This window comes from Geotrypetes seraphini, chromosome 2 (assembly GCF_902459505.1).
Source record: "Geotrypetes seraphini chromosome 2, aGeoSer1.1, whole genome shotgun sequence".
Taxonomy (NCBI): Eukaryota; Metazoa; Chordata; class Amphibia; order Gymnophiona; family Dermophiidae; genus Geotrypetes; species Geotrypetes seraphini.
Window position 1 is genome coordinate 182,618,568 of NC_047085.1, and position 1,032,848 is coordinate 183,651,415.

Sequence of the window (1,032,848 nt, forward strand, 5' to 3'; positions counted from 1 at the left end):
TGCTCCTCCACTGCCAGCTCCAGATTTTGTCCCTTCTATCTTGCTGTACAGTATGCTTGGAACAGACTGCCTGAGTCAGTACGTCAAGTGCCATCCCTAACAGTATTCAAATCCAAGCTAAAAGCCTACTTTTTGAAAACTGCTTTCAACTCCTAACTCCCAATCACCGTAAGATACCTATGTCCATCTTATTTTCTCTGCAAGAAACGCCCCAGCCTCTATCTATCCTAATTAGATTGTAAGCTCTTCTGAGCAGGGACTATTACATGTTGAATGTATAGCACTGCGTATCCTTTTCAGCACTATAAAAGTGATAAATATTAGTGCTGAACCCCCCGCTACATCTCTAATAATCATCATAGGGGGAAGCAACTGACAATATGCATATTTTATTTTTTCATAGAAACATAGAAAAACTGAATATTATTAAAATAACTTTCCGTTACATCCTACAGATCAATCTAGAGACTTCTGGGTTATGTCCGGCTACCAGCAAGTGGAGGTAGAAACACCAGAGCCCTGCCATGTAGAACCCTATGCAGCAGCTTCTTTTTTCAGTATTTTCTCTATCTAGCAGGTGGACTGACACATTCTTTCCAGCTCTGTATTGGTACGGGCACCTGGTCTAGTTTTTGGGTACTGTTGAGCATAGGGGTTGAGAGGATTTCTATGGGCTTTGTCTCATACCTGGTGGCGCAAGGTCTCTTTCCCTTCTCACATCTCCCTTTTGCTGGGCTCATCACCTTAGAGAAATCTCCTGCCTCAGAAAAAAGAAACACAGCTTTTAACAAATGCTGAACTGTCAAAGAGCCAGCAGGACTATTGAGGGAGAGACAAGCTGCAGCACCTGATTCTTGCGTATTCTCTATTTGGCTGACAAACTGTGAGTACCACTTTAATTTTAATGGTGGCCCCAGTTGAACTGGTTAAACATTGCTCTCAGTGAGGGAGCTGGCAAGCAGCATCGGACATCTATAGTACCTGTGATTGTATGTCTCAGCACCCCTCTCTATGTCCAAGCACTTCAGTGACTGCAGAAGGTGAGGTTTTGGTGGACTCTGAGGGGGTTTCCATGCTGTGTGGCTGTGCAGCTGCCATTTTTGATCAACTAGCATGTGGTGACCAGCTGGGGATTTTGGCACTGCAAGCCTCAGTAGCCACCATCTTTGTTTTCCATTCCTTTCCTGATAATCCCTAACATTCTATTTGCTTTCTTAGCCACTTGAGCTGAGGGTTTTAATCTATCCTCAATATAGTAACATAGTAGATGACAGCAGATAAAGACCCAAATGGTCCATCTAGTCTGCCCAACCTAATTTAATCTAAAAATTTGTTGGTTCTTCTTCTCCTTAGCTATTTCTGGGCAAGAATCTAAAGCTCTGCCCGGTACTGTTCTTAGGTTCCAACTATTGATGTCTCCATCAAAGCTCACTCCAGTCCATCTACACCAGAGATCTCAAAGTACCTCCTTGAGGGCTGCAATCTAGTCAGGTTTTCAGGATTTCCCCAGTGAATATACATTGAAAGCAGTGCATGCACATAGATCTCATGCATATTCATTGGGGGAATCCTGAAAATCTGACTGGATTGTGGCCCTCAAGGAGGGACTTTGAGACCCCTGATCTACACCCTTGAAGCCCATTCTCCCCCAAACGGCCATATACAGACACAGATCATGCAAGTCAGCCCAGTACTGGCCTTAGTTCTTCAATATTTACTATTATTTTCTGATTCTAGATCCTCTGTGTTCAGCCCATGCTTTTTTTTTAACCCTGTCACCGTTTTCCTCTCCACCATCTGCGGAATTGGAAAGAAGTAAGGAGATTGTAGATGTCTTTCAAGAGGCTCTTCTCAGACAAATGATGACAGAACCCACGAGGGAAAAAGCGATATTGGATCTGGTCCTCACAAAAGGAGAAAGTATTAATATTCGAGTGGGTGCTCACCTGGAAAGTAGCGATCAAACAGTTTGGTTTGATATAACGGCTAAAGTGGAGAGCAACCGCACAATACTTAAAGTCCTAGATTTCAAACATACGGACTTTAATGAAATGGGGGAATACCTAAAGAAAGAGCTGTTAGGATTGGAGGACATAAGAGAAGTGGAAAGACAGTGGTCTATGCTGAAAGGAGCAATAAAAATGGCTATGGACCTTTATGTGAAAAAAATAAATAAAAACAAGAGAAAAAGGAATCCGATATGGTTCTCCAAACTAGTGGCAGAGAAAATAAAGGTAAAAGAGTTGGCGTTCGTGAAATATAAAAACCCCCAAGAAGAGGCGTGCAGAAAGGACTACAGGGTGAAACTGAAAGAAGCCAAGAGAGAGATATGTCTGGTGAAAGCGCAGGTGGAAGAACAAATGGCAAAAATTTTTTTCAGATATATTAGTGAAAGGAGAAAGATGAAAAATGGAATTGCTAACTTAAAAGAAGCTGGGAACCTATATGTGGAGAGTGATGAGGAAAAAGCAAACGTGCTAAACAAATACTTTGTTCTGTGTTCACAGAAGAAAATCCTGGAGAAGGAACGAGATTGTCTGGCAAAGTAACATGAGAAAATGGAGTAGATTCTGCGCCGTTCATGGAGGAAAGTGTTTATGAGCAACTTGAAAAACTGAAGGTGGACAAAGCGATGGGACCGGACGGGATCCATCCAAGGATACTGAGGGAGCTCAGAGAGGTTATGACGAGTCCTATTAAAGACTTGTTCAATAAATCTCTGGAGACGGGAGTGGTTCCTGGGGATTGGAGGAGAGCAAATGTGGTCCCTATTCACAAAAGTGGTCACAGGGATGAAGCAGGAAACTACAAGCCGGTGAGCCTCACTTTGGTTGTTGGAAAAATAATGGAAGTGTTGCTGAAAGAAAGGATAGTGTACTTCCTTGAATCTAATGGGTTACAGGATCCAAGGCAACATGGCTTTACAAAAGGTAAATCGTGCCAAATGAACGTGATTGAATTTTTTGATTGGGTGACCAGAGAGCTGGATCAAGGACATATGCTAGATGTAATTTACTTAGATTTCAGCAAAGCCTCTGATACGGTTCCTCATAGGAGGCTCTTGAACATATTTGAAGGGCTGAAGTTAGGATCCAAAGTGGTGAACTGGGTTAGAAACTGGCTGTTGGACAGACGCCAGAGGGTGGTGGTTAATGGAAGTCGCTCGGAGAAAGGAAAGGTGAGTAGTGGAGTCCCTCAGGGTTCAGTGCTGGGGCCGATCCTGTTCAATATGTTGTGAGTGACATTGCTGAAGGGTTAGAAGGAAAAGTTTACCTTTTTGCGGATGATACCAAGATTTATAACAAAGTAGACACCGAAAAGGGAGTGGAAAATATGAAAAAGGATCTGCAAAAGTTTGAGGAATGGTCTAATGCCTGGCAACTAAAATTCAATGCAAAAAAACGCAGAGTAATGCATTTGGGGATTAATAATCAGAAGGACCCGTATATGCTGGGAGGTGAAAGCTGATATGCATGGACGGGGAGAGGGACCTTGGGGTGATAGTGTCCGAAGATCTAAAGGCGAAAAAACAGTGTGACAAGGCGGTGGCTGCTGCCGTAAGGATGCTGGGCTGTATAAAAAGAGGCGTAGCCACTAGAAGGAAGAAGGTGTTGATGCCCCCTGTACAGGTCATTGGTGAGGCCCCACTTGGAGTATTGTGTTCAGTTTTGGAGACCGTATCTGGCGAAGAACGTAAGACTTGAAGCGGTCCAGAGGAGGGTGACAAAAATGATAGGAGGCTTGCACCAGAAGACGTATGAGGAGAGACTGGAAGCCCTGAATATGTATACCCTAGAGTAGGGGTGCCCAATAGGTCGATCGCCAAGGCAAAGTGAGTCGATCGCGAAGCCCATCCCGGGCTCCATGATAGACTCACTTTGCCTTGGTGATCTACCGGGCCGATCAGCCTTTCTCTCCCCGACATCAATTCTGCCATCGGAGAGGAAGTTCGGGCCAATCGCTGCCTGGTTGGGCCGAAACTTCCTCTCCGATGGCAGAAATGACATTGGGGAGAGGAATGCTGGTTGGCCTAATGCAGCGAAGCAGGGAGAGCTTGGGGCGGCGGCAGCTTTGGGGGCCTGTTGCCCGATGGTGGCAGCAGTGGCTTGGTGGAGGGCAGGGAGAAAGAAAGGGGTTCAGGCAGGGAGAAAGAAGGGAAACAGAAAAAAAAGAAAGGGAGGCAGGGAGAAAGAAAGGGCATGGATAGAGGAAGAAAAAGTTGGGGGAGGGAATGAAGTCTGGAGGAGAGGAAGCATACAGGCTGAAAGAAGGGAAGAAAGATTGGATGCACAGTCAGAAGAAGAAAGTGCAACCAGAGACTCATGAAATCACCAGACAACAAAGGTATGAAAAATGATTTTATTTTCAATTTAGTGATCAAAATGTGTCTGAATTTATATCTCCTGTCTATATTTTGCACTATGGCCCCCCTTTTACTAAACCACAATAGCGTTTTTTAGCGCAGGGAGACTATGAGCATCAAGAGCAGCGCTGGGCATTCAGCGCAGCTCCCTGTACTAAAAACTGCTATTGTGGTTTAGTAAAAAGGGAGATGGTATATTTGTCTATTTTTGTATGGTTGTTACTGAGGTGACAGTGCATAGAGTCATCTGCCTTGACCTCTTTGAAAAAACCCCGGAATAGGAATGATAATTAACATTTTCTCAGCATACAGTGTGCTTTGTTTTTTTTTTAAATTTTATTGTTGGTAGATCATTTTGACTTGGTCATTTTAAAAGTAGCTCGCAAGCCCAAAATGTGTGGGCACCCCTGCCCTAAAGGAAAGGGGGGACAGAGGAGATATGATTCAAACGTTCAAATACTTGAAGAGTATTAACGTAGAACAAAATTTTTTCCAGAGAAAGAAAAATGGTAAAACCAGAGGACATAATTTGAGGTTGAGGGGTGGTAGATTCAAGAGCAATGTTAGGAAATTCTACTTTATGGAGAGGGTGGACCTTATCGGTAAGTCAATTTCACTCCCCCTTTTTTACTTTCCTGAGTGCTGTGGTTTGGTTTTAATAGAGGCTTATTTGAACAGTAATTTAGATTTTTCTCAGGTTTCACTTTTCATCTTGTCTTTGAGCTAATATCGGCTTATTTTTTCAAGAAACACTCTGTATTATCAGCTGTTCATTTCCCATATGTTTACTTTTGACCTGTTTAGGTCTAGTCTAGACATACTGTTTGTAACCAGCCATTATTTTAAGTATGTATATGCTCTATTTTAGGTTTTTTTTTTTAGCTCTTTTAGCATTTTATTTAATTAATTCTGAGTTCGGTGTTACAATCTGTTGTTCTTGGTTTTAAGTTTACACATTATTTATTCTTTTCTATGACATGTTTGCATCACAATTTTACTCAAAAGTAGAAATAGGTATCCATATTTCTATTCAAGTTCATGGTGCTCTGGTTTTGGCTCCAGTATTTATCACTTCCGTCCACCAGGTCTGGCTATCCGTTACCATGTCATATTTTAAAGACTCACTCGTTATAATTAGCAGTGATCCACGTTGCTTCATAATGGACATGTTTGATTTTAGCGTTTGAATCTTAGTACTATAGGTTTGGTCTTTTCTGGTTCCTTTCTGTAATCTGCTTTTCGTCTGGAGTCTTCTGAGTTTAGAATTACATTTTATGACATATTTTTGTGGTTATAATTGTATGACATGTCTAAATCGGTCAAGTTATCCATTCTTTTTATTATTTTTTTGTCCCCTCATACAGTGCCATACCAGGGGTGGCGGGTGCACAGCCGGTTGGATCTGGAACCTTCCGAGCTGCTCTAAATGATACTGCACCTCAGTGTGGCTGCCATACTTATTCTGAAGCAGAGTTGGCAGCCGCACTGAAGTGCAGGAAGGTCCTGCGATGACTGCGTCTGCCGCTTCCGGAAGACGTGACGTCGTAAGGGGTGGACCGGCAGCTGCAGTCATCATGGAACCTTGCCACAACTCCCTGCGTCTGTTGGCCTACCCCTTCAGATGTTACTTACGTCTTCTGGAGGCAGAGGCAGCAGAAGCAGTCATTGTGGGACCTTGCTGGGTTGGAGGGAGAGAGAATAGGTTGATGGAGGAAGAAAAAGGGGGTCAGGGTGGTATGGAAGGGTGGTGGAGGGAGAGAAAGGAGGCAGATGCTGATGGAACTGGTTTTTAGGGAAAGGAGAGAGAGACATAAGGTGGAAGGATATTGGATGGAATTGGGTTGGAGGGAAAGGGGCAGATGCTCATGGAATTAGTGTGCAGTGAAAGGATACTGGATGGAATTGGGTTGGAGGGAAAGAAAGGTGGCATATGCTGATGGAAGTAAGGGGAAGGGAGAGGAGAGAGTGAAATGCTAGACCATGGGGGTGTGGGAGAGGGAAGGGAAGAGAGAGATGCCAGACCATTGGAGGAGGGAAGGGAAGAAGATGGATGCCAGACCAATGGGGGTGAAGGGTGAGATGGAAGGTAGAGGCATAAAGTTTCTGGAGGGGGACTAGAGAGAAGATGCCACATAGAAGGGGCAGAGAGAGGGTAGACAGTGGATGAAAGGAAGAGAGTGATAAGACTATGAGGAAAGCAGAAACCCGAGAAGACAAGGTAGAAAAAAAATTCTATTTATTAATTTTTTTTGCTTTAGGGGAGATGCATTGCTGTTTCTGTGGTGTTGCATTGTATACAGAGTCCAGCTTCTTGGTGGTTCAATTTAACCTTCGTCTACATTTTTCTATTTCATCCCCCCTTTTACAAAACTGTAGAGCATTTTTTAGCACCGGCCATGGTGGTAACTGCTCAGAATTCAATGAGAGTCTGAGTTGTTACCACCATGGCTAAAAACCACATTACAGTTTTGTAAAAGGGGGAGGAATTAGTTTGTGATTACATATTCCATACTAGGCGAAGGCATGTTTCCTGTGTTGTGTTTGAAAGACATGGTTTTCTGTTAGGATTGATCTGTACTAGTCTGGCTTGTTTAGTTTTACAATGGGTATATTGATGTGCTGCTCACTGCAGTATGTAAGATACTGCCTTTTCCTAGGTACACTCTTGTGTGACATGTGAATTGTTACTAAAAATCATGTTTTTCATACAGATGGAGGGGGTGTGTGTGTCAAAAAATGATGGGCCCTGGGTGTCACATATACTAGATACACCACTGCCCTCATAGTTTATGTTTATATCTAATCCACAAGCCTGCTTTTAGGACCTACAGGGTATGTATACCCCTGATTCATGACAATTTCACTTCTCATGTTATCTTATCCATTCTTTTTATTATACAATTGCCCAGATAAGCATCATTCTTTGACGTGATTGGTCCTTGAAAACTAACGGCAACAGTGTTCTCCCCAGAAATTTTTTCCAGCCATGAAAAACATTTGCTCCGTTTAGTGTGCCAGAGTTAAAAAAGTTTAAGAGACGCTGCTCTATACCATTTGAAAGAGGGCAAATATCTAATTATTCACTTCTAGAATTGGATATTTCTTAAATTTAATAAAAATATTCTGGCACAAGTGTCAAACCTTAAAAAAGGAAGTCATATTGAGCATTGGAAAATAACTAATAATAATTAACTAATAAAAATAATATACATTTAATTTTCCCCACCAACAAATTTCCCCGTCCTGCCCCACCCGGCTACTTTTTCATGCCAACCGGCTGGAAAAAATTTCTGGGGAGAACACTGGATTCATTTGGCACGATTTACCTTTAGTAAAGCCATGTTGCCTTGGATTCTTTCTTTCAGCAACACTTCCATTATTTTTCCAACAACCAAAGTGAGGCTTACCGGCCTGTATTCAGTTGTTGGAAAAATAATGGAAGTGTTGCTGAAAGAAAGAATCCAGGCAACATGGCTTTACTAAAGGTAAATCGTGCCAAACAAACCTGATTTAATTTTTTGATTGGAGAACTGGATCGAGGACATATGCTAGATGTAATTTACTTAGATTTCAGTAAAGCCTTTGACACAGTTCCTCATAGGAGACTCTTGAACAAACTTGAAGGGCTGAAGTTAGGACCCAAAATGGAGAACTGGATTAGAAACAAATCTTTTTCTTGGGCTGTGACTCCTAACATAGAACCCAGCATCATGTAGCTATAGTTCGGGTCTTCTTTCCCACATGCATCACTTTGCACTTACTCACATTAAACATCATGTGCTATTTTGATGCCCAGTCTTCCAGTCTCACAAGGTCCTCTTGCAATTTTTCACAATCCTCTTGCGATTTAATAACTTTGAATAACTTTGTGTCATCAGCAAATTTAATTATTACATTACATTGATGTCTTCTATTCCGCCAATACCTTTCAATTCTAGGCGGTTTACAACAAGAAATTAGCCTGGGCATTCCCAGCAAGATTACAAGGTTGATAGCTTTAGTATGCGTCGGGATCTGTGAATGGTCAATACGGTTTGGTTAGATCATTTGACAAATTTCTTGAATAGTATGGTTTTCAGTTCTTTCCGGAATGTTTTGTAGTTGGGTGTCGTGGTCAGCAGATTTGAGAGGTGGTGGTCTATTTTTGCATGTTGCTCTGATGGCTAGTAAACCGTCATATATTTTTTTGCTTTGCATGCCTTTGATTGGGGGATGGGTAAAGTGTGCTTGGTCTGAATGTGTTTTTCCTGAGTAGGCGTTGTTCAGATAGCTTGGTCCATTTAGGGCTTTGAATAGGGTGCAGTAGAATTTGTGTTGTATGTGTGCTTGTACTAGAAGCCAGTGTGAGTCTTGGAAAGCTGAGGTAATGTGGTCGTATTTTTTCAGCGAGTATATTAGTGTTAGGGCTGTATTTTGGACAGTTTGTAATTGTTTTAGCATGTTGGCGGGGCATGACAGGTAAAGTATGTTACAGTAGTCCAGGAGTTCTATAATTAGTGCTTGTACTACGAGTTTGAATTGTTTGTTGTTGAAGTATTTTCAGACTTGTCTTAAGTTGCGCATGGTTGTGAATGCCTTCTGAACTGTTTTGCTGATTTGAAGTTGCATGATGCAGCCTTTGTCTATCATTATTCCCAGCAGTTTTAGTTTGGGTTGTAAGGGATATGTGATGGGAGTTTATTTCTAGGTTTGTTATGGTTGAGGATTTGTTTCTTTCTAAAATTAAGAATTTGGTTTTGTCTTGGTTCAGTTTTAATTTGTGGTCTCTCATCCATTTTGCCACTGTTTCTAGTGCAATGTGTAGTTTGTTCATTGTGTTGGGGGTGGTTTGGCCAAAAGGCAGGAGGATGGTGATATCGTCTGCGTAGCTGTATGACATTATGTCTTGTTTGTCTAAGCATGTGCCAAGTGTGGCTATGCAAATGTTGAAGAGACACTGACAGAATAGGAAGATGAGATTCCGCCCATTGAAGTGGAACCCTTAACTCTGCTTGCTAACTGAGAACTTCCGGTACCTCTCTGGCTGTTGAGAAATATTACCACCCCGATTCTTATCGTCAGGCTGGCAGCACGGTCTGAAACTGCTGAAGTGCTAGTCTGATCATTCACAGTTCTAGACAAATGAACGAGCACTTAGTCTTCTCTTGAGACCTGACTCTTTCCGCTGAGGATTGAAGGCACTGAGCCCCCCCAACCCCAATAGCCTGGCATAGTTGGTGACTGTGAGCCATTCCAGGGAAGACTGTGGTATGTCATCGAACATATTGATATCGCCGAGCCACCAAATTATACAGCGATGCGTGAGGATTCTACTGGATACTACTATTGAAGCCTTGAAATACCGAAAACCTGCGGAACACAAGCAACTGCTGCAGCGTTCTCACATGAAGGTGAGCCAAAGGTCCCAGTGGAGTCACCACCATGGATCTTAGAACCTGTACTGAATCCCATACTCTTGTTCTTTGTGACTGAAAAAGAAGGTGAACCCGAGACTGTAACCTTTTGCTCCAGTCTCTGGAAAGAAACACATTCCTCACTCTCATGACGAGGAACAATGCCAGAGATTCAAAGAAATGGCACAGGACAAGAGAGCTCTTTGTAAGTTTGAAAATTCACATTCAAAGAAAAGAAATCACCCATTTGTGGTTGACAAATTGATTGGCTGGAAGACATCCGAATCAATTAGTCAACCAAGAAAGAATGTACTTGAATCCCCACTTTGGAAGAAAATATTGCCACCACTATGTTTATATTTTAAAATTCTCGTGGATCCATGGCTAGGCCAAATGGTATCTATCAAAACTAATATTGCTGGTTGAGGCCAGCAGAGCGAAGATACTGCTGATGCAGTGACGTTAAGAAGATGTAAATAAACTCATAGTTATTGCTTGGAAAAATCTAAATCTGAGAAACTCATTGACCTACAAGAGATCAAGCTTGAATCTGACCAACTCCCTGTTGTTGGTCACGATGAAGTAACCATAACCACTTCCCTTAGTTCCAAAAGATCTAAAACTACTATCCTGAGTTCCAGCAACACATAAAGAGGGTTTCGCGCCAACGCAACCTTTTGTAAGCTAAATACATGGTGACCCCAAAAAAGAATCTGAAATGGGAGAAAAGGATTTGAAGTTGCAATCACCACGAATAATGTGCAAAGACCCCATACCTGACACTATCGTGTCCCCATCTCTGAGAGAGAGCGTGAAACACAGAATGTCGGGGAATGGACTGGAGGATAATTGTAATTTCTGGAAGAAGAAAGTAACTCTCATGTGAAAAATCCATTCTTGTGATACAAGGAACATGTGAGAATTCTGAAAAGAAAACCATGACGGTGAGAACCTAAAAACTCCTAGGATTAAGGTACAGTAACCTCTGTTATCCGGAAACTCTAAAATCCAGTATTAAATTCATGCAAGCTTCTCCAAAAACCTATTGCCCTTAAAGAGAAGGCGCACAGGGGGAAGTTAGAAGTTAAATTCACTGCTGTATGGAAAACGAGCTACACACTGAAGGCTAGAGGACAAGGCTTGCACTCCTAAATAGAGCTTCAGGGATGATTTCAACAGCCACATATGGTTTGCTATCCTATGAGTTTGGAATAATAGGAAAGTTGCCTCTGTTTAGAAGCAGCTGCACAACCCTTCGAACCAAGATAGGGGTTTATCTAGCATATGCCATTAGAAGATGGCTACCTGAGAATCCGGCGTGATAAGCTATGAAACCTGTAGGTTCTGGCACCCTAGACTTATAAAAAGACAGTGTTGCCCTCAGGAAAATGAGAAGAATCATTATGCCCCTAGAGACTGCTGCTTTCGTGCATTATTTCTTTAGCACTACCAGACTGATGCAGCGCCGCACAGAGCAGAAGGAAAATATGCAAACATACATAACTTTACCTTTGATATAGCTCGAGAGATGAGAAGCTACCCGTAGGAAGTACAGGGTACTCTCTTGCTACTCAGCTCACTGCAGCAATTTGACTTCTGCCTACCTATGCTGGATATAAACTGTGACAGGGTGGCCTAGCACAGGGCAGAATTTCTCTCCAAAGTGACTTAAGGCCTAACAGAACAGGCCTTAATGTAGCTGGTGCACTTGACGTGCACACTGTGATCAACACACCTACTAAAGTAGATCCCCGGAATCGTGCCTAAAGATGTTAAAACACCTCCCACGAGGCTGACAAAAATCAGCTGGAAAAACTCCCTGAATGCTGCAGTGTTCCCGCCAGCGCCGGAGACCCAAATGCTCGCCTTTTCACGCTGAAATGTTGCATCTCTATCAACATAACTAAAATAAAAAACATAGCCGGAGCCAACTGCTGCCACATTGTTACATGGCCGCGTCACTGATTTAATAAAATTCAGGCTCAGGGAAGAGCTAGAAGAATGCTGCAGTGCTCCCAACAGCGGCGCAAACCATCTCGCGTCTCTTGCACGCTGTAATAAACCGGCTCCTCAATATTGAATGAAAAAACAGCCCTGAAGCTGTCTGAAAAGTCAGCCTCACACTACCACGGCAAACGCCGCCCAAGTCACCCTCAGGAAAAAGGTTCATTAACACTGCCGCACTTTAGCCAGAGTAGGAGAACAAGCATGTGCAATCAACGGGCGGGAAGGTACCAGCTCGCTCAACTGACTTCAAGCCTTCCCCACCAAAGCCCTACACCGAAGTAACTTCACACAACTAAAAAGTTCACATAGAACCATGCGACCTAACCTGCAGCTCTAATACTCCAAACTGAACCTAAAGTTCATACACTAGCAATATTAAACACATACTCACAGGCTTGTTAGTGCCGGTAAATGCATGTTGTTCAGCACTAGGAGGGCAGAATGTAATTGAGTAACTGTGGTCTCCGTTTTGTTTTTTACAATGAAGGGAAAGAAGAAAAATAGAGACCCAGTCAGACTCTCTATCACTGGAGAGAGGGTGAGGCTGGGACCTGTGGGGTACAGGTGTAACCCCTAAAGCTGGCACCGTTCAGCCAGACACCCCTGTCTCACTGAAGAGCAACTTCAACAGGAGAAAATAAATGCCCTGTCACAGCCAGAATCCAGGAGCTAGTTGAATAGCGACCTTCTGCCTGCTGGAGATAGAGCATGCTGAGAATACAGGGGGCGTGCCAGCCAATAGGACTACCTGTTAATCAGTTTCTCTATCTCCACCTGCTGGTAGATGTGTGCTATCCCTAAAGCCTCTGGATTCATCTGCTGCTGTTGCTAAGGAAACATTTATCTGGCATCTACCAATCTTCATGGGTGCTGGATAACTAAGAGTTTACTATGTATATCAGGTGGGAGTGAGGGGAGGAAACTACTGTAACATGGAAGCTGAAGTAGTACAAGGAATATGAACTACAGTCAAGTATTGCATTTGTTTTATAGGAGAGCCAAGCAATGTAAATTACATTGCTTAAAGTACATGTATTACTGGCATTAATTATGGATATGAATGAGGATTTTAAAATTCCTCCAGGTCTTATTCAGCAGGGGTGCCATGTATTCCTTCCAAATGATAAGAAGCAAAGTAGCACTCTCTCCCCCATCCCACAGCCATTTGTCTTCTCTCCTACCCCCTCTCCCACAGCCTTCCTAATCTTGAGCAGGTGAGCTATGCAGCCAAATTCTATCATCCTATCTGGTTATTTCCCACATTCTGGCTCTACACTTAACTGCCCCCTTCCCTGGCTTTTTTATGTTATCAAATGCACGATACAAGGCATGTAATGATAATAAAGGAATACAATATTATTTAGGGGGGTTAAAGAAGTGAAATCAAAAGCAACCAATGATATGAGTATACAGTTTTGTAAATTAAGCCATGTTTTCCATATGAAAAAAGATCACACTAGAAACATATATCTTTGTTGTATTTTCTTTATTAGCATTTGTTGTATTAAAAATAAAAATGTATAGGTAAAAACAGTTCATGATCCTGCTCTGAACTCTCTCTCCCAACTACACCCACTGAACTCCATAAAACCTAAATATCCAAAAACCAATACAACAACAAACTGGCTTTTTCATCAACATACATGAAAGCTAATACACAACACTAGAAAGGATTAAAATAAAAAAGAAAACAATGAATGGAAAGCCAACTAGTAAAATATTGTGAACAGTACAGTTTTCTGTTTCTAATACTCTATGATCAAGTTACAAACTTTAAAAATGAGAGCAGCTTAAATTTGTAGCACTTTGCAAAAGAGAAAGAAAGAAATTGAGGGAAAACCAAATACTTTTCTTCCAGTGGTTTGTTCAGTTATCAGATCTGCCAGATTATTACTTGCTCAGACTACATCTGGTGAGAGATTAGTGACATAAAACAGACTTCAGAATACCTCTCATGGGCCCAGTTCACAGGATTGATGAGACAGATGCTGCAACTTAAGACTCCATTCCAAATTTCTCTTAATGCATTATTTTTTTAAAAAACAACAAATCAAACACACTTTAATTTTGTGATTTACAGCAAATTCTTTACATATGTTCCAAAGTCAGTCCCCACCCACCCCAAAATAAAATTTTATAGTAAATGTAGTTTTCCCAAACCCATGCTAGAAGAAATCATTGAAAAAAGTAACAAAATGACAGTGGTTACCACAGCTGATAATTTTGCTGCCTAATATTTAAAATTTATTGAAGCTGGATGCTTTTCACGTATTGCTAACCAGATTTAATTCATAACAAATTACACATATAGCACAAAGAAAAAGAAAACCTCATGGACAGTACTGCTTCTGATCACTAAGTGGTTCATAATGCAAAGAAACATGGACAGAATATACACTTTCTTACCGTTTTTCCTTTGGAAATGAACAAAAAAATAGCAATAACCCCCCCCCAAACATTTGGCCAAAGTTTCTCCTAGCAACAAAATCACCAGATGGTATCTTCCCCTCAAAGAATGAAATTATATTTATGTTCATGCAAGTGTGGTAAAGCAATATTTTGCTTTGGTTGAAATGTTGTCCTATGGATTAATCATATAGTGTGTGCTACAAATCTTTCTACAGCTATTGGACTTGATTTTTCTCATAAATTTCAGGTCTTGGATTCTAATAATTCTGTTCTCTCTTTATAAATTCTCCCCTTCCATTTTGTCAGCCTATCGAGAAGCGTGTGCTCATTGACAGATACCCGCATGGTAGTGGTGATGGGTGGGGGAGAGATATTCTGAGTATTAAATTCCAATTTGTAGTCTCAAACATTAAAGGAACAGAAACCATTAAAAAAAAAAAATTCATTGGCTCCTTTAAAGTGTAGTGTGCTATAAAAAGGTCACATCCAGAAGGTTCCCATTTCAGTCCAGCAGTCTGCCAGTTTTACTGATAAATGCTGCTCTAAAAATCAATCAAGACACCTAAGGTAGGTAGAGAGATAATGTGCACATGTAAATTTGTCATCTTCTCCACCTCAGGAATGTAACTTTACAATGGGTAGTAAACATGAAAAAAACACACCAAAACACACCCCAGCATCTCCCTGGGATTTTAACCAGTTTGTGTTTCTCAGTGTAAATATGATATTATAATTTAAATATCTGCATTGTCAGTTGTTCACCAAATCACCTCCCTTATCTGCAAGTAATCTGTAAATCCATCATACAAGTGCTGCACACAGTTCAGACAGTTCTAGAGGGCACATCATTTACTGTTTCCCCTCTAAAATAGCTTTGATTAAAATGCACCTTTTGGAGTAGTCTTCCTTCCCTTTCCTCCCAACCCCCCCCCCCCAAACTGAGCAGAGATATGCTTCTAAAAGCACTGTTTGCTCATTAACAGGTCATCAGTGCTGTAGGCCTAACCCCATTGGCTGCTTTTCTAACAAATTAAAACATCTTTTCTTTCAACAATGATGGGTCTTAAGGATTTATACTTATTTGAGAATGTGGAAGGTGTTCCATTTGTTTCTGTGTGTAACAAGTCAGATACATTTCAACTGGCATTTAAGACAAATAATATGATGAACCATTAGAGTGTAATAACTGTTCCATCTTCCTCGATGCCTCCCCTGGGGATAACCAAGCTGTGTCGGGGATCAGTTTTCAATGTGCTCAGCAGTTTGTGGAGACTGCCATTGCTTTCCCGCCCAGAGTGGTTAAGTACCAGGTCTCTTTGCAATCTATGGCTAAGGCTACTCCCATTGATTCTGGACAGACTAGTAGAGGGTAGACTGTGAGATTTTGGAATGTGTAAAGGCTCCAGGCTGCCCTCTATGACAATGTCAGGTTCTTCGTCACTCTCCATGTCATCGGGGAGGAAGTTCTGTAGCAAGTGGGAAGAAGGCAAGCTATGGTGGCTGGCTGTACTGTCCGTAGACTGCCCAGAGCTGCCGGACATCCTGCTGCTCCGGATAATATTGTTCCTTTGATTTGCTGGCTTGACTGTGATGATAAGATTGTGGCTATTAGCAATCATCATGTCTGTCACTTGGTCAAGAGTTTTCCCAGCTACCTCTATGCCATTGACTTCTAGAACCTCATCATTGACAGCCAGGAGCCCAGTGCTCTCTGCTAGGCCTCCAGGAACCATGCGTGAGATGAAAATGCCAGGCACTTTTTCAAGCCCATGAGGTGTCACTCTCACGCTGGTCCCATCACGGATATAGAATCCCAGTGGTTTCTCACAGCCGTGTCGGTACAGCCTCACTCTCCTGTGGGTCTCAGGAAGAATGTCTACGTCGATGATGGAGGACACGGGTCTGAAGTCATGTGGCATGCTGATGTCAATGTGTGGCCGTTTACGTACATTGTCATTGCGGAGTGTCACCAATGCCTTTTTCCTACGGGTCAGTGTATTGGTTCCAAAGTTGCTGTAATCCACTTCCTCTGCAAACAGACAAGAAAATAATCAGTCACATCTGTGTAATCACATAACAGCATTATAAAAGAGGAAGAGGGAATCAGTTTTAGAAGTATATTACCAATGACACAGTTAAAAACAAAATGACATGAATTACCAGAAGGGAAGGAACTCTCAGCAATGGTTACAGAGCAATAAAACATAGCATGTGACTGAACATAGATACTTAAAAGATAGCATACAGGTCACACTGATCATTTAATATTCTGTAAATCCAAACATAGCACACAAAAAGGTACTCTCAAAAGTGCTAACCCCCCCCCCAAAAAAAACAACAAAAACCCAAACACTAGAATATGATGCAACTCTGACATGCTAAACTCATGACAATGAATCTGAAACTTATGAGTGCTTGAAGTTGCATTTTGTGCAAAATCTACCAGGATCCAAGAGGTGCAATTCCCTATGAAAAAAATAAAGGAAGTTTCACTTTTTGCTGCACCCATCAGACTGGCAATTCCAATTGGCATTACTCCTCTAACATCCTCTTCAACACATACAAACTAGAAACCCCCCCCTCCAAAACGTATATCAGTCTGTATAGTAATGTTGATTCATGCACCTTCATAACAGCCCATCTGAATGTCTGTAGCTTTGTTTTCTGGGCCGATAGGAGGCCTATAGGAATGGATACCTTATGAACTGATGCATGCATAAGACAACAAAAACTAAACTGATAACTTAAGCCTACTTCCCCTCCCCACAAGGACACACCAACTGAACTTTAAAAATTACTCTATTCCCTTCTAAACTTATTTTCACAAATTACAGAAGGGGGTATCAATAATAACTCCTGTTAAAGACTTCATATGCTTGCATTCTCTTTAACAAACCATAGAAAAGAAGAGGGATTCAAAGTACAAACCACAAAGGAACACAAGAAAAGCACAAAGTGCCTTCAGGTTCCAGGTAATCCTACTTTAATGAAGGATTATTCAGAATTTGAAGGCCCTTTGTGCTTTTCTTGTGTATTTTTTTTTAGACAGCAGAATGAAAAATATACAATTCAAAATGCTATTAAAGTAGGAGTTTGTTTCACTAATCTATATAGACTTCCCCCTCGGTATTTGTGGTTTCGTTAAACGCAGTTTCAATTATTTCCAGTTTTTATTCTCTGGCTCCGCCCCCAAATTTACATCACAGGAAATTGCTGCTCCTGATGTTTTAACAGAGAAAATCGCCGCTCCTGGAACAAATCAGGTTAGGTTATTCGCGTTTTTTAATCTTTTTTAGGGGTTTGTTACCGAAAAACCACAAATAACATACGAGAAGTTATTTGCGGTTTTTCGGTATTCACTGCTTTGCTTTTCCCCTATCACTGTGAATGGGGAGAGGGAAATATACTAAAATAACCTGATTACCCAACCTAAAAAACCTCCTCCAAATGTCTCTTCAGAATCTACAACTCATAAAAGACAGAACAGAAGAACCAGGATCACAACAACCGGATGCAGATGTCCTAGCACACCACTTTCAAGAAAAAAATCAGAAAAGTGAGAGCATCATTTACCAAGAGCCTGGAATCAACTACCTCCCAACATCAAATCTCTTTAGAAGAGCAATAAAAACCCACCTCTTCACCTGACTCCTGAGGACCAGCTAGCATTCAGACTGTTACTCCCAAACCACTTTATTCTTAATAGATGTTCAACCCACTCTCTCACTGTACACACACTGATTCTCTCCCTGTGCATGCTTCAGGCTCCAAGTGTCTGCTAATCCAGAACAATTGAACTAGACGCATCTCACGGTACCCTATTGCCTTAGTCTTCTGTTCCTTGTTAATTGTTATATGTCTTATTTCTAACTGTTATGTATGTTACCATGTAACCCGTTCTGGGTTCCTTCAGAAGACGGGCTATAAATCGAATTAAATAAATAAATAAAACAAACCACCAAACAGCAATTGCAAGCCTAACAGGCAACTGGATACAAGTGCGCCTAGGAGTGGAAGACCCAGCACCAGACCTACCAAGGGGCAGGAGGTGTAGAGGTGGTGTGATATGGCACAAGCTGTACCCCATATGCTCCCTGAAACCAGTACTCTACAGGGGAGAAGCAAAGTCCCTCTCTCAGTGGCAAAGCCATCACCCACAGAGAGATGACCACCCAGAAAGAGACCAGAGCTGGCCAAGAAACAAGGTGGTGGTGCTGGTGGCACAACAAAGCACTGCGAGAGGATTCCCAAATGGAAAAACATCTCAGAACTGACAGCAAGGCTGTCACAGTAGCCACCAGAGTCGCCAGCATGTAAGGCGGCCAGGGAAAAGAAGCACCTCCCTCCCCAGGTTCTCCACCCAATGGCCACCAAAAAAGGTCTAGACCAGTGTCTCAAAACTTATTTAGCTCCGGCACACAAAACACAGAAAATGTTTTTGTGCCAAGTTATAACTGAAATTATAAAATTGCAAAACCAACAAAAAATTAACTCCCGGCTGGCGTGCTGAATGCTCTGACAGTCATAGAGTTCCTATGAGCATTGGAACAGCACAGAGCATTCAGTGCAGTGGCCAATGCTAAAAAACCCTTGCAAAGTTTGGTAAAAGGGGGGTAAATTTGAGAGTTATTTATTTAAAGTTCTTTAAGCTATGTATAGGTAATTGTAACAATGGTAAAACTAAAATAGATAGAATAGCTAATCAATGCTATTGATGTGCTTGTTTTTGAGTGCAAATTAACTTAAAATGCGGATCAATAGCAGACAAGCAAATACGTATATCATCATCCACCATCTGCAGTCGTTCTCTTTTTTTCAATTTAATTTCTGTCAGAGATGAATATCTAAGTTTGCAAAGATAAGAAGATAAGAAGATCCAAATGGTAACAAAATCTTGATTGCTTTGTTGTTCAAATTAGGATAACTACTGCATAAAAAAATAAAACTAGAATTACTTGCTGTTTTCAAGGACCAATCAAGTCAAAGAAGGATGACTGACTGGGCGGTTGTATCCTTATGTACGCAGACACTCATAACATTAACAGGGAATTTTAAAAAATAAAGTCAAATTCTGAAATCTCTTCGGGGCACATCACATTGCCACCTAGATGTCTCATCATCATCTAAAATTGAATATGGATAAAAGCAGAGCTGCTCATCGTCCCACCTAAACCTACCTCTCCGCTTCCCTCGCTCTCTGTCTCTGTGGACAACACTCTCATTCTTTCTGTTTTGTCTGCTCGTAATCTCGGGGTCATCTTTGACTCCTCTCTCTCTTTCACCGCACAGATAGAACACATTGTTAAAACCTGCCACTTCTTCCTCTATAATATTACCAAAATCCGACCATTCCTCTCTGAGCACACTACCAAAACACTTATCCATGCCCTCATCACCTCGCATTTAGACTACTGCAACTTGCTACTCTTAGGCCTTCTGCTTAGTCATCTTGCTCCCCTCCAATCCGTCCAGAATTCAGCTGTATGACTCATTCTTGGAAAGCCATTTTACTCACATTACCCCTCTCCTAAAGTCACTTCATTAGTTTCCCATCCATTTCTAAATACAATTCAAACTCCTCTTACTGACCTACAAATGCATTCAACTCAGCTATCCTTCACTATCTTTCTTCACTTATCTCCCCCTGTGAGCTCCGCTCCATTCTGTACCCTTCTCTCTGGCTGTCAACACCAGACTCTGTCCCTTCTGCCTTGCTGTGCTATATGCTTGGAACAAGCTGCCTGAAATCCTACAGCGGGCTCAGTCTCTGGCAATGTTCAAGGCCCAACAGTCCACCTCTTTGAAAGTGATTTCGACTCCTAACTCCTCACCTTGGGTTCTGCATCCCCAACCCCATATGTCATCCTGCCTGTCCAAGTTAGATTGTAATCTTCTGAGAAGGGACCATCTATAAATGTCAAAATGTACAGTGCTGCGTACGCCTTTCAGTGCTATTTAAGTGATAATTAGTAGTAGTAGGGCTGGCACTGTCAGACTACACAGAACGCCAACAACCAGTACACACAAAAATAGTGGCCGAAACCACCGCAGACTGGTGAACCTAAGACCCTTGGCAAGGACTCGCCTCTACAATCAGCTCACATGATTTAATGAGACAGCGTCAGCATGGGTTCAGCTGAGGGAGATCTTGCCTCACCAATTTGCTTGACTTCTTTGAAGGTATGAATAAACGTGCATAAAGGTGAGCTGGTTGATGTAGTGCAGGGGTGCCCACACTTTATGGGCTTGCGAGCTACTTTTATAATGACTAAGTCAAAATGATCTACCAACAATAAAATTTTAAAAAAACACAAAGCACACTGAAAGGCAGAGAAAATGTTAATTATTCATATTCCGGGTTTTTTCAAAGAGGTCACGGCAGATGACTCTATGCAATGTCACCTCAGTAACAAAATACAAAAATAAACAAATACACCCCCTCCCTTTTTACTAAACCACAATAGTAGGTTTTAGCACAGGGAGTTACGCTGAATGCCTCGTGCTGCTCTCAATGCTCATAGGCTCCCTGCGCTAAAAAACGCTATTGCGGTTTAGTAAAAGGGAGCCATAGTGCAAAATATAGACAGCAGATATAAATTCTCAAAACCGACACATTTTGATCACTAAATTGAAAATAAAATCATTTTCCTACCTTTGCTGTTTGGTGATTTCATGAGTCTCTGGTTGCACTTTCTTCTTCTGACTGTGCATCCAATCTTTCTTCCTTTCTTTCAGCCTCCTGTATGTTTCCTCTCCTCCAGACCTCATTCTCTCCCCCAACTTTTTCTTTCTGTCTCCCTGTTCCCCCTTCTTTCTGTCTCCCTGTCTGCCCCCTTTCTTTCTTTCTCCGTGCCCTCCCCCAAGCCACTCGGTTTGCTGCCACCGCCATCGAGGAACAGCCCCCAAGCCACCGCCGTCCCAAGCTTTCCCTACAGAAGCGTCGCGCTGACCAGCATTCCGCTCCCTGACGTCAATTCTGACGTAGGAGAGGAAGTTCCGGGCCAACAAGGCATTTCTCCTCATTCCATCCAGCCTGAGCCCTATCTCTCCTTGATCCAGCATTTCCCTTCTGTGTCTGTCAGAATTACCATTCCACCTATTTTCCAGCATCACCCTTCTTTGTGTCCATCTCACCTATATCCCTATCTCACCACTTTTTCAGAATCTTCATTTGTCTCTGTCCTTGTCTTTACCCCATGTTCACCATTTGCCCTTTCAATGTCTTTATCTCCCACCCCCCACACACTATTTCAGCATTACTTCTATGTCTCTATTTCACCTCCTCTTCATGTCCCCTCTGTATCTCTATCCTTATTCAGTAGGTCCTGCTTACTCTTTCTCTTCTTTGTGTCACTATCTCCATTTTCAGCTTTCCCCCCTTTTCCTTTGTTAATGCACCCTGTAGCCAGAATCTTTCCACCCTCCCTCCACTCCGGCCCAGCCCAGTATGAAATATTTCCTTTTGTTTCCCTCCCCTCTCTCTCTCTCTTCTGCTCCCTCACCCACGAGTCCTGCATCTGGCCCTCTCCCTTCTACCTGCACCTAGCAAAAAACTCCTGCTCCGCGGCTCTCTTAAGCAACTCTTCAGCAGCGGTGATCAAGACAAGCTGCCGACATCGAGGCCTTCCCTCTACGAGTCCCGCCTTTGTGGAAAAAGGAAGTTGAAACAAGCGGGACTCGCAGAGGGTAGGCCCCGACGTCAGAAGCTTGTGTCAATCGCTGCTGCTGAGTTGCCGAAGAGAGCCGCGGAGCAGGGGGTGTGGCCGGAAGCAGGTAGAAAGGAGAGGGCTGCTGGAAGAGGTAGAAGTTCCGGAGTATGACACCAACCCGGGCCAGGATGATTTCTTTTTCAGGCTGTTGCTGCTGCCGCCACCACGCCCCCCCCCCCCCGAAATGACAAAAACAGCCTAATGCCCGGCGTCGGCATCTTTGACGTCGGGGAGAGGAAGGCTGATAGGCCCGGTAGTTCGGGACGGCAACACGAGTCTATCACAGAGCCCGGGATGGGCTCTGCGATCGACTCATGTTGCCTTCCTGAGCTACCGGTCGATCGCGATCGACGCGTTGGGCACCCCTGATGTAGTGTATCTAGATGAGAGACTCCTGAGAAAATTAAAGAGTCATGGGATAGATGGATTAGGAATTGGTTATTGGATAGAAAACAGACGGTAGGGTTAAATGGTCATTTTTCTCAATGGAGGAAAGTAAACAGTGGAGTGACGTAGGGATCTGTACTGGGACCGATGCTATTTAACTTATTTATAAATGATCTGGAAACTGGAATGACGAGAAAGTGTTATCTGCAAATTAATCACCTAACTATTCAAAGTTGTTAAAACTCATGTGGATTGTGAAAAATTGCAGGCAGACCTTTGAAAATTGAAAGACTGGGCATCCAAGAGGCAGATGAAATTTAATGTGGACACATGCAAAGTGATGTACATTTTGAAGAATAACCTGAATCACAGTTACCAGATGCTAGGGTCCACCTTGAGAATTAGTGCCCGCTGTAGGATTTCAGGCAGCTTGTTCCATGCATACAGCACAGCAAGGCAGAAGGGACAGAGTCTGGTGTTGACAGCCAGAGAGAAGGGTCACCGTATGCATTACAATGAAACCTTCTACCCAATGAGTGGCGGTGGCCAAAAAAGCAAACAGGATGCTAGGAATTATTAAAAAAAGAATGGTTAACAAAACTAAGAATGTTATAATGCCCCTGTATTGCTCCTTGGTGCGACCTCATCTGGCGTATTGCATTCAATTCTGGTCTCCTTATCTCAAGAAATATATAGTGGCATTGGAAAAGAAGAGCAACAAAGATGAAGAGATGAAACTCCTCTCGTATGAGGAAAGACTAAAAAGGATAGGGCTCGAGCTTGGAAAAGAGAAGGCTGAGGGAAGCTAAGATTGAAGTCTATAAAATCCTGTATGGAGTAGAACGGGAACAAGTGGATTAATTTTTCACTCCATCAAAAATTATAAAGACCTGAAAACACTCGAAGTTACAGGGAAATACTTTTAAAATCAATAGGAGAACATTTTTTTCACTAAGAGAATAGTTAAGCTCTGGAACGCATTGCCAGAGGTTGTGGAAAGACCAGATAGTGTAGCTGGTTTTAAGAAAAGTTTGGACAATTTCCTGGAGGAAAAATCCATAGTCTGTTATTGAGAAAGACATGGGGGAAGTCACTGCTTGCCCTGGATCGGTAGCATGGAATGTTTTGGCCAGGTACTAGGATCTGGATTGGCCACTGTGAGAACGGGCTACTGGGCTTGATGGACCATTGGTCTGACTCATTAAGGCTATTCTTATTCTCACAAGAACCAGGTAATAAGCAAATAAACTTGGGGTAAGAAACAAACCAACCTGGGAAGGGGGAATGCAAATGGCTGCTGCCAGAGGGAATGTTTGCCAAATTGCAGCAGCTCAACGGGGCCGTTAAGGACTCCTGCCCTGAAGGTAAGGGGAATCCCAATCATGAGTGGAAATGAGACTCACCCGATTTGGACCTCTAGCTATAGATCTGTCCCTGCAAAACGTGGAAAACATGAAACACACACCATATTACCCTTAACAAGTTGAGCAGAACTGGCCTTGTCTAGACTGAAAGAAGCACTGCCAACGTGCATTAAACTTCCCCATAGCAGTAAAACTACTTCATTCCAGATGGCCATAGCACAGGACATACTTTTCATTCTTTTTTTTGTGTTGTGAGGACACAAAGCAGCAGCAGGAGGAGACAGGAGGAGGGAGAGACCTGACACCACCAGATGTACCCCAAGAGGCACACCCCTAGGTTCTATTGAACTGGGAAACCCAGAACAGGAACAATCCAGAAGATGAAACTAAGAGTCTGTAAGAGACCATCCATCCACCTGCTGGAGATAGAGAATACTGGCTAACCAGGAAGCTTAACTTCCTATGTGACAGAACTCAGTTTATCTCTGTCTGCTGATGGATGGCCATCACCCACATATCTCTGGATTCATCTGCTGCTGATGACAAGGAATTAATTTTTTTTTCACTTGATACATAGCTTTTCAGAAGTTACAACAGTTTGACATTCAAGAAGATCTTACAGCAGTGCATTGAAATATAAATCTATCTAATTTCGTGCAAAAATTGCACATACAGCACTTTTGCCTTCAGGTGACAAATTGTTCCTTAATATTCAAAGTGTAAGACAAGTTGTCTGGATCAGTGAAACTACTTCAATGCACTTTGAATTAGACAGAAGAGGATGAAAAATCTGCAAGAGTATAAATGCTTTTGAAAGCACTGTTCAAAGAATTTTGTTTTTTCTCAGAATAACCACTTCAAAATATTTATCTTTTGGGGAATAGATGCAACTTGGAAACAAAAAATGCCTTTTTAATTTTGTCATTTCATTGGCTAGAAAAAGTGTTCAGTGTTGGTGTGAAAGTTGACCTAGCTTGGCACATATTTTATTCATATGAAATGAGAAATTAGAGATTTCCTGAAACAGCACAAGGAACCCTCCCTCCCACTGCTTAGATAGCTGCTTTACATGGGGACTTGTCTGCCAGATGAAAATACCAGTACATAGCCAGATAAGATTATATAAACAAGCCCAAATTCCACAGAGGAGCAGACCGCCAGACTTCTGTACTACTATTACTGTTGGATGCAGCATTTCAGAGTGTGTGTGTGTTTAATGTATTCTCTGTTATTATTTCCTCTAGGAGCTCTGGAAAGTAATTCAAAAGACAGAATTACTTCCACCAAGGAGAGCAGCACTTCAGGAAGCATGAGACTGGAGCCAGCACCTCATTAGCAGAGTCAGGGGTGCCCCTCAGTGCTCGCTTTCAGATTCTAAAATCACTATCTGACTCAGAAGACATGTCTCTTTTCTTTAATTCTTTTAATGGAAGCAGACTACCATAAATATCTGGGCTACAATTTAAGATCTTTCTTTTTTTTAATAATAAACAGTAGTTATTGTCTAACTACTTTCTCCATTTTTCTGTATAATTTCACAAATTGTTATAAGGGCAGTCGCATGGTCATAATGGGCAGTCACATTCTTTCCTATAGATTAGTAGATTAAAATATAGTTAGAAAAGCAGAGTTTCAGCTTTTGGATTTCTGGGTTGTAAAATGGAAAGGAAGAACATGCGCTAACAATTTTTTAATTGTAAAAATGCCTCGGGGGAGGGGTGGAGAGAGGGGGGGGACCCACAACCATTTCCCTTGTCCTGTAAAGCAGTACTTTTCAACTAGTGTGCCTCCGAGAGCTTCCCAGTGTGTCACACAAGAATCTGCCTTCCCCCCAAACATTTATTCAGTAACAGGCAGTTTTACAGCATAAAGCACACGTAAAGCAGTCTGTTACCAAAATTCACTCGCCTTTGGAAAGCTACTTTTGACCAATGCTGACAGAAAGGCTTCTGCCACCCTACTGCCGACAGCTCATATAGCCTCCTGTCCTGCATTAGCAGCTGACCTCTCCTCCACTGCCCCACAAGAGTTCCTGTGAAGCAAATGAAGAAAGCCTTTTTAAAAATGAAGGAAGCCTTTTAAAAAAATTGCTTGTGAGGGGAGAGCGGATAATAACCACAGCTAGTGGAGGAAGAGAAAAAAAAAAGTTAGGTTGGAGGAGGTAGAATGCTGCCTCTGGGGAAGTGGTGGTGGTGGTAGTGGGGAGGGAAAGGCTAGTTGTTAAAGAAAAAGTGCTGCCTGTATGGAGTTCTAGGGAAGAAGACAAAGGCCCCGATTCACTAAAGTCAGCAATCGTCGCTAAACCTGTTTTCACAGGTTTAGAAATGATCGCTGCTACGCACCTGATTCACTAAATGTCCCAACTGCGTGTTTTTCCCCATTGTCCGATCCAATCCAACCCATTCAAATTAGTAAAATCCCATACAAAATAGCCAAGCTATTCACTAACATTTGCTTGGCTATTTTGAATCGGGTTTTACTATCCTAAAACCCAACTGCTATAGACCTGTCGTAACAGTTACCAACAGGTCTGCCTGTTTTTTTTTTCTCTTTTGCAATGGCACAGACAGTTTGCATGTATTACACACGCAAAATATCTGACCAAAAAAAAAAAAAAAGAAAAAGAAAAAGCCTCCTCCTGACAAAGCATTCCCTCCCTTCCCCGAACCCCCCAAAATGGCAGGAGGGATGCCAACTCCCTCCTGCCACTGGCCCCACCCGCCCGCTGGCCGAACACCCTCCCATGTGGTCTACCTCCCCCGAATACCCACATTTAAAATATGGCAGCAGAGATGCCAACTTCCTCCTGCTGTTGGGACCCCCCCTCCGCCATTGGCCCGGTCTCCCCCCCATACCTGTAAGTTGCTCAGTCCCTCCTGCTCCTCTGGCCTCCAGTGATGCAATGCCGGCCTTAGGCCCCACCCCAGTGCATCATGTGATGCACCGGGAGGGGCCTAAGGCCCTGATTGGCTCAGGTGCCTCGGGCTCCTCCCTAAGCCTCAGCATCCTTGGGTTGTGGGTTCAAACTCGCGCTGCTCTTTGTGACCCTGAGCAAGTCACTTAATCCCCATTATTCCAGGTACATTAGATAGATTGTGAGCACACTGGGACAGACATGGAAAAATGCCTACCTGAATAAATTCATGTAAACCGTTCTGAGCTCCTTAGGGAGAACGGTATAGAAAATTGAATAAATTAATTAATAATGCAGAAATCTGAGAAATCTGTAACCTTTCTGAATAATGCTGATTGTCTCTTCTAATACATTTCTCCTTTCTCTGGGGTTTAAGTACTAAGAATGTACTAAGATGTGTGTGCCAAACATGTTAAAAATAGCTTCTTACCTCCCAATGGCTCAGCTTCCACTGACCATCTAGTGTCAACTAGCAATGTTTTGAACTTTTTCTCTTGCAGCAGTGAGCGGCTTGCTTTGGGGAAGAATATAGCCTCCCCCTATTTGAAACATGCTAGCTAATTTGGACAATGCCGAAAGTATGCATTAAAATTTAGTTTCTGCTGCTGTGCCTTAACATGCTGGTAAAATATTCTGCATATATAGCTACATTAAAGTTAATGGGCTGGGGGCGGAGCTTACCTAAGATGGCGATCTGAATGTTTGCGGAGACGCCGTTGTTCTCGTGGTGGAATTTTCCTGTGAGCTATGGTGAAAAGGAAATCTAAGGTTCGGGTCTTTCCCGTTGAAGTAACGACACCATTGGGTCCGATGGATTCCTTCGTGGAACATGGCTCGCGAACGCCACAACCGGAGGTATCCTCGGCTGGAGAGACTGCACAAGCTGAGGTGCGGGATCTCTCCTTTGAGGCAGTCATTCTTTCTCCGGATGAGCGTAGACCGCCTTCCTGCCCCGCAGCAACGGAGGAGTCGTTTGCCGACGTGCCGGCTCGGGATGCCCTCTTGCTGTCCTCTCGGAGTGGGAGGACTAACCCTGTACGGGGGAAGGAGGAGCCCTTAGGATCTCAGGAAGCGGCTGAGAGAACTCAGCAGGCTCATGTACTCTCTTCAACTACTCAGGAGGCTACAGGTACTTTGGGAGCCCATGAACTTTTTCAGATTTCTGAAGTGGTTACTGATACTTTGGTCACAACAGGATATATTGGAACTGAGATTGTCCCCTTGCAAAGGCCTAAGGTAATTACAATGGAATCCATATGGGAGGCCATATCAAACATGCAAACTTCTTTGGGGAGTCAAATTCAACAGTTATCTTCACGCTGTACTACTGTTCTCTCAGAAAATTTGGAACTTAAAAATAAGGTATCAAGTCTGGAGAACAAAATGAGTGACATTGAGACTAAAGTAAAGACTTTGGAAGTACAAGCCCTGACTTGGGTTAAGGACAGTGCTAGCTTGCACTTTAAACAAGAAATGCTGGAAAATTCTATTAGGAGGAATAATCTTCGGATTATTAATTTTCCAAAAGTACAATCTACAACTGCCCTTATTATGTTTAAAAGATATCTGTCAGAAATTTTGAAAGTACCAGAAACCTCGTATCCACCTCTCTCAAAAATATATTACCTTTCAAAGAGAATTAAACCTCAAAATCCAAACTTAGATCAGCAGAATTTATCTGCTGATAGTTTGGATTTGACTCAGATTTTAGAGAGATCGGATACTGAGATTCAGGTCCCAGCCACATTAATAGTACAGTTTGCAATTGATTCGGACAGGGACTGGATGCTTAGGATGTTTTTTAAATATAAAGATGTTCCGTTTATGACAAACATAATTAGGATGTATCCTGATGTATCTCGTCCAACCCAGAGAAGAAGAAAACAGTTTTTGGTATTAAGACCTCAGGCTGTACAACTAGGGGCAACCTTTGTTCTAAGATACCCCTGTAAGTGTGTTATGATATTTGGAGGAAATAGATATGTATTTTATGAACCACAACAGTTATCTAAGTTTATCTCAGATAGAGAGTCATCATGAGCTTCTTTGTTTTCAAGTTAGCTCAATGCAGAATGTTCAAGAGCAGTCAGATCGCCTCTTTATTATTGTCTTTTATTAATTTCCTAATTGTTTCATCTCAGTTTTTTCCTTAACTTCGTCTCCAAAAAAATATATTGTGGACTAACAATGCTTTGTATAGTTGATTTTCTTTAAGAATTTTGGAATGTGATCTATTTCAAACTACAGTGTATGTTTGCTTATTGACTTGTAATTATTGTCAATTATTAAAAATCAATAAATATTAAATTATAAAAAATAAAAAATAAAAAAAGTTAATGGGCTGGGGTTGGTGCATCATTGACAAGCTTCCAACACCAGGCCACAGACAATGGGAGAAGCAACGCTCACTCCCTTGGGGAGAGAGAATTCCAGTTATCATGCAATAGTGACGCCTAGTGCCCAGATTCAGGACCCGTGACTGCAAAGCATCAGAAGAAACCATAGTAAGTGGCACCCAGCTGAGGACTAATGAGGCTATAATTGGACTAGATGGAGTTGAGAGTGTAGATATAGCACAGTTACTTACCGTAACAGGTGTTATCCAGGGACAGCAGGCAGATATTCTCTACATGTGGGTGACATCACCGACGGAGCCCCCTAGCGGACATTTTCGCAAGCAGACTTGCTTGAAGACCTTCAAGCTTGCGATTGGCTCGCGCATGCGCGCATGCTCCTCCCACCCAGTCTAGGGCATGCGTCTCCTCAGCATGGCCTCAGTTCAGATAGCAAGCAAAGAAGCCAACCACAGGGAGGTGTGTGGGTTGTGAGAATATCTGCTTGCTATCCCTGGATAACACCTGTTATGGTAAGTAACTGTGCTTTATCCCAGGCCAAGCAGGCAGCAGCATATTCTGCACATGTGGGAGACCTCCAAGCTAACCAGAATGGGATGGATGGAGAGTTGGCAAATTAGGAGAACAGATTTTGCAAAACTGACTGGCCAAAATGGCCATCACGCCTGGAAAAAGCATTCAGACAGTAGTGCAAGGTAAACATATGAACCGAGGATCAAGTGGCAGCCTTATAGAATACCTCAATCGGCGTCGAACGGAGGAAAACAACAGACGCCGCCATCGCTCTGACCTTGTGGCCCATGACTCGACCCGGCAGGGATAGACAAGCCTGAGTGTAGAAAGAGAAATAAGCGGCCAACCAGTTAGAAATGGTCCGCTTAGTAACAGAGCAACCCAAGCGATTTGGATCGAAAGACAGGAACAGCTGGGAAGCAGAATGATGAGGAGCGGTGCGCTTCAAGTAGAAGGCCAGCGCATGCTTACATTCAAGAGAATGCAGAGCCACTTCTCCAGGGTGAGAATGGGGCTTCGGAAAAAAACACAGGAAGAACGATGTATTGGTTGATATGAAACTCAGAAACAACCTTAGGCAAGAACTTAGGATGGGTACGGAGAACCACCTTATCATGATGGAAGACAGTGAAAGGTGGATCCGCAACCAAGGCTTGAGCCTCACTGACCCGACAGGCAGAAGTGAGAGCATAAGAAACATAGCATTCCAAGTAAGAAACTTCAAGTGAGCCCGCGCAAGTGGTTCGAATGGGGGTTTCATCAAATGAGCAAGGAGATCCCAAACCACAGGAGGAGGTTTAAGGGGCGGATGAACGTGGAAAAGACCTTTCATGAAGTGGGAAACCACAGGATGAACAGAGATAAGCTTCCCGTCAAGTGGCTGATGAAAAGCAGCAATGGCACTGAGGTGGACTCGAACCGAAGAGGACTTGAGTCCAGCGCCAGACAAGTATAAAAGATAATCCAGGACAGCAGATAAGGGGGCAGACAGCGGCTCCTGCTGTCGAATAACACACCAGGAAGCAAAGCGAGTCCACTTCTGATGGTAACATTAGCGAGTGGACTCCTTTCGAGACGCCTCCAGGACGTCCAGCACAGGTTGTGAGAACTGGAATGAGGACATTAAATCTCGAGGAACCAAGCCGTCAAGTGCAGAGATGGGAGGTTGGGATGAAGAAGAGAACCTTGACTCTGTGTAAGCAGAGAAGGAAAAACAGGCAGAAGAAGAGGCTCCCTGAAACTGAGTTGCAAAAGAAGGGAGAACCATGGCTGCCGGGGCTACTGAGGAGCTATCAGAATCATGTGGCATGCGAGAACTTGAGTCTGACGAGAGTTTTCAGAATCAGAGGGAATGGAGGGAACGCATACAGAAATAGGTTTGTCCAATCCAGCAGGAAAGCATCCGCCTCGAGTCTGAGAGGGGCAACTGGTGATTGAGGGGGGACGCGAACAGATTGACGTCCGGAGTCCCCCAACGAGCAAACACCTGACGTAGGGTCAAGGAATGGATGGACCACTCATGAGGCTGCAGAAGACGACTCAACTTGTCTTCCAGACAATTGTGCTGCCCCCAAATTTAGACCGCTCGAAGGAATATGTTGCGGCGGATGGCCCAATCCCAGAGCCTCAGCGCCTCCCGACACAAGGACCAGGACCCCGTTCCCCCCTGTTTGTTGATATAATACATGGTGACTTGGCTGTCCGTGAGGACTAGCACCACTCGGTCACGAAGCAGGCGACAAAAAGCTTTCAGGGCGAGGAAAATCGCTCGAAGCTCCAGTAGATTGATGTGACAAAGGCGGTTCGCACTAGATCAAAGACCCTGAGTGCGAAGACCATCCAGATGAGCCCCCCAAGCATAGGTCGACAAATTCATCGTGAGGACCTTCTGCGGAGGAGGAGCATGAAACAGAAAACCTCTGGAAAGATTGGAAGAGAGCATCCACCAACGGAGAGACTGCTTCAACAAAGCAGTCACAACAATGAGTCGAGAGACAGGATCCCGTTCCTGGTTCCATTGGGACGCTAGAGTCCATTGAGGAATACAGAGGTGAAGTCTGGCAAAAGGAGTCACGTGAACCGTGGAGGCCATGTGACCTAGGAGGACCATCATGAGCCGAGTCGGTGTTAAGGACAGATGGGCAACCCTCCGGCATAAGCGAACAAGGGCTTCCTGCCGAGGCCGAGGCAAGAAGGAGCGGAGACGAGGCGTATCCAGGACCGCTCCAATAAATTCCAGAGACTGGGACGGGCAGAGCTGAGACTTGGGAAAGTTCACCTCGAAGCCGAGGCTCTGAAGGAGCAAGATTTTTAAATTCGTCGCTCGCAGCACTTCATGGCGAGAGGACGCCTTGATCAACCAGTTGTCGAGGTAGGGAAACACCTGCAGGCCGCGGAGACGCAGGGCCGCAGCACTACATCTAGACATTTTGTGAAGACCCTTGGTGAGGCCGCCAGGCCGAAGAGAAGAACACGATACTGGAGATGGAGATTCCCCACCCGGAATCTCAGATACCTGCGAGAGGCCAGGTGTATCAGAATGTGCGTGTACGCTTCCTTGAGGTCCAGCGAGCACAGCCAATCCCCCTTGTCCAAGAGGGGGTACAACGTAGGAAGGGTGAGCATTCTGAACCGTTCCCTGACCAGAAACTTGTTCAGAGCATGGAGGTCCAGGATCGGACGCAGAGCCCCCGTCTTCTTGGGTACCAGAAAGTACCGGGAATAAAATCCGGTGTTCCACTGGTCTGGGGGAACCTCTCGACCGCACAAAGGCGAAGAAGGGCCTGAGCTTCCTGCAGAAGGAGAGGTAGCTGAAGCTGAGCAGAAGGAAACTCTCTTGGAGGCAGGTCTTGGGGTACGTGACTGAAGTGAAAGGAGTACCCTTCCTGGATGATAGAAAGCACCCAAATGTCGGTGGTAAGACTTTCCCACTGGGCATAGAAATGAAGGAGATGACCCCTGATGGGAAGGGGGGAAGGCTTCAGGAGGAAGGGAGCCCGAAGGCTTGGACCGGAATTGTCAAAAAGACGGCCCAGTCTTCACCGGAGCCAGCGGCTGGGCCTTAGTTTGACGCTGCTGCTGTTGCTGCGGCCGCTTCGAAGGAGGCCGAGAGAAGGCAGGAGTAGATTTCTGTGGGTACCTCCGGAGAGGAATTTTGTAAGAACATAAGAAGTTGCCTCCGCTGGGGCAGACCAGAGGTCCATCTCGCGGCGGCCCATCAGGCCCACTGCCTGAACAGTGGTCTCTGACTAATTTTACAAATTACCTCTAATCCTATCCCTATAACCTTACCTCTACTCTTATCTGTACCCCTCAATCCCTTTGTCCTCCAGGTACCTGTCCAGACCTTCTTTGAAGCCCTGTAGCGTGCTTCTGCTTATCACATCCTCCGGTAGCGCGTTCCATGTATCCACCACCCTCTGGGTGAAAAAGAACTTCCTGGCATTTGTTCTAAACCTTTCCCCTCTCAATTTCTCCGAGTGCCCCCTTGTACTTGTGGTTCCCCATAGTTTGAAAAATCTGTCCCTGTCCACTTTTTCTATGCCCTTCATGATCTTGAAGGTTTCTATCATGTCTCCTCTAAGTCGTCGCTTTTCCAGCAAGAAAAGCCCCAGCTTTTTCAGTCTGTCAGTATATGAGAGGTCCCCCATACCCTTTATTAGCTTAGTTGCTCTTCTCTGGACTCTCTCAAGTACCACCATACTGCTGAGCCGGAGGGGCTTTCGGTGTAAGTTTCACCAGGGAGGCGAAGGACCGTTCATGGTCCGAGAGATGCTTGGTGGCCACTTCGATGGAATCATCGAAGAGCTCATGAACCACACACGGGAGATTGGCAAGACGATCCTGTAAATTCGGATCCATATCCACAATCCGGAGCCAAGCGAGGCGACGCAAAGATGATCCTCGATGACAACTCGAAGGCGTTGTAGGTTGCCTGAAACATATAAAGGCGGAGCTGGGAGAGGATCTCCTCGAGGAGACTAAACTCCTGACGCTGAGAATCCGGCACAGCTTCCCGGAACGAGCGGAGGGCATCAATACAGAACCGAAGGTAGGACGTGAAGATATAATTATAGTTGAGGACACGATTCGCCATCAATGAGTTTTGATAAAGACGGCGACCAAATTTGTCCATCGTACGGCCCTCCCTGCCTGGAGGGAAGGCAGTGTAAACCTTCGAGGGGTTAGACTTCTTCAAGGAAGACTCAACCACCAAGGATTGGTGAGAAAGCTGAGAACTTTCAAACCCCTTAATCGGGATCGTCCGGTAATGGGACTCCAACTTGGAGGGAATGGCTGTGACCGCATATGGGGTCTCCAGGTTCCGGAGAAAAGTCTGCCGGAGAACCTGGTACAATGGCAATCATAGCGCCTCACGGGGCGGATGATCAACATCCATTTCCGCCAGGTATTCCTGGGTATAACGGGACTCAGACTGGAGTTCCATGTTCAAGGCCCTACCCATGTCAGAGATGAAACGAGTAAAGGGAGAGTTTTGAGAAGAAGACCTGAGGAGACCCCGAGCGAGATCTGGGGGCAGCTGAGAAAGAGGGAGAAATTTCCTTCGATTAGTAAGCCGGTGCCTCGGAGTCCCGCGAATGGGAGACCGAAGAGGCTCGACTAAAGTGTTTTGGGGGCGTCGAGGAACGACCCCGTGCAAGATGGACCGGGGAAGACCCTGGGGTCTGAGGACACAGCTGGCAAAGCCTTGAGGCAAAGGAAAATTCCTCCATCGGTTTTGAAGAAGAACCCTTAGAAGCTGGCAGCTGCCTCGATGGGGAACACACACTAGAGTCCAACTCGAGGACAAGCATGTGCCTGGAAGGTTTCGTGGTTGGAGACCTGCCCCACAGGGGCAGAGAAGACTGGGGCTTTTTAGAAGGGGCAAGCCGCGACATAGCAGTGGGGGAAAAACGGGCCCCTGGCCTGGACCCCTGAAAAGTCACAGGTGACTCGGGAGATGAAGAATCACTCGAGGGAACCCGGCGAGTGTTGCGGGCATGGCCTTGAGATACAAGGGGCCGCTCAGGCTGGTCAGACCGAGACTGGGTCGAGACCAAGGTCAGAGGCGTTGAAGTCGGGACTAGTTGGCTCACCACTGAGGAAAGCTGCGTGGTAAGTATAGCCTTAAGCATGTCCTCAAACATAGGCACCGAGACCAAAGGTGGTTGGGTCTTAGATGCAGCAGTGCGTTCCTTCGGGAACGACCTTGAGGAAGAGTATTCCCTATGTGAGGAGTAATGGCTCGAAGACGCCGACAAGGGGGCACTGACATGAGACTGCGAGGTAGGCTTCTTTGTCGGCACACCTGAGGAGGAAAGAGGAGACTTACCTGAGGCTGGAGTAGCAGGAGGAGCCAAGGCCGGAGCCTTTGAGGCCGAAGACTTCGAGGCCGAGGAACCCAACGAGGGTGCTGAGGCCGAGCTCGAGGCCTGTCCCGCAGGATCCATGGGGCCAAAGAGTTGGAGAATCTTGGCCACCATCCTACGAAGAGCCCGCGGTTGCAAAGTTGCACAACGGGGACACGACTTAGCGCGGTGCTCTGCACCTAGGCACTCCACACACCAACGATGAGAGTCGGTGATGGAGATAACCTGGTTGCACTTAGTACAGTTTTTAAATCCGGAACGAGGCCGGGACATAAGAAGAAAATACGGCCGCGGCCCCGCAAGGCCAGGTGGCCAGAGTAAGACCGGGAACCCGGTCAAAAATATATGAACTGAAAAAAAAATGAAAAAGAAAGGAAAACAAAAACGCGGGCACAGCGATTCAACTGAAACTAACCAAACAAGCCGCGGTGCAAGAGGGACAATGATATTGCGCGAAGCAAAGGAGCAGTGCTTCTGGCTCCGCAGAAAACAGAGAACTGAGGCCACGCTGAGGAGACGCATGCCCTAGACCGGGCAGGAGGGGCACGCGCGGGCCAATCGCAAGCTTGACGGTCTTCAAGCAAGTCTGCTTGCAAAAACGTCCGCTAGGGGGCTCCGTCGGTGATGTCACTCACTTGTAGAGAATATGCTGCCTGCTTGTCCTGGGATAAAAGATGAAAACTTAAAATATAATGTGACCAGGTATCTGCTGAAGACTGCAAGTTTTACCTTATGTTGAGTTTAGTATGTAGTGTGTTAATGTACTTTCAGTACACAGGCCCCTTAGTGTAAAGTTTATATCAGCCTTTGAATGCTCATGATACCCCCCCACCAAGCATCTAATAGGACCTGTATTGGAAAATGCAATTCCCAGGAGTCTGAGAGCAAGGGAAGGAAGCTTAATGACTAATGCAGTAGGCTAAGAACCCGGGGAAGTGTGATTCTCACTGAAGCAGCTTATAACTCTGGGCAAGTTACTTAACCTTCCACTGCTCTAGGTCATACATGTCAAACACAAGGCCTGGGTACCAAATCCGGCCCACCTGGTCGGTTTAAGTGGCCCGCAGTGACTGTACCACATCTAAGTACCCAGTTCTAGTGGTGCTCCAAGCTCATCCCCATGCTGCCTCTGTATCCATTTGCAGAAGGACCCATTCCCAGTGTAAAAGCTAGGATGGATCAGGGCGCTCCACACAAGTGCCTGACCGTGCCACAGGTGTCTGAGGGTGAGGAATGCTCTATACTTCTACTAAAACTAAGTATCTTAATAAAAAATTTGGCCCGCAACTTAACCTGTGTTTTAGATTTCAGCCCTTTATGTGATTGAGTTTGGCACCCATGCTCTAGGTAAGAACACAGATTGTGAATGACAAAGAAAGTACCCTCTATATTGTAATATGTAAAAACCACTTTGGTTGTACTATAGAAAGATGGTATATCCAATCTAAAATGCATCCATAGTTTTCAGGGAAGGAGAAAGGAGAAAAACACAAGTAAGACTAGTTTGCACATCTTCCCTGAGTGCTCTGAAGATGTGCATTGGTTCAGCGCTGCTTTAAAATTACCTAAAATGTTGGAGTAAACTCCCTTAGGCTGCTTTAATTAAAGTGCTCCTTGCACCACAGAAAGAAAGATGCACAGTAAGACAATAATTATATGAGTCATCAGTTTTCAGGGCATTGATCCAGTGGCAGGCATACACAGGGTGAACACTGTACTCTTCCCCTGCAAGACTGGTGGGAGAACATCTCTCCACTGTGGCATGAGCCAAGTTCCATTTTGCAAAGTCAGCAGGAATCCGCACACAAAGAGAGCTTTCATACTGTATTTCCTCACACTGAAAATGTTGTAACAAAAGTAAAAGGAATTTAAACAAAATATGCAGGGGAGTCCTGACAAGTTGCAGTTTGTTCATATTTAGCTGCCACCTGGTTACTTGCTTCAAAAGAAAATGAAAACAAAAACACAAACACTGCCTGCAGGGGAGTAGAGTAGCTATCACGCTTGGTACAACCAATACTAGAATTCCTTGCCACTAATACTAAACCAAAAAAATGTGTCACAATCTAAGAAAAAGTACCAAGTCTTGGTGCACATGTACTTGAGAAACGAGACAACAATGTCAGTTGGGTTCTATTTATTTAATGAATTATATTGTTACTTGAAATGGTATATCTCTGGCAAATGTAATGAGAGAAAGATGTGATTTGTTGCATTTGAATCAGTATCTTCTTGATTACTTAGCCAGCTGAATAGTCCCTTTACTTGGATTATGACATAAATGGGTTTATACTGCAGCTTCCCCTAACAAATATTCAATGAGGCCCAAATTCTATAAATGTCACCTAAAAAATTTAGTACCACCTAGCACAGGCGCTAAGCACTATTATTCTATAAAAGTTAGATGCACTGTATAGAATCACGCTTAGTGCGTTAAGCGTCCTAACTTATAGGCACACTGTATTTATGCCAGGGTTTGTTTTCTTGCACTAAATGCTTGCCCCTAAGTTGTGCACACAACGTGCCTAGCTCAAAAACAAAAGACTAACTCAAAAAAAATGCCCATAATCCACCCCCTAACCACAACCACTTTTAACTCCATACGTTGCACCAGGCGCCTTTCAATCAAGTCTAATTAAAGGCGCAAATTTAAATTTGGATGGAAGTGTGTGTGTGTGGGGGGTTACAAGAGATTTGATTGCTGAATATAAAAGACCCATTTGTATGTATTTTTGGATTTGTATTACTTATTACTCAATTAAGTTAGGCACCTACATTATCTAGGTGTGCCGAATTGGCTGCCTAACTTTAGGCGGACCGCTGAGCAAGATGGACCACTGGTCTGACTCAGCAGGGGCAACTTCTTATGTTCTTATGTTTCTAGAATTTGGTTGTTAGAATACTGCAGACTTAATTATAATTAGGGCTTCCAGTTCTAAAGGCCTATAAATTGTATATTTAGACATTTATTTTTAAGCTAATTAGATGCTTTGAGAAGGCACTACAATTCTGTGTAAATTGGTATTTTCACATTACAAAATTAACATCTAAGTGCATTTTTAGGTGGAATTCTCTCTACTCAGCAGTCCCCCTGCTCCCTCAATCCACTCTAGTTCTCCAGTCTCACCCTCTAACCCCAGCAAACCAACTGTCATTCCCCAGAGGCTACCCTTAATTTCCGCAAAGCTCTCCACTTCATTTTTGCTGCTGTCATAACTTCCCCCCCAACCCCCCCCAAAAAATACCAGAGTTAGGGTTATCACACATCTAGGAAAACCCAGACATGTCCTCTTTTTAGAGAACTGTTCAGGTGTCAAGGCTTTTTTTTTTTTTGTAATGGGGGAATATGTCTGGGCTTAGCCGGCTCTCAACTCTCCCATCTACCTCCTCCCCAGCTGCTACAATTGAATCTTTGGGCAGCCAGCAGTGGCAACAAGGTGAGCCTGCTGCCATTGCCCCAGAGTCGCCGCTCTGCAGGTTTTACCCATGCAGTAACAGCAAGATGCTGTAGAGAAGTGGCTTCTGAGTGAGGCCGACAGCAGCTACACCTCTTAAAGCCTTTAGCAGGCCGGGACATAGGCCAAAAAATAGCTGCCGCAAAGTCGAAGCTCGCAGGCTGTGGCCGAGCGGCCCGTCCCGGAGAACGATGGAAGACGAAATATTTTTTTTTTTTAACTAAAAGAAATAAAACAGCGATTCGTGAAGAAAATACACCAACCTCAAGGGTTCTGCTGCATGAAGGATGGGAGATAGGGATAGAAGCTGGGTAAGGGTTCTGCAGCACGAGAGATGGGAGGGAGGGAGGGATAGAAAGATGCTGCAGAGGGAGGCACAAGAGGATGGGTGAGAGGAGAGGAAAGATGCTGCACAAGTAGAGGAGAGAAAAGAAAGAGGAAGAATTGGGGTGAAGGAGAGGAAGGGAGAGATGATCATGTACATGAAAAAAATAAGACCTACCCCGAAAATAAGACCTAGTGCGTTTTTTGGGCCCAAAATTAATATAAGACACTGTTTCATTTGGGGGGAAACACGGTATAGCACAGTTACTTACCGTAACAGGTGTTATCCAGGGACAGCAGGCATATATTCTCACATGTGGGTGACGTCATCTACGGAGCCCCAGCGCGGACAGCTTTTCAAGCAAACTTGCTAGAAGTTTCAAGTTTGCACACTGCACCACGCATGTGCATGCCTTCTTGCCCACTAGAGGGCGCATCCCACCTCGTGGTCCTCAGTTCCATAACTAGCATAGAAGCCATCCCCGGGGAGGCGGGCGGGTTGTGAGAATATATGCCTGCTGTCCCTGGATAACACCTGTTACGGTAAGTAACTGTGCTTTATCCCAGGACAAGCAGGCAAGATATTCTCACATGTGGGTGACCTCCAAGCCAACCAAAAAAGGGCAGGTGGGAGGATGGCAATTTAGGAAAACAGATTTCGCAAAACTGACTGGCCAAACCGGCCGTCACTCCTGGATAAAGTGTCCAGACAGTAATGAGAGGTGAACGTATGAACCGAAGACCAAGTGGCAGCTTTACATATGTCCTCCATAGGAGTGGATCGGAGGAAAGCCACCGAAGCTGCCATCGCTCGGACCTTATGCCCCGTGACTCGACCCGGGGGCGGAAGTCCAGCCTGAGCATAGCAAAAAGAAATGCAAGCAGCCAACCAGTTAGACAGAGTGCGCTTGGAAACCGGATGCCCTAATCGATTAGGATCGAAGGACAAAAACAATTGAGGAACCTTCCGATGAGACCTGGTGCGTTGAAGGTAATAAGCCAACGCCCTCTTACAGTCAAGCGTGTGAAGCGCCGTCTCGCCAGGATGGGAGTGGGGCTTAGGGAAGAATACCGGAAGGACAATGGACTGATTGAGGTGGAAATCAGAAACAACTTTAGGTAAAAACTTAGGATGGGTACGGAGAACCACCTTGTCATGATGAAAGACAGTGAAAGGAGGGTCCGCAACCAAGGCTTGCAACTCCCCAATCCGCCTAGCGGAGGTGAGGGCAATCAGAAACACCACCTTCCAAGTCAGAAATTTCAAGAGAGACTTGTTGAGTGGCTCAAAAGGGGGTTTCATCAGTTGAGCTAAAACCACATTCAAATTCCACACGACAGAAGGAGGCTTAAGAGGGGGACAAACCCTGAGTAACCCTTTCATGAAGCGTGTCACCAAAGGATGGAGCGACAGAGGGCGTCCATCCAGATGTTGGTGGAAGGCAGAAATAGCACTAAGATGAACACGCACCGAAGTGGTTTTCAGGCCAGAGTGCGACAGATGGAATAAATAGTCCAAAACCGAGGATACCGGAACCGATACCGGATCCAGGTGAAAAGACGAACACCAGGTGGAAAACCTGGTCCATTTCTGCGAATAACAAAGCCTCGTCGAAATCTTGCGTGAGGCTTCCAACACCTCCCTCACCGATTGAGACAGATCAGGCGGAGTTAGGGAGCAAGAAACCAAGCTGTCAGGTGCAATGACTGCAGATTGGGATGTAACATGGATCCTTGACTCTGAGACAGCAGAGAAGGAAACACAGGCAGAAGAAGAGGCTCCCTGGCACTGAGCTGAAGCAGCAGGGAGAACCAGTGCTGACGCGGCCACCGAGGTGCAATGAGAATCATCGTGGCCGTGGACGATTTGAGATGTACTAACGTTCGCATGATCAGAGGAAAAGGAGGGAACGCATACAGGAACCTCCCCTCCCAATCGAGAAGAAAGGCATCGGCCTCCAGACGGTCCCGCGAGTACATCCGAGAACAATACAGGGGCAGTTTGTGGGTCTCCGGAGAGGCAAACAGATCCACCTGTGGCGTTCCCCAGCGAGCGAAAACCTTGCGCAGAACTGCGGAGTGTAGAGTCCACTCGTGCGGTTGTAGAAGTCGACTGAGTTTGTCTGCCAGACAATTCAGTTCTCCTTGGATGTAGACCGCCCGAAGGAAGATGTTGCGGGAGACCGCCCACTCCCAAAGGCGAAGAGCCTCCGAGCAGAGGGGCCAAGAACCCGTTCCACCCTGCTTGTTCACATAGTACATTGCCACTTGATTGTCCGTGCGGACGAGGACAACTTGATTCTGCAATATGTGAACGAATGCTCGAAGTGCTAGAAAGATGGCCCGAAGCTCTAGCACGTTGATGTGACACCGACGGTCCTCGGCAGACCACAGGCCCTGCGTGCGAAGACCGTCGAGGTGGGCTCCCCACGCGTACTCCGAGGAGTCTGTGGTCAGAACCTTGCGAAAAGGAGGGGTGAGAAACAGTAAACCCTTGGACAGATTTGAAGAGTCTGTCCACCAACGCAGCGATTTCCGCAAAAGCGGAGTCACCGCAATGAGGCGAGACACCGGATCGTACTCCTGACGCCACTGGGAAGCGAGGGTCAGATGCAGCCTTACAAACGGAGTGACGTGGACCGTCGACGCCATATGACCGAGCAGCATCATCATGCGCTGGGCCGACACCACCGACAGTTGAGAGACCTGACGGCCCATCCGCACCAAGGCTTCCAACCGCTGGGGCGGGAGATAGGAGCGCAGGCGCACCGTGTCCAGCACCGCACCTATAAATTGAAGAGACTGAGCCGGGCACAACTGTGATTTTGGAAAGTTTATCTCGAACCCGAGGCTCTGCAGGAAGGCAATAGACTGTCGGGTCGCTGAGATAACCCCCTCCCTGGTCGGGGCTTTGATGAGCCAATCGTCCAGGTAAGGGAACACATGAAGCCCACGAGACCTCAGGGCTGCCGCAACCACCACCATGCACTCCGTGAAGACTCGTGGGGACGCGGCCAGGCCGAAGGGTAGGACCCTGTACTGGAGGTGCAGGTCCCCCACCTGGAATCGTAAAAATCTTCGGAAGGCGGGATGCACCGGAACATGGGTGTATGCTTCCTTCAAGTCGAGGGAGCACATCCAGTCCCCTTCCTCCAAGAGAGGATATAAAACCGGGAGAGACAGCATTCGAAACTTCTCCCGGACCAGGAATTTGTTGAGCTTCCTGAGGTCCAGTATGGGGCGCAGGTCCCCGGTCTTTTTTGGGACCAAAAAGTAACGGGAGTAAAACCCCGTACCCCGCTGGTCCTTGGGGACCGGTTCGACCGCCCGAAGCACCAATAGGGCCCTGGCCTCGGCCAGAAGGGTCGGCAGCAGCGATCGGTTGCACGAGGCTAGATTTGGGGGATGGTCCGGTGGCGAGGACACAAAGTTGAGCGAGTAGCCCTCAGAGACGGTCCGGAGCACCCAAGCGTCTGAGGTTATCTCGGTCCATGCCATCCGGAAGAACCGAAGACGCCCCCCGATAGGAAGGGGTTCCCGTGATTTCGCGGAGGGGAACCCGCCCCGTCCGCTCAGCCCGTCAAAAGGAAGGCGTGGGCTTAGAAGGACCCTGCGCCGGGGCTTGGGTCTGTCCCCCTCTGCCTCGCTGAGACGGACGCCTCGGAGGTGGCCTTGAGAAAGCCGGGGTCGACTTCTGAGGATATCGGCGCGGCGGAGGACGGAAAGGTTTCTGCAGCGGGGGCCTAGGCTTGGGGCGGACCAGGGATGCTAACGAGCGCTCCTGCTCCGACAACCGCTTGGTCGCCGCATCTAAGGACTCGTCAAATAACTCGGACCCCACACAAGGCAAGTCTGCAAGACGTTCCTGCAGGTTTGGGTCCATATCGAGGGTGCGAAGCCAGGCCAGGCGGCGCATGGCCACTGCGAAGGCCGACACCCTCGAAACCAGCTCAAATGCGTCGTACACCGCATGAAATAGGTACAACCGCAATTGAGACAGGTTGGACATAAACTTATCGAATCCTGCCCTTTGGGAGTCCGGTAAGGAGTCTCGATATTGAGGAAGGTCCTTCACCATGCCACGCAAATAGGAGGAAAAGGTGAAGGCATAATTTAGAACCCTGGTGGCCATCAGGGAATTTGAATAGAGGCGACGGCCAAACTTGTCCAGGGTCCGCCCCTCCCTGCCGGGTGGAACCGCCGCAGAAACCCGTGAGGGCTGTGATTTCTTAAGGGCAGACTCCACCAGAAGAGACTGGTGGGAGAGCTGCGCCTTTTCGAACCCTTTAGGGGGCACCGTCCTATACTTCGCTTCCATTTTAGAAGGCACAGACGTGACTGTAAGAGGGTTCGACAAATTCTTCAACCAGGTCTGCAGAAGGACTCTGTTGAGGGGGAGCCTAGGCACCTCTCTAGGAGGAGTGGGGAGGTCCTGCTCCTCCAAAAATTCTTTGGAATATTGAGACCCGACCATCAGGTCTAACCCCAGGGCTCGGGCCATGTCCTGAACAAAAGATGAAAATGAGGACGGCCTGGCCGGGGGAGACGGGGTTCTCGACCTCCCCACCGAGGAGAGGGGAGAGGCCTCATGGGAATAATGAGGATCCCTTACTGACCCCGAGTCCCAGGATCCCCTCTCCAAGGCCCTCGAGGGGGAAAGAGAAATTCTCCTCCTCGCAGAACCCTTGGGGGAGGACCCCGGGGTCCGGGGGACACTCTCCCACTTCCTCGGCGAGGCGGCACGGGAAGACTTCCCATGAGGTGATCGGAGGAGCCTCGGGTTGTCGAGGCGCAATTCCGACACCTGCAGCGCCTCGCCCCCGAGCGGCGAGGAACGATCGTGCCTCCGAGGCGAGCCCCGCGGCCGCTTTGGCTTCCTCGATCGGTGCCCCGTCCGAGGTCGCGTCGAGGGCGAGGCGTCCCGGGAAGACCCCGAGGAAGAGGAGGAAATACGGCGCACTCTGCGCAACTTTTCCTTGGGCCTCACACTCCGCTCAGGCGGCCCCCCCGAGGTCGAGGTCGAGGGCAGGGCCGGGGCCGAGGTTAAGGGGGCCACAGTACCCGAGACCGAGGTCACCGAGGCCGGGGCTCCCGAGGTCGAGGGAGCCGAGGCCGGAGCCTCCGAGGGCGAGGGTGCCCCGGCCGAGGTCGAGGCCGCCGGAACCGCAGCCCGCTGCAACACTTCCAGGGCCCCCGACAGCTCCGATGAAATAAGGGCTCGAAGGAGTTCCTGGAAGGCCGGGATCCCCACGAAGGTGGGGAGTTCCGAGTCCGGAGCACACTCCCTGGAGGGCGACCTCGGTCTCGAGTATTCCCTCGGGGTGTGCGAAGTCGAGGTCCGAGGCGGGGCCGGGGTCGACCCACCCGCCTTAGCCGGAGTAGAGGATGGCTTCTTTGCTGAAGGGGATGGAACAGAGGACTTACCCGAAGCCGGTTTTCCTGAAGACGCCTTCGAAGTCGAGGGCCGAGGCGAAGCCGAGGCCCCCGAGGACGCCGAGGCCGAGGTCAAGGCCGGGGCCGAGGCCGACGTCGAGGCCTTAGGCGGCGCGTCCACGGCGAACAATTCCGCCATTCTGGCCTTACGGCGACGGAGGGCTCTGTTTTGAAAAGTAGCACAGCGATCGCACGAAGCTGTCGGATGATCCGGCCCAAGACAAACAATGCACCACCGGTGAGGGTCAGTGATGGAAAGTAACCTCTCACACCGGCTGCACTTTTTAAATCCCGTAACAGGACGGGACATCAACGAAAAAGGAAGCCGGGAACGACCGACGTCCCGCGGCCACGGCTGCCGGGAGCCCCCGGAGCCTAACGAAAAATAAAATATGTTTTTTTTTTTTACGAAAGAAAAAAGAAAGCAGCACCGCGAAACGATCAAATTAAAAAGAAACAACGAAACGCGGCAGCTAGAAAGGCAATACAACTGGAGCTCAGATCCACAGGGCTTTCTGGCTCCGCGGAAAAAATTGAACTGAGGACCACGAGGTGGGATGCGCCCTCTAGTGGGCAAGAAGGCATGCACATGCGTGGTGCAGTGTGCAAACTTGAAACTTCTAGCAAGTTTGCTTGAAAAGCTGTCCGCGCTGGGGCTCCGTAGATGACGTCACCCACATGTGAGAATATCATGCCTGCTTGTCCTGGGATAATAAACGTTTATAAATGATCTGAAAATTGAAAGAGGCGAGGCGATTAAATTTGAAAATAACACAAAAACTATACAAAGTTGTTAAAATACATGCAGAGTTTGAAAAATTGCAGGAAGAACTTAGGAAACTCGGAGATTGCACATTCAAATTGCAGATGAAATTTAATGTGGACAAATGCAAAGTGATGCACATTGGGAAGAACAATCCAAATCATAGTTACCTAGTGCTAGGATCCACCTTAGTAGTCAGGACCCAAGAAAAAGATCTAGGTGTTGCAGACAGTATGCTGAAATCTTCTGTCCTGTGTATGGCAGCAGCCAAAAAGGCAAGCATGATGCTAGGAGTTATTAGGAAAGAGATGGTAAATAAGACCAAGAATATTAATAATGCCTCTATATCGCTCCATGGTGTGACCTCACCTTGGAGTACTGTGTTCAGTTCTGTTGTCGTATCTCAAAACAAATATAGCAGAATTAGAAAATGTTCAAAGAAGAGTGACCAAGATGATAAAGGGGTTGGAACTCCTCTCATATAAGGAAAGATTAAAGATGTTAGGTCTCTTAAACATGGAAAAGACTAGGGGACACAATTAAATTACATGGAAATGCTTTTATTTATTTAGATTTATTAACCTCCTTTTCATGAAGAGATTCATCCAAAGCAGTTTACTCTTAAGTATTTCTCTATCTTTCCTGGCAGCCTCACAATCTAAGTGTAGTACCTGAGGCAATGGAGTGTCCAGTCACAAGGAGTAGGCTGGGATCAAACTTGCAACCTCAGGGTGCTGAGACAGCAGCTCTAACCACTAGGTCACACTTATAGGAGGATTTTTTTCCCACTCAAATAGTTAAGCTCTGGAACTCACTTCCAGAGGATGTGGTACCAGTGGTTAGTGTAGCTGGGTTAAAAAAAAAAAAAAGGGTTGGACAAGTTTTTAGAGGAAAAGTCTATAGTCTGCTTTTGAGACAGATATGGGAGAAGCCACTGCTGTCCCTGGGAATGTTGCTAATATTGGGGTTTCTGCCACGTACTTGTTACATAGATTGGTCACTCTTGGGAGTAGGATACTGGGCTAGATGGATCATTGGTCTGACCAGTATGGCTATTCTTATGTTCTTATGATATTACAAACTTGAAATGTAGCCTCTGAAGACAAGCCCAGGTCACCTCTTGCCTTTAGGGAGCTTTCTCTGCTTCCCATTCAGTCACATGAAAGAGTGTCAGGATGGCAGATGGTGACACATGGAAGGAATGGCAGCAGTACAGAGTATAGGTCTGCACCTCAGCCACTGAACCTATAGTAGTGGTACTATAGCATGTCTCTGCTTCTCCAGTTTTGGACTAATGCTGGTTGTGGCACTGTGGTACTGCTGCCCAACTTGGCACCCATCTTGCCTGTTTACTTATGAGAATATTGGGGTCTTAAAATCACAGCAGCAAGAAACTGTAGTGGAGTCAGATGTTGACAAGGTTAAAGGGAGGAAAAGAGGGTAGTAACTTAATGAAATGAGCAGCTGGAAGTCTGTGGCAAGTCACCCTTTTTGCAAACATGACTACAGCTTGTTCCGAGTCTTAAAGGGCTGAGGACACTGCAGCTGAATGCTGTTTCCATACAGAAGGTAAAGGTGACAGAAGCTGGACAGCAGAAAGAATGAAAAGCAAATCAATCAATCAATTTTATTTGGTTAGTTTTATATCCTATCCTCCCCAATGAGCTCAGAATGGGTAACAAGGTCGACATAAATAAATAATTTATTTGTCTATGCATTATGTATTTAACTTTTCTATTTCACTTATAACCTAAGCGGATTACAATTACGTAAATTATATTGTATTAAGGCACTTTGGAAACTTCCCTCTCTGTCCCAAATGGGGTCATATTCTAAGCTAAAGTGCCCAGGAAAATAGAGAAATGTTTACATGTGTACAGTAACGTTAGATTTTAGGAGCACCTAAATGGAAATATAATTTTTTTTTCCTTTCAATACAAAAGTAATTTTTTTTTCTTTTACAAACAGACAAAAGTAGGTAACATCTGGGTATGTGGCATCCTTCTCTGGCAGTTATATGTTTTAACCTTCAATCTCATTTTTTCTATTTAATGGACTATGTCATCTTAATAAATTAATCAGACTATCTCATGTTGAATTAGGTGGAAAAAAAACCTAAGAGCACTGGTGAGCAAATTACAGCCTGCAGGCTTCAATCTCGCATGCAGTGGTGTGTTGGGCCCTGGCTCATGGCAGCAACACTTATGTTGCAGTCACTTCTCTTTAGAAGGTACCGTGTTTCTCCGAAAATAAGCCCTGGCAGCAGCAGCGCTTCCCCTGTCCGCCGCCGCGTACCCCCCCCCCCAGACCCATCTCTCCCTCCCATCCAAACCACGAGACAGGAATACCTTATAATTCTCCTTCTCAGCCAACAAACACAAGAGAAGTTCCCACTCGCACTTCGTTTCTCCCCCGGTTAGAGGATGCAAACTAAAAAAACACCATGAGCATCTTCTCTCACATCAGGCTTCTCTATGGGGTAAAGACCTAGAACAACTCCTATTGCCCACCACTTATGAGGTATTCAGGAAACGCCTCAAAACCCACCTATTCCTGAAATACCTAGACAGTTGACCCACTTCCCTCTTTCCCCTTTCTCCCCATTGTTCCCCACATCCCTTAAGTTAATTCAACTTGTACGTCAACTCAACTTGTACTCCACTAATCTTTTGTAAACCGCATAGAACTTAACGGTATTGCGGTATATAAACTGTTATTATTATTATTATTATAACAGCGTCGGCAGCAATCTACACAGGCTGCTTTGCAGCCTTCTATCTCCTGGGCGTTCCTCTACCGCATCACTGATGATGTCATCAGCAACATGGCCGAGGAACACTCGGGAGATAGAAGGCTGTGAAGCAGCTTGTGTAGATTGCTGCTGACACTGTTATAAGGTATTCCTATCTCGCGGTTCGGATGGGAGGGAGAGATGGGTCGGATGGGGGGTGCACAGCGGCGGGGGGATAGAAAGATGCGAACGTGGAGATGATGCGGTATACAAACCTAAGGATTAGATTAGATTAGGGATAAAAGCTGCATGGGTTCTGCTGCACAGTGGGATGGGCGGGAAGGAGAAAGGGAGGGAGATTCTGCACAAGGGGATGGGTGAGATGGGGAGAGAAAGGAAATAGGAAGAATTGGGGTGGAGGAGAGGAAGGGAGAGATGATCATTAGAGAATGACACGGTGACAAAATTCATCACCGTTCCCGTCCCCGCGGATAACCGCGGGAAATAAACCCATGTCATTTTCTAGTGTCTATTTCATCCTCTGTCCTTCTACTCCAGCATTATTCAAAGTAAAGCTTGCGGGTCAGTGGTTGTGGTCATTCATACTCTGATTCTTCCCTCTTTCCTTAAAGAATGACATGAAGATGGTTTCCCGCGGGGACGGGAACGGTGATTAATTTTGTCACCGTGTCATTCTCTAATGATCATTACATGAAAAAAATAAGACATCCCTGAAAATAGGCCTAAAAAGGTACTATGTCTTATTTTCAGGGAAACACGGTAGTATAAAGAAATAAAACAAAAAACAAAGGAAATAAAGTGATACCTTTTTTATTAGGATAACTCAATGCATTTTAAAAGGGTAATTTGCAGTTTATTTCCCCACTGTGTACCCTCTTTGACCTGGGTTCCTCCTCTCCTCTTCCCCACATTTGGGCTACCTTAGACACGCTTGCCCTCCCATCTGGATCAGGTCCCTCCTGCAGACTTTAAGTGCAAAGGTTTTCCCACCCTATCCTACATTTTGCCTTTTAATTCACAGTTAGAGTACCATAAGAAACTTTATCAGAGGGGACAAGACAGCTCACTGCATGATGTTGGAAGACCTCAGAGATACACACATGGAAAGTACTGATAGGTCAAGAAATAAAAAAAAACACCCCAAAAACCCACCCTCCTAGAGCAATCCAAGGGTAAACTGATATCCGTGAGTAGCTTCTCTCATGCATTTTGTTGTTTGAGAGCCATGACCAATTGACTGAGCTGAATGGCTAAATATGAAACACTGTGTGTCATTCTCTGTTTTTCTTTGCAATGCTCTAATAGTAAGCTAGACAAAAGATGTCTTGCTCCTCCTGCCACGTGGAAAAGAAATGACTCCATAGTCAAAAGGACAAGTAGTCTTATTCTAAGATTATGATAAGCAGTAATTGCTATGATAACTGGGAATTATGTTTCCCATAAAAGTCAGAGAATAAGGCTATGAGTCTTGCACTGCAGCAATTCAAAATGTAAGATTTCAACATGTGAAGAGACCTGGGGAATAAATAAGATAAAATCAGTGGAATCTCAAGTACTGTAGATATACAGAATTAAGCATTATCTACTGTGTATCAAAGAAGGTAAAGCGTACTACCGGGCTGATCAGACTTTGAGGAATCCAGTGCTCCTAGTCACTTTCCTTGAAAGATCTGACAGCCTGCTGTACACTGCCTTGGTGAAATCTCTTCATAAACAGTTACTAAGGGTCCCTTTAACTAAGCTGCACCAGGAACTGGGCTTGAAATACCTTTATGTGGGTCTTTCTCCCGTGCTAAGCCTATTTCTAGGGCAGCTCTCAAAAAGGGCTTTTTCCTATTTGTTTCATTTATGGCTGTCACTAGGTCATTAAAAATAAATTACCGTAGGAGCACTTACCACGTCCTATTCATGAAGTACTAAGGGCTCCATTGTTACAAACATGATAACCAGCTAGCATTAAAATTCTGAATCAATTATTCCTAGCCCCCCCCCCCCAAACAGAACAGAAGAAGTTATAGTTCTCTGTTACAAATAAAAGCATACAGAAGCATGACTTTGGAGTGCAGTTTTAAAGAAAGAGAGTAGCACTACCAGTGGTGTGCCATAGGGAACAGTCCTCGGGCTAGTTCTTTTTGAGATTTCTATAAGCAATGTTATAGATGATACCAATATCTATATCAAAGACAACCTCCAGGTAGACAAGGCAATAGCAAAAGTTAGAAGGATATTTGGATGCACAGTGAGGTAGGCATGACCAGTAGGAAAAGGAGACAGTGCTTATGTATAAGTCTTTCAGAAGACCTCATTTGGAGTACTGCACCTTTAAAAGGTTGTAAATTGAATGGAGTCAGTTCAGAGATCAGCTATTAAAATGGTCAATGGTCTTAAAACTTATAGAGATAGACTAATATCTAAATATGTATATTTTGGAAGAAAGGCAAGATACATAGATATGAAATAGAGAATGACATGGCAAACAACACGGCTGCAAGCCACGGTTTGCCCGTGGCTATGGAGACACCAAAGACTGAGTCGCCGCACACATGGGAACAAAAACTTTTCACTGCCCACAAGAATGGTGAAAAGCTTTGTCCCTGCAGTTGGAAGCACCCCTTCGTTCCTTACTGCCATTAACCATGGCGTTGTGGCTCCTCCAAGTTCCGGTGGCCATGTCATCATTGTCATTGTCCTGCTCTTGACTCCCCCTCCCTAGAGTGCAACGCTGAGCCGGCATAACTCCCAATTGGATTTTCACTCTTCTCCTCCCCACAAGCTGTGATGTAAACCAGTGTTTCTGAACACACAGTATGCGTACCCCTAGAGGTACGCGAGACACTTGTGGGGAGGGGGGGGGGGGTAGGCAGAACTGCGTGGGTCTCCCGCTCCCTTCCTCACCAAAGTGGAGCCACTGTCATTTGCCGTCACTGCTGGGGATCCCATTTATAAGAGGCCTCCAGATGTCTGCCCCCCTCCGCCGAAGCTGATCCAGAAGGCTTCCCTCCGATGTCAGAGCCTGCCCACACCCCGAAAAAGAACCAGCAGGAGGGATGCCCACTTCCCCCTGCCCCCCCAAAGAAAAAGGCACCAGAGGCCCCCCACCCACTTCTCCTGCCCCATACCTCTGATGTTAGGAGCAGGAGGTACCTAAAACACCTCCTGCTCCGGCTCCTCCCAGACACTGGGCCTTAGACCCGCCCCAGTGCATCATATGATGCATAGGGAGGGATCTAAGGCCCTGATCGGCTCAGGGACCTCAGGCCTAAGGAAGTCCCTGATTGGCTCCCATGGGAGGAGCCCGAGGCACCTGAGCCAATCAGGGCCTTAGGCCCCTCCCCGTGCATCACACGATGCACCAGGGCAGGGCCTAAGGCCCACTGTCGTTGGGGAGAAGCCGGAGCAGGAGGTGTTTTCGGTACCTCCTGCTCCCAACGTCAGAGGTACGGGAGCAAGGGCGTGGTGCCTCCAGTGCCTTTTTCTTTGGGGGTGAGGTATTTATTTATTTATTAAAAAAATGTATGTACCACAAACAACTATGTGGTTTCCATTATCACATACATAAAAATCTTGTTTCCCTCCAATTATCACTTATAACACAGACATGTTTAAACAACATCGTTAATCGTCCCTGTTATAATAGGGATAGAGCACAAATTCAATCAATTCAAAATACAAGCAAGCTTTAAAATCATACATTGATGTCAGAAAAATTCTAAAAGGTGATTATCAACTGCAGGCAGGAGGGAGTGGTCATCGCACCTGCCATCTTTTTGGGGTTTGGGTGGGTTGTCTCAATTGTTGGGGGAGCGGGCGCATGACTGTTGGCGGGTCATTGGAGAGGGCCGGCAGTGGCAGATTTTTTTTTTATGGGACAGATATTTTGCATGTTTAATACACACAAGATATCAATGCCATTTAAAAAAATGAAAAAACCCCTCCCAGCAGAACTGTCTATAACAGTGGTTCCCAACCCTGTCCTGGAGAACCACCAGGCCAATCGGGTTTTCAAGCTAGCCCTAATAAATATGCATGAGAGAGATTTGCATATTCATTAGGGCTATCCTGAAAACCCGATTGGCCTGTGGGCTATCCTGAAAACCCGATTGGCCTGGTGGTCCACCAGGACAGGACAGGACAGGTCTATAACACAGTTACCGTCATAAAAAAAGGGGTTTTCTTTGGATAATGAAAAATTCCTTAAAAAAGATTTTTATACACACTAGTATCACAGTTTATAAATGATTTGGTATAATGTATAGCTGATAAGTTACTCAAGCTGTTCACACAGCACCACAACTTATACATTATACACAGCCATTTATAAACTGTGACACTAGCAAGTCCGGCTGCTGGAGGGAACTGTGATGGAACTGGAAGAACTCCTTGCCATGAAAGAAGAAAACCGCAAGCAGGAGAAGTTGCTAGTGGAATCCAGTACCGGCGAAATGATCGAGGAATTAGAGAGATTCATCGAGGAAGCCCACCAGCAACATGTGGAGGTCCCAGGGCTGGAGATCAGTACACGAACAACAACCAAGGAAGAGAGCACAGGAGATATGGAAGGAGGCACCACTACAATAGAGATCGACGACGACAACACACTCAGAGGAAACAAGAGCCCATCTGGGGATGCACCGCAGAAGATGGAAGTCAGGTCCTACACCATGGATACAGACTTGCGACCCCCCAAGAACCCCCGAATAAAGAAGATAGGGATCATCGTTGGAGATTCCATCATACGCAATGTGGACAGCCACATCGCAGGGGGAAGAGAGGATAGACTGGTCACCTGCCTGCCTGGTGCAAGAGTGAAGGATGTGGCCAACAGTTTCACCAGGATCATAGACAGCGCAGGAGGAGAGGACACTGCTGTGCTTATCCACGTGGGAACCAACGATGTGAGCGGAAGGAAGTACGACAGGGAAGCGGTGAAAGGACAACTCTGCTCACTCGGAAGAAAACTGAAGGTCAGGGAGGTGAAAGTGGCCTTCACCGAGATCCTCCCGGTACCGAGGGCGGATGGAAAGAGACAAGATGAGCTGCGAGCAATCAACGCCTGGATGAGACGATGGTGCAAGGAGGAGGGATTCGACTTCATGCACAACTGGACGGCATTCTGGGGAAGAAGCAGATACTATAGAAAGGACGGCCTACACCTCACCAAGCAAGGAACGAGAGTCTTGGCTGAGAACATGAAGAAGACCATTGAGAAGGCTTTAACTAAGGATCAGGGGAGAGCCGATAATCGACAACCAGTCGATGGCCCAGGCATCAGAAAACCCCAACGAAGAAACGACAAGCACCTGCTCGGATAAAGAAGAAGAGCATGCTGTAATCGAATGTGACAGAGAAAGAGGACAAATAAATACAAAAAGGGAGGAGCAGACAAAAAAGTCTAAGAAGGTAGCACAAAGGGAGTTAAAATGTATGTACACGAATGCCAGAAGCTTGAAAAACAAAATGGGGATATTGGAAGCACTAGTAAGATGAGAAGAACTAGATATCATTGGAATAACAGAAACATGGTGGAACGAGGAAAATGAATGGGACACAGTGCTACAGGGATACAAATTATACAGAAGAGATAGAATAGGGCAAAAAGGGGGGAGGTATTGCCCTATACGTCCAAGAAGGAGTAGAGTCTATCAGAGAAGGGAAGAAGGAAGAAATGGAAAAACTGGAGTCCCTCTGGATAAAGATTCCTAGACAAAATGAAGCGGACACAAAAATTGGCCTCTATTATCGACCCCCAGGACAGCTGGAGGAAACAGACGCAGAAATGATAGAGGAAATCAACCATGGATGTAGAACAGGTAACGTAACGATCATGGGAGACTTCAACTTTCCGGGGATAAACTGGAACCTTGGAACCTGAAACTGCGGCAGGGAAACAAAGTTCCTGGATGTAATAGGGGACTACTTCCTAGAGCAAATGGTGGGAGAACTGACAAGAGGAACTGCAACCTTAGACTTGATCCTAAATGGCATAACTGGAAGGACATCAGATCTAGAAGTCACATTCCCGCTGGGGACGAGCGATCACAGCATGATAAATTTTAAAATTGGCATCAGGAAGGGGAAACCAAGACCCGAACCACAACCTTTAACTTCAAAAAAGGGAAATATGACAGTATGAGAGCCATGGTAAAAAAAAGTCTCAAGAAAAGGACAGCCAAAGTCAAAACGGTCGAACAGGCATGGTCACTACTAAAACATACCATCACCAAAGCACAGAATCTCTACATTCCGCAGATATCCAAAGGAAGGAAAAATAAGAACAAAACAGAACCAGCTTGGCTAACTAAAGAAGTGAAGGATGCGGTTAGGGAAAAGAGGAACTCGTTTAAAAAATGGAAATGTGTACAAACGACGGAAGCCTGGAACAGCCACAAGGTCGACCAGAAGTTTTACAAGGTGGTAAGAGACGCCAAGAAGGTCTATGAGGAAAAGATAACTCGGGAAGCCAAAAACTTCAAGCCCTTTTATAAATACATAAAAGGGAAAAAACCAGCAAAGGAGGCAGTGGGCCATCTCGACGACCAAGAAAGAAAGGGGTATATCAAGGAGGACAAACAGATTGTAGATAGGCTAAATTCTTTCTTTGCGTCTGTCTTTACCAAGGAGGACACTGCAACAATGCCTGAAGCAGGGAGAGTTTTCAAGGGAGAAATAGAGAAAAGCCTCACCACAGTAAATCTGGACATTATATACTATCAGATCGACAAACTAAAAAGTGACAAATCCCCTGGACCAGATGGAATTCATCTGAGAGTGCTAAAGGAGCTTAAGGTAGAAAGCGGAGAATTGTTACAATCCCTAGCCAACTGGGCAAATACCAGACGACTGGAAGATGGCGAATGTTATCCCAATCTTTAAAAAAGGATCGAGAGGAGAACCGGGCAACTATAGACCTGTGAGTCTTACGTCTGTTCCTGGGAAGATGGATGAAGCACTAATTAAGGATAGCATAGAGCAACACCTGGAAACCTAATGAGAACTAGTCAACACGGCTTCAGAAAGGGGAAGTCATGTTTGACAAATTTATTTCAATTTTTTGAAAAGGTGAGCAAAGAGGTTGATAGCGGAGAACCGGTGGATATAGTATACTTGGACTTCCAGAAAGCGTTCGACAAATTTATTTCAATTTTTTGAAAAGGTGAGCAAAGAGGTTGATAGCGGAGAACCGGTGGATATAGTATACTTGGACTTCCAGAAAGCGTTCGACAAGGTCCCACACGCAAGACTTCTGAGGAAACTACAAAGCCATGGAATAGAAGGGGATACGCTAAGATGGATAGGCAAATGGCTGGAAAACAGACAGCAAAGGGTAAGCATAAATGGAAAGTTCTCGGACTGGGAGAAAGTGACAAGCGGTGTTCCCCAGGGCTCGGTTCTTGGGCCCATCTTATTCAAAATCTTCATAAATGACCTGGAAGAGGAAACTACAAGTAATATAATCAAGTTTGCGGATGATACAAAATTATGCCGGGCAGTTGGGTCTCAAAAAGACAGTGAGGAACTCCAGAGAGACTTGAACATGCTAGAGAAATGGGCGGAAAAATGGCAGATGAACTTTAATATAGATAAATGCAAAGTGATGCACCATGGCAGGAAAAACAAAGAATATGCATATAAAATGTTAGGTGTAACATTGGGCAAGAGCGAACAAAGAGAGGGACCTTGGGATACTGATAGATAGGACCCTTAAGCCGTCGGCTCAATGTGCAGCAGCGGCAAAGAAAGCGAACAGGATGTTGGGCTTCATAAAGAAGGGAATCACGAGTAGATCGGTGGACGTCATAATGCCGCTTTACAGAGCAATGGTCAGACCACACTTGGAATACTGTATCCAACACTGATCTCCCTACCTAAGGAAGGATATCACCCTGCTGGAGAGGGTGCAGAGGCGAGCCACAAGGCTAGTAAAGGGTATGGAGAATTTGAGTTACAAAGAATGCCTCGGAAAACTGGGATTGTTCACCCTCGAGAAGAGAAGGCTGTGAGGGGATATGATAGAGACTTTTAAAATACTGAAAGGTTTCGACAAAATTGAGCAAGATACATCGGTATTCACATTGTCAAATGTGATTCGGACACGAGGTCATGGACTGAAACTGAGGGGCAAAAGGTCCAGGACAAATATCAGGAAGTTCTTTTTCGCACAGCGAGTGGTGGACACTTGGAATGCTCTCCCGGAGGAGGTTGTGACGGAAACCACCATTCTGGGATTCAAGGGCAAATTGGATGCTCACCTTCTTGCAAATCACATTGCGGGATATGGGTCTTCAACAGGCAACACCTAGCTTAGCCGCCACATGTGCGGGTCACCGGACTAGATGGACCCAAGGTCTGAGGATCGTAAACCCGATGCAAAATAGCCAAGCAATGTAAGTGAATCAATCGCTTGGCCATTTGCATGGGGTTTTACTAATTTGCATGGCCAGATCGGAAAATGGGCAATCGAGGGGGAAAACACACGGTGGGCTTTTTGTAAATCGGATCCATTAGCAGTGATCCTGTTAAGACAGGTTTAGCGACGATCGCTGACTTTAGTGAATCGGGTCTTAATTTTATTAGGGAAATAAATGCACATCTCTATCAGGACTAGGCAACCTCTAAGTCCACCTGGGCAAGACAAGAAAATGGCTATGCTCAAAAATTGGGGGGTGAACTGCAGACATGTTTCTTAAGTGCATTTTTGGCAGAATTTCCTGCTGTATGCTGTTGTCTCACAGCTTGTGATTTTAGTATAGAATCAGTCCATGCAACTTTAGGATGAACACAGAGTCTCAGTTTGATCAAAAGAAAATTGTAAAAATATAGCAAACCCCCCCCAGTGAGAAAAGATTAAAAAAGCAAGTAATAATAAAGTGCAAGGAAGTAGGAAAGCCAGCAGGATAGTATTAATCCCTCATTTTTCCAGAAGCTTCTGTCTGAGATCTTATCTGAGAACATGCTCAAAACTTAAGTTTCCATAACTGCTAGGAAAAGAAATGCAAGTTGTGTTTCTACAAAACAGCCTTAAAATATATTGATGTTTTACCCCTCTGACCACTTCTTTTTAACATTATACATAATTATAGTGGTCTCTTTCGCCAAGAAATTCTCTTTGGTACAGATAAAAATATCTCTATAAGAACATTCTTGCAACAAGAGTTCTCAGAAGTGAAAATATATACCTTTCTTTGCCAAGCCTCCCTCCTGACATGTGCAACCAGTTATTTCTTCAACCAAATACAGCATTTCCAAACCAAAATCATCTTGCTTCTGCCAGAGGCATGCTTTGGAAGAATGCAACAACTGCAGCCATGGCTAGACAGAGTTCTAGGGGATGCATAATGAAGCCAACACATAAAAGAAGCAAGTGTTTAAAAAAAAAAAAATAGTGTTTAGACTCTGGAGACCCAACAGAAGAGCTGAAAATTACAGTGATCACCATCCATCTCAGCCTCTGAAGGTCAAGCAACATTCTTCTTCTCATCCTAATCAAGTGCATGTATTTCAGAATTGGTACTGCAACATACACTAGAAAATACAGGGTATTAACTGCTACCCCCAGTCCTCCAAAATATGCAAACCATCACCACAAACTCATTGGACTAAGAAAGAAAGCAAAAGGGCAATACCCAAGAAAACACGTATCCACTTTTTACAGGTCAACAAAATTTAGCTTTGCTCCCCGCCACTGCATAATTCTTCCCTATTCCTTGATATATGTAAAAGCTAGTTGAAAGGCTGCCTGTTTTTACCTATTTAGATCTAATGTTGCAGTGTTCTTAGACTAACGGTTGCAGCTCCTTTCAAAGAATCCTGTAATGCGACTTTTGGACTGAGCACTAGGTATACCTGAAATCTGCTGCCATTCATGTCACATTCATGACTAAATGTACACTTCAGCCTGTTTCCAAGTCTAGTCTAACAGCAAGGAGATTTTTTTTTTTTTAAGTTTATATATCCTCTTCTAGGGAAAGCTAATCAAGATGGTTATATAATCTTACAAAACAAAATAAAGCCACTGAATAAAAATTACATGTCCATAAAAATACAGAAAAAATATCAAGTCCTAATAAATAGTAGGAAATCTACATATAGTTTGAAATTTTTTCTAAATATTAATAGAAATATATCATTTTTTTAACTTCTCATGAAGTTTATTCTAACAGTCTTGCATCAAAACTCTTTCCCAACACATCTTTACAAAGATACATAAACCTGTTCTGTTAAATAGACCTCAAGTCTCTGGATCTGCCACGAGAACTAGTAGGAAATAATCAGGTCTCTACTAGCCAACTTGCATGCCAACATATGGAGAAAGGTGTTTTGGTCCATTACTTCATGTATCATTCTGATTGATCTTTTCTTTATGACATTTTCTCCTATGGAAACACCCAATCTACAAAGTCAGCTTGTCTTTCTCACTGGTTCCAGCATGGAGAGAACCAAGCAATGCCAAATATGCTGATAGTAAGCAAGAAAAGCTGAAAGAAAAATATGAAAATCCGCACTTCAGCTTTCAAATGATATGTTTTCTCATATACTACCCAGCCAAACTTGGTCAGCAATCCACAATAAGAAAGGAAAAAGTATTTTTAATGTGGTGCCTGGTTAGTTCATGTGCTACTTACGAACTGGAACATTATCCATGTGTGTGACGGAGAAGGGCAAAGATTTATGGATTAATGAATACAGATGTTCCCATTTTACTAAGTTTGAAGCAATCAAGAAGAGAGACGTTCACTATAGGCCTCACTTATTTACTATGCAAACTGTTAAGCAAATGAAATTACAAGTCCTAGTTTGAAAGATAAAAAGTTCTGTAAAACTTGCTAATAGTAAATCCAGACTGTAAAATCAGTGGGTGGAATGCATTAGAAGCAGTGCAATCCAGGAGACCCTTCATTTAGGTGAGATTAAAAACTGTCCTGAAGCCAGAGGTAGTGGACAGTACATATATCCATATTACTAAATTATTAGCCTTTTAGCCTCTGCACATGCTTCTTGCTTATGATAATTCAATCCCTTTGTATGTCTGCTACCATAAAGGATGTTTTTCTGCAGATCTAGCCTGCTAAGTACGGATTTGGCCTGCTATATTATATATATATATATTTCTTCCTTAGGGGAGAAGTGAAATTTTCTTGAGAATGAGTTTACACTGGAATTTGAATTAGAGGGACTTGTACTTGGAGTAATGTGCAAAGTCTATATTACATTACACAGAGTTTGAGATTTGCGGCCTTATGTGACCATAAAGGCTATACAGATGGTGATCCAAACACTTAGTTTATTAGCATTTAACTATTATAATGCCTTGTTGATGAAAGCAGCCAGTAAACTTGTTAAAAAGCTCTACATAGTATAGAACATGGCAACAAGGGTGAGCTTGGACAAGAAGAGAGAGAGAGCTACCCCTATGTTGCATACCTTACACTAACTTCCTTTGGAGTTCATCAGTGCAATGTTCAAAATGTGTGTGTGTCTGTGTGTGTGTGTCTGAGTGTGTGTGTCTGAGTGTGTGTGTCTGAGTGTGTGTGTCTGAGTGTGTGTGTCTGTGTCTGAGTGTGTCTGTGTCTGAGTGTGTCTGTGTGTGTCTCTGTGTGTGTGTGTGGAGGGGGGGGGGAGGGGAACCACTGTCCTGAGATCGGTAGCATAGAATGCTGCTACTACTTGGGTTTCTGCCAGGTACTTGCGACCTGGATTGGCCACTGTTGGAAGCAGGATACTAGGCTAGATGGACCACTGGTCTGACCCTGTATAGCTATTATGTTCTACTCAGTAATCAATCAGGGGCAGCGGTAGACATCACACTTCACAAAAAAAAAAATCCACTATGAATTCAGCCATAATTCCATTCAGAAAAAAATTTAGCAATAACATTTTTGCTGCTCTCTATATAAAATATTAATAGGGGTAGCAAAAAGTCTCAGTCTCAAATTTCTTTTAAATCACTTGCGGTCTGAAAGAACTTTGAAGCTTTTTCCTACCCCTGTTAATATAATATTTTTATATATATGAAGCAGCAAAAATAAGTTATTGCTAAATTTTTTTCTGAATGGAATTATGGCTGAATTCACAGTGGGGTTTGTTTTGTGAAGTATTCTTATGTTCTGACATATACATTCTTGGAGAAAAGGAGCCAAAGAATACGTAATAGCAGGAAAAGTTCAAGGAACTTTAATATTTTAATTCAACATAATCCCAACAACATACCTAGGAAAGCATGTTGGCACAGAAGCAACCCATGTTTTGTAAGTTAATCCAAACTCGGCTCTTCCTTGTGTTGCAAGGTAGGGGAAATTGTGAGCAGCTAAGTTGGGAGGTTTTTTTTGTATGTTTGGGAAGTTGGTTAAAAAAAGGGAGGTTTGTGGTTTGTGATTTTATTAAATTTAAATGTTTGAAAACCACATTAAATACACTGATTTTCATATATATGGCAGATAAATATTTATGTTGTATATGGATATACACAGAAAGATAGCCAGATATATAGGGAGGGGGCAGAGGAAAAGCTTTGTTGGCTGGTATCGATTTTCAGCACAAGCCAGCTAGTTTTTGTTGGTTAAGTCATGCCATCCAAATGGCAAGCCTAAGGGCTCCTTTTATCAAGGTGTGCTACGGGGTTTAGCACGTCGGACATTTCATCAAGCGCTAACCCCTGCGGCACACCAAAAAACTAACGCCTCATCAATGGAGGCGTTAGAGACTAGCGCGGCAGGCGGTTGAACGTGCGGTATTCCACGCGTTAACTGCCTACCGCAGCTTGTTAAAAGGAGCCCTAAATATAGCTGATTTAGGGTCCTTTTTACAAAGCCGCAGTAGTGATGCTGCTGCTGTAAATGCACCAAAGCCTATAGAAATTGAATTAGCTTCGGTGCATTTACTGCCGCATTGCTACAGCAGCTTTGTAAAAGGGGCTTTTAGATCACAATGAGCAAAAAGAAACCAGAGGATTAAGTAAAACGCAGATTTACACATGCATGAATACACCACTAATGTAATGATTAGTCTAAAATAAATATCAAGTGCGCTGAAAAAGGTGTACAGCACAACATTCGCATACTTTTGTCTTGTGCTAGATTAAGATGCCAAATACACATGCAAATTGTCTCTCCTTATGGCTCACTGTTAAGCATGGAAAATAAAAATGATAAAATTCCTGCCATCCCAATTACTTTGAAGTTTACTAAGAATAAAAAAAAGGCAGTTCTCTTGATCTGTACTTAGGGCCAAATTCTATATATGGCGCCAAAACTTCAGTGCTGATAAAATTGAGCAGTCAACACTATTCTATAAATTATTTATTTGGCATATGATTGTTTCTTTTAATTATGTATGGTTATTTGGAAGCGGCGTAGGCTTTGGGTGGTGTATACGTTTTTAAAATAAATACAGTAAATGACAGACGCATGTATCAGGATCATATCAAGCAGCAGCATGGGCAAAGATTTAGATCAACTGCTCCTTTTTATTGAAATCTATGGGGAATTTAGAAAACATTTAAAAACATTTATTTTTGAAGTACTTAGGTAGTTAAATCTGTAAAATTTTATATTATGTAATTATTCATTTTTTTAGGATTTTAGCCATTGGTTCTTTACTCTCTAATCTTTTCTGCTTTTATTGTATTTTAAATGTATTTTAAATTATGTAAACCACATAGAACTTCACGGTTTTGCGGTATATAAATAAACTATTATTATTATTGAGTGCCAAATTCAGCACACAGCTTTGGGCATGAGGACTTATGGTAGCAGAAACCTAGGTCTAGATTCTTAAAACTTCATGGTAAAATCCGATGGGCCGCTATTGCAGCTGTTATTGTAGCGATTTCAAAAAGGTGAGTCATTCTCCAAAAACCTTGCATGCAAATGAGTAGCGAAGATTCGCTAAATTTGCATGTGCCTATCACTAGTGACAGCCATGGGCAGATGTGCAGAATAAATGCAAAAATTTTTGTTAAAACCCCCAAAATCAAAGATTGACAGGAGGGATGCCCACTCCCTCCTGCCGCCAGTCAAGCAACCCCCCCCCCCCATGGCAGCAGGAGAGATGCCCACTCCGTCCTGCTGCCATACAAATCCCCCCGAACAATGACCTCCCCCCCTCCCCCTTACCTTATTTACGATGACTGGCCAGAGGGATGCCTCTTCAAAATGGAAGGCCTTCTCCTCCTCGATGCATCCTGGAATGCAGTGGGGAGGGGCCTGAGGCTCTGATTGGCCCAGGTTACTTAAGGCCCCTCCTATGAGCTGAAACCGGTTTCGCAAGCACGTTAAAGGCAGATTCTGATTTTGAGAATCTGGCCCCTAATGCACAACCTACAAGAATCTTTGTGAACACCTCTGACCCACCATTCCTTTCTACTACTACTAATCATTTCTAAAGCGCTACTAGACATACGTACACATTATATCCAGGTACAGTACTCTCTCTGTCCCTAGTAGAGACAGAATGTAAGGTGTTTTTTTATACTTGGGACAATGGATGGTTAGGTGTCTTGCCCAGGGTCACAAGGAGCTGCAATGGAAATCGAATCTGGTTCCCCAGGATCTCAGTCCCATAACCACACCCTCTTTTGAGTGGCATGCAATCCATTAGGCACTCACTGAGAAAATACTGATTAATCCAAAGAGGCCAAGTTGCCATTTCCAGAAGAGAGACTATTTTTACCAGTCCTAAATGAGTATGGGACTACTATTCCCCAATTCTACCCACTGAGATCAGCACTGCACGTTCCATAATGCCGCAGGATAAGACTATCTGAAATCTAGTACTGACCTAAAAGTTCCCTCTCAGAACTGGCTTGGCAGCTCTGTTAATCGAATAGATCAGACTATAATAAAAACTAAAGGGGCCAAACCAGCATGATGTTTTGGCAGAATCATATTAATTAGCACAGTAAATGGTGGTGTTGTATGTCAATATTATCTGGAGTGCTCCAACAACAAATGTAACCATTTCTGGGAAAAGTTGACTAAAGTAGTGGATCTAAAATATAATAAAATCACAAACGTAAATATAAAGAAAACAAACTTATAAGATTTAACTTAGGGCTCCTTTTACTAAGGTGCATTAACGTTTTTAGTGCATGCACAAGATTAGTGCGTGCTAGCCAAAAAATTACCGCCTGCTTAAAAGGAGGCGGTAGCAGCTAGTGCGCGGGGCATTTTAGCGCGTGCTATTCCGTGCGTTAAGGCCCTAATGCACCTTTGTAAAAGGAGCCCTTAAACTTTTTTCACAAGACCTCATACACCCAACGCACTACTTAAATTTCTTTCGTGCCCTTACTGGGGTTGGGCATTCATCATTGGTCTTTTAGACATTTGCATATCTGGTATTAATTTTCAATTTTAGGATGCAATATAAATGACTGTGTGTAATAAAGTGTACAAGAAGAGCATGGAATCTGGGGTAAAGGCCTGAGAGGGCAACTCTCCTGGCCCCTTAGAGTGGAACAAATGCCTTTTCTTGTGAAGTCTCTATGCTGAGCAGGGCTGCTGACCTGGGGCTCCAGAAGATGTTTCATCCCCCCCAACCATTTGTCTTTCTCCAGCCCTGTGGCCTGTAGAGGAGCTAAGCCTGAAGCTCCTGCTCCATCCCATGTGGAACGTGGCACAAGAGTGCTCTTCAGCTGCCCATCCAGCGTAAATAAGACATAATACAGGGTTATTAAGGTCAGAGGACTCCATCACTATCAGTTTTGAGGCAAAACGAGGCATTTTAAAGAAGTTTGAGAACTTAGGAAAAAAAAAAAAAAAATCAGGAAATCAAAGATGGCCAACATGGCAGCATTTTGGCAAAAAAACTAAAACCAAAACAACCCATAGCTTAAAAACACTTCAGGGCTGACCAAAAACTTAAAAAAAATAGGATTTTAGAGGGAGGGACTAAAGACCTAACTGCAGAAACAACCAAAACACAGTTTTGAAGACAACCCCACCCCTCGATTTTCTCCATAGGCTGTCACAGCCTATACTCACAGATCAATGCTGCTGTAGCCTGCTTCAGCTCATTTAAAGTGTAGCTGGATCTGGAGGGGTTCTTTGTCTTAATCAGCTGGTCAGTTACCATGCTGAAATCTTCGGGCTGCTAGTTGGACCGTAGTCAGATTAATCCTCTAACTCCTCCTCCAACCCGGTCCATGATGGACACAGAAAAGGGGGGAGGCGAAACTGCAGCTGGCATCATGAGCACCCTGAAGCCTGCACTCAAGCTCCTGACTAAGTCAAGGAAACAAGCAAATGCTGAAGGCCCAGAACCCTGAGCTCCAAAAATCTTCATCAGGCTGGCTGCACAGTTCCCCAAAGGGTGCACCTGCCAGCTGCAGACTAAAGTGTGCTCCTCTCCAAGCAGGCACAGCAGTCCCATGAACCCTGTAAAAACTGCAAAATAAATAAAGGGAGCAGATCAGAACAATATCTTCATGCTTGCCTGCAGAAGGAAGAATTGAAGGGGGCAGCAGAGACTGTGAAGGAGGAGGCGGCGTTGAAAAGCTGCAATTCACATCTTCTCGCTCTATGCTCACGAGCAAGCTCTTCCCACATCTATGCTCGCGAGCAAGGATGGACAACCCTACATTTCAGCATATTATTCCCTATTGCACTAGAAATAATAATTAGTGAATAAAACATACCACTAGGCCTAACCATGAGCTGTGCCAACCCACACAGACCAGCTTTAACTCCACATCTTGTTTGCTCTGGTTTTATTATTATTATTTCTTTTAGAAGAAGCAGCAGAATTTCAAGAAGGGAGGAGCCCCTGGCAAGTGAGGAGTGGGACAGGAGGCAGAGGTTGGCATCACCAAACATGCATTCCACAGACCTAATTCCAAGAGGGAAAGGGATTGGGACTTGTATACTGCCTTTTTGTAGTTATACAATTAGATTCAAAGCAGTTTACGTATAGGTACTTCAAGTATTTTCCCTATCTGTCCTGGTGGGCTCACAATCTATCTAATGTACCTGGGGCAGTGGAGGATTAAGTCAAGTTTTAAGTTTATTAAAATTTGATATATCACTTATAAATTGTCTAAGCGGTATACATAATTTAAAAAGACAAAGACAGCAGACATGTTCGTGGGAGGGGAGGTGGGAAGACTTGCCCAGGGTCACCAGGAGCTGCATAGGGTTTGAACCCACAATTGCAGGGTGGTGAGGCTATAACTCAACCGGATGCCAGGTCATTAACCAGACCAAGAGCGGCTTATCCAAAACACAGACAGGAAGCTGTGTTCTTCCACCAGCTTGGAGATAGAAAATACTGAGGAGTTAAGGATTGACCAGGTTCTACATCTCTCAGCTTGCTCTTCATGTGTGTCCTATTTCATCCTGCTGGTTGATGGGCATAACTTTCTTTTTTTTAAAATTTGACATGTTTATTTTTTTTTTTTAAATAACAGCTTTTATTGAAATACACCTCAAGCATAACATAAACATATAGCATACAGCAGCAAGAAAATAAAGTGCAATCAATCACACTCCAAAAAAAAAAAAGAAAAACACCCGAAGTGTAGCCAAGAACAAATACAAATATCATCCCCCCCATTCAACAATAACAAACTACAAAACCCACCAAAATACAGTCAAAATCCCCCCTCCCCCCCCACCCCCCAGGGACAAAACACAGTTCCCACAACACCCAATTAGGTCGAGAAGCATCTAATATCAGAGAGAAAAAAAAAAGGAACAAAGAAAGGAATAGGGATATAAATAAAGGTTCCCCCCAATCTCCGCTATCCCAGTTCAGCCGCATAGTCGACTCAGCGCCCCAGTCCACCTCTGCCACTAATCCCCACAGATGCCCGAAATCTGCGCCAAATATGAGCATAGCCATGAAGTTTGCCATGACGTAAAGCTGTTAAATGGTAAAGAAGTTGCCAAGTAAGCAAACGATGCTCCACCATGGCCCACGTGGGAGGGAGCACCTGATTCCAAAGGGAGGCAATAGCTAATCTAGCAGCAGTGAAGGCCAGCTTACAGAACATAGAATCACCCCAAGCTAAATCCAATTGATGCCAGAACAATAAGGCATATCGCCAATCCACCGGAATGGGGATATCCAGGATCTGGGACACCCGAGAAAAAATCTCAATCCAGAACCCAGACACCCGCCCACACTGCCACCACATATGAAAATAGGTACCCACCTCCCCACAGCCCCTCCAACAAAGAGCACTCGCACCTCCCTGCCAACGAGCCACCACCTGAGGGGTATAGTACCAACGAAAGAGAACCTTGTATCCATTTTCGATCAACAAGGCCGCTATACCCGCCGAAGAAATCTCTGACCAGATATCCCCCCAGGTGTCCCAGGATATAGCAGAGCCCCAATCACCCTCCCAAGCCCTCATGTAGGAATGTGGGGTCCCCTGATAATTGAGACATCTATATATAGCAGAGAGAGCTCCCTTCCTGAGCACCGGTCCTAACAACAGCTCAAAGGGAGTCTTACCCCCCCTCAGATCCCTCAAAAGACCCGAGGCCCTGATATAATGAACCACTTGCATGTAGGGAAATAAATCTCTCACCCCAAATCCAAACCTACCCCGGAGCTCCGTAAAGGGTCGAATACGGCCCAGAACCGGATCCCATAATTGACCCACACACACTAAGCCCCTAGTTTCCCAATCAGCAAACACTCCAACACCCCTTCCCGGTAGAAAATCTGGATTGTATCTTAATGGGGTAAACCAGGAGTGGCGCCTACCCAGCAATAGACTACCCCGGGTCTGATTCCAAACCCTCAATGAAGTTCCCACTGAGGACAGGCTACCCTCCAGCCGCACCCTGCCCGGTAACCAAGGCCGATGTAACAAAGGCACCCCACCACTTAAACTTTGCTCTATCTCCACCCACAGTTTCGGTGTCTGCGTCTGCCACTCTAAAAGGGTGCGCAGCTGAGTCGCCTGATAATATTTTACCACATTAGGAACCCCCAGCCCGCCTTCACCCCTACCCATACATAAGACCGTCCTACTCACCCGAGGTCTCCTTCCAGCCCAAATAAATTGGGAGATATGCCGTTGAACTCCCTCCAACATGTTCCTACTCACCCAGAGCGGCAGTACTTGAAACAAAAACAAAAGGCGCGGCAAAATCATCATTTTCACAACTGCCACCCTACCCAACCAAGAGAAATACTGATCTTTCCAACTAAGCAAATCCTGACGAATACGGCGAAATAGCGGGGGAAAATTAAGATCATAGAGATCCACTCCCGGAGGTCCAAAGTAAACCCCGAGGTACCGGAGAGAATGCTGAACCCACCGGAACGAAAACCGATCTCGGAGGTAAGCCACTCGGTCACCCGCCAAGTTGATGTTAAGGAGCTCAGACTTCCCAACATTGACACGAAATCCCGAGACCCTACCATACGCATCCAGCTCCCGTAAGATAGCATGCAGGGAACCCTCAGGATCCTCCACCGTAAACAAGAGATCATCCGCAAACAATGCTAACTTATAATCCCCACCCGGTACCGTAACCCCCTTGATATCCCGATTCAGCCACACCCTCTGCGCCAGGGGTTCTATCGTTAAGGCAAAGAGAAGAGGTGAAAGAGAACACCCCTGACGCATTCCCCGTGCTAGCGAAAAAGTCTCCGAGTAGCCCCCATTGACCTTAATACATCCAATGGGGCAAGTATAAAGGATCTGGATCCAATCCCGCATACGCGGACCCAAACCAACAGATTCCAAAACCCTGAACAAGAAAGGCCAGGAGACCCTGTCAAACGCCTTCTCAGCGTCGACCGACAGAAACACCGTTTCCCTCACTCCCCCCCTTGCCCTTTCAAACAAATTGTAAACCCGACGAGTGTTGTCACCCACCTGTCTTCCCGTTACAAAACCCGACTGATCCGGATGGATCAGCCGAGGGATCCAACTCATCAATCTGTTAGCCAAGATCCGCGTAAAAAGCTTAGTGTCGACCCCCAATAACGAGATCGGCCTATAAGAAGCACATTGCAGGGGATCCTTCCCCTCCTTGGCCAACACCGTCACACCCGCTAATCTCATAAAGTAGGGGAGGGCACTATTCTCTTGCAAGGAGTTAAGAAAACGCAACAAAGGAGGCAGCAAAAGATCCTGAAAGCGTTTATAATATCGAACAGTAAAACCATCCAATCCAGGCGATTTACCAAGGGGCATAGAACGCAACGCTCCACGAGCTTCAACCAACGTGAGAGGACGGTCCAACCGTGCCACATCATCCTGCGCAATCCGGGGCAACTCCGCTGAGGCCAAATAAGCGTCCATGTCTGGTAAGGACCCCGAAGTGTCCGATGCGTAAAGATGGGAGTAATACTCCACAAAACGTGTCCAAATAGCATCCTCCTTCCGCAACAACTCACCAGAGGCTGCACGGAGCGTGAGAATCTGATTGCGCATCTGCCTCACTTTCAGACGATGGGCAACCAGTCGACTAGCTTTATTAGAAAACTCAAAATAACGCTGCTTGAGAAGCTGTAAGTTGTGGTGTAAACGCTCCAGGTCTAAAGCCTGAAGATCCCGGCGTGCCTGAAACAAACGTTTCCGTAATGCAACATCCCAAGGGCTACGCTTATGCAAGCCCTCCAACCGACCAATCAAAATCAGCAAAGCCGCCGCCTCTTCCCGTCGTTTACGTTGCCGGGCAGAGGCCAGGGCTATCAATCTGCCCCTGAGGGTAGCCTTTAACCCCTCCCAAACCGCTTCTAACGAAGCGCCACACTCCACATTCATATCCAAATAGTCCTGTATCCACTCTTCAATCTGTGCTCCCACCTCAGGATCATCCAGGAGACTATCATTAAAACGCCAGAATTTGCGTCCCGAGCCACTACCCTCTCCCCGTACCGCAATCAAACTGGGGCATGATCCGACCATGTTAGGGACTCGATCCCTGCTGATTCCACCCTCCGGAGCAGTTCCCGCTCCACAAAAATAAGATCAATTCTTGAATAAGAGGAGTGAACACCCGAAAAATGAGTATAATCTCTAACCGATGGATGGAGCCACCGCCAGCAATCCACCACATTCAGAGTAGCTAAGGCCTCCCTTAACAGTTTACGATCCCACCTCCCATACTGATCCGCCCTCCCTGAATTATCCAAATGAGGGGTCACGGTAAGATTAAAATCCCCCCCAGAACCAGGGCACCCCCCTTAAACCGGAGAATTCTAGGCACCAACTCACGAAGGAAGACCCCTTGCCCCTCATTGGGAGCATAGACATTAACCAGGGAGTACAAGACCCCCTCTATCAAAGCCTCCAACATTATATATCTACCCTGTGGGTCCCTCACCACCCTCCGCACTTCACATCGAATCCCCTTACGAACAAGAATGCCCACCCCACCCCTTTTAGAAGTGCCCACCCTGGAAGCCCAATAGGCCTGAGGAAATCTAGAATCCCTAACTAGGGATTCATGGGTTTGGAGTAGGTGCGTTTCCTGGACAAAACAAACATCAGCCCGCAATCGCTGCAGTTCCCTATAAAAAGCTTGTCTCTTATTGGGGGAATTGAGACCCCTGATGTTATAAGAGACTAACCGGAATCCCTCCATAATCCAGTATAAAGAGTAGCAATGTAAACCCAACCCCCGCCAACTTGTCCCCACAGTCTCCCGCCACCTCCCCCCCTCCCTCATAGTGAGAGTCCACAGATCTCCCACCAGCAGTCAAGGAAGTGATCCATCCCCAAGGCCCCTTACACAAACCCCACAACACACCACTAACTGTCAATATACAATTCCCACAATCCCCAACATCCAACCCGCCTACCCCCACAGTCCCCCACATCACTCTCCCCTTCAGTTCCCACCCCCTCCCCCACAAGACAACATTCCCCCCATGCACCAATATAACCCGTCAACTTGTCCCCTCCCATCCCCCCCATAGCCAGTCCACGGATAACCCCCTCGCTGAACCATTCCGATACTCAGGTCCAGGCACTCAGCTCCAAGGAGGGGTCCATACACACAAACACAGTCAGGTAGCCCTCAGGGGGGGGGGCACTGGATGTAGAAGCAGCGACCGGAAGGGGAGGTCCACTTCCTCGGCCGCCTCTCCCGCTTCGGGATCCTCTCTCCACACGTTGCCATCGGGAGGGGGTGGAAGGCGCCACTCTATGAGATACCACTCCCCCAGCAGGAACAGCCACCTCCGGAATTTCAATACCCGCCTGTTGCAACAAGCCGCAAGCCTCACGCACTGTAGTGACTTTTGTATGAACTCCGTTGATAGTAATCACCACCCCAAAGGGGTAAGTCCATTGGTAGCGCACATTACTATGCTGCATTGCTTTAGTCACTTCTCTGAACGCCCGACGTTTCTGGAGCATGCCCGCTGCCAGGTCTTGATAAAACTCCAGCCGGTGTCCTTCCCAGGTAACTGTGCCCATCTCCCGGGCTCTGCGGAAGATCCGTTCTTTAAGAGTGAAGCTCAGGAGGCAGAGGACAATATCCTTAGGTTGATCAGAGGTCCGAGGACCCAGAGCTCGATGCGCCCGCTCAAGACCCAGTTCCAAGGCATCATCCTGTAACAGCCACCTAAGCAGCTTGATAGTAGTGGCCCACACATCTTTATACTCTGGTAAGTCCGGTAGGCCCCGCACCCTCAAATTATTGCGCCGGGTGCGGTTCTCCAGATCCTCAACCTTATCCAGGAGAATTTGATAATCAGCAGAGGCAGTCTCTAAGGATCTTTGCACCCCGGTCACATTCTCCTCGCAGCTATCCAATCTCATCTCTACAACCTCCACCCTGGTGCCCACCTCCACCAAATCAGTGCGTAGCTCTTGCACCGCTTCCCGGACCTGCACCGCCACAGCCGAAATTTCCGATTTTACTTCAGTAATCCAACGCTGCATGTCCGCTTTAGTAAGCGGTTCCGGCGGGGCATCCACCTGCACAGGCTCAACCAGCATATCGGCAACCGCCGTGATAGCGCCACTCAAGCGCGCCGCTTCCCCGCTGCTGGTCTCCGGGCCCACTCCGCCACGTGCTACCCGGCCCAGCGCCTGCTCCATCGTGCGCTGGCCAGGTTTGTCTCCGGGAGTCTTTTTGCGCGTTGCCATGGGGTTCTCCCAGCCTTCACCCACCACACCACCACTCGGGAAGCAGAAAAAGGCGCCGTTTACACAACTTTGAAGAGTTAGATCGCCGGGCCCGAACGGAGCTTTCAGATTAAGCTCCCATCCGCGGCGATGACGTCACTTCCTCCTCCTGGGTGGGCATAACTTTCTCATTGGTCTGAAATACTGGGAATGACGCTATGGAAGTTCTATTTGCTTGGTTTTCATGACCCTTAGGTGCTGGATGAGGAACTATTTAACTGCTATAAGGTTCATCATATTCTTTCTTTAACTGGTGGAAGTTGATTTTGGATTATATTTTGGAAGTAGCTCATTGCTCCACTTCTGGACTTACAAACTCCATCAATTCTAAACGAAAACCATTTGGGGTCTCTAAGCACAGGGGCTAATGTAAGCTAAGGAAAGGGAAATAATCATATATAACTTGTGGGGCAAAGTTAAGTAATTTCAAAAATAAGACTAAAAGTAATTAATCAACATTTTTTATTTTATTTTTTTGGAACTGACTTCCCAAACTATGAGAACACTTCAAAATCTACACATCTGCTTTGATAAAATGCATGCTAAAGTATAAATCCCAAGGGAAAGCTCAATCTCACAAACAGCAAAAACAAAACAAAACCCCAAAACTCAAGATTCAATCACCACGATGTGGGAAGAAAGACATAGCTCTGACTGAAATGGGAAATACAGAGTTCAACAGCAAGGAGGGGGGGGGGGGGGGGAACAACAAAACCCACAAGTTTTATGAGAAGAGACAGAAACTGACCAAATATGCCCCCAGTCTCACACACACAACAGATGGCATAAGTATTCCCTCTGACTGGTATGTAACTACAAAGCTAGCATGGATGGGATTTGGAGTTTCTTCAACTGTGTGTTGTGGGATTTTGTTTTACCATATTTAAACATTTTTTAGCATGCAAGTGCATCGACTTGAAGGGATGCATAAAGCTTTGAAAAGCTAGCCATAAATCTAGTTAATCCAATAAAAAAATCATCACCTACAGCAGGAGTGCCCACCCTTTTTTGTCTTCTGAGCTACTTTTAAAATGACCAAGTTAAAATGATCTACCAACAATAAAATTTTAAAAAACACAAAGCACACTGTACACAGAGAAAATGTTAATTATCATTTGTATTCGAGTTTTTTTTTTTCAGAGGTCAAGGCAGATGACTTTAAAATATGCAATGCCACCTCAGTAACAACTACACAAAAATAGACAAATATACCCTCCCCTTTAACTAGCAGTTTTTAACGCAGCTCCTGACACTCATAGGCTCCCAGCACTAAAAACCACTATCGTGGTTTTGTAAAAGGGGGCCATAGTTCAAAATATGCACAGCAGATATAAATTCTCAAAATGGACACATTTTGATCATTGAACTGAAAATAAAATCATTTTTCCTACCTTTTTGTCTGGTGATTTCATTCATGAGTCTCTTGTTGCACTTCTTTCTTCTGTAAATCCAATATTTCTTTCTTTCTGCCCCTCCCCTTTTCTTTCTGTCTTTCTTTCTCTCTCTCCCTGCCCCCCTGCCTGTCTTTCTCTATTCCCCTGTCTCCCCCAAGCCACCATGCCATTGATTTATCCCTGCTTCCCCGAGCCAGGCCTGGTGCATATAAGCACCGGGCCCACAAGCATTCCCTCCTGTCAATTCTGACATCGGAGAAGAAGTTCCAGGCCAGCCAAGCAGCAATTGGCTGGCCCAGAACTTCCTCTCAGACTCAGAATTGACGTTGGAGGTGAGAACATAAAAAAAGAAATGGTGGATCTGGGGGTGCTGGAGAGGGAAAAAAGATATGCTGGATGAGAGGGCAGTCTGGAAGAAAGAGAAAGATGTATGGACCTGGGAATGAGAGAAAGGGGAAAAATGTTGAGTTTGTGGATGGAAGGGAGGGATAGATGCTGAACAACTGGATGGAGGGCAGAAACCAGGGTTGATAAACAATGATTTAAGAAAAAATAAAAAAAATCCAATTTTTTTTTTATTTTATTTAAATTGGATTATTTTGATTTAAATTAGAGTTTTCCTTAAAAAAAAGCATTATGAAAAATCCATCTACAGATAGTTTTCTATTTAGGATACATTATAGTCCAAAAGTTATTCATTATGAAATAAGGATTAGTCTTTAAGTATGTAGCATGAGGCTGTATGTGCATGCAAATGTTTAAATTATTTTAGTAAATGAATTCCATTAATCCATTCAGAATGTCATGGGCATAATTTAAATCAAGTCTTTCTGACTAGTGATTTACAGTATATACTCAAATATAAGTTGATCCGAATATAAGTCGAGACCCTCCATTTCCCCCCGAGGAAAAAAAAATGGTTGACTCGACTATAAATCGGGGGCTTAATATTCAAGTGCCATGCCCTGCCAGGATCTGCACCCAGAGTCCCCTCCATCATGCTCAGCAGCGAGCTTTTTGTGCTGCCGGCCGGCCCTGCACCGCTTCTTGATAGGCTGCTGCGAGAACTGCGAACCCCGGGAGAACTTACGGCAGCCTATCAAGGAGTGGTGCAGGGCCGACCGGAGCACGAAAAGCTCACTCCTGCATGCTGGCTACTTACCTTTACAATCTTCTTGAGGATTTCAGCAGTGGATACACGCTGGACCACCAGGGAACAAACAGGTATGCAAGGGAGGGAAGGAGGGAGGGTGGCAATTGTTAGTGTTAGCCAGGGCAGGAGGCGGGAGGGATCCCTCCTGTCCCGGTCTATGGCAGGCATGTGGAAAGTCCGGGAGGGTTTCGGGTGGTCACTGGGGGATGACCCAAATATAAACCATGACCCCCATTTTTGGGCCAATTTTTTGGCCCAAAAATCCCAGTTTATATCTGAATATATACGGTAAATTGATTTGATTTAAATCAAATCCACCCTGGCAAAAACAGATGCTGCATCAAGGATTTACAGCTCTACTCACTCGAGGAACGTAGAGAGAGGGGAGATATGATCGAGACATTCAAGTATCTCACGGGCCGCATCGAGGTGGAAGAAGATATCTTCTTTTTCAAGGGTCCCGCGGCAACAAGGGGGCATCCGTGGAAGGGGCGGGAAACTGCACGGTGACACTAAGAAGTTCTTCTTCACTGAAAGGGTGGTTGATCGCTGGAATAGGATAGTCTTCCACTTCAGGTTATTGAGGCCAGCACTGTGCCAGATTTTAAGGCCAAATGGGATAGACATGTGGGATCTATCCGCAAAGATAGATAGGGAGGGTAATTGGGGTGGGCAGACTTGATGGGCCGTGGCCCTTATCTGCCGTCTATTTCTATATTTCTAAGGAGGAGAGGGAAGAAGAAGAACAGCAAAGAGAGGGAATAATGTTGACCTTGGAGAAGGAGGGAAGGGACAGGAAGATACTGAGAGATGTCAGGCAATGAGACTGGGTTGGCTACAAGAGAGGACAGCTGAATTCTGGAAACAGGGAGAGGTCAAAAAGGGGTAGCAAGATGAGTGAAAGGAGAATAGCGACTACAGAGGTAGACTTGAATTATACTGCTTCATTAAGGCAATTGCCTTTTCAGTAGAGGAGTTGATGATGTTGTTTCAAATACTGGTAGTTTGGATCATCTCTCCAGTTTGCAGGATCTTTAACCAGAAATTGTTTAGCTTTTTATTGTCCATTTGTGTCAAGAACACCAAAGAAGACATACTGTAAGTTCTCTTTGTTATACATGATGCCAGGTCGATGAGACCAAGCGACTGAGGAGGGCAGTCGAGATGTTTCACCGAACTTGATTGTGGAAGCTGAAGGTTTGCCGCTACCTTGGACTTTACTTCATTGCTTAGTCTGTCATTAAAAAGGGCCAGACCAGCCAAAATTTCTGAAAGTACCACAGATGTCTGGTGAATGTTGTTGATGCAGCCTTGGCTGGATATTTCTGGAGTTCTGAAAGCAGAAACAAGTCGTTGAGAGGTGCTTTTACAGGAAGAGGTGCTTCATGCCAGTAGTGGATGTAGATTAGGCTAACAAAGAGAACCAGTTCTTTGATGCCATGCCTTCTTTTGGCAATAAGAAAGAACTACTGCTGCAAAAGAAATATCTTAATACTGTAGATGGCCTTTGCCATTCACCTTGCATGATGGAAGGCCTGGATGCTCAAAATGATGGCTTCACTTTATCTACATCCGGGCAGCCATCAAGAAAAATTAAACAGAGCTCAAAAAAAGTTCCTTGTAGTCTTCCCTTGAATGTGATGCATTCAAAGTTGTGTCCGCAGCAACCTCATATGAATCCTGGTCTATGTATGGCCAATTTTGCTGAAATCTTTTAACACCATAACATCTGGTCTTCCACTAACTCCAAACAGTTGGGTGACAACGCTGACAGGTGAGTCATGCTAACTCTTGTCCTACTGATGATTCAATGAAGGTGCATGTACCATTCTTCAGGCCTGTATTACTCACAGGGATATCAAACACCAGTTCCAGGACTCATCTCCAAAAGACTCCACTCATCCGGTATTGTGAGAGACAAGCTTCAGTTTGCTGACTGCCAGTTCCATGGCCAATTTTTTTGGGACTCCGAGTAACCTCTCTTCTCCATTGCCAGTGACAAGTACTGCACCATTTCTTTACTTCCAGCAATGTCCAGGAGAAGTTTTCCATCCCAGTGCAGCAATAATAGAGTCTGTTGTTTTGTCAAGGAATTCATCCTTCAGTGTGGCTGCCTCCTCAGAAATCTTGCACTGGTCATGAACATCAGAGTGAGCATCTTGACTATGTCATTTCATTTACATCATGGCCAAATGCTTTGGCAACAGCACCAATGAGCTGGGCGTGTCTCTCAGTCCTGTGGCCATTTTGGGGCGTGCCAGTCCTGTTTGCTTGCTACGTGAAAGCGTTTGGACACATTAATGTAGAGTGAAAGGATATAGTTTTTCCCCCCTAATGTAGCCTTGTTAAGGTGAAACAGAAGTGCTTTCTGTCAGGAAGAAGCTGCTTGGAAGATTAGATGAAGAGACAACTGATTCTTTGAGAGAAGTGACTTCAAGATAAGTCTGTTACGCTCTTTCACACAATTTAATAAGAACTGAAACTGTTTTGCTCCAGGCTGTAGTCATTGCAATTTGGTTTTGGCAGATTTAACCTTTTCTTTTCCATTCATTGATAATGACAGAAATTGAATTTTGAAAAATAAACTTAATGAGTGAAATGAAGACTGACACAATATAGATGTACGGAGTTTTTTCAGACCAGTGATGATACGGGTGGCTTAGGGTACTGTGTAGTCCCGGCTGCCCGTGTATGAGGTCTGTTTTCTTCGCTTTTTTTGTATTCACTATTATTTTTCTGTCTTTTTCTATATATTTTTGTTGGTATGGCATGAATGTGGTTTCTCTGCTAAAATTAAAGTGTCATGCGCTGCCATATTGAGGACCGGGCTTTGATTCCTAGTTCTGACTATTGCTAGGCTGAACTGAACTAGGAAAGAGACAGAAAGCAAAGAACGAGCCAGAAGGTCAAAGAAAAGAATAGCTCCACCAAAATAAAACATATGGAAAAGTATTCTTCTGCATGCTGACACATCTCAAGAGCTGAAAACTGCAACTTAGCCAAGAGCTGTACTGCAGTCTTATGCTCAACCAATTCCTATGCATCTTATTTAGGGTGAAAATTCTACAATAAGAAAGCTGGAAAGGAAACACATCCTACCTACTAATTAGGTGTCTCAGTGTCCTACCACAAAGTAGCCCAAACTTGGAACTGTGTCCTTCCTGCCAGCAAATGCAAACAGAAAAGAATCAGAGAGCCCTTTTTTCTCTAAGATAAAGAGTGCATGCACACATAGGCTCATTCACACATCAAAAGGAGGATAGAAAGAGACACGAACTGTCCCCAGCATCCTGAACACCTGAAGGAGGATACACAGCAAATACACCACATTTTCACCAAGCTACAGCACATAGAGGAAACAATATGCAGGATTAAATGACTGGCTTGATTGCAGTGCTGTGCACTATCAATCAGAAGGCGGGAGAGGGGAGATATGATAGAAATGTTTAAATACCTACGTAATGTAAATGCACATGAGTTGAGTCTCTTTCATTTGAAAGGAAACTGCAATGAGAGGGCATAGGATGAAGTTAAGAGGTGATAGGCTCCAGAGTAATTTAAAACATAGTAACATAGTAGATGACGGCAGATAAAGACCCGAATGGTCCATCCAGTCTGCCCAACCTGATTCAATTTAAAAATTTTTTTTTTTTTTTTTTTTTTCTTCTTAGCTATTTCTGGGCGAGAATCCAAAGCTTTACCCGGTACTGTGCCTGGGTTCCAACTGCCGAAATCTCCGTCAAGACCCACTCCAGCCCATCTACACCCTCCCAGCCATCGAAGCCCTCCCCTGCCCATCCTCCTCCAAACGGCCATACACAGACACAGACCGTACAAGTCTGCCCAGTAACTGGCCTAGTTCAATCTTTAATATTATTTTCTGATTCTAAATCCTCTGTGTTCATCCCACGCTTCTTTGAACTCAGTCACAGTTTTACTCTCCACCACCTCTCTCGGGAGCGCATTCCAGGCATCCACCACCCTCTCCGTAAAGTAGAATTTCCTAACATTGCCCCTGAATCTACCACCCCTCAACCTCAAATTATGTCCTCTGGTTTTACCATTTTCCTTTCTCTGGAAAAGATTTTGTTCTACGTTAATACCCTTTAAGTATTTGAACGTAGAACAAAATCTTTTCCAGAGAAAGGAAAATGGTAAAACCAGAGGACATAATTTGAGGTTGAGGGGTGGTAGATTCAGGGGCAATTTAAAGAAATACTTTACAGAAAGGGTGGTAGATGCATGGAACAGTCTCCCAGAAGAGGTGGTGGAGACAGAGACTGTGTCTGAATTCAAAAGGGCCTGGGAAAGGCACGTGGGATCTCTCGGAAAAATAGAGATAATGGTTACTGTGGATGGGCAGACTAGATGGGCCATTTGGCCTTTATCTGCCATCATGTTTCTACATGCTCAGCTTCTGTTCCTTGGGTCCACAAAGGCAGGAGGTGCTGTGAAGCAATGTTCACAGTTCTTGGGGGAATAGGAGCACAGTTCATCTACTGCACAGGGACAATGCCTAGTGGACACAACTCTGGAGGAAACTCCAGTCTGTGCGCCCTGGTCATTGACTCACATTATAATAGATGAATTGAGCACTTTAGGGAGAGGGTTAGAAATAGCTAAAGAGAAAATATGTAAGTAGCTTAAATAAAAAGGTTCATGGTGCCAGAAAATGGAAGACTAATAGACAGAAAAAGGGAAATCGGGTCAAGGGTCAATCTCCCATCATAAAACAAAAATCCCTCCAAAATGCTAAAGCAGTACTGCATCCACACATCACTTCTAACAGAAAATGCTAATTTTGTTACAGCTTTCCAGGTGCAGCAGGCATTGTCCCCAAATTAGCTAGAGTGAATGCTGCAGTGTAAACAATCAGTTCAGCGTTCTTGTGGTGTGCAGTGTGCACCAATAATGTCACAGAACACAATCGGAAAGTTCAAAGGCATACACAATGCACAGATACCCCTACAGAGACCTCCCTTATACCCTAGATAAACTTAGTACTACTTCTTTTAAAATAATTTTATCCTCACACTTAACAAGGGGCCTCTTTTATGAAGCCGCATTAGCGAGTGCTGCACAGCAAATGCACCAAAGCCCTTTAAATCCCTATGGGCTTTGGTGCATTTACTGCGCCAATCCGCACTATTGGGGCTTGATAGAAGAGGCTCTATATGAGTATGAAAAGGAAAAACGTAGCTCCTTCTCTTCTCCCCGAAGCCCTGACTGTAAAACTTAGGAATTTGGGGGAAAAGAACTCTGGGAATTTTGTACTCAGGTACACAAGTCATTTCTCTGTCCAAAAGCATTTACAACCTAAGCTGTAGCTGAGGCAATGGAAGATGAAGCGATTTACCCACAGAGCATCAGTGGGAGATGCAGTCTTTGAAACCTGGCTTCCCTGAAGTATCAAAATAGAGAATGACATGGGGAAAACATCTGTCCCCATCACTAGACCACCTTCCCCTTCACTGCCCCGTCCCTGCAGCATCCACCCTTCCCTCTCGCCACCTCATTGCCTTTTGGCACCCCTCGTGCGGTACGTGCATCTTCCTCCCTCCCCCTTACCTTTGCGGTGCATTTTAAGATTTTATTAGCTTGTTGAAAGCCGCCGGAGTGTTCGTGCAGTCGCTTGCGTGTGGGCAGAAGCTTCTCCTCTGATGCAACTGGAAGTTGCGTCAGAGGAGAAGCTTCTGCCCATACACGCATGTGACTGCACATACGCTCCGGCGTCTTTCAACAAGTCTCCAACCTTAAAATGCGCCGTGAAGGTAAGGAGGAGAATGGGAAATAGATTTGGGTGGGTAGGAAGGAGGGAGGGGGCTGCTTGCGATTGGTGATCGCGCACGTTCCCTCCCTTAACTGTGGGGACAATGCCAATCACTGCTCCACGGGGTGGTCGATGGCCTTGTCCCTGTACCTGTGGTGAGCACCTTTCCCCCCCTCCACCGTTTTGGCAGGTTACCCACAGCTACTTGCGGCTAGCTGCGGGTAACATTCACCGTGTCATTCTCTATATCAAAATTCAACAAAGGCAGCACACAAGTTTCATCAGCGATTCCAAGTGCTCTTCTTGATTTTTCTTCCCTGGCACTTATGATCAAACTGACTATTGTAATTCTCTTCATCAAGATTTATCCCTCTATTCAGTTACAAGGACTACAAATTATACACAATTCTGCAGTTAAGTGTTTTTTTCTGGCAAGGAAGGCTCGATTATCTTTCCTAACAGAATTCCTTTTAAAATCGTATTTCATCCCAGGTTACTGCTGCTGGCCTTTTGCTACTCCTGTTTATCATCCTCTTCCACATATTCCAATGTACACACACTGTTTTTCCAAACATTAGTTGATCTTCTCTTCAATTCATTCGATCAGACTTTACCGTCTACCCATACTTTAGCATAATTGTGCTATGTCTTTGGAATAGTTTACCATTGCACATCCGAAAGTCTTCTTCCTTCAAAAATTTAAAAAACTTTCCAAAAACCTACTTCTATCAGGTATTTCCCCACCAAGATTTTTAAATGCTAACTCTGCTAGAATTAATAATGCTCCTCCCCTTTCCCTGCCTCTTCCCTTGACAATCTACTGTAATCAGATATCCTTTTTTAAAAAAAAAGAATACTCTTAATAAACTGTTGTCTTTCTTTTGTACCTTTGCTCTCTCATCCTTTTTACTCCGTGTTTGTCTTCCCCACATTTTTTCTTTCTTGTAAATCATTTTGATATCATTAATGCATATGTTGTATATCAAATAAAATCAACATGAATGCAGATTTCATGCAAAACATTTAGGCACATGGGAGATTTAAACAGAAAGCAAAATAATGAAGCACAGGGCCTGGCCATATACTTGTACACACATTTAATTCCAATGAGAAAAACTAGGAAAAACTAAACTATGGTCATAAAAACTACATACCTAGGACAAGAGACCATAATAGAAAGCGGGAGCTATTAAGGAAGCCGCTCAACACTGAACAGCAGCGCCAAATCTTGCTCGTACTTCTGAGGAAGGCTGAAGACACTCATGGAAGGCTGTTAACAGCGGGGCAGGAACTTGGAAAGTTCGCTCCTGCCTGCTGCACCTCCACCGGGGATCAGCGGTAGAGGTATGAGGCTAGAGCAGGGAGGGGGGCAGGGTGCAGAACCTGGGAGGGAGGATGTAGAATCTGATGGAGGAGGAAGGAAGGAATGGTGCTGGGTGCAATGCCTGACAGGAAGGGTGCAATGCCTGGGTGCAGTGCCTGGCAGAAAGGGAGCTGGGTGCAGAGCACTTGACTATTAAGCCGCCCGACTTATATTCGAGTCAACCATTTTTCCTCCTTTTGGGGGGGAAAGGGGGTCTCATAGTCAGATCGACTTATATTCAAGTATATAAGGTAATCTGGCTAGAAGTACTTGACACTTGCTGAAAAGTAGAGTATGAATCACTTTCAGGCCCTTTTGCTGGATTGCATGCATTTGCCTGTATATAAGAAATTAAAGGAAAACTAACCCTGAGGAAACCAGGAGACAAATGTTATCATAAATACAGTTTTGTTTGTTTTTTTAAACTCCAAACACTAATCTGAAGGGTTAATTCTCCAGCAGAACCAGTTACTGACAGATTGGCAAGATACTGTATGTGACTAGGACAATGTTTACATGCATGAAGCTGTGCTAAATCCTCTGGGCACTGGGATATGCCCTCCTCCCACATACACATTCCACAGCAGGCATCAGCTATTCTAGTATATACCATATCACAACTAAACAGGTAACTGTAGCTCACCTGAGCTGCTACAAAAAGTGCACAGAGGAAGCAGAAATCTATTCAAACCAAGAGGACGCCAATCACATGGCGTTCCACATCCTTCAGTGGAAAAAAAAAAAAAAAAAAATCATAAAAGTTCTCCAGAATCAAGCTCCTAGCAGTTTTATATCTTGTCCCTCCAGTTCTACAGCTTCCTTTCCTTTGAAAAGAGTTCATCTGTGGGTTAATATATTTCAAGTATTTAAACATCTGCATCACATTTACTGTCCATCCTTGCCCCTAAGACATACATTAGATCCTAAAGTCTTCTCATACATCTTCTGGTGCAGATCCTGCTATCATTCTGGATGTTTTCCTCTGGAGTACCTCTTGCCTATTTAATTCCTTACTAAAATATGGCATCTAAAACTAAACAGTGTACAAGAGCATTATCATGTGCTTTGTTACTGCTAGTTATGATTTTCTACAAAGCCCTAACATTTTCTGTCTTTAGCTACTACCTTATCACATTGTTTTGCTACTTTGAAAGCAGATTTTACTTTGAAACAATTTTTATTGATGAAACAAAAGGGCAAGAATATACAAAATAGTAGAAAAATAGTACGTAACACAAAATAAGAGAACATCACAAGAACCATAGAATACAACTACAAAGCTGTATCATCAAAAGTTTTCAATATGTCATAGCAACCAATACCAACCCCTTACAAACCAACCCACCGCCTCAGGAGTCAGCAATAACATCGCAGTACAACTCATTTGAAATCAGATTTTAAATCACCCCGAGATCTCTTGCCTGATAGAGCTTGATATGCATTGTAAACATATCATTCTAATCTAATCTAATTAGGTATTTCTGCCTAAACAGGTTCAAGGCGACTTACAATATTTCGAATTACAGAATGAATATACTACATTATAGTAGTCTGAGGAGGACAGAATTATGAGTATGGTAATAGAGATGAGAGAATGGAGGTTCTTTGTACTGTTCTAAAAACATGTCTGTATGAAAGCTTATTGGCCAAGTTTTCAACTAGGTTACAAGGTTTTGTAAAATTGTTTCTCATATTGTTTACTCCAAGGGTGCCCAAATGGTCGATCGCGATTGACCAGTAGATCGCAAAGGCAATGCAAGTCGATTGTATTACCTTTGCGATCTTGCTCTTCCTGCCTCCCTGAGCTAGGCCAGGCGTGTACAAAGTGCTGGACCCACAAGCCTTCACCTCAGACGTCAATTCTGACGTAGGAGAGGAAGTTCTGGGCCAGCCAATCGCTGCCTTAGAACTTCCTCTCCCGATGTCAGAATTGACATCGGGGGATGGGAAGGCTTGTGGGCCTGGTGCTTGTACGCGCCAGGCTTAGCTCGGAGAAGCAGGGAGAAATCGGCGTGATGGTTTGGGGGGGCAGGAAGAGAGAAAGAATCGGGGAAGTGGAGAAATCGGCACAATGGCATGGGGGGGGCAGGGGGAGAGAGAAAGAAAGACAGGCAGGGGGAGAGAGAGAAAGAAAGACAGAGATAAAGAGGGGGAGAAAAAGAAAGGCAGGGGGAGAAAGAAAGCCATAATAAAGAGAGGAGCAGGGGGAGAGATAAAGAAAGAAAAGGGGGGGCCAGAAAGAAAGAAATATTGGATGCACAGTCAGAAGGAAGTGCAACCAGAGATTCATGAAATCACCAGGCAAAAAGGTAGGAAAATGATTTTATTTTCAATTTAGTGATCAAAATGTGTCCGTTTTGAGAATTTATATCTGCTGTCTATATTTTGCACTATGGGTCCCCTTTACTAAATCGCGATAGTGGTTTTTAGCGCAGGGAGCCTATGAGCGTCGGGAGCTGCGAGGGGCATTTAGCGCAGCTCCCTGTGCTAAAAACCGCTATCGAGGTTTAGTAAAAGGGGAGGGGGTATATTTGTTTATTTTTGTATAGTTGTTACTGAGGTGACATTGCATATTTTAAAGTCATCTGCCTTGACCTCTGATTAAAAAAAACAAACCAAATACAAATGATTAACATTTTCTCTGCATACAGTGTGCTTTGTGTTTTAAAAATTTTTTTATTGTTGGTAGATCATTTTGAATTGGTCATTTTAAAAGTAGCTCGCAAGCCAAAAAAGTGTGGGCACCCCTGGTTTACTCCCTATGGCAATGTTCTTCAGTGCAAGGCCCAGGGGTCAGTGGCAGTCCCTGGAGACCTCTGAGGCAGCCCTCATCATCATTCTGGCTTTTTTTTATGTTACTCTCTGCCTCTTTACCCAAGCTCAAAACAGAAAGGGAGAAGTAGATGGGAGAAAGAGCCACAGGCTTGAAGGATAAGACATTTCTAAGAGAATATATTTGGAAATGTCCACCTCATTGAAGATACACACACAATAAAAAATTGAAGACTGGTGAGTTGGATGTCAATGACATACACTGATCAGCAGTGTTAAACCTTGCATGGAAAGATATCTGGTAGCTCTTTCAGCTCATTTGGATCCAAAGTTGCACCAAATTAAAAATTAGCGAAGATCACTGTGCTATGGTGATGGTCATCTTTGTATCATTTGCAAAAAGAAAGAGATGGAGCAGTGCCAGACAGGAAGTCAAACCCGCTCCGTACATCCAGAAAAACTGTACATCCCATAAAACTGGGAGCTGATGTCAACCCAGTAAATGAGGCCATGGTCTATATTGCGAGATGGAGTCTGGACCAACATCTAGAGATAGAGCCTGGGCCCATTTGCAGTCAAAGCTGTGTTCCACATCTAGCAATGGGAGCTGTGGCACAAATGCAGCTGGCGCTGCGCCCTACATCCAGCGATGGAATTGCGACACATGTGCATCTTGGCTTCATTTAGCACTTGTTTAAACTGTTGGATAGAGTCCTTCCAATCATGCTAAGTCTGAATGCTTCTGACTTTCTCCAAGCCCAACCCAGCCTGCTATGAGCAGGCGTTTGACTAATATACACAATGTACTCTCAACATGAAAACAGCAAATTATGAAATATTCAAAAATAATAATAAAATAAGAATGCAAAAAGTTCTCGATTGTGTAAGTCTTCGCCCTCTATCAAAGCTTAAGGAATGCTCCGACTACACAGGTAGGGGCAAGACTGATACTACTATATTCTGGAATCCAGATTATCCTTTCTTTTAGGCAAACTAATTTAAATCCTATTTCAATGTTTGATTAGAATATAATGCAATTTTTATTTGTATACCGCCAATACCTCATTCAAAGTTCATAGCGGTTCACAAAAAATGACAAACTAATATAAGACTATTTTTATGTTCTTAAATAAAAAAACAAGAAAACTAAATATAAAAAAACATCCCTAGCTGTCCAATAGGCTCACAATCTAACTAAAGCACCTGAATAAACAATTGTTTAAGAAACCCAAATAAATTCAGTAATTAAAAAGATTACTAATGAAGAAAATCAATTGCAGGTGGACCTTAGGAAATTGGAAGACTGGGCGCCCAAATGGCAGATGAAAATAAGAATTGCCGCTGCTGGGTCAGTCCAGTGGTCCATCGTGCCCAGCAGTCCGCTCACATGGCGGCCCTTAGGTTAAAGACCAGTGCCCTAACTGAGACTAACTTTACTTGTGTATGTTCTGGTTCAGCAGGAACTTGTCTGACTTTGTCTTGAATCCCTGGAAGGTGTTTTCCCATATAACAGTCTCTGGAAGAGCGTTCCGGTTTTCTACCACTCTCTGGGTGAAGAACTTCCTTATGTTTGTACAGAATCTATCCCCTTTTAACTTTAGAGAGTGCCCTCTCGTTCTCTCTACCTTCGAGAGGTGAACAACCTGTCTTTATCTACTAACTCTATTCCCTTCATTATCTTGAATGTTTCGATAATGTCCCTTCTCAAGTTTCCTCTTTTCAAGGGGGAAGAGCCCCAGTTTCTCTAATCTCTCACTGTATGGCAACTCCTCCAGCCTCTTAACCATATTAGTCGCTCTTCTCTGGACCCTTTGAGTAGTACTGTGTCCTTATTCATGTATGGTGACCAGTGCTGGATGCAGTATTCCAGGTGAGGGCGTACCATGGCCCAGTACAGCGGCATGATTAACCTTCTTCGATCTGTTCGTGATCCCCTTCTAAATCATTCCTAGCATTCTATTCGCCCTTTTCGCCACCGCCACTGCGCATTGCGTGAACGGCTTCATTGACTTGTCGACTACTACTCCCAAGTCTCTTTACTGGGGGGTCTCTCCAAGTACTGCACTGGACATCCTGTATTTGTGTATAAGATTTTTGTTAACAACATACATCACCTTACACTTATCCACGTTAAACCTCATTTGCCATGTCACGGCCTATTTCTTGAGCGTGTTTGTCACATTGCAGGTCTTCACAATCCTCCTGCGTCTTCACTACTCTGAATAACTTCGTATCGTCTGCAAATTTAATCACCTCACTCGTCGTACCAATTTCCAGGATGTTTATAAGATTCCATGGCTCGCAATTTTTCGTAGTAGTCATTCATACCTTGTTGAACGCCTTCTGAAAATCCAGATATACAATGTCACCCTTGTCTATCTGCCTGTTTACTCCCTCGAGAAGTGCAGCAAGTTCGTCTTGCAAAATCTTCCTTTCCTGAAGCCATGCTGGCTGGTCCTCATCAGATTGTGTCCTTCAAGGTGATCAATGATGCGGTCCTTTATCAGCGCCTCTACTAGTGCTGCCCGATTCACGATTCGAATCAGTTCACCGATTCGAATCAGGTGAATCAGTTCGTTTCTGTAAAAAAACAGACTCACCAATTCAGCTCCGATTGAAGTTCATTCTTTTTTTCATTGCCGGCTGCCAGACTCGTTCCCAGCTAATTTAATTTCCAGTTTTGTGAAACCGGAAGTTACATCAGAAGAAACAAAAGGACGTGGGAGCGTTGAGGGGGGAGTGAGCAGACCTCATACAGTGGACCTCAGAAGCTAACGATATTTTTTGCTGGCTCTCTCTCTGCATTTCTCCTCTCTTCCCCACGATTCCACATCCAGTCGAGTAAGTAAATGAACTGGCAGGGGGGGCTGAGAATCGGCAGGGGGGCTGGTGAGTCTTGGCTGGGGAAGGAAGCTGGGAAACGGCAGGGGGGCTGGTGAGTATTGGGGGCTGGGAATCGGCAGGGGGGCTGGTGAGTCTGGGGATGGAAGCTGGGAATTTTTGATATGATATTGCCTTGGCTAAATAAAATGTTTAAACTTAAAAAGCTGTGTTATTAACAGTGACTCGAAACGAATAAAAAAAAATCGATTCAACAGGGTGAATCGAATCAAAATATTTTTCTCTGAATCGGGCAGAACTAGCCTTTACCATCTTTCCCGGTACCGAGGTCAGACTCATCTCTAGTATGTGGAGAAATGCAAAGTGATGCATATTGGGAAGAATAACCTGAATCACAGTTACCAGATGCTAGGGCCCATCTTGGGTATTAGCATCCAAGAAAAGGATCTGGGTGTCATCATAGACAATACGATGAAACCTTCTGCCTAATGTGTGGCGGCGGCCAAAAAAGCAAACAGGATGGTAGAAAATATTAAACAAGGGATGGCTAACAAGACGAGGAATATTATAATGCCCCTGTATCACTCCATGGTGCAACCTCATCTGGAGTATTGCATTCAATTCTGGTCTCCTTGTCTCAAGAAAGATATAGTGGCGCTAGAAAAGGTTCAAAGATGAGCGACCAAGATGGTAAAGAGGACGGAACTTCTCACGTATGAGGAAAGACTAAAGCGGTAAGGGCTCTTCAGTTTGAAAAAGAGACGGCTGAGGGGAGATATGATTGAAGTCTACAAAATCTCGAATGCAACAAAAATTACAAAGATTAGGGGACACTTGACGGAGTTACAGGGAAATACTTTTAAAACCAATAGGAGGAAATAGTTTTTCACTCAGAGAATAGTTAAGCTCTGGAACGCATTGCCAGAGGATGTGGTAAGAGCGGACAGCATAGCTGGTTTTAAGAAAGGTTTGGACAAGTTCCTGGAGAAAAAGTCCATAGTCTGTTATTGAGAAAGACATGGGGGAAGCCACTGTATCGGTAGCATGGAATATTGCTACTCCTTGGGCCAGGAATTAGCGACCTGGATTGGCCACCATGAGAACGGGCTACTGGGCTTGATGGACCATTGGTCTGACCCAGTAAGACTATTTTTATGTTCTTAAATAAAAAAAACAAGAATACTAAATAAAACTAAATAATCGCCTCCTATTCTCAGTAAAAAATCATATGTATTGTAAGAAAACTGAATCATTAGGGCTAGTTAACTTTTTTTCCCCCCCAAACGAGTTCCTTTACAACAAGAACAGAAAAAAAAATAAAAATAAAATATATATATAAAAAACAGGCTATGGGAATCATTTAATACCAAACACTTTGAACAATCTAGCTCTACTACCTAGGAGGGTATTGGATACCCTCCCTTCTTTCAAGTATACACAGTAATTACGAGAAAAATATCCCAGTGTTTCCTGAATTATCCTTTGTACACAGCCGAATGTGAAAATTGTATAAGACTTTTGAAAGGCAATGTAAACACAAAATTCCTTACAGTATAAATAGACACAAGGGGAAGAAACATTAACATTTTCTTCCCAGCCCTCTACATTGAACATTATCTTTAAAGTTCTAAAGGATCACAGTGTTGCAAGATAAACAGCACAATAAGCTTTCTACTATAGTTAATTAGAGAAAAAAAAAAGTAGCTGTGATATTTCCTGAAGTCAACAGGATGTTGTATCCATGACATTAGTGTTGGAATAGTGCTGAACTCTAAGCTAATTTTGCCAGTAACACATCTTTAGTGAAAATAGTTTAAATATATCATCTCTAGTATACAAATACTGTACAACGATTCTGTTGAAAGTAAACGGAGACCAAACTCTCAGTAAAGAGGGTCACAACAGATCACTACACTCCTTGTAAAACAGAGCATGAACCATAACCTTATTTTATAAGGAACGTCTCCGACATCAACTCCCTCTCAAATAAAACATTTAGCCAACTCCATTATGTAAATAAATGAAAAAAAGTACAACAAAGGTTTAAGAACTGTAATACTGTAAGTGGACAATTTTGCTACAGAAATATCTAGTCTTCATGTAAAAAACAAAAACCCTGAATATGATCCATGGAAGTTCAGTCTGTTTCACTTAATAACCAATTCTGCTCTGTACATCACACATAGTTCATGGTGTAGTCTCACTGTATGTAAGACTACACTGCTGGAGAGCTGTAAAGCTTACCGTATTTTTGCTCCATTAGATGCACTTTTTTCCCCCCAAAAGTGGGTGGAAATTATGGAGCATCTTATGAAGCGAATACCCAAAGCGTTCCCTTTCCCCGTTACCTATTTTTAATGTGGCACCCTTGGCTGCCTGGCTGGCAGGTGACAGGCAGGCCCTGGCCCTCTTTTTCCTCCCCACCGCCCTCCGCGTTTCCTTTTTTTTTTTTTTAACTTCTATTTGCGGCCAAGGCTTGCTGGTTCCCGCCGCTTCCTCCCAGAACTGCCGGCTGATGCGGCTGCCTCCTCTTCCGTTCTCTCATGGCATAGCGGCGCACCAAGTTGCCTGCCTGGTCCCGTGCCACTTCCTGCGAGAATTGAGGCAACCTGGTGCGCTGCTATGCCGCAAGAGAACGGAAGAGGTGGCAGCCAGCAAGCCTTGGCTGCGAACAGAAAAAAAAAAAAAAAAAAAGGTATGCGGGGGGGGGGGGGGGGCGGCGGGGAAGAGAAAGAGTGCCAAGGCTAGCCTGGGGGGTGAGGAGGAAGAGGCCGGGTCCTGCCTGCTGCCTGCCTGGGGGGTAGGGAGGGAGAAGGGAGAGGCCGGGGCCTGCCTGTTTGCTCTGCCCAATTAAAAATAGGGAGGGAGGAGGGAGAGGCCGACCAGGCTGCCCACCCTGCCAAATTAAAAATAGGGAGGAGAGAGAGGCCGGGGCTTTCCTGCTGCCTGCCTGGGGGTGGGGAGGCCTGCCTGCAACAGGGGGAGGTCGGCCTGCCTGCCCGCCCTGGTCCGTCACTACCTGCCTGTTTGCCCTGTCCCTACCTGCCTGCCAGCCATTAGGCCTACATGCCCTGTCTCGGCCTACCACTAAACCACCAGAGGGGGGACAGGATATACAGCCTGGCAGGGAAGGGGGACAGGGTACAGAGCTTGGCAAGGAGAAACTGGCAGGGAGAATTTGGTTCAGAATGGTTTTTTTCTTGTTTTCCTCCTCTAAATCTAGAGTGCATCTTATGGTCAGGTGCGTCTAATGGAGCAAAAAATACAGTAATTGATTTCATTTTGTTGAATGTAATAGGAAAAAAAATTATTCAGTCAATATACAGTCTGGTTTCATGAACAGACAACTTTTGTGTAGTCATGTCCATAGATGGACCAAAAAGTTCATCTCCCAGACACGGAGCATTCGCTAGTCTACCCTGGTGGTTCACATCAAGTTCTGAAACACAAACTAGGCGTCTCATGGCCACAGACACAGCTGCAGCCCGAGAGGTAAGTTCGAAATGTGTCATAGGTAGAACAAACCATATATTTTTTTAATTGGAAAAGATCAGAAATATGTTGCTAGTAAGCAGGAAGCTTGCATTCTGGAATTTATTTCTGAAAGTGGGAAATCTATTTGACAAGATGCTTGAGGAAAAATGAAAAATGAAAATTATAGTTCCCAGAGCGGTTGGCCAACATGGCATTCTGATAAAGCAATTTACCAAATTTGTCCATGGCTTTGCCTTCTATGCTAGGAGGTACTGATGCTTAGACACTAGTCCCTGAAGGCTTTTTTAAAGTGGACTCCACTACTAGAGACTCGTGGAGTAACTGAGGTTTGTCAACATCAGTACTAGGCACCGATCTGTATAAAGATTCTAATTTTCGAGGAGCCATAGGGATAGATAGTGGTGTCTCTAGATTTTTGTAAAAAGTTTCTCGCAAAATGTCATGAAGAGAGACTATGACCAGCCCCCCTAGGGAACTACTCAAGCTTCCTCTTCATGACATTGTTGGTAGATCATTTTGACTTGGTCATTTTAAAAGTAGCTTGCAAGCCAAAAAAGTGTGGGCACCCCTGCCTTAGACTATGACCAGCCCCCCTAGGGAACTACTCAAGCTTCAAGGCAGGGGTGCCCACACTTTTTTGGCTTGCGAGCTACTTTTAAAATGACCAAGTCAAAATGATCTACCAACAATAAAATTTAAAAAAAAACCCCACAAAGCACACTGTACGTAGAGAAAATGTTAATTATCATTTATATTCCGGGGGATTTTCAAAGAGGTCAAGCCAGATAACTTTATGCAATGTCCTCAGTAACAACTATACAAAAATAGACAAATATACCCCCTCCTATTTTACTAAACTACGATAGTGGTTTTTAGCACAGGGAGCTGTTCTGAATGCCCCGTATAAGGGGCCATAGTGCAAAATATAGACAGCAGATATAAATTCTCAAAACGAACACATTTTGATCACTAAATTGAAAATAAAATCATTTTTCCTACCTTTGTTGTCTGGTGATTTCATGAGTCTCTGGTTGCCCTTTCTTCTTCTGACGGTGCATCCAATATTTCTTCCCTAATTTCAGCCTCCTGTATGCTTCCTCTCCTCCAGACCTCATTCCTTCCCCAAACTTTTTCTTTCTCCCTGCCCCCTTGCTTTCTGTCTCCCTGCCTGCCCCCTTTCTTTCTTTCTTTCTGTTTCACTTCTTTCTTTCTGTCTCCCCGCCTGCCCCCTTTCTTTCTCCCTGCCCCACCCTCCAAGCCACCGCCGCCATCGGTGAACAGGCCCCCAAGCCACCGGCGCCAACTTCTGAGCTCTCCCTGCTTCCCGACGCTGTAAACAGGACAGCTGAAGTGTCAGGCCCACCAGCCTTCCCCCGACGTCAGAATTGACGTCGGGGGGAGGGGGGGTGGGGGGTGGGGAGGGGAAGGCTGGTGGGCCCGGCGTTTCTGCTCTCCTGTTTACGGTGTTGGGAAGCAGGGTGAACGCGAAGGCAACGCGAGTCGATCACCGAGACTAGGATGGACTCTGCAATCAACTCACGTTGCCTTCGCTATCTACTGGTCAATCGCGATCGACCTTTTGGGCACCCCTGGTCTAAGGCCTCCAGGAACTGCTTGTTATGTTTAGAGTCCGCTTCCAGTGGAATAGAGAGGGCTTCAGACATCTTGTGAAGAAATCTTGAAAAGGTGGACTTTTCAGACAACACAGGAGGGTCTTGAGAAGAACGTTGAGGTGAATCAGCATCAGAAGAATCCTCATCATCAGATAAGAGTGGTTCCTGCTCCGAGTCTCCGAACAAGTCTGAATCCTGGATGGAATATGGACAGTGTTGAAGGCTTGGTGTTGAAGGCTCGAGATGTTTCAACTTCTGTAGTGCCTTCCGGGACTGCACTGGAGTCACCTCTGGAGATGTTTGTGTCAAGGACTGGTGTCGAGGAGTTGGAGGTATCGACTCCCGTGTCGAAGACCTCCACACCGGTAGAGCATCAGAAGAAGGTGCAGTCGGTGTCATGGGCTCAGACCGGACTGGCACCAAGCGAGTCGGTGTTGACATAGGCATAAGTTGGGTTGGCACCAGCATTTGGAAATGCTCACCCAGTTCCTCCCTAAGCAAGTTATCAATTTTCTGTTTGAGGGAGAGCACCGGTACCATTGGCTTTTTTCCGTTACCTTCGGTGTGGCTCTACACTCCGGTGATGATGAGGCCGATGATGAGGCACTCACCGATATCAAAGCGGAGAGCTTTTTGGGCTTTTTCGATGTCGGCAGGACTTGGCTCACTGCTACTTTGACCTGAGGTCCAGATGGGGTAAGGGAAGGCTTCTTATGTGAAGTTTGTGACACCAGAAGTTTGCGACACCAGAGTTGTTTCTGCCGGTGTCAAATGATGCGGTGTCAGCTTGTATGGTGCCTAAGTCGGTAGCGGTGTCATGTCTCTTTCCATCGCGACACCAAAGAGAAGTTTCTGTTGGATAAGGCGGTTCTTCAATGTCCTTTTCTGAAGAGAAGAACAAGTCTCTGAACAATGCTCAAGCCCCAAGCACTGAAGACACCAGCGATGGGGGTCAGTTACTGATATGATCCGAGCACAGCGACCACACTTTTTAAAACATCGACGGAAAAACGGCTTTGGCAAGATAAAAATCAGAGGCCAAAGTGGTTGAACTGGCGCCACCGGGCCAAACCCGCTAGAGGGAAAAAACCAAAAATCGTTACTTTAAAAAAAAAAACCAATTTCATGAAAACAAAGAAAAAAGAAAGTGACTAAAAAGTCAAAAATCCGCGAGAGCAGGAAGGCAGTGAAAGAGAAAAATTTCAACGGCCGTTGAAAACATGTCTTCTTAGCTCTGCGGAAACTAAGAAACTGAAGGGCGGGAAGGCACTCATGCATGAGCGGGCTATCGTGAACGTTCTAAACACTTAAAGTGGCAATGCACTTTTGAAGTGGTCTGTACCGGGCCTCTTTTGGTGACATCACCTATCGGTGAGAATATGCTGCCTGCTTGTCCCAGGATTAACACTGTACTCACATAACACACCTGTCATCACCCATTTTAAATATTCCTTTCTTTGCTCAGGAAAATTCCATCTCAGAGCCGACTGGGCTGCAATGCATCATGGGATGACAAAGCACAGTTACTTACCGTAACAGGTGTTATCCAGGGACAGCAGGCATATATTCTCACATGTGGGTGACGTCATCTACGGAGCCCCGATGCGGAAGCATTTTCAAGCAAACTTGATTGAAGATTTAAGTTTGCTCTGCTGCTCCACGCATGCGTGCCTTCCTGCTCCACTAGGGGGTGCATCCCCTCGTGGTCTCCAGTTCACTTAACTAGCCAAGAAGCCAACCTCGGGGAGGTGGGTGGGTTGTGAGAATATATGCCTGCTGTCCCTGGATAACACCTGTTACGGTAAGTAACTGTGCTTTATCCCAGGACAAGCAGGCATGATATTCTCACATGTGGGTGACCTCCAAGCTTACTGAAGAGGGATGGAGGGAAGTTGGCAATTTAAGCAAATAGATTTCGCAATACCGATTGGCCGAACCGGCCATCGCTTCTGGACAGGGAGTCCAGACAGTAGTGGGAGGTGAAGGTATGAACCGAAGACCACGTGGCAGCCTTGCAGATTTCCTCGATAGGTGTGGACCTGAGGAAGGCTACGGAGGCTGCCATCGCTCGGACTTTGTGTCCCATTACTCGACCATGCAGCGCGAGACCAGTCTGAGCATAGCAAAAGGAGATGCAATCGGCCAACCAGTTGGATAAGGTGCGTTTGGAAACTGGGTGGCCTAACCGGTTTGGGTCGAAGGACAGAAACAGTTGTGGGACTTTCCGGTGTGGCTGAGTGCGTTGGAGGTAAAAGGCCAACGCTCTTTTGCAGTCAAGAGTGTGGAGCGCCACTTCTCCTGGGTGAGAGTGGGGCTTGGGAAAAAACACGGGTAAGACGATGGACTGATTTAGATGGAAATCAGACACTACTTTAGGTAGGAACTTTGGATGGGTGCGGAGTACCACCTTGTCGTGATGGAATACCGTGAAGGGTGGGTCCGCTACCAGTGCTTGTAGCTCACTAACCCGCCGTGCGGACGTGAGCGCGAGTAAGAAAATTACCTTCCAAGTGAGGAATTTTGGATGGCATTTGTCTAATGGCTCAAATGGAGGTTTCATTAGTTGAGCCAGAACCACGTTAAGGTCCCAAACCACCGGGGGAGGTTTGAGAGGGGGGTGGACGTTAAGCAGACCCTTCATGAAGCGAGTGACTAAGGGATGGAGCGAGAGGGCTTTCCCTTCCAGGGGCTGATGAAAGGCCGCAATCGCACTGAGGTGTACTCGAATGGAGTTGGTCTTTAGGCCGGAATGGGATAGTTGAAGTAGATAGTCAAGGACCAGGGGGACGGGGACCGACACTGGGTCCTGGCTGTGGGAGGAGCACCAGGTTGAGAATCTGGTCCACTTTTGTGAGTAGCAGGTTCTCGTTGAGGTTTTTCTGGAGGCCTCCAATATCTCCTTGACTGATTGAGATATGGGGAGAGCAGTCAGGGGGAGAGAAACCAAGCATTCAGATGAAGAGACTGAAGATTGGGATGTAACAGTGAACCCTGACCCTGTGACAGTAGCGAGGGAAACAGAGGCAGAGGCAGTGGATCTCTGACACTGAGTTGAAGTAGCAGGGAAAACCACGGCTGGCGTGGCCAGCGAGGGGCAATCAGGATCAGGGTGGCTTGTACTGTTTTCAGGTGGACAAGCGTCCGCAGTATCAGAGGAAACGGCGGGAACGCGTACAAGAACCTTCCCTCCCAGTTGAGGAGGAAGGCGTCGGCCTCGAGCCGGTCCGGGGAGTATATCCGGGAGCAGAAGAGAGGTAGCTTGTGATTGTGAGGGGACGCGAACAGGTCTATTTGAGGCGTCCCCCACCGTTCGAACACTCCTCGTAGTGCCTGAGAGTGTAGTGACCACTCGTGTGGCTGGAGGAGGCGGCTGAGTCTGTCCGCCAGGCAGTTTTGTTCTCCTTGTATGTACACCGCCCGAAGGAAGGTGTTGTTGGAGATTGCCCATTTCCAGAGGCGCAGGGCTTCCCGACAAAGGGGCCAAGACCCTGTACCCCCTTGTTTGTTTATGTAGTACATCGCTACCTGGTTGTCGGTTCGGATGAGAACCACTCGGTCGCGGAGCAGATGTTGAAAGGCTACAGTTGCGAGGTAGATGGCCCGAAGTTCTAGCACGTTGATGTGGCAGCGACGGTCTTGTGCTGACCACATTCCTTGGGTGCGTAGGCCGTCCAGATGGGCTCCCCAAGCGTACTCCGACGAGTCCGTGGTGAGTACCTTGCTGTGGGGTGGGGTGAGGAAGAGCAAACCTTTGGAAAGATTTGAAGAGTCGGCCCACCAGCGGAGCGATCGTTGCAATGAAGGAGTCACTGTCACGGAGCGGTCGATCGGGTCCCGGTCTTGACGCTATTGAGACGCCAGGGTCCATTGGGGGATTCTCAGATGGAGGCAGGCGAAGGGTGTGACATGGACGGTGGAGGCCATGTGGCCCAGGAGGGTCATCATCTGTCGGGCTGATACTGAGGTCAGCCGAGAGATCCTTCGGCTCAGACTTACTAACGCCTCCAAGCGCGGAGGGGGGAGGAAGGAACGGAGGCGAACCGTGTCCAGCGTGGCCCCGATGAACTGTAGGGACTGCGAGGGGCGTAGTTGAGATTTTGGGAAGTTTATTTCGAACCCCAGACTTTGTAGGTAGGTAATAGTCTGTTGGGTCGCTGAGATAACCCCTTCCTTGGACGGGGCTTTGATTAGCCAGTCGTCCAGGTAGGGGAATACCTGGAGGCCCTGGGAACGTAAGGTTGCTGCTACCACCACGAGGCACTTGGTGAAGACCCGAGGTGATGATGCTAGTCCGAAGGGGAGGACTCGGTATTGTAGTTGCCAGTCCCCTACCTGGAAACGCAAGAACTTGCGGTGAGCGGGGTGCACTGGGACATGTGTGTACGCCTCCTTGAGATCGAGGGAGCAGAGCCAGTCGCCCTCGTCGATCAGGGGGTAGAGTGTTGGTAGTGAGAGCATCCGAAACTTTTCCCGTACCAGGAATTTGTTGAGGCGTCTCAAGTCTAGTATTGGGCGTAGGTCTCCCGTTTTTTTCGGTACCAGGAAGTAGCGGGAGTAGAAGCCCTTCCCCCGTTGGTCGGGGGGGGACCTTCTCCACTGCTCTCAGGCGGAGCAGGTCTCGAGCCTCGGAGAGGAGTAGAGGTAGCTGAGTCCGGTTGGGAGGGCAATTCCTTGGTGGATTGTCTGGGGGAATGGCCCGAAAGTTGAGAGAGTACCCTGATGAGATCACGCCAAGGACCCATGCGTCCGACGTGATTTGTTCCCAGCGAGGGTAAAAGGCTTTGAGTCGACCCCCGATGGGAAGGAGGTCTGGGACTATGGCGGAGGGGGCCCGCCCCCTTCCGCGTGTCCCGTCAAAAGGACGGGGATGGTTTGGTGTTCGCGGGCGGTTGAGACTTGGGCATGGCCCTGTGGTGGGCTTGCGGACGTCTGGGTGGGGGCCGCGAGAAAGCAGGGGTGGACTTTTGTGGGTAGCGGCGCGGAGGGGCCCTGTATGACCTGGGCGCTGGCGGTTTGGGCTTTTGCCGGACAAGGGAGGCAAACGAGCGTTCATGTTCGGAGAGGCGTTTTGTCGCCGCCTCGATAGTGTCATCGAACAATTCCTTTCCAACGCAGGGGAGGTTAGCCAACCGGTCCTGTAGGTTGGGGTCCATGTCGACCAGGCGCAGCCAAGCTAGTCGGCGCATGGCGATAGCGAAGGCTGCTTCTCTGGAGGAGAGTTCGAAGCCATCGTAGGCCGCGTGGAATAGATGAAGGCGCAGGTTGGAGAGGGATTCTAAGAGCAGGCCGAACGTTCCCTGCCGGGAGGCCGGTAGGTCGATCTCAAAGGCTCTCAATAGTCCAATGAGGTGTTTGAGGTATGATGTGAAGGTGAAAGTGTAGCTTTGCACCCTAGAGGCCATCATTGCGTTTTGGTATAGCCTCCTGCCGAACTTGTCCAGGGTTCGGCCTTCTCGGCCTGGGGGGACCGCTGCTGAGACCCGGGACGGGTGAGCCTTTTTCAAGGAGGATTCTACTAGCAGCGATTGGTGGGAGAGCTGTGGTTGCTCGAATCCCGGGTAAGGTACTGTGCGGTACTTGGCCTCCATTTTGGAGGGTACGGCCGTGACCATGTAGGGGGTCTCCAGGTTCCTGAAGAAGGCCTGTTGGAGTACCGGGTTAGGTGGTAAGCGAAGGGACTCTCTGGGCAGTGATGGCATATCCAGCTCCGCCAGGTATTCCTTAGAGTATCTGGAGTCGGACTGGAGGTCTAAGTCCAATGCGTGGCCCATGTCTTGGACAAAGCGAGTGAAGGATGGGCGAGATGTCCCCGGGGCCCCGTGCGGGGTCGGGGAACGAGACCTTCGTCGGGTGGAGAAGGATGGGGAGGCTTCCCTCGAGTATCGAGGTTCATGCTCTGATCCATGCTCCGAGACTGGGGAAGCACTGTGAGAGTGTTCCGGGGTTGTCGATCTTCGGCGTCTCGAGGAGCCCCTCGGAGACGATGCCGGGGTTAGGGGTACCGATCGATGTCGGATTGGTGACCTTGATCCGGACTCCCTCGGAGAATGCGTCCGAGGGGGAGTTCGGAGGATGCGCGGGTTGGAGAGTGATAACTCAGCCACCCTTAGTGGTCCCGTACGAGGTGTGGGAGAACGGCCTCGTAGAGTTGGTGAACCTCGTGCCCTCTTGGAGGTACGGCGGTTCGAGGTTTCTGTAGTTCTGACCCGACGTTTTGCCCCTCTGCGGTCTGCGGAGGGGGAACGTCTCGGGCGTCTCGGCGAGGAGTCCGAGGAGGATGGGATGCGGCGAGGGTTGCGCACCTTTCCTCGAGGTTGTTCGGTGTGAGGCTCAGGCTGGTCTGGCACATTCGAGGTCGAGGCCGATTGAAACTGGGCCATTGCAGCGGACAGCTCCGACGTGATCATCGCTCGGAGTAGGTCCTGGAAGACGGGCACGGACAGCATCGAAGGCATGTCCACTGCCTCGGTGCGCTCCACCGGGGGCGACCTCGTATTAGAGTATTCCCGTGTGGTGGAGGCACGGCCCGAAGGCTTGGAGGGCTTAGACGGGGCTGTAAGCATGGGGCTTCCGCCATGCGTCGCCGTTGTCCCCGAGGTTGGCTTCTTCGCTGTTACAGAACCTGAAGAGGGAAGAGGGGACTTACCCGGGGCCGAGGCTTTTTGTTGTCCCGAGGACTTCGGGGTCGAGTCTTGAGGCGATGCTGAGGTTTCCGGGGCCGAGGTCAAGGCCGGGGTCGAGGCCGGGGCCGACCTCGAGGCCGAGGTGGAGGGTTGGTCCGGGGTGAAGAGATCCGCCATGCGGGCTTTTCTTCGGCGGAGGGCCCGGTTTTGGAAAATAGCGCACTGGGGGCAGGAGTCGGTTGGATGAGCCGCCCCCAGACAGAGGATGCACCGGCGATGCGGGTCTGTGAGAGAAAGAAGCCGCTCGCACCGGGTGCACTTTTTAAATCCGGTCAGAGGCCGGGACATTAAATCGAAAGTAGCCGCGGCTCGATTAGCCACGCGGCCACGGGGACCCGGAAGCCTCCGGGTCGTCGAAAACGAAGCAGGAATCAAGTAAAGGAGTAAAGAATTCGCGCACAGCGACTTAATCGTGAAAAAACAAGAAAAAATCGCGGTGCTAGAAGGCAGTTGGGGCAGAGCCTGAAAAACACGTCTTCTAGGCTCGCGGAAAATTTTTGAACTGGAGACCACCAGGGGATGCACCCCCTAGTGGAGCAGGAAGGCACGCATGCGTGGAGCAGCAGAGCAAACTTAAATCTTCAATCAAGTTTGCTTGAAAATGCTTCCGCATCGGGGCTCCGTAGATGACGTCACCCACATGTGAGAATATCATGCCTGCTTGTCCTGGGATAATGCTCTTACAACTCAGACCACCACCATCACCTTGTACACAATTCTTCACTCTTGTAATCATAACATTTGTTGAACAAGTAGCCAAAAATGTTTTAAGAATATCCAAGTACAACACACAAAGAAAGGGAATTCCAAGTAAACAAACCAAATATCACCCAATAAAGAGTGGGCCATATATTTTTTTATTCCAGAAGAAAGAGACCCAACACTGTCAGTGTTTCTAACCTAGAGGACGAAGAGTTTGGTTTTCACGTAGTGCAGCTGGCAAGACTTTTTTCAGTTATCCTAGTTCTGCAAGTTGATGAAGTTACAGGGAAATACTCTTAAAACAAATTGGAGGAAATATTTTTTCACTCAGAGAATAGTTGAGCTCTGGAATACATTGCCAGAGGTTGTGCCAAGAGCAGATAGCATAGCTGGTTTTTAGAAAGGTTTAGACAAGTTCCTGGAGGAAATGTCCATAGTCTGTTATTGAGAAAGACATGGGATAAACCACTGCTTGCCCTGAATCTGTAGCATGGAATATTGCTACTCCTTGGGTTTTGGCCAGGAATTAGTGACCTGGATTGGCCACCGTGAGAACAGGCTACTGGGCTTGATGGACCATTGGTCTGACCCAGTAAGGCTATGTACCTGTTAAGTTATCAGTGGTTATAATGGCCATCACCAAAATCTTCACAAGTCTCAGCTTTAAAGGGAAATGCCTCCTTTCTTTTTATGAAAATACATCTTCCAATCTTCCAGCTAATTTAGCTTTATCCACTTTGGAAAAAAAACACACACAAATCATTTTGCATTCTTAATGAAGCCACTGGATATCTCATCTCTTCCAAATGTTCAGAAGATTCATCCATTTATTCAGCTGTCAAAATGTTTTAGTATTTCATTGATTTTCCTTCCTCTCTAGATAAGCACTATTGCCAGTCATACATGAGAAGGGAATAAAATGACCTATCCTCCTCTATTAAACAAATAATCTTAAGCAGAGCTTACTCTGCTGGCTCCTGCTTCAGTTCTTTAGAAAAACTGCTCCTGATGGGTATGGCATTTCTAATAGAAATGCAAAATGCACTTTTGGCAAAGTTCACGTTTAAGCCTGAAAATCAATTACATGTCTGCTATAAATCGTTTTCTGAAGACGGACTCTAGTAGCTCCACCTCAGAAAATGTCTGATCCTAATGGAACTCAAGATACTATAAAGAAATAATCTCAAAACATGTTCCCTTGGTGAGCCACACTGCCAGTATGCTCATTTTCAAAAGAAGCATTCATATGGCCCAGTCTTCATCACTTTAAAAGAAGGATACACCCTCTGTTGGGGTTCCCACTAAGCACCTTTGAGCTGCATGGGTGACCTCCGTCAACATTCCTGCTAAAAAGGTACAATGATCTAAAAGCTCACTGTCAGATACCTATACCCATCGTATCATTCTTTCAGCTACAAAACCCCTAACCCTGAGATGTCCTATCTGTCTGTCCAAATTAGATAATAAGCTCTTCTGAGCAGGGACTGTCTATTGAATGTTAAATGTACAGTGCTATGTACACCTTTCAGTGCTATAGAAATAAGTAGTAGTAGTAGTAGTAGTAGTACTACACTGTCAATTGCAAGAAATAGGCAGATCACAGGGGATCTGCCTGCTCCTCTTGACAAATGCACCTCCCTTCACTGGCAGAATGCCAGCAGAAGACTCCCCTGCAAATCAGAGCTGCCCTCCAACCAATGTATAGCATTTTAACAGTATGCCGAATACCCCCCACCTCCAGTAATAATTCTAAAGGCAAAACAAAACTATATTCCTCTCCATATAAGGGAGGGGGATCCACAGGAAAGGCACACCATGACATTAGCTCACTGAAAACAAAAATTTGTTAAAAGAAAACTAAAGCAATACTGATGTGATTTTTTTTAGAAATAGTTTCACATTACATTAGTGTTTTCTATCCCGTCAATACCTTTCAGTTCTAGACGGTTTACAAAAAGAGTTGGCCTGGGCATTCCCAGGGAGCTTACAGAGTTGATAGAGTGAGCTTACACGAATTGAAGATTAGCATGAGCGATGGGATCTGGGGGAGGGTTTATAAGGTTTGTTAGCTCATTTGACATATTTTTTGAAAAGTATAATTTTCAGTTCTTTCCTGAATGTTTTGTAGTTGGTCGTCTTGGTCAGTAGCTTGGAGAGGTGGAAGTCTATTTTCGCTGCTCTGGTGACTAGTAGTTCATCATATAGTTTTTTGCTTTGTATACCTTTTGCTGGGTGATGGGTGAAGAGCGTCTGTGTTCTCCTTGGTCATTCTCTTCCTTACATCCACTGTTTGCCTTCTCTCTGCCTCTTCCATATGGTATCCGCTCTGTTACTGTGCCTCTCCCTTCCATTTCTCCCTCCACCCCCCTCCCCATTGGTCTGGCACCCAACTTCTTCCCTCCGCCCCCCATATAGTCTGGCATCTCTATCTTCTTCCCTTCTATCTTTCCTTCCCTTCCCCAGGTGGTTTTTAGCATCTCTCTCCTCCTTTCATATCTGGTATCTGTCTCCCCAATCCAGCATGTGCCCTTTTTTCTTTATCCTCTCAGCTCCCCTACCCACTTTCCTTCAGCGTCTTCTCTCCTCTCTCCCCTACCCACTAACATGCAGCATCTTCTCCATTCTTTCTCCTACCCACTAACATGTGTCTGCTCTTCCCTTCCCTCCCCTGTGTTCCCTTCTCTTTCTACCCCTTTCCATGCAACATCTGCTCCTCACTCTCTCCAAACCATTTCCCTTCAGCATCTGCTCCTCTCTCCCCCTCCACTTCCCTTTTAGGTTTATCATGCTTTCAAGACTGTAGCTTTCATGTCAAAGATCCTTTCATTGGATGCAGAAGGATAGTACAGGCGGTTCCTGGGTCAAGAACAAGTTACGTTTTTAAAGCTGTCCTTAAGTCAGATTTGTATGCAACTCAGAACGTGTAGATTTTAAGGTTCTTGCTGCTTACCTCTGCTCACAGCTGACAAAGGGACCAATTGTCCCTAGTGTTCCCTCTAAGGTACAGAGCATGCACAGCCACACACTGTTCTTAATGTGGCCATGCATCATTTCTGAATCTGCTATAGGAGAAGTGTAGGAATCTAAGCCACTGGAAATACTGCTCAGTTAAATCAAATGAAGCTGCAACCGCATTCTTAAGTATAAGTTATACTTAAGTCGGGTGTCTGTAACTCAGGGACTACCTGTAGTACAGTAGTTTCAAAAGCCTGCCCCTTCAAAATATATTAAATTAGGAATCAAGAAAAGTTATCATCATCTCTGGCTAGTTACTTGATGTTATTTTTCCGACTTCAAAAATCCTAAATCATCATAATTTTGGAAGTTTTTAGTTGTTCCCACCCCCCCTAAATTTCCCAAACCTGCTAATTTCCTACAGCTGGTCTGCACCATGCACAGGATGGTGCTGTTTGCTGATTCAGCAATCAAATGACAGTCTCTCTTCACTTTGATACTTTAATAACCCTCCTCCCTCTCTCCCAATACTTTCCAATAATACTGAATGTATATATAAAGAAAAGGAGAAAAATAAAAATCGAGATATTATGATACTGGAATGGAGGAGTGGCCTCGTGGTTAGAACTATTGCCTCAGCAACCTATGATTATGAGTTTGATCCCAGTCTGCTACTTGTGACTCTGGGCAAGTCACTTAATCCTTCCATTGCCCCAAGTATCACAATTAGATTACGAGCCTGCCAGAACAGATAGGGAAAAATACTTAAGAAGATCTATTTACTATTCAGTATATTGTAAACTACTTTGGGTGAATCTCTTCAGGAAAAGCACAGTTACTTACCGTAACAGGTGTTATCCAGGGACAGCAGGCATATATTCTCACATGTGGGTGACGTCATCTACGGAGCCCCGATGCGGAAGCATTTTCAAGCAAACTTGATTGAAGATTTAAGTTTGCTCTGCTGCTCCACGCATGCGTGCCTTCCTGCTCCACTAGGGGGTGCATCCCCTCGTGGTCTCCAGTTCACTTAACTAGCCAAGAAGCCAACCTCGGGGAGGTGGGCGGGTTGTGAGAATATATGCCTGCTGTCCCTGGATAACACCTGTTACGGTAAGTAACTGTGCTTTATCCCAGGACAAGCAGGCATGATATTCTCACATGTGGGTGACCTCCAAGCTTACTGAAGAGGGATGGAGGGAAGTTGGCAATTTAAGCAAATAGATTTCGCAATACCGATTGGCCGAACCGGCCATCGCTTCTGGACAGGGAGTCCAGACAGTAGTGGGAGGTGGAGGTATGAACCGAAGACCACGTGGCAGCATTGCAGATTTCCTCAATAGGTGTGGACCTGAGGAACGCTACGGAGGCTGCCATCGCTCGGACTTTGTGTCCCGTTACTCGACCATGCAGCGCGAGACCAGCCTGAGCGTAGCAAAAGGAGATGCAATCGGCCAACCAGTTGGACAAGGTGCGTTTGGAAACTGGGTGGCCTAACCGGTTTGGGTCGAAGGACAGAAACAGTTGTGGGACTTTCCGGTGTGGCTGAGTGCGTTGGAGGTAGAAGGCTCTTTTGCAGTCAAGAGTGTGGAGCGCCACTTCTCCGGGGTGAGAGTGGGGCTTTGGAAAAAACACGGGTAAGACGATGGACTGATTGAGATGGAAATCAGACACTACTTTAGGTAGGAACTTTGGATGGGTGCGGAGTACCACCTTGTCGTGATGGAAGGGTGGGTCCGCTACCAGAGCTTGTAGCTCACTAACCCGCCGTGCGGACGTGAGCGCGAGTAGGAAAATTACCTTCCAAGTGAGGAATTTTGGATGGCATTTGTCTAGTGGCTCAAATGGAGGTTTCATCAGTTGAGCCAGAACCACGTTAAGGTCCCAAACCACCGGGGGAGGTTTGAGAGGGGGGTGGACGTTCAGCAGACCCTTCATGAAGCGAGTGACTAAGGGATGGAGCGAGAGGGCTTTCCCTTCCAGGGGCTGATGAAAGGCCGCAATTGCACTGAGGTGTACTCGAATGGAGTTGGTCTTTAGGCCGGAATGAGATAGTTGGAGTAGATAGTCAAGGACCAGGGGGACGGGGACCGATACCGGGTCCTGGCTGTGGGAGGAGCACCAGGTTGAGAATCTGGTCCACTTTTGGGAGTAGCAGGTTCTCGTCGAGGTTTTTCTAGAGGCCTCCAATATCTCCTTGACTGATTGAGACACGGGGAGAGCAGTCAGGGGGAGAGAAACCAAGCATTCAGATGAAGAGATTGAAGATTGGGATGTAACAGTGAACCCTGACCCTGTGACAGTAGAGAGGGAAACAGAGGCAGAGGCAGTGGATCTCTGACACTGAGTTGAAGTAGAAGGGAAAACCACGGCTGGCGTGGCCAGCGAGGGGCAATCAGGATCAGGGTGGCTTGTACTGTTTTCAGCTGGACAAGCGTCCTCAGTATCAGAGGAAACGGCGGGAACGCGTACAGGAACCTTCCCTCCCAGTCGAGGAGGAAGGCGTCGGCCTCGAGTCTGTCCGGGGAGTATATCCGGGAGCAGAAGAGAGGCAGCTTGTGGTTGTGAGGGGACGCGAACAGGTCTATTTGAGGTGTCCCCCACTGTTCGAACACCCCTCGTAGGGTCTGAGAGTGTAGTGACCACTCGTGTGGCTGGAGGAGGCGGCTGAGTCTGTCCACCAGGCAGTTTTGTTCTCCTTGTATGTACACCGCTCGAAGGAAGGTGTTGTTGGAGATTGCCCATTTCCAGAGGCGCAGGGCTTCCCGACAAAGGGGCCAAGACCCTGTCCCCCCTTGTTTGTTTACGTAGTACATCGCTACCTGGTTGTCGGTTCGGATGAGAACCACTCGGTCGTGGAGCAGATGTTGGAAGGCTACAGCTGCGAGATAGATGGCCCGAAGTTCTAGCACGTTGATGTGGCAGCGACGGTCTTGTGCTGACCACATTCCTTGGGTGCGTAGGCCGTCCAGATGGGCTCCCCAAGCGTACTCCGACGAGTCCGTGGTGAGTACCTTGCTGTGGGGTGGGGTGAGGAAGAGCAAACCTTTGGAAAGATTTGAAGAGTCGGCCCACCAGCGGAGCGATCGTTGCAATGAAGGAGTCACTGTCTTGACGCCATTGAGACGCCAGGGTCCACTGAGGGATTCTCAGATGGAGGCGGGCGAAGGGTGTGACATGGACGGTGGAGGCCATGTGGCCCAGGAGGGTCATCATCTGTCGAGCTGGTACCGAGGTCAGCAGGGAGATCCTTCGGCTCAGACTTACTAACACCTCCAGGCGCGGAGGGGGGAGGAAGGAACGGAGGTGAACCGTGTCCAGCGTGGCCCCGATGAACTGCAAGGACTGCGAGGGGCGTAGTTGAGATTTTGGGAAGTTTATTTCGAACCCCAGACTTTGTAGGTAGGTAATAGTCTGTTGGGTCGCTGAGATAACCCCTTCCCTGGACGGGGCTTTGATTAGCCAGTCGTCCAGGTAGGGGAATACCTGGAGGCCCTGGGAACGTAAGGTTGCTGCTACCACCACGAGGCACTTGGTGAAGACCCGAGGTGATGATGCTAGTCCGAAGGGGAGGACTCGGTATTGTAGGTGCCAGTCCCCTACCTGGAAACGCAAGAACTTGCGGTGAGCGGGGTGCACTGGGACATGTGTGTACGCCTCCTTGAGGTCAAGGGAGCAGAGCCAGTCGCCCTCGTCGATCAGGGGGTAAAGTGTCGGTAGTGAGAGCATCTGAAATTTTTCCCGTACCAGGAATTTGTTGAGGCGTCTCAAGTCTAGTATTGGGCGTAGGTCTCCCGTTTTTTTCGGTACCAGGAAGTAACGGGAGTAGAAGCCCTTTCCCCGTTGGTCGGGGGGAACCTTCTCCACTGCTCTCAGGCGAAGCAGGTCTCGAGCTTCGGAGAGGAGTAGGGATAGCTGAGTCCGGTTGGGAGGGCAATTCCTTGGGGGGTTGTCCGGGGGAATGGCCCGAAAGTTGAGAGAGTACCCTGATGAGATCACGCCAAGGACCCATGCGTCCGACGTGATTTGTTCCCAGCGAGGGTAAAAGGCTTTGAGTCGACCCCCGATGGGAAGGAGGCCTGGGACTATGGCGGAGGGGGCCCGCCCCCTTCCGCGTGTCCCGTCAAAAAGACGGGGATGGTTTGGTGGTCGCAGGTGGTTGGGACTTGGGCATGGCCCTGTGGTGGGCTTGCGGACGCCTGGGTGGTGGCCGCGAGAAGGCAGGGGTGGACTTTTGTGGGTAGCGGCGCGGAGGGGCCCTATACGGCCTGGACGCTGGCGGTTTGGGGTTTTGCCGGACAAGGGAGGCAAACGAGCGTTCATGTTCGGAGAGGCGTTTTGTAGCCGCCTCGATAGTGTCATCGAACAATTCCTTTCCCACGCAGGGGAGGTTAGCCAAACGGTCCTGTAAGTTGGGGTCCATGTCGACCAGGCGCAGTCAAGCTAGTCGGCACATGGCGATAGCGAAGGCTGCTTCTCTGGAGGAGAGTTCGAAGCCATCGTAGGCCGCGTGGAATAGATGAAGGCGCAGGTTGGAGAGGGACTCTAAAAGCAGGCCGAACGTTCCTTGCCGGGAGGCCGGTAGGTCAGTCTCAAAGGCTCTCAATAGTCCAATGAGGTGTTTGAGGTAGGATGTGAAGGTGAAAGTGTAGCTTTGCACCCTAGAGGCCATCATTGCGTTTTGGTATAGTCTCCTGCCGAACTTGTCCAGGGTTCGGCCTTCTCGGCCTGGGGGGACCGCTGCTGAGACCCGGTACGGGTGAGCCTTTTTCAAGGAGGATTCTACTAGCAGCGATTGGTGGGAGAGCTGTGGTTGCTCGAATCCTGGGTAAGGTACTGTGCGGTACTTGGCCTCCATTTTGGAGGGTACGGCCCTGACCATGTAGGGGTTCTCCAGGTTCCTGAAGAAGGCCTGTTGGAGTACCGGGTTAGGTGGTAAGCGAAGGGACTCTCTGGGCATTGATGGCATATCTAGCTCCGCCAGGTACTCCTTAGAGTATCTGGAGTCGGACTGGAGGTCTAAGTCCAATGCGTGGCCCATGTCTTGGACGAAGCGAGTGAAGGATGGGCGAGATGTCCCCGGGGCCCCGTGCGGGGTCGGGGAACGAGACCTTCGTCGGGTGGAGAAGGATGGGGAGGCTTCCCTCGAGTATCGAGGTTCATGCTCTGATCCATGCTCCGAGGCTGGGGAAGCACTGTGAGAGTGTTCCGGGGTTGTCGATCTTCGGCGTCTCGAGGAGCCCCTCGGAGACGATGCCGGGGTTAGGGGTACCGATCGATGTCGGATTGGTGACCTCGATCCGGACTCCCTCGGAGAATACGTCCGAGGGGGAGTTCGGAGGATGCGCGGGTTGGAGAGTAATAACTCAGCCACCCTTAGTGGTCCCGTACGAGGTGTGGGAGAACGGCCTCGTAGGGTTGGTGAACCTCGGGCCTTCTTGGAGGCACGGCGGTTCGAGGTTTTTGTTGTTTTAGCCCGACGTTTTGCCCCTTGGCGGTCTGCGGAGGGGGAACGTCTCGGGTGCCTCGGCGAGGAGTCCAAGGAGGATGGGATGCGGCGAGGATTGCGCACCTTTCCTCGAGGTTGTTCGGTGCGAGGCTCAGGCTGGTCTGGCACATTCGAGGCCGATTGAAACTGGGCCATTGCAGCGGACAGCTCCGACGTGATCATCGCTCGGAGTAGGTCCTGGAAGACGGGCACGGACAGCATCGAAGGCATGTCCACTGCCTCGGTGCACTCCACAAGGGGCGACCTCGTATCAGAGTATTCCCGTGTGGTGGAGGCACGGCCCGAAGGCTTGGAGGGCTTAGTCGGGGCTGTAAGCATGGGGCTTCCGCCATGCATTGACGTTGTCCCCGAGGCTGGCTTCTTCGCTGTTACAGAACCTGAAGAGGGAAGAGGGGACTTACCCGGGGCTGAGGCTTTCTGTTGTCCCGAGGACTTCGGGGACGAGTCTCGAGGCGATGCCGAGGTATCCGGGGCCGAGGTCAAGGCCGGGGCCGACCTCGAGGCCGAGGTGGAGGGTTGGTCCGGGGTGAAGAGGTCCGCCATGCGGGCTTTTCTTCGGCGGAGGGCCCGGTTTTGGAAATTAGCGCACTGGGGGCAGGAGTCGGTTGGATGAGCCGCCCCCAGACAGAGGATGCACCGGCGAAGCGGATCTGTGAGAGAAAGAAGCCGCTCGCACCGGGTGCACTTTTTAAAGCCGGTCAAAGGCCGGGACATTAAATCGAAAGTAGCCGCGGCTCGATTAGCCACGCGGCCACGGGGACCCGGAAGCCTCCGGGTCGTCGAAAACGAAGCAGGAATCAAATAAAAAGGTAACGAATTCGCGCACAGCGACTTAATCGTGAAAAAACAAGAAAAAATTGCGGTGCTAGAAGGCAGTTGGGGCAGAGCCTGAAAAACACGGCTTCTAGGCTCGCGGAAAATTTTGAACTGGAGACCACGAGGGGATGCACCCCCTAGTGGAGCAGGAAGGCACGTATGCGTGGAGCAGCAGAGCAAACTTAAATCTTCAATCAAATTTGCTTGAAAATGCTTCCGCATCGGGGCTCCGTAGATGACGTCACCCACATGTGAGAATATCATGCCTGCTTGTCCTGGGATAAAAGGCTATTAATAAATCCCAATAAATTAATAGGATCAAAAGCCATATTATACACTTTTATCTTTACTGAGACAAGTTTGGCCCAGATTGGCAAAAGATTAACAGGTAAAAAATTTTTCCTCTGCTCTACCTCTACCCCTCTGCACCATGTAATGATGAACTGAATTTAATGATCATCCCAGGGAGAAGGTGAGAATATGCTGCCTGCTTGTCCTGGGATAAATCAAATGCCAACAATCAAATTTCTTTTAGATTTACTGTACACAGAATTGGGGTTGAACATTAGAAAAAGAGGAGTTGGATTTGTAGACTTGGTGTATCAACTCCATAGCTCTGTTCTCTATTGTACAACATTTTTTTGAAACAAGGCATAATTTTGTTTGAAAAGTTTGATAAACACTGACAGAGAAGAGCTGATGCAAAATCCAGCACTCTGCAAATCATGAGCAAAGGCAGAAATCATATCCCCTCCCACATCAAGGAAAACAAAGCCTGAAACAGTTATGAGAAATTACACAGACGAGCAAGGTGAGCCTTCCCATCTGCCCTTCTATTAGCACAGAAAGCCACATCTCGGGCAGTCTAACTGAGACAGCATGGAGAGCAGCTTCATCTTAAAGGTCTCTGACTCAATTCCAGAAACCCACTGCATGCTGGCAACTCTAGGGACAAAATGTCAATCAACCAAAATTAACAGTAGTCAGATTAAGCCATCCTAAGATTTGACACATGCATCCAAGGAAACAACAGCAATCCATTTGTATTTACTTACTAAGTTATTCATTGACCTTTATTTCTGCATATCTTAGTGGGCAAAGCAAGACCATCATTGTTTTTCCCCCCTGAGACTCTCAACTTCCTCCTGCTCTTTTGGGTTTCTCTCTCAAATGGAATCAGCATTGAGATTTGGCAGTGTAAACTATCTTTTGACAGTATTTGAAACTACCTGTGGATTTCTTCCCCTCCCAGTCCTCTGTCGAGCCATGCATCAGGACTCCTTCAAGACTCCTGCATTCATGACCCCCAACTGGCCAATAGGTCTTGCCACTTCATAGTGACTATGACCTCCAAAGTAGAGAGTTACACAGGAACAGAAATCCCACCCGTCCCTGCCAGACCCCCCCTCTGTCCCTGCCCATCCCCATAAAAAGCAGCAATTACTTCTGACAGGCAGGGCAGGATTAATTTGTCGAGGGCCCCTAGGAACACAAGTACACTGGGCCCCCTGCCCCGCCCCACCCCACCATGCGCCCAGGTGGAAACAGGAAGCTGTGTCAGAGGGAAGCTTTGGGCAAGCAGCACCGCTTGCACAATTACAGTTCCCGTTGCCTTTCTTACCCGCGTTGCTTGCTTGTCTTACCTAAATAACGAAAACTAGAAACTGGAATAACAGGAAGATCGAAAAGCATCAATGGGAATGATGATTGAGTCAGGAGACCCTGTGATCCAACAAGTCGTCGTCTTATCTGGGTTTAGCTTTAATTTATGGGCTGCAAGTCACTCTGCTATTGCCCATAAACATATTTGCAGTAGGCTTTATAAAATCTTATGTTAAAAGGTTAACGCAAACTTGCTAAAGGACTGATGAATGTAGATTCTGAGAACTCCAAGGACAGGAAAATACCTGAGAAAATAAAGGCTTTTAAGGAGGGTGGATGTTTAAAAAACAGATTTTTTTAATTTAAAAATTTGATTTTTTTTTTTTTAAATAAAATGCTTTTTTAAGGAAAAATCTATCTATTTAAGATACATCAGTGGTTCTTAAACGTGTCCTGGGGGACCTCCAACCAGTTGGGTTTTCAAGATATCCCTAATGAATATGCATGAGCAGATTTGCAGGCCAGTCACCTCTATTATTTGACAAAACAGAAAAAGTACTTGCCTTATAGACTGGGTGGGTACAGACAAGAGACAAAAAAGGCAAGAGAGATGTCCTAAAATAACCAGTATTCAAGCTTTATTTTTTAAAAATGTTCCAACAAGGATCCAAGTTTCGGCATCCAGAGATGCCTTCATCAGGGGAAACTAAGAACATAAGGACGATATAAAACAATGTAAAAGTAATAAAAGTACATATATGCAAAACATTAAAAATAATATAATTAAGAGAAGAACAAATACAAATGTTTGCATAGAAGGTAAAAAAAAGGAGAACTGAAAACATAATAAAAAAGTCAAATAACGGACCAAAAAACTTATATATAAATCTGCCTCAAGCATATTCATTAGGGATATCTTGAAAACCTGACTGGCTGGAGGTCCCTCAGGACAGGTTTAAGAATCATTGAGATGCATTATAATACAAAAGTTATTCATCATGAAATAAAGATTTGTTTTAATTATGTAGCAAGAGGCTGTATATTCATGGAATGTTTAATTTTTTTTGGCCAATGTATTCCATTAATCTAGTCATTAAATGAGCATGATTTAAATCAAGTCTTTCTGACTAGCGAGTTAAATCAATTTGATTTAAATCAAATCTACCCTGCTTTTAAGTGACTTGTCCAAGATCACAAGAAGTGACAGCAGCTTTTGTTTCTCACCCTGCTGCTCTAACCACTAAGTAACTCCTCCACTCTCCAAAAATTTCCAGTCCAATCATCTCTTAAAAGAACATTTTTTATGTAAGCAAATGTTCTAATTTTGTCCAAAAAGCAGTCCACTAATTTTCTGTGTAGGGTAGAGAACCCCACCCTAAGCCACCAGATCTCTCCCATCACTTCTAGAGCTCTGTTTAACATTCCACTCCCCATTGAATCAGTCAGTTTTCAGTCTGCAGAACAACCAAGCACAGACAGAACACACCTCAATGGGTGGGGGAACAGAACCTCATATTGCAAACATTTTCTCTTACAATTAAAATAACAGGTAAACCTCCCTCTTATGGCACTTGCTGCTACAAGGGAGTAGATCAGTATCTAATACAGTGTCTTATATTAATACTGGGTCCAAAAAATGAATTAGGACTTATTTTGGGGGATGTCTTATTTTTTTCATGTACAACAATCATCTCTCTCTGCCTCTTTCCTTTCTCTTCCCCCTACCATGTGCAGCATCTTTCCTTCCTTCTCACCCATCTCCTTATGCAGCATTTTTCTATCCTTCCTTGCCATCCCCCTGTGCAGCAGAACCACACCGACCCTCTCACTGTGAGACTGGCATACCTCTGCTCTGAGGCCTCTAAAACCAGCAGCGGCAGCAGCGCTCAGTGATGTGGCAGAGGGAAGGCTTCAGCGGGGAAAGCCGTGAAGCAGCCCGTTCAGAGCTTACCAGGGTGGGAGTTGCTGAATCAACAAATCCAATTTTTTGGACGAAGTGGGCAGGGATGGAGTCAGGGAGTGTAGGGGACATTCGGGAAGGGAGGGGGGCTTCAGGGGTCGATCTTAACTAGGGCTTATTTTTGGAGTAGGGCTTTTATTAGGAGCATCTTTAAAAATCATGCTAGGGCTTATTTTCGGGATAGGTCTTATTTTCTGGGAAACAGGGTATCTCAAACTCCTGAGGCGGAAGAGAGGCACCTGCCAGCTGACTTTCTTATGCGGTACAGCGCCAGTGCTGCCCAATTTGCCAAAGGCCTGCATGTTTCCCCCTTCTCTCTAGCATTCTCTGACTTACCCCCTGGCCTCCCGGTCTCACCTTTAAAGCTAATTACAGCAGCCTGCAGGTAAAATGATTTTATTTTCAATATAGTGATTTGAAATGTGTCAGTTTTGAGAATTTATATCTGCTGTGTGTATACGAAAAATGAATGGAAAAAATTGCATTACAATTAGTAAAGGGAATGGGATCTGGGGCAGAGCTTGGGTGGGTCTAGGGAGGTCTGTGTTTGGGGTACTCAGCTGATATTTGTTAAGACTTAGGGGATACTTAGCTTGAAGTAGTTGAGAAACACTGCTGTAGGCAATCAGCTGGCGCCAGTGCCTCTCCTTCTCTCTAGCCCTCTTCCCTGCTGGCACCCCCTACTGGTGTCTCAGTGCCTACCTGGAGGGCCTCTGCATATGCACAGACATCGACGTCCGCATACTTCTAGGTGCTTCAAGCCTTGGCCACTACTTTTAGTGTGCCCTGGCTCGAAAAAGTTTGAGAGATACTGATCTAATGGAAGCCCTAACCCAAAGTCCCACAGCACTAGTCAGGCTTCATGATATCCACAACAAATATATGAAAGGTAGCGCTGCGGATATTAAAGGCCCAGCATATTCGCTGTGGATATAATCTAGGGGCTCTCAATCAAGTTCTTAAAAGCACATCTAGTAAACAGGTTTTCAGGATATCCATGATGAAACTGCAGGCAAGTTTCTCTTGTGCGTAATTTCTATTCCCCCCCTATTGCAACCACATCCATTTTGTATATCCTGACTAGTGCTGCCTGATTCAGGAAAAAAAAATTTGATTTGAGTCAATTCAGCCTACTGAATCGATTTTCTAATTCGATTTTCCTGCTCAATTGGGCGCTTTTTTTTCTCCAAACATCCTGGTGGGTTTATTTTATAGCCTCTTCACCCCCTTTGCCTTCTCCTACTCACACTGGTGCTGTGATGGAAATAAAATAAACAAACAAATAAACCCTCTCTCTATTAAATCCTAGCTCACGTTTGCAGTCTAACACCAGCTCTGACAGGATACACATTTCAAATCTAACATATTGTAATCACAAAACAGAAAATAAAATTATTTTTTTCTACCTTTTGTTGTCTAGTCATTATTCAATTCATGTTGGTCCTAGGCTCTGGTTGTCTTCTTATAACTTGCTTGCAAGGGTCTCCTGCCCATTTGTTATTTTCTTCTTTCTCGGTGCTAACCATCCATCTTCCATCTCTGTCCTCCCCTTCCCTCCATCGGAGGTCTGGCATCTTTCCTTTTTTTGTCTCTATCCCCGCAGCTGCAGCGATGGACCCCACCATCCCCAGATCCACCATCTCTCCTTTTCTTAACTACCCTTTTATCCAGCATCTTTCCCAACTTCCCCACCACCCCAGGGTCCACCATCTCTCCCTTTCTCTTCCCAACTATCCTCCTATCCAGTATGTTCTTATGTTCTCTATCCTTCCCCACTCTACACCACTCCTTGTGTCCAACTTCTCTCCCTTTCTGTTCCTTCCCTCCCTAAATCCCATGTCCACCCTCTCTCCTGTTTTTAGACCCATTATTTCTTCCACACACCCCCCCAGTCCGGCATATGCACGTCTCTTTGAACCCCTCCTTCCCTCCCTCTGTGTACTTCTACACCAGGGCCCCCCTCCCCTGAAGGCCTGTCTCCCACCCCGAAAGCCTGCACATTCCACCCTGGCCTCCCAGTCTTACCTTTACTTAATTACAGCAGCAACAGCCTGCAGAGAGGATTGTCGGTGCTTTAGCGATCCTTGCAGGCTGCCGTTGTCTTCAGGAGCACATTCACTCTGCCGCAGTCCCGCCCCTCCTCTGACATCATGGGCAAGATCACGGAAGATTGAACATGCTCCTGAGGACACCGGCAGTCTGCAAGGATCGCTAAAGCACCAGCAATCCTCTCTGCAGACTGCTCCGCTGCTGTAATTCAGTAAAGGTAAGAGCGGGAGGCTAGGGGGAAGCTGGAGGATACCAGCACTTCCGACTTACTCTCCCCACTAAAGCAGGAGTGGCAGCGGCAGTGGACGGCCAGCAAGAGGCAGCACTGCCGCTCCTGCTTTAGGAGACTGAAGGCGAGACTGATTTTTTGTAAATACAAATCGATTCACCTGATTTGAATCAGAAATCGGACAGCATTAAACCTGAAAACCCAACTAGCTAAGGGCAGCCCATAATCTGACTGACTGGGATCATATTTGGGAAGCATTCTAGAACAGTGGTTGCTAATCCCATCCAGAACATACACACACAATATAAATATGAGATTAACATATCATGTCAATATTCTACATATCTTATTTTATTCTATTATGTTAATGCATATGACAAAGTGGTCTTTGAAAGAATATTGCTCAAGAAATTGGTTAGTCTATAAAGTTACTACCTGCCTCATTGAATTTTGTTACACCAGAGCCAGGAGTGGGAACAAGGGTTTCAATCCAGTCAGATTTTCAGTATTTCCCAAATGAATATGCATGAGATCTATTTGTATGCACAGCCTCCATTGTATGAAAATAGATCTCATGTACATTCATTGGGGAAATCCTGAAAACCCAACTGGATTGCGTCCCTCGTTCCCCACCCCTGCATCAGATTAACATAGCCATCCCTTTTATAAAGTAATTTATGTGTTTATATTATCAGTCTGCATGCACTGCCTTCATTGAACACAAATTTATCTCATGCATATTCACTATGGATATCTTGAAAACCTGCCTGGCTAGGGGTTATCCAGGACAGGTTGGAACTACCGTACTGTACTTTCTTTTATTATTTATCTCTGTCCTATCATACTATTGGTGTTCCTTTCACTCTTTGAATACCGGTAGTTTTACACCATTTTGACATGCTTATTCATGAGAGATGGTATAACTCAGCAATGAGAAGGCCAAATGCAACCTGCTGTGTACGATATTTGTAACTCACTATACCAGACGTTTCTATTAGTGCAGTAATCTGCCTTCCATTATATCTGTATGTATAATCCTATGTAGTTTTTTCCCCAGACCATCTCACAACTAGTACATTCAAACAAAATTAATAATTTTACATCTATTGGCACTTAAAGAGTAACACAAAAAGAAGCACAACTAATGTACACAATCCCTCTGCTCCATATGATTCAATAGCAACTGCAGGAAATAAAACCTGCAGCTGTCTTTCTGCCAACTGGGTATCAGCAAAAGTAAAAGCAGTATCCCCCCCACCCCATCTGAATTTCTCCTCCCTCAGCTCTGGGATTGGTCATTTCCCTGCTGGTGGGAATTTGACTGCATGAGAAATACCAATCACCCAGCAGCACAGTATCGCTGCCAGCATCATAGGAAGAGAGCAGCTCTTTTCACAGCACAGTATCAGCGGGCAATTTAATTGATTAAACCCTAAGAAGGCAGCTAATGTGTGCGCTCTGCAGCCAACTTGTTTATTTTGCAATGGCATGCTAATTATGTGACCTCAAGACTGGGAGGGGGCACTTTCTGCTAGTTTGTGCAAAGACATGTTTGAGATGCCAGGAGTCTTTAATTGACCCTAGGCCTACTGTGCCACAAAAGGATGTATGTACCCAGCCCCATTGATCTCTTATTATCAACATGGAACTACCCAAAAATAAGGAGGCTGGAGGCATCCCAAACTGAATGAATTATTGAGGCATGAGCTTTGATGACCGCCAACTCCTGTAGAAGTTTTCACAGGCCAGAAATAGAACACCCAGTTAGGAAGCTGTTTCTTTTGGAAAATACTCAGAAATTAAGCTGTGTCCTTGTTTAGGGAGACCTGCAGGGAACAGGGTAAAAGTTCTGTAATGGAGAGAGAAAGGATAAAGTTTGGCTGATTGTGATACACATTAGAGAATGACACGGTGAAAAAATTGGTCCCCGTCACCGCCCCGTCCCCGTCTCACCATCCTCTGCACCGCCCCGTCACCGCCATTCCCTTCACCGCCCCGTCACCGCCACTGCCACCCCATTCACCGCCCCGTCACCGCCACTGCAACCCCATTCACCGCCCCGTCACCGTCACCGCTGCATACATAAAAGCCTCAAACGGGTACGATTTTATATACTTTTCTTTATTTACGTATAAAGGAAACATTCTTTAAAACTTTAAAACTTAGTTAAATATTAGTTAATAACTATACAAAACCAAAACACGCAGAGAAAAAATTAATTAATATAAATTCTCAAAACTGACACATTTTGATCACTAAATTTAAAATAGTTATTTTTCATACAGTTTTTCAATCACTAATCTTCCACCACCCCTGGGGCTAGCAATGCAAAAACAAACACGACATGTACTTTAAATGCTTACAATGTTAGCCTACATGGTAAGTAGACGCGGCCGCTGTACCTAATCGCGGCAAAGATCTCCCTGCCGTGATTAGCATAGTGACCGCGGCTACGGCTGCAAGTCTCCCCTCCCCCCAGCGATCACGGCAGGAGGGCACCCAACCCCTCCTGTAGACCCCCCCCAACGGCCCTCCCGACAATCGCAGCAGAAGGGTACCCAACCCCTCCTGCCAGTCCTCCCAATGGCCTCCCCTAAGATCGCCGGCAGGAGGGTACCCAACCCCTCCTGCTGGACCCCCCCCCCCCAACGAACCCTCCCACCCCGGAACCCCCTTAGTCTTACTTTCCAAGTTGGACCGGACGGCTCCTCACACGTATGGCCAGCAGGCTTGCCTCCGTCCAAATGAGGCGGGCCCGCCCCTACCCTGCCCAACCCACAGGATCCTAGGGCCTGATTGGTCTAGGCACCTAAACCCACTCCCGCTATAGGAGGGGCCTTAGGTGCTTGGGCCAATCAGGCCCTAGGATCCTGTGGGTTAGGCAGGGGAGGGGAGGGGCGGGCCCGCCTCATTTGGACGGAGGCAGGCCTGCTGGCCAGACGAGCGAGGAGCTGTCCGGTCCAACTTGGAAAGTAAGACTAAGGGTGGTGTTTCGGGATGGCGGGGTTTGTTGGGGGAGGGTCCGGCAGGAGGGGTTGGGCACCCTCCTATTGGCGATATAGGGGGCCGTTGGGGGTGCCGGCAGGAGGGGTTGGGCACCCTCCTACCAGTGATCATAGGGGGGCTGTTGGGGAGCTGGCAGGAGGGCTTGGATATCCTCCTTCTGCGATCGTCGGGGGGGCTGTTGGGGTAGGCAGGAGGGGATGGGTACCCTCCTGCCGCGATCGTTGGGGAGGGCTGGTTCTGTCGGCATGAAGGGCTGAGGGCGATCGTCGGGGGGGGGGGGGGGGGGCGGGTTCTATTGGCAGGAAGGGTTGATCTGACAAATGAGGAGCACGGTGAAACACAGGTAAATAGCGGTTCCTAGAAGGGGGGACATTGGCCTGCGGGGACAAATCTATTCACCGTTTTTGCGGGCGGTGAAAGGATTTGTCCCCGCGTCTGCGGCGATTTGCTAATGAGGTCACCATAACCCGCAGCCAAACCGCAGCCACGCAGCGGTTCGCTGCGGGGATCGCTCCCCGTGTCATTCTCTAATACACATTACTATCAAGTAAGAGTTATGTATTTACTTCAAATCATTTATTAACCGCCCAAAGAAATGCATCTGTCAAGGCACAGCACAACATTCAAAATTTCAGGAACATGAAAAGAATTTTATCAATAGGACAGCAAAGAAAACAAAAAGACATGATTTATTTTTCTGGACAACAGCAACAACCTGGCCATGCCAGAGCTTAAAAAACAAACAAACAAACAAACCCCAATCCACTACAATCTATTACAATTCAACAGAAAACGCCTCTGGAAAAAAAATGCACTTTAAAAGGTAGTACTTGAATGCAGCAAGAGAGGACTCCAGACACAAGGTCCAATGATCTGGTCCTACTACATAAAATATTGTTCATCTAAATGTAGTCAATGGGACCTAGCAAATTGATGGTACTTGCAATACATTTTGTTGTGAGGGAACGTAATGCTCAAGGTAGCATGTATTGTGATAAATAACAAGATTAAAATGTTGGGGTCCCATTTTGAAAGGCCTTATACATCAAGTACTTTATAGAGAATATTGCAATGAACTGGGTGCCAATGTTCATCTAGCAACAGAGGAGTGTAATCCAATCATATTTCAGCTTCTCCAGTAACAACTTAACATTTTGAATCATTTGAAGAACTGCTGAAGATCTCTGATAAGCACCTTGAAATAACTAATTGCAATAGTCAACATAGGAAAGCACCAATACATGTACAAGAATTCTACATAGAATAGATAAAACATTAAAACATGCTACTCTTCAAGACATAACCTGAACAATGTCTAAAATTTCTGTTTCAATTCATAAAAATGCCTGGGAAAACAGATGTGCTTTTCAAAGTTTTCTAATTCCCTTGGAAGGGAGTTCTATAACTGTTAATTTCAACTGCCAAACATTTCATGGTCAGATGGTAAAGCCATAAATAGTGTTTAGATGTTTAATTATTTGAGTTGGTATACAAATGGAAGAGGTGCAAGGACATGCAAATGCCAATGTTATAGTTTTCCAAGCACAGTGATTGGCATCAACATAGCCAAATGCACTAAGTGATGCTTAAATTTGAATGCAAGCAACCACCAAAATATGTCCATCATTAAATTAAGACGTGGTCCAAAGAACAGAAGAATTGAGTGAGAATTCATGGGCACATTTAGAAAAAGAGGCAACAGAATTAGCAAAACCAAAATAAAATCTTTTTTAAAAAGTTGGACCATCAAGTTACATACAGTGGGAAATATAAAGAGTTAATCCAATAACTAAACAATGACACGGTGACCTGTTCCCAAAGTAAAACCATGTGAACATGAAAAGATTTGAGTCATTTACCATGGATACGGGAGCAAAGCTTTTCACCACTCCGCAGGAGCAGTAAAAAGCTTACTACTCCCTGAGCTCCTTTCCTCTCTCTCCTGCCGGCACATGCCTTCTGGAGCCAACCGATTTCACACATGTCTGTTCATGGCCTTCCCTTTGTCATGTCCCTTCCTTATGATGCAACTTCCTGTTTATGCGAAGACAGGAAGTAGCATTATATGGAGGGACCCAGCAGAGGAAAGACCACGAGCAGGCCTGTGTGGGATCTGCTGGCTCCGGTAAGTATGTACTAGTCCATAAGCTTTAAGAGACTAATAGGAAGGTATGGGGATGAGATGAATTGATACATGTGGCCAGGTAGATGGTTTGTCTAGGGTTATGCCACTAGGCTGGTCACAAACCTGTTTAGGGATGAGAAGGGTGGGGTGAAGATTTACTGCAGTTTCTGCAGTAAGCTATGGATGGATATATTTTGTGTTAAGTTCTTTGTATGAATGAACTAGGTCTTTCTTATTTTAATAAAATTTTAATAAAGAAACATCTCCCCTTGCCTTGTGCAGAATTTGTCCCCTATGCCCTCCATTCTTCATCATCTTGCAGTATGTTTGTTGCCTAATGTTTATCAGCTTCTCTATGCAAATTATAAAGTCCAGGTACAGGTAGTCCTCGGGTTAAGAACAAGTTACTTTTTAAAGCTATTCTTAAGTCAGATTTGTATGTAACTCAAAATTTGTAGATTTTAAGGTTCTTGCTGCTTACCTCTGCTGCCAACTGACAAAAGGGCCAACTATCCCTAGTGTTCCCTCTAAGGTACAGCATGCATAACCACACACTGTTCTTAATGTGGACATGCATCATTCAAGAATCTGTTGCAGGAGAAGTGTCGGAGTCTATGCCACTGGAAATACTGCTCAGTGAAATCAAATGAAGCCACAACCGCATTCTTAAGTATGAGATGTACTTAAGTCGGGCATCTGTAACTCGGGAAAGCACAGTTACTTACCGTAACAGGTGTTATCCAGGGACAGCAGGCAGATATTCTTAGCGTATGGGTGACGTCACCGACGGAGCCCCGGTACGGACACTTTTAACTAGAAAGTTCTAGTTGGCCGCACCGCGCATGCGCGGGTGCCTTCCCGCTCGACGGAGGAGAGCGTGGTCCCCAGTTAAGATAAGCCAGCTAAGAAGCCAACCCGGGGAGGTGGGTGGGTCGTAAGAATATCTGCCTGCTGTCCCTGGATAACACCTGTTACGGTAAGTAACTGTGCTTTATCCCAGGACAAGCAGGCAGCATATTCTTAACGTATGGGTGACCTCCAAGCTAACAGAGAGGGAGGAGGGATGGTTGGCGATTAGGAAAATAAATTTTGTAACACAGATTGGCCGAAGTGCCCATCCCGTCTGGAGAAGGCATCCAGACAGTAGTGAGTAGTGAACGTGTGAACTGAGGACCAAGTAGCAGCTTTGCAGATCTCCTCGATGGGCGTGGAGCGGAGGAAAGCCACAGAAGCAGCCATAGCTCTGACCCTGTGGGCCGTGACAGCACCTTCCAGTGAGAGACCGGCCCGAGTATAACAGAATGCAATGCAGGCAGCAAGCCAGTTGGAAAGCGTTCGTTTAGAGACAGGGCGACCTAAACGGTTAGGGTTGAAGGACAGAAAGAGCTGAGGTGACGTGCGGTGAGCTCTGGTACGGTCAAGGTAGTATGCCAGGGCACGCTTACAGTCCAGCGTGTGTAACGCCTGTTCCCCAGGATGAGAGTGGGGTTTAGGGAAAAAGACAGGCAATACAATGGACTGGTTGAGGTGGAAGTCCGAAACCACCTTGGGAAGAAATTTAGGATGGGTACGCAGAACCACCTTGTCATGGTGAAAAACCGTGAAAGGTGGGTCAGCAACCAGTGCATGCAGCTCACTAACCCTCCTGGCAGAGGTGATGGCAATGAGGAAAAGCACCTTCCATGTCAGAAATTTGAGTGAAGTTGTGGCAAGAGGCTCAAATGGAGGTTTCATGAGGGCTGAGAGAACCACATTCAGGTCCCAGACGACTGGAGGAGGCTTCAGAGGTGATTTGACATTGAAGAGGCCTCTCATGAACCGGGAAACCAGGGGATGAGCCGTGAGAGGTTTTCCGAGGATAGGCTCATGAAACGCAGTGATGGCACTGAGGTGGACTCTGATTGAGGTAGACTTGAGGCCAGCGTCAGAGAGAGAAAGCAAATAGTCCAGTACAGTTTCCACCGCCAATGAGGTGGGATCGTGATGATGAAGTAGACACCAAGAGGAGAACCGGGTCCACTTCTGATGGTAACATTGGAGGGTGGCCGGTTTCCTGGAGGCATCCAAAATACGACGGACAGGCTGAGACAGATTCTCTGGAGAGGTCAGCCCGAGAGAAACCAAGCTGTCAGGTAGAGCGAGGACAGATTGGGATGTAGTAGCGACTGATGCTGCTGTGTAAGTAGAGTAGGAAATACAGGAAGAGGAATGGGCTCCCTGGAGCTGAGCTGGAGCAGGAGGGAGAACCAGTGTTGGCGAGGCCACCGAGGAGCGATGAGAATCATGGTGGCTCTGTCCCTGCGGAGTTTGGATAATGTCCGCAACATCAGAGGTAGTGGAGGAAAGGCATAGAGGAACCGATCCGTCCAGTCGAGCAGGAATGCATCCGGGGCCAGACGATGAGGAGAGAAGAGTCTGGAACAGAACTGGGGCAGCTGATGGTTGTGAGGAGCTGCAAAGAGGTCCACCTGAGGAGTGCCCCAGCGAGCAAAGATGGAGCGGAGTGTGGGAGGATCCAGAGTCCACTTGTGAGGTTGAAGGATGCGGCTGAGATTGTCGGCCAGGGAGTTCTGTTCGCCCTGGATATAGACAGCCTTGAGGAAGAGACTGTGGGCCGTGGCCCAGGTCCAGATGTGGATGGCCTCCTGACAGAGGAGGGGAGATCCGGTGCCGCCTTGCTTGTTTATGTAGTACATGGCGACCTGGTTGTCTGTGCACAGAAGGACCTGAGGGTAGAGAAGGTGCTGGAAGGCTTTGAGAGCATAGAACATGGCTCTGAGTTCCAGGAAATTGATGTGATGTTGACGCTCCTGAGGGGTCCAGAGTCCCTGGGTGCGAAGATCTCCTAGGTGAGCTCCCCACGCATAAGGGGAGGCATCTGTGTTTATGATCATGGAGTGAGGGGGTAGATGAAAGAGTAGACACCTGGAAAGATTGGAGGAGTTCAACCACCAGTGAAGAGATTGCTGAAGAGATGATGTCACAGAGATGGGATGAGAAAGAGGATCCGTGGTCTGTGACCATTGGTTGGCCAGCGTCCATTGAGGTGTCCTGAGGTGGAGTCGCGCCAGAGGAAGCACATGGACCGTCGAGGCCATGTGGCCCAGGAGGACCATCATTTGCCGAGCTGGGATGGAGTGATGAAGGAGCACCTGATGGCAGAGGTGGAGCAGGGTCCGTTGTCGGTCGGAGGGGAGAAACGCCCTCATCAGAGTGGTGTTGAGAACTGCGCCAATGAACTGAAGTCGCTGTGTGGGAAGTAGGTGCGACTTGGGGTAGTTGATGTCGAACCCCAGTAGATGGAGGAGCGAGATGGTGTGATGAGTGGCTTGTAGCACAAGCGGAGATGTAGGCGCTTTCACCAACCAATCGTCCAAGTAGGGGAACACCTGGAGGTCGTGAGACCTGAGGAAGGCCGCCACCACAATAAGGCACTTGGTGAACACCCTGGGTGATGATGCAAGGCCAAAGGGTAGCACTTTGTACTGATAGTGACGGTGCTGTATCTGAAATCGGAGGTAGCGACGTGAAGTCGGATTGATTGGGATGTGAGTGTAGGCCTCTTTGAGGTCCAGGGAACATAGCCAGTCGTGTTGAGAGAGAAGAGGGTAAAGTGTGGCAAGGGAGAGCATTCTGAACTTCTCCTTGACCAGACACTTGTTGAGGTCCCTGAGATCGAGGATGGGACGAAGGTCTCCTGTTTTTTTGGGAACCAGGAAGTAGCGGGAGTAGAATCCCTGACCCCTTTGGTCCGGAGGTACCTCTTCGATGGCATTGAGGAGAAGGAGGGATTGGACCTCCCTCAGGAGGAGGGGGGTTTGGGAGGAGTGAGAAGAAGACTCTACGGGAGGATGGTCTGGTGGAAGAGTCTGGAAGTTGAGAGAGTAGCCGTGGCGAATGATGTTGAGGACCCATTGGTCTGATGTGATGACCTCCCAACGGCTGAGGAAGATTTGGAGGCGACCTCCGATCGGCTGAGGAAGAGGCAATGAAGGTGGGAGACTGACTATGCTCTGGAGAAAGGAGTCAAAAGGGTTGAGACGGTTTTGATGAAGGAAGAGGCTTGGCAGGTTGAGTCTGTGAGCGAGCCTGAGGCTGATACTGGTGGCGAGGACGGCGAGACTGTTGTGAAGGCGGGTTGAGAGGTCTGGCCGAGAACCTGCGTTGGTACGAAGACTGTTGCCTGTAGGGGCGAGCAGGTGGAGTCTTCTTTTTAGGTTTGATCATAGTGTCCCACCTGGTCTCGTGTGCTAAGAGCTTCTGGGTGGTCGAGTCCAGGGATTCTCCAAAGAGTTCATCACCAAGACAAGGTGTATTAGCCAGGCGGTCTTGGTGGTTAATGTCGAGGTCAGAAACTCTCAGCCAGGCCAGACGCCGCATGGCAACAGCCATGGCAGACGCTTGAGAGGTCAGCTCAAATGAGTCATAAATGGAGCTTACCATGAATTTCCGAAGTTGGAGCAGACTGGAAATTTGTTGTTGAAAAAGAGGTACCTTACGTTCAGGGATGTATTTTTGTAAGGCTTAGAGTTGTTGCACCAGATGCTTCATGTAGAAGGAGAAGTGAAAGGTGTAATTACTTGCCCTGTTGGCCAGCATTGCATTCTGGAAAAGGCGCTTGCCAAACTTATCCATAGTTTTTCCCTCTCTGCCAGGAGGGGTGGAGGCATAGACACTGGAGCCCTGAGTTTTCTTTAAGGTGGACTCCACCAGGAGAGATTCATGGGGCAATTGAGGCTTGTCAAACCCTGGGATGGGAATGACCCGATACAAGCTATCCAATTTGCGAGGGGCCCCAGGGACAGTGAGGGGGTTCTCCCAGTTCTTATAAAAAGTTTCCCGTAGGATGTCATGTACGGGTAACTTGAGGAATTCCTTGGGAGGTTGCTCAAAGTCTAGGGCATCGAGAAAGGCCTGTGACTTTTTAGAGTCGGACTCCAAGGGAATGGAAAGAGCAGCAGACATCTCCCTGAGGAATTTGGTGAACGAGGACTGTTCAGGTTTTGAAACGGTATCAGTCACTGAAGGTTCCTCGTCCGTGGAGGAAGCGTCTTCCTCGGTACCGTGTGGGGATTCTTCCCATAAGTCTGGGTCCCTGATGTCGGGGTGCGCACGGCAGGACATCGGTGTGGAGGGCTCGGCATGGCGGATTCTGGAGAGAGACTTGCCAGAGTGGACCGAGGCGGTACCGGGTGAGGAAGACCAGTGCCGTACCTGGTACCGAGAAGGATCGGCATCAGAGCGGGTCTGTACTGTAGGTTGGGAAAGATGTGGCTCAGCCGAGAGGACCGGCATGGAAGTGTTGAGCGGTACCGAGGGGGTCGACACCGATGGAACGGTGCGAGGCTCGGACCGGTCCTGTACCGGAAGGTGCGGTGCCAGTAACGCCAGCAACAGTTGTTGGAGTTGTTGCTGCAGCTGCTCCTGTAACTGGGTTTGGAGTATGGCCACAAAGCGGTCGTCCGGGGGGGCACCGGTACCGCTTTTTTATTTTTCGGTACCATAGGTGCCGCTCTACGCTCCGGCGATGAGGAGGCCGATGACGAGGCACTCACCGATATCGGAGCGGAGCGTTTGCGGGGTCGATGCAGTGCCGGGGTTGCCGGTGTCGCAACCGTGGCAGGAGGGCGCTCAAGGGAAGTGGAAGGCTTCTTAGCCGGCTTACCTGGGGCCAGCGACCCTGATGAAGGATCCGGTGGAGTCGAAGTAGTCGGTGTCGACTTTTGCGGTGCCGTCGCGGCAGATTCCATGGCAGATCTGGTACAGAATAGAATATTTTGCTGGATCTGCCTATTTTTTAATGTGCGCTTTTTAAGCGTAGCACAGCGGGTGCAGGTGTCCGCCCGATGCTCTGGACCCAAGCACTGCAGGCACCAATTGTGCGGGTCGGTAAGAGAGATCGGGCGTGCACACCGCTGGCACTTCTTAAAGCCCGGTTGAGGGGGCATGAAGGGAAACACGGCCTCTGCAAAATCAAAGCCGGAGGCCTGTATGGTGGCAACAGGCCCCGCTGGGGCCGGCCCGAAAAAATAAAGAAAACTCGATGAGTTTTTTTTTTAAAGAAAATTAACGGGATCCGAAAGGAGAAAAACTGAAAAAATGAAAAAAAAAGTACGCGAGCGGGAAGGCAGAACTAAGTTTTCAACAGCCGTTGAAACACATGCGACTTCTTCGCTCCGCGGAAACGAAGAAACTGGGGACCACGCTCTCCTCCGTCGGGCGGGAAGGCACTCGCGCATGCGCGGTGCGGCCAACTAGAACTTTCTAGTTAAAAGTGTCCGTACCGGGGCTCCGTCGGTGACGTCACCCATGCGTTAAGAATATGCTGCCTGCTTGTCCTGGGATAAAACAGATTACGCAAAACCGACTGGCCAAACCAGCTGTCGCTCCTGGACAAAGAATCCAGGCAGTAGTGGGAGGTGAAAATGTGAACCGAAGACCAAGTGGCAGCTTTGCAAATCTCCTCAATAGGCGTTGACCTGAGGAAAGCGACAGAAGCCGCCATCGCTCGGACTTTATGTCCTGTGACCCTACCATGCAGCGCGAGACCAGCCTGAGCGTAGCAAAAGGAAATACAGGCCGCCAACCAGTTGGACAAGGTACGCTTGGAAACAGGACGCCCCAACCGATTAGGATCGAAGGACAAAAACAATTGAGGAACCGTCCGATGAGACTGAGTGCGCTGAAGATAAAAAGCCAACGCCCTCTTACAGTCAAGAGTGTGAAGCGCCACCTCGCCAGGATGAGAGTGGGGCTTCGGAAAAAACACCGGAAGAACAATGGACTGATTGAGATGGAAATCAGACACCACCTTAGGCAAAAACTTAGGGTGAGTGCGGAGAACCACCTTGTCATGATGAAAGACAGTAAAAGGCGGATCCGCTACCAATGCCTGCAGCTCACTAATTCTTCGAGCAGAAGTGAGCGCAAGCAGGAAGATCACCTTCCAAGTGAGGAACTTGAGATGAGACTTATCCATAGGCTCAAATGGAGGTTTCATAAGTTGAGCCAAAACTACATTGAGATCCCAAACCACTGGGGGAGGCTTGAGAGGATGGACATTCAAGAGACCCCTCATGAAACGAGAAACCAAAGGATTAAGAGAAAGGGACTTCCCATCAGCTGCCGATGAAAAGCAGCAATCGCACTAAGATTCACTCGAATAGAATTTGTCTTAAGACCGGACTGAGACAAATGAAGCAAATACTCCAGAACCGAGGACACCGGAACTGACAAAGGATCCAGATGATGAGATGAACACCAGGAAGAGAATCTAGTCCACCTCTGAGAATAGCAGAGTCTAGTAGAGACCTTACGAGAAGCCTCCAAAATCTCCCTGACCGACTGCGACAAGGGAAGAGAATTCAGGTGGAAAGGAACCAAGCTGTCAGATGTAGAGACCGCAGATTGGGATGTAACAGCGAACCCCGACTCTGAGACAGCAGAGATGGAAAAACAGGCAGAAGCAGAGGCTCCCTGACACTGAGTTGAAGAAGCAGGGAGAACCACGGCTGGCGAGGCCACTGAGGAGCAACCAGGATCAGAGAGACATGCGTAGACTTGAGATGCACCAGCGTCCGCAAAATTAGGGGAAAAGGCGGAAACGCGTAAAGGAATTTCCCCTCCCAAGTGAGGAGTAAGGTATCGGCCTCGAGACGATCCGGGGAGTACATCCGGGAACAGAAGAGAGGCAGCTTGTGATTGAGGGGGGAGGCAAACAGATCTATCTGAGGGGTCCCCCACCGCTCGAACACCTGGCGTAAGACCTGAGAGTGAAGAGACCACTCGTGCGGCTGTAGGAGGCGGCTCAGCTTGTCCGCTAGACAGTTCCACTCCCCTTGAATGTAGACCACACGAAGAAAGATGTTGGAAATCGCCCACTCCCAGAGACGAAGAGCTTCCCGACACAGGGACCAGGATCCCGTTCCCCCTTGCTTGTTTACATAATACATCGCCACCTGATTGTCCGTATGGACTAGAACCACACGATCGTGAAGCAGGTGGCGGAAGGCCACAGCGGCCAGATAAATGGCCCGAAGCTCCAAGACGTTGATGTGGCAGCAATGGTCCTCCGCTGACCACAGTCCCTGAGTGCGCAGCCCTTCCAGATGAGCCCCCCAAGCATACTCCGAAGAGTCCGTGGTGAGGACCTTGTGGTGCGGAAGGGCGAAAAAGAGCAAACCCCTGGAAATATTGGAAGAGTTGGTCTACCAACGGAGCGAGCGTCTCAAAGAAGGAGTCACCGCCACGGGACTGGAGATCGGGTCCCGGTCCTGACGCCACTGAGAGGCCAACGTCCACTGAGGGATCCGCAGGTGCAATCGGTGTGACATGGACGGTGGAAGCCATATGACCCAGAAGAATCATCATGTGTTTTGCCGAGACTGAGGGTAGCAGAGAGACTTGCTGGCTCAGACGGATGAGCGCCTCCAGCCGAGGAGGAGGAAGAAACGAACGCAGGCGAACCGTGTCCAGCACGGCCCTGATGAACTGTAGGGATTGAGAGGGGCACAGCTGAGATTTGGGAAAGTTCACCTCGAACCCTAAACCCTGAAGAAATATAATAGTCTGTCGGGTCGCTGAGATAACCCCCTCCCTCGACGGCGCTTTGATCAACCAGTCGTCCAGGTAAGGAAACACCTGGAGACCCTGGGACCGCAACGCTCCCACGACCACCACGAGACACTTCGTGAAGACTTGAGGGGACGAGGCCAGACCAAAGGGGAGGACCCGATATTGGAGGTGCAACTCTCCCACCTGAAAGCGCAGAAAATGGCGAAAAGCGGGATGCACCGGAACATGGGTGTAGGCTTCCTTCAGATCGAGGGAGAACATCCAGTCCCCTTCGTCCAGGAGTGGATACAAAACCGGGAGGGAAAGCATCCGGAATTTTTCCCGCACCAGAAACTTGTTGAGACGTCTAAAATCCAGAATCGGGTGCAGATCCCCCGTCTTCTTTGGAACTAAGAAGTAACGGGAGTAAAACCCCCGCCCCTGTTGACAAGGGGGGACCACTTCCACCGCCCTTAAGCGGAGGAGAGCCCGAGCTTCCGAGAGAAGAAGGGGCAGCTGCGCCCGATTGGAACGACACTCGCTTGGTGGGCTGTCGGGAGGAACCTCCCGGAAGTTCAGAGTGTACCCGGTGGCAATCACGCCTAAGACCCAAGCGTCCGAGGTAACGGTGGTCCAGCGATGGTAGAACTTGCTCAAATGGCCCCCAATCGGAGTGGGATCTGACTGCAAAGCAGAGAGGGCCTGCCCCCATCCGCTCATCCCGTCAAAAAGACGGAGAAGGCTTACCAATGGCAGGTGGCTGGGACTTGGGTAAGGCCCTAGGATGCGCCTGCTGACGTCTGGGCGGTGGTCGGGAGAACGCCGGGATAGATTTGTGTGGATAACGCCGCGGGGGGGCCCGAAAGGGCCGCGACGTGGATGGCTTCGGCTTCACGAGCGAAGCAAACGACTTCTCATGCTCCGAGAGGCGCTTCGTAGCCGCCTCAATAGTGTCATCAAACAACTCCTTGCCCACGCAGGGGAGGTTGGCCAACCTATCCTAAGATTCTGATCCATGTCGACCAGGCGTAGCCAAGCCAGCCGGCGCATGGCCACCGCAAAAGCCGAGACCCTGGACGAAAGCTCAAACCCATCATAGGCCGCATGGAACAGATGAAGCCTTAAGTTGGAGAAATCCTCGAGAAGCAGGCCAAACGCCCCCTGGCGTGAGGCTGGTAAGTCTGCCTGGAAGGCCGTCAATGAGCCAATCAGGTGTTTTAGATAGGACGTGAAGGTGAAGGAATAATTCAGCACCCTAGAGGCCATCATAGAATTTTGGTAGAGCCTGCAGCCAAATTTATCAAGGGTCCTGCCCTCCCAACCCGGCGGGACCGCCGCCGAGACACGGGACGGGTGAGATTTCTTAAGGGACTCCACCAGTAACGACTGGTGAGACAATTGCGGACGCTCGAACCCCGGGCAGGGGACCGTACGGTATTTGGACTCCATCTTCGAGGGGACCGCCGTCACCATATAAGGAATCTCAAGGTTCCTAATGAAAGTTTGCTGGAGCACAGGGTTCAACAGCAGCCGGAGAGACTCCCTAGGCGGAGACGGCATGTCCAACTCCTTAGATACTCCTTAGAATACCTGGAATCACACTGGAGGTCCAGGTTAAGCGCCCGACCCATGTCCTGCATGAACCTCGTGAAGGACGGGTGGGACGCTCCCTTGGCCTCGGGGGGTGACGCCAAACGAGACCGCCCTGGTGTCGAAAAGGAAGGGGAAGCCTCCCTAGAGTAGCGAGGTTCCCACTCCGTGGCGCGCTCCGAACCCCAGGAAGCACTCAAGAAGCGCACTAGGGTCGAGGACCTGCGGCATCTCGAGGCGCCCCTCGGAGACGACCCCGGGGTACGGGGCACTGACCGATGATGGGTCGGGGACCTGACCCCGGACTCCCTTGGCGAAAGCCTCGAGCCTCGGTCCAGAGCCCCGGACCGAGGGGGAGTGAGCAACAACCGAGGGTTATCCAGAGACAACTCCGAAACCCTCAGCGGTCCTACAGCACGGGTAGTCGGTGAGCGACCTCGCCTCAGAGGGAAACCTCTGGCCCTCTTAGAAACCCTCCGGACCGAGGCCTCAGCGTGCTTCGAGCGACGCTTCACCCTACAGAGCCCCGCGGGGGAAGACCGCCTCGAGGCCCAGGGCGAGGAGTCCGAGGATGAAGAAAGACGTTGGGATCGGTACACCTTGGTCTCCGGCGCCCCGATGCGCGACTCAGGCTGGTCCGGCGCACGCGAGGTCGAGGGCGGTTGGAGATGGGCCAGCGTGGCGGACAGCTCCGATGAAATCATCGCCCGGAGCATGTCCTGAAAAACCGGCACGGGCATCATCGAAGGCATGTCCGGTGCTGTAGTGCACTCCACCGAGGGCGACCTCGATGCAGAGTATTCCCTGGTAGTGGAGGCACGACCCGAGGGCTTGGAGGACTTTGCCGAAGCAACGGGCAGGGAACTCCCACCATGCCCTGCTGGCGTCCGCAAGGAAGGCTTCTTCGCCGGTGTAGAACCTGCGGGAGGAAGAGGGGACTTACCCGGAGCCGAAGTGTTGGACGACACCGAGGTCTTCGGGGTCGAGTCCCGAGGCGGGGTCGAGGCACCCGAGGCCGAGGTCAAGACCGGGGCCGAAGCCGAGGCCAACCTGGAGGCCGAGGTCAAGGGCTGGTCGACCGCAAAAAGATCCGCCATATGGGCCTTACGTCGACGAAGGGCCCGATGCTGAAACGTGGCACACCAGGGGCAGGACTCGGTAGGATGATCGGCCCCCAAGCAGAGAATGCACCAGCAATGCAGGTCTGTGATGGACAGAAGATGATTGCACCTAGTGCACTTTTTAAACCCGGTCAAGGGCCTAAAGAAGAGAGGGCCTGAAGAAGAGAGGCTGCGGCCGACGAGGCCATGCAGCTGCGACAACCCGGGAGCCCCTGGGCTGTAAAAAAGACCGCGAACAACAACAAACTCACAGAAAAAAGAGCAACTACACGCGCACAGCAACTCTCCCAGAAAAAATAAGAAAAGCCGCGGTGCTAGAAGGCACTTTCGGGCAGAGACCAAAAAGCACAGTTACTTACCATAACAGGTATTATCCAGGGACAGCAGGCAGATATTCTTGACTGATGGGTGATGGCACCGACGGAGCCCCGGTACGGACAATTTTAGAGTGATTGCACTCTAAGAACTTGGAAAGTTCTGGTAGGCCGCACCGCGCACGCGCGAGTGCCTTCCCGCCTGACAGAGGCGCGCGGTCCCCAGTTATGATAAGCCAGCTAAGAAGCCAACCCGGGGAGGTGGGAGGGACGCAAGAATATCTGCCTGCTGTCCCTGGATAACACCTGTTACGGTAAGTAACTGTGCTTTATCCCAGGACAAGCAGGCAGCATATTCTTGACTGATGGGTGACCTCCAAGCTAACAAAAAGAGGGATGGAGGGAAGGTTGGCCATTAGGAAAATAAATTTTGCAAAACAGATTGGCCGAAGTGTCCATCCCGTCTGGAGAATGCATCCAGACAATAATGAGATGTAAAAGTATGAACTGAGGACCAAGTAGCAGCCTTGCAGATTTCCTCAATAGGAGTGGAACGGAGGAAAGCTACAGATGCTGCCATTGCTCGGACTCTATGGGCCGTGACAGAACCTTCCTGTGTCAGTCCGGTCTGAGCATAACAGAATGAAATGCACGCTGCAAGCCAATTAGACAACGTACGTTTAGAAACAGGACGTCCCAATTTTTTCGGATCAAAGGACAGAAAGAGTTGGGGAACTGATCTGTGGGGTTTCGTACGCTCTAGATAGTAAGCTAGAGCCCTCTTACAATCCAAAGTATGTAGAGCCTGTTCCCCAGAGTGAGAATGAGGTTTCGGAAAGAAGACAGGCAGAACAATGGATTGGTTGAGATGGAATTCAGAGACAACCTTAGGGAGAAACTTTGGATGTGTACGCAGAACCACCTTGTCATGATGAAAGACCGTAAAAGGTGGATCTGCAACTAGTGCATGTAGCTCACTGACCCTCCTGGCAGAGGTAAGAGCAATAAGGAAAAGTACCTTCCAAGTGAGAAACTTGAAAGGGGTGGTAGCCAAAGGTTCAAATGGAGGCTTCATTAAGGCGGAAAGAACCACATTGAGATCCCAGATAACAGGAGGGGTTTTAAGAGGTGGTTTCACATTGAAAAGACCCCGCATGAACCTGGACACCAGGGGATGAGCTGAGAGAAGTTTTCCATGGACCGGCTCATGAAAAGCAGCAATGGCACTGAGGTGGACTCTGATGGAAGAAGACTTATGGCCAGAGTCAGACAAAGAAAGCAAATAATCCAACAATGTCTCCACTGCCAGGGAAGTGGGATCAAGATGATGAAGAAGACACCAGGAAGAAAATCGTGTCCACTTCTGATGGTAACATTGCAGAGTGGCTGGTTTCCTGGAGGCATCTAGAATGGAACGAACAGGCTGAGACAAAAGAGTATCATGAGAGGTCAGCCCGAGAGATACCAAGCTGTCAGTTGCAGAGACTGGAGGTTGGGATGTAGAAGGGTCTCCTGATGCTGTGTAAGCAGAGAAGGAAACAGTGGAAGAAGAAAAGGTTCCCTGGAACTGAGTTGAAGTAGAAGGGAGAACCAATGTTGCCTGGGCCACCTCGGAGCAATCAGAATCATGGTGGCACGTTCCCTCTTGAGCTTGAACAAGGTTCTCAACATGAGAGGCAGAGGAGGGAAAGCGTACAGGAACAGATTGGACCAGTCGAGGAGAAATGCATCCGCTGCCAGACGGTGAGGAGAGTAGAGTCTGGAGCAGAATAGGGGCAGCTGGTGATTGTGAGGAGCTGCAAAGAGGTCTATCTGAGGAGTGCCCCATTGAGCGAAGATAGACTGTAGAGTGAAAGGATCGAGTGTCCACTCGTGAGGCTGGAGAATTCTGCTGAGCTTGTCCGCTAAGGAATTCTTTTCTCCCTGAATGTAGATAGCTTTCAGGAATAGATGGTGATTTATGGCCCAAGTCCAGATCATCTGGGCTTCCTGGCACAAGAGGCGAGAGCCCGTCCCACCCTGCTTGTTGATGTAGTACATCGCAACTTGATTGTCTGTGCACAGCAGGAGAACTTGAGGAAAGAGAAGATGTTGGAAGGCCTTGAGGGCATAAAACATCGCTCTGAGTTCCAGGAAATTGATGTGATGCTTCTTTTCCTGGGCTGTCCAAAGGCCTTGAGTTTGGAACTCGTTCAAATGAGCTCCCCAGGCATAAGGGGAGGCGTCGGTGGTGATGACTAGTTGATGAGGAGGTAGATGGAGTAGAAGACCTCTGGAGAGATTTGAGGATATCAACCACCATTGTAGAGACTGACAAAGAGATGATGTGACAGATATGTGACGTGAGCAAGGATCCATCGCTTGGGACCACTGAGTAGCTAGGGTCCATTGAGGAGTGCGCAGGTGAAGACGGGCGAAGGGTGTGACATGAACTGTGGAGGCCATGTGACCCAAGAGTATCATCATTTGCTTGGCAGAGATGGAAAGTTGTAGAAGCACCTGCTGACACAGATATTGAAGCGTTTGAAGACGGTTGGATGGCAGGAACGCTCTCATGAGGACTGTGTCCAAGACAGCTCCGATGAATTGAAGTCTCTGAGTGGGGATGAGATGAGATTTGGGTAGATTGATCTCGAACCCCAGAAGTTGAAGAAACCTGATGGTTTGGTTGGTGGCCAGGAGAACAGTCTGAGATGAATTGGCCATGATTAACCAGTCGTCCAGGTAAGGAAAGACCTGAAGGTGGTGAGATCGTAGAAAGGCAGCCACCACAATCAGACATTTGGTGAACACTCTTGGAGAGGAGGCAAGACCGAAGGGAAGCACCTTGTATTGGTAATGACAACGATTGATCATGAAGCGTAGGTACTGTCTGGAGGCCAGATTGACCGGTATATGAGTGTAAGCTTCTTTGAGATCGAGGGAACATAGCCAGTCGCCTTGATTGAGAAGAGGGTAAAGAGTGGCCAGAGAAAGCATTTTGAATTTCTCTTTTACCAAGCATTTGTTGAGATCGCGAAGATCTAGAATGGGTCTTAGATCTCCTGTCTTTTTGGGGACTAGAAAATAATGGGAGTAGAATCCCTGCCCTCTCTGATCTAGAGGAACTTCCTCTATAGCGTTCAGAAGGAGGAGGGATTGAACCTCTTGAAGAAGGAGGGAAGACCGAGGAGTGTTGAAAGCAGACTCTCTTGGCAGACTTTGGGCAGGAGGTGTCTGAAAGTTGAGAGAGTAGCCGTGGCAGATGATGTTGAGGACCCACAGGTCCGAGGTGATGATTTCCCAACGGCTTATGAAATGTATAAGGCGTCCTCCTATGGGCTGTGGAAGATGAGTAGAAGGAGGAAGATTGGCTATGTCCAGGAGAACCAAGTCAAAAGGGTTGAGTAGGTTTTTGTGAAGGGGGAGGTTTCACCTGCTGCTGTTGCTGAGCCTGTCTAGCAGCTGGTCTTTGTTGTCTCTGACGTCTAGGCTGTTGTGTAGTCTGTGGCAGAGGACGAGCCACAAATCTTCGTTGGTAGGCCGAGTGCTGACGAAAAGGCCTGGTAGGTGGAGTTGCTTTCTTAGTTTTAAGAAGAGTGTCCCACCGAGTTTCATGAGCCGAGAGCTTTTGAGTAGTGGAATCCATGGAATCTCCAAACAGCTCATCCCCCAAACAAGGTGCGTTGGCTAGCCGGTCCTGATGATTGACATCGAGTTCGGAAACTCGAAGCCAGGCTAGCCGTCGCATGGCTACTGACATAGCTGTGGCTCTGGAGGTCAGTTCAAAAGTGTCATAGATTGATCTGACCATGAACTTACGAAGCTGCAAAAGAGAGGAACAAGTTTGGTGAAAAACAGATTTCTTCCGGTCAGGGAGATATTTCTCGAAAAGAGCCAGATTTTGTATAAGCTGCTTTAGATAGAATGAGAAATGGAATGCGTAATTTCCTGACCGGTTGGCCAACATCGCATTCTGATACAGCCTTTTTCCAAATTTGTCCATGGATTTACCCTCTCTGCCAGGAGGGACTGAAGCGTACACACTAGCCCCCTTAGACTTTTTGAGTGTGGACTCAACTAAAAGGGACTCATGAGGTAGTTGGGGCTTGTCAAACCCAGGAATGGGAATGACTTTATACAAAGAGTCCAACTTGCGGGGAGCTCCAGGTACAGTTAAAGGGGATTCTAAATTTTTATAAAAGGTCTCTCTCAAGATGTTATGGAGAGGTAACTTGAGATATTCCTTTGGAGGCTGGTCAAAATCCAGTGCATCTAGAAAAGCTTTGGATTTCTTTGACTCAGCCTCCAAGGGGATGGAGAGAGAATCACACATTTCCTTCAAAAAGGAAGAAAAAGAGGACACATCTGGTCTAGAGGAAGGTCCCAAAGCAGAAGGGTCCTCGTCACCAGAGGAGCATTCCCCTTCAGAAAGAAGAGGATCCTCTGAATCACCCCACAAATCAGGATCTCGAACTTGAAAACTCCGGTCCCGAGATTCTGGTGTGGAGGGTTCTAGGTGACGAGATTTGCGAAGCGATTTCCCTGACCTGATCGACTCGGTACCGGGAGATGTCACTGGATGCACCGGAGCCGAAGTCTGTACAGCCTGATGATGAGCTCTCGGCTCCGGTGCAAGAACCGGCATGGAGACCGAGGAAGCAGATTGTACCGGTACCGACAAAGTGGAAGCGGATAAAATAGGGCATTCCACTGTCGGTACCGGTGGCTCAGACCGGACCGGGACCGGAAGGCTCGGTGCCAAGAGTGAAGGAAGAAGGTGTTGCAACTGTTCTTTAAGCTGCACTTGCAGAACAGCAGCTATACGCTCTTCGAGTGAGGGCACCGGTACCGCCTTTTTCTTCTGCGGTACCTGCGGTGCTGCTCTACGCCCTGAGGATGAGGAACCCGATGTCGAGGGGCTCACCTCTATTGGGGCGGAGCGCTTCCGTGGGCGCCTCGAGGTTGGCAGGATTGGGCTCGCTGCCACCGAGACCGGAGGACGCTCCAACGGGGAAGGCTTCTTAGCCGGCTTACCTGAAGGAGTCGACGCCGACGCGGTATCGCGTGGTGTCGATGAGGTGGGTGCCGACTGCGCCGGAGCTGATGTCGGTGCCAGTGTCGTAGAGTCAGACATTTCGGCACCAAAAAGCAATCTCTGTTGGATTTGACGATTTTTCTGAGTTCGCTTTTTTAAAGTCGCACAGCGGGTGCAGGTAGACGCTCGATGGTCGGGACCAAGACACTGTAGACACCAATTATGTGGGTCAGTGAGTGAAATTGGTCGTGCACACCGCTGGCACTTCTTGAACCCGGGTTGAGGGGGCATGAATGTAAAAACGGCTTCAGCCAAATCGAAGGCCGAGGCCTCGATGGTGGCAAAAGGCCCCGCCGGGGCGAATTCGAAAAAAGAAGAAAAAAACAAATGTTTTTTTTAAAGAAAAGAAAATAAAGAGAAAAGGAAGGAAACAATATTTCCTTCACGAGTTTACGCGAGCGGGAAGAATCAAAAAGATTTTCTCACAACGGCCGTTGAGAGAAACGCGTCTTAGCTCCGCGGAAACTAAGAAACTGGGGACCGCGCGCCTCTGTCGGGCGGGAAGGCACTCGCGCGTGCGCGGTGCGGCCTACCAGAACTTTCCAAGTTCTTAGAGTGCAATCACTCTAAAATTGTCCATACCGGGGCTCCGTCGGTGCCGTCACCCATCAGTCAAGAATATGCTGCCTGCTTGTCCTAGGATAAACAGGACTTCTTGGCTCCGCGGAAACGAAAGAACTGGAGACAAGGAGGGGATGCGCCCTCTAGTGGAGCAGGAAGGCACGCATGCGTGGTGCAGCACAGCAAACTTGAATCTTCAATCAAGTTTGCTTGAAAAGCTGTCCGCGTCGGGGCTCCGTAGATGACGTTACCCACATGTGAGAATATGCTGCCTGCTTGTCTTGGGATTAAAAAAAATGCTGAATTCTGTAGCACCAGAAAGCACTCAGCCCACATCTCAGCAAGAAATACTGATGGATGCAGAAAAGGCACAATAGAGTGTCACAGCTTATCCATTAGAAATTGTAAACACTAAGCTCTCACATCGATATGCCAGACCAAAAAGATTTAGTATCTATGTTTAGAATATTCAGACTTACTTCTCTGCCTTTTGTAAACGACAAAGATCTGTAATAAATACAGTATAACAATGAAATTAAAATACATATAATTTAAAAAAAAAGAATGAGGAAGGGAGGTGAAAAAAAGCAGGAAAATAGCACGACAGCGAGAGGAACAGAAAAGGTAAAGGAAGAAGCTCCAAAAGGAGAAGAACATAAGTAAACCAAAAGAGAAAAAGCATGAAGGCTGTTTATAAAAAAACAAACCCTGGGTCCCTAGTTCATACAAGCACAAGATCCCTTAATTTTATAGTGTATTACTGCATCTTGCTTTATCAGTAGCTTCCAGGGAAAACGTTGAAATGTCTGCATCATTTATAGAACCCATCAGCAGAACTGATACTGGGGAAATAAATTATAATCATGTCACACCTTTGCTGAGAAAGATGAACATGCTGCCAGTATTGCAATGGATCAGTTCAAGATCCTTGCTTTAGTTTGCAAAATCTGCAAATTGTGCACTGCAACAGTAGGAGAGTTGCACAGTAGATAAATGTCATCCATCAGAATCTAATCCATACCAACCCGTACCTGCTGAGATCCATTCCAACCCACCCATCCTTAAAATTATCCTCCTGATCCCAAGAGGTTCTTGGGATCCATCTATAAAATACAGTGAAAAGTTGCTTTCTTGACCCCTAGATCTCAAAAGCAAACCACACTATTGTTTTCATGCAATCAGATTCTCTCCGAAATTAGGAAAGATACAATCTTCAATTTACTCAATCTACTAGATGTGGGCAAAAAATACAAGAAACATTTTTTTGCTCTAACATCTGTCACAGCAGGAACCAACATGCCTAATGTGGTATAATTCTCACACACACATAGGGAGCCTTAATTGTGTCACCAGCAGGTTACCTATGGGAAATCCCATGACAATTAGTTTTCAGAAAACACAATCCTAAAACAAACCCAAGAGATTTTCATCCAAATGCAAAAGAATCAGCAAGGTGAACTAAACTACTTTCACAATGGCTGATTTACCGGTACTACTTCCAACTAACTCTTCCTTTGTGAAAATTTCATTAGCATGATTAGTGCAGGGCTCTTCTGGTCCAATTAAAAAAAAAAAAATAAAAAAGTGTCACAATATGTATAAGATGTGGATTACAGCAAATGACACTACATTCAATTAGAATCGAACCATAAAATGAATTCACTGCTTGATCACTGGTGCAGCAAATTATACTCTTAAGTAGAATTTGTTTGGTCTACAGTAGCTGATTTTTTTTTTCTTTTTGAAAAACTAAAAAGGGACTACAAAAGTTTACAAGAGAAGCAAAATTGGAAAAAGCCAAAAGGAAAACAAGTGTTCTCTATGTTTTAAATTGCTTCCAGTGGTATGCAACCAGTTTCTTATTGAGGGAGTTCTCCTCTGCTCCAGGAGGGGAGTAACAGGAGGCTCCCAGCTTGCTTGCTTGATCATCTCTAGAAAGGGCAGTGGAACACCTTTGTGGCTGGAAGGACCAAACAAAACAAACACTCCAAACTCAATAGTTGCTGATGCTATCTTGGGTAAAACACTGTTAGTGCCATAGCCCTAGAGGCCCGGCCCAGCCCATTCCAGTGTCTACGCTCCAGAACAGGGATACCCACTAATTTGTATGTCACATGAGGAAGCAGTCGCCACAGCAGCCATTCCAAAAGGCACACAGAAACAGCCAAAAAGCTTAGGACATAGAGGCATTTGGTTCAGGGCTATAACTAAATTGCATTATCCCTTTCTCATGTCCTCCTTCATCTACTTACACTAATATATGGGAAGGAATACCATGAAGAGGTGATCATGAAGTGTTAAGACTAAGTCACAAGTACACTGGGGTGGTATACATACACCAATGTATCCCAGGGGTATTCTTTCTACAACTGCCTTCAGCCTCAACAACAAATCATTTCAATTTCAGCAGTTGCTGCATTTTTCGCTCCATAAAATGCACTCTTTCCCCCTCAAAAAAGTGGAAATAAGGGTGCGTCTTATTAAGCAAATACCCCCTCCCCCCCTGGTATTACCTTATTTAGCTCATCTGGCAATGCAGTCCTGCCCTTCCCTCTGGCTGACTCCCGAACTAGCTCCCATCCCCCTCCGACACAACCTCTGTCCCTTGGATGAGTCCTGTTTTGCCAGAAAGAGGAAATTGCGTCAGAAGGTAGAATGCTGGAGAATAGAAAAAAAAAAGTTGCATCAAAGGAGGACGGGACATCAGAGAACGAAAGACGCTGGGTTTGTGGCGCGCGATCTCAAAGACACATTGCAGACAAGAGAGCCACACGAGAACGGGCTCTGTGGGATTCACTTGGGAGAGCAGGAGCCTCTCCACGATCAGATCAACTACGTATCCAGGGTCCGCCAAAACGTCCAAGTACCACCTTCTTTCATAAATTCAAAGCAGCTGCTCTTACTTTCAGCACCAGCGAATGCAGCTATGTTTTCACATCTACTGGTGTACGGGCCACCAGCATCGGAGGTCACCTGATCTATTAGCACATACGTATGGCGACCTTCACTTGCAACTCATTGGTGCACGTGGAGGTCGCCACATGCTCGTGCCAGTAGGTGAAGCCAGGGAATGACCTCTATTGTCTGATTGAAGCCAGGACTCCGAGGATTTGTTGCATAGTGCTAGTTAACCATGGTTTATCACCAACAATGCACCGGGAGTTAAAAGATCAGCACCGATGCTGATGCATGTCTTTTTCTTTTCTCATTTACACTGGTTCTACAAATAATTTTTTGCTTGCATAGGCTTGGAGGCCAAGTTAAGGGTAGACTAGGGCCAAACAAGCTGCAGCAGCGTTAGAGCGGTCCAAAAGTCATGAGAACTGACAGCAGCCATTCATGCAGCAACACGGGACAAGGCAGGCACGCGAAAAGCTCACACCTGCCTTTTGTGCCGCTCTGACGCTGCTGCAGCTTGTTTGGGAGTCAGCCGGAGGGTTAGGGCAGGACTGCCAGAGGAACTAAAATAAGGTATGGGGGTACCTGCCTGTCACTAAGCCTGCCTGCCCTGTCCCAGCCTACCACTAGACCACCAGAGGGGGGGGACAGGGTGCAGAGCCTGGCAAGGAGTGTAGGGTTGGGTGCAGAGCCTGGCAGGGAGAATTTGGTTCAGAATGGGTTTTTTTCTCGTTTTCCTCCTCTAAATCTAGGGTGCGTCTTATGGTCAGATGTGTCTTATGGAGCGAAAAATACGGTATTTATGTATTACCAACCAAGACACATGAGCTACTGCAAGAGTGTAGTCATAGAAAACCAGAATAAAAAAAGAAAGAAAAACAGAAGACAGACATTATCAATGGTCACAATTTTAGGTCCCAGGATGAAAAACCAAAAAGGGAACTAGATAACATCTAGAAGAGGTCCTGAGTGAGGATCTGCTAAGGGGAAGAAAAACTCCATTGGAATATCCTACTTAATGGCATTCAGACTTGAGAAAAGGTGCGAGCACTTCTGCAACCATAGTTTGGCTGGGAAACATTGTGTCGCCAAACCTGTTGCCCAAGCAGAGGAAGTGGTTGCATGTGCAAGATGTCTTCAGCTTGAATCCCTCATGAAAGAAGTGAAGAAACAGAGAGCGGATGTGGCAAGGTTGAGAAGCATCCATGGGAATGAGAGATACATTGATGAAACGCTTCATGAGGCACCAAAGATTTCCAGCAGTGGGGAAGAGGCCATGCTGATGGAGAACAGCTGGACTCATACTGTAACTCCACCTACTCTTGAACTGAAGAACCAGTATGCAGCCCTGGAAGTGGAGGAGATAAGATCATCCCAGGGAAAGAAAGGACCAAAGCTTGAAATCCCCAAAGTTGCTGGATCCGTGAACACTAGGAGGGAAAAAGTAGTGGTGGTTGGCGATTGCTTTCTGAGGGGTAGAGAGGTATCCATCTTCAGACCAGATGATATCCCGGGAGGTATGCTGTCTGCCTGGTGCCAAAATTAAAGATGTTATGGACAGCTTGCAGAGACTCATCAAGCCTGACTACTATCCAATACTACTCATCCATATTGGCACTAATGATACTGTGAGTTACCCCTCCAAAAGTATCAAAAGTGACTTCATGGCTCAGGGAGAGAAGGTGAAGCAGTCAGGTGTACAGAAGAGTAGTGGCATTGGAATTGGTTTTCTATTCTCTTCTTTTTCTTTTTGATTGAATGAACCACACTGGCTACCCTTTTCCACTGAGAATACTGACAATTTAACCCTATTTTCTGTTTTCTCTCTTTTAACCAGTTCTTAATCCATAATAGGACATTACCTCCTATCCTATGGCTTCCAAATTTCCTCAGAAGTCTTTCATGAGGTACTCTGTCAAATGCCTTTTGAAAATCTAAATACACAATATCAACCAGTTCATCTTTATCCACATGTTCATTCACCCCTTCAAAGAAATGCAGAAGATTGGTGAGGCAAGATTTTCTTTGACTAAATCCATGCTTACGTACAGTATATGCTTTGTCATTTTGTTCTTTATAATTAGTCTCTACCATTTTGTCTGGCACTGACGTCAGAAGAATCACCAGTCTATAATTTCCCGGATCGCCTCTGGAACCCTTTTTTAAACTTGGCATCACGTTGGCCACCCTCTAGTCTTCTGGTAATATGCTGAATTTTAAAGAAAAATTATTAACAATAGTTCTGCAAGTTCATTTCTCAATTCTATCAGCACTCTGGGATGTATACCATCTGGTCCAGGCAATTTGCTACTGTTCAATTTGTCAAATTGAACCATTACATCATCTAGTATTACAGAGATTTGTATGAGTTTGCCATTTCTGGCACCAGCATGCAGAAACACTGAGCCTAAAAATTAAGATGCAGATGCAAAACAACTTCCTGTGCAATGGATTTGTTATTCAAAGACATTTGAAAAAAAAAAAATGCACACAACTACTGAGGGAAAATATTTACCAGGTCTGGGGCAGTATAGAAGGGCATGGCTGAGAGGAGTGGATGTCTACTAGCATCCCATTCCCCTCTTTTTCCCTAATGTCTTACCCACACTTCAAACATTTTCCCTGGTAATCTAGTGGGCCCTCTCCCTTGCCAACCTAAGCCCCCTTTTCACCAACTTAAAATAAAATTAAGTCCTTGGTGTCTAATGATACCATCCTACCTCAATTCCTTCCCCCAGGACTGCCTGGGCCCACTCACCTTAACACAAGAGACAGGAGCCAAGACCACCTGCTTACATCTGGTGAAGACATCTTGAAAAAAATGGTGGCACCCTGCCCTGCACAATGCATCATGGAGCAGATGGGGCCAGTCTGCCATATAGCAATGTTACTTACTGTAACAGTTGTTATCCAGGGACAGCAGGCAGCTATTCTCACTAGTGGGTGACATCATCCAACGGAGCCCCGATGCGGACATCTCACAAGCATACTTGCTTGTAGAAACTTTTAGAAGTTTCGAGTTGCCCACACCGCGCATGCGCGAGTGCCTTCCCGCCCGATGCACCGGGCGTGTCTCCTCAGTTCAAATAGCTAGCAGAGAAGCCAACCCAGGGGAGGTGGGTGGGACGTGAGAATAGCTGCCTGCTGTCCCTGGATAACAACTGTTACGGTAAGTAACATTGCTTTATCCCAGGACAAACAGGCAGGTATTCTCACTAGTGGGTGACCTCCAAGCTAACCACAATAGGATGGAGAGAGAGTTGGCAACTTAGGAGAATAAATTTTGTAACACTGTTTGGCCAAACTGTCCATCCCGTCTGGAGAAGGTATCCAGACAATAGTGTGAGGTGAAGGTATGAACCGAAGACCAAGTGGCAGCTTTACAAATCTCCTCAATCGGTGTCGATCTGAGGAAAGCTACAGAGGCTGCCATTGCTCTGACCTTATGGGCTGTGACTTTACTGTGAAGGGGTAATCCAGCCTGGGCATAGCAGAAAAAGATACAAGCCGCCATCCAGTTGGAGATGGTGCGCTTAGAGATAGGGCGTCCCAACTTGTTCGGATCAAAGGAAATGAAAAGTTGAGGAGCAGTTCTGTGAGGCTTGGTGCGTTCCAGGTAGAAAGCCAAAGCACGTTTACAATCCAGAGTGTGAAGAGCTGATTCTCCAGGATGAGAATGAGGCTTTGGAAAAAACACAGGAAGAACAAAGGATTGATTCAGATGAAATTCCGAGACCACTTTGGGGAGGAATTTGGGATGAGTGCGGAGGACCACCTTGTCATGATGAAACACTGTAAAGGGCGGATCCGCAACCAACGGTTGAAGTTCACTCACTCGACGGGCAGAAGTGAGGCCAATGAGAAGCACCACTTTCCAAGTGAAAAATTTCAGAGGAGCCTTGCTAAGAGGTTCAAATGAAGACTTCATGAGTTGAGAAAGAACAACATTGAGGTCCCAAACTACCGGAGGCGGTTTGAGGGGAGGACTGACATGGAAAAGTCCTTTCATGAATCTGGAAACCACAGGATGTGCAGACAGAGGTTTCCCTTGAAGAGGCTGGTGAAAAGCAGCAATTGCACTAATATGAACTCTGATTGATGTAGACTTGAGACCAGAACGAGACAGGTGCAAAAGGTAGTCCAAAACAGAGAACAAGGAGGCGTGTTGAGGTTCCTTGTGATGAGAAAAACACCAAGAAGAGAATTTAGTCCATTTCTGAGAATAGCATTGTCTAGTAGCAGGCTTCCTTGAAGCTTCCAAAACATCCCGCACAGCTGGTGAAAACTGAAGGGAAGTTACGCTGAGAAGAACCAAGCTGTCAGGTGTAGCGACTGCAGGTTGGAATGAAGCAGAGATCCCTGATGCTGCGTAAGCAGAGATGGAAACACTGGTAGAAGGAAGGGCTCCCTGCTGCTGAGTTGCAGAAGAAGGGAGTACCAAGGCTGCCTGGGCCACCGAGGAGCAATCAGAATCATGGTGGCCCGGTCGGACTTGAGCTTGACCAGAGTCTTCTGAATGAGAGGAAATGGAGGAAACGCATACAGAAAGAGATTCCCCCAGTCCAGAAGAAAAGCATCCGCCTCAAGACGATGAGGAGTGTAGATCCTGGAGCAGAACCGAGGCAGTTTGAAGTTGTGGGGAGCTGCAAAGAGGTCTATCTGAGGCGTTCCCCACAGGGAGAAGATTTGATGGAAGGGGCATGGAATGGAGGGTCCACTCGTGAGGCTGTAGAAGGCAACTCAAGTTGTCTGCCAAGGCATTGTCCGCCCCCTGAATGTAGACAGCTTTGAGGAAGGTGTTGTGGCGAATCGTCCAATCCCAAACTTTCAGAGCTTCCTGACAGAGGGAGGCCGATCCCGTGCCGCCCTGTTTGTTGACATAGTACATGGCGACATGATTGTCCGTACGAATGAGGACCACCATGTCGTGCAGTAGATGCTGAAAAGCGGTGAGAGCATTGAAAATCGCCCTGAGTTCCAGGAGATTGATATGACACAAGACGATCCGCACTCGTCCAATAGCCCTGGTTGCGGAGCCCATCCAGATGAGCCCCCCAAGCATAGGTCGAGGAGTCGGTTGTGAGGACCTTCTGATGGGTAGGCATGTGAAACAGCAAACCTCTGGAAAGATTGGAAGAGAGCATCCACCAGCGAAGCGACTGCAGCAGAGCAGGAATAACCTGAATGTGACGAGTCAGAGGGTCGGAGATCTGCGACCATTGAGAAGCCAGAGTCCACTGAGGAATCCGCAGGTGAAGTCTGGCAAAAGGCGTCACGTGAACCGTAGAAGCCATGTGGCCTAAGAGCACCACCATGTGTCTCGCCGAGATGGATGGACGAGAAGAGACCGAGTGACAAAGCTGAAGAAGAGCCACCAGGCGCTGCTGCAGAAGGAACGCTCTGAGTTGAATCATATCCAGAACAGCTCCGATGAAGGGGAGAGTCTGTGAAGGTTGAAGATGGGATTTGGGAAAGTTGATCTCGAATCCCAGACTCTGTAGAAACCAGATAGTCCTCTGAGTGGCCCGGACGACCCCCTGAGACGTGGAATCCTTGATGAGCCAGTCGTCGAGGTAGGGAAACACCTGCAGGCCATGGTTCCTGAGTGCTGCGGCCACCACCACCAGGCACTTAGTGAAGACTCCGGGAGACGAAGCGAGGCCGAAAGGAAGCACTCTGTACGGAAGATGAAGATTTCCCACCCGAAATCTGAGGTATTGACAGGAGGCCGGATGGATGGGAATATGAGTGTAGGCCTCCTTGAGATCCAGGGAGCATAACCAGTCGTTCTGCTCGAGGAGGGGATAGAGAGAAGCCAGGGTCAACATGCGAAACTTCTCCCTGACCAGGAACTTATTGAGCACCCTGAGGTCCAAAATAGGATGCAGGTTGTCCGTCTTCTTCAGAACAAGGAAGTACCGGGAGTAAAAACCCCTGTTCTGCTGGTCCACAGGGACCGGCTCGACAGCGCGAAGCCGGAGCAAAGCCTGAGCTTCCTGAAGAAGAAGGGCGGTCTGGGTTAAGTTGGAAGGATACTCTCTTGGAGGATGTTCCGGGGAAACATGATGGAACTGAAGAGAGTATCCCTCTCTTACGATGGAAAGGACCCAGAGGTCGGTGGTAATAGCCGTCCATCGATGGTAAAAATGATGGAGACGATCTCCGATGGGAAAAAGGGGGGAGGGCAGAATGATGGAAGTTATGTTCCCTACGAGACAGTCAAAAAGGCTGGGGAGCCTTGGGGACAGAAGGTTGAGGCTTTTGTTGGGGCTTCTGCAGATGCTGCCTCTTCACTGGCGGCCGAATGGTGGGAGCCTGCTTCGGCGGGTAGCGCTGCTGATAAATCATAGGAGGACGAGAAGGACGAGAGATGGCAGGCTTGGGATTCTGACGGAGGATAGACTGAAAAGATTTTTCATGCTTGGATAACTTCTCCGTAGCTGCCTCGATGGACTCGTCGAACAGGTCCGCCCCCGCATATGGAACGTTCGCCAGCCTGTCCTGGAGATTCGGGTCCATATCGATGGTGCGAAGCCATGCCAAGCACCTCATGGCCACCGAACAGGCTGCCGCTCTGGCCGAGAGCTTGAAAGCGTCGTAAGACGATTGCATCATCTGCAGGCGGAGCTGGGACAACGATGCCAGTACCTCCGAGTACTCGAAGCGAGCCTGAGAGTCTAGATAGGGTAAAAACTTTTGAAGGATGGAGAGGAAAAACTCGAAGTAGGTTGCAAAATGAAAGCTGTAATTAAAGACTCGAGAAGCCATCATCGAGTTCTGATAGATGCGCCTGCCAAATCTGTCCATGGTTTTGCCCTCCTGGCCAGGAGGTGTAGAAGCATAGACCTGGGAGGGGTGAGACCGCTTCAGAGAGGATTCAACCAAAAGAGACTGGTGCGAGAGCTGTGTCCCGTCAAAGCCCTTATGGTGCACCGTGCGGTAGCGAGCATCCAACTTCCCCGGAACCGCCAGGATGGAGTACGGGGTCTCGAAGCACCTCATGAAAGTGTGGTCCAGAAGCTTGTGCAGAGGCAGGCGCAGAGATTCGGCAGGAGGTTGAGGAAGATACTTCGTCTCCAGATACTCCTTCGAGAACTTGGAACCTGAATCCAGGGTGATATCCAGATCCACCGCCATCTGCCTCAGGAAGGACGAGAATGACAACTGGTCCGCCAGAGCCGGGCCTTGAGGCGGGCTCGAAGACGATGAGGTGGCCTGGTCCGCCGATGCCGAGGACCGGCATGGAGAGAACGAACCCCCGCAGTCTTCAAGTTCCGGCATGGGAGGAGGGGGCGAGTATTCTGGAGAAAACTCCCGGAAAGGTTGCTTCCGACGAGGCGATGTGTGTTTCGATGAATGCCTCGAGGAGTGCCTCGATCGACGACCGGAGCTGTGTCGAGAAGCAGGCCTCGAGCGACGAGGCGAGCGACGCCCAGACGAGGCAGCCACCGAGTAGATGGGACTGGAGGCCGTGGATCGAAGCATCAGAGACTGAGACGAGGCCCCCCGAGGCGCTCCCCAAGGTTCGAGGCCCGGCATCGCCGAGGAAGGGTCCGGACCAGGGAAGCCATGGATCGAGGGTATCGGCTCCAAAGGTGGCATGGCCAAAGACTCTGCTCCGAAGCCAGACCAGACACTCGCCGAGACTCTGCTCCCAGCAACGAGAGTGTGTGCTGAGGAGGCACCGGAGGCGGCTCGACCTCGCGGGAGGCTTCCGCATGCCCAGGCTGGATCTGGGAGAGAAGCGTCGGCCCAATTTTGGTAAAGAGCTCGACAAATCGCTTCTCCATCAAGGCATGAAACAACGCTGGCAAAGAGGGATCCACATCAGAAATGGGACCTCCTGCACGGACGTCGGTCAGTCGGCCGCCAGGGGGCTTGGATTTGGAGGCCTTGGGCACCTTAAGCACCACTGGAGGGATAGGAGGCTGTGCTATCTGACCTGAAGAGACATCGGAAGGCCCCGCAGCCTGCGTCAAGGTCGAAGCCGGCACGAACGAGGCAGGCTTGAGCAGACTCGAAGTCGAAGATGTAGGATTGGAAATCAAAGGCGTGGCACTCTGGGAAGAGGGCAGTACCGGGGACGCCTCCATGCCAAACAGCGACTCCCACAAAATACAGCAACGCTTAAACGCACATGCTGTGAGCGTGGAGCAAGGCCGGCACGATTTCGGAAAGTGTTGAGGCCTGAGACACTGAAGACAGCGTCGATGACAGCGTCGATGACCAGAAGACAGGGTCTGTCAACGAAATTGCGCGCTGGCACTTGACACACTTTTTAAAACTGGTAACAGGCCGGGACATAGGCCGAAAAAGCTCCGCCGCAAGGTCGAAGCCGTGGGACCGCGGCCACGCGACCTGCCTGGTCGAACGATTGAACAAAATTTTTTTTTTTTTTCAAAACAACAAAACGTAACGTGAGCCAACAGGAATGAGCACAAAAAAAACCCAAACCCGCGGGCACAGAAGGCACAAAAAGTAACTTCGCGCAGAGAGTTTCAAAGGCGGAAGAGAAAGAACTGAGGAGACAGCCCGGTGCATCGGGCGGGAAGGCACTCGCGCATGCGCGGTGTGGGCAACTCAAAACTTCTAAAAGTTTCTACAAGCAAATATGCTTGTGAGATGTCCGCATCGGGGCTCCGTTGGATGACGTCGCCCACTAGTGAGAATACCTGCCTGCTTGTCCTGGGATAAAAGGGATTTTCTCCCTTTTATGGTACACTGGCTCTACCTCTGTGCAACCAGGAAGAATCACATGGAGCAATGTACCACCATTTTTCTATCACCACTAAGGCACTAACAAAAAGGGTGCTATGTCACAATGAGCTGTGGATTACTGACACAATTTTAAACATAGCAGTAATTTGCATGCTCATTGCTTATAACATGCCACCTTAGTTTTTGAGCAAAAATGTTTCGTGGTAGAGCCAAATGCCGAGCCAACTCTATTTTTTTTTTTTTTTATAGCCCTGTTCTGCCATGTTAACCGGGACTATCCCTTCCAAAGGAGATAAAGAAATTCTTAAGCTCAATTGTAGAACATTTTACAACAACATTTTACAGAAAGTGTGAAGAAACAGAAGATAGCACTTTACATTAGAACTATTTCTGTGCATTTTTTTTTTGGGGGGGGGATTGTTTGTTTTTAACAAAGGCACTACAGTAATTACTTTCATAGCATGTCAGGCATATCAGGTTTCTGAAAGATGTGCCATGCCATGGTTTGCTCCCAGTGCAGGGCTGTTGCTGCTTTCCACCACAAGCAAATTATTGTTAGGTAAGGCTGACCTGGTTCTGCCCCCGAAGAGTGGGATTGTCTCCAAAGACAGGTCTTGAAGGACAGGTCATTATAATGGGATTTAATAATCCAAACCCAATACGAAGACATAATATTGACATATAATCCAGTAAACTTAACCAGAAACAAAATATGATATAGAAATTACTTGATGTAAAAACAATACTGTATTAAATCTGATTTTTGTACTGATACTGTATCCTATGTGCATGCCAGATTACAGTTAAGTTTCAGCACACAGGAAAAAACAGTCAGACCTAGACTTCCAATTGGATAGAATTACCCCCAATGCTGCTGCTAGCAGTTAATCTATTCATTTTCTTTAAAATCTTGAAAGCTGCTGAGAAAGCACAGTTACTTACCGTAACAGGTGTTATCCAGGGACAGCAGGCAGATATTCTTTACGCATGGGTGATGTCACCGACGGAGCCCCGGTACGGACCTTTTTAACTAGAAAGTTCTAGTTGGCCGCACCGCGCGTGCGCGAGTGCCTTCCCGCCCGACGGAGGAGTGCGTGGTCCCCAGTTAAGATAAGCCAGCTAAGAAGCCAACCCGGGGAGGTGGGTGGGACGTAAGAATATCTGCCTGCTGTCCCTGGATAACACCTGTTACGGTAAGTAACTGTGCTTTATCCCAGGACAAGCAGGCAGCATATTCTTTACGCATGGGTGACCTCCAAGCTAACAGAGAGGGAGGAGGGATGGTTGGCCATTAGGAAAATAAATTTTGTAACACAGATTGGCCGAAGTGTCCATCCCGTCTGGAGAAGGCATCCAGACAGTAGTGAGTAGTGAACGTGTGAACTGAGGACCAAGTGGCAGCCTTGCAGATTTCCTCGATGGGCGTGGAACGGAGGAAAGCCACAGAAGCAGCCATAGCTCTGACCCTGTGGGCCGTGACAGCACCTTCCAGTGAGAGACCGGCCCGAGCATAACAGAACGCAATACAGGCAGCCAGCCAGTTGGAAAGCGTCCGTTTAGAGACAGGACGACCCAGACGGTTAGGATCGAAGGTCAGAAAGAGCTGAGGGGACGAGCGGTGAGCCCTGGTACGGTCAAGGTAGTATGCAAGGGCACGCTTACAGTCCAGCGTGTGCAATGCCTGTTCCCCAGGATGAGAATGGGGCTTAGGGAAAAAGACAGGCAACACAATGGACTGGTTGAGGTGAAAAGCCGAGACCACCTTGGGAAGGAATTTAGGATGGGTACGCAGAACCACCTTGTCATGGTGAAAAACAGTGAACGGTGGATCGGCGACCAGTGCATGCAGCTCACTAACCCTCCTGGCAGAGGTGATGGCAATGAGGAAAAGCACCTTCCATGTTAGAAGTTTGAGCGAAGTTGTGGCAAGAGGCTCAAAAGGAGGTTTCATGAGGGCTGATAAAACCACATTCAGGTCCCAGACGACAGGAGGAGGCTTCAGAGGTGGTTTGACATTGAAGAGGCCTCTCATGAACCGGGAAACCAGTGGATGAGCCGTAAGAGGTTTTCCGAGGATAGGCGCATGAAACGCCGTGATGGCACTGAGGTGGACTCTGATTGAGGTAGACTTGAGGCCAGCGTCGGATAGAGAGAGCAAATAGTCCAGTACAGTTTCCACCGCCAATGAGGTGGGATCGAGATGATGCAGTCGACACCAAGAGGAGAACCGGGTCCACTTCTGATGGTAACATTGGAGGGTGGTCGGTTTCCTGGAGGCGTCTAAAATGCGACGGACAGGCTGAGATAGATTCTCTGGAGAGGTCAGCCCGAGAGAAACCAAGCTGTCAGGTGGAGCGAAGACAGATTGGGATGCAGTAGAGACTGACGTTGCTGCGTAAGTAGAGTAGGAAACACAGGAAGAGGAATGGGCTCCCTGGAGCTGAGCTGAAGTAGGAGGGAGAACCAGTGTTGGCGAGGCCACCGAGGAGCGATGAGAATCATGGTGGCCCTGTCCCTGCGGAGTTTGGATAACGTCCGCAACATCAGAGGTAGTGGAGGAAAGGCATAGAGGAACCGATCCGTCCAGTCGAGCAGGAATGCGTCTGGGGTCAGACGATGAGGAGAGAAGAGTCTGGAACAGAACTGGGGCAGCTGATGGTTGTGAGGGGCTGCAAAGAGGTCCACCTGCGGAGTGCCCCAGCGAGCAAAGATGGAGTGGAGTGTTGAAGGGTCCAGAGTCCACTCGTGAGGTTGAAGGATGCGGCTGAGATTGTCGACCAGGGAGTTCTGTTCGCCCTGGATATAGACAGCCTTGAGGAAAAGATTGCGGGCTGTGGCCCAGGTCCAGATGCGGAGAGCCTCCTGACAAAGGAGGCGAGATCCGGTGCCGCCTTGCTTGTTTATGTAGTACATGGCGACTTGATTGTCTGTGCACAGGAGAAGCACCTGAGGGCAGAGAAGGTGCTGGAAGGCCTTGAGAGCATAGAACATGGCTCTGAGTTCCAGGAAATTGATGTGATGTTGACGCTCCTGAGGGGTCCAGAGTCCCTGGGTGCGTAGATCTCCTAGGTGAGCTCCCCACGCATAGGGGGAGGCATCCGTGGTGATGATCATGGAGTGAGGGGGCAGATGAAAGAGAAGACCCCTGGAAAGATTTGAGGAGTTCAACCACCATTGAAGAGATCGCTGAAGAGACGATGTCACAGAGATGGGATGAGAAAGAAGATCCGTGGTCTGTGACCATTGGTTGGCAAGAGTCCATTGAGGTGTCCGGAGGTGGAGTCGTGCCAGAGGAAGCACATGGACCGTCGAGGCCATGTGGCCCAGGAGGACCATCATCTGTCGGGCTGGAATGGAGTGATGAAGGAGCACCTGACGACAGAGGTAGAGCAGGGTCCGTTGACGGTCGGAGGGGAGAAACGCCCTCATCAGTGTGGTGTCGAGAACTGCTCCAATGAACTGAAGTCGCTGCGTAGGAAGTAGATGCGACTTGGGGTAGTTGATCTCGAACCCCAGGAGATGGAGGAGAGAAATGGTGTGATGAGTGGCTTGAAGCACAAGTGGTGATGTAGGTGCTTTCACCAACCAATCGTCCAAGTAGGGGAACACCTGGAGGTTGTGAGACCTGAGGAAGGCCGCCACCACAATAAGGCACTTGGTGAACACCCTGGGCGATGAAGCGAGGCCAAAAGGTAGCACTTTGTACTGATAATGACGGTGCTGTATCTGAAAACGGAGGTAGCGACGTGAAGTCGGATTGATTGGAATGTGAGTGTAGGCCTCTTTGAGGTCCAGGGAACATAGCCAGTCGTGTTGAGAGAGAAGAGGGATCAAGGGAAGAGAGAGCATTCTGAACTTCTCCTTGACCAGACACTTGTTGAGGTCCCTGAGATCGAGGATGGGACGAAGGTCTCCTGTCTTCTTGGGAACCAGGAAGTAGCGGGAGTAGAAACCCTGACCCCTTTGGGCCGGAGGCACTTCTTCGATGGCATTGAGGAGAAGGAGGGATTGGACCTCCCTCAGGAGGAGGGGGGTTTGGGAGGAGTGAGAAGCAGACTCTACGGGAGGATTGTCCGGTAGAAGAGTCTGGAAGTTGAGAGAGTAGCCGTGGCGAATGATGGTGAGGACCCACTGGTCCGATGTGATGACCTCCCAACGGCTGAGGAAGATGTGGAGACGGCCTCCGATTGGTTGAGGAAGAGGCAATGAAGGCGGGAGACTGGCTATGCCCTGGAGAGAAGAGTCAAAAGGGCTGAGAGGGCTTGGAAGGTGGAAGAGGCTTGGCAGGTTGGTTGGACTGAGACCGAGCCTGGGTGTGGTGTTGTTGCTGACGGGGCCGCCTAGGCTGTTGTGAAGGCGGATTGAGCGGCCTGGCTGAGAACCTGCGTTGATATGAGGACTGTGGCCTGTAAGGTCGAGCAGGTGGAGCCTTTTTCTTGGGTTTAACCAGGGTGTCCCATCTGGTCTCATGGGCCGAGAGTTTCTGGGTGGTTGAATCCAGGGACTCCCCAAAAAGTTCATCCCCAAGACAGGGAGCGTTGGCTAGACGGTCTTGGTGGTTGATGTCCAAATCAGATACTCTCAGCCAAGCCAGGCGGCGCATGGCTACAGCAATGGCAAAGGCACGAGAGGTCAGCTCAAAAGAATCGTAGATAGAGCGTACCATAAATTTCCTCAGTTGAAGGAGACTGGAAATTTGTTGCTGGAAAAGTGGAATCTTTCTCTCTGGAATATATTTTTGAAGGGCGGACAGCTGTTGGACCAGGTGTTTCATGTAAAATGAAAAGTGGAAGGTGTAATTGTTCGCCCTGTTGGCCAGCATGGCATTCTGGTAGAGCCTTTTGCCAAACTTGTCCATAGTTTTGCCCTCTCTGCCAGGAGGGGTGGAGGCATAAACACTGGCGCCCTGAGTCTTCTTCAAGGTGGACTCAACAAGGAGAGACTCATGGGGCAATTGAGGTTTGTCAAACCCCGGGATAGGGATAACCCGGTAAAGGCTATCTAACTTACGGGGGGCCCCGGGGACTGTGAGAGGGTTCTCCCAGTTTTTATAAAAGGTTTCCCGTAGTATGTCATGCACGGGTAACTTGAGGAATTCCTTAGGCGGTTGTTCAAAATCCAGGGCCTCCAGAAAGGCTTGGGATTTTTTGGAGTCTGACTCTAGAGGGAGAGACAAAGCCGCTGACATCTCCCTGAGGAACTTGGAGAACGAGGATTGCTCAGGTTTGGAAGTGGTATCGGGCGCTGAGGGTTCCTCGTCCGATGAGGACACATCCTCCTCGGTACCGGGAGGGGATTCTTCCCATAAGTCCGGGTTCCGGACCTCCGGTTGCACATGCCGAGAAACCGGGGTGGAAGGCTCGGTATGGTGGGTCTTAGATAGAGACTTGCCCGAGCGCACCGAAACGGTACCGGGAGAGGACGATCGGTGTCGGTCCCGGTCTCGGGAAGAACGGTGCCCCGCCCGGTCCCGAGGTGGATCTGTAGTGGTATGTGAGTGAACTACAGGATGGGCACGGAGCTGTTCAGCCGAGAGAATCGGCATGGATGTATTAAGTGGCACCGATGGGGTGGATACCGGTTGTTCGGTGCGGGGCTCGGGCCGGTCTGGTACCGAAAGGAGCGGTGCCAGGATAGTGGGTAACAGGTGCTGGAGTTGATGCTGCAGCTGTTCCTGTAATTGCTTTTGGAGGATGGCCGCGATGCGGTCATCCAGGGGTGGCACCGGAACCGCTTTCTTTTGTTTCGGTTCCATAGGTGCCGCTCCACGCCCCGGCGATGAGGAGGCCGATGACGAGGCACTCACCGAGACCGGGGCGGAGCGTTTCCGGGGTCGGTGTGAAGCCGGTAAGGTCGGTGCCGCCACTGTGGCTGGTGGGCGCTCGAGGGAAGAGGAAGGCTTCTTAGCCGGCTTACCTGGCGCCAGCGGCGCCGATGTTGGATCGGGCGTCGTCGAAGTGATGGGAGTCGATTTTGGCGGTACCGCCGCCGACGCAGTGGATTCCATCGCAGACCCGGTGCCGAATAGGATGTTCTGCTGGATCTGGCGATTCTTAAGTGTTCGTTTTTTAAGAGTGGCACAGCGGGTGCAGGAGTCCGCCCGATGCTCAGGACCCAAACACTGCAAGCACCAATTGTGTGGGTCAGTGAGGGAGATCGGGCGTGCACACCGCTGGAACTTAAAACCTGGCTGCGGGGGCATGAATGGAAATACAGCCTCCGCAAAATCAAACCCGGAGGCCTGTATAGTGGCAACAGGCCCCGCCGGGGCTGGTTTGAAAAAGAAGAAAAAAGAAAGTAATTTTTTTTTTTTTTTTTTGCAAATGAAAAGAAAAAAGGAACCCGAAGGTAAGAAAGTAAAATAACAGGAAAAATTCACGAGCGGGAAGGCAAAAAGGATAGTTTCAACGGCCGTTGAAAAAACACACGTCTTCTTCGCTCCGCGGAAACGAAGAAACTGGGGACCACGCACTCCTCCGTTGGGCGGGAAGGCACTCGCGCACGCGCGGTGCGGCCAACTAGAACTTTCTAGTTAAAAAGGTCCGTACCGGGGCTCCGTCGGTGACATCACCCATGCGTAAAGAATATGCTGCCTGCTTGTCCTGGGATAATACACATTTGATTTCTAAGTAACAATCACTAAATATCTACTGAAGATAAATGACACTTATACTGGACCACACATCACTGAAGATAAAAAATACGTGAACCTTCAGAGGACAAGCAGAATTAACCCCAATCCTCATTAGTTTTCTTATCTCTGGCCCTTAGTTTGCTGGTGACAAATTCATTTATTATCCCCAAAACCTAAACAGACTCCTGCATCTTCCTTCCTTTGGCAAGTTACTTATCCCTCCATTGCCTCAACTATGGAAAAATGATGTTCTTACCTGTTAATTTTCTTTCCCTTAGACGCAGCAGATGAATCCAGAGACCAATGGGATAGCTCACATCTACCAGCAGGTGGAGATAGAGAAACTGATTAACAGGTGGTCCTATTGGCTGGCACTCCTCCTGTCTCATCAGTATAGCTCCTTGCCCAAGCACACGTAACCAGCAATAGGCATAGCATGTAAAAAACTTCTTTCCCATAACACATCTCAAAATGCAATAATACAGAAAACAACCTGCCATAATAACAAACTGCGAAAGTTGCAAAAGAAAAAACCGAGAGACAATATCCAGAAAGGGTGGGGCTCTGGATTCATCTGCTGCGTCTAAGGGAAAGAAAATTAACAGGTAAGAACATAATTTTTCCTTCCCTAGCAACAGCAGCAGATGAATCCAGAGACCAATGGGATGTAGCAAAGCAATCCTCAATCTGGGTGGGAAGCAAACGCCGCCTCCGCAACAACCGAAGCACAAAACGCCCCTACCGCATGCGCCCCCACATCCAAGCAGAAATGCGGAGAGAAAGCACTCTCGGAAGACCAATTAGCCGCCAGACAAATCTCCTCCCAAGGAAAAAACCTCTGGGCCGAGCCCAAGAAGTAGCCATCGCTCCAGCGGAATGGTCATGAAATTCTTTCGCCAACCGCTTCCCTGCCAGCAAGCAAGCATAAAGAATGTCCTCCTGGACCCATTGAGCGATGGAGGCTTCGGACGCCGCCAAACGTTTGAGGCGTCCCTTGAAGAATACAAAAAGGAGATATAAACAACTAAAAGTCGTTAGAAACCGAGCTCACAGAGAACGCTACGTACATATCAAAAAATGTAGTGAATAAAAGCACTGCTCCCAATTTCTCCTCCCAGGAAGAAGGAAGGAAAAGCGAGCATGACATAAAAGAAAGGATGACACCCCCCCTAGAAAGAAATAATGGTACCATCCGAACTGATACCCCATATTTCGGAAATCAGAAATAGGAATCCCCGTTGAACAAGGCAAGCAACATAGAAAACTGCAGAGCTGAAGCCTGGCCACAAGAAACCCCATGTTCAACGGTACAGCCCTTTAGAGTCCCAAAAGACAAGGATGAAATGAAGCCTTCGGTAAACTGAGAAGAAGTACGTGAAGATTGTACTCCAAACCGGGCTTTCTAAGAGGCGCATGAATATACCGCACTCTGTTTAGGACCTGAACTACATGAAGCTGAGAAGTAAGCTTAGAGCAATATACCTAGCCCTTGTAACAAGCCAAGAATAGCACTAGAAGCTGAAGGGAATTGAACGCTAAGCCCTCGGCAATACACCTGTGCCAAAAAGGAACTCTGGAGTGGTTCAAACGTTAAGAAGCACCCAGGAAAGGAAAAACCTCCAAAAGGAAGCAGAAGCCACAGGAGAAGACGTCCGTAGCACCTGGATAAGAGAAGAAACAATCTGCTTCACATAACCCTTACACGTCAGCCAAGATTTTTCAAAAAAACTAGGTCGTAATACTAAAGTAGTACAAATATCCATGTTGAACCTAGGCGAGCAAAGCCGGAGATACCAGGAAACTTCTTAGTCCGGCTGTCGAAAGACTCATCAAATCCGCAAAGGATGGTGCCGCCAATCCAGAGATTCTACAAATACTGTGCCCGGAAAGCGAGCTCGAGGTGGCAAATCCAAGCCATCATCAGCCTGCGGAAAACACTGAAAAAGAGAAGGCAGAAGCGAGAAAGGAGCCATGCAGCTACCCCCTCTAACTCCCACTCCCTGGGCCCGCCGAAGAAGCTAGGAAGCTTAGAATTGAGAGACGAGGCCATGAGGTCTAGGTCAAGCAGATCTCACGTCCATAAAAAGAGCTAGAACGCTTGAGCCACAAATCTCAATATCCAGGATGCAGAAGATTACACTATTACTAACATGCACACTTTCCAGAGCATACACAGCGCTGTACACTGTCACATACCAGAAATGGGCCATGCTCAGATTCCGCGGAGAGAAAGTCTATCCAAACTCTTATCCTGATCCATAAAAGGATCTGCCAACAGAAGACGAAGATGAGAGTCCACCCATTGAAGCAGAACAACTTCACCTGCCAATGAGTACAACACCTGCTGCCCAAGCAGTAGAGAAATACCCCCATCCTAATACTGACCAAAAGGACCCTTAGCGGCAATCCGGAAGAATGATCTGAAGCTCCAGAAAGGTAGCCTGACCTTGCTCAAGAGCAGAAGAATGACCAAGTACTGAGTCGCCTCTGAAGACCAGACTCCAGGAGCTGAGGATGGAAGCCACGGAGCCCCCCAACCCGACAGCCCGGGATGGTCGGTGGTCATGAGATAGTCCAGCAAAGACCGAGGCAAACCTTGAAAAGAGAAATCGCGCTGAGCCACCAAATCATATAGAGTGATGCAGGAGGAGCATACCAAATAATTGGTGCCCTGAGATACCGGGAACCACCGGAACAAAAGCGACTGCTGTAGCGTAAGAAGGGGAAAGCAAGCCGAAGTCCCCAGTGGAGTCAGCAATATGGATCCCAGAAACTGTACAGAATCCCATACTCTTGGTCATGGTAAGCGAAGAATACCAATCTGAGACCGAGACCCCCACGCCCAAGTCTCCGGAAAGAAACACGTGTCTCTCCTATAAGAATAAAAACATCACCCAGATATACCTATAAATAGTACAGGAGAAAAGAGCGCTGTGCAAATTCAAAGATGCACGTGTAAAGAACTGAGGAAAAGATATCACCCTTTTCGTGTCAGTCAAATGGCCCGACTGGAAGTCGTCCGAATCAAGCAGGCAGTCAAGAAGAAATTAGATGAATCGCCTGGTAGCACCAAAACGGTACCACCGCCCACATCACCTAAAACGTTCGTGAAGCCTTGAGTAGGCGAAATGGCATGTGCCAAAACCGAAAGCGCCGCTCCAAGAGAGGCAGGCAAACCAAGTGCCGATTCGGAGTCCATAGAGAAAATGTAAATATACTCCCAGGTTGTCTGCAGAAATGTGTAACCCCGAGAAACTAATTCAGCAGAATGGGATCCAGCCTGCCCAATGGCCCCGTCTCGGGCACCTAGCAGTAAGTGGAACAACGTCCCTTAGTTCCTGAAGAACTACAAGAACTGTCCTGAGGACCAGTAACACTGAAAAGGGAAATACAAAACACAGAGACTCCAAGAACGAACTGGAAACCTGAGGAGGATGCAAAGATGCAAGCATCCTGAAAAATCTTCACAGCCCCCTGACCTGACATTATAGCATCTTCTCCCTCATGAGAAAGGCTGAAGAGTCATTGGAAGAAGTCAAGATCCCCTCAGAATGAAGTGCAGAAGGTCAGGGAATGGCAGGATGAGACTGTAGGATCTGCAAGAAGAGTCTCCTAGGAAAAATCAAGTTTCACAATGTAAAGAGGAATATACTGGAACCATGAAAACAGTACTAACCCCATGCAACATGAGCGAAATACGTATGTCCTTTAAAGTGAATATGTACTAGACTCAATCAAGGTGTTGCATCTACCGCCCTGTGGAAAACAACAGCATCCTTACAGGTAGCAGACAAAGCTCATATCGCTAATGAGAGCTTCAGGGATGAGGCTAACAGCCACATAGCGCGTGATCCTCCGTGGGTTTGATAGAATAGGTGACTGGCTCCTGGTTAAAAGGAGCTGTACAGCCCTTCCTGTCTGTTCGGGGGAGCCCGTCTAGCATGTGCCATGAGAAAATGGTGACAGGAGAAACCAGCGTGATAAGCATGGAAATCTGAAGTTCAGTCCCCCTCAGAAATAGAGAAAGAGAGTCCTGGCCACAGGAAGATGCACACTGTCATTATGCCCACAGAGACAGCCCAAACTTGGAAACTGTTTGTACTACCTTTAGACATATATATCCTGTGCCACTACTAGACACATGCAGCTCAGCACAGAGGACCAAATAAGGACAGTTACCAACAGACAAAGGCTCAATCTGCAGGGACCCCCAAGAGAGACAATGAGATACCTGTGTGAAATACAGGGCACTATCTTACTGCTGATCTCACCGTGCCGTGAGTTGCCGTATGTCGCCCCAGTCCGGAGACAAACCGAGACTGGGTGACCTAGCACAGGTCAGAGTCTCTCTGGTAAACCCCTTGAGTGCTAACCCCAGAGTCCGATTAAACAAGCAGCTTCCTTCAAGGGAGTACAGCAGGAACACAGACATAGACATATAAAGCTGCCCAAGCTTGTCCCAAAGCTGGTGAAACACATACAACTTGTCTGAACCGGAAAGGAGAGAAGCCTCGGCATACCCTGAGCAAAGTCAGCTAGAAATAAACTACCAGAACACCGCAGCTCTCCCACCATCGCCGGAGACCCAAGCACACGCCTGATTCTGATACGTGGCCGCTGCATCAACGCTCCTAGAAACATAGTCGGATTCAAGCCTCGCAAAATTTACCCTGCCGCGGCTTGCATAGAAATAAAATCAGACTCAGGGAATAACCAGAAGAACGGCCCACAGCGCCGGAAAAAACATGTCCCATCTCATGCTGCTATAAACTGGCACCTGCACAATCAGCTGCACATGGCCGTGACAAACACCGATGAAAGAGAGCCTCAGAATAAACAGGACTACTGCTGCACTGAAACCCCAACAATGAGAATAAGTGCGAGCAAGAAATCGCACCGCTACTGCCGCGCTGTAACCAACAAGGAAACCAAGCGGTGCATGCAAAGGGCAGGAAGTCCCAGCTCCCTCCAAGGATTTCTAGTCATAAAACTTAGCCACAATAAAATATCCATGCCTTAAATGTATGATGACCGAACCCATAGTACTAAGACTCCCAAACAGAACCTGAAGTTCAAACAACTGTAAAAGCCAGACATACTCACAGCTTGTTGTTAGGGCCGGTTGAAGCCAGTTTGCAGCAAAAGCATAGCATAATGTAGCAACTGTGGTCTCTTTTTTTTTTTTTTTTTTAACAGAGAAGGGAAAGAAGAAAAAAATTGAGACCCAGTCAGACCCTCTAGCAATGGAGGGAGGGTGAGGCAGGGACAAGGGGGGGCCCAAGTGTAACCTCTAAAGCCGGCACCGTTCAGCCGGACACCCCTGTCTCACTGAAGAGAAAAATCTCAACAGGAGAAATAGCACTGCCAGCTCACTGAAGAGAAACCTCAACAGGAGAAAATAAAGTTCCAGCCACAGCCAGAATTCAGGAGCTAGTTGAATAGCGACCTTTTCCTGCTGGGAGATAGAGATTACTGATGAGACAGGAGGAGTGCCAGCCAATAGGACCACCTGTTAATCAGTTTCTCTATCTCCACCTGCTGGTAGATGTGAGCTATCCCATTGGTCTCTGGATTAATCTGCTGCTGTTGCTAGGGAAAAACAGATTAAATTATCTGGGGACAGGAAATACTATACTGTACCTGAAGGTATCTCACTACTGAAAGAGGTATGAGCTAAATACAATAAAAGTCTCTTGAAATCCTATCAATTCATTTGGAGAACTAGAACTGAAATACTTCCAGAAAACTGGTTGTTAAATAGCTGTTCCAGACTATTGAAAAAAATTCTATACTAACATACTGCTGCTTGCTATATTAATCCTATTATTCACAATCTGATTCCTAAACTACAACCATTTGCATCTTTGGGCTAATAGATAACATAACATAACAGCAAATTTCTAGACCGCATAACCCTTAGTTCAATGCGGTTAACAAAAGATTATGCTCTGGGAACACACAGGAATAATGTGATATACAGAGATTTAGTTACAAAAGAATTTGGAAAAAAGAAAAAAAAAAAAAAAAAAAAAAAAAAGGCTTCAAAAGTTTTCTGTAATGTTCATAAGATGTAGATCTAATCAATAATGGATGAAAATCTTTGTTGTAATAAGCTGCTTGATAGGAAAGACAATGCCCATGATGTTTCTTACTTTTACAACCCTTAGCTGAAGGGAATGTAAATAGGGCATGAGATTTTCTACTCTTCTCAAGTGCCATGATAATGAATGTATCAACAACATATAATGGGACAACACCAAAAGCAACTTTATTATATAAGCATCCCAACTTAAAGATCACCCAGGCCTCCACCAGGAGCCAATGCAGCTCACAATAATGGGTCACATGGTCGTACTTCCTCAGACCATAGATCATTCTTACTGCTGTATTCTGAACCAAGGTCAGTCAAGCCAAATTTTTCTTAGTACTTGTCAAATATACAATGTTACAGTAATCTAAAATACTCAGAAGTAATGTCTGAACTAAGATTGTAAAAGTAGGATCTGATGGTACGTAATTTCCATAAGGTATAGTAACCCTTTTGAACTACTGCATCTATCTGATTTTTCATGGTCAAGCACTAATCAAAAACAACTTCCAAGATTTTAATTGTAGGGCTTATTGTAAATGATACTAAATTGATCTTAATTATTGGTTCAAGAATAATCTTTTGTGATGACACAAAAAAGAATTTTGTTTTTTCCTGATTTAATTTCAACTTGAATTCCTGCATCCAGGATTCCATTGTATTTAGCACAGACTCAATAAATTGAATACTGTTGGATAATGTATTACAACATGGGATGACTATAGCAATATTGTCAGCATAGCTGAACAACCTCAAGCTCAATTTGCTCATCCAATACCCAACGAAAGAAGGTACACATTAAAAAGTGTAAGAGAAAGTGGGGAGCCCTGTGGGATTCCAAACGGATTTTTCCATTGTTAAGAACATGTCCATAATCTATAACTGATCTGTCTTGATTGACAAATGACAGGAATTCTCTTGCTATAACCTGAGGCTTTCTTGCAAGTGTAAATCCACCAGCTACCTTCCTGCTCTCCTTAACTACTGTGCAGGTGGAGAGGTCATATGGCACCAGAAGGTGCAGTAGCTCTTTCCATGAAGAAAATACTACATTTTTTGCTTACTGGCATTTTTATTTTTCTTCTCCCCAAACACAATTTCCATACGATTAACTTTATGAGCGGGATAAGTTGAAATACCCACCTTTAAATGTCAAAGTTCAGAAGATGTACAAAAGGTAGAAGTTTTGAAAATACCATACAGAGGTCTCTTTTTTTCTATCACACAACTGAATGAAAGCAGATAGTGAAGCAGGAAGTGCAGTTGCAAACCTAGAGCGGGTGAGTGTGCTAAGTGAAGGCTTCAAGGCATGTCAAGTCCATCCATGCAGAAGAAAGTGACCAGCACAAAACTTAGGACTAACCAGTTGCCAGCCAGGGTGAAGTTACACATTCCAATCTAGCACAGGGGATTTACCATATTTTTCGCTCTATAAGATGCACCCAACCATAAGACGCACCCACCTATAGAGGAGGAAAACCCAAGAAAAAAATTTCCCACCACCCTGCCTTGTACCCCCTCTGGTGGTCTAGTGATAGGTCCTATAGGCCGAAAAATCTGTAGGCAGCGTAGGCACCCCCCCCCCCGTAGGAAGCCCCCAGTACCTTTTTTTAAAGTCCCCTTTCCGCGCTCCTGCCTGTCTCCCTTGATGGATGGCTCTTCTTCACAAGTGCAAGAACTGACTGCAGCCAATCGGGGAGCGGCGCCAAGCCAGGCAGGAACACACACAGCATGCGCCTACCTTCTGCGCTGCTCTGCCTGAACTGAAGAAGAGCCGTCCGGCGAGGGAGACAGGCAGGAGTGCAGAAAGGGGACTTTAAAAAGTGGTACTGGGGGGTTCATAAGATGCATCCTTATTTCCATCCCCTTTTTGGGGGTGGAAAAAGTGTATCCTATGGAGCAAAAAATACGGTATGTTTGCAATACACCAAACCAGCAGCTAGCAAGATTAAAAAACTGACAGCCAGAGTCTGAACCGGATCCAAATCACTTCTGGTGCTGCTGTCTGGATGACTGCAAGCACATCACTCAGCTGTCTATAGTGCAGATTAAGTGGCAAGTGATGTTTCATCAGAGTCTTCAAAAGATGCCATGCTGCAGGTACTGAATGTTCACTACATTCTGCACAGAAACTAAATATAACCAAACAAATTCATACAAACACCTAGGAGTGAGTGAAGCAGCTCATTCATTCTCCCCCTTTGTCTAATGCCTAACAAACAATGATATCAAAACAGAAATAACTGGGAAAATAATTCTATGTTGATCTCAGGGACATGTATATGCTCACAGGAACAGGAGCGCAGCTGTCAGACAGGTCCTCATACCACTGGCTTCCTCCATCCCCAGCTCTTGGCTGGGACACACAAAATCTTACTGGAAGCACTGTCCAGGAAGCCAGAACAAACTGCAAAGGAAAGCTTCTAATCTGTCACCTGGCAAGTGATGCAGATCTCTCCTGTAGTGGCTGCATGTGTTATTTGTAGGTTTTGTTGTAATTTTGGGCCTGGATGCTATCAAGGAAGTTGGATTTCTCCAGCCAGTAATAAGGTTAAGACATGAATGGTGTCCTTCCATGAAGCTGGGATGCCAACATTTCATCAAGCAAAGCTACTAACACAGCTAAAGCAGAACTCTGAATCAGGCCCCAAAGGGTTTCCATATTACACAATGGCTAAAGATCCATGTGTGTGCTTATGCAGTTCAGTCACCTCCATAAACCTGAATGAGTGCTACAGAAAAAGCACACACATTTTGTGACCACAAACATCTTGTGGCTGGACCACAAAGCTACATAAGCATTTTCAACAATTAGTTAAAAGTAAAATTAAAAAAAACAGCCACTGGAGCTATGCCTAAGGCAAGAGCTCTGCATGAATAATATTTACAATCTTTGTCTTTATTTGTACAACCAAAAGTTGTGAGAATTCAGTTTATGAATATTAAAAATACTGGAGGGGGGAGGGTTCCTAAGTGAAATCTTAATGCCACTGCATTAAGGAATCATGGAGAAATGGGTAATAAAAAAAAAAGATTTCAGTAGCAAAACAAATATAAAAACTTGAAGCAAAGACGTAGCATCAAGGTTAAATAGTAGAGACTGAGGGAATATACAGCGGGGACTGTACCTTGTCTTTGAATAAATACGCGCAGCAAGGGGTTGGCACTTGACACAGCTTTGAAGAAATTGTCATCGTTGTTAATAGGGAGCAGGTCACCATGCACATCAGCATAGCCAAGCATGACCTCCGCGCTGGTTATCTGATGGACTTGAACCACGAGCTTGAGGAATTCCTCAAATGTGCCTGGAGCATAACGGTTCAAAGAGAATCTCCGGAACTCTGCCCCGAACTGTAAAGAAAGGAAAGAACATGTAAGCAAGTGAGCCACAGTGAAACACACACAACCCCTCCCCCCCTAACAAAGGCAGCATTCAGCAACATGGTAAGGAGGTGAGCCAGCTGGGAAATCTGCTGTGCGGCCTCCATTAAAAGTCTACAAGTTTAGAGCATATTAAATGTAAGAAAAAAAAACAAAAAACAACAGATCCCAAACTATCTCCCTCCCTTTTTACAAAACTGAGCTAGCATTTTTAGCGCTAGCCGCACTAAAAACACTAGCACGGTTTTATAAAAAAGGGGGGGAGGGGTATATCAGGAATGGGAACCCAATTACAAAACGTACGTGGAAGCAATATAACCAAAAAACCCATTATTAAACAAATGTAAAACCATAAGCACTTAAAATCCAACATGCTTGTGTTTCAGCATTTACCTACGTCAGAGGTAGTGTAAAGTATCGAAAGGCATGATAGAAGGATTCTTCACACCTGTACAAAGGTTCCACAAATAAATAACCTCACACTACTCTCAGATTTTGGATGCAACGCTGAACTCAGTTTACTGCTGAATTCCTGACTGTTCAGATTGATTTTTACCCCTGGTGGATTATAAGTGTCATTTTTGGATTTTCTTTGAAATATGAGGTTATTTGTGAAATCTTTTACAAGTAGAAGGATCCTTAATATCATCCTAGAGATACTATAAACTAGTCCTGATGTAGGAAGTTGCTGAAATACAGCCAAGTCAGGTTTTATGTACTTATGTTTACATTTTTATAATAAATAATGATTTTTGGCCATACTACTTGCACTTCCTTTCTTGCAGTCTGGTTTTGTAGTCACCCTTGTTGGCTTGGGTTACAAAAGAAATTACCAAGCAATACCACCATCGCACTCATTGTTTCTTCAAACCTCTCAGTCATTCATTCAAATCTATCCATTCTGGTCAAACCCAATTCAGGTACATTTGCTTCTACCTTCAGGCTCAAATAGATGAGGTACTCTCGGTTTACCTAAATAGTCCTTTTTTTGAGGATCCTGTGCACAGTTATTTGCTATTGCACTCCTTTGTGCAGTGAATTGCCTACCTCACATTATACTATCACAAGTGAGAGTATAAAGAGAGGGTTAGGGATGTGAAAGTTGCCCTGGGTAAAAACAGACAGCCTGATGACTCAGAAGCATGAGAAAAACACATAGTTAAGGTTCCAAATAAGAGGAAAGATACAAAAAGCAATTTTTTTTTTGCCAGGGAGGGGAAGATTCCAGACTTTCCCAGTGAATTTAATGCTTACGAAAGGTGTGCTTATTCATAGACTCCTCAATATCTTTCCTCGCTTCTCTCTCCTTATACACCTCCCAGAGAACTCCGTTCCTCTGGTAAGCCACTTCTGGCTTTTCCCCTCTCCTCCACTGCCAATTTTAGACTTAGTTCCTTTCATCTATCTGCCCACTATGCCTGGAATAAATTACCCGAGTTTGTCCGTCAAGCCCCTTCCCTTGCTTAAACGAAGATTGACAACCCACCTTTTTGATATAGCCTTCAATCCTTAACCCTATTCCAACCCAGCCAGCTGATTAACCGTTCCCCTTAATTGTATCCATGATATCCTATTTGTCTTGGCTGTTTTGACTGTAAGCACTTTCGAGCAAGGACTGTTTTCTTCTTCTTTGTGGCTCTGTGCAATGCTGCGTACATCTGGTAGTGCTATAGATATAATTAATAGTAGTAGCAGTAGTAGATCAGGCACAGCAGAGATAGTGGCAGTGCAGGTCCTCCTGCACTGTTTGGGCCATGTGCCTCGAGGCCCTTTGGAAACACCGCAAGGGCAACCAAGGCTGACTCTCCCTAGAGGTGACCCTCATACAGCCAGGACACAACAATGAGCAGAGAAGTAGCTTAATATTTAGAGCAGCAAGCTAGAAACCAGAAAGACCAGGGTTCAAACCTCACTGACACTCATTGAGGCCTCAGGCACTAAGGATTAAAGAAAACTTGATGTTTCTTTATTACAATACACACCAGGTAGAAATGTCTGAATAAGCTAACAGTGGCTAACCCAGGTCCCAAGTATCTAGCTAGATCCCAAGTAATAAAACAGATTTTATGCTGCTTATCCTGAGACTAAGCAGTGGATTTCCCTAAGCCATCTCAATAGTGGCCTATGGACTTCTCTTTTAGGAATTTATCCAAACCTTTTATAAACCCCACTAAGCTAGCTGATTTCACCACATTCTCCGGCAACAAATTCCAGCTTTTAATTACATGCTGTGTGAAGAAATATTTTCTACGGTTTATTTTAAATCTACAACTTAGTAGATTCATTGCAAACCCCCTAGGAAAGAATAAACAAGTGATTCATATCTACCCTTTCTACTCCACTCAGTATTTTATAGACCTCTACCATATCACCCCTGAGCCGTCTCTTTTCCAAGATGAAGTGCCCTAGCCACTTTAGCATTTCCTCACAGGGAAGTCACCTGATTCTTTTTATCATTTTCATCACCCATCTCTGTATCTTTTCTACTTCTGCAATATATATGATCATGCCTCTCCATTGTTGAGGTTACTTCACTGGCTTCCTGTTTACTGGCAAATTCAATTTAAGTGTACCAATGTAATTTTTAAAATTTTACATGGAATTTTTCACCTTTATTACCTCTCTATCATTTAACTCTCTTCAGTTTCACACTACCAGGAATACACATACATTTAAATTGCTCTTCCCTTCTGTTAAAGGGATTAAAGCCCTAGGTAAATTCTCACATTCCTTATCCTATTCCTTGGTAAAAGTTTGAAACGATATTCCCTCGATTATCAGAAAGTCATTATCTCTATCACTTTTTAGGAAAAATCTGAAAATTTATCTCTTTCAGAGATTCTTAACTGAGGACTGATCTAATTCATTGAAAATTTTTCTATTACCTTCATTATTGTTTTATATTATATTATTTTAAATCTTTGTTAACCAGCTCGAGTCCTTGCTGGAATGATCCGATATATAAGATGGAAATGAGATTAGATTTTGAGATAAGGCAACCAGAACTGTACAAGTATTCAAGTTGCGGCCCTACCATAGAGTGATACAAGGGCATTATAACATTTTCATCTTTGTTTTCGATTCCTTTCCTGATAATTCCAAACATTATACAGTATTTGCATTCTTAGCCGCCGCTGCACATCGAGTTGAGGGTTTCAACATATCCTCAACAATGACACCTAGATCCTTTTCCTGGGCAGCTACTCCTAACATAGAACCCAGCAACACATAGCTATAGTTTGGGATTCTCTTTCCCACATGCATCACTTTGCACTTCCTCACATTAAACATCATCTGCCATTTTGACGCCCAGTCTCACAAGGTCCTCTTACAATTTTACACTATCCTCTTGTGATTTGAACAGCTTTGTGTCATCAGCAACTTTAATTATCTCACTAGTTATTCGCATCTCTAGATCATTGATAAATATATTAAAAACCAACGGTCCCAGCACAGACCTCTGGGGAACCCCACTATTACCGTTCTCCATTCAGAATATTGACCATTTAAACCTACTCTCTGTTTTCTGTCTTTCAAACAGTTCTTAATCCATAATAGGACATTACCTCCTATGCCATGACTTTCTAATTTCCTCAGAAGTCTTTCATGAGGTACTTTATCAAATGCCTTTTGAAAATCCAAATACACAATATCAACCAGCTCACCTTTATCCACATGTTCATTCACCTTTTCAAAGAAATGCAGTAAATTGTTGAGGCAAGATTTCCCTTGATTAAGGCTCTCATTAATCCATGCTTATGTATATGTTCTGACATTTTGGTCTTTATAATAGTCTCTACCATTTTGCCCAGCACTGACGTCAGTCAGACTCACCAGCCTATAATTTCCCAGGTCACCTTTCCTCAAGCTAACAAACGGGGAAAGTTGAGGGGAAGGGTAGAAAGAAGGCAGGCCTTCAGAGTGCAAAGAATCAAATGAGTGAATTGGCAGCTTTTGTTGCCAGAGTGTACTGCCAGTGCCAACCCCAGTTAAGTTTAATCAAACGCCTCTGCCTATAGAGACAGACACAATGTGTGTGCACATGGGTGGGTGAAATTTGGGCACTGGATTCAAGAATGGTAACTGCCTGACTGGCTGTGTCACTAAACTCTGCCCAAACAGCTAAATCTCCTCTAAACATTACAGGCAAACAAAGCAACTCTCATTAAGCACCATATCACCCTTTGGAATACAAAAGAATGCTACCAGGAAAAAAAAAATCTATTATTCATTAAATATTCCTAAACATTCAATGACTAACCATTAAATATGTCTGGAAGTATCGAGCAGAAATAAATTCTACCAGATACTTCCTCCTTACAGGGGAGAAGAGAAGGTTCTGGATAATGGAAATAAAAACTATACTCTTCAAGAAATCCTTTAATAAAGCTTAATACCCATGATAAAGCTTAACCCCCCTCTTACCATCCCCTCCCTAACCCCAGATCCTACTTTTCCCTCTCTTGGAAACCTTCTCTGATCTAACGTTGTAACCCTTCCTCCATAACTCTTTTTGTAATCCGCTTTGAACCGAAAGGTAATGGCGGAATAGAAATCTGTAATGTAATGTAATAATGAGCATATAGTGGATGGTTAGATCTACCTGGACTAGTGCTGCCTGATTCGCAATTTGAATCGATTCACTTTGGGTGAATTGATTTGTTTTTGTGAAAAAGTCAAACTCACCGATTCATTGGCCCCCTTGCTAGAGACCTGGAAGTTACATCAGAAGCAAGGACTCTGGTGGCAGAGGGAAAGTCGAGTGGTCCTCTGTGTACAGAACGGCGGCAACAAAGTGATTTTTAATTGGTTGGCTGGCAGCAGATGCCCGTGCCTCATCTTCCTGCATGCACGCTCATGCTTCCTTTGGAGCCTGGCAAACACCCCCGATCCGCCACTTGCATGCACTGCTCTTGCTGCTGCTGCTGCTCAGTGGCATGCATCGGCTCTCCTGAGTCCTGCCAGCGGCTGGCCTTTCATCAGCCACATGACAGCCAGAGCCCCGTGCACCTCCGAGTGCCGGGTGACGTGGTGGTGCACGGGGGCTCCTGAGGAGCAGTGCAAGCACATTGAAAGTGCTGTGGAGACGCTTCTCACTCAGCTTTTACAAGGTTTTCTGCAGCTCATGGGAAAAGTGTTTGACCGCTGTGCAAAGCGCCCGGAGCTCTTGGTAGGTGCCACAATGCACGAGTGTTGCCCTCTGCCAGCCAAATACTGGGCTTCTTTGTTGGGAGTCAGAGCTGGGGGGGAGAGGGGAGATGGACTTGGAGTTGGTGGACTGGAGAAGGAGAGATGGGAAGAAGATGGAGGGGGGAAGATGGATGGTGGAGGGGGGAGAGGGGAAATGGGGGGAGGGATAGAAGAAATAATGGATCTAAAAACAGGAGAGGGACAGAGATGGAGAACAATGGGATTTAGGGAGGGAAGGAACAGAAAGGGAGATAAGTTGTACACAAGGGATGGTGCGGGGTGGGGGGGGGAGGTAGAGATACTGGATAGGAGGGTAGTTAGGAAGAGAAAGGGAGAGCTGGTGGAACCTGGGGTGGTAGGGAAGGAGGGAGAGATGCTGGATGAAAGGGTAGTTGAGAAAGGGTGGATCTGGGGATGGAGACAGAAAAAGGAAAGATGCCAGACATCCGGGGGAGGAAAGAGCTAGAAGATGGATGGTTAGCACGAAGAAGGAGATCCTGGCAAGTGAGTTATCAGAAGACAACCAGAGCCTGGGACCAACAAGATCTGAATAAGACAAAAGGTAGAAAAAATAATTTTATTTTCTATTTTGTGATTACAATATGTCAGATTTGAAATGTGTATCCTGCCAGAGCTTTTGTTAGACTGCAAACATGAGCTAGGATTTAACAGAGAGATGAAAAGTCTTTTTTGTTTATTTTGTTTACACCATAGCGCCAGTGTGGGTAGGAGAGGGCAAAGGGGGTGAAGAGGCTATAAAATAAACCCACCAGGATGTTTTTTTTTTGGGGGGGGGAAACCAACAACAAAAAAAAAAACCACCACCCATTTGGGCAAGAAAATCAAATTGAAAAATCAATTCAATAAGCTGAATATATTTTCCTGAATCAGGCAGCACTAACCTGGACTCCTCCCTCAAGAACTGCCCATCTTGAAAGCCACTCTTCTTGTGAGCCTGAGCGAGAGTGGGTGTTGCAGTCTTATTACATAATAAGGTCTTATAATAATGTTACAGTTTACCCAGGAGCAATGTATAACCTTTCTGAATATTCAACCATGATTGCTCTCTATGGAGCCTGATTTTTTTCTCCTCCCAAGTTTTCTGCCCAATGTATTGTACTACAGAGGGGTGATCACTTTAAAATCTTGTCCCCACCTTTACAAAGCCGCGATAGCGTTTTTAGAACCGGACGCAGCAGTAACAGTTCGAACACTCATAGAAATTCTATGAGTGTGGGAGCTTTTACCGCGGCAGCCAGCGCTAAAAATGCTAGCGCAGCTTGGTAAAGGAAGGGGTTGATTAGCTAAGGAAATTTGCTGAAGAAGGAATTGCAGAATCAGCTGCTTTTAGTTCATTGATGAGTTGCCTACATAGACAAGGAGAAAAGGTTACTGTATTTTACACTGGCTTGGTTAATTATAATTAGCTTATTAATTTTTTGAATTTCGGCCTCGTATCATTTGCTTTTTGGCATGCTTCAATGGCTGTGGCATTCCCAGTACTATCTCCCTTTATACTAAATTTTGTTTGCAAATTTATCTAATAACTTGGTTGTATTTCCTTCAACAAATCCTATTCGTATGTTTGAATTTAATTTTGTAAAAACTGAATACAAAATTTGAAAATGAAATATGGCTGAAAACGCATCTGCAGCAGTTCTGTTATGGTGGAAGAGGTGCAAGACCTGCTATGGTAGGAAAAGCACATTGTACCATTTTAATATGACATTCAGGACAGCAGCCAAACTCTGCAGGAGCCTCCTCATATTTCTGCCCTCCACTGCCCCACCTCCCAATTCTAGCACACTAAAATAGGGCCTAGTGATGAGGAAGCAGGGACAGCTCTGGACAAAAAGGTATCTTGGACAGGGCCTTACTCCAAAAGGCAGAGGGTTTTTTTTTCTCCAGCCCTGCTTTAATTGACACAAATTACTCGCTGCAGGACCAACCCCCACTCTTCTTGCCATAGTAACTGAAAGAATTTCCACGGGCAGGGAGAGCTTCTTGTATAAAAGGAATTTAAAAAAAAAAAATTCAAAAAATCTACAAGGACATATTGAAAGAATTCAAATGAAAGAAGAGCATTTTGTTTTCTCACGCCAGCTCCTACAGCAGACAGACACACACACACATTCTAAAACTGGTGAAGTCTCATTTGTTTAGATTAAGCCTTCCAAGAAGTCTCAGTCAATAAAATGAGACAGAACCTTTTAGGGCCTGGTTTACAGAACAGCTGACTCCCCCACAAGCAGCCCATTGGCTTTATGAGCATGGGGAAGAACAAAAACCATCGAGTCATTTACCACACAGGGAGCCAGAAGGACCACAGCCTAGGAATCTAAAATAAATAAATTTTTATGGGGATGTTGAAGACAAATAAATTTTTATAGGGATGTTGAAGACAAATGCTGCATCCAATTCAAAACTCAGCTACTTTTAAAAATAGAAGCCTAAAACATGCTTGCTGTTATTTTAGGTAGGTAGAACAACATCCTATATAAAAAATAAAACTTTTAAAATTAGAACTGAAATTCCAACAATTCTGAAAAATCTCATTATGGCTTCAATAAGACACATGCCATGCAAAATCTTACTATTTTTCATATTCCGCTGTCTAAAAAATTAAATTTAATAGCGGATTAAAGAGTTTGTTTCACTGATCTATACAACATTCTACATTTTCAACATGGAAAAACCATGAAAATAATCAAACAGCAATTAAAAACAAGAAACCAAAGTCTTGATGTCTTCACACTCCCTGACTCAGTACTTGGTGGAAACACAGAAACATGATGGCAGATAAAAGCCAAATGGTCCATCCAGTCTGTTCTTCCACACCATCCATTATCTCCTCTTCTAAGAGATCCCACATGCAAGTCCTGTGCTATCTTGAATTCAGATACAGTTTTTCTCTCCATCATCTCCACCGGGAGACTATTCGATGCATCTATCACCCTTTCTGTAAAGAAGTACTTTCTTACATTACTCCTGAGCCTATCAACTCTTAACATCATCCTATGCCCTCTCCTTCCAGAGTTTGCCTTCATTTGAAAAAGACTCAACTCCTTTACATTAATGCCCACGGAGATACTTAAACATCTCTATATTATTCCCTCTCTCCCGTCTTTCTTCCAGAGTATACATATTAAGTTCTCTAAGTCTGTCCCCATACGATTTATGGCATAGGCTACTAGCCAATTTTGTAGTAGCCCTCTGAACTGACTCCATCCCATTTATATCTTTTTGAAGGTGCGGTCTCCAAAATTGCACATAGTATTCCAAATGGTGCAACGGCACGATCACTTCCCTTTCCCTACTGGCCATTCCTCTATTTATGCACCCAAGCATCTTTCTGGCTTTGACCGTCGCCTTTTCTACCTGTTTTGCCACTCTGAGATCATCAGACATAACCACCCCATTTGCAGTAGTAATAGCCATGAGTTGGATTAGAACATAAGAATAACCAAACTAGGTCAGACCAATGGTTCATTTAGCCCAGTCTCCTGTTTCCAACAGTGGCCAATTCAGGTCAAAGTACCTGCCAGAAACCCAAATAGTAGCAACATTCCATACCACCAACCCAGAACAAGCAGAGGCTTTTCCCAGTTTTTGCCCATTCTTCTTGGCAGAATTTCTCAAGCTCGGTACCAAGCTACTGTTTGGTACCACTCAGTGGCTGAAGCCAGAATTCGTGTCAGCGACTGACCGGGTTAGCAGCAGGGCAGGAGCATGGAAAACTCGCTTCTGCCCACTACACCTCTGGACCACCAGGGATTCCAGCGGCAGAGGAGGTACGATGGACAAGGCAGGGAGTGAGGAAAGCAGAGGCCTGCAATAAGTCTGGGAGGGGATTGGATGGACGCTGGCCCGAATATAAACTAGGACTCCTGGTTTATATTCGATTATATACAGTAATTTAAATGGAGTAAGCTGGCATCTGCCCAGAGAGAATAAGGTCAAGGGTGTGCCCACCCTTGTGTGCTGGACCAGAGACATGTTGTGTCAATGATAAATGTGACATGTGTAGTAAAATCTTTAGATGATACGACGTATGTAGGGTCATCAACATGAATGCTGAAATCTCCAAGTATTACTGGTTGGTTGGAGTGGAGACAGAAATCTGTAATAGTTGTGTTTATTAGTTGAAAAGAATTTGAAGAAGGTGGACGAGGATGATACAGAATCAAAAAGTCAGAAGGTGGGGAAGTGCTAACTTGAAACTTAAGTGTCTAACAGTGGAGAAGAGTTAATTGGAAATTATCTGATGCCAAGTTTGGATGAAAAAGGGATGGTCATTCTACCACCTCTATGGGAGGGACAGTTTGCATATGTGGTAGCAGTAGCCAGAGGGCAAGGCCTGATTTAGATATATTGCTTCTTGAGTCTTAGAACAGCAATTTATTAAGGCTGCAGAGACTGATGGAGAAGCTGCAGGTGGCAAATTTAGAGGAGCAGAATGTAAAGGAATATAAGTTAGGAAGCAGATCAGAAGTAGCAAAATGACGTGAGAATACATGGTGTAGAGCTGAATTTAGTAAAAAAAACAAACAAAAACAAACATAACAAACCAACCAAAAAACCAAACCAAACCCCAATGACTTAAAGATACAGTTCTTAAGGCATACTGGCGTAAGAATTTCTGTTTTCTCCAACTTATCCCATACTATTCAAATCAGCTAAAAAAGCATTTTTTGCTTTCAAAGCTAAAGTACTAGGGGAGGGGAAAATTCTTCTTGAAATTAGTACTATATAAAATTTACCAGGGCAGAAAACCAAAAGACCTGTATGGTCTTTGATTTGCTGCATTCAGACAAATTTTATTATTGAACATGTTGAAAGAGACATGTTTAGTATGATGGAGGGGAGAATATAATGGATTTTTGATGCGATACTATATCTTTTTTATTATATGACTTTCTAGATGGCTCCCTAAAGCTAGGCTTAAGATATGAGTATATTGATTTATTGTTTTGTTTCTCTGTGCTTTTCCTACTTTTTTGGAATATGTTTATTAAAAAAAACATTTCTTACAATAGAAACAACTTCATTCTTCATCTAGGAGTACTTGAAATCAGTTCAACTTCTGTGATTGGACACGGAAAGGTGCTACTTCAATTATTACGGACCTCGTTAAGGCAATTTCAGTTTACTATGACAAAGGGCAGAAAGACTTATGAAATCATATTTTAGTTTCTTTTTTTATTTATTATTATTTTATTTCTATTATTCAACAAAGTTTTACAAGAATACATCTTGTTACCATAAATACAGGAAAGAAAAACAATTCAGAAGTATTACAGATTCATACTTATAAAAGTAAATTTTTCCCTTTCTTAGACCACCATAATAGGGAGGTGGTCAATCAAAACTTTTTGAGAGAAATTTAAAGAGGAATTTAATTAAACGATTAGGCTTTATGTTCTAAACACCAGCTATTAATTTCTATTTTCCCTCAGTCCTTGATGATTTTCTTTACATCCAAGAATTCCTTCAGATGATTAGGAGAGAAAAATATGTATATTTAACTCCCAAATACCTAACTAAGCATTTACAGGGGTATGCTAACAAGAAAGTTGATCCCAATTTTATAATATCTTGACGCATAGAAAGAAATTCTTTCCTCCGTTCTTGTGTAGTCTTTGCGACATCAGGATATATCCAGACTTTTTGCTCCCCAAATAATTTCTGTGAATTTTTAAAGAATAATTTCATAATCATGTTCACATCTTGCTCGAAAACAAATGATACTAAGAGCGTAGCTCTAACAGTATCAGTAGTAATTGTTTGTTCAAGAAGAGCAGTCACATTAGCAAATTCTATTTTATTATTTTTCCTCCATCTCTTTTTCTCCTTCTTCTCCTCTGGGTATCTTCTTATTTGGTAAATAATAGATTTTATTTATAGGGGGAATACAATTTGACGAAATCTTTAAATTTTCAATCAGGTATCTTTTCAGTAAGTCAAAAGGCAATATATCCGGAATTTGAGGAAAATTTAAAATACGGAGGTTCAAACGCCTATTAAAATTTTCAAATTGCTCCAATTTCTTATTTATAAGGAAACTATCTTTAATTGAAGCCACCTTGAATTGTTGTAAATGCAATATATCCTCCTGCAGCTGCTTAGTTTGAGCACTAGAATCCCTTTTCATTGTTTCCACTGTTTTAGTCAATGAGTCCAAGTTTTCCAATATTTTTGTTACCTCTTCAGATGATTTTTCCATTTTTGTCTCCATCCGCTGAAGTAAAGACCAGAAGCTTTGAAGGGAAATCTCCGTCGGAGAGGACAAATCCCCCTCTCTCCTGTTGGCTTCCATCAGCATACTGTCTCCAGACGGTGTGCCCTCGTCAGGAGACCCCTCGCCTCTACTCTCGCCACATCGTTCCGGCAGTTGCTGGACACGGAGGAGTGTGGGAAACCGGAGAGGACAATGATGTTTCTATGCCAGAAAGGGCAAGCGACTCCCTCTCTTCGCCGCCCAATGCCGGGCTCTCTACTCCGGATATTGCTGGTGCCGGAAGAGACGAAAAGCAATGTTACTTACCGTAACAGTTGTTATCCAGGGACAGCAGGCAGCTATTCTCACTAGTGGGTGATGTCATCCGACAGAGCCCCGATACGGACATCTTGCAAGCATGTCTTGCTTGAAGAAACTCAGAAGTTTCGAGATGCCCGCACCACGCATGCGCCAGTGCCTTCCCGCCAGATGCACCGGGCGTGTCTCCTCAGTTCAGGTAGCTAGCAGAGAAGCCAACCCAGGGGAGGTGGGTGGGACGTGAGAATAGCTGCCTGCTGTCCCTGGATAACAACTGTTACGGTAAGTAACATTGCTTTATCCCAGGACAAGCAGGCAGGTATTCTCACTAGTGGGTGACCTCCAAGCTAATCTCAATGGGATGGAGGGAGAGTTGGTAATTTAGGAGAACAAATTTTGTAACACAGTTTGGCCAAACTGCCCATCCCGTCTGGAGAAAGTATCCAGACAATAATGAGAGGTGAACGTATGAACCGAGGACCAAGTGGCAGCCCTACAAATTTCCTCAATCGGTGTCGATCTGAGGAAGGCTACAGAGGCTGCCATTGCTCTAACCCTATGTGCTGTGACCTTACAGGGAAGGGGTAATCCAGCCTGGGCATAGCAGAAAGAGATACAAGCCGCCATCCAGTTGGAGATGGTGCGCTTCGATACAGGTCGTCCCAACTTGTTTGGATCAAAGGAGACGAAAAGTTGAGGAGCAGTTCTGTGTGGTTTGGTGCGATCCAAGTAGAAAGCCAAAGCACGTTTACAGTCCAGAGTGTGAAGAGCTGATTCTCCAGGATGAGAATGAGGCTTTGGAAAGAACACTGGAAGCACAATGGATTGGTTGAGGTGAAATTCAGAGACCACTTTAGGCAGGAATTTCGGGTGAGTGCGGAGGACCACCTTGTCATGATGGAATACTGTGAAAGGTGGGTACGCCACAAAGGCCTGAAGCTCACTGACCCTGCGAGCAGATGTGAGGGCCACCAGAAAAACCACTTTCCAAGTGAGAAACTTTAGTGGAGCCTTGCTCAGAGGCTCAAAAGGAGGTTTCATAAGCTGAGAAAGGACAACATTTAGATCCCAAACCACTGGAGGCGGTTTGAGAGGAGGATTGACATGAAAAAGTCCTTTCATAAATCTGGAAACCACAGGATGAGAAGAGAGAGGTTTCCCTTGTAGAGGCTGATGGAAAGCCGCAATAGCACTCAGGTGGACTCGTATAGATGTCGACTTGAGGCCAGACTGAGACAGATGTAAAAGATAGTCCAAAACAGAGGATAGGGAGGCTCGCTGAGGCTCCTTAGAATTGGAAATACACCATGAAGAAAATCTAGTCCATTTTTGGGAGTAGCATTGACGAGTAGCAGGCTTCCTGGAAGCCTCCAAGACATCCCTCACCGCCTGGGAAAACTGGTGTGGAGTTACGTTGAGCGGAACCAAGCTGTCAGGTGGAGAGACTGCAGGTTGGAATGAAGCAGAGACCCCTGATGCTGAGTAAGCAGTGAAGGAAACACTGGAAGTAGGTACGGTTCCCTGCTGCTGAGTTGAAGTAGAAGGGAGAACCAAGGTTGCCTGGGCCACCGAGGAGCTATCAGAATCATGGTGGCATGGTCGGACTTCAGCTTGACCAGAGTCTTTTGAATGAGAGGGAACGGCGGAAATGCATACAGAAAGCGATTCCCCCAATCCAGCAGAAAAGCATCTGCCTCGAGGCGATAAGGAGCGTAGATCCTGGAGCAAAACTGAGGCAGCTTGAAATTGTGGGGAGCCGCAAAGAGGTCTATGAGGCGTTCCCCACTGAGCAAAGATCTGATGAAGGGGCTTGGAATGAAGTGTCCATTCGTGAGGCTGGAGAAGACGACTCAGTTTGTTCGCCAAGACATTGTCCTTCCCCTGAATGTAGACAGCTTTGAGGAAGGTGTTGTGGCGAACCGCCCAATCCCAGACTCTGAGAGCTTCCTGGCAGAGGGAGGCCGAGCCCGTGCCCCCCTGCTTGTTGACATAATACATGGCGACCTGATTGTCGGTGCGAATGAGGACCACCATGTCGTGAAGCAGACGTTGAAAAGCTTGAAGAGCATTGAAGATGGCTCTGAGCTCCAGAAGATTGATTTGATGGAGTCGGTCCGCACAGGTCCAGAATCCCTGAGTGCGAAGCCCATCCAGATGTGCTCCCTAGGCATAGGTCGAGGAATCGGTTGTGAGAACCTTCTGGTGGGGAGGAGAATGAAACAGCAAACCTCTGGATAGATTCGAAGAAGTCATCCACCAGAGCAGAGACTGCCGAAGAGCAGGAGTGACTGTGATGTGTAGAGTCAACGGATCTGACACCTGAGTCCACTGAGATGCCAGGGTCCACTGAGGAATTCTGAGGTGGAATCTGGCAAACGGCGTCACATGAACTGTAGAGGCCATGTGGCCCAGGAGGACCATCGTGTCTCGCTGAGATGGTCTGGCGAGAAGACACAGACTGGCAGAGATGAAGGAGAGCATCCATGCGCTGAGGAGGAAGGAATGCTCTGAGACGTACGGTATCCAGGACAGCCCCGATGAAGGGAAGAGACTGGGTCGGCTGTAGATGAGACTTGGGAAAGTTGATCTCGAATCCCAAACTCTGCAGGAACAGAATCGTTGACAGGGTTGTTGAGGTGACCCCTGAGGCCGAGGGAGCCTTGATCAGCCAGTCGTCGAGGTAGGGGAATACCTGAAGACCTTGGTTCCGGAGGGCCGCAGCCACTACCACCAGACATTTGGTGAAGACTCTGGGGGACGAAGACAGGCCGAATGGAAGCACTCGATACTGCAGATGGAGATGTCCCACCCGAAATCTGAGGAACTTGTGAGAGGCCGAATGAATGGGAATATGAGTGTAGGCCTCCTTGAGATCCAGAGAGCATAACCAGTCATTCTGCTCGAGGAGGGGGTAGAGAGAAGCAAGAGTCAGCATGCGAAACCTCTCTTTGACTAGGAATTTGTTGAGGACCCTGAGGTCCAAAATGGGTCGCAGGTCGCCCGTCTTCTTCGGAACAAGGAAGTAACGGGAGTAAAACCCCTGGTTCAGTTGGTCCGTTAGGACCGGCTCCACGGCACGAAGCCGGAGCAAGGCCTGAGCTTCCTGAAGAAGAAGGGCGGTCTGAGTCAAGTTGGAAGGATACTCTCTTGGAGGGTGGTCCGGAGGGACCCGATGGAAATGAAGAGAGTATCCTTCCTTGATGATAGTAAGGACCCAGAGGTCGGTTGTTATGGCCTCCCAGCGATGATAAAAATGATGGAGGCGCCCTCTGATGGGAAAAACAGGGGGAGGCAGAACGAGGTTGGTTATGCCCTCGACGAGACAGTCAAAAAGGCTGAGTGGTCTTAGGGACAGCAGGCGACTGAGACTTAGGCTGACCCTTCTGGGGAGGCTGACGCTTCGCCAGTTGCCTCGCAGGTGGAGTTTGCCTCGGCTGATAACGCCTCTGATAAATCAACGGCGGACGAGAAGGTCGAGACTGCTGAGGCTTAGGTTTCGGCCGAAGGATAGATTGGAAGGACTTTTCGTGGTCAGACAACTTCTTCGTGACAGTCTCGATGGATTCGTCAAAAAGATCCGCCCCAGCACACGGGACGTTCGCCAGGCTGTCCTGAAGATTCGGGTCCATATCAATGGTCCGCAACCAGGCCAACCGGCGCATCGCCACCGAGCAGGCCGCCGCTCGGGTGGAGAGCTCGAATGCATCATAGGCAGATTGCATTAACTGAAGCCGAAGTTGATAGATGCGTCGACCAAACTTATCCATTGTTCTGCCCTCGCGGCCCGGAGGCACTGAAGCATAGACCTGGCCAGGATGAGACCGCTTGAGCGAGGATTCGATCAGGAGGGACTGGTGAGAAAGCTGAGGACCCTCGAAGCCCTTATGATGTACCGTGCGGTACCGCGCATCCAATTTGCCAGGGACCGCAGGGATAGAGTAATGAGGCCTCCCCCGACGCCGCCCAGGTTTGATAGGGGGTTCGGAAGAATTCGTCCTGCTTCCTGCTATGCCCAGGACTGGGTGGCCCCGAAGGTGGACGCCATACTGAGTCATGGGGCGGAGTAATCGGTTCCAAGGGAGGCAGGTCACTAAACGAGGCTTTCCTCGAGGGGATGGGCTCCAAGGGAGGCATATCACTAAGGGAGGCCCTCCTCGAGGGAATCGGTTCCAAAGGAGGTACAGCGCTAACGGAGGACCTCCTCGAGGACCCGGACACCGCTCGCCGCTCCTCCTCGCCGAGCAACGAGGTCATGCGGCGAGGAGGAGGAGGAGGGGGCGGTCCGCCCCTCGAAGCCGAAGCTGGAAGGTCACCCTGGATGGTGGCAATCAGCCGAGGCCCCATGGTCTGCATGAGCTCCACGAACTGAGCCTCCAGTATGGACCGCAACGAAGCCGATATGGAGGGATCCGCACCAAAAGGGGGCCCTTCCGCACGGTCTCCGCGCTCCTTGGGTGCTGCGTGCTTCTGCTTGCCAGTCTTCGGCACCTTGAGCACCACTGGTGGAACTGTCGGGGTCGATACCTGCTCCGAGGAGACGGATGAAGGCACCGGCGCCGAAGTTGGGGCCGAAACCGGTGTGAACGATGCCGGTTTCAGGAGGCCCGAAGCAGCCGGGGAGGCAGAGGGCTTCGCCAAAGGAGTTGAAGCACCCGTCGATGTCGATGTCGAAGCTGCAGGATCCGATGAAGCTTCCATCTTGAACATGGACTCCCACAGCAGACAGCGACGCTTAAACGCTCTCGCCGTCAGAGTGGAGCAAGGCCGGCACGATTTCGGGAAGTGATCCGGTCCCAGACACTGTAAGCAGCGTCGATGAGGGTCCGTGAGCGAAATCGCGCGCTGGCACTTGCTACACTTTTTAAAACCGGTAATCGGCCGGGACATAGGCCGGAAAAGCTCCGCCGCAAGGTCGAAGGCACGGGGCCCCAGCCACGCGGCCGACCCGGTATCGGAAGGAAAAAATTTTTTTTTTTTTTTTTTTTTGAAGAAAGAAATCAAAGAAAGAAATAAATGCACAGGAGAGCCAAAAGAACTCAACCCGCGGCAAAAAAGAAGGCAAAAAAGATATTCAATGGGCGCAAATTGAAGATAGACTTCTCAGCTCCGCGGAAGAAAAAGAACTGAGGAGACACGCCCGGTGCATCGGGCGGGAAGGCACTGGCGCATGCACAGTGCGGGCATCTCGAAACTTCTGAGTTTCTTCAAGCAAGACATGCTTACAAGATGTCCGTATCGGGGCTCTGTCGGATGACATCACCCACTAGTGAGAATACCTGCCTGCTTGTCCTGGGATAAAGAAGCTTTCCATCGTTTGCTGCCGAGGGGTAGACGCCAGGGCCGGCGAGGAAGGTCCCCTGACCACCCCTTTTCTCTTCGGATGAGGCATAAGACAAGGTAAAAAAGTTTCAGGCAAAGCTAAACACGGAGAGATCTTAACGCGTCTCTCACAGCTTCTCACATCGCCGCCATCTTGACCCGCCCCCCTCCAATTGAGAGATTCCTGGAGGTGAACTGTTTCAAAACACAAAACCTCAAATCCGATCTTAATTTCTTAATTACTTTTTGACTATTTCAACACAAAAAAATCCCACAATTACAGAAAGGGGTAAATGCACAAATCAGTGAAAAACTCCAACTTTAATGCACTTTGAAATGCAAGACAGCAGAATATGAAAAGCATACAAGGGCGTGAAGATTTTTTACAGGGAACCTGGTTTATTCGACATGCACTTATCTAGATTTATATAAATGGCTCTGCTCATAAAAATAAAAGCAGCTCAGTTCATGAATTATACAAATATGAGTAACATGACCAAGTTTATCATTACATTGCCAATAATGGCCTGCAGACCTTAGCAAATCTGCTAGATTATGCTGCCCACACTTAACAAGTCCAGACAGCCTCCATTCCAGCCTGGAAATCTTAGTTTAAGCATTACTTGCTTTCAGGTAATTTAGAGGGAGCCAGCAGTTATGTTTGTTTTTTTTCTCATACAAAGCCACGTTGGCAGCATGGGTTCTGTTAAATTTGGCTTACATATCGAGGAGGAAAAAAAAAAAAAAAGAGAAAGAAGATATCGAATGACTATCTGCTTCTCTTTAATAGGCTTTTGGGAACAAGAACTTCTAATCAGAGGCTGACTAAAACCCAAGCACAATAGAAACTTTACATGGCTTTTCTCCAGGTCACTTTACATCATTCAATGAAAACAATGACATGAGAAGATAAATTGATAGGAAAGCTAACGAGCTGATAAGATTTGTAGAAACCTAGAAAATTTGGGAAGGGGAGAAGCAGGACACAGAGGTAAAAATGATATCAGTTGGGAAGCAAACAGAAAGGCTACGATAGCCCTCAAATGAACTACACTACATGCCAGGGTGAGACAAAATGTGTGTTTAAGGGTAAACCAAAAAGAAGAAAAAAAAGACATTAAGATTCACTAAGGACACCGATCGTGTCCCGACCACTTTGCCACCTGATTGTTCCCCGATCAGATTTACTAACCTTGATGCCGATCAACCTCCGATCCGATCTGCGCATGCAAATGTAGGAAGGCAGCAATTCACTAACAATTTAAGGAACACTGATTGGGCTGGCCAATCCAAAAACAAGCAACTGGTGAGGACCAGTCGCTTGAGCAAAAACCCTGCTCTCTGCCCCGACTCTTGCTGGCTTGATGCCATTCCCTGCAGCATGAGCCTGTGGTTTTAGCCCACAGATTAAAACCATGGGCTCGCGAGTAAAAAAGTAAAAAAAACAAACCATGGACAGTAAACGCATGGGCAGACCATCTACAGGCAAAGTAGATGGTCTGCGCATGCATCGGGATTGCTCTCAGGCGATCCGTACGGTCGGTTGTGTGATCGCCCTCATTTGATTGGATCGGATTCCTCATGGATCAGATCAGATCTATGGCTTTAGTGAATCTAGCCTCAAGAGAGAAAAAAACACAAGTGTGTTTGGGGAAGGGGGGATTACAGCCTAGATTACAGGATTGGTCAGCTATCCTGAAGGCAATGAACAAGTGTAAAGAGCAGGTCTGAGTGTGACGTGATCCTCACTACTAGCACAGTAAGTACAGTTTAAAATTGAAAATTATTTTCTAAAACCAGACTGCCAAGAGTCTAGCAGCTTAGATTTCCTGAAGTAAGGCTGGCACCTCCAAAAAATAAATATTTTCCTAGTAATTTAGGTACACAAGAGAAATGAAATAGGAAATGAAGGCAGGCAGGGTAATTTATTAAGCAGGGTATAGTTACAAGATTTATTTTTAAACTATGCAAATCTAGTAACAGCCCTAAAGGCTATAGTAATGAGAGAGAAATGATATATGTCATTATTGATGCACTCGTTTCAGTAAGCCTGCCTGCTCTTAAGGAGGTCATGGAAGAGAACAAATAAGTGAATGTATTCCTCTTGCAAATACCAAAGCAGAACTTAGTGGAGATCCAGCTTATGAAGTCGTTTGGCCCTCAGGAGTTGGTGACCCAGCAATCCCTCCAGAGGCAGGTGAAGGTGGATACTGGGACTTATATACTGCCTTTTTGCAGTTTTGTAACCACACTCAAAGCAGTTTACATACAGGTACTTCCAGCATTTTCCCTATCTGTCCTGTGTGTGCTCACAATCTGTCTAATGTACCTGGGGCAGTGAAGGATTAAGTGACTTACCCAGGGTCACTAGGAGCAGCACGGGGTGCTGAGGTTGTAGCTCTAACCACCATGCCCTGATCCAGAAAGGAGGGAAATCGGACCTCCTGGTTCACATAAAATGGAGAAATCATAATTGGAAGGAAAAGCAATGTTACTTACCGTAACAGTTGTTATCCAGGGACAGCAGGCAGCTATTCTCACTAGTGGGGTGATGTCACCCGACAGAGCCCCGATACGGACATCTTGCAAGCATGTCTTGCTTGAAGAAACTCAGAAGTTTCGAGATGCCCGCACCGCGCATGCGCCAGTGCCTTCCCGCCCTGATGCTCCGGGCGTGTCTCCTCAGTTCAGGTAGCTAGCAGAGAAGCCAACCTAGGGGAGGTGGGTGGGACGTGAGAATAGCTGCCTGCTGTCCCTGGATAACAACTGTTACGGTAAGTAACATTGCTTTATCCCAGGACAAGCAGGCAGGTATTCTCACTAGTGGGTGACCTCCAAGCTAACCTCAATGGGATGGAGGGAGAGTTGGCAACTTAGGAGAACAAATTTTGTAACACAGTTTGGCCAAACTGCCCATCCCGTCTGGAGAAAGTATCCAGACAATAATGAGAGGTGAACGTATGAACCGAGGACCAAGTGGCAGCCCTACAAATCTCCTCAATCGGCGTCAATCTGAGGAAGGCTACAGAGGCTGCCATTGCTCTGACCCTATGTGCTGTGACCTTACAGGGAAGGGGTAATCTAGCCTGGGCATAGCAGAAAGAGATACAAGCCGCATTCCAGTTGGAGATGGTGCGCTTCGATACAGGTCGTCCCAACTTGTTTGGATCAAAGGAGACGAAAAGTTGAGGAGCAGTTCTGTGTGGTTTGGTGCGATCCAAGTAGAAAGCCAAAGCACGTTTACAGTCCAGAGTGTGAAGAGCTGATTCTCCAGGATGAGAATGAGGCTTTGGAAAGAACAATGGAAGCACAATGGATTGGTTGAGGTGAAATTCAGAGACCACTTTAGGCAGGAATTTCGGGTGAGTGCGGAGGACCACCTTGTCATGATGGAACACTGTGAAAGGTGGGTACGCCACCAAGGCATGAAGCTCACTGACCCTGCGAGCAGATGTGAGGGCCACCAGAAAAACCACTTTCCAAGTGAGAAACTTTAGTGGAGCCTTGCTCAGAGGCTCAAAAGGAGGTTTCATAAGCTGAGAAAGGAAAACATTTAGATCCCAAACCACTGGAGGCGGTTTGAGAGGAGGATTGACATGAAAAAGTCCTTTCATAAATCTGGAAACCACAGGATGAGGAGAGGTTTCCCTTGTAGAGGCTGATGGAAAGCCGCAATAGCACTCAGGTGGACTCGTATAGATGTCGACTTGAGGCCAGACTGAGACAGATGTAAAAGATAGTCCAAAACAGAGGATAGGGAGGCTCGCTGAGGCTCCTTAGAATTGGAAATACACCATGAAGAAAATCTAGTCCATTTTTGGGAGTAGCATTGACGAGTAGCAGGCTTCCTGGAAGCCTCTAAGACATCCCTCACCGCCTGGGAAAACTGGTGTGGAGTTACGTTGAGCGGAACCAAGCTGTCAGGTGGAGAGACTGCAGGTTGGGATGAAGCAGATACCCCTGATGCTGAGTAAGCAGTGAAGGAAACACTGGAAGTAGGTACGGTTCCCTGCTGCTGAGTTGAAGAAGAAGGGAGAACCAAGGTTGCCTGGGCCACCGAGGAGCTATCAGAATCATGGTGGCATGTTCGGACTTCAGTTTGACTAGAGTCTTTTGAATGAGAGGGAATGGCGGAAACGCATACAGAAAGCGATTCCCCCAATCCAGCAGAAAAGCATCTGCCTCGAGGCGATGAGGAGCGTAGATCCTGGAGCAAAACTGAGGCAGCTTGAAATTGTGGGGAGCCGCAAAGAGGTCTATGAGGCGTTCCCCACTGAGCAAAGATCTGATGAAGGGGCTTGGAGTGGAGTGTCCATTCGTGAATCTGGAGAAGACGACTCAGTTTGTCCGCCAAGACATTGTCCCTCCCCTGAATGTAGACAGCTTTGAGGAAGGTGTTGTGGAGAACCGCCCAATCCCAGACTCTGAGAGCTTCCTGGCAGAGGGAGGCCGAGCCTGTGCCCCCTTGCTTGTTGACATAATACATGGCGACCTGATTGTCGGTGCGAATGAGGACCACCATGTCGTGAAGCAGATGTTGAAAAGCTTGAAGAGCATTGAAGATGGCTCTGAGCTCCAGAAGATTGATTTGATGGAGTCGGTCCGCACAGGTCCAGAATCCCTGAGTGCGAAGCCCATCCAGATGCGCTCCCCAGGCATAGGTCGAGGAATCGGTTGTGAGAACCTTCTGGTGGGGAGGAGAATGAAACAGCAAACCTCTGGATAGATTCGAAGAGGTCATCCACCAGAGCATAGACTGCCGAAGAGCAGGAGTGACTGTGATGTGTCGAGTCAACGGATCCGACACCTGAGTCCACTGAGATGCCAGGGTCCACTGAGGAATTCTGAGGTGGAGTCTGGCAAATGGCGTCACATGAACTGTAGAGGCCATGTGGCCCAGGAGGACCATCATGTGTCTCGCTGAGATGGTCTGGCGAGAAGACACAGACTGGCAAAGATGAAGAAGAGCATCCATGCGCTGAGAAGGAAGGAATGCTCTGAGACGTACGATATCCAGGACAGCCCCGATGAAGGGAAGAGACTGGGTCGGCTGTAGATGAGACTTGGGAAAGTTGATCTCGAATCCCAAACTCTGCAGGAACAGAATCGTTGACAGGGTCGCAGAGAGGACCCCCGAGGCCGAGGGAGCCTTGATCAGCCAGTCGTCGAGGTAGGGGAATACCTGAAGACCTTGGTTCCGGAGGGCCGCGGCCACTACCACCAGACATTTGGTGAAGACTCTGGGGGACGAAGACAGGCCGAATGGAAGCACTCTATACCGCAGATGGAGATGTCCCACCCGAAATCTGAGGAACTTGCGAGAGGCCGGATGAATGGGAATATGAGTGTAGGCCTCCTTGAGATCCAGAGAGCATAACCAGTCGTTCTGCTCGAGGAGGGGGTAGAGAGAAGCAAGTGTCAGCATGCGAAATCTCTCTTTGACTAGGAATTTGTTGAGGACCCTCAGGTCCAAAATGGGTCGCAGGTCGCCCGTCTTCTTTGGAACAAGGAAGTACCGGGAGTAAAACCCCTGGTTCAGTTGGTCCATCGGGACCGGCTCCACGGCACGAAGCCGGAGCAAAGCCTGAGCTTCCTGAAGAAGAAGGGCGGTCTGAGTCAAGTTGGAAGGATACTCTCTTGGAGGGTGGTCCGGAGGGACCCGATGGAAATGAAGAGAGTATCCTTCTTTGATGATAGTAAGGACCCAGAGGTCGGTTGTAATGGCCTCCCAGCGATGATAAAAATGATGGAGGCGCCCTCCGATGGGAAAAACAGGGGGAGGCAGAACGAGGTTGGTTATGCCCTCGACTAGACAATCAAAAAGGCTGAGTGGTCTTAGGGACAGCAGGCGACTGAGACTTAGGCTGACCCTTCTGGGGAGGCTGACGCTTCGCCGGTTGCCTCACAGGTGGAGTTTGCCTCGGCTGATAACGCCTGTGATAAATCAACGGCGGACGAGAAGGTCGAGACTGCTGAGGCTTAGGCTTCGGCCGAAGGATGGATTGGAAGGACTTTTCGTGGTCAGACAACTTCTTCGTGACAGTCTCGATGGATTCGTCAAAAAGATCCGCCCCAGCACAAGGGACGTTCGCCAGGCGGTCCTGAAGATTCGGGTCCATATCAATGGTCCGCAACCAGGCCAACCGGCGCATCGCCATCGAGCAGGCCGCCGCTCGGGCGGAGAGCTCGAACGCATCATAGGCAGATTGCATTAACTGAAGCCGAAGTTGGGACAGCGAAGCAACCAATTCTTCAAACTCAAACCTAGCCTGGGATTCGATGTATGGTGTGAACTTCCGAAGCACAGATAGAAAAAATTCCAAGTAGGCTGCAAAGTGGCAATTGTAATTCAGGACTCGAGTCGCCATCATCAAATTCTGATAGATGCGTCGACCAAACTTATCCATTGTTCTGCCCTCGCGGCCCGGAGGCACTGAAGCATAGACCTGGCCAGGATGAGACCGCTTGAGCGAGGATTCGACCAGGAGGGACTGGTGAGAAAGCTGAGGAACCTCGAAGCCTTTATGATGCACCGTGCGGTACCGCGCATCCAATTTGCCAGGGACCGCAGGGATAGAGTAAGGAGACTCGAAGCATCGCATGAAGGTCTGGTCGAGGAGCTTGTGCAGGGGAAGCCGCAAGGTCTCTGCTGGAGGACGAGGCAAGTGCATGGTATCGAGGTACTCCTTGGAATATCGAAACCCAGCATCGAGAGTAATGTCCATGTCATCCGCCATCTGCCTGAGGAACGATGAAAAGGACAGTTGGTCCGCCGTCGCCGGTCTGCGAGACAGACTAAAAGAAGAAGAGGCTTCAGGCTCCAGAGAGGCCTGCGAGCAACAGGACGAGTAGAAAACCTCGGTGTCCTCGAACTCTGGGCCCGGAGGAGGAGACCCAGTCGAAGCCGCATACCCCAACCGAGGCAATTTCTTCTGAGGCGAAACGGTCGAGTGTCGAGAGGAATGCTTCGAAGAATGTCTGGATCGATGCCCCTCCCGATGCCTGGAAGGGGATCGAGCCCGTCTGTGAGAAACTGGGTCAGACGCCTCCAAGGAGCAGATTGGACTCGATGCCGTCGATCGCAGAGGCAGCAGAGTCGGCGCCTCCCCCGACGACGCCCAGGTTTGATAGGGGGTTCGGAAGAACTCGTCCTGCTTCCTGCTATGCCCAGGACTGGGTGGCCCCGAAGGTGGACGCCATACTGAGTCATGGGGCGGAGTAATCGGTTCCAAGGGAGGCAGGTCACTAAACGAGGCTTTCCTCGAGGGGATGGGCTCCAAGGGAGGCATATCACTAAGGGAGGCCCTCCTCGAGGGAATCGGTTCCAAAGGAGGTACAGCGCTAACGGAGGACCTCCTCGAGGACCCGGACACCGCTCGCCGCTCCTCCTCGCCGAGCAACGAGGTCGTGCGGCGAGGAGGAGGAGGAGGGGGCGGTCCACCCCTCGAAGCCGAAGCTGGAAGGTCACCCTGGATGGTGGCAATCAGCCGAGGTCCCATGGTCTGCATGAGCTCCACGAACTGAGCCTCCAGGATGGACCGCAACGAAGCCGATATGGAGGGATCCGCACCAAAAGGGGGCCCTTCCGCACGGTCTCCGCGCTCCTTGGGTGCTGCGTGCTTCTGCTTGCCAGTTTTCGGCACCTTTAGCACCACTGGTGGAACAGTCGGGGTCGATACCTGCTCCGAGGAGACGGATGAAGGCACCGGCGCCGAAGTCGGGGCCGAAACCGGTGTGAACGATGCCGGCTTCAGGAGGCCCGAAGCAGCCGGGGAGGCAGAGGGCTTCGCCGAAGGAGTCGAAGCACCCGTTGATGTCGATGTCGAAGCTGCAGGATCCGATGAAGCTTCCATCTTGAACATGGACTCCCACAGCAGACAGCAACGCTTAAACGCTCTCGCCGTCAGAGTGGAGCAAGGCCGGCACGATTTCGGGAAGTGATCCGGTCCCAGACACTGTAAGCAGCGTCGATGAGGGTCCGTGAGCGAAATCGCGAGCTGGCACTTGCTACACTTTTTTAAAACCGGTAATCGGCCGGGACATAGGCCGGAAAAGCTCCGCCGCAAGGTCGAAGGCGCGGGGCCCCAGCCACGCGGCCGACCCGGTAATGGAAGGAAAAATTTTTATTTTTTTTTAAAAAAGAAATCAAAGAAAGAAATAAATGCACAGGAGAGATAAAAGAACTCAACCCGCGGCAAAAAAGAAATTCAATGGGCGCAAATTGAAGATAGACTTCTCAGCTCTGCGGAAGAAAAAGAACTGAGGAGACACGCTCGGAGCATCGGGCGGGAAGGCACTGGCGCATGCGCGGTGCGGGCATCTCGAAACTTCTGAGTTTCTTCAAGCAAGACATGCTTGCAAGATGTCCGTATCGGGGCTCTGTCGGATGACATCACCCCACTAGTGAGAATACCTGCCTGCTTGTCCTGGGATAAAAACAGTACTGAGAAGTGGAATATGAAAGTCAGCTTCTATTTAGACCAAATAAAACTGAAACTGCCATTAAAGAGAGGATAAGATCTGAAACTTCTGTATCAAAACATAAATGGGCCAATAAAAAAAGCTCATGCAAGGTTTTCTACTGCACAAAAAAGGATTTAAAAAAATTAAATACTGGAGATAATATAAAACAAATACCGTAGTTATCCAAAAATGAGGATGAACTTATGAGGTCCAGGAGATAGAAAAAAAGCATACCTCATCATTTGTGTTATTGGTCTTTTAAATATTATCATGTGCATGATTCATGACTACACTAACAGATTCGGATCATTTCTTGCCAGCATGAATAAAACAGAGCAGATCCTGGGTTAGTCCACCTGACCAAATAAAAATACAGGTCAACAGACAAGTTGGCAATGTCTTTGTACTGAATTAAATACTCTTATGACTAGTTTTGAGAGCTGTGCTTCTTTCTGCAGGCCAAATGAAAACTAGCTCACTTGCACTAGGTTTAAATAAGAGAGAGAGGAGAAGTGGGGTCCATGAAAAGAACAGCAATAGTGATGAGTGAGTGTGAGAGTGACTGTGAGTGTGTGTATAAACTGTAGCTACTGATTTTTAAAGAAGACAGGTAAAGAAGAGCTTTCCAAAAGGACATTTTTATTCATTAAGTCATAAAATAGATGATGAGTCCACATTGCCGTGCTTCGGCTATGTAGCCTGCATTAGGAGTCAATCTGTCTTCTAGACAATAGTGTTCAATATTGCTTTCAACACTGATGAAACCATTAAACTATATATATATATATATATATATATATCATACTTGATTACTGCTAAATTATTGAAAAGACATAAGTATATGTTTTTTTATCTCCTTTGTTTGTTGTTGTTGTTTTTTTGTTCAAAAACACCATCCTGAAATTCCAGACCAGATATCTTCCAAGTTGTGTTCCAGGTACCCTCACATATATAACAAAGGAGATAAAAAAACATATACTTATGTCTTTTCAATAATTTAGCAGTAATCAAGTATGATATATATATATATATATATAGTTTAATGGTTTCATCAGTGTTGAAAGCAATATTGAACACTATTGTCTAGAAGACAGATTGACTCCTAATGCAGGCTACATAGCCGAAGCACGGCAATGTGGACTCATCATCTATTTTATGACTTAATGAATAAAAATGTCCTTTTGGAAAGCTCTTCTTTACCTGTCTTCTTTAAAAATCAGTAGCTACAGTTTATACACACACTCACAGTCACTCTCACACTCACTCATCACTATTGCTGTTCTTTTCATGGACCCCACTTCTCCTCTCTCTCTTATTTAAACCTAGTGCAAGTGAGCTAGTTTTCATTTGGCCTGCAGAAAGAAGCACAGCTCTCAAAACTAGTCATAAGAGTATTTAATTCAGTACAAAGACATTGCCAACTTGTCTGTTGACCTGTATTTTTATTTGGTCAGGTGGACTAACCCAGGATCTGCTCTGTTTTATTCATGCTGGCAAGAAATTGATTACTGCTAAATTATTGAAAAGACATAAGTATATGTTTTTTTATCTCCTTTGTTTGTTGTTGTTTTTTTTTTGTTCAAAAACACCATCCTGAAATTCCAGACCAGATATCTTCCAAGTTGTGTTCCAGGTACCCTCACATATATATATATGTGAGGGTACCTGGAACACAACTTGGAAGATATCTGGTCTGGAATTTCAGGATGGTGTTTTTGAACAAAAAAAAAACAACAACAAACAAAGGAGATAAAAAAACATATACTTATGTCTTTTCAATAATTTAGCAGTAATCAAGTATGATATTGCCAACAAGCTCCAAAAAGGGAAAAGAATAATCAACAGGGGAAAAAGACCTCAAACACCCCTCAAACTAGTGTTCAAATAATCAAAACACCATAAAACAGGGTTAGTCTAATCATTATTATTGTTAGGTGCCATCAACTCATGCTCGAGTCCTAGCGACTTGATAAATTGTGGATCTAAAAATAAATCTGTTCTGTGCTAGTCCAGAAAGGTCCTCCAGCGTCACTCCCATGGTTGGTTTCAAAGTGTCCAGTCATCTGATTGCAAGTCGCCCTCTTTGCCTGGTTTCTTTGATCTTCCCAAACATGATGTCCTTCTCCAGTGATCTCTCTCTTCTGATGGTGTGACCAAAATAAGACAGTCTTAACTTCATCATTTGGGCTTCGGGTGACATAGCCGGTTTGATCTTTTCCAGAACTGACTTGTTAGCTCTTCTGACGGTCCACGGCATGCCTAAAATCCTTCTCCAGCACCAAAGCTCAAATGAGTCACCCACCTTCTTTCTGTCTTGTTTCCGTAGAAAATGAATGCGTGAACAAGTCTTATCTTCGTTTGGTGTTACCTCCTTGCCTTTGAATACTTTGTCGAGTGCTTTCATTGAAGAGCGAACAAATGCTATTCTGCGAATTATTTCCTCCCTGCTAGTTGCTTTTTTACAAAAGAACCCAAGCGACTGAAATCCTTTACAACTTCTATTCTATCGCCTCAGGCTCAAAATCTTTATCTTCCATGTTCATGATCTTTGCCTTGTTTATGTTCAATTCTAATCCCATGTTACGACTTTCATTTTTGACTTTTCTCAGTAGATACAGCTTGTCTTCTTTGCTGCTGGTAATGAGCATTGTATCATCTGCATAGCACAAGTTGTTTATATTTCAGCCACCAACTTTGAAACAACGCTCTCTTCTTCCAAATTTACGTTTCTGAAGATGGTTTCACCATACAGGTTGAACAGATAAGGTGACAAGATGCATCCTTGCCTGATGCCATGTTTTACTGGAAACCAATCAATGTTGCCGTATTCAGTTCTCACTGCAGTTTCTTGATTTTCATATACTCTCTATCAGCTGAGTTATGTGTTTGGGTATTTCCATTTGCACTAGAGTTCTTCATAGTTTATTGTGATCCACAGTCAAAAACTTTGCTGTACTCAATTGGAATACCGTCGATACCAGGTGACTTGTTTTTTTTATAAAGCTTTAATACCTGCTATGTAATCAGAGGTCATAAAACCCCCTTAAGATTAATCACACAATGATCTAAACTGGTAAGGATAGTGTGCTAATATTTATTTGCTTGGTACAATGTTAGAAATGTTTCATTTTTGATCTGCTTCACCTTTTGCACTTCTTTCTTTCACTAATATACCTAAAAAATGTCTTGTCCTAGGTTGGCTATTTTTTCTTCCATTTGTATCTTTGCTTTCCTGATTACTTGACCAGCTTCTCTTAATTTTTCCAGATACCTTAGCCTGTCTTCCTCTTTCTGCAATCTTTTGTAGTTTATGAAAGCTAATCTCTTTTTTCTTACCTTTTCAGCTACTACTTTTGAGAACCAAATCAGACTTCTTTTCCTCTTACTTTCTTTCCTTATAAAATGGTTTGTTGCCCTTACAATAGCTCCTTTCAGTTTTGTCCACTGCTTTCCTACTTCTTCCATACTTCAAAATGTTCCCACCCAGACAAAAATTCCTTGATGTAATCCCCCCATCTGAACAGTTAATTTTTTTTTTTTTTTTAGTCTAGAACCTTTACTTTTGAATGAGCACTCTATACACCTGTCTTAATATTAAACCACACCATGCGGTAATCACTGGATGCCAGATGATCACCCACTAATGTTGCCCGATTCAGGAAAAAATATTTTGATTCGATTTTCTTGCCCAAATGGGTATTTTTTTTTTTTCCCCCCCCAAACATCCTGGTGGGTTTATTTCATAGCCTCTTCACCCCCTTTACCCTCTCCTACCCACACTGGCGCTGTGGTGTAAACAAAATAAACAAAAAAGACTTTTCCTCTCTCTGTTAAATCCTAACTCACGTTCGCGGTCTAACACCATCTCTGGCAGGTTACACATTTCAAATCTGACATATTGTAATCACAAAATAAAAAATAAAATGATTTCTTCTACCTTTTGTTGTCTGGTCTGGTCATTATTCAGATCTTGTTGGTCCCTGGCTCTGGTTGTCTTCTGGTTGTCCACCAACTCCAAGTCCATCTCCCCTCTCCCCCCAGCTCTGACTCCCAACACAGAAGCTTTTGACCATTAACACCTCGAGCTGGGAAGGAGCCCACTAGGGGGCTTAAGGTCCTTTATATTTTGTGCCCTGTGCTGGGGCAAGGGGTGGGGAGGAAAAGCCCTTGTGGCCTCCAAATCTGACTATGAGGGCCCTCTAAGCCTTGCCACGATCCCCCACAAAAAGACGACACCTGTTTTTTAACACATTGCAATAGCCAGGAGTGTGTCAAGTTCTCTGCCGTGGCAACAAACAAACAATTTCTTAAAGATTTTATCTATGAAGAAAATGGGTTCATTTGCAGACCATGCTTAATTCTCGCAGAGGGAAAAAATATATATAATGGGTCCTAAGCCCTGCAAACATTTGCACAGGAGGCCCGAAGAGAGAAAAATTACGGGCTAAACAACAGCAGGGCACTGAGGGAATAGAAGTAACAAAGGGAAATTAAACAATCTGTCTGTAATTATTCACTCTCCCCTTTTCGCCGAGCACTCGCATCTACACTTCAGTTGGAGGGGAGCAGGAAACAAACAGAGCCAGATTATTAGCATATCAAAGCCCCCACACGCCCACAGCCAGCACTGGCCACCGCGATTGCCCATGACCGTCTTCCCTTCTCTGGCCAAGAATACAGTCGCCTACCTCACATGCGAGGAGCAAAGCCAAGATGCAGAAAAAGAAGAATCGTGAGAGCCCGCTGGGAACCAATAGGCGCTTGGAAATGATCTCCAGTTTCACTCCCTCCAGCAGCTCATTGTAGTGCAGGCGAGGGGCAGGGGGTGCCCGTGCGAGGTAGAAGGCGGAGCCTTGAGACAGCCTAAAGCAGGAGCGGCAGTGAATGGCCAGCAAGAGGCAGCTTCTGCTCCTGCTTTAGGAGATCTGAAGGCACAGGGAGGAGGGTTGGTCACCCCGAATTGGTCACCCCGATTTTTCTTTTAAACGAACCGATTTGAATCGTTTCATCCGAAGTGAATCGGTGAATCGATTCGAATCGTGAATCGGGCAGCACTATCACCCACTGTAATTCATAAACACTTTTCCCATTTGTAAGCACCAAGTCCAGTAGGGCCCCATCCCGCATGGGTCCATTACCAACCGTTTGAACACTTCTCCTTGTAGAGAATCCAGGATCTCCCTACTTCTAAAAGGCTCTACTATAGGGATACTCCAATTAACATCTGGCACGTTAAAATCACCTATTAGTAATACTTCCCCTTTTTATGTTCTGAATGTCTACTATCAAATCTCTGTCCATTTCTTCTGTCTGTGAAGGAGGCCTATATATCACATGGGGCTCCTTTACAGAGAGAAGTGAGGATCTGCTAAGGGGAAGAAAAACTCCATTTGAATATCTTACCTGCTGGAATTCAAACTTGGGAAAAGGTGCAAGTACTTCTGCAACCATAGTATGGCTGGGAAGCATCACGTGGCCAAAGCTGTTGCTCAGGTTACAGCTTCTATCTCTGTGCAGACAAAAAATGTTACCAAGCAGAGGGAGTGGTTCCATGTGCAAGCTGCCTTTAGCTTGAATCCCTCCTGAAAGAAGTAAATGATCGCGATCGACCTATTGGGCACCCCTGTTCTACACAATAGGGAAAAGAGAGCAATGTCTGGAAAGCCGTATATACTGTGCTTGAAGTATGGGAAACAAGGTTCTGAATCTAGAGGCTGCGATGGAAGAGGCTGAATTGGATTTAGTGGCTATAGAGAGACATGGTTCACAGAGAACCATGACTGGGATCTAGTTATACTGGGCTATATCTGTTGAGGAAAGAAAGGGTAAGAAGAAAAGGAGGGGGAGTGCTGTTATATGTTAAAGATCATATTAAAGCCACACAAATTGCAGGATTTGCAGGGTAAGAAAGAGGCATTATGGGTCAATGTGGAAAGAGAAAATGGAAAATGTATTTACAATGGTGTGCTATACAGGCCTCACAGTACCAATCCAGGTAGCCTGTTAATCCAAGTCCTGTGGAAGAAAGAAGAAACAAAAGGCCCTCTTTTACTAAGGTGCGCTAACCAATTAGCGCGCGCTACACGCTAGCACGTGCATGTTAGTCTATGGATGCGTTAGCATTTAGTGTGCGTTAATCAGTTAGCGCACCTTAGTAAAAGAGGGGGCAAATTTCCTTCCCCCAAAAAATAAGAAAGCAAACTAAAGGTGTGTAACAGCTTTCCTTTCCTAATGCTCCTGCCCTGTAACAGCTTTCCTTTCCTAATGCTCCTGCCCTGTGTAGATCACCAATAGGAAATGGCTGCTGTGAGCTCCTGTCGTAGTCTTGAGAGACTACGGGAACTCACGGCAGTCATTTCCTATTGGCGATCTGCACGGGGCAGGAGCGTAGGAACTTCGCTCCTGCCTCGAAAGCCCTCTAGACCACCAGGTAAGGCCAAGATGCTGGGAGGAAGGCGGGGGTGGGTCAAAGCCAGACGAGAAGTTATTCGCGGTTTTTCACACTTCGTGGTCCGGCTCTGCCCCTATCCCCCGCGAATACCGAGGGAGAAGTGTATCATACTATTATAGGGTTGGGGGTACACCAGCAAAAGCATACATACTGTATATATCTTGCTATTAAAGGCATGCCTGAGGCGCATTCATTAAAACCGTATACCGGCAGGACTGTGGCTACCAACTGCATGAAATTAAAAAAACAACACATCCATACATTTGCACGATTTGCTTGTAGTTCTCCCTCCCCCCCAATAATGTTTATGATGTGCATCTATGATGCACCACAATAAGGCACACTTATGATTTGCTTTCTACAATGTAGCTTTTCATGGCGCTTGCACATATTTATGTCTCTTTCCGTGAACTATTCGCGCTTGTCAATCACTTTCTCCAATGACTGATCATATAGTATTTCTGCGGACCTCATTTGCATGCAAAGTTTTTGGTGCATTGCTTGTCATTTAGAAATTGGAAAATTTACCAGCACTACAACAGCTCACAGGATTTTTAACAGCAACTTTAGAGCCTTGGGGCCTTAAACTGGAATTTATTTAAAACTTCTAACAAGGCGTTTTAGTTTGGATTAAATCAAAATAGTAGAGTCCCAAGATTCAGAAGTCCATTATGTAAGTAAATATATAAAATCACTTAGAAGTATAAACATAGCTGGGAGATGAAAAACTTTTGAAAATAATCTTGAGTCTGAGAATGTCTATCTTGAAACTCATAAGACAATGATAACCGATTCTGAAGGGCTTGAAGTACACTGACTATAATACAGTAGTGATAAGGGAGTGGAATGAGCAGAGCTCTCACTCTGAAAAAAATATGTCCACCTAATTAGAGTATCTGCCTACCCCAGAGGGCTAACTGGTTTAGTCATCAAGTTACAGTTAGGCATAATTTATAGGAACAGAAATTCAACAAAATGTTTTGCCTATTAAAAATGTGAAACCTGCTGAGCAAAAAGGTATCAAATTGGGTGGGGTATGTGACTTATTTATACAAAATCAAGGGACATCAACTGCACAATCCTGCAAAGTTTCAGCCTCTTTAAAAAAAAAAAAAAGAAACATTTATCAAGAAACGGTTTAGGGGTAATAAAGGTCTTGTAGGTCGACTGTCGAGATCTTCTAGCCCACTGGGTTTTTTTCCTGTTTTCCTGTGAGGTATACCAAATGTTTGCATTATACTGTTCATTGGGTGTGCATGTGTTGGGGGGGAGGGGCAACTAGGATCAAACATGGGGTCTTTTTGGTTTGTTCATCAGAAAGGAGTACTTGTACTATTTTGACAACTGTTTACTGCTATTTTTCAATGCCAAGATTTGCCATAAATATAAAAGGGGGGATGGAAAGGGTCAGGAAGAGGAAGTAAGAGCTAGATAATGTTTAGATTAAAAAGCCACTGGGTCAGTATGTTTCCTTGACTGTTTATTGCCTTTTCAATAATAAAAAAAAAAAGATTTTACATAAACCACATTTGAAAATGAGAAAACTTTGCAGAACATGATCATCATCAAAGTGATGATAAAACTTGCAGAGTCTCATTCTGTTGACCCTATAATATACGAAACTTTCAAAAATGAAAGTTCTCTAATGTATCCCCTTCAAACTTGCTTTATCTCTTTATTAGTGACCCCATTTTTGGTCCTGTTTTGCTCAGCGGGTCACACACATTGTAAACACAAGCCATTGTCTTAAACTATTTTGATGAAAAAAGTATTTTCAAGAAGAGTTATATTTGCTCTAGAATAGAGTGAAGGTATAGCCCAATGGTTAGAGCAACTTGGTTCAATCTTGGGCAAATCACTTAACCCTCCATTGTCCCAGATACAAACTTAAGACATCAAGCCCTTCAGGGACAGGAAAATACCTACTGTACCTGAACGTACTGTAACTTTCCTTGAGCTACTACTGAATAAGCTGCGACAGCTCCATCAAAATGCCTTGATGCTAGTGAGACTAATGATGGTCAGGGGTGCATTAGATTAATTATGTTTAAGCTTTAATTTATTAGAATTATGAAATGAGGAGATACCCAACAGGTTACACTGTTAGTCTCATTAGCTATAGAAGATAAGGTTGATATTCTGAAAGCACAGATTTTGGCAAGAAAGATTCTATTCTGTGGTCAAAAATAATCCGTTACTTCGCCAATATAAGTAGAGTCACTGAGGCAGTTGAAGCCTCAGGTTCCAGGGCTTAGGGTAATCCTTTCCTCTGTTTTCTACGTAAATGTCTAGTAATAAATGACTGTTAAGACAATTTTCAGTGATCTGTCACATCTGGACATTTTTTTTGTTAAATAAGGAATATGTTAGAAAATTGTAACCTCTGATCTCCTTTTCTTCTTGAGTTTTTTTTTTTTTTTTTTAAATAATCCTCAGTGAATGATCATAATACCTTCCTCTTTCTTGTGAAATAGGCTAAATATATTTTTCTTGCATATTGATTGTTTCCCGTCATTTTTTTTGTACTACCGTTTCCTGTATTTACTTTATGTAAATTAAGAAAATATTGAGGAAAAATGTATTGTAAATATAGGCCATAAGGTTTAGTTAAATTTCAAGTATAATTAAGGCACAATTAAGTGAATAACAGAGTCACAATTTTATAAGATGCTGCACAATGAAACAATTAAGCTCTATCACAGCCAAAAAGCTAATATCAGATGTTCTTCTAGTGTATAGACGTCTATAGGGATGTAAAAAAAAAAAAATTTGCACCAAATCAAAAGAACTGACAACTTGAGCCTCCCTGGGAAATAACAAGATATTACCAGCCAGCCTGCAACAAAGACTGTGTGTGCCACTGTGTCCCTAGTCGAGCTGAAAACAGCGCCTGCCAGAACCTGAGAGATTTCCTCCTAGGGGAATGCTGCTCAAAAATTAAAAATTCATTAAAAAATAATACTGTAAACCCACCATCTCTGAAATGAAAATTTCTTAGTCAAAGATACTAAACTATAAAGTTTTTGGTGCAGATGTTCCCCAGCAATACAGTACCAGTGCACCATAATCAGGCTTTCTGGCTTTTAACAATTTTTCCCAGCAACCCACAGAGTCCAAGCGGAGCTCTAAGCTGCGAGAAGTGCCAGCTTCTTCCACCTGCCAATATTTGTGACAACACAGTTGTTTTCACAATACCGTCGTAGTTGCTGCACTTGTCAGCTATTGAAATAAAATCACTGCTACCCACAATGCATCTTGGGCTCCAAAATTTGCCAATGAAAGTCCAGAAGCCCTAACCATAGGGCCATAGATCACTTCTTCCTTACAGCAACATTGCCTCCCTCCTTCATCAGTCTGATCCCTTCAACATTCTCTCTCAGCATAGATGACAGCAGATGTATGGTCCATCCAGTCTGCCTAACAACATAAACTCATATGCATATTTGATCTTCATTTGTCCTTGCCATTTCATGGAACTAATCATATAAGTCTGCCCAGCACTGGCCTTGTTCTCTAGCTACTGAAGTAATCATCGAAGCCCAACTATGGCCCATCCAATCTGTCCAGCCATGATCTATTGTCTATGGTCTGAAGTCACTGTTTTTCCCTTTGTGTTTACCTATTTTTGAATTCTGTTATTGTTACTGTACAGCTCTCTTCACTGTGAACCGCCTAAAAGTCGTAAGATTATGGCGGTATAGAAGAAATATTATTATTATTATTTTCATCTTCACCACCTCCCGAAAAAGGGCATTTCAGATATCCACCACTCTCTCTGTGAAAAAGTACTTTCTAATGTTATTCCTGAGTTGGCAAACACCCCCCTCCCCCCAAAAAGCACAGTTACTTACCGTAACAGGTGTTATCCAGGGACAGCAGGCAGATATTCTTGACTGATGGGTGACGGCACCGACGGAGCCCCGGTACGGACATTTTTAGAGTGATTGCACTCTAAGAACTTGGAAAGTTCTAGAGGCCGCACTGCGCGTGCGCGAGTGCCTTCCCGCCCGACACAGGCGCGCGGTCCCCAGTTATGATAAGCCAGCTAAGAAGCCAACCCGGGGAGGTGGGTGGGACGCAAGAATATCTGCCTGCTGTCCCTGGATAACATCTGTTACGGTAAGTAACTGTGCTTTATCCCAGGACAAGCAGGCAGCATATTCTTGACTGATGGGTGACCTCCAAGCTAACAAAAAGAGGGATGGTGGGAAGGTTGGCCATTAAGAAAACAAATTTTGTAAAACAGATTGGCCGAAGTGTCCATCCCGTCTGGAGAATGCATCCAGACAATAGTGAGATGTAAAAGTATGAACTGAGGACCAAGTGGCAGCCTTGCAGATTTCCTCAATAGGAGTGGAACGGAGGAAAGCTACAGATGCTGCCATAGCTCGGACTCTATGGGCCGTGACAGAACCTTCCAGTGTCAGTCCGGTCTGAGCATAACAGAATGAAATGCACGCTGCAAGCCAATTTGACAACGTACGTTTAGAAACAGGATGTCCTAATTTATTCGGATCAAAGGACAGAAAGAGTTGGGGAGATGATCTGTGGGGCTTAGTACGGTCTAAATAGTAAGCCAGAGTCCGCTTACAGTCCAAAGTATGTAGAGCCTGTTCTCCAGAATGAGAGTGAGGCCTCGGAAAGAAGACAGGCAGAACAATGGATTGATTGAGATGGAATTCAGAGACAACCTTAGGGAGAAACTTTGGATGTGTACGCAGAACCACCTTATCATGATGAAAGACTGTGAAAGGTGGATCAGAAACTAGTGCATGGAGCTCACTGACCCTCCTGGCAGAGGTGAGAGCAATAAGGAAAAGAACCTTCCAAGTAAGGAATTTGAAAGAGGCATTCGCCAAAGGTTCAAATGGAGGCTTCATTAAAGCGGATAGAACCACATTAAGATCCCAGATCACAGGAGATGCTTTAATAGGAGGTTTTAAATTAAAAAGACCTCGCATGAATCTGGTGACCAGGGGATGAGCTGAAAGGAGTTTTCCATGGACTGGCTCATGAAAAGCCGCAATAGCACTGAGATGAACTCTGACGGAGGTAGATTTGAGGCCAGAGTCAGACAGAAAAAGTAGGTAATCCAACAAGGTCTCCACTGCAAGAGACGTGGGATTATGATGATGAAAAGACACCAAGAAGAAAATCTTGTCCACTTCTGATGGTAATACTGAAGAGTGGTCGGTTTCCTGGAAGCATCCAGGACAGAACGGACGGGCTGAGACAGTAGAAAATCATGTGAAGTCAGCCCGAGAGATACCAAGCTGTCAGGTGTAGAGACTGGAGGTTGGGATGAAGAAGGGTCTCCTGATGCTGCGTAAGCAGAGAAGGAAATATTGGAAGCAGAAAAGGATCCTTGGAACTGAGTTGAAGTAGAAGGGAGAACCAATTCTGCCTGGGCCATCTTGGAGCGATTAGGATCATGGTGGCTCTGTCCCTCTTGAGCTTGAACAAGGTGCGTAACATGAGTGGAAGTGAAGGGAAAGCATACAGGAACAGATTGGACCAATCCAGGAGGAACGCATCCGCTGCCAGACGGTGAGGAGTGTAGAGCCTGGAGCAGAAGCGGGGCAGTTGGTGATTGTGAGGAGCTGCAAAGAGGTCCACTTGAGGAGTGCCCCACTGGTCGAAGATGGACTGCAAGGTCGATGGATCGAGAGTCCATTCGTGTGGTTGTAAAACTCTGCTGAGTTTGTCCGCTAACGAGTTCTGCTCCCCCTGGATGTAGATCGCTTTCAGGAACAAGTGGTGATCTGTGGCCCAAGTACAGATTCTCTGGGCTTCCTGGCATAATAGGCGAGAGCCTGTCCCACCTTGTTTGTTGATGTAATACATTGCCACTTGATTGTCTGTGCACAGTAGAAGGACCTGAGGAAAGAGAAGATGCTGAAATGCTTTGAGGGCATAAAACATTGTCCTGATGTGGTGCTTCATTTCCTGAGGTGTCCAAAACCCTTGAGTTTGAAACTCGTCCAAATGTGCTCCCCAGGCATAAGGGGATGCATCGGTGGTGATGACAAGCTGATGCTGAGGCAGATGAAATAGAAGACCTCTGGATAGATTTGAGGATATCAACCACCATTGCAGAGATCGACAAAGTGATGATGTCACAGATATGTGTCGGGAGCAAGGATCTGTCGCTTGGGACCACTGGTTGGCCAAGGTCCATTGGGGAGTGCGCAGGTGGAGACGCGCAAGGGGAGTGACGTGAACCGTGGAGGCCATGTGACCCAAAAGAATCATCATTTGTTTGGCAGAGATGGAACATTGAGACAGTATCTGCTGACAGAGAAATTGGAGAATTTGAAGACGATTGGATGGAAGGAATGATCTCATGAGGATTGTGTCCAGTATTGCTCCAATGAACTGGAGTCTTTGAGTGGGGATGAGGTGAGATTTTGGAAGATTGATCTCGAATCCCAGGATTTGAAGAAAAAAGATGGTTTGATTCGTGGCCAGAAGAACTGACTGAGATGAGACGGCTTTGATCAACCAGTCGTCTAGGTAAGGAAAGACCTGGAGGTGGTGAGAGCGAAGAAAAGCTGCAACCACAATGAGGCACTTGGTGAACACCCTTGGAGAGGAGGCAAGACCGAAGGGTAGTACCTTGTATTGGTAATGACGATGATTGATCATGAAACGAAGATATTGCCTGGAGGTCAGATTGACCGGAATGTGAGTGTAAGCTTCTTTGAGATCGAGGGAGCATAGCCAGTCGTTTTGATTGAGAAGAGGGTAAAGAGTGGCTAAAGAAAGCATTTTGAATTTTTCTTTGACCAAACATTTGTTGAGATCTCGAAGATCTAGAATGGGTCTTAGATCTCCTGTTTTTTTGGGGACTAGAAAATAACGGGAGTAGAACCCCTGCCCCTGCTGATCTGGAGGAACTTCCTCTATGGCATTTAAAAGAAGAAGAGATTGAACTTCTTGAACAAGAAGAACAGATTGAGGAGAGTTCAAAGTAGACTCTTTTGGTGGACTTAGAACTGGGGACCGCGCGCGCCTGTGTCGGGCGGGAAGGCACTCGCGCACGCGCGGTGCGGCCTCTAGAACTTTCCAAGTTCTTAGAGTGCAATCACTCTAAAAGTGTCCGTACCGGGGCTCCGTCGGTGCCGTCACCCATCAGTCAAGAATATGCTGCCTGCTTGTCCTGGGATAATACACACACACCTCAATTCACATCCTCTAGTTCTACCACCTTCCCTCCTCTGGAAAAGGTTTATTTGTGTATTAATACCTTTCAAATATTTGAATGTCTATAGCATATTACCCCTGTCTCTCTTTTCCTCCAGGGTGTACATCTTTAGGTCATCAAGATATCTTATAGCACAAACCCCATACCATTTTTATAATTTGTCTCTGAACCAATTCCAAGTCTTTTAATCCTTAGCAAGATACAGCCTCCAAAACTGAACACAATACTCTAAGTAAAGCCTCAACACCTCCTTTCTTCTGCTGGTTATACAGTGTTCCCCCGGCCATTCGTGGTATTTTCTGACAGCGAACCGCCGACAAGGAGAGGACAGCGGGAGAGACAGGAGAGTGCAGCCGGAGCACCACGAGTGCAGGAAATCACTCGCGGTATGCTCCGACCGCCTCTTCCTGCACTAAGTCAGGCCTTATCCAATCAGGAGCTGCTTTGACACGCAGCTCCTGATTGGATAAGGCCCGACTTAGTGTAGGAAGAGGCGGTCGGAGCATACAGCGAGTGATTTCCTGCACTTGTGGCGCTCCGGCTGCTCTCCTGCTACCCTCTCCAGTCTCCCCCATGAAAAAACATATTTGTGGTTTTTCAAGATTCGCAGTTTCCTGGAACAGAACCCCTGCGAATATCAGAGGAGTACTGTACTCATTTCTGTGCAGCTTAGCATCCTTCTGGCTGTGGCCTTGCCACATTGTTTCATCACCTTGAGCCCTTCAGACACAATCACCCCAAGGTCTCTGAGATGTGCTTATCAATCTCTTGCATCCTATCTCAAATATCTCCTTTGAATTTGTATACCTGAAGTGTATACTTTGCAATTCTTTGTATTAAATTTTAATTGTCAAACCTTTGACTATTCTAATTTTTGAAGATCTCATGGTTTCTACTCATTCTGGAGATAGCCACTCGGTGGATATCTCCAGACAGACTTTTCCTTCTAACCTTTCAGCAATGCTCTCCAGTCCAAGGGTCACTAGTCTGAAACTAGCTTATGTTTGGCAAACTATTAACACCAGTGAAATCTGGAGTGGGATAGCCACCTAATTGTTAAAGCAGTGGGCTAAGAACCAGGAGAGCCCACAAGAAAAGGTGATTTCAAAATATTTGGGAGCCAATTTGGAGGGTTATGTATGTTACATCAGTCAAACAGCTGTTCTGTAAAAATATTAAGGAACTAGTGAAAGAGTCAGATGGGGTAACTGATTTGGGGGTATGGGGGGAAGAGAACACCCCTAAATACAGCTGTAGGATAGCCCTGAGTGACTGTTGTTAAGAGTTCCGTCAATACTCCAGAGAAAAGCACAAACCAAACAAACTGGGAAGTAATCCTCATGGGAATAGACAACACAACCATGAAAGAGGGGACAAGTCCAAAGAAAGTCAACCCAACTTCAAGGAAGTCTTTAATGACTTAAAATAAAGAATCCGACACAGGGGCCTGCCTCAGGGGTAACAGCAAGGAATAAAAACATGAACATTAACTTCACTGCTGCTGAACAGAAACAATTATGTTGATCGCTGGCTGTGTTCAACCATATGGTAAGCTCGGTGAGTATCGGGTACACAAACCTAAGGGAAACCCTGTTCAGCAGCAGAGGAGTTAATGTTTACAATTTTTTCTTGCTGTTACCCCTGAGGCAGGCCCCTGTGTAGGCTGAAATATGGACCTCGTTGGGTTCTTTATATTAAACCATTAAAGACTTCCTTGAAGACTCCATTTACAGTGTCTAATTTGCACATCCTGAGTTGACTTTTTTAGGACTTGTCCCCACTTTCTTGGTTTTGCAGCCCTCCAGGGAAAGCAGGTTGACAAAGGAAGAGAGAGGAGATTTGTATAATAAAAAGATATTCTAAAGAAAAATTTCTGTTGATGGTTGTGAACTGTAAGTTTATTCATACTTGTAATAATACATATGGGGAATGTGTGGCGCAGTGGTTAAAGCTATAGCCTCAGCACCCTGAGGTTGTGGGTTCAAACCCACGCTGCTCCTTGTGACCCTGGGCAAGTCACTTAATCCCCCCATTGCCCCAGGCACATTAGATAGATTGTGAGCCTGCCGGGACAGATAGGGAAAAATGCTTGAGTACCTGAATAAATTCATGTAAAACGTTCTGAGCTCACTTGGGAGAACGGTATAGACAATTGAATAAATAAATAGTAGTATTAGTAGTATTCTAAGAATGAGTCAATAACAAACAGAATCTAAAAAAATAAATAAAAATTACAAAGCATAAAATATGTTATTTCTAAAGGTAATTTGAGAAAAGAACTCTTCTAACCACAAGAACAAGGCTCTGTTTAGTTATGGACATATTTTAATACGGTAATTGTATTAACCAAAAAGTAAAAGTGGAAAAGAAAACTGAAAGCCTTCATTAAAATCAACTTGGTGCTTCACATCAAAACAAACAAACCAATCACAACTTTGTTCAGTATTTTAGAATCCTCTATGGAAAAATTATGTTCTTACCTGTTAATTTTCTTTCCTATAGACGCAGCAGATGAATCCAGAGACCAATGGAATAGCACACATCTACCAGCAAGCGGAGATAGAGAAACTGATTAACAGGTGGTCCTATTGGCTTGCACTCCTCCTGTATTTCCAGTATAGCTCCTTGTCCAAGCATCCGTAACCATCAATAGGCATAACATGTAAAAAACTTCTTTCCCATAACAAATCTCAAAAGGCAATAATACAGAATACAACCCTCAATAATAACAAACTTCGAAAGTTGCAAAAGAAAAAACCGACAGACAATATCCAGAAAGGGTGGGGCTCTGGATTCATCTGCTGCGTCTAAGGGAAAGAAAATTAACAGGTAAGAACATAATTTTTCCATCCTTAGCAACAGCAGCAGATGAATCCAGAGACCAATGGGATGTAGCAAAGCAATCCTCAATTTGGGTAGGAACCAAACGCCACCTCCGTAATAACTGAAGCACTAAACGCCCCCACCGCATGCGCCCCCACCTCCAACCGGTAATGCTGAGATAAAACACTCTCGGAAAAACAAGTAGCCGCGAGACAAAACTCTTCCAAGGAAAAAAACCTCTGGACCGAGTCCAAGAAGTAGCCATCACTCTGGCGGAATAGTCATGAAGTTCTTTCGCCAACCGCTTCCCTGCCATCAAGTAATGTCCTCTTGGACCCATCGAGCGATGGAGGCTTTGGACGCCGCCATACGTTTGAAGCGTCCCGTGAAGAATACAAAAAGGTGATCTAAACAACTAAAAGTCGTTAGAAACCTAGTTCGCGGAGAACGCTACGCACTTTCAAAAAAATGCAGTGAATAAAAGCATGTCTCCCCTTGTCATAAAAGAAAAGATGACACCTCCTTAGAAAGAAATTGTGGTACCGTCCGAACAGATACCCCAGATTTTGTAAATCAGAAATAGGAATCCCCGCCAAACAAGGCCTGCAACTCAGAAAACCGCCGAGCTGAAGCCATGGCCACAAGAAACCCCGTGTTCAAGGGCACAGCCCTTTAGAGTCTCAAAAGAAAAGGATGAAATGAGAAGAAGTACGTGAAGATTGTACTCCAAACCGTGCTTTCCAAGAGGTGCATGAATATACCGCACTCTGTGTAGGAAATGAACCACATGAAGCTGAGAAGTAAGCGAAGAGCAATATACTTAGCCCTCGTAACAAGCCAAGAATGGCACTAGAAGCTGAAGGGAATTGAACGCTAAGCCCTTGGCAATACACTTGTGCCAAAAAAGAACTCTAGAAGGGTGCAAATGTTGAGAAGTACCCAAGAAAGGAAAAACCTCCAAAAGGAAGCAGAAGCCACAGGTGAAGACGTCTGTATCGCCTGGATAAGAGAAGAAACAACCTGCTTCGCAGAACCCTTACACGTCAGCCATGACTTTTCAAAAGCTAGGTCGCAATACCAAAGTAGTACGAATATCCATGTTGATCGGACCCTAGGTGAGCAAATCTGGAGATACCAGGAAACTCAACAGTCCGGCTGTCAAAAGACTCAACAGATCCGCATAGCAAGGATGGCGCAGAAAATCCAGAGATTTTACAAATAATGTGCCCTGAAAGCGAGCTTGAGATGGTAAATCCAAGCCATCATCAGCCAGGGGAAAACACTGAAAAAAGAGAAACCAGAGGTGAGAAAGAAGCCAAGCTGCTACCACCCTCTGGATCCCCCTCCCTGTGCCCGCCGAAGAAGCTAGGAAGCTTAGAATTTTGAGACGAGGCCATGAGGTCTAGTTCCAGGAGATCTTACTTCCATAAAAAGAGCTGAAATGCCTGAGCCAAAATTTTTAATATCCAGGATGTAGAAGATTTCACTATTACTAACATTTACACTTTCTAGAGCGTACACAGCGCTGTACACTGTACCATACAATAAATGGGCCATGCTCAGATTTCGCGGAGAGAAAGTCTATCCAAACTCTTTTCCTGAACCATAAAATGATCTGCCAACAGAAGAGGAAGATGAGGGTCCACCCATTGAAGTAGAACCACAACTTTACCCGCCAACTGAGTACATCACCTACTACCCAGGCTGTAGAGAAATACCCCCATCATAATACTGACTGAAAAGACCTTCAGCGTCATTCCGGAAGAATGGTCTGAAGCTCCAGAAACGGTAGCCTGACCACACTCCACAGTAGAAGAATGAACAAGTACCGAGTCGCCTCTTAAGACCAGACTCCTGGAGCTGAGGATGGAAGGCACCAAGCCCCCCCAACCCGACAGCCCGGGATGTTTGGTGGCCAAGAGCTAGTCCAGCAAAGATCGAGGCATGCTTTTGAAAAGAGAAATCTCACTGAGCCACCAAATCATACAGAGCGATGCATGAGGAGCCTACCAAATAATTGGAGCCCTGAGATACCGGGAACCACCAGAACAAAAGCGACTGCTGTAGCGTTATAATGGGAAAGCAAGCCGAAGTTCCCAGTGGAGTCAGCAACATGGATCCTATAACCTGTACAGAATCCCATACTCTGGGTCATGGTGACCAAAGAAGAATGCAAACCTGAGACTGTGACCCATCGCCCTAGTCTCTGGGAAGAAACACAGTTCTCTCCTATACGAATAAAAACATCTCCCCGATATACCTATACATAGTACAGGAGAAAAGAGCGCTGTGCCAATTCACGTCCAAAGAACTGAGGAAAAGAAACCACCCTTTTTGTGTCAGTCAAATGGCCTGATTGGAAGACGTCCGAATCAAGCAATCATTCAAGAAGAAATTAGGTGAATCGCCTGGTAGCGCCAAAACGCTACCACTGCCCACATTTTCTAAAATGTTTGTGAAGCCTTGGGTAGGCGAAATGGCATGTGCTAAAACCAAAAGTGCTGCTCCAAGAGAGGCAAGCAAACCTAGTGCCGATTCGGAGTCCATAGTGAAAATGTAAATATTCTCCCAGTTTTTCTGCAGAAATGTTGAACCCTGAGAAACTAATTCAGCAGAATGGGATCCAGCCTGCCCAATGCCCCCGTCTTGGGCACCATGCAGTAAGTGGAACAATGTCCCTTAATTCCCGAAGAACTACAAGAAGTGCCCTGAGGACCAGTAACACTTAAAAGGGAAACACAAAACATAGAGACTCCAAGAACGAACCAGAATCCTGAGGAGGATGCAAAGTTGCAAGCATCCTGAAAAATGTGCACAGCCCCCTAACCTGACATTATAGCGACTTCTCCCTCATGAGAAAGCCTGAAGAGTCACTGGAAAAAGTCGAGATCCCCTCAGAATTAAGTGCAGAAGGTCAGGGAACGGCAGGGTGAGAACTGTAGTATCTGTAAGAAGAAAGAAATTCTCCTAGGAAAAAAATCAAGTTTTGCAATGTAAAGATGAGTATATTGGAACCATGAAAACAGTACTAACTCCATGCAACATGAGCGAAATACGTATGTCCTTTAAAGTGAATACGTACTAGACGCAATCAAGATGCTGCATCTACTGCCCTGTGGAAAACAACAGCATCCTAACAGGTAGCAGACAAAGCTCACATCGCTAATGAGAGCTTCAGGGATGAGGCTAACAGCCACATAGCGCGCGCTTCTCCGCGGGTTTGATAGAATAGGTAACTGGCTCCTGGTTAAAAGGAGCTGCATAGCCCTTCCTGTATGGTCGGGGGATCCGTCTAGCATGTGCCATGAGAAGATGGCGACAGGAGAAACCAGCATGATAAGCATGGAAATCTGAAGTCCAGGCCCACTCAGAAATATAGAAAGAGAGTCCTGGCCGCAGGAAGATACGAAGTGTCATTATGCCCATAGAGACAGCCCGAACTTGGAAACTGTTAGTACTATCAGACACATGCAGCGTAGCACAGAGGCCCAAATAAGAAGGACAGTTACCAACAGACAGGCTCAATCTGCAGGGACCCCAAGAGAGACAATGAGATACTCACGTGAAATACAGGGCACTATCTTACTGCTGATCTCACTGTGCTGTGAGTTGCCGTATGTCGATCTAGTCTGGAGACAAACCGAGACTGGGTGACCTAGCACAGGTCAGAGTCTCTCTGGTAATCCCCACCCCAGAGTCCGATTAAACTAGCAGCTTCCTTTACGGGAATACAGCAGTAACACAGACAGAGAGAGATAAATCTGCCCAAGCTTGTACCAAAGCTGGTCAAACACGTACAACTTGTCTGAACCGGAAAGGAGAGAAGCCACGGCATACCCTGACCAAAGTCAGCTGGAAATAAACTACCAGAACGCTGCAGCTCTCCCGCCATCGCCGGAGACCCAAGCGCACGCCTGATTCTCACCGACACGTGGCCGCTGCATCAACGCTCCCAGAAACATAGTTGGATTCAAGCCCCGCAAAATTTACCCTGCCACGGCCTGCATAGAAAGAAAATCAGACTCGGAGAATAACCAGAAGAACAGTGCGATGCTTCCCACAGCGCCAGAAAAAACATGTCCCATCTCATGCGCGCTGCTATAAACCGGCACCTGCACAATCAGCTGCACATGGCCGTGACAAACACCTACGAAAGAGAGCCTCAGAATAAACAGGACCACTACTGCTACACTGAAACTCAACGAGGAGGAACAAGTGTAAGCATGAAATCGCACCGCTACTGCTGCGCTGTAACCAACAAGGAAACCAAGCGCGTGCATGCAAAGGGCGGGTAAAGTCCTTGCTCCCTCAACGGATTTCTAGTCATAAAACTTAGCCTCAATAAAATATTCATTCATTAAATGTATGTTGACCGAACCCACAGTACTAAGACTCCCAAACAGAACCTGAAGTTCAAACAACAGTAAAACACACATACATACTCACAAACTTGTTGTTAGGGCCGGTTGAAGCCAGTTAGAGCTGGATGTGCAGCACTAACAGGGCAGAATGTAGCAACTGTGGTCTCCCTTTTATTTTTATTTTTTAAACAGAGAAGGGAAAGAAAAAAAATTGAGACCCAATCAGACCCTCTAGCAATGGAGAGAGGGTGAGGCAGGGACCTGGGGGGCCCAGGTGTAACCCCTAAAGCTGGCACCATTCAGCCGCACACCCCTGTCTCACTGAAGAGAAAATCTCAATAGGAGAAACAGAATGGCAGTCTCACTGAAGAGAAACCTCAACAGGAGAAAGTTCCAATCACAGCCAGAATCCAGGAGCTATTCGAATAGCGACCATCACCTGCTGGGAGATAGAGCATACTGGAGATACAGGAGGAGTGCCAGCCAATAGGACCACCTGTTAATCAGTTTCTCTATCTCCGCCAGCTGGTAGATGTGTGCTATCCCATTGGTCTCTGGATTCATCTGCTGCTGTTGCTAAGGAAAGTTTCTTTTTCTTTTCTTTTTTGGGGGGGGGGGTGTTCAGACCTATTTATTTATATATCACCTTTCTTTGTTACCTTCAAAGTGGTTTACATATTACATGCAGGTACTTTCTCTGTTCCAAGTGAACTCACAGTCTAAGATTTTTTACCTGGGGATCACAAGCTATGTACAATGGGAACTGAATCCTGTTCGCTGGGTCCTCAGCCCACTACACTAACCATTAGCCTACTCTTCCTACAGAACAGAATCTGATTATAAACCAAACCTTGACACTCATTTCATCCTGCTTCTGGCCCAGCAGATTCAGCAAAGCTAAGCCCCATCAGGGAGGGTGCGTTTCATGAGTCAATCTTCCAGTGATCCTGTTGCAGCTTGTCTGATATTTGACGAGATGAATTCTTGTACCGGATGGATGGGGGGAACAAGAATCATCACCCACTTTGTGACTAATTCTGGCTCATTTGGGGTGCTGGCTGGATCATCTGCATGAGGAAGGTAGGTACCATTGAACAATAGGGGCTTGCAGCATATCCCTTTCAGAATAATATATTCCTTTTCCTATAGCTCACTGCTAGCGATTTATCTCCTGGTCACTCTAGCAGGAGCTCTTTACTCTCTGAGGAACCTAAAGCTCTTAAGAATGTTACATTTCCAGCTCAATACTCAGTCAAGCATGACAGCAGCAAATGATCAATACAAGTCAAGGACACTGAATTTCTGGATTCTAAATGGAAAACTGCAGATCTTTTTTTCCTTGCTATTTCAGTTTTCAGTGAAGGGGCAATTTGTTTATTTCGTGGCTCCTTGGGGACAAAAATCAGATGGTCAAATGTCAATTTAAAAATATCCTTATTCTTACCAAATAAAGTAACCACTTCACCCACCCCACATATCCCGCTTACCAACCTTCACCCTGGTCTAAAATAGCACAATTCTAACTAAACTAAACCTTAGGCTTATATACCGCATCATCTCTATAACAATAGAGCTTGGCACGGTTTACAAAAATTAGAAAAGAGAAGAAGTACAATATGAATTTGGAATAGTATGGAGGAGCGGAATTTACAACTCTGAAAATAGCCAGGTTTTCAGATATTTTCGAAACAGTTGGAAAAAGAGTCCAGATCGCGCAGTTGAACAGAAAAATTATTCCACAATTCAGTAATTTTGAAAAGTAGAGATTTCCCTAGATCGCCAATGCAGATAATGCCTTTCGACGTTGGAAAGGACAATTTAAATTTTTGAGTAGATCTGGTGATATCATATCTTACAGAATTCCAAGACAGTGGAATTAAAGGGAGAAGGATGCCATACAAGAAATTATTGGAAGCGGAGAGACATGATCACTATCCACACATAACCCTCTTCAACCTTCTCATCCATCTTATATCACTAACAGCCCCTCTCAGTCCTCCACACTTCCATTAAGAAAAGCTTAAAATAACCCTGTTCTCACCTTCCTACATAGTAAGAGTAAATGACAGCAAATAAAGATCCAAATGGTCTATCCAATCTGCCCAACCGTACACTCTCTATAAACTAATTATTTAAATTGTCTTTTTTTCTTAGGTGTTCTGGGCCAGAAACCCAGAGCTCTGCCTAGTTCTGTGCTTAGGTTCCATCTACTGGAGTCTCCATCAAAGCTCACTCCAGTCCATCTAATCCAGCCCATTCTCAACTAAATGGTCATATACAGACAGTGCAAGTCTGCCCAGTACTGGCCTTAGTTCTTCAATATACTGTATATACCATAATTTTGTGATTAGAGATCCTTTGTGTTCATCCCATGTATAAAGGTTAACATACAAGCTCCAAAGGGAAATAGCTTAAGGGTGAAGCAGGAAAACACACGGCCTTATATGCTCTCAGTCATATCTTCAGAAAAGCAGAACAGCCAGCAGTGCCTATTATATTGAACAGAATATTGATTTCTTGTATCTAGAGAAAGACAACTCAATGAATAACAGGAACCAATGGGAATTGCTCAGCATATAAATCTTTGGTTCATTTGGACTTTTATTCCCTATAGTCAGATGGTTTTCTCACATTCATTTTAATAAAAAACAAATATGCAAAACTTTTTAATGTCAACAGATAAAAAAGGAGGAGAAACAAAACTTTACGTCAGAAGACGAGGACAAAGTCTAGAGAGTAGGGATGAACCAAGGCTTCCCACAAAGTTTTGTGCCACTCTTGAGTAACATTTGTTTCCTTCAATATCTTTAATTTATGGAGTCGTCAGAACCCTTGATTTGGATATTGCTTTTATCGCAGTGCGTTAAGTTTACACAATCTTGATTTGTGGACTTCTAGTTTTATATTTAGCAGATAAAGTGACCCCTGAGACAGGCCTAGGGCCAGAAAATGGATCCTATGTCGGGTCTCACCGTTTATCTCTGATTTCTGGTGGATTGTTTTGGAGTCTTCTCCCCTTTGTGGGATGCTTTGGTTCGTTCCTATTCTGTAGGTTTTGTCTAGAAGTTTTTAAAGTCACACTTCACTGAGTTAGCACAGACAAATTTGTAAGTTAAACTTATTACCGTATTTTTCACTCTATAAGATGCACCTACCTGTAGAGGAAGAAAAACCAAGAAAAAAAATTCTGAACCAAATGGTGTACCTTGTCCCATCGCCCTGCCCTGTTCCCCCTCTGGTAGTCTAGTGGTAGGCAGGGACAGGGCAGGTCTAGTGGAAAGTCTGGACAGGGCAGGCAGGCCTAGAGGCAGTCTGTCAGGCAGGCAGGGACCCCTGGTACCTTTTTTTTAAAATTCCGGCAGTCCAGAGCTTTTCACGCTCCAGCCCCTCCCTCGCTGGACGGCTGCCTCCTCGTCTCTTGCGGCAGAGCGGCACACAAGGCAGGCGCGAGCTTTTCGCACTCCTGCCTGGCCCCGCACTGCTCTGTGAATGGCTGCCATCAGTTCTCGCAAGTCTCGCCTGCCTTGTGTGCCGCTCTGCCACAAGAGACGAGGAGGCAGCCATCCAGCAAGGGAGGGGCAGGAGCAGGAGCGTGGAAAGCTCCTGCTGATCCAGCACTGGACCGCCGGAATTAAAAAAGGTATCCGTGGGGGAGTGTGTGTGTATGTGTATATGTGTATGTGTATATGTGTGTGTGTGTGTGTGTGTGTGTATGTGTGTGTATATGGCACAGGAATGCCAGCAGCTTTTTAGTCAGCCTAAGTGGATTCCTTGGTTGCACAGGTCACTTCAGCGCACCTCCCTTCCAAGCGAAGGCAGCTTGGTACTTAAGGACATGCAGGATGTAGTTCTCAGGAGACTTTTTGAGGCGGTGGCTTTGGGAGTCAAAGTTGCCTTGGTGGCATCCTTTGTATATTAAATCTCTGTCTACTATATAGCTTGCTGGCTTTCTGCTGTCCCGAAGTCTCTCTGTATATATATAAATCTCCTGAGAGCTACATCCTGCATGTCCTTAAGTACCAAGCTGCCTTCGCTTGGAAGGGAGGTGCGCTTAAGTGACCTGTGCAACCAAGGAATCCACTTAGGCTGACTAAAAAGCTGCTGGCATTCCTGTGCCATATACATACACACATATATATATATATATATATATATATATATATATACACACACACACAAAAATATATATTTTACATACATACATATACATACATACAAATGTAAACCGATTCGAATATAAACCAAGGTAAACCATTTTTTCTTCTAAAAAAGGGGGAAAAATGTTAACTTGAATATAAACCTAGGGTTTATTTTCAAGTGCCCTGCCCTGACAGGTTCTTCACCCAACCCCCTTCCCTCCCTCCCTTCAGTTTAAGAAACAGTTGTTTGTTACTGCATGTCCTTGATTTATTAGCTGTTACCTAAAAAGAAAAAACTATTTAATTAAGTAGGAGATTTTAAGACTTTAGTTTCTCTGTTATGTATATTTTTACTGATGTAAACAATTTAGTTTTTTCTTTAAAAGGTATAAAAGAAGTTTTAAATAAAATAAATAAATAACTTTGGTGAAAGTGCGAGGAGCTGTCGCCAGCCCAAAGGACAGAGCTTAAAATTGATAATAAATTTTCCAGAACATGAAATCTGAGAAATTTCCTGTGATATGGGAAAATATGAATATGTAAGTAGGCCTCTGTCAGATCCAAGGAGGCAAGGAGCTCTCTTGGTTCTATCTGTCATAGTGGCAGTGACACCATTTCCATGCAAAAGCGTAGAATTCTGAGCGCTGCAGTGACATGAGTAAGGTCCAGAATGGGTCTCCAATCATCAGAGTCTTTCTTTGGCTCAATAAAGTACCGTATTTTCACGCAAATAACGCGCACCCGTGTAAAACGCGCACACGGGTATAGCGCGCAGAAATCACGATGATATGTACAAAAACTTTTGTATACCGCGCTCACGGGTATACCGCGCATGATGCCCGACGCTCCTTTCGCCCGCCCTGACTTTCCGTGCGCTGTCCCGACTCTCCGTTCACCCCCCCCTGACTTCCGTGCACTGCCCTGACTTTCCGTGCGCTGTCCCGACTCTCCGTTCACCCCCCTGACTTTCCGTGCACTGTCCCCCCTTGAAGTCCTGTCCCCCCTTGAAGGTCTGTCCCCATCCTGAAAGCCTGATGCCCCCCCCCCCCCGACGTCCGATACATCCCTCCCCCGGCAGGACCACTCGCACCCCCACCCCGAAGGACCGCCGACTCCCCAACAATATCGGGCCAGGAGGGAGCCCAAACCCTCCTGGCCACGGCGACCCCCTAACCCCACCCCGCACTACATTACGGGCAGGAGGGATCCCAGGCCCTCCTGCCCTCGACGCAAACCCCCTCCCCCCAACGACCGCCCCCCCCAAGAACCTCCGCCCGTCCCCCCAGCCGACCCGCGACCCCCCTGGCCGACCCCCACGACACCCCCACCCGCCTTCCCCGTACCTTTGTGTAGTTGGGCCAGAAGGGAGCCCAAACCCTCCTGGCCACGGCGACCCCCTAACCCCACCCCGCACTACATTACGGGCAGGAGGGATCCCAGGCCCTCCTGCCCTCGACGCAAACCCCCCTCCCCCCCCAACGACCGCCCCCCCCAAGAACCTCCGCCCGCCCCCCAGCCGACCCGCGACCCCCCCTGGCCGACCCCCACGACCCCCCCACCCCCCTTCCCCGTACCTTTGGTAGTTGGCCGGACAGACGGGAGCCAAACCCGCCTGTCCGGCAGGCAGCCAACGAAGGAATGAGGCCGGATTGGCCCATCCGTCCTAAAGCTCCGCCTACTGGTGGGGCCTAAGGCGCGTGGGCCAATCAGAATATGCCCTGGAGCCTTAGGTCCCACCTGGGGGCGCGGCCTGAGGCACATGGTCGGGTTGGGCCCATGTGCCTCAGGCCGCGCCCCCAGGTGGGACCTAAGGCTCCAGGGCCTATTCTGATTGGCCCACGCGCCTTAGGCCCCACCAGTAGGCGGAGCTTTAGGACGGATGGGCCAATCCGGCCTCATTCCTTCGTTGGCTGCCTGCCGGACAGGCGGGTTTGGCTCCCGTCTGTCCGGCCAACTACCAAAGGTACGGGGAAGGGGGGGGGGGGTCGTGGGGGTCGCCAGGGGGGTCGCGGGTCAGCTGGGGGGGCGGTCGGAGGTTCTTGGGGGGGGGCGGTCGTTGGGGGGAGGGGTGTTTGCGTCGAGGGCAGGAGGGCCTGGGATCTCTCCTGCCCGTAATGTAGTGCGGGGTGGGGTTAGGGGGTCGCCGTGGCCAGGAGGGTTTGGGCTCCCTTCTGGCCCGATATTGTCGGGAAGTCGGCGGTCCTTCGGGGTGGGGGTGCGAGTGGTCCTGCCGGGGGGGGGATGTATCGGACGTCGGGGAGTCGGCCGGGCAAGAGGGCTTGGGCTCCCTCTTGCTCCGATCGTGGATGCGGGTGCGGGTGGGAGCGCGTGCGAGCGGTCCTGCTGGGGGGGTGAATCGGGCGTCGGGCGGGGTGGGAACTATGCTTAAAAACTTTTGTATACCGCGCTCACGCATATAACGCGCGAGGGGTATGCGCGGTAGGTAAAAACGCGTATAACGCACGCGTTATATGCGTGAAAATACGGTATATTGATTATCTGCCTGAGAGTTTGTGCGGCATTGACTCCATGGCCTGAACATCTAACAACTTTCTCACAGTGGCTTGAATCTTTTCTGGGTGCCCTGCAGGAGAGTCCACAAATCAATCTGATAAGAGTCCAGGCAAATTCCAGCTTGTAGCCGGACCTAATGATGTCCAGAACCCTTCAGCTGGACAAAATCTGGACCCAGGCCTGCAGAAACACCGAGAGTCTGCCTCTGATACACAGAGTCTGTGTCACTGTGACTTCTTGGTAAATGAAGCAGCTTGGGAAGCAGAGGCCTGGTTATGCCTGGATCCAGAGAACCTCTGCCTGTAACCCTGGGAGAATCTTTGCGATGTGGAACTGGAATACTGACGAGATCACCTGGAGCCACGAAAATCAAGGGCGCCCTGAGCCGCTAGAGCAGGGGTGTCAAAGTCCCTCCTCGAGGGCTGCAATCCAGTTGGGTTTTCAGGATTTTCCCAATGAATATGCATGAGAGCTATTAGCATACAATGAAAGCAATGCATGCAAATAGATCTCATGCATATTCATTGGGGAAATCCTGAAAACCCAACTGGATTGCAGCCCTCGAGGAGGGACTTTGATACCCCTGCTCTAGAGGTTCTGGGTCTACTATCATCAGGCAGGGACTTGGGGCAATGGACCACCACACAATTCATGAGATCATTTAGGTCTTTATCAAATAACAGTTGCCCCATAAAAGGGAGTCTGGCAAGAGTAGCTTTAGAGGTGGAATCACCAGCCCATGTCTGATCCAGAGCATTCTGCAAGCAGAAATTGAATAAACTGAAGCTTTATCCAGGACACGAATAATGTCGTACAGGGCATCAGTTACATAATCCACATCAGATAAAAGAAGTTGAGGAGGAGGTTCATCACCCTCATTCTCCAAAGTCCGCAGTCTGAACAGACAAGTGTGCGTGACAAAGGATGCCACCAAGGCAACTTTGACTCCCAAAGCCACCACCTCAAAAAGTCTCCCGAGAACTACATCCACTTGGTGGTCCTGCATGTCCTTAAGTACCAAGCTGCCTTCGCTTGGAAGGGAGGTGCGCTTAAGTGATCTGTGCAACCAAGGAATCCACTTAGGCTGACTAAAAAGCTGCTGGCATTCCTGTGCCATAGGATACAGCCAGTACATGGCTCTTGCTACTTTGAGAGCCCTTTCCAGAGAGTCTCACTGCTCAGAGATCAAGATGTCAATATCAGGATGCCAAGGAAACGCTAAAGACTGCACTCTCACTCCACATAGAAAAAAGGAGGAAGTAGGAGTCGGCTGTGTGACTAAATCCAACTCATGCAGAGATTCTGAAATAAGATCCGGCAAGGCAACAAACTTAAATAAACGCAGAACCATGGGATCGTTCCCTAGTTCTAAAGCCAAGCATGATCTAAAGAGCAAGGATATATTCCTGGACCCCTGCCACAGGAGGAGCAACCCCAGAAAATAAGGAATCAGCAAAATGATCATCCGTGTCTCCTGGAAAGGGGGGTCTCCTAAGTCCTGGATAGTGACAGACTAGGAAGATGACGTGCCTTGTGAGACTTTGTCACGAGTCTTGAGGCACAGGTGGACTGTGCAGGAGAAGCATGGCTCTTATGAATGACTTTCTCTGAAATTTTTTGAAAAGCCTGAGAAGGCATCCTGACTAGAGAGCGCCGAGTCACCCTGAATCTCCCTGTGAAGACTCTATACTGCATTTCTTGGATTGTGGGGCGTCCGCGTACTAAGGCATAGAACGGTCACTATTTTCAGGCCCCAACAACAGAGATGGCTACACCAATGAGCTAGCTGCTCTTTTTGTCACCTTAGTACGCAGAGGAGAGGATAAGTTGGCTGCTCCTGCCTCTCTTGTCCATGCCACGCGGCAAAAGGATGCTCCTGATGCACAATCCTGGTTTTGCACAATCCTGGCATGAATTTGGGGTAGAAGAGCCCAAGGACTCTATCTTAACCAGCTTTGAGGCATAAATTGAAGTTTTGGATGTGAAGGGAACTTTAAAAAATAAATAAATATTATACAGCTAAAAATCCAAGACGGCCGTTGAGATTTTTGTGCCTAAAATCGCTTAAAAAAACAAACACAAAAACCCAAACTTGCCAAACACAAAACAATGGCGAATTTAGAATTTTTAAGGTGAAGAAATACTCAGAAACCTTCAAAACCCTGTTTTTCAGACACCCCTCCGATTCATCTCATAGGCTGTAACAGCCTTACTCACTGTGACCTGTGCTGGCAATGTGTTACATCCTGCCTCAGCTCTCTTACAGTAACTGGAAGAAAGAAGAATCATTGCCTTAAGCGGAAATGTCCCTTCAATGCTGATCTTTGGGCTGCCAATCAGACATGGTATCTGACCGTGCAGACCAACAGATGCTCTAACAAAAAGCGGAGAGATGAAACTGCAGCTGGCACCCTGCGAGATACCACTGAGCCTCTTACGAATTCCAAATAGCCTGCGCTCAAACCCCTGTAAAGCATTAGGTGAGGATGAAAAGCGTGGAAAGCCCCGAGCTCTAAAAATACTTGTGCAGGCTGGCTAACAGGGGCTTGGCCAGACAGGAGTTTGCGTCTTCTGCACCAAAAAGAGCTGAAATCAAGGTGAAAGCTCCGGGCACTGAGAACAGCGAATAAAATAAGAAAAAGTAAGAGCAGAACAAAAACACATCCTTCTGGCTCGCTTACAGAAGGGAAAAACTGCAGGTGGCAATAGAGCTCCTAGTGAAGTGCGAGTGACACAGAAAAAATCTGGAGTGGATTCCTTCTGCATATGGCTTGTGGCCATGGGAAGATAACTCACTTGTCTAGAATGACACACTTATTATACTGGAAAGAAGATCATCAAGGTAAGTACCTAACCTTCCCTTACAAGTAATTAGGGCTGTACATTAACGTGTTAATAACTTAATCACTTTAAAATATTTAAAAACGCAAGTTAACTGATCCCTCGTCCCTTTTTCCTCCTGGCATCTCCTCTTATGTCTGCAGGCCCTCCATATCCTCTCTCCTCTGCCATTCCTTCTCCTGTACCTCACAGCCCTAAATCCGATCGCATCGCAGTGCAAGCAAGCTGGCTTTCTGCTGTCCCGAAGTCTCTCTGTAGCATCAGGAAACAGGAAGTTCCACCTCTCTGACAGAACTTCTTGTGCCCCAACGGGAGAGAGGCTTCAGGCTGACAGAAAATCAGCTTGCTTGCACTGTGATACAATCAGGTTCAGGATCACATGTGGCAGGAAAAGGAATGGCAGATGAGAAAGGGCTGCGGAGTTCCTGGAGAGGTAAGAGGTGCCAAGAGCAAAAGATATATACCAGGGAGGCAGCTGCAGCTGAGAATGATAGTGAGAGGGAGGCAAAGGTAAAGGGGAAAGAGAAGGGAGGAGATGCTGGTAACAGGAGAGAAGGTCAGAGGGAAGGCTTCCAGCTCAGCCTGTGTGCAGCATGCAGGACCCACTGACCACGTCTTTGTTGATGAGAAACAAGTGTGGCTTGAGTAAGGAGGAAGAGGGAGACAACCAGAAGAGGTACACCTGCAGGAGGAGGGCACAAACTTGGGACACAGAATGGAGGGAGAAAGAGGGGCACATTAGGATATGAGAGGAAGGAAGGACACAGAAGGAAGGGAGGGAGCACGAACTTGGGACATAGGAAGGAGGGAGGGAAAGAGATGAAGTGTCTTTCCCATTGGTTCCGAAGCTCCCCCTCCCCCTACACACATCTAGAGCTCTAGGAGAGAGAGAGAGAGAGAGCTCTAGGAGAGAGAGAGAGTGAGAGTTCTAAGAGAGAGAGCGAGAGAGAGATCAGAAGAGGGCCAGAGGGAGGGTTGAAATTGAGGGAGAGGAGAAGAGAGAAGCGCAAAGGTCAAGTGTCGGAGAAGAGTTTTCAGCTTCTTCCGGAAAACAGGTGTGGTTAGTTTCATTTTCTGAGAGCAGCTTGTAGGTTTAGTTGTCAAAGAGGAAAGTTTTCAACTTCTTCTGGAATAAGGTGTGACTAGTTTATTTTCTGATCACTTCTTGTGGGTTGTTCCAAGTTTTTATGCCCATGTAATGGAGATTTTTTGTGGAAGGCAGATTTAGTTGAATTCTGTCAATGATTCCGGAAGTGGACCAGGCCGCTGAGAATAGTAGGGTGAGAGGGGTGGCTGAGTTTCCATTGATTATGTGGTGTAAACTGCATGATATTTTGAATTATATCCGCAATGGGATGGGTAGCCAGTGTAGTAGTTTGAAGAAGGCTGAGATCGTCGTATTTCTTTAAATTGAAAATTAGTCTTAACAGCTGTGTTCCAGATGAGCTGCAGTTTGTGAACTAGAGTAGTGTTAATTCTCATATAAGCAGACTTGCAATAATCCAGTTGAGGCAGAACCATCAACTGGACGATTAGAGCAAAATGGTGTTGATGAAAGTATGGCTTAATGAGCTTTAGTTGATGCATGGTGAAGATGGTCTTTTACCCGAAGTTAGAGATTTGTGGTTCCATCAAGAGTGTGTCATCCAAGATGCAGCCAAGAACTTTACAGGATTTCTCCACTGTGAGGATGGTGCCAGATTGGAGGTAAATGCTCGTCGGGGAGTTCTGCTGAGCTGTGTGGAAGCAAATGGCTTTAGTTTTGGTGGTGTTTATCGTATTTCCCCGCATATAGGCTGCCCCTCTGCATAGGCCACAGAAAAGGGTGACTTATGTTTGAAAAACCAGAAGATAAGCTGCCTCATGGTATTAGCTGCGGCTTATCTTCCGGTACATTACCTGGCTTTTTCAACCATCCTCCCCTGCACCTCCTTCAAAACCCCCTCAGCGCACGGCGCAGATCTCCAGCGATGTAGGGCAGCCGCGATTTCCTTGGCATCCGGCCTGCCCTCACACCATTTGCTGAATGGCCAACGCCAGTTCTTGTGGGACTTGCGAGAACTGACGTCAGCCACTCAGCAAGCGGTGCAGGGGCAGGCTGGATGCTGAGGAGATCATGGCTGCCCTTCACCCCTGGAGATTTGAGCCATGTGCCGTCCGCTGAGGAGGTTTTGAAGGAGGTAAGGGGGGTATTGAAAAAGGTACTGGGGTGGGTGGATGATTTTAGATTTTTACATAGGCCACCCCATATAACTAGGCCACGTCCCATACACAGGTTTGTAAAATCTATGTATAGGCCGCAGCCTATATATGGGGAAATACCATAGTTTTAGTTTGTTGGTAGTTGCCCAGGTTTTGATTTTTTCATTGGTGTTTGACTGGTTATTGGTTATGGGAATGAGGAGAAGAATGCCATCTGCATAGGATAATATGGTTTCATCTTCTAACTTAATGTTTTTGAGTGAGCTCATGAATAAGTTGAATAGGACAGGGGATAGCGGGGAGCCTTGTGGAACTCCACAGAATGCCTTCCAGGAGTTGGAGAATTCCCCACCCTTTTTGACCTATACTTCCATTTTACCATGATCTCTGATATCCTATCTTCCCAGTCACTTCCCTCTGCTCTTTTCTGGCTGGCTTTTTATTCATTGCATTCCTCACTACCACAACCCTACACACATTTCGTTTACCCTCACCACTGTATCTTCGCCATAGATCCTTTATCAGCCAGTAGGGAACAGGAATTCAAATCAGCATTTACACATATACAGTGACCAGAACAGCACCATTCTCACTGTACTCAAACATAGAATCATGTATATGCAAAGCCATAGACAAGACTCCCACCTTCTTTCTGAAATATGCCCAAGGACATTTCAATAATAATACAGGGTGAGGCAGTAGCAGGGCTAGAAAATAAAATCACAGAACTTGGGTACCTGCCACATTTTCCTTATTGCTTACCTTCTTTGTTTAACTCATTTATTTCTATTTTGTCTATTTTGGAATTTTGAAATGGGGGGAGGGAGAGAGCTGCTTTTCCCTATATCCAGCTTCTTCCCTCCATTCTACCCTTTTAATGCGCAGAACCAGTGGACTGCCTTGGGTTACAAGTAGCCCCTCTCCTAGGCCAACAGTAGATGCCAAAATTTCAGGCACTCTAGGACCTAGAATTCTTCCACCCTTGCAACACGAATAAAAATCTCTCATTTTTTGCATACATCAATGAACCATTCCCAACAAAGAATTTAAACCATAACACACAGGCATGCAGCATGGAGAAAGTTATTCAGGCACTGATGCAACTGCATTTTGCTGCCACATGGAGAATCCCTACTTCATCCCTGGATATTAGGTCTCTTGTATCCCTAGTTGATTGGGGACTGGGATGCTGCAGAGGCAGCATTCAAAGCACCTCAGACAATCCTTTGGCGATTAAGGGTGGCACCTGAGGGCTAGATTTAGAATACATGATATAGGATTCCAAAAGGAGCACTGATGTATGACTTCTAGTTTCAGGATCACTGTTGAAATGAACAGAAACAAAACGGTAGGAGGGTTTAGTAGAATTAAGGGGGAAAAAAAATCCTTGGAGAGCTGGGAAAGAAGACATGTAGTGCCAGGATTCTATCATCAAAGCAGACTGAGCTTGCAGAAATTGAAAACCAAATCTGCTCTTTCCCACTGATTATCTTGGCAGTCCAAGAACATGAACAGGAAACTACAGGCAATAGGTATGGATAGAAGAGATGGATGATAAGATTTCTAAATGTCAGCAACTGTCATAAGTAGAACACTCCTTTCAAAATTAACTTAGCTAAAACCTAATGCACCAGCAAATGCTATTAGAGGTAGAAATCTATTATTGGTATTTCTGAGATCTGACAGGCAATTCTTTTATCAAAATATTTTGTTAAATAATATAAAACCTTACATAGGTCGCTCTTCTTTGAACCTTTTCTAGTGCCGCTATATCTTTTTTGAGATAAGGAGACCAGAACTGAATGCAATATTCAAAGTGAGGTTGCACCATTGAGTGATAGAGGCATTATTAGCCTTGCTTACCATCCCTTTTCTAACAATTCCTAGCATCTTGTTTTCTTTTTGCCGCCACCGCACATTGGGCAGAAGGTTTCAGCGTTATTGTCCAGATCTTTTTCTTGAGCGCTGACCCCCAAGGTGGAACCTAGCATCCATTAACTATGATTTGGATTATTCTTCCCAATTTGCATCACTTTGCATTTGTCCACGTTAAATTTCATCTGCCATTTGGACGTCCAGTCTTTCAATTAATTTTTCACAATCCACATGCGCTTTAACAACTTTGAACAATTTAGTGTCATCTGCAAATTTAATAACCTCACTCGTCATTCCAATTTGCAGATCATTTATAAATAACTTAAATAGCACCAGTCTTAGTACAGATCCCTGTGGCACACCACTATTTACCCTCTTCCATTGAGAAATATGGCCAATTAAACCTTCCTTCTGTTTTGTGTCAGATAACCAATTCTTAATTCACAATTGAATATTGCTTCCTAGCCCATGACTCTTTAATTTTCTCAGGTGCCTCTCATGAAGAACTTTGTCAAAAGCTTTCTAGAAATTTAGATACACTACATCAACTGGCTCGCCACAAACTAAAAGTCCCAATATACAAAAATGAAACCCTAATATGCCAGACTTTGCATGCAATAATACACCAGAGAAATAGAAAGAAATATATTTCTTCCTGAACACCACAAAATATAGACATAAATAGAATATAAATTCTGAAGACTGACATTTCAATCACTAAATTGAAAATAAAATCACTTTTCCTAACTTTGTTGTCTAGTGATTTTATTTTTCTACTCATCTTTTCCCAGTCTCTGGTTACACTTCTGTCTGTGCTCTTAACTCTGTTTCCAGGACCTTATTATCCATTTGCTGTTTTTCCCTCCATCTTTGGCATCAACTTAACATTCAACTTTCTTCCATTGTTTTGCTTCCTCCTCAAATCTACTTTTCCTCCCTCCCCTTCCCCACACACCATGTCCTCCATCTCTTTCCTCCTCCTATGATCTGGGATATTTATCCTCTCCTTCCCAGTTTAGCATATCTCCCCCTTCTTTCCTTTCTCTCCTTCACACTTTGTGGTCTGGCATATCTCTTTCTTTCCCTCCCCCTGCCTTAGTCTGGAATCTCTTCCTCCTCCTTCCTTTGCCTGGTCTGCAATCTCTCTCTTCTCCCCCTCCCCATTCAGTGATTTGACATCTCTCTCCTTCCTTTCCCCCTGCCTCCCTTGGTCTGGCATCTTTATCTGCCCCTTCCTTCCCCTGGAGGTCTGGAATCTCTCTTTCCCATCCCCACAATCCAGCATCTCTCTTACTCTCCCATCCCATCTCTTCTTTACCATCCCCACAATCTAGCATCTCTCTTATTCTTCCCATGATATCCCCCGTATGATCCGATGCTCTCTCACTCACTCTCTCACTCTCGATCCCAGCGGCACTGCTCTAACTGTCCTGCTCTCTCACTCACTCTCTCACTCTCGATCCCAGCGGCACTGCTCTAACTGTTCAGGCCTCAGGTAGCACGAGTGAAGTAAATACACTGCCTCCGGCGACCCGGAAGATTTCTCTCTGCTACTGCTTTCCACCTATGCGGGGAAAGAAGGCAGTAGCAGAGGAAAATCTTCCGGGTTGCTGAAGGCAGTGTATTTACTATATTCACATTGCCTGTGGCCTGAGGAGTTAGAGCAGTGCCACTGGGATCAAGAACAGGAAGCAAACATCAGATCTTGCGGGGTGGGGGGACGGGACACTCTGGATAGGTGCGTGGGACTTGCAATATCTAAAAGACCACTGCTGTAGGGTAGTGCTTCTCAACACACAGTATGCGGACCACTTGTTGGGGGTACGCGGCCTGTCCGCTACGGAGGATATTCCCTCCCCGTCAGTAGAAGCCATTGCCGCCGGGGATCCCTCCCTAATTTAATAGCACACTTGAGCTTGTGAAGGCAGTGCTGTATTAAGTGGGGGCGTTGGCACCTCTCCTCCTCTATACCCCCTGCCTCTTTCCATTCCTCCCCTCCACGCGCATGCCCCTAGGTGAAGTTGTTCACGGTGGTCAACAAAGTGCTCTTCGCAATCCTGTCAGCTCTCTCACCAATATCACTTCCGAGTGCTGCGCATAAGAAGTGACATCAGAAGGAGACCGACAGGGTCACGAGGAACACGCTGTTGACCGCCATGAGCAACAACTTCAACTAGAGGTACAAGGAAGGGGGAGGGTGCGGGAGGAGTGCCACCGCCCCAGGCATCTCTCACCTTCGCTACACCACTGTATGAAGGTGGATTACATGTTTCACAATCGCAAAACAATTGATCATGATTGGTAAAAGGATCCCTTAGTTTGGGTAAATATCAACAAACTGTAGTAAAAAGTGGCTTTAGTAAGTCCTTATTCAGGTTATTCCCACACGCTGAGGCCACTTTTACTGCCAGAGTAAAATGGCTGATTTTTCTATTTCTTCCACTAATGGCCACTCATTCATTTTCCCACTAGCACATTAGCCCCTACTGCCACTTATTATATAGGCAGTAAGGGCTCATGCACTAACCAATAAACGCCCTTTCGCCACCCTCAGCAGAACACCTGAGCATGTCCCATGGTAAGCCCTTTTTTGCTTAAGTATAGAATGACATGGGGACAAATTTGTCCCCTTCCCCGCAGGAACTAAATTTCCCCGGCCCATGAATTTTGTCGCTGTCCCTGTCCCGTTCCTGTAAACTCTGCCTTAACTGCACCAGCCTCAAACACTTATGATTTTAAAGTGTTTGAGACTTATGCAGATGAGGATGGAGCTTGCAGGAATGGAGCAGGGACAGGAAAAGAACTTGCGGGGATGAGAAAAATGAGTTCCAGTGGGGCCAGGAAAAATTTGTTCCCGTGTCATTCACTAGCAGTATCCACAAACCAGCAACTTACATATCTTCTTTGAGCATTAAATCAATATCTTCTTGTGATAAAAGATAATCTCTATTGAAAATATTTTCCCATACAAATGCCCAAAGTTTATACTTATGGCCTGTTTTACAGCCATGCTAGTGGCTGCGCTAATGGTCTCAAAGCCCATAGAGATTTAAGGAGCTTCAGGGCCGTTGCAGCACGGCTTCGTAAAACAGGGGGTTAGATCCTTAGTAACACCACTCGGTGTTCAATTTAGTTTCATTACACAAAGCTTTATGTGTTGAATCTTCGTTGGATCTACTATTTATCTTTTAACTCACCCTTATAGGTATAAAATATTTATAAAATAAGCTGCTAAAACATTTATAACAGCTTATTTTTTATTATATGCTAGTACTTAGCTTTTTTTTGTGGTCTCAGCTAAGGATATTTTGCGGAAACGCTTTATCAAGGCAAGGTCCCTATTAGTACATCACCACCTCTCTTTACTAAGAGAAGTGGTCAAGAGAGGGGGTGATGCACTAATAGGGACCTTGCCTCGATAAAGCGTCTCCGCGAAACATGTCGGTGTGCAATGGTGTTACTGAGGATCTAAGTGTGAACTTTGGGCATTTGTATGGGAAGATATTTTGAACAGAGATATTTTTTTATCACAAGACGATATTCTCTAGCAGTAAGCACAAGTTAGTGCTTACCATAATTTAGTAAAAGGACCCTTAAAAAAATAATATAATAAATTGCAAATAACAAATTTATATTAATTCTAAACAGCACAAAAAAAGTAATGTACAAATAATCATCTCCACTCTATTGCAAACACATTAGTTCATACTGTATAAAGCCAAATATGTATTTAAATGCAACAATTCTCTAATAAATTCACAATGAAAAAAAAGTAATTTTGAAATCTATCAGACATGTGCCATGTCCCTTCACCCCCCCCCCCCATTCCCCTGTTGCAGTCCAATCAATCAACTTAAAAGAATGAGCTTTTTGGGGACAAGAGTCCACTTTAGGTACACATTGATTAAAGTACAGAAGAAAGGCAAAACAGACATGCAAGAATGGATGCAACAGGAGAGGGTGGTAGGTTAGAAGAGAGGGAGAAAAGACACTGGTTAGTCCTGCTCATCAGTCTTGAGCAAGAGAAAACACAAAAGAATGTAAGCATAAGTTAAGTCCATTGGTAAACCATTGTCTCATTCAGGCCTAGGATAACCTGTCAAGTATCTGATATGTTCTAATTTGGTGATTTCAAGATGCGGTATCTCTCTTTGAAGTTTCATTGTAGAAACAGGACCTGAATAGATTCACAGCCCCACTACAGGTGTGAATGGATTTAACTATGCTCAGATTATCCTGTCACTGGTTTCTATCACCCACCACAGTTAGAGTATCCAGCCAAACTAATCGATAACTCCTTTTGTGCACCCTGCACTGTCATCCTTAAAGTTTGTATCCATGCCAATCCACTATGGGCTAGATTCACTAAGGACACCAATCGTGTCCCGACCACTTTGCGGCACCGACCCAATTCACTAATCTTACTCCTGATATGATCCGTGAATGTAAATACAGGTAGGCAGCAATTCACAAAAAAAAAAAATGAGGCTGGCCGATTGAAAAATAAGCGACTGCTGAGGACCAGTCGCTCAGGTCCTTTCCGACTGCCCTACTCTCTGCCCCGATTCTCAGCTCTTGCCACCCTGCTCTCTGCCCCAACTTTCCACTCTTTTCTGCCCCGACTCTCCTGCCCTTCCCTGCAGTGCAAAACCATGGTTTTAATCCGCAGGTTTAAAGCGGGTTAAAACCACAGGCTCACGAAGTAAAAAAAAGTTTAAAAAAGTTTACAGCTCTGCCAAGCAAAGAAGATGGTCTGCGCATGCGTCGGAACCGCTGGAGAGCAATCCATGCAGTCGGTTGGGGGCGTGATTCCGATCGCCCTCATTTGCATGAGGACGCTTCATGATTCAGTCCACCGGCCACGGATCGGATCCGAGGCCTTAGTGAATCCAGCCCTATAGCCACCCACCACTTTGTGCACTATAGATTACACCTCTGATCAAGTGGACTCTGGCCCAGATGCTCTAAAATCACCATTAAAATCCTGTGGGTCGAGGAAGGAGAATGGCGTTGGGAGCAGATGGAATGCAGAACATCTCAGAAGATGAAATTTTGAATGGACGCTGAAAGTTACCTGGGAGATTTTCTTTCTTCTTTGATGGTGGGGAAGCGAAGAGGAAGTGCCTGGTCGGGTCTTTCAGCAACCAGGAACTCGAGGCGATTGCTGCAGAAAACTATTCCAGGAGTGACTCGGTGTCATGCATCGGAGAAATCATCAGCTTCGGGAGAGATGCCCAAACCTACGGTGTCCCTTAGTTCAGAACGGGTTTCTTTGAGCCCAGAGAAGGGATAGGCTCCATTCCAACCCGGAAGAGAAGGCCCGGCAGGAACAGAGAGTGCCGACACCCCATGGAGGAGCAGCGGGAAAGAAGTTGGTGGGAAAGATTGCTCCCGCTGAAGCCCAAATATCGGCCTCTTGCGAAGTGGCTGTAGGAGCTTCAACTATCTGGAAGGATAACATACATTTTGGAGATATAGGTGAAGCCTGAAGTAGTCAATTTGGACGCGCTATGGAATGCTATCGAGATCATGGATTCCATGAGGAAGGCAGTGACTAAATTACGGAGTGATTGCATCTCTATCAACTATATGGAAATTTCCCAAGGTGAATTGTTGAGAGAACACAGTGAGAGTATTCAAAAACATGAAGGAACAGATTAATCAAATTAAGACTTTAGAAACTGAAATTATTAACGAGTGGTCTTTTATCCAGAAAAAGTTGGAATTTATGGAAAGTAACAAAGGAGAAATTATACCAAACCCAATAAAATTTCTTGAACTTAAAAAAAGGAGAAATTATTTCAGAATGTTGAACTTCCCAAAATCTGTTTTTAGCATGTGCAACATCCTAAGCATGTGCATTCTAATGGTATCAGCTGTTGAAATGGAGTTATATGAGAGAGATACACTTCTCCCTCCGTATTCGTGATAATTGGGGGATGAACAGTCCTGCGAATATGGAAAATCCACAAATAATTATCAGAGGAGATAAGAGGGTATAAACTATAAATAAACAAAAAGCGTGTGATCAGCCCGTTTTACCTTCCTTTGCTATCCTTTGTGGCAGCCACCTGCATCCATTCACACCCACTCCAAGCTCCATATTAAAACTCTCCCTCTTCAACGGTCGGGCCCTGAGGCCAAACCTACCTCCCCACATGCACCCCACCCCTTAGGCGATGTGTACGTTTCAAGCCTCTCTCTGAGCAGCCTCCTTCACCTTTAATTGGACAGCTATAGGCGCTCAACTGGTTATCGGTAGGTTTGGCTTGCGTGATAATCAGACTTGTGGCAGCCGCCAGGCGTCTTGCTGGAAAACAGGTGAGTAGGGGGCTTGCTGTCTTTGTCTTCACTCACTCCTAGGCTCTCCTCTTTTGTTATGTGGCTGTGAAAAATTATTCTTGGTAGCATAAAATGTGCTGCGGGGGTGGGTGGGGGGGGAGGAGCCAGCATGCCAAAAACCACAAATAATCAAAATCACGAGTGATAAAACCGCAAATACAGAGGGAGAAGTGTATTGTTGATTCCTGGTTGAGAATTTACCTCCAATAATTAGAGCTCAATATATCTCTATTATGAATATAATGGGAAGTTCAACTCCTACTGATATGGTTAGAAGGGTTGATGATGAGATGAACAAACTTTCTGGAAAATTCACTGGAAGTAATTACAGGAAGGACTACTCTTATTGTGACATTCGCTTTGGAATTTGATAGGGACTTAATTCTTTGGACTTACTTTCAACATATTAATGAGCAATTTCTAGGTTAAACAGTACGTTTGTTTCCTGATATATCTAAAGTAACACAGAAAATAAGGAAGGCCTTTTTGGCATATAGACCTAGAGTCCTTGCCTCGAGAGCTTCCTTCACATTAAAATTTCCTGCAAAATGCTGCATTTCCATAGGTGGTAAAAATTTCCTGATTTTGAAATTGAAGCAATTGCTAGCTTTTGTAGTGGCCAAAGAAGGGGGAGGAGTAATAAGGTTGATAGTCTCTCCCATAGCTTAAAACAAACCGGCTGCCGACACTGTACTCCTGCCATTTCTCTTTTTGAGTTATAAGTTTTTCTGTCTATTTCTATAGCTTGCTCTCTAAAGATTGTAGACTAAATAACTACAATTAATTTACCCGTGGGCGATTTGTTTCACTATATAAGATTTGTGGATTTGCTAAAATAGATCTGTATTCAAGTATTATATGCTTGTTTTGATTTCAAAATATTAAATAAAATAATAAATAAAATTAAAAAAAATGCCTGTGGGTCACAGTAGGGCCAGTAAAAATCCAATTTGAAAAAGGTGATTGATGTTCAATTTTGCATGCAAATGACTCATGGAAGTCCGCCGTAAATCCATCCTATCAGTTGTTAGAGAAAGCAACCGACACATGCGCAGAATACATCGAGTATAGAGGTACAAAAGTGCGCATGCGCCAGAAAAAGCACGTAGTAGTTACACTTGAGCTGCAATGCTTGTTTCTGTGGCACATATATGCCAACAGCCCACCCTGATTTTTCTTTTGGAACTTGCACAGCAGCTTTAATACACACTCTTTACATACCCATACATCATGATTCAATCCCATAAAAAGTATTTTTATGAATTTCTACATGCAATCGGTGGTCCAAATCTGCCAGTATATGCTTCTAACACACGCATTTTAACGTTACCGCACCTCCTGACCTGTTGTTAAAAGCCGGCGCTTCATTTTGTGCATCATGTGGGCATTGATAAGAGAGCTCATTTTAATACTGACGAGCTCATTGTAATGTATTTTTTATATATGATTATTGAGGCTGCTACAAACAACTTATTTTTTCTATAGCGCTACCAGGCGTATGCAGCGCTGTACATTGTAAACCACAAAAAGACCGCAATTTGTCATTTTGGACATCGACTGATGCAATACTTCATTACTAAACTGGTTCACCAATGATCATTAAACGAACGGCGAGTTTGTGCATCTGGCACTCTATCTGTTTTTAGCATGTGCAACATCCTAAGCATGTACATTTTTAGCATGTGCAACATCCTAAGATCAATAATGTTTTCCCCAGATCACTATCATGTAGTGGATAGATCAAAAGCTATTTCAGGAACTATTTGGGTAAACATAACAACTGAGCACTAGTGGATGGTTTAGGGGACAGCAGGGTTGGGGTGAGAAATATTCTTTATCATAACAGCACATCCCTAATCTCACGACATCCCCACATAACATGTTTGAAATTTGAGGGGAGACAGGGATAGGAAAGATTTATTCCATCCCATCTGTAAAACAGGTTTTTGTCAAATTTTTAGAAATATTTGTTTAGCTTGGGTTTTTTTTTTTTTTTACCAAACTTTTCAAACCACCCTTGTAAAACTCAGAAACTCCCTATACAGTAGAATCTTAGTTATGACACTCACGGGGATTGGTGGATACCGGATAACTGTTTTTCTAGTTAATTGAGAGAATGTTAGAAACCTTGTGTAACACACTCAATTCTCCCCCTCGCCCCGAAGCACCAACAGTTGTGAGCCGCAAAGCCCCCCTTTCTCCCTCAAGCCCCAAAGTGGCAGAAGCAGGCGGCGGTCCTGAGCTGCGAACCCCTTTGCTCCCTCCCTCTCTGTCTTCCTTACCCAAAGTGCAGCGGTCGGCACGAGGCATAGGCTGCTCGTAGCCAGCCCTGGCGTGTCACTTCCAACGCGTCAGAGGAAAGGCCCTACCAGACCTGGCCGCGAGCAGCCTGTGCCTCGTGCTGACTGCTGCACTTTGGGTAAGGAAGAGAGAGGGAGGGAGGGAGCGAAGGGGTTCGCAGCTCAGGACCGCCTCCTGCTTCTGCCACTTCGGGGCTTGAAGGAGGGCTTTGTGGCTCAGGACTGCTACCGCACTGGTGTGAGAGGGAGGAGGTTCGTAGTTGCTTCAGGGCTTGAGGTAGGAAGGGAGTATTTGCAGCTCATGATGCTGCCGCTGGTATTTCAGGGGACTTTTTAAAATTTTCCCACCAGTGATTTTTTTCTCGGTTGTGAGAATGTCCTGGTTAACCGAGACTCTACTGTATTTATGCAATCTGAGGATGTGAAAGGTCAAGTCACACTGGTTGCATTCAAACTTAAAGATATGATTTTATTTTGTTCACTAAAGAAGGCAAATCCACATTTTATTTTAAAACAGAATGTTTTCTAACTTAAAGGAAAGGGTGAACTGATCCTCCTTAAGTTAGTGGTATGATGCTCTGACTTAAATTCAGTGGAGAATTATCTCACATCAGGGCTTTGAGAAACCACCATTTAGTTTCACACAACAGGCACTTCTCTGTGGCAGCCTAAAATTACATACATAAACAATTTATGTGTGTGTGTATAAACACATGCAACCAAAATAACTTTCATATGCACTGTGCATGTCCCTTCCCCTTACAGATGTTCCACTTGCATAAATGGATTGTCTTCTAAGGACAAGATGCTTAAAACCTAAAGCCACTATTAGAGGCTATTAGCACCAGACTAGCGTGCATGTTAATATGCACGGAATGTTCAGAAGGTTCTAGCACAGGAAATGTGCACCAAAAAAGGCCACAAATTTAATAAAACATTTGTATTTAAATACACACAAATGAATTTTAAATTAGATCATTTGGAATTCCCTCCCAGTGTTCAAAGAGCAGCACAGAAACAAATGCTACCCTTAATGCTGGAAACTCACCGTCAACACAAGGATGGAATTGAAGGTTTTGAAGAGAGAATTTCTTCAGAATTTCTAACTTCAAACTACTGGTTCTGTGCAACCTACAAATGCGGATAGTGAGAAACAAATGTGTGCAAGTCTGAGCAAAACCAAAAGTGAAAGCACAAACTGATGCCTTTTTTTCTGCTCTTAAATTTGAACCTCTCAAGTGAAAACAATCTTTAAAAAGCTTATATTTAAAAGGCACAGAAGAACGACACCAATGTGTGCTTGCACTGGACACATACGAGAGCCACGCATACTATGAAACTTCTGTGCACATTTGCTAGGTACCTCCTCCCCCTTACTTTTGGTTTCATAGCATGCATATAATTTATGCTAAATATAATTTCCTCTTGAGTATTAAGAGCTAGGTTTCTTAAAGTATGAGATGGGGCACTGTTGGCTTTAGTGCCAGAGTTTTGATAATAGGTCCCTAAAGGCAGGAACCATACACAAGTGGGAAAATACCTGACTTCAAAATATCTTTTGGGAAGTATGGACGCCCCTTAAAAATCACAGGTCAGGCTCATCACTCACTGATATCACAAATTCAAACAACCTTTAAAAACTGTATTTATCATCTTTGGTAGCTGTGAAATCTCTCTGCATATACTGTATTGAAAAGACACGTCTGACTACAGTGGTCTATGCCATAACATCACAACTAGACTACTGTAATACCCTGCACACTGGTCTAACCAAAAAGAGTTTGCATCAGCTGAAATTCAGAATGCTACAACACGATCAATACAAAGCTGCAAGAGGCGTGACCACCTCACACCCTTCCTGCACAAACTATACTGGCTACAAGTATCTCAAAGGGCTAAATTTAAATCTCCATGTTTGATTTTCAATTGCTCAGACAAAATGGGCCAGTATACTTAAAGAACAAGCTAGCCCTTTATACACTGTTGAGAGCTGTGAGGTCCTCACAAGCAGCATCACTATCTGTACTCTCATTAAAATAAATTGTATGATGTGATACCCACTGGCAAGCCGTCTCAGGAATGGCCCCAGGCTCTGGAATTTATTCCCAGAGGGGCTACATCTAACCCCAGACTACCTCTACTTCAGGAAACGGGTGAAATCTTGGCTCAAGAATGGCACGGATAGAGATCAGAGTATGAATGGGAACAACCACTGACCCTCAAGCCTTGCACTGAAGAATGCTGGTGTAGAAGGACTGAGGTTGAGATAGACACTAAAGAATGATGATGGATGGTTTCCCGCAGTTATCCACAGGGACAAATTCTGTCATTGTGTCACTCTCTAAATTTTCACCCAAGCCTTTAATACATAAGATGATTAGTCATGACTAAACACTCATTCTGCACTAGGACTAACTTGCCACACAAACTAAAATCAATTCCTTATACCTTGTTTAACTGTATAAACAACTTGCCTTGAGTTTAGCCTCCCATCTGTATATCCCAAAACACTCTGTACCACCCATCTTGTCCCCATCTAATATCTGCATTTGGTCCATCGGCTATATGTTAAGCTATATTAAAGAAAACTATTAGCATCATATCTAGCGTATGTTTCGCTCCATAAGACACACCCTAGATTTAGAGGAGGAAAACAAGAAAAAAACATTCTGAACCAAATTCTCTCTGCCAGGCTCTGCACCCTGTCCCCCCTCCCTGCCAGGCTCTGTACCCTGTCCCCCCTCTGGAGATCTAGTGGCAGGCCGGGACAGGGCAGGCAGGCCTAGTGGCCAGCAGGCAGGTTAGAGACAGGGCAGGCAGGCCTGGTGGCTGGCAGGCAGGCAGGTTAGGGACAGGCAAGGCAGGCCTCCTCCTCCCCCATCCAGGCCTTCCCCCCAGACAGGCAGGCCCAGGCCTCTCCCTCCCTATTTTTAATTCAGCAGGCAGGCCCTGGCCTCTCCGGTACCTATTTTTGACCAGGACCAGCCCCCTCCTTGGTACCTTTTTTAATTCTGGTGCCCTCCCTCGCTGGACACGACTGCCTCTCTTGCGGAAAGCGGTGCACAAGGCTGCCTGCCTGCTCCCCACGAGAACTGATGGCTGATGCGGCCGCCTCCTCTTCTCTTCTCTAATGGCAGAGCGGTGCACAAGGCTGCCTGTCTGGTCCCATGCCACTTCCCGAAGCAGTGCAGGACCAAGCAAGCAGCTTTGTGCGCCGCTCTGCCGCTAGAGAAGAGGCAGCCACGGTCAGCTGTCAGGTCTCATGGGGAGCAGGCAGGCAGCCTTGTGCGCTGCTCTCTGCAAGAGAGGCAGCCGTGTCCAGCGAGGGAGGGCGCCAGAATTAAAATAAGGTAACGGCGGGGGGGGGGGGAGGTTGGGTATTCGCTCAATAAGATGCACCCTTATTTCCACCCACTTTTTTTGGGGAGGGGAAAAAAAGCGTGTCTTATGGAGTGAAAAATACAGTATGTTATCTGAATGTTCTGACATGCTTATTAGATGCTTCATAAGTATGTATCCCTTTTAGTATGTATTATATCTATCTTATTTGAATTTCAGTGCTGTTAATAAGTATATTTTTGAAACTGTTTCATGGTAATCACATTAAGTTTCAATTTACTGATTTTAATTCTACCTTATTCATTCTATTTATATTTACATTTGTTATTTGTTATACTGTTAACAAAACTAAATTTTATGTTGAATTATACCTGCTGTACACCACCTTGTGTGAATCTCTTCATAAAGGCAAGTAAAAAAATCAATTTATACTGCCAGTCTTATTGTCTATAACCATAAGGACTAGAATTGTGTGTTGACAAGTATACTTTTCCACCATATACAGTACTCTCCTTTTTCTTCAGAGGTCATAAGGTCACAGGTGTCCTTCAAGTTAAGTCCATCAGCCTCAGCACACTTGCTCTTACATACCAAAGAGAGCACCACTTCATTCAAGGCAAGAACTGAAACCCAGCACAGTACAATTTTCCAGTTAGAACCCTTAAAAATCAATACCACTAAATTGTATTGATCCTTGGCTGCAGACACACTTCACTGAGTTGAGCTTAAAATGTGACATTAACAGCTTCCAGATTCCTCAGAGAGTTTTAAAAAAAAAACTCCTGCTAGGAGAGAAATCCCTAGCAGCATGACTAGGATAAGGAATATTTCCCCCAGACCTCCACAAGTGATACAAACCCGCCCCACCCCCTAGAAGGGCCACCCACCTCCCCCATGCAGATCACCCAGGCAGCAGCTAAAGCAGATAGTTGCCAGGTTGGTGAGGATTCTCTTTCTCCTCCAGCCACTAGCAGAATGCATGAGATAGTATCAAACGAGTTGAAACAGATTACCGGGAGGCTGATTCACGATACACACCCCCGATTCAGGAGCTGAGGTTTGCAGAATCTCCTAAAAGTTTGCACAATGCAGGGCAGGAGGAGCAGCTCAGGAGCGAGAGTGGCTGCTTTCTCCACCTCTTCGGTTTTTCTGCTGCCGCCCACCCGCTTTCTTTCATTTTTTTCTCCCCCCGGCTAGTCCCGGTTTTTGGCCCTCACCCTAGTCTCGACCCCCAATCAAAAAGAATCCATTCACGGTTTCGACCAAACTACTCGAAAAACACACCTCAGAAAATGTATTCGACAACATTTTTTTAAAAAAGTCATTGCTTTATAGTTTTGTTCCACGCAAACATGCCGCAGAATACATACTTGTTGCTTTCTAAGGAAGGGGCGGGGGAATGGAATCTTTCCCAGGAGTTTTCAATGGGTCGGTTTCAAACGGCAGCACGCCTTCAAAGAGAGCAGCGGCGTCTTTCCACAGCGAAACAAACGAACTGGTGGGGGGGAGCCGATTCCCGGCGCGCGCGCCGAAATGAAGGCAAGCGAACTTTCTTCTGCCTTCCTTTCAGCATAATTGTGTGCACGACTGCACTTTCGCTAACCCTCCCCCCCCCCCCCCCCCCCCCCCCAAGCCGGGAGACAAGTTTCCCTGGGGAAAAAGCGCCGTGTGGAAGACAGCAGGGATTCGCCAGCCGGAAAAAGAGACGCTTGGCTTGCAGTTTCTGGCTGACCCGACAGCGACCGCACAGAGGTCTCCGCTCCTTTCCCAGCAGCCGGCCAGTCAAAACAAAGATAAGCGTTGCGGCCGCCACCATGTCCCACGGGTTGCCCAACGGTTTTGCCTTTTCGACTCATTCATTTGCGGAGAGAGAGAGAGAGCGAGAGAGCGCGCGCTGGGGGAGGGGGGTGATAACAGGACCGGGGTTGGTACACGTACCAGCTTACCTTACTCTTCACTTCCACCGCGCTGCTATCCAAAAACCGCAGAGTCTGAGACTTGTGAAAGCTGCGGTTCATTTTCCCCCTGCCCCAGACGTCGCTCGGAACGATCCCTTCTGTGGCCGCGCGACTGCCCGGCTCTCCGATAGGCTCAGCCCCCGACTCTTCGCCCTGGAATTCGCTGTCGATTGTCCTCGCGCTGCTCCAGCGCTTAACCAGCAAATCGCTCCGGAGGTGGGAACGCAGCCCGGGGGCGGGGCGCCGGGGGGGGAGGAAGGGAGCTCCGTGACGTCACGCCACCCAACCCGGCGGCCCGCGCGCTCAGGCTTGCGCAGGTTGGTTTGGTGCGTGTTCTTTCCTTCTGAAGTTGTGAGAGCATTTTTTTCCCCCCACTTCCTAAATCAAGTTGCTACCTGGAACGAGTGGGGGGATAGGGTGCATTGCATATCTCATTATATTCTTTCTAATCCCTGTCTGTGTAACATCGTGGTTGGCTTCGGGGGCGGGGGTAAACTGCAATTTGCAGCCATTGTTTGGAGATCGGGACAGTTGGTTGGTTGGTGGGATAGCTGCGGTTTGTAGTTTTTGGGGATGCGACAATTTGCAATGTGTGGGCTAAGGTCAGGGCACTTACTTGGGGATCGTTGTGGCGTGGGGTTAGGTGAGTGGGTTGTTCTTGGGGTTGTTTTGTGTTTTACTTGGGGCTATTAGCAGGGTGGAAATACAGTAGCGTTTAGAACTGGGGCTGTTTGCAGAGGGGTTATGTATGGGTTAGTGCATCCTCAAATTTTAATGGTCAATTATCTTTTCTCAGCGTTCTTTTGGATTGTTGAATGCCAGCTGGAGATCTTCCAGAGACTCCTCCGGGTAGAGTCTTTCTCCTCTTCTCCTTTGTGGACCTACTCCCTAACTATATCTATCTAATCCCTATACTTTCTTGTTTGTGTGTGTGTTCTTTTCTTTTTTAGTGTGCCTTTCTTCTTGTCTGTATTTGTATTTCGAGTTGCTGAAATGGATAATTAGTTTTTTATCCTGGCTAACCTACCCTTTTTCATTTAAGTTTCAAGTTTATTTAAGTTTTGATTTACTGCTCATTATAAATTTGAGCGGTTTACAATAAAAGTAGGGAGAAGAAAAAAAATGACATTATATTCTCTCTTTGTTTTTACAGCTTTTTAGGTAATTTGCTAACATATCTAGTCATCTTCGACTTCTGCATTTTATCAGCTTTGCCAATTCACTGGTTTCTTAAATACTACTATTAATTTCTATAGCGCTACCACACACGCAGCGCTGCACAGAGTCACAAAGGGCTTCTTTTACTAAGGTGCGCTAGAAGTTTTAGCACGCACTACAATACCGCATGCGCTAAACGCTAACGCCTCCATAGCGCTTGCGTTAGTAAAAGGAGCCCAAAGAATAAGAACACAGTCCCTGCTCAAAAGAGCTTACAATCTAAACAGGCAAGACAGACAAACAGGATGTCATGGATACAGTTAAGGGGAATGGTTAATCTGCTGGCTGGGTTGGAGGGCAGAGGACTAGGGTTAAGGATTGAAGGCTATATAAAAATTTCAGTCTGCTTTTAAACAAGGAAAGGGAAGGGGCTTGACGGACAAACTCAGGTAATTTATAGAAGGAATCTTAATTCCTTTATTAAGAATCATTTAGCAACAATTTTAATTTCGAGCATTTAACATACTTTTAAATTACTAATGCCTCAGGTATCTCTGTCAGCCATTAGTCACTACTTACAGCTCAGTTTTTCTACCAACTAACTTCTTAACAATCAAAGAAACTAACCTAAGTTCCATCAAATTATCTCAAAACTATTCTGCAGTATTTCAAATTTGTCTCGCTGCACAATAGTCGTACACTGAATTAAACTTGAGCCAGTAACTACCATGATGGTTCTATCAAATTTTTATCCTCAAAAAGGGGAACAAAACACATATTCTGTCACACATAGAATCATGCTTTCCTAGGCACATCATCTTAATAAAATCCTTAACATTGCTTTCATAACAGGAGCTGTTCCCTCCCAACTGTTCCCTCCCAATTTAGGCTGTTCCCTCCCAACTGAATTTAAAAAAACTGCTTTAGAGCTCAGCCCTGCTGCCTGCAACTTGTGACAACTCAAACCTAAGCTGTCACCAGGGCTTGTGTTGCTCTTCCTCTCCAACACACCCAAGCACTTGCACATCTCTTCAGGCAGCACAAAAATACCTCCAATCAATTCAGGCCCTAACACCTATGTTAGCTTGCCAGGGCCTCTCTCCCCCTGCTCAGATGCTGTCCTCTCTTCTGTCACACCTTCCTGCTACATGGCTCAACACTTAATGAGTTTACACTATTCCTTTGTGGATGCAGACACTTAATGAGCCATCCAATACCACTCCTGCAGGCCAATGTTCAGAACCTGCTCTCTTAGCTCCACTATAACTTTCAAGGCCCCAAAGTGGCTCACGAGCGCATTTCACACTTCATCCAGATTCTGCTGCCCTCTTTTGTGCATATATAGCCAGCCTCAAGACTCACGACATCAGCTGCTACCATCTCTGTTCCCGGACCCTTGCCTGATAACTCCAACACCTGCCTGAAGAGGCAAACTGACCACAAACCTCCCACTGCTCCTGGAGCAAAATCTTCCAGGTTCGTGACTGCTTAGACCTACCTCTTGCTACCATCAGCAGTACTCAAAACCAGATCCAGCACAGGCTTCGTGCGTGGTTCCTACCTTCCTGCCAGTACAGCAGCAACAAAAGCAGTTTCCTTGTTCCTTCTTCCCCCCCCCCCCTCTCCATTTTCAGTAGTTGGAAACAGATCTTTAAAAGAGATTCCTATTGTGTTTTTTCTATATATATAAAATCGGAGGTATGTATGTGTGTGTGTATGTGCCGCGATCACGCAAAAACGGCTTGACCGATTTGAACGAAACTTGGTATGCAGATCCCTTACTACCTGGGGTGATATGTTCTGGAAGTCTCGCGGCCCACTTGCACACGTGGGCGGAGCTACAAACAGAAAATCATATTTCACCCATTCATGTCAATGGAAAAAATGTAAGAAGCTGCCTTTCTCCCTGTAATTCAAAAACGGCTTGACCAATTTGAACGAAACTTGGGATGCAGATCCCTCACTACCTGGGGTGATATGTTCTGGGGGTCTTGCATCCCACCTGAACACGTGGGCGGAGCTACAAACAGAAAATCATATTTCACCCATTCATGTCAATGGAAAAAATGTAAGAAGCTGCCTTTCTCCCTGTAATTCAAAAACGGCTTGACCAATTTGAACGAAACTTGGGATGCAGATCCCTCACTACCTGGGGTGATATGTTCTGGGGGTCTCGCGGCCCACCTGCACACGTGTGCGGAGTTACAAACAGAAAATCAGATTTCACCCATTCATGTCAATGGAAAAAATGTAAAAAGCTGCCATTCTCACAGTAATTCAAAAATGGCTTGACCGATTTGAACGAAACTTGGTATGCAGATCCCTCACTACCTGGGGTGATATGTTCTGGGGGTCTCGCGGCCCACCTGCACACGTGGGCGGAGCTACAAACAGAAAATCAGATTTCACCCATTCATGTCAATGGAAAAAATGTAAAAAGATGCCATTCTCACATTAATTCAAAAACGGCTTGACCGATTTGAACGAAACTTGGTATGCAGATCCCTCACTACCTGGGGTGATATGTTCTGGGGGTCTCGTGGCCCACCTGCACACGTGGGCGGAGCTACAAACAGAAAATCGGATTTCACCCATTCATGTCAATGGAAAAAATGTAAAACGCTGTGGGACCGATTTGAACGAAAATTGGTATGCAGATCCCTCACTACCGGGGGTGATATGTTCTGGGGGTCTCGCGGCCCACATGCACACGTGGGCGGAGCTAGAAACAGAAAATCAGATTTCACCCATTCAAGTCAATGGAAAAAATGTAAAAAGCTGTGGGACCGATTTGAACGAAAATTGTATGCAGATCCCTCACTACCGGGGGTGATATGTTCTGGGGGTCTCGCGACCCACCTGCACACGTGGGCGGAGCTACAAACAGAAAATCAGATTTCACCCATTCAAATCAATGGAAAAAATGTAAGAAGCTGTGGGATCGCTTTGAACGTAAATTGGTATGCAGATCCCTCACTACCTGGGGTGATATGTTCTGGGGGTCTCGCGGCCCACCTGCACACGTGGGCGGAGCTACAAACATAAAATCAGATTTCACCCATTCAAGACATTGGAAAAATGTACAAAGCTGTGGGACTGATTTGAACGAAACTTGGTATGCAGATCCCTCACTACCTGGGGTGATATGTTCTGGGGGTCTCGCGGCCCACCTGCACACGTGGGCGGAGCTACAAACAGAAAATCAGATTTCACCCATTCAAGTCAATGGAAAAAATGTAAGAAGCTGTGGGACCGATTTTAACGAAACTTGGTATGCAGATCCCTCACTACCTGGGGTGATATGTTCTGGGGGTCTCGCGGCCCACCTGCACACGTGGGAAGGGTGGGTTCACCCAAGAATGTATATGTTCTTGCTCCTGGAGGTGAAACTAAAAATGTTGTTTATAATCAATTTTTGTGTTAGTTGAATTGTATTCATTTTGTCAAATATTTCACATTATACTTTGAATATTTTACTTTTTATAAAGCTGTAACAAAATTATTTCATTCACCACTATAAAGTATCTTTATTTAAATCCATTTACAGTGTTATTGCTATAATTAAATACCCGTGCAACGCCGAGGCATCAGCTAGTATCTTATAATTTTTTTTAATTTGATTTGCTCATACCTTTTTCCAGTAGTAGCTTAAGATGAATTACATTCAGGGACACTATAGACTTTTGAATTACATTCAGGGATACTTTGCAGAATATAAGTGTTTTTAAATTTAAAAAAATTTAAAGCATCTATATTTTATTCAATTCTCACAAACATACTGAACTTTTATTTTGCGTCATTTTTATTTTTCATTACATTCTGCTTCCCATTTGCTTTATCTTTTATTGTGATTTAAAATAATTTCTTTCTCCCCTCACCATTCTTGGAATTTTGTTATATTTTTTTTTCTCTTTTATCTTAATTGTTTACACAGGTACTTTAGCTAGACTGTGAGCCATCGGGACAGATAGGGAAGTCTTAAGTACCTGTATTTTATTGTAACCGTTTAGATCTGTAATATGCTTAAGCGGTATAGCAAATATTAATAAAACAGAAACATATAGATTTTTGTGCTGAGTTGTATCTGGACAATTCCCATATTTAGCTAAGCAAATACAGCACTGAACTGGGCAAAGTTAGGAGTGCTATGAAGGGGGTGCTGAAAAGTTCTCAGCCCAACCAAGAAGGGAATGATGTGGAGCCATAAAACTTACAGGTTATTCCACATATTCACCCCTAAGTTCAACACACTTGGCACATCATGTCTGAAATTTCTGTAGTCATCCCCAAAAATACTCTGGTCACTGAAATACTGCTCCGCTGCAGCAATCACCTCTGAATCACTCAAAAATTGTAACCCCTTCAAACTCTTTTTAAGGTTTGGATACAGAAGATAGTCAGATGGAGCAAGAGCTGGTGAGAAGGGTGGATGGTCTATGCACTGCGTCAAAACATCCATCATTTTGCCAGCCTTGTGAGCAGGTGCATTGTCTTGCAAAAAGAGAACTCCTTTCCACAGTTTCCCTCTCCTTTTTTCTTTCAATGCCTCCTTTAATTGGCACAGCAAGTTACAGCAGTATTCTGCCTTAACTGTTTGGCCCCTTGGAAGATGGTTAATCATTGCAACACCTTCCTGATCCCAAAACACTGTGGCCATGACATTTGCTGCTGACTTTTGGGTCTTGAATTTCCTTGGCCTTGGAGAACCTGAGTGCTGTCATTGCGTGGATTGTTGTTTTGTTTCAGGATCTTAGTGGTGTAACCATGTTTCATCAACAGTAACTAGTCATACCAAAAAGTTGGCACCAGCTCACTGAAGATGCTGCAAAATGAACTTGAAAGTATCCACTTGAAATTGTTTCTCATCAGCATTCAAACATTGGGTACCCACTTAGCTGACAGCTTCTTCATACCCAGCTGCTCGTGGATTATACACTCAACATATTCCCTGGATATCTGTAGTGTCTCAGCAATTTGTTTTAGCTGATATTCGTCAATCTGCCAAAATCAGGTCATGGACATGGTCAACAATTTCAGGAACTGACACTATTTGAAGCCTCTTTGGTCTCAAAATCTCCACTATGAAAGTGTGCACACTGCTTCTTCACTGTGAAGTATGATGGGCATTTGTAACTCAATGTTTGCATCATACATTCATGGATTTTCTTTGGAGCTTTCTTCTGCAGAAGTAGGAACTTCATGACGGCATGAAGTTATACACTTTTTTTTGTGAAATAATTTTTATTGAAAATTTTTGTGTTTAAACAATACAAAAGATATTATAATTCACAGACAAATAACATCCCAAAGAAAAACCTAACGATAAGTAAGTCTACCATGTCGTTTCTTCGTGTAGACCAAAAGATCCTAAAAGGAACAAACCAGAAACCCACCCTCCTACTGCACTCCAGTGTCAAAAGTTCAGAAAGGCACTACGGGCCCGATGGGACAAACTGTCCCAAACAGGAACCCATATCGCCCTAAGTTCCACACTTATTTGGAATCAATAAAATGTTGTTTTCCATTTACATGGAGAACGGACCCAATGCTCCTTCTTTAGGGGTCCGATTTGTGCTGTACTTCACAAATAGAGAACCATATGGAATACAGCCGTGTAGTTTGTTCATAAGTAACAAATAAAAGTTCCTGTACCTTGTACATTCCTCGCTGCAGTTTTTGTGTCTGCTTTATTGAAAAAATTAAATGCATATTTGTAAAACTTGGTATATGAAATATATGAAGTGCGTACCGTGTGTTACATGTGAAGTATTTGTTGGATGGTGTGGGACTGTAATGGGGAATGAAAGGGTGTAGAGAGGGAATGGATATTGTATATTTTACAGTATATAGCCAGATGTTATAAATCAGTGTTTCTCAACTCGGTCCCGGCGTATCCCCCCCCCCCCCTTGCCAGTCAGATTTTAAGGATATCCACAATGAATAAGCATGAAAGAAATGTGCATATTCATTGTGGATATCCTGACAACCTGACTGGCAAGGGAGAAACACTATTGTAAATCACTTTGGGTCAGATGATAAAGGCGATATATGAAAATGATTAAGGGGTCATTTTACTATGACATGCTAATGGATTAGCATACGTTAAGTGCTCTGCAGCCCATAAGTTTACAGTGAGCTGCACAGCATTTGGTGCAGTAAATCCATTAGTGCACCTAAGTGAAAAAGACCCCTAAATAAATAAGTGGAATGTATTGTATGGAATGTATTGTAGAGAATGTAACGCCTAAATTAGTGGGAACAAAGTTAGTTTTAGGATCACTCGCTTGGTTAAGAGACCCAACAGGTATAGAGCTGTTTCAATAATTCATGATGCTAATGGGGATTGATATACGAGGTGCTACCCAAAAGTTCAGGGGAATGTGAACAGCGTGCACAAACTGGATATAGTATGCCCTTCCACCGCTAGAGGTGTCTAGCAGTATGCTTTGTGAATCAGTGTGCCGGTGGTCACATTGTTTTGTTCTGTGCAATTTTGTGTTATCCCAGGACAAGCAGGCATGATATTCTCACATGTGGGTGACGTCATCTACGGAGCCCCGATGCGGAAGCATTTTCAAGCAAACTTGATTGAAGATTTAAGTTTGCTCTGCTGCTCCACGCATGCGTGCCTTCCTGCTCCACTAGGGGGTGCATCCCCTCGTGGTCTCCAGTTCAAAATTTTCCGCGAGCCTAGAAGACGTGTTTTTCAGGCTCTGCCCCAACTGCCTTCTAGCACCGCGATTTTTTTCTTGTTTTTTCACGATTAAGTCGCTGTGCGCGAATTCCTTACCTTTTTACTTGATTCCTGCTTCGTTTTCAACGACCCGGAGGCTTCCGGGTCCCCGTGGCCACGTGGCTAATCGAGCCGCGGCTACTTTCGATTTAATGTCCCGGCCTTTGACCGGCTTTAAAAAGTGCACCCGGTGCGAGCGGCTTCTTTCTCTCACAGACCCGCATCGCCGGTGCATCCTTTGCCTGGGGGCGACTCATCCAACCGACTCCTGCCCCCAGTGCGCTATTTTCCAAAACCGGGCCCTCCGCCGTAGAAAAGCCCGCATGGCGGATCTCTTCACCCCGGACCACCCTCCACCTCGGCCTCGAGGTCGGCCCTGGCCTCGGCCCCGGCCTTGACCTCGGCCCCGGAAACCTCGGCATCGCCTCGAGACTCGACCCCGAAGTCCTCGGGACAACAGAAAGCCTCGGCTCCGGGTAAGTTCCCTCTTCCCTCTTCAGGTTCTGTAACAGCGAAGAAGCCAGCCTCGGGGACAACGGCGACGCATGGCGGAAGCCCCATGCTTACAGCCCCGTCTAAGCCCTCCAAGCCTTCGGGCCGTGCCTCCACCACACGGGAATACTCTGATACGAGGTCGCCCCCGGTGGAGCGCACCGAGGCAGGGGACATGCCTTCGATGCTGTCCGTACCCGTCTTCCAGGACCTACTCCGAGCGATGATCACGTCGGAGCTGTCCGCTGCAATGGCCCAGTTTCAATCGGCCTCGACCTCGAATGTGCCAGACCAGCCTGAGCCTCGCACCGAACAACCTCGAGGAAAGGTGCGCAATCCTCGCCGCATCCCATCCTCCTCGGACTCCTCGCCGAGACGCCCAAGACGTTCCCCCTCTGCGGACCGCCGAGGGGCAAAACGTCGGGCTAGAACGACAGAAACCTCGAACCGCCGTACCTCCAAGAAGGCCCGAGGTTCACCAACCCTACGAGGCCGTTCTCCCACACCTCGTACAGGACCACTAAGGGTGGCTGAGTTATCACTCTTCAACCCACGCATCCTCCGAACTCCCCCTCGGACGCATTCTCCGAGGGAGTCCGGATCGAGATCACCAATCCGACATCGATCGGTACCCCTAACCCCGGCATCATCTCCGAGGGGCTCCTCGAGACGCCGAAGATCGACAACCCCGGAACACTCTCACAGTGCTTCCCCAGCCTCGGAGCATGGATCAGAGCATGAACCTCGATACTCGAGGGAAGCCTCCTTATCCTTCTCCACCCGACGAAGGTCTCGTTCCCCGACCCCGCACGGGGCCCCGGGGACATCTCGCCCATCCTTCACTCGCTTTGTCCAAGACATGGGCCACGCATTGGACTTAGTCCGACTCCAGATACTCTAAGGAGTACCTGGCGGAGCTGGATATGCCATCACTGCCCAGAGAGTCCCTTCGCTTACCACCTAACCCGGTACTCCAACAGGCCTTCTTCAGGAACCTGGAGACCCCCTACATGGTCACGGCCGTACCCTCCAAAATGGAGGCCAAGTACCGCACAGTACCTTACCCGGGATTCGAGCAACCACAGCTCTCCCACCAATCGCTGCTAGTGGAATCCTCCTTGAAAAAGGCTCACCCGTCCCTGGTCTCAGCAGCGGTCCCCCCAGGCCGAGAAGGCCGAACCCTGGACAAGTTCGGCAGGAGACTATACCAAAACGCAATGATGGCCTCTAGGGTGCAAAGCTACACTTTCACCTTCACATCATACCTCAAACACCTCATTGGACTATTGAGAGCCTTTGAGACCGACCTACCGGCCTCCCGGCAGGGAACGTTCGGCCTGCTTTTAGAGTCCCTCTCCAACCTGCGCCTTCATCTATTCCACGCGGCCTACGATGGCTTCGAACTCTCCTCCAGAGAAGCAGCCTTCGCTATCGCCATGCGCCGACTAGCTTGGCTGCGCCTGGTCGACATGGACCCCAACTTACAGGACCGGTTGGCTAACCTCCCCTGCGTGGGAAAGGAATTGTTCGATGACACTATCGAGGCGGCGACAAAACGCCTCTCCGAACATGAACGCTCATTTGCCTCCCTTGTCCGGCAAAAGCCCAAACCGCCAGCGCCCAGGCCATACAGGGCCCCTCCGCGCCGCTACCCACAAAAGTCCACCCCTGCCTTCTCGCGGCCCCCACCCAGACGTCCGCAAGCCCATCACAGGGCCATGCCCAAGTCCCAACCGCCCGCGACCACCAAACCATCCCCGTCCTTTTGACGGGACACGCGGAAGGGGGCGGGCCCCCTTCCGCCATAGTCCCAGGACGCCTTCCCATCGGAGGTCGGCTCAAAGCCTTTTACCCTCGCTGGGAACAACTCACGTCGGACGCATGGGTCCTTGGCGTGATCTCATCAGGGTACTCTCTCAACTTTCGGGCCATTCCCCCGGACAATCCCCCAAGGAATTGCCCTCCCAACCGGACTCAGCTACCTCTACTCCTCTCCGAAGCTCGAGACCTGCTTCGCCTGAGAGCAGTGGAGAAGGTCCCCCCCGACCAACGGGGGAAGGGCTTCTACTCCCGTTACTTCCTGGTACCGAAAAAAACGGGAGACCTACGCCCAATACTAGACTTGAGACGCCTCAACAAATTCCTGGTACGGGAAAAGTTTCGGATGCTCTCACTACCAACACTCTACCCCCTGATCGACGAGGGCAACTGGCTCTGCTCCCTCGATCTCAAGGAGGCGTACACACATGTCCCAGTGCACCCCGCTCACCGCAAGTTTTTGCGTTTCCAAGTAGGGGACTGGCACCTACAATACCGAGTCCTCCCCTTCGGACTAGCATCATCACCTCGGGTCTTCACCAAGTGCCTCGTGGTGGTAGCAGCAACCTTACGCTCCCAGGGCCTCCAGGTATTCCCCTACCTGGACGACTGGCTAATCAAAGCCCCGTCCAAAGAAGGGGTTATCTCAGCGACCCAACAGACTATTACCTACCTACAAAGTCTGGGGTTCGAAATAAACTTCCCAAAATCTCAACTACGCCCCTCGCAGTCCCTACAGTTCATCGGGGCCACGCTGGACACGGTTCGCCTCCGTTCCTTCCTCCCCCCTCCGCGCCTGGAGGCGTTAGTAAGTCTGAGCCGAAGGATATCTCGGCTGACCTCAGTATCAGCCCGACAGATGATGACCCTCTTGGGCCACATGGCCTCCACCGTCCATGTCACACCCTTCGCCCGCCTCCATCTGAGAATCCCTCAATGGACCCTGGCGTCTCAATGGTGTCAAGACCGGGACCCGATCGACCGCTCCGTGACAGTGACTCCTTCATTGCAACGATCGCTCCGCTGGTGGGCCGACTCTTCAAATCTTTCCAAAGGTTTGCTCTTCCTCACCCCACCCCACAGCAAGGTACTCACCACGGACTCATCGGAGTACGCTTGGGGAGCCCATCTGGACGGCCTACGCACCCAAGGAATGTGGTCAGCACAAGACCGCCGCTGCCACATCAACGTGCTAGAACTTCGGGCCATCTACCTCGCAGCTGTAGCCTTCCAACATCTGCTCCGCGACCGAGTGGTTCTCATCCGAACCGACAATCAAGTAGCGATGTACTACGTAAACAAACAAGGGGGCACAGGGTCTTGGCCCCTTTGTCGGGAAGCCCTGCGCCTCTGGAAATGGGCAATCTCCAACAACACCTTCCTCCGGGCGGTGTACATACAAGGAGAACAAAACTGCCTGGCGGACAGACTCAGCCGCCTCCTCCAGCCACACGAGTGGTCACTACACTCTCAGGCCCTACGAGGAGTGTTCGAACGGTGGGGGACGCCTCAAATAGACCTGTTCGCGTCCCCTCACAATCACAAGCTGCCTCTCTTCTGCTCCCGGATATACTCCCCGGACCGGCTCGAGGCCGACGCCTTCCTCCTCGATTGGGAGGGAAGGTTCCTGTACGCGTTCCCGCCGTTTCCTCTGATACTGCGGACGCTTGTCCACCTGAAAACAGTACAAGCCACCCTGATCCTGATTGCCCCTCGCTGGCCACGCCAGCTGTGGTTTTCCCTTCTACTTCAACTCAGTGTCAGAGATCCACTGCCTCTGCCTCTGTTTCCCTCTCTACTGTCACAGGGTCAGGGTTCACTGTTACATCCCAATCTTCAATCTCTTCATCTGAATGCTTGGTTTCTCTCCCCCTGACTGCTCTCCCCGTGTCTCAATCAGTCAAGGAGATATTGGAGGCCTCTAGAAAAACCTCGACGAGAACCTGCTACTCCCAAAAGTGGACCAGATTCTCAACCTGGTGCTCCTCCCACAGCCAGGACCCGGTGTCGGTCCCCGTCCCCCTGGTCCTTGACTATCTACTTCAACTATCTCATTCCGGCCTAAAGACCAACTCCATTCGAGTACACCTCAGTGCGATTGCGGCCTTTCATCAGCCCCTGGAAGGGAAAGCCCTCTCGCTCCATCCCTTAGTCACTCGCTTCATGAAGGGTCTGCTGAACGTCCACCCCCCTCTCAAACCTCCCCCGGTGGTTTGGGACCTTAACGTGGTTCTGGCTCAACTGATGAAACCTCCATTTGAGCCCCTAGACAAATGCCATCCAAAATTCCTCACTTGGAAGGTAATTTTCCTACTCGCGCTCACGTCCGCACGGCGGGTTAGTGAGCTACAAGCTCTGGTAGCGGACCCACCCTTCACGGTATTCCATCACGACAAGGTGGTACTCCGCACCCATCCAAAGTTCATACCTAAAGTAGTGTCTGATTTCCATCTCAATCAGTCCATTGTCTTACCTGTGTTTTTTCCCAAGCCCCACTCTCACCCCGGAGAAGTGGCGCTCCACACTCTTGACTGCAAAAGAGCGTTGGCCTTTTACCTCCAACGCACTCAGCCACACCGGAAAGTCCCACAACTGTTTTTGTCCTTCGACCCAAACCGGTTAGGTCACCCAGTTTCCAAACGCACCTTGTCCAACTGGTTGGTCGATTGCATCTCCTTTTGCTACGCTCAGACTGGTCTCGCGCTGCATGGTCGAGTAACGGGACACAAAGTCCGAGCGATGGCAGCCTCCGTAGCCTTCCTCAGGTCCACACCTATTGAGGAAATCTGCAAGGCTGCCACGTGGTCTTTGGTTCATACCTTCACCTCCCACTACTGTCTGGACTCCCTGTCCAGAAGCGATGGCCGGTTCGGCCAATCGGTGTTGCGAAATCTATTTGCTTAAATTGCCAACTTCCCTCCATCCCTCTTCAGTAAGCTTGGAGGTCACCCACATGTGAGAATATCATGCCTGCTTGTCCTGGGATAAAGCACAGTTACTTACCATAACAGGTGTTATCCAGGGACAGCAGGCATATATTCTCACAACCCACCCACCTCCCCGAGGTTGGCTTCTTGGCTAGTTAAGTGAACTGGAGACCACGAGGGGATGCACCCCCTAGTGGAGCAGGAAGGCACGCATGCGTGGAGCAGCAGAGCAAACTTAAATCTTCAATCAAGTTTGCTTGAAAATGCTTCCGCATCGGGGCTCCGTAGATGACGTCACCCACATGTGAGAATATATGCCTGCTGTCCCTGGATAACACCTGTTACGGTAAGTAACTGTGCTTTTTAGTGGCTCGGCGGATTTCTATATGACGATTTTACTGAGCAAAGAATCTGCATCAAATTTTGTTTCAAACTATAAAAAACTGCTGCAGAAACTCATCGTATGCTCCAGGAAGCCTTTGGAGATAATGCCATATGCCAAAGCAAAACCTTTCTTTGGTACAAACGCCTCAAGGATGGACAAACATCTGTCCATGACGATGACCATTCTGGATGACCGTCAACAAGCACAACACCGGAAACCATAGCAAAAGTTTGTGAGACTATCCTTGTAGATTGTAGGTCCAGACAAGTGGAAAAACAAAAATTGGTTGCTCCACCATGACAACGCGCCCGCTCACACATCACTCGTTCGACAATTCCTGACATCCAGAAACATTACAGTGATTATACAACCTCCCTATTCGCCTGACTTTGCTCCCTGTGATTTTTTTCCTATTCCCCAAAATGAAATTACGACTGAAAGGGCGCCGTTTTAACACGATTGAAGTAATCCAGGCAGAATCACAGGAGGTCCTTAAGGCACTCTCCCACGATGACCTCCATAGATGCATGGACTCATGGGAAAAATGCTGGGATCACTGTATATATTCTCAAGGGGATGACTTCAAAGGATAGGGGGGAAACTAGGAGTTTCGGTAAGCAATTTTTTATTTTTTTTTACAATTGAATTCCCTGAACTTTTGGGTAGCACCTCGTATTTAGAGCATTTGTCAATATTACAAAAGTTTGTTTGAAATAAAAAATATGATATTTTTCAAGATACTGTATTGCTCTGCCTATACCCTCCCAAGAGAAAATTATCAGACTTGTAAGGCCAATATGAGTGCCTAAGAATGCAGTGGTGGTGAAGACGCCTAGAGTTTAAATTCCTAAGGGAAGATGGTCTGCCAACAGAGCTCTATCAAGAATTTAGGGAGTTGCTTGCTATTAAATTGGCTGGCATAAACAGTGGTGTTTTTCAAAATAGTGAATTCTGTTTGTCTGTGTAATAAGGCAATCATTTGCAGTATTTAGTTAATTATTAGGATTTATTGACTACCTTTTGCAGGAATTCACTCATGGCGATGCACAGCAAAAATAAGTCAGACATAGGCAATAGTTAATTGGAGCAGTAAAAATATTCAAATAACAATATAAGGTATGGCATAGTATACTGCATTACAATGTCAACACATATGCGATAAAATATTTTAATAGAAGTGTAAGGTCTAAGCAGTGTTCTTTCTAAACTGCATGACTGCGCAGCCACACACTTTTTGGTAGGAGGTCACACAGTCAGCACCCCTGGATTTTCCACTCTATTCTGCTGCTGCTTTCTCAAACCAGCAGCAGCAAACTGAAATCCAGTCATTGCGAGACCTTCCTGCACCTACCTACGACTGCTGTTTCACCCCCCTCTGATGTGACTTTGTTGTTCCTGGGTAGAGCCGTTATCTGTGGGTATGTGCAGTAAGGTCCTGCAGTGGCTGGATTTCAGCTTTCTGCTGCTGGTTCAGGAAAGCAGGAAGATGAATGGCAGTGGGGTAGAGAGAGAGAGAGAGAGAGGGATAGGGGACAGATACTGGATAGAAGTAGGCTGGAGGAAGTGAAAGAAGGGGCAGGATACTGGATTGAAGCAGGCTCGAGGGAGAGAAAGGATAGGATACTGGATGGAAGGGATGGAGTGAGAGAGAAAGGGGAAGATTCTAATGGAAATGGGGTGGAGGGAGAGAGAGGGATGGAATGGGGACTTGTATACCGCCTTTTTGTGGTTTTGGCATTTCAAAGCTGATATTCAAAGTGGAGGATTAAGTGACTTGCCCAGGGTCACAAGGAACAGCACTGGGATTTGATCTAACAACCTCTGGGTGAAGAAGCGGCAGCTCTACCAGTGAGCCACACCTTGCTTGATGGATGGAGTGGAAGGAGACAGAAGAGTCTGTTGCTGATGGAAGTGGGGTGGATGAAGAGAGAGAGAGAGGGGGGCAGGCACTAGATTGAAGTGGGGAGGGAAGCAGGTGCTGAATGGAAGTGAGTACGAAAGAGAGGGGAAGATACTGGATGTAAGTGAGGAGGAGAGGGCTCAGACACTAGATGAATAGGAGTAGAAAAAGAAGGCATATGCTGGATAGAAGGAAGGAATAAAGAAAAAGGTCACATGCTGGATTGGGGAGGGGGGCAGAGGATAGAGTAAAGAGTGACACGGTGGTGGTTACCCACGGCTAGCCGCATATAGCCACGGGTAACCCACCAAAACGGTGACCAAAAAAAATGGTCACCGCGAGTTCGGGGACGAGGCCATTCACCGCCCCGTGGAGCGGTGAATGGTAGCACAGGGTGGTGAACAAGGAGTGAATGCGCGGTGAACGAGCGTTCGAACCGGCAGCCCACTCTCTCCCGCTGGCCATCCATGCATCTCCCTCCCTCCTTTTCCCTTACCTTTTCTTCTTAAAACTGGTGATTTCTATAAGGCTAGGAGCTGTATTACAGCCGGAGCCTTGAAGTCGTGTCGCATTGCCTGCTGGTAAAAGTCTCCTCTGATGCAACTTCCTGTTTCCAGTTGCATCGGAGGAGACTTCTAGCAGGCAACCCGATGCAACTTCAAGGCTCCGGCTGTAATACTGCTTGTAGCCTTATAGAAATCGCCAGTTTTAAGAAGAAAAGGAGGGAGGGAGGGAAATGCACGGCTGGCCGGCGGGAGAGACATGCTGGACCACGTGAAGGGTGCTGGGGATGGGGGATAGAGAGGAGAAGAAGCTGAAGACGGGGACGGGGCGGTGAAGGGGATGGCATAGACAGGGACGGGTGGTGCAGAGAATGGTGGTCCGGGGACGGGGCAGTGACGGGGACAGATTTTTTCCCCGTGTCATTCTCTAGGATAGAGTCCAGTGAAATACTAAGGGGTGAAGGAAAGAGATGACATGCTGTAGGTAGATACACTTCTCCCTCCGTATTCATGGGGTTAGGTGCAGAGCCAACCACGCAAATAATTTTTTGGGCCAGCTCTGATCCAACCCTGCCTGCGTCATGGACCTTACCTGGTGGTCTAGTGGTGATGGACAGGAGCGATCTTCCTATGCTCCTGCCCCATGCAAAGTCGTCATCAAAATGACTGCCATGAGTTCCCGTTGTAGCCTTGAGACTACAACGAAAACTCACGGCAGCCATTTTGATGATGGCTCTGCACAGAGCAGGAGCATAGGAAGATTGCTCCTGCCCGCGTCACCGCTAGACCACCAGGTAAGGTCCAGCCGGGAGGTTCAGGCAGCCTGCAAAAAAAAAAATAATAAAAAAATTGTGAATACTCAAATTCAGAAGTAGGGAAACCGTGAATCTGGAGGGAGAGCTGTACAGTGAAAAGAGGAAAATTGAGGACTGGATAGTAAGATAAAATTTAGGGCACCTTTTACAAAGGTGCGCTAGCGTTTTTGGCACATGCACCGGATTAGCACATGCTACCCGAAAAACTACTGCCTGCTCAAGAGGAGGCAGTAGAGGCTAGTGCGCGCAGCATTTTAGTGCGCGCTATTCCGCGCGTTAAGGCCCTAACGTACCTTTGTAAAAGGAGCCCTTAATCTAGGTAGAGGCAGAAAATAAATTGAAGAACGCTGAAAGGAAAAGGAGGATAGAAAAACAACAAACAAGAAATCCTGCAAGAGAGTTAAGAGAAAATGAGGAAAGCAACAAACAGACTGGAAATACAATTGGGGAAAAAAGCAAAGATAGAAAAAAATAATTTTATTTTCTGTTTAAGATAAAAGTAGTATGGTAGCTGTGTTAATAAATGCTAATGAACAAAAATAGAAAATGGAAATGACTACTTTATTGACTAACTTTCAGAGATCAAAACTACCTTCCTCAGGTCAGAACAGGATACCATAACAGCAGTTTATCCCAGGACAAGCAGGCAGCATATTCTTGACTGATGGGTGACGGCACCGACGGAGCCCCGGTACGGACACTTTTAGAGTGATTGCACTCTAAGAACTTGGAAAGTTCTAGAGACCGCACCGCGCATGCGTGAGTGCCTTCCCGCCCGACCCCGACGCGCGGTCCCTCAGTTTCTTAGTTTCCGCGGAGCTAAGAAGTCGCATTTTCAACGGCTGTTGAAAAATTTTTTTCATTCGCCTTCCCGCTCGCGTAAACTTTTTCGGGTTCTTTTTACCCTTCCCTTTTTCTTTAAAAAAAAAAAAAAATAATAATAATAATTTCTCTTGTTTTGAAGAGTTTTCTTTATTTGACCCGGCGGGGCCTACTGCCATTATCGAGGCCTCGGCCTTCGATTTGGCAGAAGCCGTTTTTCCGTTCATGCCCCCTCAGCCCGGGTTCAAGAAGTGCCAGCGGTGTGCACGGCCTATATCCCTAACAGACCCGCATAACTGGTGCCTTCAGTGTCTGGGTCCAGAACATCAGGCCTCTACCTGCACCCGCTGTGCCACTTTGAAAAAACGGACTCTCAAGAATCGAGAGATACAGCAGAGACTGCTTTTCGGCACCGACATGTCCGATCCCGCGTCTTCGGCGCCGGTCTCGGTACCTGTTTCGTCGGCACCCACCTCATCGACGCCACGCGATACCGCGTCGGCGTCGCAGCATGCAGGTAAGCCGGCTAAGAAGCCTTCCCCGCTGGAACGTCCTCCGGTCTCCATTGCAGAGAGTCCAATCCTGCCGACCGTGAGGCGCCAGCGGAAGCGCTCCGCCCCTATTGAGGTGAGTCCCTCGACATCGGGCTCCTCATCTCCGGGGCGTCGAGCGGCACCGCAGGTACCGCAGAAGAAAAAAGCGGTACCGGTGCCCTCCCTTGATGACCGCATTGCGGCCATCTTGCAGGTGCAGCTGAAGGAACAGCTCAAACAACTCCTTCCAGCTCTCCTGACACCGAGCCCTCCGGTATCGGTCCCCACTGAGCAACCGGTACCGATCGTGGAACAGTCCGTATTGTCACCATCCACTCCTTCGGTACCGGTACACTTGGCCTCATCGGCATCGATGCCTGTCCTCGCACCGGAGCCCAGGTCTCATCATCAATCGGTACAGACATCGGCTCCGGTGCGACCGATAACATCGCCCGGTACCGCGTCGGTGAGGTCGGGTAAGTCGGTACAGAAGTCCCGACACCGAGAACCATCCACTCCTGAGTCTCGGGACCGGGGTCCCCATGTTCGAGACCCAGATCTGTGGGGCGACTCTGAAGAACCTCTTCAGTCAGAAGGTGAGTGTTCATCAGAGGAAGACGAGCCTGTTCTGCAGGATATTTCCACCAAACCTGATTCCACCTCTTTCTCTTCTTTTTTAAGAGATATGTGTGAATCTCTTTCCATTCCTTTGGAGGCTGAGTCTAAAAAGTCCAAAGCTTTTTTGGACGCTCTTGATTTTGACCAGCCTCCAAAGGAATTCTTGAAACTCCCTTTACATGACATCCTTAGGGAGACCTTTTACAAGAATCTGGAGACTCCTCTTACTATCCCGGGAGCTCCCCGCAAATTGGATTCCCTTTATAAAGTAATCCCTATTCCTGGTTTCGATAAACCGCAACTCTCTCATGAGTCTCTTCTTGTAGAATCCACCCTCAAGAAGTCCTTAGGAGCTAGTGTCTATGCCTCTGTCCCTCCTGGCAGAGAGGGTAAAGCCATGGACAAATTCGGTAAGCGACTTTACCAGAATGCAATGCTTGCTAATCGTTCTGGTAACTATGCTTTTCATTTTTCGTTTTATTTAAAGCATCTCCTTACCACCATGGCTTCCTTTGAGCAGTACCTTCCTGTAGGGAATCGTGAGGCTTTCCATCAGTGCTCTTCAGCTCTTTTCCAGCTCAGAAAATTCATGGTAAGATCTATATATGACACTTTTGAGCTTACCTCGAGAGCAACAGCCATATCTGTAGCCATGCGCCGTTTGGCTTGGCTCAGAGTCTCTGAGCTTGATGTTAATCATCAAGACCGGTTGGCTAATGCCCCATGTTTAGGGGATGAGCTGTTCGGAGATTCTATGGACTCAACAACCCAGAAGCTCTCGGCTCATGAAACCCGCTGGGATACCCTTCTTAAGACTAAGAAGAAACCTCCACCTTCACGGCCATTCAGACAGCAAACGGCCTATCAGCGGCGTTTTGTGGCTCGCCCCTTGCAGCCTTCCACTCAGCAACCTAGGAGGCAGCGGCAACAGCAGCGGCAAACACCTAGGCCTCAGCAGCAACAACCAGCTAAGCAGCCTCCTCCACAAAAGTCGACTCAGCCCTTTTGACTTGATACTCGAGGGCATAGCCAGCGTTCAACCATCTCCTCTCCTCCCTCAACCGATAGGAGGACGACTGTCTTTCTTTCTCAGCCGGTGGGAAGTTATCACTTCGGACCAGTGGGTCCTCAACATCATCCGCCACGGCTACTCTCTCAACTTTCACACCCTTCCGGGCCAAAGTCTACCAAAAGAGTCTGCTTTGCACACTCCTCAATCTGCCCTCCTTTGTCAGGAGGTTCAGTCCCTCCTGCTTCTGAACGCCATAGAGGAAGTTCCTCTGGACCAAAGAGGGCAAGGATTCTACTCCCGGTATTTTCTAGTCCCCAAGAAAACAGGAGACCTCAGACCTATTCTAGATCTGCGAGATCTCAACAAATGTTTGGTCAAAGAAAAATTCAAGATGCTATCTCTAGCTACGCTTTATCCTCTCCTCGATCACAACGACTGGCTATGCTCTCTCGATCTCAAAGAGGCCTACACTCACATTCCAATTCATCCGGCCTCCAGACAGTACCTTCGCTTCATGATCAATCACTGTCATTACCAATACAGAGTGCTCCCCTTCGGTCTTGCCTCCTCTCCAAGAGTGTTCACAAAATGTCTGGTAGTGGTGGCAGCGTTTCTACGCTCCCACCACCTTCAGGTTTTTCCCTACCTGGACGATTGGTTAATCAAGGCCATTTCATCTCAGACTGTTCTTCTGGCCACCAACCAGACCATCTTTTTTCTACAACTACTGGGGTTCGAAATCAATATACCCAAGTCTCACCTTCTGCCTACGCGGAGACTTCAATTCATTGGAGCGGTACTGGACACGGTCCAGATGAGAGCCTTCTTGCCGGACAACCGTCTTCACAACCTCCAATCGCTCTGTCAGCAGGTGCTGTCCCAGCACTCCATTTCTGCAAAGCAGATGATGATTCTCTTGGGTCACATGGCCTCCACAGTTCATGTCACACCCCTGGCACGGCTTCACCTGCGCACTCCTCAATGGACCCTGGCTCTCCAGTGGTCTCAAGCGACAGACTCTTGCTCACGACACATATCTGTGACATCGTCTCTTCGTCAGTCTCTGCAATGGTGGTTGATATCCTCAAATCTCTCCAGGGGCCTTCTGTTCCATCTGCCTCCTCATCATCTGGTCATCACCACCGACGCCTCCCCTTATGCATGGGGAGCTCATCTGAACGAGTTCCAAACTCAGGGCCTTTGGACTCCTCAGGAAAAGAAGCATCACATCAATTTCCTGGAACTCAGGGCAATGTTCTATGCCCTCAAGGCCTTCCAACACCTTCTATTTCCTCAAGTCCTTCTAATTTGCACAGACAACCAGGTGGCTATGTACTACATCAACAAGCAAGGGGGAACGGGCTCTCGCCTCTTATGCCAGGAAGCCCAGAGAATCTGGTCTTGGGCGTCCTCGCGCCGCTTATTCCTGAAAGCGATTTATATTCAGGGAGAACAGAACTTCTTAGCGGACAAGCTCAGCAGAGTTCTCCAACCCCACGAATGGACTCTCGACCCATCGACTCTACAGTCCATCTTTGCACAATGGGGCACTCCTCAGGTGGACCTTTTTGCAGCTCCTCACAATCATCAGTTGCCCCAATTCTGCTCCAGACTTTACTCTCCTCACCGTCTGGCAGCGGATGCGTTTCTTCTGGATTGGTCCAATCTATTCCTTTATGCTTTCCCTCCTCTGCCTCTCATGCTTCGGACCTTGTTCAAACTAAAGAGGGAACGAGCCACCATGATCCTGATTGCTCCACGGTGGCCCAGACAGCATTGGTTCTCCCTTCTACTTCAACTCAGTTCCAGGGATCCATTTCTACTTCCACTGTTTCCATCTCTGCTTACACAGGATCAGGAAACCCTCCTCCATCCCAACCTGCAGTCTCTACACCTGACAGCTTGGTATCTCTCGGGCTGACTTCAACTGATCTTTTGTTATCTCAGCCTGTTCGCTCCATCCTGGACGCCTCCAGGAAACCAGCCACTCTTCAATGTTACCATCAAAAGTGGACGAGGTTTTCTTCTTGGTGCCTCCTACATCATCATGACCCCAAGTCTCTTGCAGTGGAACCTCTATTGGATTATCTGCTTTCTCTGTCTACTTCTGGTCTCAAGTCTACTTCCATCAGAGTTCATCTCAGTGCCATTACGGCCTTTCATGAGCCGGTCCAGGGGAAACTCCTTTCAGCTCATCCCCTGGTCTCCAGATTCATGCGAGGTCTTTTCAATCTGAAACCACCTCTCAAAGCACCTCCGGTGATCTGGGATCTGAACGTGGTTCTTTCCGCCTTGATGAAGCCTCCATTTGAACCCTTGGCTACTGCCTCTTTCAAGTTTCTCACTTGGAAGGTACTTTTTCTTATTGCTCTCACCTCTGCCAGGAGGGTCAGTGAGCTCCATGCACTAGTTTCTGATCCACCTTTCACTGTCTTTCATCACGACAAGGTGGTTCTACGTACACATCCAAAGTTTCTCCCTAAGGTTGTTTCTGAGTTCCATCTCAACCAATCTATTGTACTACCTGTTTTTTTCCCTAAACCTCACTCTCATTCCGGGGAACAGGCTCTTCATACTTTGGACTGTAAGCGGGCTTTAGCTTACTATTTAGACCGTACTAAGCCCCACAGATCATCTCCCCAACTTTTTCTGTCCTTTGATCCTAATAAATTGGGACGTCCTGTTTCTAAGCGTACGCTATCTAATTGGCTTGCTGCGTGCATTTCATTCTGCTATGCTCAGTCGGGACTGACACTGGAAGGTTCTGTCACGGCCCATAGAGTTAGAGCTATGGCAGCATCTGTAGCTTTCCTCCGTTCCACGCCCATTGAGGAAATCTGCAAAGCTGCTACGTGGTCCTCAGTCCATACTTTTACATCTCATTATTGTCTGGATGCTTTCTCCAGACGGGATGGACATTTCGGCCAATCTGTTTTGCAAAATTTGTTTTCCTAATGGCCAACCTTCCCTCCATCCCTCTTTTTGTTAGCTTAGAGGTCACCCATCAGTCAAGAATATGCTGCCTGCTTGTCCTGGGATAAAGCACAGTTACTTACCGTAACAAGTGTTATCCAGGGACAGCAGGCAGATATTCTTGCGTCCCACCCACCTCCCCGGGTTGGCTTCTTAGCTGGCTTATCTTAACTGAGGGACCGCGCGTCGGGGTCGGGCGGAAAGGCACTCACGCATGCGCGGTGCGGTCTCTAGAACTTTCCAAGTTCTTAGAGTGCAATCACTCTAAAAGTGTCCGTACCGGGGCTCCGTCGGTGCCGTCACCCATCAGTCAAGAATATCTGCCTGCTGTCCCTGGATAACACCTGTTACGGTAAGTAACTGTGCTATACTGTACAACCTGAGGAAAAGGTTTTGGTTTTTGAAAGCTAATTGAAAAATGTATTTAGTCCAATAAAATGGTATATTTTTTATTTTATTTCTATTTGTTAGTTTGTAATGTAGTGATTGGAATATGTCAGTTTTTGAAATTTACATCTGCTATCTTTTATATTTTGCAAAGTACAGGGGGACATGCATTACAGTTTCTCTTTCTCTAGTATTGCACAGTATGCACTGGGGATTCAGTTTAATTTTCTATTTTTAGTTTATCTATCAATGTTTTAGATAGGTAGCCAAATGGTCACCAGGCTTCAGCCCTGCTAGCCTTTAATTTTCAGTTGTTACCAAAACATTAGGTATTATCTGTACCTAGTGGCATAGCAAGGGTGAAAGGTGCCCCTCCCCACCCCCCGCGAGTGAGCCCCCTTCACTTCTCCTGTACCTCTTTAACTTTCCTGGTGCAAGCTGCATCACCAACTTGCTGCCCAAAACAGTATGGACTCTCTCTCTCTGATGTCATTTCCTAGGCACGGGACCTTATTCTATACTGGGTGAGGGGGTCTGTGTTCTGCATGCATGAAAGAGACATGACTTTCTATTAGCATTGACTGTAGGATTAATCTGTACTAATCTTGCTTGGTTAGTTTTCCAAAAGGCAACAACAAACAAAAAATCCAACATGACTAGTTAAAAATGAAACGAGAAACAAAAAACAAAAACTGCAGTGATGATGTACAGGACGCCAAGGCTTTATTGGATAATCATAAAAAACATAAAAGACTAAAAGGACTAAGACCGGACCGAACACGGTCCATGTTTTGAAGAAACACTCCTTCCTCAGGGGTCCTGACATATATCAGAACAAAGAAACCTGATGGATAACAGCTGTATAAAAACTGGAAATAGCGGTGAATCACCGTAAATGCTCTTGCTCTGCAAACCCTAATTGTGGAGGTGGAGGTAGATATTGCCATCATGATGATGTAGCTCAGTGAATCCCACTAATGGATACAGCCATGTTGGGTTATAAACTGTTGAAGAATAGAGATGGCATACAAGAGGGAGGGTACCTTTATGTGCCTAAAATATAAAGGGGCTGGGCCCTGGCTTTGCTTCAGCATTATACTCTCTTGGAGAATGTCCTATGCTTAGTATTTAGATGTGCTTCTTTCAGAAGAAAGATGTCTACTGGGGCAATTCCTAAATCATCTAGGGCCACAATGGGTACTTCAGCACTTTTCAGCGGGCCATAGTAAAAAAAAAAAAAAAAGATAAATAGATATGAGTTTTATTGAAAGCAGAAAATTTTATAAACTACCATAATGACAAGTAACAAACTTCCAGATTCAATTTAAAGATTAGTCACAGCGTCAGAGCTACCTACAATGCCGCAGATTGACACTATGGATCGAGGCTGAACAAGTATGAAGAAATATCGCAAAGTATGCAATTACGATTCAGTATTAAATAAAGTTGTGAATAATATTAATATTGACATAATATGGAATATCAATATATTTTGAACACAATTTTAATTAATGCATTTGAAATCTACCAACAGCCCATGGTTTTTTTTTGCGGATTCTCATTGGATAATTAGTCCAATTGCACAATTCTTCCGCTGGCTGGATAAAATCATATCTCGGGCCGTACTTTGGAGACCCCTGATCTAGGGTTGTTTTTTTATTTATTTAAAAGATGTCTGGAGTCTCTGTACTTCAATGGAGCTTAATGCTAAGATTAGTCATCACAAATAGATTCTCATTGCCAACCCCACATACATCCACACCCATGAAGTCCCATTCACTGTCACCTATCCTTGCTCCATCCACTTTTCTTAAATCCATTACTCAGGAGAAAAATAAAATCCCCATATTACTCTAGAATGTGTAGTATTCATACACCTTAGGCAATGTCACTCAGCATATAACATCACAAATTCAGAAAGTTTCCTAACATTAACATTGTAAACAAAACATCTCAATAATGGCTCACAATTTAAAATTTTAATTGGAGAAGATAGTTCAGTCAGGAGTACGGAGCTGGGCATGGCCATTTGTGCCCTGAGCCCTCCAGAGTTGGGAGTTATGACCTGAACCATACTCCAGATACCACTTCCCTGAAAAAAGCACCCTCAAGCTCCCAGACAGTGCCCTTTTCTGAATGACCAGTCACTTCCTAAACGTATTCCTAAAGTCCAGCCATCCTGGCTTTTCCATGTGTTTAAGTAAAGCCACTGATGTACGAGTCAACAGATCCACCCGAACAACAGTTTGTCTTATAGCGTTCATATAATGAAGAACTGTGTTCACATAACCCTGCCCAGATTCAGCAGATCCCACCAGTTTCTGGTAGCGTTCTAGAACTCTTCCAAATTGTATAATATATTTTCTTCATTGATCTTCCTGTGTGAGTGCTGTAGCTTCCCTGCCACACAGGTGATTCTTTCTCTTCTAAATCCCTTCCTCTTGGCACAAGCTTCTAATAATGGCTTAGCAGGGAAATGGCTACAAATTTCAGTGCTTCCATGATAGAAAAAAAAAGCTCCTACCTCATCCTTCCTCTGGACCTACAATGTGGCTTGTGGCACATAGGGCCTGTTTTATAAAGCCGCGCTAGCGGCTGCAGAGCAGTAACGGCCCCGAAGCCCATAGAGATTTAAAGGGCTTCGGGGCTGTTGCCATGCGGCTTTGTAAAACAGGCCCTTAGTGAGTGTAGAAAGTGCTTTTTTTTCCCTTTATTCTACTGTTGTCCGAGTCTGTCTGGGCTATCATTTTTTTTCAAAATTTTTAGCTTAACATTTATAGATAAGGTTAGGAATTTTGTGTGCTCTATGGAGGAGAACTTTCCTTTGTCTATCATTAAGGAGCTTCAGTAGTATGGTTTAGGAGTGAGTGTCCTGAAGTAACTTGCACGGTGCACTCTTTCTACTACACTCTTACTGTGGAGTTCTGCACCTGAGATAATCCTCCAGATTAGGCCCTTGAAGTTCTCCATTGCAACCAAATCAAATGTCTCATGTTCATCCACTAGTCATTTGGCCTTTATCTGCCATCATGTTTCTATGATAGTGAACAAAAGAGTTCTAGATGATACTAGCTTGAGGCACGTGGGATCTCTTGGAGAGAGAAAGAGATAATGGCTACTACGGATGGGCAGACTAGATGGGCTATTCGGCATTTATCTGCCATCATGTTTCTATGTCTCAAGTTATTTCTGCGGGAGCAGTTTTCTAAGTCACTGACCTTCTATTAGTAGTTTATGCATACATGAGCAGCTTGCTCGTATTTTCCTCCTTTCTCAATACGTTAAGCTCCTCCTTGGCTGCTAAAATGTTCTGCTCCATCTTTTCAAGTTGTTCTGCTTCCTCATATACCTGTCTGAATCCACCTAAGATCTGCTTGGATCTTGATGAGCTTCTTTTTTAAAAAAATTTTAAATTTAATTTTTATATTATGCAAGTATAACAATCATAACTTTATACAGATCAGAGATGAAGAAATTTAACATTAACAAGAAGAAAACCAAAATATAAATGAGTAATATTTGCTCTTATATAGCCCACAATAGGTGAGATCAAGAGAGGAAATAAACTTCAAATCAACTTTTAAATTATATTAGAGTAACAACATCAGATATCCTATCCCACAGCCATATGGAAAGTCATACCTCATTAGTCATGGTTACCAAACCTTTAGAACCAATAAATTCTAAAAGCTGTTTGGGCTTAAAAAATTCTTATTTTGAAATAATACGTAGCATTTTGCGGGAAATATAACAAGAAATGTAGCCCCTAGAGCGAGAACGCTTGGTTTTAAAGCCAAGAATTCTTTTCTATGTCTCGGGTTTTTTGTTTGGCTAAATCAGGAAAAATTTGCACATTAAAGCCCAAAAACTTGTCATTATGACAGAAATACAAATGTAGAATAAATTCCCTGTCACTCTCCAAGGCTAATGTTAGCAACAAAGTGGTTCTATCAGTAGCGACCTCAAGGGAACTTTCTAGATAAGTTGACAAGTCCATGTCCACATTTTGATTTGGTGGCTCTTCAATAGGAGTAGACTCCCCTTGTGGCCGTTTAACAGTTAATAAGCTCTCACAATTGGAGGTAAATTTTCCATTGGAATGGCTAAGGTCTCCCGAAAGTATTTTCTTGCCATCTCTACTGGTGAGATAATAGGACATTTTGGAAAGTTCAAAATTCCTAAATTATTTTTCCCTAGTTGGTTCTCAAAATTCTACATTTTACGTGAAATATAGGAGCTCTGTTTAACCATTTCCAATTCCACTCTTTTCATTTGTCCTATCTCCTCTTCTTGCTTTTCCAATTTTTCCTTTAAATTAGTTAATGATACCCTTTGTTGCTCAATCTTAGAAAAGACAGTACCATAGTCCACTTTCAAAGTAGAAAGACTTTGGGCTCCTTTTATGAAGGTGCACTAGCATTTTTAGTGTGCGTTAACCCCGCGCTACATGGAAAATACACCAGCTCTATGGAGGCGTTAGCGTATAGCGCGTGGGGCAATGTAGTGTGAGCTAAGTGCATGCTAAAACCGCTAGCGCACCTTCGTAAAACAAGCCCTTAATTTCAGGTTGGAGTCCATGACTGATATGGCCTGCCAGAGCTCTTCCATATCGATCTTTTCAGGCTTTTTCAACTCCCCCAAAATAACAGCTCTCCCTCCCGAAGCACCTCTCACCTCTTCTCCTGTGGTGCAGGGAGTTTGTTGACCTTGTTCACCTGCTCTTTCTTCCAAAGAGTCCGGTGCTGGTGTCCCTTTCATAGTGGGATCCAACCTTCCTTCTCTAGATGGCAGGACTCCCTCTACCTCCTGCATCAGTTTGCTTCTGGTTTGGGGAGGAACTGATCTTTGTTCCGGGCTCAACGATGCCCGGCTCGGTCCTGCGCTGAGAGTGCCTGAAAAATCTGGGCTCTCCCCCAAAGTGGGATGGGATTCTTCACCCAAGCGGGCAAACGCGCTCTGTATCGACGTCTGCACCAACCGCTGAGAGGCTCCAGTCGCCGGAGGGTTAGGGTGAAAGGCTCCCTTCCTCTTCCCCATATTAAAATTGTTGGGCTTCTTAATGATTCTATTGTTGGTTTGAATTTCAGCCAACAAAATCTTCATGGTCAGCTTTTAGTCTGGGTCTAAACTAAACTAAACTAAACTAAACTAAATCTTGGGTTTATATACCGCATCATCTCCACAGGTGGAGCTCGACACGGTTTACATGGTTAGGGAAGCAACGGAACTCCAGTGGATTTATAGAAGTAAGTAAGAGAGAGGTTAGGTGTGATAATACTAGGGAGGGGACGGGTTACGTTTTGGAGAAGAGCCAAGTCTTCAGAAGCTTACGGAATGGTAGAAGGGGGCTCAAGTTGCGGAGAGGGGAAGGGAGACTATTCCAGAGCTGAGCAATTCTGAAGTGGAGGGAGGACCCGAGTTTACCGACGAGGGAGATACCTTTTGAGGAGGGGAAGGATAATTTTAATTTTTGCGTGGATCTAGTGGAGAATGGATTTGAGGAATTCCAGGATAGAGGAATAAGAGGTGGAAGGATGCCGTGGAGTATCTTGAAGGTTAGGCAGGCACATTTAAAATGGACCCTGGAAATGACAGGAAGCCAGTGCAGCTTGGACAGGAGCGGAGAGACATGGTCAAATTTGCTTTTTGAGAAGATAAGTTTGGCCGCGGTGTTCTGGATTAGTTGGAGTTTGTGGAGGCTTTTCTTTGTTAAGCTAAGGTAAATGGAATTGCAATAGTCCAATCTGGAGAGGATGATGGACTGTACGAGCACGGCAAAGTGTTTTTGGTGGAAGCAGGACCTCACTTTCCTCAGCATGTGAAGGCTGTGAAAGCATGTTTGTGACTGCAGGGAGCTTGGTGATGAGTTTCTACTTGTCACTAAGGCACTCTGACACGGTCTGCTGCCTGCCATGTTTATTTGCCTTTGTGCCACTAATCATTGTTCAGATTGGTCTTTTACCTTCCGGTTTGGATGACATTAGAAATAACTTGCAACAATAAGGACCTCACTGTATCACATAAAAAAATGAAAGAGAATTTTTTAGAGCCAAGCAATCAGGAGCTTTGCAAGATGCATCTCTATGTCTCATGCTTCCATCACGTGATACCCCAAGGAAACTTTAAAAGTACCTGCTTGAGTATGTAAAACACTGTTCTATACACTCATATTGCTTATGAAATTACTCCCTTGGAGATCTGTTTACTAAAGTCAACTAAAATAGCATGACTTGAGTAAAAATAAAAGGGTAAGAGATTTACTAACCTGTCATATCTCTGGTATTATAGCGGAGGAGGGGGAATGAAAGAAAACCCCCTTTTTATTTTTTTTACTTAATTTGTTATACCACCTTTCAAAAACCAAATCAAAGCAATGCACAAAAGAGTTTAATGGACATAAAAAGGCAAAACAGGATCATGTTAGCAAACAGGAATGGCACAATCACATGACCTCATATGACAGGAACAGCAGGAAGGGCATGAAGAAGGAGAACAATAATATACCTAGAGCTCCTTTTACTAAGCGTTTTTAGCGCACGCAAAACCCACGCTACGCGGCTAGAACTAACGCCAGCTCAATGCTGGCGTTAGGGTCTAGTGCACGTGGCAATTCAGTGCACGTTAAGTGCACGCTAAAACCGCTATCGCAGCTTAGTAAAAGGAGCCTTTAGTGAACTATCAGGCAGAGCACATTAGGTATCAATGACCATTCTGAGGAGACAGTTACCCAAAAACTAATTTTTTTTTTTAAACCTTATTTCAAGTTAAATAATTCTTAAAACTTGAATGTTTAAGCATGTTAAATTTCCAAATAAGAAGGTTCCTGTCAAAGTTCTGCTCTTCCATTTTAGGTGTAGAGATGAAAATGGTGAAGGGAATTAAAAAAGGAGTAGGATATGCACCCTTGCGAACACTAAGATCAGAAGATAAACATCTTCTATCAGTTCCCTCCCTGAGAACCATAAATACCCGTTGGGATACCATTTTTCCGGTAACAGGCCCTCAAACCCGGAACTCATTGCCAATATATGTAAGAGAGGAAGCTAACCTTGACAAATTTAAAGGAAAACTCAAAAAAGTTGTATTTTCAAGGCCGCATTCGATGTATAAGCTACGAGACCACTAGTTTTAGATTTGACCTATCCTATTGTTTCCCTTTTTTTGTTCCTATTACTTATTGTAGCTCTCCCCTCTTTCTTAATGTTTCAAATCATTAACTGTTTGTCTATTGTTGGATCCTTTGTCCCCCCTAAACAAATCGTTTTGCCATGTACTACTCATATTTTAATTTTGTACATCGCATTGAAATTATTTGATAATGCGACAATATCAAACTTTTAGTAAACTTGAAAGAGGATGGAATAAAAGTATAAAGTATTTCCACTCAAGTGAAACATTCCTGACCCAAGAAAAGAAAAAGGGATCTTAATTTGGGACTTTAATTTTGATTAAGTAAATAGCAATTTTGTCATATAGATGTTACTTCAATTGTTTATATTATGTTGACTCAATCATATTCTGTACAAGGAGTTTATTCTTGATAATATGTTCAAAATATAAATAAAGGATAAAAAAAGAAAAAGAAAAGAAAAAGGGCATGGGGGTGGCGGGTATCTGCATGGAATTGCAGGCACAACCCTAACAATAAAGGGAGGGAAACCTGCACAGAGTGGCCCTGGCCATCTTCCCGAGTACACCACTTAGTAGATTCAACGCATGCCCCCTAGACCTAGTATTTTTGGAAAGAGTGAACAAATGATTCACATCTACCCTTTCCACTCCACTCATTATTTTATAGACCTCTATCATATCCCCCTTGAGCTGTCTCTTCTCCGAGCTGAGGAGACGTAGCCGCTTTAGCCTGTCCTCATAGGGAAGTCATCCCATCCCTTTTATCATTTTTGTTGCCCTTCTCTGTACCTTTTCTAATTCCACTATATCCTTTTTGAGATCCAGTGACCAGAACTGCACACAGTATTTAAAGTGCGGACGCCCCCTTATAGAATTGTGCTTTGTGCTGATCTTTTCTGGTGCCCATTTTGAGCGCTGTCTATAGAATCTGCTCCTTATTATGTAGCCTTACCACGTGTTAATTTTTGCCATCAAAGCACACTAAGGGCTCCTTTTACTAAGCTGCGATAGTGTTTTTAGCGCACGCAGAATTTTAGCGTGCGCTAAACCCGCGCTACACGGCTAGAATGAATGCCAGCTCAATGCGCAGCTTTATAAAAGGAGCCCTAAGTACAAAAATTTACTGCACTTCAGTAAATAGATTTCTGATTGCTTTATGATGAGGAAAATCTGCTTATCTCACTTTAGTAAAATTGTAATTTAAGAAAAGACCATCACAGATTAAATAAAGTCTTGCAATTATGACAGCATATCTTAGATTTCTTAGATAGCCTCACTTATGTAAAAAAAAAAAAAAAAATCCTTGGTTTTGAGCATTAATTAAATTTCCTCTATAAATTCTTTGCCAGACCGTTCTCCACTCCATATATATGAGCCTTTGATTACTTTGTTTGTAGAATTAAGGAGAAATTACACAGCAGAATACAAACTTTGCAATTGGAGAAAAGCAAACAAGTAGGGGCCTTCCTTGTGCTGGATGAACGCTGTGCTTAAGCGAAGCGCTTTTGAACATCTTCTAAGCAGTCCTCAACAGAAAAATGTAAGGTCAGGTCACACAGTAATCCCAGCTGCATCTACTGGAGAAACAGAAACGAGCAGATGTTTTGAAGAAGTTGTGCTTCCACACTGCTTACAGAACAGTATTTTCATATATCATTTATATATTCTGTACCCTGTCTGCAGATGGAGTTGGAGGTTATCCTGTGATCTCTCTTTTTTTTTTTTTTTTTACTAATTTACATTCCACATATCCTACAATTCTATGTGGATTACAAATTATTCAGGTACTTGAGCATTTTTCCCTAACTGTCCCGGCGGGCTCCCACACTTTCTAATGTACCTGGGGCAATGGGGATTAAGCGACTTGCCCAGGGTCACAAGGAGCAGTGCGGGATTTGAACCCACAACCTCGGGGTGCCAAGGCTGTAGCTCTAACCACTGCACCACACACTCTTGGAAGGTCATGCATGCTTGGTTTGTGCCTGCTACTTGAAGAGCACAAGACTTTTTTGTATTCAACACATTTTCAAAGAGGGGCTTTTAAGTTCTGATTTGCACATTTCACTTGACTCAAACTTTTTCAGCCCTATCCTTGTGTTCCTTTCCCAAAGTTCAGGTTGGGTGTTTTGTAAATGTGACAGTTTCTAATCAATACCAACAACAACAAAAAGGCCAAGGGCCTGATATTCAGTCGATGACGATCAGCGTTTTGCCAACTGCTGCCAGCATTATTCCCAGAAATTCAATGCTGAACTCTGGCATTGAATTTCTGGGTTTATGGAGCCGTAAAAATAAACAGGCTTACATAGAACACTACATATTAAATCAAGAAAAACTTTATAAAAAGTTTCTAATTCATATTCTCATATGTGGAAAGGTTGTGCTCAGAGACATGGAGGAAAAAGGGGAACTAAGTCCCCCCAAAACCTCACCACCCAATCATTGCAGTACTTCCACTTTACAAGGTAATAATGTTGTGCAAAGCATCAAAAATAAATGGCACAACCTTTCCACATATGAGAGTATGAATTAGAAACTTTTTAGAAATTCACTGCGACCTTTCTAAATAAAGTTACATTTGTCTTCACAGCTTGGATTCCTTGTTATTTTGGACCTCTTTTCTACTCCTGGCATCAGAACATTGGCTCTCAGCGGCTTCCTGGATCAAATTTAAAAGTTCAGGATAGTTTTACTTTGGGCACTAAGGCTCGGATTCTGTTACCGGCGCTGTTGTCAGCGGCCGCATTAAAAGCAGCTGCTGATTGCGTGTCAATCATGCAACAGGAACAACCAAAAAGTCCACCAGCGGGATTCCACAAAAAGGCAGCGAAGCAGAAACAAAAAACTGTGGAACTGATGATCTTGATAAAATCTTTATTTGAACAAAGTGCAGATTAAAAACCAAAATAAAACACAGCAAAAACACAGTAAAAAGTTGTGGTATAGACCTGAAACGGGCCGTGTTTTGGTTGTAAAAGACCTTCTTCATGTTTCTGTGGGTGCCTTTGTGACCATTGGCAGAGTTCAAATAGAAGGCAAGGATACCTCCCCCCTCCTTATTAAAGGGATGAAGCAGGGCTGTCCTGAGGTTAATGAAGGTGCAAGGGAGATGGGGGCACAAATATCATGGTGGTTGCAGTGCAGAGAGTGGGATGGGGGTGCTGGGGGGGTGTCATAAAGGGCATAATTCTCTAGCTTGAAATGCTCCTGGATTGGACACTTCTCTTAGGTTAACCCACCAGCCCCCATTCCAGTGAGTGATCCCAACCAAACTTCCCCCGCTATCCTTCTTATGTGATACAGGAATCTGATGGAGTTGGGGTATGTGAAAAGTTAGGAGCTAAGAGCAATTTAGCAAATACAACGATCTTTGAGCTGAATTATCTGCTTATGATGTGGCCATGGGTGAAGTAGTTGAGAGGAAGCTTCTCCCGGTGGTTATCCCACTCCTTACACTCCCTCTCCCTTGGATTCTGTTAAACTTATTTTTCTAGGGAAGGGGTAAAACGCGGACCTCACGGATCTAAACCCGTACGGCCTTAAAAATCTGAGGTCCGTGTCGGTCCGTGTCCGTGCCGCTTGTAGTTTCTGTCGCTGACAGACCTGGAAGAGATTTTAGCGCTGACGGATCCGTCTCAGCATAGGGAGGGAAAAGTGTTAGGATCCGTCAGCGCTAAAATCTCTTCCAGGTCTGTCAAATCCAGAGACTAGTGCTGGAGTGGCAGAGCAGAAGCCAAGAGAGCGGGGACATAGGTTTTGGACGTGCGTTATGGAAAAGAAGTCTCCAAACTCCAGCACTAGTCTCTGGCTCTGACAGACCTGGAAGAGATTTTTAGCACTGACGGATCCTAACACTTTTCCCTCCCTAAGCTGAGACGGATCCGTCAGCACTAAAATCTCATCAAGGTCTGTCAACGACAGAAACTACAAGGCCACGGACATGGACCTCAGATTTTTAAGGCCGTACGGGTTTAGATCCGCAAGGTCCGTCAGGTCCGTGAGGTCCGCGTTTTACCCCTTCCCATTTTTCTACAATATAAATATAGGCTGCTGCTTGAGCCACAGTTCTTTACATCTTCAACCAGTTTCTGGAAACTTTTGTAATAAAAGACTATTATAATGGAACTCAAGCGCTCACAGTTGTACTGCCATAGAACACGTCTCGGCGTATAACTTTAATGTGAGCTTTCATCGATCCTCCTTTTTCTTTATTAATCCCTTTGAATTGCGCTTTTACTGTAACTATTTACTATAACAGTTTGTTATCTAATATCATTATTGAAATAGTACTTAGCTTGTGGGTATATAACTACACAGCCATCTAACGATGGAAGATCTCCAGTTCGCTCTCTCAATTTGCACCAGAGCGTCTTCAGGAGCACTACAGTTGGTTTTATCAGCACTTTTAATGTAACTTTGTTACATAGCGTGTTTAAAAACTCTGAACTCTTTACCCTCGCTTAAAATTTCAAAGCGTCCTTCGTCACATCCGGCGATGATCTACCGGAAGCACAACTTATTTTTCTGTCAGAGAAAGTTTTTAACAAATTATAGTGCAAACATTTACTAAACTGTCATGACAAACTGGCAAGCAAATTGAGAAGCCCAGTTCCTACAAGTAGGGCTATGTCTGTGCAGATTGGATATATGGGAGGCTTTTAGTCCCACTCACTTCATGCACATTTTCTCTCCAGGCACAGCTCTGTGTCTCCAGCAACCTGCAGTACCAGACATTTGTGCAGAAAGAGAATGTTTACTAAATCATTTCAGTCGCTGAATGAAAGGCAGCTGCAGGTACCTGTTGACCTGCTATAATAAGATAACATTACAATTCCATTAGAGAAAAAATGTCCTTTGTGCATTTGTTGCTTATGGAAAATTATTTTTATTGAATGAAGTCGGTAAATGTTTTGTTCTCTGAGCAGGAACAAACACTTTATTGATGTATTTTTGTTGAACTCCCTCTGTGCCATTGTTTTATGTATTTATTTTCTTTAAAATAGGAAAACCTTTCTCAATTGGCTTTCCCCCCCCTCATTGAAAATATGTAGAATGGAATTTAGAAGGACCAGAGCTGTAATTCACAACTGTAAGAGCAGCTGCTGTTGATGAGGAGAAGGTGCAGGGTGAAAGCAGGAACAATAAACTTAAGTGATTTATTAAGGAAAGATCGGCATCCCTAACTTGTTGACCATTTATGTGAACTGGATTGGGGACGGTGTGTAAAAGAGGTGAGGTGTCACAAATAGAAAATAAAAGACACTACTTCATTGATGCCATTGATGATTGACCTCAGAATTTTCCTGTTTATTAAAGAGAGAGTAGTGTATTTGCTTTTTATTTAAATAACACCATCCCCCAGTACCAACCACACCTGTGCTGTATATTAGAGTATCCAACATAAATTCTCAATGTCCCTTATAGTTTTATTGTTAGTCAACAAAATTACTTCAGGGCCTCAGAGTCGCCAATAGGTGCCAGAGATTTCCTTGGTCACCATTTAACTTTGGCTTATGGCTTCCTCACTAGCCCCCTCATTCAATTTTTTTCATGTTTTTTTATATTGTATAAAGTGCTCAGTGCAGTATCAAAATTTTTTTTAAAAATATGTTATTTCTTAATCTAAAAATGCTCATAGTAATTCCACCACTTATCTTTGATCTTTCCTATTAGTAACATCGGGAAGGGACCTATCATTCGACATGTTTCGCCCTCAGGCTGTTTCAAGAACAGTCCCCTAAAAAACATGAAAGAGTACAAACATAAGTCACCAAACTTGGTAGATTCAACTCCAACTATCTTATTATTAAAGGGCAAGATGATTTAGCAAAATATTTAGTAAACCCTTACCCCTTTTCCAGTTTTTGTGCTCCATCCCGATCTGTATATTAGTTCTAAAGAAAAGATGGCCACGGCGTTTTTTTGTCTCATTAAAATACCTCCCACCTTACTGATGTCACCTGCATCAGACAGCCAATCAAAATCACACCAAAGACATCCACTCGATTTCTTGGTTCAGCCCCCCTGGCTCCACTGTGTTTAAAGTAAATATCCATCGTTGTTCGAGGAAATTTAAGCGTTGTTTATAATTTCCACCCTCCCACCCTTCAGTTATATGTTCTATCACTCGCCAGCGTAAGTCGTCTATCGTGTGGGCATGAGACTGCCAGTGTTGTGTAAGAGGAGCCTCCCTTACATCATTAAGGATCCTTGATTTGTGCTCGTTTAACCTGACGTGTATAGGGCGCCCCGTCCTCCCTACATACATCAGGTCACAAGGGCATGTTATGACATATACCACATTGTGGGATTTACATGTGGTTTTAGTTTTTGATGTTATCATTAAATCCCTATTAGGAGGTTGCCAGTTGTCCCCTTCAATCGTGCCATCGCACCATTGGCAATTATGGCATTTCACATGTCCCACTTCCAAAGTTTCAACAGTATCAGATCCATACCTATGTTGGGCAAAATGCTCCCCCAAGTTGGTACCCCGACTATAAGCAATAGTGGGGAACTCCTCCAAAAATTAACAAATTGTCACTGACTTTTTTGGATATCCCCTCAATACAATTCTTTTCTCCAGTTCCCTTGACTGACAAAGAAAGTCATCCTCCTTTGTACAAATCCTTCGCAATCTGAGGAATTGTCCCACCGGGAGATTGTATTTTAACTTATAAGGATGATGACTATGAAACTTTAAAAGGGTATTTCTAGATACTGGCTTGCGATACAAGGTTGTTGTTAATACATTCTGATTATAACTGATGGTGAGGTCCAGAAATTCAATGCTTGTAGTATCATATGTCAGCATAAATTGTATATATATATTAAGTTGATTTAATATATCTAATATAATAAAATGGTAGGACGCGCATGCGCACTAAAAAAATTGTGTTCCCTGAGCTGTCCCGTTTTTTTTAGTGCGCATGCGCGGGTTGCACGTCACCAGCCAATCGCCTCCACAGGCCGGACCACAGCCAGACGGACCGCGGGAAGGGAAAGGGGGAGGGGAGGAGGGCTTCGAGGGAGCCGGCTGTCGGAGGAGGGCAGACGCGGGCCCAGGAGCAAGTCCAGCTGTACAATCCTGTCCCTTAAGCTGCGGCGGCGGCTTTGAAAACGGCTCCCTTAGTTCTTTGTTCGATTTTTTTTTAAAGTTTAACGCTGCCGCCGTGGCTCCTCTCACGATCCCGGCCTGTGTCAGAGAAGGCTTCCGACGCAGGCGGGATCGTGAGAGGAGCCGCGTCGGCATCTTTAAACTTAAAAAAAAAAAAAAATCCAGCAAATAACTAAGGGAGCCGTTTTATCTGCATGCTGCTACGAAGGAACAGGTGAAGGGGAGGGAAATGCTGATGCTGATGCACAGGGAGCAGGCAGGCTTGGCAGGCAAACAGGGGGAGAGGGAAAGGGGCTGCTTTGGGGGTAGGGGTGTGTTGGGGGCACACAGCAATCATGGGCAGGGGATCACAGAGCAAGCAGGCATGGCTCAACAAGGGGAGAGGGAAAGGGGGCTGCTTTGAGGTGAGGGGTTTGCTGGGCCAGCAGCAATCATAGGGGGGAAAAAGAAGGGGGCCACGGAGCAGGCAGGCATGGCACAAAAGGGGGCAGGGGCATTGGAAAACGGGGCTCTTTTGGGGGGAAGGGTGTGCTGGGGGCACACACCAAGAGATAGGCAGGCATGGCGCAATGGAGAAATACAGGAAGTCAGGGCACAAGGCAGAGACACAGACAGAAAGAATGACAGACAGACAGACAGCATCCTAGCACAGAGAGAGAAAGGAAAAAAAAACAGTCTACTCTAGCACCCGTTGGACAGGGGGGAGAACGAAAGAGATGCTGATGGACAGGGGGGGGTGAAGAAAAAAGGAACGGAGGACTAATGTTGGACAGGGGGAGAAGGAAACAGGTGCTGCTGGACAGGGGGGAGGTAAAACAAAGGGAGAAGGGCTGCTGCTGCATAAGGAGAGCAGTGAAGGGGTGGTGGTGGACACAGGGGAGGTAAAAGGAAGGGAAAATGGACAGGGGGAGCAGGCAAGGGGTGGTGATGGACAGCCAAGGAAAAAGAAAGGCAGAAAGAAAAAAAGCGGCTAAGGAGAGAGAGAGAAAGAAATAAAGACAGACACACACACATATGTTCTAGCACCCGTTAATGTAACGGGCTTAAAGACTAGTATATATATAAACTCCTTCAACAATTCCTCAGTATCCTTCCATATGAAAAAGACATCGTCCAGGAACCTCCTCCAAAATACCACTTTCTCAAATTGTACTAGTGGGTAAATCATATTCTCCTCCATTTTAGCTAAATATAAGGTTGCAACCGATGGGGCTAGGGTTGCCCCCATTGCTACCCCCTGAATCTGGACATAATATTTCCCCATAAACCAGAAATAATTCACAGAGATCACTAATTCTGCCAATTGGACCAAAAAAATCTGTTTTAATCCTAGGTTCTCCTTCCCTTTGTTCCAGATAATACCCTATGATCTCTATTGCTGCCTGCTGGGGTATCATTGTGTAAAGAGACCTTACATCTAAAGAAGCCAGTATAGAGGGATTAGAACCTAACTCCAAATCTTGTAATAACGTGATAAAATGAGAGGAGTCCTTGATGAAAGATGCCACCTTATCAGCAAATGGTTGTAAAAATAATCTAAAAATTGTGAGAGCGGTTCGAGAACCGAACCCCTTGTTGAAACAATTGGTCTACCAGGAGGCTGTTGGATGCTCTTATGTACTTTAGGGACAAAATAAATCTTCGGGGTAATTGGATGTTTTTCCATAAGGAACGTGGCTTCTTTTTTAGTTATCATACCTCGATGTAAAGCTGGCTCAACAAGATGTTTAATACGGTCCATAAGATGTTCCTTGGGGTCACCATCCAGTTCTCGATAAGCCTGCAGGTCACCCTATTGCCTGTAGGCTTCCCGATTATATTGTTCTCTATTTTGTAAAACTGTGGCACCCCCCTTATCGGCCTTCAATATCATTATTTCCCTATTATCTATCAGTTCATTCAGAGCTTGTTTTTGAGCTTTTGTCATATTTCCCGGGGTATAACCTATCATATTCTCCCTTTCCAACTTGATAAGATCATTGAGAACCAATTGCTGAAAAGTAATAATAGAAGGATGCATGTTTCCTGGCAGCAACCAGTTACTGGCTGTTTTTTTTTATAGAAATATCACTTATGGGAGGATTTTCATGGAAGTACACACGTAGCTGTATTTTCTGTATTAACCTATAAAATGCTATCCTTGTCCTAAAAGGATCATAAAACGTAGTGGGAACAAAATTTAACCCCAGTTGTAACACTTCCCTTTGGGTATTAGTTAGTTCAAAGGAGGTTAGGTTTATCATGGCTGATTGTTTCGAGTTATCGGGCCTCCTGTTCCTCTCGTATTGGCACTCCGCCCTCGTTTGTTCCCCCGGGTTTTTCCTCGGGATGTTCCTAAAAAAACTTTTGGGGCCTCCCGGATTAGTATTCACCTGGACATTTTCATTCCCTGCATCACTCGAATATTCTGACTCATCTGATGACTTGTCAAAGGCTACTTTTTTCTGTCTATTTTGTCGTATGTTCTTTTTATTCCATGTATAGACCTTCTCATTTTGATAGTCATATTCATCCCTCCTAAACTTTTTGATTTTTGCCTGTTTCAATGAGTCCTTGAATGTAACCAGTGATTGCTGGCACTCAGTCATTCTTTTATCATACTCCTCCTAGGAACAACGCTTAAATTTCCTCGAACAACGATGGATATTTACTTTAAACACAGTGGAGCCAGAGGGGCTGAACCAAGAAATCGAGTGGATGTCTTTGGTGTGATTTTGAATGGTTGTCTGATGCAGGTGACGTCAGTAAGGGGGAGGTATTTTAATGAGACAAAAAAACGCCATGGCCATCTTTTCTTTAAAACTAATATACAGATCGGGATGGAACGCGAAAACTGGAAAAGGGGTAAGGGTTTACTAAATATTTTACTAAATCATCTTGCCCTTTAATAATAAGATAGTTGGAGTTGAATCTACCAAGTTTGGTGACTTATGTTTATACTCTTTCATGTTTTTTAGGGGACTGTTCTTGAAACAGCCTGAGGGCGAAACATGTCGAATGACAGGTCCCTTCCCGATGTTACTAATAGGAAAGATCAAAGATAAGTGGTGGAATTACTATGAGCGTTTTTAGATTAAGAAATAACATATTTAACATTTAAAAAAATGTTTTTGATACTGCACTGAGCACTTTATACAATATAAAAAACATGAAAAAAATTGAATGAGGGGGCTAGTGAGGAAGCCATAAGCCAAAGTTAAATGGTGACCAAGGAAATCTCTGGCACCTATTGGCGACTCTGAGGCCCTGAAGTAATTTTGTTGACTAACAATAAGACTATAAGGGACATTGAGAATTTATATTGTATATCTTAACCAATGTCTTATATTGAGACCTGAACTGATACTGTTGCAGTATATTAGAGTATGACACGGAGACAAATTTTTCCCCGTCCCCGTCCATCCCTGTGAGTTTTGTCACTGTCCCTGCCCCATTCCTGTAAGGTCTGCCTTAACCACACAAAGCCTCGAACACTTATGAATGTAAAGTGTTTGAGGCTTGTGCAGATGAGGACAGAACTTGCAGGAATGGGGCAGGGACAGGAAAAGAACTCACAGGGATGGGACGGGAAACTGAGTTTCCGAGGGGGCCGGGGAGAAATTTGTCCCATTAAGTAATAAACTTGTCTTATTAAGAAATAAACTTATCGAACAAAGTGTTCTTAATTAATTTCCCAAAACAGCAATAGGATAACATACCTTGCTGAATACATTTACCTAACCAAGATTGTTGCCTACCAGCTTGAAATGCTAGGGTCCTATCTAAGAAGGTCTTATATCTACACCCATTAATTTTTGGATAAGCAAATAAGTAGAAGTTTCTAGTTTCTCTTGATGGTCTATGCAACACAAAATGAGGAAAAAGGTAAGCTGGAGACAATCCCAATATCAGCTTAAAGCAGATACAGGAACATTTGAATAATACTCTTGCCTCTAAAGGCAGCCAATGAAGTAAACGAAAATATGGACTAATATGGTTGTTCTTTTTTAAACCAAAAATCAATCAAACAGCTGTATTCTGAATTATCCTTAATTTCCTTAGAATTTTTTGGGGTACTCCTAAATAGATGATGTTATAATGGTCTAAAATAGATAAAACCAATAGTCTGAACGATAATGGATCAAAATATTTTTTTATGGTTCTTAATTCAACAATGTGAAAAAGAATTTTTGTATCACTAAGTTTGTGTGTTCTGCTAATGTTAAATGTCGGTCTAGTGTGACTCTCAGAATTTTGATAGATTTAATAATTGGGTAGTCATGACCATTAAGATGAAACAATGAGTTTGTTATTTTGTCATTGGGACTAGCCAAGAAAAGTTTGGTCTTTTCCGTATTGAGTTTCAGCTTGAAATTAATTGTCCACTGTTCTATCTGAGTCACAATAGAAGATATCTGGTTTTAAAATTTCAGAGGTAAAATTATTTAGAGAGATTAAAATTGAAATGTCATCTGCCCTTTGGCTCAGAGAAACGTCCATCTGAAGCAGCAGTTCCTCTTCCTTTTGCTTACCTTGGAGGAGTTATAAATGGTCCTGTACGGGGTTTTGAAGTTTCCCTACTGGTTAGACCCTCAGAGGTGACTCTGGACTCCGTTTAGTCTGCATTGGAGTCATTTTACAAGATGTATTCTTTAAGTTTACCGACTACAAGAGAAAATGCAGTGAAGATCCAGAAACTTGAAAAAACAATGATCTCTCATGGAGGAAAAATTGAACTTGTTGTTCAATTGCAACAGGTAAAGTGATTTCACATGTCTATTTTGCAAGATAGAATGCTTTTTTATAACATAGTAACATAGTAGATGACGGCAGATAAAGACCCGAATGGTCCATCCAGTCTGCCCAATCTGATTCAATTTAAATTTTTTCTTCTTAGCTATTTCTGGGCAAGAATCCAAAGCTCTACTCAGTACTGTGCTTGGGTTCCAGCTGCCGAAATCTCTTTCAAAACCTACTCCAGCCCATCTATACCTCCCAGCCATTGAAGCCCTCTCCAGTCCATCCTCCCCCAAACGGCCATAAACAGACACAGACCATGCAAGTCTGCCCTGTACTGGCCTTAGTTCAATATTTAATATTATTTTCTGATTCTAGATCCTCTGTGTTCATCCCACGCTTCTTTGAACTCAGTCACTGTTTCCCTCTCCACTACCTCTCTCGGGAGCGCATTCCAGGCATCCACTACCCTCTCCATAAAGTAGAATTTCTTAACATTGCTCTTGAATCTACCACCACTCAACCTCATATTATCTCCTCTCATTTTACCATTTCCCTTTCTCTGTAAAAGATTTTGTTCTACGTTAATACCCTTCAAGTATTTGAACGTCTGAATCATATCTCCCCTGTCCCTCCTTTCCTCTAGGGTATACATATTCAGGGCTTCCAGTCTCTCCTCATATGTCTTCTGGTGCAAGCCTCCTATTATTTTTGTCGCCCTATTCTGGACCACTTCAAGTCTTCTTACGTCCTTCACCAGATAGGGTCTCCAAAACTGAACACAATACTCCAAGTGGGGCCTCACCAATGACCTGTACAGGGGCATCAACACCTTCTTCCTTCTACTGGCTACACCTCTCTTTATACAGCCCAGCATCCTTCTGGCAGCAGCCACCACCTTGTCACACTGTTTTTTCATCTTTAGATCTTCAGACACTATCACCCCAAGGTCCCTCTCGCCGTCCGTGCATATCAGCTTCTCACCTCCCAGCATATATGGTTCCCTCCGATTATTAATCCCCAAATGCATTACTCTACATTTCTTTGCATTGAATTTTAGTTGCCAGGCATTAGACCATTCCTGAAACTTTTGCAGATCCTTTTTCATATTTTCCACTCCCTCTTTGGTGTCTACTCTGTTACAAATCTTGGTATCATCTGCAAAAAGGCAAACTTTTCCTTTTAACCCTTCAGCAATGCCACTCACAAACATATTGAACAGGATTAGCCCCAGCACCGAACCCTGAAGGACTCCACTACTCATCTTTCCTTCCTCCGAGCAACTTCCATTAACCACCACCCTCTGATGTCTGTCCGACAGCTAGTTTCTAACCCAGTTTACCACTATGGGTCCTAACTTCAGCCCTTCAAGTTTGTTCAAGAGCTTTCTATGAGGAACCGTATCAAAGGCTTTGCTGAAATCTAAGTAAATTACATGTTGCATATGTCCTCGATCCAGTTCTCCGGTCACCCAATCAAAAAATTCAATCAAGTTCATTTGGCACGATTTACCTTTTGTAAAGCCATGTTGCCCCGGATCCTGTAACCCATTAGATTCAAGGAAGTACACTATCCTTTCTTTCAGCAACACTTCCATTATTTTTCCAACCAAAGTGAGGCTCACCGGCCTGTAGTTTCCTGCTTCATCCCTGTGACCACTTTTGTGAATAGGGACCACATCCGCTCTCCTCCAATCCCCAGGAAACACTCCCGTCTCCAGAGATTTGTTGAACAAGTCTTTAATAGGATCCGCCAGAACCTCTCTGTGCTACTTCAGTTTCCTGCGATGGATCCCATATGGTTCCATCGCTTTGTCCACCTTCAGTTTCTCAAGTTGCTCATAAACACTCTCCTCTGTGAACTGCATAGAATCTACTCCATTTTCTCGTGTTACTTTGCCAGACAATCTCGGTCCTTCTCCAGGATTTTCTTCTGTGAACACAACACAAAAATATTTGTGTAGCACGTTTGCTTTTTTCTCATCACTCTCCACATATCGATTCCCAGCATATTTTAGTTTAGCAATTCCATTTTTCATCTTCCTCCTCTCACTAAAATATCAGAAAAAAAATTTTGTCTCCCTTTTTTACATATTTAGCCATTTGTTCTTCCACCTGCGCTTTCGCCAAATGTATCGCTCTCTTGGCTTTTTTCAGTTTCACCCTGTAGTCCTTTCTGCACTCCTCTTCTTGGGTTTTTTATATTTCACGAACGCCAACTCTTTCACAGTGATCCCTTGTTCTGTATTTCGTAAAGGTCTGTTTGTGTTTTGTGTGTAAAGAAGTCATTCAAATTTGTTTTATGTGTGGTAGTAATAGGAGTTGGGGATATTGGAGGGGGGGTTATATGTAGTAGTAATGGGAGTTGGGGATATTGGAGGGGGGTGTTATATGTAGTAGTAATGGGAGTTGGGGATATTGGAGGGGGGGTTTTATGTAGTAGTAATGGGAGTTGGGGATATTGGGGTTGGAGGGTTATGTGTAGTAGTAATGGGAGTTGGGGATATTGGGGTTGGAGGGTTATGTGTAGTAGTAATGGGAGTTGGGGATATTGGAGGGGGGGTTTTATGTAGTAGTAATGGGAGTTGGGGATATTGGGGTTGGAGGGTTATGTGTAGTAGTAATGGGAGTTGGGGATATTGGGTTTGGAGGGTTATGTGTAGTAGTAATGGGAGTTGGGGATATTGGGGTTGGAGGGTTATGTGTAGTAGTAATGGGAGTTGGGGATATTGGGGTTGGAGGGTTATGTGTAGTAGTAATGGGAGTTGGGGATATTGGGGTTGGAGGGTTATGTGTAGTAGTAATGGGAGTTGGGGATATTGGGGTTGGAGGGTTATGTGTAGTAGTAATGGGAGGTGGGGATATTGGGGTTGGGGGGTTATATGTAGTTTTAATGGGAGTTGGGGATATTGGGGTTGGAGGGTTATGTGTAGTAGTAATGGGAGTTGGGGATATTGGGGTTGGAGGGTTATGTGTAGTAGTAATGGGAGTTGGGGATATTGGGGTTGGAGGGTTATGTGTAGTAGTAATGGGAGGTGGGGATATTGGGGTTGGGGGGTTATATGTAGTTTTAATGGGAGTTGGGGATATTGGGGTTGGGGGGTTATATGTAGTAGTAATGGGAGGTGGGAATATTGGGGGAGGGTTCAGAGAAGAGAGAGATCAGAAGCCCCCTCCTTAATTTTTGCCCTGGACCCCAGCATGTTTAAAACTGGCCCTGTTTTTAGTAAGCAGATCTAAAAAGTGGCCAAGGATCAGTCTTTCCTGCACACTAAGGCTATTTTAACTTCTACAGGGAAATGGCCAATTTTCCTATATCTTCAGTAATGGCCATCCTTGTTGGGGGCAACCATTTTGAGCAAAAACTCTGTCAATGATTGAAAAGATGTCCCCCTTGCCTTTTCAAGGCAAGGGGTTCTTCTTTTGCCTGTCTGTCCATTAGTTTATGGCCATTACTAAACTAAACTAAACTAAACCTTAGGTTTGTATACCGCACCATCTCCACAAGCGTAGAGCTAGAAGTTACTGACACTTATTTTATAGGCAGTAACATAGTAAGTGACAGCAGTTAAAGACTTAAATGGTTCATCCGGTCTGCCCTGTAATCATAATTTCATGATTAAATTAAAAATGTATTTTTTCTTTGTTATTTCTGGGCCATAGACCTTAGAAGTGTACCCGGTACTGACCTTAGTTTCCAACTACTGGAGTTGCGTTGAAGCTCACGCCAACCTATCCAAACCATCTTATTTGCAAGATTCAGATCATGAAAGTTAACGTATTCAAATTCTAATTAAGATCCGCTGTGTTCATCCCATGCTTTTTTGAATTCCATCACTATTTTCCTCTCCACCCTCTCTCTCAGGAGGGCATTCCAGGCATCCACCACCCTCTCTGTGAATAAGAATTTCCTAATATTAGTCCTAAGTCTACCACCCCACTTTGACTATACACTAATTAAATCATGATTAAATTAAAAATGTATTTTTTCTTTGTTATTTCTGGGCCATAGACCTTAGAAGTGTACCCGGTACTGACCTTAGTTTCCAACTACTGGAGTTGCGTTGAAGCTCACGCCAACCTATCCAAACCATCTTATTTGCAAGATTCAGATCATGAAAGTTAACGTATTCAAATTCTAATTAAGATCCGCTGTGTTCATCCCATGCTTTTTTGAATTCCATCACTATTTTCCTCTCCACCCTCTCTCTCAGGAGGGCATTCCAGGCATCCACCACCCTCTCTGTGAATAAGAATTTCCTAATATTAGTCCTAAGTCTACCACCCCACGTTGACTATACACTAATTAAAATCTCATTAAAAAGGTACATTTAGAAGAAGAGAAGAACTAATACATATATGCATACAACATTAATAATTTATTAATCAACCTTAATTTTTTCATAAATATTATAAATATATTGAATATGCCACCCTCTAACTTATAACAAACACCTATTTCAACAGACAACCCAGGCAAATGCCCTTATTGCCCCGAAAACCTGGATAATCAGTTCCACAATAGGTGTTTGTTATAAGTTAGAGGGCAGTATATTCAATATATTTATAATATTTATGAAAAAAGTAAGGTTGATTAATAAATTATTAATGTTGTGTGCATATATGTATTAGTTCTTCTCTTCTTCTAAATGTATGTTAGGTGGTTAAACAAAAAAATAGGGGAAGATTTGTATTTGAACACGTCCGTTAGCAGTATTGATTAAACATAGTAACATAGTAGATGATGGCAGATAAAGACCCGAATGGTCCATCCAGTCTGTCCAACCTGATTCAATTTAAATTTTTTATTTTTTTTTATTTTTTCTTCTTAGCTATTTCTGGGCAAGAATCCAAAGCTTTACCCTGTACTGTGCTTGGGTTCCAACTGCCGAAATCTCTGTTAAGACTTACTCCAGCCCATCTACACCCTCCCAGCCATTGAAGCCCTCCCCTGCCCAACCTCCACCAAACGGCCATACACAAACACAGACCATGCAGGTTTGCCCAGTAGCTGGCCTAGTTCAATATTTAATATTATTTTCTGATTCTAAATCTTCTGTGTTCATCCCACGCTTCTTTGAACTCAGTCACAGTTTTACTCTCTACCACCTCTCTCTGGAGCACATTCCAGGCATCCACTACCCTCTCCGTAAAGTAGAATTTCCTAACATTGCCCCTGAATCTACCACCCCAAGAGTGCCGGAATCACATCTATATGTAAAAGTTGTCTTGGTTTGGGCCAGAAATGACCTTAAGCGCCTGTAGGCATGATTCTCCATCAAAGGTAGGTGCCTTTAAGACCCTGGCACCTACCTTTGATGAAAGCCACAATTCTGCAAACAGCATCATAGCACGAGTGACACATGATCAGCACCATTTTTGTAGGTGGCCACCGAATAAGGTTTAGCCCTAAGGGGCTCAAGCACTAACCCTGTGCTAATTAGTGCAGAGCAATGTAGCTTTAGTACAGAACACACCTACTCTGTGCCTCAGTGCTAAAAAATACAAACTATTTATTTTAACTAAGATTGAGAATTTTGAGAAATATACAAAAGCAATTGGACCTTTGTATACTGAACTTTCCTCAATTGCTAGCCATTACTTCCAAGAGAGTATACTGAAGAAGGGTTACTTCTTTTTAGATAGGATTTATCTTCCTAAGATGCATTCTACACTGGAAAGAGACCACTTTAAAGAAATTTGATAGGACATCAGTTTTAACATGTTTGCATTGGATGCCCATAAAGGCTTGTATCTGTTTTAAATTGGCATGTTTGATAGAAAGTTTTCAATGGTACCATCCCGGAGTATTTGATTGGTTTGTTCTCCGTTTCTAATAATATTAGATCATCTAGAGAAAGTGGTTAGTGTCTTATATTTTTCTATCATTTTCTTGAGTTTGTCATAAAAACGTTTTAGAGAATCTTCGCAGATAATATCAAAATCTGCAATAGGGTAAACACCCCTGATGGTGTAGATAACATGAAGAATGACCTAGTAAAGCTTGAAGAATGGTCCGGAATTTGGCAGCTAAGACTTAATGCTAAGAAATGCAGGACTGCAAAAACTCAACAGAATGATATGGTTTAGGGGGTGAAGAACTTTTGCGCACAAAACAGGAGCGGGACTTGGTGTGATAGTATGTGATCTTAAGGTGTCCAAACAGGGAGAAAAGTTAATGGCGAAATCTAGAAGGTTGCTTGGGTGCATAGGGAGATGAATGGTCAGTAGAAAAAAAGGAGGTAATGATGCCTCTAAAACTGGTGAGACCTGATTGATTGATTGATTTCTAAAATTTCTTAACCGCCTATAACTAAATGGTTTACAGCATATAACATTCACAATGATTCAAAGAGCAACATATAACAATACTTTCAGTACACACATTTAACCCACTAAAAATAGCAGGGAACTACAGTAGGATTACATATCATCAATCATTAATGAATCAAGAGCATTATTCATAGTTCAGATTCCTCTTTAAACATCTCCCTTCCACATAGCATCAGAGGAAACTAAAAGTTTTACAAAAGTTCGCTAAGCGTTTTAGCATGCACTAACCACACGCTAAACGCTAACGCATGCATGTTAGTCTATGGACGTGTTAGCAGTTAGCATGCGCGTATATTTAGTGTGCGCTAAAACGCATAGCACACCTTAGTAAAACAGGGGGTAAGTAACTTATAATTAATTTTTAAATGGCCTCAGAAACATCACTCCACCGCCCAGAAATAGTTTTTTTTTCTTTTGGGAAGCCTTACTTGTAAGATATCCTCACAGGCCTGTTTATCATTGATTTTTATTATAATGATATAAATATCTTCAATCGGGTCAAACTTCAGTCTTTTTTTTTTTTTTTAGTCTTACCTTTTACTCTAAACGTAAAACTAACAAAAAAAAAAAAAAGAAGTTTGACCCGATTGAAGATATTTATATAATTATAAACAGTTCTTTGAGGATATCTTACACGTAAGGCTTCCTGCACGAAAAAAAACTTTATTTCTGGGCGGTAGAGTGGTGTTTCTGAGGCCATTTAAAATTTAATTCTAAATTACTTAGTATTTAGTAAACATTCCACTAGTTGTGTGGTAGTACTGTATTTCCCCATGTATGGCCTATATATGGATTTTGCAAATTGGCCTAGTGGAAGCGGCTTGCTTAAATGGGGCAGCCTATACATGGAGCAATATATCATCTCCCCCCTTAAATACCTCCCTCGCTGGTAATCCTCCTGGACAGCCACGCCTGCCTCCTCCAAACACGCTGTGCAGGGCAGGAGCAATGTTTGCAATCTCAAGCCTCACCCCACGCCCTTCCTGATTGGCTGCCGTCACGAGAACTGATGACAGCCAATCAGGAAGGGCGCAAGGTGAGATTTGAGATCGCAAACATCGCTCCTACCCTGCACAGTGTGTTTGGAGGAGGCAGGCGTGGACGTCCAGGATTACCGGCAAGGGAGGTATTTAAGGGGGGATGGGGGATGATGTATAGGCTGCCCTATTGTAAAGGCTGATTTAAGTTTTAAAATTCTTCGATAAGCCATGGCTAGTAACATGGGGCGGCTTATTGAAGAGTTTTAAAACTTAAAACTTAAACTTAAATCTGTGGCCTATACATAGGGGCGGCCTATACATGGGGAAATATGGTACTGTTTACTTGGTGATATTGTTACAGCGTTGGAAAAATATGTTCTAATTCTCCAAGTTTAAAGAGTTGTGAAGAATCCATCTTGAGTTTGAACTACTTTGGAGGAAAGGCATGAGAGGGTAGATAGGATAGTGATATTTAAATACTTATGAGGCATAAATGCAAATGAGTCGAGTCTCAATGGAAAGAAAACTCTAGAATGAGGGATCATAATAATAACTTTATTTTTTTTATACTGCCATAACCAAAAGTTCTGGGCGGTTTACACTAAAAAGATCTAGAATGAAGGTAAAAGGGGACAGATTTAGAAGTAATCTCAGAAAATACTTTTTCATGGAAAGGCCCCCTGGTGGAGGTGGTGGAGATGAAAACGTATCTGAATTCAAGAGAGCTTGGGACAAGTATGTTGGATCTCTAAGGGAGAGGAGGGGATAGTGGATGGCATGGAAGGGCAAACTAGTTAAGCCATATGATTTTTATTTGCCTTTATTTTTCTATGTTTCTGTTATAAGGTTGCTCAAGTTTTAAGCTTTGCCTGCAGAGTGCAATATTGGCAGGCATTGGGGAGCTTGTATACAGTAATTAGGAATGGGAGAAAAAAGGTAAGGGGTGTTCTTCAATGGTAAAGAGGAAGAGGAAGCAGTCAAATGGCAGATTCTGGAAAGATAAAGAGCAATGTCCCTGAGGCCAGGCACTATGCACTAGTGCTCCTTTCAGGAGCCTATATCAGGTATCAATCAAACCACTAGATGTCACCCTTCTTGATGGCTGTGGCAGTACTGACTGGGCACCCTTATAGTGTCTCCAGCCCTGACAGTTTCAGGAAGTGGAAGATCTAACCTGAGAATCAAACTTAGGGGCCCTTTGCATGACAGCATGTACTTCTGTCACTGAGCCATCAAGTAACTACACTTCTCCCTCCGTATTCGCGGTTTCAGCATTCACAGTTTCAATTATCCACGGTTTTTAGATTGCTGGCTCCTCCCCCCAAATTACATCATCTTGCATAGAGAAATCGCCAATTCCAAGCATTTACAGAGAAAATCACCGATTCCCAGCACTTTCTTCACCATATTTTGCCTCTCCTTCAGGAACAGACTAGGTTTCCCACCATGTTATTTTCTCGGTTTCATTATATTCACGATGGTTTTTAATAGAAAACAGCGAATAACATATGAAAAAGTTATTTGTGGTTTTTCTGTATTTGCGGTTCTGTTAATCCCCTATCACAGCGAATTCAGAGGGAGAAGTGTATTTCTTCTGCAGCGCCTTTTTGCTAATGTAAATGATTCCTTTAGAAAAGCTTTCAGCATATTTCAACCTCTCTGACCCCTTTATTAAAGTGATTCTTATTTGTACTTTTACTAAAAGGTGACATTGTTTTGCTGTAAGGTAACTTGGAAATAATTTGAATGAGTCTTCCCCTCACCCCATAGATATAAATAGGTCTAAATCAGCAAGGCTTTTACATAGATTAATAATCTTGTGTCTGACACAGGTTGCTTTTCTTAAAAAGAAGTGCTCAGTAATGGAAGCCAATATGTCATTCTATTCTTACAGAAATCAATTACTTTAATACCTTTGTGTTCAATTAGCTTCTTACCTAATTTGTTCAGTAATGCTTTTAGTGTCACCCACTGCCAAGACATGTTTCTAAAAATAAAGCTGGTTAAATTAAAAGATGGATGAGTGCGGCTTTATGGTACTTACAGGATCAGCCATTACTATTTTATTTTGCTCAAAATAGTTTTGCTTGGAAATGGTGGTTTTTATAATCCATCTTTTTAGGAGCAGTGCAGCAGGATTTGGACACTGTAAATGCACAGCAGTCAAAAATGTACAGAAATAGTGAGCGAGTACACAAAATACTAGAAAGCCCAGTGTAAGATCCATTACGGCCTATTTTACAAAGCTGCGCTAATGGCCTTGAAGCGCCGCGCAGCAGCCGTTAATCTCTATGGGCTTCGAGGCTGTTAGCACTGCTTTGTAAAAGAGGCCGTTAGTCTCTGTGCCAGTTTATGTATGAACCTGTAAAATCCTGCAGTGGTTTTGCTAGCTGGGCATGTCTCCAGCATTGGGTGATTGAGACGCCATCTCTTATGTAAGACTGAGAAGTTCTAACCCAGCATAGGCTGGTTCTGCTGTACCTACAGGAAGTAGACCCTCCTATAGCAAGTAATAATCTCACAATTGAAAAAAATCCAAAGGAAATCAGCTGGTTGGCTCTGGAAGCACATGTGAACAAAGTAACTCGATCACATTAAATTTATATATTGTGAATATATATCCTCAGTGTGTTGTCATAAGCACTGAGAGCACCCGCCCTGTAAAGGTAGTGCTCGTTTGCTTTCATTGTTTAGACTTCCCAAAGGCTTAATAAACCACTTGACACGCACCATCATGGGAAATACATATTGTGTGTGATATGCGAAAACCTCGAAACTGAGCTCTGTTGAATCCTGGTCTGTAGCGCTGTTGTTTGCGGCTTGAAGTATTCGATTTGAGATGCTGTGGCCTTTGAAAAGCACAGCAGCTGTCATAGATAGATATCAAGTTCGTTAAAATTTTATTATCTTGCCTTATCCGAAATCAAAGCGGCTTTACATAATAAAAAAATACAAAATACAGGGAACTAATGAACATCAAAGACTTTACATTAGAGAAACACCAAAAGACAAACTATTATGACTAACGTGACTGACCAAAACGAACTGGCATGAGAGGAGGGGAAAGAACAAAAAAGGGGAAAAACAGAAGGATGGGGGGAAACAAAAAGCTCAACCCAAATGGCTGGGCTAGCCTGGAGACTAGATAAAAGAAGGAATTAAAACATTCTTAAAAGGACGATTATACTGCAAAAGCATCTTTGAACAGCATAGTTTTTAAACTAGACTTAAAGTTATCTAAACTTGTAATTTCTCGTAGATAAATCACTGAAGATAAGTATTACCTATACTGTGTTTGTTGATCTGCATGGCTATTCTCTGGAAGCACAAGAATATTGACGTACTGTAGCACACTTAAAATTTCACTTTTATTTCAATTGCATTTTCAACATATCACACACACTATGTATTTCCCATGATGGTGTGCGTCAAGTGGTTTAGTAAGTCCTTGGGAAATCTAAGCAATGAAAACAAATGAGCGCTACCTTTACAGGGTGGACGCTCTCAGTGCATATGACTACACACTATATATACTGTACATTTAATACATTCACAATATATACATTTAATGTGATTGAGTTATTTTGTTCACATGTGCTTCTAGAGAAACTAGCTGATTTCCTTTTGAACTTTTTGATTGTGTGGTACCTACAGGAAGAGCAGCAGAGGCTGCAGGAGCCTGTGTATCCCTGCCACTCTGTGCCATCTCTGCAGATGCAGAAACCAAGCAACCAGGCTCAAGCCTCTCTGGCCTTCACCTCCTGCTTCTGGTCTAGTGATGCACAAGTTCCTGCAGAGTGCAATATTGGTTAGCATTAGGGAACTTGCTGTAAATGGGAACTAGGGATGGGGGAGAACAGGTAGGGGGTGTTCTTCACTGGTAAAGTGGAAGGGGAAACAGGCGAGTAGCAGATTCTGAGAAAGAGAAGGATAATGCTGCAAAAACAAGAGACAGGAGCAGGCAGAGCGCTGGTACTTCTGAAGGGGAAACAGGCAGGAGATAGATGCTGGGAATGAGGGAAGAGGTATGGGACAGATAGATTCATTTCTTTCCCTTTATCTCCATCCCTATACTGTCCCTGTGAGTTCTGACCCTGTTGCTGCCCCATCCCTGCAAGCTCTGTCCTTATCTGCACAAGCCTCAAACACTTATGATTTTAAAGTGTTTGAGACTTGCGCAAATGAGGACAGAGCTTGCAGGGAGGGGACAGGATGGGGGTGGAGATAGATCCCACGGGAATGGGGACAAATTTGTCTCCATGTCAGGCTCTAATGTGGAGAGATGGGAAAAAAAGAGTAGAGGTATGAAGATGTCCTATGTCTCTTTCTCTCATCTGAGCCTTTGAATCCAGTATTTGCCCAGCCTGTGAACCAGTAAGTGCCCTTCACAAGTGTACCCCACCACATTTGTGAGATCAGCAAAGCACATTTGCTACCTTTGCTGGTCTCTGCAGACTTCCCTCTGCCACATCCCGCTCTCACTTATGTCACTTCCTGTGAGATGCAGCAGAGGGAAGCTTGCAGAAACTAGTGCAGACAGCAGGTGTGTGTTGCTGCTACTGCTTGTGAACATGGTGAGGTAGATAGGTAAAGAGTTGCTGGGCCGTGGAGGGAAGGAAGGAAACAAGCGGACCCAGGTGGGCCTGAGCCAAGAGTGGGTGGGCCTAGGTCCACCCGCGACTATGCCACTGGGAGGAATGGTGTGTTGGTGAAGAGACAAAAAGAATGAAAGTGTAAATGAGGAAAATGGAAAGAAGAGGTAGGTGAAAACTGAAAGATAAGAAGAAAGATGACAATGAAGGGAAGAAAGAAGTTGAGTAAAGAAAAGCAGATGGCAGAGAATGCCTGGGGATCAGATTCAGGAGCCTGATAGATTCATATTTTCCCATTTAAACATCAAAAAAAGGCAATATGAAGAGTAAATGAGTATTTTATTAATTAGATACATACTGAAAACTGGTATTCTTGGTCCCTACTGTAGGCATTTATAGATATAATCACATTTGAAAGTTCTATTTCTGTTTTTAGAAGGGGTGAGATCCTTGCTAAATTGTCATGTCTATAATCATCGTATCTTAAATACATAGTGGACATTATTTTTTTTTTAAGTATTATGTGTAAATGCATGTTAAGCTATGTAAAAATGTATTTTGAAAATTGTCCCTCATATACTATAGCAATCATTGTTCAAGTGCTATTTCCACTGTAAAGTCTCAATCCCGGCACATAGATGTCTTTTGTAAGTGCATGGAGCTTTAACAAACAAACTGTTAAGCTCCATGCACTTACACTTTGCAGCCAAACTATCTAACCTAACATTTTACAATGGGCTAAATTTGTTAAGCTGTAAAAATGTCTAAAGCCACCAGAGCTGTGTTGGGGGGTGGTATGGAGGTATGTCATGGGCAGTGTAGAGTCATTGACATCTGTCCCTAATTCCAGATAACGCGTTGAAGTACATTCAATGCAAGATCTAAATCAGATCTTAGATCACCTTTGAATCATGAATAAGTGGCAAGGAGCACTGAGAGAGTCTATGAGCCTCCACAGCTCTCCCCAGCCACCCTGTCTCATCACCACCTGTGAACCCATTTCATATTCCTCTGTGGTAGAGCCATATTTTGTCCTCAAAGAAGGCATATGGTCCCAGCCCCACACAAACCCCATCTCTTCAGGTCTGTGTCTGGAGGATATCTGTGCATGCACAAATGCCTTCCAGACACAGCCCCGAGCTCAATGATTTTCAAAACCCGGCCAAAGTGCTAGGTTTTGAAAACCCATCCGGACACCTGGATAAAGAGGACATGTCCAGGTAAATCTGGACATCTGGAAATCCTACTCCGTGAGCCTGTTCCATCCGAGACCCTCTGTGCCAGAGACTGCCCAACCTATCTTTCACTTCAAACCCACTTTCAGCCTGTATTTGTGTGAAACAGTGGTATAGTTGGGGGGTGGGTTGGGGGGTGTCTTAGGCCTCCTCCAAACCTGCATCGCCTGCTAAATGTATGGTGGAGATGAACTAAAGAAATGAGCATGCTCGGGAAATCCCTGTGTTGGTGGCTAGCAGCACGCTGCCAATTTCTGTACTGCAGCAGTGCAAGGACGAGGTTTGGCAGTCAAGGCTTTGGCATCCTCACCAGGAAAGGTATTAGTTTTGGTGCACTGGATGGGGGAGGGAAGGAGGGAATGCATTGCCCCCCTAGTCCAATTCTATGAACCCCCACCCCTCAAAACAAAAATTAGAGGACTGGCAATGCCCCTGGTATGCAAGAGAGGTGGTGTGAGAGTTTGTCCATTTAGTTGCCACTATCTGTGTTTTACATTATCACTTTTGTAACTAGGTTGGTGGCAGGATAGTCAAATCATGAGAATTGCGGAATCTCTGGGCCATAGAAGCCATCGTGTATGAGGTGCACCAGGGCCATCATAGAAAGAACATTTGGACTGCTAATGGACTCGCTTCAGGTTTTGGTCAGGTTTGGAGGGGAGTTCCTTTACAAACCAGAAAAAGGTATGCTAGATCTTTCTGGCCTGCTGCATACTGCACAAACTCACACTAAGGCGAAGAATCTCAGTTCTTGAGGATCAGGAGCCCCGTGGCAAAGAAACTGAGGAGAAGCAGGAAGCCCAGCAGCATCCACAATACTAATGCATTTCATATATAGCAGGGATAATCTCATACACAAAGCTTTTCTATGAAGATAATTTGTACTCAGTATGGACACTGTGTAACTGGTACAAGACCATCCCCTCAAATTAGTGTTTGTTCCCTATTCCCTCTCCCACTATCACATCCACCATGATCCCTTCACCATCACCTGAGACCCCTCCCCCCTCGGTACAAAAGGTCCCTTCAGGGATCCTGGCTGGTTCTCAGCATGTGCCATCTCTCTTTTCAATACTCTCAGTACTGGTTGAGCCACTGGCAGGAGTAGCCTGAGGAACTGGGTTTGATGCCCACTGCAGATCCTTGTGACCCTGAGCAAATCACTTAATCCCTCAATGCCCCAGGTACAAACACTTAGATTGTGAGCCCACTAGAGCCAGTGAAAGTGCCTGCAAGTATTTAAATGTAGAATGTGAAAGTAACGGATTTTGAAAAATGTGTGTTATAGTTTAAGCAGGGGGGATGAATCAAAGGCAGAATCTTCACAGGAGAGGGTGAATCAAAATTAAAGGCAATTGTTAAATTACATGATAACCGGAACAGAACTAGCGAAATGCAACATATGTGCCCATACATTGCCTGTTGGATAGTTCATCCACGCACAGTGCAGCGCTCGGCTTTCAGTCGTGTGGCAGCAATGAGGTCAGAAACATGGACGTTCCATTGCAAGATTGTACCATTGAAGAACAACATGCAGTAGTGCGTTTTCTTTGGGCAGAGGGAGTGAATGAAACCTGTAGAAATTCACCATCAGATATTGATTCAGCATGGACATAGCACCATGAATCAACAAAAAGATTATGAGTGGTTAAAAAGGTTTAAAGCAGGAAGAATAGGTGTAACCGATGAAGGTCATTCTAGTCGCCCATCAATTTTGCGCACACAGGAGTACATTGACAAGGTAGATGCTTTGATTAGAGAAGACTGACAGATAGCAGTGTCTCAGTTGGCTGCAAGTTTGGATATCAGCTGTGGATCTGCATTTGCCATAATGCATGATGACTCGGGATACAGGAAATGGATTCCAAACAGCTTACTGATCTGCACAAGCAAACAGCGTGTGTAGATTATGACCCAGTTCCCGAGATGGTATGAAGAAGATCTGACTATTAGAGAATTGTCACTGCATCACTGCGACTCGGAGAGCAAAAGACAAAACATGATGAAGTAAAAAGAAGCGGTGCTCACCTGGCTTCGGGATTAGCCGAAAAATGTCTTCTCTGCAGGAATGCAGAAGCTAGTTGAACGATACAACAAATGTGTTTTCTTGCATGGGGACTGGGTGAAAAAATGATATGTTCAGTTGCTCACAGTTACTTCTATTAAAGCTGTTAAATGTATTTTGCCTTTACTTTTTGATTTCCCCTCATGTGTGTGTATTTATGTATACAGGCACTCGCATAAGAACTGCTATAGAGTACTGTACAGAGTGTATGTCACTCCACTAATTTTTAAGACATGGTATTAGAAGAGAACTAGGTTATTTTGGAGGGGATGAGGGGCAATAGGGCAACTTGTCTCATCTCTGATGAAAATGCCCTGAAAGTCATACATTCTGGGCTAAGATGCTACATAATGTTAAGAGAAATAACTGGCTTATGAATAGAGCAGGACCAGGGCCCAAAATGGTCAGGGGGGCTCGATGAAGGAGGGCATCAACATTGTTTTTTCCAAACGGCGATGGGACCCTCCAGCATCGATCAGCAATGCGGGCCCCACCCCAATCGGCAACGTGGCGCCCCCCCCCTCATCGACAGAAAGTAAGACAAGCAAGCCACGCGGGTAAGAAAGGCAACGGGAACTGTAATTGTGCAAGCGGTGCTGCTTGCCCAAAGCTTTCCTCTGATGCAGCTTCCTATTTCTGCCTGGGCGCATGGTGGAGTGGGGTGGGGGCCCAGTGTACTTGTGTGCCTAGGGGCCCTCGACAAATTAATCCTGCCCTGAGCAGGACACAAAATTCTGTCTCTTACTGAAGACTGCTAAGGGGTGACTACAGAAAGAGAATAAACTTTTTAATTATGGTGTGGTGACAGCTAGATCTTGAGAAGTTGGACATGAACTGTGGTACTCATGAGAGGAAGTAGAAAATAAACTATGGGAACTATGTACAATGGAGAGAATCGCTGCCCTTAGCATAAATTGCTGAAGCATGAATACTCATGGGAGATTTTTTGAAACATTGAAAAACACAAAAATTGAAAACTAACTCGGGATTTAGGAACATAAAAAGATAATAAATATAGAAAAGAGCAGGTTGGATGAGGAGGCCAAACCGGATATCCATGAACAATAATGTAAGGGTAGATATTAGAGAAAATATACTATGTTGTAAAACTAAAAAAGTATGTGGGAATAATGTTTTCTCCTGGGTTTCTTTAATGCATTATACAAATATTATTTAGGAACACCTCTTACTGCCATTTATTTGCTTCAACACTGGCCTTCTCCCCTTCCCTTTTTATCTTACTTATATATATATATATCCCTCTTCCTCACACATACCTGATTTCCCTCTCGCTGATACACAAAACATCCATTAATGTGCAGGAGCCAGTTTACGAGGGGCTGCTGAAAAGTTCTCAGCCCAACCAATAAAGTTGGGTCAGTTTCCATTGAGGGCTATATAGTCCAGTGATTTTTCACTTCTTTTGTTCTGTTGGATAAATATGGAACAAAAAAGTGGAAAATTGCTGGATTAAATGTATAGCCTGCGATGGAGACTGCCCCAACTTTGTTGGTTGGGCTGAGAACCTTTCAGCAGCCCCTCGTACACTGGCTTGTGAGAGCCGTTTGTTAAGTTTCTAATAATTTTGTGAGCTGGTTGTTAGACCCCCCCAACAATGGCTACTTTAAGAGGCAGCTCCCAAAATTTGGGCTCTGGCCCCCCCTCCTGAGCTCCCTTTTATCTTTGCTGTCAGGGATGCCGAGCCCCGCCAGACAAATAAATAGATTCCTGCCACTCCCTGCCACTTATTTCCCACTCTTGAGTATGCATGAGAAGGTATGCCTAGTGTTCCCGCATGGACATAAGACCCTTGTCAGCAGGTTTGATGCCCATATAATTTGTTTTTCACCAATTTGAGTGTTTTATATCGTTGGAATTAATTTTTGAGTTTCTATCTGTATATTTCCTCCATCAAATGATCCCTGATGCAGACATATTATGCTGAAATACAGCCCATGTCGGGTCCAACAATTAACACCCTGATTGTCTCAGACTATCAAGGCTCTTGGTGCATTTTGCATTAGTGGCTACTATATTATACAGGACCAGAGACAACATAGATTCACTACAGGTAGGTCTAGTCAGACAAATCTGATCGATTTCTTTGACTGGGTGACCAGAGAATTGGGTAGAATGAGTGCGCTAGATGGTGGTGCATTTAGATTTTAGCAAAACCTTTGACAGTGTTCCACACAGACGTCTAATAAATAAACGGAGTGCCCTCGGGATGGGCCTCAAAGTTATGGGCTGGATCAGGTACTGGTTGAGTGGAAGGCGACAGAGCGTAGTGGTCAGTGGAGATCACTCTGAGGAAAGGAATGTTACCATTGTTATGACTCAAGTTTCTGTTCTTGGGCCTCTTCTTCTTTTTTTTTTTTTAAATCTTTATCTTTATTGAATTTTCAAAATAATCACAAGATAACCTTGTTCAAGAAAATCAGTTGTAAAAGGTACGAGTACAAATTAAATCAATTCTCAAAAGAAACAAATTAAACTTTCTTAGACCACAATCAATCCTTGGAGAATTCCTGGAAAATGTGAAGAGAAACAATAATTCTTACAATAACTTGATATAAAAGAATAGGCTTAGCAGTAAGGTTCCCTGTACGACTTAATTAACACTAGCAGTAGACAGCTTCTTCATATCAAGAAATGCGCGCACGTGTTCAGGTAAAAAAAAAAAAAAAAGACATATTTAACTGCAAGATACTTGACTAAACATTTACATGGATAGGCTAAGAGAAAAGTTGCCCCCAGCGTCACTGTCTCAGTTCTCATTGCCAAGAAAAGTTTACGTCTCTCTTGTGTTTGTCTTGCGACATCTGGGTATATTCAAACCCTTTTCCTCAGAAAAAGTGATCAAGAATTTCAAAAGTATAATCTCAGAAGTGAATTAGCGTCTTGCTCAAAGACAAAAGAAACCAGTAAAGTGGCTCGCTCTGTGGAGTCTGTAGGCGATGAGTCAAGTATGTCTGTAAGATTTAGTTGCTCCACAGCTGGACCTTGAGGAGTGACTCAACTTTTTTGTAGGAATATAATAAATGCGATTGACTGGAGGAATTAAGTCAACTGAGTATTTCAATACTTCAACAAGATATTTTCTTAGCATTTCCATAGGCGACACTCCAATTGAATGAGGAAAGTTGAAAATTCGCACATTTAATCTTCTATTATAATTTTCTAGTTGTTCTATTTTCTTATTCAAATTTATTTTATCTTTGACTAATTCTGAAGATAGAGTTTCTAAATCAGTAACCTTAGTCTTAACCTGGGATACTTCCATATTAAATTGGTCTATAGTACTCTGCAGTTTCTCTCCCAAGGCATTAACAGTACTCACGAGTGCTGCAATTTCTTTAGAAGAGCTGAAAACTGTTGTGTTGATCTTCATGAGAGCCTCCCATATGCTCTCCACTGCCTCAGATTTCTTTAGTTGGGGATAAATCTCCATAGTTTCTCCTGCCTCCAGCTGTTTCCGCGCGGCTACAGCCCCTGCTCCCGGGGTCTCCCTCGAGAATATCAAGTCGGGAGTCACATCCGGGCCAGCCGCGTTAGGCGCTGGGAGCGGCGGTGGAACTGACATCGGAGTGGAGAGATATACCATCAAGTCCAAAACTCCAGCCTCCCTTCCAGCCGGGGAACCGCCAGACTCTACCCCTATGAGAGGGGAACCTGCTCCGATGAACTCCAGCATGGAGCGCTGTGAGGGAGTGGAAGTTCGTGCCGCAGGGGGATCGGCTCAAACTACTCCCTTCCTCTTTGAATGTGGCATATTCGGGACAACTGAAACAAAATGCTCAGACACTCCTGCAGATCGAAGTCAGAGACACCGAGGGTAAGCTGCCGCCATCTTGGAATCCTCTAGGGGCCTCTTCTTTTTAACATTTTTATAAGTGATTTTGCTGAAGGACTGTCAGGTAAAATTTGCCTCTTTGCGGATGATACCAAAATCTGCAATAGAGTAGACACCCTGGATGGTGTGAATAACATGAAGAAAGACTTAGAGAAACTTAAAGAATGGTCTGAAATTTAGCAGCTAAAATTTAATGCTAAGAAACGCAAGTTCATGCATTTGTGCTACAAAAACCCGAGGGAACAGTATAGTTTAGGGGGTGAAGAACTTATGTGCTTGACAAAAGAGTGGGACTTGGGTGTGATTGTATGTGATGATCTTAAGGTGACCAGTTCTTTCTTCAGGAATGCTCTTATTTTACTGAAATCAGCAAGCTTGAAATACAGGACTTTGAGTTTTGTATGTCCATGGTCCACTTTAGCTCTTAAACCATACTATATGATTTTTGTTCAGCTACTCCACTTATGTTGGAGGCCTGTAAATGATCCCTATGTGTAGAGGTTCCATCTTCTCTCTTCAAGCTGATCCATAACACTTCCTCCAATCCCCAAGTCCCCTGTAGCACCACTACTCCACCTTTTTGGCCATCTCTATCCTTTATGAAAAGTTTATAGCCTGGAATCATTGAACCATGTCTCTGTGATGGCAACAATATCCAAGTCAACTTCTAACATCAGGGCTTGCAGATCCTGAACTTTATTAGTTAAACTATGAATATTCATGCTCATTGCATTCCAGAAACATTTTACTTGTATCTTCTAAATAGTGCTTCGCTTACTCTCCCCCTTCTTCCTTTGTTAATGATGATGTTAACATTATCTTCCCCACTGCTTTTGCATTTTCTGAGGGTGACTTTTTGATTCCTCCTGTTTCCCTTCATCACCCCATACTCTACTGTAGTTTAAACATCTAGTAACGTGGAGGGGCATAATCAAAAGATACTTCTATGTCTGTTTTGGGTCTGAGTCACTAGTCGCCCAAAGTCGGACATAGAAAAATACATCCAAAATATTTTTTTACCTGAAAATCGTATAACTGTACATCCAGCCACCTGATTGTCTAGACCACTAAGTCGTCTATCTTTATACCCCATTTTCGTCCAAAATTTCATCCAAGTCAAAAATGCCTAGACAAAGACCTTGTGGGCGGGGTCAGCAAAGTGATGGACTGGACACCCAAACATTGCACCAGAGTAGTGGGGTACCTTATAGGGCACTGCTGTGAACTTCACAAAAAGGGTTCCACAAACACATTTCACCACAACAACCTTATAGGTCATGGTGAACCTTCCCAAAACACCCCCCAGAACCTACTATACCCACTTGCCTACCACCCCAATAGCCCTTATGGCTTCAGGTGCCACTTATATGGCAGTACATAAGCGTTTTTGGGGGGTGCACATGTTTTACCGTGCATGCAGTGGTTAGAGTGACTTATGGGCCTGGGTCCTCCTCTCCATGGTTCACTAGCCCACCCCCAGACCACTTAAGCCACCTCTGTGCAGCTCTACTAGGCTTTCCTATGCCAGGCTGCCAGGTACTGATGTTCTGGAGGCAGATATGTGACATTTATATTACGAATTTAAGGCGATGGGGGGAGGGGGGTGTCAGTGATCACTGGGTGAGTGTGTAGGGGTCTGTACTTTGTCCCTGCAGTGGTTATCTGGACACTTTGGATACCTTCTTGTGATTTAGACCTGGTTTTAGATGGCCTAAGTCATAACGTCCAAGTTCCGTCTAGGCAGTGTTGTTAAACTTTCGACTATACATGCAGTACGACTAAGTCTAGGATGGCCCAAATCCCGCCCTCGCCAATCCTCCTAAAATGCCCCTTTTAGCTCTGGACGTACTGCAGCACTGTGAAGGCTTAAGTCATTTTTAGATACGTCTAAAACCCGGTTCGATTATCAGCACTTGGACGACTTGTCTCACTGATCGTCTAAGTGCTGATATAGTCTGGTTTTTAGACGTATTTCCGTTTCGATTATGAGTCCCATACTATTTGAATTTCTCAGCAAGTAACCTCCTTCCCACTGTAGAAAGATGTAGGCTTTCCTTACAATATAACCTTTTGTTTTTCCATGTATTGCCCCATCCTTCTATGTATTTAGAACTGTCATGTTAACATATTGAACTTCTCTATATTAAGAAACCTTTCATTTCCCTTACCATAGGTAGGCAGTAATTCAGAAAAGGCTACAGCCCTTCCCCCAGCTTCTGGAAAGATGTCTGTGCTTCAATCATGCTACACTGTTGGCCAGATCATTTGTCCCCAAATGGATTACAATGGGCTAGATTCACAAAGCAAACCAATCGTGTACCAATTGGTTTGCGATCACTCTGCGACCCTGCTCCCATTCACTAACCTTACTCCCAATCCTGATCCAATCTGCGCATGCAAATGAGGGGGAATTGCATGCAATAGGAAGGAAGCGATTCACAAAAGAAAACTTCAGGAACACCGACTGGGCTGGCCGATCAAAAGAAGCGACTGCTGGGGACTAGTCGCTCACTGCCTTTCCTGCTCTCTACTCTCTGCCTGAAATCCCAGCCCTGCAGCCCTGAAACTATCCAAAAAGCGTCCAGCTCTCTGCCACTCTCTTCTGCCAAGCTGCCCTGCTCTTTTCTTCCCTTGCCTCTGCCATGCCGCCCTGCTCTCTTCGGCCATGCCCCGCTGCGAGCCCGTTTTTTTTTTAACCCGCAGGTTAAAAGCGGGGCTGCACTTCTCGCCACCAGCCCTGGCCGATCTCCTTCACTTCTTCTTCCTGAACACGCCTGCATGCCTGCCCCAGTGCAAACCTGTGGTTTTAACCCAAAGCGAGTTAAAACCACAGTCCCCTAAAAAAAAACAAAAAAAACTATGCCGGTCCTGGAGCTCCAGCGCATTTGCAGACCATCTACAGATGGTCTGTGCATGCGCTGGGACGCTATAGAGTGATCTGGGCAGGTAGATGGGGGTATTCCTCCGATCGCCCCCATCTGCATATTGCCGTTTTCTGAATTCATCGGACCTGCCCAGATCGGGCCCAATCGGGCAGGTTTGTGAATCTAGCCCAATGTCTGCTGGCAGAAGATCCAGGAATGCATTTAACTTTGTCTGGCCCAATGGCCTGTGTCCCTAAATTAAAACCTCTGTGCTTTGTGCTATGCCGGGCAATCATATCGCAAAAGGATAGCGAGGAACTCCAGCGTGATTTGTGTCAGTTAGAGAAATGGGCGGAGGAATGGCAGATGAAGTTCAATGTGAAGAAATGCAAAGTAATGCATTTAGGCAGAAAGAATAAGGAACACGAGTATAGAATGTCAGGTGCAACTCTGGGTAAGAGCGAACAAGAAAAGGACCTGGGTGTACTGATTGATAGGACCCTGAAACCATCAGCACATGGTGCGGCGGTGGCAAAGAAAGCAAATAGAGTGTTGGGCATGATAAAGAAGGGAATCATGAGTAGATCAGAGAGGGTCATAATGCCGCTTTATAGAGCAACGGTCAGATCCCACTTGGAATACTGTGTTCAACTTTGGTCTCCCAACCTAAAGAAGGATCTAAAACTGCTGGAGAAAGTGCAGAGACGAGCAACGAAGCTAATAAAAGGTATGGAGAACTTGGAATACGAGGAACGAATTAAGAGACTGGGATTGTTCTCCCTTGAGAAAAGGAGACTGCGAGGGGATATGATCGAGACCTTCAAAATACTGAAAGGAATCAACAAAATAGAGCAGAAAAAACTATTTACATTGTCCAATTTGACACGGACAAGAGGACACGGAATGAAGCTAAGGGGGGACAAGTTCAGGACTAATATCAGGAAGTTCTGCTTCACTCAGAGAGTTGTTGACACCTGGAATGCTCTTCCAGAGGAGGTTATTGCGGAATCGACTGTCCTAGGATTCAAAAGCAAACTAGATGCACATCTCCTTTCGAGAGGCATAGAAGGATATGGGTGACTAAAAATTATGCCAGGTGTACACCTGGCAGGGTCTCCGCGTGTGCGGATCGCCGGACTAGATGGACTGAAGGTCTGATCCAGAGAAGGCGCTTCTTATGTTCTTATGTCTCTTATTCTGATTAACATTCTTTATAAACTCACCTCAGAGTCCATTTTCTTTGCATCAGAATGCTCCAAAACAGCATAAGAATTATGTAGGGGCAGTAATGTGCAGTGTACAATGGGGCACTTGTCACTTGGAGCCTGTTCCATGGTAGAAAGGATATCTAGTTCTTTATTAACACCAAGAGAATTGCTTCCCAGACAAAACTAGTTTTTGTTTTATTTCAAAGCCATGTGAGAGCCGTCATCCATCTGCTCAGCACATCCCTGGCAGATATTTCCAGCAGTGCTCTGGAAGAAGCAGCAGCAGGCTTCAAAGTATAATTCCTCTGGAATGTGTGGTGTGGGTGTGGGAAGATTGACTTCTATGAACTGACTGGAGAACACCTTGGAACATTCCTGGAATAGCTTGTTTATCAATTCAGATAAGTTTTCTTTGGAGAAGATACACTATTTTGGCCATGTTAACCTTGAAAAGAGAGAGTTTTTTTTTGTGTGTGCGTGCAAGTGTCGGGTTTTCAATGTAAAAAGAAGCAGGGCACACCATTAATAAGATACAGTTGCAGTTTGACCGAGAATGGTTTTAGAATCTGCACTAGAGTTCTAGCGATGCATAAACCTTTTCCTCTTGTACATTTCAAAGAATACCACATGTAAAAAGTCTTATGAGTGGGGGAAACAGAGCCAGCTGGCAGCAATATGAAGCCTGTTTTTACTATACTGTACAATATTTCTATGACCTGTCTTAGTAAGTTCATATATTTCTGGAGCTTAAACAAATACAGATCATGTTATGTCAACATGAGCGAGACGAGGTAACAAAGGTTTATTCAGGTAGACTACATCTAGTTCACATCCTCTCTTCAATTTTCTGGTCAACTAGTCAAAACAAATCAATCCGATTGAGGCCAGCACTATTGTACTTCCAGGGGTAGGCAAATTCGGTCTTCTAGGGTCGCAGCCAATTCTGATTTTCAGTATATCCACAGTGAATATTTTATTTAATTTATAAAAAATATATTTATCGACAAAATGTACTTTGCTACTCAAACATGAGTAAAAACAGTGTGGTCGCCATGTTAGTCCAATTTTAAAGGTAATATATTAATAAAATAAAATTAAACAAAGGAAATATATCTGTGAGAATGCAGCATGTATGTCTTTCATCTACACCAGTGTTCTTCAACCTTTTTACACCTATGGACCAGCGGAAATAAAATAATTATTTTGTGGACCGGCAAACTGCTAAGACTGATCTGGACTGAGTTACTGTGTGCCAGTGAAGAGTGGACAGTGTGGATTTTTATGCGGTTCAAACAAGCGTGGGATAAACATAGAGGATCTCTAATCAGAAAATAATGGGTATACATTGAAGGAACTAAGGCCAGTACTGAGCAGGCTTGCACGGCCTATGTCCCGTATATGGACATTCAGTTGAGGATGGCTGGGATGGTTAAGATGAGCTGGAGTGAGCTTTGATGGAGACTCCAGTAGATGGAACCAAAGCACACTACCGGGCAGGGCTCTGAGTTTATGGCCCAGAAATATCTAAGAAAAAGGACCATTTAAACTAAATAATTAATTTATAGAGTATGTATGGTTAGGCAGACTGGATGGACCATTCGGGTCTTTATATGCCGTCATTTACTATGTTACTATTACTGGTCTTGGCCTGGACCTCCAACAAAATTAAAGTATTTTATGAAGTGTCCAGCCTAAGATCGATCCAAGTAGAAAGGCGTTATATGACAAGCAGTCACGTGCAGAGATTTTTGGTTTTTTGTTAGTGCAATGGATCGAAAGAACTTTACATCTGGAGATATCTCACTGCAGCACTGACTGGAAAAAAGAGCAGCTGCTGAACTTTCTTCTGACCTTAGGTTCACAGAGTCATGTTTCTGGAATTCTGGAAGGGTTGGGTAAGTCACTTTTAGGAAAATCAATCTTGTGGGTTTGAATATAGAACAGCCCAGTAAAGTATTTTTCATGTTAAAAGATATAATTAAGATTAAGGGAGCAGAAGAAATATGTATCTTATTCACAGTGACACAACACTCCACCCTCTGCATTTTGACAGTATTTCTTTCTATCTGGCCCCATCAGCCAGTAACCATGGAGGTGTTGCTACTTAAAAAATGGAGGATCATATATTCATATGAGGGTCATTAAATAAATAATTTATCTACCTGAGTATAAAAGAACGTAGGAGGTGTTACTCAAGGTTACTCTTGCACAGCTGCAGCTCAGTTGGAGTCTAACATTCCAAGAGATAGGTTGTCAGAAGAGTCCCCATGTGAATCAAGTAAGAAACTGCTAGATTTGGAGCACCATTCAGTGATAACATTTCTCACAAAAGAAGGGAAAAAGCCAAAGGAGATCCATGAACGCATGACTGCAGTTTATGGTGAGCCTTGCCCCATCATCTTACAAAGTAAAATTTTGGAGCAGACAGTTTACGTGGGGTATAGAGTCTATTGAAGATGATCCTCACACGGGATGGCCTGTGGAAGCAACTTTCACAGTAATGTGCAAGAAAGACTAGGATTTAATTTTGTCAGACTGACAAATTAATGTTTCCCAAATAGTTGAAGAAATGGGCAACTCGGCAGGTACAGTCTGGAAAATAATTCATGAAAAGTTGGGCAGGTCCAAGCAGTGGCGTACCTAGGGTATGTGGCACCCGGGGCCCATCATTTTTTGACACCCCCCCCCCCCCCCATGTAAAAAAATATTTTTTGTAATGACCATGAAACGGAATAAATGGTCAGAATAGAAACAGGCAGTGAAAATTTTCTTATATTCCAAACATAACATAACATAACATAAATTATGTCTGAATTGTCATGACATCAGAAGTACATATGGAGTAGTTGCAGGTGATGCTTTGGACAGTTCTGATTGTGTTAGTTCGGTTTTATGTGTTTTTTGAATAGAAGGGTTTTTATTTCTTTTTGAAGGTTTTGCAGTCTGTGGTCGATGTCAATTGGTTGTAGAGTTGGGGGTCGAGTGTTGCAGCTCGAATGGCTAGGAGGTTGTCGAACAGAATTTTTCTTTTGACGTTTTTGGTTGGAGGGTGTGTGAATGGTGCGTGAGTTCTCCTATGTCTGTTTGAAGTGGATTGAATTATTTAGCTGAAGAAATTAGTTACCCCCTCATCCCACACACATTAATTCTCTTCAATTTTTGTTCCCATTATAAAAAACACTGATAAGTTCCCAGAAAAAAAATACATTAAAATAAGAAGTGAAAACAAAGGCCCCTACAGATGAGAACATAACATAAGAATAGCCTAACTGGGTTAGACCAATGGTCCATCATGCCCAGTAGCCCATTCTCATGATAGCCAATCCAGGACACTAATACCTGGTCAAAACCCAAAGAGTAGCAACATTCTATGCTACCAATCCAGGGCAAGCAGACACTTCCCCCATGTCTTAACAGATTATGGACTTTTCCTCCAGGAATTTGTCCAAATCTTTCTTAAAACCAACTACACTATCTGCTTTTACCATAACTTCTGGCCACTTCATTTTTAAGTTTAGATCTTTCCTTTCAAACAGAGACCTTGCTAGATGTCAAATACAGCACAAGGTAACTTCACATGGACTTAGCTGTGCAGGAAATGTGAATCTCCTCATACACCCACCATATAGTGCAAAAATGTGCAAAGGTCTGTTTTTTTCTTTCGATCACTACATAGCCTAATGCCACACAAGCAGCGCTGTTACAAACATATTCTGTAGGTCAATGCTAAGGATAACAAAGTTTCCTTCCTTGGACCAGAAGGAGATACTGATAAACCACTGGAAGAGATCCCAGAACAACACCCAAAGACCCACTCAGTGTGTGAACCAGTTGAGTGGAGTGGACTAACTGGGGGGTGGAAATGGGCCCGGAGTTTGCTCAGCAGAATTTCCCAGACCACCTCTTCCTCTCAACACATTGACACGCTGCCACCACCACCACTAGGAACACCTCACTGGATAGGCCAGCTATGCTATAAACTTTATAAAACACATTATTATATTTTCTTATAAAGCACATATTTTAACTGAACTCTCTGACATCCTCAGCCTTTCCATTCACAAAAATAGAAGGAAGAAAAGTTCCCATTTCCTGCTGTCTCATGTCCCCGGCCTATACAATATTTTTTTTCTGCAGACCCTTCAAAAGTCTGACCAAATCCTCGTTTCATTTGCATTATAAAGTACTGAGGATGCCATCTCTCCCCAATCCCAGGTCCTAAAGTCTAAGACAGTAGCGCAAACTAATGCTGCCAGATTCAGGAAAAAAAATTTCGATTCAATTCAGCCTATTGAATTGGTTTTTCAATTTGATTTTCCTGCCCAGTTGGGTGATTTTTTTTCAAAACTCCTGGTGGGTTTTATAGCTTTTTCACCCCCTTTGGCTTCTCCTAACCACACTGGCGCTGTGGTGTAAATAAAATAAAGAAACAAAAAGGACTTTTCCTCTCTCTGTTAAATCCTAGCTCACGATTGCCGTCCAACACCAGCTCTGGCAGGATACACATTTCAAATCTGACATATTATAATCACAAAACAGAAAATAAAATTAATTTTTCTACCTTTTGTTGTCTGGTTATATTTCAAATCTTGTTGGTCCAAGGCTCTGGTTTTCTTCTGATAACTTGCTTGCCAGGGTCTCCTTCTTTCTTCTTTCTGCGTGCTAACCATCCATCTGCCAACTCTGTCCTCCCTTTCCATTTACCTCCCCTCCCCAGGAAGTCTGGTATCTTTCCTTTTTTCATCTCCCTCCACAGATCCACCTTTTCTTAACTACCCTTTCATCCGGCATCTCTTCCTCCTTCCCCACCACCCCAGAGTCCACCATCTCTCCCTTTCTTTTCCCAATTACCCTCCTATCCAGTATCTCTATCCCTCCTCCACACCATCCCTTGTGTCCAATTTCTCTCCCTTTCTGTTCCTTCCCTCCTTAAATCCCATGGTCCATCATCTCTCTCCCTCTCCTCTATTTTCAGACGCATTATTTCTTCCTCCCCCCCCAAAGTTTGGCATATGCACGTCTCTTTGAACACCCCCTTCCCTCCGTGTACTTCTAAACCAGGGTCCCCCCCAAAGGCCTGTCCCCCCTTAAAGGTCTGCCTGTCCCCCCTTGAAGGCCTGCACCCCCCTTGAAGGCCTGTCCCACCCCCTTGTAGGCCTGTCCCCCCCTTGAAGGCCTGCCTGCCTGTCCCCCCCTTGAAGGCCTGTGTCCCCCCTTGAAGGTCTGCACCCCCCCCCCGAAGGCCTGCACCCCCTTGAAGGTCTGCATCCCCCCGAAGGCCTGCACCCCCTTAAAGGTCTGCACCCCCCCGAAGGCCTGTCCCACCCCCTTGTAGGCCTGTCCCCCCCCCCTTGTAGGCCTGTCCCCCCTTGAAGGCCTGCCTGCCTGTCTCCCCTTGAAGGCCTGCCTGCCTGTCCCTCCCTTGAAGGCCTGTCCCCCCCCTTGAAGGCTTGTCCCCCCCCTTGAAGGCCTGCACCCCCTTGAAGGTCTGCACCCCCCGAAGGCCTGCACCCCCCCGAAGACCTGCACCCCCCCTGAAGGCCTGCACCCCCCCTTGAAGGCCTGTCCCACCCCCTTGTAGGCCTGTCCCCCCCTTGAAGGCCTGTCCCCCCCTTGAAGGCCTGTACCCCCCCTTGAAGGCCTGCACCCCCTTGAAGGTCTGCACCCTCCGAAGTCCTGCACACCCCCTGAAGGCCTGCACCCCCCCTGAAGGCCTGCAGCCCCCCGAAGGCCTGTCCCCCCTTGAAGGCCTGTCCCACCCCCTTGTAGACCTGTCCCTCCCTTGAAGGCCTGCCTGCCCCCCCTTGAAGGCCTGTCCCTCCCCCTTGAAGGTCTGCACACCTCCCCGAAGGCCTGTCCCCCCCCTTGAAGGCCTGTTCCCCCTTGAAGGCCTGCCTGCCTGCCTGTCACCCCCGTCCCCCTTGAAAGCCTGCCTGCCTGCCCACCCGCCCAACCCTGAAGGACCGCTCGCTCCCCTGGCCTCCCCGCACCACCTATGAAGCAGCACTACCTATGCTCCCGGCCTTGCCATTCAGTCCCCCCCTCCACCCCCGAAGGACCGCGCGCCCCATTGACCTTCCTGCACCACCTATGAAGCAGCCGCAGCAGGATCGTGACGTCAGCTATCCCTGCGCTGCTTAGGCGCTGCTTCCTGCGCCGCGGTCCCGCCCCTCCTCTGACGCAGGAAGCAGCGCCCAAGCAGCTCAGGGATCGCTGACGTCGCGAACCTGCTGCGGGCTGCTTCACAGGTGGTGCAGGAAGGTCAGTGGGGCGAGCGGTCCTTCGGAGGTGGGGGGGACTGAACGGCAAGGCCGGGAGCACCCCCTCAGGGCTGGCACCCGGGGCGGACCGCCCCTCCCGCCCCCCCCTTGGTACGCCACTGTGTCCAAGGTTAGTGCAAGATGGGTTCCAAGAATGCTGAAGCCATGTCAGAAGGCCACAAAATTCCAGTGCTGACAAGAGAACTTGGAGATGCTCCATGAAGACCAAGTGGATTTTTTTCATTGGTGAATGGAGATGAGATTTGGGTCTATCACAGAGATCCTGAGTCCAAATGGAGTCAATGCAGTGGAAGCACAAATCATTCTCCACTCCAAAAATGTTCAAGACAGAAAAATCTGCAGGCAAAGTCATAGCAACTGTCTTCTGGGATGATAAAGGACTTTTGCTTCTGGAGTTCATGCCATACAGGACAACCATAACTGGGGCGAGTTACGCCAACACAATGATTGCTTTGTGGTAGTCAATCAAGGAGAAAAGATGAGGAAACCTCACAACAGGCATGCTGCTTCTTCACGACAATGTGCTGTGCACGTCATGATAATCACAGGCTGCATTCTGAGAATATGGGTTTCAGCAGCTGAACCATCCACCCTACAGTCCTGACCTGGCTCCCTCAGATTATTTCCTGTTCCGAAGAAATCTCTCCGTGGACAGCGGTTTTCAAGTGTTGAAGACTTGAAGGGAGCTGTGACTTTCTGGTTTGAAGGTCAAACAGAAGAATTATTTTCAAAGGTGTTAAAGTCATTGCAGGAAAAGTGGATGAAGTGTATGGAGCTATCTGGGAACTATATTGAAAAATAAAACAAAATTTTTTTGAAAACTCTTATTTCCTACTGAGGTAGATAAATTATTGAACACCCCTTGTATATGCTGCTTTGTCTTCAGTGCTTTCTGACAATAGTCCACCCTCCACTTGTTTCCTAAGCAGCAGCAAACAGTTTGGACCATCAGGCAGTTTGTTAGCAATTCTCACCACAAGTGTACAAGTACCCTTGGATCTGTGACTTATAAGGTTTGAGCAACACCCTATGTAGCAGATGAATTAGATATAACTCTGAGCTCTCCAATTTCGATCAATAACACCAATTTAGAACAGGTCACTTCTTTAAAAATTTTGGGAGTTACAATCGATGATAAGTTTTCTTACCATGAGCATATAAACAATATAGTTAGATCTTGTTTCTACAAACTTCGTTTGATTCGATCACTAACTAAATTCTTAGAACCAGAAGCAATCAACATTCTCATCCATTCCCTCGTTATGACTAAACTAGATTATTGTAATTCTCTTCTCTTTAATATAACTCTAAAAGAAAAAAGAAGGCTGCAGCTCATACAAAACACCGCCGTGAAACTAATTCACAAAGCGAAAAAATACGACCACGTTACTCCATTGTTAGTTAAATCTCATTGGCTTCCTATAAGCCATCGATTCACTTTCAAATTGTTGCTTTTGGTGTTCAAAGCTTTAAATTATAATGAACCCCAATTCATTAACAGATGGCTTATTCCTTATAGTACTACACGCTCACTTCGTTCTTCCTCAACTAATCTTCTTACAGTTCCATCTATTAAAATGATAGGAACCAGAAGACAGGATATGTTCTCAGTTAATGCCCCTCAATCATGGAATCTTCTACCCCAACACATCAGAGAGCTAAAAGACCTAACTCAGTTTAAAAAAATGCTAAAAACTTTTCTTTTCAAAGATGCGTATGGTTATTATGAGTAGTAAAAATTGACAATCTTATACACATTTTCGGTTTTTTCTTTTTTAAAAAAACAGCCACCACTTACCCACCTTTTGTTTTTCCCTTTTATGTTTCTTCCTCTCTTCTATCAAAATTGTAACTATTTCCCTATTTAGCCTCACATGTCTTGTATGTTTTACCCTCACATTAATATGAATTTTGGTTTTTGATTAATTTGTAAAGTATGTTTCTTGTCTATATAACAAATCTGTTTTTATGTCATTTTTAACATTGTACTTGTTTCATTTATTAATACATGTTATTTTTATTGTACATCGCCTAGCAAATTATATAGGCGATTCATCAAGACTTAATAAACTTGAAACTTGAAACTTTATACTGTCGGACATTGCTCAAACAGATGACAATTATAGTGTGTGCTAGCAGATTTTAAAATTACCTTACCTGAATCCATTCAACTGTTTGTACTTTACAAGTTAAATATTATCAACCCAAGTGGCCAAAATATACTATACTCATATATAAAGCATATACCACTTAATATGAGAGATGCATCAGACAGATAGCATACTCTTGTTCAGGAAAAGGCCTCAGATTTTGAATAAGTTAAATTTTTGTATTTTTAATCACAATATTTAAGCTTCACTAAAGAAAAAGTTCTAAAAAATTATTTCAAAAATTATAAAGTTCAGGTTTTTAGGCCTATGACTGGAGTATGGAGCTGTGAAATTACGCTGACCATTCAGTCCATGATAGGACTACGCGTATGCTCCGAATCTGAGGCCTTTTCCTGAACAAGAGTATGCTATCTGTCTGATGCATCTCTCATATTAAATGGTATATGCTTTATGTACTTTACAAGTGTCATAGGTGTATCTGTATGGAGTTCTGATAAGGATTAGGTAGCAAAGCTTTACATTCATAATGGATGTGGACTAAACAGAAAAAGTGCTCATAGAATCTACACATTAATATTTCCTCCAGAATAAACTTAATATTACATAGAAAAAGGAGGATCTTAGATATTTTGTGTATTAATTACATTATTTCTGCAGGTGGAATCAATTGATACAGTATATTTAAGTTTATAATTGTGATGGCAGTCATTTCTGTAGCATCAAAGCATTTATTTTTATTACTAACCACTGATGATTTTGGAAGGGAAGGAGAAGAATACATGCAGTAAAATGTGTTCTTTAACAGATAAATTAAGAAATGCACAGCAGTTTACTGAAATCTTTTATGGAAACTGCAAACCTCCTCTTGGCCTGCAGGTGTCATACTTTCACTATTTCATTTTCTCTGAACATACCAAAATTAAAGATAAAACAAAGGAGAAACTAAGGCCAGTTTTATACAGAAAAAAAAATGAATTTTACATAGCAGAAAGGCTCTTTTTTTGTCTGAAAACTAATTGGAGAAAGATCCACAACAATACAAATACACTTATGCTGCTCTTTTATGTCTGAAAACTAAGGCTAGGACTAGGAAGCTCTTGGGAACTGACAGGAGTTTTTCATGGTATTTCTATGGATTCCTAAGGAGGATGCTGAACATTAAATCAGAAAACAAACAAAATCCGAATAGTGCACCAGAGATGCCAAGTCTCACTCATTAGGAGTATGTCACACTCATTTGAAAGCTCTCTCACTTTCAAGTTTACAAGTTTTATTTAAAATTTGATGAATCACTTAATCTTAATACAAAGCGATGAACAAATAAAAAAAAAAAATACATCACCAAATTCGGGGAGACAGTATCAATGACATAGACAAATCATCAAACATAAGCCCCATTTCTTACTCATCAGCGCTTCAGTACCAGTGCACAGTCCTCGATCACTGCTTTCATGAGAGGAAAGCTTTGGAGAAGTAAACCAAGGGCTCCTTTTACAAAAGTGTGTTAGGGCCTTAACGCGTGGAATAGCGCATGCGCTAACTGCTACCGCCTCCTTTTAAGCAGGCGGTAATTTTTCGGCTAGCGCATGCGCTAAAAACGCTAGCGCACCTTTGTAAAAGGAGCCCCAAGTGGTCCAACCAGTAAGAAGAGATCTGAGCACACCTTCCCGCTTTCTACTTTCCCCTTTACTGCAGATACATGTGCTCTGAAACCATCGTACATACTTTTAACTACTGTACTGGGAGGAAGACAAAGTCCACCTCAAAAAATATACCCCAATTGTTCCTGCTTTCTCTGTATTCTTTCAGTGGCTCCAGAGAAAAGCCAATATCATTTAATTCTGCCTTTCCAAAGTGATTCTCGATTTATACCTTGGATATACTGTCTGAAAAACCTCAGTCTTTGGCCTTCAGTCTCACTCCTTGTTATGATAAATCTCACTCTTTGAGATGGTTAACCCATGGCATCTCTGCTGCTCCAGTATAAAATAATTATAATTGATATCAGGGAAGGTGAGATTTAGGGCTCTTTTTACTAAGCTGCGTTAGGGCTATAACGCGCGGAATAGCGCGTGCTACAATGCCGCGTGCGCTAGACGTTAATGCCAGCATTGAGCTGGCGTTAGTTCAAGCCGCGTAGCGCGGGGTTAGTGAGCGCTAATCTGCTGCATGTGCTAAAAACGCTAGCGCACCTTAGTAAAAGGAGCCCTTAGGGTTTTCAGAACAGAAGGACATCTAAAGCAAAAGTTTGTCCAAGAGAGCAGGTGTCAATAAAGAGAGCACTTGGAAACTGCTTGTTTGGTAAGAGAGACAGAGCGAGTGTGTGATCGTACATATAGGATCGTTTTCATTTTCTCTGTTTTTATGATTGTGAACAAAGAAAATTGAGATGGTGTTTAGCAGAGAAGAGTCAAGAGGTTGTCGGAGAGGATTAAACATGGCACGCCAAAGGAAAGCGCTCAACAGAAAAATACGTAACATGAGCACAGCATGGAAGACTGAAAAATAGGTGTGGAGCAGCTTTTTTGAAGAAACTGCAATCAATGGAGTGCAGAGTCAGGAAGACAATAAAAATGCATCCCCTCTGCACATATTTTGCTTGAGGCATGACATTATTACAACCCAGATAATTCTTAAAGAGGCTGATGTAGTACACCGAGTACAGAGTTTTGGTTCATTATTTTATCTCAGTTGGACTATAGCAACTCGCTTTATGCTTGTTTAAGTAAAAGTAATTTGAGGAGCCGGAATACGGCGGCTAAACTGATAAATGGTAAACATACATATGATCATGTCACACACTTACTGAGATCCCTTCACTGGTATCCTGTTCACTGAAGGATCCAATTTAAATATGCAACTGTTAATTTTCAAAATCCTATATGGTATTTTTTCTCCTTTGGCTCCTGTCTCATTTAATTCACAAGAAATCTCTAATTCTAGGAGCTTTAAGAAATATAAACTTGGTTTCCCCACTGTTAAAGGAATAAAAACTATGGCCAATTTTTGTCAATCATTTTCTTTTTTATTCATAAAAGTTTGGAATGACCTTCCTTCTATAATTAAAGTTATCTCATCTACCCACTTTTTGTAAAGTACTGAAGACATATTTATTTCAGAAATTTACTAATGATCCTTCTTTTTCAAATAATCATAAAAGATAAAACTGCATTAGCAGTTTTCTAGCGCAGGGAGCCATGCTGAATGGCTCGCGCTGCTCCCGACACTCATAGAGTTCCTATGAGCGTTGGGAGCAGCACAGGCCTTTCAGTGCGGCTCTCTGCGCTAAAAACTGCTAGCGCCGTTTAATAGAAGAGGGGGTAGTTTCTGTTCTAATCTCCTGTATAATTTTATTAATATTTTGTTAACTGAGTCAAGCCCTCCTGTTGGGATGAATCAGTATAAAAAAAATCAAAGATTAGATTAGATTATTAGAACAGTGTACTAAGCATCAGTGTTGTACTGTATGTGATGAAAAATCTTTTACATATGATGCAGTAAAGCAATAGCATGGAAATTATCACAGCATTCAAAAATGTATGCTGACAGAAAAAGCTAAGATAGAGGTTTAAAGGGCTAGCCAGTTTTATAATGGTATCCTGATGCCAACATTTCATTATAGAATATGAGTATATTTTTATTTTAATATTTATATACCACTTATAGCCCACGTGCTTTACATCAGTGTTCTTCAACCTTTTTACACCCGTGGACCGGGCAGAAATAAAATAATTATTTTGTGGACCGGCAAACTAATAGGACTAAAATTTTAAAACCCCGTTTATGCTCCATTTCCGCGAGCTCGGTCCCCGCAAACCATCTGATCCCATCTGCACAAGCCGCAATTATGATTTTATACTTAACGTATTTTATTAAAGTATAAAAAGAAACAATATTCTGAACAATTGTGATTTTATAAATACAAATATACAGAGCACGGACCAACAAAACCCCTGTCTCCCCTCCCCTTCACATATATCCCCTCTACTATCAAGAAAACTGAACAAGCCAAGTTCATAGAAATATCATGCTAACAGAATACTGCAGTCCCCAGTTATGTCTCTAGCAGGATATATATTTCAAATCTGATATATTCTTATCACAAAATAGAAATAAAATTATTTGTTTCTACCTTTTGTTGTCTCTGGTTTCTGCTTTCATCTTCTTTTCACTCTCTTCCTTCCAGCGTCTGCCCTCTCTATCTCTTCAATCCAGCATCTGCCCCTTCCATCTACTGTCTGACCTCTCCCCCTTCCATATGGTATTTGTCTTCTTTCTATGCCCCTCTCCCCTTTCCATCCAGCCTATGCCCTTCTCTCCTTTTTACACGATTCACTCCAGCTTCACTGCTCTCTTCATTTTTATCTCCCTTACACCAGATCTAGCATCTTTGTCCCTCTCAATTTCTCTGCTGAACCCCCTTCCCATCTCATTGCTATCTCTCCCCTTCCCCTCCTCTAATCTCCCTGCAAGCTGTTTCCTTCCTTTTTTCTTCTCCCTTCCCTCCTCCCCCTGTCCAGCAGTAATTCTCTTCCTTTTCCTTTCCCTCCTCCCCTCCCAGCAGCATCTCTCCTTCTCCCTCCCTCCAGGTCCAGTAGCAGCTGTCCCTTTTCCCCCCTTGCCCAGCAGCTTCCCAGACTCCTTTCCCTCCTCACCTCCCAGCAGCATCTCTCCTTCTCCCTCTCCAGGTCCAGTAGCAGCTGTCCCTTTTTCCCCCTTACCCAGCAGCTTCCCAGACTCCTTTCCCTCCCCCCTCCTAGCAGCATTTCTCCTTCTCCCTCTCCAGGTCCAGTAGCAGCTGTCCCTTTTTCTCCCTTACCCAGCAGCTTCCCAGACTCATTTCCCTCCCCCCCTCCCAGCAGCATCTCTCCTTCTCCCTCTCCAGGTCCAGTAGCAGCTGTCTCTTTTTCCCCCTTACCCAGCAGCTTCCCAGACTCCTTTCCCTCCCCCCTCCCAGCAGCATCTCTCCTTCTCCCTCTCTAGGTCCAGTAGCAGCTGTCCCTTTTTTTTTTTTTTCACCATGCCAGCAGCTTTCTCCCCTCCCAGCAACTCTCCTTACTTGCCAGTGCTGCGATTCAGTAAGGCAGCCTCGGGTCCTTTGTTGGATCGCACCGCCTCTGAGGAAAGCGGAAGTTGCATCATCAGAGGCGGCCCGACTCAGCAAAAGCTCCAAGGCTTCCTTCCTGAATCGCTGCACTTGTAAGGAGAGCCGCTGGGAGGGAAGAAAGCACAGTCGGAGGCTCCCCATTATATCTCCGGCCCTGTGCTCCTCGATCTTGCCGGTCCTGCGCGGACCGGCAGGAAATTGAAGAAGTTAATCTCGCCGGTCCTGCGCGGACCGGCAGGAATTTTCTGCGGACCGACACCGGTCCGTGGACCGGCAGTTGAAGAACTGTGCTTTACATTATCTGGCCTAGTGGGCTCACATGCTAATGTACATGGGGATTAAGTGACTTGGATCCCCACAAGGTTAACCTTATAGTTTGAATGCCTAAGGGCTCCTTTTACAAAGGTGCGCTAGCGGTTTTAGCGCATGCTAAAATGCCACGTGCGCTAGCCGCTACCGCCTCCTTTTAAGCAGGCAGTAATTTTTCGGCTAGCGCTTGCTAATCTTGTTCATGCACTAAAAACGTTAGTGCACCTTTGTAAAAGGAGCCCTAAGTGAAGGAAAAGGTCTCAGAATACCACTCCAAGGATCATATTACTATTCTCCTTTGGCTAGTCAGTGGTAAAGGGTATCTTTCATAGATCAAAAACCTTCATATTTATAAGACTATATAATTTAATTAGTCTTATTTTTATTGGTACTCCTCAGTCTAATGTTTATTCTTAATCATATTTTTTGATATTTTGATTTTTAAATTTTTAGTGTTCAATTCTTAACACCACTCTACATAATATGAGTCTCAGCCAACATTGTGAGTCATAGATGCAAAAAGCACTTATCTTCTGCTTAGTGTTTCTGTCTGTGTTATCAGAACTACATAAGTCATGTATGCTTTGTATTAATGTCTGCTTAATGTTTAACCTAATAGTTTATTTTCTTGTAAATACCATTATATGCTACTTTGTTCAGTGCAATTAGCAAGTCTGTTTGTGGTTCTTAATATACTGCCTTTCACTTATCATAGCAAAGCGGCATACAATTTAAAATAAGAAAAAAAAAAGAAAAGAACTCCAATAATCATAAAGGAAAAAGAAAACAGAACAGCAGAGCGAATATAAGCAGCAGGAATACACAAGACTACATGTTTCTTCTGAGATAGCACCCCCATGTGATTGAGTAAATAAGTGCGTCTTAAGGGCCACTCTGAATTTTGTATATGATGGTTGGAGCTGAAGCTGAGTAGGGAGTGAATTACAGAACATGGGACCAAGGAAGAAGACTGACTCCTGCCGAGTGGCTTCAAAGCAAGCAGAAACAGCAGGGCAATAACTGACTGGAAGCTGCAAGAAGAGCAGAGAAAGTGAGAAGAGAAAGGAGCCATTGGTGAAGCTAAAGAAGAAAGTCCAGTGTAAAGAGCCTTATGTACCAAAGTGGGAACTTTAAATTGAATCTGATACGGAACTAAGCCAGTGATGTTGCATAAATAGAGGGGTTACGATGTCAAACTTAGAAGCATATACTGTAGAAACCAGTACAAAAGAGAGCAGAAAAGTAATAGCCAAACACACTTCTACTTGTTATCACAAACACCAACACAGGGGTAACTACTGGATAACTTCTATCTTGACCATCTATATGAAAAACAGTGATTGTGCACCGCGAGTGTGTTTGTCTGTGTTTGGCATGAGAATGAGGCTCCTGACTCGCTGGTCAGCTGTGAACGTGAGTGACGTCAGACGCTATTAAATAGGAGGCAGTTCTAACTGGGGCCATCTCTGCCGCGGTGAGTGTGAAAAATTAAACGCCACAGTAAGTTGCAGTGTTTGGAGAGTTTTTTTCTGCTGCATGACATCTCCTGCTAATTCTCTTTACTTTTCTTAGATAATCGGTCCACAGCCCTGATGCAGCTTGAAGGCGAAACGGCAGCTAGCTCAACGTCGGCGAAGGGACTGGCAGAGATGTCCAAATGCAGACCATTTGGATGTGGGAGGGGCCAGTATAGTAATGAACTGGCCATAGACATCGCAACAGAGCACTGGGGCACCTTAGAGGGCAGTACTGTGAACCACCTAAAGGGTACCAGATGTATATCTCACCATAACCCCCTTATAGTTTATGGTGAGCCCCCCCAACACCCCCCCAAACCTACTATACCCACCTATGTACCACCCAATATCACTTATGGTTGCAAGTGCCACCTATATGGCAGTATAGTAGTGTTTGGGTGGGCTCACACTTTCTACCATAAATGTAGTGGTTAGAGTGGCTTATGGGCTTGGGTTCTCCTTATGGTTCACTAGTCCACTCACTAGGCTACTTAAGACACCTGTGTGCAGCTCTACAAGGCTTCCTCATATCAGATGCTGCTGTTCTAGAGCCAGGTATGTACCTTTTTCTTCTCATTTTTGTGTGGTGGAAATAGGTCAATGAGCACTGGGTGAGTGTGGGGGCATCTTACCTTGGTGCATGCAGTGGTCATCTCGTCACTTTGGGCATCTTTCTGGCATTTAGATGATTCTAAAACAGGTCTAGTTCCAAAGTTCCATCCAGGACATCTTGCAAAATGTTTGATTATCACTGCAAGACATCCAAGACTAACCTGCCTTTAGGCACACCCAAAGCCCGCTCATAACACGCCTCCACCCATCTCAAACTCTGGACTAGAGAGTTGCGCGGGGACAGAAATCCCACCCATCCTCGCCCATCCCCGTCAGGATCCTCTCCATCCCCACCCGTCCCCATAAAAGCAGCAATTACTTCTGATAGGATCATCAATTCCACAGTTTCTTTTGTGTTTGCGCTGCTGTATTCCTGGTGGAATCTCTTTGGTGGAACCCTTTTTTTGTTTTCTGTCCAAGTAATTAACTTATAAACCCCCTCTTTTACTAAGGCTGACGTGTCCATTATATTATATGGACGAACCCTGTTTCCAAAGCCTTCCATCCCCGTGGGAGTCCCGTGGGCCAGAGTGGGGTCCCCGTGGGAGTCCCGTGGGTTAGGGGGGATTCCCGCGGAACCCGCAGGATTCCCGCGATCCCCGTTCCTGTGCAGACCTCTACTCTGGACACACAGAGGCTGGGACACTTCACTAGACGTCCAGAAAACAATTTCAATTATCGGCACCTGGACGTCCTGGCGATTAGGTTGTCCAAGTGCCAATTTAGGATGTCTTTTTAGATGTTAATATTTTTTGATTATGAGCCCCATAGACTCTAACACCAGTCCTTAGCTATCACTGTTGTTTGACTGAGACTCCTTCCCCTCCCCCCTCTCAATGACTGAGCATTCCTCTGCAGCATCCTTAGCCCTGTGATATCAAATTGCACAATTGACCTCCATTATATAGCAAAATTCATGGAGAGTGATCAAAATGATGTTATAAAATTCCTCAGAGATATGGAACTCTGTAAGGAAGGCTTGAAAACCTCCCTTGGGTGAAGAGTTCACCTTCCAGTCATAGTTGTTTTATAGAAAACCTTGATCAGTGCTCCACAGAATATTGCTTAAATTTGATTCAATAAACTTTTATCCTTAGCCCTGGCAGATAAGAGAGAGTAGGAGACCTGGTCCCAGAATCAAACCCAGGTCTTTCATGAGGCATTACTACTGGGTCAGCCCTTCTATGATAAGATCTCCCACTTTTTCTTCGAGAGGAAAGGGACCTAGATAAATTTAAATCCAAACTTAAGAGCTTCCTTTTTAATGATGCTTTTAATGTATAAATTTTATATCCAAAAATTTTATACTTTTCACTTTTTATTCTATATATTAAATATAAATTTTATTTGTTACCCCTCCTATTGTTTTTTCCTTAAATGTAATTAAATTAAATTAATATTGATTGTAACCCTTTAATAAACCTTCCTTTGCTTTGAAATGATATGTAGAAATTATGTATAGCAATGTCTGTAATTATTATTTTTAACTCACTTTGAAAATTGTTTGTTATATTTGTCACCCCAACTGATGTTTAATGAGATTGTACATCGCCTAGGAAATGTGATAGGCGATTAATCAAATTTTTCTAATAAACTTGGAAACTTGGAAGTAATATAAAGCAATAAATATTCATTTAGCATTTAGCTCTTGTCTTGTGGTACAATAAGTGTTTCCCTGTCCCCAGAGGGCTTACAATCTAAGTTTGTTCCTGAGACAATGAAGGGCTAAGGGGCTTGCCCAATTTGTTTCAAATATGGCAACCTTTAAACAGACTTTTACAAATTTCTATGGGTTATATGACTGTTTTCTCTTAGGCTTGATGATTTATTTATCTGTTGGCTTGGAGGTATCTTTAACACTGAAGGACTCATTTCTTTATAGTCATTGTCCATCTAGACTTTATCTATTTGCTTTTTTTTTTCCTGTGCAGCATTTAATAAAACTGTGAAAGGTTAATAGCCATTAGAAGATAAGTCCTTTTGTGCAGCTGCCTGATCTACTTCAGAATGTCTGTTTAATTGCTATTGAGCTCGGCAGTACGTGCAGTTGACTTTTTTTCAACTAGAAAAAGAACAATTTACTGAAGATAAAGACCATGAATGTATGTCATCCTCCCCTCTCCCTGGGGAGTAGCAGCTTGTTCGGGAGAATCATTATTCTTTCCTGAAATGAAAAGGAAAGTGCTATTGACTTTGGTACATGGTGGTCTGCTTAGACTTGAAATTTTTTTACTGGACATGATAATTTTGGGGTGTTTTCAATACCACACAGTCATTTACGATAATCTATTCTTTACTTCTTAGCCCTGCTAAAATTCTTTGCCACTGAGTTAGTACTAAAACATACACCTTCAAAGAAAGAGTACTAATTTAAATGCTGAAATCTTATACTTTTTGTAGAGCTCAATGTATACCGCTTATCATATAGCGGCTATATGTGTAAGAAATTATTGTTTGGACCTTCAGAGTGCAATTGGGCAATACAACTACCGGTTGCTAGAGTCTTCGTCAGTCCAAATTTTATTGAGAATTTTTTTTTAATATCTTAATAATTTAAACTTTTTCATATTTTTTTAGGTTTCTGTGAAACTTATTTTTATATATATTATGTGGAACTTTTTCCATAAAATTAAGTATAGACCACTTAGCTCAATAGTGGGTTCTCAAATTTCATCTCCCGATATGTATATTTCTAAAGAAACTTTCTTCAGGGTCGAGGGGATCAATTGAGAGAGCTTATGTGCAATGTCAAACCTCTTAGCACAACTTTACTTTTAAAGAAAGGCCGATAAATTCCAGGACATGCACTACAGAATTATGTTACCTCTTCTTTGCTGGAAATTCTAGTCCAGTCCAGAGGAAGTGGTAGAACAAAGGGGGATTGTGGGATTCAAAATGGGACTGGACAGGTTCCTGAAGGAAAAGGGGATTGAGGGGTACAAATAGAGGGGTACTATGCAATATGGAATGCTTTAGAGTAATAGATGACTTACAGGTTATTTGACCTGGGGGGCCGCCGCGGGAGCGGACTGCTGGGCATGATGGACCTGTGGTCTGACTCAATAGAGGCGATGCTTATGTTCTTATGTATAGTAATGCCTCTATGAAAGTGTTCTGATCAGGAGTGTAACAAAATATTTTTTGCTTCTGGAGTTCTCATGCTTTCCCCGTACTCCCCTAGTACATGCTTTCTTCCCTCCTTCCTATTCCCCCCCCCCTCCAGAGCTTCATGTTCCCTACTCTTTCCTGCCAATCTTCCAGTTTTTGAAATGCTGTCCTGTATGGCAGTGGTTCCCAGCCCTGTCCTGGAGGACCACTAGCCAGTCAAGCTTTCAAGATAGCCCTAATGAATATGCATGAGGCAGATTTGCATGTCTGTCTGCTCCGTTATAGTCAAATCTCTCTTATGCATATTTATTAGGGCTATCCCAAAAACCTGACTGGCTGGTGGTCCTCCAGGACAGGGTTGGGAACCACTGCTGTATGGGACCAAAAGTCAATCAAGCACAGCATTCTGCGTCCTGCTGTAGCCAATCCAGGTTACGTGCCCCAAAAAGATCACAAGAAGTTGATTCATTCCTTATTGCTCATAATCAGTAACTTCCCAAGTGTGCATGGTTAATAATGGTTTATAGACTTTTCCAGGAACTTGTCTGAACCCTTTTTAAACCCAGCCATAATAACCGCCATGACCACATCTTCTAGCAACAAACCGCACAGTTTAATTGAATGTTTGTGAAAAAATACTTTCTACAATTTGTTTAAAAATGTGCTACCTATTAGTTGTATTTATTTATTTAATTTAAAAAATTTCTAATCCACCTAGACCTAAGCGGTTTACAAAACTACATGCGATCAAATCAAATATTTTAATAAACTTGAAACTTTTGATAAATCATCATACAACCAGCATATAAATAAATAAACAAACATGTCTAAAATATCTGAGGAAATACTTTTTTATATAATCTGAGGAAATACTTTACAGAAAGGGTGGTAGACGCGTGGAACAGTCTCCCGGAAGAGGTGTTAGAAACAGAGAATGTCTGAATTCAAGAGGGCCTGGGATAGGTACGTGGAAAGAGAAAGAGATAATGGTTTCTGTGGATGGGCAAACTCGATGGGTCATTTGGCCTTTATCTGCCGTCATGTTTCTATATTTCTATTAATCTTCAATCAAGATCATCAGTCGTTCAAGAGAATGCCTCCACAAACAAAGTACTCCCCTGATATTCGCGTATCTTGAAAAACCGTGAATATGGTTTTTTGTGGGGGAGAATGGAGAGGGCAGTGGGAGAGGCAGGAGAGAGCAGTCGGAGCGCCGGCGAGTGAAGGAAATCACTCGCTGAATGCTCTGACTGTCTCTTCCTGTACTCTTCTTTGCAACAGATCAAATCCTTAACCCTCCCCTCCACCTCCTCAATGCTTCCCACCTCTTCCTTTACTTTTTCCCCACCCTTCCAAGATTGTTGCTCCCCCCTCTTATCTAATATGCTTTGTTCCCACTTCTCATAAATCCGATTGTATTCTCTTCAGTACATACTGTATATGCTCTGTATTAGCCCTCCCTCATCTAAATTGTCAATGTAAACTACCGTATTTTCGCGGATATAACGCGCGCGTTATACGTGATTTTACGTACCGCGCATACCCCTCGCGCGTTATATGCCTGAGCGCGGTATACAAAAGTTTTTAAACATAGTTCCCACCCCGCCCGACGCCCGATTCACCCCCCAGCAGGACCGCTCGCACCCCCACCCCGAACGACCGCTCGCACGCGCTCCCACCCGCACCCGCATCCACGATCGGAGCAAGAGGGAGCCCAAGCCCTCTTGCCCGGCCGACTCCCCGACGTCCGATACATCCCCCCCCCCGGCAGGACCACTCGCACCCTCACCCCGAAGGACCGCCGACTCCCCAACAATATCGGGCCAGGAGGGAGCCCAAACCCTCCTGGCCACGGCGACCCCCTAACCCCACCCCGCACTACATTACGGGCAGGAGGGATCCCAGGCCCTCCTGCCCTCGACGCAAACCCCCTCCCCCCAACGACCGCCCCCCCCAAGAACCTCCGCCCGTCCCCCAGCCGACCCGCGACCCCCCTGGCCGACCCCCACGACACCCCCACCCGCCTTCCCCGTACTTTGTGTAGTTGGGCCAGAAGGGAGCCCAAACCCTCCTGGCCACGGCGACCCCCTAACCCCACCCCGCACTACATTACGGGCAGGAGGGATCCCAGGCCCTCCTGCCCTCGACGCAAACCCCCCTCCCCCCAACGACCGCCCCCCCCCAAGAACCTCCGACCCCCCCCCCAGCTGACCCGCGACCCCCCTGGCCGACCCCCACGACCCCCCCACCCCCCTTCCCCGTACCTTTGGAAGTTGGCCGGACAGACGGGAGCCAAACCCGCCTGTCCGGCAGGCAGCCAACGAAGGAATGAGGCTGGATTGGCCCATCCGTCCTAAAGCTCCGCCTACTGGTGGGGCCTAAGGCGCGTGGGCCAATCAGAATAGGCCCTGGAGCCTTAGGTCCCACCTGGGGGCGCGGCCTGAGGCACATGGGCCAAACCCGACCATGTGTCTCAGGCCGCGCCCCCAGGTGGGACCTAAGGCTCCAGGGCCTATTCTGATTGGCCCACGCGCCTTAGGCCCCACCAGTAGGCGGAGCTTTAGGACGGATGGGCCAATCCGGCCTCATTCCTTCGTTGGCTGCCTGCCGGACAGGCGGGTTTGGCTCCCGTCTGTCCGGCCAACTTCCAAAGGTACGGGGAAGGGGGGTGGGGGTCGGCCAGGGGGGTCGCGGGTCGGCTGGGGGGGAGGGGGGTTTGCGTCGAGGGCAGGAGGGCCTGGGATCCCTCCTGCCCGTAATGTAGTGCGGGGTGGGGTTAGGGGGTCGCCGTGGCCAGGAGGATTTGGGCTCCTCCTGGCCCAATATTGTCGGGGAGTCGGCGGTCCTTCGGGGTGGGGGTGCGAGTGGTCCTGCCGAGGGGGGAGAAGAATCGGACGTCGAGGGGGGGCATCAGGCTTTCAGGATGGGGACAGGACTTCAAGGGGGGACAGGCAGATCTTCAAGGGGGACAGGCAGACCTTCAAGGGGGACAGGACTTCAAGGGGGGACAGGCAGACCTTCAAGGGGGGACAGGCAGACCTTCAAGGGGGGACAGGACTTCAAGGGGGACAGGCACGGAGAGGCGGGGCAGTGCACCGAAAGTCAGGGCGGGTGAACGGTGAGTCGGGGCAACCAGAGGAGAGTCGGGGCAGTGCACCGAAAGTCAGGGTGAGTCGGGGCAACCAGAGGAGAGTCGGGGCAGTGCACCGAAAGTCAGGGTGAGTCGGGGCAACCAGATGAGAGTCGGGGAGGGCGAAAGGAGAGTCGGGGTGGCCAGAGGAGAGTCGGGGAGAGCGAAAGGAGAGTCGGGGTGGCCAGAGGAGAGTCGGGCAGCATGCGCGTTATATGCCTGAGCGCGGTATAGAAAAGTTTTTGTACATATCATCGTGATTTCTGCGCGCTATACCCCTGTGCGCGTTTTACAATGGTGCGCGTTATATCCGCGAAAATACGGTAGTCTTGATCTTTTGATTGCCTTGCTATGTTCTTCTTTTTTCAATCGCACTGTATGTAATTCATCTATTTGTTGTGAACCGCCTAGAACTCCCTAGTTATGGCGGTATACAAAAAAATAAATTATTATTATTAAAGTTGGGCCTTACCAATCAGGAGCTGCGTGTCAATTCACTTTTCCTGCCAATCGGGTGATTTTTTTTTTTTTTTTTTAATGGCCTGGCGGGTTTATTTTTATAGCCTCTTCACCCACTCAATCCAGCTTTGCCCTCTCCAACCCCTCGCCGGTGCTGTGGTATAAACAAAACAAAAACACTTTTCAATTCTCTGTTAGGTCCTAACTCATGCTCACTAAGTTAGTTAGTTTATTTGATATACCGCATTTCTTAACAATTGTAGTCAAATCAAGGCTGCCTAACACCAGCTCCAGCAGGAGACACATTTCAAATCTGAAATAATGTAATCACAAAATAGAAAATAAAATTATTTTTTCTACCTTTTGTTGTTTGGTCATTTTGCTTTTCCATTAGCTTGGTCCTAGTTTCTCTTTCTGCTTTTTGTCTATCTTCAACTAATTCTCTTTCCAGTGTCTCCTCTTCTCTCTTGTTCCATTCCCTCCTTATGCCTGTCTCCAACATATTGATTTTTCCCATTCAGCTTAATTAACTTTTTCTTTTTTGCCTCTGTCCACTCAAATCTTGCCCTCTTTTTCACCCTTCTTTTTAAATTTTCAGCTACCTCTCAATTCTCCATCTCTTCTCAGTCCCTAGCTCTCTCATTTCCCATCTCACTCCTTTCCCAGCCTCCTATTTTCTTCTATCTACTCAGCATTATCACATCTCTCCCCTTGGTCAAACATTTTGCTCCCTCTCTTTTCTGTTCTTCTTCCCTCCCCCCTTGATGCTGAACAATGAGATGGAAGAAAAAAAAAAAAAAAAAGAGATGCTGCATCTCTCTTTCCCTTCCACCCCAAGGCCTAACATTTCTCCCTCCCTTCCATCCCCAGATCCAACTTCTCTCCCTTTCTCTTCCCAACTGCCCCCCATCCCATCTCTGCCCCTCTCTGTCTCCCTCACCCCAGGTCCACCATTTCTCACTTTCTTTTCCCAACAATTCTCCCTTTAAGTATCTCTTTCCTTCTTCCTCCACACCACCCCAGGTCCAACCTTTCTCCCTTTATCTCTCTCCCTCTTTCTCTTCACAGCCCTGCATATCTTCCCTTCTGCACTGGTCCGATGACGCCATCAAGCTGAAAAATCTGCCAGCCTCCGACTGTGATTCTGTAACGTAGTTCGTGGCTGTTCTTCCCACTTTCCATCTGCTGTGGTTTGTCTCCAATGACACACAACTTTCTGTTTCCACTCGGGTGGACCACAGCAGAGAGAAAGCAAGAAGGGGAGCAGTGGACAACGTTGCTGAATCACTGCCAAGGCCGGCAGATTTTTCAGCACGAAGGCAACATCAGATCGGCACAGGAGGGAAGACATGCTGGGCTGTGAGAAGGGGAAGTTTGGGAGCACTGCCACGAGCCACATAAAACTGCCAGGTGGGCCGAATTCAGCCCGAGGGCCTTGTGTTTGACACCTGTGGATTAAGGTATTGATTAAGGGCTCCTTTTACAAAGCTGCGTTAGGGCGGAATAGCGCGTGCTACATTGCTGGCGTTAATTCTAACTGCGGAGCACGCGGTAATATCCTGCGTGCGCTAAAAACGCTAGCGCACCTTAGTAAAAGGAGCCCTAAGTCTCAGTCAGAGGAATTTAGTTTTTTCCTTTTCTAATCTCAAATAATGAGAAGATAACCTATATTTCTTTTTAAAAAATCTTTCTTTTTATTAATTTTTTTGCACAAGAGACCTAGATTTCTTCTACATTAAGACATTGCTATAAAATTAATTCAAATGATAACTGATATTATGAGGGTGGTTTGAAAGGTTTGGTAAAAAGCAAGTTAAACAACGTAGTCTCCATCGAGGGCTATATACTTAAGTCCAGCGAGTTTCCAATTTTTTCATAAGCTATTTTTCTTATGATAGCCCTCGATGGAGACTACGTTGTTTAACTTGTTTTTTCACCTAATCTTTCAAACTACCCTTGTATAAGTATCAAAAGCATATTATCTGCATAGTGATAAAAAGTTTTTTCTTAGTTTCAATAGACCTCTCTGAAAGAACTCATGACAATATTAAATAAAAAGGGGGATAGTGGGATTCCCTAAGGGACCCTGCAAGTAACCTTCCACAAATCTGATAAAGAACCTGTCATTTTAACTCTATGAGTTCTGCCTGTCAGAAAGCCTTTAAACCACTGCAAATTATTTCCTAATATTCTCAATTCACTCAATTTCACCAACAGGAAACCATGATCCACTAAATCAAAGGCTGTAGATAAATTGAATTGCTAAGTTAGGGCTAGATTCACAAAGCTGCGACCTCTTTGCGACCCGATTTTACTCCAACCCGATTCACTTACCTCTCTGCCGATCCGATTCTGATCCGCGCATGCAAATGAGGGGAACAGCATGCAAAGTAGGCAGGGATGCAATTCACTAAACAAATTTTGCAAACCGGCTGGGCTGGCCGATCAACCCAAGAAGCGACTGCTGGGGACCAGTCGCAAACGTCCTTTCCCACTCTCCAGCTCTATTGCCGCCCTGCTCTCTGCTGCCCCGATCTGGCTGCCTTTACTCTGCAGAAGCCCTGGGGGGAGGGGGGGAAGAGCAGTGGCTGTTGGCCGCATTGTTTAGCTCCTCTCACCACCCTGCTCTCTGCCCTTCTCCCTTTCAGCCCCGACTTTCAGCCTGGCCGCCCCGACTCTCCTCTTGCCGCCCTGCTCTCTGCCTCGACTCGCCACCCTGCTCTCTGCCCCGAATCCAAACTCCCTCTGCTCTCTGCCGCCCAGATTGATCTCTGCCGCCCTGACTCTCCTGCTCTCTGCCTCCTTCCCTGCAGTGCGAGCCTGCGTGTTTAAAGCGCTTTAAACCTGCGGGCTCGCACTGCAGGGAAGGCAGTAGAGAGCAGGAGAGTCAGGGCCGGTGAGTTTTAGCCTTTTAGAGAGGCTGCCGCCGCCGGGGATTGCCCTTCAAGACAACTTTTATTAGTTGAAGAGATAGCAAGAGAGTCGGGGCTCCACCCCCCCCAAATGCAGCAAAAGCGAACATGAATGCATGCACAGACCATCTACAGGGAAAGCAGATGGTCTGCGCATGCATCAGGATCGCACACTAGCGATCTGTGTTAGCGGATGGGGGCGTTCTTCTGATTGCCCCCATTAGAATATTATTGGTTTTTGAATCCATCGGACCTGCCTGGATCGGACACGGATCAGTCACGATCGGGCAGGTTAGTGAATCTATCCCTTAAGGGGTCTTTTACTAAGGTTCACTAGCCGATTTAGTGTGCTAATTGATTTAGTGCATGCTAATCTTTAGCGTGCACTAACTCGACTAGCACGCCTTAGTAAAAGACCCCTATAGTATCTGTGCTATATTGACTTCAGAAACCTAATTTGGAAGGATGCAAAATATCAAGTAAATCTGCTTTAAAACTACAAGGGGGTGCTGAAAAGTTCTCAGCTCAACCAACCAACTAACTTCCTAAATTCTGAGCATTATTTTGCCAATGTAGCTGAAAAAAGTGTTATTTGTTAAGTGCGAATTTGCAGAAATTAAATTATATATATATATATATATATATATTTCAATTTTAACATAATTTCACAAGAGACATCTTGTTCAAGCAAAACAGAAAATAACATTTCAATAAAGAAACATCCAAAAAACCTGTAATTCTTTCTTAGCCCTCCATTCTAAAAACAGGGGGGAGTACACAAAGTGTAAGGAGCAACTCAATTAGGCAAATAATGAGGAATAGGCTTAAGGGCCCCATTTTACATTATGACTATCTAGATTTAATTACACGTTCCCTGATGGTATTTTCTTCATATCTAGGAATGCTCTGAGTTTTCTGGCAAAAAGAAAACATATTTTAACCCTTGAAATTTAACTAAGCATTTGCAGGGATATGTCAAAAGAAAAGTGGCTCCAAGGGTTAAAGCCTCGGGTTGCACTGCCAGAAAAAGTTTCCTCCGTTCCTGTGTGTTTTTTGTGAAGTCCCGGGAAAATCCATACTTTTTTCCATGAAATAAATTTTGAGAGTTATGAAAATACATTCTTTGAATTGCATTTAGGTCTTGTTCAAAGACCAACGAATAATGTAGCTCTCTCTATTTCAGAGGATAGTGTGGATTCCAATAATTCAGTAATATTTAAGGGTTCCATCACATTTGGGGCTCCCTCAGCTGTAGAGGTGTCCAGCTGCTTCTTAATAGGTAGATAATATATACGGTGGTATATGTTCAGGAGAGTATTTCAATATATCTATCAAATACTTTTAAAAACATTTTGAGGGGTGTCACTTCAAATGCCTTTGGAAAATTCAATAATCTTAAATTCAACCTTCTATTGTCATTTTCTAATTGCTCAATTTTTCTATTAAGAATTTTTTTCCGTAAGGAACCCATTTGCCAATTTTTGTAAATTCAACACTTTATCATTAACCTTGTTAATTTCTGAGGAAAATTCTTCTTTAGTATGAGTCAATGATTTCCCCAAAACGTCCACAGTACTCACAAAATTAGTCAATTCCTGCGAAGACCTGGCACCTGTCGTATTCAGCCGCTCAAGAGCTTCCCAGGTATTCTCGAGGGTAACCATGGCAGGTTTCTTCTGTCCTGTTCCAGCTAAAGGACTGGTTCCCAGGGATCTCTGCTCTCCTTGTTCTCTCAAGAGCTCAGCCCCTTCCAACAGGGTTTCCCCAGATGTTTTTTTCCGTACATGGGTCACCGGACTGAGCTGCGAGTGGAGCAGGGCATGGTAGTGGGATAGTCTCCAGAGGAGAGAGAGAGACTTCTAACCCCAAATCGCCCGAAGCTCCTCGTGCCGGCATATGCTCGGGGAATCCTCTGGACCCATAAGAGCGAGCTGCGGCAGCCGTAAAGTTTAAAATTGAACACTGGGTCGGAGTCAAAGTCCATGGAGTGGAGGGGGTCCAGCCAGACAGCACCCTTCCGCTTAGGAGGCATTAAGGTGAGTTTTTTGAGGCAAACAGCTCAGCGATGTCAACGCTAATGCCTATACCGCCGCCATCTTTACTCCCAGCCCAGACGCTTAAAATTCTATATTTTGACATTGTTTCAGGTCATTGATTGACCCATATCTGTCATTCTCTTTTTGGTTGGGCTGAGAACTTTTCAGCACCTCCTTGTAAGCTTTCTATAATTTTAGCAAAACTTGGAATACTAGCCACTGGACTGTAATTGGATAGGATACTATGATCTAGATTCTGATTTTTAGGCAAATGAGTTAAGATGATATCTTCAAGACTATTAGCAAAAATTTCCTGTTTCAAGACTTCTCTGTTTCAAGATTTCCCTCAGGTTTATAGTCACTCTAGTCTTTTACAAACTCCAACCCCACCAGAGTTGAAGATGTATCAATGCCCAAAGCTGTGTCTCTTTCAGCTATAGTAGTGTTTGTGGAGAAAGGAGATCTTCCTAAGGAAGTGCACCTTTTTTATATTTGGAAGGTGGCTAGAAGAACAGAGGAGCTGTTGAAGGGCCCAGTATAACAATTATGTAAATTTTCATTGCAAGTGGTTGTCAAGATGGAAGATATGGACACTAGATTTTCTAACTCAGTTAGAGGACCATCTAAGCCAGGGGTGTCCAATGTCGGTCCTCGTGGGCCGCAGTCCAGTCGGATTTTCAGGATTTCCCCAATGAATATACATGAGGTCTATTTGCATGCACTGCTTTCATTGTATGCTAATAGATCTCATGCATATTCATTGGGGAAATCCTGAAAACCCGACTGGATTGCGGCCCTCGAGGACCGACATTGGACACCCCTGATCTAAGCCCTCTGAATTTTAGGCTGCCAGGTTTCCTGGTATTAAAGACAATTTGGTTTTCCATACAGAACTGGAAGCTCTGGAGAATCAAATAAGAACTAAACAAATGTAAGATTCTGGAATGTTCCTGTTTATCATATGTTCTCACTGGAGATATTGTTGAGTAAATATTTTAAGGAAGTATTATTATTATTTCTAATTGTTACTATTTGCCTTCTAATATAATTAAGGATAATATGAAGGAGGGGATTTGTGATAAGCCAAAGGCATCATTACCTGCAACATAACAAAATTTGTGGAGACAAGTTAAGACGGTATACCATTATGTGCCACCTTCATGGTTAATTTCCCAAGTGAACATGATAAATTGGCTGTGTTAAAAGCTTATTGTAAGAAAAAATATTTTCTATTTTCTGGGAAAAAGATCCAAGCATTTCCAGATGCAGCTAAGCCCACATAGTTACAAATTATTTCTTCAATTAAAGTCAAGTACACATGCAGTGGGAGCTAGTTTCTTTTTGAAATTCCTTTGCAAGTATCTGATTAAATTTCCTGACATTAATTATGTGTTCTGTGACCCTGCACAGCTTGAACAATTATTTATAGATAAGGAAGTTAAGTAAGTTAATAGTTTTCAGTTTAATTAGGTGTGGATTTAATTAATATCACTAAAGGAGTTGTCCAGGTTTATTTTGATTGACACCCTAATTGCCTACGTGTTTATTCCTTTTCTTGTCATCCTCTATTCCCACTGATGTGGGCTTATTTGTTTTCTTTATTTTGGGTGCATATTGTAATTAAGATATTTAAAATGTAATAAAAGTTTAAAATTATTTCATGGAGAAACTAAGAAGAAAAGTGCTCTCTCAAAAAACCCCATGTTTTTGTAGTTCCAAAATTATTCATGTCTGCAAAATTAAAATTTATAGGAAAAACCTGCTCTTGGTTTCCCAGCTGTCAAATCACACTTAATAGTTGACAATAAATGAATTAGCAATAAAGCCAATGAATCTTAAGTGTACAATAAACGACACTTATTATAAGATGTTTGGTGAAAAAATCAGTTCTTGGGGAAACTTCTTTCTTGTACAATAATAAACCTTAAAGTCTCCACCAGGGTTTATCCCACAACAGTACATGTGTGCCCGAGGGCCCACCGTAGAAGTGACCCAAAAACATCATAAATATTCACCAATAAGTGTCTATCTTTTCCACTGACTAAAGTGTGATGAAAGTGGGAAACTTTAAATATTAAATATAACTTACACCTTACTCAGAATGAGCCATAAAAATCTATAACTATAATATCAAAAAAGTAGCAAAACCGCTTATCTGTAGAAGCAAGAGTTCCATTTTGTAACCTTCCTCACGGGCAACCGCAGAAGCACAACCCGCTAATGCTGCCAGTCTTTCTTGCTCCTAATTGTCATGGAGTGTGCAGGAATTAGGTCATTTTAAATTTTATGCCAGGAAAGCACCATGGAACCGCAACCCCTATATATACAACGTGCTACATAATGACACATCCCAAGGCACTATTAACAGCTAATCAGCATCTAGAAAAACCAGCTGTTAGCCACTCTATTGGATTAAACATGGAACGTACTACGTGATGACGTATGCCAAGGAAATGCTAGCAGCCTATCTGCATCTAAATGAACCAGCTGTAAGCCTCTCCATTGTATCATTCATGCAGTGTGGAAAAAAAAAAGACAGCAGAGTAAAAATCCAAAACTGTTCTCTGGATAATAAGAACATAAGAACATAAGCAGTGCCTCCGCCGGGTCAGACCATAGGTCCATCCTGCCCAGCAGTCCGCTCCCGCGGCAGCCCAAACAGGTCACGACCTGTCTGAATCTCCAGAAGGGGTCCCCTTGCCACCTTGGTTTCCCATTTAAGTCCTAGCTTCCCATCGAAGTCCTAACCCTCCAGTCTTGCACATGCAAGTTTGTTTTGAACCTATCTCCCTTCAGTTTCTCCGAATGCCCCCTCGTACCTGTTGTCCCCTTCAGTCTGAAGAATCTGTCCCTATCCACCCTCTCCATGCCCCTCATGATCTTGAAGGTCTCTATCATATCTCCCCTGAGCCTCCTTTTTTCCAGAGAGAAGAGCCCCAGCCTATCCAACCTCTCGGCGTATGGGCAGTGTTCCAGCCCTCTTACCAGTTTGGTTGCTCTCCTTTGGACTCTCTCAAGTACCGCCATGTCCTTCTTGAGGTACGGCGACCAATATTGAACGCAGTATTCCAGATGTGGACGCACCATCGCTCGATACAATGGCATGATGACTTCCCGCGTCCTGGTTGTTATGCCCCTCTTTATGATGCCCAGCATCCTGTTGGCTTTTTTCGAGGCTGCTGCGCACTGTGCAGATGGCTTCAGTGATGCATCCACCAGCACACCCAAGTCCCTCTCAAGACCGCTGTCTCCCAACAATGCCCCCCCCAATTTGTAGTTGAACAACGGATTATTTTTCCCTATATGCATGACCTTACATTTTTCCACGTTAAAGCGCATTTGCCATTTGTTTGCCCAGTCTTCCAGCTTGTCCAGGTCCCTTTGCAGGTCCTCATACTCCTCCCTGGACCTAACTCTGCCGCACAGTTTGGTATCGTCTGCAAATTTTATAACCTCACACTTTGTCTCCTTTTCTAGGTCATTGATGAATATGTTGAAGAGTAACGGCCCCAGAACCGATCCCTGTGGCACACCGCTCGTGACTCCCTGCCAGTCAGAATATTGGCCCTTTACTCCGACCCTCTGCAGTCTACCTGACAACCAGTGCTTGATCCATCTGTGCACATCCCCTCCCACCCCGTGGTTCCACAGCTTCCTAAGCAGCCTTTCATGTGGCACCTTGTCGAAAGCCTTTTGAAAATCGAGGTAAATGATGTCTATGGGTTCCCCATTGTCCACCCGACTGCTTATTCCCTCAAAGAAGTACAGAAGGTTCGTTAGGCATGACCTTCCCTTACAGAATCCGTGCTGGCTTGTTCTCAGTAGGCCATTTCTCTCGATGTGCTCGCAAATGCCGTCCTTGATCATAGCTTCCACCATTTTCCCTATTATTGAAGTCAGGATCACCGGCCTGTAGTTCCCGGGGTCACCCCTCGATCCCTTCTTGAAGATGGGTGCGACATTCGCCAATTTCCAGTCCTCTGGTACCTCTCCAGTTTTCAAGGATAGGTTGCAAACATGTTGGATTGTGCCCGCTATTTCTTGTCTTAGTTCCTTCAGAACTCTTGGGTGGATCCCGTCTGGGCCCGGTGATTTGCCGCATTTTAACCTGTCTATCTGTTTGAGGACATCCTCCTTACTTACCTCTATGTGCTCCAATTTTTCAGCCTGTTCCCCACTCATGAGCTCTTCAGAGTCCGGTATATTAGATGTGTCTTCTCTCGTGAAAACCGACGAGAAGAACGTGTTCAACCTCTCAGCTACCTCTTTATCCTCCTTAATCACTCCCTTCCTATCCCCATCGTCCAACGGCCCCACCTCCTCTCTCGCTGGTCGCTTCCCCTTAACGTAACTGAAGAATGCCTTGAAGTTTTTCGCCTCCCTGGCCAGCCCCTCTTCGTATTTCCCCTTTGCTTTTCTAACCTCTCGGTGGCATTCCTTTTGGCATTTCCTGTGCGCCTGGTGATTTTCCTCTGTTGGGTCCTTTTTCCATCTCCGGAAGGATACTTTTTTGTCATTTATTGCCCTCTTTACTTCTGTTGACATCCAAACCGGGTCCTTTGACCTGCTTGTTCTTGCAGCCTTTCCTGAAACTGGGGACGTACATTCTTTGTGCTTCCTGCAGGGTGTCCCTTAATAGGGTCCAGGCGCTTCCTACAGTCTCCATCCTAAAGATGTTTCTGAGCTTCCTCCCCACCATTTTCCTCATAGCAACATAGTTCCCTTTACTGAAGTTGAGCGCAGTTGTTGCGGTCCTCCTTACTATGAGTGTCCCCCTTTCTAATGTGAATCTGATCGTGTTGTGGTCACTGTTGCCTAGTGGTCCTAGGCAATAGTGTCACCATTGAACGTAGGGGAGATTTGTTCAATGATGCACCATTGCATCTGGTTAAAAGTGTGTCTATACTGTGTGTCACCATCGGGGCATTTTGTTTGTGAGTTTTTAGGTAACTTTGATGTTCCATCATCATTATTCACATCTCATTAACTCCATTATAGTTAAAGATTGACTTACCTAACAACTGACTGTTAACATTCTTAGAGCTTCCGACATTGTAGGCTTAACAGCTGATTATGCACTTTCATCACACTTTAGTCAGTGGAAAAGACAGGCACTTATTGGTGAATATATATGATGATTTTGGGTCACTCCTATAGTGGGACCTCGGGCACACATGACCTGTTGTAGGATAAACCCTGGTGGAGACTTTAAGGTTTATTATTGTATAAGAAAGAAGTTTCCCCAAGAACTGATTTTTTCACCAAACAAGACCTAGACCAACTGCTTTCGCCCACTACTTATGGGGAATTTAGGAAACGCCTAAAAACATACCTGTTCCAGAAATACCTAAACAATTGACCCGCTCTCCCCTCTCTATTCCACCAGAACTTACAGCATTGTTATTATATATATATTCTGTTATCTTCATCTTATCGTAATTTTACGTTGCTATTTATTCTCAACAGGTCCTGTCGGACATTACCTACTAAAATGTACATCCTATATTTTTGCTCTGTAAATTGTATTTCTATACTATTGCCTCTTAAGGTCTCTGCTCTCTATACTTCCTCTGAATATCTGCTTATTGTATTTCGCTGAATGTCCAGCTCTCTTGATTGTAAACCGCCTAGAAGTCGCAAGATTGTGGCGGTATAGAAGAATAAAGTTATTATTATTATTATAATAAGTGTCGTTTATTGTAAACTTAAGATTCATTGGCTTTATTGCTAATTCATTTATTGTCGATTATTGAGTGTGATTTGACAGTTGGGGAAACCAAGAGCAGGGTTTTCCTATTAATTATCAGTTTTAACCTCCTCTGACTTTTGAGGCTTTTTTGAATTTTGCAAAATTAAAATGCCATTGTGTATGTGCTACAGTATATACAAAATGATGGAACCAGTGGTAAACTTATTTATTCAGTTCCAAGAAATCTACATCTGCTGAAGGTCATTTTGATCTACAAAGCACAGACACTGGGCCCACCAGAGTACTTTGTGCCTAAGTGCTTCTTGTAATCATATGCTGCCGGGTTCGTCTCTGTCTTTGACAGCTCTCTTTGTAGAGATGCTGCCTTATTCATTATGCTTAATTTGGGGTACCACAATGTTATAAATCCTAATGTTAACCAAAAACATAGAGCTCAGCTAACCATAAACGAAAGAAATGTTATTAGTGGTATTAAACATCTTGAATAGTTTAAATTACAGAGCCAAGCACAATTATAATAATCACTTTCGAATGGGCACCTTCGAATGAGCATGCTACTTGGCTGGCCCAGTGTATACAAATCTATAAGGCACAGTGTGGATGTGTGCATGTATGTACAAAGTAGTATCTTTTCATTGTAGGTAGTGTACTGTTGTGGAGACATCTGAGGAGCGTCCATGAAAAATGATCCAGTCTTTATCTAAACCTCAAACATGATTTATTCCATTTAACCATGATTCCAACTACTTTCATTTGAATAAAATAAAGAATGTTGAGCAGAAAATAGAAGATTTATAAAACCAGTATAATCTTGCCGCTGATACCAGAAGAGGCATTCATTTTAAAATTAGATTTCCAAATCAATTCCAATTCTAAAACAATTACACTGACTACCCATAAAATGATGAGTGCAATACAAGGTGCACCAGGTGTTACATGGGATTGTCCCTGTCTGGTTTCTAACACTGTGGGAGGCTTACAAACCTGGAAGAGGCTTGAGATCGGTTGGAGCCATGAAATGAATAGCTGACATGGAAAGGGGAGTATGTTATGTGACCACGAAATCTAAAATGTGTTGACTGGCTGGAGTGACCTTATGGAATGCTTTGGTTGGATAATTGAGGCTATGTAGCGACTGCCCTAAATTCAAGAAATTAAAAACTCAGTTGTTTATTGACGCTTATATGTAGAGGTCACACAGCAAGTTCCATTTGTTTCAATTTTGGGAAACATTATTATGCAGGATGTCTATTATTGCCTGCTTGTAGGCTGCAGAAAATAATGTATGTTGTATGTGAACAAGATGTTAAATGTAGATAATGGTAGTTGGATGTCATTGTAATGTTATGAATTATTTGCTACTTGGAAATCACTTAGAGCTTAGGTGATGTACAAACATAAGAACATATGAATAGCCTTACTGGGTCAGGCCCAGTAGCCTGTGGTGATAGAGACAGAGACTGTGTCTGAATTCAAGAGGGCCTAGGATAGGCACGTGGGATCTCTCGGAGACAGAAAGAGATAATGGTTACTGTGGATGGGCAGACTAGATGGGCCATTTGGCCTTTATCTGCTATCATGTTTCTATGTTTCTATGTTCTCACGGTGGCCAATCCAGATCCCTACTAACTGGCCAAAACCCAAGGAGTAGCAACATTCCATGCTACCAATCCAGGGCAAGCAGTGGCTTCCCTTGTGTCTTTCCCAATAACAGACTATGGACTGTTCCTCCAGGAAATTGTCCAAACCTTTCTTAAAACCAGCTACGCTATCCGCTCTTACCACAATCTCTGGCAATGTGTTCCAGAGCTTAACTATTCTCTGAGTAAAAAAATATTTCCTCCTATTGGTTTAAAAAGTGTTTCCCTGTGACTTCATTGAGTGTCCCCTAGTCTTTTTAATTTTTGATGGAGTAAAAAATTGATCCAGTTGTACTCATTCTACACCACTCAGGATTTTGTAGACTTCAATCATATCTCCCCTCAGCCTTCTCTTTTCCAAGCTGAAGAGCCCTAACCTTTTTAGTCTTTCCTCAAACAAGAGGAGTTCCTTTTAAATATTATATATTGATCTTATAGCCAGAATGTTCTTGTGGATTTCTACTGTATTTTAGCAAATCGTATCTTATTCTTTTACTGTATAATTTTAGTACTATTTAGAGTTTTGTATTTTTATTGATTGATTGTATAATGTTAGTAATGTATGTGAATCACCTAGAACTTTGCGGTAGGGCAGTATACAAAAATAAAATTATTATTATTATTATAAATAAATAAGTCATATTCAGATCCTTGTAGTAACATAACATAACATTCTGCTTATATACCGCAGGACCGTGAAGCTCTATGCGGTTTACAAAAGAGAAAGATATTACAATTGAATAGAGTAACTTATTTTCCTATATACTTGGTGAACAGATATGTTTTAAAATGTCTCCTGAAATCTAAGTAAGTGTTGGAAGTAATAATTCAAAAATTTAAGTCTTTGTCCCAGGAAGCTGCCTGATAAGATAAGAGACGGTGATGGTATTTTTTAGATTTACATCTTTTTACGGGTGGAAAAGTGAAATTAGCTTATGAACGTCTAGTATATTTACTAGTGACAAGTAAACCGTGTTCAAGAGTTAATGCACAAATTAATGTACAAGCATGGCAACTGTTACTGTGTTGGCATGATGGGGTGTGCTAATTTGCATACTAAATGCATTCTGTGTTTTGGGGTGGGAACTAGGGGTTATGGGAGTCAAGGTAAATTGCAGTTAGTATACAATTCTTACTACACATTGTCATTTGTGTCTTGGGTGAATCTCTTCATAAAGGCAGTTAATAAATCCAAATGAATCACAGGTGCACTTAGGAAGGAATTCTATAAATGGTGCTCAAATTTCAGTATGCGAGAAACACAAAAAAATCGAAGGAGGCCACAAATCAATGTTGAGGTCAAAAGCTATCAAAGTTGAGGTGCCATGCCTTATTGAATACCTCACAAATATTAATGAATGCTAAGTAACATTAAGAATTGGTTGTTAGCATTGAATTAGCAAAACCCCAACCTTAACAAACCTAGTAATAAACTCAGTCTCATACCCAATTCAACCCACGCTAAAACTCCTTGGAATACTGATTGACAGAGGCTGTACCATGCAACCACAAATCAACAAAATAATAAAAACATCATTCACAACTATGAGAAACCTAAGGTAAGTTCAAAAATTCTTCGACAAAAACCAATTCCAACTTCTGGTACAATCTCTCATCCTAGGCCTAATAGACTACTGCAACATACTATATCTCCCATGCCCAGCAACCATGATAAAACAACTACAAACAATACAAAATACAGTCCTAAGACTTATCTACTCACTGAAAAAATACGACCACCTCACAGAAGCATACCACGACTCACACTGGCTCCCAATACAAGCAAGAGTACACTTCAAATCCCATTGCCTACTATTTAAAGCTATAAACGGAGGCAGCCCAACCTACTGGAACAACTGACTAACTCAATCCACCTCAACCAGACACAGGAGAACCCACATACTATTCATACACCCACCAACCAAAAATGTCAAACAAAGAAAAATGTATGACAACCTACTTGCCACCAGAGCAGCAAAGCTGGACAGACAGCTCACCAATCTGCTATCTTCGACCACAGACTACAAAACCTTCATAAAAAGAAGCAAAAACCCTACTCTTCCAAAAAATACATAAAGTCTACATAACAAAACCTGATCCGTCCTAAACTCCACTATCCACTCCGTAGCAAATCAAAAAGATTCAATCCACTCCTATGTATCTACCAATATCATGACAATTCTCTTGTAATCCACCTTAAGTATTTTGTATTATCCTGACAATACATATGTAATCCGCCTTGAACCGTAAGGTAATGGCGGAATAGAAATCACTAATGTAATGTAATGTAAATTATTGGTGCTATTTGGTTCATTAGCCAGTTAATTTGTGAGTGTGTCACAGGAGCATACCCAAATTTTGATGCACAAATCTTGACACCATATGTAGATTCGGGGGGGATACTACCTCCGAAAGAGGTGGTTATACAAGCATCCACACAAATTGTGCCGCTCTGTGCTTTGGATACTGTACTCAGTGTTGGCTGCAGGTTGTACTGATACTCTCCTGCTAGATAGGCATTGTTCAGCCTGTTGTACTGTATTGATAATTAATATTTTATGATTCCTTCTTTGTGCAGCTTGTCTGTATCTTGCCTTGTTAATATTATTTGTATTTTTGCTGTATGTTAAAATCAATAAAAATTCTCTGAACTAAATTAACAGCCTGTTTTACAAAGCCACACGGCAACAGCCCCAAAGCCCTTTAAATCTCTATGGGCTGCGGGGCCGTTACCGCGCAGCAGTCACTAACGCGGCTTTGTAAAACAGGCCCTAGGTTCTTTTATACTTTATATTTATGTTTTATTTATCTTTTGAAAGATGTTTTTATGAAGGTTTAAGTCTATGATATGTGATGGGTGGTTTGGACACATGTATAAGCATATGTATATCATATGCACATTCTTCTTTTACTTTTATTTGTACAGTATATAAGTGTTTATTCGAAATTCAAGAGCTTTACTATGAGTATTTTACTTATTACATTGTAGATTCCTGAGGAAGGCATTTAGCTGCCGGAACACTGGCCGTGTAAAGTCCTGTGTTTTATTACAGCTAGTACTGATGAATAAAGACCTCGAATGATATACATCCTGTGTGGAAGCATCTCTTCATCCCATCTCTTTTTATAGAATGTTTGGATTCATCTTGGAGATACATTTCCAGTTCCTTTGTGCATTAAGGATGATAAGGAAACATCTTCACCTGGATCAGAACCAGCAGTTTTCTTGTTTATACCAGAGGATCTGTAAAAAGAGGAGTTTCTCTGTCAAGCTGTGGTAATAATTTTTCTTCTGTAGGGGAGTGAAGAAAGGCAGACAGGAAAAGAAGGCTGTATTATTTATTTACTGTCATTTTTATTGTGCTTAAGTGAAATAAAAGATTTGGCAATCATTTATCTTCCATCAATCCAAGTAAAATTTCCCCTGGCAAATTACATTTTAAACATTAGAGGAAAAGAAAAGGGACAAGGAGGAGTCTGTTTGGACATTGGGATGAAGGAAATAACATGACGCTTAGATTACTGCAATCTGGCTTCTAACTGGTCTCCCGCAGTGCCGCCTCTCTCCCCCTGCAATCTGTGCAAAACTCTGCTGCACAACTCACCTTCTACCAACCTCGCTACACTCATGTCACCCCTCTCCTTAAATCACTTCACTGGCTCCCTATCTGCCATTGCGTACAGTTCAGACTCCTATTGGTGACCTACAAAAGTGTGTTCATTCTGCTGCCCCTCAATATCTCTCCTTATACACCTCCAAGAGAACTCCATTCCTCAGATTGGCTGCTCTTAGCTGTACCCTTCTCCTCCACTGCCAGTTCCAGACTTCGTTCCTTTCATTTAGCTGCCCCCTATGCCTGGAGTAAATTACCCAAGTTTGTCCGCCAAGCCCCTTCCCTTGTTTAAAAGCAGACTGAAAACCCACCGTTTTGATATATCCTTCAACCCGTAACCCTACTTCCCACTGCCTACCATCCCAGCCAATAGATTAACCGTTCCCCTTAACTGTATCCATGACATCCTGTTTGTCTGTCTTGTATGTTTAGATTGTAAGCTTTTTCGAGCTGGAACTGTCTTCTTTGTGGCTCTGTACAGCGCTGCGTACATTTGGTAGTGTAATAGAAATAATTAATAGTAGTAGTATGTGTGAATAAAGGAAAATCTATTTTCTATGCTTGTAGAATCCAAAGTCTGGGAATTTCCTATTTACAGAGGGGTGTTTTGTTTATTTTGTATCTTGAATTCCTAGTGAAGCAAATAACGGAAGTTTAAGCTATTAATATTCATTTTCAAATTTTTCTGAGGAGCAGGGGATAAAAGCATAATGAAAATTATTTGGCACAGAGAGACTCACAGCATGTAGCATCACAGACAGCAGCTAGAACTAAAAGTAGTCTTGAACGAACAATCAGTGTTAAAATTAACCTCACCGAGTAATTTGCCATGAGTAAGAGGGAACTATACAATTATACTATTTTTGTAGTTAATCATAAAAGAGCATTAAAAGAAAAAGGTCAAAATGGTATCATTTTCTCAAATTGGCCAGTCTTAACATCTATCTAAAACTGCTTTTTGATTCAACAGTTTGCGTTTCAGTTGGAGTGACGCAGTGCCACTGAAAGCAAACCTGTTCTATCCTCATAAGGTTACATAGAAACATAGAAAAATGATGGCACATAAAGGTCAAATGGCCCATCCAGTCTGCTTATCCACAGCATCCACTATCTCCTCCTCTCGCTAAGAGATCCCATGTGCCTGTCACACGCTTTCTTTTTAATTCAGACACAGTCTTTGTCTCCACCATGTCTACCAGGAGACTTATCTACCACCTTTACTGTAAAAAAGTATTTCCTTAGATTACTCCTGAGTCTATCACCTCTTCATCCTATGCCCTCTCATGCTGGAGTTTCCTTTCAATTGAAAGAGACTTGTCTCAAGCGTATGTATGCCACATAGATTTTAAACATCTCTATCATATTTCCCCTCTCCCACTTTTCCTCTGAAGTACGAGTATTGAGATCTTTAAGTCTGTCCCTGTATGCCTTATGACGTAGACCAGTGTTTTTCAACCTTTTCAAGCCAAGTACCCCCTAAGCCTAAGAAATACCAACCGAGTACCCCTGCCCAAACTCTGCCCTGACTCCACCCCCATAATAATAGTACTAACTGTAATGCAATTTCTTCCATCCATTTTTCATATACACACAATATAATCTTATTAATACACTAGTTTTTTTAGCCCGTTACATTAACGGGTGCTAGAATAGATGTGTAGACTTAGGCATTTCTTTTATTCTTTTTCTTTCTTTCTTTCTGTCTCTCTCCCTGCCCCCTTTCTTTCTTTCTGTCTATCTTTCTTTCTGTCTCTTTCTCTGGCCCCCTGTCTGTCTTTCTTTCTGTCGCTCTCCCTTCCCCCTGTCTGTCTTTCTTTCTGTCTCTCTCCCTGGCCATCTGTCTGTCTGTCTTCCCCCGGACAGCCATAGTGCCTGCCCACCTACCAGTCTCGTGCTTCCTCCCACCCGGGGCTTCTGAGCGCCGTCGCCCCAGCCAATCGTCGGACGCCTTGGCGTGGGCTGCTCTGCGGCACTAGCCGGGCACAGCCCATGCCGCTGTCATGCCAACCCGCCGCCGAGCTGTCTTTCCTTCTCTGCCAGCGGGGACCGCCGGGGCCTGGGTGCGGCAGGGAAGGGGGGGGTCTTGCCTGGCCGGGGCCGGCCGAATCCCGGGCCTGCTCTCCTTCCCCTAAGTCCCGGCCCCTCACTCCGCGCCATCTAGCGCATGCGCACTCTTGCCGCCACATCCCGACAGATCAGGGAACACGCGGCGAGAGTGCGCATGCGCGTGTAGCATTTTATTATTATAGATAATGGTAACCACAAAATTATAAAAACACAAAACATACTGTACGCAGAGAAAATGTTAATTATTATTTATAGATGGGGAGTTTTCAAAGAAGTCAAGGCAGATGACTTTAAAATATGCAATGTCACCTCAGTAACAACTATAGAAAAATAAACAAATATAGTGCAAAATATAGACAGCATATATAAATTCTCAAAACTGACACATTTTGATCACTAAATTGAAAATAAAATCATTTTTCCTACCTTTGTTGTCTGGTGATTTTATGAGTCTCTGGTTGCACAATATTTCTTTCTTTCTGCCTCCTGCATGTTTCCTCTCCTCCAGACCTCATTCCATTAACCAAACAACATCTCTCTCTCTGTCCCTCCATGAGTCCAACTTTTCTTCCTCTCTCATCTCACAGATCATTTATCACCACTGCCCACCAGCCCCATGCCCATTTCTCCTTCTATCACCCCACTCCAGCACCATACCATATCTCTCCCTCCATCACTATGCCCAACATTCCTCCATCACTATGCCCAACAATTTCCTTCAGAATTGACATCGGGGGGGGGGGGGGGGGGGAGAGGGGGGAGTCTCATGGGCCGGCCGCTGCATGCGGCCATGGCCAGTCCATGCTATGGAGTTTCTGCTGGGGGAGGGATGGAGTGTGTCAGCTCTGGGTTGACTTCAGGAGTGGAGGGTTGTGCAGCGGGTGTGTCGATGGTGGCAAGGAAGCATCCTGATGGTGGTAGCTTCAGTGGGGGTGGGGTGGGCGCAGGCAGTGATTCCCGGCGAGAGGCAGGGAGAGATCCCTAATGGCGGTCAGGCCACAAACCCCCAACAGATAGCCCGCTTACTCCCTGGGGTACGCATACCGCAGATTGAGAAACACTGATGTAGACCACTGATCATTTTAGTAGCCTTCCTATGAACTGACTACATCCTGTTTATATCTTTTTGAAAGTTTATTGTTTATTGAGAGCTTCTATATTGTTACTTATGACTGGGTGGTCAATTCAGAGTGGTTTACATGAGCCTTTATGATGGTGTTATGATACATGAGACTCAGTAGTGGTGTTACTATACATGAGGTACAATATATGAGCTTCTAGCATGTTGATATAATTAATGAGCTTCAGTAATTGTGTTACAATTTATGAGCTTCTATAATGATATTACAATTCACGAGCTTCAATATTAGTGTTACTATTTATGAACGTTTATATTTGTGGGAAAACTGTGTGCAGTCAACGACTGTAACTTGCTACTTTCTGCATCAGCCTCATAGATGCCTAAAGGCCTGTGCCATGCTTCATGCAGCCTCAGGCAGAAGATAGTAGCAGGGAAAAGCAAAGGGGCAATGCTAGATATAGCAGGTGAAATGTTGGACACTGGAGAGGAGAGAAATAGAGATCCAGGACATGTGATGTTGGAAAGGGAAAATGTCGGACACCTAGAGAGAGTAAGAAAAGGAAGGAGAGGTGCTAGACATCTGGGGAAAGAGATAGGAAAGGATAATGCTAGATATGTAAGGTTAGGAAGGGAAGGAGAGATACATGATTAAAATAGGGTAAAGAAGAAAATGTTGGACTATCAGGGGTAGAGAAGAAATTTTGAAAATGTGGTGAGGAAAGAGGAGATGCTGGACAGGAGGGTGTAGGGAAGAAGAGATGCTGGACTATGGAGGAGATACAGAAGGTGATATGCTGTATATAGGGGGAGGGGATAAACAGAAAGGAAGATGGTGGACATAAGGGGATTGGAGTAGGGGAGATGCTAAACATAGTAGGGAAGGAAATGGGATATACTGGACTTTTAAAGGCTAGGGAAGAGGAGATGCTGAACATGGGGGTAGGGAAAAGAGATTAAAGATTATAGGGGGATTCAAGACTATGACTGGCCTGCCTTTGTGGAACATTGTAATGTAGAAGTTATATTTGCCTATGCATAACCATTATTTGCATATATACAAGCATATTTCTGCATTAGTCATGAAAGATAGTAGATGACTTTTTGTTTGTATAACAGAGTCCAACATTCATACAATAGCTTAGCAATTCCTCTGTTTCCCATTGAGATGGTAATATTAATCCTATTTGAATTCCCCAATGCCTTCTTCCTGCTTTCTTTGGAATATTTTGAAATGTCTTATAGTTACAGGCTACAATTTAATGTGGCACAATCTTCAAGATCCTGTAGCAAGAAATTACAAATTCTGGCACCCCCTCGGCTTTCTCCTTCTCCTCTCAAACCCATTTAAAAAAATTGGTAAGCAACTTTTTGTTTATGAGAAAGGAATCTTAGTGATTGCTCAGGGGGGAGGGGGAGGGGATGGTGAATAAAGGAAGGGACTTGGGAGATAGAGAGGAAAATGGGATCTCGGAGGAAGGAAATGGAGAGAGGATCTACTACTATTTTTCATTTCTATAGTGCTACCAGACACACGCTGGATAGGCAGAGGAATAGGAGATGGAAAGGACAGATGGGGTGGGAGGAAAGGGAGGACAGGGAGAATCATGGAACAGAAAAAGGAGATGGGATGGGATTTTTGATTTAGCACATTCCTTTCCTGTAGCAGCTCAAAGCGAGTTTCACTCAGGTACAGTATGGGGCTCATAATAATAATAAAAAAACCATCTAAAAAGTGGCCTAAATCGGTACTTGAATGATCAAAAAGCCACATCGTCCAAGTACTGATAATCAAAGCTGGTTTTAGATGTATCTAAAACCAGATTAGGCCTTTCCCCTGCCTCTAAACGCATAGAGCAAAAAGAAGCATTTTTAGAGGCGGGGAAAAGGTGGGAGGTGGGTGGGAGGTAGGCCGACCTAGACTTAGTTGTACAGAAGTTATAACCAAAAGTTTGAACAGGTTGCCTAGTCGGCACTTATACATTTTGACTTAGACCAAATCAAACAGGTATAAGTGCCGAAAAGGGGCTGCTAAGCTGTTCAGCAGCCCTGGCAACCTGCCCACTCCCCACTCCAGGGAGAGAGAAAGAAAGAAAGGGGGCAGGGAGAAAGAAAGAAAGAAAGACAGAAATAAAGGGGGCAGGGAGAGAGAAAGAAAGAGAAAGAAAGGGGGGCAGGGAGAGGAAAAGAAAGGGCAGGGAGAGAGAAAGAAAGAAAGAAAGAAGGGCAGGAAGAGAGAAAGAAAGGGGGCAGAGAGAGAGAAAGAAAGAAAAGGGGATAGGCAGGGGGAGGGGATGGTGAATAAAGGAAGGGACTTGGGTGATAGAGAGGAAAATGGGATCTTGGAGGAAGGAAATGGAGAGAGGATCTACTAATATTTGTCATTTCTATAGTGCTACCAGACACACGCTGGATAGGCAGAGGAATAGGAGATGGAAAGGACAGATGGGGTGGGAGGAAGGGGAGGATAGGGAGAATCATGGAACAGAAAAAGGAGATGGGATGGGATTTTTGATTTAGCACATTCCTTTCCTGTAGCAGCTCAAAGCGAGTTTCACTCAGGTACAGTATGGGGCTCATAATAATAATAAAAAAAAACATCTAAAAAGTGGCCTAAATCGGTACTTGAATGATCAAAAAGCCAGATCGTCCAAGTACTGATAATCAAAGCTGATTTTAGATGTATCTAAAACCAGATTAGGCCTTTCCCCTGCCTCTAAACGCATAGAGCAAAAAGAGGCATTTTTAGAGGAGGGGAAAGGGTGGGAGGTAGGCTGACCTAGACTTAGTCGTACAGCAGGTATAATCAAAAGTTTGAACAGGTTGCCTAGTCGGCACTTATACATTTTGACTTAGACCAAGTCAAACAGGTATAAGTGCTGAAAAGGGGCCGTTGAGCTGTTCAACAGCCCCAGCAACCTGCCCACTCCCCACTCCAGGGAGAAAGAAAGAAAGGGGGCAGGGAGAAAGAAAGACAGAAATAAAGGGGGCAGGGAGAGAGAAAGAAAGAGAAAGAAAGGGGGGTAGGGAGAGCGAAAGAAAGGGCAGGGAGAGAGAAAGAAAGAAAGATAAAGAAAGGGGGCAGAGAGAGAGAGAAAGAAAGAAAAGGGGATAGGTAGAGAGGAAGAAAAAGTTGGACTCATGGAGGGACAGAGAGAGATGTTGGTTGGGGAATGGAATGAGGTCTGGAGGATAGGAAACATGCAGGAGAAAGAAAGAAATATATACTGTATATACAGTATATACTGTATATACAGTATATCTATTGGATGCACAGTCAGAAAGAAGTGCAACCAGAGACTCATGAAATCACCAAACAAAGGTAGGAAAAATGATTTTATTTTCAATTTACAGATCAAAATGTGTCCATTTTGAGAATTTATATCTGTTGTCTATATTTTGCACTATGGTCCCCTTTTACTAACCTGCAATAGTGGTTTTTAGCGCAAGGAGCCTATGAGTATCAGGAGCAGCGCGGGGTATTAAGCGCAGCTCCCTGCGCTAAAATCCGCTATCACATAGTAACATAGTAGATGACGGCAGATAAAGATCCGAATGGTCCATCCATTCTGCCCAACCTGATTCAATTTAAATTTTTTAATTTTTTCTTCTTAGCTTTACCCAGTACTGTGCTTGGGTTCCAACTGCCGAAATCTCTGTTAAGACTTACTCCAGCCTATCTACACCCTCCCAGCCATTGAAGCCCTCCCCAGCCCATCCTCCACCAAACGGCCATATACAGACACAGACCGTGCAAGTCTGCCCAGTACTGGCCTTAGTTCAATATTTAATCTTATTTTCTGATTCTAGATCACAGTTTAGTAAAAGGGGAAGGGGCATATTTGTCTATTTCTGCATAGTTGTTACTGAGGTGACATTGAATATTTTAAAGTCATCTGCCGTGACCTCTTTGAAAAAAACTCCGAGTATAAATTACAATTAACATTTTCTCTGCGTACAGTGTGCTTTGTGATTTTTAAAATTTTATTGTTGGTAGATCATTTTGACTTGGTCATTTTAAAAGTAGCTCGTAAGCCAAAAAAGTGTGGGCACCCCTGCCTTAGATATTTAGAAGCATTCATTCAATTACCATGCATGTTATTTTAAACCCTGTCTGGTTTTGCAAATAAAAGGAACCCTAGTTATGTGAATAAACTTCCACAGTACAAGTTAACAGTAACATTAAATTTGCCATGATAGCTCTATGGATTGTGCATTATAACCATCTTTTCACTTTAAGCTTCCATTGTTATTTAATGAATACAGCTACTATGGTCAAGCAGTATACAGTGTTATATTTAGAATATTCATCTAGAATACAGAGAACAAAAGATTGAAATCGTTAATTTAAGAAGATTGTGAAGATAGATATTGCTGTTAACAAACTGGTTCCCAGCATGATTCCGTTCTCTCAAAAGACACTGAAAGGGACCACAAGCTGACCATAATTGCACTCTCTCTTCATCCACGCTGCTAGGACTCATTCAGTGACTTAAAGTCCACACAGTATTATATATTGCATTTCCCTCTATATATCAGCTTTCTTTTCCCTTAAATTTACAAGTTCAATTGTGAGGGAAGGGGGGGGGGGTATTTTATAGTTATAGAAACATAGAAAAAAAGCGGAAGAAAAGGGCTATAGCCCACCAAGTCTGCCCATTCCAGGTATCCCCCCCCTGAATTTACTCCCTTAAAGATCCCACGTGAGTATCCCATTTTTTCTTAAAATCCGTCACGCTGCTGGCCTTTATCACCTGGAGTGGGAGTCTGTTCCAGTGATCCACCACTCTTTCGGTGAAGAAGTACTTCCTGGAGTCGCCATGAAACTTCCCTCCCCTGATTTTCAGCGGATGCCCTCTGGTAGTCGAGGGTCCCACTAGCCCGAAGATATCATCTTCTGACTCGATGCATCCCGTGATGTACTTATACATTTCAATCATATCTCCCCGTTCTCTTCTTTCCTCAAGTGAGTACAGCCGCAATTTCTTTAGTCTTTCTTCATACGTGAGATCCTTAAGCCCCATTACCATCCTGGTGGCCATTCTCTGAACCGACTCAATCCTCATCACGTCCTTTCGGTAGTGTGGTCTCCAAAACTGAACACAGTACTCTAAGTGAGGCCTCACCATGGCTCTGTACAATGGCATCATAACTTCAGGTTTCTTGCTGACGAAACTTCTGCGGATACACCCCATCATTTGTCTTGCCCTGGAGGAAGCCTTCTCCACTTGAATGGCAACTTTCATGTCCTCGCTAATGATCACTCCTAGATCGCATTCCTCCGTGGTCCTAACCAAGGTCTCACCATTTAGTACATAAGTTCTACACGGGTTTCTCTTGCCCAGGTGCATTATCTTCATTTTTTAGCATTGAAGCCTAGCTGCCAAGTGTTTGACCATTGTTCCAGTAGCAGTAGGTCGTGTGTCATATTATCAGGTAATAAGCATCTGCCTACTATGTTGCAAAGTTTGGCGTCGTCGGCGAACAGTGATACCCTTCCTCTAAGTCCTTGCGTCATATCTCTTATGAATAAGTTGAATAGAATCGGGCCCAGGACCGATCCCTGCGGCACTCCACTGATCACGTCCGACGCTTCGGATGGGGTACCGTTTACCACCACCTTCAGAAGTCTGCCGCTCAGCCAATCCCCAACCCATGTAGTTAGAATGTCTCCTAATCCTATCGATTTCAGTTTGTTCAGTAATCTTCGATGAGGGACGCTATCAAATGCTTTACTGAAGTCTAAATATACCACGTCCAGTGACTCTCCGGCGTCCAGTTGTCTAGTAACCCAGTCAAAAAAGCTAATCAGATTAGATTGGCAGGATCTACCCCTGGTGAACCCGTGTTGGTGTGGATCACGGAGATTTTCTTCGTCCAGGATTGTGTCAATATGCTGTTTGATCAGTGTTTCCATGAGTTTACACACTATAGACGTGAGACTCACTGGTCTGTAGTTTGCTGTCTCTGTCCTGCAGCCCTTTTTGTGGAGTGGGATTACATTGGCGGTTTTCCAGTCCAAGGGGACCCTTCCTGTGCTTAGGGAAAGATTGAAAAGAACAGATAATGGTTCTTGCCAGGACTTCCCTTAACTCCCTGAGCATTCTGGAGTGTAGGTTATCCGGTCCCATGGCTTTGTTTACTTTGAGTCTTGATAGTTCGTTGTAGACACTACTGGGCGTAAATTCGAAATCATGAAACGGGTCTTTCCGGTTATCTCCCGTCTGAAGCTGTGGACCAGCTCCCGGCGCTTCGCGGGTGAACACTGAGCAGAAGTATTGGTTTAATAATTCTGCCTTCTCAGAGTCTGATTCAGCAAAGTTACCATCCGATTGCTTCAAGCGTACTATCCCATCTTTGTTTCTTTTCCTGTCCCTGATATAGCTGAAGAAAGATTTATCCCCTTTCTTGATTTTCCTTGCTAGCTCTTCCTCCATTCGGAGTTTGGCCTCTCTGACTGCTGTTTTGACAGCTTTGGATCTGTCTAGATAGTCCTCTTTTGCCCCCTCTCTGCCTAAATGTTTGTAGGCAATAAATGCGTCTTTTTTCTGTTTAACTAGGTCTGAAATTTCTTTACTGAACCATTGGGGTCTTTTGTTTCTCCTGCGTTTACTTACTGTCTTTATGTATCGGTCTGTTGCTTCATGTAGTATGGACTTCAGAGACGACCACATATCCTCCACATTGTCAGTTTGTGCTTGTTTATGTAGTTCCTGATGGACGAAATCTGCCATGCGGTTGAAGTCTGCGCCTCTAAATTTGAGAACTCTTGTTGCTGTGTTTGTTTTTGGGAATCCTTTCTTGAGGTTGAGCCATACCATATTATGGTCGCTGGAAGCCAGTGTGTCTCCTACTGAGACTTCCGTGACACTATCTCCATTGGTGAGGACTAGGTCTAGTAACGTCTGGTCCCTGGTAGGCTCCAATACCAATTGCTTGAGGCGTGCACCTTTTATGGAGTTTAATATTCTTTTGCTGCTACCCGTAGTCGCGGAGAGTGTGTTCCAATCTGCATCTGGCATGTTGAAGTCTCCTAGCATTACTGAGTCCCCGCGCAGTGTGATATTCTCTATGTCCTCGATTAATTCCATGTCTTTATCTTCCTGTTGCCTGGGAGGTCTATATATCACACCAAGGTATAGGCATTTTTCATTCCCTCTGGCCAGATTCACCCAGAGGGATTCCCCGGTGTATCTAACATCTGTGATTCTGGTGGTTTTGATGCTTTCCTTAGTGTATAGCGCTACTCCTCCTCCCAATTTACCCATTCGGTCGCAACGAAGTAGGTTGTACCCTGGTATAACCATATCCCACCCATGCGATTCCGTGAACCAGGTTTCGGATATCGCTATCACATCAAGATCGGCGTTTGTTATCTCAGTCTCTAATTCTAGAATCTTATTACCCAAGCTGTGTGCATTAATATACATAGCCCTCCATATCTGTGAAGAGTTTACTTTATTAGTTAGTGTGGCTCCTAAAAATTCAGTGATATTTCTCCCTGACTTATCATGGGTATCATTGGTACTTACCTTAGACTTGGTAGTGTGAGTGCGACTTGCCTCCTCAGGGTGGTTTCTTACTGCTCTGGGATATAAGTATGTACCCTCCCCCGACTTACTTAGTTTAAAGCCCTGTGAAGTAGGCGGGCCAGTCGATGTCCAAATACGTTTCTACCTCTTCTGGTTAGGTGGAGTCCGTCTGATCCTTGTAGTCCTTGGAGCGTCTCGCCGTGGTTTAGGAATCCAAAGTTCATTTCTATGCACCATCCTCGGAGCCATTCGTTAGTCCGTCGAATACGCTCTTCTCTAGCTCTGCCTTTGTTTCTTACTGGAAGAATTAACGAAAAGACCACCTGGGCTCCTATCTGCTTCAACTTCTTTCCCAGCGCTCCAAAATCTCTGGGGATATTCTCTGCGGCATTCCTAGCAGTGTCGTTTGTGCCTACATGGATGATAAACATGGGAAAATGATCATTAGGTTTTAGAATTTTGTCTAGGTTAGTGGTAATATCCTGGATCCTGGCTCCAGGGAGACAGCAAACCTCTCTTGACTGCAAATTAGGCCTGCAAATCGGTCCCTCGGTGCCCCTTAGCATGGAGTCACCAATGACTACCACTCTTCGTTCCTTCCGAGGGGGCTGGTCTGCGTGCTCTGGATTTGATGTTGTGAGCTGGGTATCTTCATGAGTCTCTTCAGCTATTTCCTCGGTGGTTCCATCCTGTAAGATCTATATTATGTACTGTATAAGTATTGATTATTTGATAGGTAAAGGGGGGAAGAGTGGGAGTTAAGTATTTATCACTGTTACCATTGATGATTATTAAGTGATATAGATATTGTTAATTTGTTTGGACATTTTATCACACTTATTGTAAGTTTGAAAATGAATAAAGAATTTAAAAAAAAAAAAAGAAAGAAATTCTGTTCCTTTGTTAATTGTTTCAATTAATCTTTCAGTTTCATATGCATTGGGAAGGGACTAATGAAATGCCAGGAAATCTTTACGCCATCTGCTTTGCTGGTGTCAAATATATGTAGTAAAGTTCTTGTGAGAATTTCAAAATGAAATCCCAAATTTTAGAAACCGATCTTAGCTTTTTTCACTCAGTATTAAAAAGCACGTATGGTGGAAGTTGTGCAAACTTTTAATGGCATATGGAAGAGAACTTTTCCACTAGCAAGTAACCACATACAGGCAGAAAAGCCCTTTGAAAATTGTCACTAAAATTTATTACATTTTACACATCTTTATTTTCAATTAAAATATAGACAGTGCAATTTTAAATAAGAAAACAATTCCACACTATTTTCTTCTCATAATCATAAGCAATTTAATGTTACATCTTCCTAGCCATATTCTCCACCAATATTCATCCTTTTCTATTTGTCTTCCTTATTAGGAATTATCAGGAAAGGAATGGAAAAAAAAGATGATAAATGTTATCATGCCCTTATATCACTCTATGGTACGGCTGCACCTCGAATATTTATTTATTTATTTCACTTTCTATCCCGTTCTCCCAGAAGCTCAGAACAGGTTACAAGCAGACATTCACAATCGTTTGAAAACAGACTAGTCATGACAACAAATAGGTTACAGTAGACAATAACAGAGCTTATTCTAGAGACCAGACTTGTCATAACGAAGCTTACTAGGAGAAGTATATTGAGGAGGCAGTTTTTAATGGCCCGATTGGCGGAAGAGGAAGGTCTTTACAGCTCTGCGGAAGGTCATTAGTGAGTCTAGCGACCTGATCTGTGTGGGTAGTCGGTTCCATAGCTGAGGTAGGAAATGGCTGTAAGATCTTTTGTACACCATACTCATTTGGAGGAATCTCCCTGCAGGAATGCTGAGTCTTTGTTCTGCTTTAGAGTGGAGGTGGCAGTTAGGGGTGTATAGGCGTAGTTTGGATGCTATGTAGGTTGGGGATTTTTGGTAGAATCTCTTGTGTGTCATGACCAAGGCTTTGAAGATGCATTGCTTTTTGACTGGTAACTAGTGAGCTGCATAGAGCGCTGGAGTCATGGTAGCTGAGGTTGTATAGGAGTCAAATTGCTGAGTTCTGGACTTTTTGAAGGCGTTTTAGATCTCTTGCAGCGATGCCATTGAATAGGGAGTTGCAGTAGTCTAGTCTAGAGAGTATGTAGGCATAGAGCAGTTGGGCTAAGTCTGTTTCTGGGAGGTAGGGTTCGCAGTTGGTGTAAAAAGATGTGGAAATTACCTGCGAGACATGGGCAGAGAGGGACACAGGTAGTCATCCAGTATAATTCCAAGACTTCGTACCTGGTCTTTTGCTGTTAAGGGGTGGATTCCCAGGATAGTGTCAGACGGGTGATTGTAGTGTTCTTTTTCCTGATCCAGAGTAGTTCAGTCTTTGAGGCATCCAGCTGGAGTTTATTGGCTGTCATCCAGTTTTTCACATCAGAGAGGCAGTGTAGGAGTGTAGTTCTGAAAACAGGATACTAGGGCCTGATGGACATTCTGTCTGTCCCAGTATAGCAATTCTTATGTTCTTATATAGCGGACTTATATAGCGGGATTAGAAAAGGTACAGAGAAGGGAGAGAAAAATGATAAAAGGGATGGAACGACTTCCCTTTGAGGAAAGGCTAAAGCAGCTAGAGCTGTTCAGTTTGGAGAAGAGATGGCTCAGGGATGATTTGATAGAGGTCTATAAAATACTGAATGGAGTGGAAAGGGTATATGTGAATCACTTATTTACTCTTTCCAAAAACACTAGGACTAAGGGGCATATGATGAAGCTACTAAGTAGTAGATTTAAAACAAACCGGAGAAAATATTTCTTCACACAATGTGTAATTAAACTCTGGAATTCATTGCTGTAGAATGTGGAGAAATCAGTTAGCTTAGTAGGGTTTAAAAGAGGTTTAGATAATTTCCTAAAAGAGAAGTCCATAGGCCATTATTGAGATGGCTTCAGGCAATTCACTGCTTTTTATTTTTTTTATAAACTTTATTAATTTTCAAAACTTCAATAGTGCAATACAACAAATGTAACGAATAATTATACAATAAAAGCACATTCAACTTACACATGTTCACAATCAACCATTTTCCCCCCATCCAATGATTATTCAATAAAACACAAAAACATATATTACCGCAAAAACCTTACCCCATTCAAAATACTGATATCTTCCCACCCACCCCAAGTGTAAATATTTGAAAATCAATTTATAACAGAAATAACCCCTCCCTCTCCCACCCTTCCCTGGATATGTACCACAATAACAAAAACTGATTCACATTCAATAATCAATTATAATGAGGTAACATACGATGTCAATGGGCTCCATATCAATTTAGATATATTACCATGTCCCAAATTCTCAGCGTTCATCCTTTCACATCTATAACTAGAGCATAGACTTGCCCACCAGAACAAAAAATTTAAATGATCACAGTTCTTCCAGTTTCGGGTGATCATCTGGATGGCTATCCCAGTCATTATAAGGAAAAGATTGCCTCTATATTGATCTATAGAGGGCTTAACATGTAATATTGTATCACAAATGACAGCCTCATACATTAGAGGAATTGATGATTCTAAAATGTTATTAATTCTACCACATATTGACCTCCAAAAGCTAAGTATCAAAGGACAATAGAACAACATGATTCAGTGTCCCAATGTCTAATTCCTAGGATAAGTAGCATAAAATCTGTTTTACTACTTGGGATTTGCTGTTGGCCACTGTTGGAAACAGGATACTGGGTTTGATGGACCTTTGATCTGTCCCACTTTGACAATTCTTATGTTCTTAGTTCTCAAAGGTGTAGGCCAGTGATTCTCAGCTTACTTGTTGAGACACTCCCAGCCGTTGCCTCAGGTATAAACATGGAAACAGGGTAGATGCGTGGAGAAGCATAATAAAAAAAATGTCTAAGTCTCCTTTTGGCCTAGGTCCTAAATGCTGAAAGTAGAAGCAGGGAAAATGTCCATTCTCAAAAAAAAACCGTCCAAAATGAGTTTGTTTGGTTTTTTTTAGAACGGCCTACCTCTACATTCAGCTGTTTAAACGCCCAGACCACCACTACATCTACACTTACAACACATTACCAACCAAAAAACAGCCTAAGTCCCAAACGCCCAAAACCAGACCTTTTAGGCGAAGGAGGGGCCAGTCCTTCGCCTAAAATCTCGATTCTGTAACCGGTGTTTGTCAAAAAGAACATCAGTTACCGAATCCCCCCCTCCACACCAGCAACGATCGCGGCCGGTATTGGACAGAGTTGCACGGTCTGTGTTCCATATATGGTGATTCAGTTAGGATAGGCTGGGGTGGGCATCAATGTGAACTCTACTAATATGGAACAGGTTAGGGGTATTCCCTTAAAATGCATACATTATCTTCCCACTACTACAAAGAATATTTGGGGGGATTTTGGCCTCTGGAAATAGGCAGGGTTACAGTATGATTTGGACATTTTTCTGCAATAACGGAACATTGTAGAAAATGTTCAAGTCAAAACTTGGACGTTTGAAGCTACACCTATTTCAATAATGAATAACTGCCAAAAAAATGGCCAAACTGACCAGATAACTACTGAAGAAATGATGGCATGGCCTCCTTTTACACCCCCAGTGGTCAATGACCCCCTCCCACTCCCCAAAGATGTGAATGATAGTGTATTCCTGCTTAAATGACAACAGATGTTATGGCCAGTCATATGAGAGCACCAAGCAGGTTTCTGGAGTAGCCTAGTGGTTGGTGCAGTGGATTGTAGAGAAGGAGACTCAAACCCATATCCCACCCTAACTAATACACTTGTGGTGGAACGTGTGAGCCCTCCAAAACCCACCCAAAACCTACTGTACTGTCATATAAGTATCATCTCTGGCATAAGGGATATTGGGGTGGTATATGGTTGGGTACAGTAGGTTTTGGGTAAGTTTTGGAGGGCTCACCATACACTATAAAGGGGTCTCTGTAGGACATATAGCTAAGGCACCCTAGATGATTTGGAAAGCTCCTATAATCTCCAGATAAGTTAAAGCAACTTTTTGATTGATGGTTGCTACTTTTTTTCTATTTATTCTATTACGGAATCACAGTGACACTATATATTAAAGGGTTCATAATCGAAAGAGAAAAACGTCCAAAAACCGGCCTAAGTCGGCACTTGGACGATCATCAGTCAAAAACATCCAAGTGCTGATAACAAACCGGGTTTTGGACGTATTTAAAAATGACCTAGGCCTTCACAGTGCCGCTGAACGACCATAGCTAAACTGGGCATTTCAGGAGGAGTGTCGAGTGCGGGATTTGGGCGGGGTGTGGGCAGGCTTAGACTTAGTCGTACTGCATGTATAACCGAAAGTTATACAGCACAGCATATACGGAACTTGGATGTTGTGACTTAGACCATTTAAAACATGATCTAAGCCACAAAAACCCATCTAAACTCACCAGATAAGCCCTGCAGACACAAACTACAGACCCCCACACACTACCCCAGTGATCACCGACCCTCCCTAAAAATATTACTCACATCTTGAAAATTGTGCCTCCAGAACATCATCACCTGGCAGCCTGGCATAGGAAAGCCTAGTCGTGCTGCACAGAGGCATCTTAAGTTGTCTTGGGGTGGGTTAGGGACCCATGGAGAGGAGGACCCATGGCCATAAGCCCCTGTAATCATTGCATTGATATTGAAACATATGCACTCCCATATACACCCCCAAAACCCTTTTGTACTGGCATATAAGTGGCTTCTGCAGCCATAAGGGCTATTGGGGTGGTAGATAAGTGGGTCTAGGGAATTCTGGAGTTGGTTTGAGGGGCTCACCGTGACCTATAAGGGAGCTGTAGTGAGATGATGACATGGCACCCTTTTTGTGAAGTCCACTATTTAGGTACCATGTCTGGGTGTTCAGTCCATCACTTTGCAGACCCCCTCCCACGTCCAACAGAGCTTGTTCTAGGCATTTTTGACTTGGACAAAAAGTTGGATGAAAATGTGGTATAAAGATGGACGATTTAGCAGCTTGGACGATCAGATTGGCAGGATGTATACTTAGACGATTTTCGAAACAGAAAATAATTTGGACATATTTTTCGAAAATGTGTCCTAAGCTGTTTTTTTTACTTTGGACGACTTGGACGAAAACGGACTTAGACGTTCCTTTCGATTATGCCCCTCTAAATGTTTTAAAAGGGTTTTTTTTAATTGCACAGGGCACTTTTCTGAAAAAAAGAAAAAATGTTGGTGATTAAAAATGATGTTTTTGGGTAAGGCCCACAGTGTACTGCTTAGTGCACGTTGTCTGTGGGATATACCCAGGTAAAAACCTAAAACGATAAGTTTATTCCCCAGAAACTGATATTCACCTTCATTATTAAACTTGGTTAAGACTGAAGTGCCATGGGAAATTTTATAAAAAACTTGGGAGTTGGTCTTGATGAGGATATTGTAAAATATTGAAACATTATTTATTTTCTTAATTTTATGAACCTTATATGTGATAGTATTTATTTTGATTTTATGATCTTTTGGTATATGACTGTTTAATTTTGATGAATTTCCTGATTAATGAATCAGTTTATTGATGTATAAACCTGCCTCGAGCCTCGTGTGAGGATTTGGCGGGCTGTTACTCATCATCAAATGGCCATTTTCTCTACTAGAGTTTTGGGCGTTTTCCCCAAAACATCCAAAATCAGATTTAGGCATCATATTGAAATACTTGATGCAGTTCGAGCTAAAAAAACCCCCTTGATATTCAGAGCTGGAGCAGGGGCTACAAACGGGGCCAAATAGTAATGAATCTTCTGGACTAGAGGTTATTTTTATGCAAAATGAGCACAACTTTCACAGCACACAGTTCAGAGCACTACTGCTGCTGCTTGAACATGCTCTTCCCTTGTCTGTGTGTTGACTCCTGACTCCTTTGTGCTCCCCACTTCTATGTCTCGCTGTGAGATGTGATTCTGCCTGAAATTCCGGAGAAAGCAGGTGCAGCCGAAGGCCTTTCAAAATTACAGTGCTTCACGACCAGTTGGCACGTCGCGTGCACAAATGGCTTTTATTATAGCTGCAACAACTTAAAACCTGTAATTATATGGCAAAGGCCCTCCTAGACACTCATAGTTCACGAGATCAACTCTCTTATCTCCATCAGATGAATGCAACAGTTGTCATTGAGCATTAAACAGTCTGCGTATATTTAAAGGGTAACAGTACTAATTAACAATGCTGAAAAAAAAAAATCAATTTTTTTCTTATAATACCACAGATGTTTCTCTCACAGCCACAATAGCTTGAACAACTGTTGTTAATTTTTTACACTACTGCCCAACCCCTCCTGCTGAAAGGCCGCCCACCCACACGATTGCCAGTAGGAGGGTGCCCAACCCCTCCTGCTGGAGGACAGCCCCCTCCAGACCCCCCATGGACCTCCCTACCAACTAACCTCTAATTGTTGGTCATCCAGACAGGTCTTGCTACCGTCCGTCCGGCAGGCCCTCCTCGTCGAAATGAGGCGGGCCCGCCCCTTTCCGGCTCATCCCCGCTAAGCCTAAGGTGACGTAGGGCTGCCTAGGTTCACCTAAGGCTTTTAGGCGAGCATAGGCGGTCTTCTGGGCCTCCCTAGGCTCCCGGAGGTGCTTTCAATATAGGCGGCCTGCCTGGGGAGCTTTTTTTTTTAAAAAAATGTGCATCCTGATTAGCTGATTAGACAGCTGTAGGACGCCTACAGCTGCCTAAAATTGGGACGCACTTTGCAGAATCCAGGCCTTAATTCCTGACTGAGGGAGTGGATTATGTAGCAGACACTCTGTATGATCTGTTCAGAGTACTCAGCAAAGTTTCTGCATACACTATCTCCACCTGTAGAATGCTATTGATTAGACATTGGGTGAGAGATTCTGCCTCTAAAGTGACACTGATCAAATTGTCTTTCAAAGGTCAATTGCTTTTTGGTATGGGGCTGGATGATTTGATGCCTAGAGTACAGGATCGCAATCCTAAGTCTCTACCAGATAGCAGACCAAAGACCCCTAGGAGGTTTGCTTGTGGTAATTTTTGTGGCTCCTGATGTTTTCATCAGTACTTGGCAGGATCTTTAGCCCAGAGATCCTTAAGCAGAGACATAGGGGAGGGGGGGGTCTAAACATCTTCAATCTTCTGGAGCCTGTGTCACAGGGGATTCCAAAAATCAGTTATGACACCAAGACAGCAGCGGTAACCTCCAGGATAGGAGGGAGACTAACAGCTTTGAATGAATGGGCAAAAGTCACCACAGACCGCTTGCTGGGTGCTGAACATTATTCAGGAGAGGTAGAAGCTTGAGTTCTTTCATCCGCTCCTAGACTTGTTTGTCGACTCTTTGGTGGGAAGACCGGAAAAAGCAGTGCAGAGGCTATTAGACCTGGAAGCTATTGGAGCTGTCCTGGATAAAGAATCAGAATTGGGCAGATACTCCATATACTTCATTGTGCCCAAAAGAGACTCAGATGATTCTAGACCTGAAGTCGGTAAACGGCGCCCTCAAGGTCCCGTGCTTCTGCATGGAAACAGTCAGGTAGGTCATTGCCTTAATGGGGCCAGAAGAATTTTTGGCCTCTCTAGATTTAACAGAAGCCTACCCACATACTCCCATCTTTCTGGACCATAGGAAATTTTTGAAGTTCCATGATATGAAACAGCATTTCCAGTTCTTTGATATGCCATTTGGGCTGGCTAAAGCATCATGGACATTCACAAAGGCGATGGTCATAGCGGCAGCTTATCTCCACAAGGAGGGCATACAAGTACATCCATACCTGGATGAATGGCTGATTTGAGCCCCGTCTAAAACTGAGGGCAGAAGAGCAGTAAGACATGTGGTCCAGCTCCTTCAGACCCTAGGCTGGATCATAAATTTCCGGAAGAGTCACCTGGAGCCATCACAATCCCTGGAGTACCTGAGCATAAGATTCAGTATGAAAGAGAACAAGGTTTCCTTCTGGAGGCCCGAAGACTGAAGCTCATGTGGCAGATCATGGAGCTGCGGAACAAACTAGCACCGATGGCTTGGCAGTACATACAGGTGCTGGGCTCAATGGTAGTAGCGATAGACGTGGATCTTGAGCCAAGGCACATTTATGCCTTCTATAGGAGGCACTCTTATCCCACTGGTCTCCGCAAATGGATGCGTTGAAAATGCCATTTTCTTGGACAGCACAGGTGTATCACAGGCTAGATTTTGTCTCTAAGAGACAATCTGGAGCTACATCCACAGTCTCTGACCCAAGGAATGCCTCTTTGCATTTCCACCTGGGTGAGGCTGATGACAGATGACAGCCTTTTTGGTTGGGGAGCCCATTGTGAGGGGTGACCAGTGTAGGGGCAGTGGATCCCGCATAGAGGAAGTGGTCACTCAACATGTTGGAACTGAAGGCTATCCATCTGGTGCTGCAGGTACTAGGGAACTTCCTACAGGGCAAAGCAGTCCGAGTATGTCAGTCGGCAGGGAGACACCAAGGCCCTGATTCTATAAAAGGTGTCTAAGTCTTGTGTAACGCTGAGCGGAACTTAGGCGTCCAAACTAAGTGGTTAATGAGCCATTTAAGGGTCTTAATGAGCGATAATTGGCACATGGATGTCCAAAAGATGTGGACGTCACTTTGTAGGCATCTCCACAATTTCATGGACACCCATTGGGAAAACTCAAGCCTAACAGAATAGGCATAGTTTCAATATGGGCATCCTTTGATTCATTTGCATAATGCTGAGCGAGTGTCCATCTCATGCCTATATTGTAGGCAAATGAAAACCAGGTCTACTTTTGAGCTTAGTTTGGGCTTCAAATAGATCTGAGTTCTATGGACGGAACTTAGGCACAGTTTGGATGTCCTTAATGCAATCTGCTAAATAGCTCTCTGGGTTTTTATTTTTGCTTTATTAAGCTCAAAATACATTTAATAAGGCACCACATAAACAAGGCACATCAAAACATATATTGCAAGCAAAACCTTCTATTTTTTTGTGAACAAACATCAATGCTATGTGCTAATTAGAGGAAAAGATCCATTAACTGAAGCACAGCACATGAAAAACACAGCTTTAGGTTTTTTGCTAAAAAGCTACCCTTTTTTTCAGACTAAACAGTGCTCCAATCAGCTCTTTCTTGAAAGCAAAGAAAGCATATGAAAAAAATATATAGATTGCAAAAGCTTAAAACAGAAAAAACAGATACAGACCTTAGCATGGCTTCTACTTCATTACAGAGTGGATGTAGCAGCAAAATTGGATACCACTTTCAGAGCTTCAGTGCTGTCAGCAGACTTAGCTATCCCACCCTAGATTCCGGTGACGAGACTAAAGCGTGCCAAACAATTGCGCGCAGACAAAGGAGCTCAGACAAATGCACGCAGGACATCAACGTACCAGATTAAAAGTTAATTCTAAAACGCTCTGAGGGGTGTGGGGGGGAGGAACCCCTCCACACTTAGAGAGGAAACTGTAATTTTCCCATAAAACAGGGAAAAATTACACTTTCCTCTGTAATGGGGGGGGGAGGAGTTTCAGCCCCTGAACCCCCCAACAGCAGTACCAACATTTCTAAGTAAACTGGGGGGGTTCCCCCCTAGAGCGCTTTAAATTTAACTTTTAATTCAGCGCTGATGTCCTGCGAGCATTTGTCTGAGCTCCTTTGTCCTCACGCGCTTTCATCTATGTACTTAGATTCCAGGGACTGCTTTGATACGTTCCACTGGTTCATGACTAACGTTCCTATTGAACTAGAAGGGAAGATTATGTATGAGGGTGAATCAAAAATTAAAGGTAATTGTTAACACGATATCCAGAACAGAGCTAGCGAAATGCAACATATGTACTCGTACATTGCCTGTTGGATAGTTCTTCCATGCACAGTGCAGTGCCCGGCCTTTAGTCATATGGCAGTCACAAGGTCAGAAATATGGCTGCTCCATTTCAAGATAGCACCATCAAAGAACAACGTGCAGAGGGAGTGAAATTCACTGTCAGATATTGACTCATTATGGTCATAACACCACGAATCAATGAAAGGTTTATGAGTGGGTAAAAATGTTTAAAGTAGGAAGAACTGGTGTAACCGATGAAGGTTGTTCTGGTCTCCCATTAACATTACGCATACAAGAGCACATTGGCAGGGTGTGGATGCCTTGATTAGAGAAGACCGGTGGATAATGGTGTCTCAGTTGGCTGCAAATGCTATAATGCATGATGATTTGGGATACAGGAAAGTCTGCGCATAATGGGTTCCCAAACAGCTTACTGATCTGCAAAAGCAACAGCGTATGGAGGTGCCATGAAGGTAAGGGGCAGGGAGGGAGAAAGAGAGGAAAGGTGGGGTGGAGAGGAAAAGACGCTGAAGGAAAATGGGCAAAACAGAGGGGGGAGAAGGACGCTGAAAGGACATGGGGAAGACAGAGGGGGAGAAGGACGCTGAAAGGACATGGGGAAGACAGAGGGGGGAGAAGGATGCTGAAAGCATATGAGGATGACAGAGGGGAGAAGGACGCTGAAAGCACATGGGGAAGACAGAGGGGGGAGAAGGATGCTGAAAGCACATGAGGATGACAGAGGGGGAGAAGGACGCTGAAAGCACATGGGGGAAGACAGAGGTGGGAGAAGGATGCTGAAAGCACATGGGCAAGACAGAGGGGGAGAAGGACGCTGAAAGGACATGGGGAAGACAGAGGGGGGAGAAGGATGCTGAAAGGACATGGGGAAGACAGAGGGGGAGAAGGATGCTGAAAGCACATGGGGAAGCCAGAGGGGGGAGAAAGATGCGGAAAGCACATGAGGATGACAGAGGGGGAAAAGGACGCTGAAAGGACATGGGGAAGACAGAGGGGGGGAGAAGGATGTTGAAAGCACATGAGGATGATTGGGGGGAGAAGAACGCTGAAAGCACATGGGGAAGTCAGAGGGGGGAGAAGGATGCTGAAAACACATGGGGAAGACAGAGTGGGGAGAAGGACGCTGAAAGGACATGGGGAAGACAGAGGGGGAGAAGGACGCTGAAAGGAAATGGGGAGAAGATGCTGGCAGGGAAGAAGACAGAGATGCCAGACTATGGGGGGAGCAGAGGGAAGAAGATGGGTGCCAGACCAATTTGAAAGGCGGGAGAAAGGGAGAGGCACAGTAACAGAGCAAATGGAAGACGCAGAGAGAAGAGAGACAGTGGATGGAAGGAATTGAATGAGAAGATGAGGAAAGCAGAAACCAGACAACAAAGGTAGAAAAAAATTCTATTTTTTTTTTTTTTTTTTGCTTCAGGACAAAGTAGTATATTAGTTGCATTGATAAAAATTTATAAACAAAGCCCTGCCAGCTGAACATCTCTTTCTCCAGTTCAGCAGCCAGAACTTTGATTTATAAGGAATGAATAAGCTAAATATTGTAGTACTGAGGCTTGTATGGATGTTGCGGGTACGGTGACGGGGTGGTGAATGGGATGGCAGTGATGGGGTAGTGAAGGGAATGGCGGTGACGGGGTGGTGAAGGGGACGGTGCAGTGATGGGGACAGATTTTTTTCCCCGTGTCATTCTCTAGTGCTCACGTCAAAAGCTTCCCTCTGACTCAGCTTCCTGTTTCCGCTTATGACTGAGCTTTGCGTTGCCGATCTGAAGTTCTGTTGATGCCGGGGGTAGAAAGAGGCCTGTTGCCGATCTTAAATGTCATCATGGGGGGGACATTGCCGATCTTGTTGCCAAAATAGGAAAGGTGAGGAAGGGAGAAAGATGGGCCTGTGGTGGATGGAGAGATTGAGAGAAGGGGGCAGATGATGGAAGTGGGGAGAAAGGGGAGAGAGAAGAGGGCAGATGATTGAAATGGGGAAAAGGGGAAGATGAAGGAAGTGGGAAGAGAGAAGAGGGCAGATGATGGAAGTGGAGAGAAGGGAGAGAAAATGCTGAATGGAAGTGGAGAAAGAGAACACATACTGGATGGAAGGAGGGATAAAGAAAAAGGACATATGCTGGATGGGGGAAGAAGATAGAGTTAGTGAGATAGTGGAGGGGTGAAGGAAAGGGGTGGCATTCTGTGGGTAGACATAGTGAAAAGAGGGAGACTGAGGACTGCATAGTAAGAAAGAATTTAATTTAGATGGAGGCAGAAAATAAAGAAGGAAGACCATAGAAGGGAAGAGAGAGAGAGAGATGCTAAAAACCACAGGGGGGGGGAGAAAGAGAGATGAGAGGAGAAAGATGCCAGACCATGAGGGAATAGAGGGAAGAAGATGGATGCCAGACCAAAGGGGGGGGGTCTAGAGGAGAGATGGCAGGGGGAGACAGACAGTTTCTGGAAGGGACAGACAGTGGATGGAACGGACAGATGCTGGATTGTAGAGACAGGGCAGACGTTGGAAGGAAAAGAGTGAAAAGAACATAAAAGCAGAAACCAGAGACAACAAAAGGTAGAAAAAAAATCATTTTATTTCTATTTTGTCATTAGAATATATCAGATTTGGAATATATATCCTGCTAGAGACATAACTGGGGACTGCAAAGCCCAGGCAGTGCTTCTTTAGCTTCCAGCTGGCTTAGGGCTCTCTCAGACCAGGGGGCAGTTGCCCTAGTTGCACTCCCCTAACACTATTCCTGTCATGTGTGACTGCAGTATTCTGTTAGCATGATATTTCTGTGTAGCATTCTATAATAATTTGGCTTGTTCAGTTTTCTTGATAGTAGAGGGGATATATGTGAAGGGGAGGGAAGACAAGGGTTTTGTTGGTCCTTGCAATATCATTTCTTTTTATACTTTAATAAAATATGTTCAATATAAAATCATAACTGAGACTTGTGTGGATGGGATTAGATGGTTTGCGGGGACTGAGCTTTTTTAATTTTCAGTCTTAGTAGTTTGCCGGTCCACAAAATAATTCTTTTATTTCTGCCGGTCCACTGGTGTAAAAAGGTTGACAAACACTGCTCTAGAGCAGAGTTGGCAGCTGCGCTGAGGTGCAGGAAGGTCCCCCAATGACTCGTCTGCCGGCTTTGCTCCGGAAGAAGTAAGTTATGTCGGAGGGGGTGGACCCGGCAGATGCAGTCATCGCGGGTCCTTGCCACAACTCCCTGCATCTGCCAGGTCAACCCCCTCCCAACGTAACTTACTTCTTCCGGAGCAAATCCAGGAGTCATTGCAGGACCTTCCAGCACTTGGCTGCCGACTCTGCTCCAGAGCTAGTACGTCGGAGCGGTGTGGACCGGCAGCCGGCAGCTACAGTCATCGCGAGAAAGGTGCAGGACTGCTGGAATGAAAGAGTGGTGAAGGGAGAGAAAGGGGGCAGGGTGGTATGGAAGGGTGATGCTGATGGAATTGATGTACAGAGAAAGGGGAGAGAGACATAAGGAGGAAGGATACTGGATGGAATTGGATCGGAGGGAAAGAAAGGGGGCAGATGCTGATTGAAGAGGGGTGGATAAAGAGAGAAAGGGCAGACATTGGATGGTAGTGTGGCGGGTAGAGGGGGAGCCTATGCTGGATGGAAGTGCAGATGGGAGAGATAAGGGGGAAAATGCAGGAAGGAAATGGGAAGAGAGAAAGAGGTGAGCAGACATTGGAAGTGGGCAGAGAGAGGAGAAGGTACTAGATGGAAGGGGTAGAGAAAGAGGGCACATGATGGAAGGAGGGGATAAATAAAAGGAGGGCACATGATGGGGGAAAAGGATTGAGTTAGGGAAATACTGGAGGGGGTGAGGGAAAGAGGTGGCAAGCTGTAGGTTGACAGTAAAAAAGGAAATTGATGAGAGGGTAGTAAGAACGTAATCTAGATGGATGCAGAAAATAAATTGAAAAGGAAAATGAGGGAAGAAAGGGATTGCAGAAGAGAGATGTGTGGGAGGGAAGGAGAGGAGAGAGATGCCAGACCAATGAGGGTGAAAGGAGAGATGGAAGGGGGAGGCATACAGTTTCTGGAAGGGGCATAGAAGGAGAGAAGATGCCATATAGGGGCAGAGAGATGGCAGACAGTGGATGGAAGGAAGAGAGTAACAAGAAGATGAGGAAAGCAGAAACCACAGAAGACAAAGGTAGAACAAAAATTTACTATTTATTTATTGCTTTAGGAGACATGTGTCACTGTTTCTGTGGTGTTGCATTGTATGCAGAGTCCAGCTTCTTGCTGGTTCAATTTAACTTTTGTCTATGTATTTCTATTTTATCTCCCCTTTGACAAAACTGTGTAGTGTTTTTAGCGCCAGCCGTGGTGGTAGCAGCTCTGATGCTCAGAATTCTATGAGTGTCAGAGTTGTTACCACCGTGGCTAAAATCCACACTACAGTTTTGTAAAAGGGAGAGGGGTTAGTTTGTGATGACATATTCCATACTAGGCGAAGGTGTTTTCTGTGTTCTGTATGTTCGAAAAATATGGTTTTCTGTTAGGATTGACGGTGTAGGATTGATCTGTACTAGTCTGGCTTGTTTAGTTTTATAATGGGTGTATTGATGTACTGCTCAGTGCAGTATGTAAGATGCTGCCTTTTCCTAGGTACTCATGTGTGACGTGTGACTTGTTACTAAAAATCATGTTTTTCATATAGATGGGGGGGGGGGGTGTCAAAAAAATGATGGGCCCCGGGTGTCACATATGCTAGGTACTAATGACCCAGATATCATGAAAACATAATATGTAAAAGGATAAACACTTTCAATAGTAATGGTGGTAATGTCCAATGATATAAAATAAGAACAGCTTAGGCTGCAAACTCAATCAAAAAATGAAGGAAAAAGCCTCAGAAAGGGACCTCCCACCTCGACCAAAAAGGCTTACAAAGAAGTGGTCGAGCGGTCACCTCATTGGCAAAAAACCTTCACTATGTGTTAAAGACTTATGCTGTGCTCTGCTTCGCTAATGAAATTTAAATGATAGAAGAAAATTCTCAACTTATCTTTGCTGATCGGTACAATGAGGTCAATGAGGCGACCGCTCGACCCCTTCTTTGTAAACCTTTTTGGTTGAGGTGGGAGGGCCCTTTCTGAGGCTTTTTCCTTCATTTTTTGATTGAGTTTGCAGCCTATGCTGTTCTTATTTTATATCATTGGACATTACCACCATTACTATTGAAAGTGTTTATCCTTTTACATATGCTAGGTACGCCACTGGATATGATTCTAAAATAATGGACTAAGGGCTCCTTTTATGAAGGTACGCTAGCGTTTTTAGCGCACGCACAGAATTAGTGCGCGCTAGCCGAAAAACTACCGCCTGCTCAAGAGGAGGCGGTGGCGGCTAGCGCGCGGGGCATTTTAGCTCGCGCTATTCCACGCACCTTCGTAAAAGGAACCCTAAATGTACTGTTTACATTTATAGCACAGGCACTACTCTTTCCAATATGTGAAAGTTGGACTTCTAGAAAGAACCCAGCAGAATATCGTATATCCTTAAATGTGAATTTTATTTTACACAAACTGAATACATTCACAAATATTAATTAAAGCCAAAGTCAAACGCTGTATATAGTACATTTAACAGGGCCATCTAAAGAAACAAGAATTATAGTCAATCCTAGGCAAAATTCATTCCCTTTTTTCTCTGAGGACATGTCTATTTTGAAATAGGTTAAAATAAAATAAACAGGTTAAAAAAAAAAGATTTGAACTTTCTCTAAACAGGTAAGGCGTCATAACCTGTTACATTTTATTACAAAGGTACATGTTGATTATCTGATCATTTCCTCTGAATATTATTTATTTAAAAATATTATTAATTTAGCAACTAATTTCTTTCTTAGTAGGGTTACCATTTGGCTCCAGAAAAAGGAGGATGGATTGTGACATTGGGGGTTTTACGTCCATTGCTTTCAATGAATGTAAAACCCGGATATCTCAATCCGTCCTCCTTTTTCTGGAGTCATGAGCTATACTGTACCTTTTTCATAGATTCAGAGTGTTAGTCATGCATTCAATATTGTTATCTAGATCTGCATGCAACAGTATGTACTATCAGTACGCAGGTCAGATGCCCAAAACGTTAACATTCAACAAGGTCACACAGATTGTTAGCAGAACATTGATATGGCTTTCACCATCAAAGTTTTCCAGAGAAACAACAATTATTTTAAAAACAGAACTACATTCAACTTAAGGGGCTACTTTAAGCCCAAGACACAATGCCAGTTCCGATTTTTGAATTTTTCCATCCCTGTTCACATCACAGTGATTGAGAAGAATCTGGCGGAACTTGTCAAGATCCACACCGCTAATGCTGGGCTGCAAGCAAAAGAAATGCTTCATTAGGAAAGAGTGACTGTAGGATTCGGAACCATTTAATGTCTTTTATTCAAAAATCAACTAAATAAAGAAACTTTAAGAGATGTCCAATGAATACAAATACCAAATGATGAGGACAAAACTATAAAAAGTGGATTTCTTGCTAGACCTCAAACACCCAAGGCACTATTGATTTTATTCGTGCCCTTATTGGGGTGGTGTTTTCATCATTGGTCTTAGCAAATAGCATGTGAAATAAATATTTTAATTAATTTTCAACAGGCTCTGCATAAATTATAAAGTGCATAGAGTGCTATAAAAGTGCTATATAGTGCTCTAAAGGAAAGGCACTTATCTTTGTGCAAAGGTAAGAGGGCTGGAACACTGCCCATACGCCGAGAGGTTGGACAGGCTGGGGCTCTTCTCTCTGGAAAAAAGGAGGCTCAGGGGTGATATGATAGAGACCTTCAAGATCATGAGGGGCATAGAGAGGGTGGATAGGGACAGATTCTTCAGGCTGAAGGGGACAACAGGTACGAGGGGGCATTCGGAGAAACTCAAGGGAGATAGGTTCAAAACAAATGCAAGGAAGTTTTTCTTCACCCAAAGGGTCGTGGACACTTGGAATGCGCTACCGGAGGAAGTGATCGGGCAGAGTACGGTACAGGGATTCAAACAGAGACTGGACAGATTCCTGGGGGATAAAGGGATCGTGGGATACTGAGAAAGTATAGAAACCCAACCAGGTCGTGCATGTGCAAGACCGGAGGGCTAGGACTTCGATGGGAAGATAGGACTCATCAGGAAACCAAGGTGGCATGGGGGCCCCTTCTGATGATTTTGACAGGTCATGACCTGTTTGGGCCGCCGCGGGAGCGGACTGCTGGGCTGGATGGACCTATGGTCTGACCCGGCGGAGGCACTGCTTATGTTCTTATGTTCTTAGAGCACTATATAGCACTTTTATAGCACTCTATAATTTATGCAGAGCCTGTTGAAAATTAATTAAAATATTTATTGCAAATGCTATTTGCTAAGACCAATGATGAAAACATCACCCCAATAAGGGCACAAATAAAATCAAAAGTAGTGTCTTGGGTGTTTGAAGTCTAGCAAGAAATCCACTTTTTATAGTTTTGTCCTCATTTTTTATTCAAAAATGACATGATAGGGATGCAGGAATTGCATCAAAATAGTACTGATAACTGAGCAAAGAAATGGATCTTTTTGGTTCAAGTTTCAAGTTTATTAATATTTTGATATACCAACCATCCCTTACAGTAATAAAAGATATATATATAAAAAGCAAAATAAAAAAATGGGGGGGGGGTAAGGTCAATACAAAGACTTGATTACATAGGGTATGTTACAAAAGGGGAGAGAGGGGAAGGGAAAGTTTTAAAATTACATTATATAAATAAAAATAAAATGAGGAGACGAGGGGAGGATAAAACGAAAGGGAAAGATGGGGTGTCGCTTCCTGGAAGCGTTTTTGTGGTCCCGCTTTTATTTGGGAATTCAGTTGAAATTTTGATAAGCGTCTTTATAGAGAAATGTCTTAAGGAGTGTTTTGAACTTGTTTAAAGAATTTTCAGAACAGATATTCGATGGCATGGCATTCCAAAGGGAGGGCGCAACAACAGAGAAGATTGTGTTTCTGGTATAGTATAAATCTTTGATTGGAGGGACTGTTAGTAAGTTCTGGTTAGTGGACCTGAGGGCCCTTGAAGTGGTGTGTAGAAGGAGGTATTTATCAAGGAAGGCAGGCTGATGAGAAGTCTTGATCTTAAAAGCTAAGAGAAGAATTTTATAAGTTGTTGTATGAGAGACTGGTAACCAGTGAGATTCTCGGAGGGGAGGAGTAACGTGGTCATATTTTTTAGCTTTATGAATGAGTTTGATTGTCTTTAGTTGCCTTTAGAAACATTTTCTGCTCCATGGTCTGTTATAATCTTCAGTCGTGAAATATTAGCTTTGCTAAGTTATACTTGTCATCATCTTATCACAGGAGCAGCAATTTCTCATTTTGTGGTCTTAAACAGCATCTTTATGTTTATGTTTCCCCAACAAGAGCTGATGTACTGATGCACTATTTCAGTGTCTTTCAAACTGTGTGCCATGGCACAGTGGTGTGCCCTAAAGATATTCCAGGTGTGCCATGAGAGATTAGAAAATTTTACTTTATTTTTAACAATTCCCTTCATGTGTATTCACTAGAATATTTATCATTTATTTCATTTTCTATCCCGTTTTCCCCAAAGAACTCAGAACTGGTAAAAGGTAAAACATACACAATATACAGTTAACAGGTTACGATTTGCCATAATTATCCTTACAGTGCAAGTTTTCCAATACAAGTTTTATCCTAGCTTGACACACAGTTTACAGGTTAAATTTTCCATAATTACAGTGCAAGATTTTTCAATACAAGTTTTTCCTAATGTGACACATACCAGGATCTGCTACCAGTATACATTTCTTTGTAATCCATTGGTCATGGGCAGGGGAGTTAGGCGAAGAGATATGTTTTTATTGCTTTCCTAAAGTTGAGAAGTCCTTCAAGGGATCTGATCTTTTGGGGCAGTTGATTCCAGTGGCTCAGCATGAAGTGGGAGCAGGAACATTGTTTGGTGGTTTGCAGTTCAAGGGCATGACCATGGGGCGTTTTAAGGCGTATTTCATCCTGGGAGCGGAGGGACCTGTTAAGCACGTATGGAGGAAGCTTAGCTGTCATGTAGCCATGCGCCATGCTGTGCAAGGATTTGAACGCTAGCATCAGGTCCTTGAAGATACAACGTTTGGTTACGGGCAGCCATTGAACCGATGCTAGAGCCTGGGAGACAGGGGTACAGGCACGGAGGGTTTTTAAGAAGCCTGATTGCCGTATTATGTACACGCTGGAGATATCATATGTTCTTTGCTGTCAGACCGTTGAATAGCGCACTGCAGTAATCCATGCGGGAGTGTACTAAGGCATAGAGTAGTTGAGTGAAGTCAGACTCTGAAAAGTAGTTCCTTATTTTTCGGAGTTGTCGCAGGTAGTAAAATGAGGAAGATACCACCTGAGAGATATGGTTAGAAAGCGACAGGTTGCAGTCAAGAAGTATTCCTAGGCTGCGCGCTTGGTCTTCACGTGCACACCTTCATTTCCCCCCTCCACCATACCTCTACTTCTTCGCTGGCTTGAGCAGCAACTCCAACCTGCTGCTCACACCGACGTCGGCTCTCCCTCTGACATCACTTTCGAGTCCTGTGGCCAGGAAGTGACATCAGAGGAAGAACTGGTGACGGCACAGGCAGCAAATTGCTGATGCTGCTCAGGCTGGGAAAGTTAAAGAAGAGAAGGGATGGGGGGAACGTGTACATAGGGGAAGGGAAAGGGGGAAGGGGGGCACATGGGGGAAAAGTTAAAGAGAAGGGGGCACGTGTGCATGTGGCAGGGGGGGGCAGGGAAGGAGCAGGGAGTGGAGAAAGGGCAGGGGAGCGGCACCACCATCCCAGGTGCCTCTCACTTTCACTACACCACTGAATGTACATTATTTTGTAAATTACATATATAAATAGGAGGCCCTGCCTATGTTCCTTCCCTTTGTGTGACACTTTGCAAGTATGTGCTCTAAATTAAGCAGGTATTTGCAAAATAGTGCTTATAGGCATGTTGGCAAATTCAGTATTCACGTGTTTGCTTTTATGCAATTTTATTTATTAGGATTTATTGATCACCTTTAAAAAAAAATAATATTTTTATTGATATTTGTTACATAAATAACAAAAAATCAGGAAAAACCCCCCAAATTCAAACAAGAAAACAACTGTTCAAAATAAAACTTTCTTCAAATCCACATCAATAAAGCCTCTTAATGCTGAAAATATTACAAGTTTGTGTAGGTAACAATTTGTAGTCATCAATTACAGGCAAAGACCAACTCCAATATGTCACTTATTTATCACTTTTTAGAAGGAGTTCACTCAAGGCGATGTACAGCAAGAATACGTCCAGGGGCGTCTAACCCCGGCCCTCGCCAGGTCGGGTTTTCAGGATTTCCCCAATGAATATGCATGAGATCTCTTTGCATACAATGGAAACAGCGCACGCAAATAGATCTCATGCATATTCATGGGAGAAATCCTGAAAACCCAAATGGAATGCGGCCCTTCAGGACTGATGGCCAATTCTGCAATAGACAATTACAGCAGTAAAAAAATATTCAAACAACAATACAAGGATATGGCATAGCATGGTGCATTACAATGTCAACACAATAAAATATTTTAATAGACCTCTTAGGGTGTAAGCAAAGATGGAACATATATGAGATAGATAAGATAGAGTAACAGGAGTATGGCCCAAATTCTATATTTAGCTAAGTTGTGCTTGCAAATCAGTGCACATAGCCAAATTGCACTTTAATGTAATTGCTTAACAAAACAATTGGTGCCGATAATTAGCAATTAAGACCTAATAATTGACACTAATTAGAAATTACGTGCACAACTTTGTAGGTGCATTCTATAAAGTGGTGCACATCACTTCTAAACTAAACTAAAACTTAGCTTTATATACCGGGTCTTCAGCCAGAAAGGAGCTCGACTCGGTTAACAGTAACTTAAAAAATACTTAAAAAAGTAACAATCAGAAAATATTAATATGACTAGTTTCCAAAGTGTTTGGCAAATAAAATAGTTTTTAAAGATTTACGAAAAAGTTGAAAAGGACCAGGACCCCTTAAAATAAGAGAAAGTTCGTTCCATAGTTGAGAAAATTTGAAAACCAAAGATTGACTGAAATTCTTGACTCCTTTGATTCCTTTCACTGAAGGAAGGGAGAGTTTGAATTGTTGGATGCCTCTTGCATAGGAGAATCTATAAGCATTCCATAATAAAGGGACAAGAGGGATGAAGATACCATATAAAATTTTAAAAGTAATACATGCACATTTAAAGTGAATCCTGAGATAGACCGGAAGCCAATGAAGGTTTAAAAGCAAAGGAGACACATGGTCAAATTTACTTTTTCCAAATCTCAAAAGGGGGCGTGGCCAGGGGAACAGCATGGCCAGATTGTGGCCCACTGTACAGAATATGCCCAATCCACGCACAACGCAGGCGCAGGTATTTAGGCCTGGTTTTCCTTGGCCTAAATGGGTGTGCCTAAATGTTATGCTGCGTAAAGCCTTATACAGAATCGCACTAAGAGCTATTCTTAGTGACATAGTAAGGGGGGTGGGGGGTTGTCTGCCCCAGGCGCCATCTTGGAGGGGGGCACCAGCACCCGTCCTCCTCTCCAATCCCCCCTGCGTGAACCTTCACCCCCCCCATACCGCTAGCTTTTTGCCGGTGTGTGCAGCAACTCCAACCTGCTGCTCACACCAGTGGCAGCTCTCTCTCTAACGTCACTTCCGGGTTCTGCGCCTAGGAAGTGATGTCAGAAGGAGAGCCACCACTGACGCAGGCAGCAAGTTTGTGATGCTGCTTGCACTGAGAAAAATTAAAGATGTACAGGGGAAGGGACGCATGGCAGGGGGAGTTGGAAAGGAGCAGAGGGTGGAGAAGAGGGGAGGGGATGGGCGCCACTGGCTGTTCTGTTCAGCACTGATTTTTTGGTGACGGGACAATCACGCGCCAAACACCAGCACGCCGACAATTCGGGGCAAGACACAAGCGCACCGCAGGAAAATTTAGTTTTAAAGAGCTGCTGTTGGGGGGGTGTGGGGGTGCAACCCCCCACATTATAGAAAAAACAGAACTTTTCCCCAAAAAAATTGGAAAAAGTTCCGTGTTCTCTATAATGGAGGGTTCCAACCCCCCAAACCCCCCTCCCTTCGAACACTATGCAGTAAAGTATGTGTGGGGGGGGATTCCCCACTCACACCCTGCTTCGGAGCTCTTTAAAACTAAGTTTTCCCATGGCGCGCTGGTGTCTTGCACTGAATTGTCTGCCCTCCATTGTCAGCGCGCTGGTGAACCGATTTTTTAGGCGTCATATATAGAAGCTGGGGGTAAGACCATAAGGGGACTAATGTAAAGACAGTTGCACATGAGGTTAGGCAGGTGCTTGCATATTCTTAGCTAGAGAAGGAGTGGATAAGCATGTTCTGCTGGTGTCACTTCTTGTATGTGTTGGTGACTAGCAAGTTAGTTCGTTCTTCCATTAAAGGCCTCGGTGAAGAGCCAAGCTTTCACCTGCTTCCTGAAGTAGAGATAGTCTCTTGTAAATTGCAATGGATGCATAAATGTTAGCATTCACTTTATGCACTTGCCCTTTGCATGTTATCAAATGACCCCCCTCAATGTTTTAGTCATTTTAAATTGTTATTTAGAATTACAGTGTGTGACTTCTTTTTAATGACATTTTTCCATTTTGATATGTATGCTGCCTTTGGGCTTTTGCTTCAGATAATAGAAAAATGTTGAAATAAATAAAGAAACCATTTCAAGCTCACCTTGACAAGCTCCATCATATCTTTAACAAATCCATCCACTTCGGGACCTTCAAGAGCTCCTGTTTTACTCTGACAGAAAAACAAAAGCAGCTCAAAAGCTAAGTAAATGAGACTACTTATTACACCAGTGTTCTTCAATGCCGTGGTGGCCCTCGGAGATGTCTTTGGCGGCCCTCGTTGCCTTTCTGGTTGTTTTTTCTTCTACTGCTCTTCCTCTCTACCCAGGTTCAGTACACAAAGGGAAAAGCAGATGGGAAGCAGGAGCACATGTTTGAAGGACAAGGCATTTCTCAATAGACAAGAGAATGCATTTGGAAATGGTCACTACCTGGAAGATTCTCCCCAATTGAAGTCGGAAGGTGGGCTCTAGGGATTAGATGTCAGCTCAGCAGTGTTACGGCCCCTTCCCCCAAGGAAAAATATTTAGTGGCTCTTCTTCAGCTCATTAGAATCCAAAGTGGCCCCAACTTTCTTTTTTTCTACTAATTTATATTCCGCATATCTTACAATTCTATGCGGATTACAAATTATTCAGGTACTTAAGCAGTTTTCCCTAACTGTCCCGGTGGGCTCCCACTCTATCTAATGTACCTGGGGCAATGGGGATTAAGTGACTTGCCCAGGGTCACAAGGAGCAGTGTGGGATTTGAACCCACAACCTCAGGGTGCTGAGGCTGTAGCTCTAACAACTGCACCACATACTCCCACTATATTACACACTGGCCAAAGTTAGGGGAAAGGGGATGGGACTTGATCTAATCAAGTTGAATCTTTGATTTTTTATATCAATTCATTCCAACAGGAGGGCTCGATTCGGTTAACAATATTAATAAAATTATACAGCAGATTAGAACAGAAAATATATCTTTTAGATGAGAATTTCATCTTTCATGATTGATTATTTGAAAAAGAAGGATCATTAGTAAATTTCTGAAATAAATATCTCTTCTGTACTTTACGAAAAGTGGGTAGATGTGAGAGAACTCTAATTCAGTGGTTCCCAACCTTGTCCTGGAGGACCACCAGGCCAATCGGGTTTTCAGGCTAGCCCTAATGAATATGCATGAGAGAGATTTGCATATAATGGACGTGGCAGGCATGCAAATCTGCTCCATGCATATTCATTAGGGCTAGCTTGAAAACTCGATTGGCCTGGTGGTCCTCCAGGACAGGGTTGGGAACCACTGCTCTAATTGATACTATGCTTTTTTGTGTGTGGTTTAAACAATCAAAGCAGTTTACATGGGGCATTGAAGTGTTAAGTGATTTGTCCAGAGTCACAAGGAGCTGCAGGGGGAATTGAGCTCACCTCAGGGTGCTGAGGCAGCTGCTCCAACTACTAGGCCAACTCTTGCACTCTTGTTTCTTACATTGATCCTTAGTAGGGAGTGAAATGGGGACAAAAATCCATCCCTGTCCCCTCACTATCCCCACAGTGAAGTGCATTTTTCATTCCCATCCCCTCCCCGTCCCGGCAGTTTTTATGATTTTATGCAATTTTATGAGTCTAGGACAGGGGTAGGCAATTCCGGTCCTCGAGAGCAGGAGCCAGGTCAGGTTTTCAGGATATCCACAATGAATATGTATGAGATGGTTTGCAGGCACTGCCTCCTTGAGATGCAAATCTATCTCATGCATATTTATTGTGGACATCCTGAAAACCTGACCTGGCTCCGGCTCTCGAGGACCGGAATTGCCTACCCTGGGCTAGGGCATTGCAAATAAACATTTTAAGCCTACACACTTGCAGGGAAGTTGGAAAGGATGTCATACTCTCCGTGCTTTTCCTACTTCTTTGCAAGTAGTTTATAGCGGTGGTTCCCAACCCTGTTCTGGAGGACCACCAGCTGGTCTGGTTTTCGGGATAGCTCTAGAATATGGATGAGAGAGATTTGTATATAATGGAGGTGACAGACATGCAAATCTGCCTCATACATATTCATTAGGGTTATCCTGACTGGCTGGTGGTCCTCAAGGACAGGGTTGCACTAAACATCCAGATACTGGATGTTTGGTGCATCTTAAAAAGAATACTGATCCCCAAGTATGAGCACCACTCTTTAAAAAATACTTGTTACTGATTGCTTTATGCACACTTTATGCACTCCAGGGAATTATGTATAAAGAAAAAATCAAAACAATGTACAGGAAAACAACATATTGAATAGAATAATATTTGCAGTATTCTGGAAATATATGGGGGTATTTTAATACTTGGAATATCATAAGCAAGCTGTTCTTTACAAGAAGGGTGCACAAAATGCTGAATTTATGATGTAAGGCAGGGGTGTCAAAGTCCCTCCTTGAGGGACTGCTTTCATTGTATGCTAATAGACCTCATGCATACTCATTGGGGAAATCCTCAAAACCCGACTGGATTATAGCCCTCGAGGAGGGACTCTGACACCCCTGATGTAAGGTAATCAAAGTGTGTAGTAAACAGGGTTGTACAGGAACCCAACCCCCCTTTCCCCATAGGATCAATAGTTCTGTATTTACATTTTCAGTATTCACGGGGTTTTCTAGGAACCTAACCCCGGCAAATAGCAAGAACACTTGTAAAGGACCTCATAAAATACCAACAGAAGGATACAGGCCATGACATGATAGTACGTACTGTGCCAGTGGGCAGATCATGGGTAGAGTTCACAAGTACATGCATAGATTACGAAATACCTTAATCTGCATGTGTGCGTGCACAAAGTACACACCTTCACTTTCACCAGCTCTGCAGCAGATGAACGTGATTGTACTTACATGGTGCCCCTCTGGAGGCACCTACCAATGGCACCTTGTAAAATTACCCTCATAGTGGTTGCATAGAGCTACAATACATGTGCTTTCTACATGTATTCAGTGCTGCCATCTATCCATGCCTGGTGTTTAAAATAAATTCTCACTGCTAGTGATCTGAAGGTTTCCTCCCATTTTATCCCTATGAGAAAAATATTTGGTACATAAGACCCATAGTGACCTTGCTCAAGGACCCAAAAAGGAGGCCAAAACCAATAGAAGTCAGATAGCACGACAGTGGCCTGAGAACCCTGGGAACCAGATTCGATTCTCATTGCAGTTCCTTGTGACTCTGGGCAAGTTACTTAACCCTCCGTTACCCCAGTTACAAAATAAGTACCTGTTTATAATATGTAAACAACTTTGAATTTAGCCACAGAAAGGAAGTATAACAAATCCCATCCATTTTTCCTAGAATCTAACCCATTACTCTTACCACTAGACCAGTGTATCACAAACTGTGTGCCGTAACACACCAGTATGTCTCCTGAAATTTCAGGTGTGCTGCAACACACAGGTGAGGAAGAGAGTCGTCCACGCTGGCTGACTGCCTACAGGTTGTGCCTCTCGCGGCGCATGGCACGTCCTGTAAGAAGTCAGCCGGCGCAGATGACTCTCCTCCTAGCTGGCGTTTCTCTTACTCTCCCCGCATCTCCCGGATCTCTCCACCGAAGCAGGTTGCAGCCAGATGGGCCTCTGCACATGCGCGGACATCAACGTGATGATGTCACACATGCGCGTGATGTCATCACATTGACGTCCGCACATTTCCAGGTGCCTTCTGTCTGGGGCACTGGATTTAGTGTGCTGCCGGCCAGAAAGTTTGCAAGACACTGCACTAGACAATCCCATTCTGCAACTGACACTTACCTCCTTTTTTCAGGTTGTTTTAGTTCTGCAAGAACACACCTTAATGCATTGACCTAGCAAAGCATATTTAATTGTAGGTGTTTAAAATGCACATATGCCACAGAAAGTCTATCTGCTACTTAGAAGGATGCAAGTGAAAACAAGTAAGCAAATAGGTAATACTTACAACATCATAGTGTGCAAAAATTGTCTCAAAGTCTCGCTTTCTTTCCTCTGTACTACTAGCCTGCATGTAGACAAGAAGAAACGTCCAGGGAAATATTGTTAGCATTAAAAAATATATATATTTATAAATTTAAATTTTCAAAGAAAATGTAGATACAATGGAAAATATACTATATATATACTCGAATATAAGTGAATCTGAATATAAGTCGAGACCCCCATTCCCCCCCAAAAGGAGGAAAAATGGTTGACTTGAATATAAATCATGCAGCTTAATAGTCAAGTCCCCTGCCCTGTCAGGTTCTGCACCCAGCCCCCTCCCTGCCAGGCATTGCACCCAGCCCCCTTTCCTCCCTCCCCTGTCAGGCACTGTACCCAGCCCCCTTTCGTCCTGCTCTCCCTCCCCCCCTGTCAAGGCTCTGTACCCAGCCCCCTCCCGCCCAGGCTCTGCACCCTGTCCCTCCTCCCTGCCCTATCCTCAAACCTCTTCTGCCGATCCCTGGTGGTCCAGAGGTGCAGGAGCTGGTTGGTAGTGGCTGCCGCAAAATTGGGCTTCTTCAGCCGAAGAGCAGCACCGAGCAGGAGCGCACTTTGACACTGCTGCTCGGCGCTGAGCAGCTTCCTGTCTGGCTCCCGTGAAAGGTGGAAGGGGATGGAGGTTGGCAGAATTGACAGCTGGAAGTAGGGAGGGAGGAGACCTGGTTGAGAACAAAGTGAATCTTGTGAACCTTGTCGTAGAAGAACACCACCATTGTCTGGGGTGTTGGGGTGGGGGGGGGGGAAGGAAGTGAAGAGGGGTTTGGAGGTGAGGGCACTTTGAGTAGAGAGTTGAGTGTGGCAAAGAGATGGTAAGAGTTAGAGCTAGTTAAGGTCAGAGAGTTAGTTAAATGGGCATAATATTTGTTAAGTGAGAGGACAGATTGGAAGGATGTCAGCAGGAATTTGAAGTTTATAAAGTCAGCATGTGTGTGGAATTTAAGCCAAAGACATACAGCAGATTGAGCACAGGAGTGCAGGTAGTGGATGTTGGAGGTCAGCCAGGGTTGCGGTTTGGCACGCCTTACAGGACATGAACTGGGAGCAGGGTATCTAGAGCAGAGGAGAGAATGGTGTTGTAGGAGAAGACAGCTTCATTGACAGACTTGTATGACATATTAGTTGAAGGGAGGGATGAGAAAGTGGTCAAAAGGGTGCTAGGGTCAATAGTCTGAAGGTTCCTAAATGTATAGGTAGTAATTGGCCGGGTCTGGGGAGGGTGATGGGTTGTGAATGTTAACAGGTGATGGTCAGAGAGGGGAAGAGATAAGGTGCAGAATTTGGTGGTAGAGCAATTGGAGGAGAAGACAAAGTCAAGGCAGTGGCATTTTTGGTGCTTAGGGGTGGTGGTGCACAGCTAGAGATTGTATGAGGATGATAGAGTAAGAAAACTGGAAGTGTAGGAGTCAGAGAGGTCATCGGCAAGGATGTTGAAATCACCAAGGATGAGGGAAGGAGATGAAGGCTTGAAAAGAAGGACAGCCAGGAGTCAAAGTCAGTGAGGAAAGAAGAGAAAGACTTATCAGAGAGTCGAGATGACTGCTACTCGGAGAGATAGAGGAGTGAATAGGCAGATGGAGTGGACTTCAAAGGAGGAAGAGCAGTGAGATTGAGGTGGAAGAAGCGGTTGATATCTACAAGCTGATGAGAGTAAAAGCCCAATACCACCTCATAAGAATAGCCTTACTGGGTCAGACCAATGGTCCATCAAGCTCAGTAGCCCATTCTCACGGTGGCCAATCGAGGTCCCTAGTACCTGGCCAAAACCCAAGGAGTAGCAATATTCCATGCTACCGATCCAGGGCGAGCAGTGGCTTTCCCCATGTATTTCTCAATAACAGACTATATACTTTTCCTTCAGGAAATTGTCCAAACCTTTCTTAACACCGAGTACGCTATCTGCTCTTACCACAACCTCTGGCAATACGTTCCAGAGCTTATCTATTCTATGAGTGAAAAAATATTTCCTCCTATTGGTTTTAAAAGTATTTCCCTGTAATTTCATTGAGTGTCCCCTAGTCCTTGTAATTTTTGACGGAGTGAAAAATCGATCCATTGATACCTTATATTAAATTTAGATATTAGAAACATGACAGCAGATAAAGGCCAAATGGCCCATCTAGTCTGCCCATCCACTGTAACCATTATCTCTTTCTCTCTCTGAGAGATCCCACCCAATTTCACCCTGCAATTATTTTGATGATCTTTCTTTCTAATGTTGTCTCAGACCCTGCCTCGGCCCTATCCTGACCCCACCCACATTAACTTCCTCTGCCACATTTAGGTGTCCCCAAATATTCTAGGCCTATGCCTACTGTAACAGTAGGTAACTCAATATTAGGCACCCTGATACTGGGTTTACAGCATAGCCTTGGTTCGCCTATAGGGAGGTGTCCTGTTACAGAACCGCATCCATACTATTTGGCAACAATGACAAGTCCCGAGTATCAGGATAAGCAGGCACTGCATAAAATGAGATAATTTAAAAAACTCTACTTACATCCATTTTAAATTGAAGAAGGAAATTTTCCTGGAGTGCCAGAATCCTTCAGTGGAGACACAAAAAGCAAAACTGTCATTTACTGTGCATTATTATTAATTCAGCAAGCAGCCCAGTGGCACAGCAGCAATGCTGCACACTGCAACACACACAGGAGAGACTCTTAGGTGTGAATCCAATCTTTCCAAGTTCAAATCAATGCTCAAAACCTTTCTCTATAAAGAAGCATATGAGACCTAGACCTTTTGTCCTTTCCTTCCCTATCACCTTTTTATTTTAGCAATGTAATCCTACCTTTTTCCCTTTTGTGTGTGTTGTAGTTGTTCATGAGATTTGTCTATCTATGTATTTGCGTTTGTAATTCCTACAATTTTGATGTTTTTAATTTAGAAAGATATGTGATGTTGTAAACCGCTTTGGAAATGAAAAGCGGTATATCAAGATATAATAAACTTGAAACGATTCTGGTCTGAAATTGTCTGAAGCAGCAAAAGGGCAGATCCCAGATGAAATAGTTCAAAGAATCTTTCTTTGTTAAAACCAAGAACCTGACGTGGTCCACATTTGGCCCATTCATGGTTGCGAGAATCTCAGCGAGAGGGAGAATTAGAAGGCCTTGAGCATGCGCAGATGCATGCTCAAGACCCAGCAGAGGCAGGAAGTTCTTCAAGCGGCACCGGCACGTCCTGTGGGCAGCGTGCCGGTGCCAGACGGGGGGGGGGGGGGGGGGGGGTGTTGTTTAAATTTCAAGTTGTTCGGTGGGGGGTGCCGGTTTGAGTGGGGGGGTCCTTTGTGAGCCGGGGGGGGGGGGGGGAGCGATGCCGATTCTCAGGGGGGGGGGGAGTGCTTGCAAATCGAGTCAACACTTGGTTTTGCGAGACAAGTTTTGCGAGAATGTTTTGCTCGTCTTGCAAAACACTCGCAAACCGAGGTTTGACTGTATGTTAAAACAAAATAAACACTTAAATTTCATTAATAACAATACAGAAAATAAATATCCCTCCCCTCACATCCACCAATTTAATCAATAAATGAACCAGAAATATATCCCCCCCACCCACCCACCCTGTCCTGGATATGTATATAAATAAACAAAAAATTAAACAAAGACAACTATGGTGAATTAACAAAGGATATCAACGGGCCCCAAACCAATTTAAATAATTTGCTATTCCCTAAGATATCCGCATTCATCTTTTAGTATTTGTAACCTAAACATAAACTGGCCCACCAAAACGGAAAGTTGAGACGATCGCAATTCTTCCAATTGCGGGTTATCATTTGCATCGCGATCCCTGTCATAATCAAGAAAAGCCTGCCTTTGTAGCGATCCATGGGAGGCTTGATATGCAGCAATGTTCCACATATAATTGCCTCATACGTCAAAGGGATTGTTGATTCTAGTATGAGGTTAATCTGTCCCCATATTGACTTCCAGAAACTGAGTATCAAAGGACAATAGAACAACAGGTGATCCAGTGTCCCAATGTCTAAATGACAGTGCCAGCATCTATTAGATTTAGAACTGTCTAAGTTGTGTAACCTAACAGGGGTCCAAAAGGGTTCTTGGTTTTAATAAAAAAGAATGTTTGAAATATTTCATCTGGGATCTGCTCTGTTGTGCCTTGCAATGCTGTACACTGCCATGCTGAGTGTCCCTGGTTCGATTCCCGATCAGGTCTTCCACCCTCTGGACTGACTGATGATATCATGAGTTCAAGGTTCATAGCCCCTGGTTGAAAGATAAGTTACGATTATCAAGAAGGATGACACCTGATTTAGAGTCCATGATATGGGGTTCCAGAAAGAGCTCTTGTGCATGGTTCCCAGCTTCAGCACCACTACTTCAGGGATTAGATTAGGATCAGTAGAAGGAAAGGTATATTAAAACAAGGGGAAAACTCTAGGTAGTTACAAATAAAGGCATATTGTACCAGTAACTCAGCCCTGAATCAACTGAGATCAAAGAAAAAGGACTCAGAGAAATTACTGGGAGAAAAAAATTGTAATAGAAAACTTCAAAATCAAGATAACTAATGTGCATAGTTTGTTCTTGGCTGTTCCTTTTTAAAGCTATCAGTTATGAAGATAATTGCCATATTGGGACAGACTGAAGGTCCATCAAGCCCAGTGGATTTCCCCAAGCCATCTCAATAATGACCTATAGACTTTTTTTTTTAAATTTAGGAAATTATTCAAACCTTCTATAGCCTGAAGGGAAACTGGCATTGGTAGAAACTGTAAATCCAAGTTTGGCATATAGAATTTAAAATATTTGTACTGTATATCTTTTCTGATGTGGCCTTTTTATTTTCTTAGTAAATAACTGAAGTGATTATTATGAGAGAACAGTACAGAGGGTGTCTTGGATCAAAAATAACAACATATAAGTATTTTCCTATTGGAAAAATTTGGAGAGCATAGATCCATGGTAGGACCAAATTGGGATTTTCATTTTTATGATGTGCGTGACTATCCAATGAGGGTGAAACTGAAACTAGCTTCCCATTTCTCTTATGACTTAGGCAATCTTTGAATGTGAAAAGTTCCAGCACGCAACCACTGCATAAAGTTACAACACCTGTTTTAAACATACAAATATATTTCATAATCATACCTTGCCAAGTCATTCAGATCCAATCGGCTATCTTTATTTTTGTCAAAGATTTTCATCTGCAATCAATAAGATGAAAGTGGAATGTGTTATTCACATTGATAAAGCTAAGTGACAGTGGCTCTTTTGGGCTTTTAACTTGCATTGTAACCAGCCTGTTATTCCTTTCCCTTCTGCTTCTATAACCCAGGAACAGTCTTCAATAAAGAACCACAAACCATGGCTTTTTTTAGACCACCACCACCCGCTGCTGCAACATTAAAGCACACCTTTGCTGGTAGGTAATAGTATGCCCAAACCCCACTAACTGAAGAGGTCTCCTGTGCAAATTCCTGCCTATACTGCCAGAACAGCACTCAAGAAGGAGGTGCCCTTTAGCCGTCTACATTGACATGCTCACACATGCTCAGTTCAGTTGCTGAACTGAGCATGCATGAGACAGCTGGAATTGATGGCCAATGCATGTCTGCTAAGTGCTGCTCAGCACAGGAGGGACTTGCACAGGAGATATCTTCAGCTGCCAGGGCTTGGCTCCAGAAAAAGGAGGACGGATTGCGACATCCAGGTTTTACTTCTACTGAAAGCAATGGAAGTAAGGAGGACAGATAGAGACATCTGGGCTATACTTCTATTGAAAGCAATGGAAGTAAAACCCAGATGTCTCAATCCGTCCTCCTTTTTCTGGAGCCATATGGTAACCCTATCCCCACCAGCCATTAAAGCAGAAGGGGCCCGACTCAAAGGTTAGGGGGCCCAGGACCCTGAGGTCTCCCTCTCCCATGGCTATGCCATTGCTCTGATCCAAATGATTCCAATGTGGTGAGACACGGTGCTGCAAACAAGTTACTGGCGCATCCAGAGATGGCAACTTGACTTGGTGCAGCTCATAACGCAACACCTTTCTGCTCAACGTGGTAAGGAAGTGCGTTTGCATTGCTACCTCCAAGTGCATTCAGTGATCTCGCACATAAATGACAATGACAACTGGCATATCCATATTCATATCACGAATACTGCTTCTATAGGACACTGGATGGATAATACATTTAGGCAATCATTTTCAAAGCAGTATTCGTGATATGAATGTGCATATGCCACTTAAACCTGCTAATTTCAAACACTGATGTTCTGGATATAATTCAATTAATCATTCTTCTATATCTGTATAATTTATACCTATTCCTAGTATTATTTGAAAGGGCAAATAAGCATTCATTAATTTGAGAGGTTCACAGGCAACTGACCTACTATTAAATATTATTTTATTGTGTAGATAGACTTGAAATATCTTAGATATGAATGATGAGAATAGGTCTTCTTTATATTATGGAGCTCTTTTCAGTTGTTTTCATGTAATCCACTAACAATTGTTGCAAGATTTGGCAGAATCTCGATATAGGGACACTGGATCATCTGCTCTTCTTTTGTCCCTTGATACTTAAATTTTGGCGATCCATTTGGGATCAAATAAATAGAATACTGGAAGTTGCATTGGTATTGACGTATGACATAGTGCTGTTTGGTACGTTATTGAGGGCCAAGAGTCCAGCAATAGACTACTCATCATGACGGGAGTTGCCATACAGCTTATTTGGAAAAATTGGGACAGGTTAAACTATAGTTTTTGGTGGGAATCCTTGTGCCAAACTTATAAATTTGAACATATGAGTGCAATACAATTGGGACATTATAAGAAATTCAAGGAGGTTTGGGACCCACTGACAAAATTTTGTAAAGATTGATTATTAGTTTTAGCCCTTTGATTATACACATCCAGGATGGGTGAATGGGGGGGGGGGGGGGGGATATGCCTTTAATTTATTATTTGATTGTAATTTTGCTTGTCTTGATCACTTGTATTACTCATGATTGTCTTTGTACTGTATGAAAGGGTGGGTGGGTGGGTAGGTAGGGAGGAAGGGATATGTGTTTATTATATCATTTGATGATATTAAGTGCTGTTTATTTTGTACATGGTTTGATAATATGTTGCACTTGATGTTGGCTTTTAAAATGAATAAAGATATGGAAAAAAAATAAACATAAACCTTCCTTATTAACAGGGCAGGATTAATTCATCGAGGGCCCCTAGGCATACAAGTACACTGGGGCCCCTTCCCCACCCCACCCCACTAATCGCCCAGGCGGAAACAGGAAGCTGCGTCAGAGGGAAGCTTTGGGCAAGTAGCATCGCTTGCACAATTACAGTTCCTGTTGCCTTTCTTACCCACGTTGCTTGCTTGTTACTTTCTGTTGAAGGGGGGTGCATTGCCAATCGATGCTGGAGGGGGCCATCGCCGTTTTGCAAAAACAATGTTGAAGCCCTCCTTCATTAGGCCCCCCCTTGACCATTTCGGGCCCTAGGCACGTGCCTACTTGGCCTATTGGTTAATCCAGCCCTGCTTATTAATCTATTCCACCCCACTCATCATTTTATAAACCTGTTATATTCCTTTTCACTTGTCTCTTTCTCCAAGTTGAAGAGTTCTAACCTGTTTAGACTTTTTTTAAAATTAGAGATCTATATCATTCTGTAAATCATTTTTGGTTTTCATTTTCTGAACCCTTTCTATTCTGCTATTTAATTTTTGAGATCCTTTAACCAGAACACAATATTCAAGGAATGGTCAAATTAAGGATTTACTGTACATAGAGGTAATGTTTTATTTTATTTATCCAGAAATTTCCTCCTGCCCCTTTTAGCTTCCAAGTTTAAATAGAACTATGGTTAGGATAAGGTTCCATTAGCCTTTATTCACAACTCCTCAGGAATTTTAATCACTATTTTACATTCTAGTGCAATTGGTGTGTCATTCTGGACAATAGGGTATTCTCTCGATGCTTGCGAGCCGTGCAGAAGGAATCCACTCCAGATTTTTGATTCCTCCTCTACTGCTGTGCTGCCCCCTTCAGTATATCCTTCTGCATGGAGGCCGAAAGGAGTCTTTCTGACCTGCTCTATATATTTTGTTTTATTATTTTTGGTGTTTTTTGAACTTTTGATAGTTTTTGATGCTCCAGAGCTCCCTAGGTCAAGGGGAAAGTTCTGCCTGTATAGAGAAGCAGCAGATTTGTTCTGCAGCTGACAGGCCATTCCCTCTGTGGTAACTGTTGACCAGCCCGCAGAAACTGTTGTGGAGCTCAGGGTCCGGACCCCAACAAGCTTTGCTCAACTACTGGGTTGCAGGAGCCTTCAGGGGTATCAGCGGGGCTCTTTATGGTGTTGGCTGTGTTTCACCTCCCCACTTTTGCATGTGTGGGTGTTCAGGGATCAAGAATTACTCAGACTACAGTCCAACCGATAGCCAAAAGATTTCAGCATCAGAGGACAGTTCCATTGAGGCAGTGATTCTTCTCCATTTCTAACTACTTTTAAAGAGAGCTGGGGCAGACTGCAGCACATCTACAGCACTGTGCACAGTGAGTAAGGCTGTTACAGCCTATGGACAAAATGGGAGGGGCGGAGGAGGAGGGAAGTTCTGCAAATCCTGTTTGTGCTGGTTTCTGCTACTTCCTATAGGGTCCCCCACTTCTAAAATCCTATTTTGTGTGTTTATTAGTTTTTTCATAAGCCATTTAGGGCTGTTTTCCTGATTTTTTTCAAAGTTCTCCAGAACCTTAAAATCACCTCATTTTGCCTCAAAAACTGGTAGGGTAAGAGTCCCCAGGCTCTTTTATCCCTAGTTTATTTATTGGGGTTGGAGTAAAGGGCCATTACTCAGAATAGCAATGGGTCACGAGTGGAGTCCCACAGGGGTCGGTGCTGGGACGCTCCTGTTCAATATATTTATTAACGACTTGGAGACAGGGACGAACTGTGAGGTCATTAAATTTGCGGACGACACCAAACTCTACAGCAGGATTAGAACCAAGGAAGACTGTGAAAACCTGCAAAGGGACTTAACGAGATTAGAAGACTGGGCAAGAAAATGGCAAATGAGTTTTAACACTGAGAAATGCAAAGTCATGCATGTAGGAAAAAAGAACCCGATGTTCAACTATAAAAAGGGGGGATCGTTGCTGGGGGTGAGCAAACTTGAAAGAGACCTGGGGGTGATGGTGGACACAACATTGAAAGCATCAGCACAGTGTGCGACAGCCTCAAAGAAAGCGAACAGAATGTTGGGTATCATCAAAAATGGTATCACGACCAGAACGAAGGAAGTCATTTTGCCGCTATATCGGGCGATGGTGCACCCACATCTGGAGTACTGTGTCCAGTACTGGTCGCCGTACCTCATAAAGGACATGGCGGTACTTGAGGGAGTCCAGAGAAGAGCGACAAAGTTGATAAAGGGTTTGGAAAACTTCTCATATGCTGACAGATTGGAAATGCTGGGGCTATTCTCTCTGGAAAAGCGGAGACTTAGGGGAGACATAATAGAAACCTTCAAAATCATGAAGAGTATAGAGAAGGTAGATAGGGACAAATTCTTCAGGCTGTGGGGAGCCACAAGCACAAGGGGGCACTCGGAGAAATTGAAAAAGGACAGGTTTAGAACAAATGCTAGGAGGTTCTTTTTCACTCAGAGGGTGGTGGACACATGGAACGCGCTCCCGGAGGCTGTAATAGGCCAGAGCACGCTACAGGGGTTCAAGGAAGGTCTAGATAGGTTCCTAAAAGATAAGGGGATTGAGGGGTACAGAAAGAAGTAGAGGTAGGTTATAGGATTAGACAGAAACCACTTCACAGGTCACGGACCTGATGGGCCGCCGCGGGAGCGGGCCACTGGGCGCGATGGACCTCTGGTCTGACCCAGTGGAGGCAACTTCTTATGTTCTTATCCTCCCTGAAAGCTTAGAATGGGTTACAAGTAAACATATATAGCATAAATATACCAGAGGAGATATGTAGTCTTGACATGGAGGAGGAAAAGTGATCAACATACTAGGGGAACAGAATATGATGGAGGGGGAACAACTAGGGGGTAGGTAAATTAACATCCATAGAGAGAAATACATACTAGAGGAGCTACTGCATTGGGTGATTATATGGATATTCTGGTTGCAGTTATCAACTTAGAGTGAGGAAGTTAAGAGGAGTGTCCAAAATACATAGAAACATGATGGCAAATAAAGGCCAAATGGGCCATCCAGTAACCGTGATCTCTTCCTCTCTCTAAGAGATCACACGTGCCTATCCCACACTTTCTTGAATTCAGACACAGTCTTTGTCTCTACCACCTCTTTTGGGAGACTGTTTCATGCATCAACTACAATTTATGTAAAAAAAGTATTTCCTTAGATTACGCCTGAGCCTATCACCTCTTAACTTCATCCTATGCCCTCTCATTCCAGAGCTTCCTTTCAAATGAAAGAGACTCGACTCATGCACATTTACGCCATATAGGTATTTAAATGTATTTATCATATCTCTCCTCTCCCGCCTTTCCTCCAAAGTATATAGATTAAGAGCTTTAAGTCTGTCCCCATACGCATTATGACGAAGACCACACACCATTTTAGTAGCTTTCCTCTGGTCCGACTCCATCCTGAATGTACTTCCCTGCCAAGTGAAGGAGGCATGGTATTTATCATACAGGATTGCAGAATGGATGTGATATATGAAAGACAGTTTGAAGTGCTGACCTTAGGAATCAGAGCGGCTGCAGTTGCCTCTTTTGTGGCACAAGCCTGTCATTCCAGTTACGTGGGCTTATACTAGAGCAGGGTGAGCCTTTGCCCCAGTTTTTAGTATCAGGAGTGGATTATGTGGCTTTTGCTCTCTATGACATTATCAGGATCATAAGCAACATCATGGCTTATTCTTTTGTGGACCAAAAACTGCTCTGGTGGAAGATTCTATCTCCAAGGCATTGCTCAGAAGACTTCTTTTCAAAGGATAATGGTTGTTTGGAAAGGGGCTAGATGATCTTATGGTCAGTGTTCACAGATCGCCGACTGAAATCTTTCCTGACAGAAGACCGTGAACTTCAAGAGGCTCTGTGCAGTCTAATTTTCATGGCTCCAGATGCTTTCAGCAGTAATCAGGAGGAACCTCATCTCAGAAATCCTATCAGGGATCAAGACAGAGATTTTCAAGACCTAGGTAGAGCCAAGCCTCCACTTCTTATCCCACTTCAAGCTCCAAGAAAGCACAGTGATGACAGGTCCAGAGCCGCTCCCCTGAAGATTGGGAGATGGTTCTTGGAGTATGTGGAGGCCTGGGCACAGGTCTTGTCAGACTGTTGGGTGCTGGAGCTCATTTAGAGCAGTTACAAGCTCCATTTCTCTCATCCCTTAGCAGTCTGGTTTGTGGACTCTCAGACAGGGTGCCTGGAGAAGGCAAGCAGGAGCTCAGCCACAGTCCGAAGACTGGTGGAAATTCAGGCCATAGAACCCATGCCACCCAAGGAGTCAGGATCATGCAAATACTCCAAATACTTTATAGTGACCAAGAAAGGCTTAGAGGATTAGAGACACATTCTGGATTTCACACACAACAATGCGGTGCTGAAAGTCCCATTCTTTCATATGGAAATAGTGCGATCAGTCATCGCAGCAGTTGTGCCGGGGGAATTTCTAGCTTCCTAGATTTGAAGGAGGCCTACCTTCATATTTCCATCTTTCTACAGCACAGGAAGTTCCTGAGAGTCATGTCCTGGAGAATCATTACCAGTTCCCAGCACTCCTCTTTGATCTGGTGACAGCGCACCACATGCTTGCGAAGGTGATGGTATTGGTAGCTGCGTATCTCCGCAGGACAAGTTTGCAAGTACTTGCATGATCATGGTTCTGTCATTCTCAGATGGAGAACAAGCAGTGATTCAGGTAGTCCGAGTTCTATAGAACCTGGGCTGGATAGTGAATTTATGAAAGAGCTAACTGGTCCTATTCCAGTTTCTAGAATACCTGGGAGTCTTTTTCAATACAGCAAAAGGCCATTTCTATCTTCCAGAGGCATGCAGACAGAGTTTTTGTACCCAGATAATGAACAGGTTGGCCATGCCAGCTCCATCCACATGACACTATCTTCTAGTGCTAGGATCGATGGCAGCCACTATACTGTAGACATGGTCCAGCGGGTGAAAGCTCACATGCAAGCTCTCCAGAACATGCTGTTATAGCAGTGGTCTTCACGATCAGTCTCCCTGTAGATGACTCTGCTGTGGACTCTGGAATCCTGTGCCAGTATGTTCTGGTGGTTCAGTCCACAAGCGTTGCCATGAGGCATGCCTCTCAGAATATCTTCATGGATAATTGTGACCATGGATGCCAACCTGTTTGGCTGGGGAGATTACTGCAGTGGATGTCCAGTCCAGATGCACTGGTCACCCTCCCAGAGGAAGTGGTCAATCAGCAGTTTGGCACTTCGAGCCATTCATTTGTCATTACAGTAGCTGGAGAAGAGGCTGGATGTCAGGGCTAGATGTCAGGCAGCCCGAGTCTTCTAAAACAATGCTACAGCGGTGGCATAAGTCAATCACCAGGGAGGCACCAAGAGTGTGCAGTGGAATTCAGAGGCCCGCTTATTGTGCAGGTGGGCAGAGCTACACCTTCAGACTCTTTCAGCAGTGTATGTAGTGGAAGTGGACAATATCCAGGCTGTTTTCAGAGATTAGGAAAGCTGGAGAAATGGGCAACACTATAATAATGGGTGATTTCAATTACCCCAACATTGACTGGTTAAATGTTACATCGGGGAGTGCTAGGGAGGTAAAATCCCTAGATGTCATAAATGGCTGCTTCTTGGAGCAACTGGTCCGGGAACTAACAAGAGGGGGTTCTAGTTTAGATTTGGTCCTTAGTGGAATGCAAGACATAGTACAGGAGTTAACTGTGTTGGGTCTGCTGGGAAACTGTGATCATAACGTGATCAAATTTGAGCTGATACCGGGAGTAATGTCGCAAAAGAAATCTACTGTAGAGGCGTTTAATTTTCGAAAGGGCGACTATGATAAAATGAGAAAAATGGTTAAAAAGGAGCTAAAAGGATCAGTTGCAAAGGTTAGGACTGTAAACCAGGTATAGATGTTATTTAAAAATACCATCGTAGAAGCCCAGACCAGATGTATTCCACATATCAGCAAAGGTGGAAAGAAGAGGAAATGAGAGCTGGTATGGTTAAAAGGTCATGTGAAAGAGGTTATTAGAGCCAAAAAACATCCTTTAAAGAATGGAAAAAGGATCCAAATGAAGAAAATAAAAAGAAACACAAGCACTGGCAAGTTAGATGCAAAGCATTGATAAAGACAGCTAAGAAAGAATATGAAGAGAAACTTTCAAAAGAAGCAAAAACTCATAGCAATTTTTCTAGGTACATCAGAAGCAGAAAACCTGTGAGGGAATCTGTGAGACTGTTAGCTGATCAAGGAGCAAAAGGGGTGCTCAGGGAGGATAAGGCCATAGCGGAAACACTGAATGAATTCTTTGCTTTGGTCTTTACGGAAGAAGATGTAAGAGATCTACCTGAACCTGAAATGGTTATCAAGGTTGATGATGTGGAAGAACTGAAAGAAATCTCAGTGAATCTGAAAGATGTACTAAGCAAATCAACAAGCTAAAAAGTGATAAATTGCCAGGACCAGATGGTATACATCCCAGGGTACTAAAAGAACTCAAACATGAAATTGTTGACCTGCTGTTAGTGATCTGTAACCTGTTGCTAAAATTGTCTGTAGTACCTGAAGATTGGAGGGTGACTAATGTTATGCCGATTTTTGAAAACGGCTCCAGGAGAGATCTGGGAAATTACAGACCGGTAAGCCCCACTTCAGTGCCGTGCAAAATGGTAGAAACAATTATAAAAAATAAAATTGTGAAACATGTAGACAAACATGATTTAATGAGACAGAGTCAGCATGGGTTGAGCTGAGGGAGATCTTGTCTCACAAATTTGCTTGACTTCTTTGAAGGTGTGAATAAACATGTGGATAAAGGTGAGCCGGTTGATATAGTGTATCTAGATTTTCAGAAAGCTTTTTGATAAAGTTCCTCATGAGAGGCTCCTGAGAAAATTAAAGTGTCATGGGTGGCAAAGTTCAGTTGTGGATTAGGAATTGGTTATCGGATAGAAAACAGAGGGTAGGGTTAAATGGTCATTTTTCTCAATGGAGGAGAGTAAACAATGGAGTGCCGCAGGGGCCTGTACTGGTACTGGTGCTATTTAACTTATTTATAAATGATCTTGAAATTGGAACAATGAGTGAGGTGATTAAATTTGCAGATGACACTAAACTGTTCAAAGTTGTTAAAACGCATGTGGATTGTGAAAAATTGCAGGCGGACCTTAGGAAATTGGAAGACTGGGTGTCCAAATGGCAGATGAAATTTAATGTGGACAAATGCAAAGTAATGTACATTAGGAAGAGTAACCTGAATCACAGTTACTGGATGCTATGGTCCACCTTAGGGATTAGTGCCCAAGAAAAGGATCTGGGTATCATCATAGACAATACGACGAAACTTTCTGACCAATGTGTGACGGCGGCCAAAAAAGCAAACAGGATGCTAGAAATTATTGAAAAAGGGATGGTTAACAAGACTACGAATGTTATAATGCCCCTGTATCACTCCATGGTGCGACCTCATCTGGAGTATTGCGTTCAATTCTTGTCTCCTTATCTCAAGAAAGATATAGTGGTGCTAGAAAAGGTTCAAAGAAGAGCAACCAAGATGGTAAAGGGGATGGAATACCTCTCGTATGAGGAAACACTAAAATGGTTAGGTCTCTTCAGCTTGGAAAAGAGATGGCTAAGGGGAGATATGATTGAAGTCTACAAAATCCTGAGTGGAATAGAACGGGTACAATCGGACCGATTTTTCACTCTGTCAAAAATTACAAAGACTAGGGGACACTCGTTGAAGTTACAGGGAAATACTTTTAAAACCAATAGGAGGAAATATTTTTTCACTGAGAAAATAGTTAAGCTCTGGAATGCGTTGCCAGAGGATGTGGTACGAGCGAAGAGCAAAGCTGGTTTTAAGGTAGGTTTGGACAAGTTCCTGGAGGAAAAGTCCATAGTCTATTATTGAGAAAGACATGGGGGAAGCCACTGCTTGCCCTGGATTGGTAGCATGGAATATTGCGACCTTGGGTTTTGGCCAGGTACTAGTGACCTGAATTGGCCACCATAAGAACAGGCTACTGGACTTGATGGACCATTGGTCTGACTCAATAAGGCTATTGTTATGTTCTTATGATTACCTCAGCAGGTAGATGCTAGTTCTGGGAAAAGGGTCATTATCTGCCACAAACTTCCAGTCCATTGTTCATCGCTGGGGGTCACCCAACATTCAATTTGATGGCTACAGTGAGAAACAAAGAAGGCAGACCGCTTTTTCAGTCAAAGGTCCGAACCCGGAAACCCAGAGCTGGATGCTTTCATCCAGCTATGGCCAAAGAACCAACTCATACATGTTTCCTCTTTGGCATCTGGTATGGCGGATAATCTACAGTATTGCAAACCATCTAAAGAGAGTCATCCTAGTGGCACCAAACTGGCCCCACAAACTGTAGATATGTGAATGTGCACAAGTCTCAGACTGTGGGTACAACCATACCTTCTCTCTCAGGGGCCAGATCTGGATCACTTTGCTCTTATGACATGGCTTTTGTGCATGCGACGTTAATGTGCAAAGGATACTCAGAGGTAGTTATTACTACTCTTCTCATAGCCAACAAGCCTACAATGATTTCTGCTAACACTAAAGCTGCGAGATATTTCAATATGGTGCATTAAGGAGAAGGCAGAGCCTTTCTCCGCTCCGATCTCAGTGGTGTTAGCTTTCCTGCAAGCAGGCCTTGATAAGGGTCTTACAGTAGCATCACTCCGTGTTCCAGTGGTAGGATTTTCCTGTTTCTGTCTAGAGAGGAAGACCATGAACATAAAGCTCCCTTGCCGTCTCATCCGGACATAGCCAGATTCCTGAAAGGGGCGCTAAGGCTCACCCCACCCCACCCAGTGACACTCCCGTTTCCATCCTGGCTCCTTAACATGGTCTTCCTCAGCCTCCGTTGGAGCCTCCTAGGCTAGCATCTTTGATCTGACTGTAAAGACGGTTTTCTTCATGTTCATTATGTCAGCAAGAAGAGTCTCAGAGCTACAAGCACTTTCGTGCAGTCCTTCCTCAAGATCATGGATACAGGGAATCTCCATGTGCTCAGCTCTGTCCTTTTGCTGAAGGTTGTTTCGGCATTCCATGTCAATCAAAAAGTAAGACTGCCAGCATTCCAGTCCACAGGATCAATGAAGAAGGGACTGGATTCTGAAAATGTTGAATGTGAGGAGAGTCCTTCTACGTTACCTAGAGGTTTCTTATGAGTTCCGACTATCTGACCATCTTTTTGTGCTCACCAGCCAGGCTCAATGCAGCAGACCAGCATGCAAGGCCACAATTTACAGATGGATTTGCATAGCCATTTCATCAGCATATATTGTCTGTGGCAAACATTCGCAGGTCTCTGGGAAGGTACATTTAACTAGAAACATGGCTTCTTCATGAGCTGAAGTGCGGGCTCTTTTGCCAAGGAGCTTTGCAGGGCAGCAACCTGGTCCACTTGGCATATGTTCTCCAAGTGTTAAAGAGTAGATGTGGCAGCAAGGGAGGACACCACATTTAGGTCCACTGTGTTGTAAGTAGGGATAGATGTCCTGCCCTAGATTTCAGAGACTGCTTTTGAATGAAATTAGGTTCTTACCTTGCTAATATCTTTTCTAGAAGATAAGCATGTCATTCTGGAGCCCCACCCTGTCTGTTATTTTTCCACCTGCCTACTCAATTCCACCTGCCTGGTTCAGTTCAAAGCTGAGATTTTGATGTCAGTCAACCCTCGAGAGTGTGAAGAAAGATGCATTGCTATAGCTCATTGGGAAATGCTGGAACTCCATACATGTTTCTGATCTGTACGCTTATTCCATTGCAATGTTTAGCATGTTTGTTATATTTCAGAGCAGAACAGCAGTGTATTTCAGGGAGTCTCACCATACATAAGAACATATGAATTGCTGATGGGTCAGACCAGTGGTCCATCGTGCCCAGCAGTCCGCTCACACAGCAGCCCTTAGGTCAGAGACCAGTGCCCTGAATCTAGCTTTATCTGTGTACGTTCTGGTTCAGCAGGATCTTGTCTAACTTTGTCTTGAATCCCTGGAGGGTGTTTTCCCCTATAATAGCTTCCGGAAGAGCGTTACAGTTTTCTACCACTCTCTGGGTGAAGAAGAACTTCCTTACATTTGTATGGAATCCATCCCCTTTTAACTTTATAGAGTGCCCTCTCGTTCTCTCTACCTTGTAGAGGGTGAACAACATGTCTTTATTTATTAAGTCTATTCCCTTCATTATCTTGAATGTTTCAATCATGTCCCCTCTCAGTCTCCTCTTTTCAAGGGAGAAGAGGCTCAGTTTCTCTAATCTCTCACTGTACGGCATCTCCTCCAGTCCCTTAACCATTTTAGTCACTCTTCTCTGGACCCTCTCGAGTAGTACTGTGTCCTTCTTCATGTATGGCGATCAGTGCTGGATGCAGTATTCCAGGTAGGGGTGTACCATGGGCCAGTACAGCGACATGATAACCTTCTCCGATCTGTTCGTGATCCCCTTCTTAATCATTCCTAGCATTCTGTTCGTCCTTTTTGCCGCCGCCGCATATTGCCTCATTGACTTGTCGACCAGTATTCCCAAGTCTCTTTCCTGGGGGTCTCTCTGAGTATTGCACCGGACATCCTGTATTCGTGTATAAGATTTTTCTTACCGACATGCATCACCTTACACTTATTCACGTTAAACCTCATAAGCCTTGTCGCGGCCCATTTCTCGAGAGTGTTTATGTCACATTGCAGGTCTTTGCAATCCTTCTGTGTCCTCACTACTCTGAATAACTTTGTATTGTCTGCAAATTTAATCACCTTGCTCATCGAACCAATTTCCAGGTCATTTATAAATATGTTGAAGAGCACGGGTCCAAGCACTGAACCCTGCAGCACTCCACTCATGACGCTTTTCCAGTCGTTTCCTCTTAATATATTAAAAAAACGGTTTGAAGTTTTTTGCCTCCTTGGCTATTTTTTCCTCAAAGTCTCTTTTGGCCCCTCTTGCTGCCTTGTGGCTTTGATGTTGTTTGTGCTTTTTCCAGTTTTCATCAGTTTTTTACCTTTTCATTCCTTAAACAAAGTCTTCTTGTCTCTGATCGCTTCCTTCACCGCTACAGTGAGCCACGCCGGTTCCTTGTTCTTTTTCCTCTTGGATCCCTTGTTGATACATGGTATATATAGATTTTGCGCTTCAGTGACTGTGTCCTTAAAAAGGGACCATGCTTGCTCTAGCAATTTTACAGTGCTTATCCTCTTCTTAATCTTCTTCCCCACTATGAGTCTCATCACTTCATAATTTCCTTTTTGGAAGTTCAGTGCTGTGGTCGTCATTCTGGATTGATGTTTTACTCCTGTGTCCAGGTTGAAGCGGATCATATTATGATCACTGCTTCCTAGAGTCCTTTTACTTCTACGCCTTGCGCTGGTCCTCGTAGTCCATTTAGAATTGAGTCCAAAATTGCATTTCCTCTTGTATTTTCATTGATGAGTTGTTCCAGGAAGCTGTTGCATTTAATCTCGTCCATCATTTCTCCATCAGTTTCTTCGGATTGCCCTGGGGATTGGTAGTAGATGCCGATCTTTGTTTCCATTCCATTTATTTCTGGAATTTTGACCCATAGAAACTCTACCTTATTTTTCATTTCCGGCGTGTTCTTTCTGTAGGCTCAATTCCCTCTTTGATGTGTAGGGCAATACTCCCATCTTTTTGACCTACTCTGTCTATGCAGTATAACTTGTATCCCGGTAGCACAGTGTCCCAGATGTTTTCCTCATTCCACCATGTTTCTGTGATGCTGATGATGTCAAAGTTATCTTTTTATGCCATAGATTCCAATTCCCCCATCTTATTCCTTAGGCACTTTGCGTTTGTATACATACATTTGAGTTTGCGGCCTGTTACTTTCTTGCATTTTCTTCCTTCTTGTGTCCCTTTCGATCCATCAGGATTTCTGTCTTGTCTATGATCCAGTGATTCTTCCCCGCTATTTTCCTGCATGGTATCCTCTGGGTATACCGTTTCCTGAACCATCGACTCTTGGTCGATTGTCGGCTTTCCCCTCCTTCGTATATATTCATACACAGGGCTATCACCTGCTTTGGTACAAACTGAAGGGGGCAGCAGAGCCCTCTGGTGAAGGAGGAGGAATCAAAAACCTGGAGTGGATTCTTTCTGCATGGCTCGTGAGCATGGGGAGAATACCCTATCATCCAGAGTGACACACCTATCTACAGTATTAGAAAAGATTTTAGCAAGGTAAGAACCTAATCTCTTTTTATCTTTCAAATTACTTTACTCCAGTCTTTGTAATGGTAGTTCTCATCAAGGGCCATGCAACAGAGCTCCTTCTGGAACACTGTTTAGCCATCAGATTTCAACATTGTATATAGATTATGACTCCCCTACTTCATGCCAACCTGAAAATTGGATGATCTACAGATGTAAGTAGTGCTGTACTAGTGGGACCAATGGTCCATCAGGCCCAGATGCTTATTAAAGTTATAGAATACCACTTAGTGCCCTAGCATGTAAGTGCATAACTATGACAGTCATGTAAATGTAGGCACCAAGTTAGAGAAAGAGGGGGAACATGGGCAGAACCTCATCACACACAGAATAAAAGACTGCCAATTAGAAGTAGAAATGTGCAAACAAAAACTGAATGGAAGATCCCATCAAGTCTACACTGCATGCAGTGTAACACCAAAGACACAGAATAAATGCACTTCCAGTTGTATGGTACAAAATATTTGTTTATGTATCCAAAGATATTCTAATCACTAAACTGAAAGTACAATGCCATTTTTACCTTTGTTGTCTGCATATTTTATTTCAGAATCATGTAGGCTTGGGTTTCATTTTTTGGCATTAAAAAAAAAAAAATCACAAGTAAAACAGTTGCTTCAGAAATACAGGTTATAAAAATGAAAGAAATAATATTAGATGAAAATAATATGAAGATAACAAATATACTTGTAATTCATTTAGGGCCCCTATTACAAAGCCGCAGTAGGAATTGAATGGGCTTCGGTGCATTTACTGCAGCAGAATCGCTACCAGAGCTTTGTAAAAGAGGTCTTTAATATGACAACAAATGGGGAGGGGGGAGGGGGAGAGATAAAGAACTAGAAAATTAGGAAAATTATGAGTTAAAAAAAAATCTGCAAGGAATAAGCATGGGAAAACCCAATCACATAATTCCTGAACAGTTGCAACTTCAATGGACATTAATCCTCATGTTAGTAAACATTTTTTTTTAAAAATCTAAAAAGAAATATGAGTGATATGGGAATAGAACGTATACCTAGAACGTATACCTCACTCCTGTATATTTAGTAAAGCACTTGCAGTGATACGTAAGGAAAACAAATAGGCTCCAATACTGTGAGGAAAAGCTTTCTCCTCTCTTGTGCGCTTTTAGCTAAGGCAGGAAATAGCCACAAATTAGAAACCATAATGACTGTATATTATGAAAGTAGAGATGCATAATCAGGTTATAATTTCTTCAGGAGTGTAGCACTTCCACTCATTAGAATCCTCCAAAACAGCAGAGACATCCAGTCCTGATGTCCCCACCTTCCGTATTCTCAGCTTCCATTCCTGATGTTCCAGCTACTCCAGATATTGGAATATATTTGCTATTCCAACAAGGGTCTTATTATGCACCAGAAATTTCACTACTTCCCCAAGATTTAATTAATTAATTTTATTTCTTAAAAAATATATAGATTACATTACATTAGAGATTTCTTTTTCACCATTGCCTTGTGGTTTAAGGCGGACTACAACAGAATTATTAAAAAAAAACGTTTTACAGGAAGATATCTGGTAATTTCTAGAGGAGATAAAGAGTAGATGAGGTTGCTTTGGGGAATCGGGAAGATATTGGGAAGTGGGAAGGAGCAAGCGGTATTAAGTCGTTTGCATGAATTTCTTGAAAAGTAGTCTTTATTTCTTTTCTGAATGTTTTGTAGTCTGGGGTCATAATTAGTAGATTGGAGATTTGGTTGTCGAGTTTTGCTGCTTGTGTCGCTAGGAGGCTGTCATGTAGTCATAGTTTACAACTATGCGGTTTCCATATCACATACATAAAATCTTGTTTCCCTACGATTATCACATATAACATAGACACCGCAGACAAGCTGAAGTAGCAAAAAAAAAACCGCTATGCGTTATGCATGCTATGTGTTATGCATAGCATTATGCATAGCGTTTTTTTGCTACTTCAGCTTGTCTGTTGTGTTCTTTGCTCACATGTTTAAAGAAATAGACTGTTTTCAGTCCAATTCTTTATGTGAGTTTGCAAACCATTGGACCCCTGAGAAAGGCGTGTTCGCCGAAACATGGATCGTTTAGGGTCCAGTTGGATTTTTATCACTGTATTTTTTATCATTGTTCTTTTTTAATTGAATTTTCATGTTTTTATATGTCAGTGTATAATAAATTATCTCCAGAACATCTGTAGCCACAGTTTTTTGTTTTTGTTTTCAGCGGTGGATTGTTTTTACTGTGGATCATTGGGTCTCCCCATTTTTCTTTGTTGTGCTGCACTTCTTATATTACTCACCATGGCGTAGGTATACTCATCCAGTTTAGCCTCAGGAATTTGCTTTTTGTGCTGCTGGAGTAGGTCTTGCAAGAAGTTCTGTGAATGGCAGATATATGGTTTATTGTCCTTGCTAGAACATTTCATATGTGTTCTCTTAAGATTTACACCCAGTAACAAGTTCAAAATCACATATGTTGGTTTGGTTTTGCTAAAAAGCAGTATGAAGTGACTTCAAAGCTACAAATAGCTGTTTTAATTATTTCTTTTAATTCTAGCCCGTCTGTTATTAGGCAGGTAACTATAAATCATACATATGTCTTTTAACTATACATTTGTTTCTATTATGTGTTCATTTTAAATACTGTGTATGTACATTTTGTAAACCATTTAGCTTTAAATGGTATATAAATTTTTTTAATAAAATATTTTAAGTTTCAAAATATTTAACAGTGCAATGTATAGATTTATAAAAGACAATAAAGCGTGAAAGCACATACAACTTACAAGTATCCATACACAATCATTTTATCCCACCCCCTTCCAATAAATAATCATCATAAATAATAAACATTTTAATCCACCCTCCCACCCTGGATGTGCTTAGAACTAACCAAATTAAAGACAAAAAATATCTATCTTGATGTAATATAAGATGTCAATGGGCCCCAAACCAATTTAAATATAAATTTTAAAATAAATAAATAGTTTATAATAACACATAACATCACTAACAACTCCATAGTCTACGACAAATAGTCTATCTACCTACTAAGGTGCAAATGTCTGAAAGGAAAAAAAATTTTTTTTTCAGTTGCTTCTTCACTGTGGAAAACTCTGTCAGCAAATATAACTTCTCAGGTTATTTATTTCATAAAAGAGGACCTAGGAAGGAACATTCCACACAAGCTGTGCTGTACGTAGGGTCTCTCACACTCATGTTTTCCCATTGAGATGGGTCTCCACACAATCCTTGTTTCCTCTCCTTGACACCCTCAAAGGCAAAGGCCCGTACTAAGGTTCTGGCATGAGAATCTTATTTAAAGATGCTTTTTATAGATTCCTTTCTAATTCTTAAATCAGATGGACCCCGTCCCTCATGTTTTTTTTGCCCTTTTTTGGTTTTCTTTCCAATGCAGTTCTGTCCTTCCACTCTCTTTTTCTGTACATCCATGTCTGTTTTGTTTTTATGTATCCCTAATTGTTTTAACAATGCACGCGGGTTATCAAATTTTACATAAAACTTGGATCACCAAAAGCCCTGCTTTCTCTCCTCAAACTCAGTGACTCCCCGAAGAATCCTATGCATCCTGCTCTGTAGCAGAGGCATTCTTTGGGCAGGATTTAAGTTATTGATATGTTGTATGCAGTGGCTTAGTAAAGGGGGGTAGCGGACCCCCAGGTGCCATCTTTGTGGTGGCACTGTAGCCGGTGCCTCTCCTCCTCTCCACCCTCCCTCCCCCCACCTCTTTAAATATTTGCCGGTGCAAGCAGCACCTTCCACTAGCTGCTTACGCCGGCCTCAGCTCCCTTTTGCCATCACTTTCTGGTCGTGGAACCAGGACGTGAAGGCAGAAGGGCGTCAATGCCAGCGCGAGCAGCAGGTGGAAGATACTAATCGCACCAGCGAACATTTCAAGAGGCGAGTGAGGGCGAGGGGATGCATGACATGGCAGGGAAGAGTGGGGGAGGGGGGTACACAGTGCGGCGATGCTGGGTACCATCACCTCCCGTGCTATGCCACCGATTGTATGTACAGCACCCCAGTTTTATACAGTATTTATGATTTATCAATTGTATTGCACTATCAAAGTTTGAAAATCAATAAAGATTTAAACAAAACAAAAAAAATAATAAATGAAAGTAGTTTGACAACCTTGCTTGTTTCTGCATTATATATTTTGCTTTTTTTGGGGGGAAGGGAGTGGGAAGGAAAGAGATGAAATCAGAAATATGGGAAAGAGCAGGAAGCCAGGAGGAAAGGGATTGTTATGGGAATGGAATTTCAGAGGAGGGAGAAAGAGAGGGAGTCTGGGTGAGGGATCAGTTTGAAAGGGGCAAGACTAAGAAATGAGACTGAATCTTTGGGGATGGATGGGGATCAGGTAATAAGGGGAGGAGTAAGGGAGGGAAGGCTCACCGCTGGAGCAGGATCTGGGACCAAGGAAGAGAAAGCAGATCATCCCCCACTCTTACTCCCTCTTCCAATATGGTACAAAATTACAATCTCTTCTCTTACTGTCACAGTCTCCCCAGTTATGTTCTAAATAGTGAGACATAGGCAGGGCCGGCTTTTGATGAAAAGAGGCCCTAGGCTATTCCACTTATGAGGCCCTTTCACCTCTCATTTTTAAGTTTGTAAATTACATGAGAGATAATAAAATACATCATTACTGTGATATATATCAATATGTTAAATGAAACATGTTGTTATTGGTACTAACCTTTATCAAAAATGTTACACGGATAATAAATAAAAAAAAGTCGAGAACACTTATTTGGACATTTATTCTCAGCACCATATATAGTACTTGTAACAATAACTAATCAAACATAACACACAACATTGCCCCTTCCTATGTCCATAGTGCCCCCAGTACGTCCTTCCTCACCTCACCCCCCCTCCGATGCTCGCCTGCCTCCCATCCCTCTTCCATTGAACACCCCCCCATGCAATCCTGCCTGCCTGCCTTCCATTAAACCCCCCCACCCCCCTCCGATGCCAGCCTGCCTGCCTCCCATCCCCATCCCCCTTCCACTGAAACCCCCCACCCCCGATGCCAGTCTGGGCCGCCCTGTCCTGACGGATCCACGTTTTGTCTCTCTCCCCACGGGGCTGGGCTTTGCCCAGCTGTTTCCGGACTGACGTCTTTCCCTCCCCGATCCTCCTCCCAGGGCGAGAAAAAGAAAGGGAGAAGCCAAGTCGGTGCCCCGTTGCGGCTGGAGCCGGTTCCGATCCCGAAGCGTAGAATTTCTCCTTATTTTCGGTTCAGTGTTTAAGTGTTCACTGTTTTTAGAATAGTGTAATTTTAATTTTGCTAACAATTTGAATGTAGGCCCCTCTTGATCTTGAGGCCCTAGGCTGAAGCCTAGTTAGCCTATAGGAAAATCCGGCCCTGGACATAGGTCTCCATCTCAGAGACTTTGACAATACAATGTGAAGAGGAACAGTGAGATTCTCTCTTATTTCTGGAGAGCCCTCTTGTAGACTATGAACTCTTCTAATAGTACAGCCTTAAACCAACTATTACATGTGCTGAACTACTAAGCATAACACTCTATACCTCAGCCGACTCTTGTCTAGGTGCAGATCACATCTCCTTCCCTTATAGTCTCACACATGCTGCACTAATGAGTGGGCATCCCTCCTGCTGCCGTGTGTGTGTGTGGGAGGGGGGGGGGGTTTCCAGCAGGAGAGAGTGGGCATCTCTCCTGCCATGGGACTTCGAGGGGTGAGAGTTCTGGGGCTCCGGCACGAGGAAGTGGGCATCCCTCCTGCCATGAGACTTCAAGGGGTGGGGGTTCAGGGGTTCTACCAGGAGGGAGTAGGCATCGCTTAGCTGATTGTGGCAGGGGTATTCCCCCTCCCCCCATCAGCTGAGCCAGCAGGACTCCCCAAATATCAGCTGGGATCCTCATAAGGGAATCCTGATCTCCTCTTTCTGCCTTCCCCCACCTCCTGGAATGTCAACAGGCCTTCCCTTCCTCCCTCATGTGCCCTAGAACATCTCATTGTGAAGGACAACAGCAAATGGGCATTGCTTCTGCCCATTCTTCCACTAGACCAAAAGGAATTAGGCAGGTAGGCCTGAGGTGGCTTCGGGGGTGGGGGCATTTGGTGATATTCATGGGGTGAGAGGGAGGAAAGGTGGCCTGTTGATGTTCTAGAGGGTGGGAAGGAAGGAAAGAGTACTGAAGACTTCAGGCCAGTACACAGAAGTTATGTGGGTGCTGGACGATATTCAATGCTGGCACCTGCAGCGCTAGGCAACCATATATAGGACTGTTTTTTGGGTGATGGGACAAAAGCGCGCGAGACAAATGAGCGCCGACAATTCAGCGTAAGACTTTAGCGTGCTGCAGGAAAACCTTCTTTTAAAGGGCTCCGACGGGGTGTGTGGGGGGAACCCCCCCCACTCTACTTAATAGGGATCGTGCTGCCTCGCGCTGCCGTGTTGGGGGTGTAACCCCCCTCACTATAAATGGGATCATAAAACTGTATATGTAATTCTCTACTCACTTGTTAGCACTTTCTACAAAAAAAGAGAATTTACTAATTTGAAATATAATAAAATTAATAATAAAATATAATTATAAAATTAATAATAAAATATAATTTGAAATATAATAAAAATCTTTCGTTCTTTCATTTGTATGACACTGTTTTTGATTAAAAATCAATAAAGAATTTAAAAAAAATCTATAACATAAATCTTATAAATAATAGTGCTCAGAAAAAGCCAAAGTGAACCATAATACGGGAGCACTGTGCACTTTTGGATCTGCAGCTGAGCCCAGGAGGATACAACAATTCTAATGGAGATAAGTACTCCTCTACTCTTATTTATTTACTACTGGTTTTTACCTATTTTAATTATTTGATAGGGAGGGAGAGTGAAATGATGACTTAAGCTTGATGAACTAATAGAATCCTGCTTTCACGTATTATGGTTCACTTTGGCTTTTACTGAGCACTGTTATTTATAGAGTGTAATCCCCCACATTATACTGAAAACTTAACTTTTTCCCTAAAAAATAGGGAAAAAGTTGTTTCCAGTATAATGTGGGGTTACAACCCCCAAACCCCTCCAACACCAGCGCTATCCCTATTAAGTAAAGTGGTGGTGGTGGGGGGGGGTTCCCATAAACACCCCCCGTCGGAGCCCTTTAAAAGAAGGTTTTCCTGTGGTACGCTGAAGTCTTGCGCTGAATTGTTGGCACACTTAAGACTATGAACCGTTTTTTGTGTGGTCCTATATGCTCACTTAGGTATGTGACACCGGCCTTGAATATTGCTGGCAGCTGCATAACTGTAGGCTCCTCCTTAGCTCCACCCCCTGTACCATCCCTGACCTGCCCACTTAAAACATGGCTGATCAGAGCCAATATTAAGTGGTGAAGTGATGCTGAATATCATTTGTTATGCATCCACAAGCAATTTATGCTGGCAGGAAACTCGGTGTCAGGTCAAAAGCGCGCTGGGACAAAGGCGCGTGCAGACAATTGAGCGCAGCGCGGAGGCACGCGCCGAAGAAAATTACTGTTTTTAGGGGCTCCGACGGGGGTTTTTGTTGGGGAGCCCCCCCACTTTACTTAATACAGATCGCACCGCGTTGTGGGGGCGTTGTGGAGGGTTTGGGGGGGTTGTAACCCCCCACATTTTACTTAAAACTTCACTTTTTCCCTGTTTTTAGGGAAAAAGTTGTTTCCAGTAAAATGTGGGGGGTTACAACCCCCTAAACCCCCCACAACGCCGCCGCAATCTGTATTAAGTAAAGTGAGGGGGCTCCCCAACAAACCCCCCCCCGTCGGAGCCCCTAAAAACAGTAATTTTCTGTGGCACGCGCCTCCATCTTGCGCTCAGTTGTCGGCGCGCGCCTTTGTCTTCCGCGATTATGTCTATGAACCGGAAACACTCCTGCCTGCTTTAATCACTTTGAATATCAACCAGATTGTGTTCTAATTATTAAAAAAACTTGAACCTTCTGAGTTCTCTTTTGAAGAAGTTGCATTGTATCCTACTGCATAATTGAAAACAATAAATACATAAATATATTGTGTAGCTTTTTTTAAATGTTTCTCCATAAATAAAAACACTAAAATTCAATTTTCAGCAGGTCAACAATGTAAAGTATATGCATGACTAAAGAGAACTGTAGAATTACTTACTCTGAGCTCATTAGCTGAAATGAAGCCACTGCTGTCTTCATCGTACTTGCGCCATATCTGATGGAGGAAACATTGACAACACTGTTTCAATTTCTCATTACTGGTTGAAGGAATGGTTATAGCACAGAGCTGAGAATCAGATTTTCAGGATTTCTCAATGATTTCAGACAAGTGCCTCTACTTTAGGGGTTCTAAACCCATTCCTTAGGACACACTGAACCAGTTGGATTTTGCTTTTACTGTGCATGCAATTGGTTCTGCCTCTTCTGTGTATGTGACAATGAACGTGACTTGTAGAGGCAGGAAACTTACAAGTTATTCCACACTTTTCTTGACACTTTTCATTTAAATGATGTGAAACGAAAAGAAAAGTGTGGAATAACTTGTAGGTTTCATGGCTTCACCTCATTCTCTTCTTGATTGGGCTGAGAACTTTTCAGCAGTCCTTCATATACGCAAAGTTATCTCATGCATATTTATTGTGGTTATTCTGAAAGTCTGACAGACTTGGTGTGTCCTAAGGAATGAATTGACGGGAACTCTTCTACTTGCATGGCTTTGATTTCCTGAACAGTAAATGGATAACAAGAAGAATTCCCTCTCTCTCCTTCATAGTACACCAGGTTTCAGACCATGTAAAAAATTTGCTATCTAAAACTTCACAGTGTTGTAAAATTAACACCTAAAGACCTTTTTAGAAGAATCCAGCTGCTATTATAAGGCGGTCAACTGGATCCAGATTCACAGGACAGGGTTGAACCAGTTCTGGGTTACCATTGCATTCCCTAAGAAAAGCAAGACTGCAAATCCCAGCATGCACAGGGATAAACCCAGGACCAGATTAACTGTGTCCTGCAAATCTGGATCCAGTACCTTCACAGCTGACCTGGGGAAGGGAAAAGCACCTCCCCCACCAGTTTTTATCCAATAAATAACGATTTTTCTGCTTTTACATCAGGGCCCTACCCTCTCTACCTCTTCTCCCTTTTTTATTTCCCCACATGAATAGCATATATTGATTTACCATTTTTGTCCAGTGTGTCTTTCATAATTAGATTGTAAGCTCTTTTGAGCAGGGACCGTCTCTTGTATATTTAATGAACAACGCTGTGTGCATCTGGTAGCGTTATAGAAATAATAAATAGCAGTGGTGGTAGTAGTAGTGTGTTTTATCAGTTAAAACCTCAAATCAGACAACCGAAATATATTAGAATGGGCTGGGTTGATGCAGTAACAGTATCAATATGCATAAGATAAACATAGCACCAAGTTTCTAGGAGGAGGATTTTAAGCCTGTCCTGGAATTCTGACAGTAGCATTGATTTTAATGGGGAGACTCAAAGACTACAACTACCACAGTGCTTTGAGATCTGTTGTACTACTTGGGTTCTAGCTAGGCACTTGGGACCTGGATTTGTCACAATTGGAAACAGGATGCTGGGCTTGATGGACTTTCAGTCTGTCCCAGTATGGCAATTCTTATGGTCTTAATGTAAGTTCAAAACCAGGACTGGGCAAAAACTCTTACCCTGGAACTTGGTATCCTGGCAGCTCTGAATAAATGTGCGCACATTGTTGACTCTGTACAGTGGTACCTTGGAATCCGAACTTAATCCGTTCCAGAAGCCCATTCGAGTTCCAAGAAAATTTTTCCCATTGAAAATAATAGAAACTGGATTAATCTGTTCATTGAACCCACAAACTCAGACAGCAAGACTGGCAAAGTCAGCAAGATCGGGACGCTCACTGGCACAGACAGCAAGATCGGGACCCCCACTGGCACAGACAGCAAGATCGGGACGCCCACTGGCACAGACAGCAAGATCGGGAACCCCACTGGCACAGACAGCAAGATCGGGACGCCCACTGCCACAGACAGCAAGATCGGGACCCCCACTGGCACAGACAGCAAGATCGGGATCCCCACTGGCACAGACAGCAAGATTGGGACGCCCACTGGCACAGACAGCAAGATCGGGACCCCCACTGGCACAGACAGCAAGATCGGGACGCCCACTGGCACAGACAGCGAGATCAGGACCTCTACCAGCACAGGCAACAAGATCGGCAACGGCAAGCCCAAAGCTTCCCTCCGAGGCGGAACAGGAAGCTGCATCAGAGGGGGAAGCTTTGGACTGAGCACTGCTTGAAGTTCGGATTCCAAAGCAGCATTCGGATTACGGGGCAAAAATTAAGAAAAAAAACAGTTCGGATTCCAAGGCATTTGAGTTCTGGGGCGTTCGGATTCCAAGGTACCACTGTATATGTAACTTTATCTCATGCATATTCATTGGGAATATAGCAAATAAATGTTTGGCTGGGGATCACCAGGATATTTATTTATTTATTTATTTATTTAAATAATATATATACCGCCTTTAAACAAAGCGGTTTCCATAAAAAATAAACATAAATAATTGCAGAGTATAAAACAACTTAATTTCTCCTTTTGGTGGAACTCTTTATGTTTGTGTTACAAATATGAGAAAATGTATTCTGAAATGTTATGTAATAAGTTATTTAAATTAACATGAAGTCCATTGACAAATTTTGTTAATGATGATTAGCTAGACTACTTTTCTGATTTCTTATTTGATTTATACATCCAGGGAGAGTGGGGTATTATATTTTGATGTTATCATTGATCAATAAGTTCAATATGATTTTCATTATCTGTCTGAAATATTGCATTTGTTTTTTTCAAGTTTCAAGTTTAATAATAATTTGATTAATCGCTTAATCTAAATTCTAAGCGATGTACATAATAATAAAAATTACAAAATAAGGGGAATAATACAGTAAATAACAAAACTAAGACTAACGAGACTATTGACAAATTTAACGAAACTAGGAACATAAGGAAGGAGATGGATAAGAGTTACAATTGTTTAAAAGTTATAGAAACAAATAAGGGAGATACATAAGGAGAGGGAAGATAAAAATCACTTCAATAATGGGTGGGAAGGAGGGGGTAAGGTTTTTGAAGTATTTCTATGTAATGCAATTTTGAAGCTAATTATATGTAGATTTATATTTTAATGCATTGTTTTTGAATGAATAAAGATATATAAAATAAAACTAAATTACAGATATATAAAATAAAACTACAGATATATAAAATACAGATATACAGTATACATATAAAATACAGATATATAGATATATAAAACTAAATTACAGTACCATAAAATGCATTTTCTTTAAGTAAAGAAAGAAAGAAAAACCAAAACCATTTATACCCAATAAATGAACAATGCCTAAGCAATTAATAACAAAGGCCCTTAGGAATCCACTTATTGACTCAAACACAGAGTCAAGACAGAAGTTACATCTACCAGGAAATATGTTAATATGAAGGCTGAGTAGCTCTACAAATAGGTATCCGCAAATACAAGGCAAATTTGATCCAATTCTGATTTTATTTCAGTGCGCAAATGGACTTGCAGTTCTCATTAAGGAAAGGCTACTGCTACTAATCATTTCTATAGTGCTACTAGAAATACACAGCACTGCACATCAAAACACAGAAGAGACAGTCCCCTGCACAAAAGAATTTACAATCAAGACAGACAAGAAGTTGCATCAATACACCATGCTCAGGTGGGGGAATTACAGAGGACTCTCTCTCCATGCAAGTAATGGAGTAAAACTAGGACTGAATTAGATTGTCCTAAAAAAAAAAATGGAGTCGTATGGTTGACAATCCTAAATGAGTGCGGTTAATAATACTACCTTAAAAACAAACCTAGGGACCCGACACGGTCCGTGTTTCGGTTAACACGCCTTCATCAGGGGTTCCAGGTCGATAAGGAATCAAGTAAAACCACAAACAAGAAAACTGTACAAATAACCCGTAGTTACGCTGGAGTTCACACACGGAATGTTCCTTGATGTTTGCTCTTTCACAGGCTACGGGTTATTTTTAAGGTAGTATTATTAACCACACTCAATTATTTTATATAAATAAATATAGCCTGCATCATTGTACGTACTTCTGCAGTTTTCCTTGTTTTTGTTTTGCATCCTTCACTGCAGATCTTGTTGGTTTTGCCTTTCTTTGTTCTAACAATCCTAAGTGCCACTTGGTGTAAACCATTTTTATAAGCGCTTGATAGCTGTCTTTGAAACACTTGGTCTAGTTTCTTGCTCCATTTCAATCAGAGTTAAAATGGGCACAAAAGAATCACCTCTGAGTGCACAGGGTCTTCTATTTATTAAGCATGTCAAGGGCCTTGTTTAGTGGGGGGAAAAATACACACACAGCAAGAATTGACTTCAGCTTATTCCCATAGCCCCATTAGGCCATACATTAAGTGATAAATTCTGCTCTGTTTAGAAGAACTGTGATACTTTAATATTAACTTTTTATTTTATGACAGCAAGATTTAACTCCAATAATTGCACAGGTCTCTGCCGAGTCTGTAGGAGACATTTGTTCACCTCACAGGATCATCAGCTTCAAGATTCTCAGTACATACTGAATTACACTTTCTGGTGGGCAAACCTATGTTCCAGTTACAAGTATGAAAGAATGAACGCGGAATGTTTGGGACATAGTGACACATTCAAAATAGTGTGGAGCCCATTGACTGCATTTATTGAGTCACAATAACTGTCATGTACCTTTCCTTTTATTTGACTTTCTAACACATCCAGGGTGGGAGGGGGGGAGGAGAATGTATTATTGTTTGCTATATATAATTATCTATATTATTGAAATTAAATATGTATTTCTTCTTCTATTAATTATGGGGAGGAGGGGGGAGAAAATGATTGCTTTTTGAATTATTTGTGTATTTAAAGTGCGTTCTCTGTAGTGTTTAAATTCATTGTATGGCACTGTTAACATTTGAGAATTAATAAAGATTTATAAAAAAAAAAGAAAAAAGATTCTCAGTACACTCAGGCCCAGAAGAGCAAGCTCAATTGCAAAACTACTGTAAGTGTGGGAAGACAGTACAGGCTCTGCTTCTGCTGTTTCTTTCTGAACATATACGTGTCATTGCATTTTTTGTGAGCAATACATTCCCTTTCTAAATGCAAGTACACTGGAGGGATTACCATGTAAATTATAACATCCTGATGGGATATTAAAAATTCAGAGCAACCCTGTCAGTTTAAATAATTCTGTGCCTGCATGACATCAAAATTCATAGTCATGTAATGTGCAAGGCAGGAAGGATCAGTACAGGGCAGAATCGTGATTAGGTGCAACACACCTGACCTTAGCAAATCATGGCAGGTCACAATCTTCTCTGCGATAAAAAAAAGGGTATAACTAGGGTTACCAGATGTCCAGGAAAATCTGGACATATCCTCTATTTAGACCTGGATGGACTTTCCAAAACCCAGCATTTGTCTGGGTTTTGGAAAGCCCTGATGAGCTTTGGCTACATCTGGAGGGCCTCTGAGAGCGCACAGATGACATCACACGCATCTGCGCATGCTCCAGGCTCTTCAGACATGGCTGGAGCTTTTCCAGAAGAAAAGAGGAGGCTTTGTGGGGGTGGGGCTTGGGGCAGAACTGGGTAGGAGTTTCCCGGAGAACAATATGGTAACCCTAGATATAACTGAGAATTCTTCTAGCATTATGACTTGTAAATGGTCCACTGGAGGCATCTTCCTTGCTACCAGATTAGGAGCCCCATGAGCAGGGCTTGATTTCTGGGGAAACGGAGTGGACCACAATTCTACCACTTCATGAGCAGCCACTTCATGATCCAGCCCCTCTTCTTCTGTTGCTCCTCCTCCCTTAGCTCTACAGTTCCACTTTGGGATGTCACAGAAAAGCTGAAGCATTCTACGCTTCAGAATCTTCTGGAAGCATCATACTGAGAAAAGGTGCCTCCTACATACCATGTGCAACTATTAATAAAGAAAAGAGCACATTTCTAGCAGGCAAATTTCAAACCCATTTATCAATACTAAATAACATAAGCTCACAAAAAAGACTTTTACATGTGGCAGTAGTATAGTTCAAATCATTGTTATGCATTTGCTTTCCGCCTCTCCTGGCTACACAGAGTGGATAACAATCACATTTAAATGAAAACATATAATAACAATACGCTGCACATTTCTGGGCTCTTTTTTCTTTCCTTAATGAGATTGTTAGCGATTGTAGGACTTTTGGATCATACTGCAGAGCAGCATGAACTAAGGGATCATGGATCTGAAAGGCATGACCAAGGCTACAGATATTGCATGGCCATCTCATGATCAAAGGGCAGAAGATCTCTGGACTTCGGCATACTTAATGTGACCATACATCCCGTTTTGAACGGAACTGTCCCGTTTTTTGATCCCCTATCCCATTGTCCCCACGCACAGCTTTGGGACGCTGAAATGTCCTGTTTTCAGAGACAGCGTCCCAAAGCTGTGCGTGGGGACAACAGGACAGGCGATCGCGGAAAATGGGCTCTCTTCCTGCTTCCCCACCTGCTGCCACAATCGCTGCTTGGCTGGCCCAGAACTTCCTCTCTGACATCAGAATTGATGTTGGAGAGAAGGCTTGGGGCCGGCATCTGAACCTTCTTTTCCTGCAGTTGCTGCGGTGACGGGCAGGAAGCAGCAGCAGGCAGTGGACTGGGTGAGGGTGGGGGCATGTTGTGAGCAGAAGAATAAGCAGTAGGCCAGGCTTCAGTGCTGGAGGGAGGGAGGCAGACAGACAGGCAGGCTGGCTTCGGTGCAGCAGGAAGGGAGGGAGGCAGGTAGGCTGGTTGGCTTTGGGGGATGAGTGCGATAAAGGCTGGAAGGCAGTGAGGGGGACATAGGATGGAGGGAGGGAGGGAGGGAGGAAGGAAGGAAGGAGAGTGAGAGAGAGGCAGAGAAAAGGGGGGGAGGGGTTGTAAGTAGAAGAAAGACTAGAGAGGGAAAGGCCTGGACCAAAGGAGAAAGACAGGAGGCAGATGTTGGACTATGAGAGGTGCCGACAGAGTAAGAGACACCCTGAGGAAGAACAGAGAGATGGAAGATCATAACAGAGGAGGGAGAGAGAGGGAGACCTGGAACAAAGGTGGTGCTAGGTACAAAGGAGAACTGACACTGGATCTGGGGAGGGTAAGCAGATGGAAAGAGAGATAGACCTAGACCCAAAGGGGAAGGGGCTGGATTGTGAAAGAAATGTTGGATAAGAAAGAAAGAAAGAAATATTGGATGCACAGTCAGAAGGAAGTGCAACCAGACTCATGAAATCACCAGACAACAAAGGTAGGAAAAATTATTTTATTTTCAATTTAGTGATCAAAATGTGTCAGTTTTGAGAATTTATATCTGCTGTCTATATTTTGCACTATATTTGTCTATTTTTCTATAGTTACTGAGGTGACATTGCATATTTTAAAGTCATCTGTCTTGATATCTTTGAAAAAAAACCAAAACTCATAAATGATAATTAACATTTTCTCTGTGTACAGTGTGCTATGTATTTTTAAAAACATTTTATGGTTACCATTATGAATTAATAAAATATTGTGTGCACATGAAAAATGAATGGAAGAAATTGGGGGCAGGGCTGGGGCGGGATTGGGGGTGGCACTGAAAATTAATAGATGTCCCGTTTTGATGAAAAAAATAAATGGTCACGTTAGGCATGTTACAGGGGTGGAGCTCTCTGGAATGGGCAAGAAAAATGGCTACTGCTATGTTGGAGTGGAGGAAGAATGCAGCGCATCTCTGAAAGAGGACTCCCTCACCTCAAAAAAAAATCTGTATCTTCACCCAAATGCTCCAGTAGTTTATCGCTTGTGTCAACAAATCCTTCCCTACCCTCTAGTTTCAATCCCCTTCCCTTGCATCCCTCCCTCTTATGATATATATATTTTTTCTCGATGTACTTAATCTCTTACCATTTCCCGCAAGTCACCTTGTGTTGTCGCCCCTTCTAATTTTCTTTTTAATTTTTATTCTTTTCTAATAACATTTGAGAACTGTAAACCATTTCGGTATATATTTGATAAACGGTATATCAAAGATTAAATAAACTTGGAAACTTGGATCCTTCGAATGCAGTCCATACACAGTGGTGGGCACTTACCCGCATAAATTCCACGCTATTGTCAAGGGGAGTTTCCCGCCTGAAAAGCAGCAGAAAATTCTCGTCTTCTGGCAGGATCATATTTGCAAGCTAAAATTAGGCAAAGGAAAAAAAAAAAAAAAAAAAGGTGGGGTATGAATAGATTTTTCACCACCTTTTTTTCGACTGCCCTCCTCAAGTCTACCATGCAAATTACCTTATCCATCCACTATCAATTAGCAAAATGCTGGAACCAACTACCACTTACACTACGATCTTGTGGCCACCTGTCTCAGGTTCAGAAAACTTTTTTAAAGCATTTCTGTACCAAGACAGGGAGCCAACCCGGAAGTAACTGAAATGGTAATTGTAAACGCCCATTTCTAAACTGTCCAATGCAACTCCTGGGACATAACGATGTGTGTGAACCGCCTAGAGCCATTTGTGGTCTGGCGATATATAAGAATTATTATTATTATTGTTTGTAACTATGACAGATCTGTGTTAACAGCTGTACTGACCTACCTGCACTAGCAACTCTGCTGCCTATCTGTGTCAAACTAAACTGTCCATTGTAACTTCTTGGATAACTGACCCAACTTCTTGTAATCTGACCTTGAACTGAATAGGTAAAGACGGAATAGAAAACCTGATTAACATGGCACTGATCATGGTGCTTTGCTAGAAATTTCATGCACTAGGACACACATTTATTTATTTAGAATTTATCCCGTCCTCCCAGTAGCTCAGAACGGCCTACAAGCAAACAATCACAGCGGAGTACATTTAGACAATACAAAGACTATACAATAGTTTAACTACAAGGACTATATGGCAATTTAAATACAGGTTAAGAATGGACTGTACAGCAATTTAAGCAGAGGTTTAGAATGGAGAAGAGAGGGTAGAGGGGAGGGGGGGCTAAGGGGGGTGAGGCGTAGACTGCGGTTGAATTTTAGTTGAAGAAGAGGGTCTTTACCGCTTTCCAGAAGGCCATCAATGAGTTCTGTAATCTGATTTGCGGGGGCAGTTGGCTCCAGAGTTGGGGGATGCGTCCCACAGCTCTAAGTGCCTGACTGTGCAGTCCCAGTCCCAGTGGCACTCCAAGCACCTAGATTACCCCCTCTTCTATGAAACTGCGCTAGCAGTTTCTAGCGCAGGGAGCCACGCTGAATGTCCCGTGCTGCTCCCGACGCTCATAGGAACTCTATGAGCATTGGGAGCAGCGCGGGCCATTCAGCGCGGCTCTCTGGACTATAAACTGCTAGCGTGGTTTTGTAGAAGAGGGAGTAAGTATCTTAATAAAAAATTTGGCCTGCAGCTTAGCCTGTGTTTTAGATTTCAGCCCCTTATATGAATGAGTTTGACATCCCTGTACTAAGAAATGAGAACTATGGTGTGTTTGCTGATGACAGCTGAAAGGGAGCTGTATCCAGACTTCATGGTATATCCAAATTTGCTTAGAATGCTCCTCACTCAGATATCAATTATGACAGTTTGGAGTCGCGTGTAGGAGTAATGACTAGGGATAGGCAGAATCCAGAATTTTCATTTTGTTCCCTGTGTTGTTGGCAGCATTATTCGTTTTGTTTTGTTTCATTTCATCTACCAAGCAGAAAAAGAAGCTCAGGCTTTTTTTTTTTTTTTTTTAAATTTAATATCCTCATCTTTCCACTCTTGTTTACATCCTTAAGGCCCCTGAGGAAGATGTTTTAATCGAAACACAGCCCATGTTGGGTCCCCTTTTGTAAATCATGTGTGGATTTTGATGTTGACTAAATAAACGTCTGCATCACGCACATCTCTTCCACAGCTTCTTTTTGGGCTTGGTTTCACCAGATTTACTGTGGAACAGTTGGGTTTCCTTTTTGCTCATTTCATCTACCTTCATTTTCCTTTTGGAAAAGTGTGCATCCTTTTGATAGAATGCACACTCGACTGAAACAGAGAATACTTAATGTCAGTAAATCACAAGTTTAAAAAAAAAATAATTTATATTCCTCATATCCTACAATTCTATGCAAATTACAAATTATTCAGGTACTCAAGCATTTTTCCCTCACTGTCCCGGCGGGCTCTCACTCTTTCGAATGGGGATTAAGTGACTTGCCCACAAGGAACAGTGCAGGATTCAAACCCACAACCTCAGGGTGCTGAGGTTGTAGCTCTAACCACTGCATCACACACTTCCACGAGTTCATGGGCCTGTATCTGCCAGCGCCACGGAGCCTTGTCTGCTGCCGCTGGCTTAAACCCAATGCACATCCCTGCCACTGCTATGCCCACCCTGTGCCCTGTATGTCAACAGTGCCCCGTCCAGTGAACAGAGTGGGAGTCATCTTTCAAATGTTCTCCTGATAGGCACTTTATACTATGAGGCTTTCAGATGGTGCAGCTGCTTATACACCACATTCTCTATAACCTGCATAGTGCTAGTCTTCTAAACACTGATTTAACCTTTGTACTACTTTGGACACAGCCTGGTTCTTGGCACAGGACAGGGAAGTAGGACACCATCTCATTTCCTCCATTGTCGCCTGCCTCTGTGTTGTAACTGCTGACAGGAGTTGGGGAAGTGGGCTAGCAAGAGTCACTGCTGCGGTTAGACCCGCCCCCTTTCTCCTGTTCTTTTCCTGCTGCTACTGTTTCAGTCCTGTGACTTAAAGGACTTCCAGCCCAAGGTTATCATATTTGTGATGGAAAAAACACAACACATGACCCTGCCCCTGGCCCCACCTCCACCCCTCCCTGATCCCACCCACCCAGATTAAGTAATGAGAGCATAAAGCTATGTGCATAGCCTCTCGCTCTCTGCAGCCCCCCTTCCTCTGACCCAGCCCGCAAGCCCACCCAGTTTGGAAGGGCCAGCTTATAGGGGGTCTGGTGGCTCTCCCTCAAGACCCAGTAGTAGTAATGATTGTGTCTCACAATTATCAGTAATTTCAGTTACTCGAAATCCCTGTGTGTATTTTTTCAGCATTCCATAAGAAAAGCGAGACTACAAATCCCTGCATGCACTGAGGTAAACCCAGCAGTGGATCAAACCTGCTGGGTGAATGAGGATCTAGTTGGCAGCTGACTCCAGATTTTCAGGGCAGATTATCTGGTTTTACTGGTTTACCTGGATTATCAGATTACCTGGTTTTACTCTACTGCATACATGTGATGTAATTATGCTTTTTTTAGGGAATGCAATAGGGAAATCAATTCCAGCATGCAAAGAAGTAAACCTACCATTAGATTATCCTGTCCTGAAATTCTGGAGCCAGTTGGCAAAACTATAGATTCCCTTTCCATTTCCCAGCTTCTCAGACTGATTTTTATAAAAGAACCCTTACACGTAAAGCTAAAATTCTTTGTATTGCATTAAGCCGAAACAATTTTTTTTAAATAAAGGCTTGCAAGAGATTAATCACTAATTAAAGTACATTTCAGAATCACAATACCAGGCAGGGTTCTTTGAAAGTCTTATGATGACATTCTTGACCTTTTAATAAGAAACAATGAAGCAGACAAGTGAAACACTTAACAAAAAGATGTGCAGTTTCAAGTTTCAAGTTTATTAAAATATTTTTTTAACCGCTTAATCAGGTTTCTAAGCGGTGTACAATATAAAATTTACATTTTTCTGTATCTTTTATAGATGTTAAATTCATTTTTGACTTCATCCCTGCAGTAGGTGCCCAGTATAAGTGGGTTGGGGAGGCCAACCCGGCCCATATGCCTAAGGCCCCGCCTACAGGAGGGTCCTAAGCCTACTGGGCCTATTCTGGTTGGCCCAGGCATCTCAGGCCCCACCTGTGGGCGGGATTTGAGCCGCCTGGGCCAATCAGGCCCTAAGGCCAGCCATTCAACGGATGGCTGCCTGTCGGATGGACGGGCTTGGCACCCCTCCATCCGACCAACGATTTTGAAGGTACGGCGAGGGGGGCAGGGGGGGGAGCTGGCGGGGGGGGGGGGGGATCGGGGGGGCCCTTGCGTTGAGGACAGGAGTGCCTGGGATCCCTTTTCATGATTCTTTTATGTTTCAGCAACTTTGTTAACCAAGTCGAACTCAGATTAAAAAGTATAACCAATAAAAAAAAAAAGAACTATTAATACATGAGGATTATTTTGACAACCTAGACTGGAGTTCTAAATGTTGTTGGAATAGTAATGTTTTCATAGATTTGCGAAATAGTTGGAAAGAGTGTATTGTGCACTTTTATCCCTGCCTTTCCTATTGTATTTTGGTGTTCTTTTCTATTATTTCAATTTTGAATTTCAACCCGCTTGTATGGCCTTGTGCTTCTAAGTGGATAAGCAAATGAAATAAACCTGAACCTGGCCACTGATGCAAACAGGATCCTGTTTGCATCAGTGCCTGCCGTCTGTCCCAGTAAGGCAGCTCTTATGTTCTTATGAGAGGGACAAGGTCCTTTGAATGGCAAGCACGGAGGAACTTAAGTACAGCTGGTAATATCTGAAAATATTCAGTTAGAGTGCATTTATGGTGAACTGCAACAGAGGTCCTGAGAAAGGAGAGCACTGTATGAGTGAAAACTGATTTCATCTAGGAAGATGAATAGATGTGGTTTGGAAACTTTAGAAAACCTCTAGCACAGTGTCTCGCAAACTTTACGAGCCGCGGCCCACTAAACTGGCGGCCGCAGCTCGAGGGCACCCGGAAGTGCATGGACGTTGCCGTGATGATATCACGTGCATGCGTGATATCATCACGGCGTCCGTGCATGTGTGGAGACCCTCCAGACGGGGGCTCTGAGCTGTGGGTGGGGGTCCTGAAAAAGAAGAGGTGCAAAGAGGAGGAGAGACGCCAGGGAGGAGGAGAAGCATTGCCTACAGGATGTGCCTCTCACCGCGAGAGGCACGTCCGGTAGGCAGTCAGCCGACGCTGCCACCTCTTCTCTTCCCTGGTGTCTCACGGCATACCTGAAATCTTGTGGGTACACAGATTGAGATATACTTTTCTAGTACATGAACATCTGACTGCGTCTCTCTCACTTTCAAAATCTAAAGAATAAATAAAATGCACATTCCCAGCATACCTCTAGTATTTGTAAGCGTCCATCTGAAGTCACATCATACGCTGCCATGAATTGCTCCTTCACTTTCTGAACCTTTTCTGCTGTGAGTGCATTCTGGGACAGGAAAAAGGTCAGAGAGGTTAGGATTGCAAAAGCCCGTCCCTAAGGCAAAGAGTGACTTTGCTGCTAATATCCTCAGCTCATAGGACTAGGGAGTGGCACACACTGAACATGAGCACAAAGACACCCAAATCTAATGTCTTATCTCAAAGCAGCAGTTGCAACAAGCACAACTACAATGTGTACTTCAGGCTAAATTCAGTAATTTTAAACATTTCTACACCACCTCAAATGAAGTTCATAGCGGCTTCCAATAATACATGCACTTTGAACTACCTTTGGGTAGTATAGGCGATATAGAATTTTTATTTTTTAAAAAACTTTATTTAGTTTTTAATGCCAACAAAAAGTGCAATACAGTTTACATACAAATAATAATAATAATAATCAAATAAGCACTTATAAACAATCAGAATCTATACAAAAAATAAAAATTCCCTCCCCCACCCATCATTACCATCAGGAATAAAACCAAAACAAAAGATATACCCCCCTCCCGCTCCCATTCCCCTGGATGTGTGGGTGAAAAACAATGGAAAATAAAGATAAAGGGCAACTATAACAAATCTACAAAAGGCGTCAATGGACCCCAAACCAATTTGAATATCTTATTATGGCAACACCTCCCTCCCCCAATTTTTTTAATAAAGTAAAAATGGTGCTGAGAAATAGATTCTGGGAAAAATCAGCAGTCAGTGCTAGTCTATAAAGGGCGCTCCGGAATGAGTGCCCTTTAGAGAATAGTGTCTAGCGGGGATCCCATGCAAGGACTTATGCTAGCTAAAATGTATTCATTTATTTAACTCGTTTTCTGTCCCGTTGTCCCCAAAGAGCTCAGAATAGGTTACAGGTTAAACATACATAATTTAAGTACAAGTTTACAATACAAGTTTTTATCCTATATTTAGGGGGTCTAATATTAATCAAGTTTCAAGTTTTATTAAAATTTTTATGTATCACAATGTCATAAATTCAAAGCGATTTACAATTAAAAACAGGGTCTTAGTTATTAACTACAATAAACACACGTAGGGGAAGTGGGGAGAACTACAATAAGCAGAGTGAAGAAAACATGAAAGGTAAGTACAAAGGGAGGGTAAAAATTCTAAAAGTATAATAAAAATTAAAAAGGAAATTAAGAATTGGGTTCAAAAAAATAATTCTCAGAACCTAGGACAGAGGAAATGCGAGTTTCTGCAGTGAACGGGGTCAAAAGAGAATCCGACTGATTAGGCCTCAAAGGCATAATATACAGTTTACTGGTTACACTTTGCCATGGTTGTCCTAAATCTGGTGTAAATCCTGGCGCACAAGTTGGGCGCAAATCCCCAGAATTCTATAGCATCTTTTGAGAATGCCTAATAACTTGCCGAGGCCCCTCCCATGGCCACGTCCCTTCTGGGTTACGCGTTAAAGGATTTGGGCACCCAGGCTTTCAGAACAGTGTACTGCCAAAGGCATGCACGAATCCTAATTGATGCCAAGTAACATCAGTAATTGATCGTTGGCGACCAATTATTGGTGTTAATTGGTTCATTCATCAATTAGATTCCATGCACCTTTTGGAATCACACCCAAACATTTGGATACCCTTTTTGGAACCCAGAGGTTAATTTATTCTCTGTTTTACCCCAAAGACAAGTGTCTCCATATAGAAAACTTTTTAAAGGAAGTTTAGTAGAGTTGTGGAGAACAGATGCACACTTCCAAACAATAAGCACCTATTCAGATATAATATTTCAACATGCTTTTCTTTTTTTTATTGTTATTTCCTCTCTACCATTCCTCACCATTAGTTTTTTTTTTTTTAAAATTATTTATTTATCAAATTTTTACATGTTATAAATCAAGTATCCACTTGTACAGAAAGTTGAAGAAAAGCAGGAAAATAATACTCAAAAGTAAAATACATGGTAATCAAGTAAAATAAAATAAAAATTTTTTTTAGCTTAAATTCAGCTCAAGTCCTCAAAATTAGATCCAAGAGGGATAAGGCGGACTTAGTAACAAATACTAACAACTATCAATTCAAATATTAGGAAAACAAGATCCCTTGGCTGAGGAAGGATATCATTATTCAAATGCACTTCACTTTGATTTTGATTTTCCTTCATCCAGCCGAGTTCCTACCAAAAAGGCTGTCAACTGGAATGGTTCAAAGAATACGTATTTCTTCATATGGTATTGTATTACACATTTACAAGGGTGTCGAAGAAAAAAAGTCCCACCAAGAGATATAACTCCTGGTTTCAATCCTCACCATTAGTTCAGCAAAAAACAAACATACTAGGTTTCCTTCTTGGCAAAGAGCTGGAAAAAATAATCTTCTGAAGCAGAAACATTCCACAGAGCCAGTCTGCAGGGTCTTTACAGAGGTTTTTAGTCTTCTGTTCAGCAGAATAAGGGCACACCTTCAGGGAAGTAACTCTCTAATGGAGGGTTATTCTCTCTGGATAAAATAACCTTAATAAGCAAGCTGATCTTTTCCCCATAGGATCAATGGTTCCATTTTCAATGGATCAATGGATCATGGAGTTTTCTAGGAACCTAACCCCAGTGAATAGTAAGAATGCATTGTATATGCCAGTATTCAAATCATTTATGTGCCTATATAATAAAATTACTAAGCACACAAGACAGTTAGGACTAGATTCTAGTATAAATGGTGCCTAAGCGCAACTTTTAAGGGGTTAATCTGAGTGGTTGTGAATCAACCGCTAGACATCCTTTATAGAATCACACCTAGCGGTGCCTAAGTGGACTTAGGCGTTGCTAGGCAACGTAGAGATAGGCACCAGTATATTAAACCAGGTTGTACCTGGCCTAATTTACCGGTGCCTATCTCAGACACCTAGCAAGCCCTAAATCTACCATGCCTATTTTCTGCCCCTAACCATGCCTACTTTTCAGGTAAGCAAATACTTGCATAAACAAATACTTTTCAGGTAGGCATAGTTAGGTATCAGAGGGTGCCTTGACTTAGGCGTCACTAGGTGCCACTTGGAATTCTGCGCACAACTTTTAATTGATTGGAATTTTAAAATTTTTTTTATGATCAATGGTGTGATCAATTACCACACCAATTAAGCTTGTTAAATTACTTTGGGTTGCGCATGGAATTTAGGTAGGCAGTGCTAGTTTCCGCAATTATGACACTTAATGGCATCTAACCTATCGAATCTGGCCCTTAGGGGGAAATTCTTAAAATGGTGCCCTACAGATTTCTATGGTTCGTAAATCTGGATTCTATAAAGGTCACTCAAAATTGGGCATCCAAATTTGGGTGTGCGGCTCAGATGCATACACAACTTAGAGTTAATGAGGTATTAACAATCAATAATTGGAGTTAATTGGCATCTATTTGAGTGAAGGTGGTATGTATGTGGTATGGCTGTGGAATTACAAGGAGCTTGGGATTACAAGGGGGTTGGTTGCAAAAAGGGGAGGTTCCATTGGCGGGGAGGTGGGGGGGTTCTCTTTCATGGGAGGGAGTGGGGAGTCTTTGTTCGTTGATTGTCAGGGAGTATCAGAGTACAGCTCGCCGAAGAGTGTGCTTGTTGGTTTTCTGCTATTTAGAGGATTGGGGATTGAAGGCTCTTTTCTACTATGGCATATTTGGGGGGGACGAGCATTGTTTTAGGCCTGTTCCACTTTTTGTGTTTGCTGGGGGGCAGGGCAGGATTAACCAATAGGTCAAGTAAGCACATGCCTAAGGCCCAAAATGGTCAGGGGGGCCCGATGAAGGAGGGCATCAACATTGTTTTTTCCAAACGGCGATGGGCCCCTCCAGCATTGATTGGCAATGCGGGCCCCCCCCTTCGATCGGAAAAGCGGGCCCCCCCACGATTGGCAACATGGGCCCCTCCCCATCGACGGAAAGTAAGACAAGCAAGCAATGCGGGTAAGAAAGGCAATGGGAACTGTAATTGTGCAAGCGGTGCTGCTTGCCCAAAGCTTCCCTCTGACGCAGCTTTCTGTTTCTGCCTAGGTGCATGGTGGAGAGGGGCGGGGCAGTGGGGCCCAGTGTACTTGTGTGCCAAGGGGCGCTTGACAAATTAATCCTGCTCTGCTGGGGGGAAGAGAGGTTTCTGTGTTTTTTGGGGGAAAAAGGTTTTTGTTTTTTTTTTTAGGGGGGAGTTGTGGGTGGGGAGGGGGGGCTCTCATCATATGAAATTTTTTTTGATGATTACCTCTTTGTTGTATACTATTCTTTGCTTGTTATCTTTGTATGTAGTTATGGATTTGTTTGGTTCTGTTCTGGACTTGTCATCAATAAAATATTATTTGACATAATTGGCATCAATTTGTATTTGTACATGTCTCTACTATACAGTACAACATCCATGCCTTCGTATATGGAAAAGGACTAATTCACCTGCTCTTAGGTCTGCTAAAAAGAATACTGTACTTCTTTGATCAAGCTTGACCTCTATCCTAAGAAGTTTTTAAGATAATTAAGATATTCACATGTCTACCCCATCTTGCGCCTAGCATCCATTAGTTAAGTTCTTACTGGAAGAGTTTACATTAAGCTTTTCTGAATAAAGATCAGAATGCTCAAGACTGTTTTCCATCTTGTATACTCTCCTTCTCATGAATACACCTGATAGATTCCAAACATCATCTGTAGACTTGCCCTTCAATATACCTGCCTATTCTAGCACTCAGAGCAGCTGTAGTGCTCCAGAGCCTGATCTAGAAGAGCATTTATCTGGGTATCAGCTCATGACCAAAATGAAGGCGAAGAAGAAAGGTTATAAGGATTTCCAATGCTGCAATCCATACCCTATAGGTACGAAGAGCAAATTCTGATAGATAGCTCAAGCCTAAATGCAACAATATCATGATGCATAGATTCTGGAGAAATGGGAATAGAGAATGACACGGAGAAAAAAATTTGTCCTCATCCCTGCCCCATCCCCGCGACCACAGTCCCTGTCACTGTCCCATCACCGCGACCACTATCCCCGCCCCGTCCCCATGACCGCTGTCTCTGCCTCCTCCCCGCGACCACCATCCCCGCAGCATCCATTCAAGCCTCAGTACTGTAATATTTAGGTTATTCCTTCCTTATAAATCAAAGCTCTGGCTGCTGAACTAGAGAAAGAGATGTTCAGCTGGCAGGCTTTGTTTATAAATGTTTATCAAAACAACTAATATACATCTATGAGACAGACTTGTTTTTTTTTTTAAATTACACAGATCTTTTTGGACCCCTGTTAGGTTACAACGGTTGGATAGTTCTAAATCTAATAGATGCTGGTATTGTCATCTTGATGAAGGGACACTGGATCATTTGCTTTATTATTGTCCCTTGATACTCAGATTCTGGAAATCTATTTGGGGTCAAATTATCATGGTTTTGGAAGTTCCATTAACATTATCATATGATACAATTTTGTTTGGAACGATTTTACTGTCTAAGAAACCAATTAGTGCAAATCAGAACAAATTACTCCTCATTATGACAGGAGTGGCCATGCAACTAATAATGAAAAACTGGAAAAGCTGGGATAACTTAAATTATAGCTTCTGGTGGGAATCCCTATGTCAGATTTATAAGTTTGAAAACATGAATTCGTTGCAGATGGGACACCATAACAAATTTAAAGAAATTTGGGGCCCATTAACAAAATATTGTAAGTTACTAGTCATTAAGCCCGTTACATTAACAGGTGCTAGAATATATTTCTGTCTGTCCCTCTCCCTGCCCCTGTGTCTTTCTTCCTTTCTTTCTGTCTCTCTCCCTCCCGCTGTCTCTCTCTCTCCCTGGCCACCATTCTCTGTCTGTCTTTCCGTCCCTCTCCCTGCCCCTGTGTCTTTCTTCCTTTCTTTCTGTCTCCCTCCCTCCCGCTGTCTCTGTCATTATTTCCCTCCTTTTCCCTGTGCAGCATGTTCACCCCATTTCCCTGTGCAGCAGCAACAGCATTTCCCTCCTTCCCCCCCAAACACTTTCCTTTGCAGAAGCAGCAGCAGTATTTCTCTTCCCCTCCAGGTCCCTGTGAAGTAGTAGCAGCATTTTCCCCCACCCCCCATTCCCTTCTCTCCCCCTCCCCACTTTCCTTTGCAGAAGCAGCAGCAGCAGTATTTCCCTTACCCTCCAGGTCCCTGTGAAGTAGTAGCAGCATTTCCCCCCCATTCCCTTCTCTCCCCCCCCCACTTTCCTTTGCAGAAGCAGCAGCGGTATTTCCCTTCCCCTCCAGGTCCCTGTGAAGTAGTAGCAGCATTTTCCCCCACCACCCCATTCCCTTCTCTCCCCCTCCACTTTCCTTTGCAGAAGCAGCAGCAGCAGTATTTCCCTTACCCTCCAGGTCCCTGTGAAGTAGTAGCAGCATTTCCCCCCCTCATTCCCTTCTCTCCCCCCCACTTTCCTTTGCAGAAGCAGCAGCGGTATTTCCCTTCCCCTCCAGGTCCCTGTGAAGCAGTAGCAGCATTTTCCCCCACCCCCATTCCCTTCTCTTACCACGAGCTGTCCTGCTCTGTTTGGCCCCTCCCTTCTCTTAACGATCTGGCCTGCTCCGTTCGGCCCCTCCCCCTTCCCTTCCCGCGGTGTAGCCTGCGTTCCAGTAGCTGGAGTCGTGTTCTTTTTCAGCCCCCCTTCCCTTCCCGCGGGCTGGCCTGCTGCGGCCGAAGGATTTTTTTCAAGTTAAAAGTGCCGGCGGCCCCTCTCACGATCCCTGCCAGCGTCGGAAGCCTTCTCTGACGCTGGTTCAGGCTCATGAGAGGAGACGACACCGCAGCTTGAGAGGTGGAGAGCAGGGAGTCCAGCGCTGCTGGTCAGTTTGCCGAGACCGCTATGTTAGATGGAGTGAGGGACCCTTGTATGCGCGCATGTGCACTCTGCCGACCATGGAACTACAGATCAGGCAACACGGTGGTAGAGTGCGCATGCGCGCTTAGCGTTTTATTATATTAGATAATATAGGTAGTAATATAATTAGTATTTCCCTTTGAGTTATGAAATATTGTTATACATATCCAGGAGGTGTGGGAGGAGGGGGAAGGGTTAAAACAGCTTTAGTTTATTTGTTAGAGAAGAGTGCAGTAGACTATATTACTTGATTACTTATGTGTATGCACTTTGTATTTAATGTTAAAAATGAATAAAGAATTAAAAAAACCCCAAAAAAACAACTAATATACTACTTTATCCTAAAGCAAAAAAAGAATATTTTTTTCTATCTTTGTTGTCTGGTTTCTGCTTTCCTCATCTTCTCCTCATTCAATTCCTTCCATCCACTGTCTGCCTTCTCTCTGCATATTCCATTTGCTCTGTTACTGTGCCTCTCCCTTCCATCTCTCCCTCCACCCCCCCAATTGGTCTGGCACCCATCTTCTTCCCTCGCTCTCCCCATAGTCTGGCATCTCTGTCTTCTTCCCTTCCAGCATCTTCTCCCCACTCTCTGTTCCCCATTTCTCTTCAGCATCTGTTCCTCCCCACCTTACCTTCCCCAGTTCCCTTCAGCATCTGTTCCTCTCCACCCCACCTTCCTCAGTTCCCTTCAGCGTCTGTTCCTCTCCACCCCACCTTTCCTCCCTTTCTCCCTCCCTGCCCTTTACCTTCGTAGCGGGCGATTTCTAAATTTCCTTCCTATGAGCAGCCGGAGTGTTGAAGTTGCATGTGGCTGCAGGAAAGGTCATCTCTGATGCAACTTCCAGTTGTGTCAGAGATGATTTTTACGGCAGCCACACGCAACTTCAAAGCTCCGGCTGCTCATAGGAAGGAAATTTAGAAATCGCTTGCCACAAAGGTAAGGGGCAGGGAGGGAGAAAGGGAGATGCTCAGACAGGGTGGTGGCAGCAGTGATCAGTAAGGAGGGAGATGTTTTTACTGGGCGGTGGCGGCGATTGGGAGGCGGCAGCGGAGGCGATCAGTAAGGAGCGAGGGAGTGCGATCGATGACCATGTGCGTTCCCTCCCTTAACTGCAGTGACAAGGCCATTCACTGCTCCATGGGGAGGTGAATGGCCTTGTCCCTGTAGCCGCGGTGAACACTGTTTTTTCCCCACCATTTCGGGGAATTTTTTCAAAGACAGTGAACTGTTTACTGAATTAGATAAGAATGAGAAAGTCTAATTAACTAATGGACGGGAGGAAAGGGGCTGCAAATTGGAAAGCCACTATAAAAATGCATTGTAAACTACTTAATGGAGAGAACGTGGTCATCACCACTGAGGAGGCATTATTTGTGCCAGTTAAAACATAATGTGATTTCTGTGAAATGTGAAGTTGAAAAGTATGCAAAGCCAATTTCACAGGAAAACACTGTTATGTCACAAAAGGAGGTGATTTGATTATAATTACATCTGTAAAAGAGAATGGATGGTTTGCCTTTGACTCTAAGGGAGTCTAGCAACTGAGTGCAATCGCAAATCACATCACCTGCACGGTTCCTTTAATGCGATTCATCAGCTTGAGAAGGGGGAACTAATATGAGATTTTAAGGCACAGCTTTGCAGTGGGACTGTTGTATTCAATGTAAGGTGGTGAGACCAAGGAAGTGATATCCAGTTGGCAGCAGTCAGTGGTCACTGTTGCCAGAATTATGCTTGGATATTCAATGCCAGGCCATGTCCAGGTATTAAATAAACAGGTATGTGTGCAGCTGACTGGCACTTAACCATATACACTACATGCTGATATTCAGCCCTTAACTAGATAAGTTAAACTGGACAAAGAAGCAAGCGACAGAGCAGGATTGTCCACAGCGGCCGCCATTTTTGGATCCAGCTTTCGGGCCTTATCTTTTTCTTTGTCTTTACACGCAGATTTTCCACTCATATCCGATGGGGATCACAGGACAAAGTTGTCCATACACTACGCTGATGTTAAAGTCGCAGGATTGTTATTTTATTGTTTAGATGGGGTCCGATGAGGGTTAGGGCCTGGGACAGGGGTCTCCAAAGTCCCTCCTCGAGAGCCGAATCCAGTCGGGTTTTCGGGATTTCACCAATGAATATGCATTGGAAGCAGTACATGCACATAGATCTCATGCGTATTCATTGGGGAAATCCCGAAAACCCGACTGGATTTGGCCCTTGAGGAGGGACTTTGGAGACCCCTGGCCTAAGAGCTCAGCAGAAACACGTCCTACCTTGCTCAGCACATCACACGACCCATTTGTCTAAATCCTTTTTCTCAGTGGTGACTCCTAAAGTGGAACCTAGCATTATGTGACTACAATTTGGGCTATTCTTTCCAATGTGCCTCATTTTGCACTTGTCCAGATTAAATTTCATCTGGCATTTGGATGCCTACTCTTCCAGCCTCCCAAGGCCCTCCTGCAATTTTACAACTTTATATAGTTTTATGTCATCTGTATATTTTTTATCACCTCACTCATCATTACCGTTTACAGATCATTTATGAATTTGTTGAGCTATATTATGTGAACTACCATGAAAGTTACCATATTTTCTCGCATATAATGCACGCGTTATATGTGGTTTTTACAAACCGCGCATACCCTTGTGCGTTATACGCGTGAGCGCGTTGTACAAAATTTTTTTTACATAGTTCCCACCCCCCCGACGCCTGATTCATCACCCGGAAGGAGCGCTCGCACTCCCACCCCGAAGGACCGCTCGCACCCCCACCCGAAGGACCACTCGCACCCCCACAGCCTCCCCCCCCTCCCCCATGGAGAAGCTGTCTACCTTGTTTCCGGATGCCAGCCCAGCTGCTTCCTCTGCTGGCGGTCCTGCCTCTTCTCAGAGCCCTGTGCTACGCTGCTTCCTCTTCAGGCGGTCCCGCCCTTTCTCTGATGTCAGAGAAAGGGCGGGACCGCCAGCAGAGGAAACAGCTGGGCTCGCTGGCATCCGGAAACAAGGTAGACAGCTTCTTCATGGGGGAGGGGGGAGGCTGTGGGGGTGCGAGCGGTCCTTCGGGGTGGGAATGCGTGCACTCTTTCAGGGTGGGGGTGCGGGTGCGTGCGAGCGGTCCTTCGGGGTGGGGGTGTGAGCGGTCCTGCGGGGGGGGGTGAATCGGACGTCGGGGGGGGCATCAGGCTTTCAGGGTAGGGACAGGACTTCAAGGGGGAAAGGAGAGTTGGGGCGGGCGAAAAGAGAGTCGGGGTCTCCAGAGGAGAGTCGGGGCGGGCGAAAGGAGAGTCGGGCAGCATGCGCGGTATATAAAAATTTCTGTACATAAATTTGTGTTTTTCGCTCGCTATACCCGTGTGCGCGTTTTACACGGGTGCGCGTTATCTACGTGAAAATATGGTAATTCATTAGGACAGTAGATCAAGTTTTAATAAATCTGAAACCTCACTTCTTATGGAACTCATTTCCAGTTACTATATGTATGGAATCCTTCTACACCAAACTTAGATCTTCTTTGAAGACTCACTTATTCTTACAAGCCTTTGGTATGCAAGTGGGTGACGGAACTGCCTCAAGGATCCACTGAAACCCATAGGCCCTGTTATTCGGACTACGGAATGCAGCCCAGCTACCTTCTGCAGTCTGCAGTGATCCTGAATTTCTGGGTCAAACTTCATCACTTTGAGCTTAGCTGGCCAAGCCAATCTTCAGTGGCTGGCCAGATAAGGCAAAATGATGAAAGACAGATCTGCTTTTTAGGTGGGTCTATCTAGCCTCCAGTCTTAATCAACAAGCAGCTGAATATTGGCAGTGACTGGCTCTGTTGTGTAACATAGCCTAAATCCTGAAGAAGGTACAATATATGGTACCGAAATGCTTGCAGCATTGAATCTTTGTTCTCACTGACAGAACTGTATCCCTGCTTCCAATAAAAGATCCCATTTGGAAACATCTCATCTTTCCCACTTATTCTTCTTCTGGGTGCAACATAGCCAGTCACCAGCCAATTTGGCAAACCAGATATTCAGCGGGCTATCTCTCCCTGAATATCAATGGTAGCCGGTACCGCTGAAAATAGGTGTGTGTGTATGGGGGGGGGGGGGAGGGGAATAGTCTCTTTCCCTTTGCTGATTTGCTTTTATGATCTGTGGGACTCTTCGCAATTAAATGCTTGATGGACCTGATTCAGAAAAGGACTTCCTGATATTTGGTGTTCATGGGGATTTGAATAAGACTAATGTGCGCGGTTTAAGAAGAATTGAGGAAAACTGATTTCACAGCTGCACTGAAATCTCTCCATGCTGGATGTAATTTTTATACAGGTCCCCCCCCCCCCAACACACACACATTCTAGAATGGGAGAGGACAGGGCACATCATAGTTTTATCTAAATGTGGCAAGATTTAAAAAAAGAACTGTCATTCAATTTCAGTATTTTTTTTAAATTTCATATGTAAAGCCTGCTTTGCACACAGAGAAGGGCTCTTCTGGCAGTGACACTGTGTGACTGCGTTTATGTGGGAAAGAGTGCAGTTCTTGGTAAGTGATCTGCGTGTATGGATTCCTAGGAGAAGAGACAAAATTGTGCGTATGTGTATACTTTATAAAATATGTGAGTACCTGTTAAGGTGGTACAACTGAAGCAATTTACATTTATTATACACAGGTACTTTCTCTGTCCCTAGTGGACTCACAATCTACATTTTTGTACCCGAGGCGACGGAGGATTACGTGACTTGCCCAGGGTCACAATGAGCTTCAGTAGGCATTAAGCCCAGTTCTTCAAATTCTTAGCCCATTGCACTAACCTTTAGGTTACTTCCTCATATCCATTATTTTCAGAGCACATGTACATTTGTGTTTCTGCATTTGTGTGCCCTTGGGGGCTGGATCTTGGCGCATATTTTATAAAACCAACTATGTGCTTATGTTATCATTATGAAAGAGTCTTAATAAAGGAGTTTTCTCACACTTGTACTGTTATTAAATCAGCCCTCACTAATGTAAATCATAAGAACATTCCATGCTACCAATCCCAGGGCAAGCAGTGGTTTCCCACATGTCTGTCTCAAATAGCAGACTATGGACTTTTCCTCCAGGAACTTGTTCAAACCTTTTTTAAAGCCAGTAATGCTAACTGCTGTTATCACATTCTCCATCAGCAAGTTCCAGAGCTTAATTATTCATTGAGTGAAAAAAAATTCCCTCTTACTTGTTCTAAATAATTAAGTGTCCCCTAATCTTTGTAATTTTTAAAAGAGTAAAAAATCAATTCACTTTTACCCATTCTACACCACCTCAGGATTTTGTACACCTCAATTATGTCTCCCCTTAGCCGTCTCTTTTCCAAGCTGAAGAGCCCCCAACCTCTTTAGCCTTTCTTCACATGATTTCCATCCCCTTTATCATTCTGGTTGCTCTTTTTTTGAACCTTTTCTAATTCCATTACATCTTTTTTGAGATACAGCAACCAGAACTGAATGCAGTGCTCAAGATGAGATCAACAGAAGTTACAGTATAAAGCCCAGGTTTCAAGTCCACACCAGGTGTCAACATGATTTCTCATCAATGGCAGCTATAAAGTGGAATGCGTCAGCAGAAATGCAAGAGAAGCCCCCTCGAGACAGGCAAATGGCTGCTGTACTTGAATGTAGATTACCTTGAGCTATGGATGACAAGTTGTAGGCTAGATATAAACTAATAAAAAAAATAAAGCTTTGACAGGCATGCTTGCCAGGGACTGCAGCATCTACTTTATTTATTTTTTTAAATCTTTCTTCCCCTTTCTCTTTCCCTCCAAGGAGTCGCCTTTGGTAATCTATTCCCATCATCCACCTTCTCCTGCCCACATCATGTCTTTGTTTGCCTGGTATGCAGTCTGAGGAATTATGCAATCAAGTTGGGATAATGTCTCACTGCCTCTCACTATCTCGCAGTGTGCCTGAGGCAAAAGCAGGTCTGTCAGAGCGCATTACCTGTCAGGTCTTAGTGCTTAATTGCTATCTGTCCAGAGCTGGAAGATGACAAACAGAAGCCAGGTGCAACATTAAGCGGTGTGTTTCCTAGGAGAACAACCTTCACCTGTCTCGATTGCTAAATGTGTTTAATTTTTAACTAGATACCTAATATGAAATCAAGATGGATGCAACAGAAAATGCAAATTGTCGTGCTGGGTGAAAAGGAGCAATATTTTATTAATAGCACCATAAGGACGAAAAAAGGCCCTTTTCCTAAGCTCCATTAGGTGTTAACGTGCCAGAGTGTTCTGCATTACTTTTGGCACATGTGTGCACTTAGGCCCAGATTTTTATAAAAGACACCTAAAGCTAACTCCCTCTTCTATTAAACTGCGCTAGCAGTTTTTAGTACAGAGAGCCGCGCTGAATGGCCCGCACTGCTCCCGATGCTCATAGGAACTCTATGAGCATCGGGAGCAGCGCAGGCCATTCAGCGCGGCTTCCCACGCAAGAAAACTGCTAGCGCAGTTTAATAGAAGAGGCCCTAAGCACCTAGATGTTTATGTTTATTAAAATTTGATATTCCGCGAAATCTAGCAATAGTTCTCAGCGGGTTACATGAAAATTACAAATAAGAACAGAAAAGACCTCCATAATATAAAGAAAAAAACCTGTTCTAAACATACATATCTGAGATACATTCAAATCCTTTAAATCAATAAAATAATATCTTATTGTAGTTTAGTTGCTTGCGAACCTCTCGATTAATGAATATGATCATTTGGAAAGGCACCTAGCCGATCTAAGTAGCTAATTGACCCATCCTTATACAAAGCCATATTAGACTTTTTTATTGCCGGTCGTGGCAATATTAGCGCCAATGCTCATAGGAATTCTATGAGCGTCAGAGCTAATACCACCATGACTGGCAATAAAAAACGTTGTGGCTTTCTAAAAGGTGTGGTGGGGGGGGGGTAATTATTTAATAGGCTTAATTGGTATGGATAATTAGCTTAAATTAAATTTAGTTAGGTAGTAGGTACCTAACTTGGTAGGCGTCTACCAATTTTAGGTAGGTGCCTATTAGAAACTGGCCGATCTTAGGCTTGTTGTCCGGATAGGTACCTAAAATGGATATAGGTGCTAGTATTTAGGCGATGAAAGCCTTGACATAGAGGGTGCCTACGGTTCAGGAGACTACTGGCACCGAAACCCATTTTAGGCGCTGCTAGGCGCAATTCTATAAATGGTGCCTAACTGAAGATTGACAGGCGCTATACGCCATATTCCTTGGCACTTCATTTTTAGATGTTTTTAGAATTGGGACCTAAAAGGGGAATTCTATATATAGCACTGAATGATTAGACGGTTCATAGACAAAACCGCGGAAGACAAAGGCACGTGCTGACAACTGAGCGCAAGACGGAAGCGCGCACCAAAGAAAAAGTGTTTTTAAGGGCTCCGACGGAGGGGTTTGTTGGGGAACCCCCCCCCACTTTACTTAATACAGATCGCGGCGACATTGTTGGGGGTTTGGGGGGTTGTAACCGCACTCATTATACTGGAAACTTAACTGTTTCCCTGTTTTTTAGGGAAAAAGTGAAGTTTTCAGTAAAATGTGGGGGGTTACAATCCCCCAAACCTTCCACAACGCCCCCACAATGCGGCGCGATCTGTATAAAGTAAAGTGGGGGGGGTTCCCCCCCACACCCCCTGTCGGAGCCCTTTAAAACAGTCATTTTCTTCGGCGCGCGCCTCCACGTTGCGCTCAGTTGTCTGCGCGCGCCTTTGTCCTGGCGCGCTTTTGACTTGACACCGAATAGACTTCTACTTCTGTGCTAAAGTTTCAGAATAGGAAAGGATTCTAATGTATGCAAGGAGCCAAAATGGGACAGAAACGGCAGATCCACCTGAAAATGCATTTATGCGCCCAGTTATAGAATAGCGCCTAAGGGTTTCCATTCATTTCTGCAAAGGGGATGTGGCCGTGGGAGGGGCATCCCTTAATATGTGCCCAGTGTTATATAATAGTGTGGATATGCACCCAACTTGCATATTGGGATTTGGTGACCCGTCAAATGAGCGCAAGGACAATTGCACTCTGACAAATGTGCCCTGACAATTGCGCGCATGGTCAAGTGCAGTGGTGGATACTATTTTGTCTTTTTGAGGGTTACAAAATAACCTTCTTTTTTGAGAGGGGTGGGGGGTCCCCCACTACACTTTAAATATTCACTTGCTATCTAGTGTTAGGGTAAGGTTTATATCATGATTATGGGAACCCTAATCATGATGGGGCCTGAGGAGTCTCAAAAAAATCAGGGCCTTCCAGATTCACAGGCCGCAAATGTCCTGCGAGCACTTGTCCTTGCATGCAGTTATTGGCCCGCATTTGTCAGAGCACAATTATCCTGCACTCATTTGTCGGTGTACCCTGGGATTTACATGTGGTTTCAGTTGATGTAACTCCTTGCACCCAAAGTTGACTGCAGATCCTGGCATTAATGCTATTCTATGAAGGGCACCGATCCCAGGACACCCTTTATAGAATGTCATTGAGCATCAGGTTTTTTTTGGGCCTGAATCTAATTCTATGCATATCATGGTGTTTCTTTTGTAAGCTTTTGAGGGGACATGGCAGAAAGGGAGACCCAGAGTCGATTAGTGATGCTCAGGCGCGTGCAGCCCCACACTTCGGCCCACTGGCTTGCCCCTCACCTTGCTCATCTCGCCTCACCACTCTTTCACTCACGCATTCCTAAGCCTTGCCACACCTCTTTCGCACCCTCCCCAAGCTTCACTTCTAAAATACATATCCATAACAGTTCACGGTGTGCCTAGCCACCTCTTGCGCTGCACTAGTGTGCTGTGGCACACCATTTGAGAACCATTGTGCTAGAGCAGGGGTAGGCAAATTCCAGTCCTCGAGAGCGGGAGCCAGGTCAGGTTTTCAGGATATCTACAATAAATATGCATGAGATAGATTTGCATCTCAAGGAGGCAGTGCATGCAAACCCATCTCATACATATTCATTGTGGATATCCTGAAAACCTGACCTGGCTCCGGCTCTCGAGGACCGGGATTACTTACCCCTGTGCTAGAGGGTAGAAAGCATTGTGAATCGTTGTGTAAGGCAGGGGTGTCAAACTCAATCACATTAAGGGGCCGAAATCCAAATCACAGGCTAAGTCACGGGCCAGACCCCGCCCCTATAATGGTAGTAATTGTAACATCATTTTTTCCATTAATTTTTCATATACAGGTATACATATAATCTTAGTAATAACACATAATGGTTAACCACAAAATTAAACTACACAAAGCACACTGTATGATTCTCAACATTCATTCCTACCAGAACACAGATAACCCCTATGCAAATAAGGGCCAATGAACTAAAAGTACTAATATATATAAAAAAAACTCTAAGATGCAAGACTCTGCATGCAGTACAACCCCAGAGAAATAGAAACAAAGGCACTTATTCTTGAAAAGTGCACTATATAGACAGCAGATGAAACTTCTCAAAATTGACACAATTCAATCATTAAATTGAAAACAAAATAATTTCCCCTACCTTTGTTGTCTCCCTCCCTCCATGCTGTGCCTCAACTAGATGCCTCCCTCCGGCGGGTGTCTTAAGTTTTCATTGTTGTCCCCGGGTGTTTTATCTTCTGGCAGGCTCCCTCCTCCTCACTGCCACAGTGTGCACAAAGCCGCAGGCAGCAGCTCCTACGCGTGTCCTACACCTGAACCGGAAACCTTTTCTCTGACATCGCGATGTCAGATGGAATGCTTTTGGATGAGGCGCGGGATGCGTGAGGAGCTGCCTGTGGCCTGTGGCTTTGTGCAAACTGCGGAAATGAGGAGGAGGGAGCCGGCCAGAAGATAAAACACCCGGGGGCGACAATGAAAACACCACATCGTACGGCGGGCCGCATAAAACGGCCAGGCGGGCCAGATTCGGCCCACGGGCCTTGTGGTGTAAGGTGAATCAGTTGATGTCATGTACTTATTCAGAAAGCATATGATAAAGTCCCTTATGAGATACTCCTTAGAAAAAACTATTTAGGAGGCTGAGTTTGATGAACCCTTGGTCTGATCTAGCATCTTATATTCTCATCCAGGATTTAGATGATTAATTTTCTCTTGTTTTTGTGCATGTGTTAATAAAGCTGGCATGGATAAGTCTTTGTAATATTGCTGTGACCACCTGACTAGAGGTCTTTCCGAAGCATTCTGTGACAAACTTTAGGTCACACAGATTCAGTTACTGTGGTTGCAATCAAAGCAGTTTACATAAAATTCACAGGTAGCTGTTTTAAGAATCTCAGTGGGCTCTATACTGCATTGTAAGCCATATTTAGTCACAGCTTTCTTTCTTTTTTCCACAGTATCACTTTCATTCTGCAAAGGAAATTCAATTTCTTGGAGGTTCTTTCTGTTATTTTACTCAGTTTGATTTCAATAAACTGCCTTTTCTTGTGTATAGATTAGACCAAGGGTGGGCAACTCCAGTCCTCAAGGGCCGGAATCCAGTCAGGTTTTCAGGATTTCCCCAATGAATATGCATCGAAAGCAGTGCATGCAAACAGATCTCGTGCATATTCATTGGGGAAATCCTGAAAACCTGACTGGATTCTGGCCCTTGAGGACCGGAGTTGCCCACCCCTGGATTAGACAGCAAACAAGTGGATCATAAAAATCAATAATTCAAAAATACTTCATAAAGGTTTATTCACCACATAAAATAATAAATACATAAATTTTAAAAGCCCAACACAGCCTTTTATGAGCTGCGTTGGGGCTGTAAAAACCAGAATGAGAAATATCACCTATTGGTAAAAGTTTCTCTCTCTCTGTTGCAGCCCTTGGGGGTTTTTAATTATTAATGTATTTATTATTTTATATGTTGAATAGACTTTTGTGAAGTATTTCTGTATGTTTTATTTTTAACAATCTACATTTGTTGTCTAATCTGGATCTTGTGGTTCATAAGAACATAAGAATTGCCATACTAGGACAGACCACAGGCCCATCAAGCCAGTATCCTGTTTCCAGCAGTGAGCAACCCAGGTCACAGGTACCTGGCAAGATTCCAAGTAGTAAAACAGATTTTGTGCTGCTTATCCTAGAAATAAGCAATGGATATCCCCAAGCCATCTCAATAATGGCCTATAGCCTTCTCTTTTAGGAAATTAGCCAAACCATTTTTAAACTCTCCTAAGCTAACTGATTTCACTACATTCACTGGCAACAAATTCCAGAGTTTAATTACACGTTGAGTAAAGAAATATTTTCTCCGGTTTCATACTACTTACTAGCTTCATCACATGCGCCCTGGTCCTAGTATTTTTGGAAAGAGTGAACAAGTGATTCACATCTACTCTTTCCACTCCACTCTGTATTTTATAGATCTCTATCATATCACCCTGATGAAGAGCCCTTGCTGCTTTAGCTTTTCCCCAAAGGGAAGTCATCCCATCCCTTTTATCACCTCTGTATCTTTTCTAATTCCGCTATATCTTTTTTTGAGATATGGCGACCAGAATTGAACACAGTAATCGAGGTGCGTACCATAGAGTGATACAAAGGCATTATAACTTTTTTATCGTTGTTTTCCATTCCTTCCCTAATAATTCCTAACATTCTATTTGCTTTCATAGCCACTGTTGCACATTGAGCTGAGGGTTTTGCAATTTTTCAATTCACAAGTATTACACTTGATGAAGAAAATAGATATTACATTGAAAAATCAAAGAAAATTTCTAAACAATTAACTACTCCTTTTACAAAGGTGCGGTAGCCGATTTAGCGCATGCTAAATACTAAAGCACGCCAACGCATCCATAGGATATAATGGACACGTTAGTACGCATTAGCATTTAGCGCGCACTAAAATGGTAGCGCACCTTAGTAAAAGGACCCCTTAATGTATAGCATGTATCTGTTATTTAAACCCCCAAATTAAGGAATAATAGAGAAAGAAAGGAAGACAAGATTACAGCAAAATTAGGGGAATTTCCAAAGAAAATATATAAGAAAACTCTTAATTGGACTTAGGCGGGGTTCCAATTTTCTTCCGCTTATCACTTAATCTAATACATCTGAAGGAGTAGATATAGCTATGGGAACTGGAGACTGTCTGGACTCCAATAAATTCTTTACATGTTCTGGGTCACGAAAACCAAAATCTTTATAATACATTTACATGGAGATTGCAGGAAAAAAAGTCCCTTTGAGGGCTAACACTTGGGATTTAAGAGCTAAAAAAGCCTTTCTTCTCAGTTATGTGGCCCTACAAAGGGCAGGAAAAATCATAACAGAATGTCCCAGAAAGTTAACATCTTTAAAGTGGAAGTACAAACAAAGAACCTAAGAGCACAAGTAGCAATAAGGGTTGCTTTAGTCACCACCAACCCTGAGTCTTCAAGGAAGCCGGTCAGACCAAAACTGGCTCTCTCACTTTGTCCTTTAGCTGTTTATACTTTTGGACTTCCTGGGTTAACATAAAAAGCTTTAGTAATTGGTGGTATTGTCTCAGCTGGAATCTGTAAGCTTTCTTTTAAATACTTCTTAGCAAAATAAAAGTTGGCAAAATTGGAGACTGGAAAATTTAGAAATCTCAAATTCAATCTACCTTCATAATTTTCCAGCACTTCTAATTTCTGTTGGATATTCATATTATCTTTCACCAAAGCTAATTGAGTAGATTGTATTTTCGGAACACTCACCTCATTACCTTGTACTTGTCTCTCCAATGTAGTACAGGTAACTAAATCCCCACATTGCTTCATATGAAATTGTACTAGTTCTGGAACTTGTAAAACACTGTCTAAATGATTAGGCAATGAAGTCTCCAGGACATTCGCAGCGTCCCATACTTCTTTAAGTGTAATCTTCTCCAGTCTCTTCTTCAACTTGGGAAGAATCTTATCTCCCATAATGGGATTCCTGGCAGTTCCGACTCCATCTCTGAGGTCCAAAGAACTGTCAGCTGTGCCAAGATTGGGCCCACTGGCTTGTTCCCTTGTTGGGTATCCCATCTCTTCACGTCGAGTATCCAACAGCATTCCGACTAAGGTGTGAGAGCCGGCAGCACCTTCGGCATCCAACGTCTCGCTCCCCAACTATTTAGGCAGTCCACATCTGGGTTGAGAAGGAGTATCACAGTATTCGGGGCATAGTATGGTGTCAGAAACTCTACGAGCCAAGTCCCCTATAACATGCGCAATCTCCCAAATATTCCTCCCTGCCTGTGGAAGAAGGAAGCCATCCAAGGTCCGCTGAGTTAGTTCCAGAGAGGAAGCCAATTCAGCCAGGTAAGAACATGGCTTCCCTTTATGCTTAACCATGCTGTTAATACTGACTGTACCATGAACCGACGGAACTCTTTACTCTACATCTGTTCAGGTCACCATCTTGGAATTTCAACGTATCCTCAATGACGACACCTAGATCCTTTTCCTGGGGGAGGGTGATTCCTAAAATGGAACCCTGCATCAGGTAGCTATAGTTCGGGTTCCTCTTTCTCATATGCATCACTCTGCATTTGCACTTGCTTTTGATGCCTTGTTTCCCAGTCTCACGAGGTTCTCTTGGAATTTTTCACAATCCACTTGCGATATAACAACTTTGACACATGGCTGTGCCACTAACCCCCCAGCACTGTAAGGAGCTGGAGTTCTTATTCAGCACTGCTGGAAATGCTCTATGGGAAGATTAGATTCTTACGATAATATTCTTTCCAGTGACCTGTTTGTTTCCTGGGACTTTTTCTTGTGTATTCCAAAGCATTTCTGTGGCATAAAAGACAGCAGGATCATGCTGGCTCCTTCATTAGTCTTTGCCCCACCATGATTTGGCATTATAAAAGCTATACAGGCCTGAATCTCTCTCTCTTCGTGGATGTGCGCTGTATCTGAACATCCAGTTCCTCCAATTTCCCTTTCAGTCTGGTCATTGTTGAATAAGCCATCTGTTTCTCCTAACCTCGAGCAATTTCTGAGAAAGTCTACCAGTGAGGGTTTTATCTTGGTTAATTTTTTTTTTTATTTGACAATAACAATATGAAAGGCAAACCATTAATGCTCTACTTTTCTTTATAATGGCAACCAGAACGCTTAAGCAAACAAGGCTAAAAGGATTATGTTTTCTTCTGTTTCACCATGTGAACATTATGCCGGAAAAGGCACACTTAGGGAATGATTTTAAGCCTATTTAAAAGAGGCAACATAATCCCCTGTGTGCCTTTATAAAACAGACTTACAGAAACAACCCCTCACACAAATTTACAGTGCTTTGAAAGGTGTAAATATGCCCATGTACTCTAGGAGTATACTCATGCATTTTATAAAATATACATATATCTCACAATTCCAACCTTGCTGTGCTGAAAATTAGCCCTCCCCCCACACAGATTGTAAAAAAGAAATCCACTGCAGTCATATAATTTTATAAAAGTTTTGTTCTGTCTGTAAAACAGGCTTTAATGACAGAAAAAGACTCAAAAATGTACCCCCCTAAATAGGGGACAAGCAGAAGGATCAGATTAATTGGGGAGATTGTGGCACAATGGTTAAAGCTACAGCCTCAGCACCTTGAAGCGGTGGTTTCAAACCTGTCATTGCGCCTTGTGACCCTGGGCAAGTCACTTCATTCCCCCCATTGCCCCAGGTACATTAGATAGATTGTGAACCTGCTGGCACAGACAGGGAAATGAGTACATGAATAAATTTATATAAACCATTCTGCGCTTCCCTGGGAAACAGTATAGAAAATTAAATAAATAATGTACAGGTTGCCCAAAGTTAGGTTCTGGAATGATGTATACTACAAGGGAAATTTTATAAATGGCACTGATAAAAACTATTAAGGGTGCTCAGCTTTATAGCAGTGTCCCACACACTTTGTCGAGCTGCGGCACACCAAACATAGTGGCTGTGGCTTGAGGCATCTGGAAGTTGCCAGACATTGCTGTGATGTTGTTGCACATGTGTAATGTCATCACATCGATGTCCATGCATGGGTCCTGAGCCGCCAGTGGGGGGGGAGGGGGGGCAGCAGGGAAGGGTGTCAGGTCAAAAGCGCGCCGAGACAAAGGCGCGCCCAGACAATTGAGCGCAGCGCATGCCGCTGCGCCGCTCTAAATTACTGTTTTTAGTGCTCCGACGGGGGGGGGGAGGGGCGTGGGGGGGAGAACCCCCCCACTTTACTTAATAGACATCGCACCGCGTTGTGGGGGCATTGTGGGGGGTTGTAACCCCCCACATTTTACTGAAAACTTCACTTTTTCCCTGTTTTTAGGGAAAAAATTCAGTTTACAGTAAAATGTGGAGGGTTACAACCCCCCAAACCCCCCATAACGCCGGCGCGATGTCTATTAAGTAAACTGGGGGGTTCCCCAACAAAACCCCCCGTCAGAGCCCCTAAAAACTGTAATTTAGAGCGGCGTGGCAGCGCGCGCTGCGCTCAATTGTCGGCGCGCGCTTTTGTCTTTCGCGCCATTGTCTATGAACCGCAGGGAAGAGGGCCGGAGAGAAGGAGAGGCGTTGGTGCCGGCTGATTGCCTACAGGACATGCCACGAGAGGCACGTCCTGTAGGCAGTCAGCTGGTGCCGGCATCTCTCCTTCTTCCCCAGTGCGTCGCGGCACACCTGAAATCTCATGCATTGACAAAAAGGGTCACAATAAGCTGTGGATCACTGACACAATTTAATGCGGCAGTAATTGGTAAGCTTATGGAATAATTGATTCTGTGGCCTTTCCGCAGCCGTATTTGTGCAGTAGAGCTGCGGATCTACCATGAGGCTTCCTGCATCTGCCCTTCGTTGCATAACAACTTCAAGTATACAGATAGACAGACAGATGGGTCCTTTCTGGTATGCACTCTCGTTTGAGCCAAACACACCAAAAGAGAATTTATTACGAGTGTTGGCATACAGTGTGTAAAACTAGACTGAAAACATCAAAATAATATCACACAATCTGTGGATTAAAACACTTATTATACTGTGTACTTATATGGAAATAGTGGCTTGCTATTGCTGCTGAATCAGTGATTTAGGATATTTATTAACTATATGAATTGGTACAGAGCAGGGGTAGGCAATTCCGGCCCTCGAGAGCCACAGTATATGCACAATAAATATGCATGAGATAGATTTGCAATTCAAGGAGCCAGTGCATGCAAATCCATCTCATATATATTCATTGTGGATATCCTGAAAACCTGACCTACCTGTGGTTCTCGAGGACCGGAATTGCCTACCCCTGGGATAGAGTTTATATTGACAAATTTTCCCTGTGGCTAGTAGCATTGATGTGCCTGAGTGCAACTCCTGTACCAGGTTTCTTTCTCCTGGACCACCCAGTGCTATAGATGGTGCAGAGGCAGCATTGACAGCCCCTGGAAAGAAGGGTGTTTCAGCTGTCAGTCCAACAACGACACTTAATGACATAGGTGCCAACATTTCAAAATGATCAAGGGTGTCAAACGCAATACAAATGACCCCTCCCTGAACTCAGTGAAGGAGCTGGCTCAATAACGGGGGTGCAAAGTACCCATTGAGCTGGCTCCTATGCCTAATGACCAAATGTTAGCTAGATTCCAGAGAAAGCTATGATTTATGGTCCCTGGCCAAGGACAGACCCTGAGCTGACTGAGCGGGCTTAGGAGAGGATGCATGAAAGATAAAGATCGTCTGACAGATAGCTAGTTCCGTCCGTCAGTTGTTTTACGATACAACGTGCATAACAATCTTTTCATAACAACCGCCCCTACATTATGGAACGCCCTACCCCTGACCCTTAGACAAGAAACTAAACTCAATAACTTCAAATCTGGTCGTAAAACATATCTTTTCAAAGATGCTTATGAGATCTATTCTTAGGACTTCCCACCACTGAGACTCAGGCTATTGGCGTAACATTTACCCCTTACGTTCTTTCCTTTCCCTTTCTATTAGTTTCATGCAATGTACCCTTCCCATCTACCCTTATGTAGCATGTCACGTCCATATTGTCTATGTAAGTCTGTATCCCTCTTTTTTATTATTATTTTAAAATACTTTTTAATTTTTTGTATAATTGTAAACCGCTTTGCATTTAAAAGTGGTATATAAAGTACCAAATAAACTTAAAACTGTCAATCCATTAATTTTTTTTTTTTTTTATTTCCCCTCCAGCTGTTTACTATTCCCATTAAAACAAAAGTGTTAACATATGCTGGAGTGATCTTTCATCTCTTTGCTTCTGTTGATATCATTAATATTCAAAATAGACTGTAGCCATCCAAACCATTTTGAAATCTTGGAAAAATGTATTCTTGATATCTTTCAAATTTTGGTGGAATTCAGTGTGTTTAGTTGGGAAATATAATAATAATAATAACTTCTTCTATACCGCCACAATCTTGCGACTTCTAGGTGGTTTACAATCAAGAGAGCTGGACATTCAGCGAAACACAATATGCAGATATACATATGAAATACAGATAGCATAGACTTTAAGAAAGCAAGAATATAGAAATACAATTTGCTTAGCAAGAGTATAAGATGTACATTTTGGTAGGTAATGTCCGAGAGGACCTGTTTGGAATAAGCCGTATGTTTAGAAAATAACAACGAAAAATAACAATAATATAAAGATAATAGATTATATGAATCACAGTTCTGTGTGATTCAGGTGGACTAAGGAGGGGGAAGGGGTGGTGGGAAGAGATAAGGGGGGGTAAAGGTAGGGGTAGGGGTAGGGGAGACTGTTCTTGGGGAGAGCGGGTCAATTGTTTAGGTATTTCAGGAACAGGTATGTTTTTAGGCGCTTCCTAAATAGGTAGTGGGCGAAAGCAGTTGATCTAGGTCTTTACCCCATAGGTCTGCTTGGTGAGAGAGAAGGTGTTCGTGGTGTTTTTTTAGTTTGCAACCTCTAACTGGAGGAGAAATGAATTTTGAGTGTGAGTTTCTCTTGCGTTTGTTGTTGGAAAATGAGAAAAGGTCTGTTATGTACTTGGGGGCAAGTCCATAAAGTACTTTGAAGCAGATGCAGGCGAATTTAAACCTTACTCGTGCTTCCGTTGGCAGCCAGTGCAATTGCCGATAGTAAGGTGTCACGTGGTCGAATTTCTTCAGCCTGAAGATAAGCCTGACTGCGGCGTTTTGCATTATTTGAAGTCGTCTCATATTCTTTTGGGAGATTGCTAGATAGGCGATGTTGCAGTAGTCGAGTTGACTCAGTATGAGGGATTGCACTAGGATTCTGAAAGTAGATGTATCGAAGTATGATTTAATGGATCTGAGTTTCCAGAGTGTAAGAAAACCCTTTCTGAATAGGGAGTCCACTTGTTCCTTCATAGTTAGGCATTGGTCTAGAGTAACACCTAATATCTTTATGTTGGGCTGGATAGGGTAGTTGAGTTTATTGATGCATAGTGGGGTTTTATTGTCAAGTGGGTGAGGGGAGGCGGTCATAATGGAGAAAAGAGGTAAAGGGGCCAAATTTAGATCATTATGGGCACCCAAACAAGAATTTGCAAACAATAGTTGAATTATAGTGAAAGAATGAGATGTATGCATGTAGATATGGATGGATGTTAGTTTTTCACCCTCTGCAAATAGGATGGTTGGGGGTGGGGGGAGGAAGTTTCATGTCAAGGATTTCGTATTTTAATATCCTAAGCTTTGTGTTAATAGTGTTATGAGCAATTTGTTTGATATGTTTCTCCTGCTTTATTGTATGTTAAAATTTTGGAACTAAAAAAAAAAAAAAAAGTATTGTCCCTTTTACATCACCATCACCACACATATAATGCTTGATAGGGCCACAAAGAACAAGTAGCCTAGCTGCTAGGAGGCTGCAGGGACGTTGCTCTGGAATGCTCCCTGAGCACAGGGTTACCAGTGTCCGGATTTCCCCTGTTCATGTCTTCCTTTTTTCGAGGGCATGTCTGGGGGTCCGGAAGGCTTTTCAAAACCTAGCACTTTTGAAAAGCTTCCTTGAAATCGCATGCGCGGATGCCCTCCTGCCTGACGAGAGTAGGCAGGGGGTGGGGCGGGACGGAGGTGGGACTGGGGTGGGATTGGGGGGCGAGACTGGGGCATAATGGGGCAGGTGGAACTGGGCAGGCCTGGGGGCTGGTCTAGGGGGTCTGGATTTTACTAAAATAAAACCTGGTAACCCTACCTGAGCAGGTAGGGGTTGCTGCTATCATCTTCCCTCCCTCCCATCCTCCCTGGGATAAAGTGCACAACTCCATTTGATCCTGGACTCTAAACACAAACTTGAATCCTCTGAGTCACACTATATAGCATTGCAGCTTCTTTACCCTTCTTTTCTGTGAAACATTTGTAGGAAGCATTTTGCCCCTGATTCTATAAAGTCTGCCTAAAGTTAGGTGCTGGTATCCGCACTGATCCTAAAAGAAAACTTAGGCGCCCATTATAGAATCACGCTGAGCATCCTAATGTTTAGAAGCGTAAGCACAAGCAAAGAAGAAGGACTGGTGTTCCACAAACAAAATCGAGATATGAAAGCACAAAATGGAACACAAGTCCCTGGAGGTCCAGGAATTATTGTTTATTCAAATAGTCAGATTAAAAATCAAATTAAAGCAACCTCAGTAACATAGTAAATGACGGTAGATAAAGACCTGAATGGTCCATTTAGTCTGCCCATTAGTTATATCCACTAAAAATACATGATTAAGTTAACTTGTCTCTTCTTTGATAGACTGCAAAGTTCACCTGGTATTGTCCTGGGTTCCAAATGCTGAAGTTGCCATCCAAGCTCACTCCAGAACTATCCAACCATCCTGTCTGCAGAATATCTACCATAAAGTCTGGCCAGTAACATCCTCATGTTCCAAGTTAGTGGAGTTCTCATTGATGCCCTCCCCTAGCCCAATCCTATACCAAATCATTACATATAGGACATAGACTGTACAAATCTGTCCAGTACCGGCCTTAGCTCTTTAATTTACATTCTTCATTTTCTAATTAGAGATCCTCTATGTTTATCCCATGCTTTTTTGAATTCCATCACCATTTTCCTCTCCACCATTTCCCTTGGGAGGGCATTCCAGGCATCTATCACCCTCTCCATGAAAAATAATTTCCTAACATTGCTCCTGAGTCTTTCTCCCCGCAACCTCAAATTATGCCCTCTAATTTTATCATTTTCTCTTCTCTGGAAAAGATTTGGTTCTATATTAATACCTTTCAAGTATTTAAACATCTGAATCATATCTTCCCTGTCCCTCCTCTCCTCCGGAGCATACATATTTAGGTCTTTCAGTCTCTTCTCATACTTCTTTTGGTTCAAACCCCTTACCATTTTCTTTGCCTTCCTCTGGACTGCTTCAAGTCTTTTTATATCCTTCACCAGATATGTCACCAAAACTGAACACAATAGTCCAAGTGCGGCCTCACCAACGACCTATACAGGGGCATCGATACCTCCCTTCTTCTGCTGGTATTCCTCTTTCTATACAGCCTAGCATCCTTCTGTCTACAGCCACTGCCTTATCACACTGTTTAGATGCCTTTGGGTCCTCAGACCAAATCATCCCAAGGTCCCTCTCTCTTTCAGTGCTTATCAGCCTCTCACCTTCCAGCACATACGGTTCCCTCAGATTTCTACCTTCCAAATGCATCACTCTGCACTTCTTCGCATTGAATTTTAGTTGTCAGACGTTAGACCATTCTTCTAACTTTTGCAAATCCTTTCTCATGTTTTCCACTCCCTCCGCAGTGTTCACTCTATTACAAATCTTGGTACCATCTGCAAAAAGACTAACCTTACCTTCTAACCCTTCAGCAATGTCGCTTACAAACATATTAAACAGAATCGGTCCCAGCACCAATCCCTGAGGCACTCCACTAGATTCCTTTCTCTCCTCCAAGCAAATTCCATTAACCACCACCCTCTGGTGTCTGTCTGTCAACCAGCTTCTAATTTAGTTCATGACTTTGGGCCCTAACTTCAGCCCATGGAGTTTGTTTAAGAGCCTCCTATGAGGAACCATGTCAAAGGCTTTGCTGAAATCTAAGTAAATTATATCTAGCGCACATTTTTGATCCAATTCTCTGGTCACCCAGTCAAAGAATTCAATCAGATTCATTTGGCATGATTTACCTTTAGTAAATCCATGTTGCCTTGGATCTTGTAATCCATTAGATTCTAAGAATTTCACTATCCTTTCCTTCAGCAACGTTTACATTATTTTTCCATACCGAAGTGAGGCTTACCGGTCTGTAATTTCCCCCTTCATCTCTGTAACCACTTTTGTGAAGAGGGACCACATCCGCTCTTCTCCAATCTCTTGGTACCTCTCCCGTCTCTAAAGATCTATTGAACAAATCTTTAAGAGGACCCACCAGAACCTCTTGAAGCGCCCTCAATATCATGGGATGGATCCCGTCTGGTCCCATAGCTTTGTCCACCTTCAGTTTTTCAAGTTGTTCATAAACACTTTCTTCCATGAACTGTGCAGTATCCACTCCATTCTCAGGTGTAACTTTGCTATCCAATCGTGGTCCTTCGCCATGTTTTTCTTCTGTGAATACCGAACAGAAGTATTTGTTTAGAATATTCTCTTTGTCCTCATCACTCTCCACATAGCGGTTCATATCTTTTTCAGTCTTGTAATTCCATTTTTTGTTTTTCTCCTTTCACTAATATACCAGAAAAATTTGTCTCCCTTTTTTATATTTATAGCCATTTGCTTTTCCGCTTTCACCAGACATATCTCTCTCTTGACTTCTTTCAGTTTCATCCAATATTCCTTTCTGTACTCCTCTTCTTGAGTTTTTTAATATTTCACGAACGCCAATTCTTTTGCCGTTATTTTTTCCACCACTAGTTTGGAGAACCATATCGGTTTCCTTTTTCTCTTATTTTTATTTATTTTCTTCACATAAAGGTCAGTAGCTCTTTTTATTGCACCTTTCACTGTTTTTCCACTTCCCTAATGTTTTCCCATCTAATCAGCTCTTTCTTCAGGTACCCCTCCATGCTACTAAAGTCTGCACGTTTGAAATCCAGGAAATCCAGTTTTGTGTGGACATCCTCCACTTTGGCTGCTATATTGAACTAAACCATATGATGATTGCTTCTTCCCATGTGGGCCCCCACTCGGACATTAGAAACACTTTCACTATTTGTGAGCACCAGATCCAGTATCACTTTTTCCCTCGTGGGTTCCATTACCATTTGTCTGAGCAGAACCCCTTGAAAGGCATCCACGATCTCCCTACTTCTTTCCAATTCAGCAGACAAAACTTTCCAGTCTGCATTCAGCAGGTTGAAATCACCCAGACCTTCCCTTTCTTTCCCAACTTTTGTATATTCATAATCAGATCTTTGTCAATTTGCTGCAATTGAGTCAGAGGTCTGTAGACAACACCCAAGTAGATAGAAGTTCCATCTTCTCTTTTCAAAACAATCCATATTGCTTCTTCCTTTCCCCAGACGCCCTGTATTTCAGTTGCTTGGATATCTGTCTTTACATAGAAAACTACTCCTCTACCTTTTCTATCATTTCTGTCCTTCCTGAAGAGATTATAGCTCTGTATGTTGGCATCCCATCCATGGGACTCACTGAACCATGTCTCAGTGATAGCAACAATATCCAAGTCTGCCTCTAACATCAGGGCTTGCAGATCCTGATTTTTGTTGCTTAGACTGCAGACGTTTATGGTTATTGCTTTCCAGCTCCTATTCCTCAACAATCTCATTTTTTGTATGGTTTTTAATTTCAGCTCATTTCCTGTTGCATTGCTAGGAAGTGAATTGCTAATATTGTTGTTTTCATTGCTTTCCTTATTATCATCAAATCTTGTTTCTTGCTGGGGGTGGCCACCAGAACCAACCTCCAAACATATGCCACACCCACCTTCTAGTTTAAATGCCTAGAAACATATTGCCTGAATTTCTCAGCTATGATTCTTTTTCCCGCTATGGTAAGATGCAGCCCATCATTACAATATAGTCTCTTGTTTTTCCATGTATTGCCCCATCCTCCTATGTGCCTAAAGCCTTCTTGATGACACCAGGCTTTGAGCCACCTATTGAAGTTCTCAGTATTTTGCACTCTTTTCTCTCCCTTTCCATAAGCAGGCAGTACTTCTGAAAAAGCTACAGTCTTTACAAAAGGTTTTATTCACTCCCCAAGCTCCTGAAAAGCTTTCTGCGTTGCAAGTCGGTTATTGTTGGCCAGTTCATTTGTTCCGAGGTGGATAATAATATCAGGGTTCGAATTATTTGCTTCTTCCCTAATTACATTCAGGATTTATTTAGGTACAAAATGTGTCACTGGTGGTACATGCTCACAAACGTCCATGTTATGGGGGAACTCTCAGCCATCTTCAGGGGTTCTAAATTAAATGACATGTGGCTTAGCTGCCAGGAGGGCTGCAAACTGCACAGCCAGCACACCAGGACCTCTGGCCATACTCTACTGCCTGTGGCTTTGTGAAGAAAGAAGTGTGGCTTCATCACATGCGCCCTGGTCCTACTATTTTTGGGAAAAGTAAACAAGCAATTCGCTTCTACTCTTTCCACTCCACTCAGTATTTTATAGATCTCTATCATATCACCCTGATGAAGAGCCCTTGCTGCTTTAGCTTTTCCCCATAGGGAAGTCATCCCATCCCTTTTATCACCTCTGTATCTTTTCTAATTCCGCTATATCTTTTTTTGAGATATGGCGACCAGAATTGAACACAGTAATCGAGGTGCGTACCATAGAGTGATACAAAGGCATTATAACATTTTTATCGTTGTTTTCCATTCCTTCCCTAATAATTCCTAACATTCTATTTGCTTTCATAGCCACTGTTGCACATTGAGCTGAGGGTTTTGCAATTTTTCAATTCACAAGTATTACACTTGATGAAGAAAATAGATATTACACTGAAAAATCCAAGGAAATTTCTAAACAATTAACTACTCCTTTTACAAAGGTGCGGTAGCCGATTTAGCGCATGCTAAATACTAATGCGTGCCAACGCATCCATAGGATATAATGGACATGTTAGCACGCATTAGCATTTAGTGCACGCTAATTTTTAGTGCGCACTAAACGGTAGCGCACCTTTGTAAAAGGACCCCTTAATGTATAGCAAGTATCTGTTATTTAAATCCCCAAATTAAGGAATAATAGAGAAAGAAAGGAAGGCAAGATTACAACAAAATCAGGGGAATTTCCAAAGAAAATATATAAGAAAATTCTTAATTGGACTTAGGCGGGGTTCCAATTTTCTTCCGCTTATCACTTAATTTAATACATCTGAAGGAGTAGATATAGCTATTGGAACTGGCGACTGTCTTGACTCCAAGAAATTCTTTTACATGTTCTGGGTCACGAAAACCAAAATCTTTATAATACATTTACATGGAGATTGCAGGAAAAAAAGTCCCTTTGAGGGCTAACACTTGGGATTTAAGAGCTAAAAAAGCCTTTCTTCTCAGTTATGTGGCCTTACAAAGGGCAGGAAAAATCATAACAGAATGTCCCAGAAAGTTAACATCTTTAAAGTGGAAGTACAAACAAAGAACCCAAGAGCACAAGTAGCAAAAAGGGTTGCTTTAGTCACCACCAACCCTGAGTCTTCAAGGAAGCCGGTCAGACCAAAACTGGCTCTCTCACTTTGTCCTTTAGCTATTTATACTTTTGGACTTCCTGGGTTAACATAAAAAGCTTTAGTAATTGGTGGTATTGTCTCAGCTGGAATCTGTAAGCTTTCTTTTAAATACTTCTTAGCAAAATAAAAGTTGGCAAAATTGGAGACTGGAAAATTTAGAAATCTCAAATTCAATCTACGTTCATAATTTTCCAGCACTTCTAATTTCTGTTGGATATTCATATTATCTTTCACCAAAGCTAATTGAGTAGATTGTATTTTCAGAACACTCACCTCATTACCTTGTACTTGTCTCTCCAATGTAGTACAGGTAACTAAATCCCCACATTGCTTCATATGAAATTGTACTAGTTCTGGAACTTGTAAAACACTGTCTAAATGATTAGGCAATGAAGTCTCCAGGACATTCGCAGCGTCCCATACTTCTTTAAGTGTAATCTTCTCCAGTCTCTTCTTCAACTTGGGAAGAATCTTATCTCCCATAATGGGATTCCTGACAGTTCCGACTCCATCTCTGAGGTCCAAAGAACTGTCAGCTGTGCCAAGATTGGGCCCACTGGCTTGTTCTCTTGTTGGGTATCCCATCTCTTCATGTCGACTGTCCAACAGCGTTCTGACTAAGGTGTGAGAGCCGGCAGCACCTTCGGCATCCAACGTCTTGCTCCCCAACTATTTAGGCAGTCCACATCCGGGTTGATCGCAGTATCGCAGTATTCGGGGCATAGTATGGTGTCAGAAACTCTCAGAGCCAAGTCCCCTATAACATGCACAATCTCCCAAATATTACTCCCTGCCTGTGGAAGAAGGAAGCCATCCAAGGTCCGCTGAGTTAGTTCCGGAGAAGAAGCCAATTCAGCCAGGTAAGAACGTGGCTTCCTTTTATGCTTCACCATGCTGTTAATATTGGATGTACCACTTGGGACACAGAAGGGAGGGAGGGGGCATGGACTTGGAACATAGGATGGAAGGAGGGAGGGAGGAAGGGAAAGGGATGCTGAGGTGGGGGAGGGAATAGAAAGGTAGAATTGTTGAGCATGGGTGTGAGTGAGAGAGAAAGAGATGGTGTACATGGAGAAAGGAAGAAAAAGGAGAATTGTTGAGTATAGAGAGGGAGAGAATTGTTGGACATGGTGGTGAGAGAGGAGTGAGGTAGAGAGAGAGATGAGAGGGAGAAATGTTGGATGTGGTTGTGGAGAGGGAAAAGGATGCAAGAGGAAGGAATGTTGAACATGAATGGAGGAAGGAATGTTGAACATGAATGGAGGAAGGAATGTTGAACAGGGAATGGAGGAAGAGATGTGGCATGGTGCTGGATAGGAGTGGATATGGGGTTGGGCAGGTGGGCAGGCGTGAAAGTTGCTGTACACAGTCCAGGGATAAGAGAGGGAGATATATTGGATGTGGCAGTAGAGAGAGTTGAAGAGATGCATCCTAGATCCCCCCCCCTTCTCTCTCTTTCCTCCTAGCAGTGCTCATTCTAGACGCCATTTATAGAATCAGGGCTAACATGCATTAATGCAATTTGACACACACCAATGCAAGTTTCATTATTGTCAGTGAAGCTTATTTACTAATGGTTAGCAATTGCTAATGGTATTAACTACACTGCTGCTGGACAGGCTGGGCAGTATATGCACACACTAATGCTGTCGGGTATCATTTAATAACAACATGATGCACAAAGTACATAATTGAAATTGACATCCATTAAAGTGCATGCATTTATAAATGGAGTGGTGGAAGCTGATTTTTTTTTTGTTTGTTTTATAACTCAATGCTTCAAGGAGACAATCAGAGGACCAAAAGTAAATAAGCATATTATTTAATGTTGTCATGATTTTATATGTGTCTGTCATAAACTCTCTCTTTATCTGAGTATGGGCTCCTTTTACGAAGGAGCGCTAGGGCCTTAATGCATGGAATAGCACGCACTAGCCGCTACTGCCTCCTTTTGAGCAGGCGGTAGATTTTTGGCAAGCGTGCGCTGTAGCATGCACTAAACATTAGCGCACCTTCGTAAAAGGAGCCCTACGATTCTGTCATGCTGGTTACTAATGAAAACCTAGCCTGATAACCTTAAAGCCAGATGTTAAGCAGCATAGTCTTTACTGGATGTGAAACATTTTATTATACACATTAATACTTACATTTGCTCCCAGTTTCTTGAGCAAGTGGCAAAAGAAATCATCAAGTTCTTTTCCTTCTATGTAACCATTATCTAAATGTAATTTTACAACAAAGCAGTGTCAATATTTTTGCTGACAGGATTCCTGCATCAGCATTCCACATGCAAACTTTTCCAGTTTATAAAACTATTTCATGTGCACTGACAATCCATTCTTTCATGTGATTTTGATTTTATTTAAAGAAAAATATCATATTACCAGTATTTTAGCCCATTACATTAATGGGTGCTAGAAGTGTGGTTGGCTCTCGTAGTCCCTTGCCGCAGCTGCCCCCCCCTTCCCTTTCCGCGGTCCCGACTCCAGCAGCGTCTGCAGCACTGTACACACGCTGCTTTGGGGCCTTCTATGGCCCCGAAGCAACATGTGTAGAGTGATGCAGATGCTGCTGGAGTCGGCAGGTTTGGAGTCGGGACCGCGGGAAGGGAAGGGGAGAGGCGGGGGGGGGGGGCGCGGAAAGGCGAAGAATTTACTTTTACCAGAGCAGGGAGTCCAGCGCTGGCGGCCAGTCCTGCCGGTGAGTGTAATTAGGTGCTGTAAGGCTGGGGACCCGCGCATGCGCACTCCTGCCACCATGGACCTACATCTCATGGAACAGGGAAAATGGAACACGCAGGTAGGAGTGCGCATGCGCGGCTAGGGTTTTATTATATAGGATGTCACCATTTCTCAATATCTCTCAAACTGCCAAAATATTAATATCAACAAGTCACTATTTTCTCTTTTGTTGGTATTAAAGTAAGACCATTATTTACAAGGAAATTTAAATATTTATAATTTGAAATCCTTATTTCCCAATTTTCAGATGTAGTATGTTTAAGAGAAAGAGATGGGGGTAGATGAGAGACATAGGACTAAATTCTGTACAGGGCACAGAAAAATCAGTGTTGGCTAAAACATGCAAAAAGCGCTATCCTATAAATAGCATTCAACCCCCTCCCTTTACTAAGCTGTGGCAGAGGTTTCTACCACAGCCTGGAACACTAAGGGCTCCTTTTACGAAGGCGCGTTAGGGCCTTAACACACGGAATAGCGCACACTAAAATGCCACATGCGCTAGCTGCTACCGCCTTCTCTTGAGCAGGTGGTAGTTTTTTGGCTAGCGCGTGATAATCAGGTGCGTGCGCTGAAACCACTAGCGCACCTTCGTAAAAGGAGCCCTAAAAGCTCCAATGCTGCTCTGACGCGCATAGAATTCCTATGAGCTTTGGAGCATTTAGTAAAATGAGGGCTAAAGTTAGGCACATTTAGAAAATAGCATTTGGTGCCGAGAACTGCACCTAACTTTAGGCATGGCCATTTCTACCAACCGAACCTTGGCATAAATCCTCAGGCCTAAGTTAGGTGTGGAGCTCCCTTATTCTATTACAGCACATAAATTACATGCCCCTTTTTTGGGGCCATGTATAAAATTTATGCATGGATCCATACATGTAAATATACACACATAACTTTTAATTGATTCTATTTATCACCAATAATTGATTGTTAGAGTTCAGTTATTGTTGGTAATAGTCTCATTTAATTAAATTGAAAGTGCAAATTGGGCACAAATTTGAGCATGCAAATTTTAGCACCATTTATGGAATTCAGGGGTTAATGGTCAAGACATCTTTATTTTCACTCGCTTTTTACAAGTTTGCATTTTGCTATACTGTACAATGAATCAAGCACATCACTTTTTCTTCCTTCCTTCCTTCCATTTCTTTTTCCTTTCAGGACTACAGTTAAATAACGTTCCTTTAAAATTTATTTTTATTTAAAAGAAAAAAAAAAACACCTCAAAAGATATTTGCATTTCTATAGCCAAATTGTTATCCTTAGTGCCAGTAAATCTGAATATATTTAAATGATTTCTAAAAAAAAAAAAGGTATCCCACAAAAACCCTGAATATTGCTCCTAACCTTTAATGTCCCATGCACATAAGGAAAGTCTATAAAGTGCATGTTCCCATTTATTATTGCTATTTCGTCTCGTTCAGACCCTCAATTTTTTTATTAAAATTTGATACTATTGCTTATCCAACTTCTAAGTGATTTACAGTTGTGCAAATGCTTACGCCTTTGAAAGGGACTATGCTGGAAAAGTTCAGGGTTAATCTTCCATATAGTATATTACAATGGTACCGGGTTAATATAGTTTTGATTGAGAAAAAACACATCCTGGCAGATCTGAAGATTTTCTTTACACCTGATTGAAAAACACAGCTCTGAAGCAATTAAGTAGGAAAAAAACAGATTGTGTAACAATGCAAAACGACCAACAGGTTTCTTTCACCCATTTAACTCAGGGCAGTTTTCATGCTTTCCTTTTTCTTAGAAACCCTCCCACCCACTGCAAAATAGGGAAGCTCCATCCTGCTCCATTTTTTTAAACATTAGTTTTTATTGAAGAAAAAATACAAACAATCCTTAAAAAAAAAAAAAAATCAGTGCTACAGTACTTACCGTCCACGTCAAAGTGCTGCCAGATCTCGAGAAATTCGGCAGCATCCAGTTTCAGGAAAGAACTCTCCATGGTGCTGAAGCGAAAAGCTGCTTAGAGCGTGGGGAAGAAACTTCCAACTGAAAACTTCCCAACCTCGTTCTTTTTCTTTTTTGGGCTGTTTAGATTTTGCGCTCCCTCTCGCTTATCTTGTCAGATATACCGCTCTCTGCCTGGAAATCTGTGAGTGTGTTTTTTGGGAACTCGATGAGCTGTAAATGCAGAGTGCCAGGCTTAGAAAACACAGGACCTAGCCCTGAGTCACACCCACAAGCGTGCGAGTTTGTCAAAGCCTGAGACTCTGGCTATGGAAAGAGGAGGATGTAGTACTGCCTCTTATGTTAGGCAGCTGATGAATAATGTCTTTAAACGTCACGATCTCTTATGCTCACAGGATATTGTGTGTCTTTTATATTACTGAAAAGGGCTAATCACTGCAAATTCGCAGTTCCGTTTCCCTGCCCTAGCGAAATATACATGCCCTGTCGTGGCTTATCAGTCAGAGCGTGTGCTCCATAGTCCTCAGGGTTCCAAGGCTGGAACCGGTTCAAACCCTGGCTCCTCCTCTGCAATGCAATGCAATGCAATGCAATCTTATTATAAAAAAAGAAAAAACAAACAAACACCACCAACAAACCACAATAATGTAGTCTGCTTGCAGTGCCAGTGCTAGAGGGACCCATGTTATGGATAGAGGGTGACATGGTGCCAAAAAAAAGGTCACCGCAAATATGGGGAGTGGTGACCGAAGAATGGTGAATGGTCTTGTCTCCACAGTTAAAGGAGTTCGCACGTGCGGTGAACGAGTTTGTGGTCCTGCAGCCCCCTCTCTTCCACCGTCCATCCGGCCATGCATCTCCCTCCCTTCTCTTTGTGGCGATTTCTATAAGGCTATGCCTTGTATTGCAACCAGAGCCTTGAAGTCGTGTTGCGTGTGGCTGCTGGAAAAGTCTCCTCTGACGCAACTTCCTATTTCTGGTTGCATAGGAGGAGGAGACTTTTCCAGCAGCCGTGATGTGACTTCAAGGCACCGGCTGCAATACAAGGCATAGCCTTATAGAAATCGCCACGAAGAGAAGGTAAGGGGAAGAGAGGGAGGGAGATGCATGGTTGGCCGGCGGAAGGGAGCAGCTGGACCGTGCAAAGGGTGCTGGGGTGGGGGGATGGAGAGGAGAAGATGCTGAAGCAACCTGAAGGGAACTAGGGAAGAAAGAGAGAGGAGAAGACGCTGGGAAATGGGGAAGAGAGAGTGGGGAGAAGACGCTGGGGAATGGGGAAGAGAGAGTGGGGAGAAGACGCTGGGGATTGGGGAAGAGAGAGTGGGGAGAAGATGCTGGGAAATAGGGAAGAGAGAGTGGGGAGAAGATGCTGGGAAATGGGGAAGAGAGAGTGGGGAGAAGACGCTGGGAAATGGAGAAGAGAGAGTGGGGAGAAGACACTGAAGGGAAAAGGGGAAGAGAGAGTGGGAAGAAGACACTGAAGGGAAATGAGGATGACAGAGTAGGGAGAAGACGCTGAAGGGAATGGGAGAGAGTGGGGAGAAGATGCTGGTAGGGAAGAAGACAGAGATGCCAGACTATGGGGGAGCGGAGGGAAGAAGATGGGTGCTAGACCAATTGGGGGTGGCTGGGTGAAGGGAGAGGCACAGTAACAGAGAAAATGTAAGGCACAGAGAGAAGACAGACAGTGGATGGAAGGAATTGAATGAGAAGATGAGGGAAGCAGAAACCAAAGGTAGAAAAAATTTTTCTATTTATTTATTTTGCTTTAGGATACAGTAGTATATTAATAGTGTTTATAAAAATGTATAAACAAATCCCTGCCAGCTGAACATCTCTTTCTCTAGTTCAGCAGCCAGAACTTTGATTTATAAGGAAGGAATAAGCTAAATATTGCAGTACTGAGGCTTGTATTGATGCTGCGGGGACGGGATGGGGCGGGGACGGTGGTTGCGGGGATGGGGCGGTGACAGGGACAAATTTTTCCCAGTGTCATTCTCTAGTCATAGATCATCAGTCAGAGCATTCAACCCATAGTCCCCATGGCTTCAGGCTGGAGCCCATTTAAACCCAACTCCTCCAATGCAATGCAATCTTATTATATATATATATTTTAAAAAAAAACCCCACACAAAAAAAAACCACCCCGACAAACCACAATAATGTAGTCTGCTTGCATTGCCCATGCTAGAGGGACCCCTGTTGTGGCTTATCAGTCAGAGCATCCACTCCATAGTCCCCACTCCCCAGGGCTCCAAGGCCTCAGCTCCTCCTCTTCTTCTCTGCAATGCAATGCAATCTTATATATATTAAAAAACAAACAAACAACCACCTCTGACAACCCACAATAATGTAGTCTGCTTGCAGTGACGGTGGTAGAGGGATCCCTGTCATAGCTCATCAGTTAGAGTGTACACCCCATAGTCCCCAGGGCCCCAAGCAGACTACATTATTGTGGTTTGTCAGGTTGGGTTTTTTTTTTTTTTTTTTTCTATAATAAGATTGCATTGCATTAGAGGAGCTGAGGTTTGAATGAGCTCCAGTCTTGGAACCCTGGGGACTAACGGCAGATGCTTTGACTGATGAGCCATGATAGGGATCCCTCTAGCACTGGCACTGCAAGCAGACTACATTATTGTGGTTTATCGGGAGCGAGGGGGTGTTTTAAAATAAGAATAATAATAATAAGATTGCATTGCATAGGAGAGGAGAGGCTGGGATTTGAGCTGCCTCCAGCCTTGGAGTCCTAGGGACTACAGGGTAGACACTCTGATTAATGAGCCATTACAGGGGTCCCTCTAGCACTGGCAGTTCAAGTCTGCAAGGCTGGAGCCAGTTCAAACACCAGCTCCTCCTCCTCCTCTGCAATGCAATCTTATTGTAAAAAAAACAACAAAAACCCCCCAAACAAACCACAATAATGTATTCTGCTTACAGTGCTAGTGCTAGAGCAGTGGTCTCAAACACGCGGCCCGGGGGCCACATGCGGCCCGCCAGGTACTATTTTGAGGTCCTCGACATGTTTATCATAATCACAAAAGTAAAATAAAAAACAGTTTCTTGATCATATGTCTCTTTAGCTATAAATGACAATATTATTATTAAGATTTAGCCAAAAGGAAAGATTTATAAACTATAAAGAGTTTTACCTCATGCAAATCGTCATTTCTTTAATAAGACATGAACTATTTTTTCTGAGGCCCTCCAAATACCTACAAATCCAAAATGTGGCCCTGCAAAGGGTTTGAGTTTGAGACCACTGTGCTAGAGGGATCCCTGTTGTGGCTCAGTCAGAGAATAGTCCCCAGGGCTCCAAGGCTAGAGCCGGTTCAAACCCCAGCTCCTCCTCTGCAATGCAATCTTATTAAAAATAATTTTAAAAAGCCCACAATAATGTAGTATGCCAAACAAAGTTGAAACATTATTTCAATTGGGCGACTCAGGAATTAAATGAAAGACCTATTGAATATGGTCTACATTTCAGCATAGCTTTTGATACTGCTTCACATCCTGGGGATGAATCTTGAGATGGTGGGCTGGTTTAAGAGCTGATGGAGTGACACACAGCAGAGAATACAGGCAATTGGAAACACCTGCTGAGAAGAGAAAAACTGTTGTTGAAGTGCCTCAGGCGTTGCTAAATAGAGCCAATTCTGTTCAACATTTTTGTGAGTGATTCTGGGAGGTATTTTAAAGGAAATGTTTTCTTTTTGTAATTGTTTTCATGAGGCAGTTGACAGAATGAGGGAGGTGATCAGTGTCTGATGATTTTAAGGGAGCAAAACAGAGTGATCAGAGCTAGCAGGATTCTGGGATTACTAGGAATCAATTTGATTATTTACATTCATCCCTGTTTGGGTTTAGAATAGATCTTGCTTTAGTACTGAGCTCCTTCAGGCAGCTCTAGTTTCAGAAGTGAAAAAGATGCTAGGTTAGGGAGATCAAATAATCTTATTGCAATTTGATACATCTGCTAGCAAAAACAGAACTGTCACCCTTCCTGCAATTAGAAGAAAAGTACGTTTCCAACCAGAATATAATGGAAACTACCCTACTTTATTCACATATTGGTTGGCATTCAAAATGATTTAACTAGTCATAAATGGATGTTGAGTGGTTAAATCACTTGATTAGGGCTATCCACTAATTTTCAGAAGTACTAAGTTTTTGTGGCTGAAAATTAGCAGTTAGCGCCTAAATGAAAACTGGCTATTTTGGTGTTTTTTTTTTTAATGGGGGCCGAGTCAACACCTGACTAGTTAAGAACCAATATTTAGCACTTAACCAGCCAGGGTAACTGCAGAAATGGGACAGCATAAAACATAGAAAGATGACGGCAGAAAAGGGCTATAGCCCATCAAGTCTGCCCACTCTACTGACCCATCCTCTTAAGTCTATACCTAGTGACCAATTCCTTAGCTTGACCCTTGTAGGGATCCCACATAGGCATCCCATTTATTCTTAAAGTCCGGCATGCTGTTGGCCTCGATCATCTGCGCTGTCTATATGCAGCAACCCAGGGCCAGTTAAGTTCTGAATATCTGCTCGACTATGTGTTAGTTGGCACTGCATAAACCAGATATTCAATGGTGCAGACCGGACATGGCCCAGCATTGAAAATCCAGGAACACCACCACAGCTGGCTATTTACCCCATAATCATTGGAATATATGATACTTTTCTTTTCAATGATATGAAATGAAAAGTGCGAAATAACTTGTACGTTTCATGGTCCCACATCATTCTCTTCTTGGTTGGGCTGAGAACTTTTCAGCGGCCCCTTGTAGAGGGCTCACAATCTAATTTTGTAACTGAGACAATTGAAGGTTAAATGACCTGCTCAAGATCACAAGGAGGGCCACTGGGATTTAAACAGGCACCCAGTGCTCTTAACCACTAACCTACTCCTTGACTCCATTCTGCACGGCAAAATATTTTGCCCCGTTCTGGGGTGCAATGTTTTACACCTCATAGGATGGCAAAATGTATTAACACATTATGAAACTTAAAAGCTGTGAAGAGAAGAGTATTGGGCTTGACATCCTGGGGTGCCTGGTAGAGAATGACATAGGGACAAAGTTTATCCCTGTCCCCTCCTTATCCCTGCAAGCTCTGTCCCCATCCCCACCAGCACTGTTCCCATCCTCATCTTGTCCCCAAAGGCTCCATCTCTGCCCTTGCCCTGTCTCCATAGACACTGTCCTCATTTGCACACAGTTAAAACTGTTAAATCTGTTTACTATCAGCCTTGGCATGACACTGCACTATTTACCTTCCTCCACTGAGAAAAATGGCCATTTAATCCTACCCTCTGATAACCAATTTCTAATCCACAACTATCGCCTCCTATCCCATGACTCATTTTCTCAGGAGCCTCTCATGAGGAACTTTGTCAAAAGCTTTCTGAAAATCTAAATACACTACATCAACCGGCTCACCTTTAGCCACATATTTATTCACACCTTCAAAGAAGTCCAGCAAATTGGTGAGGCAAGATCTCCCTTGACTGAACCCATACTGACTCTGTGCCATTAAATCATGTTTGTCTATATGTTCTACAATTTTATTTTTTATAATTGTTTCCACTGTTTTGCCCGGCACTGAAGTCAGGCTTACCAATCTGTAATTTTCCGGATCTCTCCTGGAACCCCTTTTTAAAAATCGGTGCAACATTGGCCACCCTCCAATCTTCAGGTACTACAGACAATTTTAGTGACAAGTTAGATACAGATCACTAAGAGGCCATAAATTTCATGTTTGAGTTCTTTTAGTACTCTGGGATATATACCATCTGGTCCAGGTGATTTATCACTTTTTAACTTGTCGATTTGATGTAACCAGCTAGGTATTTTTAGGTGAGGTATAAAATCTTTAAATAAATCCAATTTCCAGATCCACAGAGATTTCTTTCAGTTCCTCTGCATAATCACCTTTAAAAACCATTTCTTGTTCAGGTAGATCTCTTACATCTTCTTCCGTAAAGACCGAAGCAAGGAATTCATTGTCTCTTCTTCCTCACTACTCAGACCCCCCCTCCTCAAGAAAACAAAATTGCAGGCTTTTAACATATCACAAAGGCAGTTCATACCTTGCTCCAAGTCTTCAATTGCATCCTCCTCAGGTTCTATCAAGCAGAGACAAGAAATCACCAGTTCTATATGCTGTTCAGTTTCTTAAACACTTTCTTGGCTTGGGGGTGTGCCTCCCATGTACATGATTGCATGATGCATAGGGAAACGTTTCAGGTTTATTTAAAATTTGATGCTATTGCTTATAATAGTTTCTTCCCAGCTTTCCTTTAGCCCCCGAATATTCAGTGCTGGGCCATGTACAGGCCCCATCATTGAGTATCTGGGTCTAACTGCTAGCTGCCAGAACTTCAATGGGTCTCAGTCATTATTCAGCCATGGCCCGCCTAAGACAGCTATGTAGTCCCTGGCTGAATACTGACTGGGACCCACATATCTATTGAAAGATTTTCAAGAGGCCTCCAAACTCCTCCTGCCCCCTGAAAGAGCCCCCTTCCCCCAGCTAATAGTCAGAACCCCCCTTCTCCCCCAGTCTATAGGCCCCTGGGCTACCTCAGTTCCCTGATGGTCCAGAAAGGGTGATGGGGGGAAGGAGTGAAGACCACTCACTCCTGCCTGATGGTCCCGAAGGGGTGAGGGGGGGAATAAGTGAAGACCACTCACTCCTGCTTCTTGTGGCTGTCAGAAGAAAATGGTTCTCGCGACTAGAGAATGACACGGGGACAAATTTGTCCCCATCCTTGCAGAAACTCAATTTCCCCATCCCTTCCCCATGATATTTGTCGCTGTCTCTGTCCCATTCCTGTAAGCGCTGTCTTGACTGCACAAGCCTCAAATAGTTATGATTTTAAAGTGTTTGAGGCTTGTAAGGATGAAGGTTGTAGGAATGGGGGAGGGACATGAAAACAACTCACGGGTATGGGAAAATTAGTTCCTGCGGGGATGGGGAAAAATTTGGCCCCGTGTCATTCTCTATTCGCGACCTCTTGTGGCGCTATACAAGTACCATGAGCTGCCATGAGAGGTTGCAGTAGCCATTTTCTTTAGGCAGTCATAAGGGGCAGGAGCATATGGGCTTTGCTCCTGTCTCCACTGGGCCACCAAGAAAATGAGGTAGGCCTGGGGTGGCATATCAAACCAGGAGGGCTAGGGGACAGAGGCATGAGGTCTGAGTGGAGGGATGGGGAAGGAAAAGGAAGGGGGATGTTTGGGGAGGGTGGGAGGCAGCTTGGAGGGCTCCAGGAACCCTTTCAATAGTTATGCAGGTCCCAACCAATATTTTTTTGCAGCACTCAAATAGCTAAGTGGCCTACTTAGCTAAGTGGGTGCCAGCACTGAAAATTGCCAGTACCTGCATAACTGTCAGTTCCTCCAAAATACCACCCCTGGCCTGCCCATTTTTTTAAAAGGGCAGTCAGAGCTAACGTTCAGCAATTGGGTGGCCAGGGCCTTGCAGCCTGCTTAAATCACTTTGAATATTGGGCGGCATGTGTATAGCCAGCCTTCTCAGCCTCTCTCATGAACATTTTCTGATTGTTTTTTAATTTATGCACATGGAAGCTGTAAATGTTGCCACCCATGCAGAATGAAATAAGAAAAATTTTGGTTGCAAAATCATTTTATTGATACAAATATACATATGAATAAACTCCCTTCAACCTGTAATATACAAGATTATGTCATCTGCAAAGCCACCCATGTTTCAGTTCAACGTGACATTACAAGTAATACAAAGTGCAAACAGTAAACCCTCCAAGAAACACCAGCTATATATTTTGATTAGAACTTTTCCTATTCAAATCCACTGTCTACATCAAAGAATTTGGCAGAAAAATATGCTCTTCTGAATGTTTCTCCACTTTTTTTATTGTGCTTATTGATTAGTGCACAAAGGTTAAGTGATTTAGTTCTATGTACAAAAACAGGACAGTAAAAATCATACCCAAGCATCTAATATATATATCTATCTATATATATGTTGTATATATATTTTAATAATTTATACAACTTCTTGTATTATTACTGTGCTCTGTTAATGTAATTACAATGTGCAATTGCATACAGAAATATATTGTGTGTATATACATATACACAGAGAAAAAAAAGATAAATCACATGCAGGTTTGACAATATAACATGTTCAGCAGTACAACACATTTTCTGCTGAGCAGTGATTTAACTATTAGACAATGTCCAGTTAAACAGGTATTTCCCCCCCCCACCCCCCAAAGGCATTTCATTCTAGCAGCTTCTGAGAGCTTCAAGTACAATACATGAAAAGAAATGGATGCTGGCTTTAGCAAAGACACACAAGGGAATGTACAAAATCAAACATGAGAAAAATTAAGGAAGTAGTACATTGATTGTTGTCTCAAACTATCATCTGTTTTTCTAGAGAAAAATGATCCAGTATGAGACAAATGCTGGTGAGTAGAAGAGCCTGCTTTTAGCTCACACAGTTGTACCCTGATTGTTACAGATCGCACAATTGTCAAGCATCTGTGCTAACCACATTTTAGAGAAAAATAAACTCTCTATCTGCTTCTTCTCCAGAATCGCTAGACTTGTTGCCATCTTTAGTTGCAGGCTTCTGCTTTAGATCCTGGCACTCCTGCTCCTGGTGTCCGAGACTTCCTTTGGGAGATGCCTCAAACAGGGATGATGACCTCACTATTTAGATTTAAAAGCATATGGCAAAAATAAAAAAAAATATATTATTAAATTATAGCAGCAAGAGAACACCAAAAAGATATGAACTTTAACTCCAACTCAAGGTACATATCATTTTCTGAGGACTAGTTGTAAGAATGTGATAAAATTAAAATATTGTATTTTAAAACAATTCTCATGAATTAAGATCACTCTTAAATCAAGAGGTTTTCAGGATTTCCATTATAAATGTGCATGAGGTATATTTGCATAAAAATGGAGTATATGCAGATATCTCTCATTCATATCTGTTGTGAGAATTCTGAAAGTGAAATTGTCTGCAGCTCAAGGACTGAATTTGAAGACTCTTGCTCTAGTACTAACTGCTGCCCTAATCAAAGTAGTAAGGAGAAATTAGGTTCTTACCTGCTAATTTACTTTCTTTTAGCTTCTCCAGACCAGTAGAGGTTAATCTTTACGAATGGGTATATATCCAATCATGACCAGCAGGTGGAGACTGAAAACAAAACTGTGGAATAGTACATAAGATATTCCCTTCTCTATTCTTATCAGTCTACCGAATAGCCAAGTAGAACTAAGAACTGGAAACAGAAATAAACAATACTCCGAACAGGAGTAACAACTAACATACCCAAATGCTGTTGGAAAATGCAGAGGAGAGATACCCGAAGGAAAATGTCCCCACAGCTCGCCAGCAAAGCCAGCCGAGCCACAGCCGCTGTTCATTAATTCTCCCCAGCCCAAGAAAAATACTAGAACCCGCAGCAAAAAAACAAAACTGCCCACGCAACAGCCCCAACAACACAACAGACAGGGTGGGGACCTCTACTGGTCTGGAGAAGCTAAAAGAAAGTAAATTAGCAGGTAAGAACCTAATTTCTCTTTCTTTAGCACTCTCCAGATCAGTAGAAGTTAATCTTTACGAATAGGATGTACCAAAGCAGTCCCCATCACGGGCGACACCAGAACACGCTCATTGAACACCGCGTCCCGACGTGCCTGAACATCTACCCGGTAGAGTCTGACAAAAGAATGCAAGGAAGACCAAACCGCAGCCTTACAAATGTCCACTGGAGACACGAGCGAAGACTAAGCCCAAGAAGCTGCCGGACCCCAAGTGGAATGAGCCTTGAGAAATTCCGTAACAGGCTCCTGCCTCAGAAGATAAGCGGAAGCAATTGTCTCTGTGATCCAGTGTGCAATAGTAGCCTTAGAGGCGCCAGCCCCCCTACGAGGACCCGCCAGAAGGACAAAGAGATGATCTAATTTCCTGATCTCCTGGGTCCGCTGCACATATGAGCGAAGGACCTGACCAACATCCAACGTGTGCAGCTATCTTTGCTCAGAAGAGCCCTCCCGACTACCCAACACCAGGAGGACTACAGATTGATTGACATGAAAAGGAGAAACTACTTTTAGCAGAAAAGGAAGGAATAGACCTCAAGACAACCCGCTCCCTAGAAAACTCCAAGAAGGGAGCCCTACAAGCGAAAGCCTGCAGTTCAGAAACATGCCTTGCTGAAGTAATGGCTACCAAAAAGACTTTCTTCAGAGTAAGATCCTTCAAAGAGCAGCGCCCAATGGAACAAAAGGCAGGCGCACCAGAACAGACAGAACCCGATTGAGATCCCAAGATGGAACAGAGGGCCGGCATGGGAGGCCTGATCAACTTGGCCACCCACAAAAAGCGAATCACATCAGGAATGGCTGTCAAACTCTGACCTTTCACTAACCCACGAAAGGCTGACAAGGCCGCAAGCCGAACCTGGAGAGAAGACAAAGCCAATCCTCTATCCAGGCCATCTTGCAAAAACTCTGGGATGGTAGGTAGGGAAGCGCGAAAAAGCACAGTTACTTACCGTAAAACAGGTGTTATCCAGATATTTTCTACATGTGGGTGACCGATGGAGCCCCCTAACGGACGTTTTCGCAAGCAGACTTGCTCGAAGACCTTCAGGCTTGCGATTGGCCCGCGCCTGCCCCTCCCGCCCTGCTTAAGGCATGCGTCTCCTCAGCGTGTCCTCAGTTCAGATAGCAAGCAAAGGAACCAACCCAAGGGGAGGTGGGTAGGGTTGCGAGAATATCTGCCTGCTGTCCCTGGATAACATCTGTTACGGTAAGTAACTGTGCTTTATCCCAGGACAAGCAGGCAGCATATTCTCTACATGTGGGTGACCTCCAAGGTAACTATAACAGGATGGAGGGAAAGTTGGCAATTCAGGAGTACAGATTTTGCAAAACAGACTGGCCAAAGCGGCCATCCCGCCTGGAGAAAGCATCCAGACAATAATGCGAGGTGAACGTATGAACTAAGGACTTTACAGATTTCCTCAATGGGAGTCGAGCGGAGAAAAGCAACAGACGCTGCCATCGCTCTGACCCTGTGGCCCGTGACTCAACCCGACTGGGAGAGACCAGCCTGAGCATAACAGAAAGAGATGCAAGCGGCCAACCAGTTAGAAATGAACCGCTTAGAAACAGAGCAACCCAAGTGATTGGGATTGAAAGAGATGAACAGCTGGGGAGAAGTATGGTGAGGAGCGGTGCACTTCAAGTAGAAGGCCAGCGCACGCTTACAATCAAGAGAATGTAGAACCACCTCACCAGGGTGAGATTGGGGCTTTGGAAAAAACACAGGAAGAACAATGGATTGGTTAATGTGAAAATCAGAAACAATCTTGGGCAAGAACTTAGGATGGGTATGGAGGACCACCTTATCATGATGGAAGACAGTGAAAGAGGGGTCCACTACCAAGGCTTGAAGCTCACTGACCCAACGGGCAGAAGTGAGAGCAATAAGAAACACAACCTTCCAAGTAAGATACTTCAAGTGAGCCTGTGCTAGCGGCTCGAACGGGGGTTTCATCAAATGAGCAAGGACCACGTTAAGGTCCCAAACCACCGGAGGAGGTTTGAGGGGCGGATGAACGTGGAAAAGTCCTTTCTTGAAGCAGGAAACCACAGGATGAACAGAGATAGGCTTCCCGTCAATTGGCTGATGAAAAGCAGCAATGGCACTAAGGTGGACTCGAACCGAAGAGGACTGGAGTCCAGCGCCAGACAAGTGTTACAGATAATCCAGGACAGCAGACAAGGAGGCAGATAGAGGCTCCAGCTGTCGAGCAGCACACCAGAAGGAAAATAGGGTCCACTTCTGATGGTAACATTGGCAAGTGGACTCCTTCCGAGACACTTCCAGGACATCCAGAACAGGCTGGGAGAGCTGGAACGAGGGCATCAAGTCTCGAGGATCCAAGCTGTTAAGTGCAGAGACTGGAGGTTGGGATGAAGGAGAGAGCCTTGACTCTGCTTAAGCAGAGAAGGAAAAATAGGCAGAGGAAGGGGCTCCCTGGAACTGAGTTGTAACAGAAGGGAGAACCACGATTGCTGGGGCCATCGAGGAGCTATTAGAATCATGGTGGCATGCGAAGACTTGAGCCTGACGAGAGTCTTTAGAATCAGAGGGAACGGAGGGAACGCATAAAGGAACCTGTCCTTCCAATCCAGAAGGAAGGCATCCGTCTCGATTCTGAGAGGGGGGTAAACCCTGGAGCAGAAGCGGGGCAACTTGTGATTGAGGGGGGACGCGAATAGATCGACGTCTGGAGTCCCCCAATGAGCAAACACCTGACGCAGGGTTACGGAGTGGAGAGACCACTCGTGAGGCTGCAGAATACGACTCAACTTGTCTGCCAGACAGTTCCGCTGGCCCTGAATATAGACAGCTCGAAGAAATATGTTGTGGCGGATGGCCCAATCCAAGAGCCGCATCGCCTCCTGGCACAGGGACCTAGACCCCGTGCCCCCCTGTTTGTTGATACAATACATGGCGACCTGGTTGTCCGTGCAAACCAGCACCACTCGGTTGCGAAGTAGGTAACAAAAAGCTTGCAGAGTGAGGAAAATCGCTCGAAGCTCCAGAAGATTGATGTGACAAAGGCGGTCAGCACGGGACCACAGACCCTGGGTACGCAGACCGTCCAGATGAGCCCCCCAGGCACGAGTCCGTCGTGAGGACCTTCTGCGGAAGAGCATAGAACAGAAAACCTCTGGAAAGATTGGAAGACAGCAACCACCAATGGAGAGATCTCCTCAACAAAGGAGTCACGACAGTGCGTCGAGAGAGAGGATCCCGAACCGGGTTCTACTGGGATGCCAGAGTCCATTGAGGAATACGGAGGTGAAGTCTGGCAAAAGGAGTCACTTGAACCGTGGAGGCCATGTGACCGAAAAGGACCATCATGAGCCGAGCCGGCGCCGAATGCAGATGGGTCACCATTCGGCACAAATGGAAAAGAGCCTCCTGACGAAGCCGAGGCAAGAAGGAGCGGAGACAAACCGTGTCCAGGACCGCTTCGATGAACTTGAGATACTGGGACGGACAGAGGTGAGATTTGGGAAAGTTCACCTCGAAGCCAAGACTCTGAAGGAGCAAGATGGTCTGTTCCGTTGCTCGCAGGACTTCGTTGCGAGAGGATGCTTTGATTAACCAGTTGTTGAGGTAGGGAAACACCTGCAGGCCACAGGGCTGCAGCTACCACAACCAGACATTTTGTGAAAACCCTCAGAGAGGTTGCCAGGCCGAATGGAAGAACATGATACTGGAGAAGGAGATCCCCCCACCCGGAATCTCAAATACCAGTGAGAGGCTGGATGTATCGGAATGTGCGTATACACCTCCTTGAGGACCAGTGAGCACAGCCAGTCCCCCTCATCCAAGAGGGAATACAATGTGGGAAGGGTGAGCATTCTGAAACGTTCCCATACCAGAAACTTGTTCAGAGCACGGAGTTCCAGAATTGGACGCAGAACCCCCGTCTTCTTGGGTACCAGAAAGTACCGGGAATAAAAGCTGGAGTTCTAGTGTTCCATGGGAACCTCCTCGACCGCCCGAAGGTGAAGAAGGGCCTGAGCTTCCTGCAGAAGGAGAGGAAGCTGAGACTGAGCAGAAGGAAACTCTCTTGGAGGCAAGTCTGGGGGAATGCGACTGAAGTGGAAGGAATACCCCTCCTTGATGATAGACAGTACCCAACTATCGGAGGTAAGATTTTCCCACTGGCCATAGAAATGACCTCCGATGGGGAAGGGGGAAGGCTCCAGGAGAAAGGGAGCCCGAAGGCTTGGACTGGAATTGTCAAAAGGGCGGCCCGGTCTTAGCTGGGGCCAGGGGCTAAGTCCTAGGTTGACGTTGTTGCTGCTGTGGAGGCTGTTTCGGAGGCTGTTTCAAAGGAGGTCTAGAGAAAGCAGGAGTGGATTTCTGTGGATACCTCCGGAGAGGAATTTTATATTGTCGAGCCGGAGGGGCCTTAGGTTTAAGTTTCACCAGAGACGCAAAGGACCGCTCATGGTCCGAGAGGCGCTTCGTGGTTGCCTTGATGGAATCATCGAAGAGTTCATGACCCACACACGGGAGATTAACAAGGCGATCCTGTTGATTTGGATCCATATCCACAAGCTGTAGCCAAGCGAGGCGACGCATAGCGATCGCAAAGGCTGTGACTCTCGAGGACAATTCAAAGGCGTCCTAAGAAGCCTGAAACATATACAGGCGGAGCTGGGAGAGGGTCTCCATGAGGAGACGAAATTCCTGACGCTGAAGCTCTAGTATGTCCTCCCGGAATGAGCGGAGGGCATCAACACAGAACCAAAGGTAGGACGTAAAAATGAAACTGTAGTTAAGGACACGGTTCACCATCAGCGAATTCTGATAAAGGCGACCAAATTTGTCCATCGTACGGCCTTTCCTGCCAGGGGGGACGGCAGCGTTGACCTTCGAGGCGTTAAACTTCCTTCAAGGAAGAATCAACCACCAAGGATTGTTGGGAAAGCTGAGCACCCTCAAACCCCTTAACCGTGATAGTCCGGTAACGGGACTCCAACTTGGATGGAATAGCTGTGACGGCATATGGTGTCTCCAGGTTCCGGAGAAACATCTGCTGGAGAACCTGATGTAATGTAAGGCGAAGTGCCTCATGAGGCGTATTGTCAACTCCCAATTCCGCCAGGTATTCCTGGGTAAAGCGGGAGTCGGACTGAAGATCCAGGTTCAGAGCTCTGCCCATGTCAGAGAAGAAACGAGAAAAGGAGGAGGTCCAAGAAGAAGATTCATCCTCTGGGGGAGACTCCGACCGAGATTGGGGTGCAGCCGAGAAAGAGGGAGAGATTTCCCTGGAATAGTAAGCCGGAGCCTCAGAGTCCCATGAATGGGAGACTGAAGAGGTTTGACTAAGGCGAGTAGGGGGCGTCGAAGAATGGCCCCGTGCCAAATGGACTGGAGAAGAACCCGGAGTCCGAGGAAATCGCCGAGAAAGCTTCGGAGAAGACGGGGTATAGGAAAAATCCCCAACTGGCTTCGAATTAGGTCCCGTAGAAGCCTGCAAGCTCCTCGATGGGGAACATACACTAGAGTCCAATTCGAGGACAAGCGTGTGTGTAGATGGTTTTGAGGTTGGAGACCTGCCCTGACAGGGCGGGGAAGACCGGGGCCTTTTTGAAGAGGCAAGCCTCGCCCCACAGTAGTGGGAGAAACATGGACCCCCTGCCGGGACCCCTGAAAAATCCTAGGCGCCTCAGGGGACCACTTGAGGGAACCCGACGAGTCTTACGGGTGAGGTCTTGAGAGACGAGGGGACGCTCAGGCTGGTCAGACCACGACTGGGTCGAGACCGAGGTCACAGGCGTCAAAGTTGAGACAAGTTGGCTGACCACCGAGGAAAACTGTGTGGTAATAATAGCCTTAAGCATGTCCTCGAACATAGGCACCGAGACCAAAGGAAGTTGGGTTGAAGGTGCAGCATGGACCAACTTTTGTCCAAAATATCTAATCTAATCTAATCTAAACCTTAAGTTTATATACCACATCATCTCCATGAGAATGGAGCTCGACACGGTTTACAAGAACTTAAAATAGTGGGTAGAGAAGAAGAAAAAGGATTACATGAACTTATGTGTAGAAGGGGGGAGAGAAAGGGGGGAAGGATAGAGCTACAATTTGCTGAAAAGCCAGGTTTTCAGTTGTTTGCGGAATAACTGAAGGGAGCTCAGGTTCCGCAGTGGGGTGGTGAAGTCGTTCCAAAGACCTGTGATTTTGAAGAGAAGGGATTTTCCCAGTTTGCCTGAATAGTGGATGCCGCGTGGAGAGGGGAAGGCTAGTTTAAGCCTTTGGGCAGTTCTGGAGGAGTCGGGACTGGAGGAGTTGAAAGACAGTGGGATAAGAGGAGGCAGGATTCCGTGAATGATCTTGAAAGCCAGGCAGGAACATTTGAAATAGATTCTGGAGATTATTGGAAGCCAGTGAAGTTTGGCAAGGAGTGGGGAGGCATGGTCAGACTTGCGTTTTGAGAAGATCAGTTTGGCTGCAGTATTCTGGATTAGCTGGAGTCTTAGAATACTTTTTTTTGATAGATTTAAGTAGATGGCGTTGCAGTAATGTAGTTTGGAGAGGATGATGGATTGGACAAGGATGGCAAAGTGTTGTTGGCTGAAGTAGGATCTAGCTTTCCTCAGCATGTGAAGGCTGAAAAAGCATGATTTTGCCAAGGAGTTGAGGTGGTCATTGAGGGAGAGAGAGGAATCGATATTGGAAACCCTGCTTGCTGATAATGAAAAATGCACTACCGAATTAGAGCAGTGAGTATCTGGTGTAGAGGTTGATCTGTAGCACTAAGAATCAGACATTGAAAACTTTAAATAGCAACTTCAGACTCAAATTGATAAATTAGAAGATCTAGAGAAAAGATCTTGATGAAGAAATTTGTGCTTCCTCAGACTTCCAGAGACCATTCCTAAGGTGATGCTACTGTCAGATCTGGGGTGATGGCTGGAGTCAGAGCTACCAATGCTGGCATCACTGGTACCTTCAAGTTTTGACCGCATGCATCGCATAGTCCTGAAATCTGATAGATACCAATGTCCCCACATGTTGTCAACACAAGGTGGAAATTCTCCATGCATACAGAGAGAAACAGAATGCATTCTATTATAAGAATCAGCCAGGATTACTTTGTGTCTCTGACAAAATTAAATGCATTTCACCCTATCTGTACAATGTTAGTAGAGCGCAAGGTCATATTCCTATATCTAGCTCTCCTCAAAATATACCATGAAGGTAAATGGCAAATGTTTGATTCTATGAAACTAGCAAGTGACTTTATGCACAGACACCTACCATGTAATTTTTCAGACTATGCTTGTATACTCTGATTCTTGACATGAAACCCTGCATCATATGGCTATAGTTTGGGTTCCTCTTTCCCACGTGCATCACTTTGTACTTGCTCACATTAAACATCATCTGCCATTTTGATGCCCAGTCTCCCAAGGTCCTATTGCAATTTTTCACAATCCTCTTGTGATTTAACAACTTTGAACAATATTGTGTCATCAGCAAATTTAATTATATCACTAGTTATTCCCATCTCTAGATCAGAGTTTAACACGTGGTGGGTACGTGAATTGCTTGTTGGGGGCAGCACTGCATAGATATCCCACCCTTCGTCCTCCTTAATGATCGCCACCACTGGTGATCCCATGCCCTCCTCCCTGCCTGCCTCCCTCTTCCGAAGCCACCACCGGGGATCCCATGCCCTCCTTCCTACATTCCCCCCTCAGAACTCTTAAATTGCTTAATTTTTTTGATTGGCTGAAAACTGATGTGGTCAAAAACCACAGAGATTAAGCCAATTAAAAACTTAAATTTGATGTGAATCCCAAACTTAGGTGTCACTAGGCGGCCGTGATTGGGGCGCCTAAACAGGGTGCCATTTATAGAATTTCCCAGTTACTTCCCCCCACTTTGTAGGCAGTAGGGGCTCATGCGGTATTCCTTTGCTAACCAGTTACATCCACTCTCCGCCCTTTGACACAACCCCTCCAAATACATTATTTTTTAGCATGAGGTTAGTGCATCTACATTTGGCAGTTAACGCAGGATGCCCAAGTGCATCCAATAGTACACCATTTTAAATAGTGTTGGACAAACATTAGCACCTAATTGGATCCAAATTTTTTAAAGATCAAAAGACAATTACAGATAATTTTATTACACCTGCATTTTTTTTTTGAACAGTGTTTATAAATGGCTTTGGTAACCGTATTTTGTTTTTTTTTTTGCTCAGGTTTGTGATCAAGGCTATCCCGCAAGAATGCTTGCTTACCTTCCTGTGAGAATGATCTGGGGGCAGGCTGAGGACTGCTCTGACCATCTTTTTCCTTATCTGAAGGGACTCTCTTGAGAAGAGGTGGAAGCAGGGCAACTTTAGGAGAACCAGATGCAGATGGGGAATCTGGCAAATCCTCTATGGGAAGGACAACACAAAACAAAATAAACAATCCCATAACATTGTTTTTTAACAGCCTCATATTATAATGTACATAAACTGGAACCACAAACACAGTCATGCTGCCTCTCACCCCCCTTTAAGGTCAGGCTCACCCAATGAGAGGAGAACTGGAGGTGGTGTTAACAACCATACTATCCACTACCTACCTGTGTTAACCTCCACCCTCTCAAAGATTCAGTGCTGGGTACACCACTGACTGGAACTTGCATTACACACATTTACAAATTGTTTCTGGTATTCTGTACAACTAAAGCTCCTATCCTAGTTGTTAGAAACATTGAAATATGATGGCAGATAAAGGCCAATGGTCCATCCAGTCTGCCCATCCACTATCTCCTCCTCTCCCTAAGAGATCCCATGTGCCAATCCCATGCTTTCTTGAATTTAGACAAAGTCTTTGTCTCCACTACCTCTACCAGGAGGCTATTCCATGCATCTACCATAAATTTAATTTGAGCATTAAATTCTCATATGAAGTCCATGCTGAGCCAGAAAATGTTGATTGATAATTTCTGCAATAAGACACAACCCAGGGGATTATATGCCAGAAAAAAAAAAGAAAATTATGCATGCAAAATAATTCAAAACTAATAGCCAGAATATTTTAATAACTTACAAATCTCTTATAAGGAAGAGGGGTATAGTTTGTGTATGAGAGTTGCTGCAAGAATGTTGGGGAGGTGTGCTGGCCAAAGACCAAGGGGTTAACAGGTTGTATTTGTGCTAAAACGAGTATGTTGCCGCACAGATAAAAGGCACAGTACAAGTGAGGACACAACCCCCATGCTCTTCCCCCCTCATTTCAGCAAACCAGGCATCCACCTAGGGCACTAGAATTTGGGGAGCATCACCACTCCCTTTTCCAGCCCCTATCCATATCCAGCATCTCCACCTCTAACCTGCCCCTGCTATCACTGCCTTATCTGTATTTGGACCCAGGCCAAATTTGCATTCAAGCTCAGTCCTAGTACAGGGCCATTAAGAACAGATCCACAATCAAGCGCTATTGCATCTCTCCCTCCTTCCCCAACCAAAACTCCACTGTTAGAAAGGGATATGATGTGGCATCCTTTGTTAAAAGGCTGAGTGTCAGTGCTCAGACTAATTGCAATTTCAGCCTAGGTCCAGAAAGAGGTAGAGCGGACAGGTAAGAGGAGGAAATGCTGAATATTCAGGATGGGAAGGGACTGGAAATGTGAAGCATGCTGGCCGCCTGGGGGGAGGGGTAGCGGAGATGCTGGGATATGTTGAGTATGTAAGAAAAGGGGAGCTGGATCTTGAGCTGCTATGCGACGGGAGCATGGCAGAAGGTTCACCTAGGGCCCCAAATACTTTTAGGTTGACCCTGGTTCTCCTTCTTCCCTAATACTCTCTTTCTTCTCCTTCCTCCCCCCAACATAGAACTCAACAATGTATCTTTGCCTTCCACTTTTTCTGCCGTTTTCGTGCTCTACTGCAGCTCTGGCCAGTGGGACCACTGTCTCACCATTGCCTTCTGGCTACAAGGTGTACATAGCTTTCGCTTCGCCAACAAAACTCCTTTCTCTCCCCATAATAGAATCCTCTCTGCTCCTGTCTCCCTTCCCCATGCAGGCCTCTCTTATCCTACTGGCCTCCCCCCTCCCTTAGTGCACTCTCCTCTCTTCCATCAGACCCTCTTCCCACTCCTACCTCCATCATTTCTTCAACCCTTCTCCAATCCTCTATATTCTGTGGCAGCAGTTGCTTCTCAAGCTACTTTAGACCCTCTCTAAAACAATTACCATACAATATAATACAGTTTCTTATACCCCAAAAGGATTCAGCAAGGATTCATTGCGGTTCACAAAGATTTTCAGACGTACATAATATTGTATTTGTCAAATCTGAGATGCTACCTTACATTAACACAACAAGGTGAGTACAATAAAAATACAGGATAAATATAACAGATAGTACCGTATTTCCCCATATACAGTAAAACCTTGGATTGCAAGTAACTTGGTTTGCAAGACAAGCAAAACATTTTATTAAATTTTAACTTGATATACAAGCAAAGTCTTGCAATACGAGTACATACAGCATATATTTGTCACATCATCACAACTGAGCTGATGGTTCTTCTCTCTCCGACGCTGTGGGAGTTTAGTGACTGTTCTAAATGAGCGAGGTCTTGCAATACAAGTATGTATAGTATTTTGTATTAAAGTTTTTAGGTTGTGGAACAAATCCTCTGAGTTTCCATTATTTCCTATGGGGAAATTTGCTTTGATATGAGTGTTTTGGATTACAAGCATGCTTCTGGAATGAATTATGCTCGCAAACCAAGGTTTTACTGTATAGGCCGCAGCCTATACATGGGTTTTACAAACCCGTGTATGGGGTGTGGCCTTGTTATATGGGGCGGCCTATGTATGGACTTTACATAATCACCCCACCACCTTTATTGGAGCCCCCTGGATGGCGGAAGGCAAATCTCCAGCGGTGCAGGGCAGCCGCGATCTCTTCAGCATCCGGCCTGCCTCCGCACCACTTGCTGAGTGACTAACATCAGTTCTCGAGAGTCCCGCGAGAGCTGACATCGGCCATTCAGAGGGTGGTGCGGGGGCAGGCTGGATGCCAAAGAGATCACGTCTGCTCTGCACCACTGGAGATTCGCCATCCGACATCCAGGGGGCTCCGATAAAGGTATTAGGGGTGGGGGGATGGTGTTAAAGGGCAGGCGAGGTACCGGAAGATAAGCCACGGTTAATTCCATAGGGCGGCTTATCTTCCAGTTTTTAAACATAGGCTGCCCTTTTCTGCAGCCTATACATGGGTGCGGCCAATGCAGAGGGGCAGCCTATAAGTGGGGAAATACAGTAATTAAAATAAGGACAATAAAACAATAAGTAAAAATACACTACTCCATCCACCTTTCTTAAGCCCCTTTCATAGCATACACAACCCCATGCACCTTCCTATAGACATAGCCACATAGTTAGCGACCAGTCCCATTACACAATCACACACATTCCCATTACACAAACACACAACCATTCACCTTTTTTCCAGCCCCCTTCTTGCACACACACACACACACTCCATCTTTTTGCTGGCTGATGTCCGAATTATGCCCAGAAATTCAATGCTGGGTCATGTCTGTTTTTTGGCACAGAATTTCCAGGTTTGTGGACGATAAAGCAAAGCCAGTTAAGTGTGATATAGTTTACCACATAAATTTCAATCCTATCCTTATGTGTTTACCATGGCTGGTTAAGTGCTGAACATCAGCACTTAACCAGCCAAGTGCAGACTCCACCCTCGGAGTGCCCCCAAAATAGATGTTATCCAGGGACAGCAGGAAGATATTCTCACAAATGGGTGATGTCATCTATGGAGCCCGGTACAGACATTGTTAAAGTATACTGTCACTTTAAGCTTTTGCGAAGCTTTGAGACTGTGCATATCACACATGCGCAAGTGCCTTCCGCCTGACGTCAGCTCATGGTTCTTCAGTTCGGTAAGCAAACTAATAAGCCAACCAGGGGAGGTGTGAGGGATGTGAGAATATTTGCATGCTGTCCCCGGATAACACCTGTTAAGTAACTGTGCTTTATCCTAGGACAAGCAGGCAGCATATTTTCACATGTGGGACTCCTTAGCTTACTGAAATGGGATGGAGGAAGAGTTGACCTTCAGGAAGAAAATAAACTTTGTAGCACAGCTTGGCTGAAGTGACCATCTCATCTGGAATAGGTTTCTAGAGAGTAGTGAGATGTAAATGTGTGAATTGAGGACCTAGTAGCTACTTTGCAAATATCTTCAATGGGAGTAGAAAGCAAAAAACAAAACAAAACACTGACGCCGCCATAGCTTGGACCTGGTGTGCTGTAACATGTCCCTCGGGCTGCAGCCCAGCTTGAGCATAGCTAAAGGAAATGCAGGCTACTAACTGTGTGGAGATAGTTCAGTTGGTTATAGGCACTCCTAATCTATTAGGGTCAAAAGAGATGAACAATTGAGGTAAAGACCTGTGGGGCTTAGTCCTCTGTATATAGTAAGCCAAAGCACGTTTACAGTCCAATGTGTGATGATCCGTTTCTCCTGGATGAGAATGAGGCTTTGGAAAGAAAACAGGTAGCATAATCAATTAATTAAGATGAAATTCTGTGACTACTTTCGGGAGGAATTTAGAATGAGTTCTTAGAACCACCTTGTCGCGATGAAATACTGTAAAAGGTGGGTCACAAACCAGTACTTGAAGTTCACTCACTCGATGAACAAATGTTACATAGATCAAGAAGACCACTTTCCAAATGAGAAACTTAATATAAGTAGTTGCAAAAGGTTCAAATAGAGGCTTTATCTGAATTGAGAGGACTACATTCAGATCCCAAATAATTGGAGGCAGTTTTAGTGGAGGTTTTGAATTTAAGAGTCATTTCATAAACAGGGAACAAGCAGATGTGTAGCTAAAGTTTTATTATTGAAAGGAGCATGGAAAGCACTAACAGAACTGAGGTGTACTCTTGACAGAAGTGGTTTTAAATCCAGGTTGGATAAGTGGAGAAGGTAGTCCAACATCGAAGGAATAGAGGATGTGGAAGGATCCAGGTAATGGAGATTACACCTTGAAGTAAAACGTGTCCACTTGAATCGATAGCATTGGTGAGTAAGTGTTTTTCTGGAAACAGCTATAATGGCTTCTACTGGAGCAGAGAGATCTAAATCTGCTGATGTCAGGTTGAAAGGTAGAGACTGCAGGTTAGGATGTAAAAGAGAACCTTGACTCTGAGTGAGCAGAGACGAAAAGATCTGTAATGGAATTGGATCCTTGACACTCAGTTGAAGCAGAAGGGAGAACCAAGGTTGTTTGGGCCACCGAGGAGTTATGAGAATCATGGTGACTAATTCTTGTTTGAGTCTGACTAGCGTCTTCAGAACTAGAAGAACTGATGGAAATGCATACAGGAACTTGTGTGACCAATCCAGAAGAAATGCATCTGTTTCCAGGCGATGAGGAGAAAACTGTTTGGAGCAGAATTGAGGTAACTAGTGATTGTGGGGAGATGCAAACGTCTATGTGAGGAATCCCTCAAAGTGAGAAGATGTGGCACAAGACTTAGAAACATGATGGCAGATAAAGGCCAAATGGCCCATCTAGTCTGCCCATCCGCAGTAATCATTCTCTCTTTCACTCTCCAAGAGATCCCACGCGGTAGGATGCCTACCGCTGCCTACAATCGGGACACCATTTATAGAATTTGCCCCTTTGTGAACACTCTTGGAGAGGAAGTGAGGCCAAATGGCAGAACTTTGTGTTGAAGATGATGATGACCTACACAAAAATGAAGGAACTTTCTGTGGTCCAGATGTATAGGAATGTCTGTGTAAGCCTCTTTGAAGTCTAGAGAGCACATCCACACATTTCATTCTAGATGTGGGTATGGAGACCCCAAAACTTCTCTTTGACTAAATATTTGTTGAGAGCTTGGAGGTTCAGAATGGGATGAAGACCTCCTGTCTTCTTTGGAATTAGGAAATACCTGGTGTAGAACCCCTGATTTTTCTGGGAAGGGGTACTGACTTTATGGCATTTAGTTGAAGAACAGCTTCGATTGCCTGAAGAAGAGACATCTATTGAGATGTAAAAGAGGACTTTCTTGAAAGATTGTTTGGAGGACTGGTGATGAAATGAAGAGAGTAACCTTTCTGAATGACTTTGAGGACCCAAGTATACATTGTAAAGAGAGTCAAGCATTGATGATACAAAAGAAGATGGCCTCTAATGGGTTGGGGAGGTGGCCGAGTTGGAGGAATTGTGGCTATGCTCTCTAGTAGCATGTCAAAAAGACTGAGTTGATTTCTGTGGAGCAGAAGTCGGAGTCTTCTGTGCTTTTTACCTCTTCTTTGGCGGAGGTTTAGAAGAGGACGAGGTTGCTGGATAGTGCCTCTTATAAAGAGAATAAGAAGATTTCTGGGAAGATTAAATGCTTGAGTCTTAGATCCCGCTAAAGTAGCCCACCTTTACTCATGTCGAGTAAGTCTTTGCGTTGCATCCTCAACTTTGTCTCCAAACAATTCTTCTCCTAGACAAGGAATGTTGGCTAAGCGATCTTGAATGCTGATGTCAAGGTCAGAGACTTGAAGCCATGTTAGTTGTCTCACAGCAAAAGACCTAGCCAATGTTCTAGATGTCACATCAAATGCATCAAAAGCCAATCTAGCTATGAATTTTCTAGTTTGAAGGAGGATACAAGTTGCTTCTTGAAACCTGGAAGACGATTAGGTGGAATATACTGTTCAAAATCAGCAAGGGTCTTTATAAGTTATTTAAGACAGAACAACAAAGAAATTATAACTGAAAACTCTTCTAGTAAACACAGAGTTCTGGTAAAGGTGGCATCCAAACTTATCCATGATGAGACCTACATGGCCTGAAATATTTTAAAGAATAAATTCAACTAGCAAAGACTGGTGCTGCAACTGTGGTTTATCAAATCCCGAGCACGACTGTATTCTGTACAAAAAGTCAATTTTCCTTTGAACTATGGGAAGTGTGAGAGGAGTTTTCCACCCAGTGCTTAAATATAGCTTCCTTAAGTAAAGTATGAAGATGCAACTTGAGAAGCTCTTTAGGAGGCTCATCAAAATCCCATGCTTCAAGGAGCTCCACTTCAGTATATGCCTCTAATTTAACAAGTAAAGCTTTCCCCATCTAACTGATAAACTTTGTGAAAGATAATCCTTTAGGAGGTGATCTGCGCCAGGGCAGTGGAGGAGATGGATCTGATGGGATGCCATACAACTCTGGAGCAATGTAGGGTCAAGATCAGTATCAGTATGTAAAAAGAGATCTGAATCGATATCCTCAACTCCATGAGACTCTGTAAGAAGAAGATGAGATAGACGCTTCTTGGTCTGAGGAGTTTGATGACAGTGAGAACATTGAGAACTCTTGTGATGATGTTGGTACCAGGCTCGGTCTTGGGCCCGATCCTGTTCAATATCTTCATAAGTGACTTGACAGAAGGGCTCCGAGGTAAAATAACATTATTTGCCAATGACGCCAAGCTAAGCAATGTAGTGGGCAAAAGCACAACGGACAAAAACTCAATGCCCGACAACATGATGCACGATCTACTCCTACTGGAGCACTGGTCTAGGACCTGGCAACTCAGTTTCAATGCCAAAAAATGCAAAGTTATGCACTTGGGTAGCCAAAACCCATGCAGGACTTATACCCTTAATGGTGAGATCCTAACAAGAACGGTAGCAGAGCGGGACTTAGGGGTGATTGTCGGTGAGGACATGAAGGCTGCCAATCAAGTGGAGAAAGCTTCATCTAAGGCAAGACAAATCATGGGTTGCATACGCAGGGGTTTCGTCAGCCGTAAGCCGGAGGTCATTATGCCATTGTATAGATCCATGGTGAGGCCCCACCTGGAGTACTGTGTGCAATTCTGGAGGCCGCATTATTGCAAGGACGTGCTGAGGTTGGAGTCGGTCCAGAGAATGGCCACTCGGATGGTCTCGGGACTCAAGGATCTCCCGTACGAGGAACGGTTGGAAAAGTTGCAGCTGTACTCGCTCGAGGAGCGCAGAGAGAGGGGAGACATGATCGAGACGTTCAAATATCTCACGGGCCGCGTCAAGACAGAGGAAGATATCTTCTTTTTCAAGGGTCCCACGGCAACAAGAGGGCATCCGTGGAAAATCAGAGGCGGGATACTGCGAGGTGACACCAGGAAGTTCTTTTTTACTGAAAGGGTAGTTGATCGCTGGAATAGTCTTCCACTTCAGGTGATTGAGGCCAGCTGTGTGCCTGATTTTAAGGCCAAATGGGATCGACACGTGGGATCTATTCACAAGGTAAAGGTAGGGGAGGGTCATTAGGGTGGGCAGACTGGATGGGCCGCGGCCCTTATCTGCCGTCTATTTCTATGTTTCTATGTTTCTATGTTTCAGTTAGTTGAAGATGATGAAGATCGATGTTGAGTATACAGAAATATTTTTTCACATAACATTTAATTACATTCTGGAATTCATTACCATAGAATGTGGTGAAATCAGTTAGCTTAGCAGGGTTTAATTTCCTAAAAGAGAAGTCTATAGGCATTATTGAGATGGCTTGGGGAAATCCACTGCTTATTCCTAGGATAAGCATAGAATCTGTTTTGCAAGTTGGGATCTAGCTAAATACTTAGGACCTGGGTTGACCACTGTTGGAAACAGGATACTGGGCTTGATGGACCTCAGTCTGTCCCAGTATGGTAATTCTTTTGGTCTTAGATCTTGACTTACTTCGAGGTGAATGAGAACTGGTACCATGAGATGTTGATGCTTTTTTAGATTTACTAGAGGAGCAAGGATTGGTACCGTAGGACCTCGATGCTCTTCAAGATGTAGATTTACTACAAGAGTGAGGTTCAGTACCATGGGGCCTCGATGAGCCATGCTCAGGCTGGGCCGGTACCAAAGGAGTCGGTGCAAGCACCGGTGTTGCATGTGCTTTGAACAGCACAGCTAGTTCTGGTCCTTAAGTTGGTCCTGGAAGGACTGCACTGGTGCCATTGGCACTGCAGGGTCCTGAGGTATGGGTGACCTCAATGAGGAAGCACGCCTTAAAGGAGACACAGCCTGCACCGATGGAGATCGATGGTGGCATTGACACTTGTCATGCATCGAGGGACTCAATGTGAAGATACCTGCAATGCTGGATGTGATGAGGACGGCTTCTTAGCAGGTTTACCTGATGTAGAAACCAAGTCTGATGTTGAGGGAGGTGTCGAAGCCGGTACTGTTGGCACCGATTTGTCCTCGGAGACAATGGCCGCTCCATAAAGCTTCTCTTTCTGGATGCGTTAAGCCTTAAGAGAGCGTTTTTTTTCAATGTAAGACAGCAGGTACAAGAGTCCATTCAATGCACCAGTTGTACGGATCAGTGAGTGATATGGGCTATTGGCAATGAAATCACTTCTTTAACCTGCTAGAAGGCCTCAACATGAGAGGAAAAATCCCAGTGACAAGGTAAAAAAAAAACACAATGGTTGCAATGCTGAGACTTAAAAACGCAAGTTCAAACCCTGAAAGCTAAATGGGCAGAAGGCCCAACTAAGGGAAGTGTGAATGTCAAAAATTCACCCAAAAAACTGAAGGAAAAGTAAAGAAAAGAAAACACGAGAGAAATAATAAGATAAAAAAAGAAAACGAGCCAATGGCAAAACATAGTTGATGGGAAGGCAACTCGTATGGACAGAGTCCAGACACACAACTTCTTTGCTTTGTTGAAAGCAAAGGATTGAGGAACTGCAAGCTGACGTCAGGTAGGAAGGCACTCGCACGTGCTGTCTTGAAGCTTCACAAAAGCTTAAAGTAACAGTACATTTTAACACTGTCTGTACCGGGCTCCATGAATGACATCTCCCACATGTGAGAATATGATGCCTGCTTGTCTTAGGATAATAAATTTTTTTCTACTTCTAACAGTGAAAAATACAATGGAATTTGAAAACTAATTTTTAATAATTCTTATTTCTGTTTGGTTACATTCCATAGAAATGACTGACCATCTGACAAAATGGAGGGGTTCTCTTTAAGGCAAACAAATGAAAGAAACAAAATTAGGAAATATAGAGCAAACAAATGATTGTTTTGCCATTTATTTCATGCCTGACTGAGCCTGTGTCACATAGTCCTGACAATCTGCTTACCGTTACGGGAGCTAGTTCGGGGCTTTTGTGGCACTGCGGGGCGTCCTGGCAGGCTAGGCTTTGCGGACTGAAGTGGAGGCTTAGGACTGGTAGGAGTACATGAAGAGCTTCTAGACCTTGTACAAACTTCTGCTCTCTGTTCAGGTTTCGCATTCTTTTCATGGGATGAGGTGGTCGAGTCAGCTTTGTTCAGTGGAAAACGGCTCTCAGTGGTGATCTGGTGGTGTTTAAAGACTAAAAAAAAAGACCCAAGCCTAAATCAATGAGAGACCTTTTGCAGGGAAAATATGAATATACATACAGCAAAATAATGCAGTTTTAAAATGCATATTAGCAATTAATTCAATGGTAAGATACACTCAGAGCTCCCTTTCATAGTTTTCTGTGTTGAATATTGGCATATGTTCTAGTACAATTATGATACATGAACCAGCACACCATCATTTTAGAAATGGGTTCACACCTCACTTTCAAAAAAGTGAAATTGGTTTGATAATGTCAGATTTGCCCTGTTAACTTTAAAAATACATCAGAGAGTTTGCCAACTAGCTCTCTTCCAGTCTTTTTAATAAGATGGCCAGTGGTGAGACTACAGCGTTCGCTCAGGTTAAAACTGTACTGACTTGACAGAATTGTTCAAGAAACCTCACAGCAGAAAGTGAACCATATAGTGCTGGCCCCGGCTTTCTTCAGCATTAAAAGAAACATTACAAATCATAAAAGATAACAAAAAAAGAAGTGGTTAGAGCACTGGGCAAACAACCAGAAAAGTGCACTTCACGTCTGCCACTTAACAGTCCTCGTGGGCAGGGAAATATCTACACTACCTAATACAGCTCAAACTGAGATAACCCAAATAAATACCTGTTTGACAAAAATGTTTGCACAATATGGAACCAACAGAGAACGAGAGAAGGACCTTGCCTCAATATGTGACAAACCAATAAGAGAAAAAGCAAGCGAGATGCCCAAATCAACCAACAGTTATGTTTATTAAAAAGTTACAATATCTTAAAAGTCCCCACTAGGATCCCAGTTTTGGCATCTAGAGATGCCTTCCTCAGGGGACTGATAGCACACTATCTACTCATTAATATGTGTATTCAGGACTGTCATGTAGCTCAAATCGAAGCGTTTGCTGGCGTCATTAGAAAATTTGCTCACCAAAAAAAAAGTCTTTTTTTGCAAACAAACTATAACACAACACCTCTTTTTTATCCCCTTAAAAGTTATCTGAGCTTTAAAAAAAATGTATGTTATCTCTATTCCCAAATTCTCTCTTTATTATAATATAAAAAACAAAATCCTTTTTCCAAATAATGTTTGCTTTTAGAAAAATGAAAAGTTACCGCATATGGCATGTATCTTCTACACTTGGTTTAGAGTACTAAAATTCACCAGTCTCTTCCACTTTCATTATCTAGCTCCCTTTGGTGGTATTGGTGCTATTTTCTCACCAACTAAAGTAAAAACATATATGTCTTCTGTAGTCTGTCACTGTTTGAGTTAGAGAGTTGCGCGGGGACAGAAATCCCACCCGTCCCCACCCGTCCCCGCCAAAATCCCACCCATCCCCACCCGTCCCCGTGAGGAATCCCTCCGTCCCCACCCGTCCCCGTGAGGAATCCCTCCGTCCCCACCCGTCCCCGCGAGGAATCCCCTCCGTCCCCACCCGTCCCCGCGAGGAATCCCCTCCGTCCCCACCCGTCCCCGCGAGGAATCCCCTCCGTCACCATCCTTCCCTATAAACTTCAGAAATAGTTATTTTATTTAATTATGGTACTGAATTAAAGGCTCTGGTAGAGACCCATTTACAAATAAGCAAAGAGACTATTAATTTGGAAATATTAATTGGGAAGAATACATACTTTGTAAATGGGTTTCTACCAGAACCTCTAATGTAAATATAAAATATAAATACTCAGCTGATGAGAACCCACAAACTGTCAGCTGAGGACTTCCTTTGCAGTTGGCCTGGGGTCCCTTTTGCCAAGCTTGGCAGGCAGCAGTAGCGTCCCTGAGTCACAGATGCTGGCACCTCAGTGGCTCATGGATGCTGCCAGCGACTGCTGCGCTTGGTGGAGGGGAGTTCTGACCATCTCTAGAGGAGGTCCTCTGCTGGCGGTGCTTGGGGATCCCCACCAGTCACAGCAAGGGCCAACAAGTACTTCAACACTGTAGAAATAAAACCAGAAATGCATTTCCTTTTCTTTTGAACACAAAACAAAGATATCTGCCATATACATTTCCCAAGGCAGATGACTCTATGCAATGTCACCTCGGTAACAAAATACAAAAATAGACAAATACACCCCCTCCCTTTTTACTAAACCACAATAGTAGGTTTTAGCACAGGGAGTTACGCTGAATGCCTCGCGCTGCTCTCAATGCTCATAGGCTCCCTGCGCTAAAAAACAATATTGCGGTTTAGTAAAAGGGAGCCATAGTGCAAAATATAGACAGCAGATATAAATTCTCAAAACAGACACATTTTGATCACTAAATTGAAAATAAAATCATTTTTCCTACCTTTGCTGTTTGGTGATTTCATGAGTCTCTGGTTGCACTTTCTTCTTCTGACTGTGCATCCAATCTTTCTTCCTTTCTTTCAGCCTCCTGTATGTTTCCTCTCCTCCAGACCTCATTCTCTCCCCCAACTTTTTCTTTCTGTCTCCCTGTTCCCCCTTCTTTCTGTCTCTCTGTCTGCCCCCTTTCTTTCTTTCTCCGTGCCCTCCCCCAAGCCACTCGGATTGCTGCCACCGCCATCGGGGAATAGTCCCCAAGCCACCGCTGTCCCAAGCTTTCCCTGCAGAAGCGTCGCGCTGACCAGCATTCCGCTCCCTGACGTCAATTCTGACGTAGGAGAGGAAGTTCCGGGCCAACAAGGCATTTCTCCTCATTCCATCCAGCCTGAGCCCCATCTCTCCTTGATCCAGCATTTCCCTTCTGTGTCTGTCAGAATTACCATTCCACCTATTTTCCAGCATCACCCTTCTTTGTGTCCATCTCACCTATATCCCTATCTCACCACTTTTTCAGAATCTTCATTTGTCTCTGTCCTTGTCTTTACCCCATATTCACCATTTGCCCTTTCAATGTCTTTATCTCCCCCCCACACTTTTTCAGCATTACTTCTATGTCTCTATTTCACCTCCTCTTCATGTCCCCTCTGTATCTCTATCCTTATTCAGAAGGTCCTGCTTACCCTTTCTCTTCTTTGTGTCACTATCTCCATTTTCAGCTTTTCCCCCTTTTCCTTTGTTACTGCACCCTGTAGCCAGAATCTTTCCACCCTCTCTCCACTCCGGCCCAGCCCAGTATGAAATATTTCCTTTTGTTTCTCTCCCCTCTCTCTTCTCCTCCCTCACCCACGAGTCCTGCATCTGGCCCTCTCCCTTCTACCTGCACCTGGCAACACCCCCCTGCTCCGCGGCTCTCTTAAGCAACTCGTCAGCAGCAGTGATCAAGACAAGCTGCCGACATCGAGGCCTTCCCTCTACGAGTCCCACCTTTGTGGAAAAAGGAAGTTGAAACAAGCGGGACTCGCAGAGGGTAGGCCCCGACGCCAGAAGCTTGTGTCGATCGTTGCTGCTGAGTTGCCGAAGAGAGCCGCAGGTAGAAGGGAGAGGGAGATAGGAAGGCTGTAGAAGCTCCGGAGCATGACACCGAACCCGGCCAGGATGATTTCTTTTTCAGGCTGCTGCTGCCGCTGCCATCCCCCACCCGAAATGACAAAAAACAGCCTAATGCCCGCGTCGGGAAATAGCCATGCTGAGCAGTGAGCTCAGCACGTACACAGATGAAAGCCTTGCTTGCTGATTGGTCCGGCGGCACGGTGGGGCGGGGCCGCCGGACCAATCAGCAAGCAAGGCTTTCATCTGTGTACGTGCTGAGCTCACTGCTCAACATGGCTATTTCCCGACGCGACGCCAGACTTGCATCGCCAGAATTTAGGTAGGTTGTTTTCATCCCCGTGGGAGTCCCGTGGGCAAGGGGGCGTCCCCGTGGGAGTCCCGTGGGTCAGGGGGGCATCCCCGTGGGAGTCCCGTGGGCCAGGGGGCGTCCCCGTGGGAGTCCCGTGGGCCAGGGGGGGAACCCGCGGGATCCCCGCGGGACCCGCGGGATCCCCGCGATCCCCGTTCCCGTGCAGACCTCTAGTTTGAGTCCCTTTGTTTTTGACCCTCAGTTTCCTCCTGCTTTGTTGTTTCCAGCTAACTGGAACCAGAACTGAGAACCCATGCCATGAGCTCATCAATTGGGGAGGGGGGGGGGTTCCTCTGTGTTATAAACATCCTTTCAAGATACACAGGTCGCCATTTCAGAAGCCTGGCTTACATCTATAAATATAAATAGTGGCATCTTCAGAAATACATTGCATGCAAGTGTAAATGATGATTTCAGAAGTCTGCTATTTACATGTGCAAATGGCCTGGGATGCATAGATTTATAGGGGGCATGGTTTGGCTCACCAACATATGTTATAATTCCCCTGTATTGCTCCATGGTGCGACCTCACCTGGAGTATTGTGTTCAATTCTGGTCTCCTTATCTCAAGAAAGATATAGCGGCACTAGAAAAGGTTCAAAGAAGAGCGACCAAGATGATAAAGGGAATGAAACTCCTCTCATATGAGGAAAGACAAAAGGTTAGGGCTCTTCTGCTTGGAAAAGAGACGACTGAGGGGAGATATGATAGAAGTCTACAAAATCCTGAGTGGAGTAGAACGGGTACAAGTGGATCGATTTTTCACTCCATCAAAAAGTATAAAGACTAGGGGACACTCGATGAAGTTACAGGGAAATAATTTTAAAACCAATAGGAGGAAACATTTTTTCACTCAGAAAATAGTTAAGCTCTGAAAAGCATTGCCAGAGGTTGTGGTAAGAGTGGATAACGTAGCTGGTTTTAAGAAAGGTTTGGACAATTTCCTGGAGGAAAAGTCCATAGTCTGTTATTGAGAAAGACATGGGGGAAGCCACTGCTTGCCCTGGATCGGTAGCATGGAATATTGATACGCCTTGGGTTTTGGCCAGGTACTAGGGACCTGGTTTGGCCACCATGAGAACGGGCTACTGGGCTTGATGGAACATTGGTCTGACCCAGTAAGGCTATTCTGATGTTTTTATGTATTTCTGCTCTGCAACAGGAATATAAGCACAGGTCAAAAAATTTCTCTGTCACGTTCAGAACGTGAACTCGCAGGCCTTGAGCATGCTCAGATGCTCAAGGCCTAGCAGAAGAGGAGGCTGATCTTCGGGCACCGGCACCAAGCACATGACATGCCGATGCCGGTGCCGAGATGAGGGTAAGAAGCGGCGGGGGGATGCCGGATCATGGCGGGGGGGTGCCCAATCGTGTCGGGGGGGGGGGGGGGGGGTGCCGGATCATGGCAGGGGGGTGCCGGATCGTGGCGGGGGGTGCCGAATCCCGGGGGGGAGGGGGGCCATCGCAGGGGGAGCCTTCGGGGGGAGCAATGCCGGTTTTCGGGGGGGGGGGGGGAAACGCATCAAAGCGAGTTTCCGTTATTTCCTATGGGGAAACTCACTTTGATAAACGAGCATTTTGGATTACGAGCATGCTCCTGGAACGGATTATGCTCGTAATCCAAGGTACCACTGTATTTTGAAAAAAAAAAAAGACAACAGTTAAAACAGCAGCAAGCATATTAGCTGAATTCAACCAGAAAGCTAGGATTTGAGCCCAAATAGAACAATCATATATGTGGATACTTTAAAAGCTCCCATGTCATTCCGCAATTGAACTTTAATCAGTGGGGTCTTTATTCGTTGTGGTATTTTACAAAAGACTAAGGCTTCATTTCTGTGGGGTAAAGCCTGGAACGCTATTCTATCACTTCTATTCAAGAATCCAGAGCAGCAGAGATGTTTTCTCCAATTCCTCCCTTTCAGGAAGCCTGCATGGAGCAGGAGGGGATGGAATGAGCCTAAAGCAGAGCAGAGAACAGTCACTTTACTCCTCAATTCAGTCCTTTTTTTCCCCTATTGTTGCTGCCCTTTGCCCACCTGTCCAACTTCACAGTTCCACTTCTATTTTTTTGTCTACAAATTAAGCCCTGCAAAAGACTAGAAGTGTAAAGTAAGGATTGTGCATTTGATATATTTCTGTGGTCCAAACAAAGCAGTTTACATATTACTTTATATACAGGTACTTTCTCTGTCCCTAGTGGTGTCACAATGGGGCAGTGGAAGATTAGGTGACTTGCCTAGGGTCTAATGTGGGAATCAAATGTAGTTCTCCAGGTTCTCAGTCCACTGCACTAACCATTAGGCTACTTCTCCACTCAGTAGAGCCTTTTGTAAAATAATGGATGAGATGTGAACATCTCAACTTATACATCTCTATTCTTACCTCTTTGCCCTTTGCAAAATGGGGTTTATTGTCTGTTCACTCTGGTAAAGTCCTTCAGGTAGGATTATATAATAGATCTCCTTAGGAACCCTACCATCATGGTCCTTGAATCAGATCCTTGAAAAATGACTATCACCTCTGTCCCTTCGGGCTGTGAAAACTGCCTCCATGGCATCCCCAGCCACATTCAGGAAGTGGATGCGTGATCAAACTAGAAACTATAACACTGCCACTGAGCCACAGGAGTAGTCCAAATCCCTTTTTTTATTATGTTCTCAGTTTAGCTCATAATCATCCATTCAAAGCACACAATTGATAGTATAGTTTAAGTGTCTTAGCTGGTTTTAAGTGGCGTGATAAGTGATCGCACCATTAAAAACCAATTAAAAATGGATTATTAAAAAAAAAAATTAGGCGCTGCTACTTGCCCTCTGGGACTGAGTCTGTGGTGTCTAGTGATGCCGAAGCTCGGAAGTGGGTTGTTTAGGGACGATGTTGGACTTTGGCATCACTAAGTATTGCTGGTCACTATTCTACAAGGACCAGTGGCGTAGTAAGGGGTGTGTGGTCTTTCTTTTCTATGGATAATTTTAGGATAGTAATGCAGTTTAGGGTGCTGAATGGGCTACATTACTATAATATTGTATATCTGGGTTTGTCTGAGACTTTTAATGATTTTTATATTGTTGTTATTGTTTACCTCGTATTTTTTGTATATTTTAGAAATTTATGTTATTATTTGTACATCGCTTAGTAATTGTGATAGGCGATTAATCAAATAACTAATAAACTTGAAACTTAAACTTGAAACTTCCATTCATTCGCTACCTACTGTCTAGAACTGACTTGTCTGTTGTCACATGCCTTGGTTTGAACGCATAATTCTTCACCTTGTAAAGTTACATTGGCTTTCAGAGATAAATATAAATCGCTGTTATTGAGTCATCAAGCACTGTATCATTTTTCCTCATGTTATTTGAAATCATTGGTATAATCCATCACGTTCTTTGCATTCTGAGAATGCCCATGTGCTTACTGTTCCTGCTTTGTGATCTTTTTCCTTTGAAGAAATATAGAACTATTTTGATTGTTGCACTAAGAGAGTGGAATCAGTTGTCAAAGGCCATAAGGCTTTTGAAGGACACTTTAGCATTTAAGAAAGCTTTATGCTATTTAAGGCAGCATATGGAGATACACTTGTATAGGACCTAATTTTTTGGTCATTTGCCCTAATTGGACTGCTTTATGTGGAACTTCTTTTTGTATTTATAGTAAGTTTGTGCATTGGGTATGTATTTTTAATTATGCATGTTTTATTGTCAAGGGTAAAGGCGAGCTATAAGTAATAAACCTGTAAACAACATATTTTTAGTCACTCTGAAAACCAAATCTGTTTGTCGATGCTACTGGCCAAACCAATAGTTTAGAATCAAACTTGATGAGCAGTAGATTTTGTTTCTTTGTTGTGTCAAGCATTTTTCAGATGACAACTACCACACAGCTTTACCTGCACCACTTCCATCGGAGCGTTCTAAGGCCACTGACTGTTCAAATGCATCCTTGGAGCACACATCATTCCCAAGCTTCTAGAAAAAAATAATTGTGACTAAGTTATTTTACATTTTGTTTTATATCTATCATATATTTAATACAAATTAAAAGAAACTGATAAACAGTCAGATGTACTTGCAGGATTTTCGTGATACAACTTGTGTTGTTGGTGAATATTAAAAGCTGTGTTGAACTCCTATCATTTCAGAAAATAGGTCTCATAGTTCTTACCTATGTAATTTGCTTGAATAAATCAAATGGCATTTGTGCCTACTTTTCTAACTGCCAAATTTTTTTTTACCTCCCTCTCGCCTTCCCCTTCGTACCTTTCTGAATCCCTGGTGGTCCATCAGTGTACTGGACAGGAGCGAGCTTTCCGCGCTCCTGTCCTGAGCCCCTCCCTTAATGGTCGCCTCGAGTTCTCGCAGCCCAGTGGTGTACCGGGCATGGTACTGAGCAGGAGTGTGGAAAGCTCGCTCCTGTCTGGTACACCGCTGGACTACCAAGGATTCAAAAAGGTACGCAGGGGAGGTGATAGGGAGGTAAAAAAAAATTGGCACAGTCGGCCAGGACAGGAGATGGGAGGTGTCCCTCCTGTCTCGACCAACCCCACCAGGCCATATGGCAGGCTCAGCGGAGGTCTGCAACAAGTCCAGGAGGAGGGTGGGTGGGTAATGAACTGAATAGAAGCCAAGACCCCCCAAAATCTCAGTTTATAGTTGAGTATATATGGTATTTTGGTTTTTGTCAGGTACTTGTGACTTGGATTGGCCTCCGTGAAGATGGACCATTGGTCTGACCCAGTAAGGCTATTCTTATGTTCTTATCTTTACCACATATTTCAATTTAGAGTAGCCCCTTACAGTAGAAAACATTAAAAAAAACCCAGAAAGCATGAAGGATGTCTATGTTGAAAGCAAATTGATCAATAAGATAACATGGCAAAAACAGACACATTTGAAAACTACCCTGGCCTCTATTGGAAGCCTGTGTAGTTTACAAAAATAAGGAATAATGTCATCCTTTTTTTTTTCCAAATTAAAAATCAACCATACTGCAGAGTTCTGAATTAACCACAGTTTCTGAAAATTCTTTTGTAGACTGCAAAATAAGACTATTTTACAATAGTCCAAAACTGAAATAACTAACTACTGCACCAATAATTGAAAAGCCTAGTCATGAAAAAAAGGCCCTTAATGAACATAATTTCCATAGAACTTCCACTTGTTCTTCTCGCATGGTAAGATTTCTGTCCAAGAGGTCTCCTAATGTTTTTAAAGTAGAAAGAATAGGATATTGTACCCTATGTAATGACAAACAATCCTCACTAAGTTTATATGGAGTAGCATTTGGTTTTATTTGAATTTAGTTTCAATTTAAATTCCCTTCTCTACTTCCTGACAATCAATATCACTCTCGAGATTTCCTTGTAATGTTTTGAGGGAACCAACGCAACAGAAATGACGATAATAATGTCATCTGCATAGTAAAGACACTGAATCAGAAGTCAAAGACTGGCCTCAACAACGAGACAGGAACACACAACAGGAAGTCTTGAGGACAAGATGTCAGAAATACAGCCAAGGTTGTATAGTTCAAAATGTCACTTTATTGATGAATATGTCCCAATAACTCAAAGAGGGGAAATTCAAATCTTAATTAGACCAAAATTCAGTTGTATTTATATAGCCATGGGACGAGAACCTCTTAGAGGTGTTACTTTTAAGGGAGATAAAATTTTTTCCAGTTAAGCATAAACCTACACAAAGACTCTTCTGCCAAGAAACATCAGACAGGGATATACATGGAAATAATAAATCTTTATAAGACAGAGTAACCAAGTCTATCTGATGACTCTTCTGATGAGTCCTGACAGGAGATGGAATTATATAACCTAAAGAGTTCAACTAACATGGAAACCACTTTGATTTTAAGAAAGAACTCTAAGAAAGGTATCATATTTGGTATGCTCTCTTAGGTGCTGCAAGATTCAAATGCCAGCATCTAGAAAATAATTTTCATTCTCATTTCATCATTTGAAAAGTGATGCCTACACAAAGCTGAATATTTGGAGCACTGCTGAGTGTGTACAAAACAGGTCACAGCACAAATAAAAAGTATTTTTAGAAGAACAAAATGTTAAATTAATGCAATGTGTACAACATAGTTTACCAATAGATAAACACCTGCCTGAATGCTGTATGTATATGGATATTTACAGGGTGAATATATATATATAATAAGTCTTCCAATCCTTGGTTTTGGTTAAAGAAGCCCAACAACCTTTGATGAACATACAACAAGGTTACCACTAGATGGTGCTCAAAGACTACCAATATGTGTCTTGAAACACATTTTCATCTGATGTTGATTTAAACATTGCAGCATGTGAAAATAACTTTGAATGTACGCTGCACTTCCCCTCAGCTAGCAAAAAAGCCGACTGTCATTTACGACAGTGCTGAGAATTAATTGTGCACATTTGAGCAGCAGGTTCTAATCAGCATGCACTTTAAGCCATACTAGCTGTCTACTGGGAGTACCAGGATGTTTCCAGGTGGCTGCCAAAGACAGTCTGGCCGCCATTACAACAAGGGCAACAGGTTTTATGGTATTTAGCTGGAACTCCCACTAGTGTAAGGTTCAAGAGGCTATATCCCAGATCTTTTTAAATTGGGACCCCACATATTTCAGTCAACCAAGTGACAATCATAGTTCAATACATCCTAGCCTTAGGGCATTGCCACCAAATGTGATGAAAAGTGCCTTGCTCACAACATCCCCACCAGAAAAACTCTAAGATATCCGCTTTGATGTAGTGTTAAGTACCACTGAAATAATTGTTTAAATCCAATTTCTACCAAATTAATCACTATGTATACTCTAAGAAACGAGCGGAAAATCCATCACCATTGAGCTTGGTTTAGTTGATGGTTCGAAAATGACTCCCGCTTATTTGTATACATGTCAGGTACAATAATGCTTTATAAATGCGAGTGATACCCCTTTCAGAGAGGTTCTCCCATACCCTGTCCCTCTAGCAATGCCCGTTTGCAAACATAGGAATAAACCTGATGGTACTGAAACTGGTCCATCAGTGCGAGGCCATAGGTTCGCATTAGCTCTTGACAAAGGGAGAACCCCACCCTCCACTAGGAATTGTCCAAAAGAGATTAGCCCATTTCTTATATCTCGCCTCAGCCCCACCCGGAGTAAAGCCTTCTGCCACCACCAAGGGAGTTTGCTTAAAACAGGAATGGTAATACCGTAGATATAATTCTAACCTATAGCTGCGAAATAAATGGATGAGCCTGTTCCACAACTACCTGAAGATCCTTCATAGGGAGCCAAGGGAGGTTGTTAAGAGAGATATTCCCCATATATCATGATTCTATATCCACCCAGGACTTGTGTCCAGTGTGCCGCCAGACTAACAGAGTGCGAAGCTGAGCCGCCATTTAATATAAACAAAAGTTGGGGACACCCATGCCCCCCTCCGCTCAAGTGGTTGAAATATCACCACCCTCTTTACTCTTGGGGGCCTACGCTTCCATATATAGTGAAATATCCTCCTGTGCAATGTATCAAAGAAACCACTAGATAGGAAAAGAGGCAATGCAGTAAAAAGATATAAAAGTTTGGGTAAGAGCATCATTTTGACTGCATGTACTCTTCCTAGCCAGGCTATTTGTTGGTGTTCCCATTTATCTAGGGTTTGCCATAGCACTGTCAGTACAGGAGGATAATTTAAGCGATACAACTCATCCAAATTGGTGGAAAATCAAATGCCCAAATATTTAATATCTTTAGCCATCCAACAAAATGGATATTGACTTTGAAGCTAGCGCTTATCCTCTGGACTCGCTATTAAATTCAGAATTACAGATTTGTTTAGATTAATCTGGAATCCCGATATTCTCCCATAATCTGATAGAATGGTTAGGATCTCGGGTAGGGACTCACGGGGTTTCCCCACAGTGAGCAGAACATTATCTGCGAAGAATAACAATTTAGTCTCCACACTTCCACTCACAATTCCTTTAATGGTCCCACTAGTGTGAATTTGTTGGGTTAGAGGCTCCATTATTAAGGTGAAACTCAATGGAGACAGGGAGCAGCCCTGCCTAGTACCCCTGGCCAACACAAAGGTGTCACAATACTGCCCATTGATTCTCAAACTGTCTAGTGGCTTAGTGTATATAGTCTTTACCCAGTTCAGGAATTGCCCTTGAATCCTCACTTTTTCTAGGGTCCCAATAATAAACAGCCATAGTGCCCTATCAAAGGCTTTGTCAGCATCAATAATCAAAATCAGTGCTGGGGCTGCCCATATTTTAACCAAATGATTTACATGCATAATCTGTCGAATATTATCAAAAGTTTGGCGCCCATGGATAAAACCAGCCTGATCGTCCCAAACTAAGGTCCCCATATACTGTTGTAAACGATAAGCTAAAATTTTTGTTTAAAGCTGTATCTAAAAATGATATGGGGGCAGTAGGAGCCACATTGTTCCGGATCCTTCTCTGGTTTAGGGATCAATGTCACCCCTGCCAACCACCACGTAGAACAGAGCTCATCCCCTGCCTGCAAGCTAGTAAACAGTTCAGTTGGAGACTTAACCTAGAGGCCCCCAAAGCATTAATAGAACTTAGTGGTATATCCATCTAAACCCGGGGCCTTTCCAAGGGATAAGGTCTTAATAGCCCACAATAATTTAGATTCCTTGATGGGTCTAGAAAGTTGCAATGATTCATGGCCACCAAATCTAGATAAGTTTTCACCTCTGACTCAGTAGGTTCCATTTGTGGGGTGTAGAGCTGCTTATAGTACTAGAAAGGACTCAACCAATTTGAGCAGATTGCCTATGTTGGACCCCGTCCAAATCAAGAACAGCTGTAATATGGTTCCTCACCTGTCTCCGTTTCAACTTATACGCCAACAACCGACTCGCTCGATTTCCCTGCTCAAAATACCTCTGATGTACCATCTGTAAATATGTATGAATGGCCTCTAGTTCTAGGTTCTGTAACTCCCCCCTCACCTGTTTTAACTGGCAAAGAATATTTTTCCCCTATAACTAATTTATGTTGGCTCTCCAAGAGCACCAATTGATGGTGGAAAGTGTCTTACTTCTGCTGATGTTCCTTTCTCCCATGGCCCTCAAGGAAATAATCCTCCCCCGCATCACCACCTTCAACCCTTCACAAAATGTACTAGGAGAAACCTCTGCAGTGGAGTTAAGTTGAATATAATCCTTTAAATTAGACTCCAACTGCTGCACATTTTGGGGATCCAAAAGAATAGTGCCATTCAAGCTCCAGTATCTCTGGCCATAAGGCCTCTGTCTGATATCAATGTCCAGCCACACTAGATAGTGATCAGACCAACTTCTAGGTTTTATATTTGCACCACTCACATGAAGCAGCATGTCCTGGGGGATCCCCCATCCATCTATCCTACAGTAAGTATCGTGGACACTCGAGTAAAACATGTAGTCCTTGGTTGTTGGATTTAAGTGATGCCAGGGGTCAACCAAATCACTCTCTCTGTACAGGGCCTGTAAACTCTTCTTATCAACTTTATCATAGGTAGCTGCATTAGCCGAATTGTCCAAGGAAGGATTCATCATCAGATTAAAGTCTCCCCCCCACCCAATATTAAATGGCCTTCCATGTGTGATTGCACTGAAGCATTTAGGTCAGCAAAGAAGGCTCCCTTATTCTGAGTTAGGAGCACAGACATTCACTAAAGTAAATAGTTTGCCTTCCAACTCCACTCTCAATAGCAAATATTTGCCAGACTTATCCCTGATGAGCTCCTGGACCTTGGGTTGGAGAGATCGTTCAAAAAAAGATACCCACTCCATTTGTTTTTATCCTTCCTATTGGAAGCCAAATATACATAAGAGTACTTCCTATGGGATAACAGATTCTTGTGTTAAACTCAGAAATGTGTCTCTTGAATGAAACCAATGTCTACTCTAAGGTGATCTGTCTCTTTGAAAAGCAGTTGACATTTGAAAGGAGGTTGAGACCTTTCACATTAAAGGTAAACAATTTTAAAGACCTACCACTCATCCCAATTCATACTAGCCACACACATAGGCACTCCACCGGCACTCTCCAGTGTTACACATTCATACTCTGCCCCTAAACCCTGCCCATCCCTTCCCTCCACAGCAAGCACTCTCCAAGTTATAATTAACCAACCCTTCCTCTCCCCATTAATGCCCCTCTTCCCACTACCCCTCCCCTCTCCTTCCCTCCCCAATCCCATCATAGAAGCCAAGCCCTCTAGAGCTACAGGAAGAAGTCCCTCTTCCCCCTCCCCCCACCCTGAGCAGTAAGAATTGTATGCCCCCCTATGTCCTAAGCAAAATAGAGCACCCTCACAGAGCTAGAAAACAGTCATCCCAGTCCAGCAAAATTGCACTGTAAATAAACCCAAACTAGGAGCTCCATATTACGTTAACTACGGGTATGTATTACCCAAATGCCCAACATGTCTGCATAATCTGGACGAAGCTGTGGCAATAGTAATTGCATTCTTCAAGTAGGCCCAGCCCCCGATGACTGGATGATTTCAGAGTGATACTGACGTCTCCGTCCCTGATGTTCCATCCAATGCCACCTCTGGGGTAGCTGAGCCCATTGGCGGGACTGCTGTTGCAGCCAATCATCCTCCATCTGTTCACTCCAAAGCTTCGCTTCATGTAACACGTCCTGAGCCTCTTGTATTGTGGTAACTTTATATGCTGTTTTAATCAGGGTAAAGGACAAACCAAAAGGATAATGGCAACGATATCTGATGTTATGGTCCAAAAGACATTTCATGACTGGTTTAAATTCCCACCTCTTGCGCAAAGTAATAGAAGATATATCAGAGAAAATCTCCACCTTAGCATCGTCTCGCTGAATGGGACCTACTTTTTTTCCATTGCTAGAATGCTCTCCTTGATAGGGAATCACAGAAAACAAGCAATCGGATCTCTTGGGCGCCCTGGTATTGCAGGCCCTATTACCCTGTGTACTCTCTCAAATTCCATTTGTGGCAGCTCCGAGTCTGGGTTTGATAGACTCAGATATTGCTCGCACACTGCCCACATGAGCTCGGTCGCCGAGCGGCCCTCTTGTGATTATGGGAGGCCCCACACCTTCAAGTTGTTTTGGCGGGCCCTGTTTTCACCAACCTCCAATTTTGCAAGGAGACTATCTTGTTTAGTATCTAGCTGTTCACACCTTTTCTGCAGCTCAATCAAGTTACCATCATGGTTAATGATTTTTTCCTCAAAGTTATTCAATCACTGGCCCATATCCTTGACCGTCTTACGCAAGCCATTGAAATCATTATGCAGATCATGGTGCATAGTTTGCATCGTAGTTTTCGGTTCATTTATCCACTCACGTAGTTCTGCTTGCGAAGCCGGCCTAGATTTGTCATCGGTAGACTCACATTTTCCATCAGGCTCCCATCTCCCACTAGCAGTGATGCCTCGTGGCGCAGGGCTGCAGTTTCCGCAGGGTGCACTTGGAAGGTGAATGCCTTCAAATCGGGCCATTTTTTCTTGCTGGTCATCTTTATCTGGTGTAACTGGTCTCCGAGGTAGCTTTTACACAAACTTTACTCAGGGCAATATCGTTTATAATCGCTGAATTACTCAGGGTAGCGAGGAGCTCGAAAATCAGGCTACCATCCTACCGATGCCATCACCGGAAGCCTCTGAGAAAAGGAATACTTAAATCACAAAGGGCCAGATTCTGCAACCGGCACCGGTATCAATCACGGTCACGTTAAACCAGGGGTCTCAAAGTCCCTCCTTGAGGGCCACAATCCAGTTGGGTTTTCAATGAATATTCATTGGGGAAATCCTGAAAACTCGACTGGATTGCGGCCCTTAAGGAGGGACTTTGAGATCCCCGCGTTAAACATAGGCACCAGAAATGTAGGCCAAACTTTTGAAGGCCTACATTTCCATCACCTATGTTTTCTGTGAATCGCAGCTATAGAGGTGCATAAGGACACCTAAGGCCATTTCTGTCATTAGCAAAGCCTTCTTCGACCTTAGGTGCTTCCATAGCTGTGATTAGGGCACTGTTTCAGGAGGTGCAGACAGGCGGCTAATTTTTTTTGTTTTCGGGACTTTTAATGTAGGTTTGGTCACTTTAAGTTAGGTGGTGGTGCGGTACCTACCGCCGCCTAACTTAAAGTGCCGTTTGTAGAATCAGTACCAAAATGACCAAAAATGGGATTTTTAAAAATGCATTTTTATGAAACAAATAAAAGCCAATAGGATCAAAACATTGGATCTAACTTCAGTTATCATGGGAAAGCAAGGCAATGTTAATTGTTGATACATCTGGGAAGCCATGCATTCAGTCAATGAAACCCGTTCACTCGGAACCAAAGCATGCATATAGGCAGAGTCTTGACACAAATTAATACTTGGCAATGGCAGATGCTCTCTAGCTCCATAGTCATGGGGGCTGCTTTCAAGACATCCCCAGCCCTGGCCTGGCCCAATCAGTCAAAGCCGGGTTCAGAACTTTCCTATAAGGCAGAATGGAGCATCGCCAACTGAGCAACTATAAAAGGTCCAAGTTTCTAAGCACAGAACTCAAACTATGAGTGAAACAAACAAAGATGATCTTTATACAATCATTAATTTAACAAATACAAGCTATGTCTTAAACTAAAAAAACATTTTAAAAAAAATTTACCTTTTGTGCAGAGGCTGCTCTCCTTTCCTGTTTTGCTTTCATTTCTGCTAGAAGTCCACTACCCATCACCTGAACACCATATTTGTGCCCAGTCTGTGGGCTGCTTTTGCTGTCCTCTTGCTGTTGATTCTCTTCCATGGGATCGGGTGTTTTTAACTCTTCTGATCTTTCAGTGGTGGTGGTGGTATTAGTGCTGTTGTTGCCAGGGCCAGTATGTATGACAGAGTCACCACCAGTGCCAACACAGCTACCACTGGCATGATCGGCAGTCTTCACCTCCTTCTTTACAGCATCCGGAGCTGGACTTTTGATGGAAGCCTTGGGAGAGGAGGGCTCCTCGGTAATGACAGTCTGAGGGCGCTCAGATTTGGACCTAGATTTGATCAAATTGAGAAACCCACTTTTTCTAGAGTCACGCCTCTTCTTTTCCTCACCTTCACTGGCCTCAAGCAATTCTGAACATTTCGGGGGGTATTTTCTAGGACAGACAGACAGGATTTCTCATTGAATCAAGGTACCAAAATAATCACTTTAGTTTCATGTTAAGCAACATCGAAAAGCATACCATATAAAAAGAAATGTACAATCAGTGTCAGAAGATTTATATTTAGAATGACAGAATAGTTCAATTGCTCATCAGTGGCGTAGCGAGGATGAGAGGCGCCTGGAGCGGTGGTGCCCCTCCCCCACCTTCTTCTCCACCCGTCCCCATCTGTTCCTTCCCCGTCCCCTCCTGCCACGCACACTCATTCCCCTGTACCTCTTTAACAGTCGCAGCGTGAGCAGCAATACCAAATTGCTGCTTGGGCCAGCATCGGCTCTTCCTCTGGTGTCACTTCCTAGGCGCAGATCCAGGAAGTGACATCAGAAGAAGAGCCAATGCTGGCACGAGCAGCAGGTTGAGTTTGCTGCTCATGCTGCAAATGTTAAAGAGATACAAGGGAAGGGAGTCTGGGGCCACAAGACTCATGATTTCCTGTAGCTGCTCAAAGGCAGATTCTGTGGCCAAGGTTTGAAAAATTCTTCAGCAGTTTTAAGTTCAATATATTTATTATTTATACAATCATATAATAGAAAACTGAACACATGACAGAGTTGTACATATTAATAACAAGCAAAGAACAGTCAATAACAACCAGATTACAGTCTAGACCAATATTATTAAATTACGGATTTCTGATGAAAATGTATGCAAAAATTTATTGTTATCTATGGCCAATATGGACTGAACTCTACCATTGATGGTCCTTCCGCCAAGTTATTGAAATGTTTTTTACCGATAGCCTTAAAGCTTATATTAACCAACTGGAAAAATGCTGATAAACTTACCATATTTTTCACTCCATAAGACGCACTTTTTTCCCACCCAAAAGTAGGTGGAAATCTCGGTGCGTCTTATGTAGCGAAGGTACAAAAAAATGTACCCTCTCCGTACCATTTAAAAACACCCCTCTCTCCAATGCACCTTTTTAAAACACCCCACTCGCTGCACCTTTTTAAAACCCCAACCTCCACCCCCCCCGTGGCAACTTATCGCAAATAACCTGGTGTTCCAATGTGATCTCTCCCTCGCTAGCTGCGACTCGCGAGAACTGATCGCAGCCATTTAGAAAGCAGCGGGAGCACGGAAAGCTTTGCTCCTGACCTCTGCGCCGCTGGCTGGGAAATAAGAGGAGACAGTTAGCTAGAGAGGAAGGGATTTTAAAAGGTATCGGGGATTGGGGGATGTTTAAAATGCCAGGATAGCCGTCTAGGGAGGGGGGGAGAGATTTTAAAAGGTACTGGGAAGTACGTAGGGGTTTGGGGGTATGATTTAAGGTACTGGGGGGTATGTGGTGGGTATGGGGGGATGATTTAGGATACGTGAGGGGTATAGAGCCTGCATGCCTGCCACTAGGCCAGCCTGCCTGCCACTAGGCCTGCCTGCCCTGTCCCTGTCTACCACTAGACCACCAGAGGGGGGAAAAGGTACAGAGCCTGGCAGGGAGTGGGGACAGGGTACAGAGCCTGACAATGAGTATGGGATTGGGTACAGAGCCTGGCAGGGAGAATTTGGTTCAGAATGTTTTTTTTCTTGTTTTCCTCCTCTAAATCTATGGTGCGTCTTATGGTCAGGTGCATCTTATGGAGCGAAAAATTTGGTATCTCACACTTTATGGTGGCATAATGTTTGTGTGATCATGTGTTATGAAAGATGCTTTACTGAAAAACATATCAAAATATACCACTGTAGACTCGGGCTAGAACAACGTTAAACAGTGTTTTGTTGCTGCTAATGGAAAGCCTCAGCCCCACCACTCCACCGCTAGTTAAGAATTTCAAATGCGGGAAGATTTATGCAGGAACTCATCATCGGCTGCCAATAGCGTGTTTTATCAAACCAATTTTCCTATGTATATATGTTTTAATACTTATATAGTAAATATTTTCGATTATCATGTTTTTAAAGCTTGTACTTAGCTCATTCAATTACAGCCAATATCCAGGAGTGGAACCCGACATGCATGTTTCGCACCATAGACTAGTGCTGTGTCAAGGGTCTCCCAGAAACGCTCATGTCATCCGACTCCACTAGTTAAAGGAGTAAAAGATAACTAGTGGAGTCGGATGACATGAGCGTTTCTGGGAGACCCTTGACACAGCACTAGTCTATGGTGCGAAACATGCATGTCGGGTTCCACTCCTGGATATTGGCTGTAATTGAATGAGCTAAGTACAAGCTTTAAAAACATGATAATCGAAAATATTTACTATATAAGTATTAAAACATATATACATAGGAAAATTGGTTTGATAAAACACGCTATTGGCAGCCGATGATGAGTTCCTGCATAAATCTTCCCGCATTTGAAATTCTTAACTAGCGGTGGAGTGGTGGGGCTGAGGCTTTCCATTAGCAGCAACAAAACACTGTTTAACGTTGTTCTAGCCCGAGTCTACAGTGGTATATTTTGACTTGTTTGAATGACCTGGGCTTTCATCATTATTTTGCTTTAATCTAAGCCATTTATTTTTGGTTACTGAAAAACATAGTCATATTCATGAAGATATATGGAAACCATTAACCACCTTTTGTGAAATGATGTCCTGCTCAGCAGTTTTTAAGATTCAGTGATGATACATTTGCTTATATTTGCATAGGAGTTTCTCTTAACATGCAAGCTTTTGTTTTAATTGAAAATTCATTTTTGAAATAACACTTCATTCCAACTTTTGTTGTGTACCTGATTTTCTTCTTTTTAGTATTTCTTTCCTTTCCTCATCACTTATTTTCAATGTACTATTTTGCCCATCTGTTTGTCTCTATTATCACATCTTCTTTCCCTTCCAAATGTGCTTCTATTTCTCTTGCTGCCCTTAGTTTCTCCTTCCTTTTCTACCAGTATCTCTACTCGGTTTTCTAATTACAATACTTTATCACAAAATTGAAGAAAAGGAAAGGTGAAATACATAAAAAACAAAAAAGAAAAAGAAAACAAAAGAAAACCTGTAAGCAAAATTTGCAGCTCCTTTGGATCCTATAACACAAGAGAAACATCCCTATGCTTAAAACAATACTTATAAGGGAATTTTTAGACAAAAGAAATCTCCCGGGCTTGGGACAGCATAGCTAAAAAGGCCTTAAATCTCAATTAAGTGGCCTTGGAAAAGTCTGAAATTACATACACCTTTGTGACCCAAAAAGGTGCTGCCTTTAAATTTAAAGCTGATAATCTAATTTTTATTCTTTCTATTCACTTGCAGCCTCCTACACCATCCTTTCCAGTCTACTTATCTTTCTCATTTGCATCTTCCTCTGTTTAGTCCTATTTCTTTCAAACCACTTTATTCCTATCCTACTTTTGGGTTGTCTCCCTTACTGTGCTAACCACCTCCTTCCAGCACCCTGCCATCTACTTCTGATACGCTTGCCCCACGCTTCTACTCCATATTATTTCCCATCTACCTTATATCCATACATAATCTACTTAGGGTTACTATATTTTTCTCTAGGAAACCCTGGACACATTCCGCCTCCAGCACCACCCTGTTCTGCCCCAATTCCGTCCTGGCCTCCAACCGTACCTCATTCCACCCCAAGCCCCACCTCCACAAAGCCTCCTCTCTTCTTCCGGACGAACTCCAGCCGCATTAGGAGGGCCTGGAGCATGCAAGGATGTGTGTGACATCATCCACTCATGCTCAGAGGCCCTCCAGATGCAGCTGGAGTTGGGACTATGCAAAACACAGACAATTGCTGGGTTTTGGAAAGTCCATCTGGGAGCCCGTACAGTCCACTAAAAAGAAGACATGGCACAAGGTGTAGAAGTAGAAGGGACGCTGGGAAGCAGTGATCACAACATGATCTCCTTCAAACTGGACATGGGGGCGAAACATCGATCCAGAATGATGGCCATGGCACTGAACTTCCGAAAAGGGGATTACAAAGGGATGAGACTCATGGTGGGGAAGATTAAAAATGCTACAGGACACAGTCACCAAGGTGCAAAATCTATATATACCGCATATCAACAAGGGATCCAAGAGGAAAAAGAACAAGGAACCGGCATGGTTTCCTGTAGCGGTGAAAGAAGTGATCAGAGACAAGAAAACTTCGTTTAAGGAATGGAAAAGGTCAAAAATGGTCGAAAACTGAAAAAAGCACAAATATCATCAAAGCAGGTGCCATAAGGCAGTGAGAAGTGCCAAAAGAGACTATGAGGAACAAATAGCCTCCTTGAGGAGGCAAAACAAGCCGTTCTTTCGATATATTAAGGGGAAACGACCCGCGAAGGAAGCGGTGGGGCCATTAGATGACCAAGGAATAAAGGGAATGCTAAAGGAGGACAAAGCCATCACCGACAAACTAAACTCATTTTTTGCGTCTGTATTTACCGAAGAGGATATACACAACATACCGGAAGCCGACAGGCTATACGCAGGAAACGAAGAAGGGAAACTGATTGGTCTGACGATCAGTCTAGAAGAGGTATGCAGGCAGCTTGATAGGCTTAAAAGTGATAAAACCCCTGAACCGGATGGCATTCATCCGAGGGTAATCAAGGAACTGAAAGGGATTATAGCTGAACTGCTTCAACTAATAACCAATCTGTCGATAAAATTGGGAAGAATTCCGGAAGACAGGAAAGTGGCAAATGATATACCGATCTTCAAGAAAGGTTCGAGGGGAGATCCAGGAAACTACAGACCGGTGAGTCTGACCTCGGGACCGGGAAAGATGGTAGAGGCGCTGATAAAGGACCGCATCATTGACCACTTTGACGGACATAATCTGATGAGGACCAGCCAGCATGGCTTCAGCAAAGGAAGATCTTGCTTGACAAACTTGCTATACTTTTTCAAGGGAGTTAACAGGCAGATAGACAAGGTGACTCGGTTGAAATTGTAAATCTGGATTTTCAAAAGGCGTTCGACAAGGTCCCGCATGAACGACTACTTCGAAAAATTGCGAGCCATGGAATCGAGGGTGAAATACTCACGTGGATTAAAAACTGGCTGGCTGATAGGAAACAGAGAGTGGGGGTAAATAGACAATACTCATACTGGAAAAGCGTCACGAGTGGAATGCCACAGGGTTCAGTACTTGGACCTGTGCTCTTCAACATATATATAAACGACCTGGAAATTGGTACGACGAGTGAGATGATTAAATTTGCAGACAATATGAAGTTATTCAGAGTAGTGAAGATGCAGAAGGATTGTGAAGACCTGCAACATGACAAACATGCTTGAGAAATGGGCCGCAACATGGCAAATGAGGTTTAACGTGGATAAGTGTAAGGTGATGCATGTCGTAACAAAAATCTTATTCACGAATACAGGATGTCCGGTGCAGTACTCGGAGAGACCCCCCATGTAAGAGACTTGGGAATTCTGATCGACAAGTCGATGAAGCCGTCTGCAGAATGTGCAGCGGCGGCAAAAAGGGCAATCAGAATGCTAGGAATGATTAAGAAGGGGATCATGAACAGATCGGAGGTTATGCTGCTGTACCGGGCCATGGAACGCCCCCAACTGGAATACTGCGTCCAGTACTGGTCGCTGTACTCGAAGAAGGACACAGTACTACTCAAAAGGGTCCAGAGAAGAGCGACTAAAATGGTTAAGGGGCTGGAGAAGTTGTCATACAGTGAGAGATTAGAGAAACGGGGCCTCTTCTCCCTTGAAAAGAGGAGACTGAGAGGAGACATGATCGAAGCTTTCAAGATAATGAAGGGAATAGACTTAGTAGATAAAGACAGGTTTTTCACCCTCTCCAAGGTAGGTAGAATGAGAGGGCATAGATTCCATAAACGTAAGGAAGTTCTTCTTCACCCAGAGAGTGGTGGAAAACTGGAACGCTCTTCCAGAGGCTGTTATAGGGGAAACACCCTCTAGGGTTTCAAGACAAAGCTAGACAAGTTCCTGCTAAACCAGAACGTAAGCAGGTAAGGGTAGACTCAGTTAAGGCACTGGTCTTTGACCTAAGGGCCGCCGCGGGAGCGGACTGGGCACGATGGACCACTGATCTGATCCAGCAGTGACAATTCTTATGTTCTTATGTGTGGTAACCCTAGACCTACTCCCCCATGCCACGCCATCCTCGACCTTCTTACTAATTTGTCTACATCGACTGATGATGTGCATGCCTCTATTTACAGTAAGCAGGGTGGTTTCTATAATTGTTCTATGTTACTGCAGTCTAGCATTACAACACAAAATGTACACCATTGCGTATGTCTAGTAGCACTAAAGAAATGTCTGTTGACATCTGGATGCTTATCATAAACACACAGCTCTGTAGCACCATGCCAGCAGAAACAGGTAAATATCAAGATGAGGGAAGATGGCTTGATGTGGGAAGTAGTAGACAGAATGGGAAAAGAGCTATGGTTGAGCTGATATTACAGCATTGGAAGATGGAGGAATAGTAGGAGCAGTGAGAGAAAGGCAATCTGGTGTGGATGTTGAAGTCCTCATGTTATTCACATCATCTGGAGTGTCTACTCTTACTCTATACTGTGACAAACTTTCAAGGGTTATCCTCTCTTTGTAAGATTAGGAGGAAAAAACAATGCAGCTACACTGGATTTAAATTCTATAGTCATATACTATACACAGTATACTGGAATATAAACCAAACTTTTTGTGTCAAAAAGTGGTCTAAGAATGGGATCTAAGTTTATATTCGAGCTCCCCACTGACGGGCACTTTTCTATCCACTCTCCCCCCTCCCCTTCTGACCATCAGTGTGCTGCTGCTGTCCCTTATTCCTTCTGACCATCGGCATACTGCTGCTGTCCCTCCTTTCCCCATTGCTTGCTGCGGCTCCCCTTTGTTCACTCCTCTGTCCTCTAGATGACTGGTGCAGCTGCCACCCCCCCCCCCCCCGAATGGCATCACACTTACCTGTGCAGAGCAAGTTGCCATTGATCCTCCATGTTCGGCTGGTGAAAGTCTTGAGCATCTGCACATGCTCAAAGCCTGCTGTCTCTGAAATTCTCAAGAGAGGGCAGGAGCTGGTAGGCCTTGAACAAGTGTAGAAGCTCAAGGCCCTGCATTGGCCCAATGCAGAGCATCACTGGCAGCTTTTTTAGTGCAGGTAAGCATGATGTCTGTTGAGGAACTTACACCAATATATGACAGCAACATTGGTCATTTTAGGAGAGGGGGTGTGGAAGGAAGGACATCTGCATGCCAACGGTCATTAAGGAGGAGGAGGGACACTAGCACCATGGTCATTGGGGGAAGGGAGAGGAAGGACAACAGTATTAGTCATCAGGTGTGGTGGTGGTGGGACAGAGGGAAGGAAAGAAGCATGCTAATCTAATCTAATCTAAACCTTAAGTTTATATACCGCATCATCTGCATGAGAATGGAGCTTGACACGGTTTACAAGAACTTAAAATAGTGGGTAGAGAAGAAGAAAAAGGATTACATGAACTTATGTGTAGAAGGGGGGAGAGAAAGGGGGCAAGGATAGAGCTACAATTTGCTGAAAAGCCAGGTTTTCAGTTGTTTGCGGAATAACTGAAGGGAGCTCAGGTTCCGCAGCGGGGTGGTGAGGTCGTTCCAAAGACCTGTGATTTTGAAGAGAAGGGATTTTCCCAGTTTGCCTGAATAGTGGATGCCGCGTGGAGAGGGGAAGGCTAGTTTAAGCCTTTGGGCAGTTCTGGAGGAGTCGGGACTGGAGGAGTTGAAAGACAGTGGGATAAGAGGAGGCAGGATTCCGTGAATGATCTTGAAAGCCAGGCAGGAACATTTGAAATGGATTCTGGAGATTATTGGGAGCCAATGAAGTTTGGCAAGGAGTGGGGAGGCATGGTCAGACTTGCGTTTTGAGAAGATCAGTTTGGCTGCAGTATTCTGGATTAGCTGGAGTCTTAGAATACTTTTTTTGGTAGATTTAAGTAGATGGCGTTGCAGTAATCTAGTTTGGAGAGGATGATGGATTGGACAAGGATGGCAAAGTGTTGTTGGCTGAAGTAGGATCTAGCTTTCCTCAGCATGTGAAGGCTGAAAAAGCATGATTTTGCCAAGAAGTTGAGGTGGTCATTGAGGGAGAGAGAGGAATCGATAGTGATACCAAGGACCTTGCATGAGAACTCGAGCTGTAGTGTATCACCTGTGAGTAGTGTGAAAAGTGTGGGCAGGTGTTCGAATTTTGGGCCGAGCCAGAGTAGTTTTGTTTTAGATTCGTTTAGTTTCATCTGTACCGAGAGGGACCAGGCACGGAGTCTCATTATGCAAGCTGTAATGTTTTCATGGAGGTTGGTGAGGTTCTGGTCAGTCTCAAGGAGGACAAGGATGTCATCTGCATAAGTGTAGATTGTTTCCAGGGGGGATAGTTGAAAGAGTTTCAGGGAGGACATGTAGATGTTAAAGAGAATAGGGGAAAGGGGTGATCATTGAGGGACACCGCAAGATGGAGTCCAAGGAGTGGACATGGTGCCATTTGTGTTGACGGTGTAGGAACGGGAGCTTAAGAAGTTTGAGAACCACATTAGGACGGTGGAGTCGATTCCAATCTCGGAAAGTTGGTAAAGTAGTATGTCGTGATGGACGACATCAAAAGCTGATGGTCATCTGGGGGCAGGGGGGGGACACTAGTGCCAATCGTGGGGGTATGGTGGAGAACAGAAGCCTCGGTCATCTTAGAGGGGCTGGACAGGGGATGGTAATGTGGGTAGAGAAAAGTAGCACAGATTGTATTTGGGATGGAAGGGAGTGGAGAACAGTAGTGCCGGTCATTTTTTTTTTTTTTTTTTTGGGGGGGGAGGAAAGCTCTGGTCAAGGGGGAAGGGAAAAGACAGCAGCATTAGTTATTGGGAGAGGAGGGGGGAAGTACAGCAGCTGCATGAGAACAGAAGCCTCGGTCATCTTAGAGGGGCTGGACAGGGGATGGTAATGTGGGTAGAGAAAAGTAGCACAGATTGTATTTGGGATGGAAGGGAGTGGAGAACAGTAGTGCCAGTCATTTTTTTTTTTTTTTTTGGGGGGGGGAGGAAAGCGCTGGTCAAGGGGGAAGGGAAAAGACAGCAGCATTAGTTATTGGGAGAGGAGGGGGGAAGTACAGCAGCTGCATCAGTCATTGGGAGAAGGGAGGGAAGGACAACAATTAATAAATGTTTTAATTATGGCAGAAACTTCTAGTCTTTGTAGATTGTCTCCATGATGACCCAAACATCTAACCTTGGTTACAATTTGAGTAAGCCTTCCCCCCCCCTTTTTTGGGGGGGATAAAGGTTACCTTGGTCTATATTCAGGTCAATTTATTTTTGAGCATATACAGTAATATTACAGCTCAGTAAATCAGTGTGGGTCGTACACAAAATTGATAAGATAGTAACATTTCATATTTGAAACATCCTATATCTGATAATGGATGAGGAAGCCACTGTCATTTTATTGAACCCTTATGTGTTAGTTTCAAAGTGCCCAATAATCCCAATTTTAAATGTTTAGAATTCTTGTGTGCTCCTAAAGTTTTCTTTAAATATTTTCATTGAGTATGATTTTTCTTTGAGAAATCTTCACCTAAATTGTCACTATTTCCTGTAATATTTTACACTAAGGGCCTCTTTTATTAAACTGCGCTAGCAGTTTTCTAGCGCGAGGAGCTGCGCTAAATAGCCTGCGCTGATCCCGACTCTCATAGACACAGAGGCCGGGACATAGAAAAAGTAGAGCTGCGGCCCCGCGAGGCCAGGCAGCCTGACAAAAAACGGTAGCCCGGTGGAATAAAGTAGAAAAAAGATTTTATTTATTTATTTTTTTGATAAAACGAAGACGCGCTGCACAGCGACTCACTTGAAAACAATAAAGCAAGCCATGGTGCAAGGAGGCACTATGAATTTGCGCAGAGCAAGGGAGCAGTGGCTTCTGGCTCCACGGAAAACTTAGAACTGAGGCCACGCTGAGGAGACGCATGCCCTGAGTCGGGTGGGAGGGGCAATCGCACATGCACGGTACACTTGCAAGCTTGAAGATCTTCAAACAAGTCTGCTTGCGAGAACATCCGCTAGGGGGCTCTGTAGATGACGTCACCCACATGTAGAGAATATGCTGCCTGCTTTTCCTGGGATAATACCATTATTGTTTTGGATTGATTTGAAACCTCAGAACTTACTTTGAACCCAGTTTTGTCACTTTCTTGCTGAAAAATTCATCCACACCTTCATCAATTCTACCCATAAGGCCATTCTGCTCTCCCTCTTGTGGTGCTTCAGCATTAACCTGCTAAGAAAGTAGGCAAATAATATACTTAGATTCTTCTGGTAGGGCACTAGCTATTTTTTTTAAATGCAAAAGTCAATCATCAACAGAAAACTAAGACAAGCAAGAGGCTTAGCAGTATCCCAACAAGAACATCTATGAATACAACATTGCAACAGACAGTACCCATAGCAGAATCTTTGTACGTTTTCTACAGAAAAAAAGGGGGCACAGAGAGCAGAGCAAAAGAGAAAATATTGAATATTGAACTCCGAAACAACATTTGGCAGTTCATGAGGCATGCTTCAAACTGTAATTCTCAAATCCCCCTACACAAAGATGGCAGCCCCTGTTCAGAATGATGGACCATCGGTCTGACTCAGTAAGGCTATTCTTATGTTCTTAAGAGGGGAGAGGAGAAAAAAGCTGCACCCAATTTTGGGGAGAGGGGCAGGGAGTGGGAGGGAGAAGAGAGGCCAGGAAAGGGTGAGGAGAGGATAGGAAAGAGAAATGCCAGGCCATGGAGAAGGCAGGGAGGAAAGGAGATGCCAGACCATGGAGGGGGAGGGAGAGATGACAGGGCATGGGAAGAAGGAAGGGGACAGATGCCAGACAAGTGGGAAAGGAAAGAGAGGAGAGGAGGGGAGGGAGAGATGGAAGGGAAGGAGAGGAGAGGAGAGAGATGACATGGAATGGGAGGGGGGTGGGGGGAAGAAAGGGAAGGAGACAGAGATGCCAGACCATGGGGTGGGAAGAAAGAATGAAAGGAAGGACGGAGGGAAAGGAGAATAGAGACAATGGGTGCATTGATGTTCTATTGCTCGCTACAGTGTTTAAAATGCTGCCTTTTCCTAAGTGCACCCTTGTGTGACTCGTGGATTATTACTAAAATTAAATTGTTTTTATACAGAGGAGAGAGGGGTGTTAAAAATGATCAACCCCGGGTGTCAAATATACTAGGTATGCCATTGGAATGTAGCACAAATTAGTGAAAAACTCTAAATGAACCCTTTTGGACCTTTTGTTATCTATATATTTGGGTGAATGTCTCTAATTTATGTATTTGTATGGCTGAGACACCCCTGCTGACTCAGATTGAGAAACCTTTTGCTTTGTCTACATGCTCTCAACTGTCTCCCCTCCTCCACCTCTTGAACCACATGACCAGGTGATTTAAAAGATACTGCACAATTAAGAGGGATCCTCTTCAGTCTGGTGAGGAGGCTTGAGCAGAAAATTTTTTACCTCTCATCTCATCCTTACTACCTTCTTTACAACACTGATACTCTACCTTCATGCATGTCCCTCTGTTCTCTAGACTGGTCCACAACCAAGCTTCTTCCCAGTTTCCCTTCTCCCTTCCACTGTTATGGCTCCCTTACTTCCCTTCCTGCTCATTTAACCATCCCCAATCTTTCACTTCTCCCCAAGCCACTGAACACCTTAACACTTCACCTTTCACTCTTTAAACCCATTGATTCTCCTTTCCTCTTATCCACTTTTTCCCTCTCATTCGATCATCCCCTGCGTGCACCTCACCCACGTCACAGCAGCAAGTGCCCTCTCACCTCCCTCACCCATATCTTCCCTCCTCCTTCTCTTGCTTTCCGTTGGGGACATTAACTGAATATGGTTAAAACAGAGCTGCTCATTTTCCCACCTAAACCCACCGCTCTGCTTCGCTCGTTCTCTGTCTCTGTTTTCACTCTCATCCTTCCAGTTTTGTCTGTTCATAATCTGAGGATCATCTTTGACTCCTCTCTCTCCTTTATCGCCCAGATACAACATATCACTAAAACCTGTCGCTTCTTCCTCTGTCCTCTTATCTAACCCTTCTTCTCTGAGCACACTACCAAAACACTTATCCATGCTCTCATCATGTCACGCTTAGACTACTGCAACTCGCAGACCTTCCACTTAGCCATCTCGCTCCCCTCCAGAATTCGGCTGTATGACTTATATTCCAGGAGAGCCGCTATACTCACGTCACCCCTCTTCTAAAGTCACTTCATTGGCTTCCCATCCATTTCTGAATACAATTCAAATTCCTCTCACTGATCTACAAATGCACTCACTCAGCTGCCCCTCACTATCTCTCTTCACTTATCTCCCCCTATGATCCCCCCCCCATAAGAATTGCCGCTGCTGGGTCAGACCAGTGGTCCATCGTGCGCAGCAGTCTGCTCATGCGGTGGCCCTTAGATCAAAGACCAGTGCCCTAACTGAGACTAGCCTTACCTGCGTACATTCTGGTTCAGCAGGAACATGTCTAACTTTGTCTTGAATCCCTGGAGGGTGTTTTCCCCTATAACAGCCTTCGGAAGAGTGTTCCAGTTTTCTACCACTCTCTGGGTGAAGAAGAACTTCCTTACGTTTGTATGGAATCTATCCCCTTTTAAATTTTAGAGAGTGCCCTCTCGTTCTCTCTACCTTGGAGAGGGTGAACAACCTGTCTTTATCTACTAAGTCTATTCCCTTCATTATCTTGAATGTTTCGATCATGTCCCCTCTCGGTCTCCTCTTTTCAAGGGAGAAGAGGCCCAGTTTCTCTAATCTCTCACAGTACGGCAACACCTCCAGCCCCTTAACCATTTTAGTCGTTCTTCTTTGAATGTTTTCGAATAGTACCGTGTCCTTCTTCATGCACGGTGACTAGTGCTGGACGCAGTATTCCAGGTGAGGGCGTACCATGGCCCGGTACAGCGGCATGATAACCTTCTCCGATCTGCTCATGGTCCCCTTCTTAATCATTGCTAACATTCTGTTCGCCCTTTTCGCCGCCGCACATGGCTTCATTGACTTGTCGACCAGTACTTCCAAGTCTCTTTACTGGGGGATCTCTCCAAGTACTGCACCGGACATCCTGTATTCGTGTATAAGATTTTTGTTACCAACATGCATCATCTTACACATACCCACGTTAAACCTCATTTGCCATGTCACGGCCCATTTCTCAAATGTGTTTATGTCACGTTGCAGGTCTTCGCAATCCTCCTGCGTCTTCACTACTCTGAATAATTTCGTATCGTCTGCAAATTTAATCACCTCACTCGTCGTACCAATTTCCAGGTCATTTATAAATATGTTGAAGAGCACGGGTCCAAGCACTGAACCCTGCGGCACTCCACTCATGACGCTTTTCCAGTCTAAGTATTGTCCATTTATCCCCCACTCTCTGTTTCCTATCGGCCAGCCAGTTTTTAATCCACGTGAGTATTTTACCCTTGATTCCATGGCTCTCAATTTTTTGAAATAGTCGTTCAGGCAGGACCTTGTTGAACGCCTTCTGAAAATCCAGATATACATTGTCAACCGGGTCACCCTTGTCTATCTGCCTGTTTACTCCCTCGAAGAAGTGCAGCAAATTCGTCAAGCAAGATCTTCCTTTGCTGAAGCTGTGCTGGCTGGTCCTCATCAAATTGTATCCGTCAAGGTGATCAACGATGCGGTCCTTTATCAGCGCCTCTACCATCTTTCCCAGTACTGAGGTCAGACGCACCGGTCTGTTGTTTCCCAGATTTCCCTTCGAACCTTTGTTGAAGATCAGCGCAACATTCGCCACTTTCCAATCTTCCAGAATCCTTCCTGATTTGATCGACAGATTGGCTATTAGTTGAAGCAGTTCAGCTATTGCCCCTTTTAGTTCCTTGATAACCCTTCGATGGATGCCATCCGGTGCCGGGGATTTATCGTTTTTAAGCCTATCAATCTGCCTGCATACTTCTTCTAGACTGACCTTCAACCCTGTCTGTTTCCCGTCTTTGTTTCCGGCTTCTGGTATGTTGTGTATATCCTCTTCAGTAAATACAGATGCAAAAAAATGTGTTCAGTTTATTGGCGATGGCTTTGTCCTCCTTTAGCACTCTTTTTATTCCATGGTCATCCAATGGCCCCACCGCTTCCTTCGCGGGTCGTTTCCCCTTAATATATTGAAAGAACGGCTTGAAGTTTTTTGCCTCCTTGGCTATTTTTTCCTCGTAGTCTCTTTTGACCCCTCTTACCACTTTATGGTACCTGCTTTGATGTTGTTTGTGCTTTTTTCAGTTTTTGTCCTTTTTTGACCTTTTCCATTCCTTAAACGAAGTCTTGTCTCTGACTGCTCCCTTCACCTCTAGAGTGAGCCACACCGGTTCCTTGTTCTTCTTTCTCTTGGATCTCTTGTTGATATGAGGTATATATAGATTTTGCGCCTCGGTGACTGTTTCCTTAAAAAGGGACCATGCTTGGTCTAACGTTTTTACTTGCTCTGGTCAGCTGGTAAGTTCCTCCTTTCTATGCTCCTCTCTTCAACTGCCAACTCCAGACTCTGTCCCTTCTGCCTTGCTGCAACATACGCTTGGAACAAGTGGCCCGAATCCCTATGGTGGGATCCATCTCAGATAGAGTTCATGGTCCAATTAAAAGCCCACCTCTTTCATAGTGTTTCTGACGCCTAACTTGTCTCACCTTGGGTTCTGCATCCCCAACCTTATATGTCATGTCTGTCTGTACAAGTTAGATTGTAAGTTCTTCCGAGCAGGGACAGTCAATAAATGTGAAGGAGCTTTATTAGCCGTAAACCTGAAGTTATACTGCCGTTATACAGATCCATGGTGAGACCTCACCTGGAGTACTGTGTTCAGTTTTGGAGGCCACATTATCAAAAGGATGTGAAGAGAATGGAGTCGATTCAGAGGATGGCCATCAGGATGATCTCCCATATGAGGAACGTTTGAGCAGACTGCGCTTATATTCTCTCGAGGAGCGCAGAGAAAGGGGGGACATAATAGAAACATTCAAATACATCACAGGTTGTATTGAAGTGGAGGAAGAAATCTTTTTTCTTACCGGTCCCACGGCGACAAGAGGGCATCCGCTAAAGTTCAGAGGGGGAAGATTTCATGGGGACACCAGGAAATACTTCTTCACCGAAAGGGTAATTGTTCGATGGAATGGTCTTCCACGACAGGTAGTCGAGGCCAGTAACACGCTTGACTTCAAGGGACGATGGGACAGACTGGTGGGGTCATTCAAGAGGAATGCTCAATAGATGGATTCTCAAGGGAGGGAGGGAAGCTTAATAGATGGATTCTCGAGGGAGGGAGGGTTCTTGAGTGGGCAGACTTGTTGGGCCGACGGCCCTTTTCTGCCGTCATGCTCTATGTTTCAGCGCTGAATACGCCTTCAGAGCTATATAAGTGATAAGTTATGACCCTAGTGGTCTGTTGTATAATAGCTATTCATAGGCAATTCTTTCACATAAACACTTCAACAAATAATTGTGCCTTCAAGAGTTTGTTTAAAGGCATCTCTGATCTTACAGAGGCGCAATTGTCAAGTCGGTTAAAAACATTTTCCTTAGAACTAATGTTAATCCTGCATCCAGATGAACTCCTAATATTCTTATTGTAGGAACAAAAGACTTAACAAACTATTATACCCATCTCTATATTAGAGGCTGCACAGGTTTCCACAAAAAATTTAGTTTTATCTGAATTTAGTTTTAATCAGTGCTTCAACATCCAATTCTCCATCAGTAAAACAAGGGACACTGCTTTAGCAGAAATCAGTGAGACTGAGGAAGAAAAGAGAATTATAACTGTTATGTCATCTGTATAAATAAAACTCATGAACTCTTTCTGTGATAACACAAAGGTGCCAAAAATACACTGAAAAGAATGGAGGATAGTGGTAAGCCCTATAGTACACTACAGGGATTTTACCACCTCCTAAATAACCTATCACTCATAAAAACCTAATAGCGGGACTGTAAAAATTCTCGAACTGGAGGTTCAGAGCATTTTTACCTTTACTAAATAAAGAATAGTTATAATCCAACACTGTATCTATGACTATCTTGGTATTAAACAGAGAATGAAAACCTCACTGTGAATAATATAAAACATTAAATTTATTAAGAAATTCCACTAATTGCTCATTCACTAACCCCTCCAATATCTTCAAATAAGTGGAGTAGATGCAATCAGTCTATAATTTGAAAATGACATTATTGAGTCCTCAGAATTTTTTTTTACTATAGGTTTGATAACTATTCCCCCTCCTTTACAAAACTGTGCAAGAGGATTTTAGTGCTGGCTGGTGTGCTGAATGCATCGGAGAAGGGCAGAGCATTCAGTGTGCCAGATGCTAAAAACCTCTTGTGTAGTTTTGTAAAAGGGGGAGGGGTATATGACTTAATTCAGCTGGAAAACTTCCTTCCTCCAACTTGTTGCATAACCGTATATAGAGACATGTTTTGAAGGAGGTAGGAGCAGCATTCATTACTACAGGTGGACAGACATCGAGAGAACTATAAGATTTAATATATTTTTTAAACAGAACTTACCAAAGTTCAACCAGACCGGTTTCTCAAAAGTTGTCCATATATATCTTCACACCAATTGGCAAGTGAACTGATAGTGAACTAAGTTTTCTTGATGAATAAAGAGTTTGTTATACAGAGGGAAATTTTGAAAAGAATTACTTACAGGCGTTTTACCAGTCTGTTGCTTTTTGTTTCTCTTTGGCCTGAATTTGGTGAAATGTTCTAGCTTTTTCCCCTCCTCGGAGGGCAACTCTGAGATGACAGTAGAGGCTCGTTTATCTGGTCTGCTGGGTGGATATGGTGGGTCTTCTATATGTATTGGAACGTCTTCTAGCGCTTTATCCAAGTCAAACTCCATTTCTGGAAGAATAAGATAAAATTAAATACCTCATAATTTTCAAAATGGAAACATGGAAGACCCAGCCTATGTGAATAAATCTCATACATGCTGAACAAGCCTATCGTATTAGCAAGGCCTCAAACAGTGTGGTAGCAAAAGTATTTTGATATAAAGGCTGAATTCTCTAATTTGCAGCACCAATGTGCTCACAAGGCTGAAGTGCTGCAACCTGACAGAAATGCAGGTGGTATTTCGTGCATAGACTACACACTTCTACTGTATGAGGTGCATGTTATGGTACACACACCTTGTACCTGTATTCCACAGGGACAGCAAGGGTTTATACACAAGTTTTTAACCTGCCTAGAACTCCACTCTGCGAGGATGTGGCGGGATGTAAGACCGTACATAACTTAACAAGCAAAAAGGAAAAAAAACACGCTACTTCTAACAAATGACATTCTTTAAAGTTTAAGGGGAATAATCAAAAATAAGCCATCAACAAAATAGCCCACATTATCTGCCACAAATTTCCAGAGCAGCTTACACTTTTTCCTCAAAGGACTAAGCTGTTGAAGGCTGAGCAGTAGATATTTCACTTACCAAACGCTCTAGAAACAGGTCGCAGCATTCTGCTGTGAATACTTTTCCTTTTTGATTTAGGAGTCACCTACAATACAAATTAACAAAGAAAAAAAAATTCATAGTTGGAGGTGCCGAGTGCTAAGAAAAAGATGGAAAAAAATAGAAGTTGAGCAAATTCACGATCTACAATCCAGTCCAACTTAGTCTACCTTTTTGAAAAGCTAACAAATCATTTCCTATCTGAGCAGGAAAAGGGAAATTTTAAAACAGCCTGTCTACATGCAAAGTACACAGGTACAAACCACGTACTTCTCATTTTTAAAACACTTCTCCCTCCGTATTCGCTGTGATAGGGGATTAACAGACCCGCAAATACAGAAAAACCATGAATAACTTTTTCATTTGTTATTCGCTGTTTTCTATTAAAAACCATCATGAATATGGTAAAACTGTGAATAACATGGTGGGAGACCTGGCCTGTTCCCGAAGGAGAGGCAAAACACGGTGAAGAAAGTGCTGTGAATCGGCGATTTTCTCTGTAAACGCTTTGAATCGGCGATTTCTCTTTGCAAGCTGACGTAATTTGGGGGGAGGAGCCAGCAAGCTAAAAACTGCAAATAATCGAAACCGCGATTGCCGAAATCGCGAATACGGAGGGCCAAGTGTACTGAGAAGAATGGGCTTACAAATTTTGCGGGAGGAAGATTTTTCCTGAAAGACAATAAATAAGATTGGATGAGTTGACCCAACTTTGCCTAAAACATACCCTGAGAATGTCTTCTCAATCCAGCGGTGTGTGCACACATTATAGAGATCTACATATACAGTTTTACCTACCGGTAAGTAAATTTTCTAGGACTAAGGTGTAGTTGAAAAGGCACTGAAATATTTGCAGCAGTGCAATAATTGAAATCCCAGTATTGTTCAAAACAAAAATGACCTTTACTAGGATATTTAACAACTAGCACCTGTGTCCATTGCATGGTTTTAGTATTCCTGTTGACCATCTTCTTGTTGCTGCTTTCACCTCTATCATGGTTGTAAAAAAGAAGAATTTCATATTTTGTTTGGTAAGCATCCTGTTATTACAGTTGCTCAGCAATGCAGCAAAAACATTTTTAAGCTATCAAATGTTTACTTCTTATTCTTTGCAACCTAAAACAGTATTGTAAAGAAACTACACATAAGGTTTGACAATGTCTGTCCAGGGATAAAAATAGGTAATGTTAAGTTATCTGACACATCTGCCACGGAACAATATGAACTAAGGCCCAGATTCTATAAACGGTGCCTAAGTTAGGTGCTGGTAAGCACCTTACTTGTGCCTAACAGTTGAAAACACTGTTTAAAAGGCAAAAAAAGTATTTAAAACAAAAATGTAGGCTCCTACTGGCACCTACAAAAATGGCTCTGGAATCACGCCTCCGTAAGTGTGGCTAACCCCGGAAGTGGCATTAGGCGTCATAAAGCGTTTCCGGAGGTGCAATTCATATAAAAGGGAGGTGCCGGAAAAGTAGGCCTTGAAAACCCTGGCCTACGTTTCTGGAGCCTACCATTTCCAAAGCCACAATTCTATACATTCTCACTACAGATGGTCTCACAAATTTATGAACAAATTCAATTACCCGGATGGTATCACCCATAAATTCTCAGTCCAACATCTGAGTATCCAATTACTCAAGTTTAGCTCAATTTTTGTTATTTTATTTTGTGAAATCAAACTTTATAACTGTGCCAATATATATTCTTATATAGAAGAAAGGCCTCAGAAACACCTCCTCCGCCCTTGATAATAAATTTATATGTGGCGGGAATTACGGTGTAGAATATTCCTCACCGGCCTTAGTACATTCTTACTTTTTATAAATGCATTAATTATTATTTTTTCTCCATTAAAATATTTTGACCATTCATCTTCAGTGTCAAAACAATAAATATTTTTTATACGATGAATTTTATACTTAACTTAAATTCATCTCAACTTTGGTTTGACCTGAGAGCTACGGATCCAACATGTTTCACAATAAACTTGCTTTATCAAGGATCCCCTAGTGTCGCTACTGCTATCCGACTCACCCTAAATTCCTATACATCGCATGCTTTTACGGCAGCCGCCGAAAATGGCGCCATTTATAGAATCCGGGCCTAAGTTACTGTGCATTAACCGCATGGTGCAGTCCACATTTATTTATTTATTTTAAAAAAACTTCTCAACCGCCTACTCCTCGGCGGCTTTACAAATAGTAACATACATAAAATAAAGCAAACAAGACTTGTACAAACATCAATGATTCCCTGCCAAGCATTTAACACGTGAATTAGCCTGAGCCATGGCCAAGTGCTAACAGTGTAAGCTAAATCACTTGTTAACTGCTTAATACACTTTATTTTTTAAATTCAAACGCTTTTACTGAATTATAACCATAATTATAACAACCAAAAGAAAAAGCAAACAATAATGCCACAACAGCACATTGTTAGAATCACAAAGTGAGTGCTCCAATTCCAGGGATTGCCAGCATTCACATTTTATATCCAAATAACCCCCTTTCTCTATCAAAACGCTGTCATATTTAACATATAAACAACATTCCACCAAGTAGCAAAATCTATATAGCATGCAAATTATTAAAGCTTGTTATACTATCAAATTTCTCTGGTTACTTAGTATTATCTTTAATGCCACAGCTGGAAGGATGTCCAATAGGGATCAGTCTACCTTTGTTAAAGTTTATAGTGATTTCCATATTATAATTTGAAATGACAGAAGATCTTGCACATGAAGAACAGCAACTTTTCTGTCCCATACCTCCTGATAATATGGCTGGCGATTTGCACAATATAATAAACATGATAGCATCCCTGTATCAGCTTTGCATGGCCAGCATATATTGCTGGCTAAAAATCACATTTTGCAGATTTTACTAGAGTCCATATTGTTCTATGGACTAAAAAAAAAAGCAAAAAAAGCACAGAGATGGAAATTCTGTATAGGACGCCGGTCTCAGCAGCTGCCTAACAAGCGACTGAGAATTGTAGACTGGCGTCCAATACAGAATCGCGTCTGCCCTAATGGATGCCTAAACCTGCCTAATCACTCTGATTCTCTAACCAGCGTCGATGACACAGGCGCTGATTAGAGAATCATGCCTGATCTGTTGCCATCAGCTGATCGTGACAAGGAACCCCCGAACACCCCACAAAGTTGGCTCTGTCCCACAGCTACCCCCAAACCCCCTCCGCAATTGTCCGTGGCAGGAAAGATGCCCACTCCCTCCCGCTGCCACCCCCAAACCTCCCGACAAATCCCCCGGTAGAAGAGATGTGCACTCCCTCCCTCTATCTCCCAGAACTCCCCCCTCAACTCAGCAACAGCCCCCTCCAGAGTCCCCCCCCAACTGGTAGATCATCGGCACCTTCCAGCCCTCCCCACACACACCCGCAGTCTACCAATTAAGGGGGTGCCGGGGGGGGTTCTAAAGTGGGGGGAGGGCTCTGGAGAAGGGGTGGTGGCAGATGGAAGCAGGCATCCCTCCTGCTGGGGAATTTGTTTATGGGGTAATGGCGTTGGCAGTTCTAGCAGGAAGGCGTGGGCATCCCTCCTGCTGAGGACATTTACAGGGGTGCTTGGGGGAGGGAGTGCATATCCCTCCTGCCGGAAGGGGGGGTGTTTGGGGGTAGCGGCGGGAGTGAATGAACATCCCTCCTGCTGCAAACCTTCACAGGGGGTTCGGGGTGGCGGCGGTAGTGGGCCTTCCTCCTGCTGGCTGACTTCGCAGTGGGGAGTTCCTTGCAACAGCTGCTCAGCTGATCACGGCAGGGAGATTTACTTGCTGCAATCAGCTCAGTGGCTGCATCTATTTGAAATTTAGGCCAGTATTTTGCTAGTCTAGATTTCATGTGTCTATCGCAGCCCTAGGGAGATGTGTAGGGCCGCTTACACTCACTCAAGGTGATTTCCAGGCAAAACCACACCCAAGGCCAGGCTTGGGCGAACTTAAGTGTCCTGATGCATCTCCTTACACCTGCGACAGATGCCTACAGTGTAGGTAGCCTGCCTTGGGTTGGGTTTTTTTTTATTAAGAAAACGTACGTCCCAATTGGCTGGTTAGACAGCGGTAGGATGCCTAACATTGCCCACAATCGGGACGCTGTTTATAGAATTTGCCCCAGATTGTTTAAGGAGACCATATATGGAAGGGGTAGTTAATGCCGCTTTGGTAAAACATAGAGAAATTTGATATTCTTCATGATTGTCAATCAGGGTTCCGTTCTGGTTATAGTACGGAGATGGTATTAGCTTCCCTGACTGATAATCTTCATGGTTTATTTAGTGTAGGCTCAAGTACATTGATCCTTCAGCTGGATCTAAGCAGTACTTTTGATCTGGTTGATCATAAGATTTTATTGGATTGTTTAGATTCAACTGGTATCTCAGGTAAAGTTTGGAACTGGTTTGAGGGGTTTTTAAAAGAAATAGATATTATCAAGTGTTTAGTGAGGAAAGCTATTCTTCTTCCTAGAGTAATTCCTGTGGGGTACCACAAAGGTCTCCATTATCGCCTATTTTATTTAACATTTATTTAGCCCCACTAGGTAGATTGCTACATAGTTTGAGAGATAAGTTCTTCATCTATGCAGATGATATTACTATAGTGCTTCCACTTACATCCTTTTCAGGGGAGATAAAAAAAAACCAAATTTCTTTATTACTAATTCATACTGAGCAATGGACAATGAGGGCCAAACTCATCCAGAAAAATCAAAACATTTTTTGGCTAGTCTTTCTGATAATATAAATGAAAAGGAACTACAACTGAATGGTCAAACTTTCTTAGTTTCTGTCTCTATTAAAATCTTGGGTGTTATACTGGACCATTTAACTTTGGATGATCACACAAATCTATTGACAAAAAAATGTTTCACAATTTTGTGGAAACTTCAGACGATAAAAATTTTTTTTGATAGTATATCATTTAGATTATTAGTACAACCCTCCATTTTATCTGTTCTGGATTATTGTAATATAATATATGTGGGATCTCATAAAAAGCTTCAAAAGAGATTGAGACTTATCCAGAACACGGCGGTCCGTTTGATTTTTGGTCTGAAAAAGTATGACCATGTTACTCCATCTTATCGACAGTTGCACTAGCTACCTTTTGAGGCTAGAGTATTGTTTAAATTCGGTTGCATCTGTTTTAAAGTTTTGTTTGGTATGGCGCCTATTTATCTATTCTCATGCTTTAACGATATATTCCTAATAGGATTACTCGAGGGCAATATTTATTTGTCCATCCAACTATCAAATCTTGCCGATACAAGAGATTTTTCGATAAATTGCTCGGTTTTCAGGCAGGTAAAATTAGCTTATGGTTAAGTACCATTATTTCTCAGGCTCATTCATATATGTCCTTAAGGAAACTGCTAAAAACTGATTTGTTTGATAAATTTGTTAAACTGATATTTTAGAATCTTGATTGGTAAATAATACATTGTTTTTACAGTTTGCTTATTTTAGCTGATTTTAACGCATTTTTAGTAAATTGTATTCTATCTATTGTACTTACTGATTGTATAATTTTTTACTGTATGTGAACCGCCTAGAACTATGTGGTATGACGATATACAAAAATAAAATTAGTCAAACCTTGGTTTGCGAGCAACCCAGTTTGCGAGTGTTTTGCAAGATGAGCAAAACATTCTCGCAAATCTTGTCTCGCAAACCGAGTGTTGACTCGATTTGCAAGCACCCCCCTTCCGATAACTGGCATTGCTCCCCCCCGCTCACAAAGGCCCCCCTGTGCAAACTGGCACCCCCCCGCGCGAACCGGCATCCCCCGCCCGAACAACTTCAAACTTACCTTCCGTCTGGCGCCGGCACGCAGCCCACAGGACATGCCGGTGCCGCTTGAAGAAGTTCCTGCCTCTTGCTGGGCCTTGAGCATGCATCTGCGCATGCTTAAGGCCCTCTAGTTCTCCCTCTCGCCGAGATTCTCGGAGATCTCCGCGAATCTCGGCGAGAGGGAGAACTAGAAGGCCTTAAGCATGCGTAGATGCTCAAGGCCCAGCAAGAGGCAGGAACTTCTTCAAGCAGCACCAGCACGTCCTGTGGGCTGTCTGCCGATGCCAGACGGGGGGTGGGTGGGGGGGGGGGGGGGGGGAGGAGTAAGTTTGAAGTTGTTTGGGCGGGGGCCTTTGTGAGCGAGGGAGGAGCGATGCCAGTTATTGGGGGGGGGGGGGGGTGAATCAGCGCCGCTGGCCTCGGGGGGGGGGGGGGGGGTTGAAACGTATCAAGCGAGTTTCCCTTAGTTCCTATGGGGAAACTTCCTTTGATATACGAGTATTTTGGTTTACGAGCATGCTTCTGGAAACGAATTATGCTCGTAAACCAAGGTTCCACTGTACGAGATTCTCGGCGAGAGGGAGAATTAGAAGTCCTTGAGCATGCGCAGATGCATGCTCAAGGCAGGCAGGCAGGAAAGATCTTCTAGGCACACGATCTGTGTCTGCGCTATACAGGGGGGGGGTGTTAAGTTTATGTTGTTCGGGCGGGGGGACCGGTTCATGCGGGGGGAGGGGGGGGTTGCCGGTTGCAGCGAGGGGGCCTTTGCGAGAGGGGGGAGCGATGCCGGTTATCGGGGGGGGGGGGGGGCCTTGGGCCTTGCAAATCGAATCAACACTCGGTTTGCGAGTCAAAAGTTTGCTGAGTGTTTTGCTCGTCTTGCAAAACATTCGCAAACCGGGTTACTCGCAAACCGAGGTTTGACTGTATTATTATTATATAGAATTAAAAGAAAAGAAAACAGAATAAAGGCAATACCTTTTTATATTGGACTAACTTAGGACCCCTTTTATCAAGCCAAATTAGTTAAAAAAAAAAATCAACGTCCACTACGATAAAAACTCTGCCGTACATAAGAATTCTATGAGTGTTGGAGTAGAGAATGACACGGGGCAAATTTTTCCCTGTCTCCGCAGAAACTTATTTTCCTGTCCCATACCAGTGAGTTCATTTCCTGTACCTGCCCCATTCCTGCAAGCTCTATCCTCATCTGCACAAGCCTCAAACACTTTAAAATCATAAGTGTTCGAGGCTTGATTGGTTAAGGCATAGCTTACAGGAATGAGTTTGATATTAAAGTGAAAATATGTTTAATAATGCATTACTTAAGCAAAGCACATGAAAAAAAAAAATATATATATATATATATACTGTATATTAAGCCTTCTATTTTTTGGGGTAAAGAGGACTCCTCTTTGATAATAATATTTCTCTTCTGTTCCATTTGCTCAGTGTCACGAGTAATGAGGGATTTGAATCAACAATGTCAGGGTACTAAGGCTGTAGCCACTGCATCACGCACACTCAGATAGTAAACCGCATGTCAATTCCAGAGCTAAGCTTATATCCTCTTGATTTACAAGCAATCATTTCTATTTAAGTCTCTATGTTCCTCAATCAAAGGACATGGTGGAAAGAGGACTCCTTGCAAAAGCAGGTCTACTTTGGAGCATGAGCTGGGCGCTAGATAGGCTTGAGTTAGGTGGCCACGACTTAGGCATCAATTAGATGTGGTTGAGGCATTTGCATTATAGAGGACTCCAGTTTGATATTACAGTGAAAATATATTTAATAATACATTACTTAAGCAAAGCAGGTCTACTTTGATATTAAAATGAAAAGATGTTTAATAATGCATTACTTAAGCAAAGTACATGAAAAAATTATATATATATATATTGCATATTAAACCTTCTATTTTGGGGGGTACAGAGGACTCCTCTTTGATAATAATAGAAAAAGATGTTTAATAATGCATTACTTAAGCAAAGCACATGAAAAATATATAGCATACTAAACCTCATTCCCAAAAGGCTAAGAAAATAAGAAGAGAATCCTTACTCACAACGGCTGTGGTTCAGAGCAAGTGGACATGTCTGATGCACAATCTTGACATTATTGTGATATCACCAATAGATTGTCATTCACCTAGACTGTCATTCATTTCAATTCCTGCTGAACCTCTTCTGATGGCACTGAACCCAAGACCTCTGGAGGATTGTAGGGCCACTACCTTACATTTTTGGGGCTATCTGCTGCACCCCCATTTAAAACCTTATAGGTATCCTATACATGGAAATTTGTATCTAGCCATTTTACAGATATATACAGATATTACAGATATATACAGATATTCTTTTCTTTTTGAAATATGTTAATTTTTAACATATTTCCCCTCATCATTTAACCCATTAAAAAACAAACTTAGGCACAGATCTAAGTCAGGCATCTTCAATGTAGGTGCCTCGCAACACCTAACCTACTAGGTGCCTCTTATAGAATTTTCCACGAAAGTAATTGCAAGACAAGAATAAGAAGGAATGGCCTAGTAGTTACAACAATGAACTAAGCACCACAAACCAGGATTTAGATATCACTTACTCACTTGACACTCCTTATAAACTTCAGCAATTCACATTATACTATCTCTCACTGTCTCAGACACAGTCTTTAAATCATAAGCTATTTAAGGAAAGGACTTATTGTACCTGAAATCAAATAAAGCTGTAAGCTACCTTGAGCATCATTTGGAAAGGTGGGATAAAAATTCAAACTATCACCATACAAAAAGGAACTACTGAAAAACAGACAATATTAGAATCATTTTTCATATCACATTTCCATCTCTCTTCTGACAGCATTCATTTTTCCCTAAATATTTTAAAAATATGTTGGCTTCTTACCAATCCAGACTGCAGTGAAATCACATATCCATTTGAAAATAATCCTAACTTCAATGGTTAAAAAAGGCACAAAATCACACACTAAACATGCCACTACTTGCAAGTACAAAAATAAATCATAAACACTATGATTGCATTAATTGTACATCAAGGTGTTTCATTATCACAGGACAAGCAAAAGCTTGAATTCCACACTAGAATTAGAGACCAATATCTGTAACAAAGGACTTGCTGGCACAACCTCATTTGCACTGCTTTGACATAAGTGAATACTTATGTGCCATATTTTACCACTGGATGCAGTTGTAGAATAGGATTTCAGGATAACATGGGTAGGGTATATACCTGAGGCTGGCTCTTCTAATCTGGGGGTGGGGTGGGGGTGAGGGGTGTGAGGCCTAAATCATAGAATTTTTGTTAGGATAGAAAGCTTTGAATTTAAGGGTGCAAATCTGAACATGCTACAACCAGATGGATTTCATTCATACTAATTATTGATAAATACTGTATTTCCCAGAAAATAAGCCCTAGCATAATTTTCAGGGTAGGTCCCAATATAAGCCCTACCCCAAAAATAAGCCCTAGGTAGACCCTCCTAAAGCCCCTCCTGAATGTCTCCTATACTACCAGACGCCATCCCTCCTGACAATACTACTGCCCGAGTCGCTGGGGCCAGTGCTTCCCCCCCCCAATGTGCAGCAGCTTTCCTCCCCTCTCACCCATCCCCTTGCACAGCATCTTTCCATCCCCCCCCTGCGCAGAACCCCGCCGACCCTCCCACTACGAGATCGATATACCATACCTCCACTCCCTTCAGCATCGGTGGCAGCACTCTGAACAGGCTGCTTTGCGGCCTCCCCACCGGGGCCTTCCCTCTGCTGCATCACTGTGGTTACAATCAAAGTGATTTACGTATTATATGCAGATATTTATTTTGTACCTGGGGCAATGGAGGGTTAAGTGACTTGCACTGAGTCACAAAGAGCTGTAGTGAGGACTGAACTCAATTCTCTAAGTTCTCAGGCCGCTGCACTAACCACTAGGCTACTCCTCCACTCTACAAGTAATGTATACGATAATAAAAATGATAAAACTTTCTTTGGTCTAAAAACAGTCAGGTGTTTCAGATTCCCTTATCAATACCTGCAGACCAAGTTAGAAGATAATAGTAGACCGGTCTCAAGTCTTTCTGAGAGGAGAGGAGCAGAGCACATATTTCTCTCTGAGAGGAAAGGAGAGGACATATCTTTTAGAGAGGAGAGGAGACAGGATATTTCTCTGGGTAAGTATACATTATTTTGTTCTGAGCTTTGATAATTTGGAGGATAAAAGCTAAACTGTAGGTTCCTTTATAAAGATAGTTTTAGATCTTAAAAGAGCAAGCTTTACTTAGCTAGTTTCCATAAAATAAAAGCCTGTTATAGTTTTTAAACTTCAACTTTCTACTAGGCAGGGTCTTGCTGTCTACATTCTCTCCCTCCCACCCCCAATCATCCCTAGCTTGTTTCCTTTACTTATAGTCTTAATTTAAATAGTCAATTATCCTACTTAGGACAACAGGTGAACTGGTTATTACATATTCTTAATATATTTCATTACTTGATAAGACTCAAACACTAAATAAAGCATACATATGATCTTAAGGCTCTCTATGCCAGTCTAACATTCCCAGTACCTAAATAGGATTGAATTAAGCAGCTCAATAATAAGATGCAGACAGTAGTCCAGCAGCAAGAGGGGAGCTATCCAGTCTTTTGCACAGTGTCACATGTATAATTATCTCCCAGTTGGTAAGAAATTATGTGTGTGTGCTCGCTACAAAGAGGCTCTTAGAGAACGAGAACGAGTCCGTTCCCTTGAGGCTAGAGTTGCAGACTTGGAAGGGCTAAAGGAGACAGAGAGGTACATAGAGACCTACAGGGATATGGTAGAGAAGTCCCACCTCCAGTCTGACAGTTCCTGTGTTGCCTTGGAGGAGGGAGGTCTCCTTAAAGGAGACCTGCTCACCTGGAGATGCAATATCCTCTTGCAGTGAGGATTTATCTCCAGGGGCTTCTGCCCAGAAGGGAGGATTTAGGAAGGCCATTGTAGTGGGAGATTCAATCATTAGGCATGTAGATAGCTGAGTAGCTGGTGGGCGTGAGGATTACCTGCTCACTTGCCTGCCTGGTGGGAAGTGGCGGACCTCACGCATCACTTAGATAGGATATTAGATAGTGCTGGGGAGGAACCGGCTGTCTTGGTACATGTAGGTACTAATGACATAGGAAAATGTGGGAGAGGATTCTGGAAGCTAAATTTAGGCTCTTAGGTAGAAAGCTGAAAACCAGATCTTCCAGGGTAGCATTTTCAGAAATGCTCCCCATTCCACTCACAGGACCCAAGAGGCAGGCAGAGCTCTGAAGTCTCAATGCGTGGCTGAGATGATAGTGCACGGTTGAGGGATTTAGATTTATTAGGGAATGGGCTGCCTTCTGAGAAAGGGGGAGCCCATTCCAAAAGGATGGACTCCACTTTAACCAGGATCGAACCAGGCTGCTGGCGCTAATGTTTAAAAAGGAGATAGAGTAGCTTTTAAACTAAGATTGGGGGGGGGGGGGGGGGAAGCCGACATTCACCCAGGAGCAGATGGTTCGGTGTGGAGTATCCTTGAAGGATATGTTGAATCAGAACATTCAGGGAGTCCCAATAGAGAGGTTTCAATAATGGTGAAAGATAGCCAGGAGTGCTTAAGAGGGAAGCAGACAAAAGATGTCAAGTTATCCTTATCATCTTTTTAGCACCCTGTAGAAACAGGGAAAAATCACAATTTGAAGTGTCTGTATACAAATGCTAGAAGTCTACAAAATAAGGTAGGAGAATTAGAGTATATAGCACTGAATGATGAGATAGATATAATAGGCATCTCAGAGACCTGTTGGAAGGAGGACAACACATTTGTTTTCAGCCTGTGATTACTGTGGAAGGCATGTTGGATTCCATTCCCTGAAGCAGCCGGTGGATCCACAAAATGAGAGACCCATTGGGAGATCGTTCAGACCGTTGGGAGCAACACTGCATATTTGGATTAGTACTGCCTTTACTGAAGTCTGCTGTTTTGTTTTTTGAAGTCTACATGAAAAATCTCCCAACCGCTGTAATGAAATGTGTGTCCTGATGCTTTCACTCAAACTGCTTTGATATTAAGAACTGGATCACTATTGCTATCAGCACTGACCGTATCTAGAAAAGGATTTTTTTTAATGCTTTATGCTTGATATAAAAATATTTATGACTGTGAGTTAAGATACCTTGTGATTAGGAGGGTCATTGTTAGATGTCCTTAATAGTGGCAGGTTGTTTAGGTTGGATGGTGGAGTTTTTTTGTCTATGATTGAAGGTGAGCTGCACTATTTGACGCACCCTTTGGGTGGAATTGGGTTGTCTCTTTGTACCTGAAGCTTTTTCTCCACCTTTGTTGGACAGGGTAGTGTGTCTGGCACTTTTTTTTTTTGGATTGATTTTTTATGCATTGACTAGATAAATGTTACACCAGGGAGTGCTAGGGAGGTAACATTTCTAGGCATCATAAATAACTACTTCTTGGAGCAACTGGTTCAGGAACCAACAAAAGGGGGAGCTATTTTAGATCTGGTCTTTAGTGGAATGCACTTTCCGACACCCCAAGATTCCCCTGCCACCTCCGAAACCCCCCTGAACATCCCTCGTACCTATATCCGATGGCCTTCAATAAGGATGCTGACTCCCTCCTGCCGGCAGGCCCATCATTGCAAAATGGCGGGCCTTTCCCTAGCCGATGCATTCTAGGATGCACAGGGGAGGGGCCTAAGGTCCTAATTGGCTCAGATACCTAAGGACCCTCCCATAGGAGGGATGCACTGGGAGTGGCTAAGACTCTGATTGGCTAGATCCCTAAAGCCCCTCCCTGGTGCATCCCAGAATGCACCTGGTATGGGAAGGCCCGCCATTTCGGAGTAGGAAGCCTGCCAGCATAAGGGACTGGGCATCCCTCTTGCCAGCCAGCAGATACAGGGGTATTCGGGGGGGGGGGTTTGGGGAGTGTCAGGGGGATCTTGGGGTGTTGGGTGGAGTTGGGGAGTTTTAGGGGGCTTCAGGGGATGATGGGCCCAACAGCAAGAGGGAGTGGGCATCCCTCTTTCCAGGGGATGTCTCATGGGAGTGGCGGCAGGAAGAATTGAGCATTCCTCCTGCTGCAGTTATTTGGGGGTTCCGGCAGGAGGGAGTGAGTATCCCTCCTGCCGGGGAATATCTTGGGGGGTGGCGGCAGGAGACAGTGGGCATCTCTCCTGCCATGGGATGTCTACAGGGAGGGTGGGGTGGCTGGAGGAATTGAGCACTCCTCCTGCTCCGGATATTTGAGGGGAGGGGCTTCAGCAGGAGGGAGTGGGCATCCCTCCTGCAGGCCAACTTCGCAGGGGGAACAGGTTCCTTGCTGTGGCTGTTAAACTGATCATCGCAGGAATATTACCTTGTGGCGATCAGCTCAGTAGTAGCATGATTCTCTGGTGCCTGTGACATGGACGCTGGTTAGAGAATTGGGGTGGTTAGGCGTATGTTAGGACAGACGTGATTCTATATAGGATGCCCGTGTGTGATTCTCAAAAGCCGCTTAGGGCGACTGCTGAGACCGGGCGTCCTATACAGAATTTCCCCCTAGTGCTAATTTGAGCCACCCCAGGCCAACATGTCAGAACCTTATAGTTTTAAGATGTTATGTCTATCATGTGCTAGATTCCTGGTTGCAGTGTTACAGCTGTGTGATTAGAACCTAATTATCAAGTTAATGCTGTTCCTTAGTTCTATTTGATTGTGTGTTGCAACAAACAATATCAAGTGATTTGATGTTCTTCTTGAACACAGTGCCAGTACATATGAAGCCTTGACATATTTAATTTTATTTACAATAGCCATGAAGCTGCAGGAAAAAAAAACCTCTTGAATGTTGTCTTGTACGGCGTATAATAGAATAATAGCAAATAGGACAAAGATGTAACAAGGATATATAAAATCCTAAATAAAATTGAGAAATAAAATAGCGACATGATTTATATTGTGTTTTCCCTTTTCAACCATGACTGCGATTGGCCCCCGTGTGTTCTCATTTCTTCTCTTATGCTATCATAGTTTGATGCCTCTTTTATAATCCAATCTGTTCTGTAAATTGATACCTACTTCAGTCAGTGACTTCAGAGAAATGATATTATGATCTCCCACGAGCCTCGTAAGCAAATGGAGCACATACATATAAGCAAGAAGGAACGCCAGAAACCATACAGCTAAAGAAGGGGGAAAAAAACAGAAAGGAAAAGAAAAATACTTACACTTCTACAGCAGAGAGTCTCCATGCAGCGAAAAGAAAGAAACAGACCATGAACGGAGAGAGGAAAAAAGCAACAACAGTTTCCAGAAAGGAAAAAGGCTTAGAATATGCAGAAGTCAAAGAAAACCCAAAGCTGAAACAGTGGAAATCTCAAGCAGAGGAGAAAAGAAACAAAAAAGTTAAAACCATGCCATGGCTCTACTGATTTTTGCCTATGTGGCTTCTTATAACTTAATGCTGCCTGGATGTTAAGGGATACTTCAACATTTGAACTGAACATATTTAGGTTTGCAATGGCAACCATATGTAAAATCAGATACACTGAACTCTCTTGGAAAGTTATAAATGCTGATGATATTTTCTTTGATACATGAAAATAACACTTCCAGTTTTCCTCAAAAGCATGTGAAAAAATGACAGCTGATATCTGATGTGTCCTAGAACTGTATTAAGTAGAGATTTGTGAACTCCTTCAAAACAGTTCACCCAACAATCTGCTTAACACTGAAATTTTTTTTTTTTTGGGGGGGGGGACAAAATTCAAATTGATCAGTTGAACCTTTTTGAAGAAATGCAAGACAAAAGTCCTAACAGTTTTCCCAACAGGTCGGGGGAAAATCTGAGAATTCCAGTGAACTCAAGCTAGGCTGAAATCTTCATGGTTCAAATTAGAGAATGACACGGTGACAAAATTAATCACCGTCCCCGTGGATAACCGTGGGAAATAATCCCATGTGATTTTTTAGTGTCTATTTCAGCCTCAGTCCTTCTACACCAGCATACTTCAGAGCAAAGCTTGCGGGTCAGTGGTTGTGCCCAATTATACTCTGATTCTTCCCTCTCTCCTTAAAGAATGACATGAAGATGGTTTCCCGCGGTTATCCGCGGGGACGGGAACGGTGATGAATTTTGTCACCGTGTCAATCTCTAGTTCAAATTTGATTCTGATTTATTTGCATTTCTCTTGGTAGTAAGAAGTACAAGAAACATATTAAAAGTGCGGATGAAACAAAACAAATAGTGAGAGTTTTGAGATTCTATCTCCTACTATGCATACAAGTCAAATTTTTTTTGTCAGCAACAGATTCCTACTTTGGAGGCATTATATGCTTATTAATTGCTCCAAAGTAGGAATCTATTGCTAACAAAAAAATTATATATATACAAGCAGCACCAGCACTTTCATGCCTTCCTGCTGTAGAGATACAGGGTTCTCAAGATCAAATAGTGGAATGATGAAGCTCAGCTTCCCAAGGTAGTTAAAATGTTTGCAAAAACCCTGAAACTTTCAGCACAAATTTTGCAACATGATGCAAACAAAATGGAAAGCAACCAAGACAAACTTCTTGTAGGTCCCAGGGTTTCTTGGCAAACATAATTTATTTACCTATTTTATTAGTTTTATAGCCCGTCCTCCCCAGGAGACCAGAATGGGTCATGCAGATCTATACACATTCCCATGCAAAATAGGTTAGGCAACTTTGTCCACCCACACACAAAGGCCGATATTCAGCTGGATATGTGTGCAGAAATTTAACCAAACTTTAGTTAGGTCCTCTATTTGACTGAAGAGAGTTGCCTGGGTAACTGGTTGGCCAGTAATGAATATCAACACTGATCAACCAAAGTTTAACTGTGTTCTAGAAGTATTCCCAGCACTGCACTTTTTAATGGATAGATTTTATGCTGGCTACAGCTTGCTTGCACAAAACTGAGCTGGTCAGCAAGGGAGAGAATTTCAAACTACAAGGTTTATCCAGCTGACACTTGAAGTTAGCCAAACAACAGCTTTTGAATGTTAACCCCACAGGAAGTATTTTCAAGTCCAGTCATAGATGCAAAGTAAACACAACAGGATACTTCCCCCCCTAGAGAGAAAGAAACTCTTGTTACTTAGCCCCTCCCCACCCCCCCCAAAAAAATTTCATGGCCCATTTTAAATAAAACATTGTATTTTTGTCTGCTATTATTGCAGAATAAAAGAAAGAGAACTGCCTCTTATGGCAACAACTCAATAAACAACAGGGAAAATGATCTCATAACATTCAAGAGGTCAGTCTTAAGCAGCAGCTCTACAATCTAAATAATATTTTCACATGAGGATTGCATACATATTCTATGTAAATATCATGTTTAGAATATGGCTGCCTGGATGCTTAGTTTTATTTATTTATTTACAAATTGCCACAGGATATGCAGATTCCTCCTCATTATGTTGGGGCCAGCGGCGCACAAGCGCACTAAATGCCCGGGCATGCAAGACTTCATCAGGCAAAGTAGGAGATCGGCATTCGGGACGCTCTCAGCTAACACAGCGGAGACTGCCGCAGACTTCTAGGATGCACAGCACGGCAGGCCATGGACGGCGGCAGAGAGGGGAGAAAGCTTAACACTGGCGATTCCAGCAATGCAGACTCCACCCAAAGGGAGGCAGCGTGCAACGGTCGTCATCGGCCTCTGAGCTTAGCGGTCATCAGCGTGGAAGAGAGCAGGGAAGAGGCCAGGGCTTCATTGACGCCGAAGAGGGACTGATTGCTGATACAGCTGGAGTCGGCATCTCCCAGCAGGAAAACAGAAGCATTTTCGGACTGGGTCGTGCCATGAAGAAATCCCCTTTGGTTTAAAGTCGATGGCATTTCCTTGGCCTTGCGCTGAGCAATTCTACCAGTAATTTCAAGCTGGACTTAAATGGGCCTTATTTAACTGTTAATTTTTATTTATTTTGGTTTTGTTTTCACCCATTATGGTTTAATTTTGATCTAATGGCATTTCTTAGAGTTTTTATTGTAAATCTTTATTTTGATCTTATTTTTTTCCCTTTTCACAGCATACAACCATTGGTTCTAACTGTCCACCAGTTTCTCCTGCACTAGGCAGTCTACTTAACCTTCTGCAGCAGGGTTTATTGCGTTAATACTGGGGGTTTTTTCTCATCTTCATTCTTTCCATTTTATTTTATCTAAGTTCTACTACTGTTATCGTATATATTTCCTACCACTGGTCCCGACATAATCAGCAGGCAGCCATCCAGCGACCACCACAATTTAAACATACTGCTGGGGGGGAGGGAGGCTGGGACAGAATTTAAAGGTGCCAGGTATATATTAGTATACAATTTGGTTCAGAACATTTTTTTCTTGTTTTCCTCTAAATCTAGGGTGCGTCTTATGGTCAGATGTGTCTTATGGAGCGAAAAATACGGCGGTATATGTGTACAGCTATGAGTGATGTCGGTTTTTGGGTTTTTTTTTTACATTTATGTTTATATGAAATCAACACTCTCGCTCTATGTACCAACAAATATTTACCAGGGTCTTCAGGGCATAATTTATAAGTGTGCCTATACAAAGACACTACAATATATATACTCATATAAAGGAAAGCAGGCATCAACTTTCCTCCTTTGTAGCATACTATAGTAACCAGGTAGATACATGTGTAAACTTGTATGCTTAGGCACGAGCACTTATGCCAGCATAATGTGTGTGCTTAAGTTCCATGCACATTACTGGAGCTTATAATGTTCTTTAAGTCATATGTCCAGCTCATGCACCACCTAAAATCCGCCTATGTATATGCCCACCTGTAAAATATGCGCTACTGCAGTTATGAATGCATTTGAAGAGTCAACAAACAAAAAGTCAGCCAACCAATCCACAGTTAAGTATGCGAGCATGGAACCATTCACCGTGGGCCTCATCTGGGGCAGCCTCCTTGGAGCGGCTGGGGCACGGGCAGTGTGTCTGGGAGGGAATGCATGGATGGGAGAACATCTCAGGGGAGGAGACATAGGCATCCTGGGACTGTCGGCCAAGTCTCTTCCCTGAAGAAGCCCTTTCTGGAAACGTCAATCGCTCCTCCTAAACTTACTTGCTCCACTTCATCACTTCATCATGCTTCTATTCCTTTCTCTCCTCTCTTCTACCTTCCAAAGTATTTAGATCAATGCTGTCTTGTTAAAATGTTTATTTTATTTTTATTTTTTCCTCTAACTCTACTTTTCACTTCTCTATTACCCTCCAGGTACTTTAGTTAGATTGTGAGCCTTCGGGACAGTAAGGGAATTTTTCAAGTACCTTTCTTATTTCTAATCTTAATGTATATTTTCTGTAAACCGCTTAGAACCTAACGGATGTAGCGGTATATAAGAAATAAATTACATTACAAATTACAACCAAAAAGAAAACTGCGGAGTAGATGTTCGAGATGATGGATTTATTCAACAAATTGCAGTACCTTGTATCAACTGTCGCCACATAAATTGTAGAGTTCATTTAGAGTACGAACCTTAAATGAACTCTACAATTTATGTTAATACAGTTGATACAGAGTTCTACAATTTGTTGAATAAATCTGGCATCTTGAACATCTACTCTGCATTCTCTTTTTGGTTCCTTGCTTCCATTTGCAGAGTAGCATATAGGCTCATATTTATTTATTCATTTATTTATTTAGCCCGTCGTTTCTAATGCACAACCATTAACACTATTAAAAAGTGTACAGTAAAACGAGCGGGTACACTTTTTAATGGTGTTGATAGTTGTCCATTAGAAAGAGAGGAGTTCACGATTTTTGTGGTGCCTTCTATGAGGCCCCTGCTTGCTTGCTGCAGTATTTTTGTTTGCCAGGGGCTGAGGGTCAGGTAGCTGGTCACAGGTCTCTTAGGATTTTATCAAGGCCCTCTTCCGTTACTGGATTAAGAGTCCCATATACATATGCCAAGAGGGGGCAAGTTTGTGTGCTCATGGTTAATTGATTGGAGACTGTACTTACCTCTTTTTGGACCTCGGGTCCTTGTACTGTTGGATTCCTGTACACTCTGTGTTGCATTCGCTAATAAAAATTATTTGGAAAAAAAAAAAAAAGTGTAGCGCTAAAGGGTTTGCTAAAGAAAGACAACTTTGGCTAGGACAAACTTGATTTTTATTTAAATCTGTATTTTAATGTTTTAATATTGTGAACTATATGTGATTGTAAGCCATCTTGGGTGGTATTCTATTTATACTATGGAGATGGTATATATATTTTTATAAATAAATCATGCAGAAATCTAATTTATACACCCCACAGGAGAATGAAAGACAACTATTTCAAAATTGAAATTTTTGGTGGATATTTTCAGTTTTTAATATGTTTATAACTTCTAGTGCCACATTATCCCACCTTATGCTGTCTAATGAAAAGGCAAATACTGTATTTATTTTATTTATTTCATTTGAAATACTGCCACAGGCTGATAAAAGGAAACTACAAATAAAAACCACAGTATAGAGCCCTAAAATTTCTCTCTCTACATCCTTCTAAGCGAAATGACACTATAATTAATGACATTTAAGCATCAAATGTAGGACCACTTTATTATACTGCAACACAGGGAGGCTCTCAGGTCAATAACAAGTTTTTCTTTCTCTGATCAGTGCTCTTTAGAATTCATCAAATGAAGTGGTGATTTTAGATAAAACAGCCAACCTTTGAATTCTCTAGAAGCAATCAATCACAGGGATTACTGCTGACTGAATGGTTAGAACTAGATATTTTCTGAATTGACATTGAAGACTTGAAAACCTCTCCAGCCACAGAAATAGAATGAAAAAGCAATGTCTTGCAAGATAAACCAACAGAATAAAACATTAATTTATCTCAGTCTAAGCTTCAGGCATTTATTATAACAGAGCATGAAATCTCAGGTCCAACTGCAATTATCAGCAGAAATTTGAAGTTTTCTCTAGGAGTGAAAATGTGCTTATTATATGCACCCTCCCCCTCAATAATTTCTGAATGGAGAGGAATGGTGAGAAGAGAAAGAGTCCCTGGTAAGTGCAAACTCTCATCCCATCAAGATGCAACCCTCTCTTTCCACTTGTCCACTCCTACCTTCCCACCCCCTTTTCTTTTTTTGTACTTCTCTAGGCCTCAATCTCACAGGTGTAGCCTCAATCTGCTCCTCCAGTTGAACTCTATCCAGGTATACCCTCCCCATTTTGTCCTCCATCCCAATCTGATATAGACCATCATTTCTCTTTCTTCACCATCACACCTCATCCTAGGATACAGTGGATGCTGCAGATGGGCAGAATGGATGGGCCATTTGGCCTTTATCTGCCATCATGTTTCTATGTTTCCTACCATAACCAGCTCTATTCATCCCTCTTTCCCAGAACATTAACTATTTTTCTTTCCTCATCTGCTTCCCTCTCCAGCTTTTAAAGCACTCTGGGCAAGAAAGCTCTGAAATGTTCAAAATATTGTTCGTCAAATTTAGAGGCTCATTTTCAAAGCACTTAGACCAGGGGTGTCAAACTCAAATACACAGTGGGCCAAAATTAAAAACTTGAACAAAATTGCGGGCCAACCAAAACAAGTGTTGTGGTCGTAACCATAATTAAGGACAAGGTTCTGCAAAAGAAACTAAGAGAGTGTAAACATAAAAATGGCCCAAAAAGCATCGTGGGCACATAATAAACTAAAACCCAACAAAAAAATATAATATAAATAATGAAAAATAAATAATAACAAAACTTTGCGAGCAGAAAGGTTTAAAAATGCATAAATAAAAAGTTTCTGTTGCAGAGTGTGAAAAAAGTGTAACTGTCTTGCACTAACAAACATTGCAGTGTGGCAATAGACCAGGGGTGCCCAAATGGTCGATCGCGATCGATCAGTAGATCGCAAAGGCAACACGAGTTGATCGCGTTGCCTTTGCAATCTTTTTCTCCCTGCTGCTTCCCCAAGCCAGGCCTGGCGCGTACAAGCGCCAGATTCACAAGACTTCACTTCCGATGTCAATTTTGACATCGAAGAGGAAGTTCTGAGACAGCCAATCGCTGCATGGCTGGTCTGGAACTTCCTCCCCGACATTAGAATTGACGTCGGAGGTGAAGTCTGGGAATGATCTGATTGGTGCTGTGGGAGGCAAGACACATTCTCTAGCTCCTTTATGACAGCGGTTTGCTGACCTCTGAGGAACGGATACCACCGGATAACCCAGCAGCTGTGATGGAGACACCTGTGAGTAAGCAGACACAAGTGGCTGGTTTCACTTCCTCCCTGTGTGTCCTAGGAAGAAGTTCTGCTGTAGGGGCAGCTCTGGATAGCACACAGGTTATCACAACCGGAGAGAGGAACAAATGGTTGTCTCTATTTTGGAAGACTTGGGTCAACCTCCTTCTTCTGCTGGTATTGACCCGTGGAGAATGGCGAGTCCTGCAGTTGCAGTTTTGGAGTTTAACTTGGTGAGACCATCTTTACCGACTTTGGAAGACTTGTGGTCACTAATAGTGTCCTTGGGCCACTACGCATGTTTCAAATATGGAGGTTAAATTAGACTCTCAGGAATCTCCAATTACTGTTCTTGAACATAGTATTCAAAAAGTAGAAGAGGGTTTAGCCAAAGTAGACTCTCTATGCTCAGGGATAGCAAAAGGTAATTCTACTTTGCTCATGAAATGTTATTATGCCAGCTCCATCTCTAGCAGTATTCAAATTGAAGCTAAAAACTCACTTTTTCGAGGCTGCTTTTAACTCCCACTCACCATAAGATACCTATGCCCATCTTACTATTCTGTGTGAGAAACTCCCCAATCCCTATAAGTCCTGTTTGTCTAAATTAGATTGTAAGCTCTTCTGAGCAAAGACCATCTATTATATGCTTAATACCCTTTTGCCTTTCCTCCACTCAAGGGCACTCAGCGCAAAAAGATGTTTGATAACCTTCTGGCGACGCAAGCAGCAAAACTTAACCACTCCATCTCCAACCTGTTGACGGCAACGGGCGACTTCAAAACTTTTCGAAAAGAAATCAAAACCCTACTTTTCAAAAAATTTATCCAGATATCTTAACCCAACCCTTCCCCCTTCTCCTAGATAAATTCTCCCCCAAAACCTCCACTTAAATAATCTCTTCCCCCCAAAACACCAACCAAGTATTCAGATCCCTGAAATGTAACGTAATCTTATTTGTACTCTAACTGTAATCTATTTGTTATATCACACAGTAACGTACAGTCAATTTAATATCCAATTTGCAAGTTCTTCCAGAATTAATCCAGGTACCTCTCCTCCCTTGTAACCAAAAAAAAAAAAAAATACCCAAAACTGTTGTAACTTCACTGGAAATGTCTAGTTAGCTCTTTTGTAATCCGCCTTGAACTGCAAGGTATAGGCGGAATAGAAGTCCCTAATGTAATGTAATGCACATGTACAGCACTGCATAAGCCTTTCAGTACTATAGAAATAGTAAATAGTAGTAGTAGTCATTTAGAAAATACAGTGAGACAGAAATCTTCCTCTGATTAATTTATTTAAGAAACCTGGTGTTTCACCTAAAGATATGTTCAAGCGCTATAGGGTAGAGTATTTGCAAGCTCCTTTATAAATCTATACCTCTTGTAGCTCAAGTTTTCTAAACCGGCTAGATACTTGTTGATAGTCGGTATAGTAAAATTTAATAAACTTGAAACTTCTACTTGCCTCCTTTTAAGGAGTAGTAAAGAAAGCAATGTAAACAACAATCTTAGCAATTTATTTAGCCAGTGTGAATCCGTGCTTTCACGGTTGATTTTCCTAGTGTTTGTGAACAGCCATTTTCTTATTCATAAAAAAATTGCGGTTGTGGTTTACAAAGGCTCCTGAGGCAGGCTGTATAGGCTGAAACATGTGCGTGTCAAGCCACCACACTACACTGTGATTTGACTAATAAAACTGCACACTTTGGACCTCCACTGTGGTTTGTTGGTTCTAGACTTGTGTATGGAGGTTTTTCTCCTGGTTCCTGTTTTGTCTTATTTTGATCACACTGTCAGAAGAGAAAAATCATTGGTGAAGGACATTATGTTTGGGAAGATTAAAGGAACTAAGCGAAGAGGGCAACCTGAAATTAGATGGCTGGATATGTTGACAACAACCATGGGGATGAGGTTGGAGGACCTTACCAAACTAGCACAAAACTGATTTCTTTTTAGATTTGTAATTCATCAAGTCGCAAGGTCTCGAACACAAGTTGATGGCAACTAATTTACTCCAAATATACTGTTGAGATAATTACGAGTGTGTAGTGCCTATTTTCATTGTAAAAAATGTTCAAAAATTAGGATGGAGAATTTCAGGATGGAGAATGTCTTCCCTTAATCATTAATTTCTTTCCTCAGAGCGATCTCCATTCACCACTACCCTCTATCACCTTCCACTTAACCAGTTCCTTACCCAATCTGTTACTTTGGGGCCCATCCCACGCGCACTGAGTTTATTTATTAGCCGTCTCTATGGTACACTGTCAAAGGCTTTGCTAAAATCTAAATACACCAACATCTAGCGCACTCCCTCTATCCAATTCTCTGGTCACCCAGTCAAAGAAATTGATCAGATTTGTCTGACTAGACCTACCTCTAATGAATCCATTTGCCTCTTGTCCTGTAATCCACCAGATTCCAGAAACTTCACCATTCTCCATTTTAAAAGCGTTGCCAGTTCGACTTACTGGCCTATAATTCTCTACTTCTTCCTTACTTCCACTTCTGTGTAGAGGGACTACATCCTCCAGTACCACTCCCAACTCTAGAGAAGCATTGAAAAGGTTAGTCAGCGGAGCCACCAGAACTTCCCTAAGTTCCTTCAGTACTCTCAGATGTACACTATCTGGCCCCATCTCCCAAGTCTCTGCCTGTTTGGCTGACATTGCTGCCTGGATGTCCTGCTGTCATCTGAAACTAAATATGTCCAAAACTGAGCTGCTCCTCCTCCTCCTTTCTCCATCTCGGTAGATAGGTAGATAATATTGTCATTGTTCCAGTCTCCTCTGCTTGGAACCTTGGAGTCTTCTTCGATTCTGATCTCTCATTTCCTATGCACATCCAACAAGTTGCTAAAACCTGTCACTTCTGTCTCTTCAAATATCACCAAAATTCACCCCATCCTCTCTGATTACACTACCCGGACTCTTTCCACGCACTTGTAACCTCACGCTTAGATAACTGCAATCTACTTCTAACTGGTCTCTCGCAGTGTCGCCTCTCCCCCTTTGCAATCTGCGCATAACTCTACTGCATGACTCATCTTCTACCAACCTCGCTATGCTGATGCCACCCCTCTCCTTAAGTCACTTCACTGGCTCCCTATCCGCCATTGCATACAGTTCAAACTCTATTGCTGACCTATAAAAGTGTGTTCGTTCTGCTGCGCCTCAATATCTCTCCTCTCTCTCCTTATACACCTCCCAGAGAATTCTGTTCCTCAGATAAGCCGCTCTTAGCTTTACCCTTCTCCTCCACTGCCAATTCCAGACTTTGTTCCGGTCATCTAGCTGCCCCCTATGCCTAGAATAAATTACCTGAGTTTGTCCGACAAACCCCTTTCCTTGTTTAAAAGCAGACTGAAAACCCACCTTTTTGATATATCCTTCAATCCTTAACCCTACTCCTCTGCCCTCCAACCCAGCCAGCTGATTAACCGTTCCCCCTTAACTGTATCCATGACATCCTGTTTGTCTGTCTTGGCTGTTTAGATTGTAAGCTCTTTTGAGCAGGGACTGTTTTCTTCTTCTTTGTGACTCTGTACAGTGCTGCATATGTTTAGTAATAGTAAGGCTAAAAATGGAATTGTAAGACTGAAAGAAGCTATGCATCACTATGCTGTTATTGATATGTTTGTATACAACACAAAAAAATAAAACCATTTATCTTACCTTTATTGTCTGGTGACTTTATCTTTCTAATCATCTTGTTTCCTGTCTCTGGTTCTGCTTCCAGCACAGTTCTATGCTCTGAACTTGTTTCCAGGGCCTCCTGTTTATTCACATTTTCTTTTTTTTCTCTTCCTTCACTTCCTGCTCTAAATCCATATTTCTCATTCAGCTTCCTTTTCAAATCTATCTAGTGTCCATGTCCTCAAACTCATGGCCAAATACTACATAGCCAACTGCCTAAAATCATTATGCATATGAAGCTCAGAACATTAACTAAATGACAAATCTAATCCTAAAGTTACTGTAGTACAGAAAAAGCAACTGCATGATCTCAAATATTTTATCTTACCAACAAAGCAAAATACCTTACAGTCTCTATGGGTTTCTAGTATCCTTTGTTTTGGACAGTATCAGTAGGTCAAGCTAAAGCATGCTTTTTTGTGTACTGGAAATGAAGCATGTCAGGTGCCCAAACTTTACTGGACAGGGCATTTAAACTTGTTTTTCTGCCATGACAATACCAAACCACTGTGGTTGCCTTATTAGGTAGGCTTAAATACTGTGAATTTTATTTTTACAACCATGGTCCTTACCATGCAAGTATCTATATCCTCAAAATGTTCCATCTCGGTGAAGTCCTCAATTGTAACGGTGGAGCGTTTGGTTGGCTTATCTTCAACTGCTTCAATCTCCTGAGACTCCTGGTGTGGAAGTGACTTGCCACGCCGTGTCAAATCGTCAGCCTGGAGGCAAAAGTCATATTTTATCTGTGGTATGCCTCCTCGGACACATTCCTTTTTATTGCTTTCATGCCAGATTTCCAAGAATATTACTATCATTTCATACTGCAAAATCTGAAAGTGCTCAGAAATGACATCAGGCAAATATGATAAGACAATTTGCTTATTCCAACATCTGTAAACACAGTCCTGTATTATAAAGAGGCACAATGCTTAGACAGAACAATTTTGGGATTTTTCTCTTACCATAACACAGTTCCGCTGAGTCAGTGCTCCATATCTCCATGCTGCATTAGGCCCAGCTCAGCCATTCAGATCTCTTAAAATCTATCCAGACAGGCACCACTGACTGTGAACTCTCAGTATTCTATAGAGCTTCATTTGTAAACAAAAGGAAGTGAATCTGTGGCGCTCAAGCTGATGGCACATAATGGCACTTCTAATACTTCCAACTTGTAATACACTATATCTGTTTCTCATTCCCTCTGTAGCCCCTACCCCTCTCTATTCATCCTTTGTATGTCCCCTCATGAGCACCATATATTGATCCACTCCTTGTCCTGTGTGTCTGTCATAATTTAGACTGTAAACTCTTTCGAGCAGGGACAGTCTTCTATATGTTTAATGTATAGCGCTGCATGCATCTGGTAGTGCTATAGAAATAATAAATAGTTGTAGTTGTAGGAGCAACAGCAGAAGAGGGGCAAATCAGGAAGCAGAGTGACTATTCTCTGCTCTGTTCCAAGCTCACCCTCTTCCCTTCCCTTTCTTGCAGGCTGCCTGAAACAGAGGAGCTTAACATCATGTTGCTCTGGCATCTGAAAATAAGAACTACAAACCAGCAATAGAAACTCATGATTGAGCCTGTAAAAAGATAAGGATTGCTCTATACGGGGCAATGAAATTCCAATGTCAATCAATGAAAATCTGTACACAGGCGTGAAAATGCAAATTATGATCATATAAATACTGACGAAGGACATTCCACCCCATGCCCTAAGTCACTCACCAGTTTAAGATGACTGTGTGAAAGTGCATCCAGAATTTCATCTACAATCCGGTCAGACAGGAAAGAGGCCACTGTCAACTTCACTTCACTGTGAGAAAATTGGAAATGAGAACATAGCAGTTTTTCATTTATATGTTAAATCCTAGCAACACTTCTTAGCGGCTCCAGTCTTTATGATGTTAAAGAGCAACTCATACCCACATAACTGGATTTGGAAAATGAAACTAGAGAACACATGACAAGAAGCAATGAGCAACTGAAAATCCACTTCTAGAAACTCTGTAGCCTATTCTAGGGGCAACAGTCTCCAAATACATCTTAATATTCACCCTTAAAATCGACTGATAGAAACAGAAGTACTGTATTTGGCAAATGAAGAGAGAGCTTAATGAGAGTCACATGTCTGTTTTACCACAGAACAAACCACACATTAATAGTTCAGGAAACAAATCAAGTCTAAGGTGAGTGGAAGACTCCAGACTTGGTTTTAGTTGCCTATTTCTATTCTCTCTCGATAAAAAAATAAAAATCAGAGAGTCTCTGGTTGCAAAAAGATTATTATTATTGCTCAAGAAATTCAGTTCCTTACAAATGTTCTTCCTTTGGAGGGGGGAGCAAACACAGGCTTGCCTTATGTAACTGTGCTACTAAAGTATTTTGTTCTATGAAAAAAAATCATTTGAGACAGTATATTCTTAAAAAAAAAAAAAAGTTTTATTTACAACCTTTACTTGCCTGTTCATGAATTTTCCCTAGGTCAGACAGTACTCAGGGGAAATATTCAAAATAAAAATAATTATAATTATAAAAAGACAAATGACTTTGTGCACGTTTGAATTTTTCAATTTTCCTTTATAATATGTCCAGTTTTCCTTTTTTTAAAAAAAGCAATTAATTTTATGACTTTGAAAAACAGGGCCCAACTGCTTTTTGTCCTTGAATGATGAATTAGGAAGTCTATACAATGCACACGCAGGCATATACTGTATTTCATGACAATTTATTGCATTTCAATCTAGGAAAAAAATCTCTCTGTCTCTCACAGTGGAACTATAAAGGGATACAAGAAGTGCACAGTGGACTACAGCTGACTACAGCTGGATATGTCCAAAAAGCCATCAGAAATGTGAATACTGTTGCTTATAATCCTACCTAATTTTATTAAAAATGTCAATTCCAGACTGTTCCAACAAGACATTTTTCACAAAGGTTCGTGGAATAGAAATTTTCTCAGTGCTGGCTTGAATCAGGTCTTGCCGAATGTGGGCTTTCTTCATTACGTTTGGACACAGGTCTTCAGCCGCATCCACCATAGATTCAAGTAGGGCCTGCATGTTAGGAACATAGGAAGGAAATTCCTGAAAATCTTTATGTACACCAACTAGGACTTTATTAGAATCAACATCCTGAAATTCTCCATCCTAATTTTTGAACATTATTAAAGCTCATAATTGAAGCCAATATACTAAGTTAGGTGTCTAACTTAGGGGCCCATTTGGTACCTATCATTAGATACCTTTTATAGAATTTCCCTCTAAATGTGTTAATATTTCAAGTCTTGACCTGGAATGGCCTCCATGTGGACGATATAGCGTATTGTGACAGGGAAGCTCCTGTCACGGTCCGAAAAGCAGTCAGACCAGCCCAGAGTAAAGTTCTTAAACCTGCAGGCACCAGGGTAAAGCAGGAACAGCCTGCTGACAACCACAATCTGGCTCAAGCAGTAAGAAAGGAAAGTGGTCAGATTGGGGCTCAGTCTAAAATTCAGGCATTGAAGCTGGAAATATCCCCTATCACTCCTTTCCCCGAGTCAGGGAGAAACCTGAAACCCACTTGAGAAGGGGTGGAGTCAGCCTCCGTAGTGTGCAGGTTGAAAAGCCTCAAATAGGAAATTAGCTAGAGAAGGAGGAAGATTACCGGAGCCAAACAACCCACGGTGTTCCTAGCTTCCACAGGCTGCCTAATCCCCAGCAGGGACGTCTTGCCAGAGGCCAGCTCACAAGGAGGAGCAGTAATACTCAGGGAGAATGGCTGGGAGTTTATCCTGAAGTAAATGTTACAGGAGAGCCAGCCAGCCTGCAGAGAGGGAAATGGGAGGAAAAGCCAGGAGTGGATGTGGGGCCGTGCTCAGCTGTAAAGCAAGGAACTGTGGTCAGGAGAAACTGATAAGCCCTAAAGGGGATATGAGACAGTGAAGGCACTGGACTACTGTGGAATTTTAGTTTTGAATTCTGATTATTTTGGTAAAGATGGACTATCCAGTTCTTGAGTCAAGGCCCATATGACTCACCTGGACTGAACTATATGAGAGAACAGGAAGCACCTAAGAAACCAAGTTTGGATGTTTTTTTTTCTTGTTTTCATTTGGGAACACTAATAAACCTGGTGAGGCTCTCAGAAATCCAGTATCCGGGTTTTCCTTTGCATAACCACATAAAGGGCGCTACAATAACTCTTACTTGTGGTCGAGCCGGGTTTTCCCATCGACTTGGAGACTGGCCCGGCCACAGTATAAACAAAGACAACTCATTGAGTCATGATTTTAGGTTACTGTATATTGCAAAAGCCATACTCCAAGATAACATTCATTTCCTCCCCTTTCCCCTTCAATGCTTTACACAGCTTTTCAGTGATGATCAGAAAGACTTACAGATCTGCAGACGAGAGATGTTTATGAAGCTGTTTAAAATGCAGGAGGCTTATTTCAATGTACCAGCTCTGCTTAGAGAACAAAACTGCTCATGCAAATTTGGATGAGTAATTTTGGCAGCTATGCACAGTCAAGAGCTTTGTTTAGAAATCTGCTTAAGGTCTTCAAAAATCACTGCTTGTTATGCAAAGCAGCAAGCTCCCCCCTAAAAAAAGGGAGCAAAATCCTCAACTGAGAGCTGCAATACTAGTAAAATACTTTAAAAAAATAATTCTAGTATGCAGCAAAATGAACGGACTCTGGTTCACCTCTTCTGTTTTTCCATTCAGTTGTTGAGAATATGCTATTGCTATCACTGACTCTCTGCTGAGTAAAGACACTGACAGAAGAGCCCAACACAGATACTTGCACAACTTCTACCATGAAATCAGCAGGAATTCAAAAATATTGACATATGCAGTATGCAATGAGCAACAAATTACTGCCATGTTAAAAATGGGGCACTAATCCACACCTCATTGCAAAATGCCACTTTTCTTGTTGGTGCCCAAGCAGCAACTGGCTCAGGTACTGACCAGAATGGTGAAAATTTACAATTTAAAAAAACCCTCCAAAAGGTTGCAGGCAGTCTGCATCGGTCTGATCTCCCTCCACGACTTGACCCCCCCTTCGACTGACTTACTTAAAATAAACATGTCCTTAGTGTCTTGTGCACCCCAAACCTCTCCCCAAGACACCCCTGAGGAGTACGTTAAGAGAGGCAGGAAATGATTGATGCTCACTTGCTCCTGTCCCCAGCAATGCCAACTTGAAAAATAGCAGCACCCAGCCTCGACAGATATGTCCTGGAATGCAACAAGAAGGGTCATTCTGGCATATAAGGAATTTTTCCCTTATTTGCTGGTTGGGTAGAGACTACCAAATAAGGGAAAATTTTCCTTATATGGCAGATTGATCCTGCCTGGTGCATCCCAGGATGCTGTCTCTCTTCGAGATGGCAGTGCCGGAGGAAGGACTGAGTGAAAATCATTCCTATCTCTTTTAAGGTACACCTCAGGAGAGGGGAGCACTAAATGCCAGGAACAAATATTTTGGTTTTGTTTTAAGTCAGGAGGATCAGTGGGTCAAGTCAGCAAGGAGAGGGCAGATGCAGACTAAGGGGGGAGGGGGACAGATCTCTATACTGCCTCTAACATGGCAATAGATTTCTGGTGTTGTGCACCAATAGAACACATCAATAGGCCCTTTATCACACATTTTAATATGTCATGAACTGATGTCTACTACAGGAATAAACTTCAGCAATGAAGCCCTTTTTACATAAACAGTGGAACCTTGGTTTACAAGCATAATTCGTTCCAGAAGCATGCTCGTAAACCAAAATACTCGTATATCAAAACAAGTTTCCCCATAGGAAATAATGGAAACTCGCTTGATACGTTCCCCCCCTCCCCCCCCGAGGCCAGCGGCGCTGCTCCCACCCCCGCTCGCAAAGGCCCCCCCCCGCTCCGCACGAACCGGCACCCCCAGCCTGAACAACTTGAAACTTACCCCCCTGTCTGGCAAAGGCACGCAGCCCACAGGACGTGCTGATGACACTTGAAGAACTTCCTGCCTCTGCTGGCAAGCAATTTATCTTTGAAGGCTAAGGGCTCCTTTTACTACGGTATGCTAGAGGTTTTAGCGCGCGCTTAGCTTGCGCTACATTGCCGTGTACGCTAAACGCCAACGCCTCCATACAGCTTGCATTAGTATCTTTCGTGTAGTGTGGGGTTAGCGCGCGCTAAAAACGCTAGCGCACCTTAGTAAAAGGAGCCCTTTGTCTTAAATTTGGAAAACTCCTCTCATGTAGTCACCACTAAGCATCAAGGTAAATTCAACCACTCAGATAGCGGGAGTAAAGTGTAAATCAAATCTAAATAATTTTAAGAAGCTGTTTGATCAGGAATCAGAATTTAAGATAAGTGCCGTTTATATACAATTTTTGGGACATTATAGACTATTGTGATGCAATTAATACCAAGAATCACATATTGTGGATTAAAATTATATATAAGTGTGTTTAAGGCTTTTTTGACCAGTGATTAGAGGAATCCTATGTTAGAGACAACACATGGACATTGTGGCATTAAGGGGTATCTGAGGTCTCTTCCCCCTTCTAGTAGGTTGTCACAGCTTCTTAAAATTATTTAGATTTGAGTTACACTTTACCCCCTCTATCTGAGTGGTTGAATTTCAACAAAGGTAATTGAGAGGTGATTTCCTGTCTTTTTTGTTTGACAGCTCAAGGTAAATTCAGACATAGCTACGTGAAGCAATTTTTAAAAAGCACAGCTACTATTTCAAAAACACGAGGAAACAGAAGAAATAAAAGCATATTCAGGTCAATTTTCAAAGGCCCTGACTATCTACAAAGTCCATGGATAGAGTCTTATACTTAATTTGAATGGGAAAATACCATGTATGGAAACAAAAGCATTCCAGAAATTAGGAATTTTTTCATATTTCCAGGTACTTTTGACTATTTTCATGCAAAGGACGCCTTTATGAAATCATTTTTCATTTTAGTCCATGTGGTCTTTTGATACTATTTATTGTCTTCTTTTCTATTTCTTTCCTCCTTTTTTAAATTGTAACCTGCAGGAACCTATGTATATTAATGGAAAATCAACAAAATGTACACAATTGATTAAGGAAATGAAACAGCATGACCTTGACATTCTCACTATAAGTGAAATAAGATGGACAGATGTCAACAGAACTACCATCAACGGAATAACAACAACAGAGTCCAGAAGGAAAGATGAGAGGAACACACAAGAAGGTGTTGCAATCTTCAAGTCATCAGCTGCAAATGACAATGATAGAAGGGAAACCAATTACTGAGAAATTAATTACTGCAAAACACATGACTCAGCATGCTAAACTCACAGTTATAGAGTGCAGTTATACAGTGCTACGCAGCCACAAAAGCTGCAGAAGATGTGAAGGAGGACAACTTCTACTTCAAGCCACATAACATCCTCAAATAATCCTTAAACATGACCTATTGATATTAATAGGCAATCTAATTTCCAAAGCTGGAACAGCAAATGAGGCTGGAAAAGGACAATGGCTAACGCTAGCACTGGAATGCAAGAGTGAACAGCTGAATAACTTAAGTCTTTGGTGGCACAAAGTTCCCGCACAAAGTCACATGGTGCTCATCCAACAGGCAATAAGAAAACCAGACAGATCACATAGCAAGCTGAGGCAGGTGGATCAGCCTGCGCAAGTTGTGGAATGGTCTGATGGTCTCTTGCTCAATAGTGGCAGGTAATTTGGCTAGTTTTGAGGCCCAGCAGTTGTTCAGGTGCATGGGGCGGGTTGGCATTTATAGGCTGTTGGCGGCGGCTGGCCTGTTTCAGCACAGTCTCAGGGGAGGGGTGTGTGGGTTTGGTTGTGGTTTGGGGCCGAGTGTGTGTTTGGGGAGAATGAGTGACAATGGGTTGGTACTGTGACGAATAGGCTGGGAGCGGGGCTTTGAGGGTGAGTGTAGCGAGAAGGAGAAATTAGGTTCTTACCTGCTAATTTACTTTCTTTTAGCTTCTCCAGACCAGTAGAGGTTAATCTTTACAAATGGGTATATATCCAATCATGACCAGCAGGTGGAGACTGAAAACAAAACTGTGGGACAGTATATAATATACTCCCTTCTCTATTTACCTCAGTCTGCCGAATAGCCAAGCAGAACCAAGAACTGGAAAACAGAAAGAAAACAATACTCCGAACAGGAGTAACAACTAACATACCCAAATGCTGTTGGAAAATGCAGAGGAGAAATACCCGAAGGAAAATGTCCCCACAGCTTGCCAGCTAAGCCAGCCGAGCCACAGCCGCTGTTCTTTAATTCTCCCCGGCCCTAGAAAAATACTAGAACCCGCAGCAAAAAACAAAAACTGCCCGCGAAACAGCCCCAACAACACAACAATAACAACAACAGACAGGGTGGGGACCTCTACTGGTCTGGAGAAGCTAAAAGAAAGTAAATTAGCAGGTAAGAACCTAATTTCTCCTTCTTTAGCACTCTCCAGACCAGTACAGGTTAATCTTTACAAATGGGACGTACCAAAGCAGTCCCTCTCACGGGCGGGACCCCCGCAGGGCCGATACCAGAACACGCTCACCGAACACCGCGTTCCGACGCGCCTGAACATCTACCCGATAATGTCTAACAAAGGAATGCAAGGAGGACCAAACCACAGCTTACAAATATCCACTGGAGGCACGAGCGACGTCTCAGCCCAAGAAGCTGCCTGACCCTGAGTGGAATGAGCCTTGAGAAACTCCGGAACAGGCTTCTGTCTCAGAAGATAAGCGGAAGCAATTGTCTCCTTGATCCAGCACGCAATAGTAGCCTTAGAAGCGCCAGCCCCCCGAAGAGGACCCGCCAGAAGGACAAAGAGATGATCGGATTTCTGGACTTCCTGGGTCCGCTGCACATAAGAGCGAAGGACCCGACCGACATCCAACTTGCGGAGCTGCCGTTGCTCAGAAGAGCCCTTCCGACTACCCAAGACTGGGAGGACCACCGATTGATTGACATGAAAAGGAGAAACTACTTTCGGCAGAAAGGAAGGAACAGGCCGCAAGACAACCCGCTCCCTAGAAAACTTCAAGAAGGGAGCCCTACAAGAGAAAGCCTGTAGCTCAGAAACACGCCTAGCGGAAGTAATGGCCACCAAAAAGACCGCCTTCAGAGTAAGGTCCTTCAAAGAACAGCCATCCAACGGCTCGAAAGGCGGGCGCACCAAAACAGAGAGAACCAGATTGAGATCCCAAGAGGGAACAGAGAGCCGTAGGGGAGGCCTGAGCAACTTGGCCGCCCGCAAAAAGCGAATCACATCAGGAATGGCCGACAAATGCTGACCTGTCATCAACCCTCGAAAAGCCGACAGGGCCGCAAGTTGAACCCGGAGAGAAGACCAAGCCAGGCCTCTATCCAGGCCATCCTGCAAGAACTCTAGAATGGTAGGCAGGGAAGCGCGAAAAGAGACCACTCCACGCGCCCGGCACCACCCCTCAAAGAGACGCCAAACCCGCACATAAGCCCGAGAGGTAGAAAGCCTCCGGGACCCCAAGAGCGTAGAGATCACCTTATCTGAATATCCCTTCTTACTAAGGCGACCCCTTTCAAGAGCCAAGCCGTAAGACAGAAGGGAGATGGGTCGAACATGGGAATCGGACCCTGCGTCAGAAGATCGTCCAAGAGAGGCAGAGGAAGAGGATCCGCCACCAGATGCCTCACCAGATCCGCATACCACGGATGTCGAGGCCAATCTGGAGCCACCAGAACCACCAGACCTGGATGGTGAACAATGCGAAGAAGTACTCTGCCCACTAATGGCCAAGGAGGGAACACATACAACAGCCCCTCCGTTGGCCACGGTTGGACCAGAGCATCCAGACCCTCGGCCAGACTGTCCCTGCGACGACTGAAGAAGCGGGGCACTTTGGCCACTCGTGGTCATCAGGTCCATCAGGGGCTGCCCCCAAGCCTGCACTATCAACTGAAATGCCACGGAGCCGAGACACCACTCTCCTGGATCCAAGAAGTGACGACTGAGGAAGTCCGCCTGAACATTTTCTACCCCGGCTATGTGAGAGGCCGAGAGGTCCAGAAGATGGGACTCCGCCCAAAGCATGAGCTGAGCCGCCTCCTTCGCCACCTGAGTGCTCTTGGTGCCCCCCTGACGATTGACATAAGCCACCGCTGTGGCATTGTCCGACAGGACTCTGACTGACTTGCCCAACAAAAGGGAGCGGAAAGCTAACAGCGCCAGACGGACCGCTCTGGTCTCCAACACGTTGATCGACCAGGAGGCCTCCTCTGTGGACCAGGTGCCCTGAGCTGAGTGACCCAAACACTGAGCCCCCCAACCGAGGAGACTCGCATCCGTAAGGAGCACCGTCCACTGCGGGAGATCCAGACCCACCCCCTGAACCAGGTGAGGGGTCCGGAGCCACCAACGTAGACTGCAGCGCGCCACGCCTCGCAGGGGGACAGGAACCTCCAAACCGTGCCTCTGGGGTGACCACCTCCGGAGCAGAGCATACTGAAGAGGACGCATGTGGGCCCGCGCCCACCTCACCACGTCCAGGGACGCCGCCATCGACCCCAAGACTTGGAGGAAATCTCGTGCCCGAGGACACCGGAACGCCAAAAGCAGGCGAATCTGAGATTGCAATTTGCTCACCCGGGCCTCTGGAAGGAAGACCTTCCCCAAGGAGGTGTCGAACAGAACCCCAAGGTACTCCAGACGCTGAGCCGGGACCAACCAACTCTTGGAAAGGTTGACCTCCCAGCCCAGCGACCGGAGAAACTCCACCACCCGAGCCGTAACCCGGGAGCTCTCCTGCAACGACTTTGCCCGAATCAACCAGTCGTCCAGGTAGGGGTGCACCAGAATGCCCTCCGAGCGCAAGGCCGCCGCGACAACCACCATCACCTTGGTGAACGTCCGGGGAGCCGTGGCCAGACCAAAGGGAAGCGCACAGAACTGATAGTGCCGACCCAAGATCGCAAAGCGAAGGAAGCGCTGATGAGAGGCCCGAATGGGTACATGCAAGTAGGCCTCCGTCAGATCGAGAGAAGTGAGAAACTCCCCCGGCCGAACCGCCAGAATGTCCGACCGCAGAGTTTCCATGCGAAAAGAGGGAATCTTGAGAGCCCTGTTGACCCCCTTCAAATCCAGGATGGGCCGAAAGGTCCCCTCCTTCTTGGGCACCACAAAGTAAATGGAGTATCTGCCGGTGCCCCACTCCGGAGGGGGCACTGGAACAACTGCCTTGATATCTAGCAAGCGCTGAAGGGTCTGGCGAAAAGCCTGCGTCTTCCAAGGAGTCTGACATGGAGAGGCTAGGAAAAGGTCCGGCCGAGAGCGGGCGAACTACAGGGCATAACCGTCCCGCACCACCTCCAGGACCCACTGATCGGACGTGATCTCAGCCCATTTGGGGAAAAATTTGCGCAGCCGGGCCCCCACCGGAACCAAAGGGGGCGCCGGCAAGGGTCATTGTGCAGGACGGGAAGCGGGGGAACCGGTGGAGGGATTCCCTGCCCCCCGACGGGCCCCCCAAAAGGGCTGCATGCGCTGGAAGAACCGACCCCGGGAAAACCCTGGAGCCGGGAAAGAAGCAGCCCCATGCCCAGGGCGATACTTGCGAAACTCCCGCAAACGCCCCCGGGCAGTGCCACCCCGAGACGCAGGGCGGGCACAGTCCTCAGGCAGACGGGGCACCTTTGAGTCCGTCAGAGTCTGAAGCAACTTATCTAATTCCTCCCCAAACAAAAAAGACCCCCGGAAGGGAAATTTAGTAAGCTTAGCTTTGGACACAGCATCCGCCGAACAAGCGCGCAGCCACAAAATACGCCGTGCGGCCACGCCAAAGGCCATAGACTTAGCCGAGATCCGCACCAAGTCATAATCTCGAAGCATATGCCTAGGGTGTTGAATAAATATGAATCCCAATGTTAAAAAAAAAAAATATGGGAGTCCAGCATCCCATTTCCAATAATGGCAAATCCAGATTCTAAGTATTGGTAAGATCCCCCCCAAAATAGCTAAATTTCTCAAACTCACTTCCAGGAATTAAAATGGCTGTTCTAAGTCTGCCTAGATGCTTTTGTGGAATCTTCCTCCAGAAACTTGTCCAAGCCTATTCTGAATTATACTGTGTTAGTCACCTTGACCACATTTAGCAACAGATTCCAGGGTTTAATTATGTGCTGCATGAAAAAAAAATGCCTACCATTTGTTTTCAGTCTGCTGGCTCATGGAATGTTCTCTTGCTTTTTGCGTTTAAATGGCTGCATCATTCCAACACACTCATGATTTTATGAACTTCTGTCATATCCCCTTCTAAGTGATCTTTTCTCTAAGCTGAAAAGTCCTAACCTGTTTAGACTCTCTTCATAAGGAAGGTGTTTTATCTTTCTAGCATTTTAATGCCCTTCTCTGAACCTTTTCTTGTGTTAAATCTTTTTGCCATTGAACCAGGCATCTCTATAACATCATGCCTATACAGAGATTTATTACCCATCCTATCAAGGTTATCAAGGCCATGTACAATATTTAAAATAAAGAGCAAACAATAAGACAAAACAGAGCAAAACAAATACCAATATAACAATGACGACAATGAAGAAAATCACAGTAACAAAAAGACTCCAAAACAGCAAGAACTAAAGGCAGGGGGACAACATAGCATAACAATAAGCATCTTTCCAGACTCCAGCCTAGGTGACTCCCTTGCTTCCCTTAAGAAACAGCTTAAAGTCTTTGAACCCAAACCATTTTACAAACTTTCCTGCACTCATATAAACCCAGCTATTTCCACCTGGACTGCACCTCTCATCTCTTGCTACTTCTGGCTCTCTTCAGGGACACTTCTGAAAACCGTGCATCATTAAAGTATAAGCTATCTCTAGGAGATAGTCTCCACAGCCACACTGTGAACTCAGCCTAGGCCCACCCACCCTTCCCTCCCCTCACCCACCCCTAAGCTCACATTACATACATAGACCCACCCACCAATCACCCTCCACCCAGCCTGTTGCCCAGCCAACACAGAATAAAAGTAATTAAACTAAAAATATAATTCAACAACCCCAATGCTATACCTTAAACTTATCATATTCTTACCCATCTTGTGCTTTCCTATCTCAGTTATCAACCAGGGCAGATAAGCTGACCCAAAAAATCCCTCCCAACACCCTCCTTTTCCTCACCCCCCCACAACAAAAAACATCTTTCTCATCCTCATAAAAGCCAGACTAGTAAATAACAAAGACATCATACTAAAAGACCTTGCAAATAAAAACTGGGGCATATTCCTGACCTGGCTTAAAGACAATGATCGTTACACCACGTATATGTCCCTTACATTATCACATTTTTAGTAGGCTCCAGTACACAGAAAATAAGTAAAAGCCATTACCTGCCCATAACAAATGGATTGCAGAGTATTTTATATTTGTACTAGATCTCAATGTGTGTCACATTAGGTTAAAAACTTGTATTGAAAAAACATGCACTGCCAAGGATAACTATGCAAATTGTAACCTGGAAATTCAAGTTAGGATGCAACCCTGTTCTGCAACTGTCAAATTGTAACCTGTTCAACCTTTTGGCTTCCCTGAGCCACATTGGCTGAAGGAGGGAGCCGGCAAGACGGTAAACACCCGGGGGCAGCAGAGGAAAACACTGCATTGCCCTCGACCAGGGCCGCACAAAATACTTCACGGGGCCGCAGGTTGAACACCCCTGCTGTAAGCCCTTCTCTGAGCTCTTTGGGAACAATGGGATAGAAAACGAATTAAATAAATCAGTTGACATAAGATCAGAATACAAGAGGAATTCTTAAACCTGTAACTGCCAGTAGAGCAGGCAGAACCAAAGAATCACATAGATTTACTCAAGTTTCAAGTTTTATTAGTGCTTGATAAATCGCTTATTGAATATCTAAGCGATGTACAATTCAAGTAAAATAGAAATACAGATACACTGACTTTAAATAAAAAACATACTGGGTTAACATACATGAACCGTGAGGGTTAAGGGGGAAAGTTACAATATATTTGTAGAAGAAAATATACATTAAAGGGAAAAATAATTCAAAGAAGGGAGAAGAAGAAAAAAAAAAAAAAGTTGTGGGATGTCAAGCCTAGGGTCAAAAAAATTATAAGTCTGAGAGTCATATATTAAAAGCATCCTTGAAAAAATAAGTTTTTAAAGCTCTTTTAAAAGAAAAGAGGTCCTTTATGTCTCTAATGTACTGGGGCATAGAGTTCCACAAGGTAGGGGCAATAATTGAAAACATGTCTTGTCTTCTAGTTCCAATTATTTTTAGGGATGGAACTGTTAATAGATTGTTTGAAGCTGATCGGAGGGTCCGTGAAACGTTGTATGGAATGAGCATTCTAGTAATGAACTGGGGTTCATTATAGATCATAGATTTAAAAACTAGCAGTAATATTTTGAACGAAATTCGATGTGCAATAGGAAGCCAATGGGAGTCTATCAGCAGAGGGGTGACGTGGTCAAATTTTTTTGCATTGTAAATTAGTTTGATTGCAGTATTTTGGATGATTTGAAGCCTCCTTTTTTCTTTTTGCAGTATATTAAAAAAAAGGGAATTGCAGTAATCGATTTTGGAAATAATCAACGAGTGAATCAATATGTTGATAGACTTAGTTTTAAGGAACTTGGATATAGAACGTATCATACGTAATTTATAGAAACATGATTTAACTGTATTCCCTATGTTTTCGTGAACTGAAAGCTTGTCGTCCACGATGATACCTAAAATTTTTAACGAAGAAACGGAATCTAAGGGAACTTTGTCTAGGACAAAGGCAGTGTCCAATGAAATGTCCTTTTTCCTAGGGAATAGCTTAGATTTTGTTTTTTTTGATATTTAAGGCTAATTTGTTGGTGTTAAGCCATTTTTTTATTGAGTCTAATTTCTTGTTGATTATCAGTATTTCGTCTGGGTTTCCTGGATCAATGGGGTGCAATAGTTGGATGTCATCGGCGTAAGCGAAAGCAGTAAAACCGATAGATTGGCAGATGTTTAAAAATGGGGACAAAAAAATATTGAAGAGAAGAGGTGAAAGAATGGAGCCTTGTGGAATTCCATATGAGGATGAGAAGGGTTTAGAATGTTCATTGTTGAAATAGACTGTTGAGAAGCGATTAGAGAGAAAAGATTCGAACCATTTCAGAACTTCGTCACTGATGCCAATTGATTCAAGACGTTCTAATAGTAGAACATGGTCGATAGTGTCAAAAGCCGCTGACAAATCAAGTGAAAATAGAACAACTGATTTATGATGGTCTAAAAAATAATGGATGTTGTTAATCATTCCAATCAGTAATAGTTCAGTATTGTGAAATTTCCGGAAACCAGTTTGGTTCGGATGAAGAACGTTCAAAGCCTCTATAAAGTCAGAGAGTTGGTTAAAGACCAGTCTTTCGGTGATTTTAGCGAGAAAAGGAATATTAGCTATGGGTCGGTAATTGGAAATTTCTTCTGGACTGATTTTATGGTCTTTTACTATGGGTGTGATGGTTGTTGTTTTCCAAGAGAGTGGGACGTAAGCAGTGGTTAAGCTTTTATGAACCAGAGAATGAATAAATGGACCCAAACAGGAGAAAAATTTCTTCAGATAGATTGGTGGAATAATCTCAGATCTAACTCCTCTAGGATTGGTATTTTGAATAGAAAGATGGATATCTTTTATAGTGGGTATATTAAATTTCTTGCATTTGGAAGTTGGAATAGATTTCGCTGTGTAATCGTTTTCGATGCTGTTGTTTGGATTCAGTAGAAAGTTGTTGCGAATGATTCTTATTTTTGAACAGAAATAATTGGCGAGATCTTGGGAAGATGGGATGCAGTTTTGTTTAGTAAGATCTCTATGAACTAGAGGTGTGATGGATTTTAGAATGGAATATAGAATTGACGGATTTTTTGCTATTGAGATTTTTTTTTCGTAATAATTAGATTTAGCTTGATTAATTTTTGTTTTATAAAAAGCTGCTTGTTCCTTGTAGTTTTGAAAATTGTGAAGTGATTTATTATGTCTCCATTTTCTTTCTAAGGATCTAAGTTGTTTTTTTATGAGTGAAAGTTCGTCCGTGTACCATTAATAGTTGCAGTATATCAAATAAACTGAACTGAACAGGAATGCCAAAAAAGCCAGGCTTAAACTTTCAACGACATGGTTCAGAAGGCAGATCCATTGGAAGCAGAATTCAGAGGATTGGGGCGATGCTGTAAAATACCATGGATCGGGAGGTTTCTAAGCAAGTTCTGGCAAAGGAAAAAAAAAAACAATGTTTAATAATCTAAGTGGCTGAAGTGGAACTCAAAAAGAAAACTAACATAACAGACGTTTGTCTGCAGCTATATCTGTGTACAGCATACATAAAAAAACACACATAAAGACATGATCGAATATATCACGGGCCGTATCGAGGTGGAAGAAGATCTCTTTTTTCTTAAAGGACCCACTGCAACAAGAGGGCATCCATTGAAAATCAGGGGTGGGAAATTTCATGGCAACACCAGAAAATATTTCTTCACCGAAAGGGTGGTTGATCGCTGGAATAATTTTCCACTACAGGAAATAGAGGCCAGCAGCATGCCAGATTTTAAGATAAGATGGGATTGGCATGTGGGATCTCTTCATAAAGGAAGTTAGGGGGTGGGTCATTAGTGTGGGCAGACTAGATGGGCCGTGGCCCTTTTCTGCCATCATTTTCTATGTTTCTATGTAAAGGTACCTTAAGATGCTCATCCACAACAGTAGTTACTTCTCCAGCCATGGATTCAAGTGTATCCTGAATTGGATTAGGTAACGAACCACTCTCTCCAGTCCAGGCAGCCCCACCAAGGTGGTATAAATTTGGTAATAGCTGTGAGATTGAAACAAGACTTCAGTGAGGGAATTTCATCTACTTAAGTTAAACCCTTACAAACATTGAGAATTTAAAATATTTAATGAAATCAAGAAGGCAAGTTTTCACACCAATAATTTCTGTCCCTCACTAGAAATATGCTCTCTTTAGGACTTAAGTTGGTGGTTAGATGACACTTACTGTTTTAGAATTCTTAGCATCACGCATGAGTCTTTCTGCCAATTTCACATCTTCCAATATGGCATCAACACCGCAATTTCTTAAGGAGTTAAGATGATCTTGAACCTTGACGCATATTCTGTCAATCATCTATTGAGAATCAAAAGAAGAAATACAATAAAGATAAAAGAATTGAGGTGTTGCTGCAGACATGTTTAGAATATAAAAATATACTTAGACTGGGGAGATGTTATAAACAGCAGGGAAAGAAGTGAAAGAGGAGGGGAAAACCCCACAGGAACAGGAGAGAAGCAGCCAGGACTAGTACTGTATGAAACAGGTATCAGTCAGTGTTTAATATATACACTAGCCTGTATTATGATGGGGGTGCTGAAAAGTTCTCAGCCCAAGCAGCTTCAGATGTTAACACAGAGAGCAGAGGTTGCTGCAGTGAATTTCACATTAAAAGTTCCAGGTACAAATGTCACCATATCTTGCTTATATTGTATGGCGAGCCCTCAAAAATCTACTGTACCTACATTAAGATGACACCTACAGGCATAAGGGCTATTGGTGTGGTGTACAGGTGGGTGTATTTTGGAGGGCTCACCATACAATATTAGCAAGATAGAGTGACATCTGTACCTGGGACTTTTAATGTGAAATTCATTATAGTACTTAGAAGAGCCCCTCTGCTATACTCAGCTGACTGAACAGTTTACTAAGAATGCAGGCTGCCTAGAGGAAAACTTTTATGCGTTTTTCATGTGGACGTATTTATATTTGAGAATTGCTAAAAAAGACAGACCAAAAAGTCTACATAGGTCATTAAAAAAAAAAAAAAAAAGATAGACATCTTGCAGTTTTGAGAATTGACATTTTCTCTACTGGATTTCTGGATGTCTTTCCCAAAATATCCAATTGAAAATGCTCCTCTATGTATTTTTTTCCCCCTTTTGTAATCTGCCTAGAACTGTGATGCGTGTGGAATCTAAATTTTCTTAAATAAATAATAAGCAGCCAACATTTGTTATACAATAGCAGCAATCTGGCTTTTTCTTATGGCACAAAAAAATTCAAGAAAAAAGTTCAAATAGCAGCACCCCATAACTTAATGGAAATAAAGAACAAAATTTATTCTATGCCAATTCTGGTGTTTTGATCTAGGCAGCAGACTTTCAGTAAAGATGCAAAAGAGAGAGAAGTAGCAGGCATTACTGTACACTGTAAAGAAATTCTGTGAGTAGAATAGGTCCCATATTTTCTGAAAAGAACATCCCCATTGCATTTGTAACCTCACTGCTGCTTTATCTTGTAACTGTAGTGTTATCAGTAATCTTGGTTGCTATTGTATTTCAATCTGTAATGCTGAGACAAGACACATTTAGCCCTAGTCTTCAATGGTACTGGTGACGTATCAAAAATTACTCATGACACCTCCATGGTTACAAATATTGGGCAATTTTGTTCAAATGAGATAACTAAACAAGTGACAATATGTTAAGAGAGAGAGAAAAACAAATCTTGCAGTACATTTAATCCGGCATCAGAATAGGCTAGAAAAACAATGTGGCCAAGGAATGAATTAAGTCAATTAATAACAATGCTCCTGCAAGCTGAATTCATCAACTCTGCTCACTGAATATTCCTGGCTCAAGGGAGAGTAGTTAAAATGACATTACTATGCCAGTGGTGTAACATTCATACTCTAACCTGCTGCGTTGTGCTGGTGACAATGCCCTGCTGCAGCCGGTACGCCTGTTCCTGTAAGTATTTTCTAGTCTCATGATTCCGCAACAAATAGTTTTCTATCTGAAGGTGAAAAAGGGAAAAAACAAACCATGAGAAAATGCATCTGGATCAGAACACAGCTACTGGTCTCAACTAAGAACATAAGAACATAAGAAGTTGCCTCCGCTGAGGCAGACCATAGGTCCATCCTGCTCAGCGGTCCACTCCCGTGGCGGCCCATCAAGCCCATTGCCTGAGTAGTGGTCTATATCTATCTATACCCCTCAATCCCTTTTTCTTCTAGGAATCTATCCAAACCTTCTTTGAAACCATTTAATGTGTTCCTGTCTACCACAGCCTCTGGAAGCGCATTCCATGTATCCACCACCCTCTGAGTGAAAAAGAACTTCCTAGCGTTTGTTCTAAACCTGTCCCCTTTCAATTTCTCCGAGTGTCCCCTTGTACTTGTGTTGCCCCATAATTTGAAAAATCTGTCCCTGTCTACTTTTTCTATGCCCTTCAGGATCTTGAAGGTTTCTATCATGTCTCCTCTACGTCTCCGCTTTTCCAGGGAGAAAAGTCCTAGCTGCTTTAATCTGTCCCGCACTTCAATTCTATAAAACTCCCCAGCTGTATAAATGGAGGAATAGAATATATTCAGCCCAAAACATTTTATTTCAAAGTGCAATCTAAAGGTATTCAAGTGTTCAAGTCCAAAGTGTTCAAGTCCAAACATCTCTTTGACACTGCTTTCAACTCCTAACTTTCCTCCTTAGGTTCTGCATCTCCAACCCCTCTATGCCATGTCTGTCTGTCTGTCTGTCTAAGTTAGATTGTAAGCTCTTCCAAGCAGGGTCTGTCTATTTAATGTCAAAATGTACAGCTTAGCAAGTGCCCTTTAACGTTATAGAAGTGGATCCCTTTGGCTCTGTCTTGCAGAGATTTGGTCCTGTGCATTATGCTCCTACCACATCTGAATTTTGAGAAATGGGTGCTGTCTGATTGAATTAAAAAAAAAAAAAAAAAAAAGAAAAAGATATGACTGGAAAATTGTGTTGATTTTATCACTCCATTTAAATAGGTCTTGTACTCATTGCCCAAGACTTGATGCACACAAACAAGTGTTTTATTTTTTAATCACTTCCCTAGGGATAAACAGATGTTAATCATTTCTTGTTGATTCTGGTTTTCAAATTAGATTTGTTTCTACCCCTGCAAAGCGGCATAAATAAATATCCTCCGCCATCAGCTGCTCTAATTTTCAAAAAAAATATTCTGACATATTCTATTACTCATATAAAGGAAAATTCAAATTCATCAAACTGGCTTGCAAGAAAAAGTGATGATATGATCACAGTTGATATTTACACCACAGAGTAAAACTCAATTCCTCCTCACACCAATGAAATTCTACCAAATTAAGAGGGTCTTTTACTAAAGATTAGAACATGTTGTCTGCAGTAGGGCCCAGAGGAATAAATGGGTCCTGTGGCACATAACATGCACTTAGTCAAAGATCTCCTCAGAGAGAATCAAACTTTTCACCCTAGTCCAAATTTAGAGACCCCACATGAACAAGGAAGTTAAAGTAATATTTACTTATTGGCTATTGGTGAAGTAAGATTAGAGTAAATCACTTTCTCTTGAAAATTGTTCCAAGAAACTGAAGAATTTGTCACCTTATGTACGAAGCCCTGAACTAAAAGCATCATTGCATAAATAAAGGTGGTAATTTTACATGTTCCTTAACCTGAGCAGCAAGCATGCATTTAAGTTACACAGTTTTAATATAGAAAATATGTTAATGCTTTACCTTTAAAAATAAAAAAGGAAAGTACTGTACCCACACACATTTACACCTGTTCTCAGACACACAAATTTCCTGCTTTGTTTCTCTGAATATATTTTATAATATACAGTGGTACCTCGGTTTACGAGTGCACTGGTTTGCGAGTGTTTTGCAAGACGAGCAAAACATTTGCAAAATCGGTGCCTGGGAAACCGAGCATGGCTCAATTTACGAGCACCCCCCCTGCGATCCGGCACCCCCCCTGCCTCGAACCGGCACCCCCCCCACCAAGATCCGACCCCCCTGATACGATTGGGCACCCCCCCAACACGATCTGACCCCCCCCCGACACAATTGGGCACCCCCCCCGCCGCTTCTTAACCTCATCTGGGCACTCTTGAAGATCGGCCCTCGTCTGCTGGGCCTTGAGCATCTGAGCATGCTCAAGGCCTGCGAGTTCACGTTCTGAACGTGAACGTGAACTCGCAGGCCTTGAGCATGCTCAGATGCTCAAGGCCCAGCAGACGAGGAATCCGATCTTCTAGAGTTCCCAGATGAGGGTAAGAAGTGGCGGGGGGTGCCCAATTGTGTCGGAGGGTGCCCAATCGTGTCGGGGGGGGGGGTCGGATTGTGGCGGGAGGTGCCCAATCGTGGCGGGGGGTGCCCAATCGTGGTGGGGGGGGTCGGATCGTGGCGGGGGGGTGCTGGATCGCGGGGGGGGCCTTCGAGGGGAGCAATGCCGGTTCTCGGGGGGGGGGGGGGGAAACGCATCAAAGCGAGTTTCCATTATTTCCTATGGGGAAACTCGCTTTGATAAACGAGCATTTTGGATTACGAGCATGCTCCTGGAACGGATTATACTCGTAATCCAAGGTACTACTGTATATGCATAAGCGTAAACTCTCCCCAAAATCTATGCTCAGGAGCCTTTACGACCATTGTAACCAGAGGTGATCCAGGAAATTATAGACCAGTGAGTTTGACATCGGTACCAGGCATAAAGAACAAAATGACAGAAAATATACATAAGCATGGATTAATGAAAAAAAAACAACAATGATTTAGTCAAGGGAAATATTGCTTCACCATTCTACTGCATTTCTTTGAAGGGGTGAATGAATATGTGGATAACGGTGAGCCAGTTGATATTGTGTATTTGGATTTTCAAAAGGCATTTGACTTCTGAGGAAATCAGAAAATCATGGGATATGAGGTAATGTCCTATTATGGTTGAAAAACAGAAAACAGCGAGCGGGTTTAAATGGCCAATATTCTCAATGGAGAAGGGTAAATAGTGGGGTTCCAAAACCACAAATACAAGTTCCACCAGCTTTAACAATTTAAGTCACCAAACAAAACCAAAAAGCTACAAAACCAGAGAAAAACGGAGACAATTATTTTTTTTAAACGACTGGAGGAAGAGCCTCAGAACCCTGTTGGAGAGAAAATCCCCCTCAGACTAGAGGACAATAACTTCATCAGCATAAAAACCTCCAGCTATAAATAGCGGGGTTCTCCAGGGGAATGTGCTGGGATCACTGCTTTTTTAACAAATTTATCAATGATCTAGAGATGGGAATAACTAGTGAGAGAATTAAATTTGCTAATGACACAAAGTTGTTAAATCTGCCAACCAAAGGAGAATGTCAATCTCTGCACAAAGTGTCACAGTGTTCAATGAAGGAGCAGAGAAAACCAAGTCTTCAAGCCAAATAAAACTTTATTAGCAACCATATGGACATTCAAATGACATGGGCCTTGTTTTGGCTGGAAAGCCTGCCTCAGGAGTGTTATAATTTCACAATAAAGTTACTACTGTTGGTGCCAAACTGCTTCTTTTTCCTGTACCAGGAACAAAAGAAAATTGGCAAATTGCTTCCAAACAGTAATCAAATAAATTAACCAGTGCAGTGCTTCTCAACCCAGTCTTCAGGGCTATTCAGGTTTTCAGGACATTCACGATGCATATGCATGAGATAAGACTTACATGCACTGCAACCTTGGTATGCAAATCTATCTCATGCATATGCATTATGGATAACTTGAAAATTCAACTGGCTAGGTGTGCCTTCAGAACTAGATTGAAAACCAATGAACCAGTGATCTGCAATGGTCTGTTCTTCAAAAGTTACATCAATACACTATATTTGCTTATTATTATTAGAAATATTTCTTCAAATATGGGATGATGCCCTTGTAACTACTTATCTGCAGATATTGGGGACAATTTTATAAGAAATTGCTTACAAAAATTCTACAGAACAGTCTTATTTTATGACTGGTTTTCTAATGGCACATTATCTTGCTTTGAGGAAAAATTTCTCTGCTTCAGGGCTTTTTGCATTCAGTGGTCCATACAAACTTTACCAGTACATTTTCCTTCGAAACATGATCTCATGCTTGCTACTAGATGACAGTGTGATTCACTGAAGATAAGTACAACCCAAATTATATGCGTTTGGTTGACTAAAGATAACTTTTTATGGAAGTGAAGTAAAAGATTGGACTGTGTTTGAATTCTGGTTTTTCAATATCACAATGTATTAACCTAAATTGAATGTGAACTGGTTAAGTTTTAATATTGGACCAGTAATTATATCTTTCTGAACACATGCTGAAATTAGTAGTCTCTGGTATGTACCTGGATATGAAGGTCCATTATATTTAAGAAGTGCTTGTCTAGTGTTATACTTTATAATATTCAATAAGTTGCACACTTAAATGTGTGCCCTACCCAGGTTCCACCCCTCCCCTTTGCAAATAAACACTATGTAAGATAGGCATGCATACACAGGCATATATGAGTGCACATTTGCACATATGTAGGATCTGTCAATATTCTAAACATTTGTGACTGTAAATACTAACACCTATTTTACAGAATTGCCACTTATATGCTTGTGCAACTAGATTAAATATCCTTCCAGTTTCCATTTCCACATGTAAAAATGTTTCAGGCTTATTTTTAAATCTGTGTATTCATACAAGCCCCACTGAATTATATAAATAATCCATATCCTGAAACATGCCAGAAGATTGTGGGAAGTAAATATCCCAACTGCCAAATTATTTTAAGGGAACAGTGTCTACGCAGGTCAGGCCTTACCTTTTGCAGAGCTTCTTCTGTTTTTTCTGGGTTGTTTTTCAGTGCTTGTGAAGCATCATTCACAGGTATGGGCATAAATCTCAACGTATAATTCCTTAAAAAAAACAAAACAAAATAAAAAACACCACACACATAGAATAAAAAACAGATGCACAAATGCATACAGTACATGTTAAAATTACTCTAAGAACATAAGTCTAGCTATACTGGGCCAGACCAATGGTCCATGTAGCCCAGTGGCCTCAAACCCGCGGCCCAGGGGCCACATGCGGCCCCACCAGGTACTATTTTGAGGCCCTCAGTATATTTATCATAATCACAAAAGTAAAATAAAACAGTTTCTTGATCATATGTCTCTTTAGCTATAAATTACAATATTATTATTAAGACTTTAGCCAAAAGGAAAGATTTATAAACTATAAAGACTTTACCTCATGCAAAACTGTCATTTCTTTAATAAGACATTAACTATTTTTTTCTGAGGCCCTCCAAGCATCTACAAATCCAAAAGGTGGCCCTGCAAAGGGCTTGAGTTTGAGACCACTGATGTAGCCCAATATCCTGCTTCCAGAAGTGGTCCTCCATGTCACAGTAATTGGCAGTATCCCACAGATTATCAAGATTCCATGCTACCAACCCAAGGGACAATCAGTGGCTTCCTCTATGTCTATCTTAATACAGTAGATTATGGACTTCCCCGGGAACTTGTCCAAACCTTTTTTTAAACCCAGTTGTTACTCTCTGATCAGTAGACCTGGTGGTTGAGTGGCAGGGGCTGTATGCTGCCATATGAAGTACTTGAATTTGATTCCTGCTCAGGTCTTATTTTCAGAGCTCCCTTAGATATGCTGTGAGGGCAGAAGCCAGAGTTCCTGGGAGGAGGAAGGACTCTGCCAGAAAGCAACAGTGCCAACTAGTGGTTGAATTAAAACCCATGTTAGCAAGGTTCTGGAAGAAGTCTTGCTGCATGATTCTCAGCTAAGGACTGTTGCTGCAATGAGATTGGATATAAAATAGAGGAAAATATTTGTGGGTAGTTCAGGATGTCAAATCTCAGTCCAGGTCCCAAGGAAGCTCTAAGCCCAAAAAAGCAGGAAAAAAGTAGAAGGACAATCCCTTTATGACAGAATCCAACTACTGATTATTTAATTCTCACTAACTTTTAATATTATTTATTTATTATAAAGGGAAAACACAACCAGTTGCATGTAACGATGTCATCTCTAGCTACAATTGCCAAAAGTATTCTGCAATAAGCTGTTTTATGAAGAAAACATGAAAAACGGGGCTCAATTGTTAATTTTCTAACTGCTCCCCCCCTAAAAACAAAAACAGAATGAAAAAAGCCTCTGTATATTTACCATGAAGAATTTATACAACTATAGCTACTATTGTGCAGAATATTATATTAATACTGATAAAACGCTTAATCCTTAGGAGCTAAAGTGGCCAAAGCACTAAGCTGTGCTATTTTTAGCTATATGTACTAACTAAAGGGCCTACCACATGCCATGAATCCTATCATGATTGCACTAAAAAGAATGCATTTCAGCTAGGACTCCCAATATCTCATATTAACCACTTTGTCATTCATTCTGACAGCAACAACTCTCACTGCTGAAATAGGTAAGAGTGCTGGGTCATTTTGCAGAGTAAATTAAGATCTAGAGCCTCAGTATTCACCAAGAGAAGATCAAGAGAGCAATAAGAAAGGAAGGGAATGGGGACTTGTATACCTCCTTTTTTGTGGCTTTGGCATTTCAAAACTGACATTCAAAGCAGTGGGCACTGGAAGATTAGTGAGCAGCACCGGGATTTGATCTCATAACCTCTGAGTGCAGAGGCGGAAGCTCAACCACTGAGCAACTTTCCTTGTGCAGAAGTAAAATATGATTTATGTCGGCAGCTTGTTGCCTGTTTTACATGGTTCCGCTCTTATCTCACAGAAAGGAAATTTTGTGTATTTGACAATATTGTAAATTCAGATGCTATGTCATGTTCTACAGGAGTCCCTCAAGGCTCCTATCTCTCTGCTGTACTTTTTAATATTTTTCTTCTCCTACTCTGTCAGTTATTATGTTGCTTAGGTCTGCAACACAAAATTTATGCCAGTGATATAAAATTTTTGGTAAATGTTGGCAATTCATTTGAAGATAGTTTTTCAATGTTAGGATTTCATCTCACTAGCACTGGGCAAAGGATAAAAGGCAACCATTTAAAATTAAGGAGTCCTTTTACTAAGGCAAGCGCTAAATATGTGTGTGCTAAACGTTAAAGCATCCATTATAGTCTACGGACATGTTAGCGTTTAGCGTGCGCTAAAACGGCTATCGCGCCTTAGTAAAAGGGCCCCTAAATATCTCAAAAACAGAAATTTTATTTTTATCCTGTAAAACTTCCAACAATATTCTCCATTCATTTCAAATGGATACTGCTGATATTCCAATAGTGAAAGAAATTAGTAATCTTGAGGTTCAATTAGATTCTGCACTTACCATAAAAAGTCAAGTCCTTAAAATAATTCAAAATGTTTTTAAAATAAATTGAGAATAGTAATAAGAATTAAACCTTATATTAATCAACTTAGGGCTCCTTTTACAAAGCGTTTTAGCATGCGCTAAATCTATGTGCACGTTAAAGCATGCATGTTAGTCTATGGACACATTTAGCGCGCGCTAAAACAGCTGACGCACCTTTGTAAAACAGGGTCTTAATTTTCAGAAGATTATACAAAGTATGGTTTGCCCTTTGTTGGACTATTACAATGGGTTGCTTATTGGAATCCCAAAGAATGCTATGAAAGCATTCCAGGTTGCTCAAAACACTGTGGCTAGAGTTGTCTCAGGCATCTCTTGATCCAACCATATTTTTCCAATTTTTAAATCTTTACATTGACTTTCTGTTCAATATCAGATCAGTTTTAAAATCCTACTGCTGGTTTTTAAAGTACTTAATTATTGTATCTTATATTCTTTGTGCCACCTTCAAAATTAACCAGCTGGTATTTACTCTTGCGATCTTCACAGAAATTGTTATTAGACATTCAGGCCCTGAAGAGGTGTCCTATACAGAATCGGGCCTACACTAACCCCGATTTTGTAATCGGCGGCCATGTTACAGAAGCCGGGTTAGAGTAGACGTCGCCGCTACACTTATCGCAGCAAAGGATCTCCCTGCCGCAATAAGTATAGCGGCCGCCTCTCCGATTGCCAGCAGGAGGGTGGCCAACCTCTCCTGCCGGAAAGCCGCACCCCCTCTGGCCCCCTTATGCTAACGACCCCCCCCCCCGCACTACCACCCTCCGATGACCCCCCTAACCTCCCCCCAACTAACCTCTAATTGTTAGCTGGCCAGGTCTTGCTGCCGTCCAGCTGGCAGGCCTGCCTCGTCTAAATGAGGCGGGCCCGCCCCATCCCCGCTAAGTCTAAGGCCTGATTGGCCCAGGCTCTAGGAGCCTGGACCAATCAGGATTATTGGGTCCGCCCATCCCCACTAAGCCTAAGGCTTGATTGGCCCAGGCTCTAGGCGCCTGGGCCAATCAGGCTTTAGGGTAATTGGGGATGGGTGGACCCGCTATGCCTAAGGCCTGATTGGTCCAGGCTTCTAGAGCCTGGGCCAATCAGGCCTTAGACTTAGTGGGGATGGGCCGGGAAGGGGCGGGCCCGCCTCATTTCGACGAGGCGGGCCTGCTGGCTGGACGGCAGCAAGACCCGGCCAGCCAACAATTTAGAGGTTAATTGGGGGGAGGTTAGGGGGTCATCGGGAGGGGGGGTGGTAGCGCGGGGGAGTCGTTAGCGTTGGGGGTCTGGAGGGGGTGCGGCTTTCCGGCAGGAGGGGTTGGGTACCCTGCTGCCGTCAATCGGGAGTTTCGGGGAGGGGGGGCATTCTGGCAGGAGGAGTTGGGCACCCTCTTGCCGGCAATCAAGAGTTTCGGGGGGGGGGGGTGTTCCGGCAGGAGGGGTTGGGCACCCTCCTGCCGGCGATCTGACAGGTGGCCACAGCCGCTATACTTATTGTGGCAGGGAGATTCCTTGCCGCGATAAGCATTTTGCTGGCCTACATTGTAAGCATCTTTTCCTCTACTAGGGCCGCCTAGGTTTGCCTAATGCCCTTAGGCGAGCTTAAGCGGTCTTGCAGGCCTTCCTAGGCTCCCGGAGGTGCCTTCAATATAGGCGGCCTGAATGGGGAGCATTTTTTTTTTTTTAAACGTGCATCCCGATTGGCTGATTAGACAGCTGTAGGACGCCTATAGCTGCCTAAAATCGGGACGCACTTTGCAGAATCCGGGCTTCAATCTTTTCATGTGGTGAGATTAAGGGAAATCAGTCTTCTATTTTTTACATTATAGGTCTCAAACTTTGGAATGCTGACAGTGGCGTAGCAAGGGAGGGAAGTGCTCGGGGCAGCAGTGTCCGGCATTGCCATGCAGTGCACCTCCTACTTTTCTCTTGAGCACCTCTTGCATACCTCTTGAAATGTTCGCCATTGTAAGCAGCATTTCTACCTCCTGCTCACGCTGGCTTTGACTCTGATGTCACATCCTGGTCCTGTGACCAGGAAGTGATGTCAGAAGGGGGCTGAGGCTGGCATGAGCAGGAGGTGGAAGATACTGCTCGTGCTGGTGAACACCTCAAGAGGTATGTGGGGGTGGCGGAGAGGAGAGGTGCCTGAGCCCCCACCAAGAGAGCATCTAGTGCAGTCCGCACTCTCCCATACTACACCACTGAACGTTGTGCTTCAAGAAATCCAAAATATAATGCAGTTTAAGAAAAAATTGAAAACCTATTTTTTCAGTAGGTATATGGGATCAGAGGAATAATGTACTCATAATATCAGCTTTTGATGATGTATAATGCTTATGTTTATTTAAGATTTGATATACCACTCCTGCATTTTACTGACCTAAGCGGTTTACAGTGTATAAAACTAAAATGAAATTAGGTACTTGAGAAAAACTACCCTAATGAATATATTGTCTTTTGCTTTAATTTTGTTTTTATATATTTGTATGTTATTCACTTAGAATTTGTAGATCAAGGTTTAAGGTTCAAGGTTTATTAATATTTGATTTATCGCTAAATCTGTTTACAAAGCGATGTACATAAATAAAAGAATAAAATAGATAATGCGGAACATAAATATATTTTATTATTAGAATTTCTGATTGAAAATTTATAAAGTAGTTAAACATATTAAAATATGTAAGTATAGGATACGTGTTGCTGAGATATTTACTGTACATACTTGAATAAAAACTAACCCGAATATAAACAGAGGTAACCTTTTTTCCCCCCAGCAGGCCTTAAGCATGCACGGATGTTCAAGGCCCCTAACTGGCCCAACATGTAGGATCACTGGCAGCATGTTTAGGTGGGTAAGTGTGATGTTGGTCTGGAGGTGGGTCCTGGTAAGAGCGAGCAGCATCAGGGAGTGGGGGGAGGGGGGAGGTCAGTGGTTAGTCCCAGTGTATGACAGCAGTGCCGGCCATCTTGGGAAGACAGGATATAATACTAACTAAATAAGACAGGAGTGGACGGGAAGGGGACAACAATGCACCAATGGTCAGGGGGAGAAGGAGAGGGGGACAGCAATGCACCAATGGTCATTGTAGAGGGGGTATAGCAGAGTGCTGGTCAATGGGGGGAGGGAGGGATGACTTAAATATAAACTGAGACCCTCATTTTTGGCCCAAAAAAATCTTGGTTTATATTTGAGTATATATGGTATAACAACTGATGAGGAATTTGGCTAAATGGTTACTACCAGTGAGAATAAAATTCACTGAAGCAGTCACCTTCTGATACCAAAGGAGTTTATACCAAAGGAGTTTATAAATAAAGTTTGGTGTGAATATATTATAGTGCTAGGAAGATTTTTGGTTGATAGTAATTCCCTGCAGGTCTAAGCTAGTTTGCTTTTATTCAAGAGGCTATTAAATACGAATGCATGCCGGCATACTCGTACATTTGGCCCAATATTTAAACAGTAGGCTGGACAAGCAGACCACCCTGGAAAACATCAGCCTATGGACATACTCTGACATGCTATCTTTGATATGTAGCATTCTCTTAAGAAGGGACCCTGAGATTTGCTGTGTGTGCCAGTGACTGAATACTATATCAACAGACCACTCAGGAATTTCCATTCTCCTAATTAGTCCACAAAAATCATATTGAGCTCAGTGCATATTTCCACTAGAATAAACCAACTAAAACGCAAGGAGACCCTGCTAAATTTTCTTCCAGCCCACAGCTAAAGCCCACTGCAACAGATTTAGCTACACTCATATGTTCACATGGCAGCTTATATTCACTTTTCAATTCCCTTTTGCTTATCATAAACTTTTGTGTGCATTGATTTTGTGAGGTACCCAGGAGGTAGAGACGCAATGAGAAAACTGAAAAATGAATAAGAGATACTGTACACACAGCAGTGTACCGCAGAGCATACTAAGTATGCTACAGAGCCTTTTCTTTTACCCAGTTCTTCCCCTGAAATAGCATGCCAGGACACTCTGTAACCTTTTATTTTGTTTATTAATAAAAAGCTACCCAACAACTTCCCTACGTTCATTAAAACCGCAAACACAGTCTATCACAGCATAGCCAGGTTCAAAGACTTTGAGGACACTATATCTTAAAAATCATTCACATCTCCCCATAAAGTAAAAATCAAAACAAAAAAATGGGAACAATTTTAATTAAAAAAAAAAAAAAAGAACATTAATTAGTGCTATGGTGCTAACTTAATTCTCTTGTTTTTGAGCAGAAGGCAAGTCTTGGGAAATGATTAGCTGCATTACTCCTAGATGCTCATTTCTTTTCCCTACTCCGTGAAGGAACCCAAATTTACACAAAAGACAGATAATAATCAGTTTCCTTTCCTTATCCATTAAAGCCTGCAGCACAATGAATATTTAATTTTACCATAGGTAGGGATGCCCATGAAGGTATTTAACCTTGTACTGCTAGTGAAAAGGTCCAAGCTAAAGCCAAATAATAAATTTGTTTTAAAGCTAAACCTTACAGCACCTTGAGTTCATCCACCTACTATTAATTTAAATCCTTTAAGCAAAAAGAAACTAGGGGGTCCTTTTATCAAGCTGCGGGAGCGGTTTAACGCGCGTAATACCGCACGTTAAACCGCCTGCCGTGCTAGCCAATAACGCCTGCATTGAGCAGGCGTTAGTTTTTTTAGCCGGCTGTAGGGGTTAGCGTGTGATGAAATGTCCGACGCGCTAGCGCAGCTTGATAAAAGGAGTCCCTAGGTTTGGTGGTTTTAAACTCATCTGAGCAGCACCTGAACTAGTCTTCCTACTGTACAGGGTTACACTTATTAACTCCTAAGTTACTACGATTTAGGGTTGCCAGATTTTCCAATCGTAAAATCTGGACCACTAGACCTACCCCCAATTCCGCCCAGTTCCACCCATCCCCACCCTGTAACACCCTATTCCCGCCCCTATTCCCATCCTAGCCCCTCCCCCGCTGCCTGCTCTTGTCGTGCAGGGAGGAAGTCCGCACATGCGTGGATGCTACGCGGTGATGTCATGCGCATGCATGTGCTTGACATCATCGCATGGCATCTGTGAATGCGCAGACTTCCTCCCTTACCCAACACGATTTCAGGAGGCTTTTCAAAACCCGGACAAAGTGCTGGGTTTTGAAAAGCTGCCCGGACATGTCCGGGGAAATCCAGACGTCTGGTAACCCTACTAAGATTTGTTCTGGACCTTTCCCAGGTTTTACATAGTCTCATTTCAAGCTGCTTTTGATGTATTTACAAGCACTTATCAGAAAGAAATAAAACCAAGAGCTAATAGGAAAAGTTAAACTGCCCCATAGATGGTGTTTGCTGTTGTTTCAAAAAGGCTACAGGGCGGGAGAAACAGAGAAAAAAATGTAAGCAAATAAAGACCATATGGCCTATCCAGTCTCCACATCCATTCCATCTACTCTTCCTTAGAGATCCTATATACTTGTCCCAAGTTCTCTTGAATTCAGATACTGTTTTATGTCTCCACTACTTTCACCGGGAGACAGTTCCATGAATTCACCACCCTTCCACATTCATCCTATGCTCTTTCATTCCAGAGCTTCCATTCAATTGAAAGAGACTTATTTCCTGTGCATTTATGTGTATAGGTTTTTAAACATCTCCATCTTTTTCAGTGGCAGGTCCCGTCTGTTGAATAGTATTTCTGGACCTTTATGTTTCTGTGAGAATGTGCTGAGATTTAGAAAGTTATTAAAAACATTTTTTTTTTGGTCAGGCATTTCGCTGAAATGATAACTGTCTATATTTTAGAATATTCCTAAAGAAGTTTTGCTATTATTATTATTAATGTACTTGATGATTCTTTGTGAGCATTTGTTTAAATATTTTAGATGTTTTTATTGTAAGTTGCCTAGGTTTTTAGGCGAATAATAAATATTAAAAAAAAAAAAATCCTAGCTCCCCCTCTCATCTTTCTTGCAAAATCCTATTGAGATCTTTAAGCCGGTCTCTTTAAGTGCCATTGGCTTTATTATGTGATTACTACTACTATCCAGTCAATTGTGTCCGAACCTTGGATATTCTGTAGGCCAGTCCTTGCCATGTTTTCCATGGCTTCTTTCAATTGCTTGATGTTTATTCCTGTGTCATTCTTGATGGTATCCAGCGAACAGGCCTTTGGTCTTCCCTATTTCTTTTTATCACTGACCATTCTGAGTAGCACCTCCTATTCTAGGTGAATTCACCCTCTTCATATGTCCAAAATAGGTCAGTTTCTATCTGGTAATCTTGCTTTCCAGGGACAACTCTGGACTTTTATGATCAAGGACATCTTTGTTGGTGATCCTAGCTGTCCATGAGATTTGCAGAAGTCATCTACAGCACCAAAGCTCAAAGGCATCTATTATTCTTTTATCTGCTTTCATGAATGTCCATGTCTCACGATTGGGAACACAACAGCAGTGTTCAGTCTTTGTTTAATGGTAATTGAGATGTCCTTGCACTTTCATATTTGGTCCATGCTCACCATGGCTGCACACCCCAATGCTAATCGACGCTTTATCTCTGCTGTCGAACCACCACTGTGATCAATGAGGGACCCAAAGAAAACAAAGCTGTCAACCACTTCTATTTCTTCATTGTTGATCTTTATGTGGACTTTCTTGTTGGTGGCAGTCATGATTTTGGTCTTCTTGATGTTCAGGTAAAGTACTATCTTCTCGCTTTCTTCCTTCAGCTTCAGGATCTACTTCTTGAAGTCCTTCTCACTCTCTGCTAACAGGGTAGTATCATCTGTGTATCTCAGATTGCTGATGGTTTTTCTGACTATTTTCACCCCAACACTCTAATTAACTAAGTCCAACTTTCTCATGATTACTTCTGAATAGAGGATGAAAAGAAAAGGAGAGAGGATGCATTCTTGACTTGTACCCTTTTTGATCTTGAACCATTCTATATCTCATACCTGGCTCCCACTGTAGCTTCTTGATCGTAGTGGAGAGATCTGATTAACCTGATCAGGTGCGCTAGCACTCCTACCTCACTCAGTGCTTTCCAAAGCTTTTCATGCTCAACATAATCAAAAGCCTTGGTAAAATCAATGAAACACAGGTAGAGCTTCTTCTTGACTTTTCTATGATCCACCTCAAGTTCCTTTGTAAAAGGAACCCTAAGGGTAACAAGGTGCATTGAGAGTAAACATTTTTTTTAATACTGCAATTATGATCTGGTTCTCTTTTGAATGCAAACTGTCCATTTTACCTTATGATTTTTCTGTAGCACCGCAAGACGACACAAACATTATAAATACTATACTTTATGACATATAAGTATACAATTCTTTATACAGTGGTACCTTGGTTTAAGAGCATAATTTGTTCCAGAAGCATGCTTTTAAACCAAAACACTCGTATATCAAAGCAACTTTCCCCCCATAGAAGATAATGAAAACATGAACAATTTGTTTCACCAACCCCCCCCCCACCGAGGCTACCGGCGCTGCTCCATCACCCCCTCCCCCCGCTCTAACCGGCATCGCAACCCTCCCCCCACCGCGAACGCCCCCCCCGCAAGAACCGCAAAGCACCCCCGTGCTGAAAGCGGCATCCGCCCGCATTTCCTCCCAAGCATGATCCTTACCCCTTCTGCTCGTTGTAAGGGTGAATGCGAGCTCCCGTCTCTTGCCTGGGCTGGGCCTTGAGCATCTGCGCATGCTCAAGGCCTTCTGGCTCTCGTTCTCTCGGAGATCTCGCTCTCTCCAAGAGAACGAGAGCCAGAAGGCCTTGAGCATGTGCAGATGCTCAAGGCCCAGCCCATGCAAGAGGCGGGAGCTCACATTCACACTTACAACGAGAAGGGGTAAGGACCAAGTGCTTGGGAGGAAGGGCGGGCGGATGCCGCTTTCAGCACGGGGGTGCTTTGCGGTTCTCCCGGGGGGGGGCGTTTGCGGGGGGGGGGGTTAGTTGCGATGCCGGTTCAGGGGGGTGCGATGCCGGTTAGAGCGAGGGGGAGGTGCTCATACACCAGAACATGCTCGGTTTGCGAGGCAAAAGTTTGCCGAGTGTTTTGTTCGTCTTGCAAAACACTCGCAAACTGGGTTACTCGCAAACCGAGGTTCCACTGTACTTCAGTATTAGGCATAGCCTTATCCAACTACTAAAACACTAAGGGGCTCATTTTCAAAGTACTTAGACACACAAAGTACTCGTACTATGGTACTTTGTGTGTCTAAGTGCTTTGAAAATGAGCCTCTATGTATTTGAATTTTTCGTGGTGGTTTGACTCAAACAGCAGAGTTTATATTGGTAGGTGGATTTAAGATCTCAGAAACAGCCCCATGGCACTCTATAATTAAACAAGACACTGCACACTACAATTCTTTGATGTCATACACACCTCAAAGCATAGGTTTACTCCATACACACCTCAAAGCATAGGTTTACTCCCATACGTCTGTTGAATTTCTGACTGTTTCAGCTAGTTTGTCATTAAGCAACTTTTTTTAAATTTTTTTTTTTTTTTTCCCAGAAATGTTTACTGGATGAAATCATGAACATGACACATTTAAGGCATAAAATTTTCACTAATCTAATAGCAATGAACATAAGAGTTACCATAGTGGGACAGATCAAAGGTCCATCAAGCCCAGTAACCTTTATCCAAGTGTGGTCAACTTAGGACACAAGTACCTGGCAAATCCCAAAGAGTAAAACATATTTTATGCTGCTTATCCTAGAAATAAGCAGTAGATTTCTCTAAGTTCATCTGAATAATGGCTTATGGACTTTTTTTAGGAAATTATCCAAACCCTTTTAAAACAAATGATCTACTCTTTATAACTTAAGTAATGACAAATGTTCTTCCATTGTAACCCCCTTTCATAAATCTTTTTGTAATCCGCCTTGAACCGCAAGGTAATGGCGGAATAGAAATCTCTAATGTAATGTAATGCAATGTAATGTAACTCTACAAAGCTAACTGCTATCATCACATTCCCTGGCAATGAATTCCAGAGTCCAACCACATGCTGAGTAAAGAAAGATTCTCTCTGGCGTTCCAAATCTACTACTTAGTAGCCTCATTGATTGCTCTCCCAGTCTTAGTACTCATCCAGAATGAATCTGCAACAATGGCGACATCTGAACAACAGTGGGCATTCAAATCTATCCGACTGATCTGAGGCCCTCAAGAATCAGAGTTTGATACCGCTAATTTAAATCAATATATAAAAAATTTCCTCAATGAAAGTACCAGGTAACTAAACTTAGTTGAATCAAGGTGAACCCTAGTATGGGACAAATCAGCTAATAATGAAAGCAAAAGATCTGACCACGTGACACCACTACTGATCAAAGCACACTAACTCCCAATTTCCTATAGAATCACCTATAAAATATTACTGCTCACTTTTAAGTCTTTAACAACCAATTCCCCAGAATTCATTAATAGGCTTTTGATCCCTTACACCCCTTTAAGATCGCTTCAGTCGCAATCCCAACATCTATTAGCAATCCTTTCATTACGCCATATAAATTATGATTCCATACGATCCTCTATATTCTTTGTAACTGCCCCCTCGCTCTGTAATTCTATCCCAATTCACAGAAGAATCCCAACTTGAACGTTTCAAGTCGAAACTGAAGACCTTTTTATTCAAAGACTCTTTTGAAACATGATTCTCTTTCTCTAACGGACTATTTCAGACAGGATTCCCTTCTACGCCTGTTTGACATGTTTACATCTTAGTTGTGGTACTGTTTAACTTATCCTTGCTTTTTAACTGATGTATGATTGTTTTAATATGTATTTTATCTACACTGACTGTATGTATTTTTTCCTTTGTTGTGAACCACTTTGAACTTTTGGTATAGCGGTATACAAAAATAAATTATTATTATTATTACTACTGTTCTATCCCTAACCATGTTGTCCTATTGATTTTATGGAGTTTTCCCCCTAACCTTTTGTCTCCTGTACATTAGTCAGTCTTTTGTATGTCCAATAAATTGCAATTATATTTATGACCCTATTCTTTTTATTAGATCTGTACACCGCTTAGAATTATAAACGGTACAACAAATTTTATGTTTAAATCATTTTTATTGAAAATTTGCAATAAACAAGAAACAACAATACTGTGCAATAACAAATTTTAAATAAACTTGGAAATTTCAGCAGACCTTTGAGACTACAAAGGCTGATAAAGTAGCCTAGTGGTTAGAGCAGCAAGCTAAGAACCACAGAAGCCAGAGTTCCAATATTACTGACTCCCCTTGTGATCTTGGGCAAATCGCTTCACCCCCCCCCCCCATTTTTTCAGGTACAACTTAGATTGGAAAGAAGAACAATTTCTATACTTGTTTATAACTTGCCTTGAGCTCAGATTTGGAAAGGCAAGTAATTGAATTTAAAATCCAGATTATCTTAGTGACTTCAATGAAGCACAAAAGTAAAAACAGAACAAAATTTTAAACTTAATCGAACAGCTTCAGGGGAATGCAGACTTTCTGCCGGATATACAATCTGTCATTTTTAAGAGGTGGGCTGATCAGGGGTTACATTATATTTTTCAGAAGTATACAGAAGAGGGTCGGCTTGCATCTTTTCCCTCTTTACAGCATACATTTGGACTCCATGATATACCTTGATTTCCAAAAAGCCTTTGACAAGGTGCCCCATGAACGATTACTCCGGAAACTGAAGAACCATGGGGTGGACGGAGACGTACATAGATGGATCAGAAACTGGTTGGCAGGTAGGAAACAAAGGGTAGGGTTGAAGGGACACTACTCTGACTGGAGGAGGATCACGAGTGGTGTTCCGCAGGGCTCGGTGCTCGGGCCGCTGTTATTTAATATATTCATAAATGATCTAGAAACAGGGACGAAGTGTGAGATAATAAAATTTGCAGATGACACCAAACTATTTAGGGAAGCTCGGACTAAAGAGGACTGTGAGGAATTGCAAAGGGACTTGAACAAACTAGGAGAATGGGCGACAAAATGGCAAATGAAGTTCAACGTTGAGAAATGTAAAGTATTGCATGTGGGAAGCAGAAACCCGAGGTACAACTATACGATGGGAGGGATGTCATTGAATGAGAGTACCCAAGAGAGGGACTTGGGGGTAATGGTGGACAGGTCAATGAAGCCGACTGCACAGTGCGCAGCGGCCGCTAAGAGAGCGAATAGAATGCTAGGTATAATCAAGAAGGGTATTACAGCCAGGACGAAAGAAGTTATCCTGCCGCTGTATCGGGCGATGGTGCGCCCACACCTGGAATACTGTGTCCAGTTTTGGTCGCCATACCTTAAGAAGGATATGGCGTTACTCGAGAGAGTTCAGAGAAGAGCGACACGTCTGATAAAAGGGATGGAAAACCTTTCATACGCTGAGAGATTGGAGAAACTGGGTCTCTTTTCCCTGGAGAAGAGGATACTTAGAGGGGATATGATAGAGACTTATAAGATCATGAGGGGCATAGAGAGAGTAGAGAGGGACAGATTCTTCAAACTTTCAAAAAATAAAAGAACAAAAGGCCATTCGGAAAAGTTGAAAGGGGACAGATTCAATACAAATTCCAGGAAGTTCTTCTTTACCCAACATGTGGTGGACACTTGGAATGCGCTTCCAGAGGACGTTATAGGGCAGAATACAGTACTGGGATTTAAGAGAGGATTGGACATTTTCCTGCTGGAAAAGGGAATAGAAGGGTATAAATAGAGGATTACTGCTCAGGTCCTGGACCTGTTGGGCCGCCGCGTGAGCAGACTGCTGGGCAGAATGGACCTCGGGTCTGACCCAGCGGAGGCATTGCTTATGTTCTTATGATGCAGATGTCTTTGTATACTTTCAAGCTCGTCATTATGCTCGATCTTTGCCTGCTTGTCATTTGACAGACACCTGCTATGAGACTCTTTCGGAAATGTTCAGTTTTATCTGCACAACTGATTCCTCTTCGTTTTCATCATGTAGGTATTCGAGACAGTCAATCGGGCCCCAACTTTGATATTTTAACAGCAACTTGGGCAGAGGATCTGCACTGTGTTATTACATCTCGCATTCCCTCCCAGACACACTGCCCGTGCCCCAGCCGCTCCAAGGAGGCTGCCCCAGATGAGGCCCACGGTGAATGCAGGATTCTCTCCTCTGCGGGAAAGCCGCCCGGAGCCGACAGTCGATCTTCTTAGCGGATTGCATGGGGGGAAGAGTTCACACTCTTGGTAGGATCGGGTCTGTGTGCTCTCAGTGGTTGTGGCTGGTCTCGTTGCTGCTTAGGTGTAAAAGCAGTTGATCTCCACTGCTGCTGATATTTAAAAGCAGGCAGATTGATCTCTCCAATGGACTGCAGGGGGAGGAGTTCACACTCCTGGCAGGATCGGGTCTGTGGGCTCTTGGTGGTTGTGGTAGGTCTCGCTACTGCTTGTATGTAAAAGCAGTTGTTTTTCTACTGCTGCTGATATTTAAAGCAGGTAGATTGATCTCTTAAAAGGGATATAGGGGGAGGAGCTCACATGCCTGGTTGGATCGGGGCAAGGACTCCTATTATAGGCTGCTTAGGTGTAAAAGCAGTTGATCTCCTACTTCTGATAATATTTAAAAGCAAGCATATTGATTTTTCCAACGGAATGCTGGGGGAAGAGCTTACTTGTTTGGCTGGATCAGGGCAAAGGGCTCTCGGTAGTGGTGGCTGGTCCTGTTGCTGCTTAGGTGTAAAAAACAGTTGATCTTCCTAGTGGACTGCAGGGGGAGGTGGAGCTCACACTCTTGGCTGGATCGGGTCTGTGTGCTCTTGGTAGTTGCGGATAGTTCCGCTGCTGCTGAGGTGTAAAAGCAGTTGATTTCCCACTGTTGCTGATATTTAAAAGCAGGTAGATTGATCTCTCCAATGGACTGCAGAGGGAGGAGCTCACATGCCTGGCTGGATCGGTCCTGCTGCTGCTTAGGTGTAAAAGCAGTTGATTTTCCTAGCGAACTGCAGGGAGGGTGGAGCTCATATTTTTGCAGGACCGGGACTGTGGGTTTTTGGTGGGTTGGTCCCGTTGCTGCTTAGGTGTAAAAGCAATTGATCTCCCACTGCTGCTGATATTTAAAAGCAGGCAGATTGTCCAGGGAGAGGAGCTCTGCACTCAAACTGCCATCCTCCTCGCCTCCAAGTTCCGGAATTGTTCTAAATCAATTGTAAATGTTCATCTCTACAGTGTTCAGACTGTACAGCAATATTCCCATAGTCAACATGGCTGATAATGGCATGAAACAATAGCTGAACATCTTTAGAATTCAACAATGGTTTAAGAAGGTAGGATTGTTTGGAGTAGAGCAAATATATTGCCCCCAAACTAAGAGAGTCTAGGGTGATTCAAAATATAGTCACCTACTTTTTACCTTTCCTACTGAACAAACTTTAATGCTTGGGAAATATGGCACACACTGATACACTTTTCTTCAATTAGCAAAATTTGGCATGATTTAAAATATTTATTTACAGTTTGTCTTTTCTGAGAATTTATCCAATGGACAGCCTTTTATGGGGCTTGAAAGAAAGGAGCAGAAGCTTCCAACCTTAACCTCCATAACATCTAAGAAGCCTATTATATCCAGTATAGCAGACAGCATTTTCCACTCAAATATTAACAATTCCTTCCACTCTCACTACTGTTGAAAAGTATTTCATAATTTACTTGTAGTTTTAGCATTCCATTTCATCTTTTGCTCATTCCATTTTCCAGACCTGAGAAAAATATAGTTCACATATAGTTAAACTCGCTACACCTTCTTTGGGCCTCCCAACGGTCCAACGAACTACAGCTGCACTGGTTCATCATCTCCCCTCTCCCCACCGGAACCGAGCACCACATGGCTGAGGCCTTCTTCGGGCCTTCCAACTGCCCTAAAGGGCAGGCATGTTCTGCCAGCGGGCCACACCAAGCGACAAGTAAGACACCTAGAGTGTGCCTGGAACAAGAATAAAAATGATGATGCCAAACTGAAATGGTGGGAGAAATCACGATAATACAAATTCAAACTGAAAGAGAAATAAAAAAAACTACTACTCCACCCTAATAAACCAGCACAGACTCGACACAAAAGAACTATTCCGACTAGTCACTAACCTGACAGATACCACCCCTTTTAAATGCACCACCCATGACATTGCTCCCACTGCAGATACCCTTGCCCACTACTTCCGCTCAAAAATACAAACAGTAAGAGACTCCCTCAATACAAAGAAATCCACCACCTGCATAATCCCTCTAAACCCAAGGATACATACATACCAAGCCAATATGTGCTGGACCTCATTCTCTTTACAGTCCTGGACACATTTCAACCATCTATTTAAGAAATATGCTCAAAAATATTCCCTATAAACTCCTGCCCCCCCCTGCATTAATGCTAAAGCCCCAGACAAGTTCCTATCTGATCTTGGTTAACAGACACGCTAAGCAGAGGGGAATTTCCTACAGGAAGAGGCCACATCATTATCAAACCCATCGCAAAAGACAAGAAAAAAAACCTACCTCACAGCCTGACAATTACAGACCCACTATTCATAAAACTCATGCAACTAATAAACCACCTAGATCAATTTCATCTGCTCCATGATTCCCAATCAGGCTTCAGAATATCATACAGCATTGAAACGCTAATCGCCTCCCTCCTCAATGACCTATATAGTATATTAAGCAAGGGACTAAACACACTCATGCTCCAACTGGACCTGGTCAATCCACACATCATCAAAGGCTACACTCAAAAAAGATTCATCAGCAAACCACTGTCTTACCAAGCTGCCACTAAACACCCAGAAGAACTGAGCCAACTGATCAAAACACCTACCTCCTACATGCACTTTAGGAAGCTCTGAAAAACATACCTTTTCCTGAAATTCATCAGACCTTCTTAGATACTCTTGGAAGCTAGCTCAAATGTTAATCTAGCTTGTCACTTATGACATAGCTCACCGATAATGATCTGCTATACCTCCTTTTTAAGGCTCATCAGCCACCTCTGAATCTTACAGTTTACCACTGTTGCCAAGTTATATGGCAGCCCCTTGTCATTAATCTTTCTACCTCTTTGTAAATATACACTGTCAACCACCTTCGTAACTCCACTGCATTCTCCTTCCCGAGTCTTATTGTAGCTCACTGACACTGGTCAGTTTTTTTCCTCCTTTGTAAACTTCATAGAACTGCAAGGCCTATGCGATATATAAATAAAAATTTAATGTTATATTCTGTGGCACTAACTGGTTAAGTGTAGCTGAATATTGGTTGCTGGCTCGCTGAGCGGGGTTTAACTGGCAGGAATATCTGTTGATTGATTAGACCCTTCTGAATATCAGAACTGTGATTTCTTACGATACTTCATTTTAAACCTACATTGAATAAGCATAAAAGTCATCTTTTTCTAATTCTCACAGGAATAGTGGTTCAACTAATTACTCACAATTGGAAGAACCACGATAGGATTAATTTTACTTTTTGGTGGGTAACAGTGTGTACCACGTACAAATACGAAAGGATGATGGCAGAATGTATAGGGAATAATAAGCCCTTTAATGATGTTTGGAGTCCATTGACCAATTTTATTGCATTATAATTGGGGTTATGTTTATTTATTTCTTTTTTCATTTGATTCCTTGCACATCCAGGAGGGTATCTGGGTGGATGGGGGTGGGAAATTTATTTGGAGGAGTTAATTCATTCCATTATATATATATATTGAATTCATAGTTTATTGTATTTTGGATTTTAGACAAGAAGGGGAGAAAATATTTTTTCAATGTAATAATTGTAAGTTGACAGTGTTTTTTGCGCAGATTCTCTGATATAACATTTGTATTGCACTTTTAAAGTTTAAAAAAATCAATAAAGATTTAAAAAAGAACTGTGATTTCTTTACTTGTGATCCATTCTTGCATCCATATTCATGCCTTACAACTTAGCTGTTAATATATATTTGCTTCACATCTTCAGTGTCTCCATAACTTACTTTTCCAGAGCAACTGCTATGTCCTGGAATCCTTGTGCACTGATATTATTCTTGTCCCAGATTACTGTTCTGTTAGAATAATTAAAAAATATATATATAAAGTCAAACAGAAATGCCAATCTGAATGTTGTCCTTACTGAGTTAGTAATAACTATGAAGTAATGGAACATTTTTAAGTAAATAAAAGGAAATAAAACATTTATTTCATGCACTCACTGCAATGCAATAAAGCTAAAAGCTGGGCTTAGTATGAAATGCATTCTCTTGTTTAAAGGTCTAGCTGAGAAGAATAGACCCTTGTGCTGCAATGCAATCTTATCCAAGAACGAGGGATATACCTTTCGCTTACTACCAACTTCTCATTGTTCAGCACAGTTCATTATTCCATACACCCAGGCCCTCTGAAATTCTCATCAACAGGAACAATTTTATAAAATAGTTGGTGGACTGGTGCCATTTAATAACTTATGTTTGTGCATAACTGTGCATCCAAACTTTCAGAAGTTTAAAAACAAAAGGAAGTACACATGTAAGTGCTTTTTACCAAACAGAAATGGAAAAAAATGTAATGCCTATTTGGCTCAATGTCTATAAAATAAATCACCATCACATTTTATGAATGTAGTTCAACTCTTAGGACTACATGTTGAAAATGAGTACTATTAGCTAATTTAAGAGCTGTTTCATATATAGGACTTGCACAGTAAGTTGGAATTATGCACATCACTGTATGCCTCCTAAAAGCAATCATAATTGGGAATTCAATATAAAATTAAAGCTTTTCTCAAGACAGTGCAGCTACAGATGTAGGAATTGACTTAGTGACTAGAAACTGATATACAATCTGTGGTGGTAAGTGGCTGGAAAGCCACTTCCAGCTGTGGACTGAATGAACCCCAGATATTTCATGCCGAGACATGTGTAGTAACTGGCAGTGAATATTCAGGTATGCCCACTGACCCAGACGTTAGCCAGCACTGGTCAATATTCAGATCATGCCCGATTAACTCAGCACATCAAGTTAGGGCAGCTGTTTTGAAGTTCTGTGTTTTGCAGTTATTTAGTCAGTTAGCAGACTAAAATAATCTCAGCTAACTTATTAAACTGACATTCCATTGTAACTCCGCCCCTGGCCTGCCTTTAACTTCTCAAAGATACAGGCTGATTAATTCAACCTCTTTACGTAATCCAACTATTCCAATGCTACACAATCTCTAGCCAATTATAGAAATCTAAGATGCTTATGAGATTACTACACTCACTATTTAACAACAGGAGATCTGCTGCCTTGACCTTTTATTTTCTGAAAGTATAATGTAGATTGCATTCCACTGACCACCATGTTTAAACACTATAAAACATTCTACAAATTTTCTTGGTAGAAAGGGGATGATACAGTAAAAGAATGTTATATTTCTATCCTTCCGTGTGTGTCTTGAAAAGTGATCCCTCTTTGAGCTGTGGCAGCCATGGATATAGATATTGCAACTAAAACAACATACTGTGCTCAGAAAATAATAGACATAATTCATGCTATGCTTTAATTGTTATGAGGTTAGCATTTGAACATCAATTTTGACTAAACAGTTTTTATCAAACACAAACGTACATATATATATTTTAGATGGGCAAAATTAACCCAGAAAGAGAGATTAGCTTGGAGAATTAATGTAGATTGGGTTCAGAAATTTAGCTACTAGAATAATATTCAGCACAAACCAGATAATTTGGTCAAACATATGTAGGTGCTGCAATAAAGATCTAAAAGAGAAAAGAACTCTCTAGCAACTCCCTCCTAAAATGAATCTTTCATACACAGTCTTGCCAAATGCAAATGCCTTACTCAAAGTCAGAGAGAGAGCCAAACAGATAATCCTCTCCCCCTCCCCAAAACTCCTCTCTTCCTGAGCCCCCCTGCACTTCAGTAGGCAGAAGCACTCATTCTTTCTCCTTCTCACTCCCTATCCAGTTATCAATTATTGTCAAAGCAGTAACAAACACTGAAATATCAGAAGCAGAAAGTTATTCTACCTGCTCAAGACTGGATGACTTTTTAAAAGGGGCAAGGGGATTACACCTGGAAAGGGCTGGCTTCGACTCATTGTCATTTTGAAACTGAGGAATTCATTAGGAAAATCTGTTTTAAGAATATGGTGAGGAGATGTTCTGCTGAAACTATCACAATTTGGGATAGAGTCCTGGAACATGGGATGGAGGGAAACAACTGGTACAGGGCAATATTTTATTTAGGGTTTTGTTTTTTTTTAAGTTTAGTCAATTAGTGCTCCTTTTCAATTCTAATTGGAACATAAGAACAGCCTTATGTTCCAATTAGAATTGAAAAGGAGCACTAATTGACTAAACCATTAACCCCCCCTAAAAAAAACTCTAAATTAAATGATTCCTCTGTAACAGTTGTTTTTCCTCCATCGCATGTTCCTGGACTCTATCCCAAACATTAACTAATCTAGCAGATCAAATTTTCACTGGCTAAATTGAATCAGATTCAGCCATAAAAAGTTATGTAAGAGAGAGGCTTTATTTGAGGAAGAATGGGTAAGATAATGAAGGATGGAAAGTGATTGGGGCAATGCAATCATATCCAACTGCTCAACTCCTCTTTTGCTTATGCTGCTATTACAATTTGGAATAATTTTCCTGTTCACATTAGGACAGATATTAATTACTTAAGGTTTCGTAAACATTTGAAATTTTTTTAATATGATTTGTGGTATGATGATATTTTAATTATTGATTGCTTTTGTATTCTCCCGTAGATTTTACGTCTTCTTTGGATGTACAGCACTCCCCCGAAATTTGCGGGGATTCCGTTCCAGGAAACCCTGTGAATTTTGAAAAACCGTAAATATGGTTTGTCAGCTGACTGATGGCAGGAGAGGGCAGCTGAGGCGCTGGCGGGTGTTTAAATTGTACTTACGAAGCCGGCACATTTTCCGATCGCCTCTTCTTTGTACTAAAGTCATGATTAAACCAATCAGGGGCTGCTTTGATACGCCAGATAGCATGTCAAAGCAGCTCCTGATTGGTGTAACCATGACTTTAGTAGCAGGAAGAGGTGGTCGGAAAATACCACAAATTACTGAGTCTGCAATTTGTGAACCGCGAATTCGAGGGGTTTTACTGTAAATTGCCTTGAACTTTTTTGGTATAGTGCGATCAATAAGTTGTGTATTAGATGAGATTGTGCAATAAATATTAGCAACAAAATGCTAAAGGAGCCATATGGCAAATAATGTGCATTCATTGTATTAGTGCAAATTAGCTGTTAGCAAATAACCCTATAAAATGAGAGATTGAAATCTTAGCATGAAAACAACTCAGAAATTAATAGTAATTCTTACCGGAGTTTGGTATTTATCTGTAATGCTTTAGCCAACATCTTTGCTCCCATGTCTCCCATTCCATTTCCACTTATATCCACTTTGGTGAGAGATGTATTGCTGCCCAGGGCATTTATAATTATAGTCACATCAGTTTTCAGTTTGGAGTCTGCTAAGGATAGTGACTGTAGAGGCTGTGGAGTAAGATGGTTACAGTAAATATAAATAAGCATGTCAACCTCACCTTAGTGTTACTTAATATTTTAGGCTATTGCTAATATCAGATTTATAATGCATTATTGTAGGCAAACTCAAAGGAATGATTAACTTCTAGCAGCATCCATACCTGACCCTCCAGAGCTCCTGCTGATTTAGGTTCCATCAGATAGCATTCTAATCAGAAAAATGAAGCTCCAAGAAATCCAAGGTTGTCAAGACATCAGTTCACTTAGGGACCCTTTTACTAAGTTCCACTAGGTGCAAATGTGCACCTAATGCAGCTTAAAATGGTGTATCATGGGACACACACAGGCATCCTATAATTACCGTATTTGCCGGCGTATAAGACGACTTTTTAGTACCTTAAAATCCTCCCCAAAGTCGGGGGTCGTCTTATACGCCGGGTACAGTTTACATGCCCTTACTTGCGGGGCTGGATGTACTCAGTCGCGCGGCTCTTCTTCTCCCTACCTTCTCTGCTTGCAGCACAGAGCAGAACGGAAGTCTTCCCGACGTCAGCGCTGACGTCGGAGGGGAGGGAGGGCTTAAACAAAGCCTTCCCTCCCTCCGACGTCAGCGCTGACGTCGGGAAGACTTCCGTTCGGCTCTGTGCTGCAGGCATGGCAGGTAATGAGGAGAGTAGCCTCGCGGTACCAAGAGAGAGGGGCGGCCGCCCCGCCCCGGTTGCAGCACAGCCGGCCAGGTCCCCTTACTTTTGTGGCACTTACCCGACCGACCGATAACAGCCCGGGTCCGACAATCCTCCCTGCCCTGTAGCCGCGAATCTAAATTACCTTCTTACAGCAGCTGTAAGAAGGTAATTTAGATTCGCGGTTAAGGGCAGGGAAGTTTGTCGGACCCGGGCTGTTGTCGGTCGGTCGGGGAAGTGCCACAAAAGTAAGGGGACCTGGCTGGCTGTGCTGCACCCGGGGCGGTAGAGAAGGAGGGGGGGAGAAGGACGCTGAAATGCCATGGTGAAGACAGGAGGGGGGGGGAAGGACTCTGAAAGCACTTGAAGACAGAGGAGGGAGAAGAACGCTGAAAGCACATGGGGGAATACAAAGAGGTGGAGAAGGAAGAAGGGGTCGTCTTATACGGCGAGTATAACACAAAACTCTATTTTTTAACTAAAAGTTGGGGGGTCGTCTTATACGCCCAGTCGTCCTATACGCCGGCAAATACGGTACTACCAAATGTGTGCATGCTAACCATGCCTATAATTTTTTTTATACGAAGGGGCATGACAGGGGGCAAAAAACAGACAGCTCTGTGCTAATCAGCACAGATATATTAGTGCTAGCCATTAATCGGAAAAAAAAAAATTACCAAAAGGTCATTTATACAGCCAAGGTAAAAATGGCCTTAGCTTGCAGGAAAGACCTGTGCTAAAGCCGCTTTTTACTTTTAAGTGCCCCATAATCATTGGGAACTGTGGAATAAAATTTAAAGTCAAAAACAAAAGCAAAATTGTGGATACGAGGTACCTGATGTCACAGTTTATTGTAATTCTTCACTATTATTCCAAATGGTGCAGGTAATATAAATCCATACAGCACACATCAATGGGTTGTGGTGTGGACTCAACACGGCCTGTGTTTCGGTTATGAATGCCTTCTTTGGGGGTCCTAAGGAAATATGTGTATGTATAAATACTTAGGTTAAATGAAAAAAGTGGACTGTGAGTGAAAAAGGTGAATGTGGATGGAAATGGAAATTGGATGTGAAATCGGTGTAAGTGAATGAAGTATATGAAACTAGAAGTAAAAAATTTTATATATAAATTTTCTTTAAAATTTGAAAAACTGAAAAAGCTATTAGAGAGATTGTAGATTGTGGATATATAATTTTTTGAGTTTTTGTTTAATATATTTTATTGAATTTTATCTTATAACAAAAAAACACAAAACAATACAATACAAATTACCGTATTTTTCGCTCTATAAGACACACTTTTTCCCCCAAAAGTGGGTGGAAATAAGGGTGTGTCTTATAGAGAGAATACTAACTAAACCCCCTCCTCTACCTTAATTTGTCTGGCGGTCCGGCACTGTAGGGCAGGAGTTTTCAGCCTCCTGCTCTTCCCTCCAGCTTTCTCCCTATCGGCAGGCAGAGACGGAGCAGAAAGAAGGCAGGCATGAGTTTTTCACTTCCTGCCTTGCCACTCCGTGAATGGTGGTCCAGCCCTTCTCTCCTGCTTTCTCCCCCTGTGCAGCACCGGCAGCGATAGAGCGGCAAGCAGGCAGGAGCGAGTTTTTCGCTTCCTGCCTTGTCCTGCGCCACTCTGTGAATGGCTGCCCCAGTTCACCCAATCTCTGTGCTGGCTGCCGACAGAAGGTGCACCAAGGTACTCCCCCACCCCCGGCTAAACAGGAGCTTTAGAGCAGCAGCAGCGGTGGCAGCCACTGGTGGATTTCGGTCGCGGGTGTCTGGTATTGCAGGCGCCTTCCTTGCACTTCTCAATATGAACAAAGTCTATATCCCCTCGGTGGGGCAGGAGGTTCTGCACACGGAGAAAACACACACGGTAAGGGGAGCAAAGTCTTTCCCGATGTTCCCTACATCGTCCCTTCTTGCTCTTCTCGGCTTTCATTGCACTTGGTTTTCTTTTTCTTGATTGATTTATTTGGGAATTCTGATAGAGTTGAGCTTGGGGAATATTTTTAGCTACATGGTATTTTTTGTTGTTGGGGGGAGGGAGGGGGCAAATCAAGTTTCAGTGCTAAGGAATCGATCATCGGAAACAGTTTTCATGTAGCATCTGGAAAGGAGAAATACATTTTGTAAACTCAAATGGTAGCCAACTCTGCTGTGATTGTGAATTTGCATTTGGAGTCCGCACACATTCCTTGGTAGCTCGGAGACAGGTCATAGAAACATAGAAGATGACGGCAGAAAAGGGCTACAGCCCATCAAGTCTGCCCACTCTGCTTACCCACCCCCTGTCTATGCCCTAATGACCCAATTTCCTTATCTTGACCCTTGTAGGGATCCCACATGGGTATCCCATTTATTCTTAAAGTCTGGCACACTGTCTGCCTCGATCACCTGCACTGGAAGCTTGTTCCAATGATCAACCACTCTCTCTGTGAAGAAATACTTTCTGGTGTCGCCATGAAATTTTCCGCCCCTGAGTTTGAGCGGGTGCCCTCTTGTGGCCGAGGGTCCCTTGAGAAAGAAAATATCATCTTCCACTTCGACACGTCCCATGAGATACTTAAATGTTTCGATCATGTCTCCCCTCTCCCTACGTTCCTCGAGAGTGCAGAGCTGCAATTTGTTCAGGCTCTCTTCGTACGAGAGACCCTTGAGCCCCGAGATCATCCTGGTGGCCGTCCGCTGAACCGATTCAATTCTGCGCATATCTTTACTGTAATGTGGCCTCCAGAATTGCACACAGTACTCCAGATGAGGTCTCACCAAGGCCCTGTACAACGGCATTATGACTTCAGGCTTTCGGCTGACGAAACTTCTATTGATACAACCCAATATCTGCCTTGCCTTAGATGAAGCCTTCTCCACTTGATTTGCAGTTTTCATGTCTGCACTGATGATTACTCCTAAATCTCGTTCTGCTGAAGTCCTAGTTAAAGTTTCTCCGTTCAAGAAGTACGTCCTGCATGGATTTCCGCTTCCGAGGTCAGCATGTGATGGGCCCTGATCTACGACCTATAATAGACTGATTAGTTTAGTTTGCTTGTTAAGGGGTTTCTTCCTGGCTTGTGATTTGGGAAATTGTCTTTGGTAAATTCATGCTTAGCGGGAAACTCTTGACAGCAATCTGTTTTGGAAACTTCTTAAGAGACTTCATTTAAAAACCAAATGGATTATTTAGGTCTGCATAATAAGGTATGGGAGGTACTGCAGAGTTAATTATGAAGTTGATGTGATTATAGTGACATGCTAAAAAAAAAAAAAAAAAGTTAGGGAGTCAAGAAAATAATAAAAAAAAAAAAAGCGAGTGAGTGATTTTATGTGAGAGAAAACAAATGGTAGATAAAATTAGCTATGGAATTAAAGGAATGAATGCGAGGTACCATCATAACTAGCATATTTGAGTCTTTTGTTGGTGACCCTAGGATCTGGCAGGCAGGGGGTGGGGTGGCCCTGCCTACCACTAGGCCTGCCTGCCCTGTCCTGTCCCCTGTCCTGCCCTGGCCTACCACTAGACCACCAGAGGGAGGACAGGGTACAGAGCCTGGCAGGGAGGGGGACAAGGTCAGAGCCTGGTTCAGAATGTTTTTTTTTCTTGTTTTCTTCCTCTAAATCTTGGGTGCGTATTATGGAACGAAAAATACGGTACTATTTTCTTTAGTTTCCTGTGTTTAATAGAGTAGAAATGTTCTTTTTGGGGGTTCTTTTTAATTTGGGGTGTAATATTGTTAGAAGTGGGAACTCTCCCTATAATGTGCATTCTTGAAAAATTGAAGACACACAAAAATCCAGAAAATATTTTTTGGCATTTAAAAAAAAAAATGACACATATTAAACAGAGACCAACCAAATTTTGGTTTTGGTAATAGCACAGAAACCATCCCAAAATGTTTTTCTACCCTGTTTTGTTTTTGGCTATAAGGTTATTTAAATTTTCATCCATATTTCTGTTTCAGTCAAAAAATGACCATGTGTTTTTTGTGCTTTGTCCCATTTGTCTCATTTCCTGGAGCACAAAGGGTTTGAGTCTAGGATTGATACTGAAGTGTATTAAATTTCTATTGAACTTGAAGTATAGCCCCCTCTTCCTTGTTCAGACAAAGACTTGTACTCCACTTTCCAAGCAAAATTCCCTATCACCACTACACTAATGTATACATTTGAAAATACAATCTAAGCACATTATTTTCTTCCCTTAACTAAAACACACCACTAGGAATGCCTCTTCTTGATGCGGCTGAAAGTACTTCACATCAGATGCTTGACATGTCTTCTGTTAGTATGATCATGCTTAGCGATGCTTGCTTTCAGACTCCCATGACTTCTATAGGAACATCCTTTATCACTCAGGCATTCTGAGAATGCCCCGTAATCTTCTTATATTACATTTGAATTGAGACAACAGAATGTAGCGACACTGCTGCAGTTTTGACAGCCAAAGAAGCACTTTGATTTGTATGTATACTGGGATTATTATGTACCGCTAAATGATGTTCTTCAAGCATAGAGTTAGACCTCAACGTACTCTAACTGTCACCATTAAAAATATGCTCTAACTTATTAGGTTAACTCCTAATACCTATCTACCCAAATTCCCCAAAGCTTCTATTCTTTAATTTGAAAGTGTGCAAAACATTATCCAGAATAAATCTCCACGGGACAGCTAAATACTCCCTTCTTCCCCTCTCCCGAGCCTCATGAGACAACATACAAATACCAACTTTATCCAAAGATCTATAGATATTTACACAACATAATTGCTAACAGAAAAAAAGCTCATGCCCCATTATCCCTGCTGCCCTTAATGGTCTCTCTCTCTCTTAGACCACTGCCCTCTGTATATGCCCATGATTGCTTTCATTGTATCACTCTTTTGGGTCTTACCACTTCTGCTGGTAGCTGTTATTTGGCCGTTTATACAACTCTATATGATCCAATAGAGGACAGAATGTCTAAGCTGCTTAATTTAATTAAGGGCTGAGCCGTTTCCTGAGAGAATCCTCTTAATAGCAGAAAAGCAATTACATCAGATCTCCGAAGCACTAAGTACTATGCTCAGCTCAACAAAGGTACAGTAAAACCTGCATAGTCTATTCAAGCCACTGCCCCAAACTACATGAAGAATGTTAAAAGCCATCTGATGAAAAGGTTCTTGTTTTCAACTGCAAAATACTGACATACTGTAAAAAACCACTCAGAGAGAAAGCTGCTCTCTTTCTGAATAGTAGATGAAAGCTAGTTCTCATCAGTGCTTCTACTGCTTTGCTTTCTGAACAGGGCATACCAATTCTGTGTACATCTAAGAACAGGCTTGGGTATTTCACAAGATGCATACATAATGCATGTGTATGTGAATGTACAAACATGTGCAAATAGCATGCACTCCAAGAAAAAGTGTGTTGTATGTACACATAGTATGTACTCTTTCAATAGTGTGTACAATTATTGGTGAACAACCAGCAAAACTTCCTACCCCTATTGTGGTGGCGGTGGGGTGTAGGAAGCAGCAGGTCAGCTAGGCCTTGAGACTTGCTTGTTTCACCAGGCTGGCCTTATACAATATGTAACAATAAATTTACCCTCCCCTCCCCCCTCACAATCAAACTTGTAAATTTAAGGGGAAAAAAATAAAATAAAATGTCATCTAAACGGTACAATACTTTGTAAATGGCTCCCACACATCCTGAAATTTCCTGAAAAAAACACGCTGTATTGCAATAAATCTTTCCATTTTATAAACATGACATAAGGAATTCCACCAGAAATTATAATTTAATCTACTCCAATTTTTCCAATTATATGTAATTTGTTGAATGGCAACCCCAGTCATTATAAGTAATAATTTATTATTTGTATAAATCTGACTTTTTGCTCTCATTGCCATACCAAATAGCACAGTATCCTATGATAATGCCACTGGGTTGTCTAATAAACAATTAATTTGGTCCCAAATTGATTTCCAGAAATTCATAATAAATGGACAATAGAATAATAAATGATCTAAAGTCCCTGCTTCGAGATGACAGTGCCAACATTTATTAGACTTAGAGCTATCCAATTTTTGTAATCGAACAGGGGTCCATAATGCTCTATGTAACAGAAAAAAACAAGTTTGTCTCATAGATGCCGACACTGTACATCTCATCCTCCAAGTCCAAATTCATGGCCATTGAGACGCAGTAATTTGGTGCTTAATCTCAATACTCCAAATGTCTCTCAGACCAGTGTTTCGTTTCTTTTTAATAAATCCAGTCAGCAATTTATACCACTGGGTGGCCTGGTGACCCAAGAAGTCCGCCTGAAAGCATAAGAACTCCATATTAAATTGATTACTAAGGTTTTTCCATTCAGGGAACCCCGCCTGAATGGCCTGCTTCAGTTGCAACCATCTAAAACATTCTGATTAATTAAGACCATATTTATGTTGCAACTGTGAAAATTCAAGCATTTTACCATTAGAGATAACATCATCTAATAAACGTATTCCTGTTATCATCCAATGCTTCCATGCGAGCCTTTCTCTGCCAATTTGAATCTTGGAGTTCAGCCATATAGATTGATTTGTAGATTTGTGAATTGGAATTGTTGTCAAATTACTTACATAACGCAATGTTTCCATGTATCAGCTAATATTCTGTTATCTTTACTGTAACTAGGCATTTTGATACTGAGCACATGACAAAGGCATAAAGGAGACATGAGCTGCCATTCAAACCACAACCAATCTAGGAGTTTTTCCTGAGCTCTGGGAGGACCCAATACATACCCTGGCGTAGAATATAGGATTGATGGTACCTATAAAAATTTCTTTAGAATCATTTTGTTGTGTATACTTTTAAATTAGGAATTTTACCACAAGAAAGTGAATTTTAATTTTAAAGTGGGATATAATACTTTTTTTTTTTAAGGAAAATATCTATCTAAAGATAGTTTTCTATTTAAGATATATTATAGTCCAAAAGTTATTCATCATGAAATAAGGTTAGTTTTTAATTATATAGCTTGAGGCTGTATGTTCATGCAATGTTTCAATTTTTTTGTAAATGAATTCCATTAATCTATTCATAATGTCATGGGCAATTTTTCTGTCTAGAAGATATCACAGATATTTGGTTTTGCATTTTTCTAAACTGTGAATTTGTCTGCTGAGACAACATGCTTCTTCTTCACAGCAAAAATGTAATAAAGTATACAAAGTTGAGAAAAAGACCTTAGCCCCATTGTTCCTTTGCAAACTAATGTACACAGAATCAACCCCTTACCTCCTAAGTGCTAAGTTTATATATCTGTACAAGGATCTACTAAGTGTGAGGAGGGAGGGACAAGTAGAAATAATTCAAGTGAAACCTTCTGAGCAGAATACTCCACAAGTCTTGGAATCTTCGTGTGTATAGCCTAAAGTTTATCATATTATTCTCTCCTTGGAGGATAAACCTTTAATAGCAGCTGGACATAAGAGACCCAGTTTGAGAATATTTTAATGAAGTTCCTCTAACCTATGAGTGAGGCATGCATACAAAATGCAAACATTGCAAGAAAGAAATGCAAACATTGCAAGAAAGAAAAGCAAGACCTGGTGGTCCGAATGAAACAAACTCCATCTGATTGAAAACCCATGTCATTAATATGGTTCAGTCACTGAGACCAGGATACAGTCCACCAAGCAGAGCAGATGTTGTAGGGAAACTGTTGGATAAAGCATTATGATAGAGAAATAGAGCAATGTGCAACAGGTCTAGAGGGTAAAATTGTTAATCTAAGTCTTGATGGGTGTAGTAATATCCACAATGATTCTGTTGTATTTGCTCATATAACAACAGAAGAAGAGAATATATATTTTTTGCAGAAATAATTGATACCTCAAGAAATGCACATATAGCAGAATATTTACAGGAAGTAGCAGCAAAAGCTATAATAAAATGTGAACAAATATTAAAATGTCTAGTACACAGTTTAGTCACAGACAATGCTACAAATATATCCAAGATGAGAAGAAATTTAGAAGAGCATTACATTACATTAGAGATTTCTATTCCGCCATTACCTTGCAGTTCAAGGCGGATTACAAAATAATTAAGGTTGGTCAGTTACATAAAGAGAACAGTGGTCTGTTATAAGAAGAGATCAGTGGTCATGACTAGTGAAGAGGGCGGGTATTCTCAGGGAGTTAAGAAGCTAGAAGGAATGATGGAATCGTGGTGTTAAGACTTAAGCAGGGATTTCTTGAAGAGTAAGGTCTTTATTTCTTTTCTGAATAGCTTGTAGTCCGTGGTTGTAATTAGCAGATTGGAGATTTGGTTATCCAGTTTCGCTGCTTGGGTGGCTAGGAGTCCGTCGTAAAGTTTTTTCCGTTTAACTTCTTTGATTGGCGGGTATGTGAATGGGGTGTGAGATTTTCTATGTCTGGTTGAGGTATTATGGATGAGTCGGTTGTTGAGGTAGGTTGGGCTGTCACCATTTATGGTTTTAAATAGCGTGCAGTAAAATTTGAATACTATTCTTTCCTGGATTGGGAGCCAGTGTGAGCTCATGAAAGCTTCAGTGATGTGGTCGTGTTTTTTTAGGGAGTAGACGAGTCTTAGTGCTGTATTTTGGACTGTTTGCAGTTGTTTGATCATTATTGCAGGGCAGGGGAGATAGAGGATATTGCAATAATCCAGTATACCTAGGATAAGGGATTGAACTATGAGCTGGAATTGTGATCTTTCAAAGAATTTGCGTATTTGTCTTAGGTTCCTCATTACGGCAAAAGATTTCTGAATTGTTTTGTTTATTTGTGATTGCATGGTGCAACATCTGTCTATTGTCACTCCTAGTAGTTTCAGGGTGTTTTGGATGGGGTAATTGATCGAGTTGATTTCTATATTGGTAATAGTGGGGGTTTTGTTATTTTCGAGGAGAATGAATTTTGTTTTGTCTGGGTTGAGTTTCAGTTTGTGGTCTTCCATCCAATTCGCTACTGTTTCCATAGTTCGGTGTAGAGTGCCTGTTATGGTGGTCTTTGGCTGATCAAAAGGTATGAGGATGGTGAAATCATCAGCATAACTATAGGAGGTTAAGCCTAGTTTTTCCATGTATGTTCCGAAGAAAATATCAAAGTAAAAATATATGGCTGCAGTGATCATTTGCTGCACTTCCTAGCTAAATACGTTAGTGTCTCAGAAATCAAGACTGTCATTAAAAGTGCTAAATACTTCCGTAATAATCATTTTGCAGCAGCAGCAGCTGTGAAAATAATGGTTGGAAACAAGTTAACAACCCATCTTTTGGGACAATAACATCTCAAAAGATGTTAGATGGAACTCCGTAGTGGACTGTTTTGAGAGGTATATCAAGAACTGGACTATTCTGATGACAGTTTGTAAACAAAATCAAGAGAAAATAGATGGCACAGTTACAGCCAAAATCCTCAATGATGGGCTTAAGAGAAATGTTAAAGATATGCCGAGAATCCTGAAACCCATTTCTGAAGCTTTAAACATAATATAGAAAAACAGCTGTTTTATTGCTGATGCTGTTGAAATTTGGAAGGAACTGAGTGAACACTTTAAAATATAATTTGCACAATGACAGAATTAAATTGCAAGCATTACAAAAATAATTAAATTACAAGCATTAAAAAACAGCTATGTTCATTCTCACTTGTCCCAAGATCTCGATACCTGGCACTCCACGAAAGTAGCTCTACAAACTCTATTATTTGAAAAAGACTCAATCCATGCTTATATACTGTAAATATAATCTACATAAGCAGGGAAGCTGTTAGCTAGTCTAGTGAAGCAGCAGGGCGGCTGGCGTTATATTCCCTGTATGAAGGATGGCCAAAGAGTTTCCCATACAGATACTGCTAAGATTTCTGAACTCCTCTACTCATACTTTAGCCAGATCTATAAGGCTGGGGATCCAATTGATACAGATGTCATAGAGTCTTATTTACAGAGGTCGGGGATGCCTCAGTTTTCCCCCATGGCATTGCAGGCTCTTCATGGCCCCATCCAACCGGATAAATTCCTCTCTGACTAGGGGCAGTTATGCACGGCTCTGCACCTGGGCCAGACAACTTCTCCTATGAATTTTACAAGATACTGCAATACCGGACTTTGTCAGCCTTTATTGGATTCCTTTCCCTTACATACTAATGAGGCCTATATTAGTCTACTCCCTAAATCCTGGCTGATCGTCTATCACAGCATCTGTCCTCATTAATCCATTACAACCAGACAGGCTTCGTTAAAGGGAGGCATTCGGTCCTCAATATTAGAAAGTTGTTGTTGGCGTGGCAATGGAATGTTGCCAGCAGTGCGAAGACACGGCCATCTTGGTTAGTCTAGACCAGTGTCTCAAACTTTTTTAGCTCTGGTACACTATATAGAGCAAGGAATATGTGTTGAAAAAGTTGTAATTTTATTTTGATGTTTTTATTCTGATTGCTTTTATCTTTGTATGTAAACTGTTATGAACTTTTCAAGGTATTTTCGGTATACAAATAAAATTGTATTGTATTGTAATTGTATTGGGGATGACAATGGATGACTTTACCGGGCTAGCACAAAACTGATGATTTTTCAGATCTGTAATTGATCAAGTTGCTATGACTCAAACACGAATCAATAGCACGTAACTTAACCAAATCAGTAACTTTTTGATATAACTATAAAACTAATCTGAAAAGTTATTTTTCATAAAATTAAACCTCATCTGGTTTTAAGATTATACCAGCAAGAATAAGTCTTTCTGTAGAAAACCATGATTTAAATCAAGCCTGATTAGAGATTTAAATTGATTTGATTTAAATCAAATCCACCCTGTTTAAAAGTAAAGTACAGAGTAGACATTTACATTGGAGTAATGTTGACAGTATTCTGCAATATCGTTTGGTGAGGGGGCCTTGGGGTACTCTGATTCCCCTCCTCCTACTCCCAGCCCATCAGGATCCAAAAACTGAGCAACTGTAGACTATTTTGAGCATTCTCTTGTGAGAACAGCAAAACAAACAAACATCACACTACTCTTATAAGGTCCAAAGCTGCTCACAAAAAAGATAAAATACATCACCACATTTATGAACCATATATAGCTCACAATACCACTGTTAACAGTTTATAGCAGAAATATATATTTGAAGCAAATGGGTTTTTAAACATTTCGGAAAGGAAATGTAAGATGAATTACATTTTAAAAAGGAGGCAAATAGAGAGAGAAAATCAAGATGGCGCTCGAGCAGGACGCGAGTTGAGGGAGCTCCCGCCTTGGAAGTTTCTTCCTTTATTTGTTTGCTGCATTATCTCTAAATACCTGCGAAATGCCCAAAAGACGGGGAAAGCCGAGGGGCAATCCTCCAGTGGCTCCGGGAACCTCAACGCCGCGGCAGACTGCGATTACAGCGTTCGCAGTCCATCAGACTTCGGCGGGTGTTCCTGTTGCTGTGCAAGGGGAAGTGCACAGCTTAGGCAGCGATATTTCGTTGAGCCCGCGTGGACCACATACTCCCCCTATGCCCGGAGATACTGAGGCGGGACAGACGAGTCTGGAGGACTCACCGATTGGTGAGGAGCGTCTCAAACGCCCAGCTAACCCGGATGTCAGCACGTCGTCATCGACTCAAGTTTTGGAGCCGATGCAGGTGGGGAAACTTTCACCGCTGAGAACGAGTGGTGGTGAGGGTGAGGGAACTCGCGGGTTAAACCGCGTAGAAGGAGCCACTTTCCAACAGGCTGATCTTTCCCCCCTCAAGCCACTTGTGAAACCGGCAGCGGTGACTCTGGATTCAATCTGGACCGCGATAGAAAACCTACATGCGGTATGTACTAACTTTGTCATAAATACTTTAAATCTATCTGCTAAGATAACCCATTTGGAGACCTCTGCCCAACTTCAGAAGGAAGAAATATCTAAATTGGAGAAAACAACCAATGAAACGAAGACTTTGCTTGTTAAACAATCATCTGATAAAATGTTAATAATGAGAAAGATTGAAAATTTGGAAAATCAACAAAGGAATTTAAACCTGAGACTTTTAAATTTTCCAATTGCTAAATATTTTTCTCCTTTAGAATTGTTTAAAAAATTTTTGGTAACGGTGCTGAAAGTTCCAGACTCTAACTTACCCCCTGTACAAAAAATTTATTATTTAAAAAAGATTGCAGAGGATACTCAAGGGGAAAAGACTGAGTTAGATGTCTCTGCAGTATTGGAATCATCTGTGATAGAGGTGCAAGGTCGTGCTACATTGATAGTTACGCTTGTGTTTCTACAAGATAAGGAAATGTTACTGAAATTATACTTTAAAATGAAACAGGTCTCCTATTTAGGTGAAAAGGTGAATATATTTCCAGACGTATCTAAATGGACTCAATCTCGCAGGAAAGAATTTCTTACATACCGTACAAGATTGGTTTCTTTAGGGGCAAGTTTTCAGTTAAGGTTTCCTTGTAAGTGTTTTATTTCCTATCAAGGGAATAAGTATATTTTTTTTGAACCGGCCCAATTGGGTTTTTTCCTGGAAGGTAAAGGGCTTCCTACCGTGGCCCAGACTGAAACTGAAGTTGTATAATGAGGTCATAAAATGGTAAGAATGATGTATGTTCGAGCTTAATTTCCTTTTATTATATATTAGTTTTTGATCCTTGACTCCCACAAGGAGGTTTCTTAAGTTTTTCTCTCCTTCACAGGTGGACTATATTTAAGAGATTTTCCTCTTTTTCTTTTTGTGTTATATTCATTTGTTTAATAATGAATTGAAAAGATGTATTCAATATTTCTTGTACAATTTTGTATGTAATTATTTGAAAATATAAATAATAAAATAAAAAAAAATAAAAAGGAGGCAAATTATCCAAAATTGTACTAACTTAGGGCCTCTTCTATCAAACTGCGCTAACAGTTTATAGCGCGGTGAGCCAAGCTGAATGGCCTGCGCTGCTCCCAATGCGCAGTTTGATAGACGAGGCCTTTAGTTTTCCCACTAACCTCCTAAATTCAAAAGTCAGACAAATTTACTAAAGCAGAAATTGGATTGCTCTAGGGATGTACTTATGATTCACCTAGTTAGAGGTTTAAGACAGCCATCCCAGTTGTATAAACAGTCCTAAACTGTTAGCTGGTTAAGCTTGGCTGATAGTTCACCTAAAGATAGCCAGCCAAAAAGGAATCAACAGAAAGTTGACCCATAATGATCCATGTACCTCTGAAAAGCTTTTGCTCTTTTCCTCACACACCACATAGTCAGTTAAAGATATGCATATTAAGATCTACGGTAAACCATAATTATCATCAAACTACAAGAAGGGAGTATGCTGACAGGTGTGAATAACAAATAAAAAATTACTTACTGAATCTTCATCTTGAATCATCTGTACCAAGTTATCAAGAACAGGAGTAAGGTTTCTAGAAAACATACGATAAGGAACTAAATTGTATCAGCAGCTCACAATATATAGATTTCGACAATTCTAAGTGATGCAGCAGAAAATAAAATGAAATAAACTAACTTGGACTTCATATTGTTAAAATTTTTGCCCAGTGCTAGATGTCGTATCGATCTGTTCTTGCTCAGCCAGATCACCAAGGTTGACAGATCAGCTTCAAGACCTGTAAAGAACACAGTATTAATGTAAGATGATAACCCATATGTAAAAATAACATACTACTAACTGGTGAAAGTATCTGAATTTCCAAAACTTGAGCATTGATATCAGCTACCCAGGTACATCTGCTTCATTCATTCATGCTTGAACTCTCTTATGTCAATGCTCATTTTCCACAGGGATAGGTCACCTTTTCAGCATGCATCCTCTAAACACCCTTCCTGATCAGTAGCTGCACAGTACAAGGGGCTGCTGAAAGTAAGTTCTCAGCCCAATCAAGAAGAGAATGAAAGTATTAAAAATAAATAAAGATTTAAAAATGTGGGACCATGAAAATTATAAGTTATTCCACATTTTTCTTGACACTTTCATTTCAATGATATGAAATGAAATTAAAAGTATCAAGAAAAGTGTGGAATAATAAAGTTTCATGGCTTTACATCATTTTCTTCTTGCTTGGACTGAGAACTTTTCAGCAGCCCCTCGTAAGCACCTGAAACCTGCATTCCCCCAACTATGCAGGGGATGCACATTGTTCTTATGAAACTTGTATTATTTTTCAAGCTAAGATTAAGAAATCATGGTACTGTCAATTACCCAGCCTCAATAGCTACATATGCTAAAAGTGTTCTTGCAACCGAAACGTACAAACAGATCAGTAAGACAGCTCAAATCGTTATAACTCCCACATCTTACAGCAGTTCCAGTCAGGGACGGAAGCAAAACCACAGGTACAGTGATGAAAGCAGCTTTGGACCAAAGGAGGGTATTTTGGTTCGCCTTTAATAATAATAATAATAACTTTATTTTTTCTATACCGCCATAATCTTGCGACTTCTAGGTGATTCACAGTGAAGAGAGCTGTACAATCAGTGAACTACAGTGTACAAATAGAGCAGATGTCACTGAACAGTCAGTGATTATAGTGTACAATTTAGCAAGAAAAATATATTAGTGGGTTACAGTATAATCTTAACATGTTACATTAAAAGGGGCTGGAAGGCCAGCGAATTACAGAATACAAATGTTGAAGAAGACACTGACAAGACAGTGAAAACAGAATACCGTTAGTGAAGATGCGTAATATCAGCATGAAGAGTAATGGCTTTAAAAAAGGGGGGCGTTTTCTGACTAGTAATTAAATCTATTGAACAGAGCGGTCTTGATTTCTTTCCGAAAGGCGCCATAGGTTAACCTGGCTCTGTCAATGAAGTTGCCTAGCCAGGTTTGCTGTTTACCAGCTTGAAATTTGAAAATTCTGTGTAGAAAGGTTCTATATTTGCATCTTGTGATCTTCGGGTAAGCAAAGAGGTTGCGATTTCTGGTTGTCCTTTAGGAGGTGTAAAGTTCAAAGTGAGGTAATAGATAATTGGGGGCCATTCCCCACACCAGTTTATAGCAAAAGCAAGAGAACTTGCATAAAATTCGTGCCTCGATTGGCAACCAGTGTAGCAGTTTGTAGTAGGGACTAATGTGATCACTTTTTTTTAGTCCGAATATTAAGCGGACGGTCGTGTTTTGTACTATTCTTAGTTTTCTCACAGCTTTTTTAGGAATACCCACATAAGTGATGTTGCAGTAGTCTAGGGTGGATAGAATCAATGATTGTACCAGTGGTCTGAAGGATAGTGGGTCGTAATATTTTTTGATAGTTTTTAAATTCCAAAGTGTGGAGAAGCACTTTTTTGTCATCGAGTTTGTGTGTTCGATCAAGGTCAGGTGGGTATCTAAGGTGACTCCTAGTATTTTTATGGGTGACCGTGACCATTTAGGTGTATTGTTGTTGTAATGATTTTTTCATTTGGACTTGCCAAGAAGATTTTTGTCTTTTCAGAGTTTAGTTTCAGTTTAAAATTGATAGTCCATTGTTCTATTTTAGTCATGATATGGGAGATTTGTTTTAGGGTGTCATTTGTCACGTTAGTCACTGGAATTAGAATAGAGATGTAATCTGCTTATATATAGTATATTAGGTTTAACTTTTGTAATAGGTGGCCTAAGGATGAGGTATAGATACTGAATAAGGTAGGAGATAGAGGGGAACCTTGAGGAACTCCCGAAGGGCTTTTCCAAAAATTAGAGTATTTTCCATCGTAGACTACTTGATACAATCGTTTTGCTAAGAAGCCCTGGAACCAGGTCCTGACTCTTCCCGAGAGGCCCATTGCGTCTAAGCAATTCAGCATTATTTCATGATCCACTAGGTCAAATGCACTGCTAAAATCTAGTTGTAAGATCAGAGCGCTGGTACCTTTACTAAAGAGATCGTATATGTGATTGAGTTAAGAGCCTAGGACTGTCTCTGTGCTGAACCCTTTTCTGAAACCTGATTGATGTTCGTTGAGGAGGTTGAATTTATCTAGGTGATTTACTAGTTCCAGGTTGACCAACCCTTCCAGTAGTTTGGTAAATAAGGGGGTACTCGCTATGGGTCTATAATTGGACGTCAATGCAATTGAGTTCTTCTGGTCTTTGGGGATGGGTGTTATCAGTATGTGTCCCATATCCTCATGGTAAGATCCACTTATAAGAGTGGATGTTGTCCAGTTGAATAGATCCCTTTTGAACTCCAGTACTGCAACTTGCATGATCTTAGATGGGCATTCGTCTAGTAAGCAGTGAGATTTAGCGCATTTGTTAAACAAGGTAAGGAATTGGTTCCCATTAGGTGGGCTCAAATTGATCCCAGGTCATGTCAACACTGGGCTCCCTTTCCTGTGGTCTGAATTGGGGTTCGAAATCGGGTGAGGAAGTTGGTAGAGTAGCTCTTAAGTCTAAAATTTTTTTGTTGAAGTAGATGGCAAGGCTGTCGACCGATGGTATCTGTTCATTGTTATTTTTCAGGACCTGTGTAGTGTCTGTAAGTCTGTTTACTAGTTTGAACAGTTCTCTGCTATTTGATTTGACTGCTCCTATTTTTTGTGCATAGTGTTTAGAACGTTTTTCTTTTATCAGGGTTTTGTATTTTTTCATATTTTGTTGTCTGTTTTGAGCCATATTCTTTCTAGTTTTCTGAGTTCCTGTTTAAGTACTAGTAGTTCAGCATCGAACCACTCTTTTGATACCCTCTTATTCTTTTTGTATGTTTGAGCTGGTGCTATTTGGTTTAATACTTCTTTGGTGAACTTTCCCCATCTGGAAGGGAAATCTTGTTCTTCCTCCAGATTGGGATATGATTCATAATGCGTCCAGAATTCTGATGGGTTTATGGTGCTTCTGCAGGTGACTGTTGTTTTCTGTCTGTCATTACTTATATGTTTTGTAAATGGATGTTTCTTTTTCCAGCATAACTCAAAATTGCAAATGTAATGGTCTGACCATATGCATTTCTCCCAAGCACCTATGCAATATTGGATCTTCGGTACGGAGATGTCTTTGTGCGAGAAAGTGACAACATCCAATTGGTGTCCCTTTTCATGTGTTTCCTCCTTGTCTGGTATTATGAAGCCTAGGGTAGTTAGGAACATGTCGATTTCAATTACTTCCGGTTTTTCCACTTGTTCTAAGTGTATGTTTTTGTCTCCCAGCAACATATTATATGGTCCTCTTATGGTGTTGGCTGAGAGGAATTCGAAGAATTCTTCTTTGGCACTTGACCATTTTTGGGGGGAGATGTAGAATAGCGTCACAGTTAATGGTTCTTCCAGTTCGGTGTTAGTGATCTTGCAAGTTGAGATTTCCAATTCTTCTGTAGTTTTAAAATCTATTCTACTAAGTTCGAAGAATTTTTTTACGATTATTGCTAGATCTCCTCCTTTTTTCCAGCTTCTAGATAGTGGTACGATTTTGTACCCCTGCGGTAACATTTCCTTCATTATGACATCTGTATCAGAGACCATCCATGTTTCAGTTAGAAATAGGAGGTCTGGATTCATTTGTTCGATCCAGTCGTGTATAATTTGAGCCTTGTTTCTCACGGATCGGGCGTTCAAATAATATCCCTTGAAGTTCTTATGTTGTGTTGAGATAGGGGTTTCAGTGTATTTTAACTTTTTTAGAGTACTTCTGTTTCTGGTCTTGTTTCTGTGCAATTTGGAAGGTTTGTGAATGGTGTTTGCTATGGGGATTTGTGATGGGCCAAGTTCAGAACAGTTGTATAGGAATTGGGGTGAACTCGTAGGTTTGTTCATTTTGATTGGCCTTTGCCAAGAGATATGGACTGGTATTGGTTCTGGGGGCCTTTCATCGTTACACCGGCTTCTGTAACAGATTAAGTAGACTATGTACAGTATTATTTATATATTGTTTTCAGCCTTCATTTTGGCTGAGTTCGCAGATGCTTATGTGATAAAGTGAGGGCTTTGAGATATTAATCTGATAGACTTTACCCACTAGAGGCCTTCAGGTAGTCCAGTAACTAATATTCTATCTAGTGGATTATAACTGGGGTAGCAAGTTAAGTTTAGGGAGGGCGTAAGGTGTGTATGTAGAAATAGATTGTACCTGGGGTAGAATGATGAACATGCAGTATATAGTTGTGACAGATATTGAATGGTTTAGCGTGCAGTAATAGGTTATACATACAGTAGCTATACATACAGTTAAACATACAGTAGTAGGCTGATCATGTAATAAACAGGCTGTTCTTGGAATAACAGGTTATACATGCGGTCACAGGTTTTTCATGCAATGTAAGCTGTACATGCAGTTACACTTTGTACATGCGGTGTCAGGCAGTACAAGCTGGCTATATGTGCGGGACAGGCAGTATAAGTTATTGTTCATGCAGTAATAGGCTATATATGTTGGCTATGAGAGCAGACTATATGCAGTAATAGGCTATATATGCTGGCTAGGAGTGCAGTCTATACATGCAGATTCTAATTGTAGCTTAACCAGATAAGAAGTACTTATCGTTTGTTCTGGGTTTGGACGCTTTACTCAGACGCTTCACAAAGGCGCGTGCTAAGGTGCACGCGCCTTTGCCGTGCGCCTTAGCTGGTGCGCCGAACGGCTATGCGCCGTTCACTCAGGGCAGGTTATTAGGTTTCGCCGATGGGGGGGGGGGGAGGCTGCAGCTGGCTCACACGCCCAGATTGGAGGAAGGGAGTTTCACTGGAGGCTCCATGGAGGAGCCGGCCCCGAGAAGAGTTTGCTGCCGATTGCAGCTGTGGGTGCCCGCGGAGGATTCAGTGGAGAACCGGGCCCGAAAGCTGCGAGCTCTTGAAATTTAACACCTTGAAATTTGGTGCTCATATATTTTATTACTAGTAATTATTTATCAAGTTCTTTTCTGCTTAGGTTTTATTTTTCTCCCCCAATTTTGAAGTAGAGAAAGGTCATAAAACAAGATGATAAGGTCATTTTTATTGGACACACTTAATATATATTCTTGATTAGCTTTCCAGAGCTATTAGACCTGAGGAAGATGATAGATGCTAGTTTCTAAAAGTTAGTCTATAAACTTTTCCCAATATAATCACTTTATACAGTTTTTTTCATTGACCTTAAATCCATTTGAATGAATATAATCACTTTATATACCCCCCTTTACAAAACCATAGTGTGATTTTTAGCGCCGACCACAACGGTAACAGCTAAAAAACATGCTACGCTTTTGTAAAAGGGGGGGATAGTTTTGTTTTTTCTATTGACCTTAATCCACTTGAATGCACAGGAATAAATACGACAACCTCACTACTTTAATTTTTCTCTCACTCATACTAAAGCCCAGATCCTCCCTGGTGCCCAAGTAACCATTATCTTACATCCCTCTTGGATTTTAACTCACACAACTGATGCCATTCAATAAAAACACAACTGAAAGAGGAAGGGGAAAAATAAATGTCACTACTAAACAGCTAGGAGAATTCTGGAGGCTCTTACAAGGAAACAGACACTGATTTTTTACTTAAATGAAGCTGTTTAAATACAGATGAAAAAATAACAGTTTTTGTACAAGATGCGTGTCTTACAGCTGTACAAAAATGTTAAACATTACTTACTCTTCAATGTCTTCTTAAAAAAAAAAAAAAATAAAAGACTAAAAGAATCTGTTTCAAAAATTTGTGTCACATCTATTGCCTTTGACTCAAAAACATATAAATCAGTTTTATTTTGTTTGCCCTCAAAGTTCCTCAATATTTACATGAAATTACAGAAGACTACTTTGATACTAAAAACACACCAGCATTTCAATATGGATCATGCTTTAGTGCAGGCCTCAACAAATTTTCATTAAATCTAGGAGACAGCCTAAAAACATAGAAGCCAGCAGCAGAGATCTCTTGTTTGTTCTTCCCCATCCTCTCAACATTGTCCCAAATGAAGTTAGGGGGGAGGGGGAATGAACACCTTACAGACCACCAATAGCATTTAAGAAAATGATTTACTAAGGCTCTTTTCCTATTTTGTGTCTGTGGGCAAAGAAACTTTAGTAAATCAGTTTCTTACAGTACCTCTGCAGATCATTAGCAAAAATCAAGTCCCCTTTCCAAAACATGATGTCAGATGTTTGATAGTACATTCAAGGATGAGAGCATTATGTCATTTGCGGATGACATTCTTTTCCTCATACCAATAACCAACAACCAAACTGACACTATCCAAAAAATATCAGAAAACATAGAAAGAATTCAAACCTGGGCAACAACCCACAAACTAAAGCTAAATACATCCAAAACAAAGATTCTTTACTTTCACACCACCCAACAGACTGCACCAATTAGCATCATTCTCCAGTCTGGAAACACCCTCACAGTAGACAAAACCTCTAAAATCCTGGGCTGCATCCTGGATTCCACGCTAACAATGGAACCACAAATCTCCCACCTCTGGATGAAAACCCACTTCACCATGAGACAACTAAGACTCATCAAATCATGCTTTCATCAACACCATTTTGCCCTAATTGTGCAGATGACAATCCTGCCCCAGCTAGATTACTGTAATTCTGTCTACATGGGAATCAACGCCACCCTTGTCCACAAAATGCAGCTCATTCAAAACACTGCTTTAAGACTCATTCAAACTGAAAAGATAGGACTCGGTCTCCGCTTACCTCAAAGAACTTCATTGGCTACCCATCCCAAATAAAATTCAAAACATCATGCATTATATAGCGCATACTCTACGGAAACTCGGCTGTACCACTTATTTACCTATTCTACATGGCATAATCTGCCTCATGCAGAAATCTCAACAGGATAAAACTGTACTTCCACACAACCAAAAATCTCAAGTAAAAATGAATATTCCACTCAATACTCACCTTCTTGGGAGTGAAAACTTGGAACAACCTCACAGAAACTATCAGAACAGAACCTAACTACACAAGATTTCAGAAGAAACTTAAAACTCTTCTTTTTGATAGCTGAACTATACCTCTCTCCATCAACGCTACTTTTCACCAACTAAATGAGGTCTCAATGAGAATATGCTTCCATCTCTACTCAGACCAAAAATCCTTGACCTAAGTAACACTCCCCTTCTTAGTAATAGTTCCCTAATATTAAGAATTCTCAAACAAGGAGAAGAAAAAAGCATTCATCTCTTACAAACAATCAGGGAAACAAGACTCTAGAGCAGAGTACCTGACCAAGTCAAAAGCCGTCAAAACTGCAGTCAGGGAGGCTAAATTCCACATGGAGGAGTCTCTAGCAAAGAACATCCAGAAGGGAGATAAATCATTCTTCAGGTACATCAGTGACAGAAGTAAAAACTCGGGAGGGATAGGAAACCAAACGGAGAATATGTGGAAAAGGACTCAGAAAAGGCACAACTATTAAATGAATATTTCTGCTCAGTCTTCACCCGAGAAGCGCCGGGGCAAGGCCCTCAGCTACAGACAAGGGTTAACTCGGCTGACACATTTAGTAATTTCAAGTTTACACCCAGCAGTGTCTACGGTGAACTGTCAAGGCTCAAGGTTAACAAGGCTATGGGGCCTGACAACCTACACCCCAGGGTGCTCAGGGAGTTGAGTGATGTCTTGGCGGAACTGCTGTCCTCACTCTTCAACCTCTCCCTTAGTACAGGCAGCGTCCCGTTGGACTGGAGGATGGCTAATGTCATTCCACTCCACAAGAAAGGCTCAAAAATAGAGGCAGCAAACTACAGACCGGTGAGTCTCACTCAATAGTGAGCAAACTAATGGAAACCCTAATCAAACAACAACTAGACACGATCCTTAATGAGGAGAATCTACGGGATCCCCATCAACATGGATTTACTAAGGGGAGATCCTGCCAATCCAACCTGATCAGCTTCTTTGACTGGGTGACTAGGAAGCTAGATGTTGGGGAGTCCCTGGACTTCGTATACCTGGACTTTAGCAAAGCATTTGATAGCATACCACACCACAGGTTGCTAAGCAAGATGAGTTCTATAGGATTGGGCGAGACATTGACAAAATGGGTTGGGAACTGGCTTGGAGGTAGGCTTCAAAGGGTAATGGTGAACGGCACCCCCTCTGAAATGACGGAGGTGATCAGTGGAGTGCCCCAAGGCTCAGTCTTGGGCCCGGATCCTATTCAATATCTTCATAAGTGACTTGGCAGAAGGGCTCCGAGGTAAAATAATATTATTCGCCGATGACGCCAAGCTAAGCAATGTAGTGGGCAAAAGCACAACGGACAAAAACTCAATGCCCGACAACATGATGCACGATGTACTCGCTGGTCTAGGACCTGGCAACTCAGTTTCAATGCCAAAAAATGCAAAGTTATGCACCTGGGTAGCCAAAATCCATGCAGGACTTATACCCTTAATGGTGAGATCCTAACAATAACGGTAGCAGAGCGAGACTTAGGGGTGATCGTCAGTGAGGACATGAAGGCTGCCAATCAAGTGGAGAAAGCTTCATCCAAGGCGAGACAAATCATGGGTTGCATACGCAGGGGTTTCGTCAGCCGTAAGCAGGAGGTCATTATGCCATTGTATAGATCCATGGTGAGGCCACACCTGGAATACTGTGTGCAATTCTGGAGGCCGCATTATCGCAAGGATGTGCTGAGGATGGAGTCAGTCCAGAGAATGGCCACCCGGAAGGTCTCGGGACTTAAGGATCTCCCGTACGAGGAACGGTTAGAAAAATTACAGCTATACTCGCTCGAGGAGCACAGAGAGAGGGGAGACATGATTGAGACGTTCAAATATCTCACGGGCCGCATCGAGGCAGAGGAAGATGTCTTCTTTTTCAAGGGTCCCTCGGCAACAAGAGGGCATCCGTGAAAAATCAGGGGCGGGAAACTGCGAGGTGACACCAGGAAGTTCTTTTTTACTGAAAGGGTAGTTGATCGATGGAATAGTCTTCCACTTCAGGTGATTGAGGTCAGCTGCGTGCCTGATTTTAAGGCCAAATGGGATCGACACGTGGGATCTATTCACAAGGTAAAGGTAGGGGAGGGTCATTAGGGTGGGCAGACTGGATGGGCCGTGGCCCTTATCTGCCGTCTATTTTTATGTTCTATGTCCTTCGCAATCTCCCGCTAAATCCCTCTTGACCCTCCCTGTTCTTATGTGTCTTAAGTTTTTCCTTTTCTCGCCGTAAGTCGCCTTGAGCCTATACAGGTATTGCGCGATGCACAAATTAGATTAAATAAGATTAGATAGGCAAAACAAAGAGGCAATTGCCTGTTTCACTTGTCACCTGGGTCCCCACCAATCTCTTGCTCACTCACACTTACTCCCCCCACCAGCCTCTCTTTCAACCCCTCCCCCGCCACCTGCATTCTTCCAAGTCACTTGCTATAATTCAGCTCTCAAGTAAACTTGAGCAGCATGGTACAAGAAGTTTGGACCTGTCTCCTGGTTTCAAATCCCATGTGACTTAAAGCTGTGAGACTCCTGAAATTCTTGCACCTTGCAGCTCAAGCTTACATAGAGCCCCTAATTGCAGTGCAAAAGCAAGAAACATGCTGTTTGAGGTAGTTACAAAACCTCCCATAAAATCAGGGGAGGAGGTCCCTCCTCCCTTTCTTATCCAAGTTACTTGAACATTCTGTTCACCACCGTTGCCTGAACTTCCTCTCCTCCCAAGCTATTATAGATCCACTTCAGTAAGGCTTTCACCCATTGCACTCCACAGAAACTGCCCTTATCAAAGTTTCCAATGACCTGTTTCTGGACAGATCCAAAGGCCTCTACCCTGTCCTCATCCTTCTCAATCTATCTGCCACCTGTGATACTGCCAATCACCGCCTACTCCTTGATACATTGTCCTCACTGGGATTCCAGGGTTCTGCTCTCTCCTCATTTTCTTCCTATCTCTCCCATTACACATTCAGTGTATGCAATGCTGGTTCTTCCTCCACAGCCTTTCCACTATCAATTGGTATACCTCAAGGTTCTGTCCTGGAACCACTCCTTTTCTCAATCTACACGCTCCCTTGGAGCACTGATCTCCTCCCATGGCTCCCAATAACACCTCTAAGTTGACAACGCCCAGATCTACCTCTCCGCACCAGATATCTCTACTGAAACCCAGACCAAAGTCTCAGCCTGCATGTCCGACATTGCTGCCTAGATGTCTCACTGCTATCTAAAACTGAATATGGCTAAAACCGAGCTGCTCATCTTTCTGCATAAACCCACCTCCCCACTTCCCCCATTCTCTGTCTCTGTGGATAACTCTCTCAGCCTCCCTGTCTTGTCTGCTCGCAATCTCGGGGTCATCTTTGACTCCTCTCTCTCCTTCACTGTCCAGATACAACATATCATTAAAACCTGCCACTTCTTCCTCTATAATATTACCAAAATCCAACCCTTCCTTTCTGAGCACACTACCAAAACTCTTTATCCATACCCTCATCACCTCACGCTTAGACTACTGCAACTTGATACTATCAGGTCTTCCACTAAGACATCTCGCTCTCCTCCAATCCATCCAGAATTTGGCTGCACGACTCATATTCCATGAGAACCGCTATACTCACATTATCCTTCTCTTAAAGTCACTTCATTGGTTTCCCATCCATTTCCAAATACAATTCAAACTCCTCTTACTGATCTACCAATGCACTCACTCGGCTGCCCCTCACTATCTCTTTTATCTCTCCATATGTTCCTCTCACGAGCTCCATTCAGCTTGTAAGCCAACTCCAGACTCTGTTCCTTCTACCTTGCTGTGCTGTATACTTGGAACAAGCTGCCTGAATCTCTACAGCGGGCTCTGTCTCTGTCAGTGTTCAAGGTCCAATTACAAGCCTACCTCTTCGAGACTGCTTTCAACTCCTAACTCCTTTTACCATGGTTTCTGCATCTTTAACCCTAAATCCCATGTATGTCTGTCTATTCAAGTTAGATTGTAAGCGCTTCTGTGCAGGGACCATCTATTAAATGTCAAAATATACAACGCTGCGTACACCTTTCAGCGCTATATAAGTGATAAATAGTAGTAGTAGAAGCTAAGGTTATTTCAGCCTCAGGGCCACAGTTCAGTAACCTGATGTTTAAAGCAGCATGCAACAAACCAGAGAAGTCAGGGTTAAGATCCAACTGCAGCTCCTTATGATCTGGGGCAAATCACTTAATCTTCCATTTCCTCTTATACAAACTTAGAATTTAGAACCATAATGGCAGATAAAGGCCAAATGGCCCATCCAGTCTGCCCATCCACAGCATCCACTATTTTCTCCTCTCCCTAAGAGATCTCACGTGCCTGTCCCACGCTTTCTTGAATTCAGACACAGTCTGTCTCCACCACCTTTGCTGGGAGACTATTCCATGCATCTACCACCCTTTCTGTAAAAAAAGTATTTCCTTAGATTACTCCTGAGCCTATCACCTCTTAACTTCATCATATGCACCCTCGTTCTGGAGTTTCCTTTCAAATGAAAGATTTGCCTCATGAACATTTATGCCACATAGGTATTTAAACATCTCTATCATATATCTCCTCTCCCGCATTTCCTCCAAAGTATATATTGAGATCTTTAAATCTGTCTCCATATACCTTATGATGAGGACCACTGACCATTTTAGTAGCCTTCTTCTGGACTGACCCCATCCTGTTTATATCTTTTTGAAAGTACAGTCTCCAGAATTGTACACAATATTCTAAATGAGGTCTCACCAGTGGCATCAATACTTCCTTTTTCCTACTGGCCATACCTCTCCCTAAGCACCCAACCATCTTTCCAGCTTTCGCCATCACCTTTTCAATCATTACATATTATAACCTTAAAATCATTACATATTATAATACTCAAGTCCCTCTCCTCTTTCATGCACAAAAGTTCTTCACCCCCTAAATTGTACTGTTCCTTGGGCTTTTGCAGCCCAAATGCATGACCTTGCATTTCTTAGCATTAAATATTAGCTGCCAAATTTTAGACCATTTGGACAAGCTTCGCTAGGTCCCTCCTCATCTTATTCAGACCATAAAGGGTGTCTATTCTATTGCAGATTTTGGTCTTCAGCAATATTGCTTACAAAAATATTAAAAAGAACAGGTCCAAGATCTGCCTCTAATGAATTCATGTTGCCTCGGATCCTGTAATCCACTGAATTCCAGGAAACATCATTATTCTCTGTTTTAAAAGTGTTTCCATTAATTTACTTACAACAGAAGTCAAACTTACCAGCCTGTAGTTCTCTACATCTTCCTTACTTCTGCTTTTGTGGAGAGAGACCACATCCACCCTTCTCCAATCCTCTGGTACCACCCCTGATTCTGGAGAAGCATTGAAAAGGTCATCCAGCCCTCCAGTGCCAGGGAAGTACCTCTGTACCTGAATGTAACATAACTTGAACTACTACTGAAAAGGCATGAGTTAAATCCAAAATCCCATTGCAAATCCACCTTCATGCAGTCTGGAGGTGGCCCAACTAATGTTCAGTTCCAAGACTGTCTTGAGCAGAGACCTAAGCTGATCCATGCCATATCAACATGCTAGTTTTAGTAGGAGAACAAATTTCCATTGAGGAACTTGAGATAAACTAAACCACTGTTCTTCAACCGCTGGGGGCACTAAAGACATGGGAATGAGGCACTGGGGGCATTAAGGACATGGGAATGAGGCACTGGGGGCACTAAGAACATGGGAATGAGGCACTGGGGGCACTAAGGACATGGGAAGGAGGCACTGGGGACACTAAAGACATGGGAAGGAGGCACTGGGGACACTAAAGACATGGGAAGGAAAGAGGAAGCGAATAGAAAGGGATAATTCTTGGGCCTGAGTGCAGAAAGAAAGAAATGAAAGAAAGGATACACAGACAGAAGGAAACTGTTGCAACCCATGGGCTCCTGATCACCGCAGCGAGCCGGGTTCACCGCGACCGTAACTTCTCCCAGCGTGTTCCCTTCAATTAGGGAATCCTTCAGGCTATATAGGCACCTGCCTAGGGTAAAAACCATAGGACAAATGACCTCAGTGAAAACAGGCAAGGAATATCACACACACTCCGGAAGGTCCAAAATTAGGATATACTTTTATTTCTGACTCTAGGTCAGGCTGATCTGGTGTTATCAGTAGGTTATAGCATCTTTCAGTACAGTTGTTCAAAAACAAAGGATGCAAAAACAGGGCCAACCTGGCCACACTGGCTTCACCAATATAAGAATGAATGTTCTATCAAAAATCAGAAACAATAAAGGAAAACACCAAACCAGAATTATGGCTGGACTTCTGTCTCATTAACATAGTCCTCTTCACCAGCTTTAAATGGTAATATAGTTTTAGCAATGCTCTCTTCCAATGAAGGAGCAGTAGGGAGAAGCACACAAAATACCTGCTGCATGAAAAAATAAAACTTTTCCAAACCAAAACAAAGTAAACTGCTAAACTTGGAATCTTTCCACAGGCTGCCTGCAGCTAGGGAACTCACACAAACGGAGCTGCTCCGTTCATGACGTTCCCTGCAGAAACTTATCACTGCTAATTAGCCTCCAGCTGTATGCAGAGAAGGAAAACAAAAGGCTGCGAAGCTTGTAAAAGTTTAGGCAGTTCAAGGCACCAAACTATGTGAAAGCTTTCTTCAGAGCCTAGCTCTGGGAAGTTTAAGCACTTCTGAACACACAGCAAACTTAGTCCCAAAACTTTCATGAAACAGGTAAGAATCACAAATTAGCAAAACACTTCCAACCTTTTAGCTTGTGTCCATTGCTTCCAATCTCTCACTGGGAATACTTGGCACACCAATGTCAATCGGTTCCCAGCTTTCCAGCTCCCTCTCAACGGTGGGCTCAGACACCTCTGAAATGTCCACCATCTCACAGTCTCTTACTAGCTCATCAGCATTCAGCTGGGGAGCTGAGTTGTGTTGCCTCTCAGGCTCACGTTGCAGCCCTCTTGGCTCCTTCCCCCCCCCCTGGGTCTCAGCTGCCCTGTTCTAACCGGCTCTAATTCGCCCCTCCCTGCTCTGAAGAGGGGGAAGGGAGAAAGCTCTCTCTGCAGCGGTGTCCGGTCAAAAGCACGCCGGGACAAAGGTGCGCCCAGACAATTGAGCGCAGTGCGCGTCGCCGCGTCGCTGCGTCGCTCTAAATTACTGTTTTTAGTGCTCCGACGGGGGGGCGTGGGGGGACATCGCACCGTGTTGTGGGGGGTTGTAACCCCCCACATTTTACTGAAAACTTCACTTTTTCCCTGTTTTTAGGGCAAAAGTTCAGTTTACAGTAAAATGTGGAGGGTTACAACCCCCCAAACCCCCCATAACGCCGGCGCAATGTCTATTAAGTAAACTGGGGGGTTCCCCAACAAAAACCCCCGTCGGAGCACCTAAAAACTGTAATTTAGAGCGGCGCGCGCTGCGCTCAATTGTCAGCGCGCACTTTTGTCTTTTGCGCTGTTGTCTATGAACCCTCTGTAGCTGTGTCTGCCTATGTGACAACTTCCTGCTAGTTCTCTGGCATTCTGGGAGCTGTAGTTTCCTAGCTCCTGAGTTCTTTTGAGCTCCAATAGCAGGCTTGGGAGAGTAACCTGTAACTGGACTGAACTCTCCCTGGCAGTCAGTGTCTGTCTCATCAATGTTGGTGCAAGTGAGGTCAGCGCTATCACACTCAGCAGAGCCAACCTGGCCAGCTCTCCTGCATAGGGGTTTACTGCTCTTCTTAGATACTCCTGTGACAAAACTAGGAAGAGAGCTAATTTGTCACAAAACACAACCAGAGACTCATGAAATCACCAGACAGCAAAGGTAGGAAAAATAATTTTATTTTCAATTTAGTGATCAAAACGTGTCAGTTTTGAGAATTTATATCTGCTGTCTATATTTTGCACTATATTTGTCTATTTTTCTATAGTTACTGAGGTGACCGAGCTCGCGGAGGTAGGGTGGAAACGGGGTTTTTAAATTTTAGTCCTAGTAGTTTGCCGGTCCACAAAATAATTATTTTATTTCTGCCAGTCCACGGGTGTAAAAAGGTTGCAAAACACTGAAACTAAACCAGATCTGAATAGAGATCTTCAGGACTAATTTGCTACTGTGCAGTAATAATACAGAAATAGAAATTGTAACTGGCAACTTTGAAGTGATTGACAAGACTGTGTTCTTTTTTAGATAACATCATATGAAATGAACTATTTCATCATAACATGTTCATTATTATTACTATTATTAGTTATACTTTTAAACAGTACTCACCATTATCTGAAATGTCTAAACTTGAGATGTTATGAATTTCTGCTATGCAGCCTTCTAAAACCTGGGCACCAGCTGATCTGAGCTGCACGCAAAGAACATGTCAGCAGTGAGCGCAACAAATTTAAATGGTCATTAGAAGAGAGCATAAAAATGAAAATTTGGCTTTTACAAAATGCTAATGTCTTGCTCTACATTATTAAAACAAAATTAGCAAACTAGAAGCATATTGCATGTGCTGAAAAAAAACAAACACACAGAAAGCCTGCAAGTCATTCTGTTGGCACAATTTTGAAATAGCTCATTTTTTTTTGTTAATGCATTCAATTTTCTGCAACCTCTGAAATGGAAAAGGTTGGGGGTGGGGAGATATAGGTGCAAAGCCCTAGTGCCAAAAGAAAAAACAGAAAAGAAAAATATTGCAGTTGTACTGCTGCCCAGCTCTTATGTTTAGTCCTTATGGGCTTAAATACCACCATCCTTTCCCTAGTGTGTTTCTGTAGCATTTTACCTTCTTGATGTTTCAGGAAATCAGATCCTTAGGCAAAAGATGTGCCACCTCAAAATATTATGAAAGCAAGCTGAGATGCCAACTTTGAGCACCTTTTTTGTCCTGCTACTGCATATGGTAGAAGTTTCCAAACCTGCCCTTAGGGGCTTCCCCAGCCAGGTAGGTTTTCAGGATTTCTACAATGAATATTCATGAAAGAGATCTGCATGCAGTAGAGCAGGGGGTCTAAAAGTCCCTCCTTGAGGGCCGCAATCCAGTCGGGTTTTCAGGATTTCCCCAATGAATATGCATTGAAAGCAGTGCATGCACATAGATCTCATGCATATTCATTGGGGAAATCCTGAAAACCCGACTGGATTGCGGCCCTCAAGGAGGGACTTTGAGATCCCTGCAGTAGAGACAGTATATGCAAATCTCTCTCCTGAATACTCATTGTGGATATCCTGAAAACCTGAGTAGTTGGGGAGTCCAAGGACAGGTCTGGGAATCACTACCATATGGGCTAAATATTTCCCTTAGAACCCTGCTGGGGAGCAGAACTGCCCATGCCCAGTTTGTTTACAGCTGCAGCCTTTGTCAATTATTGGCTCTAACTACTTTGGACAGTCAGGAAGCTTCATAGTCACACCTTCCACTTTCTCCAGTCTAGAAATACTGCAGACATAACGGATCTGAATTCATGTAGAGATGACAGAAAGATCTTAAAGTGACAAAAGGAAATACACAAAACTACAGATGTACAATGTGTCTTCCTAAGCTCTCTTTTGGATGAACACTTGGGAAAGATATTAAATCACTTTCATGTGGGGAAACTAGTGAAAACACACACACATTGTGCTAGTAGGGAAAGACCGGCCATATGTCTTTCCATCTGCTATATTTTCATAATACAAACAAATGCTATCTTAATGTCTGCTGCTATACACAGTATTTATACACAAAGAAAAACAAGAACAAACCAACAAGTGCTTTAATGCATGTAAATTATTTTTTAAACAAGATATTTATCAGGATTGCCATGAAAAAGACCAATATACAGCATCTAATCTAGGAAAATATTGTACAACAGAAGCTTAAATCATTTACCCCCGGATTCTCTAACTAGTGCCCATGTCAGCAGCTGCCGATCATGTGTCAATCACGTGACAATGCTAGTTAGAGAATCGTGCCCAATTGCAGAGCAGCTCCGGTAAAAGAGGGAGGAACTGTGCCTATCTCCTGCTCAGAAAAGCAATTGCTAGGCACAGCTCCTCCCCTCATCCCTCCTGTCAAAATTTAAAAAGCTTTCTTCTGCAGGGGAATTTTCGATCAGAGTCAGCAGGACTTCCTGAAGCCGCTGGCTTATGGGTTTCTCCTGTGCCCAGTTGTTTGGGGTGGGGGGGGGGGGCACCACCTGGACCAATCAGGGTCTTAGGCCCCTCCCAGTGCATCCAAGGATGCCCCAGGAAGGGGAAGGCCTGCCATTTTGAAGAGGCGGGCTTGCTGGCAAGAGGAAGTAATTAGAAAAGTATTTCTCTGGTCAATTCTCTTTCTTAAATTAAAATGTAGGTATTAAGCCTAGAGTTCAAACTGCTGATGAAAGAATTTAATACAACTTAGAGAAGAAACTATTATGAAAGATCTGAGGTAACTTGAGGTAATTTATAGGAAGCTTGAAGTTAAAAAAAAAAAAATACAGATCATCATGTAGCCGCAATAGAGGTTTCTACTGCGGCCTGGAGTATTAAATGCTCAAACACTGTTTCGACGCTCAAAGGATTTCTATAGGCATCAGAGCAGCGTCAGAGCATTTAGCGCTCTGGGCCGCATTTGGCGCAGTGGTTAGAGCTATAGCCTCAGCACCCTGAGGTTGTGGGTTCAAACCCAGCACTGCTCCTTGTGACCCTGGGTAAGTCACCTAATCCTTCACTGCCCCAGGTACATTACCTAGATTGTGAGCCCACCAGGACAGATAGGGAAAATGCCTGAAGTGCTTGTATGTAAACTGCTTTAAGTGTGGTTGTAAAACTGCAAAAAAAAAAAAAAAAAAGGCGGTATACATGTCCCAATCCCTTTCCCTAGAAACCTCTACTACAGCTTAGTAAACGGCAGGGCGGGGGGCTGTGTAAATTAATATTATATACTATATCATAACAATCCAAAATCATGAGACTTCCAAAAATGTATGAACTGCTTACTGCACTCAAAGATTAAAAATAAAATGAATACTTACACAGTGACCAAGCTAAGGAAAGCAACGAGGAAGAGAGCAAAAATCTATCAGTGCACAGCAAGCAGAAACAAATGTAGCAATCATCACAAAACAAACAACAATTTTTTTTCTTAAATTGAAAACCCTAGAATGATCACCACATCTATTCTTTCTCTAAAGGGTTGCAAAACAAAATTCTTCTTATAGCATACTTTAATAGGAAGAGCAAAGCTGCTCACCTGTACTAAATGCTCTCCATAGACCATTGGATATTTATATCATACCTGATAACTTTCTTTCCTTTAGTCCTATCAGACTAGTCCAGACAAAGTGGGTTATGTCTGTATCAGTGGATGGAGACAAAGAAAATAGTTCTCAAGTGATTTGCCACTAAAGTATGAACAACAAAAAGAAATCCAACCAAATCTGCAGGAAAAACACCGAAGTAGGAAAACCAAACGAAAACTGCAGACAATGTACACGATGCAGGCAAAAATTTATTATTCCAAAGTTAAAATGCAGTAATATAAAAACCTTTTTACCAACCAAGGGACCCAACACGGTCCGTGTTTCGGACAACACGCCTTCATCAGGGGTCCATGGTAAATAAGGTATAAAATGTACCGCAAAAAATGAAGATAACAACAAATGCCTGTATGTAAAATCTGCCGAAAGCACTGCCAAAAATGAAACCACTCTTCATTTTTTGCGGTACATTTTATACCTTATTTACCATGCAATATGTTATGATTAAAATTCAAGCACCTTTCCAGCAATGTTGTACCGCTGTTGTGGCGCCTTGCTAAAGAGCTTATGAGCACATTTAAATATTTAAAAGCCTTTAAATGTTACATGATAATATTATTTGAGAAACTTGCCCAGTATTAATGAGAGGGGGGGGGGTCTTTTGTGTTTTGTTCTATTTTGAAAGATGGATATAAGGCAGAAAATGAAAAAGGGGAGAAAAACAGTAAATGGATAAGGTGGTCCTGGAAAAACAGTTAAGAGCACAGACAGAAAGTAGTACAGGTACAAGATCCTTTATCAGAAATTCCGAAAACTGAAAAGCTCAGAAAACCAAAATTTGCTGCAAACCGGAAGTAGTCAATTTCCCAATGACACATGCTGAAATCAATGCAGGTGTGTATGTTTGTCCTATATCCCTTTTCCGTCCCCGCTGTCAGCACCCTCCCTCCCTCCAGAATCAGCAGTTCCCCTGCCATCAGGCTCCCCTTGACCTAGTAATTTCCCCACCATCAGCACTCCCTCCCTCCCTCTTCCCCCTATCCCAAGCAATGATGACCCACCCCCTTCCCAGACCCACTGGGAGGACCCTCAGGCCTACCGTGCTTCCATGATGGTCTAGCAGGATGTGGGGGCAGAAGCAATTCTCATTCATTCCTACCCATGCTCTCTCGATGCTGAGAATGGTTTCATGTGCCAGGACATCCCCTTCATTCAAGTAATCAGGCACTACTTGATATTCCAAATTTTAAACAAATTAGATTGGAGATGTATAGGTACTCGATATTTATGGTCATGGGACTTCAATTATGGAACTCCTTTCCAAAGGAATTGAGAAAGATTGAGTCTGAGTTCCTTTATAAAACTTTTAAAATCACATCGGTTTTCTCAGGCATTTTTATGAATTATAACAGAAATTTTAGACATTGTTCAGGTTTTTGAATACTATATGTCTTGAAGAGTAGCATGTTTTAATGTTATATCTATTCTATGTATGTATGTTGTAAGCCACTTAGATTTGTAGATTTGCAGTACAGTGTTCCCCCTGCAAATTCGCGGTTAGCAAATTGCAGACTCACTCATTAGCGGTCTGCTCCGACCACCTCTTCCTGTAGTAAAGTCGGGCTACAACAATCAGAAGCTGCGTGTCAATGCAGCTAAGCAGCTCCTGATTGGTGTAGCCTGATTTTACTACAGGAAGAGGTGGTCGGAGCAGACCGCAAGTGATTTTCTTTATCCGCTGGCGCTCCAGCTGCCCTTTCCTGCCTCCCCTGCCATTTGACAGGCGAAAAACCATGAAATTTGTGAGGGTTCCAGGAACGGAACCCCCTTGAATTTCGGGGGAGTACTGTTTATAAGATATTTTTAAATAAATAAATGACACAGTTGTTGTAGCTATGCAAAATAGGGGGCTATTGCAACCACATGTCAGAGGTGGTGGCAGCAGGAGCTACACAGGCAGATGTTGCAGGAGAGTTAGATCAGCAGCAATTTAGTAGAATACAAACAAGTAGCTTGTATCACTGTGCCACTCAGGTGTTGCTGCAATCATATTACCTAGTCAGCCACCACCGAGCAAACCTGCAAATCTAGGAGGGCAGCCACTGACCAACATACTAGATGGTGGGTGCAAATGATGACCCAGTTGGTCAACTGTGCATTGATAGTGTAATTCAGGGATATCCAAACACAGACCTTGCCAAGTTGGGTTTTCAGAATTTCCACTATGAATATGCATGAGGTCTATTTGTATTCTACAGAGGCAGTGCATGCAAATAGACCTCACGCATTTTCATTGGGGAAATTCTGAAAATCTGACTGGATTGCAACCCTTGAGAACCAAGGTTGAACAGATCCTCAATGGCCTCCCTACCAAGTCTGAATCTCCATAATGATCAAAACATTGCCCTCACTGATCTAAGTAGACTGTCATAAGAATCCCTCTGTCTCATTTGTAGAAGCAAGTTATGGTACTAACAAATATCACTAGAAAGGTAGGAGAACTTGAAGAGTGTAATAGGGATATTCCATTGCTAGGCTGATGATCTGTTGAAGTGAGCAGTCAACAGGCCTGGGAATTTGTGGCAAAGCATGAACTAATAATATTTGCCAAAATCTGAAGCTGAATAATGCCACTGACAAGACCTGGAACTTGTATGGAAGAAAAATATCAAAGCCCCGCAAAAACAGACATATTTCAGGCTTTCATGGTTTAGTTCTGGCCAGAAAGGAACACCATCAAATATAAAACCTAGAACTTCAGAATTATTTCACACACTCATTAAACAAAGGGAATATTAAGTACTTCTATAAATGATCTCTCCAGAAGTATAGAAAAGTTTGTTTAGAGCAGGGGTGTCAAAGTCCCTCCTCGAGGGCCGCAATCCAGTCGGGTTTTCAGGATTTCCCCAATGAATATGCATGAGATCTATTAGCATACAATGAAAACAGTGCATGCAAATAGATCTAATGCATATTCATTGGGAAATCCTGAAAACCCGACTGGATTGTGGCCATCGAGGAGGGACTTTGACACCCCTGGTCTAGAGTCAACTACAACAGAAGTTTTTGGACAAATGGGAACGGTATATTCCAATTATAGTCTTGATGAGCGACTGATCTAGTATATAAACAGGCAGTAGTGGCAATAATAATAAATACTGGCAAGATGGCATCTTGAGCAGTTCGCTGAGAAGAGTGTCCCAATTCTGTAGGCAAATTTTCTTGAAATATATCGTTGTAGATTTTTTCCTATGCCTAAAAGAAGGGGGAAACAGAGGGGTTTCCCTCCACCTACCTCTGGCTCTTCAATGCCGCAGCAGACTGTAATTACAGCCTTTACAGTCCAACCTGCAACTTTGGGCGCATCTGCTGCTGTGAGTGGGGAAGCTCACAGCTTGGACAGCAAGATGTCGCTCTCACTGAGCCCGCGAGGACCGCACACACCCCCAAAGCCCGGAAAAACATTGGTAGAGCAGACTATGCAGGAGGGCTCGCCGAGTACATCGAGGGAGGCATGCTCTGCAGCCGTGTTAGACCCGGAAGTAATCATCAAAACGCCGACTCCTGTGCTGGAGCCGTCACGTGCAAGGAGTGTGGAGCCAGTGGGAGGAAGCGGTGGTGAGGTTGTTGGAGTCCAGAGAGTACTCTCCGGGGAAGAAGCCAAAGAAGACCTGGCAGTTATCTCCCCCTCAAGCCGCTGGTGAGACCACAGGCAGTAACACTGGATTCTATCTGGACCGCGATTGAGAACTTACTTTTGGTATGCACAAACTTTGTTTCTATTACTTCAAATTCAACCTCTAGGATAAGTCTTTTAGAGACTTCTGTTCAACAGCACCAGGTGGATTTAAATAATTTAGAGCAGTTAACAACAGAGACCTCGAATTTGGTTACTAAACAAATGATTGATAAAATGATGATTTTGAGGAAAATTGAAAATTTGGAAAAATCAACAAAAAAACTTTAACTTAAGGATTCTTAATTTTCCGATTGCTAAGTTTATGTCACCACAAGAACTTTTAAAGAATTTTATGTTAACAGTTTGGAAAGTTCCAGAAACAAGCCTTCTCCCATTACAGAGAATTTATTATTTAAAACAAACACAAAAGAGAAAAATTCCAGTAGCTGAAAATACACAATTGGGATGTCTCTGCTATACTGCAGTCCTCTGATATTGAAATTCAGGGACGGGCGACATTGTTGGTCTCTCTTGTATTTCTACAGGACAAAGAAATGCTGCTGAAGTTATACTTTAATTTAAAACAAGTCACCTATTTAGGTGAAAGGATATATATATATTCCCAGACGTCTCCAAATGGACACAATCCAGAAGGAAAGAATTTTTATTATTGCGTCCAAAAGTGATTGACTTGGGGGCAGTGTTTCAATTGAGATTTCCTTGTAAATGTTGTATTTCCCATCAAGGGAGTAAATATATATTTTTTAACTTGCCTAACTAGGTTTTTTTTTCTTGAGGGTAAAGGAGTCTCGACACAGCCAGAATGAAACATGTTATTTAGTGTGGTGATTAATTTAAAAGGATAGGTAAACATCAATTGCTGCTCTATTTTCTTTATTTCTCATTGTATATGAATTCCCTTTTCCCCGAGGGGTTTTTCTTAATTTTGCTCCTCCTCACTAGATTGTGGACTGTATTATGATAAGTATTTCATTGTTTCATTTCTTGGTGCTTAGTCTGAATAACTAAGTGATGTTATACTTTTGTATTTCATTTTACATCAATGTATTTTAGATGTATTGAAATGATAAATTAAAAAAATATTGCAATCGGCTAATTTCATGTTGCATAGAGCGTTTTGGACACCTTGCAGGCTGGCAAAAATGAATTCTGCAAATTCGAATATTTGCTGGTCATGTATCATGCAGGATGGCACGCTTAAACATATGCTTTTCGATTGCCCAATGCTAAATAACTTCTGGCAATTAATCTGGTCTGATATACGTGAAATGCTGCATATTGCTGATGATATCTCCTTTTCTATAATTATACTTGGAGCGCACGCACTAAAATCTACCATCACAGACTCGGAGGGCATTCTCTTGAGAGCCCTTATTTTATTAGCTCTTAAGATTATACTTTCTAACTGGAAGGGTCTCTCAGGTGTTTCACATGCGGCTTGGTGGTCCAATATCACCCTTATTGTTAAATATGAACAACTATATGCTAGGAAAGTAGGCTCTTTACGTCAATTTCATAATATATGGGATCCTGTTTTATACTACTGCTCCAAACACGATTAATACCCCTGGGTCGTATCACTATTGTACTTATTGTTTATATGCATGATTATAATCCACTCTCTGTTACAACATCACCATGTTTCTCCAGTTGTTCCCTGGTATACATACCTGATTATTACTGTATTACAATTCATTATCTGCACACCTAGACCTTGGTTATAAGATCTGATAATCTCTTTATCTGACTTTGTACAGACTTCGGTTACTTCATCTGTATTTGATGCTCTTGAAATTTTATTGTTCTATTATTCTATTATATAATTCCAATAAATTTTATTGAACTTAAAAAAAAAAAAAAATAAATACTGTATAATTGTGGTAACAATGCTGATGCTGAGAAGAAAATGGCACCCCACTGATTCCTAGCCCATTTCTTATGCCTCATAATGTCTTTCTTGCAGTGCTTAAACTGACTTGCCATCTGTCCTTACATTCTAGCACCATTTCTATTCTGTGAGTAGGTTTTCTTTAGCAAATTCTTACCACAGAAACAGACGGGGGTGGGGGGAAGGGGGGAATTCTTGATAAAATCAGAGCCACTGTGTCAACAAGTAAATTGTGGGGAGTTCCAAAGGTAGAGAAAACACCAGTACCAATAGGCTTCTTCAAGCAGATCATCAAGATTTTTTAAAATCAATATATGGGTAAGGGGCAATTCTATAAATGGGCACCAACAATTAGGTTGGTTAACAGATTTTCTTTAGCTTCTTATAGACATAGTAGAAAAACTCATCCCTTGTTTAACTCTCCTTCTGTTCAGGGCTGCAAAAGTAAGAAATTTTTAAACCACACTTTAGCGTCCCAAGCAGCTCTTCATGATAAAGAATTTTGAACATTCCTGCTCACAGCTTATTCTTACAAACAGTTTAGAACAGTGGTTCCCAACCCTCTCCTGGAGGACCACCGGGCCAATCGGGTTTTCAGGTTAGCCCTAATGAATATGCATGAGAGAGATTTGCATATAATGGAAGTGACAGGCACGCAAATCTGCTCCATGCATATTCATTAGGGCTAGCCTGAAAACCCGATTGGTCTGATGGTCCTCCAGGACAGGGTTGGGAACCACAGGTTTAGAACACAACTAAAGACCTATCTTTTGACAAAATATCTGACTACTTAACTTACTTTATTTCTCCCATTGTGACCATTGTTAGTAATCTTTTGTAAACCGCATTGAACTAATGGCTACGCAGTCTATAAGTACAATATAATGTAATGTGGGGCACTTAGGAGTTTATTCCATATAGCAAAGCAGGCGCCTACTTTCCTTTATAAAATGTGACCATCTCTGGGAAAAGCTGACAAGTCACCAGAAACAAAGAAAATTAGGTTTTAATGAATTCTGTAAGAGCAAACAATTTGTAGTACAACACAATAGGCTACACATCATCCTTTTGTGTGAAAAAAAATACATTTACAGAAGTTCAAGTGTATAAATTTCAGACTGCTTATACACCCATGACATGAAAAATCAGCCATTCTTAACATTTTGAATCCATTAATTTAGTCACCTTTCCCCCAGAAACAGTCACAAATACTAGCTTAGCTGGGTATTAACAAACCTAACATTTAGGTGTTCACACTTATGCCAGCTGCAATGATGGGGTAGGTGCAAACGCTTAAGTGTGGCAGATAGGCATGTAACCAACAGTATTCTGTAAGTTGTATGTATCACTAGGAGACACGCTTATTTCCTGCCCATACAATCCTGCGTGCACAGGTACTATGTAAGTTAAGTGGGTATTTAAAACAAACCGGAGAAAATATTTCTTCACACAATGTGTAATTAAACACTGGAATTCGCTGCCAAAGAATGTGGTGAAATCAGTTAGCTTAGCGGCGTTTAAAAAAAAGTTTGGATAATTTCCTAAGAGAGAAGTCCATAGGCCATTATTGAGATGGCTTGGGGAAATCCACTGCTTGTTCCTAGGATACGCAGCATAAAATCTGATTTACTACTTGGGATCTAGCTAGGAACTTGGGTTGGCCACTGTTGCAAATAGGATACTGGGCTTGACGGACCTTCGGTCTGATCCAGTATGGCAATTCTTATGTTCATATTTGCATAACACCACTTAGGGCTCCTTTTACGAAGCCGCGTTAGCGGCTTTATCGCATGCACCTTTTTAGCGTGCGCTAACTCCCGCGCTAGCCGAAAAACTACCGCCTGCTCAAGAGGAGGCGGTAGTGACTAGCGCGGCCGGTAAATTAGCACACGCTATTATGTGCGTTAAATCGCTAACGCGGCTTCATAAAAGGAGCCCTTAGGTGCTGTGATAGTACTTAAACTACGTCCACGCATAGGTGCTAGTATTCTAGTGCCTAGAAAAATGAATTTCCCTAAAAAAACATCTTAACATAGTAAATGACAGCAAATAAAGACCTGAACAGTCCATCCAGTCTTTCCAATATTGCAGTATAAATTTATGAGCTAACTCTCTTTTATCTGGTTTTTTTGGGCCATAGACTGTAAAGTCTGCCCAATACTGTCCTTAGGTTCCAGCTACTGGAGTTGCCGTCGAAGCTCATTCCAGCCTATCCATCTATGTGTTTGTGGGATATAGACTGTAAAGTCTGCCCAGCACAACCCTCAAGTTCCAAATTATTGTAGTTCTCATTGAAGCCCTCACCATTCTAAACTGAGTTGCCATATACGGGACATAGACCATGCAAGTCTGCTTTTAGTTCATCAATTTATACCATTCATTTTCTAATTATAGATCCTCTAAACTAAACTAAACCTTAGGTTTATATACCGCATCATCTCCACAATCGTAGAGCTCGGCACGGTTTACAGGAGTTGAGAGAGAAAAGAACTCCATGAAGGTTAAAGGGTATAGAGAAAGGGTGATTGGGGGGCTTACGATGCCAAAGATGGGGTAAGTATTACATTTTTGAAAACAGCCAGGTTTTCAGATGTTTGCGGAAGAGTTGGAGAGAGCTCAGGGTCCGGCGGGGGGAGGTAAGGTTGTTCCAGAACTCAGTGAGTCTGAAGGGGAGGGAGGTCCCTAGTTTTCCTGTGCGGGAAATGCCTTTTAATGAAGGAAAGGATAATTTAAGTTTGTGAGTGGGTCTGGTGGTATTAAGATTTAAGGAGTTCCAGGAGAGTGGGATGAAGGGGGGAGGATGCCATGGAGGATTTTGAAAGTTAGACAGGCGCATTTAAAGTGGACCCTGGCGATAATCGGAAGCTAGTGGAGCTTGGACAGGAGCGGTGAAACATGGTCGAATTTACTTTTTGCGAAGATGAGCTTGGCCGCGGCATTCTGGATCCGCTGAAGTCTATGAAGGCTTTTCTTGGTAAGGCTTAGGTAGATTGAGTTGCAGTAGTCCAATCTGGACAGGATGATAGATTGGACGAGAACAGTAAAGTGATTTTGATGGAAATAGGATCTTACTTTCCTCAGCATGTGAAGGCTGATGAGCATTTTTTTGCCAAGGAATTGAGGTGGTCGTTGAAAGACAAAGTGGAGTCGATGATGATGCCCAGAACATTGCTTGAGGACTCCAGCTGCAGAGTGGAGCCAGAGGACAGGGGGATGGAGGTGGGGAGTTGGTCAAGTTTAGGGCCGAGCCAAAGTAGTTTAGTTTTGGACTCGTTCAGTTTCATTTTGACAGTATGGGCCCAGGACTGGAGGTTCATTATACAGGAAGATATGTTCTCCGAGAGGTTGGTAAGGTTTGGGTCGGTCTCGAGGAGGACTAGGATATCGTCAGCATAAGTGTAAATTGTTTCTAGGAGTGATAGGTGGAGGAGTTTAAGGGAGGACATATAGATGTTAAACAGGATTGGAGAAAGAGGTAAGCCTTGTGGGACTCCACACGTTGGTTGCCAGGGGGCGGATGAGGTGCCATTCATGTTGACGGTGTAAGAGTGAGAGCGTAAGAATTTAGAGAACCAGTCTAAGACTGTAGAGTTGATGCCTATCTCGGAGAGTTGGTAGACTAGGATGTCATGGTGAACAACGTCAAAAGCAGCGGAAAGGTCGAATTGAAGGAGGACGGCAAACTTATTTCGAGAGTGGAGTAATTGGACCTTAGAGATTAAGGAAGTCAGTAGGGATTCAGTAGGGATCCTCTATGTTCATCCCATGCTTTTTTGAATTCCATCACCGTTTTCCTCTCCACTACCTTCCTCAGGAGGACATTCCAGGCACCAGCCACATTCAAGACAGAGAAAGGATTCCTTTTTTTTTTTTTAACTGCCTTCAAATATATCTCCCGTATTCAAACCAAAATGTTTGATTCCATTCATCTGTCATTTTCTGTTTACGAGGGGGTAAATGCAAAATACGGCCATATACTGTAAATATTCCTCCAATTTGATTTATGAGCCTAGATTTAATCTATGGGGAAAGAATATTAAAAAAATCAAACTGAATAACAAATCACAAGTTCTGAGGTGTCAAGATCACAAGTCTGAAGCCCACCTTTACATATAGGATATTATAGAGATTAGAATAGCCTTTTTTTTCCAATCACTTTTTGGTTTGCATACCTCATGTCAAAAATTTTAGGTGACAATTCAAACTCCAACAGTCAGCATGTATCTTCCCATGAAGGAGGAAAACAAGTTTGTATAGGTCTTTTAGGTCATAACGATGCATAAGACCAAGCTAGAACTTTATAAAATACAATTAGGACTGCCTAAGCAGAATACATATTTTGGCACAGTAAAGAACAGAAGACATTATAAATACATTTTAAAAAGTAGCTTCATAAGGGGGGGGGGGTTCACACATAAGTATCACTAGAAAAATATATAAGATGCAATTTTGCTACTTCAACATGTACATGGTGTATTTTGAAAACCTGCACAACCATGAGGAGCTGAGCTCCAAAATGCAAACTTTAGGAACAAAATGGCAGTTTTCAGTGCTAGAGAAAAAAAAGTATAACCTCCCACTTAAGCATTCCTCCAAACTCCAGGTCATAACAATAAGTTTGCCAGAGCATATGGGACTTGGAGCAGGTTAAAAGGCCATTTCTGAATGGGAAAATTCTCCAAGATGTGTATTGCCAATCTAAAATATCTATGCATCTCCTCATTAGGCAGTATATCAAGAAACCGAAACAACAAACAATATGCAATGGATGTATAGTTTTTACAGTCTACCTAAAGAACATCTACTGCTACTTGTACATATAGCCTGATTTAAACATGTAAACAAAACCTAAGCTTTTTCAAAAAATCTGAATGACCAATTCACCTTGTTTCAGTGTAAAACGTCACCTTAATAAGAGATGGGTCTACCCCACGAATCGGAATCAACTACAGAGCACTCTTTGAGGAGCCATACTAGTGCCTTATTCACTGACATATAAACACATTTGACTGACAACACTGCTGATTTCCATTAAGACACCAGATGAACATAAATACCTTCACTAGAACCTCCTCCTATACTTGCATTCAGCAATTTAATATTTTCAAATTTAGAAGGGTTTAATAGAGTAAATCAAGCATAGCTTCATTGCAAAAACTTTAAAAGTGGTAGAAGTTTTAGTCTGGTGTAGCAAAATTGACAGAGCAGATAGCAGCTTATACACTAAACAATGCAATGAGTCAGATGCTCCATTGTAGTTTTCAAGTATCTCAGAACCAAGCATTATCGAGAAGGACACTTATTCCACATTAAACAATGTTTAAAAAATGGATTAGTTCCATATTTAGATACAGAAAGCACTACTTAACATTAGGTTTTTTTTTATTTTTAATGTCCAACTATTTAACTAAGCATAAGAAATACACTTAGGGGCTGATTCTAAAAAGGGCACCTAACTTAATTGGCAAAATACAATTAATAGCCTCAATAATTGATTTTAAAAAAAATAATAATTGGGTGATAGATGCCTGTCGCATGTCGCTTAGCAGCACCTATCGCCTAAGTGGGTGTGTCTATGGACATAACATGACTTAGGCACCACTAAACGTGATTCTCCAAAAACTGAGGTGCCTGAAATGTAGGCCTTTAAAACCCTGGCCTACATTTCAGGCACCTAAGTTTATACATAGGCGCCATTAGCCGTGATTCTATAAGTGGCTAGTGCCATTTTTCTAGGTGCCAGCCAATTTACGCATCGTTTATATAATCAGCCCCTTAGAGCAGAACTGCATTTTTGAACATTTGTGAAATCGATGATTCTTACCTCACAGCTGCTGAGATCTAGCAATACCTCTTTCAAATTAGGATTGCAAGCCAGGCCTAACAAAAGTGCTCTGGAAATAAAACACAGAGAAATACAGCAGCTAAGAAATATTATATGCAAAATAATGTGCAAAGCTGATGCCAGACAAACTTCTTCAGGAAAATACTTTAACTAGGGTTACGCAGAGCTCTACCCATATTCTTTGTATTTTGAAAATTAAATCCCTTCGTGAACTTACACTTCCCAGTCTGACTCCATTCATTTTGTTTCAATGGATATGAGAACACATACTTTGATTCTCATTAGATGAAAAAAAATAATTTTCAAACCACATTTTGCATGTTTTTATGTGGGTAAACAAGCATTGAGAGAAAGAGAGAGACCGCTCCCCAGTATTTCACACATAAGAACATAAGAATAGCTTTACTGGGTCAGACCAATGGTCCATCAAGCCAAGCAGCACGTTTTCATGGTGCTCAATCCAGGTTCCTAGTACCTGGCCAAAACCCAAGGAGTAGAAACATTCCATCCAGGGCAAGCAGAGGCTTCCCCCATGTCTTTCTCAATAACAGACTATGAAATTTTCCTCCAGGAAATTGTCCAAACCTTTCTTAAAACCAGCTACACTATCCACTCTTACAACATCTGGCAATGCGTTCCAGAGCTTAACAATTCTCCGAGTGAAAAAATATTTCCTCCTATTGGTTTTTAAAAGTATTTCTCTGAAACTTCATCGAGTGTTCCCTAGTCTTTGTAATTTTTGACAGAGTGAAAAATCGATCCACTTCTACCCATTCTACTCCACTCAGGATTTTGTAGACTTCAATCATATCTCCACTCAGCTGTCTCTTTTCCAAGCTGAAGAGCCCTAACCTTTTTAGTCTTTCCTCATACAAGAGGAGTTCCATTCCCTTTATCAACTTGGCCGCTCTTCTTTGAACCTTTTCTAGTGCCACTATATCTTTCTTGGGATAAGGAGAACAGAACTGAATGCAATACTCCAGAAGAGGTCACACCATGGAGCGATAAAGGCATTATAACATTCTTAGTCTTGTTGACCATCCCTTTTTTAATAATTTCTAGCATCTTGTTTGCTTCTTTGGCCATTGCCACACATTAGGTGGAAGGTTTCTTTATATTGTCTAGAAGGACATCCAGATCCTTTTCTTGGGCGCTAACCCCCCAAGGTGGACCCTAGCATCCAGTAACTATGATTCAGTTTATTCTTCCCAATGTGCATCACTTTGCATTTGTCCACATTAAATTTCATCTGCCACTTGGACACCCACTTTTCCAGTTTCCTAAAGTCTGTCTGCAATTTTTCATAATCCGCACAATCTACCATAACAAGAACACAAGTCACGTTTTATTATTGACCAAATGTGAACACTGAAGACACATTTATAGAGCTCTAGACCTTTTATAAACACAAAGGTGCTGTGACCCAAGAGATCAAAGCTGCAGTTGTCATCTCAACTTGTCAGAAACTAGACTCCTGCCTTACCCAAAAAGCTGCTGCTAGATTCCTATAGGAAAAGAGAAGACCACAACCTAGATATCCAAATTAATTCTCAATTCAGGAGGCATGAATCTTTTTTTTTTCTCCTGATTCTGAAGAATCCAGTACCACATAGAAAGGTGGACAATTTTTTTAGGGTGGGGTTTTTTTGTTTTTTTTTTTGGGGGGGAGGTTTAACAGTCAGCCCCATTGTTCCTCCATTTTCATCACTTTCTCTCCTTCCCATCATATCTAGCATCATGATTGATGTAAAGTCCCCTTCAAGCTGGAAGATTGCAAAGGTCAATTTGTTTGCCTTAGGCACAGAATAGCTTAGTAGGGTTGTCATATCAGGGGCACCCACAGCAAGTGATGTTTTGAGTCATGCTAATCAGAGCAAAGCAGAGAAGCGAAAAGAGCTTTCCTGCTCTTGTTTGACCATTTAATTGGCAAATGGTGAAAATGGCTGCTTTATGTAACCTGGTGTTGAACGAGAGCAACAGTGCCCAAGTAACAGGTATTTGGAGATGCAGATCTCTCATAAAAGCCATAGAAACACATGTTGCTTCTGAGCAACAATGCCAAATAAAGGGTTAAGAAGGAACAACTTTGAAAAGAACTGTGGCAAGATGGCATGCAAGTAGTTGCTTTTATGGAGCCTACCCTTCATTGCAGTCTTGCTCATTAGCCAAAATAATTCATATCCTCCTTTACAGATTGGAGTGGTACCTCATAAACAAGTCACTATCATCTGCTCTTCATAGAAATTACATTAGATTACAAAGAAACAGTTATATCCCACACTTGCCTCATGGGTTCAGCGTGGCTAACAGAATAAGAGACTGGGCATTCCCAGATCATTACAAATTAAAGTTAAAAACAAAACAAAACCCGAATACAATTATTTAGTAACCATATACTTCCTAAATAAGTCAACAATTTCTAAAATTTGCTATAATTAGTCAGATATTTTATCATACATAGTTACTTATTCCATCAGCTCGCAGTTATAATAATCTACAAACTTTGGCCCCCTTTTACAAAGCCACAGTAGAGAGTTGTACTGCGGGCCAGCAAGGTAAATACTCTTGATGCAGGATTTCTATTTGGGACTGATGGCAGCAGGTTAGTCATGAAGCAGAAATAGGGACCAGTTATGATTATTTCAAGTGACACACTTCCCACCTCTCAAGGACACACTGATTGGGAACCAATGCTCTGGGCAAATCATTTAACCCTCCATTGCCAAAGGTACAAAATAAGTACTTGTATATAATATGTAAACCACTTTGATTGTAACCACAGAAAGGCAATATATCTGATCCCACCCCCTTCCTTTCCTTAAAAGGCTGATACCCGCCCTCCCCCCAGATTCAACGTCTTCATTTTTCTTCCTTCCTTCTCTCTCTCTCCTCTCCCCTTAGGTCCAATATTTATCTCTCTTTCTTTCCTTCCTCCCCTTCTATTCCTATGAGCAGTGATACAATCAAACTCTTCCTGTGGCTGATGGAGCTCACTGCCTTGGCCACAGCTTCCATCGGTGACCCCTCCAGTTCTGCTTGCAGGTCTGTGGCTCACTCTGCTCTCCCCCAACCCAATGATCAGCATACACCCCCTCCCTCTCAATCTCCCTGCTGGTTCTCAGAACTGGCAGCATTGCACATACGCTGCCTGTGGCCTGCTCTGAAGCTTTTCCTTTGGCCCATCCGGCTTCCTCTGATATCACTTCTGTTTTTACATGGGTGGGATGGATTACCGTATTTTCACGCATATAACGCGCGCGTTATACGCGTTTTTACCTACCGCGCATACCCCTCGCGCGTTATATGCGTGAGCGCGGTATACAAAAGTTTTAAAACATAGTTCCCACCCCGCCCGACGCCCGATTCACCCCCCCCAGCAGGACCGCTCGCACCCCCACCCCGAACGACCGCTCGCACGCGCTCCCACCCGCACCCGCATCCACGATCGGAGCAAGAGGGAGCCCAAGCCCTCTTGCCCGGCCGACTCCCCGACGTCCGATACATCCCCCCCCCCCCCCGGCAGGACCACTCGCACCCCCACCCCGAAGGACCGCCGACTTCCCGACAATATCGGGCCAGAAGGGAGCCCAAACCCTCCTGGCCACGGCGACCCCCTAACCCCACCCCGCACTACATTACGGGCAGGAGGGATCCCAGGCCCTCCTGCCCTCGACGCAAACCTCCCTCCCTCCAACGACCGCCCCCCCAAGAACCTCCGACCGCCCCCCCAGCCGACCCGCGACCCCCCTGGCGACCCCCACCCCCCTTCCCCGTACCTTTGGTAGTTGGGCCAGAAGGGAGCCCAAACCCTCCTGGCCACGGCGACCCCCTAACCCCCCCCCGCACTACATTACGGGCAGGAGGGATCCCAGGCCCTCCTGCCCTCGACGCAAACCCCCCTCCCCCCCAACGACCGCCCCCTCAAGAACCTCCGACCGCCCCCCAGCTGACCCGCGATCCCCCTGGCGACCCCCACGACCCCCCCACCCCCCTTCCCCGTACCTTTGGTAGTTGGCCGGACAGACGGGAGCCAAACCCGCCTGTCCGGCAGGCAGCCAACGAAGGAATGAGGCCGGATTGGCCCATCCATCCTAAAGCTCCGCCTACTGGTGGGGCCTAAGGCGCGTGGGCCAATCAGAATAGGCCCTGGAGCCTTAGGTCCCACCTGGGGGCGCGGCCTGAGGCACATGGGCCCAACCCGACCATGTGCCTCAGGCCGCTGCCCCCAGGTGGGACCTAAGGCTCCAGGGCCTATTCTGATTGGCCCACGCGCCTTAGGCCCCACCAGTAGGCGGAGCTTTAGGATGGATGGGCCAATCCGGCCTCATTCCTTCGTTGGCTGCCTGCCGGACAGGCGGGTTTGGCTCCCGTCTGTCCGGCCAACTACCAAAGGTACGGGGAAGGGGGGTGGGGGGGTCGTGGGGGTCGCCAGGGGGGTAAGCGGGTCGGCTGGGGGAGCGGTCGGAGGTTCTTGGGGGGGGGCGGTCGTTGGGGGGGAGGGGGGGTTTGCGTCGAGGGCAGGAGGGCCTAGGATCCCTCCTGCCCGTAATGTAGTGCGGGGTGGGGTTAGGGGGTCGCCGTGGCCAGGAGGGTTTGGGCTCCCTTCTGGCCCAACTACCAAAGGTACGGGGAAGGGGGGTGGGGGGGTCGTGGGGGTCGCCAGGGGGGTCGCGGGTCGGCTGGGGGGGCGGTCGGAGGTTCTTGGGGGGGGGCGGTCGTTGGGGGGAGGGGGGTTTGCGTCGAGGGCAGGAGGGCCTGGGATCCCTCCTGCCCGTAATGTGGTGCGGGGTGGGGTTAGGGGGTCGCCGTGGCCAGGAGGATTTGGGCTCCCTCCTGGCCCGATATTGTTGGGGAGTCGGCGGTCCTTCGGGGGGAGGGATGTATCGGACGTCGGGGGGGGGCATCAGGCTTTCAGGATGGGGACAGACCTTCAAGGGGGGACAGTGCACGGAAGTCAGGGGGGGTGAACGGAGAGTCGGAAAGTCAGGGCGGGCGAAAGGAGCGTCGGGCAGCATGCGCGGTATACCCGTGAGCGCGGTATACCAAAGTTTTTGTACATATCATCGTGATTTCTGCGCGCTATACCCGTGTGCGCGTTTTATACGGGTGCGCGTTATTTGCGTGAAAATACGGTAGTGCTTCGACCACTGGCAAGGATCAACAGAAGATCACCCTTATGGTAGACTGGTGCAGGAGAAGTATGTGGGTGAAGTAGAATCACAGATGGGGGGGGAAAGATATCAGGTTACATGAGAACATGGGTTGGGAGTAAAATACAGCAGAAGAGATATTTAGAGGAGACAGGAGATGCTATAGGAAACCAACCTCTGAATGTGGTCCAACTCAGATACAATTACAGCATCTAACCAAACTTACCTGCTATAGGGTACTAATCTCTAAATGTGAGGTCACTTAAATATATCTACAATACCCACCCAATCTACCTTTTACAGTGAACTAATCAAAATGAGTTGGTATTTCATAACAATTCTCTGCCTACTGATCAGTACCAGACGAACCAACAGTAGATCAAATAACCCCTCAGAACACACAGTCCCATCATGGAGTCACCCTATGATAAAGCGCACAGACCACATACACTGGACAATCCCAATGCTGGTTGGCCTCCCCAGATGCCGAAAACCACGCCACAATCACAACACTAAAGCAAACCCACACAGCCTAATAATGAAGAGTCATACTCACCTCAATCCCATGTGGATATGTTAACGCGAGATCAGTGGTCACAAGACTGAAATTATAAAAGATCTGCTCAATGAATTACAACCTGGCTTTCTATTCTTAACTGAAACATGGATACCCATGCAACATGACCCCAGATTACAACAATTCTGCCCAATGAATTACAAAATCACCCACCTATCAAGAACTGGTCGCAGGGGCAGTGGTCTGGCAAAACAGCACAAATCATCTTTTCACATCAAAATCATGGACTCTATAACTCTCACCTCACTAGAACTAAATAAACAGCAACTTCTCAACGCCTCATCCGCTGCATACTATTCTACAACCCTCTGGAAAGTGGCTAGAAGTTGAACCACAGTTCTCAGACATCATCTCAAGAACCATGGTACAATATGACTTCACTTTCATCATAGGAGACCTCAACCTCCGCCTAGACTCAATTTCAAACTCTCAAACCCTAAAATTCCTCAACCTCTTAAATGAACTAGACCTCAAACTCTTGTTTCAACAACCCACATATGAAAAGGGGCATCAGTTAGAATAGGTCAACTAACCCCACTCAAATGCAGTAAAAGAATTCAAAGATTATCAGAGAAGTGGTTCAACTCAGTACTTATGTCCCTAAAAAGAGCTTGCAGACAAGCCGAGTGCTACTGGCATAAAAACCCCTCCCTAGAAAACAAGACTAAGGGATCCTTTTACTAAGGTGTGCTATGCGTTTTAGCATGTGCTAAACACTAAAGCGCCCATAAGTCTATGGACGCGTTAGCGTTTTGCGCACACTAAAATGACTAACGCACCTTTGTAAAAAAGGGGGTAAGTGGCACCAGAAAATCCTAGAATATAAATCACTGACAAAAAGAAGAAAGAGTACTACTTTAAACAGATCAGCACAGAACTTAATCTTAAAATCAATAAACTGTTCTCAAGATTAGATAACCTAACCAACACAAAAGATCACAAATGGTGAGAACACTTCTATTCCAACAGCCTCAGAACTAGCTAACTATTTTAAAATAAAGATTTAATCCACACAAGACCAGCTACCCCCCTAAGATGAGGGGTATAGGAGGAGAAAGGGAACAGAGGGAGGGGAAGCTGGACAGAAGGAGAGACATGCTACAAGGGGACACAGTGGATGAAAGGGGTAGAGAGAGAGCAGATGCATGGAAGGGAGAGAGAGGACAGACGTTATATGGAAAGAAGGGAAAGAAGAGAGTGAAGAAGATGATTAAAGCAGAAATTACAAAAAGAGATTTAAAAAAATGTTTTTAAATAGAAAATAGAAAGCAATCTTTTTATTAGATTAAATTTAATACAATTTTTACTAACCAGTCAGGACTGGATACTGTAACAGCAGTATACTATACTGACCTGAAGAATGAGGTTTTGGCTCTTGAAAGCTAATTTAAAAAAATGGATTAGTCCAATAAAATTGTATTTTCTTATTTGAAATTTTTGTTTTATTTCTATTTGTTAATTTTAAAAATAACAAACTTTTGCTTATAATGATGGGAGTTGCCATGCAGCTTATCCTAAAGAATTGGAAAAATTGGGATAGATTAAATTATTCATTTTGGTGGGAATCCCTATGTTATGTTTTTAAAATGGAAAGGTTCATGGCTATTCAAAAAGGATATTATAAAATGTTTCTGGATGTTTGGGAACCGTTAACTAAATATTGTAAAGTTTGATTTGTTTTTTTGATTTTAATGAGGACAATATACACATCCTTGGGAGGGGGAGGGGGGTATGTTATTAGAAGGTATGTTTAGATTGTTTTTTTATGAATTTTTACTCAATTGAATGGGGGAAAAATAAGTATTCCTATTATTTTTGAAAGTATAACTGTATCATTATTGTGCACAAATGTAATTTTAAAATGAATAAAGAAGTTATTAAAAAAAATTTGTGAAGTGTTGATTGTTATTTGTCAAGTGGTTTTTTTTCAAATTTATATCTGCTATCTTTATATTTTGTACAGTATAAGGGGACATGTGTAACTGTTTCTGTGGTGTTGCATTGTATGCAGAGTCTGGCTTCTTGGCTGTTTAGTTTAATTTTTGTCTACATATTTCTATCTTTAGTTTGTGATTACTTATTCCATAATGGGAGACAGTATATCTGTGTTCTGTGTGTATGGTTTTCTGTTAGCATTGACTGTGCAGGATCGATGTGTATTAATCAGGCTTGTTTAGTTTTACAATAAAAATGGATTCAACTTTAAATTTAAAAAGCTGTTTCACTGAAAGCAAAACAAAATGAATTAAAAAATTAATTCAGTAGGTCCGCCAGATACTATTTTGAGGCCTTCGGTATGTTACCATTGTTCTGGAATGTTGCCCGCCTCACTGCTGTAACCTCAAGTAAGCGCTTTCCTGCGTCTGTATGCAATTGTGAGGTGGAGGGAAGAGTTCAATCGCGTACAGATGCAGGAAAGTGCTTGCGTGAGGTTACAGCAATGAGGCGGGCAATGTTCCAGAACGTAAGGTAACTATTAAAGACAGTGCAGCTTGTGCGTGTGTATGTAATCTTGTAAACTCTCACAAAATTCGGCACTGCTCCTGGCGGTGACTGCTTAATGTAAGATGGCAGTTGTGTCTGGTGCTGCAGGAAGTGAGAGCTGAAAAGGTGGTTGCGACCATCGGACACTTAAGGCACAAGTTTTCCAGGCACAAGTCGGATATTGATTCTCCCCTCTACAAAAAAGCCTAGAGGACTACACCAAAATCTTGAAGTTGATACTTTAGAATCTAAATCATAATTTTGCATGAGGCAAAACTCTTTATAGTTTATAAATCTTTCCTTAATTGCTTCTAATAATTTCAGCTATGCACAGCTGAAAGCAGTGCAAAATGCAGAAAGTGAAAAACTATCTAAACTTCACTTTCTACATGCTGCACTACTTTCAAAAGTGTATAGCTGAAATTATCAGAAGCAATTAAGGAAAGATTTATAAACTATAACGAGTTTTACCTCATGCAAAGTTCTCATTTCTTTAATAAGATATTAACTATTTTTTTTCTGCGGTCATCCAAGTACCTACAAATACAAAATGTGGCCCTGCAAAGGGTTTGAGATTGAGACTGCTGAGCTAGACCCACTGCAACAAAACCACCTTATGGAAATACTAGCAGACAGATTTTGAAATGATTTTGAATAGATTAAATTCAAAAACACAAAATGGCTTCTCCTAAAATACTCCAAAGCATACTGAAGCCTTGACACCTGCACACTTTATCAAATCAAAGCAGCCGCCCCAACCACTATAGGAAAAACAACACAATGGCTCAACTATCACCTACAATCTGACCTTTTCTCCAAAACAGGAGGAAGAATGCCCATTCTCAAAAACCCAAAGCACAGCCTCTCTTATGTGACTAATTATCAGCCAGTACCTTCTATCCCCCTATTTATCATATGTTAACTTTACCTATTCAGTTCAAGGTCGGATTATGTTACAAGAGGTTGGGTCAGTTACCCAGGAAGTTACAATGGACAGATTTTATGAGGCTTTTCCCTCAACACAAATGCTTTCTTGCATTGAAAAAGCTGCTAGATCAGGTTTTTCTTGAGCATGTTTCCATCCTGTATATGCGCAAAACACAGGGGAAACAAATCCACAGAAAACAGAATGATAAAAACAAGTGGAATTGTCCAATAAGAAAAGGTGCAACAAATAAAGATGTCTTTCAACTCATCTGGACAATCAGGTTATCCTTTATTCTTCCAAAAATACTCGACCCGACATGTACATGTTTCGGCCCTACGGCCTGCGTCAGGAGTCTATAGGTAATGTATAAAATCATATATATTTTATCATTACAGTGTTTATATGTCTCTATATGTGTTTATATGATTTTATACATTACCTATAGACTCCTGACGCAGGCCGTAGGGCCGAAACATGTACATGTCGGGTCGAGTATTTTTGGAAGAATAAAGGATAACCTGATTGTCCAGATGAGTTGAAAGACATCTTTATTTGTTGCACCTTTTCTTATTGGACAATTCCACTTGTTTTTATCCATCCTGTATATGACTACCTTCCTGCCTATACAGATGCACTTTTAAGAACTTTAGTTTAGATTTAATATAGTGTTATTATAGTTGTAATGTACAGGTCAATCTAACTCAAAAGGGGAATGGGACTTGATATATTGCTTTTTGTGTGGTTTACACAAAGCACTTTACACAGGGCAACGAAAGGGTAAGTGACTTGCCCAAAGTCACAAGGAGCTGCAGTGGGAATCAAACTCACAACCTCAGGGTACTGAGGCGGCTGCTCTAATCAATATGCCACGGCAAAGCATTTATTTCCACATATCTACATGAACTGCACCATACTGTAATATCTTTCAGAAAATATTAAGATTTCCTCTTTCATTTATTTCAGCTTGCTAGATTTTTTATTATTTTTTTTTATTCAGACACATTTGATATTCCACCTTTGAAGCTTAAACAAATTTCTGGCCTCTTTTTGATAAGGCACTCATCACCTAGGGTGACCCAAATTTGATAGTATGAAAAAGATTTTAGCTGTTAGGGATTAGAATTCAACTCTTCAAGGAGTTTCATTTATTCTGCAAATAGGAAAACCCTTGCTAATTCAACTATGCTTATTATACTAGTACAGATTGCACAGTCTCAGCACATTGCCAGCTCTACCAGATCTCCCCCTCCCCCCAAGTAGCTGAGAGGTCTTTGTTTATGCATCACATTCCTTTAAGGTTGATAATTGTTTTTTCCTTCTAATGTAAAACTGTTTCCAAGTCTGTGATCAAGCATGCAATTGTATGACATAAAACATGAAACGCAATAACAGAAAATACCTGCAATGAACTGAAATTTTAAAACTTTATTAGATGAGTACTGCTTTTCTTTTTTGCTCCTATTTGCTACTGGTTTGTTAAGGGAACAAGTGAAAGAAGATGCATTTTAGCTAACTGTCTTCATAAATCTTCCTTCCTTTATCCTCTCATTGTATAAATGTGAATGAACAGAGAGATCTAGAAAAAATGAATGAATAATATTAAGTATTCAACTGAGATTCCAACATTATTATGGTAAAAAGCAGAAATTAGTAATGATTTATATATTAGACTAGCTGTAGAATTCACCAGGGGATAGTTTCCCTCCTTGCATTATAACTTGACCCCAGTGCCCCCCCCCCATCCCAGGTAAGGACAATGCTTTTCCAGCACTTCCCTATCATTTGTTTCCCCAGTTTTACTTCTCTATGCCAACCTCAATCTTAGGGAGCAGTGTAGACATCACAGATATTTGCCCTGTCTGCTGGTCAGCAAAGCCTAACTGGAGAGAGGCAATAGCAGCCTCCATGACCGATGGTCTCTCATAGCAGGTTTGTTACACCATATCCTATCTCTGAGAGATGCCACTTTCCAAAGCTTAAGCATATTATATATAACTGAGACAATATGAAAAGCCATCGTAATTTCTACATTAAAAAAAAAAAAGTGGGTAGGGGGAAGATGATCATGTGTGATGCAGCTTCTGTGGAAGTGCTACAAAAAATGGAATAGTTCAGAACACAACATAACAATATAAGAGACACTTACTTTAAGGGCTCAGAAGGGAGTTTTGTGCCAGAGAGATTAATTTGCATCAAAGAAAGTGAACTGCTGAAAAACTGTTTGAAAGACTGAGGAACTTCTTTTCCTTTCCTAAAAATTAAAAGGAAAATCTATTTAATACGGACTGCTCATTATCAATAATACTGTGCATGTCTTTTTATAATACAATTATTAAAAAATGTCAAACTTAAAGGCACATTAAAGCTTAACTCAATGTTTTACAGCAGGGTTGTCCAACCTTTTGGCTTCCATGGCATTGGCATTGGCCCAAAAAAATGTTTCTGGGTCCGCACATACGTGCAAACGCTGAAGCAAGACAGAGGAGGGAGCCAGCAAGATGGTAAACACCCAGGGGCAGCAGAGGAAAACACTGCATCGCCCTCGACTGGGGCTGCACAAAATACTTCACGGGTCTGCTTGCGGCCCTTGGGCCGCAGGTTGGACACCCCTGCTATACAGAATGCCACTATAGTTACAGTTTGAGTATGGTTTTCTCAGTAACCTATTCCAGGCTGAATATCACAGTACCAAAAGAAGTAACCATATGAACATATCACTTATTTCTGGTAAACTAATTTGAACAAACAGATATCATCTTTGCCCTTAATATCCTCTGCACTATGTATAAAGGTATGCTATAACCCTGGAATTAATATTGTGTGACCCCATATTTTAAGGCATATGCATCCCCTGACTGTCATCAGGCTTTAGTGATCCAGTCACTTCACATTCCTAATCTCAGTCTATGCATTTTGTATAGTGTGTCTGCTTTATCTCCTTTGTTTTGCACAGCATTGGTACACTGTTGGCATGCAAATGTCTGGAACAGATTTTTTTTTTTGGGGGGGGGGTGCAATGCGCCTATGCTAAATATCCATTTGCACTTTTCTTTCGGGACTACAAATCGATGGCTCTATGTAACAGGATTTCTAAAGATCACTAAATTGCTTTAGTCCATAATTGGGAGTGTGTGGTGCAATAGTTAGAGCTTCAGCCTTGGCACCCTGAGGTTGTGGGTTTGAATCCCGCACTGCTCCTTGTGATCCTGGGCAAGTAACTTAGACAGAGTGGGAGCCTGCTGGGACAGTTGGAGAATAATGCTTGAGTACTTGAATAATTTGTAATCCATATAGAATTGTAGGATATGCGGATTGTAAATTATTAAAATAAATAAATACTTCATGCAGAAAGAATAGTAGCAAAACAATTGTAGGTAACAGCTTTTATTAAATTTAGATATTAGAGACTTCCAGTGGAGCAACTAACCAAAATAATCACTACTTGTTAAAGCTGTACGATTCTCCCATCAAGACTCCCTTCTCCTTTTCCTGGACAGCTGAACTAGTGGAGCTGCATGGGCAGACGGATCCCCCCAATTGATGGCAACCTTACCGGGCAAAGAGCTTCCCTGAAAATTCTGTGGCAGAGTGCCATGGCTAGCACACCGTGAGGGTGATCTCGGAGGTCAGGCAGCAGAGAGCCATGGCAGACCATAAGCTCTGAGTGGACTGGCATTGAAAGTTCATGGCCAGGAGTTCCTATGGCTCGCACAGAGGAAGCGAGTTCCCTGCTTGAAGTGGTAACAGGAGCAGTCAGCCTCAAGAAGCACTGAGAGGAATCAAGGCTGTGAGTCATCGTTGGCATGTTGACTTCTGTCTCTCAGATCCCGGCAGAAAATGCAGTCTTTGCAGTAATATGCAATAATGTATATGCCCCCAAAGTTTATGATACAAATTTTATAATGACCCTTATTGGGGGGGGGGGGAATATCTTAATTGGGGGATTATCCTCTATTCATGGGGGTGACTTTAATATGATAGCTGATCCTTCCTTAGATAAATCAAACCTAGGTAGGCTGGAACAATCTAGTCTTTCTAAAGGGATCCCACTTATCAAAGCAGCTTTTAATTTACTGGACATCTGGAGAGTCTTGCATCTTACACTGAGGGACTACACTCATCTCTCAAGGGCCCATGACCCTCAATCATACATTATCTTTTGGTCTCTCAGTCTCTGCTATCCTATATCAGCTCTGCAGACATAGACGCATGTCAGATTTCAGATCATGCCTTAGTGTGACTGCTTTGGAGGCCTTGGCACCTTGGAAAATGTCTTCTGCCTTGGCAAGTTCCTTTGATAGCACCTTTCATGACTTTCTGATAGATAAATGGAAATATTATGAGCAATTAAATACCCAATGTAAAAGTACTCCAGTATTGTTCTGGGATGCAGCCAAGGCGGTCGTGAGGTATGAGATCATAGCTTATGTGGCCCATAAATGTAGGGCATGGGATCAAGATATTTTACACTTGGAGCACTCAGTGCAATCCCAAAGCCACTTTATCCCTACTCGGGAACATAAAGAACAACTTTTAATTATTCAGACAGTGGTGAATACCTTACTTCACTAGAAAGCTGTGAAATTAGAGCTGTGCTACAGATATAAATTGTATTGTCAGGGTAATAAGACGGGCCTTTTTTGGCACAGTTTGATCAGCAGTGGCGGGGGGATCCTAGGCAGACGCAGTCCTTGGGTCATGAAGATATGGATATCGCTGCGATTTTTCATAAATTTTATTCCACCCTTTATAGATCAGACTCTGAGACAGGCCTGGAAAGTGAAAGCTATTTACAGAGTTTGAATCTCCCCTCTTTGGATTCAGACTCATACCAATTCCTTTAGAGATATTAGTAGACGAGGTGATATTTGTTATCAGTAGGAGGTTCAACCATAATGCCCCAGGCCAGATGGATTGTGGGCAGAATTTTATACATTACTGCAAGACTATATTGCTCCATCTTTAACGGATATATTTCAGTCGATGTTGGGTGAAAAATGTATACCAGATTCTCTGGACAGCACACACAGTGGTTTTGTCTAAACCAAGTAAAGATTCTACTTTGACTGTGGTCTACTGTCCTTTCTCTTTTCTTAACTTTGAGGTGAAACTTTTAGCTAAAATTATGATTAATCACTTGGCCTACATTCTACCTCAGTTAATAGCTAACCAGCAAGCTGGCTGTGTCAGAGATCGAAAAGTGTCTAAGAACAACCATAAAATATTGGCCTCTTTAGAGGCAATGCAGTATACCTGGCTTCGTTCGCTGCCGATAAGCTTTGATTTGGAAAAAGTCTTTGACAGGGTCTCGTGGCAGTTCCATGTTTTTGGTCCTTCAGACGTATGGATTGGGAGATTATTTCATTGAAGTGGTTGAGATACTATATTCTTCCTCTAAAGCTCGAGATTGGGTGAATGGAATATTTTTGGATCCTATTTCTATTTCTTGAGGGACCCACTAGGGTTGTTCACTCTCCCCCTCTTATTTGTGCTAATTTTGGATCCCCTTATTCAGGTTATATTGCATAACCAGAAATTGAAGGGGTTCATATTTGGTCCAATAGTTTCAAAATTGCTGCTTTTGCAGATGATTTAATAGTCCAGCTGACAAATACGGAATCATCTTTACTTGCTCTAACAGAAAGCTTTGATGAATATGGAGACCTCTCTGGATTCAAGCTGATTAGAGAGGGGAAATGGGAATATGGGCTACAGACTATTTCAAGGGAAATTATGGGGTCGGAGGGGGAGGGAATAGATTCCATTTTTACATTTGGAGTGAGACCATGAGTACGGTTTTGCTCCAAATTCAGAAGCTATTAATCTTTTTTTATGGGTTTGTGTGATGGAAGGATTGAGTTGGAGAGCGTGTGATGGAAAAAGAAAGGGAATGAGGTAGGGGACAAAGGGTTTAAGGCTGTATGGAATGTTTAACGAGGGGTTTTGTTTGTGATACTAAATAGATTGGCTCACCTTTATTATCACGGTTGATATGAGGCATTCTAGCAATTGATAACTGTATGCTTTCACCCTACTATATAACGTTGGTATTTAGAAACATTGTGGAGAGGTGATAAAAAATTGTGGGGTAGGGGAAAGGGAGTAAGTGAGTGCTGGTAATGTTTAGAATGTTTAAAGAAACTTGAGATACTGTTCTTTGCTTGTTTATTGAATCCTTTAATAAAAAAGATATAACAAATTTAGATATTAGATATGTAGGAAAAGAATGGCTACAAAATTAAACAGGATAAATTTCAGTGCATACAGGTAAGATTGCTGACTTTTTGAAACAGAAAAAGCAGCCACCTGCTGCTGCCTATGTTCTGTCCCACCCCCATCAAATAACCAGGTGGCTCTGGCCACTGCAGCTCCATGTGATTCTGGGTAAGTCACCTAGTCTTCCACTATTCCAGGTACAATACAATCCTTAGATAGTGAGCCCACTAGGGACAGAGCAAGTACATAAGCATTAACATACTGTCTTTACATATAGCACATTACAAGAGGAAATGGCATATCTTTCTATTTTTCTGTTTTATTCTGCATGCAGAATATTGATACTAGGAGTTTAATTTTGTCTGCATATTTCTTTTTTCATCCTGTGGTCACTTATTCTGTATTTTGTGAGGGTCTGTCTTTATTCTGTGCTTGTGACCAAGGCCATGAATTCTGTTAACATGAATTTTATATGTAGCAATCAGTAATAGTCTGATTTGTTCAATTTTCCCAGTAGGTGTACTAATGTTCTATGGACCACTGCATTATTTATGGAGTTGCCTTTTAGTTGGCAGGATCCTTGTGTGAGTTTTTGCAGTTAGTGCTGTAGTGGTAGATTTCCTCTAGGTTCTGAGGTGATATTTTGTGGTTTAGTAATACTTCACAATATGCCTGACACTAAGAAAGTTGATGTTGCTGATACTGAAATGACAAAAAGACAATTTCAGGCATAGTAAACATCTGCTGGAACTCCTGGTCCACTGGATACAATTTAGACATTGCTTTTGCCACTTTAAGGGAGCCCTCAGGGTTTTCCTGGTGCTCAGAAATCATGACTTTCTGGATGGCACAGAAAGGCGGTAGGCTGAAAGTGGATCCCATTCAACAAGGAACAATAGGAAAAAGGCTGAGGATCAATTTTGAGCTCCTCAAGAGAATCAATGAGAACATCCAGCAGCAGACTTGAACAGCCTGTGAACTGAGGGGTCCTTGCCCTGGTCCACAGCAGCACTCAGACCCTGATCCACTTTGCCCAGTGTCACATTGTCTCTGACCAAGGCTTGACCTAGGGAGAGAGTATAAGTGTCCAGATCAGGGGTGCCCAAAAGGTCAATCGCGATCATAGAAACATAGAGTATGACAGCAGAAGAGGGCCGGCAGCCCAACAAGTCTACCCACTCAAGACCCCTCCCTCCCTGGATTACCCATCTTTTATACATAATCCTGTAGTACCCCCACCTGTTTGTCCCATCGATTTTTGAAGTCGAGCACGCTACTAGCCTCGACCACCTGGCGTGGAAGTTTATTCCATCGATCAATCACTCGCTCGGTGAAGAAGTACTTCCTGGTGTCACCATGAAATCTTCCCCTCTTAAGTTTTAGCGGATGCCCTCTTGTTGCAGTGGGACCCGTAAGAAAAAATATTTCTTCCTCCACTTCAATGCGACCTATGATATATTTGAATGCTTCTATCATGTCCCCCCCTTTCTCTGCGCTCCTCGAGAGAATATAAGCACAATCTGGTCAGACGTTCTTCATATGGGATGTCCTTAAGTCCTGAGACCATCCTAGTGGCCATTCTCTGAATCGACTCCATTCTCTTCACATCCTTTTGATAATGTGGCCTCCAAAACTGGACACAGTACTTCAGGTGGGGTCTCACCATGGATCTGTACAACGGTAATATGACTTCAGGCTTTCGGCTGATAAAGCTCCTTCTGATGCAATCCAGCATTTGTCTTGCCTTTGCTGAAGCTTTCTCTATCTGGTTGGTAGCTTTCATATCTTCCCGGATGAGAACTCCCCAAGTCCCTTTCTGCAGTGGTTCTTGCTAAGATTTCACCGTTCAAAGTGTATGTTCTGCATGGATTTCTGCTCCCAAGGTGCATTACTTTACATTTTTTTGCATTAAAGTTTAGCTGCCAAGTACTTGACCATTGTTCCAACATAAGCAGGTCTGTTCCTTAGTGCTGGGCCTGGTCGCGTTATCAGGTTCTGTTGCTCTGCCCACAATGTTGCATAGTTTAGCATCATCAGCCAATAATGTAATTTTGCCTCGAAGTCCCTGAGTTAGATCCCGAACAAAGATATTGAATATCATCGGGCCAAAGACCGAACCCTGTGGGACACCACTGGTCACTTTTGACATTTTTGAGGGAATACCGTTCACCATTACTCTTTGGAGTCTGCCGCTGAGCCAGTCCTGTACCCATGCTGTCAGTGTTTTCCTTAGTCCTAACGAGTTCATCTTGTTCAATAACCTACAGTGTGGAACACTATCAAAAGCCTTGCTAAAGTCTAAATATACGATATCCAGGGACTCACCCTCATCCAGTTTTTTTGTCACCTAGTCAAAGAAGCTTATCAAGTTGGATTGATAAGACCTTCCCTTTGTAAAGCCATGTTGGTGGGGATCCCTTAATCTTTCATCATCCAGAAATATGTCCAATCTGTTCTTGATCAACTTCTCCATGAGTTTACTCACTATTGATGTGAGACTCACCGGTCTATAGTTTTCAGCCTCTGACCTGCATCCCTTTTTGTGGAGCAGGATAACATTGGCAGTTTTCCAGTCCAGGGGAACTTTTCCCTCGCTTAGGGAAAGAATGAAGAGCACAGCTAACGGCTCTGCCAGGACATCACTCAGTTCTCGAAGTACTCCAGGGTGTAGATCGTCCGGGCCCATAGCTTTGTTTACTTTTAATTTTTATAATTCTTGGTAGACCTTGCTCGCAGTAAATTTCATGTCCTGGAAAGGGTCCTCCAAATTCCCCTTTACCTGTAACTGAGGACCGGATCCTGGTGCTTCGCAGGTGAAGACTGAACAGAAGTAGTTGTTGAGTAGTTCTGCTTTGTCTGCATCCAAGTCTGTAAAATTTCCATCAGTTTTCTTTAGGCGCCCAATACCGTTTGTGTTCTTCTTCCTGTCGCTAACATATTTAAAAAAGGCTTTCTCTCCTTTCTTTACCTGCTTAGCTATGTTTTCTTCCATTCGGAGTTTGGCTTCTCTGACTGTAGTTTTAACTTTTCTGGAATTGGCCAGATAGGTTTCTTTAGCTTCTGGTCGTTGTGATAGTTTGTAGTTCACGAAAGCTTTTTTCTTTTGTCTTACTAGAATCACTGTAGTCTATTTTTTCTGCGTCGTTTGCTCTCGGTTTTGATGTATATGTTGGTTGCTCCTTGCAGGGTAGATTTCAGAGTCGACCATAGTTCCTCTACATTGTTTGTTGTGTTTTGGTTCTGCAGCACTCTGTAGATGTAGTCCCCCATGCACTGAAAGTTAGTTCCTTTAAAATTTAGGACCTTAGTTGATGTGTTTGGCTTAGTGGATCCTTTCTTGAGGTGGAACCAAACCATGTTGTGGTCGCTGGATGCCAAGGTGTCCCCCATCGATACCTTTGTGAAACTGTCTCCGTTGGTGAGCAACAGGTCCAGGATTGCCTGGTCCCTGGTGGGTTCCATCTGCTTGAGGTGTGCTCCTCGCATGGAGGCAAGTAGCCTCTTGCTGCCGCTGGTTGTAGCGCAAGGTTTGTTCCAGTCCACATCGGGCATATTAAAGTCTCCCACCAGCACTGTATCTCCACGCAGTGTGATGGTCTCAGTGTCATTCATTAGTTCGTCATCTGCATCCTCCTTTTGTCTTGGTGGTCTGTATACAACACCAAGATATAGGCATTTGTTATTGCCCCTGGCAAGGTTCACCCAGAGGGATTCTCCCGTATACTTGATGTCTGTGATTTTAGTGACTTTGAAGTCATCTCTAATGTACAGAGCTACTCCTCCTCCTGATTTGCCCTCTCTGTCTCAACGGAGTAGGTTATAGCCTGGTATGACCATATCCCATCCATGGGACTCCGAGAACCACATTTCTGTTATCGCCACTATATCAAGGTCGGCGTTTCTCATTTCCGTTTCCAGTTTCAGTATTTTGTTGCCCAAGCTACAGGCATTAAAATACATGGCTGTCCATTCTATCTTTTTGCATGAAGTTTTTTCTGACTGAGATAGTTTGTCCCCTTCCTTCTTGCCTTTGTCCCCCTCAATCTTGCCTTCAATTTTGCCTTCATCCCCTTCATTCTTGCTTTGATTTTGCCTTTGTCATCCTTGCTAAATGTTTTTATCTCCTTCAGCGTCCCCTTCATTCTTGACGTTTTCCCCTTCCGTCATGCCTTCATTTTTGCCTTTGTCATTCTTACTATTACCTCTGTCACCATCAATATCCGTGAGACTTCTCCCCTCTGACCCCCTATCCATGCGATTTTTTTTATCCCTCTTGGCCCCAAGATGGAGTCTCCATCTCTCCCTCTGTCTCCCTCTCTACCGACTTGAATGCTTACCTCAGATACTAGGTCTGAGTTTCTCGCTCTACCTTCCTTCCTCCCTCCCTCTGTCCCCATTAGTATTCATGTGGTTACTTACCTCCGGGTTACTTACCCAACTTGAATGAGAGTGGGTCCCCTCCCCCATCTCACCTAGTTTAAAGCCTTCCGGAAGCAAGTGAGCCAGTAGATCGCTAAGACTCACGTTGCCTTTGCGTTCTGTTCTCCCTGCTTCCCTGACGTCAGGCCAGACGCGTACAAGCACTGGGCCCACAGCCTTCCCCCCTCCCCTCCCACGACAAGTTCCGGAACAGCCAGGCAACAATTGGCTGGCCCAGAACATCCTCTCCAATGTCAGAATTGATGTTGGGGGGGGGGAGGGGGGGAAGGCTTGTGGGCCAGGCGCTTGTACACGCCTGAGAGAAATTTGCAATGGTGGCTTGGAGAGAGAAAGAAAGAAAGAACATACGAATTGCCGCTGCTGGGGCAGACCAGTGGTCTATCATGCCCAGTAGTCCGCTCCTGCGGCAGCCTTTAGGTCAAAGACCAGTGCCCTGAGATCAGCCCTACCTGCGTACGTTCTGGTTCAGCAGGAACTTGTCTAACTTTGTCTTGAATCCCTGGTGGGTTTTTTCCCCTATAACAGCCTCCGGAAGAGCGTTCCAGTTTTCCACTACTCTCTGGGTGAAGAAGAACTTTCTTACGTTTGTATGGAATTTATCCCCTTTTAACTTTAGAGAGTGCCCTCTCGTTCTCCCTACCTTGGAGAGGGTGAACAACCTGTTTTTATCTACTAAGTCTATTCCCTTCAGTATCTTGAATGTTTCGATCATGTCCCCTCTCAGGAAGAAGAGGCCCAGTTTCTCTAATCTCTCTCTGTACGGCAATTCCTCCAGCCCCTATTTTAGTCGCTCTTCTCTGGACCCTTTTGAATAGTACCATGTCCTTCTTCATGAACGGCGACCAATGCTGGATACAGTATTCCAGGTGAGGGCGTGCCATGGCTGAGTACAGCGGCATGATAACCTTCTCCGATCTGTTCGTGATCCCATTCTTAATCATTCATAGCATCCTATTCACCGTTTTTGCTGCTGCCGCACATTGCACAGATAGCTTCATTGACTTGTCGACCAGCACTCCCAAGTCTCTTTCTGAGGGATCTCTCCAAGTATTTCACCGGACATCCTGTATTCGTATATAAGATTTTTGTTACTGACATGCATCACTTTACACTTATCCACGTTGAACCTCATTTGCCATGTCGCAGCCCATTTCTCAAACGTGTTTATGTCGCGTTGCAGATCTTCACAATCCTCCTGCATCTTCACTACTCTGAATAACTTAGTATCATCTGTAAATTTAATCACCTCACTCATCGTACCAATTTCCAGATTGTTTATAAATATGTTGATGAGCACGGGTCCAAGCATCGAACCCTGCGGCACTCCACTGGCGACACTTTTCCAGTCCGAGTATTGTCCATTTACCCCCACTCTGTTTCCTATCCACCAGCCAGTTTTTAATCCACGTGAGTATTTCACCCTCGATTCCATGGCTCGCAATTTTTCAAAATAATCGTTCATGCGGAACCTTGTCGAACACCTTCTGAAAATCCAGATATACAATGTCAACCGGGTTGCCTTTGCCTGTTTACTCCCTCGAAGAAGTTCAGCAAGTTCGTCAAGCAAGGAGACAAAAAGTTGAGGAAATCTGTGTGGTTTGATGCGTTCTAAGTAGAAGGCCAAAGCACGCTTACAGTCCAAGGTATGAAGAGCTGATTCTCCAGGATGAGAATGAGGCCTTGGAAAAAATACTGGAAGTACAATGGATTGGTTAAGATGAAAATCTGAAACCATTTTAGGTAAGAATTTAGGATGAGTACGGAGGACCACCTTGTCATGATAGAAAACTGTGAAAGGTGGATTCAGCAACTAAAGCTTGCCGCTCACTGACTCTTTGAGCAGATGTGAGAGCAATGAGAAACACCACTTTCTAAGTGAGATATTTGAGATGAGCCATAGACATTGGTTCAAATGGAGGCTTCATCAATTGAGTAAGAACAACATTGCGATCCCAAACCACTGGAGGCGGCTTGAGAAGAGGTTTGACACTGAAAAGTCCTTTCATAAATCTAGAAACCACAGGATGAGCAGAAAGTGGTTTCCCTTCGATAGGCTGATGGAAAGCAGCAATTGCACTAAGATGGACTCGAATGGATGTAGACTTGAGGACAGAGGTAGATAAGTGCAGAAGATAATCCAAGACGAAGACAAGGAGGTATCTTGAGGTTCCTTGTTATGAGAGATGCACCACGTAGAAAATCTAGTCCATTTTTTGTGGTAGCATTGTCTAGTGGCAGGCTTTCTGGAAGCCTCTAAAATGTCCCGAACGGGTTGAGAAAATTGAAGAGGCGTTATGTTGAGAGATACCAAGCTGTCAAGTGTAGAGACTGCAGGTTGGGATGAAGAGATCCTTGACTCTGTGTAAGCCGAGATGGGAAAACTGGTAGAAGGTATGGCTCCCTGCTGTAGAAGGGAGAACCAGGGTTGCCTGGGCCACCGAGGAGCTATTAGAATCACGGTGGCATGATCGTTCTTGAACTTGACAAGAGTCTTGAGAATGAGTGGGAATGGAGGGAATGCATACAGGAGTACAAAAGGAAGTGGGAACGGACAATGAGCACTCCACTGAAGAACACTGATGTAAAACCAAGTTGCGTCAGAGAAGCTTCCTCCCACACACGCGCAACTGCAGGGCGGCACAGGCAGTCTTCGCCGGCTTTAGTTTATTTTCTAAAGCACCGCGAAGGTAAGGGGGAGGGAGGGAGATGGATTTTGCCGGAGATGGGGAGGGGGCCGCGTGCGATTGGTGACCGTGCACCTTACCTCCCTTAACTGCGGGGACAAGGCCATTCACCGCTCCACTGTTTCGGCGGGTTAGCCGCGAGTAACTGCTACTATGTCATTCTCTAATTGGAAGAGAGCATCCACCAGTGGAGAGACTGTCTCAATGAAGGAGTGACTGTAATGTGTTGAGAGAGTGGGATGCAAGCCTGCGCTCACTGAGATGCCAGTGTCCACTGAGGAATTCTGAGATGAAGTCTGGCAAAAAGAGTCACGTGAATGGTCGAGGCCATGTGACCAAGTAGTATCATCATGTGTCTCGCTGAGAGTGAAGAAAGGGAAGACACTTTGCGGCAAAGCTGAAGGAGAGCATCCAGACGCTGCTGAGGTAGGAATGCTCCGAGTTGGACAGTATCCAGAACAACTCCAATGAACTGTAGGTTTTGAGAAGGCTGAAGGTGGGATTTAGGAAAGTTGATTTCGAATCCCAAGCTTAGTAGGAACCACGTAGTCCGTTGGGTCGCTAAAATAACCCTCTGAGATGTTGAATATTTGATGAGCCAGTCATCCAGGTAACATAGAAACATAGAAATAGACGGCAGATAAGGGCCACAGCCCATCTAGTCTGCCCACCTGAAGACCATGGTTCCACAGAACTGATGCAACCACTACTAGGCACTTGGTGAACACTCTTGGAGATGATGCCAGGCTGAAGGGTAGCACTCTGTACTGAAAATGCAGATTTCCCACCCAAAATCTGAGGTACTGATGGGAGGCCAGATGAATGGGGATGTGAGTGTAAGCCTCCTTGAGATCTAGAGAACACAACCAATCGTTCTGATCTAGAAGGGGATAAAGGAATGCTAAGGACAACATGCAAAATTTTTCTTTGACCAAAAATTTGTTGAGAGCCCTGAGATCCACTATGGGCCGCAGATCGTCCATCTTCTTCGGAACTAGGAAGTAATGGGAGTAAAACCCTCTGCTTTGCTGTTCCAAGGGAACTTCCTCGATGGCACTGAGACGAAGCAGAGCTTGAGCTTCCTGAAGAAGAAGGGCGGTGTGGGATGGATTGGAAGGATACTCTCTTGGAGGAAGCTCTGGTGGAATCTGAGTGAACTGAAGAGAGTATCCTTCCCTAATTATTGACAGCACCCAGAGGTCAGGTGTAATGGTCTCCCATCGATGGTAAAAATGATGGAAACGACCTCCGACAGGAAGAGGAGAGGACAGAGACAGAACGATGGAGGTTACGCTCTGCTTGAGACAGTCAAAAAGGCTGAGAAGCCTTTGGTGTAGCAGAAGGCTGAGGTTTCTGTTGCTTTTGCTGTTGTTGCGGTTTCTTGGGAGGTACTTGAGTGTAAGGAGCTGCCCTCAGAGGATAATGCCTCTGATATGATGGAAGAGATCGAAAAGGCTTGGAAGGTGCTGGCTGACTATGGAAGAAAAAGATTTCTCATGCTCAGACAACTTCTTGGTGGCGGCCTCTATAGATTCATCAAAGAGGTCATTGCCTTCACAAGGAATATTGGCCAGACAATCCTGAATGTTGGGATCCATATCAATGGTGCAAAGCCAGGCAAGGCGGCGCATCGCTACCGAGAAAGCAGTAACCTTCGAGGAAAGTTCAGGCATCATAAGATGACTGAATAAGGTGCAACCTGAGTTGTGCTAAGGTAGCAATGACTTGCTGGAACTCCAAAAGTCTGTGCTTAGCAAGGTCTTTAGTAAAACCAGGGAGTATATCAATAAAATACTTAAAATAAGTAGTAAGATGAAATTATAATTCAAAACCCTAGAGGCCATCATCAAATTTTGATAAAGACGACAGCCAAACTTGTCCATGATCCTGCCCTCTCTGCCCGGAGGTACGGTAGCATAGACCCTGGAAGGATGACTCCTCTTTAAGGAAGATTCCATAAGAAGGGACTGATGAGATAGTTGAGAGTTCTCAAAGCCCTTGCAATGTACAATTCTATACCTCGATTCCAACTTGCCTGGAACAGCAGGAATGGCATAAGGAGTCTCCAGGTTTCGTTTGAAAGTTTGAGAAAGAAGCCTGTTAAGAGGAAGTTTGAGAGACTCCGCAAGAGGCCGAGGCAAACCCATTTCCTCTAAATACTCCTTAGAGTACTTAGAACCAGAGTCCAATTTAAGATCCAGGTCCTCAGCCATTTGACGAAGGAAGGAGGAAAAGGACAATTGATCCACAAGAGGATGGACTCGAGAGGGACTCGATCACCTCGAGGTGCCTCGATTGGAAAACGAAGGTGAGGCCTCTCTGGAGCATTGATATCCTAGCGAATAAGCAAACTGGGACGAGACACTGGGAGAAGCGGAGCCCTCAGGTTCTGCTATGGGTGTTCTGGTTCGAGGAGTTGGAGAACTCAAAGAGCTGGTACACCTGGATGAGGAAGGCTGCTCTCTTGAAGAGGAATTGCGCCTCAATGAGTGCCTCAACCGGCGATGAGAGTGCTGCCTAGAAGCAGGTCTCGTGCGAGGTCGAAATGGGCAATGCCTTATGTGAGGATATAGGGCTGGAAGCCGTAGATCAAAGTCCCATAGACTCAGTGGTTTGGATCAAGGTAACTCGAAGCACTCCCAAAGACTCAGCTCCTTATATGGAGTGTGAGGATTCCAGATGAAACACTCGCAAAGACTCGACTCCTTGCAGATTCCAGACCAGACACTTGCAAGGACTCGACTCCTTGCATAGTGTGTGTAGATTCAGCTCGAGGCACAGGCAAGGACTCGACCTCTTGTGAGACTGCTGAGTGCCCAATCTGGCCTGCAGGAAGCAGAGTCGAGGTAGGACTATATTTGGTCAGTAACTGAACAAATTCCCGCTCTAAAATGGTCTGCATGGTAGCCTGCAATTGTGGATCCGAGTCTGAAACTGGACCACTTGCTGAGGCTAAAGGCTCCGAGGACGAAGAAGAAAAATGCTTTGACTTGGAGGAATAATGCTTAGGTAGCTTAAGGACCACGGCTGGAACTGTCTGCTGAGATATCTGACCCGAGGGAAGCTCAGGAGAAGGCAGATTTACTCGAGGTTGAGGACGTTCCAAATAAGGAAGGTCTGATGAGAGTCGAGGTCGAAGTGGTAGGAGGACACTCCGTAGCAGGCTTGACCGAATCTTCTCCACTTGAACGTGACAACATTTGAGGTCTCGAGGTTGGAAGATAGCACAGCGAACGCACGACTCCGAGCAGTGGTCAGGGCCCAAACACTGAAGGCACCAACGGTGTGGGTCAGTGGAGGAGATCGCACGCTGGCACTGGCTACACTTCTTAAAGCCCATGACCGGCCAGGACATAGAAGGAAAAATAGCTGCCGCAAAGTCAAAGCCCGCAGGCTGAGGGCGTGCAACAGGCCCCGCCGTCACTCGACGAAAAAGTTTAACTTTTTAAAAAAATTTTAAAACAATGACTGAAAGAAAACACAGCGACACGGTAATAAAGAAATAAAACACGAGCTGCGGTGAGAGAGGCATGAAGCGCAGATCGGAAAGACGGACTTCTAGGCTCTACAGAAAACTGAGAACTGAGGAGTCGCACTCGTGCATGCGCGGTGCGGCAGACTCTAAACTTCTGAGTTTCTTCAAGCAAGTCTGCTTGCGAGGCTGTCCGCATCTGGGCTCCGTGAATGACGTCACCCACATGTGAGAATAGGCTGCCAACTTTAATTTATTTTAAATTTAGTGATCAAAATGTTTCCATTTTGAGAATTTATATCTGAGGTCTATATTTTGCTCTATGGCCCCCTTTTACTAAACCGCGATAGCATTTTTTTTTAGTGCAGGGAGCCTATGAGCATTGGGAGCAGCACGGTGCATTCAGCACAGCTCCCTGTGCTAAAAACCACTATTGTGGTTTAGTAAAAGGGGAGGGAGTATATTTGTTTATTTTTGTATAGTTGTTACTGAGGTGACATTGCATATTTTAAAGTCATCTGCCTTTACCTCTTTGAAAAAAAAAAAAAGCAAATATAAATGATAATTAACATTTTCTTTGTGTACAGTGTGCTTTGTGTTTTTTTAAAGTTTATTGTCGGTAGATCATTTTGACCTTTGTCATTTTAAAAGTAGCTCACAAGCACAAAAAATGTGGGCACCCATGGTCCAGATAATCATCTTCAACCAGCTGTCGGTGTCTAGGGATAACACAGGCCTCTGTGGAGAAGCAGAAGCTGAAACACAGGGAGGCTGCACAGATGGTCACTCTCTAGCTGACCTGGAAGGCACACCAGTGCCACTGACATGGACTTGTCAGAGCAAGTTCACAAAGTCAAGCATGAAGGACACAGAGGACCAAGATCCCCCTTCAAGAGGAGGATTAGAGCACTTTCTTTTCGCTTTGGGGCTATTAGAATCTTTACGAGGTACTGGTGCCATATTATAGGACTCCAAGCTGGCAAAATGATCCCCTATCCAGCCCAACAGTTATTTGGCAGCATTAATAAGGTGGTCAGAGGCTGAACCCAAGGTTCCCGCCACCACAGCATGCGTGACAGAAAAAGTGGTGCAAGGGTGCTCTTCAGGTGCCCATCAAGCACATACTTTGTATGAATTCATGTCATCAGAGCATGGTGCATGAATTCATGTCCCTAGTGGTTAGAATAAAAAACGAGGCTTTTTGAAGAAGTTTGAGAACTTAGAATTCAAATTGGGAAAAATCCAAGATGGCTGTTTTCAGGATTTCCCATTGAAAAAATGGCTGTAACTCAATCGGAGGACCTAAAAAAACAGCAATTTTAGGATTTTTGGGGTGGTGGGAACAAGGCTACAACAAAATATAATCTTAGAAACCACAAACTCAGACCCCTCCCAGAACTGCTCTATGGGCTGTGACAGCCCTACTCACAGACCAGATGCTGGGAACATGTGCTGCAGCCTGCTACAGCTCAGGGTAGCTGGAATAGGAGAGGACCTCTGCCAGCAGGAAAACTACCTCTTCTGACTCTTCAGCTGCCAGTCAAGACAAAGACAGACTGAGCCTAAAACCCCGAGAACTCCAAACGCCACAAAGAAGGGGGAGGAAAGTACAGCTGACACTATGTGCACTCTGAAGAAACACAATTGGTGCCTGTACAGCCTGCACTAGCACTCCTGATCAAGTCAAGGAGTGAGCAAACCAAAGGGGAAACCCCCGAGCTCCACAGTTCAAGCAGGCTGGCTGAGCAGGTCCCCCGCAAGATCCACCTGTCAGCTGCAGATCGAAGTCTGCTTATCTCATGCAGGCTAGGAAGACACAGGAGCTAAAAAGGAACAAAAATACCATGAAAAAAAGCATAAAATACTGGGAAAACAAAAAAGAATACTAAGCAGATCAAAGTTGTTGCCGCAGGCTCGCTTGCAGCAAAAATAACCGACTGGGGGCAGCAGAGAGCAGGGAAGAGGAGGAGGTACTTTAAACAGTAATCAGTATCTCCTGCAACAGACGCGCAGGAGTGGATGCAAGACCCTTGGTTCAGCATACTATTCCTATTGCACTGAAAACATCACTGTTCAAGCAAAGGCACCATGGACTTTACCATCGATAAAGTTAATATAAAACTTTGGTTTACCAATATGTCCATACTATAGCATTCCCAATAGTTCAAGATCATCTTAAAGGAGAACATACTCCTCCTGAAATGCCACAATTATAATATAATAGAGTTGGATTATTTTGTTATCAACAATATACCCTGCTGGAGTCAGGCACTTATTTGGCTCCAGGGATAACAGAGGAGGGATCTTTGTGTTTCCATAAGATTAAGGTTAGGATCAGTCTTGAGTTCATCTACAAACAATAATATTTATTAGACCAAGGCCCAGATTCTCTAAATGGTGCTGTTTTTTTAGGCACCTATTGGCGTCTAAAAAATTGATGCTAGAATCATGCCTCTGCAGCTGCTTTAGGCCACCTAATGCAATTGTGGGTGTGGTTAATGCCAGAAGTAAATAACAAATCGGTTACTCAACAATCAGTATTTCCAAAGACCCTTCACTCAAGTACTCTCATAAATATAATATTGGTCTCTATGGATAATTCTCTATACACTTAGAGTATCTCATGGACCTCGGCAGTACCTTCTGCATATAACATAGTAACATAGTAGATGACGGCAGATAAAGACCCGAATGGTCCATCCAGTCTGCCCAACCTGATTCAATTTAATTTTTTTTTTAATTTTTTTATTTTTTCTTCTTAGCTATTTCTGGGCAAGAATCCAAAGCTTTACCCGGTACTGTGCTTGGGTTCCAACTGCCGAAATCTCTGTTAAGACTTACTCCAGCCCATCTACTCCCTCCCAGCCATTGAAGCCCTCCCCTGCCCATCCTCCACCAAACGGCCATACACAGACACAGACCGTGCAAGTCTGCCCAGTAACTGGCCTAGTTCAATATTTAATATTATTTTCTGATTCTAAATCTTCTCTGTTCATCCCACGCTTCTTTGAACTCAGTCACAGTTTTACTCTCCACCACCTCTCTCGGGAGCGTATTCCAGGAATCCACTACCCTCTCCGTAAAGTAGAATTTCCTAATATTGTCCCTGAATCTACCACCCCTCAACCTCAAATTATGTCCTCTGGTTTTACCATTTTCCTTTCTCTGGAAAAGATTTTGTTCTACGTTAATACCCTTCAAGTATTTGAACGTCTGAATCATATCTCCCCTGTCTCTCCTTTCCTCTAGGGTATACATATTCAAGGCTTCCAGTCTCTCCTCATACGTCTTCTGACGCAAGCCTCCTATCATTTTCATCGCCCTCCTCTGGACCGCCTCAAGTCTTCTTACGTCTTTCGCCAGATACAGTCTCCAAAACTGAACACAATACTCCAAGTGGGGCCTCACCAATGACCTGTACAGGGGCATCAACACCTTCTTCCTTCTACTGACTACGCCTCTCTTTATACAGCCCAGCATCCTTCTGGCAGCAGCCACTGCCTTGTCACATTGTTTTTCGCCTTTAGATCTTCGGACACTATAACCCCAAGGTCCCTCTCCCCGTCCGTGCATATCAGCTTCTCTCCTCCCAGCATATACGGTTCTTTCCTATTATTAATCCCCAAATGCATTACTCTGCATTTCTTTGCATTGAATTTTAGTTGCCAGGCATTAGATCATTCCTCTAACTTTTGCAGATCCTTTTTCATATTTTCCACTCCCTCTTCGGTGTCTACTCTGTTACAAATCTTGGTATCATCTGCAAAAAGGCACACTTTTCCTTCTAACCCTTCAGCAATGTCACTCACAAACATATTGAACAGGATTGGCCCCAGCACTGAACCCTGAGGGACACCTTTCCTTCCTTCTAGAATATTGGCACCAAAAATAGTCATCAGTCTCACAATCAATAATCATATACTTAAACATTCTAATTAAGATATATCAGTACTCATGAGTCGTTCGGCTTGAGGGGGATTATCCTTGATAAAGCCCAACTAGGGCGAAACATAGTTTCTATGTCGGAGTGCCAACCCCCACCCGCGTAGACTGAGATGAGTACTGATATATCTTAATTAGAATGTTTAAGTATATGATTATTGATTGTGAGACTGATGACGATTTTTGGTGCCAATATTCTGTATAGAGCAGGGGTAGGGAACTCCGGTTCTCGAGAGCCACATTCCAGTCGGGTTTTCAGGATTTCCTCAATGAATATGCATGAGATCTATTTGCATGCACTGCTTTCAATGCATATTCATTGGGGAAATCCTGAAAATCCGACTGGAATACGGCTCTTGAGGACCGAAGTTCCCTACCCCTGGTATAGAGGAAAGTTTATTATATGCAGAAGGTACCGCCAAGGTCCATGAGACACTCTTTAAGTATATAGAGAATTATCCATAGAGACCAATATTATATTTATGAGAGTAATGCCAGAAGTGGCATTAGGCTGCCCATAGCATCTAAAGAGGCACGATTCATATCATAGGTAGTTGCCAGAAATGTAAGCCAGAAAAAAACTACATTTCTGGCGCCTCCCTTTGACAGAGGTGCGGTTCTGTACCCAACACCATCGCATGATTGACATACGATCGGCGGCAGCTTTTAAGGTGGCCAACAACAAAGGCGCCGGTTACAGAATCCAGGCTAAAGTGGACTGGACTGACCAATGGCACAAGCTAATCTTTTTAACGTGTTTAAAAATGTACTTATATTAGTGTAAAATGCTGGTAAACTGACCACACCTGTGAGAAAAAACTGTCCTGGACAAATTGAGGACAGCTAAATGCTGAAGGCATCCACGAAGAAGTGCTGCACAAACCTGAGGGGGAAAAAACCAAAGGCACCATTAAGGCATCAAGATAATAATTCAGTGTTTTGGATTTCTATCCCATATTACCATATGAAAACCATAAATTAAATATAAAGCCAAGAATTACCATGTCTAGTGCACATTCGGTGTTGGATAAATCCAGATGGATAATGGTATTTGGCTGGCTCAGAAAACTGTACAGGAACTTTAAATTAGAGACAAAGAAAACATAACAATTATGAGTGTAGAGCAAATGCTTCCTACTCCTCCCCCCACCCCAAAATTAAGCAATCTCTTCCGAAATGCTTTTCCTATACAGACAGATTTGATAAAACAATATTCCATTAAACTTGAATGCTTCATCAGACTGGCTAACTTATTCATGCTGCAGAACACTGTCTGAACTGTGCAAACCAAATGACATGACCGAAATCACAGCTCATAAAAGGTGCTTTGCACTCCTGCTTAAACCCAAATTGGGCAATCATAATGAGAGGCTCTAGAACAGCAAACTTTAATATGCAGTTATCTAATTTTAACCTGTAGACTAAACTTGATGAGTTCAGATTATGTTAGTCAATAAAAAAATAAGAACTAATCACTCCCCGTGTTAAGATTTAAGGATATCCATGCACATATTTTTATTGAATGTAGGTCAGATCTATTAAGCTGTAGCTAGTTAAAGTAATTTCTTTTACCAATCTCAATAACTAAGGGCTCCTTTTACTAAGGTGCACTAGCGGTTTTATCGCATGCTACAATACCGCACGCACTAAACGCTAATGCCTCCATAGAGCTTGCGTTAGTATTTTTTGTTTAGTGCGTGGTTAGCGGGCTAAAAATGCTAGTGCACCTTAGTAAAAGGAGCCCTAAATTAGCCCAGAGAAATTAGCCCAAAAGGTCATTAGCTTTCTTTTACCGAAATTAGGGAATAAAGTTAAAATAATGGAACAGTGCCAACCAAGTAAAAAGAATTGTTTGAAAAAACCAGACTATACTTGCTTGTTAAAGCAGGTGTAACTTTTCTTTACTGAAATGTTTCCCCCTCCCCTAGGTTTACAGCTTTATATTATACTAGTCTTTAAGCCTGTTACATTAACGGGTGCTAGATATATGTCTGTCTGTCTTTCTTTCTTTCTGTCTCTCTCTCCTGCTGTCTTTCTTTCTGTCTGTCTCTCTCCCTGCCCCTGTGTCTTTCTTCTTTTCTTTCTGTCTCCCTCCCTCCCACTATATGTCTTTCTTTCTATCTGTCTCTCTCCCTGTCCCATATGCAGCAGCATTTCTCTCCCCCCTCCACTTCTCTGTGCAGTAGCCACAGCAGCATTCCCTATCCCTCCATTTCCCTGTGCAGCATCATTTCCCCCCACCCCACTTCCCTGTACAAAAGCTGCAGCAGCATTCCCTCCCCTTCCATTTCCCTCCCCCCACACCACTTCCCTGTGCAGCAACAGCAGCAGTATTTCCCTTCCCCTCCACATCCCTGTGCAGCAGTTGCAGCAGTGTTTTCCCCCTACCCCTCTTTCCCTTCCCACGGTCTTGCATGCTCCCTTAGTCTCTTGCCGCCCGCCCTTCCTGCGTTCACGACAAACCTGCCGACTCCAGCAGTGTCCGCAGCACTCTACACACGCTGCTTCAGGGCCTTCTACTGTCCTGATTTACTCTGACACATCCCTGATGACATCATAACTAGAGACATGACAGAGGAAATCAGGGCAGTAGAAGGCCCCGAAGCAGCGTGTGTAGAGTGCTGTGGATATTGCTGGAGTCGGCAGTTTTATTGGGACCGCGGGAAGTGAAGGGAGGTGGGGGTGGCAAGGGACTAAGGGAGCCGACCAGACCGCAGGAAGGGAGGGTCGGATGGGAGGGTCAATGGAGGTTTGGGTGAGTCAAAGAGGTGGGGGGGGTCGCCGACAACGAACTGACTTACTGGGAGTGAGGGGGAAATCATTAGAGACGCGGCAGACATCCATGCTTGCGATGACATCACACATGCATGTGACATCATCGAGTTGACGTCCCTGAATTACTGGGTGCCCTCCAGCTGTAGCCCCGAGATTAGTGTGCCAGCAGCTTAAAAAGTCTGTGACACTCTGGTCTAGACAGTGGTGTGAAATGAGGGTATGAAAACTAGGACCAAGTAGCTGATTTAAAGATGCCCCTAATGGAAACAGATTTCAAAAGCACTACAGTAGCAATGGCTCTGATCTTAAGAGGCTCGACTGCAATGGATATGAAGATACCAAACTGATCATAAGCAAAGAGAATACAGGACACTATCCAACTAGCTAGTACTGTAAATCCTTTGCTACCAAGTCTATTGGAGTCAAATAACAAAAGAACATCACACAATCTACACAGCTTTTCAGGATAGTAAGATCTCACTTACTATCCAGATTATGGATGGGCTTTTTACACTTGTATCTATTAGGGTTAGGAAAGAAGACAGGCAATGTTATGTCCTTATTAAGGATAGGAATGACTTCTTTTGGCAGAAACTTAATAAGAATGCATAGAACCACCATATTATGATAAAACGGAATATAAGACTCGTACGTGACTATAGTTTGAGGTTCACCAGTTCTAATAGCTGGAGCAACTGCCACTAGAAAAAGTATTTATGTTAGGTTCTCCAGCAATGATGATTTCAATCAACTCCAACAGCGGTTTCATGTGACAAGAAGGAATGATGCTCAGATCCATAAATCTGAATACAGCGAGAGACTCTAAGAAGTCAGAATTCCATCTATCAGTACTTGATGAAGTTACGTCCAGGAGGGGTGGGGGGGGGGGAAAGAGAAGGGAAGCCGGCACATACACCTTAGAGCTCCGAAGCATGAGTTCGCTACGGGCTAAGGCAGGAGACTGGTCAACGACGGATGAAAGCTTACAACTTGCTTTGGCCCTTCCTCACTGCCGGGTCCTGCCTACTTTCTGTTTCCGCGAAGGCAGGACCCGGCAACGAGGAAGGCCCGAAGCAAGGAAGTTGTAAGCTTCCCTCCGTCGCTGCCTGGCTGGCCTGGAACTTCCTCTCCGACATCAGAATTGACGTCGGAGGTGAAGTCTTGTGAGTCCGGCGCTTGTATGTGCCTGGCCTGGCTCAGGGAAGCAGCAGGGATAAATCATCATGGTGGCTTGGGGGGTAGGGAAAGAATCGGGGAAGTGGAGAAATTGGCACGATGGCTTAGGGGGGCAGGGTGAGAGAAAGAAAGAAAGGCAGAAATAAAGAAGGGGGGCAGGGTGAGAGAGAAAGAAAGACAGGCAGGGGGGAGAAAGAAAGAGAGACAGAAAGAAAAGGGGAGGGGCAGAAAGAAAGAAATATTGGATTTACAGTCAGAAGAAGGAAGTGAAACCAGAGACTCATGAAATCACCAGACAAAAAGATAGGAAAAATGATTTTATTTTAATTTAGTTATCAAAATGTGTCCGTTTTGAGAATTTATATCTGCCGTCTATATTTTGCACTATGGCCCACTTTTACTAAACCGTGAAAGTGTTTTTTAGGGCAGGAAGCCTATGAGTGTCGAGAGCAGTGCGGGGGCATTCAGCGCAGCTCCCTGTACTAAAAACCGCTATTGCGGTTTAGTAAAAGGGGAGGGGGTATATTTGTCTATTTTTGTATAGTTGTTACTGAGGTGACATTGCATATTTTAAAGTCATCTGCCTTGACCTCTGAAAAAAAAAAACCCAAATACAAATGATAATTAACATTTTCTCTGCGTACAGTGTGCTTTGTGTTTTTAAAATTTTATTGTTGGTAGATCATTTTGACTTGGTCATTTTAAAAAGTAGCTCGCAAGCTAAAAAAGTGTGGGCACTCCGGCTGTACTGTCTTGAAGAAAGATTTGGCCTCTGAAAGCTAATTGAAAAATTGATTAGTCCAAAAAATTGTATTTTCTTATTTCTCATTATTTGTTTGTTAATTTGTAAAGTGGTGATTGTTATGTAGAAGTTTATTTCAAATTTACATCTACTGTCTTTATATTTTGCACAGTATTAGAGGATGTGTCACTGTTTCTGTGGTGTTGCATTGTATGCAGAGTCTGATTTCTTGGTTCAGTTTAACTTTTGTCTACATAGCTCTATTTTTAGTTTATGATTATTCCATATTGGGCGAGGGTGTATCTGTCTGTGTGTATGAAAAGGACATGGTTTTCTGTTAGCATCGACTGTGCAGGATCTGGCTTGTTTAGTTTTACAATGCGCGTGTTGGTGTTCTAGTGCTCACTTCAGTGTTTAAGATGCTGCCTTTTCCTAGGTGCACCCTTGTTGTGTGACTCATGGATTATTACTAAAAATATCTTTTTTATAGAGAGGAGGGGGATGTTAAAAAATGATCAGCACTGGCTGTCATATATACTAGGTACGCCACTGGATTTAATGACCCTATTCTAACTTTACTGTTGATGTAGGTGTTGTCCCACCCCCTACTCCCAAACACACTATAAAGAATTAAATTAAAGTTGTATTAACATCAAGCAGCTTTCAAATGACATTATAAGCAAATAAAAATAAAATATTTTTAGTACATTGCTAATTATTACCTGCTTCTTTACCTAAACTGGTTTGCCCTAGCTCTCAGTTTGCACTACACTTCCCCCTCCGTATTCGCGAATTCCGTATCTGCTTATTCGCAGTTTTAAACCAAAAAATGCATTTTTATTTTCAGGCTATTTTTAAGCCCTGTAAACGCCCCCTTAAGCCTTACCTGGTAGTCTAGCAGATTTTGGGGGCAGGAACGATCTTCCCACGCTCCTGCTCCGTGCAGATTGCTCACAGGAAATGGCTTGAGAGACTATGGGAGCTCAAGGCAGCCATTTCCTGTGAGCGATCTGCACGGGGCAGGAGCGTGGGAAGATCGCTCCTGCCTGAAAACCCATTAGACCACCAGGTAAGGCTTAAGGGGGAGCTTTCAGGACTTAAAATAGCTGGGGGAAGCGGGGGTTAGGGACAGAACCGGTCCGAATATTATTCACAGTTTTTTAATATTCGCAGGCCAACTCTGCCCCTAACCCCTGCGAATACGGAGGGGGAAGTGCACAGCAAAAAAGTAGCAGATAAAAATCAATCACACAGGTCTCCTTCAAGGCTCAGTAACACCTCTCCATAAATTATGTGGAAGAGGTCTGGAAGTGGGGATCGCATCTATTTCATCCTCAGTGAGACCTCAGGAAGGAACCTAGTAATCAAAACATTATTAGAGGTACTGTAGAGCCATTTCTTGTATGACTGGATGAGCTATATCTATCTCTTTTTTTTTTTAGTTGTTTAAATTCATGCAGAAATAAATGGCTAGATTGAACCTGACTTAATTAACGCATTTCCCCTTTATAAACCTCTATACATTTGAAAGAGGGTAAATATCTAATTATTCCCTTCTAGAATTGGATACTTCTTAAATTTAGTAAAAATATTCTGGCACAAGTGTCAAACCTTAAAAAAGGAAGTCATATTGAGCAATGGAAAATAATAATAATTAACTAATAAAAATAGTACACATTTAGGGCTCTTTTTACTAAGCTGCGATAGCATTTTTAGCGTGCGCTTAGCGTGTGCAGAATTACCGTACGCGCTAGACACTAACGCCAGCATTGAGCTGGCGTTAGTTTTCTGCGTAGTACGGGGGTTTGCGCACGTTAAAAACGCTAGCGCACCTTAGTAAAAGAGGGGGTTAATTTTCCCCACCACCAAATTTCCCCATCCTGCCCCACCCGGCTACTTTCTCATGCCACCTGGCTGGAAAAAATTTCTGGGGGGATCACTATACTGGGATGTAATCTGACAGATGCCTGGGGTCCTAGATGTTAGAAATGCCACAGCTATTGGACCATGATATTTTGTGGATACCAAAAAGGATCTTGACCTTTCACAAATCAGCAGATAGAAAACACTTTCATTTGAAAGTATGTTCATCTTGCTGCCACAAAAATATCTGGAATTGCAAATGAGAGTCCCAAAGAGAAACTAGGCACTGATCAACCTCGATGCCATGAGAGCCAGGGATTTGAGGTTAGAATACTAGAAAATATCCAGGCCATGCATTAAGGTTGGAAAGATTTTGAACCTGCATGGAGAAAGAACTGAGAGATTATTTTAGAAGAGGCCAATACACTGTTTTAAGAATTATTGTACTGGCTTTGGCTATTATGATAGATAAGCACAGAGGCCAAATCCAATCTACAGCTAGAGCAACATGTACAAGATAGTCAAAGATATATGGAATACTAAAGAGGTAGTTTTGTATTCTGACTGCTGACAAACAAGTTTATTTGAGGAGTACACTAGTTGAAAAATGTTTTGTAGAATTTGAGAACCCAAGTGACCATGCACTTGCTCCTAATTTGCTGGCGCATTTGTCGAGACTACAACGGGAACTCACAGCAGCCATTTTGATGACAGCTTTGCACGGGGCAGGAGCATAGGACGATTGATCCTGCCCCAAGTCACCGCTAGACCACCAGGTAAGGTCCAGGGAGGCGGGGATGGGTCAGAGCCGGCCCAAAAACTTATTCACGATTTTTCCCTATTCGCAGGCCGGCTCTGCCCTAACCCCTGCAAATACGGAGGGAGAGCTGTACTGATTATCCAGAATTATCATCATCTCTCATTCCCATAGAAAAAAAAATGTGCTGAACCTTATGGACAAGACAGGGTTGGGTTGAAGAAATAATTGATAATCCTCAGATAGTTCATTCCCAGGATGCTCTTGCAGTAGACCTTGACAAATTAATTAAACACTTGCTGCAAAAATAAAGGGGATGTTCTAGTAAAAGTAAGGAAACTGAAAAGGTAAACTCATCTTTCATGACAACCTGACCTGGCGTTGAGGTTAGCGTTTGTGTCATTAAAGAATATACTTTTCTTTGATAAGAAAAATGTAAACTAAAAACACCAACCCCCCCTCCCCCTCCCCTTCCCCCCCACACACATACAACATTGGAAAACAATTAGAGAAAACGAAATTAGAAAATTGGAAGAGCAAAGAAAACAAAAGTGAGATAACTGAGGGGACTTGAGCACGAGACATGCATCTTCAGAACTTTTTCTTTTAGTTCTGAGCTCTGGGAAATCTGCTCTGTCCTGGTGCTATTGAGTGATCTAACCCAGTGTTTCTCATCTCAGTCTTGGAGTACCCCCTTGCCAGTCAGGTTTTCAGGATATCCACAATGAATATGCATGAAAGAAATTTGCATATAATGGAGGCTGTGTAAGCAAATCATGTTTATGAATATTCATTGTGGATATCCTGAAAACCTGACTGGCAAAGGGGTACTCCAGGACTGAGTTGAGAAACATTGATCTAACCCACTTGTGTGTATAATTAAAACCTACTTTCCAATGGAGAAAATAATATTGCTGTAATAAAGCAGCTTCTTTAGAGAAATAATCTGTTTGTGACACTTGACAACAGGAGAGACCTACCCTGAGTTACACTGCTAACAGGTTTACCGTACTGAGATGTCACAAAAATAAAGAAAACATACCGATAAGTCATCTCCACGAAGAACATTCCCTGAGAGGTCAAGATGGGTAAGAGTGTTTGCAATCAGCTGATTGGCATTCAGTGACTGGGAAAGGCTATTCACTCCTGCAACAAAATACTTAAATTGTGAAGTATCATTTTGTGGAAAAATCCTGAAAATCTAAAGTTTAAGACCAATTTTATAGTACTGTGCCAACAAAGAAGTATATTTGTGTGTTAATGAAAGGGTTCAGCCTGCTCAGATGTTTAAAGGTTTTTAGTTTTTTTTTATTTATATTCAAAGCAGTGAATTTTTGACTATAGATATTTTATAAACTGTGCATCATAGAATCTGCTTTTGCAATCTTTTTATAAAATAGATACTGGAGACCTCATAACCACTTCTTTAGTCTTTTAATATGAAATAAACTATTACTGAATCATTCCAGATAAGAAAAACCTTTTATCATAGAACTAAATTCTAGAACTTTATTTTAAAATTTCTAACAGTGATTACTTTGGCAACCTTCCCTTTCAAATCCTATGCCAAGCCCTGATCCTCAAAAAGTTATATAGATATTGCCAATTTAAATGCTGATACTGTCAGTCAAAGCATATGCAAAAACAACACTATCCTTCTAAATGCTTCTAATATCCCTTCACAAGATCTTCAGATGTGCCTTCATGAGCTGCGTATTGTGGTCCACAAATTTTCCACACACAAATCCTCATATGCATATTTTTGTATAATTTCTTGAAATAACTTTAAACTGTTTCTTTCAATGGTCAAATATTCAATATGATTTAAACCACTTATTTTATTTGTTATTTGTTGAAATAGAGCAGCAATTGGGATGGCAGTGAGTGAAATGTTGGGGGGGGGAGCTACTTTGAAAAAGCCGAAGGGCAAAACATGTTGGAAAAGACATGTCCCTACCCGACACTGTGAAAAAGAACAAATAAGTGGTTTAAATCATTTTGAATATTTGAACATTGAAAGAAACAGTTTAAAGTTATTACAAGAAATTATATAAAATTATAAAAAAAAACATTAGATCAAAAGAGGAATTATGGGTGTAAAATTTGTGGAGCACAATACACAGCTCATAAAGGCACATCTGAAGATCTTGCGAAGGGGTATTAAAAGCATTTGGAAGGCTACTGTTGTTTTAGCATAAGCCCTAATCCTCAGCATGACTACTGTACCGTATTTTCACATAGATAACGTGCACCCATGTAAAACGCGCACACGGGTATAGCGCGCAAAAAACACATATTTATGTACATAAATTTTTATATACCGCGCACACCCGTATATCGCGCATGCTGCCCGACTCTCCTTTCGCCCGCCCCGACTCTCCTCTGGAGACCCCGACTCTGTTTTCGCCCGCCCCGACTCTCCTTTCCTCCTTGAAGTCCTGTCCCTACCCTGAAAGCCTGATGCCCCCCCCCCCGATTCACCCCCCCCACAGGACCGCTCGCACCCCCACCCCGAAGGACCGCTCGCACACACCCGCACCCCCACCCTGAAGGACCGCTCGCACCCCCACCCCGAAGGAGCGCTCGCACCCCCACCCGAAGAACCGCTCGCACCCCCACAGCCTCACCCCCCCTCCCCCATGGAGAAGCTGTCTACCTTGTTTCCGGATGCCAGCGAGCCCAGCTGTTTCCTCTGCCAGCGGTCCCGCCCCTTCTCTGAGCCCTGCTGCGCTGCTTTTTCTTCCGGCGGTCCCGCCCTTTCTCTGACATCATCTGACATTTTTCCAAACAACCTGATGGGTTTATTTTATAGCCTCTTCACCCCCTTTGCCCTCTCCTACCCACACTTGTCCTGTGGTATAAACAAAATAAACAAACAAAAAATACTTTTCCTCTCTCTGTTAAATCCTAGCTCACGTTCGCGATCTAACACCAGCTCTGGAAAGATATACATTTCAAATCTGACATATTCTAATCACAAAACAGAAAATAAAATTATTTTTCCTGCCTTTTGTTGTCTGGTCATATTTCTAATCATGTTGGACCCATGTTGGTCTGGTTATCTTCTGATCAGGCTCTCCTTCTTTCTCCGTACTAACCATCCATCTTCCATCTCTGTCCTCCCCTTCTGTTTCCCTTTCCTTTCCCGGAGGTCTGGCATCTTTCCTTTTGTTCATCTCCATCCCCCCGCAGCTGCAGCAATGGACTCCACCATCCATAGATCCACCATCTCTCCTTTTCTCAACTACCCTTTCATCTAGCATCTCTCTTCTGTGTCCCTGTCCCTATTCTCTTCTCCAGGACTGTCCCCCTTGTGTCCCTGTTCCTATGCTCCCTCCATGCCCAGCATCTTATCTCTCCCCATATCCAGCTTCTTCTTTCTCTCATCCTTACCTCCTGTATCCCCTTCACCAGGCACAGGCTTTCTCCTACTATCTCTCCTAGCATCCTGCACCCTGCCCACCTACTTTGGAGCAGTATCTGTCCCTCATGTACCCTTCCCCTTGTGGTCTTGCATTTCTCTCTCCCTCTCTCCATTAGTCCAGCACATCTCCTCTGCTTTCCTCCCCCTTTTTGGTTTGGTCTCTCTCTCTTCCTTTCCCTTCATCCCAGGTCTGGCATCTCCCCTCTCTTACTCCTTCCTCTTCCTCCTTCTGCACAAGCCTGCCTCCCCTCCGCAAATTAAATTGAATTGATTCACCTGATTCTAATCGGTGAATTGATTTGAATCGTGAATCGGGCAGCACTACTACTACTCTCCGTGCCTCATCCCCCCCAAACGACTGTAACTGCTCCTTGCACAGATATTTACCTACTTGAGTTTCATATTAATTACCGTGATTGTATCTGACATAGACCTTGTCTTGTTCCTAGACTGTTTGCATTTGTAGCCTCACCTCCTATGTATGGGTCTTTATATAAATTTTTTAACCACATCAAACTTCACGATGTATCGCAGTATATAAATAAAATTTTATGTTATGTTATGATTATTCTTTTCCCTCTATATTTGCGGTGACAGGGGATTTACAGACCCACAAATACAGAAAAACCGCAAATAACTTTTTCATGTTATTCGCGGTTTTCTGTTAAAACCCCTCGAGAATATAATAAAACCACGAACAACATAACAGTTATTCGCCTCCTCCCCCCGCCTGCCAGATCTCTCCTTAACCCTGGCCCCGTCTACTTAGCAGGGGAGACAGAAAAGCACACCGCCAACTCTCGTTGTGTCGCTCCAACCCCATCAAGCCGCCGCTCTTACCTCCAAGGGTCCTGGTGGAGATGAGCCCCATCTACAGAGCAGGGTAGAGAGAGAAGCACACCGCCAACTCCTATCACATCGCTCCAACCCCTCCCACCCCACCAAGCCACCGCTCTTACCTCCGAGGGTCCCAGTGGAGATGAGCTGTGGTCCAACCCCTCCCCCCCAGGCGCTGCCTCTAAAACCAAGTATGCAAGGTTATTCCCTGCCCTCTTTGCACCCCATTACTTGCACTTACACGCACAGAAAAAAAAATAGGTGTTAGTGGCAGTTCTATAAATTGGCCATGGATGATGTAATTTGGGGGGAGGAGCCAGAATGCTAAAAATCGTGAAGTCGCAAATGCTGAAAACGCAAATACGGAGGGAGAGGTGTACTCCTAATTCAAATGGGAAATTTCTTTATCTTCAGATCCTACAAGAGTCCCAACCTGAAAGAAAAGCTAACTTGCTAGTCATATGCACAGAAAGACTAATACCACCTGCTTATCCTAGCTGAAATCATATTTATGCATCTTTTCTGACCCCACACACAACTTTCTTTTAGTCACCCAGCTTATTTTCCAACTTGTGTTACTCTATCTTATTTTTCTATAAATGTTTTACTATATATGCCATATGCTAGTATATAGTATGCTGCTTACAATGTACTGCTATTTTCAAATATTTTTACTCCTGTAAAAGTCTATTGCTTATGTTTTACTTATTCTTGCTCGACACTGACGAGTGAATTTCTTTAAAAAGGTGGTAAATAAATCCTACTAAAATAAAACAGCAAAATACATCAATAAGGTGAAATGTACAAAAGCTTGAGAGCTCTCCTCCTAATGTTACATAAGCTGGTATCTATCCTTTTACCTTTTTCTTCCACAGAAACATAGCATGCCTGGAGGATTCAATACCAAAACTCTCTACAAAGGCTACAAATTCTGTGGATACCTTGTACTCGTAAGACTGCAATGTCATTTTCAAAAGATAAATACTGAATTATTCTGCAAACTATCCACACACTTTTGCACCTGCATTGAAGCAAGCGTAAAAGGCGGCTCCAGATATGACACAGGAGTCCAAGTTAGAATTACCAGCCATCCAGCCATATACTCTTTTTAGAAGACTGTCTGGGTGCCCAGGTGGATTTTCAAAGTCTGCTGGTTTGTCCAGATTTCTCAAGCTCGGAGCCCCATCTGGAAGGCTTCCGAGCATGCACAGATGCGACATGACATGCAACATCATCGTCATCGTGTCGCATCCACACATGTTCAGAGGCCCTCTCCAGATAAGGACCTGAACTTGTGAAAGGAGATGAGGGGGTAGGGCTAGGGGCAGAATGGGGTGAGGCTAAAGGTGGAACGAGGATGGACTGGGGCGGGGCCACGTGTCCTCTTTTCGTGGAGAAGAAATCTGGTAACCCTAGACCAAGTGTGCTATCCTGACACACTCCATCACTTTGATTATAAAATTTCCCTCAAGTGTTATGGAAGAAATAAAGTATTTTCACAAAAAGAAAGGAAATAAAAAAAAAAAAAAATCACGCATGAGTATATGCATCTAGAAAGAAGGCACACAGCGCCTATTTTTTTCCATATATAACCTAGATATTCCTGGGGGCACAGTATGCACAGAGTTGTGATCAAATTTCAGGTTTATTATTTATTTTATATACTGCCTATCATTATGTCTAGGTGGTTTACAATATATTTAAAAGAAGTATACATGTTAAAAGAAGGAATTAAAAAAACATCAATTCAAGGAACATAAAAAAACAATGAAGGGGGGAGGGGGAAAATACAATTTCCAAAATAATTAACAAAAAAAGGCCAGACAAATGGGGAGTAAAACAAATGGTGTGTGCTGATGATATTTAGATCCGCTTACGACAGTATATGACGTGTGTACTTTACAAAAAAAAAATCACAAAATATATGCATTTGCCTCACAGTAGGTGTAAATTTGGGCAAAGTCATTTGTGTGGGAGCCTTTATTTTATAACTAGTATTTTAGCCCGTTACATTAACGGGTGCTAGAACATATGTCTGTCTGTCTTTATTTCTGTCTCTCTCTCTCCCGCTGTTTTTCTTTCTGTCTGTCTCTCTCCTTGACCCCCTTTGTTTGTCTGTCTTTCTGTGTCTCTACCTGCTCCTGTGTCTTTCTTCTTTTCTTTCTGTCTCCCTTCCCCCCACTGTCTGTCTTTCTTTCTATCTGTCTCTCTCCCTGCCTCCTATGCAGCAGCATTTCTCTCCCAGCACTTTCCTGTGCAGCAGCATTCCCTCCCCCTCCATTTCCCTGTGCAGTAGCATTTCCCCCACCCTACTTCCCTGTGCAGCAGCAGCAGCATTTCGATCCCCCCCCACTTCCCTGTGCAGCAGCCACAGCAGCAGCATTCCCTCCCCCTCCATTTCCCTTCCCCCACACCACTTCCCTGTGCAGCAGCAGCGTTTCCCCTACCCCTCTTTCCCTTCCCGCGGTCTGGCCGGCTCCCTTAGTCCCTTACCCCCCTTCCCTTCCCGCGGTCCCAACAAACCTGCCGATTTCAGCAGCATCTGCAGCACTCTACACGCGCTGCTTCAGGGCCTTCTACTGCCCTGATTTACTCTGGCATGTCCCTGATGACATCATCAGAGACGTGGCAGAGCAAATCAGGGCAGTAGAAGGTCCCGAAGCAGCGTATGTAGAGTGCTATGGACGCTGCTGGAGTCGGCAGGTTTGGAGTCGGGACTGTGGGAAGGGAAGGGGGGGGGCAGCAAAGGACTAAGTGATCCGGTCAGATGTCGGGAAGGGATGGGAGGGTCAGACTGTGAAGAAATTACTTACGGAGTGAGTGAGGAGCCGGCAAAGCGGCTGGAGTCTTTTTTTGTCAGCGCTTCTCTTCCCGGGCCGCTATTTAGTTCAGCTGCCAGGGCTGTTTGGATCCACGATTCACTTTGGGTTCTGCTGCCGTGAGTGTGGGGTCGTTTAAAGCGCGCATACGCACTCTTGCCGGCCACGGACATACGAATCAGGGAATACGCGGTAAAAGTGTGCATGCCGCTTAGCATTTTATTATAGTAGATAACGTGCTGTCATCTATGCTTCCTTTATAAACCAACAAACTCTGTTAATCAACAAATGCCAACACCAGACCATAAGAAAATGAAAAAGGTCGGAGTAAAATAAATTCACTCGTATCCAATATTACTTTTTTCTCATAAGCCCTTCTATTGACAAATATTTGTAAGTAATTTAACTTTGAATACATAAAGTAGCACATTTGCATTTATCTTTACCTCGCTGATAATTCAAAATATATGGCTTCTTGCAAAATTCAGGAGACTGGAACACCCTGTTCAAGTGGCTGCATCAGGGATCATAAAGTTACCGATATCCACTGGAGAGTGACTGATGTGATACATTAGGGGTGGACAGAAAGAGACCGAGAACATGGCAAATTATAAAGTACAGTGACACCTAACAGTCTCAGTGATGAACTGAATAGGGTATTAATATGAGCTGATGGCTTGTACTTGCCATGCGTTCGCTGATTGCGAGATTAAAGAGACACTATCATCTTTGCTCAGTAGCATGAAATAGAAAGTGTCATGAATTACTAAAAAAATTGTTTACATGGAACAGTACATTATTTTACAGGAGCTGACTCCCTGAGGTAGCTACACAAAACATAATGCTATGTCAGATGACAGTCACCTGAATTTTGACAGAAGATTTTTTGAATTGACAGCAACAGTCATGAGTTAAGATAAATTTCAGAGTTTAATGTCTCACAAATATTTGTCAAAAGGCCTATGAGGAAGCAGTGATACTCCATATGAATTATTTTATTTTTTTTATTCTAGTCCAGGAGTGTCCAACCTGCGGTCCAAGGGCCACATGCAGCCCTGTGAAGTATTTTGTGCGGCCCCAGTCGAGGGCGATGCAGTATTTTCCTCTGCTGTCCCCGGGTGTTTACCGTCTTGCCGGCTCCCTCCTCTGTCTTGCTGCAGCGTTTGCGCAGCCCCAGAAACATTTTTTTCAGCCAATGCGGCCCAATGGTTGTCATCTATGTTAACAGTAACATTTTGTTGGTACATATATTTTAGGCTACTTTCCCTGAGTGAAGAAGCTATTCTACCACATATATCAGGGGTGTCCAATGTCGGTCCTCGAGGGCCGCAATCCAGTCGGGTTTTCAGGATTTCCCCAATGAATATGCATGAGATCTATGTGCATGCACTGCTTTCAATGCATATTCATTGGGGAAATCCTGAAAACCCGACTGGATTGCGGCCCTCGAGGACCGACATTGGACACCCCTGACATATATGAAGGTCCTTTATAAAACAGGCAAAAAATAAGCACATTTTAGGAAATCCTTAAATAGGTACCCTGTTTAAAATTGTACCTATAATGTTCTCTTCAGAGTCATAGAATAGCTAGCTAATTTTTTAAGATTTACAGGGCAATTTTTTAGACAAACTATGGTGCTTGCAGAGCCATGAAGGCACTTTGGGTCTGTTTTACAAAGCTGCGTTAGTGGCTGCCGCGCGGCAACAGCCCCGAAGCCCTTTAAATCTCTATGGGCTTCGGGGCTGTTACCGCGACTTTGTAAAACAGGCCCTTTATCTGCATGACAGAAAACACCAAGGGCTCCTTTTACTAAGATGCGCTAGCAGTTTTAGCGTGCGCTAAACGCGCGCTACAATGCCACATGCGCTAGACGCTGACACCTCCATAGAGCTTGCGTTAGTATTTTTTGTTTGCACGCACAAATCTTCAGCACGCGCTAAAAATGCTAGCGCACCTTAGTAAAAGGAGCCCTAAGAGAGAAGGTCCAATGTTTCTTTTACAAAATCCGCTAAGTGAGACACACTGGGTAAAATGTACCTGCTCAAAATACCTGCAAGTTACTCTCTGCCCCAACTCTACCTCTTTATGGACACAGTTAAAAAGTAACTAGCTTTTGCCGATGATCTCCTCTTGGTCTTGACGCGGCCGGTGGCTTCGCTGAAAGCTATGCTGGGGGTGATAGACGAATTCGCCTTTTATTCGGGTTTTCAACTGAATCGCCATAAATCGCTCATTCTCCCGTTAGATGATACCTTGCCACGTGCATGGGTGGGAGCTTTTCCCTTCCTTTTGGGTGGATGAAGCCATTAAATATTTGGAAGTCTGGATCCCGAAGGACTTATTGTGTATGTATAACTTAAATATATGGACGCGCCTCCAGTTCATGGAGCATAAATTGCAGCTATGGCGAGCATACCCATTGTCCCTGTTGGGGAAAATTGCTCTATTTAATATGCTCTTATTCCCTTACTGGCTATATTTATTACATAAGTTACCACTCTCTTTCTCGGCGAGCACGTACCGGATTTTCGTGCGACAGCTGAATAATTTCTTGTGTTCCAAGTAGTGGCTTTGCCTAAAGACAAAGGGGGCTTGGACCTATTGAACTTGAAACTCTACATTGTGGCTTGTCAGATGCATCATCTCAATGATTGGTTTAGAGATAAGAACATAAGAACATAAGCAATGCCTCTCCTGGGTCAGACCTGAGGTCCATCATGCCCAGAAGTCCGCTCACGCGGCGGCCCAACAGGTCCAGGACCTGTGCAGTAATCCTCTATTTATACCCTTCTATCCCCTTTTCCAGCAGGAAATTGTCCAATCCTTTCTTAAACCCCAGTACTGTACTCTGCCCTATTACGCCCTCTGGAAGCGCATTCCAGTTGTCCACCACTCGTTGGGTAAAGAAGAACTTCCTAGCATTCGTTTTGAATCTGTCCCCTTTCAACTTTTCCGAGTGCCCTCTTGTTCTTTTATTTTTAGAAAGTTTGAAGAATCTGTCCCTTTCTACTCTCTCTATGCCCTTCATGATCTTATAAGTCTCTATCATATCCCCTCTAAGTCTCCTCTTCTCCAGGGAAAAGAGACCCAGTTTCTCCAATCTCTCAGCGTATGAAAGGTTTTCCATCCCTTTTATCAGACGTGTCGCTCTCCTCTGAACCCTCTCGAGTAACGCCATATCCTTCTTAAGGTACGGCGACCAATATTGGACGCAGTATTCCAGATGCGGGCGCACCATCGCCCGATACAACGGCAGAATAACTTCTTTTGTCCTGGTTGTAATACCCTTCTTGATTATACCTAGCATTCTATTTGCTTTCTTAGCGGCCGCTGCGCACTGTGCCGTCGGCTTCATTGTCATGTCCACCATTACCCCCAAGTCCCTTTCTTGGGTACTCTCATTCAATAACATCCCTCCCATCGTATAGTTGTACCTTGGGTTTCTGCTTCCAACATGCAATACTTTACATTTCTCAACGTTGAACTTCATCTGCCATCTCGCCGCCCATTCCCCCAGTTTGTTCAAGTCCCTTTGCAATTCTTCGCATTCCTCTTTAGTTCCAGCTCCACTAAATATTTTTGTATCGTCCGCAAATTTTATTATCTCACACTTCGTCCCTGTTTCTAGATCATTTATGAATATATTAAATAGCAGCGGCCCGAGCACCGAGCCCTGCGGAACACCACTCGTGACCCTCATCCAGTCCGAGTAGTGGCCCTTCACTCCTACCCTCTGTTTCCTACCTGCCAACCAGTTTCTGATCCACATTTCTCCTTTACAACAGCGGAGATATCGCTGTTGCGTCCTCTACATTTTAGTAGCTTGCTCCATGCCCCACTACAATTTCTTCCCGTCACGGTTCGGACTTTACCTCTTTATTGATTGATTCGCAAGGCTTGGCGCTGGTTTTGTAGCTTGCTGCAGGTACCCTCAGACATGTCCGTTTTGGTCCCGATGTGGGGTGATCCCCTGTTCCTGCCGGGAATGATGTTGGCTATTTTTCTTAGGTGGCTATCTCAAAATCTTTTATATCTTCACCAGGTATTGATGGAAGCTGGCACCTTATGGCCTTTTGCGGATCTTCAAGTTGAATTTCGCCTCTCCCCTTTGGATCAATTTGCATACTGGCAACTTATGCATTATGTTCAGACACTGCCTGCAAGTGCATTGTTAGGGGCGTCATTGGATTCTCTCCGGGAACAGTTATGCACAGACGCGCAGGGCATTATTCCCCTGCACTTCCTGCTGTCGAATACAATCGCTTGGGTCAACAGTGGAAACGGGAATTGGGGATGACCGTCACCGCGGATCATCTTCTCCGTTGCCTTCGTATGGCCTCACAGATGCATTTTTCCGTTGCTCTGTGGAAAATTAATTATAAGATGGTTATGCGGCTGCATGTTTCTCCTAGGTGTGCGCAACAGATAGCTCTTCAACTAGATGCCTGATGCCCTAAATGTCACACTCTGGAAGCCACTCTGGAACATATTTTTTTTGCATGTCCTAGCATCCGTTTCTTCTTGGGGAGGATCTTGGATTACATCTCATTGTTGTGGCGTTCGCGCTGCATAGTCTCCCCGCACCTTTTTTTTTTTTTTTTTTGCATTGTAGCGTGGTATCCCCAGTGCCGAAGGGTCTCCATGGCTTTTTACACAAAGCTGTTCTACTGGGGGAAAAGGTCATACTTGTGCGCTGGCTGGAGGTGTCGCCCCCGACTTTGGAACACTGGAAGGTTGCCATGATTCAGCTTTTGCAGGTGGAGCGTCAGGTGATGTCCAACATGGAGTCTCGCGCAGGGTATTGCCTCCAGGATGTTTGGTCACCCTTCTGAAATTCCCTAACGCCAGCTGCCCGCAGCTATTTACTTAATTTGTGACTCTGTACTTTTGAACTCTTTTCTTCTTGAGTAGAGAATGAGAGATTACTTTGTATGGGCACCACTCTATCTCTTATGGGATTGGGGGGAGGGGGGTGGGAGGGAGGGAATAACTACAAAACATATTGGAAATGAGTTTTCTCTTGTTGTACACTTTTCTGTTTTATTTGTCAATATCCAGTTGGACCTATCGGTTCTGGCTGGGTTTCTTTTCATGCATAATATAGATGATGTTTACAAAAAAAAGTAACTTAGTAACTAAGGCTCCTCCTCCCCCTTGTATCTGGGATACAGAGAGAGCCTAAGGGAATCCCTGATTGGCTCAGATGCCTAAGAACCCAGCCAAGGGGAGGGGTTTGAGGCATATGACCAAATCAGGGTCTTAGGCCCCTCCCCGTGGATCAGATGATGCACCGGGGAAGGGCCTAAGGCCTGCACTGCAGACGGCAGACAAACAGGAGGGACTGAGCACCCCTCCTGCTCCTGACTAAAGGTACCAGGGAGGAGGGGAGCTGAGGGAGGAGGGGGGGGCAATGGAGAGTGGCCTCCGCTGGCAGGAGGGAGTGGACATCCCTCCTGCCATATTTAAATTCAGGGGAGAAGCGTCCATGGCAGGAGGGAGTGGGCATCCCTCCTGCCATTTTTTTTTGGTTCAAGGAGGGACGGGGTGCTTTGTTGTGGGTCGTTGGGGAGGGCTGTCGGGAGATGTTTTTCATTTTCATTGGGCAGATATTTTGCGTGTGTAATACACGCAAAATATCTGTGCCATTGCAAAAAAAAGAAAAAAGAAAAACAAACAAACCCAGCAATCGGATTTTAGGATCGGTAAAACATGATGCTATACAGCCAGGCGATGTAAGTGAATCAATCGCTTGGCTATTTTACATGGGGTTTTACTAAATTGCATGGCCGGATCGGAAAATGGTCGATCAAGGGAAAAAAACACGCGGTGGGCCGTTTTGTGAATCAGGTCGGCTAGCAGCGATCATTGCTAAACCTGTGAAAACAGGTTTAGCGACGATCACTGACTTTAGTGAATCTAACCCCTAGTGTAGGACCAGAAGATGATGCAGAAAGCAGCAGAAGTAAAGGAAGAAGCTCCTGCTGCTGCAAAGAGTAGAACCAGTGATGCAGACTTTTGATGCCCTTGGTATGCTACCAGCACATATTAAGTTCTCAAGAACTCCAGGTGGCAACTCTCTTTGACACAATAAAGTGTTAAAGGTGTGCATCAGCAGTGAATCAAAATCAGATTACCTCCAAAATACCCTGACTTAGGAATGAGGTCCATCCCTTTCACAGCATTGGCAGAACTTGTGGTATAAATTCCACACAAGCACATTAGGGCACAACTTGGATCCTAGTAACGTAAACTTATTGCCCAAGGTAAGACCATTTATGATAGTTACCTTTGGTTACTGAACTGTCTGTTAAAGGTATGATGAACAAGGAAAGTACTTCTATTTCAGCACTGCATATGTCTAGCAGCACTACAGAAATGCTAAGTGGTAATATATTCAACCTGTTCGAGAACTCACATGATTTATTCAGAGAATTCTAAGTGACTTTTCTGTTGTTACCTCTGCATGCTTCAGTGGGCCAACCTATAGCCACTACTCTACCTTCTCAGATGAATACCCTGCTTTGGAAGACCCTATCTGGTATTTTACTTGAGGCCCTTAACTTGAACTTCTGCCACTTTGCAAAACTATCTAATCTCAAGACAGTATCCCGTGAAAAGCAAAACACAAGCTTTAGCAGTTAAAGATTTATCATTTGTTCTATTATCCAAAGTCTACAAATTTGGTCAATAGTATTTCATACTTATATGCTTAAGCTGCAGAAAAAGCTACACAACATCAAACACATGGAAATTATACAAGAACATTACATTCACTATTTTTTCAAAGAGTTCTTTAGAAAGCCCAGCATCCTACCCTGCAGGGATGTAAGCATACAGCCTGAAATCAAGTAGAGATTGAAACAAACTAGAGGAGACTTCTATTTATCTGCCGTGTTCCAATATTTACTTCTTTATTCTATGGCAGCAAGGCTAATCTGAACTTGCCTTAGTTCTGTACAGGGCAGGAAAAATGGAGGACACTTGAAGGCAATGTTTATTTCATTCTCCCTAGGTTTTTGTGGGGTTTTTTTTGACAACCAACATAATTTTAGGTATGGCATTGTAATAGGATTGTGGTGTCCAAGAACATAAACCACAGCAACCCCTCCCCATCTCAGGATAATTACTGCTATCTTATCATGCCATACCATCACTCCCAAACACTTCTCACCTAAAGAACAGGAATCAAATTTATGGGGCTTCCTATATAGTAAAGACCAGACTGCAAAATTGTTTTTGTGCCCTGAAGATGTTGTATTTACCAATCCTATGATATTTGAAATTTGTTCAGATAATAGATAAAAATTAAAATTAAAAAAATGGAACATATATTTCAAAGAAATGTAAAGCTAAGAAACCATTAATGTCCAAGTATGCAGAGGCATAAGGATATGTTAATGCTCAAGTGAAGACTTATGTAATGCACTCTCTGAAGCATCATTTTCTACATTATAATACAATAAACTAGATTATGAAAAAGAGGGGAGGGAGGGAATGGGAGTTGTATACTGCCTTTTGTGGTTATGCATTCAAAGCGGTTTACATATATGCAGGTACTTATTTTGTACCTGGGGCAATGGAGGATTAAGTGACTTGCCCAAGGTCACAAGGAGAAGTGTTGGAATCAATCCCACAACTGCTGAGCCTCAATCTAATAATAATGAAGGAACTGCTGTATAAAAGCAGTTTTACTCAACAATCACTGCAAACAAATAGGGCACACAAACAAATTACCTTTTGGTGATATTGAGGTTTTAGATAGATTTAGATGTTTTAGTCCCTTTGGGAGTTTGGCAAATTGAGCACTGAGGACAGATACACCTGAAAAAGAAATTAGAGGAGGAAAGAAAGGATTTCAAATTTTATAAGTTATAGAAGTACTAAAATTTCATCTCACTATCTAAGATTCAAATGCCTCCTTTTATAAAAGCTGAATTGCAGAACTCTGAGAAAGGAAGATTAGGTCACAGTGGCTAATTAGAAACATCGAATCTTTATTTTTCTGAAACATAATGGCAAAGAAAATTAAACTAATCAAAATTAAGTGTATTATCTTTGCAAAACTAAGTGGTAGAGACAATGCTCTCTGTTTTCACATCCACATGAGAAATGGGGCCAGCACAGACTGAAATAAAATCATGAGCTCTGCAAAACCTGGCTTCTAAAATGAGTTACAAAAAACGTAAAGGGAACAATACAAAGAAATTTTTAACACCTTTTTAAACCCGAATGGTGCTCAGAATCCACAAGTGGATAGGAAAAAGCTTTAACATGGGGAATAAACCCCTAAGGCATTTTCACGGAATCTATCACCTTTCTACCAAAATCGGTGGTGCAATGATAGATTCCGTGAAAATGCCTTAGGGGTTTATTCCCCATGTTAAAGCTTTTTCCTATCCACTTGTGGATTCTGAGCACCATTCGGGTTTAAAAAGGTGTTAAAAATTTCTTTGTATTGTTCCCTTTACGTTTTTTGTGATTATTACCTCTTGGAACAATAATTTGTTTACTCTACACCCAGTTGTTTGTGTCTTCTAAAATGAGTTGCCACCCCACCCTTTCTTTAAAGAAAAAAAAAAAAAAGGCAATGCACTTTTTCTTTTGAAAACAAAAAAAAAACCCTCAGACATACTGTAATGTAATGAATATGATTTAACGTTCAATTAAAAGTAAAATCATGAAGAAAGAGTCCAACTGAGGTACTGGCAACCACAGAGCTTCTGAAATGTTACACCACCATCTAAGTATTGGGCACCCATCATAAATTTAACATAACAACATTTAAGATTCTCACCATACAGCAAAATGCCCCAAGAGAACTCACAAGGGTGAATGGAAAGCACAGATGTGTGAAGAGAACATTAAACTGTGCACACTGTGTTTATGGAGGAAGGACACCACTGCTTTCATTTACAGCAGGGATCTCAAAGTCCCTCCTTGAGGGCCGCAATCCAGTCGGGTTTTCAGGATTTCCCCAATGAATATGCATTGAAAGCAGTGTATGCACATAGATCTCATGCATATTCATTGGGGAAATCCTGAAAACCCAACTGGATTGCGGCCCTCAAGGAGGGACTTTGAGACCCCTGATTTACAGTCAAGCTCTGTTACATGTTTAGGTAGCTTGTTTTGCAGGAGGAAAGCTGAACAGCTTTAAGGGAATTGGCACAGTTAGAGCGGTCATTGGTTCTATGTCTGGTTTAGGCAAGCAATGACCGAACATCTTTCTCTGATTGATAGCCCCTGTGAAATGAGCTGATTCTTTCAGTTAGGTTCACAGGAACAGGTGCTCCCATCACAAAAACCATTATCAAGTTTATTCAAATGTCTGAGTGGTTTACAATAAAAGTAAATAAATAAGCATAAAAATATATATACAGGGAATTCCATAATGATACAAATCAAAAACAAATCCAATAAAGTAAAAAAAAGCAAAACAAGAAATAAGGGAAGAGGGGAAGAAATACAATATACTAATAGAAGAGAATACATGGGAAAATACAAGTGGGTAAAGGAGAAAGACGTTAAAATGATCTGCTCATAATTAATTTGGGGTTAATTTTGGGTTCCTTTCATATTGTAGGGTTAAAGAAGTGTAAATTGGCAAAAGAAGCCCCATATTCTCTGGCAATATCGTTTACAGTCTAAGTATGAACATGGTGTTACTCTCCGATTATTAAAGCTGGATTCTCCAAAGCAAGGCTGGAGGAAGCATTAGCGGAGCTGCTTAAGCTAAATGGCTTCATTTGCTGCTCATGTGGAATCTGATCTGTACATATTTAGAGAGATGCACACTAACTTCAACTTCCCTCCCCCCCCAAAAAAAAAAAGCTTCCCACCAGTTATTTGAACTGGTTACATTTGCACACTGCTTTAATGTCTTATAGCATAAGTGTTTGGAATGCCCTTACTGAGCTGGTCCACCTCAAAATGCAGTTAAGGCGTAAATGTATGTTTTCATGGGGGTATGTATAAACTTACATGTTTAAGTGGCAGTAGGAAGACTAAGAACTATTTTATACGAGTGTGTACAAGTGGTACAGTATATAAATGAAAGGGTGCATTCACATAAGAACATAAGAATAGCCTTAATGGGTCAGACCAATGGTTCATGTAGCCTAGTAGCCCGTCCTCACAATGGCTAATCCAGGTCACTAGTACCTGGCAAAAACCCAAAGAGTAGCACTATTCCAAGCTATCGATCTAGGGCAGGCAGTGGCTTCCCCCCTATCTTTCTCAATAAGCGACTGTGGACTATTCCTCCAGGAAATTGTCCAAACCTTTCTTAAAACCAGCTACGCTATCCACTCTTACCACAGCCTCTGGAAACACGTTCCAGAGCTTAATGAACTATTCTATGAGTGAAAAAATATTTTCTCCTGTTGATTTTAAATGTATTTACCTGTAATTTCATCAAGTGTCCCATAGTCTTTGTCATTTTTGACAGAGTAAAAAAATGATCCATTTGTACCTGTTCTACTTCCACTCAGGATTTTATAGATTTCAATCATATTTCCCTTCTGCCATCTCTTTTCCAAGCTGAAGAGCCCTAACCTTTTCAGTCTTCGAGAGGAGTTTCATCTCTTTGATCATCTTGTACGCTCTTCCTTGAGTCCTTTCTAGTTCCGCTATATCTTTCTTGAGATAAGGTGACCAGAATGGAATGAAATACTCCAGGTGAGGTCACACCATGGAGCAATACAGAGGCAGTATAACATTCTTAGTTTATAATTCCTAGCATTTTGTTTGCTTTTTTGGCTGCCGCCACACATTGGGTGGAAGGTTTCATCATATTGTCTACAATGACACCCAGATCTTTTTCTTGAGCGCTAACCTCCAAGGTGGACCCTAGCATCTGGTAACTACGATTTGGATAGGGCTCCACTTATGCACGCAATTTACAGAATTCTGGTCAGTTACATGCAACCCTTCTGCGTTTACATAACCGGATTTATCTAAAATTTATGGCTGGTGCAATTGCAGTCGTGCACATATAGGCATGCTGATGTCAGGTTATGATAACATTCTATATCAGAATTTAAGTGCCCAGATGGTGTTCTAGAATAGGCACTCACTGCACACCATTGTGAAACCTACAAGGAGGTGCCCATACGGAACTGTCCCCATGTGTCTGGAATGTCCCTCCTCAGTTGGTGTGCCTTGCTCTGCCTCTTGTCATATTCAAATTTGCTCGCCTCCGAGGCTGCTTTTAAATTCAAAGTCATTGAGTCTTCCTTATACCAATTCTCTCATTGTCTTGTTTGTGTGACTCAACCAGGCTCCAAAGAACAGTGACTGTCTCTTATAGGGATTTCTACAACACTACACATATCTAATAGGCAGTAGAAATACTGTAGCCCTGAGTCAGTTAGGATAGTGCCTACAAACTTTGTTTGGTGCGAAGGATAGATGCAATTTTTGCCCATTTGTCTCAGCAAAAATTCTAACTCTTTCAAATTGGCTGGGGATCATTTGTGCACTGCAGTCTCAAACCTTGACACAGATTACTACTGGATTCAGGCCAGGCTTTAACTGGGCTACTCAAAGATATTTACTTTCTTCTTGCTGAGTCACTGAGGCATATTAAAGAAGGCATAGTGTGGGGAATAAAAGATCAAATTTGTTATGCTAGAATAGTTCAGTCTTACACATCCTGCTGCTCTATCAGAAAATAAAGAACCTGAACTTTCCAGTGACATCACCAAGGTAGCATTTTCAGAAGAGCTGCCCATTCCACATGCAAGACATGCCAAGTAGAGAATGACACGGGGACAAATTTGTCACTGTCCCTGTCCCATTCCTGCAAACTCTGCCTTAACTGCACAAGACTCAAACACTTATGATTTTAAAGTGCTTAAGGCATGTGCAGATGAGAACAGAGTTTGCAGGAATGGGTCAGGGACGAGAAAAGAACTCGCCGGGATGGAAAAATTAGTTCCTGCGGGAATGGGGAAAAATTTTTCCCCGTGTCATTCTCTAATGCAAAGTTTAAATGTCTGAATGAGACAATGGTGCAGGGAGGAGGGTTTTAGATTTGTTATAAATTGGACAACATTCTGGGGAAGGGAGAGTCTATTCTGGAAAGATGGGCTCTATCTTAGCCGGGGTGGAACCAGTCTGCTGGCATTAACATTTAAAAAGGAGATTGGGAAGACCAAAAGTCACTCAAAATGCATGGATGTTCTTATTTATGATTTGTAGTTGCTGTCCCTGAACCGGTCTCTGATAGTTGAAATATGGTCACATTGGGCTATTTTAATAAAAGCATGATCTATTTTCTTGTTTCATTACTATGATCTATAGATCATATCTGCTTCTCCCTGTGTTGTCTTCATAGCCATCCTTCTCCTGAACAGCAGCTACATTTCTGGTGCCCCTTGTTTGCTGACATATGTCAACACTGTGGCATTATCAGACAACAACCCAGACTGCCTTCCCCTTCACAAAAGGAAGGAATTCCACTGGGTCCAGGCAAATTGTTCTTGCCTCTAGACGTCTAATGGGCCAAGATGTCTTTTACCTTGACCACAAACACTGTACCATATATCCCTGCCAGTGAGCTCCTCACCCTGTCAGGCTAGCATAAGTCCTCAGAACTAAACAGTCAGGTGGACAACAACATGAAATGATCCTCTTTTGGGGGGGATTTTGCAGATGACTCAGGCAGTCTTTCTGTGACCTTGCTTCCTCTAGGTCTTTGACCAACATCTTCAAGTCTTCGCTGAAATACAACTGGCCATGAAAAGAGAATTATTTTATGCATGCCATGGAGGCCGTGTCAGCTGACTTAACTGTAGAGCTGCAGTTACCTGTGCGACATGGCTGGGAACCAATATGGAATAGGTCATCGAGAACATCTACCAGGCAAGTTCACCCTATCTGCACCACCCCCTGAACTCCAACTGCTAAATCTAGGCATGCAAGGTACAGCTACTTGGATGCCCAACATTAATGATTTATAGCAGTGTTCTTCAATGCAAGGCTTGGGGGCAATTGGCAGCCCCTGGAGAACTCTGGAGCAGCCACCCATTTTCATTCTGATTTTTTTCCCTACCCTGCATTGCTATCCAAGTTTAGGTCAGAAAGCAAGAAGTTGATGGGAGGAAGAGCTACATGCTTGAATGACATTTATCAACAGAAGTAGAGAATGCATTTGGAAACACCCACCAATAAAAAGTTTGAAAGCAGGCTGGAAGTGATAGACACAGTGATGGTCGGCAGTCATGGCCCTGCATGGGGAGATATTTGGTGTCTCTCCCTCAGCTCATTTTAATGCCAAGTGGCCCCAACATAAGAATTAGTGAAGATCAATGATCTATACAATTGTTTAAGGAACACCTCCACCTTCCAATCATGGGAGTTCTTCAGCACCAAGCATCCTTAAATTGGAATAGCCATCTTATTACTGACTGACATCACCAAGGCATCCTCCTTGGGGAGGCAGAAACACCAGTATAATTCTTCCCGAGGAAGAGAACAGAGACTAGTCATGATCTTTTTTCCCTTTAACACCATCTTCAGGCCTTCCATTCTGAAAAGACCATCTTCAAAAGAGCTTTGTGAAGAGAAAAGACCTTGGATGGCCTTTTCAGGTCCTCCGAGATGGTACAGATCTCCATCCACTGATTCTTCTGGAAAGCCTCAACCATCCAAAGGACAGCAATGACCTGAGATATAAAGGAAGGCAATTCTTGCTAGCACAACTGATGAATGATGAATTCTTCTCCTTCAAGAGAGAGATTCCCAAGCTCTGGAGAAAGGCTTCTTAGGGGCTCACCTTCTCATCCTCTTTTTCATTCTCCCAATCTTGATCCAGAGAGGAAGCCAGTCTCTCTGTAATTTGGTTTCCCTTCAAGTGCCTACTGGTCACTTAGACACCATCTTCTCCCGGGGGACACCTCCTGCAATTCCAACAGGGCTTGCCACATACAGACTGTCATAGCCTTCAGGAACTGAGGAGCTCCTTCTGGGGCTTCAGCAAGGCTGTATTGTTCTACGAGCAATGCATCAGACTCCACTCAATTTGCCACATGCTGCAGCTGATTCTCTTCCTACCAGTTGGGAGACACATTATCAGAATTTCAGATAGCCAGTGCTCCCACTTACAGTCTCTCTACAGCCACAATTGCTGTCAGCATTGGGCCCCCATCTGTCTCCTACTGCTGTGCAGGAGCTGGCAAGCATGAATCTCCTGTGTCATGAGTACTGCTCTCTGCATTCAGGGCATAGTTTCAAGTTTATTTAAAATTTCTTATACCGCCCAATCAAGCCTTCTAGGCGGTGTACAAAAACGCTAAAACAAAGTACTAAATAAAATACATTTTAAACAAAAACAAACAGGGAGTAATAACAATTTTAAAGATGTTGACAAACGGGAACAAAAGGGAAGGAAGGGTTAGAACTACAATTGATAGAGAGAAAGAGAACATGCAAGGGAAAGAATGACAAAGGGAGAGGAGGGCTGAAGGTAAAAACCTTTCTTGGATCTAAGTCGCCCTTAAAAGGACAGTTTATATTACTGCTGATACACAGGCTCCCACAGACCCTATGATGGTCTCTTTGGGCATGACACGGGCTTTATTTCCCCCAGTCCAGCCTTTAGCACCAGTAGGAATTAGTGCTGCCCGATTCAGGGAAAAATTTTTTGATTCGATTTGGCCTATTGAATTGATTTTTCAATTTAATTCGATTCACTTTTCCTGCCCACTCAGGTGATTTTTTTGAAACGGCCTAGCGGGTTTATTTTTGTAGCCTCATCACCCACCCCCTCCAGCCCTCTCCAACCCCATACCAGTGCTGTGGTGTAAACAAAAGACTTTTCCTCTGTCTGTTAGGTCCTAGCTCATGCTCGCTAACACCAGCTGTGACAGGATACACATTTCAAATCTGACATATTGTAATCACAAAATAGAAAATAAAATTAATTTTTTCTACCTTCTGTTGTCTGGTCATCGTATTATTCAAATTATGTTGGTCCCAGGTTCTGGCTTCTGTTTATCTTCTGTTAACTCACTCACCAGGGTCTCCTGCCCATTTAATGTTTTCTTCTTTCCCCATGCTCACCATTCATCTTCAACTCTGTACCTTCCCTTTCATTGCCATATCCAACATTTCTGTTTCTTTCCCACTGTCTACCATCTCTCTCTCTCACTCTCCCTGCCTTGTGCCCTATGTCAAATCTCTCTATCCCCCTCCATGCACCATTTTCCCTTCCTCCTCTCCATTAGGTGCAATTTTCATCCTCTCCCCTCACTATTCATGTCTCCCTCTCCTCCTCCTGTGCCATCAGCTTTCCCTCCTCTTACCTCTTTCCTCCCCTTATGCCACCAACTATCCTTCTTCTTAACTCTTCCCTCCCCATGTGCCACCAGTGTTCCTTCCTATTCCCTCCCCCTGCACCACCAGCTTTCCTTCCTCTTACCTCTTTCCTCCCCTGTGCCATCAACTATCCTTCCTCTTACCTCCCCTGTGCCACCAGCGTTCCTTCCTATTCCCTCACCTTGCACCACCAGCTTTCCTTCCTCTTACCTCTTTCCTCCCCTTATGCCACCAACTAATCTTCCTCTTACCTCTTCCCTCCCCCTGTGCCACAAGCATTCCTTCCTATTCTCTCCCCCTGCACTACCAGCTTTCCTTCCTCTTACCTCTCCCTGTGCCACCAACTATCCTTCCTCTTCCCTCTCCCTGTGCCACCAACTTTTCTTCCTGAAGTTCCTTTCACCCCTTCCCTCTCCCGTGCCACCAGCGTTCCTTCCTATTCCCTCACCTTGCACCACCAGCTTTCCTTCCCCTGTGTCACCAACTATCCTTCCTCTTACCTCCCCCTGTACCACCAGCGATCCCTCCTATTCCCTCCCCCTGCACCACCAGCTTTCCTTCCTCTTACCTCTTTCCTCCCCTGTGCCACCAGCATTCCTTCCTATTCCCTCCCCCTGCACCACCAGCTTTCCTTCCTCTTACCTCTTTCCTCCCCCCTGTACCACCAACTATCCTTCCCTCTTACCTCTTCCCTCCCCCTGTGCCACCAGCATTCCTTCCTATTCCCTCCCCCTACACCACCAGCTTTCCTTCCTCTTACCTCTTTCCTCCCCCCTGTACCACCAACTATCCTTCCCTCTTACCTCTTCCCTCCCCCTGTGCCACCAGCATTCCTTCCTATTCCCTCCCCCTGCACCACCAGCTTTCCTTCCTCTTCCCTCTCCCTGTGCCACCAACTTTTCTTCCTGAAGTTCCTTTCACCCCTTCCCTCCCCCGTGCCACCAACTTTCCTTCCTCTCCTCCCCAGGCTGTACTCCAAGGTTTGCTTCTTTGGGTTGCGGTATTGGCAGTGACTCTCACATGCTGCCTGCCACTAACTCAGAAGTCTCCCCTCTGCCACAGAGAGACTTCTGGGTCAGTGCAGACAACGTTTGAGAATGGCTGCTGATAGCGCAACACGGCGAGATTTGATGTTGACATGGCCAGCACAGTGAGATTCTGCGCGGGAAAAGGGAATTCCATCTCTCCCATCCCCCTGTGTAGTATTTCCTGATCGACCCCCCACCCCCAGAGAGACTTCAACTTTTGGGCTTCCTAAACCAGAAGCAGTGGAAAACCAACAGCTTGCGGGTCTGTCCACCAGGGTTTCCCCCCTCTGCCATGTCATCAGTGATGTGGTAGAGGGAAAGCCCCGACGAGCAAGTCAGGAGCAGCATATTCACTACTTCTGCTGCTTTAGGAGACCCGGAAGAGGCTTAGGACTCATTGAATTGGTGAGTTTGATTTTTTAAGGAAACAAACTGATTTGAACCAATTCACCAAAGTGAATCGGTAAATCAATTTGAATCGGGCAACACTACTGGAAATGCCTCTGTCGCTACGGAGGATACCATTATGGTGCCTCTGTTTGCTCTCTTTCCCTTTGTTTTGTTTTATAATTGCATAAGTATTATCAGCCCTCCTTTCCTCTATATTTATGGGAAGACTGATCACCGCTGCTAGCAGTGGGCCCAAAAAACCCACAGCCAGACCAGCCTCACCAAGCCAAGATCCAGGGCTAAAGAGGAGACTGTGCTGAATCAGGCCAAAGGTTCACAGACCAATCCCTGAGAGCACCAACCAATCAAAGAACCGGTTCCATTACCTGGGTCCTGTGACTTAAAATAAACTATTCCTGGTGTCCTCAAAATAATGTGAATCTCTTCATAAAGGCAGTTAAAATATCCAAATAAATAAATAAATTGAAGGAACATGTAAGTAGAGAATGACACGGTAACAAAATTCATCACCATTCCCGTCCCTGCGGATAACCGCGGGAAATAATCCCATGTCATTTTTTTGTGTCTATTTCAGCCTCAGTCCTTCTACACCAGCATTCTTCAAAGCAAAGCTTGCGGGTCGGTGGTTGTGGCCATTCATACTCTGATTCTTCCCTCTCTCCGTAAAGAATGACATGAAGATGGTTTACCGCGGTTATCCGCGGGGACGGGAACGGTGATGAATTTTGTCACCGTGTCATTCTCTACATGTAAGTTCCACACTTTACCACACCTTATACTAGTGATGTCATTGAAAAAACACAATTACAAAAGAACAAAAAAAAACCACCCAGCTGTTTGTTTCCACCTGCTGGTAGGGTGAAGTAACCCATCAGTTTGGACTAGTCTAGCAAGTTAACAATGAATGGACCTTTTTCATATTTGACGAGAATCAGTCCAGCATTTAAAGATACTGGGTAGAAATAAATGAATCTATGAATTTGTGTCTACAGTCGACTCCACCTAAGTGCACGTCGGATAAGCACACGCTCCGGTTATCCACACCTGACTACCATGGTCCCATTTTTTTATATTAAAGTCAATGGACAAACTCTGGATATTTGCAATTCTGATAAGCACACAATCCACTTATGCGCACTGATGCTGTAGGTTCCACCTGTATTCTTTCACATAGCGTTCACTCTGGTTAAAAGTAATCACGTAGATGAGCCACGTGCTCGAACTTTTGGAACTGCACTATGGCGTTGTGTGGACAAAAATCATTGTCTTTGGCTGAACGTGTCCACCATGCTGATGTCAGATGCCGCTTAGGCGTTGTTATTACAGTATACTTGTACATAAATTGGAAGGGCCTGTCCCCTGAAAGTGGTGTACTCCAGGTCCTTCTTCAGTTGCTCACACAGATGAACTACAGTATGGTCTCCCAATTAAAGCGATAGAGACCCATACACTGCTTTCAAACATAGTGAAGCTGTTGGCTTCAAGGTGCCTGCCTGTTGAATATGAAAGCAACAAAAACCAAGGGATAATCGCAAACTTCAAACGTGATTACAGGTCACACGTCCTAAGATATGTGATGGCAATGACCGATGCACGCACGGAATCCTGCCCCCGAGCTGCTGATCACGTGAGAAAAATGATGGTGCTCAACTCTCTTCACATGGTACTCCGGTTAAGCGCACGTGTCAATCCAGTCCGAAGAGCTTGCACTTAAGCGGAGTTGACTGTATTAGATTTCCTAAGGGCTCACTCACTAGGACTATTCCCCAGGTTTCTGTTTCCAAAATAAAGGCTCTAGCCAATGAAATTTGATTATTCATACCCTCCTGAAAGCAAATTTAGCTTAATCTTAAAATGTCCAGGAGGTGCTGTACTTGGAAAACTGGTTTAATGAAATCCAGTAGGAATACAATATGGAGAGGACAACATATTATTACAGAGGTAAGGGATCTCTTTCTGGACTTTGCTTCTAGAGACCTCACAATTGGTCAGAAGCCTTATGGCACAGAAATTTTCTACACATTATGAGATTTGAAGTGGGTCTTGCCCAAGCAAATCTTATTTTTAAACCACAGAATATTTTGGGTTTCAGCACATTTAAATCCATAAATTACTAGTTGCCTACAATATTCAAAACATGTTTTGTTTACTCTAAAATTCCACAGTAACAGGAGTTTGTCAACATATATGCTCAAAAGTACCATGTTATGATCACAGACATTTAGATATATATGTGTCTCTTAAAAAGGTAAGATATCATAAATGAAAAAGAAACAGCATTTCCTAAATGTGATGCAACTGGAACATAGCAAGCGATCCCTTTTAATAACACATCCTGAGTAGTACGTGTAACTAGGGAAATGTAACCATTAAACTCCACAGAAAAGAGCTAGTAATTATAGAATAATCACACAGGCAAGCTAAGGTGACATCAGAAATACACTAATATAAAATTAATCCTTAATCCTATAATTTTTCAAATCCTAACAAATTTAGAAACATGATAGCAGATAAAGGCCAAATGGCCCATCCAGTCTGCCCATTCGCAGTAACCACTATCTCTTCCTCTTTCTAAGAGATCCTGCATGCTTTATTTGACCTCTGGCTTTGTTACATTCTTAAGGCACACATTTTAATGCAGTCCGTGCTCAGAGAGTAATGTGACAGACATGCTTCTACAGGTGTAGAAACAGATATTCTCATTCCAACACAAAAAGCTGGGGAGGGAGGAGGGGGCAGTATTTCTGAGCTTCAGACTCTACAGAGATGGAAACTAGGCATGCACTAAACCAGTGGTCTAAAACTCACGGCCCGCCAAGTACTATTTTGAGGACCTCGGTATTATAAAGAATGATTATGGAAAACTTGTGCCTTAAGTGTCCGGCAGTTGCTGTAACCTCACGCAAGCGCTTTCCTGTGTCTGTATGCGATTGTGAGGTTGAGTCCAATCGCGTGCAGAAGCAGGAAAGCGCTTGCGTGAGGTTACAACAGTGAGGCGGGCAACGTTCCAGAACCATTGGAGGCAGTGTAGCTTGTGCGTGTGTCCGGTGCTGGAGGAGGTGAGAGCTGAAGGTGGATGTGGACGTGACCGCCGGACACTTAAGACACAGGTTTTCCATAAAGAATCATTCTTTATAATAACAAGGGCCTCAAAATAGTTGGTCCAAAATTTTGTCTCTTGCAGTTGATACGATAGTTTTTCACTTACTGCATGTTGCACTGCTTTCAGCTGTGCATAGCTGAAATTATCAGAAGCAATTAAGGAAACATAAGAACACAAGAAATGCCTTCACCGGATCAGGCCCTAGGTCCATCTTGTCCGGCGACCCGCACATGCGGAGGCTAAGCTAGGTGTTGCCTAATGGACACCTTGTTCACCCGTATCCCTCAATGTGATTTGCAAGAAGGTGTGCATCCAACTTGCCCTTGAATCCCAGAATGGTGGTCTCTGTCACAACCTCCTCCGGGAAAGCATTCCAAGCGTCCACCACTCGCTGTGTGAAGCAGAACTTCCTGACATTAGTTCTGAGTCTGCCGCCCCTCAGTTTCAGTCCATGACCTCTTGTTCGAGTCACTTTTGACAATGTGAATAACGAAGTTTCTTGCTCTATTTTGTCGAAACCTTTAGAGCAAGAAACTATATGACTTATAGTTATAAGATTTACTACATAGTTAAAGTTACTATAATGAGTTTTACATCATGCAAAGTTGTCATTTCTTTAATGAGACATTAACTATTTTTTCTGTGGCTCTCCAAATACCTACAAATCCAAAATGTGGCCCTGCAAAGGGTTTGAGTTTGAGACTGCTGCACTAAACTATTTAGCTGAAGCAAATATGCCAGCTAGACTGAATGGTCCGTGCAAATGTGTACTGCTAAGCTATACTGCTACACATTTAGAAGAGAGAAGTCTTAATGATTTTACTTGGTAGCTTATTTTAAGATTCTGTTAATAAATTTAACTTACCTAATAATCCAGCTATTAGAATAAAATCCAATTCAATCCAAATCTTAGGGCCTGTTTTACAAAGCTGCGCGGTAACGGCCCCGAAGCCCATAGAGATTTAAAGGACTTCGGGGCCGTTGCCGCGTAGCTTTTTAAAACAGGCTGTTAGTCTTTTATTCCGAGTCATCCCGATTATGGGGCTTGATCCGGTTCACACAAAATCATTATAAACCTGATTTTCATTCTGTTTTATGCATTTATTCCGGACATACCTTTTTCTTGGCAGTTCTTCCTCCTACCCTTAGCTGTTTTAACACCACATCAACTAGAGCAGCCATTCCCAACTCAATCCTTGGGGCACACCTAGTCCCAAAGGGTTTTCAGGCTATTCACAATGAAGATTCATGAGTTTGATCTGCATTCATTCGAGGCAGTGCATACAAATCTCTCTCATGCACATTCATTGTGGATATCCTGAAAACCCAATGGGACAAGGTGCGCCCCAAGGATTGGGTTTAGAATAGTACTGGAGTCAGGGGCCCTGCAAATAGACTATATTGTCACCTCAGGTTACTGCAAGTTTAAATACATTCAGTGTCACTTAAGCTGGCAAATTCTAAACACAAGAACAACTGCAGAGGTGACAAGCCGCAGTTATCTGTGAGCACCGTATCTGTGGTACAGTATATTATGCACAGTACCATACACAATTGTGGACACAACATTCAGGGAAACAGCACTAATCCACTTATTGGTCATTTGTGAATGTTGAACTTGAACATTACCTCTATCCTCAAGTGGGTTGCTGGCAAGGTTAATAGCATGAAGTCCTGAGTTGAGATTATGGGCTAGGGCATTAGCTAGTTTCTGTGCAAAATCTCTGCAAGACAGAAATGATTATTATGCTTAATATTTTAATTACTGAAACAAGAAATGTCATCAAATCCTTTACAATGAATTAGCAATGCGAGGTGAAAAGCTTGCACATTCTATGCATGTTTTATTTTTCTTTTTACCTATCTGCTTTCATAATTAATATAGCCCCCTCTACCCCCTTTCCCAAGATACACACTGCCTTACAAACAATGAAACTCAGTCCTGGCTTCCTGGACTGAGTGTTTCTGCTGTTTTTTTTTCTGCATGCTAAGTTTTATCCCATTCTATTCATTCTCCACAGAAATGGGGGGCGGGGGGAGAGGGGGGCTTATAATTTTGTAATACCTAGTGTCCAATTTAACCCATTTTTAAACTAATTATGTTTTTTTAAAACTGATTTTCCCTCAATGCAAGTTTCACCCCATTCTGTTCAAGTCTCGGAGAGTTATTTTGCACCCCAGACAGATAGATGGATAGACAAACCTTTTCAACACCCTTTGTATAATTCTTTCCTATTTCTGTTTGGTGGAAAAAAAAAAAGATAAGATCCTGTACATTTATTTACCCCTGACAATTCCTCCCTTTCCCAAACTCTGATAAAAACTATTGTTAAAGAGATTCTCCTATGTCTGCAGCTTTACTTTCAAATATACAGTAATATCAATAAAAGTCTGAGATTATTTGTGTGTACAAATGATCAGTGCATGCTTCTGAAAACAGAGTGCAATATGGATTATATAAATGGCGCCGGTATCAGCAGCTGCCTAAATACGGCATCAGTGCCTTTTATAGAATTGCAGCTGTTTTTAAAACAGGCACCTAAATGTAGGCCAGCATTTCCACAGGCCTACATTTAAAGCGCCTTTCTTGCGCTATGGAAGTGCCTAGGGTCGCCTAAGGACGCCTGAGGCTACTTCTGTTGTAAACCACGCCCACACCAGCCTCAGGCATTCTAAGGCGGCGCCTTCAACGTAGGCACTGTTTGACACATTGATTTTTTTTTAAGATGCATCCCGACTGGTTAGTTAGATGGCAATAGGCCGTCTATCGCTGCCTAACTTAGAATCCAAGCCTAAATGTTTCTCTAGTTTAAAAAAAAAACAAAACAGTCCCAAACAACTTTTCCCTAAAGAAGGCTTTTCTAGAAACCTGTTCAAAATGTTTTCTTCATTTTTAAATGACAGTTGATAAATGACAGCACAATAGCATGAAAGGTATTAATATTCAAATAAATCTCTTCCAGGGATGTAGGGGAGGTAGAATTAGAGGACATAAATGGAGGTTGCAGGGAGGTAAACTTCCCAGACGGGTAGTAGATGCTTTGAAAGAAACATTATGTATACTTGATAATGTTTCTTCCTTTAGCCACAGCAGATGAATCCATAAAAGTGGGTTGTGTTCATCTACTAGCAGGTAGAGATAGTGAGCACCAAGCTGAAACTCTGCCCTATATACGATAGTATGCTCACTGGTAGTTCAATATTCCTGGTAAAAAAGCAGTAGGATCAACCACACAGGCCTATCAGTACAGAACTTCTTCCTCACAGCTGTGGAATCCACATTGAGGCTACTACCCATAGGGCCAATTCCTATGTAGCAAAAGCAAAATAGAAAGTAAGAAAGGGTGGGGCTCTGGATTCATCTGCTGCGACAAACGGAATGAACATTATCAGGTATGATACAAGTTTCTTTCCTTGTCATCAGCAGTAAATGAATCCAGATAAGTAGGATGAGGCAAAGAAGCCCTGAGGCAAAGCAGTCCTTAGTAGGGTTAGATAGAAACAAGGGATATCAAGACCTGTGGTCCACCATCCTCAAAAGAGATGAAGGATGGGCCAACACAGATCCGCTGCCTCCCAGAACCCCATAAAGAGCGAAACCTGGTACATGCAATGAAAGGGAGTAAACCTACTCCAGATTGGTGCCAGAGCCCTGAGAGTCGAGAAGTGTCACCTCCAAGCCTCGAAGGGCGGAAGAGCTGAAAACCCCTGCCGACATAAGAGCGAAGGCACGCAGGCCTCTCTAAAGATGAAGCTGCTCAATGGAGATGCATTTGACAATCAAAGAGTGTCCCACACAGCAGTCAGCACAGAACGTGCCTCCCAAACATACCAGGGGTTACGCTTGTCCCTGGAGATGGTGTTGTGCACAGGCTTTTGAAACCACATTGCGGTCGACAGCCTGAATCTGAACTGTGCTCCACCAATGAGGTGCTCCCAGTCTCGTTTAATGAATTAGTGTGCGATAACTGGAGATGGAGCTTGCCACATTTCCGGGCCATGGGGAAGTAACGTCAGAGGGAGACGCATACAATGTAGCCCAGCAAAATGTAAGTAGATGCAGCCACTGAGCTTATTGCAGCAAGGGATCTCCCTGCCGCAATAAGTTTAGCGGCCACAGTAGCAGCCGCCTGTCCTGCCCAAACAATTGCAGGTAGGAGGAATGCCCAATCCCTCCTCCTGCCCCCCCCCCCCCCCAAATGATTGCCGGAAGGAGGGATGCCCAATCCCCCTGCCAGAAAACACCCCCCCCTGTAGATCACCGGCAGGGGGGTTGGACATCCCTCCTGCTGGCGATCATTTAGGGGGGGGGAGGTCAGGTGATAAACTCAGCAGCCACATCTACTTACAACCCAATACTCTAACCGGCGGGCTTAGGCGCGATTCTGTATAGGATGCCAGGTGTCCTAAACAGAATCCAGGCCTAAACCTCCAATTGCATAGGTGCTCAATCTCAGCTATAAAATCAGGGAAGTACCATAAATGGAGACACTATGGTAATTTTGATTGTATGTAGTCAAAAAGATTCAGATAATAAATATTTACATGAGACAGAGAAAACAAAAAGAGAAATATGTTTATGGTGGCTAGGGATCCTTTCACCAATACGAGATACATAGCTCATACAGGCTCTGACATTCACACATGTGTTAACACTGCAGACTTTCAGGACTTTTGGGTTGAGGCAGTAAAACAAAGCAAACACCTTATTTATTACAACATTCCCTACTTCATTCAGTTCATAACATACTAAGATCTACAGCAGGGGTGCCCAAAAGGTCGATCGTGATTGACCAATAGATCGCAAAGGCAACGCGAGTCGATTGTGGAGCCGTGATAGACTCCCTTGCCTTTGTGTTCTGTTCTTCCTACTTTCCCGACGCCAGGCCAGGCGCATACAAGCACCGGGCCCACAAGCCTTCCCTTCACCCCCCAACGTCAATTCTGATATCAGAGAGGAAGTTCTGGGCCAGCCAATAACTGCCTGGCTGCCCCGGAACTTTCTTTCCGCCGTCAGAATTGACTTTCGGGGGGCCCAGCGCTTGTACGCACCTGGCTTGGCGGCGGGAAAGTAGAGACAAATAGGCGGTGGGGGCAGGGAGAGAGAAAGACAGACAGAAAGCGGGGACAGGGAGAGAGAGAGAGAAAGAAAGATACACAGAAAGAAAGAAGGGGCAGGGAAGGAGAGAGAGAGAAAGAAAGACAGACAAAGAAAAAAAGAAAGAAAGGGGGGCAGGGATAGAGAAAGAAAAAGAAAGGAAGGGGGCAGGGAGAGATAGAGAAAGACAAAGAGAGAGGGGGCAGGGAGAGATAGAGAAAGACAAAGAGAGAGGGGGGCAGGGAAAGAGAGAAAAAGAAAGACAGAAAGCCAGCCAGCCAGACAGACAGACAGACAGAGACAGACAGACAGACAGACAGAAAGAAAGAAAGAAAGAAAGAAAGAAAGGGGAGGGGGCAGGGAGAGAGGAAGAAAAAGTTGGATGCATGGAGGGACAGATGTTGATTGGGGAATGGAATGAGGTCTGGAGGAGAGGAAGAATGCAGGAGGCAGAAAGAAGGGAAGAAATATTGGATGCACAGTCAGAAGGAAGTGCAACCAGAGACTCATGAAATCACCAGACAACAAAGGTAGGAAAAATGATTTTATTTTAAATTTAGTGATCAAAATGTGTCCGTTTAGAGAATTTATATCTGCTGTCTATATTTTGCACTATGGCCTCCTTTTATTAAACCGCAATAACGGTTTTTAGCGCAGGGAGCCTATGAGCATTGGGAGCAGTGCGAGGCATTCAGCGTAGCTCCCTGCGTGAAAAACCGCTATATTTGTCTATTTTTGTATAGTTGCTACTGAGGTGACACTGCATTTTTTTTATTCATTTTTAAAAACTTACAATAAGTGCAATATAAGATACAAACCATTTTACACTTTAAAATCGCTTAATATTCCATCAAAGTCTCATTCAGATCAAATATCTCTCCCTCCCACATATCCAATAACTGTCTTTAAACATAAAACAACATCAAGTATCCCCCCTCAACTTGGACATGTATGTGCAAAAAGAAAAAAAAACAATATTCATATCTTACAATATTTTGTTAATGGCTCCCAAACATCCTGAAATTTCTTAAAATTCCCCTGTTGTATAGCTATTACCCGCTCCACTTTAAAGATGTGACATAAATTATTCCACCAAAAACTGTAATTCAGCCGGTGCTAATTTTTCCAATTTTTCATAATATGCTGTATGACAACCCCTGGCATAATGAGCAAAAATTTATTATTATTATTAAAAGATATTTGGCTCTTAGACCTCATTGATGTACCAAATAACACAGTATCATAAGATAATGCCACCGGATTTTCCAATAAATTATTTATTTGACCCCAAATTGATTTCCAAAAAGCAAGTATCGATGGACAATAGAATAGTAAATGATCTAATGTCCCAGCTTCCAGATGACCGTGTCAGCATCTATTAGACTTAGAGCTATCTAATTTCTGTAAACAAATTGGGGTCCAAACTGCTCTACGTAATAGGAAAAACTAAGTTTGTCTCATAGATGCCAACACTGTGCATTTCATCCTCCAAGCCCAAATTCGTGGTCATTGAGATGCAGTAATTTGATGCTTTATCTCAATGCTCCAAATGTCACGCAGACCAGTCTTTGGTTTCTTAATCAAAAATCCAGATATCAATTTATACCATTGAGCGGCCTGGTGTCCCAGGAAGTCCGCCTGAAAACATAAGACTGGCAGGCTATATTGATTTTCAAGATTTTTCCATTCAGGGAACCCCTCCTGAATGGCCTGCTTCAACTGCAACCATCTAAAATTTTGTGATTTATTAAGGCCAAATTTGTGTTGCAATCGTGAAAAGTCAATCAGTTCACCTCCTGATACAACATCATTTAGAGTGCGTTTACCCACCTTCATCCAATGTTTCCAGATGACCTTAAAACCGCCAATTTGAATCTTGGAGTTCAGCCATAGGGACTGACAGGTTGATTTATGTATTGGAATAGGTGCTAACTTATTTACATATTTTAGTGTTTGCCATGTATCTGCTAAAATTCTATTGTCCTTATACAACCTAAGTAACTTTATACTTAAAAAGTAACAATCTCAGAGGAGACATGAGTTGCCATTCCAGCCACAACCAATCTGGGAGATTTTCCATGAGCTCTGGGAGGATCCAATACATATCCTGACGCATAATATAGGATTGAAGGTACCTATAAAAATTGGGGAAATTTACCCCACACACCGCAATTGTTTTTTGTAGAGATACTAAAGCAATTCTTGCAATTTTACCCAGCCAAATAAATTTAGTCAGTATACTATTTAATTTTTTATAAAAGGACCCTGGAAAATAAACTGGTAAGATACTCATTTGGTAACAAACCATCAGTAAAATCATCATTTTAATAGTTTGAACTCTCCCCCACCAAGACAGATATAATGGGTTCCACTGCTCACACATGTCCGTGACCCTTAGCAAGAAATATTTTTCATTTACTTTCATCGTCTCTTCCAGCGTTTTATGAATCCAAATACCTAGGTACTTTATACCCTCTTCCTTCCAAAGAAAGGGGAATTAATCAAATAATCCTTTTGGACAATGCACATTAAGTGGAAGGACTTCTGATTTACTCCAATTTATCTTATATCCTGAAAATTTTCCAAATTTATCTATCAAATCCAGTAAATATGGAATAGTAGTTTCAGGATTCCTCAAATGAAGCAAAATATCATCTGCATACTGTGACAGGGAAGCCCCTGTCGCAAGTAAAAAGACTGTGGGTCCAGTCAGAAATACTGCCCTTAAGGCTGTAAGCTCTAAAATAAAGCCTATTTCTCCTGGTAAAAGCAGCAGGGTAGCACAACCAAATAACATGGCGGAAAAGCAGGAGTGGAGTCAGCCCAGGATTCTGGAAGGGAGGGCACTGAAACCACAGGCCAGTCCCTATTACTCCTTTCCCCAGGTTAGAGGAATCCAGGTAGAAAGGGGTGGAGCTGGTCACCGAGCCCTGCAACCATGCAAACCTCAAATAGGCAGAAGGCAGAGTAATCAGAAAGGAGGAGGAGGCTCACCTGTTCCTGATTGTAGGAGCCCAGCAGCAAACCAAGATAGCTGCTATCTCCCTTCTTCCACCAGCCAGCCAAGAAAGCTTTCAGGACACCAGCCCACCAGGGGAGAAAGATTACCTCCAGGGAAGTACCATAACTTTCCTAGCACGTTTTGGGGTGAGGAGCTAGAGGGTGTTCCTGAAGGGGAAAATGATTTGAGAGGGCTGGCAGGTATTCAGAGAGGGGGATGGGAAGAACCAGCAGAAGTGCAGGACTTCATAGAGAGCCCTAATCCCCTGGAGCCAGCCTGGGAAATGCTCAGTGAGGAAGGCTCTGGAGAATACATGTTTGAGGAAGACATGGACATGGAGTCTTGAGCTAGAAAAGGCATGGCAGCAGTGCCTAATTAAGTAATGCCAAAATAATTCCTTGAACCTCAGTTCTCTTAAGTGCCCTTTGAAGTAAAATTCTGGATGTTAGAGGCATGTTCGGGTGGGCGATAAGACCTTTAGCATAAGGGAGGTTTGCCCGCACAACCTGGGTTCAGGTTGTGAACGTCCTTCAAAGGGAGGGACTAGGAGGAAAAGAGGAAAAATAATAAAAGCCAAAAACGTTTTTTTTAACGGAAAGTATAGTGGAAAGCTTGCTGACACCTGTTGTGCTCAGCTGTAAAGTAACAAGCCAACTCTGGCTAGGGGAAGCCCTTAGCCCTAAGAGGGGACAATTCAGAAGCAGTGAAGAAACTGCAGAAGCATTTTTGGTTTGTTTTTATGATACCAATGTGTTGACAAAGCTTGTCAGTCTTGGGCAGAGGCGCACCCAGCGTGCCCTGGACTTGTGTACAATATACGGCCAGATTAAGGACTAAGCCTGAGACAAGTATTCATTTCAGGGAAGTTTTGATTACTTTAATAAACCCGGTGAAGTTTGGTGAAAAGTCCAGTGTCCGGGTTTTCCTTTGACCAACCATATAAAAGGCGCTCCTAAAAATCTTACCTGTGATCCGTGCCGGGGTTTCCCACCTACTTGGGGTCTGGCCCGGCCACAATACGCAGAGACTTTGTATTCCCGACCTGCATAAGGAATACCCTGTATCTCCCCCATTTGTTGAATAGCCAGTAGCAAGGGTTCCAGTACAATATCAAAAAGCAAAGGAGATAAGGGACACTCTTGTCTAACTCCAAACTGCAAACAGAAACGTTCTGAGAAATTATTATTAATATATAACCTAGCCGAAGGGGAACTATACAAGGTTTGAATCATTTGTATAAATCCTGAACCAATATCAAACCAATCCACTGCTTGATACATAAAGGTCCACTCTACACGATCAAAGGCCTTCTCTGCATCCAAGGATACAGAGAAGGCTGGATCATTCATGGCTTTTGTTAAATTTAACATATAAAAAGCCAATCTGGTATTATTAGAAGAATGTCTCTGAGCAACGAACTATTGTGATTTAGTAAAAAGGGAGGGGGTATATTTGACTATTTTTGTACAGTTGTTACTGAGGTGACATTGCATATTTTAAAGTCATCTAACTTGACCTCTTTGAAACCCCCCCCCCCCGAATATAAATGATAATAGACATTTTCTCTGCGTACAGTGTGCTTTGTGTTTTTTTAATTTTATTGTTGGTAGATCATTTTGAATTTGTCATTTTGAAAGTAGCTCGTAAGCCAAAAAAGTGGGCACAACTGATCTGCAGCTTCTGAAACCAGGAAGTTGGTAGGTCAGCTGATTGATGATGCAGAATTAACATAAATCTCACCTCCAGATTTGACCAGAAACTGTGTTACTGGAACAAACCGAGTGGAGCACTATAATCAAAAGCCATGTACGTGGCAAAACAGGCTGCTTGAAAACGTTTCACCCTTCTCTCAGAATAAACTATGCATGGGCTTTTACTGCCAGGAAAAAAAGTAGCAGATTCCAGGGAGAGTCATTCAATTTTGCATTTATATTTTCTTTTCAGCTGAGTTTTGCTTAAGCAACACCACCTGCAGGGAAGAGTCAATCTGTTTGTTGGCACACACCCAAGCATATGTATATGGACTAGTAAGGATGCCAAGAAAAACCAGTGAGCTGTAGGCAAGCAGGGAAGCCAGGACTTGTCACACAAAGAGCAGCCAACATTTGAGTCACCACAAATGAAAAAGGAGCAGAGCCAGGCCAAAACTGTAGCAGAGAATGCCACAGAATAGGGACCCATCACCGGCAGAAGAAGAGGAGCTGAGTGCAGCAGAACAGCCAAGGAAACTGGAAAGTGGGAAAGAGTGCAAGTGGAGCAACCACACACACCTCGACACACATCAGATACACTGAGACTGCTACCCATAGATCTCCACATATAAACAGTTAAACATTTCTCATACAGATGTACCATACCACTCTGTCAAACATGCCCCAACCCAACAACTACTTACATCCCATATCTCCCTTTCTCTCCATCTACTTATCCCCTACTATCCTATTGAGACATTTCACATAGCTGCTTCTACCAAATCCCCCACAAACACATGCCCTAGGTCTGCAAACAGAGGAAGGGGAAACATGCTTTTGAGTCACATTAAGTGTGAAATTTCACATTTACTCTCTTTTAATACTATATATATAATCCAAAATTACATCTTGCTATGGAAAGTTTGGATGTATAGAACTTATCATAATAAGAAATTAAACCAACTCTCCAGACAAAAGTGCACCATAACGAGTACGCAACAATGCATAAATGCAGGGTAGAGAGCCAGATCCCACCAAAGCAAGAAAATCACATCGAAAAATACACAAAATCCTATACAAAAGTGTATTTCACTGAGGGGGATTGAGGGGAGTATTATACTGAAGGGATAGCAGCTGGGAGAGTATGTTGAGAGTATAAGTATGGAATATGGGGGATAATGAAGTGTATCTTAGGTGAGGGTGTTAGGTTGCAAAAGCTGTGTAAGAATGTGCAGGATTATTTGGAATGTGGATGTGGAGTGTGGCTGTGAGTGCACTAGAAGAGCCGGGAGGGGGGTGGGGGTGGAAGAATTATCACTACCATAAAACAAGATAAGCCATACCAAATCAGACTTAGATTTACTGAGTCCAGCTTTCTGACTGTCAGTAGACAATCTAAGTTGCAATTACCCAGCAGCTCTCAAAAAACAATAATAGCTCCTCATAGCTCATTTCAAAAGATTAAAAGCATTCCTAAGATTACCTGGCTAATAATTATTTAATGCTCTTTTCCTCAAGGAACTTGTCTAAACTTCCTTGAACTCTGCAACATTACTGTGTCTGAATTCAAAAGGGCCTGGGATAGGTACGTGAGATCTCTTGGAGAGAAAGAGATAATGGTTACTGCAGATGGGAAGACTAGATGGGCCATTTGGCCTTTATCTGCCATCATGTTTCTATGATTATGTCCTCCAATAACAAGATTCCAGAGTTTAATTATGCATTACATGAAAAAATACTTTTTCTAATTTAATTTTCAATTTACTAGCCATTCGTTTCATGGAGTGTCCTCTTCTATTAATGCTGTTTGAAAGGTTAATTATCATGGGTTCGATTCACACTGTAGCTCCAAGACTTTGGGCAAGCCATGTAACCCTCCATTACCCCAGATACAAAATAAGTACCTGTATATAATATGTAAATTCCATTGATATTAATCATAGAAAGGTGGTATATCTAGTCCCATCCCCTTTCCCTCTATTTAACCATTCCACCTTACTCAAATTTCTGTCTCATGCCCTCTCAGTTGTGTCATCCAAACTGAAGAGACCTAACCTGTAATATTCTTCATAAGAAAGGTATTCCATCGTATAATTTTTGTTGGTCTTGTTTGAACCTTTTCCATTTCTGCTATAACCTTTTTTTATTTTTTAGATATTGTGCAGTTTTGGTCAAATTACTCAACATCTGGTTACAGCATGGGCCTATCTATACAAAAGCCTAATAATATTCTTAGCTTTGTTCTCCATTTGGATTTTAAATTATCCTTAACCTTATATTTGCTTTGTCTAGCAGCCATGGCTCATTGGACTAAACATTTCAACATACTTTCAATGAAAACGCCTAGATCTTTTTCATAGGGGTGACTCTCAGTAAGGAGCTAGGATTATTCTCCCAAAATGCATCACTTTGCACATGTTTACATTAGATACCCAGTCTCACAAGAGTCTTTCACAATGCCTCACAATACTCTTCTAACAACTTTGAATAATTTTAATGTTATCTACAAATTTGATCACCTCATTCATTGTCCCTTCATCCAGATCATTTAAGAATGCACAGGTTCCAGTACATAGAAAAATCTTTCAAAATAAAAGGCTAAGGAAAACTAAATTTGTTCAAAATAATATAACAACTACCATATTTTTCGCTCTATAAGACGCACCCCAGATTTAGGAGGAAAACAAGAAAAGAAACATTCTGAACCAAATTGTGCACCCAGCCTCCCTCACTCCCTGCCATGCTCTGCACCCAACCCCACACTCCTTGCCAGGCTCTGCACCCTGTCCCCCATCCCTGCCAGGCTCTGCGCCCTGTCCCCCCTCCCTGCTAGGCTCTGTACCCTATCCCTCCTTCCCTGACCTGTAACCTATCACCCCCTCACCTCTGGTGGTCTAGTGGTAAGCTAGGACAGGAGGGATATGTCCCAACTGACTATTTTTTTTCTCCTCTCCCCCCAACCACGGTACTACCTTTTAAAACATGGCACGCCCTTCCTATTAAAACACGGCACGCCCTTCCTATTAAAACACAGCACGCCCGCTCTTCTTTTTAAAACACCCCCGCCCCACAGTACCTTTTAAAGCGCCCCTTAAGCCTGGTAGTCCAGTGGTGTATGGGCCGGCAGGAGTGTGCTGTCTGCACTGCTGCCTGGGCCCATCCCACTTTCAGAATGGCTGTAGTCAGTTCTTGCGAGTCCCATGAGAACTGACTCAGTGATTCTGAAAGCTGGGCGGGCCCAGGCAGCAGCGCAGACAGCATGCTCCTGCCAGCTCATACACCGCTGGACCACCAAGCTTAAGGAGCACTTAAAAAGGTACTGCGGGGGTGTTTTAAAAGGAAGGGCGGGCGTGTTTTAAAAAGGTACATGGGGAGGGAGGTTGTCATCTTCGCTCCATATGACGCACCCCCCTTCCACCCTCTTTTTGGGGGTAATTTTAAATGTGTGTAGAGGGTCCTCAGTCTACATATATTTAAGATTAGTTGTTATATTATTTTGAATAAATTTAGTTTTCCGTAGCCTCTTAGTTTGAAAGATTTTTCTATGTATTTTATCTCTTCATCTTTTTGTTCCGAGTTCATTGGTATAAACAGGTTCCAGTACAGACATCTGGGACAATAACTCTTTTCCATGTGGATAACTGACCATTTAGCCCTACTTTGTTTCCCTCTTTAAGCTAGTTTCCAATCAACAATATTTTACAGTTTGTACACTGAACTATCTTGCATTCACAACAAAATTACAGTAGCAAATACACATCACAACAGAACTCAGATCATCAGTACATCTCTATGTCCTTACCCAGTATATTAATCCTGCAATAGTTACATTGCAATTATTTCTCCAAATAAGCTTTTTTCAGTGTGTCGCAACTTTTCAGGAAGTCTATTCCAAAAAAGAGCTCCCTCTACATAAAACATCCTAGACCTGTTGTCGCCTTATCGAATATGTTTAAAAGAGGCAACATCCAGCAAAAATCGCTCCCCAAATCTTAAGGGGTGTTGAGGACAATAAATTCTGGGAATAGAGGGCAATGCTTCTGAGGTTCCATTGTTTAGCGTCTTATAAATAAGGGTCAAAATCTTAAAATGGATCCTCCATTTGACAGGCAACCAGTCAGGATTGGGATAATATGGTCAAACGTTGTTACATTAGTAATCATTCTAGTCATAGGGCATTGTCTAATATTCCATCACTTTGTCTGAGTAATATCTCCTTAGGGACTCAGTTAAATGCCTTCTCAAAATCTAAATACACTATGGAACTTATTTTCAAAGTACATAGACACACATAAACCTATAGTACTTTGTGTGTCTAAGGGCTCCTTTTACAAAGGTTTTAGCGCGCGCTAACCGCTACCGCCTCCTTTTAAGCAGGCGGTAATTTTTCAGCTAGCGCACGCTAAACTTGTGCGTGCACCTTTGTAAAAGGAGCCCTAAGGGTTTTGAAAATAAGCCCTAAGTGAACTAGTTCATCCTTATTCACATGTTTCTTTACGTCATCAATAAAATCCTGGGTATGACAAGACTTCCTTTGCCAAACTCATGCTAATTCCTATTAAAAACTATTTTTATCTTTATGGTCAATAATTGCAGTTTTCTTTAGAATGGCTTCTACCATTTTGTCTTGAACCATCAGTTTCACTGATCTCATTTCCTGGATCCCCCCCCCCCCCCCCACCCGAGCTCTTTTTAAAATTTAGCATTACATTGTTTACCCTCCTGTCAAGTACTGCAATTTTCAAAGATAGGTTACAGATTATATTTTCAAAGCAAAGCATACACCATATTTTTATTCAGGAAAAGCAGCTGCACAAATTATACAAGTGTTGGATATTTTCCCTGAAGTAATTTAGAAACTGAAAGAACACATGTTCTTTCAGTCTGAAAATCTTCCAAGTCTGAATTGGGAAGTACATAATACACTTCTCACCAATATGGATGATTGTTAAATTACCCCCCCAAAATGAATCATCTCATTCCCATGCATATGAACAAGGTTGATGACCCAAAGCAAAGGGCCATTATGCTGTAGAACTTGAAAAGGGTCCAGTTCTGAAAAGAGTAGTGATATTGATTGGGTAAACAGGATGCTTTCAATGTATCAAATTTGACAAAAGTTAGTGGAAATTCATGACAGACGCAAAAACTAATCTGATTTCCATGAAGCTTTAGTGGTTAACACTGTACAGCATAAAAAAAGCACGATTACATAACAGAAAAAAATGAAAAGGAAGGAAAGAAACAAACCTGTAGGCTGACGATACTGATAATCTTTAGCCCAATTTTATATTTGGTGATGTGGCCAATTAGGACAGGGAGGAAGAATGTTTTGAGAAGGAAAGCCTAAGACTAGGCAAAGTGAGAATGGCAGGAGAAACGAAGAGGATACCTGGTGGTCAAGTTGTGGAGTGTTAAAGTGAAGGTTGGCTGAGGGGACTGAATGAAAGGAAGCCAAGGTCAAACAAGGCAGTCCAAAGTGGAAGAATAAAGGTAAAAATTTAAAGATTCTGTAAAAAAAAAAAAAAAAAAAAAGGAAGAAGAAAACGGGCAATAGACTGTTTACCTAGGTAAAGACAGTTTGTTATCCCTTCACTGCGCACACATGGGCAAAGTTAGATCAAAAGTTAGTTCTGTGAACTTATTTTTCAAATCACTTATGTATTTTTAGAAATGCACTTTGTATGGAACCCTTATTATTGGCCATTCAACAAGCAAAGGAGATTCAAGGCATTCCTTATGCAGGTCGGGAATACAAGGTCTCTGCTTACGCAGATGATATTTTGCTTAATTTGAGGAATCCTGATGTTACCATTCCATGTTTAAAATTTGGAAAATTTTCTGGATACAAAATTAATTGGAGTAAATCGGAGGTTGTCCCGCTAAATGTATATTGTCCCAAAGGGTTATTTGATAAATTCCCTTTTCTTTGGAAAGAAGAGGGTATAAAATATTTAGGTATTTGGATACAACAGACAGTGGAGGAGACGGTGAAAGTGAATGAAAAAGTGTTGCTGCAAAAGGTCTCAGAAATGTGTGAGCAATGGAACCCATTACATTTGTCTTGGTGGGGGAAGAGTCCAAACGGTTAAAATGATGGTACTGCCTGTAGTTTGTTACCAAATGGGAATGTTGACAGTTTATTTTCAGGGATCCTTTTATAAGTTGAACAGTATACTTATCAAATTTGTTTGGCTGGGGAAAACTGCAAGAATTGCTTTAGTTTCCTTACAAAAACCAATTGCAGAGGGTGGGGTAAATTTTCCAAATTTTTATAGGTATCATCAGGCCTATATACTGCATCAGGGTATGTATTGGATCCTTCCTGAACTCATGGAGATTCTTCCAGATTGGTTGTACTTTGAGTGGCAAATCATGTCCCCATTACGATTGTTTCATGTGGTGAGTATCAAGTTACCCTGATATACTAAGGACAATGGTATTTTATTTCACGCCTGGAAAACTTTGAAATTTGTTAACAAATTAACAGATGTTCCAGTAGAGAATTCCACTTATCAATCCCTATGGTTAAAATACAAGATTCAAATTGGTGAGACTGGAATTTTTTGGAAGCATTGGATGCAAGCAGGTATACGTACATTAGAGGATGTTTTATCAAATGGTAGCATGCTTGATTTTTCACGGCTGCAACAGTTATTTGGGATTTCAAAGTCACAAAGTTATAGGCGGTTGCAGTTGAAGCAGGCCATTCAGAGTGGGTTCCCTGAATAGCGTAATTAAAAAAATTATTATACCTTGCAGGTCCTATATGCTTCCAGACAGATTTTTTTAGGGCATCAGACTGCCAGGTGGTATAAATTGTTATCTGAATTCCTGAATAAAAAACCCAAAATCCAGTCTTAGAGAAATTTGGAGCATCGAGATAAAGCAGTATATTTCTGTGTCTTGCTGGCCACGTATTTGGACTTGGAAGATGAGATGTACAGCGTCAGCATCTATGAGACAAACCTGTTTTTTCTTGAAACACAGATCTTTTTGGATCCCTGTTAGGTTACAAAAGTTGGACAGTTCTAAATCTAATAGATGCTGGCACTGTCATCTAGACATTAGGACATTGGATCATCTGTTGTTTTATTGTCCTTTGATATTCAACTTTTGAAAGTCAATATGGAGAGAGATTAACCTCATATTGGAATCGACAATCCCATTGACTTATGAGGTAATTATATGTGGAACATTATTGTATGTTAAGCCCCCCCCCCATGGATCGTTATAAATGCCGGCTTTTTCTGATTATGACTGGGGTAGCCATACAGATGATAACTCAAAATTGGAAAAACTGTGATCATCTTAATTTTTCCTTTTGGTGGGCGAGCTTATGTTTAAGTTACAGGTATGAAAAGATGAATGCCGACATTTTAGGGCATTCTAAGATATTTAATTTAGTTTGGGGTCCATCAACATATTTGTACAATTGTTATAGTTCGTTTAGCCTTCTTTTAATTCAGACACATCCGGGGGGTGGGTGGGGATGTATCTTTAGGGTGATCTTTAAGGTAATTGTGGGGGGGGGAGGGCATATATTGTTGTACTAATACTGATTATACTTACGTGCTTATTTATTATTTATTATAACATTGTTACACTTTTTGTTAGTAATAAAAATTAATAAAGAATTTTTTTTTAAATGCACTTTGTATTCACATTCCCCCTCTTTTACTAAGGCGCGTTAGCCATTTTAGCGCGCACTAAATGCTAACGCCTCCATAGAATATAATGGACGCGTTAGCATTTAGCGCACGATAAATCGGCTAGCGCGCCTTAGTAAAAGGACCCCATTCAGCCTGTTTACCCTCATTTTCACAGGAAGAGAGCTGCAAGGCATTTCCCTTTGAAAATGAGCTTGCAGTCTTGACTACTAAATAAGAGAGAGGTGCATAACAGACTATAACCGTCTACAGCTGAGGTAGTAGTTTAAGCATGAAATGACAAGGGCTTAGAAGAAAATTTTGATTTTCATCTGCAGTGAAGCAAAAATATATTTTATGAGTGTGATAAAAGTATATCCACTGCTGTTAACATTTGCATAGCACAAAGTATATTTATGGCTTCTATTCTTAGATTTTTATTTTCCAGCTCTTTAGAGGTTCTTTAAGGATATAAAAAATCATTTTTATTAGTGTTTTTGAATCACAGATACTACTTTTGGATTCCATTCCTTTCTGGTGGAATCAAATAAGCATATTTTTGTTACTTAGGAGACATCGGTGCAGAAAAGGCACAAAAACTGAGTAAAGGATGCAAGACAAGCCACAATAGGGGCGAGAACACTAGGAGACGTAGTGTTTTTCTTGTGTTTATCCATCAAAACTTATTTCAATTTTGGTTTTATTTTAAAATCGGGATGTTTTCTGGGTGCTTATCAATTGAAACGCAAGTATATTACAGCTTGGTAAGTACAATTTTATTTCTCTATGATATGCCTGCAATGTCTGCATGGAAGGTGTGTCTCACTAGTATAGCTGCTGCCTCTGCACCCAGAGGTTGCGAGATCAAATCCCAGTACTGCTCTTTGTGACCCTGGGCAAGTCACTCAATCCTCAATCCAAACCGCTTTGAATGCCAAAGCCACAAAAAAGCGGTATACAAGTCTCCATTCCCTTCCCTATCTCTGCTTACATTCACAAGAAAGCTCATACTTTATATTATGGCTCAAATATTGCCCACCTCTGTCAAGTAAGACAATAACAAAATAATTATACACTAGAAAAGGAGTATTTATACCCCTCTATTTATTAGGAATTGGCTGTAAGACTCATATTACAGCAACAATTACAAATACAAAGAAAATCCTGAAAAGATTAATGCTTTATTAATGACATATTGGTTATAGTCTGCTCCTCTAAATCAGGGGTCTCAAAGTCCCTCCTTGAGGGTCGGAATCCAGTCGGGTTTTCAGGATTTCCCCAATGAATATGCATGAGATCTATGTGCATGCACTGCTTTCAATGCATATTAATTGGGGAAATCCTGAAAACTCGATTGGATTGCGGCCCTCAAGGAGGGACTTTGAGATCCCTGTTCTAAATAAACTGAAAATACCAGTCAAAATCTGTCCAAACACCAAACACAGGCACAGAGCATACTGAAGAAACACTAGGTCTAAAATGGCAGATCTCTTTTCAGCATTGAAAAAAGGCTCTTAAGTTTTTGGCTGTTATTAAATCACAACTTCTCTAAAAGCACTTACATTCTAAGCCCTGCATTTTCCAAGACCAACTCTTCCAATCGGCTTGACCTACTCACCACCTTCAGGATCTGATCGCAGACATCAGCAGACTGCAAGAAAAATGATGAATGCCGATAAGTGAGGGAGAAACAAACTGTGACTGACACATTACACAAAGGTGTCAGAACAAAAGTATATTCATGCATCCAATATCCCCATCCATTCCCACCTTTCTCCAATGTTCTAATTTGCACAATAGGAATTTTTCCCCCTTTAGTGGGCCAATTTTTTTAGACAGACTGTCTTTACGGGGAGGTTTGAAACCAATGAGAGAAAATGCACTCTAGCATAGGTGCAGTCTGGTGTAGACATAGGTAGCAATCCTCCGTCTTACCCCCCTCCCCCCCACACACAGATTTTGAAGATGTTCTGTCACTTCTGTTCTCAAGATATTAAAAATTGTTTCAATTGAATTGGATCCCAAAAAACATATTCAATGTCTTGTAATTTAACAAAGAAGTCAAAGAAACTTGTATTGTAATTTAACAAGACATTTACATGGGATTTTAAGTAAAAAGATGCCTCAAGAGCTAAGGCTCTTACTCTTAGTTTCAAAAATTCTTTCCTTCTTAATTGCGTAGCTCTTGAGACATCAGGAAAAATTCTAACAACGTCTCCACAAAATTTTGTCAACCTATTTTTAAAGTAAAGTTTCATAATTAGCATTTTATCTCTCTCACTCATGCATGTTAATACCATAGTGGACCTACTCTGGATAACATCCTGGGTATCTTCCAAAAACTCTGTCAGGTTTATTTCACTTGCTACCAGGTGATCCACTTCCTGGTCGGATTGTATTTTCTTTTGCGGAATATAATAACAGTTATTAATTGGGAAATTCTCCGGATTGGGTAATCCCAGTATTTCTTTGAAATATTTCCTGCTGCTAGTATAAAATTTCCTTACCCTTGGCTTCTCCACATTAAGGAGGAAAATCTATATATGACACCACATGCCTTTTTCCATAATAAAATTCAAGATATAAATCTACTTTGTACCAATTATCAAAAAAACATTTGTTTGTTTGCTGTATTTATTTATTTTCATTTCAATAACTGACAGAACAAAATTCCCAAGGAAATCTTATAAATTCTTCAGACATCCTGAAAGTAGTTTCTAATAGTGCCTGAAAATGTGAGATCAGATGTAACTCTCAAGGATCTTGTACAAACAGAACAAGCTGAACTTCAATGAAAATTATGCCTTTCAACAGGCTACTCAAGCCTGTGGGGGCAATTCCTGTCTCTGAAAATGACTGTGGCTATTAAATGCTGCAGAGTCACTGAAGGAAAGCCACACTCCTTGTGTTTTGATTACTTACCAATTTCAGATCTTTGGAGGAGAGCTTTGTGAACCACTGATTGTATTCCAGAGCAGCAACTATGGGTACTAGATCTCTGCATAAAGAAAGAATATATGTTGTAAACAGCAAGAGGCAGAGATCTGCATACACGTAAAGCAGATGCAACATGAAAAAGAGCAACTAGTGTGGAAAAAGTGTGGTTTATTGAACCGTGCATCATGTCCATACTGGTTGGTTTAATATTCATTAATTCAATTTTCTATTCCGTTCTCCCAGAGGAGCTCAGAACCGTTTACATGAATTTATTCAGGTACTCAAGCATTTTTCCCTGTCTGTCCCAGCGGACTCACAATCTATCTAATGTACCTGGGCCAACAGGGGGAGGCGGGGGGGGATTTAAGTGACTTGCCCAGGGTCACCATGAGCAGTGTGGATTTGAACCCACAACCTCAGGGTGCTGAAGCTGTAACTTTAACCATGGCACCACTCTTTTTCCACACTGGTTGGCCTGTTTCATGTTGTGCTGCCAAATATATTTTGTAACAACTCTGCAACACTAAAATTCTTATGAACAGTGCGCATGGATAGGCAAATGGCTGGAGAACAGAAAGCAGAGAGTGGGCGTAAATGGGAAGTTCTCAGACTGGGAGAAAGTGACTAGCGGTGTGCCCCAGGGCTCGGTACTTGGGCCCATCTTATTTAATATTTTCATCAATGACCTAGAAGGAGGAACATCCAATGAGGTCATCAAGTTTACAGATGACACAAAGCTATGCCGGGCAATCAGATCGCAGAAGGATAGCGAGTAACTCCAGAGTGACTTGTGTCAGTTAGAGAAATGGGCGTAGAAATGGCAGATGAAGTTTGAAGTGGAAAAGTGCAAAGTAATGCATTTAGGCAGAAAGAACAAGGAACACGAGTATAGAATGTCAGGTGTAACTCTGGGTAAGAGCGAACAAGAAAAGGACCTGGGTGTACTGATAGATAGGACCCTGAAACCGTCGGCACAATGCACAGCAGCGGCAAAGAAAGCAAATAGAATGTTAGGCATGATAAAAAATGGAATCACGAGTAGATCGGATAAAGTTATAATGCTGCTTTATAGAGCAATGGTCAGACCATACTTGGAATACTGTGTTCAACTTTGGTTTCCCAACATAAAGAAGGATCTAAAACTGCTGGAGAGGGTGCAGAGACGAGCAACGAAGCTAATAAAAGGTATGGAGAACTTGGAATACGAGGAACAACTCAAGAGACTGGGATTGTTCTCCCTGGAGAAAAGGAGACTGCGAGGGGATATGATTGAGACTTTCAAAATACTAAAAGGAATCGACAAAATAGAGCAGGAAAAAAAATTATTTACAATGTCCAATGTGACATGGACAAGAGGACATGGACTGAAGCTAAGGGGGGACAAAAGTCCAGGACAGATATCAGGAAGTTCTGCTTCACACAACGAGTGGTGGATATCTGGAATGCTCTCCCAGAGGAGGTTATTGCAGAATCCACCGTTCTAGGATTTAAAAGCAAACTAGATGCACATCTCCTTACGAGAGGTATAGAGGGATATGGGTGACTAAAATTACGCCAGGTGTACACCTGGCTGGGCCTCTGCATGTACGGATCGCCGGACTTGATGGACCGAAGGTCTGATCTGGAGATGGTAGTTCTTGTATTCTTATAAGAGAAATTATTCTACCATTTATGATTTCTTTAGGAAGAGGGGAATATAGTTTGTTCATTTGGCAGCTCATCTGAAATATGTATACAAAGGAATGCTTGAACATCTACAAGCCCAGATAACTACTTCCCCGCCCCCCTTTTACAAAACCGCGCAAGAGGTTCTTAGCACCCAGCCAGCATGCTGAACGCTCTACGCTGCTCTGACGCTCACAGGAAACTCTATGACTATCAGAGCAGTGCAGAGCATTCAACATGACGGCAGGAGCTAAAAACCTCTTGCGTGCTTTTGTAAAAAAAATTTAAAAATAAGGGGGGGAGGGTAAATGAGAAACTCAGTTTTCTGGAAACAGCTTCTCATAACACTTAAATATGAAATTAACAAGTGTTTGCTACTATTTTAACCTTAGCTTTCTGCTAGTGCACCTACTTGAACTGAAAAGCAACAGAACTGGAAGCTAACCAGGTTTCTATACTGTATAAGTAAAGATTTTTTTTTATCTACAAAAAGCCCTGCAAATTCTATATTATCCATTCCCAATCTACACAGAACATGAAAAAAAAAGTACTGCATAAGACAGGGCAGAATAATAATGGTTCATCTGTTTCTCTTCATTTTCTTTCCTGATGCATTTTTAATGCTTTACCACAGTGAAGATATGTATATTTACATCTCCAATTTTCCCTGGATCTTACAGTTATCTCATTTTTTAAAATTCACATATAAACGTTACAATTTAATTGACCTTGCTGTATTGGACTTTGCTTTCTCCCACCCACTTCCCCCCTTTTTTTATTTTTTTTAGAATTGTTTCACAAGGGCTCCTTTTACTAAGCTGCGCTAGCGTTTTTAGCACACGCTAATCCCCGCGTTACACGGAAAATACTAATGCCAGCTCTATGGAGGCAGTGCGTGTGAACGGCAATGTAGCGCGTGCAAAGCACACGCTAAAACCGCTAGCGCAGCTTAGTAAAAGGAGCCCTAAGGGAAGGACATCTGAACACCTAATGCCACAAGGATTGCAGATACAATAGAGAACAGATTTCCTTAGCTTGACTGCTTCACTTCCCTTTTCTGATTCATACAGTACCTACTGCTGATAACAAGTATCCTTGACTTGCTTATCCCTACACCAGAATCAAAAGTAGTCTCCAATTTGCAGTGATTTGTATCTTCGTTTTGGCTCTATTATGCAGAGGGAAATGAGAGCCATTAACAGCCAATCCAAAATATTGCATTTGGTCATTATGCACTTGGTTCAAAGAATCTGGCTTACCAAATTAAGACACAATAGATTAACAAGGACTTCAAAATGCTCCTGTTGAATCTCAACAAGACAGTTTTAACTGTTGCTTTTAAAGGCATCTTAACTTAAATAATACCACCTTGTTGCCTGTCAGGTAAGATTTGCCTTTTTGTGGATGATACCAAAATCTGCAATAGAATAGACACCCCTGATGGTGTGGAAAACATGAGGAATGACCTATTGAACTTGAAAAATAGTCAGAAATTTGACAGCTAATATTTATTGCTAAGGAATGCAAGGTCATGCATTTGGGCTGCAAAACCTTGAGAGAATGGTACAGTTTAGGGGTGAAGAGCGATACAAGGGCATTATAACATTTTCATCTTTGCTCTCCATTCCTTTCCTGATAATTCCTAACATTCTACAGTATCTGCTTTCTTAGCCGCCGCTGCACATTGAGCTGATGGTTTCAACGTATCCTCAACAATGACACCTAGATCCTGGGCAGTGACTCCTAACACAGAACCCAGCGTAGTTCGGGTTCCTCTTTCCCACATGCATCACTTTGCACTTGCTCACATTAAATGTCATCTGCCATTTTGATGCCCGGTCTTTCAGCCTCACAAGGTCCTCTTGCAATTTTTCACAATCCTCTTGCAATTTAACAACTTTGTGTTATCAGCAAATTTCAATATCTCACTAGTTATTCTCATCTTTAGATCATTGATAAATATGTTAAAAAGCAGCAGTCCCAGCAAAGACCCCAGCGAAACCCCACTATTTACCCTTCTCCATTGAGATATACAAAGCGGCTGATATTGTGTACAGTGGTGCCTCACACAACGGACGCCTCGCACAGCGCACGCTGCGCACAACGAACTTTATGTCTTGATTCGTACAACGAACTTCGTTTCACACAACGAAGTCGCCCGAGCTGCATCCTTCCGCGCAGGCACTGCGCTTAACTGCCCTCTCTCCGCCTGGCTCCCTCTTGCCCCCCCGACTCCCCGACACGATCGGGGCAAAAAGGAGCCCAAGCCCTCTTGCCCCGCCGATTCCCCAACTCCCCGACAATATCGGGCCAGGAGGGAGCCCAAGTCCTCCTGGCCACGGCGACCCCCTAACCCCACCCTGCACTACATTACGGGCAGGAGGGATCCCAGGCCCTCCTGCCCTCGACGCAAACCCTCCCTCCCCCCAACGACCGCCCCCCCCAAGAACCTCCGACCGCCCCCCCAGCCGACCCGCGACCCCCCTGGCCGACCCCCACGACACCCCCAACCCCCTTCCCCGTACCTTTCTGTAGTTGGCCGGACAGACGGGAGCCAAACCCGCCTGTCCGGCAGGCAGCCAACGACGGAATGAGGCCGGATTGGCCCATCCGTCCCAAAGCTCCGCCTACTGGTGGGGCCTAAGGCGCCTGGGCCAATCAGAATAGGCCCGGGAGCCTTAGGTCCCTCCTGGGGGCGGGGCCTGAGGCACATGGGCCCAACCCGACCATGTGCCTCAGGCCCTGCCCCCAGGAGGTGCCAGGGACCACACGGAGTCACCCACCGTACCACCCGATTCGGGTAAGCGCAGGTATCGGTGGGTGGCTTATTTGCGGGGGGGTGCCTTATTTTACATTTTTTTCTAAAAAGGGGGGGGCTGTCTTATTTGATGGCCCTGCCTTATCATCGGGGAAACACGGTAGAAAAAAAAAAAAAAATGAACAGTTAAGTCCCAGTTTTTGCCGCTGAGACTCTGCCCTCTCTCACTGTAAAATTAGACTCTACTTAGTCTGTCTTTAAATTTAAAAAATATGTGTTGTTTTAAAAAACAATTATGTTTTTAGATGTATCTAAATAAAAATAATAACCAAAAATTTATCTTTTTTTATGTCATCTTAGCATATTTTATGCTACAGAACGAATTATTTTTTTTAACATGTATTGTTATGGGAAAACGCGTTTCACATAACAAACTTTTCGAATAACAAACTTGCTCCTGGAACGAATTAAGTTCGTTGTGTGAGGCACCACTGTATTTGGATTTTCAAAAGGCATTTGACAAAGTACCTCATGAAAGACTTCTGAGGAAATTAGAAAGTGATGGGATAGGAGGTAAAGTCCTTTTATAGACTGAGAACTGGTTGAATGACAGAAAACAGAGAGAAGGTTTAAATGGTCAATATTCTAATGATAGCATATGGATTTCTCTTTTAAGAAATTATCCAAATCTTTTTTAAACCCTGCTAAGCTAACTGCTTTCACTACATTTCTCTGGCAATGAATTCCACAGTTTAATTACCCATTGGTGAAGAAATAATTTCTCTGGTTTATTTTAAATCTACTACTTAGTAGTTTCATCGCATGTCCCCTAGTCCTAGTATTTTTGGAAACAGTAAACAAGCTATTCACATCTACTTGTTCCACTTCACTCAGTATTTTATAGACCTCTATCATATCTCTCCTGAGCTGTTTCTTGTCCACTTTAGCCTTTCCTCATAGGGAAGTTGTCCAATCCCTTTTATCACTTTTGTTGCCCTTCTCTGTACCTTTTTCTAATTCCACTATATTTTTTTTTGAGATGCTGTGACCAAAACTGCACACAGTATTCAATGTGCGGCTGCACCACAGAGCAATACAAAAACAAGATAACATTTTCATCTTTGTTTTTCATTCCTTTCCTGATAATTCCTAACATTCTTCTTTCCGAGTCACTTCATAGTTGATTTTGCTTTCTGCGTAGAATCATTGATCTCCTGAAAAGCAAATCTGTAACAGACTGGAAAAGTTTCTCCTCTAATATCTGCCTGTATTTTTTACCATTCATCTTTCCTTTGAAGTTCACTATCCCTCCACTATAACTATACAATTCTGCCACCACTACACGTAACTTAAGAGATTAAGGGTGACCTACTTAACATTGGAATGTTCCACTTATCAGACCTCACACACACATGTAACAAACCTTGTTTGTTTGGAAATACTAGTTAGTATATCATATGACTTTTCTTCAGCTTTTACAAGGGTCAAGTTCATACAGCAATCTTTAATTGTTAAACAGTTTTCCTCACAAATGTCTATATCTCTTTTAGAGTGATTTATTTCAGCAATTTCTTAAATGCACAACTAGTGACATTTTTGAGGGGGGAAACAATATGATAAAGGGCTCCTTTTACAAAGCCGCGTTAGCGGTTTAACGCGCGTAATATTGTGCGCTAAACTGCCGGCTGCGCTAGCCACTACCGCCTCCTCTTGAGCAGACGTTAGTTTTTCGGCTAGCGCAGAAGTTAGCGGGTGATGAAAAGTCCCGTGCGATAAAGCCACTAACGCGGCTTCGTAAAAGGAGCCCAAAGAGTGATACCTAACTGTTTATGCTTTATGATGATGGATTTTCCTATGGCCCAAGGGATATTTGTATACAATAAAATTTTCTTACAGCCTTCCTCTAACTGTCTCAAGAGTTTTTCCAGCAGCTCAATGTCATGCATGTTTTATACTTTTGCTTTAATTCAAATCTATTTTATTAAGCAACAGTAAAACAACAGCAAAAACAACCATGGTATGCATTTTCATCAAACACCCGCGGAGGACTGGACTCTTATGTCCTCCCCGGACCCACCATACCCCCACCCCCCGACAAAGAAGCCCCTACCCCCCACCCACCCCTCCCCGTCCCCCCCCAGATACAGAAAAACTCGTAAGCAGGGAACAGCAGAGACACCTAGAAGCACAGTTTCAGAGGTGGAGTCTATTCAAGACCCGGCTACGACTCTCAGGAGTCAAAATGTTCAAATATGGAGTCCAAGTGTGAACAAAGTCTCTGCTCCGGCGTCGAGAAGAACGAGCCAAACGGGCCTCCCAATATACTTTTGCTTTAAATTCACTTCATACAAGAAACAGCTTTGTCTGTCATCCAAGAATATTCAAATCAGCTCAGCTAGAGTGACTGGACGCAGTTGGGCTCCAATTTGCTACAGGCCTTCTTAAAGTAATTTTTTGAAACGGCTAATTTGGGTTTACTACAGAGGGTGTGGAAACTTATTTTAATTACAATTTGAATATTTCTATAATTGCTCTTTCACTCAAAGTATATTCTGTAGACCAGTGAAACAAATTCCTACTTGAAAGCATTTTGAATTGCATTTTTTGGACAGAAAACTGTAAAAAAATGTACAAGGGATTGAAGACTTTTTTCAAACCACTAAATGTACACGTGCACATTCAACAACAGAAAATCTTGAAATAAGTCTACTTCTTTTATAAAAATATTGTCAAAGTAATTTTGTATTGCCCCCAAAAATAAATGATACACTATCTCAGTATTTAATGACTGGAATTTTCCTTTTCAAGCACCTAGCTAGCAGAGCTGCAGGTACAATTCTGAGTGATGAAATGCCAAGAAATACATTATTTACCTGTGATCGAGATGGCTGAAGTCTTGTAAGTTCAATTCTCTTGTATCTTGTGTTAGGTATATTGTATCTACATCCTGTTAGGAATCACACAATTCATAATAGGTTAATACTTGCACTAGGCCAATTTTGTTGTTTAGTTTATTCAATGGGAAACTTAATGTTGAAGTTCTCCTTTTTGTTTATTTAACACTTGGAGGTCTTTTCAAGAGTTCTTGCTATGCAGCCAAGAGCTACACAATATGATCTTCAAGAGCAGGGATATCAAACTCCTTTCAATGCCGAGCCTCCCCCCTCCCTTCAGAATCTCCAATTCCCTCAATCTCTTGCTCTCTCCCCACCATCATTATCATTCATCCGTCCCTGCGGGTTCCTTTTTAGGGGGTGGTGAAAGGTAGTAACAAGAAAACAACAAACAGACTGCAGACAATGTACAAGATGCAGGCGTTGTTTATTAGTAAATGCAGTAACATATACAACCTTATAGCCAACCAAGGGACCCGACACGGTCCGTGTTTCGGATGACACGCCTTCCTCAGGGGTCCTAATGAATTTAAGCATAAATACTTAAGATAATGTGTAAACATAAAAAGGTGAAGCAAGCAAATGGTAATGTGACAAAGGTGATAATGTCATACAAGAACATATTAAAGAGAAAAAGTAAAAATGTACAAATAATATCGGGTGTCTCTGAGTGTGATTGAAATATATAATGATATAGTGCAAAAGGATGCAAAGATTTTTAATGACTAGAATATCACTGAATGAAAAACTAGAAATGAAGTGACACGTGTCAAATGAAAAGCAATTAATATCAACATAGGGATACGTGACAGACGGAAGAAACAAATCACAAATATAAGAAAAGAAAAGGGAACCAGAAGTGGTGGTGAAACGAGAAATGGAGCAGACCAACAATAAAAATAAACCAAATCTTAATAGCCGGAAGTGATACTGCATAATGAAAAAGGGACAGTGAGTGTGTGAATAGGAAACCAGCATATAGGTAACAAAAAACTGAAAAAACATACCATGGTGGTTAAGATATAAAGCAAACTGCGTAAAAGATAACAAACTGATGAAAATAAAAATGATAAGGCATGGAGTCAATAAAAGCATTGGTTCTAAAACATTAAGAACAGAACTGAACAGGTTAAGAATATCTAATATGTACAGTGGCTGTCTCATACTGGAATTTGTATAACATAGGATACAAAAGACAATATAGTATAAATCTTCATAATGTGCACTTCTTAAAAGGTTGTAATCAATGTTATGAATACAACTTAAAATAACAGATGATCCAAATATGCTGGAGAAAGTGCATTTTAACGCCTAACAGTTAATAAAACCCAAACTAAAATGTACTATATGAATGTTAAAATATTAAAATGCATTATTGTATGTTAATAACAAAAAATTATTAAAAGACTTTATTAGAAAACAATGTTAAACAACAATAAGAAGAAACTATATTAAAAACAATGTAAGAAATAATCATAATCTAATCTTCAGTTCTAATACTGTTAGGCTTATTTAATTGCTCTGAGCTATTGTTAAAGAGTATTTAGGCCACCTTCGAGAACACTAGCTCTGTGCATTTAGTCATCACTCTGTTAATCGTCTTTTCTTATAATTCTGTGGTCGCCACCCACTCACATTGAACCCATGGTATATCAATGTAAATGTCCATGGCATGCAACAGGTTTAAGTTCTAGCAAACATTTTATGACTTTTTTATATATTGTTTTAATATTATTTCTTACATTGTTTTTAATATAGTTTCTTCTTATTGTTGTTTAACATTGTTTTCTAATAAAGTCTTTTAATAATTTTTTGTTATTAACATACAATAATGCATTTTAATATTTTAACATTCATATAGTACATTTTAGTTTGGGTTTTATTAACTGTTAGGCGTTAAAATGCACTTTCTCCAGCATATTTGGATCATCTGTTATTTTAAGTTGTATTCATAACATTGATTACAACCTTTTAAGAAGTGCACATTATGAAGATTTATACTATATTGTCTTTTGTATCCTATGTTATACAAATTCCAGTATGAGACAGCCACTGTACATATTAGATATTCTTAACCTGTTCAGTTCTGTTCTTAATGTTTTAGGACCAATGCTTTTATTGACTCCATGCCTTATCATTTTTATTTTCATCAGTTTGTTATCTTTTACGCAGTTTGCTTTATATCTTAACCACCATGGTATGTTTTTTCAGTTTTTTGTTACCTATATGCTGGTTTCCTATTCACACACTCACTGTCCCTTTTTCATTATGCAGTATCACTTCCGGCTATTAAGATTTGGTTTATTTTTATTGTTGGTCTGCTCCATTTCTCGTTTCACCACCACTTCTGGTTCCCTTTTCTTTTCTTATATTTGTGATTTGTTTCTTCCGTCTGTCACGTATCCCTATGTTGATATTAATTGCTTTTCATTTGACACGTGTCACTTCATTTCTAGTTTTTTATTCAGTGATATTCTAGTCATTAAAAATCTTTGCATCCTTTTGCACTATATCATTATATATTTCAATCACACTCAGAGACACCCGATATTATTTGTACATTTTTACTTTTTCTCTTTAATATGTTCTTGTATGACATTATCACCTTTGTCACATTACCATTTGCTTGCTTCACCTTTTTATGTTCACACATTATCTTAAGTATTTATGCTTAAATTCATTAGGACCCCTGAGGAAGGCGTGTCATCCGAAACACGGACCGTGTCGGGTCCCTTGGTTGGCTATAAGGTTGTATATGTTACTGCATTTACTAATAAACAACGCCTGCATCTTGTACATTGTCTGCAGTCTGTTTGTTGTTTTCTGGTTGCTGTTGTTTACTGCAGACTACGTTGGATTTTCTTTCTCCCTTTTGTGCATTCGAAAGGTAGTAACAATACAGCACCTTGTAAATGTTTGGTTTTTTTGAGTAACATGCCTATATTTTTTGAACCCTCTCAATTACAGTTCTTTTTTTGAAGGGAAAGGTGTTATAATATCTGGTTCTAATTGGTGTATCTCAGTTCATTATAAGTAAGAAGACTTATGCTGCTAATTCCTATATTTTTTATTCCTAGATTTTTCTCATAAATTTGAATTTTATGTTCTTATTAGTCCTGAGGGGAATTATTGTGTTTTGACTCTGTTTTGCCTTTTCATTGATAATTTTCTTTGATGCAAATCATAAATGCATAATGGAAAAAAAAAACCCGCCTACATGAACTTCTGAACTGGAATAAGCCTTTAGCTATCAATATGGAAAACTCACACACCTTTTATAGTTATAAGGTGTAAAATACAGCAGAAATAATGGCATCTTAACATGCTGCAATACCTTTTAAAGGACCATCAAATAAGATAATATAGCACATGAGTTTCTAAGACCACACAAATCTGAAGGGAAGACCTCAGGTCCTAAAGCCTCTATTATATCGTATCACAACCTAAGATTCTAGTTTTCTCAAGGATCAAGACTATATCATATTAATAAAGAATACATTGTACTCACCCATTGTACTTCTTCTCTGTAAGGTAATCCAAGCCAATCACATACACATGCATACATTTGGGAGAAGCCCCCTGGACAGATAAAAAGTTTTGAAATGAAACCGTCTCAGTTCTGTCATGTAAAAAGAAGCAGATCTCTTAAAACTGGTGCTCAGTTGAGACTAAAAATAAATAGACCTGTATCTTTGTAAGTTAATTATAAGTTAACTGGTAGAAAGGCTGCAAACACCTACTCCATTAAAAAAAAGTACTGAACTATTCACTTCCGCCAACTCAACTCCTGCTTTTAAGCATTCAGTAAGAAGTTTGTCCCCCTGGTCATATGCTGCTCCTACCTAATTTTTGCTTCCAAAATTTAAAGTTGCTAGACACCAGCAATTTTATCTGTATTTATAGAAGCGTTTCCATGTTAAACTTCATCCTTACCACAAGGTCCCACTTCAGTCACCGTCTGGCTGTCCCACAGTGCTTGAAGATTGGCCAGTCTATCAGCAGGTTCCATGATTACTTTTTTCATTATTTTCCTGCACACAGGAAAAGAAGTTCTTTAAAAAAAAAAAACAACAAACTTTTCAAACACTGTCCCTACCTAAGTCATAGATAATGGAAAAAAAACAATTCCCTTTCCAATGTTTCTTGCAGTCTGCTTCTAACAGCATTCACTATATACCGTATTTTCACATAGATAACGCGCACCCGTGTAAAACGCGCACACGGGTATAGCGCGCGAAAAACACAACTTTATGTACAGAAATTTTTATATACCGCGCACACACGTATACCGCGCATGCTGCCCAACACTCCTTTCACCCGCCCCGACTCTCCTCTGGCCACCCCGACTCTCCTTTCGCCCGCCCCAACTCTCCTCTCCCCCTTGAAGTCCTGTCCCCACCCTGAAAACCTGATGCCCCCCCCCCCGACGTTCGATTCACCACCCCCCCTCGCAGGACCGGTCGCACCCCCACCCCGAACGACCGCTCGCACGCGCTCCCACCCGCACCCGCATCCACGATCGGAGCAAGAGGGAGCCCAAGCCCTCTTGCCCGGCCGACTCCCCAACTCCCCGACAATATCGGGCCAGGAGGGAGCCCAAACCCTCCTGGCCACGGCGACCCCCTACCCCCACCCCGCACTACATTACGGGCAGGAGGGATCCCAGGCCCTCCTGCCCTCGACGCAAACCCCCCTCCCTCCAATGACCGCCCCCCCCCAAGAACCTCCGACCGCCCCCCCAGCCGACCCGCGACCCCCCTGGCCGACCCCCCCACCCCCTTCCCCGTACCTTTGGAAGTTGGCCGGACAGACGGGAGCCAAACCCGCCTGTCCGGCAGGCAGCCAACGACGGAATGAGGCCGGATTGGCCCATCCGTCCCAAAGCTCCGCCTACTGGTAGGGCCTAAGGCGCGTGGGCCAATCAGAATAGGCCCTGGAGCCTTAGGTCCCACCTGGGGGCGCGGCCTGAGGCACATGGTCGGGTTGGGCCCATGTGCCTCAGGCCGCGCCCCCAGGTGGGACCTAAGGCTCCAGGGCCTATTCTGATTGGCCCACGCGCCTTAGGCCCCATCAGTAGGCGGAGCTTTGGGACGGATGGGCCAATCCGGCCTCATTCCGTCGTTGGCTGCCTGCCGGACAGGCGGGTTTGGCTCCCGTCTGTCCGGCCAACTTCCAAAGGTACGGGGAAGGGGGGTGGGGGTGTCGTGGGGGTCGGCCAGGGGGGTCGCGGGTCGGCTGGGGGGGCGGTCGGAGGTTCTTGGGGGGGGGCGGTCGTTGGAGGGAGGGGGGTTTGCGTCGAGGGCAGGAGGGCCTGGGATCCCTCCTGCCCGTAATGTAGTGCGGGGTGGGGGTAGGGGGTCGCCGTGGCCAGGAGGGTTTGGGCTCCCTCCTGGCCCGATATTGTCGGGGAGTTGGGGAGTCGGCCGGGCAAGAGGGCTTGGGCTCCCTCTTGCTCCGATCGTGGATGCGGGTGCGGGTGGGAGCGCGTGCGAGCGGTCGTTCGGGGTGGGGGTGCGACCGGTCCTGATGGGGGGGTGAATCGGGCGTCGGGCGGGGTGGGAACTATGTAGAAAAACTTTTGTATACCGCGCTCACGCGTATAACGCGCGAGGGGTATGCGCGGTAGGTAAAAACGCGTATAACGCGCGCGTTATATGCGTGAAAATACGGTAATTAGAAATTCTATTCTTAGTTGTTTATAAATTATACTTTTAAGTGTTTGTTTTCCAGCTAATTAGGGGTTCTTCGATGGCATCAATTATTAATGTTCATTACTGTGCTTTTGTCACAACTATTAAATGTCTGCTACCTTTCACAGTTGAATTAAATAAGTACATTTGTATCACTTGGGAGGAGTTAGCACAAAGATGACACAAACTGAGTGAAGGATACAAGATAAGCGAGGGTGTGGTGTGTTTCCTGAACAAACACTTTTTTGCATCAGGTATGTTGTATTGCTATTTATCAATTAAAATTTAAAATTAGAAGCCTTAAGTATATTACCGTACATTCTCCAGCTCTGGATATTTTAAGAAAAAGCTCAAGACTATTCTTTTCCTTCATGCTTATGGGGTTTTCATGAGGGTACCCATTGTCTTAACTGTCTTGGTTTGGTGTTTATGTTAATTATCACTAACTGTTCATTGTCTATTGTTTCATTTAATGCTGTGTATGTCTGTAGTAATCCGCCTAGAACTTTGGATAGAGCAAAGAAGACATGTAGAAAATAAATAAGTAAATACCTTGGGGCCCGTTTTACATAGTCGTGGTAGCAAAACTGTTGTGGGAAATACATTGAAGCCCACAGGAACTGAATGGGCTTCAATGCATTTACCATGGCAGCATCACTACCACAGGGGTCCTTATTTATTCCACAAGTTTATTTTTTTACATTGGAAATAATGAAACCACACTTATCTGGTAAAGAAAATGTTTTGGTTGTTTGGGGTTGTTGTTTTTTTACATTAACTTAAAACATAGTTTCATAAAGTACAGAAAAGTAAACAAGAAAAATGGCTGCACACATGTGCCATTTCAAAAATGCTAATTCAATTATTCTTTATCAAGTACACAAACATTTTATTATTCTCCCTCTATCATTTGCTAGATTTTAACTTTGAGTATGGAGTACCTACACTGGAGACAGACCAGGGAATATCTTTCTGAGACAAGTTCCTATGTGAGCTAGAACTTCATTCACATCTTCTGAGGATGCCAACTTCATGGACAGGTTGCATTTCTCAGTTTCCACAATCAACTATAGTGAAAGCAATTGAGAAAAAAGACAAAACATTTGAATCTCTTCTGAGACCTTTCACTAAGCTCTTCAGAACTGATTTTTAAGAAATTCTGCCTCATACAGCACAGTTACTTACCGTAACAGGTGTTATCCAGGGACAGCAGGCAGATATTCTTAACACATGGGTGACGTCACCGACGGAGCCCTCGGTACGGATCTTTTTAACTAGAAGTTTCTAGTTGGCCGCACCGCGCGTGCGCGAGTGCCTTCCCGCCCGACGGAGGAGTGCGTGGTCCCCAGTTAGGATAAGCCAGCTAAGAAGCCAACCCGGGGAGGTGGGTGGGACGTAAGAATATCTGCCTGCTGTCCCTGGATAACACCTGTTACGGTAAGTAACTGTGCTTTATCCCAGGACAAGCAGGCAGCATATTCTTAACACATGGGTGACCTCCAAGCTAACAAAGAGGGAGGTGGGATGGTTGGCCATTAGGAAAATAAATTTTGTAACACAGATTGGCCGAAGTGTCCATCCCGTCTGGAGAACGCATCCAGACAGTAGTGAGTAGTGAACGTGTGAACTGAGGACCAAGTGGCCGCCTTGCAGATTTCCTCGATGGGCGTGGAGCGGAGGAAAGCCACAGAAGCAGCCATAGCTCGGACTCTGTGGGCCGTGACAGTTCCTTCCAGTGAGAAACCGGCCCGAGCGTAGCAGAAAGCAATACAGGCAGCAAGCCAATTTGAAAGTGTCCGTTTGGAGACAGGACGACCCAAACGGTTGGGGTCGAAAGACAAAAAGAGCTGAGGGGCTGTTCGGTGAGCTCTGGTACGATCAAGATAGTAAGCAAGGGCACGCTTACAATCCAGCGTGTGCAACGCCTGTTCCCCAGGATGCGAGTGAGGCTTAGGGAAGAAGACGGGCAGCACAATGGACTGGTTGAGGTGAAAAGCTGAGACCACCTTGGGAAGGAATTTAGGGTGGGTACGCAGAACAACCTTGTCATGGTGAAAAACAGTGAAAGGTGGGTCGGCAACCAGTGCATGCAGTTCGCTAACCCTCCTGGCAGAGGTGATGGCAATTAGGAAAAGCACCTTCCAGGTAAGAAGCCTGAGAGAAGTTGTGGCAAGAGGCTCAAACGGAGGTTTCATGAGAGCTGAGAGAACCACATTCAGGTCCCAGACGACAGGAGGAGGCTTGAGAGGCGGTTTGATGTTGAAGAGTCCTCTCATGAATCTGGAAACCAGAGGATGAGCCGTGAGGGGTTTTCCGAGAATAGGCTCATGAAACGCAGTGATGGCACTGAGGTGGACTCTGATGGAGGTAGTTTTGAGGCCAGCGTTGGACAGAGAAAGCAAATATTCCAAGACAGTTTCCACCGCTAAGGAGGTGGGTTCTTGATGATGCCGGAGACACCAGGAGGAAAATCTGGTCCACTTCTGATGGTAACATTGGAGAGTGGCCGGTTTCCTGGAAGCGTCCAAAATGAGGCGGATCGGTTGAGATAGATTCTCCGGAGAGGTCAGCCCGAGAGAAACCAAGCTGTCAGGTGGAGCGAAGACAGATTGGGATGTAGCAGAGACTGATGCTGTTGCGTAAGTAGAGTAGGAAACACAGGAAGTAGAATAGGTTCCCTGGAGCTGAGCTGGAGCAGGAGTGAGAACCAGTGTTGGCGAGGCCACCGAGGCGCGATAAGAATCATGGTGGCGTGGTCTTTGCGGAGTTTGGACAAGGTCCGCAACATCAGAGGAAGTGGAGGGAAGGCATACAGGAACCGATCCCTCCAATCGAGCAGGAATGCATCCGGGGCCAGACGGTGAGGAGAGAAGAGTCTGGAGCAGAATTGGGGCAGCTGATGATTGTGAGGTGCTGCAAAGAGGTCCACCTGCGGAGTGCCCCATCGAGCAAAGACGGAGAGCAGAGTCGGAGGGTCCAACGTCCACTCGTGGGGTTGAAGGATGCGACTGAGATTGTCGGCCAGAGAGTTCTGTTCGCCCTGGATATAGACCGCCCTGAGAAAAAGATTGCGGTCCGTGGCCCAGGTCCAGATGCGCAGAGCCTCCAAACAAAGGGGGCGAGATCCGGTGCCGCCTTGCTTGTTTATGTAGTACATGGCGACTTGATTGTCCGTGCAAAGGAGGAGGACTTGAGGGCAGAGGAGATGTTGGAAAGCCTTGAGGGCATAGAACATGGCTCTGAGTTCCAGGAAATTGATGTGATGACGACGCTCCTGTGGGGTCCAAAGTCCCTGGGTGCGCAGATCTCCTAGGTGAGCTCCCCACGCGTAGGGGGACGCATCTGTGGTGATGATCATAGAGTGGGGGGGCAGATGAAAAAGCAGACCCCTGGAAAGATTTGAGGAGTTCAACCACCATTGGAGAGATTGCTGAAGAGATGATGTCACAGAGATGGGATGAGAAAGAAGGTCCGTAGTCTGTGACCATTGGTTGGCGAGAGTCCACTGAGGCGTACGAAGGTGGAGGCGTGCCAGAGGAAGGACATGCACCGTCGAGGCCATGTGACCCAGTAGGACCATCATCTGTCGGGCAGGGATGGAGGGGTGCATGAGTACCTGACGGCAGAGATGGAGCAGGGTCCGCTGGCGATCGGAGGGGAGAAAGGCCCTCATTAGCGTGGTGTCCAGAACTGCTCCAATGAATTGAAATCGCTGGGTGGGAAGCAAGTGCGACTTGGGGTAGTTGATCTCGAACCCCAGGAGGTGGAGGAGAGAGATGGTGTGATGAGTGGCTTGTAGCACGAGTTGAGATGAAGGTGCTTTCACCAACCAATCGTCCAAGTAGGGGAACACCTGGAGGTTGTGAGACCTGAGGAAGGCCGCTACCACTATAAGGCACTTGGTGAAGACCCTGGGTGAGGAAGCTAGGCCGAACGGTAGCACCTTGTACTGATAGTGGTGGTGCAGTACCTGGAACCGTAGGTAGCGGCGAGAATTCTGGTTGATGGAGATGTGAGTGTAGGCCTCTTTGAGGTCCAGGAAACATAGCCAGTCGTGTTGAGAAAGAAGAGGGTAAAGCGTGGCAAGGGAGAGCATTCTGAACTTCTCCTTGACTAGACACTTGTTGAGGTCCCTTAGATCGAGAATGGGACGGAGGTCTCCCGTCTTTTTGGGGACCAGGAAGTAGCGGGAGTAGAATCCCTGACCCTTTTGATCTGGAGGTACTTCTTCGATGGCATTGAGAAGGAGGAGGGATTGAACCTCCCTCAGGAGGAGGGGGGTTTGAGATGAGTTTGAAGCAGACTCTACGGGAAGGTTGTCCGGAGGTAGAGTCTGGAAGTTGAGAGAGTAGCCGTGGCGGATGATGTTGAGGACCCACTGGTCCGACGTGATGACTTCCCAACGGCTGGAGAAAATGGTGAGACGACCTCCGATGGGTTGTGGAAGAGGTAGCAAGGGTGGATGACTGGCTATGCCCTGGAGAGAAGAGTCAAAAGGGCTGAGTTTGTTTAGCAGGCTGAGAAGGCTTAGAGGGTTGAATGGCCTGAGATCGAGCCTGAGCATGATGTTGCTGTTGACGGGGCCGCCGAGATTGCTGGGGAGGCGGGTTGAGTGGTCTGGCTGAGAATCTCCGTTGATAAGATGTTTGTGGCCGATAAGGTCGGGTAGGCGGTGCCTTCTTTTTCGGCTTGATCAGGGTGTCCCACCTGGTCTCATGGGCAGAGAGTTTCTGGGTGGTGGAATCCAGTGACTCTCCAAAAAGCTCATCCCCGAGACAGGGGGCGTTGGCCAGACGATCCTGGTGGTTGATGTCCAGGTCGGAGACTCTGAGCCAGGCCAAGCGACGCATGGCTACGGCCATGGCAGAGGCCCGAGAGGTGAGCTCGAAGGAGTCGTATATCGAGCGGACCATATACTTGCGCATTTGGAGAAGGCCAGAGATGTGCTGTTGGAATAGCGGGACCTTGCGCTCAGGAAGGTACTTTTGGAGGGCAGACAGTTGTTGGACCAAATGTTTGAGATAGAAGGAAAAATGGAAGGAATAGTTGTTTGCCCTGTTTGCAAGCATGGCATTCTGGTAAAGCCTCTTGCCAAACTTGTCCATGGTTTTACCTTCTCTGCCAGGAGGGGTAGAGGCATAGACACTGGAGCCCTGAGTCTTTTTTAAGGTGGATTCAACCAGAAGGGACTCATGGGGCAATTGAGATTTGTCGAATCCAGGAATGGGAATGACACGGTAAAGGTTGTCCAGTTTACGGGGGGCTCCCGGTACCGTGAGGGGATTTTCCAAGTTTTTGTAGAACGTTTCCCGTAGAATGTCATGCACGGGAAGCTTGAGGAACTCCTTAGGAGGTTGTTCAAAGTCTAGAGCCTCTAGAAAGGCTTGAGACTTTTTTGAGTCCGATTCCAGAGGAAGGGATAGGGCAGCAGACATTTCTTTCAAAAATTTAGAAAATGAGGACTGCTCTGGTTTAGAGGTGGCATCGGGTGCCGATGGTTCCTCATCAGATGAGGAGGGATCCTCCTCGGTACCGAGAGGAGTTTCCTCCCATAAGTCAGGGTCCCTGACTTCTGGTCGAGACACCGGGGTGGAGGGCGCGGTATGTCGAGTTTTGGACAAGGACTTTCCAGAGCGCACCGAAACGGTACCAGGGGAGGACGACCGGCGTCTATCTCGGTCCCGAGAAGAATGCCGTACCGCCTGGTGCCGAGGAGGATCCAATGTGGCCTGAGAATGAACCACCGGATCGCCTTGAAGTTGTTGGGCCGAAAGGATCGGCATGGATGTGTTCACCGGTACCGAAGGGGTGGACACCGGGGGCTCGGTACGGGGCTCGGGCCGGTCTGGTACCGGAAGGAGCGGTGCCAGGATAGTGGGCAACAGTTGTTCAAGTTGTTTCTTCAACTGTTCTTGGAGTTGAGCCTTTAAGATGGCCGAGATACGGTCATCTAGGGGTGGCATCGGAACCGCTTTCTTTTTCTTTGGTTCCTTAGATGCCGCTCCACGCCCCGGCGATGAGGAGGCCGATGACGAGGCACTCACCGAGATCGGGGCGGAGCGTTTGCGGGACCGGTGCGATGCCGGTAGGGACGGTGTCGCCACCGTAGCCGGAGGGCGCTCGAGGGAAGAGGAAGGCTTCTTAGCCGGCTTACCTGGCGCCAGTGACGCCGATGCGGGGTCGGTCGGTGTCGAGGACGACGGTGCCGATTTTTGAGGTACCGCTGTTGAAGGTGAGGAGTCCATCGCCGACTCGGTGCCGAAGAGGAGAGTTTGCTGAATTCTTCGGTTTTTAAGGGTTCTTTTTTGAAGAGTAGCACAGCGGGTGCAGGAGTCCGCCCGATGCTCCGGACCCAGACACTGCAAACACCAATTGTGTGGGTCAGTGATGGAGATCGGGCGTGCACACCGCTGGCACTTCTTAAAACCGACCTGCGGGGGCATGAAGGGGAAGATAGCCTCCGCAAAATCGAAGCCCGAGGCCTGTATACTGGCAACAGGCCCCGCCGGGGCAAAAACGAAAGATAAAGGGAAAAAAGCAAAGTTTTTTTTTTTTTTTTTTTTGCAAATCAAAGAAAAATAAACCCGAAGGTAAAGGAAGAAAAAATAAGGAAAAAAAGCGCGAGCGGGAAGGCAAAAAAGTGGTTTCAACGGCCGTTGAAAAAACACACGCGTCTTCTTCGCTCCGCGGAAACGAAGAAACTGGGGACCACGCACTCCTCCGTCGGGCGGGAAGGCACTCGCGCACGCGCGGTGCGGCCAACTAGAAACTTCTAGTTAAAAAGATCCGTACCGAGGGCTCCGTCGGTGACGTCACCCATGTGTTAAGAATATGCTGCCTGCTTGTCCTGGGATAATGTACATTCTGGAAAAAAATAGTAAAAAAAAAAAGGTCATATGGTGTTCCATGTTTTACGATATCACATGTCAAGTTGTTTAGGCACACATTTCTTTCAATGTAAGGCACTCAAGCCCGGATTCTGTAAACTGTGTCCCGATTGTAGGCAGCTGTAGGCATCCTACAGCTGTCTAATCAGTCAATCGGGATGCATGTTTAAAAAAAAAAAAAAATGCTCCCCAGGCAGGCCACCTATATTGAAGGTGCCTCCAGGAGCATAGGCAGGCTCGCAAGCCCGCCTAAGGCTAGGCAGTAGCCTTAGGCGAACCTAGGCGACCCTGCGCATCTCCCTAGTAGAGCGGGAGACGCTTACAATGTAGGTCAGCAAAATGCAACCTTGCCTGCATGTCTCTATGGTGAATTTTAAATTTGCCCAATAATTTATTTTCCTTTAATCCTGCCAGGCCAGTGAGTTATGTCCCACTGGCAGTAAATGAACTTTGTTTCAGCCTCAACATGCTCCATGCTTTCTCGAAAACTTAACTGTGGTCGCTGACTGGTTGACAGACCAGTTAACACTTCAAAATCAGTAGCTATGGTCTTTCAAACAGGACCACCTACTGATGATGTACCAATTTTTAAAATCAATGAGACTTTCCTCCCTGTTTATATGACCACTAAGATCTTAGCTACTACTATTGATACCACTCTTTCCTTTCAAATTCACATTTCACATGTTGTTTCCTCTTTGTTTTTTGCCCTAAGTTGGATATGTTTTCTGTGTTCCCTTTTAGAACCTTCTTCAATTTGAATTTTGATCCATACTTCAGTAATTTCAAAATTAGATTATTGCAATTCTCTTTTAATCGGGCTACCTATCACCTTCACAGGTTACAAATAATACAAAACACAGCAATGAAAAAAGAGATTATGTACTTATCCTGGTAAGCTCTTTTCCAGAAGATAGGCGAGACATTCTAGACAAGTGGGTTGTGTCCCTATGGCCACGTGCCATCTGCAGAAGGAATCCATTCTGGATTTTTTTTCGGTGTCTCTGTTGTACTTCACCAGGCTCCTTAGCACCACCTACAGTTGGTACCCAAGCACCAAGAGCCTCCAAATAAACGTGAAGTAGAGACACCTATGGCAATCAAGCTCAGCAACAACCATTCTGCTCAAGAAGGAACAGTAGAACATCAACTGCAAATAGCCAACAAAAGCCACAAAGGAGCTTAGAAACTACTCCCGCTGAAAAAAGTAACATATATACAGTATTCTTCCCAGCCTCTGAGGGATTTTCAAAAAAAAATACAGTCATACCTTGGTTTGCGAGCATAATTCGTTCCGGAAGCATGCTTGTAATCCAAAGCACTCGTATATCAAAGCGAATTTCCCCATAGGAAATAATGAAAACTCAGACGATTCGTTCCACAACCCAAAAACATTAATGCAAAATACTATACGTGCTTGTATTGCAAGACCCTGCTGGTTTAGAACAGTCACTACACTCCTGCAGCGTCAGAAAGAGAGAGTGAGAACCACCATCGGCTCAGTTGTTATGATATGATGCGTGTACTGTATACTGTATGTACTCGTAATGCAAGACTTTGCTCATTTAGAACAGTCACGACACTCTTGCAGTGTCAGAGAGAGAAGAACCATCGGCTCAGTTGTGATGTGTGTATACTGTAAGTTCTTGTATTGCAAGACGTTGCTTGTATATCAAGTTAAAATTTAATAAAATGTTTTGCTTGTCTTGCAAAACACTTGCAAACCAAGTTACTTGCAATCCAAGGTTTTACTGTATATATATTTTAGGCGTACTTTTCAAGAATGAACAGTTTGTTGCTGCCAACTTTGGGCACCCTACATCCAAATCAGACTTAAGATTTTTTTTTGACTATGCGTTTCTTTACCTTTTAAACTTTCTTAGAAATAACTCCCTTTTATTTCTTCAATCCATCCTCCCCTTTTTGATTAGAGCCTAACGTAGCTTTAAGTTCATTGCCTGTATTTGCCTGAGCATTCCCGCTCTTTTCTTCAAAGGTTGCTGATCTTACAAATGCATTAGATGTTCTTTCTCAATCACAACTTAAGGAATCATCACATTTCTCTGGCCTTACACCACAACAGAGCGTTTCCTGTTAGGACCTATTATCTTCTTCAGACTGAAGACAAACCAGTTCATTCCCTTCCTCCATTCTTGCGAGAATGCCACTAGAATTAGCAGCAGCGATTTTGACTGCAGACACACCATGGGTGGAAGTAGATTGCTGGGCTTCTCTTCTGCACAGTATATATTCGATGTTCACTGTTGTCACATCAAATGCAATTCTCTGCCTCCAACACTGCTCATCTGCTGCTGTACAGATGGGTAGTACATCATTAGTCTGGCATCTCCACTGAAACCTGTCCACTTTCAGCTTCTTAGATGTGTGCAAGTCCCAGTGGCACGACAAGCACATGAACCATGACTAGTCAAAAGCTTGCTGGAATAACTAGATCTGAAGGGTTTTCCAAAAAGGACAATAAATCTTTTTAAAATGTACATTTCTAGACGCTGATTCCATAACTTAGGACCAATAAAAAAAGAACTATTTCTTGTGCTTGATAGCCATATGATTCAAGAAAAGAAAACCCTCTGACAATAGCAAGTGGCACTATAGGCCTACAATCTGTTGGATGATTTTTCAGATAAAACAGAGCTGTTGTATCTACTGGTAAATTTTAAAAGCTAGAGATAAAATATTGCTCCTTGTTTAAGATTTTAACATCAGCCAACATAGGGATTTCAGGTGGTAAAATTCTTCAATAGCATCCTGACTTATTGAAGGCTCATGTCACTGCATTTTGAAGTAAATTATATTTAAGATCTCTTGAAAAAATCCAGAGAAATATAGACGTTCAATAAGGTTAGAACCAGTGCATGAAATTCTATTGCAAAAGCATTACCTACCCAAAGAGAAATTTAATCCTACATAATATAAATAAAGCAAAGATTGCAATAGCTAAGACCTATGGTTCAAAACGTTAGTAACTGATCTAACACTATATGAAGGCCTTGAAATTTCTAACACAGCAGTGCCTTCTCAATCAGTGTTTCTACTGAGTTTCTTTCTATCCAAAAAGCCTCCATTGTTCCTTGATTCAATTTTAGCACACAGGTTTCATTCAGAGTACAGTACCAAAGATTTAAACACTGACCTTTTCTATAAGATGAAGGGAAATACCATGAAGATCAGTAGCTACATTCGCCAAAAGTTGGATATTGTCCACAAATAGATAAATATTTAACTACATGATCTGAGTGCTCACATAAATATTAAATGCAGTAATAAAATGGATCCCTGTGGGACTCTACATTTTAACTTACAATTAAGACTCTATTGCCTATATATGGCTTGTTAAATAAAAAGGCAAACAGCCAATACATCAACAGTTAAGATATAAGTTGTCAAAAAGAGCTATAAGATCAAAAAAGATCAAAAAGCAGCATGTCATTTACTAAAATTAGATGGTCATCATCTGCAGGGCCCAAAATACTACCTCAAAACCAAATCTTTTCAGAAAACCACATTACTAAACTCTAAACTAGCTCAGCCTGAAGCAATTCATCCAGTTGTATAAAAAGTCTCAGCACTAATTTTAACAGAGATAGATTAGAGATGTGCCAAAAGTCTGATGACCTATTCATCAACAGGGATTGGGTGTTTTGTTTTGTTTTTAATGAGGCCAATCAGCAACTGCTGCTAACTCTTAACTCAGCTGTAAAGTGCCCACATCTATTTTATCATTCCCTCTATGAGAAACTCCTTAACCCCTATTTCTCCTGTGTTTTAATTGGACTGTAAGCTCTATTGAGATTATCTCTTGCATGTTAATGTACAATGCTGCACTATAGAAATAATTAGTAGTAGTAGTAGTAGTAACAACAACTGTGTAAGCTGTGAAATGAACACACTTTCTTATTATAAAAACATAAGCATTGCTTCTGCCGGGTCAGACCAGGGGTCCATCGTGCCCAGCAGTCCGCTCCCACGGCGGCCCCCCAGGTCCATGACCTGTAAGTGATCTTTTACCTAAATCATTCATTCCCTAATTATATTATCCTGTGTAGTAACCCTCTATCTATACCCTTCAATCCCCTTTTCTATCAGGAAGTCATCCAATCCCTTTTTGAAACCCAATATTGTACTCTGTCCTATCACCTCTTCTGGAAGCGCATTCCAGGTGTCCACCACCCTCTGAGTGAAGAAGAACTTCCTAGCATTCGTTTTGAATCTGTCTCCTTTCAACTTTTCTGAATGCCCTCTTGTTTTTGTTGTCCCCGCTAGTCTGAAGAATCTGTCCCTCTCCATCCTCTCTATGCCTTTCATGATTTTATAAGTCTCTATCATGTCCCATCTAAGTCTCTGTTTTCCAGGGAAAAGAGTCCCAACTTCTCTAGCCTTCCAGCATATGAAAGGTTTTCCATGCCCTTTATCATCCTTGTTGCTCTTCTCTGGACTCTCTCGAATATTGTCATATCCTTCTTAAGGTATGGCGACCAGTACTAGACACAGTACTCCAGATGCGGGCGCACCATTGCCCGATACAGTGGCAGGATAACTTCCTTCGTTCTGGTAGTGATACCTTTTTTGATAATGCCCAACATTCTGTTCGCTTTCTTTGAGGCCGCTGCACATTGTGCCGCCAGCTTCATTGTTTTATCCACCAATACCCTCCAAGGTATTTCCAAGAGGAGAGAAGGAATTGTTTGTTTTCAGTTTCTTCAGTGCTGGATTCTGGATCTCCTAATTCTCCTGATGAAGGGAGTCAGATAAAAACTGACCCAGCATATCGTATCATGACCCTGAAGCCAGTGGAAAGCACAAGACTACATGTCATCTTTCTATACTAGTGTATCATGGCACACCAGTGTGCTTCCTGAGATTCCAGGTATGCCGCGACACACTGGGGAGGAGGAGAAGTGCTGGATAACTGCCTATATGATGTGCCTCTTGCAGCGAGAAGCACATCCTGTAGGCAATCAGCCAGCGCTAGTGCCTCTCTTTCTTTCCGGCCCTTTTCCTTGCTGGCACCCCCCCCCCCCCGCCGGCGTAGGACCCGTTTGAAAGGCATTTTGCGCATGCACAGACGTCGACATGATGATTTCATCCTATCCAAACTCGATTATTGTAACGCCATCTACTTAGGCCTAACGAAAAAAAGTCTTCGCAGACTCCAACTTATCCAGAACACTGCGGCTAAGCTGATTTTTGCTAAACGCAAATATGACCACGTCTCCCCTCTACTTACCAATCTTCACTGGCTCCCAGTACTTTCCAGAATTCATTTCAAATGCTCCTGCCTGGCTTTCAAGATCATTCACGGCATTCTTCCGCCCCAAATCCCTCTATCCTTCCTTGCCCCGACACCAACTACCACCAGATCTGCCCACAGACATAAACTATCCTTCCCCTCTCTACACGGCATCCTCTACGCAGGTAAACTGGGTAGATCCCTCCTCTCCAAAATCACCGGCCTCTGGAACGACCTCACTGTCCCGCTGCGGAACCTGGACTCCCTCCAACTATTCCGAAAACAACTGAAAACCTGGCTTTTCTCTAGCATATAATAATCTCTTCTCCTGATTACATCCCCTCTTTTTATGCTTTGTAAACTCTTTCTCTTCTCTCTTCCCATATTTTTTAAACTCTGTAAACCGTGTCGAGCTCCACTTCAGTGGAGAAGATGCGGTATATAAACCTAAGGCTTAGTTTAGTTTAGTTTAGTCATCATGGCGATGTCGCACACTTCCAGGTGTCTCAAGCCGTGGACATTAAGTTTAGTGTGCTGGCTCGAGAAAGATTGCGAGACACTGTTCTATACCTTCACAATTTCCAGGACAAGATCAGAGCTCCTACACCTGCAAAGGCTAAGGGAAAGATTATATTTAAAAAAAAATTATTTTTAAAATGATTTCCCATCAGAAATGAATGGATGAGTCAGAGTTTCAATGTGGTAAATCTCTCGCTGCATGATAAAGGAATTAAATGCACTATTCTGTACCCTTTTAAGCTTCAAGTTGAATATATTTCCCACTATTTATGTTTCCCAATTTCAGATGAGGATGAGCCAATACAAGGAAGAAGATGAAAAAAGGGGATTCTGTTGCTTGGGGTGGTGGAAGAGGGAATAGTGGGAGGGGATGTTATGAATGCAGGTGATCCAAGCTTTCTCTATGGGTCCTTGTGTGAATCAGGAATCAATTCTGGGTTGGGTCAGGCAGGACTCCCATTGGCATTCCTACTTTAGATAGAGAGGAGAGCTGTACTGAGAATTGAATGTTTGAAGGGTCTGAATAGAGTTTGGGATTTAGGAGAGAATGGTATTATTCTGGGTGAGTTGGGATGGGGCTGATTTTGATAAAAACAGTCATGGATAAATGCACACATGCCTTGCCCTCAAGTCTGAGATTGTAGAGAGCTACTGGAATATATGTAATAGACCATTTCGCTAGTTTCTTTAGGTTGGGCGATGCTTTTTAGGTGTGATGTTCTTGACGGATGTTTGGTAATACACAAAGATAGCAGGGTGAGAGTTAATATTGTTATTTTTCACATTATGGGCCTCCATAATTCTATCATGTTTTTTTTAATTTTTATTTAATTTTTATTCATTTTAACAACAAATTTTACAAATATCCAACTTGTTCTGGTAATACAGAGAATAAGGTATAAAAGTAATTCAAAGCAAAGGGAATAACAAATCCCATCATATAACAAATGTTATCTCTTCCTTAGACCTCAATATTTGAACTTAAAAAAAAAAAAAAAAAAAAACTAACACCTGAAGGGGAACATAAAATGATAAGAAGATCTTCTATTAAGAAATATTAACAGTAAGAATTTAAGTTTAACGGGTTACACTTCATCTGTCTTTCTTTCAATTATCCCTTAATTTCCTGGGCTAGCTTCTTAGTATCCAAAAAATCTTAAGCTGTTCTGGAGCAAAAAAGACGTATATTATACCAACATATTTAACTAAACATTTGCATGGAGAGCTCAACAAAAATGTAGCACCCAAAGCCTTAACTTCTTGTCTCATATTCAGAAACAATTTCCTACATTCTTGAGTGGATTTAGTCACATCTGGGAAAACCCATATTCTCTGCCCTAAGAATACAGCTTAGGAGAACCAAAAATACATTCGCATTATAGAATTCAAGTCTTGTTCAAATACAAATGATACTAGAAGAGTAGTGCGAGATTGAATTTCCAAGGATTTTTCCAGCAAAACAGATAGGTTATTTAAGTCAGGAATTTGTATGTTTTCAACTTCAGGGGATTTTTCAATCTTTTTTTTGTCTGAAAGGTAATAGATACGATTTATAGGTGGCAAAACTTCAGATGGCATTTTTAAAATCTCAGTCAAATATTTTTTTGAACATATCACCCAGAGGAATCTCTGTTGCTTTAGAAAAATTAAGAAACCACAGATTTAATCTTCTGTTATAATTCTCAATCTGTCCAAATTTCCTTAGAGTATAACGTTTGTCCTTTGCCATATTCCCAGTTAATTGTTGAAGGGATGATACTACTTTGTTAATTAAATCAATTTTATTAGTTGTATCTTTCTTTACAAGTTCTATGGATTTTGTTAGGTCGTCAATTTTACTCACAACCGTTGTAAATTCAGAGGAAGATTTTGTTACAGCAGCTTCCAGTCTTTGTAGCATACACCAGATGCCGTCTAGGGTTACCACCGCGGGAGGGGGAGAAGTCCTCTTTCCCTCTCCTTGAATGTCTCAAAGCTCAGCAGCAGGCAACCGCTCGGCTCTCTCTGTGCGTGTCTGCAACAAACCACCCGGGATTGAAGACGCCGCGACGTCGCTGAAGCCTGCCACTGGTCGCGGTGGAGGCAGAATAAACGGAGGAGACAAAGATATCTCGGGCCCAAAGGTTCCAGAGGCTCCTTCCTCTGAAACCAATACAGGCAGCTTAACTCCGCTAGCAGACGCAGTGCTTGTCGTGAAAGAGTCCATCTTCAACTGTCCCAGCCGGACAGAAGCATAAGAACATAAGAACTTGCCTCCGCTGGGTCAAACCAAGGGTCCATCAAGCCCAGCGGTCCGCTCCCGCGGCGGCCCATCAGGTCCATGAACTGTAAGTGATCTTTTGTCTAACCCTTGGATTCCTACTTCCTTATATCCTGAAAACCCTCTTCTTCCCTCTTATCTTTGTCCTTTTTGCTCCTGTGTCCTCCTTTATCTGTAGCCCTCAATCCCCTTATCTTTCAGGAATTTATCTAGTCCCGCTTTAAAATCCCTTAATGTAGTCTGTCCTATTACATCTTCCGGGAGCGCATTCCAAGTATCCACCATCCTCTGAGTGAAGAAGAATTTTCTGGCAATTTCTCTGAGTGCCCTCTTGTTTTTGTAGTTCCTAGTATGCTGAAGAACCTGTCCCTCTCCACCATCTCTATACCTTTCATAATCTTGTAAGTCGCTATCATGTCACCTCTGAGTCTCCGCTTCCCCAGGGTGAAGCCTTCCTTTTCGTGTGAGGCATAATTAAATGAGGTATAGAACGCCGATAACAGCAGGCAATTCTATAGAGGAAACAGGAAGGTAAAAGTATGACACTCACGGCAGCATCTAACCCGCCGCCATCTTAGTTCCCCCAGGTTCCCCCAGCATTCTATCATGTTTTAAAATAGTAGCAAGCACAAATAGCCAAGCTACAGGGAATGCTAAACTGAAAAGGACTGGGTAGGACAGGAGTTTTCAACTTCTTATTATTTTTAAGAGTAGGGGTCTATGAGAAAGATATACCTGGGAAATGTTCTTATCCTACATTGTTTATTAGCAGGGTCAAGAATTTGTTCTGGCTAATCTCTAAGAGCCAAATGATAGTCAACCTTTGCATTATTTGATGGTACCCATTCTGAATCTGCAGCATGATTCTAATTGGGAACTGGAATGGATAATCTTGGGCATTCTGCTGCTAAGGCAATGCCCATGACCGATTCTCTTAACTTTATGGATGTACAGAGACATCACTTTTCTTCAAAAAGATACTGGGCTAGATGGACCAATGGTCTGACCCAGTAAGGCTAGTCTTATATTTAATTCTCCCCAAGGTACCAACTGATAATTTTTTATGTTTGGATACTGTGATCTCCCATATACAGACTTGTGACATTCTAGTGACCAACACTGTCATATCATCATCCAATAGGTATAATAGAGTAGTTCTCAAAAGGTCACTTAAAGTTAGGTGCTGGGATACTGCGTGTTAAGCACAAATTCTATACCTCATAGTTATTCACATGTAGCAGGTATTATCTGAGGACAGCAGGTAAATATTCTCACATGTGGGTAACATCATCCATGGACCCTGGCATGGATTATTCTCTGTGAAAAAAATATTTCCTTCTATTGGTTTTAAAAGTATTTCCCTGTAACTTCATTGTATCCCCTAGTCTTTGTAATTTTTGACGAAGTAAAAAATCAATCCACTTGTACCCGTTCTACTCCACTTAGGATTTTGTAGACTTCAATCATATAGAGATTTCTGGTATAGAGAGGTAGTTCTGGGAGTTGTCAGTATAGAGTTGATATTGAAAACCATGGAAGGAGATCAGAGTACCAAGGGAATGAGTATAGATAGAGAAAAGAAGAGGTCCCAGGCTAGATTCAGTTGGTTATCGTATCTCTTTTTATAAGAAAGCCATAACAAATCCCATGTGTACATTTATTCATGTGTTGGTGTTGAATAGACTTGATTACTGCAATGCATTTTAATTGGTCTTCCTTTTCATCATATTCACCAGTTACAATTGGTCCAGAATATCATGGTGAAACTCTTTTACATAATACCAAGAATATCATCATATTTTACCATTGTTATTTGACCAGCACTAGTTCACATTTAGTTTCAGGATCCATTGTAAGATATTTTTACTGACTCATCAGGCTTACTTTTCCATGATACTATGTTATTTAGCCTCTTTTCTGATCCCACTTAAGATCTTACAAATGCAACAGTTTGATGCTCCCTACTGTTTGTGTGCAATTTGACATATCTCATGGCACAGTATTCTGCTGCTGTGCTCCCTTGCTCTGGAATAGTCTTCCCTCAGATTTATGATAAAAATTTAAAATAGCACTGAAAACATGGCCTTTCAAGCAAGCTTGCAAATCATGAGTTGATAAGATCCCCATCTGGATGTTTTTTATTATTTGTTAGGTCAATGTTATCTACCTTCACCCTTATGTGACCACTCATTTTTTTTTGGATTATTGTCTCTTTGGACTTGGGTTTTAAACTGTTGTATTGTACCTATATCTTCCTTTCTTTGCCAACATGTGTGTCCATTGACTTCATGCCATTTGATTTACTGATACTTTGCAAACTGCCCTGATGTCTGTTGATGATTTCACTGTATAACAAATGTTCAACTGAATAAATAAAAATAATATAAGTAAATCAGAACTGGCATCCATATGGATGGAATTATTTAAATACTTGAGGGTTAATATTTCTTCAGAGGGAGGGATGGGGAAGAAGACTGATACAATGATTGTCTTTGTCCATAAAAAGGATAAGGATTTTTACTGATGATTGCTAATTAATGCAGATATGAAGATCCTAGTGAAGGTTCTACATTGAGTTGGATGCTTCTTACTTTATGCATATTAATCAATCATTAAGGGTAGAAGTTCTAATAGTAGTACACATAGGCTTTTTAATATCATTTAGTGAGCTAAATAGGATGGAGTGGTCCCAGTTTTGGATACCAATAAAGCCTTTGATAGGCTTTATCCAGCAGTTCAAACGAAAATTGCTGACATGGGATTCTGATAATTTTGTAGCCTGGATTAAGACTCTGTATTAATGGCCGACTTGGGATACTGGATGACTTTTTACCTGAATCGAGGCTCTGTATTAAGGTCAATCAGCTTAGCTCCTTAATTCAAGATACTCTTTCCTTCCCCATACTGTGTCCACTTGCAATACAGCCTTCAGTACAAAGAATGAAAAACTCACAGCAGATAGGGGGATATAGGATTAAAGGGTTATACACTGTAGGCAGTGGAAAGCATCCTACCGCCGTCTCGAAGCAAATCAGGATGCATGTTTTTGTTTTTTTTAAAACCTGAGGCAGGACACCTACACTGTAGGCGCTTGTCGCGGGTCTAGGGAGACGGGTAGGGACACTTAAGCTCGCACAAAGCTGGGCGTGGGCTTGCCCAGAAGTGGCCAAATACCTGGCCAATCATAATCTTAGGCCACGCCTGTTGCATCCCAGGATGCAATGGGAAGGAGGCCTGACCTTGATTGGCCCCGGTGCCTAAGGCACCTCCTATGGGAGGGGCTTTAGGTATCTGAGCCAATCAGGGCCTTAGGCCCCTCCCCAGTGCATCCCTCTGGCCAGCCTTCAACAAAGTTACAGGGGTGTTTGGGTGGGCTTAGGGATGTGGGGGTGGGGGGATTGTAGGTTTGGGGAGTTGGCAGTTGGGGAAGTGTCAGGAGTTCCGGGGGGGGGGGGGTCATCAGGAGGGAGTGGGCATCCCTCTTGCCAGTCTTCAACGGAAGGGGGTGTGTCGGGGGTTTGAAGGGGCTGGCGGCAGGAGGAGGTGAGCATCCCTCTTCCCATTCTCAGATTTGGGGAGGGTAGTGGCTGTTTGGGAGGGTCAATGGTAGGAGGGAGTGGGCATCCCTCCTTCCAATTTCGGGAATACTTGTCGGGGGGGGGGGTTCCCTGTTGCAGCCGATTCAGCTAATCGCAACAGGAGGATTTCCCCCACAAACAGCTTAGACAGCAGGAATCTGCTGGCTCAGCTGATCAGGGATTTCCTTTCTGCAATCAGCTCAGCTGGCCACATCTAATTTTAACATTTGAGGCACGATTTGCATGCACTGTCTCCTTGAGTTGCAAATCTATCTCATGCATATTTATTGTGGACATCCTGAAAACCTGACTTGGCTCCAGCTCTCGAGGACCAGAATTGCCTACCCCTGCTCTATGCCAATAAAAAAAGATATTTAGGAAAAAGAACTGAAGTATATTTTGAAATTTTACATGCCCCCAATTTTATATTTTATTGCAACTCAAAATAATGAGCTGTAAATCACAAAAAAGCAGCTCATTATTATCTCAATGTGTGTTAAAATTTGCCAATTGCATTAGTCATGGAAAGTTAATGCCACCTCAAAAAATGTTATATTTTCCCTCAGGAGCAAGTTAAAGGGGCAGACAATGTAGATGGGAATGAAGTTTCCCATCTCCTACCTCTTAAAAAAAAAATTGTTCCCCACCCCGATATCTTGGAAAAAATGGAAATTGGACATCTCCCCATGCCCTCCCATTCTCCACTCCTTTAGTATATGGTACTATTGCTAGAAGCCTGAGGCTGCCATTTTCTATGCAGCAATCACTGAGGCAGGAGTTGTCAGGTCACTGCTGCCTTCCATGATCCACTAAGGAGACCCTAGCAGGTACTGGGTGAAGGGGTGGGAAATCAAAGGGTGGCACATTGAGTTATCTGTAAGAATTGGGGGTGGGGAGGCATCTTTTCTGAAATGGATGAGAGGACGAGACGGGATTAATCTTCCATATCACCAACCTGGTCCTTTAAAATAGTGGTCCTGCTATCTTTGTACTGATGGGGCTAGAATATTTTCAGTAGAGTAGCAGAAGCAGAAAACAATTTACCAGTTAGCAGAAGATGCAAGAAAGTTCCAGTGATAAAATAGCAAGAAACATGCTTCCTTACTGGAGGTTAGTAAATAGGCCCCTTAGATTGTATGTTCACCGGGGTAAAAAAATACTCACTGTACCTTTAGCAGCTCACTTTTGAAGGTGAGAATTCAAATTCAGATTCTTATAATCTTGTCTAAGACCAGCTGAATTGTAACAAAAAGAGTAAGACATATTCTGAGAACTTACTTGACCTGGTTTACAGCAAGATAGTCCTTGAATTTCCAAGTAGCTGAATGTGAATTCAAGCTATAAATAGAGAGGAAAAAAAAGAACATTACTTTTATGTCTAGTACAAAATACATTCATCAACTAAATACATATATAACTGAAGGACAAAAGCATACACAGTTCTGTGCACAAATTTAGGTGCTCCTGATCAAGCTGTTTCAATTAAAGTGGAAGCAACTAACAGGACCTCTATATGGTTCATACTCGGGGTGGATAAAAAGCAATGATTTTATTTTTTTTTTATTTAAATCAGATTTGTTATTTAAATCAGATTTTTTTATTTAAATTCTTTTTTTTAAATAAATTGTTTTTCTGAGAAAAAATCTAAAGATTAACATGATTCTTCTTCACAGCAAAAATGTTATAAAGAGTTGAGAAAAAGACCTTAGCCTTATTGTTCCTTTGCAAATTGATGTACACAAAATCAACCCCTTACCTCTTAAGTACTAAGTTTATATATCTGCACAAGGAGCACGAGAATCTCAGAGAGTGAGAACCAGAAGGCCTTGAGCATGCACAGATGCTCAAGGCCCAGGCAAGAGGCAGGAGCTTTTTTTAACAGCATGTCCTGTGGGCTGCATGCCGGTGCCAGATGGGGTAAGGCTGAGTGCTGTTCGGGCGGGGGGTGCCAGTTCGCACGCGGGGGGGGGGGGGGAGGTAGCGATGCCAGTTCTCGGAGGTGCTCGCAAATCGAGTCAACGCTCGGTTTGCGAGACAAGATTTGCGAAAATGTTTTGCTCGTCTTGCAAAACACTCGCAAACCGAGGTTTGACTGTAATTGTCAATTTCTTGTCTGCCATTTTGCATCTGTTGGTTTGTTATTCTTTCTTGTTAATAAAAAACAGATTTAACATAAGGCCAAGAAGGTTGATTGATCTCTTAATCCTTCAATTAATCAGATGTAGACAATTCCCTAGTTTTTAGCAAATACTTTGACCCTTCTAACCTCTCAGCTTGTAATGATTGTTCTACTTTCAACCATGGACTCCTCTAAGCAGTTGTGTTTGCTTTTGAAAATGAAGCAAGAGAAGAATATTTAAAAAAAATGTCTAACCATTCCAGCTAGCACTTTCAACCATCAAACACTGCTGATTAATGGAAAGTATACAGAAATGGAGTCAAGGCAAGACTGGAAAACCAAGAAAATCTACCTGCCTGAAAACTGGTCATATCTGCAAAATAGAACCCACAGAGAACAACGAAAGACTGGCTGAAAAGTTCAACTGACATTGGAATAGTTGCCTAGAAGTATACAATATGAGCTCCGGGCTGTGTCTGGAGAGCTTCTGAACATGAGCAGACATTGACTTGATGATGTCAAGCACATGCGTGCAACATCATAGGTCGACATGTATGCATGCTCAGAGGCTATTTAGACGTGGCTCTGAGTTTAGTGTGCCACAGCAAAAAAAAAATTTTTCAAAACACTGATCCAAAGCATGCAAAAGAAAATAATTATAAGCTTGAAGCTTTCTTGAACAAAGATCTTTGGATTGATGAAACAAAAACTGAAATCTTTGGATCCATTTATATCTTTATGAATCATGGTACATCAAATATATTTGAATATAATACATTTAGAAAAAAAGCATTTGAAGACAGCACCTGGCCAACTATTGAGCACAAGAGTTGATCTATTGTATTCTGGGGTTGTGTGTCAGTCAGTGGCACAAGAAATATCATGCAGGAGAAAGAATAGATTAAACCAAACAGCAATACAGTGGTGCCTCGCATAACGGACGCCTCGCACAGCGAACGCTGCGCACAACGAACTTTATGTCTTGATCCGTACAACGAACTTCGTTTCACACAACGAAGTCGCCCGAGCTGCATCCTTCCGCGCAGGCACTGCGCTTAACTGCCCTCTCTCCGCCTGGTTCCCTCTTGCCCCCCCGACTCCCCGACACGATCGGGGCAAAAAGGAGCCCAAGCCCTCTTGCCCCGCCGATTCCCCAACTCCCCACACAATATCGGGCCAGGAGGGAGCCCAAGTCCTCCTGGCCACGGCGACCCCCTAACCCCACCCTGCACTACATTACGGGCAGGAGGGATCCCAGGCCCTCCTGCCCTCGACGCAAACCCCCCCTCCCCCCAACGACCGCCCCCCCCCAAGAACCTCCGACCGCCCCCCCAGCCGACCCGCGACCCCCCTGGCCGACCCCCACGACACCCCCAACCCCCTTCCCCGTACCTTTCTGTAGTTGGCCGGACAGACGGGAGCCAAACCCGCCTGTCCGGCAGGCAGCCAACGACGGAATGAGGCCGGATTGGCCCATCCGTCCCAAAGCTCCGCCTACTGGTGGGGCCTAAGGCGCCTGGGCCAATCAGAATAGGCCCGGGAGCCTTAGGTCCCTCCTGGGGGCGGGGCCTGAGGCACATGGGCCCAACCCGACCATGTGCCTCAGGCCCTGCCCCCAGGAGGGACCTATGGCTCCCGGGCCTATTCTGATTGGCCCAGGCGCCTTAGGCCCCACCAGTAGGCGGAGCTTTGGGACGGATGGGCCAATCCGGCCTCATTCCGTCGATGGCTGCCTGCCGGACAGGCGGGTTTGGCTCCCGTCTGTCCGGCCAACTACAGAAAGGTACGGGGAAGGGGGTTGGGGGTGTCGTGGGGGTCGGCCAGGGGGGTCGCGGGTCGGCTGGGGGGGCGGTTGGAGGTTCTTGGGGGGGGGCGGTCGTTGGGGGGAGGGGGGGTTTGCGTCGAGGGCAGGAGGGCCTGGGATCCCTCCTGCCCGTAATGTAGTGCAGGGTGGGGTTAGGGGGTCGCCGTGGCCAGGAGGACTTGGGCTCCCTCCTGGCCCGATATTGTCGGGGAGTTGGGGAATCGGCGGGGCAAGAGGGCTTGGGCTCCCTTTTGCCCCGATCGTGTCGGGGAGTCGGGGGGGCAAGAGGGCTTGAGCTCCCTTTTGCCCCGATCGTGTCGGGGAGTCGGGGGGGCAAGAGGGCTTGAGCTCCCTCTTGCCCCGATCGTGTCGGGGAGTCGGGGGGGGCAAGAGGGCTTGAGCTCCCTCTTGCCCCGATCGTGTCGGGGAGTCGGGGGGGGGCAAGAGGGCTTGAGCTCCCTCTTGCCCCGATCGTGTCGGGGAGTCGGGGGGGGCAAGAGGGCTTGAGCTCCCTCTTGCCCCGATCGTGTCGGGGAGTCGGGGGGGCAAGAGGGCTTGAGCTCCCTCTTGCCCCGATCGTGTCGGGGGTGCCAGGGACCGCACGGAGTCACCCACCGTACCACCCGATTCGGGTAAGCGCAGGTATTGGGGGGTGGCTTATTTGCGGGGGGGGTGCCTTATTTTACATTTTTTTCTAAAAAGGGGGGGCTGTCTTATTTGATGGCCCTGCCTTATCATCGGGGGAAACACGGTAGAAAAAAAAAAAAATGAACAGTTAAGTCCCAGTTTTTGCCGCTGAGACTCTGCCCTCTCACTGTAAAATTAGACTCTACTTAGTCTGTCTTTAAATTTAAAAAAATGTGTGTTGTTTTAAAAAACAATTATGTTTTTAGATGTATCTAAATAAAAATAATAACCAAAAATTTATCTTTTTTTATGTCATCTTAGCATATTTTATGCTACAGAACGAATTATTTTTTTTAACATGTATTGTTATGGGAAAACGCGTTTCACATAACGAACTTTTCGCATAACAAACTTGCTCCTGGAACGAATTAAGTTCGTTGTGTGAGGCACCACTGTATATCCTTGAAGCTGAAGATCAGCAAGACAATGATTTAAAGCACACCTCAATCATGAAGGACTTACAGGATAGAAAGATGAAGGCTTTGAAATGGCCTTCATGGTCCCCAGACTTGCAGGTAGATCTCATACATGCTGCTGTGCCTGATATAAGAATATTTCTTAGCTAGTAGAGTTCAGCAAGGTGAAATGGGAAAAATTTCAAAAACAAGAACAGAAAGCCTCTTAGGTGGCTAAAAAAAACATTTGGAAATGCTTTTTTTCTACCAAAGAAAGTGTTACTTAGTACTGAAAGAAAGGCTGTCTAAAAGTTTCACACCTTCAAAATTCACTGTTCTTAATCTGAATCTATGAAAAAAATCTGCAAATAAATAGTATGCATTTTATTCGTTATGGATTAAAACATAGAATTTGCCTGGGATGTCTAAACTTTTGCATACAACTGTAATTATCAGTTCCTTTTCTGTGCTATCTTTAACTTAGTTTAGATAATCAGATATTACACAGAATTATCCACTTGTAAAGGTTATCATTATATAAAGTAATTCTTTGTTTATTTGTGCTAAGTGAATAAACAGAATAAGAAAAGCCATGCTGCACTTCCAGTAGTACCCATAACATCTCACTCAACAATTATGATTCTAACGTAGCAGAAGCTTAATTTTGAAATGCATTTATAGCATTTACTAGGCACACTACTCAGAATGCCTCCCAAGGAATAAGCCTTATCACCCAAACATAGCAAGTTACCATAAATGAACAAAAGAAATATTACAGAATCAAGACAAATTAAGGATAAACAAATGGGCAGAGGCAGGCATTTAACCAAGCATTTACCCAAGATCAAAAAGTGAGCCATTGATATTTGTATCTGGATTTTCTACAGGCATTTGACAAAGTACCTCATGAAAGACTTTTGAGGAAATTAGAAAGTCATGGGATAGGAAGTAATGTTCTATTATGGATTAAGAACTGATTGAAAGATAGAAAAAAGAGCGAAGGGTTAAATGGTCAATATTCTCAATGGAGAAGGATAAATAGGGGGGGTCTTTGCTGGGACCACTGCTTTTTAACATCATTATCAATGATCTAGAGATAGGAATAACTAATGAGATCTATATCAATATCAACACAAGCTGATGACACATAGTTATTTAAAGCTGGATAGTGAAAAATTGCAAGAGGGCCTTGTGAGACTGGGCATCAAAATAGCAGAAGACATGTAACGTGAGCAAGTGCAAAGTGCATGTGGGAAAGAGGAGCCTGAACTACAACTATATCGTACAGGGTTCCACATTAGGAGTCACCACCCAGGAAAAGCACCTAGGTGTCATCATTGAAATCTGGGCTGTGGTGTCGGTAGATAAATCCTTCGACTCCGACTCCTCAGTTTCTGGTACCTATGACCCTGACTCCAAGTACCCAAAATTGTCTCCGACTCCTCGACTCCAATTCCACAGCCCTGACTGAAACCCTTACCTCAGTGTGCAGCAGCGGCTGCTAAGAAAGCAAACAGAATGTTGCAAATTATAAGGAAAGAAATGGAAAACAAAGATGAGAATGTTATAATGTTCTTATATCGCTCCATGGTGCAGCCACACCTTGAATACTGTGTGCAATTCTGGTCATCACATTTCAAAAAAGATATAGCAGAACTAGAAAAGGTACAGAGAAGGCCTTGCACTGACTGATCCAAACAATGAGCTCCCCAACCAGTCAGATTCTTGTTGGATGTGACCAGGAGCCAATGGAGCCAGAGGCTCTAAGAAGAAAAATACTTGGAGGCTATGAGAAGTACCTGAGAGGACGTTGATAATTACAATTACTAAGGAAGGTCCTTTTTTGGGACTGTTGATTAATGAAAATGGTAAGGGTTCATCAGTTTTAATCTAATTGAATATGGAAGGTTTTCTTCAAGATAAATACTTTTTGACCATCTCATGCAGTTTCTTAACGTTTGCAAAGAGGATATAAAAAAGGTTGTTTGGAGACAAGAATGATGATGAATGACAGCCTGGTTTAAATTAAGTAATAAGAGGACGGTTTGAAAAATTTGGTAAAAAATCAAAATGACCATATTTTTCGCTCCATAAGATGCACTTTTTCCACCCCCAAAAAGGGGGTGGAAATAAGGGTGCGTCTTAAGGAGAGAATATTAAAAAATCCTTCTTTTTTTTTCCATCCCGGCTCCCAGCGTGCTTTCCATGTTCCTGCCTCCGTTCCCCTGCTCTTTTCCGGCAGCAGCAGAGCAGTGCATGAGGCAGGCACGCACTTTTTGCATGCCTGCCTGGTCCTGCGCTGCACTCCGAATGGCTGCCATCAGTTCTCGTGAGTCATGCGAGAACTGATGGCAGCCATTCAGAGTGCAGCGTGGGACCAAGCAGGCATGCAAAAAGTACGTGCCTGTGTCGTAAACCGCTCTGCCGCTGCTGGAAAAGAGCTGGCGAGTGAAGTGCTTTCATCCTCGGAAGTTCCTAGCCACCTGCATCTAGCGTTCTACCTTTGGCAAACAGGGCCAAGTTGCGAAGACGGAACGCCCAGCAGCAACGTGCCTCCGTCCTTGCAGGCACATGCATCGATGGCCGAGTCAGCGTGGGGAGCAACAGTGAGGCTTAGGAGCTCCGGTGGCATGAGTGTGTCCTGAGCGTGAGTCAGGTGCACCGCATCATTACGCCCAGTGAAGTGCCTCCGTTCTCGGGAGTGCCCAGCCACCTATGTCCAGCGTTGTTTTTTCATCGGCAGAGTTGCAGCAGCGATCCGGATCAGTAAGTATGGAAAAGCGTGGTGGCCGAGAGGGGGGATGAGTTGGACATAGGCCTTCAGCTCTGGGAATGAGGTAAGGCTGAAGCCACTGCACATGGGGCCGCCACATGGTGGCAGTCTTTCCTTATTTCGTGGTGATTGGGTAGACGAAAGTCTGGCTTGGGACTGGTTGTCTTGGGGCTGAGGGCTGGCTGGCTTGGAGCTGGCTGGCTGCCACTAGATGTGCCTACCATTAGACATGCCCACCACTAGATGTGCCCTGAACCCTGTCCCGGCCTACCACTAGACTACCAGAGGGGGAACAGGATACAGGGCACACCATTTGGTTCAGAATTTTTTTTTCTTTTTTTTTTGCTCCTCTATAGGTGGGTGTGTCTTATGGTCAGGTGCATCTTATGGAGCAAAACATATGGTAAGTAATGTAGTCTCGAGTGCTTTACACTTAGGGCTCCTTTTACTAAGCGGTTGAGGCTTCTACCACAGTTCAGCAAGGTAAATGCTCCAATGCTCATAGAAGGGGGAGAGTGTGATGTAGTGGTTAAAGTTACAGCCTCAGCACCCTGGGTTGTGGACAAGTCACTTAATCCCCCCATTGTCTCAGGTACATTAGATAGTTTGTGAGCCCACCAGGACAGACAAACTGCTTGAGTACCTGAGTAAATTCATGTAAACTGTTCTGAGCTCCCCTGGGAGAATGGTATAGAAAATTGAATAAATGAGCGTCGGAGCATTTACCTCATCTGTCCGCAATAAAAACCTCTACTGCCACTTAGTAAAACCCAGAGTTAGTCCAACAAGTTTACAGTTTTCTCATATCATAGGAAAAATAGCTTACAAATAAACTGGAAACTCATTGTACTAAGGCCCTCTTCTATCTAGCACAGGGAGTCGCACTGAATGGATCGCGCTACTCCCAACGCTCATTGAGTTCCTATGAGCGTCGAGAGCAGCACGGGCCATTCAGCACAGCTCCCCGTGCTAAAAACTGCTATTGCTTTCAACAACTCTGGGTGGGCTGGGATCTTGATGGAGGGGATCCTAAAACCTATGGTTGCAAAATTTCCACTCTATTTGAATAGGGATACTGCTTGTAAACAATACCTACTTTCCCAATGGGCAAATTACTCAGTCAACAACATTGAACACAGAGTTGACCCCTGTTTGTTTTTGGAAGCAGCAAAGGCTGTTCTTTGGGAAATATTATCAGCTATTCTAGTCATAATAAAAAACCCCAAGATAATGCTATTTTACGGTAGTTGCCGCAAAGCATCTTTATGGCAGGTTCCCCACTGAAGCACATAAGGCCCAGCTGTTGGAACTGCAGCTCTCTTTTAACGAATTGCTATATCAGAGGCTCACCTTTTGAGATCTTGGGAAGGGTAGCGTAAAGTAACGAGATTATGATATGCTACAGGATCTGAAACTAGTGTAAACGCTGAAATCTGTGAAATATTTCAAGTTTTCTATAAAAACTTATATGCAAATCCTCCTGATGTGAAATTAGATGATTTGGTTTATTTGAGTAGTTTGGACTTACCTTGCATTAGTCCTCAGGCCAAACAACTTTTGAATGCTCCAATAACTGTGGAGGAGGTGGGGTGAGCCATTACTCAGAGTTCATTAGGGAAGGCTCCAGCTCATATGGATTTAGAACTAAGTTTTATAAATTACTTCAGGAGGAGATTGTTCAGCCCCTAGTTTGTTTGTTTAATGATGTTGTACATTCTAAAACCCTTCCTCTTTATATATGACTCAAATTATAGCTGTTTTGAAGCCTGGAAAGGATCCTTTGGAATCAGGCTCTTATCGACCCATTTCTTTACTTAATTTTGAAGCGAAATGTTTTGCGAAAATACATGCTGACTAGTAATCCATTCATCTCAGGTAGGCTTTGTTCAGGACAGCTTTGCAGTGAAGAATGTGATAACTATTCTAGCTTCTTTAGAGGCAATTGAGAGAGCTTGAAGGCCTTCTCTGCTCATTAGTTTTGATGCAGAGAAAGCCTTTCACTGAGTTAATTGGGAATTTATATATGTGGTTTTACAGAAATATGGCATTGACAGTACATATTTAGATGCCATCTAAGCATTATATGCTGGTCCCAGGATTAAGTTGTTAGTTAATGGATGTGTGTCCACTGATTTCTCAATTTGGTACTCAATAGGGATACCTTCTGTCCCATCTTTTATTTGTTTTGTCTCTGGATCCTCTACTAAGAGACATACATGTGAGCCCTGAAATTGAGGAAGTGCAATTGGGGGGAGGCATATTTTTACATTATCAGCTTTTGCCCGCGATAATCTGGTCCATATTATTAATCCGGTTCAATCACTGCGGACTCTGATGAAAAGCTTTGTGGAATATGGTGAATTTTCTGGATTAAGACTGAGGCTCTCGCATCAGCAATCATTGACAAATCTTGGAAGGGGGATAAATTTCCTTTACATTGGGTGGGAGATTCTTTTTTGTTTGATTCTTTTTTGTTCTCTCTACCTATCTGGTTGTTGCAACTTATCAAACATTGGTTGACTAGTTGGTCTTAGCTTTTATTGTTATTATTAGGTAGAACCAATCTAGTGAAAATGCAAATTCTTTCTTTTAGTGTATATCAGAAGGATTTACTTTATCTTCAGAGGTTGATATCCTATTTTTGTTGAAAGGGAAAGAAGCCAAGGTTGAGAATGCAACTTCTTTATGGCAGGTGGGAATATTGTGGTTTAGGACTTCAGGATTATAACTTGATGTGCTTATTAAGACAATTATATGCTTGGCTTATGGGGAATTCTGTTTACACTTGGGTTGAATATGAATGGACTTTGCAGGAACCATGGGACTTATGTTATCTTTTACATACTCCCTATATGGTGCTTCCTTTTGAAATTCATCATAGTCTTATTATTGGCCAATGCGGAAAGTTTGGGCAGTGTTGTTGAAATTCTGGAGTCAGAACTCTACCATATCACACAAACGTTCCATATTGGGTAATAAGAGTTTCTCACCACAGTGGGAAAATAAGGTATTTCATTGATGGGCAGAAAGCGGTATAATTTTATGGGTGGATCTTCTGGATGACGATCATAAATTAATATCTTTTGAGGCTCTCCAGGAATGCATTGTCTCAAGATGGGATGATTGATTTGACATTAGGCAAACCTAACACTATATTCAATCCCTAGACCAAAATAATCTAGCTACCTGGACTGGGACTTAAGTTGAATACTTTTTTTCAGGCTTTTCAGAGCAATATTACCATCTCAAAGGCACATATAAGGCCATGAGCACTGCAAGCCCCTAGAGATCATACAGAGTTGGTTAGGTGTTGGGAATTTGACTTTGGGATATCCATGACCTCATGAGATGTTCTGGAGAACAAAGGTAGAAAAAAAGGTATTTTATTTTGGAATGTAATAATTGGACTATGTTAGCTTTGTATTGTTCAGTGGCATAGCCAGACAGGGGTGGGGGGGGGGGGGGCAGGGCACAGCAGGGCAGGAGGTCTAATATACTTGTGTGCTTAGGGCCTATTGAAGGATTAATCCTGCCCTGCCTGGATTAGTATGTCAAGTTCCATTTCTGATAGAATTCAAATCTAAGCTAAAAGCCCACATTTTTGAGGCTGCTTTGATCACCTAACTGTTGTAAACTACCAATGTCTGTTTTATCATTCCCTCTGTGAGAAATTCCCTAACCCCTCCCTATTTGTTATGTTTGTCTATTTTGATTAGATTGTAAGCTCTAAAGTGCAGGGATTGTCTCTTACATGTTTAATGTACAGCACTACGTTTGTCTGGCAGACTCTTACAAATTACAACTAGTAGTAGTAACTTTAAGGGAGCTGCCGGCCACCACTAATACAGATTCTCAGTTAAAAGTACAAAGGAACACACTTTACCTTGGTAGGAACACGGGTAGTTAAAATGAAGGCTCGACATGATGCAAGCACCTATAGAAAAGGGGGAAAAAAGACAATGAAAAAGAAATATGTACACATTCATCAGTTTAACACATCAGATTTAATTTGTTATTTTGTATAAATTAGTTCTGTTATTTGAATAGCTATTCAAAAATAGACAAACAAGTCGCAAGATTGTTGGCGGTATATAAGAATAAAGTTATTATTATTATTATCTTTCAGTGAAAAACTTCTACAGCAGAATATTAAATCAGCAGACCTTAAAAAGAGCAGATTCAAGTGTAGTGTAAAGAAGCACTTATTCACAGAAAGAATGATGGGATGATACAATGACAATAGGGCAAAACTGGCAATAGAATTCAAGAAAAGCATGGAACAAGTGCAAAGGATCAAGGACAATGTACAACAGGAGTTCTCTACTTGTCTTTCCATTCTGGTTTTCACAATGAATGTCTGTGAGATAGAGCTGTACTATGGAGGCAATGCCTGTTATAATCATTGTAAATAGCCTGAAAACCCAGTTACCAAAGTAGTCTCAAGGACTAGGCTGAGAACCACTGGGCAATGATATTTAGCTATTTTTATTTGTATACCTCAACCCGGTTTGAGTTTGAGTCAAGTTATGCCTAAAACATAAATCAACAATGTTAATTTATATTTTAACAAATTACATAACATAATTCATTCTCTCATCCATACTAACTCAAAAATTCTGTCCCTAACCCACATATCAAATCTCATTATTATTCATAGGTATACCATCCAGAAAATAATACACCTGACTAAAAATATGCAGAATTGTGAAAACAAATTTTTTTTTATACTGAAGTGTTTGGAAATAATCTCTGGGACATTTGCAACTGGTCTTTGGCTAATCATAAGGCCTGCGTATAGATTATGTTTATAAAATGTAAAATGCAGGCATTTTATTTTCCACCTAATTGTGGATTTGTTTTGAAAGTACCATAAATCTGTGCTATTAATGAGTATCTTTTCCAACTGAATCAAATGCATTCTGCTGTGCAGCTGACCAGTCAGAGTGAAAAATCACAAAAGAGTAGAGGCTAGACCAAGGGTGGGAAAACTTTTTGACTCGTGGGCCACAATGAAAACTTCACTGGCTACCGTTCGAAGCAAGGATCATCTTCAAATTCGCCTGCCTCTGCTTCAAAACCCTAACTAGCTCAGCCCCGATATACCTGTCACACCACTTCACCTTCCCAGGCTCTAACCGTACACGCAATATACACCTGTTTGCCTACCCCTCCCCAAAAGGATGCATCCACAAAAGGTTCTTCGACAAAACCCTCTCTTTCCAAGCTGGCAAATGGAATGCCTGCCTGTCCACTCTCATCTCTCTTGCCCCAACTTATCAATCCTTCAGGAAATCTCTCAAAACATACCTCTTTGACAAATTCCTCTAACCCCCACCCTCCCTACCCAAAATAACACCCCACTTCATCTTCCTCCCTACCCTTCCCTCTCCTTCACCCCGGTTGGCACCCCCCAAGCAACAGTGATTGGTTCACTTTGCATTTGCCACCGGTCTATACCATATAATTGTTAATTAATTCTCTACACCTGAATTGTATAAATCGCTCTGAACTGTTTCCAATATGCTGTAACTTCGATGTAACTTCGCTGTAAATGTACAGTCTCTTACCCTGTAAACCGCTCTGAACTGCTTGTGGTATTGCGGTATACAAGAATAAAGTTATTATTATTATTATTATTATTATTAAATTTGACAGAGGGGCTGGACCAAAAGCATCTTTCTATCCCTCCATGCCTCCCATCCCCCTGTGCAGCAGAACCCTTGCCCAGATTCTTTCCTTCCCTCCCTCGTGCAGAACCCTTGCCCAGTTTCCATCCTTCCCTCCCATCCCTTGTGCAGCAGAACCCTTGAGCACCCGCACCTGCCACGCAGCCAAACCCCCATCCAAACCCTGCCAACCGTGAGCCTTACATACCTCCCTCCAGAGCAGTATCAGGCCGGCAGCACTCTAAAAAAGGCTGCTTTGTGGCCTTCTCTCGTCGGGGCCTCCATGTACCACGTTACTGATGACATCATCAGTGATGCAGCAGAGGGAATTCCCCGATGAGAGAAGGCTGCCGGCCCGATGATGCTCTAGAGGGAGTTATGTAGGGCTCTTGGTTGGCGGGCTGGATATGACCAGTGGGTCGTAGTTTGACCATATCTGGACTAGACTCTAGAGCATGTGTGAAACACAAGGCCCGCGACAATGTTCTCAAACTTCACATTCTCAGAGCCCAGCATGTCCTCCCTCCTGCGCCGGTCCGATATCGCCGTCATGCCGGAAAGTCTGCCGGCTTCAGCAGCGATTCAGCAGTGTTGTTTATGGCTCCCCATCCTGCCTTCCGTCCGCCGCGGTCCATCCAGGTGGAAACAGAAAGTTGCGTGTCATTGTAGACAGACTGCGGCAGGCGAAAAACAGGAGGAGGACCCTGTACAACAATTCCGAATTGCTGAGGCCGGCAGATTCTTCAGTTTGGCAGCGATATCAGACTGGCATCAGAAGGAAAGACACGCTGGGCTGTGAGGAGAGCAAGATCAAGGGAGAGAGGTTGGACCCGGGGTAGTGTGGAGGAAGAGGGAAAAAGATACTTGAAGGGAGAACCGTTGGGAAGAGAAAGGGAGAAATAGTGGACCTGGAGGGAGGGAGGTAGGCAGACAGACAGGGGGAGAGATGGGAAGGGGGTAGTTAGGAAGGGAGGGAGAAATGTTATGCCTGGGGGTGGAAGGGAGAGAGAGATGCAGCATCTCTTTTTTTTTTTTCCTTCCATCTCATTGTTCAGCATCAAGGGGGAAGGGAAGAAGAACACTAGAAAAGAGAGGGAGCAAAATGTTGGACCAAGAAGAGAGAGGACGAGAGATAGAAGAAAATAGGAGGTTGAGAAAGGAGTGAAATGGGAAATGGGAGAGCTACAGAATAAGAGAAGATGGAAAATTGATAGGTAGCTGAAAATTTAAAAAGGAGAAGGATGAGAAAGAGGGCAAGATTTGAGTGGACAGAGGCAGTTGATCCAATGCTCACAGAAGTCTTGTGATCATCGGCACCACCATCGGCGCTGGGGCCTACGCTGTGCATCAGCAAAGGAGGGGGTAAGTATCTTAATAAAAAATCCGGCCCACAACTTAGCCTGTGTTTTAGATTTTGGCTTCTTATGTGATTTGAGTTCGACACCCCTGCTCTACAAGTGACTACAAGTGCAGGTTTTCATTCATCACCTATGAATATATTACCCTTTTTTTTTGTAGCACGTGTTTTATCCTTGTTTATAAGTCAAAACAATCAAAAACCCTAGTTATACTGTACAGTACCTCCAGCATTTTCTTTCTTTCACTCATTAGAAAGAAGTTGGCAACATAATGCTGCTGTAATCTACAGCTAAACGGTCCTAATATTCGAGACAGACACATCACCCTAAACTTATGCTGCTGTAAGGCTATTAAAAACAGGACTAATCAGAGAAACCAATATAGAATTAATTATTTAAAAAGTTCTACATAGCACGTACAGTATGTGTGTGTACAAGTGAATGCATATGCATGGAAAATCACACTCCTGTCAGTCCTCACGCCCACCAACATGTCAGAGAAATCTAGTATAGCCTAGCACCAAACAAGAAAGTTATTAATAAGCAAGACTGACACACTGACAATGATCTCACAAGCCTTATAAGAAAGTAGAAAATTCTTTTATGCTAATGCCAGTAACCTTATTTGAAAATCACTCAACTATGTAACCTTATTGGAATGATTTAATTTTGAAGTGAAACCTGTTCAATTCTGAGGAGTGAGCTTGTTAAATTCAAGTTCTTGTATTTCAACTGAATCTTGTGAAAATAGAGAAAAATGTTTGTTTCAATTGAAGCTATAAATTTCACAATTATGGAACTCTGATTCCAACCATGTTTATTTCTTTCCAGAGAATCCATTTATCTCTAAGGGGCCTACCGAGTTTAATTGAAGTCATAATTCTGACAGTCTTTCATGTTCTTAGGAAGTCTGCAGAGGCCGGTGCAGAACACTGTCTTCCAAATGTCCTTATTAAACAGAAATGAAATAAAAGAGAATCCTGACACATGGGATTCCATAAAATATACAAAAAGTTCCAGCCAGATTTAATGGAGCCTACTTTTTGGAACACAGAAGCATGTTCACAGCCCATGCATCTGCGTAAATCGAGGGGAAAAACAACTGTATCAAAATGCTCATGTGTCCCCTCCCTACCCCACAACTCCAATGTCATGGTCATTTGGTGTTATAGGGCACATACAAAAAAGTTATTAGGGAGAACAAAATTATGGAGTGCTCATCAGCTTTGTTTTTTGAAAGTAGGTAAAAAAAAAAAAATAAATAAATAAATAAAAGAGAGAAAACCAAAAAACTGCAAATCATAGATCTGGGGTTGGGAGGTTTCCAATTTTGCCCAAGCTCTCTCATATCCATTGAGACCCTCTTGTTCTCTAGGGCCAAGGCAATGGCCCCCTCAAGACCACCAGGAAACATAGAAGTCTTCTATCTCCTGGGTGTTCCTCTGCTGATGATGTTATCAGCAACGCAGCACAGGAACGCCTGGGAAATAGAAGACCGCGAAGCAGCCTGTGTAGATTGCTGCCGAGTGCCGATGCTGCCGGTTTGTTATAAGGTATTCCTGTCTCGTGGTTCAGATGGGAGGGTCAGCGGGTGGAGGGGGGAGGTGTGCATTGGCGGGGGATAGAAAGATGCTACATGGAGGAAGGGAGGGATAGAAGCTGCAAGGGTTCTGCTGCACAAGGGATGGGAGGGAGGGCTAGAAAGATACTGCACAAGGGGATGGGTGAGAGGGGAGGAAAGATGCTGCACATGTGGGGCAGAGAAAGGAAATAGGAAGAATTGGGGTGGAGGACAGGAAGGGAGAGAGGATCATTACATGAAAAAAAATAAGACATCCCTGAAAATAAGACCTAGTGCCTTTTTTGGGGCCCAAATTAATATGACAGTGTCTTATTTGGGGGGAAACACGATACAACTAGTCCACAGTGCTAGCATCTTAATATAAAAGCACTAGCCCTTCACATAGGCAATGCAATTAATTTTGAGCATTTTATGTCAACAACTGTATTTTAATATTATATGGGCAATATTATGTATGTTGTAATTTAGTCTTCCAATTAAAAGTGTGTGTGATGATGTTCTAATGCATATTCAAGCAATTCCAGCTAAGCTGGGGATCATGCCTCTGAAGATTCAATTCAATAATCTTGCATTACAAATGTTTCATTTACCTCATTTTAATTATTTTATTACTACACTCCATACTACAATTATTATTTGTTAGAATCAATGATTGCTATATAATTGAGAGTGCCCAGCATCTTAGATGTAATAAGCAGAGTAAATTGGGCCCCTATGACCTAATAATTTTTCATTCATTTAAATGAGAGGGGAAATGCAGTCTGGACACTGGTGAAGAGCAAGTCTCTTCACATGGTGATATAGGAACTGAGTGCTAAAAATAATACTCAGCATTAATCAAATTAGTCTATATTTTAAATCTCTCTTAAAACACTTTTTTTGTACCACAGAAAGGCAGTAAATCAAATCCTATTACCCTTACTCTCACTCTTGTATCTTAGAAGAATCCAAAGTAGGCCCAAATCATAGTAAGAAAGCAACTACCAGACACACTACACACCAAAAAATAACTACGAGCAGTCCATTGTGGAAGGTTGCGATATGGGTTTAACATTCAGGATACATGTTCTCAGTGCTGCGGCAGGAGGATTCTTCAGTATCCTGGCAGCTTCCCAGCTGTTGTACAGAGGTAAACAGAGGCAGTTATCTACATCTTTACAGACACTTTTTTCTTTTTTTGTACTGACAATTATGTTATGTTATTTTAATAATTCAGCTGTATCATTATTATTAAGACTGTGTATGGTTATTTTTAATCTGCATTGAAGCCCCGGATTCTCGAGTCTGCAAGAACTTACGGCAGCCATTCAGGGAGCAGCGCGGGGCTAGGCAGGAGCATGAAAAGCTCATGCCTGCCTTGTGCACCACTCTGCCGCAAGAGAAGAGGACTTGGAGGAAGCCGTCCAGCAAGGGAGGGGCAGGAGCGCGGAAAGCTCCTGCAGATACAGTGCTGGACCGCCAGAATTTTTAAAAAGATACCAGGGGGGTTATTCGCTCCATAGGACACACCTACATTTCCACCCATTTTTAGGGGGAAAAAAGTGCGTCTTATGGAGCGAAAAATGGAAAAATTATGTTCTTGCCTGTTAATTTTCTTTCCTTTAGATGCAGCAGATGAATCCAGAGACCAATGGGATTGCACACATCTACCAGCAGGCGGAGATAGAGAAGTGGTCCTATTGTCTGGCACTCCTCCTGTATCGTCAGTATTGCTCCTTGCCCGAGCATTCGGAACCATCACTAGGCATAGTATGTAAAAAACTTCTTTCCCATAACAAATTTCAAAAGGTAATAATACAGAATACAACCATCAATAATAACAGACTTCGAAAGTTGCAAAAGAAAAAAACAACAGACAATATCCGGAAAGGGTGGGGCTCTGGATTCATCTGCTGCGTCTAAAGGAAAGAAAATTAACAGGTAAGAACATAATTTTTCCTTCCTTAGCAACAGCAGCAGATGAATCCATAGAAACATAGAAGATGACAGCAGAAAAGGGCTACAGCCCATCAAGTCTGCCCACTCTGCTTACCCACCCCCTGTCTATGCCCTAATGATCTAATTTTCTTATCTTGACTCTCGTAGGGATCCCACATGGGTATCCCATTTATTCTTAAAGTCTGGCATGCTGTCTGCCTCGATCACCTGCACTGGAAACTTGTTCCAATGATCAACCACTCTCTTTGTGAAGAAATACTTTCTGGTGTCGCCATGAAATTTTCCGCCCCTGAGTTTGAGCGGGTGCCCTCTTGTGGCTGAGGGTCCCTTGAGAAAGAAAATATCATCTTCCACTTCGACACGTCCCGTGAGGTACTTAAATGTTTCGATCATGTCTCCCCTCTCCCTACGTTCCTCGAGAGTGTAGAGCTGCAATTTGTTCAGTCTCTCTTCGTACGAGAGACCCTTGAGCCCCGAGATCATCCTGGTGGCTGTCCGCTGAACCGATTCAATTCTGCGCACATCTTTACTGTAATGTGGCCTCCAGAATTGCACATAGTACTCCAGATGAGGTCTCACCATGGCCCTGTACAACGGCATTATTACTTCAGGCTTTCGGCTGACGAAACTTCTATTGATACAACCCAATATCTGCTTTGCCTTAGATGAAGCCTTCTCCACTTGATTGGCAGTTTTCATGTCTGCACTGATGATTACTCCTAAATCTCATTCTGCTGAAGTCCTAGTTAAAGTTTCTCCGTTCAAGAAGTACGTCCTGCATGGATTTCCGCTTCCCGAGGTGCATGACCTTACATTTCTTAGCATTGAAGCCTAGCTGCCAGGTTGAGGACCAACTTTCCAATGTAAGCAGGTCCTGCGCCATATAATTCTGTAAACTGCATTCACTTACTATATTACATAGCTTGGCGTCATCGGCGAATAGTGTTATTTTACCTTGAAGCCCTTGAGTCAGATCCCCTATGAATATGTTGAAAAGGAGTGGACCCAGGACCGAGCCCTGCGGCACTCCACTGGTCACCTCCGATGTTTTAGAGGGTACCATTAACCACCACCCTCTGAAGTCTGCCACTCAGCCAATCATTGACCCATGCAGTTAGTGTCTCTCCTAACCCCATCGATTCCATCTTGCTTAGCAGCCTGCGGTGTGGGACACTGTCAAAAGCTTTACTGAAGTCCAGGTACATGACTTCCAAAGACTCTCCCAAGTCCAACTTTCTTGTTACCCAGTCAAAGAAGCTGATGAGATTGGATTGGCAGGACCTACCCTTGGTGAATCCATGCTGACTGGAATCCCGAAGATTTCCTTCATTCAAGATCGTGTCCAAGTTGCTTTTAATTAGTGTTTCCATGAGTTTGCACACCGGTCTATAATTCGCAGCCTCTGCCATTCAACCCTTTTTATGCAGAGGAACGACATTAGCTAATTTCCAGTCCAGAGACCAATGGGATGTAGCAAAGCAATCCTCAATCTGGGTGGGAAGCAAACGCCACCTCATCAACAACCGAAGCACCAAACGCATTCTCCGCATGCGCCCCCCACATCCAACCGGTAATGCTAAGAGAAAGCACTCTCAGAAGACCAAGTAACCACGTGACAAAACCCCTCCAAGGACAAAACCTCTGGACTGAGACCATGTAGCCGCCATTGCTCTGGCTGAAGGTACAAGAAGTCCTTCTGCCAACCGCTTCCCTACCATCAAGTAAGCGTAAAGAATGTCCTCCAGGACCCATACGTGGGACGCTTCCCTGGAAGAATACAAAGAGGTGAAGAAAAGCTCGCCTCCCATTCCCCCTCCCAGGAAGAAGGAAGGAAAAGAGAGAGCGGCATAACAGAAAGGATGACACTACCGAGAAAGAAATCGTGGCACTGTCCGAACTGACACCCCAGAATGTGTAAATCAGAAATAAGAATTCCCGCCGTACAAGACCAGCAACTCAGAAACTGCCAAGCTGAAGCCATAGCCACAAGAAACACCATGTTCAAAGTCCCAGCCTTTTAAAGCCTCAAAAGACAAGTTTGAAACGGAGCCTTCTGTAAACTGCGAAGAAGTACCTTAAGACTGCTCTCTGGACAGGACTTCTCAATAGACGTACGAATATACTGTATTCCGTTTAGGAACTGAGCTACCTGAAGCTGAGAAGTAAGCGAAGAGCGAGATATCCAGCTCTTGTAACAAGCTAAGATTGCCGCTTGAAGCTGAAGAGAACTGAACGCTAAGCCCTTGGCAATACGCTTGTGCCAAAAAAGAAAGAATATAAATCATAGAATTCTGGAAGGGTGCCAATGTTGAGAAGTACCCAAGAAAGGAAAAACCTCCAAACAGAATTATAAGCCACAGGTGAAGACGTCTGTATCGCATGGAGAAGGGACGAAATAACCAGCTTCGCATAACCCTTACACGTCAGCCATGACTATTCAAAAGCTCGGTCGTAATACCAAATTAGGACGAATATCCATGTTGATCGGACCCTAGGTGAGTAAATCCGGAGATACCAGGAATCTCAGCAGTTAGGCTGTCGAAAGACTCATCAGATCTGCACAGCAAGGATGGCGCACCCAATCTGGAGATTCTCTAATGACTGTGCCGTGAAAGAGAGCTTGAGATGGGAAATCCATACAATCATCAGCCAGGGGAAAACACTGAAAAAGAGAAACCAGAGGTGAGAAAGAAGCAACGTTGCTACCCCATCTGACTGCCATCCCCTGCGTATGCCGAATAAACTAAGAAGCAATGAATTTTGAGACGAAGCTAAGAGGTCTAGTTCTAGGAGAGCTCACCTTAAAACAAAGAGCTGGAACGCCTGAGCAAATAGGACCCAATGTCCAGGATGTAGAAGATTTTACTACAACTACAACGCATTATTTCCAAAGCGCAGAAAGGCGTACACGCCACTGTACATGTCAACATACAATAGTCGTCCATGCTCAGATTTTTGTGGTGAGCAAGGCTATCTAAATCCAATAACTGTCCTGTAAAATGATGTGCAGACATAAGAGGAAGACTAGATTCCACCCCTTGAAGTAGAATCATTACTTTACTCTCCAACTGAGTACGTAACGTACTGTCCGGGCTGTAGGGGAATACCACCGTCAGCACACTGCCCCAAAGGACCATTATCGTCAATCCAGAACAATGATCTGAAACTCCAGAAACGGTAGCCAGACTGTGCATCAGTCCAAAAGAATGAACGAGTACCGACTCCTTGCACTGAGGATTGAAGGCACTGAGCCCTCCCAACCTGACAGCCTGGAGTGATTGACAACTTGGAGCCAGACCAGCAAAGACCGAGGAACGCCTCTGAAAAGAGCAACCAGCTAAGCCACCAAAGATACTGAGCAATGCACGAGGAGCCTACTAGAAACAATTGTAGCCTCGATTTACAGGGAACCACCGGAACAAAGGCAACTGCAGCAGCAGTCTCATGTGAAAGCGAGCCAAAGTTCCCAATGGACTCACCCCCATAGGGCCTGGAACCTGAACAGAATCCCATACCCTTGTTCTCGGCAATTGCAGAAGGCAAACCTGAGACTGCAACCTGTCGCCACGGGCTCTGGAAAGAAACACAATCCTCTCCTACATGAGCAACAGCCCCTGATATTCCAAGGATTATTAAAGGAGAAAAGAGCTCATTTGAAATGGGAAGATTCACATTCAAAATTGAAGAAAAGAAGTGCAAAGAAAAGAAATCATCCGTCTGACAAATTGACCGTGCAGTAAGACATCTGAATCAAGTGGTCGTCTAAGAAAGAAAGTACCTGAACCTCCTGTTTTCGCCAAAACGCCACGACTGCCCCCATTGCCTAAAATGTGCATGGAGCCGGGGCTAGTCCAAATGGCATATGCCGAACTGATAGTGCCTGCCAAGGATGGGACAGCGAAGACACCGGTGATGTGAAGGTCAAATGGGGATATGCAAGTAGACATCCGAGAGACCAAGCGCTGTAAAGAACTCTCACTGTCGTCCCGCTGTAACGTTCTCACAATTTAATGTTAAAAAAGTCTAACCATGAGAAACTAATCGACCCATATGAGATTCAGCCCCTGACCAACCGATTCTCCCTGCATGGACACTATAAAGAAAACTGAATAACTTTCCTTGCTCCCTTGTTCTGGAGGAACTGGAACTACGGTCTCATGGACCAGAAAGCCTTGAGGACCTTGTACCCTTGGCTGCACAAAATACAGCAAATCCAAGACATAGCGAGGGCTAGAAAGAGTCAGGAAAGGGAGAAAAGGATTCAAAGTTGATCAGACATTCTCACGTGTCCCCCCCCCTTCCGCAAGAAAACCTACTGAGTGGTCAGACCTCATGTGAATGACACATGGGAGGTCGGGGAACGGGCTGGACGAGAGTTGCAAGTCCTGGATGAAAGAAAAGAACCGTCCTGAGAGAACTCCAGTTTAGCGGCGCAAGAAAGAAGAGAAGAAGAGAACGCTCAGCCTTGACCATGCAGATTGGAATTCTGAAAAAAGGGTCATGACAGCCAGGAGTAAACACAACTCTACATAAGCTGCACCCCAATGCCAATGGCTCTTAAAGGAAAGACACTCTAAGGGAAAAGTAGAAACTGAATACAGTGCCCCTAGGCAAAGTATATGTACCCAGATGTCGGAAAGAAGACACCCATTCCAAAAGAGAAACTTCAGGGATGAGCCAAACAGACATAGAGCCTTGGCTCCCCCCTCTGAGACTCAATTGAAAAATAGAGAACAAGATTAACCAAAACTAAATGGATCCACAAAAAAGGTTAATCAAAAAAGCCAAAAACCAAAAAAGTCATCAGATTAAATGACCATTATAGTTAGATCAACATGAAGGAAAAAGATCTCAGATTTGCCACTCCTGCGGATTATATTGTTATAGCCCACATATGGAATAGTGGCGTGGTTGTCTTTCATTGATCTAAAAAACCTTCATGATGAACATATGACTTATTTCGTCAAAATTAAGTGTGTCTATTCACTACTCTTTTTTTATAAGTGTCTATCCTATATTTTAAGTTAAATATTTTTATGTAAAATTTTCTTTTCCTTGTGCAAACTTGCAAAAATAGCGACTGCTTTACAGTAACTTGGAATGTGCAAACAAGCAAAAATACTATTGTCGTTGAGTAGAGAAAAGTGCTTCTTTAACAATTTGAATAGCAGAATCTTGGGGAATTACAGTGTAGAGTGATGTGACGTCTAAAGTCACCATAAGAAAAGGAAAACTGGCTTTTTGAACAGAGGACAATATCTCCAGAAAATGCGCCGTATCTTTAATATAAGATTCACTGGTACAGATCAAATCCTTGAGAAAAAAATCTACTCCAGTACTGGAGTAAATTTGTAGATTTTTTTCTCAAACGTAACAGAAGTGCAGAGGTTATTGTCGAACATTGTGCTGCATTTAAACACACTTTCAATGACTTACGCTGTTTGGCGATAGATCAGGAACCCAGAACGTTACGAGGAGGGGATAGAGTAAAAAGATTGAGACAACGAGAACTTAGATGGATCCATAGACTTAACAGCATGTATCCCTCTGGTCTAAATACAGTAGCAGATTGGTCAATATTCATATAATTCCTTTACCGTATTTCTGCTGTTTTTTCATGTTAATTTTTGATATCCAATCAAAATGCTTGAATAGCTTTGGGCCTACTGCGCATGCACTGGCGTTCTGTGCTTAAAAGCGCCATTTTTCAGTGCAGGATTGTGTGATAACAACCTAAAAGACAAACGCTTAAAGTAAGTACTTCATCTGCAAACAGTTAGATGGCAGACATACTTTTTATATTAATAACTTTCTTATGTGCTTTTTTCTCAGCCCGTATATCGATTTAAACCCTGATGAAGCCGTATGTTACGGCAAAACGGGCTCCCGTCGGATATTAACTATGGGAACTAAGCCTTCTATCTTGTAACATAACTACACAAGATAAGTGCCTTTTGGCTTTTCTTGATATGTCTTTGCTTTAATTTGCTTAATTGCACCAGTTTGCTGCTATTTTCTGTGCTTTATACACTTGCACAGTCTAATTGTTGCTTATTTGCACAATAGAATTTTTGCTTGTTTGCACATTCCAAGTTACTGTAAAGCAGTCGCTATTTTTGCAAGTTTGCACAGACTTAAAAGTTGCTTATTTGCACAATAGTATTTTTGCTTGTTTGCACATTCCAAGTTACTGTAAAGCAGTCGCTATTTTTGCAAGTTTGCACAAGGAAAAGAAAATTTTACATAAAAATATTTAACTTAAAATATAGAATAGACACTTATAAAAAAAGAGTAGTGAATAGACACACTTAATTTTGACGAAATAAGTCATATGTTCATCATGAAGGTTTTTTAGATCAATGAAAGACAACCACGCCACTATTCCATATGTGGGCTATAACAATATAATCCGCAGGAGTGGCAAATCTGAGATCTTTTTCCTTCATGTTGATCTAACTATAATGGTCATTTAATCTGATGACTTTTTTGGTTTTTGGCTTTTTTGATTAACCTTTTTTGTAGATCCCCCCTCTGAGAGCCACCTGGTCCACGGCAGCAAGGGGGAAATGAACCGTCAAATAACCATGCGAACAGGGGGGCTGCTTACCGTATGTCAGGAGAAGACGGTAGCCTCATAAGTCTATGTAGTATCGTGTAAAACACAGGACCTTGCATCACTCCAGAAACAAAAATCTAGTCTTGCCCGTTGGAAAAGGCAAGGTTCACCAAGCCACTCAACTCCACCCATAAAGTACAGCCCAACAGGAAACCCAGCATTCTAGTACCAAGAATCATTGCTATAGCGCTACCAGACACCAGCAGTGCGGCCTTCACCTGCTGGGAGACAGAGCATACTGATGATACAGGAGGAGTGCCAGCCAATAGGACCACCTGTTAATCAGTTTCTCTATCTCCACCTGCTGGTAGATGTGTGCTATCCCATTGGTCTCTGGATTCATCTGCTGCTGTTGCTAAGGAAACGGTAATTTGGAAAGTTGAGTTTTATGGTCCAGCCCATATGCAAAACAAGCGCTTTGTGGGCCGGATTAAAAAACTAAACGGACCAGATGTAGCCCGCGGGCCATAGTTTGCCCATGTCTGATCTAATACATCCATAAGGAGGAGTGTGGCACAGTGGTTAGAGCTACAGCCTCAGCATCCTGAGGCTATGGGTTCAAACCCCGCGCTGCTCCCTGTGACCCTGGGCAAGTTACTTACAGTAATCCTCCACTGCTCCAGGTACAAAAGATAGACTGTGAGCCCACCAGGACAGATAGGGAAAATGCTTGAAGTACCTGTGTGTAAACCAATTTGAGTGTGTTTGTAAAATAACAAAAAGGTGGTATACAAGTCCCAATCCCAGAATTTGAAATATGTTTCAGCAGAACTGGAGTACAACTTTTGGAGTGATTTTTTTTTTTATCCTCCCCCCCACCCCCACCCCAAACACAGCATTGCCATATATTTAAACTTTGAATAAAATAATAAAATACAACTGATCTTCAGCCCTTCTAGCAAAGTAATCTGGTCAAATTGCTTATCCCATGTTCCTCTAAACTATTAGGATTTTGAGGATCTACTTTTATGACAACTAATGCATTCCTCAGATGTTAGATAACACTGGCCCAACACTCATTTTGGTGCCTCAAATTTTAGACCTGTTTCTGGCATCAGTTTTCTCCCATCAGCTCTTGTTTTTTTTGTTAGCTACAGAAAATGTGCCATATACCACTCTTCACTCTGCTTGTCCATTAAAAATCTGGATATTTTAATGTAGTGTTTAAATTAATATCTTTAAGGAAACATTAAAAATTAAAAGAAAAGTGTACAACATAAAATTCTACTTATTTTATACCAAAAGCACAAGTTTATGATAAAACTTTTCCAGTCATTCAACACACAAGAAGAAGCTCCTTTTGTAAGACATCTGAGAGTGGGATCTGCCAGGACAATCCTGCATAAGATTACAACAGTTGTCTGCCATTATGTGTGCATCCCATCTTCCTTGGTATCTGGCTTCCATTGTTTTTATGTCTTGGTGAAATCTTTCACCTTGCTTTTAGCTTAAGTCACCAAGGTTCTCTGGAAAGCCCGCAGATAATGTGCAGACTGTGCAGATAATGGGTCTTAACATTCATGTTACAGCCAAACCTGTTGAAATGAAAGAGCATATACTCTACTAATTGTGTGTAGTTGTCTGCCTTCTTATTGCCAAGAAAGTTTTTCACAACAAGAACAAATGAAGACCAGGCACATGATTTGATTTCATTCATTAATGCTTTGAAATGTGGGTCATTTATAAGTTGTCTGATCTGTGGACCATCAAAAATTCCTGCCTTCAGTTTTCCATGGTAAGTCCAGGTAAGATATGCATGCGCTCTGTATTCAATGCATGAACCATCTTTATTCAAAGCCTTTACAAATTGTTTCATCAGGCCTAGCTTTTTATGTAGTGGTGGCAGTATGATTATATCTCGAGTTACCAAAGGTTCATTGATTATATTTTGTCCACCTACCACCAAATATTCCCTCCGAGGCCGATCTTGTTTTGCCCAATGTCCATGTTTGGCTCTACTATTCCAAAGGCATAAAAAGCAAGAATACTTTGTGTAGCCATATCTAAGAAACTAGAGCTAATGCAGTCTATCCAATGCAATTTTCTAAATTAGTGCCCCAAATAACCCCAAGAACAGGTCAAAAAACCCAAGGCAATACAAATTTTTAAATGACTGTGTTCTGAAGTCCCAGGCTCTTCAATTTGTCCTAAACAGACATCACTGCTTGTCCCAGATCTTCGGAAGGCTGACTACAGAAAAACAAACATTTTCAAACTAACAAAAATGTAATCATAGTAAAGTTTTCAAAAACAACTTTTCCTTTGGGTTAATAAAAGATACTTTACTACTTTTTTTTTTTTTTTTTACTAATTCTCTAGAAGATACTGCTGCCTCAAAATACAAACATTTTTTTTCGTTCCATTGTCTCCGTCTTACAAATAGATCCTAACTGATGCCTCTCCATTTCATTCCGGGTCACAATAAGCTGCCAGTGTGCTATGAATTTCATTATGAGATGGAAAAAAAAATCCTGGTCTTGAAAGAGCAGCCTTTCAGTTCACAATTCAAGTTAATTTTACGCAGCATCTTGCATACAAATGTATCTCCAAGCACTGTGTAATCACATCACATACCATGTACAATGAGGCAGCACTCCCATTCACTAGAACAAAAGCTTTACAGATACTTCCTGGGTGAGCCTGGTATAAACTGCAAACCAAACGATTTTCTGTGTCAGTTCTTTACAAGTTATTTTTATGCCATATAATTGAAGAGAGCTCTCTCCATGTTGGTGGCTGGCTTTATAAGAACAAAGCCAGCGCTGAATAAGGCTGCACAGTTCATATGACAGAAACGTAAACCTGAACTGACAAAGGCAAACAAAAAAATTCACCAAAAGAAAAGGCAGTTAAGTGACCAAAGAGCAGATACAAAGTTTTCTTAGCTTTTTTTTAATCAAGGCAATTACAACAGATGCTGTCATCCATAGGCTTTGGAATAGGGGGAGGCCATGGGGGCCATGACCCCTCCAAAATTTGGCAGGGAGCAGGGCCAACACAAGGGAACCATTACTGTTGTAATTATCATGGTAGCAGGAATGCCCTTGGAAAATTCCCATGGTCGGTCTCCCTCACCTCCTTCCCGCACATCCCTCCTACACGCCTACCTTCCCTGCTGGCAGTGCAATTGCTTTACATGCTAGCACTGCCAGCTGGCTAGCTAGCTCAAGTCTCCTCTTTATGGCAGTCCCAGCTATAAGGGACCAGGAAGTTGAAATAACTTCTTGATCCCATGTGGCTGGGAATTTCAGAGGAGACTCTAACCGGCCAGCAGTGTTAGCTTGTAAGGCAAAAGCACTGCCGGCAGGGGAACCGCAGGTGGAGGGAAGGAAAGGAAAGAATGAATGTGGAGGGAAGGAGGAAGGAGAGAGAGACCCCCATGGAGAGAGGGAGGCTCAACTAGGGAGAGGGGAGGGCCCAACCCGAGAGAGAGGGAGAAAGAGAGGCAGGCAGGCAAGGAGGCACAACCAAGTTGACTGAGAGGAAAAGAGAGAGACACACACAGCCAACCAGGGAAGGGGAGAGAAAGAGGGAAGCAGTCAACCAAGGGGGGGGAGAAAGAGGGAGGCAGTCAACCAGGGAGGGGGGAAGACAGAGAAAGAGAGAGTGACCTGACTGTGGAGGGAGGGAGAGGCAGGCCACTGAATAGTAGTGGGGAGAAGAGAGAGAGAGAAGGGGGGGAGTAGACGCTGGATGGAAGTGGGAAGGAGGGAGAGAGGGGAGCAGATGCTAGATGGAAGTGGGGAGGGAAGAGAGAGAGAGGGGAGCAGATGCTAGATGGAAGTGGGGAGGGAAGAGAGAGAGAGGGGAGCAGATGCTAGATGGAAGTGGGGAGGGAAGAGAGAGAGAGGGGAGCAGACGCTAGATGGAAGTGTGGAGGAGAGAAGAGGGGAGCAGACGCTAGATGGAAGTGTGGAGGTGAGAAGAGGGGAGCAGACGCTAGATAGAAGTGTGGAGGAGAGAAGAGGGGAGCAGACGCTAGATGGAAGTGTAGAGGAGAGGGGAGCAGACGCTAGATGGAAGTGTGGAGGAGAGGGGAGCAGACGCTAGATGGGAGTGTGGAGGAGAGGGGAGCAAACGCTAGATGGAAGTGGGGAGGAGAGAGAGAGGGGAGCAGACGCTGGATGGAAGTGGGGAGGAGATAGAGAGGGGAAGCAGACGCTGGATGGAAGTGGGGAGGAGATAGAGAAGGGAGCAGACGCTGGATGGAAGTGGGGAGGAGATAGAGAGGGGAGCAGACGCTGGATGGAAGTGGGGAGGAGATAGAGAGGGGAGCAGACGCTGGATGGAAGTGGAGAGGGGGGAGGGGAGAAGACGCTGGATGGAAGTGGAGAGGAGAGAGAGAGAGGAGCAGACGCTAGATGGAAGTGTGGAGGAGAGAAGAGGGGAGCAGACGCTAGATGGAAGTGTGGAGGAGAGAAGAGGGGAGCAGACGCTAGATGGAAGTGTGGAGGAGAGAAGAGGGGAGCAGACGCTAGATGGAAGTGTAGAGGAGAGGGGAGCAGACGCTAGATGGAAGTGTGGAGGAGAGGGGAGCAGATGCTAGATGGGAGTGTGGAGGAGAGGGGAGCAAACGCTAGATGAAAGTGGGGAGGAGAGAGAGAGGGGAGCAGACGGTGGATGGAAGTGGGGAGGAGATAGAGAGGGGGAGCAGACGGTGGATGGAAGTGGGGAGGAGATAGAGAGGGGGAGCAGACGCTGGATGGAAGTGGGGAGGAGATAGAGAAGGGAGCAGACGCTGGATGGAAGTGGGGAGGAGATAGAGAGGGGAGCAGACGCTGGATGGAAGTGGAGAGGAGGGAGGGGAGCAGACGCTGGATGGAAGTGGAGTGGAGAGAGAGAGGGGAGCAGATGCTGGATGGAAGTGGAGAGGAGAGAGAGAGAGAGGGGAGCAGACACTGGATGGAAGTGGGGAGGAGAGAGAGAGGGGAGAAGACGCTCTGATGGAAGTGGGGAGGCGAGAGAGAGAGGGGGGAGAAGACGCTCTGATGGAAGTGGGGAGGCGAGAGAGAGGGGGGAGAAGACGCTCTGATGGAAGTGGGGAGGCGAGAGAGAGAGAGGAGCAGACACTAGATCAGAGGTGTCCAACCTTTTGGCTTCCCTGGGCCGCATTGGTCGAAAAAAATGTTTCTGGGGGCCGCACATATGCGCAAATGCTGCAGCAAGAGAGGAGGAAGCCGGCAAGACAGTAAACACCCGGGGGCAGCAGAGGAAAACACTGCATCGCCCTCGACTGGGGCTGCACAAAATACTTCACGGGGCCGCATGCGGCCCTCGGGCCGCAGGTTGGACACCCCTGACTTAAAGCCTCTTTTAGATTTATGCCTCTTTTATATGCAAAACAGAGTTGTTGCTCTTTGAACAATGGCAGCATGGTCACTAATGGCAGATGTTTCCGTAAAATCCTTCCCAATTGGTGTGATCTGGAATTATATTTCAGAACACAAGTGATTGCTGTATCAGCTTTCTATGTGTGCTCTTGGGCAAACATCAAATCGCTATTCACATATAACGCTCTTTTATATGCTTTATGAATTACCTTTTCAGGATACCCCCCCGCTATAGTGGTTTTTTCTCTAGAAAACTTTACTGTTCCTTGTATTCATTCATGATCGAGCACAGTCATCGATATCTCAAAAATTGAAAAATTGGAAGATTATTTTTCAAATGAGGGGGATCAAAACTGTCATAATGTAAGAAGGTATTTCTGTCAGTGACCTTCCTATGTACTGTGGTCATGAGAATGTTATTTCTATGCTCCAATAATATCTCCAAAAAAGTTATTTTAAAATAATAATAATAATAATTTATTTCTTATATACCGTTATACCATACTGCTGCATTGCATCACAGACTGGATACTAAAGTGCCAATTATTTAACCATGCCACACAACTGTCTAGTTCTGTACGGTCACCCTTCCAGAAGAAAAAAACGTCAGCAATGAATCTGGACCAGTGCAGCATGTCTTCTTTAAATGGATTATTCAAAATCCATTTCGCTTCAAATTTGGATATAAAAAGAATAGCTATAGACGGTGCCATTATGGCTCCCATAGCTACTCCTGACATTTGTTTGTAGTATATTTTTAATCAGACATGAAATAATTTTCACACACAGCAATTCTAGCTAAACTAACTAGAAATTCTGTTGGAACCAAGGGACACCCTTCTCTTCGGTTTAAATATTCTATCACTTCTTCTTGTGGGATGACCATAACAGTGATTGCATATCCAACGTCATCATCCGACCTTCATCTGTCTCGGTGAAAGAAAAATCATTAATCTTCTTCAAAAAAATCTGTAGAGTCCTGTATATATGAAAATGTCTTTTTCAAAAATGGTTGAAAAAAAATGACCTATGAAATCAGATAGGGGTTCAGTTAAAGATCCTTTACTGGAGACTATAGACCTACCACGGAGATTGTTCAGATATTTGTTTATTTTGGGGAGAGTATAAAAGACTGGGCATTTAGGGGCCATCAAGTTAAAATGCTTAAACTCAGATCTTGTAAACAAACAAACAAAAAACCCTCTCCAGCCCTATTTTTGTTAACTCCTTAGTATGGGATTGGAGACGTGCTGTAGAGTCTTTTTCTAACAACTGATAATCTCCAGCATTTTCCAATTGTCTGAACACTTCCTGTGTATACTATCCCTTGATTGCAGCACTATAGCTCCCCCCTTGTCTGCTCTCCTGATTACTAATTCTGGGTCATTTCTCAGATTCCGCAGTGCACAGGATTCTTCTCGTGTTAAGTTATAGGTCATTTTTTCTGGGCGTGATTCCATTGCTGTTACATCAGCCAGGACCAATTCTTTAAACACCAAGCGAAGAGGATCCATAGGTGTAGGGGGAATCCAGGTAGATTGTGGTCTAAAAACAAAAAATCATAGATAAAAAGAACTAAAATTTTTGACACAGTTTAAATTGTAGAGAATCTGGGTCCCATAAAACAACTAATGTTGCGATTAGTCACTTTTTGACGAATGTTTTTATGCCCATGATGTGGGCAGAGGTGGATGAGCTTAAGTGAAGGCTCACCAAGAGACCTGAGGCTTTTTCTTTCGTCTTATAGTGACTCTCAGTCTATGAGTGGAGTGATTTGAATTGGAATTGAAGTTGTATTTCCTCTACTCCACTGTATAGAAGTTTGGGTAATTAAAATAAATTACAGTTAAGTGGAATATTTTACTTTTGTAAACCATATAGAACTTCACGGTACTGTGGTATAGAGGTAAATTCTTATATTATGTTTGCTTTATTCAGTTGTAATCCCAGTTTCTGCTTTCCTCGTTTTCTAATAACTATCTTGCCAGGATTTCTTGTTTGCTGTTTTTCTCTCCTTTTCATTTCAGCTTTCTTGAATTTATTTTCTACCTCTAACTAGATTAAACTCTTACTATCCAGTCCTCAATTTCCCTCTTTTCACTGTGTCTTTCTACAATTTGTTTCCCTCTTTTCACTGCGTCTTTCTACAATTTGTTACCTCTTTCACTCATCCCCTTCAGTATCTCACTAACTCTATCCTATTCCCTCCATCCAGCATGTACCCTTTTTCTTTATCCCTTCCTTCCATCCAGCATATACAGTACCTTCTTTCTCTACCCCCTTCCATCCAGTGTCTGAGCCCTCTCCTCCCCACTTCCATCTAGCATCTTCCTCTTTCTTTCCTAATCACTTCCATCCAGTGTCTCTTTATTCCATCCAGTGTCTCTCTCTTTCTTCCCCACTTCATCTAGTGTCTGCTCCCCTCTCTCTCTCCTCCCCCAGTTCCATCTAGTGTCTTCTCCCCACTTCCATCTAGTGTCTTCTCCCCTCTCTCTCTCTCCTCCCCACTTCCATCTAGTGTCTGCTCCCCTCTCTTTCTCTCCTCCCCACTTCCATCTAGTGTCTGCTCCCCTCTCTCTCTCCTCCCCACTTCCTTCTAATGTCTGCTCCCCTCTCTCTCCTCCCCACTTTCATCCAGCATCTGCTTCCCTCTCTCTCCTCCCCACTTCCATCCACCATCTGCTCCCCTATCTCTCCTTCACACTTCCATCTAGCATCTGTTCCCATCTCTCTCCTCCTCACTTCCATCTAGCATCTGCTCCACTCTCTCTCCTCCCCAGTTCCATCTAGTGTCTTCTCCCCTCTCTCTCCTCCCTAGTTCCATCTAGTGCAGGGGTGTCCAACCTGCGGCCCCGGTCAAGGGCAATGCAGTGTTTTCCTCTGCTGCCCCCAGGTGTTTACCGTCTTGCCGGCTCCTTCTTCCATCTTTCTGCAGGGTTTGCGCATTTGTGCAGCCCCAGAAACATTTTTTTCTGCCAATGCGACCCAGAGAAGCCAAAAGGTTGGACACCCCTAGTCTAGAGTGTCTCACCTATTGCACTGGAAACATTATTTTTAACAAGAATTTTTATTGGCATTTCAAACATACATCTAATAGCAAGTGTTTTGAGTAACAACAGGAAGAGTATGCTTTGCGTGGTTTAATTTTGTGGTTACCATTATATATTGTTAACTAGCTTTATAGCCCGTTGCATTAACTAGTGCTAGAATATATGTGTGTGTCTGTCTTTATTTCTTTCTCTCTTTCTTTTGGCTGTCCACCATCACCCCTTGCGTGCTCCCCCTGTCCATTCTCCCTTCTTTTTACCTCCCGTGTCTACCACCACCCCTTCACTGCTCCCCTTATCCAGCAGCAGCCCTTCTCCCTTTGTTTTACCTCCCCCCTGTCCATCAGCCCCTCTTCCTGCTCCCCCTGTCCAGCAGTAGGCCTCCCTTCATTTTTCCCCCTTGTCCATCAGCACATCTTCCTGCTCCCCTGTCCAGCAGTAGGCCTCTCTTCCTTGCCCCCCGCCCCTGTCCATCAGCACCTCTTCCTGCTCCCCTTGTCCAGCAGTAGGCCTCCCTTTCTTTTCCCCCCCTGTCCATCAGCACCTCTTCCTGCTCCCCCTGTCCAGCAGTAGGCCTCCCTTCATTATTCCCCCCTTCTGTCCATCAGCACCTCTTCCTGCTCCCCTGTCCAGCAGTAGGCCTCCCTTCATTTCCCCCCCTGTCCATCAGCACCTCCTCCTGCTCCCCCTGTCCAGCAGTAGGCCTCCCTTCATTATTCCCCCCTTCTGTCCATCAGCACCTCTTCCTGCTCCCCCTGTCCAGCAGTAAGCCTCCTTTCATTTCCCCCCCCTGTCCATCAACACCTCTTCCTGCTCCCCCTGTCCATCAACACCTCTTCCTGCTCCCCCTGTCCACGGGAGTTAGTACAGACCTGGTCTCTGCCATTCTCCCCGGAGTTTGTTCTTTACTCGGATAGAGAGTCCTTGCCGCCCCCCCCCCTTCACTTCCCGCATGCCCGACTACGAACCTGGTGATTCCAACAGCGTATGCAGCAGTCTTCACACGCTGCTTCGGGTCCCTTCTGCCCTGATTTACTCTGGCACGTCCCTGATGACATCATCAGAGACATGGCAGAGCAAATCAGGGCAGTAGAAGGGCCCGAAGCAGCGTGTGAAGACTGTTGCACACGCTGCTTGAATCGCCAGGTTCGTAGTCGGGTCCGCAGGTAGGGAAGGGGGGGAGGCAAAGGACTCGGACTCCTCTGGTCTGTCGCGGAGGGCGGCCCGGCTCCATTTCTCGGTTCGTCCCAGAGAAAATACACCAAGGCAAGGAGCAGGGCAGACCGAAGAACAGCACAGAACAGAACCCTAAGCGCGCATGCGCACTCCTGCCTGCGGGAGACAACAGCGCACGGAAAACGGAACACGTGGCGCGAGTGCGCATGCGCGCTTAGCGTTTTATTATTATAGATAAGATTATATTGTGTGTGTATATAAAAATTGAATGGACAAAATGGCATTACAATTAGTTCTATTATGGGGCTGGAGTAGGGGCAGAATCTGGGGTGGAGCCCCCCAACAAAAATGCTGCCTATGCTGTCATCTTCAATGCCTGACTGGTAATCACAACCTGACTAGTAATTCATAAATTCAGCAAGCCACATGGGCTTAGCAGCTGCATACCTAAAATTCAGAATAAAGACACTAGAACACGATGCTAGTTACAGCAAGCTCAGAGAAATGCAAGACAGCCCAGGAGTACTAAATTGGAGGCATGCTGAGATGCCATATGGGATATTTCATATTAATGTGCATGATGCGGGCACAATTATGCAGAGGAGTGCAAAGTAGGTTGCTTTGTGCCCTACAGCATAGATGACTATAAATAAAACATGGCAAGAGAAATTTACAACAAAGTCTCCAGATAACTAGTTTTTTAATGAATATATCTAACAAAGATAAGGGCTTTTTTGATTATTTAAAATAAAGAATACAAGTTATATTTACGGATAATGAAAAGTTGGTAAAAGATTATTAAACACTAATGATCCGGAACCGATGACAAAGATGGAATGCAATTTTCATCGGCAAAAGCATAAGTCCATAGAGCATCCATTGCCACTGAAGTCTGGATACAATTTCATTCAATGTTTGAAAAACCTTGATATCTATTAAAATTAAAACCACTGATTGAAAACATAATAGAAATTTAGAAACATATGAATTGAAAAGAAATTAATTTTCCAAATGACTCACTGCCAGGAAAAATACAAGCTCCGTCATGTAAGAGAGAGTAAACACAAAGTGCAAGCCTAGTTCATATAGGGAACTTAGCAATACCTACACTAAAGGGGTCTTTTACTAAGGTTAGCATCATGGCAATGCGATGGTGTGGCAGGGGACAATTTTCCCCTTGTACTGTGCTTCAGGGATCAATTGCATGGTCAGAAAACCCTCCCTCTGGCTCCTCCTGCTGGGCGAGCAATGGTGACTGCTGGAGAATTGGTCTGGTTAGCTCACTGTTAGTATCATTCCCTGCTGCGAGGTGAAACAGTTTCTTTCTGAGCCGATATGAGAGAACTGGGGCCTGGTACTGTATAGGTTGATTGATTCCTTTTCAAATGTGTGTGTGTGGGGTAGTGCTGCCCAATTTCGATTTGAATCGATTCACATTTTTAAAAAATCTGCCTTGCCGATTCGGTGCCCAACCCTCCTCCCCATGCCTTCAGGTCTCCTAAAACAGGAGCAGCAGCGCTGCCTCTTGCTGGCCATCCACTGCCACTCCTGCTTTAGGGGGTGAGGTTACCTTCAGATACCGGTAATTACGAAGCCTGCAGAGAGGATAGCCAGTGCTGTAGCGATCCATGCAGGCTGCCATCGTCCTCAGCAGCACGTTCCCTCTGTTGCAATCCTGCCCCTGACATCAGAGGAGGGGCAGGACCGCAGCAGAGAGAAGTTGCTGCTGAGGACGACGGCAGGCTGCAAGATTCGGTACAGCACCGGCAATCATCTCTGCAGGCTGCCGTAATTACCAGTATCTGAAGGTAAGAGCAGGAAGCCAGAGGGGGAAGCTGGAGGATGCTGCAAAGAAGGAGGGAACATGCAGGCCTTCAGGGGGACTCAAAGAGACGTGCATATACTGGACTGGGGGAGGGAGGGGGGAAGAAATAATGGGTCTAAAAACAGAGGGGAGAGAGAGTTGGAGGACAACAGGATGGAGGGAGGGAAGGAACAGAAAGGGAGAGAAGTTGGACACAAGGGATGGTGTGGAGGGGGGGATAGAGATACTGGATAGGAGGGTAGTTGGGAAGAGAAAGGGCAGCCTTGCAGATTTCCTCAATAGGAGTTGATCTGAGGAAAGCCACAGACGCCGCCATTGCTCGAACTCTGTGGCCCGTGACTCAACCCTGCAAAGGGAGACCAGCCTGAGCATAGCAGAAAGAGATGCAAGCAGCCATCCAGTTGGATATGGTTCGCCTCGAGACAGGACACCCCAATTTATTTGGATCGAAGGAGATGAAAAGTTGAGGAGCCGTTCTGTGAGGTTGAGTGTTTTGCAAGTAGAAAGCCAAAGCATATTTACAGTCCACAGTATGAAGCGCTATTTCTCCAGGATGAGAATGAGGCTTTGGAAAAAAATACTGGAAGAACAATAGATTGATTAATATGAAATTCTGAAACAACTTTAGGTAAGAATTTTGGATGAGTACAGAGGACCACCTTGTCATGATGGAAAACTGTGAAGGGTGGATCCGCAACTAAAGCTTGTAACTCATTGACTCTTTGAGCAGATGTGAGGGCAATGAGAGACACCACTTTCCAAATGAGATACTTCAGAGGAGCCTTATCAATTGGTTCAAAGGGAGGCTTCATCAATTGAGCTAGGACGAGATTGAGATCCCAGACTACTGGAAGCGGTTTGAGCGGTGGTTTAATATTGGAAAGTCCTTTCATGAAGTGGGAAACCACCGGATGTGCAGACAGGGGTTTCCCGTCAAGGGGCTGATGGAAAGCAGCAATGGCACTGAGATGAACTCTAATAGATGTAAACTTGAGGCCAGACTGAGATAAGTGCAGTAGATAATCTAAGACTGTAGACAGGGATGTAGATATTGGTTGCAAATGACGAGTGGTACACCAAGCAGAAAATCTAGTCCATTTCTGGTTGTAACACTGCCTAGTGGATGGCTTCCTGGAAGCCCCTAAAACATCCTGTACAGATTGAGAAAACTGTAGAGAGGCAGTCAGGTGGAGAGGAACCATGCTGTTAAGTGAAGAGACTTCAGATTAGGATGAAGCAGAGACCCTTGACTTTGCGTAAGCAGAGAGGGAAATACTGGTAGAAGTAGAGGCTCCCTGGTGCTGAGTTGAAGTAGAAGGGAGTACCAAGGTTGTCTGGGCCATCGAGGAGCTATCAGAATCATGGTGGCCTGTTCCCTCTTGAGTTTGACAAGAGTCCTAAGAATCAGAGGAAACGGAGGGAAGGCGTAAAGAAACTGACTCGTCCAATCTAGAAGGAAAGCGTCGGCCTCAAGACGTAGAGGAGAGTATATCCTGGAGCAAAATCGAGGCAACTTGTGGTTGGGGGGGACGCAAATAGGTCTATCTGAGGAGTCCCCCATTGAGTCAAAATTTAATGCAGAGTGGAGGAATCGAATGCCCATTCGTGAGGTTGGAGAAGACGACTCAATTTGTCCGCCAAACAGTTCTGCTGACCCTGAATGTAGACAGCTCTGAGGAAGATGTTGTGAGGCACTGCCCAAGTCCAAAGCTTCAGAGCTTTCTGACATAGGGAGAGAGAGCCTGTGCCTCCCTGTTTGTTGACATAGTATATGGCGACTTGGTTGTCTGTTCGAATGAGGACTACCTTGTCGTGAAGATGTTGAAAAGCTTTGAAGCATTGAAAATCGCTCTGAGTTCCAACAGATTGATATGACAGAGATGATCCATGCGGGACCAATGGCCTTGAGTACGGAGACTGTCGAGATGAGCCCCCCCAAGCATAAGTTGAAGAATCTGTTGTGAGGATTTCTGATGAGGGGGCGTGTGGAAAACCAAACCTCTGGAAAGATTGGAAGAGAGCATCCACCAGTGGAGAGACTGTCTCAACGAAGGAGTCACTGTAATGTGTTGAGAGAGTGGGTCGCAAGCTTGCTGCCACTGAGATGCCAGGGTCCACTGAAGAATGCGAAGGTGAAGTCTGGCAAAAGGAATCACGTGAACTGTAGAAGCCATGTGATCGAGCAGAACCATCATTTGTCTTGCTGATATTGAGGTGAGAGAAGATACGTGGTTGCAAAGGTGAATGAGAGCATATTGATGTGGTTGAAGCAGAAATGCTCTTAGTTGAACAGTGTCCAGGATGGCTCCAATAAACTGTAGAGTTTGTGAGGGAGTCAACTGGGATTTTGGAATATTGACTTTGAACCCCAGACTTTGAAGGAACGTAATAGTCTGTTGGGTCACTGCAATAACCCCCTGTTGAGAGGGGGCTTTGATGAGCCAGTCATCCAGATATGGAAAAACTTGAAGACCCTGGGTACGCAGGGCTGCAGCTACGACCATCAGACACTTTGTGAAGACCCTGGGGGATGAGGCGAGTCTGAAAGGCAGAACTCAGTATTGAAGATGAAGATTCCCCACCCAAAATCTTAAGAATCTGCGAGAGGCTAGATGAATTGGGATATAAGTGTAAGCCTCTTTGAGATCCACAGAGCATAACCAATCTCCTTGATCCATCAGGGGGTAAAGTATTGGTAAAGAGAGCATCCGAAATTTGTTGAGGGCTCTGAGGTCTAGAATAGGTCGCATGGAGACACAGGGGGACTGGGTGGCATGAGGGCGAAAGCTGAGAGCATTATAGGGGCTACACAAGGCGAAGGGGATCGAACAGAGGCCGGGGCCCAGGAGGGGGCAAGAAACCTCAGAGGAAAAGCGGAGAAGTGGGGTGGTGGAAATGTGGGGAAGCTGAAAGCTACGAGGGTAAAGGCTGAGGGCAAAGCAGAAGTACAGGGAACAGGAGAGGCGGCCCAGGTGAATGCAGAGGTGAATACAGAGGTGGAGGAAAAACGACGGGACCTGCGGTGCTTATACGCAAATGCAAGAAGCCTCATGGCCAAGATGGGTGAACTAGAGGTCGTGGCCAAGGGGGAAGACCTAGATATAATTGGAATTACAGAAACATGGTGGACAGAGGAGAATCAATGGGATGTGGCGCTGCCGGGGTACAAGCTCTACAGGAGAGACAGGACCCACAAGAAGGGGGGAGGCATAGCACTATATATAAAGGACTCTATCTACTCGGTCGGGACGGATATGGCAACGAAGGCAGAGGGGCTGGAATCGCTATGGGTCAAATTGCCGGGAAACAAGGGTGCAGGCATAAAACTGGGGCTGTACTATCGCCCACCTGGTACGCCGGAAGGAGTCGGACATGACTTGGAAGCTGAACTGAGACAGGAGTGCAGGACTGGAAGGGTAACAGTGATGGGGGACTTCAACTACCCGGGGATAGACTGGAGTACGGGTCACTCCAACTGTAATAGGGAAACAGGATTTTTAGAAGCTGTAAGGGACTGCTTCATGGAGCAACTGGTCAGGGAACCGACGCGAGGGAGGGCTACTCTTGACCTCATCCTTTTTTTTTTTTTATTATTTATTTATACAGTTTTAAAAATTTTAACAAGCATACCATCTTGTACAGAAAAGTACAATCAAGAAAACATATCTTTGATTATTCTCAAAATGAAAATAAACCAAAATTACATAAAAGGTAGTAATTCCAACTTAATCATACACTAGTCCTCCATAATGGGTCCAAAATTCAGGAATTAGGAGTGAATTTAATACAATAACAAAATTAACCAAAACACGTCATCTGTGCTGAAAGAGAGCTTAAATAATTAAGACGCCGATGTTACTCTCTTTCAAGGCGCTTCATGGAGAGGAAAGCAGTCAAATGAGATGGTTCAAAGAAAATATATTTAAGGGAATTATACCTTATTACACACTTACAAGGGTATCTAAGAAAAAATAATCCCCCCATCTGGGTCACACCTGGTTTTAACAATAAAAATTCCCTCCTTCTTTTCTGAGTTTCTCTCGAAACATCAGGAAAAACTTGAATATGGAAGCCAAGGAAATCTCTGGATCTATTTTTAAAGTAAAGTTTAAGAATCCAATCTCTGTCCGGAGCCAAGGCTACAGTCAGTAAGAGAGTGGCTGGGCTAGCCACCTCTCTATCAGATTGTTCCAATAAAGCGGTAACATCCAAAAGATTTTCCTGTGGACTACCATCGTCATCTATTTTTTGAGAGTCCTGATTTTTTTTAGTAGGCAAATAATACACTCTTGACAATGGTGGCAGTGAACTCTCAGGAATTTTTAAATTTTCCAAAAAGTACCGTTTTATCATTTCTCCTGGAGGAATTGAAGCAATCTTTGGAAAATTTATCAGACGTAAATTGTTAAACCGACTATTGTTTTCAAGTGCTTCTAATTTTCTTCTCAAATTAAGATTATCTTTCACAATCAAGTCTTGGTTGCTCTTAAACATTTTTAAGTCCTTCTTTTCTTCTTGTATCTCAGTTTTTATAACTACAATATCCTGTTTCACATTTTTAATTTCTTCCTTCTGAAATTCTATTTCTTTTTCCAAATTCTTTATCTGGGGATTGAGGGAATTACCCAGACTAGATATTAAGTCCCATAAAGATTCCAGTGTAACCTCTGGAGGTCGAATAGGGGTAAAGGAAAATGTTGGTGCACTGTTAATTATTTCATCCGATTGCTTTACCTCCCCTGTGCCTTGTAAACCCTTAAGCACAGTTGTTCCAGTCGCTGGTTCTTTTACAGGGAGAAATTCCCCCTGTGCTGTTCCCTGCAGCGAGCCCTCCACTTCACTGGCCTCTCGAGATGAAAACTCTGCCTCTTCGGACAAGCTCTCATCCCTTGGAGAGCTGGCTCCCAGCGGCAATGGCTGTAGGGGAGGCGTCCTGACGTCGGGGCTCAGCGTGACGTCCAGCCCAGGGATATCCGCCGAAACACTCCCATCAGCCGGCGCTCCCAACGGGCGATTCCCCAAACGACTCGACTCACTTTGAAGACGCCGGAAAATGTCATCGACTGTTAGAACTGCAGGGCTCGAGCGCTGGGAGGCTCCACCAGCGCTTCTGCCTCTTCTCTTCGGCATTTTCGGTAAATTAGGAAAGACACTCTCTAGCGTCTTGTCAGCAACAGATAGCAGCAGCCATCTTGGATCCAGTCCCCGCTCTTGACCTCATCCTGAACGGATTAGGGGGGCCTGCAAGAGGGGTAGAAGTGGGAGGACCACTAGGCAACAGTGACCACAACACGATCAGATTCACATTAGAAAGGGGGACACCCATAGTAAGGAGGACCGCAACAACTGCGCTCAACTTCAAGAAAGGGAACTATGTTGCTATGAGGGAAATGGTGGGGAGGAAGCTCAGAAACATCTTTAGGATGGAGACTGTAGAAAGCACCTGGACCCTATTCAGGGACACCCTGCAGGAAGCACAAAGAATGTACGTCCCCAGTTTCAGGAAAGGCTGCAAGAATAAGCGGTCAAAGGACCCGGTTTGGATCTCAACAGAAGTAAAGAGGGCAATAAATGATAAAAAAGTATCCTTCCGGAGATGGAAAAAGGACCCAACGGAGGAAAATCACCAGGCGCACAGGAAATGCCAAAAAGAATGCCACCGAGAGGTTAGAAAAGCAAAAGGGAAATATGAAGAGGGGCTGGCCAGGGAGGCGAAAAACTTCAAGGCATTCTTCAGTTACGTAAAGGGGAAACGACCAGCGAGAGAGGAGGTGGGGCCGTTGGACGATGGGGATAGGAAGGGAGTGATTAAGGAGGATAAAGAGGTAGCTGAGAGGTTGAACACATTCTTCTCGTCGGTTTTCACGAGAGAAGACACATCTAATATACCGGACTCAGAAGAGCTCATGAGTGGGGAACAGGCTGAAAAATTGGAGCACATAGAGGTAAGTAAGGAGGATGTCCTCAAACAGATAGACAGGTTAAAATGCGGCAAATCACCAGGTCCGGACGGGATCCACCCAAGGGTTCTAAAGGAGCTAAGACAAGAAATAGCGGGCACAATCCAGCATGTTTGTAACCTATCCTTGAAAACTGGAGAGGTACCAGAGGACTGGAAATTGGCGAATGTCACACCTATCTTCAAGAAGGGATCGAGGGGTGACCCCGGGAACTACAGGCCGGTGAGCCTGACTTCAATTATAGGGAAGATGGTAGAAGCTATGATAAAGGACGGCATTTGCGAGCACATTGAGAGAAATGGCCTACTGAGAACAAGCCAGCACGGATTCTGTAAGGGAAGGTCGTGCTTAACGAACCTTCTGTACTTCTTTGAGGGAATAAGCAGTCGGGTGGACAATGGGGAACCCATAGACATCATTTACCTCGATTTTCAAAAGGCTTTCGACAAGGTGCCACATGAAAGGCTGCTTAGGAAACTGTGGAACCACGGGGTGGGAGGGGATGTGCACAGATGGATCGAGCACTGGTTGTCGGGTAGACTGCAGAGGGTCGGAGTAAAGGGCCAATATTCTGACTGGCGGGGAGTCACAAGCGGTGTGCCACAGGGATCGGTGCTGGGGCCGTTACTCTTCAACATATTTATCAATGACCTGGAAAAGGAAGCAAAGTGCGAGGTTATAAAATTTGCAGACAATACCAAACTGTGCGGCAGAGTTAGCTCCAGGGAGGAGTGTGAGGACCTGCAAAGGGACCTAGACAAGCTGGAAGACTGGGCAAACAAATGGCAAATGCGCTTTAACGTGGAAAAATGCAAGGTCATGCATATAGGGAAAAAGAACCCGTTGTTCAACTACAAATTGGGAGGGGCATTGTTGGGAGAAAGCAATCTTGAGAGAGACTTGGGTGTGCTGGTGGATCCATCACTGAAGCCATCTGCACAGTGCGCAGCGGCCTTAAAAAAAGCCAACAGGATGCTGGGCATCATAAAGAGAGGCATAACAACTAGGACGCGGGAAGTCATCATGCCACTGTATCGAGCGATGGTGCGTCCGCATCTGGAATACTGCGTTCAATATTGGTCGCCGTACCTCAAGAAAGACATGGCGGTACTTGAGAGAGTCCAAAGGAGAGCAACGAAACTGGTAAGAGGGCTGGAACACTGCCGATATGCTGAGAGGTTGGATAGGCTGGGGCTCTTCTCTCTGGAAAAAAGGAGGCTCAGGGGTGATATGATAGAGACCTTCAAGATCATGAGGGGCATAGAGAGGGTGGATAGGGACAGATTCTTCAGGCTGAAGGGGACAACAGGTACGAGGGGGCATTTGGAGAAACTGAAGGGAGATAGGTTCAAAACGAATGCAAGAAAGTTTTTTTTCACCCAGAGGGTCGTGGACACTTGGAATGTGCTACCGGAGGAAGTGATTAGGCAGAGTACGGTACAGGGATTCAAACAGAGACTGGACGGATTCCTGAAGGATAAAAGGATCGTGGGATACTGAGAAAGCTAACCAGAAAATAAATATAGAATCCCAACCAGGTCGTGCATGTGCAAGACCGGAGGGCTAGGACTTTGATGGGAAGATAGGACTCAATAGGAAACCAAGGTGGCATGGGGGCCCCTTCTGGTGATTTAGACAGGTCATGACCTGTTTGGGCCGCCGCGGGAGCGGACTGCTGGGCAGGATGGACCTGTGGTCTGACCCGGCGGAGGCACTGCTTATGTTCTTATCCCCCGTCTTCTTTGGGACTAGAAAATAACAGGAATAAAACCCTGTGTCCAGTTGGTTCAAGGGAACCTCCTCGACAACTCAAAGGTGAAGGAAAGCCTGAGCTTCCTGAAGAAGAAGGGGAAGTTGTGACGTACTTGAAGGAAACTCTCTTGGAGGGAGATCTGGAGATACTTGAAGAAATTGAAGTGAGTATCCCTCCCGAATGATGTTGAGAACCCAGAGATCAGAGGTAATCAGCTCCCACTGATAGTAGAAGTGATGAAGCCGACCTTCTATGGGCAGGAGAGAAGTCTGATGGATGGAGGTTGGTATGCTCAGACTGGGAATGTCAAAATGACTGGGCCGGCTTAGCCGCAGCAGGAGCCTGAGATTTTTGTTGTCGCTGCTGCTGTTGTTGCCATCTGGGCAGAGGCCTGGAGAAAGGTGGAGTCGTTTTCTGAGGGTAATGACGTGGTGGAGGCTTGTAGGGCCGAGCAGCTGGAGTCTTAGCCTTTGGCTGGACCAGGGAGGCAAAGGAGCACTCATGTTCAGAGAGACGCTTGGTAGCAGCCTCTATGGAATCGTCAAAAAGTTCATTTCCTTGGCAAGGTAAATTTGCTAGACGGTCTTGCAAATTTGAGTCCATGTCAACAATGCAGAGCCAAGTCAAGCGTCATATAGCCACAGCAAAGGCTGTAACCCTAGATGACATCTCAAAAGCATCATACAAGGCCTGCAACATGAACAGGCGGATTTGTAACAGAGTTTGGAGAATCTTTTTGAACTCTGGAAGGCATTGCTTCTCAAGGGCAGGAAAGAACTTAGGCATTATTTTAAGGCAATGATTAAAATAAAATGTAAATAGGTAATTGTAGTTGAGAATTCGATTTGCCATCATGGAATTCTGTTAGAGCCTGCGGCCAAACTTATCCATAGTGCAGCCTTCTCTGCCTGGCGGCACCGCAGCATAGACCTTAGAGGGTTGAGCTTTCTTAAGTGAAGATTCTACCACTAGGGATTGATGAGATAGCTGCGGTTTTTCAAACCCCTTGCAAGGAACCGTACGACAACGAGATTCCATCTTAGAGGGTATGGCTGGAATAGAGTAAGGGGTTTCCAGATTCCTGAGAAAAGTTTGTTTTAAAACAGGAGTCATGGGAAGTCTCAAGGTTTCCTTGGGTGGATGAGGCAACTCCATGTCGGCCAAGTACTCAGGAGCGTACTTAGATTCAGAGTGTAGATCCAGCTGAAGAGCTTTACCCATATCAAAGACAAACCTTGCAAAAGAGGAGGTTTTCGATGTGGAGGGTTCCTCAGGAGAAGGAGACCGAGACTTGGGTGCTGCCGAATAAGATGGCAAAGCTTCTAAGGAATATTTAGAAGGCATGTCAGTATCCAGCGCCATGGTCACTGATGAAGCTCTACTGTATGTTAGAGGAGAAGTCAGAGAGTGTTTGTGCTTCAGAAGCCTCGATGGAGAAGTCCCCAGAGTCCAAGGGACGGATTGCCTTGACTGGAGAGGCAGGTGGAGAAGGTTCCCTTGATGGAGGGGTCCTCAACCTGGATGTGCCTCGAGGAGAAGCAGGAGTAGGAGACTTGCGAGGTTGAGGCTTTTGCTTGGACCTCAAAGGAGTCTTGGGCTTCGATAAACGAGGCATTGAAGCCTCAGTACTATGAGAAGGTGAGTCCTTTTGTTTGAGAGAAGACTCTTTACTCCGTTTGGAAGCAAGGTGCCTCGAAGTCGATGTGCTTCAAGTGGTGACTCGACCGAGGTGTAGGAGGCTCTGACCTGGAGGGACGAGACGAAGAGTCACTGGAGGATAACTGACGAGATTTATAAGGCTTGACTCGAGGTGCTTCGACAGGAGGCTCAGGCTGGCTCGGAGAAAGCAGGATCGAGGCAGAGACAAGTTGAGCCAAGACCAAGGTAATCTGAGTGGTCAAGATGGCTTTTAACATGTCCTCGAACATAGGCATCGAGACCAAGGGATCTGGTCTGGAAGGTGCAGTAGTGCGCTCCAAGGAGGGCGACCTTGAGGATGAGTATTCCCTATGCTTGGAGGCACGCTTAGCTGGAGGTCTTGTAGAGGCTGGCAGGACTCCAATCACTGCCCGGAATGCCTGAGACTCTGGAGGCTTCTTAGGGAGCGTACCTAAAAGAGAAAGAGGAGACTTACCCGCAGACGAAGCCTAAGGAGGTACCAAAGACGAAGCCTTCGAGGACGAGGGTGTTGAGGTCTTAGTCGAGGCTACCATGGGGGACAAGGTCTTGGAAGTAGATGCCACTCCCGAGGTCGAGGCCTTCTCTGCAGACTGCTCCATAGTGCCAAATAGTTGAAGAATTTTAGCACGGCATCTGCGAAGGGCTTGAGGTTGAAGGGTAGCACAGCATGAGCAAAGACTCGGGACAATATTCTAGTCCTAAGTAGGCAATACATTGATGTTGATCAACAATGAGGGTTGGTGATTGAGATGACCTGGCCACACTGGCTACACTTTTTAAAACCAAAAAGGGGATGGAGCATATGACAAAAAAAGAAACTGTGATGGAACGAGGTTCGGCGGCAAGGCCTAAGCCCAGAGGCCGCCGACCAAAAATTGGTGGAGAAAAAGAAAAATTTTATTTTATTTTTTTTTTAACTTACAAGACGCTTCCGCACAGCACCTTTGCTATAGAAATTAATAAAGCCGTGGTGCGAGAAGGCAATGAAGAACTGCAGAGCTGAAGAAAACGGGACTTCTCAGCATCGCGGAAAACATTGAACTGAGGACCCGTTGAGGAGACGCGCGCCCTAACTTGGGCGGGAAGGCACTCGCGAATGTGCGGTGCAGCACTCGTAAGCTCTTAAAAGATCTTCAAGCAAGTCTGCTTGCGAGGCTGTCTGCTGCAGGGCTTCGTGGACGGCATCACCCACCTGTTGAGAATATGCTGCCTGCTTGTCCAAGGATTAAGTACAGTAGGCATTTTTGTCTCTGAATGGCTCATAATCTAAGTTTGCACCTGGTGCAATAAGAGGGTTAAGTGTCTTGCTCAAAGATCACAAGGAGCAGCGACTGGATAACCAAAATATGTTGAGGCTGCCAAACTATAACACTATTCATTGAGCAATTAACTGGTTTGGTAAGTTCAACTGAGTATATCTGCTAGGTCTTCCACTTCCCCATTATAGAACCTCAATTTCCAGCAGCAAAATCAGTTCATGGCTAAGAGTGCCTCTCAAAGCATCCTTCCAAGTAGCCCGTTTGCTCCAACCAATCTTTGTTGTCTGATTTGAAGAAAGATTACCTTTGAAAGCTAATCTAACCATGCTCTAGCTAGTCCAATTAAAATGGTATCACCTGAATTATTTTTGTTTTATTTCTTTTTATGTCTACACAGTGTCTTAAACTTCTAATCCATTTTACTGATGTAATACATTCTTCTTCACTTTAACACTTTGATGAGTTTGCACTATTTAAACCCGCAGGAACAGGGGAAAAAAATTGGCCATTTGCCACAGGGTATGGAAACAATGCTTTTCACCGCCCCGCAGAGCGGTAAATGGCCTTGTCTCTGCAGTAAAGGATCTGCCACGAGTCGCCTCCTTCCCCACCCCTCCCAAACAGCAGCTCCCCTCTTGATTGCAGGTCCAGCAGCCCCCCTCCCTCCTTTGCTCCCAATCGCGGGTCAAAACTGAAAAAATAACCCAACAAAAAAACCCTGCAACTCCTCAGGATCCGGATGCTTTGTGCCTCTCGCCCAGGGCCTATCAGCCTCTTAGAAGCTATGTCGATGAAGAGGCAACAAACATTGCAGGACTGCTCCGAGACCTTCTTCTGGCCAAGTCCCTCCTTCCGATGTTACTTTCAGCAAAACCTTTTTTTTGTTTGTTTTTTTTTTGCTGGTTTTGAACCGCAATCAGGAGCGAGGGAGGGAGGTGAGCTTGCTATTTACTAATTATGGATTTATATTAGTTGATTGTCAGAGCCTTGGAATTCAGGGAGCAGGGAATACTTGTCATCCTCCAAAAGCAATTAAAAAATTGGCATCTGTGTTAATCTCTTAGCCAGTTCGGTGCTGGGTACAGGCATTAACTGAAATACTAATTCAGATATATATACTGGGATTACTAAAATAAATACTTAAAACATGTTGCCAACAACAAAAAAAAAAAAACCCACAACTTACTCTGCATATGCAAACACTAAAAACAAATATTGCCTAACTGCAAGTGGGTGGAATTCTGAAATCTAACTTTGTTAGCAAAGGCTTTTTAGGTTAATCATACTCAATGATTAGAAGCCCATAAATATTCCCTGTTAATTCTGATTGTCTTATCTTCAGAGATATTCAGTAATCATATTCAAAGTGCATGCATCAAGTCCAAGTAAATGTTCATGAAATCCTTCCACAATAACCTGTGTCACATCTCATAAATTCTGTTACCCTGTCCTAATTGCTGCCATTCTTTCAGGACAAATCATATCTTGAACTTTCACACTCCTATTCCTCCTAAATGCATATTCATTCATCTCTTTTTTATATTTTCACCATCCTTTCTTCCCAATGTCCCTCCTCCTCTTTTGTTTGCCCTCCAGAATGCTCTTTTCCTCTTCTAGTTCCTCTTTCCATTTGATCTCCTGGTTTTTCTAAATCCTCTCTGGCCCTTTCTTGTTGCTATTCTGTCACCTCACCCTTGCTTCCCTTCCATCAACAGCCTCACCTTCAGTGCATGTCTTCTTGCCTGCCATCCCCACTTGTTTATCCTCCCTCTTTCCCTCAGCCTGTATTAACAAGAGCCCTATATGCACAGAGGGGGAATTACAAGATTTTGTTGGCTATTATTTGGTTTGTAAATAAGCCAAACAAAATGAAACAGAACATAAAAATGAAATGGAACATAAAAAAATGTTGTTAAATGTTTTCCTAAAGATGTAAAAATGTCTGGTACTCTCTGGTTAGAAAAGCATGAAGTACAGTGTCATGCAAGTCTTCACACATTTGCACATTTTCCATTTTTTTGACTATAAAATGGAATTAAAATGCATGAAAATAAGAGGTTTTTTCACTTATTTACATACTATATTCTGCACGATCAACATGAAAGAACACACAGAAAATAATTAGGAATAAAAAGGTGGAGGCTCCTTCTGCAACAATGGCCTTGAATCATTTAGGATAAATGTTTATGAAATTTACAGAGGACTGTTACAGTTTTTTGTTTATTCTTCTTGGCAGAATAGCTCAAGATCTTTCAAGCTGGGTGGGAATCATCTGCAGTCTGCAGTTTTCTAGTCTTGCCATAGATTTTCTATTAGATTCGGGTTTGGGCTTTCACTGTTCTACTCCAGAATATTCAGCTTCTTGTTGAACCACCTTCTCATTGTTATTTTAGCTTTATGCTTATCACCATCATCTTGCTGAAAAGATGAATTGTCCCCAGGGGTTCATAGACAACCTCGCGAAAGACAAAGGCGCGCGCCGACAACTGAGCGCAAGACGGAGGTGCGCGCCGAAAAAATTACAGTTTTTAGGGGCTCCGACAGGGGGTTTTGTTGGGGAGCCCCCCCAGTTTACTTAATAGAGATCGCGCCGGCGTTGTGGGGGGTTTGGGGGGTTGTAACCCTCCACATTTTACTGCAAACTTAACTTTTTCCCTAAATTGTAATCCGCTTAGAACCGCAAGGCACAAGCGGAATAGAAATCTGTAATGTAATGTAATGTAATGTAATGTAAAAAGTGAAGTTTTCAGTAAAATGTTGGGGGTTACAACCCCCCACAACGCGGCGCGATCTCTATTAAGTGGGGGGGTTCCCCCCCACGCCCCCCGTTGGAGCCGTAAAAACAGTAATTTTCTGTGGCGCGCGCCTCCACGCTGCGCTCAATTGTCTGCGCGCGCCTTTGTCCCAGCGCGCTTTTGACCTGACACCGTCCCCAGGCTCAAGGTCTATGGGATCCCCTCCATGATGTCCCTGTACTTTATACCATCCACCTTTCCATCTGTCTTCAGAAGCTTCCTTGTCTCCAGTGATGCAAAGCATCCCTGTAATTCTCTCACTTTGCTTTATTGTATAGATAATGTTAAAAGGGCGATATACTGTGTCTGTTGTATGTCAAACAGCAAAGAAAAAAGAGAACTGCAGAGATGATGTACAAAAAACCAAGTCTTTAATCAATAAACAGTTTGTATCCAAAGAATATGGTCCACATGGGGTTATAAACCAGGACCCGACACGGTCCGTGTTTCGAAGAACACTTCTTCCTCAGGGGTCCTAATGTAAAAATGTGATCAAATCAAATGTGTATAATCTGTGAAACAATAGACCAAATCCCCCTATAGTTTCACAGATAATACACTTGCTATGTATACGCATCATTTGATTTGATCACATCTTTACATTAGGATCCCTGAGGAAGGCGTGTTCTTCACAACACGTGAGGTTTATAACCTCAGGTGGACCATATTCTTTGGATACAAACTAGTTTCTTGTACATCATCTCTGCAGTTCTTTTTCTTTGCTGTTCAACATATTACTGCAGTTCTGCTTTTGTTGTATGTCAAGCATATCAGCACAGAAACCAAAAAGGTCCACTTTTGTTTCTTCAGCACATACACTGCTCTTTTGCATGTATTCAGAACTCCTGAAGGAAAAGGGGATTGAAGGGCATAGTTTTCTTTAGCAGTAGCTTCCTTCTTGCTACCCTTCCATACAGGCCATGTTTATCAGTCAGAAGCCTTTGTAATTCTGTTAAAGTAATCTTAGACCTCACAGTGCTTTTCCTCAACAGTTACTTTAACCCACAATTCCTGATTTTGGAGACATGGCCCAATTAAGGCAGTACCCTGCTGGTACCAAACTGCTTCTGTTTTACAAAGATGGATCTGAGAGTGCCCCGTGGGATATTCAAACATACTGAAATTTGTTTTAGATGCTTTCCCCCCTCCCAAGCTGTACCTCTGATGAACTTTATCCAAATTTAAACCTTTGCTTCAAACTTCAGACAACAGAAACAGCTACTGTTGAGACAATTTTTAGATTTGCTATTACAAAGGGTGTAAAGACTTGTGCAATCACAAGAGTCTGTGGTGAATATCATTTATCAGTAGTTCATTTAAATTCAAAAAAAGCTTCTGCTTTTTTTTAAAACACTGAATTCAGTTGCCAATTGTGTAAGATGTGTTAAGTTTTTATACACTGATACAAGTCTCATGCTTTTAGAGAATGACACGAAGACAAAATTTGTCTCCGTTTTCATCCCAACCCAAGAGGCTGTGTCCCTGTCGCATGGTTAACCATGGGTACCTGTCCCTGTGTTATTCTCTACTCCTGATGAAAGCTCTGATGCCAAAGCATGGCTTGTGTTGAGTCCCGTAACCGTTGTCTCTCCACAATATATTATCCTGATCACCCTCGCTGAAAAAAGAACATCTCTTGATAAATTCCTGTTTCACTCATCTGGTCATTCCCATGGTGTTCTTTCTGTGTTGGTTTATGTAAGATTGCTTTGGTTTTCTCCTTCTTTTGTACTTCATTTCAGGCACACTACAACAGTGAACCTCATTCCTAAACAAAGGTTATGTTAAGAGTACAATGCTAATCTCTCAAATTTACTGCAAACGTTTGCTATAGTACTTGCATCAAGCCAAAAAAGAACTTCTTCCTGGAGATCATAGAATATATGTACAGTGGTACCTTGGATTACGAGCATAATCCGTTCCAGGAACATGCTCGTAATCCAAAATGCTCGTTTATCAAAGCGAGTTTCCCCATAGGAAATAATGGAAACTCGCTTTGATGCGTTCCCCCCCCCCCCCCGAGAACCGGCATTGCTCCCCTCGAAGGCACCCCCCCAACGCGATCAGGCACCCCCCCTGCGATCCGGCACCCCCCCTCCGCCACGATCCAACCCCCCCCCCCGACACGATTGGGCACCCCCCCAGCACGATCTCACATCCCCCTGACACAATTGGGCACCCCCCCCCCCCCGCCGCTTCTTACCCTCATCTGGGCACTCTTGAAAATCGGCTTCCTCCTCTGCTGGGCCTTGAGCATGCTCAGATGCTCAAGGCCCAGCAGAGGAGAAGGCCGATTTTCAAGAGTGCCCAGATGAGGGTAAGAAGCGGCGGGGGGGGGGTGCCCAATTGTGTCGTGGGGGGGGGTCGGATCATGGCGGAGGGGGGGTGCCGGTTCGAGGCAGAAGGGGTGCCGGATCGCAGGGGGGGTGCGGGGGTTTCCGAGGCACCGATTTTGCAAATGTTTTGCTCGTCTTGCAAAACACTCGCAAACCAGTGCACTCGTAAACCGAGATACCACTGTATATGCAGCTTATCAAGGCAATGCTGCTTTACTCACCTAAACGGAGGTGTCAAACTCAATCATATAAGGGACTGAAATCTAAAAGACAGGCTAAGTCACGGGACAAATTTTTTATTAAGATACTTAGTCTTAGTAGAAGTATAGGGATACAACCTCTCCAGGGTCTCCAGTTGCAGAATCCAGCCCTAAATGGTTCAAGCTTTGATCTAAGAGCAATACCATTAGAAAATAGAAGGAAAACTGTGAAACCAAGCAGAAATGTTCAGATGAACATGTTTTTTTTGTTGGGTTTTTTTTTATGAAGTCAAAATGTGCTCGTTCAATGTCTGGAAAGAGGGTTGAAGCAGACAGTTAAATCATATGATCCATATCCTCATTCCCATTTCCTATCGTTAACACTACCTCAGTAACCATAATATTTAATTAACTACATTCCACCCAAGGGAAACATGATTGCTAATAATTGCTTTATACACAGAGAGGAGCCTCTTCAAACAGATTTAAAAAAAAAACAGAATAGAAACTTGAACCATAACATTTTATTTATTTAAAACTTTTGCACACATCTTATAAATGGGTGTAGAAGATAAATGGGGTCTTTAACAAAGCCCTGGTAGCAATGCTGCTGCAGTAAATGCACTGAAGCCCATAGAAACTAAGCAGGCTTTGGTGCATTTATTGTGGCAGTATCAATAGTGCAGCTTTGTAAGAGAGGCCCAAACTCAGCATTCATTTCATAATATATAGTACATACAAGAAATTAGAACACATCACTGGACAATTTCAACCATTAACATTCTCTCATATCACTGCATTTCTTGAGTATCATCTTTCTCTGTACAGTACACAGAACAACTTGGGGACACTCAATGAAGTTACAGGGAAATACTTTTAAAACCAATAGAAAGAAATATTTTTTCACTCAGATAATAGTTAAGCTCTGGAATGCATTGCCAGAGGTTGTGGTAACAGAGGATAGCATAGCCGGTTTTAAGAGAAGTTTGGACAAGTTCCTGGAGGAAAAGTCCATAGTCTGTTATTGAGAAAGACATGGGGGAAGCCGCTGCTTGCCCTGGATCGGTAGCATGGAATATTACTACTTCTTGGGCTTTGGCCAGGTACTAGTGACCTGGATTGGCTACCGTGAGAACGGACTACTGAGCTTGATGGACCAACAGTGTCTTATATTCATTTGGGGCCCAAAAAAGGCACTAGGTCTTATTTTCGGGGTATGCACATGATCATCTCTCCCTTCCTCTCCTTCACCCCAATTCTTCCTCTTTCCTTTCTCTCCCCAACGTGTGCAGCATCTTTCCTCCCCTCCCTCCCATCTCCCTGTGCAGCAGAAGTTTGCCCAGCTTCTATCCTTCTCTCCCTCCCATCCCTTATGCAGCAGAACCCTTGCCCAGCTTCTATCTATCCATCCTTCCCTCGCTCCCTTCTATCTATCCATCTTTCCCTCACTCCCTTCCCCCCACCCTGCCCCCACCGAGCAGCCGAACCCCTGCTGACCCTCCATCCTTCCCTCCCCAACCATGAGCGAGCCCTACCTTCAACTGAAGCAGCGTCGGGCCGTCGGCATTCTAGACGGACAAAGCCAAGCAGCCTGTTTAGAGTGCTGCCGGTCCGACGCTGCTTCGGTTGAAGGTAGGGCTCACTTGCAGTCGGCGGAGAGGGAAGGATGGAGGGTCAGCAGGGGTTCGGCAGCGCGGTAGGGGCCGGGTTGAAGAGTTGCCGGTGAATCCTGGGACTAGGGCTTATTTTTGGGGTAGGGCTTATATTTAGATCAACCCCGAAAATGATGCTAGGGCTTATTTTCGGGGAAACACGGTAGTATTATTGGTGTTTGAGGCAAATGTTTTAATTTTATTTAATTTGGTGTTCAGCTGTTTTTCTGCTGGAGTTCATTCTTGCAGTCTTTTCTGATTGCTAATCTGCTGAATCCTTGACCAGTGTACTCAGTTATGTGAAATTTGGAGAGAATCTGAAACTATTTTTTTAATGCTAAATGTTCTTTTGAGAATTGAAGGTCTAAAACTTTAAGAGCAATCCCTTGACTTGGAATTCTGAGAGGTTCTGTGGTGAAGAACTGTTTCCAATCAGTATTTTTTATATACAGTACTATCAGGCTCTGTGTGAGGAAGCTGTGAGACAATGGGGTAATTACTGAGGAGTTTCATTATTTCTGAATCAAAGATACAGTACTTGGCTATTCAGATAAAGCTGAGGTATTTTGTGAATGAGTATGTTGCAACTCTGTGAGCTGATTTCATATCAGAAGCATTGGGGAGGGGGAGGATCCTAAGGGGGGGGATCAGTTAAGGTATAAAAGAAATTATCTGTTCTTTTGCACATGTAGTTAGAAATACATGGCCTTAGCCTAAGAAAACATTGATTTGTCTACATTCATTTAGGGAGATTAGGGTTTTGAAGTGCAGGATTAAGTAGGGTTACCATATTTTGTGTTGAAAAATCACAGATGCATGGCCACACCCTGTTCTGTCTCCGGCCACACCCCATTCCGCCTCGAGCCCTGCCCCATTCTTCCCCCAGTCCCACCTCCAACAAGCTTCGTCTCTTAATTCCTGACTTCCAGACTGTATCAGAGGGCCTCCGAGCATGCGTGGATGCATGTGACATCATTCGCGCATGCTCAGAGGCCCTCCAGATGCTGCCAGAGCTTTCCAAACCCTGGATAAACTGCTGGGTTTTGGAAAGTCCGTCTGGGCACCTGGACAGTCCTCTAAAAAGAAGACATGTCCGGGTTTTCCTGGACATCTGGTAACCCTAGGATTAAGTGATTTGGCCAGGTCACAAGGAGCAGTGCAGGGTTTGAACCCACAACCTCAGGGTACTGAAGCTGTAACTCTAACCACTATGCTACACTCTCCTCCATTTCTAGCTTCCTAACTTGGGAAGTTAGAAATGTATTCCTAATAAAGAACCTGGTTTTGATGTGTAAGGTGGAAGCAGCAGAAAGTACTGAGATCAAATTTCTCTCTCATAAGCTTTTCTATGCTTTCTATTATTCACTGAGCTTTTCTAAAGTTATCCAATTCTTTGCAGCGCTGCCACTGCTGCTGTTTAGAGGCTGAAGGGATGGGGTGGGGGGGCAGGTCAGAACCACTGCTGCTACTTCAGGTGAGGGGGGTCTAGGAGGCCAGACCCGCATAGAAGGAGGGAGGGCAGACCCGGAGAGGGGAAGGTAAACCAGAAGTACCATATGTTTTGCTCCATAAGACGTACTTTATCACCCCTAAAAAGAGGGTGGAAATAAGTGTGTGTCCTATGTAGCGAATACCACCACCACCACCCCACGTACTTTTTTTTTTGTCCGTTTGGGTCCAGTGCTATTGGGTCGTTCAGCAATGCGCTCTCTCTGCCTGCTCTCCAGCCCCAGTGCTGCCGCGTGCTGATAGCGGGACACTGCCAGATGCAAAGGTGCTCCGCTCTCCAGCAGAGTACAGCCGTCACAACCTACTATCGCCGCCAGATGTAATTTAAAAATGCCCGCTCTTCTTTGCCTCACCCCTACATGTGTTCCGAGGACGCCTCACCCCGGCACACATTCTGAGGACGCCGCCAGCTGCAACGTGGATCCGACACGTGCTTCTACTGGACCTGGAGACTGTTCGTTCTTCCTTTCTCTGCCACCACGGCTCTACATGCTCTGCTCTCTGGGACCAGCTCTGCCTGCTCTTCAGGACCGAAGGCCGCAGCTGAAGTGAAGCAGGTACAGAGGCCACTTAAAGCTCCTGCTGCTCCTCCCCACTCCCTCTATCCCCGACTAGCCCCTTTCTCTCCAGTCCTGCCCTGGTTCCCCAGAGCCTCGCCATCTTGTGCCAGCCCTTCGCTATTCGCTCAGGGCTTCTTCTTCCTTGGATTCTTCCTTCTCACTTCCTTCTTATTTTATTTTTCATTATTTCTCGTTCAATCTGCCTGCCCATACACTGCAGTTGGTTTTAAAAATATTTGCAGAACGCCAGTTCTTCTGCATTTTATGCAGAATATCCCATCTTGAACTCACATTAAGGAACTAAAAGGACCAGGTTAACTACAACTCTCAAGCTCTTAAGCATTTTAATTTGGGGCCCACTTTCATAAAAGACCTGAGTAGAGAGGCACCTACGAGTCAAATCTTTCCTATAGCTATAGAGGGCACATTTTGTGGTCCTGCTAGATTTATAACAAGGTTCTGTTCATTTAAATACTACAAGCTTTTTGGTTGGTGTCAATCATATTTCTAAGAGCTGATGGCTTGAAACAGGCTTAAATTAGGATCACTCAAATGCAGGAAGTGTCTCTCTATCCTTTATGGCTTGTATTTTTTTTTCTTGGGTTTTCCTCTTGTTTAGGTAAGTGCGTCTTATGGTCAGGTGCGTCTTATGGAGCAAAAAAAATATGGTATGTAGGGAGGATGAGGTCCAGCAAGGTGAAGGGCAGGAGAGGGGAGAGAAAGTGGCCCAGACCAGAAAGTAGGGTGGGAAGGAGTAGATGCTGGACCTACAAGTGGGGGTGGGGGAATGATAGGGAGAAGAAGAGAGTAGTGAGGTGGGAAGGGAGACAAACTATTTTTAGAGTAATTTTCAAGCAACCAGAAACTACAGTTATGCAGCATCTACCAATCCCCATGGATGCAGAATAACAGAGTCCACTGTATTTCCCTTTGGTCAGGAAAGAACCCAAGAGTAAAGTTAATTTGATGATCCCTAAATTCACACCCCTACCACCCACCCAGAAAAAGTCCATGTGTCTAATCAAGTGCTACATGCAATTAGAAAAAAAAAGCACACAGCACAGTCGACTCCGCTTAAATGCACGGCCTTTGGACTGGGTCGCCATGTGCGCTTAAATGGAGTGTGCGCTTAATAGGAATGGGGGGAGGGTGGGGGAGGCTGTAGTTAAGCCGGCTCAGTTTAAATATGGTGTGTGGGCTGCTGGAGCCTAAAGTACTGGAAAGCTATGCCCTACAGATTGAGTGGAAGTGGAGCACTCACTTTCCCAGCTGTCCCAGCACTTAAGCTGCTGTGTGAAGCCTAGCCATTCCCAGTCAGAACGTGATTGCATTTAACCTGAGTGAAGCTAACATGAAAGAATAGAGGTGGGACCTATGACATCAGTGCGCATAAGTGGATTGTGTGCTTATCCGAATTGCAAATATCCAGAGTTTACAGCCATTGAATTTAATGTAAAAAAACAAAAATAAAACAGGACCATGGTGGTAGGGGGTGCGGATAACCGAAGCATGCGCTTAACCGACATGCACTTAGGTAGAGTTGATTGTAATTCCTCCATTAAATCTTACTGTTAATGTGCAGACAAAACTGCTCCTATAGTAAGTCTAATAAAAGCACGGCTGCCCTGCAATTCAGCGAGCCAGTGCTGGGAGATATGTAGGAGCAGTTTTAACAGCAAGGAGGAAAGAAAAGCTGCACAGAGACTGCTTTTGCACTCCTGCCGGGAATTATTAAGAGAGTTTTCTGCCTGAGGCAGCACTTCCTGCTTGTACTTGCATATAGGCAGACCTAACAGAGCAGCATGTTAGAATTACATACAGTATGCTATACTCCCAACCCCTGCCATCCCAAACATGCTTGAATTCTCTCACTGTTTTATTTATATCATTTTTTTTTTTTTTTTTACAAGCTCCATCATTTCAACAACAACAACAACAAAAAATCACCGGATGAAATTTATACTTAGAAAGCACAACCTACCACTAATCCCACATTACTAGTTCGCACAACCAAAGAAACAATAGCACTCAGATTAAAACAGTGGTCTCAAACTCGCGGCCCGGGGGCCACATGCGGCCCACCAGGTACTATTTTGCGGCCCACGGTCTGTACTAGTGCTGCCCGCTCTTTGTAGCATCCTCCGGCTTCCTCCCTGGAATCCCGCTCTTATCTTCAGCTAATTACCACAGCCTGCAGAGAGGATTGCCGGTGCTGTAGCGTTCCTTGCAGGTTGCCATCATCTTCAGCAGCATGTTCTCTCTGCCGCGATCCTGCCTTTGATGTCAGAGGAGGGGTGGGACTGCGGCAGAAGGAACATGCTGCGGAGACCAATGGCAGCATGCAAGGATCGCTATAGCACCGGCAATCCTCTTTGCAGGCTGTGGTAATTAGCTGAAACTGACCGGGAGGCCAGGGGGAAGCTGGAGAACGCTGCAAAGAAGGGAGGAACATGCAGGCCTCGGGGAGGGGGGAAAGATTTATAAACTATAAAGAGTTTTACCTCAAGCAAAATTGTCATTTCTTTAATAAGACAACTTTTTTTTCTGCGGCCCTCCAAGTACCTACAAATCCAAAATGTGCCCCTGCAAAGGGTTTGAGTTTGAGACCATTGGATTAAAACATCCCCACCCCAAAAATACTCCACCCACACTCAAGAACTTCTAAACAGCAGAAATATGAAATCCTGCTAAAGGTTTGTTGAAACAGCCAATGGAAAAATGCCTTACAATCCCTAATGAGATTCGGCAAATTTAGGGTTATCAAATGTCCGGATTTACCCAGGCATGTCCTTTTTTTAGAGGACTGTCCAGGCATCCGGACAGGTTTTCAAAACCTAGCAGTTTGTCCAGTTTTTGAAAACCATTGACCTAGGGGCAGCATTTGGCGGGCATCCATGCATGTGTAACACCGCTTAGTTTCAGCGCAGCCCTATCTTAACGCACAGAAATAGAAAATGTGTCACAATGGTGTTAAAATCCCTAAGCCAAGGCTCACTTCCACCTTATAACTACAGAGGTTTTAGGAAACTTCAGGGTACGTGTAGTCTACAGCAAAAACACCAGTAAAGCAAGAGATCAATACTTTTAATAACATATATAAACTAACAATTTATTGTACAATACAAAATTAAACATAAAAATTATTCAAGTAAATTATTCAAACAAACAGTAACTATATCTCAAGTAAGGATTGAAAAAAAAACAAACCAAAAATTAACCCTCTGTGTGCACACAGTAAAAATAAAGTTAATCTCTCTTGCATTGGCTAGTGCTGGAACAAACCCACCGGATGCCTGGAGTACATTTCCCCCTCCCCATTCGCGGTTTCCGCACTCGCGATTTCACATAATTGCGATTTTTTGGGGGGGAGGGGGAAAAAAACCCCATATTTTTGCCTTCCCCCGGCATCCCGGCCTTACCTGGTGGTCTAGCGGGCTTTCGGGGCAGGAGCAATCGTCCTACGCTCCTGCCCCGTGTAGATTGCCAATAGGAAATGGCTGCCGTGAGCTCCCGCCATAGTCTCAAGAGCTGTATTCCAGTCCGGGTTTTCAGGATTTCCCCAATGAATATGCATGAGATCTATTTGCATGCACTGCTTTCAATGCATATTCATTGGGGAAATCCTAAAAACCCAACTGGAATACGGCTCTCGAGGACCAGAGTTCCCTACCCCTGCAGTTTAACATAACATAACATAAACATAAATGTTTATTTATATACCGCATTAGCCTTTCGGTTCAAGGCAGTGCACAGGATAGTAGATGGAATGGTCTAAGCCAGTGTTCTTCAACCACCGGTCCACGGACCAGTGCCGGTCCACAGGGCCAGCATGTGCATCAGGCCCAAAACAGTGTTCTTCAACTGCCGGTCCAAAGTGCGATCAATGCGGCGTTATCTTCGAGCCAGCTCCCTCTTCCTAACTGATTCAGTGCACAAAGCCATGGACAGTGGCTCCTACAGGCATCCTGCGCCTGAACCGGAAGCCTTCTCTCCGACGTTGCAACATCAGAGGGAAGGCTTACAGATGAGGCACGGGACGTGCAAGGTGCAATTAGTACTATTATGGGGGCGGGGTCTGGGGTGGAGATTGGGTAGAGATGGGCGGGGTCTGGCCCACGACTTAGCCCAGTGTTCTTCAACCGCCGGTCCACAGAATAATTATTTTATTTCTGATGGTCCATAGGTGTAAAAAGGTTGAAAAACACTGGTCTAAGCTAGCAAGCTGAAACCTTCAACCTATGCAGGCAGCATCGTAAAAAACGGCTTAAGATTTTAAACTGTACACAGTATCCTGATAGAGGTCACCTTGCTATACCCAACCCCCCCCCCAAACCGCCACTCTGATTTTACCAAGTCCAAATGTAATCAAGTAATCTTTGCAGCACTGTGCGCTATAGGCACGAACCTGTCAAAATGATTGTGGGTGCCAAACAAAATACAAATTATCCCTCCATGGACACAAATGAAGGATCAATACTGGAGAAACTCAACATCCACAAAGATGGCTACTATGCTGTGTCCTATATACCCTGTAAGCATTCAATATCATCCTTTATATAAATCACTCTGGATTAGTACCACCACCTGCATATCATTTGCAAACATGATTTTGCAAACATTTTAGATCCTAATACCTTCATTGCAAATCTGATCCAAATGTCCACCACTCTCATTAAAAATATATTTTTTTCCACATCTCAGTTAAGCTTTCTTCTTTTCCATTTCATACATGACATTCTCTTGTCTGTGAGCTTTTAAATCTATGGAAAATGAAACTGATATGTTATGGAAACTTATTAAATATTTGAATGTCCCTATTATATAGTCTTTTTTCCATTATTTCTTTCTGAAAGCACATCTTGGAAGCACTGTCTCCAAATGGATTAAACTTTGCGTACAACATGACAAGAATGAGCCCCAAATCAGTCTATTTTGGAGTCTCTCAAATATACTGCTAACGTTCGTCTCAACATTTACAATAAGCAAATGGGAACCTCCTCCTCCTAGAATGCATAAAACTGTGGGCCTAATTAATCATTTAATTAGATCCCTACAGATTGCACAGAATGCTACAGACCAACTGGTATTGGGAATTTCAAAGGTTGAACAAATTACTCCAGTGCTGTGTTGGTTACATTGATTACCAGTTAAGTGGCATGTCCAATTCAAAGTAATAACACTTATTTATAAAGCTCTAAACAAAGACTTTCTTTACCTTTAGTCACTACATTACAAAGTAAGTTATTGCTTTCCAGCCTGCAGATAAATTTATAAAGCTCTAAACAAAGACTTTCTTTACCTTTAGTCACTACATTACACGTCTCCCTCTGGATTCGCAGGGGATAGGGGCAAAGCTGAACCGCAAATGGTGAAAAACCGTGAATATCCGGCTCTGACCCACCCCCGCCTCCCTGGCCTTACCTGGTGGTCTAGCGGGCTTTTGGGGCAGGAGTGATCTTCCTACGCTCCTGCCCCATGCAGATTGCCATTAGGAAATGGCTGCTGTGAGTTCCTGTAGTCTCTCGAGTCTACGACAGGAACTCCCTACAGCTATTTCCTAATGGCGATCTGCACGGGGCAGGAGCGTAGGAAGATCGCTCCTGCCCCGAAAGCCCGCTAGACTACCAAGTAAGGCCGGGATGCCAGGGGGAAGACTTAACGATGGGTTTTTTTTTCCCCCTCCCCAAAAAATCACAAATATGTGAAATTGCGATTACCAAAACCGCGAATGGGGAGGGGGAAGTGTACAAAGTAAGTTATTGCTCTCCAGCCTGCAGATTAATTGATATTGGATGTTTTCTCCTTCCAGCATATCCGGGTAGAGGAATATCGATCAGCAATATTTTATGAGGATGTACATCTTTGGAATTCTTTTCCTTGGGAATTATATAATTTGAAATTATTTGCAATTCCAAAAGCTTCTTAACATCTTTTTCTTTACAGTTGCTTTTGAATGAATACTAACATATTGCTTTGTTTTATTGTTTAACTAATTAACTGGTTTTATATCTCGCCCTCCCAGAAGAGCTTAGCACGGGTTACAAGTTTACATACATAATAAGATGTATTTATACAAAGCGATAAGCACACATGGCATGACAGGACATGGTCCGACAAAGATGGCAAAAATATAGTTAAAGCATGGTAAAATATAATATGACAAACATGGTATGTTGGGCCATAGTACGACAAACGTAGTATGGCAAAACATATGACATGATAGTATGACACATAGAATTATAGAACCTAGCATGGTAGACATGGAATGGCAAATATTGTGCAGCTGACATAGTGTGAGAAATCGTAGCATGGTAGACACCGTATGACAAGTATAGTGTGGAAGATACGACATAGTATAGTAGAATGAGAGAAAAGTGTGGTAAAGCATTGTATGACAAAACATGGCATGGTCAGACATAATACATAGAACGGAGGGATCATGCACAGTGAAGGCTATATATTATACCACAGGAGGTGACTTGGTAGAGTAGAGCATTATATGATGGGAAATATAAAATGCGACAGTACATGGCATGGTAGGATTAAGTACATCAGTGTTTGAAACTTGGGATAGCGGAGGGGGAATCTGGGGAATTTGGGTTGGTGCACTTTCATAGAGGGTCAAGGGAAGAGGTGGATTTTTATTGCTTTCCTGAAGTTTAGTAGACCTTCTAATGATCTTATGTGGGTAGGTAGTTTGTTCCTGAGGTACAGTAAGTAGTGTGAGTAAGATTTTTCACGGGCAGTCTCAAAGTAGAGGGCATGTCCTGAGGGTGTGCATAATCGTTTTTCTTCTTGTGAGCGAAGTGGTCGATCTGGGGCAAAGGGTAGAAGTTTGGTGACCATATAGGCTGGTAACATGTCATGGAAAAGTTTGTAGGCCATTACTAGGCCTCTGAATATACATTGTTTGTCAATCGGCAGCCAGTGGGCAGTGCCGGGATGATCAGGTTCTTTAGGAGTCAGATGGTGGTATTTTGTACTTGTAGTCAATGGGTATTTTTTGTAATGAGCCCATTTAGGAGCACGTTGCAAAAGTCTATATGGGAGAGGACAAAGTCTATATGGGAGTAGTTGAGCAAATTCAAGTTCCGAGGAGTATTGTCTGATTTTCCGTAGCTGCCAGAGGTAGAACAAGGCAAATACTAAACTGGTTCAAAGGCTTCCTGAAAAACTGATCCTACCAAGTCGTCAATGACCAAGTATACTCCCAATCATGGACCAACCCCTGTGGCATTCCTCAAGGTTCATCCCTCTGTCCCACCCTTTTCAACCTATACATGGCCTCACTAGGCCATACTCTATCAAAACTGAACCTCAAATCATACATATATGCAGATGACCTCACAATCATCATCTCCATCTCAACCCTTTCGACCAAAACCAGAGACTTCACTGCATCAGTCATCAACCAGGTAGCACAATAGACAAACAACTCTAAACTTAAAACTAAACCCAGAAAAAAATAAATTCTTCATGGCCTCCCCAACTATCAAAAACATTTAATCCTCACTCGACATAAATGGAAGAAACTTCCCAATCGACCCCACGATAAAAAACCTAGGCATAACTATCAACCAACAACTCACATTTAACACCCATTCCAACATCTTAATCAAAAAATGTTTTAGCCTACTATGGAAACTACACACATTAAAACTGTACTTTGACTTCACATCGTTCAGACTACTAGTTAAATCGCTAATTCTAAGCTCACTGGACTACTGCAACATTATCTACCTAGGATCTCACAAAAAAAACCATTAAAAGACTAACGGCCTCTTTTACAAAGCCATGCTAACGGCTGCGCTGCGCTAACAGCCCCGAAGCCCATAGAAATTTAAAGGGCTTCTGGGCTGTTTCCGCGTGGCTTTGTAAAAGAAGCCGTAAGAATTATTCAAAACACAGCGGTACGACTGATCTTTGGCCTGAAAAAATCCTATTCTACAAAAAACCCCATTCTACAAAAAACTTCATTGGCTACCGATCGAGGCCAGAATCATCTTCAAATTTGGTTGCCTATGCTACAAGACACTATTCGGCACCTCGCCCACCTACCTACTGAAACACTTCATCCTATAGGACAAATCCTGCTCCTCCCGCAAAACATTGCTATTCTCATTTCAGACTCCCAAGGGATGCCAACACAAAAGATTCCTTGACAGAACACTATCCTTCCAAGCAGGCATCTGGAACATCGCCCTAAGCGACCTCCTCTTGAACTCTCCATCATACCAATCTCTCAGAAAAGCTCTGAAAACCCCCTATTCGACAAGTTTGTCTAAGCTTCCAAACCCCTAACTCAGACTTACCACACCTCCTTCTTCCACCTCCCTTTACTTCCCGCTTCCCTCCCCCACCCATTCCTCCTACCTTTGCATCCCCTTCTCTCTCCCACTGCCCCTCTACTCCCTTTACTTATATTGATACCTGTTCCCACAATATCTACTTTGTACCTCTCCATTAATGTATAACGTCTTGAACTGAAAAGGTATGATGGAATATAAATAAAGCTATTATTATTATTATTACTTGGAAGATATGGTCAGAGCGTGAAAGGTTGCTGTCAAGGATCACCCCTAGGCTGCATACTTCGTCTTTGGTCATCAGGGTGGTGCTTTCCCAGGAGATCGATGAGCGTGTGAGTTCAGAGTCACCTCTCCATATCCAGAGGAGTTTGGTTTTTGCTGCGTTTAGTTGCAGCTTGTTTTGGGTCATAGTTTGGAGAGTCTCGGTTTAAGCCTAGTAGAAGGTACAGTTGTATGTCATCGGCAAACGAGTGGATCTTAATTTGGTATTTTAAGCCGATGTCTATCACTGGTCTGATATAGAGGTTGAAAAGCAGAGGGGACAGGAGGGCGTACTCCATATTTTATTGGTTTAGGTTGCGATAAGAGTAGATTTTAGTAGAATGTTTTAGGTCCTATGGCTCAGGAATGACAAGAACTGGAGTGCTCAATTATTGAGTCCAATATTTGAGAATTTGATGAGGAGGCAGTGGTGATCAACTGTATCGAAGGCAGCACTGAGGACTAGAAGGACCAGTAGCCCGTTGTTTCCTTTGTCTAGTATGTTCCAGCAGTCATCAATAATGTCCACTAAGACCGTTTCTGTGATACGGAATTTTCTGAATCCAGATTAGTAAGAGGAGAGGGCGTTCTGTCTGTCGATGAAGGCCCGGAGTTGCGATAGTACAGTCTTTTCAAGGGTCTTGGAGATGAAAGAAAGGTTGGAGACTGGTCTGTAGTTGCTAGGTTCATTCAAATCCAGGGTTGTTTTTTTCTTTGGGGGGGGGGGGAGTTAAGATCGGCCTGATGATTGCTGAATTCCAGCTTTGCAGTACCGTGTAGGGATGAATTTATCAGAGATAGGATCAATTCGATGAAGGTGTTTCTTGTGGTCATCAGGAAATTCAACAGGAATGGGTTGATGATGGATTCAGAGGGTCGTAAGGCGATTGTTTTTGCTAGGTCTTCATGAGATGTTGGTTCAAAGCAATTGAGGGTTTCGGTTCTGGGTTCTCTCATGGAGGCATCGAATCAATATTTGCGCGATTATGATCAATTTTTTCTTGGAAGTAGATGGAGAGGGTTTTACTGTTGAGGTCAGTTTGTAGGTTTTTTAATTTCCTTGTGAGACTGTGACCAGGTTTTTTTGGCAGTGTGAAGGTTTCTCGATTTGTTTGGAGCTTTCCACAGATTAATATAGTAGGGATTTTTTTTTGCATCATGGATTGATAGCTTGTATTCCTGTAGCATTTTTTCCAGTGGGCTTTGTCCTTTTTATCTTTGGATTTGCACCTATTTTGTTCGGCTTTTCTTCTTTTTCCTGAGGTTGTCTGTAAACCAGGGGGAGGAGAAGCTGTGAGCATTAGGTTTTATTTTTTTGGTTTCTGCTAGGTTTTCATATACGGTTTTGACTTGTGTGTACTACTTTGATGTGGCTTCTTCAATGGGTGTTGGTTCAGTCCTAGTTGTTTCAGCTATTTTAAAGATGCTGGATAATAGCTTTTCTAGGTTGACTGAATTTGGGTTGAGTCTTTTCTTAAGTGGGGTGATGTTTTTGATTGGGTGGGGGTTCTGTAGCTGGGTTTGTGAGATGGAATGTGATAAGGTAGTAGTCGGGGCAGGGTACTGGCTCGGAGTTGTAGTGTTGGATGTGAGGGTTAGTGGGTTGGTCTTTTTGTGTGAAGACTAGATCAAGCGTATGACCTGCAGCATGGTCATCATGGAATTCTGAAACAATCTTCGACTGAATTTGTCCATTGTTCTGCCTTCACATCCAGGGGGAACTGCAACATACACCTTAGAAGGGTTGGATTTTTTCAAAGAAGATTAAACAACCAAAGATTGGTGTGAATGTAGAGATTTTTCAAATCCTTTACACTGAATCACCTTGTAACGAGAATCCAGTTTGGCTGGCACTGCTGGAACTCAGTAGGCAGTATCTAGATTCTGCTTAAAAGTATGTTTAAATATACCATTCATGGGCAGCTTAAGAGACTCTTTAGGAGGATGAAAGAACTCAAATTCGTCCAAGTACTCCATAGGGCTAAAAGCTAACGCCTCCATAGAGCTTGCGTTAGTATTTTTCGTTTAGCACGCCTTAGTAAAAGGAGCCCTTAGTGTATTTAGAATTGGATTCCAGCACAATTTTAAGATCCTTACTCATTTGATGAAGAAATCTGGTGAAAGACACATAGGGCTCCTTTTACAAAGGTGCATTAGGGCCTTAACTCACGGAATAGCGCGCACTAGCCACTACCACCTCCTCTTGAGCAGGCAGTAGTTTTTCGGCTATAGCGCACGCTAATCCAGTGTGTGCGCTAAAAACGCTAGCGCACCTTTGTAAAAGGAGCCTATAGTATATAAGTTTAAAAATGAAATTTTTTAAAATACCTTTTAATATCCTTTTAAATTTTGTAATCATTTTGGATTACTACAATTCAGTAAAACAGTACATAAAATCTGAGAAATAAACAGGAAGCATAAGTAAACTTCAGAGAGACTTGATTAATGGTGTCTTGAGATAATTCTTCAAAGGCGATGACATTTGACTATACACTTCTTAAGATACATAAACATTTTGAAGTCTGAAGGAATAAGCTTGTTCCACACCCAAGTAACACTTGAGCAAAGAAAACTACACACAGAGATCAGCGTTTAAAAGCCTTGCTTTAGATTTATGTTGTGTACACGCTTTCTGTCTAGGAACAAACAGGCTTTGTCTCTTGGTGAAGAACTTTTCTGTTATCACCCATGTAAATGTTTAAATAAAAATCAAGATTATACATTTTTAATGGCCCTTTGAAGTTAACATTTTTTTTAAATAGGAATTTTTTTTTTCTTTTAAATGTAACTGGGAATAAAATGGCTTCTGGAAATGAGCACTCGGTTTTAATATGTTTGGCTATGGATAGATGTCTCTTTTTGTAATGTGCTTAAAACTTAACTGGTCCTCCCTACTTGTTGAAAACAGCTCAGATAATTGGGAGGAATTTCCTGTGTCTGAGGAAGCTTAGTTTCATTGGTTATCTATATATACAAGGGCTCCTAAGGGATGATTCATCTATGTTTCATTTCTTTTTTAAGCTGTCTTGAAATGCAAAATGCACAAGTATTTTTTATTTATTTTGAAAGCTGAATTTTCAAAAGTTCATCTATAAATAAATATATTAATGGAAATCATGAAATTAAACATAAAAGAATAAAAACAAAACAAAAAATGTATCCTAAAAATTAGTCAGAAAAATTGCAATACCCTTACAAACCTTTACACTAGTGCTGCCCGATTCACAATTCAAATTGATTCACCGATTTGGATCAGGTGAATCGATTCAAATCAATTCAAATCAATTCAATTTTTTAAAAAAATTGGCCTCCTGATTCAGTGGCCGACCCTTCCCCCATGCCTTCCTAAAGAAGGAGCTGCAGCGCTGCCTCTTGCTGGCCATCCACTGCTGTTCCTGCTTGAGGGGGGAAGGTCGGTCAGAAAGGCCTCCCCCAGCTTGCCCGCTCTTGCCTGCCCGCTCTTACCTCCTTTATACTAATAGGGCAGCTTGCAGGCTCGCTGGTGTTATAGCGATCCCTGCAGCTGCCCATGGGCCTTAGCGGCACATTCTCTCTGCCGCGATCCTGCCCCTGACGTCAGAGCAGGGGCAGGACGTAGCAGGAAGAACATATCGCTGAGGACCACGGGCAGCTGCAGGGATCACTATAACACCAGCGAGCCTGCAAGCTGCCCTATTAGCGGTAAGGAGGTGGGGAAGGTGCAGGCTTGCAGGAGCAGCGTTCGTTCAAAGCGGGGATAGGGGAGGAGAAAATGTGCCTTCGCAGCGGGGGGGAAGCAGGTGTTCATTTGCGGGGAGGAGGAGAGAAAGTGCATCCCTGGGGGGAGCAGGCCTTCATGGGGAGGAACAGGTCTTCGTGGCGGGGAACAGGCCTTAAGGATAGGGAAGCAGGGCTGTGCAGAGGGAGGAGTAGGAAGAGTTCCTTTGGCAGTTCATAGTCTTAAGCGCGCAAGACAGATGCGGGCCAACAATTCAGCGCAGCAGAAAAACCTTCTTTTAAAAAGCTCCGACGGGGGTGTTGATGAGGAACCCCCCCCCCCCCCACACACACACACACTTTACTTAATAGTGATCCCGCTGGCATTGGGGGGGTTTTGGGGGGTTGTAACTCCACATTATACTGGATACTTAACTTTTTCTCTATTTTTTAGGGAAAAAGTTAAGTTTTCAGTATAATGTGGGGGGTTACACCCCCCGCCCGGCAGCACGATCCCTATTAAATAGAGTGGGGGGGGGTTCCCCACCAACACACCCCGTCAGAGCCCTTTAAAAGAAGGTTTTTCAGCGGCGCGCTGAAGTCTTGTACTGAATTGTCGACGCTATTTGTCGGCACACGTCTGTCTCGCGCACTTAAGACCCATCATCCCTTTGGCGGTGGGGAGGCAGGCCTGTGCAGAGGGAGGAGGAGGAAGGAGGAAGAGAGGGGAGGGGAGATGCCAGACCTGGGGTGGGGTGAAGTGAAGGGAAGAGAGAGACCAAAAGAGGGGGAGACCAAAAGAGAAAAGCAGAGGAGAGGTGCTAGACTAATAGAGAGAGGGAGAGAGAAATGCAAGACCACAAGGGGAAGGGTACAAGAGGGACAGATACTGCTCCAAAGTAGGTGGGCAAGGTGCAGGATGGCAGCAGCGATACCAGGAGAAAGCCTGTACCTGGGGAAGGTTATACAGGAGGTAAGGAAGAAAGAAAGAAGAAGCTGGATATGGGGAGAGATAAGATGCTGGGCATGGAGGGAGCATAGGAACAGGGACACAGAAGAGAGATGCTGGATAAAAGGGTAGATGAGAAAAGGAGAGATGGTGGATCTGTGGATGGTAGGGTCCATCACTGCAGCTGCGGGGCGATGGAAATGAAAAAAAGGAAAGATGCCAGACCTCCAGGAGAGGAAAGGGAAACAGAAGGGGAGGATAGAGATGGAAGATGGATGGTTAGCACGCAGAAAGAAGAAAGAAGGAGAGCCTGATCAGAAGACAACCAGACCAACATGGGACCAAGATCTGAAAAATGACCAGACAACAAAAGGTAGGAAAAATAATTTTATTTTCTGTTTTGTGATTACAATATGTCAGATTTGAAATGTGTATCCTTCCAGAGATGGTGTTGGACCACAAATGTGAGCTAGGATTTAATAGAGAGAGGAAAAGTCTTTTTTATTTGTTTATTTTGTTTACACCACAGGACCAGTGTGGGTAGGAGAGGGTGAAGAGGCTATAAAATAAACCCATCAGGCAATTGGGCAGGAAAATCGAATAATCGATTCACTAGGCTGAATCGAATCGAAATTTTTTTCCCTGAATCGGGCAGCACTACTTTACACTAACAACTTCTTTATCCAGAAGAAAACGCTCATGTTGATCAGACTAAAAGAAAACATCTTTGACTTTATCAAATTTTACTAAACAACTGCAGATCAATTAAAAAAAAAAATAAACAAACCCCCAACAAAACAGAGGCTCCCCCTACAAGCATTCTTCTACTCTGGAATAGTACCGGAGGACTGGAGAAGGGCAGATGTGGTCACTCTCCACAAAAGCGAAAGTAATAAAGAAGTAGGAAATTATGGGCCAGTAAGTCTGATTTCTGTGGCAAGTAAATTAATGGAAACGCTTTTAGAACAGAGAATAGTGAAATTTCTGGAATCCAGTGGATTACAGGACCTGAGGCAACATGGATTCACTAGAGGTAGGTCTTGTCAGACAAATCTGATCAATTTCTTTGACTGGGTGGCCAAAGTATTAGATAGAGGGAGATGTGGTATATTTAGATTTTAGCGAAGTCTTTTACAGGTATTTAATAAACTGCGTGCCCTCGGTATGGGCCCAAAGTGAACGACTGGGTCAGGAACTGGTTGAGTGGAAGGCGACAGAGCGTAGTGGTCAATGGAGATCTCTCTGAGGAAAGGGATGCTACCAGTGGTGTACCTCCAGGTTCGGTTCATGGGTCTGTTCTTTTTAACATTTTTGTAAGTGATATTGCTGAAGGGGTCTGGTAAGATTTGCCTCTTTGCAGATGATGCCAAAATCCTGATGGTGTGAACAACATGAGGAAGAACCTAGCGAAGCTTGAAGAATGGTCTGAAATTTGGAAGCTAAGATTCAATGCTAAGAAATGTAAGGTCATGCATTTGGGCTGCAAAAGCCCAAGGAAATGGTACAGTTTAGGGGGTGAAAAACTTTGGTGCATGAAAAAGAAGCGGGATTTGGGTGCGATAGCATGTAAAGATCTCAAGCTGGCCAAACAGGTTGAAAAGGCAACAGCAAAAGCTAGAAGGATGCTAGGGTACATAGGGAGAGGTATGGACAGTAGGAAAAGGAGGTATTGATGTCCCTATGTAAGACCTCATTTAGAATGTTTAGTACAATTCTGGAGATCACACCTTTGAAAAGATATAAACAGGATGGAGTTGATCCAAAGGAAGGCTACTAAAATGGTAGGTGGTCATCATAAGAAGTATGGGTACAGACTTAAAAGATCTCAATATGTATACTTTGGAGGAAAGGAAGGAGAGGGGAGATATGATAGACATTTAAATACCTACATAGCATAAATGTGCATGAAGCAAATCTCTTTCATTTGAAAGAAAGGTCCAAAATGAGAAGACATAGGATGAAGTTAAGAGATAATAGGCTCAGGAGTAATCTAAGGAAAAACTTTTTTTTACAGAAAGGGTGGCAGAAGCGTGGTGGAAACAAAGACTCTGTATGAGTTCAAGCGTGGGACAGGCAAGTGGAATCTCTTAGGGAGAAGAGAGGATAGTGGATGCTAGGGATGGGCAGATTGGATGGGCCATTTGACTTTTATTTGCCTTCATGTTTCTCTGTTTCTAATTTAAGAAATACCTTTCTGTGTTACTGGGTGGCTTTAACTACATCAGGAAATATTTTATTTATTTATATTCTGCATATCCTACAATTCTATGCAGATTACAAATTATTCAGGTACTCAAGCATTTTTCCCCATCTGTCCCGGCGGATTCACATTTTATCTAATGTACCTGGGGCATTGGAGGATTAAGTGACTTGCCCAGGGTCACAAGGCAGAGCGGGATTTGAACCCACAACCCCAGGATGCTGGGGTTGTAGCTCTAACCACTGCACCACACACTACATAAGCTACATAATAAGCTACATCCTTCTTGAAATAAGACTTAAAAGCACCCTAATTTTAATCTTATTCAGAGAAGATTATGAGTAGTATTACTCGAAATATCTTCAGAAGTCAAGAAAAACTATCAAATCAAATGAAGCCTCTCCTTATTCAGCTTGAGACCTTAAAACAATTCAAAACTTCCAAAATACAAAAGTACTTTTTATCACATATATTTTGTAGTTAAATTTTCAAGGGTAAAATACATATGAAACATATATCCTGAATGTGTCTTGGTATTATCCGTCTGATATTTTGTGCAGGTGATAGGGAGAGGCTGGGGATGAAATAGCACATGTACTTTTGAACGGTTCATAGACAACCCCACGAAAGACAAAGGCGCGCGCCGACAACTGAGCGCAGCGCGGAGGCGCGCGCCGAAGAAAATTACAGTTTTTAGGGGTTCCGATGGGGGGTTTTGTTGGGGAGCCCCCCCAGTTTACTTAATAGAGATCGCGCCGGCGTTGTGGGGGGCTTGGGGGGTTGTAACCCTCCACATTTTACTGTAAACTTAACTTTTTCCCTAAAAACAGGGAAAAAGTGAAGTTTTCAGTAAAATGTGGGGGGTTACAACCCCCCAAACCCCCCACAACGTGGCGTGATCTCTATTAAGTAAAGTGGGGGGTTTCCCCCCACGCCCCCCCCCTGTCGGAGCCGTAAAAATAGTAATTTTCTGCAGCGCGTGCCTCCGCACTGCGCTCAATTGTCTGCGCGCGCCTTTGTCCCGGCGCGCTTTTGACCTGACACGCTTTTGAACATCCCTAATATCCATGCTGTTACTCCCAAACTTAAGCCACCCAGTAAAACATTCCTTTTAGACTATCAAAGAGTACACATTTTGTAAATGTACTTCTGCTATTCAAAGAAGGGTAATTTTCAGAAAAGCCAAATTCATCATTCTATCCTTGACCTCTGATGTTTCCCGCAATTGCCTGATCTTGAATCCATATAAATGTGTCACAGCCTGGGTCACTGGTAGACCTTCCCTCCCTTCTTTATCACCAGTCCTTGCTGGTGCCCCCATCACTATGGTGAAGCAATTTAAATACTTTGGCATCACACTGGATCATTAACTCTCATTTGCACCTCATGTTTCTTTACTGGTTAAGTCCTGCTTCTTTATGAACTTTCATACTTTGTTCTTCGTCAGTTTCATGTGGTTATCATCTACAGTACCTTGACATCTCTTCCCAAAAGACTTTGATTTATGCTTTATTCACTTCAAAGTTTTATTATTTTTAATGTTCCTTATTCCAGTCTCCCACAATATCTTCTTTAGTGTCTACAATTTACTCAAAATACTACTGTAAGGATTCTCTCACATGCCAAAATTATTCGATCGGGTAACCCATCATTCAGTATCATTGGCTTCCCATCCCTTTTCAAATTCGCTATAAAATTTTAATCATCATTCACAATTTGATTCCATAATACACAGGTGCATTAATAGAAAGGGGCATCTGATCCTTCTCTGCAACTTTCCTGGAATCCCCTCACTTTCTCCATGAATTTAGATCCTTTTGGGATGTTTGGTTCCTGACTCCCATTAACACCCTGTGAGCCACGTGAAATTTAAATCACAAGACCATCTTGGATCATGCCTGATGAAAGATGTAATTGGTCCCCTGCCCAGAAAATTCCCCATGCCTTTCCCCTCCTCTTAGGTTTACAGAGAGTTGTAAAAATAATTATCTAAAAAGTCATTCAGAAGTTTAAAATAAAGGCATTATGCTATGCTGCGGAGAAGGAAAGAGCTGCCGACTTAACACTGCACAACAGATCCTCATTTGCCTTTTACAAGGCTGAATTTTATTTTACAGTAAATATTGCATTAGCCAGACCAATCAGTGCTCTACCCTACTTTACTCACCAAAACAATAACTGAACTGAAGTGCTGAAAGGAACAAGAGGCCCTTTTATGCAAAAGCTACATTAAAAGCTTTGGTGGTGAACAGAGGCAGCTGTCTAGCTGCAGTTGATTATTACCCAGTACTTTGCTGCTTATATTTTAAAATAAAATATACTTCTGGCATGAGATGTCCCCTAGGTTGGCTTAAGGGACAAGCCAGTGAAGTGTTGGCTCAGAACACAAAAGCTTCAGAGCGTCGAAAGCCCGCCTCACCATTTCACTCTTCTCTCACCAGGGACTTGTTCCTTTGCTCCTACCATTATGCCATTCCTCAGCTTCCTCTCACACTGGCAGAACAACAGGTTTGAAATAGGACAAGAGACACTTCCTGTTTCTCTTTTCAGTTAATTCAGTGAAATTTGATATCAGAGAATACTGTGACAGCAGTTGTGCAGCTGGATTTAAAAAGGAGGTAAGACAAGCTCCTGGAGCAAAACAAATATACTATATATATAAACCACTATATGCCATGTAGCTTTGGGAAAGCCACAGCTTATCCCTAGATTTAAGCAAGAAAGAATGAATCTGCCAGATATTTGTGGCCTCAATTTGAAACTGTCAGACAAGATACTGGGCTTGATGCAACTTTGACCAATATAATAATAATAATAATAATGATTTCATTTTTATATACTGCCAAAGCTATGATAGTTCGAGGCGGTTTACAAGAGGTGCTGGACAATCAACGAAGTGGTATAATACAGTGAAGTGATACAATACAAAGTCATCGTATATAAGGTACAGGTTGGGAGTAGTAATACAGTGGTGCCTCGCATAACGAACGCCTCGCACAGCGAACGCTGCGCACAACGAACTTCAGGTCTTGCTTCCCACAACGAACTTCGTTTCACACAACGAAGTCGCCCGAGCTGCATCCTTCCGCGCAGGCACCGCGTTTAACTGCCCTCTCTCCGCCTGGCTCCCTGTGCAGTGTCGGACAGTCGGCTCGCAGGGGCCCGGCGCCTACTGCTGATGCGTTGGGGGGGGCGGAGCTACTCTCGCCGCTTCCCCGATGCTAGAAAAAAAAAAAAAAATGAACAGTCCCAGTTTTTGCCGCTGAGACTCTGCCCTCTCTCACTGTAAAATTAGACTCTACTTAGTCTGTCTTTAAATTTAAACAATGTGTGTTATTTTAAAAAACAATTATGTTGTTAGATGTATCTAAATAAAAATAATAACCAAAAATTTATCTTTTTTTATGTCATCTTAGCATATTTTATGCTACAGAACGAATTATTTTTTTTAACATGTATTGTTATGGGAAAACGCGTTTCACATAACGAACTTTTCGCATAACAAACTTGCTCCTGGAACCAATTAAGTTCGTTGTGTGAGGCACCACTGTACATTATAAGATTCTTAGGTTACAATCGATTAAACAAATTTGTTTTTATTGCTTTTCTAAAATTGAAGTAGGATGGCAACTGTATTTTTCTAGCCATACCTGCACCTATTGCTCAGCTCTTGTGCACAAGTGATAGGCACAGATTCTCCTCCTTTCACCGTGGTACCTAGCACAAACAGCATGCATATAATTTGCAATCCAGTGTTTTCCACCAGACTGCCACAGTTCTGTGCATCTGGCCCTGAATGTCCTGTGGGGAAGTGGAAGACAAAGTGCATGCAGAACTCACTCCACTCCAGCTGCTAATCAACACCAAATCTCACAATGACAACAACAGCATATCACAGAGGATATTTTGATAACTAACAAATTGCTTAAGATCTAGAAAGATAATAATTACTGAAGGCCTCAATCTTCTAAGTCCATTCTCTTTTCACTAGAAAGCAGGCATTGAGCCTGTTGGCTAAAGTGATTCTGAAACATGTTTTCCCACTATAATTATTTTTGTCACATCACACTGCATGTGTTTCTAAGGCATAAAATGAACAGAGGTGTCCTGCATTCACCTTCAAAACCAAATGTTATATACTGTAGACTGTGGGGTAGTACGTTTGTTTCTATCTGATATGTTATGTCAGAGTTCGACAAAGTCCAGGACAAATTGCCATGGCAACTGAAAAACTGGATCTGGCGCCTAGGTTTTCCCAGCACAAAACAAGGCAATAGGCAGTTTGGTCAGTGCTGCAGAAAGCAAGCACAAACAGCAGCAGGCTCTTTCTTCATTCTGCGTCCAAGTGCAGAACCTCTGATGTGCACGTGCACACCCACAGGTTAAATCTCTCTCCTTCCTCTCCAACCACTTATCCACTCCAGCACACGTCCACGATACAGACAAGCAGGGCCACTTTTGAATAGTGGCACAACAATCGTGCGCAGGTCATTGGCGTGCCGACAATCATGCACCGGGGTTCCATCCCCCACCTCCCTCAGAACGCTACCGGTAAGCTGTAAAAGCGCTGGAGATGGTGTCACACAATCGTCCTGCGTGCAGGTGTCGGCGCACCATTGACCTGCACACTTTAGTTACGGAACCCTGGAAGCCATGGGAGGAGATCAGGGCACCAAAGGAGGAAGTGCAGAGAAAAGAAGATGGCCTAAGACAGAGCCCTGGGGAACACCAACCGCTAGTGGGATAGCAGCAGAAGAGGACCCACCAACACATACACTAAATGTGTGATGGGAGAGGTAGGAAGCTATCTCAAACTGAATATGGCTAAAACTGAACTCCTTATCTTCCCCCCAAACCCGCCTCCCTCCCCTCCCGCCGTTCTCTATCTCTGTGGATAACGCTATCCTCCACCCTGTCTCATCGGCTCGCAACCTTGGAGTGATCTTTGACTCCTCTCTCTCCTTCTCTGCTCAGATCCAACAGACCGCAAAATCCTGTCACTTCCTCTTCTATAACATTACCAAAATCCATCCTCTTCTCTCTGTACACATGACCAAACCCTGTCCATGCTCTCATCACCTCACGCTTAGACTACTGCAATGTACTTCTCTCAGGCCTCCCGCGCACCTGTCTCTCGCCTCTCCAATCCATTCAAAATGCTGCCGCACAACTCATATTCAATGAGAGCCGCTATTCTCACGTTACCCCTCTCAAGTCGCTTCATTGGCTCCCCGTCTGTTTCCAAATACAGTTTAAACTCCTCTTGCTGACCTACAAGTACGTTCGCTCTGAAGCCCCCCCGATATCTCTCCTTGCTCATCTCCCCCTATGCTCCCCGCCCCCATGATCTCCACTCATCGGGCAAGCCCCTCTTATCTGTACTCTTCTCTTCCACTGCCAATTCCAGTCTCTGTCCCTTCTTTCTTGTGGCGCCATATGCTTGGAACAGATTGCCTGAATCAATACGTCGTGCTCCGTCCCTGGCAATGTTCAAATCCAAGCTAAAGGCCCACTTTTTTGAAACTGCTTTCAACTCGTAACTCTCCCTCACTGCTGTCAGATACCTATACCCACTATAACCTCCCCAACCCTGAAATGTCCTGTCAAAATTAGATTATAAGCTCTTCTGAGCAGGGACTGTCTATTGTATGTTAAAATGTACAGCGCTACGTACACCTTTCAGCGCTATAGAAATAATAAATAGTAGTATTGGTAAAGAGAAGGCGTGGGTTGGAAGAAAGGGAGTTGGTTAGTTTGGTGTAGTAGTCTTGCTTGACTAGTGTAAGAGCAGAATTAAAGGAAGTCGGCATAAATTTAAAGTGAAGGAAATCATCATGTTTGCGAGTTTTGAGCCAAAGGCGCTTGGCACAGCAGGTACAGGAATGTAAGTAGCGGATACTGGGGGTGAGCCAAGATTGAGGTTTGGTACGCCTGACAGTGCAGGGAACGGGGTGAGCAAGGGTATCCAAAGTAGAGAACGGAATTGTACAACGAAACAGCCTCGTGGACAGTCTTAGATAACATAGTAGAGGTGAAACCATAGTTGAGGACGTAGAAGGATCAAGAGCTTGAAAATTTCAAAACCTATTGGTGTTGATTGGTAATGGCTGAGGGGGAGCGGGAGTAACTGTGAAGGTTATCAGATGATAACCAGAGATGGAGAGCAGTGAGGTAGAGAAGTAAACAGGTAAGAAGAAAGCACGTAGTGACTAGAAATACCAAATGGGTAGGAGGCCCTGGAAACCGAGTTAAGAGCACAGAGGGAAGGAGAACCAAAGACTGGGATAAATATGATCAGAAAAATAAAATGACCAGACAGCAAAGGCAGAAAATATAATTTCATTTTCATTTTAGTGATTGTAATAAGTCCATGTTGATAACTTACATCCACTGTCTTTATATTTCACACTGTATGGAAGGAAATCTGTCTGTCGCATTTCTGGTGTTCTGTTGTATGCAATGCCTGGCTTCTTGATTTGTCCTTGCCATTTTCAGAGCACAGACCGTAGAAGTCTGCCCAGCATTGGCCCATCTGTTCAGCCACGGTCAGGGTACAGACTGTAGAAGTCTGCCCAGCACTGGCTTCGCTTCTCAATTACAAATGTTGATATTTAAATCGCCGCTAAGCTTGCTTGGTTCCATGTCTTTCATACAGGATTCCTTTATGTTTATTCCACGTACTTTTCAATTCAGTTATTGATTTCATCTCTATCACTGTATTCTAAAATAAAGATTTTTTAAAAAAATTATGCTCAAAGAGTTATAATTCAGATATAATGGGGCAATGTCCTAAAATTGTACTGGGAGGGGGGAACTTAGCCAATGTTAGAAGAAGAATTAGTGGGTGAAACAAGATTTTTACAGACTTCCCTTGTCCTCATCCCATTACTGTAACAAATATGCTACCCCTTCCACTCCTTCTCCACTTGATGGCAGAATTCTTCACTGTCGCAACATATTTTGTCCTTAATCTTTCAGTTTTCTGTATGAAAGGTAATGGGAATAATGCAGGATACATACTTTGGAACATAAAGCAATGTTACTTACCGTAACAGTTGTTATCCAGGGACAGCAGGCAGCTATTCTCACTAGTGGTTGATGTCATCCGACAGAGCCCCGATACGGACATCTTGCAAGCATGTCTTGCTTGAAGAAACTCAGAAGTTTCGAGATGCCCGCACCGCGCATGCGCCAGTGCCTTCCCGCCCGATGCTCCGGGCGTGTCTCCTCAGTTCAGGTAGCTAGCAGAGAAGCCAACCCAGGGGAGGTGGGTGGGACGTGAGAATAGCTGCCTGCTGTCCCTGGATAACAACTGTTACGGTAAGTAACATTGCTTTATCCCAGGACAAGCAGGCAGGTATTCTCACTAGTGGGTGACCTCCAAGCTAACCTCAATGGGATGGAGGGAGAGTTGGCAACTTAGGAGAACAAATTTTGTAACACAGTTTGGCCAAACTGTCCATCCCGTCTGGAGAAAGTATCCAGACAATAATGAGAGGTGAATGTATGAACTGAGGACCAAGTGGCAGCCTTACAAATCTCCTCAATCGGTGTCGATCTGAGGAAGGCTACAGAGGCTGCCATTGCTCTGACCCTATGAGCCGTGACCTTACAGGGAAGAGGTAATCCAGCCTGGGCATAGCAGAAAGAGATACAAGCCGCCATCCAATTGGAGATGGTGCGCTTCGATACAGGTTGTCCCAACTTGTTTGGATCAAAGGAGACGAAAAGTTGAGGAGCAGTTCTGTATGGTTTGGTGCGATCCAAGTAGAAAGCCAACGCACGCTTACAGTCTAGAGTGTGTAGAGCTGATTCTCCAGGGTGAGAATGAGGCTTTGGAAAAAACACTGGAAGCACAATGGATTGGTTGAGATGAAATTCAGAGACCACTTTAGGCAGGAATTTCGGATGAGTGCGGAGGACCACCTTGTCATGATGGAATACTGTGAAAGGTGGGTCCGCCACTAAGGCCTGAAGCTCACTGACCCTGCGAGCAGATGTGAGGGCCACCAGAAAAACCACTTTCCAAGTGAGAAACTTTCGGGGAGCCTTGCTCAGAGGCTCAAAAGGAGGTTTCATAAGCTGGAGGCGGTTTGAGAGGAGGATTGACATGAAAAAGTCCTTTCATAAATCTGGAAACCACAGGATGAGAAGAGAGAGGTTTCCCTTGTAGAGGCTGATGGAAAGCAGCAATAGCACTCAGGTGGACTCGTATAGATGTCGACTTGAGACCAGACTGAGACAGGTGTAGAAGATAGTCCAATACTGAGGAAAGAGAGGCTCGCTGAGGCTCCTTAGAATTGGAAATACACCATGAAGAAAATCTAGTCCATTTTTGGGAGTAGCATTGAAGAGTAGCAGGCTTCCTGGAAGCCTCCAAGACCTCCCTCACCGCCTGGGAAAACTGGTGAGGAGTTACGTTGAGAGGAACCAAGCTGTCAGGTGGAGAGACTGCAGGTTGGGATGAAGCAGTGAACCCTGATGTTGAGTAAGCAGTGAAGGAAACACTGGAAGAAGGACCGGCTCCCTGCTGCTGAGTTGAAGTAGAAGGGAGAACCAAGGTTGTCTGGGCCACCGAGGAGCAATCAGAATCATGGTGGCATGATCCGATCTCAACTTGACCAGAGTCTTTTGAATGAGAGGAAATGGGGGGAACGCATACAGGAAGCGATTCCCCCAATCCAGTAGAAAGGCATCTGCCTCGAGACGATGAGGAGTGTAGATCCTGGAGCAAAAAAGAGGCAGTTTGAAGTTGTGGGGAGCCGCAAAGAGATCTATCTGAGGCGTTCCCCACTGAGCAAAGATCTGATGAAGGGGCATGGAATGGAGGGTCCATTCGTGAGGCTGTAGAAGCCGACTCAGCTTGTCCGCCAAGACATTGTCCTTCTCCTGAATGTAGACAGCCTTGAGGAAGGAGTTGTGGCGAACCGCCCAATCCCAGACTCTGAGAGCTTCCTGGCAGAGGGAGGCCGAGCCCGTGCCCCCTTGCTTGCTGACATAATACATGGCGACCTGGTTGTTGGTGCGAATGAGGACCACCATGTCGTGCAGTAGATGTGGAAAAGCTTGAAGAGCATTGAAGATGGCTCTGAGCTCCAGAAGATTGATTTGATGAAGTCGGTCCGCACAGGTCCAGAATCCCTGAGTGCGAAGCCCATCCAGATGCGCTCCCCAGGCATAGGTCGAGGAATCGGTTGTGAGAACCTTCTGGTGGGGAGGAGAATGAAACAGCAAACCTCTGGATAGATTCGAAGAGGTCATCCACCAGAGCAGAGACTGCCGAAGAGCAGGAGTGACTGTGATGTGTCGAGACAACGGATCCGACACCTGCGTCCACTGAGATGCCAGGGTCCACTGAGGGATTCTGAGGTGGAGTCTGGCAAACGGCGTCACATGAACCATAGAGGCCATGTGGCCCAGGAGGACCATCATGTGTCTCGCCGAGATGGTCTGGCGAGAAGACACAGACTGGCAGAGATGAAGAAGAGCATCCATGCGCTGAGAAGGAAGGAATGCTCTGAGACGAATGGTATCCAGGACAGCCCCGATGAAGGGCAGGGACTGGGTCGGCTATAGATGAGACTTGGGAAAGTTGATCTCGAATCCCAAACTCTGCAGGAACAGAATTGTGGACAGGGTCGCCGAGAGGACCCCCGAGGCCGAGGGAGCCTTGATCAGCCAGTCGTCGAGGTAGGGGAATACCTGAAGACCCTGGTTCCTGAGTGCTGCGGCCACCACCACCAGACACTTCGTGAAGACTCTGGTAGACGAAGTCAGGCCGAATGGAAGCACTCGGTACTGCAGATGGAGATGTCCCACCCGAAATCTGAGGAACTTGCGAGAGGCCGGATGAATGGGGATATGAGTGTAGGCCTCCTTGAGATCCAGAGAGCATAACCAGTCATTCTGCTCGAGGAGGGGGTAGAGAGAAGCAAGCGTCAGCATGCGAAACCTCTCTTTGACAAGGAATTTGTTGAGGACCCTGAGGTCCAAAATGGGTCGCAGATCGCCCGTCTTCTTCGGAACAAGGAAGTACCGAGAGTAAAACCCCTGGTTCAGTTGGTCCATAGGAACCGGCTCCACGGCGCGAAGCCGGAGCAAAGTCTGAGCTTCCTGAAGAAGAAGGGCGGTCTGATTCAAGTTGGAAGGATACTCTCTTGGAGGGTGGTCCGGAGGGACCCGATGGAAATGAAGAGAGTATCCCTCCCTGATGATAGTAAGGACCCAGAGGTCGGTTGTTACGGTCTCCCAGCGATAATAAAAATGATGGAGACGCCCTCCTATGGGAAAAACAGGGGGAGGCAGAACGAAGTTGGTTATGCCCTCGACGAGACAGTCAAAAAGGCTGAGTGGTCTTAGGGACAGCAGGCGACTGAGACTTAGGCTGACCCTTCTGGGGAGGCTGACGCTTCGCTGCTTGCCTCGCAGGAGAAGTTTGCCTCGGCTGATAACGCCTCTGATAAATCAACGGTGGACGAGAAGGTCGAGACTGCTGAAGCTTAGGCTTCGGCCGAAGGATAGATTGGAAGGACTTTTCGTGGTCAGACAATTTCTTCGTGACAGTCTCGATGGATTCGTCAAAAAGATCCGCCCCAGCACACGGGACGTTCGCCAGGCGGTCCTGAAGATTCGGGTCCATATCAATGGTCCGCAACCAGGCCAACCGGCGCATCGCCACCGAGCAAGCCGCCGCTCGGGCTGAGAGCTCAAACGCATCATAGGCAGATTGCATCAACTGAAGCCGGAGTTGGGACAACAAAGCAACCACTTCCTCAAACTCAAACCTAGCCTGGGACTCAATGTATAGAGTGAACTTTCGAAGCACAGGCAGAAAAAATTCCAAGTAGGTTGCAAAGTGGAAGTTAGAATTTAGGACTCTAGACGCCATCATCGAATTCTGATAGATGCGTCGCCCAAACTTATCCATGGTTCTGCCCTCGCGACCCGGAGGCACGGAAGCATAGACTTGGCCAGGATGAGACCGCTTGAGCGAAGATTCGACCAGGAGGGACTGGTGAGAAAGCTGAGGACCCTCGAAGCCTTTATGATGTACCGTGCGGTACCGCGAATCCAATTTGCCAGGGACCGCAGGGATAGAGTAAGGAGACTCGAAGCAGCGCATGAAGGTCTGGTCGAGGAGCTTGTGCAGGGGAAGTCGCAAGGACTCCGCCGGAGGCCGAGGCAAGTGCATGGTATCGAGATACTCCTTGGAATATCGAGACCCCGCATCTAGAGTAATGTCCAAGTCATCCGCCATCTGCCTGAGAAACGATGAAAAGGACAGTTGGTCCGCCGTCGCCGGTCCGCGAGACGGACTAGAAGAAGACGAAGCATCAGGCTCCAAAGAGGCCTGCGAGCAACAGGACGAGTAGAAAACCTCGTGGTCCTCGAACTCCGGGCCCGGAGGAGGAGACCCCGTCGAAGCAGCATACCCCAACCGAGGCAACTTCTTCTGAGGCGAGACGGTTGAGTGTCGAGAGGAATGCTTCGAAGAATGCCTGGACCGATGCCCCTCTCGATGCCTGGAAGGGGATCGAGTCCTTCTGTGAGAGACTGGGTCAGACGCTTCCAAGGAGCAGATCGGACTCGATGCCGTCGATCGCAAAGGTGGAAGAGTCGGTGCTTCTCTGGGCGTTGCCCAGGCTTGATAGGGAGTTCGGAAGAACTCGTCCTGCTTCCTGCTATGCCCCGGACTGGATGGCCCCGAAGGTGGATGCCACACTGAATCACGGGGCGGAGTAATCGGTTCCAAGGGAGGCAGGTCACTAAACGAGGGTTTCCTCGAGGGAATGGGCTCCAAGGGAGGCATATCACTAAGAGAAGCCCTCCTCGAGGGAATCGGTTCCAAAGGAGGCAAAGCACTATCGGAGGACCTCCTCGAGGACCCGGACACCGCTCGCTGCTCCTCCTCGCCGAGCAACGAGGTCGTGCGGCGAGGAGGAGGGGGCGGTCTGCCCCTCGAAGCCGAAGCAGGGAGGTCACCCTGGATGGTGGCAATCAGTCGAGGCCCCATGGTTTGCATGAGTTCAACGAACTGAGCCTCCAGAATGGACCGCAGCGAAGCCGATATGGAGGGATCCGCACCAAAAGGGGGCCCTTCCGCACAGTCTCCGCGCTCCTTCGGTGCAGAGTGCTTCTGCTTGCCAGCTTTCGGCACCTTGAGCACCACCGGTGGAACTGTAGGGGTCGATACCTGCTCCAAGGAGATGGAGGAAGGCACCGGCGCCGAAGCCTGGGCCGAAACCGGGGTGAATGATGCCAGCTTCAGGAGGCCCGAAGCAGCTGGGGAGGCAGCGGGCTTCGCTGAAGGAGTTGAAGCCCCCCTCGATGTCGATGTTGAAGCCGCAGGATCTGACGAAGCTTCCATCTTGAACATGGACTCCCAGAGCAGACAGCGGCGCTTAAACACTCTCGCCGTCAGAGTGGAGCAAGGCCGGCACGATTTCGGGAAGTGATCCGGTCCCAGACACTGTAAGCAGCGTCGATGAGGGTCCGTGAGCGAAATCGCGCGCTGGCACTTGCTACACTTTTTGAAACCGGTAATCGGCCGGGACATAGGCCGGAAAAGCTCCGCCGCAAGGTCGAAGGCGCGGGGCCCCAGCCACGCGGCCAAACCAGAGTCGGAAGGAAAAATTTTTTTTTAAAAAGAAATCAAAGAAAGAAATAAACGCACAGGAGAACCCAAAAGAACTCAACCCGCGGCAAAAAGAAGACAAAAAAAGATATTCAATGGGCGCAAATTGAAGATAGACTTCTCAGCTCCGCGGAAGAAAAAGAACTGAGGAGACACGCCCGGAGCATCGGGTGGGAAGGCACTGGCGCATGCGCGGTGCGGGCATCTCGAAACTTCTGAGTTTCTTCAAGCAAGACATGCTTGCAAGATGTCCATATCGGGGCTCTGTCGGATGACATCACCCACTAGTGAGAATACCTGCCTGCTTGTCCTGGGATAAAGCAACTATTCCCTGAGCCCTAGACCTCACTGCCTGAGTACTGCTTTTTGATGAATTCTCAAGGGGGAAGGGTGTAGGACAGTGTCCCACAAACTTTTCGGCACTATGGCATACTAAACCCGGTGCCAAAGCTAGAAGGCATCCAGAAGTGTGTGGATGTCAACACGATTGCATCCACGTGTTACATCATCATGTCGACGTCCGCGAAAGCGCAGAAGCCCTTTAGCCATGACCCTGAACCTTTCACTTCACCGGTGGGGGATCCTGGAGGAGGAGAGGTGCGGAGAGAGGAGGAGAGACGTCAGCGCCGGCTGACTGCCTACAGGATGTGCCTCTCACCACGAGAGGCACATCCTGTAAACAGTCAGCCAGTGCCGGCGCCTCTCCTCCTTGCCCACGTCTTGTGGCACACCTGGAACCTGCTGCGGAACACCAGCACAGTTTGCGACACACTGGTGTAGGAGGTATGTTCCAGATTACAAATTCTTGTTTCTTGTTGCTCAACACAACAGACTCTCTCCATATTCCCTTAGCTCAAATATTTACAAATTTTGACTCACTCTAGATATGCAGCCCACGCAAAATATCTGCTTACAAAAGCTGCCAGCAACATTGTGGGATAAAGTTTATCCATTTTTAAACTGAGAAATTCCACCATAGATACAGTTGAGGTAATTATTTTCTTTATAACTATGGCAGACTTTTGAAAATGTGTCTTCATATACCGTCTGGGTATATGTATATTTATTCCACTACCCTGTAACAATTCTACATGCTGGCAAGAATTATCTTGCAGAATCTCCCCAACACTGTGTGCAGGCCAGTTCTTCTAAACAGCAGCTGATTGCCAAGGTCACTGAACAGCTCAGAGTAAGGGAGTTTTTGCAGACCAACTCTGTCTATATGCACAGCACTAACAAGTGTCACAGTCTTAGCTGGTGTACAACACAGCTGAGATGCATGACAAAGGAAGGAAGGAAAACAGTTAACAAAAGCAACGTGTATTGGTTGCAAGTTTGTGATTAAACAAGTTCTAATGTCGCATTAGCTTTAGCTAAGCTTTTCCAAGGAACAGAAAAGACGAGATGCACAGCAAACCTCACCTAGCCCCAACCTGCCAAGCAATGGGCAACTTTTCACTCAACTTATGTAAATCAGGTTTTGCCTATACAGCAGTGGTTCCATAGGCAGCGTAACCCTTTCTCTTTTTGGGGTGGGGAGGGGGGGCAAAGGCTGCACCCGAACCCCAGCACGACCTCTCTCTCCAGCTCCCGACTCCCCACCTACCTTCCCCGGTTGCTGTGATTTTAAATCTTCCAGCAGCCCACCGCACAGCGTCAATGGGCAAGCCTTACTCAGAAGTCTTCAATCTGCAGCGATGCTACGTGGCGGCTGCCCAAAGATTTAAAATTACAACAACCGGGAGGAGGTAGATGGTGAAGAAGAACCATAACTGACTGACAATCAATTTTTGGAGAAGCCACGGCCCCTGTGGCCTCCCCCATTCCGACACCTATGAGTGGTTTCCAAACCTGGTCCTGGAGGCACCCCAGCCAGTCAGGTTTTCAGGATATCCACAATGAATATTCATGATGAGATTTGCAAGTACTGCTTTCACTGCCTGCAAATCTCTCTCATGAATATTCAATTGACAACCTGACTGGCCAGGGCGCTTCCAAGACCAGGCTTAGGAACCACTGCTCATATCTAGGACTACAGCACAAACAATAGACCTACCTTGGCAAATGTATGCTTACAACTGACAAGCCGTCATGTCTACATTTTAAGAAAATTAAAAGTTATGATAACATTTAAGAAAAAATTTAGCATTATAGAAAATATCATGCAGACTATGGAAAAAGAAAATATATAGCCCTGAAGAAGCGGTAGTGGACCGTGAAACATTGGCTATTAATGAGATGCCATGTTGAGATGTTTCAACACATTTGTTAATATTGCTAAAAGAGCAATTCATGTCCCATATATAAAACAAGCTTAGCGGCAAGCGTATAGTCTCTATGGAAGTTTTTTTCTGCCAATGATGTGGGTGGAGGAGGCTTGAGCATTTATGTCCTGCCTAAACAAACCTGAGGCTTTTTCTTCCATTGAAGACAATACTCTCAGCTGATTTAGTGGAGCATTTAGTTATTTTGATATTTAAAAGAAAATATATAAAATACCAGAATAAAGTATAAATCAACATACAACCAAATAATTTAAAATACCAGACAAGTATGCAGATAGCCATAGATGCTACTATCCTGAGGGGAGAAATGTTAATTTATTGATTGATTTAGTGCAGCGGTCTCAAACTTGCCGCCCACGGGCTGCATGCGGCCCTCCAGGGACTATTTTGCAGCCCGCAGTCTGTCCTCTCCACTTCACAAGTTTTCCGATTGTAGAGAGGACAATTGCATACAGACCGCGACTGCTGTAATTGGACTTGCGTCTCTCTGGAGGGAATGTCGGCAAATGGCTCGCAGATCGCCTAAAACAGGGGTCCCCAATCTACTTCCCTTCTCACTGCCCTCCCCCAAGCCACTGCAATCAGGGAATAGGCCAGCGACGAGGTCTTAGCTCTCCCTGCTTATCTTTCCCAGCGTGGAGTTGACCAATTCTCGCCACCCGACGTCAATTCTAACGTCGGAGAGGAAGTTCCGGGCCAGCCAATCGCTGCCTGGCTGGCCCGGAACTTCCTCTCGGATGGCAGAATTGACGTCGGGTGGTGAGAATTGGTTGGCCCCGCGCTGGGGAAGATAAGCAGGGAGAGCTAAGACCTTGGCGCTGGCCTGTTCCCCTATTGCAGTGGTGGCGGCCTGTTCCCCAATGGTAGTGGCTTGGGGGAGGGCAGGGAAAAATAAAGAAAGAAAGGGAGGGGACAGGGAGACAGAAAGAAAGAAGGGAGACGGGACACAGACAGAAAAGGGCATGGAGAGAGAAAGACAGAAAGAAAGGGCATGGAGAAAGAAAAAAAGAAAGAAAGGGGGCATGGAGAGAGAGAGAGAAAGACAAACATATAGAAAGAAAGGGGGCATGGAGAGAGAGAGAGAGAAAGAAAGAAAGAAGGGGCAGGGTGAAAAAAATAAAAAGTTTGGGGAGGGAAGAAGACAAGATGCCAGACCAAGGGAAAGGAAGGAAGGAAGGAGGGAGGGAGAGAAAGGAAAGAAAGAAATGTCAGGCCATGGAAATAGGGACGGAAGAAGAGAGAGATAGAAGGGAAGGTAAGACATGGAAACATAGATTTTGAAAAGAAAGCAGAAAAATTGAATATTAATTTAATGCCAAAGATGGATGCAAGGCAGAAAGTGAAGACAGGGAGAAAAACAGTCAAAGGACAAGAAGGCCCTGGAAACAGTTAATAGCAAAGAAAAATGAAGTCACCAGACAACAAAGGTAGGGAAAATGATTTTATTTTCAATATAGTGATTGAAATGTGTCAGTTTTGAGAAAGGAAAGATATTAAACTTTAAATGTGAGGGCTGCAGAAAAAATAGGGTACTTGGAGGGCCGCTGAAAAAATAGTTAATGACAATTTTGCATAAGGTAAAACTCTTTATAGTTTAGAAATCTTTCCTTTAACTGTTAAAGGAAAGATTTATAAACTATAAAGAGTTTTACCTCATGCAAAGTTGTTATTTCTTTATTAAGACATTAACTATTTTTTCTGCAGCCCTCCAAGTACCTACAAATCCAAAATGTGGCCCCACTAAGGGTTTGAGTTTGAGACCACTGATTTAGTGTATCCCCTGTTAGGTTGAGAAGAACACAAAATTTAAGGATGGAACAGGAATTCATTAGATGAATTACCGTATTTTCACGCAAATAACGCGCACCCGTATAAAACGCGCACACGGGTATAGCGCGCAGAAATCACAATGATATGTACAAAAACTTTGGTATACCGCGCTCACGGGTATACCGCGCATGCTGCCCGACGCTCCTTTCGCCCGCCCTGACTTTCCGTGCGCTGTCCCGACTCTCCGTTCACCCCCCCTGACTTCCGTGCACTGTCCCCCCTTGAAGGTCTGTCCCCATCCTGAAAGCCTGATGCCCCCCCCCCCGACGTCCGATACATCCCTCCCCCCGAAGGACCGCCGATTCCCCAACAATATCGGGCCAGGAGGGAGCCCAAACCCTCCTGGCCACGGCGACCCCCTAACCCCACCCCGCACTACATTACGGGCAGGAGGGATCCCAGGCCCTCCTGCCCTCGACGCAAACCCCCCTCCCCCCCAACGACCGCCCCCCCAAGAACCTCCGACCGCCCCCCCACCCGACCCGCGCCCCCCCTGGCGACCCCCACGACCCCCCCACCCTCCTTCCCCGTACCTTTGGTAGTTGGCCGGACAGACGGGAGCCAAACCCGCCTGTCCGGCAGGCAGCCAACGAAGGAATGAGGCCGGATTGGCCCATCCATCCTAAAGCTCCGCCTACTGGTGGGGCCTAAGGCGCGTGGGCCAATCAGAATAGGCCCTGGAGCCTTAGGTCCCACCTGGGGGCGCGGCCTGAGGCACATGGTCGGGTTGGGCCCATGTGCCTCAGGCCGCGCCCCCAGGTGGGACCTAAGGCTCCAGGGCCTATTCTGATTGGCCCACGCGCCTTAGGCCCCACCAGTAGGCGGAGCTTTAGGATGGATGGGCCAATCCGGCCTCATTCCTTCGTTGGCTGCCTGCCGGACAGGCGGGTTTGGCTCCCGTCTGTCCGGCCAAGTACCAAAGGTACGGGGAAGGGGGGTGGGGGGGTCGTGGGGGACGCCAGGGGGATCGCGGGTCGGCTGGGGGGCGATCGGAGGTTCGTGGGGGGGACGGTCGTTGGGGGGAAGGGGGGGTTTGCGTCGAGGGCAGGAGGGCCTGGGATCCCTCCTGCCCATAATGTAGTGCGGGGTGGGGTTAGGGGGTCGCCGTGGCCAGGAGGGTTTGGGCTCCCTTCTGGCCCGATATTGTCGGGAAGTCGGCGGTCCTTCGGGGTGGGGGTGCGAGTGGTCCTGCCGGGGGGGGGGGGGATGTATCGGACGTCGGGGAGTCGGCCGGGCAAGAGGGCTTGGGCTCCCTCTTGCTCCGATCGTGGATGCGGGTGCGGGTGGGAGCGCGTGCGAGCGGTCGTTCGGGGTGGGGGTGCGAGTGGTCCTGCCGGGGGGGGGATGTATCGGACGTCGGGGAGTCGGCCGGGCAAGAGGGCTTGGGCTCCCTCTTGCTCCGATCGTGGATGCGGGTGCGGGTGGGAGCGCGTGCGAGTGGTCGTTCGGGGTGGGGGTGCGAGTGGTCCTGCTGGGGGGGTGAATCGGGCGTCGGGCGGGGTGGGAACTATGTTTTAAAACTTTCGTATACCGCGCTCACACATATAACGCGCGAGGGGTATGCGCGGTAGGTAAAAACGCGTATAACGCGCGCGTTATATGCGTGAAAATACGGTAGTGCTCTGTTCCTCTATAGTAGTGTCTCTCAAACTTTCTCGAGCCGGAGCATACTAAAAGTAGTGGCCAGGCTCAAGGCACCCAGAAGTGCGCAGACATCGCCGTGATCGCATCACGCTGACATCCACACATGTGCAGAGGCCCTCCAGACAGGCCCTGAAATGACAGTAGGGCGTGCCAGCAGGGAAGTCTAACAAATATCAACTGAGTACCCCCAACCACAGAACTCCCAAACTTTACCCTAGACCCACCCAAGCTCTTCCCCAGATCCCACCACCTTTACTAATTGTAATGCAATTTTTTCCATTCATTTTTCATATACACACAATATACACAGCAGATATAAATTCTCAAAACTGACACATTTCAATCACTATATTGAAAATAAAATCATTTTTCCTACCTTTGTTGTCTGGTGACTTCATTTTTCTGTGCTTTTAACTATGTTTCCAGGGCCTTCTTGTCCTTTGACTGTTTTTCTCTCCATCTTCACTTTCTTCCTTGCATCCATCTTTGGCATTAACTTAGCATTCAATATTTCAGCTTTCTTCTCAAAATCTACATTTCCATGTCTTACCTTACCTTCCTATCTCTCTCTCCTTCCCTTCCTATTTCCATGGTCCAACATCTCTCTCCTTCCATTCCCCCCACCTTCCCAGTCTGGCATCTCTCTCCTCTCCTTCCCATAATCTGGCATCTCTCTTTACTACTACTACTACTATTATTATTTCTATAGCGCTACCAGACTCCCCTCCTTCCCTTCTATTCCCTGGTCTGACATCTCTCCCTTCCTTTAGTCATCTCTCCTCCCCCCCCAGTGTAACATTTCTCTTTCCCTTCCTCCTTTCTGCCCCCTGCAGTCCATCTCCGTTCCCTTCATCCTTTCTGGCCCCCCTCCCAGTCCAACATTTCTCCCTCCTTTCCACCAGTCCGACATTTTTTTCTCTTTTCCTCTTGCATGCTTCTCCTCTGTACTCCTTCCCTCCCCCAAACAACATCTTTCTCTCTCTCCATGAGTCCAACTTTTCACTCTCTGCCCTCTTCCCCTTCCCCAGAGTGTAACATTTCTCCTTCCTTTCTGTCCTCCCCATCCATCTTGCCCTCTCCATGAGTAACACTTTCTGCCTCCTGCACACTTTCTCTCTCGGTCCTTTCCTCTTCCCTCGAGTGGCATCCCTCCTTCCCACCCCCTAACCCAACATGCTCTCTCCAGATGCACCATCTCACCCTCCCCTCCAGTGTGTAGCACCTTTCCCTCCCTTTCTGCCAGGTCCAGCAGCACCTCTTCTCCCTTCCTTTTACCTCCCCCCTGTCCAGCAGTACCCCTTCTACCTTCCTTCCTCCCCTCGTCCAGCAGCACCCCTTCTCCCTTTCCTCCTCCCACCTGTCCAGCATTACCACGTCTCCCTTCCCTACTCCCCCTCCCCTGTCCAGCTGTACTACTTCTCCCTTCCCTGCTCCCCATGTTCAGCAGTACCCCTTCGCCCTTCCCTCCTTCCCAGTCCAGCAATACCTCTCCTCTCTCTACCTTAGCAGCAGCTCACTGTGTGCTTTTAACTTTGCCACACAGATGCCGCTAGCAGTAGTTTAGTCGCGGTTTCATCATAGGAACATAAGAATTGCCGCTGCTGGGTCAAACCGGTGGTCCATCGTGCCCAGCAGTCCGCTCACGCAGCGGCCCTCTGGTCAAAAACAGCGCCCTAACTGAGATTAGCCTTACCTGCGTACATTCTGATTCAGCATAAACTTGTCTAACTTTGTCTTGAATCCCTGGAGGGTGTTTTCCCCTATGACAGACTCCAGTAGAGCATTCCAGCTTTCTACCACTCTCTGGGTAAAAAAGAACTTCCTTACATTTGTACAGAATCTATCCCCTTTCAATTTTAGAGAGTGCCCTCTCGTTCTCCCTACCTTGGAGAGGGTGAACAATCTGTCCTTATCTACGAAGTCCATTCCCTTCAGTACCTTGAATGTTTCGATCATGTCTCCTCGCAATCTCCTCTGTTCAAGGAAGAAGAGGCCCAGTTTCTCTAATCTTTCGCTGTACGGCAACTCCTCCAGTCCCTTAACCATCTAGGTTGCTCTTCTCTGGACCCTTTCAAGTAGTACCGTGTCTTTCTTCATGTATGGCGACCAGTGCTGGACGCAGTACTCCAGGTAAGGGCGCACCATAGCCCGGTACAACGGCATGATAACCTTCTCCGATCTGTTTGTGATCCCCTCATCATTCCTAGCATTCTGTTTGCCCTTTTCGCCACTGCTGCACATTGCATGGACGGCTTCATCAACTTGTCAATCAGAACTCCCAAGTCTCATTCCTGGGAGGTCTCTCCAAGTACATTTGCTAGGCCGGCCCATACTATGATGCGATGCGGGCCAACCTAGCAAAGGCCCCGAGGCTGCCTGATGAAATCGCAGCTAAACTACTGCTAGCGGCAGCTCTGTGGTGAAGTTAAAAGCACACAGAGCTGCCGCTGATGGTCTGGGGGTGCGGAGAGAAGAAGGCAGGAGTCCCGGCAGATATGCAACCGTAAAAGTCAGTCCTAGCATATGCAACGGTAGGAGTAAGTCAACTGACACAGGTGCCTCTCTTTCTGCCCAGTGTGCCGTGACACACTTAAAATCTCAGAAGGCACACAGTTTGCGATACACTGCTCTATAGTGAGGCAATGGTGGTTCTATTTTCCTAAACTAGGTTATGAGCTGCTGAAAGCTCAAAAGGCGACTCTAACACGTGAAAGTCTTACAAACTTTGCACATGAAAAGAAGAAACTGCACAGACAGCCAACAACGTGAATTTTTTTTCAGAGGAAATTGAAAGCATGGTTGATATGTGGAGCTTTTAATTTAGGTGCCGATGAACTGATTTCTGTGAGACAAGATTAAAGTATTTCAGATAGTTTTTATTTTTATTTTGTTCACCTGAAGAGGTGAGCAATCAATGAAATAAAGTATCAATTAGTTATATATAATTCATACTTTGTGATATATTTACATGTCATGGATGTTTTTAGACTTTAACAGGAAAGAGACTTGGGAGTACTGGTAGACAAGTCAATAAACCGGTGGCGGCAAAAAGGGCAAACAGAATGCTAGGAATGATTAAGAAGAGGATCACAAACAGATTGGATGTTATCATGCCGCTGTACCGGGCCATGGTACGTCCCCACCCGGAATACTGCGCCCAGCACACTGGTCGCCGTACATGAAGAAGGACATTGTACTACTCGAAAGGGTCCAGAGAAGAGCGACTAAAATGGTTTAAGGGGCTGGAGGTGTTGCCGTACAATGAGAGACTAGACAAACTGGGCTTCTTCTCCCTTGAAAAGAGGAGACAGAGGGGACATGATTGAAACATTCAAGATAATGAAGGGAATAGACTTAGTAGATAAAGACAGGTTGTTTACACTCTCCGAGGTAGAGAGAATGATACGGCACTCTCTAAAGTTAAAAGGGGATAGATTCCATACAAATGTAAGGATGTTCTTCACCCAGAGAGTGGAGGAAATCTGGAACGCTCTTCCGGAGGCTGTTATAGGGGAAAACACCCTCCAGGGTTTCAAGACAAAGTTAGACAAGTTCCTGCTTAACCAGAACGTACGCAGGTAAGGCTAGACTCAATTAGGGCACTGGTCTTTGACCTAAGGGCCGCCGCAGGAGCAGACTGCTGGGCACGATGTACCACTGGTCTGACTCAGCAGCGGCAATTCTTATGTGCTGATCATAATAGCCCATGGAAAATACACACATACACTTTGGGGAAAATTCTATAAATGGCATCCCAGCAGTGTTAGGTGTCGCGGGTCGGCTGGGGGGGCGGTCGGAGGTTCTTGGGGGGGCAGTCGTTGGAGGGAGGGGGGTTTGCGTCGAGGGCAGGAGGGCCTGAGATCCCTCCTGCCCGTAATGTAGTACAGGGTGGGGATAGGGGGTCGCCGTGGCCAGGAGGGTTTGGGCTCCCTTCTGGCCCGATATTGTCGGGGAGTCGGCGGTCCTTCGGGGTGGAGGTGCGAGTGGTCCTGCCGGGGGGGGCAGAGCAGGGCAGGGCGGGCAAAAGGAGAGTCGGGACAGTGCACGGAGAGGCGGGGCAGTGCACGGAAAGTCAGGGCGGGTGAACGGAGAGTCGGGACAGCGCACGGAGAGTCGGGGCAGTGCACGGAAAGTCAGGGCGGGTGAACGGAGAGTCGGGACAGCGCACAGAGAGTCGGGGAGGGCGAAAGGAGATTCGGGGTGGCCAGAGGAGAGTCGGGGCGGGCGAAAGGACAGTCGGGCAGCATGCGCGGTATACCCGTGAGCGCGGTATACAAAAGTTTTTGTACATAAAATCGTGGTTTCTGCGCGCTATACCCGTGTGCGCGTTTTACACGGGTGCGCGTTATCTGCATGAAAATACGGTACTTTTGTTGAGTGGTAATTCCTGGGCCTCTTTTTTTGTCCTAGATCCTAAGAAAATTTGCCAAAGCCTGTGTTATACAATTTGCTGTTTGGCTTACGGGGATTGCTTAGAGATTAACTGCTGCTGGTTGATACAATCTGTTGTATTACTAATCGGACTATTTGAGGACTAGTCTTTAAGCCCGTTACATTAACGGGTGCTAGAATAGATGTGTCTGTCTGTCTGTCTGTTTCTTTATCTCTCTCTCCTTGGCCGCTGTCTGTATCCTTCTGCCCCCCCCACCCCCGAGCAAAGCTGTCTGTCCCCAGCACACCTCCCCCCAAAGCAGCCCCCTTTCCCTCTCTCTCCATGGCTCCTTCTGTCTCCCCCCAGCACACACACCCAAAGCAGCCCCCTCTCCCTATCTCTCCATGGCCCCTTCTGTCTCCCCCCAGCACACCCCTCCCCCCAAAGCAGCTCCCTTTCCCTTTCCCCCTGGCTCCCGGTATTGATTCCCTTCTTACCCTCCCAACATCCAGGCGTCTTCTGGCCTGCTCCTCTTCACCAAAGCAGCCTGTGATCGTGGTGGCCGGCTTTAGCGAACCTCGCAGGCTGCTCTCCAACTCGGTAGCACGTTCCCTCTGACGCGATCCCGGGCGTCAGAGGGAGCGTGCTACTGAGCCTGGAGAGCGGCCTGCGAGGTTCTTTAAAGCCGGCCACGATCGCAGGCTGCTCTGAAGAGGAGGATCAGCGGCGAGTGAGGGCAGGAGGTGACACTGCGACTCCTTCTTCTGCAGGTGGAGAGCGGCTTGCGAGGTTCGCTACAGCGGCTGGCGAACCTCAGCAGGCCGCTTTGAAGAGGAGAGGGAGGGAGGAGTCGCTGGTGTCTTTGGCGCAGGCGACCTGAGGACTGGCACAGAAGCACACCTCAGGGTGCCAGCGCTCACGAATTTTTAAGAGCGCATGCACCTCTAGCATTTTATTATTATTGATGAGGTTGGTATGGTGGGTTATTTAACATTATGTTTTGTATTATTAATTGTATTGTTATATTTCACTTTGTTGTTCTGAAATTAAATGAGAAACTGAATGCAAATATTGTCAAAATACAGAAAGACAAAAAAGATCAACACAGATATAATAAGCAGGGACCATCTCTTGCGTGTTTAATGTACAGAATTGCATGCAGCTGGTAACGCTACAGAAATAATTAACAGCATGGTAGTAGTAGATAGCTGCTCTCCCACCTCAGCAACATTTGCTAACATGAAACTGGAAGATTCAAAGCCACTGGCACATTTGCCCATCACAGGGCACAGAATAATTTCATGGTGATGCCATGCAAAAAGAACTCTAAATCTCAAGCAGAAGGGCATCATTTTTATATCAGGCCCTAATGGATTAACCCATGCAACAATGCTCCCTAGGGCAAAAAAGTTCTCAAAGTACTACTCAAAAGCCAAAAAATTAAAAAAAATTTAACCAAATTCAAGGAGATGACTACAAAAACAATATAAATGAAGAATTATGAAGAAAACCACACTAAAATAAAAAACAGGCATGCACAAAAAGATTTCTAAGTTTGATGCACTGAGAAGAAACCGAAGACACAGCTTCTTGCCTCTGCAGAAAACTAGGAACTGATGGTCCTGGCAAGCCGACACTGGGTGGGAAGGCACCAGCACATGCACAATATGGGCACTGCCTAAAGATTTAAAGTGACAGTGCCACTTAGTAATGTCCATACCGGGTCCTTGTATGACATCACCCACATGTGAAAATATTATGTCTGCTTGTCCTCAGATAAAAACACTGCACAAAGTTAACTTTCTTCATAGGTGGTTATATATATGTTGACTATGTTACAACTCTGTAGCTTTGCTAACCAAATTGGAATCCAATATGACACCTAATAAGCATACTAGCAATGGTACACTTACAATTCAGCATTTGGACCTGCAACTTAATCTTTCACTGTTCCTTGCATACTATCAAGTTAAATTTTATAGTTGCATTTCAATACTTCCCACCATGCACCCACAACAGAAAAAAATAAAGACTGGTACATTTCTCTTTCAGTCCAGTAGATAAAATAAAATCCCTTTTCCCTATCAAATGAATCTATCACAATCAAATTGTTTGTTTGTTTTTAAACCAGGTATTCTTGAGTAACTGGAAAAAAAGTGCATAATATTTGCAAAAATAAAAAGATCTGTTACCAAGTTGAAATATCAGAGGGAATAGAAAAACAGGTCTAGTAACCAGAATGTGCCAATTACCTGGTTCCTGGGCAAAATACTTCTGGACAGGGCTGTGGAGTCAAAAGTGATTTTAGGTGGAGTTAGTCAGTAAAAGTGTATTTGACTCCAGCTTCTAAATAAAAGCTTGTAATATTACAATAAGAAACATTTATCACGTTATATATATATATATATATATATATATATATATATATATATATATATATTCCTGGATCTAAAGTATTAGATCTAGAACAAAAAATTTTAAGCTGAATATCAATAGGAAGCAGAGTAAGCATTAGCTCTGTTTCTGAAGATATCCATCAAAAATAGTCATGGCTTATCTGGAAAACTAGGCCTAGCTAAATCTGGAAATAGCTACTTCTGCCCAGCCTCATTTTGTGTTCAGTACAAGATATAGCCATAGGAAATACAATGGAGCAGTCAGCAGATCCCGATTAGAAAACAGTTATCTACTCTGGTCTGTGGTGCTGCAGTAGGAAGTGCAAACGGGTAAATTAAATGGGAAATGTGGTTATCATCAGTTCTCTAAATAGACATTTATTAAGCTGTCCTGTTATTTCACTCTACTTCAAACACTTGAATGCAATACCCAAAGCACCAGAATGTCACAGATATAAACTAAAGCCCAATCAAAACCTGGAATACTTCTGCTAATAGGAACTACTGAACAAAGCCATAAATGCCAGTTGATAAATGTTTCCCAAAAAATGGATTTTAAGTTTAAGGTTAATAGAATTTGCTATACCACCTAGGACAAATATGATTACTGCAGTTTACAAATATAAAAATAATAAAAACAAAGATCAGAAAGGAATGGCATAACAACAAAAAGACAGACCTAACCAAAGCAAACCAAGAAACATCACACCACAAGGTACAGGTACAGGTTCCACTTTTCTATTACAACCATGATAGTATTCTTTAAATGTAAAAATATCCAGCAAGTCTCCATCATGGCCAGCCCAACCATCAGACAAGACAAGGCAGTTGCCTAGGGCAGGACAGTAAAAGACAGCTGCTGTCAAAGTAAAACAGTAAATCCTGACAGGTGCACAAACTCGATCTAAGTGTGCCTACTTTTTCATGCAAAACAAAGTGTTATATTTAAAACATGATGTCCAGTTACAATATAGCACAGTTACTTACCGTAACAGGTGTTATCCAGGGACAGCAGGCAGATATTCTTTACGCATGGGTGACGTCACCGACGGAGCCCACGGTACGGACCTTTTTACTAGAAAGTTCTAGTTGGCCGCACCGCGCGTGCGCGAGTGCCTTCCCGCCCGACGTAGGAGTGCGTGGTCCCCAGTTAGTATAAGCCAGCTAAGAAGCCAACCCGGGGAGGAGGGTGGGACGTAAGAATATCTGCCTGCTGTCCCTGGATAACACCTGTTACGGTAAGTAACTGTGCTTTATCCCAGGACAAGCAGGCAGCATATTCTTTACGCATGGGTGACCTCCAAGCTAACAAAGAGGGAGGAGGGATGGTTGGCCATTAGGAAAATAAATTCTGAAGTACAGATTGGCCGAAGTGCCCATCCCGTCTGGAGAAAGCATCCAGACAGTAGTGAGTAGTGAATGTGTGAACTGAGGACCAGGTGGCCGCCTTGCAGATTTCCTCAATGGGTGTGGAACGGAGGAAAGCAACAGAAGCGGCCATAGCTCTTACCCTGTGGGCCGTGACAGCACCGTCTAGTGACAGACCGGCCCGAGCGTAACAGAACGCGATGCAAGCTGCAAGCCAGTTGGATAGCGTCCGTTTAGAGACCGGTCGACCCAAACGATTCGGGTCGAAGGTCAGGAAGAGCTGAGGGGACAAGCGGTGAGCCCTTGTACGATCGAGATAGTAAGCCAGGGCACGCTTGCAGTCAAGACTGTGCAATGCCTGTTCTCCGGGATGTGAATGAGGTTTCGGGAAGAACACAGGCAAAACAATGGACTGGTTGAGGTGAAAAGCTGAGACCACCTTTGGAAGGAATTTTGGATGGGTGCGCAGAACCACCTTGTCATGGTGAAAAATAGTGAACGGTGGATCGGCAACCAGTGCATGAAGCTCACTAACCCTCCTGGCAGAGGTGATGGCAATGAGGAAAAGAACCTTCCATGTCAGAAATTTGAGCGAAGTTGTGGCAAGTGGCTCAAAGGGAGGTTTCATGAGGGCAGACAAAACCACATTCAGGTCCCAGACGACCGGAGGAGGCTTCAGAGGTGGTTTGATGTTGAAGAGGCCCCTCATGAATCGGGAAACCAGAGGGTGAGCCGTGAGAGGTTTTCCTAGGACAGGCTCATGAAATGCCGTGATGGCACTGAGATGGACTCTGATTGAGGTAGACTTGAGGCCTGCGTTGGACAGGGAGAGTAAGTAGTCCAGAACAGTTTCCACCGCTAAGGAGGTGGGATTGTGATGATGGCGGAGGCACCAAGAGGAGAACCTGGTCCACTTCTGATGGTAACATTGGAGGGTGGCCGGTTTCCTGGAGGCGTCCAAAATGAGACGGACAGGCTGAGACAGATTTCCTGAAGAGGTCAGCCCGAGAGAAACCAAGCTGTCAGGTGGAGGGAAGACAGATTGGGATGTAGTAGAGACTGATGTTGCTGTGTAAGTAGAGTAGGAAACACAGGCAGAGGAATGGGCTCCCTGGAGCTGAGTTGAAGTAGAAGGGAGAACCAGTGTTGACGAGGCCACCGGGGAGCTATGAGGATCATGGTGGCTCCGTCCCTGCGGAGTTTGGATAAAGTCCGCAACATCAGAGGTAGAGGAGGAAAGGCATAGAGGAACCGATCCGTCCAGTCGAGAAGGAATGCATCCGGGGCCAGACGATGGGGAGAGAAGAGTCTGGAGCAGAACTGGGGCAGCTGATGGTTGTGAGGAGCTGCGAATAGGTCCATCTGCGGAGTGCCCCAGCGAGCAAAGATGGAGTGGAGCGTGGGAGGATCCAAAGTCCACTCGTGAGGTTGAAGGACGCGGCTGAGATTGTCGGCCAGGGAGTTCTGTTCGCCCTGGATGTAGACCGCCTTGAGGAAGAGACTGCGGGCCGTGGCCCAGGTCCAGATACGAAGAGCCTCCTGACAAAGGAGGCGAGATCCTGTGCCGCCCTGTTTGTTTATGTAGTACATGGCGACTTGGTTGTCCGTGCACAGGAGCAGAACCTGAGGACAAAGAAGGTGCTGGAAGGCCTTGAGAGCATAGAACATGGCTCGTAGTTCTAGAAAATTGATGTGATGTCGACGCTCCTGTGGGGTCCAAAGACCCTGGGTGCGTAGGTCTCCCAGGTGAGCTCCCCATGCATAAGGGGAGGCATCCGTGGTGATGATCATGGAATGTGGGGGCAGATGCAACAGAAGGCCCCTGGAAAGGTTTGAGGAGTTCAACCACCATTGTAGAGATCGCTGAAGAGATGATGTCACAGAGATGGGATGAGAAAGAAGATTCGAGGTCTGTGACCACTGGTCGGCCAGAGTCCATTGAGGTGTCCTGAGGTGGAGTCGTGCTAAGGGAAGCACATGCACCGTTGATGCCATGTGTCCCAGGAGGACCATCATCTGTCGAGCTGGGATGGTGTGATGAAGAAGCACCTGATGACAGAGGTGGAGCAGAGTCCGTCGACGATCGGAGGGGAGGAATGCCCTCATTAGTGTGGTATCGAGAACTGCTCCGATGAACTGAAGGCGCTGTGTGGGAAGCAGATGCGACTTGGGGTAGTTGATCTCGAACCCCAGTAGATGGAGAAGAGAGATGGTATGTTGAGTGGCTTGTAGCACAAGAGGAGACGTAGGAGCTGTCACTAACCAATCGTCCAAGTAGGGAAACACTTGGAGGTTGTGAGACCTGAGGAAGGCCGCCGCCACAATGAGGCATTTGGTGAACACCCTGGGTGATGAAGCGAGGCCAAAAGGTAGCACCTTGTACTGATAATGGCGATGGTGCACCTGGAATCGCAGGTAGCGACGTGAAGTTGGATTGATTGGTATGTGAGTGTAGGCCTCTTTGAGGTCCAGGGAACATAGCCAGTCGTTGTGAGAGAGATGAGGGTAAAGCGTGGCAAGGGAGAGCATTCTGAACTTCTCCTTGACTAGACACTTGTTGAGGTCCCTGAGATCGAGAATGGGACGAAGGTCTCCTGTCTTTTTGGGTACCAGGAAGTAGCGGGAGTAGAATCCCTGACCCCTTTGATCTGGAGGTACTTCTTCGATGGCATTGAGAAGGAGGAGGGATTGAACCTCCCTCAGGAGGAGGGGGGTTTGAGTTGAGAGAGAAGCAGACTCGACGGGAGGATTGTCTGGCGGAAGAGTCTGGAAGTTGAGGGAGTAGCCGTGGCGGATGATGTTGAGGACCCACTGGTCCGATGTGATGACCTCCCAACGGCTGAAGAAAATGTGGAGCCTGCCTCCGATTGGCTGAGGAAGAGGCAATGAGGGTGGAAGACTGGCTAAGCCCTGGAGAGAGGAGTCAAAAGGGCTGAGAAGGTTTGGCAGGAGGAAGAGGCTTTGCAGGTTGATTAGGCTGGGCACGAGCCTGGGTGTGTTGGTGCTGGCGGGCCCGCCTAGGTTGCTGTGCAGGTGGGTTGAGCGGTCTGGCAGAGAACCGGCGTTGATATGATGTCTGCGGTCTATAAGGACGAGCAGGAGGAGTCTTTTTCTTTGGTTTAATGAGAGTATCCCATCTGGTCTCATGGGCGGAGAGCTTCTGAGTGGTGGTATCCAGGGACTCTCCGAATAGTTCATCTCCCAGACATGGGGCGTTGGCTAGACGGTCCTGATGGTTGACGTCTAGATCAGAGACCCTGAGCCAGGCCAGGCGGCGCATAGCCACAGCGATGGCAGATGCACGGGAGGAGAGCTCAAAGGAGTCATAGACAGAGCGCACCATGAACTTCCTCAGTTGAAGCAGGCTGGAGATGTGCTGCTGGAAAAGAGGGACCTTGTGCTCCGGCATGTATTTTTGCATGGAGGAGAGTTGCATTACCAGATGTTTCAGGTAGAAGGAAAAATGGAAGGAGTAGTTGTTTGCCCTATTGGCAAGCATGGCATTTTGGTAGAGCCGTTTGCCAAATTTGTCCATAGTTTTTCCTTCTCTGCCAGGAGGGGTGGAGGCATACACACTGGTGCCCTGAGTCTTTTTCAAGGTGGATTCTACCAGGAGAGACTCGTGGGGCAGTTGGGGTTTATCAAAACCTGGGATTGGTATGACCCTATAGAGACTGTCCAATTTACGGGGGGCCCCAGGGACAGTTAGCGGGTTCTCCCAATTTTTATAAAAAGTTTCCCGTAGGATATCGTGAACAGGTAACTTTAGGAACTCCTTGGGAGGTTGATCGAAATCCAGAGCCTCCAGGAAAGCTTGTGACTTTTTGGAGTCAGATTCCAATGGCAAAGACAAAGCCCCTGACAACTCCCTGAGAAATTTAGAGAAGGAAGATTGTTCAGGTTTGGAAGTGGTCTCGGGTGCGGAAGGCTCTTCGTCCGACGACGATGCATCCTCCTCGGTACCGGGGGGGGATTCTTCCCATAGGTCCGGGTCTCTGACATCGGTGGTTGCGTGTCGAGAGACCGGAGTGGACGGGTCGGCGTGGTGAGTCTTAGACAAAGACTTGCCTGAGCGTACCGAGACATTCCCTGGCGATGCAGACCTGTGTCTGTCCCGATCCCGGGAAGAACGGTGCCGGTCTGGGTCTTGGGAAGACCGGTGCCGGTCCGGGTCATGGGAAGACCGGTGTCCTGCTCGGTCCCGAGGAGGATCCGTCGTCGTTAAGGCGACTGGCTCGTGCGGTGCCGAGAGAATGGGCATGGAAGAGTCCATAGGTACCAATGGAGTGGATACCGGTTGGACGGTGCGGGGCTCGGGCCGGTCTGGTACCGAGAGCAGCGGTGCCAAGATAGATGGTAAGAGCTGCTGAAGTTGCTGGTGGAGTTGCTCTTGCAACTTGTCCTGGAGGATGGCCGCAATGCGGTCATCCAGGGGAGGCACCGGAACCACTTTTTTCTTTTTTGGTTCCTTGGGTGCCGCTCTACACTCCGGCGATGAGGGAGCCGATGACGAGGCACTCACCGATATCGGAGTGGAGCGTTTCTTGGCCCGGCGTGGAGCCGAGAGGACTGGTGCCGTCCCCGAGGTGGGAGGGCGCTCAAGGGTGGAAGGCTTCTTAGCCGGCTTACCTGGCGCCGGAGGCGCCGACGTCGTCTCAGGCGGCGTCGAAGTGGTCGGTGTCGATTTCGACGGTGCCGCAGATGAAGATGTCGAATCCATAGACGGGCCGGTGCCGAAAAGTAAATTCTGTTGGATTTGACGATTCTTCAACGTGCGCTTTTTAAGAGTGGCACAGCGGGTGCAGGAGTCCGCCCGATGCTCTGGTCCCAGACACTGCAAGCACCAATTGTGTGGGTCAGTGAGGGAGATCGGGCGTGCACACCGCTGGCACTTCTTAAAGCCTGGTTGCGGGGGCATGAATGGAAACACGGCCTCCGCAAAATCAAACCCCGAGGCCTGGATCGTGGCAATAGGCCCCGCCGGGGTAGGAACGAAAAAATAAAACAAAAGAAAGGTTTTTTTTTTTTTTTTTGGAATTGGGAAGAAAAAAGTACCCGAAGGTGAAAAACCGAAAAAAATAACGCGAGCGGGAAGGCAAAAGGAGGATTTCAACTCTGTTGAAAAAACACACGTCTTCTTCGCTCCGCGGAAATGAAGAAACTGGGGACCACGCACTCCTACGTCGGGCGGGAAGGCACTCGCGCACGCGCGGTGCGGCCAACTAGAACTTTCTAGTAAAAAGGTCCGTACCGTGGGCTCCGTCGGTGACGTCACCCATGCGTAAAGAATATGCTGCCTGCTTGTCCTGGGATAAATATTCTTATTCCTGTAGAGTTCAATTACCACAGGCTTGAAAAGGGAAGCCCACAGGTTAAGGACCTGAATATTATATGTGGGGGGAGGGGGGAGCTTTAGGCTTAATGTTCATGATACTCTTCCACAAGCCCTGGTCTCCAGCACTGTAAGACCTGCTAGACACATTGTAGATTTCTCAGTAACTGCACTAACAGACAACATACAGTCGCCATATACTGTACACTCCTCCCTCCGTATTCGTGGTGGTTACGGACGTAACATAGCCGTGAATACGGAAAAACCGTGAATAACTTTCTCATAGGTTATTCGCGGTTTTCTGTTAAAAATCGTCGAGAAGATGATAAAACCGCAAATAACCTATGAGAAAATTATTTGCCTCCTCTCCCCACCTGCCTGGGTCTCTCCTTAACCCTGGCCCCATCTACAGAGCAGGGGAGAGAGAGAAACCCACCGCCAACTCCCTTCGCGTTGCTGCAACCCCTCCCACTCCACCAAGCCACCGCTCTTACCTCAGGGTCCCCCTCGCGTCCAGCCCGTCTCCTCTCCTCAGAGCCATGGCAACAGGAGCTCGAGGGGGGCAGCAGCAGGGGCCTAGCATGCGAAGGTCCCGGTGGAGATGAGCCCCGGTTGCATTTGGCCAGGTGGAAATGAGGCTTTAGCCCACCAGTATGCAATGGCAGGTATGCACCTCTTGATTTGGAATAGGTGTTGGTGGCATGGATGACGTAATTTCAGGGGAGCAGCCAGCACACTAAAAAACCGCAAATAGTCAAAACCGCGGGTACCGAAACTGCGAATATGGAGGGAGGAGTGTATATCTAGAACAGTTTGAACAAAACCATCATATATGTGTGTGGTAGAGAGAGGAAAGATGGGAAAAGCAGCATTCATACAGATTAAAACCAAACCAATATATGGGATTGCAGATTATCTGGTTTCACTTTTAGGTGTGACCTACTCCAGGAAGGATTTTGCATCACTGCACAATGCAGAATTGGCACAGAATTCCCTCCCACACAAAATTACCACTTTTTCCATAGAATTTGTTTTGTGCTGCTTAGAGCTAGCAGGATGAGGGGGAATCACTTTGAACAAAGCTGGCAAGAGGAGGAATTATTATCACACTGATGAATGTTGACCGCAAGAGACAGTTCATGGGAGCACCATAACCTAAACAGGCAGCTCTGCAACAGGAAGAGCTGCTAACAGTGCAGAAAGGAGCAAATTCCTCAAAAACAAGTCCAAAGAAAAACTAGAATGCTTCTCCTTACAACTTTGCCATTCAATACAGGATAGTTAAATTCTAGTGTCACCTCAGTAACAGTGGCAAACCCCCCTCTACCACCATGCATTCAAATTTTTTTAAAAAATATTTCAAACATCTATGCAGCAAACTCTTCTGCACTACAAAATCACCAACTAACATATATATTCGAATATAAACCATGGTAACCTTTTTTGCCCCAAAAAAGGGGTAAAAAGGTACACTCAAATATAAACCGGGGGGAGAGGAGGGGTGTTATATTCAATTGCCCTGCCTTGCACGCAACCCTCCTTCCTTCTCTTCCTGTTTAGCTCTGCTCCCAGTCTCCGATGCCCACTGCAGGCCTCCCTTAAGCCCTGGTGATTCAGAGGGGAGTCGGGACAGGAGCGATCTTTCCTCCTGTCCCGACCAGCTGTTAATCACCCCGCCTCCCTCCCAGACCTGTTAAAGGCCTCCTGCGGGCCTGTCTTAAACCCTAGTGGGCCAAGATAAGGGCGAGCCTTCCTGCATCCTGTCCTGGCCAACTGTTAACTACCCCACTACCCTCCCGCCTCCCACTCACTCTAGCAGTGAAACAGGGCAGGAACGATTTTTCTTTGCTCCTGCCCTGTGTGGAGCCGTGATCAGAAATGGCTGTGCAAGTTCTCACGGTCTCACGAGACTGCCCCGGGAATTTGCGCAGCCATTTCTGACCGCAGCTCCACACAGGGCTGCTTCACTGCTAGACCATCAGGATCCAAAAGGTATGTTGGAGAAGGGTCTGGGAGGCAGGAGGGAAGTGGGGTGGTTAACAGTTGGTTCACCACTGGATTATCAGGACTTAAGGCAAGCCTGGATCTGGGAAGGATTGTCTTTTCAGGCAGCAAAATTAGGCACAGTTATTAACATCTTATTTACTGTGTCAGATTATAAAATTTTTTGAAAGATAATAACCTTGTTATTTAGGAAATATGTCAAGCTATGTTAATCTGATAACTTTTTATATTATGTTTTAATGTGAATTCTCTGGAAATAGGGAGTTCCGACGTAGTCTCAAGAGACTACGGAAACTCCCAGCAGCCATTTCCTCATGGCGATCTGCACGGGGCAGGAGCGTAGGAAGATCGTTCCTGCCCCGAAAGCCCTCTAGACCACCAGGTAAGGCCGGGAAGGCGGCAGGGAAGGAAAAATATGGGGTTTTTAAAAGTTTAGACTGTTTTTTTTATTTCCCCCTCTCCAGAAAAAATCGCGATTATCTGGAACCGCAAATGGAGAAACCGCGAATGGGGAGGGGGAAGTGTACTCATAGTAACATCAGCTCTAAAACACATATTGTCCACTGTAGATGGAGATAGTGTTTGGCAGCCTAAGCTCTAGGTCACACCCTCAGATGATAATGGAGACATAGTCACAGCTGAGGTCACAGAACCATCAAGATGTAAATCCACTGGCCCCTTCCCAACAGCAGCACCAGCTGTAGGAATCTTAGCTTTATTCTTCCATTTCACCATACTGGATGCTTACAGAACAAAGCCGTCAAGAACCAATACTCCCAAATTGCTCGGAATTGCTCCAAACGGAGTCAGGCCTTTTTGGTCAGGCCCTTTCAGTCACGTCCAAATTGCTACTTGCTTAGGTGTGCTTTGTAGGTGTAGTCAGGCTTGCAGGTAGAGTTGATGACGTCACTTTGCCATGCCTGCAGCTGACCTCAAGGAATGCTTTATCTCAGCAGTCTCAAACTCGCAGCCCGCAGTCTTCTACACGATCTCACACTCTGGGCAGGAAGAGATGCTCTGGTGCCAGCGTCAGCTGACTTGCAACTTCCTGCTGCCATCGCGTATGCCGGGACTCCTGCCTTCGCGTATCCGGCAGATACGCAAAGGCAGGAGTCCCGGCATACACGATGGCTGCAGGAAGTTGCAAGTCAGCTGATGCTGACGCCAGAGCCTCTCTTCCTGCTCAATATGCAAGATTACGTACAGACCGTGGCTGCAAAAAGCACAGTTACTTACCGTAACAGGTGTTATCCAGGGACAGCAGGCAGATATTCTCACATGTGGGTGACGTCATCTACGGAGCCCCAGCGCGGACAGCTTTTCAAGCAAACTTGATTGAAGTTTCAAGTTTGCTACACTGCACCACGCATGTGCATGCCTTCTTGCCCACTAGAGGGCGCATCCCACCTCGTGGTCCTCAGTTCCATAACTAGCAAAGAAGCCATCCCCGGGGAGGCGGGCGGGTTGTGAGAATATCTGCCTGCTGTCCCTGGATAACACCTGTTACGGTAAGTAACTGTGCTTTATCCCAGGACAAGCAGGCAGCATATTCTCACATGTGGGTGACCTCCAAGCCAACCAAAAAAGGGCAGGTGGGAGGATGGCAATTTAGGAAAACAGATTACGTAACACCGACTGGCCAAACCGGCCGTCGTTTCTGGACAAAGTGTCCAGACAATAGTGGGAGGTGAACGTATGAACCGAAGACCAAGTGGCAGCTTTACATATGTCCTCCATAGGAGTAGATCGGAGGAAAGCAACAGAAGCTGCCATCGCCCGGACCTTATGCCCCGTGACTCGACCCGGGAGCGTAAGACCAGCCTGAACGTAGCAAAAAGAAATACAAGCAGCCAACCAGTTGGACAAGGTGCGCTTGGAAACAGGGTGTCCTAAACGATTAGGATCAAAGGACAAAAACAATTGAGGAACCTTCCGATGAGACCTGGTACGTTGGAGATAAAATGCCAACGCCCTCTTACAGTCAAGCGTGTGGAGCGCCGTCTCGCCATGATGGGAGTGGGGCTTAGGAAAGAACACAGGAAGGACAATGGACTGATTGAGGTGGAAATCAGACACAACTTTAGGTAAAAATTTAGGATGGGTGCGGAGAACCACCTTGTCATGATGAAACACAGTAAAAGGCGGGTCCGCAACCAAAGCTTGCAGCTCACTAATCCGTCGAGCAGATGTGAGGGCAATCAGAAATACCACCTTCCAAGTAAGAAATTTCAGGAGAGACTTGTCGATAGGCTCAAAGGGAGGTTTCATCAGTTGAGCTAAGACAACATTCAAATCCCAAACGACGGGATGAGGCTTCAGAGGGGGACAAACATTGATTAGGCCCTTCATGAAACGAGTCACCAGAGGATGAAGCGAAAGAGAACGTCCTTCCAAGTGACGATGGAAAGCGGAAATGGCACTGAGATGCACCCTAACAGATGTCGTCTTCAGGCCTGAATTAGATAGATGCAACAAGTAGTCCAGCACCGAAGACACCGGGACCGAATCCGGATCCAGATGACGCGAGGAACACCAGGAGGAAAACCTGGTCCATTTCTGGGAATAACAAAGCCTGGTCGAGACCTTGCGCGAGGCTTCCAAAACTTCCCTCACCGACTGAGAAACCGGGACCGAAGTCAAGGGGAAAGGAACCAAGCGGTCAGGTGTAATGACTGAAGATTGGGATGCAACAGCGAACCCCAACTCTGAGATAGCAGAGAGGGAAACACAGGCAGAAGCAGAGGCTCCCTGACACTGAGTTGAAGAAGCAGGGAGAACCAGTGTTGACGAGGCCACCGAGGCGCAATGAGAATCATAGTGGCTCTGGATGATTTGAGACGAACCAACGTCCTCAAGATCAGGGGAAAAGGAGGAAACGCGTAAAGGAACCTCCCTCCCCATTCGAGAAGAAAGGCATCCGCTTCTAGACGGTCCAGGGAGTACATCCGAGAACAATACAGGGGTAGTTTGCGAGTCTCCGGGGAGGCAAACAGATCCACCTGCGGAGTTCCCCAGCGGTCGAAGACCTCGCGCAAGACTCTGGAGTTGAGTGACCACTCGTGCGGCTGGAGAAGCCGACTGAGTTTGTCTGCCAAGCAGTTCTGTTCTCCCTGGATATAGACCGCCTGTAGGAAGATGTTCTGGGAGATCGCCCATTCCCAAAGGCGCAGAGCTTCCCGGCAAAGGGACCAAGAGCCCGTCCCACCTTGCTTGTTCACATAATACATGGCCACCTGGTTGTCCGTACGCACGAGGACTACCTGATCGTGGAGTAGGTGGCAGAATGCGCAAGCCGCCAGAAAGATGGCACGAAGCTCCAACACATTGATGTGACAGCGTCGGTCCTCCGCCGACCACAGGCCCTGGGTCCGCAGACCGTCGAGGTGGGCCCCCCCACGCGTACTCCGAGGAGTCCGTGGTCAGAACCTTGCGATGTGGAGGGACGAGAAAGAGCAAACCCCCGGAAAGATTCGAAGAGTCGGTCCACCAACGGAGCGATCGTCTCAAAGAAGGAGTCACCGCTATGAGACAAGAGACAGGATCGCAATCCTGGCGCCACTGAGAGGCCAGAGTCCACTGAGGAATTCTCAGGTGCAGTCTGGCGAACGGAGTGACGTGGGCCGTAGACGCCATGTGGCCCAGAAGCATCATCATGCGCTGAGCCGACACAACAGGTAGCCGAGAAATCAGACGGCTCAACCGAACCAAAGCCTCCAAACGAGGAGGAGGGAGGAACGAACGAAGGCGAACAGTGTCCAGCACTGCGCCTATAAATTGAAGCGATTGGGTTGGGCACAACTGTGACTTGGGAAAGTTCACTTCGAACCCCAGTCGCTGAAGGAAGATGATAGACTGTAGGGTCGCTGAGATAACCCCCTCCCTGGTTGGGGCCTTGATCAGCCAATCGTCCAGGTATGGGAAGACCTGAAGCCCCCGAGACCTCAGGGCTGCAGCGACTACCACCATACACTTCGTGAAGACTCGAGGGGACGAAGCCAGGCCGAAGGGGAGGACCCGGTACTGTAGGTGTAGCTCGCCCACCTGGAACCGTAAGAATTTGCGGAAGGTGGGATGCACCGGAACATGAGTATACGCTTCCTTCAGGTCCAGGGAGCACATCCAGTCCCCTTCCTCCAAGAGAGGATACAATACCGGAAGTGACAACATCCGGAACTTCTCCCGGACCAGGAACTTGTTGAGCTTTCTGAGGTCTAGAATGGGGACAAAAGTCCCCGGTCTTTTTTGGGACCAAGAAGTAACGGGAGTAAAACCCCCGTCCCTGCTTATCGGGGGGTACAGGTTCCACCGCCCGAAGCCTCAACAAGGCCCTGGCCTCGGCCATGAGGATGGGGAGCTGGGTCCGACTGTATGGGCAAGCCCCCGGTGACTGTTCCGGCGGCGCAGACCAAAAGTTGAGAGAGTAGCCCTCGGAGACGGTCCGGAGCACCCAAGCGTCGGATGTTATCTCGGTCCAAGCCGCATAAAAGGACCGGAGTCGACCCCCTATGGGAAGGGGGTCCGGCGCGATCGCGGAGGGGGGCCGGCCCCATCCGCATAGCCCGTCAAAAGGACGGCGCTGGCTTGGACGGACCCTGCGCCGGAGGTTTCGTTTGTCCCCCTCTTCCCTGTTGAGGTGGACGCCGTGGCGGAGGCCTAGAAAAGGCCGGCGTCGACTTCTGAGGGTAACGCCTCGGAGGAGGCCGGAAGGGTTTCTGCGGCGTGGCCCGAGGTTTCGGACGGACCAACGAGGCCAACGAGCGCTCCTGCTCCGACAACCGTTTGGTCGCCGCCTCTAGGGATTCATCAAATAACTCGGACCCCACGCAAGGTAAATCCGCTAGGCGTTCCTGCAGGTTTGGATCCATATCGAGGGTGCGTAGCCACGCTTGTCGGCGCATAGCTACAGCAAATGCAGACACCCTCGACACCAGCTCAAACGCGTCGTACACAGCGTGAAACAGGTACAGGCGCAATTGAGACAGGTTGGACATAAACCTGGCGAATCCTTCCCTACGGGAATCTGGTAGATCGTCGTGATACTGAGGCAGGTCCTTCACCATGCCACGTAAATGGGATAAGAATGTAAAGGCATAATTGAGCACCCTGGTTGCCATAAGGGAATTCGAATAGAGGCGACGACCAAACTTGTCCAGGGTCCGACCCTCCCTGCCGGGCGGGACCGCCGCAGAAACTCTGGAGGGTTGCGACTTTTTCAGCGCCGACTCAACAAGCAAAGACTGGTGGGAGAGTTGAGCCTTATCGAATCCCTTGGGTGGAATAGTCCTATACTTGGACTCCATCTTAGACGGCACCGCTGTGACCGTAAGAGGTAAAGTCAGGTTCTTAAGGAAGGTCTGATGAAGGACCTTATTCAAGGGAAGTCGGGGAGTTTCCCTCGGGGGAGTGGGAAGGTCCTGCTCCTCGAGGAACTCTTTGGTGTATTGAGATCCAGCCATGAGGTCTAGACCCAAGGCACGTGCCATGTCCTGCACGAAACTGGAAAAAGAGGACGGTCTGGCGGGCGGCGAGGGGGTTCTCGACCTCCCCGCCGAACAGAAGGGGGAAGCCTCGTGGGAATAGCGTGGTTCCCTACCGGACCCGGATTCCCAAGAGGCCAGATCCAATGGCCTCGAGGGGGTCGGGGAACGTCTACGTCTCAAAGAACCCCTGGGAGAAGTCCCAGGTGTCCGAGGTACCGAGGCACGCCCCCTCCTCTTTGGCGAGGAGTCACGCGAACCCCCTCTCGCTGGGGAACGGAGCAGCCTCGGGTTGTCGAGGTGAAGCTCCGAGACCCGTAATGCCTCGCCCCCGAGCGGCGAGGAGCGACCACGTCGCCGAGGAGAACCTCGCGAACGCTTAGGCTTCCTCGGACGACGCCTCGCCCGAGGCCGGCCCGAGGGCGAGGAGTCCCGGGAGGACCTCGAGGAAGAGGAGGAGGAGATCCGCCTCACCCTGCGCACCTTGTCACGGGGTCTAACGCTACTCTCAGGCGGGGCCCCCGAGGTCGAAGTCGAGGGTAAGGTCGGGGCCGAGGTCGGTGCCGCCCCGGTACCCGAGATCGAGGGAGTCGAGACCGAGGCCGCCGAGGTTGGGGCCCTCGAGGCCGAAGCTGTCGAGGCCGAAGCCTGCTGCAAATGCTCGAGGGCCCCAGACAGCTCCGAGGCAATCAATGCTCGGAGCAAGTCTTGGAATGCCGGGATCCCCACCATGGTGGGCAGGTCCGAGGCCGGGGGATGCTCCCTGGAGGGCGACCTCGGTCTCGAGTATTCCCTCGGGGCATTAGTAGCCGTAGTTCTGGGCGGGGCCGAGGACGACCCACCCGCCTTTGAGGAGCCCGAAGATGGCTTTCTTCGTCGACCCTGGAGTCGGGGATGGAAGAGAGGACTTACCCGAGGCAGGCTTAGTCGAAGGAGTAGTCTGCGATGTCGAAGGACGCGGCGACGCCGAGGATCCCGAGGCCGAGGTCAAGGCCGGGGCCGAAGCCGACGTCGAGGCCTTCCTCGGCGCGGAGTCAACCGCGAAGAGCTCCGTCATCCTGGCACGGCGTCGGCGGAGCGCTCTGGCCTGGAAAGTGGAGCACCGATCGCACGAGTCAGTCGGATGCTCAGGCCCTAAGCAGAGCAAGCACCACCGGTGTGGTTCGGTGATGGAAAGTAACCGCTCACACCGGGTGCACTTCTTGAAACCCGTCAAGGGACGGGACATGAAAACACGACCCGGCCGAAAGCAAGGCCGGTCGCGGCCGCGGCTCACGGGAGCCCCCGGAGCCGACGGAAATAAATTTTTTTTTTTTTTTTTTAACGAACTGTCAAAACAACCGAAAAAACAATAAAGTAAGCACAACAACCGATTAAAATCCACCAGACGCGGCGACAGAAGGCAAAAACAGCAGAGCTTAATTTCCACAGGGCTTCTGGCTCCGCGGAAAAAACTGAACTGAGGACCACGAGGTGGGATGCGCCCTCTAGTGGGCAAGAAGGCATGCACATGCGTGGTGCAGTGTAGCAAACTTGAAACTTCAATCAAGTTTGCTTGAAAAGCTGTCCGCGCTGGGGCTCCGTAGATGACGTCACCCACATGTGAGAATATGCTGCCTGCTTGTCCTGGGATAATACAGGTATTGCTGGACAGGGGAGGAACGGAGGAAGGAAGGAAGAAGGGGTACTACTGGACAGGGGGAAGGGAGACGGGGTACTGCTGGACAAGGGGAGCGGGGAAGGGAGAAGGGGTATTGTTGGACAGGGGGAGCAGGGAAGGGAGAAGGAGTATTGCTGGATCTGGCAGATAGGGAGGGAAAGGAAAGGTGCTACACACTGGATGGGAAGGTGAGATGGTGCATAGGGAGACAGCATGTTGGGTTGGGGGGGTGGGAAGGAGGGATGCCACTGAGGAAGAGGCAAGGACAGAGAGAGAAAGCGCGCAGGAGGCAGAAATTGTTGGAGTCATGGAGAGGGCGAGATGGATGGGGAGGACAGAAAGGAGGGAAGGAGAAATGTTACACAGGTGAAGGGGGAAAGTAAAAAGTTGGACTCATGGAGGGAGAGAGAGAGAGAGATGTTGTTTGGTTGAGGAAGGAGGACCAGAGGAGAAGCATGCAGGAGGAAGAGAGAAAAAAAAATGTTGGACTGATGGAAAGGAGGGAGAAATGTTGGACTGGGAGGGGGGACCAGAAAGAAGGAAGGGAAAGAGAAATGTTACACTTGGGGAAGGAGAAGAGAAGGAGAGAGATGTCAGACCATGGAAATAGGGAGGGAAAGAGAGAGAGATAGGAAGGGAAGGGAAGATATGAAAACATAGATTTTGAAAAGAAAGCAGAAAAATGGAAAAATGAAATGTTAAGTTAATGTTAAAGATGGATGTAAGGCAGAAAGTAGAGAAAGGAGAGAAAAACCGTCAATGGAAAAGAAAGCCCTGGAAACATAGGGCTCCTTTTATCAAGCCGCGCTAGCAGTTTAATGTGCGTAATAGCGCACGCTATACCGCCGGCCGCACGAGCCGCTACCGCCTCCTCTTGAGCAAGCGGTAGTTTTTGGCCAGCGCAGGGGGTTAACGCGTGATGAAAAGTTGCGCGCGTTAACCCCACTAGCGCAGCTTGATAAAAGGAGCCCATAGTTAAAAGCATAGAAAAATAAAGTCACCAGACACCTTTAACTGTTAAAGGAAAGATTTATAAACTATAAAGTGTTTTACCTCATGCAAAATTGTCATTTCTTTAATCAGACATTAACTATTTTTTCTGCAGCCCTCCAAGTACCTACAAATCCAAAATGTGGCTCTGCAAAAGGATTGAGTTTGAGACCACTGTTCTATCTGGTGTCTCTCTCTCTCTCTCTCTGCTCTTCCCAATTCCAATGGGAGCAGCCAGAAAGGTCTATGGGTGCTGCTCTTCCCATACACCTACAATTTTTAATAGATTGAATATTTGGAATATGAAATCCATCCTTCTGTAAGGTAGAAAAGAAGGAAATAGAAGAGTCTCTATCTAGATTTGAGTTTCAATTTATGTAAGTGAACCGATTAACTAAGAGAATGTTTGTTTGTTTTTTTACTGAGAATGAAAATGACTTGCGATTCAGAAGAGTAGTGAGGACTGATTATTTCCTATATAAAGAAAATGAGTCAAATCTAGGGACTAAATCAGACTAGCTAATGATGGTATAAAGATGTTCAAAGTTGTTAAAATGCATGCAGACTGTGAAAAACTGCAAGAAGACCTTACAAAATTGGAAGACTGGGTGTCCAAGTGGCAGATGAAATTTAATGTGGACAAATGCAAAGTAATGCACATTGGGAAGAATAATCCAAATCACAGTTACCAGATGCTAGGGTCCATCTTGGGGGTCAGTGCTCAAGAAAAAGATCTGGGTGTCATCATGGACAATACACTGAACCCTTCCGCCCAATGTGTGGAAGCAGCCAAGAAAACAAACAAGATACTAGGAATTATTAGAAAAGGGATGATAAACAAGACTAAGAATGTTATAATGCCTCTGTATCACTCAATGGTGCAACCTCACCTTGAGTATTGCATTCAGTTCTGGTCTCATCTCAAAAAAGATATACCAGAACTAGAAAAGAATCAAAGAAAGCGACAAAGATGGTAAAGAGGCTGGAACTCCTCTCGTATGAGGAAAAACTAAAGAGGTTAGGGCTCTTCAGCTTGGAAAAGAGACGGTTGAGGGGAGATATGACTGAAGTCTACAAAATCCTGAGTGTGTAGAACCGATACAAGTGGATCGATTTTTTTACTGCATCAAGATTTACATAGACTAGCAGACACTCGAAGTTGCAAAATAATACTTTTAAAACCAATAAGAGGAAATATTTTTTTCACTCAGAGAATAGTTAAGCTCTGGAATGAGTTGCCAGAGGATGCGACAAGAGCAGTTAATGTAGTTGGTTTTAAAAAAGGTTTGGACAAGTTCCTGGAGGAAAAGTCCATAGTCTGCTGTTGAGACAGACATGGGGGAAGCCATACTTGTGAGTTGGATTGGCCTCCGTGAAGATGGAATTCTGGGCTAGACGGGCCATTGGTCTGACCCAGTAAGGCTATGCTTATGTTCTTATGTGGACCAATCTCTCACACTCTGAACTTGACTAGCCTTTGTGTCTCTGAATCCCCAATGAGCCAAACTCTGCCTACAGTGTTATAGAAAGAGAAACATCTTTTCCTGTACTGCGTGCACAATACAATCTTTCTATTGCAACTTGGCCTTCCGTCCTCCACTCTGAAATTTCTGCAAATAGTTCATCATGCAGTAGCAAGGAGTTCTAATGAGCACTTCAGCAGACGATCAACTCACACTGGAGATAAAATCTATACCTTAACATCCGATGACAGTATTTAAGACTTGGATGTCCTATTCCTTTGGTACTTCCTTGGGAGGATTAAATTGAAAGGAATCAAGTTCCTACCAGGTCTTTACAATCCCAAGATCAGTCATCTTCTCTCAATTCCTCCTCTGTAAAAAGATATGCCTGATCCACAGCCAGCCCCCAGCTCTGATCTATGGAATAGCCTACCTATACAACTAAGAACATGTATTGATCTAAAAGGAATTTTATAAACTTTGTTTCTCAAGAAATCATTCCCAGATAAACACTTTACTTAATTCCACTGATATAACACTTCAGTATTATTTTGTTTTGAGACTATTTTGTTAGATTTTAGTTTTGATTTTATCCTGTTTGCATTGTATTGTGTTTATTATACACTGCATAGAATTTTTGTGTTTATTAATGTTTTAAAGTATCTTACAATAGAGAAGGATATGTCACAAAATTGACAAAAACAAAAAAGAATTCCTACAAAAGAATGAGCATAAAAACATTGTAAAATTGTGGTGGTAAGATGTAAAACAGCAATTATAGCAGCTCAGAGTCACAGAAATCCTAAAATGAGCTCAAATAATTCAGAAAGTAGTTAAGATTTGGAAATTTTGAAAAGAACAATAAGAACAATTTAAGGGTCTTTTTACTAAGCTACGGTAAAAAGTGGCCTTAGCCTGCCCGTTCATGGGGTTCTGCACTAAGGCCATTTTTACCCCAACCAGAAAATGGCCAATGTTCTATTTTTTTCTATTAATGGTCATGCGCTAATGATGCCATTAGCATGTAGCCATCAAAAAGAATTACCACATGAGCACTTACTGACACTTATTTTGTAGGTATTAAGAGCTCATGAAGTAATCCTACACTAATGAGTTAATGTGCTTTTATTCAGATGTGTTGATTAGTGCAGGAATGTCTGTCTCCACCCCAGACGCCTCTCCCCCTCCAACAAACATTTAAAAATATTTTTTAGTGCACACAGATTTGTAGCTTGTGTGACATGCTGGAAGAAACCCTGCAGTGCTCTAAAACTATCCCTAAACCTACCCCTAGAAGCAGACAGGTTAGGGAAACTGCCCTGCAGAATGTATCCCCAGTGAAAGGTAACCTAAAAGGGACCCGATTATACTTGCCTAGTTCTAATGCAGGGAATGCTAAAAGCAAAGAACTAGAAGGACCAGCATGCACCAGCAGGTGATGGCAAAACCCACAAAGGGATTATCTCCTGCAATCAGCTCTGCTGGGGCAGGGTTAATGAGCAGGGAAGCTATCCAGGCTCATTAGCAAAGCACCAGAGAACCACAGGTGTTTTGAGGGGCAATCAGCCCATGCTAGGTAAAAGGGTGTGTTCTCTAGGCCAGTGTTCTTCAACCTTTTTACACCCGTGGACCAGCAGAAATAAAAGAATTATTTTGTGGATCGGCAAACTACTAAAACTGAAATTTAAAAAATACATTTCCGCCCGTGTCCGAGAGCTCGGTCCCCGCAAACCATCTGATCCCATCTACACAAGCTAAAGTTATGATTTTATATTGAATGTATTTTATTAAAGTATAAAAAGAAACAATATTCTGTACAATTGTGATTTTATAAATATAAATATACAGAGCAAGGACCAACAAAACCCCTGTCTCCCCTCCCCTTCACATATATCCCCTCTACTATCAAGAAAACTGAACAAGCCAAGTTATTACAGAATGCTACACAGAAATATCATGCTAACAGAATACTGCAGTCACACATGACAGGAATAGTGTTAGGGAAATGCAACTAGGGCAACTGTCCCCTGGTCAGAGAGCATCCTAAGCCAGCTGGAAGCTAAAGAAGCACTGCCTGGGCTTTGCAGTTCCCAGTTATATCTAGCACCAGCTCCAGCAGGATATATATTTCAAATCTGATATAATCTAATGACAAAATAGAAATAAAATTATTTTTTTCTACCTTTTGTCGTCTCTGGTTTCTGCTTTCATCTTCTTTTCACTCTTTTCTTTCCCGCATCTGCCCTGTATCTTCAATCCAACATATGCCCATTCCATCCACTGTCTGCCCTCTCCCCCTTCCATATGTATCTGACTTCTTTCTATGCCCCTCTCCCCTTGCCATCCAGCCTGTGCCTCCTCTCTCCTTTTTACATGATTCATTACAGCTTCCCTGCTTTCTTCATTTTTATCTCTCCTACACCAGATCTAGCATCTTTATCCCTCTCTCATTTCTCTGCTGACCTCCTTCCCAGCATCAATCTCTCTCTACTTTCTCATTCTTCTCTCTCCCCTTTCCCTCATCTGATCTCTCCATTCTACTCTGACCCCTTCCCCTCCTGTAATCTCCCTGCCAGCTGTTTCCTTCCTTTTGTCCTTCTCCCTTCCCTTCTCCCCCTATCCAACAGTAACTCTCTTCCCATCCCTTTCTCTCCTCCCCTCCCAGCAGCATCTCTCCTTCTACCTCCCTCTAGGTCTAGTAGCAGCTCTCCCTTTATCCAGCAGCTTCCCAGCCTCCAACAGTGGCTTCCTCCCCTTCCAGCAGCAGTACTTGCCTGCAGCAGCGATTTACTTAGGCAGCCTTGGGTCCATTGCCGCCTCTGAAGAAAGAGGAAGTTGCCGATGAACCACTGCCCTGGCAAGTACGAGAGCTGCTGGGAGGGGAGACAGCCACTGTCAAAGGCTCCCTAGGATCTTGCTCCCGCACACGCTGACCATCTCCCTTCCACCTGCACCTGTACCTGCAGCTCTCTCCCTTCCACCTGCACCTTCCCTGTGGCCCTCTTCAGCAACTCGGCAGGGGCAGTGATCAAGACAGGCTGTCGACATCGGGACCTTCACTCTTTGAGTCCCACCTATTTTATTTCAACTTCCTGTTTCTGAACAGGCGAGACTCACAGAGGGAAGGCCCCGACGTCGGCAGCCTGTCTTGATCGCCCAAGGCTGGGAGGAACAGCAGCCTTCCAACACTACCGCAGTCAGCAGGAAATTTAACTACCGACTAGATCTCGCCAGCCCTGCACGGACCGGCAGAAATTTTCTGCAGACCGGCACCGGTCCATGGACCGGCGGTTGAAAAACAGTGCTCTAGGCCAAGGGAGGCAGAAGCAGATGCAGCCACAAGTTTACAGGATATCTGAATCCTTGGAGAGAAGCAGACCTGTTTTAGCCAGGATTCGGAAGACAGAAGCCAGCATTCCCAAAAGAAAGCAAGGAGTAGACCTCAGGACTGAAACTTCTAATCATTCTTCTGAAGGTAATAGTGAATTTGATACAGAAATGCCAGAAGAAATGCTTGCAAATGATGTTGAAATGGAACCCGAGGAGTCATGCTTGTTTGAGAGCATGATTACAGAGTAAAGTTTGGAGAAAGTAAAAATGCTGTTTCTAATAAGGTGGTGTTGCCTCACAAAACTAAGAATTACCGCCTGAGTGAATTAAGGATACCAGAAGAGTTAAGAATCACTGCTTCTGAATTTTCATAATCACAGGAGAACTGTGGGGAACCTGTCCCAGTAGTGCAAGCAAGTTCCAGGACTTGAAATTGAAAAGTTATTTTTGTGTTTGCTTGAACTTTAGTAGTGAATAAAGCATGGTGGGCTAACAGGCTGTTTAGCCACCAATGAGTTTTTTGTTTGTATGTTTTTTTGAATTGCACTACAATATAAAACCGGCAAATAAAGTCATCTTAAAATTCACACTAAACACCTGTACTGAACCTTTTTATTTTGATGCAGACACCCCTCTACCCCTCCATGCCTCATTCAACCGCTCGGCTTAGGCTTGGATGACCCAGATCAGGGCTCGGGATACTCCAGGCCAGGTCTTACCCGGTCACACTTGCCACAGGACGCATGAGCGTGTCCCACAGTAAGTCATTTTAAGCTACAGCAAACACTTTCAAGAGAGTCCCCAGATTCGGAGCCTGACCTTGGAGGAGCGTCCTTGGGCAAGCTCTGTTGATCCCATGTATATGTGGTACCTGGTGCTTCTACCTGAGGTAGAAGGACTATGTGATGATCTTAAGGTGGCCAAACAGGTAGAAAAGGCAATAGCAAAAGATAGGATGCTTGGATGTATAGGGAGTGGTATGGCCAGGAGAAAAAAGGAGGTAATGATGCCCCTGTACAAGACTCTGGTGAGATCTCATTCACAATATTGTACACAATTCTGGAGACCACAGTTTCAAAAAGATAAAAACAGGATAGAGTTGGTCCCCAGGATGGCTACTAAAATGGTCAGTAGTCTTTATCATAGAACATATGGTGATAGACTTCAGGATCTATATATATGGCAGGCAGGGAAATCAGGGTGGGATGAAAGCAAGGTTACCATATGGCTCCAGATTGAGACGTCCGGGTTTTACTTCCACTGCTTTCAATGATTAACAGTCAGATGTCTCAATCTGTCCTCTTTACTTCCATTGCTTTCAATGATTAACAGTCAGATGTCTCAATCTGTCCTCTTTACTTCCATTGCTTTCAATGGAAGTAAAACCTGGATGTCTAAATCTGTCCTCCTTTTCTGGAGCCGTAAGGTAGCCCTAAATGAGAGGCAGGGAAGAGAGACATCTGTGGCCTCCTCCTTAATTTCTGCCCTGGGCCTAAACATGTCTAAAACTGGCCCTGGGTAAGTGAAAAAGAGGAGAAGGGTAAGAAAGAGGCAGAAAAGAGCTAAAAAGGAATGATCAATATATTGGAGGCAGGTGGAATGAGGGAACAGACAGCAGAAAGAAAACAAGACAAATGGATAGCAGCCGCTTGAAGGAGAATTAGCAGATGACAGGAAAACAGAAAAAAAAAATCTGGAACCAACATGATGGAAAAATTAAACATCCAGACAGCAAAGGTAGAAGAAAAACATTTTATTTTAAATGTTTTAATAGAATAGCAAAAATATTAACATTTTGAGAAATAAACTTGCAGAATTTACTAATTTGAGCACAGAATTTTGAAATTTTTTGTACAGAACCCCGCCAGGAATAGGTGATGTAACACCATAATATGAGTCACTATGGTAATCTGGGTAATCAAAGCGAAAAGGTTGTGGCATATTTTTCTTATTTTCTTTAGAGGTTGCATAATTTGGCAATACTTCCCTCTGGAAAGAGAGAACAGAGCTGGAAACATAGAAGCATGATGGCAGATAAAAGGCCAATTGGCCCATCTAGTCTGCCCATCTACAGTAACCATTATCTCGTTCTCTCTCTGAGAGATCCCACGTGCCTATTCCAGGCCCTCTTGAATTCAGACACATTCTCTGTCTCCACCACTTCTTCTGGGAGACTGTTCCACACATCTCCCACCCTTTCTGTAAAAAAGTATTTCCTTAGATTACTCCCCACTCCCTGAGCTCTAATGCACATCAAGAGTTAGATACCTAAGAAACAAATGCTTTGGGTCTGTAAGATTCTCCTCCTCCAATTTACAACCATCCAAGGACTGTAGATTTTCAGCACATCAAGTTTTAACAGAGTTCTCTCTTACTTTCATGCTTTCTTTTTTTTTTAGCACTCTTCAGCAAATATTTTAAAAAGGCATTTAATATGAATCAGGTTTTTTAAAAATGCACTGAAAGGAGAGTTCACCTCAAAGCAAACTGTACTTCCACATTAACTCTGGAAGATCTCCAGATTCAAATTTGGAATCAGCACCTCAAGGCAACGAAAAATTTCAAGATGTAAAAAAAAAAAAAAAAGACAAGATTGTTCTTGTTATCAAATACCAAGCAACAGCCTGAAATTAGCTACTAGCTTCAGCTATATGAACTTTAGCTCAAGGGCTCTCAATTACCAGAGGTTTTTTTGTTTTCCAACTAGTCTTACAACATTCAAAATTGCCAAGATTTTGCACCTTCCTGCCTCCTCGCCTCTTTTCCCAACCCATCTGGCAGTGTGGGTTGTCACCCTATGTGAAGGTGAAGAGGGGAACTGGGAGGTTTTATTAGAGGTATGGAGGGGGATTGGGAGGGTCTTCATCTTTAAATTAAGTAAATGTCCTGGCTGATATTCACCTGGGCTGAATATTGCCTGGAATCTGCATAGGCCATCCCCGAGCAATTCAGCCCATGATATTCAGTGCTGGTGTCTGGCATGGCCTGTATCTACAGTTCCCTGTAGACAAGTTACTGTAGATACATAGACAAACTTCTCCCCCCCCCCCCTCAAACAAAAAAAAACCAACAAAAAAAACAACAACCCTCTTTTATGTATTTGAGTGTTCCAAGATAACAAAGGAGTAGAAAGAAAACATCTGATTAACCAACAATGGAAGTCTTGTTTTTCCACCACAGGTGATATGATAGGAAATAAAAATACTATCATTCCGGGTCCTACATACTAAACTACAAAAAAAACGGTGTGGCAAGTTAGCTAAATTTTGCAGAAATGAATACAACTATGAAAATGTTTTGGCTCATTTATATCCTTAGCTGAAATTTTGTGTAAATCTCATACATTCCTGGCTCTGACAATGTGTGAGAAATTAAAAAAGGAGGCCTTGTCACACAGCTGTAGAGCAAAGTTAAAAGAGCACAGTACCTCAAATGGATGTACTCTCAAACCTACTTCCCCAGCAGGGAATGGTCCCCCCTTCTCAGCCTTAAAATGGGGTTCAAACATTAAATCCTATCAACTTCTCAAAGTCCAGATCCTTAACAAATGATCTGAAGTGGGAGGGAGCAACAGGGGCAGGAAGGACCCTACTCACTCCTGCCCATCCCAGTATCGCAAATACTCAAAATAAACCTATCCAAATATAAACCAAGGTAAACTTTTTCCCCCAAAAGGGGGGGGGGGAGAAAGATTGACTCAAATATACCTAAAAAACCTTTATCCCAGGACAAGCAGGCAGCATATTCTTGACTGATGGGTGACGGCACCGACGGAGCCCCGGTACGGACAATTATAGAGTGATTGCACTCTAAGAACTTTAGAAAGTTCTAGCTCGGCCGCACCGCGCACGCGCGAGTGCCTTCCCGCCCGACAGAGGCGCGCGGTCCCTCAGTTTCTTAGTTTCCGCGGAGCTAAGAAGACGCGTTTTTCAACGGCTGTTGAAACTTTTTTCTCTTTGCCTTCCCGCTCGCGTAAACTTTTGACTATTTACCTTATTTCTTTTCTTTTTTCTATTTTGTAAAAAAAAAAAAAAAAAATCCTTAATTTTTTCTTTAATTTGATCTTTCCCCGGCGGGGCCTTCTGCCACCATCGAAGCCTCGGCCTTCGATTTGGCTGAAGCCGTTTTCCCTTTCATGCCCCCTCAACCGGGTTTTAAAAAGTGCCAGCGGTGTGCTCGGCCTATATCTCTCACGGACCCACACAACTGGTGTTTACAGTGTTTGGGTCCTGAGCATCAGGCCTCTACTTGCACCCGCTGTGCCACTCTAAAAAAACGGACATTAAAAAATCGCCAAATCCAGCAGCGATTACTGTTCGGTGCCGAGATGTCCGACCCCGTTCCATCGACTCCAGCTTCGGCACCGATTCAGTCGGCACCCTCTTCTTCGACGCCGCGTGATTCCGCACCGGCGTCTCACCAGTCAGGTAAGCCGGCTAAGAAGCCTTCCCCGCTGGAGCGTCCTCCGGTCTCGAGTGCAGTGAGTCCAATCCTGCCGACTGTGAGACGCCAGCGGAAGCGCTCCGCCCCTATAGAGGTGAGTCCCTCGACATCGGGCTCCTCATCTCCGGGGCGTCGAGCGGCACCGCAGGTACCGCAGAAGAAAAAAGCGGTACCGGTGCCATCCCTTGATGACCGCATCACGGCCATCCTTCAGGTGCAGCTTAGGGACCAATTGAAACAGCTCCTCCCTGCTATCCTGGCTCCGAACCTTCCGGTGCCGGCCCGCACCGAGCTACCGGTACCGATTGTGGAACAGCCTATGTTACCTGCTTCCACTATTTCGGTACCGCTTCAACTAACCTCATCGGTATCGATGCCAGTTCTTGCACCGGAGCCGAGAGCTCACCATCAATCAGTACAGACTTCGGCACCGGTGCAACCGATAACATCTCCTGACTCGATATCGATGAGGTCGGGTAAGTCGGTGCGCAAAACCCGACACTTACAATCATCGACACCTGAGTCTCGGGACCATGCTTCCCATGTCAGGGATCCTGATCTGTGGGGAGACTCAGAGGAACCCTTTCTTTCTGAAGGCGAATGTTCCTCAGAGGAGGAGGATTCGGCTGTCCCTGACCCATCCTCCAAACATGTCACTTCCTCTTTCTCCTGCTTTTTGAAAGAGATGTGTGACTCCTTGTCCATTCCTTTGGAGGCTGAATCCAAAAAGTCCAAAGCTTTTTTGGATGCCCTTGATTTTGACCAGCCTCCAAAGGAATTTTTGAAACTCCCTCTTCATGACATCTTGAGGGAGACTTTCTATAAGAATTTAGAGACTCCTTTAACTGTCCCAGGGGCCCCACGTAAACTGGATTCTCTATATAAGGTAATTCCCATTCCTGGGTTCGACAAACCTCAACTTCCACACGAATCCTTACTTGTCGAATCCACCCTTAAAAAATCTTCAGGAGCCAGTGTATATGCATCGGATCTCCTGGCAGAGAGGGTAGAGCCATGGATAAATTTGGTAAGAGGCTCTACCAAAATGCTATGTTAGCAAATAGAGCTAGCAATTATGCTTTTCATTTTTCTTTTTATTTGAAGCATCTCCTTACCACCATGGCTTCCTTCGAAAAGTACCTTCCTTCACGAAAACATCACTCTTTTCATACCTGCTTGTCGTCTCTTTTTCAATTACGTAAGTTCATGGTTAGATCCATATATGACACCTTTGAACTTACATCCAGAGCGACAGCAATGTCGGTGGCTATGCGTCGCCTGGCCTGGCTTCGGGTATCCGAGCTTGATGTTAATCATCAGGATCGGTTAGCCAACGCCCCGTGCCTAGGGGATGAGCTCTTTGGGGAATCCATGGACTCAACCACACAAAAGCTCTCTGCTCATGAGACACGCTGGGATACCCTGCTTAAAAATAAAAAGAAGCCTCCACCGCCAAAACCATATAGGCAGCAGTCGGCCTATCAACGCCGCTTCACAGCTCGGCCATTACCTACCACTGCTCAGCAACCCAGGCGTCAGAGGCAGCAACAACGTCAGCCTCCCAGACAGCAGCCACAGCAGCAACCTGTGAAACCACCTCATCAGCAGAAGTCACGGCCCTTTTGACTTCATTCTCCACAGTATAGCCAGTATTCCTATTCCTGCTCTCCTGCCTCAACCTATAGGAGGTCGACTTTCTCTGTTCCTCAGCCGGTGGGAAGTTATCACTTCGGACCAATGGGTCCTCAACATCATCCGCCACGGCTACTCTCTCAACTTTCAGACTCTTCCGCCTCAAAGTCTGCCAAAAGAGTCTGCTTTGAACAGTCCTCAGTCTGCCCTCCTTATTCAGGAAGCCCAATCCCTCCTCTTTCTGAACGCTATAGAAGAAGTTCCTTTAGATCAAAAAGGGCAGGGATTCTACTCCCGTTATTTTCTAGTCCCCAAAAAAACAGGAGATCTCAGACCAATTTTGGATCTCCGCGATCTCAACAAACATCTGGTAAAAGAAAAATTCAAGATGCTTTCTTTAGCCATCCTTTATCCTCTTCTCAATCAAAACGACTGGCTATGCTCCCTCGATCTCAAAGAGGCATACACTCACATACCGATCCATGTAACCTCAAGACAGTATCTCCGTTTCATGATCAATCATTGTCATTACCAATACAAGGTGCTGCCCTTCGGCCTTGCCTCCTCTCCAAGGGTCTTCACCAAGTGTCTCATTGTGGTAGCGGCATTTCTACGCTCTCACCACCTCCAGGTCTTTCCTTACCTGGACGACTGGTTAATCAAGGCCACATCCGCTCAAGCAGTTCTACTGGCCACCAACCAAACCATCTTGTTTCTACGAATTCTGGGGTTCGAGATCAATCTACCCAAATCTCATCTCATCCCCACTCAGAGACTTCAATTCATTGGAGCGATCCTGGACACACTCCTCATGAGAGCTTTCCTACCATCCAATCGTCTTCAGACCCTTCAGTCTCTATGTCAGCAGGTGCTTTCACTACCTTCCATCTCAGCCAGGCAAATGATGGTACTCTTGGGGCACATGGCATCTACAGTTCATGTCACGCCCCTCGCACGTCTTCACCTGCGCACTCCTCAATGGACCCTTGCTACTCAGTGGTCCCAAGCGACGGATCCCTGCTCACGACACATATCTGTGACATCATCTCTTCGTCAGTCTCTTCAATGGTGGTTGGTATCCTCAAATCTATCCAGAGGTCTTCTGTTCCATCAGCCTCCTCATCAACTAGTCATCACCACCGACGCCTCTCTTTATGCATGGGGAGCTCACTTGAACGAGTTCCAGACTCAAGGTCTTTGGACAGCCCAGGAAAAGAAGCATCAAATCAATTTCCTGGAACTCAGAGCGATGTTTTATGCCCTCAAGGCCTTCCAACATCTTCTCTTTCCTCAGGTCCTTCTGTTGTGCACAGACAATCAGGTTGCGATGTACTACATCAACAAACAGGGTGGGACAGGCTCTCGCCTTTTATGCCAAGAAGCCCAAAAGATCTGGAATTGGGCCATAGATCACCATCTCTTCCTGAAAGCTATCTACATTCAGGGAGCACAGAATTCTTTAGCGGACAAACTCAGCAGAATTCTCCAGCCTCACGAGTGGACACTCGATCCTGTAACTCTGCAGTCTATCTTCACTCAATGGGGCACTCCTCAGATAGACCTCTTTGCAGCTCCTCACAATCATCAGCTGCCCCTATTCTGCTCCAGACTTTACTCTCCTCACCGTCTGGCAGCGGATGCTTTTCTCCTCGACTGGTCGAATCTGTTCCTGTACGCCTTCCCTCCTCTGCCTCTAATGTTGAGAACCTTATTCAAGCTCAAGAGGGAACGAGCCACCATGATTCTGATTGCTCCGAGGTGGCCCAGGCAACATTGGTTCTCCCTTCTACTTCAACTCAGTTCCAGGGAACCTTTTCTTCTTCCTCTGTTTCCTTCTCTGCTTACGCAACAGCAGGAAACCCTTCTACATCCCAACCTCCAGTCTTTGCACCTGACAGCTTGGTATCTCTCGGGCTGACATCTCATGATACTCTTTTATCTCAGCCTGTTCGTTCCATTCTGAATGCCTCCAGGAAACCAACCACTCTGCAATGTTACCATCAGAAGTGGACGAGATTTTCCTCCTGGTGTCTTCTTCATCATCTTGATCCAACTTCTCTGGCAGTGGAGACATTGTTGGATTATTTGCTTTCTTTGTCTGACTCTGGCCTTAAGTCCTCTTCCATCAGAGTCCACCTCAGTGCCATTGCAGCTTTTCATGAGCCAGTCCATGGAAAACTTCTCTCAGCTCATCCCCTGGTGTCCAGGTTCATGCGAGGGCTTTTCAATGTGAAACCACCTCTTAAAGCCCCTCCTGTTATCTGGGATCTCAATGTGGTTCTTTCCGCCTTAATGAAGCCTCCATTTGAACCTTTGGCTACCTCTCCTTTCAAGTTTCTCACTTGGAAAGTGCTTTTCCTTATTGCTCTTACCTCTGCCAGGAGGGTCAGTGAGCTTCATGCACTGGTCGCAGATCCACCTTTTACGGTTTTTCACCATGACAAGGTGGTTTTGCGTACACATCCAAAGTTTCTCCCTAAGGTTGTCTCTGAATTCCATCTCAACCAATCCATTGTTCTACCTGTTTTCTTTCCAAAACCTCATTCTCATTCTGGAGAACAAGCTTTACATACTTTGGATTGTAAAAGGGCTCTGGCTTACTATCTAGAGCGTACGAAACCCCACAGATCAGTTCCCCAACTTTTTCTGTCCTTTGATCCAAATAAATTGGGACGTCCCGTTTCTAAACGTACGTTGTCTAATTGGCTGGCAGCGTACATTTCATTCTGTTATGCTCAGACTGGACTGACACTGGAAGGTTCTGTCACGGCCCATAGAGTCAGAGCAATGGCAGCTTCTGTAGCTTTCCTCCGTTCCACTCCTATTGAGGAAATCTGCAAGGCTGCTACTTGGTCCTCAGTTCACACTTTTACATCTCATTATTGTCTGGATGCTTTCTCCAGACGGGATGGACACTTCGGCCAATCTGTTTTGCAAAATTTGTTTTCCTAATGGCCAACCTTCCCTCCATCCCTTTTTGTTAGCTTGGAGGTCACCCATCAGTCAAGAATATGCTGCCTGCTTGTCCTGGGATAAAGCACAGTTACTTACCGTAACAGGTGTTATCCAGGGACAGCAGGCAGATATTCTTGCGTCCCACCCACCTCCCCGGGTTGGCTTCTTAGCTGGCTTATACTAACTGAGGGACCGCGCGCCTCTGTCGGGCGGGAAGGCACTCGCGCGTGCGCGGTGCGGCCGAATAGAACTTTCTAAAGTTCTTAGAGTGCAATCACTCTATAATTGTCCGTACCGGGGCTCCGTCGGTGCCGTCACCCATCAGTCAAGAATATCTGCCTGCTGTCCCTGGATAACACCTGTTACGGTAAGTAACTGTGCTTTTACTGTGGTTTTTGCTTCCAGAGCAATCTTCTTCTCAAGGTCTCTTTGCCTTCCTTATTAGCGTATTTGACTTGCCATTCCTTTTGCTGTTTACAATTATTTTCAGTCAGATCCTTGTTCCACTTTCTGAAGGATTCTCTTTCAGTGCTAATAGCTTCCTTCACCTCACTTGTTAACTATGCTGATTGGTCTTCCTCCTTTTTTTAATACATAGAATACATCTAGTCTGGGCTCCAGGACGGTATTTTTGAACATCCACACCTGATGTAAATTTTTGACCTTTGCAACTGCTGCTCTAAGTTTCTTTTTTTACCACTCTCTTCATGTTATCACAGTCTTCTTTGTTAAAGTTAAATGCTATTGTATTGGTAAAATCAGTGTTAAGCAACTTTGACAGTTTGTAGCACATCAGGAAAATCTAGTTGCCGTGATCCCCACCCCAGTTCTCTCATATCAATGCTTTGACACGCAGCTCCTGATTGGTGTGGCCTGACTTTAGTACAGAAGAGGCGGTCGGAGCATTCCGTGAATTACTGAGTTTGTGATTTGTGAACCGCGAATTCGCAGGGGAATATTGTATTTAGAATCTGCTTCTAGAGAAATGTCCAGATCTTTTCCCATCTGGAGGAGAAATCTTGAAAAAGAAAGTTACTCAGAAGGAGAAGACGGTCCTGCTGGAGAATGCAAAGGTGATCCTGAAGCAGAAGAGTCACCCTCAGTAGTAGATGGCGGCTCCAGATCAGAATCTCCCAGCAAATCAGAATCTCACAGCATGGATGAAGATTTATGCTGGGTACGGTGCCAACAGACCGTGACAAAGATTTGACATGCTTTTGATTTATGTGAGGCCTTGCCGGACCTGATCAGAGTAGCCTCATGAGAGGTCTGGGTAGAGGGAGACTGGTGCCAGGAAAGTGTAATGCTCGACTCCCATATTGAGGATATCTGCAAAAGTCACAGGTGTGGTCGATGTCATAAGCAACTCAGACTGGACCCACACCGGAAGAGTCGGTATCGACAGCAGCACAAGTTGAGTCGGTACCAACAATTGGAAATGTTCTCCCAACTCCTCCCTAAGCAAGTTGTCAATTTTTTGCTTCAGGGAGAGCACCGGTACCATTTGTTTTTTAGCCGGTACCACCAGTGCCGCGACACAGGTTGGAGATGAGGAAGCCGATGATGAGGCGCCATGTGCTTATGGGACTTACGCAAGGTCGGCATTACTTGACTCAATGCAGCTTTGACCTGCGTCCCAGGGGCAGGGGGGAGGAGTGGAAGGCTTCTTAGCCGGTTTACCCAATGTGGATGATTGCGACACCGGAGACAGCGTTGTCAGATCCGGAGTCAATCTCTGTGTCGTCTTGGTCGGTGCAGTCGTCTTGGCTGGTGTGGTCGGTGTTGAAATTGGCTCCCCTTCCATAGCGGCACGGAAAAGCTGTTTCTGCTGCAAAAGATGATTTTTTTAAGTTATTTTCTGCAATGAAGAACAGCGGGCACAAGTTTCGGGACGGAGCTCGGGACCCAGGCACTGGAGACACCAGCAGTGAGGGTCGGTAACAGAGATAAGCCGAGCACAGTGATCGCACTTTTTAAAACCCGTGGGCGGGCGTGACATTGATGGGAAGACCACCTCTCCAAAATTGAATGCAATGATTGAGGCGAGGAAAAGGCCCCGTTGGTCCACGAGCCCACAAGCAGAAGAAAAATAATAAAGAAATTCCTTTTTTCTTTTATTTTCGTATTAACGAAAAGAAAAACAAAGAAAATTGACAAAGTCACAAACCGCGAGAGCGGGAAGGCAGCGAAAAGAAAATTTTTCAACGGCCGTTGAAATGCAACTTCTTAGCTCCATGGAAACTAAGAAATTGAGGGACCGCACGCCTACATCGGATGCGAAGGCCATCGCGCATGCGCGGTGCGGGCTGATCGAGAACTTTCTAAACTTAAAGTTGTGATTCACTTTTCAAGTGTCCATACCAGGGCTCCATCGGTGACATCACCCATGTGTGAGAATATGCTGCCTGCTTCTCCTGGGATAACTAATATTCTTTGTGTACAGTACTGTACTTGTTCGTGGGGGCATGTGTATCAAGCCTACTGGTATTATTTCTCACTGGAATTATGGTTTGCTATTAAGCTTAGATTAGGACTGACTAGAGCTATTTATAAACAGGCTCAGAGGGTCAACTTGCAACAAAAAAATGAAATGTTTTTACTGCACTGCCGCATTACACCTATATAATAAGTGATAGGTGGAGCACGTGCTACTTCAGCAACACTATTGCCAAACTAAAACAAATTGCTCTTGATTCTGTCTGGAATGGCAATACAGTCAATAGTTAAAAACTGGAAGGATTTCACACTGTTGAATTTTCACTTTTGGGAAACTGTATGTCTCTTCTATAGGTATGAAGCTAACTTGGCTGAAAGATCGGGGAATATGATCACATTTAAGGTTGTTTGGAGCCCCTTAGAGGGTTTCATTAAGCTTTATGAATGAAGGAATGATTGACCTGTCAGACAAATGGGAGGGAGGTAGGGTGGGAAGTAGGGTGGGGGTTTGGGTTAGGGTGGGATGGATGGATAGGTAGATGACATAGAAACATAGAAACATAGAAGATGACGGCAGAAAAGGGCTACAGCCCATCAAGTCTGCCCACTCTGCTTACCCACCCCCTGTCTATGCCCTAATGACATCTTCCACTTCGACACATGTTATTGTGAAGAATTTTCTAAAGTATGTTTATAATATATTTGTGTGTTGCATTTCTCTGTAAGATGTTAAAATTTAATAAAGGTTGAACTAAAAAAAAACAACCCACTTATATTATACAAAATTTAGCTCAATATCAAGCCAATTGTGCTGGAGGGCTATAGAGATTGTATATTCACATGCTGCTTGAGCAGCTGCAAATGGTCATGGGTGCTTGTCCCTGTCAAGATTTAAGAAAACTCAGTTTCATCAACAACAACAAAGCTCAAGAGCCCATCTCGACGGGTGACTTTAACGCAGAGCTGGGAGGTCCACAAGGTCACTTGTCTGGGGGGGGGGGGACTGGGGTTAGATTACAGGAGGGTGGATAGGATTGAGTGGAGGGGGGGTCTTTCCAGTCGAGGGAAAGACCCCAGATTGGCGAGAAGCTGCAGCCGAAGGGGGTGATGGGAGGGGGTATTAAAGTCAGAGTTCGGAGGACTCAAATGGTAAGTTGGTCCTCCGAGGCAGCTTTCCTGCCCGCCCCGCAATACACCTCAGGAGTGGGTTGGGTAGCTCGGGTGGCAGTATCCCGAATACTGGCTGCTTGGCTCATCAAGGGATGAGCAGTGGGCTGGCTGGAAGCCGTGCCTGATGAGTTGGATGGCCCTGAACAATGGGGCATGTGGGGTCATGCCACCCCTCGAACCTCTGCTAGCACGGTGGGGTCGGGGGCTATTAAATTATTACAGCAGCTCGGGAACAAAGTGTTGTTATTGTTATACAATTAGTGTTTGTAAATAAGTACAGTATTAATAATATATTTAAGTTATATGTTTTATTTTCAATAAACAGGGTAGGCCAGGTTTCACCACTAATAGAATTGAGTGTCTTATTAGGGAATGGGCAGGGGGTACGGGTTAGGGGATGAGAGGAGGTGTTTTGCGGGAGTGAGCCGCTCCAAGTTCCGCTGTTATAGTAATTTTTATTTTATTCTTTTTTTTTTTTAGGTATACAATCATACCTACTTCAAAAATTCAAAGTAAATACAAATTAATAAAAACATACATAAATGTTTCTTAAAATAAGGAAATTCTGAGGGAATAAGGCAAGTCTGCCAGCTTAAAACAAAGCCTTTAACAGCCTCTGCCTTGGTCAAAGAAAAGAGTCCTTTCCCTGGCTTACATAGTTTATTTTGTCTTAGGGCTAGATTCACTAAGCCCACCGATCAAGTTCTGACCACTTAGCGACCCCTTTGCGATCCAATTTCCCTCCAACCTGATTCACTAACCTCTGTCCTGATCATCCTCCAATCCGCACATGCAAATGAGGGGGACCGGCATTCAAATGTAGGCAGGCAGTGATTCACTAAAAAAATTGAGGGACACCAACTGGGCTGATGGATCGAAAAATAAGCGACTGCTGAGGACCAGTCGCTCAGGCCCTTTCCGACTCCCCTGTCTTCTGCCGCCCTCCTCTCAGCCCTGATCTCATGCCCTTCCCCGCATTGCAAGCCCATAGTTTTAACCTGCAGTTTAAAGTGGGTTAAAACCACAGGCTTGCGAAGGAAAAAAAAAAAAAAAAAAGTAAAGTTTCCTGCTCTGCCGGGCATGGAGGGTCAGCACATGCACAGACCATCTACAGATGAGCAGGGAAGAGGTGCTACTGGGCCGGGGGAGCAATGAAGAGGGACGGGGGGGAAGGGAAGAGGTGCTGCTGGACCGGGGGAGCAGGGAATAAGGACAGGGGGAGCAAGGAAGAGGTGCTACTGGGCCGGGGGAGCAATGAAGAGGGACAGGGGGAGCAGGGAAGAGGTGCTACTGGGCCGGATGAGCAATGAAATGGGACAGGGGGAGCAGGGAAGAGGTGCTGCTGGACCAGGGGAGCAGGGAATAGGGACAGGGGAGCAGGGAAGAGGTGCTACTGGACGGGGGGAGCAGGGAAGAGGTGCTACTGGGCCGGGGGAGCAATGAAGAGGGACAGGGGGAGAAGGGAAGAGGTGCTGCTGGACAGGGAAGTGGAGTGGGGAGAGAAATGCTGCTGGTGTGAAAAGGGGGCTCGGGCTGAAAGGGAACAGATGGGAGAAGGGGGATGGAGCTGGGGCTGAAAATAGGGGACATGTGAGGGAAGGAGGCTTTACTAGCATATCTGGTCGGCTCCCTTAGTCCCTTGCCGCCGCACCCCCTTCCCTTCTCGCGGCCTCAAAAAAAAAATGCCAACTGCTGCACAGGAAAATGGACAGGGGGGGAATACTGCAGAAGTTGTTGCACAGGGAAGTGGGGGGGAGGAAAATGCTGCACAGGGAAGTGGGGTAGGGGAAAATGATGCTGCACAGGGAAATGGAGGGGGAGGGAATGCTCATGTGGCTACTGCACAGGGAAGTGGAGGGGGGAGAGAAATGCTGCTGCATAGGGGGCAGGGAGAGAGAGAAACAGACAGATAGAAAGAAAGAGATAGTGGGAGGGAGGGAGACAGAAAGAAAAGAAGAGACAGACAGACAGAAAGAAAGACAGCAGGAGAGAGAGACAGACAGAAAGAAAGACAAAACAGACATATATTCTAGCACCCGTTAATGTAACAGGCTTAAAGACTAGTAGAACTATATTCTAACTCAAGCTTTGTTTCAGAGCTAATGCTAAAGTGGAATTAGAACAAATACTGAATAACTGGGTAGTCACAGTACTCTAATTTTATCTACTGGGCCTTCTGATGATACAGCAATGTGTGTATGTGTGGTGGGAGGGGGGGAAGGAGGTAGCAAAAAAAAAAAAAAAAAAGTCTCTCAGTTTGTGTACACATCAAGGCTGCCTACCATTGACCAGTATTGGAAGCAAAAACCTTCAATTGAAATATTGTTTAAAAGAATCAAGTTAACAGTATACAACAACTATTGAGAAATTTACAGTAAGTTATCTTTCATATTATAACTAGCATCCAGATAAGCAGGTAGGCAAGAAGAGGGTTTAGGGAGAACTCGGGTCTGGTTATTTGTGCTGCCATGGAACCAGAATGTCTGGACACCTTCAGTCAGCAGCTTGCATTATCTGACATTTCCTCTTCTTGATATCATCACACCGTTTAACCCCTCCCCCACCCCTCAAAAAAAAATGTGAGATACATGTTGGAATTTTCCAATTTCACATTCCACCTATTTAACCCCTCCCCCCCTTTTACAAAACCATAGCACAGTTTATAGCGCTAGCCGTGGCAGTAACAACGCCGATGCTCAAAACCGAACTACGGTTTTGTAAAAGGGGGGGAGGATTAATTACATAAGAAATCAGAAACAAAGACCGATAACCCCAAGTAGTCAAGCAATTCACAAAATACAAACTACTCATGAGAAAAGAAGAGATTCAAAGAGGATAGTAATCAGCTTTTCATTATCTCCACTGAAGCAAACACATGTAATAATGGCTTAAATTGGTGCAGTGAAATATTCGAAGGGAGGATGATTTAGACATTATTTTGTTTTGATTATATTTTTGATTCTTGTCTTTATTAAATGTTAATACATATTGAGGTTACTAATAGACCTCTTAATTACCATTAGTGCAATTGTTACTGATATTTCTTTATCTTATTTTGTATATCCAACTAATCAATGCATAACCTATTGTGTAACTGTGCTATGTCTTCTACCCATTTTTCTGCCTTATGGACATGGGATATTTGTTTATTACTATCCTGTTGATATTCCTTATTTTTCTGTTTGTATTACCTTGTAACTAAAAACAATAAAAATATTGAACTCAAAAAAAAAAAAATTCTTTCTAAGGAAGCGATAGAATTTGTCTCTGGAGGTTTTTGAAGAGCAGTCACTGATGGTTTAAGTAGCAGGGATCCTGTCTGGAAGTAGGTTGATAACACCAAGATCATTTCCAGCTCTATCTTTCTGTGATCTTGGGAAGAATTCAAATCAAAGAAAAACACTGGGGCCCAGATTCTCAAAATTTTAACTCCACTGCTAAACTGTTTTCCGGCATTTTAGCCTGTACGCAGTTTAGCGACGGATTATCAAAAGGGATTATCTCCGGCTTTAGTGAGGATTCTAGCAGTCTCCAACACTGACGTGCAAATGGGCTCGTCAACATTGAAATGAGCCTTCGGGTGGATTTTTAAAAAATGCAGAGCCATTTTTAAAAAGCGGTGTCAGCAATTGGCGACTAAACAAAACAACTGGTCCACGGGTGCCGGTCAGTGTCAGAGACTGCTAGAAACCCCTGTGTTGTGATGCAGAGGGAGATGCCCATTCTCTCCGCTGAACCACAACACCCCTTCCTGGCAGAAGCGGCGGCAAACACCACCCTCCTCCCAGAACAGCAGCGACTACCCCCCTGCAATGGGAGAGATGCCCACACTCTCCCGCTGCATCAAAATCCCCACCACAGCTGACTCGACCCAACCCCCACACCTGCAGCGGGAGAGATGCCCACTCTCCCACTGCATGAAAATCCCCGCTACAACTGACCTGACCCCCGCAGCGGGAGAGATGCCCACTTTCCCTCACTGGCAAGTAACCCCACCACCACTGCCATCTCTGCCACCCCCCCCTTACCTGAAAATTGATGAGCTGGAGGGATGCGGACCCACTCCTCCCAGCTTTCTGCACAGTCTAAAATGAGCTTCCACTACCTGGTGCATCTTGGGATGCACTGGGGAGGGGTCTGAGGCTCTGATTGGCTCAGGTTGTATAAGGCCCCTCCCACTGAAGCAGAAGCATTGCTTCGCTTGCCAACTGAGGACTTTGGGTACCTCCCTGCCTGTTGATATATGCCACTGCTGTGATACTGTCCGAAAAAAACCCTCGTCGGCCGGCCCTGAATCATGGCCTGGACCGTCTGAAGCCTGGTCGCTCTCAATTCTAGAAGACTGATGGACCACTGAGCTTCCTCCGGAGATCAGACTCCCTGTGCTGAGGACTGAAGGCAGTGAGCCCTCCATCCCAACAGACTGGCATCTGTGGTAACTATAATCCATTCTGGAGTTGCTAGAGGCATGCCTTTGAACAGGTTGAGATTGCTGAGCCACCAATTCATGCCGAGTAATGCTTGAGGAGTCCATTGTAGATGACGATTGTAATCCAGAGACACTGAGGACCACCAGGAGAGAAGTGATTGCTGCAGTGGTCTCATGTGAAAGCACGCCCAAGGCACCACTTCCAGCGCTGCCACCATTGATCCTAGAACTTGCACATAATCCCACACTTTCAGTATGAGTAACTACAAAAGAAGGCGAACTTGAGACTTTAACTTCTCTCCCTGGTCTTGGGTAGAAACACCTTCCCCACCTTCGTGTTGAACAGCACCCCCAGATGTTCCAATGATTGGGAAGGTGCAAGAGAGCTCTTTGGAAAGTTGATGACCCACCCTAAAGATTGAAGAAGGGAGATCACCCGGATCAACCAGTCGTCCAAGTAAGGATGTACTCAAATCCCTTCCTTGCGAAGAAAAGCTGCCACTACTACCATGATCTTTGAGAACGTCCTTGGAGCCATGGCTAGGCCAAATGGCATGGCTTGAAACTGATAGTGCTGGCCGAGGACGGCAAAGCGAAGATACCTCTGATGTGGTGGCCATATGGGAATGTGTAGATACGCTTCCTTGAGGTTGAGTGCCGTAAGAAATTCCCCAGGTTGAACAGCCGCTATGACCACCTCACTGTTTCCATGCGGAAATGCCTGACATTTAGAAATTGATTCACTCTCTTGAGATCCAGAACTGGTCTGACCAAACCCCCCTTTTTGGGCACTATGAAGTAAATGGAATATCTTCCCTATCCCCTTTCTTCCGGAGGAACTGGAATTACGGCCCCCCCCAAAAGAACTTGAAGGGTGATCTGTACTGATTCTCTCTTGGCTGTCCCGTGCAAGGGGATACCAACAAAGAATCTTCAACGGGAGAGGAAAATTCTAATTTGTAACTGGATCAAATTCATCATTGGCTAGATGCTAATAAACTAGCCTTAAATATTCATAAAACCAAAATAATGCTCTTTCCATGGAAGGACTGTAGCACACCGCTTATTCCAATTTCTATTAAAGGCATTTCATTGCAGATAACCCAAAACATTAGGATCTTAGGAATAATATTAGACAATAAATTATCATACCACGATCATATAAGCCAAGTGGTTAAATCTACTTTTCACAGACTGCGCCAAATTCGTTCCGTCGCCAAATTTTTATGTGCAAAATCCCTGAATATTCTAATAAATTCTCTAGTCATCTCCAAAATTGATTATTGTAACGCCTTATTTAAAGGCTTGCCGCAAAAAGAAATCAGACGTCTTCAAATTATTCAGAACGCCTCTATTAAAATAATTCACAAAGCTAAAAATTTTGATCATGTCTCACCCTTACTCAAGGAGGCACACTGGCTATCTGTTGCACATCGCATTTTATTTAAAATATGTTTACTCACTTTTAAATCATTAATATTCCAAACCCCCGCCTTTATTTTTAGAGTTTTAATTCCTTATACTACTTCTAGAACACTGAGATCACAGGATCAACATTTATTGGCCATTCCCTCACTGAGAGTCATTAATACGAGGCGTCATAGTATTTTTTCAGTCTTGGAATGATCTCCCACTCTATATAAGAGAAGAAAAGAATTTAGACAAATTCAAGATTAAGCTTAAAAGTTTCCTTTTTAATGATGCTTTTAGTGAATAGATGATTCTTTAATCTATCTTTATCTTATATTTCTTTATCATGTTTGTCTTCCCTCCTAATGTTTTTACCTTTAAATATTAAATTTAATACAGATTGTAACCTTTAAATAATTTCCCTGTTGTTTCGACATTGTATTTACATATTTAAAATTTTTTTTTTTTTTTTTTTGAAACACTGTATGTCTATGTAATATGTTACCCATGTTTTTAGATATTTTTAACCATTTTGTACATCGCCTAGAATGTAGAATAGGCGATTAATCAAACTATATAATAAACTTGGAAACTTCTTGAATAATGTTCAATTCCCACTGATCAGACGTTATCTTGGCCCACTCCGCCAGAAATAAAGACAGCTGACCCCTCTTACAATCACGACAGAGGGAGCCGACATCCCATCATTGGGAATTAGGTAAGGCTGGGGTACGGGCTGGTTAAGCAGTTTGGGGTTTTATAGGAATTCTTTTGTGGAAACCTAGGCCTAGAATTATAGGAAGAACCGTAAGATAGTGTAAAGAATGGCTTTCCAGGCCTATATCTTTTAACATCCCTGAAGCGATTTCTGGCAGACAAAGCCTTCAAAGGTGCTTTAGGCTTATCTTCCGGTAACCTCTGCGTTTTGGTATCACCAAAATCTTTTACCAATTTTTCTAAATCGTCTCCAAATAACAAACGACCTTCAAAAGGAAGCCTCATGAGTCTAAGCTTGGAAGCAGCATCTACCGCTCAGTGATGGAGCCACAATGATCTTCGAGAAACAAATGAAAGAGACATTTGTTTTGCCGAAATGCGAATAATATAGAGAGAATCTGCCAAATATGCTAGACCCACAGTGGCGTACCAAGGGGGGCAGGGGGGGCGGTGCGCCCCGGGTGCCAGCCCTAAGGGGGTGCTCCCGGCCTTGCCGTTCAGTCCCCCCCCCCCACCCCCGAAGGACCGCTCGCCCCACTGACCTTCCTGCACCACCTGTGAAGCAGCCCGCAGCAGGATCGCGAAGTCAGCGTCAGCGATCCCTGCGCTGCTTAGGTGCTGCTTCCTGCGCCGCGATCCCGCCCCTTCTCTGACGTCAGAGGAGGGGCGGGACCGTGGCGCAGGAAGCAGCGCAGGGATCACTGACGCTGACTTCGCGATCCTGCTGCGGCTGCTTCATAGGTGGTGCGGTGAGGCCAGGGGGGCGAGCGGTCCTTCGGGGTGGGTCGGGGCATCAGGCCTTCAAGGTGGGGCGGGCGGGCAGGCAGGCAGGCAGGCTTTCAATGGGGAGGGGGTGACAGGCAGGCAGGCCTTCAAGGGGGGACAGGCCTTCGGGGGGGGGTGTGCAGACCTTCAAGGGGTACAGGCCTTCAAGGGGGGGCAAGCAGGCCTTCAGGGGGGGTGCAGGCCTTCGGGGGGGTGTAGGCCTTTGGGGGGTGCAGACCTTCAAGGGGGTGCAGACCTTCAAGGGGGGGGGGACAGGCAGGCCTTCAAGGGGGGGACAGGCCTACAAGGGGGGGACAGGCCTACAAGGGGGGGGGACAGACCTTCAAGGGAGTGCAGGCCTTCAAGGGGGGGGTGCAGGCCTTCAAGGGGGACAGGCCTACAAGGGGGGGACAGGCCTACAAGGGGGTGGGACAGGCCTACAAGGGGGTGGGACAGGCCTACAAGGGGGTGGGACAGGCCTACAAGGGGGTGGGACAGGCCTTCAAGGGGGTGGGACAGGCCTTCAAGGGGGTGGGACAGGCCTTCGGGGGGGTGCAGACATTCAAGGGAGTGTAGGCCTTCGGGGGGGGGTGCAGGCCTTCAAGGGGGTGCAGGCCTTCAAGGGGGGGACAGGCCTTCAAGGGGGGAAAGGCAGGCAGGCAGGCCTTCAAGGGGGGACAGGCCTTCGGGGGGTGCAGACCTTCAAGGGGGGACAGGCAGGCAGGCCTTCAAGGGGGGGGGACAGGCCTACAAGGGGACCATGATTTAGAAGTACACGGAGGGAAGGGGGTGTTCAAAGAGACGTGCATATGCCAAACTTTGGGGGGGGGAAGAAATAATGGGTCTGAAAATAGAGGAGAGGGAGAGAGATGATGGACCATGGGATTTAGGGAGGGAAGGAACAGAAAGGGAGAGAAATTGGACACAAGGGATGGTGTGGAGGAGGGATAGAGATACTGGATAGGAGGGTAATTAGGAAAAGAAAGGGAGAGATGGTGGACTCTGGGGTGGTGGGGAAGGAGGGAGAGATGCCGGATGAAAGGGTATTTAAGAAAAGGTGGATCTGTGGAGGGAGATGAAAAAAAGGAAAGATACCAGACTTCCTGGGAAGGGAAGGGAAATGGAAAGGGAGGACAGAGTTGGCAGATGGATGGTTAGCATGCAGAAAGAAGGAGACCCTGGCAAGCAAGTTATCAGAAGAAAACCAGAGCCTTGGACCAACAAGATTTGAAATATAACCAGACAACAAAAGGTAGAAAAATTAATTTTATTTTCTGTTTTGTGATTATAATATGTCAGATTTGAAATGTGTATCCTGCCAGAGCTGGTGTTGGACTGCAAACGTGAGCTAGGATTTAACAGAGAGAGGAAAAGTCCTTTTTCTTTATTTTATTTACACCACAGCGCCAGTGTGGTTAGGAGAAGCCAAAGGGGGTGAAAAAGCTATAAAACCCACCAGGAGTTTTGAAAAAAATCACCCAACTGGGCAGGAAAATCGAATTGAAAAACCAATTCAATAGGGCTGAATCGAATCAAAAATTTTTTTCCTGTATCTGGCAGCATTAGTTTGCGCTACTGTCTTAGACTTTAGAACCTGGGATTGGGGAGAGATGGCATCCTCAGTACTTTATAATGCAAGTGAAACGAGGATTTGGGCAGACTTTTGAAGGGTCTGCAGAAAAAATATATTGTATAGGCCGGGGACATGAGACAGCAGGAAATGGGAACTTTTCTTCCTTCTATTTTTGTGAATGGAAAGGCTGAGGATGTCAGAGAGTTCAGTTAAAATATGTGCTTTATAAGAAAATATAATAATGTGTTTTATAAAGTTTATAGCATAGCTGGCCTACCCAGTGAGGTGTTCCTAGTGGTGATGGTGGCAGCGTGTCAATGTGTTGAGAGGAAGAGGTGGTCTGGGAAATTCTGCTGAGAAAATTCCGGGCCCATTTCCACCCCCCAGTTAGTCCACTCCACTCAACTGGTTCACACACTGATTGGGTCTTTGGTTGTTGTTTTGGGATCTCTTCCAGTGGTTTATCTCCTTCTGGTCCAAGGAAGGAAACTTTGTTATCCTTAGCATTGACCTACAGAATATGTTTGTAACAGCGCTGCTTGTGTGGCATTAGGCTATGTAGTGATCGAAAGAAAAAAACAGACCTTTGCACATTTTTGCACTATATGGTGGGTGTATGAGGAGATTCACATTTCCTGCACAGCTAAGTCCATGTGAAGTTACCTTGTGCTGTATTTGACATCTAGCAAGGTCTCTGTTTGAAAGGAAAGATCTAAACTTAAAAATGAAGTGGCCAGAAGTTATGGTAAAAGCAGATAGTGTAGCTGGTTTTAAGAAAGATTTGGACAAATTCCTGGAGGAAAAGTCCATAATCTGTTATTAAGACATGGGGGAAGTGTCTGCTTGCCCTGGATCGGTAGCATGGAATGTTGCTACTCTTTGGGTTTTGACCAGGTATTAGTGTCCTGGATTGGCTACCATGAGAATGGGCTACTGGGCATGATGGACCATTGGTGTGACCCAGTTAGGCTATTCTTATGTTATGTTCTCATCTGTAGGGGCCTTTGTTTTCACTTCTTATTTTAATGTATTTTTTTTCTGGGAACTTATCAGTGTTTTTTATAATGGGAACAAAAATGGAAGAGAATTAATGTGTGTGGGATGAGGGGGTAACTAATTTCTTCAGCTAAATAATTCAATCCACTTCAAACAGACATAGGAGAACTCACGCACCATTCACACACCCTCCAACCAAAAACGTCAAAAGAAAAAAACTGTTCGACAACCTCCTAGCCATTCGAGCTGCAACACTCGACCCCCAACTCTACAACCAATTGACATCGACCACAGACTGCAAAACCTTCAAAATGAAATAAAAACCCTTCTATTCAAAAAACACATAAAACCGAACTAACACAATCAGAACTGTCCCAAGCATCACCTGCAACTATTCCATATGTACTTCTGATGTCATGACAATTCAGACATAATTTATGTTATGTTATGTTATGTTTGGAATATAAGAAAATTTTCACTGCCTGTTTCTGTTCTGACCATTTATTCTGCTTCATGGTCATTACAAAAAATATTTTTTTACATGGGGGGGGGTGTCAAAAAATGATGGGCCCCGGGTGCCACATACCCTAGGTACGCCACTGCAGACCCATTTCCATATCTGGAAAGTCGGATGGAACAGAAACCCCTCTCACCATCACTTTATCTGCCATACACTAACCCCATTGCAGACATGCCCGTGCAGCATAGGAACTGCACACAACTGCTTGCAAGGTAACTGCCGCTACTTCAAAGGACAGCTTAAGTGAAAATTCAATCTTCCTATCCTGAATGTCTTTCAGCGCTATACCTCCCTCAACCTGCAATTTAGTCTTTTTGGTAATCACAGCCACCAAAGCGTCCACCCTTGGGTTCTTAAATTTGTCTAGCTCGTCCTGAGCTACTGGATACAACTGCCGCATGGCCTTTGCTACTTGGAGACTTGCCTCTGGTGTGTCCCATTGAGCTGAAATAAGTTCTTGCATTGCTTCGTGGACCGGAAACGTTTTAGGAGGTTTTTTCATGCCCGCCATAAGAGGATTAGCTAATCCTGTTGCTTGCTGATCAAGTTGAGAGATATTAAGACCTTGCAATGCCTTAGAAATAAAAGATGGCAATTCTTCCTTATGAAAAAGACAGAGCGCTATAGGATCATCCACCTCCCTAGCCAGCGCATCCTCTGACTCCAAATTTGCCACTTCTCCCTCCTCCAGAGATTCTGGAAGGGGAAGAGATAAGGTGGAGTTTGATGGAGGGTCACTTCCGTCCATGGGTGCCACTCTGCACCTTTTTGCTGCCTGCGACTCCAAAGGAGGTCTACCAGGCTGGAGCAAGGATAAATTGCTCAAATTACACTCCCCTTGCTGTGCAGGCTAAAAGCTCTGCATTACAAAGGCTTTATGCATTAGCATAACAAACTCCGGAGAAAATGCCATTATATTAATTGTTGGCTGTACTGGATGTATATTTTCCTGCCCAGAAACCGCCACTGAAAACGAAACAGAAAAACAGCTGACAGCCGCCAAAGTGCACTCAAGCAGAATGGAAACAGCCGCGAATGCAGGAGAAGCAGGGCAAACTTCAAATGCACGGGAAAGAACAGATACCTCAGGCACGATGTTACTTTCTTCCCCTGCAGCGTCTGAACATCCTGCAGAACAGAGACCCGATGCTGTTCGCCACTTCCCACAGTGGGAACACCTTTTAACTGCCTCTGCCGCCATTTGTCTCACTGAAAACCGCTGAGCAAACCCGAAGTCGGCATAAAATAACACAACCGGCAAAAACAATAAAGAACCCAATTCTTACAGCAGCAATAACTATAAAGAACTCAATTCTCACTAACAAAACAGCACGCAGAATAACTACATACAAAGTTAGCACTGAAATTTCTCTCACCCTATCTCATCGTTATTAAGGCTGATAATTGTAGACTGCAGACTGATAGGAAAATACAATCCAGCTACAGCACTCTGGTCTCACTTTTTTTTTTTTTAATCTGGGAAAGAAGAAAATAGAGAACCAGGAATAATCCTCAATCCACTGGAGGGGAGGGTGGAGCAGGGACCTGGGGGATCCAGGTGTAACTCCCAAAGTTGGCACCGCTCAGCCACACACCCCTATCTAAGAATTCAGGAGCTAGTTGAATAGTGACCATCACCTGCTGGGAGATAGAGAATACTGAAGATACAGGAAGTAGAGAATGACACGGTGACAAAATTCACCACCGTTCCCGTCCCCGTGGATAACCGCGGGAAACCATCTTCATGTCATTCTTTAAGGAGAGAGGGAAGAATCAGAGTATGAATGGCCACAACCACTGACTCACAAGCTTTGCTTTGAAGAATGCTGGTGTAGAAGGACTGAGGTTGAAATAGACACTAGAAAATGACATGGGATTATTTCCCGCAGTTATCCGCGGGGACGGGAACGGTGATGAATTTTGTCACCGTGTCATTCTCTAACAGGAAGCATACCAACCAATAGGACCACCTGTTAATCAGTTCCTCTATCTCCACCTGCTGGTAGATGTGTGCTATCCCACTAGTCTCTGGATTCATCTGCTGCTGTTGCTAAGGAACTGGTATTCAAACATGGAAAACACAGCAGGAGAAAGAAAAACAAAAAGACCTATGTTATTTCAGATGCCATTGAACCAGCAAGTAGTAAGACGAGAGCCACCTAAACAAATCTTATGACAGCAATTTTGCTACAATCGGCAAGAGGGGCTTCCCTTAAACCAGAGTCTAAGGAAACTGCTAAAACTCAAACTGCATAAATCCCTGGGTTGGATTCATATTGACTGAATTCCAGGTACTATGACCCTGAAGTTAGACAAACATTAAATCAGTTGAGCAAAAATTAACTTTTTTTTCAATGAGCTTGGAGCTATTTTAGTATTAAATTACAATAGAAACATTCTGAACAACATTAAAAGAAAACCCTTATAAGAAAGCCTTAACCCTAGTATCTACTGCTTAATATTAGCACGACCAACTATTAAGATCCAATATGAGCAGTCACTAATTTTATTGTGGTAATTTTTTAGCCTCAGTTAAAGAAAAGAGAGGATTATTATATTGTGCTGATGTGTATCCCCTTATTTCTTGGAAACAGCTAGAGTTGCAATATTCGGCCTTTTCTTACTTGTAGAACTATAGCAGATGGTACAACTTTTGTACCTTTCAAAGTTGTGGCATAATTAGAAGAGTAAGAGTAGAGTCCAACAAATCTAAGCACATCACTCTGAATTCTACCTTGGCAAGACTAGAGCACCATGGAAACAATCAAACAAGGTCAATGTTGGCATGCTTCAAGGTTCTCAAGTCTTTACGCAGTTTCAACATAAATTCTTTCAACTACTATAGCAGCAGCCATGTTTGTAAAAGATCATATATTACAGTATCTGACTAATTTTCTATATGTGTGATGTCATTTATAACATCATACCCACACCTAACCAATCAGGTCCAATAACACTGAGAAGACAACAAAATCCAAATGGCACCAAAAGGTTCCACAAAGGAAATGAAGCAGTAAAACAACAAAAAGATTGTGGAGCAGAAGATCGGATGTACTAGTTTGTAGTTTAATGAGTAACTTAAAACCAATAATCATAAAAATAATCCATAGAAGTGACCCACAGGATAGAAACCAAATAATGTATACAATAAAAATGACCCAACACGGGCTGTGTTTCAGCAAAATAAAAATGCCTTCCTCAGGGGTCTTATAGGGTCCTTGGCTGTCTTAAATATAAAAACATAAAAGTCACAAAAAATTCAAGTAGTTAAGAGGCTCTAAACAAGCAGCACAATGTAACATGACACCAGCCTACATTGTCGTCTTGTGAGCTGTGCTGCTTGTTTGTAGCCTCTTAACTACTTGAATTTTGTGTGACTATTTTTTTACATTTAAGACAGCCAAGGACCCTATAAGACCCCTGAGGAAGGCATTTTTATTTTGCCATAACACAGCCCGTGTTGGGTCATTTTTTTGTATACATTATTTGGTTTCTATCCTGTGGGTCACTTCTAACTGTATACACCCTCTGTGGATTGTTTTTATGTTATTTGGATGCTTATTAAACTACAAACCAGTACATCCGATCTTTTGTTCCACAATCTTTTTGTTGTTTTGCTGCCAATAAGATTGAGAGCATTTCTTGGATTTTTGGGGAAACTTTACTGTCATGATCAATACTAGGGAGCTATCTACATATTTAAATTATACTGTTTTTCATGTATATGAGCATTGCTACCAGTTCTGAAACATTAAATACACAGAGTACATCTGTCTCAAGAAAACAGCAATTATAATTTTATAAAATTATAATTGGAATCTTGTCTCTTATTATCTACGTGCTTAGCAACCACAAATTTATAATTTCAGTTTGCAGTTACAACAGAACCACATTCAGTAAGTTATTTTGGTCTTTGAAAGTCATGTGAAACAAAATCAACCATTCACTTATATTTTGAAATGTATTTTAAGGAAGCAAAATGATAACACAAAATTCTTAAGTCTGGAGGTTTTTCAGTTTTTGATTTTAGTAATGGACAGGGCCATTAAAACATTCCCAAAGTAACTATGAAATAAGGTGCACATGTAGCAAGGTACAGGAAATTAATACAAGCTTTTTGCAGCAATATATCCTTTGTGCTGAAATAGAAAGTCTCCTATGAGCCTTAATAGCAACACAAAACTTTTGATTCTCAAAAGACAATATAACACACATACACACACTCTACAACGTATATATTACAGCCACCCAGCTATGAGAGCTGACGAAAATACCTTGCACAACTAAAACAGCAGTGACCTAGTGATCAGAGCAATAGACCAAGAACCAAGAAACCAGGGTAAAGCTGCCCATAGGCAAAAACTATAAAGTGAAACAGAGTGGACCATTCCCTTGTGAAGATCTTGCACCCTATTTCAAGTCAAGAGATCACACACAGTGCTTGAGTTCAGCTAGGGACGACACTCATGACTCAAACAGTGATAAGGAGATAGCGCAAGGAGCAAGATCAGCTGAGTGGAACTTTAAAAAAAAAAAAAAAAAGATTATTCTCCAGCTGTATTACATGGAAATTGTTACCCCAGTTTAATATGATATCCAAGCTGAAGCCAGTTGCCCATCTGCTCTATCTTTCACCAAACTGGCTGCTTTCTTCACTGGGCAAGTAGATTGTCCCATGTTGGGCAGACCTGACCAGCCATGCTTGGAAGGGTTTGTACCCTTCCACTTAAAGAGGGCTGTGATTTTCCCTATTTCTTAAAAAAAAAAAAAGACCATGACAGTGGGGTTGACTTACAGCCTTTACTGACTGATATCAAACTTTTCTGCTTTAAGGTGATGGAAAACATGATTTTATGAAGAACAAACAATCCAAAAACTGCAGACTTAGTACACGATGCAGGCAGACTTTATTTATAACAAGTAAATCATTGATTAAAAACCTTTTACCAGGCAAGGGACCCAACACGGTCCGTGTTTTGTATAATCTTCATCAGGGGTCCACTTTTGATAAAAGGAAAAGTTATCAAAAGAATAGCCTTGGACAAATAGCGGTAGGTGACACGCTAAGGAATCTAAAACACTGGTAACACGCTGGAAAAGTCGCCGAGATTTTATGTCAACATGATTTTATGTCAACTTTCATAGTTCTTATAGAAGTTCTACCATTGCTTCCCACTCAATCTACTTTTTGGATTGCTCAAAGCACTGACATGGTGGACCTTACCAAGGCTCTTAAGGTGCCCTACTTGTTTATATCTCTGGATAATACTATTCAACCAGCAGTTCTGAAAATCTGGGTTCAGTTTCCCAAAACTTGCTCTGGTGAAAGTTGGAGATACAATAGAGGCAGCCTCCATAGATTCCTCTAAAGAGGAAGCAGAGATGGGATCAATACTTGCATACATATTTTGTACAACAGAATGAACTGGAGGAGTAATCTAGTGCAGTGCTTCCCAACCCAGACTTTGAGGCATACCCAGCTAGTCGGGTTTTCAAGATATCCATAAATATGTATGTTTGAATGTGCAGTGCATGCAACTCTCTCTCATGCATATTCATTGTGGGCATTCTGAAAGCCAGACTGGCAGGGTTAAGAAGCACAGAACTAGTAAAGCAGCAGGCTGTGAACAAGCGAGGTCAGGGTTGAAATTCCATTGGAACTCCTTGTGCCTTAGGAACCAGAGCCAGTCAGGACCTTAGGCCCCCTCTTAGTGCATCCCAGCATGTACCGGGAAGGCCCTCCATTTTGAAGAGGTGGGCCTGCCGGCCAGAGGGATTGAGTATCCCTCCGGCCGTCCTTCAGTTTCATGGTATGGGAAGGGTGGGGGAGGCTGTCGGGGGAGGGGACAGGGACGCCAGTGGCGGGAGAGTGGGCATCCCTCCTGCCATCCTGCATTTTAAAGGTACGGGGAGGGGCATCTTGGTCGCTCTTTTTGAACTTTTTCCAGTTCCACTTTATCTTTCTTGAGATAAGGCGACCAGAATTGAACGCAATACTCTAAACTCAGGGAGAAAACGTCCCCAAAATTCTTCATTCATGTCCTCTTTTTGGTTACTCTAAGACAGTGGTCTCAAACACGCGGCCCGGGGGCCACATGCGGCAGATACTATTTTGAGGCCCTCAGTATGTTTATCATAAATCACAAAAGTAAAATAAAACAGTTTCTAGATCATATGTCTCTTTAGCTATAAATGATAATATTATTATTGGAGACTTGGCCAAAAGGAAAGATTTATAAACTATGAAGAGTTTTACCTCATGCAAAATTGTCATTTCTTTAATAAGACATTAACTATTTTTTCTGCGGCCCTCCAAGTACCTACAAATCCAAAATGTGGCCCTGCAGAGGGTTTGAGTTTGAGACCACTGCTCTAAGACTATTGCCTGGTCTTGCAGAACAGTTCCTCACAGAGCTGATGGCAGAGTAGGAATACTGAGGGACAGTTAGGTATTTGAACTAATATGGTTAAATGCTCATTTCTCTCTGCCCTTCAATCAAAACGTCACTCACACACACCTCATCTCCACCACAATACAGATGTGGTTTCCCAATGTGGAACCTGCTGCTTTAAGTTTCAATTAGAATTATGGAAACAAAACAAAACAAAAAAAACCACACAACACACTTTCCTCTGTTGTTAGATATTAGAGAGCAATGAGTGGGCCCCAAACTTTCATTTTCTTAGTGCCACAGCCACATGTGACTTTACAAGACTAGCTCTTACAAGGATCAGGTACTAGGGATGAGCTGCAACAAAATGTCATTCACTGATGATAGTGCACACTATAGGGTAAATTCAAAGGGCCAAAAATTAAACATGAAAAATACTGGTGCTAAGCACCATTCTTATATGTTTATTGGTATTTGATATATTATCCTACCTTGGAGAAGTTCAGGGTGGTGACAATTTTTTTTATCAGATATTTTCCCTATCTGTTCCGATGGGCTCACAATCTATGATACCTTGGGCAATGGAGGGTTAAGTGCACACAAAATTGCTATTTTAGAATAGAGCAGTGGTTCCCAAACCTGGTCCCAGAAGCACCCCGACCAGTCCGGTTTTCAGGACATCCACAATGAATATTCATGAGAAAGTTTTGCATGCCGTGGAGGCCGCTCGTGCAAATCTCTCTCATGAATATTCATTGTGGATATTCTGAAAACTTGACTGGCTGGGGTGCTTCCAGGACCAGGTTTGGGAATCAATGGAATAGAATGTTAAGTCGGCATGTGCAAGAGCATTTACACCACGTCAAAGGCTGGCGTAAATGGTCACACCTTAAAGTAAGCCGTTGCGCACTTTAGTTATAGAACACTGACTTACACATGCAACTGCAAGACACGCCTCCTCTGCCACTGCACACTATAACATTTAGGCGCTAGATTTATAGAATAGCACGTATGTATAGTTATGCACATAACTAAGGTTAGTTGAACTCAAAAGTCTGACTAATGCAAACTATTACCATTAGATGACAGATTTATATTAGATCAGAAACTCAATATATTAGAATTGATTAAAGTTTTAGAATTGACTAACTCCTCAAACCCACACCACACACAATATATTAAGTACAACGATCACCACACTTAACACCAACATGAGAACCACATCACCATATTTTCCACAAGCAATCGTACTGATATTCCTGCTTCTGACTGGAAAGCAACTGCAAACCATATATATCCAATACCAATCATAGCAAATTCCAGTGGAATTGCCCAACCAATCTGGCACCTCACAATTGACAGAAACTCAAACCATCAGCCTTACGCATACCAACCAGCCCCAAAAGCAACAAATAGAAAACCAACAAACCCATACAAAACCAAAAAACAACCCCACCAAAGATCACTCATATACCCAAAAACAACTCACAACATACCTATAGAATACATCACTCTCAAGTGTGCATATGTGAACATCAGAGCCATAGGCCCTAAAACAGAACGCATAAAAAACTGGATAGAAGAAGATAACCTAGATTGCCATTTCCTCACAGAAACATGGCTTACCTCTGACTCGGACCCCAGAATAACTGAAGTTTGCCCAAAGAGCCATAAAATAATGTTAGTCTGCAGAGAAAATAAAAGAGAAGGAGGAATTGCCATTATAGCCAGAAACACTTTAAACCTAAAAATACAAGACAAAATAACCAACCAATACTTGGATTTACTAGCCTGTCAACTTTCAAGCACATCACTTAAAGGAACGCTAACATGCATTCTATGCTACATAACCACAAGTAACTGGAACACAGCTAAACCAATATTTGAAGAATTTATTAATCGAACTCTCTAACGACAACCTACAATCTACTTCTAGGAGTCCTAAATCTTCACCTCGAAAACCAATCCTGCAAAAATGTAGAAACCCTACTAGCATATCTTGAGGCCTTAACATATAAAATCTTAGATCCTCAAACCACACACGAAAAAAGACACCAACTAGACATTGCAGCCTACATGTCCCAACAGCCCACACAACCAGAGATCCAAACATCAAACGGAAATTGGAACCGTTCCCTCTGGTCCGATCACTACACATACGCCTTCAAAATCAATTGGACCAGTAACAAAAGCATTCCAATTACTCAACAAACAACTTACAACTCACACAAACATATAGATCCCACCACATTCTGGACAAAAACAGACATCATAATCCAATACTACACACCCAAAGACTTCATCTCACAATGGAACTGTAGGGTCATGAAATGGTTAAATGATGTTTGAAATGCTGCTCTGGCCAACATAGCTGGAAACAGTGTACCATCTGCTGACATCATCTGCCTGAAATGATGTCCCTGCCTTACCACATTGTAAGCTAAATAGATAAGAGTTTGAGCTATGATGTACCCTGCCCTCCTGAACATGTAACAGTTAGAACTGCAAGGCTTAGATAAGCAGGTAAATGAACTAGCTTCCTATAGGACTATAAGTTGTACCCCTGAACCTATCACAAGTGCTGGCTTAGGACCAATAATAATTGTAGAAAAGTTATAGAAGTAATAAATGAGAAGTTGTAGATTTTGCATATATTAGTTTGTGAAAAGGGCATAAAAGTCCGTGCATTTCCTGTTTCTGGCACTCTTGTAAGCAGGCTGCTCACTGCACAAGAGTCCGGCATGCTGTAAATAAAACTCCTGTACTTTCTTCACGCCTCTGACTTTGTGTGTTCAAGTGACCTTTCAGAAGAACCTAAGTACTGCAACCCTAGACGAACTAGCCCCAGAAAAGCCCAAAACCAAAATCCACAGAAAATCAGACAAGTGGTTCGACAACAAACTACTCCAACTCAAGAGACAATGCAGACAACTTAAAAGAAAATGGAGAAAAAGCAGCCAAGAGTCCACAAAAACAGCATGGATAGCAACAACCCGAAAATAAAAAAAAGAACTGAAAGAAAAAAGAAAGACATACTACTCAAAACAAATAGAAGGACCCCAAGACACAAAACAGTTATTCCAGCTACTAAAAGTTCTCACAGACACCACACCCTACATAGCCAACAGCAATTCCACCCCTCCTTCAGCCACATACTTCAAAAACAAGATCGCAAACATCACAGCCACGTTCAACGGAACCCCCTCATACATAGAGACCTCATTACCCCCACAGAAAAAGAACCAGTTGCAGCAGATAGAACTTGGTCCCATTTCGCACCTATACAATCTATACAATAAATACAGCCATGCAGCCTGTGACCTCAAACATTGCCCCCCATACCTACTGAAATCCTCATGTACATTATTACGTTCCCTGCTTCTACAATGGATACAATCTTTACTATTAGAGGGTCATTTCCCACAAGAACTCAGCGAAATCATTATAACTCCGATATTGAAAGACCCCCAAGGGAACAACGGACCAACCATCCAATTACAGACCCATAGCGTCAATCCCACTGTACGTCAAGCTGATGGAAGGCATCGTAGCCAAAACCTTGTAGACAAAGCACAGTTACTTACCGTAACAGGTGTTATCCAGGGACAGCAGGCATATATTCTCACACATGGGTGACGTCATCTACGGAGCCCCAGCGCGGACAGCTTTTCAAGCAAACTTGATTGAAGTTTCAAGTTTGCACACTGCACCACGCATGTGCTAGCCTTCTTGCCCACTAGAGGGCGCATCCCCACCTCGTGGTCCTCAGTTCCATAGCAAGCAAAGAAGCCATCCCCGGGGAGGTGGGCGGGTTGTGAGAATATATGCCTGCTGTCCCTGGATAACACCTGTTACGGTAAGTAACTGTGCTTTATCCCAGGACAAGCAGGCATGATATTCTCACACATGGGTGACCTCCAAGCTAACCAAAAAAGGGCCGGTGGGAGGATGGCAATTCATGAAAACAGGTTACGTAACACCGACTGGCCAAACCGGCCGTCGCTTCTGGACAAAGTGTCCAGACAGTAGTGGGAGGTGAACGTATGAACCGAAGACCAAGTGGCAGCTTTACATATGTCCTCCATAGGAGTGGATCGGAGGAAAGCAACCGAAGCTGCCATCGCTCGGACCTTATGCCCCGTGACTCGACCCGAGAGCGGGAGACCAGCCTGAGCGTAGCAAAAGGAAATACAAGCAGCTAACCAGTTGGACAAGGTGCGCTTGGAAACAGGATGTCCCACCCGATTAGGATCAAAGGACAAAAACAATTGAGGAACCTTCCGATGAGACTTAGTACGTTGGAGATAAAAAGCCAACGCCCTCTTACAGTCAAGCGTGTGAAGCGCCGCCTCACCAGGATGAGAGTGGGGCTTCGGGAAAAATACCGGAAGAACAATGGACTGATTGAGGTGGAAATCAGACACAACCTTAGGCAAAAATTTAGGATGGGTGCGGAGAACCACCTTGTCATGATGGAACACCGTGAAAGGGGGATCCGCAACCAAAGCCTGCAGCTCGCTTATCCGACGAGCGGAGGTAAGCGCAATCAAAAAGACCACTTTCCAAGTGAGAAACTTAAGGAGAGATTTGTCTATGGGCTCAAAAGGCGGCTTCATCAGTTGAGCCAAGACCACATTAAGATCCCACACTACAGGAGGAGGTTTCAGAGGAGGATGGACATTCACAAGACCCCTCATGAAACGAGAAACCAGAGGATGTAAAGAGAGGGGACGACCCTCGAGATGTTGATGGAATGCTGCGATAGCGCTAAGATGTACTCGAATGGAAGTCGTCTTCAGACCAGAATTCGACAGATGCAACAGATATTCCAGCACCGAAGACACGGGCACCGAACTCGGGTCCAGGTGGTTCGAGAAGCACCAGGATGAAAATCTGGTCCACTTCTGGGAATAACAAAGTCTAGTCGAGACCTTCCGCGAGGCCTCCAGAATTTCCCGTACTGACTGAGAAACAGGAACCGAAGTCAAGGGGAAAGGAACCAAGCCGTCAGATGTAAAGACTGAAGATTGGGATGCAACAGCGAACCCTGACTCTGAGACAGCAGAGAGGGAAAGACAGGCAGAAGCAGAGGTTCCCGGACACTGAGTTGAAGCAGCAGGGAAAACCAGTGCTGTCTGGGCCAACGAGGCGCAATGAGAATCATAGTGGCTCCGGTTAATTTGAGATGCACCAGCGTTCTCAAGATCAGGGGAAACGGAGGGAACGCATAAAGGAACCTCCCTTCCCAGTCGAGAAGAAATGCATCGGCCTCGAGGCGTTCCCGGGAAAACATCCGAGAACAGTAGAGCGGTAGTTTGTGAGTCTCGGGTGAGGCAAACAGATCCACCTGAGGAGTCCCCCAACGGTCGAAGACCTCGCGTAGAACCCGGGAGTTCAGCGACCACTCGTGCGGCTGGAGAAGACGACTGAGCTTGTCTGCCAGACAATTCATCTCTCCCTGAATGTAAACCGCACGCAAGAAAATGTTCTGAGAGACTGCCCAAGTCCACAGGCGCAGGGCTTCCTGGCACAGAGGCCAAGAGCCCGTGCCCCCTTGTTTGTTTACATAATACATGGCCACTTGGTTGTCCGTCCTGACGAGCACTATTTGATTGCGCAGGAGATGCCCGAAAGCTCGAGCAGCCAGGTAAATAGCACGCAGCTCCAACACATTGATGTGACACCGACGGTCCGCGGCCGACCATAGGCCCTGTGTGCGAAGACCGTCGACATGTGCCCCCCACGCATACTCCGAAGAGTCCGTGGTCAGGACTGTGCGATGCGGAGGAACGCGAAAGAGCAAACCCCCGGAAAGATTGGAAGAGTTGGTCCACCAACGGAGCGAGCGTCTCAAAGAAGGAGTCACCGTTATTAGGCGAGACACCGGGTCGCGATCCTGGCGCCACTGCGAGGCCAACGTCCACTGAGGGAGCCTCAGATGCAAGCGGGCGAACGGAGTCACCTGGACCGTCGAAGCCATGTGACCCAGAAGCACCATCATGCGCTGAGCCGACACGACAGGCCTCAGCGAGATCTGCCGACCCAAGCGCAGCAGAGCCTCCAACCGAGGAGTTGGGAGGAACGCTCGGAGGAGAACCGTGTCCAGCACGGCTCCTATAAACTGCAGCGACTGAGTCGGGCACAATTGAGACTTGGGAAAGTTCACTTCGAACCCTAGACCCTGAAGAAGTGAAATAGTCTGTTGGGTCGCTGAAATAACTCCCTCCCTGGTCGGGGCTTTGATGAGCCAATCGTCCAGATAGGGAAAGACCTGCAACCCCCGGGAGCGCAGGGCAGCCGCGGCCACCACCATGCACTTCGTGAACACCCGAGGGGACGAAGCCAGGCCGAAAGGGAGGACCCGGTACTGAAGGTGCCACTCCCCCACTTGAAATCTCAAGAATTTGCGAAAGTCGGGATGCACCGGAACATGGGTATACGCTTCCTTCAAGTCCAGGGAGCACATCCAATCCCCCTCCTCCAGGAGGGGATACAGAATCGGAAGCGATAACATACGGAACTTCTCCCGGACCAGGAACTTGTTGAGCTTCCGAAGGTCCAAAATGGGGCGCAAGTCCCCGGTCTTTTTTGGGACCAAAAAGTAACGGGAGTAAAACCCCCGACCCCTCTGGTCGCAAGGAACCAGTTCGACTGCTCGGAGGCTCAGCAAGGACCTGGCTTCCTCCTGGAGAAGGGCCAACTGGCTCCGATTGGGCGGGCAAGCCCCGGGAGGCATGTCCGGAGGCTGCCTGGAGAAGTTGAGCGAATAGCCCTCTGAGATGGTCCGGAGCACCCATGCGTCTGACGTAACTTCCGTCCAAGCTCGGGCAAAAGCCGAGAGTCGACCCCCGATGGGAAGGGAATGTGGCAGAGTTGCGGTGAGGGCCCGCCCCCAACCGCTCATCCCGTCAAAAGGACGGCGCGGGCTTGGACGCAGCCTGCGTAGCGGGCTTGGAGGGACCTCCCCTACCCTGCTGGGGTGGTCGTCGGGGCGGAGGCCTAGAAAAGGCTGGTGTCGTCTTCTGAGGATACCGCCTCGGAGGCTGCCGAAAAGGCCTTTGTTGCGAGGCCCTAGGCTTGGGGCGGACAAGGGACGCAAGCGAACGCTCCTGATCAGACAGCCTCTTAGTCGCCGCCTCTAAGGAGTCGTCGAACAACTCCGACCCCACGCAGGGCAAATTTGCCAATCGCTCCTGCAGGTTGGAGTCCATCTCGAGGGTACGCAGCCACGCCAGGCGACGCATCGCCACCGCGCAGGCCGATACCCTCGAGGCGAGCTCAAAGGCGTCGAATACCGCATGGAAGAGGTAGAGGCGCAGCTGTGAAAGGTTCGACATAAAGGTGGCGAACCTGTCCTTGTGCGAAGCCGGGATCACCCCCTGGAATTCAGGCATGTCCTTGACCATAGACCTTAAATAGGACGAGTATGAAAAGGCATAATTAAGGACCCGCGTCGCCATGAGTGAATTAGCATAGAGGCGACGGCCAAACTTATCGAGGGTCCTACCTTCCCTCCCAGGGGGAACCGCAGCAGACACCCGAGAGGGTTGTGACCTCTTAAGGGCCGACTCCACCAGGATTGATTGGTGCGAGAGTTGCCCCTTCTCGAACCCCTTAGGCGGAATGGTCCGGTATTTCGCCTCCATCTTGGTGGGCACGACCGTGACTGTAAGAGGAGCCTCCAAGTTTTTCAGCAAGGTCTGATGTAAGACCTTGTTCAGCGGGAGGCGAGGAGATTCCCTCTGGGGAGTGGGAAGGTCCTGCTCCTCCAAATATTCCTTGGAATGGTGGGAACCCGCCGATAAGTCCACCCCTAACGCCCCCGCCATGTCATGGACGAACTTCGTAAAAGACGAAGTTCTGGCGGGAGGAGAAGGAGTCCTAGATCTCCCCGCCGAGGCAAAGGGAGAAGCCTCGCGGGAGTACCTCGGCTCCCTGGCAGATCCCGAACCCCACGAGGCACGGTCCCGTGACCTCGAGGGGGTCGGGGACCCAGCCCGCTGGAACGAGCCCCTGGGGGAACCCCCCGGGGTGCGGGGAATCGAGGTCCGTCCCTTCCGCCCCGTCGAGGAGGCACGGGAACCCTCTCTGCACGGGGACCGAAAAAGTTTTGGATTATCCATTCGGAGCTCCTCGACTCGCAAGGACTCGCCCTCGGGAGGCGATGAGCGCCCGCGTCCGCGAGGCGAGACCCGAGACCGCTTGGCTCTCCTCGGTCGGCGCCTCGCCCGAGGTCTACCCGAAGGCGAGGAGCCCCGCGAGGACCTCGAGGACGAGGTAGAGGAGATCCGCCGCACTCGGCGCAGCTTGTCCTTGGGCCTGACGCTACGCTCAGGCTGTCCCATCGAGGCCCGGTCCGAGGCCAAAGCCGAGGTCGAGGCGGCAGGTGCCTCGGCGGCCGAAGCCCCGGTACCTGAGGCCGAGGTCGCCAACTGCGGGGCAGTCGAGGCCGAGGCAGTCGAGGCCGAAGCCTGCTGCAGGTGCTCAATGGCCCCGGACAGCTCCGAGGCGATCAAAGCCCGGAGCAAGTCCTGAAACACAGGGATGGACATACCCTGGGGCAGCACCTGTCGATGCTCCACAGAGGGCGACCTCGGTCTCGAGTATTCCCTCGGGGCTATCGATTTAGACACCCTGGGCTGGGCGGAGGCAGACCCAACCGCCGATGAGGCGCCCGAGGGTGGCTTCTTGGATCCAGGAGCTGAGGAGGGAAGTGGAGACTTACCCGAGGCCTTGCTGGACGAGGCAACCTGCTTCGAGGGCACCGAGGGTCGAGGCGAGGCAGGAGGGCCCGATGTCGAGGTCGAGGCCGAGGTCGAGGCCGGGGCCGAAGCCGAGGCCGAGCTCGAGGCCATCCCCGTCGGGACGTCGGGAGAAAAAAGTTCCGCCATGCGGGCAATGCGACGCGTGAGAGCCCTTTTTTGAAAGGTCCCACACTTCAAACAGGAGTCGGTCGGGTGATGGGGCCCCAAGCACCGCAGACAACGCCTGTGGGGATCTGTGATCGACAACAGCCGGTCACAAGTGCCGCACTTTTTGAATCCCGTAACGGGCCGGGACATAGGCCCAAAAAGGGGCCGGGAACGAACGAGGTTCCTCGGCCGTGGCTACCGGGAGCCCCCGGAGCGCAAAAAATATAACACGTTTTTTTTTTTTTTTTTTTTTGAAAATCAAAGAGAAGCAAATTAAAGAAGAGAAAAAACGCAGCGACCGCGTCGAAAAAAACCTACACAGCCGCGGCGACAGAAGGCAAAAGAGCACTAAAAAATCCACAGGGCTTCTGGCTCCGCGGATGAATTAGAACTGAGGACCACGAGGTGGGGATGCGCCCTCTAGTGGGCAAGAAGGCTAGCACATGCGTGGTGCAGTGTGCAAACTTGAAACTTCAATCAAGTTTGCTTGAAAAGCTGTCCGCGCTGGGGCTCCGTAGATGACGTCACCCATGTGTGAGAATATCATGCCTGCTTGTCCTGGGATAAACACAACTTACTCCACCCCACACAGTCTGGCTTCAGAGCCAACCACAGCATGGAGACCCTACTTGGAACACTAATGGACACTGCCAGACAATACCTCTGTACAGACAAGAAAATCCTGCTCATACAACTAGACCTTTTTGCAGCCTTCGACCTGGTTGATCACGGCATTCTCATACAAACTCAAGACTCCATTGGAATCTCAGACAAGGTACTTTCATGGTTCAAAGGTTTCCTATAATCCAGAACCTACAGGGTTAAAACAAAGCAAGAAAAATCAAAAACATGATCCAACCCCTGCGGAGTTCCCCAGGGATCACCCCTATCACCCACACTATTCAATATATGCATAGCCTCCCTCAGCTTCTATCTAGACAAACATGGCATAACCTCATACAGCTATGCAGATGGCATCACTATTCTCCTCCCCTTCGACCACCCAGAACCCACCATGAAAAGCACAATACACAGAACACTCGAAACAGTAGAACACTCGAAACAGTAGCAACTTGGATGACAGAGAACAAATTAAAACTTAACCCTGACAAAACAAACTTCATCCTCCTAGAAAACAAAACTCCTATCTTAACAAATCTAGTAATAAACTCGATCTCATACCCTATTCAACCAACACTAAAACTTCTGGGAGTACTAATTGACAGAGGATGTACCATGCAACCACAAATCAACAAAGTAATAAAAGCATCATTCATGACCATGAGAAATCTAAGACAAATCCAAAAATTCTTCGACAGAAAACAATTCCTACTTTTGGTACAATCCCTTATCCTTGGCCTGACTACTGCAACATACTATACCTTCCATGTACAGCAACCATGATAAAACAATTACAAACTATACAAAATACAGCCCTAAGACTCATCTACTTATTGAAAAATATGACATCACAGAAGCTTACCATGACTCTCACTGGCTCACAATACAAGCAAGAGTACACTTCAAATTCTACTGCCTACTATTCAAAGTTATTAACAGAGAAAGCCCAACCTACTGGAATAACCGACTAACTCAATCCTCCTCATCCAGGCACAGGAGAACCCACTCACTTTTCACACACCCACCATCCAAAAATGTCAACGAAAAAGACTATATGACAACCTAATAGCCACCAAAGCAGCTAAACTGGACAGACAAATCACCATTTTGTTGTCATCGACCACAGATTACAAAACCTTCAAGAAAGATACTAAAACCCTACTCTTCAAAAAATACATAAAACCTATCTAATACAACCAGTTCCTACTTAAACCCCACCTACCCACACTACACCTACCTAAACCCCACCTACCCACTCTACATCCTTAATATACTCTAATATGCTTCTAACTACCCAACTAATGTTAAAACGCCTCTATTTACCCAAGATTTACCATCTTAAGATCTCGACAACTCTTTGATAATTCTTATTACCCAACATTTATCACCTTAAGGTCTCGACAAATCTTAAGTAATTCTTATGTAACTCTTAGGACATCTCTTATGCTATTCCTGTAAACTTTAATGTAATCTCTGACAAACTTTTATGTAATCCGCCTTAAACCACAAGGTATTGGCGGAATAGAAATCACTAATGTAATGTAATGTAATAACTACATATTATTGCCATGGAGCATCTATGAATGCAGATTAATATTAAGTTAAGCATGCAAATGGCACTATTCTATAGCTTGCACACCTAAATTTGTGCACTGATCAGAAACTGAGCATGCAACCTTAAAGAAATGCAGGGGTATGAGTAGAGGGTGCATTTTTCTCAAAATGTGTGCACTCTTTCCCAGTAGTGCACATATGTGGGAAGCATCATATATGCATGTGCATACTATCAAAAAATGAATGTGCATTCTTTAAGGTATTCTCTTGGCCAAGAGTGCAACCTCTTGACAACATTCGTTCTGGCACATAAACAAAAATAACACCATGAAAATATTTTGGTTGCCTATCAATACCAGGTATTACAAAGATGCTATGAAAACAAGGTCACAAATACGATGCCACTTCTCTTCATACCTAGGAACCGGGACTACTGCCCTGTAATTTGAAGTCTGGACTTCCTGGAACAAAGTGGTTTTTATTAGCACCAGCTAATAGCAAGAGATCAAGTTTCCCATAATGTCTCATATTACCTATCCAACAGCAAACTACAACTCAAAACAAAGGCTGTGTATAATTTACCAGCTAAGCTGATCAAGATTAATCGTACATTTTTGTTCATAGTGATGCTCCAGATGAAAAGGTTGGAAAAACTAAGGGCTTCTTTTACGAAGGTGCGCTAGGGCCTTAACATGTGCAATAGTGCGCACTAAAATACCGCACGCATTAGCCGCTACCACCTCCTCTTGAGCAGGTGGTAGTTTTTTGGGTTAGCGCGCTAATTTTGTGCGTGCGCTAAAAACACTAGCGCGCCTTCGTATAAGGACCCCTAAGGCTCACCTGAAAAATGGGATTTAGTCTAACATTACTCTGAAATTCCTCAATTTCAAACAAACAGTACAGTACTCCCCTGCAACCTCGCGGTTCTGAGTTCATGGCCCCAGTCATTCGTGGGGTTTTTTCCGTCCACCTATTGGGAGCTTATTTGATAGGCTGCAGTGAAATAACTCTGCGTGGCGTTGTGGTTTCCTCTGATGAGAGTCCTGTAGATAAGCTAAACTAATTCAAACCCTGTGTTTCGTGAATCCCAGTCAATGAATCTACCGGACCTTGTGATACACGATTTCTCTGCAAGAAGCAAAATAGCCTCTCCCGCCTCCTATCCCCGCATCGCATTCGCAGTTTTCTGAAATTCGCGGGTACTCCTGGAACAAAAACCCTGCAAATTTCAGGGAGGTACTATAAACCAAATCGGCAAAAATGGCAAAGCTGTAAGCTCTATAGTCGTAGAATTCACCTTCCGGCCAATACTCAAAATGATTTAACTGGGCAGAAACGGCTGCCGACCAAGTTAAAATCAATTGTTCACAGCTATCTGATCATTTTCAACTGCACTTAAGTTATCTCGGCTGAAAATCACCAGCTAGCACCGAATTCAAAAGTAGCAAACTCATGGGCATTCTGGGGATTACGCTGGGTAAAGAGCCAATATTCAGCCCCTCATCACCTAAGTAAACTGCTCAAATCAGGCCACATAAACAGCGATGCTATCTTTAAGCAGTTTAGCTTATGCTGTGAGGGGCTAAATATCGATCAAACCAGCTCCGTTAGCCAGCACAAAAAAAAAAGAAGAAAAAAAAATTAATATTCAAAGCTCAGACAGGGCCTATAACTGAATATCCAGGAATAAGGAAATCAGGAAACACTCGCTACTGCTGGCTTGTCTCTACACTTTATATAGGTACATTTAAAAAAAAATTAGCTTGACGTTTTTCTTAAACCTTTACTCTAGCGGAATTCTGTACAACTGTGCAGCGCGGAATTTTGCACAAGCTGTGTACAGACCTTCCTTTCTCCCACGGTCCTGCCTCCTGTTCCTGACTGGACAACCATCCTCTCCCCATGCTGATCTGACCTCCCTCCAATTGCCCACCCTCCCCATATGGATCCAGTATTTCTTACCCACAGGCCCTCCCAAAGCAGTGGCGGCAGCCAGCTGGCAGAGACAGTGCTGTGAGCAGACTGCTTACGGCCAAGCTCTACCAGGGACTGTCCTCTGCCACATCACTTCTGACACAGCAGAGGAAAGGCCCTGACAGTGCTGGCCACAAGCAGCCAATTCAAAGTGCTGCCTCTGCAGGCCAGCTGCTACTACTGCTTTGGAAGGGCCCACAGGCAAGAGATATTAGATCCAAACGAGGAGGGGGGTCAATCGGAGGCCAGACATGTTAGGGGAGGGGGGATTCGGGTGAGAAGTAGGACAGCAGGAGTACAAGAGATGCCAGATCCACTTGGGGGGGGGGGGGACAGTCAAAGAGTGAGAGCAGACCCATGGGGAAATGGATGCTGGACTACAAGTGAGGGGGGAGAGGAGGGGACATGGATGCTAGACCCGCAAGACAAGGGGGAGGGTAAGGGGGATGCTAGACCTACAAGTGTTTGGGGAAAGGGAGAGAGAAAGTGACACAGACCAGAAAGGGGATAGAATGAGAGATGCCAGACCATGTGGTGCAGGGAAGGGATTCAGGGTGTGAACAAGAATGGAATGCAAAAAAGACAAATTGCCATGGAAATGGAAGATTAGCTAATTTAAAAAAAAAAATCTCAAAACATGCCTAGCTAGGAATGTTCCACAGCTTTACATCACAGAAGAAGTGTTATTAGTTTCACTGAATTCAGACCAATCTGTTATCTGCCCAGTGTTCTCTGTAGACCTTTTGAACAGACATGCTAATGACTGATTTTACTGACTAGCCTGCTATCTTAGAAAATTTTATAATGCTATGCAATACTCCGCACCCAGCTGGAAAAAATTTCTTGAAGAAAAATGCTGTCCCTCTACTTCCTAGAGCTAAACTTAAAAAACCCAGCATTCTTCTTTCTTTCAGTTAGCCCTTTGCATCTAGGGCGCAATCCTTTGAATCCTCTTACTTGCGCTTTAAAGTAGGCCTTACTTGTGCTTTAAAGTAGGCTTTACTTACACTTTAAAAGTAGGCCTTGCATTTTTAGGGATAAGGCATAACATTTAACACTTTATGCCTGAGCTGGGGGGGAGGGGAGCAGCAGAGATATCCACTACTTGTTTATATTTGTAGTCTGTTCTTGATATTCTCAAGGCCCAGATTCACGATTTCATGTACCCATGGTTCACATATTTCATGTATCCACTGTGACCACTATTCACAAACCTAAATATCACGAACTTAAAGATCAGTTTCCTTTGCTTTCACTTTCACTTTGTGGTTTTGTCATTTGCTTCCAGAAATGGCCACAAAGTGTCCCATGCAGAAACCTAACCCTATTTTTCCTTCAAGATCCATTATTCACTTTCCATGGTTTTGGGGCGCAACAAGTATTGCTAGAACCTAACCTCTATTTTCCCATAGACCAGCCTTTCATTATTCGCAATTTTGCAGTTCATGAACATTTTTGTGAACCATACTGTGGCGAATAATGAGATTGGACTATATTTCAATGAGACATCAGGACTATGTATATACCCTTACCTACCTGCTCCTGACCTGATTTGCTATGATTACATGCATATTAATTCATTGCAAGCCACATTGATATGTTGATCACATATCAAATTTCAATACACTAAACAAACACTGCAATAGAAACTGACAGGACTTGCAAAATAAGCATAAAAAACCATTTTCCTTGAAAACAAACTTAACATTTTTTATGATTTAAAAAAAAACACTGCAATAGAAACTGACAGGACTTGCAAAATAAGCATAAAAAACCATTTTCCTTGAAAACAAACTTAACATTTTTTATGATTTAAAAAAAATCCATTCCTACTTACCAACACTTTATTTTCCACTTTATCTCCCTTAAACTCTAGTTTCACTTTCTTCCTCACTGCTATTTTAATTTTCCGACCAATAACATCTCTCACGCTCTCTGCAAAAGAAGATCCAAGTTAAAAGATTTCAACAAGCTGATAAATACAGAGAAAGAGCACAGGAGAAGCATCTCTACAGCCTCGGGAATAAGTTTGGGCGGGGGGGGCGCGGTTAACAGACTTCACAGCTACAAACTGATCTGTAGCCAGTCCTTTCGTCGCAAACTGAGGTTGCCCAGGGACCTAATTCGGAAGCACTGCTTTACGCACCGTTTGCAAAGCATCAGCAACGCTTGTTGAACCGACTCGCACTTCAAATTTTGCCTTGCACTGGAATCACAATAGCTTTCCTACAAGGCCACATTCTAACGATAAAAACTAGAGCCAGCCCCCTCAAAAGACGTTCTGATTTTCGTAACACTCCAGGGTCCTCATCAAAGCCAACTAAATATATGTGTGCTGCAGATTTTAAGCCTGAAATGAAATGATAACTGCGTCTGTAACCCTCTTACAAGAGATTGGGGAACCCGAAGAGTGTATTATTATTTGACAGGCAAATTCCTGGGCTCCCAGTTTTCTCAATACGACACGAAGTGCGACCGCTTCTCCCTCCCCCCCCCCCCCCCCCCCCACCTGCACGAGCCCAGCGAGGACGGGTAGAGCAACCTGCGACGGTGCCGCTTCTCCCCGCAGGGGTAGAGTCCTGTGCTTTCCCTCGCAGTACACACCCCGTCGCCTGCCCCCTTTCCCAGACTTTGGACCGTGGAGAAGGCCCTGCAACTTCCCGCGAAAGCATGCAAACAAGCAAATCTCACCCAGCAGCTCCTTGCCAATATCCGAGCTGTCTTCACTCATTTTTCTTTTCCTCAACCCCACTGTTTTCCGGGTGTTTTTTGCCTATTCCCGGCTCTTCTTTTTCTCCCCCCCCCCCTTGGACAAAACGAAAAGATCCGTGGATTTATAACACATCGACCGATTGGCTTTGCAGAGGAAGATAGACCGGGAGAGCGGAGTTCTCATTCGGTGGGGACGCGTTGCTTCCTCGGTCCCTCCATGTCCCCTAGGTCGCCGAGGCTAAGAAAATGCACCGGAGAGGGCCGGGAGCAGGCGGGAATGGGCAGCCTCCCCCACTACTGCTGCCCGCTCGGCTTCTTTTCCCTCCTCCGCTTTCTAGCCGAGGTTTCCGCCGCTGCCTCTGGCACTCTCGCGCACACTGCCGAGCTCGCGACGCCTCCTGCCCCGCTCTAGGTGGAAGAGGAGACAGACGCGGGGAAGGACTGTGGAGCGCGCGACAGCTGGCGGAAGGCGCGCGCGCGCCTCTCTCTCTATTAAAAATACTGCAGCAAGGAGACGCGTAGGGCAGGTGTTGAGTTTGTTTGTTTAAGGGGGGGGGGGGAGGGGAGTCTCCGGCACTGTTTTCGGACGAACCACAAGTGGGAGTTTTCACTCAGCCATTCAAAGGGTAAAATATCCCGGGGAAAACAGCAAGCAAAGGCTGGGGACGGTTTGGGTTTTTAATATGCAAAAAAAAACTATTCGCCCAGGCATCGGGGAAATTGGGAGGTGGGGGACACCTGCCGGTGTAAAGGGAATGAAAAGCGGGAGAGAGAAATGAGTGTCTGAAACTGCTTGCTGATGGGGAAGAGCTTTCGGGAATCCTTTACCCCACAGGAAGCTAGTTTATTAAAGGTTGATAGTGGAGTTAATTGTTTTCGGTGTTACGTTTTAAAGAAGTAAAAGACTCGAGTCACTAGGAAAAAAAACCCAGAAAGGTTTGAACTTTGATCCGTAGCTCCTCTGATTGAGCCTCTTATCTTGCTCACAGTTATAACTAAAAGCAGGAATCCTCCAAATTTTCAAAATAAGGGTCATAAAGAATCAGTGAGAGGATCAATGGGGTATCCGTTGCAGTTTGCTACGTGGGTTGGTGCCCCCTCTTCAGCCTTTGCCTTGGAGAAAAGAGTCCTTCCCTTTGATGTATGTTACATTTTTGTCACTATGGTAAACTTCATAGGGTAGTAGGACCAGATGAACTTTATATTGGGCACTAGGTAAACACAGACCCCCCTCATTCACTTTATTTGAACCCCTCTTGTTTTCTCCTCTCTCACCCCCCCCCCCTCTAAGTTTATCCCTACTATATCTATGTTCTCCACCTGCAGTTCAGGCTGGAAATGTTGCAGGTCTGCTGCTCTCCCTCCCACTGGAAATCAACACTACATTTTGAACCTATCTAATCTCCTACTACAATCACAACTTTCATCTACCCAGGCTGCAAATCCTGCATATTACTCCTTCCTCTTTAGTTGCAATCACTGCTGCCAACCTGGAAACCGTATACTGGGCATGATTGAACATTTGTCTGATCCAGTATGGCTATCCTTATGGAATGCAGTAATAATAATAATAATTATTATTTTATTTTTATATACCACCAAAGCTATGATAGTTCAAGGCAGTTTACAACAAGAGGTGCTGGACAATCAGCGAAGTGGTACAATACAGTGAAGTGGTACATCATATATAAGGTACAGGTTGGGAGTAGTAATACATTATAAGAATCTTAGGTTACAATCAATTAAACAAATTTGTTTTTATTGCTTTTCTAAAATTGAAGTAGGATGAGGAATGCATGATAATGTTACCTGGGAGGCAAGAGTTCTGTCCAGGAATTTTTTGTAGTGGCAGTCTCCCAGTAACCCCTGGGAGAGCAGAAGAGTAAGGATCAGGTAGTAGACAGGCTAAAAATCTTGAAAGGGACGTTGCTGGAGTATGCCAGCATGTTTGAGTCTAGGGCAATGTTTCTCAACTTGATTCTGGAGTACCCCCTTGCCAGTCAGATTTTCAGAATCCCCACAATGAATATGCATAAACTTGATTTGTGTAGAGAAAAGGGGAAACCACATCACAATCTGCTCAGCAAATATAAAAATCTGATATGCTCTGAGTTGCATTACCTTGAAACCTTGGCTTCTAAACACATGGACTAAAGTTTAGCTATAGTTTAAAGTTGGTGTTTTGTTTTTTAAATCAATCTTGTTGTTGTTGTAGTGTTTACCATTCAGATTAAAGCTTTTTATGCCGATGATGTAGTTGGTGGTTGATAGAACTTGTTTAGGCTCAACTGTAATCTGAGGCTTTTTCTTTCGTTTAGGGTGGTAGCTCAGCTTGTGTGTCTTTTTGATGTTTTTATTTATTGTTTATTGATTTTTAAATTAAATACCAAGTATACACTTGTACAGAAAGCATAATTAGCCAGAACCTTTATATTAAAGTATAAAACATTTACACTTTCACAAAACAACAAACCAAGAAATATACCATATTTTTCGCTCCATAAGACACACCTGACCATAAGACGCACCCACCTCTAGAGGAAGAAAAATCAAGAAAAAAATTCTGAACCAAATGGTGTGCCCTATACCCTGTCCCCTCTCTGATAGTCTAGTAGTAGGCTGGGACAGGGTACAGGGCACATCTAGTAGTGGGCACGTCTAATGGTAGGCACGTCTAGGTGCAACCAGCCAGCCAGCCCCAAAGCAGCCAGCCAACCTACCCCCAAGCCAGCCAGCCCCCAGTCAAGCCAGCCAGCCAGCCCAAAGGCAACCAGCCAACCCAAGCCAGCTAGCCAGTCCCAATCCAGCCAGTCAGCCCAAAGGCAACCCGGCCAGCCAGCCAGTCCCAAGCCAGCTAGCCAGTCCCAAGCCAGCCAGCCCTCAGTCAACCCGGCCAGCTAGCCAGTCCAAAGGCAACCAGCCAACCCACCCCAAGCCAGCTAGCCAGTCCCAAGCCAGCCAGCCCAGAGGCAAAGGCAGGCAGGCACTCCCCCCGGTACCTTTTTTTTAGCATCCCGGCAGTCCAGTGCGCTTTCCACGCTCACGCGAGAACTGACAGGCAGCCATATCTGAGCGCAGGGAGGGACCAAGCAGTCATGGAAAAAGCGCGCGCCTGCCTCCTGTACCGCTGTGCCACTGATGCTGCCGGAAGAGAGCAGTGGAACCCAGGCAGGAGCGTGGAAAGCGCGCTGGACCGCTGGGACGCCAAAAGGAGGTACGGGTCTTGTTTGGGTATTTTTTTTACATTTGCTCCTTAAGACGCACCGTTATTTCCACCCCCTTTTGGGGGGTGGAAAAAGTGCGTCTTATGAAGCGAAAAATACGGTATGTTATTATATTCAGTGTTCTCCCCAGAAACTTTTTCCAGCCGGGTGGCATGAAAAAGTAGCCGGGTGGGGCGGGACAGGGAAATTTGGTGGTGGGGAAAATTAAGGGCTCCTTTTACTAAGCTGCAATAGCGTTTTTAGCGCGTGCAGAATTGCCACGCTACATGGCTAGAACTAACGCCAGCTCAATGTTGGTGTTAGTGTCTAGCATGTGCGGCAATTCTGCGCGAGCTAAGCGCGCAGTAAAACCGCTATCGCAGCTTAGTAAAAGGAGCCCTAAATGTGTACTATTTGTATTAGTTAATTATTATTAGTTATTTTCCAATGCTCAATATGACTTAAGGTTTGACACTTGTTCCATAATTTTTTATTAAATTTAAGAAGTATCCAATTCTAGAAGTGAATAATTAGATATTTGCCCTCTTTCAAATGGTATAGAGCAGCGTCTCTCAAACTTTTTTAACTCCGGCACACTAAATGCAGCAAATGTTTTTCATGGCTGGAAAAAATTTCTGGGGAGAACACTGTTGCCGTTAGTTTTCAAGGTCCAATCACATCAAAGAATGATGCTTATCTGGACAGTTGTATAATAAAAAGAATGGATAAGATAACATGAGAAGTGAAATTTTCATGAATCAGAGGGATACATACCCTGTAGGTCCTAAAAGCAGGCTTGTGGATTAGATATAAACTATGAAGGCAGTGGTGTACCTAGCATATGTGACACCCGAGACCCATCATTTTTTACACCCCCCAATCTGTATGAAAAACATGATTTTTAGTAGGAATCCACAAGTCACACAAGAGTGTAACTAGGAAAAGGCAGCATCTTGCATATTGCAGTGAGCAGTATATCAATACACCCATTGTAAAACTAAACAAGCCAGACTAGTACAGATCAATCCTGCACAGTCATTCCTAACTGAAAACCATGTCTTCCGAACACACCTTCGCCTAGTATGGAATATGTAATCACAAACTAACCCCTCTCCCTTTTACAAATCTGTAATGTGGTTTTTAGCCATGGTGGTAACAGTTCAGACTCTCATAGAATTCTGAGAAATTACCATCATGGCCAGTGCTAAAAAAAAGCTCTACAGTTTTGTAAAAGGGGGGATAAAATAGAAAAATGTAGACAAAGGTTAAATTGAACTACCAAGAAGCTGAACTCTGCATACAATGCAACACCACAGAAACAGCGATGCATCTTCCCTAAAGCAAAAAAATAAATAAATATAATTTTTTTCTACATTGTCTTCTCTGGTTTCTGCTTTCCTCATAGTCTTGACACTCTCTTCCTTTCATCCACTGTCTACCCTCTCTCTGCCCCTTCTATATGGCATCTTCTCTCCTTGTATTCCCCTTCCATCTCTCCCTTCACCCCTATTATTCTGGCATCCATCTTCTTCCCTTCCCTCCTTCAATGGTCTGGCATCTCTCTCTTCTTCTTCCCTTCCCTCTCGCACACCCCCATGGTCTGGCATTTCAATCTCCTCTCCCTTCCCCTCACTTCCATCAGCATCTACCCCCTTTCTTTCCCTCCAACCCAATTCCATCCAGTATCCTTCCCCCTTATGTCTCTCTCTCCTTTCCGTGCACACCAATTCCATCAGCATCTGCCCCCTTTCTCTCCCTCCACCACCATTCCATACCACCCTGACCTCCTTTTTCTCCCTCCACCACCCTTCTATACTCCTCTCTCCCTCCAAACCAGCAAGGTCCCATGATGACTGCTTCTGTTGCCTCTGCCTCTGTAAGATGTAAGTGACATTGGAGGGGGTGGGCCGGCAGACACAGGGAATTGCAGCGAGGTTCCGCAATGACTGCAGCTGCCGGTCCTCCCCTTCCGACGTCACTTCGTCTTCCGGAGGCAGAGGCAGAAAATGCAGTCATCATGGGATCTTTCTGCACTTCAGTGCGGCTGCCGACTCTGCTTCAGAATAAGTACGGCAGCCGTGCTGAGGTGCAGGTGCCATTTAGAGCAGCTTGGAAGGTTCTGGATCCAGCCGGCTGTGTATCCCCCTAGGGCTGGCACCTGGGGCGGTCTGCCACTGTATGAGGGGACAAAAAATAATAGAAAGAATGGATAACTTGACCGATTTTAGACATGTCATACAATTATAACCACAAAAATACATCATAAAATGTAATTCTAAACTCAAAAGACTCCAGACGAAAAGCATACTATAGAAAGGAAACCAGAAAAGATCAAACCCATAGTACTAAGATCCAAATGCTAAAATCGGACATGTCCATTACGAAGAGACATGTGGATCACCACTAATTATAACGAGTGAGTCTTTAAAATATGAGATGGTAACGGATAGCCAGACCTGGTGAACGGAAGTGACAAATACTGGAGCCAAAACCAGAGCACCGTGATGAAACTTGAATATGGATACCTTGGCGTTGAAGCCCAGCTGCCAGGAAGATGACCAACGTTCCAACAAAAACAAGTCCTGCGTCATACTATCGTGTAAATCGGAGCCGCTCACTATGTTACATAGTTTGGCGTTGTCGGCCAATAGTTTTATTTTACCTTGAAGCCCCTGAGTCAGGTCCCTAATGAATAAGTTGAAAAGGAGCGGGCCCAAGACTGAGCCCTGCGGTACTCCACTTGTCACTTCTGACGTTTTAGAGAGGGTGCCGTTAACCACCACCCTCTGAAGTCTACCATTGGCTATTTTTTGGGCTTGCGAGCTACTTTTAAAATGACCAAGTCAAAATGATCTACCAATAATAAAAAATTTTTAAAAAACCACAAAGCACACTGTACGCAGAGAAAATGTTAATAATCATTCCTATTCCGGGGTTTTCTCAAAGAGATCAAAGCAGATGACTCTATGCACTGTCACCTCACTAACAACCATACAAAAATAGACAAATATACCCCCTCCCTTTTTACTAAACCACGATAGCAGTTTTTAGCGCAGGGAGCTGCGTTGAATGTCCAGCGCTGCTTTTGACACTCATAGGCTCCCTGCACTAAAAACCGCTATTGTGGTTTAGTAAAAGGAGACCATAGTGTAAAATATAGGCAGCAGTTATAAATTCAGACACATTTTGATCAGTAAATTTAAAATAAAATCATTTTTCCTACCTTGTCTGGTGATTTCATGAGTCTCTGGTTGCACTTTCTTCTTCTGACTGTGCATCCAATCTTTCTTCCCTTCTTTCAGCCTGTATGCTTCCTCTCCTCCTGAACTCATTCCCCTCCCCCCCCAACTTTTTCTTCCTCTCTTCCTGCCCTTTCTTTCTTTCTTTCTCTCTTCATGCCCCCTTTATTTTTTTCTGTTTCTCTTCCTGCCCTCTTACTTTCTTTCTCCTTGCCCTCCTCCAAGCCACTGCCAATGTCACTGCCATCGGGGAACAGGCCCCAAAGCCGCTGGCCGCCGCCCCCCCAAGCTCTCCCTACTTCGGGCCGACCAGCCTTCTTCTCCCCGATGTCAATTCTGCCGTCGGAAAAGAAGGCTGATCGGCCCAAGATCACAATCGATTGGGGGAAATGCTGCCGGGTTCTGCCTTCGCAGAAACTGAAAGTAAGCAGGACCCGGCAGCAAGAAGAGCAAATGGAAAGCTTCACTGACCTGTCTCCCGCCTTAGCCCGTAGTGAATTTATGCTTCGGCGATCTAACATGTGCGTGCCGGCTTCCTTTCTCTTCCCTCCCCCCCCCCGGACATAACTTCCGGTTTCGGAGGGAAGAGAAGGGAAGCCGACACACACACATTAAAGCCCCGGAGCATAAGTTCGCTACGGGCTAAGGTGAAATCATCAAGCCGGCTTTTTTTTTTTTATGTTGAGCAGCAGCGGAGGCAGCAGAATTTAGCTGGGCGGTCATCTAAATTACCCGGGCGGACCGCCCAGCTGAAAGGCCCTAGGGAGAACACTGATATTGTGTTTTAGCTTGAACATCTTTTCATACAAAAGTTGTTAGGTAGTAAGGGTAAAATGTCAATAGCATCAAAATAGCTTAAGATTAATACATAAGTATATTGATTACGTATAATTTCTTGTTGCTGAGAAAATGTAAAAAAAAACCTGTCAGGGATCAGCATTAAAGATAGTTTTCACAGCAACCTCTGAACTACTATCTGCCTCTGCCCACCCATCCCTAGGCTCAAATTACTCTTATACTACTCTTAAATTACCCTCCACAACTCCCCAGCTGATCTTAATAAGGACAATCTCCACAAATCTGAGACATACCCGTCTAACATTCATAGTACCTTAATAGGATTTAATTAAGCAGCTCAGTAATAAGATGCAGACAGTAGTCCAGCAGCAAGAGGGGAGCTATCTTGTCCTTTGTGCCCAGTGTCACATGAATGATTATCTCCCAGTTGGCGAGAAATTATATGTGTGTGCTCATTGCAAAGAGCTTCTGGCTCTCAAAGACCAAGTCCGTTCCCTTGAGGCTAGGGTTGCAGACTTGGAGGAGCTGAGGTTGATAGAGAGGTACATAGAGGAGACCTACAGGGACATTGTGGAGAAGTTCCACCTCCAGTCTGGCAGCCCCTGTGCTGCCTTGGAGGAGGGAGGTCTCCTAAAAGAAAAACATCATCCTGGTGATGCAAGAAATGATCCTATAGTCAGGACCGACCAACTCAAAGGGTGAGAAAGCCTTAGCCACCCCTTTAATGCCCTTAAGTGCGTATAGATTTTACCACGATCCTCAGCGGCACCACTTGGAGCTCAAAACAATCTCATTGCTCCAAGCTTTACGTGTCAATTCGCATTGGATCACTATTTTATATTTTTTCTTATTCTTTTTATTTTATATCTGCAGATATAAAATATCTGTGGTCACAGAGCTTGGCGGTATAATATACTGAGGGGTTATCCTTGATAAAGCTTTATAGCGAAACATGTCGGTGTTATAATCCCCTGCCAGAGACCACATGATTAAGCTAAGTGATATGCTTAAAACTACTAAGCTAAGTGTTAGCATTTAAGTTATAAATAAATAAATATTTTATTAATGTAAAATACACAAAAGTTAAGAAAAATAAAAATAAGAAAAAATATAAAATATAAAATAGTGATCCGATGACGAATTGACATGTAAAGCTTGGAGCAATGAGATTGTTTTGAGCTCCAAGTGGTGCCGCTGAGGATCGTGGTAAAATCTATATGTACTTAAGGGCATTAAAGGGATGGCTAAGGCTTTCTCACCCTTTGAGTTGGTCTATCTTGACTGAATACCCTTGGTGAAGTGTGTGCTGTGTGCTATTTTAGAATCCTATAGTCAGGACCTGCACAGCAGGAGATTTAATATCTTCTTGCACAGAGGATCTATCTCCAGGGGCTTCCGCCCAGAAGGGAGGAGTTAGGACAGCTGTTGTAGTGGAAGACTCAATCATTAGTCATGTTGTTGGGCATAAGGATCGTCTGGTTACTTGCCTGCCTGGTGTGAAGGTGGCGGCCCTCCCATGTCATTTAGATAGGATATTAGATAGTGCTGGGGAGGAGCCAGCTGTCTTGGTACATGTAGGTACTAATGATATAGGAAAATGTGGGAGGAAGGTTCTGGAAACCAAATCTAGGCTCTTAGATAGAAAAAAAATCCAGAGCCTCCAGGATAGCATTTTCAGATATGCTCCCCATTTCACACACAGGACCCAAGAGGCAAGCAGAGCCCTGAAATCTCAATGCATGGTTGAGTCGATGGTGCAGGATTGAGGGATTTAGATTTTGTTAGGAACTGGGCTACCTTCTGGGAAAGGGGGAGGCAATTCTGAAAGGATGGACTCCATCTTATCGGGATAGAACCAGGCTGCTGGCGTTAATGTTTAAAAAGGAGATAGAGCAGCTTTTAAATTAAGATGGGGAGGGAAGCCGACATGTACTGCTGATTTGTCTTTTTACATTATTATTATTATGCGTTCACTACACCCTTGTTTTATGAACTGCTCATGTGACCATAAGTTGATAGACATGATTTCTGTAGGAATTCAACAAGTACTACAGTTTTGGAAAACAGCTTCACTACTTAATTATACTTTTGGGTGGAATTCCATATGTTTATTTAAAAGGTATGAGCAGTATGCTGTTGAGAAATTATACTTCTCTCAGTCAGGGTCTACTAGTAAGATATGGCAGCCCATTGACATTTATCTGCAAAAGTTATGATTGTTTACTATATTTATTATAATATTATAGAGCAAGGGTAGGGAACTCCAGTCCTCGAGAGCCGTATTCCAGTTGGGTTTTCAGGATTTCCCCAATGAATATGCATTGAAAGCAGTGCATGCAAATAGATCTCATGCATATTCATTGGGGAAATCCTGAAAACCCGACTGGAATACGGCTCTCGAGGACCGGAGTTCCCTACCCCTGTTATAGAGGATATACCTGATATTTGTTCATATGTTGTAAACTTTCGTGAACTATACCTGTTTCATATTTGATAAAACTAATAAACAGATTGAACTAAAAAGGAGATAGAGCAGCTTATAAACTAAGATGGGGGGAAGCCAACAGTCAATCAGGAGCAGATGGTTCGATTTGGAGTATCCTTGAAGGATACTGTTGAATCAGAACATTTAGGGAGGTTTCAAAAATGGTGAAAGAAAGCCAAGAGTTCTTAAGAGGGAAGCAGAGTAAGATGTGACGTTATCCCTGTCATCTTCTCAGCAGCCTGTAGATACGAGGAAAAAAAAACACAATTTGAAGTGTCTGTATACAAATGCTAGAAGTCTAAAAAATAAAGTAGGGGAGTTAGAGTATATAGAACTGAATGATGAGGAAGATATAATAGGCATCTCAGAGACCTGGAGGAAGGAGGACAATCAATGGGACACTGTTACCTGGGTACAAATTTTATCGCAATGATAGAGTAGATCAAATTGGAGTAGTGGGGGGGGGGAAGTTGTGCTATATGTTAAAGAGGGAATTGAATCAAACAAAATAAACATTCTGAACAACACAGATAGCAATGTCGAATAGAGAGTTGTGTGGGGACATAAATCCCACCCATCCCCGCCTGTCCCCGCCAGGATCCTCTCTGTCCCCACCCGTCTTTGTCAGGATCCTCTCCATCCCCACCCATCCCCGCAAGGAATTACCTCCATCCCCGCCCGTCCCCATAAAAAGCAGCAATTACTTCTGACAGGATCATCAATTCTACGTTTCTTTTGTGTGTTGCGTTGCTGTTTTCCTTGTGGAATCTCTTTGGTGGAACCCTTTTTTTGTTTTCTGTTCAGGTAATTAATTTATAAACCCCCTCTTTTACTAAGGCTGATGTGTCCATTATATTATATGGATGAACCCTGCTTCCAAAGCCTTCTATCCCCATGGGAGTCCCGATGGCTAGAGCGGGGTCCCCGTGGGAGTCCCTTGGGCCAGAGGGGGGTCCCTGTGGGAGTCCCATGGGTTAGGGGGGATTCCTGCGGGACCTGAGGGATTCTCGCGATCCCCGTTCCCATGCAGACCTCTAGTGTGGAATCCATATGGGTAGAAATTCCATTTGGGAAGGGAAGGAATATATGGGTGGGGTTATACTACCGTCCCTCTGAACAGAATGAGCAGACAGATGAAGAAATGTTTTCACAGTTCAGGAAAGCTGGCAAATTGGATAACAGTATAATAATGGGTGATTTCAACTACATCCAAACGAAAAACATAATTCATAATACCAAAAAGAAAAATGCAAACCATCACACTGAACAATATAAATCCAAATGCAGACCGAAATTTTTTTTGCTATAATTTTCTTTACCAATAATACACAATTTATGTGGAGAATAAAGCCTCAGTCAATGCTTCATGGGCTCAAAAAAACTCCACATATGTTATTTCTTTTTATAGATATAATCAACAGTCTATTCAATCAGAAATATACATAAATGTGTGATAACCAGCACTGCTCCAATAAAGCAGAAAATTTATCTGTGTGGCTGCTCTGATGTCTTCAGTTCCTCTGTCCTCTGGATAGCGCTGTCTCTGCTTTGCACAAATGGCGCTATCTGAAGAATGGAGGAATTGAAGACATTGGAATTAGTGGATGCTGGATAACTGTTTCTCTGGTTGATTGAGAGTGTTAGAAACCTTGTCTAACCCAGATCTCACTTCCACCACCCCCCTCCCGCAGCAAAGCTTTCCTCCCTTCCTCCCTCAAGCCCAGAAGCAGGCGGCAGTCCTGAGCCACGAAATCCCTCCCTCCCTTCCCCGAAGCGGCAGCCGGTTAGCAGGAGGCAGCACTCAAAACATCAGAATGACGCATCAGAGGAAAGGCCCTGCCAGGGCTGGCCATGAACAGCCTGTTTTGAGTGCTGACTCCTGCTGACTACCTGCCACTTCGGGTGAGGAAGGGAGGGAGCGAGGGGATTCGCAGCTCAGAAACCGCCGCCTGCTTTTGCTGCTTTAGGGCTTGAGGGAAGGAGGGGGGCTTTGCGTCTCAGGACTGCTCCTGCACTAGTGCTTTGGTGTGGGAGGGAGGGGGGTTTACATTTCAGCTGCTTGGGGGCTTGAGGGAGAATAGGAGGAGGGATTTGCGATTCAGGACCACTGCTGCACAGGTGCTTCAGGTCAGGAGGGAGGTGTGGTTCTCGCTCAGGACTGCTGCCACTTCTATGCTTTGGGGCTTGAGGGAGGGGGTGGGGGTTGTGGCTCAGGACCGCTGGCACTGGTGCTTCAGGGGACTTTTTTTTCCCCCAGCAATTTTTTTTCTGGTTGGGTGAGAATATAAGAACATAAGAATTGCCGCTGCTGGGTCAGACTAGTGGTCCATCATGCCCAGCAGTCTGCTCACGCGGCGGCTCTCTGAGACTAGCCCTACCTGAGTACGTTCCGGTTCAGCAATAACTTGTCTAACTTTGTCATGAATCCCTGGAGGGCGTTTTCCCCTATGACAAACTCCGGAAGAGCGTTCCAGTTTTCTACAACTCTCTGAGTGAAGAAGAACTTCCTTACATTCGTACGGAATCTATCCCCTTTCAATTTTAGAGAGTGCCCTCTCGTTCTCCCTACCTCAGAGAGGGTGAACAAATTGCCCTTATCTACTAAGTCTAGTCCCTTCAGTACCTTGAATGTTTCGATCATGTACCCTCTCAATCTCCTCTGTCCGAGGGAGAAGAGGCCCAGTTTCTCTAATCTTTTGCTGTACGGCAGCTCCTCCAACCCCTTAACCATCTTGGTCACTCCTCTCTGGACCCTTTCGAGTAGTACCATGTCTTTCTTCATCTACGGCGACCAGTACTGGATGCAGTACTCCAGGTGAGAGCACACCATGGCCCGGAACAGTGGCATGATAACCTTCTCCGATCTATTCGTGATCCCTTCTTTATCATTCCTAGCATTCTGTTCACCCTTTTTGCCGCTACCGCACATTGCGTGGACGGCTTCATCGACTTGTCGATCATAACTTCCAAGTCTCTCTCCTGGGAGATCTCTCCAAGTACCGCCCCTGACATCCTGTATTCGTGCATGAGATTTTTGTTACCTACATGCATCACTTTACACTTATCCACGTTGAACCTCATCTGCCATGTTGATTCCCATTCCTCGAGCCTGATTATGTCACGTTGCAGATCTTCACAATCCCCCTGTGTCTTCACTACTCTGAATAACTTCATATCGTCTGCAAATTTAATCACCTCACTTGTTGTACCAATGTCCAGATCATTTATAAAGTTGTTGAAAAGCACGGGTCCAAGCACCGAGCTCTGCGACACCCCACTGGTGGCGCTCTTCCAGTCCGAGTATTGTCCATTTACCCCCACTCTCTGTTTCCTATGCTCCAGCCAGTATTTAATCCACATGAGTATTTCACCCTCGATTCCATAGCTCGCAATTTTCCGAAGTGAGAGTGCTGGTTAGCCAAGAACCGGTTAACTGAGCTTCTACTGTACTGCACACTTTCTATTAATATTACACTTGTCAGCTGCTGTTTGTCTTTGCCTCTCTTTTGGACCCCTCTGTAGATCCTAGCATGTGGTTCTTGCCCTCCCAATCAGCTGTACTTCCTCAAAAAATGCTCTGATGTTACCATTTCCAGGGGCATTTGCAGGCCAAGGTGCAGCAATACCTGAAGCTGCCCCAGGAGCATGAGAATTTTTTGGATGGGATGGATGCTGCTGAGGGGAGAGGGCATGTTCCTGCTGTGAATCACTACCAATCATAATCACCTCTCAACCTGATCTTGCTCTGCCAATGACTCATGAACTCTCTGGATGAAGACCCACATATGAGTCTATAGACCAGCCTTGACGTAACTCAGCAATTGTATTGGGGGGGGGGGTAAAGTAACATGACTGGCTTGCAAAAATTGGGTTTATTAGGTGTTGTGTCACCAGACCATGGGCTGGCCAGTCAGGCATGTGTGGCAAGGGGCCTTCATAGGTGTGTGGTCAATGTGCCATGGAATAGTACCTGCCAGTGCTTAGTCTGGGGGTGGGTAGGGTGGTAGCATTAAATGATCTGAATCCCTTAGAGGTGCCCCACAACCTCCCCCCCTCCTGGGGACATGTGCTCCATATCCCTTCCCTGCATGCAGATTGTGAAAAATTGCAAGCAAACCTTAGGAAATTGGAAGACTGGATATCCAAGTGGCAGATTAAATTTAATGTGAACAAATGCAAAGTGATGCACATTGGGAAGAATAACCCAAATCACAGTAACCAAATGCTAGGGTCCACCCTGGAGGTTAGCACCCAAGAAAAGGATCTGGGTATCATTGTAGACAATACGATGAAACCTTCCACCCAATGTGCGGTGGCCAAAAAAGCAAACAAGATGCTAGGAATTGTTAAACAAGGGATGGTTAACAAGACTAAGAATGTTATAATGCCTCTGTGTTGCTTCATGGTGCAACCTCACCTGGAGTATTGCATTCAATTCTGGTCTCCTTATCTCAAGAAAGATATAGCAGTACTAGAAAAGGTTCAAAGAAGAGCAACCAAGATAATAAAGGGGATGGAACTTCTCATATATGAGGAAAGACTAAAAAGGTTAGGGCTCTTCAGCTTAGAAAATAGATGGCTGAAGGGAGATATGATTGAAGTCTACAAAATCCTGAGTGGAGTAGAATGGGTATAAGTGGATTGAATTTTCACTCCATCAAAAATTACAAAGACTAGGGGACACTCAATGAAGGAGGATGAGTGAGAGGGGAGGAAAGATGTTGCACATTTAGGGAAGAGAAAGGAAAGAGGAAGAATTGGGGTGGAGGAGCGGAAGGGAGAGATGATCCATTGTACATGAAAAAATGAGATATCCCCGAAAATAAACCCTAGTGCGTTTTTTGGACCCAAAATTAATATAAGACACTGTCTTATTTTCGGTAGATATTTTCAGTTGATATTTTCAGTTGGCAGACTTTGGGGACCCCTGCAAGCTAAGGTATTCTTTCTGAGGTATTAAAAGAGTCTGTGCTTCTGAAGGCCACCCCCCAGTTTCTTCTCTTGCTGAGAGGAAGAAGCAAGTCAATCACTCTAGAATACTAGTTTTTCTCTACAATATGCCACTGTGACATTCCTATTTCTTCCTGGCGATGCCAGTTTATAATGCCACACTATCATACTTTAGTGCATAAGTTGTTAATCATATTACCAAATGCTCATGTATCGATATTATACCTGTGTACTTATTATTCCTGTGTAACTCGTCATACCTATGTTAAAGTTATTGTATAACTTTTCTTATTGCTTAATAATATAAAATAATAAAAATATTGAACAAAAAAAAAAAAAGGAGAGGTTGTGTTAGCTAATAAAAGATGTAACTTCTGTATAAGTGAAAGTCGCTAAGTTGAGGAAGAACCGTTGGGGGCAAAGTTCCCCCTTCTTTTATGTGTTAAGAGGAAACTTTAGTATTCTTTTCTTTTGTAAATCTGGACTTCTTCTCTTAGGCCTTTTATTCTTCTTTGATGGGCCAGTGCAAGGGTACTGGGTGCCCTTCATGAACTTTTAGCCTTAGATTTTGTTAACTAAATTCAACAAACACACACACATCTTATAAAATTGCATAATTGGACATCATCCCTTGGATTCTACATATAGAACCCAAATTTGGGTGCACTGCTGAGACATGCTTGCAAATTAATTGATACATTAGCTCTTAAACAGCAATAATTGGATGCCAACAAGCAATTATTGATGTTAATTGGCATTCATTAAAATTTGTGCATAGATCTAGATGTGAATTAGAGAATGACACAGGGACACATTTATTTATTTATTTATTCAATTTTCTATACCATTCTCCCAGGGGAGCTCAAAATGGTTTACATGAATTTATTCAGGTACTTGAGCATTTTTCCCTATCTGTCCCAGCAGGCTCACAATCTAATGTATCCGGGGCAATGGGGGAATTAAGTGACTTGCCCGGGGTCACAAGGAGCAACGTGGGTTTGAACCCACAACCTCAGTGTGCTAACCACTGCGCTACACTCTCCCCTTTGTCCCCATCCCCGGAGGAACTCAATTTCCCTGTCCTGTCCTTGCAAGTTTTGTTGCTGTCCCTGTCCCTGCTCCATTCCTGTATGCTCTGTCCTCATCTGCACAAGCCTCAAACACTTTAAAATCATAAGTGTTTGAGGCTTGTGTGGTTAAGGCAGAGCATACAGGAATGGGACAGGGACAGCAACAAACAAAACTCGTGGGGACGGGATGGGGAAATTGAGTTCCTGTGGGGAAGGGAACAAATTGTCACTCATGTCGTTCTCTATTTTGAATCTCAACGGACTCTACGTTCTTCCCAACAATATCTTCTTGCCGTTCCTTTTGTCTGTCAGTTGTTTTACGATACAACACGTAAAACAATTTTTTCAGTAGCCGCACTCAAATTGTGGAATGTCCTACCCCTGACCCTGAAACAAGAAAATAAACCTCAACAACTTTAAATCTAATCTTAAAACATTTCTTTTCCAAAGATGCTTATGAAATCTATTCCTAGGTCCCTCTATTCATAAGACTCAGGCATTAGGCCTAACATTAAAGACTCTACCTCTTTCGTTTTTCACTTTCCTCTTTTTATTTTTATGCAATGTATCCTTCCCATTTACCTTTATGTATCATGTTATGTCTGTACTGTTTGCAATACACTGTATTAAAGCGACCCTTGATGGTGGAAGAACTTGAAATATCCCTGTAAGCTTAATCAAAGAAAAAAACGCTGGGCCACGAAGCCAATCAAACAGAAACACATGGTGATAGCCCTACTGCTCCTCCTAATTCTAACAAATCAGAAAGCAAAAGGAAACTATAACTTTCCAATACCAGTTATAGAAATAACCAATAGAAACCACCACATTAACATGGAAAAACCAGTTAGACAGAAAATGTGATCGATTGTTCCACCTCTATGCACCACAACATTCCCCAGAACTGGGGGAGAAGACCTACAAACACATCCCGAAAACATCCCAGGATCAGATCCACCCCCCATACAAACTCCCTCATCTACCCAAGAACATCACAGTACACTAATACAGAATATACATCAATAAAATGTGCATACATGAACATCAGACCCGTAAGCCAAAAAACCGAGACCATAAGGGACTGGATAGAAACAGAAAAATTAGAATGCCTCTTCCTCACAGAAACATGGCTAACCTCGGACACCGACCCTAGAATAATTGAAGTCTGCCCACAAGACTACAAAATACAAGTAGTGTGGAGAGACAAAAAAAGAGGAGAAGGACTAGCTATCCTAGCAAAAAAAAACAAAAACATTGCCCTACAAGACAAGTCCTCACACCACACCACTACTTGCCAAAGGTACCATAACATGCCTCCTCTGCTACATAAAACCAAGAAAATGGAACACAGCTAAACCAGAATTTGAAGAATTTATACTCAGAAACTCCCTCACTTCAACCTACAACCTACTCCTAGGAGACCTTAACCTCCACCTCGAAGAAGAAACTTCCAAACAAGCAGAAAGCCTCTTATCATTTCTCAAAAACTTTTCCTACAGAATCCTGGACCCACAAACCACACACGAAAAAGGCCACCAACTCGACATAGTGGCCTTCATGACCCTACAACTCACCATACAAGATATACCACAAATGGAAACTGGGCATGCACACACTGGTCAGACCACTACATAAACAACTTCAAAGTCAAATGGGCACGAGGCAAAGCCAAACAAAAAACCCAAAGCTTAACATACGAAACACACACACACACACAAAAAAATCGATCCACCCAAATTCTGGAACAAAGTAGACAGCATGATACAAGAAGAAAACCCAAAAGACTTCGTTAACCACTGGCGCACCCCAAGTACGAACATCCTTGAAGACATGACACAACCACTAACTAAAAACAGAATCTGCAAACACTCAGACAAATGGTTCGATAACGAACTACTGCAACTCAAACGACAATGCAGACGTCTCGAAAGAGAATGGAGAAAAAACAACCAGGAACACCATAAAAACAACCTGGAGAACACTGAACAAACAATACAAACAAGCAAAAAAGATAAAAGAAAGTCATACTACACAAATCAAATAGGCACAGAAATCCAAGACACCAAAAAACTTTTCAAACTACTAAAGGAACTCACAGACACCAAACTCTACCTAGCTACCAAAAGTACTCCTCCCCACACAGCCAACCAACTGGCAGAATTCTTCAGAAACAAAATCGCAGCTGCTAGAAATACCTTCTCCGGGACTCCAAACCATCTCAAAGAAATTTTGCTGCACCCACAGAAAAAGAATCCTGCGCAGCAGACAGAAACTGGTCAGACTTCCAAGACATACAATGGCTCAACCTAGACAGACTCTACAAAAAATACAATCATGCGGCATGCGATTCCACACCCACCTTTTGCAATGGACTAACTACATGCTCACAGAAGGCCAATTCCCACAAGGTCTTTCCGAGATCATCATAACCCCCATCCTGAAAAGACCCCAAGGGAGCCACAGATCAACCATCCAATTACAGACTCATAGCCTCAATACCACTATACGCCAAGATAATGGAAGGCTTCGTAGCAAAACTCCTCTCCGAATACCTAGAAAACCACAATTTACTCCACCTCTCACAATCAGGCTTCAGAGGCCAACACAGTACAGAAACATTACTATTCTCTCTCCTAGATATAGCCAAACAACACCTAAGCAAAGGCAAAAAAATGCTGCTCATTCAACTAGACCTCACCTCAGCATTTGACCTGGTAGATCATGACATCTTACTACAAACACTGGAGACAATAGGAATCGTAGGCAGAGTCTACAACTGGTTTGAAGGAGTCCTCCGCTCAAGGAAATATAGAGTCAAAACAAAGAAAGAACAACCTCTTCAGAGTCCCCCAAAGCTCGCCACCATCCCCAATACTCTTCAACCTCTACATAGCCACTCGGCACATGCCTAGACAAATTAGACATAACCTCATACAGCTACGCAGATGATATCACCATCATCTTGCCTTTCGACCAATCCACTAATGACACAACAATCAAAATACATACAACACTAGAAACAATATCACAGTGGATGAGAGATCACAAACTAAAGTTGAACCAAGACAAAACCAAATTCCTACTTCAAGAAAAAAACAAAACACCCACTACAACAAACCTAGAATTAAACTCCATCCTATACCCCCTACAACCCAACCTAAAACTGCTGGGAATAATAATAGACAAGGGCTGCACCATGCAACTTCAAATCAGCAAAATGGTCCAGAAGGCATTCACAACCATGTACAACCTAAGAAAAATCAGAAAATACTTCAACAAAGAACAATTCAGACTCATGGTCCATGCGCTAATCCTGGGTCTCCTGGACTACTGTAACAGCCTGTACTTGTCATGCCTCACCTAAACCTTAAAACAATTACAAACGGTGCAAAACACAGCTCTCAGATTGATATACTCATTAAAAAAAATACGATCACATTACCACTGCTTACCAAGACTCACACTGGCTCCCAATAGAAGAAGCATGCATACAATATAAATTCTTTTGCACCCTCTTCAGAGCCCTAAATGGAACTGGTCCCAGCTACCTAAACAAACACCTGATCAGGAATAACACATCAAGACCAAGGAGAACACAGGCTCTCTTCACCCATCCCCCAGCAAAAGGCATACAAAGCAAAAAAAACTATATGACGAATTACTAGCCACCAGAGCAGCGAAAATAGACTGCCACCTCTCCAAGCTACTGACCAAGACAACCAACTACAAAACATTCAGGAAAGATCTGAAAACTATACTTTTCAAAAAATTTGTCAAATGAGCTAATCAAAAACCTTATAAACTCTCCCCCAAAACCCATTGCTCATGCGTCTTCAATTTGTGTAATTTCACTCTATCTATCAACTCTGTAAGCTCCCTGGGAATGCCCAGGCCAACTCTTTTTGTAAACCGCCTAGAACTGAAAGGTATTGGCAGGATAGAAAACACTAATATATTGTAATGAATTCTCACTTAAGTATTATTAAAGCAATCAGATGCACAATGTGCCAAGACTCTGCCAGGAAATTTGGAAGACAACATCATGGCTAACTGGGGAAGTTCTGTGTTTATACCTGTGCTTGAAGAAAGAAGATGTCATGCTGGGACAGATCACAGGTCCATCAAGCCCAGTGTCCTGTTTCCAACCTGTTTCCAATCTTGCCAAGTACCTGGCAAGATCTAACTGACAGTGGAAATGATAGCACAATTGTTCTGATTCTACATAAGAGCAAGATCTACCCAAAATCATTCAGTGGAGACTACAATTGTACCTGGAAAAAGAACTTCTTGAACATGAAGTTTAAGGAGGGTTCAGAAAAAGGTGAGAAACAATCCTTGAAATGTGAGATGGATCCTTGAGAAAATGAAAGAATACCAAAAGGATAGCTACACCTGTTTTATTTGCTCCAGTAAGCTCTGCGACACACTAGGAAGCATAGACATACCACCATATCTGACAGTTCCCAAGTTGCGGTTAACAGGGAATTTGTTTTTGCAATTGTGAACTGCATTGAGAACAGTGAAGCATTTATATTGCATCAGTATTATGAGACTGATCTAGCACAAAAAAAAAGTAAATTGGGGACATATTTATCTGCTGACCCCTGATGCAAGCTTCAGGGGTCAGTTCAATAAAAGCGCTTCATGTCCCTTTTCTTGAGGCTTATTGTGCTTTTCATTGTAAAAAATCATTTCTGCATTTGCACTGTGGTCCCTTTGGTTTTATGCTAATTGTGGATTGATACAATAACAGCACCTATGGATGCCAATTTTAACATCGATTAGCCACCTGACTGAAAACTGAACACACTCGAGGCAACTATCCAGGTGGTCACTATGAGTCAACACTGACTAAAAAAGCATTAAAAAAAAAAAAAAAGCTGAAGGTGGATAAAATCATGGGAATACATGAAACTCATCACAGTATATTAAGAGTTGTTTGTGGGACCACTAAGGGATCAATTCGATCGATCCATGGAGATGGGAATGGTCTTGTGCAAGTGAAGTGGGGAGGATGTTGTCCCTTATCATAAAAATAGTAATGGAGTCTGACCTCAGGAGTGGGAAAACAATGGAGATTTTGCTGAAGGAAAGGATACTGAAGCACTGTATCTAAACATTAGCACAGGATCTAAAAGAGCTTATCATTCTCACATAGGAGAATCATGAATAAATTGAGAAGCCCAGAGATGAGTCCCAAGGTAGTAGATTGGATTAGAAATTGATATAATACAGCAAAGACTGTAACTTGGGTTTTATTTTATGATTTAGTTATTTGCAGTATGTAAAAGATAAAAAGTTAATTTTGTACAGATGCATATGATAATTTGGCATTTTATGTATAGTCCTTCCAGAGCATCAGAATTATTATGTTTTTGTAAAAAAAAAGAAAAAACAGAAATGGAATCAATTTCCTTTGGAGGAGAGTATTATTTATAACAATAATATATTTTTTCAATGCTGTCATCCAAGTAATATAGAGAAGTGGATACCTGGCATTGTGTGGGAAGCAAGAATTATTAAGATATGTTTCTTTATTTTAGGATCAATAAACAACAGTGGAGGTCCAGAAGATAGTTGGTGTCTAATTTTATTCGTCAAATCACAGAGTCCACCGCACAAGACTCTGTGATTTGATGAATAAAATTGCACACCAACTATCTTCTGGACCTCCACTGTTGTTTGTTGGTTCTTGACTTTTGTGTGGCGGCTTTTCTCCTGGTTTTCGTTTTGATTATTTATGTTAGAACCCACTCGGCTTTTTTTGTGAAAAGATTACAGGTTTTAATTAAACTTTCTGGATACCTATAGAATAGTTGACAGAGGATGGTGGTAGTAGAGTGCCCCTGAAATCAGCCCAGTAGCCGATTCTCTTCAGTGTCTTACGAGTGATATTGTGGAAGGGTAAGACATAAAAATAGTCTTTTTTTTTCAGATGACAGATCTGCACCAACAGGACCCTTCCCCCAGAGTAGCTGGAATGAGAAATGTAGAGTCATGCAATTGTGATGGATATCTAAGAGAATGCCCTGATGTGCATTGGTCAGGGCAAAGACCCTGGAGTGACAATGTCTGGTGATCTCAAGGTAGCAAAACAGTATGACAAAGCGGTGGCCGGAACCAAGAGGGTGCTGCAGAGCATAGAGAGATATAACCATAATTAAAAAGAGGAAGTGGTCGTGCTTTTGTATTAGCTGATGGTTCAAGTCTGGAGGCTGCATCTCAGAAAGGATGGAGAGAAGCTAGAGAGAGTTCAGAAATCAAAATGAGGAGTCTGCACCCAAAGGTGCTGGCAGGTTTCTAGCAGCCAAGTACTGTCCAGCAAGGTCAATTGTGATCCAGGCAGACTGAATGTTCAGATAAAAGCCTTGGAAGTGGAATATGGGGGTCTGGGTATTGAACTGAGTGTGGAATATTGATGCTAATTTACCAGGGTTGATGGAAAATTAATGAGGGAAAAACAAAATCTGACTTTGATAAGTAGTAATATCCTACATACTGTATGGCCATGTTTCTATATATTCCTGCACTATGGTAGAGTTGGGATCAATGGCCTTTTTTTGTAGTCACCTACTATGTTATTTTGTTCCTGTGGATGCACTTGTCAGCCTGGTGGATTCAGAAGGTAAAAAAAAAAAAAAAAATGACCATAAGGGCATTTAGGGTGAAGCAGTAAAACCAAGAGAATGATAGTTGCGGAGAAGTTTTAAAATAACTTGAAGTTTATTTATTTAGTCGATTTTCTATCCCGTTCTCCCAGAAGAGCCCAGAACGGGTTACAATTTTACATACATACAAATTCACACATAGCACATATACAGAACAACCAATAGAAAAGAAGAATGGCGCAAGTGAGATACCGTATTTTCACGTAGATAACGCGCACCGTGTAAAACGCGCACACGGGTATAGCGTGCGAAAAACACAAATCTATGTACAGAAATTTTTATATACCGTGCACACCCGTATACCGCGCATGCCGCCCCGACTCTCCCGTCGCCGCCCGACTCTCCTTTCGCCCGCCCCGAGTCTCCTCTGGTCCCGCCTGCTCGTTTCCAGCCCTGCCCCAAGTCTCCTCTGGTCCCGAATGCTCATTTCCAGCCCTGCCCCAGTCTCCTCTGCTCCCGCCTGCTCGTTTCCAGCCCCTGCCCCGAGTCTCCTCTGGTCCCGCCTGCTCATTTCCAGCCCTGCCCCGAGTCTCCTCTGGTCCCGCCTGCTCGTTTCCAGCCCTGCCCCGAGTCTCCTCTGGTCCCGAATGCTCGTTTCCAGCCTGCCCCAGTCTCCTCTGGTCCCGCCTGCTCGTTTTCCAGCCCTGCCCCGAGTCTCCTCTGGTCCCGCCTGCTCATTTCCAGCCCTGCCCCGAGTCTCCTCTGGTCCCGCCTGCTCGTTTCCAGCCCTGCCCCGAGTCTCCTCTGGTCCCGCCTGCTCGTTTCGCCGCCCTCTCCTGCTTGCCGCTCTGTAAGCATGCGTAAACCATCTACAGACAAAGAAGATGGTCTGAGCATGCTTGCCGCTCAGTTTTTCTGCGCCGGGTTTGTCGGGGCGCGCTTTGATCTGTCACCAAGGCGGGCCTTTGTCACGTGTGCTTTTGACAATGTGGCTTTGTCCCCCCTCTATCTGGCCTTGTAATTTGCCCAGTAAAATACCTATTTTGCCTTTGCAACAGCATCTCAGCCTTTGGTAAGCCTATAAAGATTAATGCTGCTGTAGAGCCCACATTTCAGTAATTTGATCTCTTCAGATTGGTATTCTGCATTTATCTACCCGGTAGTAGAGTTTATCAATTAAATTTAAATTTACCGCCATAATGGAAGGAATGAGACGAAAGTCATATACAGCGGACTTTAAGCTTAAAGTCGTTGCGAAAGCTGAGGAAATAGGCAACCGGGCCGCAGTGAGAGAGTTAAATGTTGGAGAAACATCGGTGCGTGAATGGAGAAAAGATAAGAAGGAACTGGAGAAATGCAATCCGCGAAACCGGGCACGTCGTGGGGCCAAACCAAAATGGCCTCAGCTGGAGGATGACTTGAAGCAGTGGATTCTGGAGAGAAGGGAGCAAAATCAATCAGTCTCTACTGTTGTGATTCAGATGAAGGCAAAACTACTTGCAAATAGAAGAGGAATACCCGACTTCAAAGCTGGCTTCACATGGATCTCAAAATTTATGAAAAGGAACGGACTATCAGTTCGAATGAGAACAACTGTTGGCCAGCAACTTCCAGATGACTGGCAGCAAAAATTGATTGATTTCCGTGACTTTGTCGCCAAAGAAATATCTGAACTTGGCATCACTGCAAAGGACGTCATCAACATGGATGAAATTCCAATGGCATTCGACATTACAGCGACAAGAACCATAGCCCCCACAGGTACTAAATCTGTTGTCATCACCACAACTGGGCATGAAAGAACGTGTTTTATAGTAGTTCTTGGTTGCTCAGCTAGCGGGGTTAAGTTAAAGCCCATGCTCATTTTCAAAAGGGTCACTATGCCCCGTGAAAAGCTGCCCACCAGTGTGGTTGTGCACTGCAACAAGAAGGGATGGATGGACTGCGACGTAATGAGATTGTGGGTAGTAAATGCTTTAGGGCAAGACAGGGTGGATTCTTTGCAAAAAAAATCTTGTTAATTTTTGATGCCATGGCTGCCCACAAAGAAAAAAAATGTTCAGGCTACATTAATTCTAACTCGTAGCCCACATCGCTGTGATACCTGGAGGCCTGACGTGTAAGCGCAGCCACTTGACATCGCAGTGAATCATCCATTCAAGACTTTTGTTAGAAGGAGTGGGAGCAGTGGATGCAGAGCGGCACGCACGAGTACACACCTGCGGGGCGGCTGAAGCGGGCACACTTTCACAGAAGTCTGCAAGGTGGGTGGCTTCAGCATGGGACAAAATAACACCAGATACCATTCGAAACGGATTTAGAAAGCGGGCATTGTTTATGAAACCAATGACACTACGGCTACTACCAGTGCAGCGAAGGAGGCAACAACACGGATATCAGCGATGATGACGATGACGATATCACTTCAGAAATTAACAAGGATCGGTCTGCAGGCTGTGTTCACTTTATTTAATGATGGATGATGACAATTCAGATTTTGATGGATTCAAGGATTCAGATGACTGTGATGATGATGACTGAAATAAACCTGTAAACTTTGTTTATTTACCGTACAACTTTACCGTAACTACGGTAACTGTATTTAGATTATTTGTCCTCGATACTTCGTTGATCTACCGGTTAAATGTTATAGTTTATAAGAATGAACATGTGATTTCTGGTTCTTGTTGCTGAATTCATATTCACTAACTCTAGATTAAAAGTTATACGGTTGTTTATAAAGAATGAACAGTTTTTTTTTCTTTTGACGTTTTTGGTTGGAGGTGTGTGGTGAATGGTGCGTGAGTTTCTCCTATGTCCATTTTTGTTCCCATTCTAAAAAAACACTGATAAGTTCCCAGAAAAAGATACATTAAAATAAGAAGTGAAAACAAAGGCCCCTACAGATGAGAACATAAGAATAGCCTAACTGGGGTCAGTCCAATGGTCCATCATGCCCAGTAGCCCATTCTCATGGTAGCCAATCCAGGTCACTAAATACCTGGTGAAAACCAAAGAATAACAACATTCCATGCTACCCGATCCAGGCAAGCAGACGCTTCCCCCATGTCTTAATAACAGGACTATGGACTTTTCCCCTCCAGAATTTGTCCAACCTTTTTTAAAACCGCAACGCTATCTGCTTTTACCCATAACATAAATCTTTCATTCCAAACAGAGACCTTGCTAGATGTCAAATACAGAAAGAACAAGGTACCGTAACTTCACAAGGACTTAGCTGTGCAGGAATACCTATACCTATATACCTATACCATATACTAGTGCAAAAATGTGCAAGGTCTGTTTTTTTCTTTCCATCACTACATAGCTACGGTAATGGCCACACAAGCAGCGCTGTTACAAATATATTCTGAAGGTCAATGCTAAGGTTAACAAAGTTTCCTTCCTTGGACCACAAGGAGATACTGACAAACCACTGAAAGAGATCCCAGAACAACACCCAAAGACCCACTCAGTGTGTGAACCAGTTGAGTGGAGTGGACTAGGGTAACTGGGGGTGGAAATGGACCCGGAGTTTTCTCAGCAGAATTTCCCAGACCACCTCTTCCTCTCAACACATTGACACCGCTAGTGGGTTTATTTATAGCTTTTTCACCCCCTTCGGTCTGCCTGTCCCCCCTTGAAGGTCTGCCTGTCCCCCCTTGAAAGTCTGCCTGTCCCCCCTTGAAGGTCTGCCTGTCCCCCTTGAAGTCCTGTCCCCCCTTTAAGTCCTGTCCCCCTTGAAGTCCTGTCCCCCTTGAAGTCCTGTCCCCCCTTGAAGTCCTGTCCCCTTGAAGTCCTGTCCCCCCTTGAAGTCCTGTGCCCCCTTTAAGTCCTGTCCCCATCCTGAAATACTGATGCCCCCCCGAAGCCCGATTCATCACCCCGGAAGGAACGCTCGCCACCCCACCCGAAGGACCGCTCGCACCCCCACCAAAGGACCGCTCGCACCCCCACAGCCTCCCCATCTCCCCCATGGAGAAGCTGTCTACCTTGTTTTCGGATGCCAGCGAGCCCAGCTGTTTCCTCTGCCGGCGGTCCCGCCCCTTCTCTGAGCCCTGCTGCGCTGCTTCCTCTTCCGGCGGTCCCGCCCTTTCTCTGATGTCAGAGAAAGGGCGGGACCGCCGGAAGAGAAAGCAGCGCAGCACAGGGCTCTGAGAAGGGGCAAGACCGCCGGCAGAGGAAGCAGCTGGACTGGCATCCGGAAACAAGGTAGACAGATTCTCCATGGGGGAGGGGTGGAGGCTGTGGGGGTGCGAGAGGTCCTTCGGGTGGGGGTGCGAGCGGTCCTTTGGGGTGGGAGTGCGAGCGCTCCTTCCGGTTGATGAATCGGGCGTCGGGGGGGGGGAACTATGTAAAAAAAATTTTGTACAACGCGCTTACGCGTATAACACGCAAGGGTATGCGCGATTCGTAAAAACCACGTATAACGCCCGCGTTATATGCGAGAAAATACGGTAATTCCTAGGTGCTGTGTGTAGGACTGAATACATGTTAAGGGGGATGAGCACAGTAGCAAGGCAAATGGTAATGCAATATAAGTATAGCAGGTAGAGATACAATACATTCGTTGCATAGGGCAAATATATTCATAAAAACACAAGAATAGCCTTACTGGGTCAGACCAATGGTCCATCAAGCCCAGTAGCCCGTTCTCACGGTGGCCAATCCAGGTCACTAGTACCTGGCCAAAACCCAAGCACTAGCAATATTCCAGGCTACAGATACAGGGAAAGCAGTGGCTTCCCCCCTGTCTTTCTCAATAACAGACTGTGGACTTTTCCTCCAGGAACTTGTCCAAACCTTTCTTAAAAACAGCTACGCTATCTGCTCTTACCACAACCTCTGGCAATGCGTTCCAGAGCTTAACTATTCTCTGAGCGAAAATATTTTTCCTCCTATTGGTTTTTAAAAGTATTTCCCTGTAACTTCATCGAGTGTCCCCTAGTCTCAGTGCATCTGGTTCTGTACCTCTGTTATTACAGTACTGTTCTCTGGATTGTCATGTAAGCTAATCATCAAATGCAAATTTAATATAAAGCTCCATTGTTCTTGAAGCCACTGTTGAGTGACTTTTGTCAGCAGCAAGCAAACTAAGGTCAGGGATGCCTACTGTACTGTAAATAAGGTACTATATGCTCACAATGGTCTCCCATGGGGAAGTACAGGCAGTTCAGTAGATCTTTTCTTAGCCTATAAAATGCTCTAAAACCATTGCTTATTGTATGCAAAGTCAACGCTCTTTGGAGGACTGTGGTAATACACACTGTGGTCCACTGTGCTTCCTGGTTTCATAAGGAAAGCAAACCATACTTCCTACAGCCGTTCCTGATATCGAAGACTAATAAAATAAGCATTAAACTTTTAAATGTAATTTTCCTATATGGATGGCCCCATAGCTAATTAATTGTGCCTTTGAGAACTGACCTCTTTGCTCCTTCTTATTCACTGTGTTGTAACCGTTTCCCCATGCTGCTACACGGACCTCTTATCCTGTAAATCGACTTGAACCTAGGGTTACCAGACATCTGGACGTCCGGTCGGATTTCAAAACCCGGCACTTTGTCCAGGTTTTGGAAAGCTTCCACCTTGGGACCGTATCAGGAGGGCATCTGCGCATGTGTGGATGCAAAGTGGTGATGTCAAGTGCACGCATGTGTGTGATGACATTGCGTTGCATGTGCAGATGCCCTCCCGATGTGGTCCCGAGGACGAGAACAGGTTGGGGGTTGGAGGCAAGGCTGGGGCGGAATGGGGCATGACTTGGGCGGAATGGGATGGGACTGGGTGGAACTGGGCGGGGCTATGGGTCCAGATTTTACAGGAAGGCCTAATACTTTTGCAAGAGTTCTGAATATACCCTGCTTGCTTCATGGCAAATGCTATTTTTGATTAGCAATTTTTGTGAAGATGACTGCCATCTAGTGGCTAAAGTCTGACTACCAGGACAATCCTCAGTTGGAAAAAAGCTATAGTTTGTCCAGCTCTAAAAAAAGGTTTCCTTTGATTTATCTGACCCAAATAACTACAGTTTTAAAATAACCTACATAAAATAACTGTTACAGGAGTAAAATCTGGTAACCCTACTTGAACCTGTACTGGAAATGTGCGATCATGAAATTCTGATTAGATTAGATAGGTAATCTTCAGCCAGAAAAAATCTGACCACATCTCCCCATATTTAAAAAAAACTGCACTGGCTACCAGTCAAAGCCAGAATTATCTTCAAATTTGGCTGCTTCTGCCACAAGACATTATTCGGCTCCTCGCCCACCTACCTCATGAACCACTTCGTTCTACAGGACAATCTCCACCTCTCCTGCAAAATCCTTCTATTCTCATTCCCTACTCCCAAGGGATGTCAATTAAAAAAAAAATTACTTGATAGGACACTATCCTTTCAGGCAGGTATCTGGAACAACACCCTCAGTGCCCTTCTCCTGAATTCTCCATCATACCAATCCATCAGAAGATTTCTGAAAACGCACTTATTGAACAAGGTTATCTGATCCTTCGGAACCCTTCCATCCTTCCTACAATCCCAACTCACCCTTGCCTACCTGCGCACCCCCACGTAATCTCAATGCTGTAATATCCATGCTCTGTTCTCATGTACTGATACATGCGGTATCCACATTGAATTAAGAACATAAGAATTGCTGCTGCTGGGTCAGACCAGTGGTCCATCGCGCCCAACAGTCCGCTCCCCGCGACAGCCCCTAGGTCAAGACCAGCGCCCTAACCGAGACCAGCCCTAACCTGCGTATGTTCCAGTTCCACAGGAACTTATCTAACTTGGTCTTGAATCCCTGGAGGGTGTTTCCCCTACGACAGCCTCCAGAAGAGCGTTCCAGTTGTCCACCACTCTCTGGGTGAAAAAGAACTTCCGTACGTTGTACAGAAATTACATTACATTACATAGGTAATCCACCATTACCTTGCGGTTCAAGGTGGATTACATAAGAATTGTCATGAAGTTACAAGATATATAGGTGGATTACATAAGAATTGTCGAGAAATTAAGGTAATACATGTTGGGTAATTAGAACATTTTAGATTTGATAGGAGTAGACAGTGTGGTAGGTGGAGCTTGGGAAGGAACTGGTCGTGTTAGATAGGTATTATGTATTTTTTTGAAGAGTAGAGTTTTTGTTTCTTTTTTGAAGGTTTTGTAGTCTGTGGTCAAAGACAGCAGATTGGTGATTTGTCTGTCTAGGTTTTGCTGCTCTGGTGACCATTAGGTTGTCATATAGTTTTCTTCGTTTGACATTTTTGGTTGGCAGGTGTGTGAATAGTGAGTAGGTTCTTCTGTGTCTGGTTGAGGAGGCTTGAATTAGTCGGTTGTTCCAGTAGCTTTGTATAGTAGGCAATAGAATTTGAAGTGTACTCTTGCTTGTATTGGGAGCCAGTGTAAGTCGTGGTATGCCTCTGTGATTTGGTCATATTTTTTCAATGAGTAGATGAGTCTTAGGGCTGTATTTTGTATTGTTTGTAGTTGCTTTATCATGGCCACTGGGCAGGGGAGGTATAATATGTTGCAGTAGTCTATTAGTCCAAGGATAAGAGATTGTACCAAAAGTTGGAATTGTTTCCTGTCGAAGAATTTTCAAATTTGTCTTAGGTTTCTCATAGTTGCGAATGATGCTTTTATTATTTTGTTGATTTGTGGTTGCATGGTACACCCTCTGTCAATCAGTACTCCAAGAAGTTTTAGCGTGGGTTGAATGGGGTATGAGATCGAGTTTATTACTAGGTTTGTTAAGGTAGGAGTTTTGCTGTTTTCTAGAAGGATGAAGTTTGTTTTTTTCAGAGTTAAGTTTTAGTTTGTGTTCTGTCATCCATGTTGCAACTGTTTCAAGTGTTTTGTATATTGTGCTTCTCATGGTGGGCTCTGGATGGTCAAAGGGGAGGAGAATGGTGATGTTATCTGCATAGCTGTATGAGGTTATGTCGTGTTTGTCTAGGCAGGAGTTGAGGGAAGCTATGGATAAGTTGAATAGTGTGGGAGACAGAGGTGATCCCTGGGGAACTCCGCAGGGGTTGGACCATGTTTCTGATTTTTCTTTCTTTGTTTTAACCCTGTAAGTTCTGGATTGTAGGAAGCCTTTAAACCATGAGAGTACCTTACCTGAGATTCCTATGGAGTCTAGTGTTTGTAGGAGGATGTCATGGTCTACCAGGTCGAAGGCTGCGGAGAGGTCTAGTTGTATGATCAGGATTTTCTTGCCTGTACTGAGATGTTGTCTAGCTGTGCCCATGAGTGTTCCTAGTAGGGTCTCAGTGCTGTAGTTGGTTCTGAAGCCAGACTGTGTGGGGTGGAGTAAGTTGTAGTTTTTTAGGTATGAGGTTAGGGTTTTAGCTACGATGCCTTCCATCAGCTTAACGTACAGTGGGATTGAGGCTATGGGTCTGTAGTTGGATGGTTGATCTGTTGTTTCTTTGGGGTCTTTTAGTATCGGAGTTATGATGATTTCGCTGAGGTCTTTTGGGAAAAGTCCATCTGTGAGTAAAGATTGTATCCATTGTAGGAGCAGGGAGCGGAATAGTGTACTTGAGGTTTTCAATAGGTATGGGGGGCACAGGCTGCATGGCTGTATTTATTATATAGTTTGTTGAAGTCTGACCATTGTATGGGTGAGAAGTGGGACCAGGTTCTGTCTGATGCAACTGATTCTCTATGGGGGGGATTTAAGATCTCTTCTATGTGTGTGGGAATTCCATTGAACGTGGCTCATTGATGTTTGCGATCTTGTTTTTGAAATATGTGGCTAAGAGGGTGGCTGAGGGAGGGGGAAATTGCTGTTGGCTAGGTAGGGTGTGGTGTCTGTGAGATCTTTTAGTAGCTGGAATAGCTTTTTTGTGTCTTCGGGTCCTTCTCCTATTTGCTTTGTGTAGTATGTCTTTCTTTTTTTTTCAGTTTTTGTTTGTATTTTTGGTTCATTATTCTCCATGCTGCTTTTTCTCCATTTTCTTTCTAGTTGTCTGCATTGCCTTTTGAGTAGGAGTAGTTCATTGTCGAACCACTTGTCTGATTTTCTGTGGATTCTGGTTTTGGGTTGTTCTGGGGCTAGTTCATCCATGGTTGCTATACTTAGATGGTTCCATTGTGAAATGAAATCTTTGGGAGTGTAGTCTTGGATTATGGTATCTGCTTTTGTCCAGAATATGGTGGGATCGATAAGTTTGCGTGAGTTGTAAGTTATTTTTTGAGTAATTGGAGTACTTTTGTTGTTGGTCCAGTTGATTTCGAAGGAATCTATCCCCTTTTAACTTTAGAGAGTGCCCTCTCGTTCTCTCTATCTTGGAGAGGGTGAACAACCTGTCTTTATCTACTAAGTCTATTCCCTTCATTATCTTGAAGGTTTCAATCATGTCCCCTCTCAGTCTTCTCTTTTCAAGGGAAAAGAGGCCCAGTTTCTCTAATCTCTCACTGTACGACAGCTCCTCCAGCCCCTTAACCATTTTAGTCACTCTTCTCTGGACCCTTTTGAGTAGTACAGTGTCCTTCTTCAAGTACGGCAGCCAGTGCTGGATGCAATATTCCAGGTGAGGTTGTACCATGGCCCGGTACAGCGGCATGATAACTTTCTCTGATCTGTTTATGATCCCCTTCTTAATCAGTCCAAGCATTCTGTTTGCTCTTTTCGCCGCCACTGCGCATTGCACAGTCGGCTTCATCGACTTTACCGTATACCATCTTGAACTGAAAAGGTATGATGGAATATAAATAAAGCTATTATTATAATATTATTATTATTATTATAATAGCTAACCTAGATGGAGAGGGGCTCTCATTTGTTTACATGCTCATTCACCCCATAATTTTGAGCAGGCAGCCTGTTGGCAATTTTTAAAGATCTTGAAAATTTGCTATTAGGGAATTTAATGAGTGCAGTGCTCATAAAGATGACAACCATGTCCAGGGCCATTAGAATATCAGGTGGTTGTGGTAGCTTCTAGGAAGTGGCTAAAAGCAGTGCACTTAGAACAAAACAATGGGTCCTGACTCTACATTAAGGAGGTCTTTTACAAAGCCACGGTAGCAATGCTGCTGTGATAAATGTACCAAAGCCCATAGGAATTGAATGGGCTTTGGTGCATTTACAGCTACAGTATTGCTACCGTGGCTTCGTAAAAAGGGCCCTAATGGGGGAAGTTATCATGGCATAAAATGAGACTCTGCTAAAATAACCCAACTTAAAGGTAGCCCATGCTAATACTTTACTCCCAAATTTATCAACATATACTTTTTAGCTGCAGGGAGGGTGGTCAGTTTTTCAATAGTTCTTTACTTGGGTGAATTGTTCCAAAAATTGTCCTAAGTAGCTCTTTGCTATTTAAAAGTTGGTTTCTAGTTGTGCATTTGACCAGTTTGTTTTGGGAAGGATGGGGTTGGGGTAATCACGATTAATCAGTTTAATTATCAAGTTCTCTCTGTGGATAGGGAAAATAGGGGTATAAAAGTTAATTGAAAGACATACAGAGTTTTGCTTGCTTAAGAAGCCTAATACTTTTGCAAGAGTTCTGAACATACCCTGCTTGCTTCTTGGCAAATGCAATTTTTGATTAGCAATTTTTGTGGAAGATGACTGCCATCTAATGGCAAAAGTCTGACTACTGGGACATCCTCAGAAAAAAGCTATAGTTTGTCCAGCTCTAAAAAAGGCTTCCTTTAACTTATCTAATCCAAATAACTACAGTTTTAAAATAACCTACATAAAATAACTTGAAGTTAATGGCTCCCTTTTAAACTGATACAGCCTATCAGTAATTTACCCTTATAGTCTAAACTCACTGAAAGGTTTGTTTTTGTACCAAATATTCCAGGACATAAACCATTCACCTATATTATACCCTTTCTAGTCTGGATTTATGCTACTTAAGAACATAAGAATTGCCACTGCTGGGTCAGACCAGTGGTCCATCGTGCCCAGCTGTCTGCTCACGCGGCAGCTCTTAGGTCAAAGACCAGTGCCCTATTTGAGTCTAGCCTTACCTATTTATGTTCTGGTTCAGCAGGAACTTATCTAACCTTTTCTTGAATCCCTGAAGGGTACTTTCCCCTATAACAGCCTCTGGAAGAGCGTTCCAGATTTCTACCACTCTCTGGGTGTACGGAATCTATCCCCTTTTAACTTTAACATTACAGCACAGACATTTTGTTCACTATATTGATCTATTTATTTATTAAGATTTCTTTACCACCTTTTTGAGGGAATTAACTCAAGTCGGTTCTTTATGTTAGTTTTCAAGACGGTAAAGTAGTTCTTGCCATCTCTCTGGACCTCAGTTCTACTTTCAGTCTTGTAGACCAGTGTTTCTCAAGTTTCAAGTTTATTAGCATTTGATGAATCGCTTATACAATATTTCTAAGCGATGTACAAGTTAAAAACCGCCAGGTGGTGGTCTCACATATTTCTTCAAGTCAAGTACCAGCTATGTGTAACAAATATCAACTGAGAACACCCAAGCTCTGCCCCAGACCCCACCACCATTACTAACTGTAATGCAATTTCTTCCATTCATTTTTCATATACACATGGAGGCGTATAAAAGATCTGTGCGTCGGCAGTGTAAGATGTCCAACAAAAAGTGCCGATAATGGAAAGACGTCCAAGTTGTTCGATTATCAGCATGAAAGACGTCCGATGCAAACACGTCCACAAGCGGCATACAGAAGTGGAGAATGAGGCCCAGGTGGCGGAGGTGGAGGACGTGGCACAGGTGGCAGAGGTGAAAGATGCAGCACAGGTGGTGGCAGAGGTGGACGACGAGCAGGTTATAAAGCAGGAAGCATGGGAGGTCCCTGATCTCTATGAGAACATGCCCCCACTTGAAGGGGATGAGGAGGTGGTCATAGAGGCAGCAGCTCCGGCCCCACGCCCTGATGTGCAGCCAGAGGCCTCAATAGTTCCTCCACCCCTGAGGCATATGGAGAGCTGCTCAACATTGTGGTGAAAATGCACAGTGAAATGCAGGAGGGGAGGAGGGAAACAGTGCTGACCCTGCACGAGATTGTCAGCCTTCTGAGGCAGCTAGTTGCCATTTTTAAGGAGCCAGTGTAGGAGGTGAAGGGGTTAAACTGAAGTTGCTAATGGTCCAAGCTGCTAATGGACCATTGAGGCCCCAATCATGTTACCAACAGCGTCCCAGACAGCTCACAAGTATGTGCCTGAAACCCAATGACTGAAAGGACATCACATGGCCTCTCCTTCACATATTCAGGAGACTGTACCTACTGTATCTCATTGGGACATACTTGGATGTTATCAACCCACTTGATGTTACTGGCTGTTGTGTACAATGCTGTCACCATATTCTCTGCCAATGATTGCAAGTGTTCAGTTGTGATGTAGAGATGCAAACTGTACAGTGATGGTAAAGGTGTGCAATAGTTGCACTAAATATGTGTTCCAATCCCGTGACTAGGGTAGGAAGACATGCATATGGTGGGACAGTGTTAAATGCAATAAAGGGTACCCTCCCCATATCAGCGGAAAAGAGGTATCAGAGGGGGGGCCTGATTCTCCAGTGAAATGAAAAGACCCTACCATCAGATGGAATGTAATGAGGAGGCCATAAAGATTGACACTGTGAGAAAGTGGGAATGCTAGGCTGCATTTATGAGGTCACAAATACCTTCTATAACCTATGGGCCAATGGATGATGATGTAACTAGGCCAGGGGTACAGGGAGCACCATTGTTTGAGATTAGAAGCCACAACCTCTGGAGACAGAGGCAGCTGCACTCCCAGCAGGACAGCCCTCATAGAAATTTGCTGACCCTTAGAAATGAAAACGTATGTGAGGCTTAGAACTGCTCACTTACTTTGCACAGGTTGGAACAGTGTTAGGCATGTTGGGGCAATTGGACAGGCGTGTGCCATTTTGTTACCATAAGTATGATATAGCATATTTCTATAATGAATACATATTTATATGGCTATTGTTCTATGACAGTCTTTTGTGACCAGGTGTTCAACCATTCATGTCTACCTCAGCAAAGGTGTATGCATTTATATTTGATTTTTGACTACAAAAAAGAACAAAATAAATATCAGATATCTACCTCTAAACTGGGAGCCATGTTTGATCCCTTTATGTCATTTCACTGACCTGCACCTAACAAAAGGGCAGGCAGGCATGTATGCAGGCAGGCAGCCAATTGAAAGTGGGAACGTGGCCATCTTGTAGGTAAGATCTGGTTGAGAACAGGTCCATGACACATGCAGGACCTGAGACAGAGGTTGTGTTAGTCACAGTTCAAGAAAAAGGGGAGAGATGTAGACATGTGGGCTTGTGAGTTCCATGATTTGCAATGGAAGTAACACCTGACTGTCTGAATAGGTCCTCCTCTTTCTAGAGCCCTCTGCTAACCCTAGGGACATATTATGATTGAGGGACTGAAGGGACATATTATGATTGAGGATTCATGTAAAGGAGAGCCGGTGACTGCTGTGCAATGCTGCCTATCATATGCAATCAGTTAGATCCCATAAGAGCTACACATGTGCAAGGTCAGGCACCAGGAAGTAGACCAGTGTCAACTGAGAGGGTATCCCCCCCAAAAAAAAAATTCAGTGTGCACAAGCACCCTGCAGTAGCAGTGGAGCCAACCACAAGGCCACACATACACATGTGCCCAGGATCAAGGATGTGTAAGGAAAGAATCCCAGGAAAGAAGGAGGGGAGGGAAATAAGGTGAGGCAATCATTGGAGGAAGGAGGTAGCATCATGGGATAAGGAGCCCCCCCCCCCCCCCAATAGGCAGGGATGGAGGAAGGGAAGAGTGAAGAGGTGTGTTCCCCAGGAATGATGTGCAGGTGTTCCTCTGTAGTGAGTGTCTGTAGTATCTGCAATACAATAGTCAGGTCCTGAAAAAGAGGAAGGAGATTTTCAGTTGCTGGGACATCTTACAGCTGCATGTGCAATATTACAGGGTGTGTGTGTGTGAGAGAGGGATCTACACAGTACAAGAGCCCATAACAATAGTGGATCACAGCAATTGGTCATGTACCCCTGTATGCTATTATCACAGAAGTCAATAGAAGTGATAGGTACCTGGCAAAAAAACCCAGTGGTAGCATCATTCCATGCTGCCTATCCAGGAAACGCAGTGGCTTACCCCATGACTGTGAACTGCGGACACAGTACTTTTCTTCCAGGAACCTCTCACAGTCTTTGCAGATGTCAGACCTTTGCCCTTACCCTGTTACGGCCCCTAAGCAGAATGAACCCCCCGTGCTCTTCTAAACGCTGTTTCAAAAAGGCTTTTCAGAGGGGAACCAGCAACCTGAGCCCCAGACATTCCTATAAGCATTTAAAACATCACAGATGAAACAGGAATACTAGCTTACTTGAATACAGCAACAGGCTTGAAAAGGCAGACCATGTAATCTGTAGCAGCAAGCAAAAAAGTTAGGAATGCACCAGTACATAGGAAGGTGTCTTAGAACAAATAGGAGACGGAAGTTAGTGCTGATGTAGACGTATCCCACCCACGCAGAGTGATGGTCTCGATGTCTTCAATTAATTCTTTGTCTATGTTATCCCGTTGTCTTGGAGGTCTGTATACAACACCAAGATACAGGCATTTGTTACTGCCCCTGGCAAGGTTCACCTAGAAGGATTCTCCCGTATACTTATGTGAGCATTGGAACCCATTACATATATCTTGGTGGGGGAGAGTTCAGACAGTAAAAATGATAGTTTTGCCTGTAGTTTGTTACCAACTGGGTATGTTACCGGTTTATTTTCAAACATGCAATATAATAAAGTTTGCAGATGATACAAAACTATGTCGAGCGGTTGGCTCTCAAAGGGACTGCGAGGACCTCCAGAAAGATCTGAACCAGCTGGAAACGTGGGCGACAAATTGGCAGATGAACTTTAACATAAACAAATGCAAGGTGATGCATCTGGGAAAGAAAAACAAAGAACACGAGTATAAGATGTTGGGGGTGACATTAGCAAAATGCGAACAGGAAAGGGATCTGGGAGTACTGATTGACAGTACCCTAAAGCCATCGGTACAATGTTTGGCGGCGGCGAAGAAAGCAAACAGGATGTTAGGCATAATTAAGAAAGGGATCACGAGTAGATCGGAAGATGTCATAATGCCACTTTACAGAACAATGGTCAGACCGCACTTAGAATATTGTGTCCAACACTGGTCTCCATACCTCAAGAGGGATATAACTCTGTTGGAGAAAGTGCAGAGGCGAGCCACGAAACTTGTCAAAGGGATGGAGCATTTGAGCTACAAAGAACGACTCAGGAAACTGGGACTGTTTACCCTCGAGAAGAGAAGAATGAGAGGGGAATTGATAGAGACTTTTAAAATATTAAAAGGATTTGATAAAATAGACCAGGAAGCAGCATTGCTAACATATTCAGAGGTGACACGGACAAGAGGTCATAGCCTGAAACTGTGTGGCAGCAGGTTCAGGACAAATGCCAGGAAGTTCTGTTTCACACAGCGCGTAGTGGGTGCTTGGAATGCACTCCCGGAGGAGGTTGTGGCAGAAACTACTGTACTGGGATTCAAGCGCAAGTTGGATGCATACCTTCTTGCATATCATATTGAGGGATACGGTAAAGTCGGGTCCCCAAAAAAGAGTACCTAAATGGGCCGCCGCGTGTGCGGAGCACCGGACTGGCTGGACCTCGGTCTGATCCGGTGGAGGCGTTTCTTATGTTCTTATGTATTCTTACTAAATTTATTTGGCTGGGTAAAAATGCTAGAATTGCTTTAGTATCTTTACAAAAGCCGATTGCGGAGGGCAGGGTAAATTTCCCCAACTTTTATAGATACCATCAGGCCTATAATGCACCAGGGAATGTATTGGATCCTCCCCGAGCTCATGGAGCATCTCCCAGACTGGCTGTACCTAGAATGGAAAATTATGTCCCTTATGCGACTATCTCATGTATTAAGTATCAGAATACCTAGATATGCTAAAGACAACATTATAATATTGGACACATGGAAAACAATTAAATTTATTGATAAATTAACAGATATTCCTATAATGAAATCTACTTTTCAGTCCTTATGGTTAAACTCCAAGATTCAAGTAGGCGGTGCTAGGATCTCCTGGAAGCATTGGATGCAGGCAGGCATTCGGACATTGGATGATGTTATATCTAATGGAAAACTGCTTGATTTTTCACGGATGCAACAATCATTTGGCATTTTAAAATCTCAACAGTATAGATGGTTGCAGTTGAAGCAGGCTATTCAGAGTAGGTTCCCTGAATGGAAAAACTTAAACACTTATTATAGCTTGCAGATCTTTTGCTACCAGATTTAATAGGACATCAGGCTGCCTAGTGGTACAAATTAAGAAGCCAAAAAATAGTCTTAGAGACATATGGAGCATTGAGATAAAACAGTATATTTCTGTATCTCATTGGCCACGAATTTGGACTTGGAGGTTGAAATGTACAGCGTCAGTATCTATGAGACAAACATGGTTCTTTTTATTACATAGGATTTTTTGGACCCCAGTTCGTTTACAAAAACTAGACAGTTCTAAGTCTAATAGATGCTGGCATTGTCATATTAATATAGGGACTCTGGATCATCTGTTATATTTTGGTCCATTGATACTTCATTTCTGGAGGTCAATTTGGTGACAAATAAATCTTATTCTTGAGTCATCTATTCCCCTAACTTATGAAGCCATAATTTGTGATGCGTTACTACACGTTAAGCCTACTTTGGACAAATATAAAAGCCGTCTTTTCTTGATCATGACGGGAATAGCTGTCCAAATGGTCACACATAACTGGAAGAGCCATGACAGACTTAATTACGCATTCTTGAGTCATCTATTCCCTTAACTTATGAAGCCATAATTTGTGATACGTTACTACACGTTAAGCCTACTTTGGACAAATATAAAAGCTGTCTTTTCTTGATCATGACAGGAATAGCTGTCCAAATGGTCACGCATAACTGGAAGAGCCATGACAGACTTAATTATGCATTTTGGTGGACAAATGTGTGTATCACATATAAATATGAGAGAATGAATGCAGAATGTTTGGGGTTTAGTAATTCATTTAATAAAGTGTGGAGCCCATTGACTGCATTTATTACCTCGCAATAATGGTCATGTATTTCTCCTTTTCTTAGATTTCCTTACACATCCATGGTGGGTGGGTGGGTGGGGGAGGGAAGTGGTGGAGGGGGGAGATGGACTTGGGGGAGATCATAGAGAGGGGAGATGAGGGGAAGGATAGAAGAAATAAAGATCTAAAAACAGCAGAGGGAGAGAGATGGTGGACAATGGGATTTAGGGAGGGAAGGAACAGAAAGGAAGTGAAGTTAGACACAAGGGATGGTGTGGAGGGGGGATAAAGATACTGGATAGGAGGGTAGTTGGAAAGAGAAAGGGAGACATGGTGGACCCTGGGGTGGTGGGAAAGGAGAAAGAGATGAAAGATGAAAGGGTAATTCAGAAAAGGTGGATGGAGACGAAAAAAAGGAAAGATATCAGACCTCCGGGGGACAGAAGGGAAACGCAAGGGGAGGACAGAGACAGAAGATGGATGGTTAGCATGGAGAAAGAAGAAAGAAGGAGACCCTGGCAAGCAAGTTATCAGAAAACAACTGGAGCCTGTGACATTTCCACCCATACAGATGATCATGTCAGGGTTAAAGCCTGTAGCAGATCCATTGTCCAGGGCAGGAAACTAGGTGAGAATGATGAGTCAGAGGATACCGAAAGCAGAGCTGCCTACCCTGAGGAACATGAGCCCGACCAGGAGCGGGAACCCAGACTAGCTCCGCAGCCTAGTAAGAAAGTTAGCTCCCTTAGGAGATTTAATCAGTTTCCTAATAGCAATCTGCCCAGTGATCTAGAGGGAGCCAGAGAGCAAGCAAATCAGTGCTCCAGCCACCTAAGGTAGGGAGTAGCCGTAATGCTCTAAAACAGCTCTCAAGGTCAGTGAGGCAGACAGCACACGAGGACCTGGCAGAGAGGACTCTCCAGGCCAAGCAAAGGCCAGACTTCAGTCAGGAACCCATGGAATCTGAAGGTTCCACAGTCCAGGATTCAACAGAGCTAATGTCTCCAGAGGAAAGCATGGACACTGCTGAATGGGAAATGCCTGAAGCTGAAGGTGTGGAATCCATGGATGTGAGTTTGGCAGTCGCTCACCAATGATTGAAGTTGTTGTTTTCCTTTGAGAATACCTTGTTGGGGACAATTTTCTAAAGAACTGTTTGTTGTTGAAAGAGCATTTTTTGTGTTGCTCAGCAGTGGGGCTGGGCTGGAAAACAGTGCTGCAGCAGTAATTAAGCTGCTGCACTCCAGCTGTGTTTAAGCCAGGGAAAGCTGGAGTAAGTTTCTTTTTGTGCTTGTGGGTTTTCTTTCTACCTGACAAACCCAAGTGACTTACAGAATTGGGGAGGATTGGGGCGCTGTTGAGCCCACGTGTGATGGCGGCTTGATTGTGGAGCTCCTGCACCCGATCGCGAATCGAACATTGCAGCGCAGCACTCGCGGCTATAATCGCAAAAAATACTGAAGCACAGGCAAGATTAACCTCTTTACTTTTGAAATCGCTACTTTTTAAGGGCGGGAATGGCGGATAAGAAAATTAGTAAGCGCCACAAACCTGACCCCCTGTCGCCATCGAAGGTGCCGCTGCCGGGACCCGAAACCGGAAGTGCCTCCGAAATACTCGCTGAAATACGCGAGCTGAAAACCCTAGTCTCTGATAATAAATCAGCCACTGAAGAGATTAATGATAAACTAACTACTCTCACAAATGACTTTTCTCAGCTGCAGACTCGTGTAGTATCGTTGGAAAGCAAGATGGATGCCACTACACAGCACGTGGCTGATTTGAGAGCCCAGACCCAGAGAATTGCCTTTTTAGAGTCAGAGCTGGAAGATAACAATAACAGATCTCGTCGTTGCAACATTCGTCTCCTTGGGCTCAAGGAAGGGTCACATGAGCGTGACCTGGTCAAACATTTGGAAGAGTTGATTCCTAAACTGCTGGATCTCACCTTTCCTAGGGAATTCAAAATAGAGAGGGCACACAGAGTTCCTTCCTCCAAAAATCCGAATGACCGCTATCCTCGTCCAGTGGTTCTTAAGCTTCTCCGATACCAACACGTGCTAGATGTTATGCAGCGGGCCCAAATCAGAGCCCCTATTACGCATGAGGGAGCCACCGTTCTCTTCCTGCCTGACCTGAGCAAGACCACTGCAGCACGGAGAAAGAAATTGCTCTCATACCGGCCCCAGCTGAAACAGCTTAACGCTAAATTTGGTATGCTATATCCGGCCAGGATGAGAGTCACTCTCCATAATCAAACTAAAGATTACACTAATCCGGAGGATTTAGCAGCCTTTATTGAACTGCAGCCTCCCACTCCTATACATCAGGTTTGACTGTGTCTATTTGTGCTGCCAGGCTGCCTCACCTAAGCCTGTCTGTAGTATGATGCTTTGCTGTCTGCAATAGTTCACTAATGTTCAGTTAAATGATGTTCCCTATTGTTTCTGTTGCATGTATTAACATATCACTTGATGTTAAGTTATTATTCTGCATTGAAATGCATGCTCTCTGCACATACAGTACACTAATTCAGCTTATGGGTGCTTCACGGTAGTAGCTGCTGTTACACTCTCACAGTGCACATGGGATTGGTAATGTTTTACTTTAGGTCATTTCTTAGGTATTTTGGTCCTACACAGATGCAGCTCACGAAGTATGCTAACATGTCTTTCTTTTCCTGGTCATGCAGTTGGTCATTCGAAATAAACCATTTAGCTTCCTATGTAAAGCAGGTCAGTATCAAACTTTTTATTAATCACAGAGATAATTTCCATGTCCCTTAATTGTATTTCTCTGAATACTAAAGGGCTGAATAATTTGATTAAACTGAAGAAAATACTAGCATACCTAGACCAAATGAAACCTGACGTCATTATGTTACAAGAGACACATTTAGACAGAGTGGCTTCTGACAAAGTTAGGTTGGGCTTTACCTGCATATTATTCACCTGCCCTGGAAAAAAAAAGGGGGAGTCATGATTCTGATCCGAAACAAACCAGACATTGCTGTTCTCTCCTCCTCTCATGACTTGCAAGGAAGATGGGTCAAGGTTACCATTGAATGTGGCGGTCAGAAGATAATCCTAATTAATTTGTATGGACCAAACACTGACAATCCTGATTTCTTTAATGCTATCGCCTCATCGGTTCTTGTAGACTCTGATTCACATTTGAGTTCAAATATGTTTATTGATTTCAAAGACAAAACAAAACACAAATATATTCAGTAAGGAATCTCTGATTCACATTTGATACTGGGTGGTGACTTCAATATGGTTTTGAACCCAGAAATTGACAGAAACTCTCAATACAGATACAAAAAAACCAAATCATGGTTTGCTCTCCAACATATGATCTCAGATCTCCACCTGATTGACATATGGAGACATACACATGGCTCTGATAGAGAATACACGTTCTACTCCAACCCTCACATGTCTTATTCACGTATAGATTTCTTTCTACTCAACAGATCGTTATGCGACTCAGTTACTTCTGCAGAAATTTTACCTATATCAGTTTCAGATCATGCAGCCATATCACTCCAGATCACCTGTAAAACACAACAGCCTCCTCACCGACAATGGCACTTTAACTCTTCCCTACTCCAAGACCCTCAATTTAAAATAAACATTCGCAAGGCCATAGAGGAATATTTTACTTTCAACTCACCGGAGCATACGTCCTGGACTACATGTTGGGACGCCTTCAAAGCCTACATTCGGGGAGTCATTATTTCCCATGCAGCTAGTACACGGAAGAGCCAATTGGCAGCCTCCTTGAAGATGGAGAATGATATCAAGGCGCTGGAACTGGAACATCAACGGGATCCAACGGACATCACTACTCTTAACCAGCTAGTGAAGGCTCGTTTTCTTTATAACTCCACGTTAAGTAAAACAGCTGCCAACTCAGTGTTTCTTCAGTCTGCCTTATATTTTGCAGATAACAATAAATGTGGCCACTTGCTGGCCTCCTATCTTAAGAAAAAAGCAGATAAGAAAAACATCGCTGCCATTGAACTAGATAATGGTGATATCTTAACTACTAACCAGGACATATCTCAAGCATTCAAAAACTTCTATGAAACATTATACACTTCAGAACTGGTCGAGAATGATCCTGCAACACAGTTCATGGAAGATCTTCCTCATCCTACTGTATCTCAGGAAGACAATCTTAAGCTGGATGAACCCTTGTCTGTTTCAGAGCTCTCCCAAGTAATTGATTCCATGGCGCTCAGTAAAGCACCAGGGCCTGATGGCCTAACTGTAGAATTTTACAAAGAATTCCAGGATGTTCTTAACCCTTATTATCTACAATTCCTTCAGTCTGTCGTTGAGTCTGGACAAGTTCATGGTTCGTTCACAGAAGCTCATATCATTGTTCTACCTAAACCAGATAAAAATCCACACTCAGTGTCGAATTGCAGACCTCTTTCTCTAATAAACGTGGATGCAAAGATTTATGCCAAACTCATCAAGACAGATCAAAGTGGTTTCATCACTGGGAGGTTTGCCACTGATAACTCGAGAACATTTGCACATATCATTGCTCAATCTCAGGACGATGCTCAAGATCTTATTGCAGTGGGGCTGGACGCTGAGAAGGCCTTTGACCATGTGGAATGGTTATTCCTCTTTAGAACCCTGGTTTGGTATGGCTTCTCTGAGGACTTCATTAAGAAGATCAAGATACTCTACTCCTCTCCATCAACCAGAACATTTATAAATGGAATTTTATCTTCTGTATTCCACCCGTCACGGGGTACCAGACAGGGGTGTCCTTTATCTCCTCTGCTGTTCGACCTTGCGCTGGAACCTCTACTTATATCTATACGTGAGAATAAACTCATAGAAGGGTTCACAAACAAAGCTTCTGAGATCAAAATCTCGGCTTATGCCGATGATATTCTCCTATACATTACTCCAGCATCATTTCCACATCTAACCTCAATGATCCGACATTACTCAGCCCTGTCTGGTTACAAACTGAATATGAATAAGACGTTGGTCATGCCATTTAACTGCCCAGAGGTTAAGTCTGACGTAGAATCATATGGTGTACAATGGTCTGCCACTAAAATGAAATACTTGGGGGTATATTTTGGACCCACTCTGGAGGAAACAATACAACTCAACATTGAATACTTATTACAGATAGCGCGCCACACAACATCTGCTTGGTCTCCATTAAACCTCTCTTGGTGGGGAAGGTTAGAGTCGATACGCATGATGATCGTACCAAAAATTAATTATGTCCTAAACATGTTGCAGTTTTTCTTGCCTCGCTCTTTCTACAACACCTTAGACTCTATCCTCACGCAGTTCATCTGGAATAAGAGACAGCCTCGTATTGCTCTTAGTAAACTAAAACTGGCTAAGAAAGATGGAGGGGTGAATTTCCCAGACTTTTACAAGTACCACAGCGCCTTTATCATACGGCACTGGTTTCATGGTCATATTGACAATAGATTTTTAGATAAACCAAATTGGATTGATATGGAAACTTTCCTTTATGGAGCGTCACGTTTGAAATTCCTCCCTGGTCATACTCTTTCTCGCAAGGATAAAGAGGATCGAATTCTCCTGTCATATAAAATGGCTCTCCAGGTTCTCGAATCCAACATGTCCCTTAGATGGGAACAATCCACTGCACTTCCCATTTGGAATAATCAGAGATTTTTGATTCAGTCTAAATCTTTCCTTTGGCCCCTTTGACAAAGAGCGGGCATTGAGACGGTTAAGGATTTGACAAATGCGGATGGATGGATGTCCTTCCAGGACCTCTCCAAAGAATGGAATATTCCTAAGAATCAATACTACGCCTGGATCCAACTCTCACACTGCTTGCGAGCTGCTATTGCCGATCTGCAGGCTCTAGGAGATAAACCGAGCCTGAGTTCATTTCTTGACAAGTCTCCAGTACTCACCTATAAGGCCTCCTTCTGGTACAAGGTTATCCAATTGGCTGATGACAAAGTCCCCCTCTCTTCTGAAGTAAAATGGCAGTATATTTTGAATTTACCTTCTGATGCTATTGACTGGAACACTGTATGGTTAACCTTACATAAATCCATAAAATCCGCTTCAGTGCTACAGTCCATTTTCTTTCTGCTACACCGCATTGTCTGGACCCCCACATTATCTCACAAAATAGATCTCTCCTCTTCATCTAACTGTTGGTCTTGTGATAGTGTTGATGGATCTTTGGAACACCTGTTATTTAACTGTAAACATCTTGTCATTTATTGGATTATGGTTTGGGACACTATATGCAGTATCTTAGATATCTCTGAACCACTCACTATCAAGATTCACATACTAATGTCTCAAGGTCTGACAATACCACTGGATAAACATGAATGTCACCTTTTGACTGTTATGTTGTCTTTAGCAATTCAAAATGTTCTCTTTTGTTGGAAAAATCTAGATAAGATTGAATATCATACTTGGTGGAACACTCTGTGTCTTCATGGTAAATATGAACAGGTGCTAGCTGAAAAAATGAATGCCCTTAGCAAGTATAAACTTATTTGGTCTCCTGTTCATCAATATTGTTTGAATATGTAAACTTGTATTGGATCACTGCAGTATGTTCATATAATTCCTGTACAAAGATGACCTGTGTATACGGCATTGCACTAATACTGGTGTAATCCATAATGTTTTCGCATACTATACTAGTTGTTTATTTGAATCCTGATTTCAACATATTTGTCCTGCATTCCTGAACCATGTACTTTGTAAATGCATTTATGTTTGTTTCCTTTGTATTGTGTATTTTGGAAACTTAATAAAAACTTTGAACTCTAGAATTGGGGAGGGTTCCCCGAAGAGCTAGGGTTGGGTTCTTTGTGGGTGCTTGTAAAAGCCAATGTAAAAGGGGACCTGGCAATTCTGTTGCCCAGTTGTTAAGAGGCTGGAGAGTTGCTATTGTTTAAAGAAACAAAGTCTTCATTACTGCGTTGTTTTTTCTACAGCTTGATTTTGTGGACGATTGTGTAAAAAGCCTGGTGAAGAACAGAACTATATTGGTAGAAGTCCAGGTCTCAAGGAAGATGTGGGAGAATGTTTTGTTATTTTTTTATTTATGGATTTTCTGGTTTGATGCTTTATGAAGCTGCCAGAACATTGCCTGGGACTTGCATTGATTTACCTGGGACAAAATGTCAGTTTATTCACTGAATTGCAATTGATTGTGAGAAACCAGTTTGGGAAGAAGGAAATCAGTGAAATACTTTCCTAATATTTTGTTTTCTATTTTTTTGTTGGACAAATTAAACCTTTGGCTATAGTCTGGATAAGTTTTGGCTTGTTTTTTTTATTGCTGTGAAGCCAAAGCACTTGGTCACTAGCAAGGTCTCCCCCATTGGGAGCCGCACCTAGGTCGTGCTGCCACCTACCGGCGGCCTCCGCCGTAACCCTGTGGACCCGGTAGGTGACAAGTCGTGGACTGATAAGATCCGAATAATGATCAGACAACAAAAGGTAGAAAAAACAATTTTATTTTCTATTTTGTGGTGTTAGATCACGAACGTGAGCTAGGATTTAAGAGAGAGAAGAAAAGTATTTTTTGCTTGTTTATTTTGTTTACACCACAGCACCAGTGTGGGTAGGAGAGGGCAAAGTGGGTGAAGAGGCTATAAAATAAACCAACCAGGATATTTGAAAAAAACATCCACTTGGGCAGGAAAATCGAATTGAATCGAATCGAAAAATCGATTCAATAGGCTGAATCAAATCACATTTTTTTTTCCTGAATCGGGCAGCACTACAAGGTACGTCAATGGACAGAGATCCGGTAATATGTACTATAAGGATGGAACATAAACATCAGTGCCAAAACATGGCAGTTGTGTGCCTATGTCATTGAATCGGATGCCAAACTTTTTAAAGCGGTTTAATTTGTATTTCTTGTTAAAATAACCCGAAGAAAATCACTCGATGCAGAATTTGTTTATTGGGTTTCATAGAAAATTGAATCGGATTATAAAACTTGTTTGTAGAATGCACTGTATAATATATGTTTGGCGTGAAGCTTAGAAAGTGGCTAATGATTAGGGAGGTTAGAGATGGCTTTAAGCTTCATAGCTGTCACATAGTAGTGAGTCAAGCTTCAGCATGCCAGAATTAAAACAAATTGGCAATAAGCCCATGCATACCAATTAGCTATGTACCCTTGCTTTCCTATGCCAATCTGCAACATAGCAGAGATGCCTAGCCAGGGATTCAAGAGCCAATCAAGCTCGGCTTTTGTGCTGTCACTGGCTGTGGGCAGGGTGGGGCGTTGCCAATCCTGAGAGTAAGCCTTTTTGTAATAGTGGTGAAAGTTCCAGTATAGCCCAAGCAACAGGCTGGAATAGATCAGTTTTAATTTGAGAAACTGACTTGCAAAAAGCTGTTGGAATATCAGAGTCTAAGAAGCCTCAGAACAAGAGCAGACTGCATTTACATCATTGATTAAGAGGCGATGATGAGGTAAATTTAATACGGGGAAAATCGGTATAATTTTTCTTTTTTATCCACTCCAGGAAATTTGTCCTTTTTTTCCCCTCTACTTTTGTTTTCAAATTTTGTTCACTTTACATTCACGGAGAACAGGTAAGTGCTTTTACAAATTAGGCTTTTAATTTGTAAATATAAAGAATTAAAATAAATAAAGGTAATACCTTTTTTATTGGACAAATCTCTTAACTTGCCTTTGCCCCAGGTACAGTTAAATTGTGAGCCTGCCAGGTCAGATAGGGAAAATACTAAACTAAACTAAACTAAACTAAGCCTTAAGTTTATATACCGCATCATCTCCACGCAAGCGGAGCTCGACACGGTTTACAAAGCTTAAAAATACAAGAAGAGGGGAGAGAGAGTTTACAAGGGCATATGAAAAGGGGGAAGTAGGAAGGAGATGTTATATATTAGAGAAAAGCCAGGTTTTCAGTTGTTTCCGGAACAGCTGGAGGGAGCCCAGGTTTCGCAGCGGGATAGTGAGATCGTTCCAAAGGCCCGTGATTTTGGAGAGGAGGGATCTTCCCAGTTTGCCTGCGTGGGGGATGCCACGCAGGCAAAGGTACCTGGTTACTATTCTGTAATCCGCCTAGAAACTGACTTGATAGTATGGAATATAAATCCTATAAATAAATAAATAAATAAATAATTTAATAAATTAATTAATTTAGTGCATTCTTTGATTAGATTTCGAAGGTGACCCTTCTTCCTAAGATCTGACATAGTCAAATGTCAGTACATGGGATACAAACGGTTTACAATAAAGATACATTTAGTCAGTACATGAGATGCAAGTGGGTTACAGTAAAGATACATTTTGTCAGTACATGGGATATACGTGGATTACAATACAAGTGGTTTACAATAAAGATGCATTTTGTCAGTGCATGGGATACAGGTGGGTTACAATAAAGATGCATTTTGTCAGTGCATGGGATACAGGTGGGTTACAATAAAGATGCATTTTGTCAGTGCATGGGATACAGGTGGGTTACAATAAAGATACATTTTGGCTGTACATGAGATTCAAGGTGGAAAGAGTATAAGTTAGTTTCGGACCTTGAATTGGGGGGCGAGGTGGGGAAGAGGGTCGTAGCAAGGAAGAGTTGGGTATGGGAATTTAGACGAGACATAGGGATCTAAAACAGTTAATCCCAAAACAGTTAGGGCTAGATTCACTAAGGACAGCGATCATGTCCCGATCACTTTGCAATCCCGACCCGATTCACTAACCTTACTTCCAATCCATGCACGCAAATGAGGGGGAATGGTTTACAGCAGTTGGGTTTTAGGGTCGTAAAACCTGGTGCAAAATAAGCATGCAAATGTTAGTGAATCAATTTTGCATGCAGTTTTACAAATTTGCATGGCCGGATTAGAAAATGGGCAATTGAGGGGAAAAACCCGCGGTGAGCCGTTTGCGAATCAGGTCGGTTAGCAGCGATCATCGCTAAACCTGTGAAAACAGGTTTAGCGACGATTGCTGACTATTGAATCGGGGTCAAAGTGTCTGTGATTAACTGTCACAGGACTAAGAGCTCCTTTTATGAAGCCGCGTTAGCGGTTTTATCGCAGGTACCTTTTTAACACGCGCTAATCCCTGCGCTAGCCAAAAAACTACCGCCTGCTCAAGAGGAGGTGGTAGCGGCTAGCGTGGCCAGCAAATAAGTGTGTGCTATTACGGGCGTTAAACCGCTAACGTGGCTTCGTAAAAGGAGCCCTAAGTGTTGCGGGATTAATTGTCTGAATATCGAGACATAGGAAGCTGACTGAGGAAACAAAGTCATGGTCTATTATATGATAGGAAGCCAAAGTCCTTATTAAGTCCTAATATGTGAGTGTCAAAATATTTTATCATTTTGATTCAAACATTTTACATTCCTGGATTGTTTTAAAATTCCTTTTCAATGTTCTGGTTTGTTGAAGTGTCATCCCACAGAGGTGACATCCTGGTTAGCATTAGAGAGTTGTGCGGGGACAGAAAGCCCATCCGTCCCTGCCTGTTCCCACCAGAATCCCACCCATCTCCACCTGTCCCTGTGAGGAATCCCCTCCGTCCCCGCCCGTCCCCCACAAAAGTTACCTGTCCCTATAAAAAGCAGCAATGACTTTTTTGCACATAAACCTCAGCCACTAAAGAAAAATTAAAGATAAATAAGTTTGTGATATGTACAGAACTGGAAATGTTAACATTTATGACAGGGGTGTCCAACCTTTTGGCTTCCCTGGGCCGCATTGGCTGAAAAAAATGTTTCTGGGGCCACACAAGCACGCAAACGATGCAGCAAGACAGAGGAAGGAGCCGGCAAGACGGTAAACACCCAGGGGCAGCAGAGGAAAACACTGCATCGCCCTCGACCAGGGCCACACAAAATACTTCACTGGGCTGCATGCGGCCCTCGGGCCGCAGGTTGGACACCTCTGATTTATGGTAATAATAACCTCCTACTAAAGAAACGCATGGGGGAGAAATTACCAATAGCTTGTGAACAGTAGTTACGATCATGTTGCCAGAGCAAGGTATAATTAATATCCAATCTATCAGTATAAATCAAATCATACCAAGAGATTGAAAAAAGGAGAAAAAGTATTTAGCATATAACTGAGTGAAAGCTAATTGGCAAAATTTCTCTTAAATCCCTAGTACAATGCACACAAATCTCGGCCATTAAAGATAAATAAGTTTGCTATATATTATATTAAACTCCCAAAGAAGAAAAATTACGTAGGTATAGACCAAACATTGAGCTGGGCTTATCATGAATATTTTTACGATTTAACTTCCCATAGAGAACCAAAAATTGAGTATTTAAGGGAGACGGACAATCTAGGGAATAATAATAATAATAATAGTTTATTTTTTATACCGCCACACCATCAGTTCTTGGCGGTTTACACAAATTACAAAGTATTTAAAATACAGAGCCAGATAACAGTGTCTTATAAAAGGAAATAACACAATTCAATAAAAGATACTAATTGACAAAGTACGATCCTAACTCATTCTGAGGCACAGTATTGGGATATTAGGAAACTTATTAAACACTCATCATATACTTATACAATGGGGTACAGTACTGCTGTTGCTGAAAACCAGGAAGTAATCAGGTTGCAGCCGACTCACTTCCATTTTGATGCAGACATGTTGAAAGTCTTCAAAAAACGCTGAGAAGCAGCACAGTGGGAAATCTCAGACTGGGGTGGATGCCTGTTGTCTGAGGAAAGCCCACCATAACACTCAGAATGAGGCCACGGGGGAAACGACATTGAGGCAGACATTAGTGAGACCTCGGTGAGGGTGGACCCGAAAAGAAAGATGACGTGACACAACACATTACCACCGTGGGCTCTACTCAGATGAGGGATCGCTGACTCAGCTCGAGAAATGCATAAACTACACTACCTACTGCACTACCTACGTGAGCACCATATCCCAAGACGCTAGGAATCACAAGTCCTCCCTCTAGACTCTAGAGCTAAAGCGTACCCGCTTCCCCCTCTCTCCAAATCCTCACCACACCTATATTCACAGTTTGAATTGCATCCAGCCTTCCTACCTTATATAGTGCAATACTGTACCTCTCCCAACATCAGAGTTGCACTTCTTCGCAGGGCAGCGGGCCCTGCACGCTGCATGTGGCTGATGTGAAGCCTTCCCTCGAAACTGTGGTGTCAATAAAGTTAGCTTTTTCTGAGTAGTTAATTTTGAATTTGATTGTAGGATGGTGCATATTGAAAGAATTGTAAAATTGGTTTGAGAGTCTCTTCTCCCTCAGTCCAAATCATAAATACGTCATCAATGCATCAGTAGTATTTTAGAGGTTTTGTCTGACATTTATCCAGAAATATTTCTTCCAGTTCTGCCATGAAGAATTTGCATATAGTAGTGCCATCCTGGTGCTCATAGTTTGCAAATAGATATCATTGTTGAAGTGGAAATTGTGAGTCAGAATTAATTTAATTAATGTTGCAATAGTTTCCAGTGAATATTGGTGGTCCAGGGTTGATGTTTTGAGGAATTTTTCACATGAAGATATGCCATCTGCATGGGGAATGTTGCTGTATAGTGATTCTACATCAGCGGTCTCAAACTCGTGGCCCACAGGCTGCATGCAGCCCCTCCAGGACTATTTTGTGGCCCACAGTCTGTCCTCTCCATTCCACAAGTTTTCCGATTGTGAAGTGGAGAGGATAATCGTGTACAGACCGCGAACATTTCACTGCTTAATTGACTTGTGTTTCTCTGGAGTGAATGTCGGCAAGCAGCCACCTGGTGGCGCGGTGCCTCTTCCAGTCTCAGCCTCCCTCCGTCCTCTTTGGCTTGCGTTTCTAGTCTGGAATGAATGTCAGCGAGCGGCTGCCGGGTTGCACTGTGCATCTCGCAGTCTCAGCCTCCCTCTGCCCCCTCTCAGCCTTGATCTGGAGCGCACGGCTCATTCTGCACTGTAGCTTGCCTACAAACACCGGAAACGAGCAACGAGGCATCCCAGGCTGTGGCGGTGGTTGCAGTGTAGTACTGTAGACGTCAAAAATGTGGTGTTTCTTCACATATGCTTTGGTAATTGCAATTGACTGTCACACAGAAAGTTTTATGACACCCCCCCCCCCCCCTATGATTTCTCCTGTGGTGGCGTTTCTTCATATAGGCTTTGGTTTATTCAAAGCCTATGTGAAGAAACACCACCACAAGAAAAATCATAGGGAGGGAGGGTCAAAAAAAATTTCTGTGACAGACAATTGTAATAAACCCCCCTATGATTTCTCCTGTGGTTCCACTTGTCGTTTGTTTCTCTGCCATATCGGCTTCCCAACAGTTCTATTTCGGTCATCCAATATCTTCCTTTCATTCCTCAATTTATTGCATTTCACTTTTTTACTATTTGCCACGCATACTTATTTCACCATTTCTCATCATCTTCCCACATGTGACATACACATTTGTTTCCATCAAGACACTCTAGTATCCTACATTCATTACCCACTTATCATGGCTCACACATGCTGCACACACTTACATATTTTCATTTGTCTAGACAAGCACAAGATGTTTATAATAATCATTCTTTTAGTCTATGAACATAATACACATCCGTTGCCATATGTTCACATATTCAACAATTCTGTTTATTTCACTATCCATATTCTTTTGACTGATTTATATGCACCTTCTTTTAAAGTAATTTCATTCACTTTCATGTTTTTCCCAGACACGTTCTTTCTGCAGGAGCTGTCATTCATTTCGCTTTTCCCGTTCATCTATCCGAGCACAATTAGTCCTATCCTTTGGGTTCTGTTTTGTGTGTTCATTCTTGCCTTACATTCTGCTTGATTTTCATTAACAATAACCTCAGTGTACTGTATGAGCTTTTTTCTAAGCTTATCTTCAGTGCACTACAGTTTCATCATGTTAGAAAACCCAAATGCAGCCGAACCTAGGGTAGATTTCATAACAGATTTTTAGAAAGGAGAATTGAGAAGGAGCTCTAACCTCATGCAAGCGCTTTCCTGAATCTGTACGCAAAGATGTGTAGGCAAATTGATAGGCTTAAGAGCGATAAATTCCTGGGACCGGATGGCATCCATCCGAGGGTCATCAAGGAACTGAAAGGGACCATAGCTGAAGTTCTTCAACTAATAGCCAATCTTTCGCTCAAATCGGGAAAGATTCCAGAAGACTGTAAGGTGGCGAATATTATGCCGATTTTCAAGAAAGGTTTGAGGGGAGATCCGGGAAACTTCAAACCGGTGAGTCTGACCTCGGTACCGGGAAAGATGGTAGAGTCGCTGATAAAGGACTGTATCATTGATCACCTCAATGGGCATGGGCTGATGAGGACCAGTCAGCACGGTTTCAGTAAAGGCAGATCATGTTTGACGAATTTGCTGCACTTCTTTGAGGGAGTAAACACAGATAGAAAGGGCGACGCGGTCGACATCGTATATCTGGATTTTCAGAAGGCGTTTGACAAGGTTCCACATGAATGACTACTTCGGAAAATTGCAAGCCATGGAATTGAGGGTGAAATACGTGGATTAAAAACTGGTTCGAGCATAGGAAACAGAGTGGGGATAAATAGACAATACTCACATTGGAAGAGCATCACCAGTGGGGTGCCGCAGGGCTCAGTGCTTGAATCATGCTCTTTAACATTTTTATAAATGATCTGGACATTGGTACGACGTGTGAGGTGATTAAATTTGCAGACGATACAAAGTTATTCAGAGTAGTGAAGACACAGGGAGATTGCAAAGATCTGCAACGTGACATAATCAGACTCGAGGAATGGGCATTACATTTATCCACGTTGAACCTCATACGCCATGTTAAAGAGATGCATGTAGGTAACAAAAAATCTCATGCACGAATACAGGATGTCTGGGGCAGTACTTGGAGAGACCTCCCAGGAAAGAGACTTGGGAGTTATGATCGACAAGTCGATGAAGCCGTCTGCAAAGTGTGGCGGCAGCGAAAAGGGCGAACAGAATGCTAGGAATGATAAAGAAGGGGATCACGAACAGATCTGAGAAGGTTATCGTGCCACTGTACCAGGTCATGGTGTGCCCTCACCTGGAGTACTACGTCCAGCACTGGTCACCGTACATGTAGAAGAACACAGTACTACTCAAAAGGTTTCAGAGAAGAGTGACTAAGATGGTTAAGGGGCTGGAGGAGTTGCCGTACAGCAAAAGATTAGAGAAACTGGGCCTCTTCTCCCTCGAACAGAGAAGATTGAGAGGGGACACGATCAAAACATTCAAGGTACTGGAGGGAATAGACGTAATAGATAAGGACAGGTTGTTCACCCTCTCCAAGGTATGGAGAACGAGAGGTCACTCTCTAAAATTGAAAGGGGATAGATTCCATATGAACATAAGTTCTTCTTCACCCAGAGAGTGGTAGAAAACTGGAATGCTCTTCTGGAATCTGTCATAGGGGAAACACCCTCCAGGAATTCAAGACAGTTAGACAAGTTTCTGCTGAACCGGAATGTACGCAGGTAGGGCTAGTCTCAGTTAGGGCGCTGGTCTTTGACCAGAGGGCCGCCACATGAGCGGACTTCTGGGCACAATGGACCACTGGTCTGACCCAGCAGTGGCAATTCTTATGTTCTTAAGCAAGGATAGGAAGGAAAGAAAAAAACTTTCCTGCAATATTACAAGCCCAAGGACATATACAGACATAGAGAGATAAGGAAGGTTCTCGCATGAGAATGATTGAAAATGCAGAAATGGAAAATTAACACAGATCCAGCATTTTCGTGACAGTTGGGCACCCTAGATTTAGAGGAAGAAAACAAAAAAACCCCCAACATTCTGAGCCAAATGCTCCCTGCCAGACTCTGCACCCTGTCCCACCCCTCTGGTGGTCTAGTGGTAGGCTAGGACAGGGCAGGCAGGCCTAGTGGTAGGCAGGCCCCGTACCCCCTCAGTACCTTAAATCATCGCCCACATACTCCTTGTATCTTTTTTAATCATCCCCCCCGTAACTTTAATCATCCCCCTTGTACCTTTTTAATTATACCCCCTATTTACCTTTTTTTAATTCTTTCCTCCCTCCTTCGACAGCTCCTTACTATTTCTGGGCAGCAGGTGTACGATTCAGGAGTGCGGCGGTCAGGGACAAACTTTACATGCTCCCCTTGGGCCCGCACCGCTTTCCAAATGGCTGCCAGCAGTTCTCGTAAATCCCACGAGAACTGCAGCCAGCCATTCAGAAAGCGGCGGGGGCCCAAGCGGGCGCATGTAAATCTTAGAAACATAGAAACATAAAATATGACAGCAGAAAAGGGCCTTAGGCCCAACAAGTCTGCCCACTCAAATAACCCTCCCCTCTAAGTTCTTCTTTGAAGTGAGCCCACGTGTTGATCCCATTTGTTCTTAAAGTCAGTCACGTTACTGGCCTCAACTACTTGAAGTGGAAGATCATTCCAACTGTCAACCACCCTTTCGGTGAAGAAGTACTTCCTAGTGTCAATATGGAATTTCCCGCTCTTGATTTTTAGTGGATGCCCTCTTGTCGCTGTAGGGCCTGTAAGGAAGAACATGTCTTCTTCCACCTCAATACGGCCAGTGACGTATTTGAATGTCTCTATCATGTCACCCCTCTCTCTGCGTTCCTCGAGAGAGTAAAGGTGCAACTTACCTAGTCGTTCTTCATAAGGGACATCCTTGAGTCATGAGACCATCTTGGTGGCCAATCATTGAACCAATTTCCATTCTTAGCACATCCTTCCAATAGTGTGGCCTCCAAAATTGTACACAGTATTCCAGATGTGGTCTCACCATGGACATGTAGAGTGGCATTACCACCTCGGGCTTTCGGCTGACAAAGTTTCTCCGGATGCAACCCAGCATTTGTCTAGCCTTGGATAAGGCTTTCTTTACTTGATTGGCTGCCTTCATATCTTCACTAATGATTAGTCCTAGGTCCCGTTCTGCCACAGTTCTGCACAGGTTTCTGCTACCAAGGTGTATAACCTTACACTTCTTGGCATTAAAATTCAGCTGCCAAATAGTAGACCAGTGTTCCAGAAAAAGTATGTCCTGTGTCATAGCGTCAGACATGGTATCTCCACCCACTATGTTGCATAATTTAGCATCATTGGTAAATAATGCAATTTACCCCGAAGTTCCTGAGGCAGATGTTGTATGAAGATATTAAATAGGATTGGACCCAGGACCGAGCCCTGCGGTACTCCACTGTGCACTTCCGACTTTTCAGAGGGAGTACCGTTTACCACCACTCTCTGATGTCTGCCACTGAGCAGTTAATATTTCTCCTAGCCCCAACAAACTCATCTTGTTCAAAAGTCTACGGTGTGGGACACTATCAAAAGCCTTGCTGATACAACACATCTAGGGACTCTCATTTATCTAGTTCTTTTGTTACCCAGTTAAAGAAGCTGATCAGGTTGGATTGGCAGGATCTCCCCTTTGTAAATCCATGCTGGTGTGGATCCCTCAGTCTCTCGTCGTCCAGAACCATGTCTAATTTGTGTTTAATCAATGTTTCCATAAGTTTGCACACTATTGACGTGAGACTTACCGGTCTGTAATTTGCAGTCTCTAATCTTGACCCTGACAGCCGTGTTCCTGACTCGTGCGCCTGCTGCCGGGAAATACAGAGCTGTACGCTGGACCACCAGGCTTGGAAAAAGGTTTTGCGGCGGTGGCAACGACAGCAGCAGGGGGGGTTGTTTTAAAAAAAAAAAAATACAGTGGCTGTAGCTTGGGGAGTCTCTTGGAATTGTACTGGGGGGCGGTGAATGGTGCTGAAAAGTGGTGCAGCGCGGTGGGGTGTTTTGCAATTGTACGGGGGGGGGGCGGCGAGAGGTGTTTAACAAGGTGATGCAGCTGGTGCATGGGGGGGGGGGGGTGTTGCAGCTGAGCAGGGGATTCAAATTTTGTACCTTCGCTTCATAAGACGCACCGAGATTTCCACCCACTTTTGGGTGGAAAAAAAAGTGCATCTTATGGAGCGAAAAATACAGTACCCATCATTTTAACAAATCTAGGCTACATGCCCAGGAAACGGATATCTGGTGGAACAAAATTATAATTCTTTGCAAGGTAATGAAGGCATAAGTTAAAACGACCACTACCCCCTATTCACAGCTGCTGAAACACAATTCAACAGGTGTGAAAGATCCCGAGACATAGCAAACAGTTCGATTTTGTTGACAAGCCACCCAGTCTTTATTGGGGCCATTCCTCTCTGAATACCCCAGGGAAAAATAAAGGGAACAAAAACAAATCTGAACCAAAATTGTGGGCACAAGGAAAATAAGACAGATCAAAAAGAAAGAGGCTTGCAAGTCTAGCTGGCAAACATTATTGTATCAAATATTATAATTATCACCATACACTTCCTTCTGGGGTAAAACCCATCCCCCAACTGCTCATCTATGCCTCAGCCTTCATATATGAAAAATACCAAAGTATAAATTAAAAAGGTAAATTTAAATCACGATTGCATATATTTGAAGCTTCATACACGCACAACCTACAATATTTATTTTAAGATAGAGCATTCTACTGCCTATTGGGAGCCTATGGGAAACTTTCAAAGGTTGTGAGACCTATTCCTGCAATTTGCTGGAATTGCTGAAGTCATGGGCTTGTGCAAACTGGTTTCTGTTCAGATGTTGAGATGCTAATGTGTGGCATGTGAGTGTGTGTAGATTACTTGCTGTGAAGAGGTTCTCAAGGACACCAAAAAGAGTTATTGAAATTCAAATAGCAAAGGTCACACAAATAGCCTTAACTAAAACATCTACAATCTTAGACATAGTAGTTTCCAAAATAAAGTACGCATCTCACCAAGTGGGCACAATTGCATTAATGAAATATAAATTTGACCTCTAGGAAGAGAAAAAGAAAAATGCATCCGGTTAATAATTCAAATATTTAAACACTGTTCTATTGTTCCCTTTGAATGATCTCCTCCATACATAGATAGCCTGTAGGAAGATACAAAAGATTTACTATAAAAGTCACATACCAAATGATTCTTAATTTTAAACAGGACCTTCAAGAACTAGCATTAGCTCATAATTAAAAAGGTGAATTATTCTCAATTGCAACATAAACAAAAGAAAAGGTAAACTAATATTTATACCAAAGCATTTATAGAACAGAACTATGGTGTAATTTATCATATATCACAGTTCTTTAAGGTGAAGGATAAAATTCACATTTCTACTCCCCCACCACTGCAGTCAGTGGTAGAGAATGTGAGAGAAAAAAATAGAACAAACTAGATCTTAACATACTAAATTATCACCTTGTCCAAGACCATTCAGGACAACCTCTCCTAAAAATTCCCTAAATAGTGATAAAAATAGAAATGTACATAATACATAACACAGAAAACAAAACAGATTCATGTAACAGAACGTTGTCCCTACACAGGAATAAGGACAGAATATATTAACTTAATCATTCAGTTTTGTGTCAGCAGTACAGCGGGTTAACAATCTGTCTAACATACCCTGGGCAATGGGACAAACCCAGATCAAAGTAAGAGAAGTGGGAAAAAAAACATAACTGTCTTCGACAGAGAATGCAAGTTTTAATTACACATTACCTAAGGAGTTCAAAGAATTTTTAACAATCTCTCTCGCATAGCAAATGCCCCTTAAACAGGACTAACCCAACTTGCTGTAGTGCAGTGTTGAGAAAGCGTTCACTTCCTCTTGAATAAATAAAAGAGAAAATATACTGCACAGAACTAAAAACATCTTATACAGAGATAGACAGATACAATTCCAAATTCCGACATGCATTTCTGTCGGAGCATAAAGTTTAAATAGTTCACATTCTTTAAAAAGAGCAAAACCCATCAGCTGGGGAACCTTGCTTGTATAACCTTCAGCGATGATAAGCTAAATAAAATATAACAATTTAAGTGCAGCACTCAAATATTGTCATGATCATGGAAAATTAACCTTGGATGTCCAGCAACCATTATAGTGCACTAATTAATCACATTCCCTTATACGTGTCCTTCAGTTGCACTGTGTCATACGCAAAAAGACTCAACTCTTAGTACTGACAACTGTACTAATGAAGAAAAAATAAACAGACCAGCACTTTACATCACATGATGAAAAGTAATACAATGCACTTTATATATATTTCCCCTCTCGTAAGAAGGAAAAAAGGAACTTCTAGGAATGTCATACGGGGTAGAGGGAAAATAGAAAAATTAGACAGTATGCATACCACAATTAGAATAAAAGAGAAGGCAAAGTAGTGTATACTAAAAATCCCTTGTTCTTTTTTTGCTAAGCACAATACACAATACAAAAAAAAAAAAAAAGAAACAGATAATCTATTTTCAGACATGCAAAATGGGTCCTAAGCACTGGTAAATCATAGGACCCTCCAATTAGTATCTCATTCTATTGTTAACATTAGCTGTACCCTGTCATTTGAATATAAAAGTTAAAGGTTAAGACACACAATCTTATCTATGCAGTCTCCAAAACATTTGGTCAGCGAACACTATCTTCATTGCTTCCAGTGTGTGACCTTGCAAATGGATAAACTGACAGAATGCATTTTTTTAAATGTAATATCTGCTTCTCTAACTATTTTTTAATTACTGATTCTTCTCAGTAGGGATAGGAGTCCAACATAAGAACATAAAGATGGAGGAAGAGCCAGTCTTAAGATGCTGGTGTTTTTCTGAAAATGCTAAGTTACCTTATAGAGCCACAGAGTTAGCAGCAGGTTGTGACCTGTCTAATGCCAAGGAGGTGGCCATTCTTGCAGGGGAAAGGTGCCTGATTCCCACTGACCTGCATCGCTGTTAGGTCTCGCGACCAGGTATGGCCTACACATAGGGGCAGGGGGTCATTGACTCGGACTACCAAGGAGTCCTAAAAATCCTCTTGTTCAATTCGGGACAGGCAGATTACAAGGTGAGGCAGGAGGACAGGATTGACCAACTGATATATGAAAGAATTTGTTTCCCAAGAATTAGTGAAAAACTAATATCTGAGCATACCGAGAGGGGGGAACAGTGTTTGGGGTCCACTGATGAATTTGCAGAATATGAGGAAGTGTCCCTGAACCATGAAACCTATTTCCAGGTAGATGAGCAGGATAAGCCTGTCCAGCACCTAGGACAAGAATAAGTCGGGTATTAAGATGTGTGTGTGTGTGTGGGGGGATATGTGACACGTAGAGTCCTGACTTGCTGGAAGAAACCCTGCAGTGCTCTGAAACTATCCCTAACCTGCTTGCTTTTAAAAAGCAGGCAGGTTAGGGAAACTGCCCTGCAGAATTTATCCCCAGTGAAAGGCAACCTAAAAGGGACCCGATTATACTTGCCTAGTTCTAATGCAGGGAATGCTAAAAGCAAACTCTAAGGACCAGCATGCGCCAGGCAGGTGATGGCAAAACCCACAAAGGGATTAGCTCCTGCAATCAGCTCTGCTTGGGGCAGGGTTAATGAGCAGGGAAGCTATCCAGGCTCATTAGCAAAGCACCAGAGAACCACAGGTGTTTTGAGGGGCAATCAGCCCATGCTAGGGAGAAGGGTGTGTTTTCTAGGCCAAAGGATGCAGAAGCAGCCACAAACTTACAGGTTACCTTAATCCTTGGAGAGAAGCAGACCTGTGCTAGCCAGCATTCCGAGGGCAGAAGCCAGCATTCCCCAGAGAAAGCAAGGAGTAAACCTCAGGACTGAAACTTCTAATTATTCTTCTGAAGGTAATAGTGAATTTGATACAGAAATGCTTACAAATGATGTTGAAATGGAACCTGAGGAGTCATGCTTATTTGAGAGTATGATTACTGAGTGAAGTTTGGGGGGAAGTAAAAATGCTGTTTCTGATAACGTGGTGTTGCCTCACAAAACTAAGAATACCAGAAGAGTTAAGAATTACTGCCTCAGATTGAGTTAATACCAGAAGGATCAGGAATTACTGCTTCTGATGTAATTACATTTAAATCTCTACTATTTAAATCTCCAGCTTTTATTTATAAAGCACTGATACCTTATAATTCATCTAAATTACTGAGATCAAACGACCAACATTTATTGGTCATCCCCTCTCTTAAAATCATTAATACTCGAAGGCAATTTATTTTTACTATTACAGCGCCTCAGACTTGGAACTCACTCCCGCTATACTTAAGAGAGAAGAACTTGGAAAGGTTTAAGAGCAAACTTAAGAGTTTTCTTTTAAAAGATGCATTCAATATTTAATTGAAATGTTAACTGCTCTTTTGTTTATTTTTAACTTACCTATTTAGTAGTCTTTCCATTCCTCTTGTGCTTAACCTTTAATTGTTGACTCTTTTCTTTCTAAGATTGTATTTCTTTCCTGGCTCCCCTATTGTGTCATGTATTGTGTTAATTAGTTTTTTATTATTTTTTGAAAACTTATCCCTTAATTATGTATGTCTACTTCATGTATATTTTAAATATGTATTTTGCTGATTTATACATCGCTTAGAATTTGGAATAAGCGATTAATCAAATAATAAATAAACTTGAAACTTGATGCAGACATCCCTCTACCCCTCCATGCCTCATTCAACATAAGAATTGCCGCTGTTGGGTCAGACCAGTGGTCCATCGTGCCCAGCAATCTGCTCACGTGGCGGTCCTTGGTCAAAGACTAGTGTTCTAACTGAGACTAGCTTTACCTGTGTACATTCTGGTTCAGCAGGAACTTGTCTAACTTTATCTTGAATCCCTGGAGGGTGTTTACCCACCACTCTCTGGGGCAAGAAGAACTTCTTTACGTTTGTACGGAATCTGTCCACTTTTAACTTTAGAGAGTACCCTTTCATTCTTTCTACCTTGGAGAGTGTGAACAGTCTGTCTTTATCTACTAAGTCTATTCCCTTCATTATCTTGAATGTTTCTATCATGTCCCCTCTCAGTCTCCTCTTTTCAAGGGAGAAGAGGCCCAGTTTCTCTAATCTCTCCCTGTACGGCAACTGCTTCAGTCCCTTAACCATTTTAGTCACTCTTCTCTGGACCCTCTCAAGTAGTACCGTGTCCTTCTTCATGTAAGGCACTCCACAGATTCATACATAGCATTACTGAATGGATCAACAAGTCATTGCTGTCATTTAAATAATAATAATATCATCATAAAGGTGACTGTTAGCCTAATAACTGCCCACTTTTCTCTGCTAAGTGAAAATGATAATTAATAGATCATACAAGGCACCACATGACAGTGGGTAGGGCCCCCCAAGTGTTCCTCAACCCTCAGTCAAATTCCAGGATCGCCCTTCATCTCTGTCCCTTCTTCGCCCTACTCACCTTGCCCTTTAGGTCCAATACGTAAACGGCACTAGCAGACATGATGCTGGCTCCAACCGCTGACACAACATGTCCTGTGCTTCCTTCTCTCTTTATGCCTACAGCCCTTACCACAATATCCGTTACTTCACCATAGCAATATGTACATTCCAGAAGACGGGCGAACTTCTATTTCTGGCCAGGCTTTGCTGTAGCTGTGAGGGCTGTGTCAGTGTTCGGATTGTGAGCACACAGGAACTTGCTACTACCTTTATGGCTTTCCACTTTTGAGTAGCTTTTCAGCAGTTTATGGTCTTTGGGAAGTTTTGTTTGCACCTTCAGAGCACGTGCAGAGATAGTGGACTCCCTCTGAACTTTCAGAGCACGTGCAGAGATAGTGGACTCCCTCTGAACTTTCAGTCTTGCATCCTTCCTTGTACTTGACACATCCCGACCAATCAGCAGCAACACAGTGAGCTAAGCACATAGACACACTGAGCACCTACGTGCTGAGCTCACTGTTCAGCATGGCTGTTCTCATGACGGCGCCGAACAGTTCTCATCTTGGAAAATTTCAACTGGATCGACAGGTAGGCCTTGGAATGGGAACCCCGTTTCAATCCCCATGGGAGACCCGTCGGCCTTGGAGGGTTTCTCGTGGAGTCCTGTGGGATCTCTACTAAGAAGTTCATGCAATATGTTTCTAGATGTTTAAATTAGAAGGTGAATATGTATTCAGGACACTTACGGTGGCCATGTCCAGCAAAAGACAAAGATGTATCGGTAATAAAAATAGCAATGTAAACAACAATATTAGCAATACACTTCTTAGCAAGGCAACAGGAAATGAGACTGAAAATAACTATATGAAACCCCCCCATGGGAGAGGGTTTCTGAGCAAGCTTAGAAAAGGGTGTTTGTAAACAATGGGTTTGAAACCAGCAGTTATCCCCGGACAAGCAGGCAGCATATTCTCATATGTGGGTGACATCCTACATGGAGCCCCGATGTGGACAGCCTCGTAAGCAGACTTGCTTGTAAAACTAGAAAGTTCACGACTGCCGCACCGCGCATGCATGAGTGTCTTCCCGCCCAACGTAGGGCATGCATCTCCTCAGTTTTCAGTTTTCCGCGGAGCCAAGAAGTCCTCTTTTGACGCTCTGCACTAGACTTGGTTCTACCTCGTGCCTTCTCTCTCCGCGGCTCGTGTATATTTTTCTTACAGGGTTCGCTGTGTTTTTTGTGCATTTTCGTTTCTAAAAAATAAAATAAAATTTAAAGTGTTTTGTTTCTTTTTCTTCGTGTCATGGCGGGGCCTACAGGCTTCGACTTCGCCGCGACTTTCTTCCAGTCTATGTCCCGGCCGGTCACAGGCTTTAAGAAGTGTAGCTAGTTCCCTTATTGATCCACATAAATGGTGTGTTCAGTGATTAGGACCTGACCATTGTCTGGAGTCGTGTGCACGCTGCGCTACCCTTCAACCTCGAGCCATTAAAAGTTGTCAAGTTCAGGTAGAGAAGATATTCAGCGATATGGATAGACCTTTGCCTAAGGTCCTCATCCCAACTCCAACTCCGGTCTCGACCCCAAATCCGGTCAAGTCTATGACAGGGTTCCTGACTTCTGTTTCGACCTCGGCCTTAATCAAACCTTCATCGTTTGGGAAGTCCTCGTCCTCGAGCACTGCTAAGTTCTCTCCTGAGGAGTCACTTTACTCACTGTCTCCCTCAGGTAAGGTAGCTAAGCAACCTCCTTCAAACATGCCACCCTTAGAATCAGTGGTTCTGAAGCTGCCCAAGAAACATATCTCCAAATCGAGGCGTCATTCTTCCTCAACTTCCTCTGAGACTATAGTCGCATCAAATTTGCCAGATCCTCAGGTCTGGGTTAGAAAGATAGAAAGATAGAAAGATGACGGCAGAAAAGGGCTATAGCCCATCAAGTCCGCCCACTCTACTGACCCACCCCATTAAGTCTGAGTGCCTTAACTAGACTTTTGTAGGGATCCCACGTAGATGTCCCATTTATTCTTAAAATCAAGCACGCTGGTGGCCTTGGCCACCTGCACTGGAAGCTTGTTCCAGTGATCCACCACTCTTTCCGTGAAGAAATACTTCCTGGTGTCACCCTTAAATTTCCCTCCTCTGAGTTTGAGCGGATGCCCTCTTGTGGCTGAGGGTCCCTTGAGAAAGAAGATGTCATCTTCCACCTCGACACGACCTGTGATGTATTTAAATATCTCAATCATGTCCCTCCTCTCCCTGCGTTCTTCTAGAGTGTAGAGCTGCAATTTGTTCAGTCTCTCTTCGTACGAGAGACCCTTGAGCCCCGAGATCTTCCTAGTGGCCATCCGCTGAACCGACTCGACTCTAACCACGTCTTTGCGGTAATGTGGCCTCCAGAATTGCACACAGTACTCCAGATGAGGTCTTACCATGGTTCTGTACAGTGGCATTATGACTTCAGGTTTCCTGCTGACGAAACTTCTATTGATACATCCCATCATTTGTCTTGCCTTGGATGATGCTTTCTCTACCTGTTTGGCAGCCTTCATATCTGCACTGATGATCACTCCCAAGTCTCGCTCTACTGAAGTCCTAGCTAATGTTTCTCCATTTAAGGTGTAAGTTTTGCACGGAATTCTGCTATTGAGGTGCATGACCTTACATTTCTTAGCGTTGAAGCCCAGCTGCCATGTCGAGGACCATCTTTCCAACGTATTGTAGCCGGCAGCCTCAGGGCAAGGTGTCTTGGGCCACCGGTACAAGAAAAAAAAAATCCTTTTTGTGAGCCGCTGCGGGCAGCACAAGGAAAATAATATGGCGTTTAGCAAAGACACCACCACACCAGGTAAGTTCTATCCAGAATAACTTCAGCTTTAATTCTTCAAGTAAAAATAAAGGTCAAACTTTGTCAGGATAATTCTAGTTATAAGTCAAACTTACTGTCCATAAGGCAAATTAAATAAGTTACCAAAGTTCATAAACTCAAAGTCCATCAGCATTTAATAAAAAGAAAAACTCAAAATACACACTCTTCAGAGTTATCTTAATTCCAAAAATGAGTCAGTGTAATTTCCCTGGCTCCCCCAGCATCTGAGTGCTGGCCAGACAGAGTGTACCATGTGGTGTTAAACCGCCATGCGAAATTGGCCCTCTATCCCACCACAATGACACGGGACTAACCCCTCTGTCTGGGACTGGGAACAGTTTACTTTCCCCCTCCAGAGAAAAGATCCAAAACTTCCCAAAAAGAAAAACAAGTTTCAACAATACAGTCCTTCATAAAGTTCAAAAGATTATCTCTTCTGTTCTTCAGCTGGCTTTGAAATAGCCAACACAGTCAAGCAAACAACAAAAACAAACTTTCAAAAAAAAACATGCAATGGTCAGTCACTTGCCTTTTACACAGCATATTTCCATAACTTCCCCAGGCAATTCAACAATGGATTCCACTTCCACATCCTGGGTCTCTTCCAGCAGCTTAGGAGACATGTCCTCTCCAGCCTCTGTCAGCTCCATGGCTTCTGGAGTTCGGCAAGCATCCAGAGCTCTCAGCCCTGAGCGCTGGAACCTGTCCCCTTCCAGTGTCTGCTGCTTCTGACTCTCAAGGTATTGAGACTTCAAGTTAAGCAGTCTGCAGCCCCGTCCCAAACCTTCAGCAGGAAGTGATTTCTTGTTAATTACCTTAGGCTTGGGTGGGGGATGGGAATCCTGCAGTTCTTCCCTCCTGCTCCCTCTATAGGTCACAGCCGGAAACTCATCCCCTGACTGCAATTGGGTTTTAAATGCAGGGGAATGTGTGTAGCCTAAATCTGACTTGTGCACTGCTCTTGGGCCATTCCTAGCAGGCACAGTCTGCTTACCACATACCCCTCCCCTTAACTGACTGCTAGGGATGGATCTAGGCCTCTCCGGGTCTTTTTCCCCAATACGGGATAAAGCGTCAGCATTAGTATGAAGACGACCAGGCCTGTGTATCGTTTTATATCGGAAAGTTTGCAGGGCCAGGTACCACCTGGTGAGTCGGGCATTGTTATTCCTCATAGAATTTAGCCAGCTCAACACAGCGTGATCAGTGACCAATGTAAACTCTCGTCCTTCCAGATAGTGTTCTAGGCTCTGCATGGCCCACTTGGCAGCTAGACACTCCAGTTCTACCGTTGCATAATGCTTTTCATTATCGTGCAACTTCCTACTGAGATAAAGAACTGGGTGTTCTAGCCCCTCTACCTCTTGACTCAGGACTGCGCCTAAACCAGTTTGTGAGGCATCTGTCTGTAAGACAAATGGACGTTGGAAATTCACTGATGCCAACACTGGTTTAGAGCACAGACGGGTCTTGAGATCTCCCAATGCCTCCCTACCCTCGAGGTCCCAACGTAATTTGTCAGGCCTATTCTTCTTAAGCATCTCTGTCAGAGAGGCCGCACGGGTGGCAAAATGAGGAATAAATCGTCGATAGTACCCCACCAACCCCAAGAATCCCCGTAATTGCTTCTTGGATTCTGGTTCAGGGTACTCTCGAATACACTGGATTTTATCTACTAAGGGCTTGACCACCCCCCCTCCTACCAAGTATCCTAGATACTTGACTTCTTTTTCCCCCACGCAGCATTTCTTGGGGTTAATTGTTAGACCTGCCTCCCTTAATGCCTGTAAGACCGCCCGTACTTGCTCCATATGTTGGGCCCAAGTTTGAGAATGAATGACAATATCATCCAAATAGGCGGATGCATACTCCTGATGCCCCCTTAGGACTTGATCCATCAAGCGTTGGTAAAAAGCGGCAGCCCCATGCAAGCCGAAGGGCATTTTGGTAAATTGGAACAAGCCTAAAGGGGAACCAAAAGCAGTCTTAGGTCTAGCAGTGGGTGTCAAGGGGATCTGCCAATACCCTTTTGTGAGGTCCAGGGTGGTAAGATACTGCGCCTGTCCCAACCTATCCAGCAATTCCTCCACCCTAGGCATCGGAAAAGCATCGAACTGTGAGATAGCATTCAATTGGCGGAAGTCGATGCAGAACCTAGGTGACCCATCCGCCTTGGGCACAATCACGATAGGACTTGCCCAAGGACTCTGGGAAGGTTCAATGACCCCCAGGGCTAACATCTCTTCCACCAATTCCTGAACTAGAACCCTCTTCTCCTCGGACAGCCGATAGGGCTTAACCCTTACAACCTGCCCTGGAAGGGTCTGAATATCATGGCTTACCAGAGTAGTATTACCCGGGATGGGAGAGAAAACATCCCCTAAAATCAGGATCAATAACTCCAGCACCTACGCCCAGGGAATGTTGTAAAGCTAGCCCTGAACGTGAGGCCACCCTAAGATAAGACCCCAGTGGCGGAGATACTTGTATATCAGTGGGGACCAATACTCTTCCCCCACTCCGCACTACTACCTCCAGAGCTGCGTAAATATCGCATCCCGCTGCCTTATCATAGGCTTGTGTCGGAGCATGGACATTTTCAGATAAAGGGGCCCATAGAATTGTAGGCTGCCAACGAGAATAAGCCTTTCCCTCCTGCTGAGGATAACAGTTGTTAGACTTATTTCTCCTGCGCCTCCAACTCGACCCTTCCTTTGTCATAAGGGCACATCGGTATCCCCCTTCTTTACCTTGGGTTCTAAGGGGTTTCTTTTTCTGAATGCCCTCCCCAAGGCCTGCCCAATCACGCCCTAAAATAAGGGAAGCAGGGGCATTGGGAATCACTGCCATATCCAGGCACCTCACCTTCCCCTTAGATCTTATAGGGATCCTATATTGAGGATAAATGCTCTTGTCCCCATGTACACAAACTATAGGGACTTCCTGTGAGCTCTTGGTGAAGTAGCCAGTTTGTTTTACTCGGTTCCAACAAGGTCGAGACATGACCGACTGCTCCGCCCCTGTATCAAGCAGGGCTTTAACCCTATAGCCATTTATGTGAACCGCTATCTCATAAGGCTTAGTAGAGTTCTTACCCTCCTCCCGAGAAGTAGTAAGTGTCAGCTTAACCTTACACTGTTTCTGCATGTCCGGGTTTACCACACCTAAAACAAGATACAGGTTTCTTCCCAGGTATTTCTGAATCTAAAGCCCCCTTTATAGGCTTGGGAATATTCTCCTGGTATCTGCGGCCACCTCCCGTCGGAGTTATGGGTCCCTTATAGCCAAAGTTACCCCCATGAGTGCTCCCTTCAGGTCCTATGGAAGTAGAGGAATCAATATAAGCTTCAGCAAGCTCGATCACTTGTCCTAGTGGACGACTTCCCTGTCTCTGAATCCAGGCTCTGAGGTTCTTCGGAAGAGCCTCCAAAAACTGCTCCAATAGAATTTCAGCGAGCATGGCCTGTGGGTCCAAGAGACAGGGCTGTAGCCACCTTTCCACCAACTTCCTAAGCCTATGAAGAAGTGCTTTGGGCCTCTCTTTGTCCCTCAACTGGGCACCCCTGAACTCCTGACGGTAGTGTTCCCTTGTGTACCCTAAGTAATCGAGGACATGGTTTTTAATGGCTCGGTAGTTATTAGCTAACTCAGGGCTGAGAGTCTGATATGCCGCCAATGCACCTCCAGCGAGACACGGAATCAGCCTCATTGCCCATTGTTGCTCTGGCCAGCCAGCCGCTACCGCCATTCTTTCAAATGCCATTAAAAAGTCATCTGGAGCATCTGTAGGTCCCATTTTACAAAGCTGCATGTTAGAAAAATGGTTCAGCCCTACCGGCACTCCTGTAGCTGCTGGTATTCCTGCGCTGGAACCTCCAGGCACTGTCCCTTGAAGAAACTGGGAGAATGTCCTGGTCTGGTCCCCCATGGCTTGTACCAGCTCCTCGTGTCTCCTTCCAGACTCCACCTGACTCACCCGCCTGAGGTCCTGGTTTGCCTGGAGCACGACTTTTAAATCTTCTGTCTGCTTCTGCCGCTCTGACGCCAACAGGGTGAACAACTGTTGCAAATCCATGCTGCCACCTGGAAAACAAACAAAGATAACGGAACCCAAGTGCGGATTTTTTTTTTTTTTTCCACAGCACACCCCAGAGAGCTAGCTCCCAGCTCCCGCCTCCTAGCCACACTATCAACCCCAGAATCCTCTATCAGCTGTCCCCTAGGTACTCTTACCGGACAAACTGATGAGTCTTAGCGTTTGGGATTGATAACAGGCTTGGCTTCTCTGGAACACTGCTGGGCTCCCTCCGGTTCTGGTTCTGGATTCCGCTTCCACGGTTTCCGGCAGTCCTAATCTCTTGCAGCGTGCTTCAAGGGGTCAGCAACAGTCCACAGAAGAAGACTCCAATAATGAAAAATCAACACACAGCGGCAAGCACTGCACTTAGTAAACTTCAGATCCTGGTTTGATGTCCTTTTTAACAATCTCCCTTGTTAGGCAGTAAAATAAAAATCCCAAAACTGATACCAAGCTTTGTAGCCGGCAGCCTCAGGGCAAGGTGTCTTGGGCCACCGGTACAAGAAAAAAAAATCCTTTTTGTGAGCCGCTGCGGGCAGCACAAGGAAAATAATATGGCGTTTAGCAAAGACACCACCACACCAGGTAAGTTCTATCCAGAATAACTTCAGCTTTAATTCTTCAAGTAAAAATAAAGGTCAAACTTTGTCAGGATAATTCTAGTTATAAGTCAAACTTACTGTCCATAAGGCAAATTAAATAAGTTACCAAAGTTCATAAACTCAAAGTCCATCAGCATTTAATAAAAAGAAAAAACTCAAAATACACACTCTTCAGAGTTATCTTAATTCCAAAAATGAGTCAGTGTAATTTCCCTGGCTCCCCCAGCATCTGAGTGCTGGCCAGACAGAGTGTACCGTGTGATGTTAAACCGCCATGCGAAATTGGCCCTCTATCCCACCACAATGACACGGGACTAACCCCTCTGTCTGGGACTGAGAACAGTTTACTTTCCCCCTCCAGAGAAAAGATCCAAAACTTCCCAAAAAGAAAAACAAGTTTCAACAATACAGTCCTTCATAAAGTTCAAAAGATTATCTCTTCTGTTCTTCAGCTGGCTTTGAAATAGCCAACATAGTCAAGCAAACAACAAAAAACAAACTTTCAAAAAAAAACATGCAATGGTCAGTCACTTGCCTTTTACACAGCATATTTCCATAACTTCCCCAGGCAATTCAACAATGGATTCCACTTCCACATCCTGGGTCTCTTCCAGCAGCTTAGGAGACATGTCCTCTCCAGCCTCTGTCAGCTCCATGGCTTCTGGAGTTCGGCAAGCATCCAGAGCTCTCAGCCCTGAGCGCTGGAACCTGTCCCCTTCCAGTGTCTGCTGCTTCTGACTCTCAAGGTATTGAGACTTCAAGTTAAGCAGTCTGCAGCCCTGCCCCAAACCTTCAGCAGGAAGTGATTTCTTGTTAATTACCTTAGGCTTGGGTGGGGGATGGGAATCCTGCAGTTCTTCCCTCCTGCTCCCTCTATAGGTCACAGCCGGAAACTCATCCCCTGACTGCAATTGGGTTTTAAATGCAGGGGAATGTGTGTAGCCTAAATCTGACTTGTGCACTGCTCTTGGGCCATTCCTAGCAGGCACAGTCTGCTTACCACAGTATGCAGGATCTGCGTCATACTATCCTGCAAATTACTTTCACTTACTGTATTACATATTTTGGCGTCATCAGCGAATAATGTTACTTTACCCTGAAGCCCTCGGGTCAAGTCCCTTATGAATATGCTAAAAAGGAGTGGACCCAGGACTGAGCCCTGTGGCACTCCGCTGGTCACCTCCGATGTCTCAGAGAGGGTGCCATTGACCACCACCCTCTGAAGTCTACCACTCAGCCAATCATTGACCCATGCAGTTAGTGTCTCACCTAACCCCATTGATTTCATCTTGCTTAATAGCCTGTGGTGTGGGACACTGTCAAAAGCCTTACTGAAATCCAAGTACACTATGTCCAGAGACTCTCCCGAGTCCAACTTTCTTGTTACCCAATCAAAGAAGCTGATGAGATTGGATTGACATGACCTACCCTTAGTGAATCCATGTTGATTGGGATCCCTCAGATTTCCCTCCTCCAAGATCATGTCTAATTTATATTTAAGTAGTGTTTCCATGAGTTTACACACTATCGATGTGAGACTCACTGGTCTGTAACCCTTTTTGTCCAGAGGAACGACGTTAGCTGTCTTCCAATCCAGGGGGACTCTCCCCGTATGTAGGGAGAGATTAAATTGCATGGCTTATGGCTGTAGGGAGTTCCCGACGTAGTCTCAAGAGACTACGGGAACTCCCAGCAGCCATTTCCTCATGGCGATCTGCACGGGGCAGGAGCGTAGGAAGATTGCTCCTGCCCCGAAAGCCCTCTAGACCACCAGGTAAGGCCGGGAAGGTGGCAGGGAGGAAAAAAAGATGGATTTTTTTTACATGAAGACTGTTTTTTTATTTTCCCCCTCCACAGAAAAAAATCACGATTATATGAAACCGTGAGTGCAGGAACTGCGAATGGGGAGGGGGAAGTGTATATAATGGAACGATGTTTGGCCATACAACAGGGATGATTTAAAGAATTTTATGGATGTTTGGGAGCCATTGGCTAAATATTGTATAGAGGAATAATTTTTCATTTTGTGGACATGTAAACATACACATCCTGGGGGGGGGAGGGGGAATGGGAATGGAAATGGTATTGATATAGGAATTTATGAATAGTTTCATGAAGATTTTAATATATTTGTATTGGGTGGGAGGGAGGGGATAAAAATAAGAGCATTAACGTTATACATTTGTTGTGCTTGGTTTGTAATACCCATATTTGTGATTCATTTGTTGCACAATGAAAATCAGTAGCTTGAAAAATCAGTAAAGATTTATGAAAAACTGATTTTTCAAGCTACAATTCTTATATACATACATAAAAACCCCATAAAAAAATAAATAAATTTTAAAAGACAGAGAATATAATTTGCAAATTCATGAAATATCAAATCTATATTTACTTTCCCATGGACATGCAAGTATATTATATTATATATTTACTTTCCTATAAATCCGCAATTCATATGTAAATATATCTTAACACCCCAATCATAAAATAATGTACTCTTTCTCATCCTATATACATTGTGACACCACCGGTGCCGGATTTATGATGGCCCCGGACAGTGCTCAGGATAGCCGGCGTCTCACGTGCTTCCAGTAGAAGTTGGAAGTCCTGCTGGTTTCTTAGTCATTGCAGAAATACAAAAACAGAGTCAGGAACACAGTAGTTCAAAGGCAAAAATAAAGTCTCCCTTTATTGAGTTCATAAAACCTCACACAGGTTTCAGTCCATTCTTTCCACGGACAAAAGTAAACAGGAACAAAAACTGGGTTGTTAAAACAAACACCCCACACCTTCCTTCCAAGTATCACAGGTGAGTAGTTCCTTAATCTGTAATAGATCAGTCTTTATGAGTCTGCCTTAGCAAGCAGGCAGGAATAAGGCTATAACACTTCCTTTGAAGCATGAAAGTGTTGCACCCAGGCCTGGATTGAAGCAGGCCTGGCCCCAACCAACACAGAAGTAGTTGGTGGGAGAGGGGAGTAGTTGAATCCACTAATTTAAATCTGTGTTTAAACAGAATGCCAAAAATGGCCCCACAATCCATCCCAAGGATCTTGTGTGGATTCTCCCCCCAATCTAGCACCCCTGCACCAAGTCCTTATTGTAATTCCCTTAATCCTAAAAAGGGCAAACAGAAACAAAACTTTTCAGAAAATTAAACTTGCATAAAGGTTTCCAGCTTTAAGCACCTTGCAGTGAGCCCAGCACTGCTCAATGGCTCCACACAGGTGCAAACAGGTTCCAATAAACAAAACCCAAAAAGTTCAACAACTTAAGCACAACAAAAAGGCAAAGGAATTGTACTTAGCTTCTCTCCATAGCACAAGGTTCAGTATCCATGCTAGCGTCCATAAATTCCATGGACTCTGATTCAGCTGGCTGGTTGGCTTCAGAGACAGGGGCTACATCCAGCATTTCAATATCCTGGAAATGCTGAGGTTCAGGAGAGCTATCCTGCAAACCTCCCTCCTGGGCTGACCCAGGGCAGACTGCCTGATTCTTCCTCAGTGCTGCCTCAAGAGCACTGAGGCGACCACGCCCTGTTCTATGAGGGGGCAGGGCAACCTGCAGCTTCTGCTTAGGTTTCCCAGGACTTCTAATTACACCCTGCAGCTGTGTGTTAGCTGAGCTAGTGGAATTGTGCTGAGGCTGTCCCAAGCTGTTCCCCTCATAATCCTCACCTCCCCAGGGTTTTGTAAACTGGGTTTTAAATGGGAATGCAGAGCTTTCCTTATTACTGGAGTCCAGCCTGTCACACTGGTTGGCCCTCTTTAAGGCCAGGCTAGGTTTAGGCAGAGCCTTCCTTGGCACAAGCCGAGCTTTAGGGCTAGGGTTGCGACATACCCTCACCCTTAAAGGTTGCCCGTCCCTGACTTCCAGGGATGTATTACTCTCATCCTGTATCCTCGATAAGGTATCTACATTGGTGCTTAGTGTGCCTGGGCGATGTACTACCTTGAACCTAAATGTCTGCAGTGCTAAATACCACCATGTTAGACGGGCATTGTTATTCCTCATGGTGTTGAGCCATTTAAGCGCCGCATGGTCCGTTACCAGAGTGAATTCCCGCTCCTGCAGATAATGCTCTAGGGTTTGCATCGCCCATTTGGCCGCTAGGCACTCCAGTTCGACCGTGGCATAGTTCCTCTCGTTGGGATAAAGTTTACGGCTGAGGAACAACACTGGGTGTTCAATCACCTGGACCTCCTGACTCAGAATTGCTCCTAAGCCTGTGCCTGATGCGTCTGTCTGTAAGACTAAGGGTTTAGTGAAATCTATGGATATCAACACCGGGTTCGTACATAAGGCTTCCTTAAGGTCCTCTACAGCCTGTCTCCCTCTATCTTCCCACTGAAGATTGTCAGGTCTGTTCTTTTTCAACATATCTGTCAAAACTGCAGCCCTTGTGGAGAATGCTGGAATGAATCGCCTGTAATAACCAAGTAGGCCTAGGAAGCCTCTCAACTGTTTCTTTGAATTAGGTAAAGGGAATTCCTTCAAACAGCTCACCTTATCAATGAGGGGTTTGACATGCCCCCTTCCTACCACGTAGCCCAGGTACTTCACCTCTTTCTGCCCCAAATAGCACTTTTTGGGATTGATAGTAAACCCAGCTTTCCTTAAGGAATCCAGAACTGCCCTTACGTGCTTCAGGTGCTGTGCCCAGTCAGTAGAGAATACTACGATGTCGTCCAAGTAGGCCTCCGCGTAACTATGATGTCCCCGTAGTACTTCCGTGATTACTCTTTAACATGTAGCAACAGCACCATGAAGTCCGAAGGGCATACGTTTAAACTGGTACAACCCATAGGGCGTGCTAAAGGCAGTTTTAGGCCGAGCATTGTGAGCTAGGGGAATCTGCCAGTAACCTTTTGTCAAATCTAGCGTTGAGAGGAATTGAGCCTGCCCCAGCCGATCTAGTAGGTCATCCACCCTAGGCATAGGGAAGGCGTCAAACTGAGAAACCTCATTAAGTTGATGAAAATCGATACAGAATCTGGGGGTACCATCAGCCTTAGGTACAATGACAATGGGGCTACACCAGGGGCTCTGTGATGGTTCAATAACCCCTAGTGCCAGCATCTCCTCCACCAGATTCTGTACCAATTCCTTCTTCCCTTCCGTAAGCCTATAAGGTTTTACCCTTACAACCTTCCCTGGTGTAGTCACTATCTCGTGGGTAACTACCTCAGTCCTCCCCGGTATCGGAGAAAATACATCTTCAAACCCCTGTACTAGGGACTGTAACTGCCCTGCTTGTTCGCTGGATAGTTCCGTCCCTATATTGACTCCCTCTGCCTGGCCCATATCTGCAATCTGAGGGCCGAGGTCGTCGTCAGGTGTCTGATCTGCCATTAGGGCTAAGGTCTCCCTATCACGCCATGGCTTCAACAGGTTAATATGGTAGGTTTGGACCCGATTTTTCTCGTCCTTAACCCGATAGTCTACCTGGTTCACCTTTTCTATAATTGTGGCTGGCCCCTTCCATTCTGCTAAGAATTTTTGCGGGTCCGTGGGCACTAACACTAGGACCTTGTCTCCCACTTTTAAGTGGTGAGCCTGAGTCCCTCTGTCATAGTACCACTTCTGTCTTTCTTGACCCCACTCTAAGTTATGCTTACCCAATTGTGCTACCTGCTCCAGTCTCCTCCTCAACTGAGCCAAATATGAGACTACATTTGTCTCCTCTCCTTCCTGTGAGCCCATTGGTCTCTGACCACGTCCAGTATCCCCCTGGGAACCCTTCCAAACAACATTTCAAAGGGGCTCACCCCTAAGGAGTCCTAGATTTTTCCCCGCGCTGCGAATAGTACCAAAGGGATGAAGAGGTCCCAGTCCCGTTTTTCCTTAATTGCCACTTTTTTTAATCATTTGTTTTAACATTTGATTAAAGCGTTCTACCATCCCATTGGCTTGGAGATGGTAAGCGGACGTTTTAAGGTGGCGGATCCCAAATCCCTGCCAGAAACTTTCCATGTCTCTGGACAGGAAATTGCTGCCCTGGTCGGTCAAAACCTCCTGGGGAAAACCAATTAAACAAAAAAGGCCCATTATTTCTTTCATTAAGGCCGCCGAAGTGGCTTTGCGTAGCGGGAAAGCCCACGGATATCAGGTTGCTACATCCATAACTAATATAAAATTATTTCATCGGGGTGTTTTCTCCAGAGGACCCACAATATCCATAGCCAACCGGGCTAACGGTTCCCCTACCCTTGGAACTGCAATGAGATCATAGGGAGCCCCGGGTACTACCGCTATCTTTACAGCATAAACCCTATCCTTATACAGAATAGTCGTGGGTCGAAGAGGGTACCTTATTCTGTCTCCATGTACACATTTGATGGAAACTGATTCCCCTTTCTTCCTCACCACTTCCGTAGGGAATAGGTGTCTAAAGCACTGTGTGGACATCATGGACTGATCTGCCCCAGTGTCCACCAGGGCTGTGACCTCACTCCCAGCAACCGAGACTAGCACCGATACTCTTCAGGGATCTTGGCAACTGTTCCCCGGGTCACCATTAAGTCCCTACGATCCTTACAAAATCTTTGGGTATGCCCGGCCTTCCCACACCGATAGCATGTGAGGGCCTTTTCCTGTACAGGCTCCTTAGGCTTGACATACCCCGAGGTCTTGCAAGCTTGGCCTTGGCCTATGACTGTCTTTCCTTTCTCCAAACTCGGAGTAGAGGCTGCCCATTGCCCTTCACCAGCGCCCTGGGCATCCAAATATGCCTCTGCAACTTCCAGAGTCTGTGTAAGGGTTTTACAGCCTTGTCTCTGTACCCAGCCCCGCAAATTTTTCGGGACTGATTGCAGAAACTGTTCCCTTATTATCTCTAGCACTAGAGCTCTAGGGTCCCCTAGCCATGAGTGTAACCACCTCTCCGCTAGTTTAGACAGTTTCTGTGCTAAAGCCTTAGGCCTCTCTTTATCCTGCATTATAGTGGTTCTAAATTTCTGCCTATAATGCTCGGGCGTGAACCCTAGGTATTCCAAAATGTGGCTTTTTACTGCTTGCTAGTCATTGGCTAATTCGGGGATTAGAGTCTGAAATGCTGCCAATGTCTCCCCCACCAAACAAGGCAGAAGCCTAATAGCCCACTGTCCCTGTGGCCAACCAGCAGCAGTAGCTACTCTCTCGAAAGCCGACAGAAACTCATCTGGAGCATCTGCTGGTGTTATTTTACACAAGTTCAGCATCGAGAGTGGATTAGCTGCTCCTACTGGTTGCTGAGTGTAGCTTAGTCCTGGTTCGCTGCCTGTGGCTGGCGAGGGTCTTTGTAAAAGCTGCGACAGTACCTTTGTCTGTTCCCCCATTGCCAATACCATCTCGTCATGTTGTCGCCTTGAGAGTTCTTGCGACCGATACCACAAGTCTTGGTTGGTCTTAAGCACCGCTTGCAGGTCCTCACTTTGTTTCTGTCTCTCTCCAGCCAGGAACGCCATCAGCTGCTGCTGATCCATCCTTTCCCCGGGCCTGGAACAGAAACAAACAAAAAAAACCAACCCAAGTGCGGTACTTCAAGATAGGTTAACTATCTCCCTCACCACCCCTTAGCTCGGGTACTCTTACCAGAGATATTGGTGAGTCTGCGCCTTGGTTAGTAGGCCTCCTTGGCCCCCAGTCGCTTAGTCTGCATTTCTGTCCTCTCAGGAACTGGGTCTGGTCCTTCCCGGTCACCCTCTGATGCTGGTTCACCGCTGGTAAGGCCCGATCCCTCTGGTTTCGTGTTACACTCTACTTCCGCCCAGCCGACAGGATATCCTCCTCAGCTAAACATGCCTCCCTCAGCCACCACTGACGGAAGAGACTGAAACCAGTGACTCCAGGACAGGAACAGAACAAAACAAACTAACACAACAACCCAAAAAAAAAAAAAAAACTTTTTTTTTTTCAAAAGTTCCTACAAATGTCCAGCAGGAGGCGCAATATCCCACTCCTGATACCACTTGTGACACCACCGGTGCCGGATTTACGATGGCCCCGGACAGTGCTCAGGATAGCTGGCGTCTCACGTGCTTCCAGTAGAAGTTGGAAGTCCTGCTGGTTTCTTAGTCATTGCAGAAATACAAAAACAGAGTCAGGAACACAGTAGTTCAAAGCAAAAATAAAGTCTCCCTTTATTGAGTTCATAAAACCTCGCACAGGTTTCAGTCCATTCTTTCCACGGACAAAAGTAAACAGGAACAAAAACTGGGTTGTTAAAACAAACACCCCACACCTTCCTTCCAAGTATCACAGGTGAGTAGTTCCTTAAACTGTAATAGATCAGTCTTTATGAGTCTGCCTTAGCAAGCAGGCAGGAATAAGGCTATAACACTTCCTTTGAAGCATGAAAGTGTTGCACCCAGGCCTGGATTGAAGCAGGCCTGGCCCCAACCAACACAGAAGTAGTTGGTGGGAGAGGGGAGTAGTTGAATCCACTAATTTAAATCTGTGTTTAAACAGAATGCCAAAAATGGCCCCACAATCCCTCCCAAGGATCTTGTGTGGATTCTCCCCCCAATCTAGCACCCCTGCACCAAGTCCTTATTGTAATTCCCTTAATCCTAAAAAGGGCAAACAGAAACATAACTTTTCAGAAAATTAAACTTGCATAAAGGTTTCCAGCTTTAAGCACCTTGCAGTGAGCCCAGCACTGCTCAATGGCTCCACACAGGTGCAAACAGGTTCCAATAAACAAAACCCAAAAAGTTCAACAACTTAAGCACAACAAAAAGGCAAAGGAATTGTACTTAGCTTCCCTCCATAGCACAAGGTTCAGTATCCATGCTAGCGTCCATAAATTCCATGGACTCTGATTCAGCTGGCTGGTTGGCTTCAGAGACAGGGGCTGCATCCAGCATTTCAATATCCTGGAAATGTTGAGGTTCAGGAGAGCTATCCTAAAAACCTCCCTCCTGGGCTGACCCAGGGCAGACTGCCTGATTCTTCCTCAGTGCTGCCTCAAGAGCACTGAGGCGACCACGCCCTGTTCTATGAGGGGACAGGGCAACCTGCAGCTTCTGCTTAGGTTTCCCAGGACTTCTAATTACACCCTGCAGCTGTGTGTTAGCTGAGCTAGTGGAATTGTGCTGAGGCTGTCCCAAGCTGTTCCCCTCATAATCCTCACCTCCCCAGGGTTTTGTAAACTGGGTTTTAAATGGGAATGCAGAGCTTTCCTTATTACTGGAGTCCAGCCTGTCACACTGGTTGGCCCTCTTTAAGGCCAGGCTAGGTTTAGGCAGAGCCTTCCCTGGCACAAGCCGAGCTTTAGGGCTAGGGTTGTGACAACATCAATGAAACTATGAAAGTTCCCCAAACTGCCTAAATCAACAAATTAATTTTTGTTATCTTAAAAGCTCATAGAATTCATTTCCTCAAATCTTGTACTAAGCCAGGGATCTCAAAGTCCCTCCTTGAGGGCCGCAATCCAGTCGGGTTTTCAGGATTTCCCCAATGAATATGCATTGAAAGCAGTGCATGCACATAGATCTCATGCATATTCATTGGTGAGATCCTGAAAACCCGACTGGACTGCGGCCCTCAAGGAGGGACTTTTGAGGCCCCTGTACTATGCTTTAATAGATACCCTAGTAAAATTGTTATGAATGTCATACCCCCATAAAAACATAGAATAAATATCCTTTTATGTTACCTTTCCTTTATTTATTACACCCCTTGATATCTATAGCAAACCCTATCCTTAAACCCCCTATAATTCATTTCCAGAATAACAATCAATTAAATCGCTAAGCATTCTTAAGAGTCTCATAAGTTAACTCAATACAAGGAAAAATGAAATTAAAAACCCCAACGAACATAGTATTTATCCACAACAGGCTTTTCATATCTTGTATAAAATTATAAACTCTCACAGTATTTACACCCCCTCATCATTAACACTCTGTCCTCCCTAAACCCCTTCCCGGTCAGGAAGTTCCTTACATATGTAGACTGAGCTCATGTCTGTCGTCTAAAAATTTCAGAAAGCACGCCACAGGCCTACACCATGAGCCGCGCTATCAACCGCCAAACAGGAACAGGCCTGCAGCACACAGAACTCCAAAGAGCTTTCATAATCGCTTTCCATGTTGAAAAACACTAATATAAAGAAAACCATGCTGGTAAACAGCATAATCTTTAAGGACACAGTTAGCAGGAGAGGCGGCTCTGCCTTCTTGTCCCCCTCCACCTTGTCCTGTTCAATTAGCTTCGCCTGCTTGGCCGTCTAGCTGCTCCTTTAATTTGCCTTCTCCAGGTGGCCCTCATTCATAACGGAGGCTGCTTATCAGGAGGGAGCATTACCATTGAGACATCCTCTTTATGAGAGTCACTAATCTTTATGCTCCGGGGACCATGTGGGCTGTTCTCTGGGATTCTCTTCTAATCCAATGCTCTGTATTCTATTTTACTGTGGCTGCGATAGAGTTTAGCAAGAACACTACGGACCTGCACCATAAATTGCGCTAACATCCACCACATAGGAATGAGTCCGCAGCGCCCAGGATTCCATAGGCATTCAGAGCCGTCCCCGCTCCGAAACCAAACCCGAAATTTCAAATGTAAACTGCTTTGATTGCAACACAGAAAAGCAGTATATCAAATTCCTTCCCCTTCTATCCAGCATTTCTTCTCTCTCTCCCTTTTCCAATCCAATGTTTACCCTCTCCCTTTTCCATTACAACATAAGAATTGCCATACTGGAACAGACCAAAGGTCCATCAATCCCACTATCCTGTTTCCAATGGTGGCCAACCCAAATCCCAAGTACCTAGATAGATCCCAACTAGTAAAACAGATTTTATCTGCTTATTCTAGGAATAAGTGGATTTCCCCAAGCCATCTCAATAATGGCCTATGAACTTCTCTTTTATGAAATTATCCAAACCTTTTTTAAACACTAAGTAGCTAACTGATTTCACAATGAATTCCAGAGTTTGATTACATGTTGTATGAAGAAATATTTTCTCCGGTATGTTTTAAATCTACTACTTAGTAGCTTAATTGCATGCCTCCTAGTCCTAGCATCTTCCCTCTCTTTTCTCCCCACTTTAATCCAGCATCTGCCCCTTCTTCCCACTTCCATCCACTGTCTACTCTTTCTCTTCTTCTCACTTTCTTCTCCACTTTCTTCCAGTATTTTTAAGGTTGTTTAGCATTTGCTATTGTGACCAGGTATGTCCGAAGCTAGGGCCTTGCCCGGAGCATATAGACCTCGACCGAGCAGTTTAGATGAGGCTTGGAGTGTGTTGTAGAGAATGCAGTAAACACAGACAGGTTTTAAAGTGAAAAAGAAAATATGCTTTATTGCATTAATCAGTTCAGCACTTGGTATGGCTTCAGGCTATTCGTATGTTCTTATGTCCTGGTGAATGTGGATTGTTTCCAGATTCATGTTTGTACTCTTCCTTCTAATAGCTTCTCTTAGTTTCTTCAGTATCTCAATGAACCATTCACTGGTCATGCCCCCACCGACACAGCGCCTAGAGCGGTCCGCTCCCCCCCCCCCCTTATTACGCCACTAGCTGAGGTACAAACTTTGCACACTCTTTCTGATACTCTAAGTCTTCCATCTTCTGTGTGGCATTGTGACCACAGTTCAGTTGGGCAGCAAGCTCACGGACTAACTCATCTGTATCATAAGAATCAATTCATCCACTTGCTGATGATTTGTGTCAGTGGTTGCAGTTGATAGTCTCCCATTGTGTGGTTTGTCCTCATTGTCCCTTCTTTAAACTTCATTCATCTATGCACATTGCTCTTGTCAATGGCACCATCTTTGTAAATATTATGTAGCCTTCTATGGATGTCAGTCTGTACCCCCTCCTTCAAGAACTCAATGACAGGACATTGCTTCTGCTTGGAATTCATTATTTACCTGCAATGAAGAAAAAGATTCTGAAACACCTGTATAAAGGAAGAGATTCTCTACCAATCATGTGCAATTTGAACAACCTATGCCAGTTAATAAAAAAGTTATACCCACTTTTGCATTACTTTTAGTACATCCCTCATATTTCTGAGATGCCCTAATGATTACAGCCAACCAACTCTTGGAAGATGGGATATGGGCCCACTGCTGTATCTCAATAATCAATCACATCATAGACTTCATCAAAATTGAAAAAAAAAAAAATTATATATATATATATATATATATATATATATATATATATAATGATAATGATGCTAATAATACAAAAACTCTACGAGCGATGTGCATTCATTGAAAAGTGCTCAGTGTCCATGTCTCCTGCAAAAGAGCCGCTTGGTGATCACCTTCGGGACCATCATTACACTTCTCTGTCCCATATTACATCCCACTGATTTAATCTATTATGATCAAACAATTTTTATATTGATGCAAAAAACAAATATAATCACCAATGGCAAAGTTAGGAATATAGCTAATACAAAGAACATCTAAAGTCCTGCATCAATTTCAAATTGTAACATCGGAAGACAGAATAATACAGAAATATTGACACTGCAAGAATGAAAATACAATAGTGATAAATACATAATATAACAACATTCCTACCACCCCCCCCCCCCAACCTCAAGAAATGTGAACAATAAAGAGATCAGGCCATGACTATACAAAAAGAATAAATAACTTTTCGACAAGCCCAACACAGGAATAATCCAAAGGAACATTCTACCACACCATGACCCTGGATTATTACGAACCCTAGTAAAACCCTTTCTTAGACCATTAATTCCTGCCCCCCCCAACCCTCGCCCCTACCCAAACCCCCTTCCCCCCAGTCTTGCAGTGGAAAAGAAAGAGAGAAGCATGAAAGTGTGTGCATGCACCAGTTAGAACCACCATATCAAATCCCTCCAATAGGAGGAACGGCCGCATACTCCAAGTGATTGAGGAGAGAGCTGCACACACGATAAGGCAATGATTGAATACAGGGACCCCATACAGAATAAAAAAAGTTTTGATTTCCTAAAAGTCAAACGAAGATCCCGGAATTCCCATAACAATAACTCATGAAGACGATTGTGCCAATGCCAGAAGGAAGATGTCTTCTGCGTCCAGTGTTGTAAGATGCACTTTTCCCTACAATACAAGATTTGAGAAACCATAGATGAAGACCCTTACCCCGAACCCCTAACAGAGATACCTGCCCCAGAAAAACACCTAAGGGATGTAGCCGAAGTGGTTGCTGGAGGATATCCGCAAGATACCAAAAAAGAGCCTGCCAATATTGAGCAAGCTGGGGTGCCTCTCCTAAGTCTACGTTATGTAGCCACACTGTAGCCCAGACCAGGGCCCTACAGCACTCCAAGTGGTTACACAAAAATAGTACACCAGCGTGTGACCCGAGATGGAGTCACCCTGCAGGACTGGACTAAGCAGGAACAAAAAAAAATCAAAGGCACAACAATTGAAGTTCATAGGAAAATAATTCAATTTTACTCATTCCTTCATGAAGGTAAGTAGTTCATAACTACAGCTGCAAAAATGTCAGAATACCCACACAGCAACAAAGCAAAAATGCCAAAAGATGCAAGAAAATAAAACAGCACAAAATAAAGTCCAAAATATCAGCTGCTTCTTAGCTCTCCCCAGAGTCAATACAAGCCTGCTCCCAGGCAGCTTGCTCAATTTGCCAATAATACAGTTCAGTGCACTGGTTCCAACAATTCACAGTGCTTAAGTTTAAATAAAGCCTCTGGCAGATTTAGTCCACTGCCAGGAAAGGAGAGTGTCTTAGGTTTTGCAAATTAAAGCCTCAGGAATGGCTTTCAAAACTCCCACCCAGGGTGACAACAAAACCTCTCCCCAATTCACACTCCTAGCTTTACAAAAAAACAAAATAGTCCAAAACAGGCAAACAGTCTCTTGAAAACCAGAACTCACTGTTTGCAGCTGCAAGTCAGGCCCACCTGCATGGCCTCAGGAAAATTGGTATCCCCTTCAGGAAAACTCTAAATATGCCTCTGCTACTTCTAACACCTGTGCCAGAGTTTTACAACTCTGCCTCTTAATCCAGGCCTTGAGATTTTTGGGTACGGCCTCAACAATTGCTCTCTAACTATCTTCATAAAGAGAGCAATGGGATCATGCAGGAAACATTTTAACCCTCTTTCAGCAAACTTAGTTATTCTTTGCAATAGAGCTTTGGGTCTTTCTGCACTAAGCATTTGTGTGGCTCTAAATTGCTGCCTGTAGTGCTCTTGAGCGTAACCTAGGTAGTCTAAGATGTGGGTTTTAACTACCTGATAGTTACCAGCTTGCTCAGAGCTTAAAGTTTGAAAGGCGGATAAGGTTTCGCCAGCCAGGCAAGGTAATAACCTGAAAACCCATTGTTCTTGTGGCCAACCTGTGGCCATGGCAACCCTCTCAAAGGAGTTCAAAAACTTATCAGGTGCATCTCCAAGAGCTATCTTGCACAAGTTCAGATTAGTCAATGCATTAGATCCTACCATGGATGGATCAGGAGTGGTCGGTAACAACTGTCCCACTGGATTCCTGGTAGTCTGCTGCAAAATCTGGGCAAAGATTTTGGACTATTCCTCCATCGAATGAATCAGTTCTACGTGCTGGCACATTGAGGTATCCTAGCGTGTCTGCCATCGATCATCGCACTGCTGCTGGTGCTCGCTGGCCATTGTCGCCAACATCTGAGCCTGGTCCATGCTGAAATTATACAAAAGAAACACAACCCAAGTGTGGTTGTAACAGAAGACGGCGTTCCTCCCTATGTGACCTCCCAGGCTTCAACCTCCTAAACAATACCACTTTAATCCTCACCAGCTGCCCTAGGTACTCTTACCCACGGTCCTGGTGAGTCTTTGCCTGCGTGCTGCTTGGGGGTGTACGGCCCACACTGTCGCTGGACTGCACTCTACCACCGACTGGTCATTGCTCCAAATCTGGTTCGCCTCCTTCTGACTGGTCCTTGAATACTGGAACCACTGCTTCTGGTCCACCGGTGCACTTCGTTCCGATCAGGAACACACATTCGGTCCAACTCCAAAAAGAGTCCAGATTAGTAACAACAACAATTTTCCTTGCAGTTCCTGGTTTCTGCCTGTAGGAGTGCAAGATCCCACTTCTAACACAACCTTTGTGGCCACCGGGCCCTGGACTAGGCTGATAGCACCCCAAGTGGACCATAGGAAAACTGCGCTGGCATGCTGCTCGATAAGGAGACAGTCCCCACAGGCAAAATATCAGATAAAACAGTCAAGAGGAAATCAGGTAATTAGTCAAATCCTATCCAGATTTCTTTATTCCACCAAAACAAAATCTGAATGGCAAACAAGAAACAAAAAGGAAAAACTCAAAGCAAAAATCCTGGTTAGCAAATCAGGATATACAAAGTCCCGGTGCCTTAGCAAGTTTGGCACCACTTCCTGCAGCTAGGCCTCATCTGGGCCTAGGCCTTACTCTAGAGAGAGTTAATCTCACTTAACATAGTGAAAAACCAAAACCTTCACTGCATTATTTCCACCAAACATACAAATTTTAAAAAAAGAAAAGTTTAGGAGGCCCTCAGCTCTCTGCTCCTGAGCTGGGGCAGGAGAACTGCCAAGTTTGTCTTCATATAAATGTTCAAATGTTCAAATATTCCCACCCGAGATCTTGACAAACTTCTCCTACTTTGAACAGTTCTTAGTCCCTGTACATTACTGCATATGTTTTCTAAGTGGATTTTCAGGATCATCAGGCTGCCAAATGTTATAAATTAATATGTGAATATCTTTTGAAAACAGCAAAAACAAGCTTAAGAGATATTAGAAACGCAGCAGAATATTTCTGCTATTCAATGGTCATGGATTTGGACAAATGAGTTTTACAGCTTCAGCATCTGAGGCAACTTTGTTTTTTCTGTTATATAGAAGATTTTGACTCCAGTTCTATTGCAAAAAATTGGATAGTATAAAATCTAATAGATGCTGGCACTGTCATCTTGAAATTGGGACATTGGACCACCTTGTATTTTATTGTCCATTGATACTTAACTTCTGGAAGTCAATTTAGAGAAAAATTAATTTTGTTCTAGGAGTGAATATTCTGTTGTCATATGATGTAATTCTATTTGGGACATTGTTAACATCTAATAGTCCAATTGATAAACATAAAAGTAGACTTTTTCTTATAATGACTGGGGTTACTAGAAATTGGAAAAATTGAGACCGTTTAAATTTTACCTTTTGGTGGGAAACACTTTGCTTATACTATTGTTATGAAAGAATGTTAGCGGAACAATCTGGGAAAAGTAAAATCTTTAAAGAAATTTGGAGTCCATTAGAGTCCTTTGTTAAACAAATTAATGATTAGTAATTCATTAGATTAAGTTTTCTTTGCACACACATCCAGGGAGGGAGGGATGGGTAATTTGTTATAGTAATTTGCAAGTATTTACGTGCTGGATTTAAAAAAAAAAAATTCTTTGAATGTATACTGTTTGCACTTTTTATTTGCTTAGAAAATCAATAAATATTTATAAAAAATAAAATTAAATATTTTACAAACTTTAAACCATACATACATTCCTTTACCACAATCATATATTCTTTAAGATTTGCAATAGAAAGATTGAATTTTTATCCACCATACAGTAGCAATCCACTCAGGCTGAAAAGCTTTTTCAATTCATTCAAGCTGAGGTTCTTTTTCTTAATCTGACCAGATTATATTGCACTGAAAGTGAATTGAAATAGTCCTTGTGTTGTTAAACATCAAGTCACACATGAAATGCTGTCCACCAACTCGACACAGATCTGTGTTTCTCTGAAGCTTTCTCAAGCGTTGGACATAAATCACAGCACAATGCACATGGCTATTAACGGCTCCAAACACTGCTCCATAGAAAAGATTTTTGTCAAGATTCCTTCAAAAAAATCTTTATAGATTAAGAACATAAGAATTGCCGCTGCTGGCTCAGACCAGTGGTCCATCCTTCCCAGCAGTCCGCTCATGCGGCGGCCCTCTGGTCAAAGACAAGTGCCCTAACTGAGACTAGCCCTACAAGCGTATGTCCTTGTTCAGCAGGAACTTGTCTAACTTTGTCTTGAATCCCTGGAATATGTTTTTCCCTATGACAGACTCCGGAAGAGCATTCCAGTTTTCCACCACTCTCTGGGTGAAGAAGAACTTCCTTACGTTCGTACGGAATCTATCCCCTTTCAGTTTTAGAGAGTGCCCTCTCATTCTCCCTACCTTGGAGAGGGTGAACAACCTGTCCTTATCTACTAAGTCTATCCCCTTCAGTACCTTGAATGTTTCGATCATGTCCCCTCTCAATCTCCTCTGTTCGAGAGAGAAGAGGCCCAGTTTCTCCAATCTTTCACTGTACGGCAGCTCCTCCAACCCCTTAACTATCTTAGTCGCTATTCTCTGGACTCTTTCCAGTAGCACCGTTTCCTTCTTCATGTATGGCGACCAGTGCTATACGCAGTATTCCATGTGAGGGCACAACATGGCCCGGTACAGTGGCATGATAACGTTCTCCAATCTGTTCGTGATCCCCTTGTTTATTATTCCTAGCATTCTGTTTGCCCTTTTTTGCCACTACCGCCGCCGCTCATTGCGCAGACGGCTTCATCGACTTGTCGATCAGAACTCCCAAGTCCCTTTCCTTGGAGGTCTCTCCAAGTATTGTCCCGGACATCCTGTATTTGTGCATTAAATTTTTGTTACCAACATGCATCACTTTAAGCATTGTTCAGAATGCAGTGGTCCGATTTAATTTTCAACTTGAAAAAATTTGATCACACCACTCCTTTCCTTCGAACTATATTGGTTGCCGATGGAGGCCCATGTGAAGTTCAAGTTTGGTTGTGTATGTTTCAAGGTAACATCGGGTCTTATACCCAACTATCTTGTGGATTCATTTACATTTGCTAACTTAAAACATCCTAAATGCTCGCATGCACTATTTCATTTTCCATCTGTTAAAGGGTGTAAATTTAAAAGATACCATCAATGTCTCATATCTTTTCAAGCAGCATCTTGGGATAAGGATTGAAATTCTCTAATTGTGACTTCTAGGGCTCCTTTTACTAAGGTGCGCTAGCGTTTTTAGCACATGCAGCAGATTAGCGCGCGCTAACCCCACGCTACACGGCTAGAACTAACGCTGGCATTAGCATCTAGCGTACATGGCATTGTAGCGCGTACTATTCTGCATGTTAAAGCCCTAACGAAGCTTAGTAAAAGGAGCCCCTAGTATCTATCAACTATTTAGGAGACATTTAAAAACATATTTGTTTTTGTTGATTCCGGAGCTTGACAGTGCTAGTGATGGACGGTGATTCCTGAGCTCCTCACATCCAAGGCTTTAATTCAGATTATATAAAGTTCATTGCTAACATTTTATTCAGAGTTGGACTTTTTCACTCATTTATGGCAGCCAGTAAACAAACTACTATGGAAATGGCATTCTCTGCAGGGAAAACGAAGAGACAAAAGCAGGAGCCTCAGACACCTTTTAAAGTTCCTCTACCTTCTGATTTAACAGACAAAATGGATATAAGTGCTGAGTTAAAACAAATTCGATTATTGCTCCAAGGTAATTCTGACAAGCTGGAGGTGATGAGTAATAAGATATGTAATTTAACTAAACAGTTGGAAATTTCCAAAAGCCGGCTGGAAAATGTGGAAAATCGAGTGGGAAGAACTGAAGCAATTCAGATTCAATGCCAGCAGGATCATTTGGAAATACAATTTCTATCTAAGCAGATTGAGGATCTTGAAAATGGATCAAGAAGATGTAATATAAGAATTTTAAATTTGGGGGAAGGGGCAGAGGGATCTGATATGGCTGCTTTTTTAGACCAACTGATTCCAAGCCTGCTTCCCCTTTCAAAAAAGTACCCTCTAGAAATTGAAAGAGCCCACCGCATCCCTACAAGAAGAGTAAGTAATCATACTTACCCTAGACCTGTCATTTTTAAAGTCTTACGTTTTTGGCAAGCGTTGGAAATTTTGCGTTTATCAAAAGAAAAGGATTTAAAATATAAAGAATCAAAGTTGATCTTTGTCCCCGATTTCGCTAAAAAGACTGCAGCAGTAAGGAAACAATTTTTAGTCTTACGGCCACAATCAGAGAAATTGGAGCCAAATTTGGGCTGTTGTATCCAGCAATTATGAAAATAACACATGAGAATAAGACTTCTCAATATGATGACCCGGAGAAGTTACGAAATTACATTGCCAGAAAAACTGAACCGATGGTTTAAAGGTGAAATGTAATCTCTAAATTGGAAAAAGAGATAGGATACTGATTTTAGTAATTCTGTTTATGTTACAAATAGTTTTTCACTTACTAATATGTTAAGAATGTGATATAAATGATGAGCGAATTGTTTTCACATTAATTGAATAATTAACGGTAGGAGGAGTCATGAGACTTTAATGCTGTCAGTTTAACTGTCAATGGAAGAGGAGTCAAATGAATAGGATTGGTGGATAACATTTATCAGTAATGAAGTCTTTACCAATGAAAATGGATTTCGCGAAAGGAAGAAGAAAGGCAGGATATACAAAACTTGATGACGTCTAACTTCCATCAGGAAACAAAGTGCATGCTCTCTGTTCATCATTTCTGGTTAATGCTTCGTAACGGCAATTTTATCGTCGAAGCTGTACAACAAAGATGAAAACAGCAGTACAATATAATGATAATCGGATATGGATATCCTTCCTGGTTATGTGGATTCGACTCATTTATTCAGCATCAATGCTCTTCTTTAAAACATTTGCTCTGAGGAAACGCAACACAAAATACATTGTGTGTATCTTTTATGGTTGGTGCTTTGAAGAGATACGTTATCGTCAGAAATACTTGGCAAGTAATTCTGCAAGTTTGTGAATGCATATGAAGACAGTTTCATATAGAAGATATGATTTTAGCATCATCGTTATGGATTTCATCGGTTTCCAAAGGGAAAAAAGCATAAGCAGTTCTGTTAGGAGTCGGTATTGGTTTTAGACATGAACTTATACCTGATACTTACTGAATATTAATTAACTTTAATGTAATTCAACATAATTCAGGAATCTAGCTTTATATGTTTTAAATAATATGAAATTGATAATTATTTAGAGAACATAGTAAAAGAAATGTGATATACTATAAAATTCATTATTAATTTTTAAGAGAAGTGTTGGTTACTTGATGGAATCTAAATTGATTTGAAATAATATTTATTAAAGCTTCAGAAATTGAGTATGATTATATATATTTTACTGGGGTTTTGTGAGTAAAAATATACTTGTGTTCAGATCAATTGGTCATTTTACAATTCTAAATAATAGAGTTCTGCATAGAAAATGATTTTCTTAAATAACTGAATTGAGATAATTGAGGTAATCAAAAAAGAAGGAAAGTTTGGAAATTTGTTAATAGAGGAATATTTTAAAAGATTTTAATATAGGAGGATTTAAATTTCACTTGACGGTATAGCTTAAGGATTGAATACATAAGGATAGAATAAATGACTATATAGGTAGTATATATAATTGATATGGGTCTTGATTCACTCCTTATATTTGGTATAATAGGTACTATTTGATCAAAATAATTGATATACATTTTAAAGGTAATTGTAATTGGTAAGAGGAAGGTAGAGGAAAATAGGCATGGAGGGAAGTTTATTAAATTGAAGAAATGAGTAAATAAAAAAATAATAAAAAATATATTATGAATAATACATCTTAGTAAATCTTGATGTATGAGTACAAAGAGTAAGTTATGAAATATGTAAATTATAATGGAAAAAGTTTTGTTTTAAATGGTTATGGACATGTAAGAATAATTATAGATATAGCCTTGGAGGAGCTTGGAGTTATCGTGTCTATATGGGCGTTTTCAAGCTTACATATGATTTTAGTGGGTGGGAGGGTGGGGGGATGGGGGTCATGTAGAGGGGTTAATGGATGTGTAAGGATAAAACAGTTAATTTTAAGAAACAAAAATATGTGGGGGTTAAGTTCAAGGTCTTATGATTAATAATGAAGGTTAAATTTTATCATTAAATGTCAATGGGTTAAATCATCTAATTAAAAGAAAAAAGGCTCTAAATTATCTAAAACAAGGGTCTCAAAGTCCCTCCTTGAGGGCCGCAATCCAGTCGGGTTTTCTGGATTTCCCCAATGAATATGCATGAGATCTATGTTCTTGCACTGCTTTCAATGCATATTCATTGGGGAAATCCTGAAAACCTGCCTGGATTGCGGCCCTCAAGGAGGGACTTTGAGATCCCTGATCTAAAACAACAAAATGCAGATATTTGCTTTATTCAAGAGACACACTTGTCTGAATTAGACTCAAAAAAACTGGAAACAGATTGGGTAAAGCATTGTTTTTTGCACCGGCTGTGGGGAAAAAGGCGGGAGTAGCTATTTTAGTTCACAGGAAATGTACGGCTGGATTCAAGTTAATGGCTGCAGATTCTACAGGAAGATGGGTACATGTGGAAATGAGCTCGGGGAATAATTCTTTGGCACTTTTGAATATCTATGCACCTAATTCTAATCAGGCTGAATTATTTTAAGTCTTTACAGAGATTACTACCCCCACTGACTGCTTATAAAGTAATAGTAGCGGGGGACTTTAATGCTGTCATGAACCCATTTATAGATAAATAAAACCTATCAGAATAATAAAATCAATGGGATTAGAATGTGGATATATGGAGGATACTGCATTTTGATGTTCGGGAATTTTCATTTTGTTCTCCTGTTCATAAATCATTTTCAAGATTGATTATATTTTTGTTTCAGATTTATTAGTGCAAAATGTGATGAAAGCTGCTATAGATCCAATTGTTTTATCTGATCATGGTGGAGTCTGGATTGAATTGAGGGTGGATGATGAAGATATGGGAAGACCTGTTTGGAGATTTAATAAATTAACCAAATATAATAAAGGTACAATCGTATTCTGTAAAGAACAATCTCAACTAAATGTACGTTGTAGATAGTTAAAGTAGGGGTTCATTCACACAAAAAATCACAAAAACAGGACAGTTGACGAAATCATAAATAAACGGAGAAAAATAAACCTCAATTGTGGGTCGCCAGGACTACACAAGTACCAAAGCTCACCACCTCATCACGGGTTTATAAAAAAAACTCCGTACAGTTATAAATTACTTTCATACTTCAGCATCTCTTTAGAAGAATAGTTTTCAGAAAATTCTCAAAGGATCTGAAAATCAACGTCCTATAATTTTCTGTAAGTAAGTGAGACAGCCCCAAACTAACTAACCCTCCAGGTTCCCCGAACCCTATTATATTAGCCTTTAAGAATTTAATGATTCAAGATTTACAGCGAATTGATGAAGATGCTAAACAACGTAGATATTACAATAATTTGACCCCCGCTGAATGGACAGCATTACAATCTCTACAAAAAGATCCCACAATAATCATTAGACGCGCTGATAAAGGGGGTGCGATTGTAATATGGGGTTTGGAGTTATATTTAGCAGAAGCCAATAACCAACTCTCTAAAAGAGATACATATTTGAAAATGACTAGTGATCCTTCATTGGAAATATTTGAAAAAATTGCTCAAAAGAGTTCTGAAGCTTTAAAACAAGGCTTCATAACAAAAAAAGAATATATGTTTTTGACACCTCAACATTTTAAAATTCCCATATTCTATCTACTTCCCAAAATTCACAAAGACACTCAACATCCCCCTGGACGTCCAATAGTTTCGGCTCGTGATTCCTTGTTGGAGAAGACAAGCAAATACATTGATATAAAGTTGAAGAATTACCTGAAAGATATTAGGTCATATATTCAAGACACTACACAGTTTCTTAAAATGCTAAATGATATTGAACCTGATGCTTTACAAAATTGTACATTAGTCACTTTTGATGTATGCTCGTTATATACCAGCATACCCCAAGATGAAGCCCTTCAAGTCCTGGTTAATCTATGGAATAGGCAATATAATCCTGAGAGTGGTTTTGTACTATTTTTGAAAGAACTAAGTGCCATAGCTTTGAAAACCAACTATTTTATTTTTAATGGGGAACTCTTTAAACAACTTTCCGGCATAGCTATGGGTGCATCGTTTGCCCCAACCATAGCCAATTTATATATGGCATGGTTTGAAGAGACTTTCATCTATAAATTGGCAGGATTTCAATTTGTGTTTAAATGGTGGCGTTTTATAGATGACGTGTTTGTGATATGGCTAGGAACTCAAGTCCAACTCCAAGAATTTGCTTCAGCGCTGAATCAGTGTCATGAATCTATTAAATTCACTATGTCATCTAGTAAAAATAAAATAAGCTTTTTGGATGTATGGATACAATTGGATGGAATCCGTTTAACAACATCGGTATTTCGAAAACCAACGGACAGAAATACGCTGTTGAGATTTGACAGTATGCATCCTGTACATCTGAAAACCAGTATTCCCTTTGCTCAGTTTTTAAGATATAGGAGAATTTGCAATAGTAAAGAAAACTTCCTTCAAGAAGCAAAGGTACTGGAGCAAAGATTAATATCTAGAAATTATCCAACATCTATAATTAAAAAAGCAAAGAAAAGAGCGCTATTTAATCCTAGAGAGACATTATTGGATTATAACAAATCTCCTGAGAATGAAGAACAATCTGAAATAATTCCCTGCATTATCAAACAGACTTGCGTATCTCCACAGATTATTAAGAAATACAAAAAACATCTTCCACTGCTTAAAACACTTCCATGTTTTGCAAATAAAAGATTTATTTTTCCTCAGTCCAGAAATAGAAATTTAAACGATTGGCTGTGCCATACATCTAAAGAAAAGTTTACAGATGAGAGATCAGAATCTACTCTTGGACACAGCCCATGTGGACATTGTACGAATTGTAAAATCATGTCCACCATTTCGAATTTCATAAATCCTGTTGATGGGAAAAATTACATTCTCAAACATACTTCCACCTGTCAAACAGCTAACGTGATCTATATAATACAATGCCCATGTGAATTATTCTTTGTGGGCCAAACATCACGTAATTTAACCATAAGAATAACAGAGCATAAAAGTTGCTTGAATACATGTAAAATGACAGCTCCAATAGTGGCTCACTGTTTAAATTTAAAACACAAGTTTGAAAGCCTTAAATGTTGGGTGGTTGAGAAAGTGATCCCTTCAATGAGACGAGGAGACATGAGAAAGCTTTTATGGCAAAAGGAACAACAATGGATAAGCCGCCTCCATACTATAGAACCACAAGGTTTAAATTCTGAATATGAGTGGCAACCTTTCTTATGAATGTGAGGTTCATTTTCCTGGATTGAGTATTTTATGTGAAGCAGTGTTGATTGACCTATGACCCTTCGCGTTTTTGCGATGATGTCATGACGCCCGACTCGATTTCGTTTTTAAACGAGTCGGGCGCGTATCTCGGTCTGAGGGCCATTTTGAGAGAGACAGGCCGCCCGTTACACAGCTGACAGCGTGGAGACAACTTTGTTAACGAATCCCCTGAAGTAGCCTGCTTGCAGGCGAAATAGAAGATCTTTTCTATCGGGACGAAGATGTTTCTTCAGATGAGTGTTTGACTCTCTTATACACGCTAAGATGCAAAAGTGTTTAGCCACGCTTCTAGACGTTGTTTAGAATTTATCTACAGCTGTAGCTGATTGCCACATATATAGTTAGTTTGGGGCTGTCTCACTTACTTACAGAAAATTATAGGACGTTGAATTTCAAATCCTTTGAGAATTTTCTGAAAACTATTCTTCTAAAGAGATGCTGAAGTATGAAAGTAATTTATAACTGTACGGATTTCGTCAACTGTCCTGTTTTTGTGATTTTTTGTGTGAATGAACCCCTACTTTAACTATCTACAACGTACATTTAGTTGAGATTGTTCTTTGGAGATTTAATAATACATTGCTTGCAGATCCCAAATTTCTCGAAGAAATTCAATAAAAGATGGAGGATTATTTTCAAATTAATATTTCAAAGGAAATTTCAGAGGAAACATTATGGGATTTTTTAAAGCAACCATAAGAGGACAAATTATTTCATATGCGGCACATGTTAGGAAAAATCTTAAATTGGAATTTGCTAATTTGGAAAAGATATTAAGAAATTAGAAGCAAAATTAGCTGTAAAATGGGAATATTCTACTTTACAAACATTATTAAAAGTAAAATATAAATATAATGAAATTTCTTTGCAGCTAGCAAGGAAAGATTTATTATCTCAATAAGCGTTGTATTATGGAAACTCAAATAAAGCGGGAAGATTACTGGCTAATTTCCTTAAGGCGAAAAAAAGGAAAGTAAAAATTGTTGCAATTATGGGTAAATATATTTATTCATTTTCAACGTGCAAAGAAAACATCCACAACATAACATAACAGAATACTTACATTTGTGAACTAATATCAGCCCTCCCTCTTGACCCCCCATCCCCCCAATTTGAAACGCAAGCCTGAGGATCCCTGAGAGGTAGGTGGCCAACTGGAAGCAAATTATAAATTCAAGAGTCTACTCCGGGCCTTTGGAGTGAGGGTCAGCCAAAATCGCTCCCAGATCAAGGTAAATCGTCTACCCGGCCCAGTGTCAAAGTCATTAAAATGTCTATGTTCCGATGAGGCATGTATGATCATCAACGATCTCCATTGACCATAATTTGGGGCAGCACTAGCCAACCACTGAGTCAGAATTGCCTTTTGTCCAAGCAACATTGCATGTGCCACAAAGGCGGAGAGGCCTTTCGGCTTTGGTGTGGCAATATTAAAGAAATCAAATAGCGCTCTGGATGTCGGGGACCACCGCCGACCCCAGAGTGAGGTAATATAATAATAATAATAATAATAACTTTATTCTTGTATACCGCAATACCATGGAAGTTCAATGCGGTTAACAGATGAAGAGACTGCACATTTACAGTGAAGTTACATACATGGCAATGATAGGCATATAATAAATATAATATATAGGCGTAACAAGGACAGGGGAATTAGATAAACAGAGATCGATTATGAAAGGCCATATAGTGGCTTGGCAAGGTAGGAGGAGTCAGGGTTTGGAGGCATATCGAGGGCAGGGAAGGAGGGAGGGGAGAGTTAGAGGAATTTGTCAAAGAGATAGGTTTTTAATGACTTCCTTAACAATTGGTAGGGCGGAGAGTTGGAAATGAGGGCGGTTAGGCAATTGTTCCATTTGCCTGCTTGGAATGCTAGGGATCTATCGAGGAATTTCTTGTAGAGGCAGCCTTGTAGGGAGGGAAAGGTGAACAGGTAGGCGTTTCGTGTGCGAGAGGGGCCTGCTATTTCAAGGTGCTCAGACAGGTAGATTGGAGAAGAGCCAGTTAAAGTTTTGAAGCAGAGGCAGGCGAACTTAAAGATGATCCTTGCCTCTACTGGAAGCCAGTGGAGTTTGGTGTAATAGGGGCTTACATGGTCGTATTTTTTGAGATCGTAAATGAGGCGAACGGCCGCATTTTGGACTATTCTTAAACGTTTGATGGTATTTTTGTAGGATCCCAGGTAAATAATATTGCAGTAGTCTAGAATGCTTAATATCAGAGATTGGACAAGTAGTCGGAAGGATCGGTGGTCGAAGTAACGTTTGATGGTGCGAAGTTTCCAGAGGGTGCAGAAACATTTTTTCACCTGGGCGCTGGTATGGTCATCGAAGGTCAGGGTGCGGTCCAGGATGACTCCGAGGATTTTTATGGTGGGGTGGATAGGGTAATCTAGACCATTCAATTTCAGGGAAGTGTTAGTTAATTTATGGTTGGGACTTGCCAGGAAAATTTTGGTTTTTTCAGTGTTCAATTTTAATTTGAATTGAGAGGTCCATAATTCTAACTTGGTGAGGATAGAAGAGGTGAGTAGTTCCGTTTCTTGTGTTAATGAAGTAATGGGAATAATGATGGTGATGTCATCTCCATATATGAATGATTTTAGGTTTAAGTCTGCTAGAGTCTGTGCCAGAGGGGCCAAGTAAATATTGAATAGGGAGGGGGATAGGGGAGAGCCTTGTGGGACTCCACAGGGGTTGCGCCAATGGTGGGAGAAGGTTCCGTTACTGTGGACCTGGTAGGTACGGTTAGTCAGGAAGCCTGTGAACCACTCTAATACCTGTCCGGAGATGCCGATGGAGTCAAGACAGATGAGCAAAATGTCGTGGTCGACAAGGTCGAAGGCACTGCTCAGGTCGAATTGAAGTATCAGGGCGCTTTTGCCCAGTGAGAACAGGTGGAGGAGGTAATTTATCAGAGCGGTTAAGACGGTTTCAGTGCTATGGTTTGAGCGGAAACCAGACTGGGAGTCGTGAAGAATGTTGAACTTATGAAGGTATTTCATGAGGTCGTGGTTAACTAGGCCTTCCATGAGTTTTTGGAAGAGTGGTATGTTGGCGATGGGTCAATCCAGCGTAGTAACACAGCAGCTAGAGTACCCACGTGTTACTACGCTGGATTGAGACATATCTGATGGACTTTGGCAGGTAAGTGGTTTTTTTTGGCCTAATGCTATGATTTTGGATCACTGTGCCTTTGGGCCCTGTTGCCACATTTTTTTCACATGTGGGGTTATGTACCCCTGGTGCTTTTGAACATTGACTTTGCAAGCTATTACAGTGCTTTCTTCACCCTACCGGTTTGTTTGTGTAGGAGTGTATGTGAAGTGGAGTTTTTTGCCAAATGAAGCTGAACTGAGGCTTTTTCTCCACTTCTTTTTTTGTTTTCTGTTTGATTGAGTGTTTCTCCTGCTGTGGATGGTTGGGTGTATGTATGTTTAAGCCTTGTAGCATTGCTGAGCAGGTTCGTGTGTTCTGTGTGGGATTGTGTTTGAGATATTTATTAGAAGGTATCTCGCAACCAGACTTCCAGGGTTGGTAGCAGTGCTGTGCCTGCTATTGATTCAGGGAATCCCAGAAATCAAAGATTAGACCGACGTGACCTATTTTCCAGGTCATCCAGTCGTTCGTCTTGTCGGCGAGTGAGTTCAGTCAAGGCTTGTGAAGCCGTAGTTTGGGTTCCCTGAGTATCTTCCACTCCTGAAACCCTGTTTTCAAGTTCAGTAGCGCAACAGGCTGTTTCGGTGATGGTGGATTCAAACCTCTGAAGTTGTTCTTACAGGCGATCCAGGCTGGGCTGTAGCGCAAGCACCACAGCCTGCGTGATATCTTGGAGAGCGTCTGTGGAAAGCTGGCTCACCGCCGCCGAAGTTCCGGCTGCCATCTTGTCCTCCACTGATTTTGGGCGATCACGATCCTTTTTTGTAGAGCGGGAATCCATCGGTTGCGTCGGCGATGCCAAGTACCTTTCCATATGCAGCACCGACTTTAGATAAGAGCAGGCAAAGGCTCTTTGTGATCCAGATGACCAAGAAAGTGATGAATTTGGACTCGGGGCCCAGGAGCTCAGGCTTGCAACGTCTTCCTGAGCTTATTGCATCATGTGACCCCCCCAAAAAAAAAAAATTGTTGCAATTAAAGATGAAAAAGGTGACATTCATTCACATACTGGAAATATTCTAAAACAATTTTTGAATTTTTATAAAACTCTGTATTCTTCTGAGCTTTATTCAAATAAAGAAAGTGATGGTATAGAATTTTTTAAATTAATTAAAGGTCCTAAAATTCCTGAGCATATAAAAGGTAGTCTTGAAGTGCCTATATCAATAAAAGAATTGCAAACAGCATTGGAGTCCCTTAGAGCTGGATCCGTTCCAGGTGGTGATGGTTTTACAGTGGAATTTTATAAATCATTTCAAATTACCCTATTACCTTATTTGTTAAATTTATATCAGGCTCAACTAAGTAAAGGTTGCATATTACGTACTATGGCAGAATCTTTAACTATAGTTTTGCTGAAGCCAAATAAAGATCCTATGTTGGTTTCAAATTACAGGCCTATTTCTTTGATAAATGTGGATGGTAAACTTCTGGCTAAGTTATTGGCTCTACACTTGGCTAAGGCTCTCCCTTACATGATTGGAATGCACCAAACAGGATTCGTAGCTCAAAGACATTCCTCTAATAACACTAGATTAGCATTACATATATTAAATTTATCAAAAGACATAGAAGATCCGGCCTTCTCTGTATCTTTAGATGCTGAGAAGGCATTTGATCGCGTGGAATGGACCTTTATGTATCAAGTGATGGAATGGTTTGGTATTGGCTCTGGATTTATTCAGATGATTCAAACAGAGCCGCCATCAGAAATTTCTGGGCCCCTTACTGAGCAATCCTATTGGGGCCCCCCACGCACCCCTTCCCCCCCACACTTTTGTCCGGGGGGGTGCTATCAGGAAATCGGCAGGGGACAAAAAAAAGTATGACAGCAGTGTTTATTGTTGTGCACAGCAGAAGAATAATACAGGAATTTGTGCTATGGTGGCCTAGGACCAATGTTCCCTCTAAGGATTGATGAGGTGTGTGCAAAAAAAAATATGCATGAGCAACAAGTTACATATTCCACAAATTTATGAGCAGGCGCGGAGGACGCATTTTTAAACAAATGTAGTTTATCCTTGTACTCCTTCTGTATTTTTAATCATCTATGGATATGTTTGTATGTTTATTGTTCAAATGGTTTTATTTATTTCCCCAAATTTATTTTTGTTATACGCATTGAAAATATTTGATATTGCGTTTAAATCAAAATCTCAATAAACTTGAAACTTGAAACGAGTGCCCGTGAGATTGTGGGAGGGTTAAATACTCAAAACTTAGAAGAATAACAATTTACTTAAAGTTTTTGCTTCGCCAGCTTTCTGGTATCTTTACATTGTCACGAACCTTTCCCTAGTGCTGGTCTCGTGCCAGGCTTTGCTAGTGCAAAAGCTAGCCCGTTAATTCAAAGGGCTAATCAGGGAGATAAGGTTAAGCCCAGTGGAAGGAAAATGCTGGACTTCCCCTTTATCTCTGAAGCAAACAGCCAGAAGGGGGTGGAGGGTTTAGAGAGGAACAGCTTAGAACAGCCTCTGAGTCATGCCTCTCCCTCTGCTGTCCCACAGCTGAAGGTGATAAACAGGAAGCCAGTCAAGTCTAAGCAGGCAGTGCAACTAACTCCTCCTCCTGTGAGAACAGGGCGTGGGCGTCTCTGCAATTTAGAGGCTGCTCTCAGAAGGAGAAAGTTAGTCTTTCCTGGGCCAGCTTCAGGAGAGGGCTCACCTGAGGAAGGGCTGCAGTCCCTTGATATTGAAATGCAGGAAGCAGAGACTGACCTGGGGCTAAGTCAGCAAGAAGTGCCAGAGCCCATGGAATGTTCACAACCCGATGATCTGCCTGAGAATACTGGCATGGATTTAAGCTAAGTAGCTGGGTTGGGTGTTTGGCATGGTAGCAGTAGTACTCTGACTGTTTGTTCCTTAAAACAAGGCTCTATGGGAATGGTCTGAGGCTTGTGCTGCTGTGCTATCCTGAAGCAAAAAGAAAAAAAGAAAAAAAAAAAACGTTTTGTTTTCAACTTTAAGGTATCAGAAAGCATGAAGTTTATGTGTGTTTCTGCTGAAGAATGTAACTGAGGGAAGTTAAGCAAGTTGGGGAGAATTCACCAAACAACCAGGTGGGGTTAGAGGGGCCATTCGTGGCATTCTGTTTTCAGAAAGTTTAAAGGTGAATTCACTTGCTCCCCTCCCCCATTAGCTTTGCTGAACTGATTGGGGACCAAGCCGGTCTACACCGAAGGCTTGAACTCAGCACCGTGGGAAGTGCTATCTGGATTGTTGTTGGCCTGGTGAATCATAAAGGCAGCAGCATTTTTGGACTTTCATTGTTGGCTTTGAAAGGATTTTCCTTTTGAATTTTGTTATGATTTTCTACCTACCTAAATGAAGGTGTGAGCTGTAATATACCTTTTTTGTATCAGCTACATTTTTGGTTTTTTGCTTGGACTTAATTTATAGTGTGGAGTCTGAACTGTGTGCAAGTAGACTCTCAAGCCAGTGTTCAATAAACTGTTTGAATGGAACCATGAACTGATTCTTTTGTTTTTTCCTGTTTCATGAATGGAGAAGGATCCAGCAGGGCTTCCTACCTTTGGAAGCACGTCGGGGTGAATTAAAAGCGAACAGAGCCCAGCCCCATTGAGGATATTGAGGAAGGGGCTTTGTTACAGTTGGTGGCAGTGGTGGGATAGTGTGCCTCCTGCTGGACATTCTGTGAACTGGTGAAAAAAAAATAATAAGATATTTGGAAAAAAAAAAAAAAAGTTGTGGACTGTAGCTAATTTGTTGTTTTAGCTTGTTATTTTAGTTTATTATATTGGTTCCTGTCCTGGAGGATCGTGTGGCCGGACGTTCTGTTGAAGTGACCAGAGGGATCCTGCCTGACCGTGGTGAACCAGAGGCCGAGGAAGACCTGGAGAACTGGTGGAAGTAATAAGAGGACAAAAACGCAGATAAGCGACTGGGGGCCAAGGAGGCCTACAATCAAAAGGCTCAGACTCACCTTACTCTCTGGTAAGGTACTTGACCAGGGGGGGGTGAGGGGAACTGTCTACCCTAGTTATATGGTACCGCACTTGGGTTGGTCCTTCTGTGTGTTTCTATTGGTAGGTCGCCCGACACGATGGACCAGCAGCAGCTGATTGCGTTCCTGACGGCCGAGAGGCAAAAACAAAGGGAAGATCTTCAGTCTGTACTCAAGGCGACCCAAGAATTGTGGGAGAATAGCCAGGAGGCAGCCCGACAGCAGTATGATGAACTGGTCAGGGTGAGGGGTGAGCACACAGAAATGTTATCTCATCTGTTGCAGAGCCCGCTAGCCAATATACTGGATAGACCGGGTCAATGCTTGTTAACTGGGGCAAGGGCGGACGCCAAGCTGGGTACCGTGCTGCCCGGAGATACAGTACCGATGATGAGTATCCCAGAGGGAGGGGCACGCTCATATGAAAGGGTACTTACTACTAAGGGGTGGCCAGGCGAACTGGAGAACCCAGGATGTCAGATCCTGGAGACCCCACACCAGAGTAACCCAGGGCCGCTACCTGAGGTGATACAAGAACAGAGGTCGGAAGAGAGGGCCACTAATACCTATAAACAGGCTCTTCAAGCTCCGAGGTGGGAACAGCCTAGAGGGACCTCTCAGAGGAAAAGGGACTGCCTGTTTTATGGGGAAGGAAGGGGCCAGACCCAACCATGCGGTAAAGGGGAAAGAGGCTGGACAGTGACGGGAGGCCTAACCCAGTATCAAGCTAGTGAATATTTAGCACGGGTCTCCATAGCAGGGAAAGAAGGATGGGCTTTGGTGGACACGGGAGCGGACCTGTCGATGATGTCCACTGCCTATTGGAGACGAGCGTTTCCGAGGGATAAGTTGGGGAAAGAGAGTGATATGGTCACCATTAGGTGCATACATGGGGACAGGCTAAATTACCCACTGAGGCCGACCACAATGTTGCATGGGAATAAGGTGTTCAGGGTTAAGTTTGCAATAGTCCCTGGGGCGCCCTATTCCCTAATATTGGGTCGTGACTGGGAAGGACTAAGAGAGTATTTGAACACGAAACAGGGGTTGGTGGGTACCCGTTCCCAAGGGCCGGTGTCTGAGGAAGGGGAGGAGGAGTTAGGAAAAATTTTTCCCTTCAAAGGGGATGTTCTGCATAAATATCCTCAGAGAATGACCCGACTAACTCAGGCACAAAACAGGAGACAGAAGCACCAGAGGAGCCAGGCCCTTAAGCAAGCGATTAGCACTAAGGAGATACCTTCACTTCCTCTGGCAGTGAGGGAAATTTTTCCCACTTTCCCTGCTGAACAAAAAGTGGATGCCTCTCTACAGGAAGCGTGGCAGCAGGCCGGGGAGAAGGCGACAGGTCCGGTATGTTTTAAATTGAAACATGGTTTATTGTATAGACAAATCCCAGGGGAGGTTCCACAGAGCAGGAGAGAGCAGCTGATGGTCCCTCAGGGATTTCGTAAAGTTATTCTACAGACGGCTCACGACCATCCGCTAGCGGGACATAAAGGGGCTAGAGCCACCTCGATTCAGGTTTTGAAAAGATTTTTTTGGCCCGGGGTGTCACAGGACGTTGACAATTTTTGTAAATCCTGTCCAACCTGTCAAAGGTTAACTCTGAGCAAGCCTGCTCGGGCTCCGCTCATATCGATACCCAAGGTGGAGGAGCCTTTGGCTAGGTTGGCCATGGACATGGTAGGGCCATTGGAAAAGTCTCCTCGAGGGTATAGATGCTGCTACAAGATATCCATGGGCTTTTCCTTTGCGGAAAACCTCCTCTGCAGCTCTTATGAGGGAGTTGATAGGGCTATTTTGTACGGTAGGCTTTCCGAAAGAGGTACTTACTGACCGAGGAACTAATTTTCTTTCGAAAGAGATGGAAGAGTTTTGGCAAGGGTTGGGCATTCGGCATATAAAAACCTCTGCCTATCACCCACAAGCCAATGGTATGGTTGAACGCTTCAATCAGTCATTGAAACAAATGTTGAAGAAGGTCCTGGATCAAGACAGGAAAGAATGGGATCTTGTGTTGCCCCTGGTGCTGTTTGCGGCAAGGGAGAAAATTCAGGATTCCCTGGGCGTTAGTCCTTTCGAAATGTTGTATGGCAGGGCTCCCAGGGGAATGCTAGATATTGTAAAAGATCACTGGGGTGCACAGGAGGGGGAAGATAAGAATGTTATCTCTTACTTGGCTCAGTTAAAGTCAAGGTTGGCTCAAGTGGCCAGAATAGGCAAAAATAACATGGAGTGGAGTCAGAGGAAACAAAGAATATACTATGATAGAAAGACTAAAGATCGCCAGCTCAAGGTTGGTGACGAGGTTGTAATCTTGGTTCCCTCTGACCCACACAAATTTCTGGCAGAATGGAAAGGGCCTGCCACTATTGTGGAAAAATTAAATCAAGTCGACTATAGAGTCAGGGATAAAAAAAATAGAGTCCAGACGTACCACATCAATCTCTTAAAGCCATGGAGGGAAAGAGAGATGCTGGCCCTAATGGCAGAGCAGAGACAAGATGAGGATCTGGGACCCCAAGTCGCCGATTTAGGCCAAAGAGAGGGGGTTAATATAGGGACGGAACTGTCGGCTAGACAGGTGGAACAGGTGGAGTCGCTGGTAGAGAAATTCGGGGAGGCGTTCTCTCCAAGGCCGGGGCGTACGGAGGTGGTGGTCCATGATATTGTCACGGCACCAGGGAAGGTAGTTAGGGTGAAACCCTATAGGCTATCGGAGGAGAGAAAGGAATTGGTACAAAAGCTGGTGAATGAGATGTTGACCTTAGAAGTCATTGAACCATCTCAAAGTCCATGGTGCAGTCCCATCGTTATTGTGCCAAAAGCGGATGGGACTCCCAGATTTTGTATAGACTTTCGCCAGTTAAATGAGGTCTCTGAATTTGATGCCTTCCCCATGCCCCGGGTAGACGATCTATTGGATAGACTAGGTCAGGCTCAATTTCTCTCTACCTTAGATCTCACGAAGGGATATTGGCAGATTCCCCTGTCGCCCGGAGCTAAGCCTAAAACTGCCTTCAGTACCCCGTATGGCTTATACCAGTTTAAGCGGATGCCATTCGGACTCCATGGGGCCGCCGTGACTTACCAACACGCGGTCATGGAAGTCCTAAGGGGACATCACCAGTATGCTGCGGCCTACTTGGATGACATCGTCATATTTTCTACAAGTTGGACTCAGCATCTGGAGCATGTCACAGCCATTTTAAAAGCACTGAAGAAAGCGGGTTTCACAATTAACCCGAAAAAATGTTATCTGGGGCAGAGGGAGGTGAAGTACCTAGGTTATGTGGTGGGAAGAGGCCAAGTCCAACCGTTGGTAAATAAGGTGCAATGTGTGAGGGACTATCCTCTGCCCAGAACAAAAAAACAACTACGAGGATTCTTAGGTCTTATCGGCTATTATAGGAGGTTTATACCTGGGTTTGCCACGAGGGCAGCCTTCCTTACTGACATGCTTAAAAAGGACAGACCCGATATCCTTTGGTGGGAGGACAAGGGGAGACGCGCTATTGATGACCTTAAGGAGGCCCTCTGTACTAACCCGGTGTTGAGTTCCATTGATATGTCTAAGCCTTTGATTTTGCAGACAGACGCCTCGGGCACTGGGTTGGGGGCAATACTTAGCCAGGAGGTACAAGGAGTGGAACATCCCATTCTATATCTTAGTCGCAAACTATACGCTAATGAGAGAAGTTATGCGACCGTAGAATTGGAATGTTTGGCAGCCAAGTGGGCTATGCAGACCTTGGAACATTACTTGCAAGGCCGGGCATTTACGCTGGTAACAGACCACGCTGCCTTGAAATGGCTGAATACTATGAGAAATAATAACACTCGTCTTACTCGGTGGTATTTGGCCCTTCAGACCTTCAGGTTTAAGGTGCTCCACCGGCCAGGTATATTAAATACAAATGTTGATAGTCTGACGCGGATGCAGGATGAACAGGAGGGGAAGGAGAAATTAAAGGACAGTCATCATTTTAGAGTGAGGGTATGTCACGAACCTTTCCCTAGTGCTGGTCTCGTGCCAGGCTTTGCTAGTGCAAAAGCTAGCCTGTTAATTCAAAGGGCTAATCAGGGAGATAAGGTTAAGCCCAGTGGAAGGAAAATGCTGGACTTCCCCTTTATCTCTGAAGCAAACAGCCAGAAGGGGGTGGAGGGTTTAGAGAGGAACAGCTTAGAACAGCCTCTGAGTCATGCCTCTCCCTCTGCTGTCCCACAGCTGAAGGTGATAAACAGGAAGCCAGTCAAGTCTAAGCAGGCAGTGCAACTAACTCCTCCTCCTGTGAGAACAGGGCGTGGGCGTCTCTGCAATTTAGAGGCTGCTCTCAGAAGGAGAAAGTTAGTCTTTCCTGGGCCAGCTTCAGGAGAGGGCTCACCTGAGGAAGGGCTGCAGTCCCTTGATATTGAAATGCAGGAAGCAGAGACTGACCTGGGGCTAAGTCAGCAAGAAGTGCCAGAGCCCATGGAATGTTCACAACCCGATGATCAGCCTGAGAATACTGGCATGGATTTAAGCTAAGTAGCTGGGTTGGGTGTTTGGCAAGGTAGCAGTAGTACTCTGACTGTTTGTTCCTTAAAACAAGGCTCTATGGGAATGGTCTGAGGCTTGTGCTGCTGTGCTATCCTGAAGCAAAAAGAAAAAAAGAAAAAAAAAAACGTTTTGTTTTCAACTTTAAGGTATCAGAAAGCATGAAGTTTATGTGTGTTTCTGCTGAAGAATGTAACTGAGGGAAGTTAAGCAAGTTGGGGAGAATTCACCAAACAACCAGGTGGGGTTAGAGGGGCCATTCGTGGCATTCTGTTTTCAGAAAGTTTAAAGGTGAATTCACTTGCTCCCCTCCCCCATTAGCTTTGCTGAGCTGATTGGGGACCAAGCCGGTCTACACTGAAGGCTTGAACTCAGCACCGTGGGAAGTGCTATCTGGATTGTTGTTGGCCTGGTGAATCATAAAGGCAGCAGCATTTTTGGACTTTCATTGTTGGCTTTGAAAGGATTTTCCTTTTGAATTTTGTTATGATTTTCTACCTACCTAAATGAAGGTGTGAGCTGTAATATACCTTTTTTGTATCAGCTACATTTTTGGTTTTTTGCTTGGACTTAATTTATAGTGTGGAGTCTGAACTGTGTGCAAGTAGACTCTCAAGCCAGTGTTCAATAAACTGTTTGAATGGAACCATGAACTGATTCTTTTGTTTTTTCCTGTTTCATGAATGGAGAAGGGTCCAGCAGGGCTTCCTACCTTTGGAAGCACGTCGGGGTGAATTAAAAGCGAACAGAGCCCAGCCCCATTGAGGATATTGAGGAAGGGGCTTTGTTACAACATACAGTGGCGTACCTAGCATATGTAACACCCGGGACCCATTATTTTTTGGCACCCCCCCCCCCATCTGTAAGAAAATCATGATTTTTAGTAACAAACCACACGTCACACATGAGTACCTAGGAAAAGGCAGCATCTTACATATTGCAGTGAGCAGTACATCAATACACCCATTGTAAAACTAAACAAGCCAGACCAGCACTGATCAATCCTACATCGTCAATCCTAATAGAAAACCATGTCTTTCAAACACACAGAACACAGAAAACACCTTCGCCTAGTATGGAATATGTCATCACAAACTAACCCCTCCCCCTTTTACAAAACTGTAGTGTGGATTTTAGCCACGGTGGTAACAGCCCTGACGCTCATAGATTTCTGAGCATCAGAGCAGCTACCACCACGGCTGGCGCTAAAAAACGCTCCACAGTTTTGTAAAAGGGGGGATAAAATATTAATACACAGTTTCAACTCTCTAGCTCAGAGATGCCCAAACTTTTTGGGCTTGCGAGCTACTTTAAAATGACCAAGTCAAAATGATGTACCAAAAATAAAATTAAAAAACACAAAGCACACTATACGCTGAGAAAATGTTAATTATCATTCCTATTCTGGGTTTTTTTCAAAGAGGTCAAGGCAGATGACTCTATGCATTGTCACCTCAGTAACAACCATACAAAAATAGACAAATATACCCCCCATCCTTTTTATTAAACCACAATAGCAGTTTTTAGTGCAGGGAACTGCGCTAAATTCCCAGCGCTGCTCTCGACGCTCATAGGCTCCCTGCACTAAAAAACACTATTGCGATTTAGTAAAAGGGGGCCTTAGTGCAAAATATAGACAGCATATATAAATTCAGACACATTTTGATCACTAAATTGAAAATAAAATCATTTTCCTACCTTTGTTTGGTAATTTCATCTGGTTGCACTTTATTCTTTTGACTGTAAATCCAATATTTCTTCCCTTCTTTCAGCCTCCTGTATGCTTCCTCTGCTCCAGACCTCATTCCCTCCCTCAACTTTTTCTTTCTTTCTCTATGTCTGTCTTTCTCTGATTCTGTGCCCCATTTTTTTGCTTTGTTTCTGGTTCCCTGTCCCCCCCCCTTCTTTCTTTCTTCCTTCCTTCCTCCGTGCCACATTTTTTGCTTTTTTTTTCTGGCTCCCTGTCCCCCCCCCCTTCTTTCTTTCTTCCTTCCTGCCTCCCCCATGCCACCACCGCCGCGGAATAGGCTGCTGCCACTGCCGCAATCTTCTGCATGGGGCCGATCAACTCTCGCCGCCCAACGTCAATTCTAACGTCGGAAAGGACGTTCCGGGCAGCCAGGCAGCGATTGGCTAGCCAGAACGTCCTCAATTGACGTCGGGCCGCCGCGAGAGTTGATCGGCCCCACAGGGAAGAGAAGCAGGGAGATCAAAGACACGGTGCCGGCCTGATCCCGATGGCAGCAGTGAGAAGGGAAGGGAAGCAGGTTGGGCACCAATGCTCTAGACGAGCCGCAAGCCGCACTCTAAGGAGAACAGTTGACCGCCCCCCCCCCTTGGTATGCCACTGGAGCAGCAGCGTGTCTGGCCAGCTCGTTCGTTCAAAGCCGCGGATGGCGGCTCCTTGCGAGATCCGCGCCTGCGTCTGAAGCCTCTCTGATGGTGTGACATCAGAGAGGCTTCCGATGCAGGAGTGGATAGCGCAAGGAGCCGCCAACCCACGGCTTTGAACGAACGAGCCGGCTGCTGCTCCAAAAGGAAGAGAATGATCGCCTCCAGACCGCGGGCCGCAAATAAAACCTGGAGAGCCACACGTGGGCTGCGTGTTTGAGACCGCTGCCTTAGAGGGAACACTGCCTAGGACCTTGGGGGAGCCCGGGCCCCCTGTCACCTCCGGGCCCCTGAATGCAGGACTGGTAGTACTGCCCTGATGGCGGCCCTGGATTCAAACCTTGTATAGCTCCCCTTTTGCCAGATTATATATTAAGAATACTTTTTCAGAACGTTTTTGTCTGAGTGAGGGGAGTTAGACAGGGATGTCCATTATCTCCTTTACTGTTTGATATTGTTTTGGAACCCTTGTTATTAGCTATTCAACAGGAAGGGGAGATTCAGAGCATTCCTTATGCAGGTCGGGAATATAAAGTCTCTGCTTATGCAGATGATATTTTGCTTCATCTGAGAAATCCAGAGAATACCATTCCACATTTACTTGAATTGATTGATAAATTTGGAAAATTTTCAGGTTATAAGATAAATTGGAGTAAATCAGAGGTTCTTCCTTTAAATGTTAATTGTTCCAAAGTTTTATTTGATACATTCCCTTTTCTATGGAGAGAGGGGGTATAAAATATTTAGGTATTTGGAAAACATTGGAAGAAACATTACAGGTAAATGAAAAGTCCATATTATTAAAAGTATCAGAAATGTGTGAGCATTGGAACCCGTTGCAACTGTCATGGTGGGGGAGAGTACAGACAGTAAAAATGATGATTTTGCCTGTAGTTTGTTACCAAATGGGTATGTTACCGGTTTACTTCCAGGGGTCTTTCTATAAAGAACTAAATAGTATTATTAAATTTATTTGGCTGGGTAAAAAAGCTAGAATTGCTTTAGTATCTCTACAAAAGCTGATTTCGGAGGGTAGGGTAAATTTTCTCAATTTTTATAGGTATCATCAGGCCTATATAATGCGCCAGGGAATGTATTGGATCCTCCCCGAGCTCATGGAACATCTTCCAGATTGGTTATACCTAGAATGGAAAATTATGTCCCCTATGTGATTATCCCATGTATTAAGTATCAGATTACCTAGTTATGCTAGGAACAACGTAATTTTATTGGATACATAGAAAACAATTAAATTTATTGATAAATTAACAGATGTTCCTATAATAAAATCAACTTTACAGTCTTTATGGTTAAACTCCAAAATCCAAGTAGGTGGTGCTGGGATCTCCAGGAGGAATTGGATGCAGGCAGGTATTTGGACATTAGATGATGTTATGTCTAATGGAAAACTGCTTGATTTTTTTACAACTGCAACAATCATTTGGTATTTTAAAATCTCAGCATTATAGGTGGTTACAGTTGAAGCAGGCTATTCAGAGTGGGTTTCCTGAATGGAAAAATTTAAAAACTTAGTATGGCTTGCAGGTCCTTTGCTACCAGACAGATTTAATAGGACATCAGGCCACCCAGTGGTATAAATTAATCTCTGAATTTTTGCATAAGAAGCCAAAAAATAGTCTTAGAGACATTTGGAGCATCAAGATAAAGCAGTATATTTCTGCGTCTCAATGGACATGAATTTGGTCTTGGAGGTTAAAATGTACAGCGTCAGCATTTATGAGACAAACATGGTTATTTTTGTTGCATAGGAATTTTTGGACCCCAGTTCGATTACAAAAACTTGATAGTTCAAAATCTAATAGATGCTGGCATTGTCATATCAATATAGGGAAGTTGGATCATCTGTTGTATTTTTGTCCATTGATACTTAATTTCTGGAGGTCAATCTGGGGACAAATTAACCTTATATTAGAATCATCTATTCCTTTATCATATGAAGCTATAATTTGTGGGACGTTGTTACAGATTAAGCCTGTGTTGGATAAATACAAAAGCCGTCTTCTATTGATCTTTTCAGCAATAGCAGTCCAAATGATCACGAAAAACTGGAAATGTCATGACAGGCTTAATTACTCATTCTGGTGGGCAAGTGTGTGCAATACGTATAAATATGAAAGAATTAACGCAGAATGCTTAGGTTTTAGTAATTTATTTAATAAAATAGGGAGCCCATTGACTACATTTGTTAACAAACAATAAGAATAATATAATGATTGTTTTTCTTTCGTAGATCTCAGAAACAGAAACAGAAACAGAATATGACGGCAGAAAAGGGCCTAAGGCCCAACAAGTCTGCCCACTCAAATAACCCTCCCCTCTATGTTCCTCTTTGAAGTGAGCCCACGTGTTGATCCCATTTGATCTTAAAATCAGTCACGTTACTGGCCTCAACTACCTCAAGTGGAAGATTATTCCAACGGTCGACCACTCTTTCGGTGAAGAAGTACTTCCTAGTGTCACCATGGAATCTCCCGCCTCTGATTTTCAGCGGATGCCCTCTTGTCGCCGTAGGGCCTGTAAGGAAGAAGATATCTTCTTCCACCTCAATGCGGCCAGTAACGTATTTGAACGTCTCTATCATGTCACCCCTCTCTCTGCGTTCCTCGAGAGAGTAAAGGTGCAACTTACCTAGTCGTTCTTCATAAGGGACATCCTTGAGCCCTGAGACCATCTTGGTGGCCAATCGTTGAACCGATTCCATTCTTAGCACATCCTTCCGATAGTGTGGCCTCCAAAACTGTACACAGTACTCCAGATATGGTCTCACCATGGACCTGTATAGCGGCATCACCACCTCGGGCCTTCGGCTGACAAAGCTTCTCCGGATGCAACCTAGCATTTGTCTAGCTTTAGATGAGGCTTTCTCCACCTGATTGGCTGCCTTCATATCATCACTAATGATTACTCCTTACACATCCAGGGTGGGGGGAAGGGAGGGAGGGATATTTTGAGGAATTAAACTATATAAGTATAATATTGGTAATAATTAATATGAGTTAACATGTTATAATAAGAGAAAGGGGAAAAATGGTTATTTTCTTCTTTATTTGTCTATTAAGGTGCATTTTATTCAAACGTTTAATGTTATTATCTGTAATGCACTGACAATTTTTTGGAAATTCAATAAAGATTTAAAAAAAAAACAAAACCATATTTGTTCTCAAGCTCCATAGGTAACTGAACACACTTCATCTTTTGTAATTATTTTATTTTCTAAACCGCATAGAACTTAATGGTATTGCGGTGTAGAAGTAAGTTTTTATGTTAAGTTATGCTAAAATTGGCAGAAATAGCAAAGCTGAGGTAAACCTTGCTCAATTTTCAAGTTGTGATTATTAATATTTTATTATGCTACAGAGTTATGTGAAAGATGAAAAATAATTGAATTGATGTTTGAAAGTATTAGGTATAAGGCAGCATTATTGTAAATTTGGGCAAAAATATGCATTAGGGATGTCCTGAAAACCTTAACTGTTTGTGGCCCTCAAGGACTGAACTTATTTATTTATTTGCTCAATTATTTAGCCCGTCCTCCAAAGGAGCCCAGAACAGGTAACTAAATACATCCACAATATAATTGAGACAGGATAGAGATGACATAATTTACAATATTGACCTGACAATAAAACATATACACTAAGCAGCATCTGGTGAGAGTAGGTGGCGTAGGTGCATTGACTCTGACTTGTGGACCTCTGTCTTTTACTCTCCCAGTATGCCAGACTTGTAGATATCATAGAGCAATGTTTTGTCTTATCGCTTGATTTATAAGTTGCTATTCAAGAAATCCATCAAAACAAAGTAACACTGCAGGAAACATTTCAATCTTCCCCAAATCGAACAACCTTCTAACCAAATTATCTATCTTATAATGACCCTGATACAATGTCTAGATCTCCCCCAAAGTAACCCGCTCTACTTTGTAATATTCCTGGAAATGTTTAGATAACTTCTTATGTAATCCGCCTTGAACCTCAAGGTAATGTTGGAATAAAAGTCACTAATGTAATGTAATATCATGATGTAGCTGTTAGATAGAGATTGCAGAAATGCTTGAAACATCTATGATTTGCATTTATGTATTTTTATCCACTGCTCTACAAATCAGCTGAAAACCACAGACTGTATTTCTAATATTTTTTAACTCTGCTTTCTAACAGTGTTGAACAATCCTCTCTGGTCTTGCTGTCCATAAGTGATTCGGAAGTGGATAACCTGAAAGAAGGAATAAATTTCATGCGGAATAAGAACAATGGGAAAAGTTACATTCTGTACAAATATGGAAACTTGATGAGAGCCTGCAAAAATATGTGCAAACATCAGGGAGGGCTGTTCATTAAAGACATTGAAGATCTGTCAAACCGGTATTGTTTCAAAGTTGCTTCCTTGTTTTCATCTGTAGGTGTTAGGGCTAGATTCACTAACCTGACTTCCGGGTCCGATTCCAGCAGGCCTGACCAATTCACAACAGCCATATATTGTAATGAGGGTGAACAGAGGAACGCCCCCCCCCCCTGCCCACACGGATCGCTAGTGTGCGATCCTGACACATGTGCAGACCATCTGCTTTCCCTGCAGATGATCTGCGCAAGCGTTTTGTGTCTGTTTTTTAAATTTATTTTGATGGTTTGTTTGTTTTTTTGGGTCCCGACTCTCCTGCTCTCCCAGGGAAGGGCTATCCATGGTGGCAGCAGCCTCTTCCCTTTCGTCAACTGTCAGCTGGTCATGCCCTGCTCACTGCTGCCTTCCCAGCAGTGCAAACCCGCAAGTTTAAAGCGGGGCTGCACTGCGGAGTGCAGCCCCGCTTTAAACCCGCGGGCTCACACTGCAGGAAAAGCAGCAGAGATTCGGGGCTCGAAGCAGAGAGGACATTGGGGAGAAAGCAGGGCTGGAAGATTGGGACTGGACAGGCTTCCATGTTGCTTGCAGAAACACCCCCCCCAAGACTGACAGCATCAGGCATGGCTGGAAGATCAGGGCAGAGTGCAGGGCAGCAATGGAGCAGAAGAATTGGCAGAGACGTGTGCGACTAGTCCCCAGCAGTTGCTTCTTCTCTTGATCGGCCAGCCAAATCGGTGTCCCAAATTTATTTTGTGAATGGGGTCCCTGCCTACTTTGCATGCTATTCCCCTCATTTGCATGTGCGGATCTGAAGCGGATCACAGGAAAGGTTAGTGAATCGGGCCGGAGGGAAATCGGATCGCAAAGGGGTCGCAAACCAATTGATACACGATCGGCTTGCTTTATGTATCTAGCCCTTAGTGTTTTAAAGAAAATTAGCATGTTTCATCAGGGCTTTGTATGGACACTCTGACTGCTCTGGCTGTAATATTTATATAGAAACATAAAAAGAAGGCAAATAAAGGCCATATGGCCTATCTAGTCTGCACAACCATGCCATCCACTATCCCCTCCTCCCCTTGGAGATCCAATGTACTTGTCCCAAGATGTCTTGAATTTAGATACACTCTTCGTCTCCACCTCCTCCACCAGGAGGCTGTTCCAAGCATTCACCACCCTTTCTGTGAAAATGTATTTTCCAAGGTTACTTCTAAACCTATTCCCTTTCACCTTCATCCTTTACCCTCTTATTAAGAACATAAGAATTGCTGCTGCTGGGTCAGACCAGCGGTCCATTGTGCCCAGCAGTCCACTCATGTGGCGGCCTTATGGTCAAAGACCAGCGTCCTGAGACTAGCCCTAAGCGAGTACGTTCTGGTTCAGCAGGAACTTGTTTAACTTTGTCTTGAATACCTGGAGGGTGTTTTCCCCTATGACAGACTCTGGAAGAGCGTTCCAGTTTTCTACCACTTTCTGGGTGAAGAAGAACTTCCTTATGTTTGTACGGAATCTATCCCCTTTCAGTTTTAGAGAGTGCCCTCTTGTTCTCCCTACCTTGGAGATCATGTCCCCTCTCAATTTCCTCTGTTCGAGGGAGAAAAGGCCCAGTTTCTCTAATCTTTCACTGTACGGCAACTCCTCCAGCCCCTTAAGCATCTTAGTCGCTATTCTCTGGACCCTTTCGAGTAGTACCGTGTCCTTCTTCATGTACGGCAACCAGTGCTGGATGCAGTACTCCAGGTGAGGGCACACCATGGCCCGGTACAGCGGCATGATAACCTTCTCTGATCTGTTCGTGATCCCCTTCTTTATCATTCCTAGCATTTTGTTCGCCCTTTTCACTGCCACCGCACATTGCACGGATGGCTTCATCGACTTGTCGATCATAACTCCCAAGTCTCTTTCCTGGGAGGTCTCTCCAAGTACCACCCCGGACATCCTGTATTCATACATGAGATTTTTGTTACCTACAGGCATCACTTTACACTTATCCACGTTGAATCTCATCTGCCATGTTGATGCCCATTCCTCGAGCCTGATTATGTCACTTTGCAGATCTTTGCAATCCCCCTGCATCTTCACTACTCTGAATAACTTCGTATCGTCCGCAAATTTAATCACCTCGCTCGTCGTACCAATGTCCAGATCATTTATAAAGATGTTGAAGAGCACAGGTCCAAGCACTGAGCCCTGCGGCACCCAACTAGTGACGCTCTTCAAGTCTGAGTATTGTCCATTTACCCCCACTCTCTGTTTCCTATGCTCCAGCCAGTTTTTAATCCATGTATTTCACCCTCGATTCCATGGCTTGCAATTTTCCGAAGTAGTCGTTCATGCAGAACCTTGTCAAACGCCTTCTGAAAATCCAGATATACAATGTCGACTGGGTCGCCCTTGTCTATCTGTCTGTTTACTCCCTCAAAGAAGTGCAGCAAGTTCGTTAAACATGATCTGCCTTTGCTAAAACCGTGCTGATTGGTCCTCTTCAGCCTGTGCCCATCAAAGTAATCAATGATGCGGTCCTTTATCAGCGACTCTATCATCTTTCCCGGTACCGAGGTTAGACTCATCAGTCTATAATTTCCCAGATCTCCCCTCGAACCTTTCTTGAAAATTGGCGTAACATTTGCCACCTTACAGTCTTTCGGAATCTTTCCCGATTTGAGCGACAGATTGGCTATTAGTTGAAGCAGTTCAGCTGTGGTCCCTTTCAGTTCCTTGATGACCCTTGGATGAATGCCATCCGGTCCTGGGGATTTATTGCTCTTAAGCCTATCAATCTGCCTACACACCTCCTCTAGACTGACCATCAAATCTGTCAGCTTTCCGTCTTCATTTCCAGCATATAGCCTGATGGGTTCCGGTATGCTGTGTAAATCTTCTTCGGTAAATACAGAAGCAAAAAATGTGTTCAGTTTGTCGATGATTGCTTTGTCTTCCTTTAGCGCTCCCTTTATTCCATGGTCATCCAACGGTCTCACTGCTTCCTTCGCGGGCATAACGAACGGCTTGAAGTTCTTCACCTCCTTGACTATTTTTCCCCTCGTAGTCTCTTTTTGGACATTTTTACCGCCTTATGGCACCTGTGTTGATGTTGCTTGTGCTTGTTCCAGTTTTCATCCGTTTTTGACATTTTCCATTTCTTAAACAAAGTTTTCTTGTCTTTGATCGCTTCCTTCACCTCTACAGTGAGCCACGCTGGTTCTTTGTTCTTTTTCCTCTTGGATCCTTTGTTGATACGTGGTATATGTAGATTTTGCGCCTCGGTGACTGTCTTTAAAAAGGGACCAAGCTTGCTCTAGCATTTTTACAGTGCCTATCCTCTTCTTAATCTTCTTCCCCACCATGAGTCTCATCCCTTCGTAATTTCCCTTTCGGAAGTTCAGCGCCGTGGCCGTGGTTCTAGACTGATGTTTCTTCCCAGGTCGAAGCGGATCATATTGTGATCGCTGTTTCTCAGTGTCCCTTCTACTTCTACACCTTGTGCCGGTCCTCGCAGTCCATTTAGAATTAAATCTAGAATTGCATTTCCTCTCGTATTTTCCTTGATGAGTTGTTCCAGGAAGCAATCACCTATAGCATCCAGGAACTTGGTCTCCCTACTACAGCCGGAGGTGCCTAGGTTCCAGTCTATCCCCGGATAATTGAAGTCACCCATGATAACTGCGTTGCCTCCCTTGCAGTTGCGTTTAATCTCATCTGTCATTTCTCTATCAATTTCTTCAGACTGCCCTGGGGGTCGGTAGTAGATGCCGATCTTTGTTTCCAGTCCATTTGTTCCCGGAATTTTGACCCATAAAGATTCTAACTTATTCGTCGGTTGTGGTGTGTTGTATCCAGTAAATTCAATTCCCTACTCTGTCTCTGCGGTATAGTTTGTATCCTGGTAGCACAGTGTCCCAGATGTTTTTCTCAGTACACCATATTTCTGTGATGCCGATGATGTCCACGTTATCTTTTTGTGCCATAGCTTCTAATTCACCCATCTTATTTCTTAGGCTCCTTGCATTCATGTACATACATTTGAGTTTGCGGCCTGTTCCTTTCTTGCATTTCCTTCCCTCTTGTGTCCCTTTTGATCTGTCATGCCTGTGATCCGGTGAGTCTTCTCCTCTATCTTCCTGCACTGTATCCTCCGGGTATACCGGTTCCCAAACCGTCGACTCTCTCTCTCGGTCGACTGTCGGTTTTCCCCTCCTTTCTAGTTTAAAAAGTTCTCAACTTTTCTCTTGATGTTGCTTGCCAGAAGCCTCGTTCCGTCTCTGCTGAGGTGGAATCTGTCCTTTCTATATAGCTTGCTCTTCCCCCAGAACATCGCTCAGTTGCGCACGAAGTGGAATCCTTCTTCCTCACACCAGTGCTGCATTCATGCATTGACTGCTTGCAGCTCCATCTGCCCTGGGTACTGGCAGGATCTCCGAGAATGCTTTCCTCTGTGTGTAGGAATGCCCCACAATAAACACACATGCAATCTTAGAGTCAGGAGGAGACGCTTCAAATGAATGGTCTCTCCCTCTTTTTATTGAGAATCATATCTCCATTAATTACTTAGTTAATGCTCTACAAGGTTATAATTTCATAATGCATTTACAGTGAGGATTAAACCATTGTTTATCTATATCATGTGTGTCTCAAAGCTACTAACTCACGTGACATATGAATACATAATAACAGTTATAATAAAGTGATTTCCAATGTGTACCTTTCTGATATGTCTCAAATCTTACTATACAAAATTTCGACTGTGGCTAAGATGGTACCACTGAGGTCCGTGAGAAAATAAGATATTGCTTACTTTGAAAACGTTTTGAGACCTTCCATTTCATGTGTTGAATAGGGTCAAATCTTACTATGGTATGTGACAGTCCAAAGGTTATAATGCATGCTTCTTAAGCTCTCTTGATTAGCCTTGCTCAGGCAAAGTCTGATTGTTGCCCATATAAGGGATGCTTAAACAAGATAAGAGAAAAAGGGTAAATGTATGGTCAGGTTAATATGTGGCCAGAGTCAGGGATGCCTCAGCATTCTGCTCAAGGTGCAACCCTTGTCCTTGCTTGGAAAGTATACCTGGCAGGAGGGAGAGGGAGAGGAAATGAGAAACAGGGCCTCAGAACCAAACCCAGGCCTAGATCCACACACAGGCACAGATCTGCACACAGGGTCTAGGTCGGTGTGCCGACCCAGCCTGCGCTCAGAACCGCCCGCGTGCGGACCCCGCCAGTGTTCTGATGCCCTGGATCAGAACTTATCAGATCTCCATCCCTACATCTGTGTTCTTGTCTTCAGCTTCTTTCCTAGCATCCAGAACTAGTCCGTCAGTACTTCTCTGTTGTAGTTCCTGCTACTCACGTTGTTCGTCCCCACATGGATCATCACCGCCGTATCTTCTTCTTCCACACTGTTGATGATCCTGTCAATGCGGCTCATTATGTCTTCTACCTTGGCTCCTGGTAGGCAGGTCACCAGTCTTCCTCCCACTATGTGGCTGTCGACTTGTCTGATGACGGAGTCCCCCACGACGATTGCTGTCCTCTCTATCTCCTCTTGATTCTCCAGCCGCAGATCTGTGTCCCTGGTGTATGTCCATCTCTCCAGCCGTAGGTCCATGTCCTTTGTTCCCATCCATTTTCTCTCATCCTGGCATCGGCTTGCACTGGGCTCGTCTTCTTGTGGGTTCTCTCCGCTGCTTACAGATATCGCTGCTGTGTCACCCATTTCTTCCTGGTGGTTGTCTGTCAGATGGTCCACACTCTCTGCATGTTTATCTCGGCAGTTCCACTGTTGCTGGTGATTCTCCACGGCCTCCCTGTATGCCTCCTCTATGAACTTCTCCAGCTCTCGGATTTCTTCCTCGATGGTGTTCTCTGTCTTGATGTTCTCTGCATCTCTGTCTTCCTGAAGTTCCCTGCATCTCTGTCTTCCTCCTCCATTGCTTGAAGTGTCTCCAGTTCCAGAATTCTGCCCTCAAGGAGTCTGACTTGTTTCTTCAGGCTCTCCAGTTCTCCACATCGAGCGCATAAGTAAGACCGCCTCCCAGAGGGGAGGTAGTTATACATATGGCAGACGGTGCAGAAAACTGGATAGCTCAACATCCTGCTTCTCTTTACTGCTTCCATTGCTGCCCGCTTGTCGGTCTGCTGTGGCTGTCCCCTGCGCCTGCTGTGTTCTAATAAGGGAAAAGATCCCATTACTGTGCACTTAAAAAATCCAGAATAGAAAACTGGAAAAATACTTAGCTCTAACGCCCAGAGGTTACTGCTGCAGCTGTGTTCATGATACCGGTGTCATTCTTCATCAGCGATCAGACTCCATGGAATTTTCATCTCTTTTGCCAGCTCGTTTGAGCATGATTCTGCAAAGGCTGGGTGCAGAGCCTGACAGGGGCGGAGGGAAGGGGGCTCGGTGAAGAGCCTGACATGGGGAGGGAGGGAGAGGGGGGCTGGGTGCAGTGCCTGATAGAGGGGAGAAGGAAGGGGGCTGGGTGCAGAGCCTGATAGGGAGAGGCTGGGTGCAGAGGGTAGGGAGTTGGAATTTGGGAAGGCATGAAGGACAGATGCTCAGGGGGTTGGGAAGACAGATGCTGCACATACTGGAGAGGGTTGGGAAGGATAAATGCAGGGGCTGGGGAGGTAGGAAAGGAAAACAGGTGGAGTAGTGGTAAGGGAGAGAAAGAAATGCTGCCAGTGGGGGAGGGAAAAGGAACAGAGAATTGTTGGACATAGGTGTGTGGCATGAGAGGGAAAGAGAGATGATGTATATGGGGAAAGGAAGAAAGAGGGAGAATTGGACATGATTGTGGTGGAGAGGAGGGAGGGAGAAGTGTTACACTGGGAGGGAAGAGAGATGACCCAAAGAAGGGAGATATGTCAGACCACTGGAATGGGAAGGAGAGAGAGAGAGATGCCAGACCACAAAATGGAAGGGAAGGAGGGGAGAGAGAGATGCCAGACTGCAGAAAAAAGAGGATAGAGATGTTAGACCTCGGGAAGAGGGAGGGAAGGAGAGAGAGAGATGATAGACCATGACAGAGGAGAAAGATGCCAGACCATATGAGGGGGGAAGGGGAAAGACAGATGTCAGACCATGGGAGAGCAATGAGATGGTGCATAGGGATGGAGGGGAAGGGGAGAGAGAGGGAGAAGATGGTACACAGCAATGGGTACAGCAGGGAAGAGATAAGAAGAAATGCTTCTTATGGATAGATGGGAGTAGGGGAAAAGAAAGAGGGAGGAGATGGTAACATGGATATATGGGAAGGGAAAGCATGGAAAAGTGAACTTTGAGAAGAAAGCAGAAAAATGGAAGAAAGTTTAATGTTAAAAGTTTTTAAATGTCCTCATAAGCTCTTCAGTAAGGCGCCACAACAGCGGTACAACATCGCTATAAAGGTGCATGAATTTTAATCATAACACATTGCA

General features: G+C 44.2%; 3 protein-coding genes across 12 annotated transcripts; all 3 read right to left on the reverse strand.

The window, feature by feature from the left end:
- Positions 1-13,232: 13,232 nt before the first annotated feature.
- PARD6G (par-6 family cell polarity regulator gamma) lies at positions 13,233-237,784 on the reverse strand. 5 transcript variants are annotated; one of them, XM_033934470.1, is made up of 3 exons: positions 237,421-237,784; positions 163,324-163,546; positions 13,233-16,201 (listed from the first exon to the last, which is right to left on the reverse strand). In XM_033934470.1, the coding sequence occupies exons 1-3, from the start codon at positions 237,490-237,492 to the stop codon at positions 15,345-15,347; spliced, it is 1,152 nt and encodes a 383-aa protein (XP_033790361.1). In that variant the 5' UTR covers positions 237,493-237,784; the 3' UTR covers positions 13,233-15,344. The 5 variants fall into 5 exon arrangements, with proteins under 5 accessions (XP_033790361.1, XP_033790362.1, XP_033790363.1 ...); XM_033934471.1 differs by having other exon boundaries at positions 237,413-237,784; XM_033934472.1 differs by lacking the exon at positions 237,421-237,784 and adding an exon at positions 236,845-237,045.
- Positions 237,785-368,165: 130,381 nt separating this feature from the next.
- SCGN (secretagogin, EF-hand calcium binding protein) lies at positions 368,166-456,471 on the reverse strand. The gene is made up of 11 exons (XM_033934374.1): positions 456,094-456,471; positions 453,610-453,680; positions 419,947-420,039; positions 414,923-415,012; positions 406,888-406,944; positions 401,020-401,097; positions 384,423-384,478; positions 381,806-381,851; positions 379,271-379,330; positions 375,442-375,510; positions 368,166-368,998 (listed from the first exon to the last, which is right to left on the reverse strand). Exons 1-11 carry the CDS (start codon positions 456,161-456,163, stop codon positions 368,870-368,872), a joined length of 819 nt encoding a protein of 272 aa, XP_033790265.1. The 5' UTR covers positions 456,164-456,471; the 3' UTR covers positions 368,166-368,869.
- A 7,293-nt stretch (positions 456,472-463,764) lies between these two features.
- On the reverse strand, positions 463,765-940,271 carry CARMIL1 (capping protein regulator and myosin 1 linker 1). 6 transcript variants are annotated; one of them, XM_033934492.1, is made up of 37 exons: positions 940,253-940,271; positions 911,598-911,695; positions 760,703-760,753; positions 750,320-750,379; positions 731,492-731,613; positions 728,790-728,887; positions 728,365-728,435; positions 724,836-724,909; positions 717,525-717,600; positions 716,165-716,253; positions 698,793-698,887; positions 685,038-685,124; positions 671,263-671,366; positions 663,909-663,986; positions 663,714-663,790; positions 644,300-644,404; positions 632,994-633,063; positions 618,637-618,718; positions 603,016-603,115; positions 602,857-602,911; positions 588,677-588,849; positions 585,315-585,383; positions 566,823-566,916; positions 561,910-562,008; positions 560,218-560,346; positions 559,903-560,034; positions 546,076-546,251; positions 544,924-545,011; positions 543,768-543,917; positions 518,426-518,492; positions 517,646-517,842; positions 511,093-511,202; positions 500,484-500,961; positions 491,720-491,798; positions 483,844-484,077; positions 473,984-474,124; positions 463,765-464,828 (listed from the first exon to the last, which is right to left on the reverse strand). In XM_033934492.1, the coding sequence occupies exons 5-37, from the start codon at positions 731,578-731,580 to the stop codon at positions 464,674-464,676; spliced, it is 3,921 nt and encodes a 1,306-aa protein (XP_033790383.1). In that variant the 5' UTR covers positions 731,581-731,613; positions 750,320-750,379; positions 760,703-760,753; positions 911,598-911,695; positions 940,253-940,271; the 3' UTR covers positions 463,765-464,673. The 6 variants fall into 6 exon arrangements, with proteins under 6 accessions (XP_033790383.1, XP_033790380.1, XP_033790379.1 ...); XM_033934489.1 differs by lacking the exon at positions 940,253-940,271 and adding an exon at positions 912,452-913,040 and having other exon boundaries at positions 491,720-491,795; XM_033934488.1 differs by lacking the exon at positions 940,253-940,271 and adding an exon at positions 912,452-913,038 and having other exon boundaries at positions 511,093-511,199.
- Positions 940,272-1,032,848: the final 92,577 nt, after the last annotated feature.

What these genes read in the sequence shown, in the direction of transcription:
- PARD6G (XM_033934470.1), bottom strand. Translation starts at nt 237,492, where the DNA reads ATGAACCGCAGCTTTCACAAGTCTCAGACTCTGCGGTTTTTGGATAGC. An exon ending in CGGTGGAAGTGAAGAGTAAG is followed by an intron (nt 163,547 to 237,420) that starts GTAAGCTGGTAC and finishes CTTTCTTTACAG; the next exon opens with TTCGGGGCAGAGTTCCGGAG. An exon ending in CGTATTTATTCAAAGACAAG is followed by an intron (nt 16,202 to 163,323) that starts GTACAGTCCCCG and finishes GTCTGTTTGCAG; the next exon opens with AGGAAGTGGATTACAGCAAC.
- SCGN (XM_033934374.1), bottom strand. Translation starts at nt 456,163, where the DNA reads ATGGAGAGTTCTTTCCTGAAACTGGATGCTGCCGAATTTCTCGAGATC. An exon ending in TCAAGAAACTGGGAGCAAAT is followed by an intron (nt 420,040 to 453,609) that starts GTAAGTATTAAT and finishes TTCCTGTCCCAG; the next exon opens with AATGCACTCACAGCAGAAAA. An exon ending in ATGAGTATACCTACGCCATG is followed by an intron (nt 384,479 to 401,019) that starts GTGAGTAATATA and finishes TATTGATTGCAG; the next exon opens with ATGAAAATCTTTGACAAAAA.
- CARMIL1 (XM_033934487.1), bottom strand. Translation starts at nt 912,491, where the DNA reads ATGAGTGAAGACAGCTCGGATATTGGCAAGGAGCTGCTGG. An exon ending in TATTGGCAAGGAGCTGCTGG is followed by an intron (nt 911,696 to 912,451) that starts GTGAGATTTGCT and finishes CTTCTTTTGCAG; the next exon opens with AGAGCGTGAGAGATGTTATT. An exon ending in CTACCCGTGTTCCTACCAAG is followed by an intron (nt 750,380 to 760,702) that starts GTAAAGTGTGTT and finishes CTCTATTTATAG; the next exon opens with CTTGAATTCACATTCAGCTA.